Source organism: Leopardus geoffroyi, chromosome A1, assembly GCF_018350155.1.
Source record: "Leopardus geoffroyi isolate Oge1 chromosome A1, O.geoffroyi_Oge1_pat1.0, whole genome shotgun sequence".
Taxonomy (NCBI): Eukaryota; Metazoa; Chordata; class Mammalia; order Carnivora; family Felidae; genus Leopardus; species Leopardus geoffroyi.
The window spans coordinates 140007597-141158885 of NC_059326.1; the positions used below are offsets into that span (position 1 = coordinate 140007597).

The 1151289-nt window shown below is 41.3% G+C and overlaps 8 protein-coding genes, 4 long non-coding RNA genes, 2 other non-coding genes and 1 pseudogene across 35 annotated transcripts; 11 read left to right on the plus strand and 4 right to left on the minus strand.

The window, feature by feature from the left end:
• Positions 1–190535: 190535 nt before the first annotated feature.
• On the minus strand, positions 190536–198816 carry LOC123607018. Its single transcript, XR_006716612.1, has 2 exons — positions 198448–198816; positions 190536–190780 (listed from the first exon to the last, which is right to left on the minus strand). It is a non-coding gene; the product is annotated as an uncharacterized LOC123607018 (long non-coding RNA).
• Positions 198817–218476: 19660 nt separating this feature from the next.
• On the plus strand, positions 218477–449779 carry SV2C (synaptic vesicle glycoprotein 2C). Its single transcript, XM_045495986.1, has 13 exons — positions 218477–218834; positions 277960–278638; positions 326094–326274; positions 341097–341248; positions 404104–404237; positions 404707–404796; positions 410817–410927; positions 411378–411466; positions 415720–415878; positions 418729–418862; positions 420347–420550; positions 421016–421175; positions 442257–449779. The coding sequence occupies exons 2-13, from the start codon at positions 278059–278061 to the stop codon at positions 442438–442440; spliced, it is 2178 nt and encodes a 725-aa protein (XP_045351942.1). The 5' UTR covers positions 218477–218834; positions 277960–278058; the 3' UTR covers positions 442441–449779.
• On the plus strand, positions 342409–342537 carry LOC123582136. Its single transcript, XR_006704227.1, has one exon. It is a non-coding gene; the product is annotated as a small nucleolar RNA SNORA38 (small nucleolar RNA).
• Positions 449780–463954: 14175 nt separating the features above from the next.
• LOC123607032 lies at positions 463955–484098 on the plus strand. Its single transcript, XR_006716614.1, has 3 exons — positions 463955–464678; positions 474597–474743; positions 483556–484098. It is a non-coding gene; the product is annotated as an uncharacterized LOC123607032 (long non-coding RNA).
• Positions 484099–486757: 2659 nt separating this feature from the next.
• On the plus strand, positions 486758–784789 carry IQGAP2 (IQ motif containing GTPase activating protein 2). Of its 4 annotated transcripts, XM_045496003.1 has the most exons (36): positions 486758–487134; positions 537707–537806; positions 633434–633590; positions 643855–643932; positions 647275–647351; positions 662926–662993; positions 663405–663518; positions 664219–664397; positions 666489–666576; positions 670608–670771; positions 674404–674564; positions 679951–680075; positions 692942–693105; positions 707729–707819; positions 713515–713682; positions 716024–716166; positions 718228–718398; positions 729917–730000; positions 731559–731630; positions 732673–732742; positions 735184–735392; positions 743840–743989; positions 746717–746880; positions 749013–749237; positions 750689–750829; positions 751170–751254; positions 751699–751931; positions 754696–754828; positions 758287–758389; positions 758909–759050; positions 770046–770133; positions 772244–772456; positions 775275–775435; positions 777400–777537; positions 778601–778709; positions 783837–784789. In XM_045496003.1, the coding sequence occupies exons 1-36, from the start codon at positions 487089–487091 to the stop codon at positions 783948–783950; spliced, it is 4728 nt and encodes a 1575-aa protein (XP_045351959.1). In that variant the 5' UTR covers positions 486758–487088; the 3' UTR covers positions 783951–784789. The 4 variants fall into 4 exon arrangements, with proteins under 4 accessions (XP_045351959.1, XP_045351969.1, XP_045351960.1 ...); XM_045496013.1 differs by lacking the exons at positions 486758–487134; positions 718228–718398; XM_045496004.1 differs by lacking the exons at positions 486758–487134; positions 663405–663518.
• On the minus strand, positions 697809–704094 carry F2RL2 (coagulation factor II thrombin receptor like 2). Of its 3 annotated transcripts, XM_045496104.1 has the most exons (3): positions 703780–704086; positions 703356–703602; positions 697809–699938 (listed from the first exon to the last, which is right to left on the minus strand). In XM_045496104.1, exon 3 carries the CDS (start codon positions 699928–699930, stop codon positions 698860–698862), a length of 1071 nt encoding a protein of 356 aa, XP_045352060.1. In that variant the 5' UTR covers positions 699931–699938; positions 703356–703602; positions 703780–704086; the 3' UTR covers positions 697809–698859. The 3 variants fall into 3 exon arrangements, with proteins under 3 accessions (XP_045352060.1, XP_045352049.1, XP_045352043.1); XM_045496093.1 differs by lacking the exon at positions 703356–703602 and having other exon boundaries at positions 697809–699932; positions 703780–704094; XM_045496087.1 differs by lacking the exon at positions 703356–703602 and having other exon boundaries at positions 703780–704081.
• Positions 784790–785908: 1119 nt separating the features above from the next.
• On the plus strand, positions 785909–787645 carry LOC123607078 (annotated as a pseudogene).
• Positions 787646–796070: 8425 nt separating this feature from the next.
• F2R (coagulation factor II thrombin receptor) lies at positions 796071–900342 on the plus strand. Of its 5 annotated transcripts, none has more exons than XM_045496060.1 (2): positions 796071–796355; positions 812132–813828. In XM_045496060.1, the coding sequence occupies exon 2, from the start codon at positions 812413–812415 to the stop codon at positions 813325–813327; it is 915 nt and encodes a 304-aa protein (XP_045352016.1). In that variant the 5' UTR covers positions 796071–796355; positions 812132–812412; the 3' UTR covers positions 813328–813828. The 5 variants fall into 5 exon arrangements, with proteins under 5 accessions (XP_045352016.1, XP_045351986.1, XP_045352002.1 ...); XM_045496030.1 differs by lacking the exon at positions 796071–796355 and adding an exon at positions 796894–797385; XM_045496046.1 differs by lacking the exons at positions 796071–796355; positions 812132–813828 and adding exons at positions 796978–797385; positions 898025–900342.
• Positions 883775–932077, plus strand: S100Z (S100 calcium binding protein Z). Of its 3 annotated transcripts, XM_045496132.1 has the most exons (5): positions 883775–883882; positions 925472–925558; positions 925850–925930; positions 926283–926458; positions 929609–932077. In XM_045496132.1, the coding sequence occupies exons 4-5, from the start codon at positions 926318–926320 to the stop codon at positions 929765–929767; spliced, it is 300 nt and encodes a 99-aa protein (XP_045352088.1). In that variant the 5' UTR covers positions 883775–883882; positions 925472–925558; positions 925850–925930; positions 926283–926317; the 3' UTR covers positions 929768–932077. The 3 variants fall into 3 exon arrangements, with proteins under 3 accessions (XP_045352088.1, XP_045352080.1, XP_045352073.1); XM_045496124.1 differs by having other exon boundaries at positions 925850–926458; XM_045496117.1 differs by having other exon boundaries at positions 925472–926458.
• A 31126-nt stretch (positions 932078–963203) lies between these two features.
• LOC123607104 (corticotropin releasing hormone binding protein) lies at positions 963204–976146 on the plus strand. Of its 2 annotated transcripts, none has more exons than XM_045496152.1 (7): positions 963204–963606; positions 963987–964080; positions 964362–964519; positions 965890–966100; positions 968466–968614; positions 972608–972725; positions 974468–975079. In XM_045496152.1, the coding sequence occupies exons 1-7, from the start codon at positions 963529–963531 to the stop codon at positions 974473–974475; spliced, it is 816 nt and encodes a 271-aa protein (XP_045352108.1). In that variant the 5' UTR covers positions 963204–963528; the 3' UTR covers positions 974476–975079. The 2 variants fall into 2 exon arrangements, with proteins under 2 accessions (XP_045352108.1, XP_045352099.1); XM_045496143.1 differs by lacking the exon at positions 974468–975079 and adding an exon at positions 975378–976146 and having other exon boundaries at positions 963211–963606.
• A 2180-nt stretch (positions 976147–978326) lies between these two features.
• On the plus strand, positions 978327–996094 carry LOC123607113. The gene is made up of 4 exons (XR_006716652.1): positions 978327–979547; positions 980599–980679; positions 994771–994866; positions 996001–996094. It is a non-coding gene; the product is annotated as an uncharacterized LOC123607113 (long non-coding RNA).
• A 23009-nt stretch (positions 996095–1019103) lies between these two features.
• On the plus strand, positions 1019104–1048143 carry AGGF1 (angiogenic factor with G-patch and FHA domains 1). The gene is made up of 14 exons (XM_045496175.1): positions 1019104–1019684; positions 1022351–1022453; positions 1023565–1023764; positions 1024718–1024882; positions 1027648–1027836; positions 1029573–1029903; positions 1031387–1031498; positions 1032679–1032730; positions 1035418–1035519; positions 1036386–1036551; positions 1038333–1038415; positions 1042010–1042137; positions 1044008–1044107; positions 1045910–1048143. The coding sequence occupies exons 1-14, from the start codon at positions 1019475–1019477 to the stop codon at positions 1046108–1046110; spliced, it is 2142 nt and encodes a 713-aa protein (XP_045352131.1). The 5' UTR covers positions 1019104–1019474; the 3' UTR covers positions 1046111–1048143.
• Positions 1048144–1058551: 10408 nt separating this feature from the next.
• On the minus strand, positions 1058552–1072180 carry ZBED3 (zinc finger BED-type containing 3). Of its 10 annotated transcripts, none has more exons than XM_045496225.1 (5): positions 1072048–1072170; positions 1068974–1069159; positions 1065679–1065751; positions 1064036–1064171; positions 1058552–1063182 (listed from the first exon to the last, which is right to left on the minus strand). In XM_045496225.1, exon 5 carries the CDS (start codon positions 1063152–1063154, stop codon positions 1062456–1062458), a length of 699 nt encoding a protein of 232 aa, XP_045352181.1. In that variant the 5' UTR covers positions 1063155–1063182; positions 1064036–1064171; positions 1065679–1065751; positions 1068974–1069159; positions 1072048–1072170; the 3' UTR covers positions 1058552–1062455. The 10 variants fall into 10 exon arrangements, with proteins under 10 accessions (XP_045352181.1, XP_045352189.1, XP_045352161.1 ...); XM_045496233.1 differs by lacking the exon at positions 1068974–1069159 and adding an exon at positions 1067065–1067207 and having other exon boundaries at positions 1072048–1072169; XM_045496205.1 differs by lacking the exon at positions 1068974–1069159 and adding an exon at positions 1067065–1067207 and having other exon boundaries at positions 1065679–1066541; positions 1072048–1072169.
• On the plus strand, positions 1063089–1142510 carry LOC123607155. The gene is made up of 6 exons (XR_006716671.1): positions 1063089–1063203; positions 1118450–1118522; positions 1122183–1122275; positions 1134217–1134463; positions 1135191–1135757; positions 1138851–1142510. It is a non-coding gene; the product is annotated as an uncharacterized LOC123607155 (long non-coding RNA).
• On the minus strand, positions 1065878–1066015 carry LOC123582189. The gene has a single exon (XR_006704271.1). It is a non-coding gene; the product is annotated as a small nucleolar RNA SNORA47 (small nucleolar RNA).
• Positions 1142511–1151289: the final 8779 nt, after the last annotated feature.

The following is a 1151289-nucleotide window of genomic DNA, read 5'->3' on the forward strand; positions in this document are numbered from 1 at the left end:
GAATTACATTATTCATTTATTTTAAGATGTCAATATTTACAATATGCCAGAAATCAAATCCTTTGAAACTGTTTAAATTTAAAATGATTTAGACGTGAATTAGCGTGTTGTGTGTGACTGGGTACATAGTTTCCCAAATTATTTTACAGGAATGCATAAGTGGGAGCTTGGGAACCGATTCTGTCTGCCTCTCTAGCCTTATCTGATGCTTCTCACTCATTTTTCTCTCTACTTCTGACTTATTCTGGTCCTTATTCAGTTCTCTAAATGCTCCCACTTGCTTCTTGCTTGGGAACTTTTCCCTCTTCCCTATCTACTCAGTGGCACCAATCTGCCCCCAGTACTAGCTCAACCACCCTTAACCAAATGATGTCCACCTCCTCCTTCTGAACCAAGCTTCAGTGATAGGTCTTAGGGAAATTTACCAAAGATGACCAAAGTTAGGTTCCCTAGAATGTCCCCTATCCCCATAACACCTTGATCTTTTCCTGTGTATCTCTTATCACAATTATGATTTTAAAATTGATTTAAATCCCATAAGGGAAGGGACCGACTGACTTAATCACTGCTATATCCCCAAGAGAGTCTAGCACGGAAGTGGTGTTAAAGAAAAAATATTCATAACCCTTGTTAAAGATGGTAAGGTAGGCTTTATTCAGTACCAATGCAGTAGGGACCACTTGGGTAGGATTTTGCAGTGGGGAAGAGAGATTGGATTCAACTTCAAATACCCCACAGGCAAGTGGAAATTTATATCCAAGGAATAGTGTGGGAGTCAGTGGATGGAAAATTACTTAGAGGAGACATCAAGGATCAGGGACATTTTGGCTAACCAAAGCTAACAGCATTCTTACTGAAGATGGGCCAGGGTGATGGGACACTGCCTGGGAGATGGTGGAGGTTGATCAGATATCAAGAGTGGGAGGTTCTAGTTAAATTGACTCAGCAGAATTCTTGCTAAGACTGGATTTTACAAGGAAGTACACAGATGGGGTGTAGGAGAAGGTTCAGGAACCTGACTCATGTTTGGTCAAGCAAAGAATCTTTGTCATTGGGTGCATAGAAGTGACTCAATATTTGTTGGATAGATGAATAAACAATGCTGCTTATCCTTCATAGCTGTGTGTGGCCACAGATACTTGCAGAGTATTGTTATTAATTTAAAAAGGAAGGATTTCTTTGCTGATGAAAGATCTCAAGGAAACCTTACTAATAGTTCTGGGAACCAAATAAGATTATATACAGGAAAAGACTTTGGAAGAGTTAAAGTTGGTATTCACATGTTGGCTATTTCACACACACTCTCTGCATCAGGTGGATTCTCTGGGAAACAGTCAACCAAGATGGGCTTAAGCATGCAGGAAATTTGTTGAGGAAAATGCCTCTGAAGGATAAAGGAGAGGGAGAACAGAAGGAGGTAGGAGAGCTGCAGCCTGTGAAGCAAATTTGATACCTGTGAAGGAGAGGGGGAAGGAAGGAGGATTTGTCAGGGAATCTCAAACTGCAATGCACTTCTAAGAATGTATCAGCCTTATCAGTGGAGAGTTCTCTAGCCCAAGTCAACTGTTACAGGAGTCTCACATCCACAAGATGGATGGCACCAGTACCCCTGCCATGCACAGTCAAGTCTTGGAACAGTCCAGAGGAAGCATGGCCTTGGTGCAGACATGATGATGGATCCAGAGGGATGCAGCCGGGGCTTTTGGTCCACTCTATTCCTGCCAGCAGGAGATCTGAGTCGTCCATTCTCATGGCCACCACACACAGAAATCTGGAGGAGCATAATCTGTGGTATCATTTTCTAGTTTGTCTAGCAGGTCATTCTACATAGCACTGGGGGCATGGCTTACATTCTCTGATTTCCAGTTTATAATTCATGGGTGTATTTTCTTTGACAAAGGCTCAACTTATTCTATTAATGCCACTAAGTTTTCTGGCCTAACAGCTAGTTACCATCACTTCCTTGCCTAGTGCAGACAACATGGATCTCCCTTCTTTGTGACCACCAGTCCGTTTACTGCCTGCAACTGACAGATTAGTTTTTGGTTATTCCAGTGTTGGGTTAGGAAACAGTAAAAAGCTAATGAGGAATAAAGGCAGGCCTTTAACAAACATACTTTTTTTTTTTAACTTTATTTATTTTGTGAGAGAGAGAGAGGAGGGGAGGGGCAGAGAGAGACAGAGACAGAGAGAGACAGAGAGTCCCAAGCAGGCTATGGCACTGTCAGCACAGAGCCCGAGTTGGGGCTTGAACTCACAAACTGTGAGATCATGACATGAGCCGAAATCAAGAGTTGGTTGGTTAACTGACTTAGCCACCCAGGCACCCCATAGCTAACAGACTTTCATTGTTGTAAAAGCTCTCTGTGTTAAATGCTATTAATTTTATAACAAACAATGGGAATTCAAAGGGACAGAATATAGAAACATTTATCTATGAAAGCTTTTCCAGTAGCTGATAACTGTTATCTGGCAGAGTTCCTCTTTGGAGAAGTATGGAGACACAGGAAATAATATCTTAGCCCTCAGAAAGGCCAGAGAAGACCAGTTCCTGTCTTCTCCTTAGGGATTCATTTGTCCCCAGTAGTTCTAACTGAACCATCAGTTCTATTTGTCTCGAGAAGAATTTTGTTAATGGTTCCGCTACTCTCCACTGTGAAGTTACCCTTGGAATAATAGTTTTGAGTATGATCGCCATGGTGATGCCACATGGGTCAGTTTGCACTCTTGCATGACCCAGACTTCACAGAACTTGATATTAGGCCTAGCTCTGTAGTCTCTTTTGGAGATATGTAATTATAAGTCAGTCATGTAGAGCACTAATACCAATCATATGAAGGCTTAATATTAAAGTACCACTGAGAGATAAAAAAAACTTTCAAATTTGTGCTCTTTCTTTTAAATCTGATGTTCCCTCCTTAGGGAAGTCTGGTTTTGAGTGGCTATATAATTGCATAGTAGTTTTGCTGGGTGTTTTCTTTTTTTTTTTCCTACTCTCCTGATTTTTTACATTTAACTATGAAGGCCTTTCTGAAGTAGTATTAGTTAGGAAATACAAAAAAATATACATTTTCCATATGTGGTAACTACCTATTTTCATTTCAAAGGAATAAAGGGGCAGGATTAGAGAAATGAGTGAAGGGGTTCAGAAGGAAACAAAAACTAAAAATACATGCATACATATATAAATGCCTACATTACCTTGCACACACTATGTGTTTTTTTTTTAAATTTTTTTTAACGTTTATTTATTTTTAAGACAGAGAGAGACAGAGCATGAGCAGGGGAGGGGCAGAGAGAGAGGGAGACACAGAATCTGAAATGGGCTCCAGGCTCTGAGCTGTCAGCACAGAGCCCAACGCGGGGCTCGGACCCACGGACCGTGAGATCATGACCTGAGCCGAAGTCGGCCGCTTAACCGACTGAGCCACCCAGGCGCCCCCACACTATGTGTTTTTAAAAAACCTCTCTTGATTTCTCTCTTGTTTTATGGATTGCCATGGTGATAGGAAGGGGAGAGAATTAGGAAAGAACTAGAATTATGATATTTGAAGCTTATAAAATCCATGTGAACATTTATTTCACCTGGTCATTGACTAATCCCTATTATGTGAAAGATACCATCTATTGAAAAAGGTCTCCTCGGGGCACCTGAGTGGCTTAGTTGGTTAAGCATCTGACTTCAGCTCAGGTCATGATTTTGTGGTTCTTGGGTTCAAGCCCCACATTGGGCTCTGTGCTGACAGCTCAGAGCCTGGAGCCCATTTCAGATTCTGTGTCTCCCTCTCTCTCTGCCCCTCCCCCATTCACAGTCTGTCTCTCTCAAAAATGAAACATTAAAAAAATGAAAAAAATAAATAGAAGACAAAGGTCTCCTCCTAGCACCCACCCAGTCTTCCCAGGACTTCAGAGATTGTTGCTGATGGAGAATAGGTCCTTGCATCTGTAACGCTTTTTGGTTTTAGCCATACAATATTTGGCAAGAAGAACAAAAGCTATAATATCCTGGGTTTATCTGAGGGTGTTTAATGGTGATAGGCAAGCATTGGAGAAGCTCAAATGGAGAAAACCTTTTGGCTGCCCTTTCAGCCTGCAGAAAGAACCTGTGCTATGGACACAGAGGGGGGAAGGAGAGGGAGAGACAGAGACAGAGACAGAGACAGAGAGGAAGCTCTAACCATCATAGCCACATTAACACTGCAGAGCTGACCAGAGGGAAGCAAAACCTTTCATGCTAATCGCTGTTGATGATTTAATCCTCAGTGACTATGCATGAACAAGTGCATGGACCAAGAGTGATGGCTGTCTGTGACCAGACATGAGGGACTTTGAGGAAAGAAGACATCAATGGCACCATGGAAAAAGAAGGAAGAGGGACAAGGACAATGGGATTCAGTATCCTAGATACTGCTTCCTAGTTACTCTGGTTAAGATAGCTTCCTGAACTGTGCTCTACAGAACACCAGTTCTATGAAACATTGAGATAGGGCACACCAAGAAGACGATTCCATGGCAGATAAATTAGGGAAATGCTACCTACTGTATCCTCCCAGTTGGCAATATGTAATATGTGTTAGTTGTATGAAGTAAAGAAAATATTCTAACTTTATTTAAACCCAGTGTTTCTTAAACCTTTTTGAATATAGAACCTTATTTTTGTTTGCTCATTTGGATATTTATTACTAGCATCTCAGGGGAAGTTTGTCCTGTTGAACAGTATGGAAATGATGTATTATTAGTTAATGTGTGGAGCCATGAGAACTGGCTTTCAGAACCCAATAAATGGTCTTTTGAGTTCTTGACTATGTACCCAACCCTACATACATATCAAGGTCATCTGGTGGAATTTGAAAAAAAAAAATGCCCATTCCTGATCTCACCCCAGATCTAAGTAATCTGAATCCAGGTGATAAGACCTTAGAGTCTGTATTTTAAAAATGTTTCCCAGATAATTCTTTTTTTTTTAATTTTTTTAATGTTTATTTCTGAGACATAGAGCATGAGTTGGGGGGGGTGGGAAAGAGAGAGAGGGAGACACAGAATCTGAAGCAGTCTCCAGGCTCTGAGCTGTCAGCACAGAGCCTGATGCGGGGCTTGAACTCACAGACTGTGAGATCATGATCTGAGCTTAAGTCGGACACTCAACCGACTGAGCCACCCAGGCACCCCTCCCAGATAATTCTTATGAGCCAGCCCAGTACTGTTCTGTGGATCAGGATTTAGAAACCATTAAATTATAGAGTTTGGGCTCAGTTGTTCCAATAAAGTTTTTGTTGCCTCTGTGAAGTCCAGGCTACATAATCCGTGTAGGTGTAGTGTCATATATACCTAAACTGAATATAGCCTACCTATGTATTCATATCAAAATTCTGGGGCTCAAAGTAGGCAAAATGTGATTTTTCTCCTTCTAGCATTCTTCTTTAACAAAGCTAATTTTTGTCTAATGTGTTGTCTTTTATTTTTAACTGGAAGAAAAAATGTTATTGAAGGAATTGAATGAAGGGTTGCTAAAGACAGGATAGCATACAAAATAATCTTTTAAGTCTTCAAGATGGAAGGATTTCATCTAGGGAAGTATAGCTCAAACTACCCTTTTAGTATGTTAGTAGGAACGACTCATATCAATGAACATGGAGTGGCATTTAAGTGCGGAGAAACGTGGCATTCTTTATAGGGGAATCTACTCATGCGGTCTGCACCTGAGCATCTTCCATAGATGTCTGCATCATTCTTATGGTTCAGCTTGACCATTTACTTGAAGGTAGTGAAGCATGACAGCTGATGGTTCTGATAGATTCCTTAAACTTATCTAATATTCTGTTCCATGGTCAGAAGCAACTGTGTCCAATAACTGTGATGTTGTGAGTAATGGTTCAGAGTGGTGATAGTTATACTAGAGTAGGTGGGATTGGTACTTTAAGAAAAATTCTACTAACATAAAAAATCTAGAATGTTTCTGCAATATGAAGTCATTTTATCATCAAAATAAAATATGAGAAAGATAAAATTTTGGTCCGATACATTGGAGAATAATTCACATTTGGTAGGCTATTCAGAATAACTTCACATATGATGTTTTTTTTTTTTACGGTCTTTTATATATGGGAATTAATTCCAAGATAACAAACTTAGATCAGAAGATCCTGAACACTGTTAGATAAGAATTTTGCTTCTGGGGCACCTGGGCAGCTCAGTTGGTTGAGTGTCCAACTTTGGCTCAGATCATGATCTCACATTTCGTGAGTTTGGCCCCACTTTGGGCTCACTGCTGTCAGCACAGAGCCTACTTCGGATCCCCTGTCCCACTCTCTCACTGCCCCTCCCCTGATCTCTCTCTCTCTCTCTCTCAAAAAAATAAATGAACATTTAAGAAAAAGAATTTTGCTCCTGAAACAGAAATTGTCAGATGATACTTTAAGCAGGGCTTCTGAAGCTTTAAGGTACATACTAATCAGCTGGGATTTTGTTAAAATTCAGATTCTGACTGAGGAGAGCAGAGGCGGGGTCTCATATTCTGCATTTCTAGCAAGCTCCCAGGTGATCTGATGCTTTATGGACCATAATGAGGTTCTAAGGTTTTTGGAAAGCTTTTCTCTTTGGGGGCATATTTTATGATTTGGCTATCAGATTGGTAATACGTGGTATGAATTGGTGACAATACATTGTTAATCAGTTTATCATGTGTACAGACAGGATGGACACAGGAATTATTAAATTTATATTACATTGAGTTAATTTTGTTGTTATCGATGATATGAAAGAGATTAGTGCTATATCATAAATATTCCAGATTTTTTTTCACAGTTTGCCTTTTTTAAAAATTTTATTTACTATGGTTATCCAGATGCACGTTTTAAGTTTGGATTGCTTCTGGGTTCTGAGTCATGTTTGGAAGGACTTTCAATCCAAAATTCTAAAAATATTCACCCATAATTCATACACAAATTATGAGCTGAAGCTTAGGATCCTCCCAACAAGAATGAAAGTAGCTCTTGTCTTTTTGTGAGAATAGTCACTGGGGAATACTTAAGCTTTTTTTATTTTTTGCATTTTACTTGGTGACATTCTTGGCATATGTTTGTTGTTCTATTTAATGTGCATGAGTTGGAGATTCTAAATCTGATAGAAACGAGAAAGGGGCAAAGGAAATTGGAATAATAAAAGTTTATCAAGGATATATACCAGCACTTAATTGTTAAATAGCACTGGTCTGCACAATGCTTTGACCATAAGATATGGTTGAAGAATAAAATAAATTTATACATGATGTTAAAACAGACATATTAATAGTTGTATTGCCAGTACTGACTGCAGTAGCATGGACTAATATTTGAGAAAATGTTGTGTTATTTTCCTGCATAGCCATGCCCTGGGAACACAGGATTTTTCTCACTGCAAGGATTTCTGTCTTGAAAGGCACTCTATGGGGCTCTTGAGTGGCTCAGTTGGTTAAGTGTCCGACTTAGGCTCAGGTCATGATCTCACAGTCTGTGAGTTTGAACTCCCATCAGACTCTGTGCTGACAGCTCCGAGCCTGGAGCCTGCTTCGGATTCTGTGTCTCCTCTCTCTGCCTCTCTCTGGCTCACGTTTTCTCTATCAAAAATAAATAAGCATTAGGAATTTTTTTTTAAAGAAAGAATTTAAAAGAATTAAAAGAATGCTCTCTACCAGAGAGCCATTATAGACTTTTAATGTAGTAATAATACTATTTTACATATTTTAAAAAGATATTTTCAAAGGATGGCTCTCATGGGTTGGTTTAGGTTTTGTAGGGCCTGAAGATTAATCAAATTTTTAGACCTTCATTAAGAAAATAATGCAAAATAGGTACAGATGTGAAAATTCATTTAGAATTAGAGAAGGTAATCAAAATAAGTTATAAATTCAAAAAGCTGACAAATATACAAGTATCATAAAAATCGAGAAAAGTAACAAAATATTAATTAAAACACAAATTGCTTGACGTATCTCTCTAGTACTTAATTCCTACTGTTTTGTTTTATTTTGTTTTGGTGGGAGATGCTGTATAATCTTTGATCATGGACTTTACATGATAATGGTTTTGTACTATTTTCTATAGAGGGAATAGAAAGAGAATTTCATCTTTCCTTTATCATAATTGATCAAAATAGAAAAGTTTTAGTTTCACTACTCATTGGTAATGTCATGTAATAATTAGGGTTCTTCTTGAATTTTGGAAAATTTCTCTTAAGTTTCTTTTACATATGAGCAGTAAGATTTCAGGATATATAATAATATATATCTTCTAAATTGCTTTTTAGAAATCGCTCCAATTTCTACTTATTGCTTCCTGATAAGGAAGCAATTAAATTTGGGGAGCATTGTTTTCAGTCTTCCTAAAGTCTACACTTTTCTTTTGAATTGATAGAAAATGTATTTTGATCCCCTTTTTATTTTCTTCTATTGCTGGCTTATTTAAAAATAAATCTCATTTTAGTGAGCAGGCATTTTATTGCCATACAATTATTTATTATCTTACAGTTTTCTCACTCAGTATCCCATGATCTCTGTTCTGAAAGGCAATATGTTATTTTTTGCCCAAACCACAAATGATTCTGCTAAAGGTTTTTTTAATGCCTCAAATTGAGCTGTCATCTAGTTCACTGATCCAACAAAAGAGTGATAATACATTTTATATAAATAATTTAGGAAGATTCCTCTTGCCCAAACAAAAAGTGCCTTTAAAAATAAGCCAATATTAAGAGCAAAAATTCAGAAAAGAGTATTACAGCAAATCCACGAATGGTATTTCACATTTATCTTAGGCCTTATGCATGAAAGCAATGCCATGTATTGCAAGCAGTAAACTTTATTTTAATATCAGGTTCTTAATTCACAATATTATGTAGCAATTGAGCAGACCAAGAGAACAAATGTTCTTTTACAGAAAATATGGCAAAAAGCAATCACCAAACATGTAGATTAAGTTTTCCTCAAGTGGCTAGTATATGAACAATACAGTTTGTTGTTGGAACATGCTGGTATTTTATATTAACTCAGAATACATGGTAGCTTATGTCAGGGGTTGACAGACTTTTTCTGTACAAGGCCAATAGAAAATATTTTAGGCTTTGTGGGGCCATTGGGCTTCTGTTGGAACTATTCAACTATGCCATTATAGTACACAAGCAACCATAGGCAACGAGTAAACAGTGGTGTGGCAGTGTACCAATAAAACTGTTTATCACAACAGGAGGGCAGGAGGGGTAGAGTTTGCCGACCCCTGGCCTATATGCTAGATGTGACAGGCATAGGAAGCATTGCTCCAGGATGTCATTGAGAGTTCAAGCATGATTGCTAGGAAATATAGGAACATTTATAAGAGAATGTTACAGGGGCGCCTGGGTGGCTCGATTGGTGAAGTGTCTGACTCTTGATATTGGCTCAGATCATGGTCTCATGAGATCGAACCCCACGTTGGGCTCTGTGCTTGGGATTCTTTCCCTCTCTCTCTGTCCCTTCCCCACTCTCTCTCTCTCTCTCAAAATAAATAAACATTTAAAAACTCTATATTACAAAAAACATGAAGAAATCACATATTAAACATGGCAAATAAATAAAACCCATACTTAGATAAAATCTGAAATAATGTCATAAAAAATTTCAAAGCTGGTAGAGACGAGAAAAGACTAAGATCTAATAGAGCAGCCTCTCTCCTCTCAAGGCAAGAGGGAGAATAATTCAGAGGATACGGATGGTAAGTAGGGACTAAAGAGCATTTACTGCAGCTCAGACTCAGACTGGTCTTAATGTCACACCCCCAGGAGAAAGTACCTTGTTCCTTTAGTTACCTAGATTGGAATGAACCACTGAGCTGAACTTAGCTTGGTGTGAAGTGAGTAGTCCCTACTTGGTCTCACCTGCCCTTTCCACCAGTGATGATCCTGAGATTACCCAAACATAACCCAAATTATGATGACCCAAGACCCGCTGACTTTATTTATCCACCCCCCCCCAGGTATACTCAGATATATCAGAGAGGTCCTGAGGTGCTTCCTTCTACGTGGTGAGCCCTACTTCCTCACCCTCCTGCCCTCCGTTTTCCCTGGCACACCTTCACAGTGGTGCCTCTCTGGCTGATGGCCCTCGTGCTTTGCAGAGCACAGCTGACCCCCACTGCTTCAGGAGAAAAGATCCATTTTTTCTCCTTGTAGAGGTGACATTCAGTTTTAACCAAGCTGTAGTGGCTTTAATGGATATGGATCTATTTTGTCACAAGACAACTTGGAGGTATATACCCTTGACTCCTTTTGTGCCACCATTCTTAGCCTGTGATTTTTATCCTCATGGTTGAAAATGGCTGCTTTCACCCTCAGATCATGTCCACAGTCCAGGCAGGAACAAGGTAGATGAGGAAGAGTTGGCACTAGCAGACGATTACTTATGTAATTTTGGCCAGACTTTCTCAAATGGTCATATTTGTTTGCCATTGAGTCTGAGGAATGTGTACACACACACACACACACACACACACACACACACACACACAGTGATTGGGTTAGCCAAACTGTACTGAATTCACAACCTCTTATCTATTTGATTCCATGAGCAGGACAGACCTTTCCCCTAAGTTACCCAAAGTATAGTAGAGATTAGGCTATAGCTTTGGAAAAATAGCTCTTTATTTCAACTAGTTTATGACTCCAAAGAAGCTACAGAAATAGTAACATAGATCCTGTATTCCCTTTAAATAGCTTCCCCATGATAATATCTTACATGAATATAGTATATCATAACCAGGAGATTGATCCTGGTACAATACCATTAACTCAGGTATAGACCATATTTGAATTTCACCAGTTTTATATGCACTTTTTTTTCTTTTTGGTGTATAGTTCTATGATATTTTATTGCATGTCTAGATTTGAGTAACCATTACCACAACAGGGATACAGGACCGTCCTGTCACCACAAAGAAACTCCTTTGTGTTACCCCTGAAGAGTCACACACCTTCAGCCCCTTAACAACTACTCCCCTGTTCTCCATCACTATAAGTTTTCCAATTTGAGAATGTTATGTAAATGGAATAATAGAATATGTTGCCCTTTGCGATTGCCTTTTTTTCATATAACATAATGTCCTTGAGATCCATCCAAATTTTGATTGTAACAAAAGTTCATTCCTTCTCTGAGTAATATTCCATTAGAAGGATATACCACAGTTTGTTCATCCATCCACTCCATGTAGGACATTTGGCTTGTCTCCAGGTTTTGTCTATTACAAATAACACTACTATAAACATTCACATACAGATTATTTGTGAATATAAATTTTCATTTTTATAGGATAAATGCCAGGAATGCTTTTGCTGGGTTATATGTTAAGTGTATGTTCAACATTACAAGAAACTGTCAAACTGTTTTCCAAAGGGTGTTTACCATTTTACATTCTCATTATTCAGAATGGCCAAAAAGGTGAAACAATTCAACCCACATATTCACCAATTGATGGATAGCCAAAAGATGGTACATCTGTATAATGGACTGCTATTTGGCAATTAAAAGAAATGCAATACTGATACAAGATAATCATAGAATAAATAAAAAATATTATGCTAAATTAAATAAGTCAGACACAAAAGACCACATTTTATGTGATTTTGTTTATATGAAATGTCTAGAATAGGAGAATCTATAGAGAGGGCAAATTGACTGGTGGTTTGTGCAAGGGGATGGGGAGTGACTGTTAATGAGTATGAGGTTTAAATTTCAGGTGAAAAAAATCTACAATTAGATTCTAATTGTGACAGCTGCACAAATCTGTAAATATGTTAAAGCCCTTAGAATTATACACTTAGAATGAATAGATTTTATGGTATTTAAGTTGTGAGTTTAATAATGCCATTAAACTTTACATAAAAATGTGAAAAAAAAACACCCTAGAATAGCCCAAAGATCTTTGAGAAACAAGAATAAATTTGGAGAGCTAATACTATATTCAAGACATTATGAATCTATAGTAATCAAGACAGTGTGATATTGACATACAGATAATATATCAATGGAACCAAATAGTAAGTTCAGTAATAGATGCACATCTGTGTTGACACCTGATTTTTGTGACAATGGCACAAAGGCTATTCAGTGAAGAAATTATAACCTTTTGAAAAATAGATGCTGAAATAATTAGATATTCATATATAAAAAAGTGAACTTCAATCCACACCTATACCACATAAAAAGTTAACTCAAAATAGATCATAGGCCTATGTGTAAAACTTTTGTAAAACTTTTGAAAGAAAGCATGTGTTATTGAGTTGAGCAAAGATTTCTTAGATATGACACCAAAACATGATTCATAAATTAAAATATTGGTAAGTTGGAATTCATCCTTAAAACCTTCTGCTTCTGAAGGACACTGTTAAGAAAATGAAAAAGTGAATCACATATAGCAAGAAACATTTTACAAATCATATATCTGATAAATAAACTGTATCTAGAACATATAAAGAACACTAGGTCTTAGAGAACTAACTTTAAAATTTTTTAAATGAGCAAAAACTTTGAACAGACATTTTACCAAAGACCAACAGATGGCAAGTAAGTACATGAAACTATGCTCAACCTCATTAGGGAAAGAGAACTTAAATCCACAAGGAGATACAACATGTATTATACCTTGTAGAATGGCTAAAATGAAAAAGACTGACCATACCAAGTATTGATGGGGATATGAAGGAACTAGAAGTCTCATACACTACTGGTGGGATTGCATCGTGGAACAACCACTTTGAAAAATGGTGTGGCGGTTTCTGAAAAAATTAAACATATTCCCACCATGTGATCTAATCGTTCCATTCCTAGATATTTACCCAAATGTAGTGAAAACATTTTTGCATACAAGGACTTGAAAACAAACGTTCATAGAAGTTTTATTTATAATAGATGAGAGCTAGAAGCATCCTAAATGGTTATCAGCAGGTGAATGAATAAACAAATTATCCATGCAATGAAACAGTACTCAGCAATTAAAAAGAAATGAACTAGTGAATTGTGGGGCAACATGGATTAATCTCCAATTAGTAATGCTTGGTGAAATAAACCAGACAGAAAAGAGTATATACAATTGCATTTATATAGATTTTAGAAAAATGTAAATTAATCTATTGTGACAGAAAGCAAAATAGAGGTTCCCTGATGGTGTGGAGGGTGTGGCATAGGCAGTTTGGTTGTGGGAGAGAGATTAAAAAGGGACATGTGGAAACTTTTGAGGTGATGAATATGTTCACTGTCTTAAAGCTGGTTTTATTTATTTGTGGGTGAGATTCAAACTGACCAACAGTGAAGAATAACACCTGATGTTTTCTCACCATCAAAAGTGTGCTGAGGGACGCCTGCGTGACTCAGTCGGTTGAGTGTCAGACTTCAGCTCAGGTCCTGATCTCATGGTCTGTGAGTTCGAGTCCTGCTCTTCTGACAGCTCAGAGCCTGGGACCTGCTTCAGATTCTATGTCTCCCTCTCTCTCTACCCCTCCCAATTTGTGCTCTGTCTGTGTCTCTCAAAAATAAATAAACATTAAAAATTTTTTTAAAAAGTGTGCTCAACAACAGCAACAACAGAACAGTTGCATTGGGCTTATCCTTGCTCCTCTTTTCTCCAGGGATTTGACAGTCTAAATAATTGATCAATTTGTATTCCAGTTTATGATTTATAATGGCAATGTAGCTTCTGACTAAGGAAAGGAAGATATTGCTTTATGGCTTACAAAAAAAAGGTCAAAAGATTGATGTGCCATCAACACATACAACAAATGAATTATTGAGCTTCTGGCTAGGAATTCAGATGTGTTTACTTGGATGTGGAATGCCAAGAAGTCATTAATGATGACTAGAAGACAATGATGAAAAGGAAGAGGCCAAAGTTTCACTATTTACTGTTGATTCTACTAAGTGATTCTGGATGAAGCATTTCACCTTTTTGATATTGTGGTCTTTTCATCAATAAAACGCAAATTTAAAGGCTGTCTCTAACTTTCTGAGTAAGAATTCCTTGACGGGGCTGAACTTGAAATATTCAAAGGGCTTAATTCAGGAAAGATGGACTCATATGGCTTGGGAATATACCAAACTATTTATATAGTGGAGGTATCATAGATGATCTTAATTTTCTGTAGTTCTCAAAATTCTGCTATGAATAGGTATTAATATTATAATTAGGAAAAACTAATACCTATAAGATTATACATATAATATAAATATATGTATATTATTATATTTATAATTTATACATATATATAAATTTAATATATATAAGTCTAATAAAAATGGGCTCAAACCTCCTTGGTGAACATTGTTATGTATAGAGAGCCTACCTTATAGAAAGAGGACAATCTGACTACCTGTCTGTCCTGATGCCTTTCCCTCTTTCCTATGCTCTCCCTTTCCCCACATGCCCAGCTTTATTTTGCTAGGGTGGTTAAGGCTGGGGTTGTCATATTCTTAGCTATTGTAGCTGAATAATGGCTTGAGAAGAAAGCCAGCTCCTAATCTCTGGAACTCATGAATGTTGCCTTATATGACAAAAGGTACTTTGCAGATTAAGTTAAGGATTTTGAGAAGGGGAGATTTTCTCAGATTATCCAGTGGGCTCTAAATGTGTGTCATTTAGAGTGTCATAAAAGGGACACAGAGAGAGATTTGACTACAGAAGAAGGCACTGTGAAGACTAAAGCAAGATGCTACTCTGCTGTGTTTGAAGATGGAGGAAGGACCCATGAGTCAAGAAATGCAAAGCATAAGCTCTAGAAGCTGGAGAAGGCAAGGAAGAGCTTCTGCCCTAGACCCTCTGGAGGGAGAGTGCCCTCTGACATGTTGATGTCAGCCCAGTGAAATTGATTTCAGATTTATGACCTCCAGAACTATAAGCTATATGAGAATAAATGTATGTTGCTTTGAACCACCAATTTGTGGTGATTTGTTATAGGACTAAAGGGAGTGAATCCATTGGTCTTATCCTGAACAGGCTCTAGTGGACTCTTGGAGTCAGCAGCTCCCTCAGGTCCTCTGTTGCAACAGAAGCACCTAAAACACCAACAAATCTTTCTCTTGTCAATAAAGATTAAACTTCATGGCTTAACAATGACTTAAAGACTTGCAACTACTTGGGAAGGAATGATACAGAAGAAGGGGACTGAAAACTCCATCCTGCTATGATATGAGCTGGACACCTGTCATCCCATGCCTCTCTGCTATATATTTTTAAAATTTTTTAAATGTTTTTATTTTTATTTTGAGAGAGAGAGAGAGACAGAGCATGAGTGGGGGAGGGGCAAAGAGAGAGGGATACAGAGAATCTGAAGTAGGTCCAGACTCTGAGCTGTCAGCACAGAGCCTGATGAGAGTCTCAAACTTGTGAACCGCTAGATCATGACTTGAGCCCAAGTCTGGCGCTCAGCTGAACCACCCAGGCGCCCCCCTGCTATATGTTAACAGTTCTGGCCCAATCTCTATTAGGCAGATAAATGTGCCATTACAGACTCATCTGCTCTAGTTGGCAGGTTGTCAATATGGAGAGGTAATCACTTTGGGGATAGTCTTCTCTAGCAGAACATCTTAGGGTAAGCTTGCTGTCAAATATTTGTTATGCTTCTCTCTCCATGTAAGACAGAAGTCCATCGTGGTGTTCTTATTTACTAAGCTGGTATTGGGTCTCTGAACACCTCTCAATACACAGCTCCCAATGACTACTGCCAAATGAGAGACATGGTTCAGGAAGTTTTCCATCCTAGTCCTAAGGGTGTGCCAGGCCTGAGAACACTCGTCACAACTCTAAGCAGACTATATTTCTCCCACCAGGCTGTGGACCAAAATGACCTGATTCAATTTATAATGTTTCCTTTTAAAAAATATTCCTTAAGAGTCTCTTCTATGAATCATGAATAACATCCCTTTAAAATCATCTCAATTATGAGAAATCTCCAACTGTGAAGACTCATTAATTGTTCAGAACTCATCAGAGAAAGAGGTGTTATAGAAATAAAAAAAGATTGTTAGGTGTTTTTCTTTTAAAGTTATAAACAAATTCTTTAATATTTATTCTCTCTGTTGGGTAGTTTTTGCATGTTGGATATCAAATATTATTTGTGTGCTGCTCTGTCTTTAGCACTTCCCTCTCAACTTCAGGTCACATCATATTACAGTTTGGTTTTCACCTAAGGTGCCCACTGTCTTGCTTGTGCCTCTGGATGATGTTGAACTCAACTTTGCATCTTTATGTCACTATCATCATTGACATTTGAGGTAATGGGACATTCATTACCTCTCCTAGGTCCCCAGGAGCACAGTGAACAAACTCTTTGGATCTTTGATTGCCCTAAGCCATGCTCTCTTCTTGGGACTTAAGCTTGGCAAAAGTAGATTTTGTTCATTAGTAGAAATGACAATTTATGAGGTAGGCCTCAGCATAAGGTCTGGCTGAGAGGGAGCAGTTTTCATGCCTTGGTAAATGCAAGGGTAGCAGAGCTAGCTTAACTAAATCTCTCATCTGTCTGTATATTTCATGCAATTGTTTTGTTTATAAGTAGTTTAAACATGAGTTTCTTTTGTAATGAGCTATGAGATGGAAATCTGAAATGCGAGCATGCTTTATAAATTTGGAATTGATTTACTGCAAGTGGTATACTCCTAGAGGTCATCAAAAGTACTCATTGTGTTGGACAGTTTTTCCCCATGCATACTATCTGTACCCTCTTAACTACTATTCCAAAAGCTGTTTAGGGTAATCCTGAGAACTGTAGTGCTCAGGTAACAAAAGCTGTCTATGGAAAGGAGAAGCTGAAATCCCAGTTTTAAAAGGAAAAATTTCTTGACAGGTCAACTGATAGGTGTTGAGGCCCCCTTTATTACTGTTCTTAAAGACCCACATTTGAGGTTGGCAGGAAGAGTGGACACACAAAATTCTGGGGGAAATGCACAAATCAAAATGGCCATGAGGAAGTATATTAGAAATATCTCTGAAGGTTTTTAAAGAAATTATCACCTGTTCCACATGTTCATATATACAAACTATTTGTATATTCAGTAAATTGCTAAATGGAAGCAGCTTACTTTTTTCACCAAGAGAAGCACTTAACTCTGATATTTAATAACATACAGAAATAATACATATAGGGGCTGGTTGGACCCCAATACCATTAGGTATCATTTTATTTCCTGCTCCAGGTTGCTGCCATTCCAAGGCATGGATCCTTTCCTCTGGGATCGTTCTGTGGGCTTTTGGCTGTGTGAAAATTAACGCAGCTCTGAAAATCCCACCCTTCTGGAGTTCATTATTAAACCCCTATTTGTATAACTAACTTTCTGTCATCTCTGCTTTGCTGGTAAGGGGACTGTTTCTGATAAGTTGCCATTTGCCACTAAACTTCCTTCAAAACTCACTTTTTCTTCTATTTTGTTGATTTGGTCTAGGCTACACTGGGGAACTTTCATTGGCTGAACGTTTCCTCCCCTTTGCTCATCCTTGTCCATCCTCCTCCACCATTACTAGCTATGCTAAGGAGATGACCAATAGTGAAGAGTAGTTTGAACAATTCAGGTGGGTCAACACATTGGGGAGTGTGAGGACCCCACTCTGTCCACAGAGAAGTGATCCTTCAAATGAAGGACTGAAGGATGTTTTGCTGCATCACACGTACAGCCATAGACTGGGGGCCTTGGAATAAACAACAGTAATAATAGTGGTGATGATGGTAATGGTAGCTGTCTTAGGTCATATTTCTCCAGATGGAGGTTTATGTGTAAGAAGTTTCTTAGGAAGAGCTGTTGAGAATAATACTTGCAAGGGAGTAAGGGAAGCAGGATTGGGCAGAGGAAAAAGTTACCATAAGATGCATTGCAGTAGTCAATTCTGCTGATTCTTCCTGGAGCTCAGAAGCTAGGATGACCCTTCAGAGATGTTCTGAATTGAGGCAAGGGAGCCAGTCATTGACAGTCATTGTATGCTGGTTGATTTCAGTGACACCCTATGAGAAGAGTGTTATTATTGTTCCTACCACTTAACATCTGGAAATCAGGGCCTAGTGAAATTAGGTGGTACATGGCTAGTATGTAGCAAAGGCAGGTTTTGAACCCAGGAGGGCTCAGGTAAAGGACCCATAATTATAACACTCCTCTGCTTGTCTTGCATTTATCTCTCAGAGATAATTACCTAGTCGTTTTAGTTCCTGAAATTCCTTATATTTAAAAAGGTGATGTAAATGTTATACCTGCTCCCTCACTGATAAAATGTCAGTATATATGGGATTAAGTCTGGGTTTCTTTGCTTAGTTTCCCCAGTAGCCTTTTACAGTTAGAAGTTGGCATGCTGCTATGACCAGATTTTTTTTTCTATGCAGAGAAGGAAAAGAATTATACTTTTCTCTTCCCCTAAGCATAAGTACTGTCTCTCCACAATTATTGAATTTCATGGTTCACCTCTAATAAGGCATGAACCATGGAAACTGAATATCTACCTAATCCCCATGACAGAGCTGTTCTATAGCAATGGAATTCTGTATAGCTCAAGGCTTGCTTGTTCTTGCCATTAAATAAACTTGTTATTGGAACTCTCATTTTTTGCTGGTAGGAGTGCAAAATAGTACAGCCACTTTGGAAGACAGTTTGGCAGTTTCTTACAAAGCTAAACATAGTTTTACCCATATGACCCAGAAATATCACTATTAGGTATTTACACAAATGAGTTGAAAACTTATGTCTACACAGAATCCTGCACATAAATGTTTATAACAGCTTTATTCATGATTTACAAAAGCTGTGTGCAACTAAGATATCCTTTGATAGGTGAATGGATAAACAAACTGCGGTATATTCATACAATGCAATATAATTCAATGATGAAAAGAAATGAGCTATTAAGCCATAAAAAGACATGAAGGAAACTTAAATGTATATTGCTAAATGAAAGAAGCAAATCTGAAAAGGCTATATATTGTAGGATTAGAACCATATGACATTTTGGAAAGACGAAACTATGCAGATAGTAGCAAGATCAGTGGTTCCCAGGGATTCAAGGGGAGAGTGAGGGATGAATAGGAGAAGTTTAGGAGATTTTAAGGTGCTGAAACTAGTTTGTATGATGCTGGAGTAGTGGATGCATGACGTTATGCATTTGTCTAAACCGATAGAGCTTTACAGAACAAAGAGTGAACCTTAATGTATGAGAATTATAAAAAATTATCTAGGAGGTCAGGGGATTCATGCAGGGAATGCAGACTGTGATGAGAGAATCCAAATGTATTACAGTTGTTTTAAACAATCTTACTCAATTGAGTAGGGTTAAGTAATTTGGAGAGGAGGACTCTGTAAAACTAAAGGCAAAAGAAACTGTACCCTACTTGATAAAGAAAGGTATGTCCATGGGGGTACAGTTCTGATACTACTATACATATATACTAGAATAATTAAGTATCTCCCATGCAGAAGAATTTCAAATGATTTATGTAGGTACTTTGTGCTAAATGAGGGGGGAACATCAAAACAAAAAGTTTGTTTATTTATTTTTGAGAGAGAACAAACATGAGTTGGGGGAGGGGCAGAGAGAGAGGGAGAGAGAAAATCCTGAGCAGGCTCCAGGCTGTCCTCACAGAGCCCAAGGTGGGGCTCAATGTCAAAGAAAAAGGAGATCATGACTTGAGCCCAGATCAAGAATCTGACACTTAAACGACTGAGCTACCCAGGCGCCCCACTCCTTACTCCTTCTTTGGTGTTCACTCTGCATAGTGACTTCCTTCCAAAGAGCACAGTAGGGAAAGGGGAGGGGGAGAATAGCAGAGAAGAGTAACTTTACAGTGGAGAAACCTGAAAAACACTACTTCGGCTAGGTGATCAGGGTCAACATCAGTGGTCTGAAATCATATTGATAGAATGTGCCTGCTTCTTTTAGGTCTAAGACTTAACTTCCCTTCATCAGATTTACATTTCACAGAATCAAAGGTGATATACTATTTCAAAACTCTCATTATAGAGCCCTTTTCTAATTTAATATAACAGACACCATTACACTGGTATTTTTTATGTGTAAAAATCATACACTCATAAGGTAGTTGGGTTATAGGGGAACTTTTTGAACAGTGTGATAAACCCTTACAGTAACAGCTGTCACCAAAATGATGCGCTGAATGCACTCTAAAAATCTCAGCCTGCCTATTCTTTCCTATATCTTGACCACAGCATCTCTTGACCAAGACAACACGGTTGTTCAAAAAATGTGATGACAGTGTAGTCAGCAGCTGTGTGCCAAAGTTCCCTGATCTGGAAGTCAGGGCAAACAATCATGCAATGGGCAGGAAGATTATAATTGTGGAATCATTGAATTGAAGGTATACAGATCTACTTGGCGACAGGGAAATAGGACACTTAAGATGTCATATAAAATGGCAGAGAACACCAGCTCTTCACTGGCAAATTCAAAAATACTGGAGGTGAGATGTCAGCCTATTCAAATGATTTCTTAAATGATAACTCATGATAAAAATGTGAACGTTCCATTTACATGGGAGCTTTCCAGCAGTGTCTTTACTGTTTTACCAAATTTGACATTTATAATGGCCCAACAAAAAGTGATGGCCAGTCAGATTGCCATTAACATGTGCAGTGGGGCAAATTAAACAAATCTACTTCCCAGTTCAGAGGGAAATCATGTAATTAGAGGCAATTTGGGCATGGCAAAATTTATCATCAGTTAATGTAGGATGCCTTCTCTTGTAATAAGAAGGATCAAGTATTCTCATCATAATAAGGCTATGATATTTTTTGGTGTAAAATAACATCAGAGTTATGCTATGGATTTAGCATGTGGGTTTGAGGGTGAAAATTAATCCTTATGGTGACAAAATGTGTTTAATGTTTTAGATGCTTTGAGAAAGAATGTGCTAGGTCGAGCCCAGAGTAGAAGATTCTTTCCATACCCCTGTGTCCCCTCTCTCAGGCCAGAGCCAACAGAGCCCAGTATTTCCCTCAGAGGAGCTGTGGAAATGGATTAATGTATTCAGATTTTTTAAAACCTCATATAGATATAAGAAAATCTGTCTTATATACAACCAAGAACACATTAATTATTGTATCCAGCTTCAAGTTCAGGCTTTCTGGGTGAAATCCATTACTCTTCTAGTTCCGTTATGATTCTGCCTCAACATTCTGAAGTCTGAAATGATTCTTTTTTCTTACTCTATGTATAGAAGAGTCATCTATATTGACACATATGACTCTAAATCATTCCTTTCACTACTATACGAATATGCTATGATTTATGAATTTTTTTCATTTTTATGTTGAAGGACATTTGAATTTTTCCATTCAATTACAAATAATACAGTGGTAAACATTCTTGTGTGTTTGGTCACATGTACAAGAGTTTTTCTAGGGGACATACCTAGAAGAGGAATAGCTGAGTTGATGTATATGCATTCCTAACTTTTTCAATTGTTAAGTTGCTTTTCACTTTATAGTCCCATCAACTGTGCATGAGAATTTTATTTCCTGACCTCCTCAACACTTGTTATTGGAGGTGAATATTTTTGCTTATCTGATGGGTGTGATATGGTATCACATTACAGTTCTTATTTTCCTTTCTCTGATGTCAACTTTTTGTGGCAGATACTGTTATTAACTCCCTTTTATTGATGGGAAATCAAAGACTTAGAAAATAATTTGTCCACAGCTTCAGTTAGTAGGGGATAGGAACTTAGAAATGATTGCGGAGCAATAATGTTAGCTTATGCTTCACTATTAGGTCAATATGTGTTATTCTAATGCAGAGACCACGCAGGGAGTCATATTTTTCTCTTCATTCTGTCCTCTTCCAGAAGCAGCCTGCCCTCTCTCTGAACTTTTTCCCATTCATCTTTTTAATCCTTTTCCTGTTTCCTTTCTCCCATCTTTTCCTTTCCTTCTCTCCTTCCCTCAAATCCTCTGTCCCTCTTTTCCCTCCCTCCCTCCTTCTTTCCATCCCTATTTTTTAAAAAGCGATTTTAGCTGGGTTATCCTGCACAGTGCTCATAGAACTGAGAAAATGGAGTGAATGTGCATGATAAAATCTTGAGAGATTAACTGATTTTTTTCTTTATGTTGTATGTGAAGAAATTACAAACCCACACATATCACGGTTGAAAGGCAAAGAAACAAAGCTGAGTGCATTTGTGGGTATGTAATTTGGAAATGACTGTTAGCAAAAATTCTCTCTGGAGCAGCTGCTTCTGATACACACCACTTGTCTCTTATAATTAGAACAAAATTTAAGTTTCCTTAGGAACTGAAATGATGCAGCAAATTTATAATTAACAATAAAAAATGTTGAATGGAGAATTGCCCCACCTTTCGTTCCTGTGTTAATCTCTCTGTTAAATTTCTTCGGCAAGTTCTATTTTTATCTAAAAAAGAATTACCACCTAAGCAGGTAATGTGAAGAATATGATTTGTGAAATAAAATACAAGCTCAGGATGTTCTAAACCTTGCAGTTGGAAGAGCAATGAAGCAAATTGGACTCAGTCACCCAAGCATCAAGTTCAGCAAATTTCCAGGCCTCAGGGTTTTTTAGAAAGATGATACAAAAAGTTCAATCACTGTTTTTATAGAGAATGTTAAAATTTTGAACTTTATTGTGATACCTTTTTCCTTACCTAAATAGAAGTTTCTCCCCTGTGCCTACCCAGCCCCTCTGCATCTTTAGGACATTTTGCCTTCCATGAAGCTGTTTGTGGTTGCCACCATCGTAGAGAGAAAGATCCTAGACAGTAGGGCCCGTGACTTGTTGATCTTTGACTCCTCACAGAAATTAGCACGTTGTCTAACATATAGCAGGTGCACAATATATGATTACTGAATTAAGTTAAGCTGAATTAAATTAAGGTAATAGACATCCTGCTTTCTAATTCTGACCATGTCTGTGAAGAACTGGCACTGAATACGCGATGATCTGTGATGATTGCAGCAAATCCCTTAATCTCCACAGCTACAAATTCTGGAATACAAGTCTGTTAGGAGAAAAGTGAAAGGGTCCCAGGTGAGATATTGGGAGTGAGGTTTTGGTTTAGGTTAGCCGGTCACCAGTAGGAATGATTCCATTTCCTGAGGTGCACCTGAATATACGAAGATGGTACCTTATTCTGGGCTAGGTAGATTCAATCTTGGACAAAATTTATTTTACTTAAATTAAGACTTACAGGAGTTTAAGGGGTGGGGAGTTGAAAAGAATATTCTATAGTTAATTTGGAAGAAAAACGTGAGAATTCACCAAACAAATTCTGGAAAGGTAGTAAGGAGTGAAGATTTGCTGGGCAAAGTATTAGAATATATAGTTTTACAACACAGTGTCTCTGGGGCAGGAGTAGATTGACTTGTTTATGCATTTACCTATTGACATTTAGATTTTTTCCAGTTTTCAGCTGGTATGATTGGAGCTTCTGTGTACATTCACGTACAATGATTTGTGTGGACGAAGTATGGAGTAAATACCTAGGAGTGGAATTTCTGGGTCTTACAGGAAGGGTAGGTTTAACCTCATAAGAAATTGTCATATTGTTTTCTGAAGTGTATGATTTTGCATTCCTACCAGCAATGAGTGAAATTTTAGTTGCTCTACATTCTCTCCAGTATTTGGTATTGTCATTATTTTTAATTTTAACTATTCTAGTGGGAGTATAGTCAATCTCAATGTAGTTTTAGTTTACATTTCCTTTATGACTAATGATGTTGAGACATATGTTTTCCATGTGCTTATCTGCCAATTTTTACTTGTGTTGTTTGTCTTCTTGTAATTGAGTTTAAGAGTTCTTTATGTATCCTGGATACAAATGCTTTGTCAGCTGTGCATTGTATTAGGGTTGTCCAGAAAAACAGAACCAATAGAACGTATATAACAGGAGATTTATTACAGGATTAGTTTGGAAGTCAAGAAGTCCCTGGATCTCCAGTATGCAAGTTTGAGAACCAGGAAAGCTGGTAGTATAAATCCACATCTGAAAGGGGTGAGGATTGGGACTGCTGGTTTAAGTCACTATCTGAGTCCAAAGTCCTGAAAACCAGGAGCACTGTTTCCAAGAGAAGATGGAGGTCTCAACTCAAACAGAGAGAAAGCAGATTAATTCTTCCTTTGTCTTTTGTTTTATTCGGGATCTAAAAGGATTGAAAAAATAAAAAATAAAAAATAAAAGGATTGAATGGTGCCCACCCACTTTGGGGATGGGTCATCTACTTTATAGAGTTCACTAATTCATATGCTAATATTTTCTGGAAACAGCCTCACAGACATACCCAGAAGGAATGTTCTATTAGGTATCCCAGCATCCCTTAGCCCTATTGATTTGACACGTAAAATTAATGATCATATATGTATTGCGAATATTTTCTCCCAGTCCTGGTTTGTCATTTCGTTTTCTTAATGGTGTCTTTAGAAAAACATAAGTTTTTATTTTGATAAAAGTCCTTTTTTTTTGTGGTTCGTGCTTTTTATGTCCTACTTAAAGATTTCTGGGGGCGCCTGGGTGGCGCAGTCGGTTAAGCGTCCGACTTCAGCCAGGTCACGATCTGGCGGTCCGTGAGTTCGAGCCCCGCGTCAGGCTCTGGGCTGATGGCTCAGAGCCTGGAGCCTGTTTCAGATTCTGTGTCTCCCTCTCTCTCTGCCCCTCCCCTGTTCATGCTCTGTCTCTCTCTATCCCCAAAATAAATAAATAAACGTTGAAAAAAAAATTAAAAAAAAAAAAGATTTCTGCTTGTATCAAGAGTGTAAAGATTTTCTTCTATGTTTTTCTTCTAGAAGTTTTATAATTTTTTCTTTTACATTTAGGTCTTCTCTAATCTAAGCACTTTAAGCTATAAATTTCCCTCTAAGCTCTGCTTTAGCCTTATCCCACAAGTTTTGATATATTATATTACCATTTGGTTTGAAATATTATCTAATTTTCTTTGTGACTGCTCCTTTGACCTATGTGTTATTAAGAAGTATGTTGTTTTATTTCCAGATATTTGGGAATCTTCCCTATATTTTTCTGTTATTGCTTTAATATTAATTATTAAATATTAATTTAATGTAATTACCTGTGCCAGAGAAATACTGTATATGATTTCAATCTTTTCAAATTAGGGCCCAGAAAATGGTCTGTTTTGGTGGACTGAATGTGTTTGAAAAGAATGTTTATTCTTTTTCTGGGTAGTGTATTCTATATTTACAAGTTAGGTCAAGTTAGTTGGTTGTGTTTTTCAGGTCTTCATCTATACTGATAATTTTGTATACTTGCTTTATCAATTACTGAAAGAAAACCAATGAATTCTCCACTTTTTGTATTTGTGTATTTGTCTCTTTTTCCTTTCTGTTTTTTCAGCCTTTTCTTCAGGCATTTTGAATCTCTGTTACAGGGTACAAACACTAAATAAGTTTTCTGGGACCCAATTTCCAATGTGTGTAGTAGTTGATTCCCCACCCCCCCCACCCCCTCTCCCCCCCTCCCCCCCCCTCCGCCCACATCCAACAATTCTCTAGACTACAATAGCTGGGTGTACTATAATTCAACTCAATTCTCATACTGTCTACCTGGAAATAGCATCAGATTACAGATTAAGGATTCAGTTTCACAAAATTGACACCCCCCTCCCCACCCCCACCACAACTCCCAATTACAAGTCCAGGCTGTTACCTGTGCTTCTGACTAATCAGCTACATTGGAGGTTCCAATGACCCCCTTCAATTCAGGATGCCAAGTGCAGGTCTGAGTTGTTAACTGTACTTCTGACCAACTGGCTATTGAAGGGAAACAGAATTTACCACCCTGAAATATGTTTCTTTGGCACAAGGATTATTTTGGACTGGTTCTTTTTAAGAAACAGACACAGGAGCTCTGAAAACTGAGTAAAGTTACCCTTTTGTAAGAGAAATTTACGTTTATAAGGACATCACCATATGTAAGGATGTTTCCTTCTTTGTACAAGGAAGAGGATGACTGAATTTCTAAAACTTTTATCAGTGGAGAAGGCCATGACTTAAGTTGGCTAACAACCATACCCGTGTTTACTGTGCTTTTTCTGGTAGCCTCCCATTACTGGCCTTGTCCCCCACCCCCTAACCTCCAACAACTTTCTTTTGTTTTTAGCTTAAGGTGGTATTTAAGGTGATGGTTTGAGCCATTTCTGAAGTTACTTGGTTTTCTGGTATCTCCTATGTATATATAGGAAGCATATATGTTGTTAAACTTCTGTTTGCTTTTTTCTTGTAAATCTATCTTTTATTATTGGGGGGAGGTCTCAGTCAAGATTCAAGAAGGGTAGAGGGAAAATTGTATTACTTCCTTACATTATAAATCAGAGGTTCTTTTAACTCCCTCCTTGGGTTTGATTAACTTGCGAGTGTGGCTCACAGAACTCAGGAAACCTGTTTACTTACTAGATTACCAGTTTATTACAAAGGATATTAAAGGATACAAATCAACAACCAGTAAAGATGTACATAGAGTGAGGTCCCAAACAAAGAAGCTTCTGTTCCCATGGAGTTTGGGGCCTGGTACTATTGAAGGAGCATAAGGCAAGCTAATACCCCGCAAACCCCTTTCCCCCCCTTGGGTGGGATAGGTGTGACATTCCCCAGGCATTCCTGGCTGCCCTAAAGCTAAGAGAAGGAAGAAACAAATAGTTAACTAATAAAGACCACAGTTATGCAGGACAGGAGTGTGAGTCAGTTTACAAATGTCTTAGTGATTTACAAGACAAAGGCAATCTTATCAATAGCCTAACAATAGCAAAGCCTCCAGTATCTTGTCAGTCTTCTTCAAAATATGCAAGTCCTTTTGGGAGCTTCCCCTTTGCCTTTACCACCCACCTCCCCCCCACCCTCCCCCCCCCCCCCCACAGCTCCCAGGTATACAGTCACTCCTCACAACCCCAGTGCATCTCTTTCTGCTCACATGTCCTGTCCCCATACTTTAATAAAACCACTTTTTTGCACTGAAGATATCTCAAGACATCTTTTAATGGAGGCTTCATTACATAGTCATGACTGATTAAATCATTGGTCATTGGTGACTGATTGAACCAGCAACTTGCTCCCATATCTGGAAATCAGGGATTGAAATTTCCAACCTTCTATTCATGATTGGTTCCCTGGCAACCGGCTTTCCAAACGTCACCTCATTAACATAAACCCAGTTGTGGTGGAAAAGGGCTTGCTATGAATAATAAGACACCCATTTCACCTTTATGGCTCTGAAGTGATTTCAGGAATTGAGGGCAAGAGACCAAATATAACAAAAGATCCTTCCATTGCTCTTAACACTCAGAAAATTCCAAGGTTTTGGGAGTTGTGAGCCAGGAACCATAGACTAAGACCAAAAATGTATGAAAAATATATTTTGGTCATCTGAATGTCCAAATAATTATTTCTTATAAATGGTAATATTAAATACAAATCTAGGATTATTATGTCATCTTGATGAATTGATCCCTTTATCTTTATGAAATTTGCTTCCTTATCTCTAGTAATATTTCTTGTTCTGAATTCTATTTTGTTTCATAATAGTATAGCCACTCCAGGTTCCTAACGGTTATTGTTTGTGTGGTATATCTTATTCTATACCTTGCTTTTGACTTATTTGTGGATTTCTTTTAATCCACTCTGATAATCTTTGTTTTTTAATTAGAATGTTCAGATTATTTACGTTTAGTGTGATTATTGGTATGGTTGAATTAAAAACCACTATTTTGTCACCTGTTTTTTATATTTCTCTTCTTTGTTTCTTTTTTCCTCTTTTTTGGGGTCAATTGAGTATTTTTTAATATTTCATTTATTTTTACTATTGACTTATTAGCTTTATTTAGTTTATTTATTTTTAGAGGTTGTTTTCAAGTTTACAGTGTCCATCCTTTGCTTATCACTTTCTACTGTGGATGACAGGGTTTACAGCTTTTCCCCCAGTAACTTAAGGTTTTTGTTCCACAGCAGAGAAGGGTCTAGGTAGGCTTTATGCCTTTCCCAGTCTACCCAGATCTTTCTCACGAGCACCTTTGGAAGTCTGGAGAAGAACTGCAAGTGGACATGAGCTCCCCTTGTGTCTGAAGCTCCCAGGGGGTTCTATGATAGCTACACTAGTCCACATAGGGCGTTTAACAACTTGTTAAGAATTATAGTTGAATTCTTCTTGCCCACTTTTATGGTCCTCAGTGCCTTTTTCTCCTATATTTTGTCACAGGCAAGCTAGTGCTTCCAGCTTCTTGGAGACTCCTGTCTTTCCTTGGCTTTCTGTTTACTTGATTGCCCTCTGATCTCAGTCCTCTGATGGGTTAAAGAAAAATTATGAATTTGTACTTCATTCATTTTTCTCTTGTACATGGGGTGGGAATGATACCTTTCCAGCTGCATGATAGGTAGAAACAAAACTCTCTTTAAACAGGAACTAGTAATAGAAAAGGTGAGAAGCCAAATAGGGAATGGTGAGCAACTAAAAGATTTGCAACATGAAGAAGGCTTGGCTGGGAGAGGAAGGGAGGAAGTTCTCCTTGTCCCAGTAGTTACATTACCTAAGCAGCACCTAGAACCTCGAAGGGTTTATCTGGTAGGAGCTGGAACCACTGAAGAAACCTAGACATCGCTTAAGGTGGCACCTGTGGTGCAGGAGGGAAAAAACAATTTCGCTTCCCCTTGCCATTCGGTTTCTTGACAGTGCCACCCATTGGACAAATCAGCTGTCTCCAACAGACATAGCAGCTTCAAGAATGCAGACTGCAGAGATTAGATACCTCCTTTATTAGATAGAACAGAGCAGGTGAAGGATTAAATGTAAAGCTGAGAGCAAACACCCTAAGACCAGCATGGGGTTAGTCTTTTATTTCTGAATAATATGTTTATGCAACCCTACTGATTTTTCTTTTTTTTTTTATTAAAAAATTTTTTTTAATGTTTATTTATTTTTGAGAGAGACAGAGACAGAATGCAAGTGGGTTAGGGGGAGAGAGAGAGGGAGACACAGGATGTGAATCAGGCTCCAGGCTCTGAGCTGTCAGCACAGAACCTGACGCAGGGCTCGAACATAGGAGCTGTGAGGTCGTGACCTGAGCCGAAGTCGGATGCTCAACTGACTGAGCCACCCAGGTTGCCCCTACTCTACTGACTGTTCAATTTTAGACATTATCTATTGATAATCTTTGAAATTTTGTTTTCTTGAACTATTTCCATCCTCCCTTACTCTAAACTTCTATCTTGAAAATATATCACAATTTTTGTCTAAATAAATAGTGGATGCTACATTATTGTGAATATGTATGTACGCATTGTCCATAGCTGAGCCACATAATGCATTATGATTACATTTCCATTAATTTTTTAAATTTGCAATTAAATACACATAACATAAAATTTATCATCTTACTTTTAAATATAAAGTTCAGTGGTATTAAGTGTGTTTACATTGTTGTACAACCATTTCCAGACCTTTTTCAAACCTGAAAACTTCCCAACTTCCTCTCTCTCCAGCCACTGTCAACCATCATTCTACTTTCTGTTTCTGTGGGTTTGACTATTATAGATACCTCATGTAAGTGAAATTGTACATTTGTCTCAGCATAATGTCCTCAGGGTTCATCCATGTTGTAGTATGTATCAGTAGTATGTAGTATGTTCCTTCCTTTTTAAGGTTAAATAATATTCCATTATATGTGTGTGTCATATTTTGGATATTCACCTGTCAATATTCATTTGGTTGCTTTCACTTTTTGGCTATTGTAAATAATGCCACTAAGAACAAGGGTACACATATAGCTCCTTGAGACCCTACTTTCAATTCTTTTGAATATATATCTAGAAGTGGAATTGCTGGCTTATATGGTATTTCTTTTTTTAGTTTTTTGAGGAAACACCATACTGTTTTTCATAGTGGCTATATCATTTTATATTCATACCAACTGTGTACCCAGAGCTTAATTTCTCCACATCCTTACCAACACTTGTTACTTTCTATTGTTGTTATTATTGTTTTTTATGGAAGCCATCATAATGGATGTGAGGTGATATCTCCTTATGATGTTGATTCACATTTCCCCAATGATTAGTGATATTGAGCATCTTTTTGTGTATCTTCTTTGGATAAAGAAGACCTTTTCCTATTTTTATATCAAGTTATTTGTTTTCTGTTGTTGAATTAAAAAAAATTTTTTTTAATGTTTATTTATTTTCGAGAGAGAGACAGAGACAGAGACAGAACATGAGCAGTGGAGGGGCAGAGAGAGGGAGAGACACAGAATCTGAAGCAGGCTCTGGGCTCTGAGCTGTCATCACAGAGCAGGACACAGAGCTTGAACCCATGAACCGGGAGATCATGACCTGAGCCCAAGTCAGATGCTTAACCCACTGAGCCACCCAGGCACCCCTCTGTTGAATTTTAAGGAATTCTTTATATATTCTGGTTATTAATCCTTTACCAGATATATGATTTGCAATGATTTTCTCCCACTTCTTTTCACTTTGTTATTTGTGTACTTTGATATGAAGTTTTTAATTTTTTTAATTAAACAAGTTTTGCTTTGACTTTTTTCCTTTTTTCTTTTATAGACTTCTTATTTTATGGATGTAGTGTTTTCAGTTATCTGATTGATATTTTATTTACAAGATAGTTCTTTATTTTATTTGTTTTTTCTCTCTGCTTTTTCCCTTTTTCACCAGAGTTCCTTTTGTTTGTGACCCTTTTTATTGGTCTCTGTGTTTCATGTTTGGGTTTTCCTCAGATATCTGGTAATTAATGATGGCCCATTCATATTTAAGAATGAGGTCTTAAAGTACTTAATAGAAATTCTATGTTATTAAATGGAAATTCTAGGTGCTTATTGAATTGTATACTCTTAAGTTGTATGATTTGTTTCGGAATCTAGGCCATCTTCTAAGAGGAGCCTTAAATATCAATATTTATAGGTTTTTCTTCTTAGGCCAGTTTCTTCAGAGAGGAATCTCCCCCTTCCTGTCTTGGGTGATATAGGACTGGCAACTGTATGGATTAGGGTTTAGTTTGTATTGTCATCTTTTCCAATAAATCACCCCATCTCTGCACTCAGTTATGACTGGTGTTGCTCAGGCCAGAGTCTCTTTATCAATTTTCTGATCTGATTTCTGGTCTTCTAGTCATCTTCCTGCCTTGTCTGAAGGGACTGGTGGAGTGCTTTGGGCAAAGGTGTCCTATCGACTCCTTATAGAGATTTTCAAACAATTATCTTGCTTTTGGCTGAACCTGAACTGTGGACTCAGTGATACCTGGTTTATCTAATTCTTGAGGATTCCCACAGTTCTGTAACTTATCAAGTTTTTGACACATAATTAGCTTACTTCTTAGTGGATTTCCAATTACAGATTCAGGTTTCATCATTCTCTGGTCAATTAGGCTACTTCTCATTTATTGTTTTCACTTTCCAGAAGTTGTTGACATCTCTCATATGCTATAATTAGCTCCTGGTTTGTGTGAGTGTATCTAGTTTTTAACTCCTTTTCCTCTCATTTTAGTTGGAATTCAGGAGGTAACAGGGAAAAAAAATCCCAATTATATTCAATCCACCAAGTTTACCCATGAATTTATGTGTATTGTGTTTAAATTGAGGGGAAAAAACCCTTGATATAAAAAGAAATGGTTAACAGTTATAATTATGCAAATTAGTTTATTAGCTAATTCAACTTAAAAGTAAAATGTTTGTTATTAATAGTAAGCTAATGAGGAAAAATAGAAATAGTGAATTCCTTAAGTTATTGCTTTAGTTTTTTTCTTCATGTGACTAATTTTTCGTCATAGAATATAAGAAGGGAGCGCATGACTTATGAGGTTATGGTAATAACAAAAAGTTTACAATCTAAAAGGAAAATGCAGAATATAAAAATTTATAAATATTACTTGATCATGAATATATAAATCTAGAATTTCAGGATTAACAAATGGTTCTTTATTTTGCTTCTACTCACAAATATAAATTGTTATCATAAATATTACTTACTTTTCCTTCATTGTAGTTACAGTGCTTTAATGTTTACCATTGGTCAGTTTGTCAATGAAAGGGTAAGAAATAACATCTGAGGATGTCTGGGTGGCTCAGTTAAGTGTCGACTTTCGCTCAGGTCATGATCTCATGGCTCATGGGTTCAAGCCCCACAAAGGGCTCTGTGCTGACAGTTCAAAGCCTGAAGGCTGCTTCAGATTCTGTGTCTTCCTCTCTCTCTGCCCCTACCCCACTTGTGCTCCATCTTTCCTTGTCTGTCAAAAATAAATAAAAAATGTTAAAAAAATTTAAAAAAGAAAAGAAATAACATCTGGATGGGAGCAGGACAAAAGGAGAACAGACTAGAAAAAGGCTATATATCATTGACAACTCTGGACTTTGAGACAAGCAAGTAGCTTTTTTTTTTTTTTTTTTTTTTTTTTTTTTTTTTTTTTTTTTAGAGAGAGAGGGTGCAAGTGAGTGAGAGGGAAAGAGGGAAAGAGAGAAGTGGGACTCATCTGAAATGGGGCTTGTGCTCACCTGATATGGGTCTCTGAGTCACATACTGTACGATTATGACCTGAGCCGAAATCAGACGCTTAATGACTGAGCCACCAGGCACCCAGGCAAGCAAGTAGCTTTTAAAGCAATTCTTTGACAGTTTTTCTGGATGTTATAACTGGTCATGACTTTGGATTGCTGTCCTATTATCAGAAGATTAGCATATTTGTACTTGTAAACATGTCAGTTAGACCATGTTGGAAATGGCATCTCTAGAACTGAATATGTGGGAAGAAGGATATTTTCTCTTCCTTGTAAATTTGGTATACTATCCCCAAACTCATTGGTACAAAGCAAGCATTTTATTGTGCTCATAGGTGCTGTGGATCAAGAATTCAGACTGGGCACAGTAAAAATGGCTTGTCACTGTTCCATGATATCTGATGCATCAACCAGAATGACTTCAAAAGCTGGGATTGTTTCAATGGCTGGGGACTGGTATCATCTTGTGGCAGCTTTACTCACATATGCCTGGTGGTTGATGCTGGCTGTTGACTAGGACCTCAGCTGGAGTTGTCAGCCACAATACCTACCTTGCCTCCTATGTGGCCTGGAACTTCTTCACAGCATCATGGCTGGATTCCAAGAGCAAGCTGCTACTTTCTTTCTTCTTTCTTTATCTCTTTCCTTTAATTTTATTTAAATTCAAGTTAGTTAACATATAGTGTAATAATGGTTTCAAGGGTAAAATTTAGTGATTTATCACTTACATGTAACAACCATTGCTCATCCAACAAGTGCCCTCCTAATGACCATCCTCTATTTAGCTCATCCCCCCACCCAACACCCCTCTAGCAACCCTTAGTTTGTTCTCTGTATTTAAGAGTCTCTCATGAGGCACCTGGGTGGCTCATTTGGTTAAGTGTCTGACTTCAACTCAGGTCATGATCTTGCGGTTCTTGAGTTCAAGCCCCCAGTCAATCTCTGTGCTGACAGTTCAGAGCCTGGAGCCTGCTTTGGATTCTGTGTCTCACTCTCTCTCTGCCTCTCCCCCACTCTCTTTCTCTCAAAAATAAATAAACATTAAAACATTTTAAAAAAAGAGTCTTTTATGGTTTACCTCCCTCTCTGTTTTTATCTTATTTTTCCTTCCCTTCAAATAAAATAAGAAAAATAAGCTGCTAGTTTCTTAAGGCCAGGTCCTGGACCTGGGATAGTGTTGTTTCTACTGTGTTCACATAACTCACATTGAATGGGAGAAGGCCTAGACCTCCATCTCTGGGTAGGCAGAGTGTCCAAGAATTTTGGATACTCCATTTCATAGGCTAGGTAGTGGTCTGTAACATTATCTGGCTCAAAATGATAAACTGGGTTAATTATTTTCCCTTTATCCAAAATGTAACTAAGTGATGCAAAGGAATTACCTAGGTAGAAGTGAGAAATAGAGATGAAAGCATACCATGCTGTATGGACAAGGCCATGGGTAAACCAAGGTTATGAAGAAGCAGAAACTAGGAGAAAAGAGAACATCTATTAAGTAGAGACAATGAAGAGAGAAGGAAAAAAGGAATAAAAAGAAGATTCCTGTAGTCCTGGAGAGGGACCATGACAAGGCAGGCAGGGGCTCTGGAATGGCTTCCTGCCCAGCAGTTTCTGTTCATTCTTTAGTTTTGACATTGGTCTTCTCTTTCTCATTCAGTTTTCTAGGTAACAGTCAATAACAGTGTCCTCCATGGCAATAAGATGTGGTGAAATGAATAGGGCTGGGAAGCAAGTTTCTTCCTTCCTCATAATGTTTACTGATGTGATAGTGAGAGGTACCATTAGAGAGAAATAACTGTTTAAAATGGCTGTTGCTGAGTGGTAAGAAACAGCCACTCTGTGTTCATTATTGCTCTCTGAACTTGATCATTATCTGCTAAGAAGATGTATGGGAAATGGTCCAAAGGAAAGACGTTATTATTTCTAAAGATGTGTTGTTTTATAATGCATTTTGAAATGGAAATGGGAAACTTAGAGATCTGGTTTTATCCAACCATAGGAATTATTTTTGTAACTAGAGAATGAACAAAACTTCCAAATACATTCATTCAACAGTTTTCCCTGAAATTCTAGAACACTTAACCTTATGTGGTATATTGGTCATATGTTTACTAAATTCAGTGACATACTCTTTTAAAAGAAATATTTTGTTACCCACGAAATGGAGGGTTTTCCTGGTACTCTTAAATAGGGTCATTTGGATTTCATCTGCTACATCCATCTTCTCATCTAAAGGAATAGTTAGGTAGTTACTAAGGTACCACTATCAAAATAGCACTAACTCCAAACATATCATTAATTTATTTGAAAGAATAAAGAATTCTAAGTTGTGAATAATACTAATATATGTCTCTTTCTTATAGAGCTGTTCTACCAAAGATTCACTTAAAATTCTGCCAATAAAGTAGAGTGTTTTGAGCTCTTCTTGCTGTGACAGAAAAGATACGATGTGAAGTCAGGTCAAAGTAGGGTTGTACCTGCTGACAGGGGTCATTCTTTGAAAAATCCCTGGGCTTTTTACACATTTTCACCATGACACACTAACATTTAATCCTTATTGTAATTATTTGACCTAATCATCATGCCAAAGATATAATTGATCTTTCTCCTGTAGGAGGAACGTAGAATAACAATGCCCTAATTTTGTATGTCTCTGTTCCATAATGACAGGCTGTCATTTTCTATAATTTACCAGAGATGATGAACAATGCATGTAGGCTGAATATAGTTGCTTAGTAACCACCTTTAAAAATTTTCTTAAATGTAATTGCTTCTCTGCTAGGGAAACACTGATCCAGCTAATCTGCATTTAAACCACTTTCTAAGCAACTCCACATATTAAACACCCCTGTGTTTTTTATTTCAAATTATTTTGCCTTTTAAACTCTGTTAAAGTCACCACCTTTGTTAAGATCATTATTTGTTTTTGAACAAAGCGAGGCATTCAAATAATTATCTGACAATTACATTGTCATTCCCTCCACTTTTTTTTGTATCTCTTTTCTTATTGCTTTTTTAGAGGTGAGGATAGATATTTAAAAAAAATCATGGAAATCCCCAGTTCAACTCTGAAAGATTCTAAATGCTTTCAAACACCACCAATCTGGTTTTCTTTAACTGTGTATCAAAATCACTATATGAGTGTTCTCTTGGCTTCTGTTACTGGTCTTCCTCTTGCTGTTAATCCAACATCTATGTTGCTATTTAAGAAAATGTGGAGTCTATGCAGATACCTAGCACATAACTTTGCTTTTTATAGTTTTGTCTACCTATGTACACTGACTAGAATGATGAAATAGTTAAAAGTTATAATTCTGTTAAATAGCTGTTGTTAGTAGTATGGGATAGTATTTCAAATCCTTAATTACTATGTCCAGTCCACCTCTATAGCTGCCCATCTTTCCAGTGGGCAGAAAGCTCCTGTTGATGTAGGAATAATTCACAGCAAGAAAAAATTTGACTTAGTCTTTGATTCTAAGTTTGAATTGGATACGGGATAGAAGAGACTAGAAATTGATTTGAGGAACTGAAAGAACATGTTTATATTTCTACCCCCAATCTTTAAACTTAGTAAATGACATCCAAGCTAGAGGAAAGGAAAGAGTTTGGAGAGAAGACAAAGGAAATTAAAAGCAAGTGTAGTGACTTTACTCTTTGTACCCCATCCATGTATGTGTCTCCACCCTCTCAGATCTACCTTTCATCTCAGGATCCAAGAGAGGAAAGTCTCAGGCAAAATCTGGAACAACTGTGAGCCTCCAAGAGAAACTCCCTGCTGCATGCTAGCTTAGCAAAATGGCAGAATGGTATAGATGGAAAAGACTGGGCCAGAGACACCTCCCACCAATCAATCAATCAATCAATCAATCAATTTCAAAAACATTTTGCCCATGGATTCTGAGATCCAGTTATTGCTGGGGTCCTAGCATGGGGACACATAGGTTAGCTAAGAGAGAGAGCTGATAAGTTACTTGCGAGGAGGTCACCTAGCATTGTTGAAAGGACCTTCACAAAAGAATGCTGCTTGTACTTCCTGCCAGGGATGAAAAGGAGTGCAGCTGAACCCAGACAGCTGTCAGCACCAGAGAACAGAGGAGGAGCTGGTGGGCAAGAGCTCTACTTGAGGAAGCATTGAATACCTTGAACCAAGAGGAAAGACAAGTTACATTCCCGGTAGACACCAGCAGAGACATGACCTCAGAGAAGTGACATACAGCTTACCAATGAGGAAATGCTCCCATATACTTTCCTAACGCTCAGATACTACCCTAGAGACAGTCATGGAAGCTAGAACATTCAGTTCACTAAGATTTAAGCTCATAGTGATTTGACTACAAGTTGGAATTGGTGGAAGGAATAATCTCTGCTGGACTTAGAAAATTCGGGCACTACTTGTTTTAAGTTGCCTCCCATTAGGCAGACTTGAGAAACAAATTTACTACACTCCATTTCATTTGTACCTGTGTGGCTCAGCCTGGTTCATGTTAAGACAGCAGGGTTTGAGGGGGTGAGGGTGGAGAAAGCTGAGGAATGTATTGAAGTTTCTATCTCACATGGGGCAGTCTGGATGATGTAGTCAAGAGTAGATCATCTGTAACAAGCAACCCTGGTTTGAATCCTGGCTTCATCAAATACTAGTTTTGTATTTTGGGGCAAAGTATTTTATTCAGCTGAATCTGATTTTCCTCATTGGAAGACATATGATAATATTCAACTTCAGAGGGTTGTTGTGAGGTTTTAATACTTTTGGCACATAATGTCTGGAATGTGATCACACGGTATCATATTCTTGACCTCCAGTGCTCTCCTTCATTCTTATCCCCCATGACATCTCCCCTCCACAGCTCCCCACCCCCAGCATGAAAGAACATTCCATGTGGGCAGAACTTCTTCCTTATTCACTTATGTATCCATAGTGTCTGGCACACAATAAATGCCAAATGAATAGTTGTTGAATGAATAAATTGGGGTGGAGCTCTAGGGAGGTAGCTGGGAGTATTAAAGCAGGTTTTACCCATAGGGTAGTGGGGTGAATGGAAGAGCAGGTGGTTATAAACGGTAAGTTTCAGGAGTGCAGTTTTTCATTAGAGTGAGGGAAACAGAACACACTTATACTCACATGCACACTTACATTTATAATAGAAAGGGAACCGAAATTCATGGTCTGCAAAGACAAACAAATCCTGAGTTATAAAAGTATACTTTTATAGACTACTGGTTGTGTTTTCCAACAGTGTGTACATTTGTGTGAAACTCTGTGTGTGTCTTTTTCTAGTGTGTGTTTCTGAATGTTTGCAAAATACTTCAACTAGAGTTTTCAGTCTTATCTGATTGTTTTGAATTTATCTATCTATCTATCTATCTATCATATGCAAGCTAAGTATTTCTTTGTGAAAAATGTAAATAGAATTTAACTACATTGAAAAGCCAAAACTAATGCTTTAAGGATCTTTAAGAGCTTGTAAAGATGAAGAAATTTTAGAAAGATTTTCATTTGACAGTTTAAGACTACTGTAGGTTTTTAGAATACAATTAACCTTTAAACCTGGCTCATCTTTAAAATGGGTAATAGACCTGACCTTGGAATAAGAGCAAAATCTCTATGGATACTTGGATTAGGACATAATATACTTTCATTCTTTTCATTTTTTTTTCTTTTTAAACAAAAAAACCTTTAAAATCTCACATTTGGGGGCACCTGGATGGCACAGTCGATTGAGTGTCCGACTCTTGATTTTGGCTTGGGTCATGATTCCAGGGTTATAGGATTGAGCCTGTGTTGGGCTCTGTGCAGGGTGTAGAACCTGCTTAAGATTCTCTCTCTTTATCTTTCTCCCTCTGCCCCTCTCCCCTACTCATGCTCTCTCTCTTTTTTAAAAAATAAATAAATAAAAAGTAAAACCTCACATTTGTAGTTTTTACTATTTTTATTATTACTGCCGGGAATGATAGGTAATGGTTTTCTAAAAGCAGAAAATTTTATGTTTCTAATGTTCAAAATTTTAATGTCCTTGACATAGTAAATGATGAAGTTTAATTCTGTTTTTCTTAGTAGTTCTCATCATTTGATTTCCATATACTTTGGTACATAAAGATTGCCCTATGTACAAAATGGTCTGCCTTAATATATGACATTGTCATCAAGCCATAACAAAATGTTTTTTATTTATGAGAAAATGAAAAGGTTAATTCTTTGGTTCTTTCAAAAGTAACTATTTAAATATGTCATCATTTAATAATGTAGAATGAACATTTCACAGTTTCTGTAAAGATATTTTTTTGAGACCAGCAGTAACAAAGAGTTGACTAGGAGAAGCTAATAATAGACTCCAGCTGAGCAGGGAAGGAGTTGGTCCAGTGATTCTCAAACTTTCTCATTGTTCATTCTCTCTGGTTTCATGAGAAATGAGATTCTCATTTCTCATTCTCTCAAGAATCACCTGAAAAATTTGTTCAATCACAGATCTCCGGTTTAACAAAATCTCCATACCCAGGGATTTTGATTTAATGGGTGGTATAGTTGATTGAATGGTGGCCTCCATTCACATAGATATAGATATGGTCACATTCTATCTCCTGGAAACTGTGAATGAGACCTTATTTGGAAAAAGGGTCTTTCAGGTATAATTAAGGATCTCCGGATAAGATTACCCTTGATTATTGGGTTAGGTCCTAAATCCAATAAAAAGTATCCTTATAAGATATACTGAAGAAGAAAAGACACACAGGGGAGATAGCCATGTGAAGGCATAAATTGGAGTTTTGTAGCCATAAGCTAAGGAACACCTGGGTCTGTTAGAAGCTGGAAGAAGCAAAGAATGATTCTTCCTTCCCTAGAGACTTCCAAGGAACCACAGTCCTACTGACACCTTGATTTCTAGCTTCTGGCTCCCAGAACTGTGAGAGAATAGATTTTTGTTGATTTAAGTCGTTTAGTTTATGGTAAATTGTTATAGTAACCCTAGGAAACCAGTACAGGGGTGGACCAAGAACGTGCATTTCCTATAAGCTGTTGCTACCAGGAAGTGGACCATGATTTGACTAGTATTGATTTAGTAGATGCTGTGAGTTTAGATGGAAATCAAGTCCAGGATGTTCCATAAATCAGTTGAAATACAGTAAGTTTAGATCAAACTGCCCAGGAAATCTGAAAATGAGCAAAGCGGAAACTTAGCTTGCACTGCTTTCTCCTCTCTTTGATATTTCCTTCTGCATGGGTGTTCTATGCTCACAGAGCCTGTTCACTCCTGGTTATCCTCAAGACTCAATTTAAACTTCCTTTCTTGGATTGGAGCCTCTGGAATAGGTTATCCTTTATTGTAACACTCCAGTAGAACTCTGTACTTCTGTGTAGCCCTCATCACCATTATAATGATTGTTTCAAGGTCTGTTTTTCTGGAACATTGTAAATTTTTAAGGAGAGAGGACATAAAAGTCTTCCAGCTCTATATCCAGTTCCTAACACAGAGTTTAACACACAGTAGGTATTCAATAAACATATCAGTGAACAGAAAGCAAGCCCTGCCCTAAAATACTCTGAGGAAAATGTTTGCTGCTTCTCTATTGGCTGCGGATTTTTTATTCAGGGGGTTTAGTAGGTAAAGCAAGATGTTAGAAGTGGACCAACAGATGATTATTAAGTATTTCTTTCTGTGCAGAATGATTTACTGAGTTAGATGCTCTGAATGAAAATATATATTCAAGTCCTGTCAGCTCCATGTGGTGTGATCATCCTCTTTATCTCTGAGGCAAGTTTTCTTTCAACATGTGTTATACACGTGCAAAAATAGAATAAAAAAGAGGATACTTTCTGCAAAGTACTCATTTTAACAACCACAAAATATGTATGTTTTTATTAGGCTTTTAAAGACAAGCTTTGAAACTGTAGCCTCTTCTTCTTTTCTAACCAATGACATGAAACCAGCTTTTTGAGCGGACCATCCCTTTTCATCTCCAAGAATAAAGTGACCAGTTTGTAACTATGACTACCTAACATGGGTCAGAATTTAATTATTAAGTCCCATGCTAGCATACAGATTGGTATTCAGTTTTGATGGGGTCACTAGCTAGAGTTCTAGCTATGCAAGGTGACACAGGAAATTTCAACAGAAATTATTATTTAACAGTAGCTGATTCTTCTCCTGGGATATAGATATAGATATAGATATAGATATAGATATAGATATAGATAGATATATAGATAGATATATAGATATACATATAGATATACATCTATCTATCTCTATATATATATTTTAACTTTTCAAAGTTTACTTTTTATTCAGCTGTACTGAGGTATAACTGACAAATAAAATTGGAATATATTTAAAGTGTATAATGTGAGTTCATGGGTTTGAGCCCCGCTTCGAGTTCTGTGCTGACAGCTCAGAGCCTGGAACCTGCTTCAGTTTCTGTGTCTCCCTCTCTCTCTGCCCTTCCCCCACTCATTCTCTCTCTCCCTCTCTCTCTCTTTCTCTCTCTCTCTCTCTCTGTTTCTCTCAATAAATAAACACTAAAAAATTTTTTTAAAGCATACAATGTGATAATTTGATATGTATACACATTGTGAAAGAATTCTTGAGTGAGATATCTTGAAAGGTTTTTATCAGCTAGATGATGTTTTATATATTAGCTATTAGCTAAACTGTATTTTGCTACTAAGTGTAGTTTTGAATTAAAAAATTTGAATCCAAGTTTTCAATTCAGATCTATCTAAATCCAAAAGACCATACCCTTCTCATAAGGCCACATTAAAAAATAAAATAACTTGTGTAAGTAGCTTGGCCATTCAGTGACCAAATATGTATTTCTCATAGTATTTGGTCTTAGCCCCCTGGTTCCGGGCTCACAGCTCCCCAAACCCTTGAAATTTCCTCAGTGATAAGAGCAATGGGAACATCTTTTTTCATAATATTTGGTCTCTTGTCTTCGGTTTCTGAAATGACTTCCGAGCCTTGAAGGGCAAATGGGTGTCTTGATATTCATAAGAAGCCCCCTTCCACCACACCTGGGTTTATGTTAATGAGGTGACTTTTAGGAAGCAGCTAAGGATAGGGGCTGGTTGCCAGAGGAACCAACTGTGTGATTAGAGGTTAGAAGGATCCGTTGCAGGGATACCTGGGTGGCTCAGTCGATTGAGCATCTGACTTCAGCTCAGGTCATGATCTCAAGGTCTGTGGATTCAAGCTCAGCGTTGGGCTCTGTGCTGACAGCCTGGAGCCTGCTTTGGATTCTGTATCTCCCTCTCTCTCTGCCCCTAACCCACTCATGTTTTTTTTCTCTCTCTCAAAAATAAATAAACATTAAAAAAATTTTATTTTTAAGTTTCACTTGTCCCCCTGCCCTATCTTCTGGGAGAAGAGAGGGCCTGGAATTTGAGTTCAATCACCAATGGCCAAAGATTTAATCAAGCACCTATGTAATGAGGCATCTGTAAAAACCCACAAGGATGGGGTTTGGAGAGCTTCCAGGTTGGTGAACACTGTGGAGACTTCAGAGACCTGTGAGCTGGGGGAGGGCAAGGAAACTCTGGGCCATTTCTCTCTATTTTGCTCTATGAAACTCTTCCATCTGTCTGTTGCTGAGTTGTCTCCTTTTATAATAAATGGTAATCAACTGAGTAAAATATTTCTCTGAGGTCTGTGAGCCAAGTATTTGAACCCAAGGAGGGAATCATTTGAATATCCTACTGTAGCCAGTTTGTCCAGACAACAGCCTGGACTTGCCATTGGCATATCAAGTGAGGGCAGTCTTGTGGGACTGAGTCTGGGTGCAGTCTCTGGAAACCTAGTATCAAAATTGGGTTTGAGTTGTAGGATCCACTGGCTTCTCTTCCTTCCAACTTTAAGAGGAAGGTCTTTAATCTTTCGCCATTGCATATGATACTAGTGTTAATGTGAAAATAGACAATTTATTTTAGTAATGTAATCATCTTGTTGTTCAATAATGATAAAGTAGAAAGTTGTATAAGCTCTGAAGTTCCATTTAGTCTAGTATACAATTCTATAGTCAATTATGTTTCTGTGCTGATTCCTTTTTTTTTTTTTTAAGAAAAAGTCTACTATAGGATGAATTCTCATCAATCTAAAATTGTTTAACCAGAAATAACAATTTCTTGACTGAGTATGTATAACTAAGGAATGTGATTCACTTTTGTTGTGTCTCTAGGGTTCTTATTTATCACTTGAATGATATCAAGTGATAAATGCTTAGATAATTAGAATCCCAATATCTGTCAGTCTGTGTCTTTTGTTTCTTCATACATGAGGGCACTTGTGTTCCAAAAGTTTCTCTGGTGTCTTCAGAAGAAAAACCAACAACTCTCTTTGGAATACACCTGGGCCATTCATAACTTCTTTTAAGAGCAGGGTCTGCATTATCTGTAATTACTTGCACTTCTTGTGGAACTTGTGTATACTTTGGTCCTCCTACATCACAAATCAATTCTCAATATTTGAGTCAACATAATCATTTCCCTCCTCATGCTACCTGAAAGAACCTAATTAACATATCCAAAATTACAATTAGAGGGGCCCCTGGGCGGCTCAGTCACTTAAGTGTCTGACTTCAGCTCAGGTCATGATCTCAGAGTCGTGGGTTTGAGCCCCACGTTGGGCTCTGTGCTGACAGCTCAGAGCTTGGAGCCTGCTTTGGATCCCGTGTCTCCTTCTCTCTTTCTGCCCTTCCCCAGCTTGTACACACTCTCTGTCTTTCTCTCTTTCTTAAAAATAAATAAACATTGTAAAATAAAATAAAATAAAATTAGAGTTAGAATAAATTATTAATTTTGGACTCTTTTGTCTGCTTGACAAGGAATTTAGTGCAATTTATGTTCCTCTGACCGCCCTCCTCAGCCTGAACCATCCCTCCAAAACTCTTAACCAATGTTAATTTAACCTTAGGCTGAGGATTTATCTTGCTGGTGGGAAGAACTGAAATATATTAATAAAATATCAGTTTTATTTTGGAAGTAGCTTGTGTTTAGAGAGAAACTCTGTGAGCATCATGTTATTTATCTAGGACCTAGATGGATGGCAAGGCAGCTTTCAAACAAACATTGTTATTTAGTGTGGGGAATTTTATTATGACAAAACAAATACATAAAGCACAGATCAGGAAAGAGCTGCGCATTCTTTAGCCTGATAAGGCCATGGTTATTGTTTGGCAGGTTGTAAAATAAACAGACAAAATAAGCAATCTTAAATAAAGACATCAGGATGTTTTTCACGTAGGCTAAATTGGACTTCACAAGGAAAAAGTTCTCGCTATGGTGTTACCTTTGGGTGTTTTCAGGTAAAACTCGGCCCCAGCAATTACTGCTGAAGAGGATGTAACAGTGGTTGAAGCATCCTGTTCTCATCCTTTCTCTGCCCTTTCATAGACGACTAACCATCCTGAGATGAAAGACATCTTTTTCCATCCTTCTGCCTCTTGTCGTGCAGCACGATGATATTGTAGTCTCTGAGTAGACACAAAAAGAGAAGACTTAATGATAACAGGTATGGGATGGGGAGCCAAGTTGGTTCTTATGATCAGAACAAAATTACCACTCTTTTTTTTTTTTTTAACTGAAATATAGTTGACATATAACATTGTTTTAGTTTCTGGTATACAACATAATGATTTGATATATGTATATATTACAAAATGATCACCACAATACGTATAGTTAACAACCATCACCACACACATTTGCCTTTTTTTTTCTTGTGATAAGAACTTTTAAGATCTTATCTCTTGGCAACTTTCAAATGTACAATACAGTATTATTAACGACAGTCTCCACGCTATACATTACATTCCCAGAACTTATTTATTTTATAACTGACAGTTTGTACGTTTTGACCACCTTCACTCATTTTGTCCACCCCCAACTCCACCCCCATCTCTGGCAATGACCAATCTGTCTCTATATCTGTGAGTTCGGCTTTTTTTTTTTTTTTTTAAGTTTATTTCTTTTGAGAGAAAGAGAGAGAACGTGTGCATGCACGAGTAGGGGAGGGGCAGAAAGAGAAGGAGAGAGAGAATCCCAAGCACAGGGCTCCCTCAGTCTCATGAACCATGAGATCATGACCTGGGCCGAAATCAAGAGTTGGTCGTTTAACTGACTGAGTCACCCCCGTGTCCTCAGCTTTTTTTTTTTTTTTTTTAAATTAAGATTCTACATATAAGTGATATCATATGGTATTTGTATTTCTCTGTCTGATTTATTTCATTTAGCATAATGCCCTCAGGGTCTATCTATGTTGTTGCAAATTACAGCAGTTCTTCTTTTTTCTTTTAAATATTTTTATTTTTATTTATTTATTTTTTTTTTTAATTTTTTTTTTTTAACGTTTATTTATTTTTGAGACAGAGAGAGACAGAGCATGAACGGGGGAGGGGCAGAGAGAGAGGGAGACACAGAATCCAAAGCAGGCTCCAGGCTCTGAGCCATCAGCCCAGAGCCTGACGCGGGCCTGAACTCACGGACTGTGAGATCGTGACCTGAGCTGAAGTTGGAGGCTTAACCGACTGAGCCACCCAGGCGCCCCTCTTTTAAATATTTTTAAATGTTTATTTATTTTTGAGTGTGAGAGTTGGTGAGGGGCAGAAAGAGAAGGAGACACTGAATCCAAAGCAGGCTCCAGGCTCTGAGCTGTTACCACAGAGCCCAATGCAGGGCTTGAACCCATGAATCATGAGATCATGACCTGAGTTGAAGTTGGACGCTTAACCGACTGAGCCACCCAGGTGCCCCAAGTTCCTTCTTTATGGTTAAATGATATTCCATTGCATTCCGAGTGTGATATCACATTTTCTTTATCCATTCGTCTGTTGATGGAATGTAGGTTGTTTCTGTGTCTTGACCATTGTAAATAATTCTGCAGTGAACATGTGGGTGCAGATGCCTTGTCAAGATAGTAATTTTCATTTCCTTTAGATAAATACCCAGAAGTGAAATTGCTGGATCACAATTTTTACTCTTACAGTAATGGCACCGGGCAGTGCTTGGCTCTAGGAATCATGGAAGAGGGCACATCAAACTCTGCTAGTAGGAACTCAGACCACCTGTCAGCTGGTGTGGATTCTAAAATATTTAGTATTTCAGTCCCTGGTCAGGGAGGACTGGGACCTTTCTCAATTTTTTAGGGCCAGGAAGAGTGTTGCCAGGGTGTTCTGGTAAATGTTTAACAACCAGATCTCTGAACAAAGAAAAAGCCTGATTTTTAGCGTTTCCCAATTTCTGTAGTGCAGATTCTCCCACTGTGGCCGATTTCAAGCTACTAGTGTTACTAAACTCAGAGCTGGGTAGAGATGTGCACTACCACAACATTATGTAGCATTTCCACCATAGAGGCACAGCAGATGTCATCTCAAGGGCATAGATAATAGGAAATTGTAGCAAAATTAGAAAGGTATGGAGGTGTATTTATTATCTTTGCTTTTAGTATCAGAAATGAAGAGGTAAAGATCTTATTTTTTGCAAATAATCTGATTAGGTAGAACATTTAAGAGGTTTTTCAGGGTCATTTTTCTTCACTTGAGGTGTTTTTCACTTGTCGTTTTTACTTTTAGCTGTTCTGGTTCAGAAGGGTTTTTATGCAATGTCTTAGTTTCAGATTTTGAGATTTGTTCAAGTGTTTGGTTCTGATTTACTTTGTGACAGTGATGCCTGACACATTTCTAAAGGCTTCACTCTGAGGGTGAAATGGTAGCTCATTTACCAAACAAGATGTTGTACTCAAGTATCATTATAAGCATATTAAATGTCACTCCTTCCTATTGTTTTCCATAACCCCAAACAATGTTTCCCTGTTGATTTATTCTGCTATTCCAATTTTCTTACTAAAGTATCTTTAAAATATATCAAGGTTTCAATTTCTAATAAATGACAAATTTAAATTTGGGCATATTCAACTTTCTGCTCATTATATAAAGAAAGCAATTTATAATTAGTCCCAACCAATGTAACCTTGAATTTCCCCATTATTTTCTGTAAAATAATTTTAACATAATAATCTATACATTCTATTCACAGTTTCTTATTTAGTAAAAGATAAAAGAAACAATATAAGAAGTATATTCTGTTTAATAACCTATGGTTATGATTTATCAGATAACAAGAGAAAATAAAAGGCAAAAGAGTCTTTTCTGGAAACATTGATCCTGATTTTCTCATCTACATTCTCTGCCTTATTTAGAAATGCTACAAAACTAAGTTGTTTTTTTATTTAATTGAAGTACAGTTGACGCAATGTTTTATCAGTTTTAGGTGCACAACATAGTGTTTTGACAACTCTATACGTTATGCTGTGCTCACCACAGATGTAGCTACCATCTGTCACCATACAACTTTATTACAATACCATTGACTATATTCTCTATGCTGTACATTTTATCTCCATACAGTACTCATTCTATAACTGCAAGCTTGTATCTCCCAGTCTCCTTTACCCATTTTGCTCAGTCCCTCACCCCCTCCCCTTTGGCAACCATATTTGTTCTCTGTATTTATGGGTCTGTTTCTGTTTTGTTTTTAGTTAGTTACTTAGTTAGTTAGTTTGTTTATTTATTTATTTATTTATTTATTTATTTATTTATTTATAGTAATCTCTACACCCAACGTGCGGCTTGAACTCATAACCTCAAGATCTACAGTTGCATGCTCCTCCAACTGAGCCAGTCAGGCACCCCTGTTTCTGCTTTCAGTGTGTTTATTCATTTGTTTTGTTTCTTAGATTCTACATATAAGTGCAATCACATAGTGTTTGTGCTTCTCTGTCTGATTTATTTCACTTAGTGTGTAATACCCTCTAGATCCAAAAACTAAGTGTTTTAATGACCTCCATCATTTTCCAAATCACTGCTTGTTCCATGCCATTCACTTATGCATTTATTTATAATCGGTACCTCCTATGTAGCAGGCTCTAAGCTCTTTCAGTGAAAGCAGCTCAGCTGAAGGGCAGATAGTTGGAAGGCTTGATGGTTATAATCCAGATGCTTAAAAGCATGGAGATCACCAGCCACAGCAGATCTGTTAAATCAACTTCCCCTGTCTAGGAAAACCTGGGGCTCTGAAAAAAGGATCAGGACAAGGACATCTGGGTGGATATTCCTGAGTTATTTGGCACTCTGATCTCCCCTGAAATCTCAGAGCTGCAGGGCAGCACATCTCCCTATTGGGAGTTGGTGCTTCCTCATGCAGGGGGACACTGTTGGAGTCCCCTCCAGTATGGCTGCAAGTGCTTCCCTCAAGATACCCACTTCCTCTGCTGGCTACCAGGCTGATAACTGGGTTAAATCCCAGTATGACCCAGCTGGGGGCATGCTGGGTCTGTGACAGAGGAAAGAAGTAACACTGTGAAGGAGCAGAGTAGTTAGCATGTATCAGTAGGACCCACGAAAGTCCCCCTAGGAGTGATGAGGTTGGAGCCAATTCATAAGACACTTGAATATGAGACATTTTAGAGTCTGGATTTCCCACTTCTCCATTTATGAGAGTAGTAAAACAAAAAACAAAAACAAAACGGGAGAGTAATATGAATAGATTTGTTCTCTGAAAGGAGTACTTTGGCTACTGGCTGTGTGGTGGGTTGGAGGGGGGCAGGACTCAAGGAAAGGAGTCCCTGTGTTAAACAATACTGGGACCAGCCCTAAAAAACTTAGCTGCTTGCTTCAAGAAATACTTATTCCCAGAAGAGTAGATAGTGAACTAACTAAAACAGTTTGCTTATCAAGACTCATTTGAAAACCTCTTCACTGTCCCTACCAATCCAGAGCTATTATGTCATGAGCTGAGAGTTGATAAGGGAGTTGGAGGGGAGGATGCAGAATCCCCTGACTGGGTGATAGCAAAGTCAAAGGGAAGTCTGAGTGAGAGCCATGACACCATCCTTCTGTTCCAGAGGATCCACCCACCATGCTTCCTTCCCACTATGACTCTATGGTCACATCTACTGCTGGCACTCTACTGAGAATTTCCTCTGGTTCCCTGGTATGAATTCCAAAGTACAGGCTTTGCTTGAGAGATTCAGAACACAATCGTGAGTTTTCCTTTTTTATTTACCCCACACAATTTTTTATTAAAACAATTAAACCTGAAAAGGCACAACCAAGAAAGCAAGTAATTGTTTTCTTACAAGTTTTAATTTAAAAACTTGCCAAATACATTTACGTATGTGGCGCCTTAATCCTTCTCATTTCTTTGATAATTTTATATTTGGACCACTTTCATAATTTGTAAAAAAATTCAGCCTGAATTCTATCATTGGGTCAAAAATCAGAGGATTTGTGTATTTTCAATACCTGGTGGTAACCTTTTCTCTCTGCCAGACGAAATATGTTCTACTTGCTGAGGCTGAAAGAATGGACTACTTTTCAGTCTCTGGCAAGTAAATTAGAAAGGTCCATGAAATTCCCACAACACCCTTAATCTGATTTTCTCTGCATTATTTCTCTCAATTAAGTAAAGAGAAAGAAAGAAAAAACAGCTTGTGAAGATCTCCATACTAAGAGTAGAAAAATTCTGTGATTAGTTTCCATAAGTAAAGAAGATACTTTCCCCTAAGTTCTTAGAGAAAATTGATGTGGCTTTCTCCCCATTCCATTAACACTTCCCTAAGCGCAGGCTGGAATGGAATCAAGGGATTCCTGGATAAGAAGCTAATGGAGCCCATACGAGAAGTTTGCCACTTCCCTAGATTTCCACTTAATTGAGTAAAAAATAGTCAAAAAGAAATATTAGAAACTCATAGTGGAAAGTATGAAAGGGTGGCTGCAGTTTACCAGACAGTTTGTCAGTGACTCTCAAGTGAAGGATAGACTAATTTGAATCAGGACTCTCTACTTGCAGACTGGGAAGTCAAGGGGGGAGAGTTCTTGGTAGCTCTTCCTCCCAATCCCTCATTTAGGAGGGTTTGTGGTGTGATGGGCTGGCACAGGGCAGTGAGATAAGGGCATGTCCCTGAGTGTGGCATGTCACACTCAGTGGGGCCAGGTCTGGTTTTGTTCCTGGCCTGTACTAAACACAGACGTCTGTCCCAGACACAGAGCCTCATCCGGCTCCTCAAGAAGATGACCATGCCAAACAAAGAAATCGAGGCATCGTTGCAGCTAATTTCTGGCTGCCCAACAAACACAGTCTTCCTGCCGTGACCACCTCTGGCCTTAGTGACCCAGGCTGTTCAGTGTTTATGCTCCGAATGGAAAATTACATTAAATCCAAAACTCTTACTTCACTTTTTATCTGGATCTGAAAGATTTGGATAGACATCCAAATAATCTTTGACAAAATCCATCTCAATTCCCAGAGTTGAACAAGAACAGATGCCACATTAAGGATAAGCAAACAGGCAAAATCCATTAGTTGTTTGAAAAGATATTGCTGTTTAAAAAGAGGAGGCTGTGCTAAAGAACCAGAGCTGATGTCTTCTTATGAACTGTAGTTACTGTTCAAAATAGAGGGGATGTTTTCAAGTTTTTAATCTGTGATTTTAACATGGTAGAGTGGAACTTGTCAAGTCTATAGAAATAAGCAAGATTGGGGTGGGGGATGCCTGGCTGTCTCACTAGGTGGAGCATGTGATTCTTGATCTCTGGATGGTAAGTTTGAGCCTCACATTGGGTGTAGAGATTACTGAAAATAAATAAATACACAAATAAGCTGTAAAAAAAAGAAATAAGCAAGGAGGTCTTGAAGAACAATGGGAGTTCAGAAAAGAGAGTATAGAAGAAAAACCTAAATGAACATCAGATTTGCTGTTGCAGAACATTCAGTCAATGAAGTAAGTGATAACTCCTGGAATTCATCCAAGTTTCAGAGGCAAGGAATAAGGAAATGAAAAAAAATGTGAAAAAAATTTAAAAGATAAGTAATGAAGGACTGAGTTAAGGAGATCTAATATACCTATGCTAGAAATTCTAGAAAAAGAGAACAGAGTGGATGTAGAAAAAGAAGTAATCAGGAAATAAAGAGGTTAGGAAATTTTCTGGAGTTGAACAAATCAAATACTAAGTGTCTTCAGATTAAAAGGGGTCAATAAATTCTGGTAAAATTAAACAAGATAAACACCTAGACATATGCTGGAAAGTATTTTGACTTTCAAGGATATTTAAAAAATCTATACATATTCAGGCATTAAAAAAAGCTTATAGAGAAAATGTACTAAATTACTGGCTATTTACAAAGAAAAATGATTGCATTAGATTCCTACTTCATAACTTACCATAAAAGATTATAAAGATATAAATGAGTATGTAATACAGCCCTAAGTAAAGCCTTTTAAAGCCAAAGTGAGAAACCAGAGGAGAGCATTGATAGATTTAGTTACCTAAGAATTAAAAATATCTGTATATCATAATTATTACATACAAAATATGAAAAGCAAATTAAGACAAAATATTCATAGACTGTGTAACAAAAGTTTTAAAACTGGGCTAGAGAAGGTGCCAATAATAAATATTTGTTGAACACATGATCAGTAAGTGAAAACTGAAAGCATCCTTCTGAAACGTTAAGACACCAAAGCCCTGGAGATGCAGACAAAGGACATGAATGGGGAATTCACAAAAGGAATACAATTGGGCAACATACATATAAAGAATCCAGTCTCATTAGAATAAAATCAGTCTAATCAAGATGTCACCATTTTTAACTAATTAAGATGGCAAATATTAGAAATAACCCTAATACTTTAATCCCACAGATCCACATATTCTCATACCCCAGATGACAGAGTAAATGGGATGCTCTTTCAGGATATCAATTTGCAAATATGGAAAGATGTAGAAAAATTTGCAGGATTTCCATCATCTTTCCTACTTTCCATAATCTGGAAGTAGGCAATAAAAGTCTCAAAGTACTCCTGTTTCTATCCTTGGAAATAGCCATTTCACTTGTGGAATTTTATCCTAAAGAAAACAATTAGAAGACTGCAAAATGGAACAAAGTTAGTCTCAAATGCACCATTACAAACTGTTTTTGAAGAATAGTTAAGGAAAGTGAAGAAACACAGTCTAGACTTGAGTAGGAAGGCAAATTAAAATGCTATCATAGCTGATAATATAGCAATATCTAACTTTTGTGGAGATGATCATACTTAGCATTATACATCAAAGATGTCCTTGTGCTTTAGTGGGTGTAAGTTCTGATCTTGTGCCCATTTTGCAGATGAGGAAGCTGCAGCCTGGAGATATGAGGTTTAGAGGTCTGTCTCTCTTTGAGAATCCACATAACAACTCTGTTATAAACTGCCTTTAATTTTTTTAATACACCTGTAAGATACAGAAAAAGACTGGTAAAACATTCTTTAAAATGTTACTAATGGAATAACTGATATTTTTTTTGTTTCCTTTGTATACTTTTCTATTTCTCTCAATATGTATTGGTATTATTATCAGAGGGAAAATTGCAGCAGTTTTAAAGCCCCCATATTAACTGAGCTCAGGTTCTTAACCACTTTCTCTCCTTCCCCAGCACCCACTCTTTACTTTATTTACATGTTCCTCATTGAGAATTCATGTTCATCATGGTACTCTCGACCTGATATAAGATATCAGATCATGAAGGAGCTATTGCACATGAATATAAACTCTACCCTGGCCATACACATACCATACGGGCTAAATGAGTGGGGCCAGAGTCCTGGGTTCTCCTCTTGAACTTAGCATTTATTCCCCTTGGTAAATCAGTTATTCAATAATCAATTATAAATTAATCATTTTCTCAGTAAAGTGAGGAGAAAAATACTAGCTTTTTCCTAGTTTGCAATGAAGATTAAATGAGTTAATATATATAAAGCATGGTGACTGGCCCATTGTAAGTACTATATTAGTATACTTATTAAATCTAAGTAAGTAATATATTTTAGAAAGACTTTCAAGAAACTGAGTTCTTTTGGGTATATTGCTGGTTTACTCTGTTAACTGGGAAATAGAATTTACTGGGACAGACCATTGTCTGAACATTTTACTCAATGGCATTTTCACAATGGTATCATTTCCCAGTCAGCCTGATAAGTGAAGAATATGCAAGAAATTGAAAATTTGGATTAGTAAAGAAGCTAATAAAGACTGGGGCTCAACAAAAGTGAATTTGGGTCCTATTAAACTCTAGAAAAATAAACCCCAGTCCTGAGGGGGCAGTTCTTGGGGGAGGGCAAACTGAAAAATAGCACCGTGAATTAATCATGCTCCCCAGGTGTGAGAAACACCTTTGAGAAACACCAAAGGGGACCGTGTGAATAGACTATTTGATTGGCTTGGCGGCAGCACTAATAAATGCTTGACTTTTGCTGGTATGGTAATTTAGAAATGATAAGTGGAACCTGCCAACAATGCCATTTTACTTGATTGCACCCTAATTGCGTTTATGTCATTGATATCAAACTGTGCATAATTAGAGACTATTTTAACTCTAATAAGAAAGAATACACTTTGTTTTTACATATCCAGATCATATCCTATGGAAGCAACATCCTTATGTCATAGAATAATGGCTTCTTCTGCCTATTACAAGGAGATCTGCTTTTTCTGACTATTGAGGTATTGTTCATAGACAAGGTTGATGGCTTGGTTATTTTTATTTCACAATGTAAACCTGGGTTGATATGTGCCTGTTGACTATGTTACACACTTACTTAAATGATGAACTTAGAACATATTGTATAGAACTCAGCGACATATTTCATTCTAGTGTGCAGATAGCATTGGATCTTCACAGCACAATGGGTATTAGTAATAAGGAAAACCTTTGTGACACCTAAGATGTTAAATAATACTTGAAATTGAAGGCAACAAAAGCAAGTTAACAGTAACCAAAGGCCCCCTTGAGTATCCATCATGCATTTGTGGCTCAACATGGGATAATTTCGCATAACTGGCTTCCCTGAGAGCTGTGACACATACAAAAAATTTAGTGCTTATTGATCCGAAGTGTAGCTTTGTGTGGCAAAACAAATTCTAGATATTATCAAGTAAATCCTACCTTCCCCTCCTGTCTCAGCCTCAGCACCCTTTACATTTTAAGTCAGATAATTCTTTGTTCTGCATGGGGGCTGTCTTGTGCCTTGCACTTTGTGTGGCAGCATCCTGGCCCCTACCCACTAGATGCCAGGAGCTCCTGCCATCCCAAGTTATAACCACCAAAAATATCTTCAGACATTGCTGAAACTCCTGAGGGGCAAAATTGCCCCCACTTGGAAGCAACTGTTCTAAGATGATAATAGCCAATCACACATGCAGTGCTTGAATGCCCACCACAGCATCCCCACCGATGTTTGTCTAGACCATGCTTGAAATCATCCAGGAAACTCAATAGGTCCTGGCAGAGCCCCTTGTTCTTTCTTCCTGTGAGCTGAAATCTCTCTCATTACATCCTCACCTGCCATGCCAGATCCTCTGGTCATTCCATACAAAAGCCATTTACGTGTTTAAAGACAACTTTGGTCGTCTTAAAGATTCTGTTCTGCTCTAAGACCCCGTAATGATTCTTCGGAATCCTCCGAACTCTTTTTCACATAGGTGATGGCTACATGGTATAATTTCCAGTGTCCTGAGCACTATACTGTCCTCAAAATGCTTCCCACACCTGCTTCTCAGATGCTTGAGTTCTACAACTAGATGTAAAATTCATTGATGAAAGTCAAACAGGAAATGAAGTTGCAACCTTCCCGGGAAAGTTAACCTACTCAGCCTTATTAGTCATTTATACCTGTTGGTTTAGAAGACAGGAAAATCAGCTACAACAATCACATGACATGCATACACACAGCATAAGATGAAATTATTGTTGATATTGGAATTTATTGGATTTTTTATGCTGCTTTATTTGCCTGGCCTCTTAGCCTGGAAGACTCTTACATCGTTTAGATGATGGATGCCCTCAGCCCCTATACGCACCACCACAATCACAACCATCTTCATGACTTTGTAGACTGCCTTCTCAGGACTCTCTGGGATTAGTTTTGAGCCATCCTAGCTCCAAATCCTGCCCCTGCAAATGCTGAATTATTTTATCGTTTGTATAAATTTAATTAAACTTTATTGTGAGATATAACAAAGTTAAGGTAAAGTATATAGGCCATACATGTACTTATTGATGATTTTTACAAAGTGAAAAACAACTGTTAAGAACAGAACATTATTGGAGCGCCTGGGTGGCTCAGTCGGTTGAGCGTCCAACTTTGGCTCAGGTCATGATCTCATGGTCCGTGAGTTCGAGCCCCGCATCGGGCTCTGTGCTGACAGCTCAGAGCCTGGAGCCTGCTTCAGATTCTGTGTCTCCCTCTCTCTCTCTGACCCTCCCCCGTTCACGCTCTGTCTCTCTCTGTCTCAAAAATAAATAAACATAAAAAAAAAAAAAGAACAGAACATTAGAGTACCCGGAAATCTCCCTCATGCCTTCTTTTGCTCTCCGAGGGTAACCACTATTGTAACTTCTAACCGCATAGATTAATTGTGTCTGTTTTTGAACTTTATATGAATGGAGTCATACAGTATGTGCTTTGTTCTGGCTGACTTCTTTCACACAAGAATTTGCTTATGAGATTCTTCTGTGTGTGTGTTAAATGTGTTCATTCTTGTTACTGTGTGGTATTCTCTTGCATAAGTAGACCACAGTGTATTCTTTATTCATTCTGCTGTTGATGGACATCTGAGTTGTTTTCAGCTTGTGTCTACTTTAAACATCCTTGTGCACGTCTTCTAATGAACACATGCATGCGGTTGTGTTGAGTACATACCTAGGAAATGAAGTGCTGCGTCATAGAGTATGCCGATGTTCAGCTCCAGGAGATGCTGCCATATGGTTTTCCTAGATGTTGATCCCAATTTATTCTCCCACCAGCAGTACGTGTCAGTTTTTATAAATGTAGCCATACTCGTGGATTTGTGGTATAGTATCTCACTGTGGTGTTAAGTTGCATTTCCTTTATGACTGATGATGGTGCATAATTTACCATTTGTTTGTTGTTTACTTGGAAATCCTCTTGTAATGTGGCTGTTCACTTTTTGTGTCCATTTTTAATTGGATTATCTGTCTCCTAATTGATTTGTATGATTTTTTAAAATATATTTTATTTTATTTTATTTTTTTAATATGAAATTTATTATCAAATTGGTTTCCATACAACTTCCAATGCTCATCCCAACAGGTGCCCTCCTCAATGCCCATCACTCACCCACCCCTCCCTCCCATCCCCCATCAACCCTCAGTTTATTCTCAGTGTTTAAGACTCTCTTATGGTTTGGCTCTCTCCCTCTCTTTTTTTTTTTCCTTCCCCTCCCCCATGGTCTTCTGTTAAGTTTCTCAGGATCCACATATGAGTGAAAACATATGGTATCTGTCTTTCTCTGTGTGACTTATTTCACTTACCATAACACTCTCCAGTTCCATTCACGTTGCTACGAAAGGCCATATTTCATTCTTTCTCATTGCCACGTAGTATTTAGTATTCAACTAAATGTCCATTCAGTTGATGGACATTTAGGCTCTTTCCACAATTTGGCTATTGTTGAGAGTGCTGCTATAAACATTGGGGTACAAGTGCCCCTATGCATCAGTACTCCTGTATCCCTTGGGTAAATTCCTAGCAGTGCTATTGGTGGGTCATAGGGCAGGTCTATTTTTAATTTTTGAGGAACCTCCACACTGTTTTCCAGAGTGGCTGCCCCAGTTTGTATTCCCACCAGCAGTGCAAGAGGGTTCCCATTTCTCCACATCCTCTCCAGCATCTATAGTCTCCTGATTTGTTCATTTTGGCCACTCTGACTGGCGTGAGGTGATATCTGAGTGTGGTTTTGATTTGTATTTCCCTGATGAGAAGCGACGTTGAGCATCTTTTCATGTGCCTGTTGGCCATCCGGATGTCTTCTTTAGAGAAGTGTCTATTCATGTTTTCTGCCCATTTCTTCACCGGGTTATTTGTTTTTCGTGTGTGGAGTTTGGTGAGCTCTTTATAGATTTTAGATACAAGCCCTTTGTCCGATATGTCATTTGCAAATATCTTTTCCCATTCCGTTGGTTGCCTTTTAGTTTTGTTGGTTGTTTCCTTTGCTGTGCAGAAGCTTTTTATCTTCATAAGGTCCCAGTAATTCATTTTTGCTTTTAATTCCCTTGCCTTTGGGGATGTGTCGAGTAAGAGATTGCTACGGCTGAGGTCAGAGAGGTCTTTTCCTGCTTTCTCCTCTAGGGTTTTGATGCTTTCCCGTCTCACATTCAGGTCCTTTATCCATTTTGAGTTTATTCTTTTACATCTTTGGTTAGATTTATCCCTAGGTATTTTATGCTTCTTGGTGCAATTGTGAATGGGATCAGTTTCTTTATTTGTCTTTGTGTTGCTTCATTATTAGTGTATAAGAATGCAACTGACTTCTGTACATTGATTTTGTATCCTGCAACTTTGCTAAATTCATGTATCAGTTCTAGCAGACTTCTGGTGGAGTCTATCGGATTTTCCATGTATAATTTCATGTCATCTGCAAAAAGTGAAAGCTTGACTTCATCTTTGACAATTTTGATGCCTTTATTTCCTTTTGTTTTCTGATTGCTGATTCTAGCACTTCCAACACTATGTTAAACAACAGCAGTGAGAGTGGACATCCCTTTCGTGTTCCTGATCTCAGGGAAAAAGCTCTCAGTTTTTTCCCATTGAGGATGATATTAGCTGTGGGTTTTTCATAAGTGGCTTTTATGATGTTTAAGTATTTTCCTTCTACCCCGACTTTCTCAAGCGTTTTTATTAAGAAAGGATGCTGAATTTTGTCAAATGCTTTTTCTGCATCAATTGACAAGATCATGTGGTTCTTATCTTTTCTTTTATTAATGTGATGTATCACAGTGATTGATTTGTGAATATTGAACCAGCCCTGCAGCTCAGGAATGAATCCCACTTGATCATGGTGAATAATTCTTTTTATATGCTGTTGAATTCAATTTGCTAGTATCTTATTGAGAATTTTTGCATCCATATTCATCAGGGATATTGGCCTGTAGTTCTTTTTTTACTGGGTCTCTGTCTGGTTTAGGAATCAAAGTAATGGTGGCTTCATAGAATGAGTCTGGAAGTTTTCCTTCCCTTTCTATTTTTTGGAATAGCTTGAGAAGGATAGGTATCATCTCTGCTTTAAATGTCTGGTAGAATTCCCCAGGGAAGCCATCTGGTCCTGGACTCTTATTTGTTGGGAGATTTTTGATAACTGATTCAATTTCTTCACTGGTTATGGGTCTGTTCAAGATTTCTGTTTCCTCCTGAGTTTTGGAAGCATGTGGGTGTTTAGGAATTTGTCCATTTCTTCCAGGTTGTCCAGTTTGTTGGCATATAATTTTTCATAGTATTCCCTGATAATTGCTTGTATCTCTGAGGGATTGGTTGTAATAATTCCATTTTCATTCATGATTTTATCTATTTGGGTCATCTCCCTTTTCTTTTTGAGAAGCCTGGGTAGAGGTTTATCAATTTTGTTTATTTTTTCAAAAAACCAACTCTTGGTTCCATTGATCTGCTCTACAGTTTTTTTAGATTCTATATTGTTTATTTCTGCTCTGATCTTTATTATTTCCCTTCTTCTGCTGGGTTTGGGGTGTCTTTGCTGCTCTGCTTCTGTTTCCTTTAGGTGTGCTGTTAGATTTTGTATTTGGTATTTTTCTTGTTTCTTGAGATAGGCCTGGATTGCCATGTATTTTCCTCTCAGGACTGCCTTCACTGCATCCCAAAGTGTTTGGATTGTTGTATTTTCATCTTCATTTGTTTCCATGTATTTTTTAATTTCTTCTCTAATTGCCTGGTTGACCCATTCATTCTTTAGAAGGGTGTTCTTTAACCTCCATGCTTTTGGAGGTTTTCCAGACTTTTTCCTGTGGTTGATTTCAAGCTTTATAGCATTGTGGTCTGAAAGTATGCATGGTATGATCTCAATTCTTTTATACTTATGAAGGGTTCTTTTGTGACCCAGTATGTGATCTGTCTTGGAGAATGTTCCATGTGCACTTGAGAAGAAAGTATATTCTGTTGCTTTGGGATGCAGAGTTCTAAATATATTTGTCATGTCCATCTGATCCAATGTATCATTCAGGGCCCTTGTTTCTTTATTAATCCTGTGTCTAGATGATCTATCAATTGTTGTAACTGGGGTATTAAAGTCCCCTGCAATTACCACATTCTTGTCAATAAGGTTGCTTATGTTTGTGAGTAATTGTTTTATATATTTTGGGGCTCCCGTATTCGGCGCATACACATTTATAACTGTTAGCTCTTCCTGATGGATAGACCATCTCAGTATTATATAATGCCCTTCTTCATCTCCTGTTACAGCCTTTAATTTAAAGTCTAGTTTGTGTGATATAAGTATGGCTACTCCAGCTTTCTTTTGACTTCCAGGAGCATGATAGATAGTTCTCCATCCCCTCACTTTCAATCTGAAGGTGTCCTCAGGTCTAAAATGAGTCTCTTATAGACAGCAAATAGATGGGTCTCGTGTTTTTATCCATTCTGATACCCTATGTCTTTTGGTTGGAGCATTTAGTCCATTTACATTCAGTGTTATTATTGAAAAATATGGGTTTAGAGTCATTGTGATGTCTGTAGGTTTCATGCTTGTAGTGATGTCTCTGGTACTTTGTGGTCCTTGCAACATTTCACTCAGAGAATCCCCCTTAGGATCTCTTGTAGGGCTGGTTTAATGGTGATGAAATCCTTTCAGTTTTTGTTTGTTTGGGGAAACCTTTATCTCTCCTTCTATTCTGAATGACAGACTTGCTGGATAAAGGATTCTTGGCTACATATTTTTTCTGTTTATCACATTGAAGATTTCCTGCCATTCCTTTCTGGCCTGCCAAGTTTCAGTAGATAGGTCCACCACTACTCTTATGGATCTACCTTTGTAAGTTAGAGCCTATTTATCCCTAGCTGCTTTCAGAGTTTTCTCTTTATCCTTGTATTTTGCCAGTTTCACTATGGTATGTCATGCAGAAGATCCATTCAAGTTACATCTGAAGGGAGTTCTCTGTGCCTATGGATTTCAATGCCTGTTTCCTTCTCCAGATCAGGGAAGTTCTCTGCTATGATTTGTTCACGTACACCTTCAGCCCCTTTCTCTCTCTCTTCTTCTTCTGGAATTCCTATGATACAGATATTGTTCTGTTTGATTGCATCACTGAGTTCTCTAATTCTCCCCTCCTACTCCTGGATTTTTTTTATCTCTCTTTTTCTCAGCTTCCTCTTTTTCCATAATTTTATCTTCTAATTCACCTATTCTCTCCTCTGCCTCTTCAATCCATGCTTTGGCTGCCTCCATTTTATTTTGCACCTCATTTATAGCATTTTTTAGCTCCTCATGACTGTTCCTTATTCCCTTGATCTCTGTAGCAATAGATTCTCTGCTGTCCTCTGTGCTTTTTTCAAGCCCAGCAATTAATTTTATGACTATTATTCTAAATTCTTGTTCTGTTATATTGCTTAAATCGGTTTTGATCAATTCATTAGCTGTCGCTACTTCCTGGAAATTCTTTTGAGGAGAATTCTTCCGTTTTTTCATTGGATAGTCCCTGGAGTGGTGAGGAACTTTGGGGCATGTCCCCTGTCCTGTCTGGAGTAACTTGCGTTGGTGGGTGGGGCAGCAGTCAGACCCGATGTCTGCCCCCAGCCCGCCATTGGGGCCACAGTCAGACTGGTGTGTACCTTATCTTCCCCTCTCCCAGGGGCAGGACTCACTATTAGCTGGGGTGGATCTGCAAGGTGCACACGGGTGGGAGGGGCAGACTTAGCTTGCTTTGCCATAGGTGGTATCCTGCGGGAGGGGCCCTGCAGCACCAGGAGGGAGGCAGTCCTGTTGGAGGGATGGACCCACAGAAGCACAGAGTTGGGCGTTTGCCCAGTGCAAGCAGGTTAGGTGACAGGAACTGGTTCCCTTTGGGATTTCGGCTGGGGGATGGGAGGGGGAGATGGCTTTGCCAGTGCCTTTGTTCCCCGCTGATCTGAGCTCTGTCTTCTGGAGCTCAACACCTCTCCCTCCCGGTGTCCTCTTGCCCTCCTGCTCTCCGGGCAGAGCTGTTGAGTTTTAACATTCCAGATGTTAAGTCTCACTGGCTGTCAGAACTCACGCAGTCTGGCCCCTCTGCTTTTCAAGTCAGACTCGGGGATTCTGCCTTGCTGGGTGGGCTGCCCCTCCACCGCCCTGGCTCCCTCCCGCCAGTCCGTATAGCATGCACCGCCTCTCCACCCTTCCTACCCTCTTCCGTGGGCCTCTTGTCTACGCTTGGCTCCGGAGAGTCCGTTCTGCTAGTCTTCTGGCAGTTTTCTGGGTTATTTAGGCAGGTGTGGGTAGAATCTAAGTGATCAGCAGGACAAGGTGAGCCCAGCATCCTCCTATGCTGCCATCTTCTCCTGTTCTTTTCACTTTTAAGTAGACAGTCCACCTGGAACTGATTTTTGCCTATGGTGTGAGGTTATTATTATTATTAGTAGTAGTAGTATATGAGAATATCCAAATGATCAAGAACCATTGCTGAAACAGGTTTTCCTCTCCCAGGTGCTCTACGGTAGAATTTTTCTCATAATCAAGCAATTGTGAACATGTGAATGTGAATCCTGAATACTTAATTCTGCCCCCCCGGATTTCAGCCTGTTTATGCCTTTCTGGATTTAGTTTCTGTAGTGCCTCCACAGTACTCGATTACTTAACTCTTAGCTTTCTCTAACAGAATCTGACCTATCTAGCTTTTTCACTGCCCAATATCCTTGCTTCAGAGTAGGTTTTTCACGCTGAATGCTATGCACATAGTAAGCAGGTCCTCAGTATGTTTGTTCCACAAATTGATGTTTTCCCCTCATTCTTACCCTCTTCTCCTTCCTCTCTTTTTTCCTGTTTTATCTTGATTATAGATTTGGAGAGACCAACAGAGGGAAGCACAGAAGCTAAACATTCTGGGTAGCGAATGAGTGCCTTCCTTACATAAGCAAGGAGGAGAAAGTTGGCTGCTTTTGTGCCCATTGCTTTCTTTGAAGCTCTAGGTTTAAGGAAGTGGGTAGAGGAGGTGGGTTAATTTCAGACTGTTGCCAGCAGACTGTCACTCCCCCAACATGCCAGCTGCTCCCCAGAGTGAGCATGTGTTATTTCTGAACATCAGAGGGACTTAGTCACCAATTCTAAAGTCTAAATTCATCTAATATTTGAATGAATGCTAATACCTGTTAGCCATTTTAGCAACATAAACATGTGTGCACACAGTCACATGCCTGCATGTGCGCACACAAAGCTGAATGTACCTTAAATGCAAGTGGCTATGACTTACGATGCTCTATCACCTCACAAGTAGTCACCATAGTAATTACAGGGACAAAGCAACATAACGATGGTAAGTGGTGTTGTCAAGAGAGTCTTGCCTTTCTGCTAAACCATTTTAAATAAGCACATGCTGTATGTCTCCTCACTACACAAATAACACTTAACACTCTCCCTCCACCATTCCATCCTTTCCAATTCAACTGTACCCTCTAAACCTTCTAATAATATAGAAATTCTAATATCTGATATATATATATATATCTAATGACATTCAACTGTACCCTCTATATCTATATATCTAATGACAATTCAACTGTACCCTCTAAACCTTCTAATAATATAGAAATTCTAATATCTGATATATCTATATATCTAATGACATTCAACTGTACCCTCTATATCTATATATCTAATGACAATTCAACTGTACCCTCTAAACCTTCTAATAATATAGAAATTCTAATATCTGATATATCTATATATCTAATGACATTGCTGCTGCTAATGGAATTTGATGTATTTTGGAGAAATTGCCAGGTATTCTAAGTTGTGTGTTTGTTTGTTTGTTTTTATATATACTAGGTCATTTTACCTTTATAATAGTCCTAGGAAGCAGTTACTATTATTTCCTACATTTTATTCTCTTTTCCTTCTTCCCACTTCCTCTGGAATCACAAGGCTAGCAAGTCATGGAGTCAGGGCTAAAGCTAGGGCCTGCCACACTGCAGGAGGACTCACAGCCACAGTTTACCCTAGGGCCATAAGTCATGTCCATGGCATAGTGTCCTTTGGGCATCTGCACATAGTGAATGTCCTCTTCTCAGTGACCAAAGCATGGGTAAATGTGGCTGCGGGAGAGTTTGGTGGACAAACAGTGCTGTAACTCCCAATCTTGCTTCTGGTTGTAACTAGATAGCATGGCATAGGAATTCTGACTCCCTGCCTTAGGCTGCAGAATTTCTCTTTTTTATTGCCAGGCATTCTCAACAGAGGCTTTTAGACAAGCTGCATTGACAATAATCTTTGCTCAGTGGTAAGGAAAGCTGAATTTCCCATTTGGAGAGAACGGACAATCTGTGACAATTAAGTTTTTCACTGTTGGACCAAGAAAAGTTAAAACTTACATGTGACTCTCTTCATTTCTTCCTTTGATCCTCCTTCTCTCTCTCCCTTCCGCTCGCTCTCTCTTTCTCTCTGAAGGTTTGGCTGCCATATTATCTGGAGCAAAGCATCGGGTTAAATGACCTTGTAGAGTCCTTTCTGGCCTATGATTTTAGGAATTAGTGACAACTTTCTGGAGAATTTGCCAAATCAGCAAAGAAAGCAATACTCCTTTCTTGCTTTGTTTGCTACCATTCCCTGCCATGGCCCCTGTCACCACCTTTCCTGCTCTCCTACTCTTTTTAAAGCAACAAGTCATGATTTATCACAGCAGCGACCTATTTTCATTTAAACGTCAGCATGTGCTGTGCCCTCCACCCACAAGACCTCAGCCTCCCTTAGGCTACGCTTTTGTGAACCCTCTCCCTGGCCCTCTGGAATGTGTCTCAAACTGGATATTGGGTCCTTGAGTTCTATAAGATTCTTTAAACTTAGTATTTTTATTTCTTATGAAAATCTGAAACTTTTTTTTAGCCAGATAAAGGCCCCAAACTCTTTTTCACAAAGATAATTCATTATTAAGAGACATTTTCATCAGGTTCATAAATCAGTGTTCCTCAAATCTGAATCCTGGAATCCTTACAGTCCACAGACACAGATGACCCCTCCTGAGGTCTTCCTTTGTCCCCTGTTGCACCAGCTCCTTGCCCTGTTGTGTCGTCTGTCTGATAATACTGTCCCTTTCCTCGTATCCTCTTTTTTTCCTGCAGCCCCAAACTTCTCCCCCTACATTAATCACTTTCTGAGTCCTTCTCTATTTCACGTATCCTTGTCATTTTCTGAGCCTCCCCTTCCTTCACCTCTCTCTATGACCTGATCTTTTCCCTCTACTCCTGGCAATTCCATTTCTGTGTATGGCTTTAAGGTTATTATTTGGCAAGGAATGGAAGAGCAGAGAAAGTCAGCCTGAGCTAACAAGCAGTCTGAGTAATGCAATAGTTAAAGAAATGTGATTTTCTTTTGGTGACACTGCACTGGAATTATATTGTAGGGAATTTAGTAAATCTTAAAGAAAAAGGAAATACGTAAAATGAGTAGTTCATTGTTTGAAGATGAAAATTGTTGCTAAAGACCTTCTTTAGAAGGGGTCAGCATTTCTACAATCGTACTATTTATTTGTGTAGTGAATCCTTCAAAAAAAAGTTTAATCGATGTGTCGATTATCTTATCATAAGCTTCATAAGGTCCATTCGTGTTGTTGTAAATGGCAAAATTTCATCCCTGTCTCTGGCTGAGTAATATTACATATATCCATTATATATGTGATATATATATCACATTATATATGTGTTATCACATCTTCTTTTTCCGCTCATCTATGGATGAACACTTAGGTTGCTTCCATATTTTGGCTATTGTAAATAATGCTACAATAAACATAGGGGTGCAAATATCTTTTTGAATTGGTGCTTTTGTTTTCTTTGGGTAAATATCCAGTGGTGAAATTGCTGGATCATATGGTATTTATATTTTTAATTTTTTGAGGAACCTTTATACTGTTTGTCAGAATGGCTATACCAATTTACATTCCCATCAACAGTGCAGGAGGGTTTCCTTTCTCCACATCTTTGCCAATCCTGTTGTTTCTTGTGTTGTTGATTTTAGCCATTCTGACAGTTGTGAGGTGATACCTCACTGTGGTTTTGATGTGTATTACCCTGATGATCAGTGATATTGAGCATCTTTTCATATGTCCGTTGGGCATCTGGATGTCTGGAAAAATGTCTACTCATGTCCTCTTCCCATTTTTTAATGGGATTATTTGTTTTGGGGGAAGTTGAGTTGTAAGAGTTCTTTATATATTTTGGATATTAACCTCTTATCAGGTATGTCATTTGCAAATATCTTCTTCCATTCAGTACGTTGCCTTTTTGTTTAATTGATGATTTCTTTTGCTGTACAAAAGGTTTATATTTTAGTACAGTCCCAATAGTTTAGTTTTGCTTTTGTTTTTCTTGCCTGAGGAGGTATATCTAGAAAAATGTTGCTAAGGCCAATGTCAAAGAAATTACTGCCCATAATCTCCTCTATGAACTTTATGGTTTCAAGTCTCATATTTAGGTCCTTTAATTCATTTGAGCCTATTTTTATGTATGGTACAAGAAAGCGGTATAGTTTCATTATTTTGCAAGTATCTGTCCAATTTTCCTGGCACCATTTGTTGAAGAGACTGACTTTTCCCCATTATATGTTCTTGCCTCCTTTGTCGTAGATTAATTGACTGTAGATTAATTTCTTCACATCTTCTATCAGTTTTTGCTCTGAGCTATCTATTCAAGGATGTGTATGTGGCAAACAAGCTTACAAATATAGTATCTGCTTGTAGGACATAAGGTAGATTTGTTTCCTGATCAGTTTAATAAATATAGTATCTCCCTCTGAGGTAAAGGATAGGCAGGTTTGGTAGTTGTCCCATTTAAAAGATTGGGATTTCGTGGGGCATCTGGGTAGCTCAGTCAGTTGAGTGTCTGATTCTTGATTTCAGCTTGGGTCATGATCCCAGGGTCATGGGATTGAGCCTTGCGTTTGGCTCTGTGCTGACTCTGGAGCCTGCTGAGGATTCTCTCCTTCCCTCTCTTTCTGCCCCACTCCCCTATTTGCATGAGCGTGCTCTCTCTCTCTAAAATAAAAATAAAAAAATAAGACAAAAGGTTAGGGTTTCCTGTGGGAGGTGATATAAGTGAAATAGGTGATGGGGATTAAAAAGCACACTTATCATGATGAGTACTGTGTAATGTATAGAATTGTTGAATCACTATATTGTACACTTGAAACTAAGTGTATGTTAACAATACTGGAATTAAAATAAAAAAACTTAATAATAAAAAAAAGAGAGATTTCCTGAGTTTAGAGTTCCTAATCTGTGGCATAAACCCACTGTGTTTTCTGCATCACCTGGTGGGATTTGTGGAGCAAGGAAAATCAATTTGAACACGAAGCTCATGCTAGCTACTGTACCATGAGTAATAACATTCCAGTCCTTGACCCAGGGGTCTTGTGTCTTATGTTAGAATCTTTGAACCTGTGGCAAGTTAACTTGTTATCTTGCAAGTAGGATAAAAATCTCAGACCCTTCACACTGAGAAACAGACTCTGAGAAGGAGATTTGCATGCACAAAACCCATGGGGAATGCCCTTGAGATCAGCACCACTGTGAGAAGGAGGGAAGGTGGGCTGGGCTGAGGGAGAAGTTAAGCTTTTGGACTGTAGTACAGTTAGAGCAGAAGCCCCAGTCAATTCTACAGGCAGTTCTAAAGCCAGGATGGACTTTCAGAGTTGTTCCCAATTGCAGTGAAGGGCTTTGAACTTTATCCTGTTTGCACAGACAAGTCTTTGGATTTGGGCTGCTCCCAGGAAGGAGGCTTGACCTGGGGTGAATCAGCCCACTTAGCTGGGGGCAAGTGCAGGAGATGGACTCTGCTGAGAGCTCTCAGCTGCCATGAGTCCTAGGAGCTAATGGAATGGGTGTAGGCAGGACAGCTTGGAGTTTCCTTTAATTCATCTCTTTCCTTTTTTTTTTTTTTAAGTTTATTTATTTATTTTTGAGAGAGGGAGAGACAGCAAGCACTCAAGCAGGGGAGGGGCAGAGAGGGAGGGAGGGAGGGAGAGAGAGAGAGAGAGAGAGAGAGAGAGAGAGAGAGAGAGAGATGCAGAGCTTGGTCCCACCAACCCCAAGATCATGACCTGAGCCAAAATCAAGAGCTGGACACTTAACCGTCTGAGCCACCCAGGTGCTCCCTTCTCTCTCCTTGTAAAGAAAGTTTCCAGACATCAGATTCTGCCTCTGTTTCCTCAGGAGTGTCCTTTATAGGTATTCTTTCCACTCCTCTTCCCTATCTTTCCCTTGGCACAGACTCCTGAGTGAGTGACAGGTTGCCATTCAGTCTGAGCCACCAGAGGAGGCTAGAGACCTCTTCAGTATTTTTTTCCCCCTGACCCGCCTGATACAGCTTCTTCCTTGTCCATTTGAACATAAAGATTCTTCCAGAACTTGAGTTTTACTGAGCTATTTTTTCTCATTTTCAGCCTTCCATCCAAGAACCCTGAAGTTTCTCTTTTGCTTGCTAAGATCATGTAGTTACTCTGGCTTTAAACAGGTATTTGCAAACACCATCTATGGCCTAGGGATTGTGCTAGACACTTTGGATATAACAGATGGAAATACCTTCTGGTTTGCTCAGGAACAGTTCATTGAACTCAGAGCTCAATTCAATCAGCAGACACTGGTAGAGTTCCTACTTTGTGCAGGGTCTCCCTGAGACTTTGGGACAGTGTAGTTAGAATGCTTATTTAGCTGCAAGAAACAGAGACCTGACTCAAAGTGACTTTAAAACTAAGACACCTATGAGGCCGACTGGGACTGCTGAGGTATAGCACTGGTTTCCTGAACTTAGAAAATCCCTCAGTCCTGGCCTGAGATGGGGCCTACCAGGCATGGTGCTTTTTTCTCAGTGGTGGGAGGTATAAGGTATTATGATTTGACCTTAATTTTAGGCGGGATGTCTTGGCATGTCCCAGAGCATGGGACCCCTAAAATGTTCACAGCTGGAGCATGACCCTGTATCTTAGAGTTTTTCCTCCCATCCTCTGGAATTCAGTACTTTAAGAATGCCTCCAATATACTTGCTGCTTCTTGCCCATCCAGTCAAATTGATATGATATCATTAATATAGTAGACCAGCATGATATTCTGAACATTGTATGGTGGAACTCAGGACACTCTTAGAGCTCTGTTCAAAAATCCTTAAAAAAAAAGAACCCTCTTCTTTAATTTCCAGATTCTGATCCTTTTATACACAAAACTTGAGTGAAGAGCTTATGTGTCATCAAAGTGGTTTTTAGGCACCTACTTTGAAATATCAGTGTGGGCCTAACTTCAGAATATGGTGTCTACTGTCTTCATGCTGCAGCTAAAACTAGGCTAGCAAGAGCCTTATTTTCAATACATATAAATGCCAGTTCCCTCCTTACAAGAGCTCAGTTTTTAAAAAAATATTTATTTATTTAATTTGAAGGGGGCACAAGTAGGGGAGGGGCAGAGAGAGAGAGAGAATCCCAAGCAGGCTCCTCACTGTCAGTGCAGAGCCCAGTGTGGGACTCGATTCCACAAACTGTGGGGTCGTGACCTGAGCTGAAATCAAGAGTCAGACAGAGCAACCCAGGTGCCCCTCAATTTTTTTTTAAAATAAGAGTAAACTTTTATCCTATTACCATTGAAAATAGGATCTCATAAGTTGTGTTTTAACCAGATTTAAAAAGTAACATTTCTGTTTATCTCAGTCCTTTGTATAAATTTTAAACCTGGCACAGGAGGCTTATCTACCACTCAGAGAAACTGAAGGGACACTTTAGTACATTGCAACCAGGAGATGGCAATGCTTTGGTCACAACCATGGGATTCCAATAAAAAGATATGCTCTAGGCATGGTTTACTTGAGGCTGAGCTCAAAAACCTCTCTGTTCTTTTTTTTTTTTAAATAAAATTTAATTCAATTGCTTTTTTTTGATATTTGAAATAAAGTTCAAGCTCCCTCCCATGGCTTTCAATGCACTGCCTTTCAATGTACTGCCTTTCAAACCCCTGCTCACTTATGCAACCTCAGTTCATGTCACTGCCCTCGTTGTGAATTGCGTTTAGCCACAAGGCATTTCATTTCCCCAAATGAAGCACATTTCCTTCTCACCTATGGGTCTTTGCCTCTGCTGCTTCCTCAGAGTGGAAGGCTCTTCCATCAGCTATCACATAGCTGCCTCATTCTCATCCTTCAGGTCTCAGCTTGACAGTTTAAATATCACTTCTTCAGGGAATTCTTCTCTGTTGACTTCCTTGAAAGTGAGTCAGCTCCCACCTGTCTTGTCCTTCTCTATTACAGCAACCAGTATGTGAGCTTCACGGGACCTACCATAGCTTGTAATTGTTTCTTATCTGACCCTCCACTATACTGTCTGCTCCATGGGAGTGGGGACCATTTCTGTGTCTTGCCCTGTGCTACACCCAGAATCTTGTCTATTACCCTATGCGTTCATTTTCCAGGGCTTCCATAACAAAGTACCACAAAGTACTTTTGTAACAAAATCTGGGGGGCTTAAAGACCAAAAATTGATTCCCTCACAATTCTGGAGGCTAGAAGCCCAAGACCAAAGTGTTGGTGGGATAGGTTTCTTCTGAGGCTTTCTCTTTGACTTGTGGATGGCCGTCTTCTCCCTGTGTCTTCCCATGGTCTTCCCTCTATGCATATCAGTCCTATTCTCCTCCTCTTATAAAGACACCAGTCATATTGGATTAGGGCCTACCCTAATGGCCTCATTTTAATTTAATTAACTGTTTAAATACCTTATCTCTAAATACAGTCACATCCTGAGGTACTAGAAGTTAGGACTTCAACATATGACTTTTAGGGGACACAATTCAGGCTATAAAACCCTGGCACACAGTGGACATTGCATAAGTGTCACTGAATGAATAAATGACTTCATAATCACCATAGTTCAAATACTGTAAAACAGAAAGGAAGCTTGGTACTTATCTGAGTGTCCTGCTATTAGAGATGCTGGAGTGAGTGTTTAGATTGGCCAGTGGCATCTGTTTTTCTATAATCTCCAGAGGTGCTTCTTGTGCATAATCTTGAGTATCACTCTTGAGTATCACAGATCCATTCCAATCCCTCTGACTTTGACAAACAAACAAACAAAACTACAAAGCTTAGGGACTTGTCCAAGATCATACAACTAAGGAGTTGCAGATTTAGTATGTAAAACGAAAAGCCTGGCCTACTATGCTGTTTCCAATGCCTTACATTTATAAAGAGCCACATTTTCCTGGCTAATGCTAAAATTATCCACAATTTAGACTTTAACTTATGTGGGAAATTGAAGTCAGCACTCAAGGAGTACATCACTGTTCCTTCATTGGCCTAGGTCAATGGTTTGCAAAACAGGTATACTTGTTCAGTGGAGAAGCAAGTGTTAGCAAACCTCCTCCCTTTGAAACAAATTTGTGTTATATGTAGGTACAGTGATGGTCTATAGAATAGTGTGGCAATCACCTTTCTTCTCCTCCTGGGTTGGGCAGAGTAGAGAAGAGGGTTAGCCTTTGCTTTTGAGAGTATGTGGCAACATCTGAGAAGCCTTGAAACTGATGGTCACCTGCATACGATCCCAAATGACCACACTCCTTATTTCTATAAGTCTCCATCATTCCACCACTGGTAGAAGAAAGGAAAAGGGGGAAGACATGATGACAATGCCCAGATAAATATTACCAGGGAGGCTATGTGTGCTGTCCTCTAAATTAGGAGTCTGCAGAGTTTGTACCCCCTTGTTCAGTCTCCCATTGTGAGCCCCTGTGATATCTAATGTGGGGAGCACAGGAATCGCCTTAAGTTAGGATGCCACTGGTACTCATTTTCTGGACTTTGAGGCCTCCTCAATCTGTGAGCCTGTCATTGAAGAGGGTGAGAGCTTCTGTAGCAGTGTCAGTAGAGGTGAATGAGGACAAACCGCTCAATGACCGCCTTCTATCATGCTAAGAAAGCTTTCGCCTACTGTTTTGTTTCTGGCTGGCCATGGGTAAATTATTAGAGTCAAGACATTACTGAAATACCCTCTCCCCCTCTGAGCAAGGCTGTGTTGATGAGTGGGGAGATGGGTGGGAGATATCTCACCCTATTTGTTTTGTGTTTTTTCTTGTTCTAAACTATATTATATGGTGGACTGAATGTTTTGATTACTGCTGATTCTGAGGTACTTGTGCCAGCCCTAAATTAGAGAGTCCTAATTGTTTTCTGATACAAACCGGCAGTTGGTATTGATTGTGATTACAGCTAGGGAGTTTGGGACTTTGGTTATTGATCAGCTCTGAACTCAGAGAACCTGTCTGCAGTGGAGAAACACAGGGATGGTCAGATCTCCTAATCCTTGCCTGCCTTTACGTCCCATCTCAGATTTCAAAGGGAATCTGTGGAGTAGAACATCCTCCAGGCAAACACCCATACTTTTGTGCTAGTGCTAGGAGATTTGCAAAATAGATAAAATGTTCACTTGTGTTTCTAGGATTATTTTGGGAAAAGGTTTAATTTATCATCATTTTGGTCCATCCAAGAATACTGGTGCATATTCACTAATCTACAACTTCTAAGTTAAAAAAAAATAGATTGAATCAGTACTTTTAAAATTATCTATGTATCATCATTTAAAAATATCTTCGTTTTCGGGGCGCCTGGGTGGCGCAGTCGGTTAAGCGTCCGACTTCGGCCAGGTCACGATCTCGCGGTCCGTGAGTTCGAGCCCCGCGTCGGGCATCTGGGCTGATGGCTCAGAGCCTGGAGCCTGTTTCCGATTCTGTGTCTCCCTCTCTCTCTGCCCCTCCCCCGTTCATGCTCTGTCTCTCTCTGTCCCCAAAATAGATAAACGTTGAAAAAAAAAAAAATTAAAAAAATAAAAAAAATAAATAAAAATATCTTCGTTTTCAATAACATTATTTTGATCTCAGTTTTTTGTTTTTTGTTTTTTGTTTTTTGCATCATTTCTGGTGAATAATCCATTTGCTGGAAACTTGACTTGTAACAGATGGCATGAAATAGAAATGTTACCTCTGTAATTTAAAATCCATTTTCTTTCATTCCAGTTTATTTTTGAGGTATCTGCCTTACAATCTCAGATGATGTAAATGTGTTTGTGACTTGGGTAAGAAATGTGCCACTGACTGGCATAACCGAATTGTAGAATAAATTTCCTTCTCCTTTTTCATCTTTATTAGGGCTGTGTCTAGACTGTGAACTGGCACCACCCATTTTGTGTTGCAAAGATCTATCTGATACCAGGAGGGACCATTAATAAGTCACAGACCAGACTGGCTTGAGTACTCTGGTCCATTAAAAACATCTTAGGGCCGGATAAACCCTGACCTCCCTAACAAAATGTGATTACCTGTTTCTTACTGCTTTACTTGCTCTCCAGATTCCTAAACTTAGGGCTGCGTTCCCAAGTGAGAACTCTTACTTGCGTTTTGTGACATTTGGCTTCTTTGGTTCCTTAAACTTGATTTTGGCCTTGCACTAGAACTCCACCCCTTACCTCAGGGTCCAAAGAGATCCATTTCTTCTCTGGCATTATGTATCTTCATGTACCCCTGGTTTAGGCCTTGCTATGTTTTTTGTTTTTTAATGTTTGTTTGTTTTTGGGAGAAGGAGAAAGAGCATGAGCAGGAGAGGGGCAGAGAGAGAGACACACACACAGTATCTGAAGCATACTCCAGGCTCTGAGAGGTCAGCACAGAGCCTGATGTAGGGCTTGAACCCACAAACCGTGAGATCATTACCTTAGCTAAAGTCAGACGCTTAACAGACTGAGCCACCCAGGTCCCCCTAGGCCTTGCTATGTTTTAGGTCATATCGGTCACTACCCTATCAATTGACCCATTTGATGGGAAAATTTATAAAAGAGGCTACTCAGGTGGAATTGTAGTGAGTTGTCTTGGGTAGCTGACATCTTTCAGGGAGAGTTCCATAGAGAGTGATTATTTTAAATCTGTCCTGTAACTAGTCCATCTTCTTTTTATTCCATTCAAATAATGTTTGTATTATTCTTCAATGTGCTGATTTCTAGTTAGCAGATCACATCTACTTTTATCCTCGGGTGTATTATGGACTCCTTATGTGACCTAGGTAGAGTTAGACATATGTATAATTATTCTCTTCTCTTCTGAAACAAGCTGGGGGGAAAAACCTGTACTTTTTTGATGTATCTAGCAAGATACTTTCTCTTAGGGGGAGAATTATGTTTGGAGAAATACCTAGATAAGCACTTGGGGTAGAAGGTGAGGCACCAAAGGTATGTGTCAGCTGGTGACAGAACTTGAGGAAAGATGGCAGACCAACATGAATGAGGAGAGGACTGTATTTGTCATTTTCATGAGAAAAGAGGTGATAAAGAAGAGAAGGATAGAAGGATAGGTACATGGGCTCTGAGAGGGTTAAGGAACAAAAGGTGAACCCTTTCAGGTAAGATGACCACAAAAATTTGGGGGAGTAGGAGTGATTAATAGAGGTTTTTAGGTGACTTTCTTGTCCCATCTTCAATCTGAACCCTTCCTAGGAATCCCAGATATAAAAAAAAAAAAAATAAGAATGTTTTGGGTAAGGGGTGCCTGGGTGGCTCAGTTACTTGAGCATCTGGCTCTTGATTTAGGCTCAAGTCATGATCCCAGGGTCATCGAACTGAGACCTGGGCTGGGCTCCATGCTGAGCGTGGAGCCTGCTTGGGATTCTCTCTTTGCTTTCTCTCTCTCTCTGCCCCTTCCCCATTCACACTCCCTCTTTCTCTCAGAAGAAATAAATAAACTTTAAACAAAAAGGATGTTTTGGGTAAGAATACATGGGTTTTTAAGCAGGTGAGTTGATTTCATGATTAAGTTGATTATGTTGAGGTGTCAGGTGAAGGAAATTCTCCTGAGATGGAAGAAAACACACCAGGGATTCTCAGACCCAGTTGTCTTGCAGAAGTATTGGAGTTCTGAAGGCCAGAGAACTGTATGAGATGAGTCAGTTTTACTCAGATCTCAAGAAGCTAAAGATTCCATCTAATATTTAGATTATACTCGTATGTGGCCTGGATATTGGGTAAGAGGCTCAAGCTTCTGAGTAATAATAGCCTTTGGGCCAAAAAAATCATGAAGACGTTGATCTCTGGAAACTTTCAATTGCCAATTGATTAGTGTTAATCAAGGAACAGAAGAGTACTAGGAAAGGCTCCTGGGGACTCATCTCTGCCTACAAGGGAGAAAATTTGGCTCATTGCATTTATTCCACCTGATACTGTATTCTTTATGATCATGGGTTGGAGAGAGGGGATGGTGAGGATGGGTCTTGAAATGCACTGGAAAAGAATGCAGAGGTTTAGCTGAATAAAGCTGCTCTTTAACTCTAGATTTGGGATAGACATGTTGAATTATCTGTTTTCATGAGACAAATGTGCCATCATGAGGTCTGTAAAATTTTCAAGATTCTGTGGGTATGACTAACTTTTAACAGTGAGATTTATTTTTACTTATTTATTATTTTTAAGCTTATTTATTTATTTTGAGAGAGAGAGAGAGAGAGAGAGCACACTCATGAGCAGGACAGGGGCAGAGAGAGAGAGGGGGAGGGAGAGAATCACAAGCAGGCTCCATGCTGTCAGTGCAGAGTCGGATATAGGTCTCAATCGCATGAACCCTGAGATCATGACTTGAGCCAAAATCAAGAGTCAGACGCTTGACTGAGCCACTCAGGTACCCCCGAACAGTGAGATTTAATTCAGGAAATTTACTTCACACCTGCCATGCAAAAAGCACAGTGAAAAAACTCTGAAAGTACATAAGATAGAGGAAAAGAGACATTCTTGCTGGGGAGACCAGACATATCACCAAGGAGTACAAGGATTTTGGGTCTATGAATGGCAACTAGTCTAGTTGAGTGTGTGTTAAGAGAAATTGTGGAAGATAAGCCATGAAGGGAGGCAGAATTATTAACTTTATCTTTAGAATTCTGTTTTGAGATGTCAATTTTTATTTACAGCTCAGTTGTCTACTTGCATGCCTCTTTTATTCAAAGAAAAAGAAAAACTGAATCAACACAGTGTTATGGAGTAAAATCTTGTGGAGAGAATTGTTGAAGAGGTTTACATAAATACACATATATTTTTTAATCTTTAAATTGTTTTTATTTTTACTTTTTTGTTTTTATTATTTATTATTTTTATTTTTTATTTTAGAGATAGAGAACATGAGGTGGGGGGGAGAGGGACAGAGGGAGAAAGAAAGAGAATCCCAAGCAGGCCCCCCACCCAGCACAGAGCTGGACACAGGGCTTGATCCCACAATCCTGGGATCATGACCTGAGCCAAAATAAGAATCAGTTGTTCAACCAACTGAGCCACCCAGGCACCCCATAAATTTTAAAACATTTTTTTAAGTGGAATATAGTTGACATATAGTATTAGTTTCAGGTCTACAATTATGTATGCTACAAAATGCTCTCCATAATAAATGTAATTACTGTACAAAATTATTACAATAATATTGATTATATTACTTATGCTGTACCTTTCATCCCCATGACTTATTTATTTTATAGTGGGAGGTGTGTACCTCCTAATCCCCTTCACCTATTTCATCCATACTCCCACCTCCTGTCTGCTGTAAGCACCAGTTTGTTCTGTACTTTTATGAATCTGTTTCTATTTTCATTATTGTTGTTTGTGTGTTAGTTCATTTGTTTTGTTTTTTAGATTCCACATGTAAGTTTTCATTTCTCTCTCTCTGTCTGACTTCTTTCATTTAGCATAATACCTTCTAGGTCCATCCATATTGTTGCAAGTGGCAAGATCTCACTCTTTTTTATGGCTGAGTAATACTCCATTGTATATATATCCCATATTTTTATCCATTCATCTATGGATGGACACTGAAGTTGAAGTAGTGTTTTTGTTTTCCTCAGTTAGATACCAGTGTAGCACTACTGGCTCATGTGGTATTTCTATTTTTGTTTTTTTTTGTGGCATCTTCATACTATTTTATATTCCCACCAATAGTGCAAGAGGGTTCTCTTTCCTACACTTCCCACCAACCCTTGATATATCTTGTCTTTTTGATTATAGCCATTCTAACAAGTGTGAGGTGATATCTCATTGTGGTTTTGTTTTGCATTTCCCTGATGATAAGTGATGTTGAGCATCCTTTCATGTATCTGTTGACCCTCTGTATGTCTTCTTTGGAAAATGTCTCTTCAGGTCTTCTGCCCATTTTTTAATGGGATTATTTGTATTTTTTTGAGTATTGAGTTGTATGAGTTCTTTACATATTTTGGACATTAATCCCATATTGGATATATCATTTGCAAATATCTTCTCCCATTCAGTAGGTTGCCTTTTTGTTTTGTTGATGGTTTCCTTTGCTGTGCAAGTTAGGAATTTTATGGTGTCAGGTTTACATTTAGGTCTTTAATCCATTTGGAGTTTATTTTTGTGTATGATATAAGAAAATGGTCCAGTTTCATTCTTTTGTGTGTAACTGCTCAGTTATCCCAATATCATTTACTGAAGAGACTACCTTTTCCTCACTGTATATTCTTGTCTCCTTTGCTATAGATTAATTGACCATGTAAACATGGGTTTATTTCTGGGCTCTCTATTACTTTCCATCAATCTATGTACTTATTTTTGTGTCAGTATCATACTGTTTTGATCACCCACATATATGTTTAAAGCACAAATTACACGTGATAGCACAAGACCAAATTTGTGTCTTTCACACTTACAGGATGGATATTTGATAGTTTTGATATACTTTCGTATGTTTTCAGAAGGTTAGGCAGAGATGGGCTCCCTCCCTACCCCAATTCAGATGATTAAATTTCTGCCTATAAAATATTTTTTTAGCTAGAGTATTTTGTTTGCTTGAAACAGGTCTTTGGAAGGCAAGGAGAATACTAGTTCACCTTTGGGAGCCTTGAGATACTTCTTATCTGGATTACCTGGAATCAGGGATCTCAGAGGCCACAGTCCTGAAAAAGAGAGACTGTGGTTAGGCTTAAGTCAATGAAATATCCCAGCAACTCTGGGTGTTTTATGACTTCTCACTGTCTTTGTGCAAATTGATCAGGACTGCCCTCTGTCCAGAATGTCAAGAATGAAGTTGTCCTCTGTACATGTGAGCAGTAACATGGAACTTAAAACCCCCAAAAGTGATCCATCTGTCTGTACAATTTAATGACTTGACTTTTTGTGTCCCTTCCAAGGTTGAGCCATCGCTTCTGGGACTTAGATTCTAGGAGAACATGGTTCCCATCTATCATCTTACCTGTAGGCAGACATAGTTATAGACAGAGCTAATGTCTATGATGTAAGAACCAATTTTAACAAATCTACCTCTTAAATTACTCTTTGTGGTCTGGCTATGATGAATAACTTTTTGTTACCTAAAGACAGTAGATCTTAGTCAGAATTATTATTCTCATAAATTCCTGAGTTGGCTAGATCCTGATAATAAATACAACATGGAGTTCACTTTTGCAAATGAAATTTTAGTCCTGGGGGCACCTGGGTGGCTCAGCCGGTTGAGCATTGACTCTTGATTTCAGCTCAGGTCATGATCTCACCGTTATGAGATTAAGCCCTGTGTTGGGCTCTGCACTGACAGCATCGAGCCTGCTTGGGATCCCCTCTCTCTCTCACTCTCTTTTTCTCTCTCTCCCTCCCCAGCTCACACGTACTCTGTGTCTCACAAAATAAATAAATGAATTTTTTAAAAAAGAAATTTTAGTCCTATTTCTTACTGATGAGCAAAAATGATTGCAGATAATCCCAACACTTCAAATGATTATCAATAACTTGAGCTAAGCATGACCCTGCTTCAAAATGTGTCCTTGGAATTCTGCTTTCAGCCTCACTTTAGGCTTTTGTCCTTCCATATGATATTACAATCATGAAAGAACACGAATTCCTTTATATTAAAGGACTCTTGAATGTTTCTGGATTCTCTAATGATGTTGAATGTTTTTACCCCAAAATTTGTCCATAAAACAAGGCAAAGTTTTCTTCTATTTTTTTTCTTTGCTTCCACCCAGGAGCTACTGGTAGTGATCATATGAGAACAAAGGCTCTTGGTGTATAAAAACCCTCAAATGCCAAGCTTCTGGCTGCTCGTCCTCTGCTGGAGTCCTTGTCCTTATCCTCTGGGGCAAATCATGTAGTAATTAATCAGTTTGATTAATACATGCATTAAGAAATGAGTACCCATGTTGCCAAATAAACTGGAAAAAGAAATAGCAGCTCCTTTGCTGGCTGTAGTGTTATATTGCTTGGGATAGAATTTTAAGTGCAAATGCAGATGGCTCTTAAAACAATACAAAGAGCGTTTAGATCCTTGAGCTGAGGCTGCAGATAAATTTTGAGGCAGAGGGGGAAGCTGGGTGGCTCAGTCCGTTAAGCATCCGACTCTTGATTTCAGCTCAGGTCATGATCTCACAGTTCGTGAATTCTAGCCCTGCATTGGGCTCTTCGCTGATTGCAGAACCTGCTTGGGATTCTCTCTCTCATCTCTCTTTCTGCCCCTCCTCACTCTCTCTCTCTCTCTCTCTCTCTCTCTCTCTCAAAAATAAATGAATTAAAAATTTTTTTGAGGCAGAATATGGAAGAGTGGTCTCCAGACAGCCAATCCGATTTGTCTCCAGTCTCCCAGCTGACATTCTAAGGTGGCTCTCTGCCTCATTCAGTGAAGCTCAGAGTTCTTCACAGCATCCTGGAAAAAGGTGACTGCATGCCTTTCTGTGTTATTTCATTTCTTAAAAATGTTTTGAAAGCTATAAAGCTCTCTAATATATTATTATGTCATATGTAGTAGGTTGAATAGTGTCCCACAAATTCACATCCATCTGGGACCTCACCTTGTGATCTTTCTTGGAATTAGAATTTTCACAGATGTAATTAGTTAAAATGAGGTCATAGTGGATTAAGGTGTGTCCTAAATCCAGTGACTGATGTTCTTATAAGAGGACACTCATATACAGGGGCAAACAAGAAAGAAGGCTATATAAGGCCTTGGAGTGATGCAGCCTTAACCCAAGGAATGCCAAGGATTGCTGACCACCACCAGATGCTAGAAAAGAGGAGGGAACAGATTCTCTCTTGGAGCATCCAGAAGAAACCAATCCTGCTGACACATTGATTTCAGACTTCCAGCCTCTAGAACTGGGCGAGAATAAATTTCCATTGTTTTAAGCCATCCAGTTTCTGATAACTTGTTAAGGCAGTCCTAGGAAACTAATATACTATCCTTCAACCACTTTAAGGATGATACCACCTTGTGTACTAGAAAATATATGAAGAAAAATAAACAAAAGTTGTACATGATACCCCATGAGTGCTCAAAGGGTTTTTGTGTGTGTCTGATTTGGCTGATCATGTGTCTACTTGACCAGCTCACTTTCTTTGGTTAGAATAGGCACATGTGGCTCTGGAAGAGATACTGGGGTCATACTTGGCTTCAGAGGAAATAGTCACGTATGGACATATATGGTAAGAATCTGCTTTAGTTGCAGGTAACCTAAAAATCAAATCCAAATGAGATTTAAAAGATATCATAATGTCTACATCTCTCAGATTTCTTTCCCTTTTTCTGTTGGCTTCATTCTCTCCTCCTACAGATGGCTTCTCCATGGAAGCTTCTTTCTAGGGAGTGACAGGGAACACGGATGCAAACAAATTCAGTTTATTTTGTCCTCACAGACACATTTTGCCGTGATGGTGATTCTTAACTGGGGTTCATTTTCCACTGCCAAGGGTTTTTTGGCAATGTCTGGAAATATTTTTGCTTGTCACAATTGGGACTCGTTACTGGAAATGCTAATATACATCCTAAAATGCATAGGATGGACCCCCCCAACAACAAATAATTACCTATACTAAAAAGTTAACAGGGATGATATTGAAAAACCTTGTCTTAGAGTATCTTTCCTGAAAGTGCTGGTGGAGATGTCTGTAGGTGATTCTGATTGGCCCAGTTTTGGCCATGTGTTCACCTTGAGCTAATCAGAGTAGCCACAGTAACAACCCTTGGCTATACCACTGATAAGGTGCAGGGTCATATGTCCAACCCCATTTATACTACATAGAAGAGGGTGATCCCCAAGGGGAGAATAGATGCACATGACAAATTTGGTTTAAGGAGACAGGAGGAGAAGCGCTGACTCTTGACTGTTCAATAGTACTTAAAAGAAGGCGGATGATCTTGATCAGGACACATCTCCAAAGCAGCACATCAGGCCTTTATTATTCCTTCAACAAATGCTTACAGAAGGTCCAGTCTGTGTGGCCTCTGTGCCAAGTGCAGGGCCCACAGTGGTGAGCTTCAATCTCAATAGTACTCCACTATGGTGACCCTTGCGGATAATGGAGGAGGTAGGTATAAATAAACACCCACATAAAAGTGAAGTAAGTGGCAAGAAGGCAAAGTGCCCTGATAGAGAGCAATGGGAATGACTTATCTTGGGTAGATGGGATGCTTGCTGTCTGGCGTTTGTGAGAGCAAAGACGATAACTTTGTGTTTGTGCAGAAATGTCAGCTGGTGGTTGCTGGTATGGACCAGGGTTAGCTCTAAGCTAGACAGATCCTCTTCAAACCATCATATGTTTTGAAAGGCAGGTGGTGGTTCATTTTTTGTTTCTTTAAACTGATTCTGCGTGAGCCAGGAAAGAAAAGAGATGAAGCAAACTATCTCAATTGTTCCAATTTAGGAGAAGCTTGAAGGAAGACAGAACATTAAAAGTACATTGAGGAGGCCTAACCTAAGAACTACTAGCATGGGCCTATAACATTGTCTCTGAGCCTTGTCCCTGCATGGACAGCCTTGTCCCTGTTCCTTCCCATCCCTTAGGAGGACCATTGCTGGAAAAGGCTGGATTTAAGTGTGTGATGCTCTTTGCTTCAGCCAGAGAATGCCAATGTTAGTTGGGGATGAGTCAGAAAGGGAATGTGACTTTTTATTTATTTATTTTTCTAAATATTTATTCTTGGAAGAGAGAGAGCACGCTAGTGGGGGAGGGTCAGAGAGAGGGAGATATAGAATCGAAAGCAGGCTTCAGGCTCTGAGCTGTCAGCACCAGAGCCTAATGTGGGGCTTGGACCCACGAACCATGAGATCATCACCTGAGCTGAAGTTGGACACTTAACCTACTGAGCCACCCAGGTACCCCAGAACATGACTTTTTAAAAAATAATAGCTTTATAAAGGTTTTGGCAGATACCATAGTATTCACCCATTTAAATTTTATAACTCAATGGTTTTTAGTATATTCATAGGTGTATGTAAGTTGACTGTAAGTTCATTTTAGAGAATTTTCATCACCTCCAAAAGATTGCCCATCACGACATGTTCCCTTTTCTAGCACTAGGCAACCTCCAATCTACTTTCTGTTCCTATAGATTTGCCTGTTCCGGACATTCCATGTAGATGGAATTATACAATATGTGGCCCTTTGCGTCTGGTTTCTTTTACTTAGCATGTTTTCAAGGTTCATCTACCTTGTAGCATGTGTCAGTACCTCATTCATTTTTATGGCTGAAATATGGTTGTTTCCATCAGTGATTTTTATTAATTAGTTGTATGTGTCAGATGAGCAAAGGAAGTGGTAAGTCCAGATCTGTCCCTTAGTTTTGTTACTTATGAGCCACACTGGCTGCAGGGTTGGAGAGAGAAATCTACCCTGACTGCTGACTCAGGGCTTATTAGTACATTTTGGTCATTAGTGATTTTCCTTCCTCTCCTATCATGGACATCTGGATTTAGTTATGCCAGCCACTAAGCCCTTTCCACAATTCTCTCGGTTTCTGTTTTGTCCTCACCTCTGACACTGTGGATTTATCATTGCTGGTGGTTTTGGCTTTATGAGCCGCTGACATACTTCTTTAAATGCTAGATAACCACTCCAGCAGTGCAGAGATTTTCATTACATTCTTGTATAATAAACTCCTACAAAGATGCCTCATTTTGTACTTAAAAGCTCTTTGACATTCAACAATGTCATTTAGTGTTAAGGATTCCTATAGGCATACTGTTTTTATAATTTGCAAAAACACACTGACATATCCCATCTGATTTTAATTCCTGTACTGAGAGGTAAGATGGTGGCTGTTACTGTTCTCATTTGGCATGGAAATGGAGGCTTGGAAGCCTGAGGCAGCCACAGCTTTGGCTCCAGAATCAAGTTTCCTGACCAACCTTCTCTTCCTCTTTTCTGAGGTCCCACAAGGGTTTCCACAGTGCAGTGCTAACCACAGCAAAATGTAGCAGAATTGGTCTGTGAATGACAAGCTGTCTGGTTCTGACCACTCTCCCTGCTACCTCAGCAGGAATCTTAAGAATTATCCTTCTTATTTGGAGGTAGCAGTGACATCTGTGTTCCTGCTTGCCTTTGCTGTGGTACCACAGATGTAGTTACGTCACTTAGTTTAAACAGGGGGAGGGGGGTGAGGGGATCGGCATGGTCTTGTTGACTAGCTAATTACAGTGGTTGAGCACATGCTCTTATTTCTGTCGACGCACTGTGGGAGTGTGAGGACTGGAAAATGGTATGTCTGCAGGAGAGACAACAAGTGGGCTACAGACAGAGGAGGGAGAGTTGCTCTTGGTGGTGTTTTGTTTGTTTAACATTATTGTGAGGGGTAAATGGTTTCTGATTTCAGTATGTTCCCATTAAATTGCTGCTGGAACACTAGGAGAGCATGCATAGCATGAATACATGTTTTGACCTTAAGTTTTAGTTTCTTTTTCCCCACTAAGCCCAAGCTACTGTTAAATAATATTCTAGGAATTTCTCAGTGCTGTCTTGTCCATGAATCGTTAATTGTTTTTCTTGTGAAGGGAGGCAAAGTTGGGAATAACCAATGTTGCCTTCTTGGTGATATCACTCTCCTAAATATGTAAATTAATATGTCTCTTATCTCTTTCATTTATCCTTTTCAACATCCCACAAAGCAAGTGGTAAAATTGTACCTACTCCCCCATCTGCCTCACAAAAGACATAAAATCACAGAGAATAATATCACCACCACTACCACCAAGCAACCAGAATACCAAGGAGTCTGGATGAGCATCCAGAAAAACAAGAATTGCCTCTGTTTGATCTAAGTGTATTCTGCCTGGGAAATTCCACAGCAGTAGGATTATGCCCTGTTGTTTGTTGCTACATCCTAAGACAGGGCCTGCCTAGCATGATGACTCTCACAGACCAGGCACTCTGTAAATGTTTGTGGAATGAATGAATCAATGACATAGTAAGCTCAACAAATGTTTGATTGATTCCATCTTCTTTTCTCATGTTTAAAGTAGTTTCATCTCCTGGTTCACTTGGGTTGCTCAGTTGGTTAAGGGTCCTACTCTTGATTTTGGCTTAGGTCATGATCTCACGGTCATGATATCAAGTCCCACATCAGGTTCTGCATTGAGAGTGAAGCCTGCTTAAGATTCTGTCTCTCTGCCCCTCCCCTGATCATGCTCTCTCTCTCTCTCTCTCTCTCTCTCTCTCAAAATAAATAAATAATTTTTTTTAAAAAAAAAGTAGTTTCATCTCCTTATGGAAATAGAAAAAGAACATATCCCTTGACTGTGAGAAATATCAAAAAATACGAAACTACTAGACCAAGTGTAATCGTAATGTGGGATATGAGCAGCTGTGACCTCATTTTTGTTTTTCCCTCATATCATTTCTTTAGAATTTATTCAGTAGGGTGGTCTCTAGATGAAAACTCTGGAAGACCCCAATTTTTTTTCTTCTCACCTCTAAGTAATAGTGAAGTAGAAGAAAGCAAACAAGCAGAAATAGGAATTTGTCTTAAAGTTTTGCATAGAAAACTTCTGCATAATTATTTCCGAATAAAGCCAATGTAATGTACTTCATCTAAATAGGTTTTGAGCTATATTCTGAGATTGTATTGTCCAAGCCAGGTGGGTTGGAGTAATTCTGAAGTTGCCATATTCTTTCCCATGCAAGAGGAGAGTACATTTGATTTAGGATATCGTGGAAACTATTGAGGGCAAGAATCAAAGAATGGCTTTGATCCATGGTGTAGTCATTCCAGACCAGGTTTTCTATGAGGCATGCTGGACCAGGAATGGATCAGTCAGGGACAAAGAAGTCAAGGGCTTGGGCCCAGGCTAGTTATCTCTCCCAGTAGGGCTTCCAAATGATGGTGTCCTAAGGAGCAGAGTAAAAGTGGGTTTGGTCAGTGTTTAAGCCCCTAGGATGTGATCCAGTGAGTAATATGTAAATCAGAAGTCTCCAGAAATTGGCTATACGTGAAATTAGGTAAGTAACAGAATCATGCTTCTGGATAATCTGTTGAATTTGGCGGGAAATATCTAACCCACACTGAGTGGTATAAATTGGAGCAAGTTAAGGCTGTGGTTCCCAGGCAGGTTGAGCTCATTAAGGGCTTTAAGTCCAGGTGCTGGAAAGTGGGAGATAACTAGAAAGCCTTGGAAGGATTAAGGATTAGGAAGACGTGGGCGCAGTGTGGGGGTAAAGGGGGGCTGTAATTCTAAAGGCCTGTGGAAGCCCTAAGTTCACTACATGTACACTGTATGTAGAATGGCAAGATTGATTCCAGACCCCATCTTCAGATGGGAATAATATCCCTGAACTTTCTGGGGACTTCGAAGGCTTCAGAATTGCAGGTAGGATGTGTTGAAACATAGTTGGAGGGGATCAGGACTGGTGAACCATCCCTTGGCCCTGTATTTTAGAAGCAGACCTCTTAGAAATGCCAACTCTGAGCTGAACATGTGCAAAAGACTTCTCAAAAATCTAGGGTATTTGAATGGGTCTTGTAGCCTACATACCACTGAAATACAAAACACAGAAGAAATCTTACTGTTGCAATAAAGACCTATAGCATCTTTTGTTTTGATGAGATGACCTTTGGTGGGATCCTAGGTAACATCGGGATGGGTGCTGGTGACCAGAAAGACCAAGCCATGCTTGGAACTTTCAGCCTGATCCCGGGGAAGGGAGAGGGACAAAAGATTGAGTTAATCATTATGTGATGAAGCCTCTACAAAACCTCCTAAAGTACAGGGTTCAGAGAGCTTCCAGGATGGTGAACACTAGGAGGTACTGGGAGGAAATGCCCAGAGAGGGTATGGAACCTCCACACTCCTTCCCCACACCTTTCCCTATACATCTTTTGTACCTGGACTTTCCTGAGTTACGACCCTTGTATGAAATCATTAATGGTAAGTAATGGTGTTTTCTGGAGTTCTGTGAGCTGTTCAAATTATTGCACCTTTGGATGGGGTCATGGGATTTATAGCCAATTGGTCAGAAGTATAGGAGGCCCAGTTTTCCAACTGTCATCTGAAATGGGAGGGCAGTCATGTGTGGGACTGAGTCTTTGACTTGTGGAGTCCATACTAATTCCAAGTAGTTAGTATGAGAATAAATTAAATTATAGGACACTTAATTGGTATTTGCAGAAAATTAGAGAATTTCTTGGTGTAGAAAAGCTTCACATTTGGTGTCAGAAGTGTTGTGAGTAGAGAAACAAACAGGTTTTTCTTAACCTTCCAATGAAATTATTTGCTGTTTAATCCTTGTCTCAGTATCTACTTAAAAGAAATTAAGGTTGAGATAGATTTTAAAAAAAGAAAACAGCAGACTCTTTTTTAAAGATATTCCCTACCCTCAACACACACAAAATAGAAAATTAAAACAAAAATAGAGAATTTAGCTACTGAAATGTAGCATGAGTATCTGATAGGTGTACAAGACATTTTTATCTGTTCTGTCTGTATATAGCCTCTGAAATGTGAAGGAGCATAGCCAGAGTGAAATATACTTGGAATGCTATCAAAAGAGGAAAGAGAAGAGAAATACATTAAAGGTAGTTGCTACAGAGCTGGCACTGAATCAGGTACTCTTCACATAAACTAATCTCATTGAAAGCTCATATCCTTGGGAAGTAGATACTACTGCCTTTTCAACTGAAGACACTACTGTACCATAAGGCCAAGGAAGGTAGTGATTGTATCTTCCTTGTCATTGTACATAGTTCTTATTACAGAGCCTGGGACATAATTAAAACCCAAAGAATATTTATTTAATGAATGAACAAGTGATTTTGAAGTAGCTTGTGCAGGATCACAGAGCAAGCAAGTTGCCAAATTTATATTCTTGCAGTTTCATTCAACAAAACTTTAGAAGTGGTGAGATCCCATCTAGATATGAGAGTTATTTGTAGAGAGAGTGACTTTAATAGTAATTTATAGAGCTGGGATTGTATCATGTCATGCTACTCAAGGAACAGTAACCTTCTATGGATTGCCTCAAACAACACTATAAAACTTTAACAAATACAGTAAGCCTGAACAAATTTCTTCTTGAGGTCTCAAGAAATAAAAGCTAGGACTCTATACTCTTTTCCGTAGGTTTAATGTAATTTATAGGCAATTGAGCAGAATGTTAGTAGCATATTTATTGCCATTTCAGTGACAAACAATTTGCTGTGACTTTTTAATTAAGCAAATGTTACATCTTGATGAAAGATGTAGGCTCTAGGGAGAAAAAAAGGCCGAGTTGGAGAAATAAGAGGAGCAACTTGCTCATCACAAAGAATTTCTGGCATATGACATCCCTCATGCCATTTGGTATATGAGGAAGTGTAGGCTGCTCATTCTGAGTGGCTTTTCTCTATTCATCACATAACACTCATTCTTTTGTGATTAACCCAAATTAAAAGAACTGGCTCTTGAATGATAGAATTTGGGGTGCTCATGCTGGGTGGGAGGAATGATAGATGATACAAGAGGAGGCAGAGATCAGAAAACAGAGGGAAAAATGGGTTACTCGAGAGAGTGGACACTGCAGGGAAAGGACAGGCACAGTTCCCAAATCCATTGTAACTGACACATTTGTAACTGGAAACCAAACTCACTTCTACTATGAATGTGTACAGTTCACAAGGCAGTAGGTGTTAGAAGCAAACTTTGAGATCTGATAGTCATTTCATAATGGGCTTACTTTGCCTGCTTGATACCAGGGAAGTGTAAAATATGTCAGCAGAATCCATAATTTCTTGATTTGGTAATTTGTTTCTCTCCTATCCAGCTGGGATCTCATCAACTCCAAAGCTTTGTTGAATGGTACTGTAAGGGAGAATGTAAACTTGTGAGCCTAAGGCTTATCATGGAATACTCTGTTTTGGGTTGGTTCATTCATTTTGCTCAACATAAAGAAAACAGTAAAAGTTAGGGGATGGGCTGCATGATGGCCCACATTGTCTGAGGGCAAAGAGGGCTCAACTGGGGAGAAAAAAATATGCACTTTGGTTGCTCTTCTGGCCCCTCCACCATCTGTGTGATTCAGATTTTCTGTTTCTGCTCTGTATAATGTTCCTCCACCTTATGCTTTTGCTTACTGGTTTGCTTCTTCTGCTTTGTGATGAGAACCAAAACCATTCACAGAGCCGACTGTCTCCATAAGCATAACTTTACTATTTCAGGAGACTCTCCCCAGGAAGATAAAAGTTGTAAATAACTTTATTGTTCATTCCAGTAACTTCCTGAAAGGCCCATCAACTCTTCAATAGAATGTATCAAAAACCAGTTTGTGTGCATTTCTTAACTGGATTTTTTGTTTTTTGGGTGTTGAGTTTGATATGTTCTTCATAGACTTTGGATACTAACACTTTATCTGATATGTCATTTGCAAATAATTCTCCCATTCCAAAGGTTGCCTTTTAGTTTTGTTGACTGTTTCCTTCACTGTGTAGAAGATTTTTATCTTGATGAAATCCCAAGAGGTCATTTTTGCTTTTGTTAACATTGCTTCCAGAGACGTGTCTGGTAAGAAGTTGCTATGGCCAGTGTCAAAGAGGTTGCTGCCTGTTTACTCCTCTAGGATTTTGATAGTTTCCTGTCTCACATTTAGGTCTTTCATCCATTTTGAATTTGTTTTTGTGTGCGGTATAAGAACGTGGTCCAGTTTCATTCATCTGCATTTTGCTGTCCAATTTTTCCCACACCATTTGTTGAAGAGACTGTCTTTTTTTCCACTGGGTATTCTTTCGTGCTTTGTCGAAGATTAGTTGACAATATAGTTGTGGGTCCATTTTTGGGTTTTCTATTTTGTTCCATTGATCTATGTGTTTTTGTGCCAGTACCTTACTAGCTTGATGAATACAGCTTTGAAATATAGCTTGAAGTGTGAAATTGTGATGCCTCCACTTTTGCTTTTCTTTTTTTAAGATTGCTTTGGCTATTTGGGGTCCTTTTGTGATTCCATATAAATTTTGGGATTGTTTGTTCTAGCTCTGTGAAAAATGCTGGTGGTATTTTGGTAAGGATTGCATTAAATCTGTAGATTGCTTTGGGTAGTATAGACATTTTCAACAGTATTTGTTTGTCCAATCCATGAGCATGGGATGTTTTTACAAAGAAGACATACAGATGGCTAACAGACATGTGAAAAGATGTTCAGCATCACTTACCACCAGGAAAATACAAACCAAAAACTACAATGAGATACCATCTTACACTTGTCAGAATGGCTAAAACTAATAACACAGAAAACAACAGATGTTGGTGAGGATGTGGAGAAAGCGGAGCCCTCTTGCACTGTTGGTGAGAATGCAAACTGGTACAGACCATCTAGAAAACAATCTGGAGTTTCCTCAAAAACCTAAAAATAGAACTACCCTATGACCCAGGAATTGCACTATTAGGTATTTACCTAACGGATACAAAAATACAGATTCGAAGGGATACAGGCACCTGCTGTTTATAGCAGTATTATCAACAATGACCAAAGTAAGGAAAGAGCCCAAATGCCCATCAACTGATAAATGGATAAAGATAAAAGGATAAATATTACTCAGCCACAACAAAGAATAAAATCTTTCCATTTGCAGTGACATGTATGGAGCTAGAATATATTGAGCTAAGCAAAATAAGTCAGTCAGAAAAAGACAAATACCATATGGAATTTAATAAATGAAGCAGATGAACATGGTGGAAAAAAGAGCAGGCAAACCATAAAACAGACTTTTAACTATAGAGAACAAACTGAGCATTGCTAGAGGGGAGATAGGCAGGAGAGGGATTAAATGGGTTATGGATATTAAGGAGCACACTTGTTGTGATGAGCACTGGTGTTATATGTAAGTGATGAATCATTAAATTCTACTCCTGAAACTAATATTACACTTTATGTTAACTAACTGGAATTTAAATAAAAACTTGAAACAGGAAAAAAAAAAACAGAGGGACCCAAGACTCTTAGAACCCTTCCCCTCAAAATTCTCACCTAGTCATGTACACCACTCCTAAATTTTTATATCGTAGTCCTGACTGACCCCTGAATTACGCCTCTCCCACTGATTAAAAGGACCCATCTTAAACTTAAAAATTTCAATCAACATCTTGACTTTGCTGTTCCCTTTTTATGATGCTACTAAAACTGTTGAAGTGATGTTCTCTCTCACTCAGTAGATAAGCCAAGTAGGTAAACAATAAACTCATATTTCTCTCTTTTTTTTTCTTTTTCAACGTTTTTATTTTTATTTTTGGGACAGAGAGAGACAGAGCATGAACGGGAGAGGGGCAGAGAGAGAGAGGGAGACACAGAATCGGAAACAGGCTCCAGGCTCTGAGCCTTCAGCCCAGAGCCTGACGCGGGGCTCGAACTCACGGACCGCGAGATCGTGACCTGGCTGAGGTCGGACGCTTGACCGACTGCGCCACCCAGGCGCCCCCATATTTCTCTTATTAGCAGGTTGTTTTGGTGATGTTTTGGGGAGCCCAATATTAACTGTCATCCATGTTGGACAAAGCTGACATATAAGGCCTCTTTATGGACTGATGGTCAGTTCAGGGATTTATTGCCTTTTGGTCAGGTCCCTCCCCCGGTCCAAAACACAAAGTCAGATAGTAAAATATGTGGTGTAACACATGGCCACACAAGTTTAAGGAATCAACTACAGCGACTTAAGCAAAAATCTATGGGCAGGAACTATTTAGAAGAGGGTTGCGGACATAGCAGGCATTCTCAGAGTGGACTCTGGTAGAGCTATAGAAGAAGAGAGTGGAGAACAAGGATGTGGTACTAACATCATAGTTTAAAGATTGGGCCCACTTTTATCTGTTAGAAGCAATGGATACAACCAGCAAAGACGAGAAGGTGTCAGATGTTTGAGCTTCCTCCAGCATTTTATTTCAGCGACTCATGGTATCTACCAAGCTTGTCCCAAGGATTGTTGTGAGGATTCAGTAAGATAGTATACAGGAGGTTATTTTTTTAAATGTGTAAATAAAATAATATCAGTTACCATTCATTTATTTATCCACTCATTTATGAAATAATCATCTAGTATTTACTGTATGTCAGAAATTGTGGTAGGCTTCGGGCACACAAACACAAATGAGTCTTCTATCCCTTCAGAAAGCTCACGGTCTAAAGGAAGAAATGGATGTAAAGACAAATCATTGAAAAATAGCATGTATGTCATGATAAAGGAATCTATAAAGTTTTACAAAAACATAGATAGATAATAGAAGTTTAAGATATCTGTATTTTCCATATATTTTACTAAGCCTATTTTGTCCCATGACGTATGTAGTATTTCCTTCCTCTTCTAGATTAAGTAACTGAAGGACTAGATAATGCAGGCAAATGATAGATCTGGCACTCAAAACTAAATATTCGAACTCAAAGTCTAGTTGCCCTCCCACCCAATATGTCAAGCTGCTTCACTTAGGATTAGGGGAAATTTGATCCAAGACTAGAAATCTAGGCGCTAATTAAAAAAAAAAAAAAGCATGTTTTGAAGAGAAATAACAAACTGTTCATGATGTAATTTAAATCAAAAATATCAGGAAGAACAGGATACAAAACACCTCAGAAAATGAAACCCCAGTATCGTGAAAAATTATGACTATTTAATATTATTTCATAGCCCTCACCTGCCTGTAGACACTAATGAGTTTACACTAACAGTAAAAACCCTTATTTCCGCCCCCCCCCCCCCCGGCCATGCTTATTTTCCATTTTATATAGAACTTAGGCTTTTTACAAAACGTGTTCCAAATATATTTTGGAGTTCTGGAGGTGCAAGGTTCTTATATATGTTCACCAGCTAGGATGATCCCACTAGGCACTGAGGCTAGACCCCTGTGCCAGGCTCATCACAGATGTGCTCAAGCCATTTCTGGGCCCCAGGAAGGCTCTCTGTCATAATCTGCAAAGGAGTCTTAAGGAAGTGGTGTCTGGGCCCCAGTGTGTCAGAGTATAGTGAAGTTGCTTTTACAGTCTTTATTCACAGCATCCACCCCATACCCTCGTAGGGCTTGGATAGTGATCGAATAGGCAAGTCCACTGCACAGTGTGTGATGCACCATCCCTTCCTCCACCCCTAAGAGCTTTCTCACCAGATCAGGCTTATCATGGGCACTCCTTCAGGAGAGTTCCCTCCTGAAGGCTTCCCAGTATTCCTCCAAATAAGGTTCTGGAGGACAGGTCTCTGAAGTTGCAGAAATAAACCCCAGCTACATCTGAATCACCCATGGATTCAAGTGTTCAGACTCTGCTTGTATTTCATTATGATTAGCATGGGGTGCCAGTATCATGAAGGCAGAAAGGGAGAGGTCCTCTTTATTATTTTCTATATTATGTACATTTAAAATATTAATTTTATAAACAGGAAAGGTTTAAAGAAAAAACACAAAGAACATAGACTATTAGAACCAGCAATTTGAGAAGGTTATAGATTTTTGAAATAGGATGATTTGTCATCCCCTGGGGAGACTGAAATATGATCCTTCTAATGAACTGAATGACCTCTTTGTCTTAGGCTTCTATTAATCACCTGACTCTTTTCTTTCTTTGACTTGTATCTAACCCAGAGACAATAGGAGTCTACGAATTATTGAACATTGAAATTGCTGAAACACTGACATTAGGGCTTCTGTGAGTTTCAGATTGTAATGGCTTCTGTATAGATCTCATTTAACTGTGGTTGATAAAAAAAAAAAAAAAGCAGTATTCACTTTAATCAAAGTTGTTTGTAATTTAGGAAAAGAATTATAAGCCAGGGTAGCTTGACACAGATGTAAATTTTCCTCACTGAGCTTGGCCAAACTCACATTTGCTTCAAGGCCTGCAGCTATACAATGGAGGTTTATTTCAGAGTTATTTTAGTAAATTTCAATGAAAAATTGTCAAGTATAACAAAACATTCTTGGAAAGACAGGAGGAATCTGTGGCATTTCACTTGACACATTAAAAGAACTAATGAGCTTTGCTACTGATAGAGAATTTTTACATTCTTATTTGCTTCAAAGAATGATACTCAGTTAATAATTCTTAAACACTTACATCTTTTCCATTTTTGTTTTTTCTGCTTGGTGCCAGTGTTTTCTTGGCTAGTACTGGAATCTACTGAATAGGCTGGCTCTACATTTTATCCATATATTCTATGGATCTGGTGGTTCTGAATCCAAGTCACTTGAATAGTGATGGGGACCAAATGTTCCTGAAAATATAAATATTTTATATAACCAGATATTGCCAACAAATAGAAAAAAGAAAGGCTGATGTGGAGCAGAGCAGTACTCATAGGCTGTATTCCTGCCAAGTTGAATGTATGCATAGCCAGAAAGGACCAAAATCCTTTGGTGAGCAATACTCATAGATGAGGCATAATATTTTAGTATCAACCAATTTTAACCATCCTGTTAGTAGTTTCTTTTAATTCTGGTAGCTCTTCTCCCATTTATATCAAATCAGAGACATCAATTTCCTCTGGTAAGGAGTATTACCCAGAGAAAAAAGTGAGGAAGCAATTCTCAGGTTTGAGTTTCAAAATGGGCCTTTTTTCCAGTTTGAAAGAAAAAATTTTGATTTCAAAAGGCTGAATTTTGAACATCAAAAGCTAAGATCCTGAAAGACTCAGTGCTTGAAACTTTTGCCATTAACACATTAGATTGGAAGGAATGCATGTGGATGTCAGAGCTGCTTTCCTTGTTGGAGAGGAACTAAGGATCCTACAGACAGGGGAGAGAAGAGAATTGGAAGGCAAGACAGTTCAGTACCACCGAGTTTCTCTGAGAAAGGGTCCTGTGCTCTGACTCCCAGGTGGAGCTGAGGCCAGGGGTGAAGATCAGAGGCGTATGTGTGTTCCAAACCATATATAGATTTGGGTTTCTCACAACAGGCAGGATGTGTGCTTTGCTTTCTAATTGAAGGCAGGCCAGGTGTCAAGCATCTAAAAATGGTGCAGCATCCACAATGGCATGGCAGCAGTAGAGTAGGGATGGATAGATGAAGCATCTAGGCAGATGGTCTGAGGGAGCCAACAGAGCCCCTTTGGGCTATTGTGAATAATGCGGCAATGAACATGGGAGTGTAGGTATCTCTTCCAGATAGTGATATCATTTCATTAAGATATTTACCCAGAAGTAGAATTGCCAGATCATATGGTAGTTCCATTTTTAAGTTTTTGAGGAATCTCCATACTGTTTCCCATATGGCTTATACCAGTTTACCTTTCCATCAGCAGTGTTCAAGAGTTCCTTTTTTCCCACATTCTCACCAATACTTGCTCTTGTCTTTTGGATGAAAGCCATCCTAACAGGTGTGAGGTAGTATCTCACTGTGGTCTTGATTTGCATTTCTTTGATGATTAGTGATGTTGAGCACCTTTTCATGTACCTGTTGGTAATTTGTATGTCTTCTCTGAAAAATGTTTATTTATTCAGGTCCTTTGCCCATTTTCAATTGGGTTATTTGTTCTTTTGCTATTAAGTTATGTAAATATTTATATATTTTGGACATTAACCCCTTGTTGGATATATGGTTTAAAAATGTTTTCTCCCATTCTGTATGTTGCCTTTTAATTTTAGTTAGTTAGTTAGTTAGTTACTTATTTTATTTGTGAAAACTTTTTAGTTAAACGTATACTAACTTGTTTGTTTTGCTTTTTATTGCCTATGTTTCTGGTGTTATATCCAAAACATTGTTCCTGAGACCATTGTCAGAACATTTTTCCCTGTGTTTTCTTCTAGGAGTTTCATGGTTTCAGGTCTTATAGTTAAGTCTTTAATCAAGTTTGAGTTAATTGTTGTGTATGATGTAAGATAGAGGCCCAGTTTCATTCTTTTGTATGTGAATGTCCAGTTTTCCCAACACCACTTATTGAAGAGATGATCCTTTCTTCATTGTGTGTTTTTAATGACCTAATCAAAGATCAGTTGACGGGTGAGTTTATTTCTGGGCTCTTGATTCTGTTCTATTGGTCTGTGTCTGTTTATATGCTAGTACAATACTGTCTTGATTACTATAGCTCTGTAATACAGTTTGAAATCAGGAGGTGTGATGCCTCCAGCTTTGCTCTTCTTTCTCAGGATTGCTTTGGCTATTCAGGGTCTTTTGTGGTTCCATACGAATTTTAGAATTGTTTTTTCTATTTCTGTGGAAAATTGCCAAATCGGAATTTTGGTAGGGATTGCACTGAATCTATAGATCACCTTAGGTCATTTTAACAATAGAATTTTAACAATATTAACAATATCAACAATACTGTTATTAACAACTTTAACAATATTGTTTTTTTTACTTTATTTATTTTTAAAGAGAGAGAGAGCATACAAGCAGGGGAGAGGCAGAGAGGGGGGGGGGGGAGAGAGGGAGAGAGAGAATCCCAAGCAGACTCCATGCCTTTAGCATGGAGCTCAATGTGGGGCTCAATCCCACATACTGTGAGATCATGACTTGAGCTGAAATCAAGAGTGGGACGCTTAACTGACTGAGCTACCCAGGTGTCCCAATTTTAACAATATTATTAATCTAGCCCATGAACACAAGATATCTTGCCCTTTGTTTTCATCTTCCTCAATTTCTTGCAATTTCTTGTTTTATAGTTTTCAGTATACCGATCTTTCACTTCCTTGGTTAAATTTATTTCTAAGTATTTTATTCTTTTAATGTAATTGTGAATGGGATTCCTTTCTTAATTTCTCTTTCTAATAGTTCATTGTTACTGTATAGAAACATAACTGATTTTTGTATATTAATTTTGAATCCTTTAACTTTGCTGAGTTCATTTGTTCTAAAATTTTTTGGTGATCTTTAGGGTTTTCTATATAAAAGATAAAGTCATCTGCAAAGAGAGACAGTTTTACTTCTTCCTTTCTGATTTGAATGCTTTTTATTTCTTCTCTCTCTCTCTTTTTTTTCTCCCTAAGTGCTCTGGCTAGGACAGTGTTATGTTAAATAATGGGAATCCACCATCAGAGATGCTTGCTCTAGTGACTCTCATTGCTTTTTCATTTTGTTGATAGTTTCCTTTGCTGTTGAAGTGCATCCCATCTATACCTAATTTGTTGAGAGTTTTTAATCATAAAAGGATGTTGAATTTTGTCAAATGCTTTTACTGCACCTATTGAGATGTTCATTTAATTTTTATCCTTTGTTCTGTTGATGTGGTATATCACATTGATAGATTTAGGTATATTGAACCATCCATGGATCCCAGGAATAAGTCGCATTTGATCATGATGTATGATCCTTATTTATTTTATTTTAATTTTGGTACAGTTAACATACAGTATTATATTAGTTTCAGGTGTACAATGTAGTGATTCAATAATTCTATGTATTACTTATTGTTCATCAATATAAGTGTACTCTTAATCCTTGTCACTGACTTCACCCATTCCCCTCCTTGCCTTCCCTCTGACTACCATCATTTTGTTTTCTATAGTTAAGAGTCTTTTTGGGGGGGGATGAGGTGCTTGGATGCCTCAGTCAGATATGCATCTGATTATTGACTTTGGCTCAGGTCATGATCTCACTGTTCATGGGTTTGAGCTCCATGTGGGGCTCTTCGCTGACAGTATGGAGCCTGCTTGGGCTCTCTCTCTGCCATTCCCTTCTCTCTCTCTCTCTCAAAAAAGAAGCTTTCAAAAAAAAAAACATCTATTTTTTGGTTTGTCTCTCTGTTTCTTTCCTTTGTTTGTTTGTTTTATTTGTTAAATTCCACATATGAGTGAAATCACATGGTATTTTCTTTCTCTGATGGACTCATTTCACTTAGTATTATACTTTCCAGATCCATCCATGTTGTTGCAAATGGTGAGATTTCATTCTTTTTTATGCCTGAATAATATTCCTTTATATCTATCTATCTATCTATCTATCTATCTATCTATCCATTTATCTATCTATATATCACACATCTTCTTTGTCCATTCATTAATGAACATTTGAGCTACTTCCATAATTTGGCTATTGTAAATAATGCTGCAGTAAACATAAGGATGCATATATCCTTTTGAATTAGTGTTTTCATATTCTTTGGATAAACACCGATTAGTGTGATAACTAGATCATATGGTAGTTCTATTTTTAATTTTTTTTGAAGAATTCCATGTTGTTTTCCACATGATGTATGAGCCTTTTAATGTGCTATTGAGTTTGGTTTGCTAATATTTTGTTGAGGATTTTTGCATCTATGCTTATCAAGGATATTGGCCTGTAATTTTCTTTTCCTGTATTGTCCTTGTCTGACTTTGGTATCAGAGTAATGCGTGTCTCATAAAATGAGTTTGGAAGTATTCTTTCCTCTTTAATTTTCAGAATTGTTCCAGAAATATTGGTATTAATTCTTTAAATGGTAGAATTCACCATGAAGCCATTGGGTCCTTGGCTTTTTGTTGTTGTTGGGAAGTTTTTGATTGATTCAATGTATTTATTAATTATTTCTATGCTCATATTTTGTCTTCATGATTCAGTCTTTGTAGGTTTTATGTTTCTAGGAATTTATCCATTTCTTCTAGGTTATCTAATTTGTTGGTGTATATTTGTCATAGTAGTCTTATATGATCATTTGTACTTCTGTAGTATCAGTTAAAATGTCTCTTTTTATTTCTAATTTTATTTATTTGAGTCTTCTCTATTTTTTTAATTAGTGTAGCTAAAGATTTGTCAGTTTTGTTTACCTGTTTTCAAAAAAAATAGCTCTTAGCTTGACTGATCTCTTTTATTGCCTTTCCTTGAGAACTTTCTTTTTACTTAATGTAGGTTTTTATTGCTATAAACATCCCTTTTAGAACTGGTTTTGCTGCATCACATAAGTGTTGTGATGCAGGAGTATATTGTTTAATCTCTAAACTTTCCACCTGCTGATTTATGTTTTTATACCATTGTGGTTGGAAACGGTGCTTGATATGATTTCAATATTCTTACATTTGTTAAGATTTGTTTTGTGACCTAACGTGATTTATCCTGGAATGTTCTATAAGTGCTTGAGAGGAATGCATATTCTCCTGCTTTTCGATAGAATGTTGTGTGTGTGTGTGTGTGTGTGTGTGTGTAGTCTAATTGTTTTAATGTGTATTTCAAGTCCAATACTTTGTTATTGATTTTTTTGTCTGATTTATTCATTGTAGAAAGTGGGGTATTCAAGTCCCCAAATATTCTATTGCTGTTTTTTCTCTCTTTAGATCTAATATGTTTAGGTGCCCTGATGTTGGGTGCATAAATATTTAAAATTATTATATCCTCTTAATGAATTGATCCCTTTATCATTATATAATGGCCTTCTTTGTCTCTTGTTGCTATTTTTGACTTAAAGTCTATTGTGTCTGATATAAATATAGCTACCCCTGTTCTTATTTGGTTTCTATTTGCATGGAATATCTTTGTCCATCCCTTCTCTTTCAGCCTGCTTGTTTCCTTAAAGCTGAAGTGAGTCACTTATAGTCCAGTCTTGTTTTTTTAATCTATTCTGCAACTCTTTATCTTTTGATTGAATAATCTAATCTGTCTACATTTAAAGTAAATATCGATAGGAAAGGAAATATTGATTGGAAAAATGACATCTTATTAATTGTTTCCTGGCTATTTAATAGCTCCTCTGTTCCTTTCTTGTGTTCTTCCTTTGTGACTTGATGATTTTCTAGAGTGGCGTGCTTTGGCTCCCTTCTCTGTCTCTTTTGTGGACCCCCTGTAGGTTTTGCTGCATGGTTACCATAAGGCTTATATGATACATCTCATAGTTATAACAGTCTCTTTTAATCTGTTAACAGCTTAACACTTATACAAAACCTCCACCCTTTTACTCCCCTCTGTTTTGTCTTTGATGCCATAATTTTTATCTTTTTATATTGTGTAGCTGTTAATCAATTCTTAGAGCTATAGTTATTTTTTTAATAGTTTTGTCCTTTAACTTTTATACTAAAGTTCAGTGGTTAACACATCAGCATACTACAGTATTAGAGTATTCTGAATTTAAGTATGTAATTGCCTTACCAACATGCTTTATATTTACTTGTTTTTATGTTACTAATTAGCATCTTCTCATTTGAGAACTTGAAATGAGAACTTGAAACTTGAGCTTGAAGAACTCCTTTCGGCATTTTTTTTGTAATGCAGGTCTAGTGGTGGTAAACTCTGTCAGGTTTTGTTTGTCTGGAAAAGTCTTTATCTCTGCTTCATTTCTGAAGGACAGCTCTGCTAGTGAAAGTATTATGGGTTGGATTCCTTTTTTCTTTCAGCAATTTGAATATATCTTCTCACTCTCTCCTGGCCTGCACAATTTCTGTTGAGAAATTAAAGGGTTCACTGGCATCTCTGGCCCAGTCCTGACCCAGCTGGATCCCATCTACCCACCCTTCCAGCTGATTCTGCGCAGAATCCATCAGAGCCAGAGTTGAGTGTCACCCTGGTCTTTTCCAAGAGCACTTCAACTCCTTGGCTCTGAATCTCCCTGCCCCCAACCTGCACCTGCTCTTTCTCTGAAGGGATGCTGCTAGCTTGCTTTGTACTATCCACACTCCAGAATCAGCAGTCTTGAGACCTCTTTCCTCTGGTACTCAAGCCAGGCCTCCTCCAGAGGAGACCTAGGATGATCACCTAAGGCCAGGTGGGGAAGCAGGGGCACCTACTTGGGGGAATCCTATGTGGCCTTTATGGGTTTCAGGAATAAGATTATCATGAATGTGGAAAGAGGATTACAGCGCACCTAAGGAAGACATAAACAATGATACATTATGAAGATGCAGAGCTCTAAAACGGAAAAGAGAAGAACTGGGTCTGGTTCTGTAAAGGTAATATTAATCACACGAATTTATGAGAATTTATTATTTATGGCTGATTACCACATGTACTAACATTTATGTATATAGGTAACTTGTGACCAGTTAACTTTATTGTTTTATTGGGATGCACCATTACACAAATAATAATGGTAATAATAAGTTTTTGTTTGCTGAGCTCCTTCTAAATGCCAAGCACCATGATAATCACTTTATATAAATTATTTTCTTTAGTTTCATACTCTGTGTTTCTAGTCTTCAGTTGCTCATTGAATATGGTCACTATTTTTTTTTTTAATTTTAAGAGACGTGAACTACATTTTGTAAAATATTGGCTGGATCCTAAAGCCCTGGAGGTCCTGAGGACAGACTAATTTTATTTATGGTTGGCATTTATCAGAAATTTTCTGTTCAATTTATATTGGTCATACCAACAAAAAAATAGTTCTGTTTGTGTGGGAATTCCTCCAAATTCTTCTTAGCTTCTGGGAGAAAACAATGAGAGGACAAGTTTAATGAGAGCTGGTTCATAAGCATTTCCTCTTCTCTCCTCCCCCATGCCTATTCCTTCCCCTCCCCTCTTCTCCCCTTCTTTCTGTCTCCTCTCTCCCTACTAAGTCTGGCAATGCCCATTAAAATAGTTGTAGGTGTAGTGTGGGGACATTTGGGAAGGGGGGCATCTATAAAAACAAGCAGAAAGGTATCGTGCTTCCTCACATTATTCTGAGAAAGGACAGAAATTACCAATTTTAAGTTTTACTATATTCTAGGAGGGCACATGTTCCTCTGTGGGCATCCAGCCATGGTGCACTGGAAATCTAAGATTGAATTTAGTTGAGCCTCATTGGTTCTGTTAACGAAAAGAATCATACAAAAGGTCTCTGGGACATGCTGTTTTCTTCATGGGTCAGGAATTGGTTCTACTGTGTATGTGATGGGTTGAACATCGGACAGAATCCCGTGGAAGGTTTGTGATCCAGAGGATTGTGTTTCAGAATGCAATTTCTGTTCACTGACCTTTATGAAAAAGAAAGACACTGCAAAATGATAGTATGAAAGCTAGAAATTCATGGGCATGAACACTGCTCTAATGGCACATTTAAAGCTTGATGGAGCTTTCAAGAAAATGTAAAGATGTGAACAGAGTTTATGTTCAAGACAAAAAGACATTTGGGGCACCTGGGTGCCTCAGTCAGTTGAGCATCTGACTTCAGCTCAGGTCATGACCTCACAGTTTGTGAGTTCGAGCCCCACATTGGGCTCTCTGCTGTCAACACAGAGCCCACTTAAGATCCTCTGCCTACCTCTGTCTTTGCCTCTCCCCTCCTCTCTCTCTCTCTCTCTCAAAAATAAATATTAAAAAAAGAAAAAAAATTGAGAATAAAATGTACAATATTGTATAGACCATTTATATTGATTTGATGTCAATTCATTTTGGTGAAGAGTTACAATAAGCAAATCCTCTTTATCGTGTTCTAAGAGGTAGAATCCTAGTTTTAGGAATAACTGGTTAACAGCTCCACTCTTCAGCTTTCCTTCCATCTTTCATCATTCGAAGGGCAGGGGGCATAGTAGAAATATTCAGGTTCAGAGAGTTGGATTGTAGTTTATACTCTGTCACACATAGGAGATGTGCCATGGGTCTTAGTCTTCCTATTTATAAAATTGAATAGTTGGATTATATATTCTCAAAGGTTTCTTTTACCTCCAAAATGTGGTTCAAAGTGCCCTTATAATGACATGCAGCTTTGTTCTCACTTTTTAAAGCTATAATGAGTGAACTATTCTGGCAGAATTTTGTCGAAAGATGTTGCCTTTTTCAAAGATGTGGTTTTGATCACTTGTTTGAGGACCAGTCCATTGCTGGCCCATTATGTTGATGTCAAATGGAAGACTGAGGCCACATTAAGTCTAATTTGTTGTTGAAAGAAAGCAAGTTCAAAGCTATGTCCCCAAATAGTCAGATTCTCTTTGCAATATCTTGCAAAAGCCACTCAGATAAATGAAATTTATGTTTTGAAGAATACTGGGTTATTTTGCATAACCTTTGATTTCACACATTTCTCTTCCATAATGTGTCAGTAGATTTTGTATTGATATAAAAACTTAATTCTATCATTTTTTTTCTAAGTTTGAAGTGAATGTAGCTTTCCAGGTTTCTTTATTTTGTCAAGATAAAGTGAAATAAATCTTTGAGTACTAACTTTCCTTTTTCAGTTAACACATCATTTCTACTTAACACTTCCTTTTCCCAGGGCCGTGCTTGTACCAATCCCTCACCAGATGATTTCTTGAAAGGATTCCTGGCTCCAGGGCTATAGTGATATCTCCCAGGCCTCTAGGGGAGCAGGATGCATCTGGGCATTCTTGGTTTGCCCTCTTTTCACTCACCTAAGCTCTTAGCAATTCCTTTCTTTCCTTCTTTCATACATCTCAAATGGACCATACACTTCTCTTCATCTATACTCCTTCCACCCTCATCCCAGCCTTCATCATCTCTCACCTGGACAATAGCCTCCAGATTTGTCTCTCTTCTTCCAAGCTTTTTTTTTTTAATAGTAGGCTTCATGCCTTGAACTCAGGACCCTGAGATTAAGAGTCACATGCTCTACTGACTGAGCCAGGCTGGTACCCTCTGCTTCCAAGCTTATGCCCCCTGGTCCAGTCTCCACATAGCAGCTCTATTGGTCATGCAGGTTGAGTCATGCCACTAAACTTTCTCCCATCCTTTGGAGTCTTTCTTTTGCATACAAATAAAATTTCAATTCCCAAGACTATGACTGTGGTAAACACTGTGGTGTCCTGCCCAGATTCCTCTTCAAAGAAAGATTTGTTGCCCTCGTTACTAGAAATGCTGTTGTTAGATGCCTTCAACTGTCAGACCTTCAGGAATGGCTTCAGCTTCCTGAAGGTGCATTGCCCAAGGTCCTGTCCTTCCTCGAGTGGTCCATAGCTGATGACAGGTCCATGCAGGGGTAAAAAGGCTTGGCTGTCTTGGCCCAGCTCTGGATTATCCTGTGGGACTATTCTGACTCCACATGGAGTTAGCTGCAACTGTCCTTTGGCCTTACTCTTAGCCCCCTTCTTGCTCTTCTCCATCTTGCTTACTTTCTTCCCCTCTTCTGCAGGTGTTGATCTAAAGGAAACTCTTTAATAAATATCTGGAAGCTAAATTCCACCTCAGAACCCAAATTGCAACAAAGACCTATAATGCCCTGTATTATCTGGTCCTTGCCTACTTGTCCAACTTTATCTTGTGCCACTGGTACCCTGGCACATTGCTCACCAGTCTACTTTCAATTCTTGGATTGTTCATTCCTACTCAGGATCTTTGTACCTGATGTTTTCTCTTTAGGGAAGCTCTTCTTCCAACAATGTCTAATTCTTGCTTATCTGTTCTCACCTTAAATGTCACCCCCTCTGAGAAGCCTTCACTAGCCCTGCCCCCCACTATAGTCACTAAACTAATAATATAAATTAGATTGTTTCTCCTGTTTTTTTTAGTCCATAGAATTATTTACAATTTGTCTTTATATATTCACTTGTTTCTACCACTGTATATACCCACTGTTTATACCCACTGTATCCCCAGCATTTAACTTAATTCTTGGCCCCTAATAGATGTTTCATAAATAATGACTGAATGAATGAATGGACTAGAAGATGCTTAAGGGAAAGCCTCAATATCTCTAGCCCTTTGGTCACTTGTCAAGATCACTATTCAGGGAGCTAGACTCTCCTAAAGATTGGGTAGGGAGGGCTACCCCAGGGCAGGACCAACACCATCATAGCCAGTTGCCTGGCTGAATGTTTTGATACAGGTAAGTAGTTTCTGCATCTAATGGGGATCCATCCAGGTTCCTGGCCAAATGCTCCTACACTTGGCTCCTCTTATAGCCCTGTCTCTCTAACTTCCTTTCTTCTAAAGAAGTTTGCTCCACTTTTCTATGATCCCTTTATGATTTATATTCTCACCTTGCCTTCCCTACCTTTGTTCATACCACTGTATCCAGCCCTAGTAAAGGCACCTCATTCCTCTATACTCCATAGCCCTTTGGGGAAATCCTCTCATCTTAGCACACATACAGCCTGCCTGCAAAACACAGACTCACTATTCAACTCCATTGCAATTTAGATACTATTACTTAACATTTAGGCAGTACTAGATAGAGGCTGAGAACTTTATAAGGATGACTGCATTCAATTCCCATTCAATCCCAACTGGTCTATGGAGTAACTACTATTATATCTATTTTGTGATGGACAAGATTGGTGAAGTGGATCCGCCCAAGGTAAGAGGTGACTTTGGCATTAAAACCCAAATGATCTGATTGTAAGGCCAACGCATACTCTTAATTCTCCACTGCATTACAGTATAATTGTACAACTTGCTCCATTGAGACCACAGGACATTGCTTTATTTTCTAGTAAACAGAGTTTGTTTTAAATTATGCTTTGGTTTCTTTCTTTCTTTGCTTTATAACATAGAAAAATTTGGAAAAGGAATTATAATAGCCTGGGCCTTAGAGAAATCAGTCTCATTGTGTTATTGTCTTACTAATTTTGCTTTTGAGTCCTATTCTATTATGGAGAGGGGAGAAGGGTCCATGGTCATTGTGGGGCCATTTGCACTTATATATTATCCTCTACAAGGGTGGAGAGTGTCTGGGAAGAGGCAATGAGCATACATTGGTGCCAATATAATGAACAGGAGCACAGTGAGCAAAATAGTTTTTCTTTTTTTTAAATTTTAAATTAGCTTGTATTCTTTCTCTTGTAAAGTAACTTTTGTTACATTATGAAAAAACAGCAGATGCTTATAAAATATTGATATATAAAAGTGTTACCAATATATTTAAGTACATGGTGAGTTTGCTTATAAGAAATGTCCATGGGTTTGTTATTTTTTGAGTATATTGCCTGTGATATAATAGTTTATATAATCATTTTTTTCAAACATGGTTGAAATTTTTATTTGATTTCCCCATATGAAACCATGTATTCTAAGTTAGATACGCAAAAGTAAATTAAATAAAAATTTAAAAAATTATTATGTGTTTGCTCTTTGAATTATAAGAATTAAAATGAGAGAAAATGAACTTTTTCACCCACCAGGTTGGTAAAAATTGTACCAATTTTTAAATGAAAAGATAATGTTTAGTGTCTGGCATTGGTGTGAATATAAGGGAAATATGTTTTTTTCTCTTACAAGTTTTCTTACCCCCTAGGGGTAGGACAGAAATATCTTTTTTTTTTTTTTAGTATAAAATTTATTGTCAAATTGTTTTCTATACAACACCCAGTGCTCCTCCCAACAGGTGTCCTCCTCACCCACCCTCCCTTCCCTCCCACTCCCCATCAACCCTCAGTTGATTCTCAGTTTTTAAGAGTTTCTTATGGTTTGGCTCTCTCCCTCTCAAACTTTTTTAACCTCCCCCATGGTCTTCTGTTAAGTTTCTCAGGATCCACATAAGAGTGAAGACATATGGTATCTGTCTTTCTCTGTATGACTTATTTCACTTAGCATAACACTCTCCAGTTCCATCCACGTTGCTACAAAAGGCCATATTTCATTCTTTCTCATTGCCAAGTAGTATCCCATTGTGTATATAAACCACAATTTCTTTATCCATTCATCAGTTGATGGACATTTAGGCTCTGTCGGGGCCTCATGAAGATAAAAACTTCTGCACTGCAAAGGAAACAATCAACAAAACTAAAAGTCAACCGACGGAATGGGAAAAGACATTTGCAACTGAAATATCAGACAAAGGGCTAGTATCCAAAATCTATAAAGAACTCACAAAACTCCACACCCAAAAAACAAATAATCCAGTGAAGAAATGGGCAGAAAACATGAATAGACACTTCTCTAAAGAAGACATCCAGATGGCCAACAGGCACATGAAAACATGCTCAATGTCACTCCTCATCAGGGAAATACAAATCAAAACTACACTGAGATATCACCTCATGCCAGTCAGAGTGGCTAAAATGACCAAATCAGGAGACTATAGATGCTGGAGAGGATGTGGAGAAACGGGAACCCTCTTGCACTGTTGGTGGGAATGCAAACTGGGGCAGCCACGCTGGAAAACAGTGTGGAGGTTCCTCAAAAAATTAAAAATAGATCTACCCTATGACCCAGCAATAGCGCTTCTAGGAATTTATCCAAGGGATACAGGAGTGCTGATGCATAGGGGCACTTGTACCCCAATGTTTATAGCAGCACTTTCAACAATAGCCAAATTAGGGAAATGTATTTGAAAGCTGTCTCAGCAATTCCATTTCTTGGAATATACTCCACAGAAGTTCTCAACCATGTGCATAGGAATTGATGTATAAATCATTATATAAATAGTAAGGAAAGAGTAAGAAAAGGGTAATAATTATGGGTATAATTAAGGGTATTATATTATAATCATCAGTACTACAAATACCATAGAGCTGTTGAAGATCTAAGTGGACTGATACAGCTAAGACTTATTAATAATAGTGAAAGCAAGTTACAAAAGAATAAATATGTATTATCTTGCTTAGTTTAAGAAATATATGACATTTATGTGTAGAGGCATATGAAAGATCAGAAACGTTATTAATGTTTACCTCTGGGGAGAGGATGAGATTGGCCAGTCTGGTGAGGAAATAGAGGAATGGTCACATTCTCGGTGTTTCTATACAATTCTCTACCAATTAGGTTTTTGTACACTGACTATCCATACGTGAATTACCTTTTTAACTTTATAGCAGAAATGAAAAAAATTTACTGTGAATCTATAAATTTTTGTTTAGATTAAAATTATGGGCTGTATGTGTAGTGCATGTGGCATCTGAATTATGCTACATTTGGGGGATATTATTGCAATGTGACCTTAGTGTATATTTTGTTACAAGGAACAGAAACCCATTCACAAAGTATAAGTAGTATTAAAGGGAGTTTATTGAAAAAAATGTAAGAGAACCATAGGATCCTCATGTATAATCCAGCCTCAAGGAAACGGAGTTCAGAAGCTTCTCTCTCCATTTCTTTTTCTATAGCCCCAAGGTCTTTCATTTGTTCCTCTTCACATATCTGCACAATTCTCCTCTGCAGACTGCCTTCCTCTCTTTTTGTGTGTCTGTTTGTTTTTAATCATCCTTGGATTTATGATTTTACAGGCTTACCACCATTTTGAGCTGAGGAAATTCTAGGAGATACGTACTTTGGATAATGACTTTGATTCTATCAGTTAACTCAATCTGATATTTTATTTTTGAAGTTTGAAATTAATTTCCAACTATTACTAGTATTTAGAATTTCAACCATGTGTAGTTACCGTTTTTTACTCAGGTCCTGCTACTAAAGTGCAGCCAAGTTTTATATAAAAAGCCCTATTTAGTCAGAAGTTTGTGGGCAGTGACATATGGGGTGGGGCCAAGCAAAGCTAAACAATGTGCTATTTTGGCAAAGCTTGAGTTCATATGGCTAAAGGCAAACGTGTTATGAGCAAAGAGGAGGACTTACAGCTAGTGTTCAGTGATTATTTACTCTTCATTTACAAGAAGGAAAGTTGACTTACATTCTTACTGATCCTCATTGGAACATAGTCTTTAAGACTAACCGACTACGACAGAGGTTTATGATAGGAATTAATTGCCAGTTGAGTAGTATGTCAAATGTTTCTTACCTGAATCTAGTAATTACCCTTCTCAACACAGGCAGTCCTTACTTTGCACATTAGTAGGGGATCTAAAAATGACCACGCAGAATGATTTTAATAATCAATGCAAAAATTACCATTGTTCTGTGATCTTATAATAATTTTGTCAAAACATTAAAAACTCTCTTCCTGTCATGTTTGTATGGGGAAATGAAAAAAGATAGTAAAACCAATATGTAATTAGTGCACTATAATTTATAACATTAGAAACATTGAGAATTAAAGTGCTTTCTTGGTAAAACAGTTATTAAATGCAGTTTGAAGAATAATTGCCTCCTTGTCATAATACATTTGTATGGAGTGAGCATCTTTTCTTTTTTTATGTTTTTATTTATTTTTGAGAGAGAGAGCAGGAGTGGGCATGAGCGGGGGGGGGGGGGAGCAGAGAGAGGAGACAGAGGATCTGAAGCAGGCTCTGAGCTGACAGCACAGAACCCAACATGGGGCTCCAACTCTCGAGCCATGAGATCACGACCTGAGCCAAAGTCAGACACAACCGACTGAGCCACCCAGGCCCCCCAAGTGAGCATCTTTTCTACCTATGCCTTGGTGATTGCCATAGTCCTTTCTTGGTTTGGATTGGCTCCCAACATTGTATCCTATGTGCTTTCAAGGTTGTGACATATTTGAGAGTTCATTTAATGTAGTGTTTTGCCAGTGTCACCTCCTCTGGGAGATCTTCATCCTTCTTGTCATAATCACCTTCATCATTTATGTCAATAAGTTCACCCTCACTAAGTTCCTGGGCTTGCATATCTAGTGTCTTAGATGGTAGCAATGTTTCTTCCATAACTCCATGTACATTCCATGTGAATTTCACCTATCACATTATCACTTTTTTTTTTTTTTTGCTCTTTCACCTTTCTTGGCCAATTCCCATTTTCAGTTATGCATTTTTATAAAATGTCATGTGGATTTATCACTGGGAGACAAAGCGGCAACATATAGGCTTTACTGTGTGTGAACTGAGTAGCTGATGGAGGACTGGTTGTTGGAGGACTGGTGCTATTTGAACTGTGGCAACTGCAATTTATGCATAATGGTACTGTGTAAGGAGAGAACTGCCTGTATATCTCACAGAAGTGCATATATGTATTCACCCAAGCACAGGCACAAAAATGTGAATAGTGGTACCATTCATAATATTGCTAAATTGGAAACTATCCAAATGCCCTCCAGAAGTAGAATAGATAAATAAATTGTGGCTTAGTCATAATATGGACTACTTTATAGCAATGGGGTTGAACAAATACAACTACATGAAATAACAGGGATGAATCTCACAAAATGTTGAACAAAAGAATCCAAACATCAAAGAATATGAGTTCTTTGATTCCATTTATGTAAAGTTCAAAAACAGGCAAAACTAATCTATGGGATCAGATGTCAGTCCTTGGCAGAGGTAATGCCTAGAAAGGAGCATATGTGGGCTTTGGGGTGGTGGTAATGTTTGTTTCTTAACCCAGGGCACTGATTACACAAGTATTTTTACTTTGTGATAATTCAACAACCTGTACACTTTTGATTGGTGCCTCCTTCTATAGGTGTGTTACAGTTCAATAAGACTTTTACCAAAAATGTAACACATCTGTCACAATAACTCACAGATAAAAATTTGTAATAAATTTACTCTTCTAATGTAAATTACAGTGGATTCTGTGACCTCCCTAGAGCAACCTCAATAGCACTTCCTACTTGCTGGAAGTAAGTGCTTACTTTCTTGATTTTGAAGAAAAAATGATGCCTCCTGTTCCCCAATGCTGCCCCAGCTAACGACTACCTCTCATATAAATAAGTATAAAGACCATCGGTAGAAAAAGGAGCATGCCTCCTCAGGCCTGGAAGACACATTAGAGCTTCAGCTTAGGGAAGAGGGAGGTGCCTGGTTCCCAGCCTCCTAGGCTAGGAAGCCAAAGGTACAGGTGCAGGAGGAGGGGGGTGGTGGGGCATCACCCACACTCAAGAAGAAAAAAAATGATGAAATGGGGATGAGCAGGAGGGTACGTCACACCAATTCATATCCTTTGTTACTAGGCTATCATTAAAAAGAAAAGCTGGGAAGGGCTCCACAGCATGAAGTGCAGAAAGACTGCTACTCTCAGGGCCAGCAGCCTCTGTACCATGTTCCCCAGCCTGAGTCCACCTCACATCTTGAAGTTACCAATGGGGCCTTTGACACGACAGGCCTGTGTATCCAGAAGACTTGAGTTAACTCCTTCAAACAGCATGATCAAGTTCTTAAGGCAACTGCTTAGAAAATGGGCTTCCAGAGAAGTGGGTGGGTTTATCACATTTCAAAAAAAAAATTAAGGCAACATTCGGTTCTTGATTAATTAATTAATTCAACCATTAGTTATTGTCCATTTACCATAATTATTGGGAGGGCCTTGGGCTAGGCTTTCCCATTCTTTATTTTCTTTCTTTTTCCCTTAGGTTAAAAAAAAATGATCCAACATAACTTATGTGGTAATTCAAATTGTTCTGTAAGGTCTTTTTCAAAAATCAGTAGTCCTTTAACCACAATTTTCATTTCCTATTTCCCAGTGACAGTTAAGTTCAACTTTTTAATGGATTCCTTTGATATTTTCTGCTGTATCTCTAAACCACATGCTTATATTGCTACCTCCTGTTTTTATAGCATTTGACATTGTATTAGCTGCCATAGCATTCCATTGTATTGGGTTACTATATCAAAATACCATAAACTGAGTGGCTTAAACAATAGACATTTATTTCTCACAGTTCTGGAAATTGTGAAATCCAAGATCAAGGTGCCTTCCCATTCAGTTCTTGGTGAGAGCCGTCTTCCTGGCTTTCAGATAGCCACCTCCTTACTCTGTCTTCAGTAATCTCACCATGAGGGCCCTACCTTCATGACTGAATCCAACCTCAGTTACTTCTCAAAGTCCCATCTCTAAATACCATAACATTAGGAGTAAAGCTTCAGGATATGAATTTTGGAGGAGCACAGTTTCACTCCATTCCAGACATTATCTCTTGCCTTCCAAGTGGGAAAAAATGAAGATGTCTTCTTGTTTCCTTAACCTCACAATATAGTCACACTTCCCATCCCCCATCTCCCCATGTAATTGTATGATGATTTTAGTAAGTCAGTTAAACAAGAACCCAGAAGCATGCTGCTTTAAATACAGTTGAATCCCAAACCTATGCCTTCCAACCTTGACCTCTGTCCTGCCCTGGCAATCTCATATAGCCTGTACCATGACTATTCAGGTCTGTGTGCCTTTACTTATCTGATCCTTCTACCTAGAATGTCTTTCCTCCTCTCCTTCACCTGGATTCTTCCATCTTTGTTATTGTTGTTGTTTTTTATTCTTCCATCTTTTAATTCAAATCTGAATTCAGCCCTATTTCTTCCAGCAAACCTTCCCTTGCCCCTGCCTATTTCTACCCAAGGTCTCTGACTTGGGAATAAAACTTTAGTCCTACAATTATCATCCCACGTTGAATTTCTATGTGTAAGAGTATCCCCACCTCAAGACTATAAGCTCTCTGAAGAGAGAGACCTTGCTTTTTCATCAGTGTATCCCTAGTACTAGCACTATGCTTAGCACATAAGATGCATTCCATACATGTTTATTTAACAAATACAAATCAACTGATATTTGGTGCTTTCATTCACCTGTGCCTTCAGGTTTTGCTTTTCTTAATATCAGTCAGATACCTTTGCTTTAATGGGACTAAAATTGTTTCCTACCAGTTAATGATCTTCTTGGTTCCCAACAAGATTTACAGGCCAACCACAATTTGCAAAAACTATCTCAGAGACAAGAATCGTGGTTACACTTGACTGACTTCTTAATGGGCATGTTTCTTACTTAAGAGTATAACTGCCCTTCGCTTATTAGAGTTGCTTTGTACTAAATCAATACAAGAGGGTTAGAGGAAAGGGCAAATAATCCTTATAGTAGTTACAGCACTATCTCATGATAAGAAAACAAGATTGGAAGGTTTACTAACTGAATGGATTTACATTGCAGGAGAGTCTTAATCTTTTGTTACTTCATAAATGAGTGGATAACCCTTACGTCACAAGAATATTTTTTAAATGTAATTTTATGCTTGCTTTATTACTTCCCTAAGGCCCTCTAGCTTGTTTATTTAAAGTACCTTATTATAATCTCTCCTTCTTCCTTCCTTCTTTCCTTCCTTTCTCCTATTATTTTTATAGAATTTATCTTTTAGAGCAGTTTTAGGTTCATACAAGAATTGAGGTGGGGGGCGCCTGGGTGGCGCAGTCGGTTAAGCGTCCGACTTCAGCCAGGTCACGATCTCGCGGTCCGTGAGTTCGAGCCCCGCGTCAGGCTCTGGGCTGATGGCTCAGAGCCTGGAGCCTGTTTCCGATTCTGTGTCTTCCTCTCTCTCTGCCCCTCCCCCGTTCATGCTCTGTCTCTCTCTGTCCCAAAAAAATAAATAAACGTTGGAAAAAAAAAAAAAATTAAAAAAAAAAAAAAAAAAAAAAAAAAAGAATTGAGGTGGGAGATACAGGGATTTCCCATATATTGCCTATCCTATGCATGTATAGCCTCCTCATTATTAACATTCCCCACCAAAGTGGTTCATTTGTTACAGTTGATGAAACTCTATGCACCTTTGGTTATTCTTTTAAAAAGAAAGGTGTGTGATCTCCGTGTCTTTTCTCCACTGCCTACAAGGTAGAATTTAGATGTGATGGTCAGAATTGCAGCAGCCACATTAGGTCATGAGATTGAAGCTGTTTGCTCAAAGTATTGGGCCATGAGTGGGGTCTCCAGCATCATGGAGCAGTTTCATGAGCCTAGGTTACCTGTCAGTTATGTGACAGAGAAACAAACCGCTATCTTGTTTAAACTATTGTTTCTTTGGCCTTTCCTACAGCTGTACCTAAACCTGTGTCAGGATATGTAAATTTCCATCACCCACAATTTATTCCTAAGGACTAAAGCATAGTATCATCTAGATTTTCTTCTTAAAACTCGAATACTCTGGGAGAGGAGACATATTAAAGTGTTTAGGTCAGGAACTTCTTGACATGATTAAACTTATCAAATTATTTTTATTCATTCTCTATTTTCAGGGTTCTGGATTAAAGGAAAATTCTGTTGTTAATATTGGCATTGTATTATTCAAGTTAAGAAGCCTGACTGGGGATAGAAAATTTGGCTATCTCTGCACAGGGCTGAGTCTAGAGGTGCTTGTTAGCACAGCTCCAGAATTCTCTACATGAGCAAGACCATATTTTAATGTGAAAGCTAACAAAGAATATGGTCCTTCAGGAGCAGGGTCTAGCTAACAATTCATGAGGCTGTGAATGAAGTAGTCTAGAGTACTGCTTGAGAAATAAAATAATTTAAATACTTTTAAATTGGCAACTGGCTTTTAAGTGGGTACAACTGTTGATGTACATTATTTTTAAGGGGTTTTACTCCCAAATGGCAAAAATATTTTGTTCCCAATAGAGTTGGCTGTGGACCTTAAAACAATCATGTCATAAGGGCAGAGTTTTTTCTGCTTTCCTGTATCTCCTCTTCTTTCTCCTTTTTTCAGGATGCAATATTCTCCCCTCTTTTGCCTCATGATTTCTCTTATTCCTCTACCCCTATTTTGTATCTTTGATTTTCCCACCCTGTCTGCTCAACATTGTAAAAGATTCACAGTCTACAAACTTCCAAATCACAAAGCAGTATTTCTCAAAATGAACCACTCCATCTGTAACTGATATGCTAAATTTGGAGATGTCAGAAACAAGCAGGTGGATGGTTGACCTTGAACAAAACACTTCACCTCTCTTGACTTCAGTTTTATTGTCTTAAAATATGGGACAGTGATTTTGAAATAGTTTTTTTTCCTAACACCGCACTCCGGGCTTCCTCTTTTTGTTATAGACTCATTTGGAGGTGCCAGTACTCATTCTGATATGTAATAAATACCTCCTCCACCCTCCTCTTTATGGGCACCATCACCCTTCTTTGCTTTAACAAGAGAACTTTGTATTGCTGCCAAAAGGTATGTGGATATGGGAGAATTAACTTACTTGAACAGAAATATATCAGTGTTTTTATACATGAAAAAAATGGTGGAGGACATGAATTGTTGCAAAACAAAAGAAAACAAGAAAATTTGAATGTTGACTAAGAACTTGGAAAAACTGCTTCCCTGCTTGCTCTAATTGTTTGTCCACATTCACCTTTGTGTTTTTACGAGTATAGTATAGTTTAATTTAGTTGGCTTTTTGGCTTACAGGAAAATATTTTGGGAAATTAGTATTCATTTATCTAGTCCTTAGCAATTTCTTCACTGATATCTATCTATCTATCTATCTATCTATCTACCGAACAACTAAATTCCTCCTTGTTGATTGGGCAAAGAAGTGTTTATTACTGAAATTCCTGGCCAAGGTGGAATCTGTAGACTACAGTCTACCTCTTTACTGATCCCAGCTAAAACTCTAGACAGCAGACAAAAGGACTTTGAAAAGTAAGGATTAATAAGGAAAATAGACAATGAAGTCAAAACTTGATTAACAACCTGTAGCAAAGAGGAGTTTCTTTTTTGTTGTTTTTGTTTTTTCTCCTTCGACTACTGGATTTGAATTGGGTTCAGGCTGGCATGTACAACTGGGCAGCAAGTGCTGACAGAGAAATACTGGGAGAAATCATTTATCTAGGAGACCAGGAAAAGTGATCTGTGATTTCCCGAGTGTAGAAATAACTTTTTTTTTCTTCTGATTTTTCTGCCCTTCTAGTTCTGACTCAGGGCCAGCCTCAGACATGGCACTGTACTGCCATCACTGTGATGAAGGCACTTTTAACCCCAAGAGAAGACCGAGTTTGAAGCTAAAGGAACTGATGAAAGGGGCCTCTTTTGTCCAAAGAGTATGGGGGAATCTCTTTCTTTTTCTATTTTATTATTCTTCTTTCTTTATTCTGAAAGCAGTGCCAGTTATGTAGAGCTGTACAAAGCACAGGAGGCCCCATCTTTCTAGCCAAGGGAACTGGAAAAAATGTGTCACTGTGAACCAGAGTGCAAGAGAAATGCCAGAAAGAGAAGACTAGAGATGAGGATCCCTTAATTCTAGCACAAACCAACATTAGGTCTTGGCTCACCTCCAAATTGGGCACATGTAGGCCAGACGCAAGGAAACAGTAAAGATTTCAAAAAATAAATTGCTACATAAAAAACCTGACCAGGTCCCATGCTTTCAGGTCTTCACCAGGTAGACCCAAACAGCATAGTGAAAACTTTAAAAATAAGCTAATATTGGGACTAATATGCTCAGAAAGCAAAACAGACTTTGTGGTTCAAAACAAACCTGGTTGGTGGTTTGCTTTAAAAAACCCACATTCACACACATTCTTCAGATGATTTTAATAGAGTCCAGTGCCTACAACATAATATTCAGATGCTCATTATAGAATCCACAATTACTCAATATACAAGAATCAAAACAAATGATCAACATGCAAACAAAAACAAAACAACCCACAAAAATTCAGGAAACAATCATCAACAGAATTGACAGAAGGTAACATTAAGATGACCCATGTGTTGGAATTACCAGAAAAATACCTAGGGAAGTTATAATAACCATGTTCCATGAAGTGATGGTGAACATTCTTGAAAGGAATGGGAAGATAGAAATTTTCAGTAGAGTAAAAGTTATAAAAAAGAAACAAACAGAAATGTTAGAACTAAAAAATATAGAATATGAAGACCTAAACAAAACTATCAATCCACTTGACATAATTGATATGTATAGAAATTTTCAGGTAACAACTACTAAAAGCACATTATTGTTAAGTGCACGTGGAACATTCACCAAGATGGATCATATCCTTGACTCTAGAGCAAACATTAAAAAATTAAAGAATTGAAGTCATACAAAGTATGTTCTCTGGCTATAAAGAAATTATATAAGAGGGTACCTGGGTGGCTCAGTTGGTTAAACGTCCAACCTCAGCTTAGGTCATGATTTCATGTTTTGTGAGTTTGAACCCCGCATTGGGCTCTGTGCTGACAGCTCAGAGCCTGGAACCTGCTTGGGATTCTGCATCTCCCTCTCTCTCTGACCCTTTCCTACAACGTGCTCTGTCTCTCTCTCTCTCTCTCTCTCTCTCTCTCTCTCTCAAAAATAAATAAACATTAAAAAATTAAAAAAAAAGAAATTATGTAAGAAATAAATAACTGAAAGATGTCTGGAAAATCATCAGATGTTTGAAAATTAAATAACAGATTTTTAAATAATTAATGGATCAAAGAAGATGTCACAGGGGAAGTTAGAGTGTATTTTGAATAAAGTTAAGAGGAAAGCAATACATACCAAAATTTATGGGAGGTATGTAAGGCACTGCTTAGAGTGAAAATAAGAGCATTAAATGCTTATGTTAGAGGGGCGCCTGGGTGGCGCAGTCGGTTAAGCGTCCGACTTCAGCCAGGTCACGATCTCGCGGTCCGTGAGTTCGAGCCCCGCGTCAGGCTCTGGGCTGATGGCTCGGAGCCTGTTTCCGATTCTGTGTCTCCCTCTCTCTCTGCCCCTCCCCCGTTCATGCTCTGTCTCTCTCTGTCCCAAAAATAAATAAACATTGAAAAAAAAAAATAAATGCTTATGTTAGAAAAGAGAGACTAAGGAAAGGCCTTAGTAATAATCTAAGCTTTCATGTCAAAAAGCTAGAACAAAAATCGAAACCACCCAGAAAAATGGAAATGAAAAAGATAAATAAAAACTGCAGGCAATAACATCAATGAAACTAAAATCTGCTTCTTTGTGAAGATTAAAAAAATTAGTAAACCTCCCCCTAAATTGGTGAAGAAAAAAAGGGAGAAGATACGTATTACCGAAATCAGGAATGAAAAGAGAAGATATCACTACAGACTTTACAGATATTAAAAGAATAAATTGTGAGGTCAAAGTAAAGGTTTCATATTTTTGCATATGGACAGGCACTTGTTGCAGCACTTTTTCTTAAAAAGATCATCATTCTTCCATTGGATTGCCTGTATATCTATGTCAAAAATCAATTATATTTATGTGGGTTAATTTCTTAACTCTCTAGTCAGTTCCATGGATTTATATGGCTATCCTTTCACCAGTTCCATAGTATCTTAATTACTGTAGATTTATAGTCAGTCTTGAAATAAGGTTTTATGAATCTCCCAACTTTGTTCTCCTTTTTTGAAAAATTTTTAACTATTCCAGGGCCTTTGCATTACCATATGAATTACAATGAAATATTACACAGTAATAAAAATGAATGAACTACTGATACACCTAAAGAAATAAATGAATTCAAGTGTATTATTTTAAGTGAAACAGGACAGTCTCAAAAGGTTAAATATTTTATGATTCCATATATATGACATTATGGAAAATCAAAACTGTAGAAAAAGAGACCAGATTAGTGGTTGCCAGGGTGAGGGTTTGACTACAAAGGGACAACATGAAGGAGTTTGGGGCGGGGTGCATTGATAGAACTGTTATCTTAATTGTGGTCATAGGTACATGATTCTACCCATTTGTGAGAACTGAAGGAGCTATATAATGAAATGAGAGAAATTTCCTGTACTTTAATTAATAATAAAAATTAAAAAATAGTGTTTATTACTAATATTTTATCTTTGCATATATTGCTCCCAAACTGAAAGATCCAAGTATGAAAATCTGTTTGGCTGGGTCTGGCTGTGACCATGTCTTAATTTTCAGGGATGAGGAGAGGTAGTCTTGTGTAGCTCTTGACTTCTTTAATTGGACTCCTACAAAGTGTTGTACAATTGGGAATTTCCAAAAGTAGGGAGAATTTGGAGGGGCCAGTGAGAATAAAGATAGATGTCCATTAGAACATCTTCATCAGTGCAGAGCATGAGGATTAGGAGTTGTGTCTTGATCCAACTAACTTAATCCCTCTAGGAATGGTGCTGAGGAAGAGCAAAGGCCCCAAATTTTGCCTTTGGAGTGGAGTGAATACTCATTTCATATTCTTTTTTATCTCACTTTTGTTTTATTTTTTGAGTCCCAATTTAGAACCCACTCTCTACTACCTATTTTCCCCACCTTCTGTCTTGGAAAACTCTACCCCTTTCTACATTAGGGAGGCTTCATAGTCCTAAAACTCCTTGTGTTGTAAAATGTCTGGTGCTGAAGACTCTGAATACTGAAAGATTTCTTCTACTCATGCTTTGCTGGGTATGAATGCAGACAAAGACATGTACTTTGGTCTGTAGAGTGTCCTAATTCCTAGTTCCACCAGTAGCAGCCATAGCTCATTTCCTTCTGAGTTACCCAGGGGCAAAGTGTATCTGACTACAGCAAATACATTTTTTTTCGAGTGACTGAAACATCCTTTCTCACATGAGAAAGATATAACCCCTTATTAACATTTTTTTTTAAAACTTCTCCTTACAAAATAATCACCTTGGGCATCACTGAGCTAAGTAACACTTGTCTCCTCCTTTATCTTGCTTTTATTAAAAGGGCCCCCAAATTTTGTTTTTTGTGTTTTCCAAGCTTTTAGCAAGGGTAGTGGTCTTATTCCACCCCATAACATGTCAGTGAAAACTATTAATTAACAATAACTTGCACATTTATATAATGGTCAGTTACAGAAGCATATTTTTATGGGAGCATCATCAGGAATTCCCTCTTCAAAACAGCCCTCCCAGAGACCTCTTCAATCAAATGGCTTTATCCTGTACCTTCACAGCAGGCTTTTTATACATCTATTTCATCACTAACTATGTTATATCAAATTCTCTCTTTATGTTTTATCTCCCTCACTAGATTGGCAGCATATGTAGGGCAGAGTGTATCATATTCATGAGTTTCTAAAGTGTGTTCAATAAGCTGTTACTAGGTATTATGCTTTAAAATATGGTTTTGTAGATACATATGATTCGGAATTATGATTAAACAGGTTTATCTGTTTAAGATAAGATCTTAAACATTCAAGATCTCTCAGAAACATTCATATATTTATTTATTCAACAAGTGTTTATTGAGAACCCACTGTGCCAACTACCATCCTGGACCCTAGGAGAATTCCACTGGAAGGCCTAAAAATAGGCTGTAATACATCCTAAGAATAGGATGTAGGACAGCTTACATCCTTGTAGGGAAACACATAATAAATACATAAATGGAGATATGATATGCTGAGTGGTGATAAGTGCCATAAGGATAAACAAAGTGAGGTAAGAAAATACAGAGTGACAGTCTGTGGTGAGGACGTCAGGGGGAAGATTATATAGGATGGTGGTCATGGAAACCATGGTGGTCTTATTAAGCCTTCTTTAATAAGGTGACATTTTTGTAGAAACCTGAAAGAAGTGAGGAGGTGAGCAATACAGATATCTGGAGAAGGAATATTTAAGGGAAGAGTAAATATAAAAGCTGATATGAGAATGCCTGGTGTATTCCAGAAATAGTGAAGAAGCCGGTATTACAGGAGTGGATTAATCTAAGAGGAGAGTGATAGGAAAGGAGATAAAAGAGATGGGGTAGAGATAGGAAGAAGGCTGGGGGAGCAGAAAAACAGACCATCTGTGGTAGATCATATGAAGGTCATCATTGGAACTTTGGCTTTTATGTTGAGTGAGATAGCAACACTTGGTGGTGCATGGACAGAGGAGTGACATAACTTGGGTTGCTTTGTTGACAGCAGACTGAAGGGGAGAAGGGCAAAAGTAGGGGAACAAGTTAGGAGGCTGGTTTAACAGTTTAGAAGAGAGTTGGTGGTGACTTGAACCAAAGTGATGGTGGTGGTGATGGCAAGAGGGTGACAAATTTATTTTTAATTAGACCCAGCAGGATTTCTGGATGGATTGGAGATGGTTGTAAGAAAAAGGGGAAGTCAAGGATGAGTCTAAGGATTTTATTTAGCTTAAGCAACTGGGAGAATAATGGTTCCATTTACCACTGAATTGGGGGAAAGAAGGGGAGATAAGAATTGTGGGAGAAAGATCTGTATCTTTTTTTTTTTAAATAATAATTTTTTTAAATGTTTATTTAGTTTTGAGAGAGAGTGCAGTGGAGGGGCAGAGAGAGAGGGGGACAGAGGATCTGAAGCGTGTTCCCACAGCAAAGAGCCTGATGCAGGGGCTCGAACTCACAAACTGTGAGATCATGACCTGAGCCAAAGTCAGATGCTTAACCAGCTGAGCCACCCAGTTGCCCTGAAAAGCCTGTCTTGATGAAACCACCTAGGCTCTGAGGCACCACTAACGTGTTTATATGCATGGTGGATATCTAAGAGGGAATATAGTAGGCTGCACTTCTTAAATTTATTCCATTATAGAACCTGTGTTTTATCTTATGGATCTAGTGTTTCATGGCACATACCCTGGAAGTAAACATAATTGAACTTAAACAGCTGATGGTAGGGGTGCCTGGGTGGCTCAGTCGGTTGAGCGTCCAACTTCGGCTCAGGTCATGGTCTTGCGGCCTGTGAGTTCGAGCCCCCCGTCAGGCTCTGTGCTGACAGCTCGGAGCCTGGAGCCTGCTTTGGATTCTGTGTCTCCCTCTCTCTCTGCCCCTCCCCTGCTCATGCTCTGTCTCTCTCTCTCTCTGTCAAAAAGAAATAAACATTTAAAAATTAAAAAAAAACAGAAGATGGTATAAAGAGAACACTTCTAAGGAATATGCCATCACCAGTGAGTTTAATAATTACCAATATTCAAATATGCTATGGTTTCCAGAAAGACTCTGTGAGGAGGAGAAGAATTAGAAAGTTGCTTCCCACTTTGATAAATTATAAAATGATAAATATTACAAAGTAATATGAGTAACTTTTAGCAAACATATGAGAACTTCTACATTCAAAAGAATACTACCTCTTTTGAAGTAGTCCCTTCAAGATGGTTACTTTTTCTAACGATATTATAATTGGTCAAAAATATATTTGGAAATCACACTTGGAGTATCCCTCATAGACATAGTGTTTTGAGAATCCTTAGAGATGGCAAAATGTCTTTTGAGGCTGAATTTTAATTTCTAAAGCTGCCAAAAGTCATTCAGAGTCAAGCCAGATATAAATGGATGAATAAATTGAGAAATATTTTACTGTTAAATGTGAGTTGGGTCGTAAGATTGAATTTCCCAATGGCCTTGAGAGAGATTCCGAAGAAGGAATTCAAAAATATTTTTGAACAATGGTAATATCCCTGGAATAATTATATCTCTTCCATGGCATCTGCCTTCATTTAGCTATACAAGTTTTACTGTTGAGATCTCTACATTATAGTCACATGCTCAAAGTCAAATGAATGATTCTAATTAACTTAAAAATGAGGGGAATTGGTAAAGAGGTGAAATTAGATTCCCACCTGCTTATTCTCATCACCCATACCCTCTCTTTCCCTTTCTATTCTTGGTCTGTAGTTTTGTACACAGAAATGCCATAGGGCATTAAAACTATCTTGATTGTTGTAAACTGGGTTTGAGATCATTCCGTCCTGAGAGTCTAAATGATAGAAAGAAAAGTATAAGGATTTTTGTGGATGAGGGTAGGAAAAAAATAAGTTTGTCCCCAAGATCTATTTTAGACAAAGAAATTAATACACCAAATGGACCTGGACTGGTGCCTGATGTTTGCTGTTTTCCAATTGGGTGCAAACATGTCTGTGAATTTTTGGTGGTGAGCCAGCTGCTCTGTACTCATTCTGGTTGATTAAAATGCTCTCTCAGTAGAGATTCTATTCAGAATTGATCACTCTGTTTTTGCTTGCTGGGAAATGGAAATTGCCATGGCTTCTTAGGTTGAATGAAAAAAATTTTCTATTACAGCAAAGATCTCTCAAATCCAAGATTTCCCAATTTTTCAAGACTGAAAAGCCTTTCTGAATTGTATCCCATATCAAAGAACCCCAACCTGTGCTTCATGAGGTATGTTTCGGCCTAACCAGGAAGTAACAAAGTAGATTCCAGTTAAATAAAACTGTCTCAATCTATGGATCTACCTGACCATCTTGAGATGCTTCACACACACAAGACAAAATATATATATATATATATATATATATATATATAGTTTATTTTATATATATATTATATACTTTTTTATTATATATATATATTTATATTTATATATATATATTTATATTTATATATATATGACTGTATATATATCCCCATCAAGGAGAAGGCAATGATTTGTTATCACTGAGATTGACACTCATTCTGGATATGGATATGAATTTGCCTTCCCTGATGACTATGCTTCTGCTAACAGTAATATTCATGGACTTATAAAAAATCTTTATTCACCATTATGGTGTCCCACATAACATTTTTTTTCACCAAGGAACTCATTTTACAGCAAAGGAAGTAAGGGCATATAAAAGGCTAATTGTTTCCCTCAGTCAAGGAAATCTTTTCAGGTGATTGGTGAGCAGTAGTAAAATTAATAAGGAATCATACTCCTGTAGCCCAAAGAACTCACAAGTTTTTATTATAACCTAAGGGATTCTGTAAGTATAGCAGTGAAAATGGAATAAAGATTGATATCCCTACTTGCTTTTAGTGAGACTCAAGTACAGAAAAATGAAATAACCCTGACCAAGATAATCCATCTGACATTGTTGAACTTGAATTGCTCTACTTCCTCTGACTTCTAATACACTCCTCTTCCACATTTGTCTTTTCCTTTCCTTCCCTGTCTCCCTCCCCCATTCCATCCCTCCCTCCCCCTATTTCTCCTTCATCTACCCTTAAATAGAGAGATTCTTCCATCTCCAGTTTTCCCCAAACTGATTGATTGCTTTCACAGTCATGGTTTCAAACATCTCTTATTATAAAGCCTCCTAAATTTCCAGACCTCTTTTCAAAGTTCACTTCTCCCTCCTAAGGTCAAATACTTTTCAGATGTATCTCCTTCTATATCACTGAGGCACCTCAAACTCAATATATCAAAAATATTTATATTATATCCCCTAAAACCTATTTCTTTTTTTTAATTTTATTTTTTATTTTTTAAAATTGACATCCAAATTAGTTAGCATATACTGCAACAATGATTTTAGGAGTAGATTCCTTAGTACCCTTTACCCATTTAGCCCATCCCCCTTCCCACAACCCCTCCAGTAACCCTCAGTTTGTTCTCCATATTTATGAGTCTCTTCTGTTTTGTCCCCCTCCCTGTTTTTATATTATTTTTGTAAAACCTGTTTCTTTTCATGGTTCACTCTCTCAGCCTCCTTATATGTAGTGGGGCTTCAATGCCCCACCTGTGTCCCTCAACCTTACTTAATCTCATGTGCTTAAACCAACATCAGACTTCCAGTGTCCGCATCCCTATGCTTGGGTACTTTATCCAGAAACCCAGTAAGTATTTCCCTCTTGTGCTACCAGGCTAGAAATGACAGAGAGTGAACAGCTTGATGCAAGGACTGATGGCAGTTGGTGTCCACATGGCTCAGCTCTGTCTTGTTCCCAAATGGGACAAATCTGAGTTGTGTGTTTCATTCCATTTCCAAGATTTCTTGCTCCCCTCCCTGCCATGGGCTTATGCTCCAGTCTCCTATGATAGAAGTTGTTTTCACAATGCATTCTTTCTTGGCTGCCTTTTCTTCTTTGTCATCACCCCACCAACCCCTTAGCAGTCCGATACCCTGCACCTCCAAATAAACTATTTGCTTTTTAAAACTGAGAGAAAATTGACATATATCTTTATTAGTTATATATGGCATTTTTCTAGAACCCTGAGCATGTAATAGTTTCAGGTGTGCAACATAATGATTCAATATATGTATATAGTATGAAGTGATCACCACAGTAAGTCTCGCTAACATCCATCACCACACATAGTTACACATTTTTTTTCTTGTGATGAGTACTTTTAAGATCTCTCTTAGCAACTTTCAAATATATAATACAGTATTATTAACTATAGTCACCATGCGGTATAACTGTTTGCTTTTGAATCTGTATCTCTGTGCTTCAAAACAAGACTTTGATGCCACTATCCTAAGGAGCAGATTCTCAGGATGGGCCTTATTAGTGGGTCACTCACTGGACGATAAGGAACTAACTACTGGATATAAGTGTGAGCTGGTAACCAACCTTGGCACACTAAAACATAAAAATTATTAGTATGCTCACGAGTGTTGAGTTGGGAGAAGATACGGTCAGAGGGGATGCACTGCCTTATGCATTCTCTCTAGCATTTGAAAGATACTTAATGATTTTATCTACCTGTGGAGTTGCATTGATTGTTGTTAAGTGCTATTGATGTGCTAAAAGAAAAAAAAACAATAGGCTAAGTTGTTCAAACACCAATTCAGGGCAAGGTATGAAAGCCAGAAAAGCAGGGTTTAAATAATCTCTTGATATGTAGCTATTAACCTGTTGATGATCTTTTGCTTAATCTGTATTGGGAGGAAGGAATGGAGAGCATTAAGCATTCAGATGATTCCCTCAGGGCCATATTCACTCTTCTGCTCTGTGTCTTAATATAGGCTCAAATTGCATCTGGACATTCCAATGTGGTCTATCATATTGTTGATATATTAATTAAACCTGAGAGCAGAGTATGTCAAGTGTTCTGGTTACCTTGATAAGACATATGTCTTTGTAGGAGATAAATCCTATAAGGATTTAGGGGTCTGTCATTGATGAAGTTTCTAAGGGTCCAACAAAATGCAGCATACCCAGGCATCCCTTCCAAAGTAAAGGGCAAGTCATTATACCTTGAACTTCCTACACAAACAAATCACTGTATCTCACAGAGCTCTTGGTAGGCCTCTTTGGATTTGGGATTTAGGATATACCTCTCCTTGGAATTGTGCTCCAACTCATTTGTCTGATTTGGAAGCCTACCAGTTTTGAGTAGGTTCCAAAGAAAGAGAAGACTCTACAATAGGTTGAAATGACTTCTTGAGTATATCCCGTGGTGCTCCAAATGTCCTTGGTACATTGGGTTACAGTGTGGAGTCTCTGGGAAGACCCAGTAGGATATTTACAGCACAGACTCTTAAGGTTCTGGAAACAGTGTCATGCCATTTGCGTCAGATAATTGTCCATCACTCCAAAATAAGTTCCTGGAATGCTACTGGGCCCTTGTAGAAACTAAGTAAATACATGATCATGATCGTGATCAAGTAGCTATGTGATCAGAGATGTGTAGTATGAGCTGGGCACTTTCAGGCCCACTGAGGCATAAGGTCAAATGGACACAATAGAAATATGTCATATATTGAAGTGAAACATTCAAGATTGTTCCAAGTAATTGTCAGACCCCCCAAAGCTACCTACTTTTGTTACACCAATGACTTTTCCTTACTTACTTCCCTACAAACTAAGGTGCCATCTAATCAATCACTTACGGTAAAACAAGTGCTTGGTGGTCTAGCTAGTGGGAAGCATTATTTCACACCCTGGACTCTGAGTCCAGAATCAGCATTCTCAAACATGGCATTGCGTTCCTTGTTCACTCTCCATCATTAATTGAAAAGTACCAATGTACAATCTGCATAATCTGTAAATGACTCGTGGATATCCTACGTAATGGTTTGAGAAACATTGAGAATATCTAGATAATAAACTTTTTAAAATTCGGAAAATCTGTTTTTTAAAAACCAACAGTAATTTTCTGAATTCAAACCTTAACCGGTGTACCCATTGCACTGAACAAGAGTCAATATACTGAATACAGTATAGTCATAAAGCAATTTTATTCCTTTGGTCAAACCCAGGTGGTGGTAGGTTGCTTCTTTCTCTCCCATGGACACTATTTCTGGTAGACACAGAACCTTTTCCACTTGCATGTAGATGACGAGTCTTCTGGTTATTCTTGGTCACACACACATACATACATGCATGCAAAGCAGTTAAATTTCAGGAATTTGAAAATCTACTCTTGTGTAACAATTAAAACTCTCAACTGAACTTGAAGTTAAAGCTTCTTTTCTCCGATAGTTTGGGCTTGCAATTGGAAAGGTGGCTGAGATGGCTTCTCTGTATCATGCTTTGAAACTATCCTTCCCCAGATCCTGTGTGAGAGTTGTTCAGGGAGGGTGAGGGTAGGGAAGGACTTCTTTCCTGGGACTATTGTGGTCTGAAATGGCACTCTGGGTTTGCTGAGTGTCAAAGCTGACTCTCACTGGCCTTGGTAGATCTTCAAAACTGACTCTCTTGTAATGCATTTGTGGGTTCTCTGGAGAGACATCATAGTTGGCATTTTTCATCTAGAACTTCTATAAATGTGAGGCAACTGATCTCTCCCCAAACTGCCCAGCCCCACCCTTTCACCCTCAGACTTCTGTGTCTGCTGGTTTCTTCCTGTTTCCTTCCATTGAGACAAACTTGCCTCCATCAGGGAGCTTTCTTGGGCACAGCTCTCTTAAGGCAGCCTCCAGGTGGACCACAATCTGGTTCCCAGAAGACATCTTTGCATCCTTTTCTCTGACAGACTCTAGGAGTTCAGATCCTTTCCATTTGGCCACTTCGTCTTACCCTTCAGGTGAGCAGTTTCCAGTAACTGCCTCTTGCCTCTGGCCTTAGAGGTTTCTCAGGTGTAGATTTCCACTGGCCTCCTAGGCTCATGTTCTTTTCTTTTTTTCTTTTTCTTTTTCTTTTTCATCTTTTAAAGTTTATTTATTTATTTTGTGAGAGAGACAGAGTGAGCAAGCAGGGGAGGGACAGAAAGAGGAGAGAGGGAAGCCTAAGCAGGCTTCATGCTGTCAGCTCAGAGCCTCATGTGGGCCTCAAACTCGCAAACCATGACATCATGAGCTGAGCTGAAAACAAGAGTCAGACGCTTAACCAACTGAGCCACCCAGGCACCCACCCCCCCACAGTTTTTTTTTGAAGCTCCTGTCATCCTCTCCTATAGAGGTGGAGTGTTCACAACATACTAGCACATGTCCCCAAGGAAATCCTGTTCCTGACCTCTTCACCCTTAACCTTTTGATAGTCTTAAAGTACACGTTGGAATATGAGTTTCAAAACACTTCCTTTGCACAGGTGAGCTGGCAGTTCCCTTTCGCAAATGCGTGCCGGTCTCCTCCTACTGTTTTGTTTCTGTACCTTTTCAGCACCAAAATTATAACAGAAAGAGTCCTTTGTTAATATCAGTTTTTTTATTCATTCACACTTATATTCTTTTTCCAGGTGTTTCTTAAACACCTGCTCTGTGTACCATGGTAGCCACTCGTGATACAAGGATAAAGAAGACAGGGTTTCTGATCCAAACAAGTCCAAAATTAAACAAATTATGCTTTGAAGACAGGCATTGAAGGACCTCTTTCCTAAGTTTCTACTGTTTGGCTTGGCAGAGGCTGTTCTCAGAGGAGACCTGCTTTCTCTGCATGCCACCTGCCCAGAATACCCCTTCTTTGGAGCTTCAGTCCTTTGTTCTGTGCTCTTCCTAAGGACACCCCAAATACATTCTGGAGACCATCAATTACCTCAGCACTTACCCTGTTTAACATCTCGTTGCTATTAAGTAATTAGAACTGATCATTCCTGTCTACCTAATGCAGCAGTTTTCATCTCTTTTCATCCTTAGGGATGGGGAGCATGACAACAGTACTTTTAGAATGCTCCCCAAGTGATTCTACAACAGAGCTAGGGTTAGGGCTTATCAGTGAAACACACATCCTTCTAATCAAACTACTGCTCAAGGAATTTAATCTATCTTCTATGATCATTGGGAGAAATATCAATTATGTAAATCCATAGAGATGATATAATATAATATACATTTCAGACATTACTTCATTGTTACTTGTGGGGTCCACTGCTCATGTCCTCACTCTTAATGTATCTTCTGTCAGTCTAAAGATAGAAATACCTGATTCTGCAAATGTCCTTCTTCCCTATAGAGGGAAGAAGAAATATAAGACCAGTCCTATTCACAAAGAAATGAGAAATTGCACTAAAAATCAATACCACCCTTTTAAAGACCTGGAGCATCATTATTGCTTTCTCAGACAAAATTAGCAGTAATGCTTCTTCATTACATTTTTATTGCCAAGTGAATTTGCTGAAAGAACTTTGTGGTGAAAAATTATATTCAAGTTTAGAATATGAAACTTGCTTAAGAGTAGCATCATAGGATTATAGAATCTTTTTGCTAGCATGCTTGCTCATAATTCTAAATTCTCCTGATGCTATTTTCATATGATCTCGAAGGTCAATCAAGTATCAACAAACTCAGAACTCATGAATGTTTTCTACAATCATGTTAAGTCAAATGCCTGATGCTGCCCATTGCTCTACTCTTTTATGGCTTTTTTAAAAAGTTTATTTCATTATTTTTGAGAGAGAGGGAACCAGGGGGGAGATGCAGAGAGAGAAGAGGACAAAGGATGTGAAGTGGGCTCTGCGCTGACATCAGTGAGACCAATGCAGGGCTCGAACTCATAAACCATGAAATCATGACCTGAGCCAAAGTCAGATGCTCAACCAACTGAGCCACCCAGGCTCCCCTTATGGCTTCTTACAATGTTTCTAATATTTGTTGTTCTGTTATTTATTGTATTTATGTGTATTAGTACCTCATGCATACTTGTATACATTCATTTATTTATTCCCCAAACATTTATGGAATGTTTGTATTAGAGATACAGGAATGAAAGGCACTGTCTGTGCCCTCCCTCGTGTTCTGACACCACTTTGTACTCACCCCCATCATAGCTGCATCCACTGGGCTGTCCAAGTGGATTAATTTGACTCCTAGGGACTCTGTCTTGAGCCTCTTTGAAGGTCTGCTTCTGATATTTGTGGCCCAGGACAAGAATACAAATGGAAGCCTACACACTATGTATCTAAATATTTAAAGGGTATATATTGAGCTATCATACCTTTAAATAAAATATGCTCTCTCCTCTTGCCTTGCAAATATACCTCCATAATAGTTAAATTGAAAAATACGTCTAAAGCCATGGTTTCCATATGACTGAAAGACAGCAGATATCACAGATAACTTAGTTTAATTATTTTTTGCATATCCCTGCAGAAAATTACATATATATACATATACATATACATATATATATATATATATATATATATGTTAAGTTGCTTTTTCTTTCCTTCATTTTAGCATACTTGCTGATTATATTGTAGTCAGAATTTATAGATAATTTGTGTTCTATTGAAAGTAATGATCTAAAGGAATAAAAATTGAAGGTAAATGTATATAACTGTAAAGTATAATTAGAATGTTTTCTAAAATGTAAATTAAAGTAAATATGAAATAGGAACAAATTGTGGTTTTCAAGTGCTGTCATTCAAAATTACAAACTATAATTAATAAATATCAAAATTTTAAATAATTTTGAAATCTGAAGTTTAATTTGTTTTGAAATTTTAGTTATAAAACATTTTTTTAACGTTTACTTATTTTTGACAGAGAGAGAGGCAGAAAATGAGCAGGGGAGGGGCAGAGAGAGAGGGAGACACAGAATCTGAAATAGGCTCCAGGCTTTGAGCTGTCAGCACAGAGCCCGATGTGGGGCTCAAACTCACAGACCGTGAGATCATGACCTGAGCCAAAGTCGACGCTCAACTGACTGAGCCATCCAGGCACCCCAAACATTAAGTATTTTAAATAAAACATTTGCTACTTTAGGTTTCAAGATTTATCTACTAGCCCATATCCAATATAAAGAATTAATATACATTTCCATATATATTAAATTTAGTTCTACATAAATGCTAATTTGAAATCAATATAAATTGTTTGATATTATAAAATGCTTCTCTGGGTGCCTGGTTGGCTCAATTGGTTGAGCATCCAACTTCGGCTCAGGTCATGATCTCCTGGTTCATGAGTTCATGCCCTGCTTTGGGCTCTGTGATGACAGCTCAGAGCCTGGAGCCTGCTTCAGATTCTGTTTCTCCCTCTCTCTTTGCCCCTCCCCTGCTCACAATCTGTCTCTGTCTCTCAAATAATCAAATAAAATGTTAAAAAAATTTTTAAATGCTTCTTGACTCCCATATTCAATTGTTGTAAATATGCTAATTACTAAGACAGGGGAGTGCAGCCATTGGCAGTTCTTTTGCTGTCAGGCTCTCCATAAATCCCCTCCTTCGCTACTGTTTTGAGCCCCTTTTTTATTCTTAATCTTCCTATCTGCTTAATCCAAGGCTAAAGCCTCCCTAGTCATCCTCCACCATCAAAACCCCCACCATCAAAATATTCTTTACCAGAATATTCATGGATAAGGCTTTCTCTGCCATGTTCTACCAATTTTTCTGCTTTCTTTCAGAAATTTGTTGGAGTCTCTAATCCTTTTATAAAGTATTTTTTTTAATGTTTATTTATTTTTGAGACAGAGAGAGACAGAGCATGAACAGGGGAGGGGCAGAGAGAGAGGGAGAAACAGAATCCGAAACAGGCTCCAGGCTCTGAGCTGTCAGCACAGAGCCCGACGCGGGGCCCGAACTGGCAGACCGCGAAATCATGACCCCAGCCGAAGTCGGACGCTTAACCGACAAAGCCACCCAGGCGCCCCGGAGTCTCTAATCCTTTAATGGATCCCCTCTTAGTCTTTGTATTGCTATAAATTTATTCCTTTTTTATTCTTTCGTTATCATCTTAATAGGATTTGGGGGTGAGGAAAGAGGTTAACAAAAACATGTATTCAGTTGCATAAAAGAAATTTTTATAACTAGTTTAAAAAAGATAATAGGAAGAAGATTTAAAAATCTTTATCATCCCAATAAAACCCACAATCACAATAATATATTTACTAGTGGAGCCCAATGTAATATATTAACAAAGATTCTCCCTTCTTATATTTAAGGTTGAGAGTATTAGAGGGATATGTGCAGGGGTCTGTCTTAATGTACAGATCATGAATATGAAGACACATTCTCTTGCTCCTGGTTATGATCAGGAATAAACTCATGATGAGAACAGCAGTTAAGGGGAAGGACACCACTGGTGGCTATAAGAGACTGGGGCTCGCTGTCCACCTGAAGATCACACTAATCACTTTGGCCTCAGAGACACTAGTCTCACAGACTGAACTCATTTATTATAGTCCTTGGCCAGAACATTATGGAGGAAGAAAGTGGAGCAGACTGATTCTTCTCCTCTTGAAATAAATTAAAAAAAAATTTTTTTTATTGTGGTAAAATACACATAACATAAAATTTCTCTTTTAACCATTTTTAAGTTCAGTGGTATCATTATTGGGCAACCATCACTACCACCCATCTCTAGAGCTCTTTTCATGTTGCAAAAATTTAAATTTTATACCCATTAAGCAATGACTCCTCATTCCCCCTGCTGCCCAGCCTTATACAACCCTTATCCTACTTTCTGTCTCAATGATTTTGGCTACACTAAGTACCTCATATAAATAGAATCATACCATATTTGTCTTTCTATGACTTGGCTTATTTCACTTAGCATAATGTTCTCAAGAGTCATCCATGTTGTAGCCTAAGTCAGAATTTCCTTCCTTCCTTCCCCCCTCCCTCCTTTCTTTCCTCCTTCTCTCCTTTCCTCCCTCCCTTCCTTCCTTCCTTCCTTCCTTCCTTCCTTCCTTCCTTCCTTCAGAGAGAGAGAGCACGAACAGTGGAGAGGCAGAGAGAGAGAGGGGGAGAGAGAAAATCCCAGGCAGGCTCTGCACTGCCAGTCCAGAGCCCCATGTGAGGCTTGATCCCATGAACTGTGAGATCATGACCTGAGGCAAAATCAAGAGTTGGATGCTCACCCACCTGAGCCATCCAGGTGCCCCAGAATTTCCTTCATTTTTAAGACTGATAATATTCCATCTATGTATATACCACATTTTGCTAATCCATACATTCACTTATAGGCTTTTGGGTTGCTTCCATGTTTTCATTATTGTGAATAATGCTGATATGAACATGATGTACGAGTATCTTATTGAGAAGCTGCTTTCAATTTTTTTGATTATATATCCAGAAGTGGAATTGCTGGATCACATGGTAATTCTGCTTTTAATTTTTTTAGAAACTGCTCTATGGCTTTCCACAGCGGCTGTACCATTTTACATTCCCAACAAGAGTGCACAAGTGTTCTAATTTCTCCACATCCTCACCAACACTTGTAATTTTCTTTTTTTTGTTTTGTTTTGTTTAATTGAACCACTGTTGCATTCCCGGAATAAATCCAACTTGATCATGGTGAATGACTTTTTAAATGTATTTTTGTTTTTGTTTTTTTTTGGTTTTTTTTTTTTTTCAACGTTTATTTATTTTTGGGACAGGGAGAGACAGAGCATGAACGGGGGAGGGGCAGAGAGAGAGGGAGACACAGAATTGGAAACAGGCTCCAGGCTCTGAGCCATCAGCCCAGAGCCTGACGCGGGGCTCGAACTCACGGACTGTGAGATCGTGACCTGGCTGAAGTCAGACGCTCAACCAACTGCGCCACCCAGGCGCCCCTTAAATGTATTTTTGGATTCACTTTGCTAATATTTTGTTGAGAATTTTTGCATCTATGTTCATCAGAGATATTGATCTACAGTTTGCTTTTTGTTGTTGTTGTGCTTTCTTTGGTTTTGCTCTCTGGGTAATGCTGACCTTGCAGAATGAATGTGGAAGCTTTCCTTCCCCTTCTATTTTTTGGAATCATTTGAGAAGGATTAGGTACTAACTCTTCTTTAAATGTTTGGTAGAATTCACCTGTGAAGCCATCTGGTCTTGGACTTCTGTTTGTTGGAAGTTTTTTTTTTTTGTTTGTTTTTTGTTTTTTTCAGTTTTTTTGAGAGAGAGAGAGTGGGGGGGGGGGGCAGAGAGAGAGAGAGAGAGAGAGAGAGAATCCCAAGCAGGATCCATGTTCTCAGTGTGGAGATGTGGGGCTCAATCCCATGAACCATGAGATCGTGACCTGAGCCAAAATCAAGAATTGGATGCTTAACTGGCTGAGCCACCCAGGTGCCCCAGGTTGGGAGTTTTTTGATTACTGATTTAATTTCACTGCTTATTCTTGTTCTGTTCAAATTTTCTATTTTTTCCTAATTCACTTTTTGTTTTTGTTTTGATAGTAGTCATCCTAATGGGTATGAGGTGGTCCTCCTGATATAATTTCATAGATTTATTCTAGACTGAGTTTTTGGATTCTATCTAGTATTGTATGGTTGCTAAGGATACAAGAGCAAATACTTGAGCTTCTCAAGTGCTGGGAGATCATTTCCAGTTTTCCAGAGAAACAAGAAAAATCAATTACCTAGCATAGCTTTTGTACTTGACTGTCAAAAATGCTCCCATATAAAGGCAAAAGATTAGCGTTCCCATATTAAATCTTTTCCAGATTGTCAGCTTCATGGAGTTTTTTTTTTTTTTTTAAAGGGTAACATGGTCACTGTATTGAGATTCTGAACACAATGTGCAGCCATGGAAGCAAAGACCCTGTTACAGTTGCATTCAATTTGATTTCCTAAAGCCAAGTATTTTCACATTATTGATTACCTGCCTTCCATACAAATGGTGGAAGAGAATATAGGAAAGAAAGAAGCTTTTTGAGTCTATAACTAACTAACTGAACTGCATCAATTTTATATGATCCAATTCTTTTTCTTTTTTTTTTAACGTTTATTCATTTTTGAGACAGAGAGAGACAAGGGTGCGATCGGGAGAGGGGTAGAGAGAGAGAGAGGGAGACACAGAATCTGAAGTAGGCTCCAGGCTCTGAGCTGCCAGCACAGAGCCTGACATGGGGCCCAAACCCATAAACTGTGAGATCATGACCTGAGTCAGTCAGACGCTTAACCGATTGAGCCATCCAGGCGCCCCTATATGATCCAGTCTTAGTGACCTTCAGGTTAGTAATGATTTAGAGTTATGCTTTGACTTTCTTTTAAGTATCTCATTAAATCTAATACATTCATCTAAAGTGAGAGAAAAACAAGTACTCTAAGATTTTGTGTGGGGAATTATACTTTCACCAGTCAAAAAATGAAGATGGCCACCCTGAAAAGATATGTTTTTGCTATTTTACTACATTACATGCTGGGTGGGAAAAAGCAGACAGTCCCAAGACCCAGGTTTAGGCCCTGGGCTTTAGTGTTTACTAGTACCTCACTTTCTGCAAATTTCTGAAACTCTTTAGATGATTTACTTAGATGTATATATTTCACAGTTAACATGACTATTAAGGAACAAATGAATAAGGTATATATATTATGATTAGTTTAATTTAAAAAAATTATCCTTTTTGGGGAACATCTGATTACTCATGTGACAAAAAGGTCATTTTCCTCAAATAAACCCATTCTTTAATGCTCCTTTTCTCACATGGTAGAACATTATTTCATTAAAGAATTACTAATGGCACCCCAGGTATATTCTAGGGACTGTTCTAGATGCTTGAGATACATAGTAAACAAAACTCTCTACCCTGCAGGATCTTTCTAGCAGGAGGAAAATGGCAACAAGCAATAGGTATAATAAGTAAAGTACTTAGCATGTTAGAATGTCCCACGTGCTAGGGAGAATATTGAAAAGGCAGGGTAAGCAGCATTGGAATGATGGGGGTGGACACAGGGGTGGTTGGAAGTTTAAGTCAGTTGGCAGAGTAGGCATCAATGAAATGAGAATTGATCAAGGTCTTGAAGGTGGTGACAAAGTTAGCCATGGGATTCTTTGGAGGGGGATATTCCAGGAAGAGAGAACTGTTGGTACAAAGACAGAAACTGTTAGATTTTAGAGATGAGGAAACTGAGATCCAGAGATGTTAGGGTACTTGCCCAGGATCACATAGTTAAAAAGTGTCAGAACTGGGTACAAAGACAATTTGTCTGGCTTCAGAATTAGTGTTCTAACCTCCTCACCATGCTACCCTGTGGGCTCTGATAAGTATTTGTTGAATAAATGAATGAGTGAGTGAATGAATGAATGAATGAATGAATGAACTGCACTAACTGCAAATGACCTGAACTGGTGGTTTAGAAAATGGTGTGTAGGAAGACAGGGGGTGGAGTGGATTAATCATGAGGCCAGATAATGTCTATGTATACATACATATGTGTATATGTATGTGTATGTATATATATCTGTGTATACACACACACACACACACACACACACACACACACACACACAGACCACATCTTTTTTCTCCTTTCATCTAGCGGTAGACATTTGGGTTGCTTCCATATCTTGCTATTGAAAATACTGCTGTAATAAGCATAGGGGTGCATATATCTATTTGAATTAGTGTTTGTGTCTTTGGGGAGTAAATACCCAGTAGTGGAATTACTGGATTATATGGTACTTCTATTTTTAGTTTTTTGAGGAACCTCCATATTGATTTCCAGAGTGGCTGCACCAATTTACATTCCTACCAGCAGTGCACGAGTGTTCCCTTTTTTCCACATCCTTGTCAGTACTCGTTATTTCTTGTCTTTTTGATTCCAGCCATTCTGTCAGGTATAAGGTGGTATCTCATTATGGTTTTGATTTGCATTTCTCTGATGATTAATGATGTTGAGCGTCTTTTCATGTGTCTCTTGGCCATCTGTATGTCTTCTTTGGAGAAATGTCTATTCAGGTCCTCTGCCCATTTTTAATCAGATTGGTTTTTGTTGTTGTTTTTTGTTAGTACTTTGATAGTGATTACACAGAACCTATAGATTGCTTTAGTTGGTATGGACATTTTAACATTATTAATTCTTCTAATCCATGAGCATAGAATATCTTTTTATTTGTTTGTGTCATCTTTAATTTCTTTCATCAGTGTTTTCTAGTTTTCAGAGTGTAAGTCTTTTACCTCCTTGGTTAAGTTTATTCCTAGGTATTTTACTCTTTTTGATGCAATTGTAAATGGAATCAATTTTTAATTTCTCCTTCTCCTACTTCATTATTAGTGTATAGAAATGCAACTGATTTCAGTGTATTAATTTTGCATTCCACAAATTTACTAAATTCTTTTATTGCTTCTAATAATTTTCTCATGGAGTCTTTAGGATTTTCTATGTATTATATCATGTAATCTACAAATAATGACAGTTTTACTTCTTTGCTACCAATTTGGATGTCAGTCTATCTATCTATCTATTATCTATTTTATTTCAAGATTTTATTTAAATTCAAGTTAATTAACATATAGTGTAGCATTAGTTTCAGGGGTAGAATTTAGTAATTCATCACTTTCATACAACACCCAGCACTCATTACAAGTGCCCTCCTTAATGCCCATTACCTATTTAGCTCATCCCCACACCCACCTCCCCTCCAGCAACCCTCAGTTTATTCCCTGCAGTTATTAGTCTCTTATGGTTTGCCTCCCTCTTTGTTTTTACCTTATTTTATTTTTCCTTCCCGTCCCTATGTTCATCTGTCTTGTTCCTTAAATTACACATATGAGTGAAATCATATGGTATTTGTCTTTTTCTGACTAACGTATTTCACTTAGCATAATACACTCTAGTTCCATCCGTGTCATTGCAAATGACAAGATTTCATTCTTTTTTATGGTGAACTAATATTCCATTGTATATATATACCACATCTTCTTTGTCCATCCATTAGTCAGTGGACATTTGGGATGCTTCCATATCTTGGCTATTATAAATAATGCTGCTACAAACATAGGGGTGCATGTGCCCCTTTGAATCATTATTTTTGTATCCTTTGGATAAACACCTAGTAGTACAATTGCTGAGTCATAGGGTAGTTCTATTTTTAACTTTTTGAGGAAACTCCATACTGTTTTCCAGAGTGGCTGCACCAGTTTTCATTCCCATGAACAGTGCAGAGGGTTCCCCTTTTTCTGCATCCTTGCTGATGCCTATTGTTTCCTAAGTTTTAATTTTAGCCATTCTGACCAGTGTGAGGTGGTATCTCATTGTGATTTTGATTTGTATTTCCCAGATGATGAATGATGTTGAGTATTTTTTCATGTGTCTGTTAGCCAATAGTATGTCTTCTTTGGAGAAATGTCTGTTTATGTCTTCTGCCCATTTCTTAACTGGATTTTTTATTTTTGGGGTGTTGTGTTTGATAAGTTCTTTATAGATTTTTGATACTAGCCCTTTATCTGCTATGTCATTTGCAGATATCTTCTCCTATTCCATCAGTTGCCTTTTAGTTTTGTTGATTATTTCCTTTGCTGTGCAGAAGCTTTTTATCTCGACGATGTCCCAAGAGGTCATTTTTGCTTTTGTTTCCCTTGCCTCTAGAGATGTATCTAGTAAAAACTTACTATGGCTGGGGTCAAAGAGGTTGCTGACTGTGTTCTCCTGTAGGATTTTGATGGTTTCCTATCTCACACTTAGGTCTTTCATCAATTATATATATAATATATGTAATTTTATCTTGAGAGAGAGAGAATGGTTGGCGGAGAGGCAGAGTGAGAGGGGAACAGAGATTCCAAAGCAGGCTCTGTGCTGACAGCAGAGAGGCCGACGTGGGGTTTGAACTTACTGACTGTGAGATCATGACCTGAGCTGAAGTCAGATGCTTAACTGACTGAGCCACCCAGGCAACCCTCATCCATTTCCAGTTTATTTTTGTGTATGGTGTAAGAAAGTGGTCCACTTTCATTCTTCTGCATGTTGCTGTCCAGTTTTCTCAACACTATTTGTTGAAAAGACTGTCCTTTTTTTTTTCCAGTCGCTATTCTTTCCTGCTTTGTTGAAGATTAGTTGATCATAGAGTCGTGGGTCAATTTCTGGGTTCTCTATTCTGTTCCATTGATCAATGTGTCTTTTTTTGTGCCAGTACCTCCTTTCATTTATTTTTATTATTTGCTGTGGCTAAAACTTCCAGTACTGTGTCGAATAAGAATGTGACAGTGGGCACCCTTGTCTTGTTCCTGATCTTAGAGGAAAATTGCTCAATTTTTACCACTGAATATGATGTTATCTGTAGGTTTTTCATGTATGACCTTTATTATGTTGAGGTATGTTCTCTCCACACTCACTTTGTTGAGAGTTTTTACCATGAACAGATGTTGAATTTTTTTCAGATGCTTTTTCTGCACAATTGAAATGATCATATGATTTTTATCCTTCATTTTGTTAAATTGATGTATCATGTTGATTGATTTGTAGATATTGAAACATCCTTGCTTCCCTGGAATAAACCCCATTTGATTGTGATGAATGATCCTTTTAGTGTATTGTTGAATTCAGTTTGTGATACCGCTCTCACCATCCCAACATGCTATCATTGTTCTAACAAATCAGGTAAAAGGATCCCTAAAAGGTAAAAGGATCTCAGACAAAGTAGAGAGCTAGACCTCTGAGCGTGGATGGGGAGTCATTGTCATTTACGGTTAAGTGAGAAGAGTGGTGGTTCCATTTGATGACAACCTTAGATAATGGCTTTAGCCAAGGATACATCTTTAAAGAGAAAATGAAAGTAGCTTTAAAGACTCTAACTTGCTTTACTAACATTTACCCTAATAGGCCACGCTTCAGGACTATATCAGTCCAATCATCATCATCATTGTCATCATCATCATCATCATCATGGCTGCCCCTGAGTGCTTACTTTTTGCCACACAATGGAGGATAATCCTCATAACTGTTTATCTGTTTATCTATTTATGTATCTATGTAATTGTCAATAATCCATATTATTACTCTATATATAAACACTCCCCATAAAACTATGAAGAGAGTACTAATATTATTGCCATTTTGTAGATGAAAAAACGGAGGCTTCTAAGAAACTTGTTAAAGTCACACAGCAGGAAAGCAACAGAGGCAGGAGTCCAAGCTATATAGCATATCCCTAGACCTCCTGCTCTTGACCACAATAGCATCCTGATTACTCCTGTAAACTGATTATGATGTCCATTGGCACTCCATCACTTTCAACAGCTTTTCTCAGGATCATTCTACTACAAAGCATGCAGCACCTGACCCTGAGGTGGTGCCACTAAAGAGAAAACCACAGCACTTCCATAGTATTGCAGGGTTGGTGATTTTCAAATACAGATATATGGGGCTTGCTAGAACATAAATTCAGGTAAGATCACAGAAGTGTGCCTGGTGAAGCACTATTTATATACATTTTGGTGGCTTAGAATATTCATTAAATAATGTAATCAGCAACTGCTACTCTTCAACCCAATTTTCTGTTTGCCTAAAATTAAAGGAAAGAGTGGACTTGTGAATTTCCAATTCATGTAGGAATTTATTTAAAATGTAGAGGGTGCTTAAGACCTATTCTTGACTTTTTCCTGTGTCTCATGTTAAATATAATAATGTTGTGCACTGGGTGTGAATCTCTTAAGTATTCTCAGACTCCATATAGCAGGATAGACAGTTTGTAGAGGGATTAGCATCCTGAAACCTCTCTCTGTGCTTCTAAGAACTGGTAATAGAAAGGACATTCTGGTTTCTAGGAGGAAATCCTGTTTTAATTATGCTTTGTATGCAGAGTCTTGGGACACACACATCACAGACACTATAAAATAGAGAAGTGGATTGGTGAGGCTCTGGGGAAAGCCTCAGGGCACAGCTGTCCTTACACAGTGACACAACAAACTCAGAAGAGCAGAGAGGCTCAGGCACCATCAGTCTCTCTATCCCTTACAGCCCTGCATTAAACTGTCCTGCACGATAGTCAAAGAGGGGAGAAGCTTAAATTGTGCTTTCCTGTTCCAGAAGAGAAGGGCTTTATGTCAGTAGCTGTAATCTCAAGTCATTAACTTTAAATCAACACTGCAAGAGAGCTAGGATGAAAATGTACTTACTGAAACAGTGCAGGAATAATAGTGCAATGGCTCATTGACAGAGTACATTTGAATGGCAGGTGTAATTTAATTGAGAATTGTATGCAAAGAGGAAAATAGAATTGATGTTTGTTTAATATTGACTTGTTTAAAAGCAATGGATCAACGCCAAGTTGCTCTTAATTTCCTCTCTCTGATATAATTTTTTCTTTAAAGAGTTGTTTTCAATTTTTTTTCCCTCTTTCTTGAAGGGAGGATGGCTAATCACAAAATAAGAAACGTGAAGACCATCTACTAAATACAGAGAAAGACCTATAGTTGTTTCATGCCTTAGAGAAAACAAGAGAAAAAAATGGAATTTAATCTCTTCATCAACTGCTGTTAATTCATAATTTTCTATGTAATGAGACTGGAATGAGCTGTGCAGGGAAGATGCAGCCTGCATAACAATAACAGGCTTTCAGATAGATTCCAATCTTAGCCGCTATATTTCTTCTTCCTAGGGTCTTCCCAGAGAGATCACACAACAAAACATCTTGATCAATTGGACAATACCCTGCTTTTTTTTTTTAACTTAAAATCCACTCCCAGATCCCATTCAATGGGCATTTCTTAATATTTGAAATAGTCCAGTAAGTTTTTTTAGGGAATAAAATTATCTGTTTATCGGGAAGTTGAAGAAGAAAAATTATACAATCTCAAATATATTTCCAATTTAAAACTTTAGAAATAGAATACTTTTTTTAATTTGAAAAAGTATCTCTTTGCTAAAACAGCAGCTATATTACACTCCGTGGGGAAACACTGGAAGCATTTCCATTAATTTCAGAAACAAGTCTAGGATGCTGGCTAGAAGTCATTATCGTTTAACCCGATCACAGCAATTCTGGACAATGCAATAACAATGAAACAGCAGTGACAGGAATGGGCATTGGAATGGAGAAGGAAATTATTTATAGTCTAAACATATTTTACATAAATAACAAATATAGATTATCAAACCTGAGAAAATGTAGTGAAGTTATTCGAGGCTCTAGTCAAGGTCTTCTGTTCCTGTCAAAGAGCAGCTCCATATCATCCTCAGCAGCCTGAAGGGGAGCCTCACTCAGAAAACAGAGCCAACAAAAATGAATGTTCCCACTAGCACATCTTTCAACACATGCATAACCTTCATGACCATTATAATTGGTGTACTGCCCTTGCTCTTACCCATGACCTTCCCTTCAATTGTGCACTGGCTTGGCTTGGCTTGGCTCTTATCCTTCTCATGTAGTTATGAACATCACTCTTGTACTTATGTCTTCTCTCTAACATCCAATTTGTCCTCTGCTGCATCATTACTATTAGCATCCAAACATTCTTCAGTATCTTCCACCTTAAAAAGCTATCCCTTGGCCTGACATCACCCTCTAGCTATTGTCCTGTTGCTTGGCTCCCTTTTCCAGCAAAACTCCTTTTAAGAATTCTCCTTACCTTTCACACTTCTTGGCCTCCCATTAGTTCTTGAACCCATGCCTCTCAAGCTTTTGCCCCTAACTCTTCATTGAAATAGCTCTTGCTGAGATCACCCATGACCCCCATGTTGATTTGACACAGGGGTCAGGACTAGTCCTACTCTTACTTGGTCTAGTAACAGCATCAGACTCAGCTGCCACTCTTTCCACTTGAAATGATTTCTTCACCTAGGCTATGTGACTCCATTTCTCTTGGCTCTCCTCCTGCCTCATTACCTATATATTTTGCTCTTTTTTTTTTTTTTTTTTTTTTTTTTTTGCTGGATATTCCTCATTTCCTTTTCTCTAAATATTGGCATGTCTCAGGGTCAGTTCTGTGAAAGAGAACTGAGGTGAGGTGAGGTAAATCTAGCAAATTATTGGTTTATGTGATTGTGAGGGCTGGCTAGGCAAATCTGAAATCCGTAGGGCAGGCTATTTGAAAGGCAGTCTGGAACTCTTGGGCTTGAACCGAGGTTGGATCCACAGGTGGGATTTCTTCAGGGAAGCCTTAGTTCTACTCTTCAGGCTTTTCAAATGATTGAATTAGGCCTACTGAAATTATCCCAGATAGTCTTCCTTTCTTAGATTATCTATAAGATACCTTCCCAGCAACACCTAGATTAGTGTTTGGTAGACTAACAGGGGACTATAGTTTAGCCAGGCTGACACAGAAAAGTGACCATCATACTCACAGTCATATCATTTTTAAGTGGCAGAATTGACTTTTGAACCTAAGACAACCTAACCTCAAAGTCAGTGCCCACTTCAGGATATCATCTCGTCCAACACTCTGATAAGGGCCTGCTTCTTAAAACTGGGTCCTCACTATTACCAGCAATATGCAAACTTAATTTGCTTAACTATTTTTCAGAGATGGGGAAAGGTATTCTTGCTCTGGGTGGAGGTTAGACAGGAGTGCATTTCAGCACTAACATTCAATAGTCCTTTGGTTCAGTGATACTCAAATTTGCTCAGTAGAGATCCTCTGGGGATCCACAAAGAGGACAGAGAATGATTTATAAAGGGCAATAGTGAAATAGGTTCATTTCTAGTATTTAAGAAGGCCGCTTAAAAACAGTTTATGGTTGGGTTTAGAAACATTTTTTTTTTACAATATTATTTAAAATATACTCTGAAGAATCTCAGAATAAAGGGCTAATTAAGTAAATGAAAACTTGAGGCTGTCCTGTTTGTAGTTGTCACTCTTATTGAATTGATTCCAAATTAATGAAGTTTTACAACATATGACATTTAAAGAAGTAACTCTAATGTTTTATTTACTGAAGTCAGTTGTGGTGTGTTGAGCAATGGCATCCCAAAGATGTTCAGGCACTAAATTCTTGGAACCTGTGAATGTTTTCTGGCAAACAAATTTTGCATGTGATCAATCTGAGGCTCTTGGGATGGCGAGTCTCCTGGGTCACCCAGGTGGGCCCAGTGAAATCACAGCAGCCCTTCTAAAGGACTAAGGAGGAGACAGTGTGATGATGTCAGCAGAAGCTGGAGTGGAGGTGTTTGGAGATAGAGGAAGAGGTCACAAGCCACGGAATGCAGGTGGTGATTAGAAGGTGAAGAAGGCAACGGACCAGGTTGTCCCTTTAGTACCTTCAGGAATCAGCCCTGCCGACACCTTGCTGTTAGCCCTGTGAATCTGAGCTTGGACTTCTGACCTCCAGAACTGTAAGAAAGTACATTTATGTTGTTTTAAGCTACTGAATTTATGATAATTTGTTAGGGCATTAATGGGAAACTAATGTGTCAGTAGAGAAAGTGTTTTCTGGTTAATTGTTTTTGGCTTAATGACAGTTATAGAACAATCCATGAATGGCAGGTGACAAATGCTTTTGGTTGGCTAACACAGCTTCCATCCATAACCTCTTTCTCCCCAGTTGGAGATGGACTTTGTTGGGAGACCGTTTCCTGGGGGCCAGCGAAAAGTTAGAGTCTAGACGTCTGATGAAATCTTTGAACAGGAACACCAACCATGGACCACCTATCTCCAGATTTGTATGTGAGAAAAAGAGTAAAAAAGTAAGCACACACAAAATGTAGTATAGCCATCCTTCCAGACTTTAATTTGTGAACTCACATGCACGTATATGTGCACTTACACACATAGGCACACACATATTTAAATACTATTGATGAAGGAAATTTTCAACTTTGAATGTTTGTGGGCCCTAATCCTGGGCTCCCAGGGAAGCTATACTTGAACATTTAGCATGGTCAGAATGGCTCAGAAAAACCTCAAAGCATGGGCTCTATTTCTACCCCAAGCACACATTGTCTATCTGCTTCATTTAAAAATAATAATCATAAGGAGCATTCCAAACATAAAGGTAAGAAAAAGAAAAAACCTCCCCCTGGTTTCTCTAAGATGGAAGTCATAGAGCTTTGCACATACTAAAAACTAAGATCATGTCTATAACTTTCCAGAGTGTCCTTCATAATGATTTGTAACTCTATGTAAAAAAACAAAAACAAAAAACAAAAAACAAAAAAAACCCTTATGTAACACTGCACCGAATGTTTCTTTCCTGGAGCACTCTTATTTGTGAAGATCATCTATCCAGATAGCTGTCCTAACTTGGGCTCAAATAAAACTTTTCCTTGCTCTTTATAATTTTTAAAAAGGTTTGTTCGTTTTTCAACACTATGCATGGGAAATTGTCACTTTTTTCCATTTAACATTATTTCGGAGCCAATTTCCATGCCGATAAATACAAATCAATGTAAAGCAACTATTTAGAGTGGCTATCTGCTATTTCAATGTATAAATGCATTTCAGTTTATTTTAGCAGCCTTCCATTGATGAGCGATTGTGGTTGTTATCGTTTTTAAAGCTTCCTCCTATTCTAAACAATCCTGTGCTGAACATCTTTATATGTCACTGGGCACATTTGCCTTACTACTTCCTTGGAATTATTTCTCAGAAAAAGAAGTTCTCAGGCGCTCACCTGACTGGAAGACAACTGATCTGTCAAGGGTTGAAGTCAATTAAAGCAACAAGGAGCCAAAATTAAGGTCACGAAGTTACCCTTCCTTTCTGCAATAGATTAAATCAAAGACTGGAGCTGGAGGAGGCACTGACTCCCCCCTCTTCCCTTTTCCCCATAGAACCTGCACTGGTTGAGGGTCTGGTGGAGCATTGTAGACAGGGGGATTGCCTGACTGTTAGGGGACCCTGAACAAAAATCTCCAGCAGTGTTGTAGACTCTGGGATTCTAGGGAATGGGAGAGGGAAGGGCTAAGAGTGGAAAAGAAGGGTAAGAGTGAAAAAGTAAGCCTGAGTGGGGAAAGAGTCTTCCAGGTTACCCACCCCCACCCCCCACGCCCATGAGGCGCTCCTGCGGAGGCACCTGAAGAAGACCTCTGCTGAAGGCCTCAGGCAGAGAGTTGTAGGGATGCAGGTGCAGAGCTCAGGATGTATATATGCAGTGGTTGACCCAAGGAGGCACCTGTGACCTGGACTGCTCCTCCCCTCAGCCCATGATGCACGTCTGTGCACCAAGTCTCGTGTGGGGAGGCCAGCCCCCGCCCCGGGGAGGCTTGTCAGGCAAAGCCTCTGTAGTTGCCTGTAGTTGGGCCTGAAAAATCATAGGTTTTTAACCAGAAGCCCGACTTCTCATAAATGCTGGATCAAATGATAGGCATGTTTTGAAGGCTTTTGCACATAATAACATTCAGAAATGTGACCCTTGGCACTATTACCACAACATCACAACACTGAGAGTTGATGTATTCTTAAATATTTGACAATCTTGTAGTTAAACATGGGTTCTCATTGTTTCAGTTTCTGCTTACTGGTTATCAGGGAATTGGAACTCCTTTCATATTCTGGTGCTAGTTCCTTATTTTAATTGTTAGAGCTTTGGATGATCTGGTAGAGCAGGACCTATCCCACTAGTCTTGTTTGGCTTTTTCTCATGCATTTATTGTTTTTCTCATGCATTTATTTTTCTAGATGGATTTTACAGCCATTTAATACAGTTTCTCTTCCCCTTAAACTCCTATTGGGAGCTTCCCTATTGGGGAACCCTATTGGGAAACCCCTATTGAGATTTCACTTGGGCTTTTTATATTACTAGACGAATTTGTGAAGAGGGGACTGACATCTTTATAATAGTGAGCTTTTCTGTCCAGATCGTGATCTATATGTCCTATTAGTTTGGGCTAGTTTTTAATGAGATAGGGTGTAAATAATTTCCTTGGTTAAGGAAGAACAATAAGATAGTTGACATAGTTTTTACATTTTGCCTAAGTGGAAGCAGGACAAGCTCTTTTATATCAGGACCATAAAAAACATATAAAATGACACATAGGGGGACCCTGAGGGGGTTCAGTTGATGAAATATCTGACTCTTGATTTTGGCTCAGGTCATGATCTCACAGCTCCTGAGTTTGAGCCTCACATCAGGCTCTGTGGTGGCAGCGTGGAGCCTGCTTGGGATTCTCTCTTCCCTCTCTCTGCCCCTTCCCTATTTGTGTGTGCACTCTCGCTCTTTCTCTTAAAATAAACTGTATAAAAATGACATATATATGCAGTCCTCTTTCTGCATGATTTTGGCATACATAAATTTCAGTTATCATGGCTAAGTTAATAACAGGAGTCCCCCACCACACAGTTCAAACTTTAGTTACCATAGTGTATAAACTGAGTAATATTATCATCAAGGGCAAATTTGACTGCTAGCTCTTCAGTCTGCAGATCACTATGTGAATATCATAAATTGATCAGTGATCAGTGATGTCTGTTCCTTCAGTGTCTGTCAGTGCTTGGCCCCTGCACATCTGTTACTCAGGTCAACCCCACACAGCACAGTAGGTGGCTGTGTGCCCTCCTGATCTCCCAGTAATAAATCCATGTAAGGCTTTGCAAAAGGGATAATCAAAAGAGGGCATTAGCCAATAAATTGGAGGGGCCACAAGAAGACAAGATATAGTAATGCTCGAAGTGCCGCCCGAATTGGATGTAAATGGAACGCTAGAAGAACTCATCACTGAGGGAACACAGACACAGCTGCTGTTCAGAGGACGTCAGATCTGCAGCCAGGGGGAAAAATCAGACTTGCGTGAACTTCAAGTGGTAGTGACAAAAAGGATGAACGGGTCTCAGAGGAAGTGACCCTTGCAAAAAAAAACTTCACATTAAAGGAACTCTTGGAGACATTTCACGACATTGATAAAGGCAAAGGATAAATGGGGACAGCTGGTTCAAAATTAAAGAAGATTAAGATGATTTGCCACAGCGTTGGAAAGATGCTTGCTCTGAGTCATAAATTATAGGACAAGAACAAAGTGATCACTGTTCAAGTTACTCTTGAGAAATAAGGTGAAATAAATTTAATCTTCATTGTTTCTAATGTTTAAAATAAGGTGTATTAAATGTTGCTATTTTTATATTTCTCTGTGCATTTATAGTGAACAGCAAGGGCTTTTAATGCTTGGATAATATACATGGAAAAACTCCATTTTTTCCTTCTGTGTAGGGAAAAACCCAGTTCTTCCCTTCTATGAATTTCTTCCCTATGTGTTTCCTTTACTATTTACACAAAACACTTCACTTCTGACACTTCTGGTCACCAAATGGGTGGGGTTTTTTTCCCATGCCAAGCAATTTGCAGTGCCCCCAGCTAGGTGTCCTATAATTCAACTCAACTCTAACACCATCTACCTAGAAATGGTATCAGATCTCACAGGCTAAGGGACAAGACCCCCACCCCCACACACACACCACACTTCTGATGTCAGTCACAAACCCAGGGTGTCACCTGTGCATCACAGATTCCAATGACCTCTTCTTTGGGTTCAATTAATTTGCTAGAGCGACTAACAGAAATCAGGGAAACATTTATGTTTACCAGTTTATTAAAGGATATGATAAAGGATACAGATGAACAGCCAGATGGAGAGAAACAAAGGGTGAGGTCTGGGAAAGTCCTAAGTACTGGAGCTTCTGTCCCCATAGAGTTGAGGTGTATCACCCCCCGCCCCTACTGTGGATGTGTTCACCAACCTGGAAGCTCTCAGGACCTCACACTCTTCAACTTCATGGAGGCTTCCTCACATAGGCGTAATGAATTATTAAGTTAGCTTCTAGTCCTTCTATCTCTGAAGGGTCGGGGGTGGGGCTGGAAATCCCAAACTTCTCATCATAGTTTGATCTTTCTGGTGGCCAGTGTCCATCCAGAAGCCCACCCAGAGCTGACACAGTGGCACAAAAGGTGCTCCTGGTGCTCTTATCACCTAGGGATTTACAAGGTTGTAGGAGCTCTGTGTCAGGGATGGGGTTAAATACCAAATATTAGAACAAGAGATGCTCTTAGTGTTTTGATCACTCAGGAAATTATAAGGGCTTCAGGAGCTCTGTGCCAGGAATGGGGAGGCAGAGACCAAATTATATTTCCTGTTGTGTTGCTGAGAACACAGTAAAGATGACTGAGCAACTGTAATTTTTTTCCATTAAGATCATTTTGTGTAGTTTCATCCTATGCACTCATTCTGTGTGATTGTGCACTGCCGTGCAAAGTGAGCACAATCTGTGCTAAGGAAAACAGGAGGCAGAGTGAGCAAGAATAGTAAGTTGAGTGAAAATCCCCCCAACTCAGAGCAGATGGCAGGGAAAGGAAAGGCTGTTCATCTTGGTAAGAAAATAATGCCCATGAGACTGTCACTGGCCTAGAGGATGAATGTGCTATTGTGGAGTCATGCGGGGATGCTGCCACTCACAAAGGTCCTTCCAGAAATGAAGTCACTGTGTCGAAGAGCTGTCTGCACCACCATGTTCACTGCAGCCTTATTTACCATAGCTGGGCCCTGGACACAACCTAAGTGTCCATCAACAGATGAGTGTGTAAAGAAAATTAATATGTATACAATGGAATAGTAAAACAGTAAAAGGAAAGAGGTAAAAAGCCATAAAAAGTAAGAAATCCTGCCGTTTGTGACAACATGAATGGACCTTGAGGGCGTGAGGCTTAGTGAAGTAAGTCAGTCACAGAAAGACAAATACTATATGGTCTCACTTATATGTGGAAGCTAAAAACAAAAAAATAAAAAGCAACACTGAATTCACACTCCTAGATACAGAGAACAGATTGTGGTCGGGGGTAGGGGAGATGGAGCGAAGGAGGTCAAAAGGTACAAACTTCCTAGTTATAAGGTAAAATAAATACTGAGGATGTACTGTCCAACATGGTGACTGTAGTTAACACTGCGGCATATTTGAAAGTTGCCAAAAGTTCTCGTTGCAAGGTGAAAAAGCTTTTTCCTTTTGTCTCTATGTGAGATGATGAATGTTAACTTACTGTGGTAATCATTTCACAATATATGCAAGTCAGGTCAGTATGTTGTACACCTTGAACTTACACAGCATTGTCCATCAATTGTATCTCAATAAACCTGGAAGAAAAAAAGAAACCTCTTCCCAATCGTCAGTTTATTTAAATAGAATCTTTCTTTAAAGCTTTTGCTTATGAAAGTAGAAGGGATTTCTGGCCCTGGTTGCCTGAGTGTGCATCCTTGCTCCCTTTCTTTCAGGACTCAAGATTGTCTAGGTCAAAAATGCCCCCTGTCTTAGTTGCTGTGTCAGGGAGGATGACTGCTCTTATTCCAGTTCTTTCATATGAAGTCATCTTGGCCACTTAATCTTCCAGTGCACTGACACAATGAAACCCTCTCAGTCTAATGGGTTCAGGCACATCTTTCCTGGGCCGATAGCCAGGAATGGATTGATGTGCTAGTTTGAAAGGAGAAAGAAAGCACAAAGCATTTTTCAAGCCAAGGAAGAAACCAGAGAAAGAAATACAGTTTCTGTCAATGGCTTTAAGTGAGGATTTTTCCTTAAAATCCCAATGATGCTCTACAGTGCTGTGAGTGATTTATAACGCCAGCAAGGACTGGCTGTGCTTAATGGGGTCATTTGATTTTAATGCCTCAGATGGGACTGCTGCTATTTTTGGCCCAATGTACGAGTCTGTGGTGGTACACATGAGCAAATTTAAAAAGGTAAATCATGTCTGTACTGTGATCAATTTAGAGGGAGAGAATCTTAAGAAGAAAGCCAGACAGACAGTGAGATGGGAGATGTAATCTTCGACAAAATGCGTAACATTCCCTCATCTCTGGAGTAGAGGTACACAAAAGGCAGAGGCATCTGTATTTATAGATGTTCTGACGCTGGCTCTGAGATGTAATTTAAGGAACTCAAAGACCTGTCTCACTGGATATACGTCCTTGCTAAGTTGCTGGACTTCCTGCCTTTAGCTTGAGTTCTTCAGAGTCTTTCTGCATCTACCTTTGATTAGCAGTATGACCTTGAGCAAGTTATCTTTTCCAGCCTCAGCTTCTTCTCCTGTAAATGAGAGAATTGAAGGAGAAATCTAAAAGGTCTTTCAGTTCAATGGCTTTGTGACTCTCTCAAGTTCTTCAGGAGAAATACTTTTAATTGGGGGGACAGTTTCTGTCAGTAAAATTTTTAAAAACCACCCTTGATGTAGAAGGGATTTAAGGTGACTTGCTATCATTTTATTTCTCTGGCTTTTGCATATGTGAGGAAGTTTCTTTTCTTCCCCACCCTGCACATGGCTGCCTTCAACTAAACTAAGGCGTGGTCTGGGTCTCAGAGGTTGTCAAGAGTATTTTATATTGCTTCTTAGATTGGTTGGCAGCACAGATCACATTACTGCAGGCAATTAAGATTTGGCTATAGAAATGAACTATTTTAAAAGTAAAACATCATTCATATAATAGCTAGTTAGAAATGCTATCACATAATTTAGAATAAAATATGAAGAAATAGAAACATCTAAGTAAGTACCATTGTGTTCATTTTAAGAACTATCAAGCCTTGCCTATCTACTCTTTATTTTAATCTCTAATATAGTTAAAAAGCAAGCTTTGATTCACCATAAATATTTCCTTAGAATGAAAGTCAATTGTTACATTCATAGCTCACATCTGGCTCAGACTCTTAGAGGTGCTAAGACAACTTGACATTAAAAGCTCATTCAGGATTTCCAAGCTCTTGTAAAATAACGACAGGACTTCTAAGTCCTAATTTTCCATACATCTTCCAAAAAGCATATATATCACAAGGAGAATAAATGCAAAAACCTGTAGTTCAAGTCTACAACAATACTAGGAGACAGAAAATAATACAGTTCTTTTCAATTTATACATAGTGGAGAAATGGAAACACAGAAGAGCCAACTGGTGAGCTCTGCTAGAGTGGTGAGTCAGGAAGATACTAGCAGTAGAGGAATGAAGGTAAATCTCCCTCAAAAAGAAGGTCCCCCTACAGTGAGTGAAGAAACACTGAGAACACTGTACCTGTGCCATCATCACATGAAAGGAAGGTACTCAGCATCAGCTATAAAGCCTCCTTGCTATAAATGTTTGACCTCAGTTGAATTCCAGGAAAGAGGAGAATCCCAAACATGGGATATTCTGTAGACAACTGACCTCTACTCTAAAAAGGATTCAATGTCATAAAGAACCAAGGGAAATGGAAAGATGGTTTCAGGTTGGGGGGAATAATGAGACATAACAACGAAACACAATATGGAAATCTTGACTGCATCTTGGATGGGTGTACAGCTACAAAGGTCACTTGGCGAATGGGAAGGAAATTGCAGTACAACTGTGTCTTGTGTGATGTTACTTGAATGAATGCTTGTTTTCAGCTGTCGTAATGGTGATGTGGTTGTGCAGGAGAAAGCCCTTGTTCATGAGAGGTGCAAATCGGAGGACTTAGGGGTGAATGGCAATGAAGTCTGGAGCATACATTCAGACGGTTTGCAGAAGGGAAGTGCGTCTGTATGCAGTGGACAATGCAGTGGATATGATGAGATACCTACAGTTAGTAAACCTAGTATGGGATGTACTGTTGAGCAACGTTTCTGGAGGCTTAAAATTTTCTGAAAGAAAAAGAAAGAAAATTTCAGGCATCTTATTTTGAGCCCTTGAGACATTTAGCTGTCTCCTGCAAACTTCCTGGTGATATTTCCCAGAGACCTATCCCTACGTATGTCTTTGTGTTCCCCATGGCACAGCAAGAGGAGAAAGACGGGGAAGCTCTTGCAGCTTGCAAGTTCCCAGTTTGCATGATACAACTGTTGTGCCTGTCTGGAGTTTCTCTGGCATGGTGTTTCTCAGAGTGGAGTCTGTGAGCCACTGGTGAGCCTGCATTATATTGGACCTGCCCTAGACTTGCTGGAACTCTGGAAGGTGGGACCCAAGAACTAGAATTTTAGCAAGTTCCTTTGATTTCTTTTGCACACTCAAGTTCGAGAAACCTTGACCTAGCACTCGACTCTACCCTTAGTAGCACCAAACCCACCCCAACAGGCATTTAGTATGAACACTAATTAGCATGGAAAATTATTTTTAGCAGGCTATGTTAGAATTTGAAAAATAAGGCATTCAGAGAGCGATATGATGGCATATCGAGAGAGGTGACACTCCTTGATAAGGAAGCTGTTTCACGCACTACTATTCCACCAGATGTGTCGTGTGGCCTCTGACACAGACCTCTGACTCAAATGCATTTAGTTCCTTTTTTTTTCTCAAATGCATTTAATTCCTGAAAGAATCATAGCTTCCTTCTCTCCCTTTCCTCTACCTGCTCTCATTCTGCCAATATGATTATTCAGAACACTGATTGTCATGTTTAAATAGAACAACACTTTTCTTAAAACTGGGTTAAGATTTTACATTAACTAGGAAGAGGACATATTAACCTTATACCATCCACTTCAATCAACAAAACCAGTGACTGGAGGAGATAAGATATGGGACAGTTAAGCTTTAATGGGGGTTGAGGAATGGACAGGAAGAAAGAACACACTGCAAGTGTGGAATTATGTCTGAGCCTGATGGCATCCCAAAGTTGGGGGCCTTCGTCAGCTGGGGCCATGAGAGGTCCCAGTGTTTTGAGAGAGCTAAGAGAGAGGAAGGGGTGCGGGGCCGGGAGGGACTAAAGAGGGTCATGGGAACATTCACATACAGAATTTTGACAGGGAATTAAAAAAAAAAAAAACACCTTTTTCCAGTTCAGGAATTGTTCTTGGAGAAAATAATAGTTTTTAATACTCTATTTAAAATTCATTGGGTCCATGTAGACAAGTTCTTGGTTGTGGATTGTGGTTGTGACTACTGAAATATCACCCTTACACATTTGCTCTGGAGATCCCCCTAATGCAATGCCTCTTGAGCCTCATGGAAGAGAACACCACTCCCCCAGCTCAATCAGGAACATTTGGGATTGAAGTCTGAATGACAAGCTAGTCAAAGGTACAATACCATTTTCATAATTTCTGCTGTTCAGTTGTGACAGGTGAATTCCACTGGGAGAAAGAAGAGGTGGGAGTGACAATAGACATGGGGTGTCTTTGGGGGTTGACCAAAGTTCTACAATTGATCATGGGAGTGGCCACACAACCCTGTGAATATACTAAAAACCATTCATTTGTACCCTTTAAATGGGCAAATCGTATGTGAACTATATCTCAATAAAGCTGTAATATGTATCTTTAAAAATCACTGGAGGGGCGCCTGGGTGGCGCAGTCGGTTAAGCGTCCGACTTCAGCCAGGTCACGATCTCCCGGTCCGGGAGTTCGAGCCCCGCATCAGGCTCTGGGCTGATGGCTCAGAGCCTGGAGCCTGTTTCCGATTCTGTGTCTCCCTCTCTCTCTGCCCCTCCCCCGTTCATGCTCTGTCTCTCTCTGTCCCAAAAATAAATAAAGGTTGAAAAAAAAAAATTTTTTTTAAAAATCACTGGAAACATATCTAGGGGTACAAAGAAGAGAAAATTCTTTGTGAATTATAATGTGACTCTCTGGCCAACCATGGATAGCTATGCATCCGAAAAGCTAAGGGCAAATTGCAGGAAGCTTGTCATCCAAGACAGGAGAAGATTAATTGTGAAGCTTTTCAACAAGCATACGTAAAAATGATAAAAAAAAATAAGACCTTTTTCTGTTGCATCACCTACCCATTACTTCTGTAATTTTTTAAGGAGGTAAAGTAACCAGAGGGACTGCAAAGAGGAGGTAAGAATGTGGGCTATTTCAGTAAACATTTCATTTATTTATTTTTAAGTATACAATGTCTCTCAAGAGCTGAGATGATGTGGTTGGATTGAGAAGAGTGGGATTGTTCATGTACTGTTACTATAACAATTGAAGTTTCAGAAACAGGAGTTCATAGATAGACAACCGTGACTGCTAGCCTATAGCCCTCACTGCCAGTTCATGTTTTAGGGTCCTGAAAACCCTCTGTATTGGTTTGTTTGTGCTTATAGGGCTCAGAGATAATAATGCCTTTCCTTTAAGCATATCATCCAAAACACTTGAGGGCTTGGGGGTGCGGGGAAAAGGGGGAAAGAAGAACAGCAAAACATCACTATCAAGTAATGAGCCTAGTGGCTTTGCAAGCCTCAGAAAGTGGAACAAGTAGTGAGCAAACCTAGCTTCATCTCACTCCCCTGAGTAAGAAGAGGGGACCACTTGGGGTATGAGGTCTGGACATCTGGGTCGAGGCATCCCATTTCTCAGGGCTGTGGGTGTGAAGCTGAGAAACTGTGAGGTGCCTTGGGAGAAACCAAAGCAAAAGTCAGGCAGACTGTTGAAGCGAGTTGCCCAACAGAAAAGGCCAGGCCGAGAGGGAGATTTAAATACACATGGCTCTAGAGAGAAACCACTTGAGGCAAAGGGGTTAAATCAGAGGTTGAAGGTGGGGCAAGACACCATTTCAGTGGACCTTATGGAGTGTTGCAGGGTCCTACAGGTTGGATGAAGAGGGACAAGGAAGAGGAAGAAACCGTTAACGGCACTGCCTATTCCTTGTTCTATCTCAACTTTTCCGAGGGCCAAGTCAAAGAATTATGGAATCTAGTAGTTCGACCTACCAGCCAGGCAGTCCACAAAACCTCCAAGCATATGAGTGTTTACGTTTAAGGACCTCCAGAGTGGTTGCCAGATCCATTCCCAAACCACCCTTAATACCAGAAAGTCCTTCCTTACATCAAAATGCACAGTTCCTGCTAGTAAAACCCATTTCTTATCTTGGCCCCTTGCTGGCTGGGCATCAACACACAGCTGGTGAATGTTTGGGAAGCCATAAGCTCTCTAAGGGTCAGTCTCCTCATTTGTAAAATTGGCATAATGCTAGGGCCTGTCTTGCAGGGTTATTGTAGAGATTGACTGAGACGAGATTTATAAAGCATACAGATCACTTCTTGGCACAGGGTATGCATTGTTTTCGGCATCAGAATCAGTCCTAGTATTAGTTTTTGTGTTTCTTTTAGTAACACTGAGGCACATAGCCTGTGCTAATCAAAAAAGGCTCCTATCTGACAAATAACGGAAACTCTAGATTTCTTGAAAATACTAGTGACCAAAAAAATGTAGATATTGGTAAACTGAGTGTTCACTGTGTGATAGACCCTCTGGTGTGTTCTATTTAGATTATATCTTTTTATCTGCAGGATGACCCTGTGAATAAAAAGAATTCCATTTTACACATTTGAGAACAAGCTCAGAAAATTGACTTGACCAGGTTCCCCAACTAGTAGGTTTAGGAATGGAACTTGAGTCTAGTTCTGTATGACTCCAATACCTTAGTGTGAGAGCAACCACAGGAGCATGAGGTTGGGTTTTGCTGTCACAGTGACATCGAGGACACCCTGTTGGGGCCTGAGGAGCACAACCTAAATCTCAAGGTTAAGGCTGTACCAGCAGTTCCTTCATTTTCCTTCGAATCTGTCATTGGTCTATAGCTTTGCCCATAAAGATTTCTAAAATCTTCTGGAAGCCATTTATGTTTTCAGTGTGCACTGGCCTTTATATTAACAAATTCAAGTTTTTCCATAAGCCAGTAGGTTTTTAAGTAGTGCAGGGTTTTTCTGAAATGGCTTGTGGCTGACACAGCCTCAGAGGAGAAGACCCAGTGAGTGCCATTTCCAGTCACACACCCTGTCCATTCCATTTCATTCCATTCTACTTTCATCCGGTTTGTATTTTAGGCCTCCACGTAAGAAGATATCTTTAGGGAGGAAAAAATATTCTGCTGCTAAAAATATAAATATTTGAAAACCAAAGCTTTAAACTATTGTTGGTAATACTTGTATTTATTTGTCTCAAAACACATTGTTCAAAAATGCCCGATTCTCATTTCTTGCATTCTATGATTTCAGGAATAATTGTCATGGTTTCCTAGATTTGTTGTAATTTCCATGTTAGGTATGTTAATTTTTCTTGACTAATATGCTTTCCCTCGGAGAACCTTCCTCTAATAATACCATGTACTTCTATGAGAGCTCCTTACCCAGCCTTGGCTGTTCCTGCATCCCATCCCACAGGCAAACTGATTCATCCAGGAATTGATATGTGGTGAAGCAGAACAAATTTGAGTCTTTTCCTAGATCAATATTCAAAGCATTAGCTGGCGAATGAAGCCATGCAGGGATGAGCAAAACAGAGAATGGAGGGAAAATCAGAGTCCTAATGAAATTATTTGAGCTCCTGGATCCAGTTGGACTTGAAACCATGTTCCTATCTGGATTCTCCCATTTAAATGAGTCAAGACTTCACCTCTTCCTGGATGTCTTATAAGATCAATCCAATTGATCTTGACTGCTGTATCTGTTCTGTCCCTGACATTTAAGGCTTTGCACTTTATTCATTTGTGCACATTGAGAATGCTGTTGTAAAAAACTATCCTTTGGTTATTCCAAATGTAGACCTTGTGTGTTTCGTCAACCGGGAAGCAAGCTCCTCAAGGAAGGAGCCATTCATTGTCTTAACATCTGTAACCTCTGAGAGAGTCTTAATGATTGAGCATTTGACTTTCCCAGAAGGTAGTAATGCTTTTTGTTTAGGGAAATTTGAACATTTTGCCTTTTTATGATACTAGGAGTGACTGTCAGCTGTTGAAAACTCTGCCCAGTGGCCAGCCTCATGGATACATGTGTTGTGACCATGTCCTCAATTGTGATCCTTACCACTTGCCTTCATATAAGTGTACTTTTCATGATCTTCTGTTGTCTACCAGCTCCTTTAACCTGCTTTCAGCGGGAGATGCTATGTAAGAGGCAAAATGTTTTTGTTTTTTAATTCTAGTATAGTTATGATTCAATGTTATATTAGTTTCAGATGTATAGTATAGTGATTCAGTACTTCCATACATTGCCCGGTGCTCATCATGATAAGTGTACTCATAATCCCTGTCACCCATTTCACATCCTCCCCCCACCTCCCTTCTGGTAACCATCAGCTTGTTCTCTATAGTTAGGACTCTTTTTTGGCTTGTCTCTTTTTGACTTGTTTTGTTTCTTAAATTCCACATATGAGTGAAACCATATGATGTTTGTATTTCTCTGACTCACTTCACTTAGTATTACATGCATAGATCCATCTATGTTGTTGCAAATGATAAGATCTCATTCCTTTTTATGCCTGAGTAATATTGCCTTGTATATACATACCACATCTTGTTTATCCATTCTTCTTTCAGTGGACACTTGGGTTGCTTCCATGATGTGGGTATTGTAAATAATGCTGCAATAAACAAAGGGGTGCATATATCATGTTTTTGTGTTCTTCGGGTAAATATCCAGTAGTAAAATTACTGGATCATATGGTAATTCTATTTTTAATTTTTTGACAAACGTCCATACTGTTTTCCACATTGCACCAGTGTGCATTCACACCAACAGTGCCCAGAACTTCCTTTTTATCCACATTCTCACCAATACTTGTTGTTTCTTGTATTTTTGATTCTAGCAGTCCTTACAGGTAGGAGGTGATATTGTGGTTTTCATTTGCATTTCCCTGACAATGAGTGATGATGAGCATCTTTTCCTGTGTCTGTTAGTCATTGGTATGCCTTTTTTGGAGAAAAGTGTGTTCATGCCTTCTGCCCATTTTTTAATTGGATTATTTGGGGGGGTGGTGGTGTTGACTTGTACCAGTTCTTTATGTTTTGGATGCTAACCCTTTATCAGTTATATCATTTGCAAATATCTTCTCCCATTTAGTAGGTTGTCTTTTAGTTTTATTGATTGTTTCCTTTGCTGTGCAGAAGCTTTTTATTTTGGTGTAGGCCCAATACTTTATTTTTGTTTTTGTCTCAGGAGGCATACCTAGAAAAAAGTTGCTATGACCAATGCCAGAGAAATTACCACCTATGCTCTCTTCTAGGATTTTTATGGTGTCAGGTCTCATATTTAGGTCCTTAATCCATTTGGAGTTTAATTGTGTTTATGGTGTAACAAAGTGGTCCAATTTCATTCTTCTACATGTAACTGTCCAGTTTTCCCAACACCATTTGTTGAAGAGATTATCCTTTTCCCAATTATATATTCCTTTCTCCTTTGTTGAAGATTAATTGACCATATAATTGTGGGTTTATTTCTGAGCTCTCTATTCTGTTCTATTGATCTGTGTGTCTACTTTTGTGCCAGTACCATACTGTTTTAATTACTACAGCTTTGTAGTATCACGTGAAATCTGGAATTGTGATATCCCCAGTTTTGTTTTTATTTTTCAAGATTGCTTTGGCTATTTGGGGTCTTTTGTAGTTCCCTACAAATTTTAGGATCATTTGTTCTAGTCCTGTGAAAAATGCTGTTGGTATTTTGATAGGGATGGCATTAAATCTGTATATTGTTTTGGGTAGTATATACTTTTAAACAACATTTGGTCTTCCTATACATGTGTACGGAATGTCTTTCCACTTGTTTGGGTTGCCTTCAATTTCTTTCATTGGTGTTGTATAGTTTTCAGTTTAAGTCTTTCACTTCCTTGGATAAGTTTATTCCTAGGTATTTTATTATTTTTGGTACAATTATAAATGGGATTGTTTTCTTAATATCTCTTTCTGCTGCTGCTTCATTATCAGTGTATACAAATGAAACAGATTTCTGTACATTGATTTTGTATCCTGAGACCTTACTGCATTCATTTATCATTTCTAGTAGTTTTGGGGTGGAGTCTTTTGGGTTTTCTATACATAGTATCATGTCTTTTCTCTTTATTTTTGCATATCTATTACTGGTTTTTGATTTGTGGTTACCATTAGGTTTGTACGTAACATCTTATGCAGATAGCAGTCTACATTAAGTTGATGGTCACTTAAGTTATCTTCCTGTTCTCCATCTGCCCACTGTTTTAGGTATATGGGGTTAAACTTTATGTCCTTTTATTTTCTGACTTCTTTGACTGATTTTTATAGATGTACTTCTTTTTACTGCTTTTGTGTTTCCTACTTTTCTTACTCCTACTTATGGTCTTTCCTTTCCACTCAAAGAGTCCCCTTTAACATTTCTTGTAGGGCTTCTCCCACTAGACTATAAACTCTACCAAGGCAGGGATTTTGTTTTGGATTGGTTTGCTGTATCCCTAGTACCTAGAACAGTGCCTGTTACACAGTAACAGTTGAAGAGTATGTTGTTTCCTCAGAAGGGAAAGCATGTAGAGTGAGTGACTATCAGGCCTCCCCAAGGTATTTTCAGGGTGCAGAGAAGTTCATGATCATTGGGATCCCAGCTACCGCCTGCTTCATGGGTGATCACTGCCTGCTAATTATTCAGGAGAAAGATAGCTGAATTATGGTAATGCCTGAATTATGGTAGTGCTTGTAAAGTGCAGCAATTTTCTTTTTTTTTCCTTTTTTTTTTTTTTTTTACCTTTATTTAGTTTTGAAAGACAGAGAAAGAGCACCAGCAGGAGAGGGGCAGAGAGAGAGATACACACAGAATCTGAAGCAGGCTTCAGGCTCTGAGTTGTCAGCACAGAGCCCAATGTGGGGCTCAGACCCACGAACCTTGAGATCGTGACCTGAGCTGAAGTCAGATGCTTAACTGACTGAGCCACCCAGGTGCCCCAGCAATTTTCTTAAAATTGGTTAATGTGAGTGTTAGAAGGGGTGAATCTTACAAAATTTCAGACTTCAGTGTTATGGGAGTTTATAGAATAACTTTCACATAGAAAAATGGAATCCAAAATTCTTTTTTAAGAAATCATTTTCGGGGCGCCTGGGTGGCGCAGTCGGTTAAGCGTCCGACTTCAGCCAGGTCACGATCTCGCGGTCCGTGAGTTTGAGCCCCGCGTCGGGCTCTGGGCTGATGGCTCAGAGCCTGGAGCCTGTTTCCGATTCTGTGTCTCCCTCTCTCTCTGCCCCTCCCCCGTTCATGCTCTGTCTCTCTCTGTCCCAAAAATAAATAAACGTTGAAAAAAAAAAAATTAAAAAAAAAAAAAAGAAATCATTTTCCTCCTCCCTCTTTTGATTTTTGAACTTTTTAATGTCATGTTTGACCTCTGAGGGAAAAAACATAGGAAATTAAATGAAAACAAGAGTCAGTTTCAGTTATTTTGAAGGCGTTGAGATTATTTTGGACTCTTTCTAACACTAAAATAGGATAAAAACTTAGAGGCTTCAGCTTCATTATAGTTTCTTTGGAATCAAATAGTTTTCCCTCCTACGCCAGAGGGACTGAAAGGGTCCAGGTAGTATGCAAGGATCCAGGTATAGGTATTGGATATGTCTTTTTTTGTGCAATTAACAGCACACTATGTGTAATGAAATTTAGGAATAAGGGGAGTAGGGGTTGTAAAGACATTGCCCATTTTAGCCTGGATTGTTAATTTCATGAAGCATATATTACCGATGGGATCATTAACACCTTGTTTTATGTCTGACCCTAAAGCAAAGTAGAAACACATTTCCAGCCTATAGAACCCGACAGGCTGTTTTTAAAGAGCCAACTCCTAAAAGCAGGTAAAAATAGAGCCATCCTTTCATACCACCAAGATGGCAGCTGTGTGGGTGGAAGGTGCATTGTTAGTTGACGGCATACCGGGAGATAAAGTAACTGTTTCTTAAGAGGAAAAAGAAGGCAGACAGATACTGAGAAAAAAAAAATCCAGGAGTTCTGTGTAAATACACTTTTACAGCTTTACTTCTCAAGCTGGCATGACAGGGCTTAGCTGGAATTTGAGGAAATAGAAACCACCTCCCCGCCCCCGACCCAGGAGATGAGAGAAAAACAAAGCTAGCCATTTTGACATTTCCAGCCAAGACCTCTAAAATTCTGAGACTCTGGCTTCTGCATGTTTTCTGTGGAAAACTGTGTGAGTTATAATAACTTAGAATGAATAGCCATAATTTATCTGTTGCTAGCTTGCTGAGGGCTAGGCACCAAGTTAACCATCTAGCCATCTTCTTTAGCCTTCAAAATGACTAATGTCAATAGGTCGTACTCCCATTCTAGAAATGACAAACTCCTATCTGTTAAGAGTTTAGAGTAGTTAAATTATTTGCGTGAGGTTATATAGAACTAGGCTTGAGCCCAGATGTATTTATCTCTGAACTCTGTGTGTTTAAACATCCTGCCATATTGCCTATCACATTGCTTCTCAACCTTTCCAAATCTAATCCCTTAATAGTGGATATTTTAAATATTCCTTTATTATTGTAAAATAATGTCGTAGATATTATTGTTGACTGCTTTATAATTTTGAGAAACACCCAGAATTCTGAGTATAAGAAAAAGAGAAGAAAGGAATAGATTTTACAATAATATGTTATTCAAATATCTAAATGAGCAAGCTTGACTACATTAGAAGGTACAGTAAAATCATCAGGTGCTTGTATGTATGTGGAGAATCATTATGAATACAAATATCATTAGCAGTGTTATAATGGGTAACATGGATTTTTGAAATAGAAACCACTTCTTGCTCAGACTCAGCAAAACTTAGTGCAGCCTACCTTCAACTTATACAATAGCTGCATTCTTGGATAATTTAATAAAAATGAAAGTCTAAACTCTCCCCCCCTCCATGTTTTCTGTTCATATGAAAAGCATATTTTGGTTATAGAAGCTCAGCTGATGATAAACATGAATGCTGGGGTGCCTGGGTGGTTCAGCTGGTTGAGCATCTGACCAGCTCAGGTCATGATCTCACAGTTTGTGAGTTCAAGCCCCACATCAGGCACTGTGCTGACAGCTTGGAGCCTGGAGCCTGCTTCGGATTCTGTGTCTCCCTCTCTCTCTGTCCCATTTGTATTCTGTCTCTGTCTCAAAAATAAATAAACATTAAAACAAATTTAAAATAAGTAAACATGAATGCTAGTTGGGGCATTTGAATGCCAAGAGATGCAGGACTCCTACCAGCTAAATGCCAAAAGCATATCGAAAACCCCATGAAACATACCACCACAAATTTTTCACAACATTCCCTAAGCGGCAGTACCACCCCGTTGAAGAACTATTGGCAAAATTCAGACCAATTTTAAAGTTCAGACCACTTTGTTAAGACGAAAATTACTGCCATCCAGGGCTCTGTGAAAATACATTGTAAGATTTCTAATTCAAGAAATTCAGATCCAAATATCTAATGCAACTCCTCAGATCCAAATCTCTCATCTTTTCTTACATTCATTAAAGTTAGGCAGACCAAGCAAGCACACTCACGTTCTCCTAAGACGGATGGACACCTGTGAAACACACACACACACACACACACACACACACACACACACACACACACACGCTTGCCCCTAATCAGCTTAGGTCTTTCCAGCTACTTGATTAAGGAACTAAAGGTATATTCACCCTAATACAAGTTACCAGATCTAATTACATATACTCCAGAACCATTGATTATCTTAATGTCTACATTTACTGCAGCCCCTCTGACTGGTGTAGAAATGCGCTTTGTAAAAAGTCTAAAAGTAACAAGTTAGTAAAAGATACACTTGTAAACACGTGTAAGTACTAGTCAAGGGCGTACAGTGATTTCCATCCCGCTCTTTTTTGTTCTTGGATAGCCTAGAAGATGGAGTTAGTTTTTGTTCACCAAATATTCCATGTGATTCACTAGCATTTTTCAGCCTTCCTTGTAGCTAAAACAGGGGCTGCGTGACTAATTTTGCCTAAGGCTGGGAGTAGAAATGATGTATGTCACTTCTAGGGTGAGTCCTTAACAACAGCTCTGACTTCATCCTCTCGGATTCCTCTGCCACAGCAGATAAGGAAGCTGAGTTTTCTAGATGGCTCAGCTATAAGTTGGTGGGTGGAGCCCCCGGCCCTGAGTGACTGTATGCCGCAGAGTTCTGATCCACACTGGACATTTAGCATGAGCAAAAAATAAAGCTGAACAAAAACAAAGCCCGCTGAAATTTGGGATTTTTGTTTTAACTTGCTGGCCTGATATATGCACTTGGTTAATCATTAGAATGTGTATGAAGGAGATAGTGTCCTGAACCCCTTCTTCCATACTGTACTTCTGCTCCCTCTGCTCCTTGCCTATCCTTAGTATAATCTATGCTTTCACATCACATTCCATGGAGATATGTTACAAATGCCAATAAATCTGATCTGAACTATTATCTTAAAGAAATATGCTTTATATTTATGGACTAATTCTTATTTTTACAAAGCTTCTTCATTTATGTCATTGATGATTGGCTTTGAGGAAGGAGGCATGTAGGATACCTTCTTAAGGGGTAAATTGTTACTAATGTATACTCGACCATCTTGAGAAATTTCCCTGTAAGATTTTACAGCCTTTTGAAGTATATTACCTTGTGGCAAAGTTATTCAAATCTTTTCGAGCTCAAAATCTTTTCAGTGATCATAGTCATCAGTTTTAAAGAAAAACTACAGAATATATCATAAAACCATGTATATAATTGTTATTATGTTAAATCATTTTCATTTCCTTCCGGAGGTAGTTTCTTCTCTGATGTTTAAAACAGTGTGACCCAATGGAAACAACATGAGCTTTGGAGTCCGTATTATATAGACTTTAGGAAGTAAAGAAATTAATTTTCTTATCTACCTGAAAAGTTCATGGATTCTCTGGGTTTAGGGATGTCTGGATTTAGACTCTTAGAAGATATCATTAAGACCAGTTTCTCTCCATCTCTTATCTCTGATTTCTACTCTCATCTTTGGCCTCATCTTTAAGCAGGCTATCTTCTTTTAGTAGCAAGAGGTTACCAGCTATGGGCATTTGCCTTCAAAATCCCAGGGCAGCAGAAAAAAAGAAAAAAAAATCCTTCATCTCTTTTATTGTCTCCAGAAAAATCCATGCATTTCTCTCTGATAGACTGTGGTCATGTCATCTGACACTTCTGGCCACTATGCCCAGGAGGGCACTGTGACTTGATCAAGTGTGCCAGGGTCCCACAGGAACCCTGGGAGCAGCAGAGTCAACCCATCTGAACCATGAGAGGCACGAATGCTGGACAAGCAAAGCCGACACACTTCCACTGCAGATGCAGACACATCTGAGTTTGCAACCTCTCAGGACAGTTACTATGTCCCTGACCTCGTGTAGATCATTTCTCCTTTCTGATCCTGAGGTTTTCCATCTCTGAAGTGGTGGGTTCTTGTGATGATGTAATGGGTAGAACACTGAAAAGCCCCTCATTCAAGGCAAATGACAGAGGAATTCCATACATGGCAGCCCAAAGTCAGTTCACTTGGTATTAAATAACTGCATGAAGCATCGCACTGTTACGATTGCCATCACTGTTGAAAACCTTTAGGGCCTGGTTTTCTTCCTGCTCCACCCACTCGGAGAGAGAATCTTCTTGCTGGCTCAGTGAACCAAGGCAAGGTCATTAACATTACTAAAATTCACACCTGCATTAGCTGCATCGAAGCAGCTGGGTTTATTATAACTCACCAATCTTTCCATGGTAATTTCTCACTTATTATCAAGAGGTGGGGAATTCTGTTCTCCTTGATTATACATATAACCTCTATAATTTCATCATGAAAAAAATTAATTTGACATCAGCCCTCCAGGGCATTCATTGTCTTTCTCTCTTTGGCTCTCATCAGCCTCTAGCTTTACGTTCAGCATTGTTTTGTTCTTCTACTGAATATACAATCTGAGACCTAACCAGAAACTGCCATTCCACTGGGCCTGATCCTGTATCAATAATAAGGAGTTAATTTTTATAAAATAATCTCCATCACCAAGTTTTTAAAAATAGGACTTGAGCAGCTCCTCATTAATCTTTGTAGGGCAGATTAGAGTTTCTTCTGAAACTTCATAGTTAGTCAACAAAATACACATTTAACATCTAACTACAGCCATTGCTTTTTAGGAACTTGGTTCCATCTCTTCCTACTGGGGTGGATAAAAGGGGAAGGAGAAGGCTAAGGTCTACCTCCCCCAGATTTCTTCACAGCAAAGCTTCTGGATGTGATTTAGGTGCCAGTCAGCCACACTCATGCAAGACTTGGGATGTGGCAATGAAGAGAACGCTACATTTCTGCCTCTCTTGTGGCAAAAGCTCAGGTTGGAGGGCTCATGGTCCCCGTGACCACACAACTTGTGTGCATGGTCACGGTGGCAGCCTCATGATTTTAGATCGCCACCTGACTGTGGCAGCGCTGCTCTGGAGCTGGTGGCTTTCTGGTTGCAGGAGAGGCAGCAGATCTCTGGGTAGCCCAGATTCTACTGTGTGATTTGGAGTCATCCCTGAAAACCCATCCAAGAGTCTTAACCATCTCAGTGATTCTGAAGCCATTTAATAAATTGTAATAAATTTCATCCTGCTCGAACTAGTAACAGTGGATGCTGTTCTCTGCAATTTAACTCAAATTTCATTAAAAATTTGTCTTCAATTCTCTAGATCTTTCATCTATCTATCAAATTGCAGTTTGAGGCAGGAATTGATATATCTCTTTCCTAAAAAGTAAGGAAAATTCTCATATAATTCTCATCACAGGGCCCATGATTCCCTTCTAATTCAAAATTCTTATCTCTGTAGACTTCTTAATGATAATATGAATGTAAAGGAGCTTTTGAAGGAAAAGAAACAAACAAACAAGCAAATCAGTATGTGAGAAAGTGTTTGTGAACCGGCATTAATTAAAAGTGATAATTTCAGGGGGTGCCTGGGTGGCTCAGTTAGTTGAGGATCTGACTTTGGCTCAGGTTATGATCTCATAGTTTGTGGGTTTGAGCCCCATGTAGGGCTCTGTGCTGACAGCTTTGAGCCTGCTTCAAATTCTTTATCTCCCTCTCTCTCCACTCCTCTCCCGCTTGCACTCTGTCACTCTTTCTCTTTCAAAAGTAAATAAACATTTAAAAAGTTTTAATAAAAAAGTGATAGTGTCAGATACAACTAAGATATTTGAACCTTTATTTTTTTTAACTTTTTTAAATGTTTATTTATTTTTGACAGAGAGAGAGAGACAGAGCTTGAGCGGGGGAGGGGCAGAGAGAGGGAGACAGAAACCAAAGCAGGCTCCAGGCTCTGAGCTGTCAGCACAGAGCCTGATGCAGGCTGGAACTCACAGACTGTGAGATCATGACCTGAGCCAAAGTCGGATGCTCAACCGACTGAGCCACCCAGGCGCCCCTTGAACTTTTAAGTCCAAATTCTACAACTTGTAAATCACTGAGAATGAATCTATCATTTTTCAGTCCAATAGTTGACTTTCTAATAATGTGTCAATTGTAATAAGATACTTCCCTAAAATTGGCTATTCTAATTAATTAAATATGGCAAAGGTCAGAAGGAGGAAGTTCAGGGAAGACTGTTAAAGAAATATACTGTATTGATATGTCAGTTTTTGCAAGAACTCTGACTATTAGTTCAGAGGAGAAATCCTATTTGTACATCAACCCTAAGAAGCCTCAGAACTGATAAATAATGCCCCAAAGACCAGATAAATCTTCACAAATAAACTGGAGAGATAAAACTAGTGCCATTCATTGCATAGTGCTGTGTAGACAGCTCACTCTGAAATAGGAAAAGGTTGAGGATCCTGAGCACTCTTATGGATTTCTGATCTATAGCAGAGATCCTCTTTAGCGTGGTGTCAGGAGGTGTCCCTTGATCACTTTCTCACCTACTTCTGGGGAATTTGTCCCAATTTCCCTGAGGGTATGGAGAGTAATAAAAAGAGAAGCAATTACCATTTGAGAAAAATCTAATCAATAGCTGGATCACTGTGTCAGCTGTGGAACAAGAGGAAGAAAGAGAAGCCAGAATGAGGGTTCTAGAAGTCAAGAAGAAAAGTGAATGCAGCAATTTGCTGGCCATTCAGTGATTCTGCAGGAATTTCAATAGACATGTGAGGGCAGAAGCTGTATTGCAGTAGCTTGAGAAGTAAATGGAGTGTGAGAAATGGAGACATAAATACATGTATGGAGACATAAATACATGTCCTCCTTTCAGGAAGATGATAGTAAGAGAATGAAGGGGCAGTAAGGCATTGTGTTGAGTAAATTTGAGTACGTTCCTTCAGGCAGAAGAAGCAGGAAGAAAGAGATAACAAACTTACAAGTGCAATGAGGGTAAAAAATATTTCTATGAGAGTACTACTCTCCTCTTTTCCTTCACTCTACCTTCAATGTCAAATGTGGGTGTTACCTGTTTCATGTCCCTACCACTGCCACATACCTGGACCTTATTATATGGGTTGTACAAATTGGGTAAGAAAACTCAAGAAACCAGGATGAGCGATTTGTGTTTTGTTTGCATGAATGAAAGGAAAAAAATGAGAGTAGAAGAAGGCTGTACAAATGGGGAAAACCGAAAGAATATTGTAAAGAGAGGAAGCTAAGGAACAGAGTTTACAACACAGTATAGTACGGGGGAAAGAGAAAGAGATTTTGAGAAATATTGCCGTGGATTGTATGTCCTTGCAAATTGTTTGATGGGTACAAGTAAATAGTGGAATTACTCTAAGATTTTAGTGATAGACTCTAGGACACAGGATGTATGAGCCATGTCACTGAACTAAGTCTCTGGCAATGTTCCAGTTACTAAGGCAAAATAACAGCCCCAAACTTAGTGGTATAAAATAGTCAAAAGTCCGCTAAGGTTTTGTGGAAACTGTTTTGCTGAAAAAACTGTGAGCTCAGAATAAAAAGTCTTTGACTATTACAGTTTTAAAACACTTTTTGAGTCCCTAAGCTTATATTAGCTCAAAATAGGCTGTATGGCTTTCTAGGAGGTTATAGTCCTTGATTCCTATTTCAGATGCAGCCATAGCACATGACAGTCAAGAAAAGAACTTCCTAAAGGGAAGATCCAGGGGCCATGAAGAATCATGAGTATAGGAGTGCTGGCAATACTGACTCCACCATTGTCCCTTCATCTTACTTGTTTTCTCTGGATGACCTCTTTTGGGACTACATATTCCTGGCCCCTTGGAGATTAATATAGGTACCTTAAAAGTGCCCACAAAGGCTGGGATAGGGGGAGACTTGCTCTGGCCTTCCACGAATCTGTTAGAGATAACATGGGCTTTCCACTTCCTAACACAGAGGTGGTACCACAAGCTCTAATTAAAGGTTCACTGTCAGGTGCATGCAAACCCTTTAATCTCACTACTTTTGACCTCACTCTATAATCTGAGGACTAAAGTCTGGACTTTGTAGACCTTTGAGAATAACCGCAGCTACTGTGGATTGTCCTCCCTCAGATCCCCCCTCAATAAGTTACCCTGAATAAAACTCTGTGTATACTGTATGGAGTCACCTGCTTTGTTTTCCTGTCTCAAAGTGCCTTCTCCATTTGGGGGACACTTTACCGTGCCTCCCCCACCTTCTAACAATGGGCAAGGGAGTTCCTTCCAGAATGTAGAATCTAGGTCAAATCAAGGGAAATATACTAAGTCACAAGATACCTCACAAATATTGTAGGATTTTGTTATTGCTATGGACCAGAGACCACTGCATATTTTCCATACCTCATTTTTCTTTTCTGGATAGGAGTTTTAAATTTTTTTTTTAACGTTTATTTATTTTTGAGACAGAGAGAGACAGAGCATGAACGGGGGAGGGTCAGACAGAGAGGGAGACACAGAATCTGAAACAGGCTCCAGGCTCTGAGCAGTCAGCACAGAGCCCGATGCGGGGCTCGAACTCACATACCGCGAGATCATGACCTGAGCCGAAGTCAGACACTTAACCAACTGAGCCACCCAGGCGCCCCGGATAGGAGTTTTATTAAAGCTGTTCTGTCTCTGATCAACCATTACATTTTGGGGTGGGGGCGTGAAGTGGCAGAAAGTCTGTCTTACTGGTTGAAAGGCAACCACGAAGCAGGAAAAATAATACTGGACTGGAAAGTGAGGAAGAAATAAAATTTTAATGTGTCAGGTCACTACAATTTTAGGATTTATTTGCTCAACAGCTAATGTTAATATGAGGAGTATGGTAGATACATGAAGAAATCATTGGTCTGTTTCAGTGATTGGTTTGGTTTCCCACCTAATGGTTCAAGCTTTTGATTGGGTATCTGGCCAAAAAAGACAGCAGTGTCTTTTTATTTTTATAAGATTAATATGAAGATTAATTAGATTTCTGTGTTTGCAAGCTTTATTTACCCCAGTAAACAATGATGCAACTTAAGTTGTTAAATTCTTGCATTCACATATTTAACATGAATACTTACTGACTTAATTTGTTATATTTTATGGTACTTGAGTATGTGAATTATATGAGCTTAAGCAACATTTCCAAGCACAGAAAGAAGAAAATGCTTGATCGTAACAAATGAGTGTTCATCCTAGAAACAAATCGCATTCTGTTATGAGTAGCATCGTTTCTACTCATTTACCACGATACAGATTGATTTTTATCGATCCCTTTAGCTGCCTTCCTGGAAACTCTAATGTCTCATTTCTGTGCTGTTTCACGTTTATCTCACTAGTGCCCAGCGAGATGCTTAACATATAGGAAGAGCCTAACTGATATTTGGGAAACTGAACTTAAATTTGAAAACTAGGAAATTACAAGTGATACAGGAGAAGTCAAAATCCTTTAGGTATTTATTTGCCCTAGAAACATCAGTTTTATTGATTTCCTGGAAAAGCCATTTTATAATTGAAAAGACATTTTTGCCAATGATTCATTTGAAACTTCATTTCATCCCATTAATCCCTTGGAGGTTTTTAGTTTTATGATTTAATATTCACAAGCGCATGGATACTGAACCGCAGTGAAAGCTTTTAACTGGCTTTTCATTGTATAAAGATCTTGTAAGTGAATAAAAGTTATTTGATCTTAAAATTAAAAAAATCAGGGGGCGCCTGGGTGGCTCAGTCGGTTAAGCATCCAACTTCGGCTCAGGTCATGATCTCACAGTTTGTGGGTTCTTGCCCCACATCGGGCTCTGTACTGACAGCTCAGAGCCTGGAGCCTGCTTCGGATTCTGTGTCTCCCTCTCTCTCTGCTCCTCCTCGACTTACATTCTGTCTCTCTCTCTCAAAAATAAACATTAAAAATGTTAAAAAAAATTTTTTTTTTTAATCATTAAAATCATTGAAAACACTAATGCCATGTTTTGTCTTCTTAAGCCATTTTGGGATCATTTCTAGTCCTCATTCTTCAAGGCAACCATTAACAATCCCATTGAACACAACAGGGAGCCAAGGTTAAAATGATTTATTCCATGCCATTTTGCAGCTGTGGCAAGGCTAGGCTAAGAGATTGAAGCTCGCAGCAGCTCTCCTCTGCCTCCCACTCTCTCTCCCTGGCGCCTAATGCCTAACAGCTGCATTAACTCACTGGTGTCATTTAGTGCATTGAAGGATGATTTGCTTTTCTCAGCATGCCTAGTGCATCAACAGATGCCCTTTTGACCTTAAGATTTCACAGTACCTTTGCAGGTACCTGACTTCCTGTGAGTGACAGGTGCTAGAAGAACAGAACAGCACGCACCTCAGTAGTACAAAGCCTGGTCTCTGACCCACCTGCTCTGTATTTTCTTTCACCCAAGCCATCTCACATATTACAACAAATTGAGTTGCCATTGCAGAGTTTTCACTATGTCACCTGCTAGGATTATTCCAAAACAACCCCTCTGTCTCTCCTTTACACCATCCGAAATAGAATATTCTGCTGCGAAACTTCATCCTCCCTCAGAAGGCAAAGGCATGACGTAATTGGCCATCACAAGGCCATTGCCATAAACTAAATGTTTGTGTCCTTCCCAAGTTCTTGTATTGAAGCCCTAGTCTCCAGTGTGGTGGTATTTGTAGGTGGGGCTGTTGACATGTAATTAAGGATTTGGAAGAGGTCGTGGGAGTAGAGCCCCTGTAATAGATTTGGTGCCCTAATAAAGGGAAAAAGGGACCAGAGCTTGCATTCTCTCTGCCGTGTGAGGATATAATGAGATTCTGTCAGGTCACTTCTATTAGCATTGTTCCCAGTTTAGGCTACTATATTTTCCCCCTGAATAGTATTTTGCCATCAAAATAAAGTAATTGAGAGAGCCCCCATGGCAAGAAATACTTTGTAAAGACTTAAGTAGAAAGCAGCTCCCTCTTTTCAAAGGACACTTTTGAGGGTAAAACTCAAAAGCTTTTGCAATTTTTAGATCCATGGTGTTTGGTTCAAGAAATCTGGACTATGATCAGGAAATACAAATATTTCAAAAGTATCCCATATGATTCTGATCAGCCGTCCCAAAACTGCAGTATAAGAACTCATGTGTGTCTGTGTTTTCCCAGTGTTAGCAGTTTGGTATAAATAACTTCCATGCTTTATACCATGCTCATGGAAAAATATATTTATACTTGTTTAGAATGGTTTCATAATATTTTTAAATATTTTTTTAATGTTTACTTTTAGAGAGAGAGAGAGCGTGTGTGTGTGTGTGTGTGTGTGTGTGTGAGCAGGGAGGGGCAGAGAGAGGGGAGGACACAGAATCCAAAGCAGGCTCCAGGCTCTGAGCTGTCAGCACAGAGCCCGACGCAGGGCTGGAACTCACAAACTGCAAAATCATGACCTGGGCCGAAGTCGGACACTTAACCGACTGAGCCACCCAGGCGCCCCTAAAAGTGTATTTTTTTTTTCAACGTTTATTTATTTTTGGGACAGAGAGAGACAGAGCATGAATGGGGGAGGGGCAGAGAGAGAGGGAGACAGAGAATTGGAAACAGGCTCCAGGCTCTGAGCCATCAGCCCAGAGCCCGACGCGGGGCTCGAACTCACGGACCGCGAGATCGTGACCTGGCTAAAGTCGGACGCTTAACCGACTGCGCCACCCAGGCGCCCCTAAAAGTGTATTTTTTAAAAATATTATGCAACAAGTAGGGGCGCCTGGGTGGCGCAGTCGGCTAAGCGTCCAACTTCAGCTCATGCCGTGATCTCCCGGTTCGTGAGTTCGAACCCCATGTCTGGCTCTGTGCTGACAGCTTGGGGCCTGGAGCCTCCTTCGGATTCTGTGTCTCCCTCTCTCTGGCCCTTCCCCACTCATGCTCTGCCTTTTTCTATCTCTCAAAGATGAATAAAGGTTACAAAAATTTTTTTTTTTTTTTAATTTTTTTTTCAACGTTTATTTATTTTTGGGACAGAGAGAGACAGAGCATGAACGGGGGAGGGGCAGAGAGAGAGGGAGACACAGAATTGGAAACAGGCTCCAGGCTCTGAGCCATCAGCCCAGAGCCCGACGCGGGGCTCGAACTCACGGACCGCAAGATCGTGACCTGGCTGAAATTGGACGCTTAACCGACTGCGCCACCCAGGCGCCCCTACAAAAATTTTTTTAAATACACTATTATAGTCTAACTTTTCCTTTAACTTGGTATTTTCTCAGGGACTCGCTTTCAGCATGCTTATATACACATACAAATAGGCTTCTCAGTATCAGCATTATTGATATTTTGGGCCAGATAATTCCATGTTTGGGGTGGCTGTCCTGTGCACTGTAGGATATTTAGTGATATCCATGACCTCTACCCACTAGATGCCAGTAGAACTCAGCCCACTGTTGTGACAATCAAAAATATCTCCAGAAATCTATCCCCAATGTCCTTTAGGGAACAAAATCATTCCTGGTTGAGAACCTCGGATAGGGAGTAATCTATTCAACCATTCCTCTATCAATGGCAATACAGGCTATTTTCTGGACTTCTTCTCCCACTCTGCAATAAAACCCCCCATACATGTATCTTTAAACAACATTGTTTCTGTTTCCATAGGGTAGATGCCCACAAACAAGGTTACTGCAAAGTTGATGGGCGTCCTCAGATAACTTTCCTAGGAGCCTGCCGCAATTCACATTCCCAAAACAGTGTCTGAAAGGGTCCCTCTGCTCTCCCCACCACTGGATATTGACTGTCTTTTTTTTTTTCTTTCCTATTTGCTAGTCAGATGCATAAAAACATGGTGCTCCAATACTCATTTGATTTTTAGTGATATGGTCACTTACTTATTGGTCCTTTGCTTTTCATGCTTCGTGAAACCTATCAAGTCCTTTGACTATTTTTATGGGTTATCTGTGTTTTTAATTTTCATCAGTTTGTTGGAACTATTTGTTAGGGATATTCGTTCTTTTTTTAAAAAATTTATTTATTCATTGAGAGAGAGACAAAGAGAGAGAGAGCATGAGGAGGGGAGGGGCAGAGAGAGAAGGAGAAAGAATCCCAAGTAGGCTCTGCACTGTCAGTGAGTGGAGCCTGATTCAGGGCTTGAACTCAAAACCGAGAGATCATGACCTGAGCCGAAACCAAGAGTGGGGCACTTACCTGACTGAGCCACCCAGGAATATGAGTTCTTTTCCATAACTCTTAGAAATGGTTTGTTTGGTTGGTTTTTTGTTTGTTTTCAGTCAATAATTTGTCTTTTTATGCAAAAAAGGAGAGCAAAAAGTGGAAATGACTTGCTCAAGATGGCACCTTCAGTTAAAGGTAGAGCAGGGACAGTTCAAGGATCTCCACCCAGGATGTTCCCCTTACCCAGTGCTGCTCTGGGGGAGCTGCTCTTCTCTCTCTCCCTTCTCCCCTCCTCCTCCTCCATCTGTGCATGTTTACAGCCACTAGTAGAATCAATTTGAAAACACAGGGCAGCCAAAGTATAACAAAATACCATAACACAGAGTAACAGCCCTCGTGCCCCGAGCACATAATAATTTTCCTAGGTTGCCCTTTTATAGTAGTCCAAACACCTAAGCAGTACCTGGGGAGAGATTGCTCCCCCCTGGCACGTAGGCAGGGTACCAGAGATAGAGCAGATGGGGCTTTCCTGGCTGGGAATTCTGCCAGCTAACATTCAGGAAGGAGGTACACAGACAGTATGAGCAAGACAGCCAAGAGACTAATATGTTCAGATGGCATAATGCCTTTTCACAAACTGCTGGGCCATTTATCCATGGCAGACGGAAGTTTTTAGAAGCGCTGCCTGCCACCTTAAGCATCATATCATTTTGAAATCCATTCCCTATAAGAGAATGAATGTATTAGGAAAACATTCCCTGAAATATCATCACATTTGGTAAAACTCTGTGTTTTTGGGAACAAACCACAACAACAAATTCCAAGGCTTTAGTCTCTGTATTGAGACATTGAGCCTGACCTATGCTACAGACATGATTTGCAACACTGTTGAATATATCCTTGCAGCTGGGTACCCAGGGAAATGCAGTATGGTGACCAAGAGTTTGTGTATTTAATAACACATTGGGAGGACTGGAAGTCAGATGGCCCATCTCTGTTGTGTCACTCCATTAGGCTTCAGTATGGCTGTGGGGAAGCCAGTCAGGGCATTAATGCTTGTTCATGCGTGTGTCGATGCAATGGGAAATGTTAGCTTAGATGAGATGTGCTTTTTAGAAATGTGTGTGGATGATTAGGCAGTGATTTTCAACCAGGATGGTGGGAGGTGGGTGGAGAAGGAATTTTAAAACTACACCTGTTGCCCAGGATTCATCCTGGTACATCCTTTTGCGAGGCATCCCATCCACCCCACCTACGGTGACAATGAGGTAAGCCACTTATAGTTGGAAATGATGGTGTACCTCAGGTGAGTGGGCATGGAAAAAGATTGATAACTACTGATCTAAAAATTCAAAGATATTTCTTCAAGTGGGAATCAGCTCAGCAAATTCCACCCCCCAACCCCGGTCTCTCTCTCTCCCTCTCTCCTCTGACACACACACACACACACACACACACACACACACACACACACACACCAGTGCTGCTATTAAAAGGAGGCTGTAGGTGGTACTGTGCTAAGTGCACTGAAGTGTACAAATGAAGTTTTTCTCCCCCCATATACTTTTAGTCAACCTCCAGCCAACAAACATTAATAAGCCCAGCATTGTACCATTCACCATACAAATAATTACTGAGGCTCTGTTAGGTGGGAGGTTGTGTGCTGAAAAGGGTAAGACAGGATCCCTGTCCTGTGGAGGCTTACAGTCTAGCAGAGGCACTTAGCCAAGGACACAAAGAGTAACCAGACAAAGCAGACTCTACAGCTGTACCTCCCACAGAAATTTCTGTGGAAACACCGAAATACTGGCGAAGCGGTAACGAAGAAAATATTCTTATAGACAGCTGAATCCAAAAGAGATGAAGAGAAATCTATGGCAGAAAAGTAAAGCGAGACCTCAAAGTGATTGCAGTTCACAGATACCTCAGGACAGGAAGGTGGACCCGGATGAGAGATCTGACGGCTGGGGCTTGGGTTGAGGACAGCTCTTTAACAAGTGTGCGGGAAGGAGAGGATGGGCTTGGGCCTCTGCCAGGGATCAAACCGCACCCAAGGCTGTTAGCAGAAAGTGGGGACTCTGGACAGCATCGCCTCAGAGATAAAGAGCAATTCGCTTTCCCACTCAGAGAAAAGAGAATGAATTATGTCTTTTTCTAGGGCTTTCAGAGGAGGAAAAAGGTTCTGCGAGAAACCAAAACGTCATTTCTGTGTCTCTAAAAACAAAACTTGGGGCACCTGAGTGGCTCAGCCGGTTAAGCATCCAACTTCAGCTCAGGTCATGATCTCGTGGTTTGTGAGCTCCAGCCCCGCGTTGGGCTCTGTGCTGACAGCTCAGAGCCTGCAGCCTGCTTCCTGTGTCTCCCTGCCTCTCTGTCCCTCCCCTGTTCATACTCTGTCTATCTCTCTCTCTCAAAAATAAACATTAAAAAAATAAAAACCTTATTTCTAGGTAGGTGAACCCCTCTGTAGCACTCAGCAGAATCAGAACAAAAACTACTTTCACAATTTAGAGTAAATTTGACTCTTAAAGAAAAAAAGAAAGAAAGAAAGTAAGTGAACTCCTAAACCAAAACTACAAACTACACAAAATAACTATCCATCAAAAGTGAGACTCAGCAGAAACAAGAGATCAGAGGATTACAACCCCCAAGAGCTGAGATAAAGAACATTTGGAAGGAGACCTCTTCAGAGAAGGGACAAGTGAGACGGTACCTTGGGATGATCAGAGAAGACCTGAGCTTGGAGAAAGGGTGATTGTGGTGGGCAGAGTTAAAAAAAACAGCATTTTTCCAGGTGAGAGACTCAAGTGAAATCTGGAAAACTTAAGGCATTTTCAACGATGATAACTACAGGATGAGGGAGAAATAGTGTTCTTGTATTTAGCAGACAAAAATGCAGGCTATCCAGATACCTTTGAATTTCAGGTAAAAAACAATTTTTTTTTTTTAGTATAAGTATGCTCCATGAAATATTTGGGACATACTTACACTAAACATTCGTTGTTGACCTGTGATCCAATGCTAACTACATGTTCTGCATATTAACCTGGCAGCCTAAGTAGAAAGCACCTTGACAAGTTTTAAGCGTTAGGATTTGGCCATCCAAGTTCTATTTGAGGGTATGACTCGTGTGTAGAACGTAAAGAGGAAACCCATAAATTGCACACATTGAAGAATACAAGAGGGACGAGTAACACTGTGGTAGCGTCCCCTCCCTAAGGAAAGAAAACAACCTCAAGGCAACCAGGCTATATGCATAGGTGACATTCCTCATGACCTGTAACATAAGACCACTTAATCAGACTGCCTGTTTGTGCGTTACCATATATGGGAGACAAAGAAGTAAAAAATATATTAAAAACTACGCCATGTGGAGTTTGGGACTCAGTTCTTTGGGTACAAACGCAACTGTGGTGCCGGCAGGAATGAAGTTGCTTCCTGGAAGGAAAAGCCTGTGGGTCACCACTCTCTGCAAGAATCCTGCTACAACACCAGAATGGTGATTTGCTTGGACCCACTGGGGAGGCAAATAACGTTATCAAAACGCAGATCAAGAATGGAAACCATAACCAAGAGATAAGGACTTAGAAAAGGCCGTTTGCTTTTGGAGATGGGAAAGATAATGGTAACTTTTTTTTTTTAATTTTTTTTAATGTTTATTTATTTTTGAGACAGAGAGCATGAATGGGGGAGGGTCAGAGAGAGAGGGAGACACAGAATCTGAAGCAGGCTCCAGGCTCTGAGCTGTCAGCACAGAGCCCGACGCGGGGCTCGAACTCACGGACCGTGAGATCATGACCTGAGCCGAAGTCAGACGCTCAACCGACTGAGCCACCCAGGCGCCCTGATAATGGTAACTTTTGAGGAATTAATCAGTGACAACAGCAGGTAGGAAGCCAAATCACAGGTATTTCAAGAATCAAAGAAAAGGAGTGGGGGTAATAAGGCCAAGTAATGTATTTATTTTGAAAGCTCAAAATAAAAACAAAGATGATGTCTAGGAGAGAGCAGGAGATGTTCATAGAAAGAGCGGAAGGCCCAACAGAGAGCAAGATGGAGGACGTCCCTGGGGAGGTGGGACTGGCTGTCGCAGGCGGTGAATGAAGAGCACAGGTGGACAAGCACTTCTGTTAGAGGGCAGCCATCCAGACACTTGCTTTCAGCCCAGGTTACAAAAAAAAAAAGTTTCAGTGATGCATAATTAGCATACAATAAACTGAACCTATTTAAAAAGCATATCATTTGATACATTATAACATATGTCACAGCCGTGACCACCCATCACCACAGGTAAAGATCAAATCTGTCGACTCCCAAACTTTTCTTGTGCCCCTTTGTAATCACTCTCTCCTACCTCTATCTGCATCACTCATCCCCAGATAACCCCTGATCTCCTTCTTATAGGTTGGTTTGCATTTTTAAAATTTTATATAAATGGTATTGTACAGTATTTACACCTTTTTCAAATCTCGCTTATTTCACTCAGAATAATTATTTTAAGATTTATGTGTATTGTAATGTTTACCAGCAGTCCATTCCTTTTATTGTTGGGTGCTGTTGCATTGTATGGACACACTGAAGTTTGGTTATCCATTCACGTCTTGGTGGGTATTTTTATTACTTCCAGAATTTTCCTTTTACAAGCAAAGCTGCTATACACATTCGTGTACAGATCTTTCTTTGCATGGCATATACTTTCATTTGTGTAAATAATACCAGGGCACTTGGGTGGCTTAGTTGATTAAGTGTTTGGCTTTGTCCCAAGTCATGATCTCACGGTTTGTGGGCTCAAGCCCCATGTCGGGCTCTGTGCTGACAGCTCAGAGCCTGGAGCCTGCTTCAGATTCTCTCTCTCTCTCTCTCTCTCTCTCCCTCCCTCTCTCTTTCTCTCCCTCTGCCCCTCCCCTGCTCACACTCTGTGTGTGTCTCTCTCTCACTCAAAAATAAACATTTAAAATACATACATACAGGGGCGCCTGGGTGGCGCAGTCGGTTAAGCGTCCGACTTCAGCCAGGTCACGATCTCGTGGTCCGTGAGTTCGAACCCCGCGTCGGGCTCTGGGCTGATGGCTCAGAGCCTGGAGCCTGTTTCCGATTCTGTGTCTCCCTCTCTCTCTGACCCTCCCCCGTTCATGTTCTGTCTCTCTCTGTCTCAAAAATAAATAAACGTTGAAAAAAAAAATTTTTAAATACATACATACATACATACATACATACATACCAAAGAGGGGAATGACTAGATCATCTGATGTGTACAACTTAAAAAAAAAAGAAAAAAGAAAGAAACAGCCAACTGCAAACAGACACATGGGAAGATGATCAACATCACTCATCATCAGGGAAATGCAAATCAAAACCCAATGAGATATCACCTCACACCTGCCAGAATGGCTAAATCAATGGATAAGAAATAACAAGTGTTGGTGAGGATGTGGATTGAAAGGAGCCCTTGCCTTCTTGGCAAATAAATTTCTTCTTTAGTAAAGGCTTCTTAAATCTTTTGCCCTCCACCTTTTTTTTTTTTTTTTTTTTGAGAGAAAGAGAGAGGGCACAAGTGAGCAAGCGGCCAAGAGAGAGTATCCCATGAGGGGCAGAGAGAGAGATGGAGAAAGAGAAACGGGGCTCATGCTCACGAATAACCGTGAGATCATGACCTGAGCCAAAGTCAAATGCTCAACTGACTGAGCTACCCAGGCACCCAAATCTTTTGCCCTTAAGTAAAAAAAAACCAAAAGAACAACTGAGTTCTTTGCTTTCTTATTGAGTTTTGAAAATTCTTTGTGTATTCTAGATACAAGTCCCTCATGAAATCTATGATTATAAAATATTTTTCTGCCAGTTTGTCATTTGCTTTTTCATTCTCTTAATAGTACATTCTAAAAACCTAAGGTTTTAATTTTGATGAAACCCAACTTATTGATTTCTTGTTTAATGAATCCTATTTTTGGTGTCATATGTAAGAAGACTTTGACCCAAGGTCACAAAACATTTCACCTATGTTTCTTCAAGAATATTCATAACTTTTGGGGCACCTGGGTGGCTCAGTCCGTTAACCATTCAAGTTCAGCTCAGGTCATGATGTCATGGTTCATGGGTTCAAGCCCCGTGTGGGGCTCTGTGCTGACGGTTCACAGTCTGGAGTCTGCTTCAGATTCTGTCTCTGTCTCCCCCAATTGTTATCTCTCTCTCAAAAATAAAATAAACATTAAAAATTTTAAGAAAATAATATTTATAACTTTACGTTTTACATTTAGGTCTATGATCCATTTTGTGTTATTTGTTATATATGGCGTAAGATATGGATTCAAGTTGATCTTTTTGCACATAGATAACCAATTGATCTGGCACCAGACTATTAGCTTTTCTAGGCAATCTTTTCTCCACTGATTTGCCTCTATGCCTTTTTCTAGGATGTTTTCCATATCTGGGTAAGTCTGTTTCCAGGCTCTATTACATTTATTTATTTGTCTATCTTGACATCAATACCACACTGTCTTGAATATCATAGCTTTATAATAAGTCTTATAGTCAGGGAGTGCTCTCAAACTTTGGATAGTCTATACTTAGATAATTACATAGATACATGTCCTTCTTTTCTAATCTGAGTACATTTTATTTATTTTGTTTTCTTTTTCATTCACTGGCTAGAACTTTCAGTGCACTGTTGAACAGAAGTGGTGAGAATTGACCCGTTCCTCATCTTAGGGAGGAAACATTCGTTGAGTATGATGTTAGCTGTATGTTTTTCATAGATGTCCTTTAGATGGAGTTGAGCAAGTTCCCTTCTAATCCTAGTTTGTTGAAAGTTATATTCCTAAATAGATGGTGGATTTTGTTAACTGCTTTTGTTTGGGTGAATTGAAATAATCGCTTGGCTTTGTTTTTAGTTTTTTTTTAATATGAAATTTATTGTCAAATTGGTTTCCATACAACGCCCAGTGCTCATCCCAGCAGGTGCCCTCCTCAATGCCCATCACCCACTTTCCCCTCCCTCCCACCCCCCATCAACCCTGTTTATTCTCAGTTTTTAAGAGTTGTTTTTAATCTGTGAATATGATGAATTGATTGATTTTAAAATGATAAGCCCATCTTGCTTTCCTACAATAAACTCCACTTGGTCTTAATAGATTTCCTTTAATATATTATTGTATAATTTCACTTATATCACCCATAGCTCTTCTTAACTCTTTGAACATCCGAATCAGAGCTTTAAGACCTCTTTGCATTTTCTTGTCTATTAATTACTACATCAGTGGGTATTCTTTTTTTTTCTTTTTCTTTTTAATGTTTTATTTATTTTTGAGACAGGGAGAGACAGAGCATGAACAGGGGAGGGTCAGAGAGAGGGAGACACAGAATCTGAAACAGGCTCCAGGCTCTGAGCTGTCAGCACAGAGCCTGACGCGGGGCTCGAACTCACGGACTGGGAGATCATGACCTGAGCCGAAGTCAGCCGCTTAACCAACTGAGCCACCCAGGTGACCCCATCAGTGGGTATTCTTGGGCTTTGTTCTGGGATGCTGTTAAGTTCTTAGAAACAGTTTGATCCTTTTTGGATGTTGCTTTTAAGATCTTGTATGTGGGACTAGTCCAGTGCTCATCTAGGATTGATTATTCTTCGATACGAAGGCAGGATCCCCTGTATGCACCCCTCCATCTCCCCCCACCCCCCAGCCTCCCAGGAGGCTTTCCATCTGGCTGGTGGGAACAGGCATTGTTTCCTGTGGCTTGTGAGCCTCACGTGCTCTTACCTCTAATCCTCTCAGGTGGTTCTCTCCCTGGCCTCAGGTGGTTTCCCACACACATGTGGTGCTCAACTGAGTATTTAAGGGAATTCCTTTGCAGGTGTCTGTAGCTTTTCTGGCACTCTTTCCTGCGAAAGCAACGAGTCCTCAGTTCAGGAAATCTGCCAGTGTCACCTGCAGTTCCCTACCCTGCATCACACCTTAGCAATTCTCCAGGCAGCTGGTTGGAGACAGGGCTCTCCCCATGTTTGTTTTTGTTCCCCAGGATCAACTGTCCTTCATGGCCTAATGTTCACTCTCTTGAAAACTGTCTTTTTCATATATTTTGTGTGGGTTTTGTTGTTGTTTCAGAAGGGAAGGTAGACCTAATTCCTGTTATGCCATCTTGGCTGGAAGTGGAAGTCCATGGTATTTTTTTTTTTTTTTTTTTTGAGAAAGAGAAAGAGAGAGAGAGTGTGCGAGTGGGTGAGGGGCAGATAGCGAGGGGGATAGCGGATCTGAAGTGGGCTCTGTGCTGACAGCAGACAGCCCATTGTGGGGTTTGAACTCAGGAACCGTGAGATCATGACCTGAACCAGAGTCCAGAGCTTAAACGATTGAGCCACCCAGATGCCTGCATAGCATTTTTTTTTAAGGATGGTAAATTGTTTATTAAATACCATCTGGGGATGTGTGGGTGGCTTTCTTGGTTTTGGGTCAGGTCATGATCTCAGAGTTCATGAGTTTAAGCTTTGAATCAGGCTCCATGCTAGTGGTGTGGGACTCACTCCCTCTCTCTTTGCCCCTCCCCTGCTCGCTCGCTCTCTCTCTCTCAAAAATAAATACATAAACTTTAAAAAAATTTAAATAAAATAAGTATCATCTGGACTATTGGTTAATCGAACAATGTAGAGATAATCCCCAAACAGGCAGTGTATCTTTATTTATGAAATCAGGTCAGTAGGGTAACCATATTATGTTGCTAAGTCTTGTGATGGCACAGGTGAAAGTTCCTTCTGTTGTTAACACTATAAATCAGGATTTGTTTACCTCTAGCTTCTAATTATCATGGCCCACACGTTTATGTTTCAGTCATACTTTTGAATATAGATGCACATTTGTGACACAAAAATTTGGTAGGTGTGGGTATTTGCAAAGTTTCCAGATGATTCCAATGATTGGCCTGGCTGAACAAATCAGTACAGTGCAAAGCAGAGATTCTCACCCTAAGCACTACTAACATTTTGGGGTAGATTATTTTTGTTTTGCTTGGGAGAGAACTTCCATCCACTGTAGGATGTATAACAGCTTCCTAGACTCTACTCAGTAGATGCCTCCGCCCATCCCCAAACATGACAACCAAAAATGTTTCCAGAAATTGCCAACTGTCCCCAGGGGGGCAATATTGCCTCCAGTTGAGAAACACTCATGGAAATTAAATCCAGACCTTAAAACTGCTAGAGAACATAAACTACGTTTTATTTATTCCTACATTTCTAGCACTCAGGAGAATGCACTTAGTAAATGCCTGTGGTGTGAACAAATGGATGACTAACATGAATGAATGAATGTCATCAGTCCCTGTCTTATAGAACAAATATTCTCAAATCTCACTGCTCTTGTTAAAATGCAGATTCTCCAATTACACTCCCAGAGAGTCGTTTTGTACAGGTGGTGGGGCACAGGAATTTGCATTTAACTGGCATCACAGTGATTTCCCAACCAGAATCTAAGGAACCCCTGACTCTAAATACAATGATAAAAAGTATTTATTAGAGTGAAAACACCCACTCTCTTCCTGTAATTGTAATGCCAATTACAAAGCTCTCGCCGTTTTTATCCACCCTACGCAATAAGCATATGTAATTTCAGAGACAGGTAAACAAATATTTGGCCCTTCCACAGGTTCACGAAGAATTTGCTTTAAAAATATTCTGCTTAACCTGCAACTGTCCATTACATTACCATTTACCATGTGATGTTTACTTTAGGATAAAAACCTGAGTGTCAGTTTAGTGTTCAATCTGACATCTTTACTGAAGGAGATCTCTGGGTAGAACCATCAACCACGGTCTCTAACCAGAGCAAGTTCTTGAACAGGTTCAGTCTCTGCATCAGTCACTTCTGTTCAGAATTTGATTGAACAGAGCCCTTCAGTCCCAGAGGCAGATTTCGATCCAGACCTCTGACCCACTTTCTATGCTGACTATATCATAAGGTTGAAGGGTCAGGGAAAGCATATGAAAGGTAAAGATTTTAATGATTATCTGTTTCTTTTTAAAATTCAAGTGAATTCCAACAGACTAAAAAAAAAAAAAGACTATTTCTTAATACCTGCAACTGTCAAGAGACCCTATATACGAAAGAATATTTACATATTTTGGCTTGGTTTAATAATTTTCCAGCAACACAGATAGCTTTGATCAGAGGCTTGGTTTACTTTACTCCTGTAAAGTTCTTTTTGGAAAAAATTTGCATCTTAGGAGTTGTTTGCCCACCCATCTAAGAGCTTTTAGAGAAGAAAGGGGCCTTGGGGCACTTCATAGACTCACTAGGTGCAGTGCATTCTACAAGTAATGGATGAGGATTCAAAGAGGTAGATGCCTTCTGGGCATGGATTACCTTAGCAATGAAAGGGACCCATAGGATGGGGCACCTGGGTGGCTCAGTTGGTTGAGCTTCTGACGTCGGCTCAGGTCATGATCTCACAGGTCGTGAGTTCAAGCCCCGCGTCGGGCTCTGTGCTGACAGCTCAGAGCTTGAAGCCTGCTTCAGATTCTGTGTCTCCCTCTCTCTACCCCTTCCCGGCTCATGCTCTGTTTCTCTCTCTGTCTCTCAAAGATGAATAAACATTAAAAAAAAAAAAATTTAAAAAAAGAAAGGAACCCATAGGAGTAAGCACCACTAATTTACTCAAATAATGATGTAATACGCATCAAAAAAGGATGCATTCTTGGTACATATATGGCTCAGAGCAATCACTTTGCACCCTTCTAGGAGGTACCTTGCAGGTGGTGAGAGCACCCTGCTGGTTGGCCCTCTCAGGGTAGTCTAACTTGGAAATGTGCCTCCTTCTGGAGTGGAGAGAGCCACTGGACCATTTGCTGGCTCCACTCTGGAGCCTTTCCAGGGGTAATATTCAAAATACTTAACAATACTGAATACTCAGCATAGAAATTTACATTAGTAAATAAATCAAACATTTAAAAATTCTCTTCTGTTCCCTAATTCATCTAAACAATATAGCATACAACTGCACACTGTGCAGTTTTGCAAATTATTCACTGAACCATTCTAATAGTTTGGAAATGTTTTGTTGAATTTTAAATATTGCAAGTGTGGTCTTCTGTCTGACCTGGCTGTCACAGGCTAAGTGATGCCCCTGTCAGAGCCACCCTTTGGCGAAAGGTTTGTATCAAACTCTGCTAAGAGCTTCCCTGTTAAATTGGTCATCTTTTGAGCCTCTGGGGCTCTCTTGTAGTGTGCTATGCGCACTGCCCACACATCACAGCTAGGCACACGCTTGATTCCAGCGCTTTCCATACAATGCAGACTCAGAGAAACTGTGTCCCAGGTTCTGTCAACAGTGGCACCCCGCTTCCCATGTCACCAACCCCTCTGGCTGGGCTGCCACTCCAACAATGCTGGCTGGCTCCCAGGCGGCAGGCAAGCCCTCACTGTCCCCGGCTGCCACTGTCACCTTGATCTCCATGCCACCAGGGCTGCCATCAGGTCCTGTCACCCGACTCTGCAGCTCGACACTGTCTCGAGTGAATCCCAGTTTCTATAAGTATGAAACTGTACCCCTCTTTCACAGTGCTGAATCCTCTCCACACGTCTGTTGATCAAATAGCAATTACATTCCAAAATTGCCTAACCCATAAAAGACCACCTCAGATGTTAATATATTCCATATCTCTATTATTACGTAGGTCACACTCCAACAGCAGGCCCATTTGTTAGTGGTCAAAGTGACATGGTACAGCAATCAGCATGAATTATTGAGTTGACATTAGAAATTATGTTATTAATTACATCTGCTCAGTTCAGCCTCTGTTCTATTCTTTAAAAAAATTTTTTAAACGTTTATTTAATTTTGAGAAACAGAGCGAGAGCAGGGGAGGGGCAGAGAGAGAGGGAGACACAGAAACCAAAGCAGGCACCAGGCTCTGAACTGTCAGCACAGAGCCCAAAGCGGGGCTTGAACTCACAAACCCTAAGATCATGACCTGAAGCAAAGTCAGAGGCTCAACCAACTGAGCCACCTAGGCGCCCCTATTCTTTACAGGAGGTGTAGAAGTACTTCAGTAATTTAGCAACTTACCCAGGGCCTTTCCCAACTATTGCTTTTCAGCCTCTCAAAAGGGGACTTACTGCCCTGAATTCCCTGAGGTACTATATGGAATCTGTCCTCATAGCCCGTCCTGAGTAAGATAAAAGGTAGTTTATTCATCAGGTCGTAAGGCCCAAAGCAAATCTAGTCAGAAGTCTCTAAGTATATTTACTTCTGGTTTCTAAAGTCTTTCCTTTGGGACAAGATGGAATATAAGTACATATTATTAAGTGATATAATTAATTATGAATATTTAAAGAACACATTTTTTATTAATGATTAACTTGCACAAAAGAAAATACTATGATTTCTCTAGGGGTAGGGACCATATCTTCTTATTTACTCCTCTTCTTGCACTGTGTATAAGGCCTGCTATACTAATTGTGCAAACCAGATGTTTGAGTGAATGAAGGAATAAATAAATAAAAGGCTCTTCCTTAAGCTGGAAGCAGGGGGCTTGAGGATTATAGGAGAGTGCTCCATGGTGGAAATCGCCTGGGTTTTGGAGCCAGGAAGTTCTTGGCCAGAATCCCAGATTTAGCACTTACCTGTTATATAGCTTAACTTATATGGAGCCTCAGTTTCGATATCTGGAAAATGAAGGTTATGTAGCTGTAATAATATTTATATTGCAGAGTTGTCATATAAATGATAAATAAGGTACAAAAAGCTCCAGGCACATAGTAAGTGATAACACTGTGGAAACAATCGTGTCACTCACATCATTCACTGAAAACATGAATCTGAAAGAGCAATTGAACCTTAGTATATAAAGAATATTCTCAGTATACTCTGAACTAATGGCAAAAACTAAGATGGAATTAAATGCTTTTATATTTCGCATAGTTCTTGGATAGCTTGTGAATTCTCTGTGAGAAGAGTAAACTTTCGGCGAGGCAGCTCAGACTACATCTATCATCTCCCTTTTTTATTAATGAAGAACTCTGTAACAGCTAAGACGAATCCCATAATTGAGTCAATATGCACCTTTGCTTTGTAAACGCTCAGATAAGCACATGTGAAACTTCAATTTGGTCTCCTCTTTTGCAGAAGAAAAAGTAGCACAGCTCAACATACTATGTAAAGCTTCATTTCTCAACAGCTCACATTTTAGTGTGTCTAAAATGATACTGACTATTATTATTATCAATATTTTTAGCAAGTGCTTTACACAGGGCTAGACATTCAGGCCAGCAGAAGAAATAGCCACACCCTGGAGAATGGGATGAGACTGATGATGCCCTAAGTCTACTTACCCAAGTGTGGTCAGCATGGGCTTCCTCCCCTGTCCTTCATTTCCTGATTAGTGTTCAACAATGGTCAGGGCGCCTGGGTGGCTCGGTTGAATAAGTGTCCAACTCTTGACTTCGGCTCAGGTCATGATCTCCCAGTTTGTGAGTTCGAGCCCCACATGGGGCTCTGCACTGACAGTGTGGAGCTTGCTTGGAATTCCTTCTCTCTTCCTCTCTCTCTCTGCCCCCCCGCCCCCACTCACACTCTCTAAATAAATAAATAAACTTAAAAAAAATATATTGGTGACTGGTTGCTGCCTATGACATGGCTCAGTTTGGAAGCTCTGATGGTCCCAGTCCTGGAGTTGCTCAGGTCTCTTCCATAGGAAGGTTGACTCTCCTGGAGCATGTCAGATGACCAAGCAGGGAAACCAGAGGTCATCTCATTTACGTGCAGTTTATTACCTCTAGTTGGTTAAGTTTCAATGCATGGAATAGAAAACATTACAACTGGAAAGGATCTTAACTGGCCCAACACCCTCCTTGTAAATATAAGCAACTTAGGGCTAACTACTTATGCAGGATGGTGTCAGTGGTTAGAAGTGTAGCCAATCCCTCTGCCATATCATGTGAGTATATGCCTATTCTTCTATAGACTTTTATAACTTAAAAGGAGAGAGAAAGAGAAAATGTGTATCACTGTCTAACTCACTGCTACCGATATTCAAGATACATATTCCCATACTAGTTATCAATAGTGATGGCATCTTTTATACAAAAAAAAGCATAATAAAATAATTAGGCATGTACTTATAAGTTTATTTACTTATAATAAGCTATATACATCAACCTCCCTCCAAAAAAATTAACATTTGATGGTAAAACAGACATAAAACACATATACAGTAGAATACTTAAAAATAAAGGTGAAATAACTGAGGCTAGTATCATATTGACACAGAGACACAGGAGATAATTGAATCAGAAAACTGGAACTAGGCAATTAGTAAGAATATTACATTTTATTCTGAGATTCTTAGCAGCCAACACAAAAAGGAAACATAAGGGGTTAAAAAGTCAATGGTTTAAAGGAATCATTCCAGTAAAACAAACTTTTCTGGTTCTGAATTATAAAACGGATGTATTGCATAGGATTTTCTTCAAAGGCTACTGAATAGTGTGCAACAGAAAATGTCTTTGATATAATCCAGTAGAAGATGCAGAAGGGGTCTTTGTGCGCAGATTATTCACTTGCCTAGAAGTATAATATTAAATTCTGTGAAGACTTGTTTTGAATGACATTTGTAGGCTGATATAGGGAGTTGGCACTAGGAAAGCAACCCTGGAGAGAAAGAATGTGGTGGAGAGGTAGCATTTTAAATCCTGGATGCTTCTTTCAAGCCCATTGGCACCTGTCGAGTGTGGAAAACAAGTCTCCCTTCGCCTCTGGTAAGTTGGAGAGGTAGGAGAGGTGTGGTGGAAACAGCTCAATCCTCGTTCACAGTGTGTAACCTTGCAGTGCTGGCTGCCTTGAAAGGTTGCAGGGATTATTGTGAATGCTACTCTTCTTGACATGTTTTCAAACTGAGAAACTAGGGAGACAGTACAGTTAAAAATCATCTGCTTCGGGAAGTAGAGGAAGTTACGGCAGCATAGCCTATAGCCTGAGCAGCATTCTGCCTGTCTCAAGGCACATGGCTGAGAACGGCCATCGTCGGGCCTGGGGAATGGAGTGTGGGGTACTGTCAGGCAGAGTGACCTCTGAGTCCAGCTGACTGGGAGGAGCAGAGGGGAGAGAGCAGGTGTACTAACATCCCCTTCAAGCTTGTGCCCAAGTCAGGTTTCATAGGCCCCCTCTGAGCATCTTGGGCGGGAATACCAACAGGGGCTCACACTCTGCACATCTAAATATTTAACGTTATAGATCCTAACTGATGTTAGGTAAAATATGCTCTATCCTCCTACCTTTTATAAGTATACCTTCAGGATGAAACTGGAAGTCCAGGTTCAAATTTAGAACCTCGAATTCTGTGAATTCTGCTCCAGTCCCTATCAGACCCTTTCTCTTCTTCATCTGGTTTTATCATCATTGCAGATGGCACCGTGCAGATGCATATGGACATTCTAACTTGCACATCCAAGCTACTTTTATATGCCATTTAATGGCATATAAAATGACAGCTTCTCAGGCTATCCCTCAGCTCTAGGGGGGCATAGAGCAGTGGCAGAGTTTACCCTAGGAAGGAAAGACCCAGATAAGAGGACTGTGGAGACCCTGAAAGTAAGTTCAAGACATTTGAGCAGGGAATTCTGGGATGCCAGATATTTAGAGATGGGGAATGGGTTCCAGGTGGACAGATCTCTTTGGTCTGGTTGACTCATCATCTCATGAAGAGGAGCGTAGCCAAAAGAGGGTCACAACAGAGCCATCTAGTCTTGGTCTAAAGGTGAAAGTGAGCAACTGAACCCTAGTTGTAAGGGCAGTCTGGATGCGATATTTGTCATCAACGCCTGCCTCTTGACCTCCATTCGGCACCGGAGTTGATTCAGCTCACTGGCTCTCTGGTGGGATGTTGTCCTCCCTCACTGCCCTATACAAGTTCTTCCTAAAGCTGCGATATGAGTCAAAGCAGGAAACATTGACAGAGAGGGTCTAGGGTCCTCCTCTACAAGAACTCCCCGAAATCTAGAGACTTGCTCTGCTTTGCCTTCTCACCCAGGGCGGCTCCTCTGGCTGTGTCTACCAGATCCCTCAGCCCATGTGTATTCAGGTCCTCTGCCCATTTCTTAATCAGATTATTTGTTTTTTGATGTTGAGTTGTTTAAGTTCTTTATATATTTTGGATATTAGCCCCTTATCAGGTATATCATTTAATCAAATATCTTCTCCTATTATGTAGGTTGCCTTTTTGTTTTGTTGAGTTTCCTTTGCTGTGCAAAAGCTTCTGATTTTGGTGCAGTCCCAGTAGTTTATTCTTGCTTTTGTTTCCCTTGCCTCAGGAGACATATGGAAAAAATGTTGGTACAACTTATAGCAGAAATTATTGCCCGTATTTTCTTCTAGGAGTTTTATGGCTTCAGGTCTCACATTAGGTCTTTAATTCATCTTATTTTTGTGTATGGCATGAGAAAGTGGTCCAATTTCACTCTTTTGCATGTAGCAGTCTGGTTTCCCCAGCACCATTAAAAAAATTGTTTTAATGTTTATTTATTTTTGAGAGAGAGAGAGAGAGCAAGCAAGGGAGGGGCAGAGAGAGAGGGAGACACAGAATCTGAAGCAGGCTCCAGGTTCTGAGCTGTCAGCCCAGAGCCTGACACAGGGCTCGAACTCACGAACCGTGAGATCATTACCTGGGCCAAAGTTGGCTGCTTAAATGACTGAGCCACCCAGGCACCCCTTTCCAGTGCCATTTTTGAAGAAGACTGTCTTTTACCCATTTTATGTTCTTGTGTCCTTTGTCATAGATTAATTGACCATATAAGCATGGATTTATTTCAGGGCTTTCTTTTCTGTTCTGTTGTTCTTTGTGTCTAGTTTTGTGCCAGTGCTATACGGTTTTAATTACTACAGCTTTGTAGTATATATTGAAATCTGGGGTTTTGATACCTTCAGCTTTGTTCTTCTTTCTCAGAATTGCTTTGGCTATTTGGGTGTTTTGTGGCTCCATACAAATTGTAGGATTATTTCTTCTAGTTCTGTGAAAAATGCTGTTGGTATTTTGATACAGATTGCATTGAATCTGTAGATTGCTTTGGGTAGTATGGACATTCGCACAATGTTTCTTCCTCTAATCCACAAACATGGAATATCTTCCATTTATTTGTGTCATTTTCAATTTCTTTCATCAATGTTTTATAGTTTTCAGAGTACAAGTCTCTTACCTCTTTTGTTAAGTTTATTCCTAAGTATTTTATTATTTTTAGTATAATTATAAATGGAATTATTTTCTTAATTTCTCTTCCTGCTAGTTCATTTTTAGTGTATAATTTGGCAACAGATTTCTGTGTATTAATTTTGTATCCTGCAATTTTACTGAATACATTTATTATTTCTAATAGTTTTTTCCTCAGCTCATGTTTGCACAGGCTCCTCTGTCCCATCTTGTGTCTATGGATAGTCATACCAAATCCTGTGACATGTAGCCCACCCATTCACAGCATTGCCTGCTTCTGTCCACAGTGCTGCTCAACATGGTCTTGTTACTCTCAATGTCATGACAGTCTTGACTACAAGCCAGTCCCCCGGAAAGATTTCTTTCTCGTGAGATTTTATAATGGCAACGCTAGAATGAATTGAGATTATGAGGTTTCCAATAGACCTGATTCAAAACCCAGATTTGCCACTTGCTAGCTTTGAAAACTTTGGCAAGTTATTCAAATTCCCTAAGATTCAATTTCTTCATCTAAAAAAATGAGGAAGATGTATTTACCTTGCAGGCTTGCTGTAAGAATTGGATAAACTGATATATGTAAAATCTTAGTCATGTATCTGGTACCTGGTAAATGTTTCATAAATGTTAAGATCCTCGCTTCAAACGTATTTCTAAGGGCATCATTTCCTACAGAATCTATACAGGCTCCTTTTAAGGGTAGGTTCTCAGTTTAGCATTCAGGGCCCTTTGGCAGTTGTCTTTGTCCACATCTCTTGTCTGTCCCTGATGTGACTTTCCTGTTCCTGCCAAGTAAATTTCCATACGTCCCACAAGTGACTCATACTTTCTGGCCTCCATGGCTCTTCTGTTATTACAACTGCATTGCATTTAGTCTTTAAACAGCTCTCAGCATTGGACCTCCTCTCTACAACCTTTGATCTCATTCTGTGTCAAAGCCTAGTTTGGTATTAACTTCTTCCAAAAACCCAGTGCCACTCTCTTCTTTGCACTCTCCTTTACCACACATGGTAGATTATTTCTAACAACACCTGTGACTGACCTCTCTAATCCAACACCTTCTCTTACAGTGTAACCTTATCAAGAGATAGTCTGTTTCTCCTACCTTTGAAAGTGGGTGGACTCTCTGACTTCTTGGGCCAATAAAATGTTGTCAGATGTCGTTTCCAGTATTTCTGAGCCCAGGACTTAGGAAGACTGGCAGCTTCCATGTTATCCCTTAGAATGCTCACTCTTGGTAAGACAAATCACTTTGTCAGAAACCTGGTTACTTTGAGACTTCCATGCAATAAGGAAGCCCAAGCTAGCTAGTTACATGGAAAGCCCATTTGATGAGAGAGAGAGAGAGAGAGAGAGAGAGAGAGAGAGAGAGATACCCACCAGCCCCCAGATGTTTTCGCCATTGATAGTAGCCAGCCTCCAAAATGACTGCTACCTGCTAGTGCTCATACTCTTGGGTAGTCTTCCTGTATGTACTGTGCTAAGATTGGTCTGTGTGACCAACAACAATATGGCAGATGTACTTGTTGGTACATCACTTTGGAGATTACGATGTAAAAAATTGCAGCTTCCATCCCTCAATGTCTCTCATGACTTGCTCTGGAGAAAACCAGCTCTCATGGAGCTCAGGTAAATTGGAAAAAAATGATTCAGAGCTAGCAAGTGAAGGAACCCAGATTCAAGTTCAGGCTGCAGGATTTCGAAGCCCAGGCAATTAACCACTCTCCCTTCTACTTTTTCTATAATTCAGGAGAGCCCAAAATATAGTTCTGATTGCTTAGTAACAGTCTTGAAACCCCACCCCACTTCCACACATAAGTCAATGCATTTTTCATTTTCTAAGTGAAACAGCATTAGATTTATTATACTGTAGAACTTCACTTAGTGTAAGCCAAATACCACAGTGTATAAACACTTTAATTATTTATTTGTATAGTTTCCAGTACTTTGTCCAAGTATTTTGTTTCATTTCTTTATATATATAAATATTTCTTTATTTTATATATATAATGAATAATGAATATATATATTCATTTCTTTATATCTTTCTATCTATCTGCAGGTCATTTCTTCTTCGGTAGTATAAAATAAGCAAACGAATACAAAAAGAAAGAAAGTTTCATTTAATACCAAAGCAGTTCCCTCTTATGGATTTGATTTATTTCCTCTCCTCTTCCTTTTCTATACTGATATGTACTGAGTGGGTTGGCTGCAATCTTAAGCCAAACAACACATTAATCTGTGGTGACCCAGGATGCTGCTGGGGGCGAAGGTGTTGATGCTCTTTTGTGCTGCTAATGCCAAGGTTTTGTTACTCTTAACTTTATTGTTTAAATTTATTTTATGTTGCTTTTCCATGTGAGTGTTAATTACATGGTGGCTTGCTGTTGACTTCTCAATATCCTTCTTCTGTTTGCAAAGCACTGTGTCATGCTCTGTGGAAGCTGAAAGAAGCTGCATTAAGGAGGGTTCCTTCCCTCAAAAAGTTTAAAGCTAGTGACGGTTAAAGAAGTCTACCAGGGTTTCTGGGTGGCACAGCAGGAGTAGTAAAAAGGAATTCATTCATTCTCCATGTATTTTTAGAGCATTCTACAATATTATAGGCATTGTTTTAGGCATCTGGAACTCATCACAGAATCCAGACATCAAGTGTATAGAGCTTATACTATTGCATATCAGACGGTGATACATGTTATCTGAGACAAATAGGGCAGGATGAGGTGAAAGTGAGCATCTTCTTTTCGATTTCTTCTACATGCCATATGTGTTACAGATGCTCTTGATCATCAAAATAACCCAATCCTGGAAAAATAAGAATATTTGAACTCAGAGAAATTAGGAAACTTTGACCTTTATAATACAAAGGCCACTATGCTACTGTACCATGTTATTTCCCTTTAGAAATGCTAAAACACACACACACACACACACACACACACACACACACACACACAAAGTTCAATGGAAGAAAATGAGAGAGCAGTGAATTCTCAAGGGGCTTTGTGGAAGTCTTCATGGAGGAGGTGGCCTTTGAGAGGGCCATTAACAAATAAGCAGAAAGAGGAGGGGAGAGCATGATCAACGAGGGAACTCTGAATACATGAGTATATATCTATTCCAGTATACATCTATTCAACTTAAATCCATGTAATTGTATAAAGGTTTTGCTATCTCAAACGTAAAACTCAAAAGGTTTTCCTACTGCATGAGAACTTATTTTCTAAAAGCCAACTTGCACTCCACAGCCCTGTAGCATTCAAATAAAATGAAAAGAATGTAAAGCAATGCTCTCGTAATAGGAAAAGGAGCTTCCAGGTCAGTGTTTTAAAACAACAACAACAACAAAAAAAAAAAACCAAAATAAATAAATAAAACCCAAACCTTTTCTCGTTCTGAGCCAGAAAGACCTTTCCCAAAGAGGAGGCAGCCCAACCCAAAGCCTCCCCCAGGGGTGCTCTCTCTGATGGCCTCTTGCTAGCCTAAGTCCTCAGATCCTTGGGAAGGTCTGAATGTGACCGTCCTTGTTCATTCATTTTATGTCACAGAGTGCTGCCAGTAGATTTTCCCATTACGGAAATTGGGGCTATTTTTTTCCAGGACGTATTTATTAACGGTAATGCTTTGGCTTTCTTCCATCTATTGAACAGAGTACTTATATGCATTCCACTGAAGAATGGGAATTGAGTTTTTTCCATTATCCGACCCATGTTCTTCTTAAATCTGATGGCGTTCTTTCCTAATGCTTCCAATAATGGTTTTCTCTTTGTGTACTTTTGATTGAAGTGTAATATACATATAGAGAAGTACAAAAGTCTTGATTGTTCAGATTGATGAATTCTCACAAAGTAAACACACCTGAGTAACCGGTACCCAGATTAAGAAAGAGAACCTTCCCAACACCCCCAGAAGACTCCCCATCACTACTCCCCAAGGGTGACCACCATCTGACTTCTAATAATAGTGAATAGCTTTGCCAGATTTGCACTTAATATAATTATAAATAGAATTATGTGGTATGTACTTTTTCTTGCTGGGCTGTTTTTACTCAGTGAGATCCATCTATGTGGTTGCTGGTGGTTAGAGTTTGTGTGTTCTCGGGTGGTATAGTACTCCATACTGTGTCTATAGAGTGAACAGACAACACTGTGTCCATCCATTCTGTTGTTGATGGCATCTAGGTTGTTCCCAATATGGGGACCACAGCTATAAAAATTGCTATAAAAATAATTTATGGAACTTGCATGTGATCCATAAGAAAAAAATTGTTATATTTATATGTTAATGGATACCCTAATTACAAGCAAAATTCTAAGTTAAAAAGAAAATTGTGCTAGAGAGCAAGTTCCTTGAAAATAAGGTATATACCTTAGTCCCCGGTGGATTCCCAGAGCCTGCTTCGTGGTGGAAGCAGATAGCAGAGAGGTTCAGCAAACATTTGATGAACATATAAATGAACTTTAGAATTAGGAAAATTTTATCTTTAGGGAAGAAGACTGACACCTAAGAGGCCATCTTACTAATTGGTGAGTTACATTAATGTGAGTGTCCCATTAACCACCGAATGATCATTAGCAGGACTATTATTGTAAAAGAATTTCTGCAGTGGGTAGAAGGCGGGTGAGACTAGATGGCCTTAATCCTAAATGGCTAGGATTCTATTTAACATGTTGTAATTACACAAATAATGTCACTCTGGGTAAAAGGAAGAACAGGGGGAAACAAATTATTTTGTTTTATTTTTTGTTTGGGGGTTATTGACTTTGTGGGTTTTTTGTTTGTTTGTTTTTGTTTTCTGGGGTTTTTTTGGTTTTTGTTTCCTGTGCTAAATACTTCCCTGTGAGCAGCAGAGGAAGCTGGTGTTGCAGTAAGTAGCAGTTTTCATTATACATTTATTTTGCTTAATTTTCATGTTTATTTTATAAAAGGGCCTCAATAGTTATATCACATGGCTTTAGTGGTATCATCGCTTTGACTCAAGGCAGAACAGAGTTCTTATGACAAACAGGACATCACACCATAAAAAGCAGAAATTCAGGAGCCAGATAACTGATGATGAATCCTGCCTAATTCATCATTCACCATTCATTCACCATTTATTAACTGTGTAACTTTGAGCCATTTATCCAACCTTTCGTTTCCTTATCTGCAAAATGTGGCCAATAATGGTACCAACCTCACAGTCATCATAGGGATGAATATATGTAAGGCACTTGAAATAATGCATGACATACTAAGCAATCAATTAGTATTTGCTTTGTTTGTAAGAACCATCACTCATATTGTAGATATTGGTTAAATGCAGCCCAACTTATTCAGTTAATATTCATTAAAATGTTTAGGATTGACGAGATGCTATAAGTGTTATTTATTTGGTCTTGACACAAGGCAATGACGTGATTTTTCTTCCGTGATTAAATACGGGGACCATTGAAGATGGAGGTTAGGGAGGAGTGCGCACATCCAGCAGGCAGACTTCACTGACAAACAGGAGAAAGATTGTACAGAAAACTCCTCGGGATCTCCTTGGTCAGAGCCTTGGAGAGCTGGAAGAGATGAGTCCCAAGTAAAAATGCAATTCACCCCTCAGGGCTGGTGATGACTAAAGTTGGCATAGATAAGGCTGCGTGCCTTCGCTTGTTTGTTCATTAGTCATTTATCCATTTCTATACTCTTCTTTTTTTCCCCTAAAAAAGGATTTCCATATTAGCATTTCTCCCCCAATTCCTTTTATTTTTTTATTCTCAAGTTAGTTAACATACAGTGTAGTCTTGGCTTCAGGAGTGTAGAACCCAGTGATTCATCTCATATATATGACACCCAGTGCTAATCCCGAAAAGTGCCCTCCTTAATGCCCATCACCCATTTAACCCACCTTCATCAACTCTCGGTTTGTTCTCTGTATTTAAGAGTCTCTTAGGGTTTGTCTCCCATCTGTTTTTATCTTATTTTTCTTTCCCTTCCCCTATGTTCATCTGTTTTGTTTTCTTAAATTCCACATATGAGTGAGATCATATGATATCTGTCTTTCTCTGACTTATTTCACTTAGCATAATAACCTCTAGTTCCATCCACCTTGTTGCAAATGGCAAGATTTCATTCTTTTTCATCGCTGACAAATCCATTGTATCTATATGCTACATCTTCTCTATCCATTCATCAGTTGATGGACATTTGGGTTCCTTCCGTAATTTAGCTATTGTTGATAGTGCTACTATAAACATGGTGGTGCCTGTGCCCCTTTGAAAGAGCACACCTGTATCCTGTGGATAAATGCCTAGTAGTGCAATTGCTGGGTCATAGGGTAGATCTATTTTTAATTTTTTGAGGAACCTCCATACTGTTTTCCATAGTGGCTGCAGCAGTTTGCATTCCCACCAACCATGCAGGAGGATTCCCCTTTCTCCACATTCTCGCCAGCATCTGTTGTTTCCTGAGTTGTTAATTTTAGCCACTCTGACTGGTGTGAGGTACTATCTCATTGTAATTTTGATATATATTTCCCTGATGATGAGTGATATAAGCATCTTTTCATGTGTCTGTTTGCCATTTGTATGTCTCCTTTGGAAAAGTGTCTGTTCATGTCTTCTGCCTATTTCTTCACTGGATTATCTGGGTTTTTTTAGTGTTGAGTTTGGTAAATTCTTTGTAGATTTTGGATACTAACCCTTTATCTGATATGTCTTTTGCAAATATCTTCTCCCATTCCATTGGTTGCCTTTTAGTTTTGTTGACTGTTTCCTTTGCTGCGCAGAAGCTTTTTATGTTGATGAGGTCCCAGTAGTTCATTTTTGCTTTTATTTGCCTTGCCTTCTGAGACATGTCAAGTAAGAAGTTGCTGCGACTGAGGTCAGAGAGGTTGCTGCCTGTTCTCCCCAGTAGGATTTTGATGATTTCCTGTCTCACGTTAAGGTCTTCCATCCATTTTGAATTTATATTTGTGTTTGGTGTAAGAAAGTGGTCCAGGTTCATTATTCTGCATGTTGCTGTCCAGGTCTCCCAGCACCATTTGCTAAAGAGGCTGTCTTTTCTCCATTGGATCATCCTTCCTACTTTGTTGTAGATTTGGTCATATATTTGTGGGTCCCTTTCTGGGTTCTCTATTGTATTCCATTGATCTCTGTGTCTGTTTTTGTGCCAATACCATACTGTCTTGATGATTATAGCTTTGTAATATAGGTTAAAGTCCAGGACTGTGATGCCTCCAGCTTTGGAATCTGGGATCTTTTTGGTTCCATACAAATTTCAGGATTGTCTCTTCTAGCTCTGCGAAGAATGCTGGTGCTATTTTGATTGGGATCACATTGAATGTGTAGATTGCTTCGGGTATTATTGACATTTTAACATTATTTGTTCTTCCAGTCCATGAGCATGGAATGTTTTTCCATTTCTTTGTGTCTTCTTCAATTTCTTTCATGAGTTTTCTATAGTTTTTAGGGTACAGATCTTTTACCTCTTTGGTTAGGTTTATTCCTAGGTATTTTATGGTTTTGGGTGCAGTTGTAAATGGTATCAATTCCCTGATACCTCTTTCTGTTGCTTCCTTGTTATTGTATAGAAATGTGACCAGTTTCTGTACATTGATTTTATATCCTGCAACTTTGATTAATTCCTGTATTAGTTCTAGCAGCTTTTTGGTGGAGTCTTTTGGTTTTCCATACAGAATATCATGTCATCTGGGAGAAGTGAAAGTTTGACTCCTTCTTTGCCAATTTGGATGCCTTTTATTTCATTTTGTTGTCTGATTGCTGAGGCTAGGACTTCCAACACTATGTTAAACAACTGTGGTGAGAGTGGACATCCCTGTCGTGTTCCTGATCTCAGGGGGAAAGTTTTCAGTTTTTCCCATTGAGGATGATATTAACTATGGGCCTTTCATCTGTGGCTTTTATGATGTTAAGGTATGTTCCTTCTATGCCTACTTTCCTTTTTAGTAGGGACTTTTCTGGGTTTGGCAGGAAAGGCGGTCTTAAGAGCAATATACACTGAGGGGCGCCTAGATGGCTCAGTCAGTTAAGTGTCCGACTTTGGCTCAGGTCATGACCTCACAGTTTGTGGGTTTGAGCCCCATGTCGGGCTCTGTGCTGACAGCTCAGAGCCTGGAGCCTGCTTCAGGTTCTGTGTCTCCCTCTCTCTCTTCCTCTCCCTGGCTCTCACTCTGTCTCTCTCTCTCAAAAATAAATAAATATTAAAAAAAATTTAAGAGGAATATACACTGAAATTCACTGAAATCCAGGCCTATCTCAAGAGGCGAGAAAGTCTCAAATAAACAACCTAATCTTATACCTAACAGAGCTGGAAAGCAGCAGCAAAGAAAGCCCAAAGCCAGCAGAAGAAGGGCAATAATAAAGATTAGAACAGAAATGAATGATACAAAATCAAAAAACAAACAAACAAAACAAAAACAAAACAGTAGAACAGATCAGTGAATCTAAGAGCTATTTTTTGAAAGAATAAACAAAATGGATAAACCCCTAGCCAGACTTCTCAAAGAGAAGGAGAGAGAGGACCCAAATAGATAAAATCATGAATGAAAGAGGAGAGATCACAATCAACACCACAGAAATACAAACAATTATTAGAGAGTACTATGAAAAATTATATGCCAACAAACTGGACAATCTGGAAGAAATGGACAAATTCCTAGACACTCATACACTACCAAAACTCAAAGGGGAAGAAATAGAAAATTTGAACTGACCCATAACCAGCAAAGAAATTGAATTGGTTATCAAAAATCTCCCAACAAATAAGAGTCCTGGGCCAGATGGCTTCCCTGGGGAATTCTACCAGACATTTAAAGCAGAGTTAACACCTATTCTTAGCAAACTATTCCAAAAAATAGAAATGGAAGGAAAGCTTCTAAACTCATTTCTCCCCCAATTCCTGATCAGAACCTTCCAGAGCATTTAAAACTGTGGCATTTTAATCTGTTTGTAAGAAGACCCTGCTCTCATTGAGGGCCTTTTAACTGTTTATGCACTGGAATTAAAGCATCAAAATAAAGTGATCCCTAAGAATTCAGAACTGTACATACCAAGTAATAAACCTCAGATGAATCCTAAGTTTAGAAACGTGATTTTCTTCCTGCTCATCAAATTTTGGTAAAGTGCCTCCCTAAGGGAAAGCCACAGTGAAGAGAGCATCTAAACTTCCTTGCCACACGTCTGGGTTAAAAAATAACAATAAGCAAACCAGATCACAAATTAAAGTATAGATGCATATTTCCGCATGCAGGTTTAAAATGTTTATAGTTTTAAAAATTAAAAGCATAATCAACACAAAGATAAATTAAACAATAGAAATTTGCAGCAACTAAAATAATATGTTCTTATGAAAATAATCTCACAAATCATTGAGAAACAATGTAGACTTTAATATTTGGTGTGAATAAGAAACTCACAAAATGCCCTATAATTACTTAGCTAATACACCAAGAAAATGTTCAGCTGCACTAGTAATAAATAAATGCCAATAAAAACAACAAAATAACATTTCTCTTTATCAAAGTAGCAAATGTTTAAATGATAAAACCCAGAGATATTTAAGATGAAGGAGGTAAAAGTATCTATGGGAGACTAAATTGGTCTTTAGGTTTTAGGTTAGCAATAGGTGTCACGTAGATGTTTATTCCTTTAGTTCCAATAACCCCACTTCTGAAAGTCCATTTTAAGTGTTTAAAAATCCGACAAAGCTTAGTTAACAATGGTATCCATCACAGCGATACTTAGTGAAATGTTTAAAATCACTGAAAACTAGAAGACTAGTTATGTATTCCATTCACTACAGCAGTGAAAAATAATGCTTATGTGATTTGCAATATAAGAGAAAAGAGTTCTGCGATAATGTTAAGTGAGGGAAGCTACTCATAAAATACAGTGTGATTGCAATTATGTAAATACCATCTTAAAAAAAAGTTTAAAAAATCTATAAAAGTCTAGGCATCATGCAAAAAGACAAATGAAATATATTGAAATAGCACATAAATGGTTGTTTCTGGGTGGTAGAGCTATGTATAAGGCTTTCCTCCTTTTGATTTATCCATAGTTGTATGCCTTATCCACATAATCTGTAATAAGGATATTTATCTATTACATTGGAAACAATTTTTGGTAATTGAAAAAATAAACAAATGAGGAAAATAAAATATGGGAACTTTCATTTTCTTTTCCCAGCAGAGTAATAGAACAATTTATTTTATCTGACTTGTGGCTACCTGTTCCATTTGTGGAGTATAGATGCTAAATCCAGTGTCCTCCTAGCCAAGGCTTTCCCCTGCTATAGCTCCTTGGCCTGCAAGATCAAGTCTTAAAGCCATTCGAAGTCTTATTAAAAACTAAAGAGATACCCCAAACATTTAGTGCTCGATTTCTTTGGAAATTTAATCTTCTTCTAATCAAGTCTGAGAAATCTTTTAAATTCATTTTCTTAAAACACTAAATCCAGCTTTAGTTATATTGCTGATTAAATACCTTTTGATTTTTGAGATCACCATGCTTGAGAAAGCTTTAAGCATATTCATGTTCAGGGATTGTGGGCGTAAGTAAGATTCAACTCCTTTCTCATTTGTTACGTGAACTGCCCTCATCGAGCGCAGGCTATCACTGCAAAGTAGATGAAGAAAGCACTGCAGTATTAAAACTTATAAAAGGTTGATGACTCCCTTACAGAAGGTTCCAGGCTGACTTCTATGGTCTCATGGGCTCTGCGTGTCATCAAGACCTCCTAAGATTCTGAAGCCCCAGTTCCGTGGCTGTGAGGGACTTGGGACCTGGCATTAGGAACAATGCGTGTCTATTCACGCATCTCAGGAACCCATGTGACAGCACTCGTCAGGTCACATGTTGTCTGTGCTCAGCATACTATGCTGCTGACTTCTTGGACTCTAAGTAGGGACCCAACCAAGGTTGGGCTCCTTACTAGGAGAGGTCCTCATTAAAACTCAAAGCCTACAATTTCTCCCCTTTGAAATCTTTCTTCCAACAGCGTCTGATTCTAAAGTAGCTGTTACTTTAAGATAAAATATAAGAAATAAATTCTGGCCAGCGTAATAATGCTTATTTACCTCTCTTGGAGGGTTTATATTATTATGTTATATATTATACATAATATAGTGCTATACTATTATATACTCATATATATAGTCTATAATATAATTATATATTAGTATATATTAACACTATACCAAACTATTATAATCATAGGTTTAATGTTATACTAATTTTAAATATTAGTCCCAGAAAAATAAAAAATTTCAGTGGAATTTCAGATATTGTTACTAACCAACGAGGGAAATATTTTAGGAGTCTGTACCTTCCATATATTCCATATCCCACTCCACTGACTTAAAAGGCTGGCTTAGACTGAAGGCTGTACAAGATATCTCAATTCCTAATTTTTCAATATGGGCCAAAAAAAGAAAGGAACACTCAACAATTTCAGGTAACTATTGTGTGGATTTCTAAAATGTCTAACAAGAATCCATGCCTCAAGAGAGCTGACTTTTCTTTGTTTCAGGTGTCATGTGTCTTTTTCGCTCAACAGTTAAGGTCGTGAGTATATGTCACATTGCTCAACAAAACCCACTGATTGACACAAACTCTGTGACACAACGCTAGTCTCTTGAATTGAAATGAGAAAAATATAGTTTTAGTCTGGACCATACCAGCCATCAGATCAAAATAGCAGGTATTTTGATTCTTCAGTTCAGAGGTCACATATGATAATTCAGCCCTTGGTTATGGACTGGGAGAAAGTTAAAGATTAGTATGTGATGGTTGACCTCTTCTTATCTGAGCTCATCTAGTCAAAAACCAAAGGGGACGTTTTCATTATCCAGAATCATTTTGCAGGAAATAATTTTTTAATAGATTGGTCTTTCACAATATGAAAAAAAAAAAAAGGTTTCTATCTCTAGTTCTGCTCCACGATTATCATTTTGTTGAACATCCACAATGTTTTTTGTTTTGCTTTGTATTTTAGGCAATTCAAATGTGTTTCTGTAATACTTACTTTCTGTTAATTTTGAGATATGCTTTAAGGAAGTAGTGTGCGTAATGGAAAGATTACCGGATGCTGGGTCCATACCAGCTTTGTGACTCTGGCAAGTCAAAACTTCTAAGCTGCAATTTCCCTTGTCCATAAAGAGAAGATTCCACCATCCGCCCTACAAATGTCATAGTGGATGGTGATAATACATTAACATAATAATACATGTTAAGGTACTATACAGATAGTACCTTATCTCTATAGTAATTAGATAATTAATTAGAAAAAAAAATGAAGGAATTTTTATATAAAATTAGCTTTAGAATATAACCAGAACTGCAATCCTTCACTCATATGTTAAATATAGTAGGTTTCAATTTTGTTTCTGCTGCTGACTAGACACATAACCTTAGACAAGCCATTTAACCTCTCTGACTCAGTTTCTTCACCTGTCATGCCTACTTACTTAGGGTTTTTGTGGGTATTAAGGACTATAATGCATGTAAAGTATAGAGCAATGCAACTGGCTACAATTATTATTATCACTCATCTGGGTTAAATTCTCACCAACCAGTCTAAAAATTTTGATCAAGGTTTATGGCCATTTTGGAAACTTATGGTAAACAACAACAACGAAATATTTTTCCTTGAAACGGGGTTAATGTTGATGAGCATTTGAATTATTCAGTAATTATTTTTGCTGTATCCTTCATTTGACTAGAGAAATATTTATAGGGACTACTTAATGGTCATATCTTTATTTTAGAGAGAACATTTCTTTTAGGTACGTTTAAAGTTTGTTCCACACAGAAGTAGCATTACAGTGTATTTGATTTTTCCTCTTGTTTGCATTTATCTATTTGATAAATCTACCATGAGCCAGGCATTATGTCTGGATTAACACCAGGGGTGCTGGTGCAGATGGGAAACTGGCTATGGCAAGAGAAAATCTACCAAGGAGAGCCCTCAAAATGTCTCCTTCCTAAGCTACTTCAATTGCATGACCAGAAATAACTCAGGCGCAGTCTTGGTTGGAGGTGGGGATTATGCCCTGTTCCAAGGGCAGCCCTGTTTCAGGTCTTTGATCTCCCTAGGGGAGATCCTTCATCAGATCCTCCCCCCACCTCCATCAACCTGAGCTCCTTGCAACACTTGGGCAGTCTACCGCCAGGACAACTCCAACCTAACTGCCTCCTGCCCAATCCCACCTACACACCGGAAGCCAGCCCAGAACCAAGTCAGGTGTATTTGTTCCAACTATCATGATGGATTAAATTCTCGTTTCTATGCAGCAGCAGCTTGGAGTGAAGAGAAATAAATGTTGGCGAAGATACACTTGTAAGGGCTCATTAGAATATAGACACAGACTAGGAACTTCCTAAGAGCTGAAGGAGAATATTGCAAGTACTGAACGTTCTATTTTTTCATTACTATAAAATTAAATATGGAACAGAATAAATTGGGAGATGATTTGCCTCATAATATGAGTGTGACTAGAAGTTGAAATGTGAAATTAGTATTGTAAAGCAAATCTAATCATAGTTTGAAATATAAATAAGAATATTTCAAGATCACTTCAGAATACTAAGATAAGTACATGTAGATTTTATAAAACTCTACTGTAATACTCTTTTATAATATTCTACCATGATCTTGTGCATCTATTCAAATTTAGAGGCCTTAGTATGAATGTATTAAATCATTTCCAAAATTCTGAAAGTGATCACACTGAGGTAAAGAATGGAATGTTGGTTTCCATTGTTTTCTATTACTAACCAAGTGTTTTTTATTGTTTCTATTACCAGAAACAAATAACTAAAATACATATTTGCTACTATTTTTAAATAGCATTTTATTTTCTAATATTTTTCTAATTATTCTAAATATTTTAATAATTATTATTCTGATAATATTTCAATATCATTTTCTAATAATTCCTCAAAGGCTAGAGTTGTCATCTTTATTCCAGCAAGGAACCTGGTTTGGCTGAGGAGATATTCATGTCAGAAAGAAGGAGATAAAACACTGCCCTCAGCCCACCTCAAGTTGTATTCTGGGCAAGAGTTACATCTGAATGTGTGGGATCATAGAACAAACCTTCTCCTCTTTGTACCCTTATTTTTGGGATAGAGAATCACACATGATTATTCTTATCAGCTGGTACATACTGAGGCCCTGCTATATGCAGGATTGTATAAAATGCACAAAGACACAGAAACCTGCCCTCTAAAATTTATGCAACTGTGTTCATTCCCTTGAAACTTTGTTTCTAAAATGGACATTTTGAAGTAAAGGTACATCAAGAGAATTGTAAAAAGGCTCAAGTAATGTACAGAATGATATTCATGTCAAATGCAAAGCAAAGACATTATTTTCTTTACTGGGACTTGTGTACATTTTGGTTCTTTTTTTTTTTATTGTCTTAGTATACAAAACTGGGAAGGGATGTTTAACTGAAATAGTTCTAATGTTCCCGAGTTTTCTTTATCCATGAGACTAGGAGCTTAGTGGCTCCTAAAATATTTATTAAAACTGCTGTCATCTTTGTCTAATAAAAGCTGGGTGGGTTTTTTATTTGATGCAATTTTTAGAGTATGGGAAAAGGGGAAGGAGGGAGAGATCTGATGGATGGTTATGCAAATTTAGGTATCAGGATTTTATTATATCTGAGAAAAAAAGCCACGTCCTTTCCTATGTTCGATTGCTATTATTGCTTTATAGCTCTTTACTCTGGTGAATTGGAAAAAAATATTGAGAAATAGGAAAGGCTTTTTAAGACCATGTCACATGCTGGGGTCAATTTGAAGATGAAAGTATCAGAAGTAATATTACATTTCTTACCACGGCAGTCAGCCAAGTCATTGGAGTTGCTTTTAATTAAACCCTAATAAGCTCTCACAGAGGTACACAGACCAAAGCCATATCTCTTTTGAATTGAATGGACTTTTTTGACCACAAAGCAGGCGTTCGCAAGTATACACTATGGAGAAGCAGAGAGAGTCATCCCCCTTATCCACCATGTTGCCCTGCCTCCCAGCACGGCAAGCACTTCCTTCACACTGTGTAGTTTCGTTAAGTGTCTGAACACCTTATGCAGCACAGTGTGACGATGTGCTTTACCCCGGATGATGATAAAATTAGTCCACGCATCATCAGCTGCAATTACCTGCATCTAACCAGAAGGTGATTGGCCCTCCACAGCCCTCCTCTCCTTCTGGGAGCTGATGGATTGTTTACCCCCGTGGAATGGTCTTGCTCTGTTGCTCCAAATGTGTGTAAGAGCCCCTATAGTTTGTGTTCCACCTCCCCTAGGAAGGAGCTAAAAAACCCTTTGCCAGATTTCTTTGCAGCAAAGGCCCAGGCGTGCGTCCCAGGCTCTGCCAATCCTTTACAATCCGGTAATTTCTTCACAATCTTTTGTAAAGAAAGTGGGAAAGCAGCACCAGCAAGGCCATGTCCTAGCGAAGGCAGTGGTGGAGGCGGCGGCGGTGAAGTTCTGGCCTCCCTTCGGTGGTAGAATTAGAGTTGGTGGCTATGATATCTTCTCTGGAACATCCCACACTGTAGTTTGGATGGTAACTTCCACCCAGTTGGGCTCTAGGCCTGTTCCTTTGGTCTTCTCAGAGTTACTGGGAACTACTTAATAACGTTTAATAGAATCCTTTTCTGATTGAATGGTCTCATACTCTTTTGTTTACAACTAAGAATGCTGAGAGTTTTACAGATGGAGAATTTTTTTTAAACAAGCATTTTTATTCAGTACCACCGTTTTGTAACTTTACCTGTACCAGAGATTGGCATTTAATTCTTAAAGGACTTATTCTTTTTTTTTTTCCTCTGTGTGTTTCTAAAACACATTTGAGGAGATTTAAACAACTTTAAACAGTTTGACATGATATCTGGAGAGTGATTCAGAAAGGCAGATGTACCCTGGGTGCCCATGAGCATTGTGAATCAACGCTCATAAAATTTTTTTAAAAAAAGAATAAAGTGAATAGTAACAATAAAGTAGAGGAAGGCTGAGGAAGGAGAGCAACAGAAGAACATGAAGAGTGTTGTAGCGCAAATATAAAACTGTGCTTAATCTAGACTTGTATTTTGTATACAGAGCAAGGAGCCCAAAGTACTGCACAGTGTGGAGGGGAGATTAAAGTTAATACTGAAGGACAAGGGAGGATAACATGGAATGAACATCTGAGAAAGGACTGGAGGAAAAAGCAGATTGCAAATCTCAAGGTAGAGGCCTTCTTCAGAGAAACCACGGAGCTCAGGCCTGGATGCGAGAGGGAACAGGACCACGCCTTCAGCAGGAGTGAACCTCCCAGGGTGCAGGAGCCTTCCTTGAAGTGTAATCTTGCCAAAGCCAAAACACACACAAACAGAAATCAACAATATGTGCATTATGCCTGTTATGTAAGCATTTGGGGTTTTTCCTGGAGTGAGTCCCTTGGTTGAAGAATTTGTGTTTTAGTTTTGCACATTAGTTTTGCACGTTGCATATCATCTTCTTCATTATTATCCCCCAAGCATTTGTCCAGTGCTTCTCTTTATGGGATATTTCACTAGGTCCTACTCACATGAAAGCAGGGAGAAACTGTTCTTGCCTACCAGGAATTTACAATTCAGATCTCGAGGAAGGCAGGAACTGGACTGAGACAGTCGGATGGTTGAGATCAACCCTTCCCTAACCTTTCCTTTCTTAAATACCAGTGTTCTGAGAACATCAGAATGCTCTTTAACTGTTAATATTTTCTTGTTGTTAAAGTGATTTTAAGATCAAACACAACAAAATTTTAAGAATGACATGCTTATGAATAATCAAAGGAACAACATGGAAAGCTATTTTCACCTCTTGCTTTTCCTCATAAGTATTAGATCTAAAAGAAACTTAAAAAGGAAAACAAACCTTGTAATTTATTACTATCTTTGATATGCAACAGGTCGGTTTTGATGTTATTAATAGGTCTAATTTAATGCTAAACTTTAAACTTTCCCTGGAAGCAAAGTTCTCTGAATGCTTTATTCCCCCCCAAATTGTTGCATAGAATAGAAAAACAAGATTTCAAGGAAGAACAGAATACTGATCTGAACATTCAGTGTATATAGCTTTAGAACATGAAAACATTTATGGTTTTTAAAATATGTTATCTCTTGCCTGGTAAAATTTTCTTAGACTACATTACCCAACAGCAACCTGTGACTAAAATTTGTCTTTCTCTGAGACTGGCTTATTTCACTTATTTCACTCTCCAGATCCATCCATATTTTTGCAAATGGCAAGATTTCATTCTTTTTTAAGTCTGAAATATCCCATTGTGTATGTATATACCACATCTTCTTTACCATTCATCTATTAATAAACACTTGGGCTGCATCCATAATTTGACTATTGTAAATAATGCTGCAATAAACATAGGGGTGCATCTATCTTTTTAAATGAGTGTTTTCATATTCTTTGGGTAAATAACCAGTGGAATTACTGGATTGATCATATGGTGATTCCATTTTTAATTTTTTGAGGAGTCTCCATACTCTTTTCCATAGTGGCTGCACCAATTTGCATTCCTATCAGCAGTGCACAAGGGTTCCCTTTTCTCCACATCCTCAATGACCCTTGTTCCTTATGTTGTTGATTTTAGCCATTCTGCAGGTATGAAGTGATAATCACATTGTGGTTTTGATTTGCATTTCCCTGTTGATGAGTGATGTTGAGCATCTTTTCCTGTGTCTTTTGGCCATCTGGATGTCTTCTGTGGAGAGATGTCTGTTCATGTCTTGTGCCCATCTTTTAATTGTATTACTTATGTTTTTGGTGTTGAGTTGTATAAGTTCTTTATATATTTTAGATACTAACCCTTTATTGGGTATGCCATTTGCAACCATCTTCTCCCATTCCATAGGTTGCCTTTTAGTTTTGTTGTTTCCTTTTGTTTGTTGTTGTTTCCTTTGCTGTACAGAAGGTTTCTATTTTGATTTAGTGTCAGTAGTTTATTTTTTAGAAGGCTTATTCTTTGAACTTATTTTGGTTTTGATTTGATTTCCTTACATTAAAAATAATTTTTATGTTATTAATTGTATTTAAAAAAATTTTTTAATGTGTATTTTTGAGAGAGAGACAGACAGAGTGTGAGTGGGGGAGGGGCAGAGAGAGAAGGAGACACAGAATCTGAAACAGGCTCTAGGCTCTGAGCTGTCAGTGCAGAGCCCAATGCAGGGCTTGAACCCATGAACTATGAGATCATGACCTGAGTCAAAGTCAGAAGTTTAACCAAGTGAGCCACCCAGGCACCCCTATTGATGGTATTTTTAAACTGCATTAAATTATTAAAGAAAATAGATGTGATCTAAGTTAATTATTTTTTTTAATGTTTGTTTATTTTTGAGAGAGAGAGTGCGCGCACATGCGCACCCGAGTTCGGGAGGGGCAGAGAGAGAAAGAGGCAGAATCCAAAGCAGCCTCCAGGCTCTGAGCTGTCAGCACTTGCGGGGCTCAAACCCACCAACCACGAGATCATGACCTGAGCCGAGGGGGATGCTCAACCAACTGAGCCACCCAGGCACCCCTAAGTTAATTATAAATAATTTTCACTTAAGATTTTTTTTGATGATGAAAATATATTGTTACTTTAAATTATATTTTATTGAATATTTATCAACTATTTGTAGTTCTTCCTTGTCAGTTTCCAATTTATTTTCTTTGCCCATTTATCTCCTGAGGCCTTATTTTTTCCTTGATAATTTGTGTGAGTGTTTTGTGTAATAAGACTATCAAGGCTATCAGTCTTTTTCACAATTTGTTGCAAATATTTGCTACTTTTATGATTTTATATCATTTTTAACTTTAAAAAGTTCCCTTGATATTTAGTCAGGGTCTCCACAGCAGGCTTTAGAAGCACTCAGTCCACGTATCAATAGTAGCATTATTCGTGATTTCTTTAAAACCATTTAGGGTCTGTATTAGTCATGTGTTATACTCCATTGGCTTTACAAGCTATTGTATGCCAATGCCAAACTGAATTATTACATCTTATTATGTTTGGGGAAGGGGTTCTTAGTATTGTCCTTTTTCCAAAACTGCCTAAGCAATCTGTACTTATTTTATTTGCCTGGGTGCACTTACAGTTGTTTTGATAACATCCTCCCAAATTCCTTAAGCATTATGTATTTTATTAAATCTGTAAATTGACTTTGGAAGAATAGACATCTTTCCAGTACTTAGCTTTTCCATTTAACAATGTGTCTCCATGTATTCAAATTTTCTTTTCAGTATTTTAGCAAACTTGATGATTTTATTCATATAGTTCCCACAATTTTCTGGCCAAGTTTACTCTTGGGTATTTTATATTTTCTCTTGCTTTTGTGAATAGGAGCTTTTGCCCTTATTGTTTGTAATGATTATTGCCAATATATTGGGTAGCTATGGATCTTTGGACATTTAAATTCAGCTATTTTTCTTAATTTTTTTCTTTATGTTTATATATATAGGGTCTTAACAACTACATATAATGATAGTTCCTTCTACTTTTTTCCTATGATTATTCTTCAGATCTTTGGTCTATATTTTTATTCCATTGGCCAGTGCTTATAAAACCAAGATAAGTGATGTTGATGATAATAGGCCTTTTTATTTCATTCCTGATTTTAATGGGAATGTCCCCAGTGTATCCCCAATAATAATATGACTGTTGGCTTGATATAAATATATTTTTGAGAATGTATTTTCCTATACCTAGGTTTCCAATGACTCAAGAGTGAGTGTGGGGATTAACATTTCATCATATATTGAGATAAAGCCATAGGACTTACTTTTGTGACCATATGATTATTATTAAGACACTTCTTAATACTAAACTATGCTTTCATCCTGATAAAACCAATGAGATTACGGTGTACTCTTTTTCTTTTCATTGTGTCAAACTCACCTTGCTGTCATTTTATTCGAGATTTTTGTATCTATATTCATGATTGAGATTGGTCTGTAGTTTTTGTACTTTTTGTATTACTGCTCTGAGGTTTTTATATCATGGTTTTCTATTTTCATAATTCATTGGCTCGCTTCCAATGGTTTTTTTTTTTTAATGCTTCAAAATGGTTAACATAGTAGCAATTATCTGATCTTAAAAAGGTTGAGAAAATAATATTGTTTCTAGTTCTATTTATTTATACCCTGAAAACTCCAAGAAGATCTGGAGTGTTTTCCAAAACCTATTTGAGGGGATAAAGTATAACTAGGATGAAATAAACCATTTGTAGAGAAGGATCACAACTTCTACTGATACTAAAAATGGAAAGAAAAGTTCCCTTGGGATTACTGAAAGACTGTGCTGCCTGACCTAGTCATCAAAGCCCTTACCACCACCCCTCAAATGAAGCTGTTTTTTTTTTTTAAATAATGTTCTGATATGCCAGCTTATGGCATAATATCAAAGTACGATTAATAAAATTGACAAAGTACAAAAAAAGTAAAGTAAAAAATAAAAAAAAGGAAAACCATCACAGGTACATAGCACTCTCCCAGAAGGTCTGCCACAATATGGGAGGTAAAACATTCGAAGTGTCAGATAGATGCATTGCCTGGTGTTTGGGCCCTTCATTAACACTATTTTAGTAACCACTGAGCTTTTGATGAGGAATGAGGTATAGAAGGTTTGAAGTTATAACCACTCTGCCAAGAATCTGGGGTGCAGCTTTTCTGTATTGACGCCATATGCTTTGAAACTCAACCAAGGGGGGCGCCTGGGTGGCGCAGTCGGTTAAGCGTCCGACTTCAGCCAGGTCACGATCTCGCGGTCCGTGAGTTCGAGCCCCGCGTCGGGCTCTGGGCTGATGGCTCAGAGCCTGGAGCCTGTTTCCGATTCTGTGTCTCCCTCTCTCTCTGCCCCTCCCCCGTTCATGCTCTGTCTCTCTCTGTCCCAAAAAAATAGATAAACGTTGAAAAAAAAAAAAAAAAAAAGAAACTCAACCAAGGAGGAGAGGTACTGCCTTCTTGTGCCAAGCCACCTGCCTGACCGTTAGCTGCTCTGTGGGTCTGAGCCGTGCCCTTCATTACTGCCTCCTCATACCCAGCTGCAGCCATGAGAATCTGTAGAATGACTCTTGCCTCAGATGGCCTTCTACCTTGTACTCTCTAACTTCTATTCAAGTCCTAGACTTTGTCAAGCCCTTGGTCATTCAGCTGCCCTGAACTGGATATTTCTTGTTTTGACTTGCACAAAACCACACAACCCTTGCCCTAAGAGTCACACCCTACTCTCCTGTTGCCAAGTGGCCCTTTCTCACATTCCCTGAGGTCCTGGTGGGCGTGTCCATCAGGGTGTCCTTGGTCCTCCCCTCCACTTGTCAAGTGCCGCAGGCTGGACCCTTCAGACTCTCCCAAGAATACCAGGCTAGTGACAAAGGGCTAAAGGCAGAGGCAGCTGAATCAATCAGAAGACAGAGCCGTAAAAGAGGCTACTCAGAGTTCAGCAATTTCCTGGTTCCTATCTTTCCCCAGCCTGACTCTTCACTTCTTCCTGTGGTTCTGACTGAACCTGTGGTTCACTTTTCTTCCAATCTCTCACCTTTTCTGGTCCAAGTTAGTCTCAGCTTCATTTTCTATTGTTTGCAGACCCTACACCATCACCATCACAAGTCTCAGAATCATCTCACTGGATTCAAGCTTTGTGTAGCCCCTTTGGATTGTTGTCTCAGTCTGCTGGCTTGTCACTTTGGCTGCATCCCTGGAAGCTGTTGCTCAGGTCACTCTCCATGTTCTACAGTTTGGAATCCAGTCCTGCCTCACATCCAAGACCAGCCCAGGGCCCTAGGGCCCCAGCACACATTGAGGATGCTAGACTTCTTTCATCCTGGCGAAAAAGACCAGGCATGGTGCTCTGAGTTCCTGGGGGATTTCAGCAACCTGAACTCTTGTCAGATATCTGCTGCTCACCTGCCTGTGTTCTAAGCAGAGTTTTGTCAACTTGTTGTCCTTGTTCTAAGGATCATCAACAAGTGCCTTTCTTTATATGCAGATGTGTCCAGGTAAGATGAATAGGAGGTGCCCACGATAGAGACAACTGCACCTTTGGTATCCTACCTAGGCTTTATTCTACCAGGCAAATGTCTACTGTCCCTGGGACCAAGGCCCTCTGCAAGAATACATGTGGCAACTTCTGATGGTGGCACTTCAGTATCCTTTTTTCCTGATGAGAATCCTTATATTTTCTGTAAGTAAGATTATGGAGCCCTGCCTTCTCCAGGACTCTGAGGTCGCAGCATGGTAGCCTCTAAGACCACTGCCTATTCCCACTGATCTCTGAGTTCTTTGTCCTAGGGTGTCTGGATTTTGTCTTCTCCTGGAAAGGTGATGCATGGAAGGTGGCCTTGAAAATTGTATTTTACCAAGATGACATTTAGCCTGTGTGTTAAGTTGCAGCCATCTTCTGGTATCTTGTGAAAACTGTGTTCTGTGACTTTTGGTCTTAACCTATCAGGATGATATGCCAAGGAAATCTCTTCATGGAGCATTCTGAGAACCAATGATCTGGAATATCCTCTACATACTTCTGTGCCATTCCTGCATTGCCTCTGAGAAAACCTAAAGAAATGTGATTTTGGGGATCTCTTTAATGGAAATCCTGGTCCAATTTCTGTTCTCCCAAGGGACTCTCTGAACCTACATCTCCAGAAAGCCTTTAGAAATGAGCTACTTCTTTTGGAAACAGGAATTTCACAGCATTGAGGTGACCTCTGAGGTGGTGAGTCAGAGGAACAAGATGAAGCCCACCATACTTTTAAGGCACCCTGTAGGAACCTGACTCTGACTCTTGCGGGATGAATGAAAAGGAAGTGAAAAGATGGTAAAAAGCTTCTTTCTCAGCATGTCAGAGAGCACGCAAATGCCTCATAGCCCCAAACACTGAACTTTTGGTAAACTATAGCTTAGTCCTTATGCCAAAATGAGACTTCCTACTCCCTCCCTTGGAATTACCAATAGCCTGGGATGAGCTTGATTTGAATTTTCATCAATAGTAAAAGTGGGAAGCTGCTGTCTTGGTTTAAGGAGAACCCCTGGCAAGTATGTGGGGAAGAGACACTAAGCTTCCCCTAATCCATCAAGCCCCATTGTTAAAGAACCTTTAATTCTGGACTGCCACTGAACACAGAAATGAACTTCAGTTTTAGTAAGGGAGATCTAGTGCCCACATAGGATGTCTTATTATGCAGGAATTGGTTAATATGGCACACAGGAAACTCTTGTTGAGGTTGGGAGTGGAGAAAAGACATGGGTAGCTCAAAAATATTTTTATCAGCAAGGAATAGCTTTAGTTTAGATGTAAAGCAAGAGAAAACATGAATTAGACTATTAATACTAAGTGTTTCCATTATTAACATTCATGGTGTTGCTACCTCTTAACAGAAAAAAACAATTTGTGGCCCAAAAGTTGGTCAGCACCAATATTTATGGATCATGCCAAAACTAGATGTGAGTCTAACTTCCTGAGAGCTTACTACATGCATTTTTAATAGTTAGATCATATGGGGAAATCAGCATGTCTATTATTAAAATAGAAAAGCTGAGTGTTAGAACACTAATTTGGAGAGGAAGATTTTACAAGACAAATTCTGAACATGGGAACAATAATTCTCCCTTGAGCAGGAGAATAATTTAAGATAATTTAATATATTAACAAACCTGTGGTAGAATGTTAAAAAGGAAAATCTAGCTAGTGATAATGTGAGAGACCCAATGGGAACATTCAGATTTGAGCAATAAATCATTTAGATACAGATGATCCATAAAGTTATTAGAGAGCTCCGAGCAGCAACAGAAATCACTGAAAGAAAAAAAGCAGGAAAAGTTTCAGAGAGATTACTTTTGCCACAAAAAGTGTGGTGTGTGTGTGTGTGTGTGTGTGTGTGTGTGTGTGTGTGTTTTAATCTAAATCCACTTAAAACTCTACGATGATGGAGGTTTCTTAAGGTATTGTACTATTACCCCTCCAAAGAAAGCACTGCAAAATTTGGAGCTGTGAGTCCCTCATATAGAAAGACCCTTGATGAGTCTCATTTTGGAAAGAGAAGTTCAAGAGAAATGTAGAACCTTAATTAAATGTTTGAACAATTACTCAAAATGTGTTTAGTACCTCTCACATGGAAAGCATCACATTAGGGAGTTTATGGGCTTTCAAAGGCTGTGGCACTTCAGGAAGTGAGACAGAATACTTATAACCAAGCTGATAAAGTGATGAAGCTATAGATAAAGTAGAACCTAAAAGCTATTAGAGTGCAGATCGGAGCTGACTATGTCCGGCTTTGCACAGTGGTTGTCTCACTTTGGGGTTAGGGTTTGATTACATGTGGTTTACTGGACACTCAGTCCTGTGAAGTACAGTAAGCAGGTGAGGAGGTGAGATAAGGGAAGGAGGAAAGTCTGTAGCTTGTTGGCTAAGTAAGTTGGTTACCACTATGGCCTACTGGGTACTATCCTACCGAAAACCCCCTTCATTGGTTGATGGTTCCCTAGGCCCATTGTGCAAGTGGTGGGATGGCTGAAGTCAGAGAATGGCCAAGTCACCCTGGCCATGTGATGATTCAATGCTTCCTCTGTGCTGAATCTCTCTGGTGGGGAATGGCATGAGACATATGGACAGGCTGAAGCATTTACACTTTTTTCAGAGACACTACACAGCCACTTAAAGATTTGGAGCAGGCAAGTTGCCTACTCACAGCTGTGCTTTCTCCTGAGCATCTCTAAACTAATGGCTGGGACACCACATGTTGTGTAAGGTGGCTCCAGTTTTCTCTGCCACTCAGGTATCAGGGGCTCCTCTTCTTGGAACTGAGACCTCAGGACCACAACCTTCCCTCTGTGTCTTATCAGTAGTCACGTGCACTGAGGTTAGACATTTTCTAAGTGACAAATCTACTTTATTCTAGACATGCAGATAAGGGAGCAAACTATACAGAGAGGGACAATTATGGGCCCACAGAGTATACCCAAGGCATAGCCCTGAACAGATTAGTTTCCTTTAATTCATCTCTCCTTCTGAACAAGAATGTTTTCCACACATCAAAGTCTGTTTCTTTTTTACCAACGAACGTCTCTTGTGGACATTTCTATTCTCTACCCTGTCTCTGCCCTAGCACAGACTTCTAAGTGACATGTTAACATTCCCTCTGAGCCACAAGTGGAAGCTAGAAACCTATTCACGTTCTCATTTCTTGACCCTGCCTGGGGCAGCTTCTTCCCTGGCAGTTTGAGCAGAAAGATTCTTCCTGGATCTGAGTTTTCACTGAGCTCATTTTTTTTTTTTTTCATTCTCAGCCTTCCATCTGGACTCTGAAAGCTTCCCATTTGCTTATGAAGATCCTGAAGCCATTCTGGCTTTAAGCAAATATTTGCTAAACACCTCCAAGATCTAGGGACCAACAGATGAAGACATCCTTCTTGTTTTCTCAACAGAAATGAACTCGACACACAGTTCAGTTTAAATCAGGAGACATTTGTGGAGAATCTGCTATGTGCCAGATACTCTTTTAGAGTTGGGGAGAGTGGAAGTATAAGAATGCTTTGAGCTGTGAGGAAAGGAAGTCTATCCAGAAGCTAGAAAGAAAAGTGTACACTTCAATTTTATGTATATATTTATAGATCTTAAAAGACCTGGCCAGTGACTAAAGGAGATTGCTAACATTCATTATGTCTGGCAGACAGTCTGAATCAGACTAATGATTCATGACCCCAGAGTCACAGAAGTTCCAAAGAGGACGTTATTTGGACATAGCAAAAACTCCTTCAAATCATAATCATACACCACCTCCTTCAGGGCATTTGAGACTATATTAAATTTAATTTTAATTCACTATTTTTTAAATTTATTTTTCAGTCAGTAATTTTTATTAATTATAAGAATGATTATTGCCATTAAGGATTTATTTTATTTAAGGTTGATTTTTTGAGGGGTGGGGGGAGACACAGAATCCAAAGCAGGATCCAGGCTCTGAGCTGTCAGCACAGAGCCTGGTGCAGGGCTCGAACTCACAGAGGGTGAGATCATAGCCTGAGCTGAAGTCGGATGCTTAACCAACTGAGCCACCCAAGTGCCCCACCATTAAGGAAGGCTTTAAACTCTCAACAAAAATGTAATCCATCTAGTCAGGAGTTAGATTTGGTTATGCAATGGTATGAATTTCAAGACCTTCAGTAAGATATAAAGGAATGTGTTTTTAGCATTCTGTGTAAAACTGTTTTGCTAAATATGTGTGTACAAGAAAAGAGATTGATTCCTAAATAAAATCAAGGTTTTTAAAGGAAGGAGGAAGGTATGTATATGTGTGTGGAAGTTGGATTGGATGTTGGTAGGACAACTGGTAGAGTTGGACAGAGGTTGATTTGGTACATTTCAAATGTGATTGGCTATTCCTTATAGTTTTATATTACCTGAAAACATTTATAAGTTTGTGTTTTATTTTTCTTTAAGTAAAGAAAGAATCATGACTAATAATTCCAACATCTGAAGTTTTTTTTTTGAGGAAGGACGTTTTCTTCTCTTATATCTGCTGACTCTCCTTCATGGTGCCATTCTTCCTTGTGCATTTGGTTGTTTTGTGTGCTTCATCATTTGCTAGCTTTCACTAAAAACTTATTTGAGGGAATTTTTTTGAAGCTTGGGATGAAGGAGAGCTCCTTCAGAAAGTATTTGCCTTTCCTTCTTCCAGGGCCCTGGGAAATTACCAGCCCAACATTAAGCTGAATTTATAGTTGCATGAAAATTTGGGGCTGCAGGGGTGCCTGGGTGGCGCAGTCGGTTAAGCGTCCGACTTCAGCCAGGTCACGATCTCGTGGTCCGGGAGTTCGAGCCCCGCGTCAGGCTCTGGGCTGATGGCTCAGAGCCTGGAGCCTGTTTCCGATTCTGTGTCTCCCTCTCTCTCTGCCCCTCCCCCGTTCATGCTCTGTCTCTCTCCCAAAAATAAATAAACGTTGAAAGAAAATTTGGGGCTGCAAACCCAGCCACCAAAGGGGGGACTTAAAATTTTTTTAAGTAAGACATTCTAAAGCAAGGGGCCCCCTCAGGCATAGAGCCTTGCTTGTCCAGGATTAAAGGTGGTACTGGTTGGAATGAACATCTTTGTGTGCATTAAATTTGTGAGGATTAAGGTAGGATTAATGTTTAGGGAATGACCTTGATGTAGAAGCTAAACTTGTCAGGAAAGGTGCTGAATGACTTGGAGGTCCGAGCATGACAGCACCATTTAAAGTGTAAAATAACCCGATGACATGAGATTCAAAGCTATAGGTCTAAGGAGAAGGGATGTACGATGTTCTGGAAGCAGCAATGAGGAATGAGAAGGACACCACCTTCTTACCTCCTGACACAGTGATGTAAGAGCTGGAGAAAAAAAAAACCAGTCATCACTTGAGAAGTTTGTGGAAGCAGCATCTCTAGGGAGAGGATCAGAGCAGGAAGTAAAGGGAAACTTAAGAGAAGAGGCTGGACATATAGAGCATTTTGCTAGTGGTGGATTGTGCATTCCAGAAACAGACAGAAAGTTTCAGGAGCTGGATAAGGGAAAAGGGACATCTAGGATGTGCTAAGTCTTATGAACGTTAAAATGTAAGAGATGAGAAACACACTTGAGGTTCCAGAGCTAATGTGGTAACCAAAATAAATAGGCATTAAGGGCTTAATGAGATTAACATTGGTAGACTCAAGACCTAGAGTTTTGGGGAAGCTGTGAGCACTGGGGGTAAGAAGGGTGTCTGTGCCTCATTATGACCCCTGATGATGAAGGTGAGGAAAACTGGAGCTGTGTAGCCTTGGTTCAAGTTAATGAGGCTTTTTCGAGGTCTCTGTTCTGGAAACCAGCTGTTAGTTACTCTGAGCCTGTAGGAACATCTTCCAGGAGTAGCACTCCAAGGCACAGGCTTGGGAAAACTTCACTCTGGCTATTGAAAGGGGAAGCGGTATTAACATTTATTCTGTGCCCACTATGTGTTAGGTATGGGGATAGTGTTTCTTGTATATGTTAACAAATTGAATCACCACAGCATCTGTACTTAGTATGAGTTATTTTTATTGAATCCACTTTGCAGATGTGAAGACAGATCTTTGATGTTCCTTGGGTGTGTTTAATGGCTTACTTTCTAGCATGATGACCGGACAGTGCACCGAGGAATAAAACTCAAGATAGGTAGGATGGTAACAACTTCAGAGCACTGGGATTTTGTGGGGACAGGGCAGGTGTAACTTTACTTTCCATTAGCTCCTCCAAGACAAGTGTTTTTAGGAGGAAAAAAGAAACATGTCCTTATAAGAAAGGTGTGAAGAAGACTATACTGAATGCTGGCTCCAGTAGGCCTGGGGCCAAGGAGTACATCAAGTGGGACCCTAAAATGAGAGCAGCTTTGGGGGGCAAGCTGAAGAACTTACGCATCCCATCATCCTGAGAAAATACTTGTTGTCCTCCAAAGACACAGCATAAAAATACCCTCTCCCAACACAAGCCAGTCTTAAACCGGACCTTTCTTGAAAACACACAATCGGGAATTTTCCTGCAGGAGCTGCCATCTTCAACTGCATCAAGACATGAAAAGTTGGCAGCTAAAAAATTTATACACTTCTTTGAATATCTTCCACAGGAAAATAATTGAAGGAAGAGATAGCATAGCACAAAGAATGTTGACCATTCACGGTTTTCTGAACTTCTCTCATTGGAGAAATAATCCATTATCGTGTGACATTTGGGGGAAGGTTCTCAAGAGGGTGTCTACCCATTTGGGAACTCAGTGAAATTACCAGCACATTCTGCATTTGAGAGCTCAAAGTTTTATAAATAATACATAGGCAATCTGGATAAGAATTACAAATTTTTAAATTTCACAATTTCATTTCTAATGCTGGATTTATAGGCATTCCCGTGGGGTGTAGTGTCCTCCTCATGGTAACAACACAATCCTTTTAGCCTAAATAATTATTTAATTTAAATAATTTGTCTATGTAGAAGGATTCATGAAATGCAAATAGCACATTCCCTAATTTTCATGTTTCCCCAACCACTTTACAACACCACATACGGTTTCAAACTACAAAGTCTTTAACCCAAACAAGACCCAGGCAGGTTTTCAAAGACCCATATAGCCAAGCAAGTGTAGGTTTGACAGGGGAATCCCAACTTAGAGTTCTTGAGTGCTAGAGATGGAGAGAGGGGAGAGTTATCCACCAAGGATTGTCTCTATTTCTCTCCACAGTATCATGCACGGTGACACAACCCAGCCACAAAGCCCACGTAACAACACAGCTCAGGGTTGAACCATCTCATCCCCACCAACTCCCCTGGGCAGGAGGCTGCCCAAGATGCCTGGTATCTCTTCTTTCCCGCACAAGTACATGGAATATTTGTATTTATATCCACAAACTGATCCATTCAATCATCCAGGCATATTTACGCGAATAGAGCACATGGGCAGATAAACTGCGCGCCCGCGCCCGTGTGTGTGTGTGTGTGTGTGTGTGTGTGTGTGTGTGTGTGTGTGTGTGTGAGAGAGAGAGAGAGAGAGAGAGAGAGTTCTACCCACTGCATCCTGCTCAGGCGCTGCGCTTTGTCTTGCTTGGGGTCACCCATCACGAGAGCAGTGATCCTAGGGAGGACACCGGCCAGTGCAGCCCCTTCCCACTCTGTATTGGTTCCACGTGAGTGCGGAGCTGGCAGGTCAGAGACTTGGGGAAGCCCAGCTTCTCGCAGTGTCTGGGTGGCAGTGCGCGAGATGCGGGGAGGGGGATTGTTGGGAGGGCTGGGGAGTATCGAGACGCGGCCGCCCGAGACCGGCGGAAGGCAACGCCCTCCTCTGTCGCCGCGGGGTGGCGGCGCCAGCCTCGGGCATGGCTTCGCCAGGGTAGGTTTCCCGGAGCCGCCGAACCCCGCCGCCCCGAAATGGGGAAGCTCGAGGTGGGGTCTCCAGCACACCAGTGTTACTGAGAATACAAGCAGAATTCCCGTGCCTCCTCCCTCCTTTTAAAATATTCGGTAGTTTCCCCCAAAAGGGCCACTTTGAGTGTCTGCTTGTGGGTACAGATGTCTGGCCCCACCTGGCATTAGGGAGACCCCCAGACACCCAGCAAAGTTTCCTCCTGTTTGCTCTTGCTGTGCCCCAAGTTTCCACTCGACTTGTATGCCAGCGTGGAGGCGGAGGATGAAGGGACTGGTCAATTTAAGCCCCAGGTAGCTCCCGGGAAGCCGAGTTGACGTTAACAGGTCAGTCCCAGGCCCAGAAATATCGGCAAACCCTCTCTCCCGTGGCACCACCTAGGTCCAGCACCTAGAATTCCTTGTTGTCTCGCGGGACCAGACTAGGGGCGCCGCCCCCAGTGCAGCACGCAGAGTCACACTCAGGGACTAATTCAGGACTGGCGCCCTTTCCTATCCCCCCGTAGCAAACTCGAAGCCTTGAATCCTCCCAAAGTACTTGCCACTTGGGGGTGGCCCCTCCCCTCCCCCCAAGCCCAAGCTGCAGCAAAGCCTCAGCACCCGGACTTCCCGGAGCCAGGCAGCCCGCCCCGCACGGAGTCGTGAGCCGCTCCAGCCTCCCCCGCGCGCGGTGACTCCCTCCCTGCGCACCGCTCGTACTCTCACCACGCCGCCGCCCGGCACTGCAGCACCGCGGGGAGGCGGCGCAGGCGGAGGAGGGGGAGGAGGACCGCAGCGTGCAAGCCCGGAGCCACTTTCCCGCCCCTCCTTTCTTCGCTGACACGCTCAGAGGAGTCACCACTCCGCGCGCTGCAGGCGAGAGTGGCAGACGGAGGCGGCCCCAGGGAGAGAGCCCGAGCGACGCCCGCGTGGCGGCTGCTGCAGCGCTGACACCACCTAGGGCAAGGGGTCCCAGGCGGCTGGAGCGGTGAGTGAGGGACCCCGGCAGAGGTGGCGGGTTTTCCCGCCGCCGCCTAATTTCCCTTCCCGACCCGGGAGCCGAGCGCTGGAGCGTGGGGGAACTTTTTGCAGCCTTGTAGAAGCGCAACTTCGCCCCGAGTGCCCCTGAGGAAGAGGTTGCAGGTGCCTGGTGCTACCCTGTCGGTCGCCTTTGCTGGAACGGGACCGGGGAATTCGGGGTAAAGAAGATGGGGTGACCCCCGGTTGCACAGGACAGATCAGGGGAGGCAGGCGCACTTTAGTCCGGATCCCCGGGGGAGGCGGGTGGGCGCCAGCGGGGATTCGAGAGCCGCGCCCGCCTTCCGTGGGGACCTCCACCGTAGTTGGCTTACGTGGTTGGACGGGGAAGGGGAGGCTGAATCCAAACAAGAGGGTTCGAGCCCTCAGCGGGATGTCCAGCCTGTACCCCGACCCCAGCTTTGGGCTCAACTTTTCGGCGGGGATCCCTCTGCAGACGTGCGGGCGGAGGGAGAGAGGAGAGAGCCGCATTGGGCGCTGTGGGAGCCTGAAAGAAACACCCAGTCTTAAAAAAGCTATTCCACGGAAGTCCCCGAAGCCCCCGTGCGCGAGAACCCGAGAGAGATGGAGAACAGGGAATCCCACGGGGCTGTGGCTGTTTGTAAGTGCCGCACTTCATTACATACACTACGCCTTCATTCAGCAAAAACCTACCGAGCGCCTACTGTGCTCCAGGTGCGGCTAAATAGACCTACTGGCTTGAGGCTTATTGCCGGAGAGGGGCTATCACCCGTAAACAAGCTACCGGGGTCATCTCAGGTGGTGGTGAGCGCTGTGGCGGCGATCACCCAACCCATTTGACTCTTTCAATTCGCAGACTCTTTCCCCTCCGCCTGGGTTCTAGAACTGGAAAGACTTTTCTCTGGCTTGTCGCGGGGACCCCTGGGGCTGGGCCCACGAAGGTTGCGGAACATGGTGATGAACTTGTAGAGCAGCGGGCACCCCACGGGAGATGCGCAACCTGGAGCCTTGCTGGGGGCGTGAGGGGAACTCAGGCGCCGGGCGCGCGGGGGTGGAGGGGGAGGGGCTGAGTCACAGGGGCGGGAGGGGCCGCCTGGATGGCGCGAGCGGGCGCGGGGGGGCGCTCACGTCACCCACTACGTGTGCGAGTGATGCAAATGCAGACCCACTAGGGGCGGGGGGGGGGTGGGGGCTGGAGGGCAGGCGGCCGAGTCTCGGTCTGGGAGCGCGCGTGTGTGCGTCAACGGCTCCCCGGTGAAGGATGCTCGGCAGCGTACCCGGCGCAGACAGCGCCCACCGGGCGGGGCAGCGGGGATGCAGGGGGGCACTGCGGCGGGGGCGGCGAGGAAAGCCCAGCAGGGCCGGGTCTGCGGGCGGCCCTCCGCTCCGCAATGCGCTGCAGTGCCGGGAAGGCTCCGCAGCGGCCAGGCGCTCCCCGGGGGATCCAAAAGATGGGGCGTCTTTTGAGGAGCCGCAGCAGGGATGTCCCGATGGCCTCCTCTCTCGCTAGCCCTCCTTCCTAAATATTGAGTTGACTGTCAGCGCGAGAAAGTTGTTTCAGTTTAATTCTTAGCCTTAATCCTGGAAAAGAATTTCGCATTAATCTCTGTCGTTCACTCGTTTTTCTGTGGCAAGTTCCGGCAAGTTCCGAAAGGCCTCGTGCTCGTGGCAGGTTTTCCTCGGAAAGCTTCGATGCTGAGGTTCATGAGATTCGGTAGTGCGCACCCACTCCTTCACCGTTCTTCCGCAGTTTTGTCAGGAGACCAGGCCTCTAAGTGGGGCTTGAGAATGGCTTGCAAAACAGTGTGCCGCATTCCTCTTTTATGACATAAAAATGTGTGTTGAAAGCAGTACTAGGAAAGCATAATCCCGGTAAAACATAAAAAGCCTAATCCGTGTTTCATTTTATTACTATTTTTCAAAAAGACCCCACTTGCTGGAGACCTCATGGCAAAGGTGTTTCTGTTGGCTCTGCAGAATGAGTCCAAATCTGCAGTATGCTTGTCGAAAGGATTCAAAGCGCGGGAGGTGGAGGGAAGGAAGGGAGGAAAACAGAGAAGCAGTCATCAAAGAGCCCAGCGGCAGAAATCTTAGTCCCCACTTTCCCAAGTATCCTATCACCTGAGACTAGGGACTTACCCTCTTGGATTCATTCTGCACATTTAGGAAGTGTGAAAAATAGCTCAGACTAGCTCTTCTTACAAAGTTGTTTTGGGGACAAAAGATGATGGTCTCTGAGAGATCTGGGCCTACAAATTCTCTATGAATGGAAAATATTATGAAACACAGTCCATTTAATTTTATCTTTTTAAAAATTCTGGAGACATTCACCACTGCTGTTCCTTTAATGAAATTTAGCCTTCAATGTCTGCAAACGCAGACAATAGACTTTTCCTAACAGTCTTATATAAAATCAGATGCCATTAGCTGCTGTCTGGAGGAGGAGGGGAAAAAAAAGAAAGCTCTGGACTGTATCTGTGTGTCTTTGGTAATGTAGTAGAGACAGCAAATTTATGTTCCATGACCCAATGACAGTAAAAGTAGCGTCTTTGGTCCCAGCAGCAGACTAGCCTAAGAGCTTTTAGGTAAAAATTCTGCTCACAATTAACCCAATCATATTCTTTAAGTGTGGAAGGTGCCTCAGACAACAGGAAGCAGTTTCCACCCTTAGGAAGATTACCACAAAGAGTATCATAATGTGCAATATATCATGTGACCACAAGTCCCAGAAAATCCATTTCCCGTTATTAGGGATATTATCTCTTACTCTAATGTAAACTTCCTGATGATATATTTCAAGAATAAAAACATCTGATTTGTCAAAATGCCGTCCTAGCCATTCACAATGCTGTTATTCATGTGACTCAGACGTAATGGTAGATAGCTATGAATGGTTAAAGTTAAAATGCCCTTTTTATTCTTTGCACTGTATCAAGGGAAAACCTATGATTCACCAGTGCCTCTTGATTCCTTATGCTGTGGGTTTTGTCTGACCCATGGTTTACAACATGTATATCGTTACCCATTTAACACAAACTTGTCATTTAGATTAAGTCTGTCAGTAAACCTAAGAGAGGCAGGCCCCCCATCTGTGTGTATCTTTGGTACAACATTGCTAAATTGTTTTTGGTTTTGATTTGCCTTTTTCAATTCCAGCCTTATTGAGCAACCAGTGTAAGTGTTGCAGTGAATTTGGAGCTTCTTTATTTGACACAGCTGAAATAACAACGGGGGGTCAAGTTACTATTTATCCTTGCTGGAAATATGTCTTAATGGGGCATAAAGACACCATTTGCTTTTATCACGAACACCCCTTGTAATCAGGGACACTTGGTGCGCGTTGCATATCATCATCTCTTCCTCTGTTGGGGAGAATTGAAGAATATGAAATAAAAGGAGAGCAGTGAACAACATTACTCCTCATCAGGGAAATCCAAATCAAAACCACACTCGGATACCACCTCACTCCAGTCAGAGTGGGTAAAATGAACAAATCAGGAGACTATAGTTGCTGAGGAGGATATGGAGAAACGGGAACCTTCTTGCACTGTTGGTGGGAATGCAAACTGGCGCAGCCACTCTGGAAAACAGTGTGGAGGTTCCTCAAAAAATTAAAAATAGAACTACCCTATGACCCAGCAATAGCACTGCTAGGAATTTACCCAAGGGATACAGGAGTACTGAGGCATAGGGGCACTTGTACCCCAATTTTTATAGCAGCACTCTCAACAATAGCCAAAGTATGGAAAGAGCCTAAATGTCCATCAACTAATGAATGGATAAAGAAATTGTGGTTTATATACACAATGGAGTACTACGTGGCAACGAGAAAGAATGAAATATGGCCCTTTGTAGCAACGTGGATGGAACTGGAGCGTGTTATGCTAAGTGAAATAAGCCATACAGACAAAGACAGACACCATATGTTTTCACTCTTATGTGGATCCTGAGAAACTTAACAGAAAACCATGGGGGAGGGAAAGGAAAAAAAATTAGAGAGGGAGGGAGCCAAACCATAAGGGACTCTTAAAAACTGAGAATAAACTGAGGGTTGATGGGGGGTGGGAAGGAGGGGAGGGTGGTTGATGGGTATTGAGGAGGACACTTGTTGGGATGAACACTGGTGTTGTATGGAAACCAATTTGACAATAAATTTCATATTAAAAATAAATAAATACAATTTAAAAAAAGGAGAGCAGTGGATTGGATGGTTTAGTACTTTCTGATTCTAATATTCTTTCCCTCCATGAAATGCAGAAATATATGATGACTTTTGTTTTAAAGAAGTTTAATTCCAGTATAATTAACATAGTGTTATATTAGTTTCAGGTGTACAATATAGTCATTCAACAATTCTCTGCATTACTCAGTGCTCATCGTGATAAATATACTTTTTAAAAATTTTTTAAGTCTATTTATTTATTTTGAGAGAGAGAGAGAGCAGAGGAGGGCCAGAGAGAGAGGGAGAGCGCAAGAATCCCAAGCAGGTTCCACACCATGAGCATGGAGCCTGACAGGAGGCTCGAACTCATGAACCATGAGATTATGACCTGAGCTGAAACCAAGAGTCTGGCACTTAATTGACTGAGCCACCCATGCACCCCAAGATAAGTGTACCCTTAATCCCCTTCACCTCTCTCACCCATCCCTCTACCCACCTCTCTTCTGGTAACCACCAGTTCGCTATATCTAAGAGTCTGCTTTCTGTCTCTTGTTCATTTATTTTGTTTCTTAAATTCCACGTTTGAGTGAAATCAGGTAGTATTTGTCTTTCTCTGACTTATTTCACTTTTCATTATACCAGTTGGATCCATCCATGTTGTTGCAAATGGTGAGATTTCATTCTTTTTTATGGCTGAGTGATATCCCATTGTTTATATATACCACATCTTCTTTATCCATTGATGAGTTATATTTTAAATTTGAACTTTGCTTATAAGTAGAATATAAGAAGTGTTTTTTATTAACTCATGTTCCAATTTTACATGGAGACGTGGGCTCTGTTTTTGTAGAATAATTGATCTGTTAGATTTTGTATTATGCCATTATGGTATGGGCTAAAACATTTTTAAAAGGCCAATTTTGAAAAATTGTAATCTCAGTTCACTGATCTCAGTAGAGCAGATATTCAGTTGAATTTAATATGAGAAATTTATTTTAGTTAAAGATTTTATTTTTAAGTAATCTCTACACCCAGCGTGGTGCTTGAACTCACAACCCTGAGACAGAGTCACACGCTCTACCCACCCAGCTACGTGCCCCTAACATGACACATTTTAAATGCTTTCTGTTGAGCACCCAGTGTATACCATGCCTGCTGTGTCATTTCCTGTGGACACTTTGTACTACAAATGATTACGACTGGCAACTAAGAACTATACTAATGGGCTTTAGTCTTCTCATAGCACTGTGCCCTCTTATAATTCCGGAGCACAGTGAGATTTATGACTAATTAGACCAAGTGCTTTTTCTTGTTATTTGCTGCTCTTTAAAAATCCTATGAAGGGGCGCCTGGGTGGCGCAGTCGGTTAAGCGTCCGACTTCAGCCAGGTCACGATCTCGCGGTCCGTGAGTTCGAGCCCCGCGTCGGGCTCTGGGCTGATGGCTCGGAGCCTGGAGCCTGTTTCCGATTCTGTGTCTCCCTCTCTCTTTGCACCTCCCCCATTCATGCTCTGTCTCTCTCTGTCCCAAAAATAAATAAACGTTGAAAAAAAAATTAAAAAAAAAAAAAATCCTATGAATTAGAATCCTAGTATAGCCAAATAGACCGATGGTTCTCAGTTGCCCTGTGTATCATACTTTCCTGACATGCTTATTTAAGTGGAGAGGTCCGAGCTTCATCCTAGACGTTCTAAGCGAGTAGTTCTGTGGGTGGGCCCAGAATATGCTGTTTATCAAGCTTTGACAAGTGGGTTATATGTCATCACCAGGGATCTACACTTGCAGGGGTACTGGAATGAGTACCTGACAGTATGGCAGGGACCCAGAACACGTGGGCTTTGTAAGTTGTGTTGTTCTCTTCAGTATTTATTGAGTCTCTCCTCGAAGCTCTGAGAGAAGTCGCCTTCTGGCTAGCAAGACAGACTTAGAGATGACTAACTTCTGTGGTAGGGGTCAGAGGCGGAGTGAGCAAGATGGGTGGTTGGAAAGAACTCTGTGGAGACGGTTATGCAGATGGCATCAGAAGAAAGAGCATAGGCAGAAGGAGCAGCGTATATGAAAGGTTGGTCTGGTGGCAGAAGGCTGACAACCTTAGCATGGCCTTCAAGGCTCTGGATGGTCTGGCCCCTGCTCAAGTCTGTAGCCTCATTTTGCTTGACCTCCAAACCTCTCCCAATCTAGCAACCTTCAGACTTCAGCCTCCCAATGACCTACTCTATCCTACCTTCACCCTATTGACTCCTTATGCTCTTCAGACCTTAGTCATCTTCCCTTTCTGGGGCAGCCTCCCAACCCTCTCTTGGGAGGTGAAAATTCTCTCTTCTCCCACGATTCTCTTTTCTTTCTAGATAAGATTGTTGGAGAAAAACAGGATACTCAGTGAATTTGAATTCAGATTAACAAACAATTTCTTAATCAAATGTTGCTTGGGGCATACTTACATTAAAATGTTATCTGTTGTTTATATAAAGTTTACATTTATCTGGGCATCCTGTATTTTTACTTGCTGAATCTGGCAACTCTATTTATAAAGCTCATTAATTTTGCTCTTTCTTTTTTTAAAGTGAGGTTGTTTCATTAATGCCTGTCTCTCCCAACTGAACTGTACACTCCAGGAGGCCAAGGACAGGATCAGGGATAGGTTGTGGTTTTGTCTTGTTGTTTATCCCTAGTGTCTAAGCCAGTGTCTGGAGCTTAGTAAGAGCTCAGGAAATATTATCAGATGACTTAATGAACTGTTTAACAAAACTGGTGTAGCTGTGGACAAATGTCTTAAACTCTTTAGAGCCTTGATTTCTTAAGCTGTGAAAAGTTGATGTTTATATGTCTTTTTTAGGATTGTGTGAAAAGGTTAAGTAGGGAAAACATACGTACATTTCCTAGCATGTTACTTTGCAGGCACTGTACCGTAAAAGTTTTTTCTCTTCAATCAGTGTGTTTTTTTGTTTTTTGTTTTTTGTAAAATGAAAGTATTCCTTCTTAATGTGTGAGATCCCACAACCTTTTTATTATAATGTGATTCTGTAAGTCATCAAATGTTTCCCGAATATTTACCAAATTCAAGGTACTCTGGAGATTCTGCTGTGCAGTTACAAAGGTCCTGTTCTCAAGAAGAACACATCTCTGGAACAGTAACACCCAAGGGCTGGCTTCATTGGCCTTTGACCTACATGGTCACATGGTGCCTCATGTTCAGAAAGGCCCTGTGTTTGGTTTATGCTCTGCCATCACCTCTTGAAATTTTTTGAATACAAGGTCATTATGTAGCTAATACTGGTAACCTATGCATGTTTGTATTTAGCACATGCATGGGGAGCATTATAGTCTTCATAATGACCCTTGGCCTCAGGGAACTTGTGATTTTCCTCACTTACATGGTTTATAATTGGCTGAACCAAGATCAGTGTCTTTTCTAGTACACCATGACTGTCTTCACATTTACAACCATCCAGTGTGGTCTAAACCTTTGAGTGAGCATCAAGAGCCTTTAAAGAATTAGCTTTAGTTCTCCCATTCTTTGGTCATTTCCATGGACATTCCCTCCCTGCCACTGCTCGAGCAGTTGCTGAGGGATCACAGCTTCAAGTTCTAGGTCTGCCTTTGTGGGAACACCAGGAACAATGTGCTTTAGACTTCATCTCCACCTATATTCAAGTTTTTAAATCTGCAGATCCACACGAAATAGTGACCATGGTGGGGGGAAGGTTAAAATTTTTCTAAGAGAAATATCAGAGATGTATGTTCTTTGCTTTAAATCACCCAGCTGAGTCACACAGCCCGGGAGCCTTTGCAGCAGGGAACGGCCATGCATTTTGGCAGTGGGTAGAGAAGGTGACCCACTTTGTCATTTCAAGCTCTGACTAGCTTGTTTTAAAATATACTCATTTAAATATTACTTTTTAGTAGCTCTAACCATGCCATTTTTTCTTTTTTTTTTTTACAATTTTTGTGCTTACGTGTGTTTGTATTTGAGAAGTGACATTCTAATAATTCCACTGGGCTCCTGTCGTGTTTGCCCTCACACTATTACTGTTTTCACCATGTGACAGCCTGCTCCAGTTAATGCACATGAAACACATTATGAGCTGTGTTGAACCCAAAAGTAATTTAAATAGAAAGTTTATTATTTTTGAAGTATCCAGTTAAATCTGTCACTGGGGTTTCCTCTTGGCCACATCAATGTGGAGGCAGAAATACAGATCCACGCTAGCAGCCACAGTCATTTTCCTGGCTCTATTCCTATCCCAATTGTGGATTCCCAGTCTGCTGTAAAGATTCTTCACTATTTCTTTGAGTCGTCAGGGATCATTCCTGTGGTCCTTGTCCCTATTTCCCTGCAGTAGCATCACCTCAGTGTTGTGCCGCATACTCCCCACTGCCCAGTGCCCTGGCTCCAGTGTTGTAGAAGCTGCTGACACTACATGTGCTCTTTACGTCCCTGGAGAGTTTAGAGAATATGTGAATATATGGGGCTGGTGAGAAACACTGCAGAGGACATGGCGTCCTGTATTCACAATCAACTGTCCTTTTCCACTCCAGCCCATTGTCCTGAGACCATGACTAGTGGGTCTCAGATTGCCTTCAGTTTGGACTGAGCTCTTTCCTGGGAATTTCTGAGTCCCTCCCTTTCAGACATGCTCAGAAGTATCAGAATATTAAGATAAATGGTCAGCATTTTGCACAGGATGTTTTATGCATTTTGTTTGTGGTAGTGAAAAATCAGAAACAATTGAATTACTTGAGTTTTTAGCAATAATTACATATTACTCTGTAAGTAAGGCATTAGTAAAGTTGGTAAAAATTAATTTCGAGATGCCTCTGTGATGATGTTTCTTAAATAGGTCTAGTTATTAATCTTTTAGTGGCTAAAACACAGTGCCACGTTTGTTTTGTTCTGTTTTGTTTTAGTTCATAATACAAGAAGGTAGTTGAAGTTGTGAGGACAGGGATTATTTTGGTGCTCAATAAAGCTGTTTTCATTTTGAATGAAAAAAGGGAACTCGCCTATAAACTCAGTACACTGGCCACTGAGAAGAACTACTCTTTGCTGACTTAGGTTATTAGAGCTGAGGACCTCTCCTCCATCCCCCCACCTCCATTCTCAATAAATCTTATGTGTCTAGTAGCTGTCAAAAGCCAGTATTACTACTCAAATGTTTTGCTTTTAGGGACATTTCTCATCCTACTGTGGTTGTATATTTGATGAGATTGGAGATGGACAATTTTTATCTTCCCTTCCATGGGTTTGGAATGTCCTAATGTACCTTCCCCCCCCCCATCCAACATATACCCACTCATGGAAAAGACTCCTACCTGCCCTTCAAGCCTCAGCTTAAAACTTCATCCATCTCCCTCCATGACAGAATTCAGGCCCCTTTCTTTGTTTCTTCCAGTCCCTTTGCAGCCACGTCTCTCGAGTGCTTCTCACATTTTGTCATTGTAGCCTCTCTACACGTGTTTTCCTAGATTCTGGGCCCCTTGAACCTTAAGAGACCAAGTCATTGAGATCTTTGTAACTCCAGGTGCTGGACACATAGGGACTGAACGTATTTTAAATAATTATTAAGCCTTTTAAATTCAAGTATAATATACAGAGACAAAACTCTACATATTAAAAGTGTATAGCTGAATTGATTTTAACAAACTGAACACATATCTTTAACCAATACCCAGATCATGATAGGGATGGCTCCCACACCTCAGAAACTCCTTGCATGTCCTTTCCAATCATAAGCCTCTTCCACTATCCTGACCTCAGTCCTCTGGAGATGCTTAAATGCAGCTCTCCCTGTCCTGCTCAGATACCCATTTTTTTTTTTCATGCCCAGCATCTGGGAAACTGCTTGGCAGAGCCTAATCACTGCTGATGGACATGGGAATGTCCTGATGCTATCCCCAGATGCCTAAAGTCTCAGTCCCCAAGATGCCAGAGGCAGAGAAAACAGTCCCTGATTTGTTCCCCACTCTTCTGGGGAACAAAATAATTTCTTTTTAATAGATAAAGGCTCCAGATTTCTATTTCTTCTTATGTCAGTTTTAGTAAACTGCATTTAAGTAAAAAGAAATTTGTCAATTTTATCCAGATTGTCAAATTTATTGCATAGTTATTTATGAATCACTGGTTTGTTTTTATTTTGTGAACTCTGTGATTCTTGTATTTAATTGTATTTTCTTCATTGCTTTGGATACTCCTATCATTTTTTTGTATAGATTCTAGAAACTTCAGGATCATGTGGCATTGTAGATTATTAAAAATGCATATAAATTATTTAAAATGCATTCTTGTATCATTTGAACATGGAATCATTGCCTGTGGTTATTCACAAATTTTAAAACTCATTATTTCTTTTATTTACTATTAAATAACAGCCCTGATAATATCAGAATATTAGTAACTAGATAGAATTACCGATACACTTAGGTAATTTTTAAAATATCTAAATTATATAAGCCAGGTTTAGGGGAGATTCCAATTTTGTTGAAAGCAAACATGTTGATAAAAATGAAATACCCATGGGCTTGATGTACATCTACTGGTTATTTAGTGTCTATGTGTTTAGAATCTGAACAGATAAATGAGCCATGGTTTGAATTTTGATGACAAGGGTTTTATTTAGTGAAAACTTAAACCTTATTCAATTCTTATTCCATCCCTGCCTGCCTGTACATGGATCTGTCAGGCAATGGCCGACTGCAGATTTCATCCTTTGAAGGTGATTGTAGGGGAGAAAACTCATGAAATACACATTGGCATGGTTTGTTGGAGGGTTTTTCTATATCCCAGCAACTCATGTAGCTAGTGGTTCAATATCATGTATTTATACAGTGCTGTTTAACTTTTACCTTTTCCCTGGATGGCACCCATTCCTTCTTTTTCCTATTATCCATATACTCCCTGTCCAACATTATAAATTTAATTTTTTTTAAGTTTATTTATTTTGAGAGAGAGCACAGAGACTGACTCTGGGCTTGATACCACAAACCATGATATCATGACCTGAGCTGAAATCGAGAGTTGGATGCGTAACCGAATGAGCCATCCAGGCACCCCAACATTATGAATTTCTTACTAATTTTTCTATTCCTCCTTTAACCATACTTGCCTCACTTATGCTGGGGAGAATAAAAAAGAAAATCTCATTTGACAAATCAGACATTTATTGCTACATCATGGTACCTAACTGACTACTCCAAAAGTTAGTAACTTAAAGCAATATCTTTTTGCCTGTGCATCTGTGGATTGGCAGGCTAATTTCTGTTGAGCTTTGCTAGATTTTACCCAAGGTACAGGTTAGGTTCAGGTCTTTAATTCTACTTGGAGTAATTGGCTATCCAGTTCATATTTTTTGCATGGGGATGATAGAAGTACAAGAAAAATGAACGGAAACATGTGATGCCTCTTAAGTCTAGAGTCAAAAACAGTGCATGTCACTTCAACCCATATTCCACTGACCAAAAACATATAATGCATAGGACAGTTCCACTTAACAGAGCATTGCCTCACATACTGCACAACTTTCCCGTGTTCCTTCAGCCAGCCATTTAAGTGAAAATTGCATTTCTAATAACTTAGGTCTAGAACTTCTTCTGTTAAACACAAGTATTTTTTGCATAATTTTTTATATAACGTATTTTCCTTGAGTGAAACTACTTATAAATCAAGGGAAGACTACAATCTGTTTTATTTAAAATCTTACCAAGAGTTGGGGTGCCTGGGTGGCTCAGGTCATAATCTCATGGTCCGTGAGTTCAAGCCCCTGTCAGACTCTGTGCTGACAATGGAGAGCCTGGAGCCTGTTTTTGATTCTGTGTCTCCCTCTCTCTCTGTGCCTCCCCCGTCACGTTCTGTCCCCTTCTCTCGCAAGAATAAACATTAAATACATACATACATACGAATAAAAAATAAAATCTTACCAAGAGTTGCTCATCATTTCCAACAATCATGTCACCAGTAGTAACACACACTAGTTGTGATATTTAAGTTGCTACTAAGCACACCTGTATTTATCTCCATGGGTGTTTGTTACATTCATGGTGATTACACATTTTTTAAAATTATTATTTTTTTATATTTTGTTTTTATTTTATTTTCTAAATTTACATCCAAGTTAGTTAGCATATAGTGCAACAATGATTCCAGGAGTAGATTCCTTAATGCCCCTTATCCATTTAGACCATCCCCCCTCCCACAATCCCTCCAATAACCCACTGTTTGTTCTCCATATTTAAGAGTCTCTTATATTTTGTCCCCCTCCCTGTTTTTATATTATTTTTGCTTCCCTTCCCTTCCCTTGTGTTCATCTGTTCTGTCTCTTAAAGTCCTCATATGAGTGAAGTCATATGATATTTGTCTTTCTCTAATTTCGCTCAGCATAATACCCTCCAGTTCCATCCGCATAGTTGCAAATGGCAAGATTTCCTTCTTTTTGATTGCCGAGTCATACTCCATTGTATATATGTACCACATCTTCTTTATCCATTCATCCTTTGATGGACATTTGGGCTCTTTCCATACTTTGGCTATTGTTGATAATGCTGCTATAAACATTGGGGTGCATGTGCCCGTTTGAAACAGCATACCTGTATCCCTTGGATAAATACCTAGTTGCAGTTACTGGACTGTAGGGTAGTTCTATTTTTAATTTTTTGAGGACCCTCCATACTGTTTTCCAGAGTGGCTGCACCAGTTTGCATTCCCACCAACAATGCAAAAGAGATCCTCTTTCTCCACATCCTTGCCAACATCTGTTGTTGCCTGAGTTGTTAATGTTAGCCATTCTGACAGGTGTGAGGTGGCATCTCATTGTGGTTTTGATTTGTATTTCCTTGATGATGAGTGAAATTGAGCATTTTTTCATGTGTCGGTTGGCCATCTGGATGTCTTCTTTGGAGAAGTGTCTATTCATGACTTTTGCCCATTTCTTCACTAGATTATTTGTTTTTTTGGTGTTGAGTTTGTTAAATTCTTGATAGGTTTTGGATACTAACCCTGTATCTGATATGTCATTTGCAAATATTTTCTCCCATTCTGTTGGTTGCCTTTTAGTTTTGCCGACTGTTTCCTTTGCTGTGCATAAGCTTTTTATCTTGATGCGGTCCCAATAGTTCATTTTTGCTTTTGTTTCCCTTGCCTCTGGAGACATGTTGAGTAAGAAGTTGCTGTGGCCAAGATCAAAGAGGTTTTGCCTGTTTTCTCCTCGAGGATTTTGATGGCTTCTTGTCTTACATTTAGGTCTTTCATCCATGTTGAGTTTTTTTTTTGTGTGTGTATGGTGTAAGAAATGGTCCAGATTCATTTTTCTGCATGTTGCTGTCCAGTTTTCCCAGCACCACTTGCTGAAGAGACTGTCTTTATTCCATTGGATTCTTTACTGCTTTGTCAAAGATTAGTTGGCCGTATACTTGTGGGTCCATTTCTGGGTTCTCTATTCTGTTCCATTGATCTGAGTGTCTGTTTTTGTGCCAGTACCATACTGTCTTGATTATTACAGCTTTTAAATTATTTTTTTAGTGTTTATTTATTTTTGAGAGAGAGACAGGATGTGGGTGGGAGAGGGGTGGAAAGAGAGGGAGACAGAATCCGAAGCAGGGTCTAGGTTCTGAGCTGTCAGCACAGAGTCCAACAGGGAGGCTTGAACCCACAAGCCCTGAGATCATGACCTGAGCCAAAGTTGGACACTTTACCGACTTAGCCACCCAGGCACCCCTATACATTTTTTAAAGTTTATTCATTTATTTTGAGAGAGAGAGAGAGAGAGAGCATGATCAGGGAAGGGGCAGAGAGAGAGGGAGAGAGAGAAACCCAAGCAGGCTCCACGCTGTCAGCACAGAGCTGGACATGGGCTCAAACTCACAAATTGTGAGATTATGACCTGAGCCAAGATCAAGAGTTGGACACTTGACTGACTGAGCCACCCAGGCCCCCTGGTGATTATACATTTAGAAGCAAGCAATTCATGTCTTTATTCTGTATTCTAGAATTGTTACAGTGGAACATTTCATATTTAAAAACCTATTTTATTATTTAGTCTATTTCTCCTTGTCACTGTTAGGGCATTGCATAGTTATTTTAAGTTGATGTGTGCAGGTGGGTTATTTTATCTATGAAAATTATTTAACAAGGCATTGAAAATATATGTTACTGCTAGGTGTTGTTGGACTGCTCTAGATTCTCTACATTTTAGTGTCACGTGTAGTAAGCAGATTTCTATTTCTGGATTAGAAGGGGCAAGTTGTAACAGAGAGGGCTCTTCCATTTTGGCATTGTTTCTGAAGGGAGCATGCTCTTTTTGTGAAGATTACCACATTATTCTCTCTCTAGCAGTAGTTGTGAAGAGGGTCGTGTATGACCTGGACTTGCTTACAGAAATGGTGTGTCTATAGAAAATATACAAGCCTCTATCATAATTCTACTTCCAAGGCTCCCCCAAAATGCAAGCTGTGTGAAGACTTGGGCTGTGAAGGCATGAGTTTTTACCATGCTCTCTAATCTCAATTCATGATGGGTAGGAACAGGAGAATCTTAGAAGAAAGAAGAAACAGACATTTTCAAAGATGGCTGCTCTAACAACTGGGGGAGATGCCCAGTTAGGGTCTGGTGGTTTCTTTCTGATCCTGCTTTTTAAGTCTTGTTATTCTCTGAGGTCACTGCTGGACAATGTTTCCTATGGGATTCCCTTGCCAGTCTTCTGTGTATGAAGGTGGGAGCCATCTGAATTGCTTCTAGAAGAGACTCTGACAAAAGAGGGAGTGAAAACTTGGTGACCTGTCTTGGTCTGTAGTTCAAGGATAAGAATATTTTTCTATCAACAGAAATTGATACAAGGGTAATTCAGAAGGAATACATCAGAAGACATGGAATGAGTGACCCAGGACTGAATAGTATGTCTGGTTTGTGTGCCTTTTAATCTAAAATTGGAGTATTGATAAGGGCATCATACTCTTTATCTATGGCACGCAGAGGACATTGTTATTGGAGCAGAGCTCTAAACATTCATTACTGGGAACCTGAATATGTAATGATTGTGCCTGCTATTTGGGATACAGATGTGAGTGCACAAGAAGGTTTGATTATATTCAAAGGCAGTGACTAAAAAAAAAAAAAAAAATCCAAACCCATAAAGGTTAACACCCACTTCCCAGGAAGCCTGAGAAGAAAAGCCATTGATTAATACAATTGAATGTGAGACAGGAATACAGGCCATCTTTTACTTCCAGCTTCATTTAATATCATGAGAATGACATGATTCTTCTTTAGGGGTGACACCAATGAAAACTACTGGCCATGGAAGATTTGGAAGTGTCTGAGCTCTGTCTAAAATTATACACTGATGGGGCCTGGGCCAAAGTTAAAGGGATATTTTGCAATAGACAACTAATTCATTTACTCCAACGTTTTGATGTTATGCAAACTCTTATTGTTACCATACTACAGAGTTGCTGTGTTGATTACCACATCAGACATTTGGTGTAACATCATATTGCATTTTTTTTTTAATTTTTTTTTCAATGTTTATTTATTTTTTGGGGGACAGAGAGAGACAGAGCATGAACGGGGGAGGGGCAGAGAGAGAGGGAGACACAGAATTGGAAACAGGCTCCAGGCTCTGAGCCATCAGCCCAGAGCCTGACGCGGGGCTCGAACTCACGGACCGCGAGATTGTGACCTGGCTGAAGTCGGACGCTTAACCGACTGCGCCACCCAGACGCCCCCACATCATATTGCATTTAACAAAGCTCCTAAATAAGAGTTCATGCTATGTCCAATTGTTGGGTCAGGAATTTTTTTCACTCAGTAAATGATTTAAAAATCATACAATGAACTGTCTTTGCCTAAAATTGAAGTGTAGTAAAGTGTGACCCTGAGTTCTTGGGGCTCCCAGTGATGCTTTTGACATTACTTCTGCACCACCTCCTCCTAGCCATATTAGTGCTTTCTTTTGATGGTATTTATGTGTTTTTTGGGGGGGTACTGTGTGTATGTGTGTGTGTGTGTGTGTGTGTGTGTGTGTATCTTGCCTTCATTTACTCTTCTGGTAGTGATGGGTTGTGACATCTTCACTCGAGAAACACTGTTAAGTGCTTCTCAGGGTCTTCTGATTGCATTGTACTTTTCTGCTTGGAGGGGTTTCCTCCTTCTCTCAAAGGATAACTGGCCATTGATTTTTGGTCTGGTTGGAATATGACAACACAAAACTCTTCCATAATGGTTTTCACTATCTCTGACTGACAGCACTGGGAATCAGGATGTCTAGCTTCTCAGGTTAGCCACTGCACGTGTCCGAAGGCTGAAGGCCACTTGGGTTTAACCCTCAGGTTCAGCCTACCTTCTAGTAATGGTGAAGGGATATATGATGATCTTTTCAGATTGTATCAGATTTTCTTTCTTTTACCAAGTTGAATTTTTCGTTCAAAATTCCTAACTTAATTCTAAGAACTAGTGTGTGTCTGTGTCTGTATATTGCTTATGCTAATAGATTTCTTATATCTCAGAAGAGATGAAATTAGGAGTTGGTAGTCCGATGTGAATTTTTGCTCTTAGTTGAATTTTGTAAATGTGCCCAAAGCCTCTACATATATAGTCCTGTCAGCAAAATGGCCACAATATTTTATTTGTAAAATGCTTAGAACATATTTATAATGTTGAACTATAAAATTAGCAAATATTTATTAACTTTGTTAAGTATTAGGATAATAAGAAAAGGAGGGATTTTAAATGAATCATGGCATATATTATTTAGTCCTGGCTCATGTAAAGCCACCTTTTAACTCAGCTGAAGTTCAAGGTTGGCTGTTTATCTACTTCTTTATTAGCTTAAAAGCTACAGGTATGTTAAATGAAAAAAAAAAATACAGCTTCACAGTATATAATGAAAACTAGCATCCAAACTACAGTTAATCCAAAGAGCACTGGCTATTGCCTTAAAAGGGCACTCTTTCCTATGAGAGCATAAAAGGCACCAGAATTTATCTGGATTTGAGAAGGCAGAGAAGTTATTTAATAACAGTTTTAAGTATTTGAGAGTTAAATGCACAAGAGCATGCCTACCTTTTATTTTCTTCTTAATGGGAAACAGGAGAAAATGGACTTGAGTCGATAATTGAAATATTTAAAAAAATGAAATCAAAGTTTCAATTCAGTTTCAGTTAACAAATGGATCATCTCCTTTATGCAAGGGACATGCTATGCTCCTTAGGAAAGATGAGATGGGTAGGATTCAGCCTGTGATCTCAAGCACACAGACATGTGTGGAAGGGCTCAGACGAATTAAATCCAGAGATACTGTACAACGAGGAGTGGACATTCAGTATAAGCGGCCCAAAACTCTACAGTGGTTTGAAGATGGCAATGGCTCATTTCTTAAGGCAGAGCTTCTCAATCCCAGCACTACTGACATTTGGGCCAGATAAGTCTTTGTAGAGGCTGTGCTGTGCTTTGTAAGGTAGTTAACAGCATCCCTGACTGATACTAGATGCCAGTAGTATTTACCCCTCCAGTCATCACATCCAAAAATGTCTCAAATAATGCCTAATGTTCCCAGGGTAGGAGTAGAGAGTGTGCAAGATTGCCCCCAGCTGAGAACCACTGACCTAAGGAATAAAGAAAAACCTCAAAAGCCAGATGGGATTTTATCAGGCAGACAGGGCGATGCAGGATATTTGAGGCAGAGGTGGAGTATCTGGGGGGCGGGTGGGAAGAGAAGAGGTGTGAGCACTGGAACTTGGCAGTGGTGGGAGGCTGAGCTGCTGGGGGGGGGATGGGAATTCTTGAATTTGGGTGCAGCGGTTTGGGCTCAGTTTGAGCAGGGGATTATCTTTATCAAAACTACACATTCACAAAGATGAATTTGAAATTAGGTGTACAATGGGTTAGGGTAGGGAGAGCCTTGAGGTAAAGATACCAGTCAGGAGTGACCAGTCTCAGTTACTTCACATAGACGGCCCCTCATTCTGCATTCTGTGAAGCACTTGGCCCACACATATTTATTGTGCCTCTATTGAGGACCAGGCACTGCTCCAGCTGTTGGAGGTAGAACAAAGAACAAGACAGATTAATTCCCTGGGGTACCTTGGTGGCTCAGTTGGTTGAGCGACTGACTTTGGCTCAGGTCATGATCTTGATTTTGGCTCAGGTCATGATCTCATGGTTCTTGGGATTGAGTCCCACGTTGGGCTCTGCCCTGACAGTGAAGAGCCTGCTTGGAATTCTGTCTCCCTCTTTCTTTGCCCCTCCCTCGGCCCCTCCTCCCTACTTGCACTTGAGCTCTCTCTTAAAACATATAAATAAACGTTAAAAAAAAAAGAGATAAAGTCCCTGTTCTCATAGAGATTACATTTAGAGGGGGAGGAAATAAACAATACCCAAGTAAAAATGAAACTGTCAAAATAATTTTAAAGGGTGCTTAAAGTCTATGAAGACAGTATGACAGGTAATGTGATCTTCGGTGACCAGAGAGGCTGCTAATATTAGCGGGAAAACTTACTGTAATGAACTAAAACATTGTAACAATTTGGTACAAAGAAACTGCATTTTTATCAATATTTATTAGAAATCTCATCACTAGGTGACCAAAAATAAAGAGGTGAAATAATAGAACGTATTTTTTCCCTGTGGACGTATGAAAGTATCTGCTATGAAGAATATTTCTTTTTTTTTTTTAATTTTTAATGTTTACTTATTTGAGAGAGAGAGAGAGAGAGAGAGAGAGACAGAGTGTGAGCTGGGAAGGGTAGAGAGAAGAAGGAGACACAGTATCTGGAGCAGGCTCTAGGCTCTGAGCTATCAGCCCAGAGCTGGATGTGGGGTCAAATCCAGGAACCATGAGATCATGACCTGAGCCTAAGTCAGACACTTAGCCAACTGAGCCACCCAGGCGCCCCGAGAATATTTCATTGTAAAATTATTCATCAGAAAGAGGTTTTACTTGTGTGGCTCCTGGGACTTTTGGGCGATTCCTTTTAAAATAATGGGACTGATTACAAGAGAAGAAGAAAAAAAGGCGTCTAACATGTACTGGGTTCTTAGCACATGCCAGCCGTGCTTCTAGGCAACCTGTTACTAGTTTTTATCACACCTGCGTCCAGACCACCATCTTCACTTGATTGGAATAATGCAATAGCTTTATTACAGAGCCTTGGCTTTCAGTTTTGTCTGTCTTCAATACATTATAGGTTTGTAAAACAAAAAGACTGCATCTATTTTCATGTTAAACATCAGCAGTGACTCTGCATTGCCTTAAGATCAATGAGCAATTCCTTACTAAGGCCACAGTGAATTTCCTCAGTTCCTTGATGGCAGGGTCCTCTCCTCTGCCTCCTCTGAGCCTTTTTGCCTGCCTCAAGGCTCTCCCCTTCATCCTTCCCTCCACAGCTCACCTAGCTAACTCCCATTCATCCTTCAGAATTTACCTAGCAGTAGTCTCCTTAGGGAAGTCTCCCATTCCAATGGGCAGCTGGTGCACCTTCTACTTACATAGTGATAACACTTGTCACTTTCTTTTGTGAATGCTCATTTCCTTGTCTGTGTTCTTGAGGGTCTGCCCTGGTGGATTCAGCAGGTGACACGAGGTCTACCATAATCAAGAAATGTTTGTGGGGTAGATCAGGAGGCAGTAATGCATTTTAGAAATTAAAAAGCTCATGCCTAAAGAACGTATGTTACTTGCTCAAGGTCACAGAACTATAAATAGTGGATTTATAGTGGAAAAACCCAGGTTTTCTCCATATACCAAGGGAATCTGTGTGTTCTATGGAGCTGTGTGAGAGCATTACATAGACTTGTTTGACTTAGACAGTTTCCTTATAGCCTTGCTGAGAGATGTTCAAGAAATATTCATTATTAATCCAACAGGAAACAAGACTCTGACTTTAGCAGTCTCTTTCATTAATGTAGGTTTGTGATGATCAGCAGCCTAGGATTGCCAAGGCTCGAGTCCTCTCTGTTCATAGCCAGCGAAACCTTAGCATTTGAAAGATCTAGATTTTGTTTATTAGTTTGATTCATTAATATTCCATTAGACATTTCCACAAGTGCTTTTGGTATGCTTCGCTGCCTCCCTCCACCCCCATTCTGTTATAATGTCAGGCTGCAAAACCATATAGGGATGTATAAAAAACTATGGAGTGTGTAATAATGCATCATTGAAACTGCTGAAATATTCAGTATGTTGTCTAATGGATTTCTAAAATTACACCACCTTTGATTTATTATTTACCATTCATTTAGTCCTCATGTGTTTTTTGTAGTCACTGAAATGGAAAGTGGACATAGAGAGGAATTTTGTTATATTATTTATCTGCATGCCTAATTTTAAGTTCATTCTTAATTTCATGACTTGGTAGATAGCAACACATTTTTTTCTTGGGCATATAGAAATTAAAAAAAAAATTTTTAATGTTTATTTATTTTTGAGAGAGAGAAAGAGAGAGGGTGAACAAGGGAGCAGCAGAGAGAGAGAGGGAAACACAGGACCCAAAGCAGGCTGCAGGCTCTGAGCTGTCAGCATAGAGCCCGATAGGGGGCTCGAACCCACTAACCGCGAAATCATGACCTGAGCGGAAGTCGGACGCCTGACAGCCACCCACGCGCCCCTGGGCATAGAGCAATTTAAAGGAAAATTATGAAACAAGCTGTTTCAGATAGTATAATGCTGAAATTCTTTTAAAATGTTATTGGCCCTTCACTATGTATCTTAAATGGGTATATCACGATTGTAGCAAAGAAAGCTAAAGTTTTTTTTTGTTTTGTTTTGTTTTTTCCTTCAGATCCTTTACTGTTATCAGTTATGGCCAATGTAGCTGGTTTGCATGCCTGCCTGTGGCATATAATCTTCACTGGGCAGGTGCATGCTCTTAACTACCTATATTAAGTTGGATTAACAAACTATTAATAATAGCAAATATTTGCTATTGTGTGGATTCTGTTATAGCACCTAAGCTATTTTCATACACTGTCTCATTTACTCTTCACAATTCTATGTTAGTACAATTAAATTTTCATGTGTTTTCTGGTGAATTCTACTAAACATTTGAAAAGAAATAATACTGATTCTACATAAGCTCTTTTAGAATATAGCAAAGATGGATACACTTTCCAACTCATTTTATGAGGAAAAAATTACCCTACTCCTAAAACTAGATAAAGATGTTACAAGGAAACAAAGCTGCAACCAGTATCCTTCCTGAACATAGACAAAAACAACACAAAACTAGCAAATTGAATCCAGAAATTTATAAAAAAGCATAATATATAATAGTCAACTTTATCCTGGGAATACAAAGCTGTTTCAACATTTGAAAATCAGTCAATGTAATTTATCATATGACCAGTCTAATATGCAGAAAATCCATTTGATAAAATTTAGCATTCATTTATGATTTTTTTAAGTTTATTTATTTATTTTTGAGAGAGAGAAAGAGAGCACAAGTGGGGAATGAACAGAGAAGAGAGAGAGAGAATCCAAAGTAGGCTCTGCACTACCAGCACAGAGCCTGATGTGGGGCTCGAACTCATGAACTGTGAGTTTATGACCTGAGCTGAAATCAAGAGTCGGACACTTAACCAACTGAGCCACCCAGATGCCCGTCATGTATGCTTTTTAACAAACTCTCAGCAGGGTCAGAATAAAAGGGAACTTCTTATAAAGGGCATTTACAAAAACCTTATAGTTAAAATAATATTTAATGATGAATGGTCAGGTGCCTGCATGGCTCAGTTGGTTAAGCATCCGACTCTTGATTTCGGCTCAGGTCGTGATCTCACCATTTGTGAGATTGAGCCCCATGTAAGGCTCTGCGCTGACAGCATAGAGCCTGCTTGGGATTCTCTCTCTCCCTCTCTCTCTCGCTGCCTCTTCCTCTCTGTTTCCAAATAAAAATTAAAAAATTTTAAAATATTTAATGATGAATGGTTGAATGCTTTTCCATTAATTCTAGGAACTAGGCAAGGATTTCTACTTTAACCATTCCTATTCAAAATTATGCTAGAAACCATAACCAATGAATAAAGCAAGAAAAAGAAGTAAAAGGATTGCAGATTAAAAAGAAAAAAACAGAACTGTCTTTACTAACAGATTATGTAGTTATACAGCTGGAAAGTCCCAAATAATCCACATAAAAAGTTACTAAAACTAGTTTACAAAAATCAGTCATATTCTTAGATGCTAGCAATAGACGCTTGGAATTCAAATTTTTTAAAAATTACTAAATTTTAATAGCTCACAAAAAGAAATACTTCTAAATCTAGGAAAATGTAGAGTATTTTTATGCTGAAGGTATAAATTACTGATGAAGGAAATCAAAGATCTAAATAAATGGAGAGCTTTCCTGTGTTTATAGATTGGAACACTCAATGTTGTAAAGACATCAGTTGCCCTCAAACTAATTTATAGATTCAGTACATCCCAATCAAAATTCTAGCTGATTTTTAAAAATACATATGAATTAACAAACTGACTCTAAAATGTATATAGAAAGACAAGGGAACTAGAATAACCAGAACTTTGAAAAAGAAGAGACTGGAAGGATTCACATTACTTGGCTTCAAGATTGACTCTAAAGCTACAGGAATCAAAACTGTTGTATCGGCAAGAGGATAGACATACAGGAAATGGGGAGGGTGGATGCTGGGGTGGAGTGTTTGAGTGGCTCAGTTGGTTAAGCATCCAACTCTTGATTTCAGCTCAGCTCATAATCTCACAGTTGGTGAGTCGAGCCCCACATGGGCTCTGCACTGACAGCCCAGGGCCTGCCTGGAATTCTCTCTTCCTCTCTCTCTGCCCTTCCCCTGCTTGTGCACACTCTCTGTCTCTCCAAATAAATAAATAAACATTAAAAAAAAAGAAAATGGAAAAGAACAGAGATCCTAGAAAAAGACCCATATGTATATGACCAATTGATTTTCAAAAAAGGTGCAGAGGCAAGTCAATGGAGAAAGAACAGTCTTTTAGACAAATGGTACTCAAATCTTTGGATATCCAAGTGCAAAGGACAAAACAAACAAACAAAAAACAACTCCCCCAAAACAAAACTACATCTTGATCCATACCTTTACACTATATGCAAAAATGAACTCCAAATGTATTATAGAGGTAATTGTAAAACATTAAACTATAAATCTCCTGGAAGAAAATATAAGAGAAAGTACTTGGGATTTGAGGAAATATTTCTTTAAAAAATATATTTTTTAAAGTTTATTTATTTTTGAGAGAGAGACAGAGTGTAAGTGGAGGAGGGGCAGAGAAAGAGGAGGACACAGAATTCGAAGCAGGCTCCAGGCTCTGAGCTGTCAGCCCAGAGCCTGACGCGGGGTTCCAACTCATGAACTGTGAGATCATGACCTGAACCGAAATCAGATGCTTAACTGACTGAGCCACCCATACGCCCCTAGGAAAAGGTTTCTTAAATGTGAAATCAAAAGGATGGTCCATAAAAGAAAAACTTGACAAATTAGACTTTGTCAAAATTAAGACCTTACATTTGAACACTTTTAAGAAAGTGAAAATCAAGCCATACACTGGGAGACGTATTTGCAAAATCCTTATTGAATAAGGGACTTGCATGCATAATATATAAATAACTTTAAAAACTCACAAAGTAGAAAACCACCCAGTAAAAAATGGGCAAGATATTTAAATAGACGCTTCACTAAAGAAGATACGTGAACCGCAAATGAGCACAAGAAAAGATGTTCAGCATCATTTCTCATTAGGGCGGTGCACATTAAAGCTACAGGTGTGTTAGTTGTCCACCTCATTCATATACATGGGAATTTATTATATAGTATTTTCATTTATGAAATAAATTTTCATTTATTTTCATTTATGGGAGGTTAATACCGGGGTAGATTGAGGTTTACTCCCATTAGAGTAAAAAAATACAAAATAAAAACTGACAATACCAAATGCTAACAAAGACCCAGAACCCTGGTACTTATACATTGCTGGTGGAAATGCAAAATGGTACTTGGGATTAGCAGTTTCTTATAAAGTTTAATATCTATTCATTACATGGTCCATTGGGTCCTCATCCTAGATATTTGTCCAAGTGAAGTGAAAACTCATGTTTACGCAGAAGCCTCTGCGTATGAATGTTTCTATAGGCCTTATTCCTATCTCCAAAAGTTGGAAGCATCCCAAATGTCTCTCAACTGGTAAATGAATAAACAAATTTTGGTTCATTTATATAATGGAATTCTACTCAATAATAAAAAAGGAACAAACTAATGATCAGTGCAACAAGGATTAATCTTAAATGCATGATGCTAAGTGAAAGCAGCCAGATAAGAATCTACATACTATATGATTATATTTATATGCCATTGTGGAAATAGCAAAATAAAATAAAAGTTCCTGTGCCTGAAGTCAAGGGAAAGTTGACGGCAGATGGACCTGGGAGGTTTTGGGGTGAGAGAAACTGTTCCATATCCTGACTGTGATGTGTTGATATTTGTCAAACTTGCAGAAGTATACACAAAAAGGGGTGAATTTTACTGCATGAAAATTATACCTTAACAAAAGATTTTAAAACAGTTTAATGTGTTGCCTCTCCAGGTTACTTTTCCACATCATCAAAATTTGTTTCTGATTTGGTTTCCCTGCCTTTGGCGACCCCTATCCTTCTTTTAAGTAACTGGCTCTTTTCCCAGTTGCCCCCCAGTGCTCTCTTAATGGACTTTAGCTCCTGCTAATTGACTCTGGCTCCACTAGGCACTGTCCTCCGCTGATCAAATGGGCACAATTCACTTCCCCAGAGCCAACCTGTAGCAAACCCTGTGTTTTGATCTCATTATACTCTGCACCACACCAGTGAATGGTAGTTTCTTATTCTTCACCTGTTTACCAGAAGAGGCTAGATGCCTTTCCCCTTTCTCCTTTCATGTGTTTGCTTCCACAGGCTCACCTGTGCCACTGAATGATGATGTCCAGTTTTCTTGTTCTTTATCTAGGTTTTTAGTATACATACAGTGTGCCTATTGTCCATTTAGTGCATGAAGATGGGAAACTTATTGAGTGGTGTTTTCACTCATGGGAGACTAAAGTTGCGATTCTCCAAACACTTTTTTTGAGAGAGGGGGAGAGAGAGAGAGAGAGAGAGAGAGAGAGAACGAACATGTAGTCGTGAGCAGGGGAGGGGCAGAGGGAGAGAAAGAATCTCAAGCAGTTTCCACGCCTAGCATGGAGCCTACACAGGGCTTGATCTCACAACTGTGAGATCATGACCTGAGACAACTCCAGAGATTGAGACATCCAAGTGCCCCTAAACAGTTCTGATAGTTGGAAGTCATGGTGCTCTTCCTGCAACACTATAAACATATTGATATGTTAAGCTTAACATAAATAAACCTGTGGGTTGGTTCTAAGTCAGACCCTATACCAGATTCTAGTAATGATAAGCCATATTAAATGCTAGTGGTATAAGAAAAGATTAATAAAGAAAAAGTTAATATGAGAAGATTACAGCCACCACTTTTCTTCTTTTGTGAAATGAAAAATGGTTGCCTTCTGTTGTAGTAGCAGAATGTCTCTGTCCAGTGCATCAGTATTTAAATAGGAGAAGAATCTGGTGAGTAGTGGAGCCTGAATACCAGGTTTTCTTATAATTAATCTTCTTTTTGGGGAGTTGCAGCAGATTATGATTAGGGCCAACATATTATTTATTGTCCAGATGAGGACGTTTTTAGTTTAAAAGAGGTTAGGGTACTATTGACAATTATTCCAGGGTATCAGATATAAACTAGGACTGTCTCAGGAATGTGGGATATATGGTGATCCTAATTACACGGCAGAAGTATACTATACAGATATTCAATAATTATTCACGTTCACTTTTAAGATGGTTAAAAGTGGGTATATAACCAGTTCTTCGTCTGTTTTTCTTCATGAATCTCATGGCACACTGCTATGAGCATTCTCAGCTATAATTCCTGGACAACACTATAATTCTGCTCTTTTTTTTCCTATTCAAGCTATAACAGAATGCAAATGAATATGAGTTGATACTTCTCAAATTTTACTGTGCATGCAAATCACCTGAGGATCTTGTTAAAATGCAAATTCTGATTCAGTAGGTCTGGGGTGGGACCTGAGCTTGTGCATTTCTTTTTTGTGTGTGTGTGTGTGTTTACATTTTTTTTAATTTTCATTTTTTTTATAATTTACATCCAAATTAGTTAGCATATAGTCCAACACTATAGGAATAGATTCCTTAGTACTCCCTACCCATTTAGCCCATCCCCCCTCCCACAACCCCTCCAGTAACCCTCAGTTTGTTCTCCATATTTGAGTCTCTTCTGTTTTGTGCCCCTCCCTGTTTTTATGTTATTTTTGTGTCCCTTCCCTTATGTTCATCTGTTTTGTCTCTTAAAGTCCTCATATTGAAGTCATATGATGTTTGCCTTTCTCTGACTGATTAATTTCACTTAGCATAATACCCTCCAGTTCCGTCCACATAGTTGCAAATGGCAAGATTTCATTCTTTTTGATTGCCGAGTCATACTCCATTGTATATAGGTACCACATCTTCTTTATCCATTCATCCATTGATGGACATTTGGCTATTTCCATACTTTGGCTATTGTTGATAGTGTTGCTGTAAACATGGGGGTGCATGTGTCCCTTCGAAACAGCACACCTGTATCCCCATGGATAAATGCCTAGTAGTGCAATTGCTGGGCCGTAGGGTAGTTCTATTTTTAGTTTTTTGAGGAAGCTCCATACTGTTTTCCAGAGTGGCTGCAGCAGCTTGCATTCCCACCAACAATGTAAAAGAGATCCTCTTTCTCCACATCCTTGCCAACATCTGTTTTTGCCTGAGCTGTGAATGTTAGCCATTCTGACAGGTGTGAGGTGGTATCTCATTGTGGTTTTGATTTGTATTTCCCTGATGATGACTGAAGTTGAGCATTGTTTCATGTGTCGGTTGGCCATCTGGATGTCTTCTTTGGAGAAGTGTCTATTCATGTCTTTTGCCCATTTCTTCATAGGATTATTTGTTTTTTGGTTGCTGAGTTTAATAAGTTCTGTATAGATTTTGGATACTAACCCTTTATCTGATATGTCGTTTGCAAATATCTTCTCCCATTCTGTTGGTTGCCTTTTAGTTTTGCTGATTGCTTCCTTTGCTGTGCATAAGCTTTTTATCTTGATGCAGTCCAAATAGTTCATTTTTGCTTTTGTTTCTCTTGCCTTCGGAGACATCTTGCGTAAGAGGTTGCTGCGGCCAAGATCATAGAGGTTTTTGCCTGCTTTCTCCTCAAGGATTTTGATGGCTTCTTGTCTTACATTTATGTCTTTCATCCATTTTGAGTTCATTTTTGTGTTTGTGTTTTGTGTTTTGTGTAAGAAAATGGTCGAGGTTCATTCTTCTGCATGTCGCTGTCCAGTTTTCGCAGCACCACTTGTTGAAGAGACTGTCTTTATTCCATTGGATATTCTTTCCTGCTTTGTCAAAGATTAGTTGGCCATACGTTTGTGGGTCCATTTCTGGGTTCTCTATTCTGTTCCATTGATCTGAGTGTCTGTTCTTGTGCCAGTACCATACTGTCTTGATGATTACAGCTTTGTAGTAGGGCTTGAAGTCCGGGATTGTGATGCCTCCTGCTTTGGTTTTCTTTTTCAAGATTGCTTTGGCTATTCAGGGTCGTTTCTGGTTTCAGACAAATTTTAGGATTATTTGTTCTAGCTCTGTGAAGAATACTGGTGTTATTTTGATAGGGATTGTATTGAATATGTAGATTGCTTTGGGTAGTATTGACATTTTAACAATATTTGTTCTTCCTATCCAGGAGCATAGAATCTTTTTCCATTTTTTTGGTGTCTTTTTCAATTTCTTTCATAAGCTTTTTATAGTTTTCAGTGCATAGATTTTTCACCTCTTTGATTAGATTTATTCCTGGGTATTTTATGGTTTTTGGTGCAATTGTAAATGGAATTGATTCCTTGATTTCTCTTTCTGTTGCTTCATTGTTTGACCTCCTCCTGGCCGATTTGGATGCCTTTTATTTCTTTGTGTTGTCTGATTGCAGAGGTTAAGGCTTCCAATACTATGTTGAATAACAGTGGTGAGAGTGGACATCCCTGTCTTGTTCCTGACCTCAGGGGGAAAGCTCTGTTATTCCCCATTGAGGATGATATTAACATTGGGTCATTTATATATGGCTTCATGATCTCAAGGTGTGCTCCTTCTATCCCTACTTTCTTGAGGGTTTTTATCAAAACAAGATGCTATATTTTGTCAAATGCTTTCTCTGCATCTATTGAGAGGACCCTATGGCTCTTGTCCTTTCTTTTATTGATGTGATGAATCACGTTAATTGCTTTACGGATATTGAACCAGCCCTGCATCCCAGGTATAAATCCCACTTGGTCGTGGTGAATAATTTTTTTAATGTATTGTTGGATCCGGTTGGCTAATATCTTGTTGAGGATTTTTGCATCCATGTTCATCAGGGAAATTGGTCTATAGTTCTCCCTTTTCATGGGGTCTCTGTCTGGTTTTGGAATCAAGGTAATGCTGGCTTCATAGCAAGAGTTTGGAAGTTTTCCCTCCATTTCTATTTTTTGGAACAGCTGCAAGAGAATAGGTGTTAACTCTTCCTTAAATGTTTGGTAGAATTCCCCCAGAAAGCCATCTGGCCCTGGACTCTTGTTTTTTGGGAGATTTTTGATTACTAATTCGATTTCCTTACTGGCTATGGGTCTGTTCACATTTTCTATTTCTTCCTGTTTCAGTGTTGGTAGTGTATATGTTTCTAGGAATTTGTGCATTTCTTCCAGGTTTCCCATTTTATTGGCATATAATTGCTCATAATATTCTCTTATTATTGTTTTTATTTCTGCTGTGTTGGTTGTGATCTCTCTTCTTTCATTCTTGATTTGATTTATTTGGGTCCTTTCCTTTTTCTTTTTGATCAAACTGGCTAGTGGTTTATCAATTTTATTAATCCTTTCAAAGAACCAACTTCTGGTTTCATTGATCTGTTCTACTGTTTCTTTGGTTTTGACTGGTTTCTTTGCTCTAATCTTTATTATTTCCTGTCTTCTGCTGGTTTTGGGTTTTATTTGTTGTTATTTTTCCAGCTCCTTAAGGTATAAGGTTAGGTTATGTATCTGAGATCTTTCTTCCTTCTTTAGGAAGGCTGGATTGCTATATACTTTCCTCTTATGACTACCTTTGCTGCATCCCAGAAGTTTTGGGTTGTGGTGTTATCATTTTCATTGGCTTCCATATACTTTTTAATTTCTTCTTTAACTTCTTGGTTAACTTCATTCATTCTTTAGTAGGATGTTCCTTAGTCTCCAAGTATTTGTTACCTTTCCAAATTTTTTCTTCTGGTTGATTTCGAGTTTCATAGCACTGTGGTTTGAAAATATGCAGGATATCATCTCGATCTTTTTGTACTTGCTGAGGGCTGATTTGTGTCCCAGTATATGGTCTATTCTGGAGAACGTTCCATGTGCACTGGAGAAGAATGTATATTCTGCTGCTTTAGGATGAAATGTTCTGAATATATCTGTTAAGTCCATCTGGTCCAATGTGTCATTCAAAGCCATTGTTTCCTTGTTGATTTTTTGACTAGATGATCTGTCCATTGCTGTGAGTGGGGTGTTGAAGTCTGCTACTATTATGGTATTACTATCAATGAGTTTCTTTATGTTTGTGATTAATGGATTTATATATTTGGGTGCTCCCACTTTGGGCACATAAATGTTTACAATTGTTAGGTCTTCTTGGTCTATAGACCCCTTGATTATGATATAATGCCCTTCTGCATCTCTTGATACAGTCTTTATTTTAAAGTCTAGATTGTCTGATATAAGTATGGCTACTCTGGCTTTCTTTTGTTGACCATTAGCATGATAGATAGTTCTCCATCCCCTTATTTTCAATCTGTAGGTGTTTTTAGGTCTAAAGTGGGTCTCTTGTAAACAGCATATAGATGGATCTTGTTTTCTTATACTTTCTGTTACCTTATGTCTTTTGATTGGAGCATTGAGTCCATTGACATTTAGGGTGAGTACTGAAAGATATGAATTTATTGCCATTATGATGCTTGTAGAGTTGGAGTTTCTGGTGGTATTCTCTGGTCCTTTCTAATCTTTGTTGCTTTTGGTATGTGTGAATGTATGTATGTATGTATTTATATTTTCATCTTTTCTCCCCTCAGAGAGTCTCCCTTAAAATTTCTTGCAGGGCTGGTTTAGTGGTCTGAGCTTGTGCATTTCTAACAAGTTCCCAGGTAATGCTGATACTGCTGGACCAGTCTTTGAGAAGCAAGCCTTGAAGGGAAAACTTTGAAAGTCACTAGCCAGTTTGGGAACTCGGATTGTTGGTAACACAAAGCACCCGATTGTTCATATGATGGCTAGATACTCAAGTACTGAGACACTCCAATGGAGATCTGTTGGTTCATGGTAATTAAATGTTTTGGTCCAATAAAAAGAGTGGGAAAAAATTCACTCTACACTTCTTGATGAGCTCTATGTAGCCAAAGGCAGATAAGACCATTCATTGCTTCTCTTCAGTATAAGAAAACTTGAAGGAAATAGGTATATTCTCCACAAAAAAGAGAAAATGAATGGGTTTTTGTGAGAAGTTTCTCTTAAAGTAATTTTAAAGAAAATGTTTTTCTGTTTCAGATATTAAATGACATGTGACTTCTGGTGTCACCTTACATTGCAGGTTGCTAACTCTCACCAAATGGAAATGGTTACTTTTAACACACACACACACACACACTCTGAACAGATTCTACTAGAAGTCCTTTCTCTCCCTTTAGATTATTTTCCAGTGTTACCAAATTTAGTGAATTTCTTCTGTGATATTTATCAGCGGGCAGCATACTATTCCAAATTAAGATATTTAATACCCAACCTTATTGTTCTTATTGTTTCTAACAGGTTTGTTTGTTTTGTTTTGTTTTATTTTTACCAGAAATATGTTCTAGAGGAATTCTAGTTAGATGAAATGTCCCCACATCTTATTTACCACAGTGTAGAGGAAGTTCTGCTGCATGGTTTTGGAATCTGAAAAATAAATCACAAATGTAAAAAGTCAAATTGCTGAACATATAGAAACCCAAGACAAAGAAGTTAGGACTCTATATTCCCTCCTAGAGCTAAATTAGATTAATGGCCTGTCTAAAACTGAATTATTATGTGCATTATTCATATTATTATTCTCTTCTATCAGTTTTGGACACATGAAGATATATACTAAGTGCTTTCTGATTCTGTTTTACTGTTTCTTTTGGACACACTGACTAGTTAATTTCTAATAAATGAATTTGACATCAAATAAATAACAAGCAACAGTGAAAGACAACTGAGGCATTTTCTTGCAAATTTGACTTTCTGTGTTTTAGTTTCCTATTAGTTTATACATTTGTTTAGCACTGTCACTTTTCTGTGAAAAATACAAAGTCTTTTATAGAGTACAAAAGGAGTGATTCTGGTATTGAAGTAAAATCTTCAACTAATTTCCATGATCAAAATTCATAGTAATTGCACAATAACACTGATAAACATACGTGCTAGTTCTAGTAGTTAGGTAATATAAGTAAAAAGCTGACAGTTTTTAAAAGATTTTTTATGTCAGCATTTTAATTAATAGATGAAGAAAACAAATCAAAGCTGTTAAAACACTTGCCTAACTATACAAGTAGTTATTGACAAATACGGTCTTGGAATTCAAACTTCTTTCATAGTTCAGTTCAGTTCTTTCAGTTCATAGTTCACTGTTTTTATATTGTCTCCTCATTATTTTTATTTTGTATTTTATATTTTTTAAATAGTCAGGACATCAGCAAATTTTTATAAATTTTAGTTAAAGAAGCGCAGAAATTATTTCCAAACTAATCACTGAGGTATCCAGGATGCATCTAGGTGTCTAAAATGTGCATTGCGTTTGCTCCAGATTTACCAAAACAATTTCTTTTTTTTTTCTGTGTACAACATAGGAATTCAATAATTAAAACATTATGAAATACTCACCATGATAGGTATAGTTGCCATCTGTCACCATACAAACTTATTACCATATTATTGACTATATTCCTTATATATATACAGTATATACTGTACTTTCATCCTTGTGATTTATTTATTGTATAAATGGAAGTTTGTACCTTTCAACCCCATTCACCTATTTCACTCATCTCCCCCATTCCCTTCCCTTAGGCAACCACCAGTTTGTTTTCTGTATTTATGCGTCTGTTTGTTTGTTCATTTATATTGTTTTTTAGATTCCACATATAGGTGAAATTATATGGTATTTGTCTTTTTCTGATTTATTTTATTTAGCATAATACTCTCTAGGTTCATCCATATTTTTGCAAATGGCAATATTTCATTTTTTTAGGCTGAATAATATTCCATTGTGTGTGTAGATATATGTCACCGTCTTTATCCATTCCTCTATCGATGGACATGTGAGTACATTCTTCCATATCTTGCCTGTTGTAAATAATGGTGCGGTAGACATAAGGGTGGATATATGTTTTCAAAATAATATTTTCAATTTCTTTGATAAATATCTAAAGTGGAATTACTGGATCATATGGTATTTCTATTTTTAATTTTTTGACGAACCTCCATACTGTTGTCCATAATGGCTGCACCAATTTACATTCCACCAACAATGTGCAAGGTTTCCTCTTTCTCCACATCCCACCAACACTTGTTATTTCTTGTCTTTTGATGCTAGCTCTTCTGACAAAGTGATTTCTTTCTACTACTTTGAATTGCTCTGTCACCCTCCAAAGAAGTAGACAAGGGAATGTAAATACCTGCTTTCAATCATCCATGGACTTTTTACTGAAACTACAGAAGTGAAGTAAAGAGGAAGGGAGGTGAATTTTCATTTTACTCTAGGTCTGTTGCCTGATTTTATTTGATAGGCTCTGTATGTGATCTATGGACAACCCTACGACTATATTCATTTCCAAAGTTACTTTAACTCACGTGCAAATGTCGAAATACAATTCAGCAGAGGGGAATGATGGGATATGTGGTGGCTGTGGGTAGCACTGTGAGCCTTTTGTAGATCATTACCTGTGCATGATGTGTATATAACTGTTCCAATTATATCGGTCATAATTGGCTGAATCCTTTTAAAAAGGAGCTGGCCAGAGTTCTGAAATGCCTGGCTAGTCTAACACAAAAACATTAGAACAGCCCTTCTTGAACTTATTTGACCATGGAACAATTGAAACCAAATTCAGTGAACAAGGACAAATTCTCATCTTTTGTTACCTGTTAGCAAGTTTTTGACACAGTTGATTATTACCTCCTTGTGCTAGTTGCTCAGGTATTGTGTCTCTCAACTATAAGACTACCATTGTATATTCTGTTTGTGATGATAGTGATGGGACACTACAAACTAGATTTCTGACGTGGCTCCATGTTAAATTCTGCCAGTAGGAGGTGCTAGAGGGAGATTGAGAGTCTGGAGAAGGAAGAACAGCCTTGCTCCTTCTCAGTCACTTCCCACTGGCTTTCCGTCTACATGTGATTTTTGTGAGTGTCATAGCTGAGAAAAATGTCTTCACTCCAGAAGGGACAGTTCCTTCCTGTTGCCACATAGGATTCCAGTTTACAGTTTTTCCAATACTTGCAGGACCTGCCTGTACTGGGTTAAGTAGTGTCCTTTAAAATTCATATCTTTCTGGGGCGCCTGGGTGGCGCAGTCGGTTGGGCGTCCGACTTCCGCCAGGTCACGATCTTGCGGTCCGTGGGTTCGAGCCCCGCGTCGGGCTCTGGGCTGATGGCTCAGAGCCTGGAACCTGTTTCCGATTCTGTGTCTCCCTCTCTCTCTGCCCCTCCCCCGTTCATGCTCTGTCTCTCTCTGTCCCAAAAATAAATAAACGTTGAAAAAAAATTTTTTTTAAATAACAAAAATAAAATAAAATAAAATTCATCTTTCCAGAACCTCAGTATGTGACTTTATTTGAAAATAGAATTTTTGCAGGTCTAATTAGTCACGATGAGGTTTTACTGGATTAGCCCTCGACCTAATGAGTGGTGTCTTTATAAGAAGATCCTGTGAAGATGGAGGCTGAGATTGGAATGATGCATCTTCAAACCAAGGGATGCCAAGGATTCCTGGGAATCACCAGAAATTAGGAGAAAGGCATGGGATAGGTCTCCCCAAGAGCCTTCACAGGGAGCATGGCCATGCTGACCCCTTGATTTCAGGCTTCAAGCCTCCAGACTGTGAGAGGATACATTTCTGCTGTCTTAAGCCACCAGGTTTGTGATAGTTTGTATGGCATCCCTGGGATACTAATGCACTGCTCCGTCATAGCCTCCTCAGAGACATAAGCACCAGGTGGCTGACAGCCTGTTGTTAGGAAAAGTTTCCCAGACCCACTAGGTCCCTCCTTTGAGCTCAGAAACAGCAATGCCATTTGAGAAGCACCTGCTTCTCAGGGGTCTGAGTTTAGGTTTGTGGGACCCTTTCTCTAAGCTTATTTAATACTTCAAACACCATTCCTTTGGTTCCCTCAGCCCTAGAGGCCATAGTTTTTTCTTGCAATTCCTTAAAGTTCTACTTTTACCCTTTTGTTACCTGGTTAACGGTTTCAAACTTGATAAATATTTACATTAAATTTTCTCAATTGAGTCTCCTTACTGGATCCTGACTGATACTCTCATCATTAAATCTCATTGATAATCAGACTCTCTTGGGCCTCCTTCTGCCGCATAGATCACTCCTCAATCCATTCTGCTGGTTTATCCTCTTTTCTAACACCTCTTAACCTTTCAGTCACCCAGGGTTCAATCCTCTCCTCTCCCACCCTCCTCTCTGTTTTCTTCTCTACCTATACTCACTCTCTTGGTGATCTCATCCATTCTTAGGACTTGAGGATCCTCTATGCTGTTGACTCTTAAATGCATGTAACTTTGACCCAGACTGCTGTACCCTGAACTTCAACTACATACTCAGCATCTCCACTGGATGTCTAATCTATAGGTAAAATTTAATATATCCAAAACCCGAACTCTCAATCCTTTCTCCCCACCCCCCCACCCAAGCCTGTTGCTTCTGCACCCTACCCCATCACAGTTAATGGAAAATCCCTCCTTCTCCTCCCTCTCTGTCCTCTCACACTCCACATCAGAAAGTCTTTGTGTCTCCACTTTTAAATTATGTCTGGAAACTGACCATTTCTCACCACTTCTATTGCTGCCCCCCAACCTCTATCTGAACCATCTGAATTACTGAAGTAGTTTCCTACCTGGTTTCTGGTTCTCTAGAGTTTATGTCAGCATAGCAGCCAGACACATATCTTAAACCAAAGTCAGATTATGTCCCTTCTCTGCTCAGATCCCTGCAGCAGCTCCTACTCAGTGTATGGAGCTCCTACTCAGAGCTCCTACTCAGAGTACTCCTATTCTGAGTATGAGCAGCTCATACTCAGAATAAAAGCCGAAGTCCTTACAGATGTCCACAAGGCTTTACCTTATCTGATCCTTGTTACATTTCTGAGTTTATCTCCTACTTTTCCCTGTTATCGTCTGTTCCAAGCTCCTTGCTGTTCCTCTAATATGCTGAGAACAATCGTGATTAGGGATTGAGTTCTGTCTGCTACCCTGAAAATTCTTTCCCCATATATATCCTCTTGGATGGTTCTCACCCCCTTTAAGTCATTGCCCCAATCTTATCTCAATGAGGCCTAATCTGAATTCCCTAATTATTACTACAATCCACCCCCCTTCCCACTCACAAGCCTCCATGCCTTACTATTTATTTTTCATAGCATAGATTATCTTCTAATAACAAGCTGATTTATTTTAGTGTGTTTATTATTTATTGTCTTTCTCCCCATGCTAGCATGGAAACTCCATAAGGCACGGATCTTGCTTGTCATTGTTGCATTCTGGGTGCCTAGAATAGTGTCTGACATAGCAGAAAGGCAATAAATATCTGCCGAATGTGAAAAGAATGTTCACAGATCACTCACAGAAGCTCAAGAACAGTGCTAAACATTTGGGGTTAAAGTAGACCACAAAAATGAGTACACAAAGGAACTGAATACTGCCAGAAATAACCAAATAATCCAATGAAAAAATAAACACTTCCAACAGTAGGTTTCTTATGAAAATCAGCAAATGATCCAAAAATGGAATAATTAAGGGTTTGAAGTATTCTAATTTGAGCACAGCAGAGTGTTGCAAAATGTGAGTATTATAAACTTTTTGCTTATTTCCAACAGTCTGAGAACAATGAGACCTTGTTGCTTTTGTGAATTCTAAATGTTTAATATACAATAACACCTGTTACTATTTCTTCAACCTCTTTTCTGCCCAGCATAGTTTAAGAAATGCTGCCATAGAATAATGGGCTGGCACAAAAGCTGGCTTTTGCACACACACAATTCAGATCTAACAAGCAAGCAACACTTCTGAGATTTCAGTTTGCAGTTACATTTTCACTCGATACTGAGTTTGAGAGTTAAGAATTGATTACCTAGGATATGTGAGGAGTATTTGAAGATCCATAAAGGAAGCAATGTTCTCAAAAGAATTAATTTTTACAGTGTTTTGTTAAGATTGGCCATTTAAAAATAACGTTTAATTCTTGAAAAACAGAAAATATCTACAGATCCCCTTAAACTTTACATTACACCTAAGTATGCCAAAAAAACACCACATTTTAAGAAAAGGTCACTCGCATTTAGTCTACACAATACAGTGGGCAAATGTTGAAGATATTTGTTTTCCAGGATAGTTTTTTAGAGTTATTTGTCTACACTGAACATAACCCTCCCCTTTTTTTAGAGCCAGTGACCCATGGTCAGCACAGGGCAGAGAACCAACAGAAGATCATATGATGTGAAAGCAATTTAAAGATCTTTTAAAAGTATTAGGAAAGCTTTTTATAGAAATCTTGCATTTTAAAAATTAATAACAAAGACATGAAATCAGACAGTAATATGAAAATCACCAGTTAACTTCTGTTCTATAATGTGGTCAATAAAAAGAGTTAACATGAGAGTGAGGTCTTCTATGTAGGTATAAAGAAGAACACAAGGAGAGGTATTGAGGCAAAAGAATTTAGAAAAGTCACACAGAAGGGCAGTGATAGGAATATGAGAACAGAGTATGTTCAGACACTAAATTTGTCAGGAATTAGAGACATGGGCAACATTTGTAGAATTTGCTCTAAAGACATGTTTTAATTTCTGTATTTTTACATAAAATTTTTAAGCACAAGTGTCCTTGAAATTTTGTTCATCACCATATTAGAGAAGAAAATACCTTTCCTCTCTGGAAAAAAATGCTGTATCTATATCCGGTAGAGGAAAAAAGATTTCTTTGCTTTGGATAAACTTAAAATCCTAAAAGGCCATATTTTGATTTCAAGCTGAGGCTTTAAACTGTCTGTTGCTACTTGACCTAGGAATCATATGGGGAAAAAAATGTGAGTTTGTTTTTCCATCCTAAAGCAAATAGAGGCAACTTGTTAATTTGGTTAATTGCAGTGAAAACAAAAATGATTTGGTTGTTTGGCATTGTGTGGACAAAGAAGAGGTTGACTAACTAATGAGCTATATGCTTGTGTTGGTTTCTTGTTTTCACCATTGTCCTGTTGATTCTAGAGGCAAAGTGGTAAGCCCTGGGAAATTACTATACTTCTGAACTTAGTGATTCATTTTAATTGCTTTTTTATGGGGCTCTTAGGGTTTTCTATATCTAATATTAAGGAAACTAATACAATGGTTTGTATCTAGAAAAGATATTTCAAGACAGGATGTTAAGCCAACTCTGATTTTCCATAGAACTAGAATAACAATTAAAGGTGGGGCTCCTGGGTGGCTCAGTCAGTTGGTTATGCATCTGACTTTGATTTCAGCTCAGGGCATGATCTCATGGTCCTGAGATCAAGCCCTGAGTGGGGCTTCATGCTGGGTGTGGAGCCTGCTTAAGATTTCTCTCTGCCCCTCCCTTGCTCAAGCACTCGTCCTCTCTCTCAAACACAGACACACACACACACACACACACACCAAAAAACAAATAACAATTAGAGGTTACATTTTGTCACCAGCTGTTCTTCAGGGGAGACTACCCACAGTATTTGGAATCACCTAACAACTGTAAATGGTGTCTCTACCAAGTAGTGAAGTGTTTTTCTAACGTGCATGACACAATAGGACTTTCTTTTTATGTTTCTTGAGATCTTTCGGCAAAGAATGCTGCTGAACAGGAGAGAAGCTGTGAGAGCATGTCCACACAGTTGGATGAGCCAGGCAGGGACAGGAGTAGAGGAGGAAATCAAGGGCATGGAGTATCACCGGTAGACCCCCTCTGCTCCTACAGGAAGTGGGGGCATGAGCTCTATCCGTGGCAGTGCAGCCTGTGTAGGAACACACTTGAGTAGGATTGCTCTATTTGTATGTGGAGTGAGTAGGCATGGTGCTGTCTCAAGCCAAGGCGTGATCCTGAAGGAGCTATTAATCTAACTCGGCAGACCTTCAGGGTTTGTGGACTTAGTATTTGGGATTGTACAGTCAAAGGCAGTCCGGTGAGCCTTTGACTTATAGTAATAATTGCTGGTGGATCGCAGGGTGCAAAGCTGGCGTGCAGAAGGGTCCTATGCAGGTGTGAGCAGCCTGGCAGCCCGTTGGCACTGACGCTTTGTGGAAACTCTGTTGATCTCTGTTTGCCTCCTTATATGCATCGAATGGAGAAATTAGAAACTGAATTCTGGAATTCAGGATAGGATGAAACACATTGGAAAGCAGGTACAGTGTTCCCTGCCTGCCGTAGCAATGCTAGGACCACGAGTGTTTGAAGTTCATGCGGCTGGGCAGCTGAAAGAGAGCAAGATTCAGACATGGCTGGGCTTCACATGTGTTAGAATGGGACTTCCATGGAGCATCGGGGTGGCTCAGTCTACTGAGTGTCTGACTCTTGATTTTGACTCAGGTCATGATCCCAGGGTCATGGGATTTGAGCCCACATTGACCTCTATGCAGAATGCGAAGCTGTTTAAGATTCTCTGTCCCTCTGCCCTTCCACCCCAGTCACACACTCTGTTTATAGAATAGAATAGAATAGAATAGAATAGAATAGAATAGAATAGAATAGAAGAAAAAATAAACATAACATAACATAACATAACATAACATAACATAACATAACATAACATAACACTAGTCTTCTGTGACTCTGGACCATCCCAATACATCACTCAGTATCCATTTCTCTATGAAATCTTTTCTAAGTACAAATTAAGATCATATGAGATAATATATGTGAAATTATTTACAAATGTTAATATACTGTATAGATGATGCAGCATAAATGCATATCCCTGAACACCAGGGGTGAGGGGTTGAATATCACCTGTATTGCAGTTTCTGTATTATGCACCAAGTGGGGAAACAAACATTTGGGGGAGAGGCGTGAAGGGAGCAGATAAGCCTTATTGATTCTGCTTACATTTAGAAAACCTTTTAGGACCTTTTAAATCATTAGGACCAAAAGCTCTCACTTATTTAAAAAAAAAAATCAATTTAGAACATGAAACCATTTTCAGCCAGGAGGAACATAATCCACTTACTGTGTTGTTTTTTTTTGTAGTTACCATTATTTTTCCTCGCAGACATGGTGGGCTAGTCCTCAAAGCACAAATGTCCCAGGTACTCTGTTAAAGCACTGGTCATTTCATAACGAGTCTTTCAAAATCTGGTTCACACACCACTGGCATTGCTTGAAAATAGAATCAAGTGTAAGGTAGAGCCCACACTCAGCCTGTGGACCTTTCTGCCTTTGAGCAAGCTTGTGGAATGGGCCCCTTCCGTCCTCTTCCTGTCCTGGCCTCTTGTGTGTACAGCATGTCCCATAGTGGTATGTATTCCAGCTTGTTATAATGAGGCTGGAATCCCACCAGAGAGTGAATTCAGAGGGAACGGGCTATTCTTTCTTCTCTCTGGCCTCCCACTCCTCTCCTCCCACCCATTCTCCCACCCCTTAGTTCTGTAAGCCTGGGCACTCAGAAATATGGACTGGATTAAATACTACCGTGGCCCACGAGTTATTTTTGTTAATGTAATGAAAGACTGTAAGTTCTTTCACTATTTCTCTTTTTTTATCTAGACCTTTATTTTTTTATATATTAAATATAATTTGTCAAATGGTTTCCATATAACGCCCAGTGCTCATCCCAACAGGTGCCCTCCTCAATGCCCATCGCCCTATGTAGACCTTTCTTAATGAATCACATGTGATTTCCTTATGACTATAGCATTAATGGTGACTACTTACAATTACTACATGTGAATTATGCGAGAGAGACTGGGAGCAGGTGAAGGAAGGCACATTTCCAGCGAGGAAATATATTTGTCCTCCTCCCTCTACCCTCAGTATTTCCGGTATGTATTTCCATTTGGAGAGTGGCCTGCGGAACTGTTACCATTAGATTCCATTCTGCTGATGGAGACTGAAGACAAAAGGAACATCATTCTGTAGACCATACTAGCCATGACAGAAACAGCTGACTACCCAGTGGTAACATCAAATAATTTGCCGCCCCAAGGTGGGACCAAGAAACATCAGAATTCATTTGCTTCTCTGAGATCATATTGAGAGGCACCGGTGGTCCTCCTGCTCCTGTACTGTGGCGGTTGCATCGATTGAAGAGAAGGCCGGTCTTTCTTGAGAGAGCCTTCTCTTGTTGGCAGAACCAGGAAAATGTTTTCACCCCTGTTGCATCTCACTCCTGATGAGGGTACCCTGACACTCATCCTGAGAATGCTTGTTCTGTAAGATATTCTGGCATCATGTAAGTCTGGGCGACGTTGTTTTTTTCCCCTTCATGGAGGAAAGACACACACAAGGCATGGGTAGCAAGCATATCAAAGGTCTTGAGAAGGTCTGTAAAATCAGTAACCACAAAAAAGATTCAGTTTTGCTTAATTTAGTGTTCCATTCAGGCATTTGTGTTATAAAAAATGTTAGAAAGTGTTAGGCATTTTTCTAGGTGCTGGGAATTTAGCCAAGAACAATATAAAAGTTCCTTTTTTCATGGAGTTCATAGTTTGTGGGAATAGTCGCATAATAAACAAGTCAAAATATGTAATATATTGTCAGATAATGAAAGATGATAAGAAAAACATCATAAAGGGTCAGAGAGTGATGATGTGGGGACACTGTCTTAGACAGTATGCTCTAGGGCTCTATGTGGGGGCAACATTTGAGAAGGGACTAAAAGGAAATAAGGGAGGGAGGCCAACAGTTATGAGGGAGGGGGAAGAGCATTCTAAGCAGAGGAAAGAGCAAGTGCAAAGGTCCTGAGGCAGAAGAGTGTTTGGCATATTGGAGTAGGCTGGGATGGGGTGAGGGGGTGTAGTAGAAGTTGAGACAAGAGAGGAGATTGGCCAGGCTCTGTAGGGGCAAAGGGAGTCGGAAGAAGCCGCTAGAGGGCTCTTAGCACTGGAGTGATATTTTCTGCCTTATCTTTGGAAAGGATTTCTCTGCTTTCTATGTGGAGAAGAGCCTCTAAGGTCAAAGGTAGAACCAGGAAGACCACTGTACTGTCCAGGTGAGACAAGATGGTGGCTTGGACCAGGTGATGAGCAGTGGAGGTGGTGAGAAAGTAACATGTGTATTCCCATCTTAATTGTCCATAAACTTTCTTTTTGAGGAATGCTTTTTAATATCTCTTGGAGTGCATTTTAGAAAACATTGCTGTATGTCATCAGATGTCAATCATGTATTCCTGTCAGTTGTGGAAGTGCTTTTATACCTTCCTCCTTGGTGCTAAACCGTAATGGATAACAATGTCAGAAAGGTGAGACACCAAAAAGCTAAAGGAAGAAACTGAACATTTCAGTTTCAGCAAGTGTGGTCAAGGTTGAGTTTGACTCTTGGCCCCGGTGGTGTGACAGTCACAGAAGGCATTGGAAGTCCATTTTTGTTTTTATTTTTGCTTATTTTTTTTTTCTGACACAGGTACAGTTGTGCAAAAGACTCTCACGCATGACATATTTATTTTTATTTCGATGTATACTGAGTTCCTACTATAGCTAATTAATAAGCTAATACCTTAGTCTGTTAATACTTTACTTGGCTACCTTTGCCTGATCAAATCAGTTTAGATCTCACTCTATCCAAGCTTATCACAATAACATGTGCCAGCACATAGCTTTTATCACATTGTAAGACACTTATCTGTCTAGTGGTTGGATGTTCCACTAAATGGGAAATTCCCTGATGGTGAGGATCCGTGCCTTTAATTTCTGTATGTATAGAGCGTAGGTAGAGTCCAGACCCTACTATTGAGTAGGTGACAATAGCTGTTGGTTGAATGGGTGTCCAGGATTGCCTTGGGGACTAAGGATATGAGATGAACCCAAACACAGTCTCTTCCTTTAAAGAACTAGTAGTCTGGTGGGGTGAATGGATGAATTCTGGCTTCCCTGCGATGGTTGCTATAGGCCAAGACCTGTTCTCATACAGATAGAATATTCAGTAGTCCACTTGAAGGGTTTTCAACCATGAAATTCCTCTCATCCCACAATATCTAACTTATCAACCCCATTTGTGAGGTCAGAATTCCATAATTTACACGTTTCCTTGGACTAAGGAGTTCAAAGCCCAACACCTCAGAGAAGGGAGGAGTACTTGAGGCACTCCTTAGCCATTTATTTATACGTTGTGTGTGAATTATTGAGCAGCTCCATTTGCCCAGTGGTAGTAAAGGAAAGGGTTTTGTCGGAAAAGAGAGGAGGGCACCCATTCTTCACTGGCTACCTTGATCATCCAGAATTATCTTGTAGCCAAGAGAGCACTAGACTCTTAACTATGGAGAACAAACTGATGGCTGCCAAAGGGAAAGTGGGTGGGGAGGATGGGTTAGATAGGTCATGGGAATTAAGGAAGACCCTTGTAATGAGCACCAGGTGATGTATGTAAGTGCTGAATCTCTGCATTGTACACTTGAAACGAATATTACACTGTATGTTAACTGACTAGAATTTCAGTAAAAACTTCAAAAAGAAAAAAATAAATAACCAGTTGGGGGGACAAAAGGAGAGAAAGAGAGAGGGAGCGAGCAAGCCCTGGGCAGGATATGGCGCACTGAGTCACTGAACACTCCATTCTGTTGCTTTGCAGATCACACTTTCTTTGTGCCACGAAAACACCTTGGTCTCAAAGCTGCACCTGCATTTAGCCACAGCTCACTGGTTGAAGTGTCAAGGAAGTCTCTGGTGTCTTCCTTGTACAGGCCATAAGCAAAGGGAACAATGAGTAGAGCACCCCTGGGGGATAAAGCTCTAGGGGTTTTATCATGGCTCAGACTGTGCTGAAGTAAACAAAGGCAGCTGCTTTTGTAGCTATGCCCTAGGCAAGCTTGCAAAAGGAAATATTTACTAAGACATGGACAAAGCAGAAAGAGAAAATAGGCCATTTCCAGAAATTAAGGGGAGACTAGAGCAAGCCTGGGGGAGTCTGTTTCTTTCTCCTGTTGGCTCTGCCTTTAAATTGCATTTAAACTGCAAGTATGCTAATCATATTGCCTGACCAGCTTAGAAAAGACAAGCAGACAAATAGACATTCTTCTTGGAGCCTTCCTGCAGCCAGACCTCAGGTTGTGTATCTCAGCAACAGCCATGAATACCTCTTCTGCAAGAGCGCTGTGCTTCGTGACTCTCCAGCCTGGCTCCTGGCTAGAGAAGTGCACTGCCAGCCTGCGTTTCATTGTCATTTTTTCCTTTCAAAAAAGGAAAAGTGCCAGCCAGCATTATCGCTGCTGGACTGTGAATTATATTTATAAATGACATCTTTTATTCTTCTTTAATTTCAAGTAAACTTGCGCTTACTGAGTAGGTACCATGTGCCACGTGTTGTCTTGGATGTTATTTTATTTAATCCTTCAAACAGGGCTTTTATTTTCCATTTCATAGATAATGTAATTGATGATTGAAGACCATGAATAACTTGCCTAGCATCACAAAGCTGGCAAGTGGCAAAAAGCAGTATTGGAACCCAGGTGTGCATTTGGCTTATAATCAAGACCACTGTGTGTCTAATGATGCAGGGCATTTAATATGTCAAGGACACCTGTTTGCTCTTGGGACGTTGTGGAGTTTCTGTTCGTATTTAAGAATAACCAGGTGTTTATTCCACTGAGATAGTGTGTGCGTTACATGACTCTGTTAGTGTTCTGTCTTTGGATTTAAGTAATTGCCTGATACCAGTGTTTGGCTCCATAGCCAACTTTGAAATATGCAAGATGTGACTATCTAAGTTATAAATTGCCTGCATCTACTTCTTTCTCTTCCAATTCCAATGATGGGCAAACAGAGGACATGGAAACTAGTCTCTTTCTGTAGTAGTTCTGATGCGATACTGAGTGAATGTGGAGAAGAAGGGAGACTGATCACAGGTCCTCATTAAGTGTCTACTTGGTACATTAGAGGGTTGGCTTTTTCTCTTGATTGCTTTCTATACTGAGGGACTTTTCTTCCAACTGTGCTCCTCCTTCCTCAACGCTGTTCTTAAAAACACTTAATAAATGCAGTCTTTATTTTAAAGTTGTCCTATTCATTATCAGATGATTATTGTCAGACAAAGATTGGAACAGATGTGAAAAGCAAGGCTAATAAGGTACAGTAAAAGAAAAGAAGACATTTCCAATGTTTACGTAAATAAGGTTTTATCAAGCTACACTCTCTCAGATTTCCTACCTTAAACCCATCCCACTTAGAGCAAAACCCAAAGTCCTTACTGTGACCTCAGAGCCCCTGATGATCTGCCTGTAGTCACTTCCCTTGTTACCCCTTCCTGATTCTACTCAGTCACCTGGCCTCCTTGCCATTCTCCACGTGACACCTTTTTCTTGCTGCTTTCTGTGTGTGGAAAGCTCTGAGCCCCTGGGGAGCATGGGGCTTATGCCCTGGCTTTAATCAGGCTTCTATTCAAATTCCCTCTGTTTTGAGGTTCTCACCTGGACCACTCCTCTGAGAATAGCAGCCCCTCCTGCACACTGTAACCCTACACTGTCCAACAGGGTAGCTACTAGCCAGGCGTGGTTATGTAGATTTAAATTTTGCCCTATATTTATTGGACAGCACAGATCTAGAACATTTCCGTCATCACAGAGAGCTCTGTGGGGCAGCGTTGCTCCAGCCTCCTACCCTGCTTTATTTTTATTTGTAGCCCTTACCATTACATGAAATCATGTATTTATTTGTTTTGTTATCTGTCTTGGCACTAGAAAGAAAGCCCCATACCGTCAGGAACTTTGTGTGTTTTTGTTTAATCTCTTATCTTCAGCTCAAGTATCTGGCATATAGTAGGTGCTTAATAAATCCTTCTTGAATGGATGATGGGATCTTTGGGGGAACGTTTTTTAATCCCAGAGGCGATAAGGAGAATTGTCGAGGGAGGTTGCTACTTTCCTTCTGCCCTTCCCAGCCCTCGAGAGCCTTTGTGATAACCCACATGCTTTTGGGAAGGAATTCAGTTCCTGGCTTTGTTTCTCTTCAGGCTCCCTTCACATAATTCATACATCCCAGCGAAAGAAGCAGAACTGACCGCACTCACTCTGAGTGGTTATTACCACATCCACAGATGGTCCCTTTCGAATCTGGCAGCCTCTGTTTAATGCCAGGGGACTCTTCTGCCAGAAGTCTTTGGTCATTTCGTGGAAGAGAGTATCTCGCTTTTACTGAAGAGTAGGAATTGTGTGAGACAGTTTTATAGTGACTATGCCTAATAACGCAGATTGTTTTGATGCTCCTCAGGCATCTGGTTTCCCCAAAGGCTGACATCATCCTGGTGGCTCCTTAGGGACAGGAATCCAGAACACTGTACTCCTTCTGGGCTCCATTGAAGACACTCTGAGTCTGCTGGCCAGTTCTCCCTCAGTGTTGCTCCTTGTAACACTTGACCTGAGTTAGGCCCAGTACATAGAAGGGTCTAGAAAGCTGAGCTAGAACTGTCAGCATGGTTCAGAGACTTCCCTTTCTGAAGCCTCCGTAAATGAACTTGACTCAGCACTTGCATCACATGTGCTCTACTCCCTGACTGACCTTTGGTGAGTTCCTTTCCCACTGAGGCCAATGTTTTACTGTGGGAGAGAGCGCACTTCCTGGCCCACCAAACGCATCTGACAGACACTAAACTTCACGGCCAGAGTCTATGTCATGATTCTGAGAAGCTAGTAAACAAATACGCAAAGGAATATAAATTTAAAAAAATTTTTTCTGTCTTTGTGTGTATGCCTCTTGTTCATTAAATAACTGACACGATAAGAAGAAAATGTCTCAACGTCACTGAGTTACATAAAAGAAGACTTGAATAAATATCAAGGTATATTTTTGGACAAGATGACCGCTTTAAGGCTTCGTTCTTCTGAAATTAATTTGCAAACGTAGTACAATTCTGGTTAAAATTCTAATGAAAATTTTCTTAGAAAATGGCTAAGCAATTCTCAAGTCCATTTGGAAGACAAATTAGATGGGATGCAAATAAATATTTGCACAGGATGAGTCCTGAGAGGCACAAGCACTGATAGATATTAAACTTATAACAAAGTGATAAAAGTTAAAGTAAAATGGTTTGAGGGCAACAGGAGATAAGCATATCAATGTAGCAGAGTTCAAAACTGAAGAGAGACTATTATATATAGGAATTTTGTCTCATGAAAGGGGCATTTTAATAAATGTTTCTGAGATATTTGTTTATTCATTTGAAAAAATCCCTTCCTTGTACAAGATGGCAAAATAAATTCAAGAACTAAACATTGAACAATGAAACTAGTATTAGAATTAGAACAAATATAGATGAATATTTTGGAACTTCAGGAGGGCCTGAATAAACTACTCACGGCAGGAAACATGAAAGAAGAACATTTTGAACAGACTATAAAAATAGTCAATAACTTTTCATGGCAAAAACACCATAAATGAGGCCATCTGAGAAAAGTATTTACAACCTGTATGACAAAGGAGTTTATATATAAACCATTTTTAAAATTCAATAAGAAGAAGATCTTGGGGCACCTGGGTGGCTCAGTCAGTTAAGCATCCGACTTTGGCTCGGGTCATGATCTCGCAGTTCCTGGGTTCGGGCCTCACATCGGGCTCTGTGCCCACAGCTCAGAGCCTGGAGCCTGCTTTGGATTCTGTGTCTCCCTCTCTGTCTCTGTCTCTCAAAAATAAATAAACGTTAAGAAATTTTTTTAAAAAAAATGATCTTGAATTCCTTTCTTGTGGCTGCTTAACAAATTACCACACTGGGTGGCTTAAAACACAGAAACTTATTTTCTCACAGTTCAAGATGTTACAGGGTGGCACTCTCTACAAAGGGGAGGATCCCTCCTTGCCACTCCCAGGTTCTGGTAGTTTCAGTGTTCCTTGGCTTGTGACCGCATAGTCTCAGCCTCTATTTTCTCATGGCTTTACCTCTGTGTCCGAGTCTTTTCTGTGTCTTATTAGGAAACTTACCATTGGATTTAGGGCCCACCTAGATAATCCAACTTGATCTCCTTTTAAGATCCTCAATTTAGTTATTCTTGTTTCCAAAAAGGTCACATTCATAGGTTTTGGGAGTTAGGACATGGTCATATCTTTTGGGGGGTTACATTAAAACCACTGCAAACCTCAATACAAAAATGGGCAAAATATAATAGATTTCGCAAGGAAAGAGATATTCAATTTCACAGGTAATCACATGCAACTTAAAATGATAAAAAATTTTTCTGTAATTTGGCAGAAATCTCAACTAATTTCTAGTATAGGTGAGAACACAAGGAAATCAGGGCTCTCCTACATGCTTCTGGAAGTTATAAATTGCCACAGTCTTTATGAAGGACAATGTGGTATTATATATAAAAATCATCCAATCTAGGTTCCTCCTTTGACCTCTCAAATTCTCAGTAAGATCTACCACAAGGCTGGGCATCACCACATTATTAATAATGCTCAAATAGTAGAAATAACCTGGATGCCCAATGATAGGAGACAGGTTAAATGAATTAAGGTATATAATAAATAAAAATGGTACTAGAATATTTAAAACTGTGAGAAAATTTAAATATAAAATGTATGATTAAAACATATCACGAAAGTGCCAACCTCTGGGTCATGATGGTGGATTATGCATACGCTAAACCCTGTTTCACATACGTGGATGATATATCATTATTATTTTAATAATAAATGGCTGACCTCAAAAGAAAAAAATTGTCGGGTCCCAGAAATGGAAAGGGCAGACTTAGTGTATAGGAGATGGCACTGTGCCTTCCAAATTGTGACCAGGACATGGCCAGCAAGTAATCTGGGATCCAGGAGCACACTGCCCATCTCCACCTGGAAGGGAAGACAGTCCACACCTGCCTGCCACAGACAAGGCTAGGAAAATGTCACCCACCTGAGATGGAAACCCTGAGTTCATCGGCATCTGTAAATATGGAAATCCAGGACTGAGCTACCGATAAAAAAAGTAGTTCAGACTTTTGGGAACCATTTGGAACTCAAGCAGGGGCAAACTCAAAACTCTATTGGAAAAAAATTAAGTAAACCCCAAAGGAAAATCTGTATAAATCCAGGTTCAAGCAGGAGATGATTCCTTTAGAACCATAATTCTGAATTTTTGGTCTGGCCTCATTAACCACTTTTCACTCTTAAAAATTGTTAAGAACAGGGGCGCCTGGGTGGCGCAGTCGGTTAAGCGTCCGACTTCAGCCAGGTCACGATCTCGCGGTCCGTGAGTTCGAGCCCCGCGTCGGGCTCTGGGCTGATGGCTCAGAGCCTGGAGCCTGTTTCCGATTCTGCGTCTCCCTCTCTCTCTGCCCCTCCCCCGTTCATGCTCTGTCTCTCTCTGTCCCAAAAATAAACGTTGAAAAAGCTTTAAAAAAAAAAAATTGTTAAGAATAAAAGAATTTTCATTTTTGTTGGTTATACCTATCGATATTTACCAAATTAGAAACTAAATCTGAGGAATTTATAAGACACAAGAATCTCCAAGTACACATTTCATTAACCATTAGAGCAATGATGTTACCATATATGTAGCCTCTGGAAAATGCGATTATAAAGTCATGAAAAAATGAGAGTGGAAACATCAAATAACATTTTGAAAATTATTTTGACCTCAGATTCCTTGACTGGTCTTGGGGGTTTCCTGGGGAACCCCAGACCACTCTCTGAGAACCACTGCTAAAGAAGATACGCTCATAGCCAAGGATTACTAAACCTATAATGAAAGCCTGTACTATTTGAGATAGTCTACTACTCCAGTGAATGGGAAAATTCATACCTGAAGACTTAGAGATAAGAGAGTAATCTGAGAAAGGCTTCAAATTCAAATGTACAGTATGATCTAAAGTAATCATATGCAGAAGCATCTGCATAGCTTAAAGATTGGAATTAGAATTGCTAATCACTAAGACTAGGGATCTCTGGGTGGCAGAAATACACATGGTTTTTATTTTATTCTTTGTAACTTCTGAATTTTCCAATTATTTCTTAAACATGTTTTAGTTTTGTAATCAGAATATTTCTGTACATACTAAATTGAATTTAGATATTTGTTCATTAGAATAACGCTCACTTTGACTCACTTGAGAATATTCTTCTATCAGGAGGTCTAGGACCTTCAAAAACCTTCATGGATGTAAATAGTTCTGTCATTTGAATAAGGCCTTTACATTTTACTAACGTGTAGTTTGTAGAAATTTCAACAACTACCGAGGCCAGTTTAACCTGGTTTAGGAGAATTGTTCCTCACAGAGCAAATTAATTTGTCAAAATTGCATAAAAAAAGAATGTTAATATACTTAAAATCAAAATTTCCAGACTCTTTGAATGACTTATTACTTAAAAATATGCAGATATGTTAAATACTCTATTTTTATAGCAAATGTGTCACAAGATTATATTTTGTAAGCTTAATTTCAGTTTTTGATAGACTTGAAAGAAATAATGTAGACTTTCTGCCTTGATTCCTGCTTCTCTCACTTGATTCTAATTAGTGAGTTTTATGGTATTTCTTAATAGACATGTTAGAATGTGAAAGGATGTTGCATTTATTTGAATACAGGACTGCCCGTCGGTGTCATGTTGAGAATGGGGACATTCTGTTAGGAAAGCTTGGGAATTGGTTGGATAACACAGTTAAACAGGGTCTTTATAAAAAGCTTGAATTGTGACCCTTCCTTGCCCCCAGGGAAAGACCTATTCAATATGAGACAGAAACTTCCCAAATTTATATGACAATAGAACTTTTTCCACTCAGCACATATTGCAGATTGCACTTTGGGGAAACGTTGATCCAGACAAGTCCCTGATGAAGAAAGGGGGTTGTTGGAGGGTTGGCCCCCCTATGGTGCTTGTGTCCTCTTTTAATAACACTGCTTTATAGCATTTTATTCTTACAAAGTTCCTATTTTCAGGGAGCTTACATTCCAATAGGGAAGACCATCACATTCTTGGATAACCATAATGAAAGATATGATTGAATGCCCAAAGGGAACCAGCTGGGCTTAACTGAGCAGGCGTGATTAGATTAAGTAATAATAAAAAGAAATCACTTGAAGAATGGGAATTTACACATATTTACACAGAAGTTTAAAGGTTCTGAGGACAAGCAGCATCCTTAAACTATAAAAGTCTGATTTCAAAGATTTGGATAGGCTGGGATGATGGGTCAGTGTGTATTTCTTTATCTCAGATGTCTTCTCCTCCCTCCCAAAAACTTCTTTTCAGAATGCTGTCTCCCGGTAGGTATGCATTTCTGCATTTTAACTCTGTTCACCTTCAAATAGTATGTCTGTTGCATAAGGTTAGGCTATAATGAAGTAGCAGTGTGGACATTCTTACATAATACTTAGAGTTCCTACAAGGCTATGCCTATTGTCTCATCTTTCTGCTGTCTCCAGACCACCAAAGTCTAGGGCTCAGATATGTTGACCTCTTTTTGTTGACAGTGTAAGGTCCAGAGGTTTCAAACTTTTGTTGAGTAAACATTTCAAACAATGTTTCAATCAATGTTTTCTGCCAGAATAAGAGAATAAGCATATTCATAATCTAGATGATTACCACACCATCTCTCTTGGACTATGTTCTTTTAATAATCACCAGAGCATTTTATTCAATGTAAATTATACCTCAATAAAATTGATCGTAAGCTTTTTTAAAAAGCCATTATCAGGGCACCTGGGTGGCTCATTCGGTTAAGTGTCTGACTTCGGCTCAGGTCATGATCTCACAGTTCATGAGTTTGAGCCTCACATCAAGCTTTGTGCTGACAGCTCAGAACCTGGAACCTGCATCAGATTCTGTATCTCCCTCTCTCTCTGCCCCTCCTCTGTTAACACGCTGTCTCTTTCTCTCTCTCTCTCAAAAATAAATAAAAGCATTAAAAATTTTTTTAAAGTCATTATCTTTATTTTTTATGTACAACTTTTTTATTATAATAAAGTAAAATATATTGTGTATAAAATATACATTTTAACCATTTTTAAATTATTTTCTTATTTTTAAATTTACATCCAAGTTTGTTAGCATGTAGTGCAATAATGATTTCAAGAGTAGATTCTAGTGATTCATCCCCTATGTATAAAACCCAGTGCTCATCCCCAAAAATGTCCTCCTTAATGCCCCTCACCCATTTAGCCCATCCCCCACTCCCACTCCTCCAGCAGTTTGTTCTCCATTTTTAAGAGTCTCTGTTTTGTCCCCCTCCCTATTTTTATATTATTTTTGCTTCCCTCCCCTATGATCATTTGTTTTGTATCTTAAATTCCACATATGAGTGAAGTCATATATTTGTCTTTCTCTGACTGACTTATTTCGCTTAGCATAATACCCTCTAAGTTCCATCCACATAGTTGCAAATGGCAAGATTTCATTCTTTTTGACTGCTGAGTAATACTCCAGTGTGTGTGTGTGTGTGTGTGTGTGTGTGTGTGTGTGTGTGTGTGTATACCACAACTTCTTTATCCATTCATCTGCCAATGGACATTTGGGCTCTTTCCATTCTTTGACTATTGTCGATAGCACTGCTATAAACATTGGGGTACATGTGCCCCTTCGAACCAGCACACCTGTATACCTCGTGTAAATACCTAGTAGTGCAATTGCTGGCTCATAGGGTAGTTCTATTTTTAACTTTATGAGGAACCTCCATACAGTTTTCCAGAGTGGCTGCACCAGTTTGCATTCCCACCAGCAGTGCAAAAGAGATCCTCTTTCTCTGCATCCTCGCCAGCATCTATTGTTGCCTGAGTTGTTAATGTTAGCCATTCTGACAGGTGTGAGGTGGTATCTCAGTGTGATTTTGATTTGTATTTCCCTGATGATGAGTGATATTGAGCATTTTTTCATGTGTCTGTTAACCATCTGGATGCCTTCTTTGAAAAAGTGTCTATTCATGTCTTTTGCCCATTTCTTCACTGGATTATTTGTTTTTTGGGTGTTGAGTTTGATAAGTTCTTTATGGATTTTGGATACTAACGTTTTATCTTCTTTATCATTTGCAAATATCTTCTCCCATTCCCTCAGTTGCCTTTTAGTTTTGCTGATTGTTTCCTTCGCTGTGCAGAAGGTTTTTATCTTGATGAGGTCCCAATAGTTCATTTTTGCTTTTGTTTCCCTTGCCTCTGGGGACGTGTTGAGTAAGAAGTTGCTGCAGCCAAGGTCACAGTGGTTTTGGCCTGCTTTCTCCTCTAGGATTTTGATGGCTTCCTGTCTTACGTTTAGGTCTTTCATCCATTTTGAATTTATTTTTATGTATGGTGTCAGAAAGTGGTCCAGTTTCATTTTTCTGCATGTTGCTGTCCAGTTTTCCCAGCACCATTTGCTGAAGAGAACGTCTTTAGTGTATTGGATGTTCTTTCCTGCTTTGTCAAAGATCAGTTGGCCATACGTTTGTGGGTCCATTTCTGGGTTCTCTATTCTGTTTCATTGATCTAAGTGTCTGTTTTTGTTCCAGTACCATACTGTCTTGATGATTACAGCTAAAAAGCCACTATCTTTCGATGTGTGAAACAACCTTAAGAAAGAGGTATCTAGTTGCAACATGGGTGGTGAATACTACATGTTGCCTTTCTTTCTGACGTTGATCATAAACTAAAATGTATATTAGTTTGGACTAATGCATTACACAGTCTCTCAAAATATTTCTGGACTTGTTGCAAATGTTAATGTTCACATCATTGTCTTTTTATTTTAATGAAGCTATTTTTTGGCATTACTATAATGTCATCACATATAATTAGTTTTCTGTTCTATCTCATAAGAGATGGAAAGTGATAAGGCTCTCATTGGGGTAGCTGGTGTGCTCTGTTATGGTCTTGACCAAGATGATATAGCACTGAGTTAAGGTGACGTTCCCCACTTTTCAACTTCCATTCAGGTACAGGGATTTCCACTGCTCCTCAGGAGAGACAGATATGGGGAAAACACTTGAAGCTTCTCTTTTTACTACCCATGCACATACCCTCACTTGTCCCCAGGAAAGAAGGAGCAACTTCTCTGGCAAATTGGGTGAAAGATCTTGGCCTGCTGGCCTCAGCCCCACGGAGGTGCTTACCCAGGTCTGCTAATCCTGTGGCCTGGAAAACTCCCTGGACAGCCTTCCCTCCTGGAAGGAGCCCTGTGTGGTCCAGAATCCTAGGACTGGGAATGAAGGTGTGGCATCGGAGATGAAGTGTGTGCATGATTTTCCATCAGCTGGCAACTGCTCACCATTTACCTCCCCTTGTTGAATGTCTCCATTAGGTCCAAACTTAGGAGGGAAAGATGGCTGTTAGATAATGAGTCCCTTCTCCCAATCCCAACAGGCTGGAATCCTGCAAGTACTTTGAAGGGTTTCTACCTACCCAGGCAATGGGAGGTGGGTCTGTCTTCTGCCCCAATTTGGTGGAAACTCTGTTTCCCTCACGGGCTTCCATTTCTACTAAGAATTGGTAGATGTAGTATAGGTGGTTGAGCTCTGGAGTAAGTTCATGTAAGTGTGAATTCTTACTGGGCAGATTTCAGTTTTCCCATCTGTAAAATGGAGATTTAAAAAGCATATGGTTATTGTCAAGATTCTTGTTGTGTGATAATTCCTCTGAAGTACTTATCACAGGGCCAACATAAGAATGGGTGAGCTATTATTATTGCTGTCATTACTGTGTGCGTGCACAATGGCTTCAAAGCTGCATAAATACAGTTATTACAATGATGGACTCTCCCAGCATCCAGAAGATTCCAGAATTTTTTGGTGAGGAGGAGCTATCCCAGATCTTTTGATGATGGTGGCGATGAGGGGTACACCAGAAGGAAGGACTGGAAGTTTGGGGACAGTGTGGTGAAACTGAGATAAACATCTGTGTGTGTGTTGGGGAGAGTTGTGCATGATGGGAACATGTGTAGGATGGTTTTGATATCATATGTGGTGTTACTGAATATATGCTGTTTGGCATGAACCATCAAAGAAAAAAAAAAAAGAACTGAAACTCTGTTTTGCCAGAATAACTTCCATTTATGTGTATAAATTATTATTTGTGCAAAGTGATTGCCACACATAGAAATAGAGCTGATTTGTGCATGTCACTTCATATATCAGATAAACGGTGCTGTAAATATTATTCGGTTGTAACAGCCACTTCTATAAATACAGTTGTTAATGGGGCACCTGGGTGGCTCAGTCGGTTGAGCGTCCGACTTCAGCCCAGGTCATGATCTCGCAGTCCGTGGGTTCGAGCCCCGCATCGGGCTCTGTGCTGACAGCTCAGAGCCTGGAGCCTGTTTCAGATTCTGTGTCTCCCTCTCTCTCTGACCCTCCCCTGTTCATGCTCTGTCTCTCTCTGTCTCAAAAATAAATAAACATTAAAAAAAATTAAAAAAAAAATAAATACAGTTGTTAATCAGCTGTGGGTCCTACCCCTTAGCGTGATAAGCAGGGCATCTAAACACGTAGCTATTAAAAACTTATTATAGGAGATACTGTTAGTGCTCTGCCCAGATACTCTTGGATCCCCTTCATTTTCTCCGCTCTCTTCCTCTGGCTCCATTCTTTGCTTCCACCAGCCACACCTGCACCTTGTCAGGGGACTATGCGTGGGTCTCTGGAACTGCCTTGCCTTTTGGTACAGAAAGCTGGAAGTGCCTCTAGTCCATCCTCACCCCGGGTGGCCCTTGGCCAACAACAGATGGGAGTGGGAGCGTGAAAGGCCAGCACCTTTGCCTTGAGTGGGAATAAGTCTGGGGGGAGACTGTGGCTTGCCCCCCAGGATACTGCCTAAAACCACAGTCCTCCCTCAGTCGTCCTCTTACTAAATGATTCGCACCTGATTCCTTATCACAGGTTCTGTTTCTGGGGAACCTGAATTAAAATCACTTAATGTACGTCAACTTTTCTCCTGGGCATGGTGTAAATGTCAGCTTATTAATCCTCACAACACTGTACGGCAGTTATTATTACGCTTACTTCGTGGAGAAGCACGCTGACTTGAATTAAAGAGTACTGGCAGCTGCACGTTACTGGAGGTGGTTGGAGGTTCTTTGCTTTGCCTTCTTTCCTGCCCTTCTGGCCCCTGGCGTCTTATTTAGCGTGACCGCTGTGTTATCTTTTGAAGTACAGCCACCATGTTGTGATGGTTTATCTGAACAAACAAGACTGTATTTGGGAATTATCTACATAAAGCCCATCACTGATGAAGATATCACAATAATTCTCCTTGGTTCAGAACCCACAGGATGATTTAGCCAAGAGACCATAAAATAAGTTTTGTGTAGGGAAAACAAGTTATCAGAACGACTAGGAAGAATGCTACTGCATTGACTAAGACCTCAGCAAGAGCACTGGGTGAATCAGATAGGGGGTGAGGGGCAAGCCTCTGGGGTCAGGTTCATCTGGGCTGGAGTCCCAGCGTCTCTTCTGACAAGCTTTGTGATCTTGGGCTACTTATGTAATCTCATCCTTAATCTTCTCACCTGTAAAATGGAGACTGCAAGATCTATTTTGGAGGATTGAAATAAGGATTAAATAAAAGAATAAAAGAACATATATAAAGTTCTTAGCATAATGTCTGGCATAGAGTATGCTCTAAATCAAATCAGTTTTTATTAAAACGATGTCTGGAGCATATTATGTGGTCTGACTCAGTGATTCACCCTAAACAGAGGCATGTCATTTGCAGACATCGATGATGCAATATGCAGCTGCCCGTGGACCTCCTCATAGGCCATAACTGGTGTGCGGGCCACACTTTGAGAACCTTCCAGTACAGGTACCAATATGCCATTTTCCTGGTGGAGTCTGCAGTGAGCCAGGCTTTTTGCATTTTTCATTTACCAGAGAGAGGAATGGCCACAGGCCACTCTGCCCCTGAATAATCTGCCTGCCAGCAATATGAAGATTGCTTCATAAAGGCGGTACAGACTTGTTCTCTTGTTTGACATTTTATGGTGGGATCATTGTCGATTCACATGTTGTTAGAGATAATACAGACCCCCTATGCCTTTCACCCAGTGTCCCCCAATGGCAACGTCTACAGACATCTGATTTTAAACATATTTTTAAGTATTCGTGCCTTCCCTTACATGTGCGAAAACGCTGAAAAATCTTTGTTTTAGTGAGACTGCAAACCACAAGACCCAGTCTCTTCTGTCAAGAATCTGAAAATCAACTGGAGCCTTGATTGAGGAACCTTGAGTCAAAAAAGAGCCCTTATATATACACATTCCTTTATTTGCCCCAGAATGAAAACTAAGACTTTTACATGCAGCATTTTTTTTTCAAACCTATAATGTTTGATTGCAAAGTTTTTCTTTTTTTTTCCTCATTTTGCATATGATTAGATTACATACAGGGTTAGAATTGTCGACTTTGCAGTCATAACCATGCCATTCAAGACGCCATGTGTGTTTCCTCTTCTAGAGGTGGGTGGCCCCCACACAAAGACCTTTTTGGGGGTCCTTAAAGCATGTGGTAAGAACATTTGTGGCTCGGAACAAAAGCAGAAACGCCAAATCCGGTCAGCTTATGTAGCATTTCTTTAAAAGAGCCATTGTAGAAGCTCTCAGTTACTAAGAAGCATGGCTGCTCCCATGGTGGTACCGCCATGGCCCAGGCTCTGCTTCCCCCTCAGCACATTGCTCCTCATGTACCAGTGTGTCCGGTGCCTCTACTGGTCATGCAGGGGAAGCAGCTCGTGTGCAGTGTCTGATATGATCATCAGTCTATGGATAGTAGAGCAGTTGGCTTTATTTACTGGGTGAACTGTCTTAATTTTGCTTTTAATTTTTAAAAAAAATTTTAATGTTCATTTTCGGGAGAGAGAGAGTGAGAGAGTATGAGTGGGGGAGGGTCAGAGAGACAGGGAGACACAGAATCTGAAAGAAGGCTTCAAGCTCTGAGCCGTCAGCACAGAGCCCGACACAGGGCTTGAGCTCGTGAAATGTGAGATCATGGCCTGAGCCGAAGTCAGCCGCTTAGCTGACTGAGCCACCCAGGTGCCCCTTTACTTTTAATTTTTAAAGTAGGAAGTATCTCTCTGTCCCCAACACTGCCTTCTCCTTCTCTCTTCTTTCCTGCCTCCTTCTTGAGTCTCTGAGCCTCCAGCCTCAACCTCTTCCAACTGCCTTCCCATCTTTTCTTACTCTCTTCATGGATCCTCCCATCTCTTGCTTCCCCTTACTGTCAGCCCTCCAAAAGAAAAAAAAAAAACAAAACAGAAACAGAGAAAGAAAAAGGAGAATAAACAGAAAAACCCTCCATTACGACATTTGGCAAAAACCTTATAATCATATGTTTATTTTAATTTCATTTTACTGTCTTCCAAAACACAGGGCTGTGCAGAACCAGGCTTCTGTTTGCCTCGCGGGCATTTACAGTTATTCGGTGGTAATGATGCACAGTCCATTTATAAACAAACATCTTTTTGTCTTTATTACTGCGTTTGTTTGTGATGTCTGAATGAGCAGTTTAAGTGTATGTTTGTAAGCCATTCACCAAGTATCTTACACTAGGTACAAAGAGGAGGTAGAAATTAGTATTGCATAACTCATGCTTTGCAACACTGCCACAGAGTAGGGCTTGGGGATTTAATGATAGGGGGAATGACTTTCTCACCATTATATCCTCTATGTACAACTGTGGGCCACCAGAGGAGACAGCTCAGTGGACAAGTGAACCATCTATTACCATGGGTTCATCCCAAATGTAAGCGAAGCCTTTTGTCTCAGTGATATAGAAAACCAAACGGTGGGCCATGGGAGACCCATGACAGGTATCCAGGACAGCAGTCAACTGGAAAACAGTAGGATGAGGGTGTGTGTGTGTCCAGAGATGAAGGACATAGAGACAAAGCCTGGAGTACTTATAAGGTGGGGTTGTGATGGGACATTGCATGTGGCTTACCTGTCACTGCTGGCCTGGGGGTGACTTCCAAAAGGACAGACCCCAACTAGACAAGCCTATTGTTCTAATTCAATGTTTATCAAAGGCATCTGTGAAATCATTTGATGAACTCTACCCATTTCCTACCGACATGACCGTTATACTAGGGCAAATACTCAATTGCAGTTTGGGGGCACTGTGTGAGTCTTTGTTATTTATTGGAAGGAAATACAATGAAAGGAGAGGGAAAATGCATTTTACAAATATAGATATGACTCAATAGCATTGTATATGGGGCTGCTTGCCTGCTTTTTTTTTTATACTAGGAAATAAGTTCAGACAGGATTCTTCTCATATTCTGGTTTTGACTTTGCAGTGTGTGTATATGTCTGTGAGCAATACTATTTTTTCTCAATCCAAATGTGTTGGATGTACTTTTTGAGGTTCCAGACATCCTGTTTTATCCTCAGGGAATTCCTGTGCATTCCATGCAAAGCTAATTCTGTGTCTTAGTCTGAGGGGGACAGTGAAAAGAGACCAGAGGCCAAGGGATAGATGGTGAAAAAGACAAGAAAGGATTACTAAGTATCTTGTGTGGCTTTTCTTCTTTTGCAGTTCTGTTTTGAAGCCAAAGTGGATGATGCCGTCAGGGCTGACCCACTGACCAGAGTCTGAAAACTTCCCATCTTCGCATTTGCCATCAGTTGAGATAAGATGGAAGACTGTTACAAGGATAGGACTTCACTGATGAAGGGCGCCAAGGACATTGCCCGGGAGGTGAAGAAACAAACTGTAAAGAAGGTGAACCAGGCAGTGGACCGGGCCCAGGATGAATATACCCAGCGGTCCTATAGTCGGTTCCAAGATGAAGAAGAGGATGATGACTATTACCCACCTGGAGAGACCTATAATGGGGAGGCCAATGATGATGAAGGCTCCAGTGAAGCTACCGAGGGCCACGATGAAGATGATGAAATCTATGAAGGGGAGTATCAGGGCATCCCCAGTATGAACCAAGGGAAGGACAGCATTGTGTCAGTGGGGCAGCCTAAGGGCGATGTGCACAAGGACCGCCAGGAGCTGGAGTCAGAGAGGAAAGCTGATGAGGAAGAACTAGCCCAGCAGTATGAGCTGATAATCCAAGAGTGTGGTCACGGCCGTTTCCAGTGGGCCCTTTTCTTTGTGCTGGGCATGGCCCTTATGGCGGATGGTGTGGAGGTGTTTGTTGTTGGCTTCGTGTTGCCCAGCGCTGAGACAGACCTGTGCATTCCAAATTCAGGATCCGGATGGCTAGGTGAGTGCATCATGCCTGTGACACAGATTCTGAAACTGGCTTATTTGTAGAGCACCGTTAACAAATAGAATACTTACTTTTCATCCAGAGCACTGCTTCCCCCCTCACCACTACATTATTAGGAACAGCTTTAAACATGCAAAAGAATCAAAAATATTGTACAATGATGCCTGTATATATCCACTACCTAGATCCTATAGTTAACATTTACCGTATTTTCTCTTTCATCTATCCATCCATAAATCCAACTTATATGTTCATGCATTTCAAATTAAGAGCAGTATGTTTTATATTATTATAAATGTTTTATTGGTTTCTCCTTTATTAACTTTTAAAGATATGTCCTTGGAAGTTAATAAGACTACTATATGAAAACATATTTGGTACTTTTCTAAATATAGAGGTTAATTCTACAAAACTCTGACAAATGTGATTTAAAATTCTGAATTTCAAATTTTATGTATAATATTATGATTTAAATACTTTTGGGACCCCGCTAGTTTTTTTTTCCTATAATCTATGTGTATGTTTGCTTGTTTATTTTTTCAGTTAGTTTTATTCATAGAATTTTCTCTAGATGACTTTTTCTTTTTCAAAGCTTGTACCTTTGTGCCTAAACTGGAAGAACTTACTCATATGCTTTAAAAATCTATTTCAAATTGGGCAACTGGGTGGCTCAGTCAGTTAAGCGTCCAACTCTTGATCTCAGCTCAGGTCATAATCTCACAGTTCGTGAGTTCAAGCCCCACATAAGGCTCTGCACTGATAGTGTGGAGTCTGCTTGGAATTCTCTCTGTCCCTCCTGTCTCTGTCCCTCCCCTGCTTGTGCTCACTCACGTGCACGCTCTCTCTCTCAAAATAAATAAATGAACTAAAAAAATTTTTTTAAATCTATTTCAAATCATATTAATATCTAAATTATATGTGTAAAAATAATACAACTTCTCTATCAAATATCTAGATAGCAGAAGTTACCATGACCTTGAGGTTCAAAGGAACCTCCCTTGTGGAAGGGAAAATAAGAAGGCCAAGAAACATGCACACAGCCACATAGCCCCAACAATTTAAGTCCACGTCAAGCATTCAGGAGATTAAGGTAGGAGGACTTTCAAACCCCTTTTGCTAAGCATACCCCAGACAACATGTTTATGAGCATATGAAATCTATATGTGTCTCAGAGTCTGTGAGAGTAAGAGTACTTGGCATCTATATTTTCAAGGGACTTTTTAAAACTAAAGTTTGATGAACAAAAGTCTGCAAGTCTTTTTGTGGAAACTGAGTAATTTTGTTGAGTAATGTTATAATCATTGATGCTGTGAAGTTTTCTGTGTGAAAAAAATGCGATTAAATGCCATTTTCTAACCTGCTCTGTGACAGTGAAAGAGAGAAAATCATGAGAAAAAGATTTACATCTCATTTCTTTAACACTTGTTTCTTTATATGACCCCGTCCTAGCATCTATTTTTTTATTTACTTAGCTGAAAGAGATAGATCCTTGGAAGCTGAGTGTGAGGGAGAGAGGGTTGGGGAGGGGGGTACGTATTTTGCCTGTTTTTGCTGGTAGACTCATCTCTGTGTTCAGCCATCAAAATACAGAACGTAATTTTGAGGAGGGTCCTTAGTCGTTTGTCAAATTGATCATTTCAGTGTACCTCGTATGTATCCAGCACTGTATTTTGCCTTTGTGTGTGTTTTTTTTTCTTTTGGTGAGCAGCTATATCTACTATAAGGCTGGGAATCAAAATATTTATCAAGATGTTGCAAAAGGAGTGCATCAGCAGAACATTTTAAGGAGATAGATACTTAGAAATATAACGGCATACATATTTAATAATTGCAAGCTTCATTTTAGGATAAAAAGCATTTCACATTATAATCCTAGCTTTTATATTGGAAACATTTCAGAAAACTCTAAACTAAGCTTGCCTTTATCTTCTTGGCGCTGAATGGAAACACAGTATGACACCTGGTTCTCTTATCAGTTTATTCCATACACCTTTAAACCCTGCTGATGTTACACACCCCTAGGTGACATTCAGAAGTTCAGATAATGCTGTGGAACAATTGGAGCAGTGATATTTTCCTCTTTCCATAAGTGTGACTGCTTTAGTGAATTAAAACTGTGTCCCCAAGAGCGTATGGTTTCACTCAACATTGTGAGTCCCCAACAGAAGCATTTTAATGGTTTCATAACTGTACCTTCCAGACTTGCATTTCAATTATTTTGCCACTGTAATTTCACTTATAATTGCATTCTAATGGAGTTTTTTTAGACAAGCATTTAAATTGTTTTGCCATTTTCATTCCATCGAATAATAGCTTTGTAATATAATTACCACACTAAGTCACAGCAATGGGATCAAAATGCGAGAAAGATGCATGACCCATGTTTGGTGGTATTTGAGGGATATAGATTTGCAAAGTAATTTCTCATTTGGCACTAAGCATTTTGTCGTTCTCTCAAGGAAGACCAGGAACAAAAAATATGAACCAATTTATGTCTCATTTATTTGGGAGATAGAGCCTCTCTTGATGTTTGCTAGAAGATTGACTTAAAGATAGTGACTGTGTGTGCAGGTGTCTATGTGTAAGGCCTGTGTGTATATATAACATTGTTAATTGGGCTGGGAAAAAGAGTAAATATTTAATTATCTAACGAGCTGTTCTTTGGGGAAATAAGGTGCAGTCTTATTTAAGATAATCCATGCTCCATTGCCAAAGTCTATTATTGAGCATTTATTATGTGCAAAGCATAGTGTTACCACTGGGGATAATAGGACAGATAAGGACGAGGTTTCTGTATCCAAGGAAGTTATAGTCTAGTATGGAGAAATCACAAATGTCTGCATGTTGCTAGCACGAAGAAACAAATATCAACAGCTGGAAGAGAAGCAAAAATAGACTTGAGGCTGAGAGACCACGTAAGGTGTCGCGACCTGACCGAGACAGTGGGGGAAAAAGCCAGGATTTGAGAGCTGTTCCAGAGGGAGGGTCAGCAAGGATTGGTCCTCGATGAATTCAGATGGCGGAACAAGTGGACAGTTGATGAAAAGAAGGTGATTCATCAAATGAAGTAATGCGGAGTACAGGTTTGAACCTGAGGCAGAAGGATGAAGAGTTTGTTTTAGACTTCTCCCTTTGAGATCCTGGGGAGCGTCCCAGGAGTCCAGTGAGCCGCTGTCCTTTTGGACTGAAGCACAGTTGGTTTGTGAGCAATCTCATTTAAGATGACACTGCCGGTGACCTCAACCAGGGGGACAGTGGTTTCCTGCAGAATGCTCTATTATGGGGCTGCTGATGAGGAGGATGGCGGAAGAGGAGCAACCAGAGGAGGCCTGGATGTCGCTGGGAAAAGGAAGAGATCTGTCACCCTCACGTGCTGCAGTCTTTTTTTTTTTTTTTTTTTTAGTTTTGAGAGATGGAGAGAGAGCGCATACGCGCACAAGAGCAGGGGAGGGGCAGAGAAGGAGAAAGAGAATCCCAAGCAGGCCCCGTGCTGTGAGCGCAGCGGAGCACGACGTGGGACTCCATGATCTCTGTGAGATCAAGACCTGAGCCAAAAGCAAGAGTCGGACACTTAACCGACTGAGCCATGCAGGCGCCCTGGTGGCGGCAGGGTCCTGCAGGAAGGATTCCAAACAGTCTCTCAGTTCTGGCATTTAAGAAGTTACCGGCAGTGCAAAAGACCATTAAGACGAAAACAGCGAGCAAAGCTCGTGAATAAAGGGTTTAATAGCTAAAGAACAACACAATTTTTTTTTAAAGGTTTGTCTTGTTTTGTTTTGTTTTGAGAGAAAGAGAGACAGAGCACAAGTGGGGGAGGGGCTGAGACAGAGGGAGACACAGAATCCGAAGCGGGCTCCAGGCTCTGAGCTTTCAGCACAGAGCCCCAGGCAGGGTTCAAACCCACAAACTGTGAGATCGTGACCTGAGCCGAAGTCGGACGCTTAACCGACTGAGCCACCCAGGCATCCCAACAGAAATTTTTATACATCTTTTCTGCAACTTCAGCTGCCCCTCTGGTGTTACAATAGGTTCTGTGTTTGATAAAGCACTATTTGTGCAGTAGCTTTTGTGTGTGGGGCATGGCCCAGGGCCCTGTAAGGGAGACTGCGAATAAGGATTGGTTCCTATTATCAAGGGAGATCATGGTATTTCCCAGCTGCTGGTGTCTTAGTGTTTTAGGCAGACCCTGTCACCTTAAAAATGAGGGGGGGACTTGGGAGTGTACCTGACTTGCCTGATGCATCGCTGCCTGTTGGGAGAGCCAGACTGCCACCCATCCCAGCTCCTCATCCCATCTGCCTTTCCAGTTCTCCAACATTTTCATTTAAAGGCCTCTGGACTGGGGTTACTTCTAAGAGAATACAGTATTCTCAATTGTTGGCAGAAATATACCACTCTGGTATCTCAAGGTGGGGGAGGGGGCAGATCTAAAAATTCACTTTTTGTTCATGGATTCCAACAGTGTAATCACCTATTGATATTACATCTTTTTCTCCCTTTCCTAAGCCCTAATAGAGGATACACCCTGGTTGTTGTTGTTGTTGTCTTTATTTATACACAGTACATAAGGGCAACAGTCACAAATGAGAAATACGATTTTCTCAAAAATAAAGGGGACATGAGCCCCATGGGACCAGGGGTTTTTGTCAGTGTTGTGAACTATTGTTTCCCCACCGCCCACATCAGTGCCTAGTACATAACGGAATCTCAACAAATATTTGAGATGACAGTCCCTGCCATCATTAACACTTTGAGACCTCACTGAGGATATGGACATATCAAAAGTAAGAATGTGTTATTTTGAGTGGGCATTCATCAGTAGTAGAGGACCAACAGGAGGGAAAGTCATTGATGCAGATGTTGTCAGTGCCCTTCTGGTTGCTGGTCAGGGTTTAGGCCCTGACCTAAAAATCTTAACCGATGTGGTTTGGGGGCCACACGTATCACTATTGTAAGGAAGGCTGCCTGAGGCCTGGGGTCTGTAAAGACATGAATCCTGTAGCAAAGACCTCTCGCTCTAATTCCACGCTCCAAAGCCCTTTAAAGATTTCAAATTCAGCTTGCTTTAGAGCTTGCCCATCAGGAATGTGCCTGCCAGAGGATGCCAGTCTTTGTGGAAATTCTGTGTTTCATTTAAATTAACCAATTGGTGTTCTGATTTTTCCGTCTGTCTTGGTGAGCTTCACTCCTGGGAGTCTGCTTCTGAGAGATGGCTGTGTTCAGGGTGTGCTGACACATCTAGTTTGGGAACACGTGGGAACCAGGTCCAGACCAGGACTGGATGGAAGTAGCCAGCACCCTGGAAGGCCCACCTGGGTGTCCCAGAGTAATACCCTATTGTAGCACAGACTAATTTGCCTTTAGAACCTCTATAGCATTAGCTGGTTGATTGGCATGTTGGGCAAAAACAGAGGTGGACCATGAACATCAAAGCATCAAGAATGTATTGGTACATATGAATGGAATTTTACTTGACTTTTTTTCATTTTTGGACATTTCAGTTTGGAAACTATTCAATACTTGCCTATCAAGTCAGAGTGTTTGGAATTCGTATACCTTCTCTTGACAACTATGATGCTCATTCAACAAAAATTTGTTGAGCACTGACTATGTGACTGGCATGGTTTTAGACTCTAGAGATACAATGGTAAATAAAACAAAATCGCTAGTAGACCTTAAGCGTGTCTTTTAACTCTTCTTTCCGTAGTTTCTACCTAGGTGGTAGAATTTCTTGGAACATGCCGAGTTCTCTCTCTGTCTCTCTCTCCCCTGCTACTTCATTTGCCACTTATAGAAATGGTGGTTTCCTTGAAGGCTGGGCTGGATGAATATGACCTGAACTATCCCTAATTTCTCTTCATCTCTCCATATGCTCCCTTATTCTTTTAGGTATTACCAAAAGAAGACATATTCTTTTGGGATTTCTAGCTCCTTATCTTTAGCTGTCCGTGTTTAAAAAACAAAATAAAACAAGCTTCAAGTTTCTGAGATATCTTTTTCTTTCCTCCTGTTGACTGCTCATTGCCACTAGATTGCAGGCAGAATACAGTAACTGGCTCAGTGTGTGTCAAACCAGTCGTTTCATTCAGTGTGTATTACCTGTTCCCAGTGCTGCCAGGTAGACCAGTATATCTGAGCTGATACCAAAATGATGCAGTCTTAGCTTTATTCCAGGTTTTGATCATTGGGCATCTGGGTATACTCTGTATATCTTTCTCAGTTTGAGGAATAACGTGTATATCACTGTGTAATTTTAAGACGTACAGCAAGATGGTTTATGTATATTGTGAAATGATTGCCATACTAGGTTCAGCTAATGTCCATCTTCTCATAAATGCAATAAAAAGAGAGAAAAAAAGGAAAAAAATTGTTTCCTTATCACGAGAACTCTTAGGATTACGAACTCCCTTTTTCTTTCTTTTTTTTCCCCCAGGGGAATTGTACCAAACTCTCTTAGCAACTTTCCAACATACTTGATTCTTGAACCACTTAGGGGTTACAGGCACTGTGACCCTCTGCACGGGTGAAAACCCCAGTGTAACTTTCACTCCCCCAAAACTTAACTACTGATAGCCTGTTCTCAGTAGGAAGCCTTACTGATTCACATAAACAGTCTTATTAACACATAGTGTGTACGTTACATGCATTATATATTATATTCTTATAATAAAGTAACCTAGAAAAAAGGAAATCATAACAAAGAAAAATAGACTTATTGTACTATATTTATATTTTTAAAAATCCATGTATAAATGGACCCATGTAGTTCAAACATTTGTTGTTGAAGGGTCAACTGTGTATCATACTCCAGTATTAGCTATAGTCATCATGTTATAGATTACACTAATACTTACTTATAACTGGAGGCTTATACCTTTTGACCATCTTCCTCCATTTATCCCTCCTCTCCCCCCCCCCCGCCCACTGCCTCTGATAACCACAAGTCTGATCTCTTTTTTCTATGATTTTTTTTTTAGGTTTTTGGGTGTTTGTTGTTGTTGTTATTGTTCTGCATATAAGTGGGATCATACAGTGTTTGTCTTTCTCCATCTGACTTATTTCACTGAATATAATGCCTTCAAGGTCCATCCATGATGTTGCAAATGGTTGACTTTCCTTGTTTTGTTTTTTTAATGGCTGAAAATTATTCCACTGTGTGTGTGTGTGTGTGTGTGTGTGTACGTGCATACACACCATACCTTCTTTATCCATTCACCCATCAATAGACATTTAGGTTGTTTCCATGTCTTGCCTATTGCAATAATGCTGCTATGAACATGGTGGTGCAGGTGTCTTTCTGAGTTGGAGTTTTTATTTCCTTCAGATGTAATCCCAGGAGAGTTGCAGTATCATGATCATAATGGATTAAGTCTTTAATCCATTTTGAGTTCATTTCTGTGAGTGCTTTAAGATATGGGTCCGGTTTCATTCTCTTACATGTATTTACATGTAATTAAATACAATCCAATTATCCCAGCACTGTTTATTAAAGCATTTTTTCCATTGAGTATTCTTGGCTCTTTTGTCAAATATTAGTTACTGTCTATGCTTGAGTTTACTTCTGGGCTCTTGATTCTGTTCCATTGGTCTATTTGTCTGTTTTTATGCCAGTACTATACTGTTTTGATGACTGTAGCTGCATAGTATATCTTGAAATCAGGCTGTGTGATACCTCCTGTTTTGTTCTTCTTTCTGAGGAAATCTTTGGCTATTAAGGGTGTTCTGTGGTTTCATATGAATTTTAGGAGTGTTTTTTTCTACTTCTGTAAATGTGTTCTCAATTTTAAGATGAGTGGTTTGTACCCTAAAAGTGTAGGCTGCGGATTTCAGGATCAGCAACTATATACCCTGCCCAATCCCTTTGTTATTGACATCTGCCTTGGTATCTTGAAGGGAGGTTTGATCTCCATTGTGTGTGTGTGTGTGTGTATGTGTGTGTGTGTGTGTATGCCCTCTGCTTCTGTTTAGCCTCTCAGCTGTCACAGTGATTCTAATTGGAATTAAAAAGTTATTGGCTTCTAGAGAACATCCTGTTCACCGACACTAGCAAAATCTTATTTGGATTCATTATTGCCAAATTGGAAAAGAAGACTCAATAATTTGTTGCCATTATATCCTTGGGTCTTATTTCCTCTGGTCATTCATTCTAACCTCCTAGTGGATTTGGCCTATGTAGCCTGAAACAATTCCTCCATCCAGGAAGTCTGTGATACATTTTCACAGGATAGGAGTGAACAGAAACCCCATGCCACATTCCAGAATCTTGCCAATAAGCAGCATTCTGAGACTTTGAGAGTGTGATAGTAAAGGGCTGCCTTTCTGTCACCTGGAGGCTCATTGGGGGTTTTCCTACAATATAGCTTTGAACCTAAAGGCTGATCCTTGCATCCTGAATCCCTATATCCCTGCATCCTAGAACACTTTTGGATGAGGATTCTGATTCCAGTGGTGGTACATATTACATTACATTACATTACATTACATTACAGTACATTACATTACATTACACTACATTACATTATTCTGATTCAATCTGGGACTCTCCCTGAAGTCACTGTAGAACTTGCTGATCTGTTGTTAGTTTAGAGACTTTGTTCATTGCATGTTGGTTTAAATAAGGCAGTTTGAAATGTTAATCATCTAATAACTGTATCAAGCCAAATTCAAATAATTTGGGCTTGTAGATTTGAATTCCAACCAGGAAGATGAAATCACCCCTTTTCATGGGAAATCTAATCTCTCAATATTCTCACGTAACAAGAGCTTGTATAGGAACTAAGGTTCCTGCAAAATGCTTCAGGGAGTAGGAAATGGTTTAATTACATTCATCTTGAAGAGTTATTCTGATAAATGACTGAAGCAAGTGTTCCCAACCCACATATTTGCAAACTGTCATTCTTACCTTACACTTAGAAATTTCCTATTGGCCTTTTAAAGATTGTGACAGAAAAAGTAAAAGAGGTCCTTGGGTATAGTTCTTACCTTCAGTTTCAAAACTGAGATCTCTAATGAAATATATATAAAATGATGAGGACACAGTGAGTTTTTCCAACTAAAAATTTCTAATGTAAGGAATTTGCTTAAAAATAGAATATAATGATCTTTAAATTATTTTCACATCTCTCTTATCTCTTATCTCTCTTATCTCTAAGTGCGAAAGATGATAAATTTTGTCATGTGTATTTTCCTACATTATAAATGCAATCTTCCTATACCTATTAGAAACGAGCAAATATTTCTAAATATTGGAATATTGTTTATCTCTGCCATTAAGTTTATTTTTTCACTCTCAAGACAAAGCCGGGAAACAGAGAAGCTGACAGCTGAGAAACTGCTGAAAATCCACCTTAACCAATTGACATTGTAGGGCTGCTATGTACAGTTCTGCAGGTTGTAAACTGCACCAAGGCACCTGGCTAGTGACGAAAAGGTGGTAGTATCTTGGCACCACTGTCCTTAATAACTGACATCAATATAATTACCATATTAAAAAAAAGAAAGAAAGAAAGGCCCTGCTTTAAGACAAAGGACTCTATTAGTTATGTCACTGACAAGGGAGTTCTCAACCAAGCGTAAGACCTACCAGCCTGCACTGTGGCCAGCCTGGGGCTTGATGGAAAGAGCAGTCGGCATCCATCTGCACCATCAGGTCAGCCAAGTAACATCAGAGCAAGTTGGGGTGGGAGGGAAGGAAGAGTGTCTTCTTTCCTAACACCCCAGGAAGAGCTACAGAGAGCAGGATGGAGCCACACCACCTGGCACTTTTGTAGGGCAAATTGCCTCAGTGCTGCTAGGATATAGCTTGCATCTGCCCAGCACCCTTGGTTTGTGCCTGGGAGAAGAGTTCTGTTCAGGGGCATAGCATGGAACAAGCTCTTAGAGGGGAAGTTAAGGGGCCTGCTTAACATTTGGTATGCCCTTTGTGAAGTCAGGAAAAGAAGCTGAGAAAGTTGGGCACAGGTCTACTTAATACAGGATATTCATAAGGTGCTTTCAAGTAAGTGCTGGAACGTGGCTTTCTTCTAAGAGAATATGATTGCTGTTGTTCTGCAGAGAAGCAAACATTTTGGGAATAGTTTTGTAGCATTTGAATTACCACAGATCAATATACAAAATAGGTTACATTCTTGAAGTCTTTTGGTATTTAAATTTAGGTATTCGTGATGTTTAAAGAGAAAGAGTTGTGTTGAGTAAATTCATTGCCAAGAATATCTTAGTCCTTGAGAGGGATTTGCATGAACCTAAGTGAGAATGAAATGTGTGTGCCCTTTTCTGCAAAGAGACTGATGCCAGGTAGCATAGACACCCAGTTAATATCGACAATGTGCCTACCAGAAAGGAGGGAACCTGTGGTGAGAGGCCAAGTTTTTGCCCCCAGGTAATATTTTAGGATGCAGGAGTCTCTTTACCCTTCCCAATGACTAAGTAAAAATCAAATCTACCCATGGGTAGTACCACTGTCAGGAGGGGGAGAGTAAGGACTGGGGCATATTTGGGGGGAGTTTGGGGACACTGCTTTTACCTCCAGAATCAAGAATCCAGTTTACCTCTGTGGCCGTATGTTTGAGCTTTCCTCCCAACACTCTGAGACCATATTATCATATCTTGCCATACTTCTGTAGGCTCATTCATGACAGCATAGCAAAGATAGTTTGACCGCATGCGCGCGCGCGCGCACACACACACACACACACACACACCCTTTCTCCTAGGGATTCAGCTGGTACATGAAAACACAGTGTGTTCCAGCAGTGTGGAAAGCAAGGATGCCCTCCCTCAGGGACTGTGCTTCCTGACTAGTAATGAGCTGAAGTGTAAGGAAGATAACACCCTGAGGTGGAGTCAGCGTCTCCAACTTTGTCAAGCTAAGGGAGGGTATGGATGGACAGGAGGAAGCTGGTTAGTGGTTAGCAATGTTCAAAGTTGGAAAGAAGGATGGAATTAAATAATGAGAAATGGGTACCTGGGTGGCTCAGTCGGTTGAGCATGTGACTTCAGCTCAGGTCATGATCTCACAGTTTGTGGGTTCGAGCTCCTCATCGGGCTCTGTGCTGACAGCTCAGAGCCTGGAGCCTGCTTCGGATTCTTTGTCTCCCTCTCTGTGCCCCTGCCCTGCTCACGCACCCTCTCTCCCTCAAAAATAAATAAACATTTAAAAAAATTTTTTTAAATAATAATAGGAAGAAACAAAATGTAGAATCAAGCAAGAGAAAAGAAATAGAAGGTAAACCAAAAGAGAAATGTTTTAAAGAAAGAAGATAAAGCTTTGATAGAAGCTACAACATGGACGAGTCCTGAAAACGTTATGCTAGGTGAAATAAGGCAGACACAAAAAGACAAATGGTTGTATGATTGCACTTATATGAATTATCTAGAATAGACAAATTCACCAAGACAGAGAATAGATTAGAATTACCAGGGGCTGGGAGGGAGAGGGAATGAGGAGTTACTGCTCAGAAGTTCGAGTTTCTGTTTGGAACGATGAAAAACTTTGGGAAAAGATGGTCGTGATGGTTGCACAACATTGTGAATGTAGTTGATGGCACTGAATTATATGCTTAGAATAGTTAAGCTGGCAAATTTTATGTTCTATAAATTTAACACAATTCAAAAAGAAAAAAAACAATTAGAAAGAAGTCATTTTGGAGGTGGTTGGGTGCTCGTAGCACAGATGGCTGGAGTTCACTGTCCCCTGTGTTTGGGGAGATGCTGGGCTGGCAGTGAGTCCTGGACAGATATAAATGTATTAGCAGAGCAGCATCTCCTGCCCTGTTTCCTGCACTGCCGCAGGAATTGGAGTCCTGATGTGGCTCCCGTTCTTTGTCAATAGCAGCTATTCCTATAGGTACCTTTCTTCCTGAGGGAATCCAGACTAATTCTGGTCATGGAGTTTGCCATAATGGCCTCTCCTGGAAGAATATTCTAGGGGCACCTGGGTGGCTCAGTAGGTTAAGCGTCCGACTTTGGCTTAGGTCATGATCTCGCGGTTCATAGGTTCGAGCCCCGTGTCAGGCTCTGTGCTGACAGCTCAGAGCCTGCTTCGGATTCTGTGTCTCCCTCTCTCTCCATTCCTGCCCTGCTCACACTCTGCCTCTCTCTCTCAAAAGTAAATAAAAACATTTAAAAAAAAGGATATTCTAGACTGCTGAACTCTTGTTGAGCTTCTTGGGGAATATTTGAGAGTGAAGGGAGGGATTTGGGTGTGGACCAAGTATGCTACTTGAAAATCAGAGAGGAACAAATAATATAACCTAGAATATTCTGTAGGCAATTTTCTAGTAAACTTGAAGTCAAGGTAATCATTAGATTAAAATGTAAGACTTTACTACGTAACTTGTTTGAAAAGTGAGATATTTATTTTAAGTAAATAAAGTTTACCTTATTAAGAGTCAAATCCTCTTCTTGTTTAAGCCTATTTCTTTTTATTTAGAAAAAAATTTTTTTAATGTTGATTTATTTTTGACAGAGAGAAAGAGAGACAGAGCATGAGTGCGGGAGGGGCAGAGAGAGGGAGACAGAATCTGAAACAGGCTCCAGGCTCTGAGTTGTCAGCACAAAGCCCGATGTGGGACTCAAACCCACAAACTGCAAGATCATGACCTGAGCCAAAGTCAGACACTCAACCAACTGAGCCACCCAGGTGCCCCTGTTTAAGCCTATTTCTTAAACGGAAATCAAAAGTGTTTTATATTATTTCTAAATTTATCTTATATAATTTAAATGTGTCCTGATAGTTCAGGGCATCCATTTGTATTCTTTATGTAATACTTTGGTTTTTCTTCACCCCTTTCTACCATCCTGTCACTGCTGCCACTTAACTGTCTGTCACTCATCCCCTGATGCTTCTGTGCTGTGGATTAGGAAACTTGATAACTAAGATTGTTAAGAATTATCTGCCAAATAAGAGTAAATAGACTACGTGAAGGAACTGAGAGTTGCTGAGTAATTGCTTGACTTTATAAGTGGAGGCTTTATAACGGATACATGGGATGTCCAGAAACCAAGTTCAAGATTTTGGCAAAGTAGGCATTAGAAGGACATTGGAAGTTTGGCTTTTGGTGTATTACTGTATTTCCTTTTGTTCCCAGTTGCAAATAGCTCTCTGTAAATCAAGCTAGGGCTAGGCTGTGCACAAGTTATTGTGGTGAAAAGTCAAGTAGCTGGCTTAAATTATTTTTTATGAGTCAGGGCAGGGTTTAAATAATTGCTTGAAGAATTTAGAGTTAATACAAAATAAACTTAAGGTTTTGAAATTTTAACTTTCCTATTCTTTGTGATGTGGTCACTGGCCATGACTATAACCTCTTCAATCTCTGTGTTTCCATCCTAAAGGGTCTTTGGGATGGAGACTCTTGTTACAGCAAGACTCTTCCCATTGCTTTTCAGATCATTCCTGGGGGAAGTGGGTGAAGGATGCAGGTCACATCACATCCCTGATCAAAATGTTTGCTGGTTAGTATACAGATTGCTTTAAACTCCTGAGTATGGTATTCAAAGCTCTTCATAAGCTGGGCCAGATGTATTTTTCCCATTTTTTTCTGCCACTCATTCCCCTCCCCTAGATATTCCAAAATCAGGGTATAGAGTTGCCAGATAAAATACAGGGTGCCCAGGTAGATTTGAATTTCAGATAAATAACAAGCAAATAATATTTTAATATAAGTATATGCCAAGCAACATTTGCGATATGCTTAAAATATTATTTGTTTATCTGAAATTCAAATTTAACTGGGCATCATGTGTTTTTATTTGCTAAATCTGGCAACCCTCCTGGTAGTGGAGATAACAGAATGGGATGGAGGGAGTAGTTTGTTCTTTGCCTTCTGTAAGTGAGGCATCCAATCAGTCGTTAATTTCACTATCTCACTTAATCGCAGTCACATCCCATCTCAGACTTCGTGAATCATTGCTAGGGGATGGGCCTGGGAACTGTATATATGTTTTATAAGCATCCCAAATGATTCTTGTTTAGAGGGAGGTTCCAGAAACACTGTTCTCCACCACTGCTTCTCAGCCTAAAGATGTAGGCTTTGATATAGCAGACCCGGGTTGGGCCTGGGATTCTTCCTGCTAAAATGAGCTGGGATCCCAGTGAGGCTGAAGCTGGTGGTTATGAACCCCACTGTGAGTAGCACTGTCGTAGTTCCTCCCCCCCACCCCCAGCCAAGAAGCAGCAGCATCCCCAACAGTTGTGATAATGAAGGTTATACGTGATGTTGTAATTTTAAACAATGGAGCATGTGATCCTCTAAGTAGAAGTGTTTTCCTTATTTACCAATGTACAGCAACACATGTTACAAGGTAGCCTTATGTGCCATTTTTGAGGAAAGGTTTTCTTTTCAAGAAGTAAATCTCTTATTGACAGCTGAGGGGTGCGTATGTGTTGTTTTCTCCGCTGAAATGGGTATTGACTTCTTTACACTGGTCTTCTACACAGCGGGGGACATCACGGTCTCTAACCACATTTATGGCCACGCATCCCAGAATGGTCCCAGCACAGTGTGACTTTGCTTTGTGGCAATAGTTTCTCAGTGCCAGAGGCATGGTGATAAAACTATAATGTGAATCCTTCAGGCTTTTTTCCCCTCCTATGTAACGTGAAATTAAATGACTTTTCTGAGTGTTGGCTTAGTTTTCTTTGAAGAATCTAGTTAAATCAGAAATATTAAAAGTACTGTGTCAAAAGAACTGATTAGAAACTGGTAAAGGTAACCAGACTGCTCAGGGAATGAAGGAAAGTCCTGCGGTGGGAATCGATTTGGATGTGAACACACACATCCAAAAGGAGGCAGATTATACTTGTGAGAAGTGGATGGCTTCTCAGTGTTCTACGTCTGTTTAGTTACCTACTTATTTCTTTTTAAGTTTATTTGTTTTGAGAGAGAGAGAAAGAGAATGAAAGCAGGAGAGGGGCAGAGAGAGAGAGGAAGAGAGAGAGATTCCCAGGCAGGCTCTGCACTGTCAGCACAGAACCTGATGTGGGGCTTGAACCCGCAAACTGTGGGATCATGACCTGAGCTGAAATCAAGAGTCCGTTGCTTAACTGACTGAGCCACCCAGCCACTACTTAGTTTTCTAACTAATAGAAAGGGATCAGAGATCACTTTGTGGAATGTTACCTTTCAAAATTCAGCAGTTCTCACACAGAAGGTCACCAGCAGGGGGTCCTCCATGCATTCACTCCTCAAATTCTTATTGAGTTGGTTTAAGGTACTTGCGCTATTTTGTGACAAGTACAGAGGTCAAGCAGACAAAACTCTGTGCCCAAGACATTTCCTGTCAAAACGGTATGGGGGCCAGAGGACTGAAGATTGATTCTGTTTGAGGGAAGCCTGGTTTTAAAAAAAAGATTTCAGGAGACTGTAGTATTTGACCAGGTTTTCCACTGCAGGTAGAATTAGGATTTGCAGAGGCGGGGTGCAGAAAGGAGAGAGTTTTTGGGAGAGCAAACACACTGACCAAAGGCACTAAGGCAGGAAACCCGTGGATTGAGTGTTGTGAGTAGATTGTGGTTCAGCTTTGTTGAAGTGGAACACACATACAAGGGAGCACTTGGAAAGGTGGGTGGGGACCTGCCTGTTCATGGAGACTAAATGAGTTTATTCTGGTGCGGATGGGGATCGGTGGAGGTGTGAGCAGAGACGTGATGGGGTGAGAAGTCTCCTTTGGGAGACTGCTGTGTCTGGAACGGGTCGGAGAGAAGTCAACGGGATCAGTTAAGATTCATTTGCATAGAGTGTTCCAGCCAGTAGATGCCAAGGGCCTGATGTGGGTGATGCAGAGGGACTGTTAGAGGACAACCCACTAACTATGGGAGCACAGGAGAGGAACATACCAGAGACACTAAGGACTCATGCCCTGGTGTTGTGTTGGGTAGGAGTGTGTAAAATATAGACGGGACTTCTGGGATTGGTGGGGAAGTGGGGGGACCCTTGTGTAGGAGGGAAGATGAATTTAGTTACTGTAAGTGCAAGAATGGAGTGTCTTATTCACAGACTACCCTCAGCCTGGAGCACAGAGCCTGGTAAGTGGTCCCCACTGAGTTTTTGTTGAGTTTGAGTTGCCAACCAGGCTTCTCAGGAGAAACTGTCCAGGAGGGCATTTGTCCTGAAACTTCACAGGGAAACTAGCCCCCAGAGATGGACTTCGGAGAGATCTTTGAATAGAGATGCAGAACCCACAGAGAGAGGAGAGCCTGAGGAAGAAAGGGGGGCTAACAACAGATCTTCAGTGAATGCTTAGGTGTGGGAGGAGAAAAGTCATAAATATATGGTGAAAGGTAGGAAAAGTCTCAGCTGCCTGGAGGCCAAGAGCAGCAAGGTTTCAGGAGGGAAGAGGTGGCTATAACTGAGAGTGCTTTGGGGGATGGGGTGCATGGCAGAGAAAACGACATTGCCTGCGGCGACGAGAAATCTGTTCCAGAGAGTGGAAAGGGCAAATGTCAGATCAACTACTAAATTGAGTTTTAATGTATATTTTTAAAGGAAGGAAAACAAGTCAGTATTTAAAAATTGGTTACAAGATACTCTGGTATATTTGTTTTGGATAGTACTTCCAGAAACATAATTATACCATAGATTGGAGCAGCTGAAAAATTATTAATCCTCTTCTGCAAGGGTAAATTGCACATTTGTAGCCGTTATCTAGTACTTCTGCGTCATTATGTGCCAGTAATCACATCCAGAATATATAGAGGAGATAAATTGGCAAACGAGGAGAGAAGTGGGTTAGCTGCTGCTATCTCATTTTATTTATTTTTCCAAATTGAAAACCATCTCAGTTACCAGTACTTCTGGATTTAACAATAAAGTAAACTTTGTTGAAATGTTCATATTTAAGTAGTCAATAGGAATGATAAATGGTATAACTCCCCAGGGAAAAGACAGCTCCAGGATGACCATTCATTCCCTTGGTGTGAGCTGACTCCATCAGAGGGTCCCTCTATGACCATACAGTACAACTTTGCCCCCTGGGTTTCTGCTGGGTCAGTAAGGAAGCCTCCTGGCCCCCACCTCCCTCCCCACACTGGGCACACTACATTTGTAGAGTGATGGTGTCTCCTCCAGACTCCTACTGTACATCACATGGTGAGTAGGAGCCTTGATCATATTTTCTCAGAGTCAAAAGGGATGGGTTGTTCCCCCAGAGATGCTGCTTGCCTCCTCAGGGACAAATACATTCTTATAGTTCTGACATGGAAATGTATCCTGGGTAGACTGCTGTAAAGCCAGGGGAGATGAGGAACTCCAGGGGATTGCCAGGTTCTTCCCAGTGTGAGGAAGGTGCTTCCTGTCACCTCTGGGCATCCTGAGCTGTTCCTGTCCTAAGCTGTTCATGTTTGGTAGAGACCCCAGCACCTCCCCCAGCTTGGAGCCTGAAAGGCGTTTCCAGGAATAGCCGCTTTCCCTAAGCCTCCTCACATCACATGAATTGAATCTGGAGGCAGGACCTAATAAAATGTTAACCACCCCCTCCTCCCTGAAAATGCCTCTGCCTTTGGCTCCTCCTGGAGTCTCAGTTCTCCGTACTCATTCTACATTCTTCTCTCCTCTCCCTACAGGGTCTTCCCAAGACTTAGCCCTTGGGGCTTTGGTGTCTGTGTATGTGTTGTGATCACATTGCCTTTCTTTACATAATCATCCAGCCAACAGTTAGTGACTTCCCTACCCGGGTCCCAGACTGGATCCTGGAGTCATAAAGACATGCTTCCTGCTCTTGAGTGCTCACAGGCCAGAGAGGGAGACAGACACATGGCAGATGAGTGCACCTAATTGTTGCAGATGCTGTAACAGGGAGATTCAAAAGAAAGAATGGCTAGCGCTTTGTGAAAACAGGGCTGGAATGATTTAATACAGGCAGCATCAGGCATTTTCTGATGACTTCTGGCCTGTGGCTTCCATTGTCTACTTCTATATTCCCATTAGGATATCAGGAAAGAAGCAAAGAAGCACAGGACAGACACAGGCTTCAAGGCAAAGCTGGTCTTAAATCCTAAATCTCTCATGTGGGAGTTGTATGATTTGGGGCAAGTTGTATGATTTTGAGCTTCAGTAAGCTAATCTAGAAAAAGAAAATAAACAGTATCTTCATCTTGTAGATTTCAACTGTGATCGTCACTTTTTTTTTCCAGAGCCTCTCATTCTCTATTCCCAACAGCTTACAGCCAGTTGTAATTACAAACATCACCTATAGAGTAGCAGGGAGGATTAGAGACAATGTATTAAAACCCTTGTACCAGAACAGTACTAATAAATACATCCCCTGTCATTGTCAACCTCTGTCTTAACAAGCTTTTAAATACGCATTACAATATTGTTAACTGTATGCACCATGCCTTGCAGTAGAGCTCTAGAATTTACTCCTCTTGTGTAACTGAAATTTTGTACCCTTTGATTGACACCTCTTTGTTTCCCTGTCTACAGCTGCTAGGATCCACTGTTCTACTCTCTGATTCTCACCCTTCTCTGGCAATTTTAGGTTCATGAAATAGTGGGGTCAGATAGTATTTGATTTTTTTGTGTCTGATTTAGCATAATGTCTTTCAAGTTCATCCATGTTGTAGCAAATGACATGACTGTCTTCTTTATTAAAGCTGAATGAAATTTCATTTATACCACGTGTTAAGAATCCATTCATCTATCAATGGACATTTAGATTATTCTTTGGCTTTGCCACTGTAAATAATGCTGCAGTGAATGTCAGAGTGCAGATGTCTCTTAGAAATACTGATTTCAGTTCTTTGGGGTATATGCCAAGAAGTAGGATTCCTGTATTTACCCAAAGGATACAAAAATACTAATTTGAAGAGACACATGCACCCTGATGTTTATAGCAGCATTATCTATAATAGCCAAATGATGGAAAGAGCCCAAATGTCCATCAACTGATGAATGGATAAAGAAGAGGTGGTATATATATAATATATATATAATATATATATAATATATATATATAAAAATATATAATATATATAATATATATATTATATATATAGTATACATACACACAATAATATATATATACTATATATACTATATATACTATATGTACTATATATACTATATATATATGGCTGAATATTACTCAGCTATAAAAGAATAATGTAATCTTGCCATTTGCACTGATGTGGATGGAGCTAGTGTGTATTATGCTAAGCAAAATAAGCGAAAGACAAATACCACATGATTTCACTTATTTAAGAAACAAAACAGATGAATATAGGGGAAAGAAAAAAAGAGAGACAGGGAAACAAAGCATAAAAGACACTCTGAACTACAGAGAACAAACTGAGGGTTGCTGGAAAGGAGATGGGTAGGAGGATGGGCTACATTGGTGATGGATATTAAGGAGGGGACTTGTTGTGATGAGCACTGGGTGTTACAGGTAAGTGATGAATCACTAAATTCTACTCCTGAGACTAATATAACACTTTATGTTAAATAACTAGAATTTAACTAAAAACTTGAAACATTAAAAGAAGAAGAAGTAGGATTCCTGGATCATACATATTGTTGGAATTTTGAAGAACTTACATTATGTTTTGCATAATGGCTATATGAATTACATTCCCGCAAACAGTGTACAAGGCTTCCTTCTTCTCTACATCCTTACCAACATTTGTTATCTTTTTGTTGTTGTTGTTGTTAATAGCCATGCTAACAGGTGTGATATATCTCATTGTGGTTTTGATTTTCAGTGCCCTCATAATTTGTGATGTTGAACACCATTTTGTGTACCTATGGCCATTTGTATGTCTTTTTGGGTAAATGTCTCTTCAGGTCTTTTGTGCATTTTTTTTTAAAAAATCAGCTTACTTAATTTTTTTTGCTACTGAGTTTTTGGAGTTCCTTATGTATTTTGGAAATGAACCCTTTCTCAGATATATGATTTGTAAACATTTGAAAAAATCTTGAAAGCAGCAAGAAAAAAAATGACTCACCACTTATAAGGGAGAAGTCACTAAGGAAATGATTTTAAAATGTACTGAGAAATCACTAAAGAAATTTAAATGCTACATTAGAATATATTAAGTCAATTAAAAAGAAAACAATGAAAGTGGAATGGGGGCAGAGACATGATACATAGAAAACAAAAAGTAAAATGGAGGATGTAAGTTCAACTATATCAATGACATTAAATATTTATGAATTAAACAGTCTAATCAAAAGGCAGAGATGGTCAGACTTGATAATAAAACAAGATCCATATACAGCTGACTTTATATCAGAAACAGTAGAGGCCAGAGACAGTGGAATAACATATTCAAAGAGCAGAAAAGAAGAAAAAAAAAACACTGTTAACCAAAAATCTTATAGCCAGCAAAGCTATCTTTCAGAAATGAAAGCAAAATAATGATAACCCTGGGTAAACAAAAATACAGAGACGATTTATTGATAACAGGTCTGCTTTTCAAGAAATACTAAAAGAAATTCTTCAGGTTGTAAGCAAGTGACCTCACCCAGTCATTTGAATCCACAGGGAAAAAAGAGCATTATAAAATTATAAAAGATGGTATAATGAATGCATCTTTTCCCTTTCTCTTTAAACTGATTTAGAAAGCAATTGTATAAAACTATATATATGTGTGTGTGTGTGTGTGTGTGTGTGTATATGTGTGTATATATATATACACACACACACACATATATATATACATATATATAATATAATATTGGGCCTGTAACTCATAAAAACATAACATATTTGCCAATAATAGCCCAAAAGATGTACATGGAGCATAACTGTATTGGGCTAAGAAAATAACTCCAGATAGTAACAAATTTCACAAAACAAACAATTTTTATAAAACAAATTCTTCTTTTCAAAAACAAAACAAAATTCTTCCTTAAATATTTGGTAGAGGGGCGCCTGGGTGGCGCAGTCGGTTAAGCGTCCGACCTCAGCCAGGTCACGATCTCGCGGTCCGTGAGTTCGAGCCCCGCGTTGGGCTCTGGGCTGATGGCTCAGAGCCTGGAGCCTGTTTCCAATTCTGTGTCTCCCTCTCTCCCTGCCCCTCCCCCGTTCATGCTCTGTCTCTCTCTGTCCCAAGAATAAATAAACGTTGAAAAAAAAAAATTAAAAAAAAAAAATAAATAAAATAAATAAATAAATATTTGGTAGAATTTAGTAGTGAAGGCATCTGAGCCTGGGACTTTCTTTGTGGGTGGTTTTTTTTTTTTTTATTACTAATTTATTTTATTTTTAAATATTTATTTATTTATTTATTTATTTAAGAGAGAGAGAGAGAGAGAGAGAGTGCATGAGCAGGGGAGGGGCAGGGAAAGAGAGGGAGAGAAAGAATCCCAAGCAGGCTCTGTGCTGCCAGCATGGCACTCGATCCCACCAACTCTGAGATCATGACCTGAGCCAAAACCAAGCCGAATTTCCAAGCCTTAACCAATGAGCCACCCAGGGGCCCCTGATTACTAATTAGTAATTACTAATTTAATACCTTTTTTTTAAGATGTATTCATGGTGTCTATTGCTTCTTGAGTCAGTTTTGGTAATTTGTCCTAGAATTAACTTCAGGTTTACACTAACTTAATTCCAGTGAGACAGAACTGTTACTCCCACATAACTCTATACCTTTCCCCACCTTGTTGTGATGTGGTTAAAGGTATTGCAAGTATAACAAACCCAACATTACCTTTTTACAGTTTTCACAGTATAGAAATTTATGCTAACTAAGGTGATTAAACTAGAAACAGAGATAAAAGACCTCCATATTGGAAAGTAGTAAAACTATTTGCAGATGATATGATCTTGTATATAGAAAGTCTTAAGTATTTCACTAAAAAACTATTAAAACTATAAGCAAATTTAGCAAGTATATTAGTTGGTAAGAGCTGCTCTAACAAAGTACCACAATTTTAGTGGCTTAAAACAATAGAAATGTATTTTCTCACAGTTATGGAGGCTAAAAATCCTAAATCAAGGTGTTGACAGTCCCTCTGAGACTCGGTAGTGTCCTTCCTTGCTTCTGCTAGTTTCTTATGTTTGTTGGTAGTCCTTGGTATTTCTTGGTTTGTAAATGCATCATGTCAATCTCTACCTTAATCATCACGTGGCTATCTTTGTCTTGTGTGTCTCTCTCCTTTTCTTGTAATGACACTAATCATATGGGGTCAAGGGCCTACCCTTCTCTAGTATGATGTCACATTAACTCATTACATCTGCAATGACCCTATTTCTAAAGAAGATCATATTTTGAGGTATTAAGGGCCTTCAACTTATCCTTTTTTCAATATATCTTTCTTTTTTTTTTTTTTTTAGAGGGGAGGGGACACAATTCAACCCAAAATAGCAAGATTGCAGGATATAAGATTCATATACTAAAATTAATTTTATTTCTATACACTAGCTATGAACAATCTAAAAATGATATTAAGAAAACAATTCTAGTTATACAATTTCACCAAAAAGAATAAAATACTTAGGGATGCATTAAACAAGTGTAAAACTTATACTCTAAGAACTAAAAAAAAATGCTGAAAAAAATGAAAGAAGACCTAAACAAATGGAAAGACATCCAATGTTCATGGATTGGAAGACACAGTTATTAAGATGGGAATATTCTAAAATCTATTCTAGGGGCGCCTGGGTGGCGCAGTCGGTTAAGCGTCCGACTTCAGTCAGGTCACGATCTCGCGGTCTGTGAGTTTGAGCCCCGCATCAGGCTCTGGACTGATGGCTCAGAGCCTGGAGCCTGTTTCTGATTCTGTGTCTCCCTCTCTCTCTGCCCCTCCCCCGTTCGTGCTCTGTCTCTCTCTGTCCCCAAAATAAATAAACGTTGAAAAAAAAATTTTTTTAAATAAATAAATAAATAAATAAATAAAATCTATTCTACAGATTCAACAACAAAAAAATCCAGCTAACTTCCCTATAGAAATTGACATAGCAATTTCTAAACTCTAAAATTCATATGGAATTTCCAAGAACCCAGAATAGCCAAACCATCTCAAAAAAGGACAACAAATTAATTAATAAACTATTACTTATAATCTAGGAGGACTTACAACTCCTAATTTCAAGACTTTCTACAAAGCAGTAGTGATCAAGATATTGTGGTACTGGCACAAGTTTAGGCATGTATGTCAGTGAAACAGAGTTCAGAGTCTAAAAACAAACATATATCTATGGCTAAGTGATTTTCAACAAAATGGCCAAGACCATCCAGTGTGGAAAGAATGGTCGTTTCAACAGATGGCACTAGGACAACTGGATAGCTGCATGCAGTAGGTTGAAATAGAACTTCTTGCCTCTGCTTGCTAATGATTTTCCCCCTGAGTTTGGTGTTTGAGATCTGAAGGATGCTGTCATCCCAACTAGTTCATAACCTTCTTTAATGATACCATGTACACCATTATTGTTGTTAGCCCGACCCTGCCCCAGCCCTGTCTTGGCTCTTCATTAGCTCTGCAGTCCTTGGGAGCAGAGCTTCTCCCCTTTGAGCCCTTTCTTTCACAGATCAAATGCTAAGAATTTCATAATGAAAAGCAAATTAGACCTATGATGACCACCATTGTAAATGTTCTACTGCAAGTCTAGCAGCTTCTTTGGACTCTTGAACCTCATACTTTGTCCCTTTCCTGAGAAGGAATGAACTCTTAGGTACTCATTTTGATTTCCTGTAAACTCACACTTCGAGCATAAGAAAGCAACCTCTGCAAATACAAAGAAAAATTCCAGAGCCCTTGGATTAGTAAAGTAGGACAGACACTTATGGAGGAAAGTGTCCCAACTGGCACGTCCCTCCTATAGTCTTCACAGTCATTCAGTGTGCCATAAATACTTGTACCTTACTATCTTTTGAGAACTGGGAATACGTGTTCACCCATAGTTACCTTTTCTCAGCAGACAAAGATGGAGATTGTGAACACCTTGACTCATTTGTCAAGTCAAAGTAAATAAATCCAACCACTTCCTTTCTTCATGCCCTCAAGGTGCTCAAGTCACATGAGAACAACTATTGTTTTAAGATGCCATTACAAAATTTTTTTTTTCTAATGTTTATTTATTTTTGAGACAGAGAGAGACAGCGCATGAGCAGGGGAGGCTCCTGAGGGAGAGGAGACAGAGATAGAGGGAGACACAGAACCCGAAGCAGGCTCCAGGCTCTGAGCTGTCAGCATAGAGCCGATGTGGGGCTCGAACTTGTCAACTGCGAGATCATGACCTGTGCCAAAGTCCGGATGCTCAACCGACTGAGCCACTCAGGAGCCCCACGGTGCCATTTTTAAAAATAATCTTAAGAATTATTTTACTGCCTTCTTTGATACTTTTCAGGAATTCGTGAATCACCCTATTCCTTTTTCACATAGCCTCAAGATCACTTTCTATGCAGCAGTCATGTATGCCAGGGACTGCTGTTCATGTGAAGAAGAAATTGTAATCTGCACAGGAGAATAAGAACTATATGGTAGAAAACAATTGCCAAAAGAAAAGCCAGCCAGATTTGAATGATGCGGCATGTTTAGTTTGAAGGTCACCTCCATTTTATGTGCCCCCTGTTTGAGTTCTGCCACTTGAAGACGTAGCACAGAATAAATCACATGACTCAGCCAGTTTTGTTTTGTTTTTTCAATACCAAGGCTTTGTAAACTTGACACTAAATTCCACATGATACTTTCATTTTAAGAATGTGATGGAAGGGGCAACTGGGTGGCTCAGTGTGTTAAGTGTCCAATATCAGCTCGGGTCATGATCTCACAGTTTGTGAGTTCGAGCCCCACGTAGGGCTGTCTACTGTCAGCATGGAGCCTTCTTGGGATCCTCTGTCTTTCCCTCCCCCCACCTCTGTCCCTCCCCTGCTCACACTCTCTGTCTCTCTCAAAATAAATAAACTTTAAAAAAGTGATAGAAAAAAATGGGATGGAAATGAGTTAGGGTTTTGGTACTCTACATGTCTTTTTTTTTTTTTTGTCCTTTCCTGGGACATGCTGTGGAATGCAAGTCATGACTTTACTAGTGAGAAGTTATACATATTTATAAATAATTTTTTTAATTTTTTAAAAATGTTTTTATTTATTTTTGAGACAGAGAGAGACAGAGCATGAGCAGGGGAGGGGCAGAGAGAGGGGGACACACAGAATCTGAAGTGGGCTCCAGGCTCCGAGCTGTTAGCACAGAGCCTGACGCGGGGCTCGAACACACAGAGTGTGAGATCATGACCTGAGCTGAAGTCAGATGCTCAACCGACTGAGCCACCCAGGCGCCCCTATAAATAATTTTTAAAGTAGTTTATGATTTGCAAGAAGTTGCAAAAATAGTGCAAAGAGTTTCTGTTTACCCTTCATCCAGCTACCCTCACAGACATCGTACAAAACCTTAGTATCTTGTCAAAACAGGAAATTGATATTGCTGCGGTAATGTACTCAAATACAGACCTTCTTTAGGCTTTTACCAGGTTTCTCTTTTTACATCTGTTCTCTACATTGTGTTTGTGGGGGGGGTATAGCTCTAAGAAATTTTGCCGCACGCATAGATTTTTATGACCTCAGCACACAGTAAGGTCCGGAACTGTTCTTTCATCACAACCAAACTACCTCGTGCTACCCCTTTATAGTCAGTCCTACCATCTCCCCAACCCAACTCCTGGCAACCGCTCATCTGTTCTGCGCGTCTATCATTTTGTCATTTTGAGAATGTGATAGAAATGGAACCACACAGCATGTAACCTTTTGAGATTCCCCTTTTTCTTTCTGCTTTTGTGTAATGCCCTTGACATCTCTCAGTGGTTATGTGTATCAAACATTTGTGCCTCTTTATTGCTGAGCAGTATGAGCAATATCTGTTGACCCGGGTGAAGGCAGGGGGGTTGTGGGTCTTTTGTTAGATTAAAACCAAAGTCAAAGAGACCAAGTCAGTAGCTGAGTGGATTCAGGAACTGGGAGCCAAGGCAGGGAGGCTTAGGTCAGGCAAGAGGCAGCAGCACAAACTGGGGCAGAAAGCAGGGATGGAATGAAGATCCAGAGTGAGAGGAGTAAGGCCCTGTTGCCAGGCCCTGACCAGGAAAGTGATACCTACAGCAGAGATGTGCCAAGAATTCAATCACAGGCTAGAATCAGGGGTGACCAGAAAGAAAGATTAGTTGGGGGCAGGGTGGGTATAGGTAATAAACACCCACTGTTTCCTCCACCTGTCCTTGGCTAACCCCATGCCTCATGGCCGCTATTCCCCCGAGTCTCCTGATTTCGTTTCTGCCCTGTGGTATCTTGTGTTGATATCATACCCAGAATAGTAATGAAGATAAGGGGTAGGGTGCAAATACCCGCATGGGTCAGAGTTTTAGGCATTTTTTCAAAATAAAGGGAATTCTAATCAGTTGACCTAGCACATAGTAACAGCAGAATTCCACATCCCTGCAGTATGAAATCTGAGGTGATTTGGCTTAAATTCAAAACCTTTTAAAGGCAGAGAAGGGGAAAGAAGTAGAAACTGGGCTTCTTAATTCCAAGTTTATAATTAGAATCCACAAACTCCTATTTGAGCCATTAAGTGTCTTTGCTTAGTCCAGATCTGATTGTAAGGTAATAAAAGAAATGGGACCTGTCAATAAATGAAAATAAAAGGCATCTTTGTAGAAATCATTATTTGATATTATGGTAAATAAATCCTGCAAATATCTGTGAGCTTGGGTCAGACCAATTGACAGCTATTATTATTAGATGCTGCCTTAGAAAATGTTTCATTAAGTTATTTTCCCCCTCACTTTCAATTTGGGAATGTGGCAGTGTATGTGCCCCCATGTATGTTCCTTGTACAGAATGATAGAAATGATCTGGATTACATTGGTGAACCACAGAGCCCTTGTTTTAGGCATCCATAAACCTTGTTCTCTTCAACATTACAGGCTCGAGCCTTCTACAATGGGAGCTCTTTTCCCACTTAAATAGAATCCAGTGTTCAAGATCAAGTTTGCCAGTATAAAGGGTTCTTTTCCTAAGAGAGGATGATCGGGCATGGGGTTCCATGACACGGAAGGTCTCCTCTCTACTTGATATCCATGATGCAGAATTAGTACATTGAAAGGAAGTCAAGCCATGTCAATTTTATTTGAAGGAGTTATGCATCATGGCTGTGTCCCATGCTTAGCCAGCCTCTACATAATTATGTAGTGACCCTCTTTTGTAAGGCTTAAGACATTTTCACATTTGATCCTGCTACAAGAAGGAAGACAGACTGGGCTGATAATAAACCATGGTAATAATTGATCTGATAGGTGCCTACTATTAATATATGAACCTATACCTTCAAATACTGACAAATTTACTTTATTGAATTCTATTCCTGGTTCTATTGCCAAACTGACCCTAGGACCATAGAAAGTTTTGGCCATAAGTTTTCATTCATGATAACCCTATGAGGAGCCTAGTGTCATTATCCCTATATTACAAACAATGAAACCGATGCCGAGAGAGGTTAGTTTGTTCAAGGTCACATAGCTAGTAAGTGTCAGAGTCTGGATATAACACACACAGTCCTTCCTGCTCCATTGAGTGGCTGGTGGTAAAGAATCTTCAGACACAAAAATTGGAATCAGAATCTTTATCAATTGAGTTATTCTTCGCCTTTAAAAAAAAAAAAAAACCCAATCTGGAGGATGGACTTCATGCCACTTTTTGGCCCTAAAATGATACAGGAAAGATAGGAGCTTTGTGTGAGACAAAGAAATCTGCTTCTACTTTTGACACAGAATTCATGGGATCCACATTCATGGTATCCAGACCATGATCTGTGTATGCCTGTTATCTAGTCTTTAATTGCTTTCTCCTTGCAGTGAAAGGCAATCGTTTGCAAGTCCTGGTTAGGACATTAGTGGTGAAGTTTCCTAAGTATCCTGCATTAATACATGTATCCAAACACTCCTGGCCCTCTTGACCCTGTACATAAACCATGGAATACTGCACTAAAATCTATGGGTCCAGAGTCACCCACACCCAGTCCTGACTATCTTTGCTGGAGGGTTCCTGCCAGTGCAATCATTGCTGCTCCCCCACCCCTGGTCTCCAAGACTCTGTATCCTGGAGCCCTACCTGATGCTCTCTGCTTTAGCTGACTCGCCCCTTTACCTGCCAAGCTGCTGGATCCCTCCTGCCCACCAGAACTACTCACCCTGCGTCTCATCCGCACCTTGGAGCCAGCTCAGACAATAATAGATAAAATGCTTTTACCACCTATCATCACATTCGCCAAACACGAAAGCAGGCAAGTGAAAAAGCAGAAAGTGTGAGATGATTCTATAAAACTTTAGAAATGTTCATGTGTGACAGATCTATAAACAGTAATTAAGTGAAAAAGTATTTACTAAAATTCCTAATCTCTTTTTGGAGATGGTATCATAAAGGGTAATGGCACTCTCTGACCAAATGCCATAACACCTCGGGGCCCTGTCAGCAGATCTCCCTAGGAGGCAGTCAGCTCTCTGTACCACTGCTCTGTGCCCCTGCTTTTGCTTTCTCGGTGCCTGAGGTGAGTGTATCTTCCCTTCCTTGGCAGCCCTCACCTTTCTCTCCTAAATTACATTCTAGTAAGTGTGCATTGTAAAATGCAGAGATCAAAGGGTCTCACTGGTTTCCCCATAAAATACAAAACAATTTCCCTTTTGTGAAAATATGCAGGCTCTGGAGGTTAGTAGTTCTGAAATGATGTTCCAAGGGTGCTGCAGTGATGAATTTAACCCTGAGGAGAAAACTGCCCCCCTCCCCGTTCTTTTGTTGCTGAGAATGCCCTATAGACACCATTGCTTAATGGATTCTTCCTGTTTAACGTTCAGCTTAAGGAATTCATTTGGTGCTAATGTAGCTGTGGCAATTACTCTAGCAAGCATCCCCCTATTTTTTCACGATTAACTATTTCACTATTTAAAGTATTACTGACTTCTCTGGGTTTCCCATGTCAGGCATTTCTACTGACTGGACATGAAAAAAAAAAACAAATAAAAGCATAAAATATATTTCATTGGACAGAGTAGTTGAAGAATAAACAACTGTCCCATCAAATTTTGAATGCTTGGGGGAGAATTTTGAATGTATGTTAAAAATGCATTAATCCAGGAATACTGGGTGGTCAATAGTTGGTGACATTCAGTTAGTGATTCCATTGAAAAGCACTCTGATCCCCAGAATTACTGTGGAAACGTTGTGGCTATCACTGTGATGTACCAGTGTGACGAGATTGGTTCAGATCTCCATGACTCATGCACTGTACTTAGCATCTAAACATGACGTGATATTCCAAGAAGGCTTCCTAGTTGTGGCTGAAAAGTGTGGCAGCGTGGTGGAAAACTAGGAATTAGAGGTGTTACAAAGACTGAAGTAGGTGTAGTTGATCTCAAGCTTCTCTGTTAAGATGATTTTGTTTCTAAAGCTGAGAGAAGAACTGAATCAAAGGAGATAGAACAAAACTGATGGAGACCTTCATTCACACCAGGGGAATCCATCCCCTGCATCACACCATTGCCTGGTTAGCAGAGATTTGGGTAAATCTGTGTCGACTGAAAGTTGACAATGGTAATGTTCTTAATTGGTTCCTTTACGTGAAACCCATGGGCAAAGCTACCAGACACTCTGATACTGCTTGGAAACCACTCTTAGCAACAAGAGCACATGGCATTTGAGGGGCTTGAGAAAGATGGCACTAGGTGAACCCACCTGCGAGGTAGCGAGACAATTTGGCTGGCTACAAAACCCATGGAGAAATGTGGTGGTTGGTAGGAAGAAGTCATCTCCCGAAAGAAAATCAGGTTTGTTCTAAGGACTGAGTGGCAACTGTTGGAAATCAACTGCACAAGAAGGATGCTCGGCACCAAAGGTGTTGATGTGACAATCGGTCATCATCTCTACCCCATCTTCTGAAATCCACCTGCCTCTGGCATTTGTGCTAGGGACGGGAGGTAATAATGAAAGAGCAAGATCATCTCATAATGCCCTGTTCCATCAGTCCTGCCATTGGTGCCTCTGATGGAACAAGAAAGAGGAGAAAGAGGAAAGAGTGAAGAAAGAGAAGAGAGAGAGAGAGATCCTGAATCTTCTGTTTGGCATACCGCCCCCCTCCCCCATTCCCTGACAGGGCCCCAAATACAGAGGATGCTAGAGAGCAGGGATCAGCAAACTTTTTCTACAAAGGGTCAGATAGCAAATACTTTTGGCTTCTTGGGCCACCTGTGATCTCTGGCACATTGTTGTTATAACCCTTTTAAAATGGAAAAAAAACATCCTTAGCCCACCCTTCTTAGCTGCACAAAAACATAATTTGTTGATCCCTTCTACAGACCTGTACACATTTTGTTACTACATGAGAGTGTCTTCAAATGTGGATGTGGTCTCCTAGCCTGATGAGCCGGGCTCCCCTTTGTTCGGCATGACACCAAGGCTAGAGGCAGGCTACAGGTGTCTGTTCCATTCCTTCTTGGTCAGCACACAAGCTGACCCCGGTGATTACTGTTGCTGTGAGCATGAAAGTCTTTGTCTCTTACCTGGAGCTTTTTGTCCTTTACCTGCATCCATGAAACTGGTAGGCTAGCTTACCAGCTTTCAAGCAAGGTGAAGTCTCTCGTGCTGAGAGAAGCTAGAGGCAGAGCAAGAGGAAGGGAAGGGGGTGTTGGGGCAGAAGATGATACGGAAGAATACTGTACATGGAACAGAGATGATCCAAATGAGAAATCGTTTTCCACCTGGACTACACTGGCCTCATTTTTTAAGTGTTCAAAGTTTCCATTTTGTGCTTCACAGAATCAGAGGTCTCCTTCCTTGGTGGGTGAAAGAAGGGGGAGTCTTTGGCTCCCTCTAGAGGTGAGAGTTTGCTAACAACGGTAGGGTGTCTAAAATGCTAATCTCTAGCACTCTTCGTTATAAAACAAAAGGAAATCTTGGGGCGCCTGGGTGGCTTGGTCTGTTAAGTATCCAACTTCAGCTCAGGTCATGATCTAGCAGTCTGTGAGTTTGAGCCCTGCATTGGGCTCTGTGCTGACAGCTCAGAGCCTGGAGCCTGCTTCCTATTCTGTGTCTCCCTCTCTCTCTGCCCTTCCCCGCTTCATGTCTCTGTCCCTCTCTCACTTTCTCTCAAAAGTAAAAATAAACATTTAAAAAAAATTTTAAACAAAAGGAAATCTGACCACGACTAGATTTTACATACATGTTCTAGAGATTGGGTATAATTCAATTAAAAAGAGCATTTATCCTTTAAAGTAGGAGGATGGGGTATACACACACACACACACACACACACACACACACACATATATATTTGTATAGGTGTATATATATGTGTGTATATGTGTTTACAGGCACGTGTATATATGTATCTCTTTTAGTTATGCATGTTTAGACAGTAATGACAGTTATAATTGTTGAACTGTAGAGAGGAAATTGTATTTAACACCAAAGGCTTAAATAGTGCTAAAATTTTGCCCACATTCTTAGGCAGCTTTGTGTGCAAAGCTAATTCTGAGTGTGGTGAACACTAATTCTGAGTGTGGCGAACTTTACAAGAATTATCTGTAATTGATTTTTAGATTGCTAAACAATTAAGACAAGAGATCTAGAAACCTACACAAAATTATTTCCAAAAGCTGAACTTGGAAGCTCTGAAATGAAAACTCACCATACAACCTGGGTGTTTCTTGAATCAGATTCTCTTTGGGAAAGTCAGTGTGTGGGACATTGAGAGAGAGACAGGGTTGGAATCAGTAAGCAATAAAGGCAATAGTGACAGCCTGTGAGATTTGTCGGACAGCATCCCTGCTCCTCTGTCAGCCTGTCTCCACTGGGGTGGGGCAGGTCTCCGGTGAGTGCAGGACGGCATTGTCCTAAGGTGTGGATGAGAACAGGAGCATAGCACAATCTGATCCCTGAACACTGCACTGTTCCGCTTATCTGCCAACACAGCTGTGAGGCCCCAGCATGGCCCCAAGAAGCAGTTTGTTATCTGCAACAATGCTGTGTGCGCGGTGCTCCCCCTCCTCCTTACAGTGAGTCCAAGTTTAACACGCTTAGGCAAATTTGTGCTGTGAGATTTAAGTGATCACAGATTTACCGCGTTGTGGAGCCTCAAGATGGGAAAAGTAGAGAGGCTTGAGAATCCCAGTTTAGCTGAGGGCAGGTGTATAGAGAGAAACTTGGTAGCGAATCTGTTACCTAGTTTCCCAAGGAGAGCTGTGGTTCTGTCCCTTCCTGCTGCTGAGGTTTATGAATCAGCCACATTGTGGTTGGCATGCTCCGGAGCACATGGAATTTATGTCCCGGAGTTCTTCCCTCCAGGAGCTAATTAATATACTTCTGCTGGGGAGAGAGTGCTTGCTCTGTGTTCCTTCTCCTTGGAGTCATGGCGAGAACTCCCATGGTAAATCCAAACCACGCACAACCACCACCACCCATAAAACACCCTCTGCTTCGATCCTGCTTGACATGTACTTCATTCCTCTCTCCCTTCTACTTCAAAAATTTCCTCGCTAAAACAAAATAAAACCCCCAAAATCTCTTCTTGAGTTACCTGGAAAAAAGACTTGACAGGAACCGGAGGGAGAATTTCCTAGCTTGATTTCTGGTCCCCTCACTCGCCGTTTAGTTTGTGGTAGGAAGTAAGCGGGGGAGGGGAGTTTCCCTTAATGAGTTTGCTTATTATGTTCTTCTTTTGAATGATTTGCAGTAAGAAAAGAAATATCAACAAATTAAATCATTTTGATCTTCCTTAAAACTAAAAGTGAGAAACTGTTTGGGGATCCCAGTGAAGCAATGTGTTTAGAAGTGTCGTGGGGACTGTGCTATTCCAGGTATGTGTTATTGTGTAACAAACTACCAAAAACGTAATGGCTTTTGAACAATATCAATTTTATTAGATATGACATTTCTAATTATATTTTATTTATGGGTTAGGAATTTGGACAGAGGTTGGCTGGGTGATCCTTCTGTTCTCACTGCCATCAGGGTTCACTCAGTGGTGTTTATCTGGCGGATGGACTGTTCTGGAGGGTCCAAGATGGCCGGCCCTTTGTCAGGGCTCAGCTGGGACTGTAGAGGCTGGTGCCGGCATGGTGTTCTCAGGGGAGCCAGACTTCTTGGATGGTAGCTCAGGGATCCTGTCCTAAGTGAGCAAGGTAGAAGCTACATGGCCTTTTATGACCGAGGCTTGGAAATGAAATAGCATCACTTCTGTCATATTCTGTTGGTCAAGTAGTGGCCCAGAATCAAGGAAAGTCAACATAGACTCCAGCTTCTTGTGGGAGGAGTGCTGAGGAATTTGAAGCCACATTGCATAATCATCTTACGTGCATGAAGAGACATCCCTTTTGTTACATGTTAGAATTTCATTTTATGAGCCACGGTTTAGTGCATTAATTTTCCTATTAGCCTTTTTTCAGAGTGCAAGATTTCCAAAACATTGTTCTGACCATTTTGAGTTTTATACTAGTGACACTTGGTTTTTTAGGATTTTAAATTCTAATTTTTTTTAAAAAAATGAGGATTGGCCAACTTTTTATTTCACTAAGGAAGGCCATTTAAAAATAATAATTGCAACAAAACACACCACTTTTGATGCTGTCATTTCACAAAACAAAAGACACGTTTCCATTAAAATAATAGGAAAGACATGTCCTTAGAATAAAAGATCTTTAAGCCAAATAAATTAATCTTTATAAAATGGCATATATTATTTTTCTTGGGTTTTTTTGTTTGTTTGTTTGTTTTTGCATTTCACTATTGGCTGGTAGAAACTTTTTTTTGAAGTCTGTTCTGTAGTTGTGTGTATTTGGGTATCATTCTTCTAGACAAAAGGTCTCAGGTAAGCTATTTATCACACTTACTTGGGACACTCAAGATCTTGTAGTCAGGACTTCAGATTTATATTAGTTCCTCAATTGCATAGCTGTATGTGAGTGGTACAAGGGTTTAGGTTAAATCACCTATGTTAAATTCAAATTACGTTAGCTAGGTTTTCCTGATTGTTTGAAATGTGCCTAGAACAATGTGGTGTGATGGAGTTTCAGAGTAAGATGTACACAATATAGTGCCTACCGGGGGTCAAATTACAACTAAGCTGTAGAGATAAGACTGATGCACATGAAATACTGACAAAGAATACAAATCAGAATGTGGGCGAGAACATATAGAAGTTCCTCATGAAAACTAGAGTAGTCTGGGGTGTGCTCCCAAAAATTGTGGAGGTGAAATTCAAGGTACACGGTTTGGGTGAAAGGCAAGAGAAAGATGTTTCTGGTAAGGTTAACTGGATAAAGGTTCAAAGAAAAGAATGACTATAATGTGTTTAAGGAACATTGAAGGATTTAGGGATGGGTTGATTTTTAGCATAGCTGGTCTTAGGTTCTAGAGGACAAAACAAAATGGATTCAACATTCTTTTTTGTTTTGTTTTTGAGCTATAACATAATAATTGATTAAAGTTTCTATTTTTTGTTACCCTCAAAGCTTTTCCATCTTTTCCTTCCTAATCCAAGCAGATGGCTACCTGCTCATGCTAGACACAAATCATTTATAATCATACTAAGAATAACGAGCCGCTAAATAACAGCTTCAGTACTGTGGGTCATTACCTGCATATTTGGGTGACCTTCCCCGAAATACCTAAGTGTTCTTCTGATAGTTTGGGATTAGGAGCCCTTGCATGATGTTTCATCACTAATGACAAAATAAATCTCAAGTGTCAAGAAGGGCTGCCCTGAATTCACCTCGGCTTCGCCAGCAGTAACGGATTAGGACCAATATCCATTAGTGCAAGGCCGATCCTGATATTTATTCACTCAGTGCTCTGGGGTGACGGCTTAGGTAGCTGCCTATTTGGGGAAACAAAAGGTCATGTTGGAGCACCAGAAATAGATTCTGGAATTCTCTCTTTAGACATTTCCTGGAATCGATTACGACCTAGTCTGGTTTTCATTATGATACCTCACACGTAAAGTTAAAAAAACAAAAAACCCCAGCAGCAAAAAGAAACTTCCGCATAATTTTCTGAAAGGGGTCATGGAGGACTTGTGTAATCATTTTGTAGTCAGTATTGATCAAGCACGGTGTGATCTTTGAGTCTATTTTCAGACCTGTTTTCCTACCACACAGTCACATCCCCAGTGTCTGGAAATGGCCTGAGTTAAGCTGCAGGAGCCCTTCCCCTTCAGGCATTTTTCAGTTGCTTAAAATATCAAAAGGTTTGATACAGACACAGGGACACAGCGCCAAGATTATTTGCCCGTCTGGTCCTCTAATGTACCCTTGCTTTTAGATTTCTGTGCTTTGTTTGTTCACTGTGCTCATATAAAAGAGGCTCCATTGGGGGAAAAAAAAATCCTTTCATTGCTGGCAGGTATACTTGAGAGTAAGGAATTTCTCTTAAGCCTGTTTCTCATGCATTTTCCGGAAATGAGACGCGTGATAGCACCGTTCTTCCAGAATAGCCCACTCTTCCAGGAGCAGAAGCCCTTTGCTGGTCTCCACAGTATCCGAGGAGAAACCACCTTTCCTGTTGTCCTTTTCTTCTGAGGTGTTCTCTGCTCCATCCAGACCTTCTGCCCATTTCCTTGACCACACCTTCTTACCTCTGACTTCTTTTACTTCTCTTCCTGTGGCTGTTCCTCAGGGGTTGATCCTTGGGTCTCTGTCCTCTCTTTCCTTCATCTTTGCAGAGAAATCCCACATTTCACAAGGCTCTAAACTGCCCGCCATGCTGCCGCCACTCCAGCCTTGGTGTTAGGGTTTCTCTGGTCTCTCAGATACTTCCTCTGGCCAGCTCCGTCCTCACACACCTGCCCTCAGCACTGCTCCAGGCAAACTTTTCCTCGAAGTGGGGGTTTGCAAACTACAGCCTACGGGCCAAGTCCCACTCTTTGCTTGTCTTTGTAAATAGTTTCACTGGAACATAGCCATGCCCATTTGCTTACATTATTTTCTGTGGCTGCTTTCATGCTGCAACCGCAGAGTTGATCAGTTGTGACAGAACACGCAGAGGCTGCAAAGGCTAAAACATAGTCTTTGCTGTCTGGACCTTTACAGAACAAGTTTGCCCGTGCTGCTCTAAATGTCCTGATCTTTTCACATTAGGGCTTTGATTGCCTGAATTCCGCATTCAGGAACACATCAGTGGCTCCCCATTGTCTATGTAATTAATCAAAAAAAATTTGCGGGGGCTTGTTATCTAAGGATTTTTCTCTCACTTATCCCGCTTAATCGTACTTGTCCACACACCCAACCCAGCCACTCTTACCAGGCTGCATACCCTCGCTTACCTGTCCAGCCTTCTGCTTCTGCTCTTTTCCACTCCACACCTTCCCCCTGCTGTTGTGTATGTCTGAGGGGATGCAAAAGGCCATCCTGCCTATCTTCTTACTCACGGTCTCCTTCTTTTGACATTCAACTCAAGCCCTGCTCCCTTCATGAAGCATTCCTGAAGATGAGCTATACTGATCATGGCCTTATTGATTCACCTGTGTCACCTGTGCTGCTCTATTTGGCCCTGTTCTCATGCAGTGTAGTGAAGGTTACCAATGTGGACCTCCTTCACGCTTGTTTAAGACACTAGCCTGTCAGGCTGCTTTCCTGTTGTATTCTCTCTTTATAAATTTTGTTATGATTCTTCCCAAGCTATTCTACTCTTCCTTGTGTCGCTCTTCGGTTTACAACAACTGTGGTCTCTGACCACTAAAAATACATCCAGCCTTGTGAATCTCCTCCAAGCCCACGGCCCCTGCCTTAGGTCAGGTTGCCCTCATTCCTTCCCAGGGCATTCCTGAAGTCCATCTTTTTTTCCCCTGGGCAGGGCCTGGAGCACAAATTTAAGGAAGCACTTACTTTCGGGGCTTCACAAGTGCAGAGTTGACACCTGAGAGTTACTACTTCCTCATAGGTTGTGCTCCAGGCCCCTCAGGCCTCAGTTGCCTTACCCTAGATGTTCCCCTCCATCCTTCCCCACTTCCTACAGTTGATGAATGATCTCTTCAGGCTCCAGTGATATCCAGCCTGTTTCTTAGTTTCCCAATGGATAAAAGCTATCTCCTTGGGTTGACTCTAGGCTGTCTTCCATCCCAGTCTCCTGCCACTCTTGTCCCCAAGTATGAACTCTGCACCCCATGCATCCCCAACTACTTGGAGTCCCCTTAGTGTGCTGTGCTCTCACACACTCCCAAACCATTTAACCGAGTCCTCTTCTTTCCCTTGGAACTTCCCTGGCTAACTGGGAGCATTCTTACTCTTTGGTCTAAACTCAGCATGACCTACCATTATTCACTGGGAAGCTTTTCAGAATTCTGCAGAACTAATTAAGTCACTCCTTCCTTTTTTTCCCCTTAAGCATAATGTACTCACCTTAATTATAGCCTGTGTTTCATTTAATGGTAATTAATTTTTTGCATGTGTTTAATCTCTTAGGAAACCAAAGGTTCAAAGCCCCAGCTTCATATTGGAATCATTTGGCAAGTTTTTAAAGTACCATTGCCTAAAATAATATAAAAACAGAGAGGAAGACAAATCGTAAGAGACTCTTAAATACAGGGAACAAACTGAGGGTTGCTGGCAGGGTGTAGGATGGGGGGGATGGGGGGGATGGGAGGATGGGGGGATGGGTGATGGTCATTAAGGAGGGCACCTACTGGGTTGAGCACTGGGGGTTATATATATGTGATGAATCATGAAATTCTATTCCTGAAATCATTATTACACTATATGTTAACTAACTTGGATTTAGGAGGGAAGGAAGGAAGGAAGGAAAGAAGGAAAGAGAGAGAGAGAAAGAAAGAAAGGAAGGAAGGAAGGAAGGAAGGAAGGAAGGAAGGAAGGAAGGAAGGAAGGAAGGAAGACCTAAGCCCTATCCCAGAACCAGAATCCCTGGGTATGGCCTGGGCATCGCTGTTCTTTTTCTTGAAGTTCCCCAGATGATTCTGATGTGCATCCATTGTCTGAAACCGCTGCAAAAGACTGTGAGCTGCTCAAGAGTAGGGTCCATGCCAGTTTCATTTTTGTGGACCTCTCCTCACTGTTCTTCACTCTTCTTCCCTTCCCCTATCCTCACAGCTCAAAGGATGCCTGACTTACAGCAGGAGCTCAACTAAGAGCTGTGAATTAATGACCACCTGCTCATTGTTGACTCATTGATTGGGATTTTTGAAACAAGTGTTCAGTTACCACTTCTCTCCCCTAGCACAGGCCTGGAGTAGGGGAAGTTTGCAGAGAGGTCGGTCCTATTGGTATGGAACCAATAGGTGATCTCATGGCATACCACAAAATGACTCTCTGTAATGTTCTTCATTCCCAAGACTTGTGTCTTTAATGCTTTGAACAGCAAGGGGGCTGAAATAGCCCTTTTGGGGCCTCCAGAGCTATATATGTAAAATATATTTGAATATATATATCCAGTGGGCATGCTAGATACTAGCCATTTGAGGCTAGTATCTTCCTTTATCCAGTGGGCATGCTAGATACTAGCCATTTGAGGAAGGATGTTAGAGAAGACTGGGCTTCCTCATAAGGTTTCTCCTTCTTCATTTGGTTCTCTGGATTCAGTGAGAGTGTCTTGGGGCCTTTGGAAGCTGTTCAGTTCCCAGGTAGACTTGGGTAACAAGCAGTAATGCTATTTGATGCAGTGTTCCCTGCGTGTGCAAGCAGCTGGCTGCATCGGTCTCTGCCTGCACCACAGGACTTAAATGTCAGACTTCCCAAAGGTAAGACAGAAATGTGGTGTAGACTACATCTGATATTTACAGTTCTTTCCAGCAAAGGTGAGCCGACTTTTGTTGCAGATGTTCTCCATTGCAAATTAGAAAGGTTTTTCTTTTTCATCTGTACATATGCCTTGGATATTTTCACTTTCCATACTTGCATTTGATTTTGTGAAAGTCCACAGATGCATTTGGACACATAATGGCCCTTACCTGTGGCTACTAAAAACAGTAATTAGAAAAAGTGAGAGGTTGGTTAAGAGAAGGCTATTAATTAATTATTTAAATTCGTTGATTTAAATCTACTCAGCTTATTATTTATTTATTCAAATCGTTTCAAAATACAAATGAATAAATAAATACATAAAGTCTTTCAGACATAAAAATTAGATAACTCTTCCAGTACTGTTTCAGGTGGTGTCTTTTCAGAACTCAAGCTAAGGGAGGCCAAAAGCTGTAATTTCACTTTCTACACCATCCCAGAGCCCCCCTTTTCCTCCTCTTGTCTCTTTTCCATAACCATTCCCTTCTCTTCTGTTCTCTCTTTACTTCACACCAATAGTACTATTAGCATTTCAGGACCTTACACAAAAAGGAATCATGCTCAAAGTCCCAAAGGATTGTTCACCTTGCCAGAATAGAGAAGGTTTGTATGTCTCCTCATCTTGAATACACCTTTCAGTTGTACAGGCCGCAGACCCTTCCCCTTAACTTCCCCTAGCCAGACAGGATGTAAAGATTTCTCAGTGTAAGAAATATTAGACCAAGGGGTGCCTGGGTGGCTCAGTCGGTTGAGTGTCCGACTTCGGCCCAGGTCATGATCCTGTGCTTCGTGGGTTCGAGTCCCACATCAGGCTCTGTGCGTGCTGACTGGCTCAGAACCTCGAGGCTGCTTCAGATTCTGTGTCTCCAGCTCTCTGCCCCTCCCCCACTCTGTCTCTGTCTCCCCCAAATAAATAAACATTAAACAAAAATTTTAAACAGAAAAAAGAAATATTAGACCAAATACTACTGTATGAACAAGGTCCTCTTTGATAAGTGATACCTTGTGGAGATAGACTCCTGCATGAAAAAGTTAGTGTATCTGCCAAAGGCTAAGTTTATGTCCAGTACTATATCCAATCCAAGTGTGGCAGGCAAAAAAAAACACAACGATTCTAAAATTTGATCATAGCCTTTAGAAAAAGCAGCACTTATCTGCATGTGTATTCAAATAACAACAGTCTGAAATCTGGCTTTTCACATGTATCACTATAGATCCTATCACAGGGGTGTGGCTATGGCCCAAGTCCGACTTCTCTTGCAGCATAGCCGTATTTGTTTTTAGTTGAAGTGTAGTTGACATACGATGTTACATTTGTTTCAGGTGCACGACTTGGCGATCTGATGGTTCTTTATATTGTGCTATGTTCACCACAGGTTTAGCTACCATACATCACTATACAACACTAATACAATACCCTGACTATACTTCCTCTGCTGTACCTTTCATCCCCAGGATTTATTCATTCCATAACTGGAAGCCCGTATCTTTGACTTCTCTACACCCATTTTGCCTATCCAGTCACCTCCCTGTCCTCTGGCGATCACCACTTTGTTCTCTGTATTTATGGATCTGTTTCTGTTTTCTTTTTGTTTTGTTTTGTTTTGTATTCCACATATGAGTGAAATCATACAAGATTTGTCTTTCTCTGTCTGACTTATTTCACTTAGAATTATACCCTCTAGTTCCATCCACGTCACAAATTGCACAATCTTATCCTTCTATGGCTGCATAATATTCCTGTGTGTGTGTGTGTGTGTGTGTGTGTGTGACATCTTCCTTATCTATTCATATATCAACGGACACCTCTGTGGCTTCCGTATCTTGGTTATTGTAAATAGTGCTGCAATAAACATAAGGGGTCTGTATATCTTTTCAAATTAGGCTTATTTTTATTTTTCTTTGACTTGAAAATTTGTTTTATCCTAAGAAAATTCCCTTTTAAACATTTCTTTTTTTTTTTTTCAACATCTATTTATTTTTGGGACAGAGAGAGACAGAGCATGAACGGGGGAGGGGCAGAGAGAGAGGGAGACACAGAATCGGAAACAGGCTCCAGGCTCTGAGCCATCAGCCCAGAGCCCGACGCGGGGCTCGAACTCCCGGACCGCGAGATTGTGACCTGGCCGAAGTCGGACGCTTAACCGACTGCGCCACCCAGGCGCCCCAAGAAAATTCCCTTTTAAAAGGTGAATGTGATCATTGCCTCATGGAGATTATTTATCATTGAATTCAGAATACTGCCACAGAATGATTTTTGCAGAAATCCAATTTGTAAATAAATGCTGCAATGAATTATAGAGTAATGCATTAGCCCTGGATAACTGAAGTGCTTAAAACAATGTTTAAAAACCTGGTTAAACGTTTCTATGAGAAAACCTACTATATACATTTCTTAAAATTGTTCTCCTTAGTTTACATGTGGTTTAAAATGATGCTGGGGGAGAAGATGTGGCCCTTAGGTATTGTCATAAAGAATCAAAAGCAGCTTATTAGAAAAGAGACAGAAATGGAAATGTGATATTCATCAGGGGAAATGAGGGTATGATTAAATAAATGGAATCAGCCCCCATGTTAGAAAATGCTTTAGTGAGGAAGTCATGCCTGAGGCCTCTTTTAGTCTTCTGAAAGAATGAGAGGCTGGGCCGGGTGCACTGAGCCTGAGCTGTGTTAAGAGTAGAATGAGCCTCAGGTCAGGTTGAGCCTCCTGGAAGCCCAGCTGAATTAGAATCTTCATTCAATTCCTGAAAGGATCTGAGAGTCACAGCCTGGCCTCTCACATGGAGTTCTGCCTCTAGCTAGTCCTGGGCAGGCAGGTCCTAGGGGAGGCACAAGGTTTCTCCTTGCCCTTGATACATCTGCAGCTTGTGTAGGGAGATCTTGCTTGTTCTGTGTCTTTGGAATTAAAATATGCGATAGCCCATATCTCCTCCTGTCAAATATGTATTACATGAATACAAACTTTAAGTAAAAAAAAAAAAAATGTTAGAAAGGTTAAATGTTTTAATGGAAAGCACACCAGCCTAAAAGTGTGTTCAGATTCTAAAGTGAGCACAGATCTGTGGGAATCGTGTTCAGATGTGCCTTCTGACTTCTGTAGGGGTGGAGTGAAGCCTTAAGGGTCCGCATTTCTAGCATGTGCCTCCAGGGTGCTGGTGCTGTTGGTTCAGAGGTCATACTCTGAGGAGCAAGGATCTAGAAGATTTGATTTCAGGTACTGCCTTCTCACGGCGTCAGTTTTCCCGTCTGTAAGATAAGGGACCTCTGAACTCTGGCCATTAGCAGCATCATGAAGTGTGGAGAGCAGGAGGCTGGTTTGTGTCAAAAGCATATCCCTGCTCTGCGTTTTCAGAGAATCCTCATCATCATACAGGGAAGACAAAATAGAAATATGAAAACAAGCCAGGAAATACAATTTGGATTCTGACAATTCCAGAGTGTTTCCAGTTTTATTCACTTTGTGCCCTTGCTGACATTCAAAGGTTTGTCTTATAATTAGGTCATAAAATCCACAAATAAATCCTCTAATTGTGCTGTTTGTCTCCAATAAGCTACTGGAGAGGCTGAATCCTGTCCATGGCGTACCCAGAGGGACAGTCTAATTACCAATAATATGCAGCGTATGATCAAAAGATTGTTATCTTTAGATCTGAAGCATTTTCTTTCTTTAATATTTTAAATGTTTATGTATTTTTGAGAGAGAGACACACACACAGTATAAGCGGGGGAGGGGCAGAGAGAGAGAGAGAGAGAGAGACACACACACACACACACACACACAGAATCCCAAGTAGGCTCCAGGCTCCAGGCTCCAAGCTGTCAGCACAGAGCCCCATGCGGAACCCAAACTCACCAGCCGTGAGATCATGAGCTGAGCTGAAGTCGGAACCTTAACAGACTGAGCCACCCAGGCGCCCCTAGATGTGAAACATATTTTTAGCCAGAATAGAAGTGAAGATACAACTTGACACTACATTTCATTTTGCTAAACCTATCAGTTGTGGAGGAATTTAATGCCATCGTGAAATCTTTCTTATCCTTCAGAATCCTCCCAAATATTCTGTTCTCAGTGAACCCTTCCCAGATGCCACAGTCAGAATTAGTAGCCACCTCTCGTCCCCCTGCCCCAGTTACGCCTCCACTGGAGCACACACTTCATGGCTTGGCTCATTCTGTTATGTGCCTGATGTCTCCCTCACTGAATTATGAGCTCCTTAAGCCATCTGGATAGAATAGAAAGAGTTCAGCGACTTGGAACCCAGGTCCCTGAGGGTGCACTTCAGCACTGTTTTGTCCTGGTCATATGTCCCCAGGAAGCCATGGAAGGTTTTGGCCTGGATGCTCCACTCATCAGTGGCCACGATCAGATGGGGTTGTTGGGAGGGTTGTGTAAAATAATGGGTGTGTAACTGTCTGCCTCTTTTCCTGGCTCCAAGTAGGCATCAGATAAAGGTTTGCTAAGTTTTTCTTTTGTAAGTTCAGGGATCAGGACTTATAAATCCTTATATTTCTAGCACTTCAGGAAAAATCAGGCATAGTGGGCGCTCAATAAGTTCCTTAAAATTGAATTTAATATTCTCTCTTTTAAGGAGATTGAGGCATATTTATTTTAGGCATAGAAAAAATACAAGACAGAAAAATAACTGTTTGATTTTCCCCTAGTAGTTATAGTGAGTGCTTTTCTGAAATATATTAAATGTATCTTGAAGTATAGTTATTAAATTTCTGACAGAGATTTATTTCTGGTTTGCTAAGTTTGGAAATCCCAAACACAAGAGAAAAGATAAATATTACGCAGGAACAAAAAAATGTTCCTGAAGGCTATCCATTTTTCTATATTTATAGGTATAAACTTTCTGGAAGAAGAAAAATTGATAATAGTTACCTCTGGGAAGAAGGTCAAGAGCAGGAGAGAATATACAATATATAATATATTATATAAAATAATATAGAAAATATATGTAATATAAAATAATATAATATAGTATATAAAATATATATTATAGGGGCGCCTGGGTGGCGCAGTCGGTTGAGTGTCCGACTTCAGCCAGGTCACGATCTCGCGGTCCGTGAGTTCAAGCCCCGCGTCAGGCTCTGGGCTGATGGCTCAGAGCCTGGAGCCTGTTTCCAATTCTGTGTCTCCCTCTCTCTCTGCCCTTCCCCCGTTCGTGCTGTGTCTCTCTCTGTCCCCCAAAAAATAAATAAACGTTGAAAAAATATACATATAAAAAATATATATATATTATATATAATATGTTATATAAAATAAAAAATATATTATATTTTATTATATAAAATATAATTTATTATTTAAAATATATATTTTATTTTAAAATTGCATAAAATTATATTATATAAAATATATTTAAATTATTATATAAATATATTATTATGTAAATATATTATATAAATATAAATATATTTTATAATACAAAATATAAATAGTATATATATTATATATTTTTATAAATAAGGAAAGAGGAATTGAAGGATGGACCATTTTTATTTTACTCTTTTATATATTAAAATCTCTAATGAGTATTATTTTGGGGTTGCATAAGTACCCAGTGCTAACGATAAATGAGGGTGTTCTGCCCCTTGTCAAATCACTGAGCTGTCTCCATTCCAGAAGTCAAGGGCAAGCCCAGCTCATGCAGCCTTTACTGTACCTGAGCTTTAAGAAGCTCCCATGGTGGGGCCGTGTTCTCATACTACTGCCAGGTGGGAAAATCTAGCAATGAGTTATGAGTCCTTAAAGTGCTGGAATCATGACTTCATAAATCTGTGGTCTGGCTTAGTGAAGATGAGGCAACAGGTGACCGACTTAAGAATAAGGAGCATGCTAGGATATAGAGCCCAGTCCAGCAGGAGCATCATGCCTCCTACAACCAGACAATGGAGGGAGTTGCCCTCCTCTGAAACACTGCATGTCATTTTTAGCAAGAACACTAGATTTTCATTTTTCCTTGGCACCACTGAGCTATTTTCAGCATTGACCCCCTTACCTCCCATCAATGGCTGGGGACATGTCCATTTGGAATGTCAGAGAACAAGGGGTGCACCCCTTGTCATATGCTTGGGAAGAATGAGGCAGCATTTGCCCCTCGTCCCTGTCTATCATACTCTGCTACCCTGGACTTAACTCTAATTCTGTGAGTTAAGGAGAAGACACCTCAGAGACATGTGAAATAGTGCTTTCAGTTCTAGATGGTACCCCCACAGAGGGGCCTGGATGAACTGTGATGTTTTCACAGGAGGGCAGCCAGGATTGTTAAAGGAGTCATAACAACATTACACAAAGAACTGCTGATGGGCAGGGACGTAGTCACCACTAAATTTTCGATGGTCAAATCATTAACTTCTCTGTGCCAGTGACTGGGTTCCACAGTATTAACCTCAAAGGATTGTTGTGAGGAGTAAATACATTAATTCATGCACTTAGAGCTGGCAAGAGTTCAGCAATTGCTGGTGACCAGTTTTTGTCTTTGGGGCTGGGACTACAAGAAAGACTGCCACATCCTTAGGCTGCAGCAGCCATAAGCCCCTCCTGATCTATGGGAGCTCACCTTCTGGTCTGTAGGCATTTTTAAAGAAACAGGTATTATGAAAAGCTTTGCTGCTCTTTATTCTTCTGAGAGGCATGAGTAGCCAACTTGAGCCTCTTATGCTATAAATAAGAGATTGCTTCATATGCATTTCCCTGGGTGAATCTGTCTCCTTTGGGGATTCCTTTGCCTTGTGCTGATACAGTCTTTAAACTGTCTGGTGACCATGCACTGGGCTTCGTGATTTGAGTATCTTTTTTTGTTGTTGTTTTTTTGAGAAGGATGATCTCTGTATCGTTAGCCCTGTAGTATAGGGAAAAACATGTCATTCCCACCAAGGCAGAGGATGACCACTCACCCCTTTGCAGTATCCCCGTCTAAATGAAAATGGCTTTTGTTTTGTCTTCCTGCACATTTGTTCCAAAATTTGCCATCCATTGTAGCTGCTCATACTCAGCTATCTGCAAAGCAGCATCCACAGGTCATTGATGTCAAGGTCATCAGCCTTTACCAGATGTTCTCCTTCTGGGTCTCATATTGATCCATTAGCTATGTATTAAGCAAATGAATTCAGGGTGAGTTTTTAAATAGGATATTTCCCAAACTAATCTGAAGCAATAAATTGTGTTTTTTTAACTTGTTACTTTAATGCTGCTGAGTATCTTGAATGTGCCTTTGAAAAGGAACTGTTCAAGGGGTGGTTTGGTGAAGTGGGGGAAAAGCAGAAATGGTTGTGAGATGTTGTAGCAGCTTTTTTTTTTTAATTTTTTTAACGTTTATTTATTTTTGAGACAGAGAGAGACAGAGCATGAACGAGGGAGGGTCAGAAAGAGGGAGACACAGAATCCGAAACAGGCTCCAGGCTCTGAGCTGTCAGCCCAGAGCCCGACGCGGGGCTCGAACTCACAGTCTGTGAGATCATGACCTGAGCCGAAGTCCGCCACTTAACCGACTGAGCCACCCAGGCGCCCCTGTAGCAGCTTTTTAAATGCCACATCCAGATAGAACAGACTTTCATTTATTAACTATGTCGTTTCCCCCTAGACATTGGCACACCCTTTTAGAAACTTCCCTGAAGTAACTTTTCCATACCTCATATTATTTCATCCTGAGAAAGATTCGGGACAGGGCTTCTGGAGGCCTGGTTTTTTAGAAGAAGCAAATGAATTAGAAAATTCACGTGTGTATTCGCAATGACACCAAGAGGGACATCGACATAACTCTTGATTTTGCATCTGTTTCCACTATGGAAGTAAAGCCAACCATAATAAGTTTAACAGTTCCCAAACTACAACAGCTGTTTTTCTTCTCCTTAGACTCCTTAAGGTTCTGATCCAAGAGAATATTTTCTCTTATGAGCAAAGTTTGAGACTATTTTAAGATTAATTCTTATAATCTCTAAACCTACCTTCCCCAGGAAGGGCCAGGACTTTCAGGGGAAATCAGAGAGAAAGACACGTGGAATCCTCTAGAGATTCCATAAGAGTCTGGCCTTGGTCCATTCATCTGCTAAAGGCAGAGATTTGAAGCAGGCTGAAGGACCAATTTGATCAGGGACCCCTTGACTCAGTCTCCCATCTTGACCTTGTCATGGTGCTAGGCTGGGCATTTGGACCAAAGGTGACATGCCTGAGAGTTAAACTCCAGGATTGTTCTGGGCGGAGCCTCCTTGTGCCTGTGCACTATGTACCCATTATCACGAGGTTGGTGAGAACGTCACTATTTTGTCTTTTGCCTTTGTCATTGGTCATGACAGCTAAAGGCAGCCCACAGAGAGCTTACTTTCCAACTTGAAAGATGATTTGTGTATCCTGAAGGATATATATATATATATATATATATATATATATATATATATATATTTATTTTGAGAGAGAGAGAGAGAGAAAGGAGGGGAGGGGCAGAGAGAGAGAGAGAGAGAGAGAGACAGAGAGAGAGAGAGAGAATCCCAAGCAGGCTCTGCACTGTCAGTGAGGACCTGACACAGGGCTCAATCCCATGAACAATGAGATCATGACCTGAGCCAAAATCAGGAGTTAGGCACTTAACCGACTGACCCACCCAGGCACCCCTGAAGGATATATTTTTTAAAGGAAATTTTTCCCATACAAATGCTGAAATATATTTTGTCTCTTGTTCATTTGCTCTTACATGTGTCATTTGCTCCCAATCTCTGACATGTTTCTTTGTTTTCTGTGTGTTGCAGGCAGCATAGTGTACCTCGGGATGATGGCAGGGGCTTTCTTCTGGGGAGGACTGGCAGACAAAGTGGGGAGGAAGCAGTCTCTTTTGATCTGCATGTCTATCAACGGATTTTTTGCCTTCCTTTCATCCTTTGTCCAAGGTTATGGATTTTTTCTCTTCTGTCGCTTACTTTCTGGATTCGGGTAAGGTTTTTTCCTTCATATTTTATAGCAATATGTTTATTCTTCATAATTGTGTATGTTTTCCACTCTAGAGGGCCTCATTACTGAAAAATTATCTCTTAAGAACTGCAGTATTGGTTCTTAGAAATATAATTATCGACCCGTAAGTACAGGAGAGAAGAGAGAATACATCTATGTTCTAGTGGCTGATTCTTTTAGTATTTTACTTCCAGGAAATGGTTTTACTTTAAGTGGAATCTATGTCAGAATGCATTCATAAGTGCTTTTTCTTCTGAAAATTTAATTTAAGCAAGAAATAGCTAAGGTCCTACCTATTATGAGCTAGTTAAAGGTTCAAACCATTCAGGCTTGCTCTTAAATCCAGTATGAGTGTGTCTCAAGCAAATGTTATTTTATTGATCTATGCTAACAACGTATTTAACTTGGTAGGAAGCCTTACTTCTTGAGATGTAATACATTCTTTTTATAAGTTCCTGATTTTTACTGAATTAACAGAAGTTGCGTTGTTAGCCAAGTGCAATGGCATAGTACCATAGCTCCCCCTTCTCCATGGGGGATACGTTCCAAAGTCCCCAGGTGATGCCTGAAACTGCCGATAGTACTGAACCCTGTATGTGCTAGGTTATTTTTTTTATGTATGTATGTATGTATGTATGTATGTATGTGTATGTGTATATATACATGTGTGTGTATATGTATATATATATATATATACATATATATATATATATATATATGGTAAAGTTTAACTTACCAATTAGGCACAGTAAGAGATTAACAACAATACTAATAAAAATAGAACAATTATAACAATATACTGTAATGAAAGTTATGTGAATATACTCTCTGAAAATATCCTATTGTACTGTACTCTCTCCTCTTCTTGTGATGATGTGAGATGATAAAATGCTCACATGATGAGATGAGGTGAGGTGAATGATGTAGCCATTGTGATGTAGTGTTAGGCTACTATTGACCTTCTGATGATGAGTCAGAAGGAAGATTGTCTGCTTCTGGACTGCAGTTGACCACGAGGAACTGATAGCACAAGGAACTGAAACTGGGGAAAGTGAAATTGCAGATGATGGGGGACAGCTGTATAGCCAATGGTGGAGCCATTTTCTTTAAAGAGCTTGAAGCACTTGTTACTACCCTAAGTGAATCCACAGCTTAGGAAAACCCAACAGCTTAATTAGGAGAGTCCAAGATACTCTGCTTCAACAAGGAAAATGATAGTAAAAATACAAAGTTTCTGTTTGAGAACTTTATTTTCGCTAGAGACGTTCTTTCTGAGGTATCTGTCACAAGATGAATCTATAGGAATAACATAAAATAAAAGTAAATAACTGAATAAAGGAAAGGAGACAGTCCTGGGTTATGAATTTGAGAAGCATATTAGTTGTGGTTGTTGATGAGAGTGGTACCCGCACAGGAAAACACAGTTTTGCCAAAAGAGAAGATCAAAGAACTACATCAGGTCTTCCTTAATTACATAAAGTAGTGCTTTAAAATCACAGCTAAAATAAAGAGAAACATAAGGCATCAGAGGGAAAGACTGTATAACTGGTTACTTTAAGAGTTCAAAGATTTCCACATGTAGACTAATGCATCACTTTTATAACTCATTCAAAATATTTGACTTTTACATCACTTTATGCCACAAGATGTGTGTGCATATTGAGATTGGTGGGTTAGGGGCGCCTGGGTGGCGCAGTCGGTTAAGCGTCCGACTTCAGCCAGGTCACGATCTCGCGGTCCGTGAGTTCGAGCCCCGCGTCAGGCTCTGGGCTGATGGCTCAGAGCCTGGAGCCTGTTTCCGATTCTGTGTCTCCCTCTCTCTCTGCCCCTCCCCCGTTCATGCTCTGTCTCTCTCTGTCCCAAAAATAAATAAACGTTGAGATTGGTGGGTTATCCACAGATTTTTCTAATGTGCTCTTTCATATTCTTATAGACCTTCATATGCTACGCTCTGCACACAGTGGGCACTTTGCAAATATGTGAGTAACTTGCCCAAATTTCAAGAGCTCTCCTTAGAGTGAAGACATTCCAGTAGATCATTGCAATAAACCAAGAAAATTGGAAAGTTTGGGAAAGTGTAAGAATATTTTTTCCTTGAGAAACAAATTATCAGAATCAATAATTTGCTTTTTAATGATAGAGCAAGAAGGCCTTTCCTCAGCAGAGGGGACCCTTGGTGCTCAGAGCTCTGTATGATATTGGCGATACACAGGGCAACCTGGGGAGGTAATTTGGATCATGGATTCAAGGGGCTGCAGCAGACCTAATGCTGAGTGAGCCGGGGTACCTGAGGAAGAACAGGTGTTGTCTGGGGCTATTTGTTTAAAGGACCTTCTCGGGGTCCATAGGATAAGGCATTCTTGCCACCAGGAAAGGCTAAGTCTCCTTTCTACTTCTTTTTACCGATGTAATACCACAAGCCTTCCGCGAAAAGGCTAACACCTAAGTTCTGAACCTTCTAGGCCTTTCCATTGACAATCGTATCCAGGAAATTGCAGTGATATCCATGGACTCAAAAGTCCCCGACTGTGGTCAAATCATTATAGCAGTTTTAATTGCCAGTTCTGGATTATGACGTGGTCAACCCAATTGACTGCAGAGAAAAGGGCTATTATGGCGGTTGCAAAATACTCCAGGCTAATGGACTGCCTAGAAGTTAATTCAAGGGCAGTACAGAAGCAGACACTGCCTGGATATATTCAGGATATCATCCTCTTCCCTGTCGTAGACAAATCATTCCTCAGCCAGCAGTTCAGGGCTGCTGACTTCTAAATAACATAATCTACCTGGCAAAGCACAGTCTGTGTATTGCTAACTCAGCTAGGCTCCATAAATTGTGATACCAGAGGCTAATGCACTGTGCCTTCGCCAAGTTGGCACAGCGCTGGGAGTCCAGAAATCCAAGTTCACCACACCCTTGCCCTTTACTGGGACCTTAGGAGAGTCATTCAGGCTTTCCAGCCTGATTCTTCTTTTGTGAAAAGAGATGGAGATTACCTAGGCTGGTGGGGGGGGCGGGGGGCGGGGATCTGAAGGGGAAGTTCAGGTGCAAAATACCCAGAGTTTTGTGGGATCCAGCTGCTGAGGGGACTGGAGAAATGAAGTTGTTAAGGAAAATGAAGAAAGTTATCTTTGTTCCTTGGCTGAGTTTATGAGCCATATCACCTACACACAACATGTGAGACGCTCTCTCTGTGATTGAGGGCTTTTCTCGGCATCTCTCAAGTTCCATCTGGACACCCTGATTCACTCTCTGAATCTCTGGGCCAGTTCAGCCAAGGCTCTGCTTTCTCCAGAGATCTTGTTGTTTGTACTTAGTTAAGAGCTCCCGTCATCCCCATCTGATCTGAGTTCTAAACTGAGTAAAACTAGATGACCAAGGAAATAAGGTTTCAGAAGGTTGGTGTTTTTCTGTCATGGGCCTCTGATGCTCACACCTGTCAATGCTCCATGTGTTTCCCAGGACTATGGCTCATGCCATCTTTTCTGCTATCAGAAGTTCTCCCAGAACCCTTAGAGCTCAGGGCACCAGAAAGACCAGAGCATCCTGAGACCAGCCCTTCCAGTGGCTCTCACCACAGAACCTGCAAATATTTGCTTTTCATGTGTTAATTTCTCTCCTCCTCCAGCTTGTAAATTGCAAGAGGATGGGGCTTGTCTGCTCAAGGCAAGGTGGGCATCGTTACCTGTAAAGGACACCAGTCCCACCAGTGGTTAGACCTGTTGTATTGGCCACTTGATTGTGGTGTTGCCAGAAGTGAAATAGGTAGGAAGCTTGCTATAGTCTTAGTTGGTCTGGATAAGCAGAAGAATTCTAGGTCAAGTGAATGAAAGCTTAACTTGAATCATAAAAGGCATGAGGCTCATGAGAGAGTCATGGCCCATCAGTGAATTCCCCGACTTGAGCCAGTTTACAGACCCAGAATGCCTCAAATAAAGGGGAGACGGTCTCTTCAGGACATTAGTATACTACTGAAACTATGCACTGTTAATCTTTCACTCAGCCTTCCCCAAGAGACTTACGGCCTTTTGCCAGGGTTACACTGCTGAGGGGAAAGGAGATAATCAGACTTTGGGGGGAGGGGGCTTACTAGGCACTGTCTCTGAAGTGACACTAATTCCAGGAGATCCAAACTGTCACTGAGGTTCACCAGTCAGAGTAGGGGCTTATGGTGCTTGGGAGATCATGGAGCTGTAGCTCAGGTCCGTCTCAAAGCGGGACCCACGGTACCCACTGAATCCATCCTATGGTCATTTCCCAGTTCCAGAATGCATAATTGGAATAGATATCGTTACTGAAAGAATCTCCACATTGGTCTAGCACCTGTCCACCAGTTCCACACACTAGGGATTGCAGAGGAGGAAGAGAATTTCTGGGTCATAGGCAGAGCCTTCATTTTGCAGATTTTGGTTCAGTGATGGAACCAGGAAGACACAGCTAGGACTGAAGTTACAACTTAGTCCTTTTGAACTAGCAACTCTGTACATAAGTAAACTGCATTCTGAATCCAAGGTCAAGATACCTTCATGTTGATTTTATTGCAAATGCCACTGTTTGCCAGCTGCTCTGTCTTATTTCATTGCTGAAGCATCGACAGCACTGTGTTACATTCCTATCTCTGCAGATAAGGCAGACTGGGAAGGATTACTTCATTTAGCCTGAGGTCTACCTGAGTTTGTGGTTTTATTGCCTTTAAATGTGCTTTCCTCTTAATTTCCCACACCAAGTCATGAGTATATTTTGTTAGAAACATAAATATGTCCAGCTGCTGTATTTTGTGTGACTTTAAATATTTATTCAGTACAAAGAATGATTTTCTAGCTGGAGACAACAGTGAGAATGAGGAATAGGGCATCACCAATTATTCATCTGTCTCTCACTTTCCTAAGTGAATCTCACACCAGGGAATAGACGCTTCCCTCTCCTCTTTTGTTACAGAAAATTAGGAAGAGAGGAAATGGAGTTGACACCACTGATTCATTTTCATTTGCCCCAGAATTAAATTATTTGTTTCCAGTCACTGTTAATTATGGGAATTGTAATGCTTCAAATGCTGGGCAATGTCAGAGTTGGGAGCTTCTCACCGAGGGCCTGGCATAAAGGTCAGGAGGAAAATATAACAGCAACAGAATCAAAATGAAATTTCTGTGTGTCTATGTATCAGAGTGAACAAATACCATTACTCCTTCTGCAAACGGAGCCTCACAAATGCATACTTCAGAGCTACTTTCAATATCCCTCTATTAACTGCATTAGAACCAGAATACCTTCGCTTTGTAGAAATGATCCCCACTAACTGGAATTCTTCAGTGTTTTATACTGAGCATCTCATTTATTCCCACAACATTTTTAATAAGTAGGTATGCAAAAATATTATGCTTTTTTTTTTTTTTTTTTAATTAGAAGCTAGTGGCACAGATAGATTAAGCAGCTTCCAAATGTTCACTAGATCCTCAGGTCTTCTGAGTTTTAGTCTCATTCTGAACTGTATAAGGTTCTCCCCTTAAAGTAGTCTTTCTCTTAAGATACATTTTATTTCCTTCTCATATTTGAAAAATGCAGACTCATTTCAAAATTTGCGAAACTCTTAAAATGTGTTTTATCAAATGCCTGTATGTGCTTGCCCTACAAGAGATGCTATGTTAAGCACTTATAATATTGACTCCCTTAAACCTCGTGGTGACCCTATGAAAAAGATAGCCTTTATTCTACCCATTTTCTAGATAGGGAAATTGAGGCACAGAGAGGTTAAATAACCGTCCAAGGTCACATAGCAAGTTATGTAGTCGTACACAGGCAGTCTGGCTCCAGAATCCACGTTTATACCAGCAGGCTGTGCTGTCTCGGATTCAATGAGAAGTGTCTCTGATTTCATATGACACAGTGCCCAGTACATGATAGACACTAACTAAACATTTTGAACAAATCAATTCAGAAAGGTTTCTGACCCAGAGAATCAGTATGGAGAACTGTGCTACTGTGAAAGATGAGGCAACAGATTAAATTACTTTTGATCCAAAAGTAATCACACACCTGGATTGTGAACAGTAAGTCATTGTTTTCTTAGGCCTGTGTTGTCCAACGGGCAGCATGTAACTACCAAGCACTTGAAATGCAGCCAGATTGAGACGTGCTGTAAATGCAAAATGCATAACACTGGTTTCAAAGACTTAGCACATATAAAAGGGTGCAAATACCTCATTAATAATTCGTATATGGATTACAGGTTAAAATGATAATATTTGAACATATATTGAGTTAAATGAATATATATTAAAACTAACTTCAACTGATTGTTTTCCTCTTTGTCTTAATATCTTTTCTAGAAAATTTAAAGTGATATATGTGGCTCACATGATACTTCTTTTGGAAGGCACTATCTTAGACAACGGCTTATATGAGAATTTCCAACATAAAGGTTGACCTTCTGGACACTTATTTCCCAGTTGCTCTTTGGCAAAGGTTCTGTTGATCCCAAGAAAGATGTAATAGAGCAAAAGACCTTCCAGACTTACAATGCATAATTGTGAGAAATTAGCCATATGTGCTCTTTTATTTAAATTCTTTTTTTTTTTTTTTAACGTTTATTTTTTGTTGAGACAGGGAGAGACAGAGCATGAACGGGGGAGGGTCAGAGAGAGAGGGAGACACAGAATCTGAAGCAGGCTCCAGGCTCTGAGCTGTCAGCACAGAGCCCGACGCGGGGCTCTAACTCACGGACCGCGAGATCATGACCTGAGCCGAAGTCAGCCGCTTAACCGACTGAGCCACCCAGGCGCCCCCGCATATGTGCTCTTTAGAAAAGACTCTGCCAGCTCCTTGAGGGCAGGGACTTATGTTCCTCACACCTGTACCTCCAGCAACCGTGATGTGCTTCGCCCAGAGTCTGGCTGGAGGGGGTGGGGTGGAGGACAGGTAAAATGGTAGCTTGGGGAGAGGGTGAGTGGAGGAGTGGATGACTGGATGCACACAGCACGTGACTGGAGAAGTCCACGTGTTTTGTCGTCACTTCTTACAGATCATCGTAGTGTTCGTCACCGCCTTTATTCATGACACTGTTTAGGTGGTCCTGGAAGGTGTTCTTCCAGTTCTTTCCAGAACTAGATTAATTTTGTTTTTCAAGACAGCATTAGCATCCTGATCTACGGCTACACCTCCCCGTCCCTTCCCCCCCGCCCCCCGGCATAGTATCTGTGCTGCTGTGGATGCTATAGGTTCGGGGGCTTAGGGTAGCAACCTGATTGCAAAGAAGGCTAAGAGAGTTGTACTGAAGCTGTTTTCTTAGAAACACATCTTTTATCCAAATTAGATATTTACATCTCAATATTTTTTAAAATAGTCAAGTTTTCTACCAGTTATTCTATCCATACTTTACATAATATTGAGAAAATAACAACTGCCCATATCAAAGAATATGAGTTTTTGTTTAAATCTGTGGCTTTGGAGAGTGGAAAACTAGAGGTACCCAAACCACACATCCTTTAGCACTGCCCTTGGGTATGGGAGATTCCCATTCTTGATTTGATGACTGGTTCGGTTACCAGTAAGTGTTCTCCTGTTTCTACCTTGAGTACTCGTAATGAACAGGTGCTTTCTAATTGATGCAGCAATCTCATTTTCTGTGTGAACCCAGTCCATTCAGAAACCATTAGATCTGTATTCTTTTCTCTAAGCCTCTGTAGTAGTCTGTTTGCTTTCATGAAAAGGAAGTCACTGAAAAGTCCTTCTTCAGGACTGCTGCTTTAATTGTTTATTTCTGGGTCCAATTCAATAAAGCATAATGAATTGGTTCTGAATTGCTGTGCAATTTGCCTGGCAGTTCAGTGTCGTTGATTTCCATTTTTTGTTGATTCTGAGTGAGGATTAAAAGGATATTTTCATGCAACTTTCTTGTAATTGTATAAACTATACCCAGTATAGACTTCACCATTCAGTATTCTTTTTATAAGCCCATAATACCCATCTTAGTAAAAGCTGTCAGAGTCAGCTCGGGTAGACTTCGCCCTCTGCATATTATCAGTATGGAGCATGTGACTTTACAGTGCATATTAAACTTCCTCCTGAATTCTTTCCTCACCTAATGCCCCATTTCCCAGTGGAAATGGAAGATGGAAGATTGAGGTGAAGGACCACTTGACAATCACATGGTGAAATAAGTTAGAATGAAATTATTCTTTGTTACATGCTTACTGGGGAATTAGAGCAGAACAGAATTACTCAATAGAATCCCTCCTCAGGACAAGAACTCATCAGACATTCCATAATTTTTCCTCTAAACTGTCATATTTCAAGCCATTTTAAGTACAATTACTCTTTTTATCCATAGCCTCCCTCTTTTATTGCAAAACCCTGAACTCTTCCCTATCTTTGCCTCAGTAGCCAGCCTAAGCCAGTATGATGAGGTACAGGGACCAACATAATCTACCATAGCTGCCGTCTGAACTGGACTAGTATGAGGTAAGGCTGTGAAATTTGCAGCCTTAAGATCATCAGGCTTCTCAGTTTCTCAGTGAAGTTTGTGCAGACATTAATATTTGGCATTCTCTTTCATCCTGCTGTGCTAAACTGACTTAACTTATGTGTCTCATATTCCCGACAGAGGAGATATTTTGTCTGTAAAGCTGACACACCCTTTGCCGTATACAATATCCCGCTCATGAATTTGCCTTAGATTATTGAGGAAAATTAATATGTTTCATGATATTCACAAGATGCCTGGTATTGAGTCATATGTAGACCTTTTGAGGTGGGGTGCGTGTGTATGTGTGTGTGTGTATGTGTGTGTGTGTACGCTCATAGATGTGGGCACACATGCGTGTAGAATGGGGTTGGAGAGTGGTCCCAACTTATTCTAGAATGTGTTTTAACACAGTTTTTTTTAGCTTCTTTATACTTCTTTTTTTTTTTTTTGTTTAATTTTTGAGTGTTTATTTTTGAGATAGAGAGAGACAGAGACAGAGCGCAAATGGAGGAAGGGCAGAGAGAGAGGGAGACACAGAATCCAAAGCAGGCTCCAGGATCCAAGCTGTCAACACAGAGCCCCACGTGGGGCTAGAACCCAAGAACCATGAGATCATGACCCGAGCCAAAGTCGGACGCCTAGCTGACTGAGCCACCCAGGTGCCCCAGTTTCCTTATATTTCTATAATTAAAGTTGTAAAAACCCAACATTAATTACTATTTCTTAAGAATAACTCCAACTCTGAAATTCCAAATATCAACTCTTTCAGCTGTGTCAATTTAATTTTGTTTTAATCTGGCTAATATTCCACCTATATAGAGTGTGGATTTGAATTATTATTCCCTCTAAGCCTCCTATTCCCAAATATAATTAAGATTTGACCCTTTTTGACAGCTAATAAAATAGATTCAATATCTGATCCTGAGAAAAAGTCTTTATAAACCATCTTGATCTGATTGCTTCATTTATGTAAACATGCCATCAAATATGAATTTGAGAAAACTTCAACAGTAGTTAATTGACCATTATATAATGAACAATACAAAGGGGGCATCTGGGTGACTCAGTTGGTTGAACATCTGACTCTTAATTTCAGCTCAGGTCATCATCTCACAGTTCATGGGATTGAGCCGTGGATCAGGCTCTGCACTGACAAGCACGGAGCATGCTTGGGATTCTCTCTGCCCCTCCCCTGCTCATGCTTACGTGCTCAAGTGTGCACGTGCTCTCTGTCTCTCTCTCAAAAAAAAAAAAAAAAAAAAAAAAGGTCTCCATGCTAACTGGATTTAGAAATGTATTGCACATCAGATAATGTAAAAGATAACCATTTCATGCCTTATCTTATGGATTTTTAGTATAAAACAAGTTATCATTTCATTAAATCCCCATTACAAGAGTTTCTCAACCTCAACACTATTAATATTTTGGAATGGATAATTCTTTGTTGTGAGTAACTGGCTTGTGTATTTTAGGATTCTTAGCAGCATCCCTGGCCTCTACTTACTATATGCCAATAGCACCTCCTGAGTTGTGAACAACTAGAAATGTATCCAGACATTGCCGAATGTCTGTTGAGAGACTGGTGAACACAACCAACTGTATTTAACAGCAGCTGATACATGGGAATTTGAGAACTTCCATTTAAATATTTGTTATGTTCTCATGTATTCTCAGAAACTGTATCTTGATACAATAAAACAATTAAAGAAATACATTAGCCCCTCACACAAAATATTGAACTATTGATACAGAGTAATAATGAAAAATTTTCTTTCTTTTCTTTCTTTATTTATTTTTTTTACTTATAAAAAAGGAAGGGGAACAGCTTTTTCTTATCCTCAACACTTCCAAGAACAAAATCATATTGTAAGACATGAACACTTGTGCTTTCTCTCTTACCTAAACTTGTATTGTTGTTGGTAATTCTAGCATTCTGCAGCACTTTTCTGAAAGGTACCAAGGTATTTTGAAGCTCCCAGAGTGCCCAAGAGGATTGCACAGTGTCTTATGCCCAGAGGTTCCAAGCGACTCTTTTCACCAGGGGACCTAGTCAAGAGGTGACCATGGAAACTCAGATATGCAGTAATTTCAGGAGCTCTGTGGGGACTTTATTGCTATCAGAACTTCCATCCCAGCACCCATGACTTCTCTTATGGTTGTACTGACCCAAAACATAAGATGTATCTTTTAATTCATGGGAGATGTTTAGGTCATCAGAACAAGTTTCTCCAGAAGGTTTGGAGTGGCACCTCCATCAGCAGAGAGGCTTCATGAAATACAGCTCTTCTGAGGAACACTTAGTGCATGTCCAGTGGGCCAGGTAATGGGGATTCAAAGATGAGTGGAATATAGTCCTCACCTTCAGGGAACCTTCACTCTGATGTGAATAATGTTTAAGACCTCTGATGGAGTATGAAATACGAGTAACAGTTAACATTACCACATGCTCTAATGGGGTTTTTTTTTTCTGCTTAAAGGACATGATAGTAACAGGAGGAGTGATATTTTCCCTAAAATGGATGATCAGCCCACAGTAGGAAGTGTGAATGCTTGGATTGTTTTGTAGGTCTCTGAATCTGAAGAACTTTGCAAAGGATTTGAATAGACTCCCTCTCTCATTCTTCAGACTCATCTATCTATTGATATTAGAGTTCCTTGCAGTCTGCTTTGCATACAGATATTGAGAGACATCCATGCAAAAATAACCACCTTAAAAAGAGGCATTGAATCAAAAGCACCTGGATTGCTCATGTGCCCCCAAAAGTTGGTATTCTCTTATGCAACAGTAATTTGTTTAAAACTAACAGGCAAGTTTACTGTTTTCCGCTTGCCATTTTAGTCACCCTGGAGTACGTTTATCTTGGTTCAGAGTGGCCTGGCATATCTTTTTTTTTTTTTTTAATTTTTTTTTTCAACGTTTTATTTATTTTTGGGACAGAGACAGAGCATGAACGGGGGAGGGGCAGAGAGAGAGGGAGACACAGAATCGGAAACAGGCTCCAGGCTCTGAGCCATCAGCCCAGAGCCCGACGCGGGGCTCGAACTCACGGACCGCGAGATCGTGACCTGGCTGAAGTCGGACGCTTAACCGACTGCGCCACCCAGGCGCCCCTGGCCTGGCATATCTTAACATTCAGTTGTTCCTTCATGAAATGTGAGTTATAGCTCTTCCATATGGAATGTCCAGAATCCTGATGAAACATTAATTAGGATGTGAAAAGTCAATAAAAACCGAGACTCTTTATACATTGCAAAGTGAAGGCATAGATTAGGGGCCTGGGACTTTATGGTGCAGAGAAACGGGTCCTTCACATCAAATTTAAAAGGAGTAGTGTTAAGTGATTGATGACACGGCCATTTTATTTCCTACCGAAACTGTGTGTTATAATGAAACCACTTTAAATCTGTTCAGAAACTTTGTCGAATTTTTAAAATTCAGGGAAGGCTCCCTGAGAAAGTGATTGTTAAATCGAATCTTCAAATAAGTAGTCCCCAAAAAGTAATATAGTCCAAGCAGGAGCAACAGCCTGTGGAAGGCAAGGAAGTAGGGGGAAATCCAGCAACTTCTGGATACTTCAGAATACATTTCTTTTTTTGCATAGAAACATTCTTTTATTTATTCGTTAATTTGTTTTTCATCCTTTTGATTTTTTTTTTAAATGAGAATGTTAATTATAAAAGCAGTGCATGCTCTTTTTTTAAAAAAAAGTATTTCAGGTAATGAGGAAGTGTTTAAAGTAGAAAGTGGAAGTCCACCATTCAACAACTTCCCTGCTTCCAGCATCGAATTTCTTTTTCCTTTTTTTGATTTAAATTTGGGTTAGTTAACATACAGTGCAATATTGGTTTCAAGAGTAGAATTCAGTGATCCATCACTTACATATAACACCCAGTGCTCATCACAATAAATGCCTCCTTAGTTTCCATCACCCATCTAGCCCATCCCCTACCCACTTCCCTCCATCAACCCTCAGTTTGTTCTCTATCATTAAGAGTCTCCTGTGGTTTATTTCCCTGTCTTCTCTTCCCCCTCCTTCCCATGTGCTTATCTGTTTTGTTTCTTAAATTCTGCACGTGAGTGAAATCATGGTATTTTTCTTTCTCTGATGGATTTATTTCACTTAGCATAATACATTCTAGCTCCATCCATATCATAGCAATGGCAAGATTTCATTCTCTTGGATGTCTGAGTAATATTCCTTTGTAAATACATACCACCCTCGTCTTTATCCATCCGTCAGTTGAAGGACATTCGGGCTCTGTCTATAGTTTGGCTATTGTTGACAATGCTGCTGTAAACACTGGGGTGCAGATTCAAATACCCCTTTGAATCTGTATTTTTGTATCCTTTGGGTAAATACATAATAGTACAATTGCTAGATCACAGGGTAGCTCTGTTTAAGCTAGTGATTTTTAAACCATTTGAATAAGAGTTCCTACTAAGAAACACATTGCAGCCCGTTATACACTTACATACATATATATTTATTTTATATATAAATGTATATGTAGGCACACACACATATATATATGCATAAATGTATATACATTCTACATTATAAACATGTTCATAATGAAGAAAAAGTTTCATGAAATGATACTTATCCTTATTACTTGAGTTGCCCTGAACTATTTTCATCTCTATTGTAATTTTTAAATGTTAGTAGCTTATAGCTACTTAGTTAATTCTGTAGCCCACAGACTGAAAGGCACTGACCTGAGTGGTCTGCCCACATCTAACAGTAGATAACTTCCACGTCACTTTAAGCAGGGACAAATGCATGAAGCAGTGCCATATTTTGACCTACTGTTTGATGCAGAATGACATTATGAATCTTGCGATTTGTTTGGTACATCCAGTTTGCTACAGATAAGGCCTTTCTCTAAATTTCATTTGCTAAAGTCATTGCCAATACTTCTTTATCATATCAAAGGCTCTGAGGAAATTAGTTACTGCTAAATGGATAAATGCATGTTCTCTTCCTTGATGTGAAATGTCAATAGCAATTTACCTTACAGAAATCTGAACATAAAGGAATCAGCACATATTTTTAAAACTGTATTGCTAAGTGTTTTCTCTACAATTTGTTTATATCTATTATTGTACATCATTTAAAAAATATTGATTTTAAGAATTCATAGGGGTGCCGCCTGGGTGGCTCAGTCAGTTGAGTGTCTGACTCTTGATTTCACCTCAGGTCATGATCCTCGGGTGGTGGGATCGAGCCCTGCATTAGGGTCCATGCTGAGCATTGTGCCTGCATGGGATTCTCTCTTTCTCTCTCTCTCTCTCTCTCTCTCTCTCTCTCCCTCTCTTTCTGCATCTCTCCCCTGCTTACATGCTCTCTCTTTCTAAAATAAAATAAAATAAATAAAATAAAATAAAATAAAATAAAAGAGTTAATATTACTGTTTAGAATGATAGTAATGTTTTCCCATAACCCTACTTTCTGAGGCAGTGGTTTTAAAACTTAGGGGGTCAAGACCTATTTGAAACTCTGATAAGATTTATGGCCTATCTTCCTAGAATGAACAAAATATTTATTCCATATACACTCACTAGAGAGCACTTAGCCTGAATGGAAGTCGCTGCTCATGTCATCTCTCTAGAGCTCAGTCAGCATCTCTTATAATTGCCCCACTGGAAGGAAGCATTGTACTCCCTTCTATTAGTATTGAAACCAGCAGCCCCTTATTTGATTCTACCAGTGCACCTACACGTGTACTCATGCAGCGGTGAAATCTATCTACTGGGTTCTACTGAAATCTGAAACCTACTGAGACCAGAACAGTCTAGGACGCAACCCCATTGAGCCTGTGGCCATCAACACAGCGGCCTGATTGGGCTGCAGTACCAGCTGCCACAGTGTAGCAGTGAGTAAGTACAGTTACAGCCAGCCTCCCAGAAGTGTTTGAAGCTCTTTCCAAAGTCACCACGTCATGGGTAGAACTTATCATAGTATCTCTTTTTTTAAATGTGTTAATTAAAATACTCACTAGATTGTATCAAATGCTGTAATTCTGGCAAATATGTAGAACGTTCAACCCTGAGCAGAAAACCCGTCATAATCTTGAACAAGGGAAGCTCTAGAAACCACATGACTAGGGCACCACTGCCACCTTTTGGTGACATTACTTAATTGCAGGTTCTGGAGGGATAATAAACCTATATTAAACAGAGATTATAGTGTTAAAATTACAAAATGATAGAAAATATACATTGCTTGATATGCTGGGATAGAGAGAGAGCATGTGCTGTCAGAGCTTGCTTTGGTTCTGCACTTTGCATCTCACGTGGCTGTACTGGCTCTGATTTCTTGTATTTTCTGTACCTGTTGGCAGGATTGGAGGAGCCATTCCCACTGTGTTCTCCTACTTTGCTGAAGTGCTGGCCCGAGAGAAGCGGGGTGAGCATCTGAGCTGGCTCTGCATGTTCTGGATGATTGGTGGGATCTACGCCTCTGCCATGGCTTGGGCTATCATCCCACATTACGGTAAGAGGCTGGCCTTACGTGGGCTGGGCAGGCACCTTATTTTACTTCAGATTCCATTCCATCCCTTCCCTCTCTTGTAGATGCTGGTTTGAGGACAACACTGTCATAATCAAGTCTTTCCCTTTTGTGATACCTAGGATTTTTTCCCCCCCGTACAGAGTCCTGTATAAGGGAGGACTATGCATTTTGCTGTTTTTAAAGTAATCACTTTCATTTGCTTTCTATGTGCTATCAACTCTGGCATCCCCACCCCAATGGACGTGTAAGGAGACAGAGATCTCAATCAGCATATAAGGCAACATGACTTCAATTGTTTTGGGGACTGTCATATACATCAGGCACATACAACTACCTTTATTCGTCCCCTCTGGGTCCAGTCCAAAGCTTAGCCCCATGTTATCCCTGCCTCTTCTGGCAGCTCATAACTCAGATGAGAACAGGAAGAATCCTGTCTTCTCATGGACCCTCTGAGAATTTAAGATGTGATTCTCCTGTCCTTGCTGCCAGGATCCCCTCCTCAGTTTCTCCCTAAGCACTTCTTCCTACCACCTCTGAATACCTGAAGGCCTCATGTTTCTGAGCAGTGTTGTCCTGCTTGAAAGCCAGAAACTTCCAGTTGCTTCATCTACAAACAGTGAAATGCAGGGAGAGGTTCACAGAATCCAGGAATCAAATTCCATATATAAGGAAAAGAGGAAGGGAGGTGTTCTGGTTATATGTGTGTGTGTGTGTGCATGTGTGTTTGTGTGTAAGAGAGAGCAAACAGGTTGAAGTTTGCAAAATATGAATACTGTATAAAATAAATGGCATGTGACTTCAAAAACTCACTCTTTTGTTCAACCTAAAATTGAATCGATCATCAGCTAAAAATTAGATTTCAGAAATTCACTTTTTGATCATTTTCTTTTTTTCTGCTTTTGTTTTAGAACAGAGCAATTTTTCATTATAAAGCATAGTTCTGTTAGGGAACAACCTTCTGTGAATTTGATTCATTGCTAAACTCACAGACAAGATGTAGATTTTAGTATTAAAATGCATTGTAATTTATTTTAATATACTGCATTACAAAATTCAGGTTTGTCACACTCTTTATTTTAATAAACCTAAAAACTTAAATGCAAATCAAAATTGTATATAACAATGACAGCAAAAACATAAAACCTTCCTACAAAAGCATGTCTGTAGTTCCCTGTCTTTGGACACGTAAGAACTGGAGGAAAAGAAATGTGGACTTGGAGAAGTGGGGCCAGTTTGCTCCCTGCAGGCTCAATATCAACCATCCAACAGAGAAGGAAAAAAAAGGAGGAGGAGGAGGAGGAGGACGAGGAGGACGAGGAGGACGAGGAGGAGGAAGACGAAGAAGAAGAAGAAGAAGAAGAAGAAGAAGAAGAAGAAGAAGAAGAAGAAGAAGAAGAAGAAGAGGAAGGAAACAGAAAAAGAAAAAAGAAAAAAAAAGAAAAGAAAAAGAAAAAGAAAAAAGAAATAAAAGGAAAAAAAGATATAAGGAATTGGTTACTTGGCCAAAGAGAACTTTTCTTTGCTTCACACTTAAGTTGAGTGTGGCCTGCCAAGCTCAAGTGATGAGTTTTCCTTTCTTACACTCTGGTTGCTTCTGGGCCAGAAATGCCCTCATACAGGTAGTTACCCAGGTCCACCTGAAGGCTCGTTTTCTGCCACCATCCAAGGAATTCTAGATGATTCTCCTCCTTTGTCTGGGCCCTGAAGACCTCAGCCACCCCCAGAACTTGCCCCTGTAGGAAGACATCTAGCTCCCGCCCCACTCAGCTGGCTGTTTGCAAAGGAAAAGCCGCTTCACTGCCACATAAAGAATTGCTTCTTAGGAACTATGTGTAAGGAGATAAAAAGGAGATACAGAGCCTGTGCAGAGTCCAGCTTTACCCAACCTTGCTCCTTCAGGCTCTTTATGCATACGCAACCTTTGTACCAATTTTTAAAAAGTGCCTCATCCAGGTGGACTTGGTTGCAACCCTACTGCTTGGCCTCTCCAGGTGCTCACGCAGAGAATTACTGCTGGTGATTTCACTCTGCAGCTGGATTCCTTCCAAGGCCAGCCTTGCATCTCAGCCTCTGATGGCAGCACAGCTCCTTGACTCCTGGGTTTTTGGTGTCTCCTTCCTGGTCCCCTTCCCCATCGTATGGCAGAATTTCTCCTGCTGGCCTTTCTAAACTTGCAAGTCAGTAGGGCTTCTGTAGTTCCCATATTTCCACCAGACCTGGGCATGATTGCTTTTGTTTGTTTTTCCTCACCAGGTATTTAGTTCCTCAGACTCTTGCCTTTCACGCATCCCAACCCTTAAGCCATGGAGGGCTCCAAATTTTGCCTCCAGCCTTGCCAACCATCAGTTAGTGGCTACCCTACAGAAAATGGGTATAATCCCACCTTTATTTTTCTCAAGTACACATAAGGTTTTCTTTTTTATAGCAAAAAAAGGCTACCTAGTCCATACATAACTGGAAAGAGCTGAAGTGGTGAATCATAAACAATTGATAAAAAAATTACAAAAAAAACCAATCACAATACAACAAAATCAAATGTATCTGAGGCTGAAATTAATTTATATGTTAAAGGAACCTTGAGAAATAATGACCTGGTTAAGAAATCAGAAACAGAATACTAAAACCTTATGCCCATGCTTTATTGAAGGCTTTCCATGGCCAGAAATGTGGCAAAAACAATTATTGCAATCAAGCTGTCTGTATATTAGAATCAACAGGGGAGATTTTTAAATATGCTTGCTGAGTTCATTGTTGCATGCCTGCAATTTGAAGAGTTTTCATTATTTCAAAATAAAAGAACTTAGTTTTAAAAATTCTGTGCTCCTAGGGGATGATGATGTTTTGTATCTTGATGTGGGGGATGGTGTTTCAGGGGTATTCATTTATAAAAATGCATTAGGCTGGGTACTTAAGATTTGTGTACATCACTATATGGATGTTACAGTTTTTTTTTTTTTATAAAAACGCTTAACTAAAAGTTTACCTCTTCCCTAACCCCCTGAAAATACCCATGCTTGGGTCCTACGCCAGATCATTTGAATTCAGTTGTCTGGGCTGGGGACTCAGCATGGGTGGTTTTCAAAGCCCCCAGGTGGTTCTCTGCAGTCACGTTTGAGATTCTGCAGCTCCCTGCCTCTCCCTGTGGATGATCTCGGAAGCCCCTGGGACTTCATCATGTATGTATAGGGAGGGCTGCACATGGGAGCAAAGAGAAGAGTGAGCCTGACCGGCACGGTTGACTTATTCAGTGGGTGTTTAGGTTTCCGTGTTGTTGGTTTCATCCAAGGTGAAGGCCTTTCCTATCCATGAGGCTTAGAATCACTTAAAAAGCAACTTTGACATCTTGATATGTCTTCTTCTCAATGCCACATCTTTTTATTTTACTTCAAATAGACAAGGGGTGTTAAGGCATCTATTTCCCTTGCAGATTCTGAAAAAATAAAAAGGTTTCTCTTTTCCCTGTGAAATTCTGCATTGCATAAAATGATGTCGCAGCCCATAGGGAAATGAGAGCATGTGGGTCCTGCCCCTCCATCATCCTTCATTTAGGAGACCTCTGAGCACCACCACCTGTGTGCTGTAAGGAGTTTTCACCCAGCAGGGGAGGAATTTGGGAGCAAAATAACATGACTCAGAGCCAGATTCTGGCCCTTCTCACACCAGTAATAGGATTTGCGCTAGAGGGAAGGAATCAAAACCTGGCGTCCACACTGCAAGTAATTCAAATAATAAACGATGGAGATAAGAAGGTGTCTGTGGTGTTGCCTTTCTGCTTTTTTTTTTTTTTGGCAGAGGGGTCACTGCACAAAGCCCTGCACCTGATGCCAGGAGACTTGAACTCTGACTCCAGACAAGCTTCTTATGCAAAGCAGGACTTGACTGGATGGGAAAGGAAATCTGGAAGGATTCTTATGAAGTTAGACAACACCAGAAAGGGGGGTTGGACTGCTGCTAGGGCTGATGATTACCATGTGGGCTGTGGCCAGGGTTTGGTGATGGACAGAGGAATCCATCTAGTTTCTGTACTAGCATCGGATAATGATGGTGCTTGAACTTCACGTCCCTGCTGCCAGGTTGAAGATTTCCCTGCAGACAGTCATCACCATCTGAAGTTTCCCAACATAAAATTACCTTGCCCACTCTGACAAGGCCCTGAGAAGGCAGAGTGCTTGGATGGCATCACCTTTCCTGCCGGCCACCTCCCCTGTGACCAGCTCCTTCCACTCAGTAGCTTCGGGGCTCTCCGTGAGAGAAAAAATAGCACAAGTATGAGATTTTTTCTTCAGCCTCCCCTCTCTCAGTAATCAGGACACCTAAGCATTTAATGGAAGCCTCAAGTGCCTTTGGGGAAAATCAGGCGGGTTGCTGAATCACAGCACTTTCCCTCTCAGGCTGAGAGCTCGCATTGAGGCCCGGGCTTTGGAGTTGCTGTGGGATTGCAGCGCTGTCTGCTCCATTAAACCCTCGGTCATCTTTTTCTCTTTTAAATTTGCATGCACATCAGATGAGGTTTGTCCCCTGCTGAGCCGCCTGACAGTGTGCAGCAAGGACATTCAATTAGCTAAGTGGGAAGGCTCTCTGTTCAGCACAAAATGCCTCAGCTCTTAAAGCCTGGAGCACGTGGGCTGCACTCAGCACTGGAACGGCCCCATAGCCTCCGTCTCACCACCTTCCCTGCACACCCCCCAGAGCCAAGCTGGGGGCTCCGTAATGCCCAGGCCCACTCCTTCTCCCCCCCCCCCCCCCAGCCACAGTGAGATGTCTGGGCTTAAAAGCACATATTCCTGACGTTCTGACTACCGAGGTGTCCCTACTTCCTTTAGTTAAGAGATATGTGAAGCTAATCCATTTCTTCTCCTTAACGATGAAACTGGGTGAAGGGGGCGCAGTATAGTTGAATGGCTGTCTGCCTGAAGAAGGAAACAGGCAGGGGTATGTATGTTTTGTTCACAAGCGGAAAGGCACTGTGGCCAAGGGAAAGGTGGAGAGTGAGTGCTGATCTGGAGCCTCTCAGCTGTACTGCTTCTGGGTGTGAGCTTTGTCAAGCTGTTGAGTCTCTTCCCGCCCCACTTTCTGGTCAGCATCATGGTAGGGGTCAAGGTTGATGATCATGTTAGAACCCCATGTTAGAGCATGATTAGTGCTCAAAAAGTGGTAGCTCTGGGGCACCTGGGTGGCTCAGTCAGTTAAAAGTCTGACTCTTGGTTTTGGCTCAAGTCATAATCTCACGGTTCATGAGTTTGAGACCCACATTGGGCTCTGTGCTGACAGTGTGGAGTTTGCTTGGGATTCTCTCTCACTCTCTCTCTCTCTCTCTCCCTCTCTCCCTCCGCTCCTCTCCCACCTTGCTCTCTCTCTCTCTCAAAACAAATAAATAAACATTGAAAAAAAGGTAGCTCTTATTGCTGTCAGGTTCATCTACATTGGATACCCAGACTCTGTCAACACATCCTGGCAAGAACTCAGAGCTACAGGAAAAGAGGGAGAGTGAGGTAGTAAAGTATGTGAAACAAATAAACCTCACCTAGAGGGTGAGGAGATCAGAGGAGTCAGAGGAAAGAAAAAAATAGGAAAAAATTAAGATAGAATCAAGGAAAAAATAATACTGGAAAACCTACATTACCTGGAAACCAATGAATCCAAATCTTCCATTCATTCACTTGTTGGATGATTTAATATTTGAAGAACATATACTATACAAAGATCCACCTTAAAGCCTTGGGGCCACTCTTGCCAGGTAGGAAGAACAAGAGCCTGACTGTCCTAATTGGCTGGCATAAATGCCAGCCAGCCCTGTGGGTTACAGGGACTGCAGCAGACCCCAGGTCCACCTCGGTGGCAAAGTGTCCTACACTCCGCTCACCGGCAGTCAGCAGAGTGGTTACCGGCATGGGGTTAGATATAAGACATGCCCTGGTTCCAAGCAGGCTGTGCCATTCTCTAGTTTTGTCACTTTTAGGACAGTTAGTTGGGCTGTCTGGTCCTCAGTTTCTTTATCTCTAAAGCAGGCATAATACCCCATAGTGTTGCTCTATTCAAGGACTATGTACAAAAAGTGGTTACCACACAGTGCCTGATACACATGTTCATTAAATGGAAATGGGGCTTTTTTTCTTCTTTTCCACAGGTGGGGCTAACGTTGAGGGAAGGGTATGAAGAAGGAACTAGACTAGTAAAAGGAGCTTGCTCCCCTTTCCTAACCATAGTTTCTCACTCTGTGCTTGTGATTTGAAGGCTGTAGAGGTGGATAAGAAGGGGAAGTGTACAGGAACAGAGCTTGAGAGGCATGCCAAGTATTCTGCACCCACTCCAGGGTGGCAGGGGAGGGCTACAGTGACAGCTGGGTCCCACTTTCCAGTCCAGCCAGAACAGGTAGGTGCCGAGTGGCCCCAAGCCCTGATGCCTACCTTTGCCGAACTTCATTGAATGTCATGGGGCTAAAGATTTTATGCTCAAATGTGTGAATAAGACATGTAGGAGGAATCAACTTGGTACATCAATGGATACCAGTAGCATTTCTTAATTTGTCCAATTTAGAACCCATCTGATCTTTGATTTCAACAAAATGACCTTTGAGCTTCGATTTCCTTCACTCTGTGGCTCAGTTTTCCCTATGCATTAGAGGCATACATCAACCCCCATAATAATAAAGTCTTTATTTAAGAGCTTAAGAAATGGACATGAGGCAGTCTCATAGTTTAAGCATATGACTATGTTCTTAGTGAGTATGTTTCATTGTTTATGGGTTTCAGAAGCCTTCTTAGACATAGCCACAGGCTCTCCCATCCTCAGCCCTCCTGTCTCTCTCCTCATGCTCAGTGCATCACCTGGGGAAACATGTTTGTCGGGTAGGACCAGCTCCCCCACCTGCCACCCACCCCAGCCCCTGCTGCAGATCTAAAAGATATGTCTCCATCCTTGAGTAATGGAGAATTATGCACAGTCTCACTCTGCCCTTTGAGGTATGCATGATGAACTCACAGGAGCCACCTCTTCTGTTGTGCATTAAGCCAGTTACCATGGTGCTCAGGTCTTCATGCTTCCATTCAAGCTCCTTAGAAAGGGAAGGGACAGCAGTCACTTGTCGAGAGCCTTCTATGTCCCAGACATTATGCCAGGCACATTGATCTTACACACAGAGTCTTAGAGAAATGGGCTTTAAACCTATGACGGTTTTCCTGCTCATGTGTTGGCGTGAAGAACTGTGGGGGTGCGTCCTGCTGAGGCTGCTGGCTGAAGACTCAGGCAGTCAGGTGAAACCTGAAGAATGTTCCTCTCAGAATGATGCTTTTAAACGCAGAAAATGAAGTAAGTAGGATTGTAAATGAAACCAATTGTTATCAAAATGTATTATCATATTAAGTAACAACATCAGGTCTAATAGCTACCATAATTTTTAAGTAGATATGCACATAGAAGCTGGAAGTCAACTCATTCTTTCTCTTGAATCCTAGGAAACCATTGGACTATGGGTTCTCCCAGAATCCCACATTCCATTCTTTACCACCTATGTTAGTTAAGATTAGGATTGACTGGAGGGGGAAGAAAGATGAGGATTGACTGGATATAAAAGAAAAAAAAAAAAAAAACACAGGTACCTGGGTGGCTCAGTCAGTTAAGTGTCCAACTTCGGCTCAGGTCATGATCTCGCAGTTGGTAAGTTCGAGCCCCGCATTGGGCTCTGTGCTGACAGCTTAGAGCCTGGAGCCTGCTAGGGATTCTGTGTCTCCCTCTCTCTCTACCCCTCCTGCGCTTGCGCTCTGTCTCTCTCTCAAAAATAAATAAACATTAAAAAAAATTTTTTAAGAAAAAACAAATTAACACAGGCATGAACAAGATGTAAGCTTGTTTTATACTAAAAGAAGACCGGATTGGAGCTGTCCAGTGCTGGGATGGTAGTTGCATCCATCAAAGGCCCAATTCCTCTTATCTCAAAATTCCCTTTATCTGCCATTCTTAGCACATTCCGACTAGCAGGTCCACATTCTAGGCAGCATAAATCAGGAAGGATCTATAGGCTATGCCTGTGCTACCATTAAAAATCTCCCTGGGTCAGGGGCACCTGTGTGGCTTAGTTGGTTAAGTGTCCAACTCTTGACCTCAGCCCAGGTCTTGATCTCAGAGTCATGAGTTCACACCCCTCATTGTGTTCTGCACTGGTTGTGAAGCCTACTTTACAAAAAAATTCTCCCTGGAAGTCCCACACAAATCCACTTAAATCTCATTAGCCAGAACTTCAGCACGTGACCATTCCTAGCTGCAAGGGAGTCTTGGAAGTGTATCGTAGTCTTCTGTACCAAGCAGCAGACAGAACACAGATCAGATAGAGTGGATTTGGGGAGACAACTATCCATCTCTGCTGTACCATTTCATTCTTTCTCTGGAAAATCCTTTAGAAATATCCATGTGGTTCATAATCTAAAATTTTTGTATGGCCCTTCTGTATTGGTTTTTAGATGCAAATAATGGAAAGCAACTCTGGCTAACTTAACCAGAACAGGAATTTATTAGAAGGCTATTGATTAGCTCACAGAATGGTCAGGAAGGCTAGAGCACCAGGCTCAGGAAATGGCAGGAGCCAAGAGTATTGTTCCTTAGATGGCTGGCATGGTCAGTCAACAAACTCAAAATTTTAGCACCCAGACCCAAAAACCCCAGCTAATTTCTAAGAGAAATTAGCTCAAAGTACACAGCTTCAGTTTCCACTGCACCAAGGAGCTTTGATAGCGGTTTAATTGTTTTTCAAAGATCATGGAGATTTCTATGCAAGATAGAATCCTCAGGGGCACCACCTGCTGTTAGAAAGTCATGACTATCAAAAAGTGACATTATAGACAAGGTATCTTAAGGCCCTAATTCAGTTAAGGCACTTAGCATACAATCATGTGTGCCAGAGAGGAGAATCTGCGTCCATATGAGGGTGGGTACAGTTTGGGCTAGTGTGGCCTTTACATGTTGGTTACAAGAAAATTAGGCACAAAACTAGAGGGAGCCCTATCCTATGTGAATCCTCTGAGGTATTTTAGCAGACCAGACATCTTCATCCTCAGATTACAGTTGACTAAACCTCTGGGTCTTTCCCAAAGCAAATGTGAATCCCAGCCTAATCACTGGACTAGATCTTCCATGAATCCTGGAGTACTTGATCTCCAGTAGAGATAAAAGCACCTATATCTATAATAAATAAAACCAGAAAAGTTGGTTTCACTTACTATAGGTATGGATAACCTACTCCAAGAGCTGTTGACTTTAAGGTGTGCCTTGAGAACAAACAGTGAAAACATTTGCTAGTATAAAAAATGTATGTCACAAATGAGTGGCAATACCAGATTCTGGTGAGCATGTAGAGACACTACATGTTTCATGCATTGTTGGTGGGAACGCAAAATAGTGCAGCCTCTCTGGAATATAGTTGGGCAGTTTCTTAACAACAACAACAACAACACTTAAACACACCTAACATATGACCTACAATTGCACTCCTAGGCATTTACCCCAGAGAAATGAACATTTATATCCACGCAAAAACTTATATATAATTGCTCATAACACGTTTTTTTTTTTGGCAAGAGCTCCAAACCAGAACAACCAAAATGTCCTAGATTACCACAGAATGCTACTATTCAGCAACAAAAGGAACTTGATACAAGAGCTTGAATAGGGCTCAGGGGCATTTTGCTGAGTTAAAAATTAGCTAACCTCAAAAGGTATACGTACATAATGTTCTGGAAATGACAAATATCAAACTGGAGAAAAAGTTAACGGTTAGAAGGGGTGAGGAGAAGGGGAGCAGGGGTGATTACATAGGGTAGCCCCTGGGGGATCTTTGAGTTGATGGAATAGTGTTTGTCTTGATTGTGGAGGTGGTTATATAAATCCACACGTATGACAAAATGACATAGAACTACACACACACGTGATCCCGCTGTCAGTTTCCTGCTTTTGATATTATCCTATAGTTATTTGAGGTCTAAGCATTTCTAACCATTGAGGGAAATTGGGTGAAGAGTACACGGGATCTCCCTGTATTATCGTGCAAGTTTCTGTAACCATAGTTACTTCAAAAGAAAAGAAAAAACAAAATTAGTAATGCTTTTTTTTGAAAGGTGTTTATATATATCATCTTATTTATTACAATAATTTTAGGAACAAAAGCAACAGTGTTATTCCCATTTGTTGAATGGTGAACCTGCTGCATAGAAAGTTTCTCATCTCCCAAAGTGACAAAGAAAATGGAATATTAGAAATTAGAACCAGTCTTCTGATTTTCTCTTCTTCAAAATGTCCTCCAGACACAACAAAGCTAAGAAATGTACTCAAAGAGCAGAGGGTTGTTTGGAAGTCTTCTGATGGTCTCTACAGTGTGCATATGCAGTCCACCCCTCACCTATCTGGATAGCTGTCATAACCCCTTGGCAAGCATTGAAAGACCTATGCCTCCAGCCTTTGCCATAAGAAAAACCATTTGCACTCAGAATTCAGTCATCTAAAAACTACCTTACTGAAAATGTCATAAAAGACAGAAGAGGTTGTGCATCATGTGTCTCATAACCCACAACTTCATCAGTCTTTATCTGATATTTGTGTTTCTTTCAAAGACTGCATTAAGTCTTCTCTCTCCCCCTCCCCCACAGCATGCGACTTCAATGGCTTGTCTCCTTCCTCCAGGAATCCAACTGCCTTGCCCACCCCGTTTTCCTTGCCAAAATTTATTTTCTCACAGTTCTCAAGGTTGGGAAGTCCAAGATCAAGGTGGCAGCTGGTTTGGTTTCTGGTTGAGGGCTCTCTTCCTGGCCATCTTCCTGTTGTGTCATCAATGTGGCAGAGAGACAGAGATTTCTTTTTTCTTGTGTTCAATTGGAGATGAACCCTTATTACCTCAGTTACTTCCTAGAAACCTTTTCTCCAGATATGGTCACATTGGGCATTAGGGCTTTAATATATGAATTTGGGGACACAGTTCATTTCATAGCACTATCCACTGTGGTTTTAGCAAACAGAGGACCTTCCAATCATCAGAAACATATCCTTACCCACTTACCCTTTGAAGGCATTGAAAGTTATGAATTTCCTCTAGAGTTTTTCTTGTTAGATACCTATTAGAAATTTAACTCTGCAATACTGATCTCTTTTCTCTCTTAAATAAGATCTTATGATATCTTTATGGTTTCATAAGAACTCCCCATCTCATTTCCCTAAACATTTGAATGTTCTGAACTAGAGAAAATGCATGTGCATGTGTATTTCCTTTAAAAGAACCATTCCAAAAATACCCTTGCTGGGCTGAATTCATCATTAACCTAATTAGATCCTTTATCCAAGACTCACAATTAACATCATTACCAAGTCTTGGTAACTAATTGCAGTGCTTCTAAATTAACTTTCACCTGGAAGGACATAAAATGATCCTTGTTTGAGCATGTGACCATTTCCTGGATTTCCATCAATAATATTGAACTGGCATAGAGGGCAAGAGATATTTACAGTGTTGTGGAGAGAAGGAGAAGGCTTCCCTGATATCTTAGGGTACAAGCTACAGAACCTGGACATAACTTATCTTCGTATGCATAGCGAGGTCCCCAAAAGGTATGTTCCCTCCCCTTGCCCAGATGGTTAAGATGAAAGGGTGTAGAGCTGCCCATCTGTTTTTTATAGGTGCAATATTCTTTCATTTATAAGAAGTAAACCAAACTTTAATCTTCACATCAGAGGCATTCGTGCTGAATGACCTGGAAGTTCCTATTCTCTTATGGGCTGACTTAGTATCTACATTTTATATAGCTGTCTCTGTCAAAATTGAGCTTACATATGGTCTGAGTTGCTTTTAGAGGGTCCCAAGACAATCCCTGTTAAAGACCCATGGTGTGGCATCTGTGGTCATTCAGCACAACTGGACCACACTTAGGATACCTATATAATTCCATTAGATGCACAATTAATGCCTAGAATGGAGACTTAGAAGCATAGATGGTTAAATAAGACAGAGTTTGAGGTTGAAAGCATAATGGGGGGAATCTAATTATGCAACTGAGTGATTCTTAAAGGGTTCCTCCTCAGGTTTGGAAGGTGCTGCTTCTTTAGGAAGTGTCTGGTCTTCTTTATAACACTGGAACATATCTGCACCTGAGGACCAATTGAATTATATTGTCCACTATTCTTCCTTCTCCTGCTCACTCTTCAGTGAGCTCTTTGGCTGTGTTGCCTGTCACAGTGTATAATGTACAAGACAAACAGCGGTCATGAGGCTGGGGCAGGACACCCACAAAGAGGTTGGAAAACAGCCTGAGAACTGTGTACCAGGAGATGGCAGTGGCCAAGCTCTAAATTTGGCAAAATTAAAGGAGGCAAAGTATGGCAACAGAAAACACTGTGGGCCAGAGCAGAGTGAGCTGGTTACCATAGATCTGCATCAAATGAACTGTCCTGCTGACAAGAAGATGCTCTAGCATGTTGTGTGATTCAGTCATAGTGAAGAGATGAGCTGTCTCAGCCATTTGCACATTCCCTCACCCAGTCTTCTAAACAACTGAAAGCATATCTTCATGAGGTGATTGGCTGGCAAGGGTTGGGAAATTGGTTGAAGGTCATGGAACCAATATGTTTTTTCCTGTCTAAGTCTAAATTATCCCACAACGAAGTGGATCCTAGGATGTTGCCTTCATTACTGTTAAACTAATAGATATTGGGCATTCATTTAAATTATTTGATGAGGTGTAGCACTATACTTTGGATGTAGCAACATTTTTGCGGGGCATCTACTCTGTGACTGGCCCTTAGCTTCTAGGCTAAGGTGGGAATATAAAGAAACATCTGGTTTGGGGTAACAGTGAAGACCCCCCAAATCAAGTGTGGCTTCTCATCGTTCTTGCTTCAGCCTACAGGTTCAAAGTGCCCCTTTCTGAAATACTGTGGCGGATTTGGCAGTTCAGCCTTGCTAGGGCCACTTTGAGTTCCAACTGTTCTTTAACATACAAATGTTACAAGTTAGTTGGAGGGAACACACCAGCCCCATGGGTTAGGCAGAGGGTTGGGGAAAACTCAGGCAAGAAGGGAGGCTGAGTCATGAAAAGTCAGAGCCCTGGTTTCATTTGACTTAACAGTTCAAGACTGAGGTGGCCAATAGTGACCAGGCAGGTAATGTGAAAGGATGAAACAGACAACAGAGGAAACTGAGGCAAATGAGAGCGTCCATGCTGTCTGTAAAGGCTGGCAGCCATTCAGCTGCAACAGATGTAGCCATGTAACTACTGAGGCCAGATCTGACCAGGAGAAAGCGGAATTCTGGAGAGTGATATGAAGTACCTCCAATTTTTAATTACCAATTTTTAAATTTATTTTTATAGAGGTATAATTTTCATGTGTGGTACACCAAATAGTGGCCTCCAAAGATGTCCACACCCTAACCCTCAGAACCTGGGAATATAAGAGTTTACATGGTAAAGGTGAATCAAGGTTGTAGATGGAATTAAGGTTGCTAATGAGCTGTCCTTCAAATAGGATGATTACCCTGCATTTTCTGGCAGGCCCTACCTAATCACAAGGGCCTTTGAAAGCAGAAGCTGGATTGGGGAAGAGAGCATCAGAGAAGTGGCAGCATGGGCAGTACTCAGTTTGATGTTATTTGCTTTAAAGATAGAAGAAGGGGGCCATGAACTAAGGAATGTGGGAGGCCTCAGGAAACTGGAAAAGGTAAGGAAACATATTCTCATCCAGAGACTCTGTAGGAAAGGCAGGCCTGCGGACACTGCCTTTAGGGCAGTGAGATCCATTTTGGACTTCTGACCTGCAGGACTGTAAGATAATACATTCGTGTGACTTTTAAGCTGGTGAGTGTGTGGTAACTTTTTCCAGAACAGTAGCAAATGAATATAACATACAATGAAATAAGTCAATTTTAAGTGATGAGATTTGACAAAGGTACACAGTTAGGTAACGACCACCTTAATCAAGATACAAAAAACTTCCATCACCAAAAAGATCCCTTGTATCTTGCAGTGAATTTCCTCACACCATCCCTGGTCTCTGGTAAGCAATGATATGCTCTCTGTCTTTTGTAAAATTTCTTATAAGTGGAATTCATAGGGTTCATAATTTTTGTGTCTGAATTCGGTGGGCTTATTGCCTTTGAGAGTCTTCCTTGTAGTTGGGTGTTTTGGGGGTTCATTCCTTATTGTTACTGAGTAGTATCCCATGGTATGGATGGGTCACAGCTTGTTGATCTACTCACCAGGTGATGGACGTTTTGGTTGTTTACAGTTTGACTATTATGATTAATTACGTACATTTGGGTACAAGTCATTGTGTGGTTGAAATTTTCATTTCTCTTGGGTAAATATCCAAAGGGGAATTGCTGGGGCCTTTGGGTCAGTGTATGTTTAACTTGATGAGAAATTGCCAAGTTGTTTTCCTAACTGGCTTTATCATAATCATGTAATCTTTTCAAAAAATTTTCATAACACTGGATGGACCGAATAGAACATACTTGTAGCCCAGGTGCTAAATTTGGCACAGGATGTTCCAGGTTTAAGATAAAAGTAGCTAAACTGGCCCGGAGGAGAGAAGACCAGTAATCAGCTTTTGCTGCTGGAGAGATGGTGCTTTGCTGGGAGCCTGAGTGAGGGAAGGAGCTCATATTTAGGAGAAAGGCAGGTGGGGTTCCTGGTCATCAAGTACGTATGGGGCAGCTGTGCCCTTAAACCAAAGGGAATGGAGCTGTGCCTGGGAGGAAGAGTCCCACTGACCAGGGAGAGCAAGAGCTTAGGTTGGACATGAACCGGTGGCCCCAGAAGGGCAGGGTCTGAGCACTGGCCTGCTGAAGGCAAAGCACCTCAAGGACCTTCTGAGAAGTAGTGGGAGGCAACGTGACAAGTGTCCTCATCCTATGTGAGAATTCCCATTGGTGGTTTATGAAGATTTTCAAAACATCATCTCATAACCTAGATGAAAGCCAAACTACATGACAACCTGTTCTGCACAGGAGCTGGCCAGGTAGAAGACACCAGATAAGCAAGCAGCGGGGGCAGCTCCTCCTGTGACCTTCTTCTGTCTGCCATGGGTGGTTTGTGCCCGAGGATGCCCCAGGCCAGAGGTAAAGTCTCTTTCTTGCAGTGGACAGAGGGCAGAGGACCACTAGAGAAGAGAAAGGAAAGAAAGATTGTGGACAAGGGCATTTCCCCCCTTCTGATCCAGAGCTGATACCAGTAGAACCAAGTAGGAGGAACCATGAACCCGGGACCTCACTGGGGTCTCACACTCTCTTTGTGCCCCAGGCACAGCTCTGCCTTATTTTATGGCCATAATTTGCAGTATTTTCTTCACAGGTTCAGTAAAAAATAAATGTTTGTTAAGTATTCTATGAAACTTCTGGACTCTGAAGCCAGAGATCAAATCATCATCTTTATAATCTCTATGGCACTAAAACACAGTGCCTGATCCAGACCGGCTCACAATGAGTGCTTTGTTAAACTGAGTCACCAAATGACCTGGACACAGATGTTAGACCCCTCCACACATCTGATCCAACATAATAGCTCCCAGTTCTGATTAGTTTTATTAAATAAGCTGGTGCTCTGAAGTTATTTTTTCCTTCATGAATGAACATTTTCAAGAAAGAGTTCCCAGCCTGGTGATAGTTGGGGCTGATGGGGCTTAAAGGGAAGGACCTGGCTGATTTCATCACGGTCCACTTAGCTCAAGTCTCTGCCTGAACAATGACTTAGAACAGCAGAATTGGAAGTAGCCCTCCATTGCCCGAGGTTTTGTCATTGCCGAGCGGCTGCTACATTACTGTAATTTAAAGTGGTTTTCAAGCTTCTGTGTTGTTTCTGTCCTCCCCAGTCTCTTCTTTTATCTTCTGGCCTGTGACTCACATTTGGATTCTAAAGCATTGTATCACTGGCCTTTGCAGGCTGCTCAGGGGATCCAGACTGTTGCATTTATTTACAGTGTCAGGCATTCATTAGGTACTGCGCCAGCAAGGAGATGTTCCCTGCTATTAACAATCCACTCTGGTCAAATCAGGTCCACTTGGGCATTTCTCAAAGAAAAGCCTGTCCACATGGCCATGGTTTGAAGAGCAGGGAGAGCCTGAGTGAAGAGAGGGCGGAAGATGGGCTACGCTGACCTGGGAGTTTGTGGCTTTCAGCAAAGGAAACCCACAGTGGAGAGGCTTTGGAAAATGAGAAATTTGATTGTCACACTGAGGAAAGCTTTCTTGTTCTATGCTTCCAGGAAGACTTGGCAGGAGAGTGGGAAGTATGGAAAAATCCAGAACGGAGCAGCTAGAAAGTTTGGCTACAAAACTCTACAGTTGCCCTCTAAATTTCCCTGGTTTTACGTTAGAGGCTGAGATGGCTCTCCGGGGAAACAGGAGGAACTGAGGGTGGGAGAGGAGGGGAAACAGCCCCCACTCAGCTCCTTAGAAAATATTTGTGTCGGTATCTCACTACCACTTATTGAGCACTTACTATGTACTGGACGCTGTTGTGACCCCTGAACATATACTAATTCTTTAATTTTTACTGCTATCCTTTAAAGAGATACTAGTACTTTCTACATTTCATGGGTGAGGAAATGGAGACCCAGAGAAGTTAAGTGACTTGTGTAGTGTTGCCCAGCTAGTAAAGTGCAGGAATGGAGAGCCATGCAGCATGTCTCCAGACCCCACCCTGTCAATGGCTTCAAAGTATTGCTTCCCATTCTACCAGGCTGATACCTAAGAAGCCTCTTGGGCCCCCTCAATCCCATACCCACTTGTCCATCCAAGACTCTCCAAGTTCAGGGGGAATGTCCTTCCTCTTCATCCAGGATAGGTATTCCAAATGGGTGGGTGTCTTCTAGCCAGGAGAGCAGAGAAGTTTCTAGAACCTATATATGTGTAAATGGACTGACAAGAGAAGTCCCGCTGATATCTGCCTTGCATAACTTTCCTTCTATGTCTGCCCCCTATTTTGGTGAGAGAAGTCAATTCAGTCATTCAGAGGTCTCTGTACCCCCATCCAACTTGGAAGAACTATGTGTTGCTTCAGAGCCCGAGAATCTCCTCTGGACAGATGAGGTTTGCTCCTAGCTTCCTTCCTTCCTTACAACTTGACAACTGGGAATGGATAGGAAGGTAGTGCAATAGACAAAGACCAGCTGCTCCTTTCAGGCAATCAGCCAAGCTCTTGACCTCTTATTTCCATTTGGACTTGGGATCCAAGCCCTCCAGTAGCATTAGTTACTAGGAGCCATGCCAGATGACCCTCACCCCTTTGAGATTGTTTCCCACCTGCACACTTAACTGCATACAAGTCCTTTCCTCAATTCTGAGCTTCCAAGTTCTAAAACTAATGAGTAATTCGCCCCGACATTTTCCTGTTAAGAGAGGATGAAATGATACCCACTAAATGAGAGAAGATATTTGTTGAGTAGTGATGCATGTGCAAAGTGCCCATATTTCCATGGGGGTCAAATGGCAGGAGACAACCCTCATTCCACTTCAAAGCCATGCTGAGGGAAAACAGCCCCCACTCAGCTCCTGAGAAAACATTTGCATCCATATCTTCACTACCATTAATTGAGCGCTTATTATGTACCAGTGGGGCCTCAGTGATTAAAAGCTGAAAGCAAGGGGGAAGATGAGGTTAGGGATAGGAGGGCCTTGAACTGGGAGTCTTTTAACCTACATAGGGAAGCATACACTTGTGTAGTCATTCTGGAGAGCAATCAGATGATGCTTATCAAAATATGTAAATATATACATTCTAACCTCACACACTCTGTCCCTGGTATATACCCAGAAGAATGCATACATACATCCATAAGGGGCCATACCTAAAGATGTTCACAGCAATGCTGTTTTGTGAAAGGAATTAGTTGGGACAATCTGCCCATCCGTCACTAGGGGAATAGGTATGCAAAAGGTGGTAGAATACTTTTCATCAATTAGAAACAGCAATGGCAATGCGATAGGTCATAAAAACCATGTGGAGTAAAAAGTAAAAAAGTAAAGGCCCTAGCGTGTTGCCATTTTGTAAGTCGAGGCGTACTACTTATATTACAAGGGTTTTATTCAAATCTGAGTCAATAGTTAAAACACATTGGCTATATCTTTTTGACTTAGTGTTTCAAGGTTTGTCTGCTTGTTTGTTTTGCAAATACCCAATAGTGGAATTACTGGATCATTTAGTATATTTACTTTTAATTTATTAAGGAGCCTCCATATTGTTTTTTACAGTGGATGTACCATTTACATTAACAGATAAAGAAGATAAAATGTATGTATGAATGTGTGTGTATATACATATATATACACACACACACAATTCAATATTACTCAGCAGTAGAAAAGAAAGAATGATATCTTGCCATTTGGGACAATGTGGATGGATCTAGAGGCTATTATGCTAAGTGAAATAAGTCAGACAGAGAAGGATAGACCCCATATGATTTCACTGATGTGTGGAATATAAAAAACAAAACAAATGAACAAACAAAAATGGAAACAGACTCAAATACAGAGAACAAACTGGTGGTTGCCAGAGGGAAAGGGGGTGGGGGGTGAGTGAATTAGGTGAAGGGTATTAACAGGCACAAACCTCCACTTATAAAATAAAGAAGGCACAGAGATGAAAAGTCCAGCATAGGGAATATAGTGAATAATACTGTAGTAACATTGTACAGTGTTGGATGGTAACCACACTCATTGTGGTGAGCATTGCATAATGTACAGAATTATCGAATGACTATGTTGTGCTCCTGGAGTTGATGTAGCATGGCATGTCACCTCTACTTTTTTTTTTTAATTTTTATTTATTTATTTGTTTATTTTTTTTTATTGTTTAATGTTTTTATTTATTTTTGAGACAGAGACAGAGCCTGAGCAGGGGAGGGGCAGAGAGAGAGGAAGACACAGAATCTGAAGCAGGCTCCAGGCTCTGAGCTGTCAGCACAGAGCCCGACACGGGGCTCAAACTCACAGACTCACATGTGAGATCATGACCTGAGCTGAAGTCAGACGCTTAACCAACTGAGCCTCCCAGGTGCCCGTATTTATTTGTTTTTGTTTTTGTTTTTGTTTTTGTTTTTGTTTTTTTAAGAGAAACACAGAGTGCGAGCAAGGGTGGGCAGAGAGAGAGGGAGAAAAAGAATCTGAAGCAGGCTGCAGGCTCCAAGCTGTCAGCACAGAGCCCGACACGGGGCTCGAACTCACAGACTGTGAGATCATGACCTGAGCCGAAGTCAGACACTTAACCAACTGAGCCACCCAAGTGTCCCTATTTATTTGTTTGTTTTTTTAAAGAGAAACACAGAGTGCAAGCAAGGGTGGGCAGAGAGAGAGGGAGAAAAAGAATCTGAAGCAGGCTGCAGGCTCCAAGCTGTCAGCACAGAGCCTGCTGCGAAGCTTGAACTCACGAACTGCAGGATCATGGCCTGAGCCAAAGTTGGGTGCTTAACCGACTGAGCCACCCAGGTGCCCTGTCAACTCTACTTTAGTAATAACAATTTCTAAAAAGCCACAGTGGCTATGGGGGTGTTGGTGGGTCAAGAAGATAGTGGGGAATGTTGATTAAAAGGGGGAAGAAAATATGGACATTATTTGCGCAGTGCTGTTGATTGTGTGGTGGTTGGAGGGTAATTAATTAACTCAACCCCCTACACCTAAGGTTGAAAAGAAAATGTGAAGAGCTTTATCGGCATTTGTTTTAATTTATTTACTAAATATTTTCTGAGCATAAGATATGCAAGGAGCAGAGCTAAATTAGTACAGAGAGTCCTGGAATAAGAATCAGATGACATCTTTTCTTACTTAAACTCTCATGCCTCCGGTTCTCCAGGCTGCAGGCCCTAACACACGTGCACTGGAAAACATGTACTTCCGTCTTCATTCCAACATAACATTCTGAGGTCCTGTGGCAAGTAATTTGTGAAGGCCGGGGAATGGGTAAGGAGGTCTCCGAGGGAAGTTTCTGTCCAGTGCAGGAATCTGCAGGGTTATTAGCACTTGTGACTTTAGTATAGCCCGAACTATTGCCCAGGTCCCAAAACACCTGCCTTCAATTCAGCTGTTTGCCTGCAGGCCTGCAAAGACAAACGTGTTAATGTGGTAGTGCTGTTGCAGCTAGGGCTGATCTTCTGGTCTTGAGAAGTTCACAGCAGTGAAACTGCATTAATTCACAATATGCAGGGACAAGTTCTATTAGGAAGGCTTCTGTATGCATAATTCTTCTACAGAAATGCTGTTTTGTTTAAAGTGTTGTGCGTTGTTATAAGCCGAGATGTAAATGGGGCAGTTTGATTTGTATGACAGTAACAAGTTAGTAAATGCTTAAATTGAATGGAGCTAGTAATTTAGAAGCACCTACCCTATGTTTCTAGAACTAGTAATTCAGTGTGTGTCCTTTTTGCCACCCACAAACTTAAGTGTATGTATCAAAAATTGACAGTGACATAGTCCTCTATTATACCAGTCTATACATGGTTCTGAAGAAAATCGTTGCAATTTTAAAGCACAATTCCAAATAACTTACCCATTTTATCAAACCCAGTCCAGCATATTCAAGGTTTGCCTGCAGTGGCCTTCTATAAAAGGTACAGTCCATTTTCAGAGGAAAACTAATTTGAGGTTTTTAACTCAAAGAATCAAACGCTTTGTGTCTGTGGTGCTATGATTTCCAAACCGGGGGGATCTGAAGAGACAAGGTTGTAATGATCCGTCCTCCGCTTCCTCAGTAAGGCAGTGGTTTGGGCAGCAAGTAGCAACCTCATTTCAGGCTTCTGTTTTCATGGGTTGCCCCCAGCGTCGCTGCCACTGTGTGAGAGCATTATAAATCAGTTTCATTTGAGGGAAAAGGTTATTGATTTGCTCATTTTTTTCTCTTCTCCCTCTGGTTCAGACTTTAGTAGGAAATTGAAGCTTCCTTTATGCAGTATATTATAGCCAATCAAAAGGGCGCCCTGTGCTTACTTGATTTGTAATGAAAGGTGATACGGGCGAGTGATTTCACCCTGCTCATCCTGCAGTAGCTGTAATCAGGAGCTGGAAGCTGGAGCAGCTGCACGTGCTGGCCAGACTTGCTCGGAATTATATTACATTTCCTAAGACCGAGTTGTTAGATCAGTTTAGACGGAAGAACTAACATAGGTAAATGGCAAGACATTCATTTTTCATTTTTCACTTTGCTTTCAAAGCCAGCTAACATTCTGATTTTCCTGTGGTTTATTAATTTGGCCTTTCAGGATCAAATCACCTAAATGAGATTTAACTTAAGTGGTATTCTTCCACCAAAGGGTCAGAAAAACAAGACAAAGGGAGATTTATCCCAGGAGAAAGGGCCAAAAAAAAAAAAAAAAGAACAAGAAAATGGTAATAAGACATTTTGTGATACTTTAAGAGACACAAAGTCAAGGAATAAATGGATATTCTTACGAAAATACAGAGATGCTATGAAATGTTTTGGCAAGGCAAACAAGGCTTTGGTAGATTTTTTTTTCCTGTTAAATTACAGATTTCCCTAAGGCATGATATACATATTTGGTAAAGGAAAACACAGCAAAGCTTTCTGTGTATAGTACTGAGAGAAAACATTTTTTGAAATAGGAGGTAGCGTGCAAGCAGGGGAGAGGCAGAGGGAGGGAGAGAGAGAATCCCAAGCAGACTCCATGCTCAGTGCAGAGCCCAACTCAGGGCTCAATCTTAAGACGCTGGGATCATGACCTGAGGTGAAATGAAGAGTGGGACACTCAATAGACTGAGCCACCCAGGTGCCCCGAGAGAAGACATTTCCAAGTTGGGACAATTGTAATATGTTAAACATATATTGAAGGAAAGATAGAAATTAAAAAGAAAAATAGTAAAAATCCAATCAGTGTAAAATCTTACATAAAAATAGTACTACAATGCAACTGTTGGCAACGTGGCAGAAACTCAGGACATAAAATCTTGTCTTTGAAGTGTATTGTGGATGCTTATACTGGATATCTCAAGCTATCAAATTTCACATGGAATTTGCTTTGTATAAAAGATAAACAATAAAATATCATCTGACCCATTTTCAAATCCAGAGAAAACCATCATTTTACAAATTCACATATGTTTCTTTGGTACTTAGCTTACACATACATTTAGTATATTTCATTAATTGTGTCTGCTCTAGATCATTCCTCTGGCATCTAATTTGATGAATATGGAGAAGAAACAGTGGGTGACATGAGCTATCTCTTGCAGCCCCATCCTATACAAAATTAAAGGATTCGTGTATTTTACAACGTTTATTTATTTTTGGGACAGAGAGAGACAGAGCATGAATGGGGGAGGGGCAGAGAGAGAGGGAGACACAGAATTGGAAACAGGCTCCAGGCTCCGAGCCATCAGCCCAGAGCCCGACGCGGGGCTCGAACTCACGGACCGCGAGACCGTGACCTGGCTGAAGTCGGATGCTTAACCGACTGCGCCACCCAGGTGCCCCAGGATTTGTGTATTTTAAAAGACAGAAAGATTTTAATCTAGAAATGGTATACTGCAGAGTTGAGCGGTGAGACCCATGTTTTCCTGCAGAGAAACAAATCCCTTGTCTCAGCTGAGCTATTTTTCCTCTAGGATGAAATGGATCACTTCTGTGTAGCAGATGTTCCGCTCACCATGTCAGCAAGCAGGCCTAAGGATGTTTAATATAACACCTGGTAATCCAACAAACAGGTGATCGGGCACTATGGATAGCACACAAAAGTTACTTCTGAGCTTCAGAATACATTTGCTTTTTTAGATAATTTTTAAAAATCAAAGTAACATTTGTCCATTGCCCTAAAAAATCAAATGCCACTAAGAGATTATAATTAAGATTAGCAGTTCTATGTCTTGCCCTTCCCCACCCTCCATTCCTTCCCTTCAGGAACAATTGCTTTCAACAATTAGAATTGTTTACTCTGTATTTGCCTCATTTTTTCTACATTATGTAGATGCGCTGATTTTCCTTTAATGTGTCTGTTACACATTATCTGTTGACTGGCATGGAAATGGAGAATTAATGTTTTTAGCCCTATGCCCAACTTCTTGTTCTTCTATGCTCTCGATACAGTAAACTCTTAATGTTTGCTTAAATCAGTAATCAGAATTTAGATCATTATGATTTCTGCCCAGCCAAGTAGTAGTCTTTTATGATTTCTTTCTTACGTAACTTTTGCTTTTCGTGGAGTTGATAATTGCAATGTATTTTCATTTGCCTGGCTTTCTTTGTGTTTGATGAACTCTTTCCACATGTACAGCCTGTCAGTATAGTTTTCAGCATGATGAAACATACTAAATGACTTATCATTTCCACTACTTACTACTGAAGGCCTTTCTCCCAGAGTTCTTTGGTCATTTGTTTCTTGGGTTTGCTATGTACTTGGCATCCTGGGACTCTGCTTCACTGCTCTCCTGGGTTGACTCCCTATTTCTGGGACCCATAGACTTTTTGACTTAAACCCTCTTTTTTTTTTTGGTCCTTGTACAATATACCAAGCTGGGTATAGAATTCTAGGTTGAAAATCATTTTACCTCAGGATGTTTGAGGGTACTGCTCCACTATCATCCAGCATCCAGTATGGTTGACAAATCTGCCTTTCTGATTCCCTTTGCTCTATGTACAACCTGTATTTTCTCTCTGTAAGTTCTCTCTGTCCATGGTCATGGTCATAAAATGCCTTCATGTGTCTCTTTTTTCCCTTTTTCTCACTTTCCTGGGACTTACTGAGCCATTTCAACTTGAACACTTACGTTGTTCAGTTTTAAGAAATTCCTTCCTAAAAAGTTTGCCCCCAGTGATTACTTTCCACTACTTTTTCTGTGCTAACATTCTAGAATGTCTGTGTACTGGGTGTTGAACTATCTAGCTTGATTGTCTGATAATTTAATTTCCTCTTTTGTTAATCTTTTTGTCTTTTTAGTCTACTTTCTAGGCACTTTGTTCATCTCTATCTTCCAACCGTTCTATTGAATTTTCATGTCTTCTCTTACTATTCTTAAAACAACTAAGAGATTTTTGTATTCTTGGCCTTTTTTATGCAACCTTTTCTTGTTTTATGACTATTTTATTTTGTCTTAAATCTCAGAGGGTATTGCCAGTGGGATTTGAGAGTTTGGAGTGCGCAGTGGTTTTTCTTTGGACTATGTTTATCTGAGTTTCTTCTGTTTTGGTCTCTTTGATGTTGGACACTTTTCTTAGGTATCTGGATATCTTTAGCTATCTTTTCATAGTCAAGAGTGAAGCACCAGAAATCTGACTGAAAAGTTTGTGAGCAAGAGAAACTTGTTGACTAGGGGTGATGAGTGTAGGTGGCTTGGAGTATCATTTCCTGGAAATAAGCAGTCTCTTTCATCAAAAGACCCTTTAAATGTTAGAATCCATTTCTTTTTTCTTAAAGACTATTTTCTGCAGAGATGCTTTGATAGCCCCGCCACAGCATAAAAGTGTGGCATGTGTGGGGAAGAATATACAGTTGTTTCTGAGCCAGCCAATGTATTCCCTGATTCTCCACCCCAAATTGAGCAATTAAGCAGAAATTGTGTGATGAATTCTGCCTGAAGTAGATGTATTTTGTTCCCTGGTTCACATTCCCAGTACCCTGATATTAGTGCAATGTAGACAGTAGTGTATATGTTACCAATATTATGCCTCAGGCGCTTGCTATGGGGCTTTTTGGTTTGGGGGCTCAGGGCTCTTTCCAAAGACTGCTAAACCTCACACAGATTCAGTGCTAAAATGCAAGAGAATTTACTCCCAGGGGTCAGCCTTCAACTAATAGGTAAAAGGAGGTCATGAATAATAGACTTAGTCTCACCTCCTATGGAGGAACCATGCTGTGACACATTCTACATGGTGCTTTAAAGATCCCCTAGTGGGACTGAGCTCCTATTGCCCCTAGAAGAAACTGCTTCAGTACAGCATCCTTTATACATGTTTTCCCTCCTTCTCTTTCACACTATGCCTGTTCCTTCACACCTGTGTGAAGGCACACACTATGCCTTACCTCTCAATCCATGACATCATGACCTGACCTAAAGTCAGACACCTAACCGACTAAGCCACTCTACTGCTTATCAAAAATGCAGACTCCCAGACCTGATCTCAGTTGTTGCTTTTAATAAGGATCCCTAGAGATTCTGATATAGGTCTACCCTAGACCATACTTGAAGAAACACTGCCTTGGGGCTTCAAGTTGGACACACTTTAAAAAAATTTTTTTTAGTGTTTATTTTCTGAGAGAGACAGAGCACAAGGAGGGGAGAGGCAGAGAGAGATGGAGACACAGAATCTGAAGCAGGTTCCAGCCTCTGAGCTGTCAGCACAAAGCCCAATGCAGGGCTTAAACCCACAGACTGTGAGATCATGACCTGAGCCGAAGTCAGACACTTACCCAACTGAGCCACCCAGGTGTCCCACACTTTATTATTTTTTTTATTGATGAAAAAACAAAATACTCTGAGGTCAAGAAGATAGTCACTGTGGAGCTGGAATTCAAATCCAGGCGTAACTGACTTGAAGCCACTCTCTGCACTGACCATCTGCAATACCTTGAGGATTTTGTTTCTTCAAGAAAATGAAGGTGGTGGCATCTGCTCATTGGGTAACTAGTAGAATTAAATAAGATGACTCCTATAAAATTCTTGGTACAGAGCAAGGCACCATAGCAAGTGTCCAATACATGGTAGCAACGTGTGTGTGTAGACATATGTTTGCACCACAGAAATGCCCTGAACTAGAAAAAACCACACGCTTTCTAAAACCATAATTCATCTCTCCACCAATGAAGGATTCTGCAAGTTTTCTCAAGTCACTTGTATAGTCAATAAATACTTACTGAAGGGATCACACTACTCTAGCTGAAAGACTTCCTCTAATGGTTCCTCAGGTGACTCTAAGACAAGACTAGGAGCAAAGAGATAGTCCTGCATGAACACGCTGTGAACTTGCTGTGACACCGTTAACTGAAGAGTGACTTGTTAAAAAGATGGCTTTTTAAGTGGTGATTGTTTTTAGTGTGTAGTAAGATGCACAGCAGAGTTCCAGATTTAACTTGTCCTCATTTCCTGCTGTGTGTACCCTGAGATGTTCAATAAACTGCTATTGATCAGTGCCAAAGCCTCCTAACTGGCTCTGATTCCCTTTGTGCTCTCCAGTCTATTCTCAATAAGATAACCAGAATGATGCTAAAAATGTACGTCCACCCCGCCATTTCCTATTTTCAGCCTGCAGTATCTTCTCCTCACACTTGGAAGTCCTTGCTTTGGCCTCCCTGGCCCTACCTGACTGGGTCCCTAGCTTACCTCATATCCTACTGTTGTCTATCACTCATCGTGCTCCAGCCATACTGGGCTTGGTCTGGTCTGTACATGCCACACATGTTTCCTTTTCAGTATGTTTGTATGTGCAGTCCCATCTTCTGGAATGTTCTTCCCTCACATAGGGACTGACTTCTCTCCACACTCATAAGGTTTACAGTTGAAAAAACAGATTCACACTCAAGTTGTTTGAATCCTACTTAACATACTTGCAATAACAGAGTAAAGTGTCAGTTGCTACCTTTACATTTAATAAAATTAAGTAAAACTGATTAAGTTCCTCAGGCACAGTAGCCACGTCTCAAGGACCCAATAATCCACATGTGGTTCCTGGCAGCCATATTGGCCGGCATAGATCGAGTGGGATAGGTGGGGCATATAAACCATATCATGAACATACCCATGAAGAGACCCAAGGTCTGAATATTGTGTTTGCACATAAACTTTTCCTGACAAGAATTTGTCATTTTCAGGACTTAATGGATAGATCAACTTTTCCTGGAAGCCTTTTCTGATACCCTCAAAATTGAAATGGGTCCTTTCCCTGTAGGTCCTCCAACTTCAGTGTGTCATACTTTGTTCCAATTGCTATCCATATATATATTTTTTTGTATTTCCCTAATTTATAAATTCCACGTGGCCAAAAAAATGGAATTATTGATTCTCCAGTGCTTGGCCCTCAATACATATTTGTGGAATGAAGAAATTATGTGTGAATTAATTGAATAGCCAGAACCTGGAAGAAAAGGAAGCAGGAATAACCCCAGTAGAACAGAGATGCCACTGGAGCACCTGGGTGGCTCAGTTGGTTTAGCACCCAACTTTGGCTCAGGTCATGATCTCACAGTTTGTGGGTTCGAGCACCGCATTGGGCTCTGTGCTGACAACTCAGAGCCTGGAGCCTGCTTCCAATTCTGTGTTTCCCTCTCTCTGTGCCCCTCCCCCACTCACACTTTGTCTCTCTCAAAAATAAATAAACATTAAAATTTACAAAAAAAAAAAAAAAAGAAGAAGAAGAAGAACAGAGATGCCAGGGTGTCAAAGGGGAACCAGGATGGCATGGTGATGGGGCAAAGACAGAAGCTTAGTTCATGCAGGACACTGAGCCCCTCATGTTAGATGGGTCTGGGGGGTCAAAAAGGATAAGTTAAGAAAAGCAGCCAGATTTAGTAACCAGGAGACCATTTTTACAGGAGTCCACAGAAGCCCTTAGACCGACCTAAATATAACACGTTTTTTCATAAGTTCATGAACATCTCTGATTTAAGAATGGTAGATACTTGAAATGTTGTGCATAGATTGGGTTCTGGGGCCATTGCCCAGGCTTAAATGTTGGGTCAGCTGTGCACCTTCCACTTACTACAGTCCCCACTCAGGGCAGCTATTAAATCTGGGTGCTTATTGAAAGTGTGAGTGATTCATAGTGGGCTCGGGGCGCTATGTGATTTATGGGCATCTGATTTAAAGATACTTAAAGGATGGAATTATTGGATCCAGGAAGAGAGATGTGATTAATCAAAGAAGACAATTTACTAAATGGCCCACTAAAACACTGAAGTGAAAAGATAAAAAAGGAACTCTGGTTCCATCCGTGAACGAGGGGGGTGTGTGTGTGTGTGTTGAAGTGTACACACAGGATGTTAAAGGATGATTTTCTGGCATGTAAGAGATTGTGGTTGGGGAATTTTTAAGGACATATATTTATCATTGAAGTTTGCTCACGCTTCCACTCCCCATTAGTGGATGTCAAGCTCCTGACTTCTTGTGTGTATCACAAGAGCTCCTGTGTGTTTGGAGAAGGGCTACACACACACACACACACACACACACACACACACAGTAGTTCCTCTTATTTATATTCTGAAGGCCCCAGTGTGAGTCTACACCTTTCTATTTCCTTGAGGATTCCTTTACTTTGGTTGCACTCTAAGGGCTGTGGTTCTCTCTGCCAAAATGACCGGCACTAAGAAACCAGGATGCAAGGGAAATTTTGCTAGTATTTATCTAAATAAAAAGTGACAGGGCTGCCTGGGTGGCTCAGTCAGTGATTGTCCAACTTCAGCTCAGATCATGATCTCATGGTCCATGGGTTCGAGCCCCGCATCAGGCTCTGTGCTGACAGCTCACAGCCTGGAGCCTGCTTGGGATTCTGTGTCTCCCTCTTTCTCTGCCCCTCCCCTGCTCACGCTCTATCTCTGTCTCTTTGAAAAATAAATAAACATTAAAAAATTTTTTAAATAGGAAAGTGACAATGACATAAGTAATTGTCTTGAATAATTGTTGGTTTATTAACGTCAGAGTTCAGTGAGTCTTGTGTTCGTCCTATCCGGTGGACTGTCTTATTTATTGTTGAACACTTGAATCTGACAGGCACCTAGACGAATTTTTTCATTTGCTACAGGCGGTCAAAACAGCTGGTCAGGATCAGTCCTCTCAGGAGAAAAATCTATCCGACTCGTTGTTGAGACTGCATAAATAGACATCTGGGTACATGCTCCATGAGTCCTAAAGAGTAACCCCCTGTTCACCCCTTTCCTCTGTACCTTACCTGCAACACTGGAAGAGTGGGAATGCTCCGCTTTCAAAATTAGAGTAGAAGGGGAAGGGAGCAAGGGAGTGCTTTGAAGTACTTTGCAGGAAGCCCATACACCCCACTGAACAAGCCTTAGTGGTGCTGCCTCCTCTCACTAAGACTCAGCATCCCTACCATTGTCTTACTTCCTCACCCCTAGTGTATAAACATGTATGAACAAATACTTGTGTTTTCTGCTCTCATGCCACCTGCGTGTGCATGAAAAGTGGTTTTAAAAATTGGATCCTGAGTTAGTGAAATACTCAACAGAATTAGGACCCATGGATGGATGGTAAGGACAGAGGCTACAGGGAGAGCCAAGTAACGTCCTTACTTTTCCTTTGAAACTATCCAGCAAGGAAAGGATTTGAAATGATTTATTTGCTGAGAGGTGTATCAGTGACCTTTTACAGAATGGAAATTGAAGTGCCAGACTTTCAAAACCATAAACTCAGAATCTTTTATGTGCTACTGTCCCAGTTTCCTCATGGGGAAGACAGGGGCCAAAGATGATGTTACATCCTGAAAAGGGATTCACTCATTGCTGAGTGACCTAAGAACATGGAAATGTGAGAGGAAACAGCCAAGTCAGAACAATGATTGTGTCTTATGACCTGCTGGGTGCAACAGATGTAACCCTGAAATTTTGCAGATAAATATTCTGATGGAGTCATGTTCCGTGGGCATATGCTGTGATTATCTGTATGCTCCTTTTCCCTCACCATGATCACTCCTTATCAATCTGTAATTGTCACTCAAAACCAGCTTTCCTTTTCACATTTAGAAATAGGAGTGGAGCCCCACGTTGTTGGGCTCTGTGCTGACAGCCCGGAGCCTGCTTGTGATTCTCTCTCTGCCCCTCTTCTGCTCACTCCCACATGCACTCTCCTTCCCTCTTTCTCTCTCTCTCTCAAAATAAATAAATAAACTTATTTTGAGAGCTGGAGAGAGAGAGAGAGAGAGAGCACAAGTGGGAATTGGCAGAGAGAAGGAGAGACAGAATCCCAAGCAAGCTCCGAGCCATCAGGCACAGCCTGATACGGGGCTCAAACTCACGACTTGAACCATGAGATCATGACCTGAGCCGAGATCGACAATCGATCCTCAACCTACTGTGCCACCAAGGCACCCCAATAAATTTTTTAAATTTTTATAAAGGAATAGGGGTGGCTGGGTTACTGCTGGTAATGCCTATTCCTTCTTCCAATTGCTGTGCACTGGCATACAGAAGTTGATTTTTTAAATTGCTAAATACCAAGAGGGGGATAGGAACAGCATCTGAGAACTAGTTCTAGTCTAACAATTTGTGGAGAATAAAAAGTACGTTTGAATTTTAAATGTAAGTTTGAGTTTTATGAAATCTAAAGTGTTTTTTTTTATATTAAAACTGAAAACTGTTAAACTACCTAAAGGTCCAACAATGTCATTATCATTAGCTGTTAAGATTAAACTTGAAAATAGAAGACTACATGTATATTGGTACTTTATAAATAAGTAGACAGTAAAGCAATAAATTCAAGGCAGGTCTCAACCAGTTCCTCCCCACCTGCAGAGGCTTTTGATGACAGTGATTATTTGATTTATTTTTTTAACATTTATTTATTATTGAGAGACAGAGACAGACCGTTAGCAGGGGAGGGGCCAAGAGAGAGGGAGACACAGAATCTGAAGCAGGCTCCAGGCTCTGAGCTGTCAGCACAGTGCCTGATGAGGGGCTCAAACTCGCCGAGAAATCAAGACCTGAGCCGAAGTCAAACGCTTAACTGACTGAGCCACCCAGGCACCCCTTGATGACAGTGACTATTAAGCACCTGGAAGAAGAGAAGCAAGGCCACATTGAGGAGAGAAAATTGCCCAAAGCCTGGAAAGTTCTGGGTTCAGGACTTCTGATGACCAAGTTACACACATCTTGTATTGGCTGTAAAAGTGCTGCAGAGCTAGTAATATTCTTTTTTTTTTTTTTTTAAGTTTATTTATATATTTTTTGGGAGAGAGAGACACAGCGAGTAGGAGAGGGGCAGAGAGAGAGAGAGAAGGAGAGAGAATCCCATGCAGGCTCCATGCTGCCAGTGCAGAGCCCGACACAGGGCTTGAACCCACAAAACCTGATCATGACCTGAGCTGAAACCAGGAGTTGGATGCTTAACAGACTAAGCCACTCAGGCACCCCAGAATTAGTAATATTCTTAAGGGAAGAACACATCATTGTGTACTTTGGTCTTCCACATTCATATTTTACCAAGCGATCATCTGCAACCATTTGGGTCCATAGCACATGGGCATAAAGCAGCTCTATTAGTTTGCTGGGGCTGCCGAAACAAAATGCCACAGCCTGGGTGGCCTAAAAAACGGAAAGTTAACTTTCTCACAATTCTGGAAGCTAAAAGTCTGAGGTCGAGGTCTCAGGCAGTTTGGTTTCTTCTGAGGCCTCCTTCCTTGGCTTCTAGATGGCCATCTTCTGTCTGTGTCCTCACATGATCATCACTCTGTGTTGTCCATCCCAATCTCCTTTTCTTCTAAGGTCATCAGTCCTATTGGATTAGGGCCCAGCTCACTGACCCCTTTTTAACTCAGTTACGTCTTTAAAGGTCCTGTGTCCAAATACAGTCACATTCTGGGGTTCTGGGTGCTAGGGCTTCAACATTGGAATGGGGGGGCGGGGGGAGCTGACACACTTGGGCCCGTAACAGCAGCCATCTTTCCAGCCCTGGACCCTGTGCATGACAGGTGTTCAGTCAATAATTGTTGAATGACTGAAATAAAGAAGTATTAGCCACAAGCCCCTGTGCTGAGAGGAAGGAACAGGTATTAGGAGAAAAAGTGAGACTAGGTATTTATCCAAGGGATACAAGAGTGCTGATTCAAAGGGGCACATGCACCCCAATGTTTACAGCATCACTTTCAACAACAGCCAAAGTATGGGAAAAGCCCAAATGTCCATCATTGGATGAATGGATAAAGAAGATGTGGTATATATACGCAATGGAGCATTACTCAGCAATCAAACTCAGCAATCAAAAAGAATGAAATCTTGCCATTTGCAACTACGTGGTTGGAACTGGAGGGTATTATGCTAAACGAAATCAGTCAGTCAGAGAAAGACAAATACATGAATTCACTCATATAAGGAATTTAAGACATAAAACAGATAAACACAAGGGAAGGGAAGCAAAAATAATACAAAAACAGGGAGGGTGACAAAACAGAAGAGACTCTTAAATACGGAGAACAAACAAAGGGTTACTGGAGGGGTTGTGGGGGAGGATGGGCAAAATGGGTAAGGGGCACTAAGGAATCTACTACTGAAATCATTGTTGCACCATATGCTAAGTTGGATGTAAATTAAACAATAGATAAATTTTAAAAAGACAAAAAAAAAAAAAGAGTTTCCTTAAACAGAAAAAAGAAAAACAAAAACAAAAGGAGAAAAAGCGAGGTGGCATTGTGGCTGCAATTGGGCCACTCAGTCAATAGCACTCAGTTTTTTAAAATAGTTACATCATTATTAAATCTGAAAAAAAAATAAAATTCTGGATCAGCTATGAGGAGACAAGGAGAAGGGACCTCAAAAACCTCTCATTAAGGGAAGCAGGAAATCTTTAAGATGACTTCCATCATGCATTATGATTCCACGCTGCTGCAAGCAATTAACAGCTGTTCTGAGTTTATGAAACATTAGGTTGGAAGCCCCTGTAGTGGATTTTGTCTACTCTAGAGTCCTTTGTTATTTTTAATGCACTCACACAAACAGGAAATGTCTTATGTCAGACGCAAAACATTTATCAATTTTACGTTCCCCTCATAGTCATCAAGTTAAAAAAAAAAAAGGCATGGAAATAAATTGAAAAGATGAATGAGGCAGTCCTGTTAGCCATTCAATATTCAATGCTGGCTTTGAAAAATATTGTAACATTATACCGTAAAGCTGATTTGGGGAGCATTTTAATATGATCTGAGGCTTTTAAATAATTATGTTAATACCACCGGCTGCTTTTATTTGGCTGGTTGGAAACATGACTCATTTTATAAATAATATCTTTAATGAAAATACACCAAAAATATATGCATCTGGTTATTAAGATGTCCGTTTGTACAGCTTTCTCTTTGATGTGATGAGACTGTGCCAGGATGTTACTGTTTCCCTCTGCTGTCATGAAAATGATGACAGGTGTGTCACCGATGTGCACGGCTGTGTTTTTTGTGGTGGTAGTGGTCGCATTGTGCGAGACCCGATCGAACACACTGCAGAACAGTGGGATATATAAATCTCTGCAGTCTCTACTCAGCCATACAGCAGCTCAATTTTTTGCCACAATACTCATAGTGAGATTTTTTTTTCCCAATAGTATCGACTTCATGTTAACCCTCAGTGGGTTACTGTGGCATTTGCTACACGACTGGAATCTTTTATTCTGAATACTTGGTTTGTGGTGTGGTCTCTCCATTTTCCTTTAAAGTCACTTTGTCTGAAGGGCAGAAATCAGGTGTGAAAACCAAATGGTTGAGGACTTTAATCCTGCTTGCTTACCCATGTCTTAGAGATCCCCTCGATTGCTGAAGAAAAATCAACAGACGCCCTTCTCACTGTCCACTCCATGTTATTGGGGCTGTACTGTTGTTTCAGATCCTGCTTTTCTTCAAACATCATTAGGACAAATCCAAACCTAACTGGTATTAAAAATAAATGCCTAATACGCTGTTTAACTTGATTTCTGTTTTTTACATATGCTGTCAACAAAAACACTCTTTGTATTTTAAAAACCCTACATTAAAGTCAACCCATCAGAGATGCTGTAACTGAAAGCTTGAGAACTTCTCGAGTACCCTGTGTTGTAGAGTTGTTGCTACTTTGCTTGATTTCATTTGTGCTAAATAAGCGTCCTGTGGGAGCAGCATCCAAACCCCAGTAGCATCAGTATTTCTGAACCACCCCTTTCCATCCTTTTCTAGATGCCTTGAATACACTGTATTGGACAAAGGGGGTTATATACCCACTTGTCCAGCTGCATTTTTCTTACATGAGCTATCTTGGATTGGGTTCCATGCCTGCCCCCACTGAAGGCAACCTGTTCTGCATGTGATTGAGGTTGTCTGATGGCAGACTTCCTGGGTCAGTGTTAGAAGCCTCAGACTGATGGAGGAGGGCCCCGCTGTCCTGGCACGGCCCTGAAAAGGAAAACAGTATTGTTGAGAGCAAGACCCAGTTCTTTGTAGCCAGGTGGGCACAGCTACATCTCCCTTGAAATCTCCGTGATTCTCTTTCTCTCTTTATAAAAGGGAAGACCGAAAGGACTTCTTGTCCTTGCCCACAAGAGGAGCATCCATTAGCTTATGTAGTTTGAAGAGTCTTAAGTTATACTCTGAAAACCGTGTAGAATCAAGTCCCCTTTCCTGAGGGTCCTTTTGTTTACCTTGACCAATTAGAGCATATGCATCACCTGGAAAATGAAAGAAAGAGCACCTCCTACCCCTGCGAAATTTGGTGGTATGTTGATACAGAGCTAATTCACTCTAAATGTTTCTTCCTGTCTTCGTATTTTGCCACCTACCGCGCCAGGTCACCCATTACGGTTCCTCACATATAAATCATCCTGAACAGCAGTGTTCTCAAACTTTAGCATGTAACCGAGTCACCTCGAGGGCCTAAGAAAATACGGTAACTAGGTCCCGGCCCCAGAGTTTCTGATACAATACCTCTATGGAGCCAGAGAATGTGCATCTGTAAGAAGTTCCCAGGTGCTGCTCAGGCTGCTGATTCAGAGACCCCACTGTGAGAACCAGTGCTATCCAGTGTTAGAACTAGCCATGTTCCTGTTCATTATCATTACAGGTCCAGGAGTCTGGTGTTTTGAACTTATTAACAACGTTTTCTTATTCCTGGGATTGACATTACTTGTGTACCTGACCCCTGGTCCTATTTTGTTACACTGGAATCACTGGTATCAAAAATAGTCATGAAAACAGTATCTAACATTGACATAAAATTCGATGTCTTTACTTCTGTTATCCCATTCAAGCCTCCAAACAACTCTAAGGCTGCTTAGTAGTAGTAGTAGTAGTAGAAGAAAGACGTCTGCAATGATAGTTTTTAAAAAGCCAATTTTAAGGGGCACTTGGGTGGTTGAGCTCAGTTAGCTGAGCATTCAATTCTTGATTTCAGCTCAGGTCACGATCTCCGGGTCGTGGGATTGAGCCCCATGTCAGGCTCTGCCCTGAGCATGCAGCCTGCCTAAGATTCTCTGTCTCTGTCTCTGTCTCTCTCTCTCTCAAATAAGTAAATAAATAAATAGCCAATTTTAAGAAGTTGGTCTTCCATAAGCAGCGCTCCCTTAAACTGATTGATGTACCTGTTAACATACCCTTCTCCTACTCTATAAGAGAGGTGTAATGTAATGCTCACTCATGTCCTCAGCTAGTAACCTCTAGATTCTGAATAAGGGTAATTCTAAATGTTGGTGTAGGAGTTTGGCAAACGAGTCTAATGAGCAAGTAACAAATCCTTTTGCAGTCCAGTCGTTCCTAATTGTTTGCTTTTAACAAAACTGAAGAAGGATCTAATCCAATAATCTGGTAAGTCATTAATAATGTTTGATGCAAACTGAGAGAACTGAGTGTTCAGAGAATTGAGCCATGTAGTTGTAAATAAAACTCTCTCCATTCACATTTACTTATTTACATGAATAAGAATTACTGATAAACTCTGTCTCACTTTAGCAATAAGGAATATCTACGTATGGATGCATGAACCATTTGGGGGGGAAAAAGCCCTCCATTTCATGTTATCAAAAGATAAACTCTCAATAAAACTTTATTTTTTAGTGTCAATATTGTCAAACTTAAAAACTATATTTTGTTATATTGATCAATTGTGTAATAATAGCTGAGTCAGTATAATGTTCAGTATCATTTAGAAAGCTTGCAATCAGGATATTGTTTTATATTTTAAATTTAGAACATGTGCTTGCAGAGAAGTATAATAGATTGGTCAATAAAATCATACACACATGGTTTATGCATAACAATACACTTAAATTAGGTTAGAACTCTGTAAGTAGAATGGAATGTCCAGTTCAAGGAGAAAAGAGGATCATGTAAAATTTTCTTTTACTCAAGAGCTTGACCCTGTGGTTAATAAGTGACTGATGGCGGTTCCAAATGGCTGTGGCCTTGAGATTCCATTGGTTCCATTTCGAGTGACATTCTGGTTTTATTTAAGGTTTCCATTATATACGTTATGCCAGAAATTTTACCCTTACTAACAGATATATCCAGACCTAAGATGAAAATGTAAACATCAGTTTAGAAATGTTGGTGGCAGGGATGGTTTCTCAAAATTCTGCAGAATCAAATGAGCATGAAGTTCTGTTCCACATGCACCTCTGATTCTCTGAGAGAAGAGAGATGAATGTCCCTGGGACTGTTGGCTTTCATGCCCCTCTTCATCCCTTTTGACCCTCCCTGAAAATCTTACCATTCTACCATGAAGATTTCATCTTTGTGAAATGAATATTTCTCATTTATAATGAGGAATATTTGGTCTTCCACCCAGGTCGTGGCACTGAGGTCCTAAGACCCTTAAAATTTCCTAGGTGGTGACAGTTGTGGTTTTTGTTACATTAATGACGTGATTTGGAAAACACCTAAGTGTAAGGGCTGGTTGCCAGTAGAACCAATCTTGTGATTGGAATTCAGAGTCTCCTCACCTCCAGGGGACAGGAAGGGGCTGGATATTGAGTTGAATCACCAACAGCCAATGATTTACGTAGGCAGTCATGCCCGTGTAATGAAGCCTTCATAAAAACCTGAAAGGATGTAGTTTGGAGAGCTTCTGCATTGGTGCACATAAGGAGATTTAGGAAGAGTGGGGCTCCTAGAGAGTAATTGAAATTCCCATAACTTGCCCCATGCATCTCCTCTGTTAGGCTGTTCATGAATTATATCCTTTACAATAAACCAGCAATCCAGTAAGTAGAATGTTTCTCTGAGTTCTGTAAGCCACTCCTGCAAAATATTTGAACCCAAGGAAGGGGCTACTTGGGACCTCTAATGTCTGGCCTAGGTCAGAAACACAGGTGACAATCTGGGCTTGCAATTGTCATCTGAAGAGGAGGGGCAGGTGGCTTGGATGTGTTTTCAAAACACCTTTTCCCCCATCAGAATGGTATCAGAATTTTTAACACGAAGTGGAAATCTTTAAGCTTTACCTACAGGCATGATTTAATGTAGAAACAGTTCTTTCCACATATTATAAGAAGTAAAAAACAACTTTCTTCCTATCTTAAGAGGAGAAACTATTGCAGAATATTTTCACTGATTTTTTAAAAACCTGAACTTTCCTCATCAGACTTGGCAGGAAGTAGCAATGTAATGTGTTTACAGATCTACCCAGGTGGCTGCATAACAGCGGTAGCCTGCCCCTCCTTCTTTCCCGCCTCTGGAGTATTGGTGGAAGCGGGTTTTGACCAGCTCAACTGAAATGAGACCTAACAAAAGCTTTACTCCAACTTCCATATTCAGCTCTATGACATGTCTCTTGATCTCCTTCTTCCAGCCCTTGTGAACTGCCTGTTTTCTACACAAATATCCAGGTCTATAAGGTAATGTCTGATGCAGACAGGCCTGACTATTCATTGTGAAATACACAGATTGCCTCCAACATCCTATGAACCAAAACTCATATCTCAGAAATCTTACTGAATGCGACTCCTCGCTTCCGCCAAGACTTTCTTTAAATCTTCTCATGGCTTAATTAAATACTAAGAATTGTACTAAGCCCAAAATGTTAATTATGTTTATCTCTGGGTGCTGAACCTTGAGGTGATTTGCTTTCTTTGAAATCATATTCTCTATTGCTTGAATTGCCACATAAGCATGTATGTTTTCATATCTAGAAAACTGCAACAACAAAACTGCTATCCGAGGGTAAAGAAAATGATCAAAAGAATCCTAAGCAGGTGAGGTGAATCAAGTCCACCCCCTTTCCAGGTCTTTCCAGACAAATGAGATACTCAGAGTTGATGTTCCTCTTTTTATAAGACCATCCCCCAACCCAGTGGATTTTATTTTGTCTACAGTTTTTGATGCTATCAGGAAATTCTCAGCTAACCAAAACCTGCCTGTTATTCTAGCCTATGGCAAGAGGAAAAACAGCTGTTTGATATAATGCTTATCATTCGTAATAGCATTAAAGACCCTTCTTAAGTTCTGTGACACTCTACACTAATTCCTAATAGATCATATTGACCAGAGGTTTTTTTCCAGATGCAAGAAAGTTTCTTTTTCTGCCAGAAATAATCAGAACCACTAATGTTTTACCTCCTCAGGTATGTGTCTAGCTCAATCTTTTCTGTTAGGTTTCTGGTTTTCCCAGACAAGGATTCAGGAGTGTTTTCTGCTGTACTCCAGTGATAATTATATCAAGTGGTTTGGATGCAGGACCAGGGAGGGGGTCTTGAGATCATCTTCCCACGTTGTCCATTCTTCCCATGCACTGGTCCCATCCTCCTCTGCCCCAACATTTCCCTGGTTCCCCTTTCCCTCACCCCTGGTTTTTAAAGCCCTTTTCTCCTAACTGTCCTCACACACAAATACTTCTTTCTTTACTATGATCCCAGAGTTGCCCTCGAGAACCCAGTGTCCTAGCTTGGATCTGTGTTTGTGTAGTTGGGCATTCCTTTACTGTATCCAACTTTTATTTTCCAAATCCCACAGTTTCAAATAACCCTTAGATCTGCAGCCCATGCCCATTAAAACCAAACACCCTCACCCGGTGAAATCTCTTGCATGCGTATGCCAAGCCACCCCCAGGTCACCTCTCCGGTCTGCTGAGCCACAGGCCCACCAGAGGAGGGACTGCCTCATTTGAGCCCCTCATCCCTGAGGCCACCACCCACCGAACACCCAGAATCCTCTAGTCCTTCCTGCCTGTTTTTCGCCCTGGCTCCCATCTCTGGCCCTTCCAGGAGAAAAGAGAGCTCAGGTTTTCTTTAGAAGCTGGTATAAGAATGAAATTCTTTGCCAGATCATTTTCCCCAATCCCTGTTTAAAAACTCAAAACCTGACAAAAAGGCCCAGATACGGAATATGTTCTGGGATGTTTTTACAAAATGATGGGCAAAGATTTTCCCTTGAAACAATTTTGATCCTCTGCCCTTGCTTCTGAGACCTTGACCTTGTGTCATGACCCTCACAGAGTGTGTTTTGTGCTTCTGCTCCTTCTGACTGGTTGTCTGGCCCTCAGAATTGGAGGGCAGGGTGCTGCCTTTCCATCTTTGCATCTATCCCCAAAGGGGTGCCTTGCCAGATTGGATTTAATAGCACAGTGGTTAAATTAGAATTTTAATGAGAATCGTGGAGGAAAAAAGAAAGCACAACAGCTTCTTAGCCTTGGTCTGAATTGCTTCTAGCTTCCCTTCAGTCTGGCAAGTAACAGTCACCAGGGAAGAGGCTTTTCCGAGTGCCTCATCTTTGCGTAGCTTGTGAACTCAGGGTGCCCCCCAGTGTTGGTTAGGGTTCATCACAGTTAATCACAGTTCACCATTTCTTAGAACAGCTAGAATGGATGAGGGAGATGCATTTTGGTTTTGTGATTCGTGGTAATCCTCATTTTCTGCCAGACGCTTTTCTTGTGTTTGTGACCTTTGGAAGTTCAGTCTACCAGAGGGCTCATGAGGTATTTTGAAAACCTCAAAGGTATTTTGCCTATGTGCAAAATGGACTCTTGATTGGAGAAGAGCAGTTTCCACACAAATTCATGTCCTAGCCAGAATCTCTCCTACTCCCAAATCTTTTGAAGGTACCTCCTTTAAAAAACAAATAGTGTTTTAGTCTTAATTTATTTTTGAGAGAGAGAGAGAAAGAGAGTGTGAGTGGGTGAGGAACAGGGCGGGGGAGACAGAAAATTCAAAGCAGACTTTAGGCTTCAAACCGTCAGCACAGAGCCCTTCGTGGGCCTCAAACTCATGAACCACAAGTTTATGACCTGAGCAAAGTCGGACACTTAACCGACTGAGCCACCCAGGCGCTCCTAACATGCCTCCTTTTTCAAAACGTCATTATATTTTTTCTTTTCGAGACATCCATAGAACTAAAAAACCAGCCAGTCCATATCTCTGCTTGGCTCTCAGAAGGAAAAAGCATTGATCAAACAGACTTGACCAACAAGTTTGTTCTTGTTGATCGGAACTTGAAGTCTTAAGGTTGTACTTGAACTTTTTCTACCAGCCTCTACCCAAATGAAAATGACTTCTAAGCTTCGGAAAACCTTTTTTTTTATCTTCCTTAATCTAACACTGTATCAAAGCACGTGTCCATTTTGTTTATTCAAGCTGGTTGTCAGACTTCCCAGCACAACTATCTCTAGGCACCTGCACTGTATATTCCACAAGTGTTTTTTGCACCAGACTTTGAGGCCACCAAGTTAAGCAAAGAAATTCCTTGTTTTTCCTACTTATTTATTAACCTTATTAATTAAAATATAATTTTATTCATTCATGTCACGATTATTGCTGCCTTTGGGGCTAAATACTCTCTATAGCTCAAGTGTGTGTGTGTGTGTGTGTGTGTGCGTGCACACACGTAAACACTGTGGTAACAAGGGATATGGTGGGAGGTGAAGTACTCATGGAGATCTCAAAAGTCAGAACTACCTGTTTCTGTGGTTTGAACCCTTAGGAACAATAATTCTGCCTCACCCTTTGGACTGGGTGGTGGTTAAGCAGGATGCAGTTTGTATTTTATTCATCTGGATGACTGCTGAACACCTGGTCAAAAGGGTAACAGCCTCAGGAAGTCTCCCTTCGGCAAAGAGAAATGGCCTGAGCTTCCTGAGTTCTCCAGGTTTGGGAACTCCCTCTTCCGGTGTTTCCTGAGTAGGAGAGCCCAGCCAAGAGGATAGAAGGAGCTTCAATAGGAACCTGAGCCCTCCCTGACCTTTAGTCACCTCTGCTGTGAAGAGCAAAAAGAATGTTGTCTATTAAAATGCAACCAGTTGAGGGCGCCTGGGTGGCGCAGTCGGTTAAGCGTCCGACTTCAGCCAGGTTACGATCTCGCGGTCCGTGAGTTCGAGCCCCGCGTCAGGCTCTGGGCTGATGACTCAGAGCCTGGAGCCTGTTTCCGATTCTGTGTCTCCCTCTCTCTCTGCCCCTCCCCCGTTCATGCTCTGTCTCTCTCTGTCCCAAAAATAAATAAACGTTGAAAAAAAAAATAAAATGCAACCAGTTGAAACAGTACTAAGCCCAAAGCAATACAATTTGAATGCTTCCAAGTCAGATTAGTTGAGAAAGTATCTAGTACTTTGCCTGGAGCTTTGGTGTATCACCAGTATCGTATGGGATCTTGCTGTGGTAGTCATCAGACCTACTCTTGTTTAAATTGAGGTTATAATTTACCTACAAAAAGATGCAAGAGTCTTAAATGTACAGTTCCGTGGATTTTGATAATTGTGTGTATCCATGTAACCACCACCCAAATCAAGATAACAGAACGTTTCCACCTCCCCAAAAAGTTCTCTCACATCCATTGTCAGTCAGCCTCTTGACTACCTACCCTAGAGGCAACCACTGTTTTGCTTTCTGTCACCAAAGATTAGTTCTTCCCATTTTTGAACTTTATATAAATAAAGTGTGGAACCTTCTGATTTCTTTCAGTCACCAATGTTTTAAAAATATATCCATGTTGCATGTATCAGTAATTCATTTTTTTATTATAAAGTAGTACCATTATAAAGATACATCACAGTGTGTTCCTCCATTCTCCCACTGATGGATATTTGGGTTGCTTCCAGTTTTTGTTTTGTGTCTATGTGTGTGCGTGTGTGTGTGTGTGTGTGCGTGCGTGCGTGTAGGGAGATGGGTCGATTTTAATTTTTTTAAAGACAGCTTTCTGGTCATTCTTATAGAAGACTTTTGAACAGCCTCAGCTCTGCTTATATTTTCATTTCTCTTGGATAAATACCCAGAAGTAGGATTTCTGGGTCATCTGATAGATGTATGTTTAACTTAATAAGAAACTGCCAGTTCTCTAAAGTTGCACCATTTTACACTTTACGTGTGTGTGTGTGTGTGTGTGTGTGTGTGTGTGTGTGTGTGTAAGGAATGTGGTTGTAATTTTACGTTGCCATGGTGATGTTTCAGAGTTCCACTTGTCCCACATCCTTGCCAACACTTGGTGGGTGTGGTATCTCCTTGTTTTAATTTGCATTTCTCTGAAGACAGTGATGTTGAACACTGGTAATTCAATGTTAAAGCTGATTTTTAAAGAAATCTTCACTTTTTTAATCTATGAAATGGGATGTAGCCATGTCCCCGCGGAACCTAAACTGAGTGTGTTATCTGAGCACATCTGAGACCCTGGTCAGTGTGTGCCTGTAAGGACCTGTAAGGACTCTGACTGTGTGGGGGATGGGGAGCCACCTGGGATAGAAGGACACTGAGGAAGGAGGGCCAAGGAGACAGACCCGGTCCAGGAGCCCAGTCAGAGAGAGGGACCTTTGTTGATAGTGCAGTTTCTGTTGCCTCAGGTTTCTGTGCTTCCTTGTTCAGTTCAGTGAGAGGGAACTACAAATGAACTGAAAAAGATGTCATCAAATGAGTCATTTGAACCCAATGGAGCTCAAGATAGGAAAAGGGAATCTCAATACTGGGTGAAGGAGGCTTTGGGTCCAGGCCTATGAATAATGATAGTAGGACCAAGTCTTGCCCACACAGCAGCCTCAGCACCGCACAGCCCTGGTTATAACTCTGTCACATTAATCCTTATGATAGCCCCATTATATAGAGAAATGGCAGTTCCTCAAAAAATTAAACACAGAATTGTCATATGATCCAGCCACTCCACTTTTAGGTATAATCCTAAAAGAATTGAGAGTAGGGACTCGAAGACATACATATACACCAGCGTTCCTAGCAGCTTTATTAACAGTAGCCAAAAGATGGAAACCACCTGTGCCCACTGATGGGTGAATGGATAAACAAATACACCCTATACACAGAGTGGGATATTATTCAGCCTCAAAAAGGAATGAAATTCTGACTTAAGATAGAACATGGGCAAACGTGAGGACATTAAGGTAAGTGAAATAAGCCAGATACAGAAGGACAAATACTGTATGATTCCACCTAGATCAGGTACCTTTAGTAGTGAAATTTGTAGATATAGAAAGTGAAACAGTGGTTGCTGGGGACTGAGAGTGGAGGTGGGAAATGGGCAGTTACTGTTTCATGGGTATAGAACTTGTGAGATGAAAAGAGTTCTGGAGATGGATGGTGCTAATGGTTGCACAACAATGTGGATGCATCTACTACCACTGAACTGTACGTTAACAATGGTTAAGGAGCACCCGTGGCTCATTGGGTGGAAGCATGCAACTCTTGGTCTCAGGGTTGTAAGTTTGAACCCCAGGATGGGTACAGAGTTTACCTTAAAATCTTTAGATAGATAGATAGATAGATAGATAGATAGGCAAACAGACAGAATTATTAAAATGGTAAATTTGGGGGGTGCCTGGGTGGCTCTGTCGGTTAAGCGTCTGACTTTGGCTCAGGTCATGATCTCGCGGTCCGTGGGTTCAAGCCCCTCATCAGGCTCTGTGCTGACAGCTCAGAGCCCGGAGCCTGCTTTGGATTCTGTGACTCCCTCTCTCTCTCTCTGCCTCTCCCCTGCTCGCACTCTGTCTCTGTTACCGTCAAAATAAATAAACATTAAAAAAATTTTTTAAATGGTAAATATTTGTTATGTATATTTTATCACAAGGAAAACCCATTAAAACAAACAAACAACAACAACAACAACAAAACAAGTAGCTTGCCCAAGGTCTCACAGCTAGTAATCAGCAGAATGAGGATTACAATTTAGGGGGTCCTATTCACAGCCTGAACTGTTCATTCCTTCCAGAGATGCTTCAAAGTTGGGGTATGGCACAAGTGAGCAGGGCATCCTAGGGTTTTGTTGGGTATTGAAGGCCTATGTATCTGTCAGTAGATTCCCAGAAGAGAGAAACAAAAGACCCCTCATGGTGATGGGAGGGGCAGCATTCATGTGTACATATGAGATGTTCCCTGGGCATCTCCAGCCATGGTAGCAGAGGAGCTAGACAGCTCTCAATAACAGGAAGGGATGAGTGGTTGATAAGGTTACAATAAGTAACCTAATTAAAAAAAAAAAAATCTGGTGTAACAGAGAAATGATAGTTATGGACACAAAACCTTACAGATGTGTAATTTACAATTCTAGATGAAGTCCAGGTACAATATGACTTTTGAAATTACTTGGTGACCTACACCGTGCATACCTTTTGGGTATAGAAGGTATACCCAAATCTAAAGTACCCTTTTGTTTTTTCCATTCTGCTTAACATGATTCAACAGACGAAATGTTTAGCCTCTAGCGTTTAGCAGAGTACATACTCTAAACAAATATGTGGAATATGTGATAAATGCTGGAAGAGGCAGGACATAAAATCACCGTAGGAATTACTAAAGACAAAGCTGTTGATTCTCGGCAGGTCTGTTGTGTTCATGGAGGTGACATTGGATGTGAGCCTGGAAGTGTGAATAGGAATTTTGTAGGCCGATAACAAGGGTGAGGAGAAAAGAGCCTGAGCTGAGGCACAAAGGGCGTCACAGGGTGGTGCGAGGAAGAGAAGGTAATAGGGTAAGACTGGAAGCTGGTTTTCTTGTGTACACATAGAACACTTGGATGAGAACCACCTGGGGTGGTTTTTAAGATGCAGGTTTGGGGACCCACTCCAGCCCTCCTAAATGTGGATTTTTCTGGTAGTGGAGGCTGAGAATGTGCATTTTCAACACTATTCCCTGCAATGCCATGGCGCACAGAAGTGCCATGGAGGGCATCGCTGGGCTGGAATGGGGAGGCGTGGTTGGAGGTAGGCGAGGTTGAAAAGATTCTTTTAGTCCAGTCAGGTGTATTCGGCAGATAGACAGAAGACGGGGGAGGGAAGGAAACGTTGAGGCTGCAGTAAAGCATTTCATTGTTGATAAAGTTTCATGAAGCCCTTCTCCAGAGACTGGGCAACGCACTAACAGGAGTCAGAGAAGAGACTGTGCCACAGAGAGAGGACGTGAGGTGTATGGATGGCGGGTATAAGTGCTGTGAGAAGACAGTGAACTTTGGTGATGATATTCCAGCACATGGTGATGGACAGGAATGGACAGGTGGACACCAGGAGGCACAAGCCAAAAGGGGCCTGAAGAGAACGAACACCTCACAGAGTTCTTCAAAGTCCAGGGCTTGTGAAACCCGGTGTGGGCCTCCCATCCCTGACTGCTCTGGCTTTACTGGAATAACCTTGTGGGGACATGGGGACATGGGGTTGAAGCCAGATGCTTTTACTAAGGATGCTGTTTCCCCATTCCTGAATATTAGCAGGAAATGTTAAGAGCAAACCTCCCCTACCCTTATGAAACAAGACTACAGATCCTTTAGGAAATATATGGTTATTACCTTCTTTGTAGTAATAACCATTTATAAGAAAGCTTTTGATGGAGAATGCTGCACTCTACCAAAACCCTCAGGGGTGAAAACATTTCTTTGCTTTTCTTACTGTGTGCCACCTATACTTGGTTTTTAGGGTGCATTTAAATTTTTTTTTTCCAACGTTTATTTATTTTTGGGACAGAGAGAGACAGAGCATGAACGGGGGAGGGGCAGAGAGAGAGGTAGACACAGAATCGGAAACAGGCTCCAGGCTCTGAGCCATCAGCCCAGAGCCTGACGTGGGGTTCGAACTCACGGACCGCGAGATCGTGACCTGGCTGAAGTCGGACGCTTAACCGACTGCGCCACCCAGGCGCCCCTTTTAGGGTGCATTTAAACACATGTAAGGAGAAAAGTGACAAGTCCTATAGATCAAATTTATTGCAAAAAGAGCTTATAACTTTTTTTAAGTTTATTTATTTTAGAGAAAGAAAGAATGTGAGTGGGGAGGAGCAGAGAGAGAGAGAGAGGAAAGAGAGAAACCCAAGCAGTCTCCACACGTCAGCAAAGAGCCTGATGAAGGGCTCGAACTCACTAACCGTGAGTCATGACCTGAGCCAAAATCAAGAGTCAGGCGCTGAACAGACTGAGCCACCCAAGTGCCCCAAAAAGATCTAAGTTAAAAACAAAATGCCTTCATGCAGGAATGAAATCTAAAGTCTTCTGAAAGTCTGTTTCCAAATGTCTCTTTGAAGACCAACTTCAAACTACCTTCATTAGCTCTGTTTACTTTGAATGCTGGTAACACAGACAAAAACAATGACCGATTTACAGCCAGATCTCTTGTCCTGGGCATTATTGATATTTTGAGCTGGATAATTCTTTGTGGGTGAGGAACTGTCCTGTGCATTATAAGATATTTAGCAGCATCCCTGGCCTCTGCCACTAGATGCCAGTAGTAACTCCTCCTCCAAGCTCATGACAATCAAAAATGTTTCCAGACATTGCCAAATGTCTTCTGGCAGACGTTACCAAAAAAAATTGAGGGATCCTAGTTCAATGTGAGTTTCAGATAAACAAATAATTTATTTTAGTATAAGTATGCTCAAGTATTACATAGGACACACTTCTATTAAAATTTTTTAATGTGTATTTTATTTTTGAGAGAGAGAGAGAGAGAGAGACCCAGTGCGAGTGGGGGAGGGGCAGAAAGGGAGACACAATCTGTAACAGACTCCAGTGTGAGCTGTCAGCACAGAGACTGATGCGGGGCTCGAACTCACAAACTGTGAGATCATGACCTGAGCTGAAGTTGGACACTTAACCAATTGAGCCACCCAGGTGCCCCTAAAAAATCTTATTTAATCTTATTTAAGAATCTTTTTAAATTTTATTTGGTGGCCTGTGTTGTATCTATCTGTTCACCCTATGGGGCGGGGGGAGGCAACAGGATTGCTGATGTGTTAAACAAGATGATATGCTTGAGGTGCCTGGAGAGTGGTGGGGGTGCTATAAATATTCTAGGAATATGCTGCAGGCCTCGAATCCACTCCACCTGTATCCCTCTTGGAGGCTGCAGTTGATGCTCAAAGCTTCCTATCTTTTACCAAAACTGTAATCAGAATGAATACACCGTCATGAGCAGAAAGGGAGGCCACATGTGAATCTCTAAGTGCTGGGATCTAGCATTCCAGTCAAAGCTGGTTTTATGGCCTCCTCTGCTGGCACAGGAATCTCCTTATGCCCTGATACTTTGTCAGTGTAGACTCAGAGTTATTAGATCATGTCTCCTAAGCAGCAGCCACAGAAGGGGACAGTGAATGAAAAACTGGTGCATTTGCCCCAGACCCGGTCACTCTGAGTTTGATTTTTCTGGCGCCATAGCCCTAGACAACCATTCCCTGGGATAGACCAGGACCAATCATTTCCACAGTCGGTAGCAGCCAGGAGCTTCTTTCTGGTCCAAGATTAATGACCCAAGCAGTCAGCCTTTCCAGGGAGCAAAGGTGAAATTTAACTCTGGGTAGATGCCTGACATTTTGAACAAAAGGGAATAGGCGAGTTAGGAGAAACAGCATTTGTACGTCTCCTGCAGGGTTATAAATCAAGGATGGGCAAAAGCGAATTGGGTCCCTGCCAATAGTTGAACTGATTTGGGCTCCTGTGTTTTGTTTTCAGACAGTCTGAATGAAACATGCTTTAAAGATGTATTGTCAGAAGGGTCCCTTTGAGTTAAGTACCAGTTTATTAATTCCTGAGAATTTTATGTTTCCAAAAGGAAATCCAATTTGTGTGGGGGTTATATTAAGTTTGTCCATGAGAAATTGCATTCTTTGCTCCAGAGGCAAGTCCCCTTTCCTGTCTGGCTATGGGTGAGATATCTCATTAGAAGCTGGGTAAATGGGTGAAAGGGTGCAAGCTTTCAGTTATAAGATGAATAAATTCTGGGGATCTAATGTGTCTATAGTTCTGTATGTATCACGGTGACTGTAGTTAATAATCCTATATTTTTACACTTGAAATTTGCAAAGAAATCGATCTTAAGGATTCCCTCCACAACCCGCCTCCAAAAGATGAGGTGAGCTATGTGTGATTTAACTTGTTTGTGGTAACCATTTCACCAGGCATGCATATGTCAAATCATCACATTGTACACCTATAATAATACAGTTTTTATTTGTCACTCATACCTCAGTAAAGCTGGAAAACAAAAACAAAAATAGACCACTCTGTGCACTAAAGCAAGTTCCAGCATATCTCAAAAAAAAAAAAAAACAAAAACAAAAACACGAAGCATATTCTCTTACCACAAGGAAATTAAGTTAGAAATCAATAACAAAACAAAAATTAAAAAAAAAAAAACCTCCATATAGTTAAAAATTAGGAAATAGAGACATTTCCATAAAGTTGCTTTGGAATATACGAGGCAAACTCTGATTATAAAGGAATCCAAGAGTGGGTTCTTCATTGGTAATTAAGTAAGCATTTGCTGGATGACTACTCTGCCATTTTATAATAAAGATGAATAAGATGTGGCCCCCGGCTTCAAGGAACAGACTTGGAGATAAATTAATCACTCTCTCATGGGGCTTTGCTCTCCGTCACTGTGCTAAGCCCTGTGGGAATTTACAGAATATCCAGAAAACTCACTGGGAGGGGGAAGTGAATACCTTTTAATGTGTCCAGAAGAATTTATAGAGAACACTTCTCTCTACTTGGCTAATAAAAGACTAAAGTTTAGGAATTCTCCAAATTGACAAGGGTAAGGAATAGTGAAGCTGCAAAAGTATTTGCAGGTAATAAATGGTAGAAGGAGGGGTCCGTGAGGAATGAGGAGGCAGACCGAGGCAGGAGCCAGGTGTTGGAGGGCCTGTGGTCACACTGAAAACTCTGGACTCTATCCTGAAGGGCCTACACAGAACCACTGGAAAGGTTTTATGTTGGTGAGTAATAGGATAGAAACATCTCTTGAAGTACTCAGAAAATAGACTAGACCAGGCAGATTGGAAGCTGGAGCCTATTAAAGGGAGAAGGTATTATAATTATTTAGCGACAGGGCTGTGACCAGTCAGAAGAGAGAAACCCAAAGCCCTGGAGCCAGATTCCGAGGCCTGCTGCTAGGCTGGTGCTACCCCTTTGTGCCTTTACCATGAGAGGTTCACATTGCGAGGGCTCCGAGCAACCCCCATGATGTGTGTCCTTCAGTATTTCAGCAGTGGGCGCAGCCATGAAGATCCATGCCAGCTGCAGATCAGCCCTATGAGGTTATAGAGGACAAGGGCCTCAAGTAAAGCAGGAATGGAGAGAAAGGGAGAGGCTTGGAAGATATACAGAAAATAGGGTTGCATTTCTCAGTGGTCGACTGGACATAGAGAAGGAGGAGAGTAGAGGCTGACTCTCACATATCTAGTGTGGAAAGCTGTGAGGAAGGTTGAGTGCCTCCCCTTGGGTTGGGGCCTTTGAAGAAACATCTGGCGTCAGTGAGTCTCAGGAACCTGAGATGATGTGAAAGTTGTTCTCTCAGTGGAGTTAAATTGGATACAAGTAAGCAATATCTGGCGATGGGGCCAATAGGGACCTCTCCAGAGTTGTATTGCCATCCACTGGACTTGGAAGGAGCGTTCAATGTCCCTTTCCTTGAAGCAGAAGGCCTGGAAACCAGAGCTCCCAGGTCATGTGGTTGCATGTGTTTCCCAGCCCATTAGCATGGAATTTCTTTGACATAAATGACAAAGATCTAAGGGTTATTTTGGGCCTGAATCATGAGCTAAACAGCTGTTTAACTTGTCAAGTGTTAAATGATTTGTTCTGGATCAGAGACTACAGGCAAGAAATGGGGCTAGAAAAAAGAAGCAGGTAGACAGGTCAACAGTTAGCAAAGATGTATGAGTATGACCTTTGGCATCAGCGACAAAGAGCACTCAGGCTGACCTCTGTTGTCATAACACTGGAAATATTATGGCCTTCTCCTTATCCCCACCCTGGGGAAAGATCTTTCACCTAAGAATGGATTCCATTAGTATTTTTGTGCCATATCATTGAAAATCTTCAGGGAATGGGCAGAGAGCTTTTGTTGATCATTAATGAGATCTTGCTGAGGCTATGTGCAAAGAACAAAAAGAAGTCCTGATCTGGAATAGAATAGGGGCCCTGAAGTTGTATGGAACACTGTTTAGGAAAAAAAAAAAAAGTATTTTACTTAGACCATACCCAAAAATAAACTCAAAATGGATTAAAGATTGAACTGTGCAACCTGAAACCATAAACTCTTAGAAGAAAACATAGGCAGTAATTTCTTTGACATGGAGCATAGAAACATTTTTGTAGATGTGTCTCTTGAGGCAAGGGAAACAAAAACAAATAACTGAGACTATACCAAAATAAAAAGCTTTTGCAAGCAAAGGAAATTGTCAATAAAACAAAAAGGCAACATGCTGACTGGGAGATGTTTGCAAATGATGTATCTAATAAGGGAGTAATAACCAAAATACATAGAGAACTGACACGACTCAAAACCAAAAAAATAACCAATAAAAAAATGGGCAAACGACCTGAAGAGACATTTTTCCCAAAGACATACAGATGGCCCACAGACACATGAAAAGATGGTCAACATCACTAATCATCAGGGAAATGCAAATCAAAACTATAATGAGACATCATCTCACACCTGTCAGAATGGCCAAAATAAAAAAGACAAGAAACAAGTGTTGACAAGGATGTGGAGGAAAAAGAACGCTTGTGCTCTCTTGGTGCATGTGAAAATTGGCACAGCCACTGTGGAAAACTATATGGAGGTTCCTCAAAAAATTAAAAGTAGAGATCTCACATCCAATAATTCCACTACAGGATTTTTAACCAAAGAAAATGAAAACATTAATTCACAAAGATATATGCACCCTTGTTTTTATTGCAGCATTATTTACAATAGCCAAGATATGGAAACAACCCAAGTGTCCATCAATAGATGAATGGATAAAGATGTGGTATATATACAATGGAATATTACTCAGTCATAAAAAAGAATGAGATTGTGCCATTTGTGACAACATGGATGGACCTAGAGGGTGTTAGGCTAAGTAAAATAAATCATAGAGATAAAATTCCACATGATTTCATGTACCTGTAATCTAAAAACCAAAAAACGTAAACAGACCCATATATACAGAGAACAAACTAATGGCTGCCAAAGGGGGTGAGGTACAGGGATGGGTCAAACAGGTGAAGGGGAGAGAGAGACATAGGCTTCCAGTTATTGAGTGACTACATCATGGGGATAAAAGACACAGCATAGGGAATATAGTCAATGATATCATAATAGCTTTGTAAAGTGACAGATGGCAGCTACACTCGTGATGAGCACAGCATAAGGAACAGACTTGTCAAATCACTATGTTTCACACCTGAAACTAATGTATATAACATTGTGTGTTTACTGTACTTCGATTACAAAATAATTTAAAAGGATTTTTAAGGACAGCTACTTTAATAGCAGACTGAGTTACTAATATATCAAATAAGTATCATTATCTTGCCATGAGTCCTCTCCCAGCCTTTGGCATTTGTGTCCAAACTAACTGCAGTTTAAGTTTACAAGTTTGTTTAGTTTTATTTTTGTCACGTTTGAAAGTGCTTCATTTCTTATCATGGATCTATATTCCAGAAAGAATTTCTTATGGCTTCATTTGTTCTAGGCACAAGATTTTAGAATCAGAAAGAAGCTTAGCCCTAGAATGAACTTCATAGTCTGTTAGCTCGACTTGCTACCCAATGTAAGACTTGCCAACATTTGGTTTTGTTTGCTCTTCAGTTTCCAAAGACTGGTCATCAGCTTCTGTATGAGTTTATATATTAATATAAACCTGCACACATATACAGTTGATTTTAAATAAATATTTATGCGAGTAAGGGAAGGAAAGTCAATGTGTGTTTATAAGATATGCTATAAGATAATATATATGAATATATAACAATGTATATTTAAAAAGTAATGAGCTGCCTGTATATGCATTTATGACAGAAGCTTCATTTGCATGTGGTCAAAATTTGCCAGTTTTATAGGCTACTGTAGTAAATATTTACATAAAAATCTTTGATAAAATTTTAATTGACCTACATTATCATAATATTAATATTCTATTACTGTCTACAAAAGAAAATCCCCAAGGACCTTTGTTGTAATAAGAAACACACACAGCCACAAACACGCACACACACACACACACACAGTTGATGCTATCAGCTTTTTTCAAACCCTTGGACTCGTTATTTCTTTCAGTGGAGCTTAGGAAACACCGTGTTCGAATGAGTCATACATGCAGCAGGAATTCTTTCTGGAAAGGTCCTCTCATTCTCTCTTTTCACATTTGAAGCACTCACAGAAGATATAACAGAAAAAAGTAACCTTGGAAAACAAGCCCATGAACTTCGGGCTTTCAAAAGCCACCAGGTAGGGGTACCTGACTGGCTCAGTTAATCAAGTGTCTGACTCTTGATTTCAGCCGAGGTTATGATCTCATGGTTCTTGTGAGATGGAGCCCATATTGAGCTCTGCGCTCAGTGTGGAGCCTGCTTGGGATTCTCTCTCTCTCCCTCCCTCTTTGCCCCTCCCTTGCTTGCTTTCTCTCTGTCTCTCTTTCTCAAAATAAATAACTTCCAAAAAAGCCACCAGGAAGTTTGTTTCTTTGAAAGCACGGTTAGGGTGACAAGCCACACTCAGGAACCAGAAGCGTAACATGACTTCCTTCTGCTGTTGACCACTCACTCTGTGCATTCCAAATGGTAGGACCAGAGCTCAGAGACAGAAATAGAGAAACTAATAGGGAAAATTAGCTTTTGCTTGGGCCTCCTCTTAGAGAAAGATGACTCCTGCAGTTAGTTGGACTTGGGCCCTCTCCCTGGAGTGCATAATTCCAGCTGAATTGGCTCGTACTTTTCAAAGGCGTGGTTATGTGCTGCAGGCGGATCCCTGCCAATTTGTGTGTGTGTGTGTGTGTGTGATTGCTTTGTGTATCAGTGTTGGCAGTAGTGCTGATTGCAGCTCAAGATGAAGCTGGCCTCTGCCCCAAGAATCCAAAATCAGAAAATGATTAGAGTTACTGGTTCAAAGATCAAAGGTCTATGAGTGTTGTTTTCTTTCCCACCTGGAGACACCAAGGTAGTCTCTGGCACTTTCTCATTGCTATCCATAAATGAGCACTGTAGTGGCAATGTTTTTTTTTTAATTTTTTTTTTTAACGTTTATTTATTTTTGAGACAGAGAGAGACAGAGCATGAATGGGGGAGGGGCAAAGAAAGAGGGAGACACAGAATTGGAAGCAGGCTCCAGGCTCTGAGCCATCAGTCCAGAGCCCGACGCGGGGCTCGAACTCGCGGACCACGAGATCGTGACCTGAGCTGAAGTCGGACGCCCAACCGACTGAGCCACCCAGGCGCCCCTGTAGTGGCAATGTTTTGATTCGTCCCAATCAGAATCAACCTTGGTTTAGTTCCACAACTTCTATGGATGCTGAGTAGTGTCACAGTTATCATTCCACTTTCCTTACCCTTTCTCTCTTCCCATCATACCTTGTACTTGAGAAAAATCAAAGGCTTACAACTCTTTGAAAAGCTTTTCCTCCTTTTCTGAATAAAAAGTATTACAAAGTAATATGATACTCAAATTAAACAAGTAATGCCAAAAGTGAAAGTCCCCTGTTAGCACCCACTCCGTACCTTGAGTTACCGGTTAAAATAGCTTAGTAAAAATTTAAAAAATACAATAAAATAAAAATAAAGAGCTGCCTGGGTGGCTCGGTTGAGTGAGCATCTTAGTCTTGATTTTGGCTCAGGTCATGATCCCAGGGTCGTGGGATTGAGCCCTGTGTTGGGCTCCACACTTAAGAGTCTCTTTCTCCTTCTGCCCTTCTCCTCTGCCCACATTCTCTCCCTAAAATAAAATTTTTAAAAATGAAATAACAATAAAATAGTTTAGTCTATTTCTCTCCCCCCTCCCCCGGCTTGTTTTCTACATATGACATGTTTTATGTGTATATAAAATTGAAATCATTACTATTTACACTGTTTGGAAAAGAACTTTTTTTTTTTTTTTTTTTTTTTTTTTTTTTTTTTTTTTTACTGAACAGTGTAACTTGGACATGTTCCATATCAGTTCAGAAAGATCCACCTTGGGGCGCCTGGGTGGCTTGGTCGGTTAAGCGTCTGACTTCGGCTCAGGTCATGATCTCATGGTCCGTGAGTTTGAGCCCCGCGTCGGGCTCTGTACTGACAGCTCAGAGCCTGGAGCCTGTTTCAGATTCTGTGTCTCCCTCTCTCTCTGCCCCTCCCCTGTTCATGCTCTGTCTCTCTCTGTCTCAAAAATAGATAAACGTTAAAAAAAAAATTAAAAAAAAAAGAAAGATCCACCTTGTTCTTTGCAAGTAGCTATATTGTGTGCTTTTGCATGGCTATACCATGGTTTATTTAACTTTTCCTCTCCCCCCTGCTTCTTTCTCCTCCTCTTTTTTTTCACAAATAAAGAGAAGGTGAAAATCTCTGCTATGAGCAACAGGGACTGTCCAGCTGCATCTGGCTGTAAAGCCACAGGTGACTTTAGATGCATGACAACCTGAGTTTCTAGCCAAGTGTTAATGTTTCATATTGATTAGATAGTATTTATATTGTAAACCAGTGACCTTTTGAGGGGATACGATTTTATTTCTGTAAGACTAAAATCAGAAATTCATCTGGTCGTTGTTCCCTTCCTATGTTTGTTGGCCACTTGAGAAAATGGATTTTCAGCTGCTTTTCTTTTTTTTTTTAATCTTTTTTAACGTTTTTATTTATTTTTGAGACAGGCAGAGACAGAGCATGAACAGGGAGGGTCAGAGAGAGGGAGACACAGAATCTGAAACAGGCTCCAGGCTCTGAGCTGTCAGCACAGAGCCCGACGCGGGGCTCGAACTTACGGACCGCGAGATCATGACCTGAGCCGAAGTCGGCCGCCTAACCTACTGAGCCACCCAGGCGCCCCTCAGCTGCTTTTCTAAAGAGAATTTTAGTTGTCTGTATACCTTGTGAATGAAGACCAATGACAAATAAATATAGGTGATTTACTTCTTAGCTATTAAAAACTCATCTCACATAGAATATTTATTTGTTATTAACATGGATTGTTTATGTTTTAGAACGCTGAATATGTGTCTTGCACCTAAAATCTGCCTTCCTACCAAAGACTGTGTCCTAATAATATTGCATAACTGGCAACCAAATATTGATCAGTAAAGTAGGTGTTCATTCCCCAGTGCATCAGAGACTAAGACCAAAAAAGAACATGAAAGCTAGCATTCTTCTTCTGCATGCATCACATACCTCTGCCTTGGCACCCTGAAAGATTTCAGACAGTCACACCACTGGGGAGGCAGCTGGTTTCTGCAGTCCTAAAGCACATTGGCTTGAGGCTTGTAAATGGCCTTGATTATTATGCAGGACACATAATGCTTTTATTAGCGTCACACTGATTAGCGCTATGCAGTAACTGCTTTCTGTAATACCCTAATTGAGGTCCTTCCTTGCATGGAATTTACATTATATGTAGATAAATCCCTCACTATGACATTTTAATGAGTATTTTTTTTTAAACAAAGTCCAAAGGATAATTAGAACTACCTCCCACACAAGAATCTTTTTTTTTTAAAGACAAGAAAGGTGTGGGCGCCAACAGAGAAGGCTCATTTAAGAGAATCCATTTTGTAAGTGCAGATGAGTGTCCTAAAGCAACAACCCACTTTCCTAGTTGCATGTGGCTTGGTTTCTTTTTCCAGTCCTTCACTCCTGTGGATGTCTCCCCACTTCCTGATGTTTGTGGTTTAGGTTTTATATCATTTTCTCACTCAAATTTAAGCCGTCTTGAAATAGAGCTGGAGAGGAGTCCCAAGAATTCATGGCTAAATAGTTAGGGTGGTCAATGTCTCACCACTTCATTCTTTTACTCGCTTTTGGTCCAGGTAATGGTATTTTAGTTTAACAAAGCATCTGCACAGTCATTCCTGAAAACCTTCACTGTGTCTATCTCTCATTCAAGCCACAGAATATCATCCCTCAGTCTTTGACCCCACCTCCTGCAGGGGCATGTCATAAAAGGGGAGTAGCAGTGGACTCCCTTCCTAGGATTCCCTCCTCTCACTTGAGAGCTGTCCTCCTTTTCTCCACGTCAGATGGTTGAAATAAGGAAGAAAAGAGTTAGGGACCAAGCATGGCACAACCTGTCTTGGCTGTTGTCATCCACTTCTTAAGTATCTTTTTAATTTTATTTTTTTAACGTTTATTCATTTTTGAGAGAGAGAGAGAGAGAGAGAGAGAGAGAGAGAGCATGAGCTGGGGAGGGGCAGAGAGAGAGGGAGACACAGGATCCGAAGCAGGCCCCAGGCTCTGAGTTGTCAGCACAGAGCCCTACGCGGAGCTCAACTCACTGACTGTGAGATCATGACCTGAACTGAAGTCTGATGGCCAATTGATTGAACCACCCAGGCGCCCCCACTTCTTAAGTGTTGATTTGAATTGTATCTCTAACTCAGATATTAGAAATTGAAGAATTAGCTCTTTGTTCAGGATCCAAATCAGAAAAGAAATGTAGCTGAGGCTCTGAAGACAATACTCCTTTGGGTAGATACCTCTGCTTCTTCTGTGCTCCAACCACGCTTTCTTCATAACCTTTTCTAGCATGGGTGGTACTGTTTCTTGTGTCTGTTAACTAATATCTGCCTCTTCAACTAGACTGGAACTCGTTGAGGGCAGATAATAAGTCTTATTAGCCTCCACACCGTGGAGCATTGTGACTAGCGTTTACAGGCGCTCAGAGAAAGTATGAATGAATAAACAAAGTAAGTTAAGGTTATCACTAGGCAGTAAGGAAATGCAAATTAAAACTGTGGTGAAATACCACTATACACCTATTAGAATGGCCAATAAAAATGCTTAAACTGACAAAAAAAAAAGTGGCAGGAAGGATGAGAAGCGGCTGGAGCTCTCACACTACTGAGGGATATGTAAAGTGGTACAGCCATTGTGGAAAACAGTTTGGCAGTTTCTTATATATTTTTTTTTTAATTTTTAACGTTTATTCATTTTAGAGACAGAGAGAGACAGAGCATGAATGGGGGAAGGTCAGAGAGAAAGGGAGACACAGAATCCGGAACAGGCTCCAGGCTCTGAGCTGTCAGCACAGAGCCCAATGCGGGGCTCGAACTCACGGACTGCGAGATCATGACCTGAGCCGAAGTCAGTCGCCCAACCGACTGAGCCACCCAGGCGCCCCTGGCAGTTTCTTATAAAACTAAATATAAATTTATCCTATGACTCGACTAACTCGCTCCTAGGTATTTACACAAGAAAAAAGGAAGTCTTAGGGATGCAAAAAAACCTGTCTGAAATGTTTGCAGCTGTTTCATTTATAATCACCTGAAATTGGAAACAGTCCAACAGTCCTTCAGCTGGAGAGTGGATACACAAGCTGGGATCCATCCCATACCCAAGGGAATTGTAGTCAGCCGTGAAAAGGGACAAAGTATTGATATGTGCAACAATCTGCATAGGGGCATTATTCTAAGTGTGTTAGGCCAGATTCAAAAAGCTGTATACAGTATGATTCCATTCATATGACCTTCTGGAAAAAGCCAAACTAAAGGCAACTATAAAAGCCAGTGGTTATCAGTGGTTAGGGAGGGAGGAAGGGGTGGCTGTAAAAGGGCAGCAGGGAGGAATGTTTTAGGGGGATGGAACTGCTCTGCATCTTGATTATGATGGTGGTTACGTGACTGTACGTTGATCAAACTTGAACTGTATAATGGAAAAAGTAATCAATTTTACACTATATAAATTACTAATTTAATTTGAAAAAGTAAATCAATGTTGTTTTGCTATTTAGGGTGCATTTAAAAAAATGCCAAAAGAGGGCCTCCTGGGTGGCTCAGTCGGTTAAGCATCTGAATCTTGATTTCAGCTCAGGTCATGATCTCAACGTTGATGAGTTGGAGCCCGACATTGGGCTCTGTGTTGACAGTGCAAGAGCCTGCTTGGGATTCTCTCTCTCCCCTTCTCTTTGCCCCTCCCTGGCTCCCGTGCTCTCTCTCTCTCTAAATAAATAAATAAATGCATTTTTTAAAATGACAATAGAAAATAAGTCTTACTAGCCTGCCGTGGTTTTTCATGTGTTCGTCTACACACACGAACACTGTGAGAGAGAGTGTGTGTGTGCTTTCATTTAGCAGATGTTTGAAAACATTCTTCTTTGGACCAGGACTTGCTGTAGGCACTGAGAATGTATTGGTGAGGAACAAAAGCCAAGTTCCTACTCTGATGACGGGGAGAGAGACAGATAGTAAACATGTCAACGAATCAATGCGGTTGACAGCTTTGTGCTGTGGAAACGATAAAACAGGCCTTGGTGATGGAGAGTGCGATTCAGTGCTTGGCCTCTCTGAAGAGATAGATAACCTTAAACTGACCTGAAAGGTGTGAAGGAAGCATGAATGTATGCAAATATTCAGGCAGAGAAGTTCTGGCAGGGAAAATATCAAATGCAAAGACCCCAAGGGAACTACACTGGTGATGAGACTGCCTGAAAGACCCTCTCACGTTCAAAACTCATAGAAAGGCCAGCTAAAACATAACAAACATTATTTTCAAATGTATGGCTGGGCTTCCAAGGAAATAAGGCAAAGCCCCTAAGACGGAATTAAGCTTTGTATGTTCAAAGAACTAGCAGCAGGAAGGTGGATCTGGACCAAGAGGGCAAGGAGACCAGCAGAAGGTGAGCTCAGGTAAGTAGGTAGGGATCTGTTTCTGTTGGCTCCAGAGGCCATGGCAAGGCATTTGGATTCAGTCCAAAGGTCTTGGGAGCCATTGGAAGCTTTCAGGAAGCAGAATGAAATGCTCTTGTTGACATTTCAACAGGATAAGTCTGGCTGCTGTCGGGAGAGTGGCCTGTGACACACCAGGAGAGGCAGGGAAAGGAAAGTGAGGCTCCTGCTGAAAGTCAGGGGTACAGTGTTGCCAGCCAGGGGCTCTGTGGTACCAGGGAGAGGTGGAGACATAGGTGGCTTGGAGGTCTATTGGAGAGATAGAGTTTGCTGAGAGATTGGACCTTGAGTGTGGTGAGGGGAAAAGAAGAGTCAAGGATGCAGTCCTGGTTTTTGGCACAAATATCTGGGTGGCTGGCAGTGTATCATTTGCTGAAAGAGAAATACTGAAGGAAAAACAAGACTTTTCTTTGATAGCAGAGCAGGAAATCAAAAGTTCCATTTTGGACACAGTAACTTTGAGATGCTTATTAGACACCTCTGTAAAAATGTAAATAGGCAGATGGAGATGGGTTTCTGGAGCTCTAGAAAGAAAACAGCCTGTGTTTCAGAGACAATGGCATATAGATGGTGCTTAAAGTCATGGAAATCCATGAATCTTCCAAGAAAGAACCTGTAGCCAGAAAACAGGACTGATAGTCAGTATTTGGTATATACCAACTTTGGGGAGCTAGTCAGAGAAAGAGCCATTACGAAAACTAAAGGTAAGTCATTGAGGTGGGAAGGAAACTAATACATGTAGTGATGAGGAAGCTAAGGAGAATAACTTCTTCCAAGGAAAGAGAATGGTCAACTATATAGAATGATTGAGAGAGTTCGAGTAAGAAGAGGATGGAGAAGTGACCATTAAATTTGGCAAGACAGATGACCTTGACTGGCACAATTTCTGTTGAATTTGGGGGCAGAAGCCTATTTGAGGTGAGAATATTGGATGAGAAAGTGGATAGAGTTGCTATAGACCATTCTTTTGAGAACAATTGGCCGTGATGGGGATAGAGGAGTAGCTGTGCAACTGGAGAGGCCTGTGGGGGTCAAGACAGGGTTTTTTCTTAGATGGTGGAGATGGGTATGCTGAGGAAATGACCCACTGAGTAAGGCAAGAGAACACCATGAGGAGGGCTGGAGAGCAGGGATAGATAACTACAGGAGTTCTGTCCTTGAGAGAGAGAGAAGGTTGGGCTCCAGAGCCACGTGGACAGGTTGACCGTGGATTGGTTTCCACAGATGAACTGCCCAAGATCCTAAGGGAAGGAAGAGGGTGTGGACAGGAGCGGGTGGGTAGGGGTATTCAGCAGCGAGAAGATGAGATGTATGTGGTTCTCTCTGTTTGTTTTCTCAAAAAAAAAAAAAAAAAAACAGGAGGTAGGGTCAAGTGCAAGGAGTGGAGTAGATGGCTAGAGATTTGAAGAGGGACCTAAAAAGGTTACAAAAGAGTTTTGGAGCCTAGGGAAAAGCATATTGCAAAAAAAAAAATAAATAAAAAAGGAGAGAGAAATGAGTGGACCACACACCCTTTATGTAAAGCAAGACCACAATGTATGTGTGCGCGCACACCCCAATCACGGGGTCGGAAGACCAACCTCATGGCTAATGAAGTAGAGAATGACATGAAACACAACGAATAGGCTAAGCTTCGGCTGCTGGAGAGAAGAATCTACCTGAAAAAACTGCATTTTCAGCTGAGGAAAGCTGAACTCTGTACCAGCTAGCTCTCCTCTGGGTTTAGATTCTATGTGTAGTCCAGTTTCCTCTGTAGGCTGAAAAGTGCTCAACTGGAATCACACTGCAATCAGTCTCTTCCCTATTGCTGTGATGTTCAGGAGCAGGGGAAGTGAAGGGCGATACCAGGACCAGCTGTCGAGAAGGAGAGTGAAATCACCAGAGAAGCGTCTAGAGAAGTCCGAGCCAAAGCAAGGGGCCTGAGGTTTCATAGAGAAGAGCTGAAATTCTTTAATGTAATTGCTGTCAATCAAGTAAGCCCTAAAGCTGTAACTGCAAAGAGAAGCATATTGCTCTCTTCATGCTGCTGTAAGAAATCACCACAAACTTACTGGTTTTAACCAGCACAAATTTATTATTCTCAAATTCTGGAAGTTGGAAGTCTAGATGAGTTGGCAGGGCTTCTTGGAGGCTCGAGGGGAAAATACATGGCCTTGCTTTTTCCAGCCTCTGCAAGCCACCTACGTTCCTTGGTGTGTGGCCCCTTCTACATCTTCAAAGCCAGAACTGTAGTATCTTCAGGTCTCTCCTCAAGCTCACCTCTGACTTTTGTCATCACATCTCTGTGTCTCTCTTTCTCTTACAAAAAGACTCTTCTGTTTATGTAAGCAGGAGCCCAGCTCTATGACTTAATCATTGTACCTCAATATCCTTAATGGAATCACACCTGCAAGACAACTTTGCCAGTAGGGGAACATAGTCGCAGGTCTAGGCATGGGGATGAGGACATAGAGAGGGAGCATTATTCTATCACAAGATGTTTCCTGGTCTATCCACTAGTGTGACGTAGTTCTGTGCTGTAGCCTGACATTTAAAACATTGCTTTTGCTTCATTCAGCCATGTAAAGCTTTTCTTTTTCATCCAGTGTGTAAAATAATAGGATCTAGATCTTTTTTAAAAAGACATTCTTTATGAGAAGCTCTCAGATCAAATGTGAAGTGAACATGGTATGTCTTCTCTGTTCCATCATAAAATTTCTTCTGTGTTTTTGGATATTTGAGGCTTTTGAATTTCTGCTACATAGAACACTGAGAGTAGACATCCTCTCCTGAAGTTTATGATGTGGTTAATTTATCAGTTCATATAATCCTCATGTGTTAAATTCCCAGGTAATATTTATTAATCTAAGATTGATATAGCGTGTCACTGATGTTTATGTCACTTGTCAACAAATTCTGTTTATGAGTGAGTGTGCATAGACATGAAATTGAGTGTGGCCTCAAATCCTGGTGGAGAAGATTCTGATATGTAACTTCAGCTTTGTGGCTTTGAGGAAGTTGTCACCCTCAGAATCTCACTTGGCTCTTGTGTAAATAATGAATAATTACACTGCTCTCTTAGGGATGGCCTGACTTTTGTTCACAAAAGGACTTATAAATGGCAAGCAATGCCAAAAACTAAAATTTTGCCTAATATAATTCACCTATGCCTGTATACATTTCCTCTCTGTTTTCAATTAGATTTTTTTATCCTTCATTATTTCTCCTTTAGAATTATGTTTGAATGTAGCTTTTACCCATTCTATACTCATCCAAATATTGGCTTTCTTTTAGTTCTTAAAGAGTTTTCTGTTTGTATCCCATAATGCTTGTTTTTATTATATATATTATAGTAAAAATACTATTTAGAAATTTAAAATTCTCTTGATCTATTTTAGGACACGTGCATATGGAGAGATACCACAACTGCCGTTTCTTAATAATTGTACTGGTCTGGGTGCTGGGCAGCAAACCAAAGACACCCTTTCAAGGGATCACTAAAGAGTCATGTGGAAACAGTTAAAAGAAACTGGTAGGGAATAATAAAGTACCCAGGAGCTTGTAGCAGGAGGACATCTTGTACCCACCTGGGCATCAAAGGGCAAGAAGAGGGAGGGACTGCCAGAAGTTGACAAGAGCTATGACTATAGAAGAAGGGCCCAGAGGGCAAGCATAACCAATGCCAAACCTCCACCCAGCCAGGGCAAGGCAGAAGGGAAGCAAAGGAAATAAGTGTCCTGTCCCCACTCTCTGCTCTCCTGCCCCTGCTTCCTTTATCCAAACCCAGTGGAAGCCAATGGGCAAGGGAGCCAGTTGACTCCCTTCATAGTGGTCTGTTTCCTGGCACACAGCAGGGTGGAGAGGAGTGGGCAGTCAGTGACGGGAGGAGCAAACCAAAATGCCCATCACAGTGGTCTGTTGGAAAAAAGCATTCCAAATTCATCATGGCCTTTGGAATTTGGTTGTACAGAAGCACACATGCACCCCCGTACTTAAGCCCTGACCCCTTTGGTTTTTCTTTCACCACTCCTATCAGTGGTTGTGTAGTTGAGCTGGTCACTGTGGCTAATCCCCTTGCTGGGTCGTTCTTCTCTATTAAGACTTGATTAATAAATTTGCAGGGTGGACACCCACGATGATGGCGGGGTCCTCGCTTTCCCAGAAGGCAGTCTGAGGGTCACTCTCCTTCACTCTTCTCTTCTTCTTTTTCCAGGATGGAGCTTCAGCATGGGATCAGCCTACCAGTTTCATAGTTGGCGTGTGTTCGTGATAGTCTGTGCGCTCCCCTGTGTCTCCTCAGTGGTGGCCCTCACATTCATGCCTGAAAGCCCACGGTTCTTGTTAGAGGTAACATCTATAACTACAAATATTCAAGGAAGCTACATATGTTGGAAAGAGTTCCTTGTGAATTCTAGGCAAGTGTGTTTACCTCTTTAGGAGGTACGTTTTCCCTTGCTGCTATGGAACCATGGAGGGGTTGGCTTCATGGGGATATGCTTTTAAAGGATCAGTGTGTGAAAAAGCTTTCTCGTGGCCAGAAAGCACTAATGTTCCTCCTGAAGCAAGTAACTTTTCACTTAGTGAAGAGAAGATGTCTTATTTTTTTATACATGAAATTTTAGCAGCCAAAGATGCTATTTATAGTTACAGGTACACCCATCCACTGAACTGCTAATGTACTTAAGGATATCCAGTGGGATATCCCATTGGCACAGTTACACCTAATTTGATCTGACAACATAAGATGGTTATGGGAAAATCAGGGAGTATAAGTGTTTCATCTTTTAGCACCTCCCTGTCTATTTGCATTTCTTAGGTTGGAAAACATGATGAAGCTTGGATGATTCTGAAGTTAATTCATGATACAAACATGAGAGCACGGGGTCAGCCTGAGAAAGTATTCTCGGTGAGTACTTGCTTCTCAGAGAATCCTCTATGCCAGGGGCCAGGAAACCTTTCCTGAAAAGGCCAGATTGTGGATTTTTCTCTCTCTGCACCAGCTACGCTTATCTTCCAATTCCTCATATTTCTGTTTCACTGAGACATGTTGCACTTACTGCCCTTGTGAGTACTGTTCACTCTGCATGGAATGCTCTTCCATCCTCTAGTTACAAAATTTATTCTCAGTGGGGAATGCTGGTCTAAATTATTAAAAATTAGGGGCACCTGTGTGGCTCAGTTGGTTAAGTGCCAACTTCGGCTCAGGTCATGATCTCCCGGTTTGTGAGTTCGAGCCCGCATCGGGCTGTGTACTGACAGCTTGGAGCCTGCAACCTGCTTCAGATTCTGTGCCTTCCTCTCTCTCCACCCCTCCCCTGCTCACTCTCTCTCTCTCTCTCTCTCTCTCTCTCTCTCAAAACTAAACTAGAAAAATTTTTTTTAATTACTAAAAATTGGATGCATAGAATTTTTTGAAGGAACAATGTTTTTAAATCTTTTTACATATGCAGTCATATACAATTTGACTAATAATGTTTTATCTGAAAGAGGTTTAGGCAGACATATCATAAGACATGAGGTGAACATAAATAAGATCTTCAGTGTCTTATAAATGAGGTCAACAATAGGTCTTTTTTTTTTTTTTTCAACGTTTATTCATTTTTGGGACAGAGAGAGACAGAGCATGAACGGGGGAGGGGCAGAGAGAGAGGGAGACACAGAATCGGAAACAGGCTCCAGGCTCTGAGCCATCAGCCCAGAGCCTGGTGCGGGGCTCGAACTCACGGACCGCGAGATCGTGACCTGGCTGAAGTCGGACGCCTAACCGACTGCGCCACCCAGGCGCCCCAGCAATAGGTCTTAAATGGTCCAAACTAGTCCCTCGTTAAATAGTCCACTGACATTTATTCATTTCATTTTTATTTAGGAAATGAATTTTTCCTATAATGGAAATATAGCCTTCAGTTTGGCCTTTATCTAAATTATCACACGTTCTTCGCAAAATTTTTTATGCAGTGTAATGGAGACACGAAGATCAGTAATGGATGTCCCCCATTGAGGACCTGGAAGCCTTTGAATAGGCCCTTTTTTTAAGTAGATGCACAACAGAGGAAGAAGTTTTTTAATGAAAGGGTCACAAGGCTGGAGGAATCTTGAGACATCATCTAGATACTCAGTGTCACTTAACCCTTCTTAGCAAGATGAAGTTAAACCCTTTTACCAAAAGGTTTTCTGGGAAGATAAGTCTTTCTCAGGCTTTGCTGTGCTACATACCTGCTCTTTCTTCCAGAAAAAGCCATGTTCACACGTGGCCATCCATGTTGTTACTAGGTTCGGTGAGAATAGAAGAGAAACACTCCAAAAGAGTGGATAATCTCAAAGTCATTTATTATGTGACTTTCAAAGTCATTACGTGATTCCACCGTGACAAATTTGTCTTTTTCCATATCATGCCTAAGATACAGAGAACCTGCATGCATTCCTCAAAGGCCTCCTTTTTAAGCTCTTCTCCTGATGCCCCTACCTTAAATATTGTTTTCCAAGACTATTTTTAACTAACTCCTCTTTTAACCTTCTATACTTTCCTTAGCTAATCCCAGCGACTTGCCGCATTTCTATCTCCTAGTGGGCAATTCTCCTGAACTCTGGACATGCCTGTTGAAAGGCTTTGTGGACATCCTTCTGTGTCCTTTCAAATATGAATTTCTAAGCCTGAACTTAGCACCTTAAGAGTCTCCAATCTTCTTCATTTTACTAAATTCTATCAGAAGATATCAGCAGCACCTTAAGCTAGAACCTTAAAACTACTCCATTTGTTTCTTTCCTTTATCCCCCCAATATTCAAGAACTCCCTATGTCCCATCATTCTCCATCGTAAATACCACTCTTCACTGTTCCTTACTTTCCACGCTGCTGCCACTGATTTCATTCAGCCTCATTACTCACTGCCCTCTGCCCTTGAACTGTTCTTCAGGAACCTCAAACCTGTTGTAGTCAGCCACTCCACTGTTTTCTCTCACACCACAGGATGGTTGCATATGGTATCTCTCACACTTGGAATGGCCTCCATGTTGTTTCCACACATGAAAAATGATGTCTCCATAAGCCCCAGCTCAGATTCAGTCTCTGAAGCCTTCTTGCATTCCCAAGTCAACTAAGGTGTTCTGTAAAATACATCTCTCCCATATGATATAGATTTCCATTTTAGGCTACCATGGATTATTTTGAGCTGACTCTAGTTGGAATCCCACATTTAACTCAGACATTATTTTCATAAATACAGACCTCTATATTCACGTAGCCAGGAAGCTACCACCTACCTTGTATAATTTGGAAGATTCTGGGGGTCCCCAAATCACTGCTGTCAAAAGACAACCTCAGTACCTGAATTCTCACAATAGAAGTGCTACTTTGGATGTTGGCAAAATCCCTAGAAGGTGTTCAAAAGTTATCCCTGGCAGGGCTAACACTTGGGCAGATTTCTGTGTTCTCTCTCAAAAATAAATAAATGTTGACTAACGGGGTAAGGTGGGACAGGTCCACAAAAGGAACCATTCTTTTTTTATTTTTATTTTTCTTCCTTTCAGGCTTCATTCTCTGTGTTGAAAGCCTTGCATCTCCTGTATCTAGGTTCTTTTCCTTAGCAAAAGAGGCTTACTTAAGTCCCAGATTCAGCCTTTCACATTGAACTCCCATCATCTGAAGAATCTGTGTTAATGCTTGCAGTCAAAGCTCATTTTGTTGACTTTGCACCATGGTCTCCTGTGGCTGTCTGCTGACCAGCTGCTGTGGGTTAGGCTATGGGAGAAGGAAGAAAGGGTCATAAAATATAAAGATAACTTGCAAGACACTTTTTAAAATATAAAGATAACTGATGAAAAAGCCTTAAGAACTGTGTGTAGAGGCCAAACTCATCAAATCAGTAGGCTCCAAAGTAAAGTATGTATCACCACTTCAGTCCAAGCAAAATAATTCCTTTTTTTTCACATTTTCATTTATTATTATTATTTTTTTGTTATTTTTTAATTTTAATTTTTTTTAATTTACATCCAAATTAGTTAGCATATGGTGCAACAATGATTTCAGGGGTAGATTCCTTAGTGCCCCTTACCCATTTAGCCCATCACCCCTCCACAACCCCTCCAGTAACCCTCAGTTTGTTCTCCATATTTATGAGTCTCATATGTTTTGTTTCCTTCCCTGTTTTTATTATTTTTGTGTCCCTTCCCTTATGTTCATCTGTTTTGTCTCTTAAAGTCCTCATATGAGTGAAGCAATATGATGTTTGTCTTTCTCTAATTTCACTTAGCATAATACCCTCCAGTTCCATCCACATAGTTGCAAATGGCAAGATTTCATTCTTTTTGATTGCCAAGTAATACTCCATTGTATATATATACCACATCTTCTTTATCCATTCATCCTTCAGTGGACATTTGGGCTCTTTCCATACTTTGGTTATTCTTGATAGTGCTGCTATAAACATGGGGGTGCATGTGTCCCTTCAAAATAGGGCACCAGTATCCTTTGGATAAATACCTAGTAGGGCAATTGCTGGGTCGTAGGGTAGTTCTATTTTTAGTTTTTTGACGAACCTCCATACTATATTCCAGAGTGGCTGCACCAGCTTGTATTCCCACCAACAATGCAAAAGAGATCCTCTTTTTCCACATCCTTGCCAACATCTGTTGTTGCCTGAATTGTTAATGTTAGCCATTCTGACAGGTGTGAGGTGATATCTCCTTTTGGTTTTGATTTGTATTTCCCTGATGATGGGTGAAATTGAGCATTTTGACATGTGTCGGTTGGCCATCTAGATGTGTTCTTTGGAGAAGTGTCTATTCATGTCTTTTGCCCATTTCTTCACTAGATTATTTGAATTTTGGGTGTTGAGTTTGAGAAGTTCTTTATAGATTTTAGATACTAACCCTTTATCTGATATGTCGTTTGCAAATATCTTCTCCCATTCTGTCGGTTGCCTTTTAGTTTTGCTGATTGTCTCCTTCACTGTGCAGAAGCTTTTTATTTTGATGAGGTCCCAGTAGTTCATTTTTGCTTTTGTTTCCCTCGCCTCTGGAGACATCTTGAGTAAGAAGTTGCTGCAGCCAAGGTCCAAGAGGTTTTTGCCTTCTTTCTCCTCTAGGATTTCGATGGCTTCCTGTCTTACATTTAGGTTTTCATCCATTTTGAGTTTATTTTTGTGTATGGTGTAAGAAAGTGGTCCAGATTCATTCTTCTGCATGTTGCTGTCCAGTTTTCCCAGGACCACTTGCTGAAGAGACTGTCTTTATTCCATTGGATATTCTTTCCTGCTTTGTCAAAGATTAGTTGGTCATATGTTTGTGGGTCCATTTCCAGGTTCTCTATTCTGTACCATTGATCTGAGTGTCTGTTCTTGTGCCAGTACCATACTGTCTTGATGATTACAGCTTTGTAGTAGAGCTTGAAGTCCGGGATTGTGATGCCTCCTGCTTTGGTTTTCTTTTTCAAGATCACTTTGGCTATTCAGTGTCTTTTCTGGTTTCAGACAAATTTTAGGATTATTTGTTCTAGCTCTGTGAAGAATGCTGGTGTTATTTTGATAGGGATTGCATTGAATATGTAGATTGCTTTGGGCAGTATTGACATTTTAACAATATTTGTTCTTCCTATCCAGGAGCATGGAATCTTTTTCCATTTTTTTGGTGTCTTTTTTCAACTTCTTTCATAAGCTTTCTATAGTTTTCAGTGTATAGATTTTTCAACTCTTTGGTTAGATTTATTCCTGAGTTATGGGTTTTGGTGCAATTGTAAATGGGATCGATTCCTTGATTTCTCTTTCTGTTGCTTCATTGTTGGTGTATAGGAATGCAACCGATTTCTGTGCGTTGATTTTATATCCTGCAACTTTGCTGAATTCATGAATCAATTCTAGCAGTTTTTTAGTGGAATCTTTTGGGTTTTCCATATAGAGTATCATGTCATCTGCGAAGAGTGAAAGTTTGACCTCCTCCTGGCTGATTTGAATGCCTTTTATTTCTTTATGTTGTCTGATTGCAGAGGCTAAGACTTCCAATACTATATTGAATAACAGTGGCGAGAGTGGACATCCCTGTCTTGTTCCTGACCTTAGGGGGAAAGCTCTCTGTTTTTCCCCATTGAGTATGGTATTAGCATTGGGTCATTCATATATGGCTTTTATGATCTCGAGGTATGCTCCTTCTATCCCTACTTTCATGAGGGTTTTTATCAAGACAGGATACTGTATTTTGTCCAATGCTTTCTCTGCATCTATTGAGAGGATTATATGGTTCTTGTCTTTTCTTTTATTGATGTGATGAATCACGTTAATTATTTTGCGGATATTGAACCAGCCCTGCATCCCAGGTATAAATCCCACTTGGTCGTGGTGAATAACTTTTTAATGTACTGTTGGATCCGGTTGGCTAATATCTTGTTGAGGATTTTTGCATCCATGTTCATCAGGGAAATTGGTCTATAGTTCTCCTTTTTCGTGGGGTCTCTGTCTGGTTTTGGAATCAAGGTAATGCTGGCTTCATAGAAAGAGCTTAGGAGTTTTCCTTCCATTTCTATTTTTTGGAACAGCTTCAAGAGAATAGGTGTTAACTCTTCCTTAAATGTTTGGTAGAATTCCCCTAGAAAGCCATCTGGCCTGGACTCTTCCAAGCAAAATAATTCTTAATCCAGAAGCTAATCTCTCTGAATGTTTTTATCTGCTAATGTGTGCCTTTGTGGTTAAGATTCAAAGAAGGGTATTTTGGTTTCATATTATTCCATTGCTACTTGTTCTTCCCCTTTACTCTATGGTACTCCCTTTCATTCGCTTCTTTTAGGTGGTGTTGGGATCTGTATACTTGTGCCAATAGTCTCATATATGAATGGAGTGATTATATACTTTCTGTGGGAGTTGGGTTTTGCTTCTTTCAAAACAAATTATAAGCCTTCAGAGAAGAGAACTCAGCACTTACCCTGTGTCGCTCTTTACAGGTAAACAGAATCAAAACCCCAAAACAAATAGATGAACTGATTGAAATTGAGAGTGACACAGGAACATGGTACCGGAGGTGTTTTGTTCGGATCCGGACAGAACTCTACGGAGTAAGTAAAAAGTGTGCCCTGACTTGCTGCCCAACCTGTTGCATTTGAGGTTGGTCAGAAGCAGGATTGATTGCACTAGTTCCATGAGTAGGGCTGTGCCCGCTTCTGCCCAGGTCACTTAATTCCCGCACTAGCACCAGGTAAAAGGATCCCCATGGGATAAGCAGGCTAGCCAAGACATTCCATCTTTGGGAAGGAAAAGTGCTAGGCAAGGAGTCTTGGCTGGGATGGGGTGCCCTGAGGTCTTGGGTTACTTTGTCCACTGGCCTGCAGGAAGCTAAAAAGTGAAACTTGCAGTATTTGGTTCCCTACAGCCTTCAGGTTTTACATTTTAAGTTGGAAGGAATCTGGCCGAAAGAAAACTCAGTGTTTTTGTAACTGGTGGAGGGGGTTGGGGAGTGGGTTGGCTGGCTAACTGTGAAAGAAAACTAACTCTTGCATATTTCACAGATTTGGTTGACTTTTATGAGATGTTTCAACTACCCAGTCAGGGATAATACAATAAAGCTTACAATTGTTTGGTTCACCCTGTCCTTTGGGTAAGTAATATTTAAATTCTTCGTGAGTGAAATCTGTACATTTCCACCCTATAACTCCCAGTCACACTGCTTTCCTTTCTTATACCGTTTGATGCTGTTAATGTGCTAGGAAAGTTTTTTTTTTTTTTTCCAGTTTAGATTTGCTGACAATTATAGTTTTTATAAACGTCTTACCTTTATTTGTCCTAAAGCTGGGTGGCAAAACCAGTAGTGCTTAAAAAGCCCGACGAGACCGTGGGTGATTTGCTCCCCGTGGCTTCTCCACCCTTCTCTCCTCATTTGCTCGGCACCAGCCGCACTGGCCTCTTTGCTTTTCTTCGAACATGCCAGAGCTGCTCTCATCTTAGGGAACTGCCTTGGCACTGCCCCCAGATACTGTTCAGCTCATTTTCTCGCCTCTTTTGGGACTTTGCTCAGAGGTCACCTTCTCAGGGTCACCTTCCCTAAGCACTTATCTTTTTAAAAATTTTTTTTCAAAGTTTTTTATTTATTTTTGGGACAGAGAGAGACAGAGCATGAATGGGGGAGGGGCAGAGAGAGAGGGAGACACAGAATCGGAAACAGGCTCCAGGCTCTGAGCCATCAGCCCAGAGCCTGACACGGGGCTCGAGCTCGCGGACCGCGAGATTGTGACCTGGCTGAAGTCGGACGCTTAACCGACTGCGCCACCCAGGCGCCCCCCCTAAGCACTTATCTTAATTGCAGCCCCTCAGTACCTCCTACCCCCCTTCTCAACCTTATTATCCCTCCCACCCCAAGCACCTTCCATTTCTAATATACAAAAAGTATCTTCATTCTGCACAGAATAAAGCTCATCTCCCTCTCTATGGAAGCTCTGGGAGAACAGGGATTTTTAAGCTGTTTTGTTCACTGCCGTATCCCCCTGGTACATAGTAAGCACTCAATAAATCATTGCTAAATGAGTAAAACCACCATATATGTGTTCTAAGAAAAGAGGAGGCAGGAAGAAAATTCCAGAATTTTGTTTGCTAATAGTTTCAGAATATTTGTGTCCAACTCTATTTTGCCTAGTATATTGTTTAAAAGAGGCAGTTAGAGAATGCCCTACACTTTTTGGTCAATAGGCTCTTAGTGCCTAGGGGAGCTCGACATGTATGCCCCAGGTTCTAACTCTAAACATCCCTGACTTACAACAGTAAACTGCAAAATAACCAATCTTTTGCAGTGCCATGGTGTGTGGTAAAGGGAGAGAGGAGGGAAGTGTGGATCAGGAGACCTAATATCTCATCCTGCTCTGTGACCTGAAGACACTCCCAAGTTTTATTTCCTTATTTCCAAGTCAGGAGGGTTGGTTCAGAATATGTAAAGTTACTCCCACTCAAGTTCTAAAAAGCACATTAATCTATGAAGGCAGAGAAGGCTGAAAAATAACAGGTATTTTGTGCCTACTATGTGGTAAACACTTGGCTAGGTACAAAAATAAGCCTGTCGAAAGTTCTACTCTTAATGTGGAGATTTACATGGTAATATTGGGTTTGTTTATATATTGTTACTTATGACTGACCACATTTTAAACTTTATGGTTTCCTTATAATACCCCTGAAATGTCAAATAGTGCCTAACATTTAGTGGATATTCAGTAAATGTTTACTGAATAAATAAAATATTAGCTGAAATTCCTCCACGTCACTGATGATGTATGTTCCAGGGTAGTGTGCTTCTGTCACTGTTGCCATTTGTAAAGATTTTTGTCCTGTGTATATGAGTAAAAAGCATTGTGATAGATGGTGCATCCATGAGTCATTTCTGATTTAGTGGCCACCACTCTAAATCATTAGATTTAGTAAGTAGTTAATTCATGGTCTATGAAGAGAAGGGCTTGGAATCTCTGGAATCCCACGGCAGAGATGTTTGGGAAATCCTAATGGCAGCGATGATGATAAAAACTAGTCTTTTGAGCACTCACTATGTGCTAGGTCCTTGGCATCCCATTTAACCTGAGTAACCACCAGGCGGGTACTGTCATCATTCACAAATTAGAGATGGGGTCACTCAGGCTTAGGTAAGTGTGCATCAGAAGAATCACCTAGAGGGCTCCCTGTCCAGAGTTTCTGATGCAGTCAGTCTGCATGACACCTGAGAGTTTGCATTTGCAACAAGTTTTCAGGCGATGCTGATGCCTGCTACTGGTCCTCAGACCCTTCTTTGGGAACCACCATCTTAGAGCAGCACTGTCCAATAGCAATGAAATGCAAGTCACATATGTCGTTTTAAATTTTCTAGCAGCCACACTAAAGAAAATAAAAGGAAACAGGTGAAATTAATTGTAATATTTTATTTAATTCATTATGGCCCAAATAGTGTAATTTCAATGTACAATCAATATAAAAATGATTAATGACTTCATTTTAAGTTCTTTTTTTCATAAAGTCTCCAAATTTGGCATTTTGCACTTATAGCACATCTCATTCGATCTAGCCACATTTCTTGTTTTGTTTTGTTTTTTTAAGTTTTTTTTTTTTTTTTTTTTTTTTTTTATAATTTTTTTTTTTCAACGCTTATTTATTTTTGGGACAGAGAGAGACAGAGCATGAACGGGGGAGGGGCAGAGAGAGAGGGAGACACAGAATCGGAAACAGGCTCCAGGCTCTGAGCCATCAGCCCAGAGCCTGACGCGGGGCTCGAACTCATGGACCGCGAGATCGTGACCTGGTGAAGTCAGACGCTTAACCGACTGCGCCACCCAGGCGCCCCTGTTTTTTTAAGTTTTTATTTCAAATTCCAGTTAGTTAACACACAGTATAGTGTTAGTCTCAGGTGTACAATATAATGATTCAACACTTCTGTAAAACACCTGGTGCTCATCTCGCCAAGTGCCCTTCTTAATCCCCATAACCCATTTCCCATATCCCCCCATCCACCTCCCCTCTGGTAACCATGTTTGTTCTCTACAGTTATGAGTCTTTTTCTTGGTTTGCCTCTTTTTTTTCCCTTTATTCCTTTGTTTTGTTTCTTAAATGTCACATATGAGGGGAGTCATATGGTATCTTTCTTTGTCTGACTGACTTATTTCACTTATCATAATACTCTTTAGCTCTATCCATGACATTGCAAATGGCAAGATTTCATTCTTTTTTTAAGGCTGAGTAATATTTTATTGTGTGTGTGTGTGTGTGTGTGTGTGTGTGTGTGTGTATGGCTTCTTAATCCATTCATCAGTCAATGGACTTGGGCTACTTCCATAATTTGTGTGTTGTTGATAATGCTGCTATAAATATCAGGCTGCATGTATCCCTTTGAATTAGTAGTTTTGTATTCTGTGGGTAAATACCTAGTAGTGAATTTGCTGGATCATAGACATTTTTCTAAAGAAGATATAGATATGGCCAACAGACACATGAAGAGGTACCATAACTGATCATCAGGGAAATACAAATCAAAACTACAATGAGATACCATCTCACACCTGTCAAAAGGACTAAAATCAACAACACAAGGAACAAGGGTAAGGATGTGGAGAAGGGGGAATCTTCCTGCACTGTTGGTGGGAGTGCAAACTGGTGCAGCCACTCTTGAAAACAGTGTGAAGTTTCCTCAAAAAGTTAAAAATAGAACTACCCTATGACCCAGCAATTGCACTCGCCACATTTCAACCGCTCAGTACCCACATGTGGTTAGTAGCTGCTGTACTGAAGAACCCAGCAGCATGACTTAGTTGTCATATGCTAGCATAATACATTAGAAGGTAAGGCGTAATACATTAGAGGGAAATAACCTGCATGTCCCTTTTCCCAGCCTCAAACCACTTGAGAAATGGTTCTCTGCCCTCAGGCTAGCAGGATCACAGTAGTGTAGAAACCAAGAAATATTCCCAATTAGTAAGGAGGTCATTCTTTAAGGGTAGTCACATTTTGGATCCTAGGAGTTAGTACAAGCAGACTGGGAGACAAGGTTGCTCAGTGAAGGCTGGGGTGATGAGAAAAACTTCAGCATCAGGATGCCATGTGGTTGATATAGGCTGCATGTTCCTTTCCAAAGGAAGAGTGCAGGAATTATACATCTCAGGTTCCCTAGGTCAAGTCGTCTCTCTAGCTTGATTTTTGCAGATTTCACCATGGCGAGGAGGGGGCAATACAGATTACCGTTTAATGATTCCTAATGTTACAGGGAGACAGTCACAATCAGAAGTGCTTCTCCAGGAACCACCACCTCTCTGAAAATGTCAGGGAGGCGGTCATTGCCACTGGTATGCTGGCACCTTTACAAACTCACTCTTGTTTTTGTCGTTGCAGATACTATGGATTATCTGTTTGGTTCCCTGATGTCATTAAACATCTGCAGTCGAATGTGTTGCCAATCGAAAAGATAGAGAGACAAAAATTTTCAAATTTCACTGTTAACTTGACAATAGCAAACGAGTTGCATATTGGAGCGGAATACGACAATGGCAGGTCCAGAAACTTTGAAATAACTTAATTTTCTATATGTTCTGAGAAATGTATTTCTCATTGGCCTTCACTGCACTGAAGCATGCACAGTTTGTTTGTTTTAGTTTGTACTTAGTCGTTTTCAAATTGAACTTAAAAACTTCCAAATGGGCTTTAAAGATAAGGTACATGTATATAAGTATTTTACTTAAAACTATTTCTGAAACAGCTGCTTTACATTTATTTAGGGGAATCGACTGGTACAAAAAGAAAATTTAGAGAGGCCCTGGAAAGCAACAAAAATAAGTTACGGAAGAGAAGAGCGTAGAGTGTGAGAAAATAATACGGGTTATAGTGTAATTTAATCCAGAGAAGAAATGTCAAGTGTCATTTGATGCCTGTCTCCTATCCCTGAAAAAGGGGACCACTTTTCAGAACCCCTTCCTTCTCCCTATGCCAAATCAATAATTGGCATTAAATTGTATCAGGAAGACTCTCAGAGAACAGGAATCGTTTCCCAAAGTTAAGGGTTTTGAAAATATGGAATAAGTTAGCAAAGGACATTTTTGAAGATGGAATCTGGAATGCATCTTGATAAGGGGAGAGAACTGGCTCAGGAAGGTGGCTCTGGTTCATTCTTTCAGGGAGGGAAAGATACAGACAAGGTCATTGTTTCCATCAGTTGTTGTCTGAGCCAATAATTGCCGGTATGAGCTCCTGTTGCTTAACATCATTCTTAGGAAGTTGTCCCAAATGCAGAAGTGGTAAAAGTAAAAGTAAAAATTTTAAATAACTGAACAAGGTCCTCCAGGGCATAACTAGTTTGGAAGGATAAGAAAGAATTCCATAGGATGTTTGCAGTCTGTATAATGAAAGGGAGAATTATGAATTAGGAGATAATTGTTTAAATTGGCAATTCCATGAGGGGCCTAATCCTTAGCCAAGCCCTGTAGGATCACCTTCACTCTCCCACATAAAATACCAGCCCAAGTCTGCCCTGGTTTTTGCACCAAAACCTTAGAGTCAAGTGCTCTCTAATTGAGGGTAAAAATTTACTTCATTCATTTTTTAAAGTATTGTTACTCTGTTAAGAATGTCTAATATGTTTGTGTCTCTGACATATTTTAAATGATATTTGTTGAAGTTCTAAGCCAACTATTCATTCATCACTAAGAAACGTTTTACATTAGCCTTAGAGCGATTAGTAATTTTAATAGTATTAAAATCCTTGTAGAACATACATATTTATTTTAGAAGATGATAGAATATTTATTTGTTTGTCCTTTAGGAAAAGTGAAATACCACCAGCTAACTCATTTTTTCCAAATAGCTTTCCTATTCAGTATCATAAAATGGCAACTCTTTTCTGTGCCATGGTACTGATATGGAATAACCTCCGGGGTGTAGACTATCATGAAACAAAGCAAAAAGTGTAGAATAACTTGTCTCGTCTGCTAGCAGTCCATATACAGAACGCTCCTGAAGAGCACATGAGAACCTGGCTACACTGGTTATCTCTGGGCAAAAGAACTGGGTGGCTTGGGAATGAGTGGGGAAGGACTTATTTTATCCTTTTTTGATGTTTTGATCTTTGTACCTTGTGTACCCTATGTATATATTATCCACTCATAAAAAAAAACCCTAAAAAATTGTTTCCCCTTTCTAAATTCAGTTCTATTTCAGAAAATTGATAATATTCTTAATATGCATCATTACTTACCCTTCTTTAATGGAAAAATTTATAGTTTAGATGGTTTTACTCTAGACCCCTGGAGTAGAGGTTCATATAAGATTACTTTTTAAGATGACGATCTGTTAGGCCACAGTGCACTTTGAGCTGATGAATGCAATCAGGCATTAAGGTGAGAACAATTTTGAAAGTACTAAAGAATATATAGATCTTAAGTCAGCTTGCTTGCCTGGGTAGCTCAGACCCTTTCTGTTCCTACTAGGAGTGGTATTTGGCATAATAACTTCTTCTACAGTTGAACCAGCATTTTCTTCTCAGTGACTGGCTAAGTATACATTCATGGTCTGTTAATAACTTACCAAGACACATTGATGACTATCAGTCTGTGTCTCCTAGAGGTCCTGACCAACACGGACATCTAAGATGTTAGGATCATCATAACTATTAATCCTGTTCACCACCTATAATCCCTGCCCACAGCAGCACCCAGAAACATCTACAAGTTTTCAAAAATGAGCAGAGCTCTCTAGTCAGTCTGCTTGGTTCAAGGAATACCTGTTGGCTGTGAGAAGAAAAATATTCATGGAAATGAGTGTAACTTATGAGTTTCTTGAGCCCTGAGTCAATCATCCCTCACATAAATGAAGCAGAATTATTATGTCCTCTCTTCAGAATCACTGAAATCCCTACACTAGAATGAAGAAGTCTTGAGTTTTTAGCTTGGCAAGCAGACTTTGATTAAAAGTGAGCATGAGAGCACATTCTCAAGTTAGAGCCTTTAACCCCAAAAGAGAGAATTTTTAAATAAAGGCATATGAGCAAGAACGAAAGGATAGGATTGAAAAATAAAGAATCAGTAGCCACAGGTAAACTCCAAACACTATACCGTCAATAGGATACTCCACAAAATCCACAAAATCTTATGCCAACACTGCAAAGGCTTAATGAAGTTATCTTGAATGCCATCTCTTCTGGTGGAAAATCATATTGGTGAGCAATGAGATAGCCGAAGGACAGGCTGTATGAGGAAAAGGTGGGAAAGCTAAGAGCCTAGAAAATTCAAAGGCCAGTGTCCTTTATGGAGAGTTTATAAATGGGGCATCAGATCTCTCAACCCATTTGACTTCACTTTGAACCCTGATGGACATAACCATTGATAAGAATTTTTTGTGTGTGTTGGGCAGATTTCTAGGGATCAAGTTCAAATCCGTAACTTTCAAAGATTCAGTTTTTAAGGACTGCACCTTTAAGGATGTGACTTCAGTCAACACCTACTTCAAGAACTGCACATTTATTGACACTGTTTTTGATAACACAGGTAGGTGTGCTACTTAGCCCTGCCTAGGGCCTCTTCAAATGGCCCAGTTCTTGGCAGAAACGTGATACCCCTGTGTGGGCAGAGGCTTATGGGGAAAGTAGATATTAAAATGTAAAGGAATGAATTTCCTTAATCAGGTTAAGCTTACATTATTTGTCTCCCGTCAGATTTAATGCCGTTGGATTTGCTGAAGTTCAAAGTTGAAAAAAATCCTTTGAGCAATTTTGAAGAAAAGAATTAACCTGTAGTTTGTTTGTTTTGATAATCCTGGTTTCATATTCTGATGTCCACTTAAGTGATCATGCCTGAACTTCAGTTAACAGAAACGGACCACATATGGCCATGCTTAATCAGATAGCTTTTTAATGCAATCCATGTAATGGAGTCTGGAAAACTCTCCAGGACAAATAGGAGGGGGAGGTAGAAACACTGATAGAGCACCTACTGTATGCTGGTTCCTACTCACTATCATTAGACGTTCATTATCTCATTTGTTGAGATGATAGTGGAAACTTGGCAAAATTAAGTAATTTGGCTGCCTTCTTAGACCTAGTAACAGTTAACATTTGGAACCAGTTTTATCTGATTGCAAAGCTCATGCTTTCCCACTCCTACACTCTGGTCCATCTGTCCTATGAGTCCAAAATAACAGCCCCACACTGGCGGGAGTAAAGCGCTCCGCTCTTGGCAGCCCTGCCTTCTTGGTGCTCAGACAGGAGCCAATGCTGCCTAGCTCCAGATCAGAGTGGAATCAGGTGCCTTCGGGGTTTTGTAAAGAGTGCTGTCACTGTCTTCTAACCCGATCAACCTCGGAAGACCAGCTTTTTAGGCAGATCTCGATGAGCAAGGACAGCAACAGTTTTGATTCCCACTGTCTCTTAGCAGAAGCCACCCCTCTGCACCCGCTCCTTGAACAGATCCAAGTTCAAGGAAAAAAAAAAAATTCAGCAGTGAGCTTCCAACAAGGTTCCAGTAAGGAACTCTTGTTCCTTTGTATGTTCCTCCACTTTGACCTCAAGTTACAAATTCAGCCTAAGGAGCCCGACAAGAGTCCCGTTCCTTTTCTTTGCCTCAGAGCCCATAAAATAGCAACAACAAGACTGATTCATGCGCATTCTGAAACAAATTGTTTTTGTAATTGTAGTAGGGAAGCTATTAGTACTGTAATGATAGTCTTTATGTAACATGATAATTAGAACGAAGTAACATTATAAAGAAGTAAGCAAGTAACATAATTAGCAATGGCCAACCATAAGAAATCAGAAAACAGGTGGATTCTTTAATTTATTCCTTTATTCGACAAACATATCCTTCATTCAGGCTACTTTGTAATGTGACACTCTAGACCAGTCCCTGTGCTTTGGCCAGACCTTGAAGCCCTCAAGGAGTTTACAATAACATGACTCTTTCCTGAATTCTTGACAGGCTTTTTTATACTGGTGTGGAACTGTAAAGAGCTTGATAAATTGTCTTTGTGTCCACAGATTTTGAGCCATATAAATTCATTGATAGCGAATTTCACAACTGCTTGTTTTTTCACAACAAGACGGGATGCCAGATTACCTTTGATGATGACTATAGTGCCTACTGGATTTACTTTGTCAACTTCCTGGGGACACTGGCAGTGTTGCCAGGGAACATCGTGTCTGCTCTCCTGATGGACAGAATTGGGCGCTTAACGATGCTGGGTATGTGCTTGGTTTCATGTAAAATAAAGGAGCTGCCCCTGCAATCCACAGGGAGCCCGTTTCCCACTGTCCTCCCTATGCTCTTAGGGATTTGCATCCCACAGAGATGAGGAGAAATCCCTTAAGACCTTTCATTAAGACTAGAAATTATGTCTAATTACATTTTATTTGAGCAGCTTCCATGAGTTAACAGCCTGAAAAACTAATTATGTGTGACTAATGTATATTTTTCCACTTAAGTAGCTGAGTAATTGATGATGTGCATTTCATGCTTGCTGTGTTTAGAAGGCTGTTAAAGAGGCAAACTTTTAATACAGGTGAACATACCTGTGCCTGAGCTTTATGAAGTCAAGCCTACACCCTCCCCTTGGGATTCACTTTTGCTGAGAGATGTCAAAGACCCAAGGTTCTTGGTCTACTAAGATGATGAGAAACATTCCAGCCTTTTGTGTTCTTCATTGGCAGGTGGTTCTATGGTGCTTTCAGGGATCAGCTGTTTCTTCCTTTGGTTGGGCAGCAGTGAATCCATGATGGTAGGCGTGCTGTGTCTGTATAATGGATTGACCATCTCAGCCTGGAACTCTCTTGATGTGGTCACTGTGGAACTGTACCCCACAGACCGGAGGTATGTTAAAATGGGCCTCTAGGAAGAGGTGCTCTGAGCTTCATGGGACCACTGAAAAGTCATAGAATATAAGCCAAACTGTCATTTCCCAAAGGAAGTGAAAATCCAAAAATAGTATCTGGTTTATGAGGTTGTAGTTTTCACTCCTATCTCTTAAAAAGAAAATGTAAGGGAATATAGTTGCTAGTGGAAGAAATAATAGGGCAGTGAAACCGGTGAAGGGATTTAATTGTGTCTATGACTTTGTTTGGTGGCTAACAATAAGAGGAACCTATAATGAAGTGGTGAGGGGCAGGATTTAACCCACATTTTGAGTTGGTAATCAGTCCTGAGAGGGTCCTTACCTTCCTTTGCAAGTGTCTACATGAGCTCTGTATTAAGCAACCGCGCAGAAGTCTCTAGACCTTATCTTTTGACCTTCCTGGTCTGTTGGAGGGAAGCCCACCACATTTCCAGTTACAACAACAACAGCAACAACACAGATTGCTATTAGAAGAAAAGTATGCGTCAGACCCAAAGTGGAAACAAAAAGACTATACCTTTATCAGAGAAGGGGCTAAAAGGTAGAGTTTGGGGGTAGAGCTATAGCAGCTGAAAAACTGAAAGAATAGAAACCCTGTTTTTCCATTTGACATGAGCAAAGACAAATGGCCTCTGCCTTTTTTAATTTCATGTATACTTTGTCACCACAGAAGCCCTTTCTGCTGGAGGATAGGGTCAGTAGTCTCTGGACTCCAAAATGGAGAAGGGATTTTTCTAGGACTATGCAGACATTTGGGGTAAGAATCTTCAACTGATCCCGAGTAGCTCCTTTTGTTTACTGGCCCCAATGGGGTACATTCTCTGCCTGTCCAGACTCTCTAGCTTAGATTTCTTCTTCATGAACATCTATCACTGAGCATATAGAACACTAGCAGAAGTATATACCCATCTCCTGAAGAACATCTCAAACTCTCATGGATGTCTAATCAAATATTATTCTAAGTAACCTCCTATTGAATGTTTAGGCTCTGAAAGGAACCACGTACTCCACGTAAAGCATCTCCTTCATTCATTCAACAAACATTGATTCTTATTTGTGAGTGAGCTCCTGGGGCAAATGCCAAAGGCCTTAGGATGAGGGTGCTTCCAAAAGAGAGAGAGAGAGATTAAGACTCATTAAGACTCTGCAGTATTAATTGAGTATTCTTTTATCAACCCTTCATCTTGCAAACAGGGCCTAGAGGTAGATTAAACTATACATTTAAAATAACACCCTTGGGGTGCCTGGGTGGCGCAGTCAGTTGAGCATCTGACTGTTGATTTCGGCTCAAGTCATGATCCAGGGTCGTGGGATCAAACCCCACATTGGAGTCCACACTGGGCATAGAGCCTGCTTGGGATCTCTCTCCCTCCCTCTCCTTCTCTCTCCCTCCCTCTCCCTCTCCCTCTCCCTCTCCCCCAAGTGTGTGCTCACACTCTCGCTCTCTCTCTCTCAAAATAAAATAAAATTAACCCCTTAATGTTAAAGCAAGGCTATGGCATTGTCAGATGCCTTTTTGTTATGCATTTAAGAGTTTGATACTCTTTTAGATGACTCAGGTGCTAATCCATCTACCATAAGGGATGGTACTCCTCTATGGCAAAATCTGGCTTCAAGAAAACCCATGAATTTGGCAGATCCCCCCAATGAGAAACATAGGCCAGCTCTAATTCTGTTGTTGAAAATGTTAAACATCAACTAAAGCAAGAACAGAAACATGCACAAATTTTATTAGGAGACACGCCTGTGTGAGAGAGAACAGAGAGGGAAGTGAAGTCTGGGAGAGTTGCCCCGAAGCCTGAGCCCCAGCAAAGGACCGAGGAAGGATATTTGGGTGGACAGCCCCAGACCTCCAGCAGTCTCAGGAAGGTTTGGCAAGGCTGTTGAAGGGGGCAGGGGGTGACGTCAGCTTCCAACAAGTCCTGTGTGTCCCGAGAACCAGCCTGCAGTAGCACTCCGGACATGCTCAGTTATTGGAACAGCAGAACGTGGGGATGGATTTGAGAGCACAGCAGCCGGGGCAGCAACTTGGATGTCCGAAAGGTGTGTTTACACCTCAGCCACACCTTTGCTGGAGGACACTCTCCAGCTCTTATACAGATGTAATTAGATACTGTGCAGCAAGTCAGTGTGTTCAGTGATCGAGAGATAACTGGCCCTCCAGCACTGCCAGGGCCCTGGTGAAGGAGCTAGTACTCCCAACTCTGTTTCCAGCTAAAACTGTCTCTTCCATCTCTGCCATGTTCCTCTGGGTCACACAAAGAGGTCTCCATGGCTCTCTGGCTCATCTGTCATAGGAAAATGCCAACTGTTTTGAGTGCAAGCATCCTATGGCCTCTTCTCCCCAAGAAGGCAGAAGAGTACATCTTGACAATAATTCTCACTAGAGCCTGTGATATTTCATATTGGAACGTAAGCACCGCCAATTCCCTGCCCAGTTTCTAGAATCTGCCCTTCATGATCACAATAGGACGCTCTGCTTCCAGGTCCCAAGCTCAAAAAGTAACTTTTGAAGCCATTTAACAGTGATTCCCTATCCAAATCCCAGTCCAAATGATTCTATCTGGGGAACATAATGGAAGGTATAGTCTAAGTGCTATGGCAGTTACTTAACACTTGAAAACCACATTTGTCAAGCACACGATGGCTTTTCTTTTAAAATTTTTTTTTTTCAACGTTTATTTATTTTTGGGACAGAGAGAGACAGAGCATGAACGGGGGAGGGGCAGAGAGAGAGGGAGACACAGAATCTGAAACAGGCTCCAGGCTCTGAGCCATCAGCCCAGAGCCCGACGCGGGGCTGGAACTCGCGGACCGCGAGATCGTGACCTGGCTGGAGTCGGACGCCCAACCGACTGCGCCACCCAGGCGCCCCGATGGCTTTTCTTTTAATGTTATATACCTTTGGCTTTTCCTAGGGGTTATGTTTGCCTTTACTGTGAAACACCAATGAGGACAGGACACCACCCTTTACAGTGTACTTTTCCCTCTGTGCACAGTCCACCCCCCAGTATGCAGGGAGCTCTGGAACCCCTCGTAAGCAGCTGCTCTGTTCCTTCATTTCATGTGATAAAAATTGGTAATTCTTCACATTTCACTCTCTCTTATGCAGTAAGGGGGCCCATGTCTTCTAAATCTGCATGGTCCAGCTAGTGCTTTGTTCCTTCTCATTCTGATTTGCCCTCTTTTCTTCCTCTTTTATTGAGTTTGTGTTTTTCATAAGTTACCCAAATTATTTCACAAAGAGGCAAGGAAGTTAAAAATCGGAATTAGACACACTTACAAAAAATAGCACTTTTTTGAGCCTAAAACGTGAAACAGGAAGTACCTACAAGCACTTTTTGTTAAGAAAACTTCTGTTTTCCCCCTCTGCATGCCACATTTTACTTCTGAACACCAGGTGTTGGGGGGGTTTCTTAATTTTCTACAATTCATAGCAAACAACCGCTATATGTCCTACGACTTAATTCTGACAGCATCTATCTGGAAATAGCCTCAGATCCTACAGGCTAGGGTCTCAGTTCCCACAAGACTGCCCCCATTTCAGACGCCAAACACAAGTCAGGTTATCACCTGCACTTCTGACCTACTGGCTATAAATTGGAGTTCTCACAACCCCTTCCTTGGGTTTGAGAATTTGAATGGCTCGCAGAACTGAAGGGAACATTTACTTACATTTACCAATTTTATAAAAAGATGCAATTCAGGAAGAGCCAGATGGAAAAGATGCATAGGGTGGGGTATGAGGGAAGGGCCCAGAAGCTTCTGCTTCTCCAGCTGCTACTACCCTCCCAGTTCTTCCAGTGTTGACCAACTTGGAATGTCAGCATCTTGTGGTTCAGGATTTTTATAGAGCCTAATCTCTAGCCCACCCCTTCCCAGTTCCAACCCTCTAATCACTTGCTCTTTCTAGATCAGCCCCATCTGGTCGCTTTCTAGGGGCCCCACCCTAAGTCACCTCCTTAGCATAAACTGAGGCATGATGAGAGGGCTGCATTATGAATAACTGAAGGCATGCCTGTCACTCAAGTTTTAGCAGCTAGAAACCTGGACAGAAACCCCCATATATTTCTTAGACCATACCTTTCTCCTGTGCAAGTGTCACTATGATTCTTCTGTCTTTAAAACCTTAGCATCAAAAGTAAGCATGACATAATGATTGCAGTCTTAAACAGATACTTGATGACATTTCAGCTTTCCCCTCAGGTTAGAAAGATAATGGACAGTAACGGTGCGTAATACAATCAGGGGCAGAGAAAAGAGTGGAAGGACCCTCACAAAGACACAGACTTGTAGAAAACTCTGGGCTGGTAGTGCATCCCCATTGAGTCATTTTAGTGGAGTCTGTGTAAGATCCAGTTTGTTGACGGAGATGTGAGGGGATCCATTTTTTGAAATAGAAGCTTAGGGAAACATTTTAGTATATTCATTCTCTGACACTCTCTGATACCAAATATATGGCGTCTTTTCCAACACCAACCAGTTCTCCAGTCCTGACACCACGTGGAGTTAGCATCAGATCCTACAAGTTAAAGGGCTCAGTGTCATGAGACTGCCCCTATTTCAGATGCCAGCTGCAAATGGGGTGCCCAGGCGACTCACACTTCTGCCCAGCCAACTACAAATTGATGAATTTCCACAACCCTGAACAGATTTGATACTTTACTGTATAAAGTACTTGGGTGAGGTAAGGAAGAGTCCCAAGTGCAGGAGCCTCTGTTCCCATGGAATTAGTTAACTTACACCACCCGGTTTCCATGTGAATGCTTTCACCAGTCTGGAAGCTGTCTGGATTTATAGAGGTTTCATTATGGAGGCATGACTGATTAAATCATTGGTCATTGGTGACTTAATTTCATCTCCAGCTCCTCTCCCTTACCTAGAAGTTTGGGGTGGGGTGGGGGGCTAAATTTTTCAACTGTCTATTCATATGGTTGGTTATTTCCAGAGACCAGCCCCCATCCAGAAGCTATCTAGGAACCCCTTAAAATAAAGCAGAGATGACCTGTAGTTCTCTGTTATTATGTGGAAAAACTGAGATTTTATTGTTTTTATTTTTTTTAATGTCTAGTCATTTTTTGAGAGGCAAGAAGGGACAGAGCATGGGCAAGGGAGGGGCAGAGAGAGAGAGGGAGACACAGAATCTGAAGCAGGCTCCAGGCTCTGAGCTGTCAACACAGAGCCCGACAAGGAGCTCGAACCTACAAACAAAATCATGATCTGAACTGAAGTCAGATGCTTCACTGACTGAGCCACCCAGGAGCCCTGAATGCTGAGATTTTAAAGACTGATACAACTCAATGTTACCCAGAGTAGGTGAGGGTGGAATTAGTGCTCAGAGACTGTTACGGGAATTCTAAAACCAGGCACAACATTTTTAGAGGGAGGAATTTTTTCCTATAGGTGAGGTGTTGTTTCCTCTGACTGCTCTCAAGACTTCGTCTTGGTGTGGACTTCTTTGGGTTACTATGTCTGAGGTTCATGCAGCTTCTTGAATCTGTACGTTTGTGTCTCTTGGCAAATTTGTCAGGTTTTCAGCCATTATATATTTGAATATGTTTTCTCTTCTTCTGCCTAAACTCCAGTGACATAAATATAAGATCTTTTGTTACAGTCCCACAGGTCCTTGATGCTCAGGTGATTTGTTTTTAGTCTATTTGCTCTGTTTTTCTGATTGGATACTTTCCAGTGTTTTCTCTTCCAGTTCACTGATTCTTTCCGCTGACTCCTCCATTCTGCTGTGGAACCCAGTCACTAGGCATTTTTTTTCTATTTGTCATGATGTTTCCTATATTCTTTATTTTTCAAGTGTGTTGATAATTGCTCAGTGAAGCATTATCATCATGACTGCTTTAAAATCTTTATCAGATAATGCTAATATCTGTCATCTCAGTATTGGCATCTCTTAATTATCTTTCCTCATTTTGTTTGAGATCTTCCCAATTGTTCTTAGGATGACTGATATTCAATTGAAAGCAGTCATTTTCACGTTTTGTTATACTTTAAATCTCTTGTAACCCATTAATTTCTAGAGCTCTCTGGGAGGAGAGAAGGGTATGCTACCTCATTATTGCCAGGTGAAGGTAGATGTCCAATGTCCCCACTCAGCCTCTATTAACAACCAACCAAGAGGGGGTATCCTCATTACTGCTGTCCCCCAGTGGGAGTCCAGTCTCCCCTCATGATCATGATACCATGGAGGGGAAGAAGGGAGAAGAGAAGGAGCTCTTTACTGGCCAGCAAGAGTCCCAGTTCTCTACTTAGCCTTCCCTAATACCACTTCAGAGGCAATATCGAAGCACCTCATTACCGTTTTGTGAAGGTGGAAGTCTCTCTCCTTGGCATTTGCTTGTATGCCTGGCAGTTAGGGCAACTATTTTCCTGGTATTCGTTTGGAAAAGAAAGAGTATTATCTAAACATATTCTACCTTTCTAGGCTGCTCCTCGTTGGGCAAGAGAGAGCAGAGTTTGTTGAAGCTTTTAAAATAATCTGTAGGTGGTGGTATTTCCACACCGCCATGTTCTTTGGTTCCGAGTCTGAGACCGATGCAGCAAAAATGAATAAATAAATAGAAATAAATTTTTATAATGCAGGGTACTCACACCTCTCAAGTTCCCTAGCTACTCTGCTTTTTCCTTCTGTCTTTCAGAGTCTTATGTTTGCTTTATAGTAGCCAGTATTTTTTAGCTGTAGTTAGTGGGAATACTCATGAAAGTATGACTATTCCATCTCCATATGAATTTTAATATTATTCATTTACTCAACTACTTTCTTTTTTGAGTGCCTGTGATACAACACTGAACACGCTATTTGGGGTCAACTCCAACAGAGCTTATGTAAAAGTGAACATCAGGTACAGTAGAGTCAGGTCAGAGTTGTTGTGAGGCAAGTAGACGGTGCTGTGAAAGCAGAGAAGAGGTCTTCCTGTCACTTCCTGAGAAGTGACATCTGAGCTAAGACCTGAAATATAGTAGGTGATAGCCAGGCAAAGAGATAGAAAAAGAACATTGAAGACAACACACAAATACTATCTGAAAAGCTCTGGAAGCAAGAGTTAACAGAAGTAGGTAAGTAACAGATCATGAAGGATCTTATAAATTGCATTATCCTGTGCGTGATGGGGAGCCCTTGAAGTGTTTTGGGAAGAGGGACAAGATCAGACAAGAGCTAGAGAGTTTACTCCAGTGGCCAGAAAGGCAGCAGGAGGACTGGTTAGGACACTGAAAATAGTGATGTGAACTAGAAAAATGTGGGTAGGAAAGGAGAGAAATCAATATTCAACATGTTCACAGAAACTTAGAGATACAATAAACAAAATTTCGTGGTGGGTTAGATGGTGGGGTGCGGAAAGAGGTTGTCAAAGATGATTCCAATTTCTGCCTGTGCAGTCGAGTGGATGGTGATGGGCATTTTGAGATTGGGACACAGAAGGGAGAATAGGTTTGGGCTGGCATCGGGAAGATAATGAGCACCATTTTGGATATGTTGGGTTTTCATGTCAACCTGACGTTGTCTGATAGGCATTTGAATTACTATGTTTGGATGCCAGAAAGACACCTGAGCTGGGGATAGAGTGTTCTTTCACTAATTCGTTAAACAGATGATTTTGGAATATGTATCACGTGGCAGGAATTATTCTGGTTCTTGAGATACAGCAGTGAACAAAACAGACCAAAACCCCTGGTTTGATGGAGCTTATATTCTAGTTGGGGAAAGACAGTCAAAAAACAATTAGATAAGCAAAGTAGATATATCAAATGGTCCTAAGTAGAGGGAAAATAAAGTTACATTATGGCATAGAGGGCACTGGGGCCAGGGGATGACTATTAACACGATGGTCTAAGAATATGCAACTATAAAAGATGACATTTAAGCAAAGATGCAGGAAGATACTTCAAAGAGAACATTCACAGAGGCAACAGTGAGTGCAAAGGTCCAAGGGTGTAAGTGCAGGAGACCACTAGCAGGAAAGGTAAAGAAGCTTTTTACCCTGGAGCAGCATAAGCAAGGTGGACTGCAAGAGGCAGTAGGTCAGAGTGGACACAAAAGGCTTTGGTCTTCATGCTGAGAGACATGAAAATCCATTGGAGGGTTTTGAGCAGAGTAGTGAATGATCTCAAGGATGTTTTCAAGGAGAACTGGCCTTTGTGTTTAAAATATATTATAAAAGATCTGAGGTGGAATCAAAGAGACCAATTGGGAGTGCACTGCAATTATTGTGGCAAGATACAATAGTGCCAGTGGACAGGGTAAGAACTGGTTAGATTCCAGGGGCGCCTGGGTGACTTAGTCGGCTAAACATCCAACTTCAGCTCAGGTCACAATCTCACAGTTTGTGAGTTCGAGCCCTGCACCAGGCTTTGTGCTGACAGCTCAGAGCCTGGAGCCTGCTTCGGATTCTGTGTGTGTCTCTCTCTGCCCTTCTCTGTCTGTCTGCCTCTCTCTCTCTCTCAAAAAATAAACATTAAAAAAATTAAAAAAATACATTGGTTAGATTCTGAAAATGTGTTGCAGACCAGAGGCATTACTGAAAGTTTGGATGGTAAGGTATGGGAATGAGTTGTTGGGGGAAAAGATACTCAGAATGACTTCCAGGATTTTGACCAGAGCCACTGAAAGGCTGGAATTGCCTTTGTTTATATAGGAAAGATTGTGTGAGGGGAAGGTTAAGGAGAAAGAATCAGGAGCTCAGTTTTGTTCATGTTAAGTTTGAGATGCTATTAAATATCCAAGTGGAGATGTCGGCTAGGCAGTTCCATGTATGAGGCCAGAGTTCAGGGGAGAGGACTAGGTGGGAGGTAAAAAGGTGAGTCCTTGCAGTGTATAGATGAAATTTAAAGTCATGATGTCAGATGACACCACCAAAGGACGACTTGTAGATAGAGAAGAGGGGAATTCCGAGAACTCAGGCCAGAGACATGAGAGAATCCAAAGGTCAAGCTGATAAGGAGAAGTCAGGAAGGGAGATGGAGACTGAGTGAGGTAAAAGGAAAAGGCAGGTGGGTCCTGGGAGCCAAGTGAAGAAAATGGTTCCAGAGGAGGGAGTGATCAGGTATGATAGATGCTGGTCATGGACCAAATAGATTAGCGAATTTGTTACTAGAATTGGAGTTATGGCAGCTACTAAATTACTGGCATGGAGGTGAAGATCGAGGCCTGCTCACCTGTATCAAGGCAAAAGCCCAGTAGCCAGACTCCCATCCACGGCAACAGGTGATCCTGAGGCAGCCCCAGGTTTGACACAATCTTGAGGTTTAGCTCACTTCTGTACCCCAGACAGAGCTGAATCTGCAGGTGGGAGATAAATGGCCCCACCTGTAAAGACGGGAGGACCTTAGGGACAATCAACACGTGTACACATGTGCATGTTTGAAGACAACCAACCATCCCTTTGTGCTTCTGCACTCTTGTGGCATAACTCTCCTGGCAGTTGGGCTGGTGACCATATGTGGAGATCAGGCAGTAGGGTTAGAGAGGCTGGGGGCAGGGGGGCGGGGAGTGGTAGTTCAAGTCAAAGGAAACAAAAAACAGAGGCCTACAGAAGAATAATATGTCTGAGAAGGCAAAGGGTCTAGTCCTGTGGTAAATCCATCAGGGTAAGGAGATCCAGGGTTACCATAGCAGGTAATGGCATAGGCAGCAAGTTTAGTGTACCGGCTAGGAGACAAGGAAGGGTTCAACAGGCCAGAAACTCGGGCCAGGAGAGTAGACAAGAAAAAAAAAAAAAAAAACAGCCTGTCAACAAGTGGTCAGAGTAATTAGGAGGCATCGTCATCTGCAAAAATGAGGCCTGACACTGTAAGTCAGAAATCTCTGTAAAGTCTACACTTAGCACAACAGGACAATACTAGCTTGCAGTTGACCCTCAGTAATGTTCATTGGAACTGCCTCTTGCCCAAGGCCAGAACTAGCCCAGGTGGAGGTGGGGTGGCAGAACTACAGTGAAATTTGGGGGAGGGAGGTGCCTCTCTGTTCATGCACTCAGCTGTGGCCAACCACCTCCACTCGATCCTCTACCTTCATCCCAACTCTACAGTAACAGCTGGGGATCCTTGTCGAGGCCAGCTGTACAGTGCCCCTGAGGACCTACCACAGTGACTGGGACTCCGTGGCCCGTGTGGTGCACTTCTTCTTCCAACTCTGAATTTCTGAATTCTGAGGCATGGCCTTGAGAAGCAAAGAGCAGTATTTGCAGTTCTGCTGGGATCGATGGGGGGTTGGGACAATGGAAAAAGCAAGGAGTTCTAGCTGGATGTGTGTCCTTGAGGCTGGGACAGATAGTGAGGCTGGGAAGACAGGATAGTTTTGAGAAGCATTACAAGGGAAGAAATGAAGAGCAGAGCAAAATGATAGATCTTTGAAGTTTGAGCATTATTGAATATACAAGTCATTGTATGGTATTTGGACAATTTCTAATCATCCCTATACAACATCAGCCTCTGTCCGGTGTCAGAAATAAGCAGGGAGCCTATTATATGTACTGTAAACAATGGGCAACTGATGTGAGACTCTTCTAACAGATGGGAAATATGACTACAACAGTGTACCAGAAAAAGAACAGATTTTCCCAGCTTGTCAGGAATCTAAACGGGAGCCCACCCACTGAACCACATTGGTCCAGAGGAGCTTCCTTTTTCCATCATCTCTCCACACCAAGGTGCTGCCACCATCTAAATCGTCTCAGTCTTCCTTGGACTGGGAGATGCCAACACAAGACATGTTCCATTTATTGGGTTCAGTCAAGGCTGGTTGGAGTCCCGCCCTCTCTCTTATAACTATGAAAAAAATAGTAACTTTTCCCTCACCTCTTTGAATCTTCAAAGAGTAAACAATATGTAATGATAGGTTGACCTTGATTGATCTAGTGTTCATTAATCCCATTCTTTACTTCCCTTCTTTTTCTCCCCTCCTTGGTCAAGGTTTAAAACCCCCCTGAAAATCCTAAACATAGCCCACCTGATGTAAGAGGATACATGGGCTGGCTCACTTTCGTTCTCAGTTCCGGCCTTCCCGTCATTCTGGGTCCAGGCGTGACTTCCTACTGCCACACTGTGGGTGTGGCAAAGCTCCACTGCGGACGCTTCCTGTGTCCTTATGGCCCAGTGGCCATATTTACCCTTTCTCCATGGAGCTCAGGGCAAGGAAGTCCCGCTTTGTTAAGTGATGAAACCAAAGCTGTCCCTGCTTGGCCTCCACACAGAATCCCTCAGCCCAGCAGGCCTGTCTTGTGGGTATTCATCCAGCAGCATGCTCCTCGGCCTTTTTCTGGCCACTGGCCTCCTTCTTCCTCCCCCTGACACATGCAGTTTCAGACATGACCTCAGAAAGCATTTGAAAGTAAACCCTGATTGATTCCACCTGCTATTCCCTGCTTGTCCTGGTCAGCTGCTGCTGTCACCCAACACTGCGGGATGGTCCTTTTCCTCCATGAGCTGAAACCAAGGCATCTGCCCAGAATTAACCAAACTAAGCCCCTCCCCTGAGGGCTGTTACTGTTTAGGCAGAGAAGTTCCCCATTCGGTCTCCATGCTCTATCCCGAAGGTCTTTAATCCTGGATCTTTTGCTGACCAGCTGTGCGACCTCAACGAGACCACTCAGCATAACTGTGCCTTATTTGTTTGAGATACAAAATGAGGACATTCTACATCTGTGGCTCTGAAGATAAAGACCATACTGATTTTTTTTTTGAAGATTTTGAGATGAAGTATTCTTTCATTCAGCTATCGTTTCTAACCAATCTACACTCCATCTATGTCCGTTCACCGTGCCTTATTATTCTTTGTAGGCCTTTTCATTGTATTATACATGTTTATATTTTATGTGACCTGAGTCTTTTTGGCCATTCAGCCAATGTCAGACCCTTTCTGTCTCCGGCAGTTAGAAGTGGAGTGTGAGGGGGTGGGAAGTATGCTTCACCCACCACCTCCTCCCCAGGTAGTCTGTTATGATGGCAGCAAATCCTAGCAAATGTACACATGGGCACAGAAACAGTCATGCAGCCTGTTCTGGACTCCGGGGAAGTCCACCTCTCTGCCCTTGGGTACTGAACAAGCCTTACACGCAAGGGCTACGGGAACATCAAGATATGCTGATGGCGGGGCCATCAGACTTAGAGTTGGTCAGGACTTTAAGTCTCAGGGTGCAGGGCCAGTGGCTCTAGAATCTGGGGTCTCAGCTAACGGTACCATTCAACCAGTTTTAGGTGGCTGGGCTTACAGGATACTTGTTCATCCATGGTGCTGAGGGCAGAACTTTCTTTCCAATCAACTGCATATCAACCCATTCATATCACCAGTGAGAAATTGTCTCTTTGTTCATTAACAGACTTTTCTTCTGCACATTTCTAAAATGATGTGTAAAGCCCTAAATAACTTTCTCTAGCCTGTTGATTCCTGATTAACATGTTTCAAATTCTAGAGTATAGAGCAATTTCTCTTTATACTGAAGTACTTTTAAAGCAAGTTACCACCCGGATCATACGATGTTAAGGTGGATGTTTGTTTACTATCTGTTACCCACTAGAATGTGAGGTCCTTCAGGGATGGACTTTGTTTTCCTTACTTACTAGCATAGCTCTAGGTGAATGGGAGGAAGGCAAGTGAAGGGGGTGCTTTTGAAAATTCAGCTGGTTGGAGCGCCTGGGTGACTCCATTGGTTAAACGTCAGGCTCTTAATTTCAGCTCAGGCCATGATCTCAAGGTTTGTGAGATAGTCCCCCATGAGGGGCTCTGTGCTGAGCATGGAGCCTGCTTGGGATTCTCTCTATCCCTCTCTCTCTCTCTGCCCCTCCCCATTTGCGTGCATGCGCGCAATCTCTCTCAATTTCTCTCTGAGTAAACAAACCTTAAAAAAAAATTAAAATCCAGCTGTTATGGGCTGTGGGTTTCCTGCCCATGTGGAATCTAGCACCGCCACCCCCCATCTAGGTGAGCTGCTTAGAGCTGTTGTAAGGGAGGTAGTGCTCCTCTTCCCTTTCCACCTCTGCTGTCAGAGCCTGTGACCTCCCAGTCCTTCAGCTGCCAGCTCCCCCTTGCCCACACCCTGCCTACTGGAAACCCTCCTCCTCTTCTCTTCCCCTTCCTCCATCAACAGCACCAAGGATGCCTGGTGCTGCCAGAAAATACGAGGTAACTTAGATCAGTCTTTTAGCCTTTCTGGGGCTTGGTTTCCTCACCTAAAAAATGGAGGTGAGTCAGGCTCTGTGCTGAGGATTTAGGTCATCTATTTAACCTTATGTAATCCTCACTCCAAGCTTACAAGGTAAGGAGTCTTACTCCATTTTCTGGTTAGGAAAATGAGGCACAAAGAGGGCAAGTGACTTGCCCTGGGTCCCTGAGGCTCAAACCCAGCTGTGTGACCCTGCAGTGCTGCTCCCAGGACAGACATACCTACGTCTCTCCTAGCAGGTTTGGGCGGGGGGGGGGGGGGGGGGGGGGGGGGCGGGGGGGAACCTCTGAGAACTGGCTTCCTTTTTTTTTTTTTTTAATGTTTTATTGTTTATTTATTTTTGAGAGAGAGAAAGCAAGCAGGGCAGGGGCAGAGAGAGAGGGAGACACAGAAGAATTGGAAGCATGCTCCAGGCTCCGAGCTGTCAGCACAGAGCCCGATGCAGCACTGGAACCCAGGGTCCACTGCGAGATCATGACCTGAGCTGAAGTCGGTTGGATGCTAAATGGAGTGAGCCACCTAACCACCCCTGGGAATTGGCTTCTAAGAAGCTCACCTGGTAACTGGGAAATACAGTCATGTTCAGGAATCCTGGCCTTAGATGAACTCTGAATTCCCTCCCAGTGCTGTCTTTCACTCCATTATTATCCATCCTGGCCCAGGCACTCACCTAGTAGCTTCATCAGATACACGGTGACTCACAAAGACTTCCATTATTGCCCGACTGTGAATATTTGCATATCAACAGCACAAGCTGTAGGAAGACCCTTGATGGCGGTGGGGATGGGAGGGCTACTTTGGGCCCAGGGATTCCTCTTGGCTCACAAACCATAGGTAAGTCCTTCTCCACTTGTATGTGACTAAGGCAAGGCCCGCTTGCAGTGCTACAGGATGCCATCCTCCCAGGTTAGGGAGGACACACAAAGACCATACACACACACACCCACGACTTACCTGGATGAGACACACTTTCTCTTTGTTGAAGATCAGAAAGTAATTGAATTCAGCCTTTTCTGATTTCAGAATGTGAAATTAGGGTTATTTCCTATGTACAAGCAAAGATTATAGTCTGGCATCAGTAAACATGGCCTGACCAATGCCCATTAGAATGCCCTTTACAGAAATCTACTTCCAACATATTTTTAAGATGTGGGGAAATTCCTTCGTTCTTTCCACGAAGAAACCTCAAGTATCCTAGTGGGGTTAAGCAATGAATGAATGGAAAGACTCCACAGTCCTGCCCCAAAGATCAGGCTGAATCCAGACACGGAACTGTGACATTGGTACAACCCAGTCCTTGGTGGTGGGGGGGGGGGGCGGTTGGGGGGACCTTGTTCAGCAGAGAAAGCCTCCATAACCGCCCAGAATCCTGCTTGCACAGCAGCTGCATAAAAATTTGGAAGAGAAAGAAATGATTCAGGTTAGATGAGAAACAGATCGCCTCTGGGGGAAATGAGCTGTGAAAAGCAGAGTAAATAAGAGAACAGGAGCAGGGAGGGAGAAGAAAAGAGGTTGGATGAAACCTTTGCCTTGGAATCCCGTCCTGTGGGCCATAGTCTCCCTCCTATCCCACCCCCACACACACCGTCTCATAAACGTTTCCCCTGCCTGTGTTACACTGCCTGATAGTTCCTAATGAACACATCCAGCCCTTGCTTGTGAAGGTGTTCATTGCAACATCATTCGTGTTCCCCTAGTTTGGAAAGCTCCCAGTTATCCAGTGGTATGGTTACAGAAACAATGGTTATATGCCAAATCACTTCATTTTAAACAAAACATAAACAACGTGGGATGGTTTTATTAATTTTGGGGGGGAAGAGCAGAAAGCAAAATTGTATAAATCCTGTGATTGGTAAAGATATGGATATGAAAATATGGAAATGAAAATATGAAAAATATGGAAGCACCCTGAAAGGAATTCAGAAATGAAAACCATTTGGGGGGGGGGGCACGTAGATATTTTGCTTTTGTAATTTCCTTTGGTATATGATAAGAAATCCAATCAATTCAAAAATGCAGTTTTCTCTGGAAGAATTGCAGGGTTCTCAGCCCAGGGTACACCTTAGATTCACACAGGACATAAAAAAATATCAATGCCTGGGCTTCCAGTAGAGCAACAAAGTCAGAACTTCTGTGGGTGTGGCCCTAGGCATTGGTATTGCCACATCACTGTGGTTTTTTTTTTTTAATGTTTATTTTGAGAGAGAATGAGAGCTTGAAGGGGAGTGGGGGAGGGGCAGAGGAAGAGGAAGAGAGACCCGTCCCCAGCCTGAGATGGCCTCCTGCCCTCTGCACCCCCATAGTACCCTGTGGCTATTTGTGTCACTGAGTTTAGCATGTTGTGTTTTCATGATCTTTTGGCATCCATCTTAATGCAAAACAGGACTTTACCTTAGTAATTTTGGGGTCCCAAGTGTAGTACTTGGCATATAATGCTTAATAAATGCTTGTTAAATGAATAAATGCATAGAAGGATGTGTAATTTAGGACCATGTTAAGGACCATTTTGGGGTTCCTAGTGCTCCTAGCATTGCAGTTCAGTAGCTCAGATGGATTCAGTGGTGAAATTGCTCTTTTAGGTTAATCCGGGAAACTTGCCATCGTTTGTAACATCTCTGTGAGAAAAAATGAAATTCATTTTGTGCTTTAAAGAGCCAACTACTGGATGAATCTTTAGATCACAATGTACAGTAGTCCCCATTATCCGAGGTTTCCCTTTATGTGGTTTTGGTGGGCGACTCGTGTCAACTCAGGTCTGAAAGCAGATGAGCCTCCTCCTGATGCAGTGCCAGAAGGCCAGCAGTAGCCTAATGGCATGTCATGGTGCCTATGTCATTCACCTCATCGCATCATCACAGCAAGAGGAATAAGTATAGAGGTGCCTGGCTGGTTCAGTCAGTAGAGCATACTACTCTTGATCTCAGGGTCGTGGGTTCAAGCCCCACACTGGGTGTAGAGATTATTTAAAAATAAAATCTTGAGGGGCACCTGAATGGCGCAGTCACTCAAGCGCCTGACTCTTCGTTTCGGTTCAGGTCACGATCTCACGGTTCGTGGGATCAAGCCCTGTGTCGGACTCTGTGCTAACAGCATGGAGCCTGCTTGGGATTCTCTCTCTTCTCTCTCTCTGCCCCTCTCCCGCTGGTTCTCTCTGTCTCTCTCTCTCTCTCTCTCTCTCAAAATAATTAAGTAAACATTTTTTAAAAATAAAACTAAGAAAATAAAATCTTAAGAAAAAAAGGAAGAGTGAATACAGTACAATATTTTGAGAGACCACATTCACATAACTTTTATGACAGTATATTGTTATAATTGTTCCACTTTCCTTTTAGTTATGGTTGATCTCACTGTGCCTAATTTATAAATTAAACTTTATCTTAGGTAAGTATGTATAGGAAAAAATATGTATATGGAGTGTGGTACTCTCTGTAGTTTTAAGCATCCCCTGGGGGTCTTTGTTGGAGCATCCCCCCTGCAAATGAGAAGGGACTACTGTAATACTGATTTAAGGACTGCCTATACGTTCCAAAATGCCCCTTGCTGAGTCCTTAGTATTCCTTTTCTAACTTCTACCACTGATTTGACTGAGTTACCCAAAAACAGTTTTTCCCAAAAGTTTAGACTAAACAAAGAGAATGCTTACATTTTACCCCTTAACAGGTACATCCCATGAGCTGAGTCTGGATCTGTGCCATTGCAGGCCTTTCAAAATGAGCATTTAATTTGTTTTCCTTTTTTTCTCATTAATTTTTTTAAGTAGGCTCCACACCCAACGTGGGGCTTGAACTCACAACCCTGAAATCAAGTGTCTCATGTTGTCCTGACTGAGCTGGCCAGGCACCCCTAATTTGTTTTCCTGACTTCAACAGTCAACAGGGCAGATGCTTCAGTCAGTGTTTAAAATGGCTAACGCTGGCATGGCGCCTACTACGTGCTGGGCATTGCCTAAATGCCACTACTAGTCAGCATCCCCTGCTTCTTCCCAGGAGCCCTATAAAACCCCCCTCTGACCCTGCACTGAAGTCAGAAAAACCAAATAAGAAAGAGGCTGAATGTGAGGGCAAAACTATCCTCACTTTCCGGAATGGTGCCAGCAGATTCCTTTTCCCAGCCTCTAACCAAAGCTGGAAATGGTATAAATGAACCGGCCCCTACAACATGGTGAAGGCCCTGGAAAAAGCACAGTCTGGATGCAGTGAGGAAGGGCTGGCGGCCACATCCGCCATCAGCTGAGCCCGAGGGCTGCGGTGAGCCAGGTCCCTGCACTAGCACTGGGGTTCTCAGACAGGAGGAGTTAATGGGGCAGGGACAAAGCCACCTGGATAAAATGTGGAACAGGACTGCTGTTTGGGAAAAGAATTTCCACTTAAAAGATTTAAGTAGGTTGAGCAAGAATTGAAAACAAAGGATTCTGTCTGGAGAGGTAGGGGAACAAGGGATGGAGTTTATAGAAAGATAGTAGATCATTTCATTCTTTCTCCTTGGTACCTGTTGGATACAAGAAGGCACAGAACATCTTTGGTCTGGAAAAAAAATTCATTAGTTTGTCCTGCTGCTGAGAAGTCAGCCAGTGAATTCCAGCCTTTGCAAACTCTCAGCTCTCTCTCCACCCTCCAAGGACTTAATGAGCACGAGGTGACTTGTACTTTGTGTGTCTGTAGGAGTTAATGGCATTCCTTTAATAAGACCAAGGGAATGAATGAACTCAAAGGTTATTTACTTTATAAACAGGTAACCCGCAAAGGAGAGCTACTTTGAGAATGATTTTTGTAAGACAGCTGTGTGTCCGATGCATGGGAAATCATACCCTTCTGCTCGCAAGTTTTTGAAGAAAGAATTTACTTATCCAAGGAAAGGATGGTCACATTTTCTCAAATCCCAACGCTAATTTAAGGAAGCTCTGTGCTTTTATCCATACCAGATTTTCATGTGCAGAACTGCCTCAGCGTGGTAAAGGAAAATGGAGAGTCAGGATATAAAGATCTGACCATTGTTTTTGTTTTAGAAGCTTCTGATACCAGATGCTCCTGGTGTGTGTCTCTTAGTGCTGTCCAGAAATCTCAGGAAGTTGTCCATTCCTCTGCTCCAGTGTCCATAACATAAGGAAAGAGATGCTCATATTTTATACCCTGTTCTGAGTGACAGCTTGGGAAAATACAGTTATTTTAACCCAGCTGTAATTTCTGCTTGGGTCCCTCTGTAGGTTCAGCATCGAGAGAATTCTTCCTAGAAATTTTTCCTCTTATCAGCAACATACACACTAGCCATTTTTCACAGAACGATACAGTTTATCTTACTGCCGTAAGATGTTTTTGCTAATTTATGACTCTAGAATCTAGAAACTAAAATGTGGTTTTAAAAAAAGTGAAAGAGGGGAGCCTGGGTGGTTCAGTCGGTTAAGCATCTTACTTTGGCTCAGGTCATGATCTCATGGTTGGTTTGATATGTGAGTTCAAGCCCCACATCGGGCTTTCTGCTGTCAGCATAGAGCCAGCTTCAGATCTTCTGTCTCCCCCTCTCTCTGCCGCACCCTCCCTCTCGCCCCCCGGTCTGGCACTCTCTCTCTCAAAAAAGAACTTTTTTTTTTTTTTTAAGTGAAAGAGGCCAATCTGAAAGGCTACTGTAGGATTCCAACTATATGACATTCAGGAAAAGGCAAAATTATGGAAACCGTAAAAAGATCAGTGGTTGCCAGAGGTTATTGGTGAAAAAGAAGGGGTGAATAGGGGGAGCACAGGGGGTTTTTTAGAGCAGTGAAACTATTACTCTGTATGATACTGTAATGGTGGATATGTGCCATGATACATTTGTCAAAGCCCACAGACTATAAAACACAGAATGAACCCTGACCTAAATTAAGGACTAAATAACAGTGTATTAATATCAGTTCATCAATTGTGAATATATGTACCACACTAAGATGTTAATAATGGCAGTGAGGGGTGAGGGGGGTGTATGGGAACTGTCTTTGCTTTTCACTCAATTTTTTAAAATTTTTTTTTTCAACGTTTATTTATTTTTGGGACAGAGAGAGACAGAGCATGAACGGGGGAGGGGCAGAGAGAGAGGGAGACACAGAATCGGAAACAGGCTCCAGGCTCTGAGCCATCAGCCCAGAGCCTGACGCGGGGCTCGAACTCACGGACCGCGAGATCGTGACCTGGCTGAAGTCGGAGGCTTAACCGACTGCGCCACCCAGGTGCCCCTCACTCAATTTTTTGAAAAGTTTTTTGAAAACCTAAAACTCAAGAATGTATTTAAAAAAAAAAAAAAAAAAAAAAAGGAATTCAGCCTCGTAGCATCTCCATGGAGGTGAGGAAGGCAGTGGATGATGATCTCGTCCTACTTAGGTCCTCTGTGGTACCCAACCTGCAGCTTCCTGCAATTTCATTTGAAAATAGTTATCAGCACATTAAATCTTATCTTTCTAGTCATTGTTACTACTACTAGTCTCTTTGTTTAAAAACAAAGCAAAAAGAAGAAGAATGTAAAATTAGCCTACTCTCTTCTCAAGAAGTTCCTGTTTTTCTGTCAGAGATTCTGTTACACCCCTTCCACACTGCAAACAGGTGGCAACTTTGCCACACTGCAGAGGTCCAAGTACTCTACTTTCTAGGTGTTTTGGCCAAAAAGAGGATTGGTGTTTGCTGCCCCCTTTCCGGTCTCTTCTGACCACTGGACTCACTGGCCCCTGCACGAACTCCCAGGCTCACTTCCTACAGGAGTTCTTATTCTTCTCTATGGTGTGGGAAGGGGGTCAGTTAGCTAATAACCACAACAAACATCTACATGTTGTAGAAAATGTCTCTAGGAACAGCACAAGTAGTGATGAGTAGTTGTTACGACTGACCGGCTGAAGGAAAGCCCACGCGTACACATTTACAAATCAAAGAAAGATGTGTACCAGATGCTGCATTTTACAGCATAGAAAATGCACTTCCCTCTGGAGGGGGAAAAATGTGTCCACCCATTATCTTGCATTCAATTTGCTTTCAATTCACACATGTACCCAGGGAGGCATAAAAAACTGAACTGGCATAAAGGCAGAGGAAATCCATATTCTCGCATGATGTCAGTCCCCTCGTGAACAACATGAAGTCTCCTACCTAGAAGTCCACGGTAAAATCCCATTCAATGCGCATAAAGACAGTACGTCTTTTCTTTTCTGAAGAATGTGTCAAGAAATGGGATGTGGTCTTATTTATATACCACCTGCCCGTCTCAAATGCCAGCAGAGTGAAAAGATCGTCTCTAGGCCTATGATCTGATTGTCCCCTGTCATATTTTTCTGGACTTGATTTCCCACGTGGAAGTCTCATGAGGAAGGAGGAAGTACCATTAGCTCCCTGGCAGGCCACCCAGCTCAGTATTCAGTGTTTGCCTGCTACCAAAACCTTTGTGAAGTGAGCATGACAATTTACCTCTATGGCACCAGAAAGGGGAGGAATACAACCCAGTCATCCCTGATTGTCTCTGAAAATACCATGGCTTTAGTTATTTAAAGTCTTGCACATTAATTAAGCTGTGAGAAAGTAGGGAGTTAAGAATCTAAGGAAAATGTGGTCTTATATTTTAATTTAACTCTGGAGGAAGAGAGAAGAGACTTTTCTTCCTGCAATTTCCTTTTTCTTTCTGTTCATGATAAACTGGAACCTATGGGCAAGACAAGAATCACTCATGGTGCTGAGAAACTCACGCACTGAAGGAACAATGCCCACAGCTGGGGTTCCCTGCCTCCAGATGTGCTAACAAGCATTTGATCATTTGCCTTAATAATGTACAAAACTCTTCGTGGAGATCCTCGAACACTCCCCCGTAGGCTGTTTGCGTCTAAGGCTGCATCTGCGGAGTCACTTTGTCAACCTTGTCTTGTGTCTCTTCCCCTTGCAGGGCAACAGGCTTTGGCTTCTTGAACGCACTGTGCAAAGCAGCGGCCGTCCTTGGAAACTTAATATTCGGCTCCCTGGTCAGCTTCACCAAATCAATCCCCATCCTGCTGGCCTCCACTGTGCTCGTGTGTGGAGGACTGGTGGGGTTGCGCCTGCCTGACACACGAACCCAGGTCCTGATGTAATGGGAAAAAAGCCATCCATCCTGCGTCTCTTTCTCCTGCCCTGTGTCAACACTCCTGACTCAAGGCTTCAGATTTTTCAGATACCAAAATGTGGTGAAATATCAGAACACTAACCCTTGCCATCACTAAAATTTATTTGCATCCCATCCTGCCCCTTGTATGTGATTTTGCAGTTTTGTTCATGCGTTGCTATCTTTCCTAACTGGGATGCTACCAGTGGAAGCATTTTTTAAGTGCCCTCGTCAGCCAGGCCTCCCTGAGATTCTGATCACTGAAGGGTGAGAAGCCTTCGCTGCCCTAAGAAATAGATCCTCCTTCTAATTTAACATCCACAGGAAATAGAAGTTGGCATATTGTTGCATTTGTGCTGAGGAGAGGGATTCTTTTTTTTTTTTTTTTTCAATCAGAGTGATATTTCCTGTTTACTTAGCAAAGGACACCCAGCAATTCTTGCTGTTCTAGCAAGGCCTTTCAAAGAAAACCATGTGGCCCCAAACGGAGCTGGGTGGGGCTCTTTCAGGCATGACAGTGAAGGTGACTCTGCTGACAAGAGAAATAAAGGCCATGCCGTTAGCAGCAAAGATCTCGGTGAACTCACTACACAAGCAGGATTTCTGCCCAGTTAAAGCCCTGAAAAATATGCGGAGAAGGAACCGCAGTACTGTCGGTGATTATGGTCCAGAACGTTAGAAAATCAGAGGTCAGAGACAGATCTTCTGCCTCTGTTTACCCCCATCTCCTCCTTGCCCCCGCCCCAGCTGCCCTGTATTTTGCCAGATAGCATATGCAAAGAGAGAAAGCCACTTTCTACAAAACTGGATCTGCCTGCCCGATTCTGCCATTTATTCACACTATCTCCACTGTAGAGATTCATCCCTAGAGCCATTTGGAAATGCAAAATGATGTACCGCTTTTCTGAAGGACAGTGCCCACCCCCCACCCCCACTACCGCCTCCCAGTTGACAGTGGGCTTTCTAGCTGGCAGCACGGACAGAAGTGGGTCTTCTTCCTCGAGCTTCCGCTGGCCAGTGTGTTCCCAGCCACCGCTCTGTGCGGAGTCCCAGCCTGCTTAGTCCATGGGGCCCCCTCTTGCAGACATGGGCAGCATCTCCTGGTGGTCTGGGGCTGCTCCTTTCACCGCTGGAATCTGCCTGGGCCTGGAAGACAGAGGTCCGCAGGACATTCCCACGGGCTCTCAGCTATGTGACCTTCTCACCCCTCGGGGCTGCCCCTCCTCCAAGCTTGTCCTTTTTACCCATCTTCTTTGAAATCCGAAGCCTCCTGGTAGACTCACAGCAGAGACCAGCAGCCAGGAATAAATCCCATATTAAAACAATATTCTTTTCTTTTTTCTTTTTTTAACTCCATCTTGTTAAAGGGTTATCCTTGTTACCTTTTATGGCATTTCTAGCAGGCCACAGCCCCAGGACTCCCCATGCTGGGAAGGGAGAGCCTTTGTTTCCAATAGCCATTACATTCAAAGACGGTCCTAACCCTGAAGGCTGTCTACCTAATCATTCCCCTTCCTAATCGTTCTCCTGGAGCTCCAGATAGCAGAGTGCAGACTCTGTGAAAAGCTTCTTTCATTAATGTAGCCATTAATCGACCACCCCTTGGAGTAATTCAGGTCTGTAAAAAAGGGCAGTGTGGTGTTGGAGTCTGGCAGGAAGAGGTTGGTTCCCTGGGGAGACCAGCTCAGGGCCCCAAACACCAGGAAAACTCAAACCCCAAATGGCAAAGGTAGCAGGAAGAGGGAAAATCAATAAAGACTGGATGAGATCTCTTCAACTGATACCAGCAAAGGAGGGAAAGAAACACAACTGACTCTCACTTCTGCCTCTGTAATATTATTGTAGAACAAAGATTGCATTCAGTCAACCCAGGAAGGTACCCTGTATATTTTTCTTCCATATGTATTCATTTCCCATTGATTTATCTTCTCAAAAAGAGCCATTGTGGAGACCTGAGTAGGGCTTTTTTAGTTGAATACGGCATGTTTAGTAACAACTGCCAAAGTAAGATGTGTATCTTCATCAACCCATTCCAAAGAGAGAAATGTGCATGGATGTCACTATCTCTAGTCTTTGCTTACTGACTTTGCTTACTGGACTATCTTTACTTCCAGAAATGTCTTCAATGTCTGTTGTATCCCTAAATGTGTAAAATATCTCCCAAGCTACAGAGCATGGCAGGTGTAGAGTTTTATATGATAGCTGGTTGGGTCAGCATGAGGTAAACTAGCAGAACCCCCATTTCATGAGACCTGACACCACACATCTCTTTCAGAAGGGCCTTTCTTGGCCTTCCCGTCACCTGATCCAAGCCTCCCAGGTGGCCCAAGAGGGATCTATTCTAATCTCCTGGACAGTCTGCAGTCACAAACCTTCTTGGTCACCACCTTTCCCACCTTTCAGAGAAAATGCAAGTTTTCTCTGCCTCCCTTGCATTGTTCCCATCACCTTGATTTTCTCTGAGAGAGCTCAAGTTGTTCACGAAGTATGTGGCATGGCCTGTCTGGCTTGTTCTAGGGTTAGCTGGATTAAGATAGAGCCACATGATTAAACAGAAGCTCAGCCCTATCAATATAGCAGGCTGCTGGCACCGGGACCTGCAACCAGCATCTTATTTCATCCACAGAAGGAAAACGAGAGTATGTGCCAAAAGGAAAGCCTAGGGAACAGTTCCACTTTCTCCTATATTTCTGACTCCTTTTCTATCTGAAATGTTCTCTACTGGAATCAATCTAGAATGCTAAACCCATCAGCCAGGGATCACCTTACACCCAGAGTACTGACCGAGGGAGAGAAGACAGATGGGTCCTGGCTTCTTCTCAGTGCTGGATTCATCTTCACAAGCACCAAATAGGTTTAGTTTAGAAACAGAAAAATTAGCAAATGGGCAAGCTGTTTGGGAAGCCCCGAGGAATAGGCCAGAGAAGATAGTTCCCACATTGTCTGTGCGGCCAGCTTCCTAGGACTCTCAGCATTATTTCCACTCAGTGCTGGTTTGACAGTTATCATTGCCTGGTCAGGAAAGAGACCCACCGGCAGATGGACACGGTTAGAAGATGCCCTGATCAAAATGCTAGCCCAGAGTCTGTCTCCTATAGCTGTCCTGACTGCTTATTCCCTTTTATTGTTGAAACAGGAAGGCCTAGGCCTGCAGAAACTGAGTTTTTAATTGGTATCACCTAAGTTAGTAGAGGCACCTTCATTTACAAATCTCACCAAATCAGACTGCAGATGTGCAACCAAAACCTGCTTTGTTGCTTTTCTGAATGTCTTTAGATATCATGGGAGAAGTGGGGAAAGAAATGTAGTGACAGAGGGAGAGTCCAAGGTGTCGCTGAGAAGGTTCTAGTGAAAGGAGTATGAGACAGTAAGAGAGGGATTAAGAGGGAGTAAGAGAAAGTTGAGACTTTCTAAACCCTGGGATCATTTCAGAGCCATTTCATGGGAGTACCTATTGATTCCTCCTGCCAACCAAAATAGAATATGATAGTCTCCAATGTTTCTATTTAATATCACAATGGCCTTTATCTATTTCTTTACCTCTTCATGCACTAAAGGCTCTGAAGCTGGAAATGTCTTACTTTGGCTTTTACCTGGTATCGTAGAAAGACAAGTAGTCGGTTGTTAAGGTGCATATTGGCTGTGTGTTTTGTTTTCCTTTAACCCCATGTCATGCTGAACCTAGTCCAGTGATCAAACCTACAGAAACACCAGTTATGTGGCAACAACGAAAAGAAACCTACCCCACAGGGCACTCTGAAATGAGCTACACATTTCTTACAGTGTTTGTTTTCTGCCAAACACAGTATGTTTTGAGGAAACTTTCCTCACGATCTGTGTAGTGTAGACAAAAGAAAACTGTCAGTATCTCCTAGACATACGTGTTTCTTTATTGTTGCAGATACGGAGTGCCAGTTCTCCATGTAATGTTCTTTTGCTCCAAATATTGACCATTCCCCTTATCGACAGTGTCTCACCAATCAGACACAGCCATTGCCAGGGTCTCTGTCTCCACCAATACCTACATCCATCTTAGTAATCCTAGGCTTCTGAGTTGCAAGGATCTGGTTCATAGGTCTGTTTAGGGCCTTGATTAGGGCCAGCAAGGGTGGGTGGGGCAAAGAGCTGGGCAGAGCATTCACTGGTCTCTTGTCATCTCATGTGATTATTCAATATGTGTTTATGGAGCACTTCCCATGTCCTAGGTGGACTTATTGTGCTTCACGTGGACAGTTAACCCTTTGCTGGACTTAAATGAAGGCAGAGGAAATGGGAGTGAAAGAGAAAACGTCTGTAATGGGATCTCATATTAATCCCCGTAACACGTTGAAGTGCTCTCCCCATAAACACAGCGTGTTGTTTTTCCAGATTTAAAAGGGGTAGCCTATGGTGGGCAGTAGAGGAACGACTCAGAAATTGGGAATATCACTGACAGGAGGAGAAAGCCCCTCATTTTCTTGGGCTCTGTCAGAGGAACTACCAAGTAATACTTGGGAAATGAGAGAAATGGAGGCACACATGGTCTTTCTCTAAACGTCTCCACACAAAATCACACTAAAGTATTACCGAAGGAAAAGAATCTACAGCAAAGATAGCCCCGTCTTCATAGAGATGTTGGTTTTTCTTCGGAGGAATTGTTTTTATGGTTTGAAAGGAGAGGTGGGGGCTGGGAGGTCTGCTCCAGAGCAGACAGTGCTGGAGTCCTCTCCAGAGCGGAGTCAGCACATCCCTCGGCTGTGGCCACACCCCCTTCCCGAGGTGTTTCCTTTCTGATTTTGAAGACTTGTAACTGTGTCAGCTGCCTTTGCAGATATGCCAGAGCAGCTCCCCCCACCCCTCCAACCCTTGGCAGATAAACCACCCAGAGAACAGGTTCTGACAGTTAGGGACAGGAGAGTTTTAGATTTCAGTTTGAGTTAAACCAGTGCATAGTTGTTGCAAAGTGTCTTGAAACTGCAAGGACTTTGGGGTTCTGGACCCCGAGGGGAGGCAGAGTGGGGAGTAGTTGTTGGTGACCGGCCCCCTCCCCTCTGGGAGCCCTTATTTCCTTTTTCACCCCCTAACCCTCTCCTCCTTCCCTCTTCCAGGAGTACATACTCACTTCCTTTCTTCCCCATCTATTCTTCTTCCCCTCGCCTCCCGTTGTCACCTCTCGACTCCAGCAGTGTACAAAGGCAAGGCCAAGCTTTACTGGTGCACTTGGGGCTAAAGATTGTGCCCATCCATGCCTCTGGTGGTGGCCCAATGGATGAAGAAGGTGTTGAATGGGAGGGGGTCCAAGGGGTATAAGCTCTAGACTGTTGGTTTTGACACAGCTCCCTGTAGTGGGATAGATTGCCAGCTGCTGCTCAGGTCCTGCGCAGGATTAGCTGGGTACCACTAGCATGGAGTGTGAGAGAGGCTCGTCTCTGGGCCAGAAGTCTGAGAGCTTGGCATCTGACTCCTGAAAGACGAGGCAGCCTGCAGCGAGGTTCTCGGAATTCATTGACCTGTGGGAGGGAGACGCACCCCTCTGTGCCTGCACTGGGTCTGCTTGGTGCTGAAGACTGGGTGCTTTCTCTTCAGAATTACATGCTGACATTGCAGAGGCTGTCCCCTCTCTGCTTACGCCACCATGTCCATGCTCCCCTTGCAGCCAAGAGTGCTCAAAACTAGAGGAAGGAGAAAGCAGCCCTCAGCCCTCTCTTCAGAGGGAGTTGAACACCAGGCTAGCAGCCTACCCTGGAAGCAGGGGTGCGGAGTGGCTGGCGGAGCCTGCTCACAGGGACCAAAGTCCTCCGAAGCCCCTGACGTGTCGGAGCAGGCTCAAACCAGTTCCGCACAGCCAATCCTTTCAGGAATTTTGGGAGCGGGGTGAGCAACACAGCCATTACTGAAAATTATGTAAACTTACACTTAGATCATAATTATGCAAAACTCATCACTTTCTAATGAGTTTGCTACACTTAGTATTATCCATGCCCTTGAGGTCATATATGCCTGTTGGATCTGTAGAGTAGAAATACCGTATGTGGGCGTGCTACTTCACACTCTCCCCAACTCCAGGTTCAGTAACATCACGTTTGTGGCTTGAAATTGGCCAGGGTAGGAGTGTTTACACCATGGAAATCTACCCCCAAGGCTACAGATCACTCTGTTAATCATTCGCCTACCTACCGTTCTACCTAAAGCCCTGAATTGCGTAGCCTCCCGCTGCCTTGACCCAGGCCACCCCAAATTGGAGCCTGTCGATTTGTGGGGCAGGATTGCCCCTGCTCCCGAGGGAAGGAAAGACTTGGCAAGCTCAACCTCATGTCAATTCACAAAGGGTTTCTTTCTGCATTTGCCTTGACTCCGAATAGGACCCACAGTGCCCAGAATCCACTGCTTCCTATGAGGATTGCTCCTTCGGGGAGAATGTATAGTCAATTGGCTGTTTCATGCTGTGCAAACAAAACTGAACTCATTTGAAGTTGCACATTGTCTCCCCTTTCACGCCCAAATAGATGTCCAAGAAGGAAACTCCTTGCTTGCCTTTGACATTCACCAGGCCTGCCTAGGTAGAACTGGATAGATTTGCTTAATCTCACTTCCACCACTATTATTATACATTTATTGGGCCGAATCTATGTCCTAAATCAAACAGAAGAAAAACAAAATGTTCTTCCTTGATATGTGCTTTTATAACATCTAAACTGTGGTTATGTATCCTCACCCTGACCCAGGAACATATTGAATAGATCTTGAATCCTTCACTAGTGTCTAGATACTGTAAATAAAGTCCTGCAAGAGTCTTTTTCTTTCAGGTAAACCTTCGTTTTGGACACATGCAAAACCCACGATCCACTGTCCTTTGTAGGGAGATCTTGGCAGTGGTCCTGTCCTTGGTTTTGGCGTTTGGGTGTTTTGTTCCCTCTTGTTTCTTTCCTGTTTTCACTGCTCTGTAAGACTTCCTGCTATGGAGTCCCAGTTACCTCAACTCTACTGTATATATGTGCTGCATGTGTGAACCCCAATAAATTCTGTTTCAGGTTTCTGGAGTTGCCATCTTCAGTACAGCTGGTCCTGTTGCGAACTCATCTCTCTGGTATGCTCCTCTGTGTCTGATTCCCGATTGCCAAAATGTTTGACCAAGTATGTTTTAACAAATGTCCCAAGACATCCATGCGTATCCTTGTGAAAGGGCATGCTCTGTGTGGGGTGACTCGCGTACAGCATAAATCTATCAGATGTGGAAGTGTGTATACATTTCTATGCCAGATACGTCACATTCATGTAACAGCTGCAAAGATATTTAGTGTACATTGGATTATTAATAAAAGAGCATTTTTTGCTCCATTATATTCAAATAAGGATTGCTGTGTGACTGACTTCCCTTCCAAGTATGAATTAACCCTTTAAAAATAAATACTTTCTGGGGCGCCTGGGTAGCTCAGTCGGTTAAGCACCCGACTTCTGCTCAGGTCATGATCTCACAGTTTGTGAATTCAAGCCTGGCATTGGGCTCTGTGCTGACAGCTCAGAGCCTGGAGCCTGCTTCAGATTCTGTGTCTCACTCTCTCTCTGCCCCTCCTCCACTTATGCTCTGTTGCTCTCTCTCAAAAATAAATAATATTTTAAATAAGTACTTTCTTTTATATGCGTAGGCATAAAGAAAACCTGTTTCCTTGATTCAGGCTTATTTGAATTGTTTCTGTGGGCTGGTATCATGGGGGTTAAGGTATCATTGATTTTACAGGAACACTTTCCATTTGTGAGGACCATCAGGAAGAAAATGTTTGTGGGGGAATTTGTGGCAAGGCACATGCCTGTGTTCTCTTGCCCTAGAACAGGAGTCACAAACAGATGTTTAGCATATTAACTCAGTTGTCTGTTGGTGGCTGCTTGGAACATTCGTTTGGGAAGAATGATGAGAAAAGGTGCTTGGACCAAAGGGCGCATTGCCCTCCAATGGGCATTGGACACAGAAACACGGACTGCCTGCCATGTTTACACTTAAAATAAGTACAAACTTTGGGTTTGCTAATCCCAAAAGAATATTTTGACTGCATGTAACAGAAGACCCAGCTTCAAATATCCGTAGTAATAAAGGGAATTGTTATTTCACGTAACAGAGGAGGCAGGACAATTCCAAGGTTGGTTATGACATAGCTGGGGGACATCACTGAAGACCTAGGTTCCTTCCACCTTTTACGTCGGCCATTCTCAGCATACTTGTTTTCATCCCCTCGTGGGCATGAGAGAGCCCCAGCAATGCTAAGTATCAGATCCTCACACAAAAACCTAAGGACCAAAAGAGGGACTCTGCCCTTTTTAGGACCCCTTTTAAGATCCTGGAGAACATTCTCACAATGCTCCAGCAGTCTTCCTTCTATGTCTCGTTGACTGGACATGCACCATTTGCCTATTCCTAAACCAATCACTTGCAAGGGGAGTATGAGTCCCACAACTGGCTTAGTCTGATCAACATTCCCCTCCCCCTGGAGAGTTCGGAAGGAGTCTCTCTCCCCTAAAACACGTGGCTTCTGACTGCCTGAACAAAACTGAGGTTTGATGATCAAGAAAGAAGGAAGGTAGCCATTGGGTAGGCAAGCAACAGTGGGCCATGGGTTCTAGAATCATGCTAGCTCACACTGTAGCCATATGCAGCTATTTATAGTTACACTTAAAACAAGTACAATGAAATTAAGAGTTCAGTTCCTCAGTCATACCTAACCGCATCCCAAGATGCTCAGTTACCACCGGCCAGTGGCTACCATATCGGACAGCACAGATACAGAATATTTTATCATCACCAAAAGTTCTGTTGGATAGTGCTACCCTGGAGGTTATGTGCTCACTTTCCCCTGCATGCTGTTCCTTCTCCCGGGCCTGCTCACACTTCTTCTAGGTTTTCTCCCCCAAGACTAGATGCTCTCTTTTTTGCTGTAGCAACCTTGTTCTCCCTTTTCCTTCTCCCCAGCAGACTGGAAATAACCCAGCCCATTGCTCCATATTGGTCTTTGCCTTTCTCCAGCCCCCAGCCCACCAGATTTAGCACCAATGAGTATTTAAGAAAAGTTATCATTTTCCTCCTTTTCCTTTCTTTCCTGTTTCACAATAATACTCTCACATAAGGAGGAAAAGAGGACTCCATAAGCTAAAATCCCCTAATAGTATCAGGGATTATGGCAAGCATGGGAACTCACAAAGAGACTCTGAGGGTATAGATGAGCCTGGCCAAGGATCACTGTGAGATCTGAGGGAAGCATCCTCAAGGTCTGGACCAGTGGCTGCAAAATCCCAAATGTGAAATTCCTAGAAATCGGTATGCTAAAACAAAGCAACACGAGTCTTGAGGGAATCTCTTTTCCTGCATACTGATGTCTGATACAGTGGAGTTACTGTTACTATCCATATGAATTTGGGCTGCCATAACAAAGTGCCACAGGCTGGCACAGGCTTGCACCACAGAAATTTATTTTCTTACAATTCTGGAGGCTAGATGTCCAATATCAAGATGTAAAAAGGGGTGGTTTCTTCTGAGGCGTTCCTCCTTGGTTTCAGATGGCCATCTTCTCTCTGTGTTGTCACGTGGTCTTCTCTTGGTACGTGCCTATGTCTTGATCTCCTCTTCAAATAAGGGCACTTTAGGACCCACCCTAATATCGTTTTAGGCTGATTACCTCTCTAAAGACCCTATCTCCAAATGCAGTCACATTCTGAGGCACTGGGGGGGTTCGGACTTCAACATATGAATTTCAGGGGCACACAGTTCAGCCCAGAACATTATCCCCAGTGCTACTTATTTTATTGTGTATGTATATTGTGTGTAGAATTGTATGGGGTGTGTGTTGTGTGCCGAATGTGATTGAATTTGCCTGTGGTCACACAGGAACAGAGCAAGGGCTTTGTGTATGTGTTCACTCTTGTGTGTACTGTTTATTCAGAGGGGGACATAAAGAGAGAGATTGGGGAAGAATCCATGGGCCCAGCACTCCTAAACTAGAAACAAATTACTCTAGGGGACACCTCAGGGCAGGCTAGCCAGCCTCTGAGGCCTGTGTCACACAGTTCTTAGACTAGTGGCTCTGCCTTCTGAGGCTCTCTGCTTACTAAAACTCCAAATGCGACCTGCTCTGTCTGTACCATAATTTTCTCTATTCCTGGGTGTGATGGCTGTGGCATTCCCCACTCCACCACAGCCTCTGAGCAAAGCAGCCCCTCTGTGGGCCTGTCTTGGGGAAGCGTCCCCCCGTGACTGTGACCAGCTTGGTGCCCTGGTTGGCTGCTAGGGCAGCCGGGGGCGGGGCACTCCCGGAGCTTGAGTAAACAGTGTCAGCCTGGAACTGCCACAGTCCCTTTGTTCAGTGGGGAGAACAGATGCTCCGTCCTCTCCTGTAATTCGCAATCCAGACACCAGGTGGAGAAGTGAAAACCACAAAGGAGAAAAGTCTTGAAGGAAGGCAGGCTCCAGCCCTGCAGCTGCTGGAACCGCCTTGGGCCAGAATGAATGATGATGTGGTCTGGCAGCACAGAGGACACGGTAAGGCCTGGCCCTGAGTCCCAGTGCACCAGCGGCCACCCGCCTTCAGTCATATTTCTGCGTCCACTGCTGAAAAGCCCACAGGGCGGCTGAACAGACCATACCTACAGCAGCTCCAACCCCCTCACACCTGCTCACCCCCTGTATCCTTGCACCAGAAAAAAGCCCTGTAGACTGAGATGTCCAAGGAAGTCTCACCAGCAAATTCCATTTTGGCTGGGGCTGTAGGGAAAGCTACTGCACATTGCAAAAGCTAAGCAATTTGTAAGTTTCCCCTAAGCCTCTTCTGGTCTCGGAAAAGATTGGACATGTACCATTGCAGGCTGGGGACTTTGCTGTGCTATTGACCTTAGGCTAGGGGATGCCTGTGGCCTCTCATCTCCATTAGAGGACCCCTCAAGCACTTTCTGAAATGGAGGAAGCTGGGGCTTTTCCAGACCTCAAAGTCACATTTCTCCGTCCACACAGGGGACTGATGAAACTTCCAATGGAAGGTTCCACCATCGCTAAAAGCATGAGTTTGAGTAGGGTCAGTTCCAAGTTTGGTGGGAGGGGGTGGCAGTGGGGGGGTTCCTCCTTAAGAAAATTGTAACCAGAAAGTTAGCTACCAAAGTAACTATTTAGAATGAGAAAAGAATTTCCCACAATTTACAAAGCTTTAAAAGTTGACAAATATCCGAGACCGTAGCAAAATCCCGGAAAAGTAATATAGTGTCTTCATTAATTAACTGCCTGACACATCTCTATAATTCTTTTTCTGTATTGTTTGCATATTCTCTAATTGCCTCTTCCTCTGGTAACAGTTTTGTGATATCATTGTCTAGACAGAGAATAGAAAGATAAAAATTAGTTTTGATTACTAACAGTTTTTACTTTTGAAAGTGTCTTGTTTCTTCTCCATTTCCCACATACTTCCTGTGCTGAAGACAGAGACGGCTTCACATTGGCAATCCAATCTCTGACTCTGTATGTTCAAGTCACAAAGCCAGGCAAGTAGGCACAGGGGGGCGGCAGGAATATTTCTGGAAGCCATTCCTTCAGTGAGACAGCTAGCAATAACTTAACAATCACAGAAGTGATCGTGAGCCACATCGTTGTATCTCACCAAACCCAAACTAAATATCTACGCGCCCCAAATGCCCAGCTCCACCCGGGGCAAGTGTGAGGGAGAGAAGACAGAGTAGAAAGATATGATAGTTTTAACTAAGGAAACAATCTATGAATTTTGCAATTATGTCTTTAGTTTTGCAAATATTTAAAGCACGTACGACCATTTGAATACAGTTAGGAAGCACTTGTTAGGACCCAGTGCTTCGAAGGGGCCCATGCAATGGGGGCCTTGAGGTTTATATTTCATTAGCTTCGTGGTAAACACTCTTGTGGGTTTCAGAGTCACACAGATGTGGGTTTGAATCCTGACTCTGCCACTTAGCAGCTATGAAGGCACGGAGGAAGCTACAATTAGTCTTCCTGTGTGTTCATTTCTGCAGCTATACATTAGAAGTGACGTTTGTGTTTCCCCGGGATTTTTAAGTATTAGGAAAATGTATATAAAAAGTTTAGCAAAGCACTTGGTGCAGGTCCTCAGTAAAGGGTAGCCAATATGATCAGCATGATGGGCTCAAATCTGCTCCTGGAGGCAGGTCTGCACTTCCCTCCGCTATGCGGACATTGAGGTGCAGTGATGATGGGAGCCAGATCCTCTTGGTTTGCTCACACAGGGTGGAGCCCTGACGTTGTCTGGTTCTCACAAGGCTCCATACAGGATCAGGTAACTTCTGGCTTCTACTGTAACAGGCAGGCCTGGCAACAACTCCCAGTGACTCACCTACAACCCCCAACCCAGCCGAGAGCCCTCCTCCCACAAAGGCAGCGCACACAGCGCCCTGCCTGAGAGACTGGATGCTCAGCTCCACAGGAGGGCCTCCGGCAGCCAGGGAGAAAAGGCAGGAGAAGTGTTGGCACAAATACCAGGATACCAGGACCCTCCTGACTCCAGCGGTCCACAGGTACACGGTGTAGACCTGGCATTGCCCATCCACAGCTACCTCTTCCCGTGGGGCCCGGGGCTTTGCCATCCATCCTGCTCCAGACACAGAACGTTGTCTACGTCTTTCCCACGTACAGGAGCCTTGCTTCCTCAGGACGAAGAAAAAGACCAAAGAGCAACCGTTCCAGCCGGCCAACCTAACACAACAGCTAAGGAAGTGAATAATTTACAGGGAGGAACGAGGGCCGTGTTAAGTGATCCCTGCACACAGGAAGGCACAATGGTGACACATGTATGGAGCCTGACATTGTGCAGGCCCCACAGGGGACCATTTGGAGGCAGTAAAGTGGTGCATCACCAGCGGGAATTAGGAGCTTAGTCTCTAGACTCAGTCAAATCTAAATTCAAACCTTCACTTCTCCACTACTAAGCCGTGGGGTCCGGGGCAAGTTGATTACCCTCCCTGAGCCTCAATTTCCCATCTGTAATAGAGGGATACTTACATCCCTGTTTGAAAGGACAGAATGATATAATGCAGGTGCTTAGCACCCTGTCTTCATGATGCCTTTTGATGACAGCAGTTCCTAATTTTAATCTACTCTAATTTGTCAACCTTTCTGTACAGATCAATACAAAAAATAGATAATAAAAAAAAGGAGCAGAGGCTTAAATGGAAACTTCACAGAAGATATCCAGAAGAGCATGCCATTAGACACGTGAAAAGAAGGAGCACCTGGCTGACTCAGTGGCTAGAGCATATGACTCTTGATCTGGGGGTCATGAGTTCAAGCTCCAGGTAGGGCAGAGAGCTCCCTTCAAAAAGATGACAAGAATTTCATGAGTCTTCATGGAAATACAAATAAAACCACGATATGACGCCACTACGTATCCCGTGCCCCAGAATATCTGAAATTTAAAGACTGTTATGACCAAGTGTTGACAAGGACTTCTCATCGAGGAACTCCCACTTGCCAGTGGGAAGGTAGATTGAGGTGACCATTTGGAAATGGTACAGAGTTCTTCTCCTTGGTATATGCTCAACAGTAAGATTTAGATATGTGCGTCAAGGACATGCACAGTAATGTTTGTAGCAGCCAATGCCAAATATGCGACAGGCTAGGGAAATACTACCATTGTGTCCCCAGTGCCTTGGGCCATGCCTTACATATAGTATCACACGGTTAATATCCGTTAAATGAACAAATGAACAATCTGCGGATACAATCCGACCCCTCAGCCTGCATACAAGGCTCTCTAGGATCTCGTCCCTGCCTCCCTCACGAGCCACCTTTCCCACTACGCCCAAGTGTATACATCATGCGGGCACATAGGTGCCGGTAGAACTGCCAAGTCTTGCTCACGCTGCCCCTCAGCCTAGAAGGGCCTTCCACTTGCTTGCCTTCTTAGGTGACATTTCCCCAGAAACAGACTCTGTGAAGGAAGCATATATGGTGAGTGCTTTGGGGAGTAACACCCAAAAAGGAATGTAGAAAGCAGTGCTGTGCAGAGATCTCAGCTGATCCCACGTGGCCCTATTTAGGGGCTGGCTTTCAGAGTGGTCTAGGGGCACCTGGGTGGCTCAGTTGGTTAATCGTCTGACTCTTGATTTCGGCTCAGGTCATGATCTCCTGGTTTGTCAGTTTGAGCCCCCGCATCGGGCTTTTTGCTGACAGCACAGAGCCTGTTTGGGATTCCGTCTCTCCCTCTCTCTGCCCCTCCCCCACTTGCTTTCTATCGCTCTCTTAAAATAAATAAAAATAAAACTTAAAAAAAAAAGCGGTGTCTCAAATTCAGGCAAGAGGTGGGGCCTTCGTAACCCCACCAACGGGTTGTGGCACGAGGCCATCTGAGGAAGGGGATAACCTTGGATGAAGTGGCTCCCTTTGAGGAGGGAGAGGCCAGGGGAGGGATTCAGCTGTGACTCATCGGCAGACAACATTCAGAGCAGCTGGGGAGCAAGTGCTTTGGTCCTAAAGCGGAGCGAGAGAGGCTGTGGTCACAGCGTGCCCTGCACATCCTCATTTCTCACAGGTAAGAAATGATCCAGTCAGAGCCTTGCCTGCCCCAGGAAGCCTGCCCTGACTTCCTCTACCTGCCCTCAGCAGCTAAGCTTCCATAATCTGCAGGGGTACTTGACGCCTAGTTCACCCAGAGGGGGCCATCCATGCGTAATTTGATTCTATATAATAAAACCAAATCTACAGGTGTCTCTCTTTCTAAATATAGATAGTAATTTTTTTTTCAACGTTTATTTATTTTTGGGACAGAGAGAGACAGAGCATGAACGGGGGAGGGGCAGAGAGAGAGGGAGACACAGAATCGGAAACAGGCTCCAGGCTCTGAGCCATCAGCCCAGAGCCTGACGCGGGGCTCGAACTCCCGGACCGCGAGATCGTGATCTGGCTGAAGTCAGACGCTTAACCGACTGCGCCACCCAGGCGCCCCACTAAATATAGATAGTATAGCCTATATGGTTAAGAGCGTGGATGCTGGAGCCAGGTTTTCTGAATCCATTTCCTGGCTCTGTCGCTTCTAGCTGGATGACCTCAGGCAAGTTGCTCAACGCTCTGTGCCCAGCGTTTCATCAGTAAGAACAGAAAAACACTAGAAAGAAAAAAAGAGAAAAAAAAAAAAAAAGAAAGAAAAAAGTAAGTACCTCTTAGGATTGTTGAGTTGTTGAGTCAAGGCTGCAATGCTCAAAACAGGGCCAGACACAGAGCAAGCTTTCAATAAATGTGAGCAGTTAATACCAAAGGCATGCATCGTTTCAGGCATTCATTCAGTTTAAGTTGTTAGAAAACGAGTAAAGCCAAGTCCTTGCAGGTCTTAGCTCTCAACAAGAACTCAGAGATTTCTAGCCCTCATTTCAACGACTACATTTTTTTCATTGTCACACACTGTGAAGCAGTGTACCAGACATTCCAGAGCAATAACTCCAGGAGTCACTTGAAGACTTTCTTTCACACGGAGGAGTAAGACAGCATATCCGCACCCAGGCAGTGGAAATCAGCTTCATGTTGATAAATGGCACGGCCACCGCCATTGCTCTGAGCCGTTCGTTTAAAATGATGCAAGAATCAAACAACCACAAATCTGCATGTCCTGGGTGACTCCTTCCCCCGTTCCACCCTCCACGCATGCCGTTCTTCTCTAAGGGCCCTACAGCTGCTAGAGAAAAAGATACAGAGATTTCCTGCTGGCGTACTGTCGCTTACCTGACTGCTAGCCTTCACTCTCCAGAAGCAAAAAGAAGGAAAGGGAGAAGGAAGCCTGGGGATATGGAAACACAGGGGATTTTCCAAGCAGGGGAAGTGAAACAGGTGCCCTCTCCTTCTCCAGGGCAACCCTTTTCCTGGGGCCCAAGGCAATGTCATAGTCTTATTGAGACTCTGATGAACCCAGCACCCAAGTTTTGTGGTCGCATTGTCGCAATGTGAAATCTTTCATTCAAGTCGATTCAAGAAATGACATCCAGATGAGCTGCAGAGGTCCAGGGACCCTGAATTGCTGATCGTTGCAAGTTTATTAATCTAGTCAAAAAAATAAATAAATGCCAAGGAACTACTACACGCCAGAAATCATTGCAGGCACCAATAACAAATAAGACAGATGTGGTCCTCTCTGTTTTCAAGAAGCCTACATTGCAATGGGGGAAGACAGGGGAGCCTGGGTGGCTCAGTGGGTTAAGCATCCAACTTCGCCTGAGGTCACGATCTCACAGTTTGTGAGTTCGAGCCCCTCCTCCGGCTCTGCACTGACAGCTCAGAGCCTGGAGCCTGCTTTATATTCTGTGTCTCCCTCGATCTTGGCCCTCCCCTGCTTGTGCTCCGCCTCTCTCCCTCTCTCTATCAAATATAAATAAACATTAAAAAAATTACAATGGGGGAAGACAGACAATAAAAAAACAAATAAATGGAAATGGTTGCAGAACTAATACACAAAACACAAAGCAGGATGGTATACCCTCCATCACTGGGTAGAAGCTACTTTAGATCGATTGGCCAGGGAAGCCCTCCCTGAAGAGGTGACCGTTGACCTGAAGGACAAGAAAACATCTCAAAGCTCAATCTGGTCTAGACGGTGTTTTGCTTTGGAATCCTATAAGCCGGGAACCCCCTCTCCCCACAAGGAGACAACTACCAAGTTAGATGCGGGGCTGTAGCAGGAAGGGTGTGGGAGCTGTGGCAGCAAAGAGAACTTGCTGCCCTCTTCCACCCTGCTGTCGTTGAAGCGGCAGCTGGCACTCCTGCTGGCCTCCGGTAGAGCCGTCGTTGGTTTTCTGTCCCAGAACCGAATCCGTCTAGAGTGCAGATACCAACACGGTGAAGCAAAGCATCTTGCTGTTCCCTAGCTCCCGGTTCTGCTGCAAGCCGAACCATGTGGACTCTGCTTACATACTTCTCACTGTTGCACAGCCAGCTCAGTGCCTGCAGCACAGCCCTGTCCCTTTTCGCAGTGTCGTAGAGGGAACGGTGCCTCACGGGTGGTAAACCTCAGCTTCAACACACACACACACACACACACACACACACACAGCTCACACAGCTCACACTACCCAGCCGCAGAAAAAAAAAAAAAAAGGTGCATTATGAACATAAGCAACCCTGCCCAAAAAGAGATCTCGCCAGACAACAGATTTTTTTTTTGGTAACCCTCCAAATTCTCTTTTTGTGTTCAGTAACGTGCAGTAATATATTTTCCACAATTTTGATCAGCATAAATACACAGGTTTGTATCTTGTTTTTTCTATTTGGCACTTTTCATATAATACATTTTTCCTCATTAGTATTGTTCCCAAGTGTCATTTTAACAGCTTAATAGAATGCAAGCATGTTGAATTTCGTTGTTTATTTTTGCTTGGTTTTTGTTTTTTGTTTTTTTGTTTTTTTTTACATTTTTGAGAACTGAGATGATTTGAGGTTTTTGTGTATTATTCAAGACCCGGCTAAAGTAGACTTAGTTTTTCTCTTATTTTTTTTCTTCTCTTTTGCCTTGTCAACAGTTTTATGGCTCTTGTTAAATTTACTAGCAGCTCTCAGGAAAGATGGAGCCAGTTTATGGCACCGGCCAATAGTGGGCATGTGCCTGTTTTCTTAGATCTGTTTCTCAACGGGGCATTATCAGCATGAAGAGATGAAAGTGTTGCAAACAATTTGAAGGAATTCCTTGTTTTATAAGGAAAAAAATCCCAAAGCCTTCCTTTAAACCCACTAGTGGTTATGTAGCCTTAGTTTAACCTTAACCTTGGTACTCCATAAACAGACCACTTTATGCACCTGCCTCAGGCCTGTCTTCACTTCTCCCTGCTCTGAAATGCTCTTTCCAGAAAATCGCATGGCTGGCTTGCTTACTTTAGTCAGGTCTCTGAAGGAGAGGCCTTTGCCCCTCACCCCACCTAAAATGCCGCTCTGCCCCACTCTGCCTCTCTTCTCTCCTCTTACCTTGCACGGTCCTCGTCATTGCCTGACATAATATGTGCCTTTTTTGTTTTTATAGATGTTATCTGTATCCTTCCTCTAGAAGGGACATTTCATAAGAACAAAGACTTCGTCTCTTCTGTTTGCTTCGATATCCCCAATGCCTAGAAGATGCCTCATACATAGCATATGTTCCACAACTATCACTGAATGAATGAAGGAGTGAATGAACGAATCATCCATCTTGACATTCTGAAGAGTAAGAGCTGGAAAACTCTGCTGGGCTGATTGGTGAATCTAAAAGTTTGCTGGTCATGAGGGGGCACCTGGGTGGCTCAGTCCATTAGGTGTCCAACTTCAGCTGAGGTCATGATCTCACGGTCTGTGAGTTTGAGCCCGGCGTTGGGCTCTGTGCAGACAGCTCAGAGCCTGGAGCCTGCTTCAGATTCCGTGTCTCCCTCTCTCTCTCTGCCTCTCTCCCCCTTTTTCTGTCAAAAATAAATAAATACTTTAAAATGTTTTTAAATAAATAAATAAATAAATAAATAAAAGTTTGTTGGCCATGAGTTCCTAACTCTAATGAAACTGATGAGTACTCTCACCCCCAAAATGTACACTCACAAAATTTGCTATGTGATTTCTATGGGTCCTGCCCGGCTGAAGCTTTTAATGGATCCAGAAATCTCAACTTGAGAACTAGTGCTCCAATGACTACAGTGTAACCCAGAGATCATGGATGGGCAGCCCTACAAACACACCCTGTTTTGGTTGAAATGGGTTCAATGCCAGATGAACTGGCACAAGGTTTCTTTGTTTTTGTTTTTGTTTTAAGTTTTGAATTTGGTTGCTCCATAATGGAAAAATCTGAACATTTCACATAGGAAAACAAATCCATATTTTCTCAGTTCTCTTGAAAATTCAAAAGATTCGGCAGCACTCAGCCCACATTCCTAACTGGAGATAAGCAATCATGGCCCCAGGTTACCTCAGTCTCCACTGCTCCCTGTGGCTTCTCTGGTTTAGAAGCTGAGTGTTCATGACCATTTATTAGGCTCATGACACTGTTTTCTTAAACCTGAGTTAAGAGGAAAGCAAAACAGACCTCTGCCTCTATTCTTCTTAAGCTGGGTCCACTTCACGTATTTCTGTTACCTGCCTGGCTGCTGCAGGAATTTGACTTGAGACCCCTTATCTAACTCAACCATGAATCCTAAGTGGAGGAAGCTAGGACCCCAAATGGTTACGAAACTTGCCCAGGATTACATGGGGGCTGACTTGAACTCAGGTTTCCTAAATCAATGCTTTTTCCGCCGCCCTGTCTTCTCAACTGAATAAAGAACCAAGAAACGTTATCATGTCACTAGAAACTATGGATTCCTGCAAATCTACCAGAATTGCCTAAATTTTTCAAGATCATCTCTGTATACTTGCCAAATGCTAAGACACATCCAAGCAATGCTTGATGTAGTGAAGGAAAAAACAAATGAATGAATCAGTTTTAACCTGGGGACTGGGGAAAAGTTTAACCTGGGGAAAAGTAGGATTCATTTATTTATTTTAGTGTTTATTTATTTTTGAAAGAGAGAGAGAGTGTGAGCGGTGGAGGGGCAGCGAAGGGGGGGGGGACAGAGAATCTGAAGCAGGCTCCATGCTCTGGGCTGTCAGCACACAGCCCGATGCCGGCCTCGAAATCATGAACTGTGAGATCATGACTTAAGCCAAAGTTGGACACTCAACCGACTGAGCCACCCAGGTGCCCCGTAAGTAGGATTCACAACTTTCACAACTTTCACAACTACCGAGGGTATAATTTTAATTCTGACGCCTCATTTTTGTTTTCTTTTTCTTTTTCTTTTTTTTTTTTTTTTTAATTTTTTTTTTTCAACGTTTATTTATTTTTGGGAGAGAGAGAGACACAGCATGAACGGGAGAGGGGCAGAGAGAGAGGGAGACACAGAATCGGAAACAGGCTCCAGGCTCCGAGCCATCAGCCCAGAGCCCGACGCGGGGCTCGAACTCACGGACCGCGAGATCGTGACCTGGCTGAAGTCGGACGCTTAACCGACTGCGCCACCCAGGCGCCCCTCTTTTTCTTTTTTTAAAAGGAGATAGAAGTTTATTGAATAATACTACGAGGGAAGGTCAAAGGAGAGCTGTCTGCCATGAGGCACTGGTAAGGGACCAAGTCATAGGGTGGAGTGAGAAAGTATAGGGACATAGGGAATTTCCCGTTGTTTTATAACTGTACCTGGGTTGCTAGGGACATTGGTTGGTTATGGTCTGTTTGTGTTCAACCTGGTGATCATGGTGGGCCCTTTCACCTCATTCAGGTTTCCATTGCTCAAGCCTGTTGCCTAAAAGCAGCCTCTACATTGCCCCTGATAGATCGGCAATAACAAATCTTTGACAATTGGGCACAGGCCTCATGTTCAGTAGCTGCTTCATGCTGTGTGCAGTGGGTGGTTCAGGGGGGTGCGGTGTCCTTACCTAAACTTGCTAGTCTCAGGGGTTCTGTGCCGTTACAGACCAGAGCATGGTATTATATTAATGTGCTGGTAGGCCATTTGAGTGTGAAATTCCCTGGTAGCCAGGTCCATGGGATTTAGGGGGAGGGAACTCCCTGATGGAGTAGGCTGGAATCCTTGTTGAAACATCATTTGTACATGAAATTGTTAGATTCACTCAGACCCGTGGGAACGTATTTTGCCTGTAGATCAAGGTGCCAGCTGGAGGCCTTACAAGGGACAGAACAAGAGAGGAGAGGAAAGAAAAGGGGTTCTTTGCCCTCATAGGCTTGGGCAGTCAGACCTCTTTGCTGTCAGACCTTCAGACCACATCAGAAAGCTGCCCTGGCCAGAGACCTTCAGTTATCTAAGTAATACTAGGGTTAAGGGCAAGAAAGGAGAGGGAGAGAAGGATCCCTCCAAAGGGTGAGAAGGGAAATCCCTCCCTCTTTCAGGCAAGGGTGATCTGGCTGGTTCCCCCTGGGCCTTCGAATTCTCCCCCAGGAATACCCTCAGCCGGAGGTCCTCAGTTCCCCAAGGAGAACCACTGAGGGAAAGCCCTGAGAAATTCCTGGCAAATCCGGGGGAGTCCCTGGCTGGCAGAGGTTCACCATGAGGGCCACCAAATGTGGGGTGACCGGATCGGGTGGAGGCCAGCGGGACAGGCTGTGAAAGGATTCACCTGAGGCAGAATAAAGGAGGTAGAAGTTTATTGGATGCACTGCAAGGGAGCAGCGGGCAGGACAGCAAAGGAAAAACGGTGTGCCCGCTCATTTTTATTTTCAATAGAATCAGTTCCACTGTATGAAACACACAGCTCGAGCCCACCACGTGAGGTTGGTGCACCGCAAACTGAGTAGGGATTAGCCACCCGTCTTCTGCAGGACACAAATGAGTTTCATTACCTTCATCTGCTCATTTGATTTTAAACTCTGCAGGCTCCTTTAAATTCCCCACAGCTTGAGTTTCAAGGCTTCAAAACTCATGATTTGTGCTGATTCCAAGAGATAAGAAGCAGGTGACCTGAGCTGCTGGTGCTGGGAAGTGCCGCAGAGGTTGCGTTCCTTCTGGCCACTGACGCTAACCAGGCTGGACTTGAGCCCTGACTCTGTTCTGAAAATCCATTCCTCTCCATCTCCAGCTGAGTATTGCCTCTCTGTGGGAAATTATTCTCCATTCTGACAGTAGCAATGTTGTGCCCTAGAGTAATAAATGAAAGCCACTTGACCTTTTTAGGAAAGTCATTATCGTTATGATAGCATAATTTTGAAAAGCATTTCCCCCTTAATATTTATATCATCCCAACCCTGAGGACATTAACTGCCACTTCTAGTGGCCCCTGTATCTGTTTTTTTTCTATTTTAGCAACAGGTGACCTGTTTTCAGCTAGATACACAGCCCTAGAGTAAATACCACGTTTCCCAACCAACTACCCTTGTAGACAGAAAGAGCCATGTGTCTAAGTTCTAGCCAGGGGCACCTAAGTAGAAGTATCATGTATAATGTCTAGAAAGGTCGGGCTGCCTAGAGTGTGGGCATGATGGCTGGATACCAAACAGCCATTTCAGACCATGAGGCAGAAGCCACACGGAAGATGGCAGAGCAAGAGGATAGAAGGAGCTTGACTTCCTGATGATGATGGAATTTCCTGTGATTTTTCAGCTGAGTCTAATGCTAATTAAAGCTACTAAAAGTTTGTCGAGAAGACTGAAAACCATCTTGCTAAGTAGGGGTTAATTATATTTAATTAAAAATAGGTGCTTGAAGTTACTTTTCACCATGTCCATCGAGACACTCACTTCTGCATTATGGGTAAGTGAAAATCATGTTTCCCTTCTTTCTACATAAAAATAAATGAATGCTTAAAGACTTTTGTAGCAATTTTTATGTTTTATTATTTTTGACGTATCATTGACATATAACATATGAGTTTCAGGCGTACAACATAATGATTTGTTATTTGTATACAGTGCAAAATGATCACCATAGTAATTCTGGCTACCATCTGTCACCACACATAACAAAACCTTTTTCTTGTGATGAGAACTTTCAAGATTTCCTCTCTCGGCGACTTTCAAATATGCACTACAGTATTATTAACTGTAATCACCATGCTGTATATTACAGCCTCATGACTTACTATTTTACAACCGGAAGTTTGTACCTTTTGACCTTCTTTATCCATTTTCCCTCCCTCAACTCCCCATTCTGGCAACCACCAATCCGTGTTCTATATCCATGAGCTCACAGGGTGTTTTTGTTTTTGTTTCTGATTTGTTTTAGAATTACCTATAAGGGAAATCACATAGCGTTTGTCTTTCTCTGACTTACTTCACTTAGCATAATGCCCTCAAATCCATCTATGTTGTTACAAATGGCAAGGTTTCCTTTTTTATGACTGGATAATATTTCCAGTGTGTGTGTGTGTGTGTGTGTGTGTGCATGTATGTGTGCGTGCACGTGTCTGTGTGTACCACATTGTCTTATCCATTCATCCATCAGTGGATACACTTAGGTTGTTTCCATATCTTGGCTATTATAAATGATGCTGTAGTGAACATGGAGGTGCACATATCTTTTGGGGAGAGTATTTTTGTTTTCTTTGGATAATACCCAGAAATGGAATTGCTGGATCATATGGTAGTTCTATTTTAAATTTTTGGAGGGCCTTTTACACTGTTTTCCACCATGGCGGCCCTAGTTTACATTCTCACCAACAGTGCACAAGAGTTCCCTTTTCTCCACATCCTTGCCAACACTTGGTATATTGCTTGTCTTTCTGATAATTCTGACAAGTGTGAGGGGATTACTTTGTGGTTTGGACTTGCATTTCCCTGATGATTAATATTGAGGACCTTTTCATGTATCTGTTGATCATTTGTATACCTTAGCTGGAAAATATCTATTCAGATCCTTTGCCCATTTTTTAATTGGATTGTTTGGGGGTTCTTTACTGTTGAGTTGTAGGAGTTCTTTGTGTTCTTTATATATTTTTGATATTAACCCTTTCTCAGATATGTGATTTGCAAATATTTTCCCAGTTTTCCCTGTTATAAGCTCCAGGGGTACCTTATAGTTTTTTCATACTATTTCTCATGTTTAGAATTATTTGCTTAGTATCTGTCTTTGCTGTTGACAAAAGCAGTGAAAGCAGGCATTTCTGTCTTGTCACTGCCGCTTCCTCAATATCTGGTCTAGCTCCTAACACTTAATGGAACTTAATAAATATTCATGGAATGAACGAGCTTTTGTTATCACGCTATCTGGACAGAATGTTTTTCACTTAAGAAAAATGTATGAACCCCCACAATCGCAATGTTGAGCAGAATCAAAATAAAATGTTTTAGAGTTGCATTAGCAATTGAGAAAGATTGGTCTTCTATCTGGACCGGTGGGAAGATTTCCAGGTATATCCTTGAAAAGGGACTCAGGACAGAAAATGACCGGCAGTCAGGCAGAGAGGAGGCCGGGCTCTGTCGTCAGTCAAGTCACAAACAAGTAAGGGTCAGAGGTAGTGTTCCTCCGCGTGCACTCCCTCCACCCTCTGACCCCCTGCCTCACCCCGGCCTTGCCTCAGGGTTGCTGCTCTAGGGCCACACTGGAACATCAAACAGGGGATTTTGTTTGCTGACTTGGCTTCATAACAGGGCCTCTCCCTGACCTTTTCCTTGCGTGTAATAAAGGGGAAGGACGCATTTAAAGTGGAATTGCACAAGTTTCCCGTATGTATTATTACGCTTTCAAAGGAACACCTCAGCTGAGCACCGCTGCCTGGAATAGATTGAGGGCATCTGCCCCAGCCGCACCCTTGGCACTTTTGCCCCAGTGCCTCAGCCTTTCCTATGGGAGTGAGAGGTGGCCCAGCCCAGCCCCCGGGAGCCCCTGCCACAGCAAGAGATGTGCTGGTACTGGACTCTGTGTTGCCAGGTGCCTGGAAGGATCCAGAGACCCCTCAGGTTTGACAGCCAGTGGTGAGCTGTTTTTAGGATGTGTAGAGAATGAAGGCAGAAGGACCCAGCCACACAGCTGGGCTTCGTGGCCCCCCAGGACACCATTCAGGATAGTAGAGCCCCTCAAGTATCTCAACACCCATTTCCAGAGTCGTTCTCTGGAATTATCAGACGGGAGTTTCTCCGCTGTTATGTTGACTCAGCTTTTCTCTATCTCCACTTGCACCACCTCTGTCCCTGCTGACTAATTGTCTGTACCACCCTTTTCTCTTCATCAGGCTTCTGCTGCCTTTACCCTGTGGCCCCTCTTTAGCACCATCCTACTATCACTTTCCCTGTCCAGACCTCACAGACTCCCCAACGGTGGTGTCTGATGCGTTCAGCCTGTCGCCGTGACCAAGTTCTCACATCAGACCTCAGCCATTGGCCAGCCATTGGGAAGTTGCCGTCAGGTTAGAGGCCAATTCCCAGCTCAACCCATTGTAACTGAAGCCACACATGCAGAGTGACATGGTAGAAACCATTCACCCACTGGACACGGGCACCTTGCATATGACAGGGCTCCGTGCTGGCACGGAGAACACAGCAGTGAAACAAAACAACACAAGCTTCAGGCTTCATGAACAGTGCTTTCAATTGGAGGTTAGGAGGACTGACGAGAGACAAACTAGAAAGGGAATCATAGGACAGACATGGGTTGATGTGACGGACAGAAACAGAGCAGAAGTGCATAGGGAGTGCTGGAACAATATCGGAGTGGCTGTCCATTTCAAACAAGGCGCCAGAGCAGGTCCATAAGAGAGAGTGAGGTGTGTGTCATGAAGGACACAGAGAAGGTGAGAAGGCCACAAAGGAAGTCTCACAGGGCTCTCGCGTGGTAAGAATGATGAGGTTGCTGGAGACACGGTCATGTCACTTGGTATTGGCTTTGTCAGCACTGAGAATCGCAGGGAGTCCTGCCCTCTGTGTCTCGGAGAGGAGAGGAAGATGCCTCCATAAGGTACGCAGTGCAGCATCTGATGCTCCAAAAAGTCCAAGAAGGACCGGACTCCGAAGGGCATTTACAGAGGGAACCAGAGGACAGGCACCGCGTTCTGTCTGTGCCTGTCCCTGCTGTCCCAGAGCCTTTCCACAGGAGCAAGGATGCCATGGACTTCCAAGTCGGAACTATCTGGTTCAGTGGGCCTTAACCTGAAGGGGTGCAGGAATCACCCGGAGGCCTTGTTCAATTCAGATTGCGGGGCCCATCCCCAGCAGTTCTGAGTCAGTAGGGCTGAGTGGGCTCCAATGACCGATGTTTCTAACTCTTTCCCAGCTGCTGCTGATGCTGCTGGTCCAGGTATGACTCTTGGAGAAGCACTGCTCTCATTTATACTCTCATCCCTCCCAGTCCCTCAGAGTCTGCCCTCACCTTTCTTCCTGTCTGAGGTGGCTGGCTTCCTCTTCTGTGTCTCCCTCAAATCCAGCTTGGAGCCACTTCCTCCAGGAAACTCTCCAAGGAAAAATCCTGCTTGCCTTCCTCTGCCTGTTTCCATGCCGTGTCGTATCTGTACTCATCTATCTGCTTTCTGGATTGTAAGGGCTTGAGGGCAGTTCCTCCAGTTCCTAGTATCTAGTAAATGTTTAGTGAAACTGTCTGAGACCCCTGGTTTTCCCCCTTGGCATCTGCGAAAGGAAGGCCGTGCTGGGAATGAGTTCCAGCTTGCTGCTCCCTGGGCTTCCCTCACCATCAAGACCCCATCTCCTCTGAGCTCCCGAGCTCCCCTGAACTCCCTAGTTCCAGCAGATCCAGACGTGCTGTTGTAACATCTAGCCACCCTGGAAGTTGAAATTCTTTCTCTCACAAAACAATATGCAGTTAGAAGTTGTAAGAGGGCTCTTTGACTAAGAGACTCCAATAAGCAAAATCAAGTAACGGAATGGCCAAGTGTGCGTGGGGAAGCTGGAGAATCAGGAGATTGAGTGATTCCACCCTGCCTCTGTACAAGCTGAGTGGCCGTGGGCAAGCCACTGGCCCCTTCATGTGTCAAATGAGGGAACTGGACTAGGTGATTTCTAAGGTCCTTCTTAGCTCTCACATTCCAAGATTAGAGAACTGAGTTCATGTAGATGCTAAGCAAAGATACCCAGACTTCCAGCATGAGAGTGCCAGCTCTGGAGGAAAATCTGTTTTTCCTGTAAGCTCTTTCCTAGTTTTCACTCTGCCTGTGGAGTCATAGGCAACTCCCTAAAGATTCCAGGGGAGCTGTGGATGGAAATGCAGCTGCGGAAGGAAAATGCGGAACTAAATTGTAACACAGAGGAAGGTGCGTAGACACCTTACAGGATAACTACAAGAATTAAGAGAAAATGATATGAACAGCAAGCACCTAGCACAGAGGCTAGCCCAGCACGTATGTTCAGCAAGTGTTAGTTCTTCAGTCCACGTCTGCTGCCAGGCTGGCCCTTAAAGGAGGAAAGCATTGTGTACTCTGAACCCCAGAGTCCTTCTTATCAGCTTCTGGTCACTCCCGCTGGCCTTGCTTGGTCACTTATTCATTCAACCTGTGTTTATTGAGCTTCCACCGAGTGCCAGATAGGGTGTGAAGGATCAGCACAGGTAGTTACAACACCATCCCTATTCTCGAGGAGCAGGTGCTGTGCTTTAGTTAGGGATATGGACAAGTCAGCAACTATGATGCGATGGGACACATCTACCAGGGATAAGCTTTGGGTCTAAGAAGGTAAGAGAGATCAGAGGAGAATTCCTGGGCAGGTGACATCCAAATTGATTCTGGAAAGGTGAGAGACGATTGGCTAGACTAGGTGGTGGCAGGGTAGAGGATTCTGGGGAGAGGGAGAAATGAGTCTGGGCAGGTGAACAGGATCACATCACCAAAGGTCTGTGTCCTACAATACAGAGCTGAGTCTTTAACTTAGGAATAATACACTGCAGGATTTCAAGTAAAAAAATAACTAATTAACTTAATTGAATAAATTGACAGTTCTGATTTTAGCCCCCATGTTTCTTCCTCAGCAGAAGGTCCAGCCACTTCTTTCTTTTGCCTGTGTCATTTGCTCTAGGCCAGCAATCCTCTCTGCCGCTGTTGCACTCCGTGTCCAGCCCCAGACCCATGTGGGTCTACCCAGGTCAAGGACCGAAGGAATCCCAGAAGCTTCAGGCCCTCTGCTCCATCATGGGCCTTCAGGAACCAGGGGCAAGCAGAAAGTAGAAGAATGTTCCAATGGGTTAGGAGAGTTTTCCTCATTTAATATTTAGATTTTAAATTGAGTAACTTTTCAAGTATTTACTTGTGAAGAGCTTGTCTTCAGATTCAAGGGCAGCCAGTATAAACCTGGATCTTCAGTGAGCAATGAAATCTAAAGAGTCTGACCTCTCCACTCCCTCAGAAGTGGGGTCACCAGATAATGTCATTCCTGGCTGAGAAACCCCTGTGGCTTCCCATCTCGCTTGGAAGGAAGTCCAAAGTCCTGCACAGGCTGCTCTGCCTCCAAAATCAGTCTCCTCTGGGTCTTGCCATCTCCAACCACACCTGCCTATGGCTGGTGTGTTCTCCGTGGCTGCTGCCTGAGATGCTGTCCCTTCTTGGCAGTCTCTTTTTTGTTCGAGGTCTCACACCTCTATTTCACCTACTCAGAGACTGTCTCTGGCCACCTGGTCTAGAGCAGCCTGGAAGAAGGGCCCTGAGATCGGGGCACAGGTCTGTCCTTGTCCCCTTACCTCGCTTCCTATGTTTCCCCCAAGACCCTTCTATGAGCCACTGCTCAGGTCCCAACACTCCTTCATCTCCCTCCACAACTTGGTTGCATTCCTCTGAAGTCTGCATGTGCCAAATGTTTTCCCAATGTTTGCTTTTCCCTCCTGCCTCTTCCTCAAGAAAAATAATCTTTCTCTGTGTCCTATCTCTCCAGGATCCAGAGTAAGGGGTAAGAAATGGGACTCTGGAGACATAAACACATGCAGCAAATCCTGAAGGACTGTGGTGAGCCAGGTACTGTCCTGGGCCCTGGTTTACTCCGGGGTTTGAATCCTAGCTTTTCAACTTACTCCCGGGGTGTCATGGTCCTAACCTCTTGGACCCTTAGGCTTCTCATCTTTTTTTTTTTTTTTTTCAACGTTTATTTATTTTTGGGACAGAGAGAGACAGAGCATGAACAGGGGAGGGGCAGAGAGAGAGGGAGACACAGAATCGGAAACAGGCTCCAGGCTCTGAGCCATCAGCCCAGAGCCTGATGCGGGGCTCGAACTCCCGGACCGTGAGATCGTGACCTGGCTGAAGTCGGAGGCTTAATCGACTGCACCACCCAGGCGCCCCAGGCTTCTCATCTTTAAAATGGGACTAGTAGGGGGCGCCTGGGTGGCTCAGTCGGTAAGCGTCCGACTTCAGCTCAGGTCATGATCTCACGGTTTGTGAGTTCGAGCCTCGCATCAGGCTCTGTGCTGAAAGCTCAGAGCCTGGAGCCTGCTTCAGATTCTGTGTCTCCCTCTCTCTCTGCTCCTCCCCCACTCACTCTGTCTCTCAAAAATAAATAAACATTAAAAAAAATTTTAAATGGGGCTAGTAAAGTCTACTGTGATGGTTAATTTTATGTGTGAACTTGGCTGGGCTTCAGTGCCCAGATATTTAGTCAAATATCATTCTGAATGTTTCTGTGAGTGTGTTTTGGGATGATATTAACATTTAAGTTGGTGGACCTGAGTAAAGCAGATTGACCTCTGTAATGTGGGTGGGCCTCGTCCAGTCAGTTGAAGGTAGACAAAAAGACTGACCTCCCCTGTGCAAGAAGGAATTCTGCCAGCAGACAGCCTGCAACCTCAGCTCTTTCCCAGGTCTCCAGGCTGCCGGCCCACCCTGAAGAGTTTGGACTTGCCAGGCTTAATTACATGAGCAAATTCCTTAAAATCAGTCTCTCTGTGTATAGGTGCATCCTACTGGTTTTGTTTCTCTGGAGAACCCCAAACTCATACATCTACCTTGCAGGATTTTGTCACATTCATCAGCCCTAATATTTGCTCCCACTTACTGAGTGCTTACCGCGTGCCACCCGCCTTGCTAAGGGTTGACCTTACATGATCTCGTGTAATCCTCACCACAGCCTTATGAGCTGCCATCATTATTATCCTGTGTACAGCAAGGAAATGGACACTCAGATGGCAATCCGACAGTCACTAAAGGCTGGCGTGAGGGGGGCTTGAGAGGGGAGCTCATAGAGGAGAGAGAGATGTGCGTGACCAATTACCTGGACTTTCTACAGCCTCATTTTGAACCTGTCCACTTAAACATCTTTTCACTGATAAGCTCATACACTGAAACAAGCTGCCCACATGGCCTGCTTCCAGCCAAGCAGAAGGCGAGAGAGATGTAGCTCACAGGGTGCTGTGGCTCACGGTGAGGCTGCCAGAGAAAGGCTGCCCAGCCGTCACCACAGGGTTTACCCTGTCTGCCCTGACTTTGCTGTCGCTTCATTTGGCCTGCTCTGGGAAGCAAGAGCCCCCCACTGAGAGGCTGTAAGTCCTTCTGGAATGGTTCTCTTGGTTTGCCATGCTAGATGTTTCCCCAGAAAATTCCCTTTATCCATGAACAAACTTTTTTTAAATTTTTTAATTGGAAAGGGAAGGACAAATGAAGGGTTTTCAAAAAAATGAGAAAAGTCTTTCGAGGCAGATAAATGTGCACTTTTCTTCCACGCGAATTAGAATGGATTCTACAAAAGCATGTTCCATTTACTATACTCCTTTTAGCATTTTGTTAGGAGCTTTGCCTGCCCGTGTTTTCTTTTTTCACGTTCCCATAATGCTGTGAAATGGATATTGCTTGACAGATGATGGCATAGTGGCTCGAGGGACACAGGGACTTGCCCACATTCACATAGTCACACAGTTACTCCAGCTTTGCTCTGGTGAAGGAGCCTCACCACGAGTGATCACCTGGCAGCTATGGGGAGACCTGGTGATTCTGATAATCCTTGGCTTCTGCTGGGAAGAATGCCTAAGGGGAATGCCTGAAAATAGTGGGATCTGTTTGCTTTCTTTTTTTTTTTTTTTTAATTTTTTAAGTTTATTTATTTTGAGAGAGAAAGCACATGAGACGTGTAGGGGCAGAGAGAGGAGGGAGAGAGAGAATCCCAAGCAGGCTCCACACTGTCAGCACAGAGCCCAACGCAGGGCTCGAACTCATCAACCGTGAGATCATGATGACCTGAGCCAAAATCACGAGTCAGATGCTCAACTGACTGAGCCACCCAGCATACGCACTTACTCTAGGTTTCAACATATTCTAAATGCTAGACATAAGACATAGTTCTTGTCTGGCCAAACACTGGGTTGACATTGTGCAGATGGTAAAACATCATAAATGCCAAATTCAGCAAAAATTTCCCTGATGGATCTAACTTTCTCTTTGTCCTAAAAACTGAGAACACTGGTTTTTGCTAAGAAGTGTCCTTATTACTACAGTGTTCTTTCTGTTTGGCTGACGTTTGTTTTCTTATTCTTGTTAATCCTTTCCAAAATCCATGCCTTCTCAAACCAGTCAGACCACGAATTCCTTGAAACCAGAGGTTACGTGCTTACAAGCAGCTCGATAAATATGCTCTGACTTCCTACAAATCATTTATGACACCCAGTAATTTCCCTATAGAATCAAAATGTGTGTACTTTAGCAAGCCATCAATTTTATTTTTAAGCAGTAAAGTTCATGCTCTCACTTCTCCTATCCTGTTTTTTCTCCTGGATCTAAATCACACCGTGAACCCATGTGTGTACCCTGATAATGTATGATATAACTCGCAGTGCAGCTCTTTAAGCCTCCTTTTCCTGCAAACCTAGGGAAATCAGAAATGTTTGCCAGGGACACATTAGCTTTAAGAACTTGTTTCCAAACTGTATTTGCATATTCATACCCCCTCGGTCTCTGTGTCTCTCTCTCCTTTCTCCTGGCTTCTCTTGCGTTCCCACAGATCGCAGTGTGATTTTTGCCAAATTCATACAGTAACTTCTGGGCTGTGAGCAAAGGCTAGGGGACTATGAGAAAGGTCATTGCTCCCTGCCTATTGTTCCTTGGCGTTCCCAGGCCCCAGCCATGTTCTTGTTTAAACACAAGACTTGTTAAATACTTCCTAAAACTAGGTGTTTGGAGAAGGAGAAGGAAAAGTCATAGGAACTAAACCAGCTGCCAGTCTGGTGACCCCGGTACAGAACCTATACAGGGCTAGGCATGAAGGAGGAGACAAGGCAGGGGTGCAATGTAAGTGCAAATGCCCCTTTATTCTCTGGGCTGTGGGAACCCATGCCCGTCCTTCCTCACCTGGGCAGCCCTCCAGCCTTGTTTGACCTTGGAGCTGTACCTGCAGGGCAAAAGAGAAGCCATGTGTTTCCCTAAGCAGTTCTTGGTAGTCTGCCAGGAGGCCCGGCGCTCTGCTGGCATCGCTGGCGATTCGGACAGGCTCCTCACTCCTTGCTTTCCGGCTAAGGCTGGCCTGGCCCCAGAAGGAGGCCCTGAGAGAAGTTCCTTGGAGGGGACCTCTGGAGGCAGGTGTGGGTGGGGGGCCCTTCTCTTCTTTCCTGAGACGGCACTGGCGAGGCGTGTAACCACCCCACCACCCCACCATCCAATCGCGTTTCTCAAATCTTGAGTGGGTCACACTCTCAAGAAAGGATGGCTCCGCCCCCCCTTACCCCCCAAGGCTGGCACAACAGACAGATCACCTGCACGAATATCTCTCTCCACCTAGCCTGGCACCTGGTCTAAACTTCCCTCCACCATGTTCTTTCCGGCAGGTCCAGAAAACCCTGTGAGGATGAACAAGTGTCACTTGAGAGCGCACGATGCAAGCAGTGCACCGATTGGCCGCTAAGACTGTCCAGCGTGCGGATGCCTCCCAGAAGATAGCAGGGCTTTGAGAAGCAGGAAGGAACTCAGCAGGGGTAAGTCTGAATGCACAGGCGAGTCAGAAAAATCCGCAGCACCGGCTTCTCAATAGACATGGGTGCCAGTAAAATAGGGGAGGAAAAGGTTGTGAGGCAGGACCAAGCTGGCCCTTAGCCCAGAGGAGTAGCAGGGCCTGAGGGCTCTGGCTGAAGAAGGGTCCATGCCCCATTTGCAGGGGAAGTCATTGACCACTCCCAGCTCTTGCTGCGGCCTGAGAATGGGGGCCCCACTGGCCAGGTTTCGGTGTTTTTGTTTTTTAGGAGAAGGGAGAAACCACAACCGGCTTGTTTTTACATATTGGCAAGTAATTTAGTATTTAGAAACACTGCATAGTCCCGCCCAGTATACACTAATTAAAACATTCGTGTGCCTCGTTTCGCTTCTAGGAAACCGTGAAGGAGGAGACCACCCAGGGTCATACTGCCTCTAGGGGCAGCCGAGACCCTGTTCCTTCCAGCTCTAATGCAAAACATAAAATGATGTAACAGGCAGGAGGTCCTTAACAATCGATCAGACCCATTTAAGCCAAGAGCCAAGTGTAATTCTGTCCACCTCTTTACCTCAGATCCATATCTTGACCCTGGGAAAAAAATAGTTCAATCCATTCTTTTTCTTTTTCTTCCTCTTCCAAGCTCAAAAAAAAAAAAAAAAAAAAAAAAAAAAAAAAAAAAAAGCAAAAAGCTAACATGTAAAGCTTCACCAGGATTATCTCTTTGGCGAGGTGGCACTTACTTCTACAGGAGACCTTTGTCTCCTAGTCATTAGTCAGCAGTGTTCAGGTGAATCCCCCAGCCAGCAACATTTAGAACTTGGACAAAAAGCCGTGAAGCCCTGAATGACCTTGGGCAAGGTTCTTGGTCTATCTAATTCCCTTCTTTTGCTCACTAAGAGAACCTGTTGTTATGGGGGAAAACACAAAACCAAGAATAACTAATCATCTTCCAGACACGTGTGCCTCAGTTTGTTCTTCCATAAAACTAGTGGAACAGGTCCAAGGCCTTCAGAGGCCAAGGGTCTCTAATAGCCCTCTACCTAGAACACTTCCCCCTGTGAACTCAGGAATGCCCTCCAGCAAAAGTGTGAAATGGATGACGTTTCAATTCTTTGAGCTTCTTCCCACTCCCCCTACCTCTGGTTACCAGATGCCCTGGCTGAAGTCTGGATGCCCCAGGGACACTTAAATGAATAAAAAGCCTGGTTGTTTTACTAAGTGATGTAGCAAGATCTACAAATACAAACACCAAAAGATCGAGACTACAATGTGCATATGAATATCCCTTGGACCCAAAAGCACATGAGGAACTTGTGCTCCCTGTTTTAAACAGTTCAGAATGTCCTCATCACTCATTTTAGAAATCACATTCAGGACTTTCATGCTGAATGCCATTAAGTGGGTAGTGTTTGGAACTATCTGCTCATCCTAACTAGGAAGCAAGCTTATTTACTCAGCATAAAAGGAAGTATTTGAACTCACAGAGTGTGATTCTCTGCAACTTTTAAAAGTAGCAAGACTGGACAGGCAACTTTTAGGACAGTAAGACATATTTCTCTGTTCTGAATACCACCTTGCTACCTTAACTAGGCAGTTGTAGCTGGGTAGACGTTCAATGTGAAAAAGGATATGAGTTTTAGTAAATACGGGTAATATACTTAGATGATACTAATGGGCTCTGGTTTCTAGGATTCCATTCTATTGCCTTCTTCATTCAGTTAGTTTTGAAACATTCTCTTGTGAAACTAAACGTTTGAACCATTCTTTTGTGAAACTAAACGTGTGAACAACGTTTTTGAGACTATCACATTATCACCTAGGTGAATAGGATGACCTTCCCATCCCACCATTAATACTTGCTGAAGACGTTATTAGGACCCAGCTGGCCTTTTCAAATGACAGATTTGCGTAAAAATTAGGCTAGGAGCAAAATGGACCTGAAGCTGCCTTAGTGCATGGCATATGGTTATGTTCCCTTCTCCCCTCCTCCATGTATAGCTCAGTATCCCTCATAAAGGAGACATCAGAAAAATTGTGGAATATGCAGAAGAACTGAACCTGAGAAAAGGCCAGCAACTGCGGAAGTAGATGGTGTATGAGAATGACAAGGGAACAGGAGGCAGGCTGAGCCCCAGCTGTCCCAGCTCTGGGTAGAGGGCACCTCACCAGGCTTCAGTGGTGCTGGAGATCCTCTCTCAGATACTTTCTCCAGGGCACAGTTTCACCCTGGTCCCAGCTCAGCTCTCCCGCTTCTGTGCTAAGAAGCCAACCTATTCTCCTCAGGCCCCTCCTGGCTTCTTTCTCTCCTCCACATGATCATTTTGCTCACCTCCTCTGGATTCTCGCCTAACGCTTACAGCCTTGCTTAATCACTTAGTAGCTGCCAGTAAGGAAGGACACGGCACAGGGAATTTCATTGAAGCTGTGTTCTTCTAAGCCATTGAGTGGAAACAAGCATCACACTCTGCCCCAGACAGTGTTTTGTTGATGCTACACTTGGTTCAAAGCCTCCCATGACTTCCTAGGATGTTTCTTTTTCTATTCTTAGGCATAACTCGCCATTCTTCTACCTTTATGTAGCTTGTGTTTCCCCTGGCCCTTCTCTTTTTCCCTGGCCTCTAGACCAGGAGTGGAGTGATTAGAATGTGCTCGTGTAACTTTTACCCCTCATTGTAGTTCCTGGAGCTGGAGCCTCTCCAGTACGACTCCCTGCTTCTGCAGGGTTTTTCTCTTGCTGGAGTCCTCCTCGCCCTGTGGTCTTATCCCCAATGGGCAGCTCCTGGGAAAGACAGGTCCATCATCTCATCTGCTTTGTTTTTCTTCCTCTTTCTGGAAGTTGAACGGCGTGGCTGGCTGGAATGGACAACCTTGCACTGAAAGCACCTAAGTGAAGGGGTGCCTGGGTGGCTCAGTCAGTTGAGCGTCTGACTTCGGCTCGGGTCATGATCTCACGGCTTGTGAGTTCAAGCCCTGTATCAGGCTCTGTGCTGACAGCTTGGAGCCTGGAGCCTGCTTTGGATTCTGTGTCACCCTCTCTCTCTGCCCCTAACCTACTTACATTATATCTCTCTCGAAAGTAAATAAACATTAAAAAAAAAAAAAAAAAAAAAAGCACGTAAGGGACTCCAAGGTGTTTTTCCTTCTCAGAAATGTCATAGTTACCCCTCTTTCTGGATTTCATCCTATTGTTACATATAATTCTGCCATGCTGCTGCTCTGTTCTTTTCTAGGTGGGGGAGGTATTGCAATACAAGTACTTGTTACTCTACATGTAGGTCATCTGCCAAAGTTTAGCTCTCTGTTGCAACCAGATTCTGCTTGAAGGTTGGCCATTCACCTGATAGGTGGTGTTAACTGAATTTCTTCTGCATAACAGGGCTTGTTGGCATCAAAAGGGCAAGGGAGAAACAAGAAATTGACTTCAGAACCCCAGTTTGAGGGTGTACCAAGAAATTAATTTTGGAGAGAATTGAGATTGAAGTTAATCCTTCCTTGATTTGGTGAATATTTATTGGGTCCCTACTACATGCAAAACGCTGGGTTTACAAGCAATGAATAAAACTAGAAAGCAGTTAAACTACAATAACAGATGATTTGTTAACAGCTCTAAGACATGGAGACCCAAGAACTCTTTGAGGAAGAAATGAAAATTACCCAGAAATAGTAATTTTGTATATTAGCTCCTACCTTTTCCTTAAAAAAAACTGAAAGTCCTGAAATAGAACTCTTTTATCAAAGAAGCCTGATAGAAGCATCCTTAAAGAAGAAGCAATGCCTGCCTGGGGTAAGATTACAGAGGAGGAAGAATAGGGAAGTGTGACCTCTTTTCCTTGTGGCCCTTGGACACTAAGGGATTTTTTTAAGGGACTGAGCCACTTAATCAAGGGAAATAAACACGAGTGGAATTCCAAAACCTAATTTTTGAAACCAAGAACTATAAAACTGACAAAGACCCTGACACAGACAAGATATCCAGTGTTAACTGAATTCTATTGAAAATTATATTATCCCAGAGACACATTAGCTTAAATCGAGGAGCTAGAAAAAAAATTAATGAGAAAATAAAGAATGAAAAAAATCATTTAAGATTTAAAAGAGCTATTTGTAAACTTGTTTACAAAGAAATTAGTGTAAAAACCAAAAATAAAATCAAAGTGAGCTCAGCTCTTCTGGCTCATGGAGAGTTTGGAATCCCAGGAACATCTCTGGTGACCTTGAAAAGGGGTTGCATGTGAATTGGGGACAGAATTTCAAAACTTTGATCAAAGGTTCCATTGCTTATTGAAAAGGACTCCACCCAATAGAGGAATCTTCTCTATAGCATTTCCAGCTAAATGCTTTCTTTTTCAAAGAACATCTCATACAATTTCGATGGAGTATTATTTCAAACCTCAAGTTTATTCTAATTAACAGCTTTTCTGCGAAGATATAAACTCCAGACATTTAGAAAAACTTGATTTACCACATTTTAAAGGACGCTGAAAGTTGATAGTACAGTTTGCAAAAGACAAATTCCTGACTCTTTTCTATTTTGTTTAATTTTACCTCCTGGAATGTTCTCAGTTCTCTCAAGAGATTGTAGAATTCACTCTCAGAATGAAAACAATTTAAATTCATTTAAAAATAATTTAATAAACACAACTAGACAACACATAGCCCTTGGAGTGGAAAGAAGGACTGAAGTTTTTAACAAATCTAACAATAAACATTAAGGGCTTGAAATAACAGAACATTAAGCAGCTTTTTCTGGGGACTGTTGTGTCTCCCCGCCCCCACTCGACCTTGTGGCTGATCAGTGGGAGGTTTCTGCCTTAGCCTTCAACACGGTCCTTACTCTGCATATGCGGTTTGTGTTCATAGTACATTTTCACAGAAACATAGAACATGTGTCCTGGTAAACTAACAGCTCTGACACTCCAACATGCTTAGAAATTTTAGAAAATGAAAAGAAGCTGCTATGGACTGAATGTGCTGCCCCACCCCCACACACCCAATTCTAATCCCACCCAGCTTGGTAGCATTTGGAGGTAAGGTTTGGGGGAGGAAATTAGAGGCTATCATGATAGGATTAATGCTCTTCTAAAAAGAGAAGGGAACCTCCCCTCCCCCTCCACGCATGCACCAAGAAAGAGCCCTGTGAGGTCTCAAAGAGGACCATCTGCAAATCAGGAAGTGGGCTCTCATCAGAAACCAAATCTGGGGGTGCCTGGGTGGCTCACTGAGGTTAATCATCCAACTTTTGATTTCGGCTCAGGTCATGAGAACAAACCCCTGTGTGGAGCCCCCATGTTGAGCCCCTGCTTTGGGTCAAGCCCCTCTCTTTCTTTCTCTCTCACTCTCAGCTGCTCCCCGACTTGTGCGTGTGTGTGTGTGTGTGTGTGTGTGTGTGTGTGTGTGTGTTGCCACCTTGATCTAGATTCCTCAGCCTCCAGAACAATGAGTAACAAGTGTCTGTTGTCTAAGCCACCCAATCTATGGTATTTTGTTATAGCAGCCACTGCTGATGGAGACAACAAGCCTTCGCAAGTCAGCTAGTTTACTGACTTGGCTTACAACCTGTGGAGATCAAATGATAATCTTTATATGTGATAAGTATACTGTATTTGTTGATGTCACCCAAAGAGATCGCTACCATGATTTCCCAATCTTGATTGAGCCCCTACTCTATGCTAGACAATGATCAAATTTCAACTCCACGAAAGCTCTCAATATTTAGACTCCCAGAGTCTCTAAGAAGAAAACAGTAGCTTGGAATTCTACACATGGAAGATCAGCAGGTTTTCAACAGCTATAACTTTCCCATGTTGTCTGGACCTTCTTGCGGCTACTACTGTTTGGTAGTAAGGGTGAAATCTGGGTACTCCAAGTGCTTATATTTTATTTCTTTTTAATTAAGAGGAAGTAGAAACATAAATAGCAACTAAGGTAGCATTTACTAAAGGCTCAAAGGAAGATATTATTAAAGATATTTGATACAGGAATTTGGAGGGGAAAATAAACTTAAGTGCAAGAAGGAGAAAGCCAACACAGGAATAGCCACTGGAACAGTCCAGGTAAGAGCTTGAACCTGACTGGCCATGGTGAGGATGAGAGCAAAGAAGAAAGAAGAGACATTAACTTGGAAGAGGGCTATTTATAAGGAACCGCCTATCTTAGTGAGGGATTGGACGCTGAGCAATCAAACCAGATTGGGGTTTTGAATCTAAGTGACTGAAAATATTTGTATGAATAAAGTATAGCAAACACAGGAAAGGCACATTAGTAGAGGGGGAGGGGGTCGATGTGGACGTGGTTGATTATGATCTTTTTATCTGTTGAGTTTGAGGTGGCCGTTGTATTTATAGTATGGCAAAGGGCAGGCCCTGGCGAGAGCTGCCTTCCTTGCAGTGGTGTTCCTTGGTGCACTATTGGCTTTTACGCTGGGCCTCAGGCTGACCAGATCCAGATGTGAAGTTAACTCTTAGCAAGCTGAGTGACTGACCTTTAGTAGGTAGCTAGCTCTAAGCACAAAACACAACAGAGTAAGATGGAAAAGCTTTAAAATGAAGGGGGCCTCACCAGAATGTTTAAGCTGTGCTTTGTGATAAAATGTGGCAACATCTACTTAGACAATAGACCAATCATATGGCCATCCTTCCATTCACTCATGAAGTGATCAGGTGTCCCTTGTTGAGTCTTAACGGGAGGACCAGGAGTCACTAACCAATCCCCAAATGGAGAAGCAGTCATCAGGGACTGGGTCTCTGCAGCCTGGTAAAGAGCAGCTGAGTTTTGGAGTAGGAACTACAACCCCGTCACCAGAAAACAAGCATCTTGTCAGAAAGATGTGTATGTTTGCATATTCAGATTGCTTCTATCAATGTGTTTATCTCAATGAGGCTTTGTTTCAAAATAGTATAGATACGCCTTAATCAAGCAAAGTAAAAGAATCTCAACTTTAAACACTGGTAAACCAACATTCTAAGACCCTGTTTCTATTTTGACTACATTAACAAAATGCATATTTCTTTTAAAAAAATATTTTGAAAAGCATTCCAAACACAGAGAAAGATATACAGGATAAAATAACAAATATTTATGTATGTACTGCCTGGATACAAGAAACGTCATATTTGCCTCATTTTTTTGAAAGGAAATGAAATCTTACAGAATTTGATGTTCCTGTCTACCTTCTCAGCATCCATCGCCTTCCCTAGTTTGTCAGTCGTTATTACTATTCTGAAATTGGTATGTTCTTCCTGTGAGTCTTTTTATGCATTTGCTACATGCAGATGTCCCAATATCATGTAATATTATTTTATATGTTCATAACTGTACAGGAAGGGCATCACATAGTATTTTCTTATTGTGTCATATTTTTATATATCACAATGTATTTATCCAATTTGCCACTTAAGGACATTTAGGTTGTTTCCAGTTTTTCCTGGAATGAACATCCTTGTACATGTGTACCTGAATGTGACCGCTTCTCTAGAGGATCTTAGTAGATGGGGAATTACTGAACTTCAGGAATTGTACATCTTTGCCTTCGCTAGAGATGGCCAAGTTGTTCCTCTACATGACTGCTCGAAGTACATTCCTCTCAATACTGTATGAGCGTTCCTAATATTCCACACTAGCTAAACATTTTAATTTTTGCCAACCTAGTGGCTGTTTTGATTTTCATCCCCCGAAAAACAGTGAAGCTTTTTTTCAAACTATCCAAGCTCTCCTAAGTCAGCTAGAAGTTTGTTGGCCTCTCATCCACCAATTAAGACAAAGTGTTCCAAATGGGGAGTAAGAGTCAGACAGAGAAAATTGTGCTGGGGGAACACGTGTAGACTCAGATAAACCCAGTCCTGCCATTCACTACTATGAGGCTCTCCAAGGCTCAGTTTCTTCACAGAGTTGCTCCAGGATTGAAAGCAACAACTATTTCTCTTACGCTGCCTGGTACACACAGGTATTTAGCAAATTCATGATTGTATCAAAATAATTGAGTAGCCACTACATTCCAGGCATTGCTACAGAGTCCTGGGCACACAGCAGTGAGCATTAGATCAAGCTCTACCTGTCATGAAGCTCACATTCTCAGACAAATAATGAACAAAGAATCCACTATGTGGAATGTCCGATGATAAATGCAGCTGAGAAAATTAATGCAAGGTAAAGGGGATAAAAATGGAAGAGGGGCCCCTAGAATCAAAGCTGCTTCTTCCTTTTGCTCATTTCCAGGCTTCCCTGGGATCTACTGAATCACTGGAGTTTTAACTTTCTTGAACTGTGAAATGGGAAAATAATAATGGAATCGTGTGTGGTTTTATTTACTCATTTGCTAAAACTGAAGTTTAGATAGTCGTCCCAAACTTTGATGTGTTTAGAACTTTAACTTGAAAGCAAAGAGAAAAAACAAGAGTGCTTACTGATTTGACATTAACAAAATCGTTGAAAGTTGTCCAAAATTATACAGATTTTAGTGGCATGAAAAAGGGCTTCAATGAAAAAAATGTGTGTATATATATATATATATATATATATATATATATATATATGTAACAAAAATACCTAAAGTACAAAAGGCAATGGGTGGAGACTCTCTGGAGGCCTGGAATGTAGTTTAGCCTCTATTGCTCCATAGCCATGGAATCATACCTCTCTGTGCTGCTCGGTGTCCTTGTCATAAAATGATGCTAAGAGGCCATCAATCCTACAGTTATTTTGCCCCCTGACACTACTACTTTTTCATTTGTTTTTGAGAACTGAGACATTTATTTCTGTTCTGATTCTTTTTTTTTTTTTTTTAACTGATGTTGGACTGTAACAATTTCCCTTTTTAGATATGGAAGTCGTCTTTGCAAAGAAGTGTGGTTCCTGCTTCTGCTCAGGACAGGGGATGAGTTGGAAAATCTTAACTTAAGGAGCACCCAGGACTTTGAAGAAGCTTTGAATAATTTCTTTGTTGTCATTGCTTCATGCTTCACTTCTTTGGGTGATGCTGTGAAAGCACATTGGTCAATATTTGGGTAAATATGTTAAAATGATTGATAAGATGATATTGGAAAATCACCAAATTATTTCAAAGGTAAATGGAATGTTAGAGTTCCATGCCAAGAGTTTTACTTAAACATACTTTTTTTTATCCTGTCTGATGCTCTTGATATAATTAACCTGTTATTGTTATAAAAACAAAGTTACATTTTTTCCAAACACCTTCATGTTCATTTCAACTTATCAAAAGGAAAGAGGTAAGTCTTAGAAAACCATCTTTTAAAAATAATGTTGCTTTAAAATTGTTTCACTTTGTCTAGTTTTTCAATGTCATCTTTTGTTTCACAGTAAAGAAAAAACTCCTCTTTATTAAAAAAAGATTTTTTACTAGATGGCTTCAGTTTTTGTTTGTGATATTCTCATAAGCACAATCAGATGGCAAAGTACGCTGGCACATTGTCCTGTATTTATTTGACTCCCTCTCCAATGTCAAACCCTAAGAGAAAATAGCCCAGAATTCTGCAAATAAGTTTCTTTTCTGAGACTGTGCAGAGAAATGATCTCAGAGATAGTACTGTTACCCAGTGAATGAAGACGGAAATCCCAAAGATTAATTCCAGCACTTGCAAAAAAATCAGGAGCATTTACTTTTACAGCTTCTTCTTGGTGTTGTCTATACAAACAGTAGTTGTGACAGAGCTTGAAGCCTCCCCAGAGCCCTCAGAAAAGAGCTGACCAGCTAGAACATGAACTTAGAACGACTCTGGTGATCACCTATGCATGTTTCAACCTTCACTTTCTACCATGAACAGATATTTGCTTACTACAATCTGTGACATCTATGTAAATATTGGTGGCACCAACTTGTTTGTATTAAAACTCCCCCTTTATCACTTACTGGTGTCAATGTCATTGAAGCTCTCCTCCTACTTCTGCCACAGCCCTTTTCATCAGGCGTCAGCCTCCAAGTTACCCCTCTCTAATCCATCCTATCATCTGCAGCAAGATTCACGTTCCCTGAACTCCCTTTCATCATACGCTCCCATGCCCATAACTTTGAAAGCTCTCAAAAGCTCCTATGATAATATCCACACAGTGATGTCAGTGTCCTCCATGATCTGATATCACCTCCAAAGATCCCACCCTCACCTCCTTCGTGCCCCACCCATTGTCCTTTGTCCTGTTGGTCTTCCTGGAGGGGACATTGTGTATCTCTTACCCACTTTTCAAGGTCCACCCTAAGGCACTCTTTCAAATCCTATCACCTTCATCAACGATTCTAGTTTATGATTTCACCTCATCTCTAAATACATAAACTACCCACTTACTTGGGCCTGAACTTTCCATTCACACTGAAAACTGATATATGCAAGTAAGAGTTTCATTGTTAGTACTTCAGACATGGAATCATAGAGACGGAATGAACTTTAGATTATCCTCCAATTCAGCATCTCCTGAAGCACAGAAAATTCTCCTAGACATGTTCCCCTCAGCGTGAACACTGACAGGGTGCTATAACTTAAAATGTGTCTGTTTCACCTTTGAATTGTTCTTATTATTAGAGGCATCTGCTCTTTAAGGAAGAACCCCACTCATTCCATTCCAACCAGATGAGAATCTAATGCTTCCAGAAAAGAAAAAAAAAAAAAATAGGGGAGGAGGAGAGAATCCTCTTGTTCTCCGACCTGAGATTTCCCTCAGTCCAATTGAAATCCCTTGTGCCTATTTTCTAACAGAACTACTCTCCTGGATGCCTGGGTGGCTCAGTTGGTTGGGTGAGGGACTCTTGATTTTGGCTCAGGTCATGATTTGGAGGTTTGTGGGTTCAAGCCCCACATCAGGCTCTCCATGCTGACGGCGGGGGAGCCTGCTGGGGATTCTCTCCCTCTCTCTCTGCCCCTCCCCCGCTCTCTCTTACCTTCTCTCCCTCTCTCAAAATAAATAAACTTTAAAAAAAGCAGCTCACTTTTAAACATAAAATTAAAAAGAAAAAATAAAAAAGAACTAGTCTAAGCAGGGCCTGCAGATCTGCAGTGTCAGCATCACCCAGCAGCTTGTTAGAAATGCAAATTCACCGGCGATAGCCCAGAGCAACTGAACTGGATAATATGAGGGTGGGGCCCCAGAATCAGAGATTCAAGGGAAGGCATCACCGCTATGAAATGGAAAACAGCTGGCCACTGTCTGCATCTCTGCTTACTTCAAAATAGTGTCACTACGCACTTTCTCTCCAAATAATCTCACCACTCTACCTCAATTATTTTATTTTGCCGGCCACGTGGTCATCCCCGCATCCCACATGTGACAAACAGGTGAGGGCACAGGGATAGAACGGTCCCACATTCCTCCAGATGTTATCACTCTGAGGCACAAAGAGAAAAACAGCTCCAGGTGACCGCATTAGAAAACCCCTTTTAGAAAAGCCACAAGCAGTTTAATTTCCTTTAAAGCTTAGCCGGAAAAGATGTTCGTGGTGTGCGATCCCACCTGGGCTGGGCGGCAGTTCTGTGCACGGTGGGTGTGGGGCGGAGGGGGAGCCGGCCGAAAGTGAACGGAGGATACTCAGAGTCGTGTTTTGAGTGGTTGCTTGGGTAGTGTTTATCTTGCTATTCCAACACACACACACACACACACACACACACACTCAGTTTCTTGTCCTGAAAGGGGAACCCTGTATTTTGTAGACAAAGAGTCGCAGAAGCAACTTTCGAAGGAAAAAAAAAAAAAAAAAAAAAACCCGAACAAGAGAAAGAAAAAAAAGAAAAAGGCTTCGCGCGATCCCCCCAGAGGGCAAAGAACCGCGCTGTTTGTCCTGTAACTCGGCAACACCCCGGGCGAACGGCGCTGCCTGTATCTTCTGCGGTTTCTCTTGCTCTTCTCCGCGCGGGCTCACTTCCACTCTCGGAACACCCCAGAAGTGCAAATTCAGGCTGGGCGGCCGCGGGCCCCAGCTGCAGGGGATCCCGCCCCAGCGTCCCGCTCAGCCCCTTCCTCCACCCGCGGGCCAGCAAAGGGGCGGGCTCAAGCGGCCCGGGCGCTGCGCCCCGCACGCGGTAGGGGTCGCTGCTCAGCGGCGCGCGCTCCCACCGCAGAGAATAACGGGGCCGGGCTGCAGGAGAAAGGAAACCTGCCCGGGACGCGGCGGCGGCCGGGACGGAGCGAACGACGAGAGTTCACTTTTGCTCGGGTGTCAACGCGCGGCGGCTGCAGCGAGCGCCGACCAGGGAGCACCGCGCGAGCGGGTCGCCCATCTCGGGGCGACCGGGGGAGGGCAGCGAGAGGCCGGATACGAGCGCGCCGGCGGGGCGCGGAGCCGGCGAGCCTGGCTAGCGAGGGGAGCCGCGGGGGGCGCGCCCCGGGCGGGCCCCCGGAACAGCGCAGGATGCCCCACGAGGAGCTGCCGTCCCTGCAGAGACCCCGCTATGGCTGTAAGTACGCCGGGTGCGCGGGGCTTCCGGCGGCCTTGGGGAGACCCCTCCCCGGGGAACGCGTTGGAGAAGCCGAGGGAGCCGGGTGCGCGCCGCGGAGGGAGCCGGAGGGCAGCAGCTGTGTGGCTGGCAAAGTTGGGAGCTGGAGTTGCAGAAGGTAGTGAGCGGCGTCTTCCCGCTCTCCCCGCAATTTTCAGATCCTCAGGGGCAACCCCAGTCTTCTGCCCGGAAAACCCCGCCGGGGCGCGCGCAGGCAGTGCTGAGTCTGAGCTCTGGGACGGGCCCGGTTGTGGGTTTAGGGGTATCAGGTGAGGAGCCCTTGGAGCTCCGGGCCGCTGCCGGCTCGGACCAGGGGGTGGCGTCAGGGACTGAATTGTTGCAACTCTGAAGGAAAGTTTGCCGTGGCTACAGGTGGGCACCGCGAGTACTGCGCCCCCGCACTCTACCAGTGGCAAAGTCGGTTCTCCTGGAACAGCTCTCTTCCTACCTTGCTCCCTCGAGCTGCACGTGAGCCGAAAGAGCCAGTTTGCGCCCCATTTGTGTGAATCCTTTCCTGGTGCTGCTGAAAGGGTCACCTTCGGGCCCAACCCCTCTGTTCCCTGCTGCCCTATGACCCTGCCAGGACTGCCGTGGGGGAGAGGACGCAGAGCTAGGCTCCCCAGGATCCGGTCGGAGCCCGTGTGACTTGAACGAGATGGTGTCGATTTACGCAGCCAGGGGCTGCTGCCATCGGAAAGAGGTTGCTTTGGCGGATCGTGAGTAGATGGAGCCAGATTAGCACCAACCACGTGGCTTCATGTACAGAGTTCAGAGTCTTGGCTAAACATGCCAGGAAGTATTTCCTTTAAAACAAACAAAAAGTTGGCGTCCATCGCAGGCCCTGTCAGTGAACCCATGGCCGAAGACCACTGGTTAATCTTTTGCCCTGGCTGGCCTTGGGGTAGAGGAATCAGGTTTGGGTTAAGGTGGTGATACCTGATGCAGGGTTGTTTTGTGCGCTTGGGAGGGCGGGGTGGGAGGGGAGGAGTTAACGTGTGTCAGTTCTTTCTCCCCATTAGTCTTGGAATGGAGAGTTAGAGATAGGAAGTTAGTTTTGCCATGTGACCCGTTTGGTGTATGGCAATGAGGAAGAAGCCTGAGGAGCCAGCTGCAGACTCGGGAAATGCATGAAACAGCGCGCCAGGACCCGGTTCTTTGCAGCCTTAATGACACTGTAGTAAAGCACACAGACAGCAGAGCTCCTTGGATTCGAGGAGCCATGCTGTGGTCATTCAGTGTGTGTGGTGTCACCCACAGGTTGGCGAAAGCCTCTTATTTATGTGACAAGCTCTGGGAACATATGGTAGCTTCACTGTGTCAAATTATAAGACGACCCTGTTCTGGAAACTAGGCAAATAGACCCCCCGCCCCCCAATGGCTTTGGATGCACATTTTAAAGCATGATGTATTTGGTGGGTCATCTCTCAGGAGTTCAATGTGTGTGCAAAGTTGGAGTGAGTGAAGTGCGTTAGTGTAACGTTTTCACATGCAGAAACAGATGGATCTGTGATGTGCCTGATATTCATCAAATAGACCTGTGGACCTAGCCCACGTCAGAAACGCAGCCAAGGAGGTTCAGATCCCACAAGCATGAAGAACACTCCACACTGCCACTTTGTTTTGTTTTGTTTTGTTTTAAATGTCGATTTATTTTTGAGAGTGACAGAGACCTAGCACGAGTGGGGGAGGGGCAGAGAGAGAGGGAGACACAGAATCCGAAGCAGGCTCCAGGCTCCCAGCTGTCAGCACAGAGCCCAACGCGGGGCTTGAACTCACGGACCGTGAGATCATGACCTGAGCCACCCAGGCACCCCAGCCACTTTCTTTGGAAATAATTGTTCCATTTCTCTCATGAGTCTGGTGTAATGGAGTGGGGTGCCACCTGTTGGAAACACTCCCATTTGCCTTCCCCCAGCTCACAAAGTGCTGGCGTTGGGGGCGCCTGGGTGGCACAGTCCGTTAAGCGTCCGACTTCAGCCAGGTCACGATCTCGCGGTCCGTGAGTTCGAGCCCCGCGTCAGGCTCTGGGCTGATGGCTCGGAGCCTGGAGCCTGTTTCCGATTCTGTGTCTCCCTCTCTCTCTGCCCCTCCCCCGTTCATGCTCTGTCTGTCTCTGTCCCCAAAATAAATAAACGTTGAAAAAAAAAATTAAAAAAAAAAAAGTGCTGGCGTTGTTTGGTCATTGACTAAAAGTGTTTGATAGTTTCTAGACTTTAAAAAAATTTTTTTTTAATGTTTATTTATTTTTGAGGCAGAGACAGCATAAACGGGGGAGGGTCAGAGAGAGAGGGAGACACAGAATTGGAAGCAGGCTCCAGGCTCCGAGCAGTCTGCACAGAGCCTGACGCGGGGCTCGAACCCACGGACTGTGAGATCATGATTTGGGCCAAAGTCTGACGCTCAACCGACTGAGCCACCCAGGTGCCCCAGATAGTTTCTAGACTTTATGGTCACCCTAAAATATTCAGACTTCAGTAAAATAGGCTGTATGTCATTAACATGAACATTTCTTTATTTTGCTGCTAGGCTCATGAATGGTTGTATGCTCATAGTTTCTTTGAAAAAATCTAGTTGAATATACCTCCGTGTTAGTCAATGTTAAGGAACACTCATTATTCATGCAAAAGGAGACTCTCTGATGTATTAGAATACATCATCTCTGGTGGTGGTCTGATTTGGGGGCTCTGTCAACATGAGACTGCAAACAGTGCTGTGAGTTCCTTACAGGAAAGCTGGCAAAGGAATGAAGGAAAATGCACTGTCCTTGGTGTGTTGATTACAGAATTGTGCTTCTTCTGGTTTCTGAGTTTGGTGAATACAGGTTTAGTTTAACAAAACCTCAAACTATACCGAACAGGTATTACCCCTGACATTAAATGAACAGAATAGGGCACCTGCGTGGCTCAGTTTAGCGACTGACTTTGGCTCAGGTCATGATCATGCAGTTCGGGAGTTCAAGTCCCCATGAGGTTCTGTGCTGACAGCTCGGAGCCTGGAGCCTGCTTCAGATTCTGTGTCTCCCTCTCTCTCGGCCCCTCCCCTGCTTATGCTCTATCTCTTGAAAATAAAAAATTTATTTGATACGTTGTTGTAATTTAACTTCCAGTACTGTACATTCTGAGTAAAAGGTATTTGAGACTGGACTTTGTGAACAACTTTTTAGTAGTTGGTATTAAACTTGTTTTAGGTGTATTTTTTTGTTCTGCCATCTCTCTTCTTCTTGAAATGTCATTTAATTTAATAATTTTTGAAAAAGTTAATTCACTGAACTCAGGGCTGTTTTCCACCAGGCTGAGTGTGGGTAAAATACCACATAGTAAGTTGCACTTGAGGGGTTTCTCAATGAGTGTCCATGAAGGCACTCGTCTCGGATTTCGGACATGAAAGATTGCTGAAGTCTTTTTGATTGGCACATGGGAGCCCGGAATTAAAATTAAATCATTTTTCTGTTTAATCCCTGCTTTTCCGCTTTGGCCACCCTCTCCTGCAACCTATGAAGTTATTTTGTATCCTGTGAATACCGAACAAAGCTGAAATACCAGCTCATTCATGTAGTGCTGCAGGGAATAAGTGGCAAAAGGGAAAGGTGGAAATTGCTTTCTAATTTATTTTTTAATGTTTATTTATTTTAAAAAAAAATTTTTTTTTCAACGTTTATATATTTTTGGGACAGAGAGAGACAGAGCATGAATGGGGGAGGGGCAGAGAGAGAGGGAGACACAGAATCGGAAACAGGCTCCAGGCTCCGAGCCATCAGCCCAGAGCCCGACGCGGGGCTCGAACTCACGGACCGCGAGATCGTGACCTGGCTGAAGTCGGACGCTTAACCGACTGCGCCACCCAGGCGCCCCTAATGTTTACTTATTTTGTGAGAGCGAGAGCGAGAGTGAGAGTGAGAATGCAGGGGAGGGGCAGAGAGAAAGGGAGAGAGAGAATCCCAAGCAGACTTTGTGCTGTCAGCATGGAGCCTGATGCCGGGCTCAATCCCACAAACTGTGAGACCATGACCTGAGACGAAATCAAGAGTCAGATGCTTAATTGACTCAGCCACCCAGGTGCCCCAGCTTTACTACTTTAGAACCAGAATGTTGTATAAGATAACTAGGGTATCTTTTTACACTCAAAACCAAATTTAAGTGACACTGATGGCTAGGCATGATTTGCAAGTAATTTTTGTGCTCTCGTAATGAACAATAATGAATTAGCCAAAATAATTGTCAAAACACACTGCCACCATGATCTGTCAAAAGTTTTGTTCCAGTTACTTGAGAGTTAAGAACATCACTGATAGCAAAAGATGACCCTGCGCTCTGATGATCTCAGAGCTGATACCAGTCAGCGTTTAGGTACTTACTATGTGTGGGGGGGGGAGGGGTAGTAATCAATGTGTTTTTGGCAAGCACTGTGGTTTTCTACCCTCTGCAGACTTCTCTCATGAGAAACGTCCTAAAGCGAATAGTTGTCAGTGTTACCCTGTTTCTTTGAGAAAATGCAACAGGAGCCTAGCAGAAGCTTGTGCCAGCCGCAAGTGTGCTGGGGTGGGGGGTGGGGCTGTTCTGGCTGGTGCTGTGAACGTTTTGTTTATTTGTTGGATAATGCTCTTGTTTCACCAGCGAGATTTCTAAATCACCTGGTAGCTGGAGTACTGGGGTGGGTAACAAGACGAAAAGTCAAGTTATTCCTTCATGGGCTATTTGTTTTGATTGAGTTTTGCCAAAGGATCTTCAAGGTCAACAGCCAAAGTGTGGTTTTAGTATGCTTTTAACTTTAATTACACGTGTTGTTAGCCAAAATGACTTGTTTGGGAGAGTTTAAGCTTGTAATACCAAGGTTGTTTTAGAATTTAGTATTTAGGGGGTTAGTTAACCCCCTTTTTTCTCTAGGGAACCATTGGTTTGCCGTTGCCCCTTACCCTCCCGCTAGGCAAGCTTTTTAACAACTTGCTTAAAAGTCTACTATACAAACAGTTCTGATGCACCAAGTCTTTGTGGTAACCAGTGGAGAAACAGAGTCCACTCGACTTCTGTTGGCTGGTCAGCTATAGTTGCACAGGGCAGGCACTTGAGCATGGGCATTCAGGTTGTGCACTTGGCAAGAGCTGGTTCTTCTCATGAGCACTTGTTACCACGTGCTTATTAGTACCTTTGAGAGGGCCAGCAGTCTCCCCATTTCACAGAGGAGCTGAAATCCAAGATAACGTCTCAAGACCACACAGCTGGCTGGTGACCCCAACTTGACAGCTGGTGTTACCAGGGCCTGAAGGCTTTGCTCAGTGGCTATTGCCAGTTTCTCTTCTCTGAATTACTCATAGGGGTTCCACCTCTTTTTCTTCCCGGTGTGTCATGATTTTATCAAACTCACCAAACCTGTAGCTATTTGGCTAGTGTGCTCTTCTAAAAGTGGATATACGGTGAGGCGACTGAGTGGCTCAGTCAGTGTACGTCTTACTCTTGATTTCAGATAAGGTTATGATCTCACAGTTAGTGAGTTTGAGCCCCTCACTGGGATCTGTGCTAGCGGCATGGAGCCTGCTTGGGATTCTGTGTCTCCCTCTGTCTCTCTGCCCCTTCCCTGCTCATACCCAACCACTCTCTCTCTCTCTCTCTCTCTCTCAAAATAAATAAACCTTAAGAAAATGAAAAAAAAAAAGCAGATGCATGGTATTGTCTAAACTGGATTTTGTTTCCTCCCCACCCTTAAGAAAAGCATACAAGAATACCTGAGCTTTTTTATAGAGCGGGTCCAGACTTCATCAAAGGATTTTATATATGTGTAGAGACCTCCCATCTGACTCTGAGGCACTAAAATGAAAGAACAGTTTTTCCATAATACAGAGGTATGCTCCAGTGATTCCAAATAGGATAATTTGTAAAATGCAGTTTTATTTTTATTTATTTATTTATTTATTTATTTATTTATTTATTTTTAATTTTTTTTTTCAACGTTTATTTATTTTTGGGACAGAGAGAGACAGAGCATGAACGGGGGAGGGGCAGAGAGAGAGGGAGACACAGAACCGGAAACAGGCTCCAGGCTCTGAGCCATCAGCCCAGAGCCTGACGCGGGGCTCGAACTCACAGACCGCGAGATCGTGACCTGGCTGAAGTCGGACGCTTAACCGACTGCGCCACCCAGGCGCCCCTAAAATGCAGTTTTATTATGTATACTGGCCATGCCTTAAAATCCGGGGTTGATGAGAAATCAGGCAGACGTTTGTGATGAGGTGACTGACAGGTGAGCCAGACTTGTTCACTTGACTGTTAATAGTTTATTTCTCCCTTGAAAGGCTGAAGAATGGCGTCTGTGAAATGGCAAAAGGTTTGGAGTGGAGTAGATGTGGGTTTGAATCCTTTTTTGGGCACTGACTGCTTGAGTAGCCTTAGGGTTTTCTCCTGTACCTCGGAGGGTGGTGTTTTCTATTCCTGTAATGGTGGCTGATGTGGTTTCTGGCACACAGCACGAAACGTGTGGTGGTAATTTCCATTAACAGGGCACCTACTAAGTACAGCAGGTTCAGATGAAACGAAAATGACGAAGATGGGCACAGCCTGTGAGAACCTGCAAGATAAAGACTGATGCTTATACTTCTGTTTGTGCACTTACTAGTTCTGTGGAAGGGAAGACATCGGGGTGGATTAGGATGGGGCAACAGGCAAGCTTCACGAGTTGTGAATTTGAACAAGACCTTGAAGGTGGGAGGTCAAGGCGAAAGGCATCCCCCTGTATGTGTTGTGTGGGTAGTTTGTGTGGGGTTGAAGCTTAGGTTGTAGGATAGATGTTGGGGCAGGGTGGTGTAGCTGGAAGGGGATTTATCAAGGAATCCTTTCTTTGTGGGTACCAATGGGCAATTAGAGCTGTCTTGAAAAAAGTAGCTTGGGTACACTTTTTTTTTTTTTTTTTTTAACTTTCCAGTAAATTTGGAGAGGGGAGTGGCCCAGTGAAGTGGAGAATTGTGGGAAGGCTGGGGGTGATTGGAGTGCCTGGTGCTGGAAACTGCAGGGGTCCGGTGAAGTTTGTGCACGTGGGCGTTTGGGTCCCCTGTGTCTGCTGCTCGCAGATGCCCACACCATGCTTCTAGGTTTGGGGATGCCTACGGATGGGCTCACTTATCAGATGGTTTGGCTCAGGATAGGACCAAGGATGCTGCATGAGGATGAGGCGTATGGTACTGAAGGCATTCAATGAATCCAGAGGCAGGTAGACACGGACCTTATGGGGCCCTGACTGACTGCGGCCCGGGAAGTGCACAACTAACTCCAAACCATGGCAGAAGGAAAATTCTCCGAGATGAGGTGAGAAAAGTATCTTGACAACAGCAGGGTTTCTGTCACTTATTTTTTTTTAACGTTTGTTTATTTTTGAGAGAACGTGCGCACGTGGCAGAGCAGAGGAGGGGCAGAGAAAGAGAGAGGCAGCGAAAGAATCCCAAGCAGGCCCTGTGCTGACAGCAGAGAGCACAATGCAGGGCTTGAACTCAGGAGCCCTGAGATCATGACCTGAGCTGGAGCCAGACGCTCAACTGGCTGAGCCCCCAGGTGCCCCTTTCACTTCTTTTTTTTTTCCCCTCATTTCCTCTTACTTGGGACAGTTGTTACTTTTCAAATTTCACTAGAGATATAGTGCCTTCAAATGACCAGCATCCCAGTTGGGTTGAAAATGGCTAATGGAGCACTCTCAACAATAGCCAACTTGTGGAAAAAGCCTAAATGTCCATCAACTGATGAATGGATAAAGAAATTGTGGTTTATATACACAATGGAGTACTACGTGGCAAGGAGAAAGAATGAAATATGGCCCTTTGTAGCAACGTGGATGGAACTGGAGAGTGTGATGCTAAGTGAAATAAGCCATACAGAGAAAGACAGATACCATATGGTTTCACTCTTATGTGGATCCTGAGAAACTTAACAGGAACCCATGGGGGAGGGGAAGGGAAAAAAAAAAAAAAGAGAGGTTAGAGTGGGAGAGAGCCAAAGCATAAGAGACTCTTAAATACTGAGAATAAACTGAGGGTTGATGGGGGGTGGGAGGGAGGGGAGGGTGGGTGGTGGGTATTGAGGAGGGCACCTTTTGGGATGAGCACTGGGTGTTGTATGGAAACCAATTTGACAATAAATTTCATATAAAAAACCCCCAAAAAAGAGAAATGGCTAATGGAAAATGGCTGACCCCACGTTTCCAGTTGGTTTGTAGGTTCAGAGATGTAACTAAATTCCAAGTGGACTCTCTTTAATGTTACAATCCTGGATTGGGCCGTGTGTGCCCATGTGCCTGAAAGGAGCTGACCGCTGTTCCTCCTGTCAGTGCAGTGGTTTGCAGGGAGCAGTTTCTGGAGAAGCAACAGGAGTAGAGCATCACTGGGGGTCGGCCGAGCACCCTTGCAGCAGAGCCTTCTAGGTGATTCTGTTGCACTGCTCAAGGGCCAAGGTGAACGAACAGACGTTCCTAATATGCAATTACCCCCCTCACAGCGCCTGCAGGTTTTTGTGAAATAAGTGTAAACACAAGGGTACAATACTGAAGGTTTTACTTGTTCCTCCTGTGTTTGATTTGAGCACACACCTGCACCACACACAAATCCAGGCATTGGTTTCTCTCTAAGTTTGTGTTTATATTATAGGATTTATTTGGGTCTGTCTTTAAGGTTTCTTTCCTCTCTTCTGGAAACAAATGTGATGGGGAAGATCAAGTCCAAAATCTCCACTGAGGAGAGAGTGAGGTCCACTTCGCAAGGATTTCTAGGTGGAGGCAGTGCTTTTAAGAGCCCCTGGGGAGGCTGAGGGAGCTGGCAACTCTTTCTGTGTAAAAGGGAGGCCCCAAGCTGGCAATTCCGGGCTCTGATACTTGCGGGGGCTCCTGGACAGTAAGGTTTGAAAGATGTCCTCTTCCTCTTTCTCTTCAGAACAATTTGAAATATTTTTTATTCACTTATTCACAGTTTTTTTTTTTTTAATTTTTCAATGTTTATCTTTAAAAAATTTTTTTTAACATTTATTCACTTTTTTATAGAGAAAGAGTGTGAGAGGGGGAGGGTCAGAGAGAGAGGGAGACACAGAATCCGAAGCAGGCTCCAGGCTCCGAGCTGTCAGCACAGAGCCCGACACGGGGCTCATACCCACAGACGGCGAGATCATGACCTGAGCGGAAGTCAGACGCTTAACCGACTGAGCCACCCAGGAACCCCTACAGTTTTTAGAACAGTTGAACATGCTGGCCGAAATATCATTGCTAGGCAGAAGTGATCCCAGGGAAACTACAGATCTGTTTATTTTGCTATTGATTACCGACAAGAGTGTATATTCCTATGATTGCATTTTTTGCTTGGGATCCCCACAGATGACTTCTAGTTATTCTCCTTTTGCTATCCATTGCTATCAGACCTTTGAAGGAAGACCTTTTTATATCATTAAAAAAAAATTAAGGTCGATTAGTTCCTGGTAACTTTCTCCATGCTCATATTTTTATTTGCAGATGTGATTTCAATCTTAACGTCAACCCATTTCCTTAGTCCTCTCCATCTAAAAGGACTTGATTTGCAAGAGATAGAAGCAACATATATTTCAAATACTTAGGTAATTTTTATGTTCATTACCTAGCTGGGAGCCTGGTGCTGTGGCACTGAGAAAACGTTCAATAAATATTTGCTGCTATTACTGGTTTTGCTTCAAGTGTCTGTACTGTTTCTGTAAAGGAGGAACTTGTTTCTCTTATCTGTTAAAGATCATTTGAGCAGCTTTCAAGTTGCAGGCAAATGTTTAATGTTTAGATTTGTTTTTATACTCTGGAACCTCGGCGAGTTATTTTAATTTCTGTATGCCTTAATTTCCACAGTTGTAACATGCAGGTGGGACAGTCCCTGCTCAGAGGGTTAAGTGATTTAATACACGGGAACGTACCTGGTCAGAATGTGCCCCTGTAGAGGCAGCCCTTGACTGTTGGGCAGGGGGTGAGGCTGATGGTGGTTCCCCCTTGTCGCTACTGCCCCTTGGGTTTCTCCTCACCTCTTTGCCCTTTTCTCCCCTTAACAGAAAGTGGGCTTCACCTCCTGGGCCCAGGGCCGCCTGGCTGGCTCAGTGGATAGAGCCATGCAACTCTTGATCTTAATGTCGTTAGTTCGAACCCCATGTTGGGGTAGAGTTAACTTGAAAAAAATCATGGGCCCATACTCTGTTGAAAGTTTATACTCACGAGAACATGCTTTAGTTATCTGTATGGAAATTGAATGAATCTTACTTCGGGTGGAGATCAAATTATCCTTGTTTGTGTATGTGTAAGAAATCCTAATGCACGTTGTTCCTGTTTCTAAATCAAGTTGGATGGGGATTGGCTTCCTGCACTGTACTTTACTGTCATCTTAAAAAAAGAGTGTGGAGCTGTTACTCACACACTTGAGTGAGGAACTCTGCAGTTACTAAGCATCCTGTTGTCTCTTTTCGGGTCCAGTTGATTGTTGCTACTGCTGCTGGTTTGAAAGCCCAAGTGTTCATGATGGAAACATACCCTGATGGGAAGGAGTCACTTGAAATAAGTGTTAGCCTTTTGCCTGGTTCACATTGTAGAGTTTGACTAGCACTAGCAGGGTCTACCTAGTGCTGTGGGGGTTCAGAAGGGAGGTGAGGAGGTGGATTTGTCTGACACCCCTCAGGCCTTCCTGCCTCTAGAAAGTTAGTGAAGCTTAAATTCATGGGTCCGGCGAAGCTCAACCACTAGGTATAACCTGGGATGTGTGTTGGAGCTGTGAGAAATCAACAATCTAGGCTGTTTCCCACCTTGGCACTTGCAGATTATTCTTCATTCTGCTCCCCTCTTCTACCAGGCTTTTGATTCTAGCATGTTTCATATAAATGTTTTCTATCCCCCCTCTACTCCTCACTGTCCCAAAAAGAGACAGTTGAGACCAGCTAGAATTAATTGACTCCTCCTTGGCCATTGGGTACGTCTGCCCTGGGCTGACTGAGTAGGCTTCCCACAGGTGAGGTAAGGGGGCTGGGAGGTGTTGGTCATAAAGCCAGCCGTACAGGGTAGGAGTTCTCCTTTCAGCCCCTGCCCCGCAAAACTGTGCTACCCCATAGAAGATCCAGGAAGGTGGCTTCCCAGAGCTTTGCTCCTACTGAACTCTTACAAGTTTGTCTGAGAAATGGTCGTTTCAGAGCTAATACAAACATGCTTTAGCTTTTATTCTGAGATTTCTTTTCAGAGATTTACTTTCCAAAGGGAAAAAAATTAAACATAAATGAAAAGATAGTTACCTGTCCACTGGAACCAGGTTGACAAAGTCCTTTCATTTGGCACTAATTGTGGATACAGCTTTAGATTTCTTCCTCTGTTCTCCAAAAAGGTATTTGCTGCTGTTCTTTTGAATTCGTCAGTAGTTTGGAGGATGGTGCTTATATGTTCCTCTTCAATGTAGGCTCTGGCAAGGGCCTTTCATAACAATCGAATGAGTTTAAAAAAATACTATACTACATTGATTACTCTGAAGACAAACATGGACAAAATAAAAGAAACACCTTAAGGGTAGGGACTGTTTTTTTTTTTTGGTTACTGCCGTATCCCCAGTATCTGGCACATAAGTAAATCATCATGTCAACAGTGGTTCCATCTAGGTAATGAGGTAATGGGTGAATTAAAAAAAATGTTTTTCCTCTTCAAATTTTCTATGAAAATGCTTTTATAGTTGAACAGTTCTAATAGGTGCCCTTACCCGATGAAGATGCAAAGTTTTTGTTGGATATAAACCCTGCCTTGAGAAAATTACAAGTCTGAAAAGCAGGTCTCTTGGCATGGAAGCATTCGATGGAGAGCGAATTTTCCAGGTGTGTGTGTGTAAGGGCGAGTCGGATGGAGAGACCGACCGAAAGGCTGAAGTGATGACAGGGCCAGGATGCATAGTTGTTAGGCTGCTGTAGTTGGGATAGAGATCGTTGAGAGGCTGGATGAAAAACATAAAGATCAGCAAGGTGAACTTGGCAATGGCGACAGGGAAAGAATCCCAGGTGGGCAGTAACTATTTAAGGTTTTTTGTTTGTTGGTTTGTTTTAGTCATTTCTGCACCCAAAGTGAGGTGCGAACTCAGGACTTTGAGATTGTTAAGAGTCCCATGCTCTTCCCACTGAGCCAGCCAGGTGCCTTAGGTTTTTAACATATGGGAACTGATTGGTAAAAAGCAGTAATGACTCAAGAAGTCGTGTCTGCAGTGACGGTAAAGATGGCTGCCATTAACAACAGAGGGATTATTCTCCTGACTGACCAAGAGAACTCTAAACAGCCTAAAAAGAGGAGACCACTAACTATTGTTCTTTGATTTGACCACCAGTGCTGGATGCTGTGTAATTCACACGGAGTCTGCAGACCACTGCCTTCAGGGGTCAAGTGTGATCAGAGCCTTAGGTAAAAAAAAGCAGCTTTGGAATGTCCTTCACTTGGAGTTTGCATTCGCTATGTTAGTCACTCCAATTGGGAGGAAAATATTTGTGAACAGTACACAGATCCCAGTATATAGGAGTCTAGAAGCTTATTGGCCCCTTGGAAGTCGCCACTGTCCCCTGAATTATGTTAAAAACCTGCGGTGGCTGTGGTGGAAATACTCTAAGCCTGAAACCATGAGAGGCGTCAAGCGCTGTGAAGACAAGGGTAGCGTAGACCATCTGAGAGCTTGGGGGTTAAGGTGTTACTTGTGTGATGTGGAGTAGGACTTCCCTGAGCTCCTGTCTCTATCTGAAAAACGAGTTGATGTTTACCCCAAAAGGGATGTGAGGAATGGGACATTGCTCTGAAAATGACTCAAGTGTGTGTATTTGTGATCATGTCGGGGACTAATTTTGCCACTTGAGGAACTTTTTAGTGTAGTCTTAGGCATGTTAGTGTCATCCTTTAATCCTCTATCTGCCTCCAAGCCAGTGCCAATTGAGTTTTGTGACATAGCCTGTCTTTGGGCCCATATTCGCAATGACATTTTTTTTCTTCTTTCTCTAGTTTGAAAGGCAACATTTTGAATTTGGGTAACAATACCTGTGACATGTGAACTTTCTAAATACTAATACATAATCTTTGGCCAGATCCTTCCTTGTCTGGCTGAACATTTCTTTTCCTAGGAAGTGTAAATAATGCAGACCCAAGGAGGAGTAGTAAGATCTTTAAACTTGAAAAAACTTTTCAAGAGTGATGTCTTGCAAATATCATATCACTTCACTCATATGAGGACTTTAAGACACAGAACAGATGAACACAAGGGAAGGGAAGCAAAAATAATATAAAAACAGGGAGGGGGACAAAACGTAAGAGACTCTTAAATATGGAGAACAGAGGGTTGCTGGAGGGGTTGTGGGAGGGGGGATGGGCTAAATGGGTAAGGAATCTACTCCTGAAATCACTGTTGTACTATGTGCTAACTAACGTGGATGTAAATTAAATAAAAATTAAAACACACACACACACACACACACACACACACACACACTAATGTTTTGGAGCCCTGTGCCGTGGGGGAATGTTTCATAAAGGGAAACTACCTTAAGAATTAGGGGAAATCTGTGTGTTCAGCAACGGGGGGATGAAGCTAGGGAAGGCAGTTCTGTCTCCCAATTATGAGGAGAGAACTTCTTTCTTTGCCAAATTGACATGTTGTGATTTATTGTTAAGTAAAGGAGGGGTGGAAGGGGGGCGGCTGGGATCATTTAGGGCTTGAGAAGATTTCTCAGGGCTGCTGGGTGTCAACAGTGGGCCAGCTTGCTAGGTTAATAGCACAGCTTTGACTCCTATCATGCTATCGTAATAGCACATCTTGTTTTAGAGCTGCGGAATTCATAGTTGGCAACCCAGTAGAATCTCCACGGAGCTTTACAAAGAAAATGTTGATTCCCTGGATCCCATCCCCCAGATACTCTATTTGTTTGGGTGTAGAACTCTGGTACAGGTATTCTTATTTTTTCCATTTTTTAAATAAAAAATTTTGAACCCCCCAAAAGCCTCAAAGAGAACAGGACAGTGAATACCCGTTGCGTGCCAACAAGGACATTGTCCTCCACATCCCGGTACCAACCGTACCAAGCGTTCAAGTCCATCATCCAATTTGAAATTCAACCCAAAGTAATTTTCCCCGAGCGCACTTTATAACCGTTTGGGTCCACGGTCCAGTCAGGTTTTTCACATTACGCTCACCCCCCACCTTGGTCTTCCCCAAGCTGAACCACCTCCCTATCAGTTCAAGGACACTGAAGCCTCCGAGGGGGCCAGGCCCCTTTCCTGGCATGAATGACTTATGGGTGATGTGGTTTCCTCCCAGCACATCATATCAGGAGGCCACCATGTCCAGCCTCCTGCTACTGGTGATGAATAGATGAATTTTAAAACTCCATAGGAGATTTCAATGGGCAGCCAAGGTTTGAAATCCACCTAATTAAAACTTCTCACTCTGTGTGTTTGTCATAAAATACACAATATTTACCATTTTACCCATTAAAAACATTTTTTTAACGTTTATTTTTGAGAGAGAGAGAGCACAAGCTGGGGAGGGGCAGAGAGAGAGGGAGACACAGAGTCCAAAGCAGGCTCCAGCTGCAAGCTGTCAGCACAGAGCCGGGCACGAGGCTCGAACTCATGAACTGCAAGATCATGACCTGAGCCGAAGTCAGACGCTCAACCAACTGAGCCACCCAGGCACCCCCATTTTAGTCATTTTTAAGTATAGTTCTGTGGCATCATGTACATTCACAGTGTTCTGCAGTCATAACCACAATTCTTCTCCAGAGCTTTTTCCTCTTAACTGAAACTTTGTGCTCGCTGAACAATAACTTCCCATGCTCCCTTCTTAGCAGCCCTTGGCACCCACCCTTCTACTTTATCTAGGATTTTGACTACTCTAGATATTTCCTACAAGTGGAGTCATGTGATACATGTCCTTTTGTGTCTGGCTTCCTTCACTTACTCTCATGTCCTCAAGGTTCATCCAAGTTGTAGAACTTCCTTTTTAACACTGAATGATATTCCATGGTGTGTGTGTGTATACATGTATGTACATGTGCATATATACATGTCTATATATGTGTGTATATTTGTGTGTGTGTATGTATATATGTGTATATGTATGTGTATATACACACGCCATATTTGTTTATCCATTCATCCATCAGTGGACCCTTGGGTTGTCTCTGCCTTTTGGCTATCGTGAATAACATGGCTGTGAACGTAAGTGTGTGTGGTATGTGTTTGCATCTCTGCTTTCACTTCTTTTGAATCTATATACTCAGAAGCGGGATTGCTGGATCATACGGTAATGCTATGTTTAATTAAAAAAAATTTTAATGTTTATTTTTGAGACAGACAACGTTAGCCGGGGAGGGACAGAGAGAGAGAAGGAGACACAGAATCTGAAGCAGACCCCAGGCCCTGATCTGTCAGCACAGAGCCTGACATGAGACTCAAACCCACAAACTGTGAGATCATGACTTGAACCAAAGTCAACGCTTACCGGACTGAGCCACCCACGTACCCCAATGCTGTGTTTAATTTTTGGAGGAACTACCACCCACCTCTCAGTTTTCAGTAAAGTGAATTGAAGAAGCCTGCGAAGGGTGAAATATCTTTGAGTTCAAGGAAGAACTCCATTAGAATGCCGGCCTGTAGGCTCCTGTTCACATTGCCTCCCCACGGGTGTGTGGGGACCTATGTTGTCTTCATAGAGGATAAAAGACCAAGAGTGTAAAATCTAACTGTGGTAAGATTTACTTTTTTATAGGCCATGTGGTATGCAGGATAAGAGCGTGTATTATTTCATTCACGGTATACATCACTTTTTATTTTATTTTATTTTTTTTTTCAACGTTTATTTATTTTTGGGACAGAGAGAGACAGAGCATGAACGGGGGAGGGGCAGAGAGAGAGGGAGACACAGAATCGGAAACAGGCTCCAGGCTCTGAGCCATCAGCCCAGAGCCTGAGGCGGGGCTTGAACTCACGGACCGCGAGATCGTGACCTGGCTGAAGTCGGACGCTTAACCGACTGCGCCACCCAGGCACCCCTCTACATCACTTTTTAAATCAGGAGTTTAGTTTGGGGTGGTAATTTAAATAGTACATGGACAGCAAGTTGCCCTTGGTTTCTATAAAAAGTGTAAAAGCAGGTAACAGGTTGCCTCTTGGGGGCTTCTCGGTTTTTTAAAACAGAGTATTTTCGTTACCTTAGCTCCTCCAAATACTGAATGTGTGACCTTGGGCAAAGTCTTCGCTTCCCTGGTTCAGGTTATACACCTGTAAAATGGGGATAATTAGAGTACAATGAATTACCTGTGTGAAGTACTCGGTGGCTGGTACAGAGAAAGCACTCATTCAGTAAAGCTATGAGTATAATATTTCCCATCAGTTTCAAAGATGTTATTTAGATCTGATTATCTTTGGAAGTATTATTTGGAAAGCAGACATTTGTAAAATGAGCTATTACTATTTTACTGGACCTGACGTCTCTATTTGGCAGTCTGTGACTGGTAGCCTCAGGCTCCTAGAGTGGTGATTCTTAATCTAAGCAAAAAGTGGCAGGAACGTGTGAGAACCTGGGCTGTAGAACCGTGGACAGAAGGTAAGAGGAAACCATGTCATATGGGTGAGTGTTCGTATTTTTATATACAGCTCCAGCCGTGGAGGCTGAGATTAAGAAAGCATGTTCGGAACATTTTGGCTTCATTGTACCCTACGTAAGGTGGATTCGGGATTGGCAGCCTGCTCTTTTTGAATGTTGGTTGTTATTCTATTTCCTGGTTGAAAATGAGCTGAGAATTTTTAGATCAACAGTCTAACTGCATATAACCACGTTGCTGTGTGTTAATGATTAGTTTGGAGCTTGTGCTAAATATAACGTGTGAAGTCCCAGAGATTATTTAACAAGAGAAAATGTTGGTTCTGCAGAGCCTAGTAAGTGTTGTAAATGGGCAGTGTACTTTAGTGGGAAACCTTGATGGAACCCTTCTCTTGGACCTGTCTTTGGTTGCCTTGTATAGCCTGGGGAGAGACATCCCATAATGCTTCATGTCTTCTAGGAGGGGACAGGACTCCGAGAGGTGGATCTTGTGTACACAATTCTGAAAGGAGGGATTGGTTTCTGCCTTTTTCTGTGAGTTTAGCCTCTAATGATACTGATAATAACAAGCAGACCTAGTGCTTATATGGGCCAGATGCTGTTGTAAGCCCTTTTTATGAATCATCTGATTTGATCCTTATAATGACCCTCTGCTGTTGGTAATGTTATCCCTATAAGTAGGGAAAATAAGAGGGATTAAATGGCAGAGTCAAGATTTGAATCCAGGTGGTGGCACTCCAGATTTTGTGCCCACCATAGCTATCGGATACAAGTTAAAAAGTTCGTTTGGGTACTTGGTACTCTGTCTTCTTCTGGGTATTGTATTTAACCATTGTATTTATTTCCTATTTTATAACAAATGAACACAAACTGCGGGCTTACATGCATTTTTAGAGAAAAGAGAAATTTATTTTCTCACAGTTTTGGAGGCTAGAAACCCAATCAACCTGTTGACTGGGCCATGATCCCTCTGAAGTCTCTGCTAGAGGATTCCCTTCTTTCCTCTTCGCTTCCTGCTTCTTGTTGTTGGCAGTCCTTAAATTCCTTGGCTTTAAATGAATCCCTCCAATCTCTTCTTCCATGATGATGTAGCATTTTCCTGGGTGTCTGTTTGCTCTTCTTATAAAACACTACTCGTTGGGTTAAGGCCAATGCTAATCTGGTGTGACCTCATTTTAATTCATTGCATCTGCAAAGACCCCATTTCAAAATAAATTCACATTCCAAAGTTCTGAGCATGCATGAATTTGGGGGGGGGGGGGAGACTATTCAATTCAGTAAAACCATTAATTTTGGAAAAAGGGAAAATTGTGGACATCATAAATTTTTAGCACAATGACTTCGGCTGCTCATAAACAGTTGGTAAGTACAGCCATGGAGAGGAGGTGAGTTAGGGGACTGGCTGGTACCTGCTATTAGGTCAAGTGCTTGCTCCTCACCAAGCAGATGGAAGAAGGGGGTTGCAAGCAGAGTGCAGAAGGAGCAGGTAGCAGAGAAAGGGTTTGGCCGCATCAGAATGCAGGTGATGTCTGGTGGGCACTGACCTAGTGAGAAAGCAGTAAGAGCAACACTGTTGCAGAGCAAGCCCCTCGAGCTGATCATTCAAACCTTCTCTCAGTGACTTAAAGTGCATTTAGCTCATTCTGAATAAGAGAACTGGGTAGTGTGTGGCCCTTTTTAGAGCAGTGTGTATTAAGCATACCTTGCAGGGCCTGTAGGCTTAGCCAACAGGCAGAAAATAAGCTCATTTAGAAGTCATTTGATCAGGCTGCATGGCTGAGACATAAATCGTTCCCAACGTAATTTCTATGGCAACAGGACTTTATGACATATATCCATAAGTCAAGTTTATGAATATCCACTTTGCGTGTTTCGCTTTGGCCCCGTGAGCACAGAGCCAAATTTGGGGCTCATCTGTACAATTTGTGGAGGGCTTACCCCTTGTTTTCAGTTTATTTATATTCTTTCTGCCTTCCTTGCCCTTGTCTTGTACTGCTCTTTTTACCCCATTTCTTCTTTATTTCTTTTTTTAAAAGTTTATTTGTTTATTTTGAGAGAGACAGAGACAGCATGAGTGGGGAGGGGCAGAGAGAGAGGGAAAGAGAGAGAATCCCAAGTAGGCTCTGTGCTGCCAGTGCAGGTGCGATGTGGGGCTCAAACCCACAAAACTGTCAGATCATGACCTGAGCCGGGACCAAGAGTAGGACGCTTAACTGACCGAGCCACCCAGGTGCTCCTGGTTTTGTTTTGTTTTTGTTTCATTTTATTTTTAAGAGAGAGAGACAGAATGTGAGTGGGGGAAGGACAGAGCGAGAGGGAGACACAGAATCCGAAGCAGGCCCTTTATACTGACTTGTTTTTACTAATCTATCCTGACTGACCTGCTCAAGTACTCCTAGGAAGGAAGGGAGACATAAGTATTCCTGCGACAGAGAAGCACTTAGGGCAGATCTCTGGCTGAGGACATAGCACGGTGTCAGGGAGACCTGGCTCTGTTGCTTACTGTCACTCGGCTATGGTTTTCTGTCCTGTGAAATCAGAGTGTTCCTGTCGGATGGCATCATTAGGACAAATGGGATAGCAAACGTAAAGCACCTGACACAGGGCCTGGCATGTATGGAGTGCTCCGGAGAGCAAGGAAGCGTCCCCGAGAGGGGATGGTGTGAGCTGAGCCCGGAGATGGGAATACTGTGCGGGATTGGTGACAGCATGGGGACGGGGACTCTCGAAGCCCACGTGCACCTCGTTCTTTCTGCCCATCTTTGCTCCGCGAGGAGCATGTGCTAGCTCTGGGAAGTCAGGAGGCCTGCCCGCTTCCCTGATGCCAGCAGAAGTGACTGAGAGATCTGAAACTCCTAACACTGTTGACCAAGACTGTTTTGGGAGATGGATTCATTAAAATTGTATTGCTTTCGTTCGTTTGTTTTTCTTCTCCATCCTCTCTATTTACTGCCTTCTGTTGTGTATAAACTTTTGAAGTCTGAAGAGCAGACAGCTGTTAATGTTGCCATTGGAGAACCACAGACACAACTTAAAATAAACTGATTGATTTCTAATGACACAGAAGTGCTTACAGAATCAAGTGAAATGTGAGGATACACTGTGGGGAAATTAGAATTTAAATTCTGTGGGGGAAAAGACTGGAAGGAAATGCTTCGGATTGTTAACAGTTGTTTTAGGTAGAATTCTGTCATGTTCTTTAGTCTTTCCTAGAGAGGCCTGTAATCATATTAAAAACAGAGGGAGAGGGGCGCCTGGGTGGCTCAGTCGGGAAGCGTCTGACTTCGGCTCCGGTCATGATCTCCTGGCTTGTGGGTTTGAGCCCGACATCGGGCTGTGTGCTGACAGCTCAGAGCCTGGAGCCTGCTTCAGATTCTGTGTCTCCCTCTCTCTCTGCCCCTCCCCCACTCACACTCTATTCTCTCTCTCAAAAATAAACAAACGTTAAAAAAAATAAAAAAAACAGAGGCAGAAAAACCCTCACACTAGATTGCATATTACTCCTTCTGATGGTGAGAGAGCAAGTTCTGTTCCATTGGGACTTGATGGACTTGGGCAAGTATAGTCTCAGCTAGAGGTTGTTGGTGTGATAGAGTTGCTAAGGAATCATACTGCCTTGCCTTCCTGCTACCTTCGCCCTGGGCCTGGGAACACCAGAAAACCGTTCAGACCTCCTGGGTCCATGCATGCGTGTCACATGGAAATAGGAAGGAGGCTTTCGTGTGTGCTAGTGTTAGAAGTCGGAGGATGGACTGAATTTGAATTGGAAATTGTTGTGTAACTAACTGCATGGATCACGTTGAGAATAGGTTTTCCCATGGTCTGTGCCAGTAACCTCTTTCTTGACACCCTCAAGTCAGAAGATTAGAATGCCTTTGCTCCGTTTTGGGTTTCCCTTCATCAGCGTCCAGTCATGTTCAGTGAGCAGAATCTCAGCTGGCACCTTGCCAGCAAGCGCCAAATTAGACATAATTGCACATCAGTTTCACTTGCAGGTCTGGTGCTTACTGTGCCCTGCAGAAGCATGCCAGACCTGGAGCTTTGTTCTCCCTGGGAATAGCATGCCCCAGAAGAAAGGTTACAGTGTAACTCATCGTCCAAACCTAGACATCTTTGTGGGCAAAGGGGGATTCTGTTAATCATGCCAAGGCAACAGTGTCTGCAGCAGTGTCAGCTGGGCCATTTCTGGGCAGACTGAGACGTAGGGTCCCTCTGCTCCTTACGGATGGACCTTTCGCGGTCCTGTGAAATTGAACCTCCTTTCCTAGACAGCAACCTTGGGAGGAGAGGAGAAGCCAAAACAGTTGGAGAGTGTGCCCGGCATTTGAGAAAAGGGGAGGCAGGGTGCCTTTTCAGGGAAGTTGAACTAAAAATAGAGCACAGCCGTTCAGCAGTTGCTTGGACACTTCAAACGCTCTCGCTCTCGGGTTTGTGCCATTGTTCCTTTTCTCTGCATTCCATGTGAGTCCCGTCTCCCTTTCCCCTGTGTTATAAAGGAGCTGGTCTCCAGGCTGCATCGGCTGGGATGCAGCCTGTTTAATATACCGAGGGAGCTGGATGAGAGGGTCACGAGGCCTCTTGTAGCTCTCTGAGCTGTGATTTTATAATAGGTAACCTAAGGCCTGTGCTGCATGAGAGATGAGGGGGCCACAAAGCAGGAACCCTTCCTGCTGAAAGGGCAGGGCCCCAGATCCTCTGTCCCTTGCTGTCCCACGCTCAGTGGCATGTTTCTCTCTGAGGGAAGGGAGTGCAGGCCTTTGACTGGAGGGTAGGTTTCCTGGTGGGGTGAGCAGTAGGTGTTGGGGATGCTGAGAGGGAAGAGAAAATGACACTATAGTTAATTCTGTAGGTCAGGCTTTCTCAGCCTCAACACTGCTGCCATTTTGGACTGGGCACTTCTTGGGTGGGGAGGGGAGGAAGGGACTGTTCATTGTGGGATGTTTAGTGGCATCCCTGACACACCATGTGCCAGCAGTACCCCTTCCCACCACGTTATGACAACCCAAAATGTTTCCACACATTGCCAAATGTCCCCACTCGAGAAGCTGCTGTAGGTAAAGAACCAAAATTGTTTTCTGGGTATTTCTGTATTGCTGGGCTTGCTTCTGGCCACGCTCCCACCTTAAGCTTTTATAATACCATTTACCCGACCAATTAGTGTTTGTGATGGTGGGTGGCGATTTAAAATGAAATAGCCTCACTTTCATGATCTGGGATTTGGCTCTGAAATAAAGTGAGCTGAGCTCTTCCCCCCTCCCCTTTCAAGAGTGCATGAATAATAAAGTCTTTCTGCTGGGAATGGGATTAGGCTTTTTCCCACCTCTTAAAACTCTTCTTGCGGTATTTCTACCATGCCTAGTATAACAGGTTTTTTACTGACAAAAATGTTAACGTTTACTTAAAAAAAATTTTTTTTAATGTTTAGTTTTGAGAGAGAGAGCATGAAAGAAAGAACGAGAACGAATTGGGCAGGGGCAGAGAGAGGGAGACACAGAATCTGAAGCAGGCTCTAGGCTCTGAGCTGTCAGCACAGAGTCCCACGCGGGGCTCGAACTCACAGACCACGAGGTCGTAACATGAGCTGAAGTCACATGCCTAACCGACTGAGCCAGCCAGGTGCTCCAGATGTTAACTTTTATAAAAAAGGGTTCTCACATACAGCACGTGTCACATATTAATGCATTCATGCATCCTCTGAGGACCCAGTTATACTGCAGATAGAGGAGATGTGGGCTGGGCCTGAGATTGCACATGTCAGACGAGTTTCCAAGTGTGCCCATGCTGTTGGTTCATAGGCCACACTTCAAGTAGTGAGTGTCTGAGAAGGACCAACTCTTGACAGTTGAAGAAAAGTTGGCAAATAGGTCCAGGAAGATGATCGAACACTCTGAGTGGGGGCAGCATAAAGCTTTGGGCAATCTGCCGTTTGTGCGGGACTACCCACAGACCTTTCCGTGCACCGGACATGGTTGTCTGAGCCGTCTGTAGCATTGCAGGCTGTCAAGCAGCGGGAGGATCAAAGCTTGTAGCCAATTACCTGGCACCGTGAGGAGCAATTTAACAGGACAGCCTGAGACAGATGGCTGCACCCTCTGATTGGGCACTAAAGGGGTAGGCCAGTTCCAGAAAGGCAGCAGATTAGACCATTTTAGACTCTGAGATATTTGCTGGCTCCCTGGGTTCAGTTTGAGCAGAGAGAACGAGAACGAGTTACACAGGGGAACCGGCCCCTTCAAATAGCTTTGGCATAACTTGGTAGTTGCTGAGCTCTGCAGGGAGAGCCGCAACCAGGCCCCTGCTCTCCTAGCAAGGGACACTCTCCCAGGGTATTGGGCAATATGAGGAACAGTTGGTGCTGTTCTTGTTGCCCTGAAGCCTTTGTTTCTGCAGGTCTGCTGGTACCAGGGATGGAGTGGGAGAAGGTACTAGGAACTGTGGGAAGAGAGCAAAATATATCCAACTGGTGATGCAAGGAAGGTGGGAGCCCAGGCAACCCACTGTTCTTGTGCCACGAGTGGGGATTGGATATCAATCTATAAATACAGCAGTGTCTTTGCATTGATTATTAAACCAACTAACTTAAAGACTGTATATTACAGAAGTAATAAATTGTCATCCAAGCAAAAAAACCTGGAATGTAAAGAAAAATTTTATTTTATTTTTTTTTATTTTTTTTTTTTGTAAAGAAAAATTTTAAATAATCTTTAATTTTATTACCTAAGTACAATCATTGTGAGCATTTATTTAGACATAGTTCTTTGTAGTTTTTTTCCCCTTCATATCTGTTTTGTTTAATCTGTGTTAAAATTAGTTAACATTCCTGTCACTCGGATGCAGGTATTAAAGTAAATTTGTTTTATTCATAATTATTCAAAGTTAGAGTGTTAATCTATAAAAATCTTTGTGGGAGAACAGAAATAAATGAGTCCTTACATTCTCAAGAAGTCCAGAGACCCTGACTAAATCTTAAACCCCAAGTTCATGGGAGATTTGCATTTGAATAACTTTGCTCCCGCTGAATGAAGAGGAACGCACACATGCACACGCGCACACACACACACACACACACACACACACACAACTATATTGCTTGTGTAGGGTTTTAGCACATTTCTGAGTTCTCTCACAGTATCCCTCTAGGAGGGAAAGTAGATCTCTTTAGTTTGTAAGTAAGGACAGGATAGTTAAAGTGGTTTAAAGACTAGTAGGGGGTACTAGTCTAGACCTCAACGTCTTTCCGTATGTCTTTACAGCAAGAAGCAGTCGAATAAGAAGATTGGGGATGAGAGAAATGTCACTTGATTGAGTTAGGCACATACACCTATGTACACAGATTAATTTGTATAGTGCTATGTGACACATTATCCCCAAAACTTAGTGGAATAAAGCCACCCCTATGTTAAACTTGTAGATTCTCTGGTTTGGGTTTTCAGGCAAGTCACAGTCTCTCTCCATTTGCTGGACCAGTTAATGAGCTGGAAAAGCCTCAGAGGTGTGGCTGAAATGACTTGAAGACTTAACTCAGCTGGGCCTATTGTCCAGAGCAGCACCAGGTCGACTTTCCATGTGGCATGGTGGCTGGCTTCCAAGAGGGAAGGTTTTATGAGAGCAAGAGGAAACCACGTGGGATTTTATAACCTGGCTTCAAAAGACAGATAATACCACTTGGGCAATCCTTTATTCGTTAAAACCATTGTGAGTCTGCCCGGATTCATGGAGATGGGACCTAGACTCTACCTCTTAATGGAAGGAATCAAATAATTTTTAACCACTTAAAAGATACTATTTAGTTCACACTGTGCTGCAGCACTGATTAAATAAAAAATTAGCTTGGCTTGAAGTTAGCAAAGCTAAATCAAGAATGGGTTCATTGTAGGGATGTCTGGGTGGCTCAGTCAGTTCAGCATTCGACCCCAGCTCAGGTCATGATTTCATGGTTCATGGGTTTGACCCCCACATCAGGCTCTGTGCTGATAGCTCGGAGCCTGGAACCTGCTTCAGATTCTGTCTCTGTCTCTCTTCCCCTTCCCTGCTCATGCACGTGCACACGCTTGCTCTCATATAAAAAATAAAACATTAAAAAATTTAAAAGAATAGGTTCATTGTAAATAGAGAAATAAAAGATGTGTATGTTGTAAAGAAGCAATGAAAATAACTATGAGCACATTTATTATAGTATGGGAAGTCCTAGGTGCAGCCATCAGACAAGGAAAAATGCACCCAAATAGGTAAGGAAGAGGCAAAACTGTCACTATTCGCTGATGATGTGGTCCTGTACACAGAAAACCCTAAAGACCACCAAAACACTATTAGAATAAATAAGTTCAGTTAAGTTGCAGGATGCAAAATTAATATGCAGAAATCTCTTGAGTTTCTGCACTAATTCTATGTTAATAACAAAGTAGCAGAAAGAAATGAAAACAAAACCACATTTACAATTGCACAAAAAAGAACAAAATATTGGAGGGTGGAGCAGCCGGGGGAAAGAAGATTAAAATATCTAGGAAGAAAGTTGGAAAGATGTATACTTGGAAAACTGTAAAATATTGATGAAAGAAATTGAAGGCATACCCATGGAAGATGTACCATCCTCATGGATTGGAAGAATTAATATTATTAAAATGTCCATTCTATCCAAGGCAGTTTCCAAATTCAATGTAATCCATATCAAAATACCAATAGCATTTTCCACAGAACCAGAACATATAATACTAAAACTTGTATGGACTACAAAAGATTTCAAGATACATTACAAAGCTATAGTAATCAAAATGGTATCGTACTGGCACAAAAATACATAAATCAATGGAACAGAATAGATATCCCAGAAATCCATGTTTATGTGGTCAATTAATCCAGGGCAAAGGAGGGGAGAAAATAAAATAGAGAAACGCTAGTCTTTTCAATGAATGGTGCTAGGAAGATTGGACAGCTACATGGCAAAGACTGAAACTGGACCACTGTCTTACACATAAACATAACCTTAATGTGAGACTTGAAACCATAAAACTCCTAGAAGAGCAAACAGGCAGTAATTTTTTTGACGTGAACCTTGACAATACTTGTCTAGATTTGTGTCCTCAGGCAAGAGAAATAAAAGCAAAAATAAACTACACCAAATAGTGTATTTTGGACTACACCAAAATAAAAAACTTTTGCACCAGCAAATAAAACCATCAACAAAGTGAAAGGACAACTTCCTGAATGAAAGAAGATAATTGCAAATGATCTATCTGGTAAGGGGTTAATATCCAAAATATATAAAGAATTTATACAACTCAACACCAATAAATCCAATTTAAAAATAGAGGACTTGAATAGACATTTCTCCAAAGAAGACCTACAGATGGCTGAAAGACACATAAATAGATGCTCAGCATCACTAACCATCAAGGACATGCAAATCTAAACCACAATGAGCTAATACTGGACACCAGTCAGAATGGCCAGTAGCAAAAAGTAGCACGTGTCGGCCAGGATGTGGTGAATAAGGAACCCTCATGCACTTGGGAATGTAAATTGGTGCAGTCACTGTGGAAAACAGTATGGAGGTTCCTCAAAAAATTAAAAGTAGAAATACCATACGACTCAGTAATTTGACTATACCCAAAGAAAATGAAAACACTAGTTGGAAAATACATATGGACCCCTATGTTTGTTGCTATTTACAATAGCCAAGATATGGAAGCATCCCATGTCCACTGATAGACGAATGGACCAAGAAATAGTATATACACACATTATACATATATGTGTACATATATACATATATTGTTAGCCATGAAAAAGAATAAGATCATATGTAACAACATGGATGGAAAGAACTAGACACTATTACGCTAAGTCAAAGAAGTCTTTGAGAGACAAATATCAAGTGATTTCACTTATATGTAGAATCTAAAGAAAAAAAAGCAGAAACCGATTCATAAATACAGAGAACAAACTGGTGATCGCTAGCCAGGAAGGGGATGGGCAAAATGGGTGAAGGGAAGTGGGAGGTACAGACTTCTAATTCTGGAATGAGTAAGTCACAGGGATGAAAGGTACAGCACAGGGTACATAGCCAGTGGTATTGTAATAGCATTATATGGTGACATATGGCAGCTAACACTTGTAGTGAGCACAGTGTAATGTATAGAATTGTCAAATCACTGTGTGCTACATTTGACATTTGACATTAATTTCAAATGTACCCTTGTATATCAGCTAAACTTCAGTTTTCAAAAACAATGAAAATAATTGAAGTGAATAGAAAAATTGAAGCCAACCTAAGAGTTTGGCATTTAAGGAGTGGTTTAAATAATTTTTGAAATCTGTGTATTGGCAATATCCTGCAGTCTTTGAAAAGAATGATGTAGCTCTATATGGAGTGACATGGAAATATATCCATCTATTAAGCGGAAATAGTATTTACAGAAAAACATGTATCCAATGATTCGTTAATATTTTACTGTAGTCTCTACATATATGTGAAAATTTTAGGAAACAGTCTTAAAGGAATCATACCAAACTGTTATGGGGGTTTCTAATGAAGACAAGAATATGATGTGGGTGGGTCTGAGGTATGAAGGAGAGACAACTCACTTGTTACTCTCTATAGTTCTATGCTATTGAAATTTTATAGTCAGTAGTTTGTATAAAACCAATTATGTGGATGGACTTCTGTTTAGTGCTGAAAACTAACGAACCATACTATGTCTTTCGATTCAACATGCAATGGATTTTTTAAAAAAAAATTTTATGTATGTTTACTTTTGAGAGAGAGACAAATTGTGAGTGGGGGGAGGGGTGCAGAGAGAGAGAGAGAGAGGGAGACACAGAATCCGAAGCAGGCTCCAGGCTCTGAGCCGTCAGCACAGAGCCCAACGTGGAGCTTGAACCCATGAAGATCATGACCTGAGCCGAAGTCGCACGTTTAACTGACTGAGCCACCCCGGCGCCCCGAACATGCGAGGGATTTTTTTATTTGAAGTCTGCAGGAGAAGAGCATTCTTCTGAGCACAATGTTGAATTTAAGTGTTTTATTACTTACCTGTTCATCTCATGAACCTAAAAATAGTGGCATAAAGTTTGGGGTGACAGGCATACTTTTCATGTTTGATGTTGAGCTATTCTAGTTTCTAACCTACATGCTGAGTCCATTAAATCCAGCCAATTACCACTGTCCCCTGTCATAGTCATACTGGTTCACGAGCAGGTCTCAGTCACAGTGGCGGTGCTTTCTCCCCCCCCACACAAAGCTGCGCTCTCCCACCCTGTCCTACTTTGTTCCCCATGTCAAACTTTTTTCCCCAGTATCACCTCATGGTTGTGAGCTGTTCATGATCCAAGTTGTCCTTATTGGAGATTGATAGTGACTTGCCTGAATTTGCACAGTTGAATTCCTGGTTTTCCTTTTTCCTACCCTTTGTTGGTACAATTAGTTAACTCTGCAAATTTAGAAAGTCCTAGGGGATAGCTGGGAAACGGAACCTATTTCTTGGGGTTTTGATGTTCCCAGGTACCTCAGTGTTCACAACCCAAACTTTTCAATCCTTTGGGGCTTGTTCTAGAAAACTATCTATTATTGTAGAAATGTTATGGTCTGCCTTTTTGGTGCCTGCCTCTCTGATTCCAGCATTTAATAAGCTGGGGTGGAGTTTTGTTAAAATTTGAAAAGGACATTTCGGAATAAAGAAACTTTAATTGGGCACAACCACTTAGACTTTACTCTTGAGTGTCTCCTTTTGATATGGATTGTGTCTGTACCAGTTTGTCTAAGTCCTGGCTCTTGGTTCCTAGGAAATAATGTTGTCTTCTCTTTGCATATTATGTATACATTAGAAAATGAAAACTGTGTGAATAATACTGTGTGAAACTTAAAAATTTGATAGTGATTTTAGTACTCCTGTATTGTTATGATTTGCTATGTGAGATTTTAACCTTCAAAATGTAATAAAGTTGACTTGGTAAACATGTAAGTCAGGAGAGGGAATTGGTGGCTTCCTGGGCTTGCCTTCCTTGTGTTTTATGGTAGGTAGAGATGCAGTAGGTGTGGTATTGCACAAGAAAGAACTGGTCTGCAGTACATTGTCATTGCCAGCCAGATTTAAGAAAATCTCTTTGTTGATTAGTTTTGCATTCTCCCCTCTTCACCAGAAAGTCTGCTCACTGGCAGCACAGTTCCTGAAATGCATGGTGATTCCAAGTGACCTTTCCATAATGCCTTTAGTAGAAGTTAAGAGTAGACAGACATACTCATGTTGAGTGGAATCATGTAATCTTGCATTCTCTCTTAAATGAAATTAACTATATTCATATAATCAAATTGGGGAAATTCAGTAGCATTAGAAAAGATGTACAGCTTTAATAAGATTTCAACGGGTTTATTTCTAAGACAGTATTCTGGGGTTGGGTTTGTCGTTGATAGTTTTTCGTTCGTTTTTTGTTGTTTTTGCTCGTTTTTTTTTTTTTTAGCATCGAATAGTTCTCAAACTAATAGAACAGGGCATAAGCACAAATGTAGATTTGGATCTGTATTTTAAAGGTGTAAGCCCTCTACTTATTTCTTGTCTTGCACACAGTCCAATCACATTTTATTTTTCAAGCAATGATATTATTTAAAGTAATATCATAATGAGAGCTGGTAAGAGGGACTTAACCTGTGCCAGTGAGTCAGCTGTGTCCTCGCTTGGCAGATGTCTCCTGTCCTTACGGCATTTACCGTTGAGCAGGACAGACAGAGACATAAACTAAGGGGTTGTGAGAGGATTGGCTTAGAACATGGAGCTGGGTAATTTGCTGCTTCCAATCCATCATACTCTGTTCCCTAGCAGGCAGGCCATTATGGATAGTCTCTAGGCTCCCTTGCCCTCTGGCGTTTGGGAGATAAGTCACCATGTGTGTTTTCCTCGCTTCCACCTTCCCCTGGCTGTTGGTTAGAGGTGGTGCTGAGTTCCTCTGCTGAAAGACACAACTCCTGTTAGATGGCCCTCTTCTGCTGTTGCTGCAATTAAGTTCTTGATGCAACCATTTTGTCCTCTTGTCCCTTCAGACCTAGGGAGGGTGACAGCGCTCCACTGTGGCTAGCTCCTGGGGACCTCAAATCCTTGCTAGTTTCCCTTACCTTTTTCATACTTTTGTAAATCGTGGTGTCATTAAACGTTTTTCTTTACCCTGTTTGAGTACCATTTCTTTCCTGCCTGTACCCTGAATAGCTAGACAATATCCCAAATGAAAAAGTTGAGGCTTAGATATCAGTGAATAACAGAACTGGGGTTAGAATCTAGTCTATTTTGTGTCAAAGCCTGATTCTTAAACTCACTGTTTTACTATTTGCCTGTAGTGACTTAGAGATTCTTACTATCATCTTGAAATTGAAGAGAAACCTGAGGGAAGTTGGCCACCTGTTGCATGTGAACATTGTTAGGATGCTAAACAACAGACTATCTCCTGCACTTTTAAATTAGTGATGTACTTCAATTCAACCTCTGTAGTTGAGAGTTTTTTGTTACTTTCTTTGGGAATTGCCATCAGGATTATTTTATCGGGAAGGGGAAAAAATCTAAAGTAATAAAATGTTCAATTTGCCACTTAATTTTCTAGGCTTGGCTCAAGTTGACTAGTGGTTGTTGGCAAACATCTGATCCTATCTTTAAGGACCAAGTTTCAGGACATTTAAAAGAAATGCATATTAAGTTGAAGGGCATTCCAAAAGGAGCATCTAAAAATGTTCTCAGTAATGCATCCAAGTTGGAATGAACATAGAGCTTCTTGGGCAGTTATTTTGGAAGGTAACATATTTCATTTCTATGTGTGATCTCTTGACTTAGAAATCCCAGAATTTTATCATGTTACCTGAGTCTCCTCCTCTCACTGCCCATTATTGCCTTATAAGCAGACTGCTCTTTGAGGCAACATAACTTAATGGTTAAGAGCTGGGCCATTGAGGGGCCCCTGGGTGGCTCATCAGTTAAGCATCTCACTTTGGCTGAGGTCATGATCTCCTGGTTTGTGGGTTCGAGCCCTGCATCAGGCTCTGATATTTCAGAACCTGGAGCCTGCTTCAGATTCTGTGTCTCCCTGTCCCTCTGCCCCTCCCCCGCTCACTCTCTTCCTCTCTCTCTCAAAAATAATTATTACAAAAAAAAAAAAAGCTGGGCCATTGAGCCATGCTGCACTGGTGCCATCCAGGCTCCACAAATACCTACTGAGTGTCACAGGGCTCTGTGCCTTGGTTTCCTTATTTGATAAGTGAAACTAATAGTACCTACCTTACAGTTTTGGGGAGGATTAAAGTAATTATGAAAGGGTTTAGGAGAATGTCTAGTACCACTATATAAATGCTAAGTAGTGGCTAGCATGTTGAGTTTTTTGTTTATCTCTGATCATCATCATCATCTTCAGTCTGGATTCCATTGATCCTTCTGTCCTTTGCGTAATCACATTCCTTCATAGACCTTGTCCATCAAACTTTAGTGAGTGTCTTCTTGGAAAGGTACGGAAATTAACTCCCTGTAGTTCCTACTTTTGAAGAGGTTGTATCCAAATCCTGGCATGGAGAAAAGGAACCGAAGGAGAAAGAAGAGATTAGGAGCCTGGTGGGAAAGGGAGCATGCTGGGGGGGGGGGGGGGGAGGGGGTGTAGGGAGTTGTTGGTTTGTTTGTTCCTGTTTGTTTTTACAAAGCTAGTACTTAGGATTCAGCCCCACGTTTGGGGTGGTTTCTATTGAGTCTGATGTTAATGAGCCAGGTACCTTTGTCATTCAGTCACTACCTCCTGTGCCTCTGTTTGGAGTTTGCAAAGTGTTGTTAACGTTTCTTACTTCCCTACCTTCCAGTTACCTTGGTGGACCTCTTGCATGACAAGCATGCATCCCTCTTGCATCAGACATATAATAGATATCAAAATCAAAGGAATTTTGCTTTAAGAAGTTCTGCATGAGAAATCCCCGTCTGCCATAAATAAAGAGGGCATTCAAAGCCTGAATGTGGAGTAGGAATGGGAGAAGGATGGCACGTGGAGAGTGAAGTTCAGGCCTCGGGAGGAGTAGGGAAATGGCACCCAGCCCTCCCTGCCGTTGACTCTAGAAATCAGAAAGAGCTGTTCTGCCCACAGTATGGGGAGTTGAAAAACTCTGCCCCTGGCTAGAGAATGGCCATGGGAAAAAAAAAAAAAAAAAAAGAGAGGAACTGGCCAAAAAAACTGGGACCCAAAGCTGGGTCACTCACAGATGAGGTAGTGAAATTCTTATCCATGGGCTCAGAGCCCCTCCATCTCAGGCATTAACGCAAAGTTGTCTAAAACCAGTGGGGAAGGTTAAGGGAGCTATAAAAAGGGATTGGGCTATAAGACCCTTGTTGATAATATATCTACTCTACCTCTCAAATTTTCTTTAGGGGATGTTGTAATTCTCTTCTTCCCACCCTTCCAATGAAAATAAAAACTTATGGTATGATTTATTATAAGAACCCTTTCTTAACTTCCAATTGCCTGATCTCATTTCCTTTCATGAAAACGGTATTGCAGTAAAATTAGGTTATAACAGTTAAAGTCTTGATCCTAATACAGGCCTATGGGTTGACTTATCCCACGGGATAGCTCTAATAATGCATAAGAAGACTGTGCGTGCTGGGTGTATGGAATGGGGAGGGGAAGGAAGGTGAGTCCTTTTTCACTCAGAGTACACTGACTTCATTTTTAGAGCCACAGGCCAGGTCTGAGAGCACATCTGGCCACTCGTGCCTCCTTCACTTGGGATGAAGAGATTAAACATTGAGTGTGTGTAAACCTGTCTCACTTACCTGAGTCACTACTCAGCCAGAGGCCCCCACTCCCACCTCCTTTTTTTTTTTCTCCTAAGTTCACATTCATCTAACAGTATCATACAGGAATAAAGACAAAATTCTTTCTGCCTCAATCTGAGGAGATTCATTGAGAGCTTAAATAGACCATGTCCTGGTTGAAGATTTTCTCTGGAACAGGCTGTATCATGGGAATGCCACAGTTAATAATGAGAAAACACATTCAAGTTAATCATTTTGAGAGTTTTAAATCCTCTTTATAGAACCTCATTTCAGTATAATAGCTATGACACATAAAACAGGTGGAAACAAAGGTTATGGTAGATGCACAGACTTTAAAGTTCAACATTATCCCCTTGTATATATACAAAGGGTCAGAGCTGTGTATGATAGAGCATGGGTTCTAGAACCTTAAACTGGCCTGCCTGGCACTGGGGCTTTGGGCAAGTCCTTAGCTGTCTGAGCCATGTTCTTCTCTGTAAATTAGGGTTCTCTGTCTAGCAGGGTTGTGGAGAAGATCAATAATTACATGTCAGGCCACTGGCACAAAGCCTGGTAAATTAACAAATGGCAGATGTTACGGGACATGGCATTTCATGTCTCAGATACACCCAGGGTTTGTCATAGAGCAGGCGTTCAGCTGTAGACTTAATTGCTGCAGTTTTAGCACATCTGTTGGGCAAACTGTAGAGTAGTTTTATGAGATACTTGTATAAAACTTTAATCCTTAACACTTCTTTTTTTCATACCAAACTTTGGTGCATTTTTCTTTCTGTCACTTTTTCAAAAACAGGTAGGGCATTGAGTACAAAATCCACAAACTGATAAAAATGGGAAAAGGTAGGCTCTTCCTTTCAGTAGACAGCCTTCCAATGGAAGGAAGGAATAATGGAGTTAGGAAATCTTTAATAGATGCTGATAGTGGTGGATGAAACTTTTATAAAGAAAAGGTTATTTATATAGTCTCAAGGTATCTCCCCACAAATGACTTACTTGTTGGGGGGGGGGGGGGAAGTATAAGCATAGTGGAGAAATCTGGTATATCTCTCCTTAACCAAGTGATTAAAGTTAACATCATCCATGTGGAAATAAACCAACATCCCCTGCCTCCTGATTTGAGTTTGTGAAATCACACAACTTGAGTTTTGTGTGGTAAGTGCAAAAACTACATATTCTGAATCAAATCCTAAGGAAACATCAGACAAGTCTAAGCTGGTAGACATACTATAAAATGGTCTGTAATCCTCAAAAACATAAGATCAACAAAGATAAAGGCTGACAATTCAAGATTAAAAGAGGTTACATGGCAATGAAATGGCGTGGGACAGAAAGCCATAAAGAACGTTCATTACTGGGATAAGTGGTGAGACTTGACTGTGGGTTAGCTAATAGCATTGTATCAATATTAAATTTCCTGATTTGGATAATTGTGCTGAGCTCATGCGGTAGGATGTCTTTGTTCTTAAGAAATACACACAACATAAAATAGGCTACAAGAAAAGAGGCACGGAAAATGCAGCCATAGGCCAGAAAGGTTCACTTTTGCCGTTAGGTTTGCCAAGGGCTGTCTGGTCCGCTTTACCCCTGTCCCATTGAGACCTTGGGGGAGGTAAGCAGGATGCTGACAAAAAGAGAAAGGCATTTTCTCTGAGCAGAGGTGAAATACCCTATATTGAATGCCTTGTTACCTTTTTGGTGGATGAGTAACAAGGTGTGAGAAACCGATGAGAACGCCGGAAACACAGGCCTGGTTGTGATCATTCTTCACCTATTTGAGTATTTTATTTAGATCTTTATTTTTTTTAACAGCCTCCAGGTGGATGGCATTATGAGAGCATCATTTAACTTTTTGAAAAATATTTTTCATACCTTCAGTTAATCTCAAATCATTAATACTGTTAAAGAGAAGATAGATGTAAAAGTATTCCCATTTAGCAGGTGAGGAAAACCCAGGGAGGTGCTCACTGTGGTTCCTCTCACACCTTGCACCTTCATCCTGTGTCCTGCAGGGATTGGGTTCTTTTCAACCATGGATTCCTATGTGCTTGTTGGCAGTACAAGGACACGTGTAAGTATAGGAGCAAACCTATCTTCTCTGGTATAGTTAAGCAGTAGTTCTTGTTTTGAAAGGAAATTAGACCAGAGAGATGCCATTTCTCATTTGCAACTCTTTGGTTCTACAGAATTGGTGAAAAAGGCCACATTTGATTCAAGATCCGTCTCTATGTCGTGAGCCCTCTGGATATTCCTAAATTCATCCCTGTGAGGCTGGAGCCGGCAGGTGTCTATAGGACTTCCCCAGTGGTGCATAAGCCATCGGATCTGTTACTGTTCCTATGGGAATTGGTTGGCAAGCCCCCCCCAGGCCCAGCTGTCTGCCTTTCTGACAAGTAGCAGAGTGGTCAAGGGTGGGGCACTGGGGCTGGGATGCTAGCCTGTGTTTTTCGGCTCTGCCACTTGCCCCCTCTGGACTGTGGGCAAGGATCATGCTTCAGGTGACAATAATAATAGAACATACCTCACAGCTTTATAGTGAAGATTAAATGAGTTAGTATCTGCGAAGATGTTAGAACCACGCCTGGCATTATACAAAGTGCTGTGTAAACATTTTTTAAATTGTGGTAAAATACACATAATTCTCATATTAACCATTTTAAGCATACAGTGCTGTGGTATTAAGTATATTCACCATCCATCTCTAGAATATTGCGTCTTCCCAAGCTGGCACTCTGTACCCATTAAATACCAGCTCCTCATTCCCCTCTCCCAGCAGCCTCTGGCAACCACCCTTCTACTTGCTGTTTATGCTTTTGAATATCCTAAGTGCTTCATGGGAGATTGTGTGGTATTTATCTTTCTCTGGAACAGCTCATTTCACTTAGCATAATGTCCTCAGTGATCATCCATGTTGTGACAGGTGTCACAATTTCCTTCCTTTGGAAGGCCAACTTGTATTCCATTGTATGTATAGACCATATTTTGTTTATCCATTTCTCTGTTGGTGGACACTTGGGTCACTTCCACCTTTCAGCTGTTTTGAGTAATGCTTCCTTGAACGTGGGTATGCCAGTACCTGTTCAACTCTATGCTTTCACTTGTCTTGGTTGTATACCCAGAAGTGGCATTATTGGATCACCTGGTAATTCTGTGTTTAATTTTTTGAGGAAACACCATTTTCTACAGGGATTGTACCATTTTGCATTTCTACCAGCAGTGTGCATGGGTTCTAAATTCTCCACATCCTATTTCTTTTTTTAGATAAGCTTTTTTTATGTAGGGACGCCTGGGTGGCTCAGTCGGTTGAGCGGCCAGCTTCGGCTCAGGTCATGGTCTCCCAGCTGGTGAGTTCGAGCCCTCCATGTGGCTCTGTGCTGACAGCTCGGAGCCTGGAGCCTGCTTCAGAGTCTGTGTCTCCCTCTCTCTTGCCCCTCCCCCCGCTCACGTTCTGTCTCTCTCTGTCTCTCAAAAATAAATAAACATTTTTTAAAAAGTAAGCTTTTTTACGTATAAAAACATTGGGGGTATTTATTTAACAAACACCAGTCTAATAATCAGTGTTGGTTAAGTTGTAGCTTTAGCCCTTTCAAGGAGAGGGGTGAGCAAGATATTTTGACTTGAGGGGCACCTGGGTGCCTCATTCAGTTAAGCGTCTGACTTCAACTCAGGTCATGATCTCACGGTTCGTGGGTTCAAGCACTGCATCAGGCTCTGTACTGACAGCTCAGAGCCTGGAGCCTGCTTCAGATTCTGTGTCTCCCTGTCTCTCTCTGTCCCTCCCCACCCCCTCTCTCTTTCTCTCTCGAAAATAAACAAACAGTAAAAAATTTAGAAAAGATATTTTAACTAGAGAAGTTTGGGGAAATGTTTTGGTTAATGAGATACTAATTAAAATGTTTACCATCAAAACTTGTACCCAAACCTTAATTCTGTATTTCCTGCCCCCACCACCAGAACTCCCACTGTACTCTACTTTTAAGGATAAAGGCGATTCATAACAGGTATGCTCACGCCAAGAACTTAGAACCAAACAGCTTTTTGGTTCGTGTGCTGGAGTGTGTAGAGAATGAGCTTGCTCAGTTGTATCTACCAAATTGGAGTACATCTACCTTCCAAGAGTTTTTAATAACTTGAATGAGTTTTAATAACTTGAGTTTTAATAACTTGAATGAAGAACAGAAGAACCAGCTCAGCTCTGAAAAAAGATGTGGTAAAACAGATGGGATGAGAAGTTCTGGTTCCTCTTGGACCCACAGTGTGAGTGGATGCTGCAGGTAGCCGTGCACTAAGACCGTCCTCCCGTTCCATGTGCAGTTCCAGTGAGCCCTGTGGATCACCAGGAGGGGTACTGATGCAGGGCAGGGGCAGACGCTGGAGGGCTGATGGGATGAGTAGATCCGCTGCCTCCAATGAGATGTTCCCCGGGAACCACGCCTCCCGGCTGCTTCTCTGCCTAGATTTGCCTGCGCATGTGCAGCCGAGTGTGAGCTGAGCTGGGTCAGCGCCTGAGACCTCTGCGCTGTGAAACCCGGTGCCGGCGGGGCGCAGACCCGGGCAGCCAGCAGGGTACACGAGACACGTCAGCTTTCAATGCCAACTATACTAAATTTGGAGGTGGGGACTCCTATTCAAATACTGAACCACAAATGGGGGAGTGGAATGCACAGTGGATGCTTTCTAAAAGAGTGACACTGAAATTAGATAACTTGTGCTTATTGGCCTTGGAGCCCTGCCCCTGCATTCTTCTCTTCACCCCAGTTCTTTCCATGTGTTTAGTCTCTTCTGCATTTAGGGATATATATATATTTTTTTATGATAAAAGGCATTAATACACAGGAGTATATGGAGGTCAAGAGAGGGCTTAGAAAGGCAGGTTTGCATCTCCTGAAGCCACTGTGCTGGCTAAGACCGACCGCCGCTAGACCGTGTTCCCCGCATGTCAGCCGTGATCTTGAGCAAATGATTCAGCTGTCCCAAGTCTCTGTTGGCACATGTGTAAACTGTAAATAATACCAGTGTCATAGAATCACTGTAGGTTAAATGCAGTAATATTAGAGCCACGAGAAACTGCCCTGGGAGTCCTGGGGGGCGGGGGGCACGGAAGGGTGGATGCCAAGGAGCCAAAGCCTCCCCAGCTGCTTCTACTGGCTCCCTCTTGGTTCCTCTGCTAACTTAATCCTGTAGGAGAGCTTCTACATGCTGCAATTCACAGACGTCTTCATTTTCTTTCTGGACCTCTTCTCTTTGTCCTGCTTCTAGACTCTTATTCTTTCCAGCGTGATCTCAACAGGAAAGGAAGGCTGGCATGGGAGAGGGTCTGGAGCTGCCTGGGACCATTGCAGAGGAATCCACCTCAGAGGGCAGAAAACCATTGAATGTGCTGCTCGAGGCTCTCTGACTAGTGGAGGCATCAAGTTGGCAGTGGACGGTGGACTAGGAGAGGGCATGGGAAGCATGGATTTTGAAGAGCAGATCTAGGACTTGCTCCTTAATCTCCATCCCCGCCTCCTGGGATGCAGCACTGAACACGTTCCAAAGGAAAGCAAATCGTTCTTGACCGAATACTGGTGAACTGGCAAACTAAGGAGCTTGGCTTGAGTATTTAATAGTAATTACATTGATTTATGTCACTGCTTTCACAACTGATGCCCAGTGAACTATATATGATTCTGTTGCAATTACGTGTGTTATTAGATGTGCCAGGTTAGCTTTGTTGAGAGAGCTTTTATCAATGGAATGGAAGTCTGCCCTGCGCTTTGATTGTGAGCTATCATATGATCTTCTCTATGTCATCAGACACTTGTATTCATTTCACCTACGCTGGTTAGAAGCAGCTGTCAAGAGTCCTGGGGAGCCTCCCTGTTCCTCTTAAGAAATTCAGAGACGCTTGGAAGGGTGGCGAGGGGCTGATTGGAAACTCTGAGAGCTAAGGAGTGGGGCCAAAGATAATGCGTAAGACTGCATCTTGAAGTGCACATGCAGTTTACCTGTTCTTGATTTACCTCTCTAGCTGTGTTTCCCCACCCAGCTCTCTCTCCCCCTCTTACAACCTGACTTCAAACACATGTCATGGAGAACAGTGGCCCTGAATAATCCCATTATTGAATAATCTTTTCTCTTCCCCTTGGCTTTTCTGTTCTTTGTCTTATAATTAATTTGTCCTTTTTCCAAAGGAGCTTTCTAACTTTTCTCCCACATTAAATACGTGTTCTGTTAGACTGTAAGCTATTAGGGGCACTGAATCCTTTCTTCCACCCTATTCCATCCCTTCTCTCTACCCTTGACGTGCACTGTAAGTATTTAGCCATCGGTAAGAGACTGCCACATACCAAAAGAAACACATTCTGTTGTTGTATTTATTGGTTTTCATTACAAGGCATTTGGAAGGCATTTTAGCACTCTGCGTCTTCATAATTTTCTGTCAGCATTTTGCACCTAGTGGACCAATAGTAAGTTTCCAGCTTCACTTGGCTTCATAATCACGGACACTTGGGCTGCACAAATGCTAACAGGGCTCTTGTGTCTGAAGTAGAAACGATGACTTAACTCTGAAATTGTATTCAGATCCTCTCAGGAGCTTGGTGGCTGACACACACTTTGGCTGTCTGCTCTCATGTGCGGTGGACATGTGGTGCAATTTACATACGGTACCATGGTCCATTCCCCAGCCAAGAAAGAAATGCCAGAGGGAGACCAGTTATTAATTTAAGTCTGAAGCACAAGAGCATGAATTCTGTTTCATGCGCTTGCTGTCCTGACTGTTGTATAAAGCTTTTGAGTTTTGGACTAAGGGAGCATAATATGTGAAAATCTCAGTGTCGTTCATTGCGCTTACAAGAACATCCACTTTTCTAAACTGGGGACCTCGTACTGCGTGTTCGAACAAAAAGCACACAACAAGCCAAAACCAAAATATTTTCAGCTTTGTTGCCCAAGTGGGGTAAATTCTTTCCCACAAGAGAGCCGTTCCCAGGGTATTTTATACACTTCTCAAGAAGTTTACAAAATCATGGTTTGTATACATTCTCTTCAGCCTGCAGAGTTGACGTTGGCCTCACCCACTCTTGCCAACTCCACTCCCTTCCCACCTCAGCCATTCTGTTTCCTCCTACTGCTCCTTGTACTGTTGACATAAAAGAATAAAAATACTTTTTCTCTCCTATAATAGGGTACCTCCAAAAGTTTGCTAAAAACTAAACATAAGCCAAGTGTTGGTTTATAAGAACAAACCAGCTCTGTAATCTAGCTCTGAGACCTGGAGCAAAGCACTTCAACCATTTTAGTCTTAGTCAAGTGGAAGTAATTTTTACTTGTCCATCTCTCTGATGGGGCTCTTAGAATGGTATGAGATAATTTTCATGGTACCACTTTATAAATGTACAGGACTGCTATGAGACAGAAGAGCCTGATTTAATTGGTTCAAGTCCTGCTGCCTGATATTGGCCCCGTGGGTGGTGTCACATGATTTCTCATGGGTCTGATTTCATGCAGACCTGAAATGTGTGGACTGGTGGTGATTTTCATGTCCTTCTTATAAACAGAGAAACTTCTTGGTCACGATAACCAGCCTAAACTGTGTTAGCCCAAAAATCAGGTTGAAATGTATTCTCGATCCGTGACTGTATTGTCAGAATATCTCTGTTTGCACGGTATGATCCATTTGAGAGCTGAGTTTTTGGCATAGTTAGAAAATTGACTGTCCTGAATCATGTGTTAATTCACACTCACTAACAAACAGCATATGTTTGCATTAATAGTGCCCTTCTGTTCTACATCATAGCCTTCTAATTGAGTCTGTTATATTAAACTTGTCTTCTAAATATATGTTCAGATTGAAAGTCGGCTCCTTAGTATATTGGTAGAACAGTGGGATGCTTCCACTTTTTTTTTTCTCTTTAATTGTACAAACTTGCCTTTATGTGAATTGGCATATTAGCGTGACTTACTGGTGCTGAGCCATTTCCACCTCCGCCATCTGAAGTCGCAAAAGGAGTTGGCTACTCCTTGGCTTCCTTTTTCTTCCCCCGTACCATGCTTTTCTTCATCCTGTTCATTCTGTTGCCCTTGGCAAATTCTGCCCTTGGAAAGCATCACTGCCTTTTTCTGTCTTGTCTCTAATTCAGACTCGGGAGGTTTCATGTCACACAGGCATGTTGGAGCCGCCTTTTCATTCTTCAGATTAGGTCCCCTTCCATTCATTCCATTTCACTCTGGGCTTACCCTGTCTGTTGCCTCAGATAGCTTGTCACACCCAATCGTTTAGGCAGGTGGAGCCTTCAGACAGAAGATCCTGGCATTAGTCGTCTTCCTGTCTGCCATCTTTGAACTTGTGTGATCTTTTTTCCTCGTTAAGCCTATTAATATTTGTTGCCCATTTTCAGTGTTGGCGGATCCTTCTCTAAAAGTTATGGACCAATGGAGCAATTAGTGCATGGAAGGCATGCTTCCCAGCAGAATTGGCATTAAGGCTTGTTCCTCATTTTCTTATTTTTCTGCAACTGAACATTAAAACACATTTAATCTTCCATTACTAAAACGGTCCACATCAGTGGTATGGCGTATCTGGAAAATGTCTATGAATCAAAAAAGTTGATGAAAAACCCCCAGCTCACTCCTTTTAAGAACAAGTGCTTTAACATTTGGTATTTCTTGGGGCGCCTGGGTGGCGCAGTCGGTTAAGCGTCCGACTTCAGCCAGGTCACGATCTCGCGGTCTGGGAGTTCGAGCCCCGCGTCAGGCTCTGGGCTGATGGCTCAGAGCCTGGAGCCTGTTTCCGATTCTGTGTCTCCCTCTCTCTCTGCCCCTTCCCCGTTCATGCTCTGTCTCTCTCTGTCCCAAAAATAAATAAACGTTGAAAAAAAAAAAAATTTGGTATTTCCTTGTAGGCATTTTCCCTCCCCCCCTTAATTATAGTTTATGTAGTAACATAACCTTATATTATTTAAATTACAAATATATATCCACTATATATATGTACACATATATACATATGTATTTATGTACATATATATATACTGAATATATATGTATATACATGTATACTGAATATATATATACATCCAGTGTGTGTATACATGAGAAGAATTCAAATTTTGCTTTTTTTCAATTTATGTAACTTCAGATACATTCAGTTTGCAAGTTATATTGGAGATATGCACTAAAGGCAGAGTGAGGGGAAAATTGAGTATAATCAATTATTCTTGAAAAACTAGATGATTATCTGTTGTCTTTATTATGCATATCCATAAACTTTATATTTTATAACTTATTTAATAATTGGTTATATTATAGTTTAACTGTAAAATATTTTTTTAATGTTTATTTTTGAGAGAGAGAGAGAGAGATGGAGTGTGAGCAGGGGAGGGGCGGAGACAGAGGGAGACACAGAATGTGAAGCAAGCTTCAGGCTCCAAGCTGTCAGCACAGAGCTCCACACGGGGCTCGTACTCATGAACTGTGAGATCATGACCCGACCTGAAGTCCTTTGCTTAACCACCTGAGCCATCCAGGCACCCCTAACTATAAAATAATTTAAAGTATATGTGATTTTTTAAAAGTATTCGTAAAGTAGCTTCATGGGGCAGGTAGCATTATTCCCATTCTACAGATGGTGAAACTGAGCGTCTAGTTAACTGATCCATGACTGAATGTGACAGTATTACAGGCATATTTTACCCCACAGCCACTTCCCTTTCCACTCACCCACACCTTTCCATCAGGTGTCTTTGTCAGTGTAGTCAGAAACTCGCCTTTTGCGGGGACAGAGGAGTAGAATAAAGGAGGGTGCCTGAGATAAAAATGTTTGATTTTCTCCGGTGTGTTCCCAGCATTTATTGATCACATGACTTTGCTTGTGTGTTACATAAGCAGCGTCACTGACGTGTTGTTTTTGTTTTGCTCTTGTTATTGCCCTTACGTTCTGATAAGTCTAATTTGGCAATGCTGAATAGTATCTTAATATTTTTCCCTTCATTGGACTATCTTTGACATTACTGCATCTCTAAGAAATAAGCCTCTGATTTTACTTTCTTTACTCATTCAAAATAGCACTAATTTATATGGCTTACAGTAGAAAGAAAAGAAAGTCACATAAATCTATTTGCTGACTAGTAAGATATCAGTAATACCATTAAAAACACCCTCAGAAAAGCCTAATGGCTGCTGGGCCAGTCATCAAATGGATGCAGGGAGGCAGTGACGCTTGAGTGTAGTTGAAAGACCACTCAAGAGTGGTTCAACTCAAGTGAGTTGAAAGACCACTCAAGAAAGAAGAGTGTAGTTGAAAACTTTGGAATCAGGGTTGTTTGGAATCCCAATTCTGCCGTTTACCTGTCTTTATGACCTTGAATTACCTAACCTCCCTGAGTTTATTTCCCACTAGAAAAGTACACATCCAAATTCCTATCACAAAGGGGGAAGCAGGGACTGAGATAGTATATGTCACATATCTGGCACATAGAAAGTGCTTATTAAGTCTTAGTCCCTTCCCTCCACTACTTTTCATGTATGTATCACAAAGAGTTTATGCTGATTAGAGAAATGCAAGAAATAATGCATGCGTATGGAATGTGCAGGAAAAACACCTATTCAAAACCAAGAGGTTGTTTTGTTTTCCTGCACTTAGCCTTGAAGTATTTGTGATTTATTTTCTCCTAATAGTAAAAGAAAAAATAGACCAAGACTCAGTATCCTATTGTCTTCTAAAGCTCAAACAGCTTTGTAGAAATCTCTGATACTCTGGTTTGTTTGGGGTAGTTTTTGAGACAATAAGGACAAGGTGTTAGCAGTGACTTGGTACTCCCTGAGAGCAAGCCCAGGGAGCTGTCATTATATAACCTGCTACATCTGTTTAACAATAATAAAATATCATTGTTCGCATTGGGGTCATTGAAGTTAAGGTAAATACCTGCCTCCCTAAATGTTCATTATCTATAGAGAACAGGGAGAATAATTTTAGGACTAGTTCTACCTAATAGGAAACATTTGCACTGACCATCTTAAGCATGAAAAGTTCATAGACAAGTAGGAGTTGAATTCCTTTCTCTTCTTTTCAAATAGTAGAATCTCATCCAAACTAAAGGTTTTACAATTCCTTCTGTAATTTTAACTGTTGGAGCTAAAAATTTTAAATTGGCCTTGGAAACTTGACAACCCTTTCTTCCTTACTGAGATCTGTTGCTGAAGTGTGTAGGAGCAGACAATGAGCGAATGGAATTTTCCTCGTGCCTGCTTGGTAGCAAAAGAAGTGGTTTTTGTCCCTCAAATATTTTTTTGTAACAGTAATTGATTAATAAATCCCCAATCTAGGAATCCTTGCCTTTAATTCTTCCCCTGAATGGAGCAAAGTCCCAGATAGATCCCTCCCATCCCAATCTGCAGGGTGGACCTTAACAATCTCTATGTCCTGCTTTGAATTTCTAGATTATATATATATTTTTTTAAAAAGTGAGACATTCTTCGGATTTGTACAGTGGACTGAAATTAATTTTACTCTCTGTGTGAGACTTAGAAATGAGGTTCTGTTCTGAAAAGGTGTGCGGGGTTTAGAGATTCAGGTTTGATAGAAACAAATGGCATTTTAAATGCTCCAGGATGATAACATTTTTGTGGGAAACACGTTTGGAACTTTTTGTATCAAAGTGAGATCAAAGAACCCTCTTTCATATGCAGGGCTTAAAGCTGTGTACATTTAAAGCATATTTGCAGAAAAGGATTAACCATTTTCACAAAGCCTGAACTGTTTTTTTCTTTTTCCTGAGTAATTGTGGCAAAGAAGTTCCCTAAGTCTCCTGAGAAGTTCCCTAAGTCTCCTGAGCATTAATAACCTCACTGGAAAAATGAGATTAGTGTCTGGTTAGAGACTAACTCGTGTAAGTAACCTGTGTTGTTTCGAGTGGTTACTCTTTCCTCACATAGGAAATTCTTCTTCCAATGGTTAGCTGGAAGATTTAGGGCTTTGGCTTATTAAAGGACATGACCACAGTCCCTTATTAAAGGAAGAGACCTCAGTCCCTTACAACCTTGTCTAACATGAATATCCTCTGAAGTTGTACATTGATACATAACTTGGGAGTTCTTAGAAATGTGTGATAGGGGAGAAGTTCTAGGAAAAGTGTGGAGGACGGGCATTGGAGTTCACCTTCCCTTAGGATCTGGACAGTAGGGCTGTGTTACCACCAGGGCACTGGACTTAGTAGGACTAAACCTGGAAAGGACACAGCCTTTCTGCTCGCATCACTTCAGCAGCTTTTATTGAGCATGTACTATTTACCTGGCACTTGGTAGGGATGGATGAGTTATGAACCCCTGCACTCAGTGTCTCATAATTTTAGTGGCTTGATAAAACTTCCACTGTTTTTAACATGTGGCATGGTGCTCTGTACCATTATTGAAGATTCTTGACCTCAGAATATGCCTCAAGTTACTAATAGCTTCAACCTCAGGTTTGCCTGTTTTTCAAAAGAAGATTAAGATTAGGGAAGTTGGATCATGTGATCCTTAAAAGCTTAAGATCAGCTAGCTGTGAAATACTTCAGGAAGCATCCCGGTATGAAGCCAGAATATATCATGGGTCAAGTTTATTGAGTGTTTCACTTTATTGGGAACTTTGGACTTGGGGTTCTCTCATCTTAGTATCCCAACCCCTGTCCCCTGCCCATTTTAGGGTCTTGGAATCAATTCTCTTATCTCTAGTTCCTTACTTGGGGTATACATCTCTTGGAAGCATTCTTTAAGTTCTGAGAATGGGGAGATAACCATTTGGCTCTACTCTCCCAGCTAAAAACTGGACCCAAATCTTAAAAGGTGGTTCAATAGACATTTGAGTTGAATTACACATTTAGGACTTAAGATTCTCAGGGTTCCTTTCAGAAATTTTGAGTCACCCAGAATAACTGTATATAAAATGCTAAAGTCTAGCATGTTTCTATGAATTAGTGCTTCATACCATATTTTTAACCTGTTTCCCCTTAAAGGGACATGTTTTAAATAATACCATTTCATAAAATAGAGGTTCCCAATCCTGATTTTTGTGATTCTTTTAAAAAAAATTTTTTTTAATATTTATTTTTGGAAAGAGAGACAGCATAAATGGGGGAGCAACAGAGAGAGAGGGAGACACAGAATCCAAAGCAGGATCCAGGCTCCGAGTTGGGAGCACAAAGCCTGATGCAGGCTTCAAACTCACGGACTACTAGACCATAACCTGAGCCGAAGTCGGACGTTTAACCAACCAAGCCACACAGGCACTCTGATTTTTGTGATTCTTGCAGACCCGCTCTCCACTGGAGGGAGTATATCCCTACCTATCTTTTCTTTTAAGTTTTCTTATTTATTTTTGAGAGGCTAGGGGAGGGACACAGAGAGAGGGAGAGACCATCCCAAGCAGGCTTCACACTGTCAGCAGGGAGCCTGATGTGGGGCTAGATCTCCTGAACTGTGAGATCATGACCTGGGCCCAAACCAAGAGTCAGATGCTTAACCCACTGAGCCACCAAGGCACCGCCCCCCCCCCCCGCCCCCGACACACACCTATCTAAGCATCCTGCAGTTATGTCAAACTTACAATTGTTTAACTCTAGTAAAAGCTTTTTGAGGGACTTTGTGTATCATAGTTGTCACTTTATATCCAGTCTGTACAACAGACTGACATAAAGCAGCCACTCAAGTATCTGTTGAACAAGTGAATGGATTTTAATACCAAGGAGATGGTGGCTTTGTTGTGTCTATGTGTGAAGGGAGCAAGTAGGGTAGCTGAAATTAACAAGGGACCCGGCAAACTCCTTAATGAAGCAGGTCTCTGGGCTATTTTTACATTAGATTTTGTGGGTATTCTTTGGAAAATGAACTCAAGTTTCCTTCCATGACTTAGAGTTCTACTTCAGCACCTTCTCTACCAACACTTTCTGTGCTCCTAAGATCTCTGAATAAGCCCCATAATGTGATTGCTGTAGAATGTTAGTGCTTTCAAATGCCATCTTGGAGCCAGCATCTGCTAACGTTACAAGAGGAATTTTGTGAGCTGCTAATATTTCTGGAAGTTCTTCACAATATCTTTGTGTCTCTTAGGGTTCAAGGCAGCAAGTGAAGATGAACTTCAGAGGAAATGGAAGTTAGTCAAGCTGTTTTAAGGTGAAAGCAATTCTGAAGGCACTTGAATGGTCTGCTCTTGGGTTTGGCAGTGACCAGAACCTGTCCTGTCCTGGCTCACTCAGATCTAGCCGCAGCACGGCACTGGGCAAGGGCAGGGGCTGCTGTGTTCAGGGAACTGGTTTCCAGTCCTGGCTCAGCCATTGACCCAGCAAGTAACTACATGCCATCCCTTTCCCTTACATGACTGCTGTTTCCTAGAAGGAGGCAGTGCCTATTTCTCAGAATGATTAGGAGAACCACAGAATAACATGGAAGAGTGATTTATGGGTGGTAAAGTCATGCTTAAGTGAATTAGTTAATCAGTTCCATGATGACTCTTTAAATGGCAGGGTTATTATCCATGCCTGTGCTTCTTATCAGAAGTCGCTACTTGGTAAATGTTAAATAATGCAGAAATAGTTGCAGGCAACCTCTGTGGTCCAGAAGGATCTACTTTTGCTGTGATTAAGACATTTTCACGCTCATAACCATAACATGTGCTTTGACCATACGTCACGAAGGAAAGAAGGTGAGGCTGAAGTGGATGTGGTTGAAAGGGCAGTGGCCAGATGTGTGACCCGGTGGGCCAGATCAGAAGGGAAGGAAGGGATGTGTTAAAGGAAGCCCCACGAGGGCAAACATGTTTTGTTCATTGCCCTATCCCTGGTGGTTTGGCTCATGCCTGATCCATAGAATCTATAAATTGAACATTAGGTAAGTGAGGTGTGTGGAATGTTACTGGACTTGCTCCATCAGTGACCATACCCTTCTTGCATTCGGGGTAAGTAGGCAAATAAAACTACCCACATAGATATTTTAGAGTCCTTGTGTTAATCATTCCTGGTGAGAGATTGTGTAGCATATATTCTATGGAGCATGTAGCCTGTGCAGGGTAGTGAGCTGGGCATGGTGAGAACATAACTGTGTCTTGTAGGAGTTGACTATGAAATGAAACGATATAGGAGGTGCCAGGAGAGAGCACATTTTGAGTGGGAACAAACAGGAGACTTTGGGAAGGAAGTGATGATGGAGTTGAGCCATCAAGATAGGCAGAATTCTGTCAGCTGGGGCCAATACTTTGGGATTGCAATTTAATGCTTTGTGGCATATATGTGTGTGTGTTAATTCAAACATTAAGTCTTCCCTTTGGATGGGGGTGATGTCACAGTTTAAGAGCCTCTCTGCAGCTCTCCTGGACTGGTGGATTCTTGCATGGCTTGTGGAAGGAGTTGGGGGGTTGAGGCCTCGGGACCAAGTACTGCTAAGACTTCTCTTTCCTCCTGGGTCGGTTTGTTGAGGTGGAAGGAATTCATAGCCAAAAAGGAAGGTGGCAGTAAGAATGTCTCCTTTTGAATGTGACCCCTGCACTCATACTTAAAAGTTGGGAAGGTAGCATCATCATGCGGATTCATACTAGGAGTTTTATATTGTTTTCAAGCTTTAATGTATCTGAAGGTAGTATGAGATGAAAATGTTCTGTCAGGAATGGAAAACCGTCTTTAGACTGAAGTTAAAATGAGAGATTGGCAATCACGAGGTGCCCGGGGGATGATGTGTTAGGAGCCCTGGAGGTGGAAGATTAGGTGACGATATGTGGGCATGCCAGGTACCTTCTAGGAAAACTTGGGATACGAAAATCATAATTTGAGAAGTGTATTCATTATGGGGTGAGGGTCAGCTCACTTAACAAAGGCATTTTTTCAGAAATGTTTGTTCTCTGCATGCAAGGAACCATGATAAATGTAATGGGGACATGCAGATGAGTTAAGAGTCTTTTCCTGCAAGGAATTCCCATTTCGTAGGGGGAGACGTGACTGAGCTTCTGTGATGAGTGATGTGATAAAAAGGTGAACCAAAGTGCTGAGGAAGGTAGATGGATCCTGACTTGTAGATCTACAGAATTTTGCTTGAGAAGATGTAAGACACGGAGGTGGGAGAATGGCTTTCCAGGGCAGAGGGAAGGTGGAGAGCAGAAGCACTCCAACCTAAAATGTGGTGTTGTGGTCCTGGCACACAGCACTGCCTGGAACGAGTGGATGGAATTCAGGTTTCACGTTGGAGAAGGTGGGAAGGTCTTCTAGACCTTTGTTCTGTAGCACATGGGGATCCATCAAAGGTTTGGAGAAGGGGAACGAAATGAGCAGGACTGTGTTTGAAAGGTGCTTCTGGTGGTGGTGAGGACAATGAGTGGAGGAGAGGTGGTGGCTGGGAGGCTGTTGGAGGGCTGTCAGAAGAGTCTAGGGGAGACACGTTGAAGGCCTGCAGTCTTGGGGTAGAGGTGCAGGGGAGGGTTGTTCCAGAGCTTTGGTACTTTTCCTAAATTTGAAAATTCCTAATTCTCTTCTAAAGTTTAGATCTGATTGAGTTTATTAAGAAAAAGAAGATGATTTTGATGAACACACATCTTTGTTGACCCTCACTGGTATCATTGGTCTGTTTCAGGCAATGAAACCACACTGAGACATGGGGAGTGGTAGAAAGGGAGGACAGGAAGAAGGTGGTGGAATGTGTGGAGGCTCCTGCTTCTTTTGCCCTAGCGTGGTTCTCTCCAAGCCTGTCCTGGTGCCTTTCCACATCTCCCTCCTTCTTCTTCAGGTTCCTTTTCTTCCTCCTCTATAAACAGACACGTTTCTCTAAGTTCTTCCGTATTTCTTCCCCCCGCCCCCATCCTCCCATCCACACATGTCTAGCCCTAATGCTTCTACTTTTCACGTGGGCAAATGACTTCACAGCCCATTTGCTCAACTGTAAAGTGGGACACATTACCTGCCTCATCGTGTCATTTGCATCTGTAAATGAGGCAGTTCATAGAAAACATTGCCTAAGGACTTGAAACAAAGTAAATGCTCAATAAGCATCGAGCATATATTTATATATTTATGGTATTCTGTCATATTTTATATTGATATAAGTTGAATCACTTTTGAGTTCTTTGAGGTATTTTTGGTGGGAAAATATTTAGCATAGTACTTGCTCCAGTAAGAGTTCAAAATTTTATCTTAATTCCTCTTGTCTGCTAAGATGATATTTTGGACTCTTCCTCAGTACGGCATGGGATTGGCCTTTCTGAGGGATGGATGGGTCACCTTAACGCTTCTGCTTGGAACCAGGGGTCTCATTTATGAATTGGCTGATTGGAGCTGTGGCTAGGGAACAAAAAAAAATTCATATTCCTGCCCCATATGACCATACATCCCTGCCCCCCCCCAACGTGTTCATTAGATGAATAATGTAACAAACTAGAAACCAAATTCACTTTATAGCTATCAGAATTGAAGTTCTTTGTCATGTAAATGAACAGCCAAGAGTTGGCAGATGTGACCCGTGAGGCTCTTGAGTACTGTTGAGACTGTGGGCAGGCGAAGTACACTCAGGAAATGGGGAGGCCGTATTCTCTGCAGAAAAGTAAAGCTGAATTGTGGAAGTTTGTAAAGTATATTTGTATTGGAATAAAGAGTGTGGGGCTTACAAACTGCTCAATTGATGTCTCCTTTGATTTGTTCTTCTGGATACCTTTTGACCAGGAAGGTTAGCCTCATCAAGGCCAAGATACAGGTGAAGCATGAATCTTAGAGACTTTGGCATCTGTAACCTAGGGTTTGCATTGGATGAGAAGCTTTAATTCCCTTTAGGAGTGGGTAAACACTGGTCCTTGTAGATTATTTGTTAAAATTCAGAATTTCCACGAAGGTCCAAGCTGAGCCACTGGACCAATACTACAAGCTTGTTAAGGAAAGTTGTTGGGAGTGGACCATGCTTTAATGGATTTGAGGCCATCAAAATTCTCTGGCACCAAGTCTATGATATATGATGGCTGTTCTCATCCTTTTTAGTAATTTTAACCCGTACTTCAGTATTGCATTTTTAAATTTTTGCTATCATTGACATATTGTAAAATCCAAAGGCAAATCTTTCTATTTTTCTGATGTTTAAATACCCCTGTCTCTTAGTGTTCAGTGTTGAATTGCCTGTGTTTTTTTTGGGTTGTTGTCTCAAGTGTTTATTTGATGAACACTACCCTTATAAGTAATGTGATGCTTTCCTCTATTTCTAGCTATTGTGGATGATGAAAGGCTCTCTGCCGAGGAGATGGATGAGAGGAGGAGGCAGAACATTGCTTATGAATATCTGTGCCATCTAGAGGAAGCCAAAAGGTAAGATCCCAATGCAGTCTATCTGTGTAACTTCTCCTGGATAAACTTTGGGATACTATACTTTTTAAAAAATGTTTTATTACTTATTTTGGAGGGGGTGGGCAGAGAGAAAGGAAACAGAGGATCTGACATGGGCTCTGTGCCGACAGCAGAGGGTCCGATGTAGGGCTTGAACTCAGGAACCGTGAGATCATGACCTGAGCCAAAGGCGGACGCTCAACCAACTGAGCCACCCAGGTGCCCCTGGGATACATACTTTTAACAACTCATTTGCAGTCTTATTGGTAGCAGTGTAAGTGGAGAAGAACCACCTGTCTTTTTGTAAATGGTCAGGCGGAATTGAGAAAAAGTTGCTGCCACAGCCAGGGTCAAGGCCCTAGGAGGGAGGCAACTATTTCTTTTTCTTGCTTACGTTCTCCCAGGAAATCTCTGGGCCAATTGCAGATTATTTCAAATTCCTCATCTCACTGATTTGGAAGTGAGGGCACAGCAAAGACTTAAATCAACTTCTTTTTTTTAAAGTTTTTAATTTTAATTCCAGTTTTGTTAACATACAGTTAGTTTCAGGTGTGCAGTATAGTGATTGAGCAATTCTATACATTACTCAGTGCTCATCATGATGAGTGTACTTGAACTTCCTTTTTCCCAGAGCTTCCTCAGATATTTTTGTCACCCCAAACCCCAGTAATTATAAATACTGTATAGGACAGTATCATTTTGAACTGAAGTCCGTCGGTCACTAGGCTAGAGAGTAGGTTTATGACTGCAATCTCCATTTAAACATTGGGTTCTCTGAGGAGAAAGTGAAGATAAACTAATTTGCCCTTAGGCCTCTGTATCGGAGGAACCACAAGAACTTTGTCCTGTGCTGGGTGAATACTCCAATGCCCATATGCCATGAGTTAGATTCTGATTTAGTGCTTTGTGCTGTGATTGAGTAACAGTATCATTCCTTGGACAGATGGTATGTTCTAGCTTTGTTAAGTATATAGAAGTAAACATTGGGGTAATGGTCGTTGGTGTTAATGATCTCTAATCACTGTTAAATAGCTGTCTACAGAACTGGAGGAATGAGGCTTTTTATCAAGTGCTGTGTGGAAGAGAATTCGGTGACACATGAACTAATTTGGCCTCAGAATCACTTGAAAGGGGATTTCTCAGGGTTGTTTAATAATTTAACAGTGTCTCGTAGCTCTAAGCTCTGAAGAATATTTTTAAAGATTCTAAAATATGTGAAGTTGACAGGTGGCAGGTCACTGAAGACTCAATATCAGCCTAAGATTATTAAAAACATGCTTTTAGTCAAGTTGTTGATGATAAAGTTAGATACGGAGAGTGGCTCATAAATATTCCAAATAAACATGCTTTCAAAGAAAAAGTTTAGGAAGAGTAACGAGAAACTTTCTCCTTACACACATGTTGAGTTCTAAATTTTTGCCTCTTACTTTTTCTAAATGAGAAGCAGTGTCCTACTGGGGAGAGGTCAGCGGACTGGATTTCCTGGTCCCAGCATTACCACTTAGGAGCTGTGTGACCTTGGCCACATTGTTTAACCTGTGGGAACTTCGGTTTGGTCTCCTCTGTAATGGGATGATAAACATGTTAGCACAGTAATGAGTTTTTGTTGTGTCATAAAATAAAATGCGTAAATTAGGGGCGTCAGGGTGACTCAGTCGGTTAAGTGTCCGACATCAGTTCAGGTCATCATCTCGCAGTTCATGAGTTCAAGCCCCACAGTGGACTGTTCACTGACGGTGTGGAGCCTGCTTGGGATACTGTCTCTCTCCCTCACTCTCTGCCCTTCTCCCACTTGCATTCTGTCTCTCTCAAAATAAAAAAAAAAAAATCTAGGAGTTTCTAATGTACAGCTAGATTTAAATACTACTTTAAAAAATGCGTGAATTAAAAAAAATAAATAAAAAGGATGTTAGTGCCACCTGCCCCACCTCATGATTCCCACCCCTTCCCCTGCTCTATAAATCACCTAAAGTATAAAAGGCAAAAGTGTTCTGTAAACTTAATAGTGCCAGTTAGGTGTATGGTGATAAGCATAGTTTTCTCCTGAATGTATCAAATGTATCAATACAGCTTGACAGCTTGTCACAGTGTTTTCAAACCTTTGTAGTTGAATTTTGTTCTAGAGAAGTCAGAGTAACAATTAGCCCAGGTTTTTTGAAGAAAGTTTCCTAAGAATAGTTTCATTGAAAGAAAAGACTATGGAATATACAACTTTTCCTCTAAGATGACTTTATTAGTTTATTTTACAAGAAGAGATTAGATGTAATATGTATTTATGAATCTTATTAACATCTGAACATTTTTGGTGACTTTTAGGGAACCTGATTGTTGGAAGTGGAGTCTGTAAAAATGTGGCCGTTAATAGATACATATTAATATGTGAGCTATGATTTCAGAAAGCATAGTGCACAGAATTCTGATGGTCCTAAACTCAAGAAATAAATGAAAGGGTGAATTAGTCTCTGTCCAAAAAATTCAGAGGGTTTGGTACATGATTCTTTTCCAATGCTAATGCCTTAGGAATTTGTCATATTGGGTTCATTATAGTGCATGCATGTGCAGGTGTTCATGTGAGTGTGGTTGACTTAAAATACTGAGTTTCTACTAACTGGTAAACTTAGAATGTGTAAGCTTAGCCAGGATCTGTCTCTAGTTCAGCTCAGAACTGATTGGGTGTACTTAAACTAAAAATGTGTAGGTTCTGTTGTTATGCCTCTTTTTGGTTCCAGAGGTAAGAACTGGAAGGATGTGTTTGTATGTTCTTTTAATTCAGAATTTTTGAAAACTCAAAATTGTAATAGTCTGTTACATCTTTAACTTTGGCTTTATTAATTTCAAGATTTGTGATAATTAATAATAAACCATTTAAAAGCTACATCATTCAGAGGAGATATCACTACTAACAGAAATAAAAAGGGTGATGTACTACTATGCCAACAAATATATGTAGGATAACCTAGATAAAATGGACAAATACCTAGAAAGACATAAACTATCAAAACTGACTCAAAAATAAATTAACAATCAGAATAGACTTAGAACAAGTAAAAAGGTAAAGTTAGTAAGCAAAAAATTGCCTGCTTTTCAAAAAACATATAAGAGAAGGGAACACTTCGCAACCCATTCTACTAAGACCCATTTTTTCTTTGATACCAAAACCAGACAAAGATACCTCAAAAAAATGATAGACCTACATGCCTTATGAGTACAAATAAAAAAATCCTCGACAAAATACTAGCAAACCAAGTCCAGCAACATAAATAAAGTATCATATACCACTAAGTAGGATTTATCCCGGGAATGCAAGTTTAGTGTAATTCAAAAATCGATCAAGACATTTTAATGGGAAAAACATCTTTCAACAAATAATCTTGGGCAACTGGAAATAGTCAAACATAAAAATAAATTTGGATCCCTATCTCATGCATAATCTAATCGAAATGTGAGAACCACAACTACAAAACTCCTAAAAGAAAACAGGTATAAATACATGTGATTTGGGGGTAAGTAATGGTGACATTTCACCAAATAAGATACACATGCACCAGAACAGGACAGGGGGTTTAACATCCGTTGTTAGGGAAATGCAAAGCAAAACCACAGTGAGATACTACTACCTCACACTGGAATAGTTAGAATTGAAAAGACCAACAATATCAAGTGTTTGCAAGGATGAGGGAAGGTGCTTGTTGAATTACAAAACGGTGCAGCTACTTTTTATAACATTCTGGGGTCGCCTAGGTGGTTCAGTTTGTTGTCTACTCTTAATTTTGGCTCAGGTTATGATGCTAGGGTCATGGGATCAAGCCCCATATCGGGTTCTGCACTGTGCATGGAGCCCGTTTAAGATGCTCTCTCTCCCTCTGCCCCTCTCCCCCACTTGCACACACTCAGTAAAATAAAATTTCTTTAAAAAAAATTTTTTTTTTTAATGTTTATTTATTTTTGAGACAGAGAGAGACAGAGCATGAACGGGGGAGGGTCAGAGAGAAAGGGAGACACAGAATCTGAAACAGGCTCCAGGCTCTGAGCTGTCAGCACAGAGCCCGATGCGGGGCTTGAACTCAGGGACCGCGAGATCATGGCCTGAGCCGAAGTCGGACGCTTAACCGACTGAGCCACCCAGGCGCCCCTGTAAAATAAAATTTCAAAAAATAGAAAACATTCTGGCAGCTACTTAAAAAAATTAAATATGGAATTACCATATGACCCAACAATTCCACTACCAGATATATACCAAAGAAACCTGAAAACCTGTGTGCGTGCAGAAAACCTGCACACACATGGTCATTGAAGTATTACTCATGGGAGCAAAAAGTGGAAACAACCCAAATGTCCATCTACTGATGAGTAAATGAAATGTGATGCATCCCTACTGTGAAATACTATTCATCTATAAAAAATGATATTAGAAAATCACATTCAACAGTGTATAAAAAGTACTGTATATATCACAACCAAGTGAGATTTATCCCAGGTATGCAAAGCCAGTTTCATATTTGAAAATCATTTAATGTGATCTATCACATCAACAGGCTAAGAAAAATTACATGATATGTCACTGTGTCAGTGCAGAAAAGGCATTTAACAAAATCCAAACTTATTCAAGAAAAAAATTCTTAGTTAACTAGGAATCAAGGGGAACACTCTGAGTTTGAGAAAGTGAACAAAAAACATGCTAAAAGCAAACATCATATTTAATGGTGAGAAATTCCAAGCTTTCCCATTAAGATACAAGGCAAAGACCTTCCTTCTCACCACTCCTTTTTCAACTTTGAACTGGAAGTTCTAGTTAATATAATAAGAAAAAAGAAAATATAGATTGAAAAGGAAGAAACAAAACTGGGTTTATTCATAGATGACATGATTGAGTATTTGAAAACTCTGTAAGAATTTTTTAAAAATTGGGGGGCGCCTGGGTGGCTCAGTTGGTTAAGCGGCCGACTTCAGCTCAGGTCACGATCTCGCGGTCCGTGAGTTCCAGCCCCGCGTCGGGCTCTGGGCTGATGGCTCAGAACCTGGAGCCTGCTTCCAGTTCTGTGTCTCCCTCTCTCTCTGCCCCTCCCCCGTTCATGCTCTGTCTCTCTCTGTCTCAAAAATAAATAAACGTTAAAAAAAAAATAAAAATAAATAAAAATAAAAATTGGAACTAATAAGCAATTATATAGCAAGATACAAGATTATATGTAAAAGTCTATTGCTTTCCTATATGTCAGCAATGAACAAGTGGAATTTGAAATTAAGAACACAGTTCCATTTACATTAGTACTCAAATGAATTATTTAGGTATAAATTTAATAAAATACACACAAAATCTATATGAGGAAAACTATAAACTTTGATGAACTAGAAGAAAGAACTAAATAAGTGGATAGATATTCCATATTCATGGATAGGAAGACAGTATTGCTAAAATGTCACTTCTTCCCAACTTGATCTATAGATTCAATGCAGTGTCAGTCAAAATCTCAAGTTATTTTTTGCATATTGACAACCTGATTCTAAAGTTTATACTGAGAAGCCAAAGACCTAGGGGCACCTGGGTGGCTCAACTGGTTAATCATCTGACTTCAGCTCAGGTCATGATCTCATGGCTCATGAGTTTGAGCCCTGCATTGGGCTCTGTGCTGACAGTTCAGAGCCTGGAGCCTGCTTCAGATTCTGTGCTCCTCTCTTGCTCTGTCCCTTCCCCACTTGGGTTCATTCTCTCTCTTCCTTCCTCCCTTCTCCCCTCCCCTCCCTCTCTCTCTCTCTCTCTCTCTCTCTCTCTCTCTCTCTCTCTCATAAATAAGCATTAACAAATGTTTAAAAAAAAGAAAAAGACCTAGAACTGCCAACACAATATTGAAGGTGAACAAAGTTGGAGGACTGACACTACCAGACTTCAAATTTAATACAAAGTTGCAGTGATCAAGAGAGTGGCATTGGTGAAACATTAGGCACATAGATCAGTGAAAGAGAATAGAGAACCCAGAAATACACCCTAAAAGTATAGTCAATTGACCTTTGACAAAGGAGCAAACCAATACAATGGAGCAAAGGTGGCCTTTTCACCAAATGGTGCTGAAACTGGACATGTAAAAAGTAAATCTAGACCTTACACATTGTACTCGTCACAAAGTATACCATTATACCCTTCAGAAAAAAATACCTCAAATGGATCACACCTACCTATAAAAAGAAAAACTGGGGGCGCCTGGGTGGCGCAGTCAGTTAAGCGTCCGACTTCAGCCAGGTCACGATCTCGCGGTCCATGAGTTCGAGCCCTGCGTCAGGCTCTGGGCTGATGGCTCAGAGCCTGGAGCCTGTTTCCGATTCTGTGTCTCCCTCTCTCTCTGCCCCTCCCCCGTTCATACTCTGTCTCTCTCTGTCCCAAAAATAAATAAACGTTGAAAAAAAAATTTAAAAAAAGAAAAACTGTGAAACCTTTAAAAGATAACAAAGGAGGGTGTGCTTGGGTGGTTCAGTCATTTAAGTGTCAGACTCTTGATTTCGGCTTAGGTCATGATCTCCCAATCAGTGGGATCAAATCCCACATCAAGCTCTGTGCTGACAGTGCAAAGCCTGCTTGGGATTCTCTGTCACTCTCTTTCTGCCTTTCTCTCTCTCTCTCTCTTCAAATAAAGATTAAAAAAAAGATAACAAAGGAGAAAACTTAGATGAAATTCAGTATAGCAGTGACTTTTAAGATAGAGCACCAATGGCATGAAAGAAAAAAGTGAGTAAGCTGGATTTCATTAAAATTAAAACTTTCTGCTTCACAAAAGGCAGTGTCAACAGGATGAGAAGACAGTCCACAGGCTGGTATAAAATATTTGTAAAAGACCTGTCTGATACAGGACTGCTGTATAAGATATTTAAAAACTCTTAAAACTTCAACAATAAGAAAACAACTAGGTTAAACCTTAACAGACACATCTCTGAAGAAGATACACAGATGGCAAATAAGCATAGGAAAAGATGCTCCACGTCATGTGTCATCAAGGAAGTGCAAAATAAAATAAGATACCACTGTACAATTATCAGAGTGGTCAAAATATGAAACACTGGCAACACCAAATGCTGTGAGGGTTTGGAGCAACTGGAACTCTCATTGCTCATGGAAATGCAAAGTGGTATAGTCACTTGCAGTTTGTTAAAAAACCAAGCATACTCTTATCATGCTATCCAGTAGTTGTGCTCTTATTATTTAACTGATGGAGTGAAGTCTTAGGTCCACACAAAAACTTGTGTATGGATGTCAAAAGACTTTTTTAATAATAGGCAAAAGTTGGATGTGACCGTGATGTCCTTCAGTAGGTGAATGAATAAATACCCTGTGGCATATCCAGACAGTGGAATATTATTCTTTGCTAAAAAAAAATGAGCTATCAAGCCATGAAAAGAGGTACAGGAACCTTAAATGTATACAGCAAAGAAAAGCCAATCTGAAAAGGCTACATCCTATACGATCCCAACTATGACTTTCTAGCAAAGGCAAAACTATGGAGACAGTAAAAATATCAGCAGTTGGGAAAGGAGGATGAATAGACAGAGCACAGAGAGTTTTTAGTGTAGTGAAAATACTCTGTATGACACCACAGTGATAAATGTCATTATACATTTGTCCAAAACCAACAGTGAACCATTATGTAAACTGTGGAATTTGGATGATTATGATAGGTTCATCAGTTATAGCAAATGTAGGCTCGTGTAGGCTAATCAATTATAACTAATGTTCTGGCTCAGTTGGCTGAGTGTGCAACTCTTAATCTTGGGGTTGTAAGTTGGAGTCCCACGTTGGGTGAAGAGATTACTAAAAAGAAAACCTTTCAAAAAAGTGAATTAATATACTGATACAGACTTCAACCTGAGTGGACGCTGAAAATACACTGAGGGAAGGAAGGCAGACACAAAAAGCCACTTATTATATAATTCCATATATATGAAGTGTCCAGAAAAGGCCAGTCCATGGAGACAGATGGTAGACCATTGGTTGCCTAGGCCTGGGAGAATAGAGGGGATGGAGAGTGACTGATTATTGTATAGTTATTGTAGGAACAAAAGTGTTCTAAAATTGATTGTGGCGATGGTTGCATAACTCTGTACTGAAAATCACTCAATTGCAGACTTTAAAGGGGTAAATGTATGGTATATAAGCTGTACCTTATTAAAGCCGTTACAAAGAAAAGTTCCTTTGACCAGACTAACTTGGAGAAGTGCTTAGTAAACCTATTAAATAAGATTAAGCGGTATTCAGTAGATAAAATGAGCATAGAATGTATGCCTAAGATACATGGGTTCTAAACACTGTTGATTTTATAGTTTCTTGAGCACCCACCATGCTTAAACTGGTGCGGTAGGGTCACTTTGGGGGATGGAGATCAGGCAACTAATAATGTGCTCAAAGAAACTGTTCAGTTAATGCTTTTACTCATGAGTTTAAAATTCTGTCCTTCACTTACATTTGCTCTTTTGATCTCTCTGTATGTGTGTGCGGGAGTATCTCCTAAAGTGGCTCTTGACCCTGTGTTTGTCCACAGGCTAACAGGTTTACATGACATCACAAAGAGCCAATCATAATTCTGTTGGGAGTACACATAACTATGTGTACTAGTTATCCATGACTGTGTAATTAATTACTCTAAAACTTAGCAGCTTAAAACAAAGAACATTTATCTCACAGCTTTTCAAAGTCAGGAATCTGATTCTAGTTTAACTGAGTCCTGTGGCATTCAGTCTGTCATAAAGCTTCAGTCCTCCTAGGGTCCACGCAGAACAGATCTTCCAAGCTCGGTCATGGTGTTGGCAGGATTCAGTTCCTGATGGACGTTTGGACTGAGGACCCCATTCCCTCGTTGCTGTTGGCCACAGGCTTCCCTCAGCTCCTTGACATATGGGCCTCTCTGTGGGCAGCTCCCAATATGGTAGCTGGCTTTCCTCAGTGAGCAAACAAGAAAGGGCCAGTAAGTTGGAAGCCAGAGCCCTTTTGTAACCCATTCTCAGAAGTGCTGTCCCATAGTTTGCTGTATTCCAGTCATTAGAATCAAGTTAGTAAATCCAGCATGTGTTTCAAGGGGAGGAGATTCTAGAAGGGCATGAATTCTAGAAGGCAGGAATCACCAGGGTGATTACAAGCTGCCTTCTACAGGGTATATATATATATATCCTTTTGCAATTGACCCCAGAAAAGAGGGCAGGATCCTCTTTATTAATGTCAGAGACCAGATCAGAAATTGGATGGTGTCTTGGTGTAAATGATTATGGTATTAAGGTTATTTATGCCTGGATAGTTTAAAAAGATTTTTTTTTGAAATGTATTTATTTGAGAGGGAGAGACTGTGTGTGCATGTGCGCAAGGGAAGGGCAGAGAGAGAGGAGAGAGAAACCCAAGCAGGTTCTATGCTGTCAGACGTTTCACTGAATGAGCTACCAGGTGCCCCTATAGTCTTGAATTGTGAACTATTTGGGACTAAGCTTTTCATTCCTCTGCCATTTTATTTTATTTTATTTATTTTTTTATTTTTTTCAACGTTTATTTATTTTTGGGACAGAGAGAGACAGAGCATGAACGGGGAAGGGGCAGAGAGAGAGGGAGACACAGAATCAGAAACAGGCTCCAGGCTCTGAGCCATCAGCCCAGAGCCTGACGCGGGGCTCGAACTCGCGGACCGCGAGATCGTGACCTGGCTGAAGTCGGACGCTTAACCGACTGCGCCACCCAGGCGCCCCTCCTCTGCCATTTTAAATAATACTAAATGGACTTTTAAGTTTTCTTTTCAGGTGGGCCCGGGAGACTGTCTTGATCATTTCTTTGCTGTAGGGATTTTGCTAAAATGGGACCGTTCGGACAAGTCTGCTACTCCTATGGGCTTTTAAAGTTTCTCTCTGATGCCAGAAATCCCACCATTTAAATTAAAGGAGTTAATTTCCTAAAAAAGAATTTCTTCTGCTCAGTAGATTTCATATTAACTTCTGCAAAATATCTTTGAATAATGAAAATAATTCCCTTTTAAGAACTTCATTTCTTTAGTTTTGTAGGGGAACTGTGAAAAAAATCCAAGATGGAGAGTTCTCTTTGGGAAAGTCTGGATCGAGGAAGGGAAATCAGACTAGAGCTATTAAGAAGAGCAGGGAATGGGAGGGGACGTGTTGGCAAGAGAAGGAGAGGGAATTTGCAAATTATAGTTGAGCAAATAGTTATGAATGGGGCTGCTGTTGTATGTTTCCCAAGGAAGTTCCTGATATATTTCTTTTTTAAGGAAGGGGAAAACGCTACAAATCTTCTGGCATGCTTACTTTTTCTGTCCTACCTCGGAAAGTAAACAGAGCAAAAAAGCCTTCCCTTGGTGATGGGCTTGTTTAGAAATATTATCTTCAAAGAGCTCTTTATGTGAGCCAAGCTGTTCTTTGTATTAGTGACTCCGAGGCAGTTTCATATGTGCTCTGGAAAAGAAACAAAAACACGGTGTGATTCCTTTTGTGTCAGTGCTTTCAACTCAGACACCAAAAAGACAGCTCATTGATTAGATCAGGTTCTGGCCTTACCTAGTAGAGAGGTAGAGAATCATACTTGAAAGGAGAAATGCTTCAAATGTTTAAGCAAGTGAGGGCCATGAATATGGGTTTGCTTAACCCTGAATATTTGTGATTTCTTTAAGAAAAAGAATCTTATGACTGGGGAGTGCTTTAGAGAATCCATTGGATTTCTTCTACAGGCTTGGACCTCACTGTTTTCCTGAAGATGCTGCCTATGGCTTGCTCATAAGCGATGCTAATAGAAACTAGGAATCTGGAAGGAAATATCTTCCTTGGTCATCAACCCATTAAGGGACATGTTGTTGCTCTCTACAAAATGTTAATCAAATATTAAGGAATTCTTAATTGCATTTTCAAAACATAAATAGTTTTTATTCTTCTATGGCGATTCTGCATTTCCCCCTTCCTCCTTGTTCTCTCCCTGGCTCTGATCACCCCTCTGTGTCCCAGGGAACAAGAAAGTGTGGGGTCGCTCCATGCAGTGGCTGACAGGCTGGTGGGGCAAGGGGCACAGCTGAGTCGAGAGCGGGGACCCTTTTCAGGGTCTGGCTCCTGGGTAAGGGGAGGGCCTGCCTTCCAGGAGTGCCATGTTTGGATTTGCTTACCTGTCAGCTTGCTTTGAGAGCCATATGCCACAGGTTGAGGACCTTTTTGACATCCTGGGGCTTGTCCCCCTAAGGTCTGTATCCACAGTAGGGAGACAGAGTAACCTCCGAGGAGAACTAGTCATCAGGGTTAGCCATCAGGGGATAACCACAGACAAGAGGATAAGATGAGACGTGGTCTTTTTTTTTTTTTTTTTTTTTTTTTTTTTAAACAGAAAGAGTACATAATGGGTGGGGGGGTGGGGGGAGAGAGAGAGAAAGAGAAACAATCTTCAACAGTCTTGACGCTTAGCACAGAGCCCAGCACAGGACTCGATCCCATGACTCTTGTATCATGACCTGAGCACAGGCTAAAAACAACTGAGCCACCCAGGCACCCCAAGAGGTGCTCTTGACGGGGTGTCTCCATGGCAGGCAGCCCAGCCTTCCAGGGCATGCTGCTTGCAGCTCGGTCCTCGGAGGAAATGTTGATGCTGAGGTCCAGCTGTGTGGTAACCAGGGATGGTGCTGTGGAGCTGCAGTAGAAGGGACAGTTGTTAAGGACATAAGGGGAGAAGCCATAGAGTTTCACAGGGAACTATATTTGAGGGACAGAGGAGGTTGGGAAGTCAGATGCGTTGGGGAGGATCCAGGCATCACTAACCTGACTCAGACACACACGTTGTATGGTCTCCATCAGGCAAGCCTGGGGTTGGAACACATAGTTGAGAGACTTCTTTAGTTTCACATATCTTGTGTCCTAGCCTTGGGGATGTATTCGGCAGATGCCAGTCAGGTGTGAGCCCACAAATCAAAGCTTAACTTTTTAGCGTGCCCGTATTTTTAAATACAAATAATCAATATTAATCCTCTCTAGCCAAAGAGAAATTGAGCAACGGATATTTGATCCCAAAGTTTATATTAGTCTTTCAAGCTCTTTGAAGTTGGAGAGCTGGGAGAGGTTAGGAATTTTCCATGATCTCAAACATACATTACTCCAAGGGTTACCAAATGAGTGTCCACTCACCAGACACACACAGGGCCCAAAGCATTCAACTTACACAGGGTTATTCCCATCTTATAGATGGCAAAAACAAGTCCTGGAAAAACCTAAGGAATTTTTCCAAGGTCACAGCCAACAGACAGATAAATAATATTCCAACCCAGCTCCTTCTGATTTCATAGCCAATTGCTTAAAAACTAACACAGTCTCTTTTCCTTCTTTTTTTTCCTTGTGTTACTTGCTTTTTTTTTTTTTTTTAATTTTAATTTTTTAAAATTTACATCCAAATTAGTTAGCATATACTGCAACAATGATTTCAGGAGTAGATTCCTTAGTGCCCCGTACCCATTTAGCCCATCCCCCCTTCCACAATCCCTCCCATAACCCTCAGTTTGTTCTCCATATTTATGCTTTGTCCCCCTCCCTGTTTTTATATTATTTTTGTGTCCCTTCCCTTATGTTCATCTGTTTTGTCTCTTAAAGTCCTCCTATGTGTGAAGTCATATGATGTTTGTCTTTCTCTAATTTCACTTAGCATAATACCCTCCAGTTCCATCCACGTAGTTGCAAATGGCAAGATTTCATTCTTTTTGACTGCTGAGTAATACTCCATTGTATATATATACACCACATCTTCTTTATCCATTCATCCATCGATGGACATTTGGGCTCTTTCCATACTTTGGCTATTGTTGATAGTGCAGCTATAAACATGGGGGTGCCTGTGCCCCTTTTATCCTGTGGATAAATGCCTAGTAGTGCAGTTGCTGGGTCGTAGGGTAGTTCTATTTTTAGTTTTTTGAGGAACCTCAATACTGTTTTCCAGAGTGGCTGCACCAGCTTGCATTCCCATCTTTTCCTTATTTCTTAATGTACTTTAGTCTTGTCATTATTTTTTTTAATTTAAATTCAAGTTAGTTAACATATAGTGTAGTATTGGTTTCAAGAGTAGAGTTTAGTGATTCATCCCTTGCATATGATACCCAGTGCTCATCCCAGCAAGTGCTCTCCTTAATTTCCATCACCCATTTAGCCCATCACCCCACCCACCTCCCCTCCGCAACTCTCATTGGTGGTCCTGGCTTTTAGGTTCTAGATAGACTAGCTTTGTTCTAGGTCTCGATCAGTTTTCACTGCTTGAGCTTTGGTGGAATTAGCACAATATGACCATCCATTGTCTTTCTTGATTTTCTTTCCCTTTTTTTCAATCTTTTCTGTTGCTTACTTGCTTGTTCCTGTTTTCTTTTGCTTTGTTTTAAAGATTTATTTACTTAAAAATTTTTTTTTACATTTATTCATTTTTGAGAGACAGATAGAGTGTGAGTGGGGAGGGGCAGAGAGAGAGGGAGACACAGAATCCGAAGCAGGCTTCAGGCTCTGAGCTGTCAGCACAGAGCCCGACGCAGGGCTCAAACCCACAAACCACGAGATCATGACCTGAGCTGAAGTCGGACACTCAACTGACTGAACCACCCAGGCGCCCATGTTTCTGTTTTCTTTTAACTAGTACGTATAGTAGTTCTGGGAAGAATTTACCTTGTATTCACCCTCCCTTTCTTGTCTCTTGTCTGTCTGTTTTCTAGTAGCCTTCTTGAAGTTTTAGTAGGAATTTGCACTTTTCAGTGATGTAGACTTTATTTCCTTTTGGTGCACCTTTGTTCTTGGTTGGGTCTGGATTCTACATTCAACCTATCAGTTGCCTTTTGGGTTCTGCCACAACTAAAACTGGCTTGAAAGAATGCTGTGCCTTGTGGTTGAAACATCAAAAGGGTACAAATAGCAAATACCGCTGAGGTCTCTTCCTTCCTGTAGGAACCTCCCCACCAGATGCTGCCTCATGCTGTGATGCTTATAATTCATAAAACAGTGTCATTATTTGAGGCCTTAGGGGAATTCTAAGGAGGGCTGGTGGGGGAAAACAATTGTAGAAAGTTCTACAGTGATTTTTTCCATATCTTTCATTTGTAGAATGTAGAATAGTCTGCCATTGCTTTTTTTGGTCTGAACAGTTTTGTTATCCTCTAGCCGAGTGCAAATCTCCATATGTATATGGGGACATTGAGTGTCAGAGAATTTCATCAATTCACCAACCCATGATGGAGTTACTGGGAGATTTGGGATTAGGATAAAGTCTCCTAGCTGTTTGACAACTGCTCTTTTGTCCCATGATTCCAAGTCCTGTTGATTAGAAAAAGCATTAGTAGAAGGCTCAATGGCGAAAATACACAATAATAAATATATTTAATTTAGGCTGTTTAATAAATTCAGTTCAAGTTCTCTCTTAGCTATGTATTGAATTCATAGCATACTTTTTTGTCATTTATCTTATATTTTTCCTGTGAAACTTGAACCTGTTTAGGTGCTAGAACAGGAATTCACGAATTGAGTTCTAGTTATTTCCATACTTTCCTCATTTAGTCTCGATTGGCTCAGATGGTCCTTGACTTTTTTTCCTTTCAAATAATATATAACACAGAAGTTCCTTGCTCAAGGATTTCACAGGGCAAAAGCTGAGGCAGCTACATCATCTAAGTGAGAAAGTGACTTTGGACAATGATGCTCAGATTCAGTTACCTACTGCATTGGGATCACAGGGGCACTTGTGCAAATACAGGCTTCTCAGGTTCACTCCAGATCCTAAAAGTCCATCTCTAGGAAGTGGAGCTCTGGCGTCTGCATTTTAACAAATGGCTCAGGTAAATGTTTATGCTCAGTGAAGTTTGAGAATCACTCTCTCAAGAGAGAAGAGACCAGCATGTATCTCAACAGTTCTGGCTTTCCCATCCCAGCTAAGATGAACACAGATACCCCTTGCTGTGTGACCAGAGTGGGAGAGGAAGAGTATTGAGGGTGTCCTGTGCTGTCGTGAGAATGATGGAGGAATGAAAACAGCTTCTGTAGAAAAAGTGATAGTACATCAGCCAGGGTTGGGTACAAAGCCTGGGCAGTTTTTAGAACTTTAGTTGGCTCTTGAGTTTTTCTCATGGGGCCAGTCAGCATGTTCATGTGAATTTTGCCAACAAGATGAGAGGACATGAGTGGGGCAACTGGGTTCAGGGATTGGCATGTTGGCTCTGAGAAAGTCAAAGGAACAGGAGCCACTGGGTGAGCATCGTTGACATTGGATGGCCTTGAGGTCCCATCTTGGTAAGGAAGCTCATGAAGCCAGGATGAAGTGGGGTACAGGGAGAGTCAAGGAACTGCCTGTTATGATGTGGATGAAGGGGAAGACTTGTAAGAATGACAAATGGAGAATTGGGTAAATGAAAAGCTCTGGAGATTTGGAAGCCTAGATATTAAAGGTGAAGTATTTCCGGATAGTTCAGGTCCAAGATGGGGCCTTTGTGTAGCTCAAGTGGAATGGAGGAGAAACCTTTCAATGAAGGAGGGAGTTTTCCAGCTGTGCTTTGGGTGTTTCCAAGGGCCTCCACCTTCTTGAAGCCACCAAGCAGAGATGAGAATGGGAGGAACACAGTGATTGTGGCAAGAAAAAATCTTGGAGGTCAGGAGATGAGTGATGAGGTTAGGAAGTGAAACAGACATGAGGTGGAGGCAGAGGTCTTGGAATAGAGGTGTTAGGGCCTGGCCTGGGCAAAAGTCAGTTCAGCTGTAATGGTGATAAATAACCCTTTCTTCCCTGGTTCTGTGAGTTAAGGAAATTTGGGAAGCAAGCAGCCCTGGTTTGTGGGAAGTAGTATCACAAAGGAAAAGTCAGAATGCCATTAAGACAAGCAGGTGGGGAAAGTGTAAACAAAAAGTTGAGAGTATAAGAGTATTACATTTTTAAAACAGGTCAAGAGTTCCAGAGGCACATCAGAAGGAATTAGTAGAGGGGCGTCTGGGTGGCTCAGTGGGTTAAGCGTCCCGACTTTGGCCCAGGTCATGATCTCTCAGTTTGTGAGTTCAAGCTCTGCCTTAGGCCCTGTGCTGACAGCTTGGAGCCTGGAGCCTGCTTCGGATTCTGTGTCTCCCTCTCTCTCTCTGCCCCTCCCCCGCTCATGTTCTCTCTCTCTCTCTCTCTCTCTCTCTCTCTCTGTCAAAAATAAATAAACTTTAAAAAAAAAAAACTTAAGAAGGAATTAGTAGATTGAGGGTATGTATGGGAGGACTGCTTAGTAGGACTCAGTGAGACAGATGAATGTATCCAAAAGTGTGCTTAAGGGTCAGCCCTTGTTTCAGACCTTCATAGGAGACTAAAACCACTGCAAAAACAAGGTTAGATTGATTTGACAATGGGTAGGCTCATTAGAGATCTTACGTTACTAATTCATTACTAATTCATTAAAGTGACATACACTTGAAGCGAGTAACTTTAAAATCTTGTGACCCAGAGTAAAACAGGCTGATATCATGCCCCCAGCTAGCCGTGTGATGATGTGTGCATGTGTGTCTAACTAAACAACAAAGATTCACAAAGCAACACTTCACCTTTAATACCTACAACACGCCCTGACATTTACTGCTCTGTCCTAATTCATTTTCTCCGAAAATGCTGGTCGTGACCCTTTGATTCATGATGGATGCAGGGTTCAGCCTGCTGCTGAACAGGCATGCATCTGCTATCTTAAGCCTCTGTGGTAATACTAGGCGCTGTTCCCTGGGCATCCTGTGGATGAAGAATATTCATTCGCTTTTGTTGATCATAATGAGAGCTTATTGTATGATCAGGAAGAAGCCAGAAAGTCATGTTTAATCAAGGCTTTCGTACTTAAAATCTTTACTGGCTCTACACCACCTACAGGACCGAACTGTACCTCCTTGTGTGTGTACGTCACACAAAGGGCCGCAATTGTCTTACCCTTATGATGACTTTCTGTGGTTAATCATTCCCTCTTTGTCCTTTTCCCACTGCACTTACTACAGTTGATGATAATTCTTAGTACACGTTGGCCTTTCCTAGCTATCAAGGAGCTCCTCAAGGTAGACCTTCTTCTCTCAGTACCTCCAGTGACTCACACACAGCCTGGCACAGAATGCATGTGGGTTGGTTTGGCTGGGCAAGTGCAGTGATCCCCGAAGTCCTGCCTGCAGTTTCTTGTCCAGTATGGCCTAGAGGGACCCTGTGAGGGGCACCAGTTCTCTCCATTCAATAGTTCTTGCTGATCATGGGTGATTTTCACTTCTGAATTGTGTGGGTCACTTTGGGGAACACAGATCAGCCAACTGCTTTGACATTTTATTGTGGAAATGGTGGTCCCAAAACGGTATTACTCACATTCCATATATATTCTGTTACCCACGATATTCAGTGGTACCCATGTCATGCCTCTCACAGTTTTGGATAGTGTAGGACTGGGTGCTGTTCACTTTTCTATTTTTTTTTTTTTAATTTTTAAAAGTTTATTTATTTTGAGAGCATGCAAGTGGGGTAGGGGCAGAGAGGGAGAGAAAGAGAATCCCAAGCAGTCTCCACACTGGCGGAGGGCTCAAACTCACAAACCCCAAGATCATGATCTGATCTGAAGTCAGACGCTTAACTGACTGAGCCACCCAGGTGCCCCACCTTTCCATTTTAGTGGGGCACTTTGGTGGCTGCTCTGTGTCTATGGCCTAATGGGATAGGAATTCTAAAGGACCTCTATGTAGATAGAACTGCCCACCCCGATGATGCATTTTGCACAATAAGTTGAAATAGGCTTTTTGTGGATCAGAACTGCCTACGGTCTAACATATATCAATAAGATATATTTAAGGATGGATTAGCAAAGGTTCAGCAGACTTAAATGATAAATGCAGATGCGCAGAAGTCCAGTGACTAAGTCATACAAAAATAAATTCATTTATGTGATATAGACCTGTGTGTGTGTGTGTGTATGTGTATGTGTGTGTCTTTTGAGAAACACACAAAAATGGTAGATGGCATATTATTTTCTTGTTCCTGATATGCCTCCCAGGCTGGATATAGACAGAACAAAGGGAAAGCAGGCTCGGTTGGGGATGGGGGGAGGGGGTCAGGCAGGAGTCACCTGGTTTCTAGTAGCCACATGAACAAATCAACAGAAACAAGTGCAGGTAATTTTAATAAATTCTATTTACTCAAGTATATCCTTTAAAATGTCCTTTCAATATATAATCATTGTATAAAACTATTGAGATGTGATACTGTCTTTTCTCCTCCAGCACAACTCAATTCAGATTAGCTGCGCTTGAAGTGTTTAATAGCCAAGGGACTAGGGGTGACCACATAGGTCAGCACAGGCCCTACATGCTTGATGCTTTAGTCTATGCGGGGGCCTCTCAGGAACCTCTGCCCATGCGAAGCAAACATGAGAAAAGGCACAGAGATAGATGTGTGTTGTGTACATTGGAAGCGAAGTAAACCTTTAAGAGAAGAGAAATGGAGAATTCACCAGTGAGGTGAACTTGAGTTTTTCTTCTCTGTTAATTTCCAGCCCACATTCACATTTAGAACAGAAATGAACTTGCCAAGATTCTTAAGGAAATGGTAAGTGATAGGCAGTGCATTCCCCTTTTCTACTTCACTGTGTTCAGGGGTGAGTGGATGATACCCCTGCATCTTTGCAGAAGAGGTGGTGTTGGAGGGCTGGGGATTACAGCCACTTCATCCTCTGCCTCTGATGGTTTCTCACTTCACTCGTGCAGTTCAGCAACCAAAATGGACGCTGATAAGGTGGTGATCAGGAAGTCACCTACCGACCACCAGCCAAATCCATGTCGTCAAATCCACGTCGCTTTTACCCTTTTCTCTTCCTTAATAAAGGTCTAATTAATGAGGGACTATGACAAAATTGGCCATCTTCTCTTGAGGCATAATGGAGTTAAATTAAGACGTATCTACAGTGCTTGATTTTTACAAAGGTGATGATGGAAAGAGAGGAGGTGGATAGTACAGACATGGGAAGGAAGTTGGTCCAATATCGACATTTTAATCCCCGGGACTAAAAACAAAAGTGTCTACTGTTTTATCAAGGCCAAGAAGGATGCTTTTTCTACCTAGGCAGACATTCTCTAAATTTTATTCATAGGACAGTCCCTTGTGTAAAGCTGCAGAAACAATAGAAAATACAGCTTCTTTGTTATCAGAGAAGCATTATCTAAATAAAATTAGCAGATTCAGTGTTCTGATTTGGCCTTGACTGAAAGTCAGGTGCAGAGGCGACATGCTGATTTTGTTGTTCTTAGCGAACGAACTATAGTTGATTTCTTTTCCCTAGTTCTGTCTGTGTTACTATTTGAGTGACCTTGAGCAAAGCACAATGTCAGTGTCTCAGCCTTCTTAGTTATTAGACATGTCCAGGAATACCTTTCACACCTCCCTCCTTAACATTACCTTGTGATAAGCAGGCTGAGAGTTGAGTAGTACTCTGGTGTATATTATAAAAAGTTGAAACATGAGATAAAATGCCTCTTAAACTCCACTGTTGATTAGAAAAACATTTTCAGTGGTAGGAACAGCTGCGAATCAGGCATCCCACCTTAATTAGAGTCAAAGAATGTGTGCCTTCAGCTGCTTTTTATTGATTCTGTTTGCACATTTACTTCCTGTATAGCAGAAATACAGGTGGAGTAGGTTTACACAGGGAAGGATGAGCACGTCTGAACAACCCAGAAGGGGAATCTTCTTTCTGTAAACAGTATATTCAGGACCAGATACAGGCCCCTCTTTCATAGCATGAGGAGACTAGGAAATTGCTTTTTAAACTGGGAAACACACACATGGGTTAATGATACCTTTCCATGGTAGAGCGTCCATTGAGGAAAAACTTTGACCAATGTTGGCATAGAAAATCCAGTTTGTCAATGTAACTCTTACTGAATAGGTCACCATCTCTGGTAGGCAGAAAAATAGGGTGGTTAAAAACCACCCTTTGTCCTCTCACCTTGAGCAGGCCTGGAAGTCAGTCCCTGGCTGTTAGAGGTGACTTGGGCAGCAGGCAAATTGGATTTCTTTGAGGCAGGTGCAGACAGCACTACGGGACAGCACGTTTTCTGAAATAAACCTGAAATCAAGCTTATTTGGGCTCACCTCAGCAACCCTGCTACCTTACAAGTTGAGAGTACCCTTGTTCTCCCCAAGTTCCATTCTTACTTGTGTCCCCTTAGGCTCGACCCGACGCCTCTTCTCTCCACCCCTGCCCCCACCCAACCAGTCAGGCACAGCTGAGAGTTTGGGTGCAGGACTCCTGATAGACAACTCCTTAGCTGCTCCAAGGCCTGCGAGGAGTTGCCACAGAATGGGCAAAAATCAAAGCTTTTCCTTCCTTCTGTGAAACCTGCTACAATTATTAAATTAGTAGGGGGCTGCATTGTGGGTGTCAGGGAGAGGCCTGCCTGACTTTGGGATATGAGGAGTGCAAGTTTTTTGAAGGTAGAGACTATCATTGATGATAGTTTCTTCTGTTGCTCTGCAGGACATGTTTTCCAGCAGGTTCTTTTAAAAGGTGTGGTCGCTAAAGTGACTTCCAGCGTGGGCCCCAGATGTTCCATTGGATGGGCCCTGATTTAAAACCTAAATTTAAGTTAAGCCCAAAAGAAAGCAAACTGAAACTTCAAAGAACCCAAAATACAGCATGTAATTTTATGTGCTATAAAGGCTTATGGAGGTGCTTCGCCCAAGTGCCAACATCATCTTTGGTTTATAGGAATAATCTAGTCCAGCTGTCATTACAGATGTGGGAGGGGCAGGTTGTGACAGGTGGCTCTAGAAACCCTGTCAGATGGGGAGGAGTGTCTAGAATGCCAACTGGCTTCTGTCCATCTTCTAGATGTTCCCCTTCCCAAACCTGAGTGCTGCATTCTCATTTCTTTCTGGGTTGTTCCCCAGTCTCGCTGGTAGACATCAGAATATGGAGTGAGCTCTCCTCTCCACCCTGTGAAGCAGTGGCTCAATGCATCAGGCTTATCAAATGTTTTTAATTCTTTAAAGTGTTTTCTCCATCTCTGCTTTCCTTTTAGCATTGCAAGGTTAGGGTTGCTGATGGGCAGAAGCAAGACAACGGATTTTCAGAGCTCAGAGCAGAATCCATTTCTCTGGATGATCATGCTTCCTCTGTAACTATCTTTGTGTGGAATGTTCTGAATCTTTTGATATGTCAAGATTGATTAAATAACACGCAGACATGTACAGCAAAACACTGTTTGCAATAGCTTTGAAATACTGTTACATTAGCGGTAGGTTCTGATGGACGTGTGGTAAGGAAATAATTTTTCTTTGCTACCTTTTAACTGCAATAGGGAATAAACAAATCTGAGTTTTCCTTGTTTCGTTTTGTTTTAGTGAAAACTACCTTGTTTTGCATTTGCGTGGGTGTTCTTAAAGTCCTGCTGTTTGGCATTTTTATAGAAATGACTTTCTGTGTAATACAGGCACCCATTGGGAGTCAAAAATCCATGTGGTCGTAGGAAAAAGGTCCAAGCTGAGCATAAGAGTAGGCTGGGCATATAGTGTCTCCTGATCCTCCCTAACTGGTGCTTCATGTGCTTTGTGCCCTGGGCGAGGCTCCAGTGAGAAAACAGGTGGATGCTATCAGGCACAGCCTGGTCTCTTTTGCTTCTGGAAGGGAGTGGGAGTTGATCTTTTCTGTGTTTTAGATGCTTGACATATTTCAAGTACATTTTAACCTTGAGTCTTAATTTTGAATTTCTCACAGATTTTCAGTGACTTCCGCAGGAAACATACTTTTACTGGTTTTAATATTTGGTAGCATAATGTTTTTGTTGAACACTTAGTCCTTGATGTTTAGATTCACCTTTTTCTCCTTGTAAAAAAAAATCCTACCAAGGCCAAATTATCTAGAGTCGCTATGGTAACTTTGGAGAAATTGAGAAAGCATGCTAATGCAAAGACCAATATGCTTGACTGCATTTAAAATGTGGAGGAAGAATAGCTTTGGTATAAACATAAGCTGAATCTTCCTGGAAAAAGTTGAAAAGGACTAAAAGATTGGTGGCTTGAATAGCTTTTCATGGAAATTTTAGCCATCATTTTTGTTACTAATGACTTGAGCATCTTTTATTCCACATGTTGGAGTTTCCTTGCTCTAGCCATCTTTTGAAAAAAATAAAATATTTAAGTTTATTTATTTTGAGAGAGACAGAGACAGTGCAAGTGGGAGAAGGGCAGAGAAAGAGGGAGAGAGAGAGAATCCCAAATAGGCTCCGTGTTGCCAGCGTAGAGCCTGACACACGAAACCGCGAGATCTTGACCTGAGCCAAAACCACGAGTCAGACGCTTAACCGACTGAGCCACCCAGGCACTCCTGAAAACAATAAATCCTAATTGGTTACAACCTGTACAAGAATAGTATCAGTTTAGATTGATCTGCAAGACAGTGATTTAAAATTTTGCCCAATTTGTTTCCCTCTTCCCCCCAGTATGATTTTATCCATAGATTAGCTTCTAATTTTAGTTATAATTCAGTCTTACATTAATATACTGCTTTACGTTGAAATCAACTCATATTTCCCCCTGAAATACAAATTTCATCAGTTTCAGCCCCTCTGGCACAACTATGAGCATATTAGATGCTTCTGTTTGTCTTTGACTAAGTATTACTGAACACCTATCAATTAATTAGGGAGAAGTTTCCTAAATATTTTCCTGGATCCTTTGCCAACTATCTGGAATTTTGATGTATTATTGGTCTTGGCAGCACAAAAGAGTATTACAATTCGATTAAAAAAAAAAAAACAGACATTCTCTTAGATTGAGTGATATCACACGCTCAAAAGTGACAACCATTTAAAGGAAGGTGGTGACAGATTTGAATGTTGTATAAAAGATGACTGAATTTAAACTTTCTCCAGAATAATACACTATTTTGCCCCTGTTGCCACTCTTGATTACTTTTCCTTCTCATACCTGTCCCAAGCACAATTTTCCACCTGTCAGGTTGGTAATCATTTAACCTCTAAACTCGCTGGAATGTAAGATGTTTAATTTTTTTAGTTACTAGCATTTATCTTAACTGAGTGCTTACTCCATGCCAAATGCAGTTCTCGGCTCTGTGAACACAGTAGTGCTATTTTTACTCTGTGTGATGTGTGTGTGTGTGTGCGCATTGGTATTTAGTATTGTCAGCTTGAAGGCTGAGAGTTTGTATCACTCTAAGACAAAAGTATTGCTTTTTAATATCCTTTATTGAGGTGGTTGTTGGCTTAGATACGGGTATGTAAATCTGAAATTGAGGATGTTGTAAACTGGCTGCTGAAGGAGTAGAAGGGCTAGGTTCCTTCATGTGGCAGTTTCTGTCCTCCCACTTGGCCATCGCAACCCCAGCCCTGGTGGAGGGGGGTGGGGGAGGGGGCAGGCACGTGGAGTTCTAGGGCAGCTGGGTGCACCTTCCTGTGATGGGGTTGGAGAGTGGAGGGCGAGGTCTTTTCTTTCTGTCGTGTCAAAATAATCTCATGTTCTTAAGCAGTACTTGATAGGTGATTGCAGACCAGCCAAAGGGGAAATTGGGCAAAAATCCTGATCTCCTTCTCTGTAATTTTGTTAAGGTAAGCCAAGAGATCAAGAAGCAGCTTAAAATGGATCAGGTGAGGAGGACATTTTTAGAATAATGGACATTATGCAGATATAGTAGTATGTACCTGTGATGGCTGGACATACAGAAGCTATTTTGGCTACGAAGTGTGGTCATTATTCTGAGTAGCATCATGCTCATCTAAAATCTAGAGTACTGCCTCAACCTGGCCGTGCCACCTTGCCCTGGGCCGGATGTTGGGGCTTTGCTGTAAACAACACAGGTGGCCCACACTTGTGGATCTCGCAATAAACAATTGACCAGGTTATTTCATTGATGGAAAGGTTGAGGGTGCTAAGTTCGCATATGGCAGGGAGACCTAAACTAGTCAGAAGATGAACAAGAATAGTAAGCTTTCATTGAAAAGTATGTGTTTCTGAAATCAAACTACTAGTTGGTGGTTTAAAAGTCAATAATTGTAAGGTTTAAGTACAGAGGATATCTGCTAGCCTGTAAGATACTCATTAGTAACCCACTGACATGCATAGTTAGTCTTCCTTACAGCTGGCTTCCTTATAAAGGAAAGACAAAGTCTGGTTATTTGTAATAATTGGGGGTTGTAAGAAGCCTTATGGTTCATTTATTCCTAAGAGAACCTTGCGAGGTAATACAACTGATTCTTGAATTATTTTATGTTATTAAAAGAGAGATCACTTCCCCACCATTGGTTTATATGCCTAATTTTGTTCTCTGTTAAAGTATTACCAATCCAGCCTCCTGATATCAAATAGGTCGATTGAAATAGCAGTCAGCTGGATGTACAGACATAAGAGTTCTCTTCGGCTATCCCTGAGTGTTCACCTTTGCTTGGTGGCTGATCTATAAAGTAAGCATAAAATTTGCCCCTAGAGGTATTGGGAAGGTAAAGGAAGAATTTGGGGAAAATGTGGGTCAGTGATGAGAATAAGTTTACAATCAGTTCTTAAGTTGCACTGTGTATCTGTTAGGTGAATTTGACTTTTAACTGTTAAAAAAAATTTTTTTTGATTAACAGTTCTAAATGATCGTATGAGTATGCAGTTGACTGAGGAATGGCTTCTAAAGATATTAGGTCCAAAATCCTGGAACTTATAAATGTTAACTTATTCAGAAAGAAAGTCTCCACAGATGTGATTAAGGATCTTGACATGGGAGAGTTTCCTGGACAATCTGGGTGGGCCACAACTGCAATCCTAAGTATCCTATAAGGAATACAAGAAAGGCAGCCATCTACACAGGAGGGAACTTGAGTGATGTGGTCACGGCAAGCTTAGGTACTCATAGTTCCCTCTTTTTTTTTTTTTTTTAAGGAATTAAATTTCTTGGCTTCTAGCTGTCATTTCAGGATTGTTCGCCGTGTATGTGGGCGCAGAATGGGAAGCGCGTGGACTGAGGCCACAGGGCATGTTTGCTAGACATTGTGTTCTCCTGTCTGTCCTGGTGAAGAGGGGGTGGGTAACACCTCCCCTCAAGAACAGAAAGCCCAAAGCTGAACTGAAACAGGGATTTAGAAAACACAGGTGTCCAGTGCTTTCAGAATTCAAAATGATGGACCCATCCTGAGAAGTCCTGAGTTGGGATGGGGGCAGAAGCTATATTAGGCCCAAGCTAGAAAGGAGTTGTGGGCTCTGTGGAGTTGCAACAAGGCACAAGCCTGACCTCCCGTCTGTGGGTTACCCTTCTCTAGCCATGTGACCTTGAATGATTACGAACCTCTTCTCAGTGTTCTCCTAATGAAGGAATAATTCGCACGTCATCGGATGGTTGTGGGACTAGAAGTAATAGTGGATATAGAAGCTGTTTTAGCAGTTTGCACAGTTTCCTTGGGGACTGGGTGTCCAGTGCTTATTACTTGCTAATCCCCACTTAAATTATTATAAACGTGAGGTGAGAGGAATGAGAAATTCTTGTTAGTGAGAAATTAGTGTAGTATTCAGCATCAAATTATTCATGACACTTGCTTCTTGTGTCTGTTAATCATAGTTGAGGTCAAACCTTTATTCTTCTATAGACTATGCTCTTTAAGAATTACCAATTAATAAACTCAGGGAACAAAGCAATCTATAATAAACACCTATATTTTAACTTTGGTCTAAAGTCGGAGGGTAGAATTTAACTTAATAATCGCCCTACAAAAGATTCTTTGGTTCTAAATAACTAAAGGTCAGCTTTCTGAAATAAAATTTTTCTGGCCTGAACATATCCCAGTGTAAGGAAGGGGAAGAGAAACTGATATTCAATAATTCATCTTTCTGGAATCTATCCTGTTGGTAGAAGTCATCTTTGCAAACGTGTGATAAGGTTGTTTCATTAAGGGAAGCATAAAAGTACAAGGTACATGTGGCCTCAGAGGAAGGGGTCGTATGTTTGTCCTTTCCCTGTAACGCCAGACTAATCCACAGCCTGTCTTAGGCAGATTTTCCATCTGTTAGCTTCAAAATCAGAGGCAAAAGTCTTTGCTTCCACCTTCTCCTTGTGTGTGGGTTTGGGAACGGACAGCTAAAGCTAATAAATACCACATACCTTGAAAGGCCAGGCACCAGCTAGGTTTTTATGTCTGTTGTTACAGCCAGTTCCGTAGCAGTCCTGTGATGTAGGCATTGCTCCCCACTTCAGTCAGGAAACCAGTGATAAGAGGTTCTGTAATCTTTTAAGGTCCCATGACTGGAAGAAAATGGACAAAAGACTGAAAAAGACCTCCAGATGTGTGAGGTCAAGCTCCCATCCTAGCTCTTCAACTGTGTCCTAAATACTTCTTCAGCTTGGGCCTGACAGAACTTCGCTTCCCCCTACCCCCTTGTAGGGGCCAACTTGCAAACAAACAAACAAACAAAAACCCCTCATTTTACCAGTTGGACCTGTCGATAGGATGTTCTGGAGAAGGTATACCTGGTGGGAGCAGAAAGTCTCCTTCATTCCAAACAGAACCCACATCCTTGCAGGAAGTGGCTCCTGTTTCTGTGTTCCCTGGTTTCAACCACATGTTTTTTTTTTTTATTAAAAATTTTTTTTTTTTAATTTTTTTTTTTTCAACGTTTATTTATTTTTGGGACAGAGAGAGACAGAGCATGAACAGGGAAGGGGCAGAGAGAGAGGGAGACACAGAATCAGAAACAGGCTCCAGGCTCTGAGCCATCAGCCCAGAGCCCGACGCGGGGCTCAAACTCACGGACCGCGAGATCGTGACCTGGCTGAAGTCGGACGCTTAACCGACTGCGCCACCCAGGCGCCCCAATTTATTAAAATTTTTTTTAATGTTTATTTTTGAGACAGAGAGACAGAGCATGAACGGGGGAGGGGCAGAGAGAGAGGGAGACACAGAATCGGAAGCAGGCTCCAGGCTCTGAGCCATCAGCCCAGAGCCCGACGCAGGGCTCGAACTCACAGACCGTGAGATCGTGACCTGAGCTGAAGTTGGACGCTTAACCGACTGAGCCACCCAGGTGCCCCTCAAGCACATGGTTTTTGACTTCTAGACGTCGCTCTTCTGTTTTCTGCCACTCGTCACGTCATGAAGTAACTTTTTGTAGGAAAGCATCTTTGCCCGTTAAGTATTCTGAAAAGAAAGGGTTGAGCCCACTAGAGGTTGCATTAAGCTATTATCTTCATGAGGATTATTTCTGACTCCCCTTTCTTACTTATCACCCCCACTCCCATTCACACACGCAGTCCTCGTAAACTCCTCACATCCACACACTCCACACGTTACCACCCACCTTCAAGATGAGTCACTTCAAAATCAGACTTTGTTAACCTGGCTGCAAGGAGATTTCTTAGCTCTTCCCATATGTGTGGAGAGAGCTCTGTTGGCAATCTCCCATCCTAGTTCAAATATATGCCTCAAACTTAAGTGTGCTAGTTGGAAATAACACTTCGCTTTAAGCAGTATTGTTCACTGAAACGTAAATTGCCTTGTACCCATTCTCATTCATGCAGAAATCCTGGGAAGAAAATAGATTTTATGTTGCAAGTATTAAAGAAAAATCCTTTCTCTGCATCTCTCTCTCTCTCTCTCTTTTTTTTTTTTAAGTTTATTTATTTATTTAGAGACCAGGGGAGGGGCAGAGAGGTAGAGGGAGAAGAGAATCCCAAGCAGACTCTGTACTGGCAGTCCAGACCCTGATGTGGGGTAGGAACTCAGGAACCCTGAGATCATGACCTGAGCTAAAATCAAGAGTCCAACGCTTAACCAACTAAACCACCCAGCTGCCCCTTATATCTCTTTTTTAAACACATAACAAGACTGTAGATGACTGATTTAGGCAATTCTGGTCCACTATAGAAGTTTTTATATCTAACAGCAATAAAAAAATATTCTCAGGAATTTTACCATTATGGGATTGTTAGCAATTTGGGGGAGGAGAGATAACTTAGGACTTAATTCCTGAATTAAGAAGCTGCCGTCACCCTGAAGGCCAATTTTCTTTTCAACTATTCCTTTACTCACCTGTGAGCTATGTTAAAGCATTTATCAAATAGTCTTTTAAATGTAAAAATAAAATGCAGTAGGATTGAATGTCCTGCGTTTGGAGTGCTTTTAGAGAGCATTGGGATTTGTAAGGGGTGAGGTATACGTGGAGAGAATGAGAGATTCAGTAATAACCGAATAAGACCTCACAGTACCACTCACGTACAAAAATATGGCCTAAAGCATAATAGAGCCTATAAGATGAAAGCAATTTTGTTGTTATTGTTATAATAGCCAACAGGCATTCTGTATGTTTTAGGTCCTTTCAAAATCTTCCTTTTGAATACCACTTTATTCCTCTTGTGACTTTGAAACATGGCCATTTCATTTTTAAAATGGTATTGAATCTGCGTGGCAGAATACATTTAAGATGCACGAATTACATTCGGAAGGCTTCAGGACCAAAGGGTTGAACAGCCTTGAGCATTTTGCTTTAAATATGTGAGCTTAGGGGTTGTGGGAGGGGGAATGGGCTAAATGGGGAAAGGGCATTAAGGAGTCTACTCCTGAAACCTTTGTTGCACTATATGCTAACTAACTTGGATATAAATTTAAAAAATAAATAAAAAAAGAAAAAAATTTTAAAAAAGAGAGAAAAGAAAAAAAAAAGGTATATTCCTTAGCACCCCTGAAAGGAAAGTTCAGTAAAAGGACTGTAGTAGCATTTGAGATTTTTATCTTGTATTTTAAGACCTTGCGTTCATCACAATTTTAATGTCATTATCACATGTCTATCTAGTAGCAGTGAGTGTGATGTGAGTAGTATATGTTTTTAAAATGGCCTCACTTCCTCTGCTTCCACAAAGTTTGCTTTCTTTCTTATACATTGTCCTTGGTGAGTTTTATGTCCTATTTGTATAGACACCAGGAGACCCATGTTGTTGCCTGCTGCTTTTCCGAATGGCCGGCAATGGATGTGTGTCTTTTACTGTTTTGCCAGATCTTGATAATTCTAGTTATATGGGGTATAATGGGGGAGGCTGGGAAAATGGATTTTTTTTCTCCTACTTCCTTTGTGAAAAAAATCGAAACAATTTAATAGATGTTCTGTGAGTTGTGCTGGAATAGAGTTGGTAACAGCGTTACAGGCTTATAGTGCCTTTCGTCTATTTGAGAAGATAAGCGTGTGGTGTCTCACAAGGTGTCTTACCTTTATGTAAGGTAAGACATGAGACATTTTGCTCCTTGTGTCCTGACATGCCCTTGAGCCTCCGTCATTGGTAAATATGATTCCCGTTGATTGTTCCATCCTTTTCCTGCTCTCGCACTGCCTCCTTCCTTCACAGTGAGCTCCTTGTGGTTCTCTGCCAAGTGTGTGTGCCTTCCAACACGCTGTCCCCTCTGCTTCAAATATCTGTCCCCTTGCTTCTTGCATCAGTAGGTCTGACATGTCCCTGAGGACATTTGAGTTGGGCCTTAGCTTTCAGAAGTTTACCCTGGTTTTCACTTCTTGGCCTCCCACAGCTCTGCACACATAGTGATTCTTCTTTGCCTCTTCTTAACCCCTGATATACTTTTCTTACCCTTCCTGCACTGGGCAGTTCTTGTTGGCTTATTCACCAGCCGTCCTGCCCCACTCCTGTGGCCACCCCTCACCACACACACACACACACACACACACACACACACACACACACAGCAACGTCTGCAGTGAAAGACAGCCCTGTTCATTACCTTAGTAACAACTTCACAAGAGCAGATTACCAATGAATACCGACCAACTGTGTAAATCTGTTGAGACTGTGAAAAGGGATTCAGAGAATTCTGAGATGCCTTTGGCCCCAATAGTTCTTTCGAGGGCTTGGGAAATATGGCATGTACTGGGGGAAAGTTGCTGAGTTGGTAAGTTGGCGGGCTGTAAAGTGGGCCAGGGCAGCAAGAACCTGTGGGGTGTGTTCAGGCTTACTCTCTCCTTAGTGTGAGCCTGGGAGTGGCTCATGCCTCCTGTCCCCAGAGGGTGGGGAGCAATCACACTGGTGGCAGAGGTCACAAACTGAGTGAAAGGGTAGCACTGGGATATTGCCTTGGGATGAATGGGATTTCTTTAAGCTGTTGGGCAGAGGGGGGAGGAGCACAAGGAAAAGATTAGCTCTACGCAGGGACAAGGTATTTGGGCAAAAGGTTGGAGCCCGGATTTCCTGTTCCAGAATCAGTAGTAGGGAAGATGCCAAGGTACGCTAGAAGCCAGTTCTGGAGAGCCTCGTCTACTAGGCTAAGATGTTTGGGTGTTACCTTGGCGTGCAGAGATACGTTTGAAGGATTTCGGGTTGCAAAGTGCAGGAAGCAGACAGTTTTGGTGATGAGAGGGGAGGGCGACTGTGGACAGAGAAGGAGGTTCTTAAAATAATCTAGGCAGGAACAACAAAATGAGCGCCTTCTTGATTCAGCCGAACTGAGTCCTGTGTGTCAGGCAATCGGGATTCAAAGGTAAGGAAAGTGGGGTCCCTTTGCAAGAAAAGGATTTGAAAACAAAATCACCTCACTTGCCACGCTGATAGCGAGAAAATTGCCGCCTACAGGAAAATGCTTGGGTGGTGATAGGGTGGTAGTTAACAGACGTTGCAGCCAGGTTGCAGGATGCTAAGATAGCAAATAGTAGATTTGGCCTTTGTTCACGATGAAATGAATTATACCCTCTGTTCGCTAGTAGCTTCTGCCAGGAGTTTGGTCTCTTTAACTGGTTTCCCTGGCTCTTTGCTTGTCCCCCCACCTACCATACTGTGTTCCCAGCACACTGCCAGGACTAGCCTTTTCACTCACAAGTCCAATCATGTGACTTCTCTTTCCCAAACTCCACAGTGGCTCCCATCTCAGGGTATGAGCCAAGGTCCTCCCAGTGGTCCACAAGGCACCCTATCCATTAGTGCTCTGGTCTCAACTCCTTCATTGCCCACTCCACTCTGGCCACCCTTGCCTACTTGGTGTTGCTCAGATCCCCCTTGAATGCTCTCCCTTGAGGCCTCACCCCTGCATGTCTCCACGTCAAATCTCACCTCCTTGAAGTCTGCTCAGATATCTCCCGACCATCCTATTTAAAATTGTAACTTGTCCTCACACCCCTGCCTTGGCCCTCCCCATACCTCTGACCCTACTCTGCCTGTTAATGTTTGTGACTTGAATTGATTTCAAACCCAATACATCTTTTATTACTACCACTACTCTTACTAGTATTCTTCGTCATCAGACCTCTCCACTTTGCCCCACCCATACGTATGCTGTTTAAAGGCAGGAATCTTCACCTGTTGTGTTAACTGATGCATCCCAAATGCTCAAAATAGTGCCTGGTACAAAGCAGAAGTTAGTGAATGTTCGAATGCATTGTGATTTTCCTGCTATTACTCATAAGGCCTAGTTAACTACACTTCCCCACCCCATATTAAATGGGTTTTGGTCACAGGAAAGAATAGTTGATCCTACCAGGATCTAAATTCTCTGTATATTTTACCCAATTTTTTTTCTTCAAATGACCCGTTTCCTCTGAGATTTTGAGAGCAAAGTTTTATGAAATGTGTACAACAATTAGAGAACAAAATTTGAAGTCCACTTTTCACATAAAAGACAGTTACTTGGCAGAAGGGTCCAATCATATTATATCATAGAGGATTTGTGCTCTGCAAGGCTGAAATGGACTTTACTATAAAAACCTGGCAATACTGGAAGATAAGGTCCTCTGCTTCTGGAGCATACATTTCCTGGATGCATTTCAGTAATGCTTAACAATGAGCTCTGCATCATAACTGTCTTGAGGAATATCTGTTAATCCCAAATTCGGTGTGACCTTTCCATTCTGTTACCTCTTAATTCTGGCACTAAACACACACACACACACACACACACACACACACACACACACACACAGGAAACAAAAGAGAAAAAACGGCGGAGAAATAGGCGGAGAAAGAATAATTGCATAAAAGGACCACAGTTTGGGGTGGGTATTTTTGTACTGATTTTTGTCACCTCACCTGCTTTTCTTCTGTGCACACGCATATTAGAACACTCATACGCTCTCGCCTCCCTCTGCTCCTCCATCATAAACAAAGTTGTTGCAAGAAATTTAGGAAATGATCGTAGAGATCGTGGAGATGTGCAGGCCTTTGGATAACTTCAAATTACATAGCCTGCCATCTTAGAAGTAACTTGCAAAGGTGAGTTGGGAGCTCTTTAGAGTCTCAGATGGAAAAATTCCAGGAATACTGTGTGAATGGGTTTTTCCCGCTCTCCAAATGAGAAAGTTCCTTTTTCTGAAGAGCTGTTTCTACATCTTTTTATTGCATTACTCATTTCTCAATGGGTTTATTATGTGCAAGATGGGCAAACATTGGTTCTTGAGAGGCCAAAAAAAAAAAAACCCCAATTTATGTATAAAGGACATATGTACACACAGTACATAAACAAATACACAATATAGCTATGGTACTAAAATTTCATGGAAGGGCAATTAGGAAAAATCTAAAGAAAGTCCTAGGGGTGGAAGCCATAATTAAAATAATAGTTGTTACACCACACCACTCTGACCTAGACTCCTAGGCACCAGCCTAGGGCATGAGTGGCTTGTTCTGGGCGTTCATGGTTTTGTATGAGGTCTGGAGGAAGTTGTTTTGATGGTTTAGTAGGGAGCTGTGTCCAGGGGCCTAAGTCTGTAAGGAGAACAGGTGGATCCATTTGATGTGTCGGGCTCTGGGTGAACAGACAGAATTGCTCAGGTTCCCTGGAATCTTGCAGGGCTGAGTGGAGGATTTGCTGGACTCCCAGAGACTGGCAGGCAGGAGCAGCATTGGGGAATGTGAAGGGCGTTTGGAATGTCCCACATAAGCCACCTCCCCGAGAAGCAGCACATCGCCTTTTCTTTTTGCTTCTGCCATTAACGTAGGTCCCTTTGCATTGGTCATTTGAGCATAGCTGAATGCAGCAGCTGGCGGGACAGACCCGTGGCCACCGGAGATCAGCAGCACTATGTCAGCCCTTGTGAGGAACAGAATGGTGGCCACACGTGGCTTGGACATAGCTGCCTGTGCCTGCGGAATTTCTGGAGACCACTCTTTTGAGGACTGTGGTCATGAGCCCCCATGAATGTAGCTTTCTGAGGGTGAAGTGGGTTTCCTTTAGCATCTCTGTAGATGAAGACTGAATTTTAAAGTTTTATTCAGTCTGTTTCTTTAAGTTTATTTATTTATTTTGAGAGAAAGATTGGGGGAGGGACAGAGAGGGAGGGAGAGAGAGAATCCCAAGTAGGCTTTACACTGTCAGTGCAGAGCTCCATCTCCTGACCCTGAGATCGTGACTTAAGGCAAAATCTCTAGAGTCCGATGTTTGATTGACTGAGCCACCCAGATGCACCCTTTAAGTTTCTTAAAGCTTATATAATTCCTTAACATCAGGAGAGGAAAAGTTTGCCCAGACTTGCCAAGTACCTCAGACATGGCACTTACAGCTCATACAGTCTGTCTCTTGGGGTTGGTTGTGAGGAGCTTGAGGGTTGAACCTATTACCTTCATCTGTGTCTTTAACACTTAGTACAGTATATGACATTTGGGAATTTTCCATTAAATTTTGTGATAAGACAGTGGCCTTGTATATGGAAGAGATAGGTGACTGGTAACTGAAAATTTGAACATCACCGAAGGACAAATGCTGTAATCTTCTATTTTGGCTCAAGTCAGACTACAAAGGGTCCTTACCGTAGAGTTTAGTTGTGTACCTTAATATTTATTAGGTTACTTTTAAAGAATATTTTCATTAAAAAATTCTGAGTGTCAACTAGGAAAAGATAGAGTTGAGGGTAAATTGCAACATGTAAGACAAAGATTAATCTCCTTAATACATAGAGTCTCTTTTAAATAAGTAAATAAGAAAAGAACATTCAGTTAGAGCTTTTTTGCCTACATTAATTCATAATTAATGTTTTTAAACAGTAAGCTTATGAAATATATTCAAACTCATTAAAGAAAGGCATTATGAAAGCTTCCTATTTTGCCTATCAAATTGACAAGGATTAAAACCTGATCGCTGCTGTTAGAGTGATGGGAAACAGGTATTCATACCTCTTACATTGGAGTGTAAATAATCTATAATCTTGGGGTGCCTGAGTGGCTCAGTCAGTTAAGTGTCTGACTTCGACTCAGGTCATGATCTCACGGTTCTGGAGTTCGAGCCCTGCGTTGGGGTCTGGGCTGACAGCTTGGAGCCTGGAGACTGCTTCAGGTCCTCTGTTCCTCTCTCTCTGTCTCTTTCCCTCCCCCACTTGCATTGTCTCTCTCTGTCTCAAAAATAAATAAACATGAAAAAAAAATTTAAAAAGTAATATATAATCTTCTGGGAGGATGGTTTGGCAACAAATATTTTTGTGACTCAGCACATTCTTTCACAAGAATGCTTATTGCCACATTTACAAAAGAGAAATTATAAGCAGCCTGCAGGATGAGGAATAAGTGACTAATTAAATGAGGTAAACACAAATGATGGATATTTGGTCATTAAAAATCAAGTTTGTGAAGTCTAATATTGTGTAACTGAACTAGAATCGTAGAAAACCATATCCATAGTATATGTTGTATTCAGAAAAATGTATATATTTTCTTAATGTTAATTATATGTATTACTGGATCAAAAATTACAGTTCTTCTTGATACTTTTCAAAATTTCCTGTTTTTATAGTAGGGCAATATCACTTCCATAATCAGGAAAGTTATTTGATAATACAAAGCACAGTCTATGGAAGTGAGAGCGATCTTAGGTACTTAATAGGTTACCCATCACTATAATGTATTAATGATGACTTTTCTTTAAGGGTCCTTCCCCAGTGGTTACACAAAGAAAAGTAGTTTAGTAAAAAGCCCTTAATGTTTACTTTAATCACTATTAAATACGTTACTAAAACAGAAACAAATAGAAGCTGCGTGGAATTGGAGAAGGAGCAAGGACTTCTCAGGTACATAGTCCTGGGTTGGGATCCTGGTTGTAGCTGTGGGACCTTTGGTGTTGGACCTACAATTTCCCCATTTATGAAGTGGGTGTATTAACCATCTCTGTCCTCTTAGGACTGTCTTGGGAAGCAATTTGAGTAGCGTGTGGGGGACACTTAGCACAGAGTGTGACTCAGTGAACAGGTGGCTCTTCTTAGAGGGAGCAGCCTCGCGGGAGGAGTATAGCATTTCCTCTAAGAGATCCAAACTTGAAAACCATGTATTAGGAAGTGATTACTCCCTTTACAAAGGATGACTATTGTGATGGTGTATTAATTTTCTATTACCTAAGCTTAACAGCTTGAAGTGCAGACATTTATCATCTAATGGTTTCTGTGGGTCAGAAGTCTGGCCATGGCTTAACTGAATCCTCTACCGGAGGCTGCCATCAAGATGGTGAGTGGGGCAGGGCACCTGGGTGGCTCAGTCAGTTAAGCATCCGAGTCTTGATCTCAGCTCAGGACTTGATCTCACGGTGGTGAGTTCAAGCCCTGCGTTGGGACCTGCGCTGGGCATGAAACCTACTTTAAAAAGAAAAAAAGGAAGAAAGAAAAGGTGGTGAGTGAGGTAGATTCTCCTGTGGAGGCATCTACTTCCTTGTTCATTGGTTGTTAGCAGCATTCAGTTTCCTGGGGTTGGATGCAGGATTCATGGCAGCTTGCTTATTCTGAGCCAGGAAGTGGGAAGAGAAAGACAAGCACAGATGCTTGTAATAGCAAGACAGAGTCTTACCTAAGTCAGTGTAATTATGGGGATACCAGTCTGTTACCTTTGCCATATTGGTTAGAAGAAAATCACAAGTCCCACTGGCACTTAAGAGAAGGTAATCACGCAAACAGGTAAATACTCTAAAGGGGGGATCATGTGGAGGGTTGCTTTGCTACAAATGATATTGACATGTGTTCCATACACAGAAGCGAGTGCACTATTTTAGAAACTGATTTGGTTGAGGAAAATACTGGCTTACATTTTAATAACATTGATTGGAAAGCAAGATGAAACCACCCTGTGTTTGTTTGGGTTAACTGTTAAGGGCCAGTAGTGCTGTCATCTGTGATTTAGAGGTTGAGGGCACTGCTCTCTTCCTTGAAAACCCTGGTTATCTTCCAACTCAGCCTTTGGGGATCTCAAGACTTGTTACTTTGTAAGTAATGGGTAATTGAAGTATTACTTCAAAGATGGTTTTTCTTTTCTATAATGCCGGACTTTCTTTTATTATTTCTGCACTCTTTATAAGTACTCATTTCAGCGAAAATAAACTTTGCCTTGTCTCACCCAGATTCATTGTTAAACGTTAAACCTTCGTTTGTTCTCTAGATTGAAAAAAGGCATTTGTTTTGCTTTGAACTTGGCATTCTCAAATGAGAAGTGTGGCATTTTGTGTTCTCTGCTGGGATCCCCCTCCTTGCACTGGCTCAGAGTTCTGATTAGTCAACTCTCCTCTGTATATGAAAATGTTGATGAATAATGCTAAGAATTGCATGGGTCTCACAAAGGCCCAAATGTGGTTGCTGTTTGAGATAAGTATACTGAAATACAGAATGTAATGTTTTTGGAGGTACGTTTGTAATCCAGAAGATGAGGACGGGTGACTGATCATACCCACACCCAAGGGAAAAGAGGCCCTGATGAACATCAGAACTTCTTTGGGGCTGTGAACAGATGTGCCAGCTGCCCCATTATGGTACTTCTAGGGGCTACAGGTTGGAGTCTTGGTGACTGGACTCTGGAATATTTTTTTTTTTAATTTTTTTTTTCAACGTTTATTTATTTTTGGGACAGAGAGAGACACAGCATGAACGGGGGAGGGGCAGAGAGAGAGGGAGACACAGAATCGGAAACAGGCTCCAGGCTCTGAGCCATCAGCCCAGAGCCCGACGCGGGGCTCAAACTCACGGACCGCGAGATCGTGACCTGGCTGAAGTCGGACGCTTAACCGACTGCGCCACCCAGGCGCCCCTGGAATATTTTATAACATGTATTTATGAGAGCCTAAGTGTATGGCTGACTGACCAAACTTGGCAAGGCACTGTTAAGTCCTGCACCATCTTACAGTGTAGAACTCCTGCATGAGGAAACATCAAGCCTCCCAACTCTCATATCAAAGAGACTGTTTGTCCTTGCTGGACATATTCTGATTATGCATGGCATACGTCTTAGAATTCAGAACAGAGAGATGCTCAGCATTTTCTCTTCGGCCACTTGTTTGTCAGAACGCTGGATTGGATAACAAATCGCTACACGTTTCCATTCTTACTGCAATATATTTGTGTAGTGCTAACCTTTTCAGAATATCTTTTCTTGGTTTCCTATCTTTTCTTGGTTGAATGAATGCATCCATGTTGTGGACTGGAGACAGTTGGTATTATCTCCATTTTATAGGTGAGGAAACTAAGCCTCAAGGATTTGATCTTCCAGGATCATGTCACACAGAAATAGAGTCAAGGCCACCTCGTCCCAAACCTCAGGTACCTTTTATGAATGAACTGTGGTGAAGGGCGGGGGTCCGTTTGAATCCCACCTCTTCTCTTTCCCAGCTCTGTGACCTTGGACTGTCACTAATCTTCCAAGCCTCAGTTTTCTCATGTGTGATGTGGAGAGACTGCCTTCTCATAGCGTTATTAGGGTGAAAGGACAATAAAAGCATAGTTCCTAAATGTGGTGGGCACTCAGTTTATGGCACCCATTGATAGAATTGATTCTGCTCTTATTCTCACAATTTAGGTGTTGGTTGGGCTCCCAAGCCCATGGGATATAGGTATCTGAAATTCCAGGCCCATAACCCACAGTCAGTGAAAGAGAGAATGCTGGTGAATTCCTGAAGGTTACCTTGGATGTGGCCTGATCTCTGGGGTCCTGGATCATACTCCCCTACAGGAGAGTTGCCACGATGTGGGGTGAGACGCTCTGAAGGCAAGAAGAGGAGCAGAGGATAGTGGAAAAAGTGGAAGGTGTGGCTTTTGGGCAAACTCTCAGATTTGATATTCATATATTAGCGATTCATTTAAAGGAGAAAAAGGAGTAGGGAGGTATGATGGGTTTTACTTAGGGTGGCATCCAAAAAATTCTGAATTCTGACCTCCTGCCAGGGATTTGGATTCTAATTTGTCACTCGTACAGATAGCACTGTCATTACTGTGTTAACACAAGAAGCCATCTCTTCTTATCCACTGTCAAAATCCATCTCGGGTACTAAGGTCGGTCAGAGAAAGACAAATATCCTGTGATTTCACTCATGTGTAGAATTTAAGATACAAAACAGTTGAACATAAGGGAAGCAAAAATAATGTAAAAACAGGGAGGGTGACAAAACATAAGAGACTCTTAGATACAGAGAACAAACTGAGGGTTGTGGGCGGGGTGTTGGGTGGGGGGGATGGGCTAAACGGGCAATGGGCATTGAGAAGGGCACTTGTTGCTATGAGCACTGGGTGTTATATGTAAGTGATGAATCACTAAATTCTATTCCTGAAATTACTATCACACTATATGTTAACTAACCAGGATTTAAATTTAAAAGCATAAATATAAAAAAGAAAACCCACCATCTCAGGTACTAGGAGCAAATATCCTGCTCTAATGAAGTCTGTGTCTTTTATGTGTATGCCAAGGAAGGTTGCTTCTGGAACTCCAGCATCTGGGCCCTCAGTGCTGCCCCTCTGTCTGTGAATCAGAGAGAAGCTCTACTCCTGGACTTCTGAGCAGATGTCTTTTTTAACCGCTTTAAAAGCGTTGTTGCCCTGTATCTGGATCTTCTTTTACTCATTCAAAAATAAAACAGCTCCTTTAAGAGGAGAGATTCCTCTGCTTTCCTGCATGAGTTCTGAGATGTGGTGCAGAAAATGAACTTCTCTGAGCTCTTTTAAATTTTGCATCCCTTGGGGCGCCTGGGTGGCGCAGTCGGTTGAGCGTCCGACTTCAGCCGGGTCACGATCTCGCGATCCGTGAGTTCGAGCCCCGCGTCAGGCTCTGGGTTGATGGCTCAGAGCCTGGAGCCTGTTTCTGATTCTGTGTCTCCCTCTCTCTCTGCCCCTCCCCCGTTCATGCTCTGTCTCTCTCTGTCCCAAAAATAAATAAACGTTGAAAAAAAAATAAATTTTGCATCCCATAGCAAGTTATCTCTGCAGGTTTTTTAAAGCATGGCACCATATACATACACATGTGCCCACCAGCATTTAATGAAAGGCTACAATTCCAAGGTAAGACAGCTTGAAAGTATTCAAAAAACCGAATCCGCTTTCTAACCTAACATAAACTCTGGGACAAGTTGCTTAAACTTTCCAAGTTACACGTAAAATAGGAATAAGAAGAGCTGCTACACAAATTTGTTCTGGAGAGCATACGCTCTCAGTAAAACATCAAATGTTAATTTACTTTATTTAAAAGAAAAATCCTGGAAGCACTTGTTGCAGTGCAGCATTGTCATAACAAACCCTTTTTTCTTAATATAGAAAGCTTAGAAAATACAGAAATGAGGGGCGCCTGGGTGGCTCAGTCAGTTGAGCGCCTGACTTCGGCTCAGGTCATGATCTCACAGTTTGTGAGTTGAAGCCCCATGTCGGGCTCTGTGCTGACAGCTCAGGGCCTGGAGCCTGCTTTAGATTCTGTCTCCTTCTCTCTCTGACCCTCCCCACTCGCTCTCTGTCTCTCTCTCTCTCTCTCAAAAATAAAAAAAATTAGAAAAATTTAAAAAAAAAGAAAAAACAGAAATGCATAAATGTTCATTTCAAACTTTACCTTACAGAAGAATAATAAGACATCGTGATGTCTTTATTCCCTGGGGTTTTTTTTTTAACTTGAAATACTTTTGTGTGTGAAACATGTCATGCCAATAGAAGTCCGTAGAACATACATGCACAGCTTAAGGCTCACTAAATATGTGGGTACCTATCACTCAGTTGAACATCCAGAACATTGCCAGTTCCTATGAACCTGTGTGCTTGACTTCATTTATTTCATTTTTAAAGATCAAGTTGGATTTATATATTTCATATTGTGTTCTTTTTCTTTATCATCTGCGTTTATCTATAATGTGATCATTTTAGGTTTTTTTTTTTTTTTATCTTTGGAGCATAAAGTAAGCTCATGGACTATCCTTATCTTAATGATAATTATTGCTGGTAGCCTAATATATGCCAGGCATTCTGTCTAAATGTTTAATTTTACACTACCCTATGAGCTGCAGTAGTTCCTCATTTAACTAATGGGAGAACAGACTTTCAGAATATTTAAGTAAATTGCCACATGATCTAACAAGCAACAGATCTGAGAATGGAGCCCAAGTTCCTTGTCACTTCTATTCCCACCAGCTGCCTGATGGGCTACATATTGGAAGTGCAATGCACATTGAAGGAATTGGCCATTAGATGTATTTCTGCCTAATTCTAAGCAAGAATTACACACATGACTAGGCTCTAGTTTTTAGATGGTGCTCGTGCCACAGAAACCCAAATGGAGGCAAACTTCAACAAGAAATGTGGGGAAAGGATAATTTCTTGATAATCTAAGCAGTATCACATGCAGAAGGTCTGCTTCTATTTGGAGGGCCCCTTGTGTTGGGTTGTCTGGTCCTCCCCCTCTCTCCCGCTCCACCCCCATATTGTAGTGGACCAAAGTCTGGGCTTTTATGTTCTAAGTTGCCCTCCTGCTGTGTTTTCTACATCTGTGCATCTATAATTACGGTGCCACCTGGGAGAGCGGCTCTCCTCCTCTCTTTGCCCATGGAGACATTGCCCTGTGGAGTCTAAAGAATGAAATGGTTGCTATGGTTGCCGCGCGGCAACAATGTCGAGCTCAGTTTGACTTGAAAGTCACGCTGCTGCATGTAGAAGGTTGGAGACTCAATTTGGCCCAGTTACAGTTGCTTATTATATTCTGTAGGTATAGTCACTGTGGCATCCTTGGCTGTACTCTGTGACCTCTAAGATGTGTATAGAAATAGAATGTGAATAAAAGACTGTGTCTGTTGAGGTAGGAAAGCCTCTCTCCCATAAATAACTTTTAGCTCTCGCGTGATGTGCTACAGCTCTTGTTAAGTTTAGTGAGGCAGCCGTGGTTCCACTTGCCCAAGCGTTCATTTCTACAAGCCTCACCTTCATCCTCACTACCGTCTCTTTTTGAGGTATGGGAATTTACTGCCTGGGACCAGTGAATAGCAAAACCCTGTTAGGATTTTTTCAAAGGGCCATTAAATGCCAACAGCTACCACCACTTGCTGAGGACAATAAAAGGAGTGGAGTAAGGTGGTCACCATTAGACAAACATATTTAGGTTTGAATTCTTACACTGTAGGTGTCCAACTTCAGTAATGCTATAATCAGTTTGAGTTCATTTAATCATGCTTGCATTGAAATAGGTTTTTGCATTGAGGAGGACATTGGTTGGGATGAGCCCTGGGTCTTGTATATAAGTGATGAATCATGGGAATCTACCCCCAAAACCAAGAGCACACTGTATACCCTGTATGTCAGCTAACTTGACAATAAATTGTATTAAAAAAATAAAAAATAAATAGGGTTTTTTTTGAAACCTAGTGGGAATATTGCAACATAAAAAGAGTTTAACGTGTTTTGACTTAATGTCTGAAGTATGATATACTTCTTCAAAAAAGTTGGAGAACTTTGGAACATGCTCTTAAGAGAGGTTACTCCTAAAATGTCATTCAATGCAGTTCAGATCGACTTTGTAATTTAGTAATTCATTTAAATTTTTAATTCGTTTAAAAGTTTTTAATTTTACTGTGGTACACAATGACTTTTGGTGGCATGCTCCTGTGTTGGTGTGGAGTCCTGGTAAACAAGGAAGTCTCACAGATGGTTGTTCTTTCGAGCTGGACCGGTAGTTTTGGATGAGAGGCAGGTATTCTCTTGGCTGGTGATGTTTTGAGATGTCTGCATGGAATCTTGCGTCTCACAAGAGTTGATCTCATTGGTGGGTTCTTTCCACATGCCCTACTAAAGCTGCTGAATCCGTGAACCATCAGAGCTGGCAGGGTCTTTGGCAGTGGCCTTGACTTTTAAAGCATCCTGTGCCGACAGAGGAGTGTGCCTACGTAAAACATTGTCAGGATACATTCAGGCGTCAGGGCTTCGAGTGCATTCCTCCCCCCCAATCCTCCCCACCCTTGATTTTCATCAGCCTTGTGCCCCTGACTTCTCACAACTCCTATCCTAGGGTTGGGGGAACAGGCAAAATCTTTGGGTCAATACCTTCAAAGGGAGGAAGGGCAAGGGAACTAGTTACCATATCTCCACACAGCTCAAGTTACCTGCTCATAAGGTCTTTTTTGTCTTCCTAATTTTTCTTGTTGCTGCTGTTCCACTGCCACTCTGCCTTCTGTGTCTGCTGCTCTAATCAACTTTTAAATGCTGAAGTTCATCAAGACTCAGTCCTAGGCTCCCTCCTCTCCTCTGTCTGTACTTTGTGAGGTAGGTGGACGAAGGTGGGGTTTTCCCTGTGAGAGATGACTTGTAAGTGTCCATCTCTAGCCCAGGCCACCTCTCTGAGCCCCAGGTCTGTCTGTGTCACTGCAAACTCAACATTCTCCACTTGTGTGTGCTATCTCAAACAAGCGTTCAGATCCAAACTCAAGACTTTCTAATACCCCTCTCCCACCATAACCCTTCCCCCAATAAAAGATTGGGCTTTCCTCCATGTCCTCTTCCCATGAAAAGCACCACAATCCACTCAACTTCACAGCCCAGGAATCTACACCAGCATCTCCCCCTTCCCCTTTGTGTTCAATAGTGCCTACGTTCTATCATTCCTGACTCTTAAATCTCTGTTCTTCATATGGCTCTGCCTAGTGATTTGGTCCTTGCCTCCTTCACTCATCCCTAGCACCACCTCCCCTGGCCATACTGGTCCTCATCTGTCCCTCAGATGGACCCTTCCCACATTAGAGCCCTCATGTAAGTACCCTCTTACTGGCTACTGCACACCATCCTACTGATTTCATATGAAGGACAGTGTCCTTAGAGGAACCTTCCCTTGATACTTAGATGGCCATTCATCATGGATAAGCTCTTAAGGCCTGTGTGGCTCTCTCAGAAGAGATTTAGTCCCGGAAGAATAAGGACTGTGCCCTTGTTCACAGCATATGCTTGCTGCCTAGCACAGGGTCTGGCACTAGGTAAACGCTTGGCAGATCCTCGTTTAGTGAATGAATGAATGAAGCCCGGCTCAGTCTAGCAGTTCACATACGTCATCTACTTGGGCCTCAAAATCATGTTCAGATTGCCTAAAGAGCTTGCTAAGGCTACTCTGGAAGCAACAAAACAGAGCAGGGAGTCACCTTGGGACTGGGGAGTCGCCCAAGTCTAGGCTCTTCTCCCATGACCAGCTTTCTCAAAGAAGAAACACTTGCTGCTGTTAGATTTACTTAATAAGTTAGGGATGATAAAAGGAGAAAGGAGCAAGGATTCTTCTCATAAGGGAAATTGAGGAAGAGTTTGAGGAGATTTGCATTTTACAGGTGCTAATTTCCTTAGGGTAGTCTCTTTTAAAAAAAAAAATCCTCATAAGCAATAAGCTTGGGGGACTATAGGTTTTGCTGCCAAACCTCTGAGTGACATTCCAAGTCTACCATCCGCTGTTTCCTGAGATGGTCTGGCCTCCAGAGCCACACCGATCTATTCCTGATCTCCAGGCTTGTAGCTTTTAATCAAACCTCTTTCAGCTTCTTTGTCCTCTACCATTTTAGTTCTTATCTTTTTAGACCCCATTTATCCACTCAAGAGATATCTGTTTATCATCCTTGATGTTCCTCGCACTGTGCTGGGACCCACCTTTATTCCTGTAGCTTGTAAACATCTCCCCACCAGTACCCCTCTCCTCAGTAACCACCACACTTTCAACAGGAACTGTCATTAGTTATGTAATGAGGTCTTGACTGTAGAAGTGTGCTGAGCCTTCTTTAAACATTGAGTACTTTCTGTACTAGGCTTGGAATTTTAGGAATAGACACCTTCAGCGTTTCGTGGTCTGTTTGCCCTACCAGCAGCCAGGCAGGAAAGGGCAGATAACTAGTGTAAAATCATGAAGTACATATAATTCACCAAAGCCACGCAAGTTTTAGCTACTGGATACCTCTGAGGCCTCTGTCCGTTCTTGGCTCAAACACCATACAAAAAGTAACCTAAGAGACCTAGTATTTGGGCAAGAGGTAGTATTAGTTGATTTTCTTTATCACTTTCTCACTCTACTCTCCCCACACCCCATTTATCTAAGTACAGTTAGTTCACTGCGAGTAAATGTCTTGTTCCTAACATATGAAAACTTCTAGCACTCAGTGGACAATTCATAAATGTTACTATCTTTCCACAGAAAGCAGTGACATGTATTTATCTCACACTTGAAGTTAGTGGAAAAAATACCATCAAGTACACATCTATCTACCCTATTTGGATTTGACCCAAGAGTTAAGCCAGATGGACCCTACAGGAGACAAAAATAATGGTCTTCAGAGTAGCAAGTGGAAAAAAAAATAGTGGGACATCTATTTTTTTATTTATTGCCTCTTCAAATGTTATTTTTAGACAAAAATGTAGATAATATTTTGGAGCTAATAATTACAGCAAGAAAGAAGTATACAAAGTTAAAACACAAAATTCAGTGACTTTTTTCTGTATACTATCAATGAATGAGTGGAATTGGAAATTAAAAACACAACACCATTGACATCAGCAACCCCCAAATGAAATACTTAAGTATAAATATAACAATATGTATAAGAAGTATGTGAGGAAAGCCACAGCCCTCTGATGAACAAAATCTAAGAAGCACTACATGAAGAGAGATACTCCCTGTAAGAAGACTTAATTTTACCAAGGTCATCTGTTCCAACTTACTCTATAGATTCAGTGCAATTTCAATCAAAATTCCACAAGTTATTTTGTGTATATTGACAACCTAATTTTAAAATTAACACGGAGAAGCCAAAGCCCCGGAATAGCCAACACAATACTGAAGGAGACTAATTGGAGGACAGTACCTGACTTGAAACTTACTGGAAAGCTCTAGTGATCAAGACAGTGTGACAGTGGTAAAAGAGTAGACAGTACATCAATGGAAAGGAATAGAGAGCCCAGAAATAGACCCACGTAAGTACAGTTAACTGATCTTGGACAAAAGAGCCAAGCAATACAATGGAATAAAAATGGTCTTTTTAACAATAAAAGAGTAAAAAGATCACTCTCTGGCTGCCAAGGGTGAGAACAGGGAAGGAGAGATGAATAGAAAGAACAAAGAAGATTTTTAAGGACATGAAAATACTGTATATAATACTACAGTAGTAGTTACATTTGTCCAAATACGTGGAATATACAATACCAAGAGTGAACCCTAGGGTAAACTATAGACTTCAGGTGATAATGATGTGTCAACGTTGAGTCATTGATTATAACAAAAGTACAGTTACTGTAGGAAAATGTTGAAAATGGGAGAGGCTGTACCTGTGTAGGGGCAGGTGGTAAATGAGAAGGCTCTGTACCTTCTCAATTTTGCTGTCAACCTGAGACTACTCTAAGAACTATTTTTTTTAATTAAAAAAAAGTTTTTTAATGTTGATTTATTATTGAGAGACAGAGCGAGACAGAGCATGAGCATGGGAGGGGCAGAGAGAGAAGGAGACACAGAATTTGAAGCACGGTCCAGGCCCTGAGCTGTCAGCACAGAGCCCGATGCGGGGTTCAAACCCACCAACTGTGAGATCATGACCTGAGCTGAAGTTGGACACCCAAATGACTGAGCCACCCAGGCTCCCCTAAGAACTATTTGTTTAATGGGGACAGTGTTAGTACACAACAGCAATACCAAACATTTCTCTCGCTCAATGTCAGCCACTGTTGTGAGCTCTTTAGGTATATTAGTTAATCCTCATAAAAACCTTATGAAGGGCTGTTTTTATCCCTATTTGACAGATAGGGAAATAGGCAGACAGAGGTTTAGTAACTTGCTAGTGAAGCTGATAAGTGGTAGACTGTCAAACCCAGGGAGTCTGGTACCAAAACTCTGCTCTCAACCATTCTGCTAAGCTATAGTATGTGTATATAATTTGCAAGTAAACATATGTGTGCTTATAATACTTGCTCTGTAGGAGTATATGACTGAGAAAGCTGAGAGACCATTGTTTGAGAAGGCTTGATGCAGAATGAGTACTGACTTTTGTTCACTTCTAATACTATGCATCATCATATCGTGGGGGTGAGGTTTGCCTATAAAAGGGACTGGGGGAAGGAGTAGATTGTTCTTTCTAGAAGAAGGGTCCTGATGCTTATTGGAGAAGAACATCCTTAGGTAAAGAGGGGTGAGGAGGGAAATGAAGGAAAAATTAGGCCAGAATATATGTGTAAGATACTATGAAAATAAAATGGGTGTGTCTTTTTTTTTTTTTTTTTTTTTTTTGGCAAAAGAGAAGGGTCCAGAGTGAATTGGAAAAGGAATAAAGGAAGAATGGCAAAGAGCACAAGGGCCTGTTTAGCACCGGTTTAAGATGGAAGCAGGGCAGGCGATGCAGAAAGGGAGGCCTTCATGACCTGGTGATCCACAGGTGGTTTCCAGAGCACCTCCAAAAGCTCAAGGCCAAGTCCTAGAACTGAATACAGTGAGATGCTTACAAATTCATAAGAAAAAACTAAGCCCTTAAAAGTTATCTGGCCAAAGACCCAGGCCAATTCACAAAAAGGTAAAACTAATAAACTTCCAACAAGCTCACTTCTACAAAATGTCCTAAAACCACTTAGATGTGTTTTTTTACCGGTTAATTGAATGAAACAAAGCAAACACACACACATGTATAAAGCCCTCATCTGCCCCCTCTGTTTTAGGTATCCTGATCCCTTTGCACTTGTGGGGTACACTTTTGGTAAAGTCTGGTGATGTGTGTATGTATGTACACAGACACACACGTTTTTTTCAACTATATATGATATATATACACGTATATAAAACTAATGTTTCTTTTTAAATCCTGCCCCATATAGCAGTCTCAGATACAGTAAATATCACATAGCTGTCCTAGCATCACTGATTGTAGTGAAGAATTGGAAATGACACATGTTGATGGTATTTAATCTAGCAAGTCAGTGGAGCATTAGGCAGACTTAGCAATCAGTGATTAGGAAGACAGTATAATCATGCAAGAAAATGTTTGATTATGATGCTGAAAAGAGCAAGACACAACTGTACCTTATAGACTACCTCTGTTATAGTATTTGTCACCTTATGTTGAAATTCCTTATCCGTGGGATACCCGGATGGCTCAGTTGGTAGAGCACATGACTCTTGATCTCTGGGTTGTGAGTTTGAGCCCCATGCTGGGTATAGACTACTTTTAAAAGATTATAATAAAATATTTAAAAAAGAAGAAGAAGGAAAAGAAGGAGGAGAAGGAGGAGAAGAAGAAATTGCTTGTCCTTACCTGACTGCCTTTATGGTCCAGACTTGGGAGTTCCAAGCACAGAGATGGGCTAATTTATACTATAGTGCATGTAAATGTATCCACAGTGCTTGCCCATGGTACACAATGCTGAATGAATAATCAACTTCTTCCCATGAAACAGTACCTAAGAACTAACGGCTTTTCATATTTTTAAAATTATGGCAAATGGTATGTAGAGAGTTTCTTTTCTGCATTGTATAAAGTATAATCTTAGGAGGGCACCTTTTGGGATGAGCACTGGATGTTGTATAGAAACCAATTTGACAATAAATTTCATATTAAAAAAATAATAAAATAACTCTGTATTAGACAAAAAAACCCAAAATATTATCTTAGGTTTCTGGATTGAAGATTAAATGAAAGCATTGGTAAAAATTCTCTGGTGTCGTATTGGTAACTGCAATAAGGTATCTACCTTAAATGAATGTATACAGATGATTGGTATATGGTCTTGTTACAGAAATCATTAGGGCAAGAACATAATACATTTCAGATATCTCCAGGATGCTTTGGAGCTGGATTCTTCTAAGTCTGGTTCGTATTGTCAGAAAGACCAAGTTTTCGAAGACTAATTTTAGTAGTACTTGACCATTAGCCAAAAGATAGAATATGCCAGTAAAGGAGAGGGTTCTGAATCTTCACTCCAAGAGAATTACTGAGCTATCCAAACACAGATAGTGAAATACTCAAAGAAGAGAACTCAGGCTTTGTCCAAGGGTTTTGTATCATTGGAAGGAAAACTTTAAAACCCCTAGGCGCCCCCAGGGCTTCATGTTCTGAATCCTTCCTCCATGCCCAGTTGATGCATGCTAACCTTTCTGCTTTAGTACCTAACTTTGTATTCCATGAAGTCAAAATCTTCTAATTGCTTCCTTTACTGGTGACCTTTAAGAGATCACTTAGGCTTCTTGGGCTCAGTCTCTAAAGAAACCAAAATCTAAAGTATGATAGCATTTGTTGAATTAGGCAGAGAAAAAGCTATTTAGAGCTACAGTGAGACTGGAGAGCTTCTCAGATGCTATAGCCTGAACTGAGGGTGTGGATATTCACAGATTTTTAGTCTCAAAGTCTGTAAGTCATAATTTTTATTAAAAAAAAAAAGTTCTTTCTGGGGGCACCTGGGTGGCTCTGTCAGTTGAGCATCGACTCTTGATTTCGGCTAAGGTCTTGATCTCAGGGTCATGAGATTTATCCCCACATTGGGCTCTGTGCTGAGCATGAATCCTACTAAAAAAAAAAAAGTTCCTTCTAATGTTTGCAGGGTTTTGCCTCTTAATAACTATTTACTACATGTATTAGTTTTATAAAATGTTACCTTTGAACTCTCATGGCCTTAGCTAATTTTAATGTTCCTTCATTGGTAGAAGATTTACAGACCATGAAAAAATTAATAGTTCCTATTTATTGAGTGCTTCCTCTGTGCCAGGCACTGTGTTAAATGTAATAGATGTATTATCCCAGTCCTTGCAGCACTCCTTTGAGGGACATGGTATTATTCCTGAAATACATTTTAAAACCCCTGAGTTTTCAGAGTTCAGCTTGCTCAGGGTCGAAGCAGGAAGGGAAAGTTCTGTGCTTGACCAAGATCTGTCTGCCATCAAAGCAGCACTCTTAATAAGGATGATGGTCTGGAACTTTGGTAAGATTTAGCATATTAAAACAATTGAATTGGCTTGTGGGTATGTTTCATGTGGGAATTCTAGGAATTCCTTATAAATTTGTGATACTGAAGTTCATTAACTTCCCATCTTTCAAATAAGCCCCAGAAGTATTGATCTGACCTAGCACAAGAGTTAAGTGGAAACTTTTGCACCAGTTGGCATCTAAAACAGCCAAGCCTTAAAAGACTATATATATTCCCACTGTATGACATTCCAGAGAAGGGAAAGCTGTGGGAAGAGTAAAAGGATCAGTGGTTAGTTAGCAGGGGCTTAGGAGGGAGAGAGGGACAGAAGAATGAATCGTTGGAACCAAGATCATTAGGGGACTGAAACTATTGTGTATGGTACTGTTAATAGTGGATATGTCATTATGTGTTTGTCAAAACCCGTGTATCAGAATATGTGACATCAAGAGTGAGCCCTGATGTAAATTAGGAACTTTAATTAATAGGGTCTCTGTATTTATCAGTTGAGACAAATGTACCACCCTAATGCAAGATGTTAATAATAAGAGAAATTGGGGGATGCCTGGGTGGCTCAGTCCATTAAGTGTCCAACTCTTGATCTCAGGTCAGGTCTTGATCTCAGGGTCATGAGTTCAAGCCCCGCATTGGGCTCTGCACTGGGTGTCAGGCCTACTTAAATAATGATAATAATAATAATAATAATAATAATAATAATAATAATAATAGGAGAAAGTGGGAGGTGAGGGTGGAAGGCATATTTGTCCTTCCCCCTTAATTTTTTGTAAACCTAAAACTGCTCCAAAAAATACTTAAAAAAAAAAAACAAACAAAACTCAAATCTTTCCCTCCAGTGTCAGGATTTCCTCCATGCTTTTTAAGGTACTGACCCCGTGTCCTAAAACAGCAATTACATGTAAAATTCTACTGTCCTTAATCCTACTCCTGGTCTTCTACCAGGTCTGTGGGTGAGCTTTTCTGTATACACTTTGTCTGTCTTTCCAGCTGCCATTATGGTCTCTGCTTACATTTGATCTATCCACTCTCGAGCCTGTCCTGCATGCTGCCATCATATACATCTTCCTGAAATGTAGCCCTGCTCATATCCCTCCCTGAGCCAAAAACCTTTGTTTCCTTGCCCACCTCAAAGATTCTCTATCTGCATTGGGCAGCCTGTACTCCATGAAATCTTGTTAGAAACAATTGTTTCTTGAAATCAGAAGTGATCACCATCAGTATATCATCCATAGCTTTTTGTTGGCATTTAGTCTAGTGGTCTTAGGTTAAACATTGTGTTGTACCTGCCCGTTTCTCCCCAGGCAGTTGGACTCTGTGATTTGATGGTAAAGACAGTGCTTTCCCCCGACCAATTGTTTTTGAATCAAGGTATTGCTTTGAATACAGTAGGCACTAGAAGGATTGCATTCAGCTGTATTAATGTATGTATGTTCCCAGTCTCCTTACAGCTTTGCTGTTTGGTGAAATGAAAGAGAAATCCATTGCCCTATGTTAATAGAACAGGAGGTGAGTTGTCTGACAGTAGAGTATCGTAATTTATTGGTATTTGATCACTGGCGCATTTATGTGGGGGTGCGTACCCTCTACTTTGCCCTATTGTGTCTTAATAGTTTAGAGACACCTGGGTGGCTCAATTGGTTATATGTCCAACTTCAGCTCAGGTCATGATCTCAAGGTCAGTGAGTTCAAGCCCTGAGTTGGGCTCTATGCTAACAGCTCAGAGCCTGGAGCCTGCTTCCAATACTGTGTGTCCTCTCTCTGCCCCTCCCCTGCTTGTACTCTGTGTGTCTCTCTCTCTCAAAAATAATAAATGAACATTAAAAAAAAACTTAAACAGTTTAGATTGGGGTGCCTGGCTGGCTCAGTTGGTTGACTGACCAACTCTTGATTTCAGCTCAGGTCATGATCTCACAGTTCGTGAGTTCTAGCCCCGCATCAGGCTCTGTGTTGAGTTTGCGGAGCCTGCTTGAGGTTCTCTCCCTCTCTCCCTGCCCCTCTGCTGTGCTCTCTCTCTCTGTCAAAATAAATAAATAAACTTTAAAAATTAAAAAAAAAAAAGAGTTTGGATTGACATTAATGGTCTTAACCAGTACATCTTGAACCAAGTATCTATCCACGTGTCTTTCCAAAAGAAATTTTTGTTGCCTAGTAAATGGGTGCCTTTGCTATCTCTCCAGTTAGAAGATTGAAAATGATATTTAAAGATGCTGTTGTTTTGATAACTTTACATTTTTCGAGGATTCTTGTGACTGTTTCTCAAGTAATTCTTTTTAAAAAGTCTTTTTACCTTTGTGGTTTAATTCCAGTGTAAAATTTTCAATGGGGTGGAAAGGGGTATATATTTTCTAGTCTTTTTTTTTTTTTTTAATCTCAAGTAGAAGGTGGGGTGAGATAGAAATACGTAGTAGCTCAGTTATTGCCCCCAACACTTAAGAGTTCAGCTTGAAGAAAAATAATTGGCTGGAAAGAAGAAAGGAGCATGCATCTATAGAACCAAATTTGTTTCTTATTTGCTTTCAAAACCGTTTTAGCAAAGCACATTTCACCAAGATGAATTTCAGCTTGAGAGATGTCCAGATGTTAAAGTGGCAGGACTCCAAATACTGAATGTGCTGTGGTTTTAGAAAAATAGTCTCTCTCTCTCTTTTTTTTTTTTTTTTTTTTTTGGTTTTCTTTTGTTTCTTTAAAAATAAAGGTCAAGAGAGATACCAGCAGGAAAGTCAGAACAGAAGTGAATTTGGAGATATGTTTTCATTGAGGAATAAAGGGAATAATCTTTTAAAAAGGAGCTGAAGTTTAATAATACATAGGAAATGGACTTATGAGTTCAGTTGACCATAACCTCAATTTCAGTCAATAATGCAATTTGGTGTCAAAAAAGTCACCGAAATATTAGGTTGTTTTATTCTGTGTTTGTTTTGAGGGAAGATTAGCATCCTATTATGGTTTCAGGTGCTACATACATTTTTAACTTCTGTATTTGTTTCTTTATAAAAATTAAAAAGCTATGACAAAACTCTTGATGTTTGTCTATCAAATTTGATATCTATCATCAAATTGCAAGTCAGTATTGGATTATTTGTTGAATTAAAAGTTATTTCTTAATTTGGCAAGCTGATAGAAATAGTAATTGGTCAGAAAGGCACAAAATACAGTAAGAATTGTAGAAGAGATGTTGGGGTGGAGGAAGGGAAAAGTTGGGTGAGATGGAAAGTTATCCAATGTGTTCTTAGTGCTTTAAAATAGAGCAGAGCCGGGGGTGGGGGCAGTACCTGGGTGGCTCAATTCGTTGAGCATTGACTTCAGCCCAGGGTCATGATCTTGTGGTTCATGAGTTCAAGCCCTGTGAGGGGCTCTGTGTTAACAGCTCAGAGCCTGGAGCCTGCTTCACATTCTGTATTTGCCTCTCTCTCTGCCCCTCCCCTACTCTTATTCTGTCTCTGTTTCTCTCTCAAGAATAAAAAATGTGTATTTTAAATACCTATTATAGATAGATAGATAGATAGATAGATAGATAGATAGATAGATAGATAGAGTGAATGAGTGAGTGAATGAGCAGAGGGGCGCCAGGGTGGCTCAGTCAGTTAAGCATCTGACTCTCAATTTTGGCTCAGATCATGACCTCATAGTTGGTGAGTTTGAGCCCCATGTCGGGCTCTCCACTGACAGCACAGAGCCTGCTTGGGATTCTCTCTCCCCCTCTCCCTCTCCCTCCTCCCCTCCTTGCTATCACTCAAAAATAAATAAATGAACTTAAAAAAATAATAAAGTGAAATAGAGCAGAAGGTAGCCTTGGAAGATGTCAAATGACTGTTTGACATCTGTGAATTAGATCTTAGAACATTTATGGATGAGTTTCTTTTGCAAATGATCTGTAGGTGGTCACTTTTGGTTGTCCGGTTGCTTTCTCAAGAAGAGTTGCCATCTTACCTTGAAATTTGATTGGTAGTCCCAGGAAACATCGTATTTTAAGAATTGGTAAAGATTCTTCCATTTGTAAATGCTTGTTTTTAAAAAACACACACATGGGGCGCCTGGGTGGCGCAGTCGGTTAGGCGTCCGACTTCAGCCAGGTCACGATCTCGCGGTCCGTGAGTTCGAGCCCCGCGTCAGGCTCTGGGCTGATGGCTCAGAGCCTGGAGCCTGTTTCCGATTCTGTGTCTCCCTCTCTCTCTGCCCCTCCCCCGTTCATGCTCTGTCTCTCTCTGTCCCAAAAATAAATAAACATTGAAAAAAAAATTAAAAAAAAATAAAAAATAAAAAACACACACACATGGAAGGCAAGATAGTGATCCCCTTCTCTGTAAATGTGGTATTCCTAAGCAGCTGATAATAGAGTGAACTGTTGGTAAGTAAGACAGCTAGTGAAGAAAATGGTAGCCAGATGCCATGTAATGGCGGTCAGTAATAATTTTGTTGATCTTCCTATCCCAAGAAAGATAAAATAAGTTTTTTTTCTCCCTGATGCAAGTTAATGCTTAAAGGTTAAAGGAAATCATTAGGGATTTCATACACCCTTCTTCCAGATTTTTTTTTGACTTTATTTATCGCTGGATGCCTACACAAATATGATTCTTTCATGTGAAATAATTTCAGGGAGATGAGTACACACTTACTACTTTTTTTTTCCTTTTTTTAAAAAAAATTTTTTTTCAACGTTTATTTTATTTTTGGGACAGAGAGAGACAGAGCATGAACGGGGGAGGGGCAGAGAGAGAGGGAGACACAGAATCGGAAACAGGCTCCAGGCTCTGAGCCATCAGCCCAGAGCCTGACGCGGGGCTCGAACTCCCGGACCGCGAGATCGTGACCTGGCTGAAGTTGGACGCTTAACCGACTGCGCCACCCAGGCGCCCCACACACTTACTACTTTTGAACCTGCTTACTGTTATCCCAAATTTTGTTCCTCTTAACTGACGTCAACTCTTCATAAGTAGAAGATACATATACATGCAAATGCAAATAACAGTAATATATCTACTGGGTTTTTCATTTCAACCTGTTATATTTGTGCGATTTTAAATATTAGGCATATAGAAAAGTAAACTTAAAGCAGAGGTTGTTCTCCTCCACCCCCACTGGGGGAGTTGGGAATTAGAGATTTGGATAGCAACAGATATAAGTTAGATCTATCACCTACTGAATTGTGTGATCACTGAATTGCTTCCTAAACTGGAACATGAGCTGTTGTAAGGGTTAAATGAAAACCTGCCTACAGCATCTAGTTTGTAGTAGGACCTCACTGAAATGGCAGTGTGCATAAGTGGAAGAAGGGATATAAATAGGGAGAGTTTGGGATTTCAACTTTGACATACATTATTCACCTATGGTGGTTCTGCCTGATAACCTCTGTCCAGTTACTATTAAGTATCATCTGCCCAGAGTCTCCTTGAGTTTATGAGCTGTCTGCCAGAAACTATTGGTGGAATCAGTGGAACCACAGAAAATAAATAATTCACTTAGAATATTTTCACTTGATTCTCACTTTTTAAGGGAATAATAATAAAAGTTCTCTGAGGGAGCTTTAACATTTTATGTTTGAATTTAGTTCCTCAAAAATGCCATTTTGGGGGGAAAAGTGGCATTTGGGTCTAGTGTTAATTTTAGAAAATTAAAATGATTGAGTTTCAAGTTTTTGGTTTACACATGTTTAAAACTTATAAGCCAGGAAATTTCCTGTCAGAAACTTAGCGTTGTAAAACTAAGATCTACTCACACACCAGAAGACATAGGACCATGAGTTTACCATCCCAAGAAATGCATTTTTACTATATTTTAAATTAATACTCATTAAATTTTACTTTTTTGGTATAGCATTCTACACATTTTAACGATGGCATATATTTGTGTAACCATCACCACAATAAGGACACAGAACAGTTTTATCACCCCAAGTATCTCCTTTGTAATCATACCTTCTCCCTCCTCCTAAACCTTGGCAACCACTGATCTATAGTTTTGGTTTTTTTCCAGGATATCATATGAATGTAAGCATAAAGTAGTAATCTTCGGGTACTGGTTTCTTTTACTCACTGCACCACATTTGAGATTCATCCATGTTGTTGTGTCTAACAATGTTTTATTCCTTTGTATGTCCATGAGTAGTACTCCATCATAGGAAGGCACTACAGTCTGTTTGGAGGGCACTGGGGATGTTTTGGGTTGTCGGTAATGATGGTAGAGCTGCTATAAGTTCATGTACAGAGTTTTGTGTTAATGTTGGGTTTATCTAGAAGTGAGATTGCTGGGTCATATGGAAAGTGCGTAGTTAACTTAGTAAGAAATTGCCAAATAATTTTCCGGGAAGGGCTGTGCCATTTTGCATTCCTGCCCGCAATGAAAATTCTAGTTGTTCTCCATCTTCCTCGGTACCAGATACTGTCAGTTCTTCTTGGTTGGTCTTCTTTCTTTCTTTCTTTCTTTCTTTCTTTCTTTCTTTCTTTCTTTCTTTGCTATTCTAATAGGTGTGTTGTAATATATTGGTGTAGTTTATTATTTTACATTTTCCTAATTGGCCATTTCTGTTATAGGGTTATTTGGTAAAGTTCTCTACTCGAATCTTGAGCCCATTTTTAAAGTAGACTTCTTGTTGTTGAAGTATGGGACTTCTTTATGTTTTCTTATCTGTTCTTTGTTGGACATATGATTAGCCTTTTTTTTTCTTTGCACTCTCTTTCACAGGGTCTTTAATTGAGCAAATGTCCTTAATTTTGATGGAGTCCGGTTTATGATTTTTTTTCTTTCATGGTTTATGCTTTTGGTGTCGTGTCTCAAAACTCTTAGACCAAACCAAGGTCACAAAGATTTTCTTCATGGTTTTTTTCCTAATGGTTTTATAGTTTTGTGTTTTGCATTTAGGTCTGTGGTACATTTTGAGTTAATCTTAGTATAATTTTAGTGTAATTTTAGTATAAGATGCAGAGTGTAAGTTGAGTTTCATTTTTTGAGTATGGATTTTCAATTGTGACAGCACCATTTGTTGAAAAGTCTACCCTTTTCCTGTTGAATTGCTTTTTTACTTTCATTAAAAATCAGGTGATCATATTTGTGTGCTTTTTATTTGTGGACTGTATTCAGTGCCTTGATGTAGGTTTCTGTCCTTTTGCAAATACTCCAGTAAGTCTTAAAAGTTACTAGCATGAGTCTCCTGGCTTCTTTTGCCCAAAAGTGGTGGAGCACTTTAAATCCCTTGGCCATATAAAGTTTATTATTGGCTTGTCTATACTTCCAAAGAAATTCTGATGGTATTTTTATAGGAACTGTGCTAAATCTGTAGATCAGTCTGCGAATTGACATCTTAACTCAATTAAGTCTTCTGTTTCATGAACATTATAGGTCTCTCCATTTGTCTAATCTTTCAGTTCTTTCATCAGTTTTTTGTAGTTCTTTATTTTTTTTAATGTCTGTTTGCTTTTGAGAGAGAGAGACAGAGTGCAAGAGAGAGAGGGAGACACAGAATCCAAAACAGGCTCCAGGCTCTAGGCTCTGAGCTGTCAGCACAGAGCCCGATGCGGGGCTTGAACCCTTGAGCTGTGAGATCATGACCTGAGCCGACTTTGGACACTTAACCAACTAAGCCACCCAGGTGCCCCTTAGTTCTTTATTTTTAAAGTGGAAATGGGTTTTGGATTTGGAATTGGATTTTTTCACCTTTTTTCTAACAAAAAAATTTTTTTTTAATATGATGCATTTTCCTTTACTGGAGTAGGAATACAGGAAACTTGATCATTCTAGATTGTTACCTCATTTAGTGCTGGACCCAGGCCCTTAATGATAGAAAATCGCCCCTTGATAGGGCAGTGACCATATATATACCAATTTTATTTTTCATACCAGCTTGTTATAAATTACAATGGAGTAGAGACCGTCCTGACATCACTATTTCCTATTTCTGTTCTCTTTAAGTTACAGTTTCTGTCTTGGGGAAAAAGCAGGCAAAATCTAATTTGTAATGGACAGAACTAGTTGTCCACTTAAACAATAGAAAACTGAGTCATAAATTCTGTCTTCATAAAACTCCTCCATACTTTTGGAAAATGAGTCATTTTTAGGCAGCGTCTGCCGTAGATAGTTGCCAGAAAGTGATCTAACTTGGATAAGCTTGATGCTTTGTGTAAGTTTCTGGGCCCCTGTAGAGAAAGCATTAGGAACTAGAGAGATCCTTGTACGCATATCTGTGTGCCAGGCTTACCAGTACATCAACACAAGTCATTGTAGCATTTGGAATGTTCAAGTTCATTTTTTTCCTCCAACATTACCTTGTTTCAGAATCACCTGGAGAGTGTGTTTAAAAAACAAAAACAAAAACAAAAACGCTGTTGTGTCCCGCTACCACAGTTTGTGACTCAGAAGGTCTGGGATGGGCCCTAAAATTTATATTTCTCACAATTTCCAGGAATTGTGAAGGCTGCTAGTTTGGGGACCACTTTGAGATTCATTCCTTCAGTTTATCTGTTTGAGTCACTATAAAGAACTGATATTTAAAAAAAAATAGAGCTAACTGAATCTCCCCAAGATCTGGTTTATGATAAAGTCTTGCTCATAAGTGACATTCTCCAGCATTTGGGTTATTGAAAGGGAACAGGAACTCCTCCACGCTAGAGCCCAGTCTATTGGAAATGGGGGGAGGAAAGAAAGCTGTGTCATGTTGCTTTCTGCCTCCCCTTTTGTCAAAACAGGATGGGATAGATGCTTAGAAATGTAACAGCTTATTATCTGAAGACTGGGTCTCAGGTGCTTTTGCCTGTGGGAGGTGTAAGATGTTTGAACGTATTTCTTTGATTTAGTCACAGAATATCATGCTAAATTTTGTAGGTTGAAAGCAGACTTAACTTGGATGCAGGGAGAAGAATTTAGCAGTATTCAAAAGGAATTTGCAAGATGACTAGGTGATTCATTCTAGCATGCTTACCTTGACTTAAAGGTTGACTTCTGTGTGTCATAGATAGTATGATAGAGTGGAAAGATAAATCATTAACCAAGAAAATAGGTGTTCTTGTATGCCTTAGACACTCAGTGCAATCACCTTGAATGAGTCATTGAATTTACTCGAGTCTTGATTTGGTCAGGAAACAGGAGTCTTTGGAATAGATGTTCTTTTAAGTCGCTCTCTGGCCTTGAGATTTTGTTTCTCTTTACTTCCAACTAAGCGATGCCTTGTTTTATTCCCTCACCACCATCCATCCCTATTATAAAGTGAATACCTTCCTAAGAACTGTATAACACCCTGATATCAAAAGCAGAGGAAATATAATTAGTGAACTCAAAAATTTCCTTTCACTGTTAATATTCAAAAGAAGAGCTGTTTGAACCATGCTCTATGTTCTGTTCATTAGAGATCTTGCCTCATCAAATTCGTGCTACCTAAATTGAAATAGAGAATTTTCACATCTTTCTAAAATACACACGCTCAGTTTTGCCTGTAGATGTCAATTAGACAAGGCTCAGCCGAATAAGAGATGAAGGTGAAGCTTGTGGCAAGTATAGTAAGTGGAGGAGTTTCTAATACTTTCTGTCCTATTACTTCTGTAATAATAGCTCAGCCTTCGTCTAGCCCTGAATAAAATGGTAGAGTCCATTCTGGAGCCTACTCTTACAAAGTGCGTTGAAGAGAAAAATTTTCATCTAGTAAGTAGTGAAGAACTCTTAATGAATGATCACATTTGTTTTCATTGGCTTAAATTGAGATGATTAAGAGACAAATGTGGGGCAAAGAATTGGGATTTTAGAGACTAGTTTTATTTATCCTGATTGAGTGGTTACACATCCACTGGGCCTCAGACACACTGTGGACTTTACTTATCTGCCTTTTGATACATAGCATTAGATAGCTCTCAAGTGCGCTTTGGCCAATGATCTTTTACATATAGATTTAAGAAATCTGAAACTCAAGTAAAACCTGCATACAACCTGATCTCTTTAGGAATCTGTAAATCTGGGACAGCTGCTCTGAGATGGATAAAAGCCATGGGGGGTCATTCGCTATAGGAAGGGGTTCTCCTGAAATGCATTGGATAGCCTGCTCTCAAGCTTCCCTTGGAGTTCAGCCGAATTAAGCCTGGTCTTGATCATGTAGGGAATCAAATGGCATGTGGAATGGAGTGAAACAAACTCCTTGATCCCAAAGTCTCTCTCCCAACCTATACCTGACTTCTGTGTGCATGATTTTATTATCTACACTGTGTATCCTAAACGTTGGACTTTTCAAAACTCATGAAGACTGGACTGATGGGTGTAGCACGATAAAGCCCTCTGACAATCCATTAATAACAAACCTAGAGACCCTGCCAGGGTTTCCGTTACTCCCGCTCTTCAAAGGCGCCCTGTGTTTGAGAATCAGCTAACACTGATTCAATGACGCACAAACTAAAACTCGAGGATTATGGAAAAACAGAACTGAAGGCAGTGTTGACCATTCAAGTCATGTGTCTGAGCATAATGTAGGCCACAATTTCTCACTTTGCTTTGAAGATGGAACCACAAGGAATTTCATTGTTAAGGATCGGGGAACATAGGGTTGAATAAGCCAGAGGAAGAAATGATATCACGGCCCAGTTGAATCAACTGAGAAATATTTTTATATTAAAGAAATTCTTCAGCCTTATACCCTCGGTGTTCACATTCTTGTGTGTAGTGAGTGGAAGATTCTTTTGAAAAGGAAGTTAACATTAATGGCTTTGTTGAAGCTTTAGGGAAAATCTGCTAATGGAAGACCCACTATTGGTGATCTGAAATATGTTTTTCTTTCCTACTAATCTTCTATACATTTATGGTAACATCAGGATGCTGACACTCTACAATTGCTCTGTGCCCTTAACCCAAACGCATGCCTCGTGCCAACGTATTCAGTGAGGGAGCTCTCTTTTCCTCTGTCTTTTGAGGAAACCCACGCCTGTACATTATGTATGAGTCTGGTGTGTTATTTAAGTACACTCCCAGGAGACTACCATTAAGTCTGGACGTGGGGGAGAGCTGCGTCTTGGCATTCTCAAACATAAGAAAGATGTTACCTGATACTTGAAGAATCTTGGCTACAGTTGAGTAGCCATCTCTGGATTAGTTTACTGTTGTTCTAGAATACTGCTTTTTGTTTTAACCGATTGTGCCATTGTTCACTGATGGAAATTATTTCATGCTGGCAGCAATTGTTTGGCACTTCTAGGATTTCTGATAAATGACGTTGCCCGTGTCCTTCTCCATGTCAGCAAAATTAGAAGTCCGGTCTTGGGCCATCATACTTAAAGCTAATTTGGGACTGAAAATCTGGAACCATGCAAACTTACAAATAAAAATACTACTTAATAGCAGACGGTACATTCAGTTGATTTAGTGGTTGAATCTTCAGTGGTTTTTTTGTTTGTTTGTTTGTTTGTTTTTTTTAAGTCTGTGCAGGGAACCATTTTAACAGAGTCTGGGGAAAGAGAGAGGCAGGGAGGAAAAGAGTATGAGGTAGGCTAGGTGGGAAAACGACAGCAATAGAGGCTCAGGGGTTAGAGCAGTGGTTCTTAGACTTCGTGTTTGCCAGTAGCTCTTCTAGCCGGCTGGCCCTTCCCTCAGAATTGTGGACCTTCCCTCAGAATTGTTTTAAATGCATAAAATAAGGCAAAAAGGACTAGAGAGGAAGCCAATTACATTGAAAAACAGTAACCAAAATATTGAAGAAAACAAAGTTGTTGGGGTAGTATGTGCATCTTTATTAGCGTACAAAATAATGTGCTCTAGTGGTACATCTAATCACTGTTAAAATGTATAATAGTGATGAGCTTACACACTACTTTGAAATCAGCAGCTGTAGAGTGATACGGAAGTTTATTTCTGTTGCTGACAAAGTCAGGTACTGCCAGTGCCTGTGGTGATATCCATCATTACAGGAAAATGCTAAATTTTAAGGAGAGATTAATGAAAAATAAAATGTAATGATTTCCTTGTCGGTGTCCCCAGACCAGGAGCCTGTGGGTCTCAGATTAAGATCCCCCTGCTGACAAGAATCTGGCTTGAATATTAATTTGACCATTACTGGCTGTTTGACCTTGGCCAAGTCAACTTACCTACATGCAGTCTTTTTCCTTCTCTGATACCTACGTTGTGAAGTTGTTAGAAAGCTTATGAACAGCGTGCATCGCCTAACCCCTTGGGTTGAGATAATAACTGGAGGCATGTTAGTTGTTGGTTCCTCTGACTGGCTTTCTTTTAGTAGTTAAATAATGAAATAACACTCCTGCTGACAATTCGGGGCTACTAAGGGGAGAAACCCAAACCAGATTATACTGAGAGAAGAAACCTCCTTTTACCTTTAGATTCTCTTAATGGTGGTTGACCCTTAAGGGGCATAAAGGGTGAGGTTATGGTATAATGTGAAGGAGAGGAAGCTTTACACAATTTGGGGGAAGGAATGTATTAGGAAATTCCCTCCTTGTCTTGTGATCCAAAGTCTTTACTTGCAAAGAAATAGCTTTTTGCTCATTTTAAGGGTTTCAGCAGGAACTAGGAGTGACATTACCACCTAGCCCATTTGGGCATGCGTTTTTCCATTTGTCCAGTAGGTTCCCTGATGTTTGACTGGCTGCAGCATATGAACCTGTCTTGGGTGCTTCCAGAAGGGGCAGATCTCCTACCTTCTTAGATCACACACGCTCTACCTACAGAGGCCCCAAAAGTCTGGTTATGCTATTAGATTCTGGTTTAGTATGTGAGATGGGTCTGGTTTTATTACTTAAGGGGAAGCTCAGAAGGGTGGAGACCCTGGTTTTGTATGAATATTTTCTTAAGCAAACATACCTCTGAGGCACGAGGATGTGTTCTTTCTCTGACCGGCTACACGAGTAGGTCTGTGCACGGTGCCGGGCAATCCTTTTTTCTCTGATGACTTTTAAAGGCAGGATACTGTAGTGTTTGATCCGTCCCTTCCGCGGGGGTGTGCGCTCTGTGAGGCAGTGGAGTTTCAGAGTTTCCTTGTCCCTTGGGTAATACTAACACCCCATTTAATGTCTCCTTTTCATCAAAACCAGATTTGTCGTCTCACTTATTTCCCAGTGTCTGGCCGAGATAGTGATCTTTATGAAAACAAACTGGCAGTAACCCAAGCCAGATAAGATGGGAGAGCTGCGCCTCGGCAGAAGGAAGCTGTTAGGGGAACAGATGGAGACAGTATCTAAACAGCTTCGAGAAGGTGTATGCTTGTGTGTCTCAGAGGCACTTCCTGTCTTCCAACGGCTGTTTGAGTCAGGAGAGCACTGCTGGGGGCCTGACAGCCTTCCCAGACCCTGCCAGGGACCCTCTATCGGCCTAGCACTTCGGACAATGCTTGATGCCCATGGCAGACTTCGCCTAGACAGACATCCTTGGACATTGCTGAATGCAGGAGTGGGGTACAAAGAGCAAATAGAGCAAATCGATACATGGTATATGATTAGTAAAACAAGGTGTAGCAATTGGTGGAGAATTACCAAACCCGCTGTGTAGAGATTGCTAATTTTCAACATACCATAACTTATTAAATCATCAAAGGTGAAGACCGTAATTGTCCTATTAATCTCAAGGTAAAAATAGGACTTGAAGAGGTTCTAGTGCTTTGCCCATCACTGTGATGATTTATTGTTACTAAACAATTTCCTGACTGCATACGGCTGGTAAGCACTGAGGACAAGGAAGGAAAGAAACCTTTTATCTGTATTTACCAGAGTTTATGTCTTGGCTCTTTGCAAGTTTTTGCTCTTCTGTTAATCTAAATTCAACGTACCTCAATTCGTGCCTTAGCCTGTATTAACTTGCTAACTTACCTCGTTGTGTCATCATTTTCTTTCTTCTGATCCAACATGTCCAATTAGAAGGAAGATTTTATACTTCCCCTTGTTACTTTTATGATTGTCATCCTCTTGTTTAAGAATCTTCCTTTGTACCCCTATCAAGCCTCAACTTCTCTGGCCATCAGGCCCTCGGGTCATGCCTTTTTACCTTATTTGTTCTCTGATCCCCAGCACGGATCCTTGGCCTCGTGAGGGTGGCTTGGTCATGGTCAGATACTGCTTGTTCCTTTTTATACTTTCTCTCACGGGTTTTTCTCTCTGCCACATTCCATACATTGTCCCGGACTCCACTCTGGTTTGTTCTTCCGTCCTGGAGCCATTGAATCTTGGCCCGCACTGCTTCCCCAGCGTCCTTGCACCCCCTCTCCCATGGTCTCCCCCACACATTTTGATTATTTTGTCAATTTGGCTGTATATTGGCCTTTTGTTATTTCACATAAGTTGGTTGACTTGTTTCCCCAGCAAGTCAAAGTTTCTCAGTAGAGTGAACTCTGCTCTACTGATTTTACATGTAACAGTTGCTAGCAAATCATCAGGACACAGTAAGTGTTCAATAAATACTTAGAGGGAGTTGGCAAAAAATGCTACCAGTTAGATATCTCGCAAGAGGATGTGGAGCCTTGATGTGGTCACCAGCATTAAGTTTTCCCCAATATACTCAGAGTTGATGCAGGATCAGCTGAAGGAACTTCTTAAAACCAAGCTCAGGTTAGTGATTGCCAGTTTACTCACAATGAGAAGTCTAAGTTCTGGGCAACTGGAGTATCTGTGGTAGCTGATCACTGCTTGCTTTTCCTGGAGGCAAGGTTTCCAGAAGGTTGCCCTGGGGCCCTGGGTGGCCAGGAATATTGCTTTGAAGCCTCTCCAAAGCCCTAGCGTATGCTCTCTAGACTCTCTGAATATAGTGCCAAATTCTTGCTCTTAAGTTTCCTATCTTCCTCATAGGTGGCTCGGCTTTTAGGAATTGAAGGGCTGATCTATGCAGGTGGGAGTAAAACCCAGTCACTGGCATTCTAAAGGCTGGGTTGGGGGTACCTGGGTGGCTCAGTCAGTTAAGTATCTGATTCTCGATTTCATCCCAGTCACGATCTCCCTGTTCGTGGGATCGAGTCTTTCATTGGGCTGTGTGCTGACAGTGTGGAGTCTGCTTGGGATTCTCTCCCTCTCCTGCTCACACATGCTCTCTCTCTCTCTCAAAATAAATAAAGTTTAGGGTTAATGGATGAATGAATGAATAAATGAATGAATGAGGGAAGGGAGGGAGGGAGGGAGGAAGGAAGGAAGGAAGGAAGGAAGGAAGGAAGGAAGGAAGGATGGATGGATTTGATTTGTTGGGGGAAGAAAGGGAAGGTGACTTAGGAAGAAAAGTACAATTAAAAGGCTTTGGAACAAAATTGCCCAAGGTCACACCAGGGATGTGATGGGATGAAGTTTGTGAATCAGATGAACGGCAACCGTGAACTAGCTGAGAGCATGTGTGACTCTGGGTACAAGGGAGAGACAGTCTAGAAGGGGCAGGTGGGAGTGCTGTGTAAAGCTGAGGGGAGGTGAGAAGTTAGAAGAGAAGTATGACTGATGTCTGGTTAGTTTGTTCTTCCTCAGGCTGATTGGGCCAGTGATATACATATGAATAAGGTGTTTATGAATAAATGACCTTCCAACTCCTTTTCATGAATATTTTTTTTACATGGAAATTCAGAGTATATACAGAAAATGTGTATAGGCATAAAATGGTTATTTTAAAAGTATAGTTTAATATGAATCATAATGAGTATTTTTATACTGGTAGAAGCTGCGGGGGATTAATTTCCGGAATATACTTATTGTTCTTTTAACACTGAGTATTTTTAGAAGCTTAGAGCTAGGGGCGCCTGGGTGGCGCAGTCGGTTAAGCATCCGACTTCAGCCAGGTCACGATCTCGCGGTCCGTGAGTTTGAGCCCCACGTCGGGCTCTGGGCTGACGGCTGGCTCGGAGCCTGGAGGCTGTTTCCGATTCTGTGTCTCCCTCTCTTTCTGCCCCTCCCCCGTTCATGCTCTGTCTCTCTCTGTCCCAAAAATAAATAAACGTTGAAAAAAAAAAAAAAAAGAAGCTTAGAGCTATATGTTTATGAGGACCTTCTTTGTCCCCTCGACAGCATCAAGGGGGTGTTTAGAAGTGGCGTGAGCTCAGGAAGGCTGGTTGAAATAAACACTACTCAGTGGGCCGATGAGGGTTTACCATCTCTGAGCCACTGATGAGCACCGAATGTGCACAAGAGGCTGAATGGTCGATTTTGGCAACAATCAGTAGTAGTGTTGTTTGCAAATGGGAGCAGAGGTTCACTTGGTCTGGAACAAGGGTCAGCTCAGCTTTTCTGTAAAGGATCAGATATTTTTGAAAGCCACAGTGTCTCTCTGTAGGAGCTACTCAACTTGCCTTGTCGTGTGGACGCGGTGTAGACAATACAGAAACAAATGCATGTGGCAGAGTTCCAAAACTTTATTTATGGATACTCACACGTGATACTCCTATCAATTACGTGTCAAGAAATGCTATTTTTTAAAAAAATGTTTCAACCATTTGAGATACAAAAAATACCCTTGGCCTACAGGCTGTAATTTATCAGTTCCTGGTTATAACATAGAAATCAGATGTTAGGGACGAAGCCATACCCCATGCGGGCTGCTATACGCTTGTCGTCGTGCAAAAGGGAACTTTACTCTTTTATTAGCAACTGATAGCTTTTACACTGTACGTTTTCAAAACCCATGATTTTCTTGGCTGATTTCTTCACACTGATTAACACTTTCCTGAGGTATTTGGTCTATAACCAAAGTGCTGTCTTTGTCTCTGGATTCACAGGCTGTGGTTTAGTATTAGGTTTCTCCTGCTTCAAAACCAATTGTATGTGTACCCAAATGTGTGTGCATATGTACCCATACCCACATACACACGTATATGCACATAAGTGGGAGGGCTCTTGACCTGAAAAATTTCAAGCTCTTCTCATTTTGTTTTTTACCCAATACTCAGTGGTTCTTCATTTATTAACCATGTGGCAGTTTCTTTCCGGATGTACATCTTGGTTTTCTTTTGATAGAGTCCTGTTTCTTCTTTCTCTGGCTGGCAGGAAACTGCAAAAATAGTTCTCAACATTAAGAAAATGGAACTTCAGCTGCAAATCTTGTCTACTTTGAGAAGAATGAGAGTTTGAGGTCCACTGTTGATATCCAAGCCCCCGACAAAGAATTCACTCAAATGGGCGCATGTTGTAGAGAAAACCGAAAGATGGCAGACAGAGCTTTACAAAACAGCCCAAAGGTGTGGGTGTCCTCATGGTTAGAACTTTGGCTAATCCACAGTTAGTGGATTAAGACAGATGGATTTCATTTATGAGAATAGTGTTGTTTAATGCATTTAATTATTCAAGAAATGCATAAATGTGTTTCTGACCTTTTAAGATAATAAGGATGAATTTTTGTCTTGCTAAACCATTTTCTGTATATACATAAATGTTCACAAAGTATGTTTATTCATATAAACTGAATCATACCATAGGGATTATAATGAAAATTGCCTTTTTAAAAACGTAATACATCTTATGAAGCACAGGTCAGTATCTTTGTTTTCGCCATACTTTCTTGAGGTTGGAGGTGAAAGGATAGCAGAGGGGACAGAAAACCCTTCGTGTGACTGATGGTGTGGTAAGTTGGCCTCTTCTCCAGGCCTGCGAGAGCATTATTGGGATGCTCTTCAAGGCCCTCGTCTCTTACACTGTCTTAGCCCCTGAGAGCCTAGTGGTCCACCTCCAATTCTGCCTCATGAGGTCCTGTTGCCCCTCAGACAGCTGTAGAGGTCTAGACCTAAGACAAGCCCTGGAGTGGCTCATTCTTGCCTGCGGACCACTATTGGCCCATGGAAACATCTCATAGTCTTGGCTTCAACAGACTGAGAGGGCTAAGCCAGCCCCAGTGTAGCTGCCATGTTCCTTCAGCCCCTAGTCCATCAAGGCAGCCAGCCACACTGCCTCTCATGTTATAGATTCTCAGGGTTGAAATCAGGCACCAGCTCTCTCTGCTTCCTTAACCGTGGAGAACTCCTGTGCGGCAACCCAGTTGGCCTCACCAAAAACCCTCCTAAGAGGCAAGAGGTGATAGTCCCGCTCTTTGTTTAATGGGGAGAGGGGGCTCTCAGAAGATCTTTCCAGAAGGGGTCTGACAGAAGATCTTTCCAAAGAAATCCTCCTTCACATCTTTGTCTTAAAGTTCACCATGGGGGAGAGAGTCAAGTCTGGTTCTTCATTATCTCCCTCTGGCACATTTTCCAGGGTGAACTCTTTTATAACTCACATTGATATTTGGTATTACTACTCGTATCTTGTGTTACAGTAAAAACTTCTAATGTATCATCCTCATTGCATGGATAAGTACAGGTTTTTTCTCTTCAGGTGGAGACAACCAGAATAGTTGGATTGTACAGGGTGTGTGTGATAGAAGAATGTCGAATTATTCGCCCGTAGGGTCTCAGGTACATGTCACACACTTGCCAACACTTTGGCAAAAAAAATTTAAAGATCAGTTTTATAAGGTTTCTTTTCCTGTGAATTGCCTCTTTTTTTCTAAGTTTAGTTCTTTATTTTGAGAGAGATCATGCAGGAGAGACAGAAAGAGAGAGAGAGAGAGAGAGAGAGAGAGAGAGAGAGAGAGAATCCCAAACAGGCTCCAAACCACCAGCACAGAGCCTGAAGTGGGGGCTGAAACTCACAAACCTATGAGTTCATGACCTGAGCCGAAACCAAGAGTCAGAAGCTTAACCACCTGAAGCACCCAGACGCCCACTGTGAATTGCCTCTAAATATCCTTAGCTCAGTTTAAAAAATGTCTTCTTTATTGGTTTATCGTTCTTTGTATTGTCTGAATACTAATCCTTGGTTATATGGTAAATACTTTCCCTAATCCTGGCCTTGTCTTTTAACTTTGGGAAATTGGACGACATCCAAGATACGGTAAATAATTTTCCTTTCTGTGATTTTTTTCTGGTGTCTGGCTTAAGAAGACCTTCCTTCTCCACGGTTAGAGACCTACTCCCCTATATAGTCTTCAAATGTTTTCATAGTTGAAGATTTTTGATATTTAGAGGCTTCACTTACCTGGAACGTTTTTGTGGACAGCTCTCTTAATTTTTTCCCATACGGAGAGCCAGCTCTCTGAATGCTCTTGTGAAAAGAAAAGCCAGTGGCATGATCTGTGGTATTCAAGAGCTAGTTAAAGAGGATGGGGTGGGGGAGAATGTCAGATCTTTTTTAAACATCCTAAAGGCCAAGGTGAGGAGACCTCTCAGTCCAGAAGATATTCCTCTTTTGGAAAAGCTCTCCTAGCAATGGACTTTGAAGACCCACAGTAGACCAGTGGACTGGTAGGTATACTGTCAGAGCATTAAAATAGAGGCAGACTAAAATCTTTGAGCATCTGGGCATGTATAGCTCATGAGAAAACAGTTGCGGGCAACTTATCCATAATGGTACCTTTCTTTCTAAGCAGGAAAAGCCATTATTAAACAGTTTTCTCAATGGATATTTTTTCAGTTCTAATAGTTAAGTTTCTTCAAAGAATGTACAGGGGGTCCTCTTGAACTGAGCCCTTAATTCCTCCCCAGTAATACCTTTTTTTTTTTTTAGATTAAAACCTCTTTTTTTTCTAGAGCATTTTAAGGTTCACAGCTGATTGAGCAGAGGGCACAGAGACTTCCCACAGGACTCCGACTTCCACACACTGCACAACTTCCCCCAACCCCACCAGACTGCTACATTAGTTACAGTTTATGAATCTAGTTTGACACATTGTAATCACCCAAAGTCCACAGTTTACATTATGGTTCATGCTTGGTGTTGGAGGTTCCGTGGGTTTGAACAAATACATAATCACATATTTATCATTGGGAATACAGAGTACTCCTATCAGAATACCACAGAGAGTAGGTTCACTACCTTAAAAATTCTCTGTGCTCTACCTGTTCCTGCCACTCCCTCACCTGGCAACCACCGGTCTTTTTGCTGTGTCCATAGCCTTGCCTTTGCCACAATGTCATACACTTGGAATCATACAGCAGGTAGCCTTTTCAGATTGGCTTCTTTCACTTTGTAATAAACATTTAAGGTTCTTCCATGTCTTTCCATGGCTTAAAAGGTCAAGTCTTTTTACCTGAGTAGCATTCCATAATCTTGATGTGCCACAGTGTTTATCCATCCACCAACTGAAGGACATCTTGATTGCTTCCAAGTTTGGGCAGTAAGGAATGAAGCTGTCATAAATATCTGAGCATAGATTTTTGTGTGGACACAAGTTTTCAGCACCCCTTGGTTACATAACAAAGGGTACAAGTGCTGATTGTATGATAAGAGTAGGTTTAGTTTCATAAGAAACTGACAAACTGTCCCCCAAAGGGACTGTCCCATTTTCATTCCCACCAGCAGAGAATGAGAGGTCCTGTTGTCGTACATCCTCACCCACATTTGGTGTTGGCAGTGTTCTCCATTTTGGCCATTCTAGTAGTTGTGTATTGACCTCATTGTTTTAATTTGCATTTCCTTGATGACCTAGATATGGAACATCTTTTCTTACGCTTATTGGCCATCTCTGTATCTTCCTTGGTGAGGTCGCATTAGTACTTTTCAGTTTATTTTTCCAAAACCCTTCCAGTTTGTTTGGGAACACTGTGTCTAAGAGGTCAAGAAAGATCATGCAGATGGTTCAGTAAACCTGAGCTGGAAAACTTTAAAATTGACCTTCCCTACATCTTCCCTTCATTGTCCCAGGTTTCATAGTTAGATTCCATCCTTGCCATTGGAAAAGTAGTCCAAAGCATAGCATAAGTGAAAAACTTATTTGCTAAGAAATCTAGGCATTTGTAAAACCCCTCTTGTGTTTCTTCTATGATATAAAAGCCAGAAGTGATTGTTGATTTGAGTCTAGGAATTTTGCCTTATTTTATCTAAAACCTTTGCACATAGATTGAAGTATTTATCCCTTGGGCAGAGAAGACAGTGCATGCAAAGGCTGTGTGAGATGGGCATGGAGCATGATACTTTCTAGAAGCTGAAAGTGGACAGAGGCCAAGCAGCAGGCAGGGGCCAGAGCTCAGAGCCTTGTGGCCACCCGAAGTCTCTGGTGGGCTTGATGCTGAAGCCAGTGGATGCCACTGAAGGGTTTTAAGCAGTGTGAGAAGATTGGGTTCGTGCTACAGAAGAACTTGGGCTGTGTGAAGGCAAGTCAGCGTTGGGCAGGAGTAGACCCAGAGAAAACAGTTGAGAAAACTTCTCAGTGATCCAAGTGAAGGATTCTTGAGTATTTGACCTTAATTGTGTTTGAAAATATAAAAGTATCGATGTCTGTGTTTTTTTGTTTTTTTTTGTTTTTGTTTTTCTTTAAATTTTTTTTTAACGTTTATTTATTTTTGAGACAGAGACAGAGCATGAATGGGGGAGGGGCAGAGAGAGAGGGAGACACAGAATCTGAAGCAGGCTCCAGGCTCTGAGCCATCAGCCCAGAGCCCGACGCGGGGCTCAAACTCACGGACCGCGAGATCGTGACCTGAGTTGAAGTCGGACGCTTAACCGACTGAGCCACCCAGGCGCCCCACGATGTCTGTGTTTTTTAAAGTGAAATAAAGCCTCTTTAAGTACAAGTATGATATAGAGTAACCAGTCACAAAACTTGCAGGGCCCACTGCAGAATGGAATCGTGAGACCCCTTGTTCAAAAGTTGAGAATTTCAAGCTGGTGACAAGGCATTAAACCACATGCGGGGCCCACAGAACTGCCCTATAACTGATACTGGGTCTGTGTGATAGAATGTCTTGAGTTGGGTTCTCAACCCACTGAGCCATGATGGTGCCCCAGAGCCCTTCTTAACCTTACTAGTGGTGATCGATAAATTGTAGAGGTTGAAAGCCAAATTAAAAATAAATATTATGACTGGGCTAGCTAAGGATGATGGTAGAAATTAGGAGGTAATCTCTATTATTTCTTGTTATAGTGGCTGTGGTTGATGAAAACCTCACTAAGAAAGGGAAATGCTATTTAAATCTGTTCCTTAGAACTATTCCTTACCAATACATACCCACTGAACTGACTTTCTGAGAACATATTCTTGAATAGTTTAGGAAATACTGGTTGGGGCAGAAAGTTTCTTGTCAAAGAAAAATTTTTTAGGAAGAATTGGTAAGACACTACTTTTTATTTCGATTTGAAATGTTAGGACCATTCTCCTTTCGCTCGGTGTCTCTAGAAAATGGTTTGCAGGACTTGTTGGCCTTTTCATAGGAAGTGTCAAAAATGTCAAGTTCTTTCACTCTGAAAATAGAACGCATAATGTATACACATATTTTTAGCTACTAGTATCAGAGAGAGAAGCATAGTGGCTCTGGAATTGGGCAGTTGGGGATTTTCTGGAATGGGATGCTGTGTTTTTCCTTGGTAATAAGTTGTCTGGGTGAGCTCTGTACCAGAGATATCTTGAGGGCAAAGTGTGAGAGCACCTTTTAAAGCATAACTTACATTTCTAGGGAAAAGATCTTGTGCTTACTAAACCAAATCCCTTTCAGCAATTTTCAATGATTCAGAGCCCTGATATTTGCATAGTGATTCAACCAGCAAGGAGAGTGGCTACTGAGATAATTTGGTTAAGATAAGTTCTCTGGTTAATGCTTTTAAAAGGTTAATAAAGGCCTTTCCTGAGTAGTGCGCTCTATAGTGGTTTCCAGGAACTTTTGATTATCTACCGTGCTACCTACAGGGCTGGGTAGTAATAGTCGTATTAAAGTATTCTTTCAGAGAGACCCAGAGGCCAGTTCTGGACAGTTGACATTAAACACTGCAAAATTCCACAGTACAGACAGCTTGGCAAGTTTGATTCTGGTGCATTCTGTTCAGAACTCGTTTCTTGTTTTTTGTGTGTTTTTTTCTCAATAGTGCCTTTGTCTGTCTGCTAAAGGTCAGACTGCAATTATCCAGTACTGGTGGTGTTCCTTTGTGAGACCAGGGAAGGGGTGGACAGAGTGACTTAGTTTTGTTATTTATAACAACATATCACAACACCAGGTTTTATATATTTGAAAATGTAAATAAAATCATCTGCATTTTCAACTACTGATGGGCAGCTGTCGACTCTTTTTTTTTTTTTTTACTGTATGTTTGTTTTTGAGAGAGAGGAAGGGGGGTGTGCAGAAAGAGAAGGAGACACAGAATCCGAAGCAGCTCCAGGCTCTGAGCCCTCAGCACAGAGCCTGATGCGGGGCTCAAACTCACGAACTGCAAGATCATGGCCTGAGCCGAAGTCGGATGCTTAACCAACTGAGCCACCCAGGCACCCTGAGCAGCTGGCAATTCTAAAATCACTTGGGACATTTGTAGGTCTCTCTTGAGCTCATTTTTCCCCTCTGCTCTTTGGTGTCGCGGGTCAGAGCCAGCATGGATTTGGCTTAGAGTCAGAGTTAGTCGGAATCCCGGTCTCAGCATTTGGAGCATCGATGGAACACTCAGATAAGTGGGTTCTGTAATGTGGGGTACCACAGCAATGTGGCAGAGCTCTTAGGTGACAGGACTGGCGTATTGCCTGCTACAGAGTAGGGAAGGCATACACATTAATTCACCAGTACAACACCTAGGAGAGGGGGAGAGGTTCGAGTGCAGACGTGTGTGAGTCTGGTCACATGCCCTTTCTTTCTCCAGGGCATCGGGGCTGGCACCTGGAGCCTGCTCCTTAGAGAGTGACCAGAGGTGGCCTCTAGTGGGCCTTGGCATGCCTCAAGCTAGAGTACAATCCTATTGTACTGTTTTTCAGCTGCACCCAATTTAGGAAGAGTTGATCATTTGTGTGTATTTATACTCACTTTCAGTATGGCTGGTTTCGTGAGGAGCCCCTCTCAATTTGTTCAGCGTAACAGCCTGAAATAGCCTCACTTCCCTCTAGGCACTGCTTACGACCGTGCTCTTTCAAATCGCATTTCCAGTCCCTGGACGATACACACTGATGATATTCTGTAATTCCTTAGTCTTGCTAAAACTCCCTAATCTCATATCCAGTTCAAGCTCTGGACCTCTCCTACTCTCTTCTGAGCTCTGCTCCTCCCAGGGTGACAGGAAACAGGGAGCAAGGGTCAAGCAGTTATTTAACTCAGCAGGTCAGTCAGGGGTGAGAAAGTACTTCCATCTGGTTCATTCTGATGCCAGGGGTCTCTGCACGGATACTGTGTGTGGCTCCCCCAGGGCTGTGCTCAGCTTCGTGTCAAGCTCTTTGGCCCAGGACCTGTTCAGGAGGCTCTGTGTCTCACTTTGGTATTGCTGGGTGTTCATGTCCCATTCATGCTCCCAACTCCTCCTCAGAATTGTGTTTTGTTGACGGGCTCAGGGGCTGCCTGGCAGCCTCAGGAATCCCACCCCACTAACTTGAACACTCCTTGAAAAGGAGCTCTGCAAACTACCCTTCCACTCTGCCCGGGGGCTGTCATGAACTAGAGTCTAAAGGAGTTTGCTCACCTTCTTTCCCCAAGTACTACACCCGGATCCCTCTAAGCTCTGCTTCCATGGAGCTCCTCGGTGGGCTTCCCACCTTCCAAATCTCTAGCTCACAAATGGATGCCAGTATCTGTATTTATGGGTATCCCCCCCACCCCCTGCCATCCCAGCTCCCTGACATGCCCCTTTCCGCTGCACTGCCAGCCAGTGTGGGCCTAGGGGTTCTACAGCTCAGCACGCAGCAGACGAGGGATAGAATGCCTGTCTCCCCTTCTTGTTGGGTACTTCAGTTTGTCTTAGAGATTGGCTTGGAACCCCTCCCATGTTCCTGACTTGTTGAGGAAGCAGGTAGTAACAACCAGTGCTAGAAACTTGGCCTCCACACAAAGGCAACATCAACTGTTCTCCCTTTTCTTGGAATCTGAGGTGGGGGGGGGGGGCGGTATGGTCTGCTGGTCAGACTGGTCCTGTGACCTCTGGGTAAGCACTAGGGGGCACTGTCTATTCCTACACATTCATGGCTTTCTAAGTAGGCTACTTAGCCTCATTGTCCTCAGCTTTGGGCCTTGGCCATAAGTTTAAGAACAAGAAAAAAGTCCCATTCAGTTATAGCTTCTTCATGTTAGTAACATTCCCTTTCTTTATATACCTGCCATCTAGTGCTGGGAATATTTTTCCCATTCATCTTGCACAGCAGAACCAGGCTGAAACTTAGTGGCACTAGTGTAGGACTTGAGTTGTAGGCTTAAAATAAAAGTAACTTTAGGAAGGGTACCATGGATCACTTCTCGGCCTTTTGGCTAAGCTCAAGTGTGAGGAAGGGTACCACAGAAGTCTCCATGGACTTTGTTTGCTATGGTCTGAATGTTTGGGTCCTCCCAAAATTCTTAAGTTGAAATCCCAGTGCCCATTGTGATAGTATTAGGAGATGGGTTTGGGAGACAGTTAGTTCATGTGAGTGGAGTGCTCAAGAATGGGATCAGTGGTTCTTCTAAAACAGATTCCACAGAGCTCCCCAGTCCTTTTTGCCATGTGAAGACAAAATGGGAAGTTGCCAGCTCTGAATAAAGAAGAAGGCCCTTACTGGGCTCTGCTGGTACCCTGATTTTGGACTTTGCGACCCCCAGAACTGAGAGAGACCTCATTTTAATTAGTTACAGGGATAGGAGGTTAAAGCTTCTCTAAAATTTCTTCCTTTTCCATCTATGGACTCCTTGCCAGCAACTTGGAAACATAAAAGTGTATTCTACTGGAAAGATTGTTTGAATCACTGTTACTTCTTCACACTCAACCAGGAAAAAGAAAATCAAAATAGGCTGACAGTCTCACTTTAAATAATAGACGTGACAATTAGGTGTGAGTAAGCTACTGGATTGCTCATTTACTCAACACAGAGAAGAGAGAAAAGGGAAGCCCCTGCAGGTATGTGATTGAAGTGGTGATCCCTGTAAGGGGAAAATTATTCTGGCAGCAGCAGATAAACCGTTTCCTCTGCGGAGGGGTTGCTCAAGGCAACCCTAGTCATGGGTTGCTCATGGCACCCTAGTCAGAGGTCAAAGGCCAGACCAGAGGTCAAAGGGCCTGAACAGGGTAAGAGGCGGTGCAATGGAGAGGATGGCAGAGACTAAAGGAGAGAGAAGCAGAGTTAGTAGAAGCCAAGAGCTGATTGGAAAGGAACAGGAAGGGAAATTGCAGTTGGAACAGGGAGTCACCGAGAAGAGACGTTATCATGAAGGGAAATAGGCAGGCAGAAGGGAAGACCGGTTCGAAGGAGGGAAGATCAGGGCCACCATTAGCCTAAAGTGCCTTTGTAAGAAGGAAAGGACGCCTCCCCCCACCCCCTTTGAGCCACAGAGCCTGGCCAGTGGAGCACAGGCTGGTCCCTGGGCCAGGATTCTGTGCACAGTGTGCCACCTGTACAACCATACACAGTGGCCCTGTGGAAGATTCCTGTAGAGCAACGAGATTCCTATGGTCACAGCACTTCCTTATAGCCAGGCTGTAAGGTGTAAGGGGTGGTGTGTGTGTGTGTGTGTGTGTGTGTGTGTGTGTGTGTGTGTGTACCCGCGTGCGCACTGGGGAGGAGGTGGGGAATCCCTGGGCCTGTTATCCCCATTAAATCCTAACCTAATACTACTACTTTCCCCAGTCCTGGCAACCACGATTCTCCTTTCTGTCTCCATGAATTTGGCCATTCTGGGGGCCTCCCATAAGTGGAATCATGCGGTATTTGTCCTTTTATGTCTGGCCTATTTCACTTAGCGTGATGTCTTCAAGGTTCATCTGGTTTGTGGTATATATCAGGATTTTATTAAGGCCGAATAACCCATCGTATGGATATAATGAACATGGGCATACAGGTGCCTGTTTGAGTCTCTGTTTTCAATTTTTGGGGGGTATGTACCCAAATGTGACATTGTTGAGTCATGCATAGTTCTGTTCCGCTTCATAGAGGAGCCACCCAACTGTTTTCCAAGTGACTGCACCATTTTAGACTCCCACCAATAGTACTTGAGGGCTTCAATTCATCTACATCTTTACTAACATTTGTTATTTTCTGTGTGTTTTTTTAACATAGCCATCCTCCTACTGGGTAATAGATCACTGAGGTGACACATTATTGTGGCTTTGATTTGCATTTCCTCAGTGTCCCTATTTTACTTTCGTGCAGCTTCTAATGTGTTTTTATCATAAACAAAATATGTAAATATAGTGTCTTGCCTTTTTTTAACTCTACTTTTCAAGACTGTGCTCAGACAGAGCTTCTGTTAACCTTAGAAATGTATGGCCAACCTTTGCCTATTTGAAAACATACTCATGGGACATATTTTCACTTCCCTTTGTAATGTTATAAAGGTTTCAGATGTGTTTCATTCGACATACAGCGTGTTTACCTATTTTTTAATTAGTTCTGAGCTTTTAAAAATCAAAAAAGCTTGTAAAAACTTGGATCTCTCACTTGCAAAGAAATCTTGAAGGCAGAACCCCAGTGGTTCATGTTCTGACAAGACAGTGAAGGACTGAGTAGCACAGAGCCCTCTCCCAGCCAGGTCTGCCCCTTGCTAATACCTGCCTCACCCCTGCAGGCATCTGTTTGCAAGCCTGGCTAGAATGGATTTTCTGAGGCTAACCCTGGTCTAGATTTATTCCATAAGGTAAGTGACTAAAAGTGACTAATACTTCTGCTCTACCTAATTATTTAATACCTCCACTGACACTTTCCAATAAATTTTGAAATCGTGTATCCATCATTGTAGGCCTCAAGCCCTTGGGGACAAGTCGGGCCAACAGATTGGTCCCAACTAGTTAAAAGTTTCTTCAAATCTGAGTGCTGCTTCTTAGCTGGAATAATTTGAAATCCTGTTTCTGTGTGTACATAAGGCACACGTACTCTTGTAGCTCTGTCATGGGCTGGCTTAGTGATGTATCACGGTGTCACCACCTAATTCTGAGTCCCTGCTTGTTGTTGTCTACCAGTGATCACACTGAGAAAGCTGCTGTTCGCATATGCTTTCTATTTGTGAGTGTGTGCCTATCCATTTAATATTCCATGTATGTGCTAGAATTGTGGCTTGAGATACACAGTTGATGTCTGTGGTCTGGAAATACACTTAGCAATGTCTGTAGATATTTAGACGGTAAAGATGGTAACTGGTCAGCTTCAGATCCTGTGTCTTCCAGATGATCGGTGCTGGAAGGTGTTAGGTGAGGCTGCCTTGCAGCCCTCAAATGGAAGCATTGTGAAACCTGAGCCGGCCCAGAACACCCTCGCAGCATGATTTGTTATTGCCCAGAGCTGGCTGTACCGTTCATCAAGCCACATTTCCTGAAACCTAAGAACACCAGGGTGTGATAGTGTTCTCTTACAACCAGCTCCTGTTCCCTAAAACCTTCGCGTGACTCTCCCAGTGGTTTGCAACCTAGCTCTCTCTGTGTGGTCGCGAATGACTTCCCTGAAGGTGAAGCCTTAAGTGAACATGACAGTAGTGGTGGAAGGAGCATGTGAGGAGGTGTCCCCGTGCTTGAGGGGGGCTCTCCTCCCAGCCTCCACTCTCCAGATCTCTCCTCTGAAGCTCTCTTGGTCATTTGTCCAGGCAGCCGAGCTGGAAAGCTCCGTGTCAGTCACTGTGTTGGCCCCGATGATTTGTGCTTCCTGTCAGAGGGGAAGCCATAGTGTGTATTTCAGCAGTATGTTTGTCTCCTGCTTTCCAGCCAATTTCTTTTTGTGTCTATCCCTCTTTGCCTGTCGGCCCTCTTTTTCCTAACTAGATATAATGCTCTGCAGTGTAGTTTAAGTTTTATTTTGTCACTGCCTAGTAAGTTTGTTTTCTGGCTTCGTGGAGCTCCCCCCTAAAAACTCCACTTGCCTGTCACTTTTTCCCCATGGTGGGTGGGACAAGATTCCTTTTCATTTGTGTGGTGGACTTGTGTTGCCCTCCTCCTTTAAGGGTTTGCCACGGGAAAAAGTTCTCTTGATTTCTGATGTCTATTTTAATACAGAACAATGATGAAATTGTTAGACAAGTGAAGTGGTCCTTAATTATCTGTCTGGAAATTCTTGTGCATGTCAAAGGCTTTCTTAGATTTCACTGTATTTGGCAATTAAGGTGCCCAGTTCTGGAACATGCCATAGGGGCAGGTCCCACAGGCACCACTTTGTAGTGGGGCCAGACATTGCTGGCCTGCTGGCCCTGTCTCCCCACTCTCGATGACCATTCCACCCCAGGTAGCTGCTGTTGTGACTCAAGAGCTGGCACACAGTAAAGAAATGGAGTCCTATGAAAAGGACCCAAATTGAAAAACTTCTTAACATGGCTTCCTTAAGACACAAGGCTTCTGAAGCCCCCTGGGGCTCCTGCCATCAAATCACAGGGGCGTCTGTATTTCTCATTGCCAAGACATACAGACTCAAGGGTGGAGATATTTAACAGAGGACGCAGTCCCCAGCTGCCTTTGGTCCTGGGAAGATAATCTAGGTGGCTCTAATTAATAATTAACCTACATATAAAATCAAAGATCTACAGCTAGTATAGCAGCAAAATGCTGCCACCTGGTGAGCTGATTCTGGTTGAGCGTGGTAAAAAGGACCTGGGAGGAATGGTATCTAGCCAAGGGAAACCAAGGCGGGAGCTTAGAGAAGACTGGGTTGGATTCTTGCCGATTCTGGTATAATTGGAACATTTTACTTCTCAAGCCTGTTTTGTAATATTTCGTATGCCGGGTGGGTGGATTAAGTGCTTTGAAATATATCTGGTCATAAATGCTCATGGTGCAAAATTTAAAAGCTCAGAAAAGAGAGTACACAAGTGAGAATTACGTCTTCCTTTTACCCAGTTCCCCTCCACAGAGGTAGCCACTGTTGCTAGTTTGTTTTGTCATTTTTGATTAGTTACATATAGTCCTAATACCAGATGTATATAAATAAACTCTACATACGCTCACATCTTGCTCTAAAAGGGTTAGGCAATTGTGTAACAAAGTTGTGTACACAATTGGAAACGTGATTATGTATTTTTCAGTAATGATGATTTCCTGCAGTCTTCTAACCCTGTTGTAAACAGAAGGAAAACTAGAATGCGGGGCTGAATGGAATGGCCGTTAGGTAAAGCAACTAGTGTTTGGGACCATGGTACCTGTCTCAGAGAGGAAATGTTAGGGGCAGAGGTTCAGCTAGTCATGCTCCCCAGAGCGGCACACAGCCTCACAGGTCACATGATGGTGGCCACGTTTTTATGCTGGGCTCCCTTCAAGTTCTTTTTAGCCCTTGTCTCCTCCCTCCCACAGGCAACTATTGGGACATGTGTAAAATATGTCATTTAGAGCTGTGTATATTCTTGTATCGCATGTGGTGTGTAGGTATAGTTGACCCTTGAACAGCACAGAATTGAACTTAAAAATACAATAGACCCTTGAACAACAAGGGGTTATACGATAGAGGACTGTAAATGGACTTCCTCTTCCTTATGATTTTCTTAACATTTTTTCTCTGCCTTACTGTATTCTAAGAACATGATATATAACCTTATAACCTATATGACATATAGAATATGTGTTAATAGACTGTTATTGGTAAGGTTTCTAGTCGACAGTAGGCTATTAGTAGCTAAGTTTTTGGAAGTCAAAACTTACATGCAGATTTTCAATTGTGGTGGTGGGGGTCATTGCCCCTGACCCCCACGCTGTTCCAGGATCAACAGTATTTTTAATTTAGGCAAAGGTGAGGCCATCTTAGTTTTAGCTTTTAGTTATTTTTAGTTAGAGTCTTTTCCTACCAGGCTCTGAAAGCTCCATTCTTGGTGCTAGGTGTACATCTAGTTAGTTGCTCTCTACCCTTGTGTGGCAGAGCTGAGATTTTGGAAACAGTTGAAGTAATTGAGGTGACTTTTTACCCCAGTTTTTCTTTGACCTTAATTTTTATCATAAACACCTCAAAACAAATTTAAGAGACCTTACAATTCCACCAACCTAGCATATCAACTTTTCTAACTTTTTCATAGGAGGCTATACCTAGCATAGTTAAAACCAGAAAAACATAAGTTTGTGTTCTTGTTTTAGTCACTTTACTACATCATTATTCCTCCATTTTTCTAAGTTATCATCACAGATGTTAATGGCTGCCTCATATTTCATCTGTATTTATAATTTCGAAGTGTCTGCTGTGAAGCAACTTTTAAGTTATGTTTAATATCACTGTAATTAACATCCTTGCACACACACTTGGTCTTTTGTTTTTGTCATTTTTGTTCCATCATCTTGCCAGGATAGATGTGCAGTAGGGGATTATGGAGTCAAAGAGGAAAATTGTCCTGTGGTTTATGATGCAACTTGCCACATTTCTGCTTCTCGCTGTATTCCCAGAATGCGTGCAAGTGTCTGTCTTCCATTTAAAGCCCACTTCTTTTATTTTTAGTGGTATACTTAGAGCTGTTGCCATGGGAATTGATTTATCAGTGTCACGATGGTCAGCGGAGAAATAAGGAACCGCAGGCTCTCTGTTGAGAAGGAGTTCTGGAGAGCACCATCTGCTACCTGTGTCGCGCGTCCTTTCCCTGCCTCCAACCCTCCTGCACGTACAGCACCGTGTTTGTCATGAGCCTTTCTGCTCTACAGCGTCTGGGTCACCAGCAGCCAGTGGGTGCACAGCCCTGCTCCAGTCTGGCTGGGGAGCATGTGAGCTGGGAGCCGTAAACACGGACGTGCGTATGACGAAGAATGGTGATGGGGATGCTTCTGTCTGCTCCTCACATATCCCAACTGAAGGGCTGTTAAAAAGTGACTGGCTGCTCATAAAGATGTGTATCCGCAAAGAGGGGGTGGCGTGGGAGTGGACCGTGGGAGGCATTTGCAAGAACATTTGTTGGATTCTTTTCATTCTCCTGTTAGTGACAATGATTGATGGCATCTAGTGAGTCCCCGTTTGTCACTTCCTTGGTACAGCTGGTAGTGGGAGTGGGGGAAATCAGTAATGACTGGGCAAAGGATGTAGCTGGAGGGGGTAGGGACTCTTGGTATGGTACTGAAATGACACGTCTTGCCCTTAAACTTCTCATTAGTATCTTCTCCGCTGTGCAGTACTACCTGCCAAGAGCTACTTTTTTTTTGGGTCTTTAAGACTCTAGAAGAATTGGTCTTCGAATCTTTGCCTGTTTTCCCGTCTCCAGGAGGGGGTTAACTTTGCACAGAAGGGCCAGTACTTGTAGTTTAAGGACGGAAGAGAAGAAAGAAAATCCACACTGGATGCAGTTTTGGACAGTAACGTTTCCGAAGGTTTGAAAGAGGGCCTGGCTTTAGCTGTGACATTTTCTTGGTGTTCTAGAATGTCTGTGTAACAATTCCATACCGAATATTTGGTTAGAAAGTAGAAAAGGGTTGTAAAAAGAGTCGAGGGAAGACAGCGGTGGTGGCAAATTAGCCAAGTTCAAAATGAGCTTATTAACCTTGCTGCTTTCGTTTTCCAGCTACTTTGAGGCAAAGAAATGTTAAAAAGTGCAAGAACAGTGATTATTTTGTGGTTAGGTCACATGCACAATGCAGGCAAACCCAGGAAGGAGAATCTGCTTCATCAAGCCTTCAGTTGTTAGGGCACAATTTATGCGGAAGCGTCAAATGAGTGTTGATTTGCCAGGAAACTGCTCCTGTCTAGTACTTGAAGTTCTTTGCTTTTTCTCTGCACCCCAGCTCATGGCTACCTTGCAAAATGGAAGGTGTTTTGCACTGAAAGAGAACCTTACAGCCTTATCTCACCCTGTAGCAAGTTCTCAGAAGCCAGGTGAACAGAGCCCAGTGTTTTAGTTCAGTTTTCTACGCACTTGGATTTGCTGGTTTTCCTGCAAGGTATCCTCTGCCCCTGCAGCCTCCCTCCAGAGGACTTTGAATCTTAGATGTACAGGCCAGTGTGGCCAGACTCCTTGCATGTATAGCAAAGACCCTCCTTGGAGAATATGTGGTATCTGATGACTCCTTTGGAATCTTACACTTGAAACTAATGCTCACCTGCCTATCTCCCTTTTCTTCTTTGGTGACCAGTTGTTTCTTGAACACCTGTTGCATGGCAGGCCCTTTCTTTCCCTAGGTGACTCCACATACGGTATTTGCTTTAATTCTCATGACATCTTTGTAAGGTCGCCGGCGTTGTGCCCAAATTTCTGAAAGGGCAAGTCTGGATCCAGGTTGATGGCTGCCTGCAAAGGTAACCACAGCTAATGAGTTGTAGAACCAAGCTCATAAGCCAGATTTGGGGGAACCCAAAGTCCAGTGATCCGCTGCACCCCACAGACACCTCAGAAAGTGAAAGCCTCTTCAGCCAGTCCCAAAGAATACGTTCTCTTCACCTTCTGTTAAAGCACAGGTATGCCTCGCTTTGGGAAAACAGTCTGTGAAGATCTGAACTGGCTTATTTGAGTTTTAGAGAAGGCTTCACTGTGAGTTTATGCTTCAGAAGTGATGATCCCTAGGAAGTTAGCATGAGCCCTGTTCACCCCATTCATCGTAAATGAGCTGTCAGAGCAGAGTCGAGTGTGGTGGGACCGATGAACTGCGGAGGCGATGTTGAGCTTGCATTGAAGCCTGTTTACTGGCTGTGGGACCGTGAGAAGTTCATACTTAACTCTGAGCCTCATTCCCTCTCTCCCAGAGGGAAATAATTAGCCATCTCATGAGGTTAGTGTGAGAATACATTCATATCAGTGCCGAGTACCTGCTCGGTGCTGAGCTCACCCATGTGCTGTAGTCGTTTGGGAACAGCATTATCGGTGTGCTGGGAGGCCCGTCAGAGGGGAAGCCTGCCTTCCATGCCTACGTGTAAACATTTGTATAGCCTCTACTAAATACCTCTTAAGTCTTTAGCTGGGGTAAGGCAGTAGTGTGTGTGTTTGGTGGAGCAGGTGGCTGGGATGGGCTGGGGTAACGAAGGGGAAGCCACAGACTGACAAGAGGAAAAGGCATGTTTGACCTGGTAAGAGGCGGGCATAATTGCTGCCCCATGAGTGTATGGATGGCAGGGGACAGCTAAACAAATAGAGCTGGAGGACAGATGAATTCGGTGGGTTATGTTGGCCGTTGTGCCGAGGGTGGGCCTGGGAGCTTGCAGGGAACAACGACAGCTACCAGAGCGACCACGGAAGGTGCCTACCGCCTGCAGGACGCTGGTGTCATGCTTTTCTTCTATTCGCTGACCGTTTTCGAGATCAGTATTACTGTTATCCCCATGTTGGAAATTAGGAAACTGAGACCCAGGTTAAGCAACTTAACCCAGCTACGGGACAGGTGAGCGGCAGAGTTTGGGTTCAGTCTCAGCATGGCTCTTGAGTTTGTGCTTTCCTGTCATGCTGTATGCCTTCTCCGACACGGGAGCTTGCACTGACGGTGCTTTAAGTAAGTGTCAGTCAAACAAATAAATATGAGGTAATCTGCCGGGTAGCAATAAATGCAGTGAAGAGAAATGGAATTGGGTAAGGGGTTGTAGGGGATAAATGGTGGAGGGGAGGGGTTGTAGGGGATAAATGTTGGGGGGGAGGGTTGGTTAGCTAGTGTCCTTGCTTGGGCTACCATAACAAAATACCTTAGAATGAGGGACTGAACACAAATTGATTTTCTCGAATTTCTGGAGGCCAGAAGTTCAAGGTCAGCTTGTCAGCATGTTTGGTTTCTCCTGAGGCATCTCTCTTTCGTTACAGATGACCGTCTTCTCACATTGTCTTCCTTCTGTGCGTACATTGCCCCGGGATGTATCTGTGCTCTTCCCTCATAGGGACACGAGTCATTCTGAATTAGGGCCCACCCTGATGGCCTCACTTTAACTTAATCTTCTCTTTCTCCAACTATAGTTGCATTATGAACCACTAAGGGTTAGGATATCAACATGGGACTTTGGAGGGGACACCCTTCTGTCCATAAGACTGCACCCTCTAGACCCCCAAATTCATAGTCTTCTGTAATACAAAATGCAGCAGCCCCAAAATCTTAACTCACTGGAGCACCAACTCTCACTCCAGATCTCACCTGAACACCTAAATCAAGTGTGGGTGAGACTAGAGGTAAGATTCATCCTGAGGCGAAAATTCCTTTACAGCCATGAACCTGTGAGACCAGGCAAGTTACATGTTTCCAAATTATAGTGGGGGACAGGCCCAGGTATTCCCATTCTGAAAGAGAGAAAGTAAAAAGAAGAAAGGGGCCACGGATCCCAAGCAAGTCAAAACCAAGCAGGGCAAGTTACATTAGATTTTAAGGCTCATGAGCCATCCTCTTGGCACTCTGTCCTGGCCATCAAGGAGGTGGCCCTGCCTTCCAGGCCCCCTGGGGCAGCAGCATGGCCCAGTAAAACCAAGGGGGAGACAGAGGCCGGACCTGGGGTAGGAAGGCAGCCTTGTCAGTGTCTGAATCACCTTCAGGCTCATTCTTCCCTTTTCTTGTTCACAGCCAGATAATTTTGCTTTCTGGGCCGTAGAATCCCAGAGGTCTGACAACCTTTTTCCTCTTTGCCTCGTAGAGACAAGACACTTGTCTGAGTCTAAGTGGGCAGTGTCTCTGCTGTTGTAGCCCCATCTCTACGCCTTCCTGACTGTGAGATGAATGAGAGGGACTCTCAGGCAGTGATTATCCAGCCACACCCCTTGTTCCTCCAGAACATGCTTTCTCATTTTTTTGCAATGTTGGTAGGCAGAGAATTTTCCAAATCTTCAAGTTCTGCCTTTTTGCATAACAATTTCTTCTTTCTCTATTTCCTCTCGTGTTAAGCAGTAAGGCTAATCCAAGCTGTGCTTCTGATTTTTTAATATTTCATTTATTATGTTTATGAATGATAATTCTTCCTTCACTTTCCAAGCCTTAAAACCAGATGGTTGATATGGTTAGAAGCACATGAAAAGATACCTGCACTCAATGGTTTCCTTCATAGGGAATTGTACTAGTTAGGTGTCTCAATCAATATGCTTGTTAAAAAAAAAAAAAAAAAAGCTTAGAGTGTTTTCTTTTAGTTTTCTCCTGCTTCTGTCCTCCATCGCGAACTAGATTAAAATCACAAACTGCCATTTTTCCCTGTACTCGTATTCCACCCGGCTTTTATCAGTATTTCAGTGTTTCTACCACAAGACTTGATGTTGGCTCAAGTGTTTGGTGTAATCAGCAAACCAGTTCTTGTCTTTATATATGCAGAAGAGACAGAAACTTGAGAATGCGCTGTATTTCATTATTTTCTATTTATGAAATAAGACATGCTTATGACAAAACAATGATACGTGAAAAGATAAAAAGTCCACCAGTTATGTAATTACACAAGGAAAACCACTGTTAATATTGGCTGTATGTTTTTTCTGGTCTGTGTGTATTTATTTATATATATATGTAATTTTAGAAATAGGATTATCAATTTTATAATTTTGCCTCCTGTCCTTTTCTCTGAAATTTACCACCAGTATTTTTCCATTATCTTACCTATTTTTGACAGAGAGTGTCTACGAGTAAGGGAGGCATAGAGGGGAAGAGAGAGAGAGGGGGAGAGGGAGAGAGAGAGAAAATCTTAAGGGGGCTCCGTGCTCAGCGCAGAGTCTGACGTGGGGCTCAGTCCCTCGACCCTTGGGACCATGACTTGAGCTGAAATGAAGAGTTGGACGTTTAACTGACTGAGCCACCCAGGCGCCCCAGTTTTCTTAGATATTTTTTGAAAGTATCTTTAGTGGCTATATAACACTGTAAACAATGGCCACAACATGATTTTATTAGACATGGAGGCTATTTTCAGTTTTGGTGTTGGACAAAAATCTTGGACCATAGCTGTGTTTATTAAACTATATTCACAAAGTAAAACATCTGGATTGTATTTTAAGTTTCTTCAGCTATTCTTTCAAGAGCCATACAGTGTGGTGGTGAATATACACGCTGCCGAGTGACCTTTGGATTCATATTTTGCTTTTCCCTCTTATATACAGTCTTCGACATGATGTTTCATCTTCCTTGGTATCTGACTCCTCATGTTTTTAAAGATGATAACCCACTGGATTATGGGAAGAGTAAATGAAACTTTATGAAGCACCATGCCCTGAACTTAACAGGTGTGCAATAATATTTACCATCCTATCAGCAGATTGCTCTTGAGAAAGTTTGTGCTAGTAGATTGTAACTGTTTGAACATACCGGGGAGGTTGCATATCTGAGAACCTGCAGGCACATGTATTAGACACCAGCAGAGGGCAGAAAACATTGGAAGATTCTAAGGAGGTGTGACCTGTGAACCCGCCTCATTCTCGCCCTGATCTCTGGATCCCAGAGGCTCCAAGGCTCCAAACACTTCTTCTCAAGTATATGTATTTGTTTAATTCCCACATTAAAACCAAGTTCATGTTTTGGGTTAAAAGATTTTTTTCTTATTTTATAGGCTCTTTGCTTTATGGGATGTCTACTTACCTAGAAATTTTAGCACATGTAAATGTCTTTTTTGTGTTCATGTATCTGTGTCTGTCACGCCAGTCATCTCTGAAGCATGTGGTACTACCAGTATAATACATCCAGGTAGGTGGTTAACTGGGCCAAGCCTAAATAGAAGCATAGTAAAGTCTGGTGCCTGGAGTAAGGATGAATTATCCATAGAGCATGTATCTGAGCAACTGTATTTTGTGAAAAAAATTTACGTAAGTTTTTTTTTTTTTTTTTTTTTTCAAAATCTTCAAATACTTACCCAACCTGTTAGAAATAGGCCTATGAGGTTTGCAGGCTTCCCTTATTTCCATCACTGCCCCAGGCCTGTATGTTTTTTTCTCTTTCTTCCTTAACCCACATCTAAGGGAAACATAGGGGGAAGGAGAGCACCATTAATACATTCGTTAAATACGCTTCTCTAAGAAATAACTCACCCACGAAGATTCTCTGAAAAAACTGGTTCAAGAGAAGAGAATCTTAGGTGTGACAGGTGCCAGCTCTCTCCTAGAAGCTGTACTGAGGCTGTTCAGCTGAATTCGCAAAACAACTTTGAACTCTTGGCATCCCAACATCAGTGATAATCTGAGACTCTGCTCTATAAACTGAGGGGCTTTGCCTGATCCTCTCCTTGGAACAGTAGCAGATTCTCAAAAGTATGAATTGGACTAAACCTCTCAAGGTTATGTGTGGTAAGGAAATGGACCATAGTCAAACTTGAGGACAGGCTAAGAATTGTGGTTAATGTTGGCTAGGTGCTTACTGAGTGCTGGGCACAGTGCCGAACGTTGTACACATATTCTCGTTAACTCCATACAGTAGCCCCTCCCCCCTAGGGGACAGACACTTTTAATTTTTTTTTTTTTTCAACGTTTATTTATTTTTGGGACAGAGAGAGACAGAGCATGAACGGGGGAGGGGCAGAGGGAGAGGGAGACACAGAATCGGAAACAGGCTCCAGGCTCTGAGCCATCAGCCCAGAGCCCGACGCGGGGCTCGAACTCACGGACCGCGAGATCGTGACCTGGCTGAAGTCGGACGCTTAACCGACTGCGCCACCCAGGCGCCCCCCAGACACTTTTAAGTCTCTTTGTTTTCCAGACAGCTCAGTGATGTTGTGCTGCAACTAGAATTTGCACCCAGAAAGTGTAACCCCCGATGCCACAGTTTTAGCAAATTGTACTGCATCTCTCACTTGCCTGCCATTTCTTTCATTACATGAAATGTTGCTAAGTGTTTGAGGGAAAAGAGATTTTGTGGCCCAAAACCGTGGGGAACATTAGGTTAAAGGAAATTAAACTTGGCTTCCTACTTCAGGAATTCTCTGAGCTTTTGGCATACTATTACTGCCACTTAGGAATCTTCCAGAGAGGATATAGAATGCAGCATTTTTAAAATTTAATTGCCCCCCGTCCCCGTTTCTCCCAGGACACTGGTAGTATCTCATGGAGCCAGCGTCCTGTGGAACACAGTTTGGCAAATGCTTGCCAGACTTAGTAGATTTTGCTGTATCCTCTCCTTCCTCAAGAGGAGAGTGAGACATACATCCAAGGACGTCTGCCCCATTCCTGCTAGATGTGGAGTCACCTACTGATTGTTCTCATGGTACTGTATGTCTGTGTTTTAAAGGAAACAATTCACGCATTTTTTTTTATATTCCCCATGTCATTTTCTTATAGTGAACTAAATAAGCATTGTATGAGCATAGGATGGAGCTCAGTTTTACAGTGTGTGATTTCCTACATCCCTGTTCACTTGTGCTAACAAGGCTGATAGAATTGGGGTCACCATTTTGCATCAGCTTCCAGCAAATGAGAAAGGTTGACCATGAAAGTTTAATCCAGTCCTCCTGACATCTGACTTCCCAATGGCACAAAAGGGACCACTTACACTAGATGTATTAAAATATCTGGTCTTTGCTTTTACTTTTTTTTTTAAATACCTCATAAGCTGATTTTCAAAACATTTAGGGAGATGAATTGACTTGTAATACTTGAAAGTTCCTACAACTAGACCCTGCCTTAAAATAAGGTTTGTGCAGGGAAAAAACACACAGTTTTTCTTTTGTGGCCAGCAATTGTCCTTTTGGGACGTTTCTTCCATACAGTGCTGGATGATAGAGACCAAAATTTATAGTTGGTGATTTCCTGAATAACAATTCAGATAGCAAATGCCTCGGTGAAACAACTTTCATATGTTCTGCAAGGCACGAGTTAGCACAGTAGGATGGACCATTTGTCTCATGGTTTCTATAAGGTTTTTTTTTTTTTTTTTTTTTTTTTTTTGGTCTCTTGCAAGACAAAATGGCGTTTGTTATTTTTCTTTTTGGCCTTAACCTAAAAAGAAAAAAAATTGAGAAGCTGCTCAAATGATAAAAAGGAAAATTCCTTTTCCTCTTACTTCTAATTTCTCTGTCCCTAGCGAGTGATCTGAACTTTCCCTACAGAGAGAAAAGAGAAGAATCACATGGATAGGAAAGTAGTGCCTTCGTCCTGAAAAGGAAGATGAAGTTCTAGAATGGCTCTTCAGATTCTCATAAGAAATAGCTTTGACTTTTGCTTTGAGAGGAGACGTTCACATACTGGTGTTGTGGCTCAATAGGAGTAATCAGTAGAAGGACCAGGGAAGAACAGTACAAGGGCAACAGGCCAACTCTGGTTTTCATTTGTGAGGGTTTTTAGGTTGATTTTAAAGACAGGCTCCAGGCTCTTGACGACAGGAGGTCTTTGTAGCTTGATTTTATTGTGTGCATACTTCATGTCTTATCCATATGTAAACCATCCATACATAGATCATTAGAATAGAATCAGGAGTCTACAAATAACTTCTTACATTGACAGTCAATTGATTTTTAATAAGGATGCCAATTTAATGGGGGGAAAGCATAGTCTTTTTAACAAATGGTGCTGGGACGACTGTAAATCTACACGCAAAAGAATGAATTCTTTGAGAGGACCCTTACCTCTCAAAATTTACCAAAAAAAAAATAACTGAAAATGAATCAAAAGCCTAAACGTGAAAGTTAAAACTATAAAGCTCTTAGAAGAAGACATAGGTGTTTGTGACTTTCAGTTAGGCAATGGTTTCTTAGCTATGCCATCAAAAGTACAGGCAGCAGAAGAATGGATGAATGAGACTTCGTCAAAATTAAACACCTTTTTGTACTTCAAAAGACAACATCAAGAAAGTAAAAAGACAACATATACCCAAAATGAAGAGAGACACTCAAATCATTTATCTGATAAGGGACTTGTATATCATATGTAAAGAACTCTTGTAATTCCATTATGAAAAGATAACCCAGGTAAAACATGGGCAGTGGATTTGAATAGACATTACTCTAATGAAGATATACAGATGGGTGATAAGTATATAAGATTTTCAGTATCATTAGCCATCAGGGAAATGAAAAGAACCAGAATGAGGTGCCACTTTGCATCTACTAGGATGGCTATAATCAAAAAGACAGCTAAGTATTGGCAAGAATGTGGAGAAATTAGAATCTTAAACTACTGGTGGGAATATAAAATGTTGCTGCTGCTCTGGAGAACAATCTGGAAGTACCTCAAAAGACTAAACACAAAATTCCCTTAGGACCCAGAAGTTCCGCTTCTAGGTGTATAACCAAGAGAAACGAGAGCCTCTGTCCATGCAAAAACTTGTACATTAATGTTAGTGTACAGGTTAGTAGCAGTGTTCTTAATAGCCAAAAAGTGGGAAACACTCAGATGTCAATAAACTGATGTAATCTTAGATATAGCCATACTGCAGAATATTATTCACCCATAAAGAAGAATGCAGTATTAATACATCCTACACCATAGATGAACCTTGAAAACAGTATGCTCATGAAAGAAGTGAGTCACTAAAGGCCACATATTGTAGAATTGCATTTATATGAAATGTACACAATAGGCATATCAATAGAAGGTACATTAGCGGGTTGGGAGTAACAGGGTAAGTGGGGAGTGACTGTTGATGGTTGTCGAGTTTCTTTTTGGAGTGATGACAATGTTCCCAAATTGATAATGGTGATGATCTCACAACCCTGTAAGTTAAAAATCATTGCACTGCACATCTTAAATGGATGTGTGTATGGTGTATGGATTATTTCTCAGTAAAACGGCTAATAAAACAAAATCATATCATGTAATTATACTGTCATATTGAATTCCATTCTGATTTTAGGCTCATGGACTAAGACCATTCCAGTACATCCAGCTCCTGCTCACAGAGACACATTTCCTGAACATCAGGCCAATTGTCTCTACATTGTGCTTGTTGTAGGAAGTTTGATAACAACAGACCGTAAAAATCACACTTAGGATTTTTGTTGGTTTGGCTCAGTAACACTGGCTTCTTTAACAGATAAACCACTGAGTTGAGTTGACAATAGAAGTTCAGTTCTCGCTCCTGTAACACTCAGTAATGTAAGACAACAATGAGGGAGCACAGGCACTTCTTTACCGTAGTTATTTGGGAGCCAGGCTGAGGGAAGTTCTTTGACTTTGCTTTCATGAGTTGTGGTATCCTGCTCACAGACAGCAGAAGAGACAGTGGAACTTATCTATGGGAGACATTCCTGAGGCAAGCCTCGGGGCAATGCACATCATTTCCTCTCATATTCTGTGATCACAACCCAGCCACTTGACCCCAAACAGATAGTGTGGGACTGGGAAATGTGGACCCTGGTCAGCAATCACTCCTAGCTGTCTCCTTACTTCTGGAATGAACCATTGGGTATTGCTGTTCCAAGTTCTTTCCTTATACTTTTGAAAAGTAGATCAAAAGGATATTCAGCCCACATGACCATATGCTAGTTTAGAAGTTTGCATACTATAGTTTCTGCTTCGTTGTGAGGTATTTTAATACAGTCAGAACAAGGTTAACTAGCCAGTCTATCTGATTTTTTTGTCAGGGTTTGCCACCTGTCTCAGGAGAATAGTCTTGGTATCAGTCAATTTTTATTAATCGTACACCAATAATTGAGAGGAGTTTCCAAGTAGTATATTTTAGAAGACTTTGTGAGATCTTGTCTAGGCTTACGGGAGTTCTCTAGGAAGTAACTCCATTTGGAGAGGCACTCAGCTTCCCATACCCAATCCCTGCTTGAAACGGCAACCACGAGAGGCAGCCCGTGCCTTTTGCCATTCATCGTTTCAAGACAGGTGACCAAGAGGGAATCGTAAGAGGATGAATGAATCCCCAGGAAATTGACTCAACTCTGGCCTTACACTAAAGTGGCGGCAGCGTGTATGTCTCCAAACCATGGGAATCTTAGTGCTGCTCTGGAAATAGCCTGGGTGAGTCACGAGAAGTTGAAAGTTAGAATTAGAGGAGCAGAGGTCCTGGCAGCTTTTTGAGGTCTTTCACTTACCAGTTGTGTGGCATTGGGCTTTTCCGAGCCTCCGATTATCATCTAAAAATGGTGATCCTTGGGGTGCCTGGGTGGCTCAGTTGGTTAAGTCTCCAACTTCGGCTCAGGTCACGATCTCACAGTTCATTCGTTCGAGCCCCATATGGGCTCTCTGCTGACACCTTGGAACCTGGATCCTGCTTCGGATTCTGTGTGTGTCTCTCTCTCTCTGTCTGCCCCTCCCTCCCTCCCTCCCACTCTCAAAAATAGATAAACATTTAGAATGAATGAATGAATGAATAAATAAAAATGGTGATCCTAATAGCACCTCTTTATGAAGTGATCTTGAGGATTAAGTGATAATTCCCATGAGGTATTAAATACAGGTTCTAGCACAAAACAGTGTGTTAAATATGAGTTATCATTGATAATGGCATCATTTAACTTTCAAGGCAGCAAAAAGGAGATACCTCCGTTGATGCCTAATGCTTCAAAAATCTTTGGCAGTGTCCTAGGAGATTTTATGATGCAGCTGTGATGCTTGGAAAAGTTTTTCTGACGCATTCAGAATCTGTCGTTAAATCACAATTTGTCGGCTACCTACTATGTGTAAACACATTGCCAGGCACAAAGGGATTGTCTATAAACAGGAAGAAGAAATGGCTTTTATTTTGAGTAGTTCATAATGTGATAAGCATTAGCAGTGGCTGCGTTTTAAATAGGCTGTAGCTAACCCAACTTTTTGGTATCCTTAGTATTCGAAGCCAACTGCGCATATATTCGAGTGTAGATGGAAATAAGTGCGGGGGTGCCTGGGTGCCTCAGACACTTTAGCATCCAACTCTTGGTTTAGGCTCAGGTCAAGATCACATAGATCATGGAATTAAGCCCCACATTGGGCTCTGCACTGACCACATGGAGCCTGCTTGGGATTCTCTCTCTCCCTCTCTCCCTCCCTCCCTCTGCCCCTCCCCTGCTTATGCTCTTTCTCTCTTTCACGATAAATTTTTTTAAGTGTGATTATCTTTTTTTTTTAACAAGCACAAGTCTAAAATACCGTATTTCACTTTTTATTTTAGCTTCCTGCCCTTTGCTCCCTATTGTCAGTTTAACCCCTTCCACAACCAGTTTTAAGTTTACCTCTCCCCCACTCCTGACACATATACTCCAATCCTAGAATGGTGATAAAGCAATTATATATTGTGTGAAATGCAATTTCTTAAATTTTCAAGCTAATTATTCAAAAACAGATTGTGTTTTTATATGAATTAGCATAATACCTTGATTTGTAATTTATGTAGCTTAGAAAATTGGCCTCACAGGGGCACTTGTGATGAGCCCTGGGTGTTGTATGTAAGTGATGAATCACTGAATTCTACTTTGGAAACCAATGCTGCACTGTATGTTAACTAACTAAAATATAAATTAAAAAAAAGAAAGATTAGAAAATTGGCCTACTGTGATTTTTAATTTGGCCAGATTTTTATTTAAAAAGCAACATCATCTATTGCTTAATTTTTTAAAAATTTCTCAACCTTGTGGTACTCTTACCTCCGTGATTTGAAGCAAGGCTCACATATACCCCATATCCCTTATATCCCTCATATGTGATATGTGAAAGTCAAGGTCTTCATGTTGTTTTACCAGTTGCTTATTCTCTCACTTTCACAGTCTCCCTAGGATCTTAGGTTGTGAGAAGAACCTCATCATCCCATCCTTCTAATTCCCTATCCCTTTAGCAGAGGAGAAAGCAGGCCCCTAGAGCTTAGGGGACATACTTGGGGTCACACAGTGGACATGGGCTGTGTCCCCCATGCAGAGAGCTCTCTTCACACCAGGCTCTGCCTGGTAATATTTTCCTTTCCTTTGACCTCCTTCTCTAAACTGTCACCAAGTCCTGTTACTGCTTTCTCAAAATGTCTGCTGGCTCTTCCCCTCTAATCCAGTCCCTCAGTTCTTCCCAATGGGAAAGGCCTGACAGAGCGCTTTGTCTCCGGGCATCCATCATACAAGATGAATTTTCTCTAATTACCACTGTCAGCGTGTCACTCCTCAGCTGCGAAGCTGCCAGGAGCTCCCTGCTTCCTTTGGCCACAGATAACAACACTTCTCCTGTGTTAGATGCTCCAGAGCCTGGCTTGGTATATTCAGCTTCATTTCCTTTCTCTCCATGAGCCCCAGAAGCCCAAAGTCTTGTGTGGGTTTTCTCCATGACTCAGCCATGTTTCCTTTGTGCGTTTATCCTGTCTTGCTCCCCGGTTTCTAGCACTTCTCTGCCTTTCCAAATACTCCATTTTTCTAGGCCAAATCCAAGTCCCATCACCTTTTTAGCCCTCTCCCTGACTAGTCCAGTGATGAACTAATCACCCTCCTTTATTCCCAGCCTTAATTTTTTTTAAGTTTGTTTATTTTTAGAGAGAGAGAGAGGGACTGTGCACACGTGTGCAAACATAAGCATGTGCACTAGTGGGGGAGAGGCAGAGGGAGAGGGAGAGAGAGAATCTCGAGCAGACTCCATGCTGTCAGCACAGAGCTGGGGGAGGGGCTTGATCCCATGAACCATGAGATCATGACCTGAGCTGAAACCACGAGTCAGAGGCCTGACTGAGCCACCCAGGCACCCCTCCCAGCCTTAATCTTAAGCACTAGCATGTAGCATCAGGCATAATAAACTTTCTTATATGGTTCTGTGGTTTTTCCTTGGAATTGCATTGCCTTTTCAATTATACTCAATGCCCTTTAAAGGCATGTTTATGTTTATATTTGTTTATATTTTTATGTTGGTATTTTTCTCATATGTTCTATGTTTTACAGTGCTTAATAAGCGGTCAGTAAATGTCCATTGCTTATTAGGGGTTCTCGGAGCTTTTAAAAGATGTTGCCAACAAGCAGTTGAGATATTTTACAACATTCACTGCTTGGATCAGGATCATTGGTTAATATTGCAGAACAGTGTTCTCCTGTGCCAAATGTTGATAAGATCATCTGCGGATGTGTTAATGGTCTTTAGGCAGGGACTGGCCATATAGGTATGGTACTCATACTAATGGTTTGTTTGTGGATCGATGGCAAAGGTGGGGGCTCCTTTGCTGAACACCTGCACATCTACCTCTTGGATCTTATGGTAGGTTAATAGTTACTTGAGAACAGATAGGAATAGCATTATCTTTATAAGTCTGGCAAATTCTCAACACACCAGCCTGAAATGTGAGCTGGCCCAGCCTCCCCTCCCACTGTGTGTCCTTGAGCCTGTAATGACCTCGGTGCTCTCTTTTCTACAGTACTGGCACAATGTCCTAAGATTTAATCTGATCTTTTTCTGAGATATTTTTTTCGTAATTCAGTAAATACTGCATTTTCCTGCAAAAGTAAGAAAGTTGTAATTTCCTGGTATTGGAAAAAAGAACGTATATTATTTGAAGAAAACTTTTTGAATTTTTGATGCCCCTTTCCACACCTTCTTACCTTCTCTGGTAGTCATTTCTGGACAGAGACAAGCTGCAGATTTTACCAGACCTTGGGCTATGCTTTCCCCAAGGCATCAGCCCTACAAAAATCTCCTCCACTTTGGGTTCATAAACTTGGAATTACATTTTCTTTCATGTCAGCAGACAAATTCCACCCGTACAAAATGGTTTGGCCATTTTACTCTTTGCCACAGAAGAAAATTGGCAGAGACTCAGACAAAGGTAAAGCTGACAAGCCCTGGCATGGAACTGAGTTCGGTGGCTCTGGGCTTTGAGTCCCCCTTGTTCATACTGTATATTCTGAATCCTGGCCCTTCCAGAAAGTTCTCTCTTCCCATCCCAGACAGCTAAAGATGTTTCAGATCGTGCTCCCTTTTTTAATGTCTCCAGCAGACGTACCGAGATGCTGTGTCTCTTCATCTACACAGACTTACCCAACTGGAGTCACTTGAAGGTTTTGTTTTTTGTTTTGTTTTTTTTCATCCTTCTAGGTGGATGGAAGTCTGCTTAGTTGAAGAATTGCCACCAACCACTGAACTGGAAGAAGGGCTCCGGAATGGAGTTTACCTTGCAAAGTTAGCCAAGTTCTTTGCCCCAAAAATGGTATCAGAGAAAAAGATCTATGATGTGGAACAAACACGTTATAAGGTAACTGAGATCTAATTGGTTTTGGCTCCCATCTAAAAGTGAAAGTTCAGTATTTAATTTCCTTTCCCTGCGTTTACTCTGAGTGTTTGTACAAGGATTTTGTGGAATGGGGGGAGGGGATGTCCTTGGTGTTTGAAGCCTGTTAATAATGATTCCTGAGGTGGCAGCAGTTTTCAAAGCAGAGCGTTTCTATTTTTGGGCTGAGACTGAGACACATCTGATGTGTGGGGCTTCCCAGACTCCCCGCCCCATTCTTCCTTCATGGAGGTCATTTTTATTAGCACCAGTAAATGTAAAAGTGAGGGCACTCTACCCTCTTTTTTCTGCCACCAACTCAGTTTATTAGCTCCCTTGTTCTCATCAAGGAGTAAAGTACCCAGCTGGGACTTGAACTTGTGGCCCCAAAGAGTTAGGGTCAATGTGATCCAATGAATAATAATTTTGAGTAGTCAAGTAGGAATTCTGTTCCATTTGATGCTTAAAACAAAATAAGACTAATTTTTTTGTAGGCAACCAATTTTAATTATTTCATGGCTAATTTGGGAGTGTACACGGGGGAGAAGACAAAACCAAAATAAATAATAGTCTTAATTTTAAAAATGACATTTTATTTTTTTTTAATTTTTTTTTTAACGTTTATTTATTTTTGGGACAGAGAGAGACAGAGCATGAACAGGGGAGGGGCAGAGAGAGAGGGAGACACAGAATCGGAAGCAGGCTCCAGGCTGTGAGCCATCAGCCCAGAGCCTGACGCGGGGCTCGAACTCACAGACCGCGAGATCGTGACCTGGCTGAAGTCGGACGCTTAACCGACTGCGCCACCCAGGCGCCCCTAAAAATGACATTTTAGAGACACATGTCTAAATATTTACAGATAGTGTGATATATTTAGGATTTGCTCCACAGTAATCAGGAGGAGGATGGAAAGAGATTCAAGACTGGCCATAAGTTCGTTATTGTTGAGGTTGAATGATGGATACATAGGAGTTCATTAACTCTGTTTCATCAACATTATGTTTGACATTTTCCATTAAGAAATGAAGGAGAAAAAGGCAAACACCAACGTAAAAGATTCCTCCATTAACTGTGTCTTCAAAAAGGAGTTTTTAAGTGTGTGGTATTCTCTCCTGGAGTAAGTGATTTCTTGTGCACTTTGGGCCAGGATTTCCAAAGCTTCTTTGAAATGCGATTCTTTATTTTCTTAATCTGTTGTACAGTTGACCCCTGACCAAAGAGGGTGTTAGGGACGCCCCTCCCAATGCAGTCAGAAATCCGAATATAACTTATGTGTGTATGTGTCATTTATTTTATGGTCATTTATTTTCAGAAAGTAACCTTAACCGACACTCTTAATTTACATCCTTCCAACTACAATCCTGCCTCTGTGGGAAAAAAGGGAATATGGGAATTGAAGAGGGATTGGGGAGATCTTCTTTAATCTTACAGGGGAAGGTGTCCATCTGCTTGGGTTGTCTGCTTATTCACTCGGTTGTGTTTGATTATCAGTTCCGATTCCGGGATTTGTTGGAAGAGGTGGAGCATTGTAATCACATGTGCCTTAAAATGCTTTTTCCTGAAAGAGAGTGAACTGTTCAACTTTACAGAACCTCACCTTTTGACTCTGTTAATCAAAGACCATAATACTCTATATTGACATTACTTACAGAAAATTTAAATGAGTTTCTGCAAAGTGTCTAAGAAGGGATTTAGAAAACAGTACTCATTTAACTTTTCTGTTTACCTTTGACTCTCCGAAAACTTAACTAATAGCCTCCTGTTGACTAGAAACCTTTACCAATAAGATAAGTTGATGAACACGTATTTTGTATGTCATGTGTATTATATACTGTATTCTTATAATAAAATAAGGTAGAGAAAAGAAAATGTTATCAAGAAAATCATAAGGAAGAGAAAATATATTTATAGTACTGTACATTTATTGATAAAAAATCTGCATATAAGTGGGACCCACACAGTTCGAACCTGTGTTGTTCAAGGGTCAACCCTATTTAGATCTTTGTATTGTTTTTTTTTTTTTTAGCTGCAGATTCTCTAGTATCTTTAAAAGTTCCTTGTCTTAAAATTGCAGGGACAACACTTAGTTGAAAATGGAATGCTTTCCCACTAATTGAATGATTCACACTACCCTTCAGTTGTTATTGAAACAAGATTTATTTTTTTAAAGTGTATATTTAGGGAAAAAATAGTTGCGAACAGAGAGGAGGCAAACTATAAAAGACTCTTAAATACAGAGAACAAACTAAGGACTGATGGGTGTGGGGGCCTTGGGGGGCAGGGAAAATGGGTGACGGGCATTGAGGAGGGCCCTTGGGATGAGCACTGGGTGTTGTATGTAAGCAATAAATCATGGGAATCCACTCCTGAAGCCAAGAATACACTGTATACCCTGTATGTTAGCTAACCTGGCAATAAATTATAATAGACAGATACATAGATACATAGATAGATAAAATATGTGTATTTAATTCAGAGCAAATGTTTGAGTTACTATTTGGGCTAACCATAGAGAAGAGGAATTGAGAAATCTCCTGCGTTTGTTTTCATATTCTAGTCTAAAAGATAACTGAGCAGAAGTTTCTGCCTTGGATAATGTTAGGAAAAAAAAAATGTTTGTGTTTGTTAAAGTACTTTTGACTTTATCAAGTCATGTGTTTTACCCCAGCCTTTAACTTATTATGCTAGCCTTTCACAAGACTTTACTGAATCATTGATTTAGTCAGGCAAAGTTACTGTTTTTTAATTTTGAAAAACAGTAAATTTCTGTTCTTTCCAAAAAGAACAGAAAAAAATATTTGTATCCCCACACAACAAAATAAATTAACGTTTGTCCACATTTTGCAGCACAATTCGTCTTTTTCTTCATTGCTTCTAGAAGGATTATTACCAAGCCCTAGGCCTATTTCTACTAACAGTTGTGTAGATTTGATGACAGAGTTAAAGGGTAGTAGGTTGGGCTTGGCTGTGGCCTGTCCTGAAAGGGAATTGTGGGTATTTTGTTTCGACATTGGGAGTGGTGAGAATCAGGCCAGCAAGATCTTCCATGGAGCCTCAGAACAGAGGCTGGGCTAATTCGTTTCTCCTCTTGGCACACCATACACCTTTGAATACAACTTTGTCCACAGCCTAACTGTGGACCCTCCCAAGGCAATTCATACAGGTGCTATTTCCTCCTGGCATCAGAGAGCCTACTATTTGAATGAATAGCACTTCTCTTTGGGACAGGGGAAGTACTTCCAGTCTCTTGTTACAAAATGAAATACCTGTGGAGCACAGGCAGGTGATGACATTCCTGAACAAAACCTTAAGAGAGATGGAAGTATTGTGTTTGCCACTCCTGCCCATCGGGCCCTGGAAAACAGATACACAGAAGAAGGGATGATACTAGGAGAGGGGCAGAGAGAAGGGAAATAGCATCGGTGGGGGGGCGGGGAGCAGGTTGGTGCCAGCTGTGATGTGGAGAAAAAACTACAGGACCAGTGGAGACTACTCTTCTGTTGATTCACCGGAGAAAGGAGGCTTTTTTTTTTCCTTTTTCTTTTTCAGTTTTTTTTTTTAATGTTTGTTTATTTTTGAGAGAGAGAGCACAAGCCGGGCAGGGGGCAGGAAGAGAGGGAGACACAGGGTCCGAAGCAGGCTCTGCACTATCAGCACAGAGTCTGATGCAGAGCTCGAATCTATGAACCGTGAGAACATAACCTGAGCCGAAGTCAGACACTTAACCAACTGAGTCACCCAGGTGCTCCCCCCACCTTTTCCCCCCTTTTATTAAATCTCTGAGAATGCCTAATGTCTTTGAAAAGAAACTTCTAGTGATTTACCACATAATCATAAAATGTTAAGGCCATTTCCTTCATTTTACAAAATTGAAAGTAGTCAGATATTCGTGAACAGGAGACTTAACTTCCTGTTCTTGGGTTCTGTAGGACTAAAGCCCTTGGCAAGGAGCACCCAGTCATGGGACTGAGACACAGGGAACTCAGGCTAACACAGGCCCACCCCTTTGATAAGCCTTCTGGAAACCATGAGTTCAGTGAGTGTGGGCTCTCACTGCAACGTCTGCTTAGACTGCAGCCATAAAATACGACCTGCCCATTAGGCGCTGTGTCTCGAGGCACAGGCTCTGTCCCTGAACTCTGAAGGCCTCAGTTTGGGCAATGATGGCTCTGAGTTGAGCCGATCAGAGCTCTCATTGCCATCCCATCCTCTTTGTTCGCCAGCTTATGTACAACCCTGGCCCCTCATTAAGGTTACAAAGGTGACCTAGATAGTAGAGTTAAACCTTCTAATGATGAGTGCCCTTTCCCTGGCCACCCCTACCTCTGACTCCAGGTCGCAGTAATGTGACCATGCCTTGTGTGCCCTGGCCCCTGACACCGTCTCTCTTCGATGCAGCATGGGGTACCTTAATGATGACCTTTATCGTGAAGGCAGGAACCATGTATGTTGTCCGTGCAGTGTCCTCAGTGAACAGAGTAGACTGTAGCCCATAGTAGGATAGTAGGTGCAAGGGAAAGAGCTGTTTAGTAAAAAGAAAAGAAAAGAGAAAGTAGTTTCAAATAAGCCTAAGGACTCCATTCCTTCTGTGCTTTGATACTGGAGGTGCTTGGAGTCTGATACTCTTCCGTCACGTATGATGCTCAGACTTCCTGTAGGGTCACTTGATGCCTGTGTGTAAAAATGTGGGCTCCTGGGCTCACCAGAGACTACTGACTCAGGCAGAGTCTCTTGGCCAGGGACCCAGGAAGCTACACGCTTAATAATTATCCCAGGTGATGCTTATGTACTACCTAGCTTTGAGAACCACTGCTCCAATGGCAGACAAACAATATAACACATTTTAATGAAGTTACAGGGAAAGAAGATAAAGTACTATGATAGAAACACATACGGGGTAGAACTTATTTATCTGTACGATGCTTACAGTACCTGCTTGTACCAGGAACTGTTCTGGGCGCACGAGGCAGCGTGGTGAGCAAGGCAGACATGATCTCATGGCACTTAGGGTTGAGGAGACAAGTTATAAGCGAGTATACAATTGTGAGCTGTGATGAGTATAGGAAGGAAGGAATTAAAGCCACTGTTGTTGACAGGTAGCCACAGACAGAAGATGAGCTTCTCTGAAGAGATGTTTATTTACTCTAAGGCAGGAAAAATGAGAGGAAAATCATCCATGTGCAGCTTGAAGGGTGGGGAGTGGGGAGTACAGTCCAGAGATGAAGGAGCCTGTTTTTGAGAGACTCGAGGAAGAAAAGAACTTAGGCAAATGGAGTGGCTGAAAGGCTGCGGTGAGGGACAGTGGTGAAAAATGACACCAGGATGGAGGCAGAGACAGATCACGCAGCCAGGCAGGAAGGTCTGTGATTTCATCCTAAGTTACTACAGAGGAAGCCATTGAAATGTTAAACAGAGACATCATGGCTTTAAAAAGATGAGTCTGGCAGCGCCTGGGTGGCTCAGTTGACTAAAGGTCCGACTTTGGCTCAGGTTATGATCTCACAGTTCGTGGGTTCGAGTCCCATGTCCGGCTCTGTGCTGACAGCTCAGAGCTGGAGCCTGCTTTAGGATTCTCCCTCTCTCTCTCTCTCTCTCTCTCTCTCTCTGCCCCTCCCCTGCTCGCTTGCTCGCTTGCTTGCTTGCTCCCTCTCTCTGTCTGTCTCTCTCTCTCTCAAAAATAAACATTAAAAAAAAAGATGAGTCTGCTGCCATGTGGAGAAGAAATGGGAAGATGAGGGTGAGGCAGTCCGATGAGGGGATAATTCAGCCCAGGTGACTGGTAACAGTGGCCTGCACAGACGAGAATTAAATGGATGCAAGAGGGAAAACAACCTGCAAAGGTGGTAGGAATGGGTAGAGGGCAGTGAAGAGAGGATGTCTGGGTGGCCGGCCAGTGGGATGTGACCAAGGAGAGAGCGCCAGTTCTAAAGGGGTAGGGCGGCGAAGAGGCCAAGGCTTCCATGTTGGGCGCTTTAAAGATCAGTGGGTGTTCCTAAGGTGGCTAGGATGGACGAGAGAAAGAGGAGGGGAGAGAAATGGGCATTCCTTGAGCTTGATGAGGTTCAAGGACAGAAAACAATATCTGTTCAAATACAGCACTGATAGCTGTAGACTTATAATAGATGTTGACTACTGAAGTGAGCCTTAGGTAGGAAATGCATATACAGTGGTTAGTAGTAGTAAGCCGTAGAATCAGAGTACTTCAGAGACTTGCTTCGTCACTAACTCTGCCTCTGTGAGCCTTGGTTTCCTCAGCTTTAAAGTGGTATTACAAATAATAGTCTGAACCTTTGTACAGATACTGTAAGGAAAAAAATGTGGTCATCCATGCAAAGTACTTGTTACAGTGCCTGACAGAGAGTTCCTTCTCCATAAAATAAGCAAACCAAAATAATTATTGGCTTTTAAGGAATCTCTTTGTTCTAAAGTGCTTTGATTCTCTTGTGTAAGAAGTTACCATCCAAAGAAGACTTAAATAATTCCTCATCTATTCCATTTAAGCTAGAATAACCTTATTTGCTGGTGAAATAGCTCAGCAGTAGAAAATCAGCATTTACTTTCTGATCCAGTATCTGGAAGAAATTAGGTGGATGGACACTAACAACCCTTTCCTAAATAGGACTATAGACCTGTCACCTAGTCTGATAGAAATATGTAGAATTGGTGAAAGAAAGTAGACAGGTGAAAGTGGTTATAATGGACTAAGATTATGTTGAGCCTAGGGGTGCCTGGGTGGCTCAATCAGTTAAGTGTCCGACTTCAGCTCAGGTCATGATCTCACAGTTGTGGGTTCAAGCCCCATGTCGGGCTCTGCACTGGACCGTTCAGAGCCTGGAGCTTGCTTGGGATTCTGTGTCTCTCTCTTCTCTGTGCTTCTCCCTGGCTCACACTCTGTCTCTCTCTTTCTCTCTCTCTCTCTCTGAAAAATAAATTTAAAACATTAAAAAAAAATTTTATTTAAAGAGTATTTTGAGCCTAAGTGTGTAGAAGACCATTTTTGTTCTAACTGAAGTAAATATAGTAACTTGAAGATGTTAATGCATGTTACTCACTGAACTTTGCTTCTTAAATATGTACCCATAGGATTCTGAAGTCAGCATTCTTCAGATGTTTAAGATGGATAAAGGATTTGAGATGTGTCATTTTATTTACTGCAGAAATAGGATCAAGATAAGCACGCTTTCGTTCAGTGCCCTTACATGAAGCACTAAACCTTTTTCTGATCTTAAGGTGAATAAAAGTTTTGAGTCTAGTCTTAGAGCGTATAATAACTATAATAAACTGGTATTTATTGCCTTTTTGGTGTACTTCACACTAACTGCTTTATGCATATTCTCATTTAATCTCCTCAGCTCAAAGAAGCATACTATACCCATCTTATGGCTGAGGAACCAAGGTTCAAAGAGATTTGTAACTTTCCTGAGGTTACCTAGCTAATAAGACCACTAAATGGATGGGGGTGTCTGTTTCATGGTTTGGATTGTTGAAGCCCACCAGGTGAAGACCCCTTCCCCCCTGAAACCAAGTTTCAAACAAGGGGCAAATAAAATTAGGTTTATTTAACTTGGGGCAAGGAAAAAAAATGTGTACCTATGGGACTATGAGGAGGATAAAGTAGAGGCTTCGTGTAGATTTGGGCTTGTACTGGTGATGCTAATACGGATTTAGCGAAGCAAGGACCAGTTACCTTTGAGGTGTTGTCAGGAAGCAGGATCAGTTTGGTGTTTTGGTAATTTTTATGTAGGAGATGAAAAGATGGAATGAAGACTACATTGTCATCCATCAAAACAGTCGTTCCATCTTAGTTGGCATAGTGGGACATTGAGTTAATTTGTGGTGCCTAGGGCCCTCTTCTCTGTCTTTTTTGTTGTTGTTAGAGGGTGAAAGCGAGTGGGGGAGAGTGGGAGAGAATAGAGAGAGAGAATCTCAAGCAGGCTCCACATTTCATGCAGGGCCCAACACGGAACTCACTCCCATGACCCTGGGATCATGACCTTGAACCGAAATCAAGAATCAGATGCCCAACCAACTGAGCCACCCAGATGCCCCTCTCTTCTCTATCTTGATGTGATGATTGTGGATTTTTCCCATCTCCTTCCTCCATGGTCAGAGTGGCTGTGTCTGACAATTGTTTGTATTCTGCAAAAGTTGTTTGCGCTAAGTCACCCTCAGACTCTACCACCTGGCCCTTCACCCTCTAGGCTCCCTCTCTCTCCCCGACCTCCTCCCTCTTTCCCTCTCACCCCTCTTCCCTCTCCCTTTGCCTCTCCTGCCTCTAGTGATATCATAGTAAGTGCTGATATTTTCCATCTAGAGAATAATCCCACCATCATGAGTTCCTATGCTCTAACACTGGGGAATGTTAGTAAAAGGAAGATTTTCACATTAAGAGAGACTTCATCTTGAATCTCATTTCAACACACTTAATTTGATCTTAGGCAAATTAGTTCATCTTTTTGGTCCAGGTTTCCTCATGTCTAAAAACTGAGAAATGATAATTGCCTTGCAGAGTGTTTTGAAAATTAGAGATAATTTTATTTTTTTTATTTTTTATTTTTTTATTCTCAAGTTAGTTGACATACAGTATAGTCTGGGCTTCAGGAGTAGAACTCAGTGATTCATGGAAAAGTAGAGATAATTTTCATACAGTGCTTGGCACAACAGAGTCCAATCTCTGGCCACGCAGAGTCCAATATGGCCACTATTAAAAAGGCATAAACATTTATCAAATGTTAATTTCACTTAGGCTTTGTAAAGTCTAACAGCAACAAAAATACTTTCTGTTATATAAATTATTTGACTGTAGAAAGTCACAGAAGATGGGAAGAGCCAGGCTTTATGAATGTGATGATCGGCTGTTGAATATTACATGATGAAATTTGCTGTAATTACAGTTATTAAAATGGAAAATAAAATACATAACATTATGCTACTCATTTAGCTAATTAAAAACACAAGGTAGTGTTAAAGCTACCAACATTTCATTACCTGATAAAACTTCATTAGATACAGGCAAGGATACCATAGTTATAGACTGGGCAGAAAAAAAGGAAAATGGTGGCTGATGAAGATTGTAAAGAAAAACGGAAGACCTAGAAAGCCTATTCTCATTGTGTGGGTAGAAAAAGTTCTTGTAAAACATTTCCACTGAAGGTTTACTTCTTACACAAGGCAAAGGTTAGGATTAACTTATAGGAGGAATACAGGTGCCTGGGTGGCTCAATCATTTAAGTGTCCAACTCTCAATTTCAGCTCAGGTCATGATCTCACTTTTTGTGAGATCGAGCCTGCATCAGGCTCTGGGCTGATAGCATGGAGCCTGCTTGGGATTCTCTCTCTCACTTTCTGTCTCTATCCCTCCCCTGCCCATGCTGTCTCTCCCTTTCTCAAAATAATAAACCTTTTTAAATAATTGTAGGAGAAAGAGGGGCACCTGGGTGGCTCAGTTGGTTGGGCGTCTGACTTCGGCTCAGGTCATGATCTCGCAGTTCACAAGTTCAAGCCCCGTGTTAGGCTCTGTGCTGCCAGCTCAGAGCCTGGAGCCTGCTTCAGATTCTGTGTCTTCCTCTCTCTCTCTGCCCCTCCCCTGCTCATGTGTTCTCGTCCTCTCTCTCTCTCTCTCTCTCTCTCTCTCTCTCTCTGTCTCTCTCTCTCTCTCAGAAATAAATAAACATTTAAAACATTTTTTAAATAATTATAGGAGGAAGAGATACTACAATATACCTCTGAATTGTGGGATGGTTTTTGTTTTCATCTTTGTATTTTTGTGTGTTTTCCAGGTTTTCTACAGAAATCATATTTATGATTGGAAAAATGTTTTGCCGAAACCAGAAACCAGGAAAAAAGACATTTAATCTTCTAAAAATCTCGTTTTTCTTGAAGTTGCTAGTTTTTTCAGCCGTGGTTGGCAAAATCTTGACACCGTGTGTGTGTATGTGTGCGTGCATGCTTGTGCACACGTGTCTCATAAAACATCCTTAGGCATGTGCTAGACATTAAATGGTCTTTGAGATTCTAGTTCAGAGTTACCTCAAATATGTGAATCGTGGAAATTGGAATGGTCTATTATAAACAGTGTTGCTGAGATAGCCTAGTCTTCTTTATTGTGTCTCTAGTTACTTTATGGTTTAATAACTCTATTTTAGGAGAAATACAATCGGAAAACATCCTGCTAATGAAAAAAAGTTGTTACAAATGACTCACTTTTCACGTGGTCCCTTCTTCTCCTCTCTCCCCATCCTTGCATTAGAAATCTGGCCTCCATTTTCGACACACAGATAATACAGTCCAGTGGTTACGAGCAATGGAGTCCATTGGTCTGCCCAAGGTAAGCCTGAAGTGGGAAGCCAAAAGGGGTCATTGCAAACTCCTCATTATGAAAAAGGACTTGGTATACTGGGGTATGTTAATGGAGCAGATGGCCTTATTGCCTCAGGCATGACAAATGTGAGGACTAAACAGGAATATGGAAAGGCCTATACAAAGTAATCTATGACAAGAACTCAGAATTAAGTGTGTATACAAATTGAGAGCAGCTAGGTGTAACTGTGTATAAATGAAACAAGGTCAGAACAAGCTTCACAGGTAGATAGTTGATTTAAAATAGTCACCTCCCTTTTTTGTGTTGCCATATGTACTTTATATAATGTATTGTCTTAGTCTAGATTGTATCTCTCTAAATTATCGCGATAAAGGTATTTTTAGAAAGTATTGTTATAAATCATATTATCACTTTAAATGTTAAAAGCTATTGGGTTACAGCCCTGACTCTTGAAATAGCTGTCCCAAATAAAATTCTGCAAATATTCAGAGCTTCTTAGATTGAAAGAGCAGGTGCCCTTAAGCCTGAGAGACAAATAGACAAGTAGAGGAAATGAGGAAATAATTACATTTGTTAGAAATTGTCGAGTTATTTCTTGAACTTGTTATTTTGAAATAATTATAGAACCACAGGAAGTTGCAAAAATAGTACATCTGTGTATATCCTTCGTTCAGCTTCCCCCATTGGTGACATCTAGTAACAATAGTAATAAATTCACATTGGTTAACTAGGCTACAGACTTTACTTCTTTTTCACCATTTTTAGATGCATTCAGGTGTGAGTGTGTTTCCATACTGTTTTCTTCCATGAATGTATTTGTGTGACTACCACAATTAAGATACAGATACCATGGAGGAGTGGGACTTGTCATTTCATTTCCCTAGCTCTGTCCCCTGGCAACCACTCATCTGTTCTCCATCTCTATAGTTTGGTCATTTTAAGAATGTTAAAAATGGAGTCATAAGTAGGTAATCTTTGGAGATCAACTTTTTCAGTAAGCACAATGCCCTCCAGATCCATCAGGTTTTTGTATGTGTCGATAGTACAACCCTTTCTGTTGATTATTCTGTATAGCTGTTTTAAAGAAATGGTGTAGGAGTGGTCCCGCTTGAAGGCAAGGAGACATGTTACTGATGTAAGACCTGTGTTGGTTTTGTTATTATTATTAGTCAAGGTTTAAATTCAAAACACCCACCACAACAAAAACAAGAGATTCCTTAATGCAAATTATGAATGCCTATTTTCAATATATCTGTGCTCATAACTGTTTTAGCTCAGCATATTTTATTTCAGAATAGTCAATATTGATGGATTCTTTGATTTTTAATCAAATTACTTTCCCTTCTCCTAAAATGCTGTTCCCTTCTGGGCACCAGTTAGAATTCAGAACTCATAGTTCTAGATTGTCATTTAGCATGTACTAACTGGGTAGGTAAACAGATTAATAAAGAAATTCAAATCGGATTTTTGGTATGAGGCACCGTTATTTAAGTTAGGATAATTTTGTTAGGTTTCATAGATTAGATTTAAACCTTTTCCAATTGTGTGTGTTAGACCAGGTTCTCCTTAATTTTAAGCCAAATAAGAGTTCCATGTAGCAGATTCTGTTTTAACACTGATTTTTTATGAAGTGATTGCATACTCTCATTGCAAGTATGAGAGTCCAATAGTGTATTGGCTGATGTATTTGACTCCTATTAATGCCTTCACTTATCAATACTGAGTGCCTCCTCTCTGCTCAGCACCATGCTATGTGCTGGGGATACAGTAATGAATAAAATGTTCTGGTGAGCTAAATAAATTGATCCCATCTTACTGTCAAAAGAAGACCAATTCATAAAGGTTTTCTAAAAGAGCTGAAACAGTATTTATATAAATATGTATTTCTATGTAGAAGATATAAAGAAATGTAAAAGGTTGTTTAAAGGAAAGGGAATGGGGAGTTGTGATGATCTTTTTCTGTAGTGGAACTTTCAACCTGGTCACGTTCTTCGGAATAGGGAATCCTCTTATGGCTAACGCTTGAAAAGCAAATGTGTTAAAGGAAAGTTGAAAAGACCTTTGAAATTTCCTAGGCTACAGCCATTGCTTGAAGCCCTGAGTGGCTATACATTTGTGGCCAAGGAAACTTTGCTTCTTTAATTTCTCAGCTTTTTTCAGTGTCTCATAGAAAACTGCACTTGAATGTCTAGAGCTACCTACCATATGATACATGATTTAATTTTAGTTTTTATGTCACCTTTTCTAAAATATTTACTGAAAGCCAGCGGTGCTAGTATGCTTATCTTAATTTTAGAAGCCTCCAGCCTAATTCTCCATTTTTTGGTGCTTAGGAACAGAGAAGTTTGATGCCCTATTGTGAAATCTGTTTCTTATCAAGCTTTTCGTTTCAGGCTTAAAAGTAGTGTAAATGTGTATTAAAAGCCTCAGTGTTCAAACTTAACGATTCAGTACTTCCATATTTAGGTGTGTATCCAAAAGAAGTAACCAGGCGTTCAGCAAATTCAGGGATGTTCATTGCAGTGACTTTTAATAGGGACAAATTGGGAGCCAAAAAAAGTTCAGCCATGGAGAACTGGCTAAATTATTGTTCAGAAAGATGAAAGGTTCATACACATCCATTAAAAGGAATGTTCTTACGAAATGGATGGAAAATGGTCAAGCTCTACTAAGTGTGTCAAAATAGGCTAATAGTATTACAGTTTTGTTTTCACATGCATACATAAACATAAAAAATCAGAGAAACATACTAAAAGTCCCATACCGAAGAATATATACCAAAATGCTAATAGTAGTAACAATCTGGAAAGTGGGATTATAGCTAATGTTTCTTTCACACTTGATAATACTCTCCAGATTCTATCCGGTAAAATATATTCCTTCAAGAAGAAAAAAATATCAGTGCCTATTGTGTGTGTGCATATTTGTTTACACAACTGTGTAGCTAGGTTTTTAGTGTTATAATAAAATGCTGTAAGATGGATACCCTTCTTAGGCTAGGGTACCTCTGGTCCCTCACCAGAATGACGCTGCTACAGAAAGCAGAGTCTGAATCAGCCCATTCCTTGTGGACTGAAGCTGCCCACCTAGCCCTGTGGGCGCAGCCTTCTTGGAGTGGCCACCTGAGAACCCCTCACTCTCCTGAGCCCACTAGGGGGCGTACTGTCAGACGGGAGACCAGGTGGAGCGCTGGGTTTGCCTGTAGAGTGAGAGGAACCAACATTTGAGAGGTTCCTCTAAATTTAAGTAAATACAGTACAGCGAGGACAATCAAAGCATCATTTGAGAGATTTAAAATAACTATGAAAAGCAAAACATAATGAACACATTGTTTCTTTTATTTTCCAGATATTTTATCCAGAAACAACAGATGTTTATGACCGGAAAAACATACCAAGAATGATATATTGCATTCATGCATTGAGGTGAGGAAAAAATACAGCTAGAAGTCTAGGAAGTAGATTTAAATGGAACTGGGATTTCTATTTTAGAAGAGGGATCTTATTTAAGTAAAATAATCTGAAGAATTTTTTTATTGGATTGAGTTGTGAATTTGGCACAAAAATTTTTATTTTTTTTTTTTAAAGTTTACTTATTTATTTTGAGAGAGAGACAACGCCATTGGGGGAAGGTCAGAGATAGAGGAGACAGCATCCCAAGCAGGCTCCCCACTGCCAGCACAGAGCCTAGTGTGGGGCTCAAACTCACCAACTGAGATTATGACCTGAGCTGAAACCAAGAGTTAGACACTTAACCCACTGAGCCACCCAGGTGCCCCAGCACAAAATATTTTAAATTGGCACAAAAATACAGTCCTTGAACTTGAAAAATACTTTTTCTAATTTTTAAAATCTAATCCAAAATAGAAAACCAGAAAATGAATTAAAGACCTATAAGTATACTGAGAAAATTTAAGTTGAAACTTCTAGGAAATCTCATAATATGTTACCACATTCTTGAGTTATGGTCTACTTTACAAATATAGCCAAAATACATCAAATGAGCAGCTTTAATGGTCATTACAATTTTGGTACTCTTAAATTATTGTTTAGCTTCAATTCTTACCATAGGCTGGTAAAGTCCAATATAAAGATAGTTTCTTTTGACCTTTGCTCAATAGAACTTGCACCATAAGGATAAAGAAGCAGCATAGGAGTTGATACAAATGCATCAAATCAAGATACATTCATTATTTTAAAGCAATTGTTTTACCTTATTTTTGGAATTGCTTAAATTCTGCTAGCTCACAGATCATTTTTTATCTTACTGGCCTGGAAGAAATGTTATCTTTAGATGGTAACAAAGACGATTCTAAAAACCCACTTTGTGGCTGTTGTCTTGCATACACACAGGTAATGGTGGAAGACTTCATGTCTAATTAAATTTTAAATTTCTTTTAGAACATCTGCCTTGTGTTTATATCACTACAAGTCATTTTCCTGGCAGAGTCTTCTGCATAGAGGTTTATATTAACTTCTTCCTGGCTCTTTTCCTCTCCAAAGGAAAAGGTTTCTACAATAAGTCATTGCACTGCTGGCCTACTAGAAAAGAATTTGATTATGTCATATAATTTGACTTTTCCCCCCTGATCAGTACTTGCAAGATTTCTTTGGAAGATGACAGCTGCCACAAATATAGACCAAATGTTAGGTGCCTTTGCCGTAATTTCTTTTTATTCTTGTAATTTAGAATCAGGGGTGGAAAAAACAATTCTCTGCCTGCCTCCTCATGTGTGGCTAGTATATCATTATGCCAGCCGTGTTTCTAAAAGCTTTTTGTGCACAAGTGCTTATTGTGAGGAATAATTTCAGATGTGTTGCCCAACATTCCTTGTCAAATTATTTTTCATAGTTTAGAATGATTTTGTGACCTATGAAAGCTAGCTACCATTAGTTAATGTCATTATCATATCCACGCATCATAGTGCTAATCTCCAAATCTGTGGCATGCTCTTGGAGTATCTTGGACAAATTTAAATTGATTTCTTGAGGTGGACCCCTGGGGTGTTAATGTTAAGCTGCTTATGAAGAAATGGTGTGCTAAATTCCTTCCTAGTGATGTCACTGTTCTTCCACAGAAATTATGTAGAACTGCCCTGAGATTTACGAATGTGTTTGTGATAGTTTTAACAGTGGCTTCAACAGCTTGGTAAATAAAGAAAAGGCACCTTCTTATTCTTGCCATTTGTATGCAGATGTTGGTATAGTTTCTAGGATTATTTTGTCATTCAGGCAGTTACTTACCATGGAAGTCTCCATTACTGTTACTCATTCTCAGCAGATTCCTAATAAGCCTGTCAATCACCAGATCTGACCTTAAATAGGATCTTTAATGTTTGCCCAATAAATAGCATTCCCTGGGAGAATGCTATTTGCTTTTCTCTGTCGTAAACTTACTGTACGGCTACTTCTTGGCATATATTCAAAGTTGTTTTCTTTCTTTTTTTTTTCTTGTTTTTTTATTTTTTAGTCTACAGTTTTTTCAAATGCTCAACTAACTGAGCCACCCAGGCACCCCTAGTCTACTGTTTTTTTTTTATCAAAATATTTTTTCTCATTGGTTTAGGGTACAGTCACTCAAATGAGGCCAATATTCTGCTCTGTTGGGCAAGACGTGTTTGGAAACCAGGTAGCAGAGCTCTTGAATAAGTACAATGGGTTTGCTCTCACTAGATAATTAGAAGTGATGCTGGAAATGAACAAATACATATCCAGCCATTATATCCTGGCTGGGGATACAGCAGCATTCCTAGTGTACTGAATCGTCATTACTGGGCGGGAAATTAGGCGGGTCAGAGGTTCTGAGTAGATAGATCAGGAGCCAGGTGGAAAGATCCCCTGGGTACCCAGGCACTACCATCCCGCTGCCTCAGCCCATTGGGCCTGGTATGATCTGCAAAGTTCTCTCTCAGCCCTGCCGACTTGTCTTTTGTTTCCTGTCTTCTTGATGTGGGCTTAAACTTCATTAAGATCCTTTGGGGTTTTGCCTTTGCTTCCTGTTTGTGTCTGCTTTCCTCTCTCTTTTCCTGCCTGGTCCTCACCTTTTTACTCATATTTCTGACCCGGGTCTTGCTCGCTGCAGCTCATTGCTCCCTTTGTCTGCTTGGTGTTATCAAGCTGAAGGGACAGTGAATGACAGCACAGCAGCCCCAGAGGAAATCCTCACCTCCGTGATTGGTGACCTCATGCTTTTTTCAAAGAAATGTTTGTTACCTTTTTTCTTATTTAAAATAGAAAATTTACATTCTCATCTTGGGAACAGTCGGAAAACTCAGAAAAAAATATCAAAGGAAAACTAGCTTTAAGTACCCATTGTCAGGGCGTCAGGGTGAATCAGTTGGTTGAGTATCTGACTCTTGATTTCGGCTCAGGTCATGATCTCACGGTTCATGGGTGTGAGCCCCGTATCGGGCTCTGTACGGACAGGGTGGAGCCTGCTTGGGATTCTCTTTCCCTCTCTCTCTCTCTCTCTCTCTCTCTCTCTGCCCCTCCCCCACTCACTCTGTCTCTCAAAATAAATACATAAGCTTAAAAAAAAAACAGAGTACCCGTTATCACACCACCAGGTAAAAAACACTGTTTGTGACTCTCCTGGCATAATTGCACTTCAAATGTATACATGGCGTATTTTCCCTTTGTGGCTTCACTAGGAATGTATGAAAGTCTACAATGAAAAGAAACCAGTTTAAGAAGTGAGAGCCTTGCTAACAAGTTACTGCTAATGATTGTTTAACCATCTGGGCTTTTATGCATGGAGAAGAACACTTTTTACATGTTGCTTATTGCTCAACTTATTAAACAACTGTTAAATGTGTAAACACTGGTTATAAAATTGAATTCCTTTACAAATTTTAGTAGAACTGATTTTTGGAATATGTCAAGTAACTTGAAGTGCAGATGAAAAACCCAGGTACATTATTACAGACTTACCCCACTTAAACCTATTCTGAAAGATCTGCATGGTAAGTTTCCCTAGTGTAATTATTTATACACTAGTTTTGACTCATCCTAGGGCTATTATACATTGATCCATAGCCTGAGTTGACATAATTTTAAGGGCACCAGAAATAAAAGAACACCTTCAAACGTCCCCAGGTTACAGATATGATTTTGATCAGTCACTTGTCGGGCAGCACATGGTACCAATTGGCTTCTTCCCCCGAGGTGAATCAGACCCTGCCTACCAGGCATCAGGATAAACCTGACTGGTGAAATCAGTCTGACCTTTTAAATTTTAAGTATCAAGCTGAAATTTTTTTCATTTTCAGGTAGGTTTTTATTTGCAATCTGGTCCCCACCACTATCCCATCCCCCATTACCCAGAAATGGTTTACCACCTAAGTCTCACTTGGCCATGTTACATAACCCATTGTCCTGTCATAATGATGTATTGGCCAGATCTGTTAACATTATTAGAAGCTTATGTATGCCTTTGGAACGTTTTCTTGAAATTAGTTGGGCATTCTAGAAGTTTCTCACCCATGAGATGAAGGGTTGACTCTACCTAATGTTCTTTGGGCCATTTGGCTAATTTATCATCTCAGATCATGTTTCTGGATCTTCTCTCTGCTTAACGATTGTGTGACTGTCACTGTCAGGCCCTCTTTTCACTCACTGTTATTGTCACAAACTGTGTTCTTCCATCATTTCTTATCGTGGGTCACTTTCTTGGTTTTCTACCACACTCTGGCTTAGAGTTCTTGGTTTCTCTTCTTGCGGTGTAAGTATAATGTAAATAATATAAAAACAAGTACATATCTCTACCCTGTAGACAGATGTAGAAAAAAACAAAGCACCTGTATTTTAATAACACTTCCCACCTTGCTGAAATCAATGCACATAATTATGCACGTCTTACTTTATCAATTTGTTTTGCAATTTGCTTTCGTACAATTTGTACCATTCTTTTTTGATTGTTGGTTTGAACTCCTGGCCTTTCACAGACTTAACTAGGTTAGTATCTTAATTTTTTTTAAGTTTATTTATTTATTTTGAGAGAGAGAATGCAAGTGGGGGAGGAGCAGAAAGACAAGGAATCCCAAGCAGGCTTCATGCTGTCAGCACAAAGCCCAACGCGGTGCTCAAACCCACAAACCATAAGATCATGACCTGAGCCGACATCAGATGCTTAACTGACTGAGCCACCCAGGCGCCCCTATAGGTTCTATTTTGATGGACCAGACTGATTTCACCTTGGTCAGTGGAAACTCTTTGGGGCCAGCCCCTTTATCCTTGTAGCCCTGGCCCTGACATTTTTGGAAATATCCTTGCTTTGTGGTTACAACAGGATGTTCCAGTGCTACCATGATTATTTCTGCTTTAAGACCTGAAATCAACTACCCTCCAAGGAATCCCTTGCAAGCCATCTGTTCATAATGATTTTTCTCATTTGATAGATTAGGGTTCTGGATTCTGCTTTTCTTACTGTATAAAGTTTCCTGGGCCGTTAAGACCCTGGCAACAATAAGCTAAAGAAAGATCTGCCCACCTCCCCTCTATGTCATGGTTAATGCTCCTGCTGTGATGATGTCATGACTGTCCCAGCGGCCATGTTTTCACATGTAGTGATGGTGCCAAAGCAGCACACATTTGTGAGAATGGCTGTGGCGACCCCACTTCTGATGAAGCAGTTGTCCCGAGTGTGCTGAGCGCTTAGTGAAGTAGGGCTCCTCTGCAGCCTTTCCACAGCCCGGCGGCTGCCTTCCTTACCAGGTTGATGTTGTGTCTGGGCCTCAGGGGTTAATGTAGAACTTTGCCTGTCTTATGCTCTATAGGACCCTTGACCTTTAAAAAAAAAAAAAAAAAAACAGTTGATGGCTCATACCAGATCAACTGATAGACAACATGCTTGCATTTATCAATAGGCTCCTAGAAATTGTTCCTTAACCCAAAGGGCGGGCTCTAATTCTGTGTTCTCAGAAGGGATGTGTGGAGATGGCAGTATGTGGGATGAAGATGAGGACGGTTACACCTCACGTAGCTTTCAGATCACTTCTTGTTCAGAATTCTCCCCCCACACTTTCCCCCTCCTATCCTGAATTAGTATCATGGCTCTGCCTTTTTGTCCTGCTAAACTCTAAACTCTTGGAGGCTGTGAATCATGCCAATCATGCCGTCACCTAACACAGCACATAAGCACCACTGATCCCAAATTTACGTCTCTGGCGTACATATTTTTAACTTTTTAGTTGTGTTAACTGAACTGATTTCCCTATGGTAAGGCTGCCTCAGGATCTTTTTTATTTTTAATTGAATATTAGAACACTGGATTTTGACAGGGTACTGGCAGTGATGTATGTGACAAAGATGGGAAAATAATTTGGTTCTGTAGAAAAAAAAATGATTTCAAACATGGAGCCAGTGAGGGAAAAATAGTAAAAGATTCTTAGTGTCGAAAGTGGGGAAACTGATGTGATGAGTTATTAATGTGCTGTTATTAGGTTGCTTATTATTCATTTGTTAATAAAGGACACACTTATTTAACAAGGATCATAGTGATAATAAAACAAATAATTTTATGCCTGGCACTTTAAAAAAAATTTTTTTTTAACATTTATTCAGTTTGAGAGACAGAGGTTGAGTGTGAGCAGGGGAGGAGCACAGAGATGGGGAGACGCAGAATCCGAAGCAAGCTCCAGGCTCTGAGCTGTCAGCACAGAGCCCGACACGGGAGCTTGAACTCACAAACATGACCTGAGCTAAAGTTGGATGCTTAACCGACTGATGCCTGGCACTATTCAAAGTACTTTTTAACAGGGGCAGTCTCACTTAATCCTCACAGCACACCTGTGTGGTACAGGCTGTTAATAATCCCATTTTATAACAAAGTCATTGGAGGTACAGAGAGCCTGAGGTCACACAGCTAGTATATGGCAGAGTTGGAATTCAAAGCCAGGCTGTGTGACACCAGATCCTGGGCTGTAACTGGCTCAGTCGTAGCAGAAGGGAGTCAGGTATTTCCACACTCCTAAGAAAATTCTAACAACAGCATCCAACTTGAACGTAAGCAGAGGCCTCTAAGCTGTTAATCTGAAGAAGTTTTAAAATGAGAAATCTAGGAACCTCGGAACTGGAAAGACCTTGAGAAGTTATTTTAGTCCCGATGCTTCTTTCACAGATGAGGGGGCCGAAAGCATGGGTTAGGTGACTTGCTCAGAGTCACACGTCTAGGTGGCGCCAGTCTTGTGACCGCGATCCGGGTCTTAGGATTCCAGTCCCGTGGTCTTCGTGGTCAGCCTGACCCTTGGACTGACAGCCATTCATCTCACATCCTACAGCATAAAGTGAGCTGCCGACGATTTGATCCAGAAAAGCTGAAACAAATTCAGTCCCTGCCTTCCGAGTGTGCAGTTCGTTGCTATGGCACCTTTTAACGTATATATTGAAAGTAGTAGGATAAACCCTGATAGATTTTTTTTGTTTTTACTTTGTTGCTTCCTGTGCTTGAATGGATATTATTAATACAAATGGGAGCACATGGACCAGCGGTGCTTTACCTACCTCAGGACAACCTCTCTGAAACTGGCCTCTCTAAGCAACACAAGTGTGCTTTCCCTTTGGTGTGATAAGAGACTCCTTATTTCATACCACGTGCTTTCGTATCTGGGGGAAGCAAAGCTTTGGTGATATTAATTCCTTGGCTTCCTTTGGAACCCTCTTAGCCCTTTGTGTTGACTGTTAGGCATGAAAGGTGCTTAAAAAGCTGTGTTGAAGAACTCCAAGAAATTGGTGTCTTGTTGTTTTTTTTTTATATTGGACAGGCGGGTTTTTTAATTATTGCTTCAAGATCAAGACTCTGTATTTCCTATATGCTTCAGGTAATGAAGGGTCTCATTTGAATTTAAATGCTTGGGAAGGAGAGGGCTGCTCTTGTAGGTTCTTTTCAGCACGGGAATAGTGGATAAGTACAGAATAAACTGCCCTTTTGAGTAATCCTCTTGGAAGCGCCTCCCACGCAGAAATTCATTATCAGTCTCCCATACCGTGACAAGTAGCATTTTTTTAAGAGCTAATAATTTAAAGTTCAACATTGGAAGCAATAATGGTTGAAAATTGAAGCCAAGTTAAAAAAAATGCATTAACATTTAGACATTTCTGGCGAATGTATGTACTATATGCAAATGAGATTTCTAACTGATCCATACTAATTTGAGAAAATCTGTTATTTGAAATAACTTTAAAAGTGAAGATTCTCTGATTCAGAAGGTAACTTCTTAGCACCACCTTGTGGTCAGTTTTAGTTAAACCAGGATGTTTGCTTATTTGAGGTTTGTATTAAATATTACAGCGTATAATGGAGAAGTAGAAAGTATCATTGAAATAAGTCGCCTAATTTCTTCAGTCCCACAGGGGAAAATTAGCACTTTTGTTTAGTATAATAGTGACAATTTCTATTACCAACAAACCTGTATTTTTTTAAGTTTTTTTTTTTTTTTTTTTTACATTTATTTGAGAGACAGCATGAGCAGGGGAGGGTCAGATAGAGAAGGAGACACAGAATCTGAAGCAGGATCCAGGCTCTGAGCTGTCAGCACAGAGCCTGACGCAGGGCTGGAACCCACAAACTGTGAGATCATGAACTGAACTAAAGTCGGATGCTCAACCGACTGAGCCACCCAGGCGCCTCATCAACAAACCCATATTTTGTGGAAGCTTAAACACGTTTATTTTAGGAAGAGTGTGGTAGAGAAAATATTTTTTACATGGTAGATATTCCATGCATAGTGATTAAATGAACGGATAGACGAAGGAAATAATGTGAAAACAGTTGTGTCAAGGTCACTGACTGAGCACAACTCTCCTCGTCCCTTTCCAAAACTGACATGAAATTACTAAAGTAGTAATTAAAAAAAAAATTACTGGGGCGCCTGGGTGGCTTGGTCGGTTAAGCGTCCGGCTTCGGCTCAGGTCATGATCTCACAGTCTGTGAGTTCGAGCCCCGCGTCGGGCTCTGTGCTGACAGCTCAGAGCCTGGAGCCTGTTTCTGATTCTGTATCTCCCTCTCTCTCTGTCCCTCCCCTGTTCATGCTCTGTCTCAAAAATAAATAAACGTTAAAAAAAATTTTTTTTTTAAATTACTTGCAATAAGAAAGAATGCCATCCACTGGCCAGAAAGACAGGACTGGATTGACTGAGAAACAAGACAGAAGAACCCAGCTCAAAAATCACAGGATGCAGCAGAGCTGGGAGCTGTCCTGGGGCTTGCTCCAAGGAAGCAGGAAAAAGAGAGCTCCAAAATCAGTGATGTTGAATGTGGACCCACTGACTTGATCCTTCCTGGCAGCAGTAAGTGCAGATGCTGATGGCAATGTAGCATGCCAGTCCCCAAGATAGCTAATGACCCCATGAAAGCACAGGGAGCCCTGATGTAAGAAGGCAGGACATGGGGCACCCTTGTGGTGTCAGCCCTGTGTTCCCACGCAGTCTCCCTAAGGCTGGCTCCTGTCGGGATCCTGTGGTCAACAATGGCAGAAAGTGAGTCTCAAGCCCCTAGATGAGCCCCAAATCAGGAAATGCCAGACCTTTGAGGGAAACCAACACTCCGAAAGTGGCATTAGATTGAACAAGAAGAAGCGGCACCCAAGGAGAAAATGAAAATAATAAACCATGTGCTATTTATAATTTATTCACCTTACCTCCTTAACATATACTTACTGAACACTTATGCTTAAATAGAACAAAAACAAAGATAAAATTAAGAAAGAGGAAAATTGGATACAGATGAAATTAGAAAAACTAATAAAATGTGTAGCTGCCTAAATTTTTGCTATGTAACATGAAAATGAAAGGATGGATCTAAAATTTTAGATGATCCACTTGTTGGGATGAGCACTGGGTGTTGTACGTAAGCGACGAATCATGGGAATCTACCCCTGAAACTGAGAGCACACTGTATACGCTCCATGTTAGCTAACTTGACAATAAATTATATTTTTAAAATAATAATAAAATAAAATTCTAGATGATCCCAACATTGCATATGTGGGGAAATAGAAGTGCAAACATATCAAGGATAATAGGTATTCATTAGCTTAGTTTTTGATTAAGAATGTTAACTTTGGGGCTCCTGGGTGGCTCCATTGGTTAAGTGTCCGACTCTTGGTTTTGCCTCAGGTCATGATCTCACGGTTTCCTGAGTTCGAGCTCCACATCAGGCTCCAAGCTGACAGCACGGAGTCTGCTTGGGATTTTCGGTCTCCCTCCCTCTGCCCCTCCCCCACTTGTGCTATCTCTCTCTCTCTCTCTCTCTCTCTCTCTCTCTCAAAATAAATAAATAAACTTAAGAAAATTAAAAAAAAAAAAGAATGTTAAATTTGAGGTATATTCAAACTTTAGCAGAGTATTTATACAAGTATTACGCCTTAAAAAACAACACTTAACAGGAACACCTGGCTGGCTCATTCAGTGAATCGTGCAACTCTTGGTCTTGGAGCCACGTTGGGTGTGGAGATTACTTAAAAATAAAATCTTGAAAAAAAAACTTTAAACACTTAATTACAGATATAAAATGGGTTCTTAGAAGACATTTTATGTGTGTCTCCTACTTAAATTTTACTGTCACATTTTCAGTTTCTCGTACTAAATTATTTTTATAGCTTTTTGTAAATTAGGTCATGTATATTTTTAAATTGAGTTGTAAAAAGAGAAGAGGAAAATGCAAATTAGGTACTAACTGAAGAGATACAATGTTTTTTTTTTTTTTTTATCGTTTCTTAATGTGTGGCTTGATTTTATTTTCCTTAAATTTTTTGAAGCTTTTCCATTCCTATCTGTTTAGTTCTGTTTATTTTTTTGTTTTTTTTTGAAAATTTTTTAAAAAATATAATTTATTGTCAAATTGGTGTCCCAATTCTGTTTCATTTTGTAGTACCTTTTACAGAGGAACAGTTGAAGACGGTGACATTTCATTTGTTCTGCATGATACGGTCTTCGTTCTAACAGGAATAGTTGTCCCATGTAATAATGAGTTGAGAAGTGGTTCATAAAATATTACGGTTTTGAAAATGTCAGCCGACTAATTTTAATTCTAATGACTTGTTTGGCGTGAGCCTTCGGTAATGAAGTCTGTAGAGGCTGTGTAAATAGTTTTTTATCCCTGATAATCTCTAAAGACCTTGAATTTAAACTAAGGGATGTATCCTGTCTTTCTAGCTTTGAATTATGAATACATAATTCCTATTTTAATTTGAAGAATGTTCAGTCTAATATGTGCGGATACAAATATCATATTGGAAGTCAGTAGTAAAATTAGTTACCATGTTTAAAATGTCATTTGTTCTTTGTTCTTTGATACTGGTTTTGAGGAAAAGTGGATATCAAAGAAAGGTAAACTCTCCCAAAAAAAAAAACACTTAAAATTCAAAATTTCATTAATGGGCATTCCTGGGAAAAAAAGGGCCATGGAACCATATGTGTTTGGAAAAATGTTTACCCTCAACAACTAACAAAAGAGAATGCAGACTTAACATTTTTTGGATCTCAGATTTGCTAGGTTTTCATGGATAGTATTCTGTGGTGATAAGCGAAGCAAGAAAAATGGCATTCTCTTGGATACGTGGTGGAGTAAGGTCCCAGTCTTCAATGGGTTCTTAGGTTCAGCTAAGTGTCCATTCTCTTAACTGCTATGAGCCACATCTGGCCCCAGTTGCTCAGAAGGATAGAGAAGCCCGAAAACCAGTCTGCTGGCACAACAAGTGTTTGCTCTTCAGTGGGAGACGTCGTGACACTCCACACAGTTAACCACAGAGCCATCTGCAAGCTGTTGTCTTTTGTAGGCTAGGTAACAGCTTAGGTGCTGAGGAGTGAGACTTCCCTTGGTGGGTGCAGGAGCCTTCTTGGCATAGGACCTTAGCCCCAGGAGCCAATGTCCATTTTAACACCTTCCATTGGGCTTCCCAGTTCCCTACAAGGAGTGTGCAAGTTAGCAGTCCCCAAACTCAGGAACACCTAAACATATTTCTTCAAGTAACGGGCACCTGATGGCTCAGTGTGTTGAGCATCCTACTCTTGATTCCTGCTCAGGTCCAGTGGTCCCAGGGTCATGGCATTGAGCCCCACGTTGGGGGCTCATGAGCATGGAGCTTGCTTTGGATTCTATCTCTCCCTCTGTCCCTCCCCCCACTCATGCTCTGTCTCTAAAATAAAACAATAAAAATAAGTTTAATATAATTCCTTCAAATCAAGATGCAGTTGATGAATGAGGTGTTTTGTCCTCAGCAATTATGCTTACTAATATGCTTATCAGGTTCCTAGGGGAACAGAGCTAGAAAGTTAAAAGTTAGATTCCTGTCAGGAAACAATAGATGGTGCCAAGGATGCGGAGAAAGGGGGACCCTTTTCCATTGCTGGTAGGAATGCAAACTGGTGCAGCCACTCTGGAAAACAAACAGGTTCCTCAAAAAAATTAAGAATAGAACTACCCTGTGACCCAGAAATTGCACTACTAGGTATTTATCCAAAGATAACAAAAAATGCCGATTGAAAGGGGCACATGCTCCCCATGGTTTATAGCAGCACTCTCAACAATAGCCAAATTATGAAAAGAGCCCAAATGTCCATCAACTGATGAATGGATAAAGAAGATATGGGTGTGTGTGTGTGTGTGTGTGTGTGTGTGTGTGTGTGTATAATGACATATATATAAATAATGGAATATTACTCCATGATCAAAAAGAAAATCTTGCCATTTGCAACAACATGGATGGAACTGGAGGGTATTATAATAAGTGAAACAAGTCTGTCAGAGAAAGACAAATATCATATGATTTCACTCATATGGAATTTAAGACACAAAACACACGAAAATAGAGGCAGGAAAGGAAAAATAAGATAAAAACAGAGGGAGACAAACCATAAGAGACTCTTAAATATAGACAACAAACTGAGGGTTGCTAGAGGGGTTTAGGGTGTGGGGATGGGCTAAGTGGGTGATGGGCATTAAGGAGGGCACTTGTTGGGATGAGTGCTTGTGTAAGTGACGAATCCCTAAATTCTATTCCTGAAATCATGATTACACCGTATGTTAACTAACTTGGATTTAAATTAAAAAAAAAAAAAAAAAAACACCATGAAAGAAGTCAGATTCTTTCACGGAGGGAATGGTGTTTTGTTAACCTTTACTCACAAAGAATGAGTATCATCTCTTTTTTAGAACACAATTCGACAATATGTTTTGAAAGCTTTGATTGTGTGTCTTTCAAGGTGGCAGTTTTGTTTTTAGGGATTTATTGTAACAAATAAGATACATACACAAATATGTATCTGTATATAGGTAGGTTTCCTGTAGCATTATTTGGGGTTTTAAGTTTTTAAATGTTTTTTTAATTAATTTACACTTATTTATTTTTGAGAGACAGAATTAGAGTATGAGCGGAAGAGGGGCAGAGAGGAGACACAGAATCCGAGGCAGGCTCCAGGCTCTGAGCAAGCATTCAGCACAGAGCCTGAAGTGGAGCTCAAACCCACGAACTGTCAGATCATGACCTGAGCCGAAGTCAGACACTTAAATGACTGAGCCACCCAGGCGCCCCAAGTTTTTTAATGTTTTTGTTTTTTTGTTTAAATTTTTTTAACGTTTATTTTATTACTGAGAAACAGAGACAGAGCATGAGCAGGGTAGGGGCAGAGAGAGGAGGAGACACAGAATCCGAAGCAGGCTCCAGGCTCTGAGCTGTCAGCACAGAGCCCGACACGGGGCTCGAACTTACTGACCGCGAGATCATGACCTGAGCTGAAGTCAGACGCTTAAACGACTGAGCCACCCAGGCACCCCAAGTTTTTTAATGTTTTTATTTTATTTTTGAGAGAGAGAATGTGAGCCAGGGAGGAGCAGAGAGAGAGGGAGATACAGAATCTGAAGCAGGTTCCAGGGTCTGAGCTGTCAGCAAAGAGCCCGATGCGGGCCTCAAACCCACGAACCGCGAGATCATCACCTGAGCCAAAGTCAGACGCTTAACCGACTGAGCCACGCAGGCACCCCTCCTGCAACATTATTTGTAATGGTGAATAATTAGCATCTAAATGGTCAGCAGTTGGACAGGTAAAATACAGTATATTCATATAATGAATACTATGTGAGTTTATGGGTAGATATTTCCAGAAATAGCATTAAAAGTGTTTATGTCAAAATATTTAGTGTTTAACTTTGGATGATGCTTTTCTGTATAATTTTTTTTAACATGAATCACTAATTTTTAATGTGGACTGTGTGTTATTTTTTCACAAGATCGTTTTGTACAGAAATGACCAAAGAGGATACCTGGGTGGCTCAATCAGTTGAGCATCCAACTTTGGCTTAGGTCATGACCTCATGGTTCGTGAGTTCAGCCACACATCGGACTTGCTGCTGTCAGTGCGGAGCCCGCTTTGGATCCTCTGCCCACCTGTCTCTGCCACTCCCTCACTTGTGCATGCGTACGTGTGCTCTTTCACAAAAATAAACATTAAAAAGAAAGAAAAAAAAAGAAAGGACCAAAGAAGATTGAAATGCATACTCCTTAAATTGAGTATTCATTCATTTTAAGAGTTTGTGTTGGGGCGCCTGGGTGGCGCAGTCGGTTAAGCGTCCGACTTCAGCCAGGTCACGATCTCACGGTCCGTGAGTTCGAGCCCCGCGTCAGGCTCTGGGCTGATGGCTCAGAGCCTGGAGCCTGTTTCTGATTCTGTGTCTCCCTCTCTCTCTGCCCCTCCCCCGTTCATGCTCTGTCTCTCTCTGTCCCAAAAATAAATAAAAACGTTGAAAAAAAAATTTAAAAAAAAAAAAAAAAAAAAAGAGTTTGTGTTAATACCATCTAAAAAGGCTTAATCTTGAACTTCTTTAGTGAAGTTTTATGTATTTTATAATCTCAGGTATATCTCACATCAGCATCTGACATGATAATCTTGAAATATTTCAAGCCAATGAAATCATTTTCAATTCATTTTCTCTTATGTTATTGTGTAAGTTCTAACTTCTAGTTAAAAATCTCATAAATTACAAACCTATCATAACTGATAATAAAGTGAATACAGATTTTTTTTTTTTTTTAGTTGACTGATAGGATTCATCTTTGGGGCTGAGGAGGTTAGAATCAATATGGAACAGAACCTGTGACTCAGTGATTAAGTGGAAAAAGCCACATAACCATATATTTTCATGTTTGGCAAAATTTAGATGCTAGCCCTCAGCAACTTTTGTCAAATTATGGGTAGGTTAGTGGGTGCCATCCTTACTTAAGGGGTTTGAAATACACACATACATATGCACACAGAAAGTTTATTCTCCATCTTCCACTTAGTAGCATGCCCATATCGTGGTTTATCATTAACATCTCCCCAGCTGCTCATAGTCTTGCTACTGTATTTGTTTCAGTGAATGTAAAACAAATATTTCCTCAAATGTTAGTTAAAGGAATATTGAAAAGGAAATTAAAATTTGAGCTGTACTTTCAAAAACTAAGAATCCTACAAGGAATATCCAAGGAAATGTTTGGGTTTATTACCTACGATTTTGTATCAGTCATGTTTCTTATTCTCCCTACAAATGGATGCTAGAGAGTTAGTTGATCCTACAGAAATGCCATGGGACTTTGGGACTTAGACTACGGTTATAGTCCCCGTCGACCAAGGACTATGTTACCTCAGTTGCTCCATCTATAAAATGAATGAATTAGATGAGATCATCTCTTAGGTCTTTCTCAACTAAAGAAGCCCTTAAGATTGAAGTAATTTTGGGGGTGCCTGGGTGGCTCAGTTGATTAAGCATCCAACTTCAGCTCAGGTCATGATCTCCTGGTTCATGAGTTCGAGCCTCGCATCGGTCTCTGTGCTGACAGCTGGGACCCTGGAGCCTGCTTCGGATTCTCTGTCTCCCTCTCTCTCTCTCTGCCCCTCCCTGCTCATGCTGTTTCTCTTTCTCTCTCAAAAATAAACATTAAAAAAATTTTTTTTAAAGATTGAAGTAATTTATAATTCTAAGATTTATATGATGAAGTTTCTCATAATTTTATGTTCTGTCTTCCAGTTTATACCTGTTCAAACTAGGGATAGCCCCCCAAATCCAGGATTTGTTGGGCAAAGTCGACTTCACAGGTACTCTTCTTTACGATTTTTACGTGGTTGTTTACTAAGAAAATGAATCTATCCTTTTTTTTCCTTTTGACATCATCGAATCCCATTTTCTTCTATAGTGATCAGAGGAGAAAACGTTATTATCTTATTTGTCTTTGACCAGTTTTCCTTTTCCCCACATTTGTGAAACGAGAAACTGAGGTTGACTCCTTCCTAAGGTTCTTGTTCGGAAATGTCCCGCCTTCTTGATAAAGACATTTTTTTCCTTTCTTTTTGTTTTTAAATAATGGCTTGGTGTTTTTGATTTTCTTTATTTAGAAAAATAAGCCTTGCATTTTGGGGAGAGAGACCTGGGGGATGAAGACATTTCTTGACATGAATATACTCATTCCTACCTCCATCTTGATATTGTTTGTTGTTGGTTTTTTCCAGAGGAGGAAATTAGTAATATGAGAAAGGAGCTGGACAAATATGGAATACAAATGCCATCTTTCAGCAAAATAGGTGGTATTCTGGCTAATGAACTGTCAGTGGATGAAGCTGCTTGTGAGTCTCCTGAAATCAGAACTTGCTGTTGACATGGGATTCACCTATACTTTATTCGTTGATTTTGGTTACAAGAAATAGAATGTTTAGAAAATACTTTCAGGCCCCTTTTGAAGTTTTTATTGTATGTATTGTAGATGGTTAAGTTGAGCACATGAAAATAGAAGCATGGGATTGATTTAGTCTTTAAACATCTGCTTATGCAGTTTGAATTAAAACGTTTTAGAAATATCTTTATTCTCCAAAATATTTCTTGGTTTTCTATGTCCTGTCCTGGCCCTTTGCTTTCTTCGGTAGAGTACATTGCTACAGTTGTCTTTTAGCGTTGCAAGTTAAATTACAGATACCATTTGGGAACAACCTGGTACTTTAAAAGCGTCCATGTGACCCTTCAAACCCCTAGTGATTGACATAGTGTTTGGTTCATTTGAGGCTTTCAGTGCAGGTTGAGTAAATTAATACAGATTACGCGGTAGATGCTTAGGAGACAGGACCCAAGATAGATGGGCAGGTGGAGAGGTCGTCGGAGGGGCTCTCTGGGAAGTGCCTAGGGTCTCTTCTTTTGCCCTTGTTACTGGAAGCCAGGGAAGAAAGTAAAAGAAAAGTAAAGTAAAAGAAAGCAAACTGCTTACATTATGTGGTGTCATTACAGCTGTCCATGTTGTCTTTCCTGATAAAAATCTTTTTTTTCTCTTTTCAGTGCATGCTGCAGTTATAGCCATTAATGAAGCTATTGAAAAAGGAATAGCAGAGCAAACCATCATAACGCTAAGAAACCCAAATGCAGTTTTAACCTTAATAGATGACAACCTTGCACAGGAGTATCAGAAGGAACTCTGGGAAGCCAAAAAGAGAAAAGAGGAAAGTGCAAGACTGAAGGTATTTAATTAGATTCCTAGTACTATGGCTATGAGCATAAAAAAGCCTTATTGTTAAAAGTGATATTTTTAAATCAACTGGCTGTGGTCTCTGTAGCCATAGGCTGTTGGTTTGGGTGAAATGTAAGGGTAAGAGAGACTATGCACTATGTAAAAAAAAAAAAAGAAATGAGGTTTCCTTTTATGATGATTCTTCCAAGTTGCAAGGATTAAAGGTCATGTCGTAAATCTTTACTACTTTCCTGGGAAGTGTAGATACAGTAGCTAAGCATCTTCCCTCATGAGGCATCACCACCTGCAGACCTTGTATTAGCCAGGATACCTTTAGATTCATTAGTAGAGAGTAATGATTCATTGTGGTGAAGTTGAGAGATGCTGTTTTTGAATTCACTCTCCTCGTTTTCTCCCATTAGTTCACCCTCATATCTTGCCTTGCATCCCCTGCAAGGCAGCCTGATCCTGACTTGACCCAACGTGTCTTACGTGACTGTGGACTTTGTATACACATAGAGCTTCCATTTCCTGGCCACCTCTCCTCTCCTCAAGGTGTTGCCACAGCAGCTTCAGTTCTGTTCCCAAACTTTTCTCACCTGGTGGCTTCTGGCGCTATCCGGCACACTCGTGCCCTCCCCCCCACCCCCGACCACCTGCCTTGAGGTTGTTGGCTCACGTGGCTCCTTGCTGCTTTGTTGCCATGGTTCTCCTCTGTATCTCTTAGTGTCTCTTCTTCCTCCTGCCTCGGTGTATGGGAATTCTTTAAGGTCTGACATTGAATCCCGTCTGTCTCTGTTCTTCCTAAGCTCATCCACTCACTGAAGTGGTAGGAGCTTGCTACCAGGCCCTCTAATGCTCCTCCAGGTGACTTCATCTCTGTCCCATGGGCCTTGCCCCTCACTACATAGGAAGAGTGAAGAGTGCTTATCTCTACCCTGCCCTTCTCACACATGGGCCCCTTACTGACTTCACTTTGGAAAGACTTCCCCCGTGTTTTAGAACTCCTTCTGTGCCCCCCATATCCATCACTGCATTCTGTTGCCTCTTCTTTCCAGGCTTACATCTGTCTCCCACTTTCTAGTCTTACCATTCTTGTCTCAGCCTTGCCCTCCCCCCTTACCATGCCTCAGGGTTCTTCCAGCACCTTCCTCAAGGGTGGCCCTGCTTCCTACCATTCTCCGAACCAACCGCTCTCGGAGCTACAGGTTGCAAAAGTAATCTTCAAATGTAGATCTGATGTCAGCCCCTGGAAACCTCCCTGCATTCCTTGCTGCCTACTGAGTTAAGTACAAGCCCTTCACTTGGCTTTAAAAAGCCTCCGGAGGGGGCACCTGCGTAGCCCAGTCAGTTAAGCGTCTGATGATCTCACATTTCAGGGATTCAAGCCCTGCACGGAGCTCACTGCTCTTAGCACGGAGCCCGCTTCAGATCCTCCCTCCCTTCCTCCCTCTCTCTCTCTCTCTTTCTCTCTCTCTCTGCTCTTCTCCCTTGCACACTATCTCTCTCTCTCAAAATGAGTAAATAAACATTAAAAAAAAAACTTCCAGGATCCCCAACCAACCTCCCCATCTTTCTGGCTGTGTGCTATAGCCCAACTTGCCAAACTGTCTTGCCTTTTTCACCAAATCGTGTAGTCTACACCCTGTTCCCCTCTCTGCCCTGTTCCTCCAGGATCTCCTCAGTTGTCACCTTGTTCGAGTGTTCTTTCCAACTGAGTGTGTAATTCTACAGAGTCTGTTCTACGTATATTCGTTATTTATGGTGTCGATTTTATTAGATGAATGCAATGAAATTGCCAATATTCCACTGGCTTCAGTCTACACAAAGTGGCAATATCAAGTGGTCCAACCTAATGTTTTCCACAAGAGACAGTTAGACACTTTCAGAGAGTCACTAGGGCTCTTGTTCGTCTTCGTCATCCCTGCCAGGTGTATGTAACCCCAGTGTCTTGCACAGAGCAAGCACTCTTTGGTGCTTATTCTGAATTCAAACGAATCTAAGTAAATCATTTTTCTCACTCTTGGCATTTGGCTTTTGAATATCGAGATTGGAAACCTTGTATTTAACCTCAGGAATCAGTAAAGACTTTGTCTTGTAGAATAACTGTATTTCCGAAGAAGAAAGAGACGCCTATGAAGAGCTGCTGACACAAGCAGAAATCCAAGGCAACATCAATAAAGTCAACAGTAAGTAATGAAGGAAATGAAGGAAACAGAGATACAAAGTTTCCTTGTCAGAATTGCACCAAAACTCCATTTGTGTCCTTGTAAAATTGCCTTATGTGGTGAAAAATCCACTAAATGTCAATGTTGCTCTTAATTATGGTGCATCATCTGGCAGCATCCCATGGAATTTTGGGGGTGATCTTGCCCCCCAGTGCATGCAGAGTATCTTAGAATACCTTGAAGCTAGTTTAGTTCTACCATCTCATTTCAAACCTATCCCTTAGTTGGGCTCATATTGAAGACTGTTTAGTAAAAGATTATAACTTAAGGATTTTCATTTCTTGCCCATGATTATGTGACAGTGTTTGACTGGAATTGTAAAAAATATTGTTGACACCTGTGCTCTTTTTTACTGTCCAGTCATTGGTTTGCACTTGGTAAGAATTATTTTCTTACAGTGTGTACACCTTTATGGCAAGTGAATGAGACTGAATGGGCCAGTGAAATTGCACGGTGGCGGGTTTGAGTCCCATGTCCCCGAACTGTTGGGGAATCTCACAGTGTAATTTCTCTTCATATCCAGTTCAGTTGTATGACAGTAAAGAACAGAAAACTAGGGTAATTAAAATTATCACATGTAAGTTCAAAGAGATTAATCTCTTTACTAATCTTTTTCCCATCTGTAATAAAAATTGGTTTTATGGGGCACCTGGGTGGCTCAGTTGGTTAAGTGTCTGACTTCAGCTCCAGTTAAGATGTCATAGTGTGTGGGTTCAAGCCCTGCATCAGGCTCTGTGCTCACAGCTCAGAGCCTAGAGCCTGCTTCAGATTCTGTTTCCCTCTCTCTCTGCCCCTCCCCTGCTTCCTCCCTCCCTCCCTCTCTCTCTCAAAAATAAATAGAAATTTTTTAAAAATTGGTTTTACTTGAGGCAGTAAGGAATTCTACCTGACATTTATTTCCCCTGTGGCTTTCGAAAAAGCCCATATATACACAAAAAACTAATACATGGAAGACCATTGAGCCCATTTGATAAAGTTTATGAACCATCTGCCCAATTTAAACTTGGGAGTGTCCACTAATTACAACAGTCCTAAGCCTTGTCCCTGATTTAACCTCCTAGGTGACCTTTGAATGCTCTTTATTGTACTTAACAGTTGCAAAGACACCATAGGTTTTCCCTGGAAGTTTGCCCCAAGTGGCTGGTAGAGACATATTCAAAGGGTTCAAACAGTAATCAAGGAGGCCCAGAGAAAATTGATGTAAATATCTAGCACTTAACAACTGAGTGGGTTTGAGAATTTCCCTCACACACAAAATTGCTGACAGCTCCAGGGAAACTTTATTTTTAAGGGATCACCTTAACACCAGGAAATTTATGTTCTTCTTTTATTCTTATTTAATTTTGAACATATTGGTGACGGTACACGAAACAGTTTTAAGTTTCTCTTTCTGCTCTATTTGAAAACTGAGAATTTCATTATGCTTGACAGAAATGAATTACAGGAAGAAATTACATTGCCAGCAAGGCAGCTGAGGTCCGTAAACTTCGGGAGGAAATGATTCCATAGCCTTTTGCCATCCTTTATTTTGAAAACAGGTTTCTTTTTCTTTTTCTTCTTTTTTTTTTTTTTTTTGGTTTCTTTTTTTTTTTAATAGAATACCTTATATAAATGTTTTCATCCTTAATGGCATACTTTCCTGACCACAAATTTCATGCCACAGTGGCTATGCTTTCTTTCCCATTTTCAAATAAAAAGCATGAGATGATTTGCACTGATGCATAACCAGCTCAAATTATGAAGGGCATTGCAATGTTTGCCGGTTTCCAATGCATAGAACATGATGATTCTGAAGTTGTTTTCTCTCTCCCCATCTGAAAATTTATAATCGAATAGAACTAACAACAGTCTTGAAAAACCGACTAGAACATATTTTAGTCAGGGACATGACAATAAGACAACCGTATGCTTTAAAATAAGTATAGCTACTTGATAAGCCTTTTCTCAACCATGTAGGTTATTATCCTAAAATGTTAAGGTGTGTCACGTAAGTGACAGCTTCGATGGTAATGTCATCAGATCTATTGTCAGAGGCATCGGCTTTGTTTGAACTGCCATCATTTAACTTTTTGGTTTGGCATATGCGTTCCATTAGTTACAACACATATTCTGTTAAGATCAAGGCGGGAAATACTGTTAAATGCAGAGTATAAATGAGTGGGTAAGCTCACTTTATTTGTTTACTTTTAGGAGAAATGGTTCCTAAAGAGTGTCATAAGGATATGATTTTCTGCTATTTTACCAGCCAGTGGTGCACATTCACATAATGGAGTTTTCAAAGGGGAAGTAGAATCCTCTCCAAAATAATGAGAGACACAGCTGGGAGGCTTTTGGTGACTTTCACACGACAGCAGATGCCACAGATGTCCACTGACCTTTCTTTCTGGGATTTTTTTTTGTTGGACATAGCCATTCTTAGAATGGAGAAACATGTTGGGGTTCTTAAAGTCCTTTAGAATAAGTGTAAGTTTTGGAGGGGTGTAACAAAGAAAATCACTTTGGCTGTAAGTATTTCCTGCTGTTGAACGATGTGTGTCAGGAGAAAGGTTATGGAGGGTAACTCCTTGTGAATGAGTTGCAGAAGGCAAATTGTCATCTGTTCGAAGGGTTAGAGTAATCTTAGCTTTAATCTAGTCACGCATTAGGGAGACAGACTACCCATGAAAAGCTCTAGAATTCTATGAGTCTGTGTGCTCTCTCTTACTCTGAAACTTAATTTACAGGACAAAATGCTGCTGGTTCTGTCCAGTTTGTTGCTGCCTGGTGGCAGGGTCAGTCACTCATTCTTCCAGTTGGTCAGCAATTCTGTTTCTTTTTTTCTGAAAACTGTGATGAATCTACTGTTTCAGGCACCCTCAGTCTGGTCACTAAATTCAGGTCCTTAGAGGCTGAACATTACAACGGGTAGAGATCTCACAGAGCTTGTGGTAGGGTCAGATAATGTAAACCAAGGCATTTCTGTGATCAGTGTTTTTGGTTTTGTTTTGTTTTTTAAGGTTAGGGGATACTGGCACAGTTATTTAATCGTACCAATTTTGGTTGTAATATTTTATTTTTAAAATTTTTTTAAGTTCATTTGAGAGAGAGAGACAGTGTAGGTGGTGGTGGGGGAGTGGGGGGGGGGGCGGAAAGACAGAGAAAAAGCACCAGTGGGGGAAGGGCAGAGAGAGTCCCAAGCAGGCTCCACACCGTCAGCCCAAAGCCCAACGTGGAGCTCAAACTCACAAAACCGAGAGATCATGACCTGATCCGAAACCGAGAGATACTTAACCAACTCAGCCACCCACGCGCCCCAGGTTGTAATATTAAACACGCACACACACACACACACACACACACACCTGAAATGTTTTTTTCTTAAAGTCATACTTGGCAAAACCCAAGAGTGGAGGGGAGAGTGTTCTGAGAATGAATACCAACACTCTCAGGCAGCACTCTCTGCAGGTGCTGGCCGGGTTGCCCGTGGTGCTGCATCAGAGGGGGGGTACAGCAGCAGGGCGAGGCTGGCTTCTGATGTTCACGTAGCTTCGGTCTCCTTGCAAAGGCAGTACTAATGCACAAGGAGTGTTCAAGAACAAGGCCTGTGGGATCCGTATGGCCCATCTCTAAATACTGTGGGGATCCCCGAGTGGTGACCTCTTGAGGAACTGAAACAACCTGAAGCCCTAATGGAAGTGAGACCAGAGCTGATCCTGAAGGGTAAGATTTCGTAGGGAAGTCATGCTAGACAGGAGTGACCTCAGAGCCCCAGCTCTTTCTTTGCTGAAGTCCTTTTAGGGACCATCTCCATGGACTGGACTGACTTCTAGGTACTGAGCTACCATTTCCACGGCTCTGCCTGGCCTCCGTCTGCAGCTTTTCAGAGTTCATGGAAAGGGACTGCTTAGGTTGTAACCCTTGGAAAGATGGGCTGGCTGGGTCAGCAGAGAAAGCTGTGGAAAAAGCGGGCATTCTGATGGAATGTGACACCCACCCCCCATCCCCCTGCTCAGGGCTGGCTGCAGTGAGCCACATCAATGCTGTCATTCGGGAAGGCGACCCCGAGAACACACTGCTTGCCCTGAAGAGACCGGAGGCCCAGCTGCCTGAAGTTTATCCTTTTGCTGCTGGGATGTATCAGAACGAACTTTTCAACCTCCAGAAACAGAACGCCATGGTAAGTCCGAGGGCACTCCAGTTACAAAGGTGTTAATTCTAAGTTAGAGCCGTGAGGAAGGCAGTTTAGGAAAGGTGAATGGGCATAGAGTCTTTAACTTGTATCAACCCCCATTCCCACTCCCTCCCTGGATCAATTCCATGGCTGAGTTCCTCTTTAAATCCTGCTTTTTATCTCTGTAAAGAATCTGCATAGTTAGGAAATTCAAGCAGGGCTCAACACAAACACACCTTGAAAAGAAGTCATTCTTGTTCTCTGGTTTTTGAAACACGTTGGATAACTTTTCCACGATACTGAAATTTTTTTTAACTATGTCATGTTTTTGAAATAGAATAATTGGCTGTGAATCTGCAGTTCTAGAAATCTGCAACCAAGAACATTAGCACCATGGCTTTAATTTTTTGTAAATTTCATGCTGCTTAATATGCTGATGATATTTAACAGTAATATATACGGTTACAGTATTAAAACCATGTGTACTCATGTAGGATTAACCCAGACAACGGAACAGAATAAAAATTACTGGAAGCAGAGCCAAGAATTAAGTATATGAGAACACTAGTATTTCAAAAAGGTGGGGAAAAGAATGAAATCCTTCCAAGTGTTTAACCATTTGGGAAAGAAAACATGACCTCACTCTACATATCAGAATAAATTTCCAGTATAAAAAGTTAAATGTAAAAAGTAACTTAAAAAATGTAGGTTCGAAGGAAACATAAAAGAACACTGGATCTTAAAAATCCGAAACGGCACTGTTGCACCAGAAAAAAGCGAGGAGGAGAGGCCGAGAGCATGAACAGCTAATTCGCAAAGCAAGGAATAAACAATGACACACAAAAAATGTCCAACCTCAATCGGAAGTAAATGTGAATTAAAATAGTTATTTTGGGAAATCAGATTGGTAGAGTGTTGAGAGATCTAACGTAGCGTAGGCATAAATTTGGCACAGTAGGCGTCTTCACAGCCGGTGGAAGCAGGAATGGTGCACCCTTTCTGGAGAGTGAGCTCAGCAATGTGTATGCAAGTCTATTAGCCATTATCCTGTCAATTACATTGCAAGGAAAAGAGCCTAAAGAATATGAATCAAAAAGTATTCACAGCATGGTGTATAATACTGAGAAGCAAGGAACAAACCATGTGCTTCGCAACAGATTGCACACACTAAATCAAGCAGAAAAAGTGAGATCAAAACATACAGCATTGTCTAGAGGGTTTTTGGTAATAGGAATAAAAACAAGTTCTGCTAAAAAAAAAAACTTCTATAAATGTTTGCATGAATTAAAAATAAAAGGATATACCTTAAAGGGCTTGGGTGGGAGGATTTTTTTTCTTACTCTTGATTATCAAGACTTCTCATTTTCTGAAAAGAAAGATGTTACTTTATAATGAAAGAAAAAGAGCTTATCTTCTTAAGTTGCACTTAGGTTCTTTCATTAATAGTTCTCCCATGCCAGCAGCTTTGAAGCCCAAGGCTACTTACGCTCAGGCCTAGTGATTCATTCCTAACTGGTCATCAGTCAGCCTGTGGTTGTCCAGCCCCATTTCTTCTTTTTCTTGTCCTTGCTGCTGTAATACCACATTAGATACTTGTGGGCACTTCACTGGAAAGGGTAGAGGAGGTGGATCTCAAGTGATTTCATTCTGCTCTTCTGTTTATAATTGTATACCTTCCTTACATGTTAAACGTGTAGTTCATGTAAGAAATTTGGATAAAATTTGCTTACATGCTCCCTATAATAACCTCCTTGCTGTTTGCTTTTGTTACTCTAAAATCCATTGCTGTGAGATACCTGTGGAGATCCAGAAAGCTATAATGCATTTAATATAAATATTACATTGTATACATTAAATACAGAAAATATCCTAAATGTAAATATAGTTGTCAGCTTTTTTCTATTCATTTGATGCTCCCTCTATGTTCCTTCACTATGATGGAAGAAGTAACCCTTTTGAAGTTGGACCAAGTTAGTATAAAATTGTTAAAAGGAAGAGAACAGGGGCGCCTGGGTGGCTCAGTCGGTTAAGCGGCCGACTTCAGCTCAGGTCATGATCTCGCGGTCTGTGAGTTCAAGCCCCGCGTCGGGCTCTGTGCTGACAGCTCAGAGCCCGGAGCCTGTTTCAGATTCTGTGTCTCTCTCTCTCTGACCCTCCCCCGTTCATGCTCTGTGTCTCCCTGTCTCAAAAATAAATAAACGTTAAAAAAAATTTTTTTTAATAAAATAAAATAAAATAATAAAAGGAAGAGAACATTTAAGGGGGAAGGTGTTCTAAAGTGTAAGATGGGTTGTTTTTTTTTAATTTATTTGAGTATAGTTTTTTTTTTTCAATTTTTTTTAACGTTTATTTATTTTTGAGACAGAGAGAGACAGAGCATGAACGGGGGAGGGTCAGAGAGAGAGGGAAACACAGAATCCGAAACAGGCTCCAGGCTCTGAGCAGGTCAGCACAGAGCCCGATGCGGGGCTCGAACTCACAGGCCGCGAGATCATGACCTGAGCCGAAGTCGGCCCCCCAACCGACTGATCCACCCAGGCGCCCCGAGTATAGTTTTTTTTTAGGTTTATTTATTTGTTTTGAGAGAGAGAGAGCGTAAGCAAGGGAGGGGCAGAGAGAGAGAAGGAGAAAGAGAATCCCAGGCAGGCTCCACACTGACAGAGCAGAGCCCAGTGAAGGCTTGATCTCATGAACCAAGAGATAATGACCTGAACCGAAATCAAGAGGCAGACGCTCACCCAACTAAGCCACTTAGGTGTCCCTCATTTGAGTATAGTTGCTACACAATGCTATATTAATTTCAAGCGTGCAAGACAGTGACTTGAGAAGTTTATGCTCTGCACATCACAAGAATACCTACCATGAGCTGTATTTTTTTTAAATAAGCCAAATCCAGAATTATAAATCCTACTTACATTTACCAAAAGATACACTTCACATTTCTTCAAATATTCAGGACTCAGAGTATATTTTAAATATTCTACCCAGTTATTAAAGAGTGACTCAGACTAACTTTTTTGGAACTAGAATTGATACTCTTGCCTTAACAATTGTAGTTTTTCTTTCTGGGGTTATAGGTGAAATTCTCCCCTCTTTTCCTTACTCTTAATTTAAACTAAAAATCACTCCCTAAAATCTTAACCTCACACCCTTAGACAGTGACAGCATTGTCTAATCCTTCACTTAATTATTTGGTAAGTCTGAGCCTGTAAGCAGCTAATATAACTGGCGGGAATCAATTATGGGAATGCACATGTTTGTGGAATCATAACCATTGGTTGCCATTAACTCTGTCCCCAAAATGATCAGCTAAGGACAACCCGGAAGTCTTCACCTGTTCTTTAAAGCCAGTGACAAACAGGTAGCCAGTGAGCCCTCTTCCTCCTGGGTTCTCAAAATCTTTAATTTTTCATTGTTCTTTGAAATATGCATTCTAGAGGTGCCTGGGTGGTTCAGTCAGTTAAGCATTCAACTCTTGATCTCAGCTCAGGTTTTGAGCCCATGATTGTGAGTTCAAGCCTCAAGTTGGGCTCCATGATGGACGTGGAACCTACTTAAAAAAAAAAATGCATTCTAAAACCCCATCACATACATGAGGTGTGTAATTTGGGAAACTTATTGCTTACATTTTTCAACAGAACTACTTGGCCCACGAGGAGCTCTTGATTGCAGTGGAAATGCTGTCTGCCGTTGCTTTACTAAACCAGGCCTTGGAAAACAATGATCTTATGTCCGTGCAGAATCAGCTCAGAAGCCCAACAATAGGCTTCAATAATCTTGATGAATCATATGTAGAACGGTAAGGGAACATCTTCCAAATCTCCTTTTTAATGCAGAAATGTGTGTTTGGCAGATCTTGCATATTAAAGATGTGTTCTTTGCTGAAGAATTCCCTATCTCTGTACTCATGTTCTTAAAAGCTAGTCTACTTTGTTTTGAGAGTCCTTCTAATATGCGTCCTTTTTTACAGCCTTTCTTTTAGGGGGACAAAGAGTCTAAAAATGATCACATTGTGGCTTTGATTGATTTGTCATTACCGAAGATTATTGGATAGGCTAAAAATAAAAGAACTATTGAAAGCATACCTTCCCTTGGGCTTCTTTTGGAGACAACTGAATGTAGAAGAGTTGGAAGGAACTTTAATAACCATCCAGTCTAATCTTCTTTTGTTTTACTGATGAGAGAACTAAACTTGGATTTATGGACGTACAGTTGGGCAGTTGAATCTCAAACCCTGTTCTTTTTGATTGTTAAGCCAAAGGAATCCTGAGACCACAGTGGATCGTGTTAGTGGATAACAGTCTCAGTTTAGCAGCTTCCATTTCATGTTTCTGAAATATGCTGCTTGATAGTATAAAATGCTATAGCAGTTCTAGAGAGAAAATTAAAGGGCCAGAATAAGGAGCCCATCAGAGGTTCTGTAAGACAAAGGTCCCAAGTTAAAAGGAGTGATTTTCTGTCCTGGATTCTTGGTAGCCACTAGGGGGCGATGTCTGCATAGATCTTGACAAAAGCTCTTTTCAGGTCCTGATTCCAGCTGGAACTACTTAAATAGGTAGATTGGGTAATTGTCTTGGATCGTGTACTTTGTTCAAGAAAACTGAAAAGACTTTAGATTTTTTTTAAATGCTTTACCACTTGTCTGTGGAGAGAATGGCCCCAAAGCGGTAGGACGGAAGAGTTTGCTTTTTAGTCTTCTTGGAGAAACTGATGCTCTTATTCTGCATAAATTTGGCCACCTGGTTAATATAACTCTTGAGTCTGTTACCAAGGTAATTTATTTCCACCTCCACTATTTCGAATGGCATCATTCTCTTCCCCAAGCTTAGAAACCTCAAGTTCAACTCATTTTCCTCAGCCCTCTGCTGCCTTGTGCTATGAACAGCCTGCTCATCTCCTTCCCTGACAACAGCCAGTCTGGGGGTGTTAGCTCTGTCAAATGTCCCCATTTCCCAGCCAGTACCTCATTTGATTTTTCACCTTTACTTCTGTCATCACTTCCAGATTGGTCCTCCTGTGTCTTTTCTATCCTCCTCATTTATTCTCATCTAACCAGTCTTTGCTGCTTTCCCTCAGTGCTTAAGTGGAAGACAAAGCTGGTCACTCCTTTATGAAACATACAGCCCTGTGGGGCTGTAATGGGATGTCTTGGTGAGGTAATTGTCATGACTGTCCCACCCATTGGGCATCCTGGCCGCTGTCCTCTAAATAACCGTGCTCCCTCCCTCCAGATCATCCACCTTGATTACGAAAATTCCTCACTACCTCCCCAATTTACAAATGACCTGTTAAGGAAATGGTCTCACACCCCATTTGAAAACCACTTTTACCCCTGTGGTTTTCTTTTTTTTTTTTTTCAATGTTTATTTATTTTTGGGACAGAGAGAGACAGAGCATGAACAGGGGAGGGTCAGAGAGAGAGGGAGACACAGAATCGGAAACAGGCTCCAGGCTCTGAGCCATCAACCCAGAGCCTGACGTGGGGCTCGAACTCACGGACCGCGAGATCGTGACCTGGCTGAAGTCGGACGCTTAACCGACTGCGCCACCCAGGCGCCCCATCCCCCTGTGGTTTTCAACTTGGGCCTACAGATACAGCCTCAGAGTTCAAGTATTCTGTATGGGAAACTTTGAAAATTTGCCCATTTTTAATAATCTTTTTAAAGCTTGACTTAAGCACTTTCTGGGCCAGCTGGATGACCAGTACCAAGATGAGATTTCAAGGTCCCCTTTGGTTCTTGTACTGACAGCCCTCATTGATCTTCTCAGTCTCAGCATTTTACTTGCCTGGTCAGCTTTTTAACTCAGTTCTTGGAAACCCGAGTTCACAGGTTTTCACGATGAAGAAACGTGGCTCTATCTGGGCCTCACCCCATGCTTTCCCAAGTACTTCATAGCACAGGGGCGTGGGGCAGGGCAACCTTGATGAATCAGACAGAGTGTCAACCTATTTACCGTGGCTTCCACCCTTGGGCTGTGGTTTCCCAGAAAGACTCATTTGTCTAATTCTCACCAAAGTGCTGTCTAGTTGGTATTGGCTCTAGGCATATGTTGTCCCGGATTAATTGTTCTAAATGTAGCTGTGGTTATAATGCTCTCCATTTGTTTCTTGTTCTCATCTGAATTAAGAACATACTCCTCACTGTAAACATGTTGTTCTGACCTCAGCTCTCGGCCCAGCTCTCCTTGTGTTTTGCACCTCAGCCAACCTGGATCCTAATACACTGTGGACTTTCTGGCCTGCCTGCTGCTCTGCATGGTCGTGTCCCCACCGGGAATGGAGTGCCGGTCACCCCTGTCCTGGCACACTCCCGGAGCTGCCTTCCATAGATTATGCTTTCACAAATTATTTCCGTACTTCTCTCCACCCCAGCTAATGTCATCTCTCCTGAGAACTAGCATTCTGTGGTTAGAGGAACATAGCACCGGAGTCACACATACTTGAGTCTGACTCTTCATAGTCTTGTCTCCTCATCTAAGCACAAAAAAAAAAAAAAAAAAAGCAAAAACACTCACTCTGCATCTGCAGAACAGTTTCGAAGATTAAATGCTTGGTTTGATGCCTGTCTCGGGCAAGGTGCTCTACCACTAAGGGTTTCCTCCCACTTCTTCCTTGGAACTTCGTTATTTCTACTCTCCTGGACTGTCTCTTACGACCTTTCTTGTGCTCTGCTTTTATACCCTGTTGGAGTTTCTGTCTTCTTAACCCCTGGGCTGAAAGCTCCTGCACCTTGTTCATGCTCACAGCCCTGCATGCCTGCCACAGGCCTTGCCACGTTGGTTTCATGTTAATAATCATTGGCCGAACTGAATTGGGATTGTAATCCTCTTGGAGCTTCAGAAGTCTGTTAGAAATGCAGTATTACTGGTCTGCCTGTAGCAAACAGTGAGGAGAGCTCAGAGAGGTGTGTAGGGAAAGGACTCGGATCTCTCTGTGAGGGTGAACTGCAGAGTATTTCTGTGGTTGGTCCCTTAGTACCGGACACTCATCCTCACATGGAAAAGCCAGTGGAGTTCAGCTGCATTACTTGTAAAATCTCTTCCTTTTGGCCATCGTTGATTCATTTTGTTTCTAAAGAAACTACGTGCAATTCTGGGATTTTTTTTCTGCATTCCTCCTTAAGCTTTCTCATTTTATTCCCATCGGATCATCATTTAGATGTTAAGCATGTGAAATGCCCATGGGGATTTCGCACTTGCTTACAGAATGGTCTCTGTCTATAAGGGGTATTAACAACTGCAAGTTGAAGTTTATCCATTTTGTTATTGTCTCCAGTATTTATATATTGCTAGTGCAGCAGAGTGTTTTCCTAGGCTTATAAGGAGTGGTAGGGTGAAAATCTCAAACACGACAGTTAGCCAGTTTCAGGCCTGAATTTAGTAATCCCTCATTCGGTCACAGATAAAGGATCATCGCCACCACTTCCTACACTGAATGATGTTTTTCCCTCTCAAGCTACACTCTGTAGGCACTCTGTGCGCCTTTAAGCATGCAGAATTTTGAGAAAATTGGTCACAATCAGGAAAACAATTTTTTTCAATAGTTTGTTTATTTGGCAAGCGAGTGGTACTCTGTTAGTGCAGAACCTAGCATGGGGCTCAAACCCACAAACGGTGAAGTCGTGACCTGAGCTGAAACCAAGAGTCAGACACTCAACTGACTGAGCCACCCAGGCGTCCCAGGAAAACAATTTTAAACTGAACGTGATGTTATTGGGGCGCCTGGGTGGCTCAGTCGGTTAAGCGACCGACTTCGGCTTAGGTCATGATCTCGCGGTCCGTGAGTTCTAGCCCCACGTCGGGCTCTGTGCTGACGGCTCAGAGCCTGGACCCTGCTTCAGATTCTGTGGCTGCCTCTCTCTGACCCTCCCCTGTTCATGCTGTGTCTCTCCCTGTCTCAAAAATAAATAAACGTTAAAAAAAATAAAATAAACTGAACGTGATGTTCCTTTTTTTAACCTCTGCTGTTAGCAATCCAAAGATGCTATTCAGAAGTCAAAATGCATAGTGAATAAATATGTATGTAGAAGACTGATCTTTATTTCCATGGTGCAATGCGAAAGCAAACTAAACTATTGAGTTTCTTTAGGCTAGAGTAGCTCATGGTAGCTTACGGTTGCAACATTGGTTCTGTGATTTTTAACTGGGAAAATTGTTGAGAAATGACAGTTTCTTAATATATCAAGGTGGATAATTTTTTTTCCCTAAAATTCCCCAACCAAGGCAAGTAATTGAGGTGGTTGACCAAACTCTGTTTTCCATAGTAAAGAGGGTCAGAGGTCAGAAATGAGGTATAAGAGTGCCGTGGCAGTGACTGGACACAGAGGGAGGTTTTTCAGTAGGTGCTGTGGAGCCTTACGAAAAATGGACAGGTGAGGAGGGATTTTACAATATTCTGATTCAACCCCTATACTACCTTATCAAGAAAATGTATACTGAAAATGTGTGTTATTCATCAGGGTTTCTGGAAGGAACAAGAAAAATAATGAGAAGGGTTGAGAACCATGGTTGAGAACCATGGTAATTCTGAATTTTATCACATAAAACTTATCTGGGGGATGCCTGGGTGGCTCACTTGGTTAAGCATCTGACTCTGGATCTCAGCTCAGGGCTTGATCTCAGTGTTGTGAATTCAAATCCCACGTTGAGCTCCATGCTGGGCTTGGAGCCAACTTACAAAAAAATTACCTACAGCCTCAACAGAGTCAAAACATGCAAAGGCAAGGAAAATTAGTAACTGAGGGGGAAGAAAGCAGTTTCGTAGAGTTGAGGACTTCAAGGGTTTTTTTGTTGTTTTTTTTTTTTTTTTTTTTTTTGCTTAAGTTGGGTACAAGGTTGGATTTTGAGGTACTTTCATTAAACAGCATTTGTTTCCGATTCTGTGTCTCCCTCTCTCTCTGACCCTCCCCCGTTCATGCTCTGTCTCTCTCTGTCTCAAAAATAAACATTAAAAAAAAAATTAAAAAAAAAAACAGCATTTGTACATAAAGCATCTTTAAGAAAACAAATGTAATATAAGTGAGGTTGTTGTATGTTCACAGAAGTGTGAAAGAACATTTCATGTGTCTTTCTCCTTTTTAACCTTATAGCATCTACTTTTGGCCATGTGCCAAATTTGAGATGCACAAAATGAACAAAGAGTGAGTGTCTCTGATTAGTGTTAATGATTCTCTTCGCTTCCACAGTTACACAAATGCACTATTCACCATGAAGCTGGAAGCCTTATCCCAAGGGCAAGAGAATTTAAGCTGGAATGAAATTCAGAAGTGTATAGATATGGTGAATATTCAAATTCAAGAAGAAAACGATCGTAAGTATGGAACACATTCCTTCTCATAGTATAATGAGCAACTAAGGTTTCTGGACTACTTAGTTCCCTAGATTAGGAATGCAGAAATTTGCTCATGGAGCCCCAAGAGAGCACTCTTCCCTGATACGCATGTGTATATATAAATTTTATGCCTGTAATACTGTGTCACCGTATATGCATTACAAAGCATACATAAAAAGACATAAAAGGATGGGATAAAAATATGTAAACAGAAGTCCTCATGTTTTCTTATTTATACTTCACAGGTGAATACTCTAGTTAACTCAGTTTTTAAAATTTTTTTGAATGTTATTCATTTTGGAGAGAGACACAGAGCATGAACAGGGGAGGGGGAGACAGAATCTGAAGCAGGCTCCAGGCTCTGAGCTGTCAGCACAGAGTCCGACACAGGGCTCGAACCCACGAACGGTGAGATCATGACCTGAGTGGGAGTCGGATGCTTCACTGACTGAGCCACTCAGGTGCCCCATAACTCAATTTTTTAGATGCTCAACTTTATTTTGATCTTTTATTTGGGCTTTTTTTTTTTTTTTTGAAGTTTGAATATGTTCCTACCCTAAGAAGAAATTGGAATAGAAACTAACTGTTGCTTTAGGATCACATACCATGATTGATGATTGACTGTGTATCTAGAAATTATGAGCTACCTGCGTGCAAATGGACAATCCCAAGAAGATATGCTCTGAAACATGCTTTCTTGAAGATACACTTGCCTCCTTATCATTTGCCTCTTGCTTGCAAAAACAGAGTGTGGAATCCAGAGCTCTGTAACTGAGCAGTTAGTGTAGTCACTGCTTTCCTGTAGCATGAACTATCAAATTCAAGTTCCACGTGGTCTGTTTCATCATAAAAACAAACTAGCACCATCATCTTTGGCTTCCTCTGAGCTCTTTGATTTGTCAGCAACATTTAGATTAAGATCGCTGATGTCCGTGACCTCCCCTCTGTCCTCCATCTTTGACCTATAACTCATTCTAAGTTTGCTGACCGAATAGGCAGATAGTTCTCTCACACGTTTAGGCTGTTCTGGTGCGTTTTGGTGAGGTCTTAGGTCTGGTGTTCTAAGGCAGAATCTAACTTTGGGATAGTAAAATCCCTGTTGAGATAAAAACATATGACTTTGTTATTTAATTGCATTTGCATAATCTGCTTTGCTTTCTTTACTCTTTCCTTTGAGCCCTGTGCCCAGCATCATGGCAGGGTTTGTGTTGTTGTTGTTGTTCTTCTTGTTGTTGTTGTTGTTATTGTTGTTAAACATCTTACTCTAGGTGCCTAATAGATAACATGTATTCAGATATGCTGCCTTGACATCATATTCACAGATGGGCCACTGTTACACATATATCCAGGCAGTTTCTTCATTTTGTCCTTTTTAATTTCTATAAATCTAAATTTCCTCTTCTCTGACCACACAGCCTGCTGCTGCCTCTCTGCGTGTCCTTGGAGACATTTTGGAATCCCTGCAAACGGACAGTTCGCACACAGCCCACTTAGCTTTTTTCTGACACGTTGCCTTGGTCGCTGGTGGTTCTTGCCAGATGTTAGTCAAGAGGGAAGCACTAATGTGAGCAGATGTTTGATATCGTCTGGTCTGGACGGACACTAGTGTGTGTCCTGTTACAAAGTTCACACCCCCAGCCCCCTGCCCTCCTGCCCTGCTACTTGACTCCCAGCTGCACACTCTTGAGTTTCCTGCAGCAATTGTTTGAGTGCTTTGGCTAATGCAATTCAAGAGGAGGACTCCTCTGTTTCGGTAAGCAAAACTAAGAATCAGGTCCCATCTTTGTTTTCTCATTTTTTCCTAGTTCTTGCTGGCAATACCCACAGTCCAGGCCTTTGGTAATTTCTATATGTGCTGCTTTTATGGCAAAGGTGCATTAGTTCTCGGTGCTAAATGGTTGTACTTTTACTCCCATTCTGGACGTTAATTAAAAAGCAGGGTGGAGGATGCCATTTTTGTTGCAGACTATCCAGTAGAGCTTTTGCTTTTTTTTTAGGAAAAGAAAAACAAGTACCATTTGTATCACTTAAAAAAAGAATGGCTTTTTGTTAGGTGGGTGTTATATCTAAGCAGAAATATTTTTGGATTGGTATCTTTGGATTGGTATGGATTTGTTTGTATAGGCATCTACACTACATGTATTTTCCATGGGCTGTACGTCACATGGCTGTTATCATATTTCCTTTGATTATCATGTCATGAAGGGCATATGCCATAACCACAATAGTTATTTCAGAGACTTCTTTATCACATTTCCTTTCTAGAATTTGGAGAACTCATTGCAGAATATATAATTTCTCTGTGCTTTGGTTTGTTTTATTAGGTCACAATGAGGTATTTTTGTTCAAAGTTCTTGAATTCTTGAGTGTGATTTCCTCTGTTTATGTAATTGTTTTAAAAGCTACATAAAAATATACACCATTGTGAACAGACATAAATTGCACAGTATAGTAATTAAACCACCCCAAAGAGCTAAGGATTTTTCATGGACACCTTGAAAGTGTTTTACCCTTCCCACCCTGCCCCTGCCACCCACTTCAAGGTCTAATCCTGTGTCTGAATTGTGATGTGGATAAGGTACCACAGCTAATGGGAAATGCTAAATGTGGAAGGTGCATTTAATAGAGAAGATGCTAAGTGCATTTCCTCAGACTTGGAGGCTCTGTTGATTTCTTCCTGGAAAGTTCACTTTTCCTGGTGGAGCCAGAGAGGAGCATCAGTTTAACCACATAGCCAAAACAAGGTAGTTTTGTTCCTTTGAATTTTTGCTTTTTTAATTTAGTAGGTACTTGTCTTTGTAGGTTAATCATCTGATATCTCAAATGCATGAGCTGTAAGAGAGTATCCACTGTCTCACTGGAATAGAACATTATAGTCTCTGTGATGGTTTAAAGAAGTGGGTCATGAACTGGGGCTCAGCAATGGGATTTTCCCTTCTCTTATAAACAGAGGAAGTGATGCGCATGTGCCCTGGTGGCTTCTGGGTAGGTCTTACATGTCCTGGGAGGTCATTCACTATGACCTCAGTAGCTTGTGTTCTTAGAAACATACCAAACAAAAACTTAAACAAGTGGTTTCAACCAAGTCAGCTGGAATGCACTCAGTCCCAGGTGACTGGCCATTAGGAACACATATTCTCTTTCTCAGACATAGTTCTGTTAAGATCATTTTTGGATGGGGTGTTTAAAAGTATTTGGAACAGTCTACCGAAGAGACTTCATGTCCAGGGAATGATATGAAGTATCCCATGCTCTCCAGGTTGTAACTACTACAGGGTAAAACGATAATACCTTGTATGTGGATAGTACTTAGACTTTCCTGAGTTCTTCCAATGTTTGCAGATCATGTAACTTGAGTGTTAGGGAACTATTTTTGCTTTTTCTTCAAACATGTTTAAGTGTTAGAATCTAGAATAATTTCTGGCCTTTTAGACCATCCCTTTTCTTCTACAGATAAATCTCTTCATTCTTAGCGTTTGAATATCAGGATGAAGATACTTCTTAAAAATTATAACTACTTTATTCCATAGCATGTCACATTTGTAAAGTGACTTATGATTGTGTTTGAAAAAATAACTGACAGAATGAGAAATAGTGAGTTTGGCTTTACGAATATTTATTTTCAAAACTTAGTGCTTGTTAATGTTTACCTTCTTTCCTAGTTCTTGTACATCAGCACTAAGCTGGGAAGTGCAAAAACCCCGTTTGTGTGTGTGTGTATATGTGGGTGCATATACAGTTGACCCTTGAACAGCGTGGTTTGAACTATACGGGTTTTTTTTTTTTTTAATCAGTAGAGTACTCTAAGTATATTTTCTCTTAGGATTTTCTTAACATTTTCTTTTCTCTGGCTTACTCATTGTAAGCATACATATTGCTTGACTATGTTATTACTGAGGCTTCCAGCCAGTAGTAAGCTCTGATTAGTTAAATTGGGGGGAGTAAAAAATTATACCTGATTTTTTTCAATATATGAAATTTATTGTCAAATTGGTTTCCATACAACTCCCAGTGCTCATCCCAAAAGGTGCCCTCCTCAATACCCATCACCCACCCTCCCCTCCCTCCCACCCCCCATCAACCCTCAGTTTGTTCTCAGTTTTTAAGAGTCTCTTATGCTTTGGCTCTCTCCTACTCTAACCTCTTTTTTTTTTTTTCCTTCCCCTCCCCCATGGGTTTCTGTTAAGTTTCTCAGGATCCACATAAGAGTGAAACCATATGGTATCTGTCTTTCTCTGTATGGCTTATTTCACTTAGCATCACATACTCCAGTTCCATCCACGTTGCTACGAAGGGCCGTATTTCATTCTTTCTCATTGCCACGTAGTACTCCATTGTGTATATAAACCACAATTTCTTTATCCATTCGTCAGTTGATGGACATTTAGGCTCTTTCCATCATTTGGCTATTGTTGAGAGTGCTGCTATAAACATTGGGGTACAAGTGCCCCTTTGCATCAGTACTCCTGTATCCCTTGGGTAAATTCCTAGCAGTGCTACTGCTGGGTCATAGGGTAGGTCTATTTTTAATTTTTTGAGGAACCTCCACACTGTTTTCCAGAGTGGCTGTACCAGTTTGCGTTCCCACCAACAGTGCAAGAGGGTTCCCGTTTCTCCGCATCCTCTCCAGCATCTATAGTCTCCTGATTTGTTCATTTTGGCCACTCTGATTGGCGTGAGGTGATATCTGAGTGTGGTTTTGATTTGTATTTCCCTGATGAGGAGCGACGTTGAGCATCTTTTCATGTGCCTGTTGGCCATCCAGATGTCTTCTTTAGAGAAGTGTCTATTCATGTTTTCTTCCCATTTCTTCACCGGGTTATTTGTTTTTCAGGTGTGGAGTTTGGTGAGCTCTTTATAGATTTTGGATACTAGCCCTTTGTCCGATATGTCATTTGCAAATATCTTTTCCCATTCCGTTGGTTGCCTTTTAGTTTTGTTGGTTGTTTCCTTTGCTGTGCAGAAGCTTTTTATCTTCATGAGATCCCAGTAGTTCATTTTTGCTTTTAATTCCCTTGCCTTTGGGGATGTGTCAAGTAAGAGATTGCTATAACTGAGGTCAGAGAGGTCTTTTCCTGCTTTCTCCTCTAGGGTTTTGATGGTTTCCTGTCTCACATTCAGGTCCTTTATCCATTTTGAGTTGATTTTTGTGAATGGTGTGAGAAAGTGGTCTAGTTTCAACCTTCTTCATGTTGCTGTCCAGTTCTTCCAGCACCATTTGTTAAACAGACTGTCTTTTTTCCATTGGATGTTCTTTCCTGCTTTGTCAAAGATGAGTTGGCCATACGTTTGTGGGTCTAGTTCTGGGGTTTCCATTCTATTCCACTGGTCTATGTGTCTGTTTTTGTGCCAATACCATGCTGTCTTGATGATGACAGCTTTGTAGTAGAGGCTAAAGTCTGGGATTGTGATGCCTCCTGCTTTGGTCTTCTTCAAAATTACTTTGGCTATTCGGGGTCTTTTGTGGTTCCATATGAATTTTAGGATTGCTTGTTCTAGTTTCGAGAAGAATGCTGGTGCAATTTTGATTGGGATTGCATTGAATGTGTAGATAGCTTTAGGTAGTATTGACATTTTGACAATATTTATTCTTCCAATCCATGAGCATGGAATGTTATTTATTCTTCCAATCCATGAGCACGGAATGTTTTTCCATCTCTTTATATCTTCTTCAATTTCCTTCATAAGCTTTCTATAGTTTTCAGAATACAGATCTTGTACATCTTTGGTTAGATTTATCCCTAGGTATTTTATGCTTCTTGGTGCAATTGTGAATGGGATCAGTTTCTTTATTTGTCTTTCGGTTGCTTCATTATTAGTGTATAAGAATGCAACTGATTTCTGTACATTGATTTTGTATCCTGCAACTTTGCTGAATTCATGTATCAGTTCTAGCAGACTTTTGGTGGAGTCTATCGGATTTTCCATGTATAAGATCATGTCATCTGCAAAAAGTGAAAGCTTGATTTCATCTTTTCCAATTTTGATGCCTTTGATTTCCTTTTATTGTCTGATTGCTGATGCTGGAACTTCCAACACTATGTTAAACAACAGTGGTGAGCGTGGACATCCCTGTCGTGTTCCTGATCTCAGGGAAAAATCTCTCAGTTTTTCCCCATTGAGGATGATGTTAGCTGTGGGCTTTTCATAAATGGCTTTTATGATGTTTAAGTATGTTCCTTCTATCCCGACTTTCTGAAGGGTTTTTATTAAGAAAGGGTGCTGAATTTTGTCAAATGCCTTTTCTGCATCGATTGACAGGATCATATGGTTCTTTTCTTTTATTAATGTGATGTATCACGTTGATTGATTTGCGAATGTTGAACCATCCCTGCATCCCAGGAGTGAATGCCACTTGATCATGGTGAATAATTCTTTTTATGTGTTGTTGAATTCGATTTGCTAGTATCTTATTGAGGATTTTTGCATCCATATTCATCAGGGATATTGGCCTGTGATTCTCTTTTTTTTACTGGGTCTCTGTCTGGTTTAGGAATCAAAGTAATGCTGGCTTCATAGAATGAGTCTGGAAGTTTTCCTTCCCTTTCTATTTTTTGGAATAGCTTGAGAAGGATAGGTGTTATCTCTGCTTTAAACATCTGGTAGAACTCCCCTGGGAAGCCATCTGGTCCTAGACTCTTATTTGTTGGGAGATTTTTGATGACTGATTCAATTTCTTCGCTGATTATGGGTCTGTTCAAGCTTTCTGTTTCCTCATGATTGAGTTTTGGAAGTGTGTGGGTGTTTAGGAATTTGTCCATTTCTTCCAGGTTGTCCAGTTTGTTGGCATATAATTTTTCATAGTATTCCCTGATAATTGCTTGTATCTCTGAGGAATTGGTTGTAATAATTCCATTTTCATTCATGATTTTATCTTTTTGGGTCCTCTCCCTTTTCTTTCTGAGAAGCCTGGCTAGAGGTTTGTCAATTTTGTTTATTTTTTCAAAAAACCAACTCTTGGTTCCATTGATCTGCTCTACAGTTTTTTTAGATTCTATATTGTTTATTTCTGCTCTGATCTTTATTATTTCTCTTCTTCTGCTGGATTTAGGCTGCCTTTGCTGTTCTGCTTCTATTTCCTTTAGGTGTGCTGTTAGATTCTGTATTTGGTATTTTTCTTGTTTCTTGAGATAGGCCTGGATTGTCATGTATTTTCCTCTCAGGACTGCCTTCGCTGCATCCCAAAGCGTTTGGATTGTTGTATTTTCATTTTCGTTTGTTTCCATATGTTTTTTGATTTCTTCTCTAATTGCCTGGTTGACCCACTCATTCTTTAGAAGGGTGTTCTTTAACCTCCATGCTTTTGGAGGTTTTCCAGACTTTTTTCTGTGGTTGATTTCAAGCTTCATAGCATTGTGGTCTGAAAGTATGCATGGTATAATTTCAATTCTTGTATACTTGTGAAGGGCTGTTTTGTGACCCAGTATATGATCTATCTTGGAGAATGTTCCATGTGCACTCGAGAAGAAAGTATATTCTGTTGCTTTGGGATGCAGAATTCTAAATATATCTGTCAAGTCCATCTGATCCAATGTCTCATTCAGGGCCCTTGTTTCTTTATTGACCGTGTGTCTAGATGATCTATCCATTTCTGTAAGTGGGGTGTTAAAGTCCCCTGCAATTACCACATTCTTATCAATAAGGTTGCTTGTGTTTATGAGTAATTGTTTTATATATTTGGGGGCTCCCGTATTCGGTGCATAGACATTTATAATTGTTAGCTCTTCCTGATGGATAGACCCTGTAATGATTCTATAATGCCCTTCTTCATCTCTTGTTACAGCCTTTAATTTAAAGTCTAGTTTGTCTGAAACAAGTATGGCTACTCCAGCTCTCTTTTGACTTCCAGTAGCATGATAAATAGTTCTCCATCCCCTCACTCTCAATCTGAAGGTGTCCTCAGGTCTAAAATGAGTCTCTTGTAGACAGCAAATAGATGGGTCTTGTTTTTTTATCCATTCTGATACCTTATGTCTTTTGGTTGGCGCATTTAGTCCATTTACATTCAGTGTTATTATAGAAAGATATGGGTTTAGAGTCATTGTGATGTCCATAGGTTTCATGCTTGTAGCGATGTCTCTGGTACTTTGTCTCACAGGATCCTCCTTAGGATCTCTTGTAGGGCTGGTTTAGTGGTGACGAATTCCTTCAGTTTTTGTTTGTTTGGGAAGACCTTTATCTCTCCTTCTATTCTAAATGACAGACTTGCTGGATAAAGGATTCTCGGCTGCATATTTTTTCCTGTTCCTCACATTGAAGATCTCCTGCCATTCCTTTCGGGCCTGCCAAGTTTCAGTAGAGAGATCAGTCACGAGTCTTATAGGTCTCCCTTTATATGTTAGAACATGTTTATCCCTAGCTGCTTTCAGAATTTTCTCTTTATCCTTGTATTTTGCCAGTTTCACTATGATATGTCGTGCAGAAGATCGATTCAAGTTACGTCTGAAGGGAGTTCTCTGTGCCTCTTGGATTTCAATGCCTTTTTCCTTCCCCAGATCAGGGAAGTTCTCAGCTATTATTTCTTCAAATACCCCTTCAGCACCTTTCCCTCTCTCTTCCTCCTCTGGAATACCAATTATGCATAGGTTATTTCTCTTTAGTGCATCACTTAGTTCTCTAATTTTCCCCTCATACTCCTGGATTTTTTTATCTCTCTTTTTCTCAGCTTCTTCTTTTTCCATAATTTTATCTTCTAGTTCACCTATTCTCTCCTCTGCCTCTTCAATCCGAGCCGTGGTTGTCTCCATTTTATTTTGCAGATCATTAATAGCATTTTTTAGCTCCTCCTGGCTGCTCTTTAGTCCCTTGATCTCTGTAGCAATAGATTCTCTGCTGTCCTCTATACTGTTTTCAAGCCCAGTGATTAATTTTATGACTATTATTCTAAATTCACTTTCTGTTATATTGTTTCAATCCTTTTTGACCAGTTCGTTAGCTGTTGTTATTTCCTGGAGATTCTTTTGAGGGGAATTCTTCCATTTCATCATTTTGGATAGTCCCTGGAGTGTTGCGGACCTGCAGGGCACTTCCCCTGTGCTGTCTTGAATAACTTGCATTGGTGGGAGGGGCCACAGTCTGACCCAATGTCTGCCCCCAGCCCACCGCTGGGGCCACACTCAGACTGGTCTGTACCTTCTCTTCCCCTCTCCTAGGGGCGGGATTCACTGTGGGGTGGTGTGGCCCCTGTCTGGGGTACTTGCACACTGCCAGGCTTGTAGCGCTGGGGATCTGGCGTATTAGCTGGGGTGGATGAGCAAGGTGCACAGGGGCAGGAGGGGCAGGCTCAGCTCGCTTTTCCTTCGGAGATCCGCTTGGGGAGGGGCCCTGCGGCACCGGGAGGGAGTCAGACCTGCCGAGGGATGGATTCTCAGAAGCACAGCATTCAGTGTTTGCACGGTGCAAGCAAGTTCCCTGACAGGAACTGGTTCCCTTGGGGTTTTGGCTGGGGGATGGGCGAGGGAGATGGCGCTGGCCTTTGTTCCCTGCCAAGCTGCGCTGTGTCGTCTGGGGCTCAACAACTCTCTCTCCCGTTGTCCTCCAGCCCTCCCGTTCTCCGAGCAGAGCTGTTAACTTATAACCTTCCAGATGTTAAGTCCCGCTGGCTGTCAGAACCCACGCAGTCCAGCCCCTCCGCTTTTCAAGCCAGACTCGAGCTCTCCTTTGCTGGCGGGCTGCCCCTCCGCCCCAGCTCCCTCCCACCAGTCCATGGAGCGCGCACCGCCTCTCCGCCCTTCCTACCCTCTTCCGTGGGCCTCTCGTCTGTGCTTGGCTCCGGAGAATCCGTTCTGCTAGTGTTCTGGCGATTTTCTGGGTTAGTTAGGCCGGTGTGGGTGGAATCTAAGTGATCCGCAGGAGGCGGTGAGCCCAGCGTCCTCCTTCGCCGCCATCTTCCCTGTACCTGAATTTTTGACTGCACAGGGTGTTGGTGCTCCTAACCCTCACATTGTTCATGTGTCTACTATATATAAGTATATTCTTGCATATACTGTAGTATTTTATGACTGGTTGATAATTTATTTTTAATAATAAGGTAGTACGGAGAATAGGCCTCCAAATAGGTACCCTTTGCTGGTGTTGCAAAAATTTGCCAAGTGCCATGACTTTGCTCTGTATTTTTCTTTCCTGGACCTTCTAGTCTATTTCCTAAGAACCTGTGGTATGATGGAGATGGTAGAAGGTTGAGCAGGTAGATACGGTTATTATTCTTTTGGCATATCCATGAGTTAGGGCTCCAGATGTTATTTTACCAGGTGGTTTCGTAGAAACAATTTGTGATAGTAATTAGTCATAACTAAACCTTAAAACTATCTTAAAAAACATGTCTGACTATTAATCTCTAGGAGGCCTATCTACACTTCCCAAGTACGTGCAGCCACTTTAATCATTAAAATTAGATAAAATTTAAAATTAAGTTCGTCAGTCATACTAGCCACATTTTAAATGCTTAATAGTTACATAAAGTGTATTGGACAGCCCAGTCAGAGAACGTTTTCATCATCACAAAATGTTCTATTGGACAGCATTGGACTGTATGGACCTGGAAATTCACTCTACTGATACTATAGGGAATTGTTTGATTTAGAACTATCTCTGTTTTGGCATCCTTCACAAAGTGGTAACGTAATGTAAAGAATAGAATGTATATCCAAACCTCTTTGTATTTCAGTTTTTTTTCTGTACATCTCGACATTAAATTTTTCCAGCTCTTTTATTCTGTGGTTCTGTCACTCATTGCCTTCACACTGCTAAGTGAGGTTTACACTAGAAATTAGCATTCCTCCTGCTACTTGTATATAAAGTTGTCCTCCCATTTTATAACACCTTCATTGAGATATAATTTATATACCATAAATTTGACCCATTGATTGTTTTTATGGTGACTTTTATGGATTTAAAAAGTTGTACTACCATCACACTATCTAAATTCATAACATTTTCATCACCCCAAGAAGATACTTTGTAGAGTCACTCCCCTTTGCCTGTCCTCCCGTTCCCCCCACCCGCAACCACTGGTCTACTTTGTTTCTGTGGATTTTCCCATTGTGGATATTTCATATAAGTAGAATAGTGTCTAAGTTTTTATGTGAACCTGTGGTTCCCTTAAGTGTATATACCTAGGAGTAGAAGTGCTAGATCACATGGTAATTCTGTGTTTAGTATTTTAAGGAACTGCTTGTTTTCCATTATGACTACCATCTTCTGTTCCCACCAGCAATGTATGAGAGTTCCAGCGTCAGCACATCTTCACACTTGTTACTGTTTGTCTTATTTTTATTGCCATCCTAGTGGATATGAAGTGGTATCTCATTGTGATTTGGATTTGCATTTTCCTGATAACTAATATTGAGTATCTTTTCATGTGATTATTAGCCATTTGTATATCTTCTTTCAAGAAGTGTCTGTTCAAGGCCTTTACCCATTTTAAATTGGGTTTTCCTTTCTTATTGTTGAGTTGTAAGAATTCCTTATATACCTGGTATACATGTGTATAAGGTGTACAAGTCTTTTATCACATAGAGGATTTGCATGTATTTTCCCCCATTCTATAGATTGCCTTCACTTTCTCTGGTGTCCTTTGAAGCATAAAAGTTTGCATTTTTACATCCCGTGTATTTATTTTTTTTCTTTAGTTGTGTTTCTGGTGTCATTATTAAAATTAGCACCTAACCCGTGGCCACAAAGATTTACTCCTATGTTTTCATCTAAGTGTTACATAGATTAAGCTTTTACACTTCAGTCTGTGATCCATTTTGAGTTATTTTTTTGTGTAGGCTCTGATGTAGAGAGTCCAGCTTCATTCTTATGCATGTGGATGTCCAGTTGTCCCAGTGCCATTTGTTATAAAGACTTGTACTTGTTGAGTTGTCTTGGCAGTCTTGTCAAAAATCAGTTGCCCACAAATGTAAGGGTTTATTTCTGAACTCTAAATTCTTTTCCATTGATCCGTACATCTATCCTTATGGCAGCACCATGCAGTATTGATTAACTGTAGCTTTGTAGTAAATTTTGAAATTGTTAAGAGAACTCCAGTTTTGTTCTTTTTTCAACACTGCGTTGGTGATTCTTGGTCCCTTGCATTTACATGTGAATTTTAGATACAGCTTGTCAATTTCTGTTTGAAAGAAAAATGCAGTTGGGATTTTGATAGGGATTACCCTGAATCTATTGATCAGTTTGAGGAGTATTTCCGCCTTAACAGTATTGTTTGGATCCATGAACATGAGATGATTTTTTCCATTTATTTAGGTCATCTTTAATTTTTTTCAGTGGTGTTTTGTGGTTTTCAGCGTACATGTCTCATGCTTCTTTTGTTAAATTTATTCCTGTTTATGATTTAAGTAGTTATAATGTATTTGTGATTGGAATCTATTCCAAATGGAATTTTCTCCTCCATTTCATTTTCACATCGCACACTGAGTGTGTGTAGAAATACTCTTGGGGCGCCTGGGTGGCGCAGTCGGCTAAGCGTCCGACTTCACCCAGGTCATGATCTCGCGGTCCGTGAGTTCGAGCCCCGCGTCAGGCTCTGGGCTGATGGCTCAGAGCCTGGAGCCTGTTTCCGATTCTGTGTCTCCCTCTCTCTCTGCCCCTCCCCCGTTCATGCTCTGTCTCTCTCTGTCCCAAAAATAAATAAACGTTGAAAAAAAAAAAATTTTAGAAATACTCTACACTTTTGTACATTGACCTTGTATCCTGCAGCCTTAGCTCTGCTTATTAGCTCTTAGAGGTTTTCTTATGTGCAGGGCGTTCCCTACCCCCTTTCTAACTCCATCTTTCTTATAGGTGATTCTAGAGAACTTATGATGTATTGTGACTTAAGAGGAAAACTTTTTTTCTTGCCCTAGGAATCGTAGCTGTAGGGTACATCAATGAAGCTATTGATGAAGGGAATGCTTTGAAAACTTTAGATACTCTGCTCTTACCTACTGCTAAGATCAACGATGTGGATCCAGACTGCGCCCAGCACTACCAGGATGTTTTATACCATGCTAAAATGCAGAAACTCATGGTGAGTCTTAGTAGGTTTGTTGCTTTTAAATTTACAGACTGGGTCGGGGGAGAAGGGCTGAGAGGGAGGATTTTCTTGATTTGTTTTGCCTACGGCTTATGAGATACTCTTCCCACAATTGCCTATGGACCAAAATGGAAATAATAGGGCTATTTTTATCCTGGTGTCAAACATGAGCAGGAAGCTGGCTCCAGAGCTAATCACTGCTTTTACTTTAACTAAAACCTCACTGATGGGTGAGTTCTTGTTCAGATTCCAATTCATTGGATATTTACTGAGCACATACTGTATACACAGTGTACTGTATAGTGTGTGGTAGAGGGAAAAAGGATAGAAGGAACACATGACCTTTGAAGATCTCTGTCCTTCTTAAGATGCTTAGGAACGGAGGTAGTGGGCATTCTTATATAGAAGAGTTAAATAACAGTAAAGATGAGTATGTGACACAGTGTGAAAACAAGGCATGCACCGAGTACTTCAGAGACCATGGATTTTTGTGGGCTAGAATCCTAAGAGGAGTGGTCATGGAGAGAGAACAGGAGCTGCCCCTGGAAGGGCAGGAGGAGCTGGTTAGGTGGACAGAAAGCAGGATGGTGCAGGCTGGGAATACAGTGCTGGGCAGGTGTGAGCCTGGTTTGTTCTCAGCACAGGAAGAGACTGACCTGGCCACAGTCCCTTTGAAGAGCCCAGGATTTTTTCCATGCTGCAGAGCTTAAACTGGTGTTAGGAGGTGTTCCACAGATACTGCCCAGTGTTGGAAGGGTACTGAGTGGTGAAGCTTATGATCTGTTCCTTGAGAGTGAGAGAGAGATGCTCCCTGGAATCGACCCCACTCATAGATGCCATGTCTCCAGCTGCAAGCCAAAACCTCAAGGAGTGGAGGTCTTCTCTGTATAGGTGTTTACAACCCAGAAACTGCCTCATCTGAAACAGGAACAGCATCTTTGATTAGAACAAACATTTATTGAGCACCTGTTGTTTGCCAGGCATGATACTGCATATTTGTATGCATATTATCTCATATAATCCTCATAATAATCCATAACAGCCATGTGGGTTAAATGTCCTTATCATCACTTACAGATAATGAAACTTAGGCTAAGTAATGTATCCAAAACTATCCAAAAAGTAATTCGTTGTGCAACTATGCCCCGGTCCATTGGATTCAGAAACCTGTATTATAAAGGCAGAGGGAAGGGGATGTTTATTGTTGCATTGTAATAGCAAAAGACCCCAAACAATATAAATATCCTTCAAGAGAGGCCCAGTTAAGTAAGTTGCAGTATATCCATATAGTGAAATACTCTGTGGTCGTCAAAAAAATTGAGTGAATCTATATTGGATAATCTTCAGTATGTATATTGTTAAGTAAAAAAAAAAAAAATGTTTCCACATGCCTGAAAATGGGTTACACACTCATAATAAACATACTCTTGCATGTGCATAAATTATTCCCAGAAGGAAACACCTGGAAGGTGAACTAGAAGTCTGGTGTAGATGGGAGACTTCTTTGTTTTCTGTTTTTGTGCTGTTGGGATTTTACTTTCTTAGAGAGTACATGTATTACATGATGAATGTTTCTAAACTTAAAAAAAAAAATGTAAACAACTCACAGAGGGCCAAGATTTCCCTGGTAACTTAGTTTGTGGAATAGGACCTACTGCCCCGGCTGAGGTGTTCCCCTTCAAGGCAGCTCATTTTGATGCAAGGTATTAGAAATTATTTTGGCATAATGTAGTGTCCAGCAGCATAGGGAAGTGCTGACTCTGGCAAAGAGAAGTGAGTGGTGAGGGAAGAAGAAAATAAATTTTTAATATAAACTTTGTACCATGTATTACCTATGAAAAAATATTTTCAATAAAAATTAAAGTGTATATCTTTTTATGTATGTGCATATTTATTTACATTTATATGTTACATACATATGCACATATAATCATATGTACTACTGAACTGCCTCATTAAAGGTGAATAAAAACATCCCTCCAAGGCGGGGACTTTTGTACTGTTAACCTTCTGATGGGGATGGCAGCAGCCTTGCCGTACCCCCTGTGCTTTAGGGGTGCCCTCACATTATTTATCTTCATTTGACCCTCACAGCAGCTGTGTGGCTGGTTGCCCTTTCACCTGATGGGAAGGAACGGGACTGGTCAATAAATAGCGGGCCAGCGAATAGGAGAGTGAAACTGAAACCCAAGCCTTGTGTCCCCACACCCCATGGAGGGGAGAATGGGTCTCCGCCTGCCGTCCCCACTGATGGAGCCAAGACTGTGGCCCGAGGCACACTTGTCAGCATTGGAAGATACAGTTACTTGCTTTGGAGACAGACAGGCACCATTCCAATATTGGCTTTGTCAAAATAACCGGAGATTTTAGTCAAGTCCCTTGAATTCTCTATACTTCCATTTCCACACGTGTAAAATGGATATAATAGTGTCTATGTTACAGGATCGAGGTGAGGGGTTAAGAGTAACATACAGATGTAATAAAGTGTATTTGTATGTTCATGTACTTATATTTCTATAGATTATATTAACATGTAATCATATATAATTATAATGTGAACATACACATGTGTTTGAGTGTTCAGCATTTTGCATGGAGCTTGACACCCCCCAAAAATACTGAAATAATGTAGCTAATATTATTGTGGGTGCCAGCGGTTGCCCAGGTAAGGGCTGAGTGATGTCTGTGTCACAAAGTCCTTGCTAGACACACACAAATTGTTGCATCCACAAACCGCACGTGGGATCTTCTGGGTACAGGATAGAGATAGACCTAGGTTCCTCTCTGCCCACAGCCACATGCGGTTTGTCCTTGACTCCACAAATCTTTCATAGGCAGGCTATGCAAGTCCCTTCCAGAGCATTCCAGTCTGATAGCTTTAGGTCAAGATGGAGTGCCGTGGGACCTCACCAGGACACTTAGAAGCCTTTGCTGGGTGTCTCCACTTTGCCATCTGTCTGTCAGGCTTGCCTCCTAAGTGTAAGAGCAGCAGCTTTAGTAGTGGAAATAGAGTATTAAATATGAGCCTAAGGATCTGGGTTCTAGCTCAAGCTGGAATTAAACTGCTTCGGCCTATAAAATGGGGAGCCTGAATTGTATTGGCAAGAGCTAACAGATTTAAAACATTACAGTTCCAAGCAATGAATATGATTTGGTTTAATTGCTATTTTTAAACACCATTTTCTTTTTCTGCCCATTAATTTTGAAACTTTTTTTTTCTCCACCTGTTTTTTCCCCTGGGGAAAAAAACTGATTCTTTTCTTATTTGATGAGGTCTATGTGTGTGTGTATGTGTGTCTGTGTGGGGTTTTTTTGTTTTGTTTTTTGTTTTTGAGAGAGAGAGTGGGGGCGAGAGAATATTAAGAAGGCTCCACGCCCAGCAGGGGTTGATCTCATGACCCTGAGATCATGACCTGGCCAAAATCAAAAGTCAGACACTTAACTGAGTTACCGAGGTGCCCCATCTGTGTGTGTTTTTTAACATTTGTGCTTTGGATGCTTGGAAGTTGGGGTTGTGTTTTGATGGAGATAATTCTGTGCCTTGCCTTCCCAAGATCTGGCCTTGAAAATAATAGAAAAAAAATTATATTACTAGTATTGTCAGTATAAAGTAAAGCTTGTGCGAAAACATACAGCTGTTAAAGATCACATTGGAGGGGCTCTGGGTGGCTCAGTCGGTTGAGCGTCTGACTCTTGATTTCGGCTCAGGTCATGATCCCAGGATCATGGGATTGAGCCCTGCATTGAGCTCCATGCTGAGCATGGAAACTGCTTAAGATTCTGACTATCTCCCCCCACCCCCCACCCACTTCATGTGTTCTCCCTCTCTCTCTAAAATAAAAAGAATTTTTAAAAACGATGACAATGGATAACATCTGCATGGAACGGATGGCCAGTTTTATCAAAGGTTGAGGACACGGATTTAAGCTAGTGAGAATTCTTGCTCCTTGTTAATAGTATTTCAAGTGTAACCTTGTCTAGAAACCAAATTCCTTTTGTCTCAGGAGAAAGGCTGGGTAATGCGCATGTTGGCACATACTTAGCAGAAAACACACTTTGTTCACCAGAGGCAGTGAATTGTGAGCTTTTTTAAAATTGAAGGCTTTCCTTGAGACTTTATGAATTAGATGCCCAAAAACGTTCTGTTTTGCTACGTATATATTTACTGCACAAGAGTTGTGTGCTTTTAACAAGTGAATATTACTACATTTTGCTTTTACGTGAAACTGTATTACACATGATGGCTTTATTTGCAGAAACCAATTCCTTTCATTGAAGTTTCTGTCATCTTAAAACTTACTTTAGGTTTCTTTTGATGTTTTTTTTTTCTTTTTTCTTCAAGTAATCTCTGTACCCAATGTGGGGCTGAGAGAAAGGGAGACCCAGAATCTGAAGCAGGCTCCAGGCTCTGAACTGTCAGCACAGAGCCCAACACAGGGCTGGAACTCCTGGACCGTGAGGTCATTACCTGAGCCAAAGTCTGCTTAACCGACTAAGACCCCCAGACACCCCATCCTTTTTTTTTTAATTTTTTAATGTTTTGTTATTTTGAACTTTTAAATGATTTTATGAGTATGTTCTAACTTACCTTTTTTTTTTTTTTTTTTTTTTTTTACATGCCCAACCAAAAAATAATGTCCCTTGTCATACAAGGTACCTTGCCTTCTCAGTAACAATTGAATGGGCTTTCATACTGCTTTGCTGCTTTGAGATTTTATTCATTCACTCAGCAACATGTTATACAGAGCATGGATCTGGGCCCCACAAACCCTGAGAAGACTTGGGTCTACAGGAAACTAAAGAAGGGAGAAGAGTAGCCCCTTCTTTACTATACAGGGTGTTTAATAAGTATTTATGAAATTAATATTTGTATATAAATGTCAAAAATACAAGAAAGGGAGATGAGAAAAATGAACTTCTAGCTTGAGAATCAGAAGAATGGTCCACTGAAGACTTTAAGAGATGGAAAGAATTAAGGCAAACATGTTAAAAACAGCTTTACAGTTAGAGAAGCAAGAGCAAAAAGGAGAAGTCAAGATTGTAGCAAATCAAGAAGCTTGGCTGGTGCCTACTTTGCAGGCAAGGTATATTGGGAAGTAAAGTTGGAAAATTATCTCTGAATGTCAGGCTAAAGATTTATAACTTATTCCAAAACAGTGAACAATCATTGGCAGTGTGTGAGCTGGGATTTTTGAGTGATGTGTTCAGTATGATCTCAGGAAGATTAATCTGGCAGTGGCCAGTGAAATAGAATAGGCTGGCAGTGAAAAGAATGGTTGGAAGGCAAATGTGGGATTAAGGTAATGGCACCTAGTGATAAAAATCACTTCGAGTGAGCTGATGAGGCACCACCTGTGTGAGAGTTGGAGAAGACGACGAATCAAAAATGACGCCAAACACTGAAAACTGAGATCTTAGCTTCTCCCTGTGCTTCGCCCTTGTCCCACCTCCTCCTCCAGGACATGTAGGGTTGAAACCTACTGGAAGTAGGGAAGATGGAGAATTAAAGGTCTTGAAGTACCATCAGGCAAGTGTGTCAGTTGCCCTAAAGATGATGATATCTTTTCTTCTGCTCTGACACTCTTAAAATCCTGAAAAAGTATTAAAATAAAAAAGTGCTTTTGTAGTGTTTTATTTTGAGGCAGTATTTCTTAGGAGCTCAAGAATGGAGTTAGAGGGTAGAACCCTTTGCACTCGGCATATATCGTCCCAAGAAGGTGTGTTTTCACAGATAGCGTTCCTTGTTCTCTAAGGTGATTTCACCATTGTAAGGTAAACAGTGGAGTGATCTATGATTTTTGACATAAGAAAATAAAGGAGTGGATCTAGGCAACTATTCAGGCTCCCAAGGCACAAAGCTATGAGATAGACAAAATATAAGCCATCAGTGTTGTTGTAGTAGTAGTTAGCGTGGTGAATAATGAGGATAATATTGCTTGGAGCAAAGCAAATGGTGAAAATCAAAAGAATGAGGAGACTCGCCTTAACATACCACAACCATCTGTGATCATATGCATTAAGCGTCCGAATGATGGCTGTGTAGCAGTAGATAATGACCACAAAGGGAATTAAGAATCCAAAGAATGCCAAGGATATGAAGTAGTAGAGTTGGAAGGGTGATGAGGACTCGCATGTGTTGTGGACATCATGGCAAGTGGTGATGTCCTGCTGGACAAGGTAATATTCCTGCTTCAGGATGAAGAATGGCAGCATGTATAAGAAAACCGTTGCCCACACCAGTCCACATGTCAGCAAGGTGTAGGTACGCTTGGGCAGACCTCGGTATGTGAAAGGATGGACAATGGCTAGGTAGCGGCTGATACTAATGCAGGCGAGGAGCAGAATGGAGCAGTACATGTTGCCATAGAAGATGACTGTGGTGGCCCGGCACATCACCTCTCCAAATACCCAGTTGTTCCCATTGAGGTGGTAAGCTATCTTAAAGGGCAGTGTGATGCAAAAAAGAAAGTCTGCCATGGCCAGGTTGGTGTAGAAGATGTTCATACAGATGGATCTGGTCCTGAAGAGGAGCATCCACAGGGTCACCGCATTGGCTGGCACACCTACTACAAACACCAGGATGTAGATGGCTGGTATCAGTTTGGTACTTAAGGAGCTGCTCAGGTACCCCATGGTAGCATTATTCACATGGAGATTTGAAACCCTTTCTTCTGGGCAGTTAATTTTTACAGTTGTGGTAGTTCCTGTCCAGCCTTCTATGGCAGAAAGGGGGAATTCTTCAAAAGAATTTGGGGGAACCCCACGGAAGGTCTTAATAGGTAAGGTTGGTTTTGCCAAGTTGTGTACGTCATTTGCCATGCCTGCAATTGAGAAGAAGTATTAATAAGAATTATTGCTGAGCCCATGCCTGTGATTCAGGACACAATGAAACTAAAAGTTTTATCTACATAGTTTCTGTAGTTGTAGAATTTAGGATCATTTTTATTTTTACAAATCCCTATAAATCTGGTAATTAGCAGGAATGCATTTAGTATATATCGTATGCCCCAGCACTGTGCTAACCCATGCAGGAGCAAAAACTAGATGGCAACTCCTTGCAGGCAGGAAGTTTATAATACCGTTGGAGAAAGCAATAATAGCACACCAACCATTATAGACCAATATCATATTGGCTGTAAATTGTATAGACATTCAAACAGTGGTTAACAGATTTAAATGTTTGAGCAGAATGTCAAGGAGGAGGTAAAGATGAGCAAGGTTCATAGATGAAATTTAATAGATGAATAAGATATATGGGCTGGCATGGGATCTGGGAATGTCAGATAAGTTAATTCAACAAATGTTTATTGCATGTTATATGCCAGTGGTACAGTGTTAGACTCTGTCCCTGTCTTCAAACTGTCAGACCAGTGGAAAAGGTGCACAAAAACTCATTGTCTTACGCTAATAAGGTGTGTGAAAGAAGATGACAGGGTAGGTTACAGATGAAAGGGTAGGATACAGCCAAATCTCTGAAAGACCTTTAACTAGAAGAAAACTCGAAAGAAACCATGTTTCTGTTCTGAGATGCTGGGCTTAGGCACATACAAGATTGTGAACAGAGGCATGGCCATTATAGTAGACAGCATGATGGCCCCACAAGATTCCACCTGCTAATGCCTGGACCCTTTGAATATGTTATTTTATGGGCAAAAGGGACTTTGCAGATGTGATTCAGGATCTTCAGATGGCATGAGTATCCTGGATTGGCTAGGTGCGTCAGATGTAATCATAAGACTCCTTACAAGAGGGAGGCAAGGGAGTCAATATCAAATATTTTAAAATGCTGTGCTGTGCTGGCATTGAGGATGAAAAGAGGAGCCATAAACCAAGGAATGCAAGCAGCTTCTAGAAGCTAAAAAAAAAAAAAAAAAAAAAAAAAGACAAGAAAATAACTTATGCCCCAGAGCCTCCAGAATGAACACAGCCCTGCTGACATCTTGACTTCAGGACTTATGACCTCCGGAAGTATCGTCTGTATTGTTTAAAGCCACTACAATTGTGGTAATTTGTTGCAGCACCAATAGCATACTAATATAACTGTGATCTGGTTTATATTTAAGATGACTTGGGTGACAGTGTAGAGACTGAAAAGGGAAGAAATTAGGGGCAAGGGGGACTGATCTGGAGCCTACTGTAGTCATTGAAACTCAAGATGGAGAGTAACGAACTAGAGCAATGGCAGCAGAAAGGCGAAGTGAACCGTGGAAACTGATGGCAGCTTAGAGGGACTTGGCATCCAGTTGGCTTTGGTGGCAATGAGGGAGAGGCAGAAGGCAAAAATGACTAGGAGGCGTCTACTCTAGATGATTTTGGGGAAGAAGATGGGACAAATGACAAGCATAGAGGAGACAAAGGAAGAAAAATGAAAAGAGGGGAATAGAGAATATAGTCCATAATGTAATAACACTGTAGGGTAACAAGTGGTAATTACACTTACGAGATAATGTATAGAATTGTCCAATCACTATGTTGTGCACTTGAAGCCAATGTAACATTGTATGGCAACTCTATTTCCATTTAAAAAATTAAGGAAAAATTCAGAAATGGAACAAAAAGGAATAGAGATGCAACAACTACATACTATAAATTATACTATATATTGGGCATTGGTTGGCATGCTAATTTTAATCCTCCTAATTCATGCAAGAGCAATTTCAAAAACACAGTAGACCTTACTACTCAAACCTGTTTCTCATTATATAATTTTTCCGTAAATCTTTGACACGTACATAAAGTGGATTCTCTCAAATTTCTAAGATGGACTTTAACGCCTAATATAAACCTCATACTTACCAATTTAAAATGCCATTGTTCTGCCAGTTACGTCTTTTCACATGACTTCTGAATTCCTACGTGTTGAGCACTTGGGGTTAGTGTTTAGTAACCTGGTTCTCATTCAAAGCCAGTTTCTCTTCCTGCCTTAATCTCTAGCAGTTCGCCCCCAGGTGAAATTGAAGCCTTCCTCATAACCTTGAGATTGCACAAACTGAATTCAGTGTATAAAACAGAGTATTGCCTGAACAAGTAGGGACAGGGAGGTGGTGTTAAGGTGTCGTTTAAAGGAAGATAGATTAACGAAAAGGAAAGAAATATCTGGGAAGTGTTCTTCTCTGCCTGTGTTTAGATGTGAACTTTGAGGATCGGTTGGGTGACCCTTGGATTCAGCCACACAAATCCTTCTCTTCATTCTCGCATTTTGAAAAATGCTTAAAATTGATGTCACCCAAAGATAAATGCCTTGAGAATTAGGCCCAAAGCTGGAAAATGGTGGCTGAAGAACATGCTGTGCAAGTTATTTCCTTTCAAAATGTGATAAGAGAGTTGTTGAAATGAAGTGTTTGTCAGTTTTCAGAAAATTCCTGTGGTTGAGCAAGACATGGTGCCTAAAAACACGGTAAACAGTGGCTGTGAAAAAGCCTCGATTCCTTTTTCCATGAGAATTCCAGATCTGGCTTGACTTGAGTAAGTCTTTTAGTGCCTAGAGTCTGGTGTGCTTTCAAAATAGTACTCATTGTTAAACTTGACATATTTTTCAATTTGTTTGGATTCTTAATACAGGCTTCCGTTTGGCATAATGTTTCTAAAATGTTTTTACTCTGGGCAAAGGCCTTAGAAAGGGACTGATCAAGGGGACCAGACTTCAGCCTCTAGACGATGGGGTTTTTTTTACTCATTTCTCCCCCACCCCATGGAAGAAAGCAAATGCCCTGCTTCATACTTTGTCGCCTTTAAATGCCCCCTGTTCACTTGCACCAAACTCCACCAGCATCTTGAAGGAGCCCCCTTCTGCTGCATTTGGGTTCACCCCTACCCAGAACGCTCGCTCCTTGTGAACCCCGCACCCACTGCTGCTCTGAATGCTTAGCACTCTCCCACAACCACCTTGGCGATTTCAACTGCCCGTTGAAGCAGCATTCCTCTATAGAGGTTTAGTTTTGTTAAATTTTTATTTTTTCTGTCTCATCGTTGTCCCTCACCCCAGCTTTCCTGCTCCAAACAATGTTGGCTGGAGAGTGACCTGACAGCAGAAGAGTTGTGGATACAGATAGCGCAAATTGGTTTATTTTGGAGTAAGCAGGAGGTGACAGGCTAACATTGGGTTGAGTGAAATAAGAAACACATTAAGAGTTGAATAATAGTATTTGGGAGATCTCATTTCTAAAAACTAAAAGAGCATGTGAATGTAAGGAGAACTCCATGGTAAAGTCATTAAGAAACAGTAACCTGTTAGCATTACTTACTGGAGGACCACTCATTCTTTCTGGTCCTGTTCTTGTTTTCCCTACTTGTGGCCCAAGACAAGGTATAAACATAGGAATTTTGAAAATCTCTTGAAAAAGTGCTGTCTTGCCGAATCAGAGGAAATTCTTAGAAGATCAGAATCTTGTCACAATGAAGTTTGATCCGTGACTTCATTGTAGGAGTTAAAATCTTGACTATGCCACAGGTTTTTAAATCTAAGCAGAGAACACTGGTCTTCGACAAGGTCTGAACAGAGCAAACAAACGATAGCTATTCCCTTCCAAGACGCTGCCTTTTCATAACAAACCTCAAACTCTGCCTTTCAGGTTGCAGATTGTGTAAAGTGCGAAGAAAATTAGATTCCGTTTGCCCTTGTAACACAAACCATCACCCCCCGACCTACCCCGTATGAAAAGAGCTTACCGCTTTGACAAAAAGTGGGCGACAGAAGCATGACTCCAGCAGCTACAAAGATGAGGGCTTTCATCTTGGTGACCTGAGTCCCGTTTCTCAAATGTTGTTAAACGTGTAAAATTAGGGAGCACAGCTTCCCCTCGGTTTCGTGTGTGAACAGCAAATGGAACCCTTGTTCTCGCCGTAGAGCGTGCTGTCTGTCGCATGCTCCGCAGACTGGGAAGCTTGCCCAGGTCCTCTGGAGGGGAAGGGTGTGACAGTGCTCATGTTGCAGGCTGCGTGACTCAGGCTGAGTCTCTGAACACATTACTTTATTCCTGGAGCAAATCATTTAACTCTTACCCACCCCTAACAGTTCCTTCTGCGTAGATGCTCTAATTCCCACCCCGTATACTTTGACATGTTGAAAAAATGCAGGTAATATACAGTGAGAGCTTATAGAAGTAAGCTGAACATAGAGGCCGAGCAGCAGTTAGTTTTGACTGTCCTATATCTCATTTTTATCCATTTAAAACACACAGTGCCAGAGTGTGATGTCTACTGAATAACTGAGCTGTCAGAAATTAGCCTTTCCTTAATCCTCTCTGTTATTCAAATCTTAATTCTTAAACCCATTACATAATTATAAATGAAATGAGTCACAGAAAACAAACATTTTTTAGGAAGCTAAATTAAGACCTTGGTTACTTTGAAAATTCTCCATCAGTGTCACATTGTTCTGAATTTGCCATCACTGTTTGGCCATACTTGGTTTTAGGGTGTTTTGTTTGTTTTGCCATAACTCAACATATTCTGAGCTGTTCGTTAACTACAGAGTCAGGTAACAGTGGGGTGTGGAGGGGTGCTAAATAATAAACTAAAATCGTGATACAACATTAAAATGCAGAGGACTCTGTTTATTCCATGGTTATTGGTGAGCAGGTCTACAATAAACATTTTTTTAAAAATGTGAAATGTCCATAACATAAAATTTACCATCTTAATCATTAAGTAGTGTCCAACTCAGTAGTGTTTAGGACAGCCACACCGTTGTGCAACGTATAAGCTTTTATGGATAATTATATCCCAGAGGATATGGTTTAATATGTAGTATAAATGAAAGTGCATTGTGACAGATTTTTCTGTACTTAACACAACTTAAGGTTAAACCCTAAGCCAAACAGTCCCAACAGCATGTTGCATATAAAATGCAGCAAGAATCAGAAAATGCAGATTTGGTGTGAGACTTATAGGCTGAGGGATAAGCCAGGAAGAAATTGATCTGTGTAAACTTTTCACATCATGATTAAATTTCATCACACCAAGAGTTTTACAATCAAAAATTAATAGTACTTCAGCTACATAATATATGTTAACAGAAGCTGAAATTGAAAGCTATTTTATTGCAGAAATAGCCAAAATGCCATAAAATATTGAAAAGGTACTTTTTGTTGAATTAAAATATTCTAGGACTCATCTGAATTCAGGAATTTATCACTTGATTTGCAGATGGCCTGCTTTCTCTTTACTTGATCCATTTGTCACTCAGATGTTGAACCTGGCTATGTAGCTTGAGGTAGAGCCCTGACCATCCTATAAATAAATTTCCAGTCTTGTAGCAAGCAATTTAAAAGGAGATCTTAAACTGCTAGGGCTTGGTTTTTACTCTTGGTTTTACATTTAACTCTAGCATCCTTTGGTATAATGAGTCATGATTTAAACTGTTGACTTAAATCCATTTGGTTTGTAAACTTTTTCTTTGCCTCATGAAACAAATACTTTAAGCTTTTAAGTGGGATTTAACTTCCTTTTCATCTGGGTCAAAGTTTGTATGGTGCATCTTCTACAATGATAAGTTACAAAAGAATTTGGTAAATACTCTTCAAAAAAACTGAAAGAGACATAAATGAACTTGTATGGAACTTAGTCTTTAGGCTAGTCCTGGGAGGAGTGTTTGGGTTCTCTTTGGCCTTGGGAACAAATAGTTCCTACTCCCCTGTCTCTTCATTCTTACTGTAGTCTTCAACTTCCTATCATGCTTCTTGTTGGATTCCTTCACATCCATTCTTTCAAGAAATGGAGATCTTGCTACAAGTAACCATACCCATGTGGCAGATCTGCCTAGAGATGATTGTGGAAGCAGGAGCCAAGCCTTCCATGATGGTCTCCATTAGCCCAGATATTACAGGATGAAGTGATAGATTCTTTGTCTTACTTTCAGAGTGCTTCCCGCATACATTATCTCAAGTTAGTCTAAGAGGGAAATAGCTTTGAAGCCTTGCAGAGGAGCAGGTGGATGTCATTTCTCCTTCCTGCCAACTATCCATCCATCATGAGTCCTGAATGATGGAGCAAGTTCTCCATGGTTCTGATGAGCTGCTTGCTGTTCATCACAGGCTTGCCTTAGGATTTAGTACGTGACACTTATTACTACACATGGGCACGTGTCCCCATTGTTGAAAATTGAATGCCTCAGGGTGCCTGGGTGGTTCACTCAGTTGAGCATCCAACTCTTGATCTTGGCTCAGGTCATGATCTCAAGATTTGTGGGATTGAGCCCTGCGTCAGGCTCTGTGCTGACAGTGCGGAACCTGCTTGGGATCACCCCTCTCCCTCCCTCTCTCTGCCTCTGTTTATGCCCCTGCATGTGCTTTCTCTCTCTCAAATAAACTTAAAAAAAATTGAATTGAATAAAATAAATTGAATGTCTCATCTTCCCTGAAAAATATTTAATTTCTCCTGATAACATTTACTTGTAATCTTTGGCAAGTTTATGTAATCTTGGGCAGTTGGTTTCTGGAAGTCCCATTGAATTACTATATAGTAGCACCATATTTGTAGTATGGTAGTCAGAATCAACCCAGAAGTAAAAAAAAAAAAAATGGGGTCACCTGGGTGGCTCAGTCGGTGGAGCATCCAACTTTTAATTTCAATTCAGGTCATGATCCCGAGGACATGGAATCTAGCCCCATGTCACTCTCCATACTGAGTGTGGAGCCTGCTTAAGATTCTCTCTCCTGCTCTGCCCCTCTCCCTCATTCATGTGCATGCTCTGTCTCTCTTTAAAATACAACCAAAAATAAAATAAAATCACTTTAAAAGTAAAAAAAAAAATGGTAGATAATTTAGTGCCTTTTTATTGCTGTTATCACTTCCATTCTGAAGCTGTCCTTAGCTCCAAGTATTTCTTCCCCCTGTAATTAACCTCTACTATAATCATTTCTTGACTATTTCTAGATCACGTGTCTACAGCCATTATCGCTCTGATCACATTGTATTAGAATTATTTTGTATGTAAATCTATCTTTTGTACTAAGTTGTTAGCTCCTTGAGGGCAGCCACCATGTTTTTGTATGGGTCTTTTGTTTTTGTCTCTGTGTCTGATAAATGCCAAGTATCATTGTGTTTCCTTCAAATTTAAAGTTTCCTGTGGTACTCTGGGCCACCTTGGGAACACAGTGATTAAGGGAGAGCGTATTCAGAGGCAGCTTTTCTGGAGGAGGTGACATTTGAATTAAGCCCTGAACGGTAAGAAAGAATCCACAGCCACACAGCTGGAGGAGAACATTAGGGTCTGAAGGAGGCTGGTGTGCAGGTCTGAGACAGGGAGTAGAGGAGTGTGAAGGGCAGCCAGAGGAGTCAGCAGGCCTGCATCATTAGATCCCCATGGTCCCTGGGAAGGGGAGTTACATTTTCCCCTAACTGCAGAGGAAATCTGTGGAGGAGTTCTTTATAAAGGACCACCACGGGAGAGGGCAGTCTTGGAAAAAACACAAACCAATAGACGAATGCACCTAAGTGGGAGATGGGGGTTGGAATTGGGTGTTATTTCATTAATAGTCTTTACAGTGTACGACAGTGCTTGGTAGTTGGTAAGAGTCTGTGGGAACTGTAATAAATGGGCTCCTGAAAAGCAGTTATAAGTTCTGTTTCATCATCATTCCCTGTTCTTTCTTTTATTCTATGACCCTATTCCCAGGACTCTGAGATTGTTTCCAAAGTCCTTTGGCTGGATGAGATACAGCATGCAGTCGATGAGGCCAACATGGACAAGGACAAAGCAAAACAATGTAAGTCCTCACCTCCTTTTGCTGGCTCAGTCAACCTTGCTGGTTATGCCACTGATTTTTTATTTTTACAACTGTATAGCTTTAGTTTCTGAGAAGATTTGGACTCTTAGCAATTTTAGTTGAATATATATACAAAAAGATCTATTGATGGTGGCACTATTTTCAGTGATTCGGTGCTATCTCTAGCAAAATCTAAGGATTCTGGTACAAAATCCAGAAAGCAAAAAAAATGGTTACTGAACTCTCAAATTTCTAGTTTAATCAAGCCCTTTTTTACCTTTTTTAAAAATGTTTATTTATTTTTTTTTTTAATTTTTTTTTTCAGCGTTTATTTATTTTTGGGACAGAGAGAGACAGAGCATGAATGGGGGAGGGGCAGAGAGAGAGGGAGACACAGAATCGGAAACAGGCTCCAGGCTCTGAGCCATCAGCCCAGAGCCCGACGCGGGGCTCGAACTCACGGACCGCGAGATCGTGACCTGGCTGAAGTCGGACGCTTAACCGACTGCGCCACCCAGGCGCCCCAAAAATGTTTATTTTTTTAATTTACATCCAAGTCAGCATATAGTGCAACAATGATTTCAGGAGTAGATTCCTTAATGCCCCTTACCCATTTAGCCCATCCCCCCTCCCACATCCCTTCCAGCAACTCTCAGTTTGTTCTCCATATTTATGAGTCTCTTCTGTTTTGTCCCCCTCCCTGTTTTTATATTATTTTTGTTTCCCTTCCCTTATGTTTATCTGTTTTGTCTCTTGAAGTCCTCCTATGAGTGAAGTCATGATATTTGTCTTTCTGTGACTAATTTTGCTTCGCACAATACCCTCCAGTTCCATCCACGTAGTTGCAAATGGCAAGATTTCATTCTTTTTGACTGCTGAGTAATACTCTATTGTATATATATACCACATCTTCTTTATCCATTCATCTATCAATGGGTATTTGAAGCCCTTTTTTTATCTTGACCCTTAAGAAACTTGCCCAATCTGCTTAATAAATACCTATGCTCCCTTCTCTACCTTCCATTGTATTAGTCCAGATTTGCCAGAGAAACAGAACCAAATATATACTTTTCTCTGGAGAACTAAATGTGTAGTCATATATCTGTGTGTGTGCGTGCATGTGTACAAGTGCATGTGCGTGCAGATAAATAGTTGTTTCTCTGGAAAGTATGTAGTATCTGTATACACACACATACATAGAGAAAGAGACGGGGAGATTTACTCTAAGGAACTGGCTCATGTACTTGCAAAAAGGCTGGCAGTCCAAAATCTGTGGGCAGGCCACAGAGGCCAGGTGGCAGCACTTAACCACCAAAGGTGAGTGGGTGTGGTTACTGTCATGGGGAGCAGAGTCAAAGCAGTAATCAGAATGATCTGACAGACCTGTGGGATTGGCTAATTGACTGTGGTGTCCCTAAATATGATTTAAACAGTTTACTAAATTCATTCTTGATTTGTACAAGTGGAAGAAGAATTCTAGGTCAAATGCAGAAGTATAATTTGAGTAATGAGAGCAAAAATCATGGCCCCTAAGTCAATTCCCATACTTAAGCCATTTACAAACCAAGAACCCCTTAAGTGAAGAGGAGACCGGGTCCACTTGAGAACAGAGTGCCACAGTCAAAAGTTTATACTGTTCATCTTTATCCCAGGCTTCCCCTAAAGAGAGCTGCAATTTTTTTTTTACCATGGTGGCTGTGCTGAGGGCAAAGGACGCAATCAGACGTTCCAGGGATTACAGCACACTGGCTCTGAAACTGACACTAATTGCAGGAAACCCCAAATGTCACTGTGGTCCACCAACCAGAGTAAGGGCTCATGGAGCTCAGGTGATCAGTGGAGTCTTAGCTCAGGTCTTTCTCCCAGCGAGTCCTCAAACCGACGTGCAATTATTCCCCCAGGTCTAGGGTGCATAATTGAGACAGACGTATTCGGCAACTAGCAGAATCCCCTCATTGGCTCAAACGATTTAATTTTAGTTTTATTCTAAGACTCATAGACGAATAGTAGGAAAATTCACATGGAAATCTAAAGTAGCTTCAAGATTGATATACTAACACTCTACATGTACAAATAATCTACCGAAAGTAAGACTTCTGAAAGTGCTGTTCCTTAACCTATTTGCGGCATAACTAGGACGTATCCTATTGTATCAGGTCATAGAATGCTGTCGAGACACCTTAGTCTTCTTGCCCCCAAAGATTGGCTTTTCAACTTTGGAAGCATCTGCGGGCAACATCTGGTTTTTATTTCCTTAGCCCGGAAAATTCTGTGCATTTGTCCAACCTGAACTTATACCCTCAGGATCTTTGAAGTCTTTCCATTCTAGCACTCTAATCCTTAAGATAAAATAAAATAAATTTGAGACGGGTTCGTAAGAGATTTAGATTTAAACGTAAAACTGAAGGAAGCCGTAGTTTGCTCTTAGAAGTCAAACCAATTTAGAAATCATTTTATTCACGTTCTTCCTACATTTGGCCTGCAGATGAGAAGCTGTTCCTTGTTTTACATTGAGATTCATTGTTGTGTTGACTGTGTAAGAGGCTTTCTCAAATATGTGACTGTGTACTCCAGATGTACACGTTTAAAATCCTGTCTTCTGCCTCTGTCCTGTGTCTCAGAAGAGTTGATATAGTTTCTTCTATGATACATAACACCAAAAAGATGTTCTGAAGTAAAACCATCTATATTCTAACAATGAGATGAGAATTTTCCAGTTTTTCAAAAAAAGAGTTTAATCTTCCCTTTAAAAGCATCCATCGTTTGTATGATAAGACTTGAAACAGATTCTGGTTTTGTGTTGTAAGCATCTAACCCACTCCCAGATGATTTGGTACAAGAAAGTGCTGCCCTATAGGTTTTACTACAGGCAAGACTGAAAGGACACCGTAACTCAAGTCTCCTTCATTTGGGTTTCTTGCTTTCTTAAAGTAGGTTTGTCTCTACTTTTGACTCCATAGAGCAAAATTCCCCAGCTTTCTTCCATTATTGTACCCTAAGGAATCTTTTTTTTTTTGAATTTTTTTTTAACATTTATTTATTTTTGAGACAGAGAGAGACAGGGCATGAATGGGGGAGGGTCAGAGAGAGGGAGACACAGAATCTGAAACAGGCTCCAGGCTCTGAGCTGTCAGCACAGAGCCTGACGTGGGGCCCGAACCCACGGACCGCGAGATCATGACCTGAGCCGAAGTCGGCCGCTTAACCGACTGAGCCACCCAGGCGCCCCTAAGGAATCTTTTTAGACAGATTTTCCCTAATTATTTTTCACTATGGAATTTTAATACCACAGATATATTGAATCTGTTTATGTACCATATGTAGATCTGTGCTGATACATAAAAAGATTTCTCGCCCTCTTCCCCACAAGAGCCATTTTTTGCCCCACTGGAGGTTATTTCACCTCTTTTAAGAATGCATAGCTTAGAGAAAGTCTGCCGGTGTATGGCTTAAGATGCAACACAAACATTTCTTTCAGATCTTTTAGGAGACTTACGGGAGATTTCTTCATTTGTTCCTTACCACAAACATACCTGACTTTATGTAGACCATTTATTTGACATCTTCAATTACCTGGAACTAAACGGCATCCCATGGATTAAGCAAAAACACAGCCAAAGTACATGTCTCAAAGCCTGTGTCCTGGAACTGATTTACTCTGCTCATTGGGGATCTCTTGGGCAGACACTTAGAACCTTTGTATTCTTATATTAGGCTTAACACTAATATGTTTGGTTGTGTCCCTTCCCAACTCAGAGTACATCAGAAGCTACGAATTACCAGGCAATTAGGTGATTGGGCTGCTCTCTGCAAGCCCTTAGCAGCAAGAAGAAATAGCGGGTGGGGACCGGAGGCGGGGGAAACTAAAAAGCATAAGAGTCTGAGGCCATTCAGTGCAGGAACAAAGAAGCCCAAACAGCTCCTTAGTATTTGACAATACTAAAATAATCACTGTATTATAGTAGAGGATGACAGGAAGGGCTCTTCTAGCAGCTCTCAGCAAACATTAAGCACCTACTGTATACCAGGGATTATGGATAAAATGATGAGCAGCGTAGAGACTGTTCTCTTAGGGTATTCTCCAAGGGTTTAGATTTTCATGGGAAAATTAGTGGTTCTGTTAAGATGAGTAGTAAGCTTCAGTTACCTGGAAGATTCACCTGTGGACCCACTGCTTGCATATCAATATTCAATGGTAAATCACAGTTCCATATCCAAGAAATTTGTGCCTTTCTTATACCCATCTTTTTAAAAAATTTTAAAGTTTATTTATTTTGAGCAAGGGAGGGGCGAAGAGAGAGAATCCTAAGCAGGCTCCTCCCTGTCAGCACAGAGTCCGATGTGAGGATCGAACTCACGAACTGTGAAACCAGGGCCTGAGCTGAAACCAGGAGTCGGATGCTTAACTGACTGAGCTACCCAGGCGCCCCTATAATACCCATCTTTTAAGGAACATGGCATTTTACTGGGTTAGATGAAGCTGTCAGGTGTAATTCATGCGAGGATTCTTTGTCATTTTCTTGTTCCTTCTGCTCCTCTGAGACCACAAAGTTCTCAAACACCAGTACCGCATTTGTCCCATTCTAGAAAGCTTTTCTGGAGAAGAGGAAAGGCGGGCTGTTTATCCATTCTTATCAGCTCCTGTAAGCACAAGAGCATACTGCTGTGTCTTTTGTTCTGCAACAGTTGAAGTTTGCTACAGAAGTTCTCCTTGATTCTTTATGTGCTCCTCCAGATTTGCATCACTTTGGTTCCAGATTGTTGAAAGTCAGACTCCATTTTTCTTGCCCCTTCAGTGTTCATGTTTGTATGCACATACATGCATAACTTAATGACACCAATATGCCAGTTAGCATTTGTATGGTAGAGGTTTTTTTTTGCGTGTGTGGGGGGGGGGTGTTTATAAAAATGTATATCCATCTGTCCTCATTTCATCAAAACCTTCTGTCCATAAAGCATTTTAACCTGGTTTCTTCCATTGTTGTTCTAGGTTTCTAACTCAGTGGATTTATAGTTTGTAAAAACAGTACTTTCATTGGTTGGGCCAGAATATTCTCGGCTGGGAATGAAATGGATAGTAAAGAACTCACCATGTTAACTTTCTTTAGGTAACCAAGAGTTCACTGTAGTTTGATTTATAGGGAGAAGCAGAAATTTAAAATGGAATAAAATGCTTTCTAAGTCTAAATGGGTTCCAGAATTAAGTTTCTGGACTTGAGTACATGTGTCCATCAGCCCTACCTGTTGCTTTCCTAGCATATTTGAAGTATACTAGCACTATACAAGAGACTATCAGGATTTTTTATATATTCTAAAATAAATAAATGTCTTCATAAGACAAGTTCTCAAATACTGATGGATGACCTATTTGAAGACTGCATATCTACTGCATTTACCACACTCTTATGGATTAGTACAGTGAGTGGAACCTAGTGCCTTCCCACCACACGAGAGTAGCCTGGAAATGCTGTAATTTTTAATAAACTGTGCTCCTGTGGGATCTTGTTCTTCCTACAACCTAAACCGGTAGGTGAGTTGGTGACAGTCATGGGTATTTGTGATACTAACTGTGAAAAGGATATAAAGGTTTAATTCCAGTGCATTATTGGAAAAGGCTGAATTACATCTCACCTTTGCACACCACTAGAGTAAGTAGCAGATAACCAGTAACAGAAACTTTGTTCTCGTTATGCAGGGGTTACCCTGGTCATCGATGTCAATCAGTGTTTGGAGAAACAAAAGCCATGTGATATTTTGTCTCATTTGAAGTCTTCTGTGTCTAATACAAATGACATAATCCCTGAATGTGCTGACAGGTATTATGATGCCCTCGCGAAGGCAAAAGAGCACAAATCTAAAAGTGGTAAGCTTTCTAGTCATTTAGCACTGACTAAATATCATTTTGAATATGATGCTCTCTTGCATCAATATGTATTGTATTGACTTTAAGACAATTGCTTTCGTATGAACATTTCTATAATATTTTTTTGTATTGGAAAAAATTTTTATATGTGTTTTTCTTTTTTTGCTTTTTGGAAAAGTCTGATTAGCTTGGTGGCTATGCATGGGTGACATCATACACTTGAGAAAATACAGCATTTAAGGAGAATTTGCTTTATCTAGTGCTTGCTTGTTGATCCATTTCTCCAGGGATAGCAAACTGATTTTTTTACTAATGTTTGTCTCTCTCATTTTTGAAACAAATGGTACATGATTGTGTAATATTTAATAGGAGTAAGTTTGAAAACGTGGAATAAAATGCAGTGACACTGGTCTCCAAGGGCCCAGATCAATAACCTTGGCAAATATTTATGCCTGTTCAATCCAATGGTAGACCATGATGTGTTAACTTTGTAAAGTATCGTTGAGATCATGAGTCTAATAGTCATTTTTTAGATTTAGAAACTTACATTCATGAGATTTTGGTCAGAAGGAGACTCTGCCAAACCAGAAGAGGTTAATTTTTGAGAGTCAGTGCACCATTCCTTTAGTAAATTGATACCAAGCACTTCACATCCTATCAGAGATCAAGGTATGTCCTGATTCGCAGGCTGGTGTTGATGTACACATCACAGGTCATGTACTTTGCATCTTCAGGAAACTGGCCTCAGAAGTGGAACTGGAGAAAAAAAGGTTTTCTTAGTTCAACTGGAGGTCTTTCCCGTGGTACCCAATGCACTTGGTGGTTTGTCTGATGTATTTCCATCTCGGAGATTGCACCCTTGAATTCAGCAAGTTGCCCATTAATGAAACATGCAGAAGGCTATTGGTCATTCTTTCTTACCTGGCATCTGATCACCCTTGAGCCTCTCTCTGTTCCCTTCACATATTTTCATCTGGAGTCACTGTAGTGTCCTCTGCCTCTTCCTTTATGGGGAAAGAATTGCACAACAGTGTTAATGCCGGGGTTCGTTTCAGTTTCAAATCCATCCTGGCCTGAGCCTAATTTATCTTCTGCTTGCTCCACTTGCCTCCACTTCCCGTGTGCCATGTTCTGGTGCATACTGTCTTATATCCCCAAATTGCCAATTCAGAAACCTAGGAGTTATCTTAGATTCATAGTTATTACTTGTGATCATCCTGATTTGGCTGTACAAGATACTTCTGGTAGGCCAGCATTTCGACACAGCTAACAGCTGTCTGCCCATTTGAAAAGAGATACATCTCTTTTCCTGGGCAGTGACAAACAGAGAACAGTTGAGGAGCATTTAAAACCAAATAACCAACCACGTTCAAGGGCCTTAAAGTTACCCCTGCTTAGTTTTTTTAATCCATTTAAATATTCTGTACAGATATTCACTTTGAACTTTGATTTCCTGTAAACACAATTAGTCGAGTGCTCACTTGACAGAAGCTGGCTTAGATTGGTCTAGGTCAGAACATTTTTATTTTGGCTTTTGTTGTTGTTGGCTCTCTGGCCTGGGACCAGAATCATGACCATTCAACAAAATAAACATATTTCTAAAATGGGAAGGATAGCCCATGGATTCATGAGGAGGAAATATTCTTCTTGACTAATTAAGCCATGGCTCCCATAGATTTTTTTTTTCCTAGTGCACCCTTTGCCACCCCCAGACATGAAGTCCTTTCCACATTTTTTTTTTCTCATTTTGTGTGGTTGTGTAGAGCACGATGAGTCGAACCAGGACATTTTCCTTCTCCCTATTTAGTGACCACCGTGCTTGCATATGCCAGTTTTTAGTTAGGATAAAGTTGTCTGCAAAGATGAGTTACTTCTGCTTTGATTTAATGCAGATCATGGGCTTTCCTTAAATAATGGGTCACAGTCTGTATAGGTCACTCCTCCTCAGAGAAATTGCTGGAAGAGTTGCTAAGCAAAGAAGATTCTTGCTCACCAGTCTCCTCTGACCACTTCGGTGCCATTCACATCTGGGACATACATTCTTTGTCTACTTTTCCCTTCTTGATGGCCATTTGTGACTCTTCTCATCCTCGTGAGAAATTTGAGATCCAGAACCATGGCATTAGCCGTCAGACTGTCCTCCCCATTTGGCTTAGTAGAGAGCCGCCATTGAACACATAGAATTCATTCCATTTTAGCAAGTCATTTCTAATGATTTTAACTTAGGCTGTCGGAATGCTTGCTGAAAAACTGTTCATTACATTATTTTACATATTGGAGAAAGTATAATGTTGAAGCGTTCAGTATTTCTCTCTAGAATGTAACAAGCTTCTTTCTTTAGTGTCTACTGAAGGTTCATGGCTCAAACTCACCCTGCAGGATAAATATGACTACTACTACAACATTGATTCAAAAGAGAGTTCCTGGGTCACACCTGAATCATGCTTGCCTAAAGAATCATGGCTCATGGCAAAAGAAATTGAGGTAGGAGGTTCGTGTTTAATGCATAACTATGCTCTGAAAAAATAAGTGTGATTGCCTTTCTGTTTTTGAATCTTGGAAGTGGTGGGAGGAAATAACTTATTTTTTGCAGGCTGGGTATAGAGTAAAGTCGTCATGAATGCAGTTGGATGGGGCTGCATGCCTACTGACTTGTACAGTTATTTCCATATTGACATAACACCACTGAAGAGAGCAAGGGGAAGAAAGATATTGTAGCTTATTTGTAATAGTACATTATCCTAAAAATTAATCTTCACATTTACCTTGACACAAGAGCTCAGTTAGTAGTAATTTCCTGGTTGTCAGTGTTCAGTAATTTCTTTCTTTCCCCCCACAGCCTACCACAGAGATAGATTTGTCCTTTAAAAAGTCAGTAATACGTTCCAGGGGGAAATACTCTTGAAAGGATGTTCACCAAGATTGCTTTGGACTTGAGACCAAAGTTGGACCCAAAAGATGTGAAAATTGCTGTTTGTTCCATGCATTGTAGTATGTTTAAAGAGAAGATACAAATAAGAATTTAGTTCCATTTTGAAAAAAAAGACAGAACACACAAATGTAGGTCTTATAAAATTGTTCAAAGTCACCAGCATCAAAGATATTTGCTAAAACTCAGAGAAAAATCTGTGGCCTCGAGGCTGATGATGCCACCAGAAATCAGTGACAAGAAGACAGTGAAGAAAATGGTTTATTAAGTAATTTCAAACATTGTCAATCATTGTTACAATGCATTATCAGTGCTACCTTGCAAATAATGAAACTGTGGGCAATATGTAAAAACAATATGCTAGAGTGGAAAAGATGTATCACACTATGAAGAAGCAGCATCAAAGGGTTAAAAATCAGAGCCACAGATTGTTCCTGTGGCCTCCAAAGATGCCCTAGGAGTAACTTTGTAAAATGGAGCATCGTTCTTTTAGGATTATTAAAAAGTGGAAGGTCTAGGGGCGCCTGCCTGGCTCAGTCAGTTAAGCATCCGACTTCAACTCAGGTCATGATCTCACAGTTCATGAGTTCGAGCCCCACATCAGGATCTGTGCTGACAGCTCAGAGCCTGGAGCCTGCTTCGGATTCTGTGTCTCCCTCTGTCTCTGTTCTTCCCCCTCTCACACTCTGTTTCTCTCTCTCTCTCTCTCTCTCTCTCTCTCTCTCTCAAAAAACGGATTAAAAATTTTTTTCTTTTAAAGTGGAAGGTCTACACTGTTAAAAAAAAATAATAATCTTCTAGACAATCTAAAAGTTCTGATTTAGTGAATGTAAGAATGTTTTCTCTTAAAGGTTTTTAAGCATTTTTTTATGATTTCAGTTTTCATTTTTTTAATTAATCATCCGTTGATTCTAGTCACATTGGTAAGAGGCATCAGCCACAGAAGTGAGTCCAGTCTTGGCTTGCATCTCTCAAAGAAAGTAAAAAGCAAACCCAGTTCATCATCTACCTGAGACTTTTCATAGTCCCTCTCCTTTGTTCTCATTCATCTGGGTTTCGCCTTTCCGGCCAGGGGAACACCTGTCTCTCCTCGCCCACCCCCTTTCCTTCTGTCCAAAGTCTTTTATTTTCCCCACAAGTTTATTTCGGGCTCCTCCTGGCTTGTTGCAGAGGTCTGCTCTCTGGCCTGGACTAGAAAGGGGGCCTAGGAGCCAGAAGACTTCATGGCCACTGCATTCTTTTCCTTGGCAGCCCTGGAGAAGGAGGTGGCAGTGCATATTCATACCATAGCCGTCCTTGTCCCTTGTACACTCTGGAGCTCAAGCCTCACACTTGGTCCTTGCCAGCATCATTTGTCCATCTTCGCCTCCAGATCCTGAGATCGCTCAGCCAGATTCTCCTAGTACCTCAGCACCAAGGTCAGAGGATTTCAAAAGCACGTCATTAGGAAGAAGCTCAGCCAGTTCATCCTTTTGCTCTGGTCAAGTCTGTGTTTAAACCAGGCCAGAAAGAGCCGTCCATATCCTATTTCTCAAAGATAGAAGCTCCAGAAGCTATTCTCTTTGCTCGTTTCACCCGATGTGTGAAGTGTAACCATAAGAAATATCTCTTGCCAGGACATTGTTGAGGAAGTCACAAGAGATTATGTTCGTGAGAAGATGTGGTCTGCTTCTGAAGATTTACTTCTTCGCTTGGAAGCCACAAGTGCAGGACCCCTTCTTAGGAAAGAGCATGAAGCTAGGAAATCATATTTGTATGGACAAGAAGAGCAGGTGGTCAAAATACAGGTATGTGAATCGCCTACTGCTAGTTCCAGCAAACTGTCATATCTCCTGAAGATGCTTTATTTGATAGGGTGACCGTCAACTACTGGCATTCTAATAAACAAATCAGAGTGCAGATTTTCCGCTTAATCGATGCCCCCAAATCTGCTTTATTATGCCCGGAGCTGGGAAGGATGTTGAATGATTTTTCAACCATGGAGACTATTAAGGGGCGCTGCGGACCTGCCAAGGTCCACCTGCCACCAACCTTGTTGGAGCCAGAGGGACCCCTCAAATCAGAATTGAAATCCTCTTTCTCTAAAAAGCTGGATCTCCTTTGTGTCATCTACTTTCTAAGCCAGGTGTTCTCTGAATTGCTTTCTCAGTGGCTGGTGGATGCTGAGTGGTCCTTGTTTGTACACACTTCTAGATAGAAAGAACACAAGAGCTGACGAAATGCCTTTAGCATCTGCAGGCATGTCTTCTCCCTCACAGACTCCTCATTGAGTCCTGTAGGAAAAATCCTCCTTTCCGACTGTTTGGTTTTGAGTTGTTCTTCAGCTTGCATGACTGTCTGAACTTTCTGGTCGGCAGAGAGCTTCACAAATGTAGATGTTTCTCATTTGTATTCCCCTAGCACCCTCTGAGAACCAACATGCTACCTTCCACAAGGCTGCATGTCTTTTTTTGTGTGCATCCAGAATGATACTGTTATTGACAGACAGTATTCAATGGGCTTTTGCTTTGGCCCATAACTGTGAGATTTCCCAAATTGGAAGTTTTTAGGTTGTGATCATTGGTGTACTTACCTGCTTCCCTCACCTAACTATAACATCATCCAGGTCAGAAAATAAGTTTCCAAAATTTGTGTATTCTTGTGTCTTATGTACGATCGGTGCTCAAATAGTCAAATTTGTTTGGAGCTTAAGATGTTAGAAGGCAGACACGATTAATTTTTAGAAGAAATGTCTCCCACAAACCTGACTGTGAAAGATTTTTTTTCTTTGCTGAACCAGTAAGTTTTCAACTTTATTCCTTCTGTAAGCAAGTGGTAGGCAAAACACACAGGAAGTGACAAAAAAGCCTAAAGATGAAATCCTCTACACTGATGCTGAGGCTCTAATTTTATACAGAATTAAACAGTGTCAGCTGACCTGACAATTTGGACCAACCTTAAGCTCTCCAGCCTCAGGGAATGGATCAGTATTGTATTTGGAGGACATTCTGTGGATTGCACGGGTGTAAAATCCATCTGATATTGGGACCCAGGGCCGAAGTCACAAGAGGGCTTGGGAGAAGAAGGGTAGAAACAATCATCTGGGGCCTTTTGCTTCACCTCAGCAGAGGCAGTGATATTGAAGCAGAAGCCATAGAACTATGAAGTCACCTCACCTTGTTTTTGTTTTTCACTCTTCTGACAGTTTTCTAACAAGGAAAGCAGAAGGTCTAGAGGCAAGCTATAGACTGGAGATGAACATGTATTCAGTGGAAACTTGCTGACCCACAAAACCAAAAGATCATGAACCAAAGGGTGTTACGCTAATCTCATTTTTTGGCAATGTGGCCACTTCACCCTGAATTAGAGGAATGATCTGAAAAGTGAGGACTTCTCCTCCTTAGAATGGCTCAACCTTCCTAGCTGGCTGAATCAGCCCCAGCCACAGTAGTCTTAACACATTCAGAGAGAAAGTTTCCAGGCTGAGGCCAGCCAACCCCAGCTCTAACACCCTCGCTTGGTCTCTTCCCAAGGAACTGGATAGTGGTACAGAGAATATGGTTTCGTTAGCCAGTCCTCTGTCTTGAATACTTACGGAACAATTCAGAAGGTGCCCGAGGTATCTCCTGAGAAATGCAATGTCATTCATAAGATTTTTCCCCTCTAGGTAAGTAAGATAACATCTCTCTCTCTCTCTGCAGAGAGAGAGAGAGAGAGAGAATCTCTTGAGAGCAGCGAGGGAGACATAACCATGTTATTTTTGAATGGTAAGAAGGCCCTGGTAACATAGCCTACCTTTACAAATGAGTGAGCCAGAAAACAATCTCAAACAAAAAGAAATATCTTACATTGAAAAAAAAAGGAAAATGAATGTAAGTTGGAAAATGTAAATTAAATAAACATTTAAGGATACTCTTACTCGAGGAGGCAAAAGACTTTTTTGTGCTGAAATGGTCGTATGCTTTCAAGGAATTTAATAAGGCGTGATCTTAGTGAAACAAGACAAAACATTAAAAGAAAAAGATAACTGATACTGAAAGAGAGGAAGAAAAATAATGACATTGTCAAATGTAAATAAACTTAAAACTGCAGAACGCAGAAGAAACACTGAAAATAACTGTACCACATGGACAACTTCAGAAAAAATCTCAAAAAAGTTGAGGAAAAGAATAGATAATTTAAAATGCATGTTCTCATCTGAAAACTGGTAGTACTCAATTTGTTGCTGGGTTGTGAGAGTTTAAATGGGATAATTCACGTAACGGACTTCACACAGAATGTGGCCATAGGCGCTCAATAGTGTTAGAAATGCTGAGATGACGGAGATGATGTGTCTGAGGGCAGATGATGCAGTCAACATTGAGACTGTTGGCATGGCACAGGAAGAGGTGAGAAAAACTGAACAGGAAAAAGAGTAGATAGCTATGGTATTCTTTCTTCCTTGAACTGAAGAAAGCTGGAATGCCAGTTTGTAAGAAAAAGCATAGTAGTGACGAACACCAAAACTTAGCCCTGGGAACTATGGTATTAGTTTTTGAACTTCGGAAAGTGCCTCAAGCATCCTGGCAGAGAAAAAGGAACAAGCTGCTCTGAAGCACCTTTCAGATTGCCAGGAGCAATAGTGGAGTCTGTAGGTGGAGAGGAAGGGGGTGACCTGTTGTGACAGTCCTTCATCACGTTATTTCCATGTAAGTGACTACTCTAGTAGATCAGTGGATTTTCTACCTTTAAGCTGAGAAGGAAAAGAGAGAAACGTTTAGAGCCTTCTTGGCTATCCAAGAGGTCACACAAGAATTCGTGCTCCAGAAGTTGGAGTTGGTAATTTGACTATTACAGCCCTGGGTGCCCAGTTACCAAAGAAGGCAGTCAGGTTAGCAAGCCAGATTGTCTAGAGATTGACAGTTACAAAATGTAAAACGGAGCAGTAACCCCGAGGTCTAAATATTTTGGAAGACCACTTTGTTATAGATGCATTACATAGAAAACAAATTTATGGTAGCAAAAAAACAAAATTTTACAAAAAGATGGCTCTCTTAAATTTTCCCACAAGTTCTTCTGCCAGTCAGAGAAGGCGATTGACACTTCAGTAAACGCCTTCTATCTCTAATTGTCTGCAAAAAGCAGCTTCTGAAAGGCTTTATAGTTTAGAATTTTGTCTTCTTTTGCATTTGCAGCAGTAACTCCTTTCTCCCAACCTCATACCCATAATTGCTCTTAATAAACAGCTTCTAGGGGCGCCTGGGTGGCTCAGTCGGTTGGGCGGCCGACTTCGGCTCAGGTCATGATCTCACAGTCCGTGAGTTCGAGCCCCGCATGGGGCTCTGTGCTGACAGCTCAGAGCCTGGAGCCTGTTTCGGATTCTGTGTCTCCCTCTCTGTGACCCTCTCCCATTCGTGCTCTGTCTCTCTCTCTATCTCAAAGATAAATAAACGTTAAAAAATTTTTAAAAATTAAAAAATTAAAAAAATAAATAAATAAATAAACAGCTTCTAATTAGAAGAGCCTGCAATCTCATAGCCTGGCATAGGATTTCTCTTATTAGCGTAGAATAGGAAAAGCCGGTCCTGATGAAACTAAAACTTACAAACTGGAAAAGAATGTGTCATTTTGGCAAATAAGAGGCATATAGGATTCTGCTTCTATAGATAAAAAATTCTATACCCAACAAAGTTTTCCTTGGTTTGGGAAGGTAACAGTACAATATTCATAAGTATAGAAGGATTCCAGAAAAATCTACATAATCGATAGAGAGGTGGAATACACAACGAGGGATGCCTGGGTGCCTTAGTCCATTACGCTTCTGAGTCTTGATTTCAGTTCATGTCATGATGTCAAGGTTCATGGGATCAAGCCCTGCCTCAGGCTCTGCACTGACAGTGCAGAGCCTGTTTGGAATTCTCTCTCTTCCTCTCTCTGACCCTTCCCACTGCTCACACATGCAGGCACATTCTCTTCTCTCAAAGTAAATAATCATTTTTAAAAAATACAAAATGAAATCTCAAGGAAAATTCTGTGGTTGAGCATTGAATCCTTAGTACATTAAACAATAGTACAGAATGTGGGGCGCCTGAGTGGCTCAGTCGGTTGAGCGCCCGACTTTCAGCTCAGGTAATGATCTCACAGTTCGTGGGGTTCAGGCCCCATGTTGGGCTGTGTGCTGACAGCTCAGAGCCTGGAGCCTGCTTTGGATTCTGTGATTCCCTCTCTCTCTGACCCTCCCCTGCTCACACTCTGTCTCTCTCTCTCTGTCTCTCTCAAAAATAAATAAACATTAAAAATTTTTTTTAAATAGTACAGAATGGACAAGTGGGTTCATTTTACAGATGCAAGAATTCTTCAATATTACATCATCTGTGACTGTGATAGGTTATCCACAATGTTTGTGAATCTGAGTTAATAAGATTAATACTGTTTCTGGAGTTTAGATAATTCCAAAAAAGCAGAAGGAAGAACTTGAGCTAATCCCATATTTTGTTTGCTTTTCATTTTGGATCAAGGAATGGGATTTATAACATATATTTGTAGATTCACATTTCTGTTACCCACAGAAACATAGGAACCACCACTGAGACTCATCACAACAAATGTGTTACTAGTTAACTTGCCATGGAATCCAGTAACCCATGGTTAGGGTCCACTTCTCCTAGTCCCTATAGCACAATCAGGCCACTTTTGCAAGCAGGTGTTGATGACATCAAAATCAGTTTTTCTCATCATTTCAGAAATGCCACACTCACAGATCCCATGGGCATTTTCTAAATGGACCTTCAATTAGAAATCCTTTATTTTGAGACACCTGGGTGGCTCAGTTGGTTGAGCATCCAACTCTTGATTTTGGCTCAAGTCGTGATCCCAGGATCTTGGGATCCAGCCCCTTGTTAGGCTCCACACTGAGCATGGAGCCTGCTTAAGATATTCTCTCTCTCTCCCTCTCCCTCTCCCTCCCTTCCTCCCTCCCTCCCTCCCTCTTCCCTCCCTCTATTCCTTTCCCCTGCTTATGCTCTATCTCAAAAAAAAAATTTTTTTTTAATCGTTCATCTTTGTTTAGATCTTTGTTACTTAAAGTGTAGAGCGTATACCAGCATTGTCATTGCCTGGAAGTCCCACCCAGACCCACTAAATTCAAATCTCCATTTTGAAATGATCCTCTGATGATTTTGTATACATATTAAAGTTTGAGAAGCTCTGTGAGGGTGCCTGGGTGGCTCAGTCAGTAAAGTGCCCAACTCTTGATTTTGGCTCAGGTCATGATGTCACTTTTCATGAATTCGAGCTCTGTGCTGTCAGCTTGAGCTTCTCTCTCTCCCTCTCTCTCTGCCCCTCCCCCCACTCGTGTGCTCGCTGTCTCTCAAAATAGATAAACTTTAAAAAATGAGGGATGCCTGGCGGCTCAGTCAGTTGAGCCTCTGACTTCGACTCAGGTCATGATCTCACTGTTGGTGAGCTTGAGCCCAGCATGGGGCTCTGTGCTGACAGCTTAGAGCCTGGAGCCTGTTTCAGATTCTGTGTCTCCCTCTCTCTCTGCCCCTCCCTCACTCACATTCTGTCTCTCTCAAAAATAAATAAATGTTAAAAAAATATATTTTTAAATTAAAAATGAGAAACACTGAAACTCACTCCACTTTGAAACCCTCAATAATGCATCTTCCTGTATAATTCTTAATCATCTCATATCTTAAAGGAGAAAAACGTGTGCTCATTTCAGTAGCTAGTGCAAAGGCAGCTGATAAAGTTCCAAACCCATTCCTAACATTGCTATAATAATTGTGTTGAAGTTTTAGCTTATTTAAGGAGATTGGCATCTTTGCAATGATGACTTTTCCAGTTCAGTTATCAGTATATCTCCCCATTTATTAATTTTTCCCACCATATAGCACAAAATTTACTCCTTCCTCTTTAGTTTACTGCATTGGTTAGTTTTGGCTCTTATGAATGTCGTCTTTTTATCTATTGTTATTTTTGACATATGGAAAATGTATCAAGTTTAGATATACATTTTATAGCTACTTACTTGGAAGAACTCAGTTTTATTTATTTATTTATTTATTTATTTATTTATTTATTTATTTAATGTTTGTTTGTTTTTGAGAGAGAGAGAAAGACAGTGTGAGCAAGGGCGGGGGAGGGACAGAGAGAGAGGGAGACACAGAGCTCAAAGCAGACTCCAGGCTCCGCGCTGTCAGCACAGAGCCTGATGCAGGGCTTGAACTCCCGAACTGTGGGATCGTGACCTGAGCTGAAGTCAGACTCTTACCGACTGAGCCACCCAGGAATCCCAGAACTCAATTTTAATAGTTGTTCAGGTGACCCTCTTGACTAATAACTACTTTTTACATTTCTCATTTTTTTAAATTTTTTTTTTAATGTTTTTATTTATTTTTGCGACAGAGAGAGAACATGAACAGGGAGGGGCAGAGAGAGAGGGAGACACAGAATCTGAAGCAGGCTCCAGGCACTGAGCTGTCAGCACAGAGCCCGATGCGGGGCTCGAACCCACAGACTGTGAGATCATGGCCTGAGCCGAAGTTGGACGCTTAACCGACGAGCCACCCAGGCGCCCCGGTTTCTCATTTTTTAAATCTTGTAATCTGTCAAGGAATAAATTCATATGACCCTAATAGTATAGGAAACTCTAAAACACTGAGGACTTAAAAACTGTGTGGGCTTACATCCCACCTCTGGGAATATGGAACACAGCTACTTTTCCCTATTCCTTCCTCTGAGTGCAAGTAAAAGCCCCAGACATTATATGTAAACAGACACAGCACTGTGGAAGATGGAGAGAGAAAAGCCAGACTGGCTAGGGAACCTTGAGATCCAAAGAAGGACACGGAGGTGAGTTTCATGGTTTTCTTTGAGCTTAAATGTCTCAGTCTTGCTGCAGCAGAGTCTGGCAGCATGGAAATGCTATGGGTGCAGGCCAAAATAAAAAATTAAAAAAAAAAAAAAAAAAAAAAGATCCAGCAAAAACCTGCTGTCTGTGGCCAAAGGATCAGAAAAGGTGCAGCCCACAAAGGCAAAACTTTGAGACATTAACCCCACTCTTCTCCGGCCACACACCACGGAAAAAAATCTTGACCCCACACCACGCATGCCCCAAAGTGGAGAGCCTGGCCCTCCACCCTGGGTAGAATCTAACCAGGTATCCAGATTACTGCAGAGGCCACTTCCGTGGCCAGAAGCAATAATGTGGCCACCCTCCCTTTCCTTGCTGGGAGGTGTCAAAGGAGGCATGGTAGAGTCAGGACTTGGCTCACAACGTGGTGGTAATGAGGCCACCTGCCCCAAAGCCTTCTGCCATCAGTGGACAGCACATGGGAAATAATACCAGGCACCACTACTCTCCCAGGCAGAGTGGTACCAGCACCACCGTAGGTGGGTAGTTAGAGCTCCCACCTCCCATTCGACATAATAAGCAGCCCCCACCTCAGGTGTCAGTAGAGGCCAGGTGGAGAACTTGAACTTGCACCCTTACTTGCCAGTAATGAAGCAGCACCATGGCCCTTCCCTTGCCAAAGCAATGTCAGGGAAACAGATTAAATGAGTCCAGAATCTCTTCATGTAATATCCAGATTTTCCAAATTTTGGTCAACATTTTAAGAAACAAGCAAGCTATAAATTTTAAAAGATAATCGATAGATGCCAATACAGATGACAAAGATGTATAATTATCTGACAAAGATTTTAAAGGCCAAACAAATTTTAAAACTAAAAACTAGAACAAATTAAAAAAAAAAACTCAATGGATAGACTCTGCAGCAAAATGGAGGGAACACTGGAGTGAATCAGTGAACTAGAGAATAGAATCATAGAAATTACCAGATCTAAACAACAGAGAGAAAAGATTGAAAAAACAGTGAACAGAGCCTCAAGGCATCTGTAGGCCCATAACAAAAAGAGTTCACGTTTGTGCCATCAGAGTTTCAGAGAAAAGAAAGGGGAAGTAGTGAAAAGGCCCTGGTAGAAATAATGTCTGAGAAGTTGCTGTCTGTGGTCAGATGCGGAACCACAGAGGCATGAAGCTGAGTCAACCCCAAAGAGGATAGACTCGAGGAAATGCCCAGCGCAGAATTCATGATTCCCCCAAGATATTCTTTAGGAATGAAGGGGCAATCGAGGCATTCTTAGATGAAAGAAAGTTAAGAGAACTTGTCACGAGCATACCTGCCCTAAAAGAATAGCCTAGAAGTTCTCTAAACAAAAAAGGAAATAGAAGAACTGTGGGGAAACCAGGAAGGAAGGGAGAACAACTGAATGAGGACAAATGCGGGTTCAATACATTTTCTTTTTGCTCTTGAATTTCCGTAATTAGGTTCACAGTTGAAGTAAAAGTTAAAACACTGATGTTCCAAATCTGTGTGTGGACAAAATACAATTGTATTATAAAAGGGGGTTGGCGGTAAAGGTATATGTAGGAAGTTATGGTTTCTACACTTTGCTGGAGATCAGATTATCTGTAAAAATGAAGCAGCAGTTCTTATCAGTCAGTTGGGACACTATCCATCTTTTAAATTTTTGTCAGTTCATGGAGACCCAGTTTTGTCTATCAGACATTCTTGGGAGGGGCACTCGACAGAACCTATCAATTTTAAATACCAACTTTTGAGCCAATAATACCCTACCTTGATGGAAGCATCCATACAAAATACATAATAATGTGTGTAGAGGGTTGTTTACAACAGTATAGTATATAGACACCACGACGTTTTGCCTTTTTTCAGAAAATACGTAACAAAAAGTTAATAAATCTTTTGGAGAGTAGCTAGGTCAAAGTAGGGGTAGGTACATAGGCACATTTTACTTTACAGCTTTTCTCTGTTTTTGCTGTATATCCTTTTATTTTTTTTTTTTAAGTTTATTTATTTTGAGAGACAGAAAATGTACTCACAAGCAGGGAAGGGGCAGAGAGAAAAGGAGGGAGAGAGTCCCAAGGAGGCTCCATGCCATCAGCACAGAGCCCAAAACAGGGCTCAGTCCCACAAACTACGAGATCTTGTCTGAGCCAAGATCAAGAGTCAGACATTTGACCGCCTGAGCCACCCAGGAGCCCCTACTGTATATCCTAATACATCAACTTCTAGGCATTGAGTACAGATGCTTGGCATAAAAATTTATATCATTATTTTATGTTTTCCTTTTTTTTGTTAACAGGTCGCATCATAGTATAGGCAGCAAACTACAAATTCCTTTTTTTCTTCGCATTGTATCTTGGAGATCTTCCTACTCCTCAAGATACAGAACATCCCTGTAGCCAATGTATGGGACTCATTCTTCTTAACTGCCATGTAACATCCCTCACTATGACTGTATTGCAGTTGATCTGTATCCCCATGTGTAAACATTCTGCTCTATACATATTTGGTATTATAAACAATGCTGCCATAAAAAAATCCTTCTTCCACACAGGTGCTTTCTGTAATTTGATACTGCTAAATTCCCTCAAAAAGACTATACCCATTTGTTCTTTTCCTGAACCTTAGTCCCCTGTCTTTGCGTTTTCATTCACTGCTTGACAGGTGGATAAGGTAGCAACTTTCCCAAAATTATTCTGGCTGCTGCCCCGGGCTCCCTCAAGCTTAGAGCCATCCCACATTTTTTGTAGATGTTCTTACATTTTTGTAGAAGTTTGTTCTGTGGTTCTCTCTTTAATCCAATTCCAGCTGTCGGCTCTCTTGCAGGGTCCCTCAGAGTCGTTGATCCATATGCTTTCTTGTTTCTAGTACTATCGTGAATTGCTTTAAAAGCCTGTTGGTGAGATTTGGGGGAAAGTGGATGACGGATACATGAAACTCAACGTATCATGAGAGTCTCTATTGCAAAATTGAAAGTATTTTTTAAAAGCAATTTGTCATTTCTAGAGATTTGAATTGAGACCAGATATCTGGAGCAAGGGCTCAGTTGATCTCCCCCGCCCCCCATACTGACTGGCTTATTTTAAATCATCACAGAACATTTTTTTTTAATGATAAAAATTCCGTGTACCTTTTTTTAAAAGAAAAAATGAGGTAGATTGATACAGATAGACATGAAATTTATAACAATAATTTGATTTTTTGTGTTTATCCCCTTTAATAAGGAAACTTTATTTCATTTCTAATTTGAAAACAAAACCAGAGAATCAAAGTGAGTTACGTAGTTAGGTTTCAATAAAAAGATTCTCAAAACTGAATTAGAATAGGGGTGTCTGGGTGGCTCAGCCAGTCAAGCATCCGACTTCGCTTGGGACATCATGGTTTACAAGTTCAAGCACTGCATAGGGCTCTGTGCTGTCCACAGGGAGCCTGCTTCAGATCCTCTGTCCCCCTCTCTCTGCCCCTCCCTAACTTGTACACGCACACGTGTGCTCTCTCTCTTTTCCTCAAAAATAAATAAAAACATTTTTTTAAGTCTGTTTCTAAAAAAAATTGATTGGGATAAACTTCAACAATTTGGTATTTAATAATTCTAAAGAGGGGCGCCTGGGTGGCGCAGTCGGTTAAGCGTCCGACTTCAGCCAGGTCACGATCTCGCGGTCCGTGAGTTCGAGCCCCGCGTCAGGCTCTGGGCTGATGGCTCAGAGCCTGGAGCCTGTTTCCGATTCTGTGTCTCCCTCTCTCTCTGCCCCTCCCCCGTTCATGCTTTGTCTCTCTCTGTCCCAAAAGAAATAAATAAACGTTGAAAAAAAAAAATTAAAAAAAAAAAAAATAATAATTCTAAAGATAACAGTTTGTTTCCAGTTTTTGTAAATGTTTCCTATAAAAGTTCCCTTTGATGGTGATAAGCTAGTAAAGCTTTGATGATGAAGCATCACTAAACTTTATGTAAAAATAGATAAGATAATAAATGATCAATCATAGCACTTCTATTTTAGGGATCCAGAGTTACAAATGAGTCAAGTATTTTTCTTCCTTTTTTGGTCTGGGCCATGGTAGGTCATTTGTTGTAGTAAAGGTACTTATGTAAGTCATTATTCTGAAACATCTTATGTTATAACTAAATGATACCAGTACTCAGTTAACCTGTTTGTATGTCTCAGGGCAATTGCATTTTATTACTTCTTGCCACCCAGAGCTTTGGTAAAATTAAGCTTTCGCATGGGAAAATGGGCTTCTACCTGGTAACTGTGCTTTCTGGAGTTCGGGACAAGCTTCTGCTGTGAGCTGGTGCATTCTGCTCAGTGTAACGTGCACCCCTAGTGATGGCGTTCACATGAGATTTCGAAGGGAGGGTCCCTGACAGTGTTCCAACTCACTGTCTACTGAGATGTACTCTCTTCTTGCGCTTTCTAGAATCAACTGTGAGAAACTGTTGCACACTAATAATTCTCTAACTTGCTGTTTTCCACAGGCTTTTTGGAAGGGACATAAACAACGGGAAGCATATATGCGCAGACGGCAAACATTCATTGATAATACTGAAAATATTGTGAAGGTAAACATGCCTTCCTACCTTATTAAGTGCGTGGCTTGAACCTTGCTTTTCATTGCAGTTCTGCTTCTGGAAGACAGATTATGGAAAGAGTACATGGGAGGCTTAAAGTCCGAACTGAGTCCTGGGTTTGAGTCCCACATCCATTACTCACTTAGCTGATCATCTTCAAACAACTCTGTTAAAACACTGTAACTGACTCAGGTTCTTTATGTGGTTATGAGAAGAATAACCAGTAAATGCTCTTTCTCTGGGAAGTCCAAATTGATTATTTAAGCTCTGGGGGAAACCAGCTATATTTTGCATCCCTCTTATCATATGCACTAATAATATTAACAAGGCTCAAACTTGACAGTGGAAACCTTAGTTATTAGGCAAATGCAAAACCAGTGAAAAGAAGAAAGAGAACTGATTACGACCTGGATATGCGGGGTGAGTGAATCTAACCCAGCTTTCTACCCAAGCTGATGACTCTCAGTTTCAAGAAAGAAAAGGCACTGGGGTGCCCACTCCCCAGTGCTGAAAACCAAAGGATTGGCAGAACTGAACTTGCAGACAACATGGAAATCCAGATGAGATTCGGAATAGCAAGGCTAGAGAGAGATAGGAGTCACATGAGGTTAATTAAAAGACCTTTTAAACTGAGAAGACAGAATGACATCATCCAGATCCATTGTGCTTCTCAGTGCTGTGCTGTGCTTGCTGTGGAATACATGGCTGTTCTCTGGGTCCCTCATGAGAACTCTAGACCTGTTACCCATAAACAGCTAAAGGGTACTGGATGCATTTAAGGGAGTGAAACCCTGGACTTTGTTTTTGGTTCTCTGTCCCATTGCAACTCTCAGCAAAATGCCCTGAGCTCTTGGTTTTTATTTACTGAGTTAAAGCACAGTGATACAAAGCTACATTATCTTCCTCATCTTAAGGTATAAAATACTTTGAACCCCTGGGAGAAAAAGCAATGAAAGAAGTAGGAGGTTAAGATTAGGCTTTGCTGGGGTGCCTGGGTGGCTCAGTTGGTTAAGCCTCCAACTTCAGTTCAGGTCATGATCTCACAGTTTGTGGGTTCTTGCCCTGGGTCAGGCTCTCTGCTGACAACTCAGAGGCTGAAACCTGTTTCGGATTCTTTGTCTCCCTCTCTCTCTGCCCCTCCCGTGCTCATGCTCTGTCTCTGTCTCAAAAATAAATAAACATTAAAAAAAAAAAAAAAAAAGATCAAGCTTTGCTCAGCCTTAAGCATCCGACTTTAGCTCGGGGTCATAATCTTGCTGTTCATGAGTTCAAGCTCTACATCGGGCTCTGTGCTGACATCTCAGAGCCTGGAGCCTGATTCATATTCTGTGTCTCCATATCTCTCTGCCTCTCTCCTGCTCACGCTTTCTCTCTCTCTGTCTCTCTGTCTCCTTCAAAAATAAATAAACATTAAAAAAAAAGATTAGGCTTTGAGTATTATTTGGTGGGCTTCTAAATTTACCAGAATATCAGTATTATCCTTAGGCTGCATTAAAAGACATTAAAGGTGTTTTTAGTAATTGCCTCAATTTCTCTAACTCATTTTTAGATCCAGTCCTGGTTCCGGATGGTGACAGCACGAAGGAATTACCTTTCACGACTACAGTATTTCAGAGATCATGTAAGACACACAAGCGTGGATTTTCATCCTTAGAATGAATTAAATGAATGCTTGGTTGAATGTTAGCATTGAATGAGCTTTATTAAGTGGTGGAAATGTTTTTTAGAAGAGAAGCCAAGTGGAAGGCTGTTGGTATAGTGTATATGCTGTTTGCACAGACAGTGTTCCTGTCTAGTCTTTGTATTAAATAGAATATTTTGTCCAGAAAGAGAAAATGAAATGTTTTCTTAAATATTTTTCATCCACTTGCTCCCTTTTGTCTTAACACACACACCAAACCTTTTAATTTGGTTAAGTGATATTTTCATGTCTCCCCAGCTGCCTGTGGCTCAAGTTTTAAAACCTCAATTGTGACTTAGCTGGATGGATAGTTGCAAGCCATACATCAGTAACCTAACATACTTTTTAACAGCAAGTCCAGAGCTAAAGGGTGGAAATGAACAGTAAGAGAAAACAATAGGTCTTAGAACTCAATATGGTAATATTTGGAAGCTTTTTTTTTCTTCTTTGAATTAAGAATTCATGTTCAGAGTGAGACTTCACTAGTGAAGACTGAATAGGAAATGTGTGAGACAAAACGGCTGTGGGCTAGTAATGTTAAAGAGAGAAGATTCCAGACAAGTATTTTCGAACACTGCTTATAAAGTTTTTATAACTGGTAACCAGTGAAGAAGCCCACAGGAGGAATTTTTTCAGGATCTTGAAAGAATGGATATGTGAACATAGATTAAATCATCTAAATTTGGAGCTAAAATTCTTTTCCCCTTTAGATCTCTTTATAAACAGTCCTATACGACCTTGTTGATACTTTTAGCTAACATATCTGACCCTTTCTTCAAAGAAAATGCAAAAAATAAAGAGTGAATACACCACATCTAAATGCTGTCTATTCTAAATAGTGTCTCTTCTTAAATACTGTCACTTCTGGGTTGATTGGTTGGTTGGTTTGTTTAATACTGTCAGTTCTTGACTAGTTCTGAATTCGACAATCGTGGAGTAGATGGGCCTCCAGAAGATCATGACTGATCTCATTCTTTTGCAGAAAAATGAAATTGTGAAAATACAGTCACTAGTGAGAGCGAACAAGGCCAGAGATGATTACAAAACACTGGGTAAGTTGGGAGCATAAATCTTCCTCCACTAAGGATAGAGTTACATCTGGATAAACTCATCATGAGTTGACAATATCCTAAGCCAAAAGGACATTGAACACACCTACCCTACAGAACATCACAGCTTAGCCTGGCCTGCCTTAAACTTGCTCTTAGGGGTGTCTCAGTGGCTCAGTTGGTTAAGCACATCCAACTTAGGCTCAGGTCATGATCTCACGGTTTGTGAGTTCGAGCCCAGGGTCAGCCTCTGCGCTAACAGCTCAAAACCTGGAGCCTGCTTCAGATTCTGTGTGTCTCTCTCTCCCTGCCCCGCCCCACTTGCAAATAGAGTTGGTTTTGTGGTAACTGAAATGCAAATTTTCATTTCTTTCTCAATTCAGCATCTTTATAAGACTAAGGCATTTTTAATCTGAAAAAAAAAAGTCATTTTTATTAGTCTCTCATTATCCATTTTCACCCATTCCCCCCGGAGAGGCATTGAATACACTCAGGCTTAGAGGTTGCTGCAGCTGTGATATGGCCTGTAAGTGCTGACTAAGAAGGTAGGTGATTACCTGCAATTAAAATACCCCAAAGTGATTGCCAACATGAAGATGTCACAAGCCTACTATTGACCGACGAAATCTTAAATTTGAGCCATAATAATTAGTAAAGCTGTAATATTCACTTCTAACAAGTTTATTAGCACATACACAGATAGAAGGTCATTAGGAGCAAGAAGAGAGAACTTGAGACCAAATGAGATGGCTCACGTTCTCCCAACTTAACTACCTACATGAGCTCTGGAGCATCTCTCAGGCTTTTTCTGATACAGCTATGTCACTAGCAACACCTTTGTTAGAAATAGTAGAACATAGGGGCACCTGGGTGGCTCAGTTGGTTAAGCAGCCAACTTCGGCTCAGGTCACGATCTCGCAGTCCATGAGTTCGAGCCCCGCGTCGGGCTCTGTGCTGACAGCTCAGGGCCTGGAGCCTGTTTTGGATTCTTTGTCTCCCTCTCTCTGACCCTCCCCGTTCATGCTCTGTCTCTCTCTGTCTCAAAAATAAATAAACGTTAAAAAAAAATTAAAAAAAAAAAAAAAGAAATAGTAGAACATAAATTCCCATGGGCATCAGGAAGGGAAGGGGGTCCCAGGATCCAAGGTAATTTCTCCAGTAAAGCCCATCAGAAGCGGCAAAATGCTGATAGTGATGGTGTCTAGATTTAGTTCATGTGAGGTTCATGCTCTTAGTTATTTGTGTTGCTGGTTTACCTCTTTTTTTTTTTCCTTCCCTTGAATGTGAAAACACCCCAGAACTAAGCTGGCAGTTAAAGGAAAATTGATTAGGGCCTCAGTGTAAAGGAGAGGGTGGTGACAGAGTGGCCACACCTGGGCTGATTTGAAGTCATCTTCATGTTGTTGCTTGTACTCCCTTATCATTAAAAGTCCAGGGGCGCCTGGGTGGCGCAGTCGGTTGAGCGTCCAACTTCAGCCAGGTCACGATCTCGCGGTCCGTGAGTTCGAGCCCCGCATCGGGCTCTGGGCTGATGGCTCAGAGCCTGGAGCCTGTTTCCGATTCTGTGTCTCCCTCTCTCTCTGCCCCTCCCCCGTTCATGCTCTGTCTCTCTCTGTCCCAAAAATAAATAAACGTTGAAAAAAAAAAAAATGAAAAAAAAAACAAAGTCCAGATAGTTTATTCATACAGTTTGCCCAAGTAGATTTCACTAAATGTCTTAGCAAATACATTTTTTGTAAAGTTAGAGTGCTAGGGATTTAATTATAATTCATGTTCAAAGCACTGAGGAGAAACACTTTTAAACTTCAGACACCCCTCTGAACAGTTGAGGCTGGTCTCCCAGGTTCTGGGTGCCCACTCTTGGTCCATGCTCAAAGGACAAGGACCAGATTTCAATTTCTAACATAGAACATGTGTTCCGCTTGTCACTCCATGGGCTCCTGAGTGGCCTTACAGGTCTCCCCTCATTGACTGTTTCTAATTCACCTTTCACCTAGTTCCTGCTTCTTCCCCCATGGTCTTCCGGGCTGAGAGGAAATTTTCCGTTTCCTGTTGCAAAAACACAAATCCCTTATCTGGCTCAGCCCCCAGCTCTCAGAGATAACTTAGTAACATTCTTTCTCACGTTTCTCATCAATAAGGCGCGGATAGATAGAACTTTCTTCTCGGTGGAGAATCCTGGAAGCAGGATGCAAGAAGGCCGATAAATGAGAATTAGATAACTAGAAAATAGTGAGGCCAGATGACATCAGTGGTGTGCACTCATTTATATGATCAGTTTCCTTGTCCAGATTTAACCTGGGAAGAATAAGTCCTTCCAGAGACCCAAGTGCTTCCGCTGCTGTGTTTTTCTACTACTGCTGTATTGAGATACCTGATTTCTCTACGACTGATGATAATTCCAAACATGCCTAATTAAACCATGCTTATTCCTTTCCCCGCAGTTGGCTCCGAAAACCCACCACTAACAGTGATCCGAAAATTTGTACACCTGTTGGACCAAAGTAACTTAGATTTCCAGGAGGAGCTGGAGGTAGCACGATTGAGGGAAGAAGTCGTGACCAAGATCAGAGGCAATCAACAGCTGGAGAAAGACCTGAACCTGATGGACCTCAAGATTGGGCTCTTGGTGAAGAACAGGATCACGCTGGAGGTCAGTGCGATCTGTGGGGCTGCTGGCTCTCAGAAGAGAGAAGGGGCACGTGCGTTTGCCCACAACGCCTTTGTCCAGCTAAACTCATTCGGAATCCAGGATGTGTGGTCCAGCTTCCTGGACCATTTTTCTCATGGTTCTCAGACCTGCAACATTTTATGCCCCACCCCTAGATAAGATCTTTTGTAAGGCTTCTTTATCGTTCTGAAATGAAATGACGTGAAATGAAGCCTGGTTACATATGTCCCTCCCAATAAGACTTTACATGAGTATAGAAAAGTAATGTATAATAAAAACATGGATTTCGGCCTGAAAAAACATGGGCCAAATGCAATTAGAAGATGTGCTCAAGTTGCCTGAGGCTTGGATCTCTTCCCAGAATAACCACAGATTGAAGAGTCTACCAATAGCTGCAGACGAGACTCTGGATACCAGTGAGAGGTGGAACTGCAGTGATTTCATCTCCCAAAATGGAAAACGTCTCTTTGCAAAGTTCACAAGAAGCAAGGAGTTCTCCCCCACAGAATTGCAGTCCTAGAAAATCCAATATATATTAAACCTGGGGGGAGGTATTTTGCTTTCACCTAAAGCAATTAGATTTGAGACTCAGATAATTACAGAATTTTGACCTACATGAATGACCAGCAGGACACTGAAAAATCCAGCCATGCAAAATAGGGACAGTTGTTTACACAGGACTGTCGTACAAATCGCAGGACAGTAGTGCTCCCTGCCCCCACCCAGTAGAAGCCAGCAGTCCCTTAGAGTTGTTAGGGTGTTAAAAAAAAAAAAAAAAAAAAAAAACCTTTGCACATTTCCAAAATGGTCCCTACAGAGTGGGGTGGCCCCCAAAATAGCCTCTAAGTAAGTAATGCTACAGTTTTGTATCTTTATGAAACTTGTTAATGTCAGAGCTCCCTCAAACTATGTGAAAAGTTTCATTTTTACCCAAGAAATGGAAATTTGTAGGGTAAGATCTCTTACCATGTCACTGTCCCAGTGCCACATCAGTTTTCAGAAAATGTATAGGTCAAGAGGGGCATAGGGAGCTGACCTTCTGGAAACACTGAGAAAGCTACCATGCGTCAAATATAGAGTGCTCACTGCCACTGACTTGAATCTATGGTTCTGGAAAACTGGGAGATGAGCAGCTCAGAAGGCCAGCAGATAAAAGGACATGAACACCCCACTCTTGTCTCCAGCCCTCACAGAGAAATAGTGAAATAGTGCACAAAAAATAAGGAAAATTAGAGCAATTTACAAAACAGGAAATGATATGCTTTTCTTTTCTTTTCTTTTTTTTTTTTTTTTTTTTTTTTTTAATTTTTTTTTTCAACATTTATTTATTTTTGGGACAGAGAGAGACAGAGCATGAACGGGGGAGGGGCAGAGAGAGAGGGAGACACAGAATCGGAAACAGGCTCCAGGCTCTGAGCCATCAGCCCAGAGCCTGACGCGGGGCTCGAACTCACGGACCGCGAGATCGTGACCTGGCTGAAGTCGGATGCTTAACCGACTGCGCCACCCAGGCGCCCCTGCTTTTCTAAATATTAAAAAAAGTATAGTGTAAATGTTCTGTATTAAGTCTGTTTTCATTATTTTATCCAGAAGAACCGTAGTCCTCTCCTTTTTAAAAATAATGTGTTTGTGTTTGACAAACATGAGAATTTTTCAAGTGTAATATATTCCAGAAGGTCCTTCAGAAAACGCCTTTTATAGCCTTAAACTCCTGTTTTACCCAATTCCCATAAAGTTGTAAACAGGAAATGCCTTGCCTTTTAAAGTAAAGGCTAGTTGCAAAATAGTAAATGGTAGAAATAACATGTAGCTTGTTATTCGTGTGGATAATGAAACCATGGCAAATTTTCAGGTTTTTTAAATGTTTAAGATTGTTCTTTTAGGTAATCCTAATTGATAGCTTTGTGAAACAGCTATTTTTTCAATTTACCTTTTCAAATGCCAAATATTGATCAATTACTGGAAATTAAAACTAAGGATTATTAAATATATGGTCTTTAGTCACTGACAGTAGCATTTTTAGTTTGATGCTAACAATAGTACTGTTGAAGCTTTATTTATAATAGTGAAAAAGTGGGAAATAACCCAAACACAAAAACAATAGAGAACAGCAGTAGGTTATATAGCCACGAAAAATAATTTTTCCAAGGCAGGGGCCTAATTCAAGGGCAGGGGGAAGAGTGTGCAGTGTAATAGAGAAGACCGTAGTACTTAAAGCAGTACAATTTCATTTGTTGTGGAAAATATATATATACTTAAAGCTAGGGAAAAAATGATTTTTCTTTGGGTGGGTGGTAAAATTTAACTTCTTGATCCTTTTTTATTTTTAAACAGTAAGCATATTTTTAGTGAGGAAAAAATACTTTTTTTGTGATGTTTATTTTCTTTTTTTTTTAATGATAAACACAATTTTATTTTTCTTAATATTTTTTACATTTATTTATTTTTTTTTAATTTTTTTTTCAATATATGAAATTTATTGTCAAATTGGTTTCCATACAACACCCAGCACTCATCCCAAAAGGTGCCCTCCTCAATACCCATCACCCACCTTCCCCTCTCCCCTACCCCCCATCAACCCTCAGTTTGTTCTCAATTTTTAACAGTCTCTTATGCCTTTGGCTCTCTCCCACTCTAACCTCTTTTTTTTTTTTTTCCTTCCCCTCCCCCATGGGTTTCTGTTAAGTTTCTCAGATTATGTGTTAAGAGTGAACACATATGGTATCTGTCTTTCTCTGTATGGCTTATTTCACTTAGCAGAACACTGTCCAGTTCCATCCACGTTGCTACAAAGGGCCATATTTCATTCTTTCTCATTGCCACGTAGTACTCCATTGTATATATAAACCACAGTTTCTTTATCCATTCATCAGTGGATGGACATTTAGGCTCTTTCCATAATTTGGCTATTGTTGAGAGTGCTGCTATAAACATTGGGGTACAAGTGCCCTTATGCATCAGTACTCCTGCGATGTTTATTTTCAAGAGAGAGGGAGACATAGAATCTGAAGCAGGCCCCAGGCTGTGAGCTGTCAGCACAAAGCCCGACATGGGGCTCGAACACACGAACTGTGAGATCATGACCTGAGCCGAAGTCAGATGCTTAACCGAGTGAGCCACTCAGATGCCCCAGGGAAAAATATTTTTAAAGGAAGTAGCTTAGTGTGTAAAGAATAATTCCAGCTCTCCAAAGTAACCATGTGTCTTAAAATTCTTCTAAAATTGGCATTCCTTGGGGGCACCTGGGTGACTCAGTTGGTTAAGCGCCAAACCCTTGATTTGGGCTCAGGTCATAATCCCAGGGTTTGTGTGATTGAGCCCCACATCAACTCCCTCTGCTCCTCCCCTGCTTGCATGTGTTCATTCTCTCTCTCTCTCTCTCTCAAAATTTAAAAAAAAATTTTTTTTTTAATTTAAATTGGCATTCCTTACTGGGCTGGCTTAGTCAGGAGAGGGTGCAACTCTTCATCTTGAGGTCATGAATTCATGCCCTAAGTTGGGCATAGAGCTTAATAAAAAGTAAGTAGGGGTGCCGGGGTGGCTCAGTTGCTTGCGTTTCGGACTCTTGATTTTGGCTCAAGTCATGATCCCGGGGTTCGGGGATGGAGCTATGCTGAGAGTGGGGCCCGCTTAAGATTCTCTCTCTCTCGGGCACCACTGGGTGACTCAGTCATTAAGTATCTGACTTCGGCTCAGGTCATGATCTCACAGTTCATGAGTTCAAGTCCCACATCGGGTGAGCTTGAGCCCTGCTTCATGTGACCTGGAGCCTGCTTTGGGTGAGCCCCACTTCATGCTCTCACACTGTCTCTCTGCCCCTCCAGAGATTTTCTCTCTCTCTCTCTGCCCCTCGCTCATTTGTGCCCTCCCTCTCTCTCTCAAAACAAAAAAAAAATTCTGTCTCCTTCCACCCCTCTCCCCAGCGCGCACTCGCTCTCTTGCTCTCTCTCTCTCTGTCTCTCTCTCTCTCTCTCTCTTTAAAATAAAAAATAATTGGTGCCTGGTGGCTCAGACAGTTAAGCATCTGACTCTTGGTTTCAGCTCAGGTTATGGTCTCGCAGTTCAGTGAGTTCAGCACCGACAGTGTGGAGCCTGCTTTGGATTCTCTTTCTCTGCCCCTCCTATGCTTGAGCATGCACTCCCTCTCTCTCTTTCTCTCAGAATAAATAAACTTAAAAAAATAAAATAAAATAAAATTTTAAAATAAATAAAATTGGCATTCTGCTAGAAATCACAGAAAGTCAGTGGATGAGTGAAGTGGCTAACATTGGTTTTAGGCAAAAACATTGGCTTGTAGATGGAAACAAAACAACTGGGGTAGAAGTTTCTTAGAGACATAGGGAGGAAGAAGGGTGTAAACTCAAACTACTCTGAGAGAAAATCTGGATAGAAATTAAAAGTAGTTTTTTTAATGTTTGTTTATTTTTGAGAGCGAGACCGAACGCCAGTGGGGGAGGGTCAGAGAGAGAGGGAGACATAGAATCTGAAACAGGCTCCGGGCTCTGAGCTGCCAGCGCAGAGCCCGACACGGGGCTCAAACTCATCAGCCATGAGATCGTGACCTGAGCCGGAGTCCGACACTTAAATGACCGAGCCACCCAGGTGCCCCGAAAGTAAAAGTCATCTTGAATCCCTGAAATTCCCAGTGATGAATGTGGTGTATCGTAAGAGACTTGAAGGCCAGGGCTGCCTGAAACCCAGGTGAAGACTCATTTTACCACTTCATTACACCATTTCACTGTGTGTGTTAGCAGGTTTCCATGGGCATGTTTCTTACCCTCTCTGAACCTTGTTTTCTTCACTGAAAATGTGCTAAATGTTTCCCATATATTGTTTTTCATCTTGACAGCAGCTCACACTGCTATTATTAAGCCCACGTTATAGACTTAGGAAACAGGCTTAGAGAGGTTAACCTGCACAAGGTCGCAAAGCTTACTAGGCTTCGCAGATACCCCTATTTTCGTGTCTCCAAAACCCCAAACCTTGGACTAGTCTGTAACTTCCATAAAACTTTTCATATTACCGCATATAACCTGCATGCAGGTATCTGTTATTAGGGGAAGGGACAAAATGGTGGCAGTATGGAAATAAGAGAATGTCATGAACAAGTTATTAAATACTGTTGCTCCTTCAAACCATGATTCTTCAAATGTTCAGTATTTATTGGTAAGAATAGAGGACATTAACTTTCTATTAATGAAAAGCATATGACTCTGTTTGGAACCCTTCTCTGGGTTGGCCTTTGGCCCCTTCCTTCTTCAACCTTCCCAAAGAAAACTTGCCTTGCCACAAGAGCCGTCTTGAGCAAGGCATAGTTTCCCCGGAAAGAATGAAGAAAGAAGGGCTTATTGCTGGTGCTGCGCTTGGACCTGCAGCCGATACTGTTCCATCCGCACAGCTGCTAACTCCCTCGCCCTTCCCCTTCAGGACTCAGCCTCTGATGCTCCTGCTTCCCATCCCAGATGACTCTCCCTGTCCTGTCCTCGTCAGAGGTCTCTATTTCTAATGCAGAGCAACTTAGTTCTAGAAGCCCAGGAGCTTGCTTGCCACGCCCACTCTCCTCTTGTGTGAACGTCAAAAACCATGATGTAAAGATGGACTCTGGGATCAGAACATACGAGAAGTCTTCAGTTTCCAGAGCTACCTCAGTGGACAATAATTGGAGGGGAAGTTAAATAGCAAGTTGTTTTTTTTTTCTGCCATGTATTTAAAACCAAGATCATGTGTTTATTCCATGCATTTGAGGGAATTCAATGGTCTATACCTCACCAGTTACTTGAAGACAAGAGAGCTGGGTTGTCTGAAACTCTAAACCAGACTTATTCTGGTGATGTTTTAAGACTTGCTGTCAATAAGGATGTCAGGCAGCTGCCTGCCTAGACTTCCTCTTAACCTCCATCTGGTGCTAAGCACACTTCCTTTTTAATCCTGAAGTATGTTATATGTCTGTGAAATGAAGGTGACAATGTTGCCTTTCTAAAAAATTTCATGGAAATGCAAATCAAATCCCCCTCTTTCCACATATGAGCAATTAAGAGAGACAGACGTTAAGTGATGAAGTCCAGGTTTTCCCTAAGCTGAGAATGGCAAAGAATAAAACCACAGACCTGGAGGGCAGTGGATATCACCATATAGAACCATCTTATTTATCTCAGAGCTCCAAGGGCTTTTTCCTACGTGTGACTGAACCAGGGAGAACGGGGTGGGAGAATGGGGTGCTAGGAGGTAAGCAGATTTAGAGCCTGTACGCAAAAGCTGACAGTGGTTCTCACCCCCAGGGCCAATTGGAAATGGTGGCAGGCACATTTTTGACTGTGAAAATGACTAGGGTCCCTACTGGTATTTGGTGGACAGAGGCCAGGGATGCTAGATGACCAGCAGGACATGCACAGCAAAGCTTTTTATTGCCTGAAATTCCTGGAGTGCCCCCCTCAGTCAAGCATCCTAATGCTGGCCGCAGATCAGCTCCTCACATGGAGGCTGGGCTAAGAGCTCGGGGAAGCAGATGGAAGAACATTTAGGAAAAACAGCTTTATTGCCACCTGTTCTGTGGAACAGTGACCCATTGTTATGTGGCAGAGGAGGCATTCTAGAGCAGTGGCGTTCATGTGAGTCATGTGCCCTTGGTGGGTCATGAAATCAATTTAGTGAGTCACATCAGCAGTCCTTAAAAAAGAATAGAATAAAAGCAAATTGAAGGTACCAGAGTGTATCCCAGGAGTATGGCTAAGTATTTCGTAGTGCGTGTGTGTGTGCACGTGACTGTGTGTTTCCCAGCGAAAGATGTAAGTTGTATTTTTTGCTGTGGATCCCTGTAAAAATGTGTGACAGACCCTTTTCTAAAAGTTCTACTCTTGTTCCTGACTCTTGAAACATCTGAAAGGGACACAATAGCCTGAAAGGACCTCTTGACGATATTTGCAGCCATCCCTTTTCCAAGATTCTCTGTAAATGGTTAAAGGAGCACGATTGACAAAAACTTTGTTAAAGATTTAGGGGATTCCTCTCACTTCTATCTCTAATCTCTGCCTCGCGTATTTTCTTGCAAGTGCTTTTATAGTTTTAGATCTAATTCATTCTTTCAAAGTGTACACTTTAATGGTGTTTAGTATATTCAAAAAACTGTGCAACTGTAATTTCCATAATTCTAAAACATTCACCCCAAAAAGAAACCCCAGAGAAAATGTTCTCAGATAGTGCGTGCATTTTATCATATGTGAATATCATTTCAGTTACAAAAAAAAAAAATTACACCTGTATTCATTAATGGTTATTACCTATTCTCCCCTATAGCAGAGCAACCGTTAATCTATTTTCTATCTCAATAGATTGGCCTGTTGTTGATATTTCATATGAACAGAATCACACAGTATCTGGTCTATTGTGACCTACTTCTTTGACTTGATATAGTGTTTTTAAGGTTCACCCATGTTTTAGCATGAATCAGTACTTCGTTCCATTTTATTGACAAAATTCCATTGTATGGCTCTACCACATTTTGTCTATCCATTCATCAGTTAAGGAACATTTGAGTTATTTCCCCTTAAGGGGTATTATAATAATTGAGCATTCATATACATGTTTTTGTGTGAACGTATGTTTTCTGTTCTCTTGGATATACCCCTAAGAGTGGAATTGCTGGGTCATATGGTAATTCTGTGTTTACTTTCAAAAAACTGCCAAAATGTTTTCTAAGTGGCTATAGTTTACATTCCTACCAACAAGGTATGAACTGAGAAAATGTCTATTCAAATCTTTTGCCCATTCTTGATTGGGCTGGGGTTTTTTTGGGTTTTTTTTTTTTTTTTTGAGATGCAAGACTTCTTTGTATCCCTTTTTCGATGCATAATTTGCAAATATTTTCCTCCCTTCTGTGGGTTGTCTTTTTATTAATAGTGTCCTTTGAAGCATAAAGGTTTTACTTTTCATGAACTCCAATTTATCTTTTTTTTCTTTTGTCACTAGTACTTTTGGTATCCTAACTAAGAAACCATTGCCTGATCCAGGGGGAACAAAGATTTATGCCTAGGTTTTCTTTCAAATAGTTTTAGCTGCTGCATTTAGTTCTTTGATGTCTTGTGAGTTAATTTTGTTTATGGTGTGAGGTAGGGGTCTGACTTCTTTCTTTTAAATGTGAATGTCCAGTTATCCCAGAATCATTTGTTGGAAACACCGTTCTCTCCTTAATGAAATGTATTGATGCCTATATTACATCTTAAAAGCAAATAAGTGCAGCTTTGGAGAACAAATATTGTAAAAGCCAAACTCACCTGTGAGCTGGATTTCCTTAACATTCTCAGTCCTTTGTTTCTTCATGAAAGAAATGTGGAAAATCAATCTTTCCAACTATGTGTTTCAGGATGTGTATGAAAGAAGGAGATAAAGAATACCATAGTAAAAAGTAGTCCTTTCATAATTTTTTTTTCCAGGATGTAATTTCACACAGAACAAAGCTGAATAAGAAAAAACATGGAGAAATGCAAATACTGAATAACACTGACAGCCAGGGAATTAAAAGTTTAAGTAAGGAGAGAAGAAAAACACTAGAAACGTATCAGCAGCTGTTTTATCTTTTACAGGTGAGAACATTTGCTTTTACTCTAAGTTTTGGATTGATATGTTTTGGATCACTCTAAGTTTTATGGTTTACAGTGAAATTTCCCCCGTGCTAAAGTTGTGGTAGCTGACATGTTTTGAGCGCCTACTAAGTACCACGTGTTTGGCATACATTATCCCATGTAATTCTTACTACAACCCTGGGAACCATCAGAAAATAGTAATTATTGTTATTCCCCTATTATGTGTGAGAAAACTGAGACACAGCCGGCAGAGGGTAAAGCAAGGGTATTGGAAACCAGTCAGCTTGACTTTGGAGCCCCTGCTTTCGTGACATTACATTATAGTTATCTTCAGAAACAGTATACACCTAATAATAACATAAGTAGATGCTGTCAGCCATGAAAAAAAGTATGTGAAAAATGGATCTTGACCTGTACCAACTTGCCCTTCATGCAAGAAAAGAGCCAGAGAGTTTGGATTAGGGAAATAGGGTATCTTTTTTATTTCATTATTTTCATGCCATTACTCTGATGTAAATGAACCGTAATTCTCTACTGCTTCCAGGGTGCAGGCGAAAGCTAATCAGTTCAGCTGCTTGTGGTTGGACTGTGGTAGACCAGCTATTGTTTTGGTTAATCCCTCATTCACCTCATCTACCCTACTAGCTCATCCACTTAGTCCTAAGGAAACTGAGTAAGCGCTAGTGATAAACAAAGCCTCCCCTTGGGCAGGAAACCTTTCCCCCAAAAGTTCAGTCAGCCCTGACTTGCCTGAGTCGGGTGTCCCTTTGTGTGGCTGCTTCTGCTTGTGATGGTGATTCCCTCAAGGCCTGGAGGTGCCTGAATCTTTGCCTGAGAATGGCTCTGGCAGGAGGTATACAGAGAACACATTACTCAAACCATGAATGAAGTGTGGTTTGCCCCAAGGAAAGAAGTTATGTTCACTTTAGCAGAGTTGAGAAGTCTACCTGGAATAATAGATTGTAAAGCAAGAGTAGTGCCACAGACGGCCACAATGTGGCAGCATACAGAAAATGTTAAAACGGTATTGTTCCAGGAATCCATTGCTTAATTAACACCAGCAATCATCCCACAAAGGAAGGGTTTTTGTCTACCTAAATTAGAAGACTAGTCATGCACCACGTGGAAATTTAATCTTTGACATTTATTCTTTTTGATATCCGTGAACCTCCCAAATGTATGAGGCTTCTTTAGGATTCAGCTAGTAATGTTAGATTTTGATAGATTTTGTGTCATAAGGAAAGTGGAAGTAGTCATTGGCCTAAGACTTCTATTTTTTACCCTGTTCCATAAGTAGAGACCCACTAATAGAAAGGGTAAAAAGCACAGGAACATATTGAGAATATTCCCACCAAGTTGGATTCCCCAAACAACCCAAAACTGATAGTCCCAGAGCATGCCCGTTCAGTTGTACAAAGGGAAGTGTGTCTTGAAACCGTGTATTTTTCTTTACTTTTCCTCTCTCTCCTTTGGAAACATTAGCCCAAGATCATGGAGGAAACTATATAAAAGCAAGTGGTCTGGATTTGGCCTTTGGTTACTGCCTTGGCAAGAATTATTAGCCAAAGCACAGGACAGCTAATATAGAGATTGTTGAGTTTGCCTCTTCAGTATGAGCCTAAATGTAAAACTTTGAGGTCATCTGGGAGGAACGAGGAGTAGGATTCTTTAGCTTTAGAGTGAGTTTCCTTTCTCATAATCCCATGCTTAGCGTGGGAAAAGAATCACTGAAGCACTGTAAAGAAAAATGTCCTCAGCTACTGCTTCAGAAAATTTCAGCCAATAATTATTGAGCTTGAAAGTAAATTTAGTAGTAAAGTAAACGAGAATTCGTGTTTTCTTAAAAACTTTGAAGCAAAACTGCTTGGGTGTATTAAGTGAACACGAGTTTCCATGTATGGAAAAGTTTCTTTTCTCATCGGAAAGAAGGTGAAGGGTAGGATATTTACTTTCTTTGCATGAATATTTTCCTCTCTTGCCTAAATAATAGTTTTTCTCCTCTAACTTCCACCTGGCTGGTGTAGCTGTGGGAGAAAACCCATATAACCCGAAGTCTGGTGTTGTATCTCAGGAGCTCCACCCTGAGCGGAGCCCTCAGAACTCCACATCAATTTTCTTTTTTTAATTCTTGAGTTCTAAGGTGTCTTTTTTACCCCCTGTCACTTTCTTCTGCTTTTCATCTATCAACTGTCCTGACCTTCACCCTTCTCTTCAGCCTCCCTACCTCACTCCTACCTTCTCTCTCCTTGGAAAACATCATGACCATCCCACTGTCTCTACATGTAAACATGCACTTTTTCTAGACTCAGAATATGGGATGTATTTCCTTCTATTCATTCAGCAGTCCTTCTAGAATAGTCTGTTTCACTGGGCCCTTGTTTCATTATTGCCAGTATCTTCGGATACCAGCTTCTATTTTCTACCCCCTCTCTCTTCTGTGTCTCTATAATAAATATTAATATGTGACTTGAAATGGTTAACAGTATAAAGTGCACACAATTGTATTTAATTAAATAAATCCTGTCATAGCTTTCTAATATAACTTCCTGTGGTATCGATATTAGCTGATACCTTTTAAAGTATTATTTTGTGCCAGATACTCCACTAGAGGCTTTATGCATATTAAATTACTGAAGGGCAGGGAATTGGGTACTCCTTTCTGCTTTAATAATATATTAACATACAGTTTTGGGGGGGACTTTGTCTCTCTTCTCTCTTTTCTTTTAGACCAATCCTTTATATCTGGCTAAGCTGATTTTCCAGATGCCACAGAACAAGTCAACTAAATTTATGGATACTGTTATTTTCACACTATACAATTATGCTTCCAATCAGCGAGAAGAATATCTACTCCTCAAGCTTTTTAAGACAGCTCTGGAGGAAGAAATAAAGTAGGTATATAAATATATATGTAAAGATATTAATGAATAGATCATTTTAGATTATCATTATTTGCTAAAATAATATTTAAATTATTCTCAGAAATGACTCATACATATTAAAGTGTATCAAATTCCTTAAGAAATTTCTACATCACTATAGATATATTCATGTACAGCTTTCTCCCACCAGTGATACCTTTTTTTACTGCTAAATTAACTTTTGATTTTGCAAGTATGCAACAACTTGAAAATCAAAAGTTTTTTGAAAGTCAGTGAGAAAAAATTTAACTTAATTAAAATTCTGTGAGTAATAAAGTTATAAACAGATGGGGGTAACAATCTCTGCCAAATACTCTTTTTATACTTCTCTTACTGGAATTAAACTGCTTTTCACTGATTTCAGATTCACTGAAGGTAAGGAAAAAAATGTGGATATCTATACTAAGTGGGCAAAAAAAAAACAAAAAAAAAAAAAATGAAAATGCCCTTAGCAACTAGCTGGAACCTTAACTGCCTTCCTGGCTTCTTAATACCTTAAGCTATACTATATCCTACAGATCTCTGAAGCATATTAGCTAGGAACCTCTGCCCTCAGGGTATCTGTGAACCAACATGAGAAATATATAGGAATGTGTGCACTGAAATAAATAAGTACTAATGAATGATCCATATCGTGTAACAGATCAGAGGGATGGAAAGAAAAGTTCCAGTTACCAATGGTATTGTAATAGTGATGTAACAGGACAGATGGCTGCTACGCTTGTGGTAAACCTAGCATAACATATAAACTTGTCAGAACACGAAGTTGTATACCTGAAACTAACATTGTGTGTCATCGGTCCTCAAATTAAGAAGTAATAAATATATACATACATACATAAGGAAAGCTCCAGTTAAATTAGGTCACTCAATAAAGATTTTGTGGAAGAGGAAGTCACTGATCCAAATCCTTGAAGAATATCTATAGTTTTTTATAAGAAAAAGTGGAAAAGGGAAATAAGGCACACCGCTGACAGAAACAGCACGGGCCAAAGTCCAAGAAAGCCAGTAGGGTCAATCTAGCCAAGATGCGATTTAACCCAGATGACTGGGAGGTGGAGTTAAAAGGATAGGTTGGGCCAGATCACGGGAGTCGCTGAGTATAGGCCTGAATGCGAGGCACTGTTTACTTCCTGTGAAGGTGTGAAAGGCCTTTGAGTGGGGTATTGACCCAGCCGCTTTGGGTTTTTAGAAGAATTGTTCTGCTGCTGTGTATGAATAGAATAGATTATAGCTGCCCAGGTCAGAAAAATGGGGGAGTCAGAAGGAAAAAGATGTAGTTGGGAGTGTTAGAGCAATATGAGCTACAGGTATAGAATTTATGGGTGAAAATGCTCAGCAGAAAACTGGAAATTGAAGACCCAACTCCCAGGAAGGAGAAGTGGATTACTCACTGGGCTCAGAGGACAATTTCCAAAGAGATGGTAATTGAAGTTGCACGTATGAGTGAGGTCTGAGGATAGATCATGGAGAAAGCCATGAGTGGGCACAGTTAAAATGTGGGAAGCAGAGCAGCAAAGGAAAAAGAGGGAATGACTGAGTAAGGTAAGAAACGGAATGCAGCTCTTTGAGACTGTAAAGGAAAAGGGGGTACAGAGGGGGCCAGTGGTCGTGCGGGAGCATCAGAGGTTGCACAGAGGTGAAAGGGGGGAGGAGGAGGAGGGACGCTCACGGGAGTTGGCAGTCAGCAGTCGAGAAAAGCTCTCTCAGCCATGTGACATAGTCTCAGCCAGAAGCTGCCCCGCAGTCAATTTGGGATTCGCAGAAGCAGAGTTAGGTCATTGAATCAAGAAAGTTGTTTTTGAAATTTGGTAATTAGACAGGACATAATACTTGCACAGTGGTACCCTGTATTCTTCTTAGTGTTGGTCCACTTTCAGTTCCTTCCTGCCTTCTAGACTGAAATTGAGGCTGAGCACTTAGGTTTTAAGTGCTTGAGTTCCTCAAATAAGGAACACACGTATCAGAAATGATTGCTTCCTTTTAAACCACACCATCTTTGATTTTCATGGAGCAAGTCCTTGCTTGCCAGAGGGACCATACACTGTTGAAAACTCTGTACATAGAGGCAAACCACTTGTTTTGGTCTGGGCTTGTTTTAGGTCAAAGGTGGATCAGGTACAGGACATAGTGACTGGGAACCCCACCGTCATCAAGATGGTTGTGAGCTTCAACAGGGGCGCCCGTGGACAGAACACCCTGCGCCAGCTCCTGGCTCCCGTAGTGAAAGAGATCCTCGATGACAAGTCCCTGACCATCAACACAAACCCCGTAGAGGTGTACAAGGCTTGGGTGAACCAACTAGAAACACAGACTGGAGAAGCCAGGTAACTGAGGCCGGAAGATGTTGGTTTTGCAGTCGTGTTTTATTACCATTTTTACATGGTTATTATATATACTCTTAAACTCTGTTAAAAGAACAAAATTTAGGGGCACCCGGGTGGCTCAGTCGGTTAGTGTCCAGCTCTTGGTTCCAGCTTAGGTCATGATCCCACAGTTCATGGGTTTGAGCCCCACATCAGGCTCTATGCTCACAGTGCAGAGCCTGCTTTGGATTCTCTCTCTCTTTCTCTCACTCTCTCTCTGCCGCCCTCCACCCCTCCTCCTCCCAGTCCCCAGCCACTGCTCATGCTCTCTCTCTCAAAATAAATAAAAGCTTTTTTAAAAAAGTTTAAAAAAAAACAAAATTTACTATCCAGAGTCAGTTTTCAATTCAAGATGGTACTCCCTTTAACATATCCATGCAGGCCACATTCTTGCACTCATCTTGGTTTTTTGCATGGTATTTTCACATTGCAGTACCAGTTGAGCCCCAAAGCCACAGTTTCTGTAATTCTCTGCCTTGGTTCTTCGTCGTGTGTTTCTAAACCTAGACCTAGAAATGGCACACCTCCTCACCTGTTGCTATGCACTGTTTCACAACTCCCAAGTGAGTGGCTTGCCTGCGTAAGCATTAATAAGCCAGGTGGAATGGGCTTATTCTGGGTGGTAGTTTGTAGATCTAAGCAATCCCGGCTTTTTATTTTCTGCAAAAGGATGCCTTGTGCAATAGTTCAGATACGCACAGAGAATTACATGGATGGTTCTCACGCACTGTCTGTAACAGCAAAAAGTTGGGGAAAGTCAAAATATTTAGCTTTGAGGAATTTGTTAAATAAATGTTTGTATAACACATAGTAGACTAATAACTGCTTGGAATAATGATATATTTTTATTGGTATGGAAAAATGCTTGTATAGTTTTCAGTTGCAGGTGGGTAAAATAACCCACTTTCTATAAAATATATATACGTGTGTATGTACACACACACACACACACACACACACACACAAATAGGATCTGTGTGGGATATGCCTAGGCACCAACTCCCTTATATCCAGGCCTATGGAAGGCCCACATACCCAGAATTATACAGTAGTACCTAGAAAGCTATGCATCAAGATGTGAAAAATGGTTGTCTCTAGGTTGGTATTATTGTTTGCCTATATGCATTTTTTTTTTTCTGTAAGGAACATACTGCTTTTTTGTAATTGAAGAGATAGAAAGTTAGGTTTATATCATTTGAGTCGCCCGTTATTTTGCCAGAAGAGCCCCAAGAGGGAGCCTGAAGTCCCCCTAATCCACTAGTGACAGAGGGACTGTCTGGGCACGTAGGGCCTCCCCTGTGTGGGTAGAGTCCGCTTCACTGTACAAAGCTTGATTGTAGAAACAGCTTGGCAAGGACACAAATGCTTATTCCAAGGCCCCAATTAATTGAAGGCCCTTGTTGTGTTTTCAGCAAGCTGCCTTATGATGTGACCACAGAACAAGCTCTGACATACCCAGAAGTGAAAAATAAACTGGAGGCATCCATTGAGAACCTGAGAAGGGTCACGGACAAAGTCCTGAAATCTATCATTTCTTCCCGAGATCTACTACCGTAAGTTGTACATGTAGCAACGTGAACATTCTTCACTGAAAGTTCTTGGAATGCTATGTAAAAGAAATCATGGCAGTAAAGAGAGGAGTGTTCCCTGATACTGTTTGACTACTTTAAAAGATTGCTTGTGTTTGCATTTTACATGCACAACTGTTCTCTAAAGAGGGGACACTCAGTTACTATCATCGGTGAAGGTCCTGTGATTCTGTTACCATCTCATTTTATGTTTAATTTTTTAAGACCACTGCTCAGCTTTAGTTGGCAGGAACAACTGCTATGTATTTCTTCCTCACTTAGCCTTTTTTCCATTATTTTCTTTTGTCATCTGTTTTACATGTAGTTATGGATTGAGGTATATAGCCAAAGTACTGAAGAATTCGATCCATGAGAAATTTCCTGACGCCACAGAAGATGAACTATTAAAGGTAGATTTTCAAGGGTCATCTCACCCTAGCCTCCCCTGGGGGTGTCAGCCAAAATTACCAGCATGCCATTTTGTGAGATTTTTTTTTTTATCTCCTGTATACCTGTGTGTAAAAAGTTACAGGTCTTCTGTTTTTAATGACTGTCAAGATTATTGGTTATGCTGAGTTTACTTTGGAGATCTTACACATTATTGACATTCTGCATTTAGAGCACTTTGGGGCAATATGGTCTAATCAATTCTATTTCTCACCAAAAATCATTTTGTTAACTATACTAGTAATGGGTGATTCTGTTCACTCCCTTTACTTAACTCCTTTATAGGATTCAGATCAGAAAATGATCTTTCTTGGGAAACGTCAGTAAATACTGACTTCAATTTAAAGGAATCTAAAGCTCTTGAGTTTTTTCTCTTAAAAATAGTCTTTTCCTCTGCATTACCCCAGATTGTTGGAAACCTCCTGTACTATCGGTACATGAACCCAGCTATCGTAGCTCCTGACGGCTTTGATATCATCGACATGACAGCTGGAGGTCAGATAACTTCCGACCAAAGGAGAAATTTGGGATCGGTGGCCAAGGTTCTTCAGCATGCAGCCTCCAATAAGCTGTTTGAAGGAGAAAATGAGCATCTCTCATCTATGAACAATTATTTATCAGAGACCTATCATGAGTTCAGGTGAGAGGGCTAATGGCCTGTGGAGAAACTTGGAAGATGATGAACAAGAATAATGTGTGTTCTGTACACAGAACTGGAGTTGGGGGTGAGGGACGGGAGCCTTAGGTGGTGGCGTGTATTTTTTCTGGTTGGCCCTGTGGGGAAAGAGGAGGGGTACTTATGTCTGGGGCTCCCCGTCCCACCCCTGTACCCAGTATCCCTGCCATACTGGGTCATCCCCAGATGTTTGATTTCTGCTGTGGACAAAACGAAATGTTTATTTCTCCTGGTATGCTGCAGGCTGATAGTACTTAGAATAAAAGTCAAAATGGGGGTGCCTGGGTGGCGCAGTCGGTTAAGCGTCCGACTTCAGCCAGGTCACGATCTCGCGGTCCGTGAGTTCGAGCCCCGCGTCAGGCTCTGGGCTGATGGCTCAGAGCCTGGAGCCTGTTTCCGATTCTGTGTCTCCCTCTCTCTCTGCCCCTCCCCCGTTCATGTTCTGTCTTTCTCTGTCCCCAAAATAAATAAACGTTGAAAAAAAAAATTTTTTTTTAAAAAAAAAAAAGAAAAGAAAAAAAAGTCAAAATGGCTGATGTCTTCTTCATTGAACTTAAGAAGATAGTTTTTGAGGTTTTTGTTTGTTTGTTTTAAAGAATGTGTCCAGTGAGAAAGAACCTGCTTATCTGCATCAAACACTTTAGTAGGAAATGGAGTATTTGGTTTTCAAAAAGCTAGGAAAATCCAGCTTTTATATTTCTTGTGTATTGTATATGAATATGTCCTATTCTCAAACCTCTCTTAGCCGTGTAAGACTTAATGTCATTGACTTGATATGCATTTCCAAATTACATCCCTAATCTTTCCGTGGGTACATTTTAGGAGTGAGTCTGGTGGGAAGATGTACTCACCCTGAGCTCTCCAAGGAAGCATGTTCAACTTGGCATTTGTTTTTTCTCTTGTTGCCATTCGATTGGTAGTAGGTCATAGAAATAAGACACAAATATGGACTCTTTGACTCCTCACTTGGAAAATTCATTTCCCATTCCTCAGTTTCCTCTGGATTAGTGATTTATCTGCTCACAGGTAGTTCATGATCACTGTTCTCTCTTTAGAATTGTGGCCTCTTGGGTGCCTGGGTGGCTCAGTTGGTTAAGCATCTGACTTTGGCTCAGGTCATGATTTCACGGTTTGTGAGTTCAAGCCCTGCGTCAGGCTCTGTACTGACAACTCGGAACCTGGAGCCTGCATTGGAGTCTGTGTCTCCCTCTGTCTCTGCCCCTTCCCCGCTCATGTTCTTTCTCTCACAAAAATAAATAAACATTAAAAAAAAAAAACAGAGAAAAAGAATTGTGACCTCTTGTGAGAAAACTCCCTCCAAATCCTCTTACTACAGGAAGTTTTGATTTCTCAAGCTGCTAGTTTTAGTTGTTCTCACGGATGAATAAAGTACTGTTTGTTGCATATCCTTATCTGCTATTACAGCTTCCCTTTACTTCCTTTCTTCTCAGATTATTGTTATCAAATATCTATGGTTCCAGCTCTTCAAAAAGAAAGCAAACCAAAGTCCCCCCTCACTTCCTTAAAATTCATACTTTTTCCTCTAACACTTGTATTTATCCTATGTGTTGCTCAGCAACCTGTTAAAAGTGTCAATGTCAAAGCATAGAAAGACCAGCTGTCACCTGGAAACATGTTCTTCCCCCCCACCAACATGGCTGTTTGCCATTTAACCTCTTCAGCCTTGGGCTGAGAAGGTAGAGGTCTTTTCTGGTATATAAGCCTTGGGTACCTTAGGAGATAAACCAAGGATAATTTCAGACGTACGAAAATTTACTACATTATAGACGAAAATACCTTCTCTACCTGTACAAAGGATCATTCCTAAACCATGATCAGAGCACCTGGCTTTCTTAATCTCTCTAACTTTGCTATTGTTGAAAGAGCAGACTTGTTAGACTCTGACTACTGGAGGAATGGGACCTTGTATGTATTTGTGTGTCTAGCCTTAACAGTCTTTCCCTTGGCCAGCAACCGTTGTTTGGATCAACTGGGAGTAGAGTAGGCTTAACTCGAATTTCTGTCAGGTTGGCAACAGAAGCTCTGAAGGATTATTAGTCCCAGGAGTTTGTGCTATGTAAAGTAGCACATTTGATGAATTGCTTTTCAGATTATTTTCTCTAGAATGACTTGATTCTTAGATCAAAGATTATCAGTCTCGACTTCTGTGTTGAAATTTCAGGGGCCCACTTTCAAAATAACGTTTTTAAAAAAAAAAAATTTTTTTTTAACATTTTATTTATTTTTGAGACAGAGCATGAATGGGGGAGGGGCAGAGAGAGAGGGAGACACAGAATTGGAAACAGGCTCCAGGCTCTGAGCCATCAGCCCAGAGCCCGACGCGGGGCTCGAACTCACGGACCGCGAGATCGTGACCTGACTGAAGTCGGACGCTTAACCGACTGCGCCACCCAGGTGCCCCAAAATAACGTTTTTTTAAATAACCTGCCCCATAATTGGCTTACCCTGAGTCACTGATAGAACCGGGACCCTCTTTCTCTCTGCGTTCCTGTCTGAAGAGCTGGGTCCAACGTCCAGAAACATGGACTCAGCTTCCATAGCTAGGCGCCAGTCTGGAAGATACTATAAGAAATCCTCACGCAACCACAGTTTGGGAGAACAAAGCCCTAATCCTAATTCATGAGTTCCTCAGTGTTGGTTTACCTCAGAAATTTGCACCCTGTCTTAAGAATTTGTTTTTTGTTGTTGTTGTTGTTGTTGTTGTTAGGAAATATTTCAAAGAAGCCTGTAATGTCCCTGAGCCAGAAGAAACATTTAATATGGATAAATACACAGATGTGGTGACAGTCAGCAAACCAGTCATTTATATTTCAGTTGAAGAAATCATCAGCACACATTCAGTAAGTGGGGTTGGAGAAGGGTCTTAGCAGTAGACCCACGGTTCGGACGCCATTATCTTGAAAATGCTTAGTTTTTACCAGACTTAACTGTAAGCATGTGCTAGTAATACTTATACTCTGAATACTAAGAAACCTTTGGTTATTTATTCCCTGACATTTGTACATGGATACAACTCCTTGTCCTAAACAAGTTACGTTTACTTTTTACATGGTATGTTTATTCCCTCTTGTGCATAATAAAACTCCTTCACCCAAACAAGGAAAGTTTACTTCTTACTTAATCCATTGTAAATGTGAAGATTAAGCCCTGAGCAGGGACAGGCCCTAATATTCCCCCACCCACCAGGGATACACTGCCTGGACCCCCCACACGATTTCTCTCTCCCTTTCAAGAATCTTCCCAGCTTTTCCAGTAAAATTCTGGGACAATGACAATATTCTCTCTAGTGCGGGACATATAGAGAGGTCAAATAAGCAGGCTGCTTGAGATTAGGCAAGAGGAGACACCACACCCAACATCAGCCACCTGCGAAGAATCATTTCTTTTGTTCTGGAAAACCCCATTTCTCACAGGCAGTTTCATACTCTCTGCTATGTCATAATGTCTCCATCCAGATGGCGTGCAGACATTACTGCAATCAGCCATAAAAGGAGCATTAGGCATCTGTTGGGTCAGGGCCTTTAGCTCAGCATGGGAAGCCTTCGATGGCCTCTCAGTCATTTGAAATAAAAAGGCCAAGCTTTGAGAGGTTTCTTTTGTTTTGTTTTGTTTTGTTTTGTTTTGTTTTGTTTTGTTTTTAGATCATTTGGTACATATTTCCTTTTATCCTAAAAGAGAATGCTTTTAAAATAGCTTTGGACCTTGCTACTCCAAAGTCTTGAGAACTTGTTAACAATGTACCCCAGACCTACATTCTTTTTTTTTAAACATTTTGTTTTTAAGTAATCCCTACACCCAGTGTGGGACTTTGAATCCACAACCCCAGGATCAAGATTCATGTGCTTTACCGACTGAGCCAGCCAAGTGCCCCCAGAGCGGGCATTCTAACAAGAACCCAAGTTCTGCAGATACATACTGGAGATGAAGAAGCCTGGTTAAGGATAACCCCAGTGTGGATTGTACCCACACCTAGGAGGAAAGCATAAGAGATACACAGCTCTGAAAGGTCCTAGGTACACTAACAAGTGGCAAGGTGGGCTGCTTAAAATTTCAGGCTTTATTATTAAGCTCTTCCCAGAAACAAAATCCTGAATACAGGCTTGGAAGAAAGACTGCATCTCCTTTCTATTTCCCTGTTTTACCACTGGAACAGAGAATCTCCGTAAGTATTTTGAGTGATCCTAAACTAAGGCAGGTCTGAATGACCAGCTGAAGGAGTGAGTCGGCTGATTAAATGAGAGGCTATACCTCTTTGCTCTCTGTATAAACACTGGAAATCACAAAACGTGTGCAAGCAGCACAACATTTGTAATGGTAATTTTCTTTTTTTTTTTTTTTAATTTTTTTTTTTCAACGTTTATTTATTTTGGGGACAGAGAGAGACAGAGCACGAACGGGGGAGGGGCAGAGAGAGAGGGAGACACAGAATCCGAAACAGGCTCCAGGCTCTGAGCCATCAGCCCAGAGCCTGACGCGGGGCTCAAACTCACGGACCGCGAGATTGTGACCTGACTGAAGTCGGACGCTTAACCGACTGCGCCACCCAGGTGCCCCAATGTAATGGTAATTTTCTAATGATCAAGTGGTCTCATTCCTATTTGAGCAATGAGTCTGTTGTCTCTTTTTATGGTAGATAATCCATCTCCAAAAAATGTCCTCATGCTGGCTACGCGTTTGCTGAGGGCAGTATCCTCATGCCGTTAAAGTGGTGGGGAGTTCTCTTTTAGAATGAGACATTCTTTCCCAGGAATAGCAGAGGAAAAAATGTTACTGTATTAATTTACATTGTTACTTTTTAAGGAGAAATGGTCTGTTCTTTTCTGTTAGCAAAAATTTAAAACAGAATCCAATCCTGGGAAATACAGTTTGTGACCAATCTGGACTTTCCTCACATGTTAGATTGGAAGCAGATGTAATAACGTGGGAGGAAAGTAATTGCAGAGAAAAACTGTCTGTTGACTGTCTGTCTGAAATGAAGAGGTGTCCACAACCAGGCATAACAGCAGTTCACTTGGCCCAGCCTGTGGCCACATGCTTGCCCCTTGTCCTCTAAGGAACATGTAGAACCTCCAAACACTCTTTAAAAAGACACTTTTGAGAAACGTGCATGTTCTGTAATTACCAGCCTAAAGGGTAGAAGCTAGCTGCCTAAATTTTCACTCTCCAGAGAAAGCAGCCACATCAGCTCTCCTATCCCCTCAGAGAACAAGGGCATGAATGTATCCATCTTACTTTGTTCTGTCTCTAACTTACTTTCCCCCCAAAAAATAGATATACTACCCTTCCAGATTTTACTGTGACATTGTATCACCTCTATTACTTGTGTAATGTCTTCGCTTGCCTTTGATCCTTGTGGGGATTATGTACCTGAGGAAACACATCTGGGCCTCAGGCCAAGGAACTATGTGGTCATTTCTGCCATCCCTACCCTTGAAAGATCTTCAATGCCAGGCAGATTAAAATAGCTAATAGTGGCGATTTTTTTTTAATATCCATAGTGTTTGACTACTGCATAATTTTTCCGTGAAGAGATATGGAAATGCCTTTCCAGTTTGTTATCAGTGTTAGCCAAGGGACTTCTGCCTCACTTTAGGCTTTTTCCTCCCCAACTTTGACCTTTCCTCTAAAGGCGGACTGGAGCACAGGGGTCGAAGTAGAAGTAGAAGGCTGCTCCTTGGCACACCTCACATGATCTTGCTAAAAGATGGTTTGTGAACACCTTTCACTGAGCTACAGTTTCTTCGTGTGGAGTAGGCACATCCCTTTGAGATAAAGTTAAAAACTGTGTCACCTCCCTGAGGTCTCTGATTTGAATAAATGTCAGACTTGTGGGGCACCTGTGTGGCTCATTCGGTTAAGCATCCGACTTCAGCTTAGGGCATGATCTCAGGGTTCGTGGGTTCGAGCCCCGGGTCCGAAGCCTGCTTCGGATTCTGTGTCTCCCTCTCTCCCTGCCCCTCCCCCACTTGTGCTCTTATCTGCCTCTCAAAGATAAATAAACATTAAAAAATTAAAAAAATAAATAAATGTCTGACTTGTAATTAAGATTCAAATGATAGTCGTCCCTGCTTGGCTCATTCAGGAGAGCACACGACTCTTGATCTCAGGGTCATGAGGTTATGCCCCATGTTGGGCATAAAGCTTACTTTGAAAAAGTAAAAATAAGATTAAAACAATATGGGAAGAAAATTATCTTGGAAAACTGGAAAGGGAACTTGATGTAAAAATGGTAGCACTTAAGAATTTACTTTTATTTGTGTGTGTGTGTGTGTGTGTGTTTATTGCTTTATTGCTTTAGCTCCTGCTGGAACACCAGGATGCAATTGCTCCTGATAAACAGGACTTGCTGAATGAATTGTTGGAATTGCTGGGAGAGGTTCCTAGTGTGGAATCTTTTCTTGGTAAGAGCTTCTTCCTTCTGCTTATCCTGTGGTTGACATTTAGTTGTTTAGTTTTCCTAGTCTAAATCAAAAAAAATCTTAATATTCAACTTTATTTAAGAAGATAACTACAGGGGCGCCTGGGTGGCTCATTCAGTTAAGTGTCTAACTCTTGATTTCGGTTCAGGTCGTGATCTCACAGTTTGTGAGATCGAGCCCTGCATCAGGCTCTATGCTGTTAGAGCACAGAGCCTGCTTGGGATTCTCTCTCTCTTCTCTCTGTCTGCCTCTCTCCAACCCCTGCCCTCACCATGCTCGCTTGCTCGCTCGCTGGCTCTCTCTCTCTCTGTCAAAATTAATTTTTTAAAAAAAGAAACTTCAAAAAAAATAAAAGCCTCTTGCTGTATATTAGAAATTTTTTTTTATGAAGACCATTATCTCCTGTACAACTGAGCCTTTCCTGTAAACCTTTATCTTGGGTTGCTGACGCCACCATCACAATGAGCAAATGGTAAGAGTAACAATGTTTTCTTTCTACAGGGGAAGGAGCAGTTGACCCCAATGACCCCAACAAGGCAAATACACTAAGCCAACTCTCAAAGATTGAGATCTCCCTTTATTTGACAAGCAAGTACAACATAGGGGACGGTGAAGCTGTTGATGGCCAGAGCCTCATGATAAAGTAAGTTTGGGGCTTAGCGGGCACATGTCTCCGATTATGCGTCTTCAACTATGCAAGTTGAAATAGACTGAATCCCCAAATCATTTTAGTATATCTAAATATTAAAATACATTATTCATCAAACATCTAACCAAACAAAGGATAATAGACTATCATTTAAAAGGGAACAAAATACAATTTGTAATTTAGTTTATAATAGTTTATAAAGGCTATTTTTTGTTTGTTTGTTTGCCATGGAGCAGTTTTATTTCTTTCTTTTAAGAAACAAAGTGATTGATTCTGCCTGTAAAAATCCTTAGGTAACTGAAGGGAAATAAGTGTTTCAGAGTGGTGAAAAGATTGGCAAGGAAGTGCCTTAAACCAAATTTAATGTCTGGCATAAAATATCTACAGAAAAGGCACACACATGGTAAGATATCCCACTGTCATTTGATTTATTAACTTGGTTTCCTATTAAACTAAGCCTGGATATGTTTACCAGCTTTGACTTACACCCTACTTCCTGCCCAAAGATTTCAAATGAAGCATCCACACTTTTAATTTCTACCTCATTGGTTCCATCAAGGCTTCTTAGATATCCCACACCAGTCCTTTACATAAAGAATGAGAAAGAATGAGGTACATCACCATAAATCAAAACACCATAAACCAAAATGCTTGCTCAGCAACCAGTATGGCTTTTAAGAACTTAGGTAAACAGGGGCGCCTGGGTGGCTCAGTCGGTTAAGCATCCGACTTCAGCTCAGGTCACGATCTCACGGTCCGTGAGTTCGAGCCCCGCGTCGGGCTCTGGGCTGACAGCTCAGAGCCTGGAGCCTGCTTCCGATTCTGTGTCTCCCTCTCTCTCTGCCCCTCCCCCATTCATGCTCTGTCTCTCTCTGTCTCAAATAAACGTTAAAAAAAAAATTAAAAAAAAAAAAAGAACTTATGTAAACAAGGATGCATATTCTATGAGTGATGTGTTGGAGTGAGGTGGAGAATGGACGTAGAAACGGTGACCAAAATGGAATACTTATGTATTTAAATAATACTTGACACATTACTTCCAAGTTACACGTCCAGAGTTCTGACATGGTTTTCATTTGTAACAAGAGCTTTCTGTTCTGCCGCTGACATGATTCAAACAGCGCTCATTTCCAGTTAATTTTTTCCCAGATATTCACACTCATCCATAAAAATGGTGGGGGGGGGGGGGGGGACTTGTTCATTGTCCTGTGCTGCAATGTGTGATTCTTCTAATTAGGCTTGATTATTTTGTCCTCAGATCATCTAAGGCTTCATGCATTCATGTAGCAGATCTTTTGAGGACCCATTCTGTATCCATGGCCCTGGCTTCACGCTGGGGAGACAGCAGTAAGAAGCCATTAGCAGTCCCTGCTTCTCAGGGGTCTAAAGTCTGATGGTGGGGAGTACAGCTCAATTGCAGGACAGAAGCCAAGCTGCAGAACTCTTACACACTCTTGGCCTCTTAAGAGTTGAAGGTACTTCCTTAGACTGCTGATTACCAACTCATATTGAATTTGCAAAGAGACAACACAGGGCCGGGCAACAGAGACGGGGGAAGCTATGCAATCTGTTCCCTGGGTTCCTCTGAGAAATTGCCAATTATAAAGGTAACTGGAAATGCAGAGACTCTGTGGTTCTGCCATGCAAATTAAATTAGGGCAAGTAGGGGTGCCTGGGTGGCGCAGTCGGTTAAGCGTCCGACTTCAGCCAGGTCACGATCTCGCGGTCCGTGAGTTCGAGCCCCGCATCAGGCTCTGGGCTGATGGCTCAGAGCCTGGAGCCTGTTTCCGATTCTGTGTCTCCCTCTCTCTCTGCCCCTCCCCCGTTCATGCTCTGTCTCTCTCTGTCCCAAAAATAAATAAACATTGAAAAAAAAAATTTTTTTTTTTAAAAATTAGGACAAGTATCCTATGATCTCATATGCTTTGTCCTTAGAAGTAATGGGAAGAAATGTTTTCAAAATTGGTTTTGTCTGTTAGTTGAACATCATTTTCTAAATGCATTCAACTCACTTGTATGCATTAATGAATGGAAATCACAAAGTGGGTAGTCTAAAATACCACATATTCTCAGTATCATATATTTATATATATTTATACTTGTTTCTGAATGAGCGTTGATGGGTCTGCGAATTTTTGGAATTGATTTTAAAAGCAAAACCATAAAAGTCAAGTACGTTGGGCAATCATATATCTTAGCTAGGGAAACCTGGTCCATTGTCCTACTTACATCAGCCCTTGGATGGCCCTGTCCCAGCTCCCCAGCATGTGCTGGAAGCAAATGCTGTCTGCTCCTTTAAGCACCATACTACGTAGAACCAGTGTTTTTTTTTTTTTTTTCTTATTGTTGTAAAATACACATAACATAAAATTTACCATCTTTTCAAGTATACAAATGAGTGGTATTTTGTACATTCAGAATGTCACACAACCATCACAACTTTCTAGTTCCAGAACTTCTATTAATCAGTTATTCCCCCACTACTCTCAGGGCTCTGTAGGCCCTGCCCCAGCATCCCTAGTGCTTTCTGTCTCTATGAACTTGTCTTTTCTAGACATTTCATATAATTGGAATCATACACTATGTGATCTCTTGCATCTGTCTTCTTTGACTCCACATAATGTTTTTGGCCGAATAATATTCCCTTGTATGGATACAGCACATTGATCATGGACATTTGGGTTGTACCTTTTGACTATTGTGAATAGTATTGCTGTGACCATTTGTGTACAAGTATTTATTTGAACACCTGTTTTCACTTCTTTTGGATATAAACCTAGGAGTAGAATTGCTGGGTCATAAGGTAATTCTAAGTTTAGCTTTTTGAGAAACTGCCAAACTTTTTTTCATAGTGGCTTTACCATCTTGTATTTCCACCACCAAGGTATAAGAGTTCGAACTTTTCCACATCTTCACAGACACTTATTTTCTGTTTTATGTTGTTACAGCCATTCTAGTGCATATGAAGTAGTATCTCGTTGTGATTTTGATTTGCATTCCCCTGATGATAAATAATGTTGAGTTGTCCTTGTCAGCCATTTGTGTACCTTTGTAGAAATGTCTGTTCAAGTCTTGGGCCTGTTTTTTGGCTTGTCTTTTTTGTTGCAGAGTTCTAAGAGCTCCTTCTATATTCTAGAGAGTAGACACCTGCCAGATTTATGACCTGCCCATATTTTTTACTCCTATGGGTTGCCTTTTTATGCTCTTGGTAATGTCCTTTTATGGACAGAAGTTTTTTAACTTGATGAAGGACAGTTTATTTTTTGTTGTTGCTTGTGCTTTTGGTGTCATGAAATGAGAAATCATTGGGGCACCTGGGTGGCTCAGTTGGTTGAGCATCTGTCTTGAGTCTTGGTTTCAGCTCATGTCATGATCCCAGAGTCATATCTCTCCCTCCCTCCCTACCTCCCCCACCCTCTCTCTCTCTCTCCCTCCTCCTCCTCTTCTTTCTTCCCCTCCTTCCTCCTCCTCCTCCTTCCTCTCCTCTCCTCCTCCTTCCTCTCCTCCTCCTCCTTCCTCTCCTCTCCTCCTCCTTCCTCTCCTCCTCCTCCTTCCTCTCCTTCTCCTTCCTCTCCTCCTCCTCCTCCTCCTCCTCCTCCCCCCCCTCCCTTGCACCTCTCTCACCCATTTGCACTCTGTCTGAAATTAAAAAAAAATCCTTGCCCAACCCTGAGTCCTGAACATTTACTCCTTTGTTTTCTTCTAAGAGTTCTATAATTTATTTTATGTTTAGGTGTATTACCCCTTTTGAGCTAATTTTTGTGTTTAGTGTAAGGCAGAAGCCCAATTTCATTTTTTTTTTTTTGCAGGTGCATGTTCATTTGTCTTACCACTATTACTTAAAGACACTATTTTTCTCCCTTGAATGGACTTAGATACCCTTGTCGAAAGCCAGTTGACCATACACGTATGACTTTCTGGACTCTTAATTCTATTCCATTGATCTATGTCAGTCCTTATCCTAGTCCGACATTATATGGATCACTGTAACCTGGCAGTAAGTTTTTAAATTGCTAAGCATAAGTCTTCCAACTTGTTCCTTTTCAAGATTCTTTTGGTTTCCTGGGGTTCCTTACAATTCGTAGTGAATTGTATGATCGACTTTTTCATTTATACAAAAGGACTACTAGGCTAGTGTTTTAATAATTCTTGATATTTCGCTGCTTTCATGGACCTCTGGGGTCTAGATAGTCTTCCTCTGGGCATATTTTAAGATCCTGCCATAGGCAGAGCCCCTCACTAAGCAGCCCAGTGATCAGTGTGGACGACAACCTGAAGAGAAGATTGTCCAAGTAGCCTTCCTTGAAAGTGGGATTTGGATATTGCCCAGAAGATTGAACAGAATTAGTTTCATGATGTTAGGCAAACCTTACTTCCAAAGACATATATTTTAGGTATATATTTTAAAATCTTGTTAATAATAGACAATTATAAAATGTGTCAATGATAGCAAGCTTGAAGACCATTCAGCCCAAGTCTGTCTCTTTGTGGTGAGGAAATTTAAGTCTAAAATTATGGGAAGCAAGTAGCTAGTCCCTGACATGCTTTAAACTCATGTGCCCTGTATCATGGATTCTCCATTAATACACACTTTAAATATTGATTTGAAAAGTTGTATGGGGATGTCTTTTCTCCAAGCTAACCAAATTCCTATCTCAAACATAATACATACTTCTTTTTTTTTTTTTTTTTCAACGTTAATTTATTTTTGGGACAGAGAGAGACAGAGCATGAACGGGGGAGGGGCAGAGAGAGAGAGGGAGACACAGAATCGGAAACAGGCTCCAGGCTCTGAGCCATTAGCCCAGAGCCCGATGCAGGGCTCGAACTCACGGGTCGTGAGATCGTGACCTGGCTGAAGTCGGACGCTTAACCGACTGCGCCACCCAGGCGCCCCATAATACATACTTCTTGAGGATCTTCATTACAGAACCGAATTTAACTAACATCAGACAAGGCCTTCGGGAAGTTAGTTTGAAATGGACAATCATGGAATGAAGAGCATTTGGGATATGAAAGTATCTGGCTTTTCTCTATCAAAAAAAACTTTCTCGCTTCCTTGTTAAACAGATTGTGTTTTTAACTTTCACCAACGTCCCCTTAGGATTAGTTACAAAATAACTAGCTTTATAGTGACGAATAACTCATCTTCATGGGAGCACCTGCAGAAGAATTTGAGACATTGTTAATATCCTTATGCTTGTAAACTTTATAGCATGCTAACTTTATAATTAATAGTTAAATGAAGATGATAACAAACACCTATGGAGTGCTTACCATGTGACAGGCACTATCCTGTAGATACAGGTAGATAATAATATGTATCTTCATTCCTTCGTATATATATGAAATTTGTCATGTTATATTCTTGGCAACCACAAGAGGTAGAGGTTACTAACTATATTTTACATATGAGGCACAGAACAGACAAAAACTCTTTCCTAAGCAATATGGCTCGTGAGTGGAAAATGGATTCAGACTCAGATGGTCTTAAGTCTTGCAGGGCCTACACTCTTGATCACAAGATTTTACAACTCACTGGGGGCAAGGCCACTGCTCTTTGTATTCTTAGGAAACTTAGAATAAATAATGAGAATGATAGCAAAGCAGTTATTGCATAACTGATGCTGGGACTTCTTTCCAGGCCAAAGAGAAAGACTGACTAATAGATCTGAGGCACATGAAGGCACATATGGGGGTAGGGAGAAACATTCTGTTTCCCATCTGTGGGTTTATTAAATAAGGCACCTCAGTTTGGGCTACCGCCGTTCTGTCAATAGTACCAAGCCTGGTGGTATTGAAAAAACAAACCAGAAAAACCTGGTTGAGGAATCCTGCGGAGACCTTGGATGACAGCCTGAATCTGTCACTTATTAGCCATAGAACTCTGAGCAACTCACCTACGCTTCAGTCTCCTCATCTATAAAAAGGGGGAGGGGAAGGAAGGGATGCAATGAGCAAATGAAGGCTGCATTAACACTTTATAAATTATTTAAAAAACTACACAATTGCAAATCTCTCTCATTATAACTTATGATTCAACTTAAAATGTGTGATCATGGGGCACCTGGGTGGCTCAGTCGCATTAGTACCAACTTCGGCTTAGGTCGTCATCTTGCGCTTTGTGGATTTGAGCCCCGTGTCAGTGTCTGTGCTGACAGCTTGGAGCCTGGAGCCTGCTTTGGATTCTGTACCTCTCTCTCTGTCCCTCCCCTGCTCGCACTCTGTCTCTCAAAAATCAACATTAAAAAAAATTTTTTTTTTTAATGTGTGATCTTTGGGACACCTGGCTGGCTCAGTCGGTAGAGCATGTGACTCTTGATCTCAGGCTGGTGAGTTCAAGCCCCACGTTGAACGTAGAGCTTACTTAAAAAAAAAAAAAAAAAACATGATCCTTATGGACTTTATTAAGGTTGTTTTTCTACAAAAGTATGCGTGTTTAAGTAGAAGGCAACATTTGTGGGTTGCAATCATACTTTGCTGCCTGAGAGCTTTCAGTTGTCATCTCTCAAGAATTTGTTTTCTTACCACATGATTCAGTGGAGCATCTATCATCCCACCTGAAAGATTTCTTTGCTTTTGGTCCAAAACTAGCCGGGGCACTAAATGGCTAAGATGGTATTTGATGTCTGGTGATAAAAATGTATAATCGTATTAGAAGAATTTTAAACAACTGGAAGTATTCCTTAGATTCCACAAACATGAACTCCTTTTCAAACTTGGACAAAGTGTCAGGCAGAGGGGGAGGCTCAGGGATGCTGCTGGTCAGAGCGTAGGAAAAGATGCCATGTGACTGGAATGGTCAAATCTGAGGGGCCACGCCAGTTTACAAGCACCACGTGGTCTCATTCACCAGTAGTAGGATTTGAACACAGCTATGATGAACAAACTTCCTGGTGTATTTCTCTCTCTTTTTAAATTTATTTACTTATTTTGGAGGGAGAGCACAAGCAGGGGAGAGGCAGAGAGAGAGAATCCCCAGCAGATTCCGTGCTGTCAGTGCAGACCACGATGCAGGGCTCCATCTCACAAACCATGTGATCGTGACCTGAACTGAAACCAAGAGGCAGGTGCTTAACCAACTGAGCCACCCAGGTGCCCCATCCTTGGTGTATTTCTTTCTCACTTTTTTTTTTTTATTATTCTTCCTCAGAATTAGATACTTCCTCAAACAGGGAGGGTGGTAGAGTCCTTGGTTTGATCAGCATATCTTACATATTGTTTGAACAGCCACAGAGCCAATACTCTAGCCAGCTGGTTTATGGTGGTTAAACCCTATCTAGAATTTTGCGTTTGCACTGGGGTGAGGAGGGGACACATCTTAAGACCATTGGCAAACAAATGTGAGCAAAACTATGAATTCTGTTTAAACCCTCTCATGAAGAGGTTTAAGGAACTGGAGGTTTCACTTACAAAAAGAAAGGTAGTGGAAGAGGGGTTGGGGACACATTTGAGGCACCTCTGTACAGGTTTGTGGGGGCTGATGATATGGAAAGAGCATTCAACTTGTGTTTTGCAACCCTAGAAAACAGAGTGACCTTTGTGTAACCACTGAGCCTCTTATATCTTAGTTGCTTCATTTGTATAATCAGGGATTGGACTATTTCCCAAAGGTTCCCCTCACTGCAGAAGTCCTATGACTAACCAGGTCCAGTGAGTGGACTTCAGTGGAAGGCAGGTCTCTCACAGTGAGGTTCCTGCATAAGAATGGAATTTTCCAATCTTGCACTTGCCAAACTACATTCAACGTGAGCCACACAAGTAATTTTAAGATTTCTAGAAACCACATTTTAACTTTTTTAATGTTTGTTTATTTATTTTGTGAGAGAGAGCATGCACGCGCACATGAGCAAGGAGGGGCAGAGAGATAGAGGGAAAGAGAAGATCCCAAGTAGGCTCTGGGCCATCAGCAGAGAAACCCAGAAACCACATTTTAAAAAGAAACAGGTGAAAGGGGCACCTGGGTGGCTCAATCGGTGAAGCTTCCAACTTTGCCGTAGGCCATGATCTCATGGTTCCTGAGTTCCAGCCCAGCATCAGGCTCTATGCTGACAGCTCAGAGCCTGGAGCCTGCTTTGGATTCTCTGTCTCCCTCTCTCTCTGCCACCACCCCCCCGCCCCGCCCCAGCTCATGCTCTGTCTCTCTCAAAAGTAAACATTAAAATAAATAAAAATTAAGATAAAAAAGAAAAAGAAACAGGTGAAGGGGCGCCTGGGTGGCTCAGTCAGTTAAGCCTCTGACTCTTGATTTTGGCTCAGGTCATGATCTCACAATTTGTGAGATTGAGCCCCATGTCAGGTGCCGTGCCGACAGCATGGAACCTGCTTGAGATTCTCTCTCCCCCTCCCTCTCTGCCCTCTCCTGTGTCCACATGTGCACATTGTCTCTCTCAAATAAATAAATGCTTAAAAAAAAAAAAAGTGAAATTAAGTGCCTGGGTGGCTCAGTAGGTTGAGCATCTAACTTCAGCTCAGGCCATGATCTCATGGTTCCTGAGTTGGAGCCCCCCATCAGACTCGCTGCTGTCAGCACAGAACCCGCTTCAGTTCCTCTGCCCTGCCCCCTCTCTGCACCTCCCCCACTCATGCTGTCTCCCTCAAAAATAAATGAACATTTTTTTAAGTTAAATTAATTCCGATTTATTTTATTTAGGGGTGCCTGACTGGCTTAGTTGGTAGAGCATGCAACTCTTGACCTCAGAGCCATCAATTCAAGCCCCACACTGGGCATAGAGTTTACATAAATATTAATAATAATTCCAATATATTTTAGTTAAGCCAATGTGTCAAAAATGTCAGTATTTCAATATGTAATTAGTGTAAAAAACTGTTAGTTTTTTCATCCTAAGCATTCAAAATCCAGTGTGTGTTTTACACCTCCAATACATCTCAATTTGGACCAGGCATGTTTCAAGTGGTCCATGGCCACCTGTGGCCAATGGCTGCCATCTTGGGCAGCTCAGCTTTAATGGCCATGTGAGTGCTTACTACACGTCAGATCCTGCTGAGAGGCTTTACGTGCCACTTTCCCTTCAGTCCTCCCATAAGTCCTCTGAGAGAATCCCATTATATAAATGAAAAAAAACAGAGTCATTGAGGTTATATAGTTTGTATAAGTCCACACAGCTAGTAAGCAGCAGGAGCCCCAATTGGACCTTACATCTGTCAGACCCCAGTACCCATAACCATTAGGCATACTGTAGGGGGAGATAGTTCCCTATCCTGAAACAGGACGGTTCCTTACATGCGAGATGCCTAGGATAGAACTTTGGCAGGGGATTCCACAGGCTTGACGTAAAGTAGAATTCCAAGACAAAAATGCAGTATAGGCAGTTTGTCCTTGAGCGACTCCTTAACAAACATTCTTTGTCCCTTGCACAGCATGCTTTAGTGACCCTAGTCATTTTGGTCATCAGATACCCTCTCTAAAGAGATGAGCTGGGAGTTTCCTGGAAACATGTACCATAAGTAGTTCCCAGAATGTTATTTCAAATATGAAACCATCACTGTGTCTATATTTTTAAAATCATCCAATGTTTTCATTTTTAACTTGATGTTCCTGTTTAATACATTCGTGATGATTGGTAGAAGGAGTAGTGTGAAGAGAAAACCAGACTTGGCTCTCTAAGCTACAGCCGCCTTAGAAACAGTGCCTTCGCCCACATGGCTGTAATCAGCTGTGTGTCCACCTTTGACTCTCGGAGGAGTATTTGTACATTCCCAGACAGCCTGTAAATCCCCAGAAGTGAAGGGTCATGGGCCAGAGGAAATGGCTATAATTGTTCTTCTCATATAGACTTGCAATAAATAAATGACAAAAGTGTTTACAGATGGTTTATTGGATTTTATCCTATTTTCAAAAATAATATATTTGGAATTAACCTTGAGGATTTTCTCTGTCATTTGCCCTGATGTTTCACGACAAGAACGATGTTTTGTTTTCATTTTCTAATTTTCATGCCATGTGAACATTTCCTGCTGTAGATGAAGGGGAAATATATCATCTAGTGATGTCGCACAGTGCCTTTGGAACTAGTGAGGTTAAATACCATAGAGCAGCAAAAAAAGTGAGACTTCTGTCATCAGTTAGACCTGTTGATAATTTTAGGCAGCTTCTGTTTATGTTTCCATTTTTTGGAAAGGAAGCTATCTCCACTATTTTTGCCACTCATGTAAAAGTACACAGACTTGACCTCTTGCCTTTTATGTTGAAATTTTTTCACATCATTACATAACCTGATCTTTTAGGAAGGGGTGGCTGACCACATCAAGGGACACATGGGAAAAAGTAGTGTGCTCTTAGCGCCTCCAGCTGAGTTTCCTAGCTATTGATGTTTCATTGAGCAGCTCTTCTCTTAGCTGCCCCAGGAAGACAAGGACACAAGCCTAGTAGTTAGCTTTTCCAAGGGACCTGAGGCTCTTGAACACTGTCCTCCCAGCGGCTCTGTCAGCCAGCAGCCAAAGCCCCCACAGCCCATCTGGAACCGCTCGCTCCCACGGGCCTTTACACCATTTCATAACTTTCTCAGAGCAGGAAAGGTAACATTTGGACTGGCTCCTAAAGGCTTAGAATGTATTAAACAGGCTCAGAAGCTTAAGCATTATTAAAGTCGGGAAAGAGGCAAGGGTACTAGATATCATTCCTGCATCCTCTGTGGTAACAGGACATATCGGCACCACTTGTCCATCCCACTCATCAATAATAGTCCCAGCCTACAAAGAAGGAAACGTGTTTAGATAAGGAATCCTATGACATACCTGTCCCTGTGTTACTGACACCATAATCCCACGACATCCAGTGTGTAAAACCCAGACTTCAGTTATCAAGCATTAGCGAACTTGCAGCAGCCTCAGAGCAGATGTGAATTTCCAAAAGACTTTTATTTTCAGGGATTATCTTTGTATGTGTTTGTGCACTCCCTCGGGAAAAGCAGATGGTTGTGCATCAGGACTGCTGTCTGAAAGTCTGTCTCTTCTCAATTTTGTAAGGACCAAAAAGCTGATCATTGATGTCATCCGGAACCAACCAGGGAACACACTGACAGAAATCTTGGAGACACCAGCAACTACAAAAGAGGTTAAGTAATTGGTCTTTGAATGTAATAAGTACCATGTGTGGAAGTTGACTTGACTGATCTTCATGTCCAGTGTTTACTGTTGTCTTGAAAACACTGTAAGTGACATGGTTTGAAAGTAAGGAATTTTATCTCTTACTCTAGCCAGCTGAGTTGAGTCATATATATGAAATCCCTATCCAAGGGAATGAAATAGAAAATGCAGCACCAAATTTATGCTGGATGTAATTTTGTCCTAGACTGTGAAGGTAGTTCTGGGTCAAAGCTTCTGAATGCTCATCGTAAACTTCATCACTCAGTGGGTGGGCAGGTAAGTTGTTACAAGATAGTTCTGGTCAATAGGATATAGGAAAATACCTCTCATGTTTTACACGTTGGCTAACTTGAAACAAACCAGTGTCTCACACATGAAAACTGTTTTCTAAATGCTTCAGGAGCAAATGTGTTCAGTCCGTCAGGTCAGAGCACCATTACCCTGGTGTAAGCAACTAAAGATTCATAACAATCTTGTGTTAAAATCTTTATCAGCATCTGTGAAAATACGTCATTGTTTATTTCACTCATTTTTAATGAAATTAATTCACTGTTACTGCTTTAGTTGTCAATAATTGTCACTCCCTGGAAAAAGTTAACAAAATTATCTAATTAGGTACTTCCTGGCAGAGCTACCCATAATTTTCCTGAGTCATTCTTTTTTTTTTTAAAGAGTTTACTTTTTTTTAATGTTTGTTTATTTGAGAGAGAGAGACAGAGAGAGAGAGAGGAAGCCCACTCACATGGGGGAGAGGCAGAGAGAGCGGGGCACAGAGGATCCAAAGCGGGCTCTGCACTGACAGCAGGGAGCCCAGTGCGGGGTTTGAACTCACGAACGGTGAGATCTTGACCTGAGCCAAGATCAAGAGTCGGATGCTTAAGGAACTGAGGCACCCAGGTGCCCCCTGCATCATTTTTAATTAAAGTGGTTGCCTCTAAGAAATGACTGTCAATTTTTAATTTTAAAAATATATAAAATAAAACTACAAGTGATCTGATGTTGGTTAATGTATGAATATTTTTAAACATTGTGAGTGGAATATTTTAATTTAGTAAGAGAATTTTAGTCCTTATTGAATATTTAATTTTTCCCCAAATGTCACTAAGAATGCTGCATCTCCTAGCTATATAATTCTGGGCACTTAGAAGTTTTTCTGAGCCTCAGTTTTCTCAGCTATAAAATGAGAATAATAATAGTGCTTAATTCACAGCAGTAAAAAATGAGTTAAAACATGTTAAGTGGGTAGAATACCTGACTCATATTAGATGTTCACCAACATATTAGGTGCTACAGTTGCTATTGTTATTTACTGCTCGCCTGGTTAACTATTCCTGTGTAGGTGATACTGATCTGTCATCTGGTAATACTTGTATCCTTAGACTTCATTTATTGTGTCAATCATCTAATGAAATGGGAAGATCACCAGTCTCCTTAGAAAACTTTATTTTTTTTTTTTAACATCCTGTCCAAATTCTATTCATTCATTTACTCTTCATTTATTTGGGAAATTAGTATGAGCTCGAATATTCTTATTCCATTTTGGTTCCAGAAAACCCTGCAGGTTTTTTCAGAGTTGGTAGTTTGAGAACTATTCCCTCATTAGAACAAAGGTCTCTGCCTTCCTGGCTTACAGATCTCCATAAATATGGCTGAGGTGTGAGAGTTCAGTCAGGTTCTGGATGTTCAGGGTGTTAGCTGTGTTTTCATGAATAATGTAGTCTTAGTTTCCTCAACTGAAGTCTCTAGCAGATGGAAATCCTTCCGTTCAGGGAATTATAAGACATCAGTTCCCCACTGGAGTATGTTTGTTACTAAGGTGATCTGTCATGTTTGCGCTAAAGGAGCCATTGAGAATTTTGCTCACAATAGGCCTGCCACCACTGCTATATTTCTCAAAAAAGATGAAATAATCCCTTCCAAAGACCTACTTCAAAATCCATGAGCACGTGCTGATTCTGGCCGTTGAACTCTGACCTGAGGACTTCTTTTATTTTGACATTAACTTGCCTTACACAGCTTATGAATTTGTGAGATGGGGGAATCAGAGAAAAGTCAACATCTTGATATTCCCTTTTCAGGAAGCAGATCATGCCAGAGACATGGAGAGCCGTGCGATTATAGATTCCCAGGCCCCAGAAGAAATGAAGCATAGCCAGTCTATGATTGAAGATGCACAGCTACCCCTGCAGCAGAAGAAGAGGAAAATCCAGAGAAATCTTCGGACTTTGGAACAAACCAGACATGTGTCATCCAAAAATAAGTACCAAGACATTCTCAATGAGATTGCCAAGGTTTTTGAAAATAGTATTCTTCCTTCTACACTTAGCAGACCAACACTGGCTAATCATTGGTCATATGCTGGGCAGTCTATGAGGTGACATAGTTGTAATTCATAGTTGTAATGCCATGGTCAATATTACAGATTTTTATTTGACTTTTTTAAAGGATCATTTGCTTTATTTTTTTTAACATTTATTTATTTATTTTGAGAGAGAGAGAGAGAGCATGCAACTGGGGGAGAGGCAGAGACAGGGAGAGAGAGAATCCCAAGTAGGCTCCACACTCAGCACAGAGCCACATGTAGGGCTTAATCCCACGACCATGAGATCATGACCTGAGCTGAAATCAAGAGCCAGACACTTAAACAACTGAGCCACCCACGGGCCCCAATATGACAGATTTTTAAGGGTTCCACACCCATTGATGACTTTTTTTTTTTTCGAAGTTTATTTATTTTGAGAGAACGAGTGGGGAAGGGGCAGAGAGAGGGGTGGACAGAGGGTCTGAAGCAGGCTCTGTGCTGACAGCAGAGTCTGATGTGGGGTTCGAACTCACAAACCATGAGATCGTGACCTGAGCCAAAGTCGGACACTTAACCGACTAAGCCACCCAGGTGCCCCAATAGATGACTTTTAATAGAGAAAAGTCACAACTTTTCCAAGTCATTAGGACATTTGACACACTAGAAATAAATGCTCAGGAAATGGAATAGACAAGTTTCATCCATACTTTTAAAACAATACCTACTCGTTTTGTGGGGTTTTTAAAAGATTTTTTTAGTAATCTCTATACTTAACATGGGACTTAAACCTACAACACCAAGGTCAAGAGTCACATGCCTCACTGACTGAGCCAGTCAGGCACTCCAATACCTACTAGTTTTTTGGTTTTGTTTTTCCCAATACCTACTCGTTTTAAAAACGACACTTCTGGGGCGCCTGGATGGCTCAGTTGGTTAAGTGTCCGACTTTGGCTCAGGTTATGATCTCGCGGTTCGTGAGTTCAAGCCCCGCATCGGGCTCTGTGCTGACTGCTTCGGATTCTGTGTCTCCCTCTCTCTCTCTGCCCCTTCCCGGTTCATGCTCTGTCTCTCTCTGTCTCAAAAATAAACAAAACATTTAAAAAAAATTTTTTTTAAATGACGCTTTTATGAGCGTTCTCTCTTGAGTTGTCATATAGCCCAATTGCTCTTAGGACCTGGCATTGAGATGATAACTCTTTGTCCCTGAGAATTTGCCTCTGAACAATTGACCCTAAATGCAGTTGAGACTTAGATGTTGCTTTCTGTTTTCTCCTCCCATATTTTAACAGTTGGGAAACTTCCTGAGAAAAGGATCTCAAATTAGTGTGAGGAAACATCACAGGATATGGCTGAGATCTGTTTGCCAAGGATAAGGAAATACATATTTGGGTCAAAGAACATTTCATTCTTTGCATCCAAACATGCAAATTAAAAATGGGTCTGGAGGTTCATAGCAGTTAAGTGATCAGAAAAAAAAAGGAAATTGTCTTAATTTCTTGGTGGAAAATCACCTCCATTTCTTTTTTCCGTGGAAAGTCATGGTCACTTTTGGCAATAGGCTTATTCCTCCTAGCCTAAGTGACTGTGAGTCAAGGGAAGTCACATTTCTTTCTACAGCCCTGGGGTGGAAAATATCTGTCTTTGCAAATATGTAGTAGAAAAATTAATGTTTTCGCCTTTTAAAAAAAGCTGTCATGCAGGTATCCTCCAAAAGATCTTGTTTAATGGACAATTTTTACACATACATGTGTATGTCTGTCTGGATTCCTAGGGGAATGTTTTTTAATTTGTCCACATAGGGAAAATAATATTAAACAAGCACCATTTTTATGATTTTCATGATTTACCAGTTAGAATTACAAATAAATCTTATGTCTTTAAGTTTAAACATAGCATAGCCCTTGTAATTTGTGAGTAACTTGAATGACGTGATGTTCTATGAACTGTATTCAAATCCAAGCAGTAGTCACCAAAGTTAAATCTTTCCAGTCAGCCTTGAGAGCTCAGTTGTTTTTGCAAGCCTTCAGAAATAGTTCCCAGATTAAAAAAAAGAAAAGAAAAAAAAAGAACTCTTTCCCAGATTAAAAAGTGCATTGTTTTTTTGTTTTGTTTTGTTTTTATTTCTAAAATGAATGCAGTAATTGCATGTAAACCTCTTCAGGTAAAGTATTCTTCAAAGTGTAATGTTGAAAACATTTTGAAGAAATTGCGATCTCCTACTGAAGTCTTCCTTATGCCCCTTGTAGAACACTATTTCATTTTATGGTCATTCTAAAAATGCTTCTCTTCTTTTCCATCAAAACAAAAATAAATTTTAGCATCTCTGGTAACATGAATTAGGGACCTTTGCCAGTCTGAAGTAAGCAAGGAAGGGGGGAGCACCTTAGTTTGCAGAGATTATGGAGTACCTGGCTGGTTCATTTGGTAGAGTATGGAGCTCTTGATCTTGGGGTCGTGAGTTGAAGCCCCAGGTTGGGTGCAGAGATTGCTTAAGCTAAACTTAAACCTATATGTATACACAAACACACACACACACACACAACTATATATATAATATATATATATTATAATATAATAAATCATATATAAAATAAATAAACGTGTATTATAAATTATGTTTATATAATATAAATTATATTTATATGTTATATATAAATATATATATAAAGATTAAGGTGACTAAGGGAAGTTACAGGTTAACAGTCACAAACAGTGACTTCATAGTCCACATTCTTCTTGTCCCAAATTGGCAGTGTCATAAATTAAACTTCTTAAATGTCATATCATAGCCTTTACTTGTTTTTTAGGACATTCGAAATCAAAGAATACATCGTAAGCTTCGAAAAGCTGAATTGGCAAAACTTCAGCAGACCCTGAATGCACTTAATGAGAAGGCGGCATTTTATGAAGAGCAAATTAATTATTATGACACCTACATAAAGACTTGCTTGGACAACTTAAAAAGACGGTATGTTAAAAATCATATATCCATTTGTAATGTCATGATTTATATGGGTGTCAATTATTTTACCCACTTGGATGATGGGGTTTGGAAGCAAACTCTTTGCTTTCTTTTATAACCAAAAAACTAGAATCTGGATTTTGTGATTTGCTACTGGGATCTAAGAAGTCAGGAGTGCATTGAGATACTTTTTAATTGCCCATCAGCATTGAAATTCATGTAGCTCGACCTGTTGTATTCTAAACAAGTAGCTTTATTTTTTTTTAAATGTCTATTTACTTTTGAGACAGAGAGAGACACAGCATGAGCAGGGAAGGGGCAGAGAGAGACACAGAATGTGAAGCAGGCTCTAGGCTCTGAGCTGTCAGCACAGAGCCCGACGCGGGGCTTGAACTCACGAACTGTGAGATCATGACCTGAGCCGAAGTCGGACGCTTAACCGACTGAGCCACCCAGGCGCCCCTCTAAGCAAGTAGCTTTAATGCTTGGGGAAGCACTCTCATTTTCCCTTTGGTCTCTTTTACTCAAAGAAGCCAAACACTATGATAAAAAAAAAAAATTGAAGCTACTCTTACTTTTTGAATATTTACAATAAACAATGTTAGGTAACCCCAGGTATTTGCTAATAGCAGAATGTGGCCTAATGATTTTAAAGTACTTAGTGCTTTTAAAACATTATCATTGATGGGGAACCTGGATGGCTCTGTCAGTCAAGCATATAACTTCGGCTCAGGTCATAATGTCACGGTTTGTGGGTTTGAGCCCCACGTCGGGCTCTGTGCTGACAGCTCAGAGCCTGGAGCCTGCTTCGGATTCCATGTCTCCTTCTAGACACACCTGTCCCCTGCTCAGAGTCTGTTTGTCTCGCTTTCTCAAAAATAAACGTTTAAATTTTTTTTTAATTATTATTGACATGAAAGACAAAATTTGGCAGTTCCCCATTACCCATTAGCATACATATTACAGATTTTTTTATACACAGCAGAGCCACTTTTAATGAGTATTCTTTGCTCCTTGTTGTCCTTCCTACTTACTAGACTGAGGCTGATACTAATCAAATTTTAATTACCCATTTAAATGTGTAGCATAATGTATTCATGCAGTAAGAAATGGTGCTGTATGGAATAATCAATTGCATTAATCACAGAAGATTTGATGAAGGGAAATAACCAAATTTAAACCTCCTTTATTTGGGCCCCACTAGTTCTGAATTTTAATTCATTGCCTTGAAGCCTGTAAATTACTGTATTCCTGGAGAAAGAAGTTGATCCAGCTAATAATACCCAGTGGAAATAAGGTTGTTAGAGGGCTGGGGTTTTTTTGTTTGTTTTTTTTACTTGCAGCCACTTGAAGGCATTTTACAACCTTTGCCGCTAATTAGGTGAGCTAGATTTGCGTTCTAATTCTTTCTTACATTGTGTGATCTATGACCGAGCCCAGTGAACTCTGGAACTTAAGTTTTCTCATCTTTAAGGTGGCAAGAGGAGTACCAGCCTCACAAGTGTTACTATGAGAGCTAAATGAAATCATAAGAAAGGAATTAATTGATTTCCAAGCACTATGGAAATGTTGATTTTACAAAGGTGAGGCAGTATTCAAAAAGCGCTTAGAACATGGCTGGCCACACAGTATTTATTCAATAAACTAAAACAGTCCTAGTAATACCTTTACTTAGGAGTATGCAGTTCATATTACGGAACCAAAGCTGCTTGTGACATGACTTACTATGGCCGCTTAGTTCAATATGCCTGAGAAAACAGAGTAAGTACTAGTCTGTCGGTCACTTTGTAAATAGCCTTCTCTTACATTTCAGCAGTGAGGTTTTATGGCGAGGGAAAATCACCACCTACTTTCACAAAATAAAGTTTCATACTCAGGGCGGTGGGGGCCAAGCGTGAACAGTGGTGGGCACCACCACAACCTCTGAGTTTGCCGTCATGACAACAGGTGGTTTATTCTTATTGTTTCAGAAATTCTCGAAGGTCAATTAAACTAGATGGAAAAGGAGAACCGAAAGGGGCGAAGAGAGCCAAGCCAGTGAGGTACACGGCTGCAAAGCTGCATGAGAAGGGGGTCCTGCTGGGGATAGACGACCTTCAGACAAACCAGTGAGTGTGGCCTGGAATCTGCACAGAATTACACATGCCCTCTAAGCATTCCCGTAAAATCTGACTCACTTCTTTTTGGTTTCCTGTGGCCTTTGAAGAGAGCTTCATTTGGTCTATCAAGGCTTACCCTTGATTACAGATGACAGGGCGGGGACGTACGTGTATTGTAATCTCTAGTCTGCCCATCAGAACTCGAGCATCAGTGCCGGGGGTTGTATGAAGTGCTGAGCAGGTCGTGTTTCCCATGGCTGGTCCAGTACATTTGGGTTTGCCAGCCTCCCCCTTCTCTCGGGAAAAACTGAGTCATAGCATTGAGAATGAAAAGCTGTCTTTTTGTCTTGATAGAGTTATTTACAATAGTATCTTTCTCACTTCAGAGCCGCAGACTATGTGTGCCAACACCTGGGTCAGAGCCACTCTAGCAGTGTGCTGCTGGTGTGTGTGTTTGATGTAGAGGAGAAAATGGAAACCCTCCTCCGCAGCCCCGCACTGGGTGCCAGAGGGTTCTCTCTTTTAAAGGAACTGTGAGCCTTGTGGCCCATCACTGTTGCAGGGAGCCACATTCACCATGTGCGCTCCTCTCTAACTCCTGCCCTCTCTCCAGGCCTGGCTTCTGTTCCGTTAATGGCAGCAAACCTTTTTCTCTCAACCATACTGACTCAGAGAAAATGCTTCTTCGTCTTTGTAGTTTCTATAGAAGTAACCATCTAAAACATTCAACTGGCGTCTCAGCAGTCTAAGTCACTATTTAATTCTCAGGATCTGCGAACCCCATTTTTCCAACTGTGTTTTAAGCTCTTTAAGAACAAGGACCCTATTTAATAGCATTTCTTCAGTAATAAAGCATCTACTTGGGTGCTCTAGGCAACAATCTCAACAAGAGCTATCAAACCTAGTTTTAATGAGCAGAGTGGGGAAGGGGAATGATGGGAGGTTGGGGAGGCTTCCTTAGGACTCTCGGGTGGACCTTTCCCTAAGCATGGTAATGTAGGATTCCGTTAACTAGTTTCAGCTTTACATATATAGTTGCAATTCCTCATGTGAATGTCCCTTTCTTCACTAGGTTTAAAAATGTTACATTTGATATCATATCTACTGAAGATGTGGGCATCTTTGATGTCAGATCAAAATTCCTTGGTGTTGAGATGGAGAAGGTACAGCTCAATATTCAGGTAAGCTGGGATTTCTGCAAAGTGGGGGTGAGTTTTATAATGTGCGGCGTGCTTCCCCTGGCTTGCCCTCTTCATGACAACACGGGGGTGTAACAGATGACCACTGCAAGCCTTATTTGCCAATATCGGCCTTTTAAGCTTTGATGATTTGTGGAAAGCTCTGATCTTTCAAAGTATTAGAACTTAAAACGCTTTTAGATGGCAAACCATAGCAGTCAGCTTTTCTAAGTCCTGTTTCCATTTTGATGCTTAGAGGGAAAAAAAATAGCATAAAAGTATTCAAAGCTATTAAGGCGAGAAAGTTTTCTTATTTTTACTTTTTTAATGTTTTTCTTTATTTTTTATTTATTTTATTTTTTGAGAGGGGGCGGTTTGTGAGCAGGGAAGGGACAGAGAGAGGGGGACAGAGGAACCAAAGTGGGCTCTGCACTGACAGCAGAGAGCCCGATGTGGGGCTCAAACTCATGAACTAGAAGATCATGACCTGAGCCAAAGTCAGATGCTTAACTGAACTAAGCCACCCAGATGCCCCAAAAGTTTTCTTTCATTAGGAACTTGGATTTCTTTGTAAGACTATATATCCCCAGGATTGGAACTTTACTGACCTCATTTCTGCTTCTTTCTCCTGCTTAGAATCATTTCTACGTTAGTTTATGAAATCTGTTAAATGCTTAGGCACATAAGACATGCAAAATAGTTATCTACAAGTAGAAAAATGGCGTCTACCGTCGGAATTATTGCTGTTTTCTCATGAGGACCATATTTAAGCCAAATAGACTTGAACGGAAGCTGAGACATCCAGTTTCTATGTCCAAAAACAAAAGGAGCAAGAACAACAATGACCAAAAAAAAGTGAAAGGAGAACACAGTCAAAGGCTTAAGATCATCTTCTGCCAAATTGATCCTCAGCATAGGATCAATTAAAAGATGTAATTGAGTTTTTCTTTTTCACGTGAGAGGTTTTCAGTGGAAATAACACCTATTTACATGGGTCCCAAACTACTAGTACAATGGTTCCCAGGTATTCTGTGTGTATCTACACAAACCATCTTGATGAGCCACTGCAAGGGACAAGTTCTAGCCTCCCTGCCTGCTGAGCCCCTGGCTGAGAACCCTGAAATCATTTCCCCCTCCTAGGAGCAGATGCCATTGCCCTTCTTTCCCCTCTAGCGTTGCTTGTAACTTACAAAAAAACAAAAAACAAAAAACTAAAGGAGTATGATAAGGGCCATTGAGATAATGGAGTGAGTTAGAGTCCAGAGAGAAAACGAAAGATAATGAGTAATTGTGAAAAGTATACATAAGTAAAACAGCTTTATTTTCTACCTTATTTTTAAACGCCAGTAAATGTAGCCATCTAACAGTTTAACTGAAAAGCTTGAGTTACTTTATGTACCATTTAGATAAATACGGGAAGAGTAAAGAGAGTGCTGCTAGGGATGTGCCTTCGTTAGTCATTCTTCTTTAGAAGTGGCAAAAACGTATCATGTGTTTGTCAAGAAGGAAATGACCCGAGACCAATCAGCATCAACTGGACGGATGAATCCCAAGTGACAGGGACACACCTGTTCAGAGAGGCCTCAGGAATTCCAGGGCACTTCCTTTGAACACTGGTGCAAATACCAAGCTTCATTTGCTCCTTTGTTAAGGTTTCAGCATGCGGTAGGATTAACTCTACATGCCATTCATCTGTACACAGAATTGATTGTGAAATGTTACTCCTTCGCTGCATACAGATAACTCATACACCCCAGATTTTTAAAGTCATGAACATGTCACCAGGGCTAACTACATAACTTGTGGGGCTTGGTACAGAATGAAAAGGTACAGCCCCTTATTCAGAATTATTGAGTGTCTCAAGATGGTGAGAGCAGAGCATTACACTCTGTACAGGTTGAATGCCCCAGCAGCCAGCCCAGTGTCTAACAGCTAATAAAGTCAGACTTCTGTTTATATTTATGGCTTTCAGACAATTACATTAACAAGTGAATTACCTGATGGCCAGGTCTTTAGTGTGAGACAAGAACTGGCAAAAGGACAGAAATTTCCAAGAGAACTAAGGGAGATCCCTTCTAACATTATGTTTCTGGGTCTTCTTCTCCCCTCCTTCCTCACTTCCTAAATATTATGTCGTAATTGTATCCTGCAGCTGTCGGCAGTATACCTAACAGGTGGGTGTGACTTAAGATGTTCTGCTCCCACAAATAATGTTCAGTGTTTATCAAGGGCTATGGGGTTGACGCCGTTCCCTTCCCAGATGAAGAGCTGAGGTCCAGGGAATTCATTATACAAGAGGCAGCTGGAGTCCAAATTGTTCATCAGTCTGCTCCATTGCCCCTCGCCCAGGATTACAGTTGATCTTGACAAAGCATGGGCCCCTACAAATGGCTTGTGGACTTTGATCTCCTATGTCAAATAGCACCCTTGTGAAATTAGCAGTGTTGTCCCAATTTACACAAACAAAACAACTTCAGAGAGGTGGTGTGATGTCGCAGGGTCATAAGATAGCAAATGGCGGGGCTAAGTCTCAAATCTGATCTTCCATCCACAAGTACAATCATTATCATTGCTCCCCACCTTAGGGGCCCAGCTGCTTCCCCTGCAGACACCTACAGGTGTCTCTCACTTTGAGTACAGTTGGAGGAATGTGAGGAGGTGGAGGGGAACGCTGGCAACAGCTAAAGTTCTCTCAAAGATGATTTCAACTTGTGCAGGTGGCCTTGCTTAATAGAGATACAAGGCATTATCATTAAGAACCAAGAAGTTTCCTGGGGTGCCTAGGTGGCTCATTCAGTTGAGCATCCAACTCTTGATATCAGCTCAGGTCATGATCTCATGGGATGTGGGATCGAGCCCCACATCAGGCTCTGTGCTGATAGTGCAGAGCCTGATTGGGACTCTCTCCCCCTCTCTCCCTGCCTGCCTCTCTCTCTCTCTCTTTCTCTCTTTCTCTATCAAAATAAATAAAACATTAAAAAAAAAAAAAAAAAAAAAACAAGTTTCCAGAGCTAGGAACAAAAAAACGATGCCCGGGTATTAGTCTAGGGCAGTTCAAGAATGATATCTTCTATTTGGGGAAGCCCCCCTGTTCTGTGTTATTGTGAGACATTGCTCCTTAATCTCATGCATATGATTAGTGTGACCCAGTTACTAATTCTAGCAAGAGTTGATGTCCTTTGATTATGTGGTGGCAGTGAAACATAGAATGATAGACCGACGTGAGAATAAGGGCTTGTTCTCAGTGCAGGAACACAAAGTAGTCTAGATCAGGAAAGACTAGCTTTGTACACTGCTCTCCAAATTGCAGTCCACAACTTCAGTAAATAACATGAGCATTTATCCCCACTTTACATACTTATTTATAAAGTATACATGTTCATGCTGACAGCTCAGAGCCTGGAGCCTGTTTTAGATTCTGTGTCCTCCCCTCTCTCTGCCCCTCCCGCCCTCATGCTCTGTCTTTCTCTCCTCCAAAAATAAATAAAAACATTAAAAAAAATGTTTTTGTTTTTTTATTTTTATTTTTTTTTTATTTTTTTTTTAAATTTTTTTTTTTCAACGTTTATTTATTTTTGGGACAGAGAGAGACAGAGCATGAACGGGGGAGGGGCAGAGAGAGAGGGAGACACAGAATCGGAAACAGGCTCCAGGCTCTGAGCCATCAGCCCATAGCCTGACGCGGGGCTCGAACTCGCGGACCGCGAGATCGTGACCTGGCTGAAGTCGGACGCTTAACCGACTGCGCCACCCAGGCGCCCCTAAAAAAAAAAAAAAAAAAAAAAAAAAAAAATGTTTTTAAATAAAGTATACGTGTTCCTACTACTAGACTCAAAATATACTTTGTAAAATATATACACAAAATGTAAGTGTTTAAAGAATGAGAGAAAATACTAAATGGGAGTTCTCATACTCTTTTTGCTCCCCAAGGGATAGCCTTGCTCACTTCACTTTAGAAAACACCACTGTTCTTGCGGCACCTGGGTGGCTCAGTTGGCTCAGGTCATGATCTTAAGGTTCATGAGGTTGAGCCCCATATCAGGTGAGCTCGACTCCCTCTTCAGATAAGCCCCAATTCTCTCTCTCCCCTTCTCTTTGCCCCCACCCCTCTCCCTTCCCCTCCCCTCTCTCTCCCCCTCTCTCACTCGTGCCCTCTGCCTCAAAAAAAAAAAAAAAAGAAAAAGAAACACCACTGTAAAAAGAAACACCACTGTCTAAAGGATATGCCCCATCCTGCTGGATTATCTGTATTTTGAATGTTTCAATTAAAATTATAATTATGGGGCTGCCTGGGTGACTCAGTCAGTAAAGCATCTGACTCTTGATTTCAGCTCAGGTAATGATCTCAGGGTCCTAAGATCAAGCCCCATATGGGGCTCTGCGCTGGGCATGGAGCCTGCTTCAGATTCTCTCCCTCTCCCCCTCCCCCTCTATGTGCAAGCTCCCTCTCTCTAAAATAAATAATTTTTAAAAGTTACAGTTACGTATCTGATATTAACTTGATGATGGTTTTCTTTCATACAGTGCTCATCAGTTCTAAAAATCTGTTTTCTTTCATTTTGGTAGGTGCTTCTCAAAGTATGGCACTCAGACCATCAATACCATCATCACACGGGACCTTGTTAAAATGCATATTCTTGGGCCTTACCCCAGAGCTACAAAGTCAGAACTTCCAGTGCATGGGGCCCAACAATCTGTGTTTTAACTAGCTCGTGTTTTTAACCAAATGATCCCGATGCACACTGAAACTTAAGAACCTCCACAGAGGTCACTAGGTCAACTGAATCTATTTTTGTTGACAGATTCTTTTTTTTTTTTTTTTAATTTTTTTTTCAACGTTTATTTATTTTTGGGACAGAGAGAGACACAGCACGAACGGGGGAAGGGCAGAGAGAGAGGGAGACACAGAATTGGAAACAGGCTCCAGGCTCTGAGCCATCAGCCCAGAGCCTGACGCGGGGCTCGAACTCCCGGACCGCGAGATCGTGACCTGGCTGAAGTCAGACGCTTAACCGACTGCGCCACCCAGGCGCCCCTGTCGACAGATTCTTCTAGAATGTTTTTTTAAGAATGTTCTTAAGCACGCAAAAGGTTAAATTTGAGATTTAATGATGTCCCTTACACTTTCAGGATTTACTCCAGATGCAGTATGAAGGCGTAGCTGTAATGAAAATGTTTGATAAGGTTAAAGTGAATGTAAACCTTCTCATCTACCTGCTGAACAAGAAATTCTATGGAAAGTGAAGTGCCTACAGAAGTGTCATGGAATCCGTATCACCTGGATTGAGATGAATCTGCTTAATATTTTTGTTGTTAAACATGATTGAAATCACTGCTTACAAATGTGTGGGTTTTTTTTTTTTTTTTCTTAAATGACCAAAACTGTTCTGAAGAACGTACCCATGTGCCTTTTTGATAATTTGATACTATGGTAGAATAATACAAGAAATGAATTGATGGAAACACTTCCACGTTATGCTGTGGTATAGGTACTCTGACTTAAAACTTTGGCACTCTGTGATTTGTTTTAAAGTAGGGAGAAAATAAGTTTAGCTGACTTAGAGACGAATCTGTAGACCTATTTTCCTATGAAAAAATAATTTTAAATGTCCCGTTTGAATAATGTCATCCTTCATAGATTTTTTTCCTTTGGAGAAATGGAAACCTAATTATTTGTAATGAATTATTTACACAGATACTTTGTTCTAAGCCCTGCCTTCTGGGAGTTACCAATTTTAAAGAACTTTTGTGCAATTCAAAATGAAGTTTTTATAAGTAATTGAAAGTGACAGTACAATAACACTTTCTGTATAAAATTATATATTTTATGTGATTTATTCCTACTAAATGAAGTGCACTACTGCCTTGTGGTAAAGGCTCTTGTTCCCAGAGCCTTTCAGTGACTAAGGAGCACCATGGATAGCGAGCTTAAGCCCCCACCTCCGCCCCTCACAGTTTATTTGAATACTTCAATTGTGCCTCTCAATTTTTTGTAATGCAATAAAATCAGTATCTAGATGGTTTTTAAATGTATTCTTTGAAAATTGTTTTATGTAAAATAAATGTTAACTGAAGTACATGAATTGGACTTTTTAGGTGTCCTAATACTAAATCATTTTGTGGGTAGAAGGTTCTTGGTGGGGCTTACCAGGAAAAGAAATAACGTGTCGACAGCTGTACTTGTTAGGGTGCAGACTAAAAAGCTGTAACCGAGGGATTACAAAACCCTGTGGCTGGGGGGCCCAGTCGGTTACACATCCTTTCAGCTGTTACTGAAATAAGAGAGAAGTTGGTTTTTGTCAGATTCATCAGTTCAGAGGTAAGTGAGCAGGCTTACAAGATTGTTTAGAGACCCAGGCTGGCCACTTGGCTCTGTCTTTATCACTGAAGGGAGAAAAAAGTCCAGGGCATGCCATTTTGTTTTAAGTAATTTGAGTCACTTCTCACATCTGATTGACCAAAACTTAGTCATGCAGCCACAGCCAGCTTCAATAGAGCCTGGGAAATAAGATCTTTTAATCAGGCAGCCCTGTTCTCAATTAAAAGCTGAGGTGGGGCACCTGGGTGGCTCAGTCCTTTAAGCTTCTGACTCTTGGTTTTGGCTCAGATCGTAATCTCGCAGTTCGTGGGTTCTAGCACCGCATGTGGCTCTGCACTGACAGTGTAGGGCCTGCTTGGGATTCTCTATCTCTCTCTCTCCCTCTCTCTCTCTCTACCCCTCCCCTTCTCTCTCTCACTCTCTCAAAAAACTAAAAAAAAAAAATTTTTTTTTTTAAACTGGGGTACGAGAGAGGTGATACTATTAATAAAAGAAAGAGTGATTCCTGGGGACAGGTTAGCTAGCTATCTTCATGACAGTAGTGATTCAGACTCTCAGGCTGGAGCCCCCTGATACTTGGGATTCTGTTTATTCATTCAACAGGCTTTATTTTTCATAGGGATTACAAAATATTTCTCAGTGTAACTTAAGATCATTTAACAAAAATGAACTTTAAGTTTAGTGTGAGATCAATAGAATTTGGAAATTACAAATTTTTCAACTTTTTTTAATCTTTTGAAAGAGATCAGAGGGGGGCGGAGAGGGGCAGAGAGAGGAGAGAGAGAATCCCAAGCAATCTCTGTGTGCTGTCGCTGCAGAGCCCAACATGGGGCTCAATCCCACAGACCATGCGATCACGACCCAAGCCAAAATTAAGAGACGTTTAACTGACTGACTGAGCCATCCAGGCACCCCAGAAAGTTCAAATTTTCAAAAGTAGAATCTGCCACTTTAGTGATTATGTCCAGCTGTACATATTTTTAGCAAAGAGAGCAAGTCTACGCTACTGGTCATCTGATCTACAAATGTGGTGGGATCGACAAAAGAACTATCAAAAAATTTGAGGAGTCTGCTGAGATGGGAAAGGGCTCCTTCAAGTATGCCTGGGTCCCAGATAAACTGAAAGCCGAATGTGAACGTGGTATCATCATTGCTATCTCCCTGTGGAAAGCAAGTCCTGTGTGACTACCATTGATGCCCCAGGACACAGAGACTTTATCAAAAATACGATTACAGGCACATCCCAGGCCGACTGTGCCGAGCTGATCGTTGCTGATGTTGACGAATTTGAAGCAGGTATCTCCAAGAATGGGCAGACCCGTGAGCATGCCCTTGTGGCTTACACGCTGCGTGTAAAACAACTTGTTGGATTCTACTGAGCCACCCTACAGCCAGAAGAGATACGAGAAAATCGTTAAGGAAGTCAGCACCTACAGTAGGCAAATTGGCTACAACCCCGACACAGTGGCGTTTGTGCCAATTTCTGGTTGGAAAGGTGACAACATGCTGGAGACAAGTGCTAACACGCCCTGGTTCAAGAGATGGAAAGTCACCCGTAAAGATGGCAATGCCAGTGGAACCACACTGCTTGAAGCTCTGGATTGCATTCTGCCACCAACTCGTCCAACTGACAAGCCCTTGCTGCTGCCCTTCCAGGATGTCTACAAAATTGGTGGCATTGGTGCTGTCCCTGTGGGTCGAGTGGAGACCGGTGTTCTTAATCCAGGCATGGTGGTCACTTTTGCTCCAGTCAATGTTACAACTAAAGTAAAGTCTGCTGAAATGTACCAGGAAACTCTGTGTGAGGCTCTTCCTGGGGACAACATGGGCTTCAATGTCAAGAACCTATCTTTCAAAGATGTCCATCGTGGCAATGTGGCTGGTGATAGCAAAAATGACCCACAATGGAAGCAGCTGGCTTCACGGCTCAGGCGATAATCCTGAACCGTCCGGGCCAAATCAGTGCTGGTTATGTACCTGTGCTGGACCGTCACATAGCTCACATCGCCTGCAAGTTCACTGAGCGGAATGAGAAGATTGATCATCATTCTGGAAAAAAGCTGGAAGATGGTCCCAAGTTCTTGAAATCTGGTGATGCTACCATCATTGATATGGTTCCTGGCAAGCCCATGTGTGTTGGGAACATCTCTGACTCTACTCCTCTGGACCGTTTTGCTGTTCATGACATGAGACAGATGGTTGCTATGGGTGTCATCAAAGCAGTGGACAGAAGGCAGCTGGAGCTGGCAAGGTCACCAAGCCTGCCCAGAAAGCTCAGAAGGCTAAATGATTATTATCCCTAATCCCTGCCACCCCAGTCTTAATAAGTGGTGGGAGAACAGTCTCAGAACTGTTGTGCCAATTGGCCATTTAAGTTTAATAGTAAAAGACTGGGTAATGATAACAATGCACCATAAAACCTTCAGAAGGAAAGGAGAACGTTCTGTGGACCATTTGCTGTGTGTGTGTGTGTGTGTGTGTGTGTGTGTGTGTGTGTGGCAGTTTTGAGTTATTAGTTTTTAAAATCAGTGCTTTTTAATGGAAACAACTTGACCAAAAAATCTGTCACAGAATTTTGAGACCCATTAAAACAAAAGTTTAATGAGAAAAAAAAAAAAAAGAGGAAATGCTCTGTCAAAATGCTCGCTATCTTAACAGTTTGTGAATGTGTACATTTTTGTAATGCGTTAACCTTAACACAGACCTGCATACCTAAAAGGAATCAAATAAACATGCATCTTGTGTAGGGCCCATCTTGTGAAGAAACCTCATCTTCCCTGCAGTTACAGTACGTGAGGAACAGGATCCAGGGACAGTGGGAGGTGGATTAAGCTTCCTCCTCTGTGCTCCAGGAAAGATTTTTAGTGGAAATGTGTAGAAGGAGCCAGAGTTAAGGAAAAATGTTTAGAGGCAAAAGCTAACGTTTCATAGTATTTCTGAAGGGAGTTTGTCTTATTCCGAGACTGAGCATTATGCTTGAGTCTTAACTGTATTAATATATACCTTCGTATCATGCCAGTACCGTCGAGGAAAGCAGTGCGTGTTTTCTCTCCCTTGGCCCACATGGTAAGGCTATTGTTTTTTGTTCTTAATTTTTTTTCAATGTTTGTTTTTGAGAGAGAGCATGGGGAGGGGTGGGGCTGAGAGAGAGGGAGACACAAATCTGAAGCAGCCTCCAGGCTCTGAGCTGTCAACACAGAACCCAATGCAGGGCTCTAACTCACAAACCATGAGATCATGACCTGAGCTAAAGTCAGATGCTTTACCAGTTCAGTCACCCAGGCGCCCCGGTAAGGCTATTTATTGTTGAAGATACTACCAACTGCTACTTGAGATCTTTAAGGCACATGAGTGAATGGGTGACCCAGAGAAGAAATGTGATGGAGCATGAACAAGAAGAAGCCAGCAGAGGCATGGGTGTAGATATGGTTGGAACCAAGGCCTATACCCCTCCCAGGAGCACTGAACCCCAAGCCAGTGGACCGCTGTGTCTTATAACCCTGAGCCAGTAAAGACTCCTAACCATTGTAGACGAAGAAAAATAATTTTCCCTCTCTCCTTCTGTGTGCTTCTTGGCTGAGACGCTCTGTAATAAATTATCAAGAGAAGGGTGCCTGAGTGGCTCTGTCGATTAAGTATCTGACTCTTGATTTTGACTCACATCATGATCTCACGGCGGTAACTTCCATGGTGGGCAGGGAGCCTGCCTGGGATTCTCTCTCTCCGTCTCTGCCCCTCCCCCACACTCTCACTTTTGCTCTGTCAAAGTAAATTATGGAGAAAAAAACAAATACAAGTTTAAAACGCATACCTCATGTATACACAGGAAAACTAAGAAACACTCCTGGAAATAGCCCAAGCCCCCACCTTACTATCTTCGGCTAAAGGCAAAAGGTAAACATACATTAAAAAAAAAAAAAAAGACAAAAGAAGGATGGTAGGGGGTAGATGGGGGGTGGAGAGTGCAATTCATGGGAAAGTGATAAGAGGAAATGTTTGCTCAAATTTGCCCCACCTGGAACATAAGCCAGGTGAAGAAGGAATGTCTGATAATAGGGCTCTTCCTGGTACAGCCTCCCTATCCAGCATAAGATCTCTTTATATGTGTAAACTGCCGTCACAAAAGGATTACTTCTGCTTGCAGAGCTTCTCCTGTGTCGTTAGTTTCGAAAATCATCACTTCAAAATAAGCCATATGCCAAAAGGCATATTTTGGAGCGTTACACTCTGCTACCCTCCACCAGCTTCCTCCCCAGAACTCATAGCTTTTCTTACTCAGTGGGAAGAAGAAAAAAAAAATGTTTTTTGCTTTTGAAACACTTAACCAATTGAAACTATAACTTCATTTTTTTTATATCTGACTCCTTGACTTTGATGTATGTCTAGTCGTGTTTCCACTATTACAAAAATGGTATTGTTACAAGGTTTAGAGTCCGTGCTACCTTGAACTGTACTTTTTAGCACCTAGACCTTAAGCTGCATTCTAGCTCCTCTCAAACAATGTGTCCTAGTCATCTCCAAGAGAGGGAAAACCTGTGCATACTTAATATTCTGGAAGTTTGTGGTAAAGAAAGAGACCACCTCAATGTGACCCTTGTCTGACCTGACATGTCTCCCTGAAGTCATTGAGAGACCAGAACTGTGACGATGTGTGTTAGTGTATGTGTGTGTGGTTGAGTTCTAATTAGAGGGGCTATTCATGATGCAATTTTTAAAACTTTGGCTGTGGTTAAGTAGGGATTTGTGGTACTCCTCAAATGTCCCCAGAGGTGAACCACAGGACTCTCAATGGTGATAGCTGCCTATATTTTAAGAAATTCTGCTAAGAATGGATGATACACTGCTGATAAGCTTTTGAAAACCTATTGCCTCTGTTACTGAAACCTGGATTTAGTAGCAGGTTAAGATAGAGCTCTCAAAATCATCCTCTGAGTTCCAGAGGACAGAGGCTGTCTTAGCCACTGCTCTAAGTCCAGAGCCTGGCCATGCCTCGTACGTGGTGCAGAGGTGAGGACTCAAAGACTGGATCTGATGGGCTGGGAAGGCGGCAGACCTCACCACCCCACTGTCCCTCAGGAGCCACAGTCTTGCTTTAGGTCGGCCCTGTTGTGAATGGAGCAGCTAGTGACTATCTCATTCTGACAACGCATATGCTCTCAAGTCAGTCTCCAAATAAAGGGGTTCATACAGATTTTCTAGGTTGCCTCACCCTTGTTTTCCTTAGAGTATAAAACCTCTGACCTAAAATGCAGTGGACGGTGTGATGGTTAATGTTATGTGTCCATTTGATAGGGCTAAGGGATGCCCAGATAACTGGTTAAAAAACACTATTTCTGGATGTGTCTGTGAGAGTGTTTCCAGAAGAGATTAACTTTTGAAGGCATGGACTGAGGAAAGATCCCTTCACCTTTGTGGACAGGCATCATCTAATCTGTTGAGAGCTCAAATACAAAAGGGCACAGGAAGGCAAAACCTCCCGCTCCCCCACCCCCCAACTGGGCCTTCTATCTCCTGCCTTTACACAGGTTCTCAGGCCTCCAACTCTGGAATTCACACCAGCAGCCTCAGTCTCAGAATGGGAGTTACGCCATTAGCTCGCCTGGTCCTCATGCCTTTGGGCTGGGACTGAACTATACCACCAGCTGTTATGGTTCTTCCAGCTTACAGACAGCAGGTTGTGGGACTTCTGAGCCTCTCTAACCATGCGAGCCTTATATGTATATAGGAGAAGATTTATATATGTATATATGTGTATATCTATATACATGATATAGACAGATGATAGATGTAGACTGTTGGTTTTGTTTTTCTGGAAGACCAAAACTAATACAGAATATGAATAGGAGAAGTAAAAGATACTGAGTTCACCTTATAAAACTGGAACAGGGGCGCCTGGGTGGCTCAGTCGGTTAAGCGTCCGACTTCGGCTCAGGTAACAATCTCGCCGTCCCTGAGTTCGAGCCCCACGTCGGGCTCTGTGCTGACTGCTCAGAGCCTGGAGCCTGTTTCAGATTCTGTGTCTCCCTCTCTCTCTGCCCCTCCCCCGTTCATGCTTTGTCTCTCTCTGTCTCAAAAATAAATAAACGTTAAAAAATTAAAAAAAATAATAAAACTGGAACAAAAGTTTTTGTAGTTGTTTTCTTTTTATTTTATTTTTAATTTTTTTATCAATGTTTTTACTTACTTTTGAAGGAGAGACAAACAGAGCATGAGCGGGGAAGGAGCAGAGAGAGAGGGAGACATAGAATTTGAAGCAGGCTCCAGGCTCTAAGCTGCCAGCACAGAGCCCAATGCGGGGCTTGAACTCACGAACTGTGAGATCCTGACCTGAGCCGAAGGCGACGCTTACCCGACTGAGCCACCCAGGCGCCCCAGTCGTTTTCTTTTTAATAGATACCGAATTTGACCTTTTCTTAGCACCCCAACCAAAGGGATAGTCTACCATTCTATCCATGGTGTAATTAGTGGAAATACACATGTTGACCCATTATGAGAGCTTAATTTTATTTCTAAACTCAAAATATGAATGCAGGTTTGTAACAACAAAAGGCAGGAATGGGTCTCCTATTGACTAGCTTGTGCCTTGATTACAGACCCATCTGCTTCAAAAACAAATATGGAGATATCTGCACAGAACCTGGAGTATGTCATACCTAGTTTGGATACAACTTGATTTTATTTCATATGAGATATGAGCCCTGGTATCACCACCATTATCTTCCAAGAAGAAATTGCTAAGGAAGTTCTTGAATATCTTGTTGTCTTTGGAGGGCTTCAAATAGAGAAGCAGTAACCATAATACCTGAAGCAGGTAGATCATGTAAAGGGTTTAAAACAAACTGCTTTCGGGGCGCCTGGGTGGCGCAGTCGGTTAAGCGTCCGACTTCAGCCAGGTCACGATCTCGAGGTCCGTGAGTTCGAGCCCCGCATCGGGCTCTGGGCTGATGGCTCAGAGCCTGGAGCCTGTTTCCGATTCTGTGTCTCCCTCTCTCTCTGCCCCTCCCCCGTTCATGCTCTGTCTCTCTCTGTCCCAAAAATAAATAAACGTTGAAAAAAAAAATTAAAACAAACTGCTTTCATATCATCTTACGATTAAAATTTTCACCTTTTGGGGGCACCTGGTGGCTCAGTTGGTTAAATATCTGACTGCGGCTCAGGTCATGATCTCACGGTTCGTGGGGTTGAGCCCCCCCATAGGGCTCTCTGCTGTTCAGATCCTCTATTTCCCTCTCTCTCTGCCCCTCCCATGCTTGTGCATTCTCTCTCTCTCTCTCCCAAAAGTAAACATTAAAATTTTGTTTTCTTTCACCATTTTATGTCACATTTGTTTTAAAACAGTATTAAATACCACAAACACTGTAAAAGGATAGCTAATGACTCACACTATTAGGTACCAGGTAAGTTCAAACAGAGAAAATAAAAACCAGGAGTCAGTGTCAGATGATTTCAGTATGAATAATGCTGCATGTTGAGATTTCACTTCTGACCAAAATCAACGTGTTAGGGAACCGCTATAGTGTTTGGTTAGGTAGATTTTCTACCTGTGAAACCTGCACACATTTGCTCTAAAACTGTCAACGAAGGGATTTTGGTATGGATGATATGAAACAAATAGAGAGAGATCTTTTTCAAAAGCTCTAAGGAGCACACAAATATTAAAGGAATTTTGTAGAGTATGCAAAAAAAAAAAAAAAAAAACCCAGAAAACAGAACATTACCAGCAGACCATAATATAAAATTAGAAATTAATCATAAAGCAGGGCACCTGGGTGCCTTAGTTAAGTGTCCTAGTCTTAATTTAGGCTTAGGTTATGATCCCAGGTTTGTGGGATCTAGCCCTGTGTTGGGCACGGACTGACTGTGGAGCCTGCTTAAGATTCTCTCTCTCCCTCTGCCCCTCTCCCCTGCTCGCCCACTCTCTCCCCCTCTGTCTAAAAACAAACAAAAAAGAATTAATCAGGAAGCCAGTCAAAACTTCCAATAATGGGGGCGCCTGGGTGGCGCAGTCGGTTAAGCGTCCGACTTCAGCCAGGTCACGATCTCGCGGTCCGTGAGTTCGAGCCCCGCGTCGGGCTCTGGGCTGATGGCTCAGAGCCTGGAGCCTGTTTCCAATTCTGTGTCTCCCTCTCTCTCTGCCCCTCCCCCGTTCATGCTCTGTCTCTCTCTGTCCCAAAAATAAATAAATGTTGAAAAAAAAAAAAAAAACTTCCAATAATGAATGGATTGAGGAAGAGTTAGTGAAATTGACAAAATATTTTCACCTGAATTGCCATATATATGCACATGTCAAAACATACAAAATGCAGATGAAATGTTTGCTTCAGGGAGGAGTGAAAATTAAACTAAGCAATCAGTTCAAAACATTGGGAGAATAATAGTAAATTCAAAGAAAGTAGAAAGAAATGATAAAAAGCCTGTGTGAAAATTAATGACAATGAAAATAAACAATAAAAGCAACAAAACAAAAAGACACGCATTGGAAAAGAGTCATTTCCAACCTCTGGCCAGATTAATCATGGAAAATAAAGCAAAAATATGTTGTGTGAAATAAATTGGACAAAACTTCAGATAAAATAGTGTTAGAAGAATAAAATGCTCTATATACAAAGGCATACTATAAAGAGTTTAAAAAGAATTAGATATACATATACAACCAGGTAAATCTAGAAAAATGAAAACTACAGAAGTATTCCTAAAGTATGTTACTCTTTGTATAAGTATATAGAACATACAAAGCAATACTTTTTTTTTTTTTGAAACACAAATGTACCAATGGTACAAAAAAACATGAATAAAAAGGTTACTCTTTTGGGCAGGAAAAAATGAAATCAGAAAAGGGTACCAAAAAAAAGCCTAACGAATACAAGATATATATACATATACATATACACATACATATACATATACATATACATATACATATACATATACATGTTAATGCCAGGTTGTAAGCCCATGGGTATACTTTTCGATGCTTGAAATGTGTAATTTATTTTTTTAATGTTTATTTACTTTTGAGAGGGAGCATGCACGCGCGAATGGGGGAGGCACACAGAGGAACCGAAAGGAGCTCTGGGCTGACTGTAGTGAGCCAGATGTAGGGCAGAACCCAAGAACTTCGAGATAATGACCTGAGCCTGCAGTTGGATGCTCAGCCAACTGAGCCACCCAGGCGCCCTGAAATATTGTATAATCTAAAAAAACTCACACAAACTATATGAAATCCTGTTTAGTTCTTTTTATTAGAGCAGTTTTCAAAGTGTGTCCCTCCCACCTGCCCTTGCCCCATCATCTTCAGCATCTGCACCACCTGAGAACTAGTTAAAAATGCAAATTTTCAGACCACACCCCAGACCTACAGAATCAAAAACTCTGGAGATGAGGTCCAGCACTGTGGTTTAACAAATCTTCCAGATAACTCTGATCCATGCTTAAAGTTTGAGAACCACTGTCTTAGAATTACATTTGTCTAAACTTTGGCTAGGCACCCCCAGACATCACCATCACCTGGGGCTGCTTGTCAAAAATGTAGAATCTGATTTCATAGGTCTGGAATGAGGTTCAGGAATCTGCACTGTGTGTGATAAAAGTTAAAACCACTGTTTCCGAAGGTAGGTTTTTAGTGACTGTTCAATGAGCAATCCACAACCTATAGAAAACACTAAAGGGAGGAAGAAAATGCCTCATTCTGTTGCACTCTCCACCCTTGTTCACTATGTCTCAGCCCCACTGTAAAGGATGCTTCAATCTGGCTAATATACACAAAGAATGAAGCCTGAGTTTCAGCACTCTGTGCCTTCTGTTCTAATGACTAACCAAAAGAGCGTCCTTTTAAACTTCAGTTTTGTAAAATGGTTAAAACCATTTTCCACCAATGACATAGTTAAACTTGTAAAACGTACTCGTAGTTTTATCCCATTGTTATTTTAAGGATATACGTATATATACTTGTATGTGGATACAAACCCTTGAATGATGGACAGAAACTTTTAACCAGGGTCTTCATGGATACATGGTTCTTAGAAGGGGAGGCTGAAGACACTTTTACTTTTCATTTAATTTCCTCGAACTGTTAGAATTTCTTGTCACCTGTATTGATTACTTTTATATTTACACTATTACATTGATTCTAAAGTGGTCTTCCTCCATGTTTAAACAATCCTGAAGTTGAGATGTTTCTTACAATCAACAGGTATGCCAGTTTAAACACTGGCAGCATTTTTGTGTGGGTGCTTTGTAGTACATAAATTAAAATGAGTCTTTTTTTTTTAATGTTTATTTATTTATTTTGAGAGCGAGCCCAAGCAGGGGAGGGGCAGAGAGAGAGAGGGAGAGAGAGAGAATCCCAAGCAGGCTTGGCACTGTCAGTGTAGAGCCCCATGTGAGGCTCCAACTCACAGTGAGATCACGACCTGAGCGGAAATCAAGAGTCAGCTTAACAGACTGAGCCACCCAAGCACCCCTAAAATGAGGCTTAAAATCGATGGCATCTTAGGATGTACGAAAAATAGTATAAGTTAGGGAGTGAGGAAATAACATGATTTTAGGGGTTCACATCTACTCTTGGATATGTTTTCCTTGGAGAATTGAATAGGAAAAGATTTTTTTAAGTAACTATGTATGAGTTATTCAGTCATTTATTGAGCGACTTCTATACACAACAAGGTCCTGTCCTCTGAGAACGATGGGAGGAATATAGGAAACGAGGCAGTCTCCTCTCTTTTCTCCTAGTTTAAGTGTCAGGGCTCTCACTGGGGAATGACACTCTCAAAGCGAAATTCCCTTTTTAGAAAGCTTAAACCCGACCAATGACTCCCAAGTAGTTTATCAACCACATAGTGCAGAACACGCCCGCACAACGAAGAGGAGAAGGGGCTGCGGGTGAACTTGCCCGGAAAAGGCCGGCTGAGGGTAGCCGTTTCCCGCGGCGGTCTTTAACACCCACCAGATCTGCCTGGGCAGCCAAATCAACCGCGTGCTCCTCCCCGCCCAGCCCCAGCCGCGACGTCCCCCGGTGTCCGCCACCCTGCGACTCGAATTTGGCCGAACTGCGCCAAACTCCCGCACAATCTTCCCAGAAAGCGCGAGGGATGCCTTCGGAGCACCCGGGCCGCCCTCGGGAGGCAGGCGCCGGAGCCGTGCCGGGGGCGCAGGGAACGCGCAGCGGCCGCGACCCCGGGGGAGGCTGCGCAGGTGCTCCAGCGCCCGGCGGGGCGGAGAGCCGCGGTCAGAGGACAAAAGGTTGCAGCCGTGCGGGGCGGGAGCTGCGAGAGGCTGCGCTCGGGCTCGGCCTGACGAGTTCCCCTCGAAGTCAGTCTGTCCGCGAAACCGTAAGTGCCCCACGCAGAAAAAGACTAACTTCAGCAAATAAAGGGAAACGAATTTGTAAAAATGTCAAAAGATCTGCCCAAACAGAAAGGCTCCTTCTCATTAGGGGCTACCTTGTTACTGCAGGATAAACTTTGCAGTCCACTCTCCCTAAGTTAAAAAACACGAGTCACTTTGAAACTTTCAGCTAAAGACCCAGTTTCCGAAAGGGTAGCAGCGCTCGGCCTGAAGGGGGGCGCTTTGGCTCGGGTCGGGAAGGTGGCGGCCGGGGCCGTGGCGGCCGGCGCCCCGGGGCGCATCGCTGCTCGGAAGTTCACTGCCGACGCCTTTGCTCCCCAGGAGGGTCATGAGAAGCCAAGGCAAAAGCTCCCGAGGCCGCGCGGCCCTGTTCCGAGGACCCCGCCGGTCTGAGTCACTGAGAGTTTGTCGGGTCAAAGGCGCCCGGAGGAAAAACTGTCTCGGTTAGATTCCCCCGCCGGGCAGTGGCCGGCTGCCGGGACCGGGGCAGGGCGGGGCGCGCGGTGCTGCGCACCACGAGAGGCCGGGTCGCCGAAGCCGGGGACAGCGGAGCGGCTGCCGAGGGGCTCACGGAGAGGGGGAGGGGGAGGGGAGCGTGTGGCGGGCGGCCAACGCCTGGACGCGCACACTCGGCGCCGGGGGGCGCCCTTCCCCGCTCGTGCGCCTTGGCTCCTGTGCGCCCGGGTTCCGCCCCCCGCCTCCGCCTCCGCCAGCGCCCTCGGAGAGCCACCGCACACGCCACCAGACACTCCGGCCAGTGGGGCGACGCGGAGCGTCCTCCCTCTATCTCCGGGCAGTGAGCGCTCTGCCCGCCCGCGCGTGCGCCCCGGCGGGCGGCTGGACCCCGCGGCGAGAGGGAGAGCGCGGGGAACCCGAGCCGCTCGGAGGCGGGGCCGTCTGCCCGAGCCGCGCGGAGCCTCGGGACAATGGGCCTGCGGCGGCTGCTGCTGGTGGCCGCGGGACTCAGTCTGTGCGGCCCCCTGCTGTCGGCCCGCACCCGAGGCGGCAATTCCGGTGAGAGCTGCCCCGGTATTCCCTCCCTGCTCGTTGTGGGCCCGGCAGCTAGGGACCCCGCGGGAATGGAGCGGGCGGGAGAGGGGACCGAATGGGTACAGGCTGCGCTTTCCCCTCGACGGCGGTGCCCTTGGCCGCACCCTTTGTCTCAGGTTGCTCCAGAAGCCAAGCAGCTATTTGAGCTGAGATCCAGAGTCTCCCCCAGTCAGATCCAGGCGGGGATTATGAGCCATGCTCCTTTGCACTTGGTTTCGGAGGATGCAGCCTTCTGGAGACGTGGTGTTGGATAGGGAGGAGGAAGAGGTGGTCACATTTTCCTGGGGAAGCCTGAGGCCCCTGGCCCCTCGTTGCTTTTGTTGTCACCGTGTGACCTGTTTCTCCCAGGACCGCCCCAAAAAGAACGGGTCTTGGGTTGCTCCCCCAGTCTACGTTCTGGCCTTTTCAACATAAAGTGGAGAAGCGCTCCCGCTGAAGTTTTGTTTTGCTGGAATTGTTTCTCTTGCACATATTACGGGCGAGGAAAATGGTGTAGAGAAAAGCTAAGTACTGGGGACTTTTAGTAGAAAATCAGTATCAGCAGCTTCTGACACGGGCCGTGTGTATGGGGAGGTGCTCATGGTGCGGAATGTATGGTGATAACAGGATAGCCACAGGATGGCAGTGGCAGCGGGCTCAGTGATGGTGCTGGTGGCTGGGAGGTTTTGTTACCCAGAACTCAGTCTTCCAAGTGAGCTGAGGAAAGAGAGATCCTCTCCCCAAAACCTGGCTCCCTTGGACACTATGGGAGTTTAGTATTTCTGTTTCTGGCATGCTGCAAGGAGGAGGTTGCTTACCAGAATATAATTCTCGCCATTAGTGTGTATTTTTAAGTATCTGGCTACTTGACCAAATAAATGTATTTTCCAAACTCCCCTCACCCCTAAAAAGCAGGACAGAGAAGTTGTTTTTAACTGGTAAAGACACTAGTTTGAAGCTGAGGGGGGAAACAATGTTTCAGGTTCTTTTTTTTTTTTTTTTTTTTTCAATGTTTATTTATTTTTGGGACAGAGAGAGACAGAGCATGAATGGGGGAGGGGCAGAGAGAGAGGGAGACACAGAATCGGAAACAGGCTCCAGGCTCTGAGCCATCAGCCCAGAGCCTGACGCGGGGCTCGAACTCACGGACTGCGAGATCGTGACCTGGCTGAAGTCGGACGCTTAACCGTGACCTGGCTGAAGTCGGACGCTTAACCGACTGCGCCACCCAGGCGCCCCTGTTTCAGGTTCTTCATAGCGAGTACTTCATAAGCTTTTAGCCCCCTCCCCCCCCCATTTTTTTTCATGTACAAACAGATTCTAGCTGGATTTCTTATGGGTGACAGATTGTGTATTTGACTTTGTTTTCACACTGGAACCTAGTGTAGGTGCATCAAGAAAAAGGTGGTGGGGTGCCTGGGTGGTTCGGTTGGTTGAGCATCCTACTCTTGGTTTAGACTCAGGTCATGATCCTAGAGTTGTGTGATCGTGCCTCTGATGGGGCTTCTTACCAACAGGATGGAGCCTGCCTGGGATTCTCTCTCTCCTTCTCTCTTTGTTCCTCCCCTGCTCGAGTTCTCTCTCTTCCAAAATAAACAAATAAACCTTAAAAAAAAAAAAAAGAATAAGGGGCACCTGGGTGTCTCAGTTGGTTAAGCGTCCGACTTCGGCTCAGGTCATGATCTCACTGTCTGTGAGTTCGAGCCCCATGTTGGGCTCTGTGCTTTCAGTTCAGAACCTGCAGCTTGCTTTGGATTCTGTGTCTCCTTCTCTCTCTGCCCCTGCCCACTCACTCTGTCAAAAAATGAATAAACATTTAAAAAAAATTTTTTTTTAAAGAATAAGAAGTGACAAAAATAGTGTTTTCTCTGCTCTGCGTCTTTGCTCAGGGTGAGTTTGGACACGGTGCTTTTAGGAAAAATAAAAGCTTCAGATAGAGGCCCAGTTTTGCAGGAGCTAGCCAAGCTGCTGTGGATAACTGACATTATCTCCTGGGGTGTTTGAGGAAACGTGGAGAACTGAGCGTTGTGTGTGGTATTACATGTGCTGTATTATGTGACTTTGTAATTTTATTTTGGGACAAGTTGTTGAGAATACAAATTGTTGTTTGTGCTTTGGATGGTAGTGTTGGGGACAAGTTTATACAAGCGCTGACCCACTGTAGTCACCTTTCCTCGCAGTGGCCTCGGGGGAAGATTCTTGGTCTCTGTTAAGGAGTAAAGTTAAGGCTGCTGTTTATGCTCTGCTTTCTTCCTTATGAACTGAGATGGTGCATGCCAAGATGGGCTAGCCGGTGTGGGTGGATAACTGAACACACACACTGGCTCATTTGTCTACAGTGGATTCTGGAACCACTTGGGGAGGGAAAGAAGGGACACCGAGGGAGGAAAAGGAGCTCAGGCTAAGTGTCCTATTCCTTGTCAGACCCTGGGTTGGGAGGCATATGCACTTCAAAGTATCTTAATTTTACCCTGTCAGAACACTTGGTCAAGGCAGATGTTTATCCCGTTACCATTCTGAAACTAAGGCTCAGAGACAGTATACCGAAATTCCAAATGGGGGAAGGGGCCCTGCATGCAGGAAATAAGTGGGGCCTTGTCTTTAGAGAGTTTAAATCACTAATAAAATCAACTAAAAATAGGTCTGCTTTTTCTTATCACCATTCACAGGCAGCTCTAAAGAGTATCTGTCATAACCGGTTGTATGCGATCGGAGGAACTGTGAGACCCCAGGCATTGGCAAGCCCTCCAAGCTGGCCCTGCCCACCAGTTTGAGCTTTCCTGAAGCTCTTGGGACTTTTTGTCCCCACTCATGTTGGCATTTCCTGCACTGTCACTATGTGGGTATCTCATCTCTCCAGTTAAGATTATAAACTTCCATTTATCCCCAGGGAGTCTAGAACCAGTGTTCATTCAGCCGACATTTATTGAGAAATTCATGAGTTCATTAGCTGGTTTACTTTCCTTTGTCCATGCGATGTAAGTGACATGACTTGCCTTCATTAAAGAGGGCCAACATCCAAGGGGCGACGTTTGTAAATTTTGTGAGGATCTGGAGGGTGAAAGGGTTCGAGAACAGCTGATGGTGACCATGGTAGAGGGGATTGGGTGGAAGATTCTACATGCTGCCCGACTGCCCAGCAGGTCAAGCCCAACTCCTTAGCATAGAGTGAGATGCCCCTCCCCTTGCAGGATGGGTCCCCAGCCTCTATCCAGCCTCCTCTTTACATAACCTATTATATTACCTATATTTCCCCCAGCCCCACCCTTCACTTCCTCCTCCAAGGAGCTCTGCTTTCTCTGGCTTCTATCCCCCTGCCACTCCCTCTGGCCAAAATGCCCTCCCTTACACCCCACGTATTCACATTTAATTAAAAACAGCCACTCTGTATCAAGCACCTACTACAGCAACATCTTGCTTAGGTTCTTTACATACACTTTCTTGTTTATTCCTTATGACCGTCCTTTCAGTAGATGTCATCTCCATTTTACAGGTAGGTAAACAGACCCCAAATGGTTAAGTCACAAGTCTAGCAAAAAATGGATCTGGTATTTGACCACAAGCCTGTCTTTCCTAAGTTCTGGCTTTCTCTATCTGGCCCCTCCCCCCATAGAGAAGAAGCCATCCAGACCCCCTGTAGAGAAGGGTAACTCCTAGGTTCTCCAGAAAACCTGAAGCGCAAAGTCTGCACCCCATTGGTCTGTAGCCCAGGCCTAGCACATGGAGGGGTTTAGGGAACATTTATGCTTAGGTTGTGGTATCCTGCCATTTACTTTTGCAAACACGTGATAAGACAGGCCATAAATGCATCCCTACTCATGAATATGCTAATTAATCGGCTGTTACTGAGAGACTGTGATCTTAAGCCTAAATAAAAGGCACAAAACTGGACACTGATTCTACCCTAAGCAGACCAGAAACCTCTGTAAGATTGAAAGCCAGATTTCTTTTCTTTTTTTTTTTTTTTTAAACTTTTTTTTTCAACGTTTATTTATTTTTGGGACAGAGAGAGACAGAGCATGAACGGGGGAGGGGCAGAGAGAGAGGGAGACACAGAATCGGAAACAGGCTCCAGGCTCCGAGCCATCAACCCAGAGCCTGACGCGGGGCTCGAACTCACGGACCGCGAGATCGTGACCTGGCTGAAGTCGGACGCTTAACCGACTGCGCCACCCAGGCGCCCCGAAAGCCAGATTTCTTATGAAAAGCAAGGGTCGCTTTCTACTCTAAAAATCTACCTAAATTAATTTCTTCTTCTCTCCCTCCCTCCTTCCCTCATTCACTTTTTTCATCCCCTATGCCTTTGACGTTTATTTTTATAGGATATATAGAGATATAGGTTCGCCCTAAATTAGTCCACCCTAGGGGCGCCTGGGTGGCGCAGTCGGTTAAGCGTCCGACTTCAGCCAGGTCACGATCTCGCGGTCCGTGAGTTCGAGCCCCGCGTCGGGCTCTGGGCTGATGGCTCAGAGCCTGGAGCCTGTTTCCGATTCTGTGTCTCCCTCTCTCTCTGCCCCTCCCCCGTTCATGCTCTGTCTCTCTCTGTCCCAAAAATAAATAAACGTTGAAAAAAAAATTAAAAAAAAAAAATTAGTCCACCCTTCCTTTGTGTGAGGGAATGTTTCTGAGGAGTGGGGGCCCCTTCTCAGGAGTATTCTCATGTCCTCTCTGCTGGATGCCTTTGCACCCCTCTCTCCATCTTTCTAATTCAGTATTTCTCAGCCCTTTATGTCTAAATGGATTGGTGTGCTGTGAACCCTAACTTGCACTTTCTCACCAGCTCTGAATTTGCTCCTTTTCCAAAATGCTTCTGGCCAGCTGTCCTCCCACTGCCCTCTCTGCCCCTTCCCCTTCCCTCACTCGGTTCATCTTTGTCCTTGTCACCCTCACACACTGGACCTCAGCTGAGCCTTAAGTGTGTGCAGTTCCACAGAGACAATGGAATCCCCAAGACCCTTGGTTTCTAATCTTCCCCGCTCTCCTCTGTTTAGACACACATTCCTCTTTTCCCTCAGAACTCCATTTTCTTTCTTTCCTGTATATTTTTAAATTGAGGTAAGGTTTACAGAGTGTTAAATTAACCCCTTTAAAATATACAGTTTAGGGGTGCCTGGGTGGCCCAGTAGGGTAAGCCTCCAGTTCTTGATTTTGGCTCAGGTCATGATCCCCCAAGTTGGGCTCTGCACCACAGTAGGGAGCCTCCTTGGAATTCTCTGTCCTTTCTCTGTGCCCCTCCCCCACTCGCATGTGCACGCACGCTCTCTCTCAAAATAAATAAACATTTTAAAAGATAATTAAGTACATAGTTTAGTGGTATTTAGTACATTTACGATGTTGTATAGCCACCACATCTGTCTAGTTCCAAAATATTTTCATCACCCCAAAACAAGCTCTGTACCCCTTAAGCCCCCTTCTTCCCCCAGCCCCTGGCAACCACAGATTTGCTTTTTGTCTTTGTGAGTTTATCTCTTCTCTGCATTTCTTTTTTTTTTTTTTAAGATTTTATTTTCTTTTTAAAATAATCTCTGCACCCTACTTGGGACTCGATCTCACCACCCTGAGATCAAGAGTCACATGCTCCACCAACTGAGCCAGCCAGGCAGCCCTCTTCTCTGCACTTTGTATAAATAGCATCATACAGTATGTGGCCTTTGGGTTCTGGAGGCCTCCCCTCTCACTAGTTTTCAGGAGTGTGCAGGCTCCCCTGTGCTGTGCATACTTAGGAAATCATTCAGGAAGAGTCATGAGGAACCACAGCCTTGGTTTATTTTTTACTATGAGGCTGGTATTGGTTTCAGCATTCAGAAATTTGTTTATTTCCCTATTTTCAGGTTTCTGTCATTCTGCCTTTTGTCCTCTCTTGCTTATACCCAGAACCGTCCGAGCAAATAGCTCTCCCCATGGGCCGAGATTGTTTTTTCTGGGTATGAGCGTCCAATTCCTCCAAACACCCTCTCCCACACTGATCCTGTGATGGTATTTGCAGAAACCCTCTGAAGTTACAACCTCCATTTCCTCCACCCCAAGGCATCCAATGAAGTTTTGTCACTTCAAGGCCATTACAGGCCTTTATGCATTCTTTATTTACTTTCAAAAGAACCAGCCTTTTGACCTAACAGGAATAACCTGTAATTTGCACTTGAAAACAAATTTACTTAATTTTAAGAAAGGACCTTATGTAATCTGTATTTCAAGTCCATGATGAATTAGAAGTCAGGTATTAGAGTATTGTAGAATAGTGTTTTCCAGTATTTTCTTTTTTTTTTTTTGCTAACAGTAAAGACTAAGAAATATACTTTTTATTGTGACACAGTAGTTGTGTGTGTGTGCAATAAATATGCATGGGCAGTTGTGTATATACGTAGACATGAAATAAAAGTTCTACTGAACTATACTCACCTTTACCATGTGCTATGAAGTCCAGTATTTTCTACAGTATTCTACTTTTTCAAATGCTTGTTAAGCCTTCTAAATCGATTTCATAACCATTATCAAGTCTCCACCATCATGTAAAGCATAGTGTAGCAGGCTCAGTGTGTTGTCCCATGGTTAGCAGAATTGACAACCTTCCTTGTTTTGTGAGAAGAGTTTGCTTTCCACGAAGTGCTGTTCGTGATAGTTTCTGTCACAGTCTAGAATCCACGTTGTCTGAGTTCAGGTTTACAGACTGCAGTAGGATTTGGGCGGGTTTGGGGATGGAGACAGCTTAGTACCAGGAGGAACTAATTATTAACATCTTTTAGAGTGAATTAGTTTTCATTTTAGCTTGTTTTTATAGAGAGCAGTGTTCCCAGGACCTGGAACTCAGGGCTTCTAACTTTTGTGACTAAACAGGCCGGAGGAATGGGAAAAACCAGGGAATCAGAATTGTTCCCCGAGAGGCCTGCTAGTGTCCTAACCCCCCATGTCAAGCCCTGGCCTCCAGGAGGCTCCAGCCTAGGACCCCACACATTTCTCTTCTGTCATCTTGGTGCCTGTTCTAGCCTTGAGTGCCCCCACATTGAAATTTTCTGGTTGCTTTTATCTTGCATTCCCCTGTAACTCCTCTCCCAGCTTCGTCTTAAGTTTGCTGTCCTGTGCTTCCAGCTGAGTCCCTGCCCCAGGGATGTGGGATAGAAGGGAAAGCAGCCCCTGATACTGGCAACCTTTTCTAAACCTTGCAGTCAGTGCCTACCTTATTCTACCTTTAATTCTGCTTTTCTCATAGCAGAGACTTTTGTTCATTGCTGCTTTTGCTTCTGCCCTATCTTGAACACTCTTTTAAAGATTAGTTTTTCTGGAATGCCTGTGTGACTCGGTCGGTTGGGCATGCAACTTTGGTTCAGGTCATTATCTCACAGTTTGTGAGTTCTAGCCCCGCATCAGGCTCTGTGCTGACAGCTTGGAACCTGGAGCCTGCTTCCGATTCTGCGTCTCCCTCTCTCCCTGCCCCTTCTCTGTTCACACTCTGTCTTTCTCTATTTCAAAAGTAAATAAACGTTAAAAAAATTTTTTTTCAAGAAAATAAGATTGGTTTTTCTGTTGTGTCCTTGAACATCTCTGTCCTACAACTGATGTGTCTGTGAGAACTAGGTTGTTAGCATGTGATTGGTGTGTAGCCAAGGTCAGCAGGACTCCTGAATTCCCAAGCAGTGATCAAGAACATCATCAACTGAAGTTACATATTCACCTGGTCATGTACCGTCTGCTCTAGTTACAAGGAAGGGCACATTCATTTGTTTGCTGAAAAGGTTAGAGGAAAGTAATTATACTGTTTTAGGAGTAGGTCATAAATCTCAAGTCTTATTTTTTTTTATTAAGTTAATTTGAGAGAGAGAGAGAGAGAGTACAAGTGGGGGAGGAACAGAGAGAGATGGAGGGATGGAGGGAGGGAGGGAGGGAGAGAGAGAGAGAGAGAGAGAGAGAACGAGAATCCCAAGGAGGCTCCACGCTGTCAGCGAAGAGCCTGATATGGGACTTGAACTCATAAACCACGAGATCATGACCTGAGCCGAAATCAAGAGCCAGCCACTTAACCACCCTGGCCAGGTCTTTTAAAGAGACAGGGTAATGTGATATGGTTCAGAGGTTATGAGCTTCGGAGCCAGGAAGATCTAGGTTCAAATCCTGGCTCCTCCACTTCCTGTGTGACTTTGGATTAGTTACTTAGCCTATCTGTGCCTCTGTATATTGTCCATACAACAGGGATTATAATACTTATCTTGTAGAAATGTTAGAGTTACATGAGGTAAGTCATGAAGTACCTAGCACAGAGTAGGTGTTCAACACATGTTAAGTGTTTTTCATAACAACTCCTCCATATTCCAGAAAAGCCTTTGAGGAGTTGGTATTGCATGAATTCATTAAATGTAAAACAATGTTCATTTACACATTCATGAACTTTTTTCCCTTCAAGACTAAAATAAAAGGAAAATAAGCAAAAACCCTTGTCCTTAGTTTCTAGGAGTAAGTAATTATGCATACAATATTTGTTGTTCCTTTTTTTTTTTATCTTTTATTATGAAAACTTTCAAACATACCCAAAAGTGAACAGTATAATTATTCCCCATATTTTGTTTTACCTACACCTCACTTTTCTTCCTCCCCAACTGAACAATATTAAAGCAAATCCCAGACACATACATCATTTCATCCACAAATGCATTGACATATATCCTCAGAGATAAGAACTCTTTTTTTTTATGTATAACCATAACACCATATCACCTAAAAAAATGAATATCAATTTTTTGATATCATGCACTATTCAGTCAGCATTCAGATTTTGCTGATTGTCTCATAAATGCCTTTTTACAGTTGTTTTGTTTGAATCAGGATCAAACAAAGCCAACCGTTGCATTTGGTTGGTATGTCTTAAATCTCTTTTACTCTGTAACTGTTTCCCCTCTCCTCCTTTTTCATGGCTGTTTATTTTTCAAAGAAACTGGGTCATTTGTCACAGAGCCTCCCCTGCCCGCTGGATCCGGCCAGCTGCGTCACATAGGGTTGGTTGTTCATCATGCCAATCTGTCGCCTGCATTTTCTGTCACATGGTAGGTACATCAGCAGGCTTGATCAGATTCGGGTTGGGATTTTTGTAAGACTAAATCGGCAGTGGTACTATGTACTTTTGATGCATCTCAGGATTGCCTCTCTTTTTGTGATCGTGAGATTACTCAGTAGGAGAAAAAAAGAATGAAATCTTAAAAAAAAAAAAAAAAAAGATTACTCAGCCGATTCAGGCATTTGTTTGCTTGCTCCGGCTGTTATGAAGTTTTCTTTTTAAACTTTTTTTTTTTTAACGTTTATTTATTTTTGGGACAGAGAGAGACAGAGCATGAACGGGGGAGGGGCAGAGAGAGAGGGAGACACAGAATCGGAAACAGGCTCCAGGCTCTGAGCCATCAGCCCAGAGCCTGACGCGGGGCTCGAACTCACGGACCGCGAGATCGTGACCTGGCTGAAGTCGGACGCTTAACCAACTGCGCCACCCAGGCCCCCCTGTTAGGAAGTTTTCTATCCACCTCTCATCCAGTGGCTTTAGTGACCACTCCTGATTAGACTGAGTCCCTTTTTTCACCAAGAGCTTCCAAACAATGCTTTCCTAAATCTGTTATTGTTTCTGCGTTTGTGAGCTGGAATTATTTTATAAAAAAGAACCTTCTCTCATTGACTGTTTTGTTTCCCTGAAAATACAATTTATATAGAAAAGGCACGGTAAATGCTTGAATCTTGCTTTTATTTACCAATTTTTGTACAGGGTCCCCTCATTTCCTCCAGAGGTGACCAGAAAGGTTTCATTTTCCTTTGAGGATCATTATGAACTTCTGGATCTTAACGTATATGACATATTTCAAATGTTTTAAGTCACTCTTGTCATTCATTATTCTTTTGGTGGTCAATTGTCACACCTTGGCTAGTGAGAGCCCAGACTCCAGAGTCGAACCTGACCCTAATATTCTTTTTTTTTTTTTTTGACCCTAATATTCGTTAAAGAATAGAGATTCAGCTAGTGTATTTCTTACCCCACATCTGGAACTAGCCATTTCTTTCAGGAGCACTGGTTCTTTATATTGGAAAATGGTGTGTATTTGCATTTGAGGCAGTGGAGTATTCCAGTAATTTTGCTGTTTGTCGTTTGATGGAATTAATATGTTTCTGTTAATTTTCCATCAACTTCTCTACTTCTCTTTAGTCTGTAGTGTTGATTCACTTGTGGAGAAGTGCAGGGTACAGCTGTCCTGCTCTGTGTGGGAATGTGGGCAAGGTCCTGAGACTTCTGCTTTGCTAATTCCTACAAAGCAAAAGCCCTGTAGGCCGGAGCTCTGAGTCAGAACCAAGGCTGGTGCTTCAGCGGAGGCTGGCATGGTGTAAATTCCAGGATCCCAAGGGACCTTGGTACCGCATCTAGTCACCACTCTGCTTCCACACTAGATCTCATCAAAGATAAATGAAGCATGGCCTGACTTTCTCCAGAGTTAGAGAGTCCATATTTAAGCATTTAGCAGTGTGCTGTATTGAACCACAAAATGACTCTAGGGTCATGTAAGAGAAACCTAAATTGAGTGAAACTTAGCAAGGAGTATGAGAACTGATTTTAGGACTTGAGCTGCTTTTTGTGTGTTTGAAACCATAGCGTAACAACAAAACCACAGATGAATTGAGAGAGTGTTTGGCACACTGACAGGCGCTTTCTCCTTGACCTGTGAGCTGTGCCAGGATGGGAGAAAAAGGGAGATACTCAAACTGAATTTCAGCCTAAGGGGCTTGAGTTAGTTGGATATGTCTATTTATTTGGAATTGGTTTTGTTCTTTCTTTGATGCTGGTATATACTTAAATCAAAATTTTTTTTCCTGACATTTTTTAATTCCAGAAAAACCAAAATATCAAACCTATAGTAGCAAGAAAAGGTGACGCCTTAGGTAATGATATTTAATCAAGGGATTATGCATTCCTCCTGGGCTCCAGCCTGTAAAAATGTCATGTCTCAGTGGGTATAATGTTTCCGTTATAAACACCATACTGCCTAAAAAGACCTAGCCAGGGAAGAAATTTTTTTAAAGCAAATACTTAATGCCAGAGTACTAAACATAGAGTAAAACCCAACAACAGTTTTATTTTCAGATGAAGAGATAGTGTCTAAGAGGCTTAGTTATAAGTGCTCAGTAGTTTTCAAATTATGTCATTCCTCTAGGTAATGTCTGAATTCGTACCTGTCTGTGTGTACTTTTTCCCTCCATGCATGACAGAAGTCCTTAATCAGGCCAGGTTTCCAAACTGCAGAGTAAAATTGTGTTATCTTTAGGTTCTTCTGGGTCAGCTTTTTTTTTTTTTAAGTTTATTTATTTTGAGAGAGAGAGAGAGAGAGAGAGAGAGAGAATATCCCAAACAGGCTCCGCACTGGCAGCACAGAACCTGACATGGGGCTTGAATTCACAAACTATGTGGTTATGACCTGAGCCAAAACCAAGAATCGGAAGCTTAACCAACTGAGCCACCCAGGCACCCCGGGTCAGCTATTTTTAAGGACACTTATCTTTGTGGTATTAAAATACCAGAACCCATTCATTCTTTGCCTTCAGTTCTGACTTATTCATTATGACCCCGAGGTAGCCTCACATCCCACAGGGGCTATTCTTAGTGGTGTTAGGCCTCCATGTGACTGGGTCAGTATGCACACAGATTAAGTTAGATGCATCACAAAGGGAAGAAAGTTATACTTCCGGAAAAGGCTGTGAATTTGAAATTTGATTTGCATCTCTGAATGCTGGGGCTATATACTTTACAACCTGTTCATGTTCCTCATCACACTGAAAAATTAAATATTGCTAAACAGTAGGGAAGAGGTGCATAGATTCCATTTTAATTTAAAATAATTGAGAGTAGGGGCATGTGGGTGGCTCATTCACTTAAGCATCCGACTCATGATTTTGGCATAGGTCATGATCTCACAGTTTATGGGATTGAGCCCCACATTGGGTTCTGTGCTGGCAGTGCAGATCCTGCTTGGGATTCTCTCTCCCTCTCTCTCTGACCCTCCCCTCCCCTCCCCATGTGTGCGTGTACTCTCTCTCTCAAAATAAATAAGTAAACTCTAAAAATAATGAGAGTAAGCAAACAATTGAGTCCAAAAGCAAGCTTCCCTTGAAGTGAAAGGAGGATGATATTAATTTCTTACACTGATTAATTTTTATAGTTTACAAAGTTACCGTATGTCCTAATTCACATGGGATGCACCTGGCTCCAGATTTGTAGGCCAGACAGGTATATGAATCCCATTTTTATGATTCTGAGACTGAGTTCGGAAAGGTTAAGTGATTCCTGGCAGAGCCAATATTAGAAGGCAAATCTGGGAATAAAAGCCAACTTAAGGAGCACCTACCATGTGCAGGATGCTAGAGATTCAGATATTCGTAGGAATGGTTTCTTACCCTTGAGGAATAATCGAGACATACATGTTTTCTCAGAAGCTCATCCCTGGAGACATTTGTCCTTCCTGGTGACACATCTCCCCTTCACACCAGGCCACCCCTTCACCCTCAGGGGCCCACTTAGGACCTTGCTGAGGTAGCCTCACCTCAACCTTTCACCTCCAGTCCCTGTTCTCCTCTAGCTGTTCTCCTTGTTTTGGAAATAGATGCCAATCGATGGTATTTTACTCTCTAGTTCTAGAATTTCCGTTGGTTGATTTCTTTGCTGATGGTTCCTATTTTTTCATTCATTTCAATGAAATAGTTCCCTTTAGTTCATTGCAACACATCCTTTAAAATCCTTATCTGCTAAGTCCAACATCTGGATCATCATGGGATTGGTTTCCACTGATGATCGTTTTTCTTAAGACTGGGTCACATTTCTCTGATTCTTCTTGTGTCAGATGATTTTGGATTATATCCTGGACATTGCCATTCTGCAGACTCAGGATTTTGTTTTATTTCTCTGAAGAATTGTGGTGTTTTTGCTGTAGCAGGCAATAAATTTGGTTGGACTCAAACTGCAAACTCTCCATCTTGAGCAAAAACGCCACTTCAGCTCTTCTGTCTTCAGCAGGGCTGCTTTTTACACTTACATGTACGTGATTCCAGAGTCAGCCACAGGCCAGGGCAAATGCACACTGGAATTTAGGACTCCCCTCTCTGACTTTTTTCCTTTCTAGAATTCTCTCCTCACTTGCCAGTGACTAGAATGGCCTTGAACTCTGTCCTCTGGTTCTTCAGGCCGGAAACTGGGTTTTTTATCTCAGTTTTAGCTATCTTCTGTGCCACTGATTTTGGCCTTCCCTCTAGCTAAACAAGAAAGTCAAGAAAACAAGAAAGTCACTGGACACCATCCTTTTTTTCAATATTCATTCCTCCTCTCCCCAGTACTACCTGATGAACCTAAATGCCTTCAGGTCATTGACTGGAGGGAGGCAGAAGGTCAAGAATTTGTAATTTTTATCTAAGGGATGGTTGGGTCCGGTGGGACACTATCTCTTCTGTTACATTATGCCTCTCTCTGTAAGCGTTTGTTTGCGCAAAGGGTCCACCACTGAAAGATGAGAACAAAAGTTTGACAATTCACTGTATTTATCAATTTGTAGCCAGATTTTAAGTCTCTAACATCACTTCTCAGGGACCTGCATGTCCAGCCATTGTTGAGGCCACTTTCAGTGATGGAGGCTTTGCCCTTCTTCCTCTGTGGTTTCTTTCCCAGTTGTCAGCTTCCCAAGGCCCAACAAAGGCTCTTTGTCCATGTCTCCTGAATGGCAGAATTTTAGCCGAAGCTCTCCAGAAGGAACAGCTGGTGGAGTTCCAGCAGCTCAGTGTGGCCATTCTTTGATGAACACTTTCATTGGGCGCTTTTGGTAGAAGATGATGGTAAAAGGAGGAAGTCTGCAACTGAGCCTTTATTTTGACTTCTGGTTGACACTCAGAAGAGCCTGGTTAGCCTGGCATCGGCATTGATGCAGGTAGCATTCTGGAATTCAACTGAGGAAGCCATCAGCCCAGAATATCTGCTCCTCCACAGACCTGCTCAGGAAGGAGAAGGAAGATGACCTAGGTGATGTGCACCTTGTGGTTATATTAGAAGATGACCCGAAGGACTGTGGTTTGGGTCCAAATGTGATGAGACATTTGGGACATCCTACTGTGTAAACAAACTGAAGATAGTAGAGGAAAACTCCTGTCCCATGGACAATGGCCATGGAAATGGGAGTCCTCAGTCCTACTCTGAGTTTGGCTCTAGCTCCATAACTGAGGAAGTCCCCTCACCTTCCTGCAGATGTTTCCATTGGGAAGGATGGGTGTCAAGGGGTGTCTGCAAACTAAATGGAGAAAATACACACACGAAGGCCTGTGGAGGAAAACGAAGTCATAGAGCCTGGGAGTGATTTGTTTATAGAGACGGCAGGTAGTGTGGAAAAGAAGTCGCTGCTGTTTTCCTCCACGTCAGGCCCTCATCCTTTCCTGATGCCTTCAGGGTATATCTCCGAAAACATATAATTCCCCTCTGTCCTTATTTTCCCCCCTCTGTCATTCTGAAGAGCAGAGTTTTAAGTGTTTGCTTGTGCCAACAAAAAATGCTGTACAGTATTCTGAGTCAGCTAATTCCCTGATACGATCCGTAACCCATTGTGCATTACTTGCTCTTTACCACTCTCCTAGTAAGAACACAAAAAATAAAAATAAAATGTACTCTCTAGTTTGCCTTTTTAATTTGTTCTTTTGTTCTTTTTTTTCTTTTCTTTTCTTTTCTTTTTTTTTTTTTAAGAGTCAAAAGCACCCAATGCTACCTTGGACATCCGGTCATTTTTTTTCAAGAACACCAACGACAGATTTGAACCATTCCCACTGGAAGACAACGAGGCGAAAAACGGAAGTGGGTTCCCTGAAGACAGATTAAGCTCCATCAACAAAAGCCATCCTCTTCAAATACCATCCTCTCTGCCCATCTCGGAAGATGCCTCAGGATATCTGACCAGTGCCTGGCTGACGCTTTTTATCCCCTCCGTCTACACTGGTGTGTTTGTCGTAAGCCTTCCTCTGAATGTCATGGCCATCCTCGTGTTCATCCTGAAGATGAAGATCAAGAAGCCTGCGGTGGTGTACATGTTACATCTGGCCACAGCAGACGTGCTGTTTGTGTCGGTACTCCCGTTCAAGATCAGCTACTACTTCTCCGGCACTGATTGGAAATTTGGGTCCGAGATGTGTCGCTTTGTCACTGCAGCATTTTACTGTAACATGTACGCCTCCATCATGCTCATGACAGTCATTAGCATTGACCGGTTTTTGGCTGTGGTGTACCCCATCCAATCCCTCTCCTGGCGCACTCTGGGAAGGGCCTCCTTCACTTGTTTGGCCATTTGGGCTATGGCCATCGCCGGGGTGGTGCCTCTCCTCCTCAAGGAGCAAACCATCCAGATGCCGGGGCTCAACATAACCACCTGCCATGACGTGCTCAATAAAACCCTGCTCGAAGACTATTATGCCTTTTACTTCTCAGCCTTTTCTGCTGTCTTCTTCTTTGTACCGCTAATCATTTCCACAATCTGTTACGTGTCCATCATTCGATGTCTTAGCTCCTCCGCCGTTGCCAACCGGAGCAAGAAGTCCCGGGCGTTGTTCTTGTCGCTTGCTGTTTTCTGCATCTTCATCATTTGCTTTGGACCCACAAATGTCCTCCTGATTGTGCATTACTCATTCCTTTCTCAAGATTCCATGGCAGAAGCCACCTACTTTGCCTACCTCCTGTGTGTCTGTGTTAGCAGCATAAGCTGTTGCATTGATCCCTTGATTTACTATTATGCTTCCTCTGAGTGCCAGAGGTACCTCTACAGTATCCTATGCTGCAAAGAAAGTTCTGATCCCAGCAGCTATAACAGCAGTGGTCAGTTGATGGCAAGTAAAGTGGATACTTGCTCTAGTAACCTCAGTAATAGCATATACAAAAAGCTCTTAACTTAGGAAAAGGGACTGCCAGTTAGTTGAAAAGAAGAGATTAAAAAAGTGAGTAACCTGAGGATTCTATTATTCCTTGCCAAAAAGGTATTTGTGATCAAAAGCAACACATCTATAATTTGCATGCCTCTTTCTTGTGAGAGCCATTAATCATATCTATTAGTTATAGGAAAAGATAACAAGAATAGAAAACAGTGTTATTCCAAGAGTATTGCCAGTGCTACAGTAATAACTGAATGTCATTTTTTTATATATTTATGTGACTTACTATGTATGTGTGTATGTGCATACATACACACACACGTATTTGTATCATTTGGAGCACAGCATAGAATAGGCACTTTGAAACCCTGTCTTTTTCCCCCCTAGGAAGTAAACCCTAGTTTTCTGATTTTATGTGCAAAGTTTAGGTTGGTGGATGAACGTCTGAAGATGTTCATCAATAGGGAGGGATTCCGTGGTTTGGACTCATACAGCTTTTGCACATAAATGTGTTTTGAAATTGTTCAACAGCAATGTTTAAGTTATTAAGGATAAGACTTAGCACTATCTGTGTGTAGAAAAGGTTCTACTGTTTTTCATTTTAAACATATCAAAGTTTGAATTCTTTAGATTATGAAAACAGATGTCTCACGCCCTCTGTATGTAAAGCAAGAATGAGCATAGGTCCCACGAGTGACCTTAGGTTGGCTTTCAAAGCAGCCTGCCCCGGATGGAGGACTCCAAGCAATAGATACAAAGCAGGGCCATTTCAGACACGGACTGGTCACAAACCCTCCAGCTGAGCCTCCCAGAGATCAGAACCAGGGCCACCACCGTTACTTTCTCCTCCTGCGGTTCCCACAAGGGCTGGCTGTGAACTCTCTTGTTTATTAGAATTTGGCAAAGTAGGTTATACTATCCCAGGAGATAATGAACGTAAAAGACTTTTCTCTGGGGGCGCCTGGGTGGCTCAGTCGGTTAAGCATCCTACTTCGGCTCAGGTCACGATCTCGCGGTCCGTGAGTTCGAGCCCCGCGTCAGGCTCTGGGCTGACCGCTCAGAGCCTGGAGCCAGTTTCCGATTCTGTGTCTCCCTCTCTTTCTGCCCCTCCCCCGTTCATGCTCTGTCTCTCTCTGTCTCAAAAATAAATAAACGTTAAAAAAAAAAAAAAAGGGGCGCCTGGGTGGCGCAGTCGGTTGAGCGTCCGACTTCGGCCAGGTCACGATCTCGCGGTCCGTGAGTTCGAGCCCCGCGTCAGGCTCTGGGCTGATGGCTCAGAGCCTGGAGCCTGTTTCCGATTCTGTGTCTCCCTCTCTCTCTGCCCCTCCCCCGTTCATGCTCTGTCTCTCTCTGTCCCAAAAATAAATAAACGTTGAAAAATTAAAAAAAAAAAAAAAAAAAAAAAAAAAAAAGACTTTTCTCTGCCCGTTTTAAGAATAGTAGAGAAGGAGGTCACATTCACTTCCAGCAATTATCTCACAAGGACCATTCTCAGATGGAAACACTCATGGAGCAAACATGAACACACGTTGTGTGCTCTGGGCACAATGATGGGTGCTGGGCATACAGAGTTGACTGCGACTGAGACCTGCCCTCAAAAAGAACGAAGTAGGGCGCCTGGGTGGCTCAGTCGGTTAAGTGTCTGACTTCGGCTCAGGTCATGATCTCACGGTCCGTGAGTTCGAGCCCCGCGTCCGGCTCTGTGCTGACAGCTCAGAGCCTGGAGCCTGCTTCAGATTCTGTGTCTCCCTCTCTCTCTGCCCCTCCCCCGTTCATGCTCTGTCTCTCTTTGTCTCAAAAATAAATAAACATTAAAAAAAAAAAATTAAAAAAAAAAAAAAAAAGAACGAAGTAGACCAGTACAGGGTGTGGTATGTGTATGATAAGTAAATATGTCCTTATCTAAAGAAGCTTTTTTAGCCCAGTGTAACCATGCAAGTTTCGTACCAGCAAGGATCCTCGGTTGAAGAACTTTGAACATTTTCGGCTACTGTTTCCAATGGTTATAACTTCAGATGAAAACATAACACAATACAGGAATTACATTTTTAAAAAACAAGTCTTCCGTTCTACGCTGGTTGAACACTATTTATTTACAAATGTTTTCAAAATTAAAAAATTTTTAAAGAATCATTTATGCTAGTTTGATGAGAAATAATAGGAGAAATTAAAACTGACTTTGAAATCTAGGAAAATTATTCTTTTTTTTCCATTTACTTTTTTTTTTAAGAGTTAATGAGATGATTTTAAAAGCATTTTTTAACCCCATGATTCGTATCAAGTACAGGAAATCCTCATGGATTTGACAAAATAATTTGAAAATTACTTTGAAATGTATACTTTTTCCTTATGGAGCAATGTTGGCCTTTTAAACAAAAAAATAAAACAGTTTCAAGGCAAATGTTTACCTTTTCAAAAGAGCAAACGCTTTCCAAATGCCATAGAATAATTTACATGAAAGAGCATAATGTAAGGATAAGCTAACATCGATTTTATTTTTTTAGCATGGGTTTTATTAACTTAGTTACTATATTTTATTCAACTCAGTGGAGATTGTTTATTCAGTCTGAAATATTAATATACCTCTGACTTTATATGACTATCATTACAATGTTATCATTGTGTACTTATGTCATTGTTTTTATGTTTTCTGTTTTTAAAAAAAATGTATATAACATATTAATAAACATCAAAGTTTGCTTGGTATTTGTTTGGAATAAATTTTGACTGTATCTACCAGGGTCCTGGCAGGAAGGCCAGTCTTAGGGCTTAGCTGAACAGTATTTAATGAAGAGGCGATGTGCATTGATGTGGACAGGGTCAAGGGAACCCACAGGGGATGGTGAAGCACCCCAGGGGCTAGCAGTTCGAGGATGCCTTTACACCCCCAGGTCTAAAGGCGGTGAAGGAGGGAATACTCTGACCTTTCCCTCAACCCTCTGACGACTCAATCGTGGTACCTCCTCGTCTTGCTTCTGGTCTTAACCTAAACTCAGAGGTCAAGGGAACCTGGGTGGCCCAGTCCATAAAGGTTTGCTTCTTGGAGCATGGAGAATGGATCTGAAAGAACAAAGGAATTGGATGATGAACTTTCTGTATCTTTTTTTTTTTTAAATTCCTTCTTAAGAGAATGGAAGGTTGTACCATTGAGAATATGTTCAGATTCCTGGGTTGTAGGCATCACGAACAGAATCTGCAGTTCTTTCCTAATGAAGAAGAAAGCAATGAAATGTCAGAGCCAGTAGGGTATATCGAAACCCCAAGAAGGATTGCCCTTGAGTGACAGTCCTTTGCCATGTAATGCTCCCTGGGGCAGGGGGCAAGGAGGCAGGAGAGAGAATTAAAAGCAAAATACTACCTCTAGGAGGTGAAAATCAGCAAGAAAAATTCTAGTAACATATTTCTACATTCATTGTCAACAAAAATTGTTTTCAACTGAATAAGAATTCTGTTAACACACAAAATTTTTAAGTTAATATACAGGCTTAAGTTTCTGAGGCCCACATGCTCCACAAATGTTTCAGGATTGGGTATGTTGAAGTAGGCCCAGCTCATGGCCACCAGAAATAGGATCCCTACCCTAAACAGAGAGTGACCTTTAAACTCTATTGTTGTTATTTTTCAAGATATGTTTGAAGTCAAAACAACACATTTGAATTCTCTTTTTTAAAAAAATGTTTGAGTTTATTTCGAGAGAGACAGAGTGTGAGTGGGGCAGAGGCAGAGAGGGAGACAGAGAATCCCAAGCAGGCTCTGCACTGTCAGTGCAGAGCCCCATGTGGAGCTCGAATTCACAAAACCGTGAGAACATGACCTGAACCAAAACCAAGAGTCGGATGCTTAGCTGACTGAGCCACCCAGGCGCCCCTGAATTTTCTTAACAGAAAAATGTTTGTTTTTTCCACCTAGTCAAAAATAGGATTTTTAAGGAAATAGAATATTTGGCTGTTGAATATAAATGTGGAAAATTTGAGGTTATACTTATGAATGTAAGAAATCGTTTTAAATGTTGGCATATCCTTTAGGAAGTCTTGAGCTCTGCGAGCAAGTGGAAAAAGTTAAGCAGTGTTTATGACCAAGCTTTTTAAGTGTGTGAGGCCTGGACCCTCCACTAGAAGCTTATCTTCCCCCAGGTGTCATAAAAATTAAGCGGGAAAACTGTCATTAAGAGTAATTTCTTGGCAGAAGTGCCATCGCTGGGTGGCTGTTTCTGTCAACATTACTAGACCAGACCAAATGTGTGTAGAGAGTAACTGACCACAGGATCAACCTGTGTTTTATGAGCAAGGTGTGGTTAAGTAAGCCACAGTGCACACAGAGAGAAGAAATGCTTCAAGGCAGTGATTCTGAGTCCTTGAGACCTTTTTAGGGGATGTATGAAGTCAAACCTATCTTAAAACACTAACGATGTTACTTGCCTTTTCCTGCTCTGGTTTTCTCACTACCATACAGTTGAGTTTTCTGGAGGCTGCATGACACATGATATTGCAACAGCCTGAAAGCAGAGACAGTTAAGAAAATCTGCCTGTCTATCAAACCAGCCATTAAAGAAGTTTACAAAAACAGAAAACAGTGCAACTCTCCTCAGAAAATCATTAATTGTTTGGGGAAGAAAATTAAAAAAAAAATATGTCACAGATTTATTGTTATTTCCAAGTGAAAGAAATCTTTTCAAACGTTCTCCATTTTAATGTCTAATATGGTAAGTGTTGGTGGGTAGAATCAGTGGTTTGCTGTTGACCTCCAGAGAAAGAAAAAAGGCCCAGATTTGTAGCATTTGCCTGTTTCCATAGTGTAAATGCCCCCTCTCAGCTGCCAGTTTCAAGCTTCCAGTGGTTTAACAGTTGGCTTCAAAAATTCCTGAGTATTGAATTCTGATACAAGGTGACTCCAACACACCACTGGATATAACCTACTTAAATGAAAAATCTTTAGGGTCCTCAGTAATTCTTAAGTGTATCAAGGTATCCTCAACCGAAGAAGCTTGAGAACCCAGCTCTTATGCAAGATTTGCCAACTTTATTGCCTTCAAGAAGACAGAAATCAATCATATTCAGGGGCGCCGGGGTGGCTCAGTCCGTTGAGCATCTGTTGGTTTCTGTTCAGGTCATGATCTCGCGATTCGTGAGTTCAAGCCCCTCATCATGTTCGGCAATGACAGTGAGGAGACTGCTTGGGATCTCTGTCTCTCCCTCTCTCTGCCCCTCCCCTGCACATGCTATATACATATATATATAAAGACAGATAAATCTATCTATCTTCAAAAAAAAAATTAGCCATAATTAGAAAGCACTTATAAGGGCAAACAGTTGGTTCACAGCTATAAGCCACCACATTGAGTTTCTGGCAGCCTCACAGCTGAGGCGGTCAGCACCTTACAGCAATGGCAACTGACTCAGGGCAGCAGGTCCAGTGTGGCTTAGAAGTTAGTAAGCTTTGTGTGAGGTCTGTTTTGCAGCCAGCTGCTATGAACCACCCCTGGCAGCATCACTAAAGTGAACATCAGGCTCCATACTTCTTGTGATGGGGACTGTTGGTCTTCTGGAAACACAGAAAACCAGAGGTCAGATTCAGAAGCATCTTGGAATTTAGATAACACAGTATATTTTTAACCAGCTGGCTATATGCTCACAACTTCAGGAAGTGACTCATAAGCACTGTGGAGATTAGCTTTGAAAGCTGCATTTATAGCCTGAACACATCAGGTGGTGGCAGGGCCAGTCTGCCTCTTTTGCCTATTTTAATAACCACAATATTGGGCCTTTTTAGCATGCTGCTGTGTGACCCATGCAGGGAAGTGAGAACATGAGCGAGAGTGGGATAGGCAATACTATGATGCATTTAAGAACAAGACCCTGGGATGCCAGCCTGACTCAGTCAGTAAAGCATGAGACTCTTCATCTCAGGGCCTGAGTTCAAACCCCAGGTTGGGCTTAGAGCTTACTTAGGGGGAAAAAAGACCTCAATTGATCAGCATGTTTTTGTTGTTTAGCTGCCTATCCCAAGATATATAATTGCTCTTGAAATTGGCCTACATGGTGCCAAAAAAGAATTTATTTAATGTATCCCTGATTGCCAGGAGCTAACCAGGTTTTGGATTTAATCATAACATAGAATGCTTTGTCAAGAAGCATGGATTTTGAAGACCTCAAATCTTAGCGTTTTAGCACCTCTGCCTTGTTAGAAGGAAGTTTTGGAAACTTTAGGTCAGTTCTCATCTCTGGCTGCACATAGAGTCATTGGAGAGCTGTTAAACAATTCCATTGTTCAGTCCCTACCCTTGACCAACATGAATCAGAATCTTTGGGGATGGGGCCTGGGCGTCCATATTGTTTTCAAGCTCCTAGGATATTCAAACGTGTAAGCCAGAGTTCATGCCACTGCTTTAAGAGAGTGCTTCTTGGGGAGCCTGTCCAGCTTCGTCAGTAGAGTGTGTGACTCTAGTTTTTGGAGTTGTGAGTTCAAGTCCCACACTGCACATAGAGCTTATGCTAAAGAAAAAAAGAAGTGCTTCTTGGGCACCTGGGTGGCTCAGTCGGTTGAGCATCCAACTCTTGATTTTGACTCACGTCATGATTCTGGGGTCGTGGAATCAAGCCTCCGGTCGATGAGCATGGAGCCTGCTTGGGATTCTCTTTCTCTCTCTTTCTCTGCCCCTGTCCCCAGTTTGCACATGTGCTCTCTTTCGTGAGTTCTCTCTTTCAAAAAAAAGCGTTCTTTAAAAGTGCTTCTCACATTTAACATGCGTTCAAATTATCTGGGGATCTTAACTGCAGTAGGTCTGGGGTGGGGTCTGAGTGTCTCAACAAGTTCCCAGTGATGTTGACATGGATGTTGACATGATGGTTCTTTGGACCGAACTTTGAGTACCAGGGCCCTGAGGCAAAATTTGACCGTGTTGGAGGTCGAGGCACTCAAAAACTTCAATTCTCATATTCTTAAAATCATTTTCTGAGACATTTTTTTTTAATCATGGTAAAATTGGGGCAATTTTTAATGTAGCAGCAGCATAAGTGCTTGATCAAAATTTGTTTTGGGCGCTATCTTACTATATTTTGTTCTCTGCTCTTGGGTGCTTTCCTAGGGGGAAGATAGCTTAAAAGGCTTTAATCTCATACATAAAACCATTTCACAAGAGGCTGGGGATTTAGAGTGGCGACTCTGACCCTCGTTTGTAAAGATAGTGCAGGGCAGATAGCAGCAGCGCCTGGTTACCACGAAGAAGATGTGTTTCTTGTCTCTGGGTCTGGCTGAAAAATGGTGACCTCAGGGACATGCTGGGGTACTAGTAAGCATCCGTAGCTTCAGTCTTGATGGTGCTGGAATGAGTGGCTATGGAAACCCTCAGGCAAATGAGTCAGTCCAGGCGTCATCCTGAGGGAATCCATGACTCCACTGTGCCTGGGAGAAAACAAAGGTTTGGGAGGTCAATTCTAGTAACATGCATTTGCAGCATGCACCATAAACCTGGGATAATTTCTTCATTCTGGAAGCCCTTTTACAAGGTGATGAAAAAACTACTGAAGGATAAAAGAAGAACTATAACTTGTATGGGGAAAATGTTGTACCTCAGCAATAATCGAGTATCTGCAATTAAAATTTTTTTAACGTTTATTTATTATTGAAAGACAGAGAGAGACAGAACATGAGCATGGGAGGGGCAGAGAGAGGGAGACACCAAATTTGAAGCAGGCTCCAGGCTCTGAGTTGTCAGCACAGAGCCCGATGCGGGGCTCGAACCCACAAACCGCAAGATCATGACCTGAGCCGAAGTCAGACATTTAACCAAATGAGCCACCCAGGCGCCACGAGTATCTGCAATTTAATACAAGAGAGTACTGGTTCCTGTCTAGTTAGCAGTGGATTTTTTTTTATGATGGCTGTAAGCAGCTTCCTAAGGAAGAAAGGCAAGAAGGAAAATGTAAAAACAGCAAGAGTAAGAGAAAGCTGGTGGGCTTGCTTTAGGAAAGCAATCCGACAAAATGTCATCACCCTTCAGATAACCATAACCTTGGATCCAATTGTATGACTTCTGGGAATCAGTCCTCAAGAGATCACTTTAAGTAACAAAAAAAGCAACAGACTTCTAGTTTTAATAGCATCCTTATGTACATATTTGTAAAAGCCTAGAAACCCTCTAGATGTTCAACCCTAGAGTACTGCTTCAAAAACGAGCACACCCCTTTAAAATGGCGGGTATGGGGGCGCCTGGGTGACTCAGTCGGTTAAGTGTCCAACTTTGGCTCAGGTCCTGATCTCACGGTTTGGTTCATGAGTCCTGTATCAGGCTGTCTGCTGTCAGCACAGAGCCCGCTTCAAATCCTCTGTCCCCCTTTCTCTATGCCCCTCCCCTGCTCATTCTCTCTCTCTCTCTCTCTCTCTCTCTCTCTCTCTCTCTCAAAATAAATAAACTTAAAATAAAACAAAACAAAATAAAATGACACGTATGATGTGCATAGAATGGCACTGAGAAGTGCTTATAATACTTAATTATAGGTACAATGATGTGTGTGTAGTATGAAACCAACAATACGGGGAAAAAAACCAGATCTGTGTGGGATCTGTTAACAAAGGCTAATGGGAAATATACCAAACTATTTCTATTAAATTGTGTTTGGAGAATAGGGCTACTTTTTCCCTTTTATGTATTTCCTACCTCTTTCCTGAATATGTGCTACTTCTCTAACAAAAAAGCAGTCATATTAAAACAAAACAAAAATCGGGGGCGCCTGGGTGGTTCAATTGGTTAAGCGTCCAACTCTTGATTTCAGCTCAGGTCATGATCTTGCAGTTTGTGAGATCGAGCCCCCATGGGACTCTGCACTGACAGTGCAAAGCCTGCTCAGGATTCTCCCTCTCTCTCTGCCCCTCCCCTGCTCGCTCGTGCTCTCTTTCTGTGTCTCTCTCTCTCTTTCTCTCAAAAATAAATAAAGCTTAAAAAAATCGAATAAACAGGAAAAAAACACAACAAAACCCTGTCACCTGTCACCTGTCACCACGTTCTTCTCTTTTCCAAAGTACAAAGGTGTGTGGTCCTGCCTTTGCTATCATTTTTGGACAGACACTCTTGAGCATCTCCTCACCACAATTAGTACTTCATGCCTCAGTATGTTATTCATTCAGGGGATAAAAATGTTAGAAAATTCTGATTTTACATCCACATCTTCACCATTATTCCAGAATTACTGGGTGGAATCCGCAGTGCTGCAAAACTTGAAAACATAAAAATGTCTTTAACTAGCCAGACTCTAAAACCAGAAATATTTGTATTTGTCCCCATAGCTACCAGAATGTTCAGCACAGGGGCGCCTGGGTGGCTCAGTCGGTTGAGCGTCCAAATTCGACTCAGGTCACCATCTCATGGTTCATGAGTTCGAGCCCCGCGTCGGGCTCTGTGCTGACAGCTCAAAGCCTGGAGCCTGCTTCGGATTCTGTGTCTCCCTCTCCTTCTCTCTCTCTGTCCCTCCCCTGCTCATGCTCTGTCTTTCTCAAAAATAAATAAACTTTTTTAAAAATTTTAAAAAAAAATGTTCAACACAGCATACGTGACCATACATAGCCAGACAACATAACCAGAGCTGGACTTTTTCCTCTAACAGATTTTGTACTCCCACCAAAAGGACTGATCATTTATTTTCCTGTGGAATTCATCATTCCTCATCAAGCAGGAAACATTAGTTTCTCAAAGCAGAACAAAAGCTTTATTTTGGCTGATTCCATTACATAATTATGTTAGTCTTCTTATTCTTTAATTTATATATGTAACCCACATATTATTATCTAGTATTTGAAAAATCTGATTAATTCTTCCATAAGCTCCTTTAAAAAAAATACTAGAGCTTGTTACTTTAACTTGCTTCTACCTTACTTGACCCATGTTGTTGGGTACTTAATTTTGCTTATTCCTTTTGTTATAGTTGTCAAATAATCCATCTGGTGAAAGTGGATCAAGCACCCACAGACTCATTATTTATGCACAGTGAAGGCAGCATGGGTACTTGATAGAACCACACAGAAATGACAACACTGAGCATTTCTCAAAAGGAATCCATAAAAATCATTTGAGCTGCTTGTGATAATGCAGATTTCTGGGCTCCATCCAATACCTGTAATCAGAATTTCTGCACTGGGACCTGGACCATCCACATTTTTAACAGGGGCAGGGGTGTTTCTTATGCACACCAAACGTGAGAACCATAGAATTAATATTTTCCAAAAATCTCTAACCTAGTGTAATCTCTTCCTGTGGTCAGGAAGTAGCAAATCATCGTTTATCTGTTAAAATGCTAATGTTTTTCATTATCCTGTAGATTATCATCTCTATCTGCAAAGTTATTAGAGTATTATGATTCTGAGCTATTTCTCCCTAGATATTGGTCATAAATATCGGGTTATATCCTTTGAAAGGTTTAGCTTTAATTGTTTCTGTCATTTACTTTGCCTTTTATGTGTAGAAATGGGTACCTTCTCCTCTAGACATACAACTCAATGCTCTGTGTTCATGTAGGATTTTTAACATACTTTTTTGAATAAGTAACACTCATATAGTTCAAATTTCAAAAGAACAAAAGGATGTACAATGAAAATTTTCCCTGACACCCTTATTATCTCCTCAGAGGCAACCACAGTGAACAGGTTCTTGAGTATGGTGTTGGATGTATTTAAAACATAATCTGGGGCAAAAGGAAAATATATAATTGGCCATTTTATTTTTCAGTTATATGTTTGAGTTTTAAAAACTCCTGTTGAGAGCTGCCTGGCTGACTCAGTTGGTAGAGCAAGTGACTCTTAATCTCAGGGTCCTGAGTTCAAGCCCCACATTGGGCATGGAGCCTACTTTAAAAAAACAAACAAAATAAACAAACAAACAAAAAACTGTTGACATACAGGTATCAGTCAGGCATTGCTGCATAGCAAACAACACACATCCCTCAGAGGCATATAATGATTTAGATTCATTGCTCATGCTCTCAAATAGTCAAGTAGACAGTTCTGCTGACGTATTCTGGGAATCTCTTAGCTGACTTAGGAAGGCCTTGACTGGGATGACTGGCGTGGCTTAACTGGGATCCATAGGTCTCTCGCCTTCGCCTTCAAGCGTGCTAATCCTGACACATTCTCATGGCAATGGCAGAAAGCAAAAAAATGAGGAAACATGCAGGACATCTTGAGGTCTGGGATTGGAATTGGCATACCCTCACTACGATCACATTCTCTTGGCCAAAGCAAGACACAAGCCCATTCCAGATACAAGGGGATGGAGAAAGAGATGCCGCCTCTTCAGTAAAAGGAATTTCCAAGTCTCATGACAAACTCATGTCTGTAGAGAGTGAAGAATTGATGTCATCAGTGAAATCACACAGTGTCTGAAAACTTCATAATGATCCTTCAAGAAATGGCTTAGCATTCAAATATTATACTTTAATAACAACATGGCCATGATTGCCGGAGATTTTTTAGTTGTTTAAATATTTTTCAATGTTAACAGAAAGATTATAAAAACAGGTCAAAGCCCTGGGTTCCAGACTCAGCCCAGCCAGCACATGTCACGTGTGAAAGAGGAAAAGGTGAAGACTGATCCGAGGGAAGTAGTCAAGGAAACATGAAATATATAATGAATGCTTCAAGCCCCACCAAAGAAATTTGAAGATTTTAATTGAAGATTTGCTCCTAAGTATCTGACTTCCTTCAACAAGGATGCTGATGTAATAACAAGCCACTTGGGGAAAAGTAGTGTGGTCACGTACGGTTTTCACCCTTCTTTGTCAACGTGTTTTTGAAGATTATTTTTAGCATTTTAGCCTTGATTCAGATCTTTGCATTTTTAAAATCAGAATAGTCATGCTCACAAAGTTACCGTTAAGAAATGTTTATGAAACAAATGTCAGAGGTCATACTGGTTTCTGCTTCCCATTTAGCTTCATTTCAATTGCTATTTTGCTTATTTTATTAAATAAACTTTGTTTCTTAATATAACGTTGCCTCTGATGCTATCAGTAGCCTCATCCAGATGTTTAAAAAAATAACCTTTTAACTAGAATTTTCAAATACTTTAATATGCCTGCGGAATTACTTAGACATCGAATGACCCAAACACATTCAGTACTACTGACTGATGTGCCTAGCAAGAAGAATGGAACATCTCTCTCTGATAAGAGGTGCGAGGTAGGACTTGGTGACACGTACTGATCAGGCCACACATAGTTCAGTGAGTCTAGACATATACTTAACAGGCCGGAGCCTATTCTGTAGGTCTGGAGATGGGACTTTGGCATATGGTAGCACCTGATGGAACAGGTGCTTCCTTTGTAAATTGTCTCCTGCCGACATCAGATTGGAGCTACCCATACTCCCCATATGCTAAGATACATACAAACGGCATAAAGCATCATCTTAAATAGATATATTCCTTCTCCACTTTGTTCTCTCCCTAGCCAGGTCCACGGCATGCATGTGTCTCTTAAGGTTTAGCTAAATGGCCCCAACCCTCCAGCTTCCCTTACAAGAAAGGCTGAACACACCTTCCCAGGGCACCGGGACTGTGCAGCCTGCGGCTCAGCCACAGGAGCCATGGGGTATTGATCTCCATCCAGTGGACTTCTGGAACCAAGATCCAAACAGCCAAGATAAGAAAACTCTGCCCTGTGGACCTAGCTATTGTTTAAGATGGTTCGAATCTGGGACCTGGGAGAATTCAAAGGAAAATGTCTGATTGCCCCTCAGTAATCTATGAGCTAAATTTCTGGTAGACAGAGGGAAGGAGAGAGGGGAAGAAGCAGGATGGGAGGGAAGAATTATATATACGAGCATAACCAGGGAAAAAGAGCAGTGGTAGGAAAGGCATTTTGGTTTTGTATGTGCACCTCATTTTTGAGCAACACTGAAGAAAAAGTCTTGCTTCAAATATATAAGTGTTCACATAGTTGAAGCTTACCTTCCTGCATTAGTGTGAAGTTTTCCAGAGGCAGATCCTGAGGGTACAGATAGTTTATCTTGGAAATACAGGGAACACCTCTAGGGAAGTAGCCAAATGCTACAGGATGGTACCGCAGCCACCAGAATGTATACTATTGACTGAGTTAGCGCAGAGGGTGACTGGAGCCTAACACAGGGGGCAACTCTGGGGGCCTGTTAAATGATCCCACTCGGGCACGGGAGCAGATGTGTTCATACACCAACATCTGCTGTGTATTGGCTGAGTGCTTGCTTCTAGGGTAGCCGATACTCATTCCCCGACCCTTCTGGACCTCTGAGCAGGACCACATTTAGGAAAGTGACCTTCTGGTTTCAAACAAAACCCTCAGTGTAGAGATGGACAGTTGGAAGTCAGCCAGAGGATAATGAATCAACAAGGTCCGAGGAATGCAAGCAGGGCACTGACGGCATCTACTGCATTCTATTAATTCCAAAACTCACTTGAGCCCTCGTGAAATGCTTTAACACAGTACATGGAACATAATTGAACCTTTTCTTAGTGGTTAAGCAGCATCATAAAGAGCATTAGTTATTTTAGCCTGCTGTGGCATAGCTACTGTTGGGGTGGTGGAATGATTTGCCTTCAACAACACGATTGTAGGCCTCTTGAAACTTGTGTGAGCTCTTGCTTCTGCTTCGCCTAGTTCTCCTGTCTCTTCCCCCTTCTCCTGGGGGTGAGGTCGGGTGCCTGCCTGCAGCAGCACTGCTTCTTCTCAGCAACAGGATCGAGTCTGCTGGGAGCGGAAAGCGGAGACATAATCAAGCTTGTTGGAAGTATAATTGGAAAAAAAGGAAAAAGATGGCGATACAGCCAAGAGATTCCCTGTGAGTGTTCTGAAAAGGCCTTGTGTGTCATTTGGCTCATCAGAAACCATTTCTGCCTCTTCCTTAAAACTTGGCTTGAAGTTGTGACCTGTTGAAGAAATGACTTTGGGACAAGTACAAGGTCTCACTTCTGACATGACCAAATGCATTTGCCTTCTTGACTGAGGCCCAGACAAGAGCAGCTACCATATGTAATCACAGCAGAAACATGTAACAGAGCTGAAGAGGGCCCCATAAAGAGAGACTGGCTTTATTACAGGCAAAGTGGGAAGGACACGCCTGAGTTATGAAGACACATCTTGGAGAATCACTGGAGCCAGCTCTAAAAGCACATGATGTGATGTGGACTCCTGAGAAGTCATGGAGCAGACTTTGTAGGTAGCCACAGAAGAATTCGTTCACATGAGGCCTAAACACTCAAACTCTTTATTTACATAGGAATGTTAGCAGAATCATAGGTTTCCATTGTCTCCACTCACATTGAAGAAAAGGAATATGCCAGTGAAACTACTCTTATGTAGCAGATAAATCTTACAAGAATCTCTAGATCATTTAGGAAAACAGATGTCAGTTACAACCTCATTACCAGGGCAGCAAATTATCAAGTAAGACAACCTATTACAAGCCTCTATTTAGAGATGAAAGGCCATGACAGAAATTTCTGAAGACAAGATATCTCATAAGACTCCCTTGTTCAAATAATATGTCCAGGCGCTCCTGGCTGGCTCCATCAGTGGAGCATGCAACTCTTGATCTCAGAGTTATGAGTTTGAGCCCCACACTGGGTGCAGAGATCACTTAAAAATAAAATCTTAGAAAACATCCAAACACAAGTTGGTAATAATCATAAACAACCACTACATCTCTACACTGAACAGGAGAACAAGATTGATTTCTGTAAATGGTGTCAGTTGAACAGTTTATTGGATAACATTCTTAGAATTAGTTTGAGGATATAGAATTGGTATCTCTTCCTCTGCAGCTGTAGGGAACAGGCAATACCATCTCATTCTTCTCCTTCTGAATTTTTTTTTCTTTTTTTGGTCTACTGGTTAATTAAGAAGACTTGAAATTTTAAAGTTTAGACTGCAGAATATCATTAGATTAATTTATTAGGAAGAGTAAAGTCTGAGGAACTCAACTTTTGTTAGAAGTAATTAAGAAAGAACAGAAGAGGATGTATGCAAAATGGAATAAGGGTTTGCAGTGTCCTAACAGAATTGATGTGGCTATTTTGTTTTGGAACAAAGTCATCAGTCATATTGAAGGTTAAGAGTCAAAGCTGCAAATTGTAGCACAGACACTAACCCAGTGTTACCCTACTCAGAGGACGGGGTAGAAGATAGGGTGAGTCATGGGCAAGCGTGAGTCTTGTTAACCACAGTCTCCCACACAGCTTGCCATCAGCAGCAACTTCTCTCAACAGGAAAGACAGTGATGGTGATGGACAAGGTCAGTAGGTTGGTGGTGTATTGGTTTACTACCTAGTCAGTTCTAAAATGAAACCTAGGAAAAGCGCAAAAAAAGACTACCACGTGTCTTTTTGGGGAGAAGGAATCATTGTGGAACTAGTAGTGATGGTTACACAACGTTATGAATATACTAAAAACCACTGAATTACATATTTTTAAATGGTGAATTTTATTGGGAATGCAAGCTGTTGCAGCCACTCTGGAAAACAGTGTGGAGGTTCCTCAAAAAACTAAAAATAGAGCTCCCCTACGACCCAGCAGTTGCACTACTAGGCATTTATACAAGGGATACAGGTGTGCTGTTTTGAAGGGACACATGCACCGCCATGTTTATAGCAGCACTATCCACAATAGCCAAAGTATGGAAAGAGCCCAAATGTCCATCGATGGATGAATGGAGAAAGAAGATGTGGTGTGTGTGTGTATATATATACATATATACATATATATATATATATATATATATATATATATATATATATATATACACAATGGAGTAGTCCTCGGCAATCACAAAGAATGAAATCTTGCCATTTGCAACTACGTAGATGGAACTGGAGGGTATTATGCTAAGTGAAATTAGAGAAAGACAAACATCATATGACTTCACTCATATGAGGACTTTAAGAGACAAAACAGATGAACATAAGGGAAGGGAAATAAAAATAATATAAAAACAGGGAGGGGGACAAAACAGAAGAGACCCATAAATATGGAGAACAAACTGGGGGTTACGGGAGGGGTTGTGGGAAGGGGGATGGGCTAAATGGGTAAGGGGCACTAAGGAATCTACTCCTGAAATCATTGTTGCACTATATGCTAATTAATTTGGATGTAAATTTTAAAAAATAAAAAATAAAATTATAAAAATAAATAAATTTTTTTAAATGGTGAATTTTATTTTGTGTGAATTTTATCTTAATAAAAATAAAATTGTAAAGAAGAAAAAGTTCAAGGGATCCTAATGCACCACTGTGGTTGAGAGCCAGTAATCTAGGGGATTACTAGGATGATTGGGGATCAGTATACTGATTTTTCCTTCTGCCTTGGGCTCTGATGTGGCTCCATACAGCACTATTAACTGATCCTGTCATTATTTAAATGATGATATTTTGCTCATTATGAATTTTTTTGCACTACTTTTGATTATTTTACAGTATTATATTGACATTATTTGCTGTGACTTATTGATTATTGTTTCTACACTCCCTGAAATTTTGCATGCTGATCCCAATCTTGAGACTGAAGGAAATGGATGTAGGGAGTCCTCAGTATATGGGCAAATTGAAACCATGGATGTGAATGAGATTGCAGGGGGAGAGAACATAGAGCAGAAAAGAGAGAATATTAAGGCCAGAGTTTGGGGGAGACATTTGGATTTAAGGGTCAGTAGAAGGAGAAAGAAAATCCATAAGAGAGACCTGTAGTCAATGAGGAAGCAGGAAAACCAGAAGACAGGGCTGTGATAAAGAGCAAGGCAGACAAGCTTCCAAGAGAGGATGTCACATGCTCTAGAGGATTCAGATAGGATGCCATCCAGGAAAAGGTATTTGATTGGGCCAAGGGACTTGGGGTGGGCTGTTCCCAGGACCTCTAAGAGCAGTGGCAGTGAAGTAGGAACAGAGAGGCCTTGGGGGAGAGAAGGAGGTCAGCAGCTTCTGATGGGAAGAAGATAAGGTGCTGGAAAAAGAGACAGACTTGAGTTGAGATTATAATGTATTTTAGGATGAAAAAGCTCTGAACAGGTTTGTAGAAAGAAAAAGAATGAAGACCTAGGCAAGGAGGAAGCTTTGAAGGAGTGAGAAAATCAGGAGGAGGACTATGGCTCTCCCTGAGGAGGGAAGACAAGCCACCAGCAGAACGCAGAATGGACCTGAGGAAGAGACAATGCATGTGCTCCTGCTCCCTTAAATGAACCTGCCACAGTTAGGAACCAAAATCTATAAAGAGTTTACCAAACTCAACACCCCAAAAACAAATAATCCAGTGAAGAAATGGGCAGAAGACATGAATAAACACTTTTCCAAAGAAGACATCCAGATGGCCAACAGATACATGAAATGATGCTCGATGTCACTCCTCATCAGGGAAATACAAATCAAAACCACACTGAGATACCAACTCACACCAGTCAGAATGGCTAAAATGAACAACTCAGAAAATGACAGATGTTGGCGAGGATGTGGAGAAATGGGAACCCTCTTCCACTGTTGGTGGGACTATAAACTGGTGTAGCCGCTCTGGAAAACAGTGTGGAGGTTCCTCAAAAAATTAAAAATAGATCTACCCTATGACCCAGCAATTGCACTACTAGGTATTTATCCAAAGGATACAAAAGTGCTGATTCAAAGGGGCACAGTCACCCCAATGTTTACAGCAGCCCTATTGACAATAGCCAAAGTATGGAAAGAGCCCAAATGTCCATCCACTGATGAATGGATAGAGAAGATGTGGTATATAAGTATATATACAATGGACTACTCAGCAATGAAAAGGAATGAAATCTTGCCATTTGCAACAAGGTGGATGGAATTGGAGGGAATTGTGCTAAGGTGAAATAAGTCAGAGAACGACAGATATCATATGATTTCACTCATATATGGAATTTGAGAAACTTAACAGATTAACATAGAGGAAGGGAAGGAAAAATAAGATAAAAACTGAGAGAGAGGCAAAACCATAAGAGACTCTTAAATGCAGAGAACAAACTGAGGGTTGATGGAGGTAGGGTGGGGAAAATGGGTGACAGGCATTAAGGAGGGCACTTTTCAGGATGAATCACTGGGTTCTACTCCTGAAACCAAGACTATACTGTGTATTAGCTGACTTGAGAATTAAAAAAAAAAAATTTAAAAAAAAAAAAATGAACCTGCCACACAAGCCCAGACCCTGGAAATTACCACGGGCATCCTCATTCTGCTCCTGAAGTCTTTCTGGGCTCCACCAACTTTTCCCGCTTCCAGATCTCCTCATTCTTGGCTCTTCCGGTGTTGTGGCCTCTCCTGGGCCCCCAGGTTGCTCTAGGAATTGCTCTCTGGGCTTTTATTTTTGTCGTTCCTCTTGAGAACTGCACCCTCACTACACCTTAGTTCCCAAGTGGGCAACACCCCACTTGGCCACGTTCCCAAGTGGGCAACACCCCAATATCAGGGTCCCAGACCTTTTCTCAGTCAAGCCTGCCTGTCACCCAGCTGCCTGTCACCTGGTGTGAATGTGTGTGTGCTGGGGAGGGGGGACATTTGCTTAGTATGACTTCACCCCTGAGGACCCCATTTCTCACTAAAGCAGAAGGCCCAGTAGTCATGTTGGTGCTGGGACAAACAGCAGCAGGGAAGGGGCTTGTGGAGAGCCTCCCGACCTGGGATCAACAATCCAGCGCCCCAAGCACCAAGCTGGACCCAGAAATAGTAGTTATGGCTTTTCCCCCACAGCATTAAGGAAGAAACTCCAGTGCAGGAATTTGGGGTAGAAAGGATTTGTGGGTGGGGACTAGCAAGTCCAGGGTCCTAGGTGGACCAGGGGTAAGGAAATGGAGGGGTGAATGAGAAGGTAAGTGAAATGGTTGCCACGGAGTCTGAACAAGTTAGAGAAGTAAAGGAAGCAGGAGGGCAGATGGGTTGGGAAGATGGGCAGGAAACAAGGGACACAGTGGTAACCGAAGGGTCAAAGAGGGGCTTTGATGGGGAGGAAGGATGGTGTGAACAGCAAAGGCAAAAGGAAGAGTCCCACGTTTCAGAGTTGGAGCAGTTGGAGACACAATAAGGCGGCATTGTAGAACCAGGAGCTGAGGTTAAAGGCCAGAAGCAAGGTAGGACCCGGGCTGCCTGGGTGGCTCCGTAGGGTAAGCGTCAGACTTAGGTCAAGATTTCCCAGTTGGTGCGCTCGAGCCCTGAATGAGGCTCTGTGCTGACAGCTCAGTCCTGGAGCCTGCTTCAGATTCCATGTCTCCCTCTCTCTCTCTGCCCCTCTCCTGCTCATGCTCTCTCTTTGTCTCAAAAATAAATAAACATTGAAAAAAATTGTTAAAGAAGACGACGCAGGGAAGGACCAAGGAGCGGTGAGGTTGGGTTAGTGGCAGGTGCACAGGGGAAGCAGTACAGGTAGCAGTTAAATGTTCTACACAGCCACAGGGCCCACACTTTGAATTTCGTTCTCGTCTTGACTAGTCTTGTGTCTTTAGAGAAGTCACTGAAGTTCATTGAGCCTTGGCTTCCTAATGTATAAAATGGGAAGCGTAATACCTGCACTCACCACACGGTTTTCAGGATTAAAATGAGGACATACGTGTAAAATCCAACCCTGGGAAGATCATGAGATATGGTCAATACTGCTGCTCTACAGACTTCCTTCCACTGCCCCACAGAATAAGAGATGCCAGATAAAATGAACTGAAAGGATAGCTAAGAAAATTGCAGTGGATATTTTTGGTCACCAGCCCCACATCCATTCTTCTTTTTTTTTTTTTTTTTTTTTTTTCTTCCTAATAGTTCTCTGATTCTTATCAAGTTTTATAAAGCTCTCCCCACCCCACGCAGCCTATGGGTTTCAGGGAAGGCTGATTCCGACCCCAGCCCCAGGAATGGGTCTGGTAATCTAAAAGTAATCCAGGCCCCTGGACCCAGGGGTTACTCAGCAAGAGGTGTGTGCCCTGATTCAGGCCAAAGACCAGTGATACACAAAGGAAGTATCCTAGAAATTTCTGGGAAAGAGGTTTCCTGGGTTTTAAAAGGAATTATCTTCTCTTCCGCCACATGTTGCATTATGTGCCTGTGAAGGCCGTGCTTTCATAAACTGCTTTCTGTTTCACCTTTTTAAAGGCTGAATCCAGCTCCAATCGTGTTTGTCCTCAAGACTTGTGGCTTGAAATAAGCACAAAGAGGCCAAGGATTTCCTATCCCAGTATCCCACATACCGAAGGATAGATACAGGAACTATGCTGCATAAATACATTAGTGTTTTCATTTCTTTCAAATAAAAAGTGTGAGCGCTCTTTGCTGGGTCTGGATTCAGCTTTGTGGGTGACGAGGGGTAAGCACACCATGACCCCCTGCTCTCCCCTTTCTCCCCACTGCAGCTCATGGACTCCCTCCCTAGCAGCACCTGAGAGCAGTGCTGTTATTACTGAATCTCCTCCAGATGGCAGGTGGCCAGTCTCTCCCAGAGTGCTGCCATGTATACTTACAGGAGGGACCAAGCACTGACCTCAGAGATGGTCTAGGGCAAAGACCTCTTTATAGGTGGATTTTGGAAACTCAAGTTCACATAAACCAATTAATGAAAGATATACCAATGGTGACAGGTCTTCTGGCTCTTGGTCCAGTATTGTTCACTCTGTTACTCGCTTGTCTTAGAAACAAAACTGGGCTCATTTTTGAAGTAGCCAACCCAGCTTCCCATTGACAGCAGGAGCTTCCCCAGAATCACTTTGTCAAAGCCTTTTTTAAAATGGTATTTTGGGGGCACCTGGATGGCTCATTTGGTTGAACGTCCAACTCTTGATTTCAGCTCAGGTCATGATCCCAGGGTTGTGGGATCGAGCCCCGCACTGGGCTCTGCCCTGGGCATGGAGCCCACTTAAGACTCTCTCTCTCTCTCCCTCTGCTCCTCCTGCACTCACATGTACATGCTCTCTCTCTCTCTGTCTCTCTCTCTGTCTCTCTCTCAAATAAATAAATAAATAAATAAATAAATAAATAAATAAATAAATAAAATAAACGAACACACACATATTGGTATTTTTAAACTATACTTATAACATTAAAAATAAAACATAAAATTTTAAGCAAATAGAACAATCCTGGGGTTACATCTTTTTATGTTTTCAGAGCAATTCTGTGTGATTTGGTTTTCTCATTAGTGAGAAGACTATCCCTCCGCCTATAGAACCACAAAGTGTGCCTGGTGTATGTCTGTGCATGCTAAAGTAGAATGCTATCTGCCTGAGGCTCTCTGTACAGACCCATGATTGAGGCCATCACAATGACTGGTGTCAGAATGACCTAGAATCCGCAGCATCTCACGGCAGTTCAAAGGCAAATAGGTTAGAGTCAGATCAGGAACCACACAGTAGAAGCACCTGGGTGGCTCAGTCAGTTAAGTGTCTGACTCTTGATCTCAGGGTTGTGAATTCAAGCCCTGTGTTGGACTCCATGCTGGGTGGGGAGCCTACTTAAAAAAAAAACAACATACACACACTGAAGAATGTGATTTTTTTTTCCATCCTCCTTCCTGCTTCCGCTAAGACTTACTAAAACCACCAGGGAGGAAGGAAGAGAGGGAGGATAGCAACTTTTATTAGGTGAGACTGTAAACTGACAGATATGCCCTGATATGTAGGTTTCGTTTTATATAACATTTCACACATTTTGCACTTGGTGAACCCTCAAGCTGTCTATTCCTCTGTAAAACAAATGACAAAGCCTCAAAAGTACCGAAGATCTGATCTACGTTGTGACACCCACAAAGAGCTCGACATCCAGATACCGCTTAGCTGTTGTTGAAACTGAACTCCTGAGTCCTCAGTTACTCTCCACCTGCTTTGTGGTAGGGTAGGGACAGGGTTTCAAGTTGCACATCTGACAGACTCAGGCCAAGGTAAGATAGTGCAAGCGCGGAAAACTCTGCCAAGATTCGTTTTTAAAGCAACAGGTTTCTGTCCCACAAACTGATGTTGTTCCAAAGGTCATCCGTTCACGGTCCAGAGGCCACTTGGCTTTTTCTAAACCACTTTGCAGATGACCTAACTTAGGAAAGAATCTCATGCCCCGAGTCCATTTCTTTCAGGGAACATTTACTTAGCATTTGAATGAGTTGGCTTCCCAGGAGGGCCAGTGGTTTAACCTTGGCCTCTGTTCTGTTGTGGACTGCGGGTTGTTCAGGCTGTTAGTCTAACCTTTGAAGCCCTCTGTTAGGTTCTCAGGATGGAGGCGCAGAGTCCTGGAGCTCTGTGTCTCTGTACGTACTCTGGCTGTTGAAAGCTGCTAACATATAAGCATACATTGCACCCCCACCACTACCACCAGTTGAAACGGCAGCAGACAAAATTTGGGGCAAAAGAGTCCAGACTGTAGAATCTGCAACTGTTGGTAAATAGCCAGAACGTGGGTTTGTTCACTGTTTGGGTCTAGGGTCAGCAGGGCGATTTATGTTCATTTACTTGGTTTTCTTTCCTCATACGGAGTACCTTTCTAGAGTTGGTGCGGAGCCACATTGGGTATGCAGAGGGGTGACTCTTGTCTGAGGACTGCTGTAGTGAACACAGTCTTTAAAAATGGTCACTCATTCCAGGACTGAGACCTGATCAGTACCTACGATACTATACAAATGACTAAAATAGAAGAGTGCCTGACTATCCAAGGATCAATTTTCAGTTCCACAGAGCAGAGCAGAATTCTCCAAAGGGAGAGAGACCCAAGTGTCCCAGAGGTATTAGAACCTGGAACCAGCAAGTCGTTTTCAGTTTTCCAGTCTGAGAAGGAGCCCAGCAGAGTTGAGTGTAGCTGATAGCAGCAGTCTTCCTTAACCAGCATCTGATGGGGCTTGTACCTTCTTCCACTGATAAAGAGGAGTGTTCCCCCAGACAATTCAAAGAATTTCTACATCACTCAGCCCAATTCTTAAAAATCTTTTTAATGTTCATTCATTTTTGAGAGAGAGAGAGAGAGAGCATGAGCAGGGGAGGGGCAGAGAGAGAGGGAGACACAGAATCTGAAGCAGGCTTCAGGCTCCAAACTGTCAGCCCAGAGCCCAACAGAGGGCTCAAACTCATGAACTGCCAGATTATGACGTGAGCTGAAGTTGGACGCTTAACTGACTGAGCCACTCAGGCACCCCAACTCATCCCAATTTTTCTTTCCTCTCCGAGCAATGCAACGTCCACATTCCTCAAAAAGTGACATGCTTTTCCACCCCACTTGAACCTTCTACGGGTGTCAATCCCAGTTTCTTTACCAGTGCAAATCCCAGTTAATTTGTGGGTGAGATTGCTCACCAAGGATCTGGCTAAAAGAATAACAGAGCACTGGCTTGAGTACTTCAAATAACTTGATTCAACCCCACCACAGCCCCAGCGGTAAATACTGTCATTATTCCCATATTGCTGAGAAAGACAATGGGTTCAGAGAGCTTAATACATTTCCTAAGGAGAAACATCTGAAGGGGACAGGGACAAGTTTTGAGTCCCAGGAAGCCTAAACCAGGCTTCTCTTCTGCACAAACTGTAGTATTCTGAGAAGGTTCTTGTTTGAGCTCAGCAGGTCTGTACCATCACAGGCCATGTGATGTCTCCGTCCTCTTATCCTTTTCCGTCTATTGGAACCATGTCCAAGTATCTGCAGTCAATCGTGCAGCTTGTCCTGACATCATTTGACATAATCCCATCATTTACCTATTAAGTCCCCCTGGCTCTTCTCTAATGTACTCCAAGTACGGTTTGGAGCCCAGGGAATCAAAACACAGAGGGAAATGTGGGCCCAGCATGCTCTGGATAGAACCCAATTAAAATGTGGTCATGCCAGCAATTTACAATAGGCATATATTATTTTAAGAAGGTTATTATCAAGTTAAAAACACAATATTCAGATAGACTTACAGAAAACTAACAATTCTCTGCTAATTTATCTGTAGACCACTGGTATAATTAAAGAAGTTGAGTACTGTTATTCTGTACCCCTTATATTTATAGTCCTTATAATATTATTTGTAGCTTTTATAGGAAGGCTAACTGGGGCTCCTGGGTAGCTCAGTCACTTAAGCATCCAACTCTTGATTGCAGCTCAGGTCATGATCTTATGGTTTGTGTGGTCAAGCCCTGCATTGGACTCCATGCTGACAGTGTGGAGCCTGCTTGGGATTCTCTCTCTTTCCCTCTCTCTCTACCCTTCCCAGGTTCTCTCTCTCTCTCTATCTCTCTTCCTCTCTCTCTCTCTCTCTCTCTCTCTCTCTCAAAATTAATAAAATAAACTTTAAAAAAAATTTTGAAGAAGGCTAACTCTCTTTGATCTCAAATAAGATTCCTTTCCTAAATATGAAAAATTCTAACTGATCCTTAGTCCTTCCAAGAAAGGTAAGATCCATAACATTTACACGTGCTCTGTGGGAGACTAAACATTGCCATTTTTTTTAATAGTCCAGCTTACCTTGTTAAGACTGACTTTTGTTCCTGGGCACCTGGGTGACTCAGTCAGTTAAGCATCCGACTTCAGCTCAAGTCATAATCTCATGGTTCATGGGTTCAAGCCCCGCACTGGGGCTCTGTTCTGACAGCTCAGAGCCTGGAGCCTGCTTCAGATTCTGTGTTTCCCTCTCTCTCTGCCCTCTCCTGGTCATGTTCTGTCTCTCTCTTTCTCAAAAATAAATAAACATTTAAAACAAAAAAGGCTTTTGTTCAAAAAGACAAATTATTAGAATTGACAGTGAAAGAGTCCTCTGAATCATAATGACTTTGCTAGTTGGCATTATTTATTTCTCATTGGCTTTGCTCTTTAGTTGGTGGTGTAAACCCAAGTATCTATTTTGCACTTGGAAATTATAAACTTATCAAGAATGGGAACAATGATTTCTCTATAGAATGCATTTTCAGGAAGCCTGTGGATTAATAACTGCTTGTTCTGAGAAATAACCAGGGTTGTATCCTCTAACCTGTAGGAGTTATGCATTCCTTGTATATTTCTCCTTCCTCCCCCTCCTCCTCTTCTTCTTCTTTTTCTTCTTCTTCTTCTTCTTCAATTCTTTCTCAAGTTAGTTAACATACAGTGTAATCTGGGCTTCAGGAGTAGAATTCAGTGATTCATCACTTACACACAACACCCAGTGCTCATCCCAGCAAGTACCCTCCTTAATGCCCATCACCCATGTTCCCCACCCCTTTCAACCCTCAGTTTGTTCTCTGTACTTAAGAGTCTTTTATGTCTTGCCTCCCTCTCTGTTTTTATCTTTTTTTTTCTTTCCCTTTCCCTATGATCATCTGTTAAGTTTCTCAAATTCCACATGTAAGTGAAATCATGTAATACCTGTCTTTCTCTGACTTATTTCACTTAACATAATACCCTCCAGTTCCATGTTGTTTCAAATGGTAAGATTTCATTCTTTTTCACCGCCGAGTAGTATTCCATTGTATATATATACCACATCTTCTTAATTCATTCATCAATTGATGGACATTTGGGCTCTTTCCATAATTTGGCTATTGTTCATATCCTTGTATACTTCTTCTTTTTTTTTTTTTTTTTTTGCCCTTAACCATCAGTTAATAAGTCAGGAATTCCTAAATATCCAAAAGACCTAGTCAAGTTTGCCAAACTGTTTTATAAACATGGTGGCAGTAGTTTCTGGGTTGTTTTGTTTTGTTTTAAGCAAATACCACTCTGGTAATTGTAAAAACAAAACAAAACAAAACAAAACAAAACAAAAAAAACAAGCAAACAAAAAGGCAAGGGAAAACAAAGGTGTATGAAACAGGTTCTGATTCAAGAAGTGATCTGTGCATTTAGGTTTGTCATCCTTCTTTCCCACTTCCTACTGAAGTGATAAAGAATGTAAAAGAGTCTAAATCCACAGTCACAAAGACAGTGAAGGATGAGTTGATGACGAGCAGTTAAGAGATTTCAGTTAACTTCTGGGAGATGGAAAGAGGGTGCAAATGTGTAGTCAGAGGGGGCAAAGTACAGGGAATGTGCGGGAGGGGCTACAGGGAATGTGCGGAAGGGGCTCCAGGGAAGTGGGTCTTCTCTGCCTGACAGATGCCCAGAGTAGGTTTGGACTGAAGTCTGCACGTAAGAAGAGACTGAGAAAGAGGCTGAAAACAGAATGCTAAAAGGCAAGATTTTCAAAATGCTGCGGCAAAGTTATTTAGGACCTAGAATTCTATTCATCTAAAACATCTGTCAAAAATTAAAGCAGATAAGGTTCAGTTGCTATATACCCTTTTGAATGCTGGAGGATGTACTCCAAAAGAAATGGAGAAACCCAAGGAAGAGAAAAAAGGTATAAAATACAAGCAGCTGAGGAACCAAACCAGGATGAGAGCAATGAAAATGATTAAAGTGTTTGGGTTCCAAGAAGAACACCACAAGGGCGCCTGGGAGGCTCAGTCGGTGAAGTGTCTGACTTCAGCTCAGGTCATGATCTCACAGTTCGTGGGTTCGAGCCCCATCTAGCTCTGAGCTGACAGCACAGATCCTGGAGCCTGCTTCAGATTCTGTTTCCCTCTGCCCCTCCCCCACTCGCACTCTGTCTCTCCCTTTCTCTCTCAAAAATAAACATTAAAAAATTTTAAAAAAAGGGGCGCCTGGGTGGCGCAGTCGGTTAGGCGTCCGACTTCAGCTCAGGTCACGATCTCGCGGTCCGTGAGTTCGAGCCCCGCATCAGGCTCTGGGCTGATGGCTCAGAGCCTGGAGCCTGTTTCCGATTCTGTGTCTCCCTCTCTCTCTGCCCCTCCCCCGTTCATGCTCTGTCTCTCTCTGTCCCAAAAATGAATAAACGTTGAAAAAAAAATTAAAAAAAAAAAATTAAAAAAAAAAAACACCACTATGAAGAACGGGCTGCATTCCAGGCAATATATAAAATAAGTAAGAAACTGTGGAGGAGGGGGTGGGGAGAGACTGATGGCAAAGGAATGTTTCTTCTTCATTAAGAAAGGAAGTTAGGATTGCCTGGCTGGCTTAGTCTCAAAAAGCAGGTGACTCTTGATCTCAAGGTCGTGAGTTCGAGACCCATGTTGGGCACAGAGATATCTTAAATAAAACTTGGGGCGTCTGGGTGGCTCAGTTGGTTCAGCATCCAATGTTTGATTTCAGCTCAGGTCATGATCCCAGGGCTGTGGGATTGAGACCCCTGTCAGGCTGCACACTAAATGTGGAGCCTGCTTAAGATTTTCTCTCTCTCCCACTCCCCCCCCACCCATGTACACTCTCTCTCTCAAATAAAATTTTAAAAAATTCTAATTTAAAAAATAAAAAAAAATTAAAGAAATTAGAGCTCCAAGGAATAAATCTGCACAAGAAATTGATAATCCTTATAAGAAGCAAACTAAATTATAGGGTAATTTTGAGCAGTTGATGGAATATGAGACAGAAGAATCTTGATACCCTAATACCGGACATTCACTCACCGCAGCATAAGGGAATACAACACTACATCTTTGGAGAAGGAAACATAATCATTGCTCAAGACAAAGGAAATTGACTTTTATGTGAATGATATGTACCTAGATGTAATAATATAATCAGTTTGCTGATTCTCAACTTTTAGACCCTACCCAACAAGGACAGCTTGATGATTGTAGAACAGAATAAAAAAAGGTTGTCAGCTTTGATTGTGTAAAAGCAAAGGCACCCATGGCAGAGGCCAGAAAATGGAAGGAGAGGAGGTGGAGGGAAGAGTGGGAATTTTAATATTCTCATTCTGTTTGTGGGGAGTGGGTGTTTGTGTATAAAATGGATGGAAGAAGAAATAGGAGTTAAAGCATATTACTTGTAGTTATGAATATAACCAATTAAAATGATTTGAAGCAACAATTTGGCGAAGGACAAAATTGGGAGCAGAGGGAGAGGAAAGGCAAGATTTAGTGTAAGTGAACAAAAATCTAATCTCTCATTGTTAGAAGTTAATAGATACTTTTTAAGTTAAGAATCAAGAAATAGAAATAGAAGCTTATGTTGGTAACATCCAGAAGAATTAAGACCAGATATTGTGGAAAAGCACTTGTTTCTGAAAAGGGGGATGAAAGAAACAGAAGAGGGAAAACAACTGATCTTTTTTTCAAAAAACCTTAACTATTTGTTGTTGTTTTTTTTTTTTTTTTTTCTCTTTTAACCATGTCCATGCATACTTTGAGGTAATGGTAGGGAATGGTTGAATTATGGAAACTACTGGAAATTTGACTCGTATGTCTATCTTTGAAATTACTGTGGTCGCTGCCTTTTAAGTAGTTAGTTCAGTGAGTTATAGTTTTTTGCTTATTTGATTCCACAGCACAGTTTTGAAAATCACCCAGAAAAAGTGATGTGTGGCTTGAGCTGACTTTTTAATGGGATAAAATTAAAATTTGGTTTGAAGTCTTCATGACTTCCCATAAGGAAACTGGTGACATTGTGGTTTCCTGGGTGTACCCTGAAATTACAGGTGCACATGTGACACAGTGGGAATTAGCCAGACACCTGAGCACCCACTTTTAGCTAGGGAAATCACCAGAGCTGACAAATAGCAGAATGGGCTTGTGGGGCCCCCTACTGTCATGTTGGCAAACTGCATCTTCCTGGGCAGCATTCCAGGGTGATTTTTTTTTTTTTTTTTTTTAATAGTAGTAATAGTAATACTCTGAGCCTGAAGGGAGAAGATATGAGTAGTGGTGGGAGAACTGGGACTCCATGTGCATTTATTTATGTGTTTTAATAAATATGATTTCCAAAATTAGTTACATAACAATGTGAGAAATTTGAACGTGGACTGCACATTAAATGATATTTGGGTATTATTGTTAATGTTCTAATGATGATGCTACGGTTATATAGAGTGTCCTTGGGTGCCTGGATGGCTCAGTCAGTTAAGCATCTGACTCTTGATTTCGGCTCAGGTCATGATCTCATGGTTGGTGGGATAGAGCCCTTTATCGGGCTCCATGCTGTCGGCTGCTTGGGATTCTACCTCTCTCTCTGCCCCTCCCCCAGTCGAGCTCACTCACGCTCTCTCTCAAAGTAAATACACAAACATTAAAAAATATATAAGTTCAATTTTCTCAACTTGTTTATAGCGCCCTTATTTTGGGAAATTCATGCTCAAGTATTTAGGAGTGAAATATACCATCTACAACTGACTCTCAGATGGTGTCCTTACTCATTCAGTTAAAGCCAAAGCCCTACGAGGTCATTTTCCCATGGAAATTCTCTCTTATCTTCCATAATTGATTTGGAGTTGGGAAGCAGCTGGGAAGCTGGGAAGCAGCCCAGGACTACATTTCTAGATTCTTTCAAGCTAAAGGGCACACAGTGACCACTTTGAATTCTATGTCCACGTCCAATCGCTTCTTGGCCTTTTGGCTAAGATCAAGTGTATGGCCATGTCGGTGACAAAACCTTTAAGAAGGTGATGTACCCTCGGGGTGCCTGGCTGGCTCAGTCCATAGAGCATGCGACTCTTGATCTTGTGTTCATCAGTTCAAGCCCTATGTTGGGTATAGAGTTTACTTTAACAACAACAACAAAAGCTGGTATATACTCTTAACACACTCTTTCCCCCTCTGCAGACTGGATCCCCTAAACTGGAATATAAAACAGTAGAACAGTCTGATTGTGCTCACTCACAGTTAGGTATATACATGCCCCATGACACAGAGACCCACTCCTGAGAACATATCTTAGAGAATTGATATTACAGAACCTAAGGACACAGGGACAGTTTATGCATCATTACTGGTGGTGGTGAGAGTCAGAAGTAACCAAGGTGATCATCACTATGGAACCAGGGTAAAATATGGGGCACACGCTGTGACACACTATGCAGGTTTTAGAAGCCCCAAACTGGGGCGCCTGGGTGGCTCAGTCGGTTGAGCGTCCGACTTCAGCTCAGGTCACGATCTCATGGTTTGTGAGTTCGAGCCCCGCATCAGGCTCTGGGCTGATGGCTCAGAGCCTGGAGCCTGCTTCCGATTCTGTGTCTCCCTCTCTCTCTGCCCCTCCCCCATTCATGCTCTGTCTCTCTCTGTCTCAAAAATAAATAAACATTAAAAAAAATAATAATAAATAAAATAAAATAAATAAGTAAATAAATAAATAAATAAATAAATAAAAAAGAAGCCCCAAACTATTTGTACCTAGAAAATATGGAGAAAGCTTAAAAACTTGGTGATAGTGGGTACCTATAAGAGGGAGAAAACAGGAGTGGAGAGTGGCGCCTGGCATAATCAGAAGGTGATGGCCCACCCTGACCCAAGGACGTGTAACTAGCTGGTTCCTTCTACTGTAGCAAACAGATCAGGCACCACCTTTGGGAACCTCCCCTGGTCCCCCCAGCCCTGGGGGTTCCCACAGCATCCTTTACACCTATCCAGCCCAGCACAAGATTCTTGACTTTTTTTTTTAAGTTTATTTATTTTGAGAGAGCACGCACGCGCAAGTGAGGGAGGGGCAGAGAGAGAATGGAGGAGAGAGAGAAGTCCAAGCAGGCTCAATACTGCCAGCACAGAGTCTGACACAGGGCTTGAACCTAAGGACCGTGAGATCATGACCTGAGCTGAGGTCAGATGCTTAACGAATTGAGCCACTTAGGTGCCCCTTTTCTTTCTTTCTTTCTTTCTTTCTTTCTTTCTTTCTTTCTTTCTTTCTTTCTTTCTTTCTTTCTTTCTTTCTTTCTTTCTTCTTCTTCTTCTTCTTCTTCTTCTTCTTCTTCTTCTTCTTCTTCTTTTAGAGAGAAAGAGAGAAAGCACTTGAGAGGGGGGCAGAGAGGCAGAGGGTGGGAGACAGAGTGAGAGGGAGAGAGAGAGAGGGAGAATCTTAGGCAGGCTGAGGCAGGACTCGAAACCGTGACCCTGGGATCATGATTTGAGCCAAAATCAAGAGTCAGGTGTTCAACCAACTGAGCCACCAAGGCACCCCAGGGTTTTGGACTCCTTACTTGCCTGTGTCCATCCTCTTAGGACTGTGAGCTCTGTGAGTATGTTTCATCTCAAGAACCTTTATATTTGGCCTAGTATTTGGCAAGTAGTAAGTTCTTTTTTTTGTTTCCTCTCTCCGATACAAAATTTTGCTTTAGAGATGGAAAAAAGTAGTTGTGAAAATAGTTTCTAAAATTGTGGACCTTTTCAAAATTCACATATAACTAATGCATGTTGTTATATAAGTTTCGGATGCAAAATATAATGATTCAACAATTCTGTACATTACTCAGTGCTCATCAAAAGTGCACTCTTAATCTCCTTCACCTATTTCCCATCCCCCCCCCCCCCCCCCCCCCCCCCGGCAACCACCAGTTCTCCCTATTTCAGAATCTATTTTGGGAGCACCCCGCTGGCACAATGGTTGGAGTTTGGGGACTCTTGATCTTGGGGTTGTGAGTGTGAGCCCCACATTGGGTGTAGAGATTACTTGGTTAAGTATCAGACTCTTGACGGGCGCCTGGGTGGCTCAGTCAGCAAAGCGTCTGACTTCGGCTCAGGTCATGATCTCGCGGTTTATGGGTTCAGTCCTCACTGTTATTGAGGAGCCTGCATGGAATTCTCTCTCCTCTCTCTGCCCCTCCCCTGCTTGTGTTCTCTCTCTCTCAAAATAAATAAGTAAACTTTAAAAAAGTTTATTTTTGAGAGAGACAGAGCGTGAGCTGGGGAGGGGCAGAGAGAGAGGGAGACACGGAATCCGAAGCAGGCTCCAGGCTCTGAGCTGTCGGCACAGCTTGACACGGGTCTTGAACTCATGGACCTCGAGATCATAACCTGAGCTGAAGTCAGATGCTTAACCAACTGAACCACCCAGGTGCCCCAAATCAAAATTTTTTTTTAAAAGAGTCCTATTTTTGTCTCTTTTTTTTCTTTGTTCATTTGTTTTGAGCATATAATGCAATTCTTGAATTTGCAATTAATACATTGTGAGCACATACACTTATTCATAACTACACATCTTTTAAAAGTATCAATTCTTTGGGGCACCCGGGGGTTCAGTCAGTTGAGCATCGGCCTCTTTATTTCAGCTGAGGTCATAATCCCAGGGTCATGGGACCAAGCCCCCAGTCAGGCTCCATGCTGAGCATGGAGCCCGTTTGATATTCTCTCTCCTTCCCTTCCTTCCTCTGCCCCTTTCCCCCACTTGCACTCTCTCTCTCTAAGACAGAAAAAACTTTTACAGTATTAATTCTTTAATTGTTTGCCAATTGAAAACTCCTAGTTCCGAAGGGATAGCAGCACACAGATTCTACATCCACTATCCAGGCCATATTAATATCACTGATTGTACACTGGTGGGTAAAACAGGTAACAAAGCAAAACCAAAATGACAGAGATAAAGAAGAGATTGGTAACATTTTAGCCTGAGAGATGCTACCTCAAATGCAAGAAATAAAAAAAAAGTAGGGGCACCTGGGTTGGTTAAGTTTCTGGCTTTGGTTCAGGCCATGATCTCAGGGTTCTCATGGGTTTTAGTCCTGTGTCAGGCTCACTGCAGTCCATGCAGAGCCTGCTTGGGATCCTGTCTCCCTCTCTCTCTGCTCCTCCCCAGCATGTACATGCTCTGTCTCTCTCTCTCCCTCTCTCTCAAAAATAAGTAAAGATTTAAAAAAAGACTTATTGGGGCACCTGGGTGGCTCAGTCGGTTGGGCGGCCGACTTCGGCTCAGGTCACGATCTCGCGGTCCGTGAGTTCGAGCCCCACCTCGGGCTCTGGGCTGACAGCTCAGAGCCTGGAGCCTGTTTCAGATTCTGTGTCTCCCTCTCTCTGACCCTCCCCCGTTCATGCTCTGTCTCTCTCTGTCTCAAAAATAAATAAACGTTAAAAAAAATTTAAAAAAAAAGACTTATTAAAAAAATAAAGCAGCAAGTATCATATAGCAAAATACCATGGAAAAGTGATATTCTACCACCATGTGGCCCCAGTAAAACAAACCAGAACCAAACGAAAACCCTGGAAAAGATGCGGTTCTAAGTCATCCTCCGGCTCACCCCTTGACCCTACATGTGATCTCAGGCACTTCAGCTGTCTGGGACTCAGTTTCCTCCCCTATAAAATGAGGAGTTGCACTAGATGCACCCTCAGGTCCCTTCAGCTCAAACCTCCCCCTCATTCTACAGAACCGGATCTTTCTGACCTCTGAAGGGAAGATCAGAACTCCCAAGAACACTTTGTAAGACTTCTAACTGGACTGGCTGGCTATGAGCCCTTCTGTTGGTCTGTTGGCCAAATAACAATGAGTCCATCATAGAGCCCCTAAATGGGTCAATTTGGATGCGCAGCAGGTGCTTTGAAAAGCTACTGCTTTAGGCCAAACGAGCGGGACCGGCTTGGAATTGCCTTGGAGATGCAAATACGGGTGGCAGGGGGAACTGTAAATCATTCTGTGCTCAGGACTCTCTCTCTTTGTCCCACCCTCCCATCGTGCTTTCCAACCCTGGGAGCCATTTTCAGGGTGAGCAGAGGAATCTGTGGAATGTTCATTTGTTTCTATTATTTCCCACAAGCCGTCTTTGTTTTTTTTGTTTTTTTTTTTGTTTTTTTGTTTTGTTTTAACTTGAAAATCTAACATCCCCTCTTCAAACCAGGACTCAGTAAAAAAACAAAAAACAAAACAAAACAAAAAAAAAACGGTGCTTCATGCTATTTGCAGTAGCCGAAAACTGGAAACTCAAATGCTCGTTAAAAATGGGATGAGTAAGTGACTGGTGGAAGATTCACATAACAAAGTGGTAGACGACAGTGACCAGGAAGGAACTGCAGCCGGCGACAACCACATGGGTGAGTGTCCCTGACTAAATGAAGAGAATATGACTCTTCAGAGAAATGAAGAGAAGAAGCCAGAGAATATGACTCCACTTACATCAAGTTCAGCAGTTAAAAAGGAGACAAAAGGAATCTATCCTTCTAAATTACCCTGATGGGGACTAACAACTAAAGGAGAGGCCAAGGGGAGCCTTCTAGTGTCCTAGTAACATTTGGCCTCTTGGTCGGGGCTCTGGTTATACGGGTATATTTTATACGGGTATATTCACTTTGTAAAACTTCATGAAGTTGCACGCTTATGTCCATTTTCTGTAAGGAAGTAACACTTCAACAATATTACATACATTTTAACAATTAAATAAATATGCATGTATATTTTAAAGCTGGGACTCCTGGGGCGGAGGGGGGGGGAGGGAAGATTATTACATCACATAAAATATAAAAGCTTTCCAAAGTTCAGAAACACACACACAGTGGCAGGGGGTGGGGGAATCTTGATACTATACAGAAACAGGATTCCCATTTGTGAATCAGGAGTATGATTTGGGAGGAAAACAAAGGCTTCGACCCTCAGGAGATGGGAAGGAAGCAGCCTTGAGGAGGAAACAGAATTAGTCAGCAGTAAAGTATGACTCACTCAAGAATACAAACAATCCAGCACTGTCCTTTGTCATTTGGACTCTGAAGAAAAGTTGGTGAAATTATTCTAAGGTGTGAGTGAGTGAGGGGGCGAACACTATTTACTCAGCTTGATTTCTCCCTGTGGTAAATAAACACTTCTATCCCACGTAAACTCCCCCTTCCCATTTGAAAATAGTTCATGTATCATCAGGTATATGATGTGATTTGGTATGGGATCCAGGAACAAACGGTTAAGAAAGAATTGCTGAGATATTTTTGGAGCAAAATAGATGGTTTTATTAAAACGTGGAGACAGGACCCATGGGCAGAAGGAGCTGCACTAGGATTGTGAGGGTCGATTGTTTTAGTACTTGTAAGTTGGGAGGGCTCGAGACAAAGGAAGTTTCCAAAAGATTTTCGTATGTTAAAGAAGACTTACAGGATGCTGGAGGCCTGGCTTTTGTCAAGCTAAGATTGTTTTTTCCTCTAGCCAGGCATTAACATTAAGACAGTTGGGAGTTCCTGGAGGAATGTCATACTCTGCCTGCTTGAGTATTTGTCAATGGGCTGGCTGCAGGTTATAAGGAAATGTAACTTTATCTACATTTCCTTTTATCTTTGCTGTCCACATCAGTATATACGACATACCATTCTCTGTGATCGTTGTTGAGTTTAACATCCTTCCATATTGCCAGATCTTGTCAGAATCTAAACAGCAGTATTTGGACTGTAACACAAATAAGCTTTGGGGAACTTCTTTAAATTTTCTTTTATTTATTTATTTCTGAGAGACAGAGTGAGACAGAGCACGAGCGGGGGAGGGGCAGAGACAGAAGGAGACACAGAATCTGAAGCAAGCTCCAGGCTCTGAGCTGTCAGCACAGAGCCCAACACAGGGCTTGAACCCACGAACCGTGAGATCATGACCTTAGCCGAAGTCGCACACTTAACCAACTGAGCCACCCAGGCACCCCAGCTTTGGGGAACTTCTTAGAGATACAGACTTCTTTGAGCAACGAGTCTGATTCAGCAGGTGACAGGTAGAGCCCAAGAGTCTTCATTTTAACAAACGTCCCCCCCCCCCCCCCCACCCATCTGCTATTTTTAATCCTGGCCATAGTTGTGATGGTTAATTTTATGTGTCAACTTGGCTGGGGCACAGGGTGCCAGACACTTGGTTATTATTCTGGTTGTGTCTACGAGGGTGTTTGTAGAAGTATAGCATTTGAATTGGTGGACTGAATAAAGCAGATTGGCTTTACACCCCAGTGTAGGTGCCCTCGTCCAATCTGCTGAAGGTCTGAATATAACAAAAAGGCAGGGTAAGGCAAAATTCACTCTCTGACTGTCTTCAAGCTGGGACATCAGTCTTCCTTTGGACTAAGACTTAGACTAGAATTTCTATCCAGCTCCCTGGTTCTCACGTCTTCAGACTCAGACTAGAACTACACCATCAACTCTCCTGGGTCCCCAGCTTGCTGACTGCAGGTCTCGGGACTTCTTAGCCTCCATAACTGTGAGCCTATTCCTTATTTATAGACCCTATTGGTTCTGTTTCCCTGGAGAACTCAGACTAATACGACAACTCTGAACTGTAAAAATTATGGATCTGCTTTGTTCCTCTGAAGATTCCTGATGTTTGGTTTAGCAGGCAGTTAACGTGGCTGAATTCAGACTCCAGATTCTGTCTTCATAGGGGGCAGCAGCTGAAATCCCGATTCAGTTTTTTGAATTTGTGCTTGACATACATTATCTTATGTATTACTCCTAACAAATGCTATGAAGTAAACATATTATCCTCATTTGACACACAAGGAAAGGAAAGCTCATAGAATATTAAGGTGCCACGCAGGAATTGAAATCCAATGCTTTTTCCAAAGCTTTTAGATTTCGGAGTGCCAAGAAGTGCTCTATTTAGCTTTGTGTTCAATTAATGTCCATTGAATAAACCAAAGAAGAAAGGCCTCCAGGTGTTTGGCTGGAAGAGTGCCACAGGGCAGATGATTTCCCATCTGCTGCTGGGTGCGGGGCAGGACCAGAGCAGGACCACCTGTTGGGCATCTGTTGGCAAGCTCCACCCTGAAGCGGAAGTGCTCCCCCCACTAGGAATGCAGTCATAGTAACACAAACAACAGGGTGAGGCTATAAATAGGAAGCGCCATGGCCTCAGAATAGTGCACCTGGCTGGTGACCTTGCTCAAGATCATGTGGCCACTAGGCCACTAATTGCCAAACTCATGCTAATGACCTTGGCCGAACACAGTGCATCCTCCTCCCTGGAGCTATAGAGTCCTCATCACCAAACGAGCCCAGCCCTTCTGTTCGTCACTTTCTCTGATCCAGCTATTTCCTACACAGCTTGTAGCACACAATGCCGTCCTGAGCACTTTCTTTCCTTCCCTTTACATGTTTTATTACACAAGTACAAATACATTAATTTTCCTGACATAAAGGATATCAAAAAAAAAAAGGAACAAAATGTGAAAGCCCCTCTTTCTTCCTCACCACTCCCCCAGCATGTTCTTCCTCAGAGGTAACTGCAGCCAATACTCTCTCCTTCTAGTTTCCCTTTTTTTTTTTTTAAGTTTATTTATTTTGAGAGAGAGAGAGAGCACAGGGGCAGAGAGAGAGAGAGAGAGAGAGAGAGAGAGGGAGAGAGAACTCCAAGCAGACTCCTCACTGACAGCACAGAGCCCAACATAGGGCTCGAACCCACAAACCGTAAGATCATGGCCTGAGCTGAAACCAAGGGTTGGACACTTAACCAACTGACTAAGCCACCCAGGTGCCTCTGGTTTCCCTTTCTGTACATATATCAACACATAGATATATATGTACCTGTAGCTTTGTTTTTCAGAAAGCATTTCATCATATTCTATGCGTGTTTCTGTGATCTGTATTTTTTCATTCAATGGGGCATAGTTGTCAATAAGACTGCAGTTCTCAATTTTGTAAATTTACAGGGTTATAAATTTGTGGGGTCCTCTAATGTCGTTGTATTACCCATATATGTGTTGAAGGATACATTTTTATTTAAAAATTATTTTCTTAGGGCGCTTGGTTGGCTCAGCCCATTAAGCATCCGACTTCGGCTCAGGTCATGATCTCTCAGTTTGTGAGTTGAAACCCCGCATCAGCCTGGAGCCTCCTTCAGATTCTGTGTCTCCCTCTCTCTCTGCCCCTCCCCTGCTTGCACTCTGGCTCTCTCAAAATTAACATTCTTTAAAAAAATGTTAATAAAAAATTATTTTCTTTAATAATTGATTTTATTTTTATACAAAATTATATATGTATACATATACAACATGTACATTATACAACCTTTTTCCTTTATATTTTATTGACCTTTTAAAATTATATAAATAGGTAAGTTATATTGTTTATGAAATTAATTTCAGGATAGTAAAGAGAGCATTAAAATCTATATTTTTAAGTTTATTTATTTATTTTGAGAGCAGGAGGGGCAGAAGGAGAGAGAGGGAAAGAGAGAATACCAAGCAGGCTCTGCACTGTCAGCAAGGAGCCTGGTTTGGGGCTCGATCCCACAAACCGTGAAATCATGACTTGAGCTGAAACCAAGAGTCAAACACTTAACCGACTGAGCCAACCAGGTACCCCTAAAATCTTTGTTTTTAATTTTTTTTAATGTTTATTTATTTTTGAGAGAGAGAAAGACAGAGGGCAAGCAGAAGAGGGGCAGAGAGGGGGAGACACAGAATCCGAAGCAGGCTCCAAGCTCTGAGATGTCAGCACAGAGCCCAATGCAGGGCTCGAACTCACAAACTTTGAGATCATGACCTGAGCTACAGTCGGCTGTTTAACCAACTGAGCCACCGAAGCGCACCCTTTAAATCTATTTTTTAATTTTTTTTTTTTCAACGTTTATTTATTTTTGGGACAGAGAGAGACAGAGCATGAACGGGGGAGGGGCAGAGAGAGAGAGAGGGAGACACAGAATCGGAAGCAGGCTCCAGGCTCTGAGCCATCAGCCCAGAGCCCGACGCGGGGCTCGAACTCACGGACCGTGAGATCGTGACCTGGCTGAAGTCGGACGCCCAACCGACTGCGCCACCCAGGCGCCCCTAAATCTATTTTTTTAAAGGGTGTATAAGTCGGGCACCTGGGTGGCTCAGTCAATTAAGCGTAGGACTCTGGGTTTCGGCTCAGGTCTTGATCTCATGGTTTGCGAGATGGAGCCTGAATCAGGCTCCTTGCTGACAGCGCAGAGCCTGCTTGGGATTCTCTTTCTCTCCCTCTGCCTGTCTGACTCTCCCCCCATGCACATGCACATTCTCTCTCAAAATAGAAACTTTAAAAATAAATAAAAGGTGTCTAGGCCAGGCTGAGAACCATGTAAGTTTCTTTCTTTTCAGATTCAGTGTGGTGATTCCTGACTAACATGAAGCCACTCTTTCATCACACAGATGTTTGGGTGTTTTCCCACAGTCCTGCTGTGGACATCACAGACACTTTCCTGCCTTGCCTGCACCCCTCCAGGGAACACCTCACTTTGGCCAGGCTGCTGCCATCCTTTATAAAAGAAAGCTTTGGAGCTGGCAGTTTCTAAGTCATGGAGGATTCTTGGTTGCGAGTCACAGAGACCTGCTCGGGCTAACTTTGGCGGAGAAGGAAGGTACCGGCAGGTTATTCAATAGTTCACGGAAGGAACAGAAATGTCGGAGGACCAAGATGGAGAAGAGAGCAAGAACGTGGGGAGGTGATGATGAAGCAGAGGAAGAATTCACTCAGTCAGAACCTGCCACAGCACCAGGCCAGGTGAGGGGCTGTCTACTACCACTCCTGACCTTGACACCACTGTCCTGGGAATAATCTCCAATTTTCCAGGCCTCTGTGTATCATACCCTCAAAAGTCAAAACTCCTGGGTGAAAACATCTTATTGGATGAGCCTGTGTCATATGTCAGTGCGCTGGTTGCCAAGGGAGAGGGGAGAGGACTCTCTGGGCCAGCTTTGGCTTCTGAGGTGCCTCCCGAACCCATATTTCCTTAGGAAGCAGGAACCGGTAGCCAGGAGGGCCACCATACGACTGGAAGGAGTTAACAAGCAAGGAGCGATTCTTAACTCTCTTCTGCTTCCTTTAGATTTGCTTTTTCTTCCCCTATCTTCCTCCACCAACCTTTTCGTGTAGATACAAAATATTCTGTGCATTGTGGGGAGCAGGGAATTGAAAATGTAGTAGGCTGAATAATAGCCACCCAAAGATATCAGATCCTAATCCCTGAAATCTGTAAATGCTACCTTGTAAGGAAAAGGAGTCTTTGCAGATAGGAGTAAATTAAGGATCTTGCCGTGGAGAAAATATCCTGGATTATCCAGGTGGCCTCTAAATGCCATCACAAGGGTGCTTCTACAAGGGAGGCAAAGGGAGATTAGGTTCACACAGAAGAGAAGGAGGTCACGTGAGGCAGAGATTGGAGTTATAAGGGCACAGATCAAGGAATGCCAGCCATCATGAGAGGCTGGAAGAGGCAAGGAACAGATTGTCTTCCAGAACCTCCTAAGGGAGTACGGTCCTGTTGACCCCTAGATTTCCAGCAGGTGGTACTGATTTCAGACTTCTGCCCTCCAGACATGAGAGAATAGTTTTCTGTTGTTTTAAGCCTCCAAATTTACGATGATTTGTTATAGCTGCCATAGGAAACTCATACAGAATATGGAGACGATATGGAAGTATTCATATCTTTAAAACAAAATGGAAGGGGTGCCTGGCTAGCTCAGTTGGTGGAATGTGTGATTCTTGATCTTGGGGCTGTGAGTTTGAGCCTCATGCTAGGTGTAGAGATTACTTTAAAAAATTTTTTTTAATTTTTTTAGTTCAGTCGGTTGAGCCTCCAACTCTTGGTTTCTGATCAGGTCATGATCTCAGAGCTGTGGGAAAGACTACATCGGGCTCCGTGCTGAGCATGAATCTGCTTGAGATTTTCTCTCTCTCTCTCTCCCTCTGCCCCTTCCCTGCTCGCCTGCTCTCTCTCTCTCTCTCTAAAATAAAAAAAAATTTAATAAATTTAAAAAATTAAAATTAAAAATATAGGGGCTCCTGCGTGGCTCTGTGGGTTAAGCGTCAGACTAGAGCTCAGGTCATGATCTTGGGGTTCATGAGTTTGAGCCCCGCATCGGGCTCTGTGCTGACAGCTCAGAGCCTGGAGCCTACTTCGGATTCTGTATTTCTTTCTCTCTCTGCCCCTCTCCTGCTGGCACTCTGTCTCTTTCTCTCTCTCAAAAATAAATAAACATTAAACAAACAAACATTAAAATAAATAAAATAAAATACATTAATAAAAGTTAAATTTAATTTAATTTAAAAAAATACAACAAAATGGGAAAAAAAAGAAGAGGGAGAGAAAGAAAGAAAGAAAGAAAGAAAGAAGAAAGAAAGAAAGAAAGAAAGAAAAAGAAACTAAGCCAAGTAGTTGGTGAGCTAATGAGCTCCTTCACAAAGGAGTGAAAAGCAAAGAAATTAATCCTGAAAAACATTCCTCTTCTGAAAATAAATCTAGGATTAGAACACAACAGCCTTAGTAATATAAGCAAAAGCAATAACTCTGTTAATCCGTCTCAACCAGATATGTTATTTCCTGACAAATACAGCAGGAGGTACTATAGGAAGTTTGGATTTCTTTACTGCTGGGGTGATTTTTGAAAAGAGAGAGAGAGAGGGAGGCCAGCGAAATAAACTGGATGACTCAGGGAATGATCTGTTTTCAGATAATTGCTTCCTAATGTAGCGATGATGTGAGTCTTAGTCATTCCAATAGCAATTCCATGTAGAGAGCAAATTAGCCAGAACACAAAGTCTGCTCCACCCACCACAATGACTCTGGTGGGAAAAGTTCCTAGTGAAGCCCACGTAATTAACTTGGACTTGCTCTTGTGTCAAAGAACAATGCTGCGAGAAACCCCGAAACTAGGGTGGATGGAACAGTTCTAGACATTTGTTTCCTGTTGTGTCTTGTTGCTTCTGTGAAGCAGGACACTCTGATAAACAGAGCAGACACACATCTGGAAGGAAGGTTGCTGGAAGAGTGATGTCACCGGCAGCAAATCAGAATCCTGGCTTTCAGCCTCCCAGGGCCTCAAAGGGCAGTGCCCTAGAAGGCAGTAACCTCCAGCACTGCACACCTTTATCTTGAATCAAGGTCACAAGCCCCCTGGCAGGCCTATGCTGAGCTTCTCCTCTGTGCTCAGGTTGGGCTGGTGGGCCGCTGAAGGGTGGACGGGAAAATAAGACTCAGACTCTCCTCACACAATCCAGATGTGTAGGTAAGATACAAATTAAAGAATGATGACACCAGAGGCACCTGGGTGGCTCACTTGATGAAGTGTCTGAGTCTTGATTTTGACTTAGGTCATGATCTCGAGGCTTGTGGGATCAAGCCTTACACTGGGCTCCACACTGACAGTGCAGAGCCTGCTTAAGATTCCCTTTCCCTCTCTCTCTGCCCTTCCCTGCTTGCATTCTATCTAAATAAAAAAATAAATTAAATAAAAAATAAAGAATGATGAGAACAAAACACACAGAAAGTATTATACTGAGGGGCACCTGGGTGGCTCAGTTGGTTAAGCAGCTGACTTTAGCTCAGGTCATGATCTCGCCATTGGTGAGCTCAAGCCCCGGGTCGGGCTCTGTGCTGACAGCTTGGAACCTGGAGCCTGCTTCGGATTCTGTGTCTCCATCTCTCTCTCTCTCTCTCTCTCTCTCTCTCTCTCTCTCTCTCTTTCTCTCTCTCTCTCTCTCTGTGCTCCTACCCTGCTTGTGCTCTCTTTCTGTCTCTCAAAAATGAACAAACGTTAAAAAAAATAAAAGATATTTAGAAAGTATTATACTGACATACCAACTCGGCTTAAAATTAGTGGATAGGAATGCAGCTATTTTCTGGAGTTAGCATGTGGTTCCTAGGATTTGAGGAAGATGGCTTTAGTCATGGGTTTGTTCTGCTGCGGGACTTGGCTGTTTAATCACTGAATAAATCATCTATGTGCACAGCTTTGTGCTAAAAGCCCAGAGGAATACAAAAGCACAGGGCCCTTGACCCTAAAGGCATTTTGCAGGTCAGCTGGGGAAATTTGACAGCCAACAAGCATCATAAGCAGTGCAGAAGCAAGTGGTATGCTCCCAGCTGTCCCTGCTGTAGTTCATAAATTCATTCATTCAGCCACTAGCTCTTGAATGCCTGCTTGGTGCTGAGCACTTTTCTGGACACTGGAATACAGCAGTGAACAAACCAAAACAAAATCCCTGCCTCCTAGAGCTTGCAGCCTAATGTATGCTTTGGTAAAGTCAGACATATTTGCAATACTGCTAGACACTGAGGGAGAGATCAGATTCATCAGCCTGGAGGCTCAGGGAAGAGATCTGGTCCAGAGTTCAGAGAAGGGTGACATCAGTGTGGGTTGAGGAGATTTCAGGGAGCGGAAGAGGATTGCAGTGGGGCCTTGAAGGGGGTCAGAATTTGGAAGGACTCAGAAGAATGGGAGAGAATTTTGGAAGGGGCCAGGAAGACAGAAAACAAAGTGAGCCATGATGGGGGAGGCAGAGGTAGGTCAGGCTGGAAAGTCAGGGCAAGTTTGGCTTAGTGACGTGGGCTTACTTACTGCAGGTGTACACAGTGAGTGCTGGTGTAGACAGTGAGCAGCCAAGCTACCCAACATCTGGAGCCGCTTTGGTGAGTCCTTCTGCCTGCAGCCCCAGCTCCTCCCCATCGCCCACTGTCTCTTTCCCACTTCTGCCCTCCTCATCAATCTCCACTTTCTAAGGATTCACCTTCTTCGTTCCCATCTGCCTCCTTCATCTCATCCTTCGATGGTTCCTTTCCTGCCCCTTTTGTTTTATTCTCACCCCACCCCCCTGCCCCATAATCAATGAGAAAAATCAATAAAACAAAAAATTATTCTGACCGAAGGCTGATTAGAAAAGCAAGCGTTCTTAGAGAATTGCAGCTTGACAGAGAACTACCTTTGTGTTAATTCTCTCAAACTGGCTAAGATCTCCCAGGGCTCTGAGCTTGCCTTTGTGTGTGATGTAATCAGATCCTCAAACACAACCTCAGAAATAGCTGCTCTTTCAAAACACTAAGAATATCTGCTAAGGCGTTGGAAATGTGAACTTAATTGTTAACTCTGCAGAAAGAGGAATAGGAGAGAAAATGCATGGGAATTAGCATACTCTTGTTTTTAAAGGTCTCTCTTGTTTTTTCAAGTTTATTTATTTATTTTGAGAGAAAGAGAGAAAGAGCAGGGGGAGGGGCACAGAGGAGAGAGAGAATCCCAAGTCGGCTTTGTGCTGTCACCACAGAGCCTGACTCGGGGCTCAATCCCATGAACCATGTGATCAGGACCTGAGGTGAAAGCAAGAATCAGACGCTTAACGGACTGAATCACCCAGCTGCCCCTTAACGTTGTCTTAACAGTCTTATAAAGTATGTTCTTTGTGTGTCCAGTTCAAGCAAGTCTCATCTTGTATCATAATAGTGAAGGACCTAGCAGGAAATGCGTGTTTCCTCATGCTTTATTGATTCTTTTCCCCTAAAAGTAAAGCAAATTTGTTCAAATATACTTGAAAAATACAGAAAATAATAAGGAAGAAAGTTAAAACCCACTAATTTATCATTCAGAGAGTTTTTGCTTCATTGCCAACTTTACAATATCAAGAGTTTACAACAAACATTTATTTTCTGTTTCCTGGGTCCACTGAGGCTCTGAGTATCCAGCTGCGCTTGGCTGGGCTTTCGTTCTGGATGAGTTAGGTTAGTTCTGCTGCCTCTGCATGTTTGCTCATCTTCTTCAGTACAAAATCTCCCAGGAGATATTTTTTTCATGGAAGATCACTAGAATGCACCAGGGTGAGCAGAAAAATATGGTACCTCCTTAGGTCTTCACTTGAAACTAGCTTATTGTAACCACCACCCACATTCCATTGACCAAAGCAAGTCATCTGGCCACACCCAACATCAACGGGGTAGAGAATTACATCATTCCCAGAGCATTGTAAGTTTATGCAGCAGGAAGAATAGAGAGCAATAATCCAATCTTGCCACAACTGTTATCATATTGGTTATCGGATTATTATATTGGTGTATTTCCTTCCAAGCCTTTTTATGCACACTGTACATGGTTAAATAATTTTATAAAAATAATCTTGAACCTTTTATTTACTTTTTTTTAATGGAAACAATTTTAACTTTTTATTATGGAAATTTAAAAACACAAACAGAAGTGGAGAGAATAATATGATAAACCTGCTTATACCCACCACCAAGCTTCAATAATTTTTAAATTCCTACTTAGGGTTCTTGTGTTTCTTTAAATACAAAGGCACCATCACCTTAACATAATGTAAAACATTTTCTCAAATCTTCAATAATCACTATTCTTCACAAGTCCCCCATTGTTTTTTTTCCCTTTTTAAAAAATTTATGGAATGCCTGAGTGGCTCAGTCAGTTAAGCGGTCGACTCTTGATTTTGGCTTAGGTCATAATCTGAGGGTTATGAGATAGAGCCCAAGCCCCTCATCGGGCTTTGGTGCTGAGTGTGGTGCCTGCTTAAGGTTCTCTCTCCTTCTCCCTCTCCCTCTCTCGTTCTCCCCCTCTGCTCACATATACTTTTTCTCTCTCTAAAAAAAATTACATACTGGATTTGTGACTCAAATATGGTGCATATATTGCAGTTTATTGATATATGTCTTGTCTCTTTATAGATTCGCCTTCAATATTCTGGGTTTATGTCTTTGTACTTTTTATTTTTGTTTTGATAAAGAAACCTGGCTATTTTGTCATACAGAATTCCCCTAGAATCTGACTTCTGTTGATTGCATCTCCATAGTGAGATATAGAAGAATGGTAAGATTTGGACTCAATTTTTGGTGTGTATGCCATGACTGTTTCATGGGTAATTTTGTATATTTCTATCAGGAGATGCATGACATCTGGTATCTCTATTTTTTTTAATGTCAGTAACCACTGGTAATCATTACAATCCAGTACTGGTAGTATTCCAATTCTACCACTTCTTACTCTTTATTAGCTGGCATACATAAATAAGAAGCTTGGTTTCATCAATTATTTGAATACTGTAACATGCAGATAATACTGGAAAGTCTGGGCAAATATTTGGATCACTCTGTTTACTAGCTTTTATATTTATTTATTTATTCATTCATTCATTCATTTATTTATTTATTTTTATTTTAACTTGTTTTATTTTTTTAAATTTACATCCAAGTTAGCATATAGTGCAACAATGATTTCAGGAGTAGATTCCTTAGTGCCCCTTACCCATTTAGCCCATCCCCCCTCCCACAACCCCTCCAGCAACTCTCAGTTTGTTCTCCGTATTTATGAGTCTCTTCTGTTTTGCCCCCCTCCCTGTTTTTATATTATTTTTGTTTCCCTTCCCTTATGTTCATCTGTTTTGTCTTTTAAAGTCCTCATATGAGTGAAGTCATATGATGTTTGTCTTTCTCTGACTAATTTCACTTAGCATTATACCCTCCAGTTCTATCCATGTAGTTGCAAATGGCAAGATTTCATTCTTTTTGATTGCCGAGTAATACTTCATTGTATATATATACCACATCTTCTTTACCCATTCATCCATCAATGGACATTTGGGCTCTTTCCATACTTTGGCTATTGTTGATAGTGCTGCTATAAACATGGGGTTGCATGTGTCCCTTCGAAACAGCACACCCATATCCCTTGGATAAATGTCTAGTAGTGCAGTTGCTGGATTGTAGGGTAGTTCTATATTTAGTTTCTTTTTTTTTTTTTCTTTTTTCAACGTTTTTTATTTATTTTTGGGACAGAGAGAGACAGAGCATGAACGGGGGAGGGGCAGAGAAAGAGGGAGACACAGAATCGGAAACAGGCTCCAGGCTCCGAGCCATCAGCCCAGAGCCCGACGCGGGGCTCGAACTCATGGACCACGAGATCGTGACCTGGCTGAAGTCGGACGCTTAACCGACTGCACCACCCAGGCGCCCCTATTTTTAGTTTCTTGAGGAACCTCCATACTATTTTCCAGAGTGGCTGCACCAGCTTGCATTCCCATTATTTACTTTTTTAATTCAAATTTTAGTTAACATATGGTGCAATATTGGTTTCAGGAGCAGAATTTAGTGATTCATCACTTACATACAACAACCGGTGCTCATCACAAGTGTCTTCCTTAATACCCATCACCTGTTTAGCCCATCCCCCCACACAACACCCCTCCAGCGCCCCTCAGTTTGTTCTCTATTGGTAAGAGTCTCTTGTGGTTTGTTTCCCTCTCTCCTCTCCCCCACCTTCCCATATGTTCATCTGTTTTGTTTCTTAAATTCCACATATGAGTGAAATAATATGGTATTTGTCTTTCTTTGATTGACTTATTTCACTTATCATAATATATTCTAGCTCCATCCATGTTGTTGCAAATGGCAAGATTTTATTCTTTTTGATTGCCGAGTAGTATTCCATTGTATATATGTACCACATCTTTTTCCATTCATCAGTTGATGGACATTTGGGCTGTCTCCATACTTTGGCTATTGTTGATAAAGAATCTTGTACCTTTTTGTACCTTTACATTCATTGCCTTTTCCCTTGGATTCTGCTCATCCACTTCTTTCAGATTCAGCTTCTGCATTCCTGTCTTCTTCCTCTTTCCCATCTGCCTTCTTCCTCTGACACTTCACTTCCCTGCCCCACCCCACCCCCCAACTCCATGTTTCATTCTCCATCTGGGTCCCATAATGATATTTAAAAAACAAGGAAGTGATTTATTTTTATTGATTTCTTTATATTTTTAAAAGATTAAAAAATTTTAAGTTTATTTATTTATTTCGAGAGAAAGAGCAGGGGAGGGGGCAGAGAAAGAGAGGGAGAGAGAATCCCAAGCAGGCTCCACGTCAGCATGGGGCTCAACGTGGGGCTTGAACTCACAAACATTGAGATCACGACCTGAGCTGAAACCATGAGTCCGATGCTTAACCAACTGAGCCCCCTAGGCATCCCAAGGAAATGATCTATTTTTAATTTAGCAGGATAATGTAAGAAATCTGATGACTGAGTTCAGTAATATGCTGCAGAAATAGCGATCTCCCAACTATCTGGTCTATAACAGGCAAGTGGAACAACCACTTTCTCTGGTGCCACATCTGAAGACGAAGTGGACAGAGGGTTTACTAGTATTAGCACTGTTGGTGGTTGGGGTTTTCCTTATTTTGCATGAGTTAAAAAATGGATTCACACTGCTCTACAGAGATAGACCTGAGGGCTAAGGGATTTACAGAAACCTAAATTTAAATTAGAAGGCAATGATATCCTAGCAAAACTGAGCCAACAGATCAAATATCCGGCTGTCTCAGAAGCACAGTGGTAGAAATGCTGTTCCATTAGACAGGAATATATACTTACATATCCAGAATAAATACCTACAAAATAAATAAGTAGGCAGCACTAACAAAATGCCCGTCATAACCATGGAAAGCAACCTGTGTGGCGAACGGATTCATTCTATATATGTAAGTTCTAAAAAAGAAAAGCAGCCACTCCGTCTCCAATTCAGAAGGACAGTCTTCTGGACAGCTGTTATATATGGGGGTGGGGGGTTGGGGGGGAGTGTCAGAAATAAAGATGTCAACAGAGGAAACTGCACTTGTAGTGCCCAGAGGTGGGTAACATATAGATGTGGGTGCCTTCGGCAAATAACTTAAGGACTTTGAGCTCAGTTTCTCCATCTGTAAAATGAGTAAGTGGGATGAAGTCATTGGTTTATTGTCACTGAGCATATTGTGTAAAACCGTGTGCCTGTCCTGGGTATGCCACAGAGAATGAGTAGGAAATAGTCCTGAACCTGATTTACTCATTCATTCAGTCACTCAGTCCCTGTGTCCTTATTCCATGACAGGCATTGAGTAGATGACAGTGAGTATGAAAAATACAGTCCCTGATCTCACAGTTCCATTCTGATAAGGAAAGCAGACAGACAGCCAGGCAACTCTAAAGCACCACAATGTATGTTATACAAGGGAAAGTGCAGGGGCACCTGGGTGGCTCAATTGGGTAAGCATCAGACTCTTGATTTCAGCTCAGGTCCTGATCTCACAGTTCATGAGTTCAAGCCCCGCATCAGGCTCTGCACAAATAGCAGAGCCTGCTTGGGATTCTCTTTCTCTCCCTCTCTCTACCTGTGCTCTGATTGCTTTCTCTCTCTCTCTCTCTCTCTCTCTCTCTCTCAAAATAAATAAATAAATTTAAAAAAAATAAAAGGGAAAGTGCAGGGTGTTATGGAAAAAGAGGTAGCTAACCACTCTTTAGCTGGCACCTCAGTGCTATTTTCTCATTTAACTGTTCACCTAGTTTTACAGATGGGAAGACTGAGGGGTTACATCATAGCTTCTCCCACTGCCTGTGAATCTTGTTAAAATTCACATCCTGACTCAGTAGGTCTAGGGTTTAGGCCTGAGATTCTGGATGTCTAACAAACTCCCACTCTAGCAGCAAGAGCTAGACAGCTTGGGTCACTGTTCCTAGGTTACCCCGCTGGTAAGGGTCAGTGCCAGGTTCCCAGCCTAGCTTCAGTCTTTATTTATTTATTTTTTTAATTTTTTTTTAACGTTTATTTATTTTTGAGACAGAGAGAGACAGAGCATGATCGGGGGAGGGGCAGAGAGAGAGGGAGACACAGAATCGGAAGCAGGCTCCAGGCTCTGAGCTGTCAGCACAGAGCCCGACGCGGGGCTCGAACCCATGGACCGCGAGATTGTGACCTGAGCTGAAGTCGGAGGCTTAACCGACTGAGCTACCCAGGCACCCCAAAGCTCGCTTCATTTCTTTAAAGCCTATGCCTTTAATCACCTCTCAGAGGTCCTGCCCCCAGAGCTCCCACTACTCTAAAATTCTGATTCCCATGCCAGGTTAATTTGAAAAATACTAATCAAAAAATAGCAATAAGAAGTCTGGCATTTCCCAGTGCCCCAGCTATTCCCTAAAGGAAGAGTATTTAGGGGTGACTGGGCACTCTCTCAGGATGGGAGGAGGCTCCTGGGGTGAGGCAGGATTAAGCTTCTGTAGTTATAAAACCCCCATGGGACCCTCAAAAGGGTCCCTTCTGAGGCCTGGTAGTGTTAAAACACCGATCCACTGGTGGCCCTGCTCTAAGGCCTGCCCCAGAACTGGAGCAGCCAAATAAAGAAGTTGTTATAAAGTTAACAGCCTCATATTGAGCCCTTAACTGTGTGCCAGGCACTTAACATTCAATTTTTATGGTAACCCGACAAAGTAGGACTATGACCGTCATCTTCACTCCACAAATAAGGAAACAGAGGTTAAATAACTGACCCAAAGTAACATAGCTGGACAAAGGCAGAAAAGAGGGGCCACAGGGCACCTGGGTGGCTCAGTCAGTTGAGTGTCCAACTCTCCATTTTGGCTCAGGTCATGATCTTACAGGTTCATGAGTTTGAGCCCCACATAGGGCTCTGTGCTGACAGTTCAGGGCCTGCTTGGGATATTCTCTCTCCCTCTCTCTCTGCCCCTCCCCCACCCACACTGTCTCTGTCTCTCAAAATAAATAAATAAACTTAAGAAATTTTAAAGAAAAGAGCGCCACTGCTCTATGTAGGTTGACGCCCTGTGTAACACTGTTTTCAATCAATCATTCTAGCTGAGGAGGAAAAAGAATGGCAGCTTTGGGTCAGAGTGTTCCTACACACTCCCCCCCCACAATACCCTGCCAGCAGCCATGGTGACCTATGCGGACATATAATCATATGTACACATAAGCATATGTGAAAGGCCCGCCCCTCCTCTCTTACCCTGATTTGAGAAGAAGACCTGCCATGTAGTAAAAAAAAAAAAAAAAAAAAAAAAAATACAGCCTCAGAAGCCCCTAAATTAACTCATATAATTGGAACAACTTCATTCCTCCATGTTTACTGTAGGCCTACTATTTGTTCATAACCCACGCCTTCAAGGAAGGTGACTGTCATTTAAGAGATAATTTACGGGGGCGCCTGGGTGGCGCAGTCGGTTGAGCGTCCGACTTCAGCCAGGTCACGATCTCGCGGTCTGTGAGTTCGAATCCCGCGTCGGGCTCTGGGCTGATGGCTCAGAGCCTGGAGCCTGTTTCCAATTCTGTGTCTCCCTCTCTCTTTGCCCCTCCCCCGTTCATGCTCTGTCTCTCTCTGTCCCAAAAATAAATAAACGTTGAAAAAAAAAATTAAAAAAAAAAAAAAAAAGAGATAATTTATGGATATGACAGAACTAGGAAATACAGAACGATACCTCATGAAGCGATAAATCATATCAGAGGCTTAAACAGATAATAATAGCTATCATTTATTGATCATGATCTATGTGCTTTATTTTTTTAATGTTTATTTATTTATTTTTGAGAAATAGAGAGCTAGCGGGGGAGGGCAGAGAGAGAGAGAGAATCCCAAGCAGGCTCCACACTGCCAGCATAGAGCCCGCCATGGGACTCAAACCCACAAACTGGGAATCCATGACCTGAGCCTAAACCCAGAGTCAGCCGCTCAACAGACTGAGGCACCCAGGTGCCCCAATCTATGTGCTTTAGATGTAGTATCTCATGGGATCTTCCCAATGGTCCTTAGAAGCAAGTTATTATTATGTCTATATTATAGATGAGTGGACAGGTGCTTATATACAAAGTAACTTGGCCAAGGCTGGGCAGCCAGTAAATAGAAAACCTGGGTTTGAACCAGGAAACTGGGGCCACCCAACTTTTACACACCTTGGTCAAAACCACATGCAGGGCTTTAGTGCCTCTGTCTGAAACCACTTCTCTGTGCTGTGCATCTCCGGCAGGGGAAAGAGTTGCATTACTTAGAATTATAAAGAAAAGCCTAATGAAGAAAATGATATTTGATAGACGTTGAGCCAATAAAACAATCACCAACTCATCTTTATTAACCACTGGGTATAGTACTGGGACATTATAAATAGACAATAAATGCTTTTCAAAAATATATATATTTTTAAGTTTTATTTATTTAGAGGCACCTGGGAAGCTCAGTCGGTTAAGTCTCTGACTCTTGATTTCTGCTCAGGTCATGATCTCACAGTTCATGAGTTCAAGCCCTGCATTGGGCTCTGTGGTGACAGTGTGGAGCCTGCTTGGGATTCTCTCTTTCCTTCTCACCCTGCTCCTCCCCCATTCACTGACTCTCTTTCTCAAAATAAATAAATAAACATTAAGAAAAAAGTTGTAGGGATGCCTGGGTGGCTCAGTCTGTTGAGCATCCAACTTGGCTCAAATCATGATCTCACAGTTCATGGGTTCGAGCCCCACATGGGGGTCTCTGCTGTCAGCGTGGAGCCCACTTTGGATCCTCTGTCTTCCTCTCTCTCTGCCCCTCCCCCTCCCTCACATAAACATTTTTAAAATCTTTAAAAAATAAATTACAATTAAAAAATTAAAAAATTAAAAAATTAAGTTTTATTCATTTAAGTAATCTCTACACCCAACATGGGGCTTGAACTCATGACCCAAGATCAAGAGTTGCATGCCTGACTGAGCCAGCCAGGTGCCCCAACAATAAATGCTTTGTGAGCTAAAATATTTTGCTTAACTAAGAGTTTGCTATGAAAGGGTTGGGGTGTGTGTACAAATGAAGGGGTAGGGAATACTGGTTGGAGGGCATGGATGAGCAAAGCTTTGCCAAGAATAAGCTCAACTTGTTTTGGGGAAACTGTGAAAATGCTAGTCTGTTGAAAATGGAGTTCATTTTTCATTCAGTCATTTAGTCATTCAGTCATTCAGCAAACAGTTCTTGAGCACCTACAACATGCCAGGCACCGTGTTAGAGGTTTGGAATACAAACATGAGTAAGACACAACCCCAGCCTTCAAATGGTTCACAGTTTTGAAGTGCGGGGTGGTTGGTGGGGAGGGGACACAGACATGTGCCATATGTAGGCTTATAAATGGCTTAAGAAGGGTCTAGAGAGTGGGGCACCAGGGGGGCTCAGTCAGTTAAGCATCTGACTTACGGTTCTTGAGGTTCTTGAGATCAAAGCCCCCCTCGAGCCCCATGTCTGACTCCATGCTGACAGTGCAGAAACCTACTTAGGATTCTTTCTCTCCCGCTTTCTCTGCCCTTCCCCCACCCACTCACAAGCATGCTCTCTCATAAATAAATAAACAAACAAATAAATAAGTAAAAAAGAAGGGCCTGGAGAAAGAGCTGAGGGTGCATAGAGGGAGAACTGATGGGGAATTCAAGAAAGAAGTTGAGCAAGGATGGTCAGGCCCCTACAGGCAGTGAGATGAAGAGGGCAGAGGGTGGGGTTAGAATGAGGAGATAAGGATCTCCTTATGGCAGGATCTCCTTATGACATGGCAGATGACACTATCAGGGTCATTTCAGTGACCCAGGTAAAGCCTGGCCAGACTCCTCAGTTGCACAAGTACACTCAGGCCATGAACAGATAGATGACTTCAGAAATGATCCTTCAATGGGGCACCTGGGTGGCTCAGTCAGTTAAGCCTCTGATTCTTGGTTTCAGCTCAGGTCATGATCTCATGGTTAGGTTCGTGAGTTTGAGCCCTGCATCAGTCTCCACGCTGGCAGTGCAGAGCCTGCTTGGGATTCTCTCTCTCTCCCTCCCTCTCTCTCAAAATAAGTGAATAAACTTAAGAAAGAAAAAAAAGAAAGAACTGATCCTTCCGTAAGATTAACAAGGCAGCTGTTTTCTGTGTTCTCAGGCAATTTCCAGGAAACATTTAGGCATACATCTTTTAACTCCCAGTGACCTCGTCATAGAAAAGAGTAGGAAAAGTGGTCACTCTCTCAACATTTGTGCATAAAGTTTTCTTCAGCATCAGAAGTCATTCCATAAATCTTCATGGAGTACCTAGCATGTCAGGTACTGAGGCAATATCTGAGGTGCTGAGGACTCAGCAGTAAACAAAATCTCTGACTTCATGAAGCTCTCGTTCAAATGGGGGCCACAGACACAGTCAAGAGAAAAAAATTAGATCTACAAAATGGGAGAAGATGATGTGTAAAGGGAAAGGGGAGAGTGATGTTGCGGAAGGCTATTCTGTGGGGGACTGCTCTGGTGGAGTTACATGCAGCCAACTCTGAATGGGGGGAGGGTGAGTAGATGGCCAGGGGAAGAGGAAACTCTCTGAAGTGGGAGAGTGCTCAGTGTATTCCAGAAACAAGGAGGCCAGTGCTGCTGGAGCAGACCAAGCAAGGGAAAGGGGAACCCTGAGGAGCCAGGGGCTAGATCCTGTGGAGGCCTTTGGCTTTCCTTCCACCTGAGATGGGAGCCTTGGGAAATAGGCGCAGGGTCTGGGGTACCTCTTAAGGATCACTCTGGGACAGAATTCGAGAAACAGGGAGGACCAGGGAAATCAGTAGGAGACTGTTGCCACAGCCCAGATAAAAGAGGATGGTGGTTTGGACTAGGGGAGCAGCCAGAAGAAATTGTGAGATGATCTTAATCTAGAGATATTTTGAAATCCGAAAGGATTTGCTGACAGATTAGATGTGAGGGAAAGTGAGCAGTCAATGATGATTCAGATTCCGAGGATTTGGGCCAGAGTAAAAACTGCCGTTTATCAAGTTAGGAGGACTTCTTGGGGTGCCTGGGTGACTCAGTTGGTTAAACATCCAACTCTTGGTCTCGGCTCACAATCTGGCAGTTTGTGGGATTGAGCCCCACATCTGGCTGTATGCTGACAGTGCAGAGCCTGTTTGGGATTCTCTCCTGCCCCCTGTCCACCCCACCCCACCCCTCCTCTCCAGCTCATACTCTCTCTTTCTCAAAATAGATAAATAAAAACTAATAAATAAATAAATAAATAAATAAGCAAATAAATAAGACAGGGGGACTTCTTGAGGTTGGAACTCAAAATTTTGATTTTGGACATATTAATTTGAGGCAGCTGTTAAGATACATGAGCCCTGTGTTAAAGGGAGAGGCCAAAGCTGGGGACAGTAGTTATTAAAGTAAGGACAGGTAATTAAAGCCATGGGATCGGGTGAGGTCACCTGGGTAGTGATGGCAGGCCAAGGAGAGGTCTAGTCTTCCAGGCATGACAGTGTATAGAGGAGGAGGGGAACCAGGAAAGAGTGATTATCTTGAAAGTCAGTTGCTGCTGAGAGGGGAATCAACTAATGACTCGGCCTAACCCTTGGATTTGGCAAAGGAAGGTCACTGGGGACTTGGACAGAAACCAGTTTAGATGGAGTGGTGGGGATCGAAGCCTGGTGTTCTCATCAGGGTTCAAGGGAAAACTTGGGAAAAGAGGATGAGGAGATAATAAGAGTGGACATCTCTTTTAAGGAATTTTCTGTAAAGTGCAGTCAAGAATGGAATTGGAGGGAGGCACCTGGCTGGCTCAGTTGGAGGAGCTGTGACTCTTGATCTCAGGGTCATGAGTTCGACCCCACGTTGGGTGTAGAGACTACATACATACATACATACATACATACATAAATTAAAAATGAATTAAATTGGAGGAAGATCAAGAAGGAAGATATCATTTATCATTTCATGTAACGCACTAGAAAGCAACCAGCCAAGGGGAAAAATTATTCATGTAGAGAGGAGGAGTGAGGACACTGAGTGATATCCTTATGCTGTGGAGAGGGGAGGGGTCCAGTGCACATGTGCAGGGTCAGCATAGGTGGGAGCATGGGCAGTTCACCCATTTTCAGGAAAGGGAGGTCAGAGGATATGGTGGGTGGATTTGTGGGTGGAACATGTGAATGTTTTCTTCTGACGGCTAATCTTTTCCTCCCTCTGTATGTGGTAATGGTGTTGTTTTCATCAATTCTAAGATGCAATCTTTTCATATTCTAGCAGCTATGAAATTAGAATAAATCTTAAAATCAGTGGAACATTTAATTGTTAGTATTTAGTTAACCCTTGAACAACATGAGGGTTCGGGTGCTGACCTCCACTCCCCACATAGTCAAAAATCCATGTATAACTTTTTTTTTAAGTTTATTTATTTGGAGGTGGGGTGGGGCAGAGAAACAGAGAGAGAGAGAGAGAGAGAGAGAGAGAGTGAATCTTAAGAAGATTCCAAAGTGTCCCCTATGATCATGACCTGAGCCAAAATCAAGAGTTGGACACTTGACGGACTGAGTCACGCAGGTTCCCCCCCATGTATAACTTTTGACTCCCCCAAAACATAACTATTAATACCTACTATTCACTGGAAGTCTTACCAATAACATAAACAGTCGACTAACACATATTTTGTATCTTATATGTATTATATTCTATATTTTTGCAAGAAATTAGGCTAAAGAAAAGAAAATGTCAAGAAAATCATAAGAAAGAGAAAAGACATTTGTAGCGCTACACTTTATCCAAAAAAATCTACACTGTTAGCATGGAGGCTACTTGGGTTCTCTCTCCCTCTCTCTCTATCCCTCCACCATTCATTTGTGCTCACGCACTCTCTCTTTCTCTTTCCTTCTCAAATCATTAAACTTAAAAAAAAAAATCCATGTGTAAGTGGACCCGCAGTATTCAAACTTGACAAGAGTCAACTGCATTCTTTCTCAGAACTACATATAATAAAGAAGAGTTTATGTCAAAGGTGACTCAGGCTCGGTGAACTGTGGGTTGTCACTTTCCTTTGGACCCAACTAGAGTTGTCTGTCCATTGGAGAGGAGGCCAAGCAGGGCCCTGCAAATGCTGTTGGCTTGTGAGTTAAAGGAGAGATGTCAACATTTTTAGTAAGATACTTTGGGCCACTGAAAAGAAAGACAAAGAAAGAGGGAGGCAAGGAAAGGCAAGGAAAGGCAAGGAAAGATAAGATAAGGAAGAAGGGAGGGAGGGAAGGAAGGAAGGAAAGAAGGAGGAAAGAAAGAAAGAAACTAATTTGGGGCCATAACTATCTCTCTGGTAAAAATTCATCCAGCCCAAACTTCTGAAGAAAGGTCCAGGTGCCATGAAGTAGGGGAGGGAGGCTGGGCCTCTGCCCACAAGCTACAGGACTGTCTGGGCTTCTGATTGTTCTTTCATCAGGGGAATATGAAAGACCATGGACAAGGCAACTAACACTACTTGTCCCACACCTGAACCTGGACAGCCACACGTGACTCAGAAACCAAGTGCTTCCTTCAGTCAGACAAGATCTCGGCCGCACTTCCTGTGTGGTAAAGACAAGGAGAAGACCAAGTGTCTGAGAACAGGGAACTAACTGTGTCACAGCATAGCTCTTGGGGTTACTTCAGCTTTACTTCTTGGGTAAGAGGAGCTAGGACTCCAGTCCCCCTTTTCTGTAGCTCAAGTCTAGGAATGGTTCGGGAGGTTCTCTTTGTCCAAAGAGTTGAGTGCTTACCATATACTGTGCTGGCTGATCACTGGGTATACTGTATAAACGAACTCAGACAGGGCCCCTGTTCTCAGAGCTTATATCTAGTCAGGGAGATTTATTAACAAAGTAATATACACACACACACACACACACACACACACACACACACACACATATATACATATATATATATATAACATTTTAAATTTAATTTTAAAGAAATTTTAAAGAAACTGGGCGCCTGGGTGGCTCAGTCAATTGAGCCTCCAAGCTCAGGTCATAGTCTCATGGTTTGTGCGTTCGAGCCTTGAATCAGGCTCGCTGCTGTCAGTGCAGCCTCTGACTCTGCCCTCTTCCACTCACACTCTCTATCTCTCAAAAATAAAATAACACTAAAAAAAATAAACTTTAAAAACAATTTTTATTAAAAAAAATTTTTTTTAATGTTTTATTTATTCTTGAGAGAGAGAGAGAGAGACAGAGCATGAGCGGGGGAGGAGCAGAGCGAGAGAGGGACACAGAATCTGAAGCAGGCTCCAGGCTCTGAGCAGTCAGCACAGAGCCCGATGCGGGGCTCGAACTCACAGACCATGAGATCATGACCTGAGCTGAAGTCGGATGCTCAATCGACTGAGCCACCCAGGCACCCCTAAAAAAATTTTTTTTAATGTTTTATTTTTGAGAGACAGAGAGAGATGGTATGAGTCGGGGAGGAGCAGAGAGACAGGGAGACACAGAATCCAAAGCAGGCTCCAGGCTCCGAGCTGTCAGCACAGAGCCCGACATGGGGCTTGAACCCACAAACTGTGAGATCATGACCTGAGCCAAAGTCGGATGCCCAACCGACTGAGCCACCCAGACACCCCCCCACCGAAAAAAAGAAACTTTAAAGAAACTATGTGCCAGGACATGTTCTGAGCACTTTACAAAGATTAACACCTGGGGTGCCTGGGTGGTTCAGTTGGTTGAGCGTCCCACTCTTGATTTCAGCTCAGGTCATGATCCCTGGGTTGTGGGATTGAGCCCCATGTTGGGCTTTGCGCTGAGCATGGAGCCTACTTAAGATTCTCTTTCCCTCTGTCCCTCTCCCCTGCTCATGCTCTGTTTCTCAAAAATAAAAAAATAGGGGCGCCTGGGTGGTGCAGTCGGTTGAGCGTCCGACTTCAGCCAGGTCACGATCTCGTGGTCCGTGAGTTCGAGCCCCGCGTCGGGCTCTGGGCTGATGGCTCAGAGCCTGGAGCCTGTTTCCGATTCTGTGTCTCCCTCTCTCTCTGCCCCTCCCTCGTTCATGCTCTGTCTCTCTCTGTCCCAAAAATAAAATAAACGAAAAAAAAATAATAATTAAAAAATAAAATAAAATAAAATAAAAAAATAAACATTTGTACCATAATCTAAGAACCAGGTGCTATTACTATTACCCCTGCTTTACAGAAAACTAAAACTCAGGCACAGAGAAGTTCATTATCTTGCCCAAGCTCACAGAACTCCTAAGTGGCAAAGTCAAGATTCAAACCCAAGCAGTTTTGTGTGGGAGTCCTAGCTCTGAACCAATGCTGCCTCTCAGATTATTTTGTTTAGCACAGTTATTCACAAAAACAAGTTGCTTTGGAAATGGAAATGACTCATCCTGGAAGGAGAGATTGTAGCATGTGACAAGCCAGTGGCAGCTTTGAAGGCTGGCTGGAGAGACTGCTGCTCACCAAGCAATAAGCAATTTGCATCGGGCACTTCTGCAGTGTATTATACCTTGAGCCTCTCCCCCATCCTCCTCTTCACAGCTGCCTCCTTTGGGCTCTTACATGGCATCCTTATCTCGCCTTGCCTTTCATGCTTTTACTCTGCCCTCTCAGGTTTTACTGTTAGGGGCACAGATTTATTTTTCTCTTCGACCATGCAGCTTATAGTGACCTTGGCTAAATGTGGCACAGGACCACACCCAAGAGAAGGCCCAGTCAATGTATGGGGTAGGGGGTAGGGGGAAGGGGAGAGGAGTAGAGAGAGATTGGAAATCAGATTTTAAGAGGAGAAGCAGTTCTAGACCAAGACTATGTCTACCCTGACCAATGGAAGAGACTCCTTGCAAAATCTTGTCTCGTCTGTGGACTGGTTCAGTGGCCTACAACTTATTCAGGACTCAACACTTTCGCTATAAAACTGAGTGTTGTTCCTACAGTACTTTCTGCTTTTCCAAGCCCATCTGCAGTCCTGATCTCCTTCAACCCAACCACAACCCCAGGAGGTATTCGTGGCAGGACACAGCTGGATCCCAAAGGGTCTTCAAAGCCACAGGTTGCTTGTCAGAAGCTAAGATCCCTCACTGCTGGGTGAGTCATTTGCATTTCTAAAGTGAGTCTCATTTCAGAGTAAAGGGGCTCTGAGTTGGCAGGACAAAGCTGGATCTCTGTGCTTTAAACTCCACACTCTTCCACTGTTTCTCCCTCTCCGAGGAGGACAAGATAGTCTCAGATGCAGGACCTTCGAGAACCAAGACCTGAATCCCTGGACACAGCTGCTTGCCATCCTTGGGCTCCACTGCCAAAAATGGCCAGATCCTCCCCCCCCGCCCCGCCCTGAAAGAAATCAACACCAAATTTCTTATAAGAGTGCAAAACTTCAGAAAGCTTCTGGTAACACAAGCATATTGTGGTGGTACAAGGGATACAGCCATTGTAAGGTTGTGAGTTTGGCATTTGTTTCTGAATGTGCTTCTGAAACATGTTATTTTATTTTATTTTTTTTTAATTTTTTTTTCAACGTTTATTTATTTTTTGGGACAGAGAGAGACAGAGCACGAACGGGGGAGGGGCAGAGAGAGAGGGAGACACAGAATCGGAAACAGGCTCCAGGCTCTGAGCCATCAGCCCAGAGCCCGACGCGGGGCTCGAACTCACAGACCGCGAGATCGTGACCTGGCTGAAGTCGGACGCTTAACCGACTGCGCCACCCAGGCGCCCCTGAAACATGTTATTTTTAACACAAAGGCAATACTAGTCTCTATTTCATAAGAAACAGTGAAATTAAGTGAGTTAATAATTTGAACATGTTACCTTTTCCTATTACAATATCTTTTTCTTTTCAAAATCACTATACTTTCTATTTCTATACTGGACCCATAACAGAGGTAGCTGAGACCCTGGGGAGTTTTGGAAATACAATAGATTTTAGCTTCCACTGGGACAGAAACCGATTCTGGCCCGTCGCTTCTGGTGGAGTCCAGTAGTCAAGACAGAAATCAGGCTGACGTCAGAGCCATTACCCTCCCTGCCCCCACACCCAGCTGGCCAGCCTTTGTGTGGCTCTAAAGGCTCTGTGGGCATTCTGCAGGCGCTTCCTTCAAATGCTAATGAAAGCTCACAAATGGTAAACAGCAGGATGGAGGTAGTGTCTGTAGCCGGCCCGAGCAGCTGGGAGTTATTGCCCCACCCTTCCTCCCAAGATTTCCCCGACCCCCCCTCCTCCAGGTTTCCAGAGCTGTGCTTCAACTGCCCGGAACCGGCCGCGGCCGTAACTCTAATCTCTGCGCCTGCGCGGTCCCGGCTTATCTTTCATATCAAATCCTAAAGTCCTAAACCTCCTCCTCTCCTTACCAGCCTGTCACAGCCTTTGTTATTCTCTGCAGTTTCCCCAGGCATTCCAGGCGCACGACAGCCTCCTACCACCCCCTACCAAGCCCAAAGCACCTCTGAGGCGTCCCAGTGGCCAGGCCTTCTAGTCCTTTGAATACAAGGTTCTTGTAAGGTAGGTAGTATTAATTTTAAAGATGAGGAACAGAGTCCCAGGGTGCCCAACTGACAGAGCCAAGATTTAACCCAGGCCTCTTGGATTCCCTGGTCTAGACCTTTCCTTCTTCTCACATATCTCTTCAAAGGCAGGAGACATTTCTGATTGAAGGAGCAATGGGGCAATGGAGTCTGGATAAGAGAAGGGTCCATGGAGGCCCCGAGAGACAGAGCCGCTTGAGGGAAACGTCAAATCTGGCCCTGTTTGAGGGCCACAGCTTCTCTCCAGACCTTCCCTCCCAAGACTTTGGTGGGGCTTTTTCTCTGACACTAATGATAAATAGCTTTCAGGGCCCAGGATTGAGAGTGCATGCTGGTCTTCAGTTCCTCCTCTGACATGCCCGACTGCTTTTTGAAGTGCATCTGTTTCACACAAGCAAATTACTTTGTGAAACTGTGAGCTCCTGGGTTGTTAGGAGGTGGCTCTGAGCACTCTCCCTCTCCCCCAGAATAGTCTGTCAGATCTCCAGGATGCGGGTCTAATCCTGCTGGGTTGCAGAGGGAATACTTTTAGCTGGCTAGGGATTATGGGATCATTTGTCTAAAAACAATATAACCCTTTTTGTATTTAATTTTTAAAATTTTATCTATTTATTTTGAGAGAGCACAAGCAGCACAAATAGATAAATTTTATCTATTTATCTTGAGCATGCACAAGCAGCGGCGTGCAGGTGTGGGGTGGGGGGAGAAGGTAGAAGAGACAGAATCCCAAGCAGGCTCTGATGTGGGGCTCACAAACCGTGAGATCACGACCTGAGCCAAGAGCAAGAGTCGGACGCTTAACTGGCTGTGCCATCCAGGTGCCCCAACAGTATGATACATGTAAGATCAGCTGTAATATGATCATTCACTGTGGTCAGTCACAGCAGTAAGAATCCCCTGTATATATATAGAGTGCTTTCATGGTCTCCAAAGGACTTCTGTGCACATTTTATTATTTTGTTGTCACAACCAACCTATGGTTTGCACAGCTTGAGTGTTCCTGTCACCATTTCACGTAAACCGGAGATTGAGAGGTCTCACTGTTGGCTAACTGTCCTATAACTGGTAAGTACAATGGACTCTGAAGCAGGTACCCTACTCCAGCAATATATCCACCATCCTAAAGCAACTCTGCTAAGAAAAGATCTGCATAATACTTATGCAGATATGTACTGATTTTATGCTTAGATTATGCTTTAGAATTCACAGCTCCCCACCTCTTTGGTTCTTCTCACCACCATGAAAAAACCTTTTTTCCTACTCTGTAGCCCGAGTAAGTAAATATTAATAGTAAGGCAGAATTACCAAATCAGTAAAGATTTTTTAATTTTTAATTTTATTTTTAAATGTTTATTTTTGAGAGAGAGGGTGAGTGGGGGAGAGGCAGAGAAAGAGGGGGATAGAGTATCCAAAGCAGGCTCTGTGCTGACAGCGGCGAGCTCAATGTGGGGCTTGAACTCACGAACTGGAGATCATGACCTGAGCAGAAGTCATACACTCAACCAACTGAGCCACCCAGGTGTCCCAGTAAAGATTTTTTTAAATGGTAACACCCAGAGCACGTGGACGGCTCAGTGGGTAGAGTAGGTGACTCTTGATCTCAGGGTCATGAGTTTAAGCCCCATGTTGGGCAGAGAGCTTACCTTAAAAAACAAAACAAAACAGTAACACCCATGCTGGTAAAGATGTGAGGAGATAGACACACTCAGACACTGCTGATGGGACTATAAATTAGTGCTTTGTTTCTGATGGGCACTTTGATAGTAATCATTGAAAGCTTTTAATTCCTTTTGATGTTTATTTTTGAGAGAGAGACAGACAGAGACAGAGCATGAGCAGCGGAGGGGCAGAGAGAGAGGGAGACACAGAATCTGAGGCAGGATCCAGGATCCAGGGCTCGAATTCATGAACTTGGAGATCATGACTTGAGCCGAAGTCAGACGCTTAACCTATTGAGCCACCCAGGAGCTTTTAAAATAAGCTTTAAAAAGCTTTTAAAATAAGCAATTTTTGATGTGTCAAACACACTCCTCTTTAAAAATATTTTTTTCCTAAAAAAAACAGTCGGAGACTACAGAAAGAGGTGTATTTATTAAGGTATGTTTATCTCTATGTTACCTAAAACACAGTAAAAACCTGAAATAATCTGGCTATTCAGCAGGTCAAATAAAGATCTATAAGAAGATGAAATATCCTGTAGTAACTAAAAAAAAATTTTTAATATTTATTTATTTTTGAGAGAGAGAGACAGAGCATGAGCAGGGGAGGGGCAGAGAGAGAGGGACGCACAGAATCCAAAGCAGGCTCCAGGCTCTGAGCTGTCAGCACAGAGCCTGATGCGGTGCTCGAACTCACAAACCATGAGATCATGACCTGAGCTGAAGTCGGACGCTTAACCGACTGAGCCCCCCAGGTGCCCCTCTGCAGTAATTTTATATGACACTATGGAAGAATATTTAACCAGCTGGGGAAATGTTCACTGTTCTCCAGTGAGGAAAACTAAGTAATAAAATAGTTAAGCAATATAATCTCAATCTGATTTTTAAAAAGATAGCTTGAAGTAGAAAGCTATCAAACTGTTAACAGTGGTTTTCTCTGGGAGCATCTAGGTGGCTCAGTTCGTTGAGTATCCAACTTCGGCTCAGGTCATGATCTCACGGTTCGTGATTTTGAGCCCCGCATTGGGCTCTGTGATGACAGCTCAGAGCCTGGAGCATGCTTCAGATTCTGTGTCTCCCTCTCTCTTTGCCCCTTCCCCACTCATGCTATGTGTGTGTTTCTCTCTCTCTCGAAAATAAATAAACATTAAAAAAATTTTTTTTAAAAAAGAGTAGTTTGGGGCGCCTGGGTGGCTCAGTCGGTTAAGCGTCCAACTTCGGCTCAGGTCATGATCTCACGGTCCGTGAGTTTGAGCCCCGCATCAGGCTCTGTGCTTACAGCTCAGAGCCTGGAGCCTGTTTCAGATTCTGTGTCTCCCTCTCTCTCTGACCCTCCCCCGTTCATGCTCTGTCTCTGTCTCAAAAATAAATAAACATTTTTAAAAAATTTTTTAAAATAAAAATAAAAAAATAAAAAAGAGTAGTTTTCTCTGAATCCTTCCTTCCTCTCTCCCTTCCCTTCTGTTTTGTATTTCCTAGTCTTTTTTACAATAACTTAATAAGCATGTGTTCCATTTGGAATCACAAAAGAGAAACCTTTCTTTTTTAGATGAGACTCTAAGAATGAACTGCCCAGGAACCATGGCAAGTGGTGGGTAGGGCTTGTGGTCAAGAAAATAAACAGAGAAGGGGGAACAACTAGTCTATGAGCAACTAAATTGGAAAATATATTCTGGGATTGAAATGTCTTTTTTTTTTTTTTTTTTTTTTTTTTTTTTGCTACTCATCTAAAGAGGATGTTGTGACTGATTTTACAAGAAAAGTCAGCAAATTGCCTTCTTTGAAATGGGACTGGTGGTTTTCACCTCTGGTGGTTAAACCAAGTGAGCTCTGCCTCCCTTCCGACACTAGAAGTCAATGGAGAGGCACAGGATGGCAAATTCTGCCTTTGGTACCGCCTGTTATCCTCTGGTAAGCCGGGCCACCCCTGCCCCACACTGGGTTCGGGCCCAAAAGGCCTTGCTCTGTATGCTTTTGATTCATGTGAGGTTGTTTACTTCAACTTATAAATGAGAGGTAGAGGGGTCCTTAGAAGCCCCCTGGTATGAGAGAGAGGAGGCCGCGGGATGCCTCACTCCTCCAGCATAGCTCAGCTTGTCACCAACAGAGCAGAGGGGTCTGGATGGTAACTGAAGACTGGAATGGTAATGGAGACCATTCAGCTCCCCAGCGATATCCTGGACCCAAGGAAGTCATTTCAAATGATAATAATTTCAGGCATTAGTGACCAACTGCTGTCTAGGCATATGATCTTTGGGTTCAAGTTTGTTTGGGTTTTTTTAGATCTTTCTCTGTTTCTGCCATTCAAACAGTTGGGAAAATTTTTTAAGGACAGAAGTTGTAGAGAACTTCAAAGAGGCCTGAAAGTGACTGGACGACGCATCCCTGAGAGGAGTGTGATGTCATGGGAAATACAGCCACAGTCTTACTGTTCTGAAAAGATGATGCTGTGGGGAGCAGGACTGGTACCCTATACTGCATGAAGAGTCAGTGATGGCACCTGTACCTGAGATTACTTAATGAAATAGGCACGTGATGAGGGTGAGGAGTGGAAACCGTCATTATGCTACATGGTGATTAAAAAGATGGGAACAGTTGATTGGCGGGGCTGGGTTGCTCACTTAGGCGGGAGTTCATCCCTCTTCTCTTCCCATTTTCCTTTGCTTACTTCGTCCGTCTACAACTCCAACCAGATTTATTCTTTTCTTTTGGTCCCAGAAAGGCCATCCCTCCCTCCCACCCCCATCTCAGTGTTACAAAAATAGGATTGAGAATGGATGGTTCAGTCTTCAGCGGCCTCGGGATTAAAGTCCAAAGTCTTTTTCACAGGAAACACAAGTCCTTCACAGATGAGTCCTGGCTACCTTTTTAGCTTTATCGCTAACCACTTTCCTTCACATACACTGGTTTCCCACCACAGTGTTCTCCAAACCCGCCACATTTTCATTATACCTGGAATAACAGAGATTGTTAGCAGTCTGCTGAGCTCCTTTTCTCTTCCTTTGGGGCACACAGCCTTCTTTTGCAGTGGGCTGTGGCTACATGACTGAATTCTGGTCGGCGGAATATAGTAATAATGATTGTGCACCACTTTCAGAGCAGGGCTGTGGAAACCTTATGCGTACACCCTTCACATTTCCTTCTGTAGTGATGTTGGAAACCTTCAACTGAAGATGACAGAGTCCCAAGGAGGGACAAGTCCAGCTCATTGATCCCCACTTGGAAGAGAGGTTCCCACCAAACTTAGCCTCGGATTTGGCTTTAAGTAAGAAATAAACATCTATTGCAGGGCATCACTAAAATTCAGAGATTTATTATCTACTATAGGAGCTAGGCTTATCTTAAATACTACTTGGTGAACTCTTCATGCTTCAAGGCCCTCTTCAGATGCCCCCTCTTTTAAAAAGCCTCTTCGGATTTCCCCAGGGAGGAGTCATTCTTTCTGTGATTCAACCATGCATCGCTTACCGCTACTCCCACCCCCAATGCTTAATTATGCATCTCTCTTCACATTGGACCATCGGCTCAACAGAAGCAGAGATACTGATCTTTGCAATTCTCAATTTTAGCAAAATGATAGATAGTAGGTGTACAGCATATGAAAATTCACTCATTCAGAAGTATATGTCGAGTCTCTTCTGTATGCTAGACCCTATTCTGGCACTGGGAACACAGCAGTAGACAAAACAGATAAAAATCCCTGTCCTCTACATTTTAAAAGGTTAGACATTTGCCTCCCTGTATTCTAAGGAGTGCTTTAAACTGGGACTGAAACAATTATTTGACATTATAGACGTGTGTGTAAGAGGCACCTGCCAAGTCCAGGTGATGTTACTTCCTAAATCTTAAACAATTCCACAAGCTAAAATGTAAAAACAAAACAAAACAAAACAAAAAACCTCTGTAGTCACGGAGCTTGTATTGCAGTGGGGGAACTAGATAGTAAGTAAATACATGTAGATCATCAATACTGGTGATATATGCTATAGAGGCAAAGCAGGAGAGGAGGATGGGGAGTATAGGGTGGGAGTTTGATTTCACTTCATTTCATTTCATGTTTATCCATTTATTTTGAAAGAGAGTACATGAGCAGGGTAGGAGCAGAGAGAGAGGGAGAGAGAGAGAATCCTCATGGGAGGCTCAATCTCATGAACCGTGAAATCATGACCTGAGTGGAAATCAAGAGTCAGACGCTTAATTGACTAAGCCACCCAGGCACCCGGAGTATAATTTTATTTTATTTATTTTTTCAAGCTTATTTACTTATTTTGAGAGACAGAGTGTGAGCAAGGGAGGATCGGGGGGGGGGAGAGAGAGAATCCCAAGCACAGTGTCAGTGCAGAGCCCGATGTAGGGCTCTCTGGAAACCACACAACTGTGAGACCATGACCTGAGCCAAAATCAAGAGTCTGACGCTTAACGAACTCAGCCACCCAGGTGCCCCCAAGGAGTATAATTTTAAATAACGAGTTCTTAGAAGGCCCCACTGAGAAGATAGAGTTGTAGCAAATACCTGAAAGAAGTAAGGACTGAAGCTATGTAGGTGTTTGAGGGAAAAGTATTCCAGGCACGGCTCGAGCAGAATGAGCAAGGGAAATAAAAGAGATGAAGTAAAAGGGTGTGTGTATGTGTGTGTGTGTGTGTGTGTGTGTGTAGGGGGGAGGAAAGCAGGATGTATACACTTTTGACAGACTTTGGTTTGTACTCAGAGGGAAGTGGGGAGCTACTTCAGTATTTTAAATAAGGAAGTGATCTGATCTGATGCACATTTGAACAGGTTCACTCTGACCACTATATTGAGAGAGGACTGTGTGGAGGGTTGGAGACAAAAAGAGGGTGACAAGTTACAAGGCTATTGTAATAATCTAAGTAACAAAATGACTTGAATGCAATTTTGGATGTATTTTCAAGGTATGATTTGTTGACAGATCAGATGTGGAACATGAGAAAGAAGTCAAGGACGACTCCAACATTTTTGATCTGAGCAACTGAAAGAATGGAGTTGCAATTTAAGGAGATGAAAAAACTCTAACAGGGGCAAGGTAGATGTGGAATTTAGATTGGGACTTATGCCTGCCTGATATATCTGTAGTCACATTAAAGTGGAGGTGTTGAGTAGCTGGAGGCATATGTTATGTGTGTGGAATGGAGAAAACTGGGCTAGAATTACAGATGTGGGAGTGGTCGGCATAGAGATGGTATTTAAAACCACAAGACTGGATTAGATCACCAAAGGAAATGAGTGTATATTGAAAAGAAGCCCAAGAACAAAATCAGGGGCACTCCAGAGTGTAGAATTCAGTAAGGTGAGAATCAAAGAACCAACTCCTTATGAGTTGCCAGTGAGTAGGAGGAGAATCAAGACAAGAGTGGTCCTGGAGGCCAAGTGAATATAGCATTCAAGGAGAGAGAACTCAAATGGGTCAAATTTCACAGTCAGGTTAAGTAATGTGAATACACATTTGAGCAAAGGATTCACCACGTGAAGGTCACTGCTAACCTTGTCTAGAGTGTTTGCTGAATGAAGGAGTGAATGAATGGGACTTTTTTTGCCACTTATATATTTAAAAATTTTTTAAATATTTACTTATTTTTGAGAGAGTGCTAGTGTGGAGGGGAGGGGCAAAGAGAGGGGGACAGAGGATTTGAAGCCAGCTCCGTGCTGACAGCAGAGAGGCAGATGCAGTGCTCACTCGAACTCACATGTGAGATCATGACCTGAGCCGAAGTCGGACGCTTAACCGACTGAGCCACCCAGGTGTCCCTCACCATTTATATTTGGCCAGGACCCAAGAGTGCAAGGACTAGATCTTTGCTTCTCCAGGAAGAGTTTGATGAGTTTGATAAATGATTGTAGAACTGACTGAATGAAATGGTTTCTCCCTCAATGTCCCTCAATATCCCGTTTCCTACTTTATTTTCCTCAGAATTGTAGTGTGTGGGAAACTGCACACAGTTCCCAATCTTTGGCAGCCAGTCTATCTGAAACTGGCTGTGCCTATCATCTCTGTACTCTTCCACAGCACCATACTACACCCTAAGCCCTTCAGGGCAAAGAAGTCATCAACATCAAAAAACAAATCACAGGAGGGCACCTGGCCTGGGTGGCTCAGTCGGTGGAGCATCCGGCTGGGGTTGTTATCCTGGAGTCATGAGACATTTAACTGACTGAGCCACCCCGGCGCCCCAATCCTCAGGAACCTTGCAACTAAAAAAGTATTAACTCCATTTTATAGGTAAGGAACCTAAAGCTTAAAGAGGGTAAGTTATTTTTCTCTAACGACACACCAATGTTAGCAAGGGGAGAAACTAGAATGTGCCCACAGAGTTACATGATTTCAAGGTTAAGCTTTTTGCACATTCCCCAAAGAACTGGAGACAACAATGTGAGATTCCTTAGAGATGCGCTGCTGAAAGGCAGTCATTACAAAGAATTCTGGACAGCTTTCCCTGGCCATTCTTGGCTCTGTGTGTGTTGAGGGGCAGTCCAGTCCGTTCCTGTTATTCAGGGACCAATTATTCCATTCTCATGGCATGTTCAGGACCATTTGCTTCTCTTCGTTTTCAACCATTTATTTTCCTACTCCTACAAGATCCTCTGCCAGGACAGAGGGAAGAGGCAGAAAGCTAACCATCCATGTAGGTAACTTTGGGGAAATGTTGTACTGGGGATATGCGTGAGACAACTGGCTAAGATGACATTTTACACAATTTTGTCTGCCTGAATGATCTGGAATCCACATTAGTTCTGTTAATTGGCCCCATGGTGGGTTCAGTAAGAGGCTGCACAGGGCCCTGATCATTTATAAGCTCCATCCTAGAAACTCACAGGTCTGTGGCCATTTGGTTCATGGTTCTTCAAAAATTCATAATAATCACCGACAACTGATTCATCAGACTTTAGTCTTCTAAGGAGAAAGGAGGATTCTCGGGGTTCAAACCCCTCAAGAGGCTATCTGGACTCACCTAATCTGGCCCCTCAGCCTGGGAGGGAACTCCCCACTCCAGCATACTCCACTCATGGCCTGGTCCTTTGGTGCAAGTCCGGCAGTGATGTGGCCCTTAACCTCAGCAGGAGGCTCTCAGGATGGTACCAGCGGGACTTGTTAGAAATCTTTCTATATTGAGCCAAAACCAGCCTCCCACTGGAGCTACTCAAAACCTGTCTAAGCCTCTTCTATGAGCTAATCCTTCAAACATCTGAGGACAACACTAATGTTTCTCTCTTCTGCTCCTCCATTACCCGATAGTTTAGCTGGTAGCTTTAAACTTTATTTTACCTTTTCAAAGCAAGTAAAAAATATAAGAAAGTATTACCAGTATGATGCTGGCCCTTGTGCACCCATCCCCAAAGTCTCACTCCTTTTCTCCCCACCCCCTCTATCAGCTTATTTATTTCTTTGGACTACTAGCTCCCAATGCAAGGGAGACTCTGATGCGGCATTTACAGTGCAGTGATTAAGAGAAAGTGGCGGTCGTAGACTGGAGATTAAATGTGGTGTGCGTTTACAAACTGTACCTATAAACTGCGTACTTGTGGGCAATTTATCCAGCCTTTCTGAACTCCATTTCCTCAGCTGTAAAATGGGAATAATAAACATACTTAATGCGCGGCTTGTTGTCGGGGTTAAACTAGATAATGTTCCAAATCGTTAGCTCTAGGCACTAAAGCAGCTCTTCCAACTATCACCTCACAGTCGAGAAAATGGGCCTAGAAGGGCGTGAAGAGGTTTTTTCGAGGTCACAGCTAGTTAACAGCAGAGCCGGAAACCCAATTCCAGATCCCTGACCCCCTGGCGGGACCCCTTCCTGCTCCCCACCGCTTTGTTGGTGACCGAAGCCATCCATTTTTTCTGGGCAGATTAAAAACTCACTCCTTATCCCTTAGTGCCCGCTACGCTGAGAAGCTTCTACCAATAACCGACGACAAAGTCAGTGAGCTCAGACCGCAGCTTTTTTCCATTTAGCAAAGGGGAGGGAAGGAGACCGGACCCTGGCTCCCCAGGAGTAATTAAAGGGTAATGGTAGTTTTAGGCGTGGCCAGGTCTAAAAGAACTCGAGGTCCGAGCGTTCCGGCCTTTGCATTCCAATACAGCTACTTCACCCTCCCAGCCCCGCCCGCGGGCGGCTCCCGCACCCTCCCCAACAGCAGCTCTCGCACCTGCAGCGCGTAGGTGGGCGCCCGGGCTCCTGGCAAGACTGCGTGGGGCCGGACCCGCGCGTCGGACGTCCGAAGGGGCGGGGCCGAGCCGCGCGTTCCGGCCCCGGGGCGGGGCCTCGCGCAGGTGCGCGGAGACGCTCCGGTTTCACTGAAACTCATCCGTCTCCGGGGAGGCGCGCGCAGAGGCTTGGATCCGGGCAGGTGAGACTGTGGCTTTCTCTTCGAGCGGCGAGTGGGACTCCGAATTTCGAATCATTGGAGGCGAATGCCCTGCCCGCCTGGCGTCGGGGCTGCAGGAAGGATGCGAAGCCTGAGCTTGGTGTGGCTGCTGGGGGGCGCCATCCTGCTGGCGGCCTCTGCTTCCTGCAATCGCACCGTCCAAGGTGAGAAACTTGGTCAAGGAGGGCTCCTGCAGCTAAAGAGCCAGGGGTCCCAGGCACATGCACTGGTGGTGGAAGCTGGGCAGGTGCACGAAAGGTGTTCTCTTGCCGCCGCGGCCACCACTTCTCGCATCTCCTCTTGGAGGCTTTAGTGGGGATCGCTGCGCTGGAGAGCACTGGGCTGGAACAACTGGGAGAGGCTGAAGTCCGCGGAGGAAGAGGAGGGAACGGAGTGCTTGCGTCTAAAGGGTACCTAGAGGGCTCAGCCTCCCCTCCCCAGGGTTGGCTTCTTTGTAAACATTCAGTCATTAAGGCGCTTTTCGCACACTGGTGGCAGGACCTCTTAGACTTAGTTGGCTCATAGCGGTGTGGAATGGGTGAGAGCCCGAGGCCTGGGAAACTTCTTCCTCGCTTTTTGTGACCTCCTCAACTTTCGGAGCCCCCTCTTTGGGGTCGGCTCCCGTAGTTCGAAACCGTCCTGGGGTCCGAAGCTCCTCTGGCACGGTGGATGGCCCGGGTATGGAGGGCCGGACCCCGCTGGGTTTTCGGGGTATTGAGCGCTCAGCCTGGAGTTTTAGGCCAGTTGGGCGTCACGCGGATTTTACAAATGGAACTTCTTGGACCCTGCCATTTATTCGACTAGGTGACCTTACTGCGGCCCTGGGTTTCCGGGCCTTTATATGCCACACGGAACCTATTTGGGCCGCCATTGAGGTCTGTGTGACCCAGGCTGCCCGCTCCGGGAATAGAACAGCACAGGAGCCGTCCCGGCGGTGCTCAGGTGCCAGCTTGTGCAGGGCTGCCGGGTTCCGCAGGTGTCCTGCACCGGGTGTGCTCCAACTTGTCCTCCTGGGGGCGGGATCTCCCCTACTGAGCAGGCTTCTGAGGGTGTGGGGGATAGTTGGCCAAAGATCAAGCTGCTGTGATGCTAACGGGTGCCCGGCTGTTTGTGGCTGTCAGGGGAGTCTCGAAAGGGAGGTTTAAATTTCCCCGTGAATTTTGTAAAGGGGCAAATCACTGTCAACTTGAATTAGATTGAAGAATGTGATTCTTTTGCCTCTGGAATTACAGAAAAGGGTGTTCTAGTATATACTTGAAACTTGCACCACTGTATAACTTTTTTTGGTCAGCATTACAATAAAGGCATTTATTAATTGCCAGGAGGTGTTGAAACTGTAATGAACACGTTTCGATTTGCCTTTGTCTTTTAAAGTTGGAAACTTAAGTAAAGCTAAGCATGTGCAAACATTAAGAAAAAAAATGTAGGTATAGCTGACCCATAGCTTTTCTGATTTATACAGTTCCTGTAGGGGGGTAGCCCTGAGGATTTAGCTGGTTCTTGTTTACAGACTGAGGGAGCTGGCTGGGAGGTGGGCATTCTTGGACAATGTGGTGAACTTGTTTAACAACAACAACAAAATCAAGTTACTTGTTAACCAGAAGTATTTAACATTGCACCTTGAGGGGTTTTGTTTTGTTTTTTTCCCCTCCACATACTTTTTTGTTCCTTTGCATGGTAACTTTCCTAAAGGGTTAGTTAGGTAACAGACTTAGGTAGATGGAGCTTTCCTCCCAACTTGAAAGTAAATTGAATTTGATTAAGAAATAGAGCATCCCCAAAGTTTTTCTGCCCCTTAGCATACCTCTTTGCTCATCCACTTTTACCTTTACCCTTATGCATGTTTCTCAGTTTGCTACCAGGCAGATATTTGGTTTGATTTTCTTCCCAGGCTTTTTTGATCTCACCCCAAAGACTGACTCATGGAGGGCAACTCTGCCTAGAATATACCTTTCTCATTTTACAGATGGGGGCCACTGAATTGGGGGTGGAGGCAAGGAAAACACTCTGTCATGCCACATTCGCATTCCAGTCACAACATTAATTGATAATTATTTGTGTAAATATGTTTAATCTGTCTTCCTCCTGGATCATAAACTCTGGGAGGCCATGGACTCTAGTGTCCTCTCCATCACCATGGTCCAGCACGGTCTCATTATCTAAAGGACCTCAGTAAACATTGAATGAGGAATGAAGTGAGGGGACTTGGCCCTAGTGATCTGGCAAGGTGATGGAAGTTTGGCGTTTCAGTCAGCTTGTTTTAAGCACTTCTTTCTACCATATCACAAGCCTAAGAGGTCCCCTATGATTCAGTCATTCTGTTCTTCTTTTGGAGACTGAAACTTCTGTTCTCTTTGTAATTGACTACGAATTATACAAGTAGTATGTGATCACTGTAGAGCAATAATGAACAAAATTTTCTTTGAAAAAGACAAGTTTAATTAAATCATTTTCAGTACCCAAAGTATACCACTTCTGACATTTTTAAAAAATTTTTTAAATCATTTTTTTAATGTTTTATTTATTTTTGAGAGAGAGAGAGACACACACAGAGTAGAGCGGGGGAGGGGCAGAGAGTAAGGGAGACACAGAATCCGAAGCAGGCTCCAGGCTCTGAGCTGTCAGTGCAGAGCTGGACGCGGGGCTCAAACTCGTGAACTGAGAGATCATGACCTAAGCTGACGTCGGACACTTAACGGACTGAGCCACCCAGGCACCCCCACTCCTGACATTTTGGTTTGTATCCTTTCCCATTCTTTCATACATCCTTGCATAAAACATGTACTCACAAGCAGAAAGTCTTTCTGTACAGCATGGGATTATATAAATGTCAGTATCATGTCAGTAAATAAAAACACTTTTAAACTCTACAACATGTTATAGGAGGATTTATCATAATTGAAAAATTAATCTGTTAATGGACACATGGCGTATTTCCAATGTTTCGTAATAAGAGAGAATACTATAATGAATGTGAAGTTGGGACTCTAAATTTCTGTTTGGTTTCTTGCCTGCTTTGTGCATAGTTACTAATTAACCCAAGTAGATGATGTTTTAGTGCTCTGTGTTTGACTTTCTTATGGTTTTATTAGCTGGGCAAGTGTTGAGAAGAAAACAGTTCATCCTGAAAGAACACATGAACATTTACTGATGTGTACCTAGGGAGAGGTCTCTGGTCATTGAAGCTTTTATTTTTCCGTCTGTGTTCCCAGATATTGGAAGCAAATAGATTTGTGGTGAGGAGATAGTAAGGAAAAGGTTACAAAAGGATACTTCCCATAAATAAAGTACTTGATCTGTACTTGGTTTGGTGGGGAGGGTGGGCCACTGGAGGATGCTTAAAATAACAAAGAACAAGTAATAGTTTTAAAGTTAAAGTTAAAAGTTTAAAGAAAAAGTTTTCCATGCATTTCCCCCCACAATTGTCTAAATCAGAAGTGTTTTAAAACAGCGAAAATCCCCCATTCTTTCTCCTCTCCAGTGTCAGTGGACTTCTATGCCCAATACAGTAAAACCTTGGTTTGGGAGCCTAATTCGTTCCGGAAACATGTTTGTAATCCCAAGTACTTGTATATCAAAGCAAATTTCCCCATAAGAAATCATGAAAACTCAGGTTATTCATTCCACAACCCCAAAAGATTCATATAAAAATTATGACAATACTGTAATATAATAAAAAATAATAAATCCAAAATATAAAGAAAAATAAACAAATTAACCTGCACTTATCTTTGAAAACCTTTGTGGCTGGTGTGAGGAAGATGAGAAAGGAGGGTTTTGTGTAGGACAACTTTGTCACTAACGGAATCACTGCTATCTCTTGGCTCAATGGAATCTTTTTCTGCATGGGGGCCACTGTATATGCTCACACGGATGTTGACGATAGTACAATATTAATAACCTCTTGTCGTATACTGTATTTAATGTAACTGGCAGTAGGTCAGCAGAGGAAAGGGTCTGTATCTGTAGGCAGCCTGACCTACAATGAAGCAAAGCATCCCTAAGCTTACTCTTGTTTGGAAAAGCAAAGGACTGTCAGTAGGTGCTTTGAAGTGCCAAAAAATACACTAGTGCCAGTCGTGGGCACCTACCAATGTTCTGAAAAATAACTGATTTTTGCCAAACACCACAGCCTGAGACCAAGCATCTGAGCATGGGAGACAATCACCCACAATCCCACATTGCGAGAGAGAGAGAGAGAGAGAGAGAGAGAGAGAGAGAGAGAAAGAAAAACCCTTAGTTGTGATCATGATGTTCAGCATCACATACTGCTCACATGTATTATCACTCATTTATGAAGTTAAAATTTAACGGAAATGTTTGCTTGTCTGGCAGAACACTCAAATAACAAGTTACTTGCAATCCAAGGTTTTACTGTATATATATTTTGTAACAGTAGAAGGATTTTATTAGATATACTGTGCCATAATTTTTTTAATGTTTATATACTTATGGTGGGGGGTGGGGCAGAGAGAGAGAGGGAGAGAGAGAATCCCAAGCAGGCTCAAAGCTCAGTGCAGAGCCCAATGCAGGGCTTGATCCCACGACTGTGACATCATGATCTGAGCCAAAGTCAAGAGTCACGCACTTAACTGACTGAGCCACGTAGGTGCCCCACAATTTATTTTTTTAACCTAATCTGCTCATGGTCAGTATGGGGAAATTTATCCATACTTTTATAGGGGGAATATTATTCATTATATAAATGTCAGAAGTTACTGAACTAGTCTCCTTTTTTTTTTTTTTTTTTTTTAAAGTAATCTCTATGCCTAACGTGAGACTCAGACTTATGACTTGGAGATCAAGAGTCACATGCTGTACCCACTGAGCCAGCCAGACACCCCAAACTAGTCTCCTTTTTTTTTCTTTTTTTTTAATCTTTTTTTTTAAATGTTTATTTATTTGAGAGAGAGAGAGAGAGACAGAGCATGAGTGGGGAGGAACAGAGAGAGAGAGAGAGAGAGAGAGAGAGAATCTGAAGCAGGCTTCAGGCTCTGAGCTGTCAGCACAGAGCCCAACACGGGGCTTGAACTCTCAAACCATGAGATCATGACCAGAGCTGAAGTCGGATGCTTAACTGACTGAGCCACCCAGGCACCCCTTTTCTTTTTTTAAATGTAAATTTTTTCATTTTTTCAAGTGTATTTATTTATTTTGAGAGGGAGAGAGAACAAGTGGGAGAGGGGCAGAGACAGAGGGAGAGAGAGAATCCCAAGCAGGTTTTGCACTGTCAGCACAAAGCATACTGTGCGGCTTGAACTCAAGAACTGCAAGACCATGACCTGAGCCGAAATCAACAGTCAGACAGTTAACTGACTGAGCCACCACCCGGGTGCCCCCTAGTCTCCTTTTTAATAGTTATTGAGACTAACTTTTGTTTTTGTTTTTGTTTTTGTTTTTTTTTTAATTTTTTTTTTTCAACGTTTATTTATTTTGGGGACAGAGAGAGACAGAGCATGAACGGGGGAGGGGCAGAGAGAGAGGGAGACACAGAATCGGAAACAGGCTCCAGGCTCTGAGCCATCAGCCCAGAGCCCGACGCGGGGCTCGAACTCACGGACCGCGAGATCGTGACCTGGCTGAAGTCGGACGCCCAACCGACTGCGCCACCCAGGCGCCCCCTAACTTTTGTTTTAAAGTTTATGATTACTTTTTTTATTTTTGAGAGAGAGCACGATCGGGGAGGTGCAGAGAGGGAAGGGGATAGAGGATCTGAAATGGGCTCTGTGCTGGCACAGAGCCTGATACAGGTCTTAAACTTACAAACTTCGAGATCATGACCTGAGCCGAAGTCAGATGCTTAACCGACTGAGCCATCCAGGTGCCCAGAGACTGTTTTTATTTTATCATGACACACAATATTGCAGTAAATATTCTTGTACATAACAGTATTTCTGTGCACGTTTGCTAGTATGTATGCAGGGCAGATTCCTCTAAGTTCATAGATCCTAGGGCACTTTAAATTTTGATGTTTTGCCACATTGACCTTGAAAAAGATTGTACCAATTAACGCTCCTTCGAAAAGGAAACCCAAACGATGTGGAGGCCTGTGAAGTCAAAAAAGAAAGTTCTCCCCTCCACACCCATTCTACTCCACAGATAATGGCCATTGTTTATAGTTTGGTTAGTATCCTAGATTTCAGATTTCAAATTATAATTTTGTTATACCAAAGCATATTGCTCTGTCAGGGGCTTTTTTCAGTTGACAGTATATTGTAGCTCTCAATTGCATTTCATATTACTGGATAGTAAGTATAGCATCTACTGTTAATGTTAGAAACCATATGGGGATATGGTAAGTTAGGAATAGGGGCTAATGAACATTGCTTATTTTCCTTTTATTTTCCTTTTGCAATTGGGGTGGGGGGTGCTGCTTTGAGTATCTGTGGGTATGTGTTCTTGCATACTTGGGCAAATATTGTTGATTATTGCCCATAAATGGGGATGTTTTTATAGCCAGTACTGTATTTTATTTTTAGTTAAGAATTTTTTTTAATGTTTATTTTTGAGAGACAGAGCACAAGCGGGAGAAGGGTAGAGAGAGAGGGAGACACAGAATCCGAAGCAGGCTCCAGGCTCTGAGCTGTCAGCACAGAGCCTGGCATAGGACTTGAAGTCATGAGCTGTGAGAATATGACCTGGCTGAAGTGAGACACTTAACCAACTGAGCCACCCAGGAGCCCCTATAGCCAGTACTTTACATGTGCTCAAAGTTCGTACGTGCATTTAATTTTTTTCCCACTATGAAATAGAAAAGATTTTAGCTGATCTATAGATGGGAGATTATAGGTAGGTAGATAGATAGGTAGGTGGATAGATAGGTAGATAGTTGGGAGCTGGGATAGTATCAGTTCTAGACGAGTTCTGGGAGTTTTGGTGACTGACATAGGAGGACATTGTAAGGGGTAAAAGTCTGCACTATGCTGAAAAGGCTTTAAGGATCTTTGAGTAGCATCTTGACGTTTACTAGTGTTAAACAACATGCTCCTGTGTGCTCTGTGACTGGTACAGTGAACACAGTTACTATGAATGCTATTTTTTCAATGTTTATTTTATAACGTATTTTGAGAGAGGGGGCATGTGCATGCAGGGGTAGGGACAGAGAGAAAGAATCCCAAGCAGGCTCTGTGCTATCAACGCAGAGCCCAAGTCTTGCTCATTTTCTGGAACCGGGAAATCATGACCTGAGCCAAACTCAAGATCGGACACTTAACCAACTGAACCACCTAGGCGCCCCATGAATGATATTTTTGATTGAGACCATTCAAGGTTATATGTTGGAATATTCTCAGGAAATTTTTCTCAATCTCTTCCTCTCTCCTTTTTTTTTTTTTTTTAATTTTTATTTTAGTATTTCTTACTGTTTTTCCCCCCCTTTATTTTACTGTTCTTATTGAAAACAGATTTTGATCTCTGCAGGAACCTTCCTGACCTGGTATGTGCTTGTTTCTATGGAGAATTTTAAACATACGAAAGTAGAAGATTATATGAATTCCACACTCAGTTTCATGATGCTCTAGCCTCTTTTTTGTCATATTTTTTAACAGCTTTGTTAAGATATAATTTGCATACCATTCAGTTCACCTACTTAAAGTCTACAGTTCTATAACTTGAAGAATATTCACAGTTGTATATCCATCACCACAATCAACTTTAGAACATTTTCATTACCCCAAAAGAATATCCCACCCCACCCCAGCCCACCCCTGAGCCATCACTCCCCAATCGCCCCATTTCCCCAGCTGCTGACACCTATCATTCTACTTTTCTGTCCATGGATTTACTTATTCAGGGCTTTTGATGTAGATGAAATCATACACTCTGCGTGTTCCCTGGTGACTGACTTCTTGTACTTAGTCTTTTCAAGGTTCATCCATGTTGTAGCGTGTGTCAGTACTTTTATTCTGAACTAATATTCCACATTTTGTCCATTTATCAGTTGATGAACTTTTGGGGTTGTTTTCCACTTCTTGATGCTTACGAATAGTGCTGTCAGCATCTATGTACACATTTTTGTGTGGACATGTGTTTTTATTTGTCTTAAGTATATACTAGGAGTGGGAATTGCTGGCTCATATGGCACCTCTACACTTAGCCATTTGAGCACCTGCCATCTTGTTTTCCACAGCGACTACACCATTTTACATTCCCACCAAGTATCCGAAGCTTCCGGTCCTTGTTTTACTTTGAAAGGAGTCCAAATATAATTTCATCTTAAGATATTTCAGTATGTATTCATAAAAGGTGAAGATTTTGTTGTCAAACATAACCACATAACCACTTAAAATACATCCTTAACATAAAATATTCAGTCAGTATTCAAATTTCTGTCTCATAAGTGTCATAAGTGCTCCTTTTTTTTTTTTTATTAAAAATTTTTTTTTTCCCTGGGGGTGCCTGGGTGGCTCAGTCAGTTAAGCGACTGACTCTTGGTTTCGGCTCAGGTTCGTGGGTTTGAACCCTGCAATGGTTCCATGCTGATAGCGCAGGGCTGCCTTGGGATTCTGTCTCCCTCTCTCTCTACCCCTCCCTCTCTCTCTTTCTCTCTCTTCCAAACAAATAAGTAAGCTTAAAAAAATTTTGTAAGCTCTACACCCAATGTGGGGCTTGAACTCACAACCCCGAGATCAAGAGTTACATGCCCTACTGACTGAGCCAGCCAGACACCTGTATAAGCACTATTTTAAAAGTTGTTTGAATCAGGATCCAAATAAGGCTCACCACACATTGCACAGGTTGATAGGTCTTTTAAATTTAAAAAAAAATTTTTTTTTCAACGTTTATTTATTTTGGGGACAGAGAGAGACAGAGCATGAACGGGGGAGGGGCAGAGAGAGAGGGAGACACAGAATCGGAAACAGGCTCCAGGCTCTGAGCCATCAGCCCAGAAACCGACGCGGGGCTCGAACTCCCGGACCGCGAGATGGTGACCTGGCTGAAGTCGGACGCTTAACCGTCTGCGCCACCCAGGCGCCCCGATAGGTCTTTTAAATTTTTTAATGTGTGAGTCCCTGCTCCACACCTCTTTCTCTCTTATTTTGTTTTTGCTTTGTGATTTATATTTTGAGGAAATTAAGTCCTTTGTCCTGTAGCAGTTTCCACATTCGGGATTTTGCTGGGTCCATTCTTTTTTTTTTTTAATTTTTTTTTTTTCAACGTTTATTTATTTTTGGGACAGAGAGAGACAGAGCATGAACGGGGGAGGGGCAGAGAGAGAGGGAGACACAGAATCCGAAACAGGCTCCAGGCTCTGAGCCATCAGCCCAGAGCCTGATGCGGGGCTCGAACTCACTGACCGCGAGATCGTGACCTGGCTGAAGTCGGACGCTTAACCGTCTGCGCCACCCAGGCGCCCCGATAGGTCTTTTAAATTTTTTAATGTGTGAGTCCCTGCTCCACACCTCTTTCTCTCTTATTTTGTTTTTGCTTTGTGATTTATATTTTGAGGAAATTAAGTCCTTTGTCCTGTAGCAGTTTCCACATTCGGGATTTTGCTGGGTCCATTCTTTTTTTTTTTTAATTTTTTTTTTTTCAACGTTTATTTATTTTTGGGACAGAGAGAGACAGAGCATGAACGGGGGAGGGGCAGAGAGAGAGGGAGACACAGAATCCGAAACAGGCTCCAGGCTCTGAGCCATCAGCCCAGAGCCTGATGCGGGGCTCGAACTCACTGACCGCGAGATCGTGACCTGGCTGAAGTCGGACGCTTAACCGACTGCGCCACCCAGGCGCCCCTGCTGGGTCCATTCTTGTTGTGTTTTTTAATATATCTTACTGTTTTCTTTATTTCCGTTAGTTTGGCGGTTGGATCCACGTGTTTGATCAGATTCAGGTTTGTTGTTTTTTTGCAAAGTTAGTTTCATGGTGCTTCTTTTCTTTTTTTTTTTTTAATGTTTATTTATTTTTGAGAGCGAGAGAGAGCAAGCCTGGGGGGAGTGGGGACAGGGAGAGGGGAATAGAACATCTGAAGTGGGCTCTGTGTTGACAGCAGCGAGCCTGATGTGGGGCCCGAACTCACAGAGTGTGAGATCTTGACCTGAGCCCAAGTCAGATACTCAGCCCACTGAGCCCACGGGTGCTTCTTGTCTTAGGCACACAATGTCTGGTTATCCTTTTTGTGATATTATTAACTGTGGAAATCAATGCCTAGGTTTTTCTCCCTTTTATAAAGCAAACTATATAATTTTTGTTGGTACTAAAAAAATTGAGTTTTCTTTGTGGTAATTCTAAAATCTTGGTGGCTCTGCCCTACAGAAATGCAGGCTAACTCATTGAATTAGTCTCTGGTGGGGTGTGTCTAGGGTGGAGGACCTAGATCTTTAATGGCAGAGTTCATCAGAACACAGTCCACCAGTCAGTTACCAGCTCTGCCCCATTCCCTCTCTGGAGAGTTTGTGAACATTTTACCGACACAGGATTTATAGGATTCTTTTACAGCTCTGGAAGGCTTCAAACATGTTGATATTAATACAAATAAATATATTAATTATTAGAGAAGGAGCTAACGTAAAGATACTCATTTTTAAAATGGTAACATTTGGGGCACCTGGGTGGCTCAGTCGATTGAGCATCTGACTTCTGCTCAGGTCATGATCTCACACGGTTCATGAGTTCAAGCCCCGCATTGGGCTCTGCTGGCTGTGTGGCGCCCACTTTGGATCCTCTGTCTCCCTCTCTCTCTGCCCCTCCCCCACTCTCTCTCACATACTCTCTCTCGAAAATGGGTAAACCTTAAAAAAATAATAAAAATAATAAAATGGTAAAATTTTACATTTAAAATTTTCTGTTTGAGAAAAAATATCGTGTGGAGTCGGCATAGTTTGGTCTCAAAGGATTACAACACGTGAGCTCAGGTCAGGGCCCCAGAGGGGCAATGCAGTATAGACTTTAGAAGCCTGGACTCTAGAAATCGACTGCCTGGTGTTGAGTCCCGACTCCTACCTAGCAACTGTTTAACCTTGGGAAAGTGACCCAGTTTCTTGGTGCGTCAGTTTACACATCTGTAAAAGGATGATCTGTTAATAGTACATCCCTCAAGGTGGTTGTGAAAGCAAGTTAATACATGTAAAGTGTTGGAAGCCATGTTGGACACAGGATACGAGCCCTTAGTAAGAGCTCTTACTGGTGTGAATGTAGTTACTGTATTTTGTAGAGCTGTGCTCCTATAGTCCCCAGCTAGTGCTCCTGTTTTGTGTGGATTGGCTACTAACTGGATCAGCCCAAGGCACTAAAGAAATGGGTAGGAGAGCTCTTGATTCTCCCTCGTTTCCTTCAGTGGTGTGCCTAGCTGAGCCTCTCGGTCCCTCCCAGGTGTGTTGAGCACCTGCTGTATGTCCAGGGCTATGCCAGGGACTGTGGGACTTAGAAAAACATTATGACATGGTCCTATAATCTCACACAGAGACCCTTACCATTGTGAGGTCTAGGGGGCATTCCACAGACATCTCATCTGTTAATAAAAAAAAAAACAAAAAACAACAAAAAAAAACTGGTCTCTTGAGGTGTTTCAAACTTGGTTACTCTGCTAACTGGTTTTGAAAAACAAGTGGGGTCATGAAGTCAGGTAGAGGGTGGTGACTGGCTCTTCATAAGGTTGAACTAGAATACAGTAGAAAGTACTAGAGTGTAGCCTGTGTAATCAAGGTAATTGTTTTGTGAAACTTTTTTTTTTTTTTCCATCATGGATAATACATATTGGAACTGGGTTACCATATAGAATGTTTCTTACTGTTTTAGTCAAGTATTTGAAGAACACTGTAATATATAGCAATATTCTGTTATTTTAATTTAAAGATAATTCATACTCTTTGGAAAAAATTATAAAAGAAATAAGAAGAGATTGGTCTACCTGAGTGTTTAGTTTCCTGTGGCTGCCATAACAATCGGCACAAGCTGGTGGCTTTATTTATTTATCTTAAGTTTATTTATTTATTTTGAGAAAGAGAGAGCATGAGCAGGGGAGGGGCAGAGAGAGAGGAGAGGGAGATGCATTCCTTGGCTGGTTCTGGCAGTGCTCCAACCTCTGCCTCCATTTTCATATTGTTTTCTCCTTTCGGTGCTCTCTTCTATTTCTCTCAAATCTCCCTTTGCCTTTATTTTTACTAAAAAAATTTTTTTTAATTTATTTGTTGAGAGAGAGACAGAGGGAGCAGGAAAGGGGCAGAGAGAGAGGGAGAGAGAGAATCCCAAGCAGGTTCCACACTGTCAGCGCAGAGCCCAATGCGGGGCTCGAACCCACGAACCAGGAGATCATGACCTGAGGTGAAACCAAGAGTCAGATGCTTACAAGACTGAGCCACCCAGGCCCCCCGCCCCCCCCCCCCCCCGGCCTTTCTTTTATAAAGACACTTGTTGGATTTAGGGCCTACCTAGATAATCCAGAATGATCCTCTCATCTCAATATCCTTAATTACACCTACAAAGATACTTTTTCTTTTTTCTTTGTTTTAAGTTTGTTACTTTTTGACAGAAAACAGAGTAAGTAGGGGAGGGGCAGAGAGAGAGGGAGAATCCCAAGCAAGCTCACTGTCAGCACAGACCCCAATGTAGGGCTTGAACTCGCAAACTGTGAAACCATGATCGGAGCTGAAACCAAGAGTCCAACGCTCAACCTACTGAGCTACCCAGGTGCCCCAAGATCGTTTTTATTTTCTTTTTTCCTTAAAATTGTTTAATGCTTATTTTTAAGAGAGAGAGACAGAGTGTGAGCAGGGGAGGGGCAGAGAAAGAGGAAGACAGAATCCAAAGCAGGTTCCAGCTCCAAGCTGTCAGCAGAGCCCAATGCAGGGCTCAAATGCATGAACCGTAAGATCGTGACCTGAGCCGAAGTTGGACACTTAACCGACTGAGCCACCCAGGCGCCCCAGATCATTTTTCCAATAGGATAATGATCACAGATTCTAGGGATTAGGACATGGACATTTCATTTTGGGGGCTACCTTTCAATGCACTACACTAAATGAAAACTGAAGTATTGATCTCCATACCCTTTATTTCTCCACCCAAACTAACTTAACAGAAACCTCAAGAGAAGTGAACAATCTCGCTGAACATGGGTGCAAAGCTAGGGGACGAAAAAGTAATGACTAAGCATAAAAGTTATCAAATAAACTTGTGAGTATTTTAACCTCCTCCCTGGCATACTGTGATGCAATTTGCTATATTTTCTCTACGTGGTGAAGAGAGAGAGAGACCTATTCCTCAGAATTCGTGTCATCCAGCTGTCCCTCGTTTTCTTATTCAACTCCATGAACACTTGGTTAGGTAGGATGTAGACTGGATATGCCATTTGTTTGTGGTTTCTAAAGTTTAATGCAAATATGGGAATGATAGCATAAGTTGTTAAAGCTTGCCATGATACTTGCTTGAAAGTCAGAGCACAAATTTGTCTGAATACAATAGTGCAGTGACCTGTTCGGTGATCTTGAGGCCAGAAGACTTGCCTGCCAGCTGGCCTCCGTAGGAAGGTTTCCAGGAGGCCCGCACAGAAGCGGGGGAATCCCTGCCCAAGGCTTGGGCTGTCCTTGTGGGTGGAGAGGGAATGTACCTTGTGCTCCTGGGAATCTCCCTATGTTGGACTTTGAGATAGGGAATGACTGATAGGCCAGGCTGGATCTAGTCTCACAGCCAGAGTGAGATGGATGGCCATTATAACAACAGAGAAGGGGTTCCTGGGTGGCTCAGCCCATTAAGCATCCGACTTTTGATCTTGGCTCAGGTCATGATCTCATGGTTTGTGAGATCGTGCCCCGAGTTGGGTTCTGCGCAGAAGAGTGCAGAGCCTGCTTGAAATATTCTCTTTCTCTCAAAATAAATAAACTTAACACACACACACACACACACACACACACACACACACACAGAGACACACACACCAGTTAGGAACAGTCATTAGACTGTGGGTAGTTTGTAAAAATAAATTGAAGTACTATCAGTTTTTTTGAGATTCAATAAAAATCAATGTTCTATTCCACATGTACCCCACAACCCTCTGAAAAAAAATCCATTGTAAAAAACAAACCAACAAAACCAAATAATCCCATCCCCCAAAGAAAACCCTTGTAAGCATTTTGTACACTCCTGTCTTTAAAGTACTTTTATGTAGGAGCACCTGGCTGGGTCTGTTGGTGGAGCATGCCATTCTTCATCCTGGGGTTGTGAGTTCGAGCCCCACGTTGGGCATAGAGGTTACTTAAAAAAAAAAAAAAAAAGACAACTTTAAAGTACTTTTATTTAAATAAACCAGCATTACTGCTGAAAGATTGATCTCTGTAATGACCCTTGTCTGCCTGGCCTTTCTTGTACAGGAACCAATAGAACGTCTAAAGGAAGAAGTCTCATTGGTAAGATTGATAGCTCATCTCAAATCACTGGGAAAGGAGTTACGGTGGAACCAGGCTTTTCTGTGGATGAGTTTTCTACCTCCGTCCTCACTGGAAAATTGACTACTGTCTTTCTTCCAATCGTCTACACAATTGTATTTGTGATAGGTTTGCCAAGTAATGGCATGGCCCTATGGGTCTTTCTTTTCCGAACAAAGAAAAAGCACCCTGCTGTGGTTTACATGGCCAATCTAGCCTTGGCAGACCTCCTCTCTGTGATCTGGTTCCCTTTGAAGATTGCCTATCACATACATGGCAACAACTGGATTTACGGGGAAGCCCTCTGCAAGGTACTCATTGGATTTTTCTATGGCAACATGTACTGTTCCATTCTCTTCATGACCTGCCTCAGTGTGCAGAGGTATTGGGTCATCGTGAATCCCATGGTGCACCCCAGGAAGAAGGCAAACATCGCCTTTGGTGTCTCCCTGGGGATATGGCTGCTGATTCTGCTGGTTACCATCCCCTTGTATATCGTGAAGCAGACTGTCTACATTCCAGCCCTTAACATCACAACCTGCCATGATGTTTTGCCTAAGGAGGTGCTGGTAGGAGACATGTTCAATTATTTCCTCTCTCTGGCCATCGGAGTCTTTTTATTCCCAGCCTTCCTCACGGCCTCTGCCTATGTGCTAATGATCAGAACACTCCGATCTTCTGCTATGGATGAAAACTCGGGAAAGAAGAGGCAGAGAGCCATCAAGCTCATTGTCACCGTCCTGGCCATGTACCTGGTCTGCTTCACTCCCAGTAACCTTCTGCTTGTGGTGCATTATTTCCTGATTAAAACCTGGAGCCAGAGCCACGTCTACGCCCTGTACATTGTAGCCCTCTGCCTCTCCACCCTCAACAGCTGCATTGACCCCTTTGTCTATTACTTTGTTTCACAAGACTTCAGGGATCATGCAAAGAATGCACTCCTTTGTCGAAGTGTTCGTACTGTAAAGCGGATGCAAGTATCCCTCACATCCAAGAAATTCTCCAGGAAATCCAGCTCTTACTCTTCAAGTTCAACCAGTGTTAAAACCTCCTATTGACTTTTGCAGCCCCTCCGTTGGTTGTTTTACAGGAGGATTTGGAACTTGCTTGGTGTTATGGGTATGTTTCTGTTGTTTTCTGACCAAGTGGGTCTCACCACATACCACCATGTATATGCAACATCTCTCAGGATTGCTGGAAGCTTCCCTGTTTGCATGAGGAAAGTCCCCCAAATTAATACAGATGTCAGTTTTAGACTTCTTCTCAGATGCTCCCGGAAATGCAACCATCAGAAGCAAACTTTTCAGACGACGGTGAAAACACAGAGACCCAGTGACTTGTACAAACTAGTGTTGGCGTGAAGACAGAGTTCTTAGCTGAGACTACGTTTCTTTTACATCTGGGCTCAGTGCCAGCCCTGTTAGGGCTTCAGTGCCCTCAGAGATGATCAGACCAACTGACTGACTGTACAGATGAGGAGGCTAAAGAGGCGAAGAAGCTACTCGCAGTAGGGGAGCTTCCGTTCCAACCAGTGGCAGCTAGTTAGTGTTGGACAGTACAGTGAGAATGTTCAGTGGAGTCCTCCTCCCACCTCCTCGTGGCTCTTGTTTACAAATGCAGGTTCGTCAGACTCAGGAATGAGAGCTCAGGGTCTGGGTCAGAAACCTGCATTTTAATGAGCCTCTGCTGCGTGTGCCCACACACACCAGCCTTTGAGAACCATGGGTCTGGGTGCTGCTTCTACTGACAAGGTGCCACAGGAGAAGCATACAGTGCTCTGGGTGTCTTTTGCAAGCAGCTTGTGATGACGTCTCTGTTGTCTCATCAGGGCTTTCAGTCATTTGTCAGTCCTTTGAGGTTTTGGGTGTGCCGTTACCATGACAAGGAAAATACAGTGCAGATCTTAAAGGTGGAAATACAAATTGTGTGTAACTGTATACTGACTCAGAATCTTCAGGTAGTGTGAGTGACAGATGGTTTCAAAGTAAGGATGGCATTTGCCGCTTAGTATTTTTCGTAATTATAGTTGGACTATTTATTGTCAGTTTTCTTTACTTGCTACCAAATATGACATTGTAATGCCTTCACTGGATTTGAACCACATCTGTTTGGGAAAGAATGCTAAAGAGATGTGATTTACAGTATATTTAGGGGGCTATTTACCCCAAACTGAATTTGTAACTGTTGTATTTGTGTGTTTTTTTTTGAAATAATTTTATTGTAGAGATTTATAAATAACACATGACCCTGTTTTTTACAACTTATTTTTGAGTTGTGTGTTTTGTGGGTTATTTCTGAGGGAGGGCATGGGAGAAGGGAAACCCCAGCATTGCTCTTATAAAAAGAAATTATGTGTTGCTCACACTGTATTTCTTAGATAAACAGGGCCATATTCTGTATATTGCTTGGTGACAATTGTTTTCACTTAACGTTTTAGCATTTTTTCCATGTCTGTGTCTATAGGCTGACCTCCGTTTTTTTAAGGGATACAGACTTTGGGGTGCATGGGTGGCTCAGTCGGTTAAGCGTCTGACTCTGACTGGGGTCATGATCTCGCGGTTCATGAGTTCGAGCCCTACGTTAAGCTCTCCACTGACAGCGTCGAGCCTGCTTTGGATTCTGTGTCTCTCTCTCTGCCCTTCCCCTGCTCGTGCTCTATCACTCTTTCTCCTTCTCTTTCAAAAATTAAGTATTAAAAAAAAATTGTTTTAGGGGCACCTGGGTGGCGCAGTCGGTTAAGCGTCCGACTTCAGCCAGGTCACGATCTCGCGGTCCGTGAGTTCGAGCCCCGCGTCGGGCTCTGGGCTGATGGCTCAGAGCCTGGAGCCTGTTTCCGATTCTGTGTCTCCCTCTTTCTCTGCCCCTCCCCCGTTCATGCTCTGTCTCCCTCTGTCCCAAAAATAAATTAACGTTGAAAAAAAAAAATTTAAAAAAAAATTGTTTTAAAGGATACAGACTTTAATTTGGGGATATATTGTGATGTAATTAGTCATCTCCCTACTGATGTTTCCGGAAGTCTCCTCTTTTTTCGTTGTTGTTATTAAAACAGTGCTGCACTGGACATCAGAGTAGACATCTTTGTGAGTATTTCTGTAGGATACGTTCCTGAAAGTAGAATGACCAGGTCAAAAGTTAGATAAGCATTTTAAATTTCGGTAACTCTCACCAAATTGCCTTCAGTAATTTGTGTTTCTACCAAAATAGTACCTTTGCACCTGTTTCCTGAAATGCTCTTCGACATGTGACCTATCAGTGTTTTGAAATTTTGCTAATTTGACTAGAAACAAAATCTTAGCTGTTGTTTTACTTTGTACGGAAGCAGCACAGCTTAGTGGCTAACAGTGTAGCTCCTGGGCTGACAGGCAGGGCTGAATTCTGACCCCATCATATCTTGTTGGGGTTTTTTTACTTTAAAAAAATTTAATATATTTTTTAAATGTTTATATATTTTTGAGAGAGAGAGAGAAAGCACACGAGTGGGGCAGGAGCAGAGAAAGCAGACAGAGGATCCGAAGCAGGCTCCATGATGACAGCAGCGAGCCCATATGGGGCTCAGACTCACAAACCATGAGATCATGACCTGAAGCCAGAGTCGGACGCTTAACTGACAGAGCTACCCAGGCACCCCCATCATATCTTGTTTTGTGAGCTTAGAGAAGATGCTTGTCTGTGCCTTAGTTTCCTCATTTTGTAAAATGAGGATAGTGATATTTTCCTTATAGTGTGGGGATGAAGTGTTTGGCACATTTATGCACTCAGAAATATTACGTAACATTGTTGCTGTTGTTCTCTGACTGCTAATGAGATTTCATTTCTGATCTGCCCCTTTCCACTCCAGTGCCTCTTTACACGCTGCCTTCCTTGCTTGCTCTGTTCTGAGTCTCCCAGCAGGCTTAGGTTGTCCTCATTTCACAGGTAAGAAACCAAAAGATGGCGGACACTGAGTAACAAAGCAGCGGAAACAGATGGCTCACAGGGGCCCTGCAGGAGGTGTATGGGCTGATCCATGAGGAACTTACTTTGGTATTTGCCATTTCTTTGTTAGTCATTTTTATAATACATGCTGGTGTATCAAACTGAACAAGAACATATAAAATGAGAATTTTCTTTCCTACCCATGCCCATTCTCATTTCCCAAAGGAAACAAATTTTGTAATAACTTACCTACAATATCTATATGTCTATTACACTCTTAAAACAAGAAATACATGTATATATATACACATGTGCATATATATTAACTAATAAATCAGCTAATATGGATCTTCCTCATTATTTTTAAAAGTATTTATTCATTTTTGGGGCACCTGGACGGCTCAATCGGTTAGGTGTCCAACTTCGGCTAAAGTCATGATCTCATGGTTCATGAGTTCGAGCCCCACATCAGGCTCTGTGCTGCCAGCTCGAAGCCTGGAGTCTGCTTCAGATTCTGTGTCTCCCTCTCTCTCTGCCCCACTCAAGCTTGCACTCTCTCTGTCTCTTAAAAATGAATAAACGTTAAAAAAATTTTTTTTTAATTTATTCATTTTCAAGAGAGCAAGAGATCGTGAGCAGGGGAGGGGCAGAGAGAGAGATGGAGACAGAGAATCGCAAGCAGGCCCTGCATTGTCAGCACAGAACCCAACCCTGGGCTCGAACCCACAAACCAGGAGATCAGGACCTAAGCTGAAATCATCAGACGCCTAGCCAACTGAGCCACCCAGGGCCCCATCTTCCTCATTATATTTAATGACGAGGTAGTATTCCATGTATGGATGATTGTAATATGGTCAGGGCCCTATAGAAGAGGATCGTTGTTTTGGTTCATTTTTCTTCACATCTTTGTACATTAAAAAGTAGAAAAGGGCACCAGGGTGGTTAAGTGTTTCACTCTTGATTTTGGCTCGGGCCACCTCATGGAGATTGAGATGCGTTGTGCTTGGCACTGACAGGGTGGAACCTGCTTGGGATTCTTTCTCCACTTCTCTCTGCCCCTCTGCCCCCCTCAAAGTAAATAAAGAAATTTTAAAAAAAAGTTTTTTTTTTCTTCTTTTAACGTTTTTTATTTATTTTTGAGACAGAGAGAGACAGAGCATGAACAGGGGAGGGGCAGAGAGAGAGGGAGACACAGAATCGGAAACAGGCTCCAGGCTCTGAGCCATCAGCCCAGAGCCCGACGCGGGGCTCGAACTCACGGACCGCGAGATCGTGACCTGAGCCGAAGTCGGATGCTTAACCGACTGAGCCACCCAGGCGCCCCAAGAAACTTTAAAAAAAGCATTAAAGAAATGACTTGAGAGCTAGAATCCTAAGAATGTGTGTTTGCTGAAGCAAAAGCTTTTCGAATGATTACATTTCTTTTGCTTTTGAGAGGAGCTGACAAAGCCCCTGGGCTACCTGACTCTGCCCCTTACTAGACACGAATGAGGAACTCGGGCCCCAGCCCGGAAGCACCCTGGTTGTGGTTGTCTCTGCTCCTGTGTTTACTTTCTTATTGGGGTCTGAATTTTTTAAACTAGCTGCAAATTTGACTATTTTGCACTCCACTGGCTCTATTCAAATTAAGAGGGCCTTCTTACTTTGTAAGCAAATGTGGATTTGTGTCCCACTGCCAGACAGTAATGCGGAAGGAATGGCCTTACTGGGAGTTGATCTGTGGCTATGTCCTTGGTGTCCCTTTAGTTGGCAGCAGAAGTTTCAGACCAACTAATTTCCTGGTTATCAAGATTTCATAAATCCTGGGGCTATAATCTCATCAGTATGCATAGTTTAGTGATTACAGCTTTCTTCCTGGAACTTGAACTCATTGGAGGCCCTTGAGAGGATTGGGCTGTGTTACAGAATCAAAGGTAGAGTTTGTCACTGCTGCCCTCAGTCTTGATTAAAATTACAGGTCTGTGCTACACAGTTTGGATGTCTTCTTTTAAATTTTTTTTTTTTTTTATGTTTTATTTTGTATTTGAGAAAGAGACCGAGCGTGAGCAGGGGAGGGCAGAGAGATGGAGACAGAATCTGAAGCAGGCTCCAGGCTCCCAGCTGTTAGCACAGAGCTGGATGCAGAGCTCAAACTCATGAGCCGTGAGATCACGACCTGAGCCAAAGTCAGTCGCTTAACTGACTGAGCCACCCAGGCACCCCTGGATGTCTTTAGAGAGAAGTTAGTGATTCCACCTGGTCAGAGGCCTGTGACATCCACCCATGCCCAGTTCTGAAAAAAGAAACTAAACAAAGATCAAGTCCCACATTAAAAAAAAAAAAAAAAATTATATATTTTGAGAGACAGCGAGCACTCACGCAAATGGGGAGGGGCAGAGAGAGGGCAAAAGAGAATCCCAAGCAGGCTTTGCCCTGTGTTACTGCCAGCTCAGAGCCTGACATAGGGCTCGAACCCACAAACCATGAGATTATGACCTGAGCCAAAACCAAGAGTCAATGCTCAACCAACTGAGCCACCCAGGTGCCCCAAGTCCCACATTTTTTTTTTTCTTTCAAGCCAGAAATACTTGACTAAGATGGTTGTTCTTATCTAAATGGAAGTAATTGGAGTCACTCAGTCCACACCTCGTGCCCCACCTCGAACCACCCAGGTGCCCTGAGTCCCACATTTTTTTTTTTCCTTTCAAGCCAGAAAGACTTGACTGAGATGGTTGTTCTTATCTAAATGGAGGTAATTGGAGTCACTGAGTCCACACCTCGTCTTTACTGAGGGAGAGTCTGAGCTGGCTTGGGTATGAGCTGCCCTTGCCTCCACCAGTTGCTCATTTTGTGGAATATTTCCCAGCCTCCATCTTTATTGATGAGAAATTAGGCCCAACTGGAGTTATGGGCCACCTCCTGCAGAAACCAGTGGCCCAACCTGCAGGCTCCATGGTGACCTCCAGGCAAGACATCAGCACCCAGCAGCAGTGTGAGTGGTTCGTTTGATCGTGCCACACACGGTTATTTCAACATTATTGCTTATTAAGTGCAAATAATCAAATCAGGATTCCTACCTTAGCAGTAGTCTTCTCGTGGTTGAGGTTTAAGTGAAATGTACTAATACTAAAGACAAAACGGGCACCTGGGTACTTCAGTTGGTTGAGCATCCGATTCTTGGTTTTAGCTTAGGTCATGATCCCAGGGTCATGGGATTGAGCCCTGTATCAGCTTCTGTGCTTAGCACAGAGGGTGCTAGAGACCCTTTCTCTCTCTCCTTCTGCCCCTTCCCTGCTCATGTGCTCATGCGCTCTCTCAACATAAGTAAGTAAATAAACAAGTCAATAAATGCAAACAAAGAAAGACAAAATAAACCAATCCTCCAGTATTTGGGCCACTGGAAAGCATTTACAGAATTTTAGCCTATCCCAAAATTAGGTGTTGAGAGTAGGACAAAGTCAAGGAAAATATGAAGGATGAAAAGGCTTGAAAAGGGCCACCATTGTGGTTTATCCCTCTTAACAGTGTTTTGCTTAAACATTTCAAAAACTAAATTTTTAAAAATTATAAAAGTAATGTTATTCTATTAAGTAAACCTGAGAATATAAAAGCATATAGTGAAAAGTGAGCATACTCCCTCCCTACACACTGTGTCAGAACCGAGTTACTCCCTTTGTGTACCCTTTAACATATTTTATATGCATGTATAAGCATGTGTACCAATATGCTTTTTTAAGTAAAAGAGGAGTATTAGTTCTATGTATACATAATAACTTACCTGAAAACTTGGTGATTTAACACAATAATAAGGATTTACTAACATTCACAGTTTCTTTGGGTCATGAATTCAGGAGCAGTTTTGCCAGAAGGTTCTGGCTTGAGATCTTATAAGGGTGCAGTCATCTGAAGGCTTGACTGGGGTTAGAGGATCCACTTCCAGTGTGGTTCCCTCACAGAGCTCACAAGTTGGTGCTTGCTGTTGGCAGGAAGCCTCTGTTCCTCTTCATGTGTGCCTTTCCACAGGTCTGCTTGAGTGGCCTCCTAACACAAAGGAGGGCTTCATATGCCCCAAGAGGACAAGTAGGAAGCTGCAATGCCATTGATTGATTGATTGATTGATTGATTGAGTTTATTTTGAGAGAGAGAGAGATAGAGAGAGAGCACCAGGGAGGGACAGAGAGAGAAAGAGAGAGAGAGAGAGAGAGAGAGAGAGAATCCCAAGCTGCCTCTGCAATGTCAGCCCAAATCCTGACGTGGGACTCAAACTCATAAACCATGAGATCATGACCTGCGCTGAAATCAACAGTTAGGCACTCAACTGACTGAGCCACCGAGGTGCCCCTGGACTGTGTTTTAGTTGTTAAGTCAACATATGTGAGGAAGAGAGGAATTGAGGAATTGAAGATCATGCCTAGATTTTTTTCTTAATGGATGATGGTGAAATAATTAGGAGTAAACAAGTTTGAGGCTTGAAAGTCAAGAGTTCTCTTTTGGCCTTGACATCTTGAGTTTGAGGTGCCTGTTAGACATTCATTTAGAACGGTTGAAAAGGAAAAAAAAAACAAAAACTAGAGTAGGACATTTGGATATCTGAATCTGGATTCTTTTTTTTTTTTTTAACTGATCAGGGATGGTGAGTCTTTGCCATATTATTAGCATTTTTATTTTTTATTTAGTTTAAGCAAACTCTATGCCTATGCCCAAAGCTCATTTTATGTATGTATGTATGTATGTATGTATATATATATGTATGTATTTATAGTGCATGTGAGGTGGGGAGGGACAGAGAGAGACAAGCCCAAGCAGCCTCCACACTGTCAGCCCAGAGCCCAACATTGGCCTCAAACCCACAAGCCGTGAGATCCTGACCTGAGCCGAAATCAAGAGTCAGATGCTCAACCCAATGAGCCATCTAGGTGCCCCTCACTAGCATTTTTATTATTTATCTATTTGTTTGTTTGTTTATTGATTGATTGGGAGGGAGAGAGAGAGAGGGCGCAGGTGAATGAGGGGCAGAGGGAGAGAGGGAAAGAGAGGGAGAGAGAAGCATGGCTCAAGCTCACCCAATGGGGAACTCAAACTCACTAACTGTGAGATCCTGACCTGAGCCTAAGTTAGATGCTTAGCCAACTGAGCCACCCAGGTGCCCCCATTAGTGTTTTTAAAGTAAAGGACTTCGTGAGATGCCCTAGGGGAGAGACTATAGGTGAAGAGAAGCAGGCCTAGGTCAGAGGCCTTTGGCACTTCCTTTTTTTTTTTTTTTTAAGTTTTTATTTTTAAGTAATCTCTGCATCCAACATGGGGCTCAAACTCACAATCTCGAGATCAAAAGTCACATGCTCTACTGACTGAGCCAGCCAGGCACCCCTGGAACTTACCTTTTGAGCAAAAAAAAAAGAATCTGTTAAAGAGACTTTGAGAAGGGGGGGCACCTGGGCGGCTCAGTCAGTTAAGTATCCTACTCTTCGTTTTGGCTCAGATCACAATCTCACAGTTCATGGGATCAAGCCCTGTATCAGGCTCTGCACTGACAGCACAGAGCCTGCTTGGGATTCTCTCTCTACTTCTTTCCCTGCCCCTCCCACGCATACTCTCTTTCTCTCTCCAAATAAATGAAAACACTTTAAAAAAAAAGAGAGAGACTGAGAAGCACGGGCCACTGGGGCAGGAAGAAAGTCCAAAGAAAGGAAGCCAAGGATGTAAAGAAGCGTGGTCAACCATGTGGAATATTACTGAGAGGTCGAGATATAAGAACAGAGAAATGACCCAGTGGGTCTTACCGCATGGAGAACATTGGTGACCTTGACAAGATCACCAGTCTCAGTCACATGGTGGGGATAGGAAGCCACAGTTGTGTGTATTTAAGAAAGAATGAGGGGCGCCTGGGTGGCGCAGTCGGTTAAGCGTCCGACTTCAGCCAGGTCACGATCTCGCGGTCCGTGAGTTCGAGCCCCGCGTCGGGCTCTGGGCTGATGGCTCAGAGCCTGGAGCCTGTTTCCGATTCTGTGTCTCCCTCTCTCTCTGCCCCTCCCCCGTTCATGCTCTGTCTCTCTCTGTCCCAAAAATAAAAAAAAATAAAACGTTGAAAAAAAAACAAAAAATAAGAAAGAATGAGAAGGAAGTGGACACGGTAGTGACCGATGATCTGGTATAGCAAGTTTAATTGGGAAAGGGGGTGGAGGATTGTGGGGCAGGACAAGCAATGAGAGGGATTCTATTATCTTTATTATTTTTTTTAAGTTTATTTATTTTGAGAGAGCACAAGCAGGAGAGGGGCAGAGGGAGAGAAAGAGAATCCCAAGCAGGCTCTGCACTGTCAGCGCACAGCTTGACACAGGACTTGATTTCACAAACCAGGAGACCATGACCTGAGCCAAAATCTAGAGTCAGATGCTTAATTGACTCAGCCACCCAGGTGCCCCTCTGTTATCTTTAGACTATGTTGATGAGTGTGATTCAGTAGACAGGGAACTGTTTGGTTTCTGTGGGTTTTTTTTTAAGATTTTATTTTTAAGCAATCCCTACACCCATTGTGGGGCTTGAACTCACAACTCTGAGATCAAGAAATGCATGCTCTACCAACTGAGCCAGCCAGGTGCCCTGAGCGGGAACTGTTGATGGTAGGAGTGTCTTTGGATATACCGTATTACTAGAAGTATAATTTCTGGTTTTGTGTTTTTTTTTAAGTTCTTGGTCAAAGAGTATGCGTAATATTTTTTAAAGGTTTGTTTATTTAAGAAATCTCTGCACCCCACATGGGGCTCAAAGCCATAACCCCAAGATGAAGAGTCTCACACTGCTCCAATTAAGGCAGCCAAGTGTCCCAGGGGTATGTATAATTTTGGTCATGATAAATTGCCCTCTTGAGATTTTGCCCCAATGTATATATCTGTCAGCAGTGCGTGTCTGTTTGCCCACACTGCTGTAAACACTGAGTTTCCACAGTCTTAAATATTTGTCAGTCTGAACAACTTGGAAGTGATGTCAATATGCTTCTAAGGACAGGCAAGAACAAGCTGTACCTTGAAGCTGCTTCTGGGTCCTTCAGCCTAGACAAGAACAGGAAACTTTTGGAGTTTTAATTTTTTTGTTAATGTTTATTTATTTTTGAGAGAAAGAGAGTGCACAAGTGGGGCAGAGGGAGAGGGGGATAGAGGATCTGAGGCGGGCTCTGTGCTGAGAGCAGGAACTGTCTTTACTCCTGTATTTACTTGGTATTTTTTTCTCCACCTCCTTCTCACCAATAAGGCAGTGACACTTGAAAGGTTCTGGCCTTGGGTCAATTTGGTCCCATTTCTGTTTGTATTATCTCTGAGAGGACATCTAAATTACTTTTCTGGGTGGGTTGCAGAAAACTTCTGTTCTATTTGGAAAGTCATTTATTCTAGAACGTTCTCTATTATTCTTTTATGGAGAATGTGAGAACAGGCCTGTGGTCACTACTGCTGGTACCTAAGAGCTTGAAGTCTGAGCCCTGGGTCCTGGGCAGCTCACCATCACCTGCAGAGAAGGGATTCATTCTCAAAATTGCCACGTCCTGGCTGGGTTCCAAGTTCCTCACCCCAGTTTCACCATGTAGCCTGCGTGAATGACTTAAGTACACAAAAGGGTTTAATTATAGCTTCTGTGTAGCACTGGGTAGACTTAATTAGTTAATCCAGAGAAAGTAGTTTTAGCCAAGCCTTGTGTTGAGCTCTTTCAGAAGCCACTTGGGCACCTGGAGGGGGCTGTGTCTATTTCTTATTGGTGGCAGAATTTCACTCCAACCAAAGATACTTGCAGATGGGAGATTTTGTTAAAAATATGACTGCTTTGTCAGAATTTGTGATTTAAAAAAAAAAATTGAAGGAAAAAATTATAAAAATAAAAATAAAAAATTGAAAGGCAAGGAGGGAAATGAGGGTATTTATTTCAATAATAGTTTTTGTTAATTAAAACTAGAATTCTGTTTCCTTTCATTTTACTTTTTAAAAACTTAATTATGGGGGACTTTGTTCCCTCACAGATGGTGTATTGTAAAAGGAAGTTCCATGTATCCATCACTCAGTCCTAATGACCAGTATTTATTGTTAAATTCTACTCTATCCACCTCCTTATCTCATTTATTCTGAAGCAAATCCCAGAAATCGTATTATTTCACTTGTAAATGTTTCAGTACTCTAAAAAATAGGGAATTTAAAAATTGTGCCTTACAAAAAGCAATTTCTTAATATCAAGTATCCTGTCAGTGTTCAAATTTCCACTGGTCTCAGATGTTCTAATTGGTTTCTTTTTTTTTTTTTTTTTAGTTAAAAAAGAATCAGAATCCAAATGAAGCTCACACATTGCAATTGATTTATGTCTTTTAAGTCTCTCCATTTATCTTTTTTCCCCTTTGCAATGTACTTGTTGAAGAAAACAGGTTGTTTGTAGTTTTTCCCATTCTGGACTTTGTTAACTGTACTCCATTGACAATTTAAAAAGCATACTACAGGATTCAAAGGCTCTGTTGACCAAGAACTCTGGTTATACAGCTGTTCATTTTGCACTTAATGGGAAGCAGCTAAGAATAGTAAAATTCGTATGGCTTTGCTTTCTCATGGTGATGTCAGTATGCTTCTAAGGACAGGGAAGAACGGAGAACAGGACCCCCTTCACCCCCGACCACCATCTGGATCTGTCTGGCTGTGCCTGGGAATTCTACTCTAACAGGATTCATCCTTAACTGGCAATGTGGACATTTCACATGTGCCTTTTGCTCCTACACATTCGTTCTGATCTCCCTAGAATGCCTATCATTCTGTGATTCTACAGTTTGGATCCTCTTAACTTTCCTTCCCTCTTTCTTTTCCACCCCTTCCTTCCCTCTCCCTCCCTTCATTCCTTTCTTTCTTTTTCTGCTGTTTTAACTTAAGATAATTTATTGCAAAAGGAATAGAGAAATCTCAGTTATAAAAGCACAAGTAAAGGAAAGCAAGAGACACGAAGGAGACCATTATAAAGTGATAAATATTCCTAAAATCTTAGATGCAAAATGCTTTTGATCTTGGCTTGATCCTGAATGATATTGTTTGGTTTGATTATTATATATAAAAAAATTTAATGTTCATTTATTGGGGGGGGGGGGGCAGAGAGGGAGGGAGACACAGAATCCAAAACAGGCTCCAGGCTCCGAGCTGTCAGCACAGAGCCCGACGCAGGGCTCGAACTCAGGAACCGTGAGATCATGACCTGAGCTGAAGTCAGACGTTCAACTGACTGAGCCATCTAGGCGCCCCTGGTTTGATTATTGTAGTCAGATTTGGATAACCCTGTTATGGCCTCAGATATTGGGCACTTGCGGCAGAATTTCAGTAGAAGCCAGAGAATCCATATCCTCCATAGCACCACGGGTGGCAGCAGCCGTATCTGTAGCCTCCCCAGCCACAGCCATAGCTCAGGCTTCCATATTAGCTGCTGTAGTAGCTCATCATATCAGGGATGTTGAGTTTGGTTTGTTATTCAAGGCAAGATCCTGAGTGTGAGTTTCAGCATGTGTAGAGGGATGCTTATAGACCTGGGTCGGAGCATGTGATAAATCATGAGTATATCTTTTTGTGTCATTTTTAAATTACCTACTTGATATTCATTCAATGTCCCCTGATACAGGGTAGATCCTCTTCATTTCCATTTTTGGGTGGGGTAGAATAGTTATTTTAGAAAGAGAGAGGTTCCAGTCTTCAGAACCTACGTTGGAGTTGCTTTTTTCAAGATAGTGTTTTGTGTGTTGGACATTTCCTGAGCTGTGCCTTCCCCTCTCTCTCTTTTTTTTTTTTTTTAATTTTTTTTCAACGTTTATTTATTTTTGGGACAGACAGAGACAGAGCATGAACGGGGGAGGGGCAGAGAGAGAGGGAGACGCAGAATCGGAAACAGGCTCCAGGCTCTGAGCCATCAGCCCAGAGCCCGACGCGGGGCTCGAACTCACGGACCGCGAGACCATGACCTGGCTGAAGTCGGATGCTTAACTGACTGCGCCACCCAGGCGCCCCTCCCCTCTCTCTTCTTTTGATAGTCATTCTTCAGGCCAAGAGAGAGAGATCTTACACCCAGCATTGATGGTCTAAACATTCCCAGTGCTGGCTGCTCTGAGGAGGAGTGCACATGGCTGCTGTGGTTTCCTGGGACAGGAATTAAACTGGCACCTGACAAGACAGGAGCAAGACATGACGTGACATGTCTGAGAAGACAGATTAAGTTAAATCTCTTGAGCAGATCTAGGGAGCCCAAGCTGTACCTTGAAAGTGCTTCTGGATCCTGCAGCCTGGCCAGGAACAGGAAACTTTGGAGCTTAAACTTTTTTCTTAATGTTTATTTAGTTTTGAGAAAGAGCGTGAGCAGGGCAGAGTGAGGGGGGACAGAGGATCCAAAGCGGGATTTGTGCTGAGAGCCGAGAGCCGGACACGAGGATCAAACCCACAAACTGTGAGGTCATGACTGGAGCTGAAGTTGGATGCTTAACCGACTAAGCCACCCAGGTGCCCCGGGAACTTTGGAGTTTTCAAGGTGAGAGTTAAGCAGGATGCCAGGATAGTTACAGGAGCCAGAACAGACTATCTGCAGGACAAGGGGCCTATCAGAACCCACCATCAGGCTGCTCATGGGCTCTGTGTGTGTGTGTGTGTGTGTGTGTGTGTGTGTTTCTTTTGTGGCCAAGGTAAGGTCACCTTTTAGAGAGGAAGCCCCATGGCAACTGCTTCCTGCCCTTGTTTGTGCTCCTCAACCCCTCCTCTCTGGCCCAAAGCCCTCCCCCCTCACACTCCAACTACTAGATTTAGAAACAAGAATCTTCCACCTTGGTTTTTTTTTTTTTTTTTTTTTTTTTTTTTTAATCTTCCAGCTGCATTCTGAAGAGATGAGGTAAGGAGAATGCTCTTATCTAAATTTCAGGGGATGGTGATGGGAGCAGTCTTCCTTCAGAGAGCTGGGGCAGTAAGGAGCCCTGGCTGGGAATCGCACAGGTCTGAGGAAGCTTCTGTGGCTGTGCGAATCCAGACTCAGGGCTTGGCAGGCATGTTCCTTATGAGGGAAAGCAGGAAGAACTGTAATTTATGATTCACAGCCCATAAATCTCTGAGTAAACAGAGTGGGAAGGCCCTGAGTCTGGCAAGAAACTGCTGGAGATAGATTCCCTCCCCTCTTTATGCCTCCTAGTGTGGTAAACATTAAGTACTTCTGGAACCAGATGCCCTGGGTTCAAATCCTCACTTCACTGCTGCAGCAACTTTGGGAAAGCTATGAAACCACTCTGTGCCTCAGCTTAAAGAACTGTAAACCAGGGCTAATAATTCCTCTTAAGATTTTTTTTTTTTTAATTTTTTTTCAACGTTTATTTATTTTTTGGGGGACAGAGAGAGACAGAGCATGAACGGGGGAGGGGCAGAGAGAGAGGGAGACACAGAATCAGAAGCAGGCTCCAGGCTCTGAGCCATCAGCCCAGAGCCCGACGCGGGGCTCGAACTCACGGATCGCGAGATCGTGACCTGGCTGAAGTCGGACGCTTAACCGACTGCGCCACCCAGGCGCCCCAATTCCTCTTAAGATTTTTGAGGATGATGGGGCACCTGGCTAGCTCATTAGGTGGAGCGTGAGACTCTTGATCTCAGGGTCATGAGTTTAAGCCCCGTGTTAGGCATAGAGATGACTTTAAAAAAAATTGTTTTTATTACATTTACTTATTTTTGAGAGACAGAGTGAGAGCACGAGCAGGGGAGGGGCGGAGAGAGGAGACACAGAATCCGAAGCAGGCTCCAGGCTCTGAGCAAGCATTCAGCAGAGCCCGATGCAGGGATCGAACCCACGAACCTTGAGATGGTGACCTGAGCTGAAGTCGGACGCTTAACTGACTGAGCCATCCAGGCGCCCCAAAATGCATTCTAACTAGTATAGCCTATAACAAATTCAAGTCCAAAGAAAGAGCAATAAAATTCGTGATCTAATTTCTCCTCCCGGAAGTGTAAGTATACAAGTGATAGGCAAGTAGCTAGGCTATGCAAAACATTGGCATGTCACAGGAAGTTGTGGGTCTGTGTTGTAGGTGAATGGAAGTAAAACAGCACTGATACGATTCTCAGGGATCTCAGGTCAGGGTTGAGGAAGTATGCTTGGGAATTGGAATTTTATAGCCTGAAGGTGAAACCATCATAGTAGATGAAACTGCCTGTGTTGACCACATAGAGCACTGGAGAATACCCACATTTAAAGGGCAGACATTAGAAGGCAAGATTCCTTTAGAGGCAAGGACACAGAGGAAGAAGAGTTAGAGGTTGGAGGGAAAGCCTCATAGTAAGAGATCATGGAAACAAAGAATAGAAGCCTTCAGAAGGCAGGAATGGGAAACAGTGTCAAATACAGCCAACCAATATAGGACTTGCATATCTCAAATGAAATCTGGGGTTCCATACATCCTCTCTCTGAAATGGATTCGTTAGATAAAAATTCTCTTGATCCATCCCATTCTTGTTTTTAATAATCAAACCTAGAGTCTCTCGAAGAAACTTCCTTACTTAAGGTTTTTAGAAAAAATAAAAATTGTTTATAATAAAATATAACTTCATGAGCTCCTAGGAACATCTTTTGTTGGTTTTTGCCTGCCATTTTCTTTAGCCAGTTTTTAAAAGGGCTTAATGGAAGTTCCTATCTATCCAGAATTTGAAGCAATAAAGATTTTGCTTGCTAAAAGACAGAACAGCCAGGACCGGTTTCAATCTGTCAGTCATCTTTTGATAGGTATAAAGAGGGTGGAGCCTCTCTCTTGAAGCAATCGAAATGAAGTTCCAAAAGTATGTGAAACTCCAGGGATTTCCAAGGGTCTTTTGTTCCTTCTCAGTCTTCAGCCATCTTCTCTTGCCAGTCAAATCATGGCACAGATTGGCTTAGGGAACGTCAGGCCAAGAATAAGGTGAGGGGAAATGGCTGATTCCTCTGAGATCCACTGTGTTATCATCGTAGGGCAATGATAACCAGGGTGGAGGCTAATCATTCCCAAGTCTAAAAACATAAATTCTTCACAAGTAACCCCTAAACTTTTATTTCAAAACTATATGTTTATAGGGGCGCCTGGGTGGCTCAGTCGGTTGCGTGTCCGACTTCGGCTCAGGTCATGATCTCACGGTCTGTGGGTTCGAGCCCCGCGTTGGGCTCTGTGCTGACAGCTCAGAGCCTGGAGCCTGCTTCCGATCCTGTGTCTCCCTCTCTCTCTGCCCCTCCCCCGCTCTCACTTTGTCTCACTCTGTCTCTCAAAAATAAATAAATGTAAAAAAAAAAATTAAAAAACAAAAAACAAAAAACTATGTAAGTGAGTAAGTATGGGAGTTTTTCAACTCCTATTCCTTTACAGGGATGATACATAGGAAATGAACCTGCTAAGGCTATAGGCTGTAAAGAGAAATGTCTCAACTTGGTGGATATATAGAATATAAAAAATCTAAAAAAATTTTCAATTGTAACCAGATGGTTTGCTTTGGCTAAAGAAAAGTAAACATTAAAGCGTATGGTGTCCATGTATTGAGAGCCAAATCAAGGTAGGAGAAATATATCATTATTATATGAACTTGGGAGCTCAGAGTTGACTAAGATTAGGATATCTGAGCAACTTTTACCACCACCAATCTATTTCTGAGCTGCTGGGAAAAGGAGGAGTTTGCTTGCTGAAAATGAGCAAATAACTTTGTTGGAGTCCACGTCTTTTGGAGGCATATGTATTAAAGTCCCTCCTCCCCCCCAAAAAAATGATGCAGGATCTTCAAGCCCTGGACCCCATCCATCTCTGCTGGAAAGTGAGGAGTCTTAGTCACATGAAGGCAAACACCAAACTCCAGGGAATCTAGTGGTCTAGAAAGGTGCAACCATAATTAGGCTCTGCAGCTTTGCCTAAGTTTGTAACTTAACCTGAAACTGGCAAATCCAGTCTATCAGGCCTATTCTTTTTGGAGAGTTTGCTGCTTTCTGGACCAAGGGCAGGGCTCTATGGAGATTTTATCGGTTTAGCAGAGTCTGTCTTGAATGGGGCAAACCACTCAGGGTTCTTAATGGCAAGCTATGGAAGTTGAGAGTAGCTGCTGAAACAGAAAAGGATTACACTGAAATAAATATGACTGGCTCTCAAAACTCTTGCGAGGGGCACCTGGGGGGCTCAGTCGGTTAAACATCTGATTCTTGGTTTTGGCTCAGGTCATGATCTCACAGTTCATGAGTTTGAGCCCCACATTGGGCTCAATGCTGACAGTGCAGAGCCTGCTTGGGATTCTCTCTCTCTCTCTCTCTCTCTCTCTCTCTCTCCCCTTCTCTCTCTGCCCCTGCCCTCCACCCCAATGAATAAATAAACTTAAAAAAAAATTTTTTTAACTCTCGTGAAAGCTGTAAGTAAACAATGCTTGAGGTGATTCTTCTAAGAATGATGTCCAAAACCACATGGCAGAATTGGCTGGATGAGAGAACTCCTCCCTCTGTGGCTGATAAGCACCAGAGGCCGTTCACTGCCCTGTTTGACTTTACAGTCCCTGCTACTTGCAGCCCCTATACGTGCTGTGTCTATACCAGGAACTCTAACCTCATTTGTGGCAGAGAATAAAAAAGATGACATTACGCTACTGAACAAATTTCAGAAACAGAAAACTTTTAGGGTTGCCGTTTATTGGAGGAGGCTAGAATGGAGGGAGAAACCTTTCTCCCTGGAGACTCTGGGATGGGCCTTGTTCTCTCAGCTTCTCACTCTGGGAAGCTGGGGAGGGGCTGCTAGGAAGCTTTTGGAGTTCTGGGTTGTGAATCACAAAAACCGACAACTGAGAAGTACTAATTCACTTGAGTGAACTTTGGAAATCAGAGAAGTTTTATTAAGCAGACATTGCTTGGATGATGCTGAGGAGTGAGAAAGCCGTGCTGCTTTGTGATCTGAGGTGATGTTTTCAGTATCAGAAACAGCGGTTTTCGGTTAAACTGTTAATTTTTTAAAAGCCCTGTAGTAACTCTATTAAGCTATTCAAGGAGGTCACTTGCAGCATTGTTCCTCCCCCTAAATCTTCACTTCTGCTTTGTGGAGAAAAGTGCTGTGGAAAATGGGAAACATTGCCCCCTCCTGTAAGAGTTTGTCCATTCTGAGACCACATATGAGAATTTCCTTTCTTACGTGTGTATTTCTGAGAACTTATAATAGAAGGCACATATTTATTTACATTGCACCATTTTTCTGAAGAGTCATGTAAAAAAGACTAAAATTTTGGAGGCGCCTGGGTGGCTCAGTCAGTTAGGCGGCTGACTTAGGCTCAGGTCATGATCTCAATGTTAGTGAGTTCAAGCCCCACATTGGACTGTCTGCTTTCAGCGCGGAGCCTGCTTCAGACCCTCCGTCCCCTCTCTCTCTGCCCCTGCCCCATTCTCACTCTCTCTCAAAAATAAATAAACGTTAAAAAAAAAAAGACTAAACTTTTAACCAACAAGCTATATAGATGTCTATTGTTTCATAACGATTTACCCAAAATTTTGCTTTAAATATGTATTATCTCATGTAGTTCCTGTGGACAGGAATTTGGGAGCTATGTAGCTGCAGTTGTGGCTTGGGGTTTCCTAAAATGTCGTCCTGCGGTCATGTGAAGGCTTGACTGTGGCTGGAGGATCCCCTTTTAAGGAGTCTCATCACATGCCTGGCAGGTTGGTGATGCTTGTTGGCTGAAGGCCTCTGTTCTTTGCCACAAGGATCTCTCTGCATGGGGCTTGTTGGGTGTCCTCACAACGTGGTAACTGACTTCCCCAGGGCATGTGATCTAACAGGAAGCAAAGCAGAAGTCACAATGTCTTTTATGCCCTAAGCTTTTTTTTTTTTTGAGAGAGACAGAGAAAAAGAGAGTGCCTGTGAGTATGAGCGCAGTGCTCGAGGTAGGGGGAAGGGGCAGAGGGAGAGAGAGAGAGAGAGAGAAAGAGAATCTCAAGCAGACTCCATGATCTCCAAGTTCAGCACGGAGCCTAACATGGGGCTCAATCTCACCACCCTGGGATCATGACCCGAGCAAAAATCAGGAGTCAAACTGAGCCACCCAGGCACCCCTTTTACGCCCTAGTCTTACAAGTCACACACAATATCCTTTTGGTAACACGGATCAGTGATGCTCAGTGTGGGAGGGGACGAACACCAAGGGGTGAATACAGGAGACAAAAGTCATTTTGGTGCCATTGTGAAGACTGGCTACCAGTGGGACCTTGTTTCAGCATCCTGGCAGACAAGGACTGTGGTTTCGGCTGACATTGGAAGTGTAATTGTTGGGCTTCCTAATAGCTAGACAATAAACAAGCTGAGGTTCAGACCTGTGGAATAGATGCATGCCACTTGTCCAAACGCGTTCTATTCTACCTGCTTTTTTTTTTTCCAGTCTAGTCATTGTGACTGGCTAAGGTTCACATCAAGATTCACCCACCTCCTTTGGCCCCAGAATAAATTTGGGCAACCAACAAGCGTTAATATTCTGCTTACCCATCATGTAAAGAACTCTGTTTTAATCTCTATTTGCAGTGAAAGAATTTCCTTAGCTATCTTCTCCTAGTAATTATTTCAGTGTTTAACAGCCTTCATCGTTGGGGAGGTTCTTGTTGCCCTTACTATGTTTAAGCTGTTCTTTATCTCTGTGTAGCAGGGACAAAAAGTCACAGCTTCTCTATCAGTAATCCTTCATATGCTCAGTGCCATTAAGTCACTTCTCTGGTGAAATAATTGCAGTATTAACTTTTTTTCTCATGCTGACAAAGGTGGGGATTATGTATGTGTCTATACGTATATGCACACTTTTTATTAAGGAAAGTTTCAAACATAGAGACTAAAAAAGTAGACTAAAGAACTGCCATGTACCCAGCTCCCAGCTTCACCGGTTAAAATGGACTCATGGCCAGTCTGGTTCAATGTCTTCTCTACCCACTTCCCACCAAACCACCTACCTCCCAGCCACTGAATTATTTTGAAGCGAATTGTAAAAATCTCCTCATTTCATCTGGGGAAATAGGTGTTTGACTTGTAACAGAAAAAGGAGGATGTTATTTGTAAGTACTCTCTACACCCAGTGTGGGGCTTGAACTCACAACGTCGCAATCAAGGGTCATATATTCCCCTGACTGAGCCAGCCAGCTGCTCCTAGAATTCCTCTTCTTTTTTACTGTTACCTTTAGTCTTCAGGTAGAGGGCAAGATGACATATCTTGAATTCAGCAGGTATTCAGCAAATATGATACACCTTGAACCGAGGGAGGTAGGAGAGATCCTTAAAGGGAAAGAAAGGGGAAGAATCTTTCTACAGTTCCTGGAGCAGAGACAGACTTTTCTGGCAGAAATGTGTGGCCAGTCTCCTAAGCCTGTTTTGTTTCTGGGTTGTTGTTTGTTTGTCTGTTTGTTTGTTTGTTTGTTTGTTTTGGACCACAAGGGTGAGGAGAAATGTGCAGTCACAGCTCTCCTTACGGTTCCTGGTTCCTCAAGGGACCCCTGCCCTTCACATCATTGTCCTAATTGTTTTCAGAAGAATGAGAAACAGGACAGCCCCTCCCCCCCCACCCTCCACAGTGAACCCACGTGCTGATCCTTAAACCAACTTTGGAATAAAAAACTTTGTCAAAGGAAAAGGAGTTCAAGGGCATTAACTTGAGGTTGTCCTTTTCTTCTCATGAAGAAGGAGGCCCACTTATGTACCTTATGGTTGGTTTGGTATTTAATAATGTATTTTTCAGTAATATTTGAGCATTTGTCCTGAATTATGTAATTTCTCATGGACTCTATCTAGCACTGGGAAAATATTTGCTGCTTAATAGTGTGTGTAAAAAGAGCTTTGCAAACTCGAAAGTGCCTGAGGAAAGTCAGTGGATAGTACAGCCAAAAATCTATATTTAGGTGGTTCAAATGCTTTGTCAACTCCATGATTTTTAAAACACTCCATTGCATTTTTTTAGTTATAAAAGTAAAAAGAGCTATTACCGAAGATTTAAAATTACCAAAACCAAGAATAACACATGTAGAAAAAAGAAAAAAAAACCTTCAAAAATTCCTATTAACATTTTTGCGTAGTTCCTTTATCTTTTCTCTTGCATATATAAACAAATGGCATAATCATTTTGAACCTAGAATTTTATATACTAAGTATTAAAATTCAACATTGCACCTTAAAAGACATTGCCTAATATGGAGATAGATTATAATTTTAGATATTATACAATTATAATTGATATTTAATTGAAAATACAATTTAATGGTAGCGTTGAAACTTTTAAAAAGCATCCATAATTCTATTAGATAACTATTAAAACTATTTGTATTTTCCTTCTCTTCTACATGTATGCAGATTTTTTCCATGATGCACACATATGGTTATTTTGCTACTGTCATTTATTGTGCTGGGAAAAATATTTTTGCATTTCTGTAGTTTTTTCTTTTTTTTTCTTTTTTCTGTTTATTTTTTCTTCAGTCTTTCTAATTCTAATTTTAAATGGCTGCATAATTTTATGTATTTCTTTATTTTTGTCAGACACACATGGGTTTGAACGTCAGCATGCTGTAATCTAGTTATGTGATTCTGGGAAAGTTTCTTTGACTAGCTTTATTGAGTTATAATGGAGCACATAATAAAGCACACATTTATTTAAAAAAAATTTTTTTTAACATTTATTTATTTTTGAGACAGAGAGAGACAGAGCATGAACGGGGGAGGGGCAGAGAGAGGGAGACACAGAATCTGAAACAGGCTCCAGGCTCTGAGCTGTCAGCACAGAGCCCGACGCGGGGCTCGAACTCACGGACCGCGAGATCGTGACCTGAGCCGAAGTCGGCCGCCCAACCGACTGAGCCACCCAGGTGCCCCTAAAGCACACATTTAAAAGGTATATTTGGATAAATTCTGACATGTGTACATCATCACCACGATCAAGACAATGACCATATCCATCACCCCCAAAAGTTCCCTCATGCTGCCTTGTAATCCCTCCCTCCCACACGCATGTAATCATAGATTTCATCCATGTCATAGCTATGAAAATGTCAGACCATTTGAATCAGGTTAAACAAAAAGACAAGGGGCGCCTGGGTGGCTCAGTCGGTTAAGCGTTCAACTTCAGCTCAGGTCATGATCTCACAGTTCGTCGGCTCGAGCCCGGCGTCAGGCTCTGTGCTGACAGCTTGGAGCCTGCAACCTGCCTCGGATTCTGTGTCTCCCTCCGTGCCCTACTCCTCACCCCCCCGCACCCCCCCACTCTGTCTTTTGCTCTTTTTTAAAAATAAATAAATATTAAAAAAAAAATTTTTTTTAAAGGACAAAACTGGAAACTTTGCAAGGAGGCAGTTTGGCCTCCTGCATAACTTTGGCCTTGGCCCCAGAGGCAGAGCCTCCTAGGATTTTGTGGCAGGTTCAGCAGCCTGGGGGGCTGGGTGGTGTCCCAGTTAATATGATGGCCTATTTTTTTTCACATATTTCCTTTCTTTTAGACTCCTGGGCCATGGCCCCACTTAAACCAACTCTCCTCTTTTTGCCTCCTACCTGTGGACTTGTACTTTTTTCCTCCAAAATAGCCCTTACTTGTAAACTCCCCCAGATCTGAAATTTCCATTTTTCTCATTCTTTGCACACCATCTTGGATGCACAATTATACCTTTTAGCCCTAAGGGTTATGACTCATGCCAGAGATTGAAAAGTAAAACTGTAATAATGAATAGAATATGTAAAGGGACTTAAACAGATGTGTCTTCCTTGCCCACCCTGGGATTTCATGTCACTTGTAAATTTGCGTTCCTAGCCTGACCGAGTCCTTTTGACATTATCTTTGTTTCTGAAAGGCTCCTGGAGGGTGGAGGTTGAGGCTGGCTTACATCACAGATAAGCCTGCTGAAGGGCCAAGAGTCTTACACAATTTCAAGCGCATTCTGGGAATGAGTGTTTCCAGATGCAGTCCTACAGCCTAACGCTAAGGGGCAGCATGTACCAAAAGAAATATCTAGGTCTGCTAAAACCAAGCAGAAACCAAGTAGAAACCACCTTGTTTCTAAATCCCAAGAGCAAAGAAGACAGAGGTCACATTCTTACCTCTCGAATCAGATTATAGCATGACAATTTTACATATATATTCCATTAAGAGTTTTGCCTGCCATCTGAATTCTCCAAGTAAATTCATTTGTGGTTGAATATGATTTAAATATAATACTGCTGAGACATACGTGCTCTGTAAGACTTAGTGCATTTATTAACTTCAACAACTTAATCTGAAAGTATTTAATTCCAAATTCAAACTGCTTATATTATTTGAAATGACTATTTTCTGTCTCTCCCTTTGATGAAACAAAAGTTTTTTATATGAAGTAAAGGCAATCAAATCTTTAGACAATTAAACTAGACAAGGCTGAAATCTTTGAAGATCTTAGTTTCCCACTATGGGTCCTTTGCTCATTAATCCATCCACCAGCAAAGATTTCTGAGCATTTCCCTCCTATTGTTGGAATTGGTGCTAACATTTCAGAGATGAACCAGATATCAAATCTGCCATCAAAGGACTCATTCATGGTCCGTAGAGTGGAGACTATATGAGCAGGCTAAAAAAAAAAGTGATTATAGGAATGTGTGCTAAATGAAATGATAAAAACGATAAAGAGATGCTCCAGTGGATAAGAAGACAGGTGGGCATCTACCCAAAGTGGGAGGTTCAAAGTTGGGAAAGTGCTGGAAAACTTCCAAGAGGAGATATTTGAACTGAGCTTCAAAGAATAGACACAATGAGCTTTCCAGAATGTGCCAAGGCAAGGAAGAATGAGAGCACAGCATTTTGGTCAGTTTTTAGGCAAGGTGGGACTTTTGACTGCGCAGGGGTGAGGGCCGTGATTTGTGCTTTTGCTAAACTGGTCTGACAGCAGAATGGAAATGGAAATGGAGAACAGAAAGTAGAGAGAACAGAAAGGAAGCTACCTCTGTTTTGGTAATAGAGATCAAAATTATGAAGTCCCAAGGTGGGGAAAAATGGAGAGAAATGGGCGAGATCAACTGGTATTTAAAAATAGTGACAGAAGTGGCACATGGGTGGCTCAGTCGGTTAAGCGTCCGACTTCAGCTCAGGTCATGATCTTTCAGTTTGTGTGTTCAAGCCCCACATCCGGGAGCCTTGAGCCTGCTTGGGATTCTGTGTCTCCCTCTCTATCTGCCCCTCCCCAGCTTGTGCTCTTGCTCTCTCTTGCTCTCTCTCTCTCAAAAATAAATAAATAAACATTAAAAACAAACAAACAAAAATGCTTTCCTTGGGGGGAGAGGCAGGATCATGATGCTGAGAAGCTCAGACCCCCTTGCTTCAGCTCTCACCTCTGCCACAAGCTGTGTGATCCTGGGGTAGTTAGTTACCACAGTCTGTTTCCCCATCTGTATAAATGGGATAACGTAGTACCTACTTAACAGAAAGTATTACATGAGTTCAAATATGTGCCTGCCACATAGTAAGTGCTATGTATGTGTCAGCTGCTATTATCCTTACAGGAAAAAAAAAAAAAAAAAAAATATATATATATATATATATATACACACACACACACACACACACACAATTTATATAAGATACATATTATATATGTACCCTTACAAATAAATGTACATGATAGTCTCAACATGTGGTACGCCTTGTTTTTTTCACTTAACGTATCTTAGAAATCTGTTTTTCATTTTTTTTAATATTCATTTTTCAGAGAGAGAGAGACAGAGACAGAGCATGATCGGGGGAGGGGCAGAGAGAGGGAGACACAGAATCCAAAGCAGGCTCCAGGCTCTGAGCTGTCAGCACAGAGCCTGACGCGGGGCTTGAACCCACAAGCCGTGAGAGCATGACCTGAGGTGAAGCAGACACTTAACCAACTGAGCCACCCAGGTGCCCCTGGAAATCTTTTTATATCACTACATGGATCTATCCCAATCTTCACTAAAGTTGCATATTATTCCACTGGATGAATGTACCTACATATATTCAAATATTTATCAGGCATTTTGGTTACACCAGGCCCTGTGTAAACGTGACAGATAAACCTTGCCCTTGGTGCAACTCTTGTTATTTTTATTGGGGTTGTGTTGCATACATAGAATTCAGAAAACATTGGCAGCTTTTTTATTTTGGGTCTTCCTACACAAGAACATTATAAGAAATGATTCTCACCTGAGTGTTGTCAAGTAATTTGCATCAGTTATTATAACATAATATAACATAATATAATACATAATAATATTGCCATAGTATAACTAATATAAGTAATATGTGCTTAAGTTCTTGCTTTTTTCTTTTTTTTTAAATTTTTTTAATGTTTATTTATTTTTAAGAGACAGAAAGAGAGAGGGAGACAGAGCATGAGCAGGGGAGGGGCAGAGAGAAAGAGACACACACACAGAATCCGAAGCAGGCTCCAGGCTCTGAGCTGTCAGCACAGAGCCCAACACGGGGCTTGAACCCACAAACCGTGAGATCATGACCTGATCCGAAGTCAGACGCTTAACCAAGTCAGCCACCCAGGCACCCCTCACCCAGGAAAGTGTTAATGGAGAGGGACAAGGGTGGGGAATGGTGGAGAGAGAAATTTACTTCTATTTCAAACTCTTGAGTATTGAAAATATTATGATTTTAGCATATGTGACATTCTTTTAATAATAAAACACTAATTTAAAAATATTTTTGAAAATTGGACTTTAGGTATCTGTTTAGTGAGAACCTCCCCGGGGGAGCTCCAGGGAGGTTTCAGTGGAGTGTGTGGGTGGTAAGAGGGAGGGGGATGGGCTGGCAGAGGCTCCGTCCCAACAGGCTTGTTGAAAGGAAATATAAATTTTGCTTTTTATATAATTGAATTTCAGTCTTGAGAAGACAGGCAGTGTTTAAAAGCACAGTAGCCAATTTCTGGCTTTAGTTTTTCTTTTTTCTCTGAGTTTTCTGACTTGGAATCCTGCCTCACGTGGTTTCTTACAGACACAGCTGCTCTGGGCTTTTGTTCTTTCTCTTTCCTTCTTTGCTTCCTTGAAAGTGAGCGAGAGCAGGGGAGGAGCAGAGAGAGAGGATATGAAGCAGGCACCGCAGGCACCGTGCTCAGGGCAGAACCCACTTGGGGCTCAATCTCACACACCTTGAGATCATGACCTGGGCTGAAATCAAGAATCAGTTGCTTAACTGATTCAACCACCCAGGCACTCCTGGGATTTTTTTCGGTTTCAGTCTTTTGACTCGGTAATACATTCCTATAACTGAAAAGTTAGATTAGCCGAAAATGTATAAATAAGAACTCTTATTCCCAGCCAGTCTGTCCCACCCTCTTTCCCCTAACTCCTTATAGCTACCACTTCTATTTCTTATGCATCTTTTCAGTGACTCCTTGGGCAAATGCCAGTATATATGCATATATATTCGTGCAATTTGTGGGTTATTTTCTTTTGTTACACAGCTAGGATTGCTTTGTTCCTTTCTAACTTGGCTTATGGAGAGCTTCCTCGTTCTCTCTCTCTTCTTTTTTTTACAGCTATACAAGCATCCATTGCATTCGTTTAACTAGTCTGCTCTGTTTACTCCCTTGACCTTGCTCTTGGCCCTGCTAAGGAGTCTACAGGTTTGAGCCAGGGTTTCTTCTTTGCTCCTCTATTTTTAAAGCTCTTCCCACGCACCAACTTCCTAGCACCTGAATGTGAGTTCTACCCATATTCCCCACAGGGAGGGTACTGAAGGCTTCCTCTTTGCCTCTCATTGGCCTTCTCATCTAACGCTCACTGGGCGCCCGCCCTACCTTGAGGGCCCTCGGGGCAACAGAGCACACCTGTTCCTTCTGATGATTAAAAACAGACCCAGAGGCCCTTCCATTTGAACCTCTCCTTGCTGGTAACTTTTGTCTTCTGGGGAACAGGCGTGCCTAGGTGGAACCCGGATTTAAAGAGTAGAGTTTAATGATAAACACCTGTTGCCGAGTTGTGCCCTGGGGGAACAGGTACGAAATTGGGTATTTTCTTCACCTTCTATTTATTTTTAATCTACGTTTGATTTATTTTTTTTAAATCTGTGTTTTACTATCGACCCAATTTGTGTCTGATTGCTAACTTGTGAACCCACTGGAACTGCTAGCTTTGGGGGGAGTGGAGATTGGAGAGGAGCAAACTCACCTGCACAGGTCTCCTCGCAGCCTGCCCCAGATGCACAGACGCTTTAACTGAAGAGCATTACGGCCTAGCGAGCGTCCTCCGTGGCGCGGGAGGATTGGGGGAGGCAGTATTCTGTTCTCATGCATGGGTTGAGGCTTCCCCATCTGCTTCTTTTGAACAAGTGGTTTTTTTTCCCCCAAGTGTGGTGGCCAGTCTCTGGAAGTGATCAGGTTGACATGCCCACTCAGCTGGAGATTGCCATGAACATCATGATTAGAATCTTCCACCAGTACTCCTGCAAGGAGGGGGACAGATTCAAGCTCAACAAGGGGGAACTGAAAATGCTCCTGCAGCAAGAGCTCACGGAATTCCTCTCGGTGAGTGGCAGCTTACACATGCAAGGGTAACCCGTACGGTCTCCTACCACTCTGCCACAAACAGTGCGATTGATTTTGGGTTGTTTTTAATGTTTATTTTTGAGAGAAAGAGACAGAGAGCACTGGGGAGGGACAGAGACAGGGAGACCGAGGACCTGAAGCGGTCTCTGTGCTGACAGCAGTGAGCCCGATGCCGGGCTCGAACTCAGGAACCTTGAGATCATGACCGGATCCGAAGTCGGCAGGTCAACCAACTGAGCCCCCGAGGTGCCCCTAAACAGTGCAGTTTGCACTGAGATTCAAAAGCCAGGCAAGCAAACAGTAGAGGCCTTGGTTTTCTGTGTACTGTCAATTCCTGAACAACACAGGTTTAGGCTGCGTGGGTCCTCTTCTCTGTGGATCTTTTACAGTGCAATCCTCCTGGAAGTGTATTTTCTCTTACGATTTTCTTTTTTTTTTAATTTTTTTAATTTTTATTTTAAAAAACAATTTTTTTAACGTTTATTTATTTTTGAGACAGGGAGAGACAGAGCATGAACGGGGGAGGGTCAGAGAGAGAGGGAGACACAGAATTTGAAGCAGGCTCCAGGCTCTGAGCTGTCAGCACAGAGCCCGATGCGGGGCTTGAACTCACGGACCGCGAGATCGTGACCTGAGCCGAAGTCGGCCACTTAACCGACTGAGCCACCCAGGCGCCGCTCTTAGGATTTTCTTAATGTTTCTCTCCTCTAGCTCTCTTATTGTAAGAGTACAGTATATAATACCTATCACATATAAAATATGTGTTAATCTACTATTGATGTTATCAGTAAGCCTCCTGTCCTCAGCAGGCTATTAGCAGTGAAGCATTTGGGAGGTCACAACTTTCTGGGGAGTCAAAAGTTGCGCACTGATTTTCATGTCTTTAGGAGGGGTGGGCCTCCCTAACCCCTGTGTTGCTGCAGAGTCGGCTGGATGTAGGCATGGACCCTTCTCCATATCGCCTGTGGCTAGGGTTTCCCAGGGTTGTAAATGATATTTAGGCTTTCCTCAATTATTCAACATTCCTGGGCAGCAAAGAAGCAGCTAGTTTTACCAGGAGTTTTGGTTATAACTAGTGGCCCTAGTTACCCCTGGGGCTTTGTCTAGTTGTCTATAAAATTAATATTGTGTATTATGCCAGAAATGAAGCCCGGGGGACCTCACGCTGTGGTGACAAATACTTAGCTTTGTCAGGAAGCAGAGGCTGATTCTGGGTGACAGAAAGGGTGTGTCTGGCCAGTGACCAGTTGGGTAGCAAAGAGATTCACATCTCAAAATAGCCAGGAGTTGATAAATCTACACGTGAAGGCTTACAATGAAGTGTTTGGGGGCTCTTCCCTTCTGAGGAAAACTTTACTCTGATGTTTATGGGGCTGCCTTGAATTGACTGGAGAACAACGTGCTGCCCTGGCAAGATGTTATTTGTCCAAACCCTGTATTAAGACTCTAGTGTTTGTAATCACAACACTCTTTTCTCCTCCGCCCTCTTTAGGAAAACTTTAAAGTCAAAATTTTTTTTCAGGGGCACCTGGGTGGCTCAGCTGGTTAAGTCAGCTCAGGTCACGATCTCACGGTTTACGAGTTTGAGCCCCACATCGGGCTCTGTGCTAACAGCTCAGAGCCCGGAAGCTGCTTCAGATTCTGTGTCTCTTTCTCTCTCTGCCCCTCCCCTACTCGCTCTCTGTCTCTCTGTCTCTGTCTCTCTCAAAAATAAATAAACATTAAAAAAATTTAAAAAATACTTTTTCAAGTAATCTCAATGCCCAGTGTGGGGTTTGCACTCATGACCCTGAGATCAAGAGTCACATGCTCTACCGACTGAGCCAGCCACGCACCCCTAAAGTAAAAAAATTTTAACATAGTAATTCTTTAAAAACAATTTAAGTTTATTTATTTATTTTGAGAGAGACAGAGACAGCCCGAGGTGGGGGGAAGGGTAGAGGGAGAGGAAGAGAGAGAGAGAGAGAGAGAGAGAGAGACAGAGAGAGAGAGAGAGAGAATGAATCCCAAGCAGCCTCCTTGCTGCCAGCCTAGAGCCTGACTTGGGTTTGAACTCTCCAAACCATGAGATCATGACCTGAAAACCAAGAATCAGACGCTTAACTGACTGAGCCACCCAGGCGCCCCTAACACTGTAATTCTCCACAGTACCTTTTTAGTGATTTTAGGAGTCCCCAGGAACTTAAAACAAATTTTTTTCAAATTCTGGTCCCACCTTGTGTTCCACACTGATGATGCAGTGACAGACTGCTTGGGATTCTCTCTCTCTCCCTCTGTCTCTGCCCCTCCCCTGCTCTCTCTCCTCTCTCTCTCAAAAGAAATAAATAAACTTAAAATTTTTTCTCATCAACTACCAATCATAGGACAAGTGAGTGCTTCCTAGTCCCACCCTTTCTGGACCCTGACCCCTCTCTGGGCTCCGTGTTGTACTTTGTGCCCCTAAAATGCAGTCCTCCTTACAAGATGTATACTTTATTAGGTGCCTCTTTTGTGTGTGTCTGTCAAGTGTTGTGCTAAGTAAGGCTGTCAGATAAAATAATCTACTTCCCACGCAGTATTTGGGAAATACTTACAAAATTACTTATTGTTCATCTGAAATTCACATTTAACTGGCTGTCCTATACTTTTATTTACTAAATCTAGCAACCTGGTGTTGAAGTACGCCCCAACTTTGTGGGGAGATACTTTCCTCATTTTATAGATAAGGAAATTAAAAAATGTTAAGTGATTTGCTCACCGTCGCATTGTTGGTAAATGGTAGAGCCACTTACTATCCCCTTTTGGCTTTAAAGCCTGCTTTGTTCCATGTCTCCTGTTCTGGCCCTCAACCTTTGAAGTTGCATAAGTGCATTTTCAGGATCAACAGCTCACTCTGATGCTGTTTGCTCTTCTAGGTGTGAATTATATGGCCTGAGCCAGAATTATGTGGCCAGAATTATATGGCCCTGGGGCAGAAGGCTAGACTCATTTAGAATTGGTGGTTGTTTTAAATCTACCTGCAAATGGGCTCTTGGAAATTGCCCTTAGATTCTGAAATGGAAATTAAAACTTTAGTGTAAATAAAAGGACAACGCAATTTCATTATGAACCTCAAAGCCTGGGAGTTAGTAACGTTCTCTTTCCTTTTAGTGCCGGAAGGATCCCCAGTTGGTTGATAAGATAATGCAGGATCTGGATGCCAATAAGGACAACGAAGTGGATTTTAATGAATTCGTGGTCATGGTGGCAGCTCTGACAGTTGCTTGTAACGATTACTTTGTGGAACAACTGAAGAAGAAAGGAAAGTAAAGATAAGTAGTAAGCTGACCTAAGGGCAGAAATCTATCCATGGTTATTTGCTTCCTGTTTATCTGCAGTCTTCAGACCTATAGTTATAGTAATGCCATTAATAGAAATAATATACATATAACTAATTGCTAGCATTATTAAATGGTGTGTACCTGAATATATTGATTTAAATATTCCAAATCTTATAGGCGTGCTCGAAATCTTCCTGTCCCATTAAGGACATTGTATGCCTTTTTGTGTCTGTCAAAGAGCAAGGGTCACAAAATTTCACCACTTCCAAATGAGACGAAAGCTTAGCACACTTCTAAGAGACACTTCTCACCCTGAAATTGTATCTGGAACTTCTTATCCCATGAATGAAAAGAGGTGGCTCTCCCACCCTCTGGTGATTCTGCTTCACAGGGAAGAAGCTGCGCAGGTCTGTAAGCAGAAAGGCTGATAAACAGAAGGGCTGGCTTTGTCAGTGAGATAGGTCAGGAGAGGGCGCCATATTCAGAGCTAGGTATTCAAGCCACAAGAGCTGAAGCCAGCAGCTCTTGAAGGCTGGTGTGTAAGTAGCTTCCTTTGCTCCTTGGGTCCCCTAATTCTGGGGCACGTATTTTATACCACTTCCCAGGGCTTCCCCTGGGGCTAAGCTTCAGTTGCCTGCCCTGGGAGGCTGGCTTGATATCACACCTTCTCTGGCCTACCTCCTTTTCTTTGTCTCACCACACACGCCCACCCTGTGTCTCTGCCCCTCTCAAATAGCTGACTCGCATGCAAATCCTTGACTCACCATCTGCCCGGGGCAACCTAGACTGTGGCAGATCCCTCGGAGAATTTTAGAAAGAAAATGGTGGGTTGTGCGTGGAAACACTTACCCTGGCTGCTGTTTGAAGAAAGGGCTACAGAGAGGGCCAGTGTGGAAGAGAGAGACTAGTTAGGAGGCCCTTCTTTGTTCTGAGTGAGAGACGATGGTGTCCCAGGTCAGGATTCAAGCAATGGAGATCAATTTGTTAAGTGTTTTGGATGTGGGAGTGGTAGGACGTGCCAATGGACTGGTGAGGAAGGGTCAGAAAAGAGAGCACCGCGGGGCAATAGAGCACTCACTGCTCTTGCCTATCCTATGAATGTTCTCCTTTTCTTCCATGTATTAGGGCCCTGATTTGTGTGGGCTAGTAATCAATGTTCCCAGCTAAAAAAGCTGTATTTTCCAGTCTCCCTTGCAGCTGAGGTGGAGCTTGTAACACAGTTGTGGACAATGGGACTCCAGCAGAAGTCTCCTGGGAATTTTGCTATTTCCATACAGGTTCTATACCTTCACCTTGTGAATTCGTTCCTTGTCTTTCCGTTGGAATGTAGATGTGAGGCTGGAAGTGAGGCTGCCAGCTTGCAACCATGAGGATAGTGAAGAAAAAGATAGAAGGAGTTGGGACGTTGTTGTCATTGAGGAGGCACTGCACAGCCCTGGTCTGCCTGTCTCTGGTCCTCCTATTGTGTGAAAAAAGAATGACTGTTCTCTGGTTAAGCCGAATTCTGTACATGCAGCCAAACATAGTCTCTAATGTTTAGATTTTTGGTCAAGCAAATGATGCGATTTACTAAATGGGAAAGACTGAGAGAGGAACAGCTTTAGTGTGGGGACATTGGGGAGAATAGCTCCATTTATTTATTTATTTTTATTTTATTTTATTTATTTAATTTTTTTTCAATATATGAAATTTATTGTCAAATTGGTTTCCATACAACACCCAGTGCTCATCCCAAAAGGTGCCCTCCTCAATACCCATCACCCACCCTCCCCTTCCTCCCACCCAAATAGCTCCATTTAAAATGCCTACTGGACATCTAAGTGGAGATATTACATGGGCAATTGGATAGATGATCCAGTCCAGAGCTCAGGGTAAGGAGTGGAATTAGAGATCCATATTTGGAAGTCATTGGCATCTAGATGATATTAAGCCATGGGCCTAGAGATCACTTAGGATGAGAATGTAGGGAGGGAAGAAGAAATATCCAACAGTTAGCTGTCAGGAAAAAGAGAAACCTGCAAATCATACAGCAGAGGCATGGCCAGGAAGACAGAAGGAAAACCAGGAGAGTATGGTGCCTCAGAAGACTGGAGAAGAAAGTATTTGAAGAAGGAAAGAGGGCAAATCCACTGAGAGGAGAAGTTAAGATGACAGTGGAGAACTAGCCACTACATTTGCCATGGTAGAGATGATCAAAGACATCAATGACCCTGGTGAGAGTGATTTTGCTTGCAAAAGTATCTATGTCCCAGTCTGGCAGACAGTAGACACTCAATAAATATCTGTTAAGTAAATGAAAGAAACTGCCAACTGGTGATTTTCTAGTGCTAGGACCTGTCATTATTTTTTCTTTAAATAGAAAAATAGTTGGGGCGCCTGGGTGGCCCAGTCGGTTAAACATCCTACTCTTGATTTTGGCTCAGGTCATGATCTCACAGTTTGTGAGATCGAGCCCCAGGTCAGACTCTGCACAAATAGCAAGGACCCCTTGCTTGGGATTCTCACTCTCCCTCTCTCTGCCCCTCCCCCACTTGCATGCATGTGCGCGCACTCTCCCTCTCTCTCTCTCTCAAAAATAAATAAACATTAAAAAATAAATAAATAGAAGGGGTGTCCAGGTCCTCAGTCGGTTAAGCATCCAACTTTGGGCTCAGGTCATGGTCTCACGGTTTGTGGGTTCAAGCCCCTCATTGGGCTTTGTGCTGATGATGTGGAGCCTGCTTGGGATTTTCTCTTTCTCCTTTTTTTCTCTGTACCTCCCCTACTTGGTCCCTCTCTTTCAAAATAAATAAATAAACTTAAAAAAAAAAAAGAATAATGTTTTTGTGTCTCACAAACCAGTTCTGAGCAGACAGGACAGGGAGCTTTAGATGTCAGAGCATTCAAGAGAAGAAATGTACACTCTTAGTATTGACTCCTGTCTCTCAAAAGGTTGGGGAAAAATGAGAAGAAAAAAAGTGAACCACATATTTCAGAGGGGCTCAGACTTTGTTCTTAGAAGATGGTACACTACTTACGCAAGAGAAGGTCTGAATATTTCTCAGGGGCTTTTAAACATTTCATTTTAATTTGGTTCGAAGTTTACAATCCTAAGATGGGTCACCAAAACATGAAAAATAAATCCAAACTTTTCCTCACATCCAATTCAAGAAAGGACATTCTCAACATAGAGAAATAAATGAAGAAACAATGTTCATTTCATGCTCTTTCTAAAAATCGATTAAAAATAAGGAAAAGCAATTTATGTGTCAAATTAGATTTCAAGTGCATAAGATTACTTGGTGCAGCAAAAGCTCTTTCCTAGTGAAGGCCAAGGTGGGCTTTCTCTTGTGTGTGTGTTAGGTGTGTGCAGTACATTTGTAGGAGGCAAAACTGATCATTTCTGCTGCCTGTAGGCACTGGCTTTTGCATTTGTGGCCGTTTAAATCAACTTTAAACAATATTCCAGGGTTGTCTCTGCATTAGTACATTCTCATGTTTAACATTTACCCAGTGTGGTTATTAGAAGACAAGGCTTATGGGAGACAGTAGCCTAGGTCTCTTTGGGGCCCTGAGTTTGAGATGTGGCCAGCAATACAAATAGCTAGAAAGCAAACAAACAAACAAACAAAACAACCAAAAGTAAAACAAAAACAAAACAAAACAAAAAAACGTACAAAATACCCCAAAACCTTAAGTTTTAATTTAAAACAGTTTCTTTTTCCCTCAAGAAAAGGCTTTCCAGAGGCAGAAACCTGAAGTTGAGTCTTTGATAAAACAAAGAAATGGGAGAGTTAATTACAGGAAAAGAATTTGAGGGGTGCCTGGGTGGCTTAGTCCAATGAGTGCCCAACTTTAGCTCAGGTCATGATCTCACGGTTCGTGAGTTCGAGCCCCACATTGGGCTCACGGCTGTCAGTGCAGAGCCCGCTTCAGATCCTATGTCCCCCTCTCTCTCTCTGCCCCTCCTCTGCTCATGATCTTGCTCTCAACAATGAATAAACATTAAAAAAAAGAGAGAATTTGGGTGAAGTCCTGCAGGGTTGAAGAGGACAATGCAAGTGGTCTGGTGCCCCCTAGCATGTAGGGGTGGGAAAGCAGGAGATGGGGCTGGAGAGGTAGACAGGACTCAGGATGGGAAAGGGCCTTTGGTGCTAATTTGAGAAATTTGAAATTCATCTCATCTATCCATTTATCTTTTTTTTTTAAGTCCACGTTTAGTGTAGTAATGGTTTCAGTAGTAGAATGTACTGATTCATCACTTACATATAACACCCAGGGTCCATCCAAACAAGTGCCCTCCTTAATATCCATCACCTGTTTAACCCATCCCCCCCCCCCTCCCGCAACCCTCAGTTTGTTCTCTGTATTTAAGAGTCTCTTATGGTTTGCCCTGAAAATTATCTTGACTATCATGGGAAACCATTCCACAGTTTTATGCATATTTTTTTAATTTAAAGCCATTTGTTTGTTTCTCAATACTCCCCTAAATTTTTTAAATCTTTGAAGCAGTGAATTTTGAACCCTAAGTTGACATTACACTCACCTGAGATATTATTAAAAATATATATGAGTAAGTTCCACCTCCCACAAAGATTCTGATTCAATTGGTCTGGAGATGAGGCCCAGGCATCAGCATTTTTTAAAGAGCATCAGTTGATTCTAAATGCAAACAGTGTTGAAAATCACTGCTTTTATGATGCCTCGCTTAATCAGATCAACATCTGGCTGGGAAGTGTCTAGGACAGCAGCTGTTCCAACTTTAATGTGTAGGTGAATCACCTAGGGATCTGATTCAGCTTTAGTATGTCTGGGCTGGAGCCTGAAATTGTGCATTTCTGACAAAGTCACAGGTGATGCTGATGGTGCTGATAGAAATGGTCTAGACTCTAGGGGGGAAGAGAAAAGAGTGAAGTGTCATTTTGAAAGCAAGCACCTGTCACATAGTTCTTTCTGGGGCGTATTCCCTTTGGAAGAATATAAGACCACACAGGCATTAGGCTCAGAGAGGGCCTGGGAGAAGAGAAGAGAGGTGGGAGAAACCAGGACAGAATATTCTCTAGGGCCCTGGGGGATGGGGGGGGGGGGAAGGGTGCTACCTCAGATCAAAGGTCTTGGGCAAGTTATTTAACTTCTTTTAGTCTCATTTTTCTGGCAAGTCTCAACTTGAGTGACTCATCTGCCTCAGAATCAACTAAAGGCATTTTGAACATTGGGATTCCCAGACCCTACAGCAGTCCTGGTGGATCAGAAGGGGATGGGCTGGGGCGCCTGGGTGGCGCAGTCGGTTAAGCGTCCGACTTCAGCCAGGTCACGATCTCGCGGTCCGTGAGTTCGAGCCCCGCGTCGGGCTCTGGGCTGATGGCTCAGAGCCTGGAGCCTGTTTCCGATTCTGTGTCTCCCTCTCTCTCTGCCCCTCCTCCGTTCATGCTCTGTCTCTCTCTGTCCCAAAAATAAATAAACGTTGAAAAAAAAAAAAAAAGGGGGATGGGGTGCGGAGAGCGGCACCCGCATTGATAGCAAGCCCTCTAGATAATTATTACGCACCCTTGAGTGCAAGACCTCGATCTCTGATGGTAAAATAAGATAGCGAGTGCCCAACACACAGTAAGTACCCAGTACTAAGTGATTGTGTGAAGATGAAAATGGTGGTAAGGGTGACAGGACAAACATCTCTGGTCCAGCTTAGAGTCCGCAGCTCATGGGTTTTATCCAACCTACTACCCTCTCAAGTTGGTGTCTGCCAGATGCCTGCTGTGGGAAAAGGCTATTTCCCCCCTTGACTTCTCCAACTCTCTCAGAGAGCTTCCTTTCTTTTTTAAAACTTTTTTTTAAGTGTTTAAGAGAGAGAGAGAAGGAGATAGAACATGAGCAGAGGCGGGACAGAGAGAGAGAAGGAGGCACAGAATCCGAAGCGGCTCCAGGCTCTGAGCTGTCAGCACAGAGCCTGATGCGGGGCTCAAACTCACGAGCTGTGAGATCATGACCTGAGCTGAAGTCGGACGCTCAACTGACTGAGCCACCCAGGTGCCCCGAGAGTTTCCTTCCAAGAGGTGGACTACTATGCAGTCATTATGTTTTCGAAGAACATTTATTTTGATGGAGCTGTCTACTTTCGGATACCAACATTAATAGTTGATATCGTTTTCAATTGGATCTTTAAAAGTAGTGCTTCAGCATGAGTTTTTAAGGTTTAAAGTTTCTGTTTCTATAGCTAGGGCACAGGGGTGAAAAGCACCTGGCTCTGGGGGTCCCACACATACCAGGTTGGGCCACTAGCCGCTGACAAAATGCAAAGTCAGAGTCACAAGCGGTGGAGAAACAAGAGAGGAATTAATTTCAATGAAGCCAACACCGGGAAGTCAAGGGAGTAGCTTCTGAAAGGCTGTCTCCAAAGTGCTGAAAATACTTTCCGGTTTATATAAGGAGAATGTGGGACAGGGGTTGGTGGGTACATGCCGGTGGGCAGTGAAGGTCAAACCAATCATTGTCTTGGGGGTTGTGAAGCCGGCATGGTTTTACTGGCTGAGAGCAGTCCTTAATAAGAGAATAATTATAAGAGAAGTTAATAAGATAATCAGAACTTAATTAGAAAGTTTGAGGTCAAAATGAAAGTCGTTAAAGCCCTCTTTCATTTCTACTTGTTATTTTTCATTTTCTTTATCCCAATCCGGAAGAGAAGGGCTCCCTTACAAAGGGAAGGTCTGAGATGGGATGGAAAGCAACAGCTGCCTGGAAACCACTTCCCTTCCTAGCTTTTTGTTTTCAAGAGCCGGAGCCACTGAGGCAATTATGTGAGGTGCCTGCAAGGAAAATACATGTCAAGGGAAAGGAATTATCCCTAAGGAAAGGATTTCCTCTGAGACTAAAAGAAGACTTCCTGAGCTCTGGAGGAAAGGGAGAGGTTTGTGGTTTCCGAGGAGTGCAAGCCTCAGTGTTCACGTGACCTCTCTCTAGGGGTCTCTTCTGATATCTAACCTTGTCTCAGCGTCCCCATCTTTGATATTTATCACTCCTGGAGGTGGGTGATCAGCTAAGTATGCACTCTGGGTTTCTACCGTCTCTTCTGAGTCTTCTAATGTGTTCTTCAACTTTCCTTTGGAATATAACATCTGTTGTCTTGAGACCTCAACCAGAATTCTAACTGGGTACATGTACCTTGAAAAAAGACTGGAAGGAAGCCCACTAAGGTGTTCACCATGATGGTGGCATTATAGGCAATTTTAATATTTTCTTTGTACTTCTGGGGAACCTAGGCGGCTCAGTTAAGGGTCAGACTTCTGCTCAGGTCATGATCTCATGGTTTGTGGGTTCGAATCCCTCATTGGGCTCTCTGCTTTGAGTACAGAGCCTGCTTCAGATCCTCTGTCCCTGTCTCTCTGCCCTTACCCCCCACTCTCTATCTCAAAAAAAAGTCCTTAGAAATATTTTCTTTGTACTTTCATCTAATTGCTGGTGTTTTAACAATGAACAATAATCAGAAAACAGTGCTTCGTTATTTATTTGTATTAGAGAATTTCTGCTATTCTAGCTTTACATATCTGTATTCCTCCTGTACTGCCGGCTTACTAAGGTGTCTTTTTCTCTGAGACCACTTCCTCAGCTACCCTGTGCTCTTGTAACATTCCGCTCTGTACTATCTTACTTTCCTCCCTCCCTCCCTCCCTCCCTTCCTTCCTTCCTTCCAAGTGTTTTATTTTGAGAGAGAGAGAGAGCAAGCTGGGGAGGGCAGAGGGAAGGGGACGGAGAATCCCAGGCAAGCTCCTCGGTGTCAGCACAGAGCCCCAGGCAGGGCTCGAATCCACGAACCCACGAGATCATGACCTGAGCCAAAACCAAGAGTCAGACTCTCAACCGACTGAGCCACCCAGGACCCTAGCCTTACTTTTCTTTCTAACCCTAGGAGCTGTCACAGCACCAATCAATCAGAGAAGTTAAGCACATGCTTTTTTTAGTGAATCTGTCTTGAGAATGCCTAGGATTTCCTTTATTCACTTCATCACCATTAGAAAGCTTTCTGCTGGGCAGTTACATTGCCAACCAAATAATAGAGCCATCTGCCCCTTTGTTGACCGAGAGCCAGTTACCATGTGCTGGTCCCTGGAGTTCCACAGGGATAAATAAGAACTGATTTTTTTTTTTTTTTTTTTTAATTTTTTTTTTTTCAACGTTTATTTATTTTTGGGACAGAGAGAGACAGAGCATGAACGGGGGAGGGGCAGAGAGAGAGGGAGACACAGAATCGGAAACAGGCTCCAGGCTCTGAGCCATCAGCCCAGAGCCCGACGCGGGGCTCGAACTCACGGACCGCGAGATCGTGACCTGGCTGAAGTCGGACGCTTAACCGACTGCGCCACCCAGGCGCCCCAGAACTGATTTTTTTAAAGGGATTTTTGGCAAAAACCTATCAACAGTTCCCAAATGGTAGTAATTTGGTCATCACATATTATCGAGTACTATCAAAGGAAGTTAAGGTCCAAGAACATTTTAAAACCCCTGATATCCACTTAAGCAGTTTCACTTTTAGAGGCTCTCTCTTCATGCTTTAACATGTGCTTACAACCTTGGGAAATGAATACATTTTGCAAATCATGTGAGGGCATTGGTATTGACCACAGATGCATCTGACAGTCCATTTATTAGCGTGTAGTGAAAACTTTTTTTTTGGGGTGGGGGGTGGGGGGAGATCATTTAAAAACAAACAAAAAACATCCCAGAATTTAAAAAGGGTGGTGGGTGCTGATTACTTCCTACTCCTCCCTTCCCACTCTCTCTCCCCAATCCTGATGGCCACTGACCCATCACTTTTGCCTTTTCTAGCCTGTCCTATAAATGGAATCATACACTATATAGCGTTTGAGTGGCTTTTTGCACTTAGCAGAACACATTTAAGATTCATGGTTTTGTCTCTATCAGTAATTTGTTCTTTTTTATTGTTGAATAGTCTTTTTCGTTACAGAATGTACCACAATTTCTTTATTCACCAGTTGAAGGACGTGTGGATTATTTACAGATTTTTGTATGGACATAAATTTTCCTATCTCCTGTACCTAAGAGGGGCTTGCTGGGAAGTTTGGTATTATAGATCTCTTTTCTTAAAGATTTTATTTTTAAGTAATGTCTACACCCAGTGTGGGACTTGAACTCACAACCCTGCAGTCAAGAAGCACACGCTCCACCGACTGAGCCTGCCAGGTGCCCCTGGGATTATAGATTTTTTATTTTTAGCCTTTCTAATAGGTGTGAAGTGATATCTCACTGTCACTTTACTTTTTTAAAAAAATAATTTTAAAAAATATTTATTTCTTTTGAGAGAGACTGTGCACGTGAGCATGAGCAGGGGAGGGGCAGAGAGAGAGAGATAGAGAGAGAGAGAATCCCACACAGGCTCACTGCTGCAGCGTGGGGCTCAAACCCACAAACTGTGAGATCATGACCTGAGCCAAAACCAAGAGTTGCACCCTTAACCAACTGAGCCACCCAGGCACCCCTCGTGGAGGTTTTAATTTGCATTTTGCCACTGACTAATGATATTAACTACCTTTTATATATTTGTTTGCCAATCTATATGTCTTCTTTGGTGAAGTGTCTTTTCAAATCTTTGGCCCATTAAAAAAAGTTGGTTGCTTATGTTTTCATTCTTGAATTCTGGGACTTCTTTATATGGTCTAGATTCTAAGAACTTTGTCAAAATTGTGTGAATATTTTTGTGCGAATATTTCTCCCTTTCCTTTCTCTTAACATTATCTTCCCCTGGGCAGAAAATTTTAATTTTTAAGGAAGCCAAGTTTATCATTTAAAAAAAATGGATCATGCTTTTGATACCATATCCAAATAGTCTTTGCCTAACGCAGTGGTTTTTGAATGGAAGACAACCCTCCTGCCCCAAATATTTGGCAAGGTTAATTCCTAAAAGTGGAATAGATTTTTTGTGTGTCGAAGATATTTATATTTAAATTTCTTATTTATGGTCTCGAATTTCCATCCAAAACCTCTGTGCCAACTTATACTCCCAACATCTTCATGTGAGTCTTTTCTCTGTACCTTCAGCAACATTGCATACTATCCATAACTTTATTTTTTGTCAGAACAATAGGCTTTTTATTTTGTGCTTTAAATTTTGTGACTGTCTTCGAGTTTCTTTTTATGTTTTTTTTTTTTCCCCCTTGAAATGCACATCTCCCTTCAGTTGGCATTAGAAGTTGATTCCACTGCTAAGACTTCTTCCCACAGTGCTTTTCTTCCCTGGGATCTGCCTAACTTGGAAGGAACATGCCTGCCTACCTTCCATGAAAGGCTGTGCATCTTGAGTGTAACGGGATGCTACTTCTCTCTTCAATGCAGAGCGGAAATAGTGACCGCAAGCAACATAAACTACAGTCAGTGAGCCCAATTTAGATGTTACAGTAATCAGCAAGAAACATACTACACAACCATTGGCTGGATTTCAAGGGACTGTGTGGGCCTGTGATGTCAGGAAGTTCCTGAGTGCTCATCAAGGGCTAAAGAAAGTGGAAAATGTCTTTGAAAAGCGTGACTCTCTGGAGGGGGTCTGCCTGGAATAGTACGGGCTGTCTCAGGCTACGCCTAGCACTTGGGGGCTTCGGAGCAAGCTGCTCCCCCTGATAAATTGCAGAGGGGGCAGCGAGGAAGTATCGGCAGCTTGTCAGCACTGCGGTATCAAGAGCAAGTGTGAAATGGATTCGCTGATTTTACCTTGAAATTCACAACTGCCACAATAACACCTTTTGCCATTTCTCCTTACGGAAGTAATACAAGTTTATTTTCGGGGGGGAGGGGGGATATGAACATTTTCTTTTTAAAAAAAAAATGCCATTATCACATGTAAAAACTTCTTTTAAGCTTATTTTTTAAAAATTAATCTCATGACCCCGAGATCAAGAGTCAGACGCTCTTCTGACTAAGCCAGCCAGGCACCGCGTCACCCCTGAAAAGTATTCTGTAGTAACATCTAATACTCCACTCAAAATCACATGTTCACAATTGTTTCAAAATACCTCTTCTTGTACTTTATTTGTTTGAATTAGAAACCAAACAAGAACCACAAGTTACACTGGGTTGAGTCTCTTAAGTCTGCTCACTCCTCAGCAGCCCCCTTTCATTTTCCCCCCTGTGCCCATGTTGCTGAAACCAGGGGGTCCTGGGGAAAGCCCCACATTCTGGATTTGTCTCTTTGCTTCCTCGTGGTTTTATTTAATTGGTTCCGCTATGGCTACATTTCCATTTGGTGAAAGTGAGCTTGGGAGCCTTGATGAGAGTCCAGTTGGACCGTCATTGAAAGCATTGCGCTGGTGGGGCTGTGGAGTCCACTTGGCACCAGGTGCCGTGTAAAGCCTGGTTGCCCGCTTTCAGAGCCTAGCTGGCCTGGGCCACACCGTCCAGATGGTGGCTGGAGGGCAGTGCCGTGACACATGCGAAGTACTCTCCCACTCGTGGTGGTTCCTCTTCCAGGCTCTGAGTGCGTCACTCAGCAGTGCAGAACCAGACTTTGCTTTGAGGTGGGGGTGTGGTTTCCTTATCCAGCTCACAAAACCAGCATAGCCCCATCAGAGGCAAGCTGTTTTCTACGGCCTGGCGATTCAGTGTGTGTGGACCAGCAGGGGCAGCAACAGCCGCTGAAAGCTTACTGGAAATGCAGAAATTCTTACCCTAGAACGACTGAAGCAGAACATATATTAAAAAAATTTTTTTTTCTGTTGAGGTAAAGTGCACATAATCTTTGCCACCTTTGCCATTTTATTTTATGTCTTATTTTACGTAATCTCTACCCCCACCATGGGGTTCGAACTCACGACTCGGAAATCAAGAGTCACCTGCTCTTCTGACTGAGCCAGCCAGGCGCCCCTCAAGACGTGCATTTTAACGATGTTCTCAGGTGATAAGTATGCACTTCAAAATTTGAGAAGTGCTGGCCTAGAGGGCCCCAGATAAGCTAGGAATGGATGAGAGAGATGATAGCCCTTTAAGACTGCATGTTTGAAGAAAAGAAGAAGAGAGGGAGAGAGGTGATGGTGTTTTTTATAACCTAATATCAGAGGTGGCATACCATCACATTTGCCACGTTCTACCTTCACACACTAACCCTGTGACTGTGTGGGCAGGGATTACACATGGGTGTGAACACCAGGAGGTGGGGCCATCTTGTAGACTCACCAACACAGCAGTACCCATCACCCAGGCTTCTGTCTTGTTGAGAAGGGAGGGAGACTTACCGCTGGGAACAGCAGAACCGTGACGTCCCCCATCCTATTCCAGGAGCATCAGGTTTGGCTTATTGTGTCCAGGCTCTTAGCTCGCTCTCCTGGCATCCTGACTCCGTCCCCCTTGTGCTTCCGTTGCATTTGCGTAATTTGTTCTCAACTTCCCATTTCCCACAAGTGCTGCTGTTCTTTAAGGTTATAGGTTTCCTTTTATTTTATTTTTTTATTTTGAGAGAGTGAGTAGGGAAGAGGCAGAGAGAGGGAGGGAGAGAGAATCCCAAGCAGGCTCCACACTGTCAGCGGAAGAGCCCCACGTGGGGCTTAGTCTCACCCACCGTGAGATCATGACCTGAGCTGAAATCCAGAGTCAGACGCTTAACCAACTGAGCCACCCCGGTGCCCCTAGGTTTCCTTTTAATTAACTTATTTAGACATGTACTGCTTGTCATAGGAGGAACTTAATGGCTAACAGTAATAAATCATGTAATATAAAATTATATAAAAAACATACAGGTACTATACTTTGAAAGTTCTGCAGACAATTCCATTCAGAATATGGAATTGTGACAGCCAGGCTATAGAGGGAAGCCTCAAGGTGAAAGGTCACTAGGGGTAGCAGGAGATGATTTAGGCACCGGACAGTGGAGACGTGTGTTCTTTTCAAAAAGAGCGATAAATAAAATTCACCTGGTGTCCTACCCTGCCATGCTAGCCTAGTTGCAGATATTAGAGTGATAGAATGATCCCATCTGGTGGGTGACAAGTTCAGAGCTGGCGATTCATTGCCACGAGGGTGGGTAGTCCTGGCTGCCAAGGAGAAACCAATAATACTCCAGGAAGATGCATTTATGTTTGTTCCACCAGAAAGGAAATACAAAACAGTTCAATTTTCTCCAACACTTAGGTAATGTGTTTGGGGGGCAAGGTGACAGTGGTAGTTCATCAGGGGAGCTGGGAAGGACCGAGGGAGTGAGCGGGACTGAAAGTTAGCCCTCGCTCCACTGTCTGCTCCGCTGGGGAGCTGCCACAGGACCTGCAAGAAAGGTCAGGAGACCTGGGGCTGAAGAGAGGCTCCGGGGAGAACTAGGTGTGAAACTTAACACCCACCTGTGTGGATATGGGTGGAACAGGCTAAGTGGCAGAGATGGAAAAAGGACAGAGTGGTCCTAGAGCAAGAGAAAGATGAGACAGCAGAGGAGAGCTGGATGACAGGGGTGCTGGAGAGAGAGCGAGCTGATGAAACCAGATTGAATGGGGCGCCTGGGTGGCTCAGTCAGTTAAACGTCCGATTTCGGCTCAGGTCATGATCTCACAGTTCATGGGTTCGACCCCTGCATCGGGCTCTATGCTGACAGCTTAGAGCCTGGAGCCTGCTTCGGATTCTGTGTCTCCCTCACTCTCTGCCCCTCCCCTGCTCATGTTGTGTCTCTCTCTTTCTCTCAACAATAAACATTAAAAAAAATTTTTTTAAGAAACCAGATTGAAATTCTCTTCTTAAGATTAGTAACAGTTTCCAGATCAAGGTGGTAGAGTCAGCTTTCCAAAATGGAAAGGAAAAGATTCCCCCCGAAGAGTTGCAAAGCAATCTGGTTTACGATTTTGTTTTCTTAGAAATTTCCAAGGTAAATACAAGAAATTTCCATGGTAGGTATTCTCTCTACCAGCTTCCTTGTTGTTGTTCCTCTGAATGTTCTGCTATTGCCTTCCATGTGTGTAAGTTAAGATAGTGTCTAAATACTCAATGGCCTGGGTAACTGCCCTGATTCACTGTGTTTGTGACTCTCTAGACATGTGTGGATTGAAGACTTTCCTGCTTTCTTCTTATACTAATAGCCGGAAGAATGAGACGTTAGGACCCAAAGCAAAGATGCCGACCCACAAGAAGTGAAATATGCAGATAGTGTCTTTGTCCAGAGAGCCCCAAAGCAAGTGGTGTTTGAGTCTCTGAGGACCTTTCACGTTCTGGGTGAGATTATTCTAAAGCCTATGCTCCTCATCCTGGCTTCCAAAGCCCCTGTGATGATCTTGCTCCTTAGTTTCCTCTCTACCCTCCCCTCACATCATGTTCCCCTGGGCTCTGGTCATCTGGCCCCTTTCTGGGGCTGAGGGGACAGTCAGGGATGCCAAGCTGTGCTCTCCCTCTGCCCACACCCTTGTGTGGTTGGCTCCTTCTCATCCTTCTCATCTCTGTTCAGATGTCACCTCCTCAGTGAGGCTGTTCTGATCTCTTCTCCGAAGGACCCTCTACCAAACCCTCTTGGCCCTATTCCTTGTTTTATCTTCATTGCACTTCTAGTATTCAGAAATTGGTTTATGTGATTGATCATGAATTTCTGCTATGGACTGAACGTCTGTGTGCCCCCCAAATTCATATGTTGAAACCCTACTTCCCAGTGTGATGGCATTGGGAGGCGGGCCTTTGGGGGGTAGTTAGGTCGTGAAGGTAGAGACCTCATGATGGGATTTGTGCCCTTATAAGAAGACACAAGAGAGAAATGATCTCTCTCTCTCTCTCTCTCTCTCTCTCTCTCTCTCTCTCTGCTGAGGACACAGCAAGAAGGTGTCTGTCCGTAAACCAGAAAGAGGGCTCTCACTAGAACTCAACCATGATGCAACCCTAATCTTGGACTTAGCTTGCAGAACTGAGAAATAAATGTCTCTTGTTTAAGCCCTCCTGTCTATGGTGTTTATTAGAGCAGCCTAAGAGGCTCTGTCTTCACCAGACTGTGAGAGGTCCAGGAGAACAGACCTGAGTTGGCCTTGTTTCCTGCTCTTTTCATCAGCATCTAGAACGATGCATAGCACCTAGTACATGCTGGAAATGATTTACTGAAAGCATTGTGAATGGTGAAGAGTTCCAAGTCTCAGTCAGGCTGCCCCTTCATCCCCTTTACATTTAAATCCCTCCTGGTCACAAGTTAGGCCTCCCCGGTCACTCTCAACCAGTCTTTGTTACCAAGTCATTCACCACAAAGGTTCAGCCAAGTTAATGACCCTTCTGATGGTGGCTTAGGCTCTTGAAGGAAACCGTTGGAAAATTATAAAAGAAAATCCGAAGAGCATTTGGAGAAGGAAGATGTGAGATAAGTATTTGAATTTTAACGTACAAAATGGCAGGTGTACAAAGGGGGGATATAGGGAGGTGAGGACTGGCCATTTGTTATGGTCGGGCCTTGTCCCTATGTTAGCCCCCTGCTGTGACGCTGTACCCACGCTGTGAAGTGAGAATTTGTACTATTTTACAGAGAAGCAAACTGAGGCTCAAAACAGTAATACAAATTTGTCAGGATCGTATGTAGCTAATGTGCAGAAGCCTGGCTTTGGGCTGACGTCCGGCTGACTCCAAGCCTGTGTGTGTTTGTTTCCCCCTTCCCACACCCTTGCCCTCTCTGGTCTAAGGACAGGGCAGGGAAGATGGGGTGCCGACGTGACACAGGTGTTACAAGACCCCTGGGAAACCAGACTGAACGCCCCCGTGCTCTCACCATCTATGTTGATTTCAAATACTCTTTAGAATTACCTGAGTCAGAACCGCCTCCTCGGTTTGGAAACAAAGGATCTAATTCACTGTCATTTTTACACAATAGAGACCTCCACAAATTATAGCTTTTTGGTCTTTCAGCCACAAAGGAAACAGGGACTGTAACTGGGCCATCAATAATCCCCCCCCGTGCAGAGGAGACGGACGTATAAGCAACAGAAGGTGCCTGAGATTTCACAACTTGATTGCTTCCTGAGTAATCTTTACTTGGCTGAGTTAAATGTAAGTGTTGTCGTGCCCGTGGCTTCAGAGCCCATTTTGAAAATGAGATAATGCATCTTCAGGGTGGGAGAGAGAGTCCTTTGTCCCTCCTGTCGTATTTTATGGCATAACAACAGAGGCTCTACAGAGTAGCTGGGGCGGGAACGGGAGCCACTTCTAGCTGCCGCTTTCTTTCTGAGATAGCGAACTGTCCAAGCCACATGCAGCTTCCAGTTCCCCTTCTAAAATGCTAGAGGGTGAGCTATGGCAGGGCAGATGCAGCTCAGGTTCTGTTAAAATCAAGAGCTCTTTGCATGTCCATGTGGGGCTCTCTGGTCTGCAAACTCCCAGTGTCACTCACCAGGTCGGAAGCCATTTAGCTCGCTCCTGCTCCCGTGTCACCTTCCCTAATAGAGTCTGAGCCACGGTAGGAGGCCACCTTGTTGATGGACACCCTAGAGAGAAAATTACAGGGCCACGAATGTGGAATGAAAGCTCCTAGCTAGACAATGCTCCCAACACAAGGAAGTTTGGTCTTTGAATTATATATTCATCCCAGCTTTTTACATGTCAGGGAGAAAACAGATGCATATTGCACTTTTTTGCTGAAGAAAGATCTTGAGTGGGGCCTGTGGGTGTGTATGCCCACTTTGCCTGGAAACTTCTTCACTAATACAGGGAAATATGCCAATCCCCTTCTACGAAAGGAAGGGGGTGCAATTAATAGAAGGCACCAGAAACAGAGGAAAGGAAAAGAAGAATATATGTATATGCCTTAATGTGAAGAGGCAAATGGGGATAAAAACAGCTTGCGTGTCAGCACCCTAAGATTCTGCTGCCACCTGTTGCTGGCCTGCTTTCCCTAGAGCATTGCAAGGCACTGGTGGCAAACACATCTTCTATTTCCGCTCAGAGACATTTTTCCTTTGTAAATCAGAGAAGTCTGAGAGCTAGAAAAGACCCAGCAATCTCCCCGTCTAGCGTTTCCTAAATTCTCCTGTGGAGCAGAGTCATTTGTGAGGTCCACCCTGGACTCTGCCAGCATTTCTGGAGCACTGGCTGGGCTCTGTCTGTTGAGCAAGCTCCCTTCTCATTCCTCAGCGTCCACGGGTCTCGTGACCCGCCTAGTGCAAGTCTGAATTGTACAAAGGAGGAAGCTGAGGTCCACAGAAGTGACACACCCCAAGGCACAGCAGAGCGGGGACTGAGCTCAGCTCTGAAGCACATTAAAACTTAATCTCACTTAATTTCCATAGTAAGTAGGCACAGATCTCACAGTGTGGACTTCAGGGCTACGGAGTTGCAGATTTACGTTGTTTACAGCAGGAGGCAGTTTGGATCAACGCCCCTCCCTGTTCAGTCTGCAGCAAGAAATTCTTTACCAAGCTCCTAACAGAAAACAACTCTGAAAATTCCTGATTAGTACGTCAGCTGAGGTGACTTGAACTTTATCTTTAGCTCATAACTCTATTGAACATAACAAATCTTTGTTCTATTGATCACTGTGTCTGGCTCACCGCTGATACATTTTTTCAATGTTTATTATTTATTTTGGAGACAGAGAGAGACAGAGCATGAGTGGGGGAGGGGCAGAGAGAGGGGGAGACACAGAATCCGAAGCAGGCTCCAGGCTCCGAGCTGTCAGCACAGAGCCCGATGCGAGGCTCGAACTCATGAACCGTGAGGTCATGACCTGAGCCAAAGTCAGACGCTTAACCGACTGAGCCACCCGGGTGCCCCTCACCACTGATATTTTTGAGCAATTGTCTGAAGTATGCTTGAAGTGAAGGGGGGGTGGTATCTAGGGAGAACAGAGTTTGTGGTCCTACAATATCCTGGCATACTACCGGTCTGGGGAATGCTTTAGGAGTCCACTAGAGGAGATATTTTTAAAAAAATACAGTGTGGCAGGCTTTTTGTGGAAATTGATACCCAAGTTATTTCAGGGGCAGCTTTGAGAGCTGGACAGGGATGTGTAAAGTTCAGAGCTTCCTTGCCTGAAGCTGTCAGCAGGCAACTGACTGAGATCTGCACACTTACAGAAATCATAAAAAAGCAGAGTAAGTCTGATTTATCTTTAAAGGGGACTCTTTGGGTCCCTTCAGTGATGATTTGTGATCTGTGATGGAGAAACAGTTGTAGACTCAGTTATATTAATGTGTTTTCTGCCTAAGATGTTAGTTTAAAATCTTTCTTTTCCTTCCTTCCTTCCTTCCTTCCTTCCTTCCTTCCTTCCTTCCTTCCTTTCTTCCTTCCTTCCTTCCTTCCTTCCTTTCTTTTGGTACAAACCTATAGTTTCTGCATTTATCCTTAGTAGAGTCAAAAGAATCCCCAAACTTACAGAACTTAAATTGATGTTAATTTATATTTTTGCACATAGATAATATTCCATTTGTGGACTTGAAGTGAGGTCAAGAGGCTGTTCAGAAGTCAGAAGGAGTGGGTTGAAACCTATGAACCCACTGGTTGCACATAAAGAGTAAGACAAGAGAGACAAGCAAATCCCCAATTTACAGGGTACTTGTGCTTTTTGCGGAGACAGTGGCATTTCATGAGGAGTGATTTGTGCGAGGCTGGAAAGCCCTCCAAACCCACACTGATGCCTTAAACTCAAAGTAATTTATTCCCTTTATGGTTACGTACTCTGAGCTCCTCCTTGGCAATTCCATTAACTCCTGAGAGAGGAATACAGTCCTTAGCTACACTGTGTCTGTTTCTCAGGCAGAGAAGGAGTAGAGGCAGGGACCAGCATGGGTTGAATTCTGTTTTGTACCTGGAAGAGATATAAAGTTTCCAGCATATTACCTCAGTAGGTCCTCTCAACAACTCAGAGAAGTAGGTGGGATTATCACCCCTTTACAGATTATCCCCAGACACAGGAAGGTGAATAAATTGCCCTGAGTTGCACAGCTAGAAGGTGGCATTGTTTTAGTTAGCTGAGCTTAAACAAAACACATTTATTTCTCACTGTTTCGGAGTTTGGGAAGGCCAAGATCACGGTGGTAGCAGATTTGGTTCCTGACATGGGCCTACTTCCTTGTTCATAAATAGCTGTCTTCTGTCTCCCAGGTCCAGGGTGAGAGAAAGCACACTCTGGTCTCCCTTCCTCTTATAAAGACACTAATCCGTCATACAGACCCCACCCTCGTGACCTCATGTAAATAATCACCACCCAAAGGCCCCACCTGTAAATACCATCACATTGGGGGGTAGGGCTTCAACATATTAATTTGGGGGGGATAAAAACCTTTTATTCATAGCAGGTGTCCTTACTTGCAGCCCCCTCATGTGGTTCAACCACGGCATGGATGAAGCCGTGCTGTAGAAAGGACGAGATGGGTAGGGAATCTGAGAACACGAGTTTTGCAATAGGAAGGCCACCAGCTGTGGGAGCCTGATCCCCAGGGGCGAGGTGCAGTCGTGAGAACAAAGAAAGTGTCTTTTCTTTCCTTTTTGTTTTTTGTACACCTAAGTCACAGTGTAAAATTTGACTCCAGCATGTACACACCCTCATATTCACACATACACACGTGAAGAGAGATACAGAGAAATAGGATTAGAGCCTATTGACAGCAGTCATCTCTAGCTGGGGAAATGATGGTTATGTTCTCTTTTTTTATTCATTTGTAGTTTTATATAATTTATACCAAAAGTCCTCCCAGTATATCGGCTGTTTTTCAGAGGCCACGTGTATTGTGTCTGCATATCTCAAAACAGTGAGTTGTAAAATCAAGCATTTAATGTTAACTCTTTTTTTTTTTGGATTGATTTTATCTTTTTTTTAGCTTTTTATTTTCTTTGTTAATTTTTAATGTTAACTCTTTTTGTTGTTCTTCTCCCCTCAGATTGGTATGAGTTGCTCTAGTTCATTTGTTCTTTGTACAGAACTGACTAGTTCTTTTGATATCCTATAGGCACAACCTAAGTAATATAATTCAGTTAAGTTGGAAAGTAAGTGTTTTTCTGAGATTTTTCCCTCGGCTTTCAACAACATGAGGTTTTATGCCTTTATAGTGACCAGACAGAACTGAAGGTTATTTATTGAAACTCTCATTAGAAACATAAAACCCCACTGAGATTTCCACTCTCTCCATTCCATAGATGAATGCTTCATCATTACCCTTTTCAAAGAAAAGCCATTTATTTATTCATCAACGTTTTAAAATAAAAAGGAAATGAAGCTAGATTTTTTTTTTGTTGGTGGTAGGATTTGGGAAGAAAGAGTTTAAAAATCGGCAAAAGAAAAGCCTTTAATGAGTCTTTGTAATATTTAAGACTTAAACAAAGCAACTCAGTACCAGTGGGAGCTAAAACTAATTAGAAATCAAAATTATATTCGCTTCATCAATATTAAATCCAAGAGAAAACAAAGAGGAGCTTTCGTAATTAAATTTCATTTAGTGTAATAATCTTAGTTCCTGCCATTTGCATCCGTGGGAGTTTTCTTCAAGAGAATGTTTAAAGATGTATTTTGTAAAGAGTCAAGAGCCTGCTAAATTTTGTGTACAATTGAGATGATTGAAAGGAGAGAGAACAGAGAGCATCAGAACAGAGAGATAAGGTGAGATCCACGCAGTTGCCCAAGACCTGCGTCCTTGGTGGGATGACTCAGAGAAGCCAGGCGAGAAGCCTGAGGTCAGCTGGGTCCTCAGGGTTAGGCTTGCGCTCTCTTCTCAGCTGCGTTGCTGGGCAGAGTTTTGACTCCCTCAAGGGACCACAGGAGAGAATGTTGTCCTAGTGGGGTGTTTCCCTGACGGGAGCAGTGAAGCAGGGAGAAGCCTACAGAGTGCCAGTCAGCCTCTTCTAGAAGGCGTGGAACAACCCTGGGGGCTTGCGGAGCCTCCCCTGGACGGCTTGAAGGCACCTCAGGGCGCTGAGTAGCTGCCGATCTGATCATATCTGGGCCACATGAGCCTTGGTACGTAGTGACTCGCCCTCTCAGGCAATGTCACTGTGGATAGGAAGGAGCAGGCAATGTCACTGTGGATAGGAAGGAGCAGTTTCCTGTCACGCAGGTGGCACTACCATCTCCTGAACTTTTGCTGCAGGCCAGACCCTGTATTAAGCACTTTTCAAATATCTCCATCGATATTCACAACCTTAGGGAAGAGGAACTGTTGTCCCCATTTTTAAATAATACCACTTGTCAATTGTCCTTTCTTCATGGCCACATCTTTCTTTTTACTGTAGCAAAATATACATTAAATGAAATCTACCACTTCTAACCAATTTTAAGGATACAATTCAGCAGTACTACAAACATTCACGTTGTTGTGCGGCCATCACCACCATCCGTTTCCTGAACTTTTTCCTCTTCCCAAATAGGAACTTTATGCCCATTTAAGCAAACTTCCTTCCCTGCCCTCAGCCCCTGTTAACCACTATTCTACTTTCTGTCTGTATGAATTTTCCTATTCTACGTACCTCATATAAGCAAAATCATACAATGCTTGTCTTTTTATGTCTGGCTTATTTCCCTTAGCATAGTGTTTTCAAGGTTCATCTGTGTTGTAGTATCCCTGTTTTGTTTTGTTTTGTTTTGTTACATTATTTATGTTGCCCACCCCACCAAATAATCATCTTTGCATCTTTATTTATTTTTTAGTTTTTTTAAATGTTTATTTATTATTTTGAGAGAGAGAGAGGAAGAGCGTGAGCGAGGGTGGAGCGAGAGAGAGAGGGAGACACAGAATCTGAAACAGGCTTCAGGCTTTGAGCTGTCAGCCTGTATATTCAGGTGGATTCTCCTGGGATGATTTCCAGTGTGTCCATCCTATATCACCTCCGTGGCCTCATGACTTACCCTTTTATCCTTTTATGAAGTGAAAAGATACATCTTCCATAGTTATGCTATATTTTTCATTCTCATTTTTATGGATCATGTCAACTTGTATCGCGTCTGAAAAACAAACTAGCTTATTGTTCAGTGCTGTGAAAATGTAGCATCTGATGTGTGGCATAAGAAAAGAAACATACCAGGGACTGAAAATTCACCTTCAGGAAGACTTTCACCTTGAAATTTGATGATATGTGGAACAGATGTTTTAATTTACCTATGATAATTTGCATAATCAATTTAACATGTGGTTTATCAAACCTGCCAAAGAGCAGGTGACAATATGGAATTAATATGATCGCTAATTTGACACATCATTGAGATTAATTTGACCTTTCCTGCTGTCAAAATACCCAGAGGTCTTCACAGACAGGCATGTTGTGCTGTGAGATGCCATGTGTAGCAATCTAAAATCCATCATTTAGCCTCACAAATAAAGCAACCCCTTTGTCAGTCTGCCTCATGCTTTTACTCTTTTCCTTTCAGGCTCTCTTCTAAATTGAAAAGAAGGCAATGAGTGAATGCTGGGGGAGGCATCCAATTCTGAGTGTTCATGACTTTATGAAGAGTAATTGATGTATTTCTCCTCCAAAACTATAAATGGTATTGACGTGTCCCTGCTTTGTTCGTTTATTCTTGATCCCAGACTCAAAGAGCTATTACCTTTAAGAATCCGTGGTGACGGGGCGCCTGGGTGGCTCAGTCGGTTAAGCGGCCGACTTCGGCTCAGGTCATGATCTCACGGTCCGTGGGTTCGAGCCCCGCGTCGGGCTCTGTGCTGACAGCTCAGAGCCTGGAGCCTGTTTCAGATTCTGTGTCTCCCTCTCTCTGACCCTCTCTGACCCCATTCATGCTCTGTCTCTCTCTGTCTCAAAAATAAATAAATGTTAAAAAAAAATTAAAAAAAAAAAAAGAATCCGTGGTGACAATCCATTTCAGACTTTAGCTTTAAATCTAGAGAACCAAAGTAAAGGACTTTAAATTATGCATTCATTTAATTACCAGTAGTAAATTATTAGAAGCAATAGAAATGTTCACCAATAGGGGTGTCTGCGTGGCTCAGTAGGTTAAGTGCCCGTCTCCTGATTTCAGCTCAAGTCATGATCTCACAGTCATGAGATAGAGCTCCATGCTTAAGATTCTCTCTCTCTCTCTCTCTCTCTCTCTCCCTCCCTCCCTCCCTCTCCCTCTCCCCCCCCAACCCCCCCCCGACTTGTACTCTCTCTCTCTCAAAAATACCCAAAAAATCAGGGTCATCTAGGTGGCTCAGTCAGTTAAGCGTCAGACTCTTGATTTCGGCTCAGGTCATGATCTCCGGGTTCTGAGACACATCAGGCTCTGCGTTCACAGTGTGGAGCCTGCTTGGGATTATCTGCCCCTCGCCCGTGTGTGTGCTTTTGCTCACTCTCTCTCTCAAAATAAATAAATAAAAACTTAAAAAGAAAAAAAAAAGAAATGTTCACCAATAGATGATTGATTAAATAAAATGTCATGCTGGTAGAATCCTTTAGCATTTAAATGATGTGAGAAAAGTATATTAATAACATAAAAACCTGTTTATAATATATGACATGAAGAAATCATACTGCAAAGTTGTATATGTACTATAATCTCATTTTTGTAAGGAAAATTATGTATATATCTCTCTGGAAGTATAAATACTAAATTGTTAACTATGTTCTATCTACATGGTAGGATTAAGGATGATTTATGGCTCTTCCTTTGTATTGGCCTATATTAATGTTTTTATTATGAATATGTTAAAGGAAAAAATATTTTTTTGTAATTATGAAGGATGGCAGATTGAATGCAGCACCCAATTTCACTGTCTCCCAAAACGCTATTAAATTTCCTACAAATGGGTTCACGCACACACATTGTGAGAGTGGGAGGAGGAAAGAGAGAGAAAGGTTGAACGTGGAGATGGGGAAGAAGAGAGCGGGGGAAGAAAGGAGCAAAAGAGAAGGGAGGGGTTGGAGAACCAACTGTAAAGAAGACAACAGCACCAACATTTTTGGAAGCCAGAAAGCAGGTATGAGAAGAGTACCTTGTTTGAGACTAGAGAAAGCACAGTCTCAAGGCAAGCAGCGGGGGAAACTACCGAGCAACCTGCTCAAAGGGGTTGCTGCTGGAACTGAGCTCTGCAGGGATGCTGGCGGGGGGTGGGGAGGCGGTGGAGACACCCAATAAAAAGCACTGCTGAAAGCCTTGGAGAAGCTGCTAGACCTCCAGATATAGTTTCTCATCATTTCTCAGCCCTTGAGCCTACTATCCATCCCCCTTCCCACAGAAGTTTGGAGATTCATTCTCTGCAGAGGGTCTCTGTACTGTGGACACCAACCAGACTGTTGAAATTCTAGCACCGTATGAGAAACAGACAAATGACTGATCTTTTGCACGCTGAACCCTGAATGCAGAGCCCTTCCAGATCTTTCCACTTGGCTCCAGAACACCATCACCCAGACTTAACCCTTCTAGAGAAGAGATTGGGAAAGGCTTCCTTACAGACTAAATTTATACCTGTTCCTGAAGGCTTAAAAATTAAAAAGTATTGCCCTTAGGGATACATATCTAGGTGACACAACCAGTGATGGAGAGTAAGGGAAACTGGGGTAGACCCCTGGAAGACGCCCTCAGTTTCTTAAACTGAGTGGTAGTAATAAGGATGGTAATACATCTTATTATTCTCATTTAAACTATGTATGTACATTTAATACACTCTTCTCTATGCATTTCATATTTTATAATTCAAAAAATGTTTGTGCTAACTCAGAACCTAACGGTAGGATAACGACTGTGGGGGCACCCCAAGATCTCTTTCCTCCCTCTGTTTTTCTCCCTTTCTTTTCATTTCTGTCCTGTTTCTTCTATTCTCTCATCCCCTCTTTTTTTTTTCTAATTTCTTTTATTTTGCCTTACATCTCTTTAGTCACACCTCATTAGCCTTCCTCAGGGAACAAACGTGTTAGTGTCTCTCATGAAGCTTTTAGAAGGTATCACACATTTTCTCACCATGATTTTTATCCCCCAATGTTTTCAACTGAGAAATAATTTATGTATGATAAAATACACAGATCTTAAATGTACAATTTTATGAGTTTTGACAAATGTATATACCATGTAACCACCATCCCAATCAAGATATAGAACATTTCCCACCTCCCAAGAAATTTCCTTGTGCCCCATCAACCCCCCAACCCCACAGACAAACACTGTTTTGATTTCTATCACCACAAACTAATTTTGCCCAGCCTAAACTCCCTAACATCGCAAGCATGCATCGCGTACACGTTTCATTTGACTTTTTGCTCCTCTCACCATAACTTTTTAAAATCCATTCATGTTGATACATGGACCAAGAGTTTCTCTTTTTATTGCTGGATACTTTTCCATTACATAAATACATTACAATTGGTTTGCCTTTACGTTTTTTCTTAATGTTATTGTCAGTTTTTTTAAGTTAATGTTTCCTTCTTAATTTAGAAACTACCGGATTTTTATGTCATCCTTGTATTTACCCAACTGTGGGATTTGAACAATACCTGGAAAATGTAACATAATCCAGGTCTTCTTGTTTCATTTTTCTTACATTGGTGCAGCCATAGTTTTCCAGATGGTTGAGTGGATAGCACAGTGACCCGGGCAGGTGCTTACTGCTCTGGCTCTGTTTTAGGCCGCAATAGTTAATAGTCTGGCCAGAGGCACTGGTTCTAAGACGTTTGCATTAGTTTCTTTGCATATGAGCCTATCTTCACACTGCGTTTCGCGAATGGCGAGTTTGAGATTACTGATTTATTATAGAAGGATACAACTCAGAAAGAGCCGAGTGGAAGAGATGCATGGGCAAGCTGTGGGGAAAGGAAGGGGCATGGGGTTTCCATGCCTGCTCCCGGGACTCCACTCTCCTCAAAAGTCCACCTGTCATCAGGGGGTTTTTGGTTTCTTTCTTTGTTGGTGGTGGTGGTGGTGGTTTTTTTGTTTGTTTTTGTTTTTAGTCTTAATTCCTTAATTCCTTTAGTGCATGTGAAGTGGTATTTGATTGTGGTTTTGTTTTGCTTTCCCTGCTGGCTGGTGATGTCGAGCACCTTCACATACACTTACTGGAAATTTCTGTATCTTTCTTCGTGAGGTGACTTTTTAAGGCATTTATTGACCTATTTTATTTTATGTATTTTTTTTCCCATTTTAAAATAGAATTGTTTTCTTTATATTACTGGTTTGGAAGATATATGAATTTATAGTATTCTCTCCCATTCTGAAGTTTAAAAAGTTATGTTGAGAGGGGCAAAAAAGCCAAACGAAACGTGTACGTGATGCATGCTTGCGATGTTAGGGAGTTTAGGCTGGGCAAAATTAGTTTGTGGTGACAGAAATCAGAACAGTGTTTGCCTGTGGGGTTGGAGGGTTGATCGAGCACAAGGAAACTTCTTGGGAGGTAGGAAATGTCTTTTCATTTTCTTAATGGTGTCTTGTGATGAGGAGAATTGCTTAATTTTTTTTTTAACGGTTTATTTTATTTTTGAGACAGAGAGAGACAGAGCGTGAATAGGGGAGGGGCAGAGAGAGAGGGAGACACAGAATCCAAAACAGGCTCCAGGCTCAGAGCTGTCAGCACAGAGCCCGACGAGGGGCTTGAACTCATGGACCGCGAGATCATGACCTGAGCCGAAGTCGGACGCTTAACCAACTGAGCCACCCAGGCACCCCGAGAATTGCTTAATTTTAATGAAGTTCAATTTATCAGTTTTTCTTTTATGGTTTGTGCTTTCTGTAACCTAAGAAACATTTGGCTATCCCGGGGTTGCAACAATATTCTCTCATGTTTTCTTCTGTATGCTTTAGAGCTTCAGCTCTCATGTCTATGTCCGTGATCCATCTCAAATTAATTGTATATGGTGTAAGGTAGGGATCACGTTGTGTGTGTGTATGTGTGTGTGGGTTTTCCATACGAATATCCAGTTGTACCGGCAGGCACCCCATGCCTTTAAACTGACTGAATGTACCTCCATCCCTTTGCCCATCACACAGAAAAGTCTTCTAAACCTAAACGTGAAACCTCAGGATTTGCATCTTTGCCTCTCACTTTCTGTTGCCTCCCTTAGATGTAGCCAATACCATGTTTTTTTAATTTTTTAAATTTACATCTAAGTTAGTTAGCATATAGTGCAACAATGATTTCAGGAGTAGATTCCTTAACGCCCCTTACCCATTTAGCCTATCCCCCCTCCCACAACCCCTCCAGCAACCCTCAGTTTGTTCTCCATGATTATGAGTCTCTTATACTTTGTACCCCTCCCTGTTTTTATATTATTTTTGCTTCCCTTCCCTTGTGTTCATCTGTTCTGTGTCTTAAAGTCCTCATATGAGTGAAGTCATATGATATTTGTCTTTCTCTAATTTAATTTTGCTTAGCATGATACCTTCTAGTTGCATCCATGTAGTTGCAACTGGCAAGATTTCGTTCTTTTTGATTGCCAAGTAATAACATAGCCAATACCTTTAAGTGCAAATTATTATATCCTCCAGACAGTTACAAATAATTTGCTTCTTTAGAATCATATATTTCAAATTTAGAGAGAAAAAAAGATTTTGTAAGGAAAAAACCTTTCAGCTTCTCTTTGACTCTGCCCTTTCAGTGTTTAAGATGCAGACAAAATCAGCTGTTGAGTTTGGTGCTGCAATATATAGTGAAATAATATGAAATGAAATAGGCATTTAAATCATTTTTTGGTATTTTCAAAGTTAGAATATGTCTGACTCTTTTCGAATACCAAGTTGACCTAAAATCAGAGGAATAGGAGTTCTAAAAGAAGAAAAAGGAAAGAGACAACAAGTGAGAGAAGTCAGGGAATAACTTAAGTGAGCAACATATGTAAAAATTAGGAATGACCTAAGTGAGGGAAGTTTCTGCAGCACTGCGGAGGTGGAAGCCGGAGCAAGGAAGCTGAGCAAAAAACGAGGCGTAACTAGGTATGAGTAGAATTAACAGCTAATTTTTTTAAAAGACACAAGGCCTGAGAAACTTTGGCGAGAAAACTTCTGTGGTCTTCTTGCCTGGCAAATATCAAATGTACCGTGATTCTGGAAAGCCTTGTCTGTGCCATGTACTCTGCCCACACCTTTGTTTGGTCCTTTTATTGAACTCTCCAAAACTTACCCATTTGAGAGTGCCATCTATCTCTTGATATAATCCTAAGAGTTACCCCCCCCCCCATCTTAGAGATGAAGTAAATAACTCTTTCACACTCCCGGTCAGTGCTCTGGGACTTGGGGCACTTAATCTAGAGCCCTTTTGTTTCTACTCTACAGCTAACACACATGGGAATAAGCATGAAACCCCTACAGTTGTTTTTTTTTAATTTTTTTAATTTGAGAGAAGGAGAAAGAGAGCAAGTGGGAGAGGGGGCAGAGGGATAGAGAGAGAACCTTAAGCAGGCTTTATGCTCAGTGCAGAGCCCCATGCAGGGTTCAATCCCCTGGGATCATGGCCTGAGCTGAAATCAAGAGTTGGACGCTCAGCTGACTAGCCACTCAGGTGCCCCTTAACCCCTACAGTTCTTGAGTACTTCTCTGGGGTGTTGCCCCCACAGTGCTGTGCTGGGGCAGAATAGAGTCTGAGGCAAAAAGAAGTATCACTAAGATTAAGGGCATATTTATCTAAACCTTTGTTATTTTGTTCATTATGGAGCTGGGGGGGGGCGTTTGCGTTAACTTTCATTTTATTATGTATTGTATTATAAAATTATTCATCATGATGAGTGAATCTTTGTGCCCCACCTGAATCCCAGCCCTGTCCCTCCAGCTCTCCCCTACCTTTCTTGCTGCCACATCACACAGCTGGCTGTGGTCCTGGAGAGCCAACTCTAGGAACTGGTTCAGCACACCTCTCTTCCCTTTCCCTCTACTTTACCATTTGACTCTCATTACCTGGCTGCGGCCACATCTTTGGATGTGGTCAGCCAATATTGTAGTGGTGAGAATGCTTTAATTTGTTTTTAGGTACCATCCAGGAGTTCCAGGTGTGTGTGTGTGTGCTGGGGACAGAGAGGGATGAGCCACAGGGCCAGACTTCCAGGAATTGACATTTGGAGTTGAAGATGGGTATATTAAAAGGTATAATAAAATAAGATAAAGGCTACTCAGGGTATATATAAAATACTATGAGTGTAGAGCAGCTAAATCTGTTGCTCACAATTTGTGGAGGGAAGGAAGAATGGAAAGAAGGAAGGAAGGAAGGAAGGGAGGGAGGAAGGAAAGAAGTGGGGGGAAGGAAGGGAGGGAGGGGGGAATGAGGGGAGGGAGGGAGGAAGTAAGGAAGGAAAGAAGGGAGGAAGGGAGGTAGGAAGGAAGGAAGGATGAATAAAAGAAGCGGTTGACAGAGGGGAGAAGCAAGCTGGCCACTGGCAGGGGTCTCAGAAAAGTGTGCTAAAACTCACCCCAGATAGCTCACCACTGCCTAGCTTGCAGTTATCCCTACTGATTTCCTTATTTAGAACCTCTCGTGTCACTCCACATAATTGGCAGAATTTTCTCCTTTAGATTTATTTTAAGGCACTAAGAAATGAGACTCTTTACACTTCATTTCTCTTCCGTCACAGACGCGGCTGATGTTATGTGCCTATGCACGTCACCACTACCTGATGACAAACACACCAACTGATCTGGACACGGCTGTACTTTTCCCTTTGATGCAGGCAGTGAGGGATTATTAAATTGCATTTCATCATGATCTATTGGCTAGATGTTAGTCACGGCATATTTTGAAGCCTGAGGGAAGTTGAGATAACAATGTCAATCCAAAGTCAAGGAAGCCAACGAACGCACAGACATGAACAATCCTCAGTCTCCTTTGTACTTATTGATCTGCCAGTATCTTGCTTTGGGCTGTGCCGTCTCACTTTCTGCTGGTAGCCTAGTAATTCTTAAAACCCAAAATGTAATTTTGGGGTTAATTTCCAGGGCTGTTGTCTTTGAAAGAGGATCACTTACCTGGCTGGACATAGATCTTTTTCGTCTAGACTTTGTTTCTGACTCATGGTGATAATCTGGGAAGATCATTTAATCTCTCTTACTTTCTCATATCATCACTGTTTGGAAGCTTTCCTTTGTGTGGGATATAGAATGTTAATTCCTAAAATAATCCTCAGCATAGATCATCTTTTTACAGGTAAGAAAACTTATGGTCAAAGAGGGCATTAAACCAGGGTTTTTTTGTTTTGTTTTGTTTTGTTTTGTGTTTTCAGTCTCTTGAAGATACCTATTATTCTGTGAACCCAGCATCCCTTCTAGAAACTTCTTCTCCCTTCTCTGTCCGTATGGCTGTCATGAAAACAGTCATGTTACCACAAGATCCTATCCCCTGGCTTTGAGCTTTTTCCCACAAAGTTATGTGGACTGGGAATTATGAGAACATTGATTCAGGGGGGCAGGATTTTAAATTGTGCTGAAACTATAGTGGCTCACCCGGACAATCTGTAAGTATGCCAAGGGGACTTAGTAGTCACCCCCATGGTCTATGCTGTAACTGTGACAGCCAAGTGTAAATTTATGGAGTCTTCGACATCTTATATATGCACTGAGGTATCAGGAGAAGCAAGAAACTACATAATCCCAAATCTCTTTCTATTCTAGGGTCAATCCCAAACCCACCCCTGTAAGTACTCCCTGTTTGTAGTAGTAAACTTTTTCTTTTGTTAATCACTTCAACAGAGGACACTTGCAACCCCCTAAAGTCCTAATCTTTACTGACTGCTGGTCATCTTTAGTAAAACAAAAGAAGATAATGGATCTGGGTTGAAATCACTGACATATGAAGCTTTCATTCAAAGGCTGGTTTATATTAGTTCCCAAGGATATTTGCTTAGTTTCTTTCTTCCTGATCTCAAACACATCTGAAAAATAAGTCTTATCTATTAAAATGATTGCATTAAAAATAGCCAAATTTATTCAAACAGCATATCATCTTGAAAGCAACTGAAAATTAGTTTTTTGTTGTTATTGGTTAACAATGAGTTTTATTCAGTTTATTTTCTGTATTTTATAGTTCTGATTCTGCTTTTTGTTTGTTGATTTATTATTTTTTGTTTTAGAGTCCATTTATTGGTGGAACCATATGGTATTTGTCTTTCTCAGTCTGACTTATTTCACCTAGCATAATACCTTCTAGGTCCATCCGTTTTGTCTCAAATGGCACCATTTCATCCTTTTTTATGGCTAAGCAAAATTCCCTTGTGTATATATACCACATTTCCTTGTCTATTTATCTGTTGATGGACACTTAGGTTGCTTCCGTGTCTTGGCTATTATAAATAATGCTTCAATAAACAAGGGTGCATATATTTTTTGGAGTTAATATTTTCGTTTTCTTTGGGTAAATACCCAATAGTGGGATTATTAGATCATATGGTATATCTGTTTTTTGTTTTTTGAAGAACTTCCATACTGTTTTCCACAGTGTCCATACCAATTTACATTTCCACGAACAGCGAACGAGAGTTCCTTTTTTCCCACATCCTTACCAACACTTGTTTCTTGTGTTCTTGATTTTAGTCCTTCCAACAGGTGTGAGGTGATGTCTCATTGTGGTTTGATTTGCATTTCCCTGATGATGAGTGATGTTGAGCATCTTTTCATGTATCTGTTGATCATCTGTATGTCTTTGGAAAAATATCTCTTCAGCTCCTCTGCCCATTTTATTTTATTAAGATTTTATTTTTAAGTAATCTCGACACCCAATGTGGTGCTCAAACTTACAACACCGAGATCAAGAGTTGCACACTCCACCAACTGAACCGGGCAGGCATCCTCTGCCCATTTTTAAATCAGATTGTTTGTTTGTTTTGGACTGTTTGAGAGTATTTTTTGGTGTTGACCTGTGTGAGTTCTTTATATTTTTTGGATATTAACCCCTTATCAGATATTATCATTTATAAATATTTTCTCCTATAGTTACTCTTAATTAAAAAAAAAAAAACAAGATACAATTTCTATTGGCTTAGTAGATATTTTCCAACTTGGAGAAAATAACACATTTGGTGGAAATAAAGTTCACCCATATGTGATCATTTGTGGGGTGTTACATAAAATGGAATGTTATCTATCTGTGGTTATATTTGCCCTTATTTATCTTCCAGTGTGCACTTCCTGAGGAGGAAACATCATGAGTGCACGTAAGGAACATCAGTATTGTGTGTGTGTGTGTGTGTGTGTGTGTGTGTGTGTGTGTGTGAGCATGTGAAGATTGGAAAAGAATGTCTCGTGGTGATGCTACAAAAGTCAGACCCTCAAAATGGGATAAATAAGAGTTTCCCAAGCTGAATGCCAGGCTGAATTCTGGGAATAGGCCAAGGCTATGGCTAGGTTGATGGTAAAGCCTGAAAGCTTCCTCAGGCACAAACAGGGAGGGAGACAGGCATGAAGATGGCCTGGTGTGTTTCAGACCAAGCAAGCTGGTGTTAAACCATTTATTTTTGTATTGTTTGATTCCTCTCTTTACGCCCTTTCTGAAATGCAGACATCTACACAGTCCCAGGATGGAGAGAAGAACATGGTGGCCAGCGTTCATGATCTTTGGGTTCGCTTCCCCGTCACACTCTCTGTGGTCTGAGGATGGTTTCCAAAAATGGAGGAGGTAGGAAGGCCTCCCATTTAAACAAGTAAGATAAGGACATATCAAGTTCTATACCACTAGGCAAACTACTACTTAATTTTGAGTATTTATAAACATAATATAACCATTTCCTTGACTGAAATTTTGTATTAACGTCTCATTATTTGTACTAATTTTAATAACAAAGAAAGCTAAGGGTAGTACCATGTTTTCTGTCAGGCAGAGGTAAAACAAGACAAGGTTTTTAGAATTTGTAGCTGCCTTGCTTAGCACATAAATTGGAAAGCCAAAAGTTTAGTATCCCCATATTTCCCATAACTTTTGACATGAAGGGGAAGCAACCATCTTCTGTCTAATCAGCAGAGACACTTATTTCTGGATCTCTAAGTCATTTGTTTAGCCCTGTGCAGTTGCTGGTAAGCAGTTATAGTAAAGTTTCTGGGCTGTTCTTTCTACCAGAATATTCAAATAATCCAAGTATTTGAAGGTGTGAAATGGAATGACTTCATCTCTCACTCGTTCAGATGGATGCCAAGGTCATGGTTACCGTTAGCTGGCCCAGGAGTGTGTCCTATGGTGTACACATTTGGGCTAAATGACAAAGCTAGGTGAAAATCCAGAAGTTCACAGATGCCAGAGTGAGCTTTCCGTTAGGGAAATGCTTACAAGAACCTGGACCAGGATAAAGCAAAGACTAAGGGACAGAAAGAAAGTTTGAGTTGCATTGTTGCCATATTCTACAGAATCAGACTTCGGCTTCTGTTCAGCTCTCTTTGGAGCTAAAAACTCCTCAAGTTCCTTCCTGAGAGACAAGAGCAATTGCACAAACACTATAATCTCTGACGATTTCCAGCATGGTTCCATCAAGGTTCTGTGACAAGCCTGCACGATAAGATTATCTGTTTGGGTATTTTATGTATGTGTGTAACCTTGTCACTTGGCTTTGCAACACTGAAAATTCCCTAAATATCCACAGGAAACGATAATTCAGCATTTGGCAGGTCAAGCCAAACGCCTTCCTTTATTTTCTATCCTTACCTCCTTCTTTGTCCCACAGTTTAGTTCAATAAGTTTTAAGTGGCTAAAATCATTCTTGGTGAATAATGCTGGACCACTCTGAGAATTTGTGGCTGAGAGCTGGACCCTCGTCATCAGCACGCACTTTGTCACTGAGACAGGGTAACCCATGGTTACTGAGCTCAGATCAGTTAAGGGGCAGAGAGCCTCCCCTCCTCACTGCTCTATAAAAGAGACCCAGCAAAGGGACCCTACCAGCTTCTAGCTCTCAGCCTGGGCGTAGTTTTGGGAAGCAAAGCCTGAGACCTCCAGAGCCCAGCCGACCAGCTGCAGAGGCAAGACAGGCATGTCGCCTTCCTTCAAACTTCAGTGTTACTTCATTCTCATCTTGATGGCTCTAAGAGGGGAGAGCCGGTACCTAGAGGTGAGCGATCTCCGGACTGAGCCGTCACATCTTCCGTGTGTGTGTGTGTGTGTGTGTGTGTGTGTGTGTGTGTGTCCAGCCTTGAGGGTGGGTCTGCTGCCTCAGCTCTCAGCCCGTGTTGGGCTTAGCCCTTTCTTCCCTATCTTCTGCCCCCTCTTTCTCCTGGTCTTCCTCCTCGCCACTACGTCCTTCCCTTGGCCCCTGGGGACACCCTGGTCTGAGGGAAAGGGTCTGAGACCTCTTCTCCTCCGGACGCGGACGCGGGAGACCTGGATCCCTTCACTTTATTCTCTTCGCTGCGGGGCAGGGAGAGTGCCCCGCTGCTGGTCCCCTTTCCCGCAGTCTTGAACTCGTTCGGACTGACGCGTTTTCCTCGCCAGCTGCGGGAAGCTGCGGACCACGACCCTCTCCGGTTCCTGGGCGCCAACCTGAAGCGGGAGCTGGCGGGGGAGCCGCTGTACCGCCGCGCGCTGCGTGAGTCGGGGTGCCGGCGCGCATCCGGGGGCAGCGGGGAGGTGATGAGATCGGGCTCCGCACCCGCTTACGGGGCCCCGGGCACCGCCGGGAAGGGGCTGGCCTGGCCGACCCCGGGCGCGATCCCCTTGCTCAGGGGCCCGCCGGGGGCGGGTGACGCGCTCCGCGTGGGGACCCGGCGCCGCGGACCCGGGAACGGGGGCCCGCGGGGAGGGGCTGGCCGGGGCCGGGGCGTCGGTGGCCGCAGCCCCGGCCCCCTGGCCCCACTGCCCCTCCCCCAGGGTGCCTGGACATGCTGAGCCTCCCGGGCCAGTTCACCTTCACCGCCGACCGGCCGCAGCTGCACTGCGCCGCCTTCCTCATCGGCGAGCCCGAAGAGTTCGTCACCATCCACTACGACCTGGTCTCCATCGACTGCCAGGGCGGCGACTTCCTGAAGGTGAGGCTTCCTCGCGGCGCACGCTCCCGCCGCGGGGCCCCGAGGCGGGGTGAGCCGGGGCGCCGTGCCCGGCGTGGGGCTGCGGCGCGTGGAGCCGGCTGGTGGCCGAACGGGAGAGGCGCCCCCCCACCCCGGACCGCCGTGGGGCGCGAACCCCGCCCGGAGCTCCGGCCGCGGTTGTTTGACTTCCCCTCCGTGCGCTCCTGGGACCCGGGCGCCCCCAAAGACTTGATTGAACTTGCGGCGAGAAGCGCTGTGTTACACGAAAACTGATTCAGACTGGCACCGGCGCTCGGGGCCACGAGGAGGGCCAGCCCCGCTTCTGAGGCCGGCCCCTGGCTCTGGGGAGCTGTCGCAGGCTCGCGGGAGCTGTCTTGAATTCCCCGGGGGGCTCGGTCTGGAAGCCCTGGGGCCCGGGCCTCTGGGCGGGATGCTGAGAGCCAGTCTAGTCGGAGGCAGGTGGAAGGCCGAGTCCCCCAGCCTCTGTACATGCCTCCTCCTAGTCGGTCTCCCTAAGTCTACCGGGTCAGCCTGGGACGGTTGATGGAGTTACACAGCCCCGTTAAAAGGATCATGATTAAAAACCTCCCAAGTGGAATGATTTTGGAATCTGTCAGACTCCTTTTAGAAGAGGACCAATCCGCGGAAGTAGTTGGTGATTTTGCCAGTGTGAACCAGGCTCAACCCGTTACATTGGAGACCTGGGGTGATTTTAACAGTAACATCAATAGACTCTGACCATTTGTCCAACAAGCTGACTTTAACAGGTGAAGGTAAAAAGCCCTGAGTGGCCTAAACAGCCATTGCTGTTTGAGTGTTGAAGCAGTTCTTGGTATTTTAATATGAAACAAAAGTTTCAAAGTGAGGAAAATGGGCACATATAACCATGGGCAAGTAGGTGAAGTTGCTGCTCTAGTTTTTTTCTTTTGTTAGTTTTGAGATGTTTTGTTTATATGTCAACTGAGGAGAAGGAAGAGACCAAGTGAAACCCAAATTAGGCTTGTGTGGAATTCTTCTGAAGACGGGATGTGTGGAAAATATGACCAAGATAAAAATGTATTTTGGCTGTAGTTTCAGGTATCAAAGGGGCTGGAATTATAAAACAGAGTATAATAAAGTTTACTTGCTTTGGATACTTTAAGGTGTTTGGAGGAAAAAAACCCAATCATTAATTAACAATAATACTTGCAGACAACCTTCACGGTCAAAAAATATGTAGATGGAAAGCAAGTGGGCAGGGAAGTGCAGGTTGTCCCTTGCTCACAGACAGACATAGGACAGAAGGTGCATTGCTAGGTAAGATTTCAACACACCTGTGACTTCAGGAGTTGGTGGAGATGATCATCTCTCTCTGTGTTTTTTGTTGGAAGGTATTTGATGGTTGGATTCTCAAGGGGGAGAAGTTCCCCAGTTCCCAGGATCATCCTCTCCCCACAACTGAGCGGTACATAGATTTCTGTGACAGTGGTCTTAGCCGAAGGAGCATCAGATCCTCCCAGAATGTGGCCATGATCTTCTTCCGGGTTCGTCAACCAGGAAATGGATTTACAGTAACCATAAAGACAGATCCCAACCTCTTTCGTAAGTGGGCTCCCTCTCTTCTCAATCAGTAAGGACTTGGAGGGAGGGAGTGTCAGATCCACTTTTCATAGGTAGTGTGATTGCACCAGACTTAAGAAACTTGAAGTGAGGAATGATTTGAATGGAAAAATTTTTTTTTGTCATTAGAAATGACCTAAATGATATTTCCTATTCATTGCTCTGAAAATCAGTTCACAGTTTTCAACTTATTTCCTAGGCTAGGTAGGATATTAAGTTTTGGTGGGTAGAATTTTATTTTTTTCTCTTTAGTCTTATTCTAATCTGAGGCATGACAATGGATTCAGTGACAAACTGTAATCCCTCCATGTCATTCCATTAATTTTGGATAAGCTTGAGGGATCAGATCTGAAGTTGTAGTCTTAGAGATATTTAGGCAAAGGCTGAAAGACTGCATATCTGGGATGTGGTAGACAGAGTTCATGTCCTGAGCAGAGGGTTGGACCAGAGGACTTCAACATTGCCCTCTAATTCTGAGTCCACCTCTCTAACTTATTCCGTTTCTGGTGGATACAAACATAGATGCTGTATAAAACTGAACAGCCCAGGCCTAAAACACATTATTCTAATCAAAATTAGTTCATTCATCTGCTTATTATTTTTCCCCATGAAGCGAAATATATATATGCATCTATATATTTACAGAGTTAAATGGAGAAAAATATTTTTTTAAAAATCGGGAAAATAAAACATCACTCATTTTTGGTTGCAGACAATAGTATTAATGTTGACACTTTGTGTGGTGGAAGAATGGGGCCTTATCTGCCAAAGAATAATGTATTATATTCCAATTTTTAGTTTTTAAAAAAGAGAATTTTTGAAAGAACCCCTCCCCCACCCCTGCAAGGCCATTTTGAGAGCTAGAATAATCCCAGAAAGCAACATGAAATGTTTCTCCTATATTTGTGTGGTTAGAAGTCAGAAATCTTTGGGGTACCTGGGTGGCTCAGTCAATTAAGCCTCCAACTCTTGATTTCAGCTCAGGTCACGATCTCATGGTTTGTGGGTTCGAGCCCTGCATTGGGCTCTGCACTGACAATGCAGAGCCTGCTTCGGATTCTCTCTCTCCCTTTCTCTCTACCATTCCCCTACTGTTCCTCTACTGTTCTTCTATTTTTCTCAGTCTATTTTGTAACAATTTTATTATTTATTTACTTCATTATTTTAAAAAAATCATTATGATTCTGGGGCGCCTGGGTGGCTCAGTCAGTTGAGCGTCCGACTTTGGCTCAGGTCATGATCTCACAGCTCGTGAGTTCGAGCCCCGCATTGGGCTCTGTGCTGACAGCTCAGAGCCTGAAGCCTGCTCTGGATTCTGTGTCTCCCTCTCTCTCTGCCCCTAACCCACTCACATTCTGTCTCTCTCAAAACTAAATAAACATTAAAAAAATATATCATTATGGTTCCAAGTTCAATGAGTGAATGTTTCAGACAGGCAAGGTTTTAGTTCTGGCTTTACCTTTGAGCCTTTATTTTTTCTAGACTTTCAGCTGGAACTTGGACCCTAGTTAATGAAGTGTTTCTAGAACTTCCACTAGCTAGTGTTGTTTGATTAATTTCTAATTTAAGTCTTGTGCTTATTGTAAACAAGGTAACTCCCTGAGATTGAGATTAGAAGAATTCTTTTTTTTTTTTTTTTTTTAACATTTATTTATTTATTGAGAGACAGAGACAGAGCATCAGCAGGGGAGGGGCAGAGAGAGAGGGAGTCACACATTCCAAAGCCGGCTCCAGGCTCCGAGCTGTTAGCACAGAGTCCGACACGGGGCAAACCGTGAGATCGTGACCTGAGCTGAAGTCGGATGCTTACCCGACTGAGCCACCCAGGTGCCCCAAGATTAGAATCACTCTTGCCACCTAGAACCTTCTGACCATGTCTGCACATCACCAGTGATTTTTATCCCCCCGTCACTCCACACCCACCCACCACTCCTTCCCCATCCAGATTGCCCTTGTGATACATATTCTCTTCCAGTCCACATGGCCCTAGATCATGAATAGGAACTCAGAATAAGGATAGGATAAATTTCTTTTTTATTACATTTAAAAAATTTCTTTTTTATTACATTTAAAAAATATTTATTTTGAGAGAGAGAGAGAGAGAGGGAGTGGAGAAGGGGCAGAGAGAGTGATGGAGAGAGAGAGAGAATCCCAAGCAGGCTCCGCACTATCAGCATGAAGCCCGACATGGGCCTTGATTGCATGAACCCGTGAGATCATGACCTGAGTTGAAATCAAGAGTCGGAAATTTCGCCGACTGAGCCTCCCAGTCGCCCCGGATAGGATAAATTTCTATAAGAACCCTGCATACCCAGTAATGACAATGTGATTCTGTTTTTCCGCAAAGCCTGCAATGTCATTTCCCAGACCCCAAATGGAAGGTTTACCCTGGTAGTCCCGCACCTGCATCGAAACTGCAGCTTCTCCATAATTTATCCTGTGGTGATCAAAATATCTGATCTCACCCTGGGACACTTACATGGTTTGCAGTCAAAGGTGAGTTGCTTTCTTCCTTCCCAATCATTTACTAAGGCCACAGCTTTATCAGAGGAGGAGGAATCATACAGGGCAAACATGGACATTAGTAAATTGTGGGAGCATGCTCTTCTGTTGATTTAGCCCCACATCCGCTTTCCCTCGCCTCTTTAATGAAAGCCCCCTTCTATTTGCCTCACGCTGCTCGGTGCGTACTCATGTGCCCCTTCCGATTACTTGACTACTTTTCTCGTGATACAGGAAAGGTTTTCAACTGGGAAAGTTGTGACATGTAATTACAATTGAACTCTCTGGTACTTGCCTCTTTTACAGAAATTCTCTCCTAGCAGAACCTAGTGTGAGTCATCTACACAGCTGTTTTTCTGATTATCGGAATTTTTTTTTGACACGAAGGAAGTGTCTCATTGACAGAACTGTGTTGTGAAGGAATGCTAAGTGTAGCATAAAATACAAAATTGGATTTTTAAGTTGCAAAATACAGTAGAGTGTTGAAGATTTTGTTGCATTATGTTTAACTCAATTCATTTTGCATGAAAATATTAGCTGAGAAGCTCCATCAACCTATAGTCCTTTGAACTTCTGTATGGAATTTACAACTAATGCTGAGCTTGATCTTTTTTTTTTCTTTTTTCCCTTTTTTTTTTTTTTTTTTTTTTTTGCACCGCTAGCTTCTTCCCTCTGGGTCATTCTCATTTCCTTATACTTTCTTATATTTCTAGGTTAAGATAGCTCATATATTTGCTGACATCATAGACAGTCATTGTTCCTAATTAGGTAGATTCCAGTAAAAACCAAATAAATAGGACCAGGACTGAAAATAGGTGTGTATCTAATTTCCTTTAAGCCCTGAATTCATGAGCTAGTGCCTGTTTGTTGTTGTGTTGTTTTGTTTTGTTTTGTTGTTTTTGGGGGGGGGGGGTTGTTTAGTTGAACCTTAGTGGAAGAACGATCCTTTGATAAAGACCAGAATAAGGAGATGTCTTTGGCATAGCCCTTCGTCCTGATACCAATTATATGTTATTCCTGATGTATACTGTAGAAGATGGCAAGCATGATCGCAGGTTGGGAGATCTACCCTTTAGTTATTCTAGGCTGTGAGGAGTAATTTTGGTATTTCCCCTTGAAAAAATGTTAAAGCCTGCAGTGTTCTAGGCATCTATCTATTCCTTTACAAAATATTTGTTGAGCACTTTCCACGTGCAAGGCACTATCTTAGATGCTGGAAATGAGCGACGAGCAACAGAGCTCCTGCTCACAGGGAACCTGCATTCTAGTGGGTTGAGCTCAGCAACAATGCAATGCATTTGCAATAGCGGTGAGTGCCCTACAGAAAATGAAGCAGAGTGGTGTGATAGACAATGCAGTAGAGGGAGAGGCGGGAGCTCCTTGAGATAAGGTGGTCGGGAAAGGAAACTTCTGAGAAGGAGGAATTTAAAGTAAAACATGAGTGATAGGTAAGAAGGAGCCAGCAGCCACTGGAAGGACCAGGGACAGAGGAGATGGCAGTGCAGAGGCTCAGAGGAAGAAGTGGGCTTCCAGAAATAAAAAGAAAGGTATGGGGAAGGGGGGATATTAAGCAACATCAGGGAGGCGGGCAGAGCCAGGGTGTGGTGAACCCAGCAGGTCATATTGAGGATTTGGAGTTTATTGTAAGTGCAGTGGGAAAGCACTGAAAGGGGGCAGGCAGGAAAGCAACATGATCCATTGGATTATGCTCGGTGGGATGAGAGTGGCTGGGAATTGCTGACTTCATGACCAAATTAATTAACAAGGTCCGAGGCAGGAGGGAGAGGATTGGTTACCTAAAGGCCATTCTGGCTTTGCATGGGCTATGGGGGCCAGAGTGGTACAGGAAGTGCCCCTAGGGGCCATTGTCACAGTCTAGGCAAGAGATGATAGTGGGTTAGTCCAGGGAGGCAGAACGTCAACAGAGAAACCTAGGGGATCACTACTGAGGAGCAGGGTAGTATAGTACTTCTCATTCCTAAGAATAGCTAAGATGTTTGGGAAGAGGAGAGAGAAGTCATTGAATGTCAAGGAACGGGTGTCTAACTTCTATGTTTCTTTGTTTGGTTTCCCTCATTATAGCACCCACTTCTTCCCAACCCCCCTACTTCCCATTTCTCTCTACGGGGCCTGCCTTTTCCCCTTCACCACTCTTGCTGAAATTTAGAACCTGAAGAACCAAGTGGAAAGTTTAGTCTTAACAGATGTTCCCCCTGGACATCCTCTACTCAAGGGAGAGGCAGTTAAGGTTTTTTTCCTTCACCTCTTATTCAGCTCTTCATACAAGAACATAAGCCCTGTCCACAGGGGAGCTAGTTAAGCCTCTGTTTCATTCTTGGATGAAATGATGTGTAGAGCATCAAGGCACAGGACCCAGCATACAGTAAGCACTTAAAAAATGTGTGTCCCCACCTGCTTCCTTGTATTGGCCAAACAGTTGGTATTCTATTTTTTTCTACTCGGTTGTTTAGTTCTAGTTGCATCTCAATGTCTTTTGCATGTTTGAATGTGTGTTTTTATGTGTGTGTGTGCGTGTGTGTGCTTAACATTGTCTATTTTAGATGTTTTTCTGTATGTGTCAGGGTCCCTGTGGCTCACTTCTGAGCATCTTGCCGCTCTGCACTAGATCTCTCAATGAGTATGTCTCAATAAAGAAGATCACAGGCGAAGCTGGCCATGTAATTGTGGGGGACAGTGCAAACTGAAAATGTGGGGGCCCTTATTTCAAAAGTATTAAGAATTTCAAGATGGTGACAGCACAGCATTAAACCAAGCAACAGGCCCTTGTATGGCTTGTCTGGCTTGTGGTCACATGCCCACAAAGGCTAGTAGCCCTGACCTCAGGAGATAGGTGGCCCAAAGTACAATGTTTGGGACTGAAAGTGGCTGCTTTATTTGTGTGGGAAGAGTGAAATGCAGGAATTTCTGTGGACAAGGCAGTGTGGATAGACAGTGTGGATAGGCAGTGTAGATAGGCAGTATGGACAAGGCAATATGGACAAAGCAGTGTGGATAGGTGGTGTGGACAAGCAGTGTGGACAAGGCAGGGTGGATAGGTAGTTTGGATAGGCAGTGTGGACAGACAGTGTGGACAAGGCAGTGTGGATAGCCAGAGTGGACAGAGCAGTGTGGACAAGGCAATGTGGACAGGCAGTGTGGATAGGCAGTGCAGACAGGCAGCATTAACAGGCAGTATGGACATGGCAGTATGGACAGGCAATGTGGATAAGTAGTGTAGACAGGCAGCGTGGACAGGCACTGTGGACAAGGGCGTATGGACAAAGCAGTGTGGAAAGGAAGAAGGGAAGCAGAAAGTGGTTGTTACAATGATTGTACAAAGTCTAAGAATACATTCTGGTTTTGAGTAGCTCAAAATAAATTAGTTTTAGTCGGGAGGAGAAAGACAATGGTGACTCTAGGTAGCTTAAGCCCCAAATTAGGGTTCTTTTCTTTCTTTAGCATTCTTATAACTAATCTAAATGCCTGTCAGCAGAAATGATAAGGATCATCCCAATAGCAGGAAAAGTCTTTTATAAAGAGGAGGGAAAGAGGTGAGTTGAAGGAAAAACTGTAAAGACCTATCTATTAATAGAAATTCTGACTGCATGAGTTAAGAAATTCAAATAATTCAGTATGTATGTCCAAATGATTTACAAAGCAAAGCGTTTTCAGATCCAATTTTCATTCATTTTATGTGGAGTTTATAGATTCCTATTGCATCATTCCAGTCCTTGAGCTGACAAAAAAATTTTTTTAATGCACACACATTTAAAGAAATGATTACTCAACTGATTTAGAAAAGCAGTTCTTATGATTATTTTTTCCTTTCAGTATCTTTTAATTTCCGGAGTCCTGGGTGTTAAATTAAATGGCACTGCCAGGATGTCCATGGCAAATGGAGTGAATTCACCAAATTGCAGTCGGTCAAATGGTTTGACTTCCGTAACTGGTTGAAATATATCTTTCTCTGCTGCTTGCTTCTTTTAGAACCCCTCAGCAGGTTGTGGGGGAATAGGAGACTTTGTGGAGCTGTTGGGAGGAACTGGACTGGACCCTTCCAAGATGATGCCTTTGGCTGACCTCTGCTATTCCTTTCATGGCCCTGGTGAGATGTGTCTTTGATTATTACTTATGAGCCTATCAAGATTCCTTAAATAAAACCTGATACTTCCTTAAATAAAACATCCCACGTTTTTTATACATGGGAAGGCAGGTTCCACCTAGAAAACTTCCATTTTGTACATTGAGCCAATGTGAGGATTTTACATTTGAGCATATGTATGGTTATAGTGAATGCATTATCAAAATATCGGACACTGGAAAAGAAACCTCTGAAGGAACACAGGTGCATGTTTAAGGTTGGCCCTGAGTAAGACCATGAAAAAGACAAAGCTTTTTTTGTTCCGTGCTCTTTCCGCCTTCCTGAAAGTCGGTGCTTTTGTCCTCTGGATACCAAAGAGTTTACTAACTGAAAACTATAGGTCAAATAGATATGCCATCAATTAGTTACAATATAATAATATAGTAATATCCAAATAAATTTCCTAAATATATGTGTATGTGTGTATTACTCGTAGCACATAAATTAAAAAGTGATATTCTTTATCAGAAATTCTCAGAACTGCTGAATGTCCCCAACTTCTAGGAGCAAAACCAGCTTCTGAAAGACTACTGCAAAAACAGAAATACATTCTAAAATCTAGAAGTGGTCACTGGGAATAAAAGACCAGGTCAGTGCACAGGATGCCCAACAGAACCAGATATTCTTTGCTAGGGATCAGTGAAGATTTTCCATTTGATTCTGCCCAGGTATGGTGAGGGTGGCTGGAAATTGCTGGTTTAGACCATCAGTACATGTGGCTTTTCTCGCCTCTTACTACATTCTCTGAGGCACTGGATCCTTCCATGCAGGAGGGCACCTGTAAGGAGATGCATTTGCACTAGGTAAGAAGAGTAGATTAAGGTCTAAAGACTACTCTTGCCTTAAAATGTAGGTAATTGAAGCCAGAGTAATTTTGGTGCAGTTATGTCCAGTAATAAGCAAATACGATGCACATTAACGAAGGAAACAGAGCATGTTATATATATTAAAGTTTAGAGTAATATCAGAAAAAGAATGACGTTTCAAGTAATTTAAAGCAAATTAAATTTGGACTCCTCACAGAAGCTTAACCTAGACTCCCTGGTGCTTATATAAAAGAAACATAGGTTTTATATTTATTATGTATCTAAATTGGCTTTTACCTCAAAAAGTATCTAGCTGTTTTACTTCATTTGAACCCAGGCACAGGCTTGTGAAGTACCTGTTATGCAATGATAATGTTCATGTTTCTCAGAAATGCTATAGGCCTTATAGAGACAAAGTGGGGGAGGGAAAGATGGACAAAATTAAAATAGCAGAAAAAAATCATCGTAGGGCACATAAATCTTGCCTCAGGGACCAGCTTGACAGTGGAGAAATGAAAGAAATTTTAGATAAAAATATGTGAGTTTCAATATACACTTGTTTGGTCATATCTGCACTAGAAGATAGACATAAACGTTGCCAGATGCTTATACAAATAATAATAAGATTGGATTTAAGAGAAGTAAGGATATCAAAAGCCATTCCATGTAAGAAGCACAGAAAAAAATGAGACTGAAAAGGTGCAGGTAAATAATAGAACAAACGCAAGTATATTCATGTGTATCTAAACTATGCAAATCATTTTTGTTTATATGTAAAATAGAGTTATTATCTAGGCTCAGAAAATAATTAGCAGGTGATTTTTTTTTTTAGTCTATGTAATGTTCATCGGTGCACTATGTCCTCTAGCCATGTCCACTAACTGCCACTTGCATCCTCAGAACTATGACAACCAAAAACTACACCTGCAAATTCCCAACCTGTCCCTAGAGGGCGGTACTGCCCCTGCTGAGAACACTAAGCTAGAGCAGAGGTGCATGGTAGACAGATTGCCTTCACTGCATTTACCACAGAAGCCTCGAAGGTAGGAGAATGTGAAAAATGCAAAGAGACGTCTTATTGCCTCTGTTAAATAACAAAAATTCAACTGAGTAGATTTGAAAGATCTCATTGGCTTTACGAAATAATTCATGAATCGGGAGCATTCCATCTAGCAAGTAGAGGGGTCCCCAAGGCATTGTACAAAATGGAAGGTTTTTATAGAAGGGTAGGACAAGAAATTTGCCAAGAGAAAAGGATTGTTCCAGGCAGGTCACTTTCCCTGAGGGGGAAAAGCAAGGTGTCTTATCCTGCAGATTACCTCATCTTCCTTGGGGGGGATGGAGAGGGCCCCTGTGGCAGATTCCTTGACGTTGATGGAAAAATTCCTGACTGACTGGTTAAGGCTATTTTTCTAGGGGAGGTTGAAATTACAATTAAATTAGGTATTCAGCCCCAGTTTGGGACCTTGGTCTCAGGGACGCCATTTTGGGCCTGCGATTTTCTTTTTAACTCCTCTTTCCAGCCAGTTTTATTTGGCTAACAGTGTTTTTTTTTGTTTTTTTTTTTTTTTTTTTTTTTTTTTTTTGCCCATGAGGAGAACTGAGTTCAATTTCAGTATCCTACAATTAATTATATATTATAATAACAATGAAAACAAAACGTTTCACCTGATGGCAGGTGCGTGGTTTAAGTATGTGAGAGGAAGATGCATCCCCCTGCTTTCTTTGTGTTTAAATGATCTTATCGACAGGAATGGTTTATGTGGTTTCTAACCTGCAGGGAACCTTTTGCTTTTTCCATGAATTATAGCCCAGATGAAAATTGGCTGTGACAACACGGTGGTGCGCATGGTCTCTAGCGGAAAGCACGTAAATCGTGTGACTTTTGAGTACCGCCAGCTGGAACCATACGAACTGGAAAACCCAAATGGAAACAGTATCCAAGAAATCTGTTTGTCTACTCTTTGAATAACCAACCCCATGATTTACATGCTGCTAGCTAAGTGAGTTTTTAATGGCTGTTATATATGATTTTGATGACCAGCAAGGTAAGAGCCTTTCGAATCAGTCAGTATTCCCAGGCTTGGACACACATTACACATACACGCACACATATGTAGACACACACGTGGGCGTGCAAGCGTGCATTTATTTTTGTACCTTGCTTCTTTTTCATTTGTAATGTATAGATGACCACATGGCAGCAGATAAACCCTCCTTTGCCTTTGGTAGGAAAACAGTTTTCTATAATTCTTTGGCAGGCTACAAACCTGCCCTGATAAGACAAGTGCAGAGCAATGGGCACTAAAAAATTGTATCTCAAGGGAAAATACGACAAAGAAATTAAAATGGCGGTGTTCAGATTCGTCTTAGAACAGAAAACAATTAAATGTCTGTATACCAAAGTAGTTGTATCTGTGTATTTTCTGTATATTATTCTGTTTACAATAGATAGTAGTCGTAGCTGTTGTTTATTGATTTGTAATGTCTTGTTGCTAACAAAACTCTGGAGCATGGAAAAAAATTTTCCATCCACAAACACAAACATGAATAAATACATCAGAATGTTGGCGCCTTGACATTGTGCTTTGTTTTCCTGAGTAGTCCCCTCCCTTATTACCATCAGAAAATAGTGTTCTCGTGTGATGCAGAACCAAACGCTGAGCTAAATCATGTTACGCGTCTTCATGCTGGTAGAACTGTGGGCCTCTACAGCAGAATGATTTAGAGCGGGAGGCAGAACTGCAGTGTTTGCACAAACAACGCTAACTGGTCCTCGTAGGGAAGCAGGATGCAGAAACCCCTTTCTACTGTCCAAGAAGACTGAGAATACATGTTTTTGTCACAATGGGGTATACTTCTTTTTTTTTTAATTTTTTTTATTTTCTTCATTTTTGAGAGGCAGAGAGAGACATAGAGCATGTGGGGGAGGGGCAGAGAGAGAGAGAGACACAGAATCAGAAGCAGGGTCCAGGCTCTGAGCTGTCAGCACAGAGGCCCGTGTGGGGCTTGAACTCAACAAACCGTGAGATCACGATCTGAGCCGAAGTTGGACGCTCAACCGACTGAGCCACCCAGGCGCCCGCCAATGAGTTGTACTTCTTAAGGACAGCAAGGGCCTTACAGCTCTCATAGATGTTTGCAGAAATCTAAGGCCTTCTTTGGTACCGAGGGCAATTTACTGTTGACTTAAGACTTGTCCATGTTTGGCTAGGGACTAAGCATGTGGCCTGTAAAAGACAGGATGGGGCCAAAACTGAGGTCCTGAGCAAAAAAGGAAATACTCCTAAGTGAACTCTTTACTTTGGATTAATGGATAGAAGCTGCAAACAATACCATAATTAATGGCCTGATTATGATTCCCAAAACATATATTCTTAAATTTTTTTAATGTTTATTTATTTTTGAGAGAGAGAGAGCGAGAGAGCGCGAGAGACAGAGCGTGAGTGGGGGAGGAGCAGAGAGAGAGGGAGATACAGAATCTGAAGCAGGCTCCAGGCCCCAAGCTGTCAGCACAGAGCTCGACATGGGGCTTGAACTCTTGAACTGTGAGATCATGACCTGAGCTGAAGTCGGACACTTAACCGACTGAGCCACCCAGGCGCCCCCTGAAATATCTTTAATATAAAGGTCATTTTATAATGAAATGTACTGGAATCCCATACACTGGGCTTGTTAACAAAATTTGAAAACCAAGCAGAAAGAAAACTACTGAATGAGGGTGCTAAAAACATGTAGGATTTAGCACAAATTTTGGCTCAGTAGATATTTTGGAATGAGTGAATACTTGAGCAAATGAATGAATTAATGCCCAAATTGATAAATGAGTGGATGGATGAATAAATGGTAGGAGAAAGACTGGCATGAGTGAATAAATGCCTGAATGGATACAGTTCCTGGCTAGTTATATAACAAGACATCAGATTCCTTATTTCATAGACAATAAATTCTATGAAGTTGAACCCTTTTCTTTTTCACTGTTCCTTTAGCAACATAAGAATGAATGTAGTCACATCACTGCTTACAGTTTCCGGCTTTTAATTCTTACGATCCCCTTATGCTGAGTACAGAAAATGGTCTGAGGTAAGGAGGCAAGTATTTTACGTGGAACTTTGGACAACCTGCTCTTATTCCTCAGGGACAGTTTTCAAGCTACTCAACCTTGCTGCCCTAAAATGGGTGGACTGTGTGTGGCCCTTCTAACCCTGACAATCTGCATTCATTCATTTGTGGCATATTTTACTTCCAAGCTTATCACTGCGACAGAGCACACATTTTTTGAGAGGACAGCCCCTCCAGTGAACTGCTCAAGACGTTCTTTGGATATCCATGACTTAGTCTGCGTTCCAAAAGGATGGGGCAGTTTTCTGGAAACAAAATGGTAGGTGAAATCTCTGGGAGAGAGTTACATGGTGTGTCCTCACTAGCACCTTCACTAAGTGAGTAAATGTTATCTGAAATTCTGGCCAAATTTGATGATCTAGGAAAGGCAGTATGCACAGTGGTTAAGGTCATTGACTCTGGAGGCAGACTTCTTAGAATCCCAGCTCTGCCATTTACTTGAGCAAGTTACATATAAGTCTCACTGCTCAGTTATCTTTTTATTTTTTTAATGTTTATTTATTTTTGAGAAAGAGAGAGAGAGAGGGAGAGAACGAGCGGGGGAGGGACAGACAGGGAGGGAGACACAGAATTCAAAGCAGGATCCAGGCTCTGAGCTGTCAGCACAGAGCCCGACATGGGGCTCAAACCCACAAACCGTGAGATCATGACCTTAGTCAAAGTCAGACACTTAACCGACTGAGCCACCCAGGCACCCCTCACCGCTCAGTTTTTAATCTGTAAAATTGGGGTAATAAAGGTACCTCCTTCCAATAAACATTTTTGTAAAGATTAAGTGGCTAAATGTATTTAAAGCCCAAGAACTAGGTCTTACACACGTTAGCTGCTACTTTTGTTATTTATTACTTATAAGCAAATATGCCACCCTGGATCCTCTATACTCTACGAGAGGTATTGGCTCTGTTCTCTGAAGGGTTTGTGCTGATTCATTGCCCTTTTTCATCCCAAAACATCTGTGAGGAAACTAGGTTTAATTTGGGTTATTGTCTGTGACTGGGAAGCAGAGTATAAAGTTACTGGTAACATTTGAGGGTGGATCGTGTCAGGCCTTAACAGGTTCCCATGTGTTTCTCCTTATAGTTGACCCCTGTCTGTAGGTTCTGGTCGTGAAGGAGTCACCTCACAAATAATCTGTCTTGACTCTACCTTTGTGTACAGCCCTCATCTCTGTGGTGTAATTTTCCTGCTCTTGGTTATCTCACTCTAGGTCTTGCCAGAACCTCCTCTCAGCCTCCCCTCCTAGCCCTACCTCTTCCCCAATACTAATTAGGTGACTCAGGCTCTGATACTGATCACTGAATTCCCAAATTCCTCTTGCCTCCATGCTTGACATTCTGAGCATTTGTTCTCCTAAGTTTCACTTCCGCTGAGCCTGTCCTATCCTCTGGACACTTTTCTACCTCCTGCCTTTTTTGCCTACTGTTTTTGGCATACATTGGTCGCCAATGACAATGGACTTTCAACCAGTATCTAAAGCAGCGTATCTTCTTCACCTCCAACCTCTTCCTAGTACTGTTGCTTCATGTAAGAGAGGGCGGAAATGCTGTGTGTTCACCAAAACTCACCACAAGTTTCTTCTACCCCCTAAATATACAGCTAGGCCATATTTCCCAGTCTCCCTTATAGTTAGGTTTGGTCATGGGGCTGAATTTTGCTTGAAGGAACGTGGGTAAAAATGATGTCCAATCCTCATGAGATCCTCTATGCCCTCTCTCTCCTCCGCTACCTCCTGGCAAGATAGCAAGATTCTAACAGAGGGATCCAAGACTATACAAGAAGACAGAGCCATAGGATGCAAGGACCCCGGATTTCTGAGTGACCTCGTGGAAGGCTGCCTATTGACCAGGAATTGGACTTGGTGTGAATGAGAAGTTAATTTTTATTATGTTAAGTTACTGAGATGATGATGATGATGATGACAATGATGATCATTTGGGTATAGCATTGAGTGTTCCCATAGTTCACACAAGGGGCTTGCCTCAATGTAACTCTCAGCTCTTCTCTAATTTTCCTGTCAGATTTTGTTGCAACTCTCCAGACAGACCTGATCTCATTGTCTTCCAGAGAAAAAAACCTTGAATGCACATCCTTGATCTCATAAACACCAACATTTAACTGAAACGTATCTCAGCGTATCTAACTTTTCCATGTTCCTTAAAGAATCTTCTAAGAACACTGATTCTCAGATTTGAAAATTGGAAAATTTGACAGAAACTACAGAACATTTCCTAGGGAAAAAAGCCCAGTATACATAAGAACACACCTAAATTTCTGAGAATTTACAGGACCCTGAAGCCCATCCAAAGTTTCAGGATAAGAAAGAATCCCTGCTTCAAGAGTAAATAATGCATAAAAGTAATTTCTAAACCAGTCTTCTCAAACCGGACTGCCCTCTCTTCAATATAAGTTAAAAACATTCATTGGTTAATCCAGGTGCAAAATAAGTCCATAATGGCACCTTAATGTTTCTGCTTTTATACTTAACTTTCTAATTTTTTTAAATGTTTGTTCATTTTTGAGAGAGAGAGAGTGTGTGTGTGTGTGTGTGTGTGTGTGAGAGAGAGAGAGAGAGAGCGGGGGCAGGGCAGAGAGAGGGGAAGACACAGAATCCAAAGCAGTCTCCAGGCTCCGAGCTGCCACCACAGAGCCCGACTTGGTGCTCAAACCCACCGACCATGAAATCATGACCTGAGCCCAATTCGGATGCTCAACTGACTGAGCCACCCAGTCAGGCGCCCCTTGTATTTGACTTTCTAATTTTGCCTTTTACTACATGAGTTTTTATGCCCTCTACGTAGTTTTTTTCTCAGGGAGGAAATACATTTGACACAGGACAATTTTTTGTAACAAAGATTGTTCCAGCGTTTTTTCTCTCAACTTCCATTTTTCTTTTCTTGCTATTTTAATAGGTGGGCGGTGTTGCCAGAGTTTGCCTGCAAAGTGGAATCTTTGTGAAAGAAAAATAAAGATTTGATGGACAAGATTTATTGGTAAGCAGTTTGTGTGCTTAACAACACCTGATAGAGAATTGTGGCTAGGAGCGCCTGTTATAGGATAATCACATGAAATTATATCTGAATACACTCTTATCTGTTCAGTGTAGTATTTCAGAAGAGAGGTATGCCTTTGTATGTTCAAATAAGCAGATTGAATGGCTTCAGTTCTAATGGGTCATTTGTAATGATTACCACCCATTTATCTCTTTGCATTTAAATGTTTTTTCTTTGTGTGCTAAGACAAACAATGCAGAAGCAGAGAGGCAAAAGAGGAAATACCAGTAAGAGAAAGAAGGCTTGATTTGAGCGTTTGAAAACATAATGAAAACCGAGGTCTCCAAATTGGACTCTGAGCTTTGTTTTTAGTAGCAACAGTGTATTCAATGCCTCTGCAGCTGAAAAAAAATTGAAAATGAGAAGCGTTTTGTGCTGTAAGGGGAAGACATAAAGTCACTACTAGGACATACAGCTGGATAGGCTAGAGAGAACCTCCATCTTTTTTTTTTTTTTTTTAATTTTTTTTAACGTTTATTTATTTTTGAGACAAAGAGAGACAGAGCATGAACGGGGGAGGGGCAGAGAGAGAGGGAGACACAGAATTGGAAGCAGGCTCCAGGCTCTGAGCCATCAGCCCAGAGTCCGACGCGGGGCTCGAACTCACGGACCGTGAGATCGTGACCTGAGCTGAAGTCAGACGCTTAACCGACTGAGCCACCCAGGCGCCCCGAGAACCTCCATCTTTGTAATTAGATGGGTTATTAGATACAGGGTTTTTGTAGTAAGAAAATGGACCCCTCTCTGCTGACTTCCCTCCCCTCTCCAGGTTTATAAAGTTTAAGAAAGTGTGTCCTATGTTATAAATGGTTTGGATGTAATCAAGTGGGCTAAAGCACAAGCCCATATGATGGCTAACTATGTGGTATGATTGGAGGGACAGCAAAAGACACACTTTACTGAGAATATCACCAAAATTTGTACCCTTAAGATCCTTCTCCTGTTCTTTAGGATGTGTTTTTAATTAAGCAAGTAATTCATGAGTTCTTTATTTCTTCAAAAGATTCAAACCATGTACAGGTAATTAATGACATAACTTAAAATTAGTAATGAATTTGACCATGTAAGGTATTACTAAGCATTATATCATGACATAGAATTGGCAGGTAAGCTATGAATAAAGGAGAGTGTGTGGGTGGGATTAAGAGTGTGAGATGCGGGGCGCCTGGGTGGCTCAGTCGGTTAAGTGGCTGACCTCGGCTCAGGTCATGATCTCGCAGTCCGTGAGTTCGAGCCCCACGTCGGGCTCTGTGCTGACAGCTCAGAGCCTGTTTCAGATTCTGTGTCTCCCTCTCTCTGACCCTCCCCCATTCATGCTTTGTCTCTCTCTGTCTCAAAAATAAATAAACGTTAAAAAAAAAAAAAAAAAGAATCAACCACTGGCTGAACAGAGGAGTAACCTGATCTGATACCCATGTTAAAAGAACTTCTCTGACTAGTATTTAAAAAAAAAAAAAAAAAAAAGAGTGTGAGATGCTGAGAGAAGGGGAAGGACTCAGATGGACGCCCCACTAAGGCTCTGGGTGGGGGGGGGGGGGGTTGGAAGCCAGCAAGGAACTGATGACACCACTAGCTGACTGAGAATCTGTAGAGGGAAGCAAAAGAGAGCTTGCTGGGGAGTTGGGGGTGTTGTCAAAGACAAATTTAGTACACTTCCTTAGATTTGCCTAGGACCAGCTCGGAGTGCAATCTTGCCTCTGTAGAACGGACGGACCAGAGACACAGCTTTAGAAACAAGTTCTAGTCTTATGAGAGCAGGCATTGGAATGGGGAGTGGGGGAAAGGAAGCCAGACTTAAGAACCAGACCTGAGGCTGAGTTCTAATTCAACCACTAATCACCCACAGGCCCTCGAGCAAGTCAATTTCCCTCTCCTAGCATCAGCTTCCTCACACGCAAAGTACAAACAGGAGCACCTACCTCGTTCATTAGATCGCTTCCCTAAGTGTCAAGCAGCGTTCTAGGCCCATGGCTGACACTATGAGTGTACCTTTCCCCGAAAAGTTGTTTATGAATTAAGGCTTTGGTAATATAATTTCATCTCACATGCTGTAAGCAAGTGTGCTGTTTAAAGGAAATAAGAGGTGGGTCTTTTAAGTGATGAGAATTTATATGGTAAAAAGAAAACAGCTGATTGTTTTTGTAACATTAAATTGTTATATACATTTTTTTTCTTAGAATGGCCTTCCTAGCATGCCTGGGTGGCTCAGTCAGTTCAGCATCTGACCTTTGCTTTTGGCTCATGATCTCACGGTTGTGAAATCAAGCCCCTGCATCACCCTGCCCAACACCCACTGTGGAGCCTGCTTAAGATTCTCTTTCCCTCTCCCTCTGTCCCTCCGCTGCTTATGGGCTCACTCTCCGTCTCTCGTCTCTCCGTCTCTCTCTCTCTCTCTCTCTCTGAAGAAAAGGGGGATACCTGGGTGGCTCCATCAATTAAGTGACCAACTCTTCTTATCAGCTTAGGTCATGATATCTCAGTTAGTGAGCTGGAACCCCGCACTGGGTTCTGTGCTGGCAGCACAGAGCCTGCTTAGGAATTTCCCTCTCCCTCTCTGCCTGCCTCACCCCCACTTGTGTGCATGTTTGCTCACATGTGCACACACTCACTCTCTCTGTCACAATTAATGACATAAAAAAAAAAAAAGAATGGCCTTCCTGCTACAGTATTTACTCATCAATTTATTTAAATGGGATAGTTCATTTGCAGGGTTCATAAAGTTTGCCATCTGCTCAGTGAAAGCCAATCTTCGCCCCCCCCCCCGGGGGGGGGGGAGACAAGGAAGGACAGCCCCCTGTCCTGTCCTTACTTATTAATAGGAATCTCTCCAATTCTTCCCTCTCTTGGCCTTCCTAGTGGAAAACAACTTGGTTACATTGAGTGCCCCTTAAGGGACACGGAGATGTCAACACCAGGGTAAAGGTAGGAAGGGGTGAGGTAGAGTATACCTTTCTATAAGCCTATAGGCTTAGAAACAAAACAAAGAAACAAAAAAACCTCTCTAAGATGGACAAGCATTAAGAAAATGTTTGGCTTGGGGCGCCTGGGTGGCGCAGTCGGTTAAGCGTCCGACTTCAGCCAGGTCACGATCTCGCGGTCCGTGAGTTTGAGCCCCGCATCAGGCTCTGGGCTGATGGCTCAGAGCCTGGAGCCTGTTTCCGATTCTGTGTCTCCCTCTCTCTCTGCCCCTCCCCCGTTCATGCTCTGTCTCTCTCTGTCCCAAAAATAAATAAACGTTGAAAAAAAAAATTAAAAAAAAAAAAAAAAAGAAAATGTTTGGCTTTGTTATTAATTTTAAGTAATAACAAAAGCTAATATTTATATAATACTTAATATGTACTTTGCACCCTTCTACAAACTTCCAATGAGTTAGAACATTTGAACCTATCTCCATTTTTGGATGGAGAAACTGAAGCAGAAAGAAATAAAAGTAAGTGGCCTCAAATCACATAGAAAGCAATAAAGTCAGAATTCAGATTCCAATGATCTGACATCAAAGCTTGACCACCATATTACTGCACCACTGTGCTCGAAACTGTTACTAGAACAAAGTTTGGAGGCACCCGGGTGGCTCAGTCGGTTATGCGTCTGACTTCAGCTCTGGTCATGATCTCATGGTTCGTGAGTTAGTGCCCCATGTGGAACTCTGTCCCCGCAGAGCCCACTTAGGATCCTCTATCCCCCTCTTCCTGTCCCTCCCTCATAGGCTCACATACTCTCTTGCCAAAATAAAAAATAAATAAATAAACATTAAATTAAAAAAAAAAAAAAAAGAACAAAGTCTGAGACACTGCTTTCACAGACAGTTTCTGCCCACATAGCAGTGACTTGGAAAGCTTTCTGGTCCTCATTCCTTTATCGAAACAGAGCGTTCAAAGTGATTTGAGGGCATTTGTCTGAAGGTATTATAACCAATTAGTCCCAATTCCAATTCTCAGAGTAGCCAAATGGAACAGCTAATATTTTGTGTCAACTTGGCTAGGTCATGGTACCCTGATATCTGATCAAATACTTGTCAGGATGTAGCTGTGAAGGTATTTATTATAGGAGATGAACATTTAAATCAGTAGACTTTGAGTAAAGCAGACAACTCTCCGTACTGTGGTGGGTGTTGTCAAATCAGTTGAAGGTCCTAAGAGAAATAAGCTGGGGGTCCTCTGAGGAAGAGGGAACCTGTTGGTTCTGTTTTTCTGGAGAATGCCAACACACTAAATACTACTAGCTTTTTTCTCTTAAAAATTTTCTCTTGTACTCAAGCCATGATGTGCTGTAAGCAAAGCTGTTGCCAAATCACTGTTGGTCAATGAAGGGTCTGAAGTAATTATGTCTTTTCTTTCTCCACATAATCCCATGTGACTGGCCAGTCACAAACAAACTGACTTTCAAATACAGGAGCACAAAAGGGCAAAGGAATAGATGCCAACAGATTCATTAGCACCTTTCCCATATCACCCCGGTCTACTTACTTGAGAGGCAGATGTTGACAATGGCAAAGGCCAAAGTTCTCACCCGAATAAGCTATCTCTGAAAAGGAAATCCAAAATAATAATGGTTGTGAGATGCCTTATCCCATTTTTTTAAAAACAACTTTTTTAAATGTTTATTTGTTTTTGAGAGAGAGAGAGACAGACAGAGCACAAGTGGGGGAGGGGCAGAGAGAGAAGGAGACACAGAATCTGAAGCAGGCTCCAGGCTCCCACCTGTCAGCACAGAGCCTGACTCGAGGCTTGAGCTCACAAACCGTGAGATCATGACCCGAGCCAGAGTCAGACACTCAACTGACTGAGCCACCCAGGCGCCCCAAGCTTTATTTCATCTTTAGGAGGAACTGTAGAAAGAGCAGCCAACAGTTACACAGACAGTTAAGATTGTGCCTACATGCGGGGCGCCTGGGTGGCGCAGTCGGTTAGGCGTCCGACTTCAGCCAGGTCACGATCTCACGGTCCGTGAGTTCGAGCCCCGCGTCAGGCTCTGGGCTGATGGCTCAGAGCCTGGAGCCTGTTTCCGATTCTGTGTCTCCCTCTCTCTCTGCCCCTCCCCCGCTCATGCTCTGTCTCTCTCTGTCCCAAAAATAAATAAACGTTGAAAAAAAAAAATTAAAAAAAAAAAAAAAAAGATTGTGCCTACATAAATTCCAGGCAATGTTCCAATTGTAACCCATGCTGATTAAATGTTATCACTTCACATTCATGATTAACGAAAGTTTTCTGGCTGTTGTCAAATCTTAAGTGACAAGCTTTTAACTTCCTTCATTTCTTATCAATGAAACCCATTTGGAAGACTCGTTCAAAGCAATGTCTTTAACTGGAAAGGACTCCCTCATGCATGAATGAACAATGTGTTTCCTCAGGTCCCTAATGAAATGTGCTCTGTTTAGGATTGCAGAAACATCTGGAATGTATGTGATAAGACAAGAGGGGAACATTATAGGGGGGAAACTCAGAAGGTTCATTTGTTTTAACGTAAGAGATGAAGAAAAGAGACAGTAAAATATAAAACTCACTAGATGGGTTTGATAGCAGCTGGGACAAGCTGAGAAAAATCTGTTCCGAAAGAAGTCAGGAGACCTGCATGTTGAACGAGATGCACTGTGTATTAGGCATTTTGTTTCTCCTTGTTATAAAAGACTAATATTCTCAGATACTCTGCAGATTTTTAAAAATAGTTCTCGTGAAAACGACTCTCTCAAAAAGTGATGTCTATAAAGATGCTATGAGGAACTGATTACTTCTATTAATTAAATGAATGTGGGTGAACAAAACTAATAATTCAGGGGAACCCTTCTGTTATGAGGGATTTATGTCCCACGCCCGCAGGTTCATATGTTGAATCCTCGTCCCCAGTGTGATGGTACTTTGAGGTGGGGCTTTTGGGAAGTGATTGGGATTAGTGCCCTTATAAAAGATGCTTGAGAAAGCTTCCGGCCCCTTCTGCCGCATGAGGTCACAGTGAGAAGATGGTTCTCATCAGATACTGAATCTCCTGGAGCCATGCTCTTGGATTTCCTAGCCTCCAGCACTCTGAGATACAGATGTTTATTGTTTAGAAGCCACCCAATTTATGGCCTTTTTGTTGTAGCAACCTGCACAGACTACCTCTCCCAAGCCTGATTCATCTGCTCATTCCCTTAGTCATTGTGTAAAGCACCTCACTTCCTCATTTCACTTCTTTACGTAGGTAGATTTTAATCTACATGATACTCAGATCTTTGCTCTAATACATTCTTTTAGTCTCAGAATTTACTTCATTTCTAAGCAACAATAAATCTCACATGTACTCAGTGTTTATTACATACTAACCCCTGTGAAATGGTTTACGTTCACATAGTATCTCATTTAATCTTGCAACAGTCCAAAGAGGAGGTAGTACGATTATCCTCATTTTACCAGTTAAGAAACTGAGGCAGAAAGAGGTTCAGTCATTTACCCAAGGTTATACAGCTGCCCATCCATAATGGGAAACAATTCACATTGCTTTGTCAAGGTTAATCCATGGCCACAGTGACTCATCCTATTCCTAATTATCACTCATTCTTTTATACTACAGGTTTTATGCCCCATCTCTTCTCCTCTTTACAATCCATCCTGTTCCGTCCTCTCTTCCCCCAAATTAAAAAAGTACAAAGTCTGGGAAACAAATATCTAGATAATTGAAGGGTTTGCTTTCATTATTTGGTTTTAATGGAAAGTTCAGGGTCCTTTCCCTCATTTTTCATTTCATTTTAATTTTAAGAGCTGGTCTTTGGTATTTCATATGTCTGCTAGGAATGAAGGCAAGTCCTTCAAACTGGGTGTTTTGCCTATCAAAACATTTTCATAATGATCCTTGGGCTAAGGTTAGATAAGAAATCCAGCACTGTGATGAATAAGAAGCAACAGTATCACACTCTGTCCTGGCTGAAGGACATAAAACTTGCTTTTGAGCTTTTCTTTGGCAGTTTGCAGGCAGTATTTCTAGAACAAAAGCCTCCTCCATTTGGTGCTGCAGACCATGGTGCCTGATTCACTGATGGGGTCTCTGAGCTGACTGGATGAGCCAGAGTCCAAGGGACATGTCTCCGAAAACTAGACAGGGCACAAGAAAATCCTGGGGACCCAATACCTGGCAGAGCTTGGAAACTTATTTGTATGATAAACTGAGCCTAAATTGCCAAGGCTTCCTCTTATTGCAGGAAACAGTGACAATTTTCCACTTAAAAAAAAATCTTATCAGGCCACCAAGGCTACTGAAAAGGAGTGGTGCCTCAGAAGAGAAACCCTCGGTAGGCAGCTGCTGGTGATGTTATTATTTAAAGGAAAATTTATACTTGGCAATGCTTCTTAAACTTTAACGTGAATGTGAATCTCCTGGGGATCTTATCAAAGATCAGATTCTGAATCTGGGGTGGGGTCAGAGATTTTGCATTTCTAACAACTGCCAGATGATGCTGATGTTACTGGTCCACGAACTTCAAGGATATACAGACCTGCATAGAGAAAGGAGATTACCTTTCAGTGTGGCTAGCCCACGGTTGGTCTATTTGTTTTTTTATTTTCTTGAAGGCTTGTGCTGAATAATAAAGTCTACTTCGCTTTCTTTCCACCTTGTCACTTGTGTTTGGAGCAACACAATGCAAGGGCAAGCTGGAACCTGTGAACAGCAGACACATTAATAAAAGAAAGATCCAGAGGGAGAACCCACGACCAGCCTGTTGCCATGACGCCAGGTTAATGACACTGCGCTGGAAGAGTGATTCTCCCTGGACTAGGGATCAAGTGACACCATCTTAATTGCCCATGGAAAAGACTGCCCCTTTTCTAGCAAACAATTATTTCCTGATCAATACCCCTGTCTTGTTAAATACACTTTCTGACCATTTATAACTAAACATCTGATACACTTTCCCCGAGAAGGAGAACACCTTCTCAGTTACCGCTACTCACCAGCAGCCCCGACCCACAGAGCACACAAAAGCTTCTACGGGTAGCCAGTCTCAATTGTTTGAAACTCCTCATTATTTGTTATGCTTCAGTGACTTTTCACTATAGATGGAGAAATAAGAAGGGCCCACAACTTCCCTTCTAGCAACTTGTTTTATGCTTACGGTTAAAGCCTCAGCTTGGGGGAAGGAAAGTGGATTGTCTCAAGCCCTCTCCGGAGGCATCGCCTAACCTCGGCTGCTGCCCCTCGCCAGTCCTCATCACCCTACTCACTTCGCATTTGGTTGTGGCCCAGAGGACTCATGGACTGCTGTCCCGCCTGACACCGGATGAGATACGGGTTAGGAGAGCAGTGCATCTCTCACTTCCCCTTTTGGTTCTCTATTTTACTTCCCCCCGTAACATCATCACACTGCACTGAAAATTTTATTAATGAGTGTCCTGGGTTGAATACTGTCCCCTGAATTAATATCTACCAAGTACCTCACAGTGGAATCTTGCTTGGAAATAGAGTCTTTGTAGAAATAATTAGTTAAGACGAGGTCACAGTCAGCATGAGCCCCAAATCCAATCGCTGTGTCCTTATAAGAGGAAAGGGCACACACGTACTCCCAGAAGAGGGCCATGTGACAGTGGAGGCAGAAATTGGATGCCATCCAAGGAATTCCAAAGATTGCCAGCAACTACCAGAAGTGAGGGAAGGACAAGGAAGGATTCTCCACCAGAACCTTTAGAGCTGTTGGTATGGCCAATAACTTGATTTCAGAGTCCTAGCCTCCAGAATCATGAGAGAATAAATTTCTATTGTTCAAAACCCCCCAGTTTATGGTACTTCATCACAGCACCCATAGGAAAATAATGAGTGAGGGAAATCAAAGGACTTAAAAGGTATGCTGGAAAGAATTTAAAACTGTGGGGAAATTTGACTTACAGTCTAAAGAAAAAGGCTCTGGGAATTAAGCCCTCCATAGAGTTCCATTTCCTCACTTTGCTAATGGTTCAAGTCTGGGCTTTCCACGGGAACATCTTCTTCAAACCTCTGCAGTTCAAATCCCATCCACCTCTTGGGAAATCTCACAAACAATCATTTGGGATTGGTTTGCCAATTTTAAGCCCAATACCAGAAGCAGAAGCAGATGCCGCAGCCATAACCAGCTCCCACAATTGTATAACGTCTAATCCCTATGTATAACTCATGGTGGTTCTGTTTCTCCTGTTGAATGGTAATCAATCCAGAATTTTCGTACCAGATATGAGGTGTCCTGGTTACCTAGTGCTGTGTAACAAAACATCCCAACACTTTTTCTTAAGGGAGAATTATTGTTTTTTAAATGTTTATTTATTGGGGCACCTGGGTGGCTCAGTTGGTTGAGCATCCAACTCAGCTCAGGTCATGATCTCACAGCTCATGAGTTCAAGCCCCGCATTAGGCTCTGTGCTGACAGCTCAGAGCCTGGAGCCTGCTTTGGATTCTGTGTCTCCCTCTCTCTCTGCCCCTAACCCACTCACATTCTGTCTCTGTCTCTCTCAAAAATAAATAAGCATTAAAAAAATTTAAATGTTTATTTATTTATTTTGAGAGACAGAGAGAGAGAGAGAGAATGAGCATGAGAAGGGTAGAGAGAGAGGGAGAGAGAGAGAGAATTCCAAGCAGGTTCTGCTCTGTCAGCACAGAGCCCAACGTGGGGCTCAATTCCACAAACTGTGAGATGATGACTTGAGCAGAAATCAAGAGTCAGACGATTAACCGACTGAGCTACCCAGGTGCCCCAACATCCCAACGCTTATTGGCTTAAAACAATAATAGTCATTTTATTAAATCTCATTATTACTGTGGGTTGGGTATTTGGCAAGTACTTAGTGTGGTAGTTCTGTCTTGGTCCTTACTTTTCGACTTCTGCTAATGGTCTACTCAACACCCTTCTGGTTCTGGCCACCAATGCCAATGGCAAATGCCACTTGTTTTAGGGTTTTGTTATGGCAGCATTCAACTTCCAGCTACCAAATCTTCTTCTGGTATCTATTACTGACTTAAAAATCACCCCAAGACATCAATAATTATTTCATTATCTCTCATAGTTTCTGTGTATGAGGGATTTGGGAAGGACCCAACTACCAGGTTCTGGCTCAGGGTTTTCATGTGGTTGCAATCAGATGATGGCTGGAACTGGAAGAGCAGGGAAATGGAGCAGCTGGGGGCTGGCCAAGCATCTCTCTCTTTACCTGTAGTCCCAGGGCCTCTCCATATGGTCTCTGCATGGACCACCTGAGAGCATTGTGGCCTTTTGGCAGTGAGCCATTCATATTCTGGGTGAAGTCTTTGACAGCAAGGGGCCCAGTGAATAAGGCAACACATTTAATGACTTAGCTTCTTTCCTTCTTTCTTTCTTTCTTTCTTTCTTCCTTTCTTTCTTTCTTTCTCTCGTGAGAGAAATGAATTTATTTCAAAAAATAGATGTTGAGGTGTTCAGACAAAAGCTTTCATGGGTACTTAGAATTATAGCATATACATGGGAGTATTTGCTTTCTTTTTTTTATTGTTTTTTTAAAATTTATATCCAAGTTAGTTAGCATATAGTGCAACAATGATTTCAGGAGTAGATTCCTTAATGCCCCTTACCCATTTAGCCCATCCTCCCTTCAAACCCCTCCAGTAACCCTCTGTTCTCCATATTTTAGAATCTCTTATGTTTTTGTCCCCCTCCCTGTTTTTATATTATTTTCACTTTCCTTCCCTTATGTTCATCTGTTTTGTCTCCTAAAGTCCTCATATGAGTGGAGTCATGATATTTGTCTTTCTATGACTGAGTAATTTCACTTAGCATAATACCCTCTAGTTCCATCCACGTAGTTGCAAATGGCAAGATTTCATTCTTTTTGATTGCCAAGTAACGCTCCATTGTATGTACATACCACATCTTCTTTATCCATTCATCCATCGATGGACATTTGGGCCCTTTCCATACTTTGGCTATTGTCAATAGTGCTGCTATAAACATGGGGGTGCATGTGCCCCTTCGAAACAGCATATGTATCCCTTGGATAAATACCTAGCAGTGCAATTGCTGGGTCGTAGTGTAGTTCTATTTTTAGTTTTTTGAGGAACCTCCATACTGTATTCCAGAGTGACTGTACCAGCTTGCATTCCCACCAGCAATGCAAAAGAGATTCTGTTTCTCTGTATCCTTGCCGACATCTGTTGTTGCCTGAGTTGTTAATGTTAGCCATTCTGACAGGTGTGAGGTAGTATCTCATTGTAGTTTTGATTTGTATTTCCCTGATGATGACTGATGTTGAGCATTTTTTCATATGTTGATTGGCCATCTGGATATCTTCTTTGGAAAAGTGTCTATTCATGTCTTTTGCCCATTTCTTCCCTAGATTTTTTGTGTTTTGGGTGTTGAGTTTGATAAGTTCTTTATAGATTTTGAATACTATCTGATATGTCATTTGCAAATATCTTCTCCTATTCTGTCAGTTGCCTTTTAGTTTTGCTGATTGTTTCCTTCCCTGTGCAGAAGCTTTTTATTTTCATGAGATCCCAATAATTCGTTTTTGCTTTTGTTTCCCTTGCCTCTGGAGAGTGTTGAGTAAGATGTTGTTGTGGCCAAGATCAAAGAGGTTTTTTCCTGCTTTCTCCTCAAAGATTTTGATGGCTTCTTGTCTTAGATTTCGGTCTTTTATCCATTTTGAGTTTATTTTTGTGTATGGTGTAAGAAAGTGGTCCAGATTCATTTTTCTGCATGTCGCTGTCCAGTTTTCCCAGCACCACTTGCTGAAGAGACTATCTTTATTCCATTGAATATTCTTTACTGCTTTGTCACAGATTAGTTGGCCATACGTTTGTGGGTCCATTTCTGCGTTCTGTATTCTGTTCTACTGATCTAAGTGTCTGTTTTTGTGCCAGTACCATACCATCTTGATGATTACAGCTTTGTAATACAGCTTGAAGTCTGTGACTTAGCTTATTTTTGTCCTAAGAATATAATGTCTTCTCTTCCTTCTCCAAAGATATTAATAATACCTTTTTTCCTTGTTAGTTTTCATCTCCTTCCATAGTTTGTTTCCTCCAAAATTTTTTGTTTGCTCTCTTTCATAAGTGTCATTATTATTTTTTTTAATTTTACTTGAGAGAGAAAGCGAGAGAGTGGGAGTGAGCAGGAGAGAGGGGCAGAGGGAGAGAGAGAATCTCAAGCAGGCTCCATGCTCAGCACGGAGCCTGACACAGGGCTCAATCCCACAATCCTGGTATCATGACCTAAGCTGAAATCAAGAGTCAAATGCTCAACTGCCTGAGTACCCCTATTTTTTAAATCATAAATGTCATTATTTTAATTGGTATCCATTTTATTAATGCTGAGGTTAAACCTTTAAAAGCTGTTGGGGCTCCTGGGTCGTTCAGTTGATTAAGTGTCCAACTTTGGCTCAGGTCATATCTCATGGTTTGTGAGTTTGAGCCCCATGTTGAGCTCTGTTCTGATAGCTCAGCATCTGGAGCCTGCTTTGGATTCTGCATCTCCCTGTCTCTCTGCCTCTCCCCTGCTCACACTCTGTCTCGGTCTCTCAAAAATAAATAAACATTGGGAAAAAAATTAAAAGCTGTTTATTGATCACATGCATTTTTATCTTTTTTGAATTGCCTTTTCATTTCTTTCTTTTCTCCTTCCTTCCTTCCTTCCTTCCTTCTTTCTTTTGTCAGAGAGAGAGAGGGAGAGAACACAAGCATGGGAGGGGCAGGGAGAGGCGCAGAGAGAGAGAATCCCAAGCAGGGTCCACACCAAGCACAGAGCCCAACTCAGAGCTCTGTCCTATAGACGTGATATCATGACCTGAACTGAAACCAAGAGTTGGACACTGAACTGATAGAGCCACCCAGGTGCCCCAACCTTTTCATTTCTTTGGCCCATTTCCCTATTGTGGTGATTGTCTTTTTTTAAGGTTTTAAAGAAGTCTTTATATGCTAATGACACTGTTTGCTATTTATACTGTACATATTATTCTCCCATTAGTTGTCATATTTTCCAAGCTAAAAAGTAGGATAAATGCTATGAAAAAGGATGTTTTCCTGATTTTAAGTGTATATATATTTAAAAATTTATAACAATCTATAAAAATAAATTACAGTTACAATTTAATAATTCACCTTTAAAGAAAATAATAAAAACTCCTGAAATTAGAACTCTTCCTGAAGATCCATACCTGTTAAATAATGGTTTTCATTTCTGCTCGCACATCAGAATCACTTGGGGAACTTTCAAAAGTACTGATGCCTGGGTCCTAGCCATACCAAAGATTGGTCTGGAGATGCTAATGTGCAGCCAGCAGTGAAAATCTTTGATATATGTAATCAGTACTCTTGATCAGAGCTGGCTTCCTGTGGGCCAAGATTCCTTCCAGAGAACTTGGGGCTGAGCATGGCTCTTGGGTCTTATCCTTCCTGGGTTCTTCTGAGCAGCCTCTTTATTGATAGGTTACAAAAAGTCCATTTGCTCATATGCACCTCCTCGTCCTCTTTTGTCACTAGCTGCCTGAAATTCTCAATATCATGGTCAGTCCTTAAGGTTTCTTCTCTTAAGATGTCCTGTTGCTTGAGAGTTGAACACACTGGTTACCTAGTTCCTTGTTACCCAAAGTGGTGTTCTGGACCAGCAGGCCCCCAGCTCTAACCCCAGACCTAATGAATCAGAGTCTGCATTTAAATCAAATTCCCAGATGATTCATATGCACATTAAAGCTTGAGAAAGACAAATCCACAGGCAATTGTCCACAAGGATGTAAACTACAGTAGGGCAGGGACCTTGTCTATCTTGTCCACTGCTATGCTTTCAGACCTACAATTACATATGTTGAATGAATGGATTTGCTTATTAAAGGAAGTTAAACGTGTGCTATAATATGAGTCATATAATATGTGTCAACAAAGCTTTCTTTGGGTGCCACTGTGATAGGCAGAATCATATTGTGGATATATTTTGTTCAATGTAGCATAATATTTATATATGCTATATTAGTATGACTTGAGTTGTACTAGGTATAGTGACTTATTACTACTATTTGTATTTTTTTAACACTTCCTAAAGGACTTTCACGTGTCTTTATTTATTCTCTACAGTGTGCAAGGACTCAACTCTGTGAACCAAGAGAACATGGGTATCTTCACTTAATACAAGGGCAAACACAAGATTGAAAGATTTGTGCAAGATTGCTAGTGAGTTACTGCCAAAGTAGAATTTGTACTTGAAACTCCCAAGTTTCCAGACTACTGGCTAACCACCTCTCATGGAATGTATCTAGAACTCAGCATTGTGTAATGCTAATGATGTTCAAACTTCTGTACCAAGAACATGAAAGAATTGTAATATCGGTAATAAAACTTTTTCATTTAAAGGCATTCCCCCTAGTTTTATATACTAATATGTTTGGATTTAAGTACCTAATTAAAGTCTACAGTAAAACCCCAAAATAAAGATTGACAATACACACCTGTAAGGATTTCATGAAGTAAACTTGAAATAAAATTGTATTGGGTATTCATCAGAAAACTAACATGAAATTGCTTTGCCTTTTATAGCTCTATATCTTTATGAACTGGGAAGAGAACACATTCTATTTTGTGGAACTGTCACTTTATTTTTTGCCTCAGAAAATAACCCTTCATTCCTTTTTGATGACACCCAGAATAATCTCTGATCATACAATTTATTTCTCGGTTCACCAGAGGATATTTGTAGCGAAGTGAACTTCAGAGATGGATGTTTAGGATAATGTTATGACGTTAGAGGCAGAGTAGATAAGAGGCATTTGGAAGGAATTCATGACAATGTGATAATCTTTTATAAATGATTCCTTCCTCGCCTATTTTTAGATAGAAATGCCATTAGATGCATTCAATTATCTTCAACAGACTCTATTGTTTAAACCCAAGAGTGAGAACTGCTTTTTAGTTGTCTTCATGTCCCTCAGAATTTTGTATGTGACACTGCCTTGTATTTAAGAGGAGTTCCACAAATATTTGTTTAATTGAATTACTCACCTGTACTGTGAGACCCCATGTTTATGTTCTTTAGATGTAGAACCCCCAAAACCTAAAGTAATAATGATAAACACTAAACTCAATCCAGGTTCTTAAAACTATCCTCAAATAGCTTAAAATGGGGGTGTTCTTAAACTGTAAACTTAACTTCTACAAATCTGCCCTTAGAGTGAACACCATATATGGCATTCCAGCATCATTTTCTCCCTAGAGCTTTCTTCATCCCTCTACTCTTGGTCAAAGTAGAAAGACAATTTTGGACATGGTGAGTGGGTCATGTACCACAGATCTGGATATGTTTTATTCTAGAAATGAGTGACAAACGTAAGCAAAGTTTTACCTGAAGAGACCTGGAAAGAAAAAGCAATGAAACAATGTCCTCCATATATTGAGAACATGTAAGTGTTGGGTGTTATACTGAATTCTTCTTGAAAAAATGTTTTAAATTTTAATTTGAGAGAGAGCGCATTTGTGCATGTGGGGTGGGGGGGGGGCGAGAATCTTAAGCAGACTCCATGGAGCCTCATGTGGGGCTTGATCCAATGACCCTGGGATCATGACCTGAGCCAAAATCAAGAGTTGGATGTTCAACTGAGTGAGGCACCCAGGTGCCCCATACTGAATCCTTTATAAAAGACAAACTCCACTATTACTGCCTTCTATTTACAGATAAGGATGGATGGGGAGGCTGAGACAAAGAACTTTTGAGTAACTCTTCTGAGCTAGTGAGTGGCAAGACTGGGATTTGAACTCAGGCTGTATGGCTCCAGACTCATCACTCTCTATGGTATGCTGCCTCTCCAAAATGATTGTTAAAGTTTCTTTTTCTTGTATAATGAATTAAGACCTTTCCCACACCCATTTAGAACTGATTTGTCCTGCATCCCATCCCTCTTTCACTGGATAAGCTTATTCATAAAGCCTATCATTAAAAACCCACACCCTAAAATGAGTATGATAGGCAAACAGTTTAAGGGATTCCAGTAGCAATTAGCTTTCCCCAAATAGCACATTTTTTTAAGCAAGGACTCAGAAAAGCCAAGAAGTCATGCTAAATCACCATGATATTTGTGGGCCAAGATGTTTCTGAACAAATGGGATGCTCTAAGGGTACCCATGCAAATGGTTTCTCTCTTTGGACTACATGATGACTAATGTTCCTTCCCTGCCTATACCACCCATCTTGGCTTATCACTGTTTCTGGGGGACGTGGGGAGGACATGTAACTCCCCAGGCCTCCATGATATTCATCTACAATTCTGGGCAGCTCTTGAAGCAAGTGTGAAGGACTAAAAGGCCAATAAAGTAAAACACATATATGTAGTGACAAAGCAAGACACAACTGATAGAAAATAATGCAAAGAAATTTCATGAAGCTCAAATAAATGGACAAACGATTTAGGCATTTGTTGGTCCTCCTTGGTGTGACAAATGAAACGGGCATTAACATGGAGGACAAAGCCCATTGTAGCTCTTTGTCAATGATCCCGTAGAGTACCGGCTTCTACTCCTGACCAGAGATCACCCTTTTCTATACAATAAATACTTATAGAGTACCTACTATGTGCTGGACACTTTCTAGACATTGGAATTATGTCTTAGTTCATTTGGGCTGCTATAAGAAAAATGCCAGAAGCCAAGTATAAGCCACAAAAATTTATTTCTCATGTTCCAGAGGCTAGAAAGTTGAAGATCAAGCACTGGCTGATTCCATATCTGGTGAGGTCCACTTCCTGGTTTATGGATGACCTTCTTTTCATTATAACCTCACATGGTGGAAGGCGTGAGCTAGCTCCCAGGGTCTCTTTTATAAGACCACTAATGCCAAACATGAGGGCTCTGCCCTCATGACCTAATCACCTCCTGAAGGCCCCCACCTCCCACTACCATCACCTTGAAGGTTAAGATTTCAACATATGAATGTAGGGGGGCACAAACATTTAGTCTGTAGTGGTATAAACAGAACTAGCAAAGATCCTTGTCCTCCCAGAATTCATATTCTTTTTATCTTTCTTTTTCATATTCATTTTAAAAGGAGCCACTGTTCTTTTTGTTCAGATGTTTCTTTATACTTTTAGTCCTCTTAGTGGGTAAAATGTGGCAGATTGCATAAAATAGAGCAACAAAGGTATTAAACCGCAAATGGCCCAAATCCCTGACCGTTGATAGCACAGGAGACATCTGAGATTGCACGAGTGTGAGGTTAGGCCCCGAGGCATCGCATGGGCCAACTTCTGCATTAGTACTGCCTCAGGTTTGGGGCACCTGGGTGGCTCAGGCGGTTTGGGCATCCGACTTCGGCTCAGGTCATGATCTCGTGGTCCGTGAGTTCGAGCCCCGCATCGGGCTCTGGGCTGACAGCTCAGAGCCTGGAGCCTGTTTCGGATTCTGTGTCTCCCTCTCTCTCTGACCCTCCCCTGCTCATGCTCTGTCTCTCTCTGTCTCAAAAATAAATAAAACGTTAAAAAAAAAAAAAAGTACTGCTTCAGGTTCAGCTTGGGAGCTTTTTTTCTTCTTGGGACAAAATGGCTGATGAATGTGAATTTTTTTAAAAAAATGGCCTAAGATGTTGTAAGTTCAGGTTGAAGAACAAAACGCCAACTCACCTCAGCAGGTGGAGGCTGAGATTCCTCCTGATGCTCCTCCTGAAGTAATTGCCCATTAGCTGCTTCCCCACTCCCTTTCTTGCCCCGTCCTGTCCTCCTCATCATGTCCTTTCTCTTTCTGCTGTGAGAGCTCAGTTTACTAGAGCCTGCAGACAACAAATAGGCCTCCAGACCCCCCAGCCACACAAGTCCGTGGCACAGTGGGCAAGAAACACTCAGTGGCAATTGCTGTTGGGAATCACTGGCTGAGTTTAACAGGTGTGGATCCTTCTCCTGCTACAGTGATGCTCTTGTTTGTCAAAGACTACAGTCTTGTCCTTGGAACCTTTGGTCTCTGTACTCACATACTTCGGACCAGCAAAGCTGCGGCCTGACTTGTTAAGCATCACTGAACTTGGAAGAAAACTGCTGGGGACACTGATTATTTCACAGTATGTACAATGAATAGGAGGTAAAGTTACTCTTTAGGTTATTGCTGTCCTCCCTTTTCCTCAATGTACTGTCTTCAATGTCACCGTCCTGTAATGTCACTGTCCCTTAGGAGTGAGACCTCCTGTGGGCTTCGTCACCGTCTCCCCTGCTTTCCTAGCCAAGTTCTGGGAAGGAGCTTCTCCAGAGTGCTTGCAAAGTGTGGGGCTGACCCAGTCCTAAGACCTAGAAATTATGCACCCAGCAACTCTTCCACTTGCCTGCCCCACACCCCAGGGCAGGGGACAAGGGTGTTTGGAATGGAGGGATGGGCATGGGAAAGTTCTCTTGCTTTTAGAATTAAGGAGTGATGCAGCCGGTCCACCGCCTACAGGGTATGACTCAGTGGAAGAAAGTGTAACGCTTCCCTCTCATGCCGCTCTCCTCAGAGCTGTCTGCCATCACCCAGGGCAGTAAGCAGCCCCAGGTCCCCAAATTCCTCCTTGACCTCTGCTTAAATCCATCGTCTCACATGTCATTCCTTAGGATCCCCTTCCATGTGACAACAGTGGGGAGTGGGTCTTAAGTGGCCCACCTTTGAATTTATTATGGGAATGGCTGTCAGCAAAAGAGCCAAAGGGATCTGTACTTCCTTATTTGGATGACTGTCAGGAATTAGGATTCCAAGATGTAGACCACAACACAGCTGTGGGTCGGAAATGACAAACACGTCCCTGAAGAGGCTGTTCCGCATTAGGTAGTCTGAAAGAATCTTGTTTGAGCTGGAAGGCCAGCCTGGATGTTTACTTTGAGAAAAAGAAACATCTGATACATTCAGGGAGTCATAAGGCAAGTTTGTTTTTCAGCATGGTCCATCTGGTACTAGGAGTCGTTTAAGCCAGTTTCTCAGTCATCTCTAGAGGCGGATTCTGAGGTTCCTTTACAGGCTATTTTGATTCAGCAAGTCTGAGTTAGGACCCAGGAATATGCATTGCTCACAAACTGCCCAGCTCCTCTTTCCCCTCTCCTGGTGATTGTTATCATTATGGAAGTGGAAAAAATATTTATTTAAAACAGTGATTCTTAAACTGTAGTCCCCTCCCCCCCGAAAGACCAGAAGGGCTTGTGAAGACACCCCTTCCCCCTTAGAGTTCCTGATTTTGTAGATCTGGCCAGGGCCTGAGTATTTGCATTTGTAACAGGTTCTCAGGTGACGCTGATGTTGCTGTGCCAGAGACCACACCCTTTGAGAAGCACTGATTTAAACAACACAGTTACCCTGTGCGAATCCTTTGCATTGGAAACCCTTTTACTACTCTGCTAGGCCTGAGGGGTGGGCTGGATGTTTGTGGATCAGACAGTTCAGGAGTTGTACTACATCTGGAAATGCACTCAGCAGCAACTTCTGGAGTGCATGGCCCTCTCACTACTGCTGCCTCCCATAAGGAGTCTGAACCAAGCAAAACCTGGCTGTAGCTTCCCAGAGCTGGGGTAGAAGCAGGAGTCTAGCTGTTGTCTGAGCATTTTCCGCCTGTGTATTTTCTTTATTCCGCTGACCTCTGGATGGGTCACTCTTTGCCTGACTGTTACCAACATCATCATTTTTGTGTTGCCAGCACTTGTCAGGTGTTCTCCACAGCATCTCATTTGAGGTATAAGAAAAGGTTTTGGGGCACCTGGGTGGCTCGGTTGGTTATGCCTCTGGCTCTTGATTTTGGCTCAGATCGTGATCTCATGTTTGGTGAGATCAAGTCCCACGTGAGGCTCTGCACTGACAGCATGGAGCCTGCTTGGGATTCTCTCTCTCCTACCCCCTCTAGCTCCGCTCCTCCCCCACTCACATTCTCCCTCTCCCTCTCAAAATAAATAAACATTTTTTTTAAGAGGAAAAAAAAAGGAAAAGATGGTCTAATAAAAGAGTTAGCTTTTAATAAGAAAGTCCCGACATGCCAAAACCACCGTGGCATAATCCCCCCTGAAGGCACAGCAGCAAATACATTTTATTTATTTATTTATTTATTTATTTATTTAAAATAATTTTTTTAATGCTTATTCATTTTTGAGAGACAGAGAGAGACAGAGCATGAGCAGGGGAGGAGCAGAGAGAGAGGGAGACACAGAATCTGAAGCAGGCTCCAGGCTCTGGGCTGTCAGTATAGAGCCCAGCATGGGGCTTGAACTCATAGACTGTGAGATCATGACCTGAGCGTCAGTCAGACGCTTAGCTGACTGAGCCACCCAGGCACCCCCTTACCACTTGGGTTTTAAGTTTGAATGAACTCTTAAGAAAATAAACTCAACTTGGGGTGTCTGGCTGACTCAGTCAGTAAAGCATGCGTCTCTTAATTTCAGGGTGGTGAGTTCAAGCCTCATGTGAGGTGTGGAACCCACTTAAAAGTAAATACATAAATAAGTAAAAGAAAGAAAGAAAGAAAGAAAATACATTCATCTAAAAAATGACAAAAACAAAACCTTTAACATTTTACCATAGCACTGACTGGCATAAACATTAATCTAGCTTCCTGTTTTTCTTTATTTTGTTTATTTTTGAATATGGAATACTTACATTGTTCAAAAAGCTTGAATATGTAAAATCAGAAATGATACTGATTTTTTTTTTACAGAATGTTTCTGATTCTCATCCCCCTTTTGACCGAATTCTTACCCTCCATCCCTATGGCTAATCACTTTTATTAGTTTTTAATATATCCTTTTAGAACTTTTTATGCCTCCCTCACCACCCCCACACTGCTGCATTTCACTTCTCAGCCCATTTACAGTTTCTTGGGTATGCTTTCAGAAGTGTTTTATGTGTATCCAGAATATATACTCATAGGTGCAAAAATTAGTTTTGGCTCTCCCAGAAATGGACTCTTAAACGAGTTTATCAGGAATTACTTGATCAGTACTAGTTAGTTAATCTGCCTGATAGACTCCCTGCTGTCCCCTAAAGGAAAGTAACCTTGCAATAACCAACCTACTTTGCTGTTTGTTCCCCCTTCCTTCTGCCTATAAAATCCTTTCATTTTGTACAGCTCCTAGGAGCTCCTTTCTATCTGCTAGATCGGGTGCTGCCTGATTCATTAATCACTCAATAAAGCCAATAAGATCTTTAAATTTTACTCAGATGAATTTCTTTTTTTTAGTAGGGCTTTAAGATGATTTGTATGAACTGATGCAAAGGATGAATTGAAGCAGATTAGCAGGTTTTGCTATAATCCCAAGTGAGGGTGTAAGAACCTGATTAAAATCGTGGCAATGAGGGGTACCTGGGTGGCTCAGTTGGTTGGGCAACCGACTTCAGCTCAGGTCATGATCTCACGGTTCATGGGTTCAAGCCCCACATCGGGCTCTGTGCTGACAGCTCAGAGCCTGGAGTCTGTTTCAGGTTCTGTGTCTTCCTCTCTCTCTGCCCCTTCCCTGCTCACTTTCTGTGTCTCTCTGTCTCTCAATAATAAATAAACGTTAAAAAATAAAAAAAAAAAAAACAACATGGGAATGAGAATGGAAAGCAAGGGGTTAGAGAAAATTGGGTACCTTACATGGCAAAAGAAACTTTGTGGATGTGGTTAAGGTTAAGGACCTTGAATGGGAGAATATCCTGGGTTGTTCAGGTGAGCCCAGTGCAATCAGTGAGTCCTTAAAAACAGAGATGCTTTCCTGGTTGTGGAGAGAGGGAGATGTGATTATGGAAGAATACAATCTTGCAATGCTGCTGGCTTTGAAGACGGAGGAAGGGGGCCACAAAGCCAAGGGGTGAGGAAGACTTCTAGAAGTTGGAAAAAGCAAGGAAATAGATTGTTCCCTTGAGTCTCCAGAAAGGAATACAGCCCCGTTGGCACTTTCAGTCTGGTGAGATACATGCTGGACTTCTAACCTACAGAACTGAAACATCCTAAATTTTTTAAAATGAAGTATAACTGACATACAACATCATATTAGTTTCAAGTGTACAACATAGTGATTCTATATGTGTATATATTGTGAAATGATCACCACAATAAGTCTAGTTAACATCTGTCACCATACAGTTACAGAAAATTTTTTGTGATAAGAACTTTCAAGATTTACTCTCTTAGCAACTTTCAAATATGAAATATGCCATGCTGCATATGACATCCCTGTGACTTACTTATTTTATAACTGCAAGTTTGTATCCTTTGACCCCTTTACCCATCTCACCACCCCCAAGTCTCACCTCTGTCAACCACCCATCTGTTCTCTGTATCTATGAGTTTGGGTTGTTGTTGCTGTTTTTGGATTCCACATGTAAGTGAGAACATACCATTTGTGTTGTTTTAGACCATTAAGTTTGTGGTAATTTGTTACAGCACCAATAGAAAACTAATATATGGGATAAATGACTGTGTACATTATAAGGTATTTCTCTTTGCCAAAAGTCCTCCCACCTCTGTATAAATCATGTTCAGTAGTGACTCCAGATATGTTCCCAGGTTAGCCCACTGCCTAAAATGCCCTCTCCATTCCCTTTTATCTATTTACTTATTATTTATTTATTTATAAATGTTTATTTATTTTTGAGAAAGAGAGCACACAGGGGAGGGGCAGAGAGAGAGATGGAGACAGAGTTTCCGAAGCGGGGTCTACACTGACAACAGACAGCCCAATGCGGGTCTCGAACTCACAGACCATGAGATCATGACCTGAGCTGAAGTCAGACACTGAACCAACTGAACAACCCAGGCACCCCATCTATTTATTTATTTTTTAAAAAGATTTTTTTATTTTTAAGTAATCTCTACACCCAATATGGGGTTCTAACTCACAATCCTGAGATCAAGAACCGTATGCTTTACCAACTGAGCCAGCCAGGCACCCCTCTATTCCCTTTTAAACATTATCTGTCAGTCAGGCTCAGCTGGAGACTTATTTCTTTCAGATTATTCTAAATCTCTTCTTTGCAAAGTATTGTCTGCACTTATCATAACTTTCTTACCTTGTTTCTCAATTGTTTAAAGTCTCTAATGTCTTCCTTTCATAATTAGATTTTAGGCATTGGAGAACAGGGTCCATATTTTACCTGTTTTGTGTCCTTTCCCAAGAAAACTGCATATACATATGTGATCAGGCCTTAATGAATAGTTTGTTAGAAAATTGTTTAAGTTGGGGGGCATGGGTGGCTCACTTGGTTGAGTGACTGTTGATTTCTGCTCAGGTCATGATCTCATGGTTGGTGGGATTGAGCCCCATGTCTGGCTCTGTGCTGACAGCATGGAGCCTGCTTGGGATTCATTCTCTCATTCTCTCTCTCTCTCTCTCTCTCTCTCTCTCCCCCCCCCCCACTCCCTCTCTCTCTCTCTCAAAATAAATAAATAAATTTAAAAAGAAAATTTTTAAGCTAAAAAATTTAAAGGCAAAGTGTTGTCAATTGAAAAATAATCATTGAACTCTAAATTGTAATGCAATTCAGCAAGGAAACAATCCAATTGTTAAGCTGCTTTTGCCAGGAATGTACTCACTGCATTAAAGAAAGGCATATCTGTGCATGTTTTACAGCTTAGTGTCAAGTTAAGCTGTAATTGAAATAAATGAGCTATCCTTGGTTGCAGATGAGTTATACATACTTTACAGATGAATAACAAATAATACTTTCTCACCAGTTTGGGAAAGAGATCAGCCTGCCTTTTTGAGCAGAATGGACAGGTTTATGGTTAGTGATTGAAAAGCACTTGACCCTGGGGGATAAACTCCAGGTGTGCTGCGTTCACAACTCTTAGCCATGCTTTTGTTCGCAACTTCCTTCAATTTCATTTCTTGGAAGAGGAAAATTCAACCTTTAATAAATTGCTACACTTGTATTAGGCGTATGAGGAAATACTGAGAATATTCCTATTCAGTATTAGGCATATGAGAAAACCATCCCAAACCTGATGTTTTGCCACAAAATATGTGTGCATTTAGCATTGGCCAGATGATCAGGAGGGTTCTTGGGCCGTTTAATTGAGGAGAGCAAGATGAACCATGAAACAAGCCTGAGGTGAGACAAGGGTGAGATTATCTGATGTTCTTATTATATTGTTGATATTCTGATATACTTATCTGCCTATCCCTGTTCCAGTTTATCCGTAAGAGAACATTTGTTATCACAATCCTTTGGATTCTGATGACTTGGGTAATTACTGGTTCCATTTGCATGTTCTTTTTAATTTTGTGATTGAGCTCCAAGGACAGAGCAACATTTGCAACAGGATCTGAAATTGAGCAGAAGAGGTTTATCTCCATATGAAACACTTGGATAAGCTGGGAGAGAATGCGAAGTGTGAGTTTACTAAGTAACAAGTCCCCTGATGAATTGTCAGTGGTTGTGATTTGGTGATGACATCCATACCTTATCAACAGCCATGGCTCTCTCTTTCCACTGCCTTTTTCTCTTAGTTTAGTGGGCATCTAAACAGTTCAACCCAGATGGAGTCCCCAGAAAAAAATATTCATCTTCCTGCTTCCCCCAAATTGGTAGTCAAGCTACTTATTTAAGCCTATCTAAATTAGTCCTCTATGCATTTTTGCAGCTTGTCGGCGAGCCCTCATCTTACTGTTTATGATCCATTGGGCATATTGGTTCAAGTGATGAAAAATATATTTTATCCATTAAAGGACAACACATCCAGATAGTTCTCCATGAAAGCCTAATACTGGGTTTAGCAAGAGCTCTTGTTTGTTTTGGTAAGTTTATAGCTAAAACAGTTCAGGAGCCTGAGCATAAAGTTGGTATTTTATTTAAGTAGAAGACAGGACTTAGCTTTGCCATCCGAGACCCTCAACTTGGTTTGGTTGTAGTGCTGAAACCTCAACACAAAGCATGCCTGAACAAGTGAATGGGTCACTTCTCAGTCTGGTCCTGAGTTTTTTGTCAGTGTTTCCTCAGCAGTCACTAACTCCTTCCTCTGCCTTCCCTCAACCCCTTGTCTGTTCCTTTCTGTGTCTTTCATTCTGCCTCTGGATTAATTTTCATTGTTTACATGGGTGCCTTTACCTCTAAGATTAAGTCCTTGACAGTAGAGAATTTGTTAATTCACATTTAAATCTCCCTCAGGACATAGCAAAATTCTGTACACATAGTAGATAGATAATAAACATTTGCTGAGTATTTTTTGAGTGAATAATGCTAACTGAATTGTTAACTTTCAGATTCCTATAGATTCTGCTACTATAGGTTCTTCCATTTTTTTTTTCCATTTCATTCTTAAAAGTTTTATTATAAACTAATTTTAGAATCTGGGAACTTTACCCAAGTAAAAAAAAAGGGGGGGGGGAGAGTGGGTGGGTAATTACCTGTTATCTCCCAACCATATATACGACCCATATATATTATAGTGTTTATCCAGGCTATTTTCTATGCATATGTACACATATATAGAGATGAAATAAAGTGTTTTGCAATTTGATTTTTCACAGTAAAAGTGTGTAATCTATATGCATTTAAATATAATCAATATATCCACATATTACCATCTTGACAGCTACAGAGTGTTTCACTGTACAGAGATACTTTATAGTTCTACACTTATAGTACTTTTCAATTTTTGTCTTTTCAAAGCCAGCAAAGATCTTGTTTCTTGGCCACAGCTATCTTGTTAGCTTGAGGCCCTCTTGTCAAAAAGACTCAAGATGTCCTGTGTAGTTACAGCTACCTTTAAATCCATCATGACCTAGGGGTGCCTGGATGGCTCTGTCAGTTAAGCGTCCGACTTCGGCTCAGGTCATGATCTCATGGTTTGTGGTTTGAGCCCCATGTTGGGCTCTGTGCTGACAGCTCAGAGCCTGGAGCCTGCTTCAGATTCTGTGTCTTCCTCTCTCTCTGACCCTCCCCTGTTCATGATCTGTCTCTCTCTGTCTCAAAAGTAAAATAAAACATTAAAAAAAAAAAAAAATTAATCCATCATGACCTAGATGGATTTACCTGGTGGTTGATCGCATGAGATCTTTTTTGTATCCTTAACCAAATTGTGTGGAATTCAATTAAGAAAACTGCACTCATTCATTAAATCTACTTCATTCTGTTTTTTAAAAGAATTTTATTTTTTTATTTTTTTAATGTTTACTTATTTGAGAGAGAGAGAAAGAGAGCGTGAACGGCAGAGGGGTAGAGAAGAGGGAGAGAGAGAATCTGAAGCAGGCTCTACACCGTCAGCCCAGACCCTGATGCAGGCCTTGAACCCACAAACCATGAAATCGTGACCTGAGCCAAAGTTGGACGCTTAACCGACTGAGCCACTCAGGCACCCTTACTTCGTCCTTTTGATGAGGAAAATGTATCTGAGAATATATTAGACTTGAAAATGAGCATTCATGTCCTATGACACTTCGTATCTGAGTGGGATTCATTGTCTATAAAAGTCTCTTGGGAACTTCAAGCTCTGGGTCAATTGTAAAGAAACACTGATGAAATTAAAATAGTCACAATGAATCAAACAAAAAAAATCAAGGTGAGAATTCATCAAATACTCAAAAATGTTAACGATTTCACACTAGTTTCTTTCCTTTTTTTTCTCCCTCTTTGAAAATGATCATCAATCTGTGTAGTATTTTACATAGATAAACTTAAACCCCACTCTAAATACTTTATCTTTAGTCATTGGCTGATTAAATCAAACTCTGCTGGGAGTATCTGGCTGGCTTAGTCAGAAAAGCATGTGACTCTTAATCTCGGGGTCGTGATTTTGAGCCCCATGTTTGGTCTACAGGTTATGTAAATAAATAAAACTTAAAAAAAAAAAAAAAAAACCCCACCCAACTCTGCTGGTTTTCCTCCCTCTAGGCAGTCAGGCAGGCCAGGGTGGAGTTGGTGATAGTTACCAGCCAGTCCTTCCCTGCACTGGGTCACCCCCTCCCTGTTACAGAAAAGCCTGCTCTGCAGAGACAGTTTAGGGTGAGGAAGTGGAGACTATGGCGATAACCAGCTGAGGAAGACACATCACAGTCTCTTCCTATCCATTAACCTAGTCAGAGGACAGCCCATGTCTCACAGCAAACATGACCTGCCCCAAGCCTCCTATGAGACCCAATTACCAAGAATCCAAAAGACCACGTCACGCTACACCAAATAAAAGAAATAACCAAAGGCAAAAGTAATGGAGAATATTTGGGAAATGGCACAAAGCAGTTAATAAACCGGTAGAGATCATTGACTCATAACTTATGAATTAAACCCCATAGGCGCATAATGTATCAAAGAAAAGTTATCGGCTCTCCGAATGTGTTTCTGACATTTTCTAGGCCTTGAGATCAGCTATGAATACTCAGTCAGTCCAGCGCTGTTCACTGCCGCTGTAATTAAGACTAAGTGAAGCAAAAAGGCTTCTAACAGATGTGTCATAGAAAATGTTCTGATTCATCTACTTACAATGCAATTAGAATCTGGAAATATGTTGCTAATTTCTTTGCCATTAGAGAGGACTGAATTGTACAAAATACATTGTTTGTTATTTATGACTCATGTCTAAGATTTTTCTTGGGAAATGAGTTCATTCTTTATATGACTATTAATCTGATACCTGGTGTTCTACATTAGTGAAAAAAGAAGGTGTTGATTTTCTACAATTTGTCGCTGAAGGAAGCCCATGAAATGGAACATTGTCATGTCATTATTTCTTGCTAAAGACCTGTCCCAGTTCCTATACTAAGTGCGCTGCAGATTAACTTTCAAGCAGTGTAGGGTAATTGAATGTATTGATGTATTTTCCAAAAACTTATTGGAACCTAGAAACATTCTATGAGTAGCAGGAATCATTATGTTATCTGAAGATTCTCTATGTTGGAGGGAGATTGATGGTACATCAGCTCTGGATTGGAACCACACACATTCTGTGTGAATGACCTTAGGCAGGTTACTTCACCATTTCAACCCTAGTTGCCTCCAGTGTAAAATGGGGATGATAATAATAGTATTGGCCTTGAAGGACTCTTAACTTTCTATTCTGAAATAATTGTAGATTCACAAGAATAGATAGTAAGGTCCCATGTGTCCATTATCTAGCTTACCCCACCAGGGGCATCTTATTTAACTATAATACATGATCAAAACCAAGAAATTAATTGGTATAATACAATTAAAACAATTAGGCCATAGTTCTGACTCATATTTCACCAGTTTTTGCATACACTAATTTTGTTTTTGTTTTTGTTTTCTTTTTTAAAGTAAGCTCTAGGCCCAACATGGGGCTCAAACTCACAACTCCAAGCTTATGAGTGGTTGTGAGTAGTATGCTCTAATGACTAAGCCAGCCAGACGCCGCTTAGATCCTTTTTTTTTTTAGAGTTTTGTGTAGAATTCTGTAGCCCTTTATCACATACAAGCATCACCACGATCAAGATACAAATATGTGGATTAAATAGGGTTAATCATTTAAAGTGCGTAGCACATGAGGTAGCATATAAAAGGGAACTAAGTGAATGTTACCTGTCAAGATTATTAGGTGAAATCAGATGATCTTGCTTATTCATTCCTTCCTAATTTCATGAGGTGCTTGGTTGATTGACAGAAATCGTGTTTTAGAAGCTAGAAGCAAAGCACTTGTATTACCCACGTTTCTAAATTGTTTCTATATTTTATGGTGCATTCACATCCCCAAGACTTGCAAGACATAGGGAGTGGCTGCTCTTCCCAAGGTAAGCTAATTCCTGGAGATAGCAAATAACTTGATTGTGGAATTGCCTTTGCTATGCAGACCACACCCCCATATGTGTCCTTTCATGAGTCTCCTGAAATTATTCCCCCCACCCTCCCCATCAGCTCCTTGACTATAAATCTCCACTTCTCCTTGCATCTGGAGTTGAGTCCAATCTGTTTCTTCTATTGCAGTCGTCATGGCATCTACACCTAGGACAACGGTCCTAAATAAATTCTTCCTTACAAGTGTCAGAGTAACTTTTTTCTTTTAAGAATTCCAAGCCCAGTCTATACTAGAGAACACCAATGTGCATTTTCCAGCATGAAGAAAGTTTGAGGGGGCTTCTTGATTGCCTGGAGTGAATGGTGAGGGGGCCATATTAAAGTATACCATTTCTCCCAGTATTTCTTTGTCATTCCTTATATGAAGAACAAAGAGAAATCACATTAAAATTGGCACATGGAAAAACTTCATCAAAGAGTTAAAATAAGATGATCACAATATCCCAGTTATCATTCCATTTATGCAATAAAGTTAACTTAAATGCGGATTCTAAGATGGGGGTATTATACTTTTCAGATAAATGACCTTGCTCCCAGAGCCCTGTGTGTTTCTGAGGGCAGCACTTACTACACTATACCCCCATAATCTCTGTCTGGGGGTAGGGATAGGGTGGGGGATAGGGAGGTGCCCACAGGATCTGGATGATCAGAACCTCCAGGCAATATTTTGTCTCCTATGATATATTACACCTACCAGAAGTTAATTCTCAGGCAGGGGAATCTTTGGGAAATACTAATGCTTTACTGCCACCTTCTGGTCTAAATGTGTTTTGCAATATATCTTCATGTTTTTGGGGTTCCCCATAGAAAGGATTTGAGAGAAGTTAAATCCCTGTCAGATCAGCAATCCTATGTTGCCAGTGGCAACCAACATGGATAGAATAGTATATAATTCTTGAAAAACTTTCCAAGGATGTGCATGCATGTATATGTCTATTTATATCATACATGCACAAATGAATTCTGTTTTGAATCTGTAAGGGAATAAACCCCAGAAAATTATAACTGTATTTCTAGAGGTTTTTAAAAAATAATTTATAAAACACTTTCACATTTGGCCACTCTATTAATTTGAAAGACAAGTAGGCATGATTAATAAAATGATTTTACAACAATCCCTTAAAAGAAGACGGGGGATTATTGACTAGCCCTTAAATTTCCTTACAGATATTTTGTCCTATTAATCTTTTTAACTTTTCTAGAACAATTCCATATATGCTTTCTTCATTAGTAAGCTTATTTTTGCACTTAAAATATAATTTTGTTTACAAAAGTGACATATACATTTTATGAAAAGATCTATTATGTAGGAAAAAACTTTAATAATCAGCATACATATATATTAATGCCTTGTGCATCATATTCAGTTTATGGTTCAAGATAATGGTGGTGTTAGTGGTGGTGATGATGATGATGATGGTGATAATGTGCGGAGACCTGATGGCATATGGCTAAGAGCACTGCCCATGAAAGCAGATTGTCTGAATTTGAATGTCAGCTCTGGCTCTCACTTGCTGTGTTATTTTAATGAGGTCACTAAACTGTGGACTGTAATTTCTTCATCTGTAAAGTGGAGGTGGTCATGGTCAGAATAGTACCTATCCCACAGGATTGTGATGAGAAACAGGTTAATATGTGCACGGTGCTCAAAGTACTACCTAGCACATAATAGTACATAAATAAATTCTTTTTGTAAAGTAATTAGACAATGTCTGGTACATAGCAAGCACTACGTAAACATTTATTAAAGAAAGCAATAATCATAATAATTAACATTGCCATGTGCCAAGTGCTAAATTTAGCACCTTACATGCATTATTGTGTTTCATCTACCCGCCAGCCTATGTGAAGGGTATTATTTAATCTCCATTTTGGGAATTAGGAAACTGAAGCACAGTACACTGAAATAACTTGCCCAAAGTCACTCAGTTAGCATATAGCACAGCTAAAATGTAATTAACCTGTCTCTAATTTTTTTCAATGTTTGTTTATTTTTGGGAGTTCAAGTGTGGTCCAAGTGTGACCCCTCATTAGAGTGACCAATGTTTATTTATTTTGGGGGCGGAGCAGACAGAGAGAGGCAGAGGATCCGAAGCTGGGTCCACACTGTCAGCACAGAGCCCAACGTGGGGCTCAAACTCACATACTGTGAGATCATGACCCAAGCCGAAGTCAGAGGCTTAACCACCTGAGTCACCCAGGTGCCCCAACCTGTCTCTTTCTAAAAGTTACTTTACTCATCCACACACGTCCCTGTGCATTTATACCACTTCACTAATTTATCAAGTTAATCTTACACTCAAATAGTGTAAGTTAGAGGTCCTCTCTAACCCTAATGAGCTGCATAAACACCAAATTTTGTCTTTCTCTTTTAGGGTTTTGGCATATATCAGATGAGCCTTAGTTTATTCATAACTGTGTTATATCAAGATACATTTAATGCGAAACTAAATACCATGACTGTTTAATCAACATGTGATGATAACAAAGAAGTGGTTAGGCCCACATTCTGTCCTTATTCTTCCAGAGACTGTTTCAACAAATTAATGCCATGACTTTTGTGATTAAAGAATCCTTCGTTGTGATCTCCCATTAAATTCTCATGGACTAAAGCAAGGCAAAAAGTCCATGTACTATAATCAATGATAGGATCATGTCCAGGCCCTGTCTCAAAACATCAAGAAGGTAGATATGTATTCTTGGCACTCTGATACGTCCTTTGCTTAATTTTAATTTTCTGTCTTATATTCTTAAGTACTTTTAATTATTACAAGAGAAGTCAATAGCTATTGCTCTATCTTGGGGAGAGAAGGGCAGGGAGGGAAGAAGACTCTTCCGGCATCACGATGCATTCAGTCGGCAACCCACACCTCAAGGACAAGTGTGCAATGCTTCTACACATGCACTCTGCTGGGGTGTCCAGTCTAGGACCCCCTCAGTCCTCTCCCTATCCAAGGGGTTCCCCGGTGTCTTGGGAGTATTGTATGCACTGGGCAGCAAAGTGGGGAGAAGGGGTGGTCTGCAAGGCCTCCTAGGTGATCAGTGGGGGGAGAATGCAGTAGCAATGGAGTCCTCATGGATTCCAAGGGAAGACAGTTACCAGAGTCCTCTGGTGCAGGTGGTGGAGACATTCCATTCAGTCAAAGCAGGGCAAATGACAAGTGATGATGGCTCAGTTTCCAAGCAGTTCTTGGGCCCTGCGTCCATAGCCTTCGTGGTGGTCCTTCCTCGGATCTACCTGCCCAGCTCTTCCAGTGCACTCTCTCTTCTAGAGCAATGTTTCCTTGCTCCCAACCCAACCCCTAAACCTATCCTTTAGTTTAGCTCCTTAACTTCTCTAAGGATATTTCCTTTATTTTCTCTGATAATTTTTAGCACTTTTGTCCTTTAAGCATAATTTCCATTACATTTTTAGACTTGTGGTTCTTTGGGATAAATTGCATTCAATGGGTGATATGTCTCTAGTGATAGAGTAATCTTGTTTTATAATTAAACTTTTATGTGATTTCTTAAGCACTGTCTATCTCTCCCACTAGACTGTAAATGACAGCGAACTCACTCTATTTTCATTCACCATTGTACCCCCGGAGAGCCCAGTAGTGTGCCTGGAACATAGCTGGTGTTCCCTAAATATTTGTTGGACAAATAGATGTTGCCCAATTTTGCTTTTAAAGCCCACCTTGATGATTTTTTTAATGTTTATTTATTTTAGAGAGAGAGAGTTGGGGAGGGGCAGAGAGAGAAAGGGAGAGAATCCCAAGCAGGTTCTGCTTGCATTGTCAGTGCAGAGCCCCCTGGGGGGCTCGAACTCATGAACCATGAGATCATGACTTGAGCTAAAAATCAAGAGTTTGGTGCTCAACTGACTGGGCCACCCAGGTGCCCCCATATTGAGGATTTTATTCATATTTTAGAAATAAAGATGAAGGAGAATATTGGCTGAACCATACTAAAGACCTATGTCTTCTTCTGTGTCCCCAAAGTCTCCAGTTCTTACCCAGACAAGTTAAAGATTTATCACACACGATTGTTTCATTGATGGGTTATGGCACCCGGAATAGTTGTGTTGAGGATTATGAAGGATAGGGAGAATAAGAAGAAAGAGAAGCGTTGAGGATTTTGAAGTCAAGCCTGGCCTCAACAGGATCCTTCTATCCTTCTGGTTTGCTTTCCTTAGGGTGTGGTGTTCATGTTCATGATTGCTTCATGGTCACAATGAAGCTGCTCTACCTCCAGCATAATCACCACTTTCCAGATAGGGAGAATAAAAAGAAAGACAAGGGCAAAGACAAAAGGTTGAATCTATCATTTTTTATTGGAAAGCAATAGTTTCGCAGGGACCTTGCCTCTACACTTCTAATTACACCTCATTGGTCCTAAGTATGTCACATGGTCACCCAGCTGCAAGGAAGGGTGAGAAATACAGGTATTAGGTATTGTTGCTACACTAAACAAAATTTGGGTTCTCTTGTAAGAAGAAAGGAGAATGTCTATTGGATTGACCACTAGCAGTGTCTGACACACACAAAAAAAAACATTTTAAAGTTAAATCCAGGAAGGGTTTAAGTCCCATGATCTTTGAAGGCAACACTGTGAATGAAGTCAACATTCTGAATAGAAGTTTTTTACAGGCTCAGTCTCAGGACAAAGATGTTTATGTTCCCAGCATTAGACAATTAGACATAGTTCAGAATAGGCTGGCTTGAGTGATTTTAAAGAATTAGCCAGGCACCTTCTCACTTATGCTGTAGGATGCCTGAAAGTCACCACCAAGCAATGAACGGCCTCAAAAGAATTTAGCAGGATGCATAGTTGCTAGTTTTTGCATTTTTTAATCAAATTTTAACACTAACAATTCCTGACCTGATGACCAGGTGCATTCAAAGAAGCACTGTTCAAATAGCCTAGAATAGCCTAAAATCCCTAACCTTCAACTTGCACACCTTGAAAACTATTTAAGGGGAATCATTTCATACTACCCAGCAACAGCTCGGGCGTCCCTTATTCTCTCCAGTTCGCTTCCAGATTTTGTTGTATTTTACAAAAGTATCAATCTACATGGATTGGAACTTTTTTTAATGGTCCTTCAAAGTGGAGTTTGAGAAAGTACTGTTCCAGTCTAAAGCATTGATTTTGTATCTTGAAAACCTAGAATTGGTCCAGTGGAGACAGATTCTCCTTAGAGTCAGCATTCTGAATCTCAGTGATTTGTGTGGGGAGCAGTGATTTGGGTGGAGGAGGGGCACATGGGAAAATTTACAATATGGTAATTTTTAAAAATGTTTATTTATTTATTTATTTATTTATTTATTTTGAGAGAGCAAGAGAGAGAGCAGAGAGGGAGAGAGAGAATCCCAAGCAGGCTTTGCACTGTCAGTGCAGAGCCTGATGTGGGGCTCGAACTCACAAACCCCAAGATCATGACCCAAGGTGAAATCAAGAGTCAGATGCTTAACCAACTGAGCCACCCAGGCGTCCCTACAATATGGTGATTTTTAAGTTCAGTGTACAATCATAAAATGAAGGTGCAAAATGCAAGTATTTCAGTTGGGGATGGAGAAGAGGGGCTTGCCTCATTTCCTTTGGCCTCCTTCCTTTACCATCACTCCAGTGTTTTAGTGTTACACCCACTCATTCTTTCCTTGGGTCTCCAGTGGGTGGAAATAGGTAATGGTCAATTGACCAAAAGTAATATGGAGCAATAAATTAGAACTATTGAAATGCTATGGCTCCCCAGATATTCTTGTGTGACATCAAACAGTAGGATCAGATAAGAGAGAGTTTGCTATCCATTGGATCCAAGATAAATTATGACAGGTGAATGTTCATTAAGTATAGAATTGATGACATTCTAAATGAAATTGGATATAAATCAAGTTTTACATACTTGACAATATTCTTCTGTTGCAGGATATAGGAATATCTCTGGTACTTGGACTCTAGCCTGCTGAAACTTACAGGTTCCTGGAGTGGCTCTAGATCAGGTTGAGTATCAGTTAGTTATTGCTACATAAAAAATATCCCCAAACTCAGTGGCTTCCAGTAAACATAATTTATTATTTCTCACAAGCCTGGGGTGAGGGGGGCTCTGGCTGATGTCTGCTGGGATTGCCAACTGTCTAAGGGTTTCCTGGGATCTCTGCTATAGGCTGACTTAGCTGGATTATCTTAACTGGAACGAATCTGTTCTATGTGTCATTTATCCCCCATCTAAGACCAGCAGACATACCTGAGTATGTTCCTCTCTTGGCAATGGAAGAAATCCAAGAAAGCAAGCAGAAATACTAAGGCCTCTTGAGATGTAGGCTCAGAACTAGTCCAGTGTTCTGGAAATCACCTCACTCAACTAGCCAAAGCAAATCACATGGCCAAATCCAGATTCAAAGGTGGAGGGGAGTTTCTGACTCTTTAGCAAAGGGAGCATACAGCCATTCTGGAAAACAGTGTAGTGGAAAAGAGTGAAATGTTCTCCCTAGGAACCAGAGGTCACATGCCTTGCTACATGTTCCGAAGAAATGAATACACAGGCCAACAAAGTGGGATGAACAAGGGTTTCCATTGTGGTATCAATGGAGAATAATTGATATCTCAATAGGAGATAACTTAGATGTTGACAACTAATGGATAAATTAAATGTGGTATACTTATACTTTGGAATACTATGGAGCACTTAGATGTATACATAGCAATATATATGAATTTTAAAAACATCTCTTAATGTGGAAAAATAAGAAACAATGTAAGATTTAAAACCAAATATGATTTATGTAAAATGAATGCACACACAAAACATATAAGGATAGATTTATATGTAAAGACATATAGGAATGCCTGGCTGGCTCAGATAGAAGAGCATGGGACTCGATCTTGGGGTCATGAATTTGAGCCCCATGTTGGGTGTAGAGATGACTAAAAAAAAAGTAAATAAAGTTGAAGACATATAGCAGACACATGAGAGTGGTTACCCATTGGCAGAAAGGAGGTCATGGGACTGGGGACTGGGGATATAGAGTGACACTAGGAACCACTCACGGGCCAATGTTGATAATGTGTCGTGAACTAAGAACTATGACTAAAATCTGAGGTACAAAATAATGACTAAGAAAAAAAAACATTACAAAAGTAAAATGAAATTGTGAAGAGCATCACGTAGTATGCTTCTCTAGGGCACTGGCCCTGCCCACTATAGTAAGTAACTGTTGTTCTGAAAACTACCTGTGGTAAAAACTGATGATCAACTACTCACCATATATATTCTCTCCCATTCTTATAGAACCCTTTATTATTGGGAATATAAGTGATTTTTTTTTCAACGTTTATTTATTTTTTCGGGGACAGAGAGAGACAGAGCATGAATGGGGGAGGGGCAGAGAGAGAGGGAGACACAGAATTGGAAACAGGCTCCAGGCTCTGAGCTATCAGCCCAGAGCCTGATGCGGGGCTCGAACTCACGGACCTCGAGATCGTGACCTGGCTGAAGTCGGACACTTAACTGACTGCGCCACCCAGGCGCCCCTATTATTGGGAATAAACACAATTCCTAGCCACACTTGTAGCAAAGGTGGGTATTGAGATATAAACAGAAGTCATTGAGTGGAGCTTCGGGAACGTTCTCTTGTACCTTGCTATCTTATACAATGAATTGACTGGAAGGGTGGAAATAATGCTCTGAAACTAGCAGAGCACAGAGACAGATAGAGCCTGGTTCCTGAAGACCTGGTAAAGCCACTATACCAGTTCTGGAAGCCTGTATCCTTACATCTTTAATGTAATAGAATAAACTCCTAGTTTGTTTACTGTAGACTAACAGCTGTTACTAACCTTAATGCAATTACTGACACACTAGGCTTCCTCTTTTTTTCTTTAAAAATGAAATTGTCATTCTTTTCTTCCAGACTAATGGTCAGAAGTTCTAGAATAGCAGCATGATGAAGCCAGAATTTAGGCTTAAATGGATTACCTTTAAGACAAACGAAAGAAACACTTTTTCAAGTTGTAGCTAATAAATATTTATTCATTCAATAGCTAATAGTTAAAACTTGAAATTTCCCATCTGTAAAATGAGAACCTAGGAAGTGAGCTCTGTCTCAAAGCTACCTTATAGGTGGTATTCATGGGAATTCTTACCCCCCAAAGGTGGACAGAGTGGAAGATACAGCTTTTATTTGAAAAGGTTTTGATAAATTATTGACCAGAGTCATAATGCATTAAGGTAAATCTGATTTTTTGTTTTTTTCGCAGGATATCTCTATTTTACATGAGGGAGGACATACTGTGCCTTCTCACTAAATATCCTTTGATGGCTAGGATATCACTGTTACCTTGACATAGGGTGCCTTGTAGAAGGGCTCTTAGGGACTAAAGTATAATGTATGCAGGACTGAGAAAGGGGAGATCCCCACTGCAGAACTCACTGCCTGTGACTGAAGTTGTGGGCAGTGCAAGTGACAAAAAAGCACACTGAACTAGGACATCAAACGGAATTCTTTTGTTTGGCTGTGTTCAGCAAACACTTAAGGAAAGCTGCTCTGTGACAGGCACTGTGCTGGACCCTGGGAAAGGACTGGCGAGGCATAGTTGCTGACCTCCAAAGGTCTCAGGCACATCCTCCTGGGCTCAGGCTGTAATTCTAATTGACCGTGGTGAAAGAAAGATACTTCAAGAGGCCCTCATCAGTTTAAAGGCTGGTGAACAAATGCCTGTTCTACACAGGTGAAGCAGCACATAAATCTGCTGAAACAGAGCATTTTTCTCTCCCGTTTTCACAGGATATAGCTGCTTATTTTCTCACCAGAGATGTTCCTCTCTGCAACTCGGCTCAGACTTAATGAATCTGCTTTCATCTCCTGGGGGCCTCACAAAATCAGCAGAAATGGTAAGTAAGCAGAGCATCCGAAAACTATTTTCTAGTCCTTGTCTGGCATTATCTCTATAAACCATGACAAATTATTTCTGGAGTTTCAGTGTTCTCATCTGTGAAATGAGGAGCTAGAAAGTGGACTCTGTGCAAAAAGCGTGAAAACTTTCTGCTAGTAGGTGAAGGGGTTTAGGACAGTTACTGCCCCCCTCCCAATATGCCACTTTGCCATGTGGATTATCCTGAGCTGAAGTCACTTGAGGCCCTGAGAGCTCGAAGAAATTTTTGTCCTTCCTTACCCACAGAAGAACCTAAATTGGGTCTTTTCCAGAATAAGGGTTATTAACAGAGATAAATTTTATCCGAGTGACCCATCTGCATGGTAGGGCAAACATCTAATTACCAAACATCTACCCATTTTATCATTCTATGGAAGTGCATTCCTTTCCTCTTAAGTCCCAGACCTCTACCTTCTTTTTAGTTCAGAATGACATAAAAACCTCATTTTGCTTATCTTTGAAATTTCCTCTTCTATGTCCATTTCCCCATACCTAAGCCTATTAAATTTGATTTTTCTCTTGTTAGTATGTCTCATGTGAATTTGATTCTTAGAGCAGCTATAAGGACCTTTGAGGAGACACGAATTCTTGCTCCCTGACTTAGGCAAGCGCAAAAAACGCAACCAGAGGAAGCGACCTTCAACCTAGCTTCCAGGGGCTCGCACACAGTTTCATACCGATTCTCTTTAGGCGCACAGAGAGGTTCGGTGGTAAGGTAGAGAGAATGCGCATGTGTCGTAAGGCCCTTCCCGGTTCCCGTAGTTTCCTTTTAGGCTTTGGCCCCGCCCACCACCAGCGTTTCCGGCTCGGCCCAGGAAGCTTCCGAGTTTCTGGCCACTGCTCTTCTGGCCGACCATTTCGCCAACGTTTTTTTTCAGCTTTTTCGGTTGTGGGGAAGGTAGCTGCCAATAAAGTTTCCCCGTTTCAAAGTCTGGCGGATTGGGCCGGGCTCACCCTCTGTCCCCTTGCTTATTGCCCGCAGTCTTTCTAGGCTACTGGCAAGGAGCTTTAAGGTGTCATGGCCAGGGGCCGATCGGGCCCGGCCGGTCTGAGGCCAACTTCGGTTGCCCGCGGGCTCTCATGGCTTTTGGTCCCACCGGCGACCACCTCAGCGTGAGCGCAGTCCCTCCACGCCCGCGGGCCGCCTTGCGCAAGACTCCATGGCCTCCGAGGCTCCGTCGCCTTCGCTGTCGCCGTCGTCACCACCCTCCCCCGAGCCTGAACTGGCCCAGCTGAGGCGGAAGGTGGAGAAGTTGGAATGCGAGTTGCGGAGCTGCAAGCGGCAGGTGCGGGAGATCGAGAAGCTGCTGCATCACACGGAGCGGCTGTACCAGAGCGCAGAGAGCAACAACCAGGAGCTCCGCACCCAGGTGCGCGGTCCGCTTCCAGCCTCGTGCCCCATTCCACCCAAGGCGATGCCTCCGGAGCCTTTGATAGTCTTGGAAGGGCTGCCTGGCAGGGGCCCAGAACTGCTTTATAGAGTTACCTGAAATAAAAGTTCAGTGCTGTTACAAATCCAAGTACTTTTGGAACTAGCCTAAGAGTTTGGGTTCCTCGATTTAGACAAGTGCGTGAGCTGATGGTGGGAAGTGAACTTCATTACCTTCGTTTTTGTTCTCATTTGTAACGTTCCCTTGGCGTTAGGAACATTTATACTATTTTTTCTAGATCGTTTTTGAGTTTGTTAAAGCTCTGGCCTTGAAGTAGGATCCCATTTATCACTCACTTGGTGTGAACTGATGTTGAGCCTCGGTTGGCCATAAAATGAGAATGTTGGTACCACACAAGCAAATTAAGCGTGAGCAAATGGTTTTAGAGTTTTACACACTGTTGAACGCTATATATTTGCCAGGTTGTTATTCTGGGCATTTACCATCTTGAGTTTTCTGGTGAAAGTAGGGAGGCCCAAACTGTCTTTGTTAGAGACTTTAACCAGCTGACTTCATTTCCATAAAATGGAGTAAGCATAAATATTTAAGCAGTCACACTTCTTTTTTTCTCACTTTTAAAAACGAGCATATTTTTTTTCCTCAGCTTGGTTTGTTGGGCAGTTACACTCTCCCAACAAATTATTTCCCTTTAATTATTAATGTCAGTTGAATTGTCTAGTTCTTTGTGATATACTGGTACATTTCCCAAAATTGCACATAAAGGCTCTACATGAAATGGTAGCAAACTTTGTTATGCTTTGTTATCAAATGATCTGTGAAAATAACTGCCGAGATGCAGTGACTTGTGTGTCCGTTGTATAGGTTGTTGATAGGACGTTATAGAAAATATATTTGTTTGCTCAGTAACTAGTTCTTGAACACTTAACATGAATGCGTAAGGACTGTGCTAGGAGATTACTCAAATGGTTAAGATATGAGGGAAGGGGAGCAAAATATGACAGCCTTAAAAAAAAAACCTTTTATAATTATAAATTGTTAAAGTACTGCTTGTTACAGAGATCTAAAAGAACATTTTTTAGTCTTCGAAGAGCCAGCATTTTGTTACTAGTATTAATTTGATATGGTGGTCTTAACATCAAAATTGAAATGCATAAAAAACCTTGAGTCTACTGTTGATAGTAACTCCTCTTTACCCTCCTCCTAGTGAGCCTCCCCTGGTGGTGGGTATGGTTTCAATGTTAACGGTCATCCCAAATCACTAGTATTTTATTTGGAGTGGCTTGAGAATTGAGGGTGAACTGATAAACATAATACAGGTTTGGGAGTCAAAAGAACTTTGTGCAAATTACTTTGTTCAGATTTCTCGTGCAAAATGGTGATTAGGGTCACTATTTTGTAAGGTTTTTGGAAGAATTAATGAGAGGTTATCCAGAGTACTAAGTTCAGTGCCAAGGATGTAGCAAATACTAAGTAAATTATCTAGTAATAGTGGTAGTAGCCAGAGCCAGGACTGGGGCAAGGTAATCAGTAACCCAGGGCAAAAAATTTAAGGAGTACTCATTGTCTGGTACGGACCCTCTATTTCTGTGAAGCTGAGAATGAGTGCCTCCTTAAATTTTGTGGTCTTGGTGCCTTGTTTGGTTCACTCTAGTTCCACTGGGTGGTACTAATAGGATCTGATAACTAATGAGGTGGCTAGATAATCTGTGTGTAATCAGATTACCACCTTTCGCCTTTTAAGCTTTATGTGTCATTAAATATTTAACTTTTTCATTTTTTCTTTTTGTTTTTTAGTTTTATGCCTATAATAGACGTTGTCTCACACTGAGATCTTTCCCAAATGAGGTGTATTTATGGGATTGCTTCTCATCTGCTTATGGGTGTTTCCATACTGCTGCTCTGACCTTGGCATTCAGTGAGGCACAGGGAGGATAGATAGCCCCCTGAGGCACACCTCCATTCCCTTTTGCTGCAGTTACTTAGTCATGAGACTGTTTAAAGAACAGACTGTCTAAAGAACATGTCTGCTGTTTAAAGAAAAAAAGTACATTAAAGCATATGAGTATTAATATATTTAGGTGAACAGTTAATTCCAGGTGGAGGACACTGAATGATACTAGATAGCTTCATCTGATGAGTGAGAATTAATGTTTTTTTAAATTAATTCTTTAGGGAGAACTGATTAAAATTTTTGTATAAAAACATTTGTATTGTTAGAAATAAGGGATCCTTTTTGAAAAGTCCTGTTAATTTAATTCATCTGATTTTTGGAGGAAATATTTTGAGATTTGGCAAGAGAGTATAAGAATAAAAACATCTCTGGACTGCCTGGCTGGCTCAGTCGGAAGAACTTGTGACTCTTGGTCTCGGAGTTGTGAGTTCAAGCCCCATATTGGGTATAAAGAGTACTTAAATAAAAAAAATTTTAAAAACCTAAAAAAAAAGAAAACATTTCCCTATGCAAATGTGAAAGGTGAAAGAAACTCAGTTATAGCATTTTTTATTTTTATGAAAAGGGACTAGCAGCTTTGGTGCTTCTCTAAAACTTTTACCAAGAAATACAATTATTATAATTTCAGGAGTATGGTGTGTATATTATTAGGTTGCTATACGATTTATTTTCCTTAAGTCTTGTTTTCTTTTAGGTAGAAGAGCTCAGTAAAATACTCCATTGTGAGAAAAACGAGGATAATAAAAAGTCTGATGTAGAAGTACAAACGGAGAACCACCCTCCTTGGTCAATCTCAGGTATTCAGCTTATAATGAAGTTATCTTAATGCTGTTACATTCACATCCTGCTAAGGCAGAGTTTTCTTTAAACTTAAAATAGACAAATATCGAAATAAACATGAGAACTGTTACATTGACTTCTCTCCATATGATTTGGTGTTTTCGGGTAATCTATATGCTGCTCTGGTGGGAAAATAGAAATGTCATTCCTGTAAATATGTAGTATTGCTAATATGTTTTCAGTGGCACATTAACTGAGTAATGTTTGCCATGCTGTGAACCATCTACTCATATCTGGCCTTCCTTGTGACCAGGCACATGTGTTTTCTTGTTGATGCATTCCACTTAGTGTTGTGTTCAGTGCCATTCTCTCAGGCTCTTGTGAGAGTGATGAGCTCACAGCTATGACCTCATCAATGACATTGTGAGGCAAAATAACTGAGCAACTGAGTTTTAATAAATACGGATCACAAGAAATGATCTTTGCATTAAGTTTTGCTTTTTTTAAATTCAGTATGTGATTTGACTGAATTGTTAAACACAGCAGTAGAATTAACATTACATATATGCATGATATGTATATATCTCATATATAATATGATCACACATATTATATATATATGATATATAACGTATGTAACATGATCACACACACACACACACATATATATATATATATATATATATATATATATATATATATACACATTTAAGTCAGCATCATGAGAGAAACTTGACCAAAAGAAATCAGCTTGATTTTTATCCCATGATCATTTGATAGGCAACTATATTAAGGTCGTACGTGATGAGAAGCTCATTTCTTTTGACAGAACACGACCTATATACCTTTTTTCTTTTTTTACTCTTGCTATGGAAAAATCCAAATCTACCACTTTTTTTCCTTTTCAGTTTGACAGCAGGGGTACTGAAGGTGATGTTACAATCAAAGATACCTACTTCTGCAGATTTATCTGCACTATCCATTTTAATCTGTTAAATTGTATACAGTTATAAAAATACATTATGTTTGCCTTGTGTGCTGTTTTGTGTTCAGTGCCAGTGGTTTGGAATTAACTTCTTTTATATATGTTTTCCTAATGTGATATCACCTAATTTGTTTTTGCTACAGATTATTATTATCAGACATACTATAAGGATGTTAGTCTTCCAAATAAAGTGACTGAACTCTCAGTTCACCAAGATCAGGATATCGAAGCTTCTACTTTTAATTCTGAAGACCAGTCACAAGTAGAAAATGATGCTTACGCTGGTACTGATATAACAGAACATGTTAAATGTACGGAAGACCATTTTGCCTCAAATTCACAGGTAACGTTTAGCGTGAAACTGTTGATGGGGCATCTGGCTGTCTCAGTTGGCTGTGAGTTTGAGTCTCATGTTGGGTGTAGAGACTACTTAAGTAAATAAAACTTAGAAAAGAAAAAAAAAACCTGTTGATGCCCGAAACATATCTATCTCTGTTGTTATTATATAGAAAAATAGACTTCTTTGGTCCCTTATGACATATATCAGAGTTATAAACATTCTGTGCATAGTTATGCAGTGAATACTAACAGTTTTTGGGAAACAAAAATTGGAACTTGTTAATATATATAATTGTTTTTCTACTGTATTGTGTTCTAAAAATTTGTGATATACATAAGCTAAAAGAAAATTTATCACTATATTTTGACCCAACCAAAAAATTTTGGGCAATGGCCACAATATCTTGTTCACACTAAAAATTTTTTTTTAAGATTTTATTTTTTAAGTGATCTTGCCACCCAATGTGGGGCTTAAACTCACAACCCCGAGATCAAGAGTCACATGCTCCACCAACTAAGCCAGCCAGGCACCCCCATACTAAAATTATTTTAATTCTTATTTAATGTCAAATATCTTCCCACTATTGCCTGAGTGTCATAGAAATGTGTTTCTTCACTTTCAATCAGGATCCCAGGATTCAAAGATAGTCTTAAAGACTATATCAGAATCTATATTTTGTAGATTATTACCCTATAGTATCAGGCCATATTTTTGAGTAATGGTCACTCACTCATTTCTAATATCTTCAAAACTGGGTCAAAATTGAATTAACTAAAACACTAGTAACTATTTTTTACACTGGACCACACTATAATTGATAGCCATTTCTTTCTATTGCAGAAATTGAAGTCTTATTATTTAAAATTGCTTTAAGTCTATTTTTTTCTTATTCTGCCAACTTCTAAATTGACACAAGGAAGTATTGGTCTTACTTGACATGAATGTATCTTACCTAGGAGCCAGCGTCTGTATTAGCAACGGAAGATACATCCTTAGAAGGTTCTTCTTTAGCTGAAAGTTTGAGAGCCGCAGCAGAAGCTGCAGTGTCTCAGACTGGATTTAGCTATGATGAGAACACCGGACTGTATTTTGATCACAGCACCGGCTTCTATTATGATTCTGTAAGTATCTCCAACCTTTCAGTGTTGTATGGTTGTGTCCTTGCTGCTCGATACCAAGTATTCAACCTTAAACTGAATTAAGAAAAGCAAGAGGCTGCGTTTAAATTCAAAACTGTTTGATTCAAAGCTATTTAACATGAGTAAAGAGTTGTAGAATAGCTTATGATGCTACATTTCTATGTTCTTAACTAAATAAGTTAATTGTGGTTATTATAGATTAATATTTCCGAAAGGTCTAATAACCTTTTATATGTCAAGTAACATGCAGAGATGTTAGGGTATCAACACACTTGATCTTAGCCAAACGGCCAAGAAGCGATTTTAGAGTATTAATAAAAACAGTTAACTATATTGTTGTGCAATGTTTAAAAACCTAAAAACCTAATATTTTTTCATAGAATTGATAAGGAAGTGACACTGTTAATGCTAGGCTTGGCCTGAGATACTTTAGAGTTGTTTCAAATACTTAATCCGTTTGAGCCCCAAAGGGAGTCTTTTTCTGGAATTCTCAATAGCATGTTTATTATTAGTTTAAAACTTCTTTGGCTTTTAAGCATTTCTTTTTATTTTTTCATTTTTATTTTTTTAAGTTTATTTCTGAGAGAGAGCATGAGCAGGGGAGGGGCAAAGAGAGAAGGAGAGAGAGAGAATCCTAAGCAGGCTCCACATAGTCAGCACAGAGCCTGACATGGGGCTTGATCCCATGAACTGTGAGATCATGACCTAAGCCGAAATCAGTAGCCAGACACTTAACTGATGGAGCCACGCAGGTGCCCCAGCATTTCACTTGGTTTAAAAATCAATTTTAACAGTGAGAACTAGGGATTTAGTATGGAATCAGACATGTTATGCGTGTAATGGACCACTGACCAGGACAGAACGAGAAAACAAAGTTCATGATTTATAATTCAGTATTATGGCTGTTGCTGTTTGGTACTTGAAATGGAATTTCATTTAGGATTTGATGAAAATGATGATGACAGTTACATATGTATATACCTCAACCTCAGTGGCTTAGGCATGTGATCTCCTCAGGAATTATAGAATGTGGTACCCCAAGTGGAGCAGATGTTCACCATTCCAATCACTGGAATTATTGTTAGCTAATTGAAGGAACATAATGATAATACTAAATAGTTAGATGAAAGATTTCATTAGCTTGTCAGTTTGCTCTTGGTTTTCTTTGTAAATCCCTTATGAAGAAAGGGTTTTCTTCCACAGAGGTATGCTAATTGACAATGCTAATTAATACCCAAAAAATTAATGTTTTTTTATTACCAAAGAGAGTAGCTGATTAAATATTTATTTGGTTTTGAGGAGAATACAGAGTTTGTATGTATATGATGTTAGTCTTCATCATTCGTCTACCTTCCTTTCTGTCTCTTTCCTCCTACATCTCTTCTATAAGTGGTTATGTGTAACATTGTGTAGGTTGTGTTTTAGTAAATTAGGGACATCATTGTTTTGCCCTTTTTATTGTGCCAGTTTTCATTTTATTTTTTTATTTTAATTTTCATTTTTCTTCTATTTTTGAAAATGTGTTTTGGACTGGAAGACACGAGATTAAATAGGTTTGAGTTATATAAGTTTTATTATCATCACTTCCATTCAGTTTTTTAGTTTCAGGAAAGATAGTGAGAATTCTGACTATTTTTGTAAGAGATCCACAAAGTGAATTAAACACAATAAATTGCAGTAATATCAACTCTTAGAAAATAGTCTTTTCCAGGCAGGTTTAGTTGGTTAACCTTAGTATATTGTAAGATGTTTCCAACTCTGATCTATATAGGTTTATGATGTAAATAAAACATAGATTGTTCCATTAAATCTTGATTATAAAATATGGGCCAGTATCTAATAAATATAGATGATTATATAAATTAATCGTTGTGGTTTTTATCCATAATTTGCCAAAATTCATTTTTGCATAGCTCTTTTACTTAATTACTTACGGTAGAATTAGTAAAGACAGTTATTTATCACTTTCTTTATATAAACTATTATGTTGTATTTATGAGCTTAATTTTTGTAAGTTTGAGGGTTTGTTTTGTGAGAGAGAGAAAGAGAGAGAGAGAGAGCAAGCAAGCACAAGCTGGGGAGAAGGACAGAGAAAGAGAATAGATCCCACAACCCTGGGATTATTACCTGAGCTGAAATCAAGAGTTGGATGTTCAACTGACTGAGCCACCCAGGCACCCCAGAGCTTAATTTTAATTTCAGTTTTTCTTCAGAGCTTTTAGTCGTGAACACTAAAAGGCAGATGTTTGTTTCATGACATTGAGAGAATGGTTGGGGGTTTTATACTACCAAACCATTATTGGGTAATCATAAGGATAATAAGTCTAGAATTGCTTTTATGGTCAGCTGTTTTTGATGCATGCCTTAGTTTTCATGACTTCTGAAAGGTTTTTTTGTTGTCATTTTTCATTAATGTATTAAGTTGAACCATATGAAATTCCTGTTTTTGTAAATGTGAAAATGGTCAAATATTGCCAGTTTCATGAGATTCAGTTTAATATTTAAAGGTATTCGTTTTTCGTACTAAGAAAATCACTGCAAATATTGCATGGCAAAGTATTTTGGAAAATTATAAGCATTTTCCTTTCTGTCATCTTTACTCGTTATCTTCAGAAAATACTAGAAACATTTATTAAAAAAAAAAAGAAACCTTTACTATTTTTGAATGTATTTGGTTTATGTTGTTTATTTTTAAATTTTATTTCATCTTACCTGATTAGAACTTACTGTTTTCTTGTCTTTGAAAGGAAAATCAACTATATTATGATCCTTCCACCGGAATTTATTACTACTGTGATGTGGAAAGTGGTCGATACCAATTTCATTCTCGAGTTGATTTGCAACCTTATCAGACTTGTGGCACAAAACAAAATAAGGATAAAAAATTGAAGAAGAAAAGAAAGGATCCAGATTCTTCTATAACAAATGAGGAAAAGGTAATGTCTTCATAATTTTAAAAATTTATATAATGATGTAATGCTGTCAAAGTTTTTGATGAAACTGAAAATCATAATTCAGTAAATATATTTCAAGCATATCAAGATAACAAGATATCAGAATCTATCAACCAAGGAGCATTCACATGGGGGCGAACATGTACTTTTTCACAAATTCTCAGTCACTACAAATAGAAGGCATTTCTTAAAGTTCGAAGGAGGTAGATTTAGGGCAGATAAAATATTCATGTGTTACATAATTTGGAAGAAGAGCAGTCAGACCCTCAGTCAATTGTGTAATTGCACAATTTACAATAATAAAAGCACAGATTGTATGTAGGTGTAGATAAAAGTTCAACTTCTTAATCATGTTGAGCTATTTCTTACCTATTATGTTAGCAAACATTAAATCAGTTGCTAGCAAATACAGGGTAGTTACATATTTATTAGAAGTGGAAATTGGTGTGTTTGGGGAAAGTAGACGGGCCCTTTGTATCAATCACCATAAAAATGTTCATATTCTTTAACTGGAAAATCTCATTTCTAGTAATTTTCAAAATCCAAAGAAAGAGAAATACTCTGTTATATAGCAGTATATTTTTTTTAAGTTTATTTATTTTGAGAGAGACAGAGACAGCATGAACAGGAGAGGAACAGAGAGAAAGAGAGACAGAGAGAGAGAGAGAGAGACAGAGACAGAGACAGAATCCCAAGCAGGCTTCATACTGTCCGTGCAGAGCCCCACGCGGTGCTCGAATTCACAAAACTGTGAGGTCGTGACCTGAGCCGAAACCAGGAGTTGGATGCTTAACTGACTGAGCCACCCAAGTGCCCCTATATAGCAATATTTTTAAGAACAGAAAAAAATGAAGAGTTCATATGGCCTGCAAGATCCTGGTTAAGAAAAATGATAGTATGTTTAATTGAAAAAACATTCTTTAGGTCTTAAAATGGTAATATATAAAAACAGAGGGGAACTTTAAAAATGCTTGTGATACTAGGGGCGCTTGGGTGTCTCAGTCAGTTAAGTCTCCAACTTCAGCTCAGGTCATGATCTCACAGCTTGGGAGTTCAAGCCCCAATTTGGGCTCGGTGCTGACAGCTCAGAGCCTGGAACCTGCCTCAGATTCTGTGTCTCCCTCTCTTTATGCCACTCCCCAACTCTCCTACTTGAGTGTGCTCACGTTCATTAATCATTTTATAGTGATAAAATGTTATTTATATATAATAAGTGATAAGATTTTGTAGATACTAGGTAGATAAAATAATAAAATGAATTTCACCTGCTTTTACCTTTTTACTGTGGTTTCTAGGAAAATTTAAAATATATACACAGCTTACATTATATTTTTGTTGGACAGCAGTGGTCTAGGCTGTCGCATGGTCTAAGCAATATGTGATAAGAGCCTGTACTAGGACAAATGATAAGGAGAGAGAATTGGGATAAAGTATAAACATAGTCCGTAGCACTTGGTAATTGATTCCATGTAATAGTGAAGGGGATGTCAAAGATAACTATACGATTTTTGTTGTGGATGATAAATGGATGGTAATGTCATTAAGCAAGAAAGGGAACATGAGAGGAAGAGGGGTTATAGGTAAGAGCTGTTGTTATTTCATATATAATGTATGTATATCTTCACTAATTCATTGAAACATTTGGCATTAAACATTAGAAGATGGTCGTGTTTAAGACATTTTTCTCTGTTCCTACCTCCCTACCTACCTCTTTCCAGGATTTGAATTCAGAAGATCAAAAAGCATCCAGTGTTGAACATATAGGCTGCAGTGAGGGAGAAGATTTTGCAAATGTGAAAAAGAAAGCCAAAATGGACATTCATTACAAAAACAGTCCCACCAAATTCACTGTTCCAGTTAGTGGAAAGACTGTAGAATCTTCTCTTAATGAAAACATTTATAATTCAATGTCATTTAAAGATGAGAAAATCGTGGAGACTGATAGTGAGCCAGAAGAAGGTGAAATTACAGACTCTCAGACAGAGGACAGTTATGATGAAGACATTACCAGTGAGGACAATGTAACTGCAGAAGATACTGAGGATGAAGGTGAATAAATAACCATTGTTTAATTTTCTATAAAGAACCCAGTTTGGTCACTGTAAAAGAGCAAGACGTTAAAAATGTTAGAAACGCATGTAATGTATCTGCCAAAAAATAAACTGTTTGAAGCTGATTATTTTAATGATAGTGTTGAAAATTATGTGGGCTACCACTTGGTTATTTTTAGAGGGAAGGATTTGAATACATGACTAATACTTGGACCTTTAAAGTTTTATTGCATCGAATGGCCTAATCAGTAGAACAAAACCAAGTTACATATATTCTAACCCTAAAGATACATGTGTTGTCTGTCTGAGTGGGCTAGATCTTTGGAGGCCACTTATGAAATTGAAGGGAAAAAGTAAATTGCCTTTAAAAACATGTAGTCCATAAATTAAGCTACATAAGTATTAGGGTAAGTCTTAATTTTTTAATTTGAGGTCATAAAGGCATACTTTTAAAACCCAAGATTTCATATTAGGCCATATGAACTTATTTTCTTCTTGAAAATAGTCACCCCCCCCCTTTTTTTTTTTTTAAAGGAGGACTCAGTTTTTGTAAGTTAATATAAGAATTCTTGTTTAGGAGAAATTTGTTGTTGTTTTTGTTTTGAGAGAGTGCTAGCTGGGGAGGGGCAGAGAGAGAGGGGGGACAGAGGATCTGTAGCAGGCTCTGAGGACAGCAGAGAGCCTCATGCAGGACTTGAACCCACAAACCTTCATAAGATCGTGACCTGAGCCTAAATCAAGAGTCCGATTCTTTTTTTTTTATTTTTTATTTAAAAAAAAATTTTTTTGGGGCGCCTGGGTGGCGCAGTCGGTTAAGCGTCCGACTTCAGCCAGGTCACGATATCGCGGTCCGTGAGTTTGAGCCCCGCGTCGGGCTCTGGGCTGATGGCTCAGAGCCTGGAGCCTGTTTCTGATTCTGTGTCTCCCTCTCTCTCTGCCCCTCCCCCGTTCGTGCTCTGTCTCTCTCTGTCCCAAAAATAAATAAACGTTGAAAAAAAAAATTAAAAAAAAAAAAAAAAGTTTTTAACGTTTTATTTATTTTTGAGACAGGGAGAGACAGAGCATGAACAGGGGTGGGTCAGAGAGAGAGGGAGACACAGAATCTGAAACAGGCTCCAGGCTCCGAGCCGTCAGCCCAGAGCCCGAGGCGGGGCTCGAACTCACGGACCGCGAGATCGTGACCTGAGCCGAAGTCGGCCGCTTAACCCACTGAGCCACCCTGGTGCCCCAAGAGTCTGATTCTTAACTGACTGAGCCACCCAGGTGCCTCTAGGTTGATCCCTTTAAATCTTAAGTGTTAAAGCCTTACTTATTATGTATGTCATATAGCAGAATTTAAGAAGGTTGTTTCAAACAGAATTAAGATTTTGATCAATACATTTTATTTTATGGATGCTTCTTATTCCTGCCTAGAAATTAGACATCTCTAACTTTTTCCCATAGCATTTGGATTAACACTTTACCGATTTTTTCTTTAACAGATGAGGAAAAAATTTGGCCCCCATGTATTAGAGTAATTGTTATTAGATCACCAGTGTTGGAGACAGGATCACTTTTTATCATTACAGCTGTTAATCCTGCTACAATTGGAAGGTAAAAATGTTTAATGTTACTATGTTTGTATATTTATCTTATTCCAGTGGATTGTACATTACTCAAGCTGTTACCTTGAAATGTGCAAACACTTTTTGCCGGGCAGACACTTAATGACATCCATGTTCCTCCCTCTTCCACTCAGAAAATATTGTTGATACTTATGTTTTCTCACAGAGATTTTGTCATTTTGTTAACTTTTTAGGTTTAAATTACTTACTTAAATCCAGTGTTTGTCTGGTATTTAATCTTCCTCCTCTGTTTCTTTGTGACTCATAACCAGCTTGGTAGAGAAGTAGGTTTCAATCATGAATAGGATAATGTCATTTTTTGCCAACCGGAAAGAAAAATCTATTCTTAATTCAGATTCTATATAGTATCTTAACTTTAAATTCTTGAGAATAGTATGGTCCTTTTACATGCAGTAATAGAAATGGCAAATAGTCAACAGATTTGGAATAGGTGATTGATACTTGTACATAGGATATGTCCCACTGGATGTTTTATTATAATTTAAAAAAATTTTTGTTTTGAGAGTGTGCATGCATGAGCGTGGTGGAGGGGCAGGGAGAGAGGGGGAGAGAGAATCCCAAGCAGGCTCCACACTCAATGCAGAGCCCCACGTGGGACTCCATCTCAGAACCATCAGATGGTAAACTGACCCGATATCAGGAGTCAGATGCTTAACGGACTGAGCCACCCAGGCGTCCTACTGGATGTTAATATTAACTTGGGGTAGATGTTTCAAAAAGTAAAAGTGATCCTGGAACTTCCTTTCAAATAGGAAATTTAGAGTAGGATTAAGGAAACTGGACTTAGTATAATAGAAAGGCTTGTATTTTAACATTATATTTTAAAACAACAATGACAAAATCTTAAAAAAAAATTGTTGGGGTGCCTTGGTGACTTAGTTGGTTAAACATGTGACTTTGGCCTAGGTCATGATCTCACAGTTGGTGAGTTCGAGCCCTGTGTCGGGCTCTGGTCTCCTTCTCTCTCTGCCCCTCCCCTTCTCACCTGCATGCACCTGCTCTCGCTCTCTCTCTCTCTCTCTCTTTTTCTCTCTCTCTAAATAAATACTAAAAAAATTGTTTCTTTGTTAACTATAAGTGCTTAATCTACATAAAAAATCTATATAAAAATCTATATCAAAAATTGTTAAAGACATCTTTCTTTGCAGAGAAAAAGATATGGAGCATACTCTCCGAATCCCTGAAGTTGGTGTTAGTAAGGTAAGCTCTTTGGCTTTTCAAATGTGTAGCTTCATAGATATTGATTTTATGAGTCTTCATAATGGCAGAAAACTTAGGGGCTTTTTCATTTAGTAGAAATTTAATAGTTTAGGTAGTAATGGTAATGAAAACAATTTAGATTTGTTTATTCCACTGCTTGAGAAAATAATGTTTTATCAAAATTTGAGTAAACAAAATTATATTTAATTTTTAACAGTTTGGAGCAGGAGTAGAAATGTGGATTAATTTAAGTATTAAAGTAACACCCATTTAACAAACATTTATTAAATGAAATAAATGTGCTAGATATGATTGTAGTTTAAAAATGAATCAGACCTGGATTCAGGCTACGTTATTAGATGGTTGCGATTCAGGCTGTTACTAGACGGTTGTGTTTGAGTCCAGAGTATTTTACAACTCCAGAACAATCTGTCCTCCACCACCCAAGGCTCTCCATTTATAACTCTTCCTAGTTGCTCCTGTAATGGTTTCAGGAAAAAGAACACTTGGGTTTTCAAATGAAACAGTAAGAACAGAGTTACAATTTTAGTTACAAGAAGAAAAACAAAAGGTTTTGCTACTGAGACTCTGTATACTTGATATTATCTTCTTGTGTATTTTTTGTTGTTTTCTGCTTCTCTTTTATGGTTGTTATCTTTTTTCTTTTTCTGATCTTTCATAATCCCCATTTTGTTTCTATTTAGTAGAATGTAATACGGATTTAAAGTATATATTTTATGTGATTTTTGTCTTGTGGGATGAAACTTGTTTTCCATTATTCAAAAGTGTACTTCTTTTTACTTTGTTTCGACTCATTTAGAAGGGAGGAAATTTTCATAATTTTAACTCTGAGCAAATTATCTTGCTTTTTTACTTCACTATGACTCTTAATTCTTCTGCCTCCAAAGAAAACTGTGATTTAAATAGCAAAGAAGTCCTTCTCCCACTCTATCTAAAATATAGGTAGTTGTGTGGTGGCGTTTCTGCCTTTTCTTTCTTTCTTTTAAACTAAGGTGTTCAGTGATGGGGTAAATAGTTTCTTGCTGTGTGAAATCAGTTTGACAGTATATATCACACATTTCCAAGTTGATGAAAAATTTTTAAAAAACCCACACACTTAATATTAGGGGAAAAAATAGAAACACATATTTAACCACTGGATAGGAGAAGAACTGCTAAGTTTAGGAAAAGGAAAAAATCACAGAAGACAAGATAATTTTGAATAATTTAAGTTTGAAGTTCTTTTTTAAACAAATTCAAAAGGCAGACTAGGTGGGGCACCTGGCTGGTTCAGTCCATAGAGCATGTGATTCGTGATCTCAAGGTCGTGAGTTTGAGTCCCATGTTGGTGATAGAGTTTACTTTAAAATTTTTTTTTGTTTGTTTTGAGAGAGAGAGAGCATGAGCAGGAGAGGGGCAGAGAAAGAGGGAGACAGAGAATCTGAAGTAGGTTGCAGACTCTGAGCTGTCAGCACAGGTCCCAATGCAGGCTCACACCTTTGAACTGTGAGATCATGACCTAAGCCAAAGTCAGACACTTAACCAACCGAACCACCCAGGCACCCCATGTAAACAAAGTACTATGGAGCAAGAAGGGAATGCTTGGTCCTGAGTATTGAAAATCTGGAAAAACTTCCCTGAGAAGTTCATCTTCAGGGGCTTCTGGCTGGCTCAGTTAGAGCATGTGACTCTCAGGGTTGTGAGTTTAAGCCCCATCTTGGGTGTAGAGATTACTTATAAGAATAAAATTTTGGGGCGCCGGGGTGGCTCAGTTGGTTAAGCATCCGACTTCAGTTCAGGTCATGATCTCACAGTTCGTGAGTTTGAGCCCCGCGTTGGGCTCTGTGCTCACAGCTTGGAGGAGCCTGCTTCCGATTCTGTCTCCCTCTCTCTCTGCCCCATCCCCACTCATGCTCTCTCTCTGTCTTAAAAATAAATAAAAACATTAAAAAAATTTTTTTTAAATAAAATCTTTAGGGGTGCGTGGGTGGCTCTGTTGGTTAAGCACCCAACTCTTGATTTCACCTCAGGTCGTGATCTCACATCAGGCTATGTACTGATACCACGTAGAGCCTGCTTGGGATTCTGTCTTCCTCTCTCTCTGCCCCTCCCTCACTTGCTCTGTATCGCCCTCAAAATAAGTAAAAATAAAGTTAAAAAAATAATAAAATCTTAAAAGTTCACCTTGAATATTTTAAATCAACTTTTATATTAAGAATTTTCAATGATAAAGACCAATACTTACATTAGGTGAAAAATAATTTCAAATTGTTGTTGTAATATAATCTGAACTATGTTATAAAACTAGAAAATGTAAGACACACACTAAATTATTAATGGCAATGATAGACGGAATTATAAGGAACTTTTTTTCTGTAGCCGTCACATTTCTGCCAGGGGTATTACAATATTTCTGTATTCAGAAAAAAAAAGTATTAAAAAGAGCAAAAGTTGGGGCACCTAGCTGGCTCAGTTGGTAGAGTTTGCAGCTCTTGGTCTTGAGGTTGTGAGTTCGAGCCCCACATTGGGCCTAGAGCTTATTTAAAAACAATTTTTTTTAAATAGCTAAAGTTATCAGAGCCTTAAATCTATCTTATCCTATCATAGAGAAATTATCTGTGGTTTAAAAAAAAAGTATTAAATTTTATAATTACTTCAGGGTTTTTTTGTTTTTTTGTTTTTTTAAGTTTCATGCAGAAATTTATTTTGACCATGACTTACAAAGTTATGTCCTTGTGGATCAAGGTAGTCAAAATGGTACAATTGTTAACGGAAAACAGATTCTTCAGGTGAGTGTATATTTATTAATTACTTGCACATCAGTTTTAAAAACCGAACTGAAATTTTTATTCCTGAAGGCCATAGTTATTATACTTATCATTTGGTTCAGATTACTGTTCAAGCCCAAATGTATTACATGGAAGGGGGTTCCCAGAAAGAGCTGAAAAATGTATATAATAAGTGGATACTTAACTCTTGACTTTTATCATAATTGTATACCTTATCTTATTTTAGAAATAAATGCATTTTAAAGCTATTCAGAGTAAACATTCTTACAGTAACTTTAGGGGCACTCCTTTTTTTTTTTGGTGTTTTTAAAAAAATTATTTTAATGGAAATACCGCTAAACTGGAAACTCCTTGAAGACAGAGGCTGTGTCTATCCAGTGAACTCTTTAAGGTGCTTATTAGTACATAATAAACTATATGGAAGGGAGTGGGGAACACCTTAATTTTTAGTCTGTAAGAATAAAAAATGAAATAAAACTGAATTATCAGAGACAATAAGAGGAAAAAAGGGAAATGTGCCCTTTATCCCCTTAACATTTTATCTTTTTGACTGTGATGGATATTTGTTTTGGTAATAGAGTGTTTGATGTTTGGGTTGGGTATTTCTATAGGATTGTGCATGGAGCCAGGGAGATTAGGGGATTTGATAATATAAAAGTTAGAAGTTGCTCAGTTCAGCTTTCTTCTCCTTTAGTTGAAAGTTCTATCATCCTCAAGTTGTGGAAATGTATGCCATATGTGCATATGTGTGTCTTTCTCAGTGAGAACCATCCTAAATATTTTTTTTTAATCAGACATTACTTAGCATAGACATAAAATAATCTCATGTAATACTTGGGTTTCTGTTTTGTAATTTTTTCTTTTAGCCTAAAACTAAATGTGACCCTTATGTACTTGAGCATGGTGACGAAGTGAAAATTGGAGAGACTGTACTGTCCTTTCACATCCACCCTGGCAGTGATACCTGTGATGGCTGTGAACCAGGACAGGTTCGAGCTCACCTTCGTCTTGATAAGAAAGATGAATCTTTTGGTATGTGAAATGTATTGTTATATGAAAGCATGATAAGTTTTTTGCTTAATTCACTGGAGTGTTCTGAAATGTATCAACTACCAACTTTCATATCTACTTGATATAACACTATATTGAGATACATTTGGATTTCAGTGAATATTATCACATGAGAGTAAGGAATGACATATAGTTGAAATTTGAAACCTAGACTAGTAGATTATGATTTTAGTTGATTTTTCTGTGTAGCAATTTAGCTGTGCTGTTACAGCATTAGGTTGCTTTCTGACATGTAATGATGAGCTATTTTTGCTAATCCAGTTTAGTAGGCTTTGGAGGCAGCACTGCAGTGATACTAAATGTCCTTCAAAAGAATAATTGTGGGGGCGCCTGGGTACCTCAATCGGTTAAGCATCTGACTTCCACTCAGGTCATGATCTCATGGTCTGTGAGTTCGAGCCCCGCATCAGGCTCTGTGCTGTCAGTTCAGAGCCTGGAGCTTGCTTCAGATTCTGTCTCCCCAATTCTCTCTCTCTGCCCCTCCCCCACTCACACTCTGTGTCTATCAAAAAATGAATAAACATTTAAAAAATTTTAAAAAAGAATTGTGACATAATTATAGTAAAGATTGGTTTGCTTTTGACTTCTGTTTGGGGATATGAAGAAGTCATCCACAAACTCTGTCAGATAATAACATAGAAAATAATAGACCAGGGTATTAAGAGTTATTGGTTGATAACATTTGCTTTCCTACTTACAGTTTGTGTTGATATATCATTTGTGTATGTACCATTATTTTCTTTCTTTCTTTTTTTTTTAACGTTTATTTATTTTTGAGACAGAGAGAGACAGAGCATGAATGGGGGAGGGACAGAGACAGAGGAAAACACAGAATCGGAAGCAGGCTCCAGGCTCTGAGCCATCAGCCATCAGCCCAGAGCCCGAGACGGGGCTCGAACTCACGGACCACAAGATCGTGACCTGAGCTGAAGTCGGACGCTTAACCGACTGAGCCACCCAGGCGCTCCAATATACCATTATTTTCTATAGTAACACCGTAAGACGTTGCTATCTTGCTTTAAAATCCACTCATCCAAGGGCACCTGGGTGGCTCAGTCAGTTAAATGTCCGACTCTTGATTTGGCTCAAGTCATGATCTCATGGTGAGTGAGATCAAGCCCTGCTGATAGCACAGAGCCTGCTTGGGATTCTCTCTCTCTTTTTCTTCCCTTCCCTGCCTCCCCTGCTCATGTGTGCATGCTTGTGTGTGTATGCATGCGCACACATGTGCTTTCTCTCTCTCAAAATAACATTAAAAAAATATCCACTAATCTGAGGTCACCCAGATACTATTTTCTGTTTTCTGATACTAGATTATGAAAATGAGTTACGGTACATTACACAATAATATGAATCTTGGGTTCAGTGATTTTTCTTTTGAACATGCCTGTATTCCTTTGGAAAATTAACACTATTTCTCCATTTAGGATTCTATTAAAATAATATTAAAAAGTTAAGATAATATTAAATATGATAATATTAAAAAATTCAGTGTTTCTTTTGGTGTCCATACTATAACATTCTTATAACTTTTGGGTTTTGGTTTATTTTCCAAGTAGATTTAGTTACCAAAATGCTGAAAGGACATCACCACAACTCAAGATTCTTTTATATTAATGCTTATTTGAATTTTTAGTTGATATGCAGGTGGATTAGTATTAATTTTATTATTAAACAACACTATTTTATGTAAAATCTGTCAGGTTTAGTTTTTTTTAAAGAAACTCACTTTTTCCTTTTAGTTGGTCCAGCACTAAGTAAGGAGGAAAAAGAGTTGGAAAGGAGAAAAGAATTAAAGAAAATACGAGTAAAATATGGTTTGCAGGTAAGGATGTTAAATATTGTTACATGTATTAATTGGTCATCTGGTTCTAAGTTAAAAATGTCTTTAGGTATGTTTAGTCCTGTTTATAATGATTTTGAGATTTATGTGATTTCTGTAAGTTGGTTACTGTTTACCTCAACAACTGTTGAGGCTAGAGTAGAAAAATGATAATAATATCCAACATTTGAATAGCCATTTCTGGTTTTTAAAAAATATGCATTAAAATGGTACCTTTGAAGGATGTTCTTGGAGGACTGGTACTACCTGATCTCAAGACTTATTATAAACTACAGTAATTAGTACAGTATTGGAATAAAGATAAATGGATCAGGAGAACAGAATAGTGACTTGAGAAATAAATTGATAGGTAGATAGATAGATAGATAGATAGATAGATAGATGAACGTATGGGGGCGTAATGTGTATGATTTTTAGCAAAGGTGTGAAGGCAGTTTGGTGCAGAAAGGATGGCCTTTTTCAATAAATATGCTGGAACACTTGTACAGCCATTTGCAAAGACCAAAGAACTTTGATCTAAACCTTGTAACTTATAAAAATGAACTCACAATGGATCATAAATATAAATTTAAAACTTTAAACGATAAAGTTTCTAGAAGCATACCTTTAAGAAAAAACAAGTAGTTTTGAAGATATATCTAACACCAAAAGCACAATCCATAAAAGTGCAAATTAATGAATTGCACTTCCTCCAAAATTTCTGTTCTTATTATAAGGACACTATTAAAGCAAAGATAAGCCACAGACTTCAGAAAAAATTTATAGATCATATATCTGATAAAAAAATCCTAGATCTTATATCTGGAATGTATAAAGTACTCCCAAGACTCAATAAAAAAACTATTTAAAAATGAGCACATGGTTTGAGTAGACCCTTCAGCAATGCAAGTGTACAAATGGCAACTAAGCACATGAAAAGATGTTCAGTATTACTGGGGAATTGTAAATTAAAACCAACTAAAAAGACTATCCATACCAAGTGTTGGTAGTCATGTAGCAGAATTGGAAATTCTCATATACTGCTGGTGAGAATATAAAGTGGTTTGATTGCTTTGGAAAATAATAGTTTCTTTAAATGTTAAATGTTCACCTACCATGTGATTAACCATTTACTCCGAGGTATTTACCCAAGAGAAAGTATATGTTCAAAGACTAGTAAGCAAATGTTTGTGACAGCTTTTTTCTTTCTTTTAAAAAACTTTTTTTTTTAATTTTAAAAAATTTTTATTGCCATAGTTGACATACAGTGTTATATTAGTTTCAGGTGTACAGCGTAGTGATTTGACAATTATATACATTATGTGATGCTTACCACATAAGTGGCGTTCCCATTGGTCCCCAAATAATGTTATTAAAATATTCATATTCCCTATTCTGTACTTTTCATCTCCATGGATTATTTATTTTGTGACTGGAAGTTTGTACCTCTTAATCACCTTCACCTATTTCATGCATCCCTTACCTCCCCTCCCCTCTGGCAACCCCCAGCTTGTTCTCTATATTTATGAGTCAGTTTCTGGTTTTTGTCAGTTTGCGTTTTAATAGTCGATATATAAGTGAAATTGTATTGCATTTGTCTTTCTCTGACTTATTTCACTTAGCATAGTAACTTCTAGGCCCATCCATGTTGTCACAAATGGCAAGATCTCATTCTTTTTTATGGCTGAGTGATATTTGTGTGTGTGTGTATACCACATCTTTATCCATTCGTCTGTTGATGGACACTTGAGCTGCTTCCGTATCTTGGCTGTTGTAACTAATGCTCCTGTAAACATAGGGGTGCATATGTCTTCTTGAAGTACTGTTTTCATTTTCTTTGGGCAAATATCCAGTAGTAGAATTCCTGGATCCTGTGGTATTTCTGTTTTTAATTTTTTGAGGAACCTTCATCCTGTTTCACACTGTGGTTGTACTAATTTACATTCCCACAAAGAGTGCATGAGGGTTCCCTTTTCTCCACATCCTCATCAGCACTTGTTATTTTTTGTCTTTTGCATATTGCCCATTCTCATTAGTGTGAAGTGGTATTTCATTGTGGTATTAGCAGCTTTTTTTCTAGTAACCAGAAACTGGAAAAGACTCATGTATCCATCATGAATGGATAAACAAATTGTAGTAAATCTATATGGTCAAATACTCTTTAGCAATAGAAAAGCATGAACTGTTGATACAGGCTGCACTATGGAAGAAACTCGAAATAATTATGCTGAGAGAAAGCAGCCAGACAACAAGAGTACATACTGTATACATCCATTTATATAAAATTCTAGGAGAGCGAATTAACATACCATGACAGAATGTGTAGTGGTTGCCTGGATACAATAGAGGAAGGATGCACAGGGAGAGTGTGCAGTGATGGATTACAAAGAAAGGTGAAGATACTTTTGTGGGAGATAGATCTGTTTATTATCATGATGGTGGTGATGGTTTCATAGGTATATACAAATCTCAAAAGCACCTAATTGTATATTTTATGTGCAATTTATTATAGTTAATTAAATTGCAATAACAATTAAAAAAAAGGTGGTGGGGCGGTTACCATTTAATCCCATAAGTGGACCAGGAAGGTAATTAGTATTTCCAGTTTACATTTGGGAAACTAGGCTAAGGGTCACCCAGCTGCTAAATGACAGAATTAGATGTGGGTTTTTTTTTTTTGTTTGTTTTTCTGAGGGAAAGCATGTGTGCGTGCGAGCAGAGGAGGGGCAGAAAGACTGGGAGAGAGAATCTTAAGTAGGCTCTGTGCCCAGCACAGAGCCCGATGTGGGGCTCGACCTCACAACTGTGAGATCATGACCTGAGGCTTAAGCCAAAATCAAGAGTCAGTTGCTTAACTGACAGCCACCCAGCTGTCTCCATTCAGTAAACATTTCTTGAGCAGCTGTCTAATCATATAAATGGAACGCTATTGAAGCAAAAAGCTATTATTACTGTAAAAGAGTACCACACTTTTTATATTTTTTCCTTTCAAGGAATAATGCCACACTATTTTAGGTCCTTTTGAACTTTGATTTCCTTAGAGAAAAGGAGAAAGATTTTTGCCAACCCCAGGGGTTCTACATATTTCTTTGAATACTGTCAGTTCATATGAGACTATGAATACATAGTATTAAGACATACAGTATTTTCACTGTATTATTTCTTATGATTACATTTTATGATTTATGTATGATTTATATTATCTTCTACATACAGTTTATGTTCTACAACTTGAAATAATACAAACTTTTTTGGAGAGGAGAGAGCACACACGTGAGCAGGGACGGGGGAGGGCCAGAGGGTGAGGAAGAGAGAGAATCTTAAGCAGGCTTCATGCCCAGTGTGGAGCCTGACACAGGACAAAATATAAGCATTTTAAAGGAGATAGAATAAAAATAGCATACTCTAACATAATTGTATCAATTTATATCATGATACAATTTATATAAATTGTATAAATTGTATCAATTTATATCATGCTTTGTTATTTTAATAGAGACCATTTTGAACCATATTTCCAGGTAAAGCAAATATGCAGATAGTACATTTGTATGTATCAGTTTTATTTTCTTCAATGAATATTTCATGTTTATAAAGAATACAGACTATGAAGATGAAAAGGCATTGAAGAATCCAAAATATAAAGATAGAGCTGGAAAACGTAGGGAGCAGGTTGGAAGTGAAGGAACTTTCCAAAGAGATGATGCTCCTGCATCTGTTCACTCGTAAGTACTACATTTGAATTGCTTGAAACATTCTTTGTACCGTAATCACATTTGTAGGGTAATATAACTTACAGGGTTGTATATTCTGATAAGTAGCCTTTAAAATTTTTTTTTTTTTTTTTTTAACATTTATTTATTTTTGGGACAGAGAGAGACAGAGCATGAACGGGGGAGGGGCAGAGAGAGAGAGGGAGACACAGAATCGGAAACAGGCTCCAGGCTCTGAGCCATCAGCCCAGAGCCTGACGCGGGGCTCGAACTCCCGGACGGCGAGATCGTGACCTGGCTGAAGTCGGACGCTTAACCGACTGCGCCACCCAGGCGCCCCATGATAAGTAGCCTTTAAAGGAATGGCTCATAACAAGGTGGAAGTATTCCTCTAATTAGAATTTCATTCCCTAGAAAATTGCTTAGCATATACATAAGTACACATACTTAAACATACATATATATACATAGCTAACATTTTAGCCACCCACTTGAGTAAACATATTTTTATATACTAGATATCTAGAAGGTTGGGCTAGTAAGAAATTAGTATGGACTGGTATCTTTTATAATCATTTCAGTACTCATCCACTTTTATTCTTGTTGACCCTGAAATACTATTTGTCTTATTTTTTGATTCAGTACTGTTCTTTGGGTAAAGTAGCAGTGATAAGATGAAGAATATAATTTTGAGGCCTATACAATATGACCATATTTCTGCTTTTAATATTTTATCAGCTACATTTTTTTCCTGAGAATATAAATTCAGGGTTTAGTTAGAATTTAAATCTTTCAGGTAGGATTGGCAGCTAATTATAAACTTTTATTAAATATATTTTATCAATTTTAAGATACACTACTAGGATAGAGTTTTAGTTACATAGGACAGCAATTTTTTTCTTTATGGTACATAAAACAGCATTGCATCTTCTATCCATCAGATTTGATAGAATATAGCATTCTGAATTAGGTAGACTCAACAACATGGCACATTTTAAAGTTTAATATTTTTTGATGTAATGGCTGGAAAATATGAAGATTGTATTAAAGTACAGGCAGAAATAAAAAATGAAATACATTGGTCTGACATTGCTTGGTTTATTGTTATTGAAGAGCTAATTTAACATATTTTGTAGTACTGAAAATACAATGTGTCGGAACATAAAATTAAAATACCCTTAAACTAGCATAAAATAAAGTCATAGAACAAAATGCACACAGTGAAGGAGAGCTTTTATTTCATTTTATTTTTACCTTTTTATTGATATATAACTTACATACCAAAGAATACACAAATTAAGTATCAATTTTAATAATACATTGTAAGATTAACACATTGCAGAATACACATTTATCAAGAAATAGGAAACTATCAGTAACCCCCAGAAACCTTCCCTCCTAGTGCCTCCTCCTGATAGCTATTTGTTTTTTTTCCTTTCCAAAGGCAGCCACTCTCCTGACTTCCAACAGGAACAGATTAATTTCACTTGTTTTTGAATTTTAAATGAGTAATTCACTGTTTATTCTGTGTCTCTATTCTTTTTGTCCAACGTTATTTTGTTAGGTATATTTTATTTTCAATGCTCTATAATGTTCTCTTACATGAGTATGCCACAATTTATATATATTACCATTGATAACATCTGAGTTGTTTTCAACTTGTAGTTATTATTAGATTTGCTGCAGAAACGTTCTTGTACATATCTTTTTGGTGCACTACTTTCTGTTAAGTAATATGGGGAGGGGGATTTGTGTATCTTTATTAGGTAGTGCCAAACAATTGTCTTCAGTATTTGCACCAATTACTTTTATTATTAGTTTATTATAAATGTGACCTACATGTTCTTTTAGAAATCAACAACTATCTTAATTTTCTTTAAAGTGAAATTACTGATAGCAACAAAGGTCGGAAGATGTTGGAGAAGATGGGTTGGAAGAAGGGAGAGGGCCTAGGGAAGGATGGTGGAGGAATGAAAATTCCGGTAAGACTTGTGTTTTCTTTCATTCTTCATTCTTATAGCAGATATATTTACTGTGTTCCTGGTATGTGCCAGGCATTGCCTTACGTTTCAGGAATATAATATCAAACACAGACAGGATTACTGTTTTTGTGGTATTCACAATTACCAAATATATATATGTGTATGTGTTCTGTTTTTAACGTTTTTTGGAAACCCGTTAGAGTTTTTTCTTTCCTCAAAGCTGGGATAGTAAATGTCATTTCCTGAGCCATAGGTTCTTCTGTGTCTTTTAGTTGTTATTAATGACTTCCATGCTATGTCTGGTACTAAATAGTGTGAGAACAATCACAGTGTTACTTTACAAACAGGCAGATTCTGTATTAGATAATCTGTTTTAGATTTAAATAATCAGGTCATGTAACAAGCAGTAGAGGGAATAATGTCTGGAAGAGACAGTACAGTGGTTTAATTCTGCAGTCCCCATGGTTCATCAGAGGTTTAAATTATCTTTTTTTTTTCCGAGACTTTTTTTTAATGTTTATTTATTTTTGAGGGAGAGAGAGAGAGACAGAGCATGAGTGGGGGAGGGGCAGAGAGAGAGGGAGACACAGAGTCTCAAGCGGGCTCCAGGCTCCAAGCTGTCCACACAGGGCCCGATGTGGGGCTCGAACTCACAAGCTGTGAGATCATGACCTGAGCTGAAGTTGGATGCCTAACCGACTGAGCCACCCAGGGGCCCTGAAATTTAAATTCTCTTTTACAAAAACCTTACAAAGTAACATGATTAAAAAACTTTCTTGGGGCGCCTGGGTGGTTCAATCGGTTAAGCGTCTGACTTCAGCTCAGGTCTTGATCTCGCGGTCCGTGAGTTTGAGCCCCACATCGGGCTCTGTGCTGACAGCCCAGAGCCTGGAGCCTGTTTCAGACTCTGTGCCTCCCTCTCTCTCTGACCCTCCCCCATTCATGCTCTCTCTCTGTCTCAAAAATAAATAAACATTAAAAAAAAAAAAAAAAAAAAAAGAACTTTCTTGATAATTACCTAAAGAAGTAATGGATACATCAGTATGAGGTTTAATGTGAATTTTCTTTCTTACTGAGGTACAATGAGAAGAACATGGGTTTTGTAGTCAAACCTACTAAATAGAATTATTTTGTTAGAATAGGTGCTCTATCACTTACTAGTTGTGTGATGTAGGGCGAGTTTGGACTTCAGTTTTCATCAGTAAAAATGGGGATTATAAGGATTATTTTCTAAGAGGTGTCATGAAGGTAAAGTCCCAAGTGGGGTACTTGACATACAGTAGGCATTTAGTAACTAACTGGTGGCTTTTAATGGTTCTCAAAATAATGAGAAGTCCTTTCCCTCTTTTCATGAAAATAAACAATCAGGTTCTCTTTATGACTCTCTTTGTCCCTCTTTATGACTCTTAATGTTTAATCTACCCATTCACTTTCTTAGGTAAGGCTAGGATGATAGTAGTATTACCTTTTCTTCTGGCTAGAGTGGGATTAATGACAGATTGTGCAGCATCTCATTGAAATTCGGTGATGGCTATTTAAGGAGCACTGTATTTTCTGTATTGAGACAGCTATAATTATTGATAGACAGTACATAGACATTATTGATAGACAAGACATAGTAGAAAAATGAGTTCAAGTTCTATGTATAATCATGTATGTATTTCTTTATGTATTTGATGGATTTGACAGGCTTTTATTTTGCATCAATCTTTCTAAGTCAAAGAATTAAAGTACCACGTTAGGTACAGCAGATTTCAGTGTATTTAGACTCCACAGTAAGTCATCTCACTTTTTGGTAACAGATCCAGCTTCAGCTTCGGCGAACACATGCAGGCTTGGGAACAGGAAAACCATCCTCAATTGAAGACATTCACCTTCTCCAAAACAAGAGCAAAAAGAACTGGGAAAAAGCACGAGAGAGGTTTGCCGAAAACTTCCCAGAAACTAAATCTCAAAAAGATGTGCCAGCGACCGTCCCTTGGGTCAAAGGGACTGTAGAATGAATGTCAGTCATAGAACACAATTCAAGCTTTTTTAAAAGAGTTTGGAAACTCTTACTTTATTGCAAAAGTTTTCCCTCCAAAAGAGTCCATAACATGAGGGAACCGTATCACAATTTTCCCCCTCGTGATTCAGAAATGTGTAATAATGGGTGGTTTGCAGCTTTTAGAAAACATTTTTTTTAAACTAATAAATAGTAACTGAATTAGATTATGCTGTGAGCAAACTAAAGTTCACAGGGCACGGCTGAGTTTATCAGACTTTGTTATTTTATCTTGTCATTTATAAGACCCATATAAGCAAAATTCATATAACCAGTAATTTTAAATGTACATTTGTCCTTGTCTCCATATATTCATCATTATAAGATATACAACAAGAGAAACATCGAAAGTTTATAAAAACAAGTATGATTACAAGCATCCTTGTTTATGCCCTTTAGAACCTAGGTGGAAAATGTTGAGAAAACAGGGGTAGTGGTGCATAAATTTTATTCCTAAAGTATCCTAAGTAATATTGTTGAAGAACTAATGAACAGGTGATATGTTAGAGAAAATTAGTCTTTCATTGTTTTCTTCTGTGAAGAATTTGTTGGTTTGTACTATATAATAAGCATTTACACTTGGTTTGTTTTATAGCTGAAATATTTAGATATGAGCAATTGAGTACAGTATTGAAATATTCCATGTGCTGGCATTTATAGTTTTGATAAATCCCATTGCTGGCAATGGAGTTGTGCCAGAGAAATCTGATTTCTATTGCAAAAGGATTGCCTAGCCCAGGCCTCAAACTCAAGATATTTATTGAAAATGTCTTCAAATGCAATAAAAACATTATAATCATAATATCAAAAAGAGTGATTCATTGAACCAATGTTTTAAATATATTGGTCTGCTTTGAACTCACGACCAGCCAGAATTTTCTCTTTAAATTGGCAGAGTAGTAACAACAGGAGAATTTCAAATATTGGAGAACTGCAGTGCAGCTTTCTGAGTGCAGATGTCCCTGCCCTGCCAGCTATCACTGTTCTTTTCCTCTCCATTTAACTTCTGTCTCAGCTTTTTGCTGGGAAATTATGCTGGGACTTTCTCTTTTCTGGCAGTGAATATCAGCTATAGCTCCCCCCTCATCTACTATAAAGAAATATCTTCAAGATTTAGAAATAGGAAAAGAAAGTTTTGGAAAAAAGTATGTAATGGGGAAGATAATTCAGAAAGAAAGACTCCCTGTTGGAATTTCTACTCTGGATGGTACAGGGTACTTAGGAAGAAAAGAGGAGTGTGGGGAAAGAAAAATAAATTTATTACAAAAGATGGGACATATGACCAAACAAGTTGTCAAGACCCTACAGGCCTAAACTGGGATAATCAGAGGCCCTATAACTCCAGATCTGCAAAAAGTCATTTTCTGTATTGTTTCTAGCCACCTACACAACCCAGCACTTCTTTATGTACATTAGACTTGAAGGCAACAGAAGTGTTCTGCATTATTTTCTCTAAAATAGAAAACAAAAATTTACATGTGTTTCTGGCACTTGGGCCCTGTATATAGGTAATAGTATAGGAGGCCCAAAGTAGAATTGTGGTAGATTTTACTCACTGAGTAAAGTACAACTGTGTATATAATATTTCCCATTTTTATTATTAGATTGTAGAAAACTTTTTTCATTGCTTTCTTTTGTTAAGAAAATGGAGACTTGAAAATGGTGATAAAAATGGAAATATATGTGACATTTATGTTATTAAAACCCTTTGCAAATCTAAAGTCTCAGGGCTATACTATATGGTAGATAAAGGACTGAATAATGTCTAAGTCTATTTCCATCTGTGAAATAAGAATAATATTTATCTCACGTGTCTGTCTTGAATAGAAAATGAGAAAATGTATATAAAAGCAGTTTGTACACTGTAAAAGTACAGAGATGTGAGCTTCTTCTGTTTGTTTAGAAGCATAGATGTGAATTATGTAGTTTGGATTACACATAAAATTGTTTTGTGTCTCATATTTTAAATTATATTCACACAGTGTAAATTAATTATGGTAGCCTTTAAGGGTTTATTTTTTTATTTTATTGAAAAAAATTTTTTTTACATTTATTTATTTTTGAGAGACAGAGAGAGACAGAGTATGAGTGGGGGAGGGGAAGAGAGAATGAAACACAGAATCCGAAGCAGCCTCTGGCCTCTGTGCACTGTCAGCACAGAGCCTGGTGCGGGGCTAGAACTCATAAACCCTGAGATCATGACCTGAGCCGAAGTTGGATGCTCAACTAACTGAGCCACCTAGGCTACCCAAAGGTTTATTTTAAGTGGAGCTACAAGTTGCTGAATTCTTTTTGCCAGAACGTGAGAAGCTGGTGAAATTTGAGAAGAGAAGAAACTGTCAACAGAGTAAAATAAAGAAATTATTTTGTAGAATTAAATAGGTAGCACTTTTTCCTCATAATGACTTTTCTCCCTGCTTTTAAAAGTTTTTACTTGTGATGTTTCATTTTTATTCTGTTCTGAACTTAATGAAAATTAATGGCTCGCCCAAATCAAACACCTTCCAACTTTTCATGTTAAAGATTATTTCTTAGGGGTGCCTAGGTGGCTCAGTCGGCTAAGCGTCTGACTTTGGCTCAGGTCATGATCTCATGGTTAGTGAGTTCAGGGCCTGCATCGGGCTCTGTGCTGCCAGCTCAGAGCCTGGAGCCTGCTTTGGATTCTGTGTCTTCCTCTCTGCCCCCACCCCACTTGTGCTCTGTCTCTCAAAAATAAATAAATGTAAAAAAAAAAAAAATTCTTTTAAAGATTATTTCTTAATTTGGTACATTTTCTTTTCTTTTTTTTTTTTAATAGTATTGTAAAATTCATTTATTTTCTTGTTCATCTCTTTTTTTTAATAGATGAAATTTATTGCCAAATTAGTTTCCATACAACACCCAGTGCTCATCCCAAAAGATGCCCTCTTCAATGCCCATCACCTACCCTCCCCTCCCTCCCACCCCCCATCAACCCTCAGTTTGGTCTCAGTTTTTAAGAGTCTCTTATGCTTTGGCTCTCTTCCACTCCAACCTCTTTTTTTTTTTTTTTCCCTTCCCCTCCCCCATGGGTTTCTGTTAAGTTTCTCAGGATCCACATAAGAGTAAAACCATATGGTGTATGTCTTTCTCTGTATGGCTTATTTCACTTAGTGTAACACTCTCCAGTTCCATCCATGTTGCTACAAAGGGCCATATTTCATTCTTTCTCATTGCCACGTAGTATTCCATTGTGTGTATAAACCACAATTTCTTTATCCATTCATCAGTTGATGGACATTTAGGCTCTTTCCATAATTTGGCTATTGTTGAGAGTGCTGCTGTGAACGTTGGGGTACAAGGTGCCCCTATGCATCAGTACTCCTGTATCCCTTGGGTAAATTCCTAGCAGTGCTACTGCTGGGTCATAGGGTAGGTCTATTTTTAATTTTTTAGAGGAACTTCCACATGGACTATTCTACTAGCTTCCCAGCTGGTCGGCTTGCAGTCACTCTGTCCTCCCTCCAGTCCATCTTCTACGCTGCAGGCACGGACAGTGTCTTCACAACCCCTCTTTCATCATTTCCTATTTAAATCCTCCTGTGGCTTTCCATTACTCTTGAAGACAGAAAACAAAATCCTAGCCCATAACATTCTACCTGGTCTAGCCACTGCCAGCTTTTCTGGTCCCTGTCAGAGCAGGAACCTTTTTTTCAGTTCTCAAACATGCCACACCTTCTCTTACCCTAAGGCCACTTTTATTCTGGTATATCTGGAATGTTCTTCCTATACCCTTATAGTTAACTCTGACATTTAGATCTCTTCAGGGATTTCTCCCTGATTGATTTTCTTCAGGGATGTCTCCCTTGTCCAGTAGACTGGATTGCCTTTGATAAATGTTCTTGAAAATCTGTATTTGTTTCATTTAGACTACTTATTTCAGTTCACATATATTAATGTGATTAGTATAGCATTTGTCTGTCTAGATTCTTACATGTCATGTAGGCAAGGCCTGGGTTTTTCTCACAGTTGTATTCCTAGTACCCAGCCTGGCTTGTATACTTAAAGGCAAACAGTGAAAGAGCAAGGTGGGTTTGGGGAACTGCAAGTGGCTTGATACAGATGGGTTTTGTGTGACTGAGGAAACACGGAAGGAACTGAGGCTACATAGAGGGTATGAGGTAATGGGTTTCAAACCATTTTGACCATGGTCCATGTTAAGAAATACTGTTTATATGACAGCTCAGTATGTGTCTTGTGTATGCATTTATAGCAAGTTTTATACACCAGTACTTAGCTGTTAGTTCACATAATGGACTCTTTATTTTGTTTTCCAAGTCACTGATTCCAGCCACTAAATTGATTGTATAATCCACTGATGGCCTGTGTCCCACAATTGGAAAAGTATGGATTTAAAGCTTGGTTTTCAGATGGTTTGACAGAATCTATGACATTGACACTGCCTTACAGAACTGCAGGTGTGTGTGTGTGTGTGTGAGCGAGAGACAGAGAGACAGAGAGACAGAGACAGAGGCAGAGAGAATGGGTGATGGGGGTGGGAAGAGGTTGAGGTGCCAAACTGGTGACTCTTGTTCTTGTGTTGTTACCAGAACTGGTCTACATTGACTGGTTTACAATTCAAACTTCCAGATAGATTTCATATGGAGAAAGGTTTTACCTCTTTAAGAGGAGCCAGTGGGAGGGGCACCTGGATGGCTCAGTCAATTAAGCCTCTGATACCAGCGCAAGTCATGATCTCACAGTTCTTGACTTCGAGCCCCACTTTGGGCTCTGTACTGACAGCTCAGAGCCTGGAGCCTGCTTCAGATTTGTCTCTCTCTCTCTCTCTCTCTCTCTCTCTCTCTCTCTGCCCCTTCCCTGCTTACATTCTCTCTTTCAAAAATAAATAAACATTAAGAGAAAACAAATTAAAACAGAAGAGGAGCCAGTGGGGAGGGGAACTGAACCACATACCTACAGCTATTCTCAAATATTGTGTTAAGAAATTTGGATTTTTTATCTCTTCAGCAGTGAGGAATTCCTGGAGGATTTTAAGCAGAGAATCTAATTCTCCTATCACTTTATAGCAAAATAGCTATGACTGAAGAGGGGCAGAGTGGAGACTGACGGACCTCTGTGAGGGCTTTTCCCCCTCTATTTGGTATTTATGGAGCACCCATTTATTGAGCTGTGCAGACCTGTGAAGGCAGGGACCTTTTTTGGTCTTATTCTCTGCTGTATCTTCAGTACCTATCACATTGGATGTTTAGGAGGTGTTCAATGAGCATTTGTGGTAGGATGAGTGGAACACACATTTGTGCTATGTCAAATACTGTGCTAAGCACTTAACGTATATTATCTTCTTAATTCCTGCCACTACTTTATGAGTTAGAAAACTGAGATTTGGAGACTATTTTTATTTTATTTTTTATGTTTTATTTATTAAAAAAAATTTTTTTTGATATTTATCTTTTCTTAGCATGAGCAGGGGAGGGGCAGAGAGAGAGGAAGACACAGAATCTGAAGCAGGCTCCAGGCTCCGAGCTGTCAGCACAGAACCTGATGTAGGGCTTGAACCCACAGACTGCGAGATTATGACCTCAGCCGAAGTTGGACACCTAACTGACTGAGCCACCCAGGCACCTCTAAAAAGTCTGTGTGGCAGAGTGGTAGAGCTTGGGTTTAAATCTTTATTCTTTTCATCCTAGTGGACTATTAAGAGCACCGGCTTATGAGTCTGACTGACCTGGATACACGTTACAGCTCAACCACTCCTGAGCTGAGTGATGTTTAAAAGTTTATTTAAGCCTGTATACTTTAATTAGTCTTCATGGAGTTACTGGGAAGTTGAGATAAGGCCTATGTCGTATTCAACAGTGCCCAGTACATAATAAGTCCTCAAATATTAGGAATTTTTTGTGTTGTTATGCCTTGCTACCCATAGCAAGGGTACAGTTTTAGGAGTAGCATTCTGGAGTGGGTATGGTGGTTATTGAAGTGAGAGCAGTGGGGCAAATAAGTGGATGGGTCATCTTCACTCCTTGAGGTGATGATAGATAGGTGTGGATAAGAAGGCTGACTCAGGAGCTGGAATTCTTTCTTTCTTTTTTTTTTAATTATTTAATGTATTTCTTTAATTTACATCCAAGTTAGTTAGCATATAGTGCAACAATGATTTCAGGAGTAGATTCCTTAATGCCCCTTAACCCATTTAAACCATCCCCCCTCCCACAACCCCTCCAGTAACCCTCTGTTTGTTCTCCATATTTAAGAGTCTCATATGTTTTGTCCCGCTCCCTGTTGTTATATTATTTTTGCTTCTCTTCCTTATGTTCATCTGTTTTGTCTCTTAAAGTCCTCCTATGAGTGAAGTCATATGATACTTGTCTTTCTCTAATTTCACTTAGCGTAATACCCTCCAGTTCCATCCACATAGTTGCAAATGGCAAGATTTCATTCTTTTTGATTGCCGAGTAATACTCCACTGTATATGTATACCACATCTTCTTTATCCGTTCATCCATCGATAGACATTTGGGCTCTTTCCATACTTTGGCTATTGTTGATAGTGCTGCTATAAACATTGGGGTGCATATGTCCCTTCGAAATAGCACACCTGTATCCCTTGGATAAATACCTATAGTTCAACTGCTGGGTCGTAGAGTGGTTCTATTTTTAATTTTTTGAGGACCCTCCATACTGTTTTCCAGAGTGGCTGCACCAGTTTGCATTCCCACCAACAATGCAAAAGAGATCCTCTTTCTTCACATCCTCGCCAACATCTATTGTTGCCTGAGTTGTTAATGTTAGCTGTTCTGACAGGTGTAAGGTCGTATCTCATTGTGGTTTTGATTTGTATTTTCCTGATGATGAGTGGTGTGGAGCATTTTTTCATGTGTCGGTTGGCCATCTGGATGTCTTCTTTGAAGAAGTGTCTATTCATGTCTTTTGCCCATTTCTTCACTGGATGATTTGTTTTTTGGGTGTTGAGTTTGGTAAGTTCTTCATAGATTTTGAATACTAACCCTTTATCTGATACATCATTTGCAAATATCTTCTCCCATTCTGTCAGTTGCCTTTTAGTTTTGCTGATTGTTTCCTTTGCTGTGCAGAGCTTTTTATTTTGATGAGGTCCCAGTAGTTCATTTTTGCTTTTGTTTTCCCTTGCCTCTAGAGACGTGTTGAGTAAGATGTTGCTGCAGCCAAGATCAAAGAGGTTTTTGCCTGCTCTCTCCTCTAGGATTTTGATGGCTTCTTGTCTTATATTTAGGTCTTTCATCTATTTTGAGTTTATTTTTGTGTATGGTGTAAGAAAGTGGTCCAGGCTCATTTTTCTGCATGTCGCTGTCCAGTTTTCCCAGCACAACTTGCTGAAGAGACTGTCTTTATCCCATTGGATATTCTTTCCTGCTTTGTCAAAGATTAGTTGGCCATACATTTATGAGTCCATTTCTGGGTTCTCTATTCTGTTCTATTGATGTAAGTGTCTGTTTTTGTGCCGGTATCATACTGTCTTGATTACAGGAGCTGGATTTCTTTTCTCTTTTTTAAATTTTTTAAAACATTTATTATTGAGAGACAGAGCATGAGCATGGGAGGGGCAGAGAGAGGGGGAGACACAGAATCCAAAGCAGGCTCCAGGCTCCAATCTGTCAGCACAGAGCCTGACGCGGGGCTCAGGCTCACAAACTGAAATTATGACCTGAGCAAAAGTTGGATGCTTTACTGACTGAGCCACCCAGGCGCCCCCAGGAGCTAGATTTCTTAACGAGTACTGCAGAATGAGCAGGAGACTAGTAGATGATAGGCAGTGAGAAAGGGTAGAAGGTATTGTATGTGACCGTTTGAGGTCATCCTCCAAGAAGGGGTGGATTCTGCATGACTTTGGGAATGAAGCTTCTGGAGAAGGTGACAGGGACATCTAGCAGGCCCACCCTGGTGTTCAGTACACTCTAGAAGCAGGAGAACTATAGGGAGAACTGAAAGAGGAACTAGATTTCAGACAGTAAAATCTTTCAACAGCACGTATTCATTCAGCAGATAGCCTTGGGGGCACTTAATACAGGCCAGGCACTATTCTAGGCACTCGGGATACAGTAGTAAATGGGACAAGACTGTCGTCTTGGAGCTTATGTTTATTTTTAGATGGTATTTGTAGAATGTAAAGGCCAGCTGGTCACATGAAGCCCTTGATAGTTCCTGAGTGTTAAACAAAACAGTTTCTGTTCATTTCAGAGTTTTTGCAAGAGTTCTTGGGTTGGGAGGAGAGCAATTTGTGTTTTTCAAATGTTTTCAGATCTGTCTCTAAACAGGACCTTTTTAGGGGAATCTTATCATATCTGCCTTCAAAAAATTTGTATTCATGTTTTTGAGGGTTTTGGATATATAGACAACAGTAAAACCTTACTGAGGCTGCAGCCCTTCATTCAATTATGTATCTCCTCTGGTTACCTGAGAGTGATAGTGACTCTGCCTACTCAGACATTGGGTATTATGGCTCTTAGTCTGAACGACAGATCATTGAAGTACCAAAAAAAAACAAAACAAAATTAAAACCATGAATCAGGTCATTGGAAATTGGAGTTGATGGAGAACATGTAAATCGGAAAGTCCCTGGAAGATGAGAAGCAGACACCCTGGGGAGGAGGTTAATGTGAATGGAGGCATACATTGTCTTCTGCCTGCTACCTTTTTTCATCTGTGTTAAGATGCCATGGTATTTCATTGTCCAGAAAACAAAAGACAGGGAGAAGTTGGTGGAATATTATTAAATGTATTCAAGCTAGTGACAGTGTGTTACTTAGCTTCCAATTACTAGTAGACTTCAGAGGCCAGGAAGGTTTCCAACTCATTCATCTGATCATTACTTATCTTGACCAAAGGCCCAGGAGAATATATACCGAAATAATAAAGCTTTCATTAGCACTTAATGCTTTTCCTTAAAGCCTTTATTTTAATACTATGAAATCAGATTTCAGAGAATGTCATAATTAAGATTTTCATGAAAAGAAGCATTTAATACTTTTTAAATATGTAATGACTCCCAGTGCTATCTGAATTAATTCACATCATAAACCCACTAAAGTGAACTTTAATGTCTACTATGGCCAAGCTACCTTTATTTAACCTTAATATATAACACTATCAAGACCAATTTATGAACCACACAAAAATAATGATTGCTTTATTATAATCACACTATATTAGCCTGAAATGTTAATCTGGTTAACCATCTACCGTATTTATCAGCCTGGGTTCTGAATGACTGGCAGCTTTTTTCAAAAATCAAAATTTTCCTGGAAAGGTGAGTATTTGCCAACTTAATGATGTTTTAAAGAATGTGTCAGAGACTCTGAGAGCAACTCTAAAAGAGGAGTTCCAGAGACGTTTTAAGCATGGAAACATTTTTGGAATAACTGTTTAGTCTTTCCTTTTTTTTTTAATCGATTTTTTTTTTCATATTTTAAATGAAATTTTGAAAGAGAGACAGAGGGAGAGAATCCCAAGCAGGCTCCACACCATCAGCACAGAACCTGTTGCAGGGCTCGAACCTGCAAACTGTGAGATCATGACCTGAGCCAAAATTGAGTCAGATGCTTAACCGACTGAAGCCACACCCAGGTGCTCCAAAACTATTTAGTCTTTCAAAGTGACTACTTTGAAGGGAAAGGCACTTAGATGGATAGATTTTGGTATATTCACTTATAAGATTGTCAGACTACTTTATAGTCACAAGTCATATAGAATTTTGACTGGATTAGCTCATTTGCAATAACAGGTATGGAACTTATGTCTTGATAGAAAAGGAGTTCTGTTGTGAAGGAAAATGACTTGGCCAACTTTTGTGGCCTGTGAGCAGCTGCTCTCAGGAATCATCTGAGGGAACCTGCTCTTTCTGAGATCCTTTGGATTGGTTTTGCACTCCCATTCATGTAAGTAAGAGAAAGAGAAAGAAGGCATAGTTACTGAGTTTAAACTCTGTATCAGAATTTGCCTGAATAACATCTTACTTAGTCATTATAATAACTCTGTAAGGTATGTATTATCTCCATTCTACTGATGAGGAAGCTGGGTTTCAGAGAGGTTAAGGTGGTTGCCAAAGTGACACCTAACATACCCTGGTTGGGAACTGAGATTTTTTAAAAGTATTTCAGTATTTTTCTCCATTGTAATATTTGAGTTCTCTTTCTCTTTTTTTTTTTTTTTTTTTTTTTTTTGAAGCTTAAATTTTAATTCATATCTGACTCCAAAGGCTTGATCAGCTCTTTACATATCACCACCTGGCCTTCCTAGTCAGCCAGATCCTAGTTAGTGCTCAGATATTTAAATATTGAGTTCTCGACATTATGGAGGCCTCTGATTTACTCCCCAAGGCATCCTTCACACCCACCTTTCAGGTATCTGTCTCAGAAAAGTCTGTGAGTACTCCCTGCACCTGCATGAGGCAGATTTACAAGGCGGGGAAGGTTAGGACCCCCACTAAAGTACTGATTTCTGGAGAATAGGGGCTCCCCTTCAAGATCTGCCTTTCTCACATACCCTCAAACCTGAGCCAGGCAGGATAATGCTGTGGTAGGCAGATAACAGACCCCCACCCTTGCCCCCCACCAAATGTTTATGTCCTAATCCCTGGAAACTATCAATATGTTACCTGGCAGGGAAGAATTAAAGTTGCAGAAAGAATTAGGTTGTTAACCAACTGACAGTAAGATAAGGAGAGAGTCCAGTAAATATGGAAGAGGGTAATGGAGTGATGCAATCTGAGAAAGATTGGCCCTTGCTGACCTTGAAGGGTAGAAGGGGCCAGAAGCCAAGGAAGGTAGAAGGGGCCAGAAGCTGGAAAAGTTGGCATTCTCACCCAAGGCCTCTAGAAAGGAACACAGCCCTGCCGACATTGAGTTCCATCTCAGACTTCTGACCTGCAATTGTAATAAATTTGAGTTGTTTTTAGTCACTATGTTTGTGGTAATTTCTTACAGCTGCAGTAAGAAATTAACGCAAAGGCCAACCTCACTTCCTTAAGGCCTGGCTTACCATCAGCCCAAGAGCTTGTGGGTGGAGAGGAGCCAGCATCAACCCAACTGTCCAGGATAGCACTGGTGAAGAGGTGGAGCAGAAGGGAGGCCTGGAAGGAGGTGCAGCTGTAGCCCCAGGTATGGCCGGGATCCGTGGATTGAGCTCCAACCTCCAAACTGTGTTGTGAGGCCACACCCTTCAACAAGGTGAAGTGACCAGGTGAAAGACCACGTCACCTTGTTGGAGTATGTGACCTCGTTTGTAAAATATGGGCAGCTAAACCTGCCCTACCTGCAGGGTGTCATGAGGACAAAAAGAGTGGGTACGAGAGAGTGTACTCATTACTGCTGTACACATTTTCAGTTCTAGGGAGTGAGTGATAGAGTTAGTACCTCAGTACTATGGAAGAAGTTGGACCCACTAGTACTATTTTTTACTAATAGGCATGTCACTTTCAACATTTATTTCTAAATTTGCAATTAACAAGAAAATCCAGTTAAATAGAACAACTCATTGACTCAAAGGACAATTGATGTTTGACTATTTCATGGGATCATACCATGTTAGCAGCCAAAGAGGACTTGAATGATGACCTCATCCATTTTTCAGACAAAGAAACAGATTCATGTTGTGGAAAAGTAAGAAGTTCAAACATTTAGATATATAGTTCCCTGATGAGCAGCAAAACCAAAGCCCAGTCTTTATGAATTCCTTCCAAGACGTTAAAGACATGGACAGTCATTTAAAATAGAAACTCAGCTCAAACCAAGCCAAGCTTTCTCCCCTTCTGCAGCTCCCAGGATGACAGCTTAGGTGTGTACAGGGCCCTAGCTGTTTCAGCCTTGGCTGTTAGTACTGTTTTGCCTCCCCCTCCTCCCTGACAGATTTTAACTGAAAGAAGTGACTGATCACTTTACGTCATGGCAGGCCTTCAGGAGTTGGGTTCAGGGCATTGTGCACCCCCATTCCAGCCACCCACCTCGCCACTGTGTGCACTGCTCTCAAAGGCAGCACCTGGATGACGCTCTTAGTAAGCCCAGGCACATAAGTCAGGGAAGCCTGGCCAATATAGGCGAGGTGTGTCCCTATCACCCATTGCCAGTGATAACTCTGTGAGCCGACTGTGTCACAGGCAGAGAGGCCAATGCAGGCTTATGAGTCCTGACAGCCCTCATGCTTTGCTGGACAAGCCAGCGTAAGTCCTCAAGGCCAAAGAGGCACAGTATCTATTGAGGTTGGAGTCAGGTGAACCACCATAGCTGCAGTCTTCTGATTGAGAGCAAGCCACCCTGGGGCTTCTTTTTCCCCCCTCTGTCAAATGATAGACAAGGGCTGCGTTTCTTTCTAGGCTTTTCTAGAAGTGGGGATCTTGTATTGGAGTTTTTGTTTATTTTAACTAAGGAAGTGGAAAGCTGATGGTCAGGAGTTCTCATTTGAGAAATGTGAATTATTTTATTTTTGATTATAAAAGTAATTCATGCTTGGTGTAAAAAAAGTACAACAAGGCAGAAGTATATAAAAGAGAAAGTAAAATCTCTCCCACAACCAGCACTAAGTTATCAGGCCCCTGATATTGTTCCCCTGTCCCCTAAACAGAGGCTACTGGTGCTCCCATTAGTCATCTTTCTTGAGGAGGCAGTTAAAATTCTAAAACTCAGTCTTTGCTGGTATTAACGGTTCTAACAGTTGGTGGAATAGAAGAGTAACATTGGTAGAAGCTTTTTTTCCCTTCTAAAAATTCATATTCCTATAGCATAGCCCAACTTTCAAATCCACATGAAGAAGTTAAATTTCAATACTTAACAGAAATAACATACTATTATTAGAATAATGTAAAAATTATGAAATACAAAAGAATAAAATACATTAAAAAGTTTACAGAAGTTTTACTAAGATGACAAGACTTTGGGGAATTGTTTTGTTTTTTTTTTAATTTTTTTTAATGTTTATTTTTGAAGGAGAGAGAGAGACGGCGTGAGCTGGGAAGGGGCAGAGAGAGAGGGAGACACAGAATCTGAAGCGGGCTCCAGGCTCTGAGCTGTCAGCACAGAGCCTGATGAGGGGCCCAAACCCACGGACTGTGAGATCATGACCTGAGCTGGAGTCAGAGGCTTAACTGACTGAGCCACCCAGGCTCCCTGGGGGATCGTTGTTTTCTGATTTCTTCCTAGATTGGGGCATTGCATTTGCATTACTTGTGTAATGAAAAAAAAAATGTTTTAAGAAAAACATTCCTGATAATGACATACTAGTACAATTGATTGGATTCAAACCAAACAGCCCAATAATGGACACTTACGTACAAAATGCCATGAACCCAGAGAAGTAAAGAATCGTCTCTAAATTAGAAATCAAGGAAAGCTACATGCAGGCAGTCAAATTTGAGCATTGTCTTTGAAATGGGTGGGATTTTTCATACTCAGAGTTTGAGGGGGCCTTTTAAGTGGAGGGAAGGCCATAAGAACAGGACAGTCAGGAAGAACAAAGAGTCTAGTTTGGCTGGAGCATACAATACATGTAGGGGAAGGGACAGATAAGATTGGCACCAGGGTGGGGGCACTTGAATGTCAGGCCACAAAGTTGAAGCTTAACGATGGGTGATGGGGCTGGGGGTGGGGGCTTTGAGCAGGAATTGTGGTATAATCAATGCTGGCTTAGAACAGTTCCTTTAGCCAAGCTGAGTGTTAGGAAGGGGGCAACTGGGGAAGACGAGGATGGGAAGATGAACCCCAGATGAATGCTAAGTGAGGCTTGAGCTTAGCAGGTGGCATCAGAAGGAAGACAGGTGTGACACTTTATAGAAATAGCCTCAGTATATTAGGGGCCTAGGATTGAGTGAGATGAATTCAAACCTTTTTTCTTTTTTTCTTTTAGAGAGAGAGTGTGAGTGGGGGAAAGGGACAGAGGGGGAAAGAGAATTTTAAGCAGGCTCCATGCTCAGCAGAGCCCAACACAGATTCCACGGCCCTGGGATTATGACCTGAGCCAAAATCAAGAGTAGGATGCTCAACCAACTGAGCCACCCAGGTGTCCCTCAGTGAGATGAATTCAAATCCCGCTCTCCCTCATCATTACTTAGTTCCCTGAGCTTGTCTCTTCCTCTACAAAATGGGCATAAGAATAATTAGGTCATGGGGTTGCTGCCCATGCACTTATTCTAAAGCATTTGGCACAGCTCTGGCACATGGTGCCAGGATACCTGGAATTAGAGCTAGGGAGAAAACTGGTGTTCACACAGTGACTAGCAAGGGAGCTAGTGCAGCAGCTAGGAACAGGGCATCTGGAGGTATAGACCGGATTTGGATCTCAAAGCTACTACTTACAACCTACTTAGCCCCTATCTCCGTTTCCTTAGCTGTAAGTGGGCACAGTATTACCTCCTCAAGGAGCTGCTGTGAGAATAGAGTCGGATGGTACATGTACAGTGTGCAGTATATACCTAATACTTTCTCAGAGCCCCATAAATGTTATAATCGGGTGAGGGGTGGGGATGTGGAACTGAAGAGATTTGCCTTTTCCATCTGCAGTGGCACGCTATACAGAGGTAGAGACACACAGCAGGGATTGGACATGAAGCCAGAACTTGGGAAGAAAACGTGAGGCTGGAGGTAGTCAGGAGTCACTGGCACAGAGGCAGATGAGCCAAGAATGAGCGCATAAATTGGCTTAAGGAAACAATCAGACAAACCCAGAATAAAGGGCATTCTAGAAGCCAGAGGGCTGGGACTCTCAAAAAGTGTCATGGAGGGGCGCCTGGGTGGCTCAGTCGGTTAAGCGGCCGACTTCGGCTCAGGTCATGATCTAGCGGTCCGTGAGTTCGAGCCCCGGGTTGGGCTCTGTGCTGACAGCTCAGAGCCTGGAGCCTGTTTCAGATTCTGTGTCTCCCTCTCTCTGACCCTCCCCCGTTCATGCTCTGTCTCAAAAATAAATGTTAAAAAAAAAAAAAAGTGTCATGGAAAAGAAAGTAATAAGGGAGCTATTCTAGACCAAAAGAGACTAAAGTTATCAAAAAGTAATGTATGAACCTTGATTGGACCCTGTTTTGTAAGAAAGATAAGAAGACATTTTTGAGACAATGGGGAATTTTGATTAAGGACTCTGTATTAGAGGCTATTAGAATATATAGACTGAAATACTTCAGGATGAAATGCCATGTATGTTTGGGATAGAGGGCAGAGAAAATAAGGCAATATGTTAACAAGTGTTCAGTCTAGGTGGAGGGTACATGTGGGTGTTCATTTTACTAGCAAGATGAAGGCTGAAAACAAATTATATTCAGCTTACGGGTCCAGTGTAGAATGGGAAGCTGACCTCCAGGAAAGGACTTAAGTATGGGGAGGAAATACAGGCAGCAAGGATAACTGGACCCCTCTTGGGTAGTGTTAAGCTGGGGACAGTCAAGCTGGTCAAATCTTTCTTTTTAGTACAAGGGGAGACTTGTTGCTGAGGAACCAGAGTAGTCTGGGGAAGAGAGGGAATGAGTCAGAGGAAAGGAGAAGCGGTAATGGAGCAAAGGTCCAGTAAAGGTGGAAGAGGAATGGAGGCAAACGGGAAGAAGTAAAGGTGACCTCAGATGGGAGAGATGTCTTCTCTTGTGGCCCAGAAGTGAGGACTGTTTTGTGGGGAACCAAGCTCCCTTCCTAAGGAGGGAGGAGCTCATGTTTTGCTAGTAAGGAAGCGTAAGGCACAAAGGCACCACAGCTGCCACTGGGTCTTCAACAGAAAGGGAACAGCTGGGGTGCGCTCTCTTCAAGCTGGGGAGCAAACAGGGGTTCTCCCAGATTGCTCTGATGAGGCACTAGGATGACAGGGTAAAGAACAGTTGTGGAGGCTAAATGGCCCCCTTTTCAGAACCTCGTGCCTGGCAAAGCCAACTTGCCAAAGATTTATTCATGAGGAAACGAATAAAACTCTCCTTGGATAAAACGCTCGATCCTCATTTCCGTGCTCCCTCCACCCTGGACTGCCCTGGCGGGTGTCCAGCCACGTCGTGTGGCAGTCTTTGATACGTATGGAAGTTACAGGACTCCGGGTAATATAGGACGGAGCTGTCCTTCCGAAAGGAGTTGCAGGAAAACCACCTCCTTGCACCGAAGCCCAACAGCAAAGGAGGCCCCTGGAGCTGGTGCTCCCAGGCATCCCAGGGCGTGGCGGGGCACAGAGCGTTAAGTGATTTTTGGTTCTACTCTGGTTTCCTAAGTGCTTCTCAAGGGTCCACATTTGGAGATCTTGGTGGGCCTGAGATTCAGCTCCCAGGTGAGGCTGATCCGTGGACCACTCTTGGAGTAGCGCTGGCACGGGAGGGGTTGGGAGTGGAAAGCGGCCCAGACCTACAGGACCTTGGTAATTATGTAGCCGTCCCTCTCCCCCAAGGGCTCTTCTTTGAGCGGAGTCTGCAGCGGAGTAGAGGCCAAGGCCAGGGCGCCTTCGCGTCGGCTCACTTCCCGCAGCCGCCCCTGCAGCGCCTCCCTCTCGGCCTGCAGCTCCCGCCGCGCCTGGGCCGCCGCGCGCTCCTCCTCCTGCAGGGCCCTGCGCCTCAGCTCCAGGGCGCGCTCGCCCTGCTCCACCGCCGCCTCGCGCCGCGCCAGCTCGCGCTCGCGCAGGCTGCAGCGCACGGCCAGCGCGCCCATCTGCTCCAGCAGGCGCGCCCAGTCGCCCTCGGCCGAGGGCCCGCGAGGAGGCGGCGGCGGCAGCGGGCCCGGGGCGGCGGCCGGCGAGCTGCGGGCGGAGCTCTTCTCCAGCTCCCGTCGATGCGCGCTCTTGAGGTGCCTCCACAGCGCCGGGGTGCCCGAGTGGAAGCCCGGGCCGCGGCTCACCTGCTCCCCGCACAGCCGGCAGGTGGCCCACTGGCCCGCCGCGTGGCCCGGGCGCGCGGGGGCCAGGTGAAAGTAGCCCCAGGCCTCGCAGTATGGCGCCCCCAGGCGGCCGGGAGGGGCCGGGGCCAGACCGGGACACGGGCCGCCCTGCGCCGTAGCGTCGTCTGGCGCGCCGCTGTCTTCCATGGGCGTCGTCGGCTCGTCACTCCTCATTCTCTCCTCATTCTCTCCGCGGCGGCGTCTGCGTTCGAGGGAGAAACAGGTAAGGGCAGCCGCCAGCCACACACACACACACACACACACGCGCTCACAACTGAGGAAACCCCTTCTGTTCGGGTAGTACCTGGGGTTCTTTTTCAGTGTTAACGGTTTATTCCTCAGAAAATGTTCACCGTGTCCAGGCCTTCTTCCCTGAACTAGGAACGCTCTTCAAAATCACGTGGGTCCGCATCTAGCGGGTAGTTACACTAAAAACTGGGAAGCCAAGCTTCTTCAGTGGAAAAACCAGCTAAATAAGTGCTCTTGTATGTATGAGTTTTAACTTTTTATTTTTTTTAATGCTTTTATTTATTTTTGAGAGAGAGCGTGAGCGGCACACGGGCAGAGAGAGGGAGAGACAGAATCCGAAGCAGGCTCCAGGCTCGGAGCTGTCAGCACAGAGCCCCACATGGGCTCGAACTCATGAACTGTGAGATCATGACCTGAGCGGAGCTCACAGCCTTAACCGACTGAGCCACCCAGGCGCCCCTTTCCTTTTCTTCTTAAAAATGTACTGCCTTTTCAGAATAAGAGCAAGGCTCCGTTTTGTTTTCTTCTCTTAGTGTTAGGGAGCAAACTGTAGAAACGAGCTGAAAAGAAAGCTTTGGGAATGAAAAATGTGTTTCTTACACTTTAGGGGGGAAAGTGCCAGTTGAACAGCCTTTTAAAAACCTCTCAATGAGGGAACTTTTTTCAAAATAAGTCTTTTGTTTTGTGAATTTAAAAACAACGTGCTTATGAGGAAAATGGCAGCACTAAAAACCACTAAAACTTTAGTTTTAAAAATATATGTCTTTAGGAATACAAAAATACAAAGCAGTTTTCTAAATCGTTACCTTTAAATTAGGTATTAGGCCATGTCCTGTCGGCCTTGGGGGGTCCCCGTCATTGCCTCATGGTTTCCAGCCAATGTAAGTTCTCAGGTGGACACACTGAGCAGGAATCCTGAGTTCTGAAGAACCATCAGCAGTGCTAGGAGTAAATTCAAAGGACAGGCAGTGAGTAAAAGAAATTCAGCAAACCGCCCCCTAAACATAGATACTAGAAATGCTGGCTAGCACCATGTTCGAGTGTTCATGTTTTTCTGACCCTGTCACAGGTGCTCCAGTTACAAAACAAAATTTGTTTTCTTTATTGCTCATCACAATGCAGTGTTCCCTTCTATATATTTAAAAGATAAAAGGCTTGATCACTACTTTTAATGAAGGAAGAAAACAAAGAAAAGTAAGAGCTACTTGCTCTGTCCAACGTGTATGTTGTTAAAAGGATCCAAACACAACCCAATGACTGTCGCTGCAAAGTCTTTTCTGTTAAAACAATTTATCATAGCAATAACCTACCAACCAAGGGGGAATAGAAAAGGTGAAGTTGATTCTTCAGAAAGTAGCTTCACAAAGGACCAAATGTGTGATTCTAAACAACTTTGTTCTGGAACTTTAAAAATAGTAAGAGAACACGTGGAAGACTTGGAGCTCTTCTGAGAATTTATTTCAGGGGGAATATCAAGGCCAAGATGCGCCGTGAGATAGTCAGTGCCCATTCATACTGGCAGGCTTTGAGCCAGCAGCAGTGGAGGTAATAAAGTTCCAGAATCTTTTTGGTTAAACGTTAACTGGGAATGATAGAAGGCAAAGTTGGAAAAATAAGTTGCTATAATAGCAGTAGTGTTTAGCGTAAGCTTTTATTTCAATTGCTAAGATTCTTGTTACAGATACATTACAGTTTTCCAAAGCTCACTTTTCCCCCACCAAGCAAGTCTAATCAGGCTCAGGCATGACCTTTAACATATCGCTCGTATTTTTAAAAGAAGAAGGAATTTACCAGAATCATCAAAAAAGACAAGTAAGTACCAGGCTTCTTCTAACAAAAGAAATAGCTATTTACATATCTTCTGATACATTAGGCATTGATTTGAATATGGTTACTCATGAAGGCCAATTATTATAAAACATCTTTAAAAATTAAAGGCTAGACTTCCTCCAAGAGATTTACTAAATCCCTGAAGTCCACAAAAAGGGAGTAATAGGATGAGGAGGGGAGTTACAGACCACTTTCAAGAATAATTTTCTTTACGCTTAGTAAACATTATGGTTATATAACATTATGGGTAGTCAACAGACCAGATTTTAGTATTAGACTTTGTTTTTGTTACCCAAATTTACCTAAAAAAATTTTTTTTAGAATTCCATTTCGTCTACATTGGAATCTTCTCTTTTCAGAGTTCCTTGTTTTATTGCTAAACATAAACAAAAGTGGACAGAATAGTATTATGAATCCTTGTTTTTTTATAAATTAAAAGAGATTTAAAGGTATTCTAGAATATCAAGACTATTACTTTGAATTCTGATATGCTTTCTTGAGCTGGGGGTTAAAAACTATGCATAAGCTGTAGACTGTCTTACCTGTGCCACACTCTGAGAGTGATCATTACTGATGTGCCCCTAAAAGTACCAGAGGTGAACAATTAGTCATGCTTTACCTCCCTGCAAGATGTCTCTGGGTTTCCTCAAAATCTGGGATGCCCAGAGGAGTGCCACATACATGAATGCCATCTGTTATAAGAGTGAAGGTGGAAACAAGAGTGGGAAACACTGATTCTGATGTCTTAATCAGAATTAAGACTTAGTGGACTTAGACTTAGCGGACTGCCTCATCTGAGCCATGGACAAGCAGCACTACAAATGTCGGCCAGCACAGCGCTGCCCCTCCAAGGGCGGCAGAGGGACATCCTCTGACTTGGCAGGCCTTTGTTCTCGGAGGTCTTAACCGGTGGAAGGCAGCACAGTACTGAACTGCCTCACCTTCTCAGTCCTCCGCATACGGCTACATTCTGGTTCAATACAGTCTTCTGTTCAGACTAAGTATTTAAACGGTGACCAGCAGTCTGTGGCCACAAGTCATAACAGCCTTCCTAGTTCTGCTAAACAACCCCTCAGCTTGTTTTAACTTTTCCTACAGTGCAGAGGGAGGGAAGCCTCCTAGCCAACCATCTTGGCTTGGAAGAGAAGCCTTAGTTAGCATATTCAGTCACAACCCTAATACACAAAGAGCTCTAACAAACTGTCAAGAAAAAGACAAATAACCCAATAAAAAAATGGGCAAGAAATATGAATAGGCAAATGACCTAAGAACAAAGTTAGATGGCCAAGAAATATGTGAAAAGATACACATCACTTCTATTCAGGGAAGTGCTATTAAAGTAACAATAAGGTCTCAGATCCGTCGCACTAACAAAAATGAAGAGGTCTGTCAGCCAAAGCTAGAAGGGAGGCAAAGAAAAGGATACGTTCATACATTACTAGTGGAGATGTGAAGGCTTTTAGGAAAGCAATCTGGCAATTTCTATTAATTAAAAATAAATATAATCAGGGATCCACTCCTGGGAATCTATTCTGTAGAACTAAAAGTACTAATACGTAAAGTAATGTATTAGGATATTTACTACAGTATTATCTGGGATGTCAAAAAACTGGAAACATGGGAACACCTGTCAGAGAATAGCTGGGTAAATAATGTGTTCACACCAGGGAATTTTGTGCAGCCATTCAAAGCATGGATTGGAACTCTGCTAGATGACCTAGAGGGATTTCTGGAGGAACTCTACAGGGAGAAAAGTCAGATGAAGTATGTATGTCATTATTATTAAATAATATATAGATCTGTGTGGGATATATTAAGATTTTATATATATCTGAAGAAAAATAAGGAGATACACGGTTGGTTGAGGGACGGTTGAGGGTGTGGCAGCTAGTGTGAAAGGAGAAAGGGAAGCATCCAACACAAAAGAGGAAAAAGGTACTAAGAAAGCATGCACATCTGTGGACACATTTAGGTAGACTACATATATGGCAGGGTCTGTACATACGTAGAGAGCAAGATGGAGTCACTCATGTCAGGCAACGATGTAATGAATCAAGAAAGCAGACAAGGGTGATGAGCTGAGATACTGCTAAAACTGTTAACAGCCTGGGGGCACCCAGAACTGATAACCAGCAAAACCAAGGGAGCCTGGAAGAAACAAGAACCGATAATCATTAGACCCAGAAGAAGTCTGAAAGGGCTAGACTGATGAAACTCGTTTAAAAAGGGAAGATTGTTGAGGCAAACTGCCAGATTCTCCAGATGCTGACCCTTCTATGTCCCACTGACATCAGGCAACTGCCACTGAAGGCTCTGCTCGTTTGATCTCTGAAAGTGATGGAGATCCTCCACTGCTTGAACACAGTAAGCAGGAAGCACTGAGTGGACCCATACTGGTCAAGGCCTCATCCCAGCTGTGTGCTCATGGACTGACTTCCCATTTCATTCATTAACTTACCCTTACTGTATCTTTCTTGTTTTGCGTGTCATGTACGACGCCAAGTTAAATGTGTAGTGAAAGGTCTTTGAGTTTGGAATTCTGAATCTGCTTTACAATTATGTTAACCTTGCTTTATGATTGAATAAAGCTGACATTGTGGAAAGACAGAACTTGTGTACATGCCTTCACAGAGTGCTCGTGACAGCATAAATACAAAATAATTTAATGAAACAATCCTTGGGTATGTGAGCTCAGGCTGGGCTAAGCAACCTTAACTATGGAGACTGGAGGATCAGTCCGATGGGGCATAGGGTGCTGCCATCTGGCCGTGGAAGGAACCCAGTGTGGAGGGTTGCTCGATATCAGGTGGTTTGCTGTGCCCTGCCTGAGCAGAAGGAGAGTCTCGATCCACACCTCACTCATCTCCCTAGCACGGGCAGGCATTCAAGGGACACTGCATTCAATGTAATGACTTGACTCTACTTTTCTTAGGCCCAGCTCACCAAGTCCGAATCTCCCCGTCTGTCAAGGGAAATGATAAGATTATCTGCCTCTAAACTGGTGGCTGAAATCAAATAATGCAGATGATCTCACTATTGGACTCTCCAGTGCTATATCATATAAATTCAAGGCATGAGCAAAAAGAAGCTACCAGCATTTACTGTTCACACATGCCCACATTAAGATCTTAGTAGCTAAAGGCAGTGTTATTTCTCTCTTTGACATTCTATTATTCACTACAATAGATAGTTTAAGTTGGAAGAATTCCCTTGAGGGTTTTTGAATATAAAAAACAAAGAATCACAGATCCACCTTCCCTCCCCAACCAAATTTATTTTCATTTCCTAAATTGACCTGCATGCAAATTTGGTTGCTCACCTCTCAGGTAGAAAATGATGGAGGAAAAAAAAATTGATGGGGAGGTCTGGTTTCCTGGAGCCCTTTGATATGCATTTCTTCCTTACCAAGTACCCAACAAAAACACACACCTATTAACTTATGGTTAGCTAATATGAAGAAACTGAAAAATAAGAACTCCCTAAATTTTTCCTTAGTTTTTTTTTTTTAAGACAGAGGTGGTTTTTTTGTTTTGTTTTTATGTTTATTTTTGAGAGACAGAGAATATACACCTATGAGTGAGGGAGGCACAGAGAGAGAGGGTGACAGAATCCAAAGCAGGCTCCTTGCTGTTGGCACAAAGCCCAACATGCGGCCCGAACCCATGAACCAGGAGATCATGACCTGAGCCAAAGTAGGACGCTCAACAGACTGAACCACCTGGGTGCTTTTCTGCTTAAACAGTTTTTAAATTATAAGAAAGGTGCCAATGAATGTGATTATTTTGCTTACATCCATTCACTCCATCCATTCTCATTCAAATTGCTCATTGTGTACCTGCTCAGGGTCAGGCAAGGGCTTACTACCCAGGATGCCAAGAGAAGACCCACATAGTCCATCCCCTCCAGAAGCTTACCGTCTGGTGAGGAGAGATGCTTCCAGCAATAATTCTGATACAGGTGGTAAAGGTCAGAGCAGTGTTCACTCATGAGGGTGAATTCCATCACACGGTGTCCATGCTGGGGAAAGGGTAGGCCTTGGGGGCCCTATACAACTGTTCATGCAGAGATTCCTGCTTCAGCATCTCTTCCCTTTCCACCTCCTTCAGGGCCCAAAAACACATTGCCACTAGTGCTAACTCTCACCAAGTTCTTTAGTCTTATAACTAGACCTCCAAGCTCATATTTTATTTAAGTTTATTTATTTATTTTGAGAGAAAGCAAGAGCATGAGTGGGAGAGGGGCAGAGAGAGGGAGACAGAATCCCAAGCAGGCTCCATGCTGTCAGCACAGAGCCTGACATGGGGCTCGATCTCACAAACCCTGAGATCATAATCTGGGCCAAAATCAAGAGTCAGACACTTAACCGACTGAGCCACCCAGGTGCCCTCCAGCTGATATTTTAAAATAAAATTTCTTCTTCTTCTTCTTCTTCTTTTTTTTTTTTTAACTAGGCTCCATGCCCAACATGGTGCTTGAACTCAAGACCCTGAGATCAAGAGTCGGGTGCTCTACCAACTGAGCCAGACAGGTGCTCCTAAAATAAAATTTCTTGATGCTAAATGAAAGTAGCTAGGGGCACCTGGGTGGCTCAGTTGGTTCAGCCTCTGACTCTTGGTTTTGGCTCAGGTCATGATCTCTCGGTTTGTGGGTTCGACCCCCACATTGGGCTCTGTGCTGACAGCATGGTGCCTGCTTGGGATTCTCTCTCCCTCTCTGTTTGCTCCTTCCCAGCTCATGTGCACATTCTCTCTCTAAATACATAAGTAAACTTAAAAAAAAAAAAGTGGCTAGCATGAAATGAACAGTAGAAGTTTTTTAGTCTGGTTTCAGAGGGAAAAAAGCTGAAAGAAAAGCAGATTTTTGTTATTTCATGGAAGAGGAGAGAGTAGTAGTGTACCACCCTCTGCTCTCTCCCAAAGGGAGTTTCATTTGAGTATCCACTATCTGGAGGGATGGTAAGAAGTTAAAGTCCGTGGAAGATAATAAATTCACATGAATTACTTCAAACTGCATTTAAAGTTTTATTTGCAGTTCTCTGAAGTTCCAGTCTTCTCAAAACCTATCAGATTAAAATGGAGATTCTTCAGTATGACCCCCCCGAATACCAGTATAGAGAATAAGGGAGATCAAAACCTGGATGAGTAATTTGTGTAAATATGTGTGTATGTACATAAAAAACATGACTGGAACGTTAAAAATCATCCTATAAAACAAACTAATTTTTTTATTTTACACTTAAACCTGAACATAGACAACATATTAGGCAGGCTAAAGGCCAAAGAACCAGGCAATGTTCTCAAAAGGGAATAACAAATGAATTATAGCTGTATTTGTCCTTCCACACCCAAGGCCAATCACTTCAGATGGATTAATCTGGCAGGATTACAAACAAGTATGTGTAGGTTGAGCCTGGATTTTAGTAAGAAATTCACACTAATGCAAAATCCACATAGATTTGGGTGGAAACAATAAAAACATTTTCATTTACTTCATCCACCAGTAACTTTAATCAAAGCAGAACATAATAATTAAAACAAATAATTAGCCTTGACAGTTGACCCAAATATCAAGGAAAACACAATTCCTTCATCTGTTACTTGTCCATCTCTGTAGAAATATTAGTTTACTAATATTAATTAATGAATTAATCTGTTTATAAACAAATCGAGACAATTAGAAAAACTAGTCTGCAATCACCAGGCTGAAGACTTTGATGAAGTTAAAAACCAAGTAAAGTGTAGATACTTGGCTCAGGCAAGAAAGGGATAAGTGTGAAAATATTAGATAAAGGTTACACATGGACTTTAAAAAATTTACTGGACCAACAACTAATTATATGGAGAGTCAGAGATGTTCTCTACATGTCTTAAGCCAAACTCTTAGATACCTCTACCATTAGCTAAAAGGCTCTGATGTATTCTCTATTAATGCATTTTTTTAAATGAAAATTTTCTACCCTGAAGTGGACCTTTAGTTCAGGCCTACATTACTTTAATACATATGTTCCTGAAAAGAAGGGTGTTGATCCATTTTGTCTTGTAAAATGCATACTTTGATATGAATTAGAAGAATTTAAAGCTGTCCTACTTTGAAGGCCTTTGTAACAAAGAATTTTTAATTGAGAATTTCCTTGTTTTGGCTCTTGGCCATTTTACACATTGTTGTATCCTTTTTATTGTCCTTTGCCTCAAGCTATTTTTGGCCAAAAAGGGTGTACAAATAATAGATTAATGCGAAGTGCATAAAATAATTACCCTAATTATGTTAATTTATTAAGCTTTTTCTACAACAGTTTCTCTTAAACATCGTATCCATGTAGTCTGGGCTAATTAGAAGTTCGGATGGTGGTTATTTTTTCTTTCATGGAAGGAAAAATAATTTTGCTTGGTAAGCTTGGGGCATTTGGCTACTGTCAGTAGTTACAGCAAACTGCTCCTGGGTACTCAGAGAGGATCAGAAAATTCTTTTGTTTGAGCATCATGGAAGTGGGGGCAGGGATTGTTTGAGCATTTGGCTCGCATTCCGTTTTCTCTTCTCCAAAATTTGAGACCTTAAGATAATCTCAGAGAAAGAGCACACTACAGGGCACCCAACCACTTGCACTGTTAAAAGTGTGACTGCAAAAAAGGCAATTTTACTAGAAAGGAGAGCAGATGATTTTCGATATTCCCAAATAACTTTTTTGAAGGGATACTATGGAGGAGCAAAAATGAGGTGCTAAAAGAAGCTGATCGGTGCCTTTATTCAGACTTTGGGGCCACACGCATCTTTTACACCGGGGACAACCTGACCACAGCGAAGGAAGGGCACGTCCGGCGGCCTCTGCACCAATCAGCCTGTGTGATAATAGCGGACACTGGCGTTTGCGGGTCGAAGGCTCACCTGCGGCCCCGAGGCTTGTGGCTGGTCCCCTCCCCCCACCCCTGGCCTGCCGCGCCCTGACCCAGCCTCCGGGAACTCCACAGCATGCGTGGTGGCGCACACTCACCCCATCACCCCCGAAGCGTGGCGGGAGCGGAAGGCGGGCTGGAAGTCTGGGATCGCCCGGTCGCCTCCAGGATCCTCGCAGACATTTTGTCCTGTGCGGAAACCACTGCGCGCGTCTCCCTTAAAGACACAGCGTTCAATTCACGCTTCTGGGGGTAAAAGTGGGGGTGGGGTGGTAACGTGTGGCCTATAGGGGAAAGGACTGGGGAGTCACTCCTTAACTATCCAGGTCCACGAGTGACAGACTTGTGGTTGCCAAGGTTTAAAAATGATACAATTGTTTAGTGCTTTTAGAAAATGTAATTTTTATTTTATACTTTTACATTAACCTTCCAAGACCTGGATTCCTATCTTGAGTCTGAGTGCAGTTTGCATCTTTTCAGGTTCAAGGAGTCTGATGGTTCAAGTTGTTGCCAACTGAACCACGGTCTGGACAGATAAAGGTTGGGCTCGTAGGTGCTCTAAAACTTAACAACGCTAGCTAGTGGTATCAGTCACCTTTTCATGGGTTATGTTGAGGTAACAACCCCTACAACTCAGTGATTTACAATAACAAAGATTCATTTCTCAAGCAAATTATATCTGCTGCAGGTATCTTTGGCTCTATTCCACTAGTTTCATTCACTCCAGGCTCCAGGTTCAAAGATCAACTTTTTTGGGACACACTCACCTCACCACGTGCTGGAATCAACTTTGAGGGAAGAGGAGTCCTGGTTTGTAGTGTTTGCTGTTTCCATGATGTAAATACTCACTTATGATGTAAAAACCCACCATGGCTGATTTCAAGCTACTTTTAACAAGCTACTGTTAACAAGTTTAACAAGTGGCTTGCCAAATTTCTGGAAATGTTACAATCAGCTCTTATACACCACTGGTAGGTGCTGCTCTTAAAACTTAAAACACATTCTGTGCACCTCAGTTCTGCTCACATTTTATTGGCCAAAGCAAGTCATATGACAAAGCCTGTTGTCAGTGGAGCCAGAAAGTACACTCTCAAAAGGAAACCTTGCAAGTTGTATGACAATGGGCAGAGATTGTATAATTCTCTTAAAAGGAGGACAGGAAATTTTTGGTTACAATAATATAGTCCACTTATATGCTTTGGTTCAAGTAGTTTTTTTTCAACCTTATTTTTTCTATAAATTAGACATTTTTCTAAGTTTCAAAGCCTATTAATGGAATTTCTCGTTACCATTCCAAGAATGGTTTCAGAAGAGACTGGTTGGATGTCTTAAAAGGGATAATTTTGCAATGTGAAGATTAACTCTCAGGTTAATGTTTTTCTTCTCAGAAGGATCCTTAATGCTGTGGATGTCTGCTTAAAAGAATAGTAACTAGTATAAATGAATCTGGTTAAGTCATCTCTTATTCATGGCTTAATTCATAAACAAAATTTTAAAGTTTATTGTTATCTGGCAATCCTTTTAACAAGAGGCTTTATTTATTAAAAAAAAAATTTAACGTTTATTTATTCTTGACAGAGAGAGAGAGACAGAGCATGAGTTGGGGAGGGGCAGAGAGCGAGGGAGACCCAGAATACGAAGCAGGCTCCAGGCTCTGAGCTGTCAGCACAGAGCCTGACATGGGGCCCGAACTCATGGACTGTGAGATCATGACCTGAGCTGAAGTCGGGCGCTCAACCAACTGAGCCACCTAGGCACCCCTATTTATTTATTTATTTTTAACGTTTATTTATTTTTGAGAGGCAGAACAGAGCGTGAGCTGGGTCAGAGAGAGAGGGAGACAGAATCCAAAGCAGGCTCCAGGCTCTGAGCTGTCAGCAGAGCTGACAGGGCTCAAACCCACTGACCATGAGATCATGACCTGAGCTGAAGTCAGATGCTTAACCGACTGAGCCACCCTGGTGCCCCTAACAACAGGCTTTATTACTTTGAGTACTTTAAAAGTCCATTTTTTAGACTGATCAGGTAATGAGGTACATGATATTTTCATTAGTTCATAGAATAGTTTTTACTAAGTGCTGGTTGTGAACAAAGCACTGTCCTAAACCCGAGTAGGAGTCTGGAAATTTGAGAGACCGTTCCTGCCCTCAGGAAGATTATACTTCAGTAAGACAGTAAGACAAATTCAACTCCAAGAAGAAAGTGGAAAGTTATATAAGAGGAAACATTCAAGTGCCACACCAATTTGAGAACAGCTCCTTTTTTTTTTTTTTTTTTTTTTTTTTTTTTTTTTTTTTACTGGCAGCATTTAACCAAAATTTGAAAAAGGGTAGGATTTGGACTCTTGAAATTACATGTTTGTTTTCCTAGCAAGATGTGTTTTGGATTTATTTTCAAAGTCCAGAGAAACAGAGTCTGTTTGTCTTCTGTGTTTGATTCAATGCCTAAACTTTCTTATAATCTAAAACCTCTTATAGTTTTAAATTAACTTTTAAATAAATTATAAAATATTTCTCAAATACCTAATAACTCTTCTTATTTGCCCCACACTCTTCAAGTTTCAGCAAGAAAAATGCTCTTCAATTCTTGTTTTGGTAGTGGCAGTTCCCCTAACCTTCATCATGCATTTATTTTTTTTTTAAGTTTATTTATTTATTTTGAGAGAGAGAGAGAGAGAAAGAATATGAGTGTGGTAGGGACAGAGAAAGAGGGAGAGAGAATTCTAAGCAGGCTCCACACTGACACAGACAGAGACTGATGTGGGGCTTGAACTTTTGAACTGTGAGATCATGACCTGAGCTGAAATCAAGAGTCAGATCCTTAACTGATTGAACCACCCAGGAGCCCCCATCATACATTTAACAATAAATAAATAACGTTTAGTTTTCATCAGAAGACCTCATTTCTCTCCCCTCCTCTGGAAGTTGGCAAAGCATTAAGACCTGCATTTCATTGATAACATGGAATATTTACTCACCAGATGCTTGCCAAAGATTATAGCCTTGAAATCTGCTGTCTGACCTTACCAAAAACCCATTGTGAGAAAACTATTTATGGAAATTACCTCAAAGACATAAAATTATAGAGCTGTGTACTTGGACCATACTCTTTTGGTACATTCTATATGTGCTTTTGGTCTGTAGTTTCCTTGTGGCATTTTTGTCTGGTTTTGGTGTCAGAGTAATACTGGCCTCATAAAATGAGTTGAAAAGTATTCTTTCCTCCTTTCTGGAAGAGTTTGCAAATAACTGGTGTTTGTTTGTTTGTTTGTTTGTTTGTTTGTTTGTTTGTTTTTAATGTTTGGTAGAATTCAACAGTGAAGCCATTTGGGCCTGGGCTTTATGAGTAGTTTTTTGATTACTAATTTAATCATTTCATTTGTTATAGGTCTATTCAGATCGTCTCTTCCTTCTTTTTTTCTTTTTTAAATTTTTTAAAAAATTTTATTTTAGTGAGAGAGTATGCCCAAGTGGGGGAGAGAGGCAGAGGGAGAGACAGAGAGAATTGTAAGCAGGCTTTATGCTCATCATGGAGCCCGACTTAGGGCCCAGTCTTGACCCTGGGATCACGACCTGAGCCACAATAAAGAGTTGGACACTCAACTGGTTGAGCCACCCAGGTGCCCCCATCTCTTCCTTCTTGAGTCAGTTTTGGTAGTTTGTATCTTTCTAGGAATTTGTCCATTTCATCCAAGGTGCCTAATGTGTTGATGTACAGTTGTGCCTCTTATTCCTTAATTAACTTTTTTTATTTCTGCAAGGTTGATGGTAACGTCTCCTTTTTCATTTCTGATTCCTAGATGTGCACCTTGTAGGAAATAGCTGCATAAAATTTCTTATTGGGGCTAGTGTCATGATGTCATCCACATGTTGTCCATTGATTCCTACAGTGTTTTTTTTTTGTTTTTGTTTTTGTTTTGTTTTGTTTTTTTTCTGTAGGATGTAGAGGAGACCATTCTCTGATCTCTCAGTGTCATAAAAAGCTGTGCATCCCCTGAGCAAATAGGACTGTTTAATCCTGTGGGCACTGTGGATCATTCCACAAACTGTTTCCTTGCTTCAGCTGCTGGGAAGAGACTGAGTCAAATATGGGATGCCTACTCTATTAGTTTTCCAGCGCTGCTGTAACAAAGTACCACAAACTCATTGGCTTAAATAATGGGAATTTATTCTCTCATAGATCTGAAGGTTATAAGTCTAAAATCAAGGTGTCAGCAAGGCCATGGTCCCTCTAAAACCTGTAGAGAAAATCCTTCCATGCTTCCTCCTAGCTTCTGGTGGTGGTGGCCAGCCATCCTTGCTTTCTTTGCAGCTGTTATCACTCTAGTCTCCACCTTTCTTGCACATGATCTCCTTTGTGTGTCTGTATGCAGGTTTCCTTCTTATAAAAACCCCAGTCATATTGGATTAAGCCCTATCTAATGACCTCACCTTAACTTGATTACATCTGCAAACATTCTATTTCCAAATAATAACCCCAGGTTTGGTACCTGGACTTAAGACGTCAACATATCTTTTTCTAGGGGAAAGGATACACAATTCAACTTGTAACACCTACCAGTTCCTGTGCTAATCTTTTATTTTCCTTTTGTCCTGATGCCCTAGAATACTTAGTTTTTTCTTAATTATATGCCTCTTGGCAGAATTTGAAGGAAAGAAGGCAGAAAGGAAGGAAAAAAGGAGGGAAGAAAAGAGAAAAAGGAAGGGAGGAAGAAAAGTTTGCCAAGAGAAATCAGACACGGAACTTGGAGAACAGAGTTTCTGGAATGGGGAATGGAATGGGGAAGACTGACTGGAAAAGTGTTCTCAGAATTACTCTTTTAAGAGGACTACAGCTTAGCTGACCTAGAGAAAAGTGGAAGGTAATTTGAAGAGCTGAGAATTGGGAGACAGGTATGATCTAGCTACCTTTAAAAAAGTATGTATTTACTTACTTCATTACTTATTTAATTCCAGTATAGTTAACATACAGGGTTATATTAGTTTCATGTGTACAGTACAGCAATTGGACAATTCTATACATTATTCATTGCTCATCTTGATAAGTGTACTCTTAATCTCCATCACCTATTTCACCCATCACTCCACCCACCTCCCCTCTGGTGACCATCAGTTTGTTCTCTATAGTTAAGAATCTGTTTTGGGTTTGTCTCTTTTCTTCTTTGTTCATTTGTTTTGCTTCTTGAGTTCCACATATGAGTGAAATCACATGGTATTTGTCTTTCTCTGACTTATTTCACTTAGCATTATTCTCTCTAGCTCCATCCGTGTTGTTGCAAGTGTCAAGATTTCATTCTGATCTAGCTACTTTTTAATACCCATATTAATAGACATCAGGTTTTGTGGTGCTTGAAAGCGTACACAGTGTTGAGAACCCATGTATTCTAGTTATTGGGGACACAGACCCATAAATCATTGATTTAATGCATACAATTTACCTTAGAGGACAGCACCCTATCCCTATAGGATATTCCCTAAATGACATCTTAGCTGACCGTTTAGTAGGTTGTTCTAATGGTATATCAGGCTAGTTGCTTCTGGATGTGTATATTTTATAGAATCAGCCAAAGATACCAAATAAACCAACATTTCCTCTTTCATCTGTTCCTCATCTTAATCCATTACAGGTGAGAATCTTTCTCCTGCTGTTACAGCCCACCAAGAGTTATCATCACTCCCTTACAACCAGAAATGGGGTTCTTGTTACCATCAGGTGGGTAAACAACCCAGGTCCAGAATCCCATCCTGAGGTTTGGAGGTTCTAAGCTTCTCCTTTCTGGGACCACTCTGGTACCTACTCTCTTAGCTTTGGTCCCCCCAAATGTAGTGACTGAGACAAGAACTGAATGCAGGTAGTCTGAGAGGTGGTCATGGGAAGCGAGGCCCCTGCAACAGGGAGAGTAAGAAAGAAATGCACACCAAGATGAAGAGGCTTAGTTTGTTAACTATAAATGTGTCGTTCAAATAATGTTTTCATTTTATGCTTGCTATTACATTTGTATCAAAACTTATTCCCACATAGTAGACTATATTCAATCCTCACCTCTAGGTTTTTTCAGACCCAACTTCTTCATTTTTTATGTCTATCATTTTCTGCCATCTAATGTTTCGAAAAAATGTTCACATAGATTTTATGCTTTTTTCATTGGTTGGCTTTTTGCTTGAAGATTTATGAAACTATTTAGATGTATCTTTGAACCTTTACATTTTCACTGTAATTATATATAAATGCACTTTTCTTTTTTGCTCGAAATATAGTGAACTAAGCTTGAAGTTTATCCTGAAGGAAGTTTTAAGCAAGAGCATTAATAGTGACATTTATATTTTAAGTATACCGCCTTGGGGAAGTAGTGGGACTGTGTTTGAAGAACACAAACTAGAGACCTGTAGGCCTGTTGGAGTATTGCAATATTGTGGACCAGAGCTGAGACCTTTTTAAGATTCACACTGTTCAGTATGTAGCGGAAAGTAATAACCAAGAGAACAGGTGGATGATGGCTTAGTAGTAAGTAACTCCCCCATCTCCCTGCTATCTTTCACCTGCCTCAGTGTCCTTGAAGAGACTGAGCTCCGGCTCAGACAGTTACATGCCTGTGTACTCACCTCTAGAAAGTAGTGTTTCCCAGGGGGCCTTTTCCAGGTCACTGGAACGAGAAGAAAGCACTGGTGGCAGCCCTTCCTATGGGAATTCTCAGCGAAGCATTAGACAAGGATTTCTATTTCTCAGAACTGTTAGGAAGAAATAGTACAAGGATTTATCTCAGAATTTCAATACCTTTGCAGAATCCATTGGTTCCCTATCCTGTGTTCTTTTGTGGTCTATGTGCATCCATTCGCCATGGACCACTCCATGCCTCTGACTGTGGGAGGCTTGCAGGGTGCACTTGATAACATTTTACATTTTTCTTCTCTTGGGGCTGTAAAATTCCTCGTAAAGGCCCATGGTGCACTTTCTGGCCACTTCACTTGGCCCCAAAGTTGCAATTTCTGTGAACATACATACAGTTGAATGGACAGAATCAAACCTTGTTGCTGTGAGACGCACTGAGGAATGTTTACGTCTAAAGTCAGGACTACCTTTTTGTTTACGACCACATCTTGAAGGGAAGAAAGGGAGGCCAGGAAGAAAGAACACACAAGAAAACACATGGAGAGAGGACACCTGGGTGGCTCACTCGGTTAGGCATCTGACTCTTAATTTCGGCTCAGGTCATGATCTCACAGTTGTGAGTCCTAGCCCCATATCAAGTTCTGTGCTGGCAGAGCAGAGCCTGCTTGGGATTCTCTCTCCCCTCTCTCTCTGCCCCTACCTCACTTGATCTCTCTCTCTCAAAAGTAAATACATAAACTTAAAAAAAAGTGTTAAAAAAAAGACAAGGAGATATGATGCAGCAGTGCAGGCCTTACTGTTCTTACACAGAGTCCTTAGCGAGGGTTATGCTTACACAGTGACGTGTTGGGTGCTGCTCCATTGGCCACTTGCTCCAAATGTTGGCGGCAGCGGGGGAAAGTGGGGGTGTTGTGGACTTCTTGTTTAAAGCACCTGTGTGGCTGGTTAGTGTGAGCCACACTCACACTTATCTCGCCACAACCCCAGGGGTCTGTGTCCCCAGCTGTGGTCAGAGTTGATGTGACCTGACCTGGTGTCAGACATTCCTCACAAGTTTCAGAAGTTCTTACCAACTCCTTTTGCCAAAGGAGAAAGACAAACTTGCACAAAAGACCTGGTTGGGCTATTTCCTGACATAATTATAAAGAATAACAACAATAAGGATCCTTTGATTTTCTTTTGTGTCTGTTTTGCAATAGGAGAAAAGGAAACCATTGCATGTATGGCTTGGGTCTGCAACCAGAAGTCTGATTCACAGGTCTAGGGTTTATCATACTATCCTCAGAAAGACAGGATCAGAATGCTGTGGCCTACTGGCTCTGGCTCTGGCTGCTTGGGAAGATCCAGCCTGCCTCAATGTATGAATGATTTAGTTAATCCAGAACCTTCCTCCACGCCAACCAAACCTCATTCTCATTCCTCGAGTCACCACTCCTATGAAGACTTCTTGGACTATACCAGCTTATGGTGGATCTCGCTCATTTAAATTTCTCCTGTCCTCCAGGTTGGTATCATGCATGTACACATTCACATTGTATCTTAGAAGCTAGCCTTGCCTTCACAGCTCAAGTACAGCTGACCCTTGCACGACACAGGGATTGGGGCATTGACCCCCTCCTGTGAAGTCAAAAGTCTTCACATAAGTTTCGACTTCCCAAAAACTTAACTACTGATAGCTTACTGTAAATCAGAAGCCTCACCAATAACATAAGCAGTCAGTTGACACATATTTTGTATGTTATATGTATTATATACTATATTCTTTCAATAAAGGAAATAAGAGAAAAAATGTTATTAAGAAATCACAAGGAAGAGATGTACATTTATAGTTCTGTGTTGATAAAAAAAAAAAAAAATCCACATATAAGTGGACCTGAGCAGTTCACACTGTATTGTTCAAGGGTCAATCATATGATGATCTTAGTGGCAGGAATCAGGTCTCATATTTTATACATTCTGTCCATAAAGCCTAGCACAGTGCTATACAAATAGTAGGTTTCAGTAAACAGTTGGAGGAGTTGAAAATTCAAAGCATAGACTATCCTACTTATATGAGGTACTCAGAGAAGTTGAACTCAAAGAGACAGAAAGTCGGGGTGTCTGGGTGGTTCATTCGGTTAAACATCTGAATTTGGCTCAGGTCATGACCTCACAGTTCATGAGTTCGAGCCGTGCATCAGGCTCTGTGCTGACAGCTCAGAGCCTGGAGCCTGCTTTGGATTCTGTGTCTCCCTGTCTCTCTGCCCCTCCCCCCATCATAATCTGTCTCTCTTTGTCTCTCTCAAAAAGAAAGAAAACACAAAGTAAAATTAAAAAAAGACAAAGTAGAAGAGTGGCTGCCAGGAGCTGGGAGGGCAGGAAAATGGGAGTTAATGTTCAATGGGCACAGAGTTTCAGTTTAGGAAGATGAAAAAGTTCTGCAGATGGTTGGTGGGTGAGCAATGTGGATGTACTTAATGCCACGAAAAGGGTTTAAAAGGGTTAATATGGTAAATTTTACCACAATAGAAAAAATATTTCTAAAGTCACATTCTATAGAAATCTGAGGCTCTTCCCTAGTTCTAGTCTCAGCTGCCTTCCCTGGTAACCCTGTGCAGGGTCAATACTATGGGTGAACGAAATTACCAGTTTGATGGGCTTGCTGGGTAGGCTCACGGGACTGGGTTCAGCTTCTCACTTGCCAGCTCCATGGATAGAAAAAAAAAAAAAATGAGAACATTTGTACCAGGCTTTTAGTTTCGATTTGTTTTTGTAATTTGTGCCTACACAAGAATGGTTAGGAGGAGTCCAAATCTAGACCAAGCAGTGTTACAGTTGCCCTCAAAATAAGGGCAAAAAGCTAGTGATGATGTGAATATGGGCAAGTTACTTAGGACCTCAGCCAGAGACACAGCTGCTGCCAGAAGTTCCTTTGCTCTCACGCTCTTCAAGTGTGAAGAATCTTGGGACCCAGCTTGGCTGGCTTTCTCCCCTGTGTGGTCAGGGGGACGGGTTTGGCTGCTCTTACTTGACTCAGAGTGAGGGAGGGAGTTTTCCCAGTGAAGAGTTCTGTGTCCTGAAATAAAGGGGTGTTGGGCCAAGAAAAATGGCCACCCCACACTGAGCTTTGTGCTCTGGGCAAAGAAAAATCAGCCAGGGGCCCTGCCCTCAAGTATCTTGTTCTTTAATCATTAATGACCTGTATGTCTGTTTTCAAAGAACAGTTGTATGTTTCTTCTTTTCTTTTTTTTTTTTTTAATTTTTTAAGTTTATTTATTTATTTATTTATTTATTTATTATTTTTTTTAACATTTATTTATTTTTGAGGCAGAGAGAGACAGAGCATGAACGGGGGAGGGTCAGAGAGAGGGAGACACAGAATCTGAAACAGGCTCCAGGCTCCGAGCTGTCAGCACAGAGCCCGACGCGGGGCTCGAACTCACGGACCGCGAGATCATGACCTGAGCCGAAGTCGGCAACTCAACCGACTGAGCCACCCAGGCGCCCCTTTATTTATTTATTTTGAGAGAGACAGAGAAGCGTGAGTGGGGGAGGGGGGAGAGAAAGAGAGAGAGAGAGAGAGAGAGAGAGAGAGAGAGAGAGAATGAATCCCAAGCAGGCTTCCAGCAAGTGCAGAGCTCAACATGGGGCCCAATCCCATGAAACCGTGAGATGATGACCTGAGATGAAACAGAGTCAGATGCTTAACCGACAGAGCCACCCAGGTGCCCCTGTTTCTTCTCTTCAAAGGGAGTTGAACACTTTGATCTTAAGGGTTTTTAAGTTGGCACCTAAAATCATTTGACTTTGGTTTAATAAGGGGGACTTATCAGGTTGTGGAAGTGAAAATGCTTCATGAAAAATGCTTGAAAGGAACTCAAGGCCACATTAACATTTGATCTCCACCTCCAAACAGAAGCTATTTTTACATTCCTATTTACTAGTATGATATACTATAAACATTTTTCCCCATGACTCAATAAGATGGGATATTTTTCTCCTTTCTTCAGATAGTTCTCAATTTCAATGTGACACAGAGTTCCCATTTTCCCCCATAAATTGCATATTTATAGCACACAGGAATAGCCGGAATGCCATGTCTCTCAAAAGTACTTCTGTATTTGAATTATGGAGAAAATGACTTGATACGATTCTGAACTTTGGGCACTCTTGATATAGCTGGAGCGGGGGAGAACAGGACTCCGTGTTCCAGGCCTGGGTCCTGTTTGTTCAGAAAACTGTCCTCTGAGCCTGCCCCCAACAGTGTGCACTTGGTGTAGGGTGATGAGGGGAGGGACCGGTGTAGGCAGTCGGAAGCAGAGCTCGTTCACAAGCAAAGTCAGTGTGGTGGTTAAGAACACAGGCTGTGAACATGGTGCTTGGGTTCAGCTTTGCCATATACTAGCTCTGAAAGCTTGGAACGGTTCCTTAGCTTCTCTGCTTCCTTCGCTTTTTCCTGTCTAAACTGCATAACAGAAGGAGTCACACTTAGCATTATGACAAGAATGGAATATGATAGCACATGAAAAACTCTCACCACAGTGTTTGCCCAGAGTGAGTCATTAGTCAACCATGGTAGTTGTCCCTGAATGAGTTATAAAGCAGCACAAGGGATATTTTCCGTTCATTGTACCCTTCTTCCCCTTCCTCCTGAGACCGGCTCAGCTCCCTACTTGGGATGAGGTGCCCTTTATTCCCTTGAGAAAGCCAAGTGGGATCTTAGGGTGAGGGTGGCACAGAAGGCCCTCAAACCTGCCTCTGGTCCAGGCCCCATGTTGGGGTTCTTGTGGGGCTAGTCCTCTTCACCATGGTAAGGGACTACACCATGACCTGGGAGCCAAGTACACATCTGCCTGGAGGAGCCTAAGTACAGTAGATGTCCCCTTTACAAGCCTATGATTTAGGTGACAATGGGCAGCTAGTGAAGCGTTGAAGAACTTGTTTTTTTATTGTTGCTTTTTAAAATGAATTTTACAGGGGCGCCTGGGTGGCTCAGTCATTTAAGTGTCCAACTTCAGCTCAGGTCATGATCTCACAGTTTGTGAGTTCGAGCCCCGTATCGGGCTCTGTGCTGACAGCTCAGAGCCTGGAGCCTGCTTCAGATTCTGCGTCTCCCTCTGTCTCTCTGCCCGTCCTATGCTTGCACTCTGTCTCTCTCTCTCTCTCTCAAAAATAAATAGGGGCGCCTGGGTGGCTCAGTCGGTTAAGCAGCCAACTTCAGCTCAGGTCATGATCTCGCAGTCCATGGGTTCGAGCCCCGCATCGGGCTCTGTGCTGACAGCTCAGAGCCTGGATCCTGTTTCGGATTCTGTGTCTCCCTCTCTCTGACCCTCCCCCGTTCGTGCTCTGTCTCTCTCTGTCTCAAAAGTAAATAAATGTTAAAAAAAAATTTAAAAAAAAAAAAATAAATAAACATTAGAAAAATTTAAAAAAATAAAATAAAATAAAATGAATTTTACAGGGGCATCTGTGTGGCTCAGTTGGTCGAGTGTCCGACTCTTGATTTCAGCTCAGGTCATGATCCCAGGGTTGTGGGATCAAGTCCTGTGTCAGGCTCTGCACTAAGCATGGAGTCTGCTTAAGATTCTCCTCTCTTGGAGGCATCTGGGTGGCTCAGTTGGTTAAGCATCTGACTTCGGCTCAGGTCATGATCTCACTGTTCATGAGTTCGAGCCCTGCTGTTGGGCTCTGTTCTGAGAGCTTGGAGCCTGTAGGCTGCTTCGGATTCTGTGTCTGCCTCTCTCTCTGCCCCTCCCCTGCTGGTGCTTTGTCTCTCTCTCTCTCTCTCTCTCTCTCTCTCCTTCAAAAACAATAAACATTAAAAAAAATTTTTAAAAAAAGATTCTCTCTCTCTTCTTCTCTCTCTCTCCATCTCTGCCCCTCCCCCCTGCTTGTGCCTGTGCTCTCTCTCTCTCTTTCTACAATAAAATAAAAACTAAAAAAATTAAAATGAACTTTACAGTGCAATTTATGTACAGTAAAGTGCTGCCATTTTAAATGTATAGTTTGATGGGTTTTGAAAAATGTGTATAGCCATGTAAGCACCACCTAAATCCAGATATAGAATATTTCCATAACTCTCCCAAATTCTCTTATACCCTGTTCACTAAATCTTCCTTTTTCCCACCCGCAAGCGACCACTGATCTGTTTTCTGTCACTATAGAAAAGTTTGCATTTTCTAGAATTTCATACAAATGGAATATAAAAGGCTTCTTTCGGGGCGCCTGGGTGGCACAGTCGGTTAAGCGTCCGACTTCAGCTCAGGTCACGATCTTGCGGTCCGTGAGTTCGAGCCCCGCGTCAGGCTCTGGGCTGATGGCTCAGAGCCTGGAGCCTGCTTCCCATTCTGTGTCTCCTTCTCTCTCTGCTCCTCCCCCCTTCATGCTCTGTCTCTCTCTGTCTCAAAAATAAATAAACATTAAAAAAAAATTAAAAAAAAAAAATAAAAGGCTTCTTTCATTTATCATAGATAGTGCTTTTGAGATTCACCTATGTTGCATGTATCAGTGGATTCTTTTTTTTTTTTTTTTTTTTTGGCTGAGTTTTATATACCACAGTTCATTTATCCATTCCTCTGTTGATGGACATTTGGGTTTTTTCTGGTTTGAGGGTATTGTTTATACAGTATTTTGAAAATGCTGCTATGAATATATGTGTATAAGTCTTTGTGTGGATATATATGATATATATACTTTTAAGTTTTTTGTTTATTTACTTTAAGTAAACTCTACACCCAATGTGGGGATCAAATTCATGACCTCAAGACCAAGAGTCCAATGCTCTTCCGACTAAGCCAGCCAGGCACCCCTGTGTGGATATATATTTTAACTTCCTTTGGATAGATACCTGAAGTAAAATTACTGCATAATATGGTGACTGTATGTTTAAATTTGTGAGAAACTAATAAATGTTTTCTGACGTAGTGGTAATGTTTTACACTCCTAACAGCAATGTATGAGAGTTCCGGGGGTTCACATCCTCAATGACACTTAATATGGTCTGTCTCTCATTTTGGTCATTCTAGTGGGTGCGAAGTAGTACCTCATTTTGTTTGTTTTTTTGTTTTGTTTTTTGAGAGAGAGAGAAAATGCCTATGCTTGGGGGGAGGGGCAGAGGGAAAGGGAGAGAGAGAGAGAGAGAGAGAGAGAGAGAGAGAATCTCAATCATGCTCCAGGCTAAGCTCCATGCTAAGCCCTAATGCAGGGCTCAATTCCATGACCCTGGGATCATGACCTGAGCTGAAATCAAGGGTCAGGTGCTCAAATGACTGGGCCACCCAGGCACCCCCTCATTTTGGTTTTAATTGGTATTCTTTTAATGGCTAATGATGTTGAGTTCTTCCCGTGTATTTATTGGTCATTCATATATCTTGTTTTGTGGAATGTGATTTCAAATATTTTGCCTATATTTAATTGGTTTCTGTCTTCATAATTTTTTTTTTAATTTTAATGTTTATTTTTGAGAGAGAGAGAGAGAGAACATGAATGGGAGAGGGGCAGAGAAGAGAGGGAGACAGAGGATCTGAGGCAGGCTCCGTGCTGACAGCAAAGAGCCTGATGCGGGGCTTAAACTCACAAACTGTGAGATCATTACCTGAGCTAAAATCAGACACTTAACCGACTGAGTCACCCAGATGCCCCTCTGTCCTCATAGTTGAATTGTATTAATTCTTTATGTATTCTGCATACAAATTCTTTGTCAGATGTATGTATTGCAAATATTTTCTCCCATTCTATGGGATAAAATAGAGTGCTCTGACTTATATGACAAATTTTAAGGTGATATTTATCACATGGAATCCATGACCTGAATGAAAGGTTAGGGAAACTATAGATTTTTAATGAGAAAGTCAAGTTTAATTAATTATCCTCTGATGAGTAGATTTGCATTGGGGTTTGGCAAGTGAAGTTTAACAGCTAATTACAAGGACTGTCTGTAAATAATAAGTAACCTGTATCCCCAGTTTCATGTTGGCGATGTCACAGTTGCTGTTTGTTGAAGGACAGCAAGGCAGATGGAATGCATACTAACTGAAACTTTATAGGGGCCTCCCAAAAACAGTGCTCTGAGAGTTGAAGAACGGATCTCAGTTGTCAACCACAGATTGAGATGGAATCAGTAGTTTCAGAGTATATGCTATGTGCCCGGTTGCCTTTGAATCATGGAGGCAGCAGAGACTTCCAGATGGCGTCTAGTTGTTTCCCTTCTACCAGGCCATAATGCATCCAGTTATTTCAGACAATATCATCTTGCTCTGTCCTTCCAGTTCTATCTCCCATTTAGCTAATTTCCTTCAATACTTGGGTAACAGGCAAAGTTCGTATAATTTACTATATCAAGAGCATTTGGCAGAATTCAACACCCATTCATGACTTAGCCATCTTGGAATAGAAGGGAACTCCCTTGACCTAACAAAGGGCATCTATAAAAACCCTATAGCTAGCATCATACTGAATGGTGCCTGAGTGAATGTTTTTTCCTTAATACTGAGAAAATCACTTTGCCTGCAGAATGCAGAATGGATTGTAGAGAGGTAGGCAAAAGTCAGGATATAATGCCATCTAGGAGATTATTGCAGTAGTTCGGGCAAAGTTGAAAGCTTAGACTTGAGTGGCAGCCAGACAAGTGAGAGATGGCCGACAGGCAGAACAGATGGCGCTTATTCACAGATTGGATATGGGGATTGAGGGAGTGTTGTGAGGGTGACTCCTGGGTGTTAGCTCACTCAGCTGGATGCATGGTGCTGCCACTCAGTGAGCAGGAAAATCAGGAAGATGAGAAATGGACGTTTTCCTCTGCAGAGACTCTACTCTCTATATACCATGGCCCCCCAAAGTCAATAAGAAGAGTCTGCTATCTGTGGAAGAGATATGTGTTCAGAGGGGGAGTAAGGTATTTTCAAGTGTCTGAAAATATATTCAAATACACAGGCCTCCGTGACTATACATGCATACTGAAGGAGAAACACAGGGCTTATGAAATAAATTGTTGGGAAGATGTGCCAATTCTGAAATAGTGGAGAAGTGAGAAGGATAGATTTCAAGATGCTTGATAATAAAGCTCTTTTTTTTTAATTTTTATTTTAACGTTTTATTCATTTTTGAGACAGAGAGAGACAGAGCATGAACAGGGGAGGGTCAGAGAGAGAGGGAGACACAGAATCTGAAACAGGCTCCAGTCTCTGAGCTGTCAGCACAGAGCCCGACGTGGGGCTCGAACTCACAGACCGTGAGATCATGACCTGAGGTGAAGTCGGCCGCTCGACCGACTGAGCCACCCAGGCACCCCTAAAGCTCTTTAACATATTACCTAATTTAGGTATCACTATAGGCATATGAGATAGAATTTTTCTGATACTGCTTTCAGATGAGAAACCAGAGGCTCACATTTATTGATTTGTTCAACACAAATCAATAGTGAAAGGGGGTTTTAAATTTAAATCTTCTGATGGTAGTGTCCCTGACCTTTTCAGTGCTGCAGTGAAAGTTAACTTCAGCCAGGAAGAGGGTCATCAGAAAGAATTCAGGTCTCTATAGGCTGTGTCTTCTCTTAGAGGCTGTTTCTTTTTCTCCTACCCAGCTCAATCCTACTTACCCTTCAAGGCTCAGTTCAGATTGTTCAGCTTTCATAAATCTTTTATATCCATTCTTGCCTACTGATTTCTTCCATTCAAAACATTTAAATCATTTTTTATTTAATGCAGTATTTCAAAAATAACATTTCAACATGTAGTCAATATAGAATGGAGATATTTTACATTCTCTTTTTTTCCGTACTAAGTCTTTGAAATCTAGTATACACTTTACACTTACAGCACATCTCAGTTTGGACACATCTATTTTTTTACCTACTGGTTTGTCTGCCATCTCCTCCTTCATTGACTTCTCTTCTGCTGTTACTGAGAAGATGGTGCACTTTCTAGTTGTCACTTCCACGGCTTTCACCCCAGCCATCACCTGACACCCCAACCCATCTGTGCCACATATTTCTAGAGCCTTCTGCCTGGCAGGGCATCACAGCTGTCCACCCTCAGAGTCAGTTTTCAAGCTGCTGTTGCTAGCCACCCAAGCAGAGGCTGCTATCACACACTCTGTGAGGAGTGAAGCCTCTTCCTGCCCTGTTTTGTTGGCATTGTGACCATGACCCCCAGGGACTCAGACCTGGGCAGTGTAGTCAAAGCCTGCAGAGTTCAAAGATGGACTCCCTCCTCTGGAGGTGGGGGTAGCGAGTGTGAGATGGTCCCCAAGCTGCCACCACCTGTGTCTGCCATCACCGGTATCTCTTTGGCTTCCTCAGGGCCTTTGGTACTGATGTGGGTCTCCCGGGCATGGTTGGGAGTAGTGAGGCCACAGGTTTGATCAGCCCCAGACCAGTTGACAGGTGGGAGGAGCGTGTGTTTTCCTCTTCCATAATTGCACCTCCCCATGGAACTTGCCCTTTGTATCATTCTGTGTGATATGTGTGTGTTTACCACATACTGTTTTGTCCTTTTACTTAAATCTACATCTGTTCACTTATGTATTCATTATTTTTCAACCAACAGTTACTGAATGCATATGCACAAGGCACTGTTCTGGGTAGTGGTTCTGTATTTAAGGCTACAAACCTCAGCTAAATTTTAAGGCTTATTTCTGTTGTTGGGGCAGAACATAAGCATAGGATAGGCTGAAGGAGGTGGGGAGGGGGCTTCTTTCTCAGGCTTGTTCTTTTGGTCCTAGATACTGGAGAGTCGTGAGGTACTTCAGGGTACTCTGGGTGCAGAGGAAAGATGGCGTCCACTATATGAAGGCCAACCTGGATCTCCTGTGAAGCCCAAGTGATGAACAGAAGAAGAATTTTGGTTTTTTAATTTAATTAATTAATTAATTGAGAGAGAAAGAGAGGGAGAGGGAGAGAGAGTGCAAGCAGGGGGAAGGAGCAGAAGGAGGGAGAGAGAGAGAGAGAGAGAGAGAGAGAATCTTAAACAGGCTCCATGCTCAACACAGAGCTTGACATGGGGCTCAATCCCACAACCCTGGGATCATGACCTGAAGCTGAAATCAAGAGTGTGATGTTCAACAAACTCAGCCACCCCAGGTGCCCCAGAAGAATTTTATTTTTCTAAGCCATTTCTCTGCCTGTTTCTTAAACCGATGTCCTTTGTGTTTGAACTTAGTGTGAATGACCATCTTAGTGATTCTAACAATGACAATAGAAAATTTAAAAAACATAAGATCTCGTTGATTGTAAAAGCTATAGAAACACACCTGCATTTAGTCAGTACAGAATCCTCTCAGTCGTAGGTGCATTTTTCTGGTTACCCCTCCCCTCCATCACACAGAAGCCAGCCTAATGACCTGCGAGGGGTGAGGTTTCACCAGAATAGGGAAGCATCCCCTTTGCTATTTTCACAGGAATGGGGATAGGATGGATTTGTAACCTCTGAGCTCTTCAGCTGTTTCTGATATCTTAGCTTGGATATCCCTAAAGTAAACCCAAGACAAAGAATCACAAACAGGTAGTTTATTTGAGAAAGGATACTAGACGCCAAGTGTGAGGGATAAGGGAGTAAAACAGGAACAGTGGAAAAACCAATACAAGAATGCACTCTCAATACACAGGTGACTGATGAGCATATGAAAACGTGCCCAATATCATTAGTCATTGGGGGGATTAAAATTAAAATCAAATGAGATACCTGCTGGAGGTCTGCTAGAATGGCTTAATTACAATGGCTGGTCGCAACAAATGTTGGCAAGCCTGTGGAGTAGTTGGAGCTCTCATAAATAAATTATTGGTAGGAGTATAAAATGGTGTATCTGCTTTGGAGAGGTCTGGCAGTTTGTTATAAAATGAAACACACACAGGGCGCCTGGGTGGCTCAGTCAGTTAAGCGTCTGACTTCAGTTCTGGTCATGATTTCATAGTTCACGATTTCGAGCCCCGCCTTGGGCTCTGCACTGACAGGCAGAGCCTGCTTCAGATTTTGTCTCCCCCTCCCTCTGGTCCTCCTCCTCCTGCATGTGCTTTCTCTCTTTCTCTCTCTCTCTCTCTCTCTCTCTCTCTCTCTCTCTCTCTCAACAATAAGTAAACATTAAATTAAAAAATAGAATAAAATGAAACACACATCTCTATGGCCCAGCAGTTCCTTTCCTAGATACTTAGTGCAAATATCTACATACAAACAACCTTGTATAAGAGTGTTCACAGCAGCATTATTTATAATAGTCAGAAACTTGAAACAGCATACTTACAGAATGGATAAGCAAACTGTGGTATGTTCATGCTGTGGAGTACTGCTCAGCAGTAAAAGGGAAGACTATTGATACAACATATGGATAAATATTAAAATATGCTGAGTGAAAGAAGTACTATATAGAGTCATTTACACAAAAGGGTACTAAGTGTTTCCATTTATATGAAGTTCTAGAATAGGCAAAACTAATCTACAGTGAAGAAAAAATAGTGGTATGTGTGTGTTTTTAAATGCAGATTGACAGAAAATGGGTATAAGGGAGTGCTATGTATCTTCAGAGGGTTTGGGTTACACAGGTAAATTTATTTTTCAAAATTACTTAGTGATACTCTTAAGATTTTTACCTTTCACAGAATGTGAATTTTGCCTTAAAAGGAAAAAAATCATAAACATATTGAATTACAGTCAGTGATATTCATGCTGAAGTATTTAGAGGTGAATTATACTGTTATCTGTAAATTACTCTGAAGTGCATTAAAAATAAGATTACTTAGTAGATGGATAGAAGGATAGATAAATGAATAGACATGTAAGAAAGAAGGAGTAAAATGTTAATTGTACGATCTAGATAATGGATACATGGGTTTGACTGTAAAATTCTTTCGATTTCTCCTTGTGTTTGAAAAATTTTCATAATAAAGAGTAGGGTAAAAAGAAAAATACAGTATCAGGGTAGACACAGCTGAGCAAGTGGTGTTGAAGTCTGTTGGAATGTTCTGAGGAGTCTTATGAAGTCTACCTCAGAACCTAGCTTGTTGGTGGTGAAAGGTAAAGCATTTATTCGTTTGTTTCTTTCTTACCGTGTGAGTAATGGAAGGCCTCCGGCAGGTGCCCCACACTTTATGGAATTCCCATTGTAGGAAGCTAGAGGTACATAGCATGGGCGAAGGCTGGATGCTTCAGATTACATTTGGGTGCATCTGGTCAAAACCTGTACAGAACTGGTCCCTTGCAGCAATGGCTGGAGTTAAGAGTCAGACAAGAGGTTATAAAGTGCTGCAGAAGAAGTATTGTGTTAGTTACCTATTGCTGCATGATGGATTACCCCAAAACTTAGTATCTCACAACAAACAATTATTTTTTTAACTTAAATTTTAGTTAACATACAGTGCAATGTGGATTTCAGGAGTAGAATTCAGTGATTCATCACTTACATACAACACCCAGTGCTCATCACAAGCGCCTTCCTTAGTACTCATCGCCCATCTAGCACATCTCTCACTCACCTCCCTCTGTCAACCCATAGTTTGTCCTCTATCACTAAGAGTCTCTTGTGGTTTCCCTCTCTTCTCCTAACCCCCCACTTCCCATATGTTCATCTGTTTACAACAAACAGTTATTATCCACAGTTTCTATGGGTAAGGAATTCAGGATCAGCTTAGCTGGGTGGTTCTGGCTCAGGGTCTCCCATGGTATTATATCCAGTATTTAAAGCCAGGGCTGCATTTATCTGAAAACTTGAATTAGAGCTGAAAGAACCATGCCTCACAACATGGCCTTTGGCAAGAGTCTTAATACCCCCAATATGTGAACCTCATAGTTGAGGGCTATTTGCATGTCCCTATGACATGTCAACTGGCTTCCCCCAGAGTGAGTGATGAAATTGTGGGCAGAGGGATAGAGGGGGAAGGGGTGTGTGCAGGCAGGGGATAGGAGGGGAAAGATGTGTGTCACATTACTTTTATTTAGTCTCAGAAGTCTAGAAACACACTATCACTTCCACCATGTTCTCTTCCTTAGAAGTGAGTCACTAAATACAGTCCACACTCAAGGAGAAAAAAAGTAGGTTTCACCTTTTGAAGGAAGGACCCTCAAAGCATTTGAGAACATATTTTTAAACCACAACAGGTTTTTTAAAATGTTTATTTATTTATTTTGAGAGAGGGAGAGAGAGAGAAAGATAGACTGAGACTGCGAGCGAGGGAGGGCAGAGAGAAAGGGAGAGAGAGAACCTCAAGCAGTCTCTGTGCTGTTAGCACAGGGCTTGACGCAGGGCTCAAAATCACGAGTCAGGCACTAAACTGTCTGAATCACCCAGGTGCCCCCACAACCTGTTTGTATTAGAGTTCAACCTTTTACTTTTTAGAAACTTTATGCTCTCCATTTAGTCCAGTCTGTCCAGAGTCTTCTTCAAGGTAGTGGCCAGATCCATATGCTACAAAGATTTAATACAGGAAGGCTAGTAGAAGAAGTTACAATCACTTCTGCTGCAACAGGCCCCAAGTCTGTAATTTGTCATTTCCCTTTCCCACTATCGGCTCAGATTTCCCTTGCCCTCAGCCAGTCCTTTGGCTGATCTAGGTTGCTTTCCTGATGGATGACTCAGACTTCCATCTCCGAGGGGTCAGAATTTTTAGTTGTCTGTGTAAGGCCAGATTGCAATTTCCCATTTCATCATCACCAGTCATAGAATCATCAATCACTGTCCCAGTGAATCTTGTGCATTCCAGGCACTCTCCTCCCTGCACACACTCTGTAACAGCAGTTTAGCTCTTCATGGTAATCAGAGTCAGTGACTCTTGCCAATATGGTAACATCTTTCTTGGCTTGCTGGTCTACTGCCTTGAAAGGTCTGAAGTTAACAGGTGGTAGTAAAGTCTTCATGTTCAGTGGAAGCCCAACCACTTCCCCTAAGGAAATATTTTCCTACCTGAAAGTAGGACTGTTAATTCAACAGACTTCAACTGTGGGGGTAGGAAACACAACGTTTTAATTGGATCATGAAGAGTGATGGTGAGAGGGGGGCCAATCTACTTCCACCTCACATTTCCTGCACCAGTGTTGCTAGAAACTGGGGACGTGGTACCATATACCAGTTGTTGCTTTAGCATATGTATACAGTATTCTGAAGGGCGGTATTATAATAGCAGAATGTTGTCCCTGAGCTGACACTTTAGCTGAGTTATTAAAATGACTTTCCAAGAAGCTCTGCTTCTAGCCATGATGGAGCAATTGCCTTTTGAACATAAGCAACTAGAAAACTGAACAAAATGTAGGAAATAATTGTTTTCAAATATTGGACAAGAGCCAAAGATTGCAGTCCCTGAGAAAACGAAAACAAATGGGCCAAGACCTACAACTGCATAGACTTTCTGCTTGTAGATAGCCCCAAGACTGTGATTCTGAAAGGGGAAACCATACAGAGTGTGGCAATCCCATGAAGTGAAGTAGATACAGATTGTAGTTCAAGAAGACCGAGATAATTCATAGTAACTATAAGAAGACCAAGGCAGAATACCTGAGAAAAATGACTATACAAAAAGAGCTCAAGCAGCCTTTGTAGGAATACTCTTTAATCTTTGTCTGAACATCAGTCTACACAGGAATATGGTGCAATTCCAGAAGTCTGGGCAAGAACAACTTCCAATAAAAGACCAGTTGTGAGTCAGCTATAAGACAAATCATAATCTAAGTTTACACAGGACTGGGAGCCATTTGAATTCCCTCAAGCCAGAGTAAAAAGACCTTGGCAAATACACATGAAAGTTAGTAGAAATCCTAGAAAGGCAACATTTTGAAGTGGGGCTGAGTTATATCTCAATTAAATGCTATTCTAAACCGCCTTAGAAGAGCCTAAAGACATACCTCAAAAGGATCAACTATCTTCGAGAAAAATTCCAAAAGGAAAAGTCCAATACTCATTAAAGACATGCAGTGAAGTCTAGCATCCAACAACTTACAATTTACAATATCCAGAATTCAGCACAAAAGTAACAGACATATGCAGAATCAGGAAAATGTGAATGATAACCAAGAGAAAAATTAGTCACAAGACCCAGACTCAGAAATGACCATCTATGGGATTAGCAGACAAGAATATTAATACATCCATTAGAAATATGCTGCATATACTCAAAGATGAAGAAAGAGCCTGAAAATGATGAGATGAGAAATGGAAGATTTAAGAAGGACTCAACTCAAGCTTCTAGAGTTAAAAATAAAGTATCCAAAATTAACACACTGGTTGGATATAATAACAAATTAGATACTAGAGAAGAAAAGGGCAGTGAACATAATGACATAGAAAAAAACTATCATTAACTAACTTGAATATAAATTTTAAAAAAGGGGGCATCTGGCTGGCTCAGTCAGTTAAGCATCCAACTTCAGCTCAGGTCTTGATCTCATAGTCTGTGAGTTCTAGCCCCACATTTGTGCTGACAGCTCAGAGCCTGGAGCCTGCTCCAGATTCTGCTCTCCTCCGCTCTCTCTCTCTCTCTCTCTCTCTCTCTCTCTCTGCCCCTCCCCCACTCACGCTCTGTTTCTCTCTCTCTTTCAAAAATAAATAAACATTTAAATTTTTTTAAATAAAAAAAAACTGTCAAAAAATCCACATTGAAGCACAGTGAGAAAAGATTGGAAAAGCAAAGCATCGCTAGCTATGGAATAATATCTAGTGGTGTACTATGTGTGCATTTGAAGTATCAGAAAGAAAGGAGAGAGGAAAGGGATCAAAAAATATTTGAAGAGGTAAAAGTAAAAAATGTCCAATTTTTCATGCCTGTTAGGATGAATTATCCTTTTTTTTTTTCCAAAAGGAAACTAAGTGTTGGTGAGGATGTGGAAAAATTGGGACACTTGTGTTTTGCTGGAGGGAATGTAAAATGCTGCTGCAGCTGTGGAAAAACAGTTTGGTGATTCCTCAAAAAGTTAAACAGAATTGTCACATAATATAGCAATTCCACTTCTCAGTATATCCCCCAAGGAATTGAAAGCTGGGATTTAAGCAGATACTGTATACTGCTGTTCCTAGAAGCATTATTCAAAAAGCCAAAAGATAGAAACAACCCAAATGTCAATCAGTAAATGAATGGATAACTGACATGTAGTATATGCAAATGATGGGATATTATTCATCTTTTCAAAGCGATGAAATTTTGAAATATGCTAAAATATGGATTAGCCTTGAAAACATTATGCTAAGTGAAATAAACCAGATTTAAGAAGAAAATATTGTATGGTTCCACAAATCATATTAATGACATACTCAAAATAGGTATATTCATAGGGACAGAAAAGGTTATCAGGGCCTGGGGGGAGGGAGAATGCAGAGTTATTGCTTGATGTGTTTAGAGGTTCACTTTGGGATGATGAAAATTTTTTGGAGTGTTGATGGTTGCACAATGTTGTGAATGTACTTAATGCCCCTGAACAATCCACTTAAAAACAGTTAAAATGGTAAATTTATGTATGTACATTTTACCAAATAAAGTTGTTTTAAGTTACTCACCAGTGTTCAAGGACAAAGTCTGCTTTATTTGCAGTACAGATCATTTGATGATGGTGACAGAAATCAAAGAGCTAAATGGAATTCAGGAATCTAGAATTTCAAGGAATCTAGAACTCTAGGCACACTTTGCAGGTATCCAAGATGGCCACTGCAAGAGAAGAATATTTTCCCCGTCAGAGCTTGAGTGAGTGATCACATTGCCCACCTGGGAAATGGATTTCTTCCCCTCCAGTGGATTTATTTGTTCAGGTTCTTTTTAACCAGAGGGGTCAAGGCCAGAGATGAGGAAGAGTCTAGCTGCCTACCAGAGGGAGCGGTGTCCTTCTGTTTTTCAGTAATTTACTGTAAATTGATGCTGATACTTGTCAGAGTTTTATTTAGCTCTGTTCTTCTTCTCCTTCTGTTGGAATATCATTAGTTTTTCTTGGACTGTGGGATATGGTCCGTGACCTTCACACAGGCGCCAGCAGTACTGTCTGTAGTATTTCACAGTAAATGAATTCGTATAACGTCACTGACCTTACTTCTACACTGTTTGACTCTTGTATTTGAATTGGTCTAGGCTGCTGACTGTTTTCCATTGTAGTTCAGGGAAACCAGAAACAAAAATTGCTTGAAATTGAATTTTTTTAGTATGTTTTTCTAATGAAACTCTGCGATGGCCTTGATTGTGTCTTTCCAAATCTCCTCCTATCTCACTTCTGTTTTCATACTGACACAGTTGTTTTTCATAGTCTGGAGCGCAGAAAAAACAGGGACTGTACTCTATGCTGCTCAGAACCCATATGGATTTCTGGGTTTTATTTTGGGCACTGTATTTGGAAGGCTGTATTACCAAACTAGAGGGTGTCAGGGCAGAGCTAACAGGTTGGTCTGGGAGCAGTGTATTATGAACAATTAATCACGGAGAAAAGAAGACACAGGGCAGACACAACAGCTATCTGCAAAAGCTGTACGGAAATTTAACTATGACCAGTGGGGGGACGTTAGAGGAAGGGACAGTTCAGCTATTATAAGATTAGATTAGAAATGTCCAGCATTTAAACTAGATTGTCTCATAAACAAGTGAATTCTCCTCCATAGGAGTCAGATAAAATCTCTCAGGAATATGCTTATAGAAGGGTTTCCCAAGAACAATAGCACGCCTGTGTAGAGTACTTATTTTATGACAAGTACTATTCTCAGCACATTTCCAATGTTACTAATTTAATCCTCACAATGGCCTTAGGAGAGAGACACTTCAGACCCATAGTATCTTATCTGAAAGCCATAAGACCAGATGTGTTCCCCTTTCTCTCCATCCTTGGCAACATTTGTTGTTTCTTGTGTTTTTGGTTTTAGCCATTCTCACAGGTGTGAGGTGATCTCTCATTGTAGTTTTGATTTGCATTTCCCTGATGATGAGTGATGTTGAGCATCTTTTTATGTGTCTGTTGGAGGCATATGAATTTTTACATTAAATGGAATAAATACCTTTACATGAATTAGGTTAGATTTCACTGCCAGATCAGTTCCGATCAGCCCTATCCACCAAATAAGGTTTGAAGTAGTTTTAGATTTATGGATTCTGAATTGTACACAAGGGAATCTGCACTCATTTTGCTAACGCTGGTTTGTAGATGAAGAAACTGAGGCATAGAGAGTAGATAACTTGCTTAGAGTCGTACAGCTTCCACAAACAGAAACCAAGTTCATTCATGCTGTTAACCACTATGTGTGTTGCCTCTCATCATGGTCTGGCTCCCTTCATTGAGGAGTTGGGGTAAATCCCCACAACTGTCTCTTTCAATCCATGTCTTTGATTTCCTGACGTCTGACTTCAACCTGCCACGGGCTCTCTCAAAGAGATACCAAGATCTGTTCCCAGAAGCAGGTTAAAAGGAGAGACATCTGGAAAAAAGAGACCTCTTCCTGTTCCAAGTATGTGGTGTCTCACAGGAGGCATTTTAGGGTATTTGCTTTCCAACCACTCAGCAGAACCAGCTGAAGATAGATTTTGTGTCATCGTGATTTGTCTTCAGTGACCTTTCCTTTTGTATCTTTTGCCTCCACCTGTTACCCAGAACACCACCACATGAATCTTGATGGCTCAGGTTTGCCTCCTGTCCACCCACGTTCCAGAACTGATTTTCCCAGTAGAGTAGTTGATTCCTCTTAACCTTTCTTTCACCATCTAGAGATGTTTTGTGGAGTAGTGGAAAGAAAAACGGACTTGAACATGGAAATGCCTGAATTTAAATCCAGATGTGGAAATCTGGGCAAAACCACTTAACCTCATTCATTAATTTGTAAAATGGGATACATAATACTTAACCAGGGATTAATTTAGGTTTTATGGAGCCTGAAGTTGATACTATTGGGGAAAGCCCTTTTTAAAGAAAAGAATACAAAACTGTGAATACACATTAGGTGTATACAAGATGTGTATTTATTTAGAAATAATGCCCAAGGGTACATAAGGGGAAGTATGATGCATTGGAGGTTGGAAAGAAACAGTCGTCTTAACAAAAGGCCATTTACAAAAACTTAAGACGTATAAGCATATTGCTAGTGATCCTTCCCGGGGTTAGGAAACAGTTCATTCACTGATAGGTCCTGAAGCTTAAGATTCATTAGTATCATGGTAAATTTGCTTTTGTATCAATCTTACAGACTTGTGAGAATCAAATCACAAAACTATATGGAAATATTGTTTTGTAATCACTAAACATTGTGCATTGTTTGTGGGTTTTTTTAAAGTTTATTTATTTTTGAGAGACAGAGAAAGTGCAAGCTGGGGAGGGACAGAGAAGGAAAGAGAGAGAATTCCAAGCACGCCCCACACTGTCGGCGTGGAGCCTGATACAGGGCTCGAACCCACAAATCGTGAGTTCATGACATGAGCCAAAGTCAGTCACTTAAATGACTGAGTCACCCAGGTGCCCCAACACTGTGCATTGTTAATCATTATTTTGATGCTCAGAGCCAAGCATAAATGATTATTCAATAAATGACAAAATGGAGGAAATTTGGTCTCACCAAGTATTATACGGGATTATTTTATTACCTTTCCCTAAGCTTTTAAAATATTTATCAGAATAATATATGCACACATTTTTACAAAAGAGTGAAGTGTTGATAAAAGATTTGCAATGAAAAATAGCTATCCCATGTCCCACCCTTTATATTTTCTAATTCCAGTCTCCAGAGTCAATACATTTCTTCCATACTGCTAAATAATATGTATTATATTGCTTACTTCGGATTTATCCATCTTGTATATTATCTAGTAACTATCTAATATAGTAGATAGGATTTCACTTCTTCCCATCCTTCCAATAGTACAATTTTCATAACTACCTTAATGTGAAATATTGTTTACAGCTGAACCAGAGTGAACTATGATTATATTTCTTTTCATATACATCTTTTGTATTTTCCTGGAGTTAATAATAGCACCATTTTTTGTTTCTTTGTTTAGTTCTTCATTGTTTATGTACTTGAGTTTTCCCATTCTGTACAATTGCATTTTATATATTTTTCACACAGTTAGATTTTCCCACACTGCAGAGAGCCCTGGGGCATCCCTCTGCTTCAGCATGCCTCTTTCTCTTCATACAACAGGACAGAACTTCAATGTGCTGTCACGCTGGAAATTTCCTTCATCTCTCTCCTCTGTTAGATTTCCTATTTCCTGTGTTCGTCATCTTGTTCTTTCTTAGATTTAGTCCCTTTTTTTTGTGAATCTTATTCTCTAGTAGAAAGATATATGGGAGGTAATTAATTGAGACTCTGCATCTCTCAAAATGTCTATATCCTAGCCTTATAACTGACTAATTTAGTTGGATATAGGCTTCTAGATTTAAATCGTTTCATTCAGAATTTGGAAGACATTCCACTGACTTCTAACTTATGGAATCATTCTGAGAAGTTCTGCCATTCTAATTCTCAATCCTTTGGACCAGATGACTTTTTCTCTTTGGAGGTGATTCTATAATTCCACAGTACCATATGTGGTAGATTTAATTATTGCTCAAAAATATTCACTGTTCTCTTTCCCTGTCCCACTTATGTGGTTGGGGTATACTTCCCGGTGCTCTGATGCTAGGTTTGGCCATGTGACTTACTTTGGCTAATGGGATATTAGCAGCTAGCTATGTTACAAGCAGAGGCTTGAAAAGCATTTATGTGGTTGTGCTTGCTCTCTCATACTATGCCATCAGAAGCGGCAGAACATGCTGATAACTAGCCTACTGGTTCACGCAGGATGAGTAATAAATAGAACAAAGCCAGTCAATTGGTCCTAGCCACGTTCAACCTAAACCAGCAGAGCAGGCCAGAGTCCAGCTGAGCTCTACCAACTCTCAGGTGACTCACAGATCAATGATAATAAATTACAATTATTTTTAAGGCACTGAGTTTTTGGATGTTTGTAATGTAGTATTTTGTGGCAATAGCTATTGGTATCAAGAAATTAGCTCAAATTAGTACCACAAATTGGTATAAGTGGTGAGTTATAGACACATGAAGAACAAAACATAGGGACACTTGTTTGGAGACTGGGTAATAGGAAGCTGGAAAGAAAAATATGATCTGTGTTATGTAGGAATGAACTGTTTTATAAATATTTGGTAACTTGAAAGTTATAATATGCATCTAAAGATATTTGGATTTCTGCCAAGAGCTCTCCAGAGAAAATGATGGAAGTATTTAGCTGTATATAATAGAACTACAAGAAAAAGACGTTTCCATCATTCATATTTTTACTCCAGGATCTAACCCCACCGTACTAGAATTTTTTGCCCCAAAAAATAGATGCAGGGAAGTGTTTTATCCCTTTGTTTGGGTTGATGGTGAGGATGAAATGCTCATTAAGTAGGTTTGGAACAAATCTCCTTATTTTCATCAGTTGCCTCACCCCAACTAGTGCCTTTAAACCTGAGCTTTTCAGGGGTTTTACAGCACAAAATCCATTTGCTTCTTGGTGATTTCATTTTCTGCAGGTGCAGGTCTTCAACCTTTCTCTTCTCTTCTAAGGCTGGAATCTTCCAGTTACTTTCTATCTTCATATAGTATGATTTACGAACAGAAGTGTCTACGAGTTTCATCAGTGCTGCACATGTGTTTCTATTTCATCTTACTTGTTGCTGAGAGGGGAGAGGAGAATAAAATGTCTTTTCTCTACCATCTTAAAACTGCAAGTCTTCCCAGGCTCTTTTCATGTGAAAAGAGCAAATGCCTAGTTCATAACTAACTTGTGTAGATTATTGCAGGAGCGTTTGGCCTATGAGGATTGGGAGAACCAACAATAGAGGTGTCCATAGATTCAGGTGGACAGGACGCCAAGAGCAGGAAAATGACTAAGCTGGGAAAAAGCACTTTTCCAAATGGTCTGTTCAAAGTGGAATGGGAGGCAGTGGTGCCTGGGTAGCTCAGTTGGTTAAGCATCCAACTCTTGATTTCGGCACAAGTCATGGTCTCATGGTTTGTGAGATAGAGCCCTGAGTCTGGTTCTGCGCTGACAGTGCAGAGCCTGCTTGGGGTCCTCTCTCTCTCTCTCTCTCTCTTCCCCCCCTTCCCCCCCCCCAGATAAATAAATAAACTTAAAAGATTTTTTTTTTTTAAAAATGGAATGGGAACTGGTAATTGGGTTGAGGGTGGACACAGTCCTATGTGGAAAAAAGAACAGGAAGAGATGTGCTAGTATTGATGGGCTGGCCAAGGCAGAGGCAGGGTTGAAACAGCTTATTTGAATTTCTGTCCAGTTCTCCTAGTGGCCCTGGAGGCCTACCTTGATGCCACTGCCGTAGGAAAGACTGTTTATTGGCTCTCAATGTCTTAACACAAAAGAAGAAACATAAGCGGTCAAAATACAGGGTCACAAAGTACCCTCCGTGTACCCTACAGAAAAAGTCTTCTTACTGAAACTTCAAAGAGTCACGCTCTTTTTCTAGTTTTGAGCTCTACTTTGTCCCCACATTTTTCAGGTCTTGTCTAATTTGGGCGTTTTTCCTCTGTAGGAGTAAAATAGGATATGCTGGATGTGGGGTCATATGGCTAGAGATTGGTCATCATTAGAGCTAAGAGAAGACTTCAAAGTCTGAGAAGGCCAAGGGAGACACCAAATCTATAGATTAATAAGAACAAAGGCACAGAAACCCCAGAATTATTAAAAGTAACAATAGTTTCCCAGGCAGCAGGAAAGACTCCTTTCACTTCCCTAGCCCCTTAGACTTTGTGTATTGATACGGACCAGATTTTTTTTTTTAATTTTTTTTTCAACGTTTATTTATTTTTGGAACAGAGAGAGACAGAGCATGAACGGGGGAGGGGCAGAGAGAGAGGGAGACACAGAATCGGAAACAGGCTCCAGGCTCTGAGCCATCAGCCCAGAGCCTGACGCGGGGCTCGAACTCCCTGACCGCGAGATCGTGACCTGGCTGAAGTCGGATGCTCAACCGACTGCACCACCCAGGCGCCCCGGGACCAGATTTTTAAAACCACGAATCTGAACATCTAATATGACAAGTCCAAGGGCACTCCAGTCTGAAAATTTGAAACAGGTACCATCCTTGGAAATTTGGAGCCTAGGGGTGCCATCTCCTCAGCCCCTCTCATCCCGAAGCACCCCAGTGATTTCTTGTCTCCGTCTTTCCCTAACCCCTCATCCTCTGGCCCTGCCTTAATCCTGAATGGATTAAGTTAGTGGTTTCCTATGACAGGTGACACTTTACTCTTTTGCCACTCAGTTTTTTGCCCAATAGTTTATATATTTTGAGTAGAACAATTGTATGAGGATTACCTGCCTGAGAGCCCTTTCCAGAACAAATTGTTTCCAGAACAGATGTAAACAGGCTACTCTCATTCTAAAATCTATTGTGATTATTAACAAGATTTCCTTCTTTCCTATGAGTTTATCAAAGATTCTAGTGTGGAGTTTATTTAGAAAGGACAAATTACTTTCTAGCTTCCACTTCTTGGCTGAGAGGAATAGCGACTTATGGTTTAGCAAATCCCTAATAGGAAAATCTTGTTTTCTCTTTTTAATTGATCTGTACTTCCAATTTTTCTACCTGTTTTTATTTCCCACAATCCAGACCCAGCTTTCCTATTTGTCACATCCATTAGTCTACACGATTGTGTAAGTATAATTCTTGTTGATTCTTTTAAACATTAACCGCAAAAAAAAAAAAAAAAGTCTTAGTACTGTAGTCCTAGCAGAGAAAATTTTAACACTGACCAAGGAGATTTGTTATTTATTTAGATACTTTGAACTGAATTTGGAAGGTCATAGGTAAAACTAACAATTTGCTACTTCAGGTTTGCAACAGAGGTAAAGAAATACCAGGTTATTAAGGAAAATGATTCCAACTCCCCTCTTAAAACCAAGTTGTTCCCAATAAGTCAACATCTGTCACAATCCGTGTAAAAGGACAGAACAAGCATACAATAGCACACTTGAAAACCCAGCTGCAAAACATTAAATCGGAACACAGAGGCCTTCGATTGCTGCTAACTTGGCTTTGGCTTAACTGTTGCCAAGTAAAACAGAGAACACCCTGCAGGGAGCCGTCATGGGCTGAGCCTCATTCTCTTCCCTTTTATTTCTCAGCCAGTTTATGTGAGTGAGGCCACTGCCTGCTGACCACATCTGCCCACTAACCTCTCAGCTGAGCCAAGTCCAAGTTGTTCTCCCTCAAAACTATGGTTTAAATAAAGGGTTGTTTCAATTCTTGTTTCAATTCCACAGAATTACGATTTAAAGGATTGTTGTTTTAATCCACTGAATTTTGGGTTTTTTTTTTATGCAACCGATACTGACCTAGTATACTCATCAATCTAAAAATCTTTGTCTTTTTTCAATTCTGAAAAACGAATCACTCTTCAAATATTACTTCTTTCCCATTTTCTGTTCACCCCTTCGACAACTCTTACTGGATGTCCTTTCTGTCATTTATGATCCTGTCCTTTGTGATTCTTAAATTCTCATTCATTTTTCTTCCATTTTTATTTCTGCTGCACTCCAAGTCATTTCTTTAGTTCCAATTTGCTTTTTTCTATTCAGGTATTAAATATCTCTATTTAGTTTTGACTTTCAATGGCTATCAGTTTCACTTATAAAAGAACTATTTGCACCTTTTCTAAATCTGCCTTTTTACATATTTTCCCATTTTTCATTATATTTTCTATTTCCTTTAAAAAAAGTCTTGTAAGTCATTTAACACATTTATTTTACAGTCATCTGTAGATCTATTTTCTCTAGCTTTGGGGGCATTAAATCTCCTGATCTAACCTAATTTTGTAATCCTACCTTCAAGATGCTTTTCTCTTGTGGTTTGTAATTTTTCTTAAGAGCTTATATTCAGCATGGACATTTTCTCCCTGGAGAAGAACTGTGTGCCTTGGGGGTTGTTAGATTGTCCCTTGACTGTGTTTGTAAGTTTGTTTCTGCTCAAGTCCTAGATATATCACCAGTTCTCAACCAGCTTTTATGTTTTTTTTCTCAGCTTGATATTTCTATCTCACAGTGAAAATTCAGAACTCATGTTAATATATGGCACTGGCTTGGTTTCAAGTTTTTCTGGATGAACTTTTGTTTTCACTTATAGCCTGAGGACATAGGAATTTGTGTGACTTTGTTTTTGCCAACAGCATAGCACTTAGCAACTCAGATTTTGAAGAGTGCTCAATTCCAGTTGTCGTCTGCTCACACCAGACATCATATTAACTTGCAAGAGTATTAAAATCCCGGGAGCTCTTAGGGCCTAGAGTTGATCCCAACCCTGCACAGGCTACTGTGGTCTTAGCCCTTATTTACTGCCAGTCTGAGTTCCCTCTTTGGTTCTGTAATCAGAGTTCCTGTTCTCTCAGTTATATATAGAACTATTTTGTCCAGTGTTTCTCTGTGATAATAATAGTAGCTGAAGCAGAACTTTTTTGCGTCGTCTCAGTCCGCTGGATTGCCGGATGTTCTCCCTCCACGCTCTTGAGATACAATTTTATAATAATGAAAGGTAAAATTCACAACAAAGACATAACATTTGGGAATATGTATATGCTGAATCACAATGTATCAAAATATACAAAGCAAAAAATTTTGGAAACACAATAGTAATGGAGGTTTTAACCTGCTCCACTGAGACTAAGTCGAGAAAGTAAAAATTACACACAGAAGGATGCGAATAATGCTGTAAACAAGGTAGGTTTAATACATACATATCAAACTTAATAACCTAGAAGCAGTGAACATACTCTTTATGATGCTCAACATTAAATCCTCAAGAATTTAAATAGCAATGGATACAGTGAATGGCCCATGCTTGTTGCTAAAGGCATTTGCCCCACCTGCTTCATGGAAGGTCATCTGCTTCAGATTCCTATTGTATCCAAGTCAGATTTAAACTTGTCAGCCACCAGAGTGTCCTCTGAATCATCTCCAGCTCTGCAGGATACATCACAGAGCTGCTTTGTTAAGCTGCTGTCTGGGGACAGGGTCATATCCAACTTTGGCTATTTTTGTGCAGTCCATAGACCCTTGAAGCCGGACATTTGCCTTAACAACATTTGACTCCTAGAAAACCTATGTGTATGTCTACTTGGTGGCCACTACCCAATAACTCCTACTGCCAATCCCGTGCGACTTGTTTTAAAAACCTTGCAGCTTCTTGCAATATTGCTTATAAGTATGAAAAATTGAAAACAACTGAAATGCCTGTCAGAGAGGAAATGGGTAAATAAAATGTGATTTATTCACATTATATTGTGATAGGAATTATCACAATACCCATAGTGTATTGTGATATTAATTACAATATTGTATTATGATATGAATTATTGTAACGTTATTTGAAGGAATGGATTGTACCTAACTATAACATAATATATCCATATGTAAAATATTTCTATCTCTACATGATGTCGACTTGTAAGAAAAAAGAAATTTGTGGAATAAAATATACATGTTGTCATTTATGTAAATTTTTAAATGTTTATTTTGAGAGACAGCGTGAGTGGGGGAGGGGTAGAGAGGGGAGAGAAAGAATCTCAAGCAGGCTCTTAACTGTCAGCATAGAGCCCAATTCGGGGCTCAAACCCACGAACTGTGAGATCATGACCTGAGCCGAAATCAAGAGCAGGACGCTTAACTGACTGAGCCACCCAGGCACCTCCATTTATGTAAATTTTAAAGTACACAGAAATAATATATATTGCTTGAGAATACATATGTATGCATATGAAGTTATTAAAAATGAACTGTTTGGGATACACATTGAATTCCTGATAGTTGCTTCAAAGGATTGGGGTGAAGAAATGGAACTGTGGTTAGGGACATCACTATAATCTGTTTTATTTAATTTCTTTTATATAAACAACACTTGAGGCAAATATGATAAAAAATTTCGGTTCTGAAGTGAAAAATATATACGTGCATATAGATTAGGCTCTTTGCATTTTTCCCTTTCTTACAATTTTACTGAGATATAATTGCTGTACAATAAACTACATATATTTAAAGTGTACAGTGTGATAAATTTTGACAGGTATTTACCCATGAAACCTTTACCACAGTCAAGACAACGCATAAGTTTCCTTAAGCCCCTTTGTTACCCATTTCTCCCTCTTCCCTTGAACTTGAGTAACCATTGATTTGCTTTCTATCACTATAGATTAGTTTGCTTTTTCTAGAATTTTATACAAATGGAATCCTACAGTATGTAAATTTTTTAAGAGGGGGTCTGGTTGCTTTCACTAACTTTCTCAAAAGGATGGCAATTTCTCAAAAACATTTTTTTTAAATCTTGTAACTGCTGAAAAACAATCTGGAGCATTTGATCTGTGATTCAGAAATGGAGGAAGGAGAGAATCTGTGGAAAGCAGGTAACATTTAGAATAGACTCTAAGTCTATCTAAGGCAGAGCAAGCATATCTACCATAATGGCTTCCATATTCACTAAAATCTTCCCTTACATTACCTGTATTTTTCATTTCCTGACACTGCACAAATGAGAATCTTGTGGATAACTAAGATATCCATTTATTTTTTTTTTGTTTATTTTTATTTAATTTAGAAAAGGAGCAGGCACAAGTGGGAGAGAGGCAGGAAGAGGGGGGAGAAATAGAGAGAGAGGGAGAGAGAATCCCAGCAGGTGCCACACTGTCAGTGTAGAACCTGACACAGGGCAGGGCTCGAACCCATGAACCGTGAGATCATGACCCGATCTTAAACCAAGAGTCGGACACTTAACCAACTGAGCCACCCAGGTGCCCATAAGCTATCCATTTAAAACCAGAGACATTATTGAGAACTCATTCATGGCAATTGGTTCAATGAGATGCCTGTCATCCTAACACCTACCTGAGTTTAGCTTCACTAGAAGAATGGATGCTTGTGTTGTGGGAGAGGGGAACTAGGATTGTGTTGAAGCAGGGAGAATTGGGGGATGTGGGGAGATCTAGGCAGCACCATAGGAGACTTTGGGTAACACTAGGATATTGGGAACAGGATACTGGGATAAGGACCCAAAGAGGTGGGAGAAGGCCAGAAAAGAAGGAAGGAAATACCCAAAGTTAAGAGTCTCCCATTTCAAATTTTCCCAAACAGCAGCCTCTGATGAGAAACCGAGGAAGAAATTCCCATTCTATCTACCCGTGTCTCTTATTCTTAAGATTAGGGAATTCTTGTTATGTAAATTCAGCCTGATGTCAGTATTGCTCTGTGAGTTAAATTGGCTTTTGTTGCCTGGGCTGGGAGCTCAAGTAAGTACCAGATATAACATTGTTTCTGTGGAAAACTGTGTCCAGATATCTGATCTACAAAGAAAGTTTAGAAACATAACTTATATATGCCAAGCAGGGACTCCTTAGGGATATAAATCTTAGTAACAATGAGCTATGCTATAATGGAAATATTTTCACAGATATAATTCTTAATCTATAGCCAATATCAGTCATTAAAACATACTGTTCAGTCCTGGGGCCCATAAGTGGAGGATGTTACAGAGACATTGGAAAGGAGCCAGGGGAGACAAAGTAAATGTTGAAAGGTTTTGAAAAATAGCCCTTCAGGGAAGAGTCTACATTAGTTCAGAGAAGAGAGGTGTGAGTAGACTGAATATCAGTCTTGAAACTATAAAGAGATATTACATTATTGACACCAAGTCTTTTTTTTCCCCTCTGTGTCCCCACAGAGCAGTATGAGAGAAAATGAATTTAAACTACAGCAGAAGGGATTTAGGCTAGTCAGATGTCCCCAACCTGAAGATCAGAACCCATTCTTGGGTTGCCAAGCTTCAATCTCACAAGGGAGGCTGTCATTCTTGAGGGGTTTTTTGAGCTCTCTGGTCACTGGCAGGCAAAGCTCACCCAGACCTGGCCATCTGCCTTCTGTTGTTGGCATATATTATTATTTGGGAAACTGAGGAGTTCTGCCCAACTACAGCAAATGCTTCAGGGCTACAAAACGGGTAAAGTAAGGCAAGTGTGAACTTGCCTCATGTGGGGAAAATCCAGCCAGGAGAAATCTCAGCTTTCTGTTCATCATTTGACAAAGCTGCTCCAAAGAGCACTGAACCGTGGTTGTGGTATGTATCAGGAAGATGGTGGCAGCCCCCCGCCCTGGAACCCCAACATGTGGGACAGGTGGGTCATTCCCAGGGAATGGATGCTGTTCTTACAGTCAGTGCATTTTCGGGGGATGTTGACAAACCAGAAATGCCTCCAGAGGAAAGTAACTGGAACAGAAACTGGAAAGTGGGTCAAAGGAAGAGCAGTTGAAGGAACTAGGGTGTTGGCTTGGAGAAGATAAGCGTTTTAAAGGCAGTGGGGGAGGGTGCGGTGACAGGAGGCTGTTTTCCAATATTTGGAAGGCTGTCAGGTGGAAGATAGGCTGCTGTGCAGCTCCAGAGGGCAAACGCAGAGCCAGTGAGTACAGGTTGCAGGGATAGAGCGGCGGGCTGAAAAGAAGGAAGCATTGTGTCATCATGAGAGATATTCAAAGCGGATTGCGGCGCCTAGTGACGCAGGGAGTGTTTGTGGAAAGGGTGAATGAATACCTCACCAGAACCTTGGCCGAAGACATTTCTGGGCCTGTTGTTGTTGTTGTTGTTGGGTCTCGCTAATCAAATGAAACTTGTTGGAGAGCGAGATGCCCCTAGCAGCAAGCATCTTTTTCCTGGTGCTCAAGGAAGGCGGGCTTTGCTGTTTGAGCCGCTAGAGGGAGTCAGGACAGCGGCATTGCAGAGCCGCCCTCCCCGCTCTGGGGTTGAACAGCGACTGGTACCGGGTTCTGACTCATGTCTCCATTCCGCTGCTTTCCAGGTCCCCTCCACGAATCTTTCTGGAGCTCCACCATCTGATTAAATTCTTTAGTGCTTCAGGGGACCTCTGTACATCAAGAGGCACAGTTGGGCTGCTATCTGTACCTTGTTTCATCCTTAATATTTTAATTATACAAGTAGATTAAGCAGTATTTCTCTAAAAATTCAAATTCTTATAAAACTAAAGCTTGTAAATTTGACAATGCATTTCCCAGACATTTTACCTTTAATTTCCAAACTAATTAAATTCTCCTAAAATCATGCATATCCTATATCTGAATATTTTAAAGACGACAAATGCCTTAAAAAGCAGAAACACAGGGGGCACCTGGGTGGCTCAGTTGGTTAAGCATCTGACTCTTGATTTCAGCTCAGGTCATGATGTCATGGTTGGTGGCTTCTAGCCCCACGTTAGGCTCTTGAGATTCTCTCTCCCTCTCTCTTTGCCTCTACCCCACCTGTTCTCTCTAAAATAAATAAATAAATAAATAAATAAATAAACAAACAAACAAACAAACAAACTTACAAAAAAAAAAGCAGAAAGACATGCAAGTGAAACATCACAAGGATTACAAAATTTACTATTATATTTAAACTTAAACTGTTATGAAGTACTTATATATTTAAACTTATTTCTTCTTTATCACTATCCTTGCTCTCATAAGTATTCCTGGACTCTTACAGAGGATAGAGAGTATCTCTTTAAAATATGTATTTCTTTACTTTCCTGATGATGTAGTACCTTTGTCAGATTCTTTTTTTTTTTTTTTTAACATTTATTTATTTTTGAGACAGAGAGAGACAGAGCATGAAGGGGGGAGGGGCAGAGAGAGAAGGAGACACAGAATCGGAAGCAGGCTCCAGGCTCTGAGCCATCCACCCAGAGCCCGACGCGGGGCTCGAACTCACGGACCGCAAGATCGTGACCTGAGCTGAAGTCGGATGCTTAACCGACTGCGCCACCCAGGCGCCCCCCTTTGTCAGATTCTAAAGCAAATAATATCTCTTTTATCATCACTGAGTAGCTCAGGAAGGAGTTGATGGGTTTTGAAATTTCTTACAAACATACAGAACCTTCCCATGTATTTAAAATTCTATTAGATATAATCAATTAAACTTAGAAACACAAGGTTCTATTTTGAAAGTCCAGTGCTGCTGTAACAAATACATAAACCATTAAGAGTGATTCTGGCACTGGTTACAGGCTGGAAGAATTTTTGAGGAGCATGATAGAGAAAGCCTAAGTTGCCTTGAATAGACTGTCAGCAGAAACTCAAACTTGGACTATGCTGCCAGTGAGGGCTCAAAAGGGAATAAGAAACATGTCATTGGAAACTTCAGGAAGAGGCTTTCTTGTTGGGTGGTAACAGAAAATGTAGCAAAATTGTCTCCTGCAATTATGGGAAAAACAGAACAAGTATGTAATGAACTGGGCTATAAGATTCTCAAGCAAAGTGTTGAAGGTACTTCTTGCTGCCCGTCATAAAATGCAAGGGGAGAGAGAAAAATTGAGAGAAGAACTGTAAACAAAAAGGAACCAGGACTTGATGACTTTAAAAATTCTTAGTCTCTCTGAATGGCAAAAGATGTTAGAATTAGGAAATGACTTTCAAGCTTGTGGCCTAGAGAAAAGCCTCGGTCTAGAGCAAAAGCCAGGTAGTGATTGTACAAGCTTTTATTAAAACCTCAGGAAGACCAGAGGATCACAAGAGTAGTCAGTCACAAAGGGTCCCCTCCAGAGATCAGGGGTATGCCCCATATAACTTGTCCAACATCAGGACCTTTCCAAGTGTGAGTTGTCCTTTAACCATCTCTGTATCCTTATCCTGGGTGAAGGAGAGCATGTCTCAAAAAGAACAGTAAATGTTGCTTTTTTGTGCAAGGGGAAATTGACAGGAGACTCACAATGTATTTGAGAAATTTATGTCAGCAAAAGCACCGCCAACTTAAACTGAATGGGACAGAAAGAATACACAATCAAAGGAGGCTATTAGATCTCCATAATTATACCGGCAGGACGCACCTGCAAGCACGTGCTACCTTTCATGAAAAAGGAAAGATGACTCTGACGGCAGAACCAAGAGCTATTAACCAAAGAGTGGATTATTCCCAGGCCTTGAAATCTAATCAAGGAGCTCTGGCAGGAATTCGCTAGGCTGAATTTCAACACTGCTTTGAACTGGTAACTCCTTAATTTCTTTTTACCTTCTATTCCTCCCCTTCCCTTTTATTTTTTTATTTTTTTTAACGTTTATTCATCTTTTTTGAGACAGAGAGAGACAGAGCATGAATGGGGGAAGGTCAGAGAGAGGGGGAGACACAGAATCAGAAGCAGGCTCCAGGCTCTGAGCTGTCAGCAGAGAGCCCAACGCGGGGCTCAAACTCATGGACCGCGAGGTCATAACCTGAGCCGAAGTCGGACGCCCAACTGACTGAGCCACCCAGGTGCCCCTACCCTTCCCTTTTAAATGGAATGTCTGTAACTATTCTACTGTCTGTGTTCCTCCATTGTATGTTGAATGCGTTGGAAGCCAGATAGCTTGCCTTTAGTTTTGTAGCTATACCTAAGAGCCTCATCCATACCTGAACCTGATTTAGGTAATAAAATTCTAGACTTTAAGCACATGCTGTAATGGTATGGGATTCTTGAGGAATTTGGGAGGGAGTAAATGTATTTTTTTTATGTGGGAGGGACACAAATCATTGGGGATCAGAGGGTGGACTGTGATGGATAGCCTTACCTTTCCCACCTCTGGGTTTTTTTTTTTTTAACGTTTATTTATTTTTGAGAGACAGAGAGAGATAGGGCATGAGCAGGGCAGGGAGAGAGAGAGAGGGAGACACAGAATCTGAAGCAGGCTCCAGGCTCTGAGCTGTCAGCACAGAGCCCAGTGCAGGGCTCAAACCCACGAACCCAGAGATCATAACCTGAGCCGAAATCAGACAGTTAACTGACTGAGCCACCCAGGAGCCCCTCCTGGTTTAACCCTTGTGTGATCTCTCCTGGGGTGTTAATGGAACCTGTGACTTGCTTCTAACTAGTAGAATTTAGTAAAGAAGATGGGATGTGTGTGATTATTTGTACATGATTACAGTACTTAAGATTGTAATCCACCTTGCTAGAAGACCCTCTGTCCTTTGCTGACTTTGAAGGAGCATGCTGCCATGTTGCAAGTTGCCACATGGAGAGAGCCAGGCTGCAAAGACCTGAAGGCAGCCTCCAAATGACAGTCATCAAGAAAATTAGGTTCTCTGGGGCACCTGGGTGGCTCAGTCGGTTAAGCAGCAGACTTCAGCTCAGGTCATGATCTCATGGTTTCTGAGTTCAAGCGCTGCATCAGGCTCTGTGCTGACAGCTCAGAGGCTGGAGTCTGCTTCACATTCTGTGTCTCCCTCTTCGCCCCTCTCCAGCTCATGCTCTGTCTCTCTCTGTCAAAAATAAATAAACATTAAAAAAAAAAAAAAAAAGAAAAGGAGGGTCTCAATCTGACATCCTGCAAGAAACTAAGTGCTCTAATAGCTACATGAACTTGGAAGCAGATCCAACTCAAGTCAAACATTTGAAGTCTGTAGGCAGGTAGGTAGGAAGGTAAGATCACAAGCAGGCTTGTATCTCATGAACATAAGGAATACTGTCCCATCAGGACAGATTGAAATCTGTATTTGTTCTTGTTGCCTTTGACCTTGTTCACATGGCTATCCTGTAGAAACTGGGTTCCTTTGTCTAAACACATACATAGAAGTGGGGAAAATGGAAAGAGAATCTAAAGAAGTAGAGGGGCGCCTGGGTGGCGCAGTCGGTTAAGCGTCCGACTTCAGCCAGGTCACGATCTCGCGGTCCGTGAGTTAGAGCCCCGCGTCAGGCTCTGGGCTGATGGCTCAGAGCCTGGAGCCTGTTTCCGATTCTGTGTCTCCCTCTTTCTCTGCCCCTCCCCCGTTCATGCTCTGTCTCTCTCTGTCCCAAAAATAAATAAACGTTGAAAAAAAAAATTTTAAAGAAGTAGAGTAATTGCAAGCCCAGATGCTGCTTCACACCAATGAGATAAGTCAGCAGATCAGCAACAATATGTGTCAGCTCCAAAATGACTTATACAGGTACCAAAGTATAACATCATATAAACTTATGTAGTCTTACGTATTTTTTAAATGTTTTATTTATTTTTGAGAGAGAGGGAGAGAGAGAGAGATTAGGGAAGAGGGACAGAGAGGGGGGGAGACAGAGGATCCAAAGTGGACTCCATGCAGACAGCGGAGAGCTTGATGTGGGGCTCAAACTCACAAACCATGAGATCATGACCTATGCTGAAGTCGGACATTCAATGGACTGTGCCACCCAGGCACCCCTAGTCTTACATATTTTAAAACTATTAACAAAGTTAGTACAATTCTCTTATATTTTTAACCTTAAAATCACAAGTTTAGTTTGCACTTTCAAAAGTTCACCGTGGCTGCCAAGTGCTGTATTCTCTTGTATGGTTGTACTACATTATGTTTATCCATTTGTCAGTTAACAGATATTTGGGTTGTTTCCAGTTTTTTGACTGTTATGAATAATGCTGTTATAACTATTCACATGTAAGTCTTGATGTGGACATATGTTTTTATTTCTCTTGGGTAGATTCCTAAGAGTGGAATCACTAGGTTGTATGATCAATGTATGTTTAACCTTTAAAGAAACTGTCAAACTATTTTCCAATGTGTCTGTAACATTTTACACCTATCAACAGTGTAGAAGTTTCCAGTTTTTTTCACATCCTCACCAATACTTGGTATTTCCTCTCTTACATCGTAGCTCTTTCAGTAAAGTAGAATCTCATTGTAGTATTAATTTGCATTTCCCTACTGACTATTGATCTGATTAACTTTCCACATGCTTATTAGAAACCCGTATACCTTCTTTAGTGAAGTATCTATTCAAATCTTTTGCCCATTTAAAAATTCGGTTGTCTTCATGAAAAAGTGCTCAACATCACTCATCTCGGGGAAACACAAATTAAAACCACAATGAGATACCACCTCACACCAGTCAGAATGGCTAAAATAAACAACTCAGGCAACAACAGATGTTGGCAAGGATGCAGAGAAAGAGGATCTCTTTTGCACCGCTGGAAGGCAAACTGGTGCAGCCACTCTGGAAAATAGTATGGAGAATCCTCAAAAAATTAAAAATAGAACTACCCTACGACCCAGCAATTGCACTACTAGGTATTTATCCAAGGGATACAGGTGTGCTATTTCAAAGGGACACATGCACCCCAATGTTTATAGCAGTGCTATCAACAATTGTATGGAAAGAGCCCAAATGTCCATAAACAGATGAATGGATAAAGAAGCTGTGGCATGTGTGTGCATGTGTGTGTGTGTGTGTATATATATATATATATATATATATTACTCAGCAATCAAATCAAATATTACTCAGCAATCAAAAAGAATGAAATCTTGCCATTTGCAACTGTATGGATGGAACCAGAGGGTATTAGGCTAAGTGAAATTAGGCAGTCACTGAAAGACAAATATCATATGAGTGCACGCATATGAGGAATTTATGATACAAAACAGTTGAACATAAGGAAAGGGAAGCAAAAATAATATTAAAGCAAGGAAGGAGACAAAACATAATAGACTCATTAATACAGGGAACAAATTGAGAGTTGCTGGAGGGGTTGTGGGTGGGGGGATGGACTAAATGGGTAAGGAGCATTAGGGAGAACACTTGTTGGGATGAGCGTTGGGTGTTATACATAGGCGATGAATCACTGGAATCTATTCCTGAAATCATTATAGCACTATATGCTAGCTAACTTGAATGTAAATTAGAAAATAAATAAGTAAAATTTAAAAAAAACAAAAGAAAAAATTTGGATTGTCTTACTACTGAGTTTAAGAGTTTTTTATTTCTTCTGTGTATGGTCCTTAATAATAAGGTCCATGATTCTGTATATTTTCTCCTAGTCTATAGTGTGTTTAAAAATTTTTTTTTCTTGGGGCGCCTGGGTGGCTCAGTCAGTTGAGCTATTGACTTCGGCTCAGGTCATGATCTCACTGTTTGTGAGTTTGAGCCGCGCGTCGAGCTCTGTGCTGACAGCTCAGAGCCTGGAGCCTGCTTCGGATTCTGTGTCTCCGTCTCTCTCTGCCCTTCCCCCGCTCATGCTGTGCCACTCTCTGTCTCAGAAATAAATAAACATATTAAAAAATTTTTTTCTTAATGATATTTTAAAGTACAAATGTTTAATTTTGGTGAAGTCCAGTTTATCATTTTTTAAGTGTCATGTTTTGGAGTTATATCTAAGAACTCTTTGCCCAACCCAAAGTTATCAAGATTTTCTCTTATGTTTTTTGCTGGAAGTTTTATAGTCTCAGTTCTCATCCACTGAACTATATGTCTGTCTTTGCACCAATACCACACTGTGTCAATTCATAGTATTATAGTAAATTTGAAATCAGGTAATATAAGTTTTCCATCTTTTTTTCAAAATTGTTTTGACTATACTATGCATTTTCATATAAATTTTAGGATCATTGTGTCAATTTCTGTTTAAAAAGCTATTGTGGGGGAGGGTGCCTGGCTGGCCCAGTCAGAAGAGCATGTAATGCTTGATTTTGGGATCGTGGGTCCAAGCCCCACACTGGGTATAGAGATTACTAAAAAAAATGAGCTTTAAAAAAAAGACAAAAAATAAAATAAAAAACTATTAGGATTTTGAGAGAGATTGTGTTGAATATATAGATCAATTTGGGAAGAGTTTCTATTTTGACAATATTGAGTCTTCCAATTCCATAAATGGGGAGTTTCTCTCCATTTATTTGAATCTTCATTAATTTCTCTTAGTCACATCTTATAATTTTTAGCATACAAGTCTTGTACTTCTTTTATTAAATTTATTTCTACATATTCTATTCTGCTTATGCTTTGTGAATAGAATTTTTTAATTTCATTTTTTGATTTGTCTTTGCTAATGTAGAAATAAAATTGATTTTCAAATATTGATCTTGTATCCTGCAACTTTGCTAAACTCATTTATTAATTCTGGTCATTTTGTATGTGGATTCCTTGGGATTTCCTTTAAAAAAAATTTTTTTTATGTTTTATTTATTTTTGAGAGCAAGAGAGACAGAGCACAAGTGGGAGAGGGTCAGAGAGAGAGAGACAGAGACACAGAATCCAAAGCAGGCTCCAGGCTCTGAACTGTCAGCACAGAGCCCAATGCGGGGCTCGAACTCACAGACCACGAGATCATGACCTGAGCCAAAGTTGGACATTTAACCGATTGAGCCACCCAGGCGCCCCAGGGGTTTTCTTTTTTTTTTTTTAATATTTTACTTTTTTCTATTTTTTATTTTAGAGAGAGAGAGAGAGAGCAAATGAAGGCAAGGGGAAGAGGGTGGAAAGAGAGAGAATCTTAAGCAGGCTCTATATTCATTGTGGGCCCCAACCGTATGACTGTGGGATCATGACCTGAGCTGAAATCAAGAGTCAGATGCTCAACTGACTGAGCCATCCAGGCACCTGTGTTCCTTGGGATTGTCTATGGACAGGATGATGTCATCTATGAATAGAAGCAGTTTTACTTCTTTTTTTTATCCTTAGTCTGCTTTTAGTGAACTATTACATCTTCTATTCTGCACCAGTCAGAACCTTTCTTGAATCATAATATTTATTCATGGCCATCACATGTTCCTTGGGGAAAAAAAAAATCAAAAGATAAAATATCACTGTAATCCCTACACTCAGACACAACTTTTGTGAATGTGTGGGCTGGATTCTCCCAGACATTTTGGTTAGAGGCTCTGTAGCACAGGTTATGATGTATTGAGCCACATCCTTCAGCCCCCAGATTTCAACACAGCTGTGGCATGAACATTGCCATGGACTTTGCCAGTGTCCATACAAGATCATATCAGTGTCTCTCACCTTTGCATTCTAGAAGCCTGGAAAGCCTGCTCAGCTACATGTAGACACAACCTATAATTTCAAGGCAGTTAATACCCCCTGGTTGGAGGCAGCCCTAAGCCAATAAGAGCAGGATCTCATGGATAAATGGCCCAGCCTTTCCATCTTGCAGGGCATAGAATGGGACAATTCTAAGATGACTTCTGCATGGTTCCTCAGAGCCCCCTGTGGGATTGAACCCGTTTCCCAAACTGTAACCCACTCATTTATTGACTTTTCTCTCTTGCCCCTTTCCTTCATGTGTGTTTCCTAAGATAATATCCCCCCCTAAATTTTCTGCACCCAAATCTTGTTTCAGGGTCTGCATTCAGAGAAACCTAAACTAAGGCAGGTATCATGTGTGGTCCCTGGACAAACTGGGATATTTCCATGAATTGGTCATCAGGACAGTGAGTGTGCTACAGAGCCTCTAACAAAAATGTCTGGGAGAATCCAGCCCACACATTCACAAAAGTTGTGTCTGAGTGTAGGGATTACAGTGATAGTTATTTTATCTTTTGGTTTTTTTTTCCCCCAAGGAACATGTGATGGCCATGAATAAATATTATGATTCAAGAAAGGTTCTCACCTAAAAATAATGAAACTAGCTGATGAAACTATGAGAAAAGAAAACTTAACAGAAATGATCATAGTCATCTTTAAATACTTGGATACCATTCACGTGAAAGAGGAGACCAGCATTAAATGAGCACCTTCTAGGTTATATACCAGATATTATGTAGTATGCTGATACATACATTAACTTACCCATCCTTACAACAACCCAGGGAGGTAATGACAATCTTCATTTGTCATATGAGGAAACTGACACACAGAGACTTAAAGGAATTTGCCCAAGGTCCATGGTATTGGACCGAGCAAGTATAGAAACTGAGTTTCAAATACAAACCTATCTGTTCCCACACTTGTGTCATCCTGCTCTCCTGGACATGTTGCAAAGAAGGGCAAGCCAGGGACAAACAGATAACATTTTAAGTTTGCATAATTGTGTTTCTATGAATGCATAGCATGGCAGAGATTGTTTAGAAGTTCACAGATGCTAGTTTTTCTTCCTTGATGCAGAGGAACACTTCATGCTCTAACTTCCTTTACAATTAGATTGGGGCCATGTAACAGGGTTCTAGCAAATTATAATGTGCAGATGAAATACACCTGATATTCTCTCAATTTCTCTCTTTTTCTCTTTCACTCTCTTAGCTGGCTGAAAGCAGAGAACCCAGGAGAGGATTCTGGGAAGGTCCTTGGGGATGGTAAAGCCACCAGATAGGAGGTAAGTGGATTCAAAGGGCATGGAGTAGAATAGAGCACTCTCTGTGTTGACTACATTGGACTGGGACATGAGCAATAAATGAACATACATTGGATTAAGCCATCAATGGGGGTTGTTATACAACTGGCATGCCCTAAGAAGTCATGAGCTTCCTGTCCCAGGATATACATGAACGGTGATTAAATGTTCAACTCTCAAGGCTGCTGTAAAAGATTCCTGTTGTAGCAAATGACCTATAAAACTAGTAGTTCACAAGGTGCCTGGGTAGATCAGTCAGTCAAGCGTCCAACTCTTGATTTCAGCTCAGGTCACGACCTCGTGATTTGTGGGACTGAGCCCTACATCAGGCTCTGTGCTGACAGCTCAGAGCCTGCTTGAGACTCTCTCTCTTTCTCTCTCTCTCTCTCTCTCTCTGCCTCTCCTCAGCTCACACTCTCTCTCAAAATAAATAAATAAACTTAAAAAAATGATAGTTCACATTTACTGAGATATTATAGATCAGGCATGTACATGTATTCTCACATTTAAATCTACAATATGCTTTATCATACTCATTTTACACATGAGGAGAGTAAGGCACAGGCACAAAGAGCTTAGATAACTTGCCCAAGGTCACACAGGAAGCAAGAGGTAGAGCCAGAGTATGTCACTTTTTTAAAATTAAGTTTGTAATTTTAATTTCAAGATAATCAACATGCAGTATTATATTAGTTTCAGGTGTTCAGCCATTCTATACATTACTCAGTGTTCATCACAGAGTACTTCACTCTTTTTTTAAAAAGTTTATTTTTTTATTTTGAGAGAGAGCAGGAGAGAGAAAGTGTGTGTGTGTGTGCAGGGGAGGGGCAGAAAGAGAAGGAGGATAGAGAATCCCAAGTAGAGTCCACGCTGTCAGCACAGAGACCTACGCCGAGGCTCAATCCCGTGAACCTGTGAGGTCATGACCTGAGTTGAAATCCACATGCCCCCAGAGTACCTCACTCTTAACCACTACTTCTCACTGCCTCTACACTAGAAGCCTTGGAAACTGGATTTGTCCTCAAGGGATTTTTTTTGTTCTGTTTTTGCTTTAAAATTTTAATCTATGCTTAAAACTTAAAAGGTTTTACATAAAAATCATGTTTCCTGGTTTCTCTTGGAAATTCAGAAGATCTTGCAAAACTGACTTATAGATAATTATGACAACAAGCAGCTGGAGCTGAAGAGTGGCCCGTAAACTTTCCATCTAAAGCTGAGTTCTCCCCACGTATAGAGCACAGTGTGGGCATATGACGGGGACTCAACAAATATTTAGGAAATTAGTGAATAAAAGCAGAACCTGGATTCTCTTACCCTCTCCCTGTTTCTTCAGCTCTCTTTTTTGTGACTGAGAACCATTGAATCTGAGTTTACTAAGTTATAACACACGAGACTAATTTCCCTTTTGTTCTAAGCAGCCAGGACCCAGATTACAGGCACCTACAAACGTTGTGCCTGATTTGGGCTCATGTTGACATTTTCTATCAACTCAAAATGTTTACTTCTATACAACTAGAGTTTGCTCTGAAGAACCAGCCAAAGCTGGGAGTAAATGGGTAGGCAGGTGCATTAGTTCTATCTCAGATTAGGTTGTGCACAATGGGCTCTTTGTAAAGTCCTTATAGAAGGGCAAGGACAGGCAGGCGTGCCCTGCTTCCAGCTTTGGAGACTCGCTCATAACAGTGCTCAAGATAGACAGGCACAGTTTTAATCTGCCTGGCTTAGACCGTTGGACTCACATGTGGGTGTGTAAGCCTCAAACAGGGGAAGTTTTTCTCTCAGGCTTGTTAGCAAAGCTCATTTGGAGGAGCCCAGGGCTGGGGCACGGCCTGGATCAGCAGCCATGACGCACGCAGTGTAAGCTTCAGAAGCTGGTTGATCCCTTTAGCAGAGCCCAAGCCTGCCCGTCCTCCCCTCCCAGACTTGGGACAGTGCTGCCTTTCTCCAGAGGGTTGGTGTGTTGGCATCAAGAAGGGAAGGGCAGTGCCAGGGCTCTTCCAGGTGGAAATCTCCTGTTTATTTGCCCGGAGGAAAAAAGGGGCCTCTCCTTAAGACTTCATTTCTGAGCTCCCTATTGTGGGAGCAAAGTGGATTGCTTACAGTAGCACTTCTCACGCACGAGGTTTTGCCTCCTTGGGGCATTTGCAAAGCTTGGAGGCATTTTTAATGTTAACAACTGGTGTGTGTTAACACTGATGCATCTAGTGGGCAGAGGCCAGGGATGCTGCTGAACATCCTACGATGCATATAAGACAGCCTCCACAACAAAGAATTTCCCATCCCCTAATGTCAATAGTGCCAAGGTTGAAAAGCCCTGGCTTAGTAAAGGATGGCTTGTATTACATTTTTAAGCTTTAAAGTTATAAAAAGCAATTTCTTAGCGTTTTATTATTTTATAACCTGAAAAGTAAAATAAGGGCTATTTTAAACATAGAGAAATATTTTGGACTTACCAAATATCACCTTCTTTCATTATTTATAGTAACAATGTTGGCATACAGTAGGTACTCAATATTTGTACAATGAACGAATGAATGAATGAATGGCATACTGTAGTGCTGTCCCTTACTGAATTTGTTATAAAGTGGTTGCTTCCTTCTTTAAGGCAGTATACAGCTCTTTTCAGGGGAGAGAAACAGGTATTGGATAGTTTATTTATTCATTCATTCATTCATTTTTCTGCTTCTGGCTTTAGCACATGGGCCTCTGACTCCAGCTACACATTGTTTAATAAAATGTCAGATTTGCTGATAAGCTTGGCCTTCTCTCTTTTCTCAACCCTTGTGCTGTTATTTGGGTGGATTTGACTTGATACATTTCCAATCCATCTGTATGAAAACCATATTTGATATTGATATGGATTGTAGCCATAAAGCAGTATTTCACTGAGAAAGATATATTTTGTAATTGAACAATTAAATTGTTACATATATTCCTTGCACCAAAAGATCCTAAAGTTAAGAATTACAGTTATTCAGGGGCATGTAGGTGGCTCAGTCAGTTAAGCATCTGACTTTGGCTCAGGTCGTGATATCACAGTTCATGGGGTCAGGCCCCACCTTGGGCTCTCTGCTGTCAGTGTGCAGCCCACTTTGGAGCCCCTAGGCCCCCTCTCTCTCTGGCCCTCTCCTGCTCTCTCTTTCGCTCTCTGAAAAAATAAATAAAGGTTAAAAAAAAAAAAGGAAAATCACATATTGTTCAAAACAGGAGTCCAAGCAGAACTTTGACTGATTTCTGATATTCCTTAGCATCCACCAAAATTGGTGATGGCCTCCGGTCCTTTGCTTCTCTCATATAGTCAATTGTCTCCTTTTTTTTTTTTTTTAATTTATTTTTTTATTTGTTTATTTTTGAGAGAGAGAGAAAGAGAAAGAGAGAGAGAGACAGTGTGAGCAGGGGAAGGACAGAGAGAGAGGGAGACATGGAATCCGAAGACAGTCTCCAGGCTCTGAGCTGTCAGCACAGAGCCGATGTGGGGCTCAAACTCACAGACCATGAGATCATGACCTGAGCCCAAGTCAGATGCTTAACCAGCTGAGCCACCCAGGCACTCCATGGTCAGTGGTTTCTTTATGGCATTATCCCCACCTGAAATTTTATCAGATATTGTTTATTTGTTTTAATATCTGTTTCTTCTTACAGATATGAGTTCTCTAAGGGCAAAGACCTGTTTTCGCTTCTTCATTCTTGTGACTTCAGTGCCTTGAATGGTGCCTGGCATATGGAAGGCATTTGGTAAGTATTTGGTGAATGAACGAAAAGCAGAGCAGAGAGACCCAGAGACAAAATGACCCACCTAAGGTCATACAAAGCCCCATCAGGAGAACTAGTCATATAACAAGGTCTAGGCTCTCTGATTCAGCCCACCCCAGCTCCCCCCACAGATACATGCTCTTTCAGCACTGCACAGTTGCCCAAGGAGACTCAGAAGCAATGTCCCAGAGGAGGGCATCATCATGTCCCAGATGGGAGGGCCCACTGTGGGGCTAATCTTCTGGTGTGACACAGAATGACCAGCCTGGTTTGCCTGGGACCAAGGAGTTCCTGGATGCAGGACTTTCCGTTTAAAAAGGGGTTGTGGAACCTGCTTGGGATTCTGTCTCCCTCTCTCTCTCTGCCCCTCCCCCCGCTCGTGCTCTCTCTATGTCTCAAATAATTAAGCCTAAAAAAATGGTAGTAAGGGGTAAGTCCTAATTAAATTGGAATGAATTGGGTGACATTAACATTCAGTGAAAAACTATGGTGCCCTACGGTGGATGCTTCCTCTGGGAAGTGCTGACAGGTGTCAGGGAATCATGGACTGTTAGTGATGGACAGGAGAAAGACCCGTATGTCTGCAAGATGCTGTGAGAAGTGGGGACTATGGCAAACTGGGAAATCTGTGTCCCATGTGAAAGGAGGTGGCCACACTCAACTTGAAATGAATGTTGACCTGTAGGAGTAAGAGTCCACGTGGCCATATGAATTGGTTTTTCAAGAGAAGCCTCGTGAGTGAGTGAGTGTGTGTGTGTGTGGGAGAGAGAGACAGACAGACAGAAACCTACTGATTTTTTAATGTTAGCAGCTACTTTAAAAAAATATAAATATTGGGGCGCCTGGGTGACTCACTCAGTCAGTTGAGCACCTGACTTCAACTCAGGTCATGATCTCGCGGCTCGTGAGTTCAGGCCCCGTGTCAGGCTCTGTGCTGACAGCTCAGGGCCTGGAGCCTGTTTCAGATTCTGTGTCTCCCTCTCTCTCTGCCTCTCCCTTGCTTGCACTCTCCTCTCTCTGTCTCTCTCTCAAAAATAAATAAACATTAAAAAAAACTTTAAATATAAATATTATGCAAGATAGCAAAAGTAACTGCAGGCTGGATTCCTCTCGTAGGCCACTGATAGGTAGCTGCTGATACGGTCTGATATTTCATTTTACACAGTACAGGGAATGCAAAACTAGGAATGAAGGATCCAGGCCTCTTATCAAAGGAGCTTCAATAACAAACCAATTTCTATACACACTAGTTATTTTGGTGGGGGATGGGTTGGGCAGGGGGCTTGTAAAGGAAAAAATTGATCGAGCACCTACTATGTTTTGAACAATTACTTAATGATTTCAATGTACAAAATCACACTCACTTTATACAACAGCCCTTTGAGGAGGTTGCTTGATCTTTTTGCCCGTTTCCTTATGTGTAAAATAAAAAATAACGGTAAGTCATTCATGGCAAAGATTGGAGGAATCAATTCTTATGAAGTGCTTAGAGCCAGAGAGGAAGAATGTGTGGCTGTGATTGTCCATGAGATAGGCATTATCATCCTCCTTATTTAACATATGAATAAACTGATTTTTCAGAGTTGACCTAACTTGTCCATGATTGTACAGCAATAAATCAGAGCCAAGAATTGAACCCTGATTGTCTGACTATAATTATAGACCTCTTTTCCTCTCCAACTAGGCTGGTGTTATAAATTCAAGATAAGAAAAACAAAAACACAAATAGCCAGTTTTCTCCTTTGGTAATCATTGTACAGACAGTCAAGGTCAGAAGTGAAGTTCTGTGGTATTTCTCTACACTGTCAGCTGAGTATCATCTACAATGATGGAAGAGAAAACGTTACACAGATAATAGAAATGGTAGATAATAAAAATTTCTCCTTGGGCATTCATTATGCAATTTAGGGGGGGGCAGCTAATTTATCTTCCTAATTATGTTTTGCTTAAGCTGATTTTAAAATTAGTTTGTTTACCCTGAGCACACACTGATTAACAGCAGGGAGAGGTGGCCTAGAAACATCTTGGGTGGTGGAGGGATGGTATCTTGAGATTTGGAGGGAATTTACATGGATAATTTTCATGTAGCTAAGGGAAGGTAGAAGGTTAATATGTTGATGGCGCTCTGAGTATAAATTATTATTGTGATTTGTTGTTGGGTGCATTTAAATGTAAGGCTATGAATTGCAGACCCAGAGAGTTGAGTGGACCCCAAGCTCCTTCTTATTCATTCTTTAGTGCTGAGAGTTCAGTCAAGGTACATGAATCAAGCAAGAAGATGGAAGAGGAGGGCTAGCTAGAGGTGACTCTAGGAGTTTCCTTTTAGTAGATATCCAACAGAAAGTAAATATCTGTTATGTACTATGAACTATGCCAGGAACTGAGGATACCAAGATGAATAGGCCATTGTCTAACCCCTTGGAATTACACAATCCTTTAAGGAGAACAGACTTAAAAACACAGAAATCACAGCCTAGTATATCAGGGCTATAAAAAAGATGGGGCAGAGTTGAGGGAGCAGAGAAGAGACTATGACAATCTGCCTAAGGGACTCAGGACAGGGAGCAGCCCCATTCCTCACTCTTCCTTGGCTTTGCTCTGTTTTGTGGGTGGGAGTAGGGAACTCCTGCAGACCAGTGTCAGCTGGCTTCTCGCTGGTTCAACCAATGAGAGGCAATGGTGACAGACTGGAGGATGGGAGAGAGGGAGAGTCAGGCTATCTCTCTTTCCTTCCCTGTCTGGAGTGCTGTTTTCAAAATCTGCAAAGCATCTGTGTCTCTGCCATAACCTCACCTCCTACTGAACAGGCCCATTGGGATCCAGCTTCAGCAGGGCGATCCCAGCCCCTGGGATCTGGTAACCTGTTTGCACCTCTAGCCTGGGAGTGGTAGCAGCTTCTTGCTGGTGCTAATCTCTGCTTTGCCTCACTGTCCCCTGGTTTTTCCATCACCTGGAAACCAATGCCCTATACTAAATTCACTCTATTTGAATAGAGAAGGTGGTTTCTGTATTTCTAGCTGGGCTCTGATGGACATGGAGGGCTTCTCAGGGGCGCTGATCCTGGAGCTGGTTCATAAAGGGAGAGAAAGCATTTGCTAGATAGATAGCCAGGGAAGACCGTCCTCAATACACTTGTATATGTGAGAAGCTTCGGGTGTCCAGGAGGGACAGAACACCCTGGCAGCAGGGAGCAAGTAAGGATTTTCAAAAAGGGAATAAAGTTTTCAAGTATTTTAGAAAACTCACCTGACTAACTCTGCTCAGTGTATTAGTAAGGAAAAGAGCAGGGTGGGTGTGAAGCCTAGTTAAGAGACCATCACAATGATTCAGGTCAAAAGCCATAGAGGCTTGAACTAGAACAGCTTGATGCATTAATATGGAAAAGAAGTGAAATGCCCTGGATATCACATTCTTCATTAGGTCCAAGAAAGGAAATTTCTTGTTTTCCTGCAATACCACGGTAAATACTTGTTGAATGGATTAATAATATTCCAACAATTTATTTGCATTATAAAACCTCAGGTGTGCCCTTTCTTCCTTACATTTCTCCCACCTCAACCTGAACCCTCAGTGCCACGATAATATTTGACCTGTCCTGTGCATCCTGTTGGACAAGGTCTGTGAATCTGTCCTTCCCCTTTTCAGGGGTTCACGCCACTCTAGAGTAGCCCTCTATTAAAGTTTCTCTCCGCTAGAGCCATTCAATCAGTGGGTATTTACTAAGCACTTACATCCTAATAGCTGACATTTACTGAGCACTTATAACACCATCAGGAACTGAGCTAAGCCCTTGCCATGCATTTGTCTCATTCCTGATAACAGCCCAGTGAAGTAGGTGCCACTCTTGTCCTCATTTTATAGGTAAAGAAGATACGTAGAGGCCAAGGAACAAGTCACACAGTCAGTGGCAGAGCTGGAATTCATATCTACGTATCTGACTCTGGAGCCCAGGTTCTGAGCCACTGAGGTTATATTGCCTGGCACTGTGTGCTGTATGCAGTTGGGCATCTCAAGACATGTCAGACAAATCTGTGGGGAGGAAAGAGTAAACCTTGATGCTAAAAAATATATCGTAATTCAAGGCAACACAAGAAAAGCTGCCACAAACCAGAATGTGATTATCACCAATGTGATGGTAGGGATAATGAGAGAGAGATCACCCCAGACTGGGATAATCAAGAAAGGCTTCAGGAGGTAGAATTTGCCTTGTGGTTTTCCTGGCATTTAAGAGGCATACCGAATTCCTTTGAAACAATGCAAGAACAACTTGAAGGTCAGTCGTGGGCTGATGCAAACTGCAGCGGGAAATTAAAGAAGGGAGAGGTTAGTATCGACTGGAAAAGGCACTTGGTTAATCTTCCAGCTCTGGGCACCTGTGGATGGAACCTAGTATGGATGGCCGATGCACAGAATATAGTGAAACTCCTCTGCCTCATAGCCCAGAGCCTATTTCATATATACACATTCTCAGGTTGAGACAGCCTTTTTCTAGGACTCCAGTTTTCCTTTTATTTCTTTTTTTTTTTTTTTACAGTTTATTTATTTATTTTTGAGAGAGAGAGCGCACCAGCGGAGGAGGGGCAGAGAGGGAGGGAGACACAGGACCTGAAGCAGGCTCCAGGTTCCCAGCTGTCAGCACAGAGCCTGACGTGGAGCTGGAACTTACAAACCTAGAGATCATGACCTGGCCGAAGTCAGACGCTTAACTGACTGAGCCACTCAGGTGCCCTTTCGGTTTTCTCTTTAGATGCCGCCTCGCCCACTCTTTTCTTCACACATCACCTGTGACCACAGCAGGGAGGACAAATCCCACTACAGCCAAGAAAGAGGCACCATCTCTCCTGGTGCACAAGGGATGATGGGATGGTAAACACACACGAGATTTGAGTTTATTCACTCGATGGCTCATTCATTAGGTAACACGGAGAAATGGCCCCAGAGTAAGAGGAAGTTGGAGTCTGAGCATGGAGGTAAAAGAATGCCTGCTTGTCTCCAAAGTAAAATCTCTTATCTTTTTAGCCTGGCCATCATTCCTTCTCTTGGGAACTCTTCCCCTACCCTGTTTGATCTAAATGAGACTAAATCAAATATGTTGACCTTTACCGCCGGGGAGAGGATACAACCCATCTGGCCAACCAGAGGACTCCATCCCCCTGGCCATGGTGACTGGGCCAAGCCTGGTGACAGGTGGGCTCCTTGCCATCCAGCCTGCTAGCCATGAGCTACAGGAGACTGCCATTCACAATGGCGGGGCCCCATGTGAGCCAACACTGATTTGAAACCAGGGGCCTACCTGTGATTTGATGAGTCAGTCCCCTCTGGTCCCTTTATTGGGTACACATTCAGAGACTGTCAGTTGATAACTGTTTTGGAGATCTGGTGTCTACAAGTGCTATTCTGGGCTATATCAATTAAGGTTATATTTTAATTTCTGGGACAGAAGCACATAACAGAGGCATAAACTTAAGGATCTTTGAACCAGGGGTATTTGAAGAGAAAATAGGCATGCCCTCCCATAGTCCCTACATCTAGACATCCTGTTCAAGCAAAAGGATGTTGGATATATATATGGACAGTTTTTCTTCCAGGAATATTGTACCAATTTACACTCCACTAGGGATCTGCAAATGTCTTTTTCTCCCTGCCCTCAGCAAACCTACATACTTAATATATATTTTTAAAAATAATCAGCTTGATAGATAATAAATTGTATTGTTGTTTTTCTATTTTGTGTTTGATTTCCAAAGAGTTAGATTCTTTTCATATTTACTGTCAATTTCTATTTCCCCTTTTATGAGTGACTCCTTTAGGTGTTTTTGCAATTTTATACTAGGATGTTCATTTTTTTCTTATTGATTTTTAAGAGTCATTTGTGTATGAGGGCCTCACAAATTTATCATCTTAGATGTTGCAAATATTCTCAGTTTGTCATTTTCTTTGATGTTTACCATGGATTTTTTTCCCCGTCATTGCAATATAACTTACATACAATAAAATGTATCCACTTTAAATGTGCAATTTAATGAGTTTTGTTAAATGTATATACCCACATAGCCATTACCACAATCAAGATATAGAATATTTCTGTCACCCCAAAAAGTTCCCTTGTCCATTTTACATGGATCTAATTTCCATCACTTTAGATTAATTTTTCCTATTCTAGAACTTCATATAAATGGAATAATCCAAAGTATACTTTTTTCACAAAGCATGTTTCTGAAATTCACCCATGCTGTTTTGTTCTCAAAATAAATGATTAAGAAAATGAAAAGACAACTTACAGAAGATGAGAAAATATTTTTTAAATGTTTATTCTTTTTTTTTTTTTTTTTTTTTTTTGAGAGAAAGAGTGTGTGCACAAGTCAGGGAAGGGCAGAGAGAGAGGGAGATAGATAATCCAAAGCAGGCTTCTTGCTACCAGCGCAAAGCCTGACATGGGGCTTGAACCCACAAACCATGAGATCGTAACCTGAACTGAAGTCAGATGCTCACTCAACTGAGCCACCCAGGCGCCCCAAGAAAATATTTTTAATACATGCTAAAATATGTTTCCTGACAAACGACTTGTATACTTTTTTATTTATTCTATTTGATTTTAAAGTTTATTTATCAGCTCAGATATCTCACTATTGGTGCAGAGTCTGACATGGGGCTCAAGCCCACAAAGCCACAAGATCATGACCTGAACCAAAAACAAGAGTCAGATGCTTAACCAAGCCACGCAAGTGCCCCTTGTGGATGCTTTTTTTTTTTTTTTTTTTTTTTTTTTTTTTTTTTTTAATTAAGAGAGAGTGCACAAGCAAGGGAGAGGGGCAGAGAGGGAGGGAGAGAGAATCTCAAGCAGGCTTCACGCTCAGCACTGAGGTGGATGTGGGGTGCAGTCCCACAGCCCTGGGATCTTGACCTGAGCTCAAATCAAGAATAGGATGCTCAATCGACTGAGCCACCCAGTCGCCCCTTGTGGATGCTTTTGATATACAAAAACTTTAAATTTTTAAGAAGTTGGATGTGTCTGTCTTTACTTTATGGTGATGCCTTTGGTGTTATTCCTAAAGACACTTTTATCCCCAAAATTAGACAACTGTTGATTTATAATTTTCTGACAATTTTATAATGTTAAAATTTTAATCTAAACTTAAAATAAAATTAGGATTTTTATTCTATCTGAATTACTTTTCAAAAATGGTAGCAAATTATATCAATACCATTTAGTGGTATTCTGTCCTCCTCCCCTGATTTAAAATGCTATGTTTATTAAATATTAAAATATTATAGACAAGGGTCAGTTCTGGTCCCTTTATTCTATTTTCCAGCCACGGGAACAACTGAACACTTTCGTTAGCTGTAATATTTTTTCTGTTTTGTAGCCTATGAATTCTGACTTCCCTTCTTCCCTCTCTCTCTCTCTGACCCTCTTTCTTTTTCTCTTTCTTTCTCTTTTCCTCAATGATGTGTTGAAATCTGATTATGTTTTCCAAGGTGGCCACCTTTCTCCATCCTATCATCTTGATATTTGGATTTGGTGAGATTATTCTTTTTTCCCCTCGTTCCTCCCAATTTTATTGAGGAGTGATTGATAAATATAATTGTATATATTTTAAATGTACAATGTGATGGTTTGATAGAAACATATATATTGTGGAACGATCACCAAGATCAAGATAATTAATACATACATCGCCTAGGAGAATATTTTTTATTTTTTATTAAAAAAAATTTTTTTTGACGTTTATTTATTTTTGAGACAGAGAGAGACAGAGCATGAACGGGGGAGGGGCAGAGAGAGAGGGAGACACAGAATCTGAAACAGGCTCCAGGCTCTGAGCTGTCAGCACAGAGCCCGACGCGGGGCTCGAACTCACGGACCGTGAGATCATGACCTGAGCCGAAGTCAGATGCTTAACCGACCAAGCCACCCAAGCGCCCCTATTTTTTATTTTAATATTGAAGTCATTTTACTTGGTGAGAGTAATGCAAAACAGGAATATTAAAGCTTTTGGGAAGCTAGCCCATTACTATCCAATAATTCAGTGGTCTTGATTTTACCAATGAAAGAAAATGAGGCACTTTTTCAAATCACAGAGGTCTAATTTGTAAATTGCCTTTCCCAGCCTATAAGTCTACAGGTGGCCCCCAAAGAATTATTAACCATTCACGGTAGTTCTTAGTAGTAATTGACTTATTTACACAAAGAATTGGTTCCCAAAATTGCTTTAACCAGACTGAAAGACTAAATCTACTTGACTTCAAATGAAGAAGACAGGTGAAAAGGGGGCATTAATCTTACTCCTGGGAAAGTTATGTTAAAATGATTTCTGTCTTCCTTCTCAAAGTAGCCATGTGTCATTGATTTTAGCCAGGAGGCAGGCATGTAAATAAACACCAAGAGAAAACCCAAACAGAATACCTTCTGAACTCAATTTTGTGGTAGGATTGAGGGTTGGAAGTAAAATTATGTGGACCCTAAGTGAACACAGCAATAGCAGCTTACAAGAGGGAGTTAGAACAATGGTCTGCATAGCAATCTCTGCCCTCAGTGTGAAGTCTCCCTACATTTCTTTCGTCTTTGGGGAGGTTTCAGTCTAGTTTGTGCAAGGAGAATTCTTATATAGGATGTATATGGATCAGTTGAAGTAATGGACAAGAACACTTTGCAAAGGCTCAATTGCTTTACACACTTAAGGTGTTATTATTGTGCTTCTGAAAGTATAAGGAAGAATGAAAAAAGGTGATTATCTGCTAAAATTGTATGTTGATGGTGGGGTTTTTTTTAAATATGAAATTTATTGTCAAATTGGTTTCCATACAACACCCAGTGCTCATCCCAAAAGGTGCCCTCCTCAATACCCATCACCCACCCTCCCCTCCCTCTCACCCCCCAACAACCCTCAGTTTGTTCTCAGTTTTTAAGAGTCTCTTATGTTTTGACTCCCTCCCTCTCTAACCTCTTTTTTTTTCTTCCCCTCCCCCATGGACTTCTGTTAAGTTTCTCAGGATCCACATAAGAGTGAAAACATATGGTATCTGTCTTTCTCTGTATGACTTATTTCACTTAGCATCACACTCTCCAGTTTCATCCACATTGCTACAAAGGGCCATATTTCATTCTTTCTCATTGCCACGTAGTATTCCATTGTGTATATAAACCACAATTTCTTTATCCATTCATCAGTGGATGGACATTTAGGCTCTTTCCATAATTTGGCTATTGTTGAAAGTGCTGCTATAAACATTGGGGTACAAGTGCCCCTATGCAACAGCACTTCTGTATCCCTTGGGTAAATTCCTAGCAGTGCTATTGCTGGGTCATAGGGTAGGTCTATTTTTAATTTTGGGGGGAACCTCCATACTGTTTTCCAGAGCGGCTGCCCCGGTTTGCATTCCCACCAACAGTGCAAAAGGGTTCCGGTTTCTCCACATCCTCACCAGCATCTATAGTCTCCTGATTTGTTCATTTTAGCCACTCTGACTGGCGTGAGGTGATATCTGAGTGTGGTTTTGATTTGTATTTCCCTGATGAGGAGCGACATTGAGCATCTTTTCATGTGCTTGTTGCCCATCTGGATGTCTTCTTTAGAGAAGTGTCTATTCATGTATTCTGCCCATTTCTTCACTGGATTGTTTTTCGGGTGTGCAGTTTGGTGAGCTCTTTATAGATTTTGAATACTAGTCCTTTGTCTGATATGTCATTTGCAAATGTGGGATATTTTTTTAATGTTTTTATTTATTTTTGAGACAGAGAGAGACAGAGCATGAGCAGGGGAGGGGCAGAGATAGAGCAAGACACAGAATCCGAAGCAGGCTCCAGGCTCTGAGCTGTCAACACAGAGCCCAGCGTGGGGCTCGAACTCACAGACTGTGAGATGATGACCTGAGCTGAAGTCGGACGCTTAACCGACTGAGCCACCCAGGTGCCCCAATAGTGGGAGTTTTTTAAAGAGTGTTCATTTCTCTTCAAATAACTACTATCAACAGTTTGGGACAAATTTTTTCTAGTCACAGTTTGTAAAACAAAACCTCTCACTTACAAGGATATAATGAGGAGTTTCTTTCCCCCAGTTCTTTGGGTCTGGCTCAAGGACTGGGTAAGCAGCTGTTTTGCAAAAGCTGGCCTCTCTTCTTTCCCCCCTTCCCAATCTCTGCCCAATTGGCCAGCAAGTTAATAAGTCTTAATGCCATCCAGTCTTTTTGCCAGGAATTAATAAACTACAGTCTCATAAAAAAAAATTGTTTAGATGTTTATGGTATGTGGATTCACACTTCAAGAACCCCATACTCTGTTTTACAAGTAGGACATTTTCGGCACTTCCTGCTTCCCCCTCTGATCTTGTGGCCTTGCAGTGCCGTGGCCTTGTGGTCTTCTTCTTTGTACTCTGGTGTCATCTGTTAAGGACACTGAAGGTCAACCTCTAATCTCACTTTCTAGTAAAAAATGGTCTGTGACGCCAAGACGAATCTCTAAATAGCTCAATGCCGTGGAATCAGGTGGAAGGCTGACATGAGAGTCCTTGGAGGAGGAAGAGGATAGAACGTGGGTTGACTTGGTTGACTTCAGGTTAAAATAATTGGCGTGTCCTCTTTCTGGTCTTTGTAAGGTATGGCATTTTCAAAACCACTTGGTACTGTGAGGCCTAATCTCCACCATTTCACAAACTAGCCAGGTGGGCAATGCTAAAATAGGTATCTTCGGCCTCCTTTGTTCATAATGGGAATAGCAGTGTGTGTTGCTCCCATGTCTGTGTCATTCTAAAAGCCAATGTACTAATCAATGTGATAGGGCCATATGAAGTGCAAAACCCTCTGTATTCTTTTAACGGTGATACATTTTGACCCTATGCACTGGGGGGGGGGGGGGGGGGGGCGATGGGCAAAGAAAGCTGAGTGTCTTGAAAATCAGAGGTCAAAGCTATAGGTTTACTTTTTTTTTAATAGATAATTTATTGTCAGATTGGTTTCCATACGACACCCAGTGCTCATCCCAACAGGTGCCCTCCTCAATGCCCATCACCCACTTTCCCCTCTCCCCTACCCCCCATCAACTTTTAAAAATTCCAGTTCCAGTGTGTCTGCCAAAAAAAAAAATGTCTACAGTGGAGAACCAAGGAGAACCACTCATCTCCCAGTTTTTAAGGTCATATGTGTGACCAAATGCTAGGAGATTGTATTCACAGTTACCTTATATACAAAATATTCCTTTTGTTGCTGCTTCTCCCTTCCGATAACTTCAGATACCCCCAAGCCCCAGGCTACAGATTCTCAAATTCCCTAGAATTGTGTTGGAGTTGACAGAATTCACCCCAAGCAGATTGTGTGGACCATGAGAGACAGACAGACAGACAGAGAAGCAAGAATGCCTGTGGTGGGGGGCATGTGTGTCTCTGGGGTGGTGGTGGGAACATGATAGGAGTTACTTGAAAGTGTCCAAAGATGTCTAGGAAAAATGGCTTTGGGAAGGCACAGGCAGAGCTTTTGGAAGGTTCTGCAGATGTCTCCCCACATCCATGAAGTTGGATGTTAGCACTCCTAGCTGACTACAGGCCTGGCTCCTGACCCCAGTGGGGGACAAAATAGGGGTCTGCTGATAAGTGCTTAACAATTGGTTTGGCGGGGAAAGGAGTAATAAATAAAGCCCTGATTTGTAGTGTTTGCTGGATTCTCTGGTGTAAATACTGCCCACCATGGCTGAGTTCCAGCTACCAGTGTGACGTCATTGAAATGAAGTTGGGAGGAAATGTGCAGTAACACCCCATATGCAGTATTCCCACATAGAGATCCAATAGACATAAATAGCTTCAAGTGCATAGATAAGAGTAGGCATAATGAAATATTTAGGAAGTGATGAGGTTTAAGTATTTATTACCTTTGTTTTTAATATAATTCATCTAACTGTATGCCTATATAATTTAATTTTCAATAATGGCAGTGTTTTAACAACCATCTGGCAAGATTCCTGAAATTTTGACACTCACCTCTCATGAGCCCAGTACAAGCTGGTTTTGGAATTTGGGTCCAAAGGAGAAGAACAAAATGCTCAGTGTATTAGAGGAATATCCGAACTCTGAGGAGAACATAAGACTCCTGGTTCCTACTCTATCCCCTACTCTGGCAGAAGTGCCCTAAATGGTCTGAGAAAAACAAGTGGACTTCTTTAACCATCACAATAACAAAAAGTAAGACAAAAAAAAACCCTCCAAAATCTTTACCCTGCTGGCATAGGATTTTCATATCACCTCATAGTTAACCCATATCCATCTAGATAGTAGGTCTGGGAGGGAAGGTTTATAGGAAGGGTGAGTTTTGAGATGGAAGGAAGAGGAGAGCTTGGGTTATGTCAAAACAGAGACTGTCATAGAAGGTTCTAGAAGCCAGGTATGGTATTTGGATGCTGGATGCTTAAATTGCCAGAACTGGCATAAATTTTGAACAACATTTCCTCACGAGATTCTTATGGTAAAGAGAAAAAACCTGTGGTCTCAGAAACACATCTTATAAAATAGGTCTCCCAGAATTCAGGCCACAGTGCTGTCCCCAGCAGCCATAATGAGACACAAAATGAGAAGTGCCTGAGGCCTAGGTGCTACTAAATTGTGCCCTGCTGAGTACACACGGAGAGGAAAATGACCAAATGCCATTTCAGTACATTATCAATCCAATCTACTTCTTGAAAGGCAGCAGAGTACAAATCTAGTTCTAAAAATATCATTGTAATCTGTGGCTTGGAATAATCACACCTATCAAAGGCCAGGTTAAAATGTGTGTGTGTGTGTGTGTTTGTGTGTGTGTGTGTGTGTGTGTGTGTGTGTGTGTGTCTGCACGCACATGCTCGTGTATGCAGGCTAGAGCGAGGGAATGAATACTCGTGCATATATGCGACAATAATTTTCTTTCTCTTTCCAGGTGTTCTTTCTAGGCAGCAGATAAAACACTGGAGAGTGGGGCAGTTGGGAGAAGGGAGGGAACACTACTGAGTACTCCTCAGGACCCAAGCACTGTGTGCAGCGCCTTCTGCCGGTTCCCTCACACAGTGCTTGAGAACCTCTGAAGTAGGCAGTCTGACAGCCAAGAAGTGCTAGAACTGTGTTTTAAATTGATCTGCTGGAAACCAAAGACCCTATGCTGTGCTGATGCCATGCCTGTCCTTCACAGATCAGAACGCAGAAGTCTGGAATTGGGTCATCCTCACCTCACGACACCCAACACAAGAACGGTTCCCAGCACAGAAGAGAGTCCACAAATGCTTGTTGAATACAGTCATTTCAGAACAATGAGTTAACATCTGAGTGTTTGACTTGCAGCGTGTCAGTTGGGAAGAAACTCCACAACTACCCCAGGTCCAGTGATACTCCTTGAGTCGACTCAGAAGCAGATAATGGGAGACACCAATCCTTGTATTGTATTAACAGCTCCTGGTTTACTCATAGGTGGCACTGCTTGTCAGCACTCCTTGGCACGCTGCGAAGTCAGGTGACTTTTGATGATAAGGGTGTGTTAGACTATGTACCGGACCATATCTAATTTTGCCTTTGGGGTACAGGGATGCTTCTCACTCTGAGAAAGACCTAGAGGAATATGTAAATAGCTGCATTTACAAAGATAGAACTTGGTGGTGGGGGGTGGAGGGAGTAATTTTGTGCTACAAAATTATTTACTAGGGGGTTCCTTTAGATCATATTCCAGAGGGTGTTTAAAATATGAATTAATATGGGGCGCCTTGGTGGCTCAATTGGATAAAGTGATCAACTCTTGGTTTTGGCTCAGGTCATGATCTCACGGTTCGTGGGATCAAGCTCCGCACTGGGCTCTGCGCTGACACTGTGGAGCCTGCTTGGATTCTCTCTCTCCCTCTCTTCTACCCCTCCCCCATCCCACCCCCATCTCTCTCACTCAAAATAAATAAATAAACTTAAAAAAAAATATGAATCAATATGACTCAATATTCCCCAGGCTGGAGCCACCATCTAGGCCACCCCAGTCCTTGTGCAAAGGAGCGCTCAGCTCTCTCTCCCTTTGTCCTCCTTTCTCTTTAGGTAGAGAAATGTCCCTTCGACTAATCTCAGGAAGCCTGGTGAAGGGACAAGCTGACTGCCCCCAACAGGGGAAGTTTGAGTGCAAGAATATAGACTTGAGTGCAAGAATAAAGGGGAAACAGAGGGGACCTGTGGAGGGATTTGTGGCATCTGCTAAGAATGGGGCTGCATACCCAGAGGACGCCCAGCACCAGGAAGGAGACCTACCCTTGGGACTGTTTGCCTGGGCCTCCTGTGGGATTTTGAGGGAGAAAGAAACAGAGTCCTCACAACATCAGAGCCCCCACCTGTTTACACTAGCCGGTTTCCACCACCCAAGGGGGTAAATTGAGCTGCATATTTGATGATGAGGAAGCAAAGTGGAATGTGAGAATCCTCATTACTGACGTCAAGCTTGCCTTTCATTTTATTTATACCCATGACATTGTGACACAGGATCTAATTTTCCATTGTATTTTTTCCTCCGTTAGGGCCCGAGTGATGACAAATGATTTTGTGCATGAGCCTGGAAAACAACATTTTAAATTCAAAGCTAGGGACCCTGCAGGATTCGGTGTCTATTTCTAGCTTACCACCCGCCTGCCCCTCCCTTGAACCTCTGTACTGACCATCGAAATGTGCAAAAGGCACCGTACTCCTACAGGGCGGGACTGCCTGAGAAGTCAGAGCTCAAGGCATCCAGGTGCCCACTCCTCTCTGGTGACAGGCTGTTCCTTCATGGCATGGGCGCTGGCAGGAGGCCAGGGAGCAGTGGGGCTGCACGGCAGCCTTGGCTCAGAGCCCTGGCTGCTGTCTGGGCATGAAACTGGCCTCTGGCACCAGGAGCATGGTTCTAGCTTTCTGACCCAGAACTGCCTGTGCAGCAACTCCCCCGCCTCTCAAGCCCTGGTGGGGCCCGTGCCTTCTGCCCCTCAGGCAGGACAGGTTTAGGAGCAGAGATTGATCTGGAAGGAATGGCAGGAGCAATTAGAGGGTGCTGTGGCAAAAGTCTTAGTAATGTCTCCATGCACAGAAACAGGCTTTGAGGGTGTGCCTAAGACGGAGGAAAGAATGGATGTGTGTCTACCAAGTGGACAGAGTGAACTTTACCCCAGTTGCTTGGTCTGCTGTGGAGTGGACTAGGGGCCTTGGCCCTATCAAAGGTCTCTCTCCGTGACCTCCCAGGGCCTCAAATCCAGACACAGTATCTCTAATGTGGGGTCCTCTTCCTACCCTGAAATGAAATGAAAGCTCCGCCTGGGTCCCAGCAAAGCTGGGCCTCTGGTGGGGCCTCCTGTCGCCAGCTTTTCAACCATGTTTTTCAGCCTCTGACCCCAGAGTAATCTCAACTTCCTTGTACTCAGTTCAGAAGATGTTTGCTATTCGAGATTCTGATGCAGAGGTTTGATAAGAGAGGCCTCAGGCCTTCTGAGTTCGTAAACCAACAGAGTCCAAGGATTTGAAAACTGAGAAGCCTACGGACAGCCACGCCCTGAGAGGTGGCACAGTGCCAGCTCCTGTCACCTGAAATCTTCCAGGATATTTAGAAATGGGTGTTTGCGTGATTTTACTACATTTACTTTGGATGTCTTGTTCGATTTGTTTTTGAAACAAGGGTTTCCCATAGCACCAACAAAATCGGATCTGTGTTTTATTGAATCTACTGGAGTTCCTATGCTTGACTTGGTTTTGCTTTCTAGCTCTGTGTCAATTTTCTCAGTCAATTTAGGTAAAACTGGCACAGAATAAGCTGTTGTGTAGAAATACAGTGTGGGAAAACGAGAACATTTCTAAGCTGCCCTGATATCTCACCCCTAACTGGCCTACAGGTGTGAGAGCTGCTTGGGGAGGAAGGGGCTGTCTTCATGTGCAGCAGCTGGGGGGCCAGGCCTTTACAATTTCTTTTGCAACATCCCAGCTTAGACCAATGTTGACAGCCTGTGTATGTGTTTTCAGCTAGTCTCACATGCTTCCCATGGGTGATTGTATCAAGTGCTTCCTACTGGATGCCAGGGGTGGAGGTGAGGGCTAAGGGCAAAGGAGGTGTGAATTAGAGCCATTTCCATCACCCAGAAAGTACACAAGTAACACAAGGCTATGGGAAAGAAAAGTTTGGTAGTAAGGAAACACTAAGTGGACTCCACAGGCTCAGGGTATAACTGGACAAGCTCTAGGTTTCATACTGGGATGCTGGTGTCACTTAGTAATCCCTTTCCCAAGGTTCATTGGAAGGTGGTTTGGGACAGGTGCATGAAAGGTGTTGCCAGATAGTCCAGGGTGCAAATGCTTCCTTATTAGTTCTGTGATCTTGGGAAGGTACTTAAACCTTCTAGGCTTCAGTTCCCACGTCTGTAGAAGGGAGGTACTGAGCCTGTCACATAGGGTTAATGTGGGAGGTGAATGAGATTAGGAAAACAAACCATGTCTGTAGCACTGAGCACATAGTAGGGATTCCCTTCTTGGACTGGGGATCAGAGAACCCCACAGAAGTCCTGCTTTTAAGTCTTAGCTCAGGTGGGTGGTTCACTTCTCTGAATTTTCTCTGTGACAGATGCAGAAGTTGGAAATCTGGATGCTGACTGAGGAGATATGATTGTGCTGATTAAGATGTGCAGTGAAGAGACAAGTGAACCCCATGGCTCAGCGACACAGTGTGGACAGAGGAATTGTCTTCATGAACAAGTGTTGGAAGAGAAGACCTGAGGAACACAGAAACATGGCTGACCTGATCCTCGCCATGCTGTCCAAGATAGAGCTGGCTTAGGTGGGGTGTCTCTGCCAGGACTGTTTCTGCCTTAATCCTGCCTTGAAGGGTCAGGTGAACCTGATTTTGTCTTGGGGTTCAGGGAGGGAACAACAAGATATGGTAGAGGATACATAGCACACTTTACCCTGAGCCAGAATCCCCGGGACAAGACCCTAACCCCTTCTCCTGACTCCTAACCCCCAGCTGACAGCTACCCACAATCCTCTGGGTGTCTTCCTGTGGAAGGCGAAGACTCAGCTAGGAAAAGAATTGAGTGATACTGTTGTCAAGGGGGATTTCACAGGGGTGTTCCATTGGCCACTGGGAGAAAAACGTGTATTAAAATTTTTTTCTGAGGAAATTGAAATCCAAACATCTGTCTAACCAAGACTAGATGGAAAGTGAATCTTGATTCCATATTAAACACATTAGTCCTGAAAGAGAAGAATAAGTCCTTACATTGATAGGAGCAGTGAGGCTTCTCTGCAGGTTTTAGAGTAGTTCTGAGTAAAAAACAAGAGTGGTCAGAATCCATTAAGAATCTGAAAATATAGTATAGCTGAGAACTCTGCTCTCCTCCTTTACTAAATTATTTATCTGGGCTACTGATAATTAATTTCCCGAATTCCCTAGTTTCCCCACCCTCTCATTTATACATGTGGTTTCTCAGCAATGGACAGGGAAGGGAGTCTGAGACACAGGGAGTCATGGGTGGTCTATACTCTGGATGGTGACTAATTGAGACTTGGCTGTCTTTCATGATATGCCTTTTATGGATGGAGGCAAAAGAAGTACTCAGTGATCTCAAGGAATACTCCAGGGTCTCCCAGCCAGATTGGCTAGGAAAAACTGACCAATAAGTAAACATTGACTGAGTACCTACTCTGTGGCAGGCACAGTGTAAGGCTTTGGTTATACATGGTCCCTGCCTTCACAGAACTCAGTCTGGCGAGGAAGGTAGATTTTTAAACAAATAAACACACCAACTTGCATAATTTGCAGATTGTGATGAATGAGTAACTACTATGAGACAGTTAACAGTGGGGATATGATACAGATAGGGGAGTTGGGGTCAAGAAAGTTCTCTCTGACGAGGTGACAGATAAAGCCTAGAACACTGCTTCTCAAATTCCAATGTGCATCAGAATCACCTGGAGAGTTTGTTAAAAAAATAAAAAAGGTTTTCTGAGTACCCTCCCCACCAGAGTTTCTGATTCAGTAGGTCTGATGTGGGTCCCAAAACTCTGTGTTTCTAATAAATTACTGGATGATACTGAGATTGCTGGTTTGGAGGTCACACTTTGAGAACCACGAGGCTGGAGGATTGGTAGGAACTAGCCAGGTAAAGAGAGTGGAGGGAACACCAGTACAGCAGAGGGGGCAGCATGTACAAATGCCCCAGTGTGGAAGAGATCTTGGGGGCTTCAGGTAATAGAAAGTGTGTCTACAAGGCAGTGAATTAGTGAACCTGTAGTGATGAGGTAATGTTAGAGGTGTACCTGATGAGGTAATGTTAGAGAGGAAATTAGTTAGAAATTTCCTATCCTGATACTCACTCCAACAGAAACACTCCAGGGGTACTTTGTCTAAGATTAATGGTTCCATTGACCCTTGGAGATGTCCTACTGCAACATGGGGCTAATGGAATAGTGCTGACCCTGAGACAGTGTGAAGATTCAAAATGGTGAGGTATGCAAAGGGCTGAGCACAGAGCAAATGCTCAGTCTATTCTAGATGTCTGTCCTCCCACCTTTCCTGACTCAAAACTTGGCCCTGTCTATAGTTTAGCTATAAGAGGACATGTTCCTGAATTTGTGCTAAGGTGCTAACCTACAGCTTCAAGCAAAAAGAGTTAATGTCGAAGTGACCCATGGTATCTAAACTGGGATAAGGTTAAATAGTTGGGTATAGATAAGTAATCTGGACACCACTTCCAAAGAGCAGGTGTGCATGTGTGTTTTCTTACATCTCATGCAATTCATAAATGTCACGGATTTTAAATCAAAGAAAGCATGGATTGGGTTTTGGAGCCAAAGTGCACAGTTGACATTATGCCAATTCAATTTAGACCACATTTACTCAGTGCTCACTCTGTGCCAGGTGCTATTCTAGGTGTTGGGAAGACAGAAGTAGGTGATCAAAGTTAGGTCCCTGCTCTTGAAGAGCTTCAACGCTCACTGGGATATGGGCGTATAAGTAACGTAGAGCAATGGGATAAAAGCCACAACAAAGATCTGTACAAGGGCAATAAAAACTCAGGAGACAGCAGTTTTGCTGGGGGGTAGTCAGAGAAAGTCAGAGACAGGAAGTGACATCAGAGCCAAGTCTAGAAAGGAAACATCTAGAGAATGAGCAGAACTGAAGGATAGATGAACAAACCTCCTTTAGGAACTTTTTTGTTATTGTTTTAAGATCTGACCTAAATCATCATTATGAGCTTCTAGAAGATACATGGCCACATGGTGTTGAATTTGATTTAAAATATTGCATAAACTGTTATATATAGAAACACATATGGAAACAATCTGAAAATATTTCTCCTCAAATATAGTGCCATTTGCTTTTATGAATTTGCTATTTCTGGATGAAAAAGTGAAATATGATTTGGTCTTCTGAGAATCAGAAGAAACTGTATCGCCCTCCCAAGTAAAAATCATTTTGGTGGTTAATTCCTTCATTTATGTAGTCAGTCAACAAACATTTAGTTAGAAATTTCAGTTTTTGAAGCACTGCCATTGAGGCCATTGAGGGGCAACAAAGATATACAAGATACTGTCCTGCCCTCAGGATTCCTCAGGGGTTTAGAAGTGAGAAAAACACCTGAATGCAAATAATTCTAACACAAGTAGGTGATAAGTAATACGAGTGAGTACAAGTAAAATAATCCAAGTATCTTGAGGAGAACAAGCTATCTCTTGATTGGAATAATCATAGAAAGCTTGAGAATTTATGGAGAAGCAATTTGCACTAGGGCTTTTATAATGAGAAGGCATTGGACATATAGAAACCAGGGCAGGGAAGATATTTCAGACAGAGGTAGATTTGTGAACAAAAAGGCTGCGAGATCACTGAGAAATGGCACTTTTCCATGTTTACAAGTATGATTTGGGGAAAGAACTGGAATAGGTAGATGTCAGCCTCACAGTCAAGTATGAACTTGATTCCACTGGCTGTGACTTCTTAGAATTTGAAATGCCAAGCATCTGTCACTAGGTTTCTTGTACACTTGTTTTAGTTGGTATCTCAGGCCTGACCTTCAACTTGGCATAATTTCATCCAGCCGATAGGATATGTTTTAAAAAGTCAGTCTGTCACATATGGACCCGCAAATGTATGGCCAACTAATCTTTGACAAAGCAGAAAAGAGTATCCAATGGAAAAAAGGCAGTAACTTCAGCAAATGGTTCTGGGGGAATTGGACAGCGATATGCAGAAGGATGCAACTGAACCACTTTCGTACACCATACACAAAAATAAACTCAACATGGGTGAAAGACCTAAATACAAGATAGGAAACCATCAAAATCCTACAGGAGAAAACAGGCAGCAACCTCTTTGACCTTGGCTTCAGCAGTTTCTTACTAGACATAAGGGAAATAAAAGTAAAAATCAAATACTGGGACTTCATCATGGTAAAAAGCTTCTGCACAGCAAAGGAAACGATCAACACAACTAAAAGGCAACCAACAAATGGGAGAAAATATTTGCAAATGACATATCACATAAAGGGTTAGTATCCAAAATCTATAAAGAGCTTATCAAATTTAACACCCCAAAAACAAATAATCCACTGAAGAAATGGGCAGAAGGCATGAATAGACACTTTTCCAGAGAAGACATCCAGATGGCTAACAGACACATGAAAAGATGCTCAACATCATTCATCATCAGGGAAATACAAATCAAAACTACAATGAGATACCATCTCACACCTGTAGATGGGAAATTAACAACATTGGAAACAGCAGATGTTGGAGAGGATGCGGAGAAAGGGGGACATTTTTGCACTGTTGGGAATGCAAACTGGTGCAGTCACTCTGAAAAACAGTATGGAGTTTCCTCAAAAAATTAAAAATAGAGCTACCCTCTAACCTAGCAATTGCACTACTAGGTATTTATCCAAAGGATACAAAAATGCTGATCCAAAGGGACACATGCACCCCAATGTTTATAGCAGCACTATCAACAATAGCCAATAGCACTATCAACAATAGCCAAAATAGCCAAATTTAGGGAAAGAGCCCAAATGTCCATTAACTGATGAATGGATACAGAAGATGTGGGATATATATACATATATATATATAGGAATACATATATATATAGGAATATGATCAGCGATATGTATATATATACATATATACATATATATATAGGAATATATATATATATATATAGGAATATGATCAGCGATCATAAAGAATCAAATCTTGCCATTTGCAACAACGTGGATGGAACTAGAGTATATTATGCTAAATGAAATAAGGCAGGCAGAGAAAGATAAATATCATGATTTCACTCATATGTGGAATTTAAGAAAAAACACAGATGAACATAGGGGAAAGTAAGGAAAAATAAGATAAAAAGAGAGAGAGAGAGAGGCAAACCATAAGAGAGTCTTAAAATACAGAGAACAAACTGAGGGTTGCTAGAGGGCAGGTGGTTGGGGAATGGGCTAATTGGGTGATGGGCATAAGGAGGGCCCCTGTTGGCATGAGCCCTGGGTGCCATATGCAAGTGACGAATCACTGGGTTCTACTCCTGAAACCAATACCACACTGTATTTTAAATAAGTTGAATTTAAATAAATTAATTAAAAAATCAGTCTGTGTCTGCCGATAGTAATATAATCACAATGTGGCTCCAAATTGCCATAAAGGCCAGGAATTGAAAGTAGGTCTTATTCTTCAGGAATTTATGATTCCATGTCTGGAGTTTGAAAGAGAAGGGTTTCGTATTAGAGTCCCTTCAGGAAACAGATGAAGTCTTTTCCTCCACAAGTGTTGACAGGTGTAGTTACACCAACAAGGGATGGTGCAGTATCCATGAGCTAGTGAGAGTTGCGAAGCTGTTACCATCTGTAGGCTGATGGTAACATCCTTAGGACAGGGGACATAGCAAACATTGGAACTTGGAAAGAGCTCTGTGCTGCCATGGAGTCACATAGCTACTGCCCATGTTGTTCCTAATGTCTAGAAGGCAAGGGGCACATTGCTTCATTCTGTACAGCCCACCTCCCAGGGCACAGGGTAGGGAAGGAAGGATGTACAGCCCATCTGGAGGAGCAGACAGAGAGTATCTGGCACAATCCTTTTTAGCTTTAATATTTCTATGATTCCAAAACCATCCAACCTTCAGTAAACCTTCATTTAACAAATCTGTTCCAAAAACCAATGTTGTTCTCAGGAATTTATAAAGAATAAGAAGTACAGGGAATTGATTAGGTAGAGAGATGAATGGGTAGATGGTGAAGGAGTCTTTGGCTGAGACAGTTGACTGAGTAGTAACTCAACCAGATTGCAAGGTTGGTGAACACAGGGACAAGGCTGGTCTTGTACATTGTCAAATCCTCAATGCCCTACAATGTGCCTGGATCTTAGTATATCCCAATAAATGTCTGTATGACTGATGTGATAGATGAAACATCAAGAATACCAAGCAATGTAAAATGTGCATCTGGGAGTCTCAGGACAGGAGAATCCAAAATTAGGGACAGGAACTAACATTTTGGAACTAGGAGAAGAAGGTGATGACTGTGTCTGGTTTTCTGCCTCTTTAGGTCAAAGCTTCTAGCACCACTCAGGGAACAAAGGTATTGGGAGATACAGAATGGCCTTTTTGCTTTGTTTAAACATCTTTCCATCTTTTTCAGTCATTTGAAAGGACAACATTATAACTCCTGCAACCCAACTTCAATTAATTCATCTATTCATTCAGTGAACATTTACTAGGTGCTTATTTTATGCCTGGGAATCCAAAATTAAGACAGATACAAACTCAGCCCTCAAGGAGCTTAGTCTGGTAGGAGCTACAGACGTGGCATTAGGAAAGTATAGCACTTGTGTTAGCTGTGGGGAGCACGGGCCACTGTGGGAGAAATAGGCGAACATCCTACCCAGGCTGGAGGTCTCAGCCTAGGAGAGCTGAGTCCTGAAGCACTTTTCCATCTGTTTACTTTATCCCTGGCATCCCTCCCCATCCCCCAACCCCCAGTAAGTAAGGAAGTAGTAAGTAAATAAATAACACTTAATAAAAATTCCTAGCTGAGGTAACACTTTGATTTGGATGCATTCGCATCAAAGTGCTATAAGCCAATCTGTGAGCACAGGTGGGGAGTTCAGTCCTTCCTCAACTTAGAGAAGAGGAGCAAGAGGTCAGGAGAGCACAGAGTGGGCATCTGGATTGAAAAGAGGAGAGGACAGGTGAAAAAGGGAGGCAGGGGGCCTCACTGACTTCAGAATTTGGAGGAGGCTATTTAACTTGAACTGTTTACAAACAGGTGGACAATACATGAGGAGGCTTGTTTGCTTACTTGTGATTGCAGGTTTGTTTTTTAGCTTCTAGTAACTGAATGTAGGGTACACAGTATTAACACTGGTCCACCTGATTTACAAAGGCTCATGGCTGACTTCAAAACATGGACAGTTCTCTTACAAAATTGCTTCATTCCCAGAGGTTTTGTTAATTGGGACATTTCTTGTCTTTAACTTGAGTATTATGCTAGCAATCAAAGGAAAAACATAAGTTGGGGAGGAGGAGTGGAGGGTAGAGGGAGAAATAGAGTGTTGGTAAGAATCTAAGGGCAATGGCTTTTTAATTTATCTGTATCTATAGTTTTATACCCAAATTTTTAAAAGCCTGCTAAGAATTTGATTGAAATGCATTTTAATTCTTAAATTTGAGAAACAAAAGTAGTTTTTAACTATTACTCCCTATCTCTATCTCATTTTTTTTAAAGGAGGAATAACCTGCCAGCCCCAGAAAGTTTTCCTGGGTTAAGTGTGTGTGTGTGTGTGTGTGTGTGTGTGTGTGTAGAGCTGTCTTTCATCTTCCGTTAAAAACATTACTTTTGTTAGGGAGTAACTCTCTATTTGTCATCTTTAAGGGGTTGAGAGTTTTGATGTCCTTGCCTGGAAGAAATTAGGCTGGAATCAACCTCTGGCTGGAGGGCAGGTTGTCTTACTTTCCATCTGCTGGAGTTTCCTTTGTGCACTCCTCTCTGTGTTTACTCTTGAAAGTCTTTGAGGCTGGATCCTTAGCTCTCCTGCTCAGTGCTTCCTTTTGTATCTATGTATTGACGATGGCTGAATCTTTAGCTTCAATCCAAACATTTCCCATCACCTGCAGACCTGTTTCCTGTTACCTACTAGATATCTTTCCTCTGTGTTCCATAGACACCTCAGATCCAACAGACTCAAACTGTCACTGGAGTGCTTGCTTTGAGTAGCACCAGCCTTAGTGGGAGATACTGCATCTAGGAGTCGCTCACTCACAGCCCATTCATTACCAAGTCCTATTCTATTCTATCTCCTAGTGTCTTTCCTGTTCTCCTCCTGCCCCTCCATTCCTAACACCCTTGCTCTTCAGGCTCTTTTCAGCTCCTTCTGAATTGTTATTAATTATTTCATTATCCTCATTAGTCTTCTCCAACCCATGCTTTCCTCCACCAACAGATATATCTTGGTAATGTGCAAATTTCTATGTCTTTTCCTGTAAAATCATTTGGGAGTTTTCCATTTTCTAGCTCTTCATATCAGTGGACAACTTGTTAAAATAGTTTCATTCTCTTTGGTGGTTTTCTTCCTTCTATAAGACCTTGGCTCCTGAGGTTCTTTGCTGGCATCTGCTCTTCTGCTTGACCTATAACAGTTGGCAGGTGCAGAGTGTGGGTTCTGTGCCCTTGCCCTCTTCCCCGTTCTGATTATATGGCCTCCTTTGGTGACCTTATCTAGTCCCATGGCTTCTGGTGGGAGCTACACACTTATGGCTCCCAAAGTGATGACTCCAGTCTGCCCTTTCTGCTGAGCTCAAGACATATAGATCCATCTGCCCCCTTGACAAGCTCATTTGTATGTCTCATAGAGACTTGAACTGAACAAGGCCAAAGCAGGGCTCTTGCTTTCCCACCCATTCTTTTCCTGCTCTTCTTCCACCTTTCCCTATCTCAGTAAATGATACCTCCATCCTCCCAACTGCCCAGACCAAAAACTTTGGAACTATTGTTGCTTCTCCCCTCACTCCACTCCCCACATGTACTTCATCACAAGTCCTGTCAGCCTTACGTTGAAAATGAATGCATCCTGAAGCCAACACTTCTAGCAGTCCACACTGCTTTCTCCCTGGTTGTCCCCAGCTCTTGTTGGCTCACTCCAGCAGCCTCCGACTGACCTACCAGCTTCCACCCTTGATTGCCTAGGATTGATTCTTTACAAGGTGGCCAGAGTGATTTTCCCAAAAGTCATATTGTGTTTCTTCTCTGCTTAAAACCATCTAAAGGCTTCCTGTTGCATTTGGCTACACTAGCTTCTTGTCTCTCCAATTTGCCAAGCTCTTTCCTGCCATGAGGATTTTGCATGTGCTATTCCCCTGTTTGGCATCCTCCTCCCCTACATCTTTGCATTCCCAGCTCCATGGGGGTAATTCACATCTCAGTTCAAATATCCCTTCCCAGAGAAGCCTTTTCTGACCTCCCAAACTAAAGTGGCTTACCCTTCAGTCTCTTTCTATTCTAGTAATTTATTTTTTTTATCTTCATATCATAATAAAATGATCTTTTATTTTCCTTCTTTTTCTTGTTAATTATCTTTCTTCCCTTCACTAGAACATAAACATCATGACAATATGGATTCATGTTATTTACAATCTATTCTTAGCACCTAAAATCATTCCTGGCATGTAATATTTGCTCAGAAGTATCTGTTGGGTGGATGAATGAATGTATAGTTGATGCTTGAACAACACAGGGATTAGGAGCACTGACACCCCTCTCTCCCTCCACACGGTCAAAAATCCACTTGAAACTTTTGCTCCCCCAAAACTTAGCTACTAATAGCCTACTGTTGACTGGAAGCCTTAATGATAACATACACTGTTGATTAACATGTATTTTGTATGTTATATGTATTATATACCGTGTTCTTATAATGGAGTAACCTAGAGAAAAGACAGTGTTATGAAAACAGTAAGGAAGAGAAAATATATTTATAGTATACTATACTGTATTTACTGAAAAAAAAATCTATGTGTAAGTGGACCCATTACAGTTCAAACCCATATTCAAGGATCAACTATAAAATTGAACAACTTTGCCTCTGTTAGAAATACCTCTGGGAATGCAAGCTGGTGCAGCCACTCTGGAAAACAGTATGGGGGTTCCTCAAAAAACTAAAAGTAGAACTACCCTATGACCCAGCAATTGTACTACTGGGCAATTATGCAAGGGATACAGGTGTGCTGTTTTGAAGGGACACACGAACTCCCATGTTTATAGCAGCACTATCAACAATAACGAAAGTATGGAAAGAGCCCGAGTGTCCATCGATAGATGAATGGATAAAGAAGAGGTGGTATATATATATATATATATATATATATATATATATAATGGAGTATTACTCAGCAATCAAAAAGAATGAAATCTTGCCATTTGCAACTACATGGATGGAACTGGAGGGTATTATGCTAAGCGAAATTAGAGAAAGACAAATATATGACTTCAATAATATGAGGACTTTAAGAGAAAAAACAGATGAACATAAGGGAAGGGACACAAAAATAATATAAAAACAGGGAGGGGGACAAAACAGAAGAGACTCATAAATATGGAGAACAAACTGAGGGTTACTGGAGGGGTTGTGGGAGGGGGGATGGGCTAAGTGGGTAAGGGACACTAAGGAATCTACTCCTGAAATCATTGTTGCACTATATGCTAACTAATTTGCATGTAAATTTTAAAAAAGAAAAAATAAATTAAAAAAAAAATATCTCGGTAGCAGGGGGCGCCTGGGTGGCTCAGTCAGTTAAACGTCTGACTTTGGCTCAGGTCATGATCTCACAGTTTGTGGGTTCAAGCCCCGTGTTGGGCTCTGCACTGACAGCTCAGAGCCTGCAGCCTGCTTCAGATTCTGTGTCTCCCAGTCTCTCTGCCCCTCCTCTGCTCATGCTCTGTCTGTCTGTCTCTCTCTCTCTCAAAAAAAAAAAAAAATTAAAAAAAAGAAACACCTCGGTAGATAGATGATAGATAGATAGATGATAGATATGTTGGGTGTGGTATGAGTATCAATGAAGAGTGGGAGAGGCTCGGCTCTCAAACACACTTAAATGTGTGGCAGCTACTTGACAATGTGGCCTCTCCTCAGATACAAGTGCAAGGCTCTTATTGTTAATGTTTATGACCCCCTGCTAATAAATAATAATAAGCAATATTTTACTGATAACACTGAACTTCCGAGTCTACATTTAATCTTTGCAAATTTGTAATTCCAGACCACAGGGCTAATGCCCATCCATGTGATAAGTTGCTTTTCCTCTCTCTTTCTGTCTTGAGCCATCCTGAGGGCAGGGATCCAGGCTGGAGAATGTCTGGACTAGAATTATGTAGGAGATGTGTTTGGTTTCCTCAGAGTAGCTTTGGTTGAATTTGTGTGAGATTTCAATCTGATGAGGAAAAACAGGCTAGGATGCTGAAACTACTCATAGATTAGAATGAGGGAGGCCACAGGTGACCTCAAGTGTCCTCTCAAAATCTGTTCCTGTGTTGTCAGGAGGACAGTTAGGTACTGTTTGTGTATTCCCTTGGTTCAGGATAGGGATAGTGGCAATGGGATAATGCTATGCCCGCTAGATAGAAGAGTTACAAAAGGAGTTTAATACATGTATTGCCAGTGACATTGATGATCACGGAAGGTAAACCATAGACTTCATTCTTCCAGAAATGACTCAACACTGGTAGCACTTGATTGTTCTGGTCTTTTGTATTGTGGCAATCACAGAAGCACTAGCTTGTCAGCAACATCAACATCTTCAGTCTTCAACGAATGACCAATGACATGTTCAAAGGACCCTAAATGGTGCACCTCTGTAGACTGGGAACTCTGTGCCTTTGGTTTCTTTTATTTTTTCCCCTTCTCTTTTTTCTTTCTTTCTTTCCTTTGTTTCAGTTCCCTTTTCTGTTCTTTCTGCCTCCTGTCTTTCCCCCCTCCTTCCTTCTTTCTTTTCTTTTTCTTCCTCCCTTCTTCCCTCTCTTCTCCCTTCTTCTCTTCCTCTCTTTGAAAATTATACACTACTCCACAATACCCTTCAAGGTGCATGACAGGAAATGTCCAGTGGGTTATGTTTGGGCTCAATTTTGCTGTATTATCACAGGGATTGAAGAGAAAAGTTTTAAACACGAGGCATTCAAAGACACTTAAAATCTAATAAATAGGTGCAAGCCCTCAGAACCCTGGCTAATAGTTTTGAGACACTGATTTTATGCAATATCTTGGGAGCCATAGACAACCTGCTGGCTGCCACAGGCATGTGCTGTGTGCAGATAGCCTGCTAGGACTTCTTGAGCAGCTCTTGTGGGAAATCCCCACATTTACAGGAGAAAATATGGCTTTCATTTTTTCCTTTATAGATAATCAGAAAAGGGATTCAGAGCATTCAGTGTCCTTGCCTTTCCTCATTGTCTCTTTGTTGCTATTTTTCTCTTTCTTGTTTTTCTTTTAATCTACTTGCTTTACTTTCTCAAAACATCTGTATTTTTTGCTCGGGTCAGTTTACCCTGTGTTTTCCAAACTGTCTTTTCGCTGGCTGGGTTATTTTTGTCTCAGACTTCTTACGTTCTTCTGTTGCTCTACCCCCACCAAATCTCAGTCTGAACTTGCCCTTTTACCTCCTGATGTCTTTGCTGCTTTGCTTTTCCTTGTCTTTACAGGGCCTGAAAAGGCTATGAGTATGACATAATGATGGATTTTGCTGCCAATTTAAATGACCTTAGCCCTTCTACCTTTTGCCTCCTCTTTTGCCTCCCTTTTTCATCTTTGGAAGGAGGAAGTGTGTTAGTTGCAATGTGCATAACACATACATTTAGTAGCTTGAAACAACCCACATTACCTCACAGCTTCTGTGGGTCAGAAGTCTGAGCATGGCTTTATTGGGTCCTCTGTGTTAGCTGGGGCTATAATCTCATCTCAAAGTTTGACTAGGAAAGGGTGCTCTTTCAAGCTGTCCTGGTTACTGGCAGGACTTAGTTACTTTT

Bases quoted from the DNA above. Each gene is read 5' to 3' on its own strand.
- F2RL2 (XM_045496087.1), bottom strand. From the start codon at position 703,843: ATGAAAGCCCTCATCTTTGTAGCTGCTGGAGTCATGCTTCTGTCGCCC. The intron at 699,939-703,779 runs GTAAGCTCTTTT...ACTTCTTCTCAA, and splicing joins GCCCACTTTTTGTCAAAGCG to TTGCAGGCATGGCAAATGAC.
- SV2C (XM_045495986.1), top strand. From the start codon at position 278,059: ATGGAAGACTGTTACAAGGATAGGACTTCACTGATGAAGGGCGCCAAG. The intron at 278,639-326,093 runs GTGAGTGCATCA...TGTGTGTTGCAG, and splicing joins TTCAGGATCCGGATGGCTAG to GCAGCATAGTGTACCTCGGG. The intron at 404,238-404,706 runs GTAACATCTATA...TGCATTTCTTAG, and splicing joins GCCCACGGTTCTTGTTAGAG to GTTGGAAAACATGATGAAGC.
- F2R (XM_045496030.1), top strand. From the start codon at position 797,298: ATGGGCCTGCGGCGGCTGCTGCTGGTGGCCGCGGGACTCAGTCTGTGC. The intron at 797,386-812,131 runs GTGAGAGCTGCC...TTTTTTTTTAAG, and splicing joins CACCCGAGGCGGCAATTCCG to AGTCAAAAGCACCCAATGCT.
- ZBED3 (XM_045496187.1), bottom strand. From the start codon at position 1,063,154: ATGAGGAGTGACGAGCCGACGACGCCCATGGAAGACAGCGGCGCGCCA.
- LOC123607104 (XM_045496143.1), top strand. From the start codon at position 963,529: ATGTCGCCTTCCTTCAAACTTCAGTGTTACTTCATTCTCATCTTGATG. The intron at 963,607-963,986 runs GTGAGCGATCTC...TTTCCTCGCCAG, and splicing joins GGGAGAGCCGGTACCTAGAG to CTGCGGGAAGCTGCGGACCA. The intron at 972,726-975,377 runs GTGAGATGTGTC...CATGAATTATAG, and splicing joins CTATTCCTTTCATGGCCCTG to CCCAGATGAAAATTGGCTGT.
- AGGF1 (XM_045496175.1), top strand. From the start codon at position 1,019,475: ATGGCCTCCGAGGCTCCGTCGCCTTCGCTGTCGCCGTCGTCACCACCC. The intron at 1,035,520-1,036,385 runs GTGAGTGTATAT...TTTTTCTTTTAG, and splicing joins ACGGAAAACAGATTCTTCAG to CCTAAAACTAAATGTGACCC. The intron at 1,042,138-1,044,007 runs GTAAGTACTACA...TTTTCTTTAAAG, and splicing joins GCTCCTGCATCTGTTCACTC to TGAAATTACTGATAGCAACA.
- S100Z (XM_045496117.1), top strand. From the start codon at position 926,222: ATGCATGGGTTGAGGCTTCCCCATCTGCTTCTTTTGAACAAGTGGTTT. The intron at 926,459-929,608 runs GTGAGTGGCAGC...CTTTCCTTTTAG, and splicing joins AGCTCACGGAATTCCTCTCG to TGCCGGAAGGATCCCCAGTT.
- IQGAP2 (XM_045496003.1), top strand. From the start codon at position 487,089: ATGCCCCACGAGGAGCTGCCGTCCCTGCAGAGACCCCGCTATGGCT. The intron at 666,577-670,607 runs GTAAGTAATGAA...CCCCCTGCTCAG, and splicing joins CAACATCAATAAAGTCAACA to GGCTGGCTGCAGTGAGCCAC. The intron at 758,390-758,908 runs GTAAGAGCTTCT...TTCTTTCTACAG, and splicing joins TAGTGTGGAATCTTTTCTTG to GGGAAGGAGCAGTTGACCCC.